Source organism: Serinus canaria, chromosome 1A (assembly GCF_022539315.1).
Source record: "Serinus canaria isolate serCan28SL12 chromosome 1A, serCan2020, whole genome shotgun sequence".
NCBI lineage: Eukaryota > Metazoa > Chordata > Aves > Passeriformes > Fringillidae > Serinus > Serinus canaria.
In genome coordinates this window covers 16,977,508-18,130,940 of record NC_066314.1, presented here as the reverse complement: position 1 = coordinate 18,130,940, position 1,153,433 = coordinate 16,977,508, and the positions used below count along the sequence as shown (strand labels likewise).

The following is a 1,153,433-nucleotide window of genomic DNA, read 5'->3' as shown; positions in this document are numbered from 1 at the left end:
GGAAGGAATGAGCCAAGAATCCCAAATGCTATTTCCCCATGCAACACATTCTGCTGTAAGGATGATGCTGAGCTTGACTTCAGAATTCAAAAATCTTGCAATTTTCTTCCCACACTTGATTTTATTGCTTTTGGGCCTATTTTCAAGACAAATCAATGATGGAGCCAGTTTCTATAGCTGCAAAAAGCTGCAAAAAAGAATTTCAGAGTCAACCATTGTACAAGTAGCTCTCACAGGAAAATGATTGGTGGCAAATAAAAATGGGGAAGAAAGGTAAATCCACATAAATATTGTTGCATTAAAGAAAGGAGTAGGTTTGAAGCAACATTTTATGACTGATCAATTGAAAGTTTAATTTAGAGCAATATCTTTATTTGTCTAATAAAGATAAGGCTTGATGCTTTTAAAAACAGTGTCATGAGCATGTAAGACTCCTTAAATCAACATAAACAGAGAAAGTAAGTGCAGGATTGAGAATCAAACCTAAGAACCAAGAATTACATCCCAGAAAACCAAAGTATGAATGAAAATGCAAAAGGTTACCCAACAAATCAAGGCAAACAGTATCTGAACGTGGAGGTTCTGAAAAGTCATCAATGCTATTCACATCTTGGAGGGAATGTGTAAGGCTCCAGCCAAGTGGTGGCAGAGGTGGTGATTTCATCTTCATCTTTCAGCCCCAGCATGAGCTCTCAGTCTTCCCACACCACTCCCCTTTTCCGATGGCGTATCCCCAGCCTGATCATGCAACCACAGCTTCTTGGGGCCTGTGCTGTGAATGAGATCCTTGAAATATTCCCTCTAAAAAACAGTTTATTTTTACCTCCGTACATTTATTGATCAGACTGACCAAGTTGGTCCAGTGGAACTTAGGAACATGATTTTCTGATGGATTTTGCAGAGCTGATGATCAGACTCAATCATTTTAGAGGTCTTTTACAATGTACATGATTCTATGATTCCACGACTTTTTGTAATAACATTCTCCTTCAATATCTCACTGCCTCAGGCCTTAATTTTGGAAAGGATCTCATTGAATATGCTGGAGTCCTACTGATGCAGGGCATATGGCTAAGTACTTCCCTGATCAGACATGTGCATATGTGGCTTCTCAGATTGATGTCTTAGACTATAACTTATTTGTAAAATACATTATTAATTCTCTGGCATGTTTTGTGAGAACAAGAATAAACAGATAAATAAATAAAGTCAATCAGTTTCTCTATTTTTGGGTAAAGAGAATTTTTTTTGGCTAATCTTCCTTTACTAATTCTGAATACAGTTTAAGTATATCTTTTAACTCTATTTTGGGGTTTTTAAAACAAACAGATTAGAAGAAAGTTAAAATTATCTTTCAGATTTTTAAAGGTTATTAATAATTTTTTTGCTATAAAAAGGTAAAATATTGCCTCTGGCAAAATGTTTGTAGGAAGCACTTGGCTGTTTTGGTACAACTGAAGAGTGATAAAGTCTAAATAAATTCAATTGACTTGACATATTCCTCTTTTTTACATTATTCAAATAATGAAGACCCTATTTACATTCTGTCAGAGACCTCAACAGAAGGCTGTCAATTGTGACAAATTTCACAATGCAATATTTGATGTGTGTTTACGTCTTTTTGTGCTTGTAGCTGTCATGGAGTGACAAATTCACAACAAAAGCTTTATTCAATAAATTTAGGATCTTAATTGTGTCAAGTATCCATGTTGAGAATTCAGTTTTGAGAGAACAATCAATTACTCAGCTTTTCCAGTCATCACTTTTTTGAACTATTTAATGATACAGTCATTCATAGACATTGGAAATGTGGCTGTGTTGTGTAGACATGGTTACTCACATCACTCAAGTGGGATCATTTTGCTCTGATGTTTGTCTGGGCATGGAAAAGTGTCTGGTGTTGTCTCTCCCATGTGCACAGGTGAAATATGTTCCAGTGTTCTGTGGGCATGAAGTTTTGAAAATTCTTCATAAGCATGTATTTCAACTTAAAAAGTCTATTGAAACTTGTATTTCAATAGGAAATGAATTTGAAAAAACCAAACCCTATAAATAATCCACCAAAAAGTCTCTTTTCATTATCACTTATTGGTTAAACTGTTTAACATTATTTGTCTTTCAGCTATGCTGCCTGGACTCATCCAGATTCAGATACCTGAACAAGATATGTCCACAACTGGAACATCTGGTCTGACCAGTCAGTGCAGACAGCTTTGCCCCTTGGAAGTGACTTGGGTCACCCAAGATCTGAGCTGCAGTCTTAGGTTGCCTCTCCCTCTGAACTGAACACGTTGAGAGCCCACAGCATCCAAGCCTCACAATGAGAAGGTTCAAACAGATGTGTGGAGTGTCCTGGATTAAAGCAACACCTGAGCAGCTGTGAGCACTCAGTTGTCTACTGTTTTATTCCTTAGCTAACTAGTGCAGTTTTGTGATAGCTATCAAAAATGAAGCAACAAAAAATGTTGGCCTTTGGAGCTCTTTTATAAGGAGGATCTAGCCTCTGAGCTGATCTGGTTGTTTAGAATAAGTGCTCTTTAAAAGGAATCTGGATCAAAATCTTAGAGAGGTAACCAGGCCAAAGGTGACTTTGGCTTATACTGCTTTTTCATGTGATCAGGCAATCTGTCATGTATTCATAATACAACAAAAATGTGTACACACATTCTGAAGTTCAAAAAAAGGGAAAATATATAAATTATGGAATTGTTTTGGGGAGAAAAAATAAAAATTAAGCAAACATAGCAAATTTTTGAATGGCTAACAGAAACACAGTGTCTCAAGTTCTTCCTCTGCTTTTAATATTCACTGGAAAAGCCATACCACAGAACACAAGAAGCATAAGAACTCTGAACAGCAGATTGAGAGAACATTACACATATCTATATGATTTTGCTTAATTAGGTATCCTCTGTCACTCACAGTCAGAGAGAGGACACTGGTTTAGACTGCCTTTCCCTCTGATCTGATATTTGTTTCATTAAAAAAAATTACTTTTAAAACAATCAACAATCAAATCGAATTTAAGTTGAAAAAATATTATAAGACTGCACCAAGGTCAACCCTCTTTTCACTGAAAAGATTTTCTTCATTTATCTAATACAACTTTAGCTATATTATGCTGATCAATGTAGTTGTTCATTGGCTAAATTATCTCCTTCATTGAAGTGTAAAGTTCATAAGGAAAGATGATTAATTCATGTATGTATTGTTTATGCTGTCTTTACTAAAGAAAGTATTCCAATTATCATTTAAATAATGGTATTTGACTTTAAAATGGACCAAATATGCAAATATTATTCTACTGCTGTTCTGAGCTGAGCCATTTCACTTCAAAATCAAAAAAGGGTGGGCCAGTTCTGCTTCAATTTATGGCTGTGTGATGACAGAGCTGATTTCCTTGTGCAAGGAAAATTACTTTGTGTTTACCCCAGCGCAACAGATAATCAGTTGTGAGCCATTGGAATGAATATCTCTGGGAAACTTTGACATGTTGTCTTCGAAAATATGATATTCACTTACTGTTAGGAATGAATGATTTAAATCACAAACTTGGGGCATTATTTTCCTTGGGCTGTTACACTTTCAGGACGCAAACTTAACTTTGAGAGAATTGCCAGCTATCTCAATTTTCATTAATGAGAGGAACTTCAGTCTAGAAATCTATGCAAAACATTACAGATAAGCCAGTAAACATAGAAAATATGTTTTCATGCTGCAGCCATTAAAAGAAAACTCTTCTCCTGACGAGAAAACTTAAACCACCCCAAATCAAAGTGACCCCCATTCCACAGGAAAAGTCCTGAGGTCAGCAATTCAATACTTTGTTTTTCTTGATCTGTATGGCCGCATATTAATAATGTCTGGGGGTGGGGGCATGTTAACTATGAAGGAATTTGGGATGTTTTCATTATTGCTGGGCAAATAACTCTTGAAAAGTAAGCATCTCTTTTATGCATAGATCAAGTGAACTTGGCAGCAGCAGTGTCATTGATGCTAACAGTGTGTGACAGGAAACAAACCCATGTGACTGCTGTGTTTTGTAAGTCAAGCTCTTGTGTAAGATTCCGGTACATTCTTTTCCAGCTATTCTCTCAGAAATTTGAACTTTTAATTAAAAGGCAACATTGAAGCATGTCCAGCACTGACAGTCTTAATGCTGTTTCTTCTCCACATTAACATGCAAACCAGCTTCAGTCAGCTTGCAAGGAGATACTGTATAATTAGCTTCATCGTCCGTGATGAACAAATAGGTGTTTTGGGGAGGGAGAGGATGTACCAGTGTTTTCTAATCAAATGATCAGGATTTTCAACCCCTAGTAGACATGTCATTTTCTCATAGAAATTCTAATGACTATTTTACTTTATAAGTTGGAACAAAACACAGGTATCAAATTCAGGTTGTTTGTAAGGATATATGAGCTATTAGAAAAGAAAATAATTTCATTTTTAAAAAAATATCTGAAATGTAGCACATTTTTTGAAGTAAATATCTACTAAAATTGTAGCTAATATCAAAATACAAATACACAGCCAGATACTGATCTCTGGAAAGATGAGCCATAGTATGTTTCATATAATATGCACCATCATTTAAAACCCTAGAATCCAGGTCAGTAATAAGCACAGAGCTTTGTAATGTATGTGTACTAAAAATCTTCACTAATATCTAATACGGGTTTTTAGTAGTACAAACATAGGTACTGATATTACATGACACAGTAAGTTTACTACATCAACTGCTGACTTCAGTGTTGGGTTTGAATTCTGAAATTAATTTTGAGTGATAAATTAAAAACACATTAGCTGACATGAAGCAGAGAGTGAAAAATTAAAATATATATTTTATTATGAAGCTTAATATTACTTTTTCCTGTGGTTTGGGGGTATATTTTATATGCTACTCAAATAACGAAACACTTACTTGACAAAAAAAAACAAAGCAAAAGAATCCCTATCATTTCAATTTCTGAATTAAGCATTCTGTAATGGCTACAGAAGGTGATAGGATTAGATCTTGATTTCCAGATTCACAATATTCACATTTTTCTTTTCCTTGGAGCTAGTAATAAAGTAGCATGAAACCAGAATCTCTTCCTTCTCAGATTATTGAGTAATTTACAGAATTGAATTTTTATAGTGCATCCCATAAAAAGCAACATGGCAAAACAAATCCAATATTTTTATAGTTCAATCCTCAAGAAATAAACATTTAAATATCATGTTTTCACCTTCAAAGACAACTACCAATCCTGTGGAAATCAGTCTAGACACACATAAATTATTATATCAAGAAAGCAGTAACTCAAAGATATCAGCATAGCCATTGAGATTTTTGGAGTATCCACAGCTCATTCAGAAAATGACCTGACAGTGTTTGCAGATAGCTTAACAGAAACAACCTAAAAGAGAGTATTTGACAAGAAGATCATGAGCAGGTACAAAATGATCTATCTGTTTATATTCCTCCATAACTAAATCATCAGCCAAATACTTTTTTTTGGATGTTCCCTCATGGACACAAAATTCGTACTCATTAGATATTTCTTCACCACCCAGATTTGCTTAAATGATGGTTTCCTGTCAGAAGGAAACTTGTTTGCTAGTTTAGTTTAACCTCATTCAGAGCAAGATGATGGATCTATTCCTTACTCTTCTTTCTATCTATTTGGCTGACTTGTAATGAAGCCTTACTAAAAATATAAAATAGAAGTTTGCTTCAGATGGACATGCATTTCTTCATTATTTTAAAGAAAAAAGAGGTGGAAAGGAAATTTTGGAGCATCTTTTCTATTATCATGCAAGAATTTCAGTATATTCTGAGAATATTCATAAAATATGCAATCTGCATTATAATGCAGTTAATTTATCTGTGTACAGCTATGTGACAATATATTTAACTGGAAGAATTTTTAATAACTCTAAGTGGCATGGATTCTGTTGGCTTGATTTTACAGAAAATGAATGCCTGATATGTCTGTGAATCTGACTTACAATAGACCAACATCAGTGAGGAAACAATATCCTGATAGGCCGTGAACTTAAAGCTACATAAAAGGTAGTCCTGATTTTCTTCCTTTCATAACATTTTTCAGTCTTTTTCTTACCCCTGAGAAATAGAGGCTTTCCCTTGTTGATCTAGCCATTCACTGAAAAATTAAATATGTTTAGAAAAAAATTCCATTTTTTTTTCCAAAACAAGGGAGAGTATGATAGAGTGCTGAGGTTAAAGTTTCAACATGTACCAAAATATTCCAAGTTCTTTTTCATTTCCTATCAGAACTCATGTCATGGTTACTGCCTTCTCCAAAACTCCAAATAACCTTTGCTGCTATTAGGAGCACAGCTGGTTATATACATTTGATCTTCAGGTAAAATAAATCACTAAAATTTGCATTACATGGATATATACAATTGAGAACCCTTTGGCTGCCTCCTGACTGCATCTAATTGTGAAAGACTCTCATGAAGAAGTTTCTAAGAATAATTCTGTTATCACTGAAAAGCTGAGCAGCTTTGTAAGTGCTGTTAAATGCTCTTTCAGATGCCTAATACATACTCTACCCCTCTGGGATCTTGACCTGCGGGGTGGAACAGGTGGTGTTCATTACTGATGGGATATCTTCAGACAGTTTAGAGATCTGCTGAGTTCATTCTAAACCTGTTCTCTCTCTATGCCTAATGAGAAATAGTATATTTTCTGATAATCACACATTTAAGTTGTGAGTAACACAATATTAACCTGATAAATGTTTAACTGAAATGTATGGTTACAGCATCTGTTGAGAACCATTGCAAAATCAATTAAAATATTAAAAAACATCATTCTTTTATCATATCAGTTTTAGAGGATCTACTTTATAGAAGGTATCTACAGTAGCCTGTTATCAATGCGTATAAGCAGTGACTGTCCAATTGCCCAAAGGTTGTTTTACATTAGACTTCATAAAGATTCAGGTATTTCAGAAAGAAGAATGCTCTAGAGGACACATTTTTTCTCTCACAAAATCCATATCAGTTTGTTTCAACATAATTATGAATTATTCTCATAAGTAACCACTAAATCGATGGTTTTGCCGGCGGAGTTATTCAATTCGATTCAATGAATGCAGGAAAACATGAGTTCTCCTATTCAAGTCCAAAGGCTTTGCTTACACTGAAACTCCTGAGATGCTTGTGCATGGCACAGGATCAGGCACATGGTGCCTGCTTCATTCTCCAGTTGTAAAGTGAGTGAAAGGATTGAAATTTGATAGATGCATTCCTGCTGTGTTTCTGAAGATATTCAGCTATTTCAGTTTTACTTTCGGGGTTACCACTTCCATTCACCTGCTTAACTCATATGCTATAACACCTGTTAAAACTGGAGATCAGAGTCCATAAAATTTTGTCTTCACAGCACCAGTAAGATGTGAGACAGAGCTGTTTTCCCCACGCTGTGGAGGAGGAGCAGAGGTGTGTGCACATGTCTATGCTGTAGCTCCCAGAGCACCAAGCAGGCACAAGTGAGGACCTCTGTCAGAAGCCATCTCACAGGAGCTTTATTCTCCACCCTGCCAGAGCCACACTTAGTGCTGGGAGGCCACAGGGTCAGCTCTGTCAAGGAGTTAATTCAGATTCAAATTAACCACTTTTATAGCAAGTTAGTTTTACCCTGATGACTTTCTTGCTCCAGTTCACTATACAGTTGCACAAACTCTTATGTAATTGAAAGGGAAGAGAGTGCTTGTGGGCAGGAGGGGAAGGAGCTGTGATCTGTGAGCTGCCAGAGTACAATGTACACCAGAGGAGCTTTATGTCAGCTGTTGGTGAAAGTCCAGCAGAGGCTCATCCTTTAAAGTTACTCTGTGTCTGATTTCCCCTGAAATTAGTGCTCTGAACCTATCTGACTTTTCAAAGGTCATGCAAAATGTTTCTAATAGTGTACAAAATTAACATAATTATGTTGGCTAGAATAGGTGAAAGAAGCCATTTCAATCCTGAGGGCCAAGGAAGCTTTACACACACCTTTGGCAATCCAAATCTTTACTCAATAGTAACACCAAAAAAAAAAAAAAAGAACTGAAGAACTGTGGCATAGAATTAAGGAATAACCCATTTGAGAATTTTTCTGTTAATACAATATAATTCCAGGTGCTAAGCAGAAGACAAAGGCACACAGGACTTTTCTTGCTATTGCTGATGCAGCCATTGATTACACTCCCAAGACAGGCCCACATCTTGAATCTTTGCAAGCCCAACCAAGCCTATCAGGAGCAAAGATACCTCAGGGCTTTGTTTATCAACATAAATATGCAAAAACCTTCCAAACCTTAGCCATAACAGGTTTCATTTAACAAGAAAACAGATTTTTTTTTCCCCCTTTGATGTTTATTCTGAGAGTGGTACTGGCAAAGGAGCTCCTTCTCTTGTATGAGCTGTTTCTGCACTGGAGGGAGGAGGGATATCATTAGCTCTAGCAGTGCACCTATCCCTTTTGAGTACAGAAAAACCTTAAGGAGACAAGATACTGGCAGGAGGGCCAAAGTAAAAGATTCTGTTGGGCAGGTATCTGTGGAAAAACAAAAAAATCCCAACTGCTCTCTGGCATATTTTGCAAACAGCAAAAATTTAAAACTGGCCCAAGTTGCCTGAAGCCATCCCTTCCTGATGCCTATTCACAGTGGGATTCTACTGAAGTCAGTTTAGCTTCTTTAGCTGAATCCTTTTTCTGTGTAACTGGAGCTGTCCTGCTTTCTTTGTAGTACAGCACGTACTGCTGACGTTGAGGGTCCTGCATAGCAAAAGCAGGATGGGAGAACAATTTACAACAAAATACAGCCCAGCTATCTTGACAAGTGCTGCATGTCAAGCCAGTCCTTCAGTCCAGTTGCTTCATGGTAAAGTTTTCCTTTTTTTTAGGAAAAGAAAGAGAAGGAAAATAAAGAACCTCTTGAACTGAAGACTTGTGTGTCACATGCGGATGAGAAACCAGTTTCATCCACTCAGAGACAGCATGTCAGTCCTAGGTCTGAAGGAGTCCATTATGACACAACAAGACCAGAGATAGTCACAAAATACTGATAGAAACTGCACTGATTCTCATAAGTTAATTATGTCAGGTCCAGTCAAGTTAATTAGCAAACAATGTTCTTGTTCTGTGATCCTCTGTGTTTTATATCATTCCCTTTTCCACTTGCTGCTGGGAAAATATTAGCAAGCTTAACATTGAGGATGAATTCTGTTTCTCACAGAGCTTTTTTTAGCTTAAGATACATGTGACAAATCTTTTTTAAGGACTTGTCAGTCACGTTCCTTATCCATCCAGCATCCTTAACATCAAATATATCATATACACCCAGCCAGGGCTATGCTTAGCCTGGTATGAAGACACAAATGAAGAGTAAGTAAGGAAAATTTTTTCATATCGTGTTACTCTACATGGAAAATATCCATGATAGAAGGTCTGGTTTGAGTATTAAAAAATACATAGGCACATCTTGTCTCCACAAGAATCAACAGTAGTTTCAGGAAGGACAAGTTAGACTCAAAGACTCTGATAATAAGAGACATCTCTGTTGATGATATTTTTGTATGAATGAAACTATTGTTTGTAAGGAAAGCTTCCCTGAAGTATATGCCCTGCCACATGCCCAAAATCTTTCACCTGTACTGAATTTGTATCACTTAAAAGCTGTGAACACTTTTAATGGCTATTGCTTCTGGACAAAAGTACTAGGTCATGAGGAATAAATTTTGTTTGCTTCCACTCTAAATAATTCAAGGACATTTTATGTTCCTCTGTAGGCAATTATACTTGTCACATCATTTATTTTATTGGGGAAAGCTACAATTTTCCAGATTCTTTGTGTTTTATTATATCTCATTCAAAGGAGGTAGAAATCAATTCTTTTTTTTCCTATGTGTGGAAAATAAATTCCAAACAACTTAAATGTTATTACTTTATTCATACCTCTGAAATTATTAAATGGGGCACAAACATTGACATGATAAAAAAAAAAAGAGAAATCCCAGAAGAGCAGACCTTTTAATTTACTTTTTATTCCCTGTACTCTCTAATTAGAGGTATATACCACATTATCAACTGTGCTTTTAAAATAAAAAGCATTTATTGGGGCCAGCTCTAGAGTTTGTTAGGGTTTTTAGGTATGGCTTCTAAAAAAGGCTGTAAGAGCAGTTTACCTTGAATATTAATATTTCCATGGAAGCCGGCTGTATTTTTCACATATTTTGTGAAAATTGGCATTTTCACCAAAAGCCAGCCACTTTGTCCTCTGCCATCCTTGGCACTGCTGCCTGCACCTAGTGCTGGACAGTCTACAACAGATATGTCCATACAGAAAGAAGAAGTGACTTAGGCAGAAGTGGGGTTTAGTGGGACTGTGACTGCAGTGCTATGTAGGAAACTCTGCAGTGAGGACAGAACTGAGGAGCTGCATGGTGCCAGAGTCTGGCAGCAACCAGTGACCTGAGATCCAGCCCTGTCACCCATATCAGGGCACAGAGACCGCTCCAGCCCTCTCATCCATGTCAGGGCACAGGGGCAGCTCCAACCCTATCATCCATATCAGGGCACAGGGGCAGCTCCAACTCTATCATCCATATCAGGGCACAGGGGCAGCTCCAACTCTATCATCCATATCAGGGCACAGGGGCAGCTCCAGCCCTCTCACCCATATCAGGGGCACAGGGGCAGCTCCAACCCTCCCACCCGTATCAGGGGCACAGGGGCAGCTCCAGCCCTCCCACCCATATCAGAGGCACAGGGGCAGCTCCAGCCCTCTCACCCATATCAGGGGCACAGGGGCAAAGATTAATGGGGATTAATGGGGTATTTCGGGGTACTTTTAGCTTGATTCCATATTCATTTTGACATTAACCTCTGACTCCTTTGCATGAACATTGCTTCAGCTGAAGTCAGGCAGGGTTTGTGGTACATGCTGACTCTGTTGCTTTTGATGACTGAGTGCACCTTCAGCACATATTTGTAGAGATCCTTGTGGAGAGGGCTGGATAAGCCACAAGGGCCAGTCCTCAAGACAGGAGGAAATATCTTTTAACCTGTTTTAAAAGACCCAGACTCTCCATCGTCCTGCCCAATGATCAATTCCTGTGTCTCTTGACTCTTTTCATTAAAGCTCCTTCCCTGGGATTTCCATACTTTGAAATGCAAGCCACCATTTCTTGTCCTGTAATGGATACCACAGGGAGCACACAGGTCCACTTTGCAGCCAATGAAATGGAAAACCCTTTTTACATTCCATTTTCTGTGTTCTGTGCAATAAACAGTGCAAAATATTCTGTCATTTATTGTGGCATTTGGTACCTTGTCCTCAATTGCTTTCCATTGTTTCAGAGCTGTTACAGTGAAACCTGTGTGCGATAATCCAGCTGAGACTTTACAAACGTTCAATGGTGTAGAAAGATTATTTTCTATGACTTGATGATGATCTAACCTAAAACGAGTTTCACCTTTTTGCAAAAGTAGGTCAACACTGCCTTAAGATCTCACTGAATCACCTGTATCTCCAGACTCTTCCTCTATGAACTGATACCTCTTCCCTTGTTCATTCAGATATTTCTTTTTCATCCCAATGTGTGGCAGTTTACTTCTTTCCATAGAAAGTAATCTTTTAATTTTGGCTAGGGTCTCCAGGATTTACAGCTACTCAGCAGATCAGGTTTCTAGAGTTTCCAAAATATGGGAAAATGTTCTTGATATAACAAGGCAAAGGTGATCTGTACACAAGTCCAGTGCTTCTACACTTTGTTATTCCTGCTGTGATCACCAAATCCCTTGGACACATCTAGCACTCCCCAAAAATGCCAAACAGCAAATCTGTCACAGATGGGACTCCCAGTTTTATATCTATCTGGCCAGATCTGCAAGAATAAGGAACTATGTTTCTTTTCCACCTGAGCATTGAAAACCAGCTTCAGACTATAATGGAATTGATACATGTACATATAAACCATTGGCATTTAAACATGACTTAGCACTTTTTCTTTGCAAATAAGCATGCCCCTCACTATGGCTGGTATATTTATAGAGTACTGAAAATACTGTGTGTAATTAAAAAAACCAAATTCCATCTAATTCATTGCATTAAAAAGTGGAAATACAGATGTTTGATTCAGGAAAAGAATAAAAATCAACTAATGCCAATCAGTTTCAACTCACTGATCTCAGATTGTGTTTTTTACTACCCATGGAGTTACAAGTAAATTAAATTTTTAGATGGGATTTGAGTGGGTTTGTGAAGTGCCTGGAATTAGGTTGCCCTCCATTCACCGGGAAAGTGAAGGAACAAACAGAAGTCAGGTCATTGAAATGAAGTCATTTCATCAAAATGAAAAGAATCAATGAAATATTTAATAGAGAGACTATAACAACAATTCCTGTGATTTTCAGGTACCTATATATGAATGTGTACCCATGAAAGTGTGTTGCTAGACATCTGTGGATTGCATAAATATCCTAGCTCTGATTTGTGATGTTTCCTTTCTATACTCAAAAATGCTTGGCTCTGCACAAGAAGTGTGCTATACATGATACAGACACAAATGGTGAGAATGTTCTCACTCAGTACCAGCTATTTATAATTTCACTGTGCAAGCTTATCTAACTTGTGTAGTAAACCATGGAAACATATATGGAGAGCTTTGGCTGGAATGAATCTTTTCTCATCAGCCTTGGAGGAGATGTGATCAATTAACTTAAAAGAGATGATTAACTGTTAGAAGGTAGGTCAAAGCTAAGTGAAGTAAAACCTGTGATGTTTATAACAGACAGGGAAGAAGACTTAAGAAGGTGGGTAAAATTAAAGGTACAGTTTTGAATTCCTACATAAGAATTTAAATATACTCTACATACAAATGCAAGAAAGTAGATGAGATGGTGACCCAGCAGCACAAATACATGTAGATTATACACATTGCTGCTCAGCAGAACAGCTTCTCCATGCCTTTTTCTTGATAGATTTCTCAGCCCTGCATTTCTCTGTCATCACAAGCATTTTTCTGTCAGCACATGAGCTTTTCTCTACATGTCAGTGACAAACATGTTAGCCCCATTTACACTGCAGTGTAAAATAAACCACACTTCAGTGCACAGGTGAGAAATAGATTTATTGCCATGCTGCTTTATTGTGTGGCAATTCATTTTTTGGATTTGTTGTTGTGATATGCCTACTAGAGAATGCAAAGAACACAACCTGAGGAAGGTAATGTTTTCTGGAGATATTTCAGCTGTAGTAAATCAGTGTATTGCCTTTGATTTAACAGAACTGTACCAGTTAATGCAAGAGAGGGTTTGATTAACAGGACTCCTGGGTAGGAAGAAAAGCACATGGTCACTCTGTGGTTACTATCTGTGGTTCAATATCAGCTAAATATCTGCATAACTAAAAACAATTTCAAGAAAAATCCTCCCTTCTTTTCTTTTATAAATTTATACATATGGATTAGATCCACAAGCTCTCATTTCTTTTGGAGCTGAAATGAGTAGAAAGAAAGAAATGAAAAAAAAAAAAAAAAAAAGAAAGAAAAAGAAAAAAAAAAGAGATCGAGATAAAAATGAAAAAGCAGAAAGCCTTAGCTGGCCCTGTTGGAGACTGTTCAAGCAGCTCTTGTACAAACCCCAGGTAAGAGAGATTGTTTTGGCAAGGTGCTTTTTTAAAGAAGTTGTTACTATTTTTAACCATTCAGTGTATCTCTTTTAAGAAAAACACAACACTACACAACAACAAAAGCAAAAAAAGCAAGCAAGCAAGCAAACAAACAAAAAACCCCTAACCTACAGTAAGGGAAGGATTAAAAAGTGTATTTAAGATAAAATATAAAACCAGCAGAAAAGAGACTGTCATTTGAAAGAAGAGGCCTTGGAAGAAAGCATGTGGAAATGTAAGGAAAAGCAGAGCACAAAAGCTACAGCAGTACAAAGGTGAACTAAGAAGCTTGGTGAGCAGCTGGGAGAGAGCAGAACTGGGAAATGTGCCAGTGAGTGGAAAAGATTAGTTTACTGTCTCTGATGCTAAGAAAAGGACAAAATCAAATGGAGGACTCAAACCATGTAAGAAGGCAGATCCAGGAATTTTCAGGTCTTGGATATTCAGTGGGATACTATTTAATCAAATATATTTGAATAAACTCACATGGTTAGGCTCAATGTTCCTTTGAGTCTAACCATTTCAGACTCTAATTTAATGTAAGTTATTTTTGCTCAGAAAGTGACTCATTTATGGAACCAACTCTCAAGATTCATGGGTCCAATTTTGAGCAAGAACTGTCGTGTGGAGAAGAGGTGAGGAACCACACACCTCCCTCTTCCCAGGCTGTTCTTGGCTCATTCACTTCTCTGAGCACCGAATTCATTCACAAATTGAGAATATCTCCTGCTGTTACTTTCTAGCACATTTAGTAAAGTGCTGAATCCCAAATTAGTAGTGTGGTGTTGCTAGGTTTTGATAAATGTTCCTATAAATTTACTGCAGTATTCCCTGCTTTGTTCAGAAAGGCTGCTCCTGTCAAAGGCAGAAGTAAGCTTGAATTAAATATTTTTAAGAAAATATTTTAAGATATATTTTTCTTTATACAGAGCAACAAGAAGACCCAGCTCTATTTACAGAATGATAGCATTAGCTATTATATCACTGGGTATGTAGGCTTTTAATTAACCTTATATTTTGCTGTGTGGCTGATGCATTAACATGTGTATAAGTGAGCACTTGTCCACAAGGAATTTGTCAGACTGTCATGAAAGACTAAGACAGGCAGACAAGGCTCTGGGTAAAAACACCTGGGGATCACAGCAATCACTCTGAAGGGAATTAAAGCAATAGATTAATTGACCATAAGAGCAATATTCTTTGTTCATGAATCTGGATTTCCCTTGGCTGCCAGAATTGTAGATGAAAGTTGAAAACATTCTTGACCTTCTCTGCCAAAAAAAATGCTTCTCCCTTTTTCTTTGTCTGATTTGCAGGAAAGTAGATTTTTTTTTTTTTTTGAGTGATTTACAGGGCCTAAGAATCACAAAGAAAAGGTTTCAATAAAATAGTACCCAGGTTCTCATTTATTCTGCTGTGTCCTGACCCATAAAGGTAGGTAAGAGAATGTTTCAAAAGTTGTCAGCTTGTATCCTTGTAGTCTACCACACTTCCTGACTTCAAAGCCTGTGGAGCACCAGCTAGCCCGTGAATGCAGTACAAATGCTGGAAATAAAACTGCATGGATCTTTGGGAAAACAGTGCTGTCTGGAAAGAGGTGATAGGTGCTTAAATCCTTGCTCTGCCTGTAACTCTCTGTACAGTTCTTGGCAAGACAACTTGTCTGGCTTCCATTTCTCTATCTGAAAAATATCCCTTCACAAGAAATTCAGGTGCTGTCATTAATTAACCCCTAATTAGAAAAACACTTAAACAAGTGTTCAGTTAGACCTTTTTCTAAAGAACAGTTTAAACATTTGCTTAAATGACATCCTGGATTAAAGTTTACCACTTACAAAATGCTTCATATCTAAAGACAAAAGGTGGTACAGAAGAGTTGCATAGATAAGGTTTATTTATACACTGTTCAGTAGAAGAATAAAGTGATCATTTGACAGGACGGTTAGCTTGTTTACCTTTTTACTGATAGTGCTTGCTGGCTCTATGTGCATTATTTCTGGATTAATTATTTTAGTGGACAGAGCTTGAATAAAACACAGGCACAACAGGGCTAAGCTAAGAGTGAACTATCTGACCTGTGAAATATTTTGACATGACAAAAATGTTCCATTTCCATATCACTAGGAAACCAAAACATTTCAAGGCATTTCAGCAGGGGAAGGTTGTCTATGGTAAGGGCATTTCTCTGGGGTGCAAGAGATAAACATTCAAACCTGTGTTTTCTCACTCTCCTGCTGACTGGACAGGTAGCCACAAGCACAGTTCTGGAGTGGGTCATTCCTGTCTGACAAGAAAGTCAGCCCTCCTCTTTACTCTCTCCACTTTTTGTCCAAAACTTTATTTTCCTGTGATACGATTTGATCTGGGGAAATCTGTATATGCTGACCAAATCAGGTTTCTTTAACAGATCTGTTCTCTCACACAACTGGATCTCCACAAGTTTCACTTAGTCTTCTCTGGAGGGGAAACTACTCCCACCTTGACCTAGTCTATGTTTAAACTGCTTCAGTGACTATCACATCAAACATTTCTCTCAGGAGGAGAGATAATCACAAATTAAAAGGTTAAAGCATTTCCATTTGTTTTGGGTCCCCATTTCTCTCTCATAATGGGGTGCTGGAGGAGAGGAGAAAAGAAAAAATAATATTGGAGTTTATGGTGGCAAGTATTCTGTTTCAGAGGGATCAGTATCATCAGCAAAGCCAGGTGAGATCTGCCACTGCCAAATAATAAAACCTTGGTGAGCAGGTATTACACCAAGCTGGATTGGTCTGGCACACAGAGACTCCTAAATATTTATTGAACACTTACAAGTAAATTATTTTCTTCCAGTTGCAATAAAAGGACAAATAAAATACTGGAGGTGTTTTGAAGCATCAAACACGACAACTACACACTCAGACAGAGCTCCAATTGGTGAAAAAACACAGCAGCCCATCTGCATAGCAATAGATGTTATTACGAAAGCACCACCCTTTGTCTCTGCCCTCCACACCAAAACCTACTGTATGGAGAATCATTTCCATCTCCTCACCCATGAGTGAGATACAAGTCCAATGCAGAGTCACCGCCATGAAGAACTCCTGAGCTCCAGGGGACACAAGAAGTCCCAACCATACTGGCAGCAGGACTCTTTGGAGACATCACCTATGGGTACCCCAGGTGGCACATGTGTGGATGGCAGAAAGCAGCTCCATTATTGACGCGCTGCCAGGAGATCCCTCTGCCCCTGAGATGGTCACAGCATGCTCAAATTTGGCACAGTTCAACATAAAATGACTGCATTAGCAGCAGCTCTAAGGCCTCCACCAAAATGCTTTTCCTGTGGGGAACAAGGTCGTTTAAGATCACAGTGACCTAAAAATACTGGGAATATCAGCTCTGACAGGCACTGGCAAGCTCTCCTGGTAGTTGCTGTCCCCGACCAACCACAGTGAAATGAACTAATGGATAATCATTTCCATCCTCTGGCCCACCAAATGATGAGGTACAACTCTATGGGAAGGGAAATCTTACGTATGTCACATGTTGGGTGTGGAAGTTTGGCCAAACCTTCCTTGACCAAGAGAGGAACATCCACAGCAAGAAGTAAAATCAATTCATGAAGGCCAGTTCAACTTCAGTGAGACCCTCATACACTGAAAATTCATTTTAAGTGAAATACAAATAACAAAACCATTTTGAGTACAAATTTGTAAAAAACCCCAACCATATACATAAATATGTGTACATATCTGTAAGTGTGTGCAAGTGTGCCAATTGAGAGGAGAAAATGGGACTTCATTGTTGTGATTTTTACTTTTTAGTTACTTAAATCTCTTTATAGATATATATACTGTAACAAAAACCATCTTATTGAAGAGATTATTCTTATGCATTTTTCCTTTCTGAATTATTAGTAAGTATGTGACAACTATTCAGGGAATCAAATTTTTCATTTCTTCCAGGAAAAGTAAAAACCTCAAGACTAGGTAAGGCAAATATTAAGCAAACATCATATAATGCTTGGTTCCTAGTGCATCCCAGTGGCATTTTTTTTTCTCTACTGAATTCCTTGTAGGAGAATAAAGACTAAAATGTAACTCCACAAAAGATTTGAAAATTTCCTATAGTGAAATAATCAAAATGCTTTCTGTTTACTAAAGTAATTAATTGGTTGCTAGAAACACCTTAGAATATATGACGTTAAATTATAACAATATTGAAGTAAATTACATTAATAATAAACATTCCTGTTCAATTCAATGAGGAACAGGACTTCATCAAAAGCTCTTTCATCATTTTCTTTAGGTATTTTGGGGGCTTATTCTCTCTGATTTCCACAGGAAGTGCTCCTAAACTTACTAAAATTAGTGCAACTCTCTTCTATGATCTCTTGTCATCCCAGTGCTTCTGGGATCAGGCCCAGAAAGAGTAAGGGATGGCTCTCTGGAGAAAAGATAAAGTGTATGGAACTGGGACAAAGGAGAAGTCTCAGGAAAAACACAGGGAAAAACCATTACACAACTCAGGCTTAACCTTCCCTGGAGCAGCTGGGTCAGCAGGGCCATTCTCAGCCCAACAGAGCCCTCTTCCCTTCAGTGAGAGCCAACATGAGAAACTGGAGAAAGTTTAAATCCCCAGGCTCCCTGAGCCCTCCTCACAGAGCTTCCCACAAAAAAGGCATGAGGGGGCTGTAGATTTCATATCATCAGCTGCTCACTTTCATGCACCACTGGAGAGAACTTAATCAAGTATATCAACAGAAGCAACACCTAAAGTTTTCTAGAATATTTCTGTTCCCCAAACAGATACTTAAGCAACAAGGATTTAATTTATTATTGATATTTTCTTTAGCTACTCTACCATTTACTTTTGACATAGTACAAACAAGTTAGTGGAGGGGAGATAATTTACCATTGGGTGTTATTCAGAGATTTCTTGTAATCTGTATTATACAAATGTCAGGGGAAAAAAAAGGAGAGAATATTTTCTTAGATAAGAGAATACAATGGGATATAAAAGGCACTCCTAGTCAGACATTCCAGAAAACATTTTAGTGATGTCATTAATAGTTTTTCCTTTAAGGAAAATAACATCACTAGGCTTCATCTCCATGTATTACTGCAGAGTTGCTGGTGCTTGTTCAGTAGAAACAGTTTAAAAGAGTTCAGCACCTACTTGAACTAGATCAGTATCCATGTAAACTGTATGACTGTTTTTAAAAGGCTGCCTTTTTGGTTGAATGGACAGTACACTAGTTGTTAGCTGATGATGGAAACATATATTACCAATATTTAATTATAGCTTTGGAAAGGTTTTTTCTTTTGCAAATCAGAACTGTTTTGACACAGTGTGTTCTCTTGGATGTTGTTAGCAGGTAACATAGCTAAGGGTTTCAGATAACTGCTCATAATTAGAAGACATGTGAGTACACAATTCACATGCTGTTAATTAAAGTTATTAATAACTCTCAAAGCTTTTTCATGTAACTGGCAGCTACCTGGGAACTCAGTACATGATAGTTTGCACCTGTAAATGTGATGCAGATGACACATGATTCAGAAGACCATCTGGTATAGGAAAATCTGATTTTCCCCAACACAGAATAGGGAGCACTGGGAAAACAATGTCCCAGCCTGGAAAGGAGACTTTATATCTCTCTTTATTTTCCTTTTCCTAAACACAAAGATTTTCCCTTACAAAGTGAGTACTGTGAAAATTTTTTACTAGCACACTAACAACACATGAAAACACAGATGAACAAGAAATACAAGAATTGTGAAATGATGCAGCATCACAGGCCTGTCTACAGAATTGCAAATTAGAGAAAGCAAACTTGAGAAGACCAGAAACTATTCATTAATTGATAAATTTTAATCCTGAGTAGAACAGTTATTTTCAGTAATATTCAGCGGTTTATTGCGCAAAACATAATTTGAGATAATTAGCAATGATCAATCTTTCCTTCATTATATTCCAGATTTGACTGTAGCAAGAATTCAGGGTGTGTAAGACAAACTCAACTGAAGAAACAGAAGGTGATTAAAAATCAGATAAATTCAATCTATTTTGTTTAAGGTAGATAGTGTAGTGTACTTTCATACATAACAAAGCAGCTCATGGAGAACATATATGAACAGCTGAGTACTGAAAAACTAGTAAGTGGGAAAACATTAAAGAAAAATATAACAAATGCCAGTTCCTGATAATTATGTGAAAGTCTGCTGTGTCTTATTAAGAAGTAAGTAATGAAGATAGCCCATAATCTCACTTTGTACAGTGAAGGTAGAACAAAAAAATTGTCTACTAAATCTGAATGGTCCTACAATACCCTCCTCTACAAAGAAAAAAACTCAGCCTTAGAAAAGGACAGTTAGGAGTGGTAACTAAGCCAGTAATTAAGTGAAAAAAGTAACAGAGAACAAATATGAGAGAAGATAAGACAAATACAGAGCTACTAGGTAAAAGAGCATATTTGTTTCTTCCTTCTGCTTCTCATGCAAGCAAAACACTATCCAACACTCACCCACTTCAGATTGCATTAGGGTGTTTATTAAGAGAGTCCTAAATCTCTGCCCTATATCTGAATTTCCTGTTTATGCCTTTGGTGGACATTAATATTGCACTGCTTTCATCTGGATGTACACTTTGAAAATGGCTGAGCCAGACAAATACTTCCCTTTGTGAATACATTAGAATCTATGTCTGGGAAAGCAGACAGTCACTTACATGTTTTGCTCCATAAAAGCAAAGCCTGCATTTTGTTACCTTTGGAGGAGGACTACTCAGCATCTCAGGAAACAATAAAAAGTTAATTTGCCCATTGGATTCTCATTTAATCGAATGATTAAGTGATATTTTTTTCTTATTGCCTGGATTTCAATTTTCCTTCTCTTTCTCTAGCTTTAGGCATTGTTTAGCCCTTTTATTGTTTCTCCTAATGGCTTATTTTCTTCTGGTAGATATTTCATCACTCCCTCAGTACAGCTGTGTTAGTATATCTATGGAGATATATGGAAAGCTTTACTGGATTTCTAAAAGATTCTGTCAGGATTTTTGGAGAGAGTGTCCTTTACACAGTGAGGTATCTGCTGACAGAAATGAAGGACATGTTGTAAAAAAGCACTAACATGCAACATGATTTCAACAGAAATTAAGGTCACAACAACTTTCAAAAATCTCAGATATCATAGATCACTGATAGACTGCTGGTGCTAAATGTTCTTTACCTGACCAAGTCACTGGAAAAGTGCTTCATTCCAATGAAAGCAGCAGAGATTATTAATGTGGTTCTTCAAGCCAGTTGCTGGGAGGTGGCAACCCTAACCCTGCTTCTCTCTGGTCAATATTCATATTTGGAGGAGAGGAGAGCTCTCACACTGTTGCACTTCTGCTGTCATGCTCTCCTCTGCCCCTGAAAACCTCCTGGCCATTCCATCCCTACAGTTCTGACTATTGGCTGAATCTTATTTGGCAACAGAATATCAACTGGCAGAAGAAAATCAATTAGCAACCATACACACTAACAATAAATATTTCAATGCATGCTAAATCCCACAACAAATTCAAAAGATAATATAAAATGCTATGTTTTGCTACAACATAGTATCTGAGAAGCAAGAACAAAGAAATGGAAAACAGCTACCTGTGTATACTCAACTGCTTTCTTGAAGCAAACTGGGTTACAACAATTTATAATAGGAATTTGACCCCTGTATTAAATAAAATTACTGAGACATTTGGCTTTCCTGTTTCTTCCTGATTACAGAAAATGAAGAGCAAAGTAACTGCGCAAAAGGCCTGAAAACTGCATCCACATGTATGTAATTGACCTAATGATAAAATTCTCCATGGCCCTTTGCTAAGGGGAAGGAAAGTGGTCAGCATCTTCAGGGTTACATGCCTGAGGAAATCTTTTCTGCCCAGCAGTCTATTGATTCTGAAAAAGGCTATATTCAATCATAAATCTTGAGTGATTTGACACAGGTCAGTGCAGACAAAATATTAACCACTCTAAAGTGCTTTTAAAGATTCTCAGACTGAAATAAAGAAAAATATGATGTACACTTATCTGTAATATAGATTTTTTCTTGTGTTTACATACCTCGCTTGCTTTTTGTTTCAGAAAATTGCATCTATGGTAGCCCACAAAATCCTTCCATCTGCACTCACATGAGCAGGCTGCACAAAAAAGTGATGAGGTAGGAATTTGTCTGTCAGACAAAGTAGATTTATTATTTTTTTAATTACTTCTGTGTTGTCAATTGAATTAATTGTATTTCCCTATCTCTGCCACAGTCAAACTCCCATCAGACAGTTGATTGGGACAATGGCATCTCCTGTCAGACTACAAAAGTTTTCAGAGAAATTTCTCTGTATTCTATCACATGCTGTGTTAGAGTTCAGCAAGCACATATCAATAGAAAAAACTCCAGAATATTCTTTCTGAAAAGGTGCTTTGAAGTCTAAACACTTGTCTGTACTTTCTAAATATATCACCTTTCTATACACCTTGTCCTTATGTCTCCACAGATTCTACTTCACTAGTACTATTGCAACTCTTACCACGAATCTCATAATACGTTTTTTTTTCTTTCAAATGAACAGGAAAACTAAGGTTCTATTGGCATTAAAAGGACTTCACAGGGCAAAATTATTCTCACTTTAGGAAACCTGAATTTGTTTCTAGAAACTTTCATTCATGCTTACTGAAAACAAAATTGTTCTGTAAGTGCAACTTGGTCTGCGCTGATTTGCGTGAGAGTGAACACATCCCCAGCAATGCACAGCAAAACAGCTCACGGCAGCAGGCTGACACGTTGTGTGTCTCCAGGCAAAGCAAGTCTTAGGACAGATCTGAAAGTTCACTACATAATTCAAAACATTGCTGTAAGTATATTAAATAAGCCATTAAAGAAAATTCCTCACTTATCGCTTACTTAAACTCTTAATACAGCTTAGCAATTCATAAATTCATTCTATTCATTGCTCAGTGGTTACAGCTACACCACACTTCACTGAAAACAGAATGAGCAGACGTAGCAATCAAGCTGACCCAATGGGAGCAACTTGTTTTTTATTGTTTGTGGACAATACCCTCAAGAGATTACAGACTCTTAAGAAGAGAAAGAGTTTCATGATATTTTTTATGACAAATCCCAATGGATTTGATCTTTCATTTAACCAGTGGGTCAAAGATTAGCACTGTAAGCATTTTCCTGGTTTCTAGGATTTTTGGTTTTATTGATGGCTGAGGCTATCTTCTCAGGATTGCTTCACCTGTATGGATCAATTTGTTCTGAGAAGCCACGCTGGATATGTTCCTTTTTCTGTGTTCATCTGGCAGCTGCAGAACTCCGGGTGAGGCTGGAGGGGTTCCAGCGTGCTGTGCTCCACACACCCCTCACACAAGACTGGACTGCACAAGGTCCTGAATCACAGGGTCAGCCTGAGCTTGTTCCTTTAAAGCATGAAAGGTCCACATTTCCTAAGTGTAAGGCTATTTGTTTAATAATATATTTGGTTTATCTCTGTTTTCGCACATCTCCTGATTGCTGCCTGACGAGTTTCTAAGGGAAATGAAGCCCAGGCTGGTTACAAAGACTGTGAACTATGAGGAATTATTAACAAGAGTCCCCTGAGTCTGGAGCCTATGACTGCCTGACTTTGGGCCTGCAGCATGTTCCTGTGAGACAAATAGTGCTCAGTGGGAGTTCAGCGAGTGACCTTCTACCTGGGATATGAGGAGGCCTGACAGATGCTCAGGTGCCATGTGTTCTTTGTGACACGTGGCAGCTCTGACTGCCCTTTGCTTGCCAGCAAGATGACAAGACCCAGAAAAACCAGGAGCCTCACAGGTTTTGGGCCTGATGCCAGTTGTAGAGCTGAGTTTGAAGGAATAGCTCGTTCTTTCACCAGCTCATCTCCCGACCCTAATTTTCTTTTACCCTCTACTTTTGGAAAAAGTGCAGAGAAGCAGGCATTCCTCCTCTTTCCTTCGCGTTGCCAAGACTTTTTAAGGTTCATTTCTCTGGACATGGATCCTATTTTTTCTGACACTTCCCATAATAACTCACTTTATGCCTGCTTTTGCCTTCATCAGTCTGCTGGTTTGTTTAGGAGTGCAGTGTTTCTCTGTGCTAAGATGAATTTCACCCTATTCATCATAGCTCCATTAGCAACCTGCAGCTGCAGGGACAGGCATCTGGTGCCCCTGCCTTTCCTGGGGACAAAGTGAAGAGCTCAAGCACCAAGCACAGCCCCAGAAATGTGCGCAGGAAGCTCAGAGCCCTGGACCAATGTGAGGCACATTTTCTTTCTCTCTTTCCTTAGAGGCTGAAAACTTTGCTTGTGTGAGGGATGCCAGAAAACAGAGGCAGCCTGGGAAAAGCTCCAAATTGCTGCTGCCGCTGGGCAAGTGGGAGGGGATGTGGAGAGAAAAGGGAGCCCTTTAACCTAGGCTCTGCCACTGCCAATGTCAGACCTCCTTGTCTCAGTCAACAGGACTGCTAAAGGTAGTAAAGACATTGTCCCTTTCTTTTTTAGATGCTGAGGAGGAAATTCAACTGAATAAAATCTGTCCCATCTTGTTGATTATTGTTCATTACACTATCACCTTGTTTGTTCCCTCCACTCACCTGATTCCACAATCCTTTTCCATTTTTTTAGTGAACTTTTTAAAGTTGCTTTTGGAACTCATCAAATGTTTTATTTTTGCACAAGTGCATGTGATTGAAGCCAGCATCTGCAGTGCAGGTGTTTACAGATGTTGCTGTCATGGCCTGGAGTACCCTGGTCCTGGAAAACCCTCTGAGAAATCTCTCACATGTTTTTAGAGAAGAAATAAACTTTTTCTTGTACACATAAATCAAATTCAAATATAAACCACTGAAAGCTTTGTTGGCCTTGAACTAATACATCCACATCCAGGGTTCGTACACTCCAGTACTATATAAATAAGAACAAGATTTGAATGTCCTATTTTGACTGCAATGGCCTTCAAATATGCAAGCAGTACTTGAGAAAAATGTGCCTGACATTTAAATCTGTCAAGGTTCCTGGATAATTCTTTCCTTTATTTCCTCGTCCCAAATTCTGCTCCTCATCAACTTTTAGATGCAGTTTTCTCTTTTTTTCCCCCGTTCTCTTCTGAAGATGCAGAATAGAGTTTTTGACATGCTTTGGAGCTTTGAGGTGCAATGTATCATAGTTCAAATCTACAGCTATCAAAGCAACTTTAAATGAATTCTCATATTGGAATTTAGTGCAATTAAAAGCAGAAATAAGTAAGGAGAAAATAATACAAAAATGTATTTTACTTAGGATAGGAATATAACTTCTGGGGGAGGGGGAAGTTTCTAGCTAAAAGAAAAGGGATAGCAACTCCTGGTTGATGGGCAATCTTTACAGTCTTTGCTGAGACAAACCATACATCTGTTTAATAGGAGGAAGGCACCACACAAAAGCAGTAGGTTAGTTCACAGTCATGCATGCTTGATTTATTACAGGTCACAGATCATGTTGAGTGCAGGAATATGTCCTTGAAAGGGCAAATAAATTCACTAAGTTTTCTGATTTTACTCTGACATAGTAAACTATTAGCTGGAGTAAGGGATTTTTAGTGCATTTGTACTTCCTTAGGGAGAAATCTGAATTCCATTTTAACTGCTTCAGGGTGATCAATAGAAATGAAGGCTTTCAATGTCTCTCTGGTTTTGATATACTGGCAAGTTAAAAAAAAATCTAAATCATAACAGAGTTTTATTTTTTCACATAAAATAGGAATCACTTGAGGATGATACTTAGAACTTAAAATTCTCTACAAGTCAGAAACATCTGCTCACTTACAATATAAAAAAAATTCACCAATATATTTAGAATTGTGAACAAATAAAAGTAGGCTTTAGAGTACAATTTCAAACATACAATGGAAGAATCAATGAAATTTGTTATGGTCTTCCCTGCTGTGAGAGCAAGGCAAGGACAGTATTCAAATAATGGTTAAAACCCTTTCCCAACCCCTAGTTTTTTGGGTGATGAACTCTCTTCATACACCTATGAATGTAAAACTAGGTTGGAAATTCCACTAAGTAGCAAGCACTGAAAAGTACTCACCCTGAAACTTCAAATCTGAATGATCTCTGAGAAAATATAGGCCGCCCATAAGATTCAGGAAATTACAGTGATTAAACCATTATGTTTACTAACTTTCACTTGATTTTTGTTCATCCTAGGTGTGCTGCTTTTGGCCAGGGTAACTTGGGGGCATACCATACTTGGGTACAGAAGAGGAAATACTTGTCTATATTGCACAATAAATAAAAGCAATACAAGAGAATTATGTTAATCTGTTGCATCCTGTCCATCTGAGATAGACTGAAAGCTAATGCATAGGAAAAGGTAGAGTAGACTAAATCATAAATACCTTCCACCTGGTATATCCTGCAATTTCCTCAGGGGATGTACAGGAGAAAGAACATGGTGTGACTCTTGGGGTCCTGAGCATGGCCAGGAGTTGGACCAGCTGATCTTGGTGATCCCTTCCCACTCTGATATTCCAGATATTCTTCCAATACAGTATATTCTCTGATTCTATGATTTCATTGCCTGTATTAAAAACATAAGCAACAAATTCACATATTTATCCTTGAAGGAGATATCAGGTCATGCTCAACGTCATTTGGCAGGAAGCATTCTGTGGAAGCACATTGTTTTTTTCTGATTGGAAGATGACTGTTGTTGTGAGGTCTTTTACTTCATACATGTGGTCTGGGCTTAACTGACACTTCAGTGAAGATTTTCTTCAGCAATTTCTTTGTTTCCTCTCTGTGAAATGAGGATTTCCCACTTCTGTTAGCCCAAACTATTGAGAATGGAAAACAAGATTTTTCCCTCAAGCATACAAAAAAAACCTAGAACAGTACTCAGCTGCAGTCCATGTCAGCACATGCATAACAGTGCTTTTGTTTATTATCTGCTGGCTCCTCTCAATAGATTTTTCTGAAGGCACAGGGTAATACACCATAATATGTATTTAGATTGTTTCAAATTATCTGCATATGGGGTGAAGCAGGAGGAGAAAAAACCCCAGTCATTGACTTGTTAACAATCACCTTTAATTTTGACCCACGAAACTGTAAGTGTGCCCAGAATCTCCTGTGCCCAGAGTACAGTGTGGCTGGGCTCCCAGCACTCCACCATGCTGCCTGACTGATCTCAATCACCCTTTGTGTGAAAGCTCAGAACAGCAGCAAACATATAGCACATATTTACATTATGCTTCATCCCTTTTCTTTTTTCTTCCCAGAACTCCTGTTCATTGCTGGCCAAAGCCCCAAAAGGCTCAAGAAAAGCAGACGTAATTTTTGAAGATTTTCTAGATGCTTATTCCTGTTAGGGGGTAATTCTCATTGCTGAAATTTAGCTTATGGTACCAAGCATCAAACAGTACAAGTGAAATGGATATAAAAAGAAAAAACATTGAGTACATATTATATTTGCCAATATGCATAGGCACTCAAAATAGGCTAAGAACAATTAATCTAGGGTTTTAATATTCTGTGGTGAAGATTCTGTCTCAGTTCAAAACTGTACTGGATTCAACACAGATTTCCTGTATAACAGCATAACTGAGAGAATAATCTGACCTGTTTTGTCTGATTTTTGGGACAGTGTTTATAGCCTAGAAGTCCTCAGAACACAATTATGCTCAGATTTAGATAAAAGAACACCACCTTAATCCATTCATCAATCAAGATTGTTTAACACATTCTTGCATCATTTTAAAAAATTATTATTTTTCTTGGCATTGTCAGATGTTTTCAAGATGTCTATGAAGTTAGGGAAGTCACTCTGTATGGTTGTCACCTTTCTTCAAGCTACTGGATCATCCGCTGTAGAAGAAAAAAATTACATAAAAGCTGTTTGAAGGATTTTCAAAATAGAGAGATGCATAGTGTATCTGAATCATAACTTTTAGATTATTTGTGGGATTGGAGACAGGTTGTAGTAATGTATATTTAAATCTTAAGCAAGTAAAGACAATATATATTTCTCTTCATATCAGTTTCTCCATTAATAATAAATAAAGGGTAGCTAACAAAAAGAGGAGTAAGCAAAACTGTGAGGAAAATACCCCAGATTTTCTATAGAATTCTTACTACTCCTTATATAAGACTAATAACTTGAATCAAAACAAGTTAAATCAGTCAATCATCTGGTTTAGAGTTCAATAGAAGAGAATAAAATGATTGTTTTAGTTTTGTCTTCTGTTTTCATCATCCACAATTATTCCATATGGAACATAGAACAATGAAAGGAAAGATGTGCATAACCACACCTCCTTTTTTTTTTTTTTTTCTTTCCCCTTATCTCCTGGGGATGTGGGAAGGGGAGGTTGCTTTTCCTTTTCTTAGAAGAGAAAGTGACATTACCGAAAAATAAGGAAGCAAAACCCTGCTGTACCCATAGTAGATTCCTGAGTCAAGCGTCAGGAAGTTGTGACTCTGCCTGTCCCTTAGCAGTCTTTGTTTCTCTTGATCACCTGATTTACCCACAGGAATGAGTAAGCTTTTGTTAGATACTACCAGTGATTCACATGATTAAACTTTTTTTTTTCCACTTCCACAACACAAAACATAATCCTCCAACTAATTAATCTTGTTTACCTACTTGGCAAATGAATCTGGGTGAAGGTGCAAGTGTGAAACAGCACTCTGACTGTTAATATTTAGTGTCTATTTCATAGTAACTAAGTAGTTCCCCTGAGACAAGTAGATAATAGGCTTGTTTAAAGTATTGTCCCTGAGCTTTTACTCACTATAACCCTGATTTCAACAACAGTTATCCACTTCTTTAGGAATCAGTCATTTTGGTGGCTAGGGTGTAATGTATGTTATATAAAAGGATGAATACTAGCAGAATATAAATCTTTAGGTAGGATTTAGCCCTCAAATGAAGACACTAAAATAGGTTTATACAGGCATTAAATATGTGTCTAAACTGGCCTTGTAAATAATTGAGACTCGTTCACTACTGTCTATGAAAAATCGAGACTGATGAACCAAACTTAGGTGCCATCTCCCATGTCTAGATTCCTAAATGCAGCTTTCCTTTGTGATGAGAGCTCTGTGCTTGGGGTGGGAGTCAGCTACCAGAGCAGGAATGGGTGGTGTGTTAGTTCTCTGCTGGGACAAACCTGGGAGCTGTGGCCGATGGCCCAGAGCGCTGCGCAGGCCTTCCGAGCGGCCTTGGCAGTTCGGAGGGACGCACAGAGAAGAGCCTTCTGAAGTTCAAGAAAGGCAAATGCCGGCTCCTGACCCTGGGGAGGAACAACCCCACACCCAGTGCAGGCTGGGGGCTGGCCTGCTGGAAAGCAGCCATGTGGCCAGGGAGAAGGCCCTGGGAGTCCTGGTGGACACCAAGCTGTCCCTGAGCCAGCAGTGTGTCCTGGGGGCCAAGAAGGCCCATGGAATCCCGGGGGGCATTGTGAAGGGCACTGCCAGCAGGCCGAGGGAGATGACCCTGTCCCTCCACTGGGCTTTAGTGAGGCTGCCCTGGAGTGCTGTGTCCAGCTCTGAGCTCCTCAGCACGAGAGAGACTGGGGGAGGGTGCAGGGCAGGGCAGCAAAGATCATTAAGGGACTGGAGCATCTTCTTATGAGGAAAGACTGAGGGAGGTGGGCCTGTTCAGCCTTGAAAAGAGACTGAGAGGGGACCTCATCCATATCTGTCAGCATATGCAGGGAGGTGTCAGATGGTGGACCAGGCTCTGTTTGGGGCTGCCAGGCAACGGAACAAGAGGCAGAAACTGATGCATAGGAAGTTCCACCTGAACAGGAGGATAAACTTATTTACTCTGTGGGTGACTATGCACTGGAACAGGTTGCCCAGGGAGGTTGTGGAATCTCTCTCACTGGAGATATTGCCCAAACGTAATTCTGTGTCTTGTGCCCAGGGATGATCCTGCTTGAACAGGGAGATTGGACCTGATGACCCTCAGTGGTCTCTTCCAACTTGATCCATTCTGTGATTCTGTGACTCTGTAACTCTGTGTTGCTACTCTTGCATCAGGCTGTCCTTTTTAGAAGAAGATTGTCTGCCATTCCTCTGCCACATCCAGCCCCCACTGACTAGCTAAACACTGAAGTCTCAGGCAATATGCATATGACAATATTTTGAGGCAACTGAATTAAGCCTTTCACAGACTGGAGTTAGTAACACTTGCGCAAAATTTGGAATTTATAAAGACAAAAATTAGCGTATGCATGTTGGTATAAAAGGATCCCAGTTTGAAAAGGAATTTTAGTAATTTTGCTCCATATTACAGCAATGGCTTATATAGATGAAGTTGAGACTATCTCCAGGCTATGGGGTTAGAAAATACTGCTTAGGGTGATAGTTCTGCCAGCCTGGAGTAACCAACCCATCTGTGGCCCTATCGAATTCTTCACTGAGGTTTTGGATTTGTTCAGCCTCCATCTACCTCACACACAAATGTTGTTGCTAACTTGAGACAGCTGAAACTGACACATAGATCACAGTAATCTGTTTTTTTTTTCATTTAAATTTTTCATAGCTCTGTTTACCATTTTATCACTGCTTTTCAGACTTATTATATGCTGCTATGCAAAATCCTGGGTTGCTTTATTTTCTTTATTTTGTCCTTTTCCTGGACACTTATCTGCTGTTTTTTTTAGAATATAGTGTTTAATCTCCCACAGACACATAGTCTTTATGACATTATGAGCAAAACATAACAGTATAGAATCCAGTATACAATAATTCAACGGAAAATAGCTGTAATACCCTGCAGATATGGCCAGCTAGAGCAGTGTCCATCTGCTGGCCCTCGTTTGTTTTCTGGTGGTCACCGGAGGTCAGTTCAACAATGCCTTCATTGATCCCTTTCTATCCATTAAACTTTCACTACTAAAAGAACAAAACTGTAAACATACACACAAAAGAGAGAAGGAAGAATGTACTCATTGTGGTTCAACCGGAATTCACAAATACAGAAAAGATCCTCTCTACTGGCTGTTTCCTCCTGCAACTTGACTTCCGAAATAGAACTATCTTTTTGTACAAGACACAAAAACAAAAATGCAAAAAAATCCCACCAGAAAGCATGTGACTTCCAGAATTGCCTGTAGCTTTCCTGGCACTGGGTTGAGAAATATTTCTTCATCTCATGTTGCATAATCATCCTTGACGCATTGTTTGTTCCAGCTCAGTGCTGTTTTCATCAGATAAGAACCACAAATCTAATGGAATATGAGGAGTGTCCCCCAATGGTGTATGGGGGATTTTTGTGTTTTTTTTTTTTTTTTTTTTAAGTTTCATAAATATGAAAGGTATTTAAAAATATGTGCTGGAACAGATAATTTTTGAAACCATAATTCTTGTAATTCTTGTTAGCTAAAGTTCACAGTGCACATTTCCTGTCTTTTTCCAGTAAGCACACTGATAACAGCACACTAAGATCTCATTTGAATGAATGAATAAATGAATGAATGAAAGGAAGAGCTAGTAAAGGAAAGAAATAATCTATATTGGATGTAACAGGCTCCAACAATAAATTTGATTTAGGTAATAATTTATCCTGTAATGGTTCAGTGACACACTCTTAGGGATTTACTCCAAATCCCATGAAGTTATGTAAGTTTTTTGTTGGTTTCAGTGGGTCTGGATCAAGTTTCAGAAGGATTAATTAGCTGCTTATTACTTCTTTTTTATTCACAAAGTAAATAATTTTATGCAGGTAAACCACTTCACTGGATGATCATTTCTTGAACCTTGTATCTGTCATTGCTGTCTTTTCTGTCCTCTGTGAAATTATCTATCCAACATTCAGCATTTATTCTTACTTCAAACCCAGATTGCATTAATAATTGCTCCAAATTTAATATAGAAATCTTCCTTTTACACACACTCAAGGAGCCCTTTGATATCTTTCACGTTCTTTCATTTAATATTCTAATGATTGATTTATTCACCTTCCTTGCCACTGTATCAAAAGCTCTACTTAATATTCCAGAGCATACACTTTGCTCCTTCCATGGAAAGACTTCTGGACACTATTACATATCTAGCACAGAAGCCGATCACAGTGCCACAAGAGAACATGAAAAGCCAAGTTCCACCTGACTCATAGTGTGATCACTGGTTTTCCTCTTGTTTCAGTGTGGAGGGAAGTAAATTGGCTCAATTTACAAATTATCACAGATTGTTCCCTCAAGTTCAAACATAAGGATGCATTTAGTGAAGCTTATGGGATGGGTACCTGGCCCTGATACTTGATATTTTCACTAAAAATCCTGAATGATAGAAAAAATAGTAAGTTTCAAAGAACTGAAAGCATTTTTGAAGATAGGACCAGAATTCAAAATAATTTTAGTTATTTGAATAAGAGGAATGGAGAAAAAAATGTCATCCTTGAAAGAAAAAGACCAAAATCACACCATTGGAAAATAATCTTGATAGGACAGGAAGTGGCAAATAAGTGTACCTTTAGAAAAGGTGGTAAAAACTGTGGCGAGTTACTTTTAACTGTATGTCCAGTGTGCTCCAGACTAAAAATGTCACATGTGTTTTACAACCAATTGTAATGGTTTTAAATTTCAACAAGGGATCTTAATTTAAGGTGTCAAGAAGAGGTTCCTAACAATGAAATAGTGAAACCCTGAAATCTATTGTGTGGGATGATAATGAAAACTCCAGTTTTGAAGGTCTTTCAGGATAAATTAAGTAAGGTGTCAGGAGTCCCATAGACAGAACTGATCCTTTCTTGGGCAAGGAGACTGATTTTCTGAGGTGTTTTCTAGCTCAATTACATCAGTTATGTCTAGCACTATTCTGGTGTTGTTTGAACTGCTGAATCTAAGTCTTCATCTTCTTCTTCTTGCTCCATGTATCAGTGTGAGACAGGTAAAATATTTATTCAAAACAAGATATTCAGACCTCCAGTTTCTGGAGGAAGGAACATAAATGAATAAAGAAGATTAAACAACGTGGGATACTGTTGGATGATTTGAGATGGAACTTTGCATTGTTGCTTTGGGAAATCTAATACCATATCAAGGAAAACTGATAAAACCTAGCTAAGTGCAAGTCCTCTTTTTAAAAAAGACATTGGAGAAAATAAAGGTAGACAAGTAAGCAAGAATTTTGGTCTACATTCATAGGTGCTAACATCTGGGAATTGAAGACCAAACAATACTTGAAAAATGCCATGAAGTTATGAAAATATTTTACCATTTTCAGATTCATTTACCAGAATTGTGACGACCGAAGTCTGAGTAGGTCAGTACCTCTTTTTTTGTTCCTTGAAATACTTTTTTTAAATTCAGATGGTATGGCCACCTTGAATAAAGAAACCCTTTTCCTCTTCATTATAACTATTTTGTTTATGTAACAGAATATCTGAAAGAGAAAGCTGCTGGTTCATGGGCTATTCCAGCGGCTGTACTCAGATTAGGAGAATACTTCTGCAAAAGATACTTTGGTTTTATTAGAGAGTGACTTTTCTGAACTTCCCTTTCTCTTGTATAATCACTTGGACAAGTTTTCTGCCAAAGATTCAAGTAAACTGAAGAGACTGATGATTGCATAGGGAATAATATTGCAACTGTTTTAATCACAAGAAATTCTGACTGAATCATCCTGGGTCTCTTTTATTGCTTTCCAGGGTAGAGGTACCAAAACCAATAGCTTGGAGGGGTCCTCAAGTACATACCATCAAGCAGTCCAGCTATCCATCAGGGACTACTGCACTCTTTTCAGACACTTCACCGAGGAGCTACTCTCAAGCCCTAGGTTCTCAAAACCTCTATGTTTGCTGCTCGGCAATGACTGAAGTCCTTGGGCCTCAAAGTTTTCCTTGATGGTCCTGCAGTGTCCTGGGGAGATGCTGGTGATGACTCCAGTCATGAATTTGCTCAGGTATCAGCAGTTTTATGGACCATAAGTGTAACCAAATCAGAAGTCTCTACAAATCTGAACTGTTTCCAGTGTCCAAAATGGATTGTTTAGTGTTGGCTTAGGCAACTGTGTGCAATACTGCATTATTTCTACCACTAGCAAGGAGTCACACATGTTACCCTTTGCTAAGAGGGAGAGAGGACATGTGTGTTCTCTGAGCTGTGTATTATTTAGGACAATGCACAGGGAAACAATAATAAGACTTTCGACACTATTATTCTCTAAGCAGGCATACAAAATTATGATAAATTACAGGGTGATTCTGATTTACACACACCTGAACAAAATTTTCTTAGGGCAAAAATTCATTTACAAACCCTATTAAAATCACATTACAAAGTAATTTTTACATTAAAAGGGTGAATAAAATAAATATAAATAAATACATATAGTATATACCAGGGTGAGAGAAGAACAAATGTCCTGGTTGGATTTTAAGCTGGGTTTCAACAGTTTAGTCATTTTGATTAATTTAGATGCTAGAAAATTGATTGTAGAGACTATTAACCAAACTCCTCCAATTTGCAATCACTGTGCTGGTCTTGGAGAGTACACAATGATAGTAAGGCTATGTCACTGGTGTCCCTGAACCCGTGGGGTGCAGTTGATAGTGTCAAACATGTTAATTAGAATAGCTGCATACCATGAGGTTCAGTTTCTATAGGCCTTTATGTTCACTTTTGCTGTACAAGTACAGAACTGCACAGAGCAGAGAGACACAGAGCAGAGGTTACAAAGAAAAATTAATAACCAGAGGTTAACTGTTCTTATTTCCAAACTTTCCCTGCACTGAACATGAAGACTAGGTTGCTTGCACTGTGAGCAGGTATCTGTCATGCTGTCCTTCATTTCTTTGAGAAGGAGGTCCCTATAAGTCTGAGGCAACAATTCTCCTGGTCAACAGATCCCCTTTCCCTCTGGGAAGAGTCATGTGCTGCCTTCAAGCAGAGTCAGAAAATCAAGCCAGCTCTCTGATATTAGAATATACTGAAGGGGAGGCCTGAGAAATGGGCCAATTTTATTTGCTCAGCTGACAACATGATAGTGGTTACTGTTAAAAAGAGCTATTGGATGATATAAAAAGGCTCTCTACATTCCCTGCCAAATCCTCCTATCAGGCTTCCATGAGTTCATATCAGGTCACTACGAGATTCTTTTCATCTCATAACACTGAACTCATTAATTTCCATGACTGATCTGAAACAGTAGCATGTACGGAAAAACCCCTAAATTTAGATGTATGACTAATCTGCTTTTGTTTTCCCTTTCCTGGATCCTCTTTCACATACAAAGTGGAATTTCAGCTTTGCTACAAAACATCATTTTGCTTGTTATATTTCCAGAACACTGGCCTTATATCTGGTGTTCTTTGTTCATATTGACACTAATTGATACTAGCAGGGCTGTGACACTGCAGTAAGTTTTCCCACAGTACAGGCAAAAACACTGCAGGTTAGGCTGCCCGCCAAGGCAGTTAATGCTTCTCTTTGCATTCTTTTCAGCTCCCCAGAGAAGAGTTAGTTTATGGACACCTGGCACTTAAAGGTCCAGGACATTTTTGCCACTGTTGTTGTGGCAAAAATTTCTTAAAATACTTACCTGGAAATGGTGTCACTGCACAATCATATTTCAGAAGCTCAACATATGAAGGAAAAATGATCTGAAAGTCTTCAGCTACACAATTTATGATTAAAGCTTTAAGCTATTTTAATTAAAACTATATTAGACCATTAAAAAAATAACACCCAATGCACTGCTTGACCTAGGATTGGTAAACATAATAATGAGTTGAACAGAGAATATTTTTCTGTGTGCAGATATTAACTCCATGGAATAGCAGCTGGATGTATGACAAACTTATTTTTCTGCCTTTTACTGTCCCCACCTGTGCTGCAGTTCCAAGACAAGGAGGAGTGAGAAAAAAAGGCTACCTGGACCATACAGCTGTTTACAAACTTGATATGCCCCATTTGACATAACTGAGCTTGTTGAGTAGTCACTGACCTAGTATCTGCATATACAGATTTGTGTGAGTGTCCTCAGAGTAACTCTAGTAGAAAAAGAGTCTCAAAGCACAAGCAATAAGTCATGTGATGCCTTTTTATTTTTGTTTTCCCATCCCTTAGATCAAAATGTGAGGATATATAATTTGACCTACTTCTTTTCTGCCTGACCTAAAACAGCTTTTACATGCACAAAACAGACTATTTTCTCCCAGACAATCAAATTTTGGATAAGTTCCCAAACACAAATAAAGACATTCCCTTGAGTATAATATAAATATTGACATAACAGAATTAATCAGAGGAAAAGGGGATCCGTATTCAAAGGTCAGTTTTCTAATAATCCTAAACCACACCAATGCCAGAAAGGATAAAGTGTTTATTAAATGGAACAGAGAATTGAAAAATCAGTTCCAGATTCTATACCTGTTGAGTGGGGAAAATAACCTTCCTCTTTCCTGGCTTTTAGACCCAAGGTTATCCTGTTTCAGCACCAACATGCAAGAATCAGGCCAAGCCAGAAAAGCATACAATAAAAGACATGGAAATGATCAGAAATAAAACTGAGAGCAAAAATTAAAATAGTTTAAAAAGCCATCCACCTTTTAACTCTAGAAGACTTTTTCTTTCTGCAAACATCTGTGTTTGACTTTTAAACTCCTTGGGAGCCAGGGGTTCTTCTCTGCATATGTATAGACTGTGCCAGCCAGAGCAGCTTAGTCTCTAATGCTGGGATGCAGGTAGCAGTCAACACTTTGTTAAAATTTTCAGGGAGAGGTGGAGGAGTGTCAACAGAGTGAGGGGACTTCAAACATACTCACATTAAGACCCTCAGAAAATACATCCTTAAGCAGCATCTCTTTGAAAGAGGAGGTGTTGGGACAGCCCCCTCCAACACATGCACATGCTCATATATGCACACAGGGACAGACTCTCTATTTTTCTTTTCTAAAAGTCTGCCAAGTGATTGAAGATCTGTCCGCAGATGTAAGGCAAATTCTTTCCTCAGGCAGGCAGGGAGCTAGTTGAGCAGTTCTGCTTTCTACCCAGAGCTGTTCACTGTAAGGTATGTGAGCCCAGAGGGAAGGACTGGCACCCCAGGCACCCTTTCTCCATGGCAGAAGCTTAGATCTGGCCAGCCTTGCAGTCTTCACCCTCACAAAATCCTGCACTCACACTTGACAGTTGGAGACTATCTCCCCTCTGTTCATGACTGAGATTGTCCTGAGAGAAAGAAAATGTAGGAAGACCTAGAATACTACTCTGAGCTCATAATGTCACACAAAAAACCCTCATGCATGACACTGCTAGTCATCCTCACTGGTTGTCTGTTAGCATAGCCTGGCTCAATTTTTGTGCAGATTAGACCACATTTGACCACATCCTCAGTCTCATGCTATATATAGGCATTGCTCTGATGGGTTGCACCACAACTTCTCCATTTATTCAAGCAATTCCAGTGAGAAATAACTGAATTCATAAGAAAAGATTCCATAAAGGGCTTCAGGAATACCTCTGTTGGATAGAAATTGATGCAGAGCCAAGTGGGTCTGTTACATGGATATGGTCAGTCTGTACAAGTTGGTCTTAGAGACAGATAGCAATCCCATGCTTAGCTTTGCTTTGTGGTCTAGACCTGCTCAGTCTCTCCCAGTTGTGACTAAACATTCCCACTCTGAAACTGTCCCTTGAAAAAAGGACTGTGTCCATCTACAAAGGCATACATTTTCTTAAAATAATTCTTGCCCAGTTCTTTGTCCTCATGCTCACTCTCCTGAAAGGGTGTGATAGGAGAGACAGTGATGGTTTCCTGCATCTCTAAGGAAGAGCTCAGTTTCAGGGGAGGGATCAGCTTTCTCTATCTGATAGCTGTAAGCAAATTCCACCTTTGAGTGACTGTCATTCTGGGGTGCCTACCTTGACTTCAGCATTCAGTCCAGAACTTTTGTGCCCTTAACTGTGTCTGGGTCACCTTCTTGACCTGACTCCTAAAATACTAGCTGCCTTAACATCAAAGGTCAGTGCAATCAGGTCTTTCATCGGCCCTAAACTTGCAGAGAACACTATGAAGCAGTCACTAGGAACAGCAGGAAGAAATGTTAGGACAGTAATGGAGCTTTACTCTGGCTTTAGTTTCACCTGTCTCCATGCTGCTCTGTGCATTGCTGGCATCCAGCAGCCCTTAGAAGGGAGTGTGCAGACGGCAGCCTGGCACAAGAGAATGGGGAGTTCCCCCACCTGCAAGCCAAACCCCCAGGCCATTGTGTGTACTGGTGGCAAGAGGAAAAGTGTGTTAGTGAACTGTACCTCCTCTAACTGGAATTTCCCCTTCAGCAGAGAAATCCATAGGTTCACAATGAATGCATTTTTCCAGGTCCCGTGACCCATCGGACTGATTCCTTTTTTTTGTCTCTTACAGCAAGCATTAATTGTCATCTGAAAATATATCCTTTACTTTATTTGGGGCTTTTGTTTGGTTGTGGTTTTACCTGTCTTTTCCCTATCTCCTTTACTGTCACTAGCTCTTCTGCAAAAACTCTCTTCCTCCTGATAGTTTGTTACTGAACTATTTACACCATTCCAATGTTTGGGAAATATTTAGGGTGGTTAGGTAAATATATCACAGAATTCCCAAGAGGCATGTGTCTGTTAGGTATGTATGATCCCACCTCCTCTTGGTATCTTGGTGCTGGATTATTGCAGAACCATGTGGGGCAGTTGTCCCTCTACTGCTGCCAGGTCTGCTCATCCACGAAAGACACAGTCGGGGTGTGGGAGAGGCTCTACATGCTTCTTGCTCAAGGACAGACCTGAGACTGCAAACTAATGGATTTATCCAGTGTATTCAGAGTCGTCATCTACCTCATCTATGTGAAAGTCTGAAGGAGAGACATTTTATTTTAAGAAAAGGAGGGGTACAGTCAAATTTGGAATCTGCCTTTTTTTTACCATGTGTGTTGATAAGCAGATAGACAGAAGCTCTTTCTTCATGGTCATCTTCACTTTCTGTAAACTTCTGTAATATTTTAATTTCCTGCAAAATTTATAACCTTCAGCAATAGACTCAAAAAGAAAGGATTAAATTCACCAACACCTTAGTGCTATTTGAAGTACAGTGGTCCTTCCTGGACACAGGGAGTCATTGTCTTCATCACTTCTCAGGAAATCTGGTTGGAAGGCCATACACATATGTGCACATATTATAATTAATTAAAAATGTCACACTGCAATCTCCTACGAAAGATTAAATCATCCTTCAAATTTTTTTGACATACTGGGTTTTTTGGTATGTTTAATAGTTTTTTGAGACTGAGCTTTGTTCCAAACTAGCTGCTGATAACAGGGTTTGAGGTAATCACATTTTACTGAGTTACCATAAAGAAAGCATGACCAAAAAACAGAGAAATGACCTCAAGATCTTTTACATATTTGTATTTGCTTTTAAGGTATTTTAATTTGCAGGAAGATTACTCCATTGTCAATCCAATGCAGAAAAGCAGTTATTAGTGGCTAATAACCAGGGGCACAAATTTTTTTGACTTCAAGATTTTTAAGTACTGCGCATAATGTTTTTCAGACTTTTAAATTTGCATCTAAGTAATACATTCTAAATTAGATCAACATTATTAAGAAATATTTGTTAGCATTTCTTAAACAATTTTGCCTTAAAAATAATAATTTTCTTTTAAATCTGGAATGTATAGTTTCATTGTTTTTTGTGAGACACACTTTTATTTGGAAATGTTCATTTGAAGACTGAAGCATCAAACAAGAAGAATAATAAAGAAGAAATATAAAACATTTAATTCACCTGACACCACACTTGCAGTGTTATTATCAGTTATACTTTAAGGAGAGGTTTTGCAGGGTAGGGCACTAAGCTCCAGCTGGGACTCCTTTCCCAGTCACTCTTGTTGCCAAAGGGCTGCAGCAGAGAAAGGCAAGAAATGGGGATTTTTTAAATCATGATTGTTTTGACCTAGGAATATTTTTTATCCATTGCTGAAATCAAGACAAAAAAAATTGTGTTTAACAACTTGTTTGCTATCAAGAATGGCAAGGGTATTTGATTACAGTTTCCTCCATCAATACTCAGATTCAAAGCAGCAGAAAAGAAAAAAAGGATAAATTATGAATCAGGAGGGTAAGTTTTGTTGACAACAACGGATCCACAAAATAAGTTCCCTCTTTGCAGCTGTAAACTTCAAGAAAGAGATAAGCAAATGCATCAATGTACCATTTATCTTGTGTCTGAAATGAAAATTAGGTTTAATAGGAAAAACAAACCTACCATCTTCTGCTTAGGAAGTAAAAAACAATCCATTATATCATAATGTTATTTGTTTGAGGATTATGAAGCAGTATAATTCTTTAACAAGATCATGCTGTGTGCTCTTGATGTGGAGAACATTGCTAATTCCATTTTGTCTGCTCTCTCACACAACATAACTTGTGACAAAGTATTGTGTTGTTTTGGTTTTTGGTTTTTTTTTTTTTTTTTCTGGAGAAGTCAGAAGTTGGTGGAAGTGACTTTAACCCCTTCAAGTAATAAAAGACAAAAAATACTGATGAACTTGTGCCACCTTATGATTATAGACTGGTGTCAATAATGCATATCATCAGCCACAGGAAACTTTTGTTATCTTGTTAATTAGATTTCTGTTCCATCAGGGATTGAGGTCAAAGAAAGCAAGAAATTCATCTTTACAGTCAGAATGCAACAGGAAAAAGGAGTCAGTTGACCCAAGCACAGTCATGATATGTCTCCCCTCTGGAAAATACTACAAACAGTTTCTAGCACAAACATCTTTGCCCTCCCATGGTGTCAATAAGAACCATTATCAACCATAAGCTGTGGGCTGGTTCTTGAATATGTTTAATGGTAATGCTGGAGGGGAATTGCATATAAGCTGTGCTGGCAGGAGGGCACTAAAATGTGTGCAGAAATTCTAATGGCACGCATAATGAGAGCAGCTGTGTGTCAACATGATGTTTCATGATACTTCTTTAGGTGTGCTCATGCTCCTGTCTGGACTTTTCAGACAGATTTCTTGTGCTATATTTATTTCCTTGATGCCTGAGGGGGATTTAGGTGTAAATCCCAAAATTAAAGGTAAACATTGTATGCACCTTGCATATCTAATATGCAAAACTGATAAACACAAAGCACATCATTCCTAAAATGGCATGGAGTCAGGGAAGAAGTTGGGAGCCAAAACTCCCAGAAAAATAGTTTAAAGTGGAAGAGTCCAGCAAATTGGAAAAGTCCAGCAAGCTGGAAAAGTCCAGCAAATGCAGGAGAAGTTTAATCTATGCTCATGAGGACAGACTTGTAGGAACTCCTATTAAAAGGCTGCTGTCCATTCCAGAGTCAGGTGGCAAATACCTTTCTGTGCTTCTTTTGACATCAGATTACACATTCTGCAAGTCTTAAAGATAGGTCCTACTCCAGTACAGCTGCTGACTCAGACTGCAGGGAGATAGGGTTTCTGTTTACAGAATCAACGTGGAGCTGAGGGGACGACCCAGTGACATATTGGAGTTCATCTGGGGGAGTAGGGCTTGAAGTGACATTGCATGTGCTACACTGCCAGGCTGCAGAGCTTATAAAAAGAAGTGCTGTGAAGCAGATGGTTCACTTCCACCGCAGACACCATTTTGATAGGCACAGCTGAGAAGCAGATCCTGATGATATGCACATGTATGCATATGTACACACTCTGTGTGTATGTGAGTGTTAGCTAGCAAGTGTACCTTGAATACAGGCTATGATACAGCATTTATACCTTTGTGGCTTCCTGAGGTTTTGGTTTCTTCCTTTTTTTGATTATTTTTTTTTCAATAAGATAGAACATGCCTTTAACAGTTTTATATTTCAGCAATACACACCTTGCAAAATTTCCATTCTTCCACTGCTCACTCACCTACATGCTAGCCACTTGGGAAAATCCCCTTTCTCATCACCTCAGCTCAGAGGAGCAGACCATAAGCTTTGGAACAAGTCTCAAAGAATATTCAGGGATTTTTGGGTGAAAGTGTATAGCCACAAAACCGTTGGGAATAAAGGTGGAGGTGCGGTTGGTAGGGGACAACTAGGAGGTCCTGGGAATTGTAGGCTTCCCCTGTCCCCCATCATAAATTCAAGCTAGGGAAGGCTTTATACTTTTTTCTTGATGTCCCATACTCCTTTTCCTCATCCTACTCTTCACCTCAACTTCTGGTTCACCCTTGTCAGTCACTTCTCATAGCACCTTATGGGAGCATATCCAGGAGTTTTCTGGGAAGGCAAGATGAGGAAGGAGCACTAGGGAAATACTGAAAAGTTGTTGGCTTGTGACAGACCATGAAAAAAATAGTTGACTGGCTCTCCCAGTCCAGGCTTACTTTGCCCTATTAAAGCAGCAACAAATGACACAAAACATTAACGTAAAGTTTGTTGATAAAAGCTTGAGCTGCTAGAACTACCTTAGCTGGTTTTGCAGCCAACTACCTTGCAGTTCAGGGCAGGGATAGTAGAAAAATCACTTTGTACTCAAAATTTGGGTAAAGAAGGAAATCCTCTGGGTGTTGCCTCAGCCACATATGTCTACTCCTTGGACCAAAAATGGAGAAAAGGTAATTGATTAATAGTAAATTTCAAAATTGAAATCGATCTCCTTAAAAAAAGTTGGACGCTAAAAACCAAAAATTGATAATAAAAAGCCAAAATTTAGGAACCATTTCACAAAATGAAATTTTGAAAATGCTATAGTATGGGTCATATGACCTAAACATGAATCAAAACCACTTTGCTTAACTCTTTTGTGGGGTTTTATACCTTTTAAGTTTGAAATGACAATCATTAAAAAGATGAAAAATGGCTAAAAGAGACAGAGAATATTTTTTTCTGTTTTTTCATTTGAAGACCAATTTTCATCATTATTTACATATTATAACAAATACCTGTGAGCTCTCTTTAAAATGGTTTTTCTTATGAAATCCAGATTTCTAAGCTTAGGAAGCAAAAGCCATGTCTAGCCCTTATAACTACAAGGAGATGATCAAATTCCTGCCTGGAAGCTTTATGTTGGATTCTGTGTGACATTTGTGTGACCACTTCACCGGGACCCTGTCAGTATGGCAAGTCAGTTCTTTTGGTCATCTTTAGGTTGTACCAAGTGGTCCTAACAGCTTGTATTTTCATTTCCTTGAGGTGCTCTCTCTCTGCTAACTTATTCACTTGCACTGTCCCTCCTGAAGCATAAGGCTACCTGTAAATTAAGGAGCACCCTGGGATTACCTGTAAAGTAAGGAGCATCCTGGGATTTGTGCAGAACAGGTTGTTGTGCTCACCCTGAATAACTCGAAAACTGAGTTAAAATACACACGAAGAAGGCAGCTCACCTGTGAAAGTGAGCAAAAAAGGAGAGAAAAGTGTAGTAACACAAAGTCTGATGATAAGTGATGAGCTGACATGAGAGTTTAGCTCCTTCTCATGATGAAAGCCATTCCCACGTGGCAGTGCCATGTTTCTGTAAGGAGACACCCCACCTTTGCACCTCAAGCCCATCTGGCCCATGTGCAGGGCAGCAGAGCAGCCACAACACCCACTGGGAGCTGCACAAGGATACAGGGGCACAGCAGTCACTTGAGAAGCTCAAGTTCCTTTGAAGCCGTGGTGGGAATGAACAGGGAGGGCAAACAGGTGCAGATATACATCTGCTCCAGGAAAGTATGTGGAGACTGCCAGGATAAGAGCCACATTCCACAGACACCGTGATGCATTTCGGAAATGCTCTATGAGTGCACTCACGGGGACTTGTGCATAGGGACCAGCAGAGTCACACAAGTGCAGCTGGTCAAGATAACAAAGCTTTGGGAGGCCAGCACGTAACTTTGACTCTTGATCTTTAATTACAAACTTTCTCCATTTGTACTGCATTTGTTCAGTAGCTGGATACCTTATGTTCCTTTTCCGTTCAGAAGAACTAAAACTATACCTTGGGGTACTTATCTCAAATTCCATTCATAAACCACTCTAGAGAACTCCCTCATGGCTATCATTAAACTCCCTTCCTGCACATGCAGGCAGCAGGTATAAAATTCAGAGAACCTTACTTTAGTGCCTGACTTTGCTAACAAGCTGAAATCATTGTATATCACTGTAATATTGTATATATCACTTTTGGGCTTGCTTTTTTTCTTTCTCATCTTTGTCTTTTGACGAGGCATTGATTTTGGTCTGTAGCATTTATACATACATTGGGTCAATGCTTTTAACAAGAAGGTATTTTTTTAAGCAGGAAACATCAAAGCTGGAGGGCACTTCTAGGCTGGAAACTGGAAAAAGCCTGTGACGGCACTTCATATAATATATGGCCTCATGATTTTAAGATGCATAGTATTTTATGGTGCATAAAGGTTGTTGGGAAGCCAATTTAGTCCTGTACCAGGAAAAATTTTTTGCCTTTGCATTATACTATTCAGATAAGATGCTGACTGTTGCTTCCCAACAGCAGCTCAGAACAGGTATCTAGCCTTGTGATTTATCCAGGTAATTTATACTACTTGCTTATCTTGACCTAAACCATTTAAAATCAACTTACGTATCCTCACAAGAATTGAGGATATCCCTTTGAATTCCATTGTAGTCGTACCTTGAAGAAGATAAACAGGTAGCTACACAGAGCCTCTCAAGTTCTGGTCATTTACCATAGTAGGTAACCACATGACTGTAATATAAATCAACAGCAAAAATTATGTGGGGAAACAGTTGGCTTTGGAACTTGAAAATGTATCAGATTTGGTACTGCAGTTTGCTTTTTACACTATGCCTTTTTCTAATCTTCAATATTTAAATTAAAAACTGTTACTTGTTTTACTTTAAACTCTCATCTAAGTATTTTTTTTCATAATTTCACATGGGGCATTCGTGGAAAACGTCAAGCATTGAAATACATAGATAAACAGCAATCCATTAATTTGTTTTCTTTTTCCCATCTGTCTTCCAACCAACTCGGCAAATCCTTTACATTTTTATAAGCCTCATTTTAACATAGAAGGAAACAAAGCACTACTATAAGAAATTGTGAAAAGGGAAACTGTAATGACACAGGCTTGACCTGGATTTCATAAAAGGAATTAAATGACTCCAATTATTTAAAAGCATATGTTATTCAGTTATCTAAATCCATATAAGAGCCAGAATTTGTGCACAAATTTTGACCACAAAATAGAAATAAAATTCTTATCCCTTAAATTTTAACAGCCTGATTTACAACCAGATGCATGGCACATGGGGGGATAAACAGGACAAGATGACAGTATCATAAACACCTCCGTGTTGTAGGCAAGGGCTTCAGTCCAGCCTATATTTAAATTGGTGTATACAACAGAGGCTAGGCCAGCACTTCACAGCCCCAAGGAGACTGCAATTAGCCTGTGGACAACTGCACCCATGTTAGGGCTCCTATGGAGCCAGACAAGTGGCTATGAGCAGTTTCAAGTGACTTCAGGGCTCCTGTGGCACTTTCACCTTGGCCTCTGAGTCAAGCCCTTCAGAATAAATCAGAGTGGCACCAGGCATAACCATCTGGAAAGCAGAGCTGGGAGCAACATGCCAAGAGGGAATTGACCTTTAAAAATCCTTTGGAAGAAACCTCCTGATCACCACTTAGCAGAGCACTTGGATGCAGAATCTGGACCTTTATGTCCTTAAAAAAAATTTCTTGAAACCAATTTTATGGAATAAAATTATTACTGTAAATGTGATTCTTGGCCTAATTTGCCAAGAGTGGTAGGAATTTATTGTTCCTATGGGGGTTGGTTGTCTTCATATTGCTAAGTGGTTTGTTTTCCCTAAAATTGTCAGACAAAAGCATAGTTCCTGCAAAGCAAATTGAAAATATGTCTCACTGTTCCCCAGCTTCAGTGTTTACCCAGCTCTGTGCACACAGGATTGCCTATTCCTGCTATCTCTTCCTCAAGCAGGCTTGTTGTTCCCAGCACAAACACAGAGCAATAGTTTAGATTACCTGACAGTGCTTGAGTGAGCACAGGTTAGGGCTAGAAGTACCTGCCTCACTGAATAACATTAGCATTGATATTTGCTGGTGTCTCATATCTCCTGCTCTCTTATTACAGCTTTGTCAGAGCTGGAAACCACTGAAGAAAATACAATCTAGTGTGTTGGAAGCAGTGTCATAAATGTTTTGGAAGAACTGGCCAAGACTTCATATACAGCTTTCTTCATTTTAACAAAGGACAGAGCCTAGCAGAACGATTCATGTACAAGCTTTGCCTTAAATTCCTTCTTAGCTATACATGTGCATTCAAAATATTTTTGCAATTAGAAGATGAAAAATCCACCTAAACTTAAGGAGATAAAGGAGAGGAAAGATGTTATTGATTATTTATTCAGGGGTCTGAATACGAATTCATCATGTGTCATAGTTAGACTGCTTTGCTATCACAGAGCACCAGATCTGAGAAATTTAATTTATCTTTTGGGAATGAGATGCTGGGAAATTTTGTCTCTTGCACTTTTGAAGCAGTAAAATTAAAGATAATTAAAATTAGCTGTCATGAATTGGCACATAAGAAATAAACAGATATTTTGTCTCTGAACCATGAGTTTTCCTCCTAGAGGCAGCCCCAGGTTTTGAATACCAAGCTGGATTATACAGGTTAATGGGGGAAGAAGGTCTTCCATTTCCACTGAACTCAATGGAAACTGTGCAGACATTGTTTCACAAACTGTGAGATTTTCAATCAAAATATGCTGCAGTGACCTATTTTCTCCCTGCAAATGCCTCAGAACCTCAATGTGATTCCTGTCACAGGGACTGACATGTTTTGCTATCTCTGTTTGCAGATCTTCTCTAATGTGCTAGGTTGATGCTGCTTCATCTATGGATGTCTCTGATGGTCAGTGGAAGCCAAGCCCAAATGAGAATTTTAAATATTTAGTTCAGCCACAAAGTGTCACTATGCTTTTCAGCTGCTTACATCCAGCTTAGATGAAAACAATATTTTTAAATTGTTGATTATTTTGTCCTTTACAAAAGGCCGTATGTTTTATTGAATTGAAGATCCTGACAAAACATGAAAGCACGACAATGATAAAACATGACTGGAGTGAAATAGTGAAATCCTTGTTCTTAAAAATTACTTTGGCTTCTTTAATTGCTTGAAGAGTTTGGGACTGCAGCTTGGCTTTTTACCACACAAACCATCTGCCTGGCACTGGCCTAGTGCTGACTTCAAGGGACAAATCCTGCCTGACTCACCACTGATGAATCATTGTCTCACTTGGGGATTTCCTCTGAATTGTTCCACTCCAAATCATCATGAAAAGGACATCCTACTCATTCAATAGCATAAATAAGAATCAAGAAAAAAAAATTAAGCAACATATAGTTACTTATATAGTAGACTTACTATAGTAAGTATAGTAAGAATAATATAGTAAGTATAGCAAGTCTGCTTAGTCCTTGAGTTTCAATATCCATTTTGCTAAGTACAGTGCTTTCTGCTGAGGATTTTGGGTTGTCTTTTCTTTTCTTTTCTTTTCTTTTCTTTTCTTTTCTTTTCTTTTCTTTTCTTTCTTTTCTTTTCTTTTCTTTTCTTTCTTTTCTTTCTTTTCTTTTCTTTCTTTTCTTTTCTTTTCTTTTCTTTTCTTTTCATTTTTTCTTGGAACAAAGGCCTTCACTTAATGTGACAGTTTTACATATCACTTTAAATCACTTCAGAAGTTTTCTATTTATATAAGCTACTAATTGTTCTCCCCTCAAGCAGTAGCACTGCTCTCTGAGGTGTGCAAGTAATCGATCCTGCTAAAGACATGAATATTTCCACTAAATGCCAATCTAGAAAAAGTAATTAGATCAACAGTGGTAAAAGTGGGGGTCTGTTGCCAGGCAGAGGAAAGGTAAGAATTGAGGGCATTGATATTAAGAACAATTAGAAATGAGCAATGTAGGCAGTGGGAATGTAGCAATGTAGCAGAGAGAGGCAAGATGAATGTTATGGTCAGTGCATGGTATCAGGAAAGGGAAGTGATTTGCAGATAGAAGGAATGACAGAAAAGTAAACAGTGATTTGGATGGAACAGAGAGAGTACAAAAATCTCTCAAAGATCCAGTGTATTACTCAAGTGGGAGAATGAAATGTTTTCTACTACATTGTAGACTGAAAATTATCTTGGGAGGGTCTGCAGCTTATGATGGTTATACAAAATGTCATACAACATAGTTGCTGATGTTCTGTAATGTAACACAGTATAGTTGGAAAACATGCTGCATGTATTAATGAAACAACATACCTTTACCTTCTGTAAGGGCAATTTTCCAGTTCTGGCTCAATAAAATGTAGAGGCAGCCCTAGAAGATCCTCTTTTGGCCACATCTCTCTCAGCCCACACTTCTCTGCATTTTTTTCTGTTGCAGAATAAAATATCCACTGAGAATTTGAATCATTTTTTCTTTGCATGTCACTATTAAACAATGAGGTTTTATCATATAATGCTGATGTTTTAAAAAAATTTAATTCTGGTTCTGTAACTTTTGGCACCTGGCAATATATGTAAGTCCTTATAGCTGTATTTATGCTGAACACACTGTGTCTCAGCATGGTTCTGAGGTGGTGAATAGGACTGTGTGCAGTGCAAGGTATTACCTCATAGAGATCCCAAATGTTGAGATTTGTATTTACGTAATTGCTGCATATTACATAACAGTAGAATATCTAGTAGTTGGCTTTTGGTTTTGTTATTAATTCTTTTTCTTAAGGGAAGTGTCAAATTTGTTCCTGTTTGCTTAGCTGATTTAGAATGGGAGGTCAGTTCATGCTGAACTTCCAAACAACACAAAGCTAAAGAGGTTTTAAACAACCAAAGGCCAAGGGTTAACAAACACAACTGGTTCCAGGCAAGCCTGTGGGCTGGCAGGAGTAATGTGTTACTTAATGGACAAATAATCCCAAGCAGGGATGCCCAGTGGATTAAAACTGCTTGCAAAAATGTTACATTATAAAACTAAATAGGAAAATGGTTAGTAAACTTCAATTTGCTATGACAAATGTAGTACTTGCTCATAGAATAACCAATAACATTATAGAATTTGTGCAACCAGGGGTATCAGAGAAGTTTATTGTCTTCTAATTACAGTATAAAAGTTTACATTTTGGTCTCTTACTTTGTACAATTCCAAATAGAAAAAAGCTCTTATTTTGATCTAACATAAATGTAAAAATATAAAGCTTTGCATCTTTACAATCTTAACTTTATTTTTCATAATAGTAAGGAGCAGCAATAAATGCGTAGCCAATGAACAACAATTTCCCAAGTTATTCCTATATTCCCATGGCCAAATGATAAACCTGATTTTGACTTTGTGTAAAAATCACAGAGGTATCCATTGAAACTCTTTCAAAGCTGCCTTCACTTTACCAAGGATGTGCAAGAAGACTGTAAGAAAATAACAGAAAATGAAACAATATCTGATGTCAACAATTCTGCTGATGAAAATTGCTTTATAATAGTGATTCATTATATTTAAAGTGGTTCATTATATGTCAGGTACTGGCAATATATGTGGCAAACCAGTTATTTCTAGATTGTCCTGAAGAGATTGTAGGTTGATTACCTATGAATAGCAATAATAAATTTAAAATATTCAAAGACATTATAGCTTTCTTTAGTGAGGACACCTACTGCATGTTTTGCTACTAAGTCTGGAGCCTAATGAGACTCTCTGGCTGCCCTCAGTGAAATTAGGATAGGCACCTCCTTAACCCATCTGCCAACTTCCTCTTGACTCTCTCTACACCCAGGTGCTCCAAGGAAAGAAATATCCACTGTGGAACAATATTGTGTCCAGATAGAAAGGGCACTGGCATACGTCTGTAAAGCAGCAGAAAAGCTTTTTTATATATAACTTATTTCTGGCTATCTGTAAAAAAATTCTGATGTTCAGGAAAAATTCTCTTTCTAATGACCAACCAGATTTAATAACAGTAGCAAGTAGCACTGGAGATTAATGTCACACAGGATATTCAGGGACTCCTCTGATTACTACTGTATTCAGGCTCAGTTCCAAGTCTGTTACAATTAGTATGTGTGACTTACAGCAATTAAATTCACCCTTGACTGATAAAAAGTAATATATAATGAAACCAAATAGAAACCAGGGGGTTAATTTTTAAACCTATTTCAGAATAATTCCCTTTTGTCATTTACTTCTATATGAAACTTTGTAATCTTGCAGATTTTTAGGGAGCTTTTCCATTTTCCCATATTCAGATCCTATGAGTGTAGACAGGCAACCTTCAAATCAGGCAAGATTTGGCCTTTTTAATGTGGGCTCTGTGTTTATGCTACAAAGACTGGTTTTCAGTTAGCATAGATTCCAATTTATTAGCAGGGTAATCAAATTTAAAAGTTACATGACGTTTACCCAACTTGTTTTTAAACAACAGAAATAGAGCTTCTTAAATTATGCTGAATTCATCCCAAGGTTTTGACCAGTTGCTGATCCAGTGATGAACAATTTGCACCCAGGCCACAACACCCCCAGATGTGAACTGGAACCTCTGGGAAACACATTGCTTCATCCTTGATTCAGACTAAATCTTCTGCAGCTAAAAGAGACACCTTCAGCTGTTCAGATCAGAATGGATGCAATCATTTTAACCCTACTTAGCCTGGATAAGATATTTGATCTAGTTTCCAGTCAGCAATCACAAGATCACATTCTCAGCTGGTGTCAACCACATTCAGTGGAGCTGTGTCAGTTTATACCAGGTGGGGAATTAGCCTGGGCTTTTGTTTTCTCTTAAATCAAAGTTAGACCAAAGACAAACCCAAAGCCTCATCACATGGATTTGGAGTTTGTTGATAATCTGTGCAGGTGCTGTCTGTTGTGATTTTTATATTGTCTAAATATGAGACAAAGCAAAATGTCTGTGTTTATCATCTCTACTTTTCAGCACTCTAGCTGTACAGATACAGGGTTAGCCAGCCTGTTTGTCTATAGGCAAAACAATGTGTATCTTACAAGAAAGCTCACATAGGGAAATAAAAGGGAAGTGATGAACATCATGTGAACATCTTATGAAGTAGATGTAATAGTTTTAAAGAAACTAAGGAAAAAGAAATAATGCTTATCTTCATTAGAAATATAAATATTATCCATTTTCCAAAATGTAATTAATGGAAGTTTTTCTATAAAGATAATAATTTGTTAATGGAACATAGTATAAATGTCTTTTTAAAACCTTAAAGAAAAAAAAATTCCTTGATGAGGAAGGACAGTTCATTGCAACCAACACATTTCTCAGTAAAAGCCAGAATCAAATATACAAAGTCCCTCTGGAAATCATTGCAACCATTTATGAAACCTCACTGCTCTGCAGACTCACTATCTGGTTGATACCAGCAAGAGATTACTGTCAATCCATCTCATCATCATTAAGGTAGGCCAGCTGAGCATCACAAAAAACAGCAACCAGGAGCATAGAGTCATATTTTGGAGAAAACTAATTTAGTAACTGAAAGTAGAAATCAAAAATGATTGAAAATTTGTGTCAGCACACTTTGGAGGATAATCATATTTTAAGAACATCTCAATCTATTTTCACTTTTCAGAATAAATGCTATTTTCTATTCATTCTGTTGAACACTTTTGCACAGACACATGCAGGCTTGTGTTTGATGCACACATGCAAATGTATTGGGATCTGTAAGAAACTTTGGAAACTGTTGAGTAGAGACCATAGCATGATATGCTCTGCCATCAAAGCCTGAACTGGCATCTGCCAGTATCACTGGGGAGCTGTGAAAACAAAAGTAATTCAGAACAAGAACGAGAACACGTGACCCTAAAGTCCTGCACTCGGGTTAATAGAATTCCAGTAGGAAGAAGCTCATGTGTCACTTTTAGTCACTTTAGTCTTTTTAACAGTGGAAAGAGCCAGCCCCTGAATAAATCACAACTCAGTAGTTTCAAATGAACTGCAGACAGAAGACAAAACTTTGCCTTGTGAAATTCCTCATAATATCTGACTGTTGTTTCACTAGTACACTATTAGGTCTCTGTTGAAACGTTTAAGAGACTCATACATGGGTCTTTTTGCTTTTCCTAAGGGATTCAAGGTGTCTCATGATTCAAGGTCCCTTGTCTTATCAGATGAACACCAGCATTACTCTCTCCTTGCAGGAGCAGTCCTCTAGGGCATCACAGGTTCTGCATTAAGTAGTGCTTTGAAATCCTCATGCTAAATTTCTCCCTTTCCCACAATTCCTCTTTGGATAAGTTGGACAAGTTACCATAACAAAATAAACCAAGTTTCTTTCTCCTAAATTCTTGTTATGGCCCAAACACTGTAGAGCAAGGTTGGATGTTGTTATCTCTGCTGCCAGATCTCAAGAAAACCTGTGATCTTTGCTGCAGCAGAAAACTTCACTGAGCATAACAGTCAGGGACTTAAATAATCATACAATATTTTGGGTTGGAAGGTACCTTTAAAGATCATCCAGCTGTCCCTGGGCAAGAATGACTGCCCTGCAGGCTGCTCCACCTACCCCGGGGACACAGAAAGTGTGGCTGCAGTGCTCACAGGGATTCAGTTCAAAAGCCAGTGGGACACCTACAATCCAATCACTATGTCTCACAGGTGCCTGTCACTAGCCAGAGCTCATGTATGGTATGAAATGAAAGGATGATTTTGTAGTGGGAATTTGAGGAAGTGGGGATCCTGCAGATCTCTCTACTTGCCAGATTTATGGTTTAAGGATGTCACACAACTCCCAAATCCACAGCTTTTCTTGCACATTAGCTGTGTGTGTGTTTCATCCATCACTGGATTTCTGCAGTTATACCAAATTAAGAAGGGCTGACATGCCTTTGGCATTTAACATGAGCCAATTTTTTCTCCCCAGAAAGGCAACTGAACCTCTCACACACTTCAGCTGACACTAGGCAGTATCACCACAGCGTTTGCAGTATTTCCTAGGAATTCCCTGTAGGTCAGAAATAGCACAGCAATGCCAGTTGCTTATCAAAGGAAAAGTGGCAAGGCTGGAAAGCTGACCTCTATAAGAGAGAACAGCAGATTGTGGTCTGCAAGCAGAGTGTCATGTGTCACCAGCACTCAGCACATAGGTGTGCAGCCCCTGAAGCACAAGCCCCAAGAGAAGGAGCTAAAAAGAGAGTCTGAGAACAGCCATGGCAGCTGTTTGCACCCCCCTGCACTGCTGGCTGTCACAGATGGAACCAAGTGGTCACATGCACTGGACTGTGGAAAGAATGTGTGCTGCCTGGGACAGAGAAGTGTCACTTTGTGTGACTTCCCCACAGACAGTGTTTGACAGTAGTTTGCAGAGCCGTCTCCCCAGCTGACCCCTGAGCACAGGGGTTCTCTAGGAGCTGGACCCAGCCTTCTCACAGTGTATCTTTTGGATGTCTAAGGCAGTTATTTGAAGTTAAACAGCAGTTCTTCAGGCTGTATTGGACTTTGGTATGGGCACCCCCAAGCTACCACTAAGTGGTTCATTAAATCAGTGGAGGAAAAATTTCAGTCTTGAAATGCATCACAATAATAGAAAAAACTTACACCCAAATGCATCAATCTGGGCAGACTGCCATGGTCATAAGATCAAGGAAAATAATATGAAAAAGGAGCTCAAGAGGTCATCCAGCTCATCTCTCTATCCAAAGGCAGGACAAGCTCTATCTGAATAGTTATTCCATTCTTTCTAGTATGTCACTGGTGATGGACATCCCATGCCTTTTCTGAGTAGCCTCCTACACCAGTGAACTTCTCCTAATACACTAAACATTGATTCAACTAAGACTATTATTTCTTGACCTAGATGTGTCAGACTTAGTAATATTTATATTTGAATTTATCCCTTAATTTTCTACAACAGCTTTTTTATATATTTGAAGATGACTCCCTCCCACAATTTTTTTCCTTAGAGTAAGCATAATCAAGTGCTTCAACTTTCCTTTCCATGCCAGAGTCCTTTAGTCAGTGACCTGATCATTGTTGTCCCTTTCCTCTAGACACTTTTCATTGTTCTCATATGCTTTCTGCTTTCAGATAGAGCTTGGTGTAGATGTGCCTTGAGAATTCTCTTAGGAAACATTTCATGAATATAGTTTTCTCTATAAGCAGAGCATAAGCAGAGAAGTGGAAGACAAGTGGTGATCACTTGTCACAATTTTCCATGGGGTGTATATAACATTTATAGTTACCTGCCACTGCGGCATCTATAGTTTTGTCAACTAAAACAATTTAAGTGACCTGTGTAGGACTGAAAGCTGTCACAAGGGACATGGCTGAGATTAGCCACCTGAGCACTTAGATTCCCAGGAATGGGTCACTGTAAACAGCCCACACCATCACATTCTTTATCTTCCTAGACCACTAGATTTAAAACTCAACTGGCCATGACCATCCACTCTCTGTTAAGTTTCTGTCAAGTCTTCACTACATCTACTCAGGGGTGTTGAACACTTACACATCCATGCAGACTTTTGGTGAAGAGATATTTGATTTTTTAAAAAAACAATTTTCTGCAGACGTGTTCATGGAAATACTGAGGCTACATTGTGAGACCACCTTTCCTAATGGGAATTATCCTTTCCCCACACATTTGTGGAAAAGGAACAGTTAAGTAACAATGATTCTTTGTTCTGAAAACACCTCACAAAGTGTTGAATTAAAAGCAGCATTATGTGCTTTATAAGCCTGACTTGGCCAAGCAACATAATTCAAACATGGGCAATTCACAGTAAATCCCCAATGCAAAAGAATGACAAAAAGATTTTACAAAATAGAAAAATAATAGAAGGTGTTTCTTTTTACTTATTCTACCAATGTACATATCCAGGACATATCACTTCCATCCTGCTCTGAGAAGGCACATGGCTTGGACTGAGACTGAGCCCCAGAGCCTTGGGCTGGAGTAAGCCTCAGGAAAACATTCACTTCTGTGCATGAGAGGATCACACTGGCTTTACTGAATGGCAGACAAACCTTCCTGAGCGTGGATGAGGATGCAATGTTTAGCTACAAATGAATTTACTTGATTAGAGTTATTAAATAGATCACTGGATCATACCTGTGTTATGTGTCAAGGTCAAATGCTTAGATTTCCCTTGAGTCACAGATATAATTTGTGTAAGAGCAATACCACAATGTAGACTTATGAAACACTTTATGTTATTTTAACAATGTAGCCCTAATCACATGTATAACTTTAGAGTCTAAGAATAATACTTCTTGTCCTTAGACAAAATTCTTCTGATTCCTTCCTTATCTCAGCTTGTCTCCTCTCTGCTAAAAGCATACCCAAACACTTTGTGCCACATTTTTATTTATGTTATAATTAAAGCCTCTTAATTTCTTATGGGTAGTGATCTTGTTCAGTTCAATATGTACTCGGATGATTGCTCTCATAATTGATTGTTGTACATTGTTACACAATTATCTAAATACTCATTATTATAATCTCACTTCTGATACTTGCTTCATTTCTAGTTGCTAGTAAATCTTTATCATACAACTGGTTCCTGACAAATCATTTGCATCAACATAAGATTAACAATGTTCTGTTTCCCAGAAAAATAAATAAACAATAGTTAGAGGTTAAAGTCTTTGTACTATTTTTTTTTAAAGGAGGAGCTTCTTGTCCTGATTTAGTTTTGGGGGTTTTTAGAACAATTAAGTCTCACTGAAATAATCTGATTGCAGTGAAAGATATAATTAATGTATATTTAATTTTTTTTTTTTTTTACTTTTCTTTTATTCCTCATAATAATGTCACAATCAACACTACTATCAGAGAAGTGGGCTCGTGAAAAAGAAAAAAATAAATTCATACTGCAGAAATAGCAAGTAGATGTAGGCGACACCTGGGCAATTATAAGGAGGGCTGGAGAGACAAAAGCCTCCAGCAAATGCTGTCCAGAGGGGAAGACACGAGCCCAGGGAAGCTGTATGTCTGCTCCTCAGTGCACATTGACTTTGCATCTAAAACAAACTGTGAGCAGTGATCTTCTGCCTAGAGACTCCCTCCAAGTCACCTGCCAGCTGTGTGTACCATAAACACAGTTCTGTGGGCACTCTAAATATTGAAACTCTTCAATCCTCGTTTTTTTCCCAATAATTCCTACTTTGTAGCTTTTTTCTTGCTGAAGGCTCAGCAACCAAATATTTCATTGAACTGATGTTTTCAGGGACTTTATGTAGCCTCCAAGCCCAGCAATAGCTAATTGAGAGTCCATCACTGTGAGTGAACAGTGAAGGTTTTTTTTTTCTCCGTGCATAACTTTCCATTTATTGACATTGATTCCATCTGTCATTTCATTGCTCAGTATCATGAGGCTGGTCTATCACTCCTCACATCCAGCTTATGCTTTTACTATCCTGATTAATTCTGTATCATTAAACATAAAATTACCTTTCAACTCACCACCTTTGCACAATGTTTTTTTGTCCAAATCCCTAGAGTGCTGACGGTTCCTTGCTATGAAAAATTATTGTTCTCCCTACCCTTTGATTACTATCTTTTCACCTAGAAATTTGGAAGTGTGTTTACCCCTCTACCCTATGACAACTCCATTTAATTAATGTTGTTTATATCTTTTTAAAAATTTAAGTACTAAGTTTGAATCAGCATTATCCAAATAATCCTTGTCTTCTTCAGAGGATTGCCATAGTTTTGCAAAGTATGGCTTTTTTCTACAAAAGTTGTTCTGATTCTAGTTCAATATATTACATTTACCCTTTTGTCTACTAATTCTTTGTAATTATAATTTCTACCAATTTTTATGATAATCACATCTGACCCACTGATCTGCTAGAGCAAGGAAGAGCCCTTTTTGATGGCTGAATGCCCATTTGCCTCTTTCTATTATTTTGGTGTCAAATTGCAAGGTAACAGTCCCATGAACCCTTTCCAGTTCAGATTTTTGCCTATAGAGAAAATCTGCAGGATAGGCTGTTCCTTAATTTTTCCTATAATAACCATTAAGCAAGAAGAGGAAAAAGAGAAAAAAATGGTGTATAGCGTATAGGCTTGTGTTTGTCTTTCTTTACCACAGTCTTATTCACTAATGAACCCTTTCTTTAATAGACTCTGCTTCTAAATTGTTTTAAATGCCTCTTCTTCCTCTCTTTTTTCTCTCTTTTTTTTTTCTTTTTTTTTTTTTCTTTTTTTGGGAAAGCTTAATTCCATTTCTGAGGGAAGGCTTTTTCTGTTCTTCATATAATCTCCTGTCCTCTGTTGTTCAATCACTAGTTTAGGGAAGAAAAATTGAAGAACATTGTGCTTTTAGGAGTGTTTTTGATAAGTAGTGAAAATTTTCCAAGCTTCTAAGGTGGTGTAAAACCATTAGTATTTTAGCCTTTTAGCTAGGGTATTCTTTTTAACTACTTTTCTCAGTTTAACACAATACTATTCTTTAGTGGTGCATATTGCACAAGTAGGATGAGAATTTTTTGGTATGTTTGTTGATTACTGTTATTGTATTTTTTCATGCTTACAAGGATATGAAATTTGAATAATCTGTGTTCACTGTTGCTTGGTGGCGTTTGGGTAACTCTTATGTTTTATCACATATTGTGCATTAAATTCTGAGATATAAATCTAGATATAATCCTTATTGTGGTATTTTTGACTTAAAGCTGCAATGTGCAGATAGTTACAATGTTGTTTATTGTGAGTAAATTTTATCAAATGTTCAAATAGGTTTTCTTTTAATAATCTAGACTTCTTAATTGTGCTCTGCTTTGTATATCAGTATTCTTTATTGTCTTGCTTTTTCTCTTCTCTAGTCTTCTGCCTTAAATAGGAAGAATAGCACATATTTGTGCTGGGTTGAAATTAGGAAGACAAATATTCTATAATTAATGAATTATAACTGGGAGACACAATGATAATAAGATTCATAGAAGCACTCAAGATAAAAAGCAAAAAGACAACACACTCCAAAAACATCCAGTTTCTGCATACAGTGCTGCTGCAAATATTGTGCCACAATCAGCATTAATGTTTATAGTTTGTATTTTTAACATTTGTTACATGTACACACACAAATTACAAATGATAGGCTTTATAAATAAATTTTGCAAATACTTCTCATTGTAGGGTAAAATATATAGTAAGATAGGGAAGAAACGGAAAAATGTCAGAGATATATTTCAGAATTTGTTTTTTCCCATATTGTAAAAGTGAGATATACTTGTATTTATACTTCTATACAGGAATTTTTAATTGGTTGAATTTTGGTTGCATTTGTAGTCGTATTGACAAAATTTTGTCTTCAGAAGCAATTTGCAGATGGTAGAAGCTGAAGGCCACATCAGGAGGGGAGTCTCAGGTGAAGCAATTTGCTTGGGAGATAGTGCAAACAGAAGACAGAAAGATTAATGAAGAGAAAACTGGATATGGAGCCACTGGTGCAGCAACAGGGATAGGGATGATGGAGCAGAAGGAAAGAATGGTCACCCAGGAAAGGGGTGAACTCTGTGGAGACCTCCAGGCAAGGCACTGATTAGATGCACCAGTGAAGCATAAGCCACTGAAAGAAATAAAAGTGGTTGAGTGAAATGGATGAGCCAGACAATGATCTTTTCAGTGAGGTGAACTGGGGTAAAGCAGAGAGATCTCAGCATGGCCTTGCCAGTGAGCAAACCCAAAGACCCCCAGTGGCAGGCAGAGGTTCGTGGGAAAAGGCAGGGAAATGCATTTATAGTGCAGCAACTGTGCAGCTCAGTGTCTGCAGAGCCACCCAAAACTCAGATGACCAACATAAGTATAAAGCAAGCAGTGTTAGACTACAGGTGATTTGAGGAGCTGTAAAACATCACTGTGTCATGTAAAATCCATTATTCTGCGTCCTGATGTGTCATGAGCAATGATGTAGCCCTATGTTTTGACATATTTGATTTAGGAGACTGACTAAAAACCCTATACTCTTGTTATAAAAGACTGTAACTAAACAAACAAAACCACATGTAAAATACTTGTATATATCAAAAAGAATATACAAAGGCAGTTTTCAGGCAGCTCATAATTTCAAAATCCTATTTCACAGCACTGCAGATCGTTTCATAATGTATGGATTAAGTTTCTATATCTACATATTCTTTAACAATATACCATAAAGGTACTGCTAAATCATATTTTTTCTCAGTCATTATTATTAAAAGCATTTATTTTATAGGCAGTAGGAAACAAACCAGCATATAAGAAAGGCATGCTTTTGAATCATTCTTAGTATTATTTAGTAGTCTGAAAATAGTACACTTATTTTTGCAATAAAAATCAGGTACTGTGTAAAGGTTTTTAGGTTCTTTAATAATTCACATAAATTTATTTTAGATTTAGTTCTAAGAAGTTTCAAATAAATTCTTGGTTTATGTTTTCTCTATCTTACCTTCTGAAGAAGATAACAGAGGCGTTCATCTCACCTCATTTTACACAGCTACAATGTGAACAAGTTCACCTAATCTACTTGTATAACTTCCTTTTATTTCCAGTAAGACATATGGGCATTTCCAGAATGCATCTCATCCCAATAAAGAGATGCAAAATGAGTCAGATGAGTCACAGCACAAATGTCTATTCCTGTGAACAGTTGCCAAAGGAAGCCTTGGTCAGCAATTCAGGTGCATAATTCTGATGTGTAAAGAACTAAAGAGAGATGAAACATATTCAGGAGGTCTAGTGACACCAGCAGCCAGGAAAAAAGGGGGACATAATGAATAATAAGAGACTTTAGAAAGTAGGATGGATGGGTTTTCTCATGACAAGAGTTTACAGGAAGGAACAAATCCAGGAAAGAAAGTTCCTATTTAAGTTCCTGAGATGAGGAGTGCAAGCCACAGATGGCAAAAGCAGAAAATGGCCAATGAAGTTTCATGTCAAGAAGCAATGAAAGAAAGAAAATGAGGAGCCTAGCAAAATGCTCAAAGGAAAATGTGAAATTAAAAAAATGGGATAAAATGGACAGGTATCCCTTTGCTGAAAACAGGGAGACTGGGCATACCCTCTGTTTTACTCCTTTAAAGGGAAATGATTTATTCCTTCTGTAAGGTCTGTTGGAAAGAAGAATGCAAAGAGGCTGGAGCCCCTCTGCCCCATCAGCTCTGCTCAGTGAAATATCTGCACTCCCAGGCATGGGGCAGAGTAGCAGCTCTGATATGATGCAACTTCCCTTTCAGTAACACTGCTACCTCTAACCTGAAACCCAATGTCACATTAATAGCAGCCTCAGATCTCTGATTTGCCCTACAACTCCTTATAGTCTAAGGGAGTATTTTTCCCTTTGGCTTTCTCTGTGGTCAGCTACATTATTTCTATAATAACAGTCTTCATCAAGATCCTGATTTTGATCCAAATTTTCTGTCACAGTTGTGCACTTCTTTCCTTATGTGGGCTTATTTCACATCCTTAGTATTAATTAAATGCAGAGGAGTGGTTTTTTTCACATTAATTTCTTTTCTCAGATTTGTTCCTTTCTTTTTTCTCCAGTAATTGCAGTAGGATTAACTGCAATTGTTAGAGTTCTGAATACAAATAAGAGGGTTTTTCCCTTTCTTTTCTCTGACTACATTTCTATTACTGCAATCATAAGTATTGTTAACAGCATTAAAGCCCACAGCAGATGTGAACCAGGCTATAGTGAGAGAATATTTTGATTCCACAAAAAGGTGCAGCGCTGAAACATAATGTTCTTGCTTCCCAGCTATTAAAGGGCAAACTAGCATGCACTTTTGAAAGTTAATATCTAATTTTCTAGATGTCTGCTGCCAATCTGTTTTCATTCTAGTTCAATATAGAAGGCAACGAGAAGGGATTTTGCAAAGATTACTACTGGGCTCATTATTATTGCACAAGTAATTCTGGAAAACAAAATACCAAAACTCAGCTGATGCTGACATAGTTACACAACAAACTCGGCTGCCGAGAACCCAGAGCTTGGAATGAGCCCCTAGAAGGGACCTCAGTCTCACACCCTTACAGTGTAAATAAGCCCAACTTATCTTTTATGCTATGGCTTTAGTTGTATTGCAAAATGGGATTTATGTAGGAACTGAAGGGTTATGCAGTCTTTAACCTCTCTTTTTACCCTGTATTTGAAAAAAAAACTAGGCCAGGAGTGACCACTGAATGCTGTTGCCATCTCATAGCTGCAGAACCCCTTCAAATAATGCTGCCTGAAAGCAGGCAGAAATCCTCCCAGGCATAAACTAGGTGTCTGTCAGGCATGAGGCTATGGGCAATGTAATGGTCCTGCTGCCCACAGACCCCAGACACTCACAGTTGTCTTGTGAGGCATCTCTCAACTCTCCCCACTTGCTCCCTCTGCTAGCCTGCAGGCAGGGAACTAAGCAAAGTGGCTGCAACATGGCTTCTGTAACACTGCAGAAATTGCCAATATATTTGTACTTTTGGAGTGATTTGATTCTACCACAGCAGACAAATGAAGCTGCTGGCTCCAGGATGGAACAAAGGAGATTCCTTCTTACAGGGAAGACTTCCTGCAAAAAATGAAGGTTTTCTTTGCCCCTGCTTTTGCTAGAGGTGATTTTCTAAATATGACCTGTAACCATGTTTGAATTTCAAGCTGAAAAAGTCTTTGAAGTTTTTTTACATATGCAGTATTTTGTTTCAATTATATTCCAGCTCTTATCCAGCCTCAAATGTTTGATTACAATAATACCCACCTGAAATGTACATTGGCATTTCAAGGCTGGGGCTAGGGGAATCATGAGTAACCAGCAGTCAAACAATAAAGAAAATTAAAAGAAAAAAAAAATCAAACAAAAAGTGTTAGAAACCCATACAAAATCCATAAAGTTGCATTAAAGAATTGCATGAAAACTGAGCCAAGTTAAACCAGAAAAACATTCTGTAAAATGTTCTCTACCACAAGTGGGTACAAGCCTTGCATGTTCAGTAACCCTGAATTGCTGTTTCCTTTTCTAATTAAAGAAAAGAGCTTTCTAGGGATGTCCTCAGAACATTGCAAGATGCTCTGAGGAGATGCCAAATCATAGTGGAAATATGTTTGTTCTCAGTGTGAGTACAAGCACTTGAAAACCCAGTTGTTTAGAGGAACAGTGATATCAGATGCTGGCACAAATGCTTTCTATATTCCTTCAAACATCTAGGCAGCCCTAGATGTTTTAGTCTAGGTCAATTCTTTCAAACACTCAAGCTAACAAATTTAATAACGTCTAGGGCTTCTATGAAGAAATACTTACAGGATCACAAACATCTTTTCAGGAGATACCTTCCCCACTTTCAAGTGGAGCTGAGCCAGCAGAATGTGTGCACACTCATCAGTGCACAGAAAAGCAAAGCAGTGCTGATGGATCTCTTCCTTGTTTTGACAGCGTGCTTTAAGCAGAGGCTTAGTTATCTTACTTGTGACATAGGTCATAAGATAATCTTTTCCCTCATGTAGGATAAGAGATCTCACTTAAGCAGAAGAAGTTGTGAAGGACAAAAAAATATTTGGTAGGTGGCAACAGCAGAGTTGGAAACTGAAATATTTAATTTTCAGCTCAGTAAAACTTCTTTAACTGAAGTAAAGACCATCTTTCTAATTCTATATTTACCTATCTCCAGCACCTTCCCCTCCTCTTATTCAAAGGCCTTTCCTTTCAGAGAAAAAGTTTGTACATGAACTAAAAATTATAAGATAAAAATATTTCTGGGGAGAATGTGTGTTGTGCTTGTCACACAAACAAACACTACACAGTGTCTCCCAAACATGAGATGTGACATTCAGGTGCTCAGGTTCACTAAAAATGCCACTCATGAAAGGCAGAGCTGAAACAGCCTCTCACTGCTACCTGTGCAAAAGAGAAAAAAAATCATGCAAATTATGAACTTTATTCCTGTCTATAATAAATATAAGTGAGAGCAGAATAAAACAAAAGGTGAGCCCCTCCCCAGAAGGAGATGCCTCAGAAGGCCCATGAGCTATTTATCTCCCTCACATGAGCTCACATTTTAATGCCACAAGGCGTACATTAAATTAAGGATTCCTGTCTATGCAATTATAGCATTTTAAAGAGTTTGTTCAGCAGTTGTTGAAAATAAGTATCAGCTATTCTGGGCAATTAAATTTCATAGCTCAAAATGACAGAAGGAGCTTTCTCCATTAGCACAAGCAGTAGGGAAGAAGATATTATCTGAACTTGGAAATTATTCTCACTAAAGGAAAACTGGAAGGGCCATTGTCTCTTGCCAAATAATATTATTATTTTTAAAAGAAATAATAATTGATTTTATATACTAGAAGGATGAAGAGTTCCCAAAACTGTTAGCTGCTCCACATGGCAGTGTTCATATTAGAAAATATATTTAGGTTTTCAGGAATAAGAACTTTCATCACCTGTTTGTACCATTCCCAGTACAACCAAGCTCTAGTACCTGTTGATGGGCCCTGTATTCTACTGTAAGACTGATTATTTTACCAGTATAATGACAGAAAATCTAGTAGGGCTATCATGTTTCCTGAGTTTTCATCATCATAGCAGAACAGGAACTTCAATGAAACCAGCTACATCCTCCCTAAACCACAGGTTTTCCAAACATTATATATTGTTTAAAATTATTTGGTTGATCAACAAAACAAAGTCACCATATGTTTTTTTCATATTCAATAGCTCTCCAGATGGGATGATTAAAAAGGTACTGTAATTACATGATGTACAAAAATCACCATTATTTACATGAATTGCATGAAACCATGACTAATACAGCAGAAGGTGTCAGAGATGCTTTCTGGCAGCAGCTACTAATTTGTGATCCAGAAAGACACGTGCAATATCTATCCAGCCTTGTGTAACAGTTCCACGTGTCACATCACCTTTTGGAAAGTACCTAAGACACGCACAAAAAGATATGGCATGCACAGTTTGAGTCACAGGCAAGGTGAGATCTTGGACAAAAACCTACTCTAAAAATAAAAATGAGGTATAGGATCTCAGTACCTGCTCAACCCCAGAGGGAGAAAAAGAAGAAAAAAGAGGTACAGAAGGCCTCTGCTAACTGGTTGTCCATAAGTCATAATTGGCAAAGCAGTAGAGACTGCACAAGTAAAGTCACATGTGCCTCAAACCCAAGGTGATAGTGGAGTCCTGAGCTTCATGAACTGCTCTGGGGAAAAGGCTTTACAGACATATGGGTGCTTAACACATTTATCTTTATAACTCTAAAATTTTTCTAAAACTTTGTTCTCCAGAGACCAAAACCATATCCTGCAGTTTATGAGGGGCAGGGCTGCCTAGTGTTGCTCTCCTTGTGCCCTCACATGGCTCCTGCAGGACACTAGGATATGCCAGTCTGAGCTTGGATCACTCATCACCCTCCTGACCTTAAATCCCAGAGCAGTTCCAACTCCTACATCAGGTACCTGTGGCACACCATTGGAACAGAGCTCTTTGTTCCCCCTCTCAGCACCCCTTCATGTTTGCTGCTCTCAGCTCACACCTGCAGCGCTCTCTGTCACCGCCCTCCCCTGACAGAGAGTGCAGGAAGCAACATTCTCTATTGTACTCTTTACATCTTAATCTTACCATTTATAATTCTTTACATTTGTTGTACTCTGGGCATAAAGATCAAGCCCAGAATACTTATTTTTTCACAAGAGAGTGCCTTTTGTGTTTTCCCTATAATTTCTGGCTAATGGCTATTCTGCAAAATTTACCATTTTAGTCTCCCTGTGCTATCTTAGGATTTGCATGCATAAGTCTTATCTCTTTTAATGGTGCTTGGAAGGATGGGTATCAATCCCCACATAGAAAGATGAAATAATGTGACTCATAAGGCTTATTTATTTCACACTGGAAAACATGTTATAGCTATTGCAATAATCTCTACAGCTCTCTCTCGATTGGGAATATGAAAGAAACAGGGACTCCATATATTGCTGTGTAACTTCATTTAATGATTACTGTAAAATCTGAAAAACCTTTGCTATCAAAAAAAAAATTATTTCAAGCACTTCTTGAATATACATTATAATATATCCATTATAATATATATTTTGACTGCTAATTAGTAATTCATTTTTTTCTACAGATATATAACATTATTTTCTTGATATCACTTTCATACAGTCTGGATACTGTGCATGCCATTTTGAGTTAATAAAATTAGACTCCTGCAATTATTCTTCACAGAATCCAGTGATAGTATTAATAATTCCTTCAAATTGTTCTTCCAGACAATGTAATTTCTTCCAGTAAAATGTACAACATGTTCCCATTGAACATTTCATTAACTACTTCTCTTAGTGCTCTTTGGATTATCTTTACTACAGCATCTGTGTATTTGTGAAATATTTAGAGCACTGCTTTAAATTCTTCATATTGGGTGTTGATATATGGATTTTTCACCTTTTACTGGGTTTCAAAGTCTTATGTATGCTTTAAATCATACATGTGTAGTGTTCATTTGAATTTCTACTATGATGTGCCCATTTCTTTTCTAGGTGAGCAGATGAAAAATGTGGGTCAAGGGTAACTCTTAGCCAAGTGGCAGTGAACAGTGAAAGCCGAACCTATCTGATCTGGTAGATGTCTGTAATCACATGAGCTGAAATTGCTGTGGATCAGATGTCATTCTATTTGAATATTTGGAGAATCAGCAAAGTTAACTTGCTGCTAGCTGATAAAGATTTGTTAACTACAGTGGTTAATTTTTAACTGAGGGAGGGGGTCTAAAGTTATAGCAAGTTATTAAAAACATGTTTTTTAAAAAGTAAAATGCTTTTTCTGGTTTTCAGTATCTGATGACAGAAAATCAATACCTTAGGGTATGTTCATATATTCACAGATTCAACAAATACACATTCTTGAACTTTAGTCTGCAGGCTATCTAACTTCACTAGGAAGCAATGGTTAATAGGGCTTAGAAAAACAGTGCAGACTGGAAACATTTTCTTTTCTGAAAAACAAAGGGGTGTTACCCCTTGCCCTTAATGAAGATAGTTGTTCAAATATTTAAGTTTCTGAATGGACTCTGAGAGCTTAACCAGTAGATGCCTCAATTCCACTGTGCCCCCATCCATGTTGTACCATCCTAAACAAAGACTTTTGCAGGCATTCAGAAGCAGAGGAAATTTTCAAGTAAGACTCTAGCAGAGCTGTGAGCTCCAAAGTGGGAAAGGAACAGAGGATATTTGAGAAGCAAAGCAAAGGAGACAAAGAAGCAATCACAAAAAGCACAGAGGATCTCTGAGAGGGAGGAGCACCTGGACTCACTGCTAATGGCCACAAAGGCAGCTCTCTGAGCTCCACCTTCAATCTTGCCTGGTGCTGGAGGCCACTCTGCAGTGTCCACCAGGCACTGCAGCCCTGTTAGGGTGTCCCACTTGCCACTCTTCCTCAGCTCTGTGACAGCACGCTGGGACCTCTGCCCAAGCAGGCCTGCCTGCATTTTTGTAATTGTAGCTTATATCAGGGAAATGGGTCCTCAAAGTCTGGGATCCTGCAAGCTGTGGGGGATGCCAAGAGACATACATGTTCTCATCCCAACATGTAGGCACAGGGTGTCAGGCACCACTAGACATTTGGCTCAGTTTCCAAGTCCCAGCAATACTGGAAGGTTTTCCATGATAGGCAGGACTTAGGGAATTTACAAAATTTTCACAGGACAGGGGTGCTGGTCCCACCAAGCACCAAATTTCTGAGCAAGTTCAAGTGTTGTGTGGTACACTACAGAAGGGAAACTGTGGAAAGCAAGCAGGAAGGATCTCAGATCAAGGTAGAGAAGAGCCAGCAGCTGTCCTGTGGATTGTCATCTGGGATGTAAGCAGAGTGAAGGCATTGCTGTAGTAAGGCAGGATTTTTAAGATTGGGTTTATTCTGTATGATCTGATTTGATAGGTGGTGGAAGCCTGCTAGTCTTTTTGGCTTCAATATTTAGATCAGGAATAATGTATAGCGTGAAAAGCTGTGGATTGAAAACACAGAATTTGTAACAACCATTTTCCAGAACACTCCTTTGATGCAAATGCTTATTTTGATACACCTACACAAAAAAGAGTCATCTCCATAGAAACCTCATGAACCTTATGTCTTAAATAACTACTTTAAAGGACTTATCTTGAGAGTTATTGAGGACACTCAGCTCTTGCTGTCTCCTAAAATAGCAATAACTCTGGAAACTGCAGTGCTATTTTCCACTATGTATTAACAAAAGTGTAGATATTCAACTCAGAATAATGTAAAGAGTTCAAGATTTTAATAAATTGAAAAAAAAATCTCTTTACATGTTCAAATCTTCTTTAACTTACTTTGTATATTTTTTCATCTGAGTGCATTCAAATAATGCATATGCAAACTTTAGTGATTTTTCCACTGAATTAATTGTTAGATATTGGTCTCAGATAGTCAATATTTTCTCTGTAGTCAGGGGAGAGAATAGGGTACCTGCAGAAAAATATTGTGCCTAGTTCAGATTCCCTCTTCTCAGAGATTTGGTCAGCATCCTCATCCAGGATTACCGACATGAGAAGTGTTGGGAAATTGTAGGATGAAGTTTCCTTTTTTAGAGATTGCAAAGAACTGTCATGACTAAACTTTTATTTCTCCAAAAGCCACTTTGTGCTTTGGCCAGTAGCTCTATGACATCTATATTACTCATACTATGATACTAAATGCTATTAGCTCAAAACATCTTGATTAAATGCTGTGCCTTTGACAGTAAGCTAGAATAAACCCCATCCTTCTGATTGCCATTTGTAACTCTGCTAACAGGTATCCTCAGTTAATACTGATATCAGGTGATTATCCTCGAGCTCCTCAACTACTCTGAGAGTTTAATCTTTCAAAGTGGAGATTTTCCTTAGTCTGGAAGCAGAGTGAATCATGCTAAAGTCAAATCTTACACTGCAAAGTTCCTGAACAGAAGGAAGGCTGAACAGAGAGAGTAGCATTAGCAACAAGAGGTGCAGAGGAAAACTAACCTGGAAAAAAAACCTGAGCTGCATTTACTGCAACAGCTGCAACTCCCTGGTTCCTGAAGGCCTAGAGAGATTCTAGAGCACGGTGCCTTAAATGACCTGTACAGTCACCTCTCAGAGGAGCATTGAGTGATCAGATCAGACCATAATGCTTTGGATCATAATGCTTTGACACTGGGTTCAGTATCTCTGTGAGGTGATGCTCTGTGCCATGTAGATTTACTGGCAAAGGTCAGCTCTTGTTTTAGTGTTAGGTCTGTGCTCTATATCCACAGCAATGTGTAAACATGCCTGAAGATTTGCAAAAGGTTCATGGCCCAAATGGTAGTATCAGAGGATCACTAAATACATTTTTTTTGGGAAAGACCTCTGGAGGCCATCTATTCCCATTCCTGCTCCAAGCAAAGTTATTTTCAAAGCTTTAAACAGGTTTCTCAGAGTTATGTCCAGTTATGTTCTTTTTCAAAGATATCCCAAGGATGAGACAGCCTCTTCAGACAAGATGCTCCAGTGCATGATGACTCTTATTGTGAAATTTCCATTTCAAAGTAAATAAAAGTATAAAAATGAAGAAGAATAAGCTTTTTTGCTGGCCACCTACTCAAAGCAACGCAAACCTTTTGTTTCAAACCAGTTTTATTTTCCGTTCCTGAAAACCTACACAGCATAGACCTGAAGCAGTGAAAAGGAATGTAATATTCTTTATCAAGGTAAAATGAACAAGGTTTGTAAATAGGTACAGAATTGAAGTCTGCCTCAGATTTACTTATCAGCAAGGATTTCTCTTAAACTCCATCCTAGAGTCATTACTCAGGAATACTTCCCCCAGTGACAGTGTCACAAGTCAACAAGTATCAACCTCCCTGGAAGAAAATTGGAGCAGTTGTGCCATGAAATCATGAGTTCAGAAAAGAAAGGAATAAAATAGATGTCTGCTTGGGATTAGAGTGCACAGGAGAAGCAAGTATTGGTGATAAGTATGCAGGAGCTTATCATTGTAATATCCAAGCAATTTTGGAACATATGATCATTTAATGCAGCCTTTATTTTAAATGATGTAATAAAATGTATGCTCAATTAGGAAGAGACTTTTAAAAATAGCTTGTGATTTGATTGCGTTGAACTTTTTCAAGGATCCCATTGACAGGCTCATTTCAAGAAAGTACTGAGCACTGGGAATTTAGAATTGCCCATCCCTTTCTGTTTGTTGAGAGCTATGCATCCAAAAACACTATTCCCATTATTTACAAAGAGGATTTAGTTTGTATGCATAAGAATACCCAACAGTTTGGCAAAAAATACTCTTACTGGGCAGTAATGAGGAGCTTCAGGCATCTTCTCCCACAAACAGCCACTCTTTTAACCCAGAGGATAGCAGCCTTCCACAATCCCCCACAGATCCAGTCAATAGGTAATGTAATGTCTAACAAGAGACTAAGATGGAAAAGAAAAAGTCTGGCTCTGCTTCAGAAGTTCGATGATGCATTTTCTGCAGTCTACTGCTGCAGAAGTGCATGTACACATTAAATTTTACCTTCCAATTCCACTAAGGTTATGTTAAAATGAATGTAAGTTTTAATTATCTATGCCAAAAAGGGAGTGCTTTCCTTGATTTCCTTTCCCTAGCCACATCAGTGTTTTATATAACATTCTACCTGCTGGCTATCACTTCTTTTGCTAGAAGATAAACTGTAAAGTGCAGGCACCATGTCTTTCTCATATTTTTGTTTTCAGCCTAACACAGCAGGAGCCAGGGGCCTCTGGTTGCTGCACAAAATGCTCCTGATAAACATTTGTTTGGATACTAGGAAATGTGACAGCAGTAAACAGATTTTTAAATATTTTGCCCTGCAGTTAGAATATATGTTTGTTCATCTCAGCAGAGCATGTTAGCTGAGGTTCAGTGACTCACTGAACTCTGGTTGTGGGGTTTTTGGGAGCTTAGAGTGCAGACAGAGGTTGCTCGTGTCTGCCTGCAGTGCATGCATGGATGTACCCGGAGTCCCTTGTGGAGCTCAGTCTAAATTCTAGAGCTGCACAGATAATGGATCTTTGTCAGCATGGTTGCTGAGTCAAAAACTCTGTCTGTGTGTATGTTGTGGAGGGGGGAAGGCAGCAATGTGCAAGCCATGTTGTTTTGTTCTGCTTTAGTGCAAAATGCTTCGTTTGAAGGGAACCCTCGAGGTGAAATGGCTTTCTTTCTGAGAGTTCTGAGGAGCTCTCCTACTTTTGCAGGACTGCAAGCTCTGACCAAATAGTACCAGCAAAAATGTCCATAAGTGTATATTGCAAACAAGACTACTATCATTGCAAGAAGAATCTGGATGGCTGAGTCACACCAGGCTAGAGAAGGTCTGAAGTGAAGCTGTTAGCACAGGGGAAGCTCTTCTGCTCCACCAGATGCTTCTCACCAGCAGTGCATATTGCTGCAGTGTCAGTGCAACACTTTGGGATATCCTTCCTGCTCTCAGTGTGGAAGAGACCTCAAGACCTTCAAAGTTTTCCACCATGTGATCCAATGAGTGAGCCAAATTTCAAAGCAGAAAAGCCACTGCACAGCCCATTTTTCCTCCTCATACACTGCTTTTGCTCTGCCCTATGTATCTCTAAATGCATCTACCTCTAAGTAAGCATAACTACAGAATGCCAAATTTCTCAAAGCCATTCAAAGAGAATTTGTTTTGCTTTATGTTATCAAGACAGATTTAATGTTTAAACTACCAGTCAGGGCCCATTCCTTATTCATCAGCTGGTTTCCTGATATGCCTGTCACAAGAGATGGGCACAAAAGCCAGTGCTTGTTCCCAGCCTCATGGAAAGGAGGTCTGGGAAATTAAGCCTAATGTGCATACTGCATTCCTAGTACACCATTCAGACACATCTGCCATGCCTTAGAGACTGCCCATTACCTGTGCTGGGAGCTTCATTTCAGTGTATTCATGATACAAATTTGTTTTGAACTCATACAATAAATCTCAGTCTTGAAGACTGTTGTAGGAGCCAAAAACTGTAGGCAGCTTGTTGAAATCAGTTTGTGGCTCAGGACAGCTACTTGACACTCTCCTTGGCATCACTGACCTCTTTCCCTTTTTTATTGCTGACATCTACATATAAAAGTTGTAAAAAACTGTTTCTGACATTTCCAAACTACTGTTCTTAACAGATTGCATCACACTTCCTACAGACAGAGTCAATTGCTTGGCCAGCCTGAGGCGGCCTCTGCCCAAGGCACCGAGGGTGCTGGAGAGCCAATGAACTCAGCACCCAGCATGATTTGGCCTCGCCACAACAAGGTGACCTGGTGAACGAGCAACCTGGCTGCCAGCAGAGCCCTTTGGGAACAGGTGGCAGCAGGATCATGTAATTTCCTTTCCACAAGCAGCCTGGCAGGTGCCCTCTGTGCTAGACCAAGAACTTTGGTCTCTGGCCAGCAAAGGTCTGTGAGTCCCTACTAGAAAGATCAAATGCAGCCACCACAGCAAAATTAAAAAAAAACAAAAGCCAAACAAGCACCTCTGCCCTTCTCTCCCCCACAAATATACTAAATGCATGCCTCCAAGTGAATGGGCAGTTGTGTGTTAAAGGTCAAATTCCAGATGTTGCAACTTAGTTTTGCTGCAATCCTGCGACAGCAGCAGCAAACGCTCAGTAGGGAGAGAGGAAACAACTAAGAAACTGCCATATGAAATAGCTTGTTCCTTCAAAACTGAATGGAACAAGAAGTGTTATTACACAAAACATACCAGAAATGGCAACAAACTGGGGAGATTTCTTTACAACCCAACATATAACTTGAATATTTTTGAATAGCATAGTTAGACCTCTTATGATAGCATTTAAATAAAACAGGAATTCTACCTCTGTGTGATCAAATAGACTCAATTCCATGGCATAGTTTTTTGATTTAAGAAGATTCCCCAAAAGTTTATGCACTCAGCTTTCATGGGCTTATCTTCAATAGTTTTTCCCAAAATTACTAAGAAAAGTTTTCTTCTCAGACCAATTTTTTTCAGCTAATATTTTTCAGCAATTTCACATCCAAGAAAATAGAGAAAAATGCAAAAATGTCTGCTCATCTTTAAAAATTGTTTAAACCTCCTTACTGAAAGGACATACCTCTGAGCAGATTCCTAAGTATAGTGTGATCATATTTGCAACATACTTTTTCCTACCCACCAAACTGACAAACCAAATCTAAACTGTATTGTGTAATTATAAAATCTCCGTTCAACAGAGCCTTGAAAGCCAAGAGCAGAATTCCCTGAAGATTTGGATTACAAAGACCACTCTCTGTTCCCTCAAATGCCCCATGTTTCTATTTGTCAGCAAATGAGTAGGGCAAAGACCTTATGAAATTATGGTGATTGCTTAATGAAATACAGAGCACCATTCACACTTGCCAAGGGATTGCATGAGCGAGCTACATTCTGGCATGTAGCTGTATCCTAATGTCTACTTTCTGAATAAGACACTTTTAATAATTCTGTTATTATTAAGATGGTTTAGGTAAAGTGTTTGTGCTGAGCCTAAGTAAGATCTGTCAGAAGTGAGAGGGCTATGTTTGCATTGCACTGTGCTGCAACATTAGAAGATACTCCAGGTAGTGCCACACAAGCTGGGTCTCAAATTGGAAGCCATGTAGCTGTAGCAGCACAAAAGCTCTGCTGGCTGTAAAATTTTGCTGATGGAGTTTTTCTGAGTTTCACTTGTGTCGTCTCTACATGGTGCTAATCAGACATAGCTAGACACTATCAAAAACAGCATCAAAACTGAAGTATGACATTTGTTTTAACAGACAAAGATAAACATCAGTGCAGGGTACATCTATACATTGGCCTATCAAATGTAGGAAAACCTTCTTATATATTCAGGAAAGATCATTATTTCTTAGGTCAAACCACATAAAATTTGAAATTGGTCTTTGGGAGAAATAGGACTGAACCTTTTAAGGAGATATAGAATAATAGTCTAGAACTTAATATTTTTCAGAATGCTGAGTGCCTCCTAACATCAGTGAGAGTCCAGATTGCAGATATAAATCTGAAAATAATGTAGAAATTCAAAGACTTCCCAAAAGATGCCCAAGAAAGCTGAATAACTTTCTTTAATGAGTTAGATAATACGCTGCTGCTAGAACAAGTGTGGTCCAAGCCACATGACTACTGTCCTCCCAGTAGATGAATGGTGGAATGAATGAATGAATGAGTGAGTGAGTGAGTGAATGAGTAAATCATTACAAAGTCTATTACAAGCAGAGTTAGTGTTATAACCAAGCCTGGAAACAACCTTAGTTTTCTTATGCACCTGATTGCATTTAAAGTGGAAAAGCAGCAGTACAAAGAGTCTTTTTACAGGAGGGTTTTCTTGAGAAAACTTTCTTCAAGAATGTTTACCTTTATATATAAGATTACTTAGCAAAGACAGATCACTTTATGTTTTTATCAGCAGTGAAATAAGTCTGTAAATAAACGGAAGGAAAAAAAATAAAATCTTCACCCTTAAAATAAATTTGAAATTATTTCATCAAAATTAAATTTTCGACAGCTGAGATATTTGAGTATGTAATTAAAGGTCTTTGTTAAAGTGAAGCAGGTAATTCAGACTTCATTTCTTGCTTTGCCATACCAGAATTGTGTAACTCAACTTTTCTGGATGGGTTTCTCCAGCTTTGTTCTATCTGTGGCCTTGCCATGGGTCATACATTGCTCAAGTCCCTAATAGCAATTATGGTCTTTGAGACATTCCCTCACTCTTGAAATTAACTGAAAATGGTCAATGCATTCATTGGTGTTGCAATCCCATAAATGGAATTTCTGGAGCTAAATACTCACCCCCCAGAACATGCATTGAGACTGAAACAGACTAAAGATATGTACAGACTCAAACACTCCTGAACTTGACAAAGGCATGAGGGAAAGAGCCCTAATCCTCAATCTCTGCTTTTGACACTCAGAAGGTAGAGGTCTTTGTGTTCCAGCATGGAGAACGTCTGCATGTCCCAAGACAAACTCCCACTGACTTCAGGAACAGTCCATACTACAGTGCTTATTCAGGTATCTGCTTTGAATTTTAGAATAAGAAACCAAAACACTCAAGAAGAAAGTGTTTTTAATGTTTCTTTGTTTTCCCCAATAGCTCTAAAATTTCCAGAAGGCAGAGTGAGTGCTGTGTTGAGGGAACTCAGTGGTGTGAAGAATTTCCAAATTTAGGATCAATCTCTGAACTATGGCTGAAACATCTCATTTAGGTGGAAGCACTTGTGCAGAGAAATATGTACATTTATGCTTATGCACCATTCTTCAGAATCACATAGATGGTGAGAGCTGAATCATTACAAAGGCCATATTATTTTTATGTTACCAAATATCTCAAACAAAGACTTAGAAATTTGTAATAAATTTGCAAGTTACAATGCCTGAATTAAATAAAAGCTATAGCATTCCTATAAATATCATATTTTGAAGTAATCTCAGAGAAAAGATTACTCCTGGAAAGCAGTTAGCTGCTTTTGAATAGCAGAAATTGTGACAAGTAGCAACAATTCTCTATCCTAGTTGTGGAAATGTTCAGTTCCCTATGCAACTATGGCCACTTGAATGAAATGCTGCAGTGATTAGTAACTGAATGCTTCTGGAACATAATCAAGATAATTTTGAAAAGAGACTTCTTAAAATCCTCAATTTTAAAGTATATTTTTTTCCTATGAGTGTTATCATTGCAGTTCTCATCTGCTTTACATTCATGACATTAAAAAAAATACAAAAATTAAATAATCACTCTTTTTATTTTTCTTCTTTTTCTTTTCTTTTCTTTTTCTTTTTCTTTTTCTTTTTCTTTTTCTTTTTCTTTTTCTTTTTCTTTTTCTTTTTCTTTTTCTTTTTCTTTTTCTTTTTCTTTTTCTTTTTCTTTTTCTTTTTCTTTTTCTTTTTTCTTTTTCTTTGTGAAAACAAGGAAATCTTACAGTTCTAGAAAAGGTCAAGGGCCTCTTTAGTCTTCAACACCTAACACATCAAGTGACACTCCCCTGATTAAATCAAGTCACAGGATGTGTGCCCTATGGGTATTGGTCAAACTGTTCTGGAGCTAAGTGGATTAGACTGGCATCCTGCATTTTACTTGAAAGTGTGCTATGCCAGAAAGGTCAACAATATTTCAAGGAAGTTGTTAATTGAAATCAACCAAATGAGACAACTCTCTTCCTGGAGGAAAACTTTGTCCAGCCCAGCTTTGCCTTCAGGATAATACACATCGAACTGGCATTTAGGCATTTTAATCAGAATTTAGCTGTTGATCAGTTTGCACAACAAAAGCAATGGTTCATGCAGTTCAACAATTCTCCCCACATCTTCAGAAAATTGCAGCATTTTTCTTCATTACTCTATAAGAAAAAGAGTATATTTCATCCTGAATCAGGATGACCTGCGGTTGCAAGATTTTACTCATTGAAAGTTTGTAAAATTTCAGATATGACAACTTCTATCATGAGTATCCAGCACATCCTCTGGGATGTTCATGTCTTGGAAAATGGAGAAATAGCTTAGTTTGACTGCAGTTGTGGTTATTCCAGGTTCTTGGGAAGGAGAAAAAGCCTTCTAATAGAGGTGACTACTATGGTGGGTATAATGGAGAAAAATAGATACAACTTCATGTACAAATTTTTTTGATCTACAAGGAAAAAAAAAGGGTTTTGTCAATGTCCAGACCTTAGCTGTGATTCTCTGTTCTCTAAGACTTCACTTTGTAAATGTTACTGCTTCAGAGGGAAACTCTAATTTAAAATAGATTCAATGAAAGTTTAGAATTGCTCTCATTTCTTCATCAAGAATGCTACACTTAGCTAGATAACAACAGAAATAGGTGAGAGTGAATTTCTATTAAAACAAAATATTCCTTTTCCAACTTTTATTTTAAGCAGAAGAATCTAAGCCCTTAGTATTTCCATGGAATCAGAATGCACCTTACAGAGTTCAACTCTCTCTCATTGCATGAGTTGAAAGTGAATGCTGGGAGAGAAAAGTTGCAGCACAATATCAGAGACTGGTGCCAGACTTCCAAAAAGGACTTATCCCCTAAACAAGAGTACTTGGCTCTTAGCCACAAGATCATCCTAGTACATGAGTTACCTAAACGGAGTAGCAGCATGTAAGGGCCATTATAAGCAATAACTTACTTAAGTAAGTTGTTAATATTACTTAAGGAAGTTATTCTCCATCTGAATAGGAGGAAGAACTTCCTTCCTGTTCGAGTGACTGCACATTGGAACAGATTGTCCAGAGAGGTTGTGGAGTCTCCCTCACTGGAGGTATTCAAGAACAGTCTGGACACAATCCTGTGCCATGTGTTTTGGGATGACCCTGCTTGAGTCGGGAGGTTGGACAATGACTCATTAAGGTGGTCCCTTCCAACCCTACCCATCCTGTGTCTGATTCTGTGATTCTGTGGAGTGTACTGTCAGATATGTCTGTCAGCCTTACACAAAGGCAAGCTGCCATTCACTGTAACTACTTGCCAAATGATTTTAGGTTTCTATAAATTTAGTCCCATAGAAGTAGAAAGAGCCAATGTTTATTGCTTATACCATCATTTAGTGGTGTCATGGCTCTGTTCTCTCCCACGCCTCAGCAGGAGCAGGCAGCCCATCTCACAGGTAATCTGTCTGCCTGCCCCCTGACATGCAGTGTTACTGCACTTAACACTTTTGCAGGGCTCAAAGATCTGTCTTTACCTTCATAATACCATGACCTTTGCCTATGACTATTTATTTTCTACAAGTATTTGACAGAAAGGGGAAGGCGTCAGTACACCTGTGCTTTAGTTCCACTTCCCTAAATACTCCAGCTTAAATTGTGCTTGTTTATATGTTCCATACCTCCAGCTGGCTTCCTTCAGAAGGACAACTTAATGACAAAGATGATGCAACTTCAATACTAACAATCCTCCTATATCCAAAGTCTGACTAATGTGTGGGAGCTATTAAATAATTATACTAAATGTTAGACTTGAGTGCCCTTCCTACCATATGTGTGGGTGAGGATTCTTCACCATTGACATTTGTGGGGACAAGAGATTTTGCCTCTGAAAAAAAATAAATTAAAAAAAAAGCCACTGTTGCTAGAGAAATGTTTTCAATGGTTTTCAAATTTTATTTTCAGGAAGCACCCAGAATAGTTTGGACAAGATGAGTCAGAAAGACAGAAGCAGTTTAAGACATCTCTATTGCCAATTCAGCTGGGAGCATCCAAACACCAAAGCTGTTCCCAGATTATTGTATTACTGTTTCTGCAGTTTCTATGTGTCTGGTGACATGATCAGTGACTTCTCTCTGGTAAACCCTTCAGCTCTCTTCCCTAGAAAGCTGTGTTAAGGCTGCAGTGATCTGTGCAACACATGAAATGAGAGAGCACTAGATTAGCAGTGGTGCACAAACACCAGGCAGAGCAACTAATGCACATGGAACCAGGCTTAAAGTCAGCTGTGTTCTAATGCATGTGCACAGTCTAACAGCAGAGCTCTTAAGGCCCTCTCTTCCCAAAAGTGTGACGGCACTGTGACTCTATTTTAAGCTACATCATTTATTAAGCTAGTTATGGATGTTAGTATAATGCATTTGTAAACATCTGCACACACATAATGTATTTAAGTAGTACAAGGTAATTCTGTGCAAATTGACTGGTCATTGTGAAACTGGGCCCTGCCCTGAGAGGTGCCCAGGACAGACCCATGCCAGGACAATGCCCCTGCCACAGCTGAGAGAAGGGAACAGTTACCCTGCCTTCAGTGGCAAAGGGTAACCAGATTTCAGGACTATCTCAGGGTGCTTACCACTCAGCAGGACACCCTGCAAGCATGTGGGCATGAAACAGACCCAGCTGCACTGGCGCTCTCACTTGTGTCTATCTCCACGTGATGCCCTCTGAGCCTCCACACACAAACTCTCCTGGTCTGAACTGCTTTCAGGCATTCTGCCACTTGCTTCTGCAGGCCTGACCCCAGTGATCCTTGCTCCAAATCACATGTTGGTCACTGCAATCATCTGAGTAAAAAAAAAAAAATGCCAGAGTACAAACTGGAATGAATTCAAGCCTCATGTGACTATGTGCTGTTCATTGTATGCTTCATTGACTTTAGCACAGACACACTGTACTAGCCACAGATATTTTGTAAATACCATCAGCAGCATAATTTAAGTCTGTTCTGATGAGGGTGGAAGAATTTTTCTTACGTGGATGGTACTTTTAATGGTCTGGGTTTTGAAAACTAAAAACTTAACACTTCCTTTCCTTAGAACACAGTGAGACCCTTTAAAAACAACACATGCAAGAAATGAAGGCTACACACTGACAAAAAATCAGAACTGTATGTTTTATTACTGTAAACATCATTTTAACATGCGAATACTTATAAATTAATACATAGAAGTAAATAATAGATTAATAGAGAGAAGTAAATGCTCCCACTTTCTTATAGAAAGGATACTTTAAATCATTGAGGAGAAATAGACCAATTCTTGGTTTGTGTTCCTCATGATGGCTTTTTCCTCATAATTTTTTTTCTAATATGCATCCAAACAAATATGGGCCTTTCATTCCCTTACCTACATTGGAAAACACATAGAGTTAGGAAGCAAAAAGAGTTTTATTGCATGACAAACAAACAAAGAACAGTAAAATATGGTCACTCCTGGCAATGTAAACAATATCACCAAAGTACTGGTACATTGATCCAAAGTCCTTTCTGGTTTGCTCTGCTGCTAATGGAGTTATTCCGGGTTTACACCAGTGTACCAAGGAGCAGAATTTGTTCCATTCAAAGATCAGTTTTATCTTTGGATCAGTTGCAGTCCTTTCTGAATATCAGCACTGTTTTCCACAGGCTGGCATTTGAATGTTTAACAATTTCTGTGTCTCATGAGAAAGAAGTGAGTAAATATGTTAACTCCCTGCTTAGTCAGGGCGGCTCATCAGTCACTCTGATTAGGCACATTGACTCCACCAGCATTAAGAATACAAGAAGGAGGATGGGGCTCATCCAGCCATCACTAGCCATCAGAAAATCAAGCATCTGCTCTGATAAGTAACTGCAATACAGCCAGAAGTGAGGGACAGGGATCTTGAGCAGGAGAGGTAGTTATATCTCTCCTAAAATCTTAGGAAGGAGTGAGTTTCCCTTTGGATTTATATAACTTTTTTTTTCAATAAATTGTCTTTTCTGACAATAATCTGAGTTGTGACAAGGTCTCCTTTCTAAATGGCTATGGTTAGGAGACCCAAGTCCCACCAGCAAATGCCACTGCCCGAGTGCTCAAGGATATCAAATCCTTAAAGACTAGGCTTCAAATTCTGTGCCACTGGGAGCAAATGGACTGCATCACTAAAATTAACTAAAAATGGGGAAATGGGAATGGAAAATTACCAGGACACAAACAATACCTTTGGGAATAAATTATTTGCTTGTAAATATAGCACTTCTTTACTCCCATATACAAAGTGAACTGATTGCCAAATCTGTGTCTGGGAAGAGATTCTTCCCCCCCAACCCAAACATGTTGCATGAGATCTAAATATTTTTGCTGTCTTTCTTGGGCACACTGAGTCAGGCATCACTTGTTCCCTGAAGAGGGCATGTCCCCATGACAAATATTGGGTGATTCTAGCAAGAGTGCAGACTTCTGGGCATTTTTTCTACACCATCTCTTAATGTTTATGATTAGAGCTTAGCTTGAAGGTGATGAAACAAATAGAAAATTGAGAATAAAAAAGGCTACTTTTTACAAAACATTTTACAAGCTATTCTTAAACCAGCATTTTGCTTCCACAAAGAGCAGAAGTAAAGGCATGAGGAAGTTTCTTTGGTTCATAAATTTAATTGAGCCATAGTTATGCCAATTTTTCTGACTAATTGGGAATGATGAGATGTTGGCAAGCCCTTTAAACACTGCACTCCCACACATGTAACCCTTCACACACCAAAGGCAGGCACCCAATAATAGATACAGATATTTACACACTACAGTTTTTATTTAGGCACATGAAAAAAGAAAACTGCAGGGTTTTTTTTAAGCTGCCACACAAGAATTACCCACAACAAGAGTGTAATGAGGAAAAAAAAAAAAAGATAGAGGGAGAGAGAAATATAGCCAGAAATTACTTTCTTAATTTGCCATTTCAGAAATAAATCAAAAAGGAAGAAACATTTTTCATAATTTCTCTTCTGGTTAGCTTGCATCTGGCTCACAGGTTACTGTTAACCATTCTATTGATAGAACTATCAATTGACAGCCTTTTCTTCTCTGACATTCTATCACCATAGATATTGAAAATCTCTTAAAGCAAAAAATTAACATCATGTTTCCATCACACATTTTCTAGTTTTGAGTTAAGACTAATCCACGTGTCTTCATAACTGGCAGAAAAATCCAAAATAGCTTGTTATTTATCAGTAGCGAAAACCAACTGTTTTGTTTTCAGACTAGGAAAGACAGAAACAAAGTAGTACCATAACCATCAGACTCTGTTTGCTGGAGGGTCTCCTTTGGCAAAATTTTAGTTGTCTCTCCATGTCAAGTCTGAAGTTGCTATGGTTTGTAGCTGGGACAACAGAATTGCTCTTAAACATTTTCTTGTAAGATTTTTATTACCATTTCTATCCCAAGAAGTCAAGAGCTGGGTTGGAACCCTATGGTCAGGCCCAGTTCTCAGTTAATGCAAGGCACCTTACATTCATGAAAATGAATGAAGATAACTCTCTGAACAGAAATAAACATTTGACCCCTAAAGAGCACAGCTGAAGAGCCAAACTAAATCACTTGTAAATGAGCTAAAACAGATGTTCAGTACAGTTTTGTAAAGAGCTGTCAAGAGCGGTCCAGAGCCTCCCTTAAAGTGGCATATGGCCTGACTGGGATGGATAGGATAGGATAGGATAGGATAGGATAGGATAGGATAGGATAGGATAGGATAGGATAGGATAGGATAGGATAGGATAGGATAGGATCGGATAGGATAGGATAGGATAGGATAGGATAGGATAGGATAGGATAGGATAGGATAGGATAGGATAGGATAGGATAGGATAGGATAGGATAGGATAGGATAGGATAGGATAGGATAGGACAAGAAGTGCTGAATTACAGCATCTCCTTTGAAGAGGTGTTTTATCCTCACTGACTGACTCTTAAGTGGGAGGACATTTAGCACACACCTTCACATAATGTGCCTGATAGATACTTCCCAGTGTCTCCTTTAAAATTCTAGTGTTCAATATCAATAGGAAGGTATCTAAAACCTTTTTGTGTTCTTTGACACTTTTAAATATTTTATTTTTTTTCCTTTATATTACTTATCTTAATAGATATTATGTGATTAACTTTTGTGGTTTGCAAGACTTTAGCAAGGATTTCTGGATAAATTATGGAGTGCAGGTACAATAGTTTGAAATTCACTCTTCCATAGAATAAGATTAGAAGAGGGATATGGGATTTAAAATGCACTGTTAATTCATGGCTGAATTCCCCATTAATCAAATATTAACTCAAATTATTTCACTATGTAAAAACTAGAATTCTTCTCAAAATAATGATATAAAACTGATGTACCCATCCACTAATGAAGGTAAACAAGTAAAATTAAATGAAAATCAAAACACTTGGAAACCTCACAATGTGTGACTACTAATAAATGGGACACTAATATTTTACTACTACAGGTTTTTTGCACTGCCTCATCATTTTCCTTTGCAACTCTCACCCTTCATTTGCTGTGTAAAGGCTGTGAATTGTCTAGCATGGGAGCTGGGTCTTTGTTCTGTTCTTTGCAGGGAGATCATATCAATAAATTGTGGGGTAGAATTTCACACTGTTCCCACTGCTTTCAGTGGGCATTTTACACTGAACTCTTCGTGGGAAGAGTATGAGTCATATAGCACAATTCTGAAAACTCCCAACCCTCCATACACGAGGAGTAATAAGTCCAGTTTAGACTGTTCCTTTTCCCTGTCCTGTTCACTTTAATTGCTTTCAGCAGAGGAAGAAAGAAACTTTCACAACCAAGTTTGCAGTTGACATTAGGTTTCTCATTTTTAGGTAACAGTGCTTTTGCAAACTATTCCTGTTACTCAAGTTCGTTAAGCTGATTCTACACTATTATTCCTTCTTGTGCTCTTCTGAGAAGGCTGTGGGGTCTGGTGATTTCAGCAAGTCTTAGAAGCAAAAGGTCAAAGCTCCAGTACAGGAGAGGAGCTGATTCAATGAAAAACCATGACTAAACCATCTTATCCTCTTGTGTCACAGCCAGCTCCACTGAGTCTGGGGAAAAATGTTATGAAGCATGACTTTGGATTAAACTACATGATTCAAACACAGTGGTTGAGATTTCCAAAGCTAATGAGGGAAATCCCCTCAACGAGTTTGGAAACCTCGAACACTTTTAAAAGATCTATTTACATTTTATATGTAGAAAGCACAGAGTACTCTGCAGATCGTTCATTGCATGCAGTGTTCATTACAAGTGCAGGAATTTGGTGTTCACTCTAAAATACTTGTTTCATATACTGCCTTGTCCTTTCATAGTGCCCTTGCAAAAATGTCACTGTCAATGTGTTTTAATCATTATTAGAAACCAGCATGTGAAAGCACAGTTAAACAGAACTTGAATCTTTAAAGGTGACCTTCAAGTGTTTCTGCATTTGTTGTGTTGGAGTGAGTGAATCAGGGACATCTTCTTTCAGCTCATTTCAACTTTCCCCAGTTGTTCTGCAGTTATTTATCAGGAGGACAAGTGGGAATGCTGATTCTGCTCCAGAGGCTGCGCTTTGTACACCTGCTTGTTCATGAAATATTCAGCTTGCTTTTCAGGCAGACAAAATATTGGCTGGAGCTGGAAATCCCTGCAAAACCACACTCTTCCCTTCATATTCAAATTCAAATTCATAGGCAGGCAAAGCCTGTGAAGGATGGATACGGTTTGAGGGTGTAACTTTGCTTACAATGGAGGGAGTATGAATCAGCAAAGGACAAGCACCCACTGATTGGGTGATTTACACAAACCCATAAATCGTCCAAATGAGGAAAGCTACAAGTGGAAGTCAGGAATAGCACATGTGCCATGACACATGGAGCGACACTTAAAGAGCATCTCACAGAAAGATTCCAAGTATCAGCACAGCTATCCAGAATAGCAACCTGAGTCAATTAGGGCCACTGAACCCATGCTTACAAACACTGCAAATTACTCACCATCACACCATGGTGATTATGGAGTTTCAGAAGTAGGTTATTAGCAAGGTTTTCTGACTTAATCCTTCATTTACAAAGTAATGTGTTTGCCTATTGTGAGCTCAGCCTCACAGTCTTGGGGCAGCAATTAATGCTGCTTCTTCCTGAAACACTCACTGGAGGTCAAAGCTCCGGGGGAGCCTTCCAAAAATTCCGTCTGCCTGGACACTGCTGCCACCCACAGTTTAAGAGACAATGAACTACATTTTTTTTCAGCAGCTTTCAGAGCTCTTCCAAGTCTTGATCATTTTTCTGAGCACAGTAATTCCTTCTCCCAGCAGGATTCCTTGGCAGTCAGGTTTTCACACAGGCAGTGGGCGCACAAGAGTAACCTTCCTAACCCTGATGCTGACTGTGGAGTGCAAGTCCATCTTAGCACCTCAATGCAAATTGTATTTACAGAGCAAACTGATACACAGCCTATGAAAGCTCCTTGCTTAAGCTGCCATCAAATCAACGAGGGAAATTATAGATCAAAAAAATAAGAAGTGTAGTCATATTTAACATAGATTAATGTCTACAGTAGATGAGAATTTATCTGTACTCCCAGTACAATTTCAAAGCAAAGCATAGAGGTTTTCCTGCTTGAATTCCAGTAAAATTGTTTGAATTTTTGCCACTAGAGCCTTTCAAGACTTCCTCTGTTTTCCTTAAAAGCTTTATAACAAACAGCGTATGAGCTATTCTCTGGGACATTTCAGTCCCCACAAGGAAACAGTGAACTGTTAAAAACTATTTGTGTCCATGAAAAATGAGCACCTTGCACAAGCTGCTACCCATGGGTCTCCATTTGGTGCAACTGCAGGGACCCACAGCTGAGGGCCAGGGTACACGAGGTGGGGGGGAGGAATATTTCCTCCTGGAAGCCTGAGTATGAAGAAGTCACAGGAGGCACATTACACAAGCTCTCAAGGGAAGCTGTAAACCCATGCAGGCCAGTGCCTAAATGCTGTAATTTTGCACAGAAAGTTGAATTCTATTTATTTTTCTCATTTCCTATTTTATTGGAGCAAAGTTAAACCTGAAAATGATCTATTGCAGAACAGATCTGCAAGTACAAATAGACAATCTTACTGTTGTTTGTTATGTGTCACAGCATTTGGGCTTCTGTTTTACTTCTCTGAAGTGCTGGAGAAAATGATCTGAAGATGACATGCATCTGTGAAACATCTCAGGAACTGTCACCTTTGCAATATTTTTCCTGAGTTGCCTCAACGTTATTATTGGTGCTATTATTATTATTGCTTTTAAAAGGTTTTTGATATTAATCCTGTGGGAGATATTTTGGATTCAAGAAAAACAGAAATGCACAAACCAATATAAAATTTCTTAAAAACGAAGGATTGTAGATGTTGAGCATTGTAGTCCATTGCATTATAGTTCTGGTAATTTACATTACAAGTAAGGCTTTTCAGATTCCTTGCCTTCTATATATTTAATCTTTAATCCTATAAAATCTTTGTATAATGTATAATTTTACCTGTCCCTCAGCTTTCTAGGCTGAAAACATACATCATTATGTGCTTTGTCAATTTCAACTAGATTTAGAATTGAAACATATTCTTGCTCTAAAGAGTATAAATCTACTATCTGCATGCTAAAAGTCTGACCTTCTGAGGGTTTTTTTAACTGGATTGTTTAACAATCCAGTAAACAACTAAAAATTTGAGGTACTGAGTCTACTGTTGCAGGACACTCAGCATAATTTAAAATTATTTTGCATTAAACTTTCACTGTTCTGCCGGAGACAGGCAAAAACTTACTACTCTTTGTAATTTACCCTATATCATACTTTGCACAGAAGAAATGGAGATTGGGCTGGAAATAAAACATTTCTCCACCTTCCTCCTGGAAATGATCGGTAAGACTATTTTCCTTATAGAGTGGAAAAGTTTGCAAAACAGCTATGTGGAAAAGAGATTGTGACCTACTCCACTGCACGTTTTTAAACTGAATGTAAGCCAGTGATTTCAGTAATAAATCATTCAAGGAGGGAAAAAACCCACAGGGCCTAAACCAAACTGCTGTGTTTAAAGAAAACTTATTCAACATTATGGGTTAGTCAAACAAATAATGTGTGTAAGCAGCACAAGGAGTTCCACACATGCTTTACTTCAGAGTCTGCAGACCCCACACTGGCAGCTCACTGCATGAGCAATGCTGCACAGCAGTGGTTCCAGCTCAGAGAACCTCAGAGGATAGAGCTGGATCCAGCTGATGCAAAGGCACTCTTCACATAAAGGAGATGGAAATAGAGCTGAAGAGCAGTGTGGAATTCACTCAATATTAGTAGGGAAGAAATCCCAAGAACACAAATTCTGTATTTTTTGCTCATATTCTTAACCTGGGCCACTCATTTTTTTTTTTTTTCACAGAAGATGAAAACCCATAATTTAATTATATAATTTAGATTTTTGTTAGTTTAATGAGACATTTGAGATTTTTCATCACATTTTCTTGTAAAACTGCACATGCCTGCTCATTAAGACTCTTACTCAAATGCTATAACATCATGTCTCTACTAAATAAAAATGCTTATTTATCTGATTGGCCATCAGAGTTGTGTATCAGCATCAAGATCCTCATTTGTGGGAAATCAATTTGCACAAGAAATTTCTTGTTTCCTATCAAAGAAAATAAATCTTTTGTGCTTCTAGGAGTTGTTTGTTAGCTGGTAGGATCAATTCTGCCAGTATTCTTTGTGTTCCTGTGTGGTGTGTTGACCTTGACTGGATACCAGGTGTCCACCACTGTGGGCACTCCCTTCCTCAGCTGACAGAGGAGAGAAAATATAATGAAAGGCTCATGGGTCGAAATGAGGACAGGGAGAGATCCTGCACCAGTTACTGTCATGGGCAAAACAAACTCAGCCTGTGGAAATTACCTTAATTTATTAACAATCAAACCAGAGCAACGTAATGAGAATGAAAAAAAAAAAATCTTAAAACATCTTCCTCTCTGCTTCCTTCTTCCTGAGCTCAAATTCATTCCCAGTTTCTCCCCTACTTCCTCTCCAGTGGGAGAGCTCAGCTTTGGCCAGCAGCAGGTCTGTCTTGTTTCTGGCTGACATTGGCCCCATTGGACAAATGGGAAGCTCCTGGAATCCTGTAACAGAAGCTGCTCCTGTAACCCCCCAGCTACCAAAACATGGCAAACCCAAGATGTACTGGCTCAACATTTCGTAGTGAAATGCCACTTTAACATATCTATTTAAAACAAGATAGCTAAAATTTTCAAATTAAAAAATGAAAGAACGTTTTGGTGAACAGAGAGTAAAGAGCTTCTCTTTAAACCAAGATTAGGCCTTGTGAGTGTAGCCTGGTGTTTTGTGGAATTTGTTAGGTAATGTAAATAATCCCAATCCTTGTTATGAAATTGCTGTGTTGTTAAACACTTCAGTACACGGCTAGCCATCAGAAGATTTTCCAATGCCTCTCCCCGCCCTTTTGGAAAGTGTTACAGCACAAACAAAAATGTCATTAGCAGTGGATGAACAGTGCTTGAACTAAAGAGAAAGCCCAATGGAAAACCTGTTTTTCTCTAGGGAGGTACACACACACACAATAGGAAAATCCCTAAACCAAAGAACAGAGAAGCTGCCTTTTGTGTCAGAGGGGTTCTTTTTGCTGAGAGCACAGTACAAAGAGAGAAAGACCATAGAAGAGAAAAGGATTCAGGAAAAAGCTTCATGTGAGGAGGGCACCTTGACCCACTCTTACAGAACAACAAAGAACAAGTGTTTGGACCCAAAATCATCCTGCCATAGCTACACCAAGGAAACAGCAGTGGAAACAACCTTCGGAGGTTTCTGTACTCTTTGATAGAATCTCTCCAGCTGAGTAAACAGTTTAAGAGAGGTTCCAAGCACAGGGAACCTGTGCATTTTGCCATACTACCAGTATGGTTCCTGGGCTGGGTCCCTTTACCAAACAGTAGGCTTTCCTGGCATGGGGGTGGCCTTTCTAGCAGGTGGTTTGGATGGAGATTTTTATTTTAAAAATGCTCTATGTTGCTGTATATTCTGTTTGCTCTGGCTGCAGAGTCTGAGAACACCAGAATGTATCATTTTATTGGTATAATTGTAGTCTTTCCCTTTGAGGGTCCTGAGTGCCTCCCCAAGCTCCCCTCTGCTCTGTAATGAAGAAGCAGGCTTGCTTAACATGCCATGCCAGATGTTCATTAGCAAGTTCTTCTTATAAGCAGGCTGGTCTTCACCTCATTTTTTCAATAGCAACTCGGTATTGATAAAAAATACAAGTTAAATCAGAAATATGTGCTCCCACTGATTATCTCTCTTGCTCCATGTGAGGATGGCCATGTAAAACTTTCAGTGGAAGAGATAATGTGAAGATCTATTTGTACCCTGGGAGAGATGGATGGTCCTGTAAAGAAAAGGCAACATATGATCAATGAATTGCCTCTCTATATCTTAACAACAGTTTGGATACTGTGTTTTAATAACCCAGTTTGGCCTCTTTCATTCCATATAATCATTTGTCTAGATTCTCAAGATTCATAGTACTCTTGAACACTTTTACATAATTTCTAATTAAGAAATAAATGGCTTCCAGGAGAGCTATCAAAATGGTCATGTCTATTTAAATATGCAAGAAACTTGACTCAGGCATTCCAACACACCAGGGTCCCTGTGATCAGCTTCAGGAATAATGTGTTCTTGATACTTGACTGGAAATGTCGTTTTATCCACCATTATCCAACATCACAGTAAACTCTGCTTGTGGTCCAATGCTGAGCTTCCAAAGCTGGTGGACAATTCTTCCACCTCCCACTATCCCACTATAATTTAGGATTCTGCTGTTCTCCTGCTTTCCCCCTAACACAACCACCCCTTCAACCACTGTCCAAAGTCACAGAGTCTGATGGGAATTTTCCTGGTGGCTCACTGACAGCGGTCTTTTTTATCTGAACTTGGAAAAGTTGCCTTTCATACGGGAAAATTTTGCAGCTTCTGTTGTTTGCTTAGATCCACAAACACATAGACATTTCTTCAGATGAGACAAATCAGTTAATAAAGTTCAGGTGGTAAATGAACAGCTTCACAAATTTCTTCAAGTCTTAGATGTTTGCTGCAGCACCCTTCCTCTTCCTTGCCAAGCAATTCCTCCTCCATAAGTTTCATTATTTCAGCAGGCCAGAGCATAACTAAAAATTGGTTCACCACCAGGATGGATACTCTTTTACTGGGCAGCTCTTTGAAATCCAAGCTAGAGGTATGTCCACTGACACTGGTACCACCAGAGACTGGGGACACTTGGGCCCACAGATGTGACAAACAGAATGTGTCGGAATGACACACTGGGAAGGAGATTGTCCAATTTTCACAATTTCCCCCATGTTTTATGTTCTAAATTCCTCGTTTGTGCCATACAGAAGAACTGGAAACTCTACTGTGCCTGTGGTGTGACCTGCTTTCCTCGTGATGCATTACTTCACATCCCATAGTGCATTGCCTCAAAAGGTGACAAAAGACCTACCTGGTCTTTTACTAGCAAAAGTGCAAATTGTGAGGACGCGCAGTGCTGGTACAGACTCTCTGACCTGTGGTGCTCCCGCAGCTGCTCAATTTTGTTATCACAGGTGATGAATTGGCAGAAGCATGCACGCCAAATTCTGTAACACAGAGGAAGCTTAAATTAAATTCAGTTCTCATAATACAAATTAGCTGGAGAGCAATGACAGAGATAATATTTTCAATATTAGTCTGAATCACACCCCAAAACTGACAACAGTTAATTTTAAGGGGACAAACATTTTGTACCTCTGGGAATATGCATAGTGGAGATAGTACAATGCCCTTTATTTAAGACTGGTTTCTCACAGCTCACAGCCTGTTATCCTGTAATTTAGATGACTAAATCACAAATGCATGCTCAAAACTCCAATTTAGAATTGGCTTGGCTGTCTCTGTACACACTGTATCTGTCATGTTTAGCTACTGCTAATGTTTTGCTATCAATATAAATGAATCATCCTCTGAATCACTTCAGAATTTCTCTCAGAGATCTTTTAAGAGCCATTATAATACTGTTATTCTGAATGTCAGCTCTCAATGAACCAGAAGGTCTGATGTCAGTGGTAAGACTCACCAATAGCTGGAACAGGCTCCAAATATCACATGGTAAATCTGATTTCCAACAGTCCTCTTTCTATTGCTTTCTCCTTCCTCTGTAACTTCATCTCTTTGCTTCTCCTCCCCAATATGTCTGATTCATAATACTTTGGGATGGCAAATTTCTCTAGTTAGTGAGAAACACTCTAGATGCCCACTTTAGCACAGATATTGGAACAAGTCTGAAGAGCAAATGTAGCTCCCCATCCCAGCTGGACCAGGCACTTTCAGGTTCTTTGAAAACATATCCCAGAAAAATTAAAACACTGAAGTTCACTAGTTTAATAGAAACTGGTCAAGAAGCATTTTCATTTGAACTTGCACTCATGTTTTAAGATCATCTCTGATTCCTAAGATCATCTCTGAATCCTCTCTGATTCCTAATTTCATTCATCAGCATTGATTTCTTACTAGATTCTTCTGAAAGACTGGACCTTTGTCTAATGCTGTTCATAAGAGAGACATTTAGCATGAAAGAACAAGATTAAATACTTGACAGAATTAATTTCTATCAAAGCATGTATTCTTCCTACAGTCATATATGTCAAACAAATTTATTTCAATTATACTTTTAAATCTGAACAGAAAATAATGTGAAGCAATTAATTAGTTATATTAGTATTAGAATTAGTACTTAATATAGCAACAGTTTGTGGCTTTTTCAGTTTCTGAGGTAGAACAGTATTGTTTTTAGAACACCATAATTTCCTTTAGGATTAAAAAAATGCTTTTTTTCAATTAGTTCCACTTAAAAAAAGATAAAATGATGGAACAACCATCCCAGTGAAGCACCTTTTTCTTAATGCAAAACATAGAAGAAATCTTGCCTAAGGCAACAATCTATGACATAAATGCATAATTGCTCAGAAATACAGGGCTGCAGCCAAAGAAGGTTAGTGTTTCTAGGATGGTTATGCCCATATGGATTATGTCCAAAGGCCTACCAGGAGCAGGGAGTGCCGTGAGTGGCAACCTGCAGCTATCAGGGGTGCTGCTCCTTGTACAGCCCCCAGGGCAGCTGGAGGGAGGGAGTCAGTCTGGCACACAGTTTGACCCACATCAGTTCCTCCTGCTGTGATGGATTCTGTGTCTTTGTCACTGTCTAAGAGGTATCTTTTCAAATGACCAGCTACTCAGACCTCAGCCAGGAACAAAGAGAAAGAGCTCACCAGCTGGCAATGCTCCCATCCCTCCGTTCTAAATTTCAGTTTCTGCAAGCTTTACACAGCACATGGTAGGAGGTTTCACTGTGCCTTCCATCACTTTGAAGTAACAGTGTTAATAATAATGCTTAACCTTTGTAGAGTTGTTTCTGTCTCCGCAATGCTTAACTAACATTAGCTAATCACATTACAACGGCTGGGCTTATCATTCCTACTCTTTACAGTGCCATGAATAATCTGATAATTATTTCTTTAGCAGATATAAACATCTTGTCCACTCCTCTGTCATTTTCTATTTTGCTTAAGCTATAAATATCTGATATTAACTAAAGAAATGATGAAGCTCTTCAGGATCACCCTGCACTAAAGCAGAAAATTATGTTAATATGATAGATCTAAAAATAAATATAGGCATTTTATTGCATTTTTAAATACCTATATCCCTAATTATGAGCATCTGCTAAGAATTATATTGTTCAAGAATGAAAACATGTGAACTACTTTGTCTGGAATCTGTTCATATCAATTATTTAAAAGCACTCTGTATTTATTACTTCAAACATTAAGTACTGACATACTATGCCAACAGCACCACACTGTAGCAATGTATATGTAAGAGTAGGCAGAGACTGTGGTTTAAGCAGCTTACAGTTAGTATTCAAACTCTGGTTTATTGTTGAGAAGCACCAGACTCTGTCTTTCTCACACTTTTCTCAATAAATTTATAACCTCATGCCTCAGATAATCAGCAGAAGGTTCAGGAAATAGGAATTGCAAACTTATCACATTTCATCCAAGGTTAACTATTTATGTAGAATGATCTCTCAGTAGCAAAGAAATTAATTTCTAAATTCAGGAGTGAAATTAATTTCTTTGATAGTTAACTATTTTTATGTGTTCTCCTTTTCCAGTGGAATAGCACTACTGCATTATCTCATGAGATCTACCATGTTTTAGGCCATGATAGATTACCAGTCATATGGAAAAGCTCAGCTGAATGTAATGCAAACAGTTTGCTCTGATGGTGCATCTTCTTTGGGGTCCTGACCCTTGATTGCTATTTGAAGACCTAATTGCTTTGAGCCTGCATCCATGGGCCTCTGAACTTTATAGTCCTTGTACTATCAGTGTCCAGCTTTATCCAAGATACAACAAGAACTAGACTTCAACTTTATTGGCATCTGACACAGAATCAGTCATCTCTGACCCAGTCTCTAAGAGATGAGCAGATCCAATCATTATTCCTTTATTAATACTGTTCTGCGTGCATGGTGCTTTATTTGGAACAGATGAGTCACTATTCCAAGAGATCTCACCCTACAAATAAGATGTGCCACGTGGAATGATGACAGTAAAATGACTGAGGAAGGAATACATTTTAACACATGAATTTATTGAAATATTTTGTGAAAAATTCCCTTTATATTTGCATCTTTTTTGTCCAACAAATACTATTCAAAACCAAAAGATAAGGTGCTATGGTCAAAATGGGACTATGCTCATTCCTCTTGCAAGCTCTTCTGTAAGTGCTGAAAGGACAAAACTTGTTCACAAGAAGGTCCTGTAGCACTTTGTCAACAAAATTTTTCTTACCCACCAAAAGAGATACTAAAATGAATAATGACTCCTCTTGCTAGGCACTGAACTTCAGCCCTGGTGGGAGAAGAATAACAGTCATAATGCTACAGGTCTGAAACAAATACTTTTACCCAATTACAGATACTCCAAAAACATAAGTGAACATTTCTCTTGCTTTATTCTGTGAAAGAGCATCCTCCCTCTGCACCAGGGCACAGGGATCTGACAGAAAACCTCTTCCAGCCCTACAGGTGCTCTTTGCAGATGTTCCCCTCAGTCACCCCGGTACCTCAGCACCATCTACTGATTCAAACCCTACCAGCAGAAGTCAGGACAAGATCATTTTTACTTTGAAAGGCAAATCTAGCAATTATTTACTGGGGTAAATGGCAGTTTTGACCGTCCAGCCTGTACATCAATAATATCTTGCACACCTGTAATAATGGACAACAGGAAGTACTTATTTTCCTAGATATTCCTTGTCATGGTAAAGACACAGTTTGATCCTTCCAGCCAAATTAGCACAAAGCAGAGTATTTCAGTCCTTGTCACCTGAGTTGTCACACTGCACACCACAGGAATATTTTGTTGAAATCAAGTTTTTGTTGACAACAAGTAAGAAGGTAGCTAAGCCCAGTGACCGTGAGGGTCAGGAGGAAGGCGCTTCCTGGGAACACCTGGAGGCTGCGAGCACCGGCACCACACAGGACTGCACAGGTAGGTAGAGGAGAGAGGGCTTTTAGTTAGGAGCAAAGAAAGAAAGGGTGACATCAAAAGGAGTCACCAGCACTCTTGGACAGTTTCTGCCTTGTTGTGCTATGATAGACCTGCAAGTCCTGTCTCTGTCGAGCCATACAGGGCTGCTAACAGAGATGGCTCCTAACAGAGATGATGGCTCCCAACAGAGGTGATGCCTCCTAACAGAGAAGGCTCCTAGCAGAGATGGCTCCTAGCAGAGATGGCTCCTAGCAGAGAAGGCTCCTAGCAGAGATGGCTCCTAACAGAGATGGCTCCTAACAGAGAAGGCTCCTAGCAGAGATGGCTCCTAGCAGAGAAGGCTCCTAACAGAGATGGCTCCTAGCAGAGAAGGCTCCTAGCAGAGAAGGCTCCTAGCAGAGAAGGCTCCTAGCAGAGATGGCTCCTAGCAGAGAAGGCTCCTAGCAGAGAAGGCTCCTAGCAGAGATGGCTCCTAGCAGAGAAGGCTCCTAGCAGAGAAGGCTCCTAACAGAGATGGCTCCTAGCAGAGATGGCTCCTAGCAGAGATGGCTCCTAGCAGAGATGGCTCCTAGCAGAGATGGCAGGCTCTGCGGGATGGAAGCGAGCGGCTCCGGCGGCGCTGCGCTGCCGGCTCCATTTCCCCAGGCGTGCGGGGAAGGAATTCAGCCTGGCTCAAGGCACGGCTGAGCTGTAACTAAGAGGAGCGTGTTGGTGTGTCGGGGAGGGTTCCTGGCCCCGAGGCAGCCCCACATGAAGCGCGGTGTTCCCTTGGGACCCCCCTGCCTGGTTCCACCGCGCGGTGCTCGCAGGGAGCCGCGTGTGACGGCGGCGAACAAAGGGATGGCTGCGGCAGGGTCGGGAAAGCCGGCTGCTGCCGGCCTGGAGCAGTGCCGCTAGTGGCCCTGGGCTTATTCTGTGTTCTTACATTGCCACCCTCTGACAGCCCGGTGGATTAAACCCCTGCCCTTCAACCGACTGCTGAGGCTTGAGCCTGAACACAACACTCAAAAGCACTGCTGCTGCCACGCTTTGACTTGAATCTTTGGCTTGAATCTTAGGTTCTTTACTATGTCTTCCTGGATATTAGTCATCTATTGCTGTATGAAAAGGCTTGTTTAAAAGCTTATTTGGGGATGTGTAGCACAAAGATAGTTCAGCCAAAAACCTTTATTAGACTCTGTGAGTGTCCCAGAGGAATCAGAGATGAGGAATGGTGTTATCCTGTGTCTGATAAATGAAACTCTAAGGAATTGGCTATAGAGATGTCGTGCTTTGACTCCAGCCAGCAATGAAGTATCAAGCAGCCATTTGCTCACTATCCTTGTGCAGAATGTAGGAGAGAATCAGAAGAGTAAAATATGAGAGAACTTGTGGGTTGAGATAAAGATAGTTTGGTAGACAAAGAAAAACAAGGACTTCATTCACCACTTCCCATAGGCTGGCAGGTGTTCAGCCATACCCAGGAAAGCAGGGCTCTATCACATGTAACAGTTACTTGGGAAGACAAACACCATCACTCTGAGCTCCCTCCTCCCTTCTTCCCCCAGTTTTATGAGCTGAACGTGATGCCATATGGTCTGGAATATCCCTTGAGTCAATTAGGGTCAGCTGTCCTGGCTGTGTCCCCTCTCAAATTCTTGCACATCCCCAGACTATTCACTGGTGGGGCAATCCAAGAAGCAGAAAAGGCCTTGCCTCTGTGTAAGCTCTGTTCAGCAACAACAAAAATATCCCTGTCTTGTCACCCCTGTTTTCTGCACAAATCCATAAAATACAGCCCCATACAAGCTACTATGAAGAAAATTAACTCTATCCCAGCCAAAGCCAGCACAACAGAATGAGCATTTATTGAGGAGCATTTATTGAGAAGTGGGAACAACAAAATCTTAAAGCCAAACTGCCCAAGTGCATTGTACACAGACACTTTGAGCACTAATCCACCTACAAGAACAGCAGCCACTGCTGCTCTTGAAAGTGTTTACCCTGTATTGGGGCATACATTTTGTCATCCCGACCTACCTTCCCACCAAGAGCTTGTCTGTGAAAACATAACATTTGTATCTGTGTGAATGTCAAATTATATAACACCTAAAGGGCACAAAATGCAGGGCACAAAGTAAACACTTACATCTGCTCATATGAAATGTGAAAGGTAATTTTCCATAATGATTACTTTCAGCCAGAATTGCTTACATCTGAGAGAGCGCTGCATGAAGGATAACTGAAAAGCAAAAAGCTATGCATATGTTTTTGAAATAGGGAGGATTATGTATGATGTGTATGGCACCTTACTTGATACCTTCTTAAATCATTGTATTAGCAAAAGAGAGGCATGGATAAACTGAAAAGAGCACAGCAGAGGTTTACCAAGGCAGTTAGAGGCACAGAACATGGTGTACAACGAGAAGCTGAAGGAACTGGTTAGACAATGCCCCAAGCAATCTGGTCTAGTTTTGGTGTTAGCCCTTCTGCCTTTCAAAGTTAGACCAGACAACTTCCAGAGGTCCTTGCCAACTAACATTTTTCTGTGGCTAGGGTGTACTTTCCTGGGCATGTGGACCATGTTGTTCCACCTTGTGCATCTTGGGTTTACTTCATGGCTTAAGTCCCTCCCTGTCTCAGACAAGAGTGGTGCTGTGAGGCAGGTCCCTGTTTTCACCAGGAAAAAAGAGGAGCATAAAACCCACCAAAAAAAGATTTACTGCAGATATGGAGTGTTGGTCATAAGACAGAGGGCTCTTTGCTACTTTTTCTGTTGGATTGTTTCACCAATATGCAAAGTTTTACATATACATTCTTCTGTCTAGAAAAAGAGAAATTTTGCAGCTTTTTTAGTGGCCGCAGAAAAAGACAAGAGAAAAACCTCTTTTTAAAGAGGCACTTGTAATAATCTATTCATTATCACGATATGAATGTAAGGCCCCCAATAGTTAGCAATAAAATATATTACATATTACAACTTTCACTTGGATGTCACCTTAACTTTATGTGAATTTTGGCATAGTACTCATAGTGGATACAACTCAGAAATAAATATTCTCCCGAATAACTCTTGAGGTTTAGAGAGTGTAGGATGTTTTTTTTAATTTGTTTGTTTTGTTTGGATTTTTTTCTTTAATATTTCCTCTTCTGTGGCTTTGCTTTACCTTTGGAAAGAACACCTGAAGCATCAAAAAGCATTCCTGACAGAGGTTATATGAAATTTGAAAATAAATGGAAACCCTTTAAAAAAGTATAGAATGTGATTGTGAGACTCAAACTCTAGGAAGTGGCACTGTCCAGTAATAAAGGACAAATAAATGAAACTACTAAAAATAGCTTGATTTTCTTTGTTTATAAGAACAGGTGTTTCTGTTTATTCAAGGGAATAATGACTAGATTTTTTACACAACGTTTAATGCCACAGTATTTAACTACAGCTGAGAAAATCCTCAATCACAGTTCCATTATTTACTCATCTAACTTTATATTTCTTTCTAAAAATTTTTGTATACTGCAAAGCTTTTTAAGCATATTGACAGAAAAAACTGAGACACCGAAATTTGAATAAATTCTATAGCTAATAAGAAAAATTTTGTCTGAAATGGGAAATAAATTTTTAGATCTTGAAACACCTATTAAAGGAATAAAATAACCTTTCTAATTAAGAGATATCAATTATTGAGAAAAATTCAAATAAATAAAAGAATAATTCAGGATAATAATATGCAACATTTTAATGAATAATTTTAAAGAAAAATCAAAATTAATTTATTTGAAAATAATGCAGAATTAGAAAATACTAGTAAGAAAGTTCTTAGTGACTACCTTAATCATTAGAATATGAAATATTATTCACACATCGTGTCCAAAATGCTTAGCTTCAGTATCAGCCTTCTTTGTAGCTAAAACTCAGCATCTGATTTTCTGTCATCTGTAGCTGAAAAATTAAATCCTTCTCCTTTTGTCAGTTTGAAATAAAGGTAGATGTATGAGGAAGAGCGTATTACCCAGCAGAACAGACTGCAAAGGATATCTCTGTTATGGTAAACATGGCTGAAGGAAAACCTAGTGAGGCTGGAGAGCATTATGCTGAAAAGACAGTCATGAATTAATATCCTTCTCTCTCTTGCAGTGTCTACTGCTGACAAGACACAAGAAGAGAGGAGACAAGAAGTGACTTAACTTCTTCCCCACAAAGAGAAGTCAACAGTGAAGAAGCAAGGCTTGAGAAAACATGGGGAGGTGAGAGGAAATTTTTTCACTTTTTGTTTCTGACTATCCAAACCTATTTTAATTTGGATCAAATAAAATTAGTCTTTCCCAGGTTGATTTCATTTTGTCTGTGATGATAACTGCCAACTGGTCTTCCTGTCCTTGCCTTGACCCACATGCTTTTCATCCTATTCTCTCCTCTTGTCCTGTTACAGATGGAAATAAGAGAGTGGATGAGTGGGTGTCTGACCACCATCCAAGGTCAACCCCTTGCAATTACAGAGGACAGCTATGTTGTACAAGAATAGTAAGCAATAAAAGAAACTGATCTAATCAGGACTAGGGTGCTAGTGACACATTCATTCAAATAACTGCTTCTGATATTAGTCTTCAGTATTAAAGAAATTACTTCTAGGTAGAATAAATGCATCATTTAAGTATAATAAAATACAGCATTCTGGAGACACAAAGAGAAAAGAAAAAGGTTTAGAGATCAGTAGCAAAATTACACTCATAACCAGAATAGAAAAAGTTGTATGTCCAATGTGATTATTGGAATTATTGTTTTCTGACATCCTATGATTTTTACTGCATAGTTTTAATGATGTATTGACTAGAGAAACAAGAAATATATTTGCCTTGTTTCATCATGGACTTTTTTTCCTTTTTTTTTTTCTTTGTGAAACTAACTTGTTTAATTTTGTTGTCTTTCCTAAGAAAAACTCTGGTCCAGAAAGCATTCATCATAGCAAAAATCAGTCCAAATTTCTCTTGCTTTGGAAAGCTATGAGCACGGGAAAGCAGAAGGTAATAGTGGAAACTGTTTTGCAACTTTAACTACAGTGGCCTAAATGAATGCCTGCTCTTATGTGCAAAGATGTCCCAGGTGAATACTTCTGCTTTAGAAAGTATCATTGTGCTCAAATCCCAGGCAGCTGAACAAAATGTCCTTGGTGTTTCCACTGCAGACAGCACATAGTCTCTGTGTTGTTCTGAAATGGGAGTGAGTAGGTGTACACCAGGGTGCTCACATGGTTTCCTGTTTGGGGAGGTATTTGTCTGATGTTCATTTTAACACTCTGCTTTGGTAATATTTCTTCTAAACTCTCCAAAGTACATAATTAAGGAAGAGGGTTAACTGGTTAATTTAATTAAGTTTAAAACTCTTTCTAAAGTGTGTGCCAGCTACCAAGAAAACATTTGGAAAAGCTTCAGTTTATCCTTACTTTCCGGAGTGGGCATTCTTCCAGCCACTGAATCAAGAGGCAGAAAAACCTTCTTAGAAAACCTTATCGAGTCAGCACACATTCTTCTGTTTCCACATCAATGTCTCCCAGATGCCTTGAAGCACCAGTCTCAACAGCTTCCAACACAGCCCCCAAAACTGGCAATCTTTTGATGGTGTTAGGAGGAGGAGCACTGCTACAGAATCTCTGCTATTCTAGCCAGGGCTGCAGGATCCCACCACGTCATGCCCTACACGAGCACTAGAAGAAGGTCTTGCTCTACAAGAGCTACAATCTAGGAATGATAAGAGCAAAACTATTTCCCTCAAAGGGCTTAACTGAAACAAAGTTTAAAAAACTGGAAGGACAGAGATGTATACTTTTTTCTGTGTTATATATCCTTAGGAAAGCACATGCAACTCTTTCCCCTCTAACGGGTGGAAGGGGTTCACAGCCTCCCGCTGTGACATGGGGACGTGTCCTGTAGGTGTGCTGACCTCCTTCCACTAAGCACACTCCTGGCAAGTTCACAGATGACACTAAATTTGGCATTGATCTGCTGGGGGGGGGGGGGCTAGAGGCTCTGCAGAGGGATTTGAATAGGGTGGATTGGTGAGCCAAGGCCAATGGTCTGAGGTTCAACAAGGCCAAGTGCAAGGTTCTGCACTTCAGTCACAACATCCTCATGAAGAGCTACAGACTGGGGGAAGAGTGGCTGGAAATCTTCCCACTGGAAAAGAACCTGGGGGTGCTGGTTGACAGTAGCTGAACATGATTAGGCATTTGCCCATGTGGCCAGTGAGGCCAATGGCATCCTGGCTTTTTTCAAAAATAATGTGGCCAGCAGAACCTGGGAAATTATTGGCTCCCTGTACTCAGCACCAGTGAGGCTGCACTTTGAGTGCTATGTTCAGTTCCAGGCCCCTCAATTCAGGAAGGAAAATGAGGTACTGGAGCAAGTCCAGAGAAGGACAACAGAGCTGGTGAAGGGTCTGGAGAACAAGCCTGATGAGGAGTGGCTGAGGAAGTTGGGATTGATTGGTCTGGAGAAAAGGAGGCTCAGGTGAAACTTTATCACTCCCTACAAGTATCTGAAAGGAGGTCATAGCCAGGTGGTGGTTGGTCTCTTCTCCCAAGAAACAAGTGAGGGGTGAGGGGGATTAGCCTCAAGCTGCATCAGGGTAGTTAATTGTTGGATATGAGGAAGAATTTCTTCACTGAAAGTGTTGTCAAGCACTGGAACAGGCTGCCCAGGGAGGTGGGGGAGTCACCATCCCTGGACCTGTCCAAGTAACAACTGGATGTGGCACTTAGTGCTCTGGTCAAGTTGTCTGGGTGGTGACTGGCCAAAGCTTGGACTCAATGACCTTGGAGGACTTTTCCAGCCTAGATGATTTTGTGTGATCATGTGATTCCATTATGTTTTTTCTCACAATTACCAATTGCTGTACTCTGTCCCAGCTGAGCCCCTGTCCAGTCTGGGGCATGCTTTGAATGGCACATCTGCCTGGGAGCCTGCAGCAGCACAGGCAGTGGACTTCAGGAGCAGGAATGGCAGCACTGACCTCATGTAACCTGAGCAGACCTTCACTTCTTGTGTTCTCTGCTGGAATGAGTCAGCATGGCATTGGCATGAGCAATCCTCAGAGTCAACCAATGGCACACATGGAAGGAGAGGGAGGATTCAGAAGTAAACAAATATTTAGGCAATGGAGCCTTTTAAAGTTCAAAATGCTTTGCTTATACTGAGTCTCAATGGGAAAGGAGAACTCAGTTGAGACTTGAAGGAGATTAGACAGATAAAAGTTGAAAAAGGAACAGGAAAAAGATGTCAAATCCTAGCAAATAGGACAAAGCAACAAACTGTCAGACAGAAACAGAAGACCAGCAATTATCAGCATAAAAAATAACAAATAGGTAGTCAAAAACCAGAAACAAGAAGAAAGAAAAACATTCACACAGGCAGACTGAGTTCAACTTCCACTATTTTTATCTAATTCTAGGGTCCCTATTAATCAGATTACAGCTAAACCAGTGTTCTAAGAAACACAGTGAGGAGCATCAGGACTCAGCTCACTCCAGGTGGTTCTATCACAAGGTTTGTTCCAGAGTGGGAAATGTACAAACTCATTTTGCATGAAAACATGGCAATTCCACTCTGTGTGAAAATATCAGCAATCTATCTGGATCCACAAGTCTCTTTCCTCTAGCATGATTTTCCATGAGAGAGAGTGAACCAGCTCCACGTTTTAATGCAGTATACCCGCTAGGTTCTTCCTATTGATGCACATAATTTGAAGATCAAATATACCATGTGAGAGAAAAGATATTTATTTCACTTACAATATCAAAATGTAAGTCCTCTGGCCTGTTCAAGTTTCATAAAGGGATTGTGTGACCTATATCTAACATCTGTTTCGGACTTCAAATGGACATTTTTATCCTTGGAAACCTCTAGTTTAAAGACTTGTGTTTTGACACCAGCTGGAGCAATAGCAAGCTCGAATACAACACACAGTTCAGTTTGGAAATTAAATGACTGACACTGGTCACAGTGTGGATGGAGAACTATGAATATGCACCTATTCATGTTAGGATTGACAAAAACTTAAAGGCAATGGTGACAACAATTTTCCTACTATTGGTTTATCTTGCAAAAGTTCTAGAAAAAGGAGGATTTTTTCCCAAAATACTGTCTGAAAACCAACTTTTTTTTTTTGCTATATCCATGTGCTCCATAATGCAATCTTTATTAGTGAAGGGAAATATATTTTACCACTCCCATTGTGGGGAAAGCAGGCAAAATTAAGGTAAGAAGCAGCTGCCTCCCCCTAAAGGCTGTAGACTAATTATTTTGCTGAAAAAGTTCCTTGCAGAACAAGAACAGTGCTGTTCAGATGAGACATGAGAGCCAACATGGCAGACTGCACTGGCATGAGAAAGGAGAGGGTGCACATGGTGCTTACACAGTCCATAAAGTGGTTGCATTGCAATTCCTTTGGTTATTGGGGTGATGCTAACTAGAAACATCAAAAGGCACTTTTAACTGGCAAAACAGTTTTCAGTTCAGTCCAAAACATGGCTAACAGCTTGCACTATTTCTACCTTCTGGGTAACCTCCTTTAACCTCCTTTTTCTTTTCACTTTTTTTTTTTTTTAATATATATATATTTTTTGTCATCCCAAAACTTGTCTGGAAAGTCAGGAAGAACCACACCATTTAGCATGAGAGAGGTTCGTGTCTGTAGCGTCACAGTCTCCTGAATAAAAATAAAAAAAAGGGATTGAGTCATTCTCAATGGAAAAAATGGTGCAAACTTTGTGCCATAGTGGTGTGTTCAATTTTTAAGGGTTTCTACAAGCATCCCAACAGGGCTTTTGTGAACATTGTTAGAAACTTGAGTAACTGTCTAACACCAATAATTCAGCAATTGGCATTTCCCTAGGTTTAATAATGATTTAAACCAACAGAGTTTCTTGGGGACAAAAAGAGAACATGATAACAGAGTGTCTCCAGGGAAGAACAAGATGACCATGTGCAAGATTGCCATTTTCTACCCCAATTTCCCCACAGCCACAGCCAAGATAGCTAACTGCTATCTTCCCCTAACTCAGTGCCTAGGTTGACAGGATTCCCTGTGGATCATTTTATAGGGCTCCATGGGATGAGCTGAAGTGAAATTCACACAAATTCATCACAGCTGCTCTGCTCTGGCCTGCCGGTGTTCTCATTCAGACCCTCAACTGCTGGACACGTCTCCCATGCATCTCCACCCAAAGTTTCAGGCATGTTTCAGAATAGAATTAAAAGTCCTTAGTAAGCCCTCTGCCTACAGCAGAAACACTTCCTAGTGAAATGTCATTTTTTTTCCTCATTAGCCTTTTCCAGCACACCCAGGGCCTCCCATACCCTGGGCATCTTTGCCTGTATGCTTTTAAAAATGAACACCAACCTTATATTCACTCAACAGTAACATTTCATAGCTTATTTTCAAACAGAAAATGTATAAACTGTTGCATAACTGACATGCAGCAGAGGCCTGGCCCATCCATTAATTCCCTCTTTTTCAAAAGCAGATGTAGGCAGAGCATTCATCAGCTTGGCAGGAAGCTTTGTACCTCTCCAGGCATTCTGGGCTGCTTTCTCCTACTTCAGTGTTGGGTATTAAAAGTAAGCTCATCCTCTTTATGGCTTCAGACCACTGGGTTTACAGACATTTATGGCAGCTTTAGTGCCTCCAACATAAATTATAGGAAGTAACATAACAAAGTGATTCCATGCATTCCCATGTGCTCTGTAAGTGACAGGGGGGAAGGCTGTCCAGAGGCAGAAAAAGTACATGGATGACAGTCTTGCTCCCACACAGGAACAAACCAGACTTTGCCACCTGCAAAGTAGCTGCTAACATGATAAAAAATCCAACAGTTCCAGAAACTGTTACTGAAACTGATTTGTACTTAACCTCCCCTTAGATGGTGAGGGCAAAAACCAAGGAATGGAGTAGTAAACAGTGCTGCCTCCCACCCCACCCCCAGCCTGCAGCAGAGTGAACAGAGGGATTACAAGGCAGAAACAGAAAGTCCAGGTCTCCCTGGGCCACTGACTTAACCTTGTCTGTGTGATTGTGGTTTCCAATACAGAATCAAAATAGTTTCTAGTAGCAACTAGTTGTAAATATTTGAGAACCTGATGGTAATGAAGTCACTCTCCAAGGAACAAGCAATAGAGTCATCAAGTACTACAATTTCAGTCCTGTAAATACAACACCAGTGAATATTGGTGAGCTGCTTCAATCTAAACACCTCACTCTGGGCTAATACCATTCTTTAGAAAACAAACACATGCAGATGGGATTTGTTGTCAGAATAGGATCAGGATTGTAAATGAGTGAGGTCATTCCCAATAATGCTGCTGTTGTAGGAGCAGGTCCTTGGTAGTTGCTGGGAACAGCATGCTGTTTATTATCTGATAAACACATAACCTTAGTCTTCCTCTGTTTCAAGAAAAGAGGGCACGCAGCATTTAGAGAAAGAGTTATGTAGATTACTTTTCAAACCTGCAGGGGAAATGTCTCTCCTTTTACAATAAATTTGCATAATAAGTACAATTCTTTGCCAAAGAGTGATAAATACAAATCTGTTGTGACACAGGACTTCTGCTTCATTCACCTCGTTATAATCTCAGGAAATTGAGCCTTGTTGCACATGGAAGCAGTGGAGCACAGCAAGGCAAAATTGCCTCCCAAGGAAACACATCTGCCAGGATCAGTGGCAAAAGCAGACTCCCACTTGTCCAGAGTCTTGAGGCACACTCCCTCTATTTATCACGTTACAGTGTGGAAATTCTTTGATAATTAACAGTTAAGGATAGTAGGAAGAAGTAAGAATACCTGCTCTTTTTCTTAACTAATGATGCACACCTAAATATTTTCATTTTTTAAGACAAATATGAAAGTAGAAAAACATTCTGTAGAAAAGATCAGAACTAGGTTTTCAACTAGATCAAGAAGACTCATGTTCTGTGAGAACACACAAGTTTCAGATTTGCCTCTTCATCCAGTTCAGTTCACCAGTTTTCCTTATTTCCTAAATGTGTTTCACAATAAGAAGATATTTTTTCAAATAGAAGGGTTAACCTGAAATCAAAAGAAATTTGTGTCCTTGATAAAAATGTGCTGTATGAATATGGGGAACAAAGTTCCCTGTCCCTAAACATAGGGTAGATCACAATTCTGTGCTGAGACCTGTATCCTTTATCATCAGCTACCTAGAGAGATACTTTATAGCATAACTATCTGTAGCTACCTGCTTTGAAAATTAGCCAATTATTCCTGGATTCACCTGACCTGATTTAATGGATGAGTCAATGAAAACAAAACATTTGCTCCCTTATATCACCCTTATACAGGTGATAAAAGGGAGCAGATGTTTTCATTGTGTGCCTCTCTCCCCACCTGCTGTTGAGGGAGCCAGGGTGACTCTGCTCCTAACTTTATGTCCCATACTGCACCCAGATGTCACTGAGATGTAACTGTGCCCAAAAGTCCAAATTACACGGACTGGATTCTGATTCCAGGAGATTGTCACACAGAGAAACAAGATTGCATTGAGATTTTAAGGAAGAGTATAAAAATGTATTTAGATTTACTGGGGAGAGGAGGTTTAGCTGAGTATTCCCATTAACAGGATCCTTCCAGATACTCAATTTCTTTCTCACAATTTACCTGGGGACTCAGCTATGATAAAAAGATGTATTGGCTAGTAGTATCATGCACATCAAAGGGTGAAAGCTGGGACTGCCTGTTTGTGTGCCTGTCCAGACTTTCTGCTGCAAAGGACTGCATAAAAGCTGGTTTTTCCAGGAGGGACAGTGAGGAACTCTGCCCAGGCCTCTTGGAAATTCATACAACATACTTCAGATGGGTGCAGCACATTCTCCCATCCCATTCCATATCTGGCTGGATCTGCTACAGACTGTCTGCCTCTTTCCTCACATCCAGATATATCCAAGAGTGGCCTCAGTGGATGCAGCTATCAGCTCTAAAGAATGATGGAAAATGAAGGTTTCTGAACAATCTTGTTGCTTCCAAAATTGTACAAGGGCACGCTGTAGAGCTGGCTGAACTTAATATTATGAATGCCAGTGGAGCTTAAAGATTTTTCTGCTACCTTCAAGGGGAGTAACTGCTCAACTCAGACTAAGAGAGGGAGACAAAGCCAGAGAGACAGAGATAAGACCTCGTTTAAGGAATGACTGACCAAGAGATTGAAGGGAAGCTGGGAAGCTCTGTCAAAAGATTCTTCTGTGAAATAGAACCTTACCTGCTTGTAACTAATAATGCCAGCAGATTTACAGATCATACATAAATTCTCTCCAGGATAGGTGCAGGGCCAGTTCCAGGCTAAGTATCTTAAGAAATTAGTATTCTGACACTTTGACAGCCATGAGTTCTGGCTGGGGGAGGAAAAGACAAGGCAGGACAGACAGACATCTGTCAGGACATCAACAAATGTGGGCTTGCTGCCTCTGAAGAGAACAGATGGCCTCATTTCCCATCCCTGGCCCATAGCTAACAAAACCCACACCTTCTAAGACCAGTGTGAGTCAATGGGGATTTTGAGGTTTGGCTGCCAGCACAGCATGTAGCAGCACTCAGGTTGTTTTGCTGTCCTCTGGAAGTGCATCACTTTCTGAAATTCCACCCTCTGACCAAGCCTGGTCTCAGCCTTGGTGCTGTGTACTCTGTCTCTGTACATATCTTTTTAATAACATTCAACTTAAGCTGTTTGATTTGTTAAAATGAAATCAGATCTGTCTTGTTACAGGCCATAGAAGTGAGAAGGGACCTAGATGAAAATCCAGTCTAGATCTTCAGAAAGAAGTCATTCTGCACTGCTATAGAAGGTCTGGTGAACATGGGGCATGCAAAAACAAAGTGATCTTAGAAAGGTTTGGGTTGGAAGGGACCCTACAGAACATCCAGTTCTAATCCTTCTGCCATGGATAGGGGCACCTTACACTAGACCAGGTAAAAATCTCAAAGAATTATATTATAATATATTTTGACAAACAATTTGAAGTGCTTGGGTGTCAAGGTGATCAATTTGAACATTAGAAAATATTCATTCTCTGGTGTCAAGATTATTCAACCACTGGCTGAAAAAATCTGCAACTACTAAAACTAATTTAGTTCAAAATTAATGCAGGGATTTTGGAGTCACCACAATAAAAAACAATCAGTTAATAACACTTGCAAAATGAGGATTTGTCTTGCAGAAAGACTGAAAAAGATAACTGCTTCTACATGGGGAATTAAACACAACTACATTAAATCATAAATTCACCAATAAAAGGCAATTTGGGCAGAGTTATTGAGGAGGAATGGGGAGAGAGGGATGCCCAAATCTGCTGAGAGCAGGAGCTCCTTTCCATTTTGTTCTGCTGCACACTATCCCAAGCAGCAGAGTTCATCTGCTACACAGAGGATGAATCCTGCATGGATTCCTGTATTCCAGTGGCCACAGGTGCACCCAGCCAGCAGAGTTCAGAGGTGGCTTCCTCCATCTATCCCAGCCACAGCTAGAATATATAGACCTCTGGACTTTTTTTTTAATCTGATATAATAAAAGAGGATACAACAAATGAAGATAAAACTGGATTTTAGATTTACTTTAAATATGACATGCATAAGGCCAATGAAACCATAATTCTTTAAATATGAATTCTGCAGTGATCTCTAAAGGTTAATGCCTGAAGATATGCCCTGGATATTATGTGTGACTCCTTAGTCATCCACTTCTGGAATCCAACCTTTTACTCATAGAGTGTAGGGAAAATTCAGACCAAGAGGGTAGGTGTGTGGGGTAAGAAGAATTAAATGCTGGAAGTTTGCTGGTAAATGTCAAGAGTGTTAGCAATGTAGTACTAATGTATCTTACACCTTTGTCTGAATTTTTCTCATGTCACTTTCTGTTGTGTTTTGCAGTGACAAATTTCTTTTATTTGTAAGATTTCAATGCCCTCATGTGTGCACCTTTTCCTATGTATGTGTACATTTTATTGTGAATTTGAGGTCAGTTTGTAGGAAAACAGGAGTGGTCACAGAGTTCTGAGCTCCATGATAGGTTCAAACCCCACAGAAAATTACTACCTTGCAAGATGAGGCAATTTATGCAACAGCAGCACCATTGTCTCATCTCTTATTATTTTAACTTACTAAAAAAGGGTCAAATGCTTGCTCTCTGGCTGATCCTCTGGGTAAAGATTCTGCACTGTGGACAAAAAAAATTATATATACATACATGCATATATATGTGTGTGTGTGTGTACATATATATACATATACACAAATTTTTATTATTATTTTCAAATGTACTGCACATTCAGAAGAAACTTAGGCCCTAGTGGTTTTATAGCAGGTCTGTTACTGGATTATTCCCTGATTCAGTGCATTTGAAATAATATAAACATCACAGCATTGTCAGAAGACCTGACAAGAGCATCAATTTTAAATTATGGAAACATTTGGAGGCCAAGCTATTTACAATGGACACAGTGAAGCATTCAAAAATATTCAATTATGTGACAGGATGGGGAGAAAGGAATATGATCACCAATTTATTTTCCAGATATTTTGCCAGACTGATCTTCTTGCAATACAGTCAAGGGTTAATATGGCTATATCTCAAATCTTGTTTCAAAATTGGGAAATTTCATGGGGTTTTTGCCTAAGGACACACTTAGAAGTGTCCTCCTAACTGTTTAGCTAACAGCTTGGAGTTAAGAGCTAGTTTTGTCAAAAATGTAAGTTTGCAAGACCAAAACATTGAAAAAGAAAATACTGATGGCCTTTGATGACTGTGGGTAACACACCAACCTTTCCACATACAGAGTTTCTTAGCATTTACTTCAATGGCCCATTTTTTTTCTGTCAAAAATATACCATGAGCTTTACTGTTACATTTAAGTTTCTCTCAATTTCTCTGCAAAAGAAATGCAATTCTATGAGAAAGTTATAATTCTGATGAAAAGATTTCCCTCCCTTACCTTTCTTTTAACTTTTTTACATTTGACAGCCAAGTTGTGAAAGATCAATGGTAGAGCTCTGGGCTCAATTATGCCATCAGATAAGGAATGTATCTCTAAGATTCTCTAGCTAATTTATACACAAGAGATGCTCAAATTGGTTCTCTTGTGTAACTTAACATGCACTGAAAGTTCTGCCATTGGGAAGAACGTCAATCAAATCAAGAAGATCCACGCAGAAAGCAAGAACAGATGGTAGGTGATGAGTGCTGATTTTGGAAAACAGAGAAAATAATATAAAAGAGAGGGTTTTTTCCTACTGAGCCCAAGTTATTTTTTTTCTGTTTGTCACTGTTTGATAGGTAAGCAATTTTTCCTGTTAGAGATGTCCTTTAAAACTGTCCTTTAAAACAGTTTCTTAGTCAACCACTCAGCAGAACCTAGATTACAGATTAAAATGACCATGACAATTGTACATGTGGGTAAGTATGTGATACTGAAATCTGCAAGAACTGAGGTAGCTTTCCCACGTCATTCTCAGGGCATTGCTGCCAGTAATCCTCAAAATTGGGAGTGTCAAGTATTATTCAAGCAAAATACAAAATAAATGATTTGAAGTGAGAAGTGCATTCTGTAAACAGTTTCTACTTGTCTAAAATTTCATGTAAGTTTCAATTTTAGGGTTATAGATTTGTGGATTTTCTTTAGACACTGCATTAATTATGAAAAATCTCAAAATTTGTTATAGATCATGATGTGTGTGTGGATATTACATGTAAATACTCTGCTATGAATGAGAGATCAGAAAGAAATACTCTTTATTGTCCAACAAATCTTTTTTTTTCAGTCTCTTCCTCTTTCCTCTCCAAACAACAGAGAGAGTCTTAGGGTCAATAATAAAGCTGGAAGCTACATCATCTGTTCTCCATTCTTAATCACTATGCAATTTTTTTCTCGATTATTTGTACCTGTTATTTGCTATGGCCCAAATTTCCTTTAAGCCAATATCTGCCATACTGGCTTTCACTCTAAATCTCTCCTTGAAAGTGGCACACCTTGTGAGGAAGGTGTTGCAGAAGTGTAAAGGCAGCCCAAGAACCCCAGAGTGAAGCTTCAGGTGTCAGCTCCTGTGGGGTAACAGATCAATAATACTCTGTGCTGCCAGACAGATGGCTGAAATCTCAGGAAAGAGTCACATGAATGTTCCAATAAATACTTACTCATAAGATGGAGGAAATGAAGAAGCTGTTATGAATAGCCATAATGTCATGGATGTTTCAAACTTCACACTGCCAGTGGAAAAAAAAATCTCTACTATTTCTGAAAACAAGATGTAATAAAAGCACCATCTCAGTGGAATGACAAGTTTGTGTTTTTGAAAAATAATAGGCTGCGAACAAACATTTAAGGAGCTTTGGAACACTGTGTTTGTACTTCCACCAAATATTTAGCAAAATGTCTGAGAAGCACTACAAACTGGCTTAAGCAAATTCTGGCAAATTTTGACAGAATCAGAAATCAATAATGTTCTTCCAATATTTGGAAAGAATAAGGGGGATTTATTAGCTGTGGATTGATTCAATGTGGAATTGTTAAGTGGTTAGTTGGAGATTGAGCAAAGAATTTAAGGCTAGAAATGTAAGCAAGAACAGTTAGTGCATTTATTTCTGTGTCTGCCTGACCCAAATGTCTTGTTATATTTTCTGGAAATATTTTAAATCTAGCAAGAAAATGTAACCAAGTTCCTATTGCAACCCTGCATTTTTCTGAGTTAATTGACTTAGTACCTGGACATTTGACTTAGAAAAATATTTGCTGTACATGACACTGGCAAGGTCTGTTTTTGAGAGACTAAAAGTATTGATTAACTGAGAAATCTTAGAGCAGTCAGTGTGAAATCATTGATGAGTAGGACATTTTCTAACAAAATCCTCCAGATATTAATTCTTGGCCCTATGTTCTATAACCAGTGATGTAAACAGGGATTAATTGCCTTTTTTGGGCTATCTCAAAGACAGAATATTTGAAAGGGTAGTATCTAATTGGGATGACAAATCACTTAAAAGAATAATCTCAATCATGTGCCTAAAAAGTCACAAACAAGAAAAGTGTGTTTTAATTTGACCTGTAAGAAGTTCATTATGGGAAGTGGTGGTCCCACCATGTCTTGAAGTGTTCACTTTAGGAATTTTTGTGGATTTCATTTGGTTTCTTCGGAAAATCCTTAAGGACAATGAATTGAAACATTTATGCAGCATGGTCATGACAATTTGGCTTGGAAATACCTAATGATGGGAAACTGTGAGTCCAGCTTTTTGGAGAGAAAGCAAAACCTGCACTGCCTTTCAGGTTCTCATAATTCCTGAAACTCTGCAGTGTGAAAATGCCTGTAACACATCTATCCCGAAACATCCTGGGGAAATTGTGTTTCCTCAGATAGTTAGAGGTACTCTGGTTTTGCCACTTGCTGGATTAGCAGCAGCTGGATGAGCAGACCACAGAGTAAAAGCTGAGGGAGAAAGAGCCGTAAAGGATGTGATTCAAATAGAGTAAGTTCACTTTCAGGTGAAGGTTTTGCAGCCTCATGGAACTCTGCAGAACAAACTAATCACCATATTTTAGGTTAGGAGCTGATTTCCATAGTTTAGGTTTGCAAGGCTGCAACAGAAAGGGTCCATGGGAGCAGCAGAAATGCTGTGGGTGATGCGAAAGGCCAGCAGACACCCCTGACACGGTGTGGGATGCAGCCTCCACAAGCACTGGGAGATTGTCCCTCAGTGCCAGGGCTGCACACCTCGGGGCTGAGGGACAGCACTGCCCTTCTCATGGAATCAGCCCCAGCTGGGAGCACAAACAGCAGCCACAGTTCTGCCCGCCCTCCAGTTCTGTACAGCCATTCCACAGCCTGCCATTGCTCTTCTGGGTCTCAGGCTTTCTCCTGGTCTTTCCTGCTTTCCCCCCAAAGATGATGGGATTGTGTAAAGCACATCCAGACAAAAATGAGATAAATATAGCATTGGATCCAACCTGTTCTCAGAAACCCAGGTACTTGGATGAAACAAGAGAAAAAAAGTAAAAGCGACTGGAAAAATATTTTCCTCCTGAAGTCTCTTTCAGCTAATTTGTTTGCATGCAGTAATAGCAGATAAAAATTCCAGCTGAAGTGTAGCTTTGAAGCTGGCAGCATCTCTCAAGTTTATTTTTTTTTTCCCTAGCAGTATCAGAGACTTTGATTTGGAACGTACCCAACAAAGGTATAATCTTTCAGATTCAGATTAAAGAAAAACAAAAACACGATTCTTGTCATGTGAAGCCGTAATATTGTCCAGGCTTTTGCTTTTGTATCATCCAGAGTTGGTCACCCGGGATACAAATCATAAAGCTCTAAATCCTGCAGCCAATCACGGTGCCTTTTAAGGGGGTGTTGGTTTCACGTGCTGGAGTGTGTGCACCAGTTTATAGCAGCTAAGAAAAGCTCCTTTCTGCTTGCCATAAACTGAGCTGACTCAAGTCGCTACAGTAAGGTGGTTGTTTAAAGAGGGTTTCTCCAAATGTGGCATCTTGCTCAACATCTGGTTCCAGTTAACTTCTCTTCTGAGGTTTATGTGTAAATGGTTGTGTTGAATCCGGATTAAACTTCAAAACAGAGCTGACTATAAAGCTAGAAGTTCACCTTATTTGTACAAAGAAAATGACTACAGAACAAATGTCATTGGCCAGTTCACACTGGAGAATTAGGGGCTATCACGTGGCAATTTTTGTCCTAAATCTGATGCTTGTAATTTTTGCTAGAAATGCTCATTTAAGCATCCCTTGTAACCATGCCTAAGGCTGCATTGAGGTCATCTTTCCTGAGATCTGTTATGCACCACGTTACACAAAGTTTTCATGTATTGTGACTGCATGTAACTTCTTTTCTGATAGAATCAGAAACCAGCACTTTTACAGAATAAATCTAAAGCATAGTGATTTATTTCAAATTTTTATGTATTAATCATAGTATATTTTTGCTGGAAAATCACATTATGCATCATAGTTTAACAACTGACTTAGTCTTGTAAAAAGCTAAACATAATGCATATATTCATGCCTTTTTCATCTGGTTTAAGGCAGTTAAGCAAATAGAATATAGCTTTTTAGTGTACAGTCTCATCCCACTTATGTACTGGCTGTTGAGCAGTTTTTAGTGATCTCAGCATTATGACACCTCATCTCATCCAGGCAGCTCATCACTCTTGTTCAAGTGGACTGATCTCAACCTAATGAAGCATCAGATATTCAGCTACAATTAAACCAGCCCCTCCAGAAGATATTACAATATATTTTTCCTAAAAAAGTTCAAAAACACGTTCTCACAAATTTCATATCCACAGAATTGACTTACAGAACCCACAATCTAGGTTTCATTTTATTTACAAACTTGCAATGTTCCTTTAATTTCCAAATCTGCCTATTTTGGGGCATTTGATCATGCCTGTTTCACAACACCATCAGCAATGAAACAACATACTTAATGCAGCAGCAGCAGAACAGCACAAATAAGTTTGCAGTCTGCAGCACCTTATTCCTATGTGTATGTCCAGCAGCTGCAGTGAAGAATTACTTCCTGCTTGTGTGGTTCCTCCTTCCTTCTGAACACAGGGATTTCTGTATATCTCTGAGTTTTGTCTCAGCTGGCCACTGATTTTTTCCAGTAGCTGTTCTTTTGCCCAGTTTTTCTGTATTACACTTCCAACCTGAAAATTTACATCTTGCCTCACCAATTGCTTATTAATTCTTAATTTCACCCATCAGTGAAAAAATATCTGAAGAGTACAAGAAGAATGATACAGGTACTTGTCAGTGGTGCCTGGTGACAGGAACAGAGGCAGTGGGCACAAACTGAAACAGAGAAGGTGCCATTTGGGCACAGGAACACTGGTGTGCTGTGCATGTGACCAAGCACTGGCACGGAGTGCCCAGGGAGGCTGAAGTCTCTCACCTTACAGAGAGTCAAAAATCAGCTGGGCAGAGTTCTGGGAAACTGGCTGTAGGTGATCAGGCTTCTTCCCCAGAGGGAATCAAGGAGGATTTCCATCACTGAAAATTAAAACAACTATCAATCAGTGGATTCCTTACGGGATGTGGAAGCAGAGGTTGTTAAAACTATGAATAAAAGTGAAATTGTAGGTGAGCATAAGGGGATTGTGGGATAAGTGGGATCCCACAATGAAAGAAGTGAAAGGATTTCACTCCTTTCACTGTGGCCCTTGCCATCCAAAACACTTTTCTGAGGAAGATCCCACCATGGCCAGCAGTGCACCAACAAACCTCAGGTGTGTGGAAAAAGCCTGAGCAGACTGGTACAGTGGCCGTGTCTCAGAAATATCTAATTAAAATGAGGTCAAGCTTTATATTGTGGGACAGTCAGTTCCTGAAGAGGCTTTTCCTGTTCTAAGCTCATAATTTACTTCTCAAAGAAGTGTAAGTGTCTTTATAGTGTTATTGAAATAAATATGGCTTTTTTCCTGTCTGCAAGTTTCAGTTTTTCTAAGACAACCTGTCTTACCCCAGCCCTCATCAGAAAGGCTGGATTTTCTCTGTTGTTTCCTTTGAACTTCCTAATATAAGAAAAATTGTTTGATTCTTAGCAAGTAGTATTTTAAAAACACAAACACAACATAATTTTATACTTATAATTCAATCTCACTAGGATTTCAAGTTGCTTAAGTGTCCCGTAAATATTTTGATTTATATCATGCCTAGAATACTAATAATATTGATAATGTGGTAGTGTCCGACTATAACAAATAATTTAACAATTAATTTTATAAGCAAAATTGTGTAAGTGTGGCAATGCATACTAAAAAAAAAAAATCAATATTATCTCTTTTTTTAGAGCAATCATCCACCAGTATATGGTAGCTGTCTAGTGCAAGAAAAACTGAACTTGTGATTCAACTGAAAAACTAGTTTATCTGCAAAATTTTCAGTCTAAAAAATGTGTGTACTACATTACCATGTTCTAGACCTCTGAGGTATGTCACTCATTATATATTACAGAGGCACATCTTATTCCATACCTAGAAACTCCTTGCTCTTTGAAAAAGAACCCTAAAAATTCTTAAATGCTCGAAAACTTTTACATGGTAGATGAACATTGCCAGACTGTTTAGTGCTAATGACTTCACTGGAAGTATCAGCATGAATAAGGCTTCACAAGGTAGATTTCAATAATCCTTGGTATCAGACAGGTCCTTCAGTTGAAGCAAGAAAGAAAAATTTCTTGCAAGCAGAAATTTACTTGTTAATTAATTATATTATTAAGAACAGGGTGCTTTGTTGGCACACTCTCCTATTGATATATATTTTTAAAAAGGTCTTGCAAGAACTGTCTTCATAAAATATGTGGCTGATCTGCTGGGTAGAAATACATAGCTACAATAGACTGTACCATAAGAAATGTCTGTGTCTGGGTTTGTTTGGTTTTATTTTACTTCCAGATCATTACTATGAGAAAGCAGCAGCTTGAGCCTAATACAATTGCTCTGGTGGTTTTTATAGAGCTCTTACCATTATTGAAATTGGGCTCGCTATTTCCCCCAAGCATATGCCTGAATAGTTGAAAGATCTGTGCATCAGAGTGGAATTTAAAAAGGGGTAGAACAGTATTTAAAATGGTGCATAGAATAGGGGATGGTTTTTTGCTTTCTCCTATAATATTGTAAGGCAGTCAAGAGACAAGGGCATTTTTTTGTCCTCACTGGAGGTGAAACCTGGTGTAGATGCAACTTGGGCTACAGTGAACGTTCCTGACAGAACATTGGAGTTTTTTGGAATCTGTGTTTACTCACTTCTAGAATAACATTGTAGAATTAAATCTGATTCTCCAACTTTTATGGAAGAATGACACCAGCTTATGAGCTCCAGAATGTCTGCAAGTGCAGGAAGTGTCAGATCATCTTGTTCTTCAGACTATAAACAAAAATCACTACGTCTGAGAGTAACTTAAAAATAGAAAAGGGCTCTGCATAATTGTAGGTTTTTACAACTGACAAAATATTGTTCATTTTAATTAGCGTCTCTCCTACACTGTCGCCTGAAAATATTCTATCTGAGACCTTAGTCATCTGCCTAAAAAGAAGTAAAATATTAAACCTACAATTCCACATTATGGAGGTAACCCTCTACAAAAACATATTGAACCTGTGCATAACATTGCAAAATATTTTGCTGGCAAGGAGTACCTACTTGTCCACAGTATTTTCATGTGGAATAACCTGAAATTTGAGGTAAAAAAATGCTCTCAGATAAATATCCTATGATGGAACAGAATATAAAATCTGGTCTGTAAACTGATAGAGGTCTTAACTCTACTGTATCACCAGGTTAAAACACAAGTCTTAATTAAGGTACACTACTCACTACTGTATTATTCAGAATGCAGCATAAGATGGGCAGGACACAGTTTATGGTTCTTTCAAGAGTTCATGAGAAGGTGTAATAACCAGACAGTACACCATAAATTAAATATTTGGCTTATAGATTGTGGTGGCTTTTTTAGTTCATTGTCCAAAGGAAAAGAAAATCAGAAAAAGTAAATAGTGTGGGGAAAAAAAAGTCTTTCCATTTTCTATTGCTTCTGAACTGCACATTGCAGCTACAATTACACACTGAGTATTCTGTTTAATCTAGTCTATGTGTGTCAATCAGAAAGGCTTTCACTATTTCCTTTGAGAAAATTCTCCATATTCTTGTAGATTTTGCTGTCACAGAGGTTATCCAGAGAGTTAACTCTTGTCCTTTCTTAACTCCAGGCAGTTACCCTGTTTCTGCTCTCCTCAGTCTCCTTAAGTGATTCCTGCCCTTTACTGAGAAAGCCTTTAGAAATTTGCAGAGAGCTCTGTAACATCTGCTCCTTCCTCCTGCCAGTGAGGATTTTCTGCTATCAGTGATGCTTCTGAAAGCAGCTTTTTCAAACACAAATTTGCAATAGGTTGGAGATTAAATTGCATGCTGTTGTATCAGCACACCTGTGACCCTCAGCCAGTCTTGCATCCTGTTGTGCCAGATGCTGTATGGGCGTGATGGTGGGCATGAAACCAGAGCCAGGGGCTTTTCACACTCAGAGGAACTTCTCAGCTCACACTTTACCAACGTGAATTGCCACACCCGGATCTTTATTCCCTGGATCATTACCCCCTTCATGAAGTGAAGGAGACCACAGCAGACAAATTGTACCTTCAGTTTGGATCAGTGCTGAGGGAAACTTCACCACTTCTGAGGGAAGCAGGAAAGGAAGGACAAGTGAGGGAACCCAGGGCTCTTGAGCACTCTGGGTAAACTCTGAAGCTGTCACCTCATGTGGTTTGGTTGGGTTTATTGTTTGGGTTGGGGTTGGGGTTTTTTGTTAACAGGAATTGGAATCTTTGCTGATAAAGCTTGAATCTCAGTGAAATGTGATGGACAAACTACCCTCCCATGCTGAATTCACCCACCTACCCACAGAGTGGCTCCCAGCCCAGAGCATGCAAGCTGCTGTTAGCTGTTGGAAAGGTGTGACTAATGCCATAGGCAATGAGTGGGAGGGTGGAAGGCTATGATCCCAGGTTCCAAAGCCCGTGTTGCAGGTTTGTGCCAGCCTCAGTGGCAGAGAAATGAAAGGAACTGCTCCCTCGAGTCCTTCTGGGGCAATGGGGAGCACATGTTGCACTTCCAGAATGAACCTGTGGGAGCTGGTGAACGAACCCAAGAGCACCACAGGGTCACACCAGCCCTGGGGAGGCTGTGCCTACACTTCTCTTTCTGTTGGGTCTTCTCCTTTCTGTTGCCTCATTCAATCCAGTCCTGCTTTCCCATGGAAGGAACAGGTGGCTGTTTGCTTCTTTCCTTGTCTTGGTCTTGCCTCGAGCACACAGGGGTTTGCTACCCCTGATGCAAATGCCCAGTTTTATTTGTTATTCCCTTTCCTGCAGTTGTTCAGCCCCTGTGTAACACAGCATCTCCCACTGCTCTAACCAGCAGTGCTGAGAGATTTCAAGCCAACAAAAAGCCTTTGAGAGGCCTGAGATCACAGTCAAATGAGAAAGGGTGAGCTCTGCTCTCCAAGCCTTAGCAGGACCCCTTGAAACTCTGACACCTAGAGACCATCTAGTTACAGATGCACAGGAAACGGGCCTGACCACAGTCCTTATGTGACTAGTCAACTTTTTTTTTTCATTATAAATTATTATTCCTCACGGGATCCATTATGATTTAATTAGCAATGGGTTTTGGGATTTTTTCCCCTGTTAATACTGTGTCTCACTATGTCAATTAAAAAGAAAATTTGACTTCAATCACTCAATACAGAGCTGTTAAAAGTTGCTATGCAAATTTTTGTGGGAGAAAAAGTCTTGAGGGAGGAGGTAATACCATGACAGTAAATCATAAATTTATGTTGAAAAACAGCACAGAAATCAAAGAAATAGCCTGTGTTCTTTTTCTGGCACATTTTTGTGTATAATTTTTAAGACATAGTCTTGAAATCTGGTAGCAGCATTAGTATCTTTTGGTGGTTTAGGTTGGGTTTTTGCTTCCAGCTTTCTTTTTCTTGTTCTAATTATCCAAAACAGAACCAGGAAAATCTTTTCATAATTTCCTCTTAAATAGACTAACAGGGTTTACCTCGGTGCAAATTGCCTACTTGCACCATTTTAATCTGACACACTGTTCAAAATATTTTGTAAAGCCAGCTGAGGGAATGGAATAGGTACATTTCTTTGCAGCAGTGAGTCAGTGGAAAGAGACACAGTGACTCCAGGGAAACAACTGACATGTTTCATTGCCTTTTGAGCAGGTATTACCCATCTTGTGGAGATCACAAACTTGATAGACTGCATTAACCAGTGTGTGGCTCCTTTCTCTTAGCTTTACAGTCCCTTCTTATTTCCCATGATTGAACAGAACACCTCTGAACTTATAACACCTGAAGATGACAGTAATATGTCTTCTGCAAATGATATACTTTGGATATCTGTACACTTCCTGCTTTAAAAGGAAATGTTCACAACGATAACAAATCATAGGAAGTTTCTGGTTTAAGTGAAATACTCCATCTTCAGGAATCCAAGGAAAGTGCTGAGGAGAATCCATGGCTTCCCCAGAGCACTGCAATGATGAATAAAAACATACTGTAAAGTTTGATTTATAGTCTAAACTCCCTACCTTCACTCCATGGAAGGTTACATTTCTATTCCCAGTCTAAGAGATGTGAATAATTTTATTATCTGTGCATATGCAAAATCCCACTGGGAGTCAATGCAAACATAAATTTCCCCATGTGTTTTCCAGAACGTGATGCTCTGCTCATATCCATGTGTAGCCAAAAAAGATTTTGGTAAAGAGACAATAATTTTAAATCAAAACTAGAAATTAATCCATGTGTTTCATATTTCCAATCTACCAAGTGGCAACAGTCCTTATTCACAAGGAGAGAAGCATTCCAGTGTAATTATACTCTGTGTCATGGACCAGATCTTGTTCTCCACTGTAATTTTCACTGAAAACTGTTAAAGATGCTGGGAAAAAAATATAAATGAGCTATCATAAAATACTTAATTTATTAAACAGCTAAAAAGCTAGATATATTCATAATTTGTAATTTAAGCTAGATATATTCATGTCAACATATTTTTAGTGTGAGAAGTATGCTTTGCCTAATATTTCTTTTCAGACAAAAGGAATCCTAGTTTGACCCTCAGTTCAACATTCCCGTGCTTTCATTGCTTACAGCATCCTTTGAAATTCAGCAAGAAGAAAGCCCTGCAGATGAATACCTGTAGTGTCTCTCATGAAATTCCATTTGTCTCTGTCCCAGGTACATGTGTGGTGTCATTCCCATCTGCCAGCAAAGCCATGGCAGCATGCCAAAACAGCAATTGAGCAGGAATGCTTGGACACACAGCAAAATAACCAGAAACACCTGCTACATCAGGAGCTCTGTGCAGGAAACCTCCCTCTTGGCAAAGAGCAGGGAGGGAAATATAAACCACCTTCCCTTCCTTGCACGGCCTCAGGGTCTCATTCTCAGCTCTGAAGGAACCATGAGAACAAAGAGTTTTCCCACCTTCTCCGTATAAGCAGGGACCCAAAGCAGGATTTTTCAAATATTTCACAAAGCCAGTACAAGGCCCAAATATATCTTCCCTTGCTAAGATATTCCTCCTTGCTAAGATATTCCTCTACTATTCAGAGTTCAGGCTAACTGGGGATGTTCAGAGCTTGATACTACTGATAACATTTGATAATAACATTGCCACATATACTAACAACAGAATTATTGCCAACCCATGCGAGAGACTGGGAGATGTATCTAACAACATTAAAATAAAACTATAACACTCGTTAAAAAGTCAAAAATCTGTCAGCTAAAAGAGGACAAAATTATCATCTGTTATTTTACTTCAGTCCTGTACCTCTAGCTGAGACAACCCTTCATGATATGGCATGGTGAATTCAGTATTCTTCAGGAGTCTCTGTCCTTCTACTGCACAGGTGGGACATTGAAAAGGATGTCTGAGAATGGGATGACTGTAGCTGGTTAACAAATGTTTCCCCGGCACATTTCTTCCAGAAGGCTGGAAGGATTCTCCAGGAGGAAGTGGTCACTTTTGTGCTCCTGTAGATCCTCCCTACAGAAGAGCTCAGTGTCTGGAGATCTACATGCAGGCAGGTGGGAAGGTGCTCTGGCAAGGGCTTCACAAGGACCTCTTGCTGGATAAAGCTCAGTAACAGCTGTTATTGTTGAGCACTTTAGGATAAAATAACACATTCCCATTGTAAATGGCTGCAGAAGGAAGAAAATCTTAAAGAGGGTTGGGGGTATGTTGAGTTTTGCAGTTCATTTCAACAATTTTCTTCCTGCAGATACATTTGGAGTTGATTAAGGTATACAGAGATATCTGGCACCCTGACTGCAGTGAATTTCCCTTCAAGCAAAGTAACAGTTCTTTTACTTCTTTTCATTTGCTGAGTTCCACCAGATATGAGAGAACAAAGTGTACCTGGAGCCTGAAAAGGGCCCCTATGTCCTAAAACAGTGTAAAAGCCCTCTTCATTAGCACACATCATTAAACATTTCATACAGAAAGGCACCATCTGCTCTTGAAAACTCTGGGACCTCAGCACAGAAGGTGCTGATTGCCCTCAGCAAAGATGGAGAGCATTTATGACTGAACCTTCTAGACTTGGAACTGGGGTTGTTTTGCCAAAACTAGGGTTTTTCTTTGTTGTGTTGATCACTTCTCCCCTGATCTTGCTGGATATCAAGAGCAGTGTCCAGTTCCTTCCCACTTGTTGCTGGGTTCCTGAGGATGGGAAGTCATGGACTAGCTGGACAGTAGTCAAAATTCATCAGTTGTGTGTATCCCTTTTCCCCCTGTAATCTCACAGCATCAGGCAGCTGTACCCTTACACCAGCATACAGAGGCTTACCCCAAAGCAAACACTGGGCTTAATTCTGGCACTGGTTTCCCAGTCACACTCCTGACTGCTGCCACAAGAGCAGGAAGGGCAGGGCCAATGTCACCAGTGGGGTCTCCAGTGCCCCAGCTCTGTCCTACATCACTGTGGCCACACCAGCAGGCAGAATGTGCTGCAACCTTCAGGATCACCCAGCTCACAAACTGAGCTCAGAACACCCTGGGAGTCCCTCAGGACTGGCTGTCAGGCCAAGGAGCTGTAGCTGAGGGATGTGGCTACTGCCACCCCTTTGTGCTGAATGAGTAAAGGTCTGGGTTTTCGGGAAACTGATCACACGAAACAAATTTCATTACACAGAAGAAAGCACATGCATGAAGATTTTGTGTTTCCTTAATGGCCAAGAAACCAATTATAATTAGGGATAAACCACAGTTCATAAAGATGTGAGTCGATTTATTTGGAATATTTGAATAATATTTAAATATCTGTAAGCTTGTATCAGATCCACAGTATATACTCATAGTGCACTCTACAGAATTCTGGGAGTTTGCCCTGTATTTTTGTAAAAAATAGTGTCATATTTTTAGGAAATTCCCCCAAAAAGAAAACTCCTAATAAAGTACACACTATCATGTTTAATGGTGTACATTACTGGAATAATACTGATTTTGAAAATAACATCACTGTTTGAAACTTGTAAATCTTTTATTTAAACAAAACGATATAGTCTTAGTGAAAAAAATTCTAAACTTATTAACACTTTTTTTCCATCTTTTGTACAATCATGATAGAATTATTCATTTCCACAACAAACTAAATATTTTATCAAAGACATAATTTGAAAACTAAGAGATGTCATGTCTAATGCCATGAAAATTACCATCTCTGAAAATTACCATCTCATCACAATTGATAAAATTACCAACTAGGGGTTGCATATCTGGCAATGTCATCTAACCCACAGTCTTTTCCTATTTTCCAGATGTGATAATTTTGAATTTTTTCATGGTTATCAGCCTAATTGTCTCTGTGTTTTGCTCTCTTCTTTAATGCAAGACCAAAAAAGAGATAAAACTTCTCAGCAGCTCTTTTGTTCTACCCTTCATTTGCCCAATTACTTGTTACAAACGCTGGAACTTATCTGAAATGCAGAAAATGTTTTTTCCTACATCATTAGTGTGAAACTGGTTTATATCCCTCAGAAATGTTTCATTTTTATTACTTTTTAAAAAGCATTATTGTAGACGGAATTATTTTCATTTGTAATTCTGGAAGTACTTTCTGACCACCAAATTACTGACATCCCTTTCTTCTGAGTTCTTTTGCCTGCCTAACATCTGATTGCAATGATTTCTGCACTGCTAGGCATTTCCAGTGTTTTATTCATAACAGTTCTTTATAAAATTGTGGAGCCATGTTTCACAATGTAATATTCATTTTTCTTATGTGTCTTTACTTAATAAAGTATATTAACACATTTTTTTAAAAAAAAGGTTCATAAACTTTCCTGTAAAAATAAGTTTCTTCAAGACATTTGGTATGTTGCTATAGTGCACAGTCATTCCTCATCATTCCTAGTAAAGAGAGAATTAGCATTCCTTCAATCACTTATCTTTATAAGAATTAAAATTCTTTCCAGGATATTTAGTTCTTAGGGCATGTTATCACAGCACGTTTATGTTATAAACATGAGCTTTCTTGTTAGGAATGACATTAATTTTCCAGTTAGTTATCAAAGCAAATTACTTCTAAATTTATAGCAGTCTGACACAGATTTACAGAATTAGAGCATAAATCTTCCTTGCTATCTTCAAAAACATAGGATGATACGTGCCTTTACCCAGTCACAGTATGTAACCAGATGTGCTTGTTGTTTTAAGAAAAAAAATTATTCCCTCCTTATCTAAATCATATGTGTCAGTGATTTGATGAACATGTTCCTTCCATTGCTTCATCAGCTTCCCAAGAAAGTTCTTTTCTAGCAGGGAAGACAAGGCACTGACAATATTGAACTGTCACTCCCCAAATTTGTACTGCATACACGAAGTGACCTTGAATTAGTGTCTAAAGCAGCACTGCTGCTTCCTCAGAAGTACAGAACTAAGGAAGTTAGGCTGCCATGAGCATAAAGGGGATTCTACAGGGCAAGTCTAGTGCAGGAATAACACTTTTTATTATTTTAGTGTCAAGATGTCTCTCTCTTGATTTCCCATTTCTCTCACCAGGTTGATTTGGTATTTGCTGATGATTCATTATTATTTTTCTCTTGCTCAAAGCAAGGAAAGCTCTGTCACTCCAGGACAAAACAGAATTCAAGCAAAACACTTCTCCAGCACTTCTGAGTCTCAGCTGCTCTTTTTGCTGCAGTGCATCTCTGGCACTATGCTCACAGTCATGCCTCTGCTCTATTACTAATTTTAGCCTTTGGATACTTCAGCTGTGAGCCATAGCCTCTTTTTAACCACAAATTACCTTCTGGGTTCCTAGGGGCCTGTTCATGTTCATATTTTTCTCTTCTGACTCTCCTTTCTCCCAAAGACCCTCTACTATCCTTTCATGCAATGGCCTTTCTTACTTGATAATAGTTTTCTTCTTTTCCCACCTCCATTTCAGCCTATTTTCTCTCCTCAGTAATGTAAGTACTGACTTTTTTCCTTAAGAACATTTTTTCTAAAAATACCCTCTAGTGGATAGAATTGACTAGAGCTTTGACTTCAAATTTTCCCTATTAAAATTGAATTGGTAAACTGAGTTAGAAATTAGAGAGACAGAGACAGAAAAGAGAGAGGATAGAGAAAGCAAAATATGAGACATGTTTTTTAACATTTTCAGGGGGAAATTTCTATGCTTACCTTAGAAATGTCTTTTGGAGATTTATGCATGATACAAAGTCAAAGAGTGAAGAGTTATTTCACATACTGTAATGGCCATCTCCAATATTGATATTAAATGCCAATATTGATGATCAACTGGCCATCTCATAGAGAAGCCTAACCCATAAACCCTATTTTACATTTCTATTTTCTTTTTTCTATTTTCTATTGCTTTTTTTTTTCATAAAAATGTCTGGTGCATCTCTGATTAGTGCTATAATAATTCCTGTTATTGTGATTATATGAAAGCAAGGTTTATAAATAAATTATTCTAAAGCCTTAACTCCAGCAATTGTAGATATAATGTTTTGAAAAATGGAAACAAGTCAAATATTTGACAAGAAGTTAATCAACTGGAATCTCTGTGGGAAGATTTGCTGTTCTATTATATGGAAGTGCAGCCACACAAGCACCCATACATACATGTGTGAGTAGGTGTCTATATACCATCTGAATATCTGGAATATTTAAATTCCAAACAAAACACAGAAGCCTCTTGATCTGTTATCTCAGTAAGCTCAGAGTGAGCTCATTCACTTTAATGAGTGAGGCATGAGATGCAATGCAGAAAGTAATTACTCAGAAGAGGAAATCAAGTATCATTTCCCTTCCTGATGTAACCAAAGATAAACTGGCAAATGTCACAAAACTTTACTAATGTATGAGGATAATTTGCTGCTCTTGAAGCATCATTATACTAGTGAGTCAAGGGGCATTCTAACATTAAAATACATAATTTAACATAAAAGCTAAACTTTGCAGAGACTTAGCTTCCAACCAATTGTGGCAGTGTTAGCTCTGTGTTTGGACTCGATGGTCTCAAGGGTGTTTTACAGTCAAAATGATTTAGCAATTTTACTAGTGGTAAATAACAAAAATGACATATCTGACATATTTAGAGAAGACTTGAATTGTGAGCTAGGTGGCAATTTTTGATTAAGGTTATTTTCATTAAAACAGAAAATATCTGTTCCATGAAATTGAGATTTTCTAGTGGCTGTCTTCATTTTTCTCTTCTGTTACTGATGAGAGCTACAGCTACCCATGCCATAGCCCCCTGCATTTCATTTTGGGGAAAGCTGTAAAGCTAACAGAACTCCCTGAATGGGCATCAGCAGAGAGGAGCAGGAGGGCAAAATGTTTCACATTGAGCTGCTGGAACCCTAGCTGAAGACTAATATTTTCACTTATGGAAAGGAAGAGGAAAGTGAGAAGTACTCTCTGCAAAAACTTTTTTATTTTTAATTTTTAAAAAAATCTGTTTCTGTGGAAATAAATTAAAAAAATAATTATATATGATGTTGGAAGCTGGAGGAGGGAGGGAGGGAGGGAGGGAGGGAGGGAGGTCTGTTCATCATACTTTTTACCCCAGTTCTGGAAGCCAATACATTCCAAATATTTTTATGAAGCCTAATGGATTTCTATTTTCCAAATATCGAACTATTTGGTCAGATTTCTGACCATGTGCCAAACACACCTTATGTATTTACATGGGGTTTCACTAGAGAAAGATTTGCATGGTTCACAAAAACCAGGCCCTCCCAGAAATCATGTCCCACCCAGTCAGGGTGCTGCTCTCCATCCTCCCTGCTCAGCCCCTCTGCTCATTCCCACCTCCAGAAGGACCTGATTCTTCTCTTCTCACTCTCCCCATGCCATGTGGACCAGCCCCGACATTCCTTCATTCTGCTGATCTTTCAAAACCACTTACTTGTGTTTCCCAGCTATCACTGTTCTTTACTGGTAGGAAAAGGGTCACTCACTTTTTCCCTTTTGGTTTTTCAGGGAATATCAGTGGTTAGATGGAAGCCAGAAATGAGTGTGTGGTTTATACGACTTTTATAGCAGACTTTTCTTTATATATCAGTACCATTTCAGTGTTTCATATAGTGTTGAATTTTTATTCTACTGAAAATTGTGATGAATTTTTTATATTTGTTTTAATTTTATCAAGATGTATATGAACTTAATTTTTTGTCTGATTTTTTCATTTGATAAATATACTTTATTTTTTGAACCATATTTTTTAAAAGAATTAACAATGAGGAGAACACTGAGGGGAACTCATACAACAGTTTGGGCAAAATAAATAAGGGGGCTTGCTATGATTTTCCACAAACAGCATTTTGTGCAGTACCCACTGGAACATGAGCTGAAGAGATGTCTTCCCTCAAAGATGCCTTCCCTCAAAGATGCCTTCCCTCAAAGATGCCTTCCCTGCTGTGCTTTCCTCTCAGTGAAGGAAAAAAAGATCACCAGCTGCCAGAATCAAGCTACTACACAGTAGCAATTAAATGTTTCAGCGCAAAGATGTTATTTAGTTAGCTTATCACCTGGCATGTAGAAGAAAAGAAGATTGTCAGGAGTAGTTAGCGTGGATTCACCAAGGAGGAAGCATGCTTGACCAGTCTGAGAGCCTTCCATGATGACTTGGCAGGATGGGTCACTGAGGGGAGAGCAGTGGATGTTGTCTGCCCTGACTTCAGCAAGGCTTTTGACACAGTCTCATACAACATCTTTGCAGGCAAGCTTAGGAAGTGTGGGTCAGAGGAACAGACAGTGAAGTAGATCAAGAACTGCCTGAGACAGAGCTCAGAGGACTGAGATCAGTGGAGTGGAATCCAGTTGGAGACCTGCAGTCTGTGGCATTCCCCAGGGATCAATACTGGGTCTACTTTTACCCAACTTGTTTGTCAATGACCTGGATGAAGGGATAGAATGTAGATAGACAGTACCCTCAGCAGGCTTGAGGATGATGTGAGGCTGGGGAGAGGGAGGCTGGGATCCACCTGAATGCTTTGCTGCCATCCAGTGGGACCTTGGCTGGCTGGAGAATTGGACAGGGACAAAATGAGTTCAACAAGGGCAAGGGCAGGGTCCTGCCCCTGGGGAGGGATAACCCCCAAGCACCATCTGGGGGCTGACCTGCTGGAGAGCAGCTCCTCTGAGAAGGACCTGGCAGCCTTGGTGGGTGACAAACTCTTTGTGAGCCAGCAGTGTGCCCTTGCCACAGGAGGGCCAGTGATATCCTGGGGGGCATTGGGAAGAGGGTGGCCAGCAGGTCAAGAAAGGAGATCCCACCCCTGTACTCAGCCCTGGTGACACCACACCTGGAGGGCTGTGTCCCATTCTGGGCTCCTGAGTACAAGACAAGGAGCCTCTGGAGAGGTCCAGCAAAGGCCACAAAGATAATGAAGGAATCTGGAGTATCTCTCTTATGGGGAGGGATTGCAGGAGCTGGGCTTGCTCAGTCTACAGAACACTGAGAGGGAATCCCTTTAATGCATGTAACATCTCAAAGGCAGGCCCCAAGACAATGGTGCCAGACTCTTTTCAGTGCTGCCCAGTCACAGGACAAGGAGCAAATGGCCATAAAATAAAACACAGAAGTTTTGCCTCAGCACAAGGAAGAACTTCTTTACACTGAGGGTAGCAGAGCACTGGAAAAGGCTGACCAGGGATGTCATGAAGTCTCCCTCTCTGGAGACATTCCAAACCCACCTGGATGTGTTCCTGTGTAACCTGCTCCAGGTGACCCTGCCTTGGCAGGGGGTTGGACTGGGTGACCTGCAGAGGTCCTCTCCAATCCTAACAATTTTGTGATTCTTTATAGTTATTACTGTGATGACAGAGAGAGAACTATTAGAATTTCAGAGTGAAATGGTATTTCTGCAATTGGTGGACAAGATATCAGTCAAAGAGCTTGACACTAAATGATTTTCCTCAAAGTTGAAACAAACACAAGGTCAGTTATGTTGATTGAATAGATGGGTGACAACATATTAGTTTACCACAACTCAACTCTGTTTGGCTGTGAACCCTGGTCTTCCACTTATAGACCCTGTGTTTCCACCTGTACCACTCATTGTAGTACTATGCTATTAATGCTATTGATGCTATTAATATATGCTATTAATAGATGCTATTAATATTTTTGCTATGTAAACCTGCCACCCAAGTAGTATTCACTGTATTGGGACAAACTATTCCAGTGTACTGGTGGAGAACACCAGTAAATGACACATTTTATAAGCTTCAGTTTCATTATAAAGTGGGGGATTATTAGTTTATTCTATATGTATAAAATCACTAATTCAGAAAAACTAGTTTTGTGAATTAGTAATGCACATAAAGTACATTAGAAAACCAGGAATGTGCATTACTGTGTGTTTACCACCATGGGCCCCAACACATACAGATAGCTGCATCAATGTGCAAAAATAAACATTATGTCTTGAATTTTTTATGGAAATACAAACTTTTTATTCCATGTGTTTTATGTCATAATACCATCCTCAAAGAATCTGTTTCTTACAGATTTTAGTCATTCAGTTGAAGCTTAGAAAGCCTCATCAAAGGCTGTAAACTAATGAGTACACTCTTAAATAAGGCAAAATCAAACAAACATTGGCTTTTGCAGGGGGTGTGAATATATTCAGAAAATAATTATGCTTGACACTGTCAGAGTATGACCTCCTGGAGCCCCCAAAGCAATCATGTACATGACATAACAAGGGAATTCTGACATAATCTCATGAATATAACAGTTTAATAAATTATAACTTGTACAGTGAGCCACAGTACATGGGATTTAGCTGCCCTTGGTTATATACTTAGAGCAACTCAGGTTAAAAAAATACAGTTCAGCTATGAAAAGACTCTTTATGTCTTACTCCTGTGAATTAAAAAAAAAAAGTCCAATTTTCTCAGAACTAAAGGAAGAGCACACTACCAGGTAGGTTCACCTATCCTGAGCAAAGTACTTCCTAATCCATCTCATCTGATATTAGTCTTACCATATTAACTGCCACAGTCACATTCCAAGAAAAAGACAACTTCAAGCATGGATCTGTATTTAAAACATCTTGTCCATTAGCCCAGCAAGTAAAAGAGAGATAACAAAACAACTTTTGTAAAGTCTTTATGTGCTGTGTTTGCAATGTTAAGGCAGTCTATAATTAGAGCACACAGGGAGCTATGACTAATGCACATGAAGCTCCTGTGAATTAGCTGAAGTGTTGTCATTATCTTTGCTCATAGATGTGAATACATGGCATTTTGATGCTGTTCCTCAGAGTGCAAATATTGGCACACCCTGATCAAATACAACCACAGAAAGAAAACACAAAAGGAAGAAAAAAAACCTCCAAGCGCAGATGACGTGTCTTCTCTTAAAGTATTTACAATTAATATGTTCACACCCAGCATGACCATAATTACAACATACACAAAATCTCCATGCCTCCTCTGCAGCAACACATTTATGTGTATGACCACTAACAAAAAGACATCTGTTTTTTACTTTCTCTTACATTGACATTGACTTTACTGCCCTCTCCCTCGACTTTCTTTCATGTTTTTCCCATCTACAAGATCGTTTTGGTATCTTGGAGCAATGGCCGAACATGGTAGGAAACATTGGATAGTTCTTATTATTGTTCACTAAGACCTGAAAGAATGTCTTTAACCTTGCTTTCCTCTTCAAACCAAACAGGACCTGCAGTACTAAACACTCAGTCCCTGGACTGTCAGTTTCTTCTTGGTATACAAAAAGCTGGAGGAAATATTGTGTATTTGCAAAGAACATGGATGTTTTTACTGATTCAGTGGGAGGACAGGACATCTGGCTTGCAAATATAGTCCAAAATATGTGCACACATGACAAAAGAAATATACATTGTCTAACAAAATCAAGATGGCTCCTGTGGATTGCTAAGTATGTCTGTATCTGAACACGCTCTATTATTTTTTACACAGATATATAAAATCTATCACTTCTCATACGCTTTAGAGTTTGGTGAAATCCAGCTCAGTGCCAGGAGCCAGTTATAGGATCAACGCACCTTTGAAGTAGTGCCTAGGTTTGTGTTGACCTTTGATAAGAGGATAAATTTCACCCTGTGTCATTAGTGCTGCCCACAAACATAAAAGGGGTATGTTTGCCTTGCCTTAACATCTTTGATATTTACCCACTGCTTTGCTTGAGATATCAGGTATAAAGATGACCCTATCTTTCCTGGCCATGCTGAAAAGGAGAGATATTTGTATTTAAAATAAGGTTCAAACCTAGGGCGGAAAGATAGTGCCAGCTCTTGCTGAACTTTTCCCTAGCATAGTGCAAGAAGCCAGCAGAGGTGAGCTGATGCAACTCTGCTGTAATAAAAGACATCAAAACCAGACATGATTTGTCAACCCAGAGGGCAAAACTTAGCCCAAGAGAGAAGGTTATGATACCACTGAGATCAGACATTACCCAGTGACCGTGACACCCCACCCAGAGGAGAGGAAAAGCTCCAAGCCAGCAGTTTTCCAACCATTTGAGGGCATGAGGCACAGTGGGTGAAGGCTAGCCCCATCCCTGGGTGCAAACCTCCCTGTCCTGCCCAGGTCAGCCCACTGAAGCAGGTGGTTGAATCTGGCTGTGACCACTTGGGTCTAGCACTGCTTCCCCTGACACTCACATCGATCCCTGGCAAGGGGAGGAGGGGGGCTGAGCTTGGGGAGTGGGCTACAAAAACAAACACACTTTAGATACAAGCTCTTCTGCTATCCGAAGGACACCTGGAAGTGCTACCAGGCAGCTCCAAAGCAGGTAGGTCCCATCCCTTAACCTCAGCCCTGCCACTTCTCCTGCCTACAGCTGCTCCTAAGCCAAAGGATTTCGGAAGGCTGCCTGGCTGGCTGATGTGGTGCCAGCAGAGGAGGAGTGACCGAGGCCAGCTCTGCTTGTCAATAAAACAGGCCTTGACCCATCCTTCCAGCCTGGTGTGCCTGGGGCTCTTGCATGTGACTGACAGACACATAGACAGAGAGAGTGAAAAATTAAGCTGATTTGGGGAAATTGGTTCAAATCATGTTTGTGATCCTTAAGAAGGTGGGTAGAGGCTAAGGTTTAAATTCCCAGTGTCCCACACACAAACACAGACCGTGACCTTCTTAAATGTTGAGTCGTTTTTGACAGAAAATGAAATACAGGAATATGAAGGTACAACTATACATATTTCATAATGTCATTCCTTAAAAATAGTTGCTGGTAAAACAAAATTTCTGCTACAAACAAAGTGCCATATTTGTAGTCAGTTCTCTGTTAATTTATCAGTCCTCAATTTCAAAAAATAGGGGCTATGTAGGGCCTATGTCCCCAGGAGTTCCTCTGGCAAAGGGGTCCCTCAGAATCTGGAAGACTGCCCAATTAAAATTTAAAGAAATTTACAGCAAGGATGACTGACTACAGACAGAAGTCTCTAACAGCACCAGGAAAATAGAAAGGAAGGCTGTAAGAGGGTGATTGTGTGTGCCAGAGCACTTTGTTTTCTCATATGAGTGAAGTGAGGACAATTTTTTTGTTAAAAAAATTAGGAACCAAGGTCCTATTTGCTTTTTTTTCTCTCTTCTTTTCTTCTCTCTCTCTCTTTTACTGTGTGCAGACTCTCTACTAACAAGAAAAACTTACATTGTTTATTGTGGACTCTTTTTAGACTTACATGTGATAACAAAAAAGGGGCCCTTAAAATTCTGCTTTGAGCAGAATGGGGAGAAAATACAACATTGCTTTTAGCTCTGGGCTTGGACAGGGAAGCTGCAGATGTCTTCTTCCCCTGGGAACTAAAAGGAGCTGCCAGGGAGCTGTTGCACTGGAAATTCCACCCAGAGCAGAATTATCAGAGAATTGTTTAGGTCAGAAAGGACCTCTAATAACACTGAGTCCCAGCCATTAACCCAGCACCAAGTCCACCACTAAACACTGTCCCTAAGTGCCACATAGTCATGTCTTTTTAATATCCCCAGGGATGTGATTCCAACACTTCCTGTTCCAGCACTTGATCACTATTTCAGTGGAGAAATTCTTGCTAATATCTGATCTAAACCTCCACTGGTGCAACTTGAGGTCATTTTCTCTCATCCCATCATGTATTACATGTGAGCAAAATTCAGGCTCCCCCTTGCTGAAGCCTCCTTTCAGGTAGTTGTAGAGGTAAGAGTGGGTGCTGCAATAAAGTCACCCCTGAGCCTCCTTCCCTCCAGGCTGAACACCCCCAGCTCCCTCAGCTGCTCCTCAGAGGATTTGTGCTCCAGACCCTTCACCAGCTCCGTTGCCCTTCTCTGGACACACTCCAGCACCCCAATGTCTTTCTTGTGAGGAGACAGAGCTGAACACAGGGTTTGAGGTGTGGCCTTTCCAGTGCTGAGTACAAAGGGGCAATCATTGCCCTGGTCCTGCTGGCCACACCATTTTTCACCAAAGAAACCATGCACCTCTCCAAGCCGTCATCAGTTCGTTTCTCCAGGAAAATGCTTTGGGACACAGCTTCAGGGGCTTCAATAAAGTGCAGGTAAATCCAAGGGTCAATCTGTCAGAGAACTACCTCCTTCCATACCTAAAGAGGGCTTACTAGGAAATTGGAGAGGGACTTGTGGGGTCTAAGAGGGTCATGTAGTGATAGGACAAGGAGAAATGACCTTAAAATGAAGGAAGGTAGGTTTAGATTTGATATTAGGAAGAAATTCTTTACTACAAGAGTGGTGAGACGCTGGACTGGTTTGTCCTGAGAGGTTGTGGACTCCCCATCCCTGGAGGTGTTCAGGGCCAGGCTGGATAGGGCTCTGAGCACCTGGTCTAGTGGAAAGTGTTATTGCTCATGGAAGGGGAGCTGGAACTAGATGCTTTTTAACCAAGCCACTCAGTGATTTTATAATATCAGAGATCAGGATCAGAAGATCAGATCAAGAGTTAAAAACATTTTCAAGAGCTAAGGACTTTTCTTAGCTCTCTTTCTAGTTTCTGGGAGTGGTCCATAGAAAGAGGTTGTACCATTGTGCCTGGAACAAGGATTGTTTGCTCATGCAATCCCATCCCATGGCTAACATAAGTATTCCAATCCAGTATTGAGCTGGTGCAGGAGAGTGGCCAAATGATTCAGAAACATTTAAGATTGATTATAATCAAGCCCATTTACTCTTTTTTATTGCAAATATCTCCTGCCTGACTCACCTTCAAGTGTGGCTGAACCTTACTGTTTTACCCTTGCAGCTTCCAGTCTGACCTCCTGCCTCAGCAGAGTGGCTGTGAGTCAGTGCACTGCCCAGACATGCACTGGGAGCTTCTGGTTAGCAGGCTGAGAGAAAACAAGGCAGTCCAGGCCATGGTGTACAGCCAGGAACCCTTACCACCCTAAACTGCCTGGCCTCACCCATGAAGGGAATGGTCTTTGGCCTGTGCTATCCTATGAAAGGCTTCTGGGTATTATCCTAGGCAGTGTAAGTATGCCAAAACTCTGACATGGGGCTTATTTCAATGGTTACAGAAAAAGTTCATTTTCACCTAGATGGAGCCCATAAACCCTCACAAAAGCATGTGAAAAATCGCTCAGTTAAAAATTTATTTGATTTAGGACAGCTCTCATGATTTCTCAAACAGTAAGGGAGAAACTATGTAGAGCAGTTAATAAGCTGACCAAGTAGATAAATGAATAAATAGATATGTTTACACACTTCTCAAGTAATAATAATGTAACAAAGCACAATACTCATTAGAAATATCTGAGCTATCTACAGGTCAAAGAAAAACAGGTCTTCTCTTCAGGTTTAGTAATAACATGATTAGAACTTATCAACATCTTAAATACTAATCATAGAAATGTGACACTAACATTACTTCTGGAAAAGGATGCTACATTTTATGTAAAGAATTCTGTAGCATAATCCCTTTCCTGTTGCATTTTCAATTATTTGCTCCCTAATGCTACCCTCCACCAAGTTCAGGAGCCTGACTGGATTCTGTATGTGATTAAAGCAATGATAACTTGAATTGCTCTGTGTATCTTCATTAGCATCAGATCAAAATAATTTCAGATCAGTGTCAATTCCCAAGCAATATCGTCATGATGATCTCACTACCTTGGAGGAGAATCTGAAGTGGTTGCAGCCGTGTCCTGCCCTCAGTGGAATGGTGTCATTTGCTTCCTGTGGCTCACCTGCCCACCTTTCACCCTGTATCACCCAGGCTTCCTCATCTCTTTTAGGACAAAAAGCCCCCTGAGTCATGTATGACAGAAATAGGCCATGGGTTATTCTTATGTTGGAAAATGGGTTATCCTTACAAAAGTGAATCCAAATATTTCTGACATACTTTGGATACATACTAGCTAAGGCACCAAACATACTGTTTTTGTGATATTGGCAAAATACATAATTAGGATTGTGCATGTCCATGTTTAATTGACTGATACTAATTTCCTTTATGAAAACAACATTAAGAAAATTATTTTGAGGAGGAATTGGATGAAGTGTGTCATAATATTTAATGATCTTACTTGTTCCAGTGCCTGAATTAATGACATGTCACCTTCCTGAAAGATGGATTTATGGGTGATTTAGATTCAGCTCAGTCCCTCTGTTTATCATCCTTTACCACAATGGGAAACATACCATTCAAACAATTCCAAAATAAGAAAAATAAATAAAATTGATGACGACAGTTTCCCAATATAATTGTCTTGAATGTTTAATATTTTGACATCTGCATTATTAAACCAAATTGCACATGAAACCCCCACCTCTTTGTGATGTGCAGGCACCTCTTTGGGCAGATTAACTGTTCTGTGGGCATTGGCTGATTCAGCACCATGAAAGCAGCTGTGCTGCTTCTTCAGCTGTCTTGGGTCTGCTATTAGTGTCATGGCTTTCACATCATAACCTGTCCAAACTAATAATCTGTCCAGAACTTTACTTGGCTTCATGAAGGATGAGCAGAATTCATGTCCCTTCCCAGAATAAGGAGTCCATAAGAAAACAAGGTGCAGTGAACCAATGACCTCCAGGCTTAGTTACTACAGGTGAGCTTTGGTTTGTTAATTTATTAACAGGAGTTGAACTTTTGATCCTTGTGGGTTCCTTCAGGATTCTATGACTCCGTGGTTATGCTTTGTATTAGACTTCAAGGATTTGGTGTTAGAGTGAGAGATGCTGCTGGAAGCAAAGAAGGTGACAGGGTTGGTACCATGTTGTTCAGGGTGCATTAACTCAGGTGGAGAGCAAATCTAGTGCAGAGCCTGACCTGGAAACTGATGCTGCACTTAGCTCTGGAACTGGAAGCACTGGGAAACATGGGCACGTGGAATGCCTCAGACATGGTTCTGTATAGTTGTAGTTTTACAGTGAGCAGGAAGACAAAACTTTTCAGTTTAGGAAGAACACCTGGAAACCTTTTGATCCAAACATCTTCTCAAAGCAGGACCTATTTTGAAGACAGTTCAGGTTGCTGAAAGGCAGACATTGCACTGCACCAGTTAACACTGGTGGTGTCCAGAATTTTCAAATTTCTAGATGTCCAAGATTCTTTATATTGAATAAACCAGGAAAACCACAGAATAAGTTCACTCTGTCCTTCAGTCTAATTACTGACAGACTGTTTCATGCTAAAATATAATCAACCCAGCTCTAACTTTCCTTATTCCTATGGAAGTTGGGAACAGATTCAATAAGTCAATAGTACTTCCATAATGTGAAATAGGTGAAAGTAAAAAGAAAATCAAAGCCAGATATTTTTTACAGCAGCGATTTTATGGGAAGAAGACTTCTGCTCCATGACTTTTTCCTCAGTCTCCTTCCCTAAGGCAGAATCCAGTTTCCACTCCATAGCTCTCCCAGCCAAGACTGGTGGAAAGGAGAACACAGCAGTGTGTATTGATCCATCCTGAATGAAGAAACTTTGCGATATCTTCATTCCTCTTGCTTCATTTTACTTCATCTGTCACCTTGTCAGACCTGGGGAACACTTCGTGAGCACCCTGGCTTTCAATGTATTCAAGGAGAAGGTGTGCTGGTTCTTTTAGGATGAAGCTTTCTGTATTACAGAGGTCTCAAAACTCATAAGTGTGTTCTGTCAGATAGAATAAACTAACTTTGTATAAACGCCTACACAAAGGCATAACTGAATTCTAGGTTTGTGCAAAGTAGATCCAAGGGAAAGATTAAATCTCTAGTTAAAAAAAAAAAAAAACAAGTTAGCTTGATACAGTTTATTAGATAAGAAATAAAACATTTAGTAAATGATAGTTATGTGTAAGTATATGAAAGTATAGCACACTTAGATAACTTTTAGTAAAAGAGCTGGGAGCTGGAAGTGGTCTTACCACAGCAGCATGGGGTACCAGATAATGGAGCTTACTCCTTGCAGCAGCACAGCAAACCTGGCTGTTCCTGTCCTCCTTACAAAACAGAATGCAGACAAAACATCCATTTGCATTCTTGAGTTTTTAAATCAAGACAGACTGATGAGGTGTATAAATTCATTGCAAAGGGAAAGGCATCATGACAATGCAATCCAGCCCTCATAAAATGAAAGCTATACATAACAGTAGTCCAAAACCTCCTCATAGTTAATTGAGGGGAGAGCTTCAAAAAAAAAAAAAAAAAAAGGAAAATACCAAGAACTTCAATGGTGCAAATAATATAACTCCAGTTCGAAGAACTACTAGTAACTCTATTGCAGGCAAAACTGAGATGAGGAAATCTGTTACATCTGAGTCTGAATGCATTTATTATTATATTTTCAAAGAAGTTTTGAGATCCTTCAGAGTCTGGTTTTGGTTCTCTTTTTGTTGCCTCACAAGTTAGAGCAGCCAGGAAAAACTCCGGCTTTCTTCTGGACAAGGGGTTTTCCAGATATTTGTAGAGGTTAAGAATCAGTTTTGCATGGATTTGGCCTAGAGAAAAGTGTTCAAGAGAACAGAATTTAAATAAGCTAGAATTCCCAAAGCAAAGATAATCAAAAGCTAAGAAAGTGTTGTGGTTTAAATACAGAGTTTGAAAACTCCAGTGAGAGATGTCAGGCACATCACAAAGTCTCTCTGTCTCCATTCTCCAGCTGTAAAATAGAGATAACATTTCTCCTATAATTCTCCAGGAGGTTATAGCATAAATTCATTAACATTTTCAAGGCATTCAGATGTTGTGTGAATATCTGAGAGCATAAGAGGAAACTGTTGTTAGTGAATGAAGGCCTTATAACTTGTTATATAGATAAGTCTTGATCCCTTTTATATTTCCCATGGAAATTTGAACTTAATTCTGGAAAAGAATGCAAGGATAGAAAATGGGTTCTTTGAGGACTAAAGCCAGTGATCATTAATATCTCTAAGGGCAAAAAGGACTAATAACCTCTTAATATTTCCAATCTCAGCTCCTATCCCTGTTCACATTCATATTACTTCTGCCTTTTCTGTTGCTCTTCTATTCCCATTATTTATTATGACTGGTAAAAGAACCCTTCTATGTAATATAATATCAGGTTATTTTAATGAGACTGTCTGAAATTTAATCTTGTTATTAATAAGGAAAGATAAGCAATGAAATATTGGCCTCATTGAGACCAATAGGTTTTTTTCTGTTGATCTCAGTAGAACCAGAACTTCATGCAAGAATCAATACTGACACCTTAGACCCCTTGGCAGCTTTGACATATTTTTGAGTGAAAGTGCATTGACTTTGTTGCAGATCCTAACAGGAAAACATGATTTCAATATAATCTTTTGAGGGTTTATTTTCTACCCAAGAGAAATAATCAGTACCCAGGATAAGGGTTCATTCAGCAGGAGAGTGGTCTGGTACACACTTGTGTTCTGATTCCCTCAGTACTTGAGTCATAGATGAAGGCAAATTTGAGGTGACCTTTTGGTCTCTTTCCTTCTATGGTTGTATGACTGTTCATAGCCAAATAGTAAAATATATTAAGAGCAAGGGGTATTGTCTGACAGGAAGAAAGCATCTCAATGTAGCTATGAAAGGTATGACTAGTCTTAATTAATAATTATTTTAAAAGCTCAGAGAATTTTGTATTTTGTCTGAAGTGCTGGCTTATAAAAACATGGACAGTCTGTAAGATATAAGCAGAATCCACCATAAAGAATAAGTATTTGTATCAGATATTTACAAGATCAACAACCAAAGGAAAAGAGGTATAACATCAAGACAGTGAAACTGGCAAAAAGTGAATAAAAGGTATTAACAGCTTTCCTTTCATATTCTTCTTTCTTTTTTGCTTCTGTATCCAATAATATACTTCAAGCAATTACTTATAAACAAGTAAATCATTGTTTACTGTGATGGCATTCTTTCAAAAACAAGGAGCTAAATGTATGGTCCACATCACAAAGGGCAAGCAGATTATTGTTCTGCTTTTGATAGAGGTTCATTTCCCAGCAACTATTTGTTAGGAAAATTATGTAAATACAGACATCCTTTAAACCCATCAGAATTAAAACGTCTCCAATCTTTGGGCACCTGTTGGATGAATTTGGGGATAAGTAGAACTCTTACAGTTGTGACTGACACAAATCAAAAATGAAAAGTATTCCTTTTGTCAATATGTATTATTTACAAAATAAGAATGATATCAGGAGTTTTCATAATTGCAAAAATCCCAATTACATTCACAGGAAAGAGATATTGTTATAGTACATTTAATGCTCAATTTGATGTTTTCAGCACTGTAGATACCTGTAGGACCCAAGGTATTTGCTGTCATGCCTTAGAAATGTTCCAGTTGAAAGACACACTTGTTACCTTAACTGAACTCTTCTCTGTGTCTTGCAGGTTTTCTTCCTGATTTCAGTGTAAAACTCTTTCCCCAGTACAAGTACATAACAACCTGGGTCCTTTCTATTACATCTAACTTTGTAAGCATATGAAAGAGTATGATCAGCTTTGCACAAATAAATCTGTCACTTTTATCTTTATTTGTTGACCACCAGAGATATAGTGAAAATATTGTATTTTTTCTTTTAATGGTAGGATACTCCTTTGGTTTCTTATTACTCAGATTAATTCAGGAGAAGAGAATTTCCCACCTTTTTTCTTTTTAACAAAAGTACATCTTTAAGTTCCTAGTGGTTTTAGGGACCTGATTTGCCAGCATTGATGATTATGAAATGAACTAAATCCTGCCAATGGAAACACAAGAGGAAAACTTAAGGGGTACCAAAGAAGATTTTTCATTTACTAATTAGAAAGGGATTGGTGTAGGATTTGTCCCTGCTGGTGAAAGCCTGAGATCACAACTCTATTTAGACAGATTTCCAGTGACTCAGTTTTGTAAGGCTTACTCACGAGTACCAGATGACCCCAGAAAAACCTAAAATCAGTTATGACATTCAAATCAGAACACAAAGTTCCCATGGATCTGTGCCCAGAAGCTGCTCCTGAGGATGCCCAGGAGTGTTTTGGTCTGGGGACCAAACAGTTGCCCAAGTTCTGTAATAACACAATAATGCCTTGTTACACTGTAAAGTACAGTCACTGTGTTTTTGTGTACCAAAAATCTTGTTGCTACCTCACTCACCATTTTGTAGTTTTGCCATAAATAATTTAGTGTTTATTAATCACTCTGCTCTGCTAACTGCTGCCACTATCCCACTCTTCTGTCCTTGGTTTAATTTATTTAATTTGCCCTCCTAAAAAAAGAAATTATGATGACTAGGATGAAAATAGAGCAATTCACAAAGAACCAAAAAGAACACATGCACTAAAAGATGTATGTAAAGTGTTCAATATTTTGTGAATTGATGAACAATTCACAAAAGATGCATGTCAAATGTTCAATATTTTGTGAATTGATGAGCAATTCTAGAATGGTGGCCTACTCTAAGAAAAACTGGAAGGACCACCTGGGCACCACAAGACTCAGTCCCAGCTTGCAAAGTGAGGTACCAATCAAAACCTCACAGCAGCATGTAGATCATATCCTGAGCTGAGTTCTAAAAGTCAAATGAGCATTTTAATTAGCATCTCAGCTGCTGAGAAGCTTTCTCCCAGCTGATTGATCAACCTGAGGATCTTGCTCTTGCCTCCCTGTGCTCCCCACAGCACTCCCTGCCCCATCCCTTTGGCTTCTGTACCTTTCATGACTCACTATCATGAAAGGGTGATGCCTCTCAGGAGAGGGCCTGTAGTGCCAGCAAACTTGAGAGACCAAAACTGCTCCATGTCCTTCTTGCTAAAGCATGGCTATCTGTCCTCTGAGAGAGACTGGAGAGGAAAATACCTTCTCTGTGTTTCATGAGAACTCCTCCAGCATCATTTTACAGGTGAGAGTCGCTGGAAAAATATATTGGCAGGAGTTAAAGCAGGAATCAGCTTCTGTCTGTCCCTTTCTCCCTCCTGCCCTTACACATGGTTGACTTTTCCTTGGTGGACACACAAACCAACAAGAAGTTCAGGTATGCTCCAGCCAAGGCTATGATCTAGGTGAGACAGAGAATAGATCTGGAGGGTCTAAGAAAGGTTGGTACAGCCATAACTCCTATAAGCCATCTGTAGAAACTCTTCACATCTACACCATGTGCTGGGCAGGAGGGGAGAGCAGAGAGAAGTATAGAAAGGCATTGACAGCAGACTTATTGTTTTATTTTTACTGGAGAACAATTTGGCCAATCCGAAACAGTAGGAACACCAGAAGGAAGGGATTAGCAAGTCTCTAAAGTCTGTCAACACAAAATAAAATTATACCTGGCAAGGAAGAGTGAATTTCCACATCCATACTTAAATTCAGTGTCATTTCAGCTTGCTATGGTGAACATTGTCTGGGAAACAATCAGACACCTTAACATCCTTTACAGCAGATAGCTTAAAGCAAGTGAAGGATTCCTTTACTTCACCTGGCATTTGCAAAGAGCTTTGAAGAGTCAAGTGAGATGCTTGTCAGAGAGGCAGCACTTGGGGTGACAGTGAGGTGGGGGTAGTCCCTTGTGATTTTTAAAAACCATTTAAACAGCTAAGAGCAGCAGGTGTTCAGTGCTAGTGAACAGAGATCTTAGATTGCACTGCAAGAAAATAAAATACATATCTGTGAGGCAAGGTCAAAGCAGACTGACAGCGCACAGATGCCCAGGGCTGGTCCCAGCTCTTCCATCAGCTAAGCCAGGATTCAGTCCCAGAGAATTCAGCAATTGTATCTTGTGACACTGGGGCACTACACTTGACCTATTTAACATTACAAAATAGATGTAAATTGTATCTTTAGGAAATCCTCCTATTTGCTATTGACAAAGATCAAAACATGACTTCTGGGTCACATGTAAAAACCTCTAAACAGAACCTTAGACCAGTTAACACCAACATGAGCCAGCTGCTATTGCACTGTTTGAAACAAGTTAACAAAAGCCACTTCTTGTTACTTTTTCATAAGGGTTTAAATAAGCAACCATTTGAAACACAATATTTTACACTGAAAAAGCAAGAGAGCCATGTTTCATTAAGAGCATTACTTTCTGACTTCTACTGTAGTCAGAAACAGCACCAACTAGATCAAAGATATGGCTCTTTATTGATTAGTCCTCAGTGTGTGTTTAATCAGTGGCTGGCCTCTTCCAGGTAGGCTGACAGTAAATTAACAGAGACGCTCATCTGTTCTTGGAAATGCCACTTTGTTGGACATCAGAAGGTTCTCTAACTAAGGCCAGTGCTTTTAGTGAAGTCATGTGACCATAGTCTAAATTATCAGCACACAGAGGATTAAAGATGTGTTGGTTAACGACCAATGAACAAGCAAATAAAAACTATTTGCATTATATTATGATACTCTTAACCTTGATGGTCACCTCAGTCTTTTCTTTTTTTTTGCAGTTATTTTCCATAGCTGATGAAACCAAAGCATACCTTCAATTGAATTTATTAGGCTCTGTATTGCTGTTTCTATTTTGATTCAGCTATTTTTGATGCATGGGAAGACCAAGAAGGGATTGTAAATGCTCAATCAAAAAAAAAAGAAAAGAAAAAATGAAATAAAAGCCAGTCTGAGTCTCTTTTAAAAAGCTTTACTCTTAACAAGGTGTTCTCCAATTCCACAAGCTTTGAAGACAGGTCCAGCCTCTATTTTCAAAGGCAATGTAGCCGATCCACAGAAAATGTTCACCCAACTTTCATCAACCTGTGTTACTATTCTGATACCAGAAAGAAACTTTGACTGCACTGGCCATCAGCAATCAGACTACAGATAAACACTTTCCACAAGGAGCAGAAAAGCCCTCTCTCCACGTGACAGTGAACTCAGGACTCATGTTCCAGCAATCAGGCTTTCATTGCTGCATGGCACCAGCACAAGGGCAGCTGGGCAGTACAACCAAGGCTGGAGTGACACAGCACCCTGAGCTGGGCACCCTGCAGCTCTGGGGGTGCCTGGCTCTCCCTTCACTCTTGGCTAAGCTTGTGCTCATCATCCTGCCTGAGATAAGTCTGGGCTTGATGACGTTCATGCTTACATTTACACCAAGCTGCAACAGGTGCTCTTATAGTGGTAAGGGAGATTATGGGTGGCACAGTCTCTTGTTCTCTCATAGATGTAGAAAATAGAATTGTCCATGAGCTGAAGGACAGGCCACAAGCCCATTTTACCTGCTCTTAGCCATCCTGATCGATCTCAGCTGATGCAGCCTCACAAACCAACTGGAATTATATCATGTGTTTGCCATCAGCTCTGTTCTGTTTGTGTTTCAACTGCATATATTTGCAACTGAGGTATTTTTTCCCCAAAATTTACAGAGTAGTTTTCTTTTGCAAACTTTCTTCCCACTTTTTAAATGGGAAGTGCCTCAGACTAGAAGGAAGCTTTGTAAAGGTTCCATCCAGTAAGGTCTTAGACTTTCACATTGCAGTGAATAAGGCAGGGTCTTTGTGACTTTGTCCTTGAGGGTCAGAAAAAGGAGGGAGGGGAGGTTTCACATAAATGAGACAAAAATGCAATCTTTATCTGAAAATTTATTTGGTACTTTTGAGACAAGAGTACTTTTTAATATCCCTAGGGGGTTCAATCTTCAGGACATATTGCTGCTGCTGCTACAGCAGTCTGCTCACCAGCTTGTCCCTGGAGGATATGGCAACTGCTTAAACAAGAAACACCACCCAAACTGTCCAACACCTCCTGGATTTGCACACAGCTTAATCAAGACAGTGTGGGCTAATTTTTCTGCTGTGCTAGGGAAATCTACACAAGCTGCCAGCACAGGAACTGATATCACTCCTGCCATTGCCACAGTTCCGCTGAGGATGGGTACTTGAACATTTCACAGCCTAACAAAGCTCTGCCAAGGAGGGGGGTATTACTCCCTGTTTTGCAGCTCAAGACCTAGGACAGAGATCATGTGGAATGACCTGCATGGCAGAAAATCTGAATCTGAGCAGGGATTCAGCCTTTCATACCAGGATTGCCTTATGCTTTGGAGGGGGCTTTTTCATGCATGGTTGGATAGTAATATGGAATAACATACTTCAGACATAAAAAAACAGGTAAAGGTAATTAAAACATATCCCATAATGAGATCATTATATTTTGATTGACAAAATCCTTTCTTAGGGAAAGAGTGCTACCTGGCTGTTACTCAGAGAAGAAAATCAAAGGGACAGTCATACTGACCCTGCCACACTGAGCGGTTTTCAGGAAATATTAAACGTAATGTAATCATTTCTAGGGCACTGTTTTGGCTCAGGGCATAGGAAGATGAGAAAATCTGAAATTGAAAAGCCAACCCTCCAAATGACATAAAACAGCCAGTTGAATTTGCATCAGTCAAGGTGACAGCACAATTAACAATATAGGCAGCACTTCATTTGAAAATCAAAGGAGCTGTGGATGTATGATTAGCAAAAATACCTGTAAATCTTGTTTGAATAGAGGAGGGAGCTATGTTTTGTCTTATAAATCAGGATTTTAGTTGCTGTGGTAATTTTCCTTGTATAACTTGTCTACATAAATGAAACTCAAGCCCTGTTGTCTCAAGCCACAGAGGATTATAGAATAATGAAAAACAAAACTAAACTGAAGGAACCCAGTCAGCTGAAGACTTACAACTAAAATTTTAAGTTAAACAAAAAGTTACACCAACAGATTAACTCTTTTTGATGTTTTCATTCCACTAAGGAAAACAAACTTTGGAAACTTTACAACTGAAAAGAACAACACTGATGGTAAAACAATCTTGTGCAGCTGTGTCTGTCTCCTGCACCTGCCTCTGGCACCTTGGGTAGATGTCTTTCAGAAAAAACATAGAGGTGCTGACTAACAGCTGGGGATGGTCATGAACAAAGGCTGAGGTGGAGTATAATCAGATAATTGGGCAGATTTGAGGCCAGATAATAGAGCAATCTAACAGTAATCAATGAACACATAGTAATTTTATTTCTTATAAAACTTCAAGGCAGTTGAAATTCATTTATGCTCAGTATTCTGGGAAGAGCAAAACAGACTTTCATAGTTTACTAAATAGAGCTACACCATGGCCAATGTTTTACTGGCTTTATCACTGCATGAAAAGTGTTGTACAAACAGATTGAGCCAGTGCAGAATAAAGCAACAAGTCTGGACTGAGCATAGCTGCCACCCTGCAGTAAACAGCCCTGGTCTAATCATCAAATATTATGAAGCCCTGGGAACAGCTTTTGGAAGACACAACATTGCACTTTTTCCAAGTGGCTGAAGCTGTTGGCTGTGGCAGGGCACTAGTTCAGGGTCCTCAGGGAAATCCATTTGCTTCCCAATGCTCACATCTTTCTAGCTAAAGAGGGGCCAAAAAAAGCAGCAGCAAGTGGACAAATGTCAGGATTGTGTAATCTACCATGGTATTTTTTTCCCTCTTCAGGAAGAAACTAGAGAAATTAACATAATGTATGGAAACCATGAGATGATGACTTATTTCTCTAGATAGAGGGCATGGATTTAACTGTCTCTTACTGCAGTAGGATTTCACAGGCCATGTCTAACCATATAGCTATGCTAACACGTAACTGAATCTTTAAAAGAAAAGGAAAATCCCTCTACTGCACCCCTTTGTAAAATGCAAAATTTCCTGTCCTGACAGTGCTTACCCAGAATGCCTGGGCTACACTGATCTGATTTTGCTATTAATCATTGAGTTATCTCTCCACCTAATTATCTACCTCTCTGACTAACTGCATCTGAGAGGCCAGTAACTGCAAGGTAGAGAAGTTTGTGTCTCTTTATCTCATATTTGCACCTGACAAGTAGTTTAAACATGGGCTCCTCCCATGGCTGACCTAACATGGCATAATATGCCTTTCCACAGGGATTGCATCGAGGAGCTGGCTCCCTTCAGGCTGGGTTATCAATGTTGTACATGCTTTTTCCTCCTTTGAATTCAAAATTCTCTAGGTGTCCCTTGATGCTGGGATCACCTGGTGGCTCTGTCCAATGCTTCATGCAGAGTTCCCAAGAGGAGCTGTACACACAGGCAATGCATAAACCCATATTTGAGCAGTTTTCAGCTATTTACAGGTGGACTTCAGACTGTTGATTTTTGGTCTGCAACTTAGAGGCAGCTTCAGCTGCCACACAGAGAATAGAGAAGTGGAGGCAGAAAAGCCCAGGCAATCCTTCTCTCCTCCCCCAGCATTTAAATTGGATACATGGTATGGAAGAGACCCCTGGAGCTGAGTATAACCCAAATTCTGACTGAATGGAAGAAATTAGTATGCTGCAACAACTCTCTGAGAGCTGGAGGTACTGGCAGTGGAGCCAAAAAGGGCAAGAAGAACATCTAGCAGAATTGCCTCCATCCTTGGAGGCAATAAAACCTATACTGTACCCCCAGGTCCAACAGAGACTGGTCTGGTTGCTTGTGGAGGGCGAGGTGGATGGCATTTCAGAGCTTGCTGTGTGGAGACTTTTTTCATCTATTTTTGAGGCAGTTGAGGGAAGTATGAGCTAAAGGCAAAAGACTGTGGGGGAAAATATTTGTAGAAAATATTTTGCAGGAGCTTAGAGGTTTTTTTAAAAAATTATGTGGCAAGCAAGCAGAGACTTATATAAGTACCAAGGCTGCATTATCAAAATGTTAGTAGGTAAAACATATTAATAAAAATGCTGTGAAATGAAGAATCATCTGAATTTCTTTTAACACAGAAGAGATGGTAATAATGATCCCTGCCTCAACCCACTGCCAATATGCTTCAGGACTCAAAGCTGCACATGACTCTGAGCTCCACAGCTCATCCCATTTGTCCTTGGTTCCAGAGTGCCAGAGTGCAGGTGGGTTCATGGTCAACAGTACTGGAGGCAGCTGACACATCCAAGAGAATCAGAAATGACACCTGATCTTCATCCATAATTGACAAAGGATTATCAGCCAACACAAATATGTGCTGTGACTTCTCTTATCAAGTGGTTTGTAAACAACCATGTATTACAGACAGGATTTCAAGAGAGATCAGTGTTGCCCTATCCAGAAAGAAAAACAGAACAAAAGTGTGCTGACATGAACTGATGCAAAGTCAGCGCTCGTGGAATACAGAGAGTAGGATTATCTGGCCATCTACTGAAGGATCTGGGATCTGACTGAAGGATTTGGGATCAGTTTCCTACAGAGAAGAAATATTTAAGGAAATAACAAAGATCAAATTGAAGCATATCATTGTGTGGAAGAGTGTCTGGTTTAAAACTGGGATCTATTTGGAACACTCTCTGTGTGAAACAGGTTTGGAGGCACTGTGTTTCAATGGCAAAGTGGCTGCCATGTTGAGAATTTTCATATGGCACAATTGTTCCACAGATCAGTCAGAATTGAGGTCATTCTGACTTTAAAGGTATTCTCTGGATTATCCTGTCCAAAATAGGACTATTTTAATTTATACAAACAGAGAAAAGGGAAGGGCTGTTCTTTGGACAAGGAGGCAGCTCTGTGTGTGTGTGCCTCTTCTCTGAGCCCAGAAAATAATACTCCCCCAGACTGTAACCCTAACTTCTCCCTCACACCATACTGGTCCTCAGTCCCTTCTGTCCCAAGCCTTAAATTTCCCAGTCCTTCCTGCCTAAAAGCTCTTTCAAATACCTTCTGTGTTGAGGCTCCCCTTCCACACTGTCCCTTTTCAAGGCCTCTACTGTTTAAAATCACCTTTCTCCCTTACAAAAGCCACTCATGTTCCTCCCCATCTCTCCTTGCTTGGATTTTCTTCATCTCTGACAAGTATTTTCCTATAACTTTCATTAACCCTCTTCCTCCAGAGGCAGTCCTTTCAATCCTCAAACCTCTAAAACAGAGAAATAAGGCCTTCCCAATCCTTTTTGAAACCCAACCTTTCTTTCTCACCTTTCTGTCACCTTTCATCTCCAAACCCTTTATCGAACATTTCCTCAGACCTTTAGTTCCCCTTTCGGTCCCAATTCCCATTTCCTCTCCTGCAGCCCCCGTGCTCCATCCACACCCTCAGTTCTCCTGGGCTCGAGGGGAGGGAGTGGTGCCATTCATTTATAATCCATGTATTACCTCCTGTTGACTGCCAAGGGACAGTGCAGCCTTCTCTTCCACCCTTGCCTCCAGCAGAGCCCTCCCCTTCCTTGTGTTGTCCTCAGAGAAACTCTTTGGAGAGGCTGGGCACACTCTTGGAGCCAGCTGCATTGGTTCCATCAGACATGAAGGAAACTTCCAGCAGCTTCTCACAGAAGCCAGCCCTGTAGCCACCCAGCTACCAAAAACTTGCCATGAAAAGCCAAGACAAAAGTAATTATTCAAGTGTGCACATCAAGTTTCATTTCCCTCCTCTGCCAGTGGGAATTAAAACTCATTTTTCCTCCTGCTTTGTGCTCTCCTTTTCATTTTGTCAGTCTTCTTTTTCCTGTGACTATTCCAACTTCAGCTCAAGAAGATGCAACAAAATATACAAAGCAACCTGTATCTGAAGAGGCCTGATGCTCAATCAAGAAATGAAAGACTTGACAACAAAATTTCTCAGTCTAGCCAAGAAAGGCCAAGAGACAAAAATTCACAACTTTTCCAAGTATTATAAAAAGCTATTGTATCATGTTATGAAGGAATTTTAAAACCCTCTTTCCTCTAAAAAATATTCATAACTGTGTTTTTCAAGCAGCATGATGTTTTGTGTGTTTGTTGTGAATGTTCTGAGAATATATTCCAACTTAAAGAGAGACTTAGGGGAAAATTCTTATTTCTGAAACCTAATCAAGTGTTGAACCAGCTGCTGAACTTCTCATACTGGGGAAATTTGAGATGGGCTGCAGAGAACTGAATTCTCATAATAGTAATGTTAAACATCAAACAGGGAGGCCCCTGGTGAGTTTAGGTATCTACACTGGGTTAGCTGCAGCTGAGCAGGGGATTTCAGCATAATAATTACACTCAGCTACACCCAAGTTTATCCAGAACTTTCTCAGCCTTGAGTCCTTTTGCAGATATGACCTTGTTTTGACTTTTTTCCTTTTAGTGCTCCAAAATCTCTTCCAGATAATTCTCAGAAACACAGGAGTTTGAAGTGGTTTTCTGCTTTTTTCCTCCATACTTGGACACAGGACAATGGTTAAATGAGCTCAGGAAGCTTTATGGAAGGGATCATGAGATGTTGTCATAGCAAATTACCAGCTCCTGATCAACATTGGTGTTGGCTCCTCACAAAAGCAAGAAACTCACGAGACAAGAAAAGCCTCTCCGAGTGAAGAGAGAATGGAGACTCCCTGCCAGAACACTTTTCCACAGTGCAGAGAGGATCACCAGTGGCTGGCCTGGCTCTGTCTGTTGTCCTCTGTTAGGGTAGCACATGAGGACAGTGCAACTTCCTCTCCAAGTGCCCAGGGTGCTGGGATTCCCTCATGTCCCCAGGCTGGGAGCTGTAACCTCTCTCTACAGAACTATTTCAGGAGGGATGTGGTTTGACAGCTGGACTGACAACTGTCCTTTAGGAAGTGACTCAAATGAAGCATGACAAAGTTGTCATGCAAAGGGTGACAAGTGTCAGGTAACCACTGTCATTGATTTCTGTAGTTATGGTTTTTACAGTTTACACAATATTTTGACTGTGAAATATCATCTAATTGCATTCTTCCTAATAAAAAAAAAATGTTATTTTTTCTCATTTTTATTCCATGTGCTAGAATGTCTTTCCCATAGTCTTTTCTTACACCTCCAAGACTTGCTGTAGTAATTTAATAATTGATTAACTAGCACTGAAAACAGTAAAACAATTTATTCCAACACTCACATCCACATTAGGGGGCTTTCCTCTGGGGCAGATTTGGCTCTCCCATTTAAAGTTTTAAACTCAGTTTTTCAGTTGCAAAATAGAACTTTTAAAGCAGCCCCCATACTGTCTAGCAAATTTCTGAAATGAACCTTCAAGTCTTTTAAAAATCTGTTTTGCCTAAATGGAACTTTTTAATGAGGGATTTTTTTTTTTTTGAGACTAAAAACAAGTGTGAGTAAAGAAACATTACACTGGGCTCTATCACTGGAGTCCCTATTTCTCTAATCTGCTTAAAGCCTAAGAAAACTATTAAATTGAACCTCTGAAATAGAAACAAAATAATCTCAGCAACAATTATCACTCACTTCTGTATTACTTTCAAAAATAAGTTAGGAAATATCTATCAGAACCATGATGTGCTGCAAAGAAGTTTTCCATTTGTTACCTCCCCAAAAAGGATTCTGTTGCTTTTCTAGTAAAAGTTAAATTAAATGTTCTGTAAATCCCTGCAAATGGTTTGCTTTCATTTCATGACAGATATCTATAGCACTAGTCATGAGAGTGGGCCTTCTGTGCAGGGACCACTTCAGACAGCACTGACATTGCTCATCTTTTGCTTCTGATTCAGGAAATGATGATATGAGCTCCTTATTGCTCATCTGATTCCCATGCCTGTGATAGTCTGAATAAAGTGCTTGGTGCAAAGATGTGCCAGGGCTCATCAGTAGTTTCTACACAAATTGCAGTCCTATCCAGAAATACCTGTCCTCACCTCAGCCCTTCCCTCAGCAGAGCTCTGGGGTCAGAGGAACTGGGTCATCCACAGAAACCATTCAGCAGGTGAGTAAATTTGGTCAATTCAAACTAGCCTGTGTTTTGCCACACAGAAGATTCAAAGACAACCAACAGAGCTGGAGAATTGAAGCTGGTTTATCAAGTATCCCCCTGTTTGTTACATGGCAGCCAAAGGTGTGCCCTGATGTATTGGTCATTTGCACTGACCAATGCTCTGTGAAACTTATGTGGTGCCAAAGCTCTGCTGGTAATTGAAATTCTCCTCATATGGATCCTGGAGTCTCCTATTTTGAGTTGGTGGCAGCCAGGCACCGGGCCAGCAGCGTGATGAAATGGGAGGCAGGAACAAGAAGGTTTGTAGACAGAGTATCATCATGAACTGAGCGTGTGGTTACATGCAAAGCACCACCACACATGCAAAATGCTGATTCCATCCAAACCCATAAAGGCTGACTTTAAGCTGATTTAGCTCTGTCTTTTCTGCTCCTTGTTGAGTCATCACAAGGCTTTCTTGTCCAGGATTAGACCTAATCCTTCTGTGACATCACCCTTTACACCCACTAACCTATAAAGTGAGGGCTGGGCCCTGGCCACAGTAGCTCCCACAGATTTGTAAGTTACAGCACACATGAGACAGCTTTATCCTTTCTGTGTTATAAAGTATCAGTTTTCTTTTTTTCCTTTTCTAATTTCTGCACAATATCTTGATGTAATTTGTTCTACTTCGGCGTCTTTTACAAAGTGATTGATAGCAAACCCCAACATTTACAAAAATCACAGCTATTTGTATTTTCTACAAAATATTTGCATTTCAGCAATAACCTCGAAGATAAAAAGAAATTGTTTTTTTCACATCTTATAATGGGGTTCATCTACCTTAATTCTAACATCTAGAACTCTATCACTTCATGTAGAGGCCCTTTATTCTTCTTCTTCCTCTCTTCATGCTTCCATTGCTCATTTTCTCATTTTACACTGTTCTTTTTCTGTGACTGCTTCCATTTCCCCATAAATTCTCTTACTTTAAGCATCTCTCATTCCTCTGTTCTGGCTCTACCATATCTTTCTTTTCCTTCCTTCCTTCCTTCCTTCCTTCCTTCCTTCCTTCCTTCCTTCCTTCCTTCCTTCCTTCCTTCCTTCCTTCGGTCTTCTTCCTCCTCCATTTCCCTCTTCTCCTCTGTTGTGCCAGCTCCCTCATTATCCCTCTTTGTCACATTCCTACTTTTTCATGTCTTTCCTTCCTCCTTCTCTGCAAGATACTCCTTCCTCTTTTCTTCTTCCTCCATTACCACCTGCTCTTCTGTGTATCAGTTTTCCACTTCTCACTCTCACGGCTCTCATTCCCTCATTTCAACCTGCCTCCTTTAAGTCCCTGTGTCTCTTACAATTTCTGCCTGCTCTTGCCAAACCATTTGAATTTGCTTGGGTTTTTTTGATGGCTTATTTTGTTCTTCTTTCATTCCCATTACCTAAGTGATTCTCCAGTGTTACAGATTTTACCAATTCTGTGTGAGCCTAAAGAAAAAAAAATACCTGTTCCCCTAATTTCAGCTACCCAAAACTCCTGAAAGGACATCTTGAATGGTGCCACAGTTCTTTGGCTTCACTAGGCCAATGCTTCACCAGGCTAAAATAGAATTTGGGGTTTAGGTGGAAGGATAGTCCTTCCTTGTTTCTGGTCTTCAGATCAGGAAGGCCTTGTTGTGTAATCTCCCACCTGTGCACTCAGGTTTTCTTTGGAAGGAGTGCTTATTGTGCTCCAGACTGTGCTTCAGCCTGGGCAACAGACTAGGACTGCATCCATTCAGCAGAGCACACGGACACAGCAGGATTTCCAGTTTTCCCAGGCTGGGGGATAGGAGGGGGCAGCTGTAGACCTCAGGTAAGTTGTGCTTTGATTTTCTCTGAGATGTACAGTAAATTCTGCTTTTTCCCCACCATACTGTCCATGTACTAGGCAGTATACAGGACACAGGAGACATCACAGTCCTTGCTTGAAAGTACTCAGGTGTTTTAAAAGTCAGTTCTCTGAAGAACAGGAAAGGGAGAAGCAAAAGGTACTATAGGTTATGTGGGTCTGAAATTGAGCAGTTTTCCTTTTTGAATGGGCCATACAAGTTCAGAAGCAGTTCTTTATATCCTGGAAAGACTGGAAGGCTGCAAAACCCAAAAGTCTAGAGCAATATTGGCTTTGCATTTTACTGCTGTAAAAAACAAGGCAGTAATAGAGTGTCTTCAGCTCCTAGGGCCACTTTCCACTCCCTTCCTACATCTGGAAGCTCTAACTGCTCTATCCATTTAACAGTCAGTCTTCTATCAGTAGGGAAAATACTCTTGGTTTTATTTGCTGCAACCTTATGTGAAAAAGAACAGTCTCACTTCCAACAGCCATTAGGAACTGATGCCTGTCCTTGGTTTCAGTGTGCTCAACCAGCAAAGAGAACTGAGCTTCTGAGCTTCTCTGTCAAGGCCCATTCTTGCTAACTGCTAGGTTACTGCAATCTGCAGGAAGAATCTGATCCTTAAAAACAACCAAAAGCAATTTGTCATCCCAGCAGAGTTTTAAGATAATTTTCTTAAGCCAGTTATGCATATCACCCAAAAGCAAGACATGTATAGACATAGATCCTCAAATATATTTAGATTCCTAAATTCCATTTATTTTGGTAAAAATTTCACGTGAACTGGAAAGGACTCAGTCTGCCCAATTTTTAACAATCCCAGATCCATTAAAGAGTAAACAGATGTAGATAAGTAATTCCATTGTAGCAATGAGAAAAGGAAGGGCTTAAAGGATAAGGCTAAGGTCTGAGACATGAAAATTTCTAGTCACTGGAACAGGATCAATTCAACTTATCCAGGGAAAAGCCAATGAAAGAAGAATTGTACAAAGAAAGAATCAAAGAGGAGTCTCAGGCAAGAAAAGAGAGTAATGTATGTGGCATGGCAAAACTTACTATTTTCATACTACATGAAAAGCCAAGGTAACATTCGAAGGAGACAAACAGGAGAAAAGGCCAAACTACAGATCCTGCACTAGCAGTCAGTAAGAATCTCTTCTCAAGACAATCTTTACCTTCCTCCAGTCAGTTCTTGGCACAGAGATTCCAAACACAGTCTACATGCTCAGGGTTGATGACCCTCCAGACTGGAGAGAGCAGCCTGAGGAGTGATCTGTAGATTGACTAAATGACACTGGAGAATTCTTCACTGAAAAGCCTCAACACCTCTTCAGCTCAGTATGACCACTTTGAACTAAAAAACTCTGAAAATTGATCAACTGACAGCTCTGAACATGCAGACAGGTCTAAAAGAGGCAGAGCAGTTCCCAACAGCAACCAGCACACCCAGAAAAAGGCAGCCAGGAAAGCTTGGAACCCGAGTGCTGGTGATCCTAGATCCAAGTGTCTCGGGTGGATGCATGTGCTGCACCCATCAATCACAGCTTAGATACTCCTCTGGGCAGGTGGAGTCACTTCTTTGGCCAAAGAATGAGCACATCCCTTCCATTTTATTATTGAAATACTACTGGATTTGGTCTGAATTTCTCATGTAAATACACATAGCTGTGCTCAGCAAATTCCTTTTTGCAAACGAGCCCTCGTTAACGCCTGGGCCTCCCAAGAATGGTGATAATGCAGCTGATTTAGTAATAGCAATACTGAAGCAAATTCTTTTGGAATTACATTACTTTAGAGTCTACTGCTGCTCCTCAGCATGTCTCTCCTAAAGAGTTATTTGGACTTTCACACAATTAACTCAGCATCCCCCAAAGTGAGTAAGCCTCCAGATGGTCTCTTCTTTTGAGGTGGCTAAGATATTTTTACTGGGAGGGGGATGCAATTTCTTTCAGACTACATCTGTGAGACATTTAGGAATTTATATTGGTACTCACAAACTAACGATGCCTGTCCTGAAAAATCATCCTGCTCTTTTATGACAGTCTGTTTTAATTGGCTGCCTACCTAGTGTAGCTGTCTTCTTGGCCCACACTTCTGCCTGATCTGGGCTGAGATGTCAAAAATGGAAGAAGAAAATGAATTATTTAAACCTTCATGTAAAAAAGCACCCAATTCTCTTTGTCATTGCACTGATTTTACATTAGTTTATAAAGCTTGCCATTTATACCAGTACATTTTATGGAATCACTTTTAATTGACAGCACTGTGAGATGTCAAACGGGCATTAGGAGGTTGCTCAGACTTAAAGATGGCCCTTTATTCTGATATTTGAATTTAACACTAAACCTTTTTGAACGCTGATGTATTTGAATTCATGGCATGGAATTCTGCATCATGGAATTCAGATCTGAATCAGAACCTTCAGTATCTACTGAAACTGCAAACTCAGTAACTATTGAAAAGCATTGCTCATGCTTTTCTGCAGGGCCTTCTGAACCAAGCTGTCAACAATTTTTTTTTTTTTTTTTGAGTTGAAAACAGCCTCCAGTTTGGTTCCATCCTTTATTTTATTTTGGGTTTTTTATTTTTTTAAATTTTTGGGGAGGGGGCGTTAATTGAAATTTACTAAATTCCTAAAAAGTCCTAAAATGCTCTACAACAGCCTTTGGCATATTTGAAAATATCACATAACATAATTTCCCACAAAACAGTTAAATTTACACTGATATTTATGAATGTCAGATAATTCTTGAAAATGTGTGTGTAAAACTCAATTCAATCTGGCCTTCTGCCAAAAACTTGAAGTCACTTTTTGTTACACTAACTCAAATGACAAAATTATTGTTTGAGTAATTTAAAATAGGTTTCAGTTTGTATATTTCAAAATGTGAACTGTTTCAGTTGAGATTGACAACAGGGAGCTAAGAAGTGGAAATGCTTTTAAAAAGTTTCCAGGTATATAATATTATTTTAGTTAAATAATATTCTTTTTCAGAGAATAAAACTTTGAATAAAACAAAGATTCAAACTGGTATCTTAGTTTACCAGTCCCTCCAACCTCTATTTCAGAGCAACATCACTTTAGTATCACCTTGGTACTAATGGGAATAATTACAAATGGTATCTTAAATACTCTGATTCATTATTTAGAATATTTACAAACTCCAGTATAGCCCCATATTTTGCATTGAAACCTGCACTAAATTTACACTAAACAATCTTTCTACATTCTTATTTCTGAGTTCTTTCTTTTTTTTTTTTTTTCTCCTTTATTCCTCTCTTTGCTCTTACCTGCACTCAGGCTCCTTACCCTTGTTCACAGAGGCTTTAAGAGCTGTTTCCTGACTGTTCTGGTTATTATGGCTGCTTTCTGGTATATCAAGCACATGTAGACATGTATTAGGACAGAGTATTTGGTTTGAAAGCAGAAGTTTCATCATCAATGTGAAGAGTAACACACTGACTTCCTTCACTTTTCTAATTGTAATGATACCATGATTGCCAATTTGAGAATCACAGGGACTATTTTGAAAATATAACCCTCAGCTGAAAATATACCTGGCTTTTTTTTGGCTAATTGCAACACAGAAACACAGGAATAGATTGAGTACTCAATCTCGTTTTTTAGTTGCATAGCATTTTCTCCCACACTGCAATTTTCCTAGGTAATAATATCACCCTCACTTTGAAAGGGAGAGAAATATTTATAAATGTGTCAGAGCCCTAAAAGACAATTCTTTATTGAAAGCTAAAATTTGCTCAAGGAAGAACTTCAGTCATCAAATTTTCTGTGCCTTCTGCTACAGCATGCTATTATTAAACTTTACCAGTGAGTATGAAAAACGTGACACAGTAACCAGTTACATAAACCATACAGATGCTTCTGATGAAAGAGCTAATCACAAGCCCTGCTAAAGGATGCTGAAGCGAGGGTAGTAGGATCCCTATCACTGATATAAAACTCTTCTTGCCATGTGGCTTGTGACTGTAACCTTTGCTGTAGTTTTCTGAGTGGATAACTGGTAAATGGTGGTCCATACATGATGGCAGCAGGATCCTGTCTTCAGAGTCTGTGAGACAGGGAAGATCTGCTACACTCTAAACCTCAGGGGACACTCTGAATACCTACCAAGTTGCTAAGGTGGATGTAGGTGGAATTTGATATCCACTCCCAAAGGAGAGAGGGATGCCAGAAACCTCTATCCCAAGATTAAGTTTCCTCACACCAAACAAATCGTGGAAATGCAGCACTGGGTTGATTGAAAAGTGTTTCTTAAGACTGCAGGCAGCAAGTTACTGAAAGGCTTTTCACTGGAGAAGAAGTTGAAACCATCACTGTTAAACTAAACCTTCAACTCCCTCATCTTATGCTACAATTAATGGAATCATAAAAAAAATGTTATGGTGCTTCCTCTTCTATCCATGTGTAGAAAGAAAAGTGTTCATCTCCAGACCAATTTAGTTTTTATTCCTAGAAAAGCAGAATAAAGGTCTAGATTAAGACATGCTCGCATCCTCAGCATGCTCTGTTGGTTAGTGACGAGTAGCAGTGCACCTGATGTATTTGTGGTTTTGGAATTCTCTCCACAGCAGTTAAACACCTAACTGTGAGTTGAAATATCTGTTCAGGAGGCCAAGCTCTTGTCTGTGAGCTGCTTTAGTTCCTTTTGCTTATCTGGCCTAATGAATTTCTTGGAGTTCTTTAGGGAGATAGAGAGGTAGGATGCTCACAGGGATCATTGGGAACTCAGCATTCCTGCAAGCCAGACCAGTTACCAGAGCAAACCTGTCTCCTCACTAATGCAGAGTTGCTATTCACTTGTTTCAAATAAACATACTCTTCTGCCCTTCCACACACTTTGCATTATTCCACCCAATTTTACAGTACTTCTCCAGGAGGCACATATTCTGCTCTTCCAGCTTGGAACTGAAAGGTAGAGCTGTGTGACTTCAGACATGAGTGATAAAAGAATGAGCTGTTAGTTCCAGACTTTCTTGTAGTGTGTCAGGAGCTCTGCAGTGACAGTGTATCTGTCTTTGGTTTGACAGTGCTTTCTGTAATCTAGCCTGAATCCCACAGCACTGAACCCCAGCATTCTGTCACAAGCAAGTCCTTTGTACTTGTCTTGTCATGGAAATTTGCACCATTCCATACCAGTTCTCCCCTTCAGATGATCCTTAGATGTGATATCAAGCATCATCACTGTGTACTGGAGAGAGAACATGGCCCATTAGAACAAAACATCAATACCCATCCCCTCATGGACTGGAGTGACAGACTCTAAATTCTGGGGTTCTGTACTTGTACAGACAAGAATGGGTGGAATTACCTTCATGTCCATCTTTCCCTTTCACCCAAACAGTAAGGGATGCTGCTGTTTGTAAGGAAGGTGCTGGATTGAAAATGAAACAGCTGTGTGTTCTTGCAGTAGAGTTTTGAAGAACTCCTCACTCAGGTGCAGGCTACACAAAACTCTGAGGAATGCACAGGAACAGGGCTCTGTGGTCAGCATGAGAGGGCAACTGTGACAGAGGGTGGGTGACCCACTCTGCCTGGGATAAACCCTACCTGGCGCAGGTCCCTGGAGGTGGGATCAGAGGCTGCACCAGCTGACATGCTCAATGCACCCAGAGGGCACACCAGAGCTTACTTTCCTTAGGCATTGTGTTAAAGGATTTGTGCCTAGCTGGCCACTGGAAGCATTGCAACGGGACAGGCCAGAGAAGATTTCTTGGTCAACAAGGCAGGAGCCCCAGGATTACTGTGTGTGGTATTTTCCACAAGGGTCACAGGATGAAGGAAGAGACGAGAAAGTTGACTCCATGTTTCAGAAGGCTTGATTTATTATTATATGATAGATATTATATTAAAACTATACTAAAAGAATAGAGGAAAGGATCTCACTACAAGGCTAAGCTAAGAATAGAATGGGAATGAATAACAAAGTCTTGTCTCTGACCGAGACCAGCCGGACAGGTGAACTGTGATTGGCTCTTAATTGGAAACAGCCTAATGAGGCCAATCACAGATTCCCCGTTGCATTCCACAGCAGCAGATAAGAATTGTTTACAGTTTGTTCCTGAGGCCTCTCAGTTTCTCAGGAGGGGAAAAATCCTAAGGAAAGGATTTTTCATAAAACATGTTGGTGACAACTGTGTGAAGAGAACCTACACTGCGCACACATCCCATCTAGGGAGTGGGAAAGGAGGCTGCTTCTGCAAAATTTTCCTGTGCTGACTTGGCCAGCAAGGCTGCACTAAATGGCAGTGTGGTCACTTGGCAGAGAGTGTACTATTTCTTCTACCCTTTTCAGGTCTCATAAAAATAAAAGTGAGCTTGTTGATTCATGTTTTCGTTGCTCAACCATCCCTAAAAGTTGGGAAAACCTATCCATATGGAAGATACCAAGAAACAACTTTAAAAAAAACCCAACCTTAAAATAACTTGCACCATTATCACAAGCAAATACTTAATAAAAGCAAAGATGCTTTACTTGCTTTTTGTGTAAGTACCAAGCAAAATGCACGCCCATTACCTTGTCTTCCAAAAGTAATAAAAGAAATTCAAAATAAATACATGTCCATTGTTTTAGATTAAAAACACTGTATCATTTATTGTATCTTTGAAAAGATCTGGTTTCCTGGAGATTCCTGGTAATTCCAAGGCTATAAAATTACATGTAAAGACAGAATTTATAAAAAACAAGAGAAGACATGAGGTATCTTTTTTACAAAGAAACCATCAATTCCAGCTAGATTTCTTACTTTAAAAACCTGAAAAATAAACCAAACCACAGTCATTTAAGGTCATTAGGCTGAAAAATTACATTTTCTTGGAAGTACTTCCAGGTGTAGTAACACAAGATACGAGGCTCTTTCCTTGGCTGTTTCCAGCAAGAACTCAAAGGGGCTATGTAGTAGCAAAGGAGAGGAAATTTCCTGCAGCTTGCTCCAGGGTTCAAGGGGTTGCTCTGTTTTGATTCTATGCCCATTGTGATCTGGATACATCTCAGGGCTGCTTAACCCAAGCTGAATGGCCAGTGCACCTCATCACAGCTCCTTACAGAAACTGCCCCTGAACTCACAGGCAAATCTTCTTCTGTCCACAAAGGGATGCAGCCAAAAGGCAAAGTGTAGCCACAAAAAATCCCCTGTAGCTGCTCAGGGCAGCCTCTGTCACCCTGTGCATTGCCAGCAGAGCACAGAGGGCTCCAAATGTGGCTGAAGTTGCTGCCTGCAGATTTTATAGGAATGCTTGTGGAAACAAAAAACCCAAAACTAACTTCATAGAAATAAAATTCTCTCATTCTCTCTCTCTCTCTGTCATTTACTTAAAAAATCTTCTGGAATGTGGTAGCATCCAGTATTATCCAAGTATTAGTCATGCATCACTATCAAGCTGAGAGCTTGAGTAAACATGAAAAAAATCACAGATAAGGTCATTCTGACTTGTGAAAGCCAAAAGTGAGCTGGGATGTAACAAGGGCTAAGTGTGGCATGTCCTGTGATAAGGAGGAGCTTAATCAGGGAAGGGCCCTTGTTTTCAATTTGCTAATTTCCTTTTTCTACAGCAGTGTCAATACCAAGGACACAGAGGGCCTTTTTAACTGGAAAATATCTTCTGTCTTCACTGACTGTGAAGTGTCTGCCTGCACTTGCAGGGTGTGGGCGGCATTTTCACCGTTTGCAGTAGCCAACACTGTCCCAGTGTTTCAATGTTTTCTGTCCCTCTATAGCCTGCATTGCAAGGTAAGGCAACCTCATCATGTAAACCCATATTGCCACCAGGGAACATAGAATAAAGTACTAAAAAGGAGATTAACTTGGAAGAGAGCTGCCTGAATCTCTAAGCATGGGGATAACCAGTGTATAAATCAGCTTCATTCTGAGTGGCCAAATTCTGGTCTGGTTTACCCCTATGTGGATCCAGATAAACTCTGTGAAAGGGAAAGGAGGTCCTGGGGAGCTGCATCACAATAAGGCAGAAACAGAATATACCCCTTTGCTTAAATACATCATGCTTTCAGGACTACAAAGAACTTGGGAAGACCCTTTTTTTAGGCTTATGAACTAATGAAAAAGGCAACCCAGAAAGAAAAAGGTTTCCAAGGACTCTTGCACAGTGACCAGAAACACAAATAGGGTGCTACCAGATTATTAATCTCAGAGTTACACTCCTGGGAGAACAAATCCAAATAAAATAAAATAATTTTTAAAAAAATCAAACTCTAAAAGAGTAAAAGGGAAAATCACAATAATAAAATTTTCATTCTGTACAATGAAAACTTTGTATTTTTTTCTTTTTTTTTTTTCCATTTGGAAACAATTTTGTTTTACAACAGGTAAAAAGCACATTAAACTCATTTGTGTGAGAGACACATTCTGCATGGCAAGAAGCACGATGAACTGAGAGCTACCTACTGGAAGTGACACTTTGCTTCACCAAATTCATAAAATATCACTTTTTTTTTCTATGTACAGCACAGTACCAGCTTTCACTGCTTGTTTCATCATACTTCTAGTGGGACAGAAGACCAAAGAACAGAATGCCAGGGCTGGTATAATGTTTTTAGGATAGAAGGAGGGGGGGAACAAAGGTCATTGCTGCTGGAAAAGAACAACCTACTTCACAGAAGCAAGATAGAACAGGGAGAACTGGAAACCAGCAGCTTTGTCTCTGGCTCCAATGCTGCACACACTGATGCTGCCTGTGAATTGTCAGTGACTGGAAGTGCCCACTGATAACAGGATGTGAGGAGAGAATGTCACCATTTTTTTTCCAGGAGCATAAAATGAGAAAGCTAAATCCAGACTAGTGGAGAGATTCTCTTCAGCAAGAGGAGGAAAGCAACTGCAATGTTTCAGAGGGATCATATGTTTCTGTGAATTCAAGCTGTGAGAGCACAGCAGAATGACCTGCTCAGTCACAAAATAGCCCCAAAATCCCTGGCTGTTAGACAGAGCTGACAGATCTCAGCTTTCCTGCAGAAACCAGCCAGATGCTGCAGTCTCTCATATGGCTAGCTGTGTCAGGCAGAACAGGGTATGCAATCCATGAGCCAGGAAAAATTTTGCAGTGTCTTCCTCTGCCCCACTTGTCTTGGTTTCCAAGGACTGAAATAGCTTCTTGTGAACAGAAACAAGTCCAATCCTGAGACATAGGACACAACCACAAGAATTTGATGTTCACAGCTTAGTTTCAATGCCAGTTCTCTTTCTGCTCCCAAAATTTAGACATAATCAGCTCTGGAGAAGTCACGTCAGCTGGAGAAGTCACTCAGCTTAGCTCTCTGCCCCTCCACAGCAGAGTAGTTCCATCCTTGATGTTCCAGAGGGAGAACAGTTCCAGGATCACTCTGTCCCTGGAAACGAGGGCAGGTACCTGGTAGAGTCCTGGGTGGGCCAGTCAAACATACACCAGAGGCTGGGCTGTCACAGGAGAGACCCCAACCCTCCTGCATCTGTGATCCTTTTACCAGGGTACTCATGGCCCTCCAGAAGACCAAAAGAGCAGGAGGCTGCAGGACTCAGCAGTAATGGCACTGACCTGTGGTCACCCTCTGTTACCTGCCATGGGCAGCTTCTCCTCTGGCTAATGACTGCAGTGCAGACCAGACTGGCCCACAAAATAACTATGCTCAGAGGAGATTTGGCTGCCAATGTGATTGACTTTCCATACAATAGTCCCAGTCAAAATATTTAAGATGAATACAAAAAACAGGCAACAAAAAATTCCTGTTCCAGAGGATACAGTGAGGGAGTAACCTTCTAAAGAAGATGGAGCAAATTTCCTAAAGAGACCTTCCAAAACATCCTGTTCAAAAAGCAACAATGTTGTCACAACAAAAGCCTCTGCCCAATCCCATGGGAGAATGGCCAAGGGACCCTGTAAAATCTGCTTCTGGAGAAAGAACGTGCTCAGATCTGATGCAGCGGACAGACTTTTATGGATTGCTAAGCTTTGAAAATTCAACTAACTTTAAATTCAACTAAGAGAAAGACACATAACATATATTTCTTGAGCCCTCTCACCAATTTTCTTGCTTTATTCCTTCAGGGCTCAGTAGGGTTGCTAACCAATTTCCTTTGCATTGCCAGCAGTTTCAGGATTTCAGCATCACTAGTAAATGCCAAGACTGTCATGGTATCTGTGATATTTGAAACAGAGCTTTGGTTATGAGCTTTTGTTTATAGAGTGCTTTCACTCCAAACTCCCAAAATACTGACCACCACAGAAATTCCTGCTCTGGTACTAACAGGAATCCCTTCACTGGTCCCTGGCTTATTAAAACCTCTGGCAAGGCAGCAGCAGCTCTTAATACAGCAGCTTGTGCTGCAGTCTGAGGCAAGAAAGGAATAATAATTTAACTAAATTACATGCAAAAGTCAGCTAGACAAAATACAGTTATCCACATGGAATTTGGACTGAGCACTTGTGTTAACACCCTAGCTCCTGGCCAAAATGCCAAAGCACTTCTGGAAGTTAAGACTGGCCAAGAACTTGGTTTTACAGCTCATGCAAAAGCCCATCATGTTTGCATTAATTAATGGATTATACAGTAATAACCATTTTAGTGACAAGTTGCACCTCTTCATGTGATGATTTTTTATTTTGGCGGTGGTGGTGGTGGTAATGGTGCCTGACTTAAAATAATCTGTTATTCACTGCTGTTGGTTTTTCCAATCCTGAGTGGGTTTAGTCCATTTAAAGTCTTGCAGGCACTCTTTCTTTTCTGTGTCTCTTGCTGATAAGCATTTCTACAGGAGTTGTTTATTCTGAAAAAAAAATCAAGACATATAGGTCAGGTAATTTTTCAGAGAGGAACCTTTAGATTTAAGGGAAATGCAGATTTTGCACTCATCTGCAAAAGTTCACTGCAGTTCAAGGAGATTCTGTGTGACCTGCTCTTAGCAGATTTTAGCAAGTCACTAATCTTTCTTTCTTTCTTTTTCTTTCTTTCTTTCTGTCTCTTTCTTTCTTTCTTGTCTGTCTTTCTTTCTTTCTTCTTGCTTTCTTTCTTTCTTTCTTCTCTCTTCTCTCTTTCTCTCTTTCTTTCTCTCTTCTTCCTGCCTCCTTCCTTCACTTCCTTCCATTCCTTCCTTCCTTCCTTCCTTCCTTCCTTCCTTCCTTCTTTTTGTTATTAGGCAAGTACAGGTGAAAAAATTATGTGAGCAGCAGAATTTATTAGAATCTATTGAGCACCAGGAGAGACTAATTGTAAAGCTTCAATACAAGACTGACACCATCTGGCTACTACAAGAGTTTGCAGGACTTACAACTTTTGAGGGAAATACTCTTTTTGTATCTGGAAAACTACAGTATTTTGAGATCCAGTTCCAAGTGGCAATCCCTAGTGAACAGTCAGCAGCACCTGTGTGCACCCCATGGAAGCTGGAAAAGCAGAGGGCTTCTGAGCAGCAGGCACCCTCCTGCTGCTCCTCCATCACTGCTCTCAGGGCAGGTGCAGGTATTTTATCACCACAGCTCTGCAATGTTGCCAACTAAAGCTGTCCTCTAGAGTAAGCAGTTTCTAGTAAAGAAATTGATTTAGGTTTTTTTTTGTATCTGCAGGGTGAACCTCTAGCTTTTGCAGTATCTTCCCAGGAGCACACAAGAAAATGAGGTGAGAAGCCAGAGTGTTCTTTGAGAAACTGCAACGTTTCTCCCAGTAAATCAGCGGAGGCTTAAGGCAATGCACTTGAACAATGTACCAAAGTCAATGAAATTGTTCGTGCTCTTCAACTGAAATGACTGGATAAGCATTACTGAACAACAGCTTGAAAAACAAATCTAACTAAATGCAACCCATTATTTACCCTATTCCAGTACTGAGCTTGGATTCACAACCTATGAACTTGATTCCTTCCATCAGGAAAGAAAAATAAGATAATGATCAAAATTACACTGCAGTAATTTTGCAGTAATTACTGAAGTAATTTCTCACTTCTCTAACTGCTTTTCCCCAGATACTTGCAGCTGACTTATTTGCATTTATTTTGAGCAGAATTGCTTTTTCTTTGCACTTTCCCAGAAAGGAGTAACACTGACTGCTTTCTTGAGCTCAGTGAGTCAGAATGAGTCAGACCACAAGGCGAGAGAAGGGTCCCTGGCACAGAACTCTCTGCAGAGGGTTTGAGGAAGAAGGGAGTTTCAAACCATACATGGAGCTCCATTCGTGGAGCTTTTGCCTGGATGCCACAACGGTAGCACATTTCCCCAGTCAGATCAGAGCAAGGGGAAATTAAGTCCTTGCCCACTGATAAGGTGAACAATTGTGCTTTTGAGGAAGCAGTAGAGTTATGCAATAAACAACCAAGAATATGATCCAAAGAAATCATCATTGCAATTACACAGAGAAACACTTCAAAGATATTACAAGCAGATGGAGAAATAGGATTTTCAAAAGTACGATGTTTCCTTAATAAGAACTCCATCTGGGATTTAAAGTTTCCAGCTTTTTCTGGTTTCCATAGAAAACTATTTGCGTATCTTGACATAATATAGATTATTGCCGTGGGTCCGCCAAATTTGCTAAAGGAGTGTTCAAACTCTACCCAGAAGAGGAATTTTCATTCCTCACATTGCATGTTGGGTTCAAATTTGTGTGTTCAAATCAAAAAGAGATTAATTTTTTTTTCCTTCCTTGCAATCCTGGAAACTGCATACAAGGGTAAATAAGCAGGAAAGGATTGTGAAATCTCAAATATACTTCCCTTCCCAATAGATGGTCTAGCTTCCCAAATACGTCTTGGAAAACAGCCATCACCAGAACTACAAGCCAAAGCTATGTGAATATCTGTTTGTATCGTTTGGTTGCCAAAAAATGATTAAATAATGAAATAAAAACTACTTTGACCTAAAATGAACTTTTCCTAATTCCTTGGAAGAAACAGACAAATCAGTGAAAATTATTTGAGGACAACAAACAAAAAACTTCTTTTTTTAAACTTTATCTTTCTTTATATACTGAACCGACTACAAATGTTTGCATTTGTAAGTATAGGATTTTTTTTTTCTGAAAATGAGGTAATTGCTTCTTAATCAGGTTACCAGATTAAATACAAATGCTTCTCCCAGTGTTTGCTGTTCTGTGTCCTGTCCTTAAGAGACTTCAGTGCTTCTGACCGTGCCCTATTATTAACATTTCAGCAGCTCTGAGATGGAGTTAAATGCTGCTGTGGGGAGCTGTTATTCTGCACTTTATTGGAGAGACTGGCCTGGACTCTGCTAGGGAAGCACCTCTTTTCTGTCTGGCAGCTCCTTGCTGCATTTATGCGCTGTTTTCTACCTTGTACCAAAACGGGTAGTGACAATTTATTAAAAATTCACACAAGCATTTCCATGAGTTCACACTCTGTTCTTATCACAGATGGACCCAAATCACAAAATCTGGATCCTGAATTAAATATTCTTTTGCTTTGCTATGCCAGATGAAAGGTCTTGCCTCCATTAAGGTAAAAAAAGAAAAAGGAAAAAGAAAAAGGAAAAAGAAAAAGGAAAAAAAAAAAGAAAAAGAAGAAAAAGAAAAAGAAAAAGAAAAAGAAAAAGAAAAAGAAAAAGAAAAAGAAAAAGAAAAAGAAAAAGAAAAAGAAAAAGAAAAAGAAAAAGAAAAAGAAAAAGAAAAAGAAAAAGAAAAAGAAAAAGAAAAAGAAAAAGTGTTGTCATTTCGAATTAGTTAAATAAAGGTTAAATCCTAGCAATGGCAAAGAAACTCAGGTTTATTTGGTTTCTTTACAGTCAACAGCTCAATATTGCTGTGCATCGATTGCTCTGAGTTATGGGTACCATTATCTATCTTCAGTGAGGAAAATACCCAGGTACCTGAGCAAGGCCTAGTTCCAGCCCCAAAACCACCAGAAACACTAAAGCACTGGATGTGAAGATATTTATCATTTGGTTGTGCTGCCAGCACGCTGCACATTGTCAGAGTGCAGTGGTGAGGAGGGATCCCAGGATAGGAGACATCACTCAGATCTCCAGTTCCACGGGACAGAGAAGGAATTCTGCAGCTGACATTAGGATTTTGCTGCTTTGCATGGAGTGATAGGAAAGCATCATGTTTTGCTTATGCTGGTTTGTGACCAGGACCACTAGTAATAGCATTTTTCACACTGTTATTTTTGGCTGGTCTGTGTGTTATAACACAAGGAAGAGAAAATGAGGACCAGTCAAAATGTAGCATAAATTAGATGATTATGATGAAAACACTTAAATTCTGACACGCACTAAACAGTTCTTCTGCACCCAGCAATGCTTGAAAGAAGATGAACATGTTTTGCAGTGATGCCAGATCCCATAATATCACCCAGGATCAGTAATGAGAAGGGCTGCTCTCTCTGAAGATTACTGCAATCACATCTTTCCACGGCAGGTTTAATGTTCAGCAGTCTGTTAGGAAGAAATGTGTTTTAAAACAGAGTTGGGAATAGAAAAGATGATTATGACACAATTATGCAGGAAGAGAATGGCACAGAAGACTTCACAGAGAGCAGTCTGGGAGAAGTCAAAACAAACAAACAAACAAAAAAATGAAGCCTTTTTTTCTGTGTTACACACAGCTTCTTAACAGATACCTCAGTGAGACTGCTACAGCTACTTCTCTGTATTGGTGTATCCTCAGTCTTTTATAAGATCCTTCTGTCCCATTCTGATCCTTCCAAAGGGTAAAATACATAATGCTGGGTACTGCTAAAATTCAGTGGTTCAAAAATATTGGCAGCCAAGGCCAAAACCTTTGGATTGCAGTGTCAGCTTTATGACAGTACTTTGTAGCACCAAAGTTATCTCTTTCCACTTCATAAGCATTTTTTTATTTGTTATGCTTTTTTGTCTGCCTTTTGAAGTCCAGAAAATCTTACAGCACAGCATGCTGTATCACCAGACAATTTTTCCTTTGGAATTTTCTTTAGATATTTCCTGGGAGATTGTCATCATGAAATTTGTACTGTTCTATGATTTATGCTTTTTCCCTGTGCCAAATAGATACATACTAATATATTACAATATATGCCCTTAGTATCACCAAGCAGAAACACATTATGTGTTAAATGTCTCCTAAGTCTGCCACATGAGATCATTTAAATTATGTTTAAGTGACTTCAACCCTCCAAATTCATTTAAAACCCAAAGAGCCAGCATAAGTCCAGAAGCAATGAAGGAAGCCAAGACCTACAGGAGATCGATATAAAATTTTAAATTTAGAGTCTCTGAATCCAAACTGCTGACAAAGAACTCGAGCTCAAAAAAAGAAAAAAAAAGTAAGCCAGTTAATGGCTTTTCTAAGTAAACATCCAACATATTTTTTATCATGCAATGAAGCTTTTTGATATATGTAATCTTTGCTCTTTTCCAGCTACTATCTGTCCATGGGAATGTAATCTTTTATATACAAACAGATTAATGTTCTCAAAAGAATAAAAAAAAAGAGCAAAGGAATGCACTATAGCAATCACTTTTTAGAAACACAGTTAACCAAACATTGAACATTTGACAGAGGATCCTGTAAGGATAGACTTTGTGTCAGAAGACCTTTTCCTTGTTTTTATTTTCCATCAGTGACTAACTATAGAAACAGCACTGCATCTATGCTACCATAATTAATGTGGTGACAGCTTTTCCACTATAAATTTCTGTTTTCAGGGGTTTGTAACTCATCTGTGGAAGACTGTTCCAGGCAAAAAAAAAAAAAAAAGAATCTTTTTGAAGTGTAAAGATCAAAGATCACATTAAACTACATGTTTAAAAGAAAACTGTACCTTTTTTCTTCAGCACAGCAAGCCAAAAGTTCAAAACAGCAGCGAAAGGATAAATGGATCTGGTCTGCTTTATTTTCACTTCACATTGGAAGAAGGGATAGACTTTATATGTCTAATAGTAAACACCAGTACTGGAAGAACATTACACTGATATTGAGGCAGCATGGAGGCTGGCATTCACTATCACTATTTAAATTATTTCAATCCATTGCAAGACAAGAATGTGTCCTAAGAGTTTCAGAAACAACTATTTTAATTTAAATTTGGGGTAACCCTTGATTTCATAAGACAAATGATTTTGCCCCCAGCAGATTGTACACAGCAAAAATTCAGTTTCATGAAGGGAATGTTTGGGTAATAGGGATAAATAAAGTGAAGGTTTATACAAGTGTTGAAAAGAATGAAAATACTAAATCAAGCAGAAAATTAAAAAAAAAATAAAATTACCTGAAGTATATTACCTGGATCTTGTCACAAAAAGCAAAACAACCCTTCTATGCATTTCTAAAGCACTCCTATGTGTTGCTATTTCTGTAGAAGTCTGTAATTTTGCAAGGTAAAACTGAAATACAAGGATAGCTTGAAAACAAAATCAGACAGGCATGAATACCAGAGAGACAAACTATCAAAGAGAGATCTCTGGCACTAAAAAAGCACCATCAACCCATCACACTATGCTGTTTAGTCACTAATATTTTTATAAGCTTTTTAAATATGTGCAGTAGTTTTGATGTTACATTATATATATAAAGTAATAGGTTATGAATCATTAAGCCTGATGATAGTTTTTCACTTAGCATTCGTGTTTTATTGGTGTGATGGATTTTTTTTGCAGTCTGTCTCTAATTATAGGAAGATTTTTTTTTTCCTGTAGTTTATCTGACTTCATTCACCACTTCTCAACATATGCCCTGTTTAGGATGTGATATAACTAAAATTTTGTGTGAAACCATGCCAGTTCTTCCATTTTAGGGCCAACTAAGGAATGTATCCCCTTTAAGTAAGTGTTTAAATCTCCTTTGGTTAAATTTCATAATTAAAATAAGCCCAAGAAGACCACCTCTGTGGAGGTAAAAGTGATGCTGCTGGTAGGATAGAGCTTGGGCAGGTTATAGGAGACAGCCCCAGTGATGGAATTCCTTCAGGGTGAGCTCCATCACTGGGCTCTGCTGAAGAAGCTCAGGAATCTTGCACACCAATCTTCTGTGAGTCCAAACTGATTCTGTGTCTCTTCTTCTAGAATGTGTCACTTTAGACATTATTTATTTAGATATTAGCTATTAATATGTTGACTTTAGACATTATAAATTTGGCTCTTGTTGGTATTCATTCCTAAGCTATGATCAGAAAAGCACAAATAAAACCATTTTAGTATTTTTAAAAAATTATGTTAGCTCTAGCAAATCCTTGGGTGGAAAATCCATATTTAGTTTTGGCTGTTTCTTCCTCTCTCTCTCTCTCTCTAGCTGATAAATTTATGAAATATATGAAAATTCTGCATCCCACCTGTATTTTATAAGCACAAAAGAAATCCACCCTCCAGATGCACACAAGCCAAACCCTACCACATCACTTCCCTGCCAAAGACATTTGCACTTCTTGGGAATCAGAAGCAGAGACTAGAACAAATCTAAACCATTCACTTGAACAATAATGATACTAATAATAAATATATACAGAGTTTGTAACTTCTCTTGTTCCATTGAAAAGGTCAGATTACCCAATCTGTATTCTGACACATTACAGGTCATTACATTTTATCAATTTACCCATCTCAAATGTTTAAATATCTAAATTTAGGACTCTGAAAGAAATGCTCAAAGGCCCTGAGTTCACCTCAGCTATTTATCACATAAAGTCTTTCACTCTCTCCTTATCTGAAAGTTTCCTGCTCCTAAGCCAAGCAAAAGGGTAATTGTTGCAGCCTGTACCCTGTTGCTCCACCTTTAGACAAGAAAGAGAAGGTGGGAATACACAGCTGAATGTACTGTCACCTCCAAAACTAGAAACTAGGTCCAAATCCGAGCTCATCTTTCCAGCACTTGGGTCAAAATGCTCTGAAGTTCATCAGTGATCCTGTTTATAACAGGATCAAAGTCTTACCAGTGTCCAAGGCCCTTTATATGATACAATACTGAAATTATTTCTATTGCTAATCTTGCTGTTACTCTCTGCATTTCCTGTGTTCACAATAGTGATTTCAGACACAGTTCAAATGTAAATAGCAGACTCTTTTATCCCTGGAGTCAGGCTATTCTCCCAGAATACTGCAGAAGTCGGTAGGAGAATTTGCACCAAGAATAATTTTTGGTCTTTCCATTGTTTTTGACACCTCAGACATAGGCAATTTTTTTCATGTGGGGTGTGTGAACCATCTTCAAGAGAAAATGGTCATAAAAGGCACTGAAGAAAGTCCTCCACTGGGATGAGCCTTCCCATGACTGGAGCAGAGCTGTCTCTGCTGCCTGTCTTCCTGCAGCTGCCTGATTTTTGACAGGTGATATTTTGGGAGTCAGGATCTGAAAGGTGTCAAATGGGAGGTAACATACCTCGGCAGATCAGGATTTTCTAATTTCATGTGGAAATTTTCTTCAACAGGTACCCATTAAAGAATCCTGCTTTAGCTTACACTGGGATCAGGCATCCTGAAATCAGTGACCTGCCAATCCCTGCAGCACAACAGTTTGTGTAAGGCTGTGGGGTACAACACACATGTCAGCCTGGGTAATCACTGTCTAATACTGAGTTTCCCTGCATGAACCAGGGACCCAGACACTTTGCAGTTTGCTCATGGCAAGATGGCCAATGTCATCTTCTCTTTGCCTCCTCTTAGGTTCTTGAAGAAAGCTCTCTATGAAAAGCCACCAGGAAGACTTATTCCTGTGAGAAGGCTGGGTGATGTAAACTCCTGATGTCATGGCAACAGGCTAGTGAAGTTTTATGCTATTTTTTGCTTTATTTCAGGACACATGTTAATGCAAATGAGGATTTGCTCCCACTGATTAACACAGTCCGATTTTTGTTGAGTCACCTCACAATAAAACTACTGATTTCTACTGGCTTAGTAGAAAAAGAAAAGATGAAGCAAAGTTCCCATGAAAGTCTTCTAGATTAGCCCTGTGATTGAGGGTGGTGCACAGAGATTACAGTAATTCAACCAAAATATTTTGAATCTACTTAGTTAAAACCCATGTCATTTCCACATCCTTAGAGAAATTTATTTGACAGGATGTATATTCATTTTAGGCACTGGGACAGATTGATAAGTTTTTACAAAAGGGAGTGGGTCCCAGATTATCCAAATGAATTTACAAATTGAAAAACTCCATTTTCACACTGGGGCTGAAACTTACAAATGTCTTTTTCTCTTATATTAACTGAAATGATTACATGAAAGTTACTGAAATTAAAGTCATGTATCCCTGATTACTCTAGAGAAAACAAACAGCTTCTATGTTCACAGTGCCAAAGAGCAGAAGTATGGTGAGGCCATTTCTAAAAGATTTTTCATAAATTACCACACAACTTTCTCACAAATCCAGAAATTATTTCTCTTATCAACCCAGGATTATTTTGGCATTATGTCAGAGATTAACTCAAGCACATCAAAGGTAAAAAGGAGGGAAATGTCTGGAAAAGTAAATCTGGTTGACTCCTGCTAAGTTTCTGGAATGTCAACTATTGTTATAGTTGTACTTTGTAATGTGTGTCTCATAGGTGCCACTGCACTACATTCTAAATGGAAGATGTGATCCCTGACCCAACAAGTTTACATCTGTTTTTCAGTTTTGGAGCACAGAAAACACATAAGAAGAGACCAAAATACAGAGCCTAAAAATCTACAGCAACCAGTCACACCTTAGTTTGATCATAAAAAGGAACATCAAAGATTAGGTTTGGATCTTTCCTAGCTAAGAAAGGAAACTGTTGGAGTTTTTAACTCATCTGTCAGACCAGGCGAATTAACAAGCTCAGATAAAGCACTTGCTCTCCTGTATCCTGTTACAGAAGGATACATGAGCATTGCAAGAGCTTGCAATCTAAAAAACCACTTTTTTCTTTGGCCTTGAACCTGTAGTGTACATTATTACCAACTTAATGGATATTGTAATGGTAAGAAATGGATATTGTGATGGTAAGAAAGACATGCAAACTTGGAAGGTCCATCCTTTCTAATTACTGATCTGCTTGTGTCCTTCCCTTTACACTAGGGCTGCATGGACTCCCATGTCAGTGACTGGTTTTGATGGTAGGAGATATTGCAGGTTGTGTTGAATTGCTTATTACTGTCAGTACAGGAAAAAATGGGAGCAATGAGTTTCATAACATGAAACTGGGATAGTTTCAACCCATCACTGTGATGGTGGGTTTGTTTAAGCCAAAAGGTTATACTCAGCTAGGACACCCTTGGGCAGTAACAGCTTCAAGTATGTGCTTGATATTTAGATCCCCATCTTCCATCTTTTTGCCTAGGTGTGAATTGAACTCTCTTAATTACTTCAGTGGTGTTAAGGATTTACCAGCTCTGAGGAGAGACCAGAAGAAATGCCTTACATACAGATGTAGCGTCTCACCAATCAGGCTGTAGGATTAATCACAGAGGCATGGGAATGTGCACATCTGGGTGTGTGAACATAGGCATTTGCAAGTGTTTAGGGAAGTCACATCTGCACACCATCAGGAGTCAGTGCCTCACTTTGAAACAACTTCAAGAAACCCACAGAGCCTGTCTCAGAGGGTGGAGGACAAGCTGGGACCCCAGGGAATGTGATATGTGAGTGCTTGTTCATCATTCTCCTCATACACGGTCTGCATTTATTTATTTATTCTGCTGGAATTGCTCATGGAGGTCTTAAATCATCCTAAATGAAACATTTGAATAAAAATGCCCGAGAGCTGTCAGCATGCAGTTCCACTCTGTATTCTTTCCTAAGCTTTGCATCCAGCCTTCACAGTACAGATGCTTTCAGTCTGGTGTGTTATAACTTGCTTTTATTTTCAAATAGTGCATTCTTTCAACATTTCAGAGCTACACAACCTCCATCAGGACATAATGACAGCTGAACACAGGTTTTAAATAGCTGTCTGATATTAAGAAATACAGCTTTCTAGGTGTCCAAGATTAACACTGTGATTCATTCAAAGTTGAAAGAAGGAAGGTAGTGACTCTTCTCTGATGCACCGTGGTTATGAAGAGGATCTATTTTAAAAAATCTCTGACTAACCAAATTGTAAAGCTAGGGAGAATAGCTAGTGTGCTAAAGAATGACCACTACACAGAAAGGTGAGTGTTGACATACAGACAAAGAGCCATGGAGGTGTCCTTCACCACTGCTCTCCATAAGCTAAGGCTGCATTGTCTATAAAACCTTCAGAGAGCCAAACAATGCCCAGCAAATCTCTCTTTCTGGCCATTCTTTGGCCCACAACCCAGCAGCAAGTGGAGCAGTGCAGACTTGCAGCAGCAAGGTCTGAGGCCAGCAGAGCACCAGGGTATGCTGGCAGTCTCTCAGGACACTCAGCACACAGCTGATGTGGAGCTGATCCTCCCTCCCAGCCAAGAGAGCCCCAGCCCTGCTGGCTGTGCAGCCCTGGGACCTGGCCCCAGGCAGAGCTAGCTCAGGCTCAGAGCAGTGCTCACAGCAACTCACTGCTTCTGTGGCCAAGTCAGCATCTGCATCTAGTGGAGCTGGAGACAAAGCCATCATTCAGATCTAGCTTAGGGCTCTCCTGACTGTCCACCAGTGCAAAATTTTGTCTTGCCTCAACAGTGGCAGGTTAAATCTCAAGAGTCAGGAATTAAATGCTGACTTTGTTATATCTGACTTACTGCTTCAGTGACTCACTGCTCACTACTGAATCTACTGCAGTCTTCCTCACTGGAGATATTCAAGAACCATCTGGACACAATTCTGTGCCATGTGCTCTGGGATGACCCTGCTTGAGTGGGGAGGTTGCTCCAGAGGACCCACTGTGGTCCTTTCCAACCTTATCCATACTGTGATTCTGTATGATCTCGATTTAGTTCCACAATCTTTTTTACAGAAGCAATTTTTAAAGAGGGAGCATAAAAATAGCTACTGAAATCAAATTTCCTAGAAAGCCTTTAAAACTGAGGTAACATTACTGAAGCAAATGTAGTGCTTTTTTGTATAAAACTATTTGCAAATTTTGAAATGTAGCTATTTTTTATAATTGACTACTTAAGAAATGTAGTACAAAGAAACAGGCACCTGAGACAATAAATATCAATCAAATCTATTTTATAATTCCGCAATTCAAAATAGTTGGTCTGACATATTTTAACTGAGGTATTGTAACTATTTTCAAGTGTGGTGGTAAGGAAAAATACTGATATGTAACTTTCCTAAACCAACTACCCTGTTTATTTTTTATGTAAATGACATCTGAGGTCAAGAACTAATGCTTCATTATACTTCAGCTTCACTGTTTTTTAAATTTAGAATGGTTTGAATAACTGGCAGGATAACCCATTATCATGTGGCTCATTCAGGCTTTGGTGGTCACTGAAAGGAAGCTTTTGGTGCCCATCAACCAGGAGAAAATTGGCTTAAATTTTGTTTAACCAATCACTGGCAGTTTAGAGATAGGAGTTTCTAGACATCATACACATCCCTGCCCTTAATCCCTAGATTTAATAGTCCTACTCTCATTGGTACTAGATCTCTCACCCAAATTAAATATCTTTCTAATGTCCTCTGAAAATGTCTAGAATGCCAAGAAAACTTGTCATGTTGGTATGATCATAGATAACAAATGACAGCTGACTGTAACTCAAGATACTGTCAAAATCATTTATTAAAATCTCCTAAATTAGCAAGCAATATTATCCATATAAAAAAACCACCGGCATATCCTGCACCATTCTCTGAACTAAGGGAAGACCATTTATTTATCATATTTGCCAGGATGTTTTTGGATTGCTTTTCTACCAGAGAAAGACACTAGCCATTTGATTCACTGACTCCATTTTCTTAACAGATCCCATGGAATACATGAGTAGCACCATGAATACGGTTTGGCAGGGACATAATTAATTTTAAACATCACTTGCCTTGATTGCTGAAACCTCTTGAGTCATTCCAAGATGAGATTCTGTTTTGAAGAACTTCTATTTATGCTGAAATGAGGACAGGCCCAAGGAAAATCTTCCTATCTGGAGAGGAGAATTCCTTCCAGTTTCAGGCAGCCCCATGGCATATCCAGCTCTACAGGCTGAAAACCCCTTGTGTAGTGCCCAGCTGCCCCTGCTGCCTCCAGCACTGCATTGACACAGGGACAAAACTACTTGCATGATTTCAGGGTGGTTGTGGGGTGCAGAGACAAAGAGAAGCTGGGGCAACAGCCTTGGAAGTGAGATCCTGAAGGTCAAGAAACCACTGGAAGACTCCAGAGCTGGGATAGCAGCATCATGGACAGATCCTTCCCTTTTCACGTGACCCAAGGCAGAGGGGAGAGAGCAGAAGCACTACCATTATATGACCCAACCTGAGAGATATGCAGCTCCCAAATAAAATGCTATGAATACTAAAAAAGAAAGATAAAAAAAAAAGATTAGGTGTCTCCTCTGACACCTGTAAGGTCCATGTTCTCATTTCTTAACCTAAAGAAACAGTTCCCCACTGTGCTGTTCCTCATGTTGGAGCAGCCCATTCCCTCTGCAAACACCTGGGCTGACATAGCTCCATACTGGCTCTAGTTCCTATCTGTCCAGTGCCTCCTCCACCAGCATGAGCAGCTCTTTCTTCCAGCATTCCCAGCACCTGCCTTCATGTGCTAACCCATTGTTCTCACCCCATTCTTATGTCCTAACACTTGCCCATTCTTCCCATGTGGGAAGGACCTATTAGCAGTAATTTAACACCAATCTCCAATCTCACCGATCTCTGGCTGAGAGAAACAATTTAGGAGCCATGGTGACTATTGATTAACATCACACCTCTCTACACTTTGCCATGACTGCCTCATACAATATAAGACCCCTGCCACGTTGTGTTGAATTTACCTCATTATAGGTCATTGGATCAAGCACACAGACCAGTGTGGAAGCAGGAAGCAGAAACAAGGATTTCTCCTTGCTGAGGATGTACCTATAAATAGCAGGCTGTAGACTTAGACACTTTTCTGCTTTCTGTTCTCTCATCAGTTTCACATTCTGCCTATAGAATAAATGACCATCACCACAGTCTTGTCTGTAGGCTGCCAAGGCGTGCAATATCCTGGGAAGGACAACCTGAATCTCACCAGGATGAGAGGAATGTTAAACCAGATCTCCCCCTTTCTGATTAACATCTATAGTCTTGCAGTACTATCTGTTTTCTTTAGCTGTGATTTGGGAAATGCTGGGTGTTGTCTGTGTTGAACTCAATACTGTGTGATAGACAGGTCTAATTTGCTGCAAAATTTGCTTTGATTTTAGACAGGTGCCAGCAAGCTCCCACTAGTTATCACAGCCAGCCTCAAGGCACAAGCCACAGAGCCTGCAAGTGCAGGAAAGGTGGTTGTGCAGAGCATGGCACTGCCACCTGGAGAAACCAGGGACACTGAGCAACCTGGCTGAGCTCTGCAGTCCCTGTGATTTGTGTGGGCCACCTGGCATTGCTCAGAATTAGCTGAGACTGAAGCCTGTGTGAGCAGGGCTAGGCAGGTACACACCAGTCTGTGGGGCTGCTGATGGTGTCAGACAGACACAGCCCCTCCTGGATGCTTCCTTCTCCTGCAGCAGGAAGGGAAAGGGGCACAGCCCACAGGGCTGAGCAGCTTGTGTGCTGGGACAAGCTCAGAAACAAGCCCAGATGTTCAGGTGCAGTGCCATGGTCTCTGTTCAGCAGTGCTTTGAATGTCTGTCTGGTTCTCTGTTCACATTCTCTCCTTAGAGGCATTCCCTCCTTAGCAGGGATGGTCTGAGAAAAACACTGAATATTGTGAAGCTTGCAGACATTTGGATAATGGGGCTGTGCAGCATCCTCAGATGCCTTGTTAGAAATTATATAGCACACTGGTGATTTCTTAGGAAATACGGGGGTTTTATTATTTTGTCCACATAGGTACATAAGTATACAGGGGTTAACACTCCTGAGTCTTGCAACAGGCTAAATCTTTCTTTTCTATTTTCTGTCCCAAGGTGAAGCTTTTTTTAAAGACACTTCAGTAAATTGCTTCATCCATCCCAAAGTTCTGTCAGAGTAAAAATTACATTTTGTTTCTCTCTTTTACAGAATTAGAAGAGTAGTTTTACCATGACAATAACTCAGGAACATTTAGAGAGGAAGAGACAGACTGCCACCTACTAAACACACCACGCAAAATAAAAATACCTACCCTATACTTCATGGCTAGAAATATGGTTTTTTAGTTAAAGGTTTATCTCCACATAAGCAATAACATCAGTTACCATAGACTAAATGGCCTAAATTAAAATGGCAATATCAGGCTATGAAGTGTTCTCAAATAAGGTAAAAACCAGTGTGAAATACTCTTTTGTCTGTGTATATGGTTGAATGAACCAATAATGAGATTTCTTAGAGTCTGGCTACACCCAGGGGACTGGTCTGTTCTGGGTGATTGCTTTTGTATACAAATGGGGCCCATCCTAAGAAACAAGCTGCTGCCCAAAAACACACAATTACCTGACAGTATCCTGATAAAACCCAAGGCAATAAAAGGATGAGGGGTAAAGGCATAAGACTCTTCTCATGACAAAGGATTGGAGTTACCAACGGTCAAATGATGGAGTAGAAGCAAAAGTGTCAAAATGGACACCATGAAGCATATTTCAGGTGTGGTTCCACACACTGTCCAGAACAGACACTGTGGCAATCAATGGTGACATGGCAGTGAGAAGTAGCACCACGTTTATTAACAAATTAAATTTCTTAAACCATATTTAGCTCGAGCTGGGAATTGCCATAACCATCACAAAGCAGAGAGGTGACCTCCAGCAGCCATGTTCATGTGCATATTTGGGGAACAGGCACCCCGAGGTGCCCCTCTCCTTGGTACTTCCTGATGGGATCCAAGCCCATGTCTGTGTCTGAGACCTGTGCCTGGGCAGTTCTGTGCCATATTGAATTTTTACAGCACAGCAGATTTTACACATTTAAAAATCTTTTAGGGGTAGTTGATCACTTGGCAGTACTATGAAAAAGGATATTATGACTGCTTGGTGAGTGTTAGCATGTGCCACAGAAATCTGACTATCTTAATTAAGGTCAGATGGAATAAACACATAGTAACCCAACAAGCAGTGCAGAAAAAACTAACTAAAAGCTCTTCTGGACCAAAGGTTATCAAGATGCCACCATTCTGGAAGAAGCACCATTTAAGAGTTTGAGAGGGGGCTAAAAGACAGAAAATAAAAAATAGGGTTTAAGTTTCACTTATAGGATGGAGAAAATACTGGAGTATCCCCAGGTAGAGATGCTGGAACTAGTTTTATTTAACATTGTCATGAACTACCTGGAAAAGCAAGTATGCAGAGAAACCCCCAATTATCCAGACCTTATGTGTAGTGAAATGCCAAAGCAATGGAGGGGAGGCACAGAAGGGCTTTGCTGACCTGAGCAAAAGTGTGAAGCTCCCCTTGAAAGAAATAATCCCCTTCAGAACAGATTGTATCTGCACTAGTTGTCTTTACTGACACAGCTGTGCAGGAGAGGACTTCTTATGTGGGCAAGGATTACTCCTTCATTGGAGAGGCCAGTATCCATGATATTGTAGCAATAGATGTTCTTTTTTCCAGGGAAAAATCTCAACCTTCATTTTGCTATCAATCACAAATTGCCATATTTCAGAAAGAAATTTAAGTCTCAAGGAGAGCTTGCAGGTCTTTCTTCCTTGCTGGATGAAATGTTGCACAAAAACAGGTTCCAGAGAGGACTCCAGTAACATCTCCAGCTTCCAGACTGAATTCAGTAACTGATGACATCTTATTAGGTGTGAGAATACTATGTTGTTCCATTCATCATTATAAATAAAGCAATGTATTTTACTTTCCAAATTTGAAGAGTTGTGAGGCTCTTTTTTTCCTTAGCCATTCAAGGAAACAAAAATCTAACTCCTTCATATTTTCAAAGAATAATGAGATCAGCTGTCCTCCATCTTAGTTCAAGCTTACTGCAAGTTACTCCTGTCCAAAGTCTTCATCACTGCTAACCCAGTATGATACCGGTAGGCATTAGTGCAGAGCTGAAGCTTTGAAGTCTGTTTTATTTGAAATGGATGTCACTGAATTTTTAGGAGTAGGATTTATCTTTGGATTAAGACAATGAGGTCATGGTGTTGAAATTGTGTAAAGTATTGAAGGAATACTTGAAGGTTCTTGTGCTCCTTTAGAGAGCTTAGGTACTTCAAGCCATTTGGCAGTAGCACGAGGCTCGCTCATGACGCCGAATTTGCAAAATATTTGACGTTTCTTGGAGGAGCAGGTGGTATGTCTCACAAGCATTTAAAATTGCACAGGATCTACATTTAGATAACCGAATCCAGATGCACATGAGTCTACTCCAGAATGGAATAAACTTGAATTTTGGCAGCTTAGATTTAAGCAGCTAAATTTTTGAGCAACTGGCGTCAGATGAACTTTGTTTCTATCATATTTGTTCATGTAAGGAATATAGGTTTCCTCCACATTTTCCTATCACCTCACACTCATTACACTGTGACTTTAACTTTCAGTGATCTCCTGTTCCCAGGTGGCCAAGCAGAGTATGAGATCACAGCCCTCAGATTCACAGCATTAAACATACACACCCTGTATGTATCTCCAGCACGGATAGAAGTTGCATGACGCTATCTCCAGATAGCTTTAGTCAGATCAGCCATTACACTGAAATAAATTCACAGGAATGTTATCCTGGCTCTGGGCTGGGCACATGCTTTCCCCAGCTGCTCCCCCAGCTTCCTCCCACTCAGCAACCGCTCCGCGAGTGGGCACGATCAGGCTGACCGGTGGCAGCTGGCATTGTACTCACAGAGCAGAAGGGAGGCTGCTGGTAGGGTTTAAAATACATGTTTTACAGCATGCCAGTGCCAGGCAGGAGCCAGTTTTATGACATTTGGCTGGTATGAAATGTCTATCCTCGATGCTTTAGGGAACGAGAAAATAAACAGCGCCAAATATGCAAATTGAAATTGTTCTATTCCATACACGCATTTTGCTAGTATGATAGCCTGCCTGGAAATTATGTCCTCAGCTGACCCTATAGCTAGGTAATTCCTCACTCCCCAGGCTGGACCTTTGTGATTATCAGTTTTAAGATTTGTGTTTTGCACTCTGCCTTGAAAATTGTTAAGTTGGGTGTTGCTTATACCTGCCTGCCACTCACTGCAAGCAATTTGGAGAAACATGGTAAGCAAGAGAAGCCCTGTCTTTCCACAGTGGTGTGACTTGGCTACAATATTGACATTCATATTTAAATAATGAACTTTATTTTGAGTTTGATCTTTCTTGAACTCTTGCACTATAAAATATGTATAGGGGAGTATTTATGTGCAATGATTTTTTAAAATACTTTTTAACTACTTTTAGCAGGTTGCAAACCTGATAAAAAAGCTGCTGTAAACAAGTTCTTGGACTCTTGCATTTTTCAGTACTACATGACTTCTGCAATACAATTAAATGAAATCTTTCATATTTTTATCTGAACTAAAGGTAATATTTACTGGAGCATACTTCTATGGAATTTTTCAGCAAAAACCACTTTTGCAAAGACTCAAATCCACTTCACACAGAGATGCTTCAGCAGCTTGATACTTAACTATTGGATGTAAGAGGGATGTTGTATGACATCTGAGGTCATGAAGCAAGTTACAGGCAGCATTCAAAAGCATGTATGAACATAACCAAACTAACTGTATGAACACAAGCACTCTCCATTAACTTGTAAAGCCTGACTGTGAAAGAGTTCATTGTATCTGTGTGTGTATGTGTGTGTGTGTGCAGATACAATCACTGGCAACTGGCCCTTCATGGCAGACCAAATTCAAACAGAAAGTGAAAATGAGGTCATGAAAAACAACCTGCTCTGCAGCCACCTCAGTTCTCCCTTATATTAGTTTTATTTTTTTTTTTTTCGATGAAGATCAATTATGCCAAACAAGCAAGAAACCAACCATGGCAATTATTCACAGTCCAACACAAATATGTAACCAAGCAGCAGGGAAATCACCCCAATAAAAAGGCACAAAGATAAATAAGTGAAAAAAGGGAAATGGTCCATGTTGCTTGGCGTGGATATGAGCAGGATGGGGTAGAATGTGCATAGCACAGGCTATAAAGCACCTGCTCAAAGCCAGGGGTTGGAGCTTTTATACCATATCCTGGTTACTCAGAAGTTGTTTTGTAGTGTGGTTGGTGTAAGCTTAAAGCCACCATGACACCTGATGATGACTCTGAAGCATTGTCAGGAAAGAGAAAATGATGATATCTGGGACTCCCTGGAAGTGCAAGAAGTAGCATATTTCCGACTTATTCCGACATATTTCTGGACTCAAGAGGCCAGGATGTGGTCATCAAGACTGTGGAGCTTTCATTCCCCTTCTACCTGGGGTGATTCACCTCAATCCCCATCAGTACTTAAAGTGTCAAGTCACCCTAGGTGACAACAGAAAGCCACAAAAGCCCTGTTTCTCACTGTGGCTGAACCACTGTGTTTGCTTCCTCCCTTCTGGAATTTCCTTATATAAATTGGAACTCAGGGGATTCCCTCTCTTATTGCTTTTATAAGAGCTGTTCCTGGGCTGTCCTCACTTTCCCCTTCCTGGACACACTGCTGCCTATTATGACACTGCACTTTTGACCTGCAATCCTTTTCTTCTCTTTCTTTTCTTTCTTTTGCTTTCTTTGCTTTCTTTTCTGTTCTTTCTTTTCTTGGTCTTTTCTTGTTCGTTTCGTTTGTCTGTAGTCGATTATATGAGCGTCTCTCTTCTCTTCTCTTCTCTTCTCGTCTATTCTCTCTCTTCTCTTCTCTTCTCTTCTCTTCTCTTCTCTTCTCTTCTCTTCTCTTCTCTTCTTCTCTTCTCTTCTCTTCTCTTCTCTTCTCTTCTCTTCTCTTCTCTTTTTATTTTCTTTTCTTTCCTTTTCTTCTTTTATTAAGAAAAGGGATTTCCTGCTGATTTTCATATATCATCTGGTTCCTGAGAAGCACCTAAACAATCTTGCAGATTTCTCCAGTACCTTTGTTTCTCTGACTGTAACTCAGATTAGAATTGCACTAACCAGAGAGAGTGGGAGTCCCTGTTTATTGGTCCCTTATCCCAGCTGAGAGCTCCTACTTGTCAGCCAGCTCCTGACTGGGAGCCTCCAACCAGTACCACTGTATACTGGGAGCTCCCATAGTTTTGCCAGACCCTTTGAAAGCTTCACAGTCAGACACCTCACCCATCCCATAGGTCAAACTCAGCCAGAGCTCAGATGAAGAAGCCTTCCAGTTGATTTTTACAAACAAACAAATCTCCAGTATGTTCTGAGGGCAGGGAGGGTGCTCATGGAGCCTGGCCCTTGGCTTTGCTGCTCAGCTGAGGTTTGGAGAGTGCTGAGGCAGTTAAATACTTTAAAGCCATCAGCATGATTCTTCATCTCACAAATGCTTTAAAAACATAAGACAAAGATTACAAGTTTTAAAGCAGGATGGAAGGTTTACTCAGATTAACTTAAATCAGTGAAACATTCCTAACTGACTCACAGGTTTTTAAGCTGGACTATTCCCAAAAGTTTTCAAGGCATTTTTAGAGCTTTGGGGAGCTATGGGGAACAATGAACCAAAAAAGTACTCTAAAGCAAGCTGTGAGGAGTTGGGAAGGGGACAAGAATTCCAGCATTTTTGGACCATGTGCCAGGGACTTGGCACTATACTCACCATAATAAAATATCCCACAAAAAAAAAAGGGGAAGATGGTAGCATTTACCCTGAAAAGAAATGGAAAAGGTATTATTGTTTTTACTACTCTATCTCTGTGCTCAGAGCCCTTCTCTTGGGCCCAAGGGAAGCAAAGGATTTCATCCACGAGGGTTTACTCTTTGAAGCTGTCACACCTCTCTAATGAAGGTAAGGGACAGGAAAACAACAGTGGACACAAACCAGGTGTCTCAGCTCTATCTAGAATCCAAGCTTACTTTATCCACTGTTTCTGAATATCATAACTGCATGAGGGAATGCTACATCCCAAATATATCCAGATAATGAATACATATTTTAAGCTTCCTCCTTTCCATAAAAACTGAAGTAGCAGTTTCTTTACCATTTAAAGAAGTATCATTGGATGGGCTCTTTGTGAAGCCAGGTGTGCATATACTTGTCTTGGCAATATGGAAATGATGGGGGTGTGCACGGGTTAAACTTTGCCTGACCAGATTTCATGTTCTTAGCAGGTTTCCCTGTGAACTCCCCTGGAGCACCTGTAGGTGTCTAGACCCAAATGTCAAGGGGACAGGAGGGGTTTTGGGACCCCGTTGCTCTCCTGCTGCGCAGTCAGGAGTTGGTGCGAGGGCAGCAGCTCCTCACAGAACCTCCATCCCTGTCCAGCTGGGTGAGAGGGAAAGCTCCAAGCACAACCTGCTCCTGCCTCTGGGGACAGACACAGGCCAGACCTGGCAACGAAACATTAAACAAACACATATTAGCAACAAAAAGTCCGTGCTCCTGAGCCCCTAAATCCCGCTGCCCGGGCACGGAGCCCGCTTCCCTCTAGCGGCTGCACCACTCCCTGGAGACCTCCCCAGGAGCTCAAAAACATCAAAGGTCGGGTCCCCCCTGCAGGAGTGTGTGGCACAGCTATACTGACTCGTGTGTGCGCTGTGCAGAAAGGGGTAAAGATAAGCACATGCAAGAAATCTTCAGTCAGGAATGTAAATGGTTCTGGCCTGAAGAATGATTATTTTAGGATCCATTACTCACAGGGTTTAATACATTTATACACATGCATATACTTACATCTACATACAGACTTTGTAGTGCTCTTCCATCTGTGTTGGTTTTTAAATCAGCACCCTACTAGATAGCTTTTCCTTTTTATTTAGGCTCTTGCTGTTCATAGACAGACATGAGCCAAAAAGAGATCAGAACAGATAAACATTGCATTCCCAGATTTCTTTCACTTTGCAAAGGGAAGTCCAAAAGCTCCCCAATAACAGGATGTAGGTTTCTCCCATGGAAAACACCCAGGGAACTCCCCAAGCCTTTCGGTAAGCCCAGCAGTTTTCCAGCCAAAAGCTAAAAATGACCTGATGAGCAAGTGGCACCTTCAGGAAGGGAAATGGCAGCAGGGGTGCCTTGACGTGGCCCTCACAGTGTATTTTAAGCACGGATTTGTGCATGATGTGAAAGCCATGCCAGGGAAACTCATCAGCCTAAATTTCTACCACCCCTGGATGCCACAGGTCCCAGATACACAGATGCTGAAACACTCAAGGATGACACGTTGTACCTTCCTGGCACTGCTCAGTTTGTGCTTTTCAGGTAAAAGCACATTAAGGAAATAACATGCAAACACTGGCTTTGCCTCTAGTTGAAGAGAAGGAATAGAAGGAAATTTAATGGGGAAAGCAAAGTAAAAAATTAGATTTGTGCCTAATGTAGTGACTTGGTGTCAAAACAAGCAATTTAGAAAGTGGACTGCACCCATCAATTCAAAATGCAGCACTGCTTTGTTTCTGTTTGCTTACAACACAAACAGGTTTTGTGCCTTGCTGTGTTGGAAGGCTGCTGCATTTCACATTTTTTGTAAGTTACATACTTTTAATAGCACCTAATGAGACATCTTGTGCAGAATGCTCTGTTCATAAACGTGATCCATTCCTTGCATGTGTAGTATCACATACCAAAAATAGCTCACAGCTCCTACCCATATTCTGAATATATTACACAATAGAAGCAGCACACAGAAATAGAAATCGTGGGCAAAGTAAAAAGGATTCTTGTAATTCAGGCTCCTGTAAGTGCATTGGCATTGTCTTTCCTTACACGGTGTCATCCTATTTTTAGTAAGAGTCATTTCTTATTTAGTGCTTGCAGTTTGAATGAGATGGAGATAGGTGAGAAAAAATGTTTTCCAAAATGGCTGTAAGCTTCCAAAGGAAAAAAATATCTCTTGCAATTGAAATTAGCCTTCATACTTTTACTAAGACTAATGGGGGGGGGGCTTAATATAAAACCTAATCCCTTAAATTCATAGAAGAGAGTGAGAGATTTTAATGAGCTCTGAAAGAAACAGGACCAGTTTGTACCACAAAAAGTGGTAAGTGAGGATGCATGGTGAAGTTCAGGAGAGTAGTCATATGGTGAGGAATGTTTTGAATGTTTTCAGTAGTCACCACTTCTCACCCTTTTTTGATAGGGCTCCCAGTCCATCTGGGCTGTCCTCAGTCTTGTCTTTTCCACATCCCAGTCTGAAGTTTGTTCCTAATTTCCCCTGGGATGGTCCTGTTCTCCCTCCTAGGAGGCTGGGCAGTAAGGGGTTAACTTACCCCTACCTTGGCCCCTTGAGGAAGCCTGGCTCCACTCTCACTCACCTCCCAGCCCTCTCACTCCCCCTCTCCACCCACAGGTCTGGATCCCTGGAGCACAGATTTTTAACTTCTCCAAACTCCTCAGCCAGTTGCAACACCCTGGCCCAGGGCACCTCAGTCCCTTCCCCTTGCCTGGCCCATCTCAGAGTTCCACCTGCTGCTTTGGTTCTGCTGCCTCTGTTCTCCCTCTGTCCAACCTTATCTTGCACTTTCATGGTCTTGTACCTTCTTACTGTTTGTTTGCTTCCTTCAGAATTCATCAGCCTCTCTACTATACATTATTTCCTTTCTTACTTTACAGTCCCAGATTCCTTATGCAACAAATTCCAGGTAAAGCAGTAAACTAATCCAACCATCGTAGCAAACTTTTTTCAAGTTTTTAAGTCCTGAGGAAAGCCAGGGGAAGAATGTCAAAGAAAAAGCTCCTAGAGATCCAGTGGAGACCTTGTTTAGCCTCTTTAGTTTCATTAGGAGAGAGTTTATATGTCTCAGGGGAGCCTGCCAAAGAACCCCTATGAAGAGGAATCACTTCTCTCAGCTGTCCTGGAGCAGAGTTGTGGAAGAATGAGTCATTTTTCAGATCAAAAGGTCTGGGAATTGTTCATGTTTACAAGAGACATGGATTCCAGATCTAAGCTGAAAACACACTGATTAGACAGGAGATCAAAGTAGGAACATCAAATACATCTGACCCAGATGTAACATGGCTACAAGGGCCTTTATGTTTTGTCATGTTATGCCAAGCCATATTTCCATTTAAAAACAAACAGTACCTTATCTGAGTAGAATGGGACATCACAGACAAATGCAAGTTTCACCATTTTGCTTAATAGATGTAGTTTCATTTCTTTATCCAGGTGCTTGAATGCATAACATCTGTTGCTTTCATCCCTAATTCCCAAATGATCTACTGCCAAACCACTAAGGATGGAAGTTTTACTGGTGCCATGTGCTCCTAATTCAAGTATATGTCATTTCACTGTTGTTACTGAACTGCTTTGTCCCCCCAGGGAAACCTGACCAGAACTGCACAGAGACACCAAACAAACACAGCCTGCAAAGCTGTGCTGGCCGTGCCACTGGGGAGTCCCCTGAAGGTTACAGGGGGACTGAAGGGAAGCCATCTCTGGGCAATCAAATCACAAACTCCTTCCCCCATCCAGTACAACAGGCTCCAGTGCCACAGCTATGGAGCAAGAGGGATAGCTGTGGTTTTAAAGCAGATATGAAAAGCAGATTTGGTAACATTAAAGCTTATGTAACTATGCATGCTTCAGAGTGACTACATGAATGTCAATCAAAGGATGTCAAAAGGAAAGATCAAGACGTGCAAATGTGTAACATTTTTGATGACTTCTAAATTGCTAATCATAATTTTTGAATGATCAATTAGCAGCTACTGTACAGCAAACAATTACATACATAATGTAAGTAGCATAAAGTCTTCTCAGAAGTAATGATCTGCCCAATTGCAATGAAAAGGGGTTTTATGTTTTTCTTTTACTTACTCCATTCCATTAGGTTAATTAAAATAACAAAGTATAAACAGTTTAAGTTATGAGGTCTCAATATTTGGAGACATATTGGTTTCAAATATTAGGGCAAGAATCAGCTGCAGCTTGAGGGGCACCCTATCAGAGACACCAAATGTATATAAGGCAAAAACTGTGATGTGCAACATCAGAACCTGGCATTTATGAAAACTAGTGTTTGAATCATCTTGCTAAGGACAGCAGGAATAATGACAACTACCTATTAAACACCTGAAAATGTTCTTTATAGTGTTTTAAAGGATGTGAGGAGAATAAAGTTTCAAAACACCACAGTATCAGTCAACAAGGGAGGAGAACACAAAGGATGAATGCATCATGTGCTGACCAGAGGCACTAATTACCCAGTCAGTACAGATGAGATCAACAAGCACTAATGGGGCACTCACAAGGTAAAGCTCCATTTAACAAGAGTATTAAGTTTTACCTGAGCAGGAGACCACAAGAAGGTAAAGTTCTTGTCATGGTCATTACATCCTCAGTTGAAGAGAGAATAAAAATTTTTTGAGCTCTAGAGTGATAACCCATGACCATTTTCATGATTAGATTCCAAACCAAACACAACCCAATAAATATAAAGCCTGGAAGGAATCCTAAAACCTAACAAAATTCTACAGTGCAGATACTCTGACGCCAGGTTGCAGTGGGTGAGGCTTATCATCTAGCAGGCTGAAGTTATACAAAAGATAATGAAAAGAGAGGGATATGCCATTTCCTGCTAAAAATGTTTTGTCTGAGAGTCTCATTTGCTGAGAGTCATCTGCAGGACTTGCTGCACTCACTGCTCCGTGTTTCACACAACGCAGATCTCCCTTTTCTTAGGGAGGAAGTGGCAACAGGTGGCTTCAGTTATTTTTGTGGGTTACATTTGATGAATTGATATATTCTGCAAAAATCTAAGTGCTGTATGTATGTTATAACACGACATACAAGGTATACCATACAATACATACAAGCAATACAACAATGATGTATTCTAAAAATATAAGCTTTTCTTTCTGTTCTTTTTTTTTTTTTTAATGAATACTCAGCAAGTGCTGGATGACAAGAACATGGTATTTTTCCAGTGTAGCTTAATTACTCTGAATTCTGAGAGAACTAGGAATCTCCTTTTCTCCTGTAATTTCAGCAATTTCTTGTCTCCCTGAGCAGACACACCTACCATAGCTTTGCCTAGTTGTAAGTGCAGGAGAGGAGCATATCCTAAGAAGAAAGCAATTTCCTGCTCTGATTCAGTATAAGCAATGTGTCTATAACCCTTCACAGGTGGTTTCTATAGGTTAAACTATTCCTAAAGCTACCCTGAAAACAGCTCTGTAATACAGAGCTCTATTTCTGACTGAAGATGCCTGTGTGGGTAGGGGCCATTTATGGGGTGTGGCTGACTCATCAAGGGTCTTGTGAGGAAACATTGGACTTGCCATGAGTAAGGAGTGGGCAGAGTTTCTGTGGAGAACAGTGATGTGCTTCTCCCACCACCTTTAGCCCAGCCAGGTCAAAGTGGCTCCTACCAGAGTTTATAACAGCACACAGGCTACTTCCAACTTAGCAGGGCAAGACCTGCTAAGTAAGGGTTATGTTTCTAATTAAGGAACAAACTTCTCCTGCTGCTATGCTGTATTCATCCAATTTTGGTGGTTTCTTTGCAAAGGGAATCACTGTCTGCCCTGATGGGTGAATCAACACCCACTTGTCCTGAGCTAAGTGCAACACAGACAACAGAACTGCCTAGAGCTTCTGAACCCCAAGGTTTTGGTTTTGCATGAGGTCACAAACACTCAGGTGAAGATTTCTCAAACCTGGCTGCTGTGCACAGATAAAGCTGGCTTGAGGTCCCCATGCTGCTGCTCTGAAGGGAGCCCAGCGTGCAGACGGGTCAATGCCAAACACAAGTGCTGATCCAGAGTCAGCACATCTACCCTGAGGAGTCCCTGGGCACCTCTTGGCCCTTTCAAACAGCCCTGGCAGTATGACTGTGGGCTATGGCAGTGGGCAGCTTATCACACCGTGCACCCAAGATATTGTAAAGTAGATAGGACAACAACACTTCAAGCCTTTTTGGAGAGACTTGATAGAGGAACAGGTAATTCCTAAGTAGCCCTAAGAGCCATCACTACTGCACACCACAAATTTTGTATACACAAAGGTGAATAAAGAAAATTCATACTTTTTTTCTAGAAGACTTGACAGATATTAAACAGGTGTCATCAAAAATACCAAATAATTTAATTGCAACACATAGGTCTGATCCCAAAAGATACTTCAGGCATTTAACATCTTGTCATAAACTATCCTATTGTAATTACATTTTTTGTTGGTTTTGGAGAACTACAAATCTTGTCCAGAAAGCAGACTCTCAGAGACAATTATTACCACTGATAATTGAAAAGAAAATTATTTCATTAATAATAATGGAAAATTATTAATACAGTTTACTGAATTGGGAGACATACTCAACCAGTATAAGAATAGAATCTTATATTGAAAATATACTCCTTGCATGAGAAACTTCACCCTTGAGAAATGGCACGTTATTTAATAATAACGTAGCACAACACTAAAACTACTATGCAGCTGATGTGATTTGGGATTAATTATCATTGTTATGAACCATAAAACTTCAGCAAGCATAAATTTTTATCAATGCGATAAAATAGATGTTATAAAATATGTCTGTCTGTTGCCTGAGGGGCATTCAGTGCCAGAAAAACACTTTCCAATTAAAAAAGGACACATTTTTCTGATTTTTTCCTTGGTGAAACTGCAATGCAGATCTGCCTTGAAAAATGTATGCTGATCCAGGCCTCATTTGTATCCTTAGTCTGTGATAACCTGCATTCAAAATGGTGCAGTACTTCAGAGCCAGACTTGATTTCCATCATGGCATACCCATTACAATGACATTTCTGCTAATTCAAGCCAAATTAAGCCTCCCTGTAGGACAAAAGACTATTAATTCCTAAACCAGGAGGGACTGACTTTGTTTGCTGAGTGATTTTGTTTTCTCAGCTTCACTGGGGATATAATAGTCTGACTTTGCATTAAGTCTCCTGACACATCCAGAACAAGAATCATCATCAAGATAGCAGCATTTTCTTCACAAGGGGTTCTAGCTTTTGTATTCAGAATTATTATCTGTGGTTTACTTGGGCAGCTGTTTCATAAATATTTCTACTTGCAGTTTTACTCAGCAGACAAGCAGGCTTTGGTAAAGGTATATAAGCACGTTGCCAGCCCCACACAGTAGTGCTTACCTCTTGAAGAGAAAACTGCAGTCATAATAAACAACTTGTGATACCTATGTGGAGCACCTACTGTGGACTGGCACGGTACCAAGAGATTTTCAGCCACTCCAGCCCAGTGCAGTGCTCTGGAAGGAGCTTTTTAAGAGGCATTTGGCACCAGCAGGCCCAGAGATGCAGCTACCAGTGTCACCCAAATTACTGCTCCGCTCACACTCAGTCCTCATTTGCAAGAACTTCCCATGTGAGGGACTAGCTTATAAAGATATTTTGCTTTTTCTTACATGTGAGCAAGCAAACCCATCTGCTATTCAATTTATCCCTCTGTTTAACCTCTACTCTTGTGTATCTTTGGAGTTGAGATTTCTCTTTGTGAAAGAGCCAGAGTAAATAAAGTTTTATCTGTTATGCTATTGTCTAATTCTCTAATTCAGGTATTCAGACAGAAGGCATTTATCTTTCTTCTCTTTTGAGCTTTTGTTCCTTTCTGAAAGCTCATTCACTCCAACACAAGGAGGTGGTACCCACCCGGTGACTAAGGTATTCTCCTTGCAAGAGACCTCTTTAAAGCATTGGCAGGAAGGTGTCTCTTTTCACCCATTCATTTTCAGTGCTCTAAGGTCTCACCTATGCTCCAGTTAAAAGCTGTGGGTAAGTCTCCCACTGACTGACAGCAATGGTAACAACTGACTTACAGAGATACCCCCAAGTGACGAGGCTTGCTGACTAGTTCCATCCCTTCAGGAGTGTTGAATTGCTGTGGATCACCCCAGTTTTTACTGGCAAGGGGAAGCATCCCATTCCTCTCTTTAGACACCAACAGAAGTGAGGTAAAAGAACACCAAGTGTAGGAAAAAAGTAAGCAGCAAGCATTGGCCTTTGGACAGCTGAGGAAAGAGAATGGCAGCAGATAAAACCAAGAAAGGAGAGGGGAGAAATGCAGCAGGTAGGGAAGGGAGGGGCACAGAAAGCCAAGGAGTTAGCCAGAAAGAAAGGGTCCTCAGCATCACTTAATCAGTATGACCTGCCATCTCCAAAATCTGTTCAGTGTTGGAAGGCATTCTTGAACTTCTCCCAGACAGTATGCACAACTTTACCAATTAGCTAAATGTTTGTCACTAACTTTGAAGCTGGATAAGGCCATCTAAATGTAATAACTTAAGCTGTGTTTACAGCTGGAAAAGAATAATAATTTAGTTTGTCTGGTTTCATTGATTTCCACTACAATATCAATTCTGAAAATCAGTTTCTACTTTAAACACTAGTCACTGTATCTAAGAGTTTTTACATGGGAAAACATGTTGTGACAACTGCTAGTAGTAGAAACAAGTATTCTAGAAAATTGTTCATGACTTGTCACCACGAGATACATCACTAGCTATGGAAGAATGAGAGGTTAAGGAAGTTTTATGAAGTTTAGCATTTCTTAACAGGTCCTCATAAGAAAAGTTTGCTTTGTGAAGAAGAACGAATATTTTGTCCTGCTGTTATTGCCATCCCCTAAAAAGTTTTGGTTTTTCTTAGAATTGGTACTTTTTAGGTAAAATAAAGGGAAAAAATTAAAAATTTCATTTGGATAAAAGAAGAGATTGAGACAATATGCATTCATCACGTTGCATTTTATAATTTTCTGTCAATTTATTCTGTTCTTGCTGTGGGCATAGAGCAGCACTAATTCCCTGAATAAGAGTCTGTCTAAATTCCAGTTATGACCATACAACCAAACCTCACATAATCAAAACCAACTCTTTCTCCCTGCCTGTTATTTTCCTTGAATTCAGGCCAAAATTACAGCTGCCTGTCCTCACAAAGTTTACATTAATTTTCAGATTGTTTGAACTGATGTGTGTGTTATGCTCCACAGTCCAAAACCTGGAGTTGTTTCATCATTTTGGACACTTCACACTGGAGTTTTTGAGTGGTTCTCCCACTTCTGTGGTGATACAATTTCACAGAAGCACTAGAAAGAACAAAATCACTATGATCCCTGTGTTCACTAGAGATGTTTGTTTTGCACCAGATACCACTGAGTTCATCCAAAGCCCGGGCTGCCACAGGCCTGTCAGGTTCTCCAGATGCCTTGAATAACAATGCAGATGCCTTGAATAACAATGACTATGTGTGGTCACTTTGCCCACTAAATTTCCTAACTAGGGTCAATGCTTTTAATTCCTGACTCTGACCATCAAATTCAATGAGAGGCACCAGAGATATTCCACCCTCTGCATTAGGAGATGTGCTCTCCTACCTCACACTGGGATAACACTGCCCAGGCCAGTTTAAGTACAGGCCCACCCAAAGGATAAAGCTCAATGAAGAAAACTATCCAACAATCACACAAATAATTTACAGGAAGGCTACACTGAGAACTCAGGAATCTCATCCCTGTCTGCACTCCACCATGGATTTGTGTGTGGATATGTTACCTGAACACCCTACACTATAAAAATGGTACTTCAAAGGTGGACCTGGAGAAACTCAAAGCAATCTTTGTTGAAATCTTGCAGGATGCAACTGACTGACGCCTTGGTGTGCTGCCATTACACCTTGGTCATCTGTCCTTGCTGGCAGGTGTAAGGCAAACAGCTTTGGAGACATGTTCCACAGCTCTTCCTGTGGAAGAACTAAAGTAAAATGTCAGTGTGCTACTGGAATGACCTTGGTGGCAAGGGCCTGCTCATTCCATTTCATTGGTGCCACCTTTTCCATATATTCTGGACTATCCTTATTTTCAGAAGGTTGTGTATTTTGTTCTACATGTCATCACATTTATTTTTTTCCTATAGTCCTATTGAGTTAAAAAAAAAAAAAAAAAAAAGTATTGTTGAAGCTTGCCTAGTTTGGATGCTTTGGTAAAAATCTTCTACTTGCTGCTTATTTGTAGAGGACAGCAGGATTAAAAGAAGTGATATTAGCAATGACAAAACCCAGCAATGACTGTTTCCCACAACTTATTTTAACAAATTCCCATCATCTCTTCCTTCAACCTGCTGCAAAGAATTGTAAGGGTTTTATAGCTTTTTGTAAGGGGTTTAAGGCTTTCCTGTATTTCCTTAAATACAGGCTTTCCTGTATTTCTTTAAATACAGCTGTCATGCTTAATTTGCAGAATTATGACTTTTCTCCTCCTTTTTTGTATTTGTAAATACAAGGACTCAAGAAGTATTGCCTGCCCATTCTTTTACTGGTAAACTCAGAAGCCCACAATCCTGTGATAAAATCCCTGACTATTCCAAAGAACACTGAAACCTTTTGTCACAGCATGAGTATTTCCTGGAACCATTTTTAAGTTCAGAAATAAACAAATTTCCCATGAAAGTTTATTCAACTGCTATTCAAAGAACATTAACTCATGTAGCTGCTTCTTTCCAGTACCATGCTTCTAACTCATATAAACACCATGTTCTTACTTCATATTGAGGGAAATCCAAATATTATTACAATACAGAATGCAAGCCAACATGGAGCATGTACCTCCACTGGTGGTGCTTTCCCTGGTAAATATCAGACTATTTTCAGAGTAATAGCAGATAACTCTTCAGAAGTACTACATATTCTTGTTTATAGAATTCTATGAAAGCTGGCAGGTTTTTAAATTGCTATTAATGGACACATAAGTTTACAGGATTTGAAACACATGCTCTGATGTAGATAAATTCAACAACCATGGATGTTTCCCGTGGAAGTGTGAGATGTAGAACAGGGGTCAGCATCTTTTCAAGTGCACAGTGCCAGACTACTTTTTTCTCCAACTAGAGGCTAAGTGCACTTGAAGAAGCTCAGTGGCAGCTAGAAAATACTGCATCTGAAGGGATGACCTCTCCCCCAATTCTGTCACTTTATGTTGTTGACCCTTGCCTTAGATGGAAACATTTCAGCCATATGCAGGCCTCTCTCTCAGCAGTGAGCCCTTCAGGCTGATGCTGAACCCTTTCCTATTAAATTTAAATCCATCAGTTACAGACTGAGATGATTCATAACCTTAAAATTAAACAAGTAACAGAAGACTAACCTCACCTTTCTTCAGGTAGCAAGAATGGTCACTGTCTGGTCTATACATATTCCAGCACCTAATTTCCTCTTTTCTAATCTCTTACTTTTTCCAACCACAAAATCATAAAAAATGAAATGAAAGAAGTACACTAGACTGTGACCTTCACAAAACCATACATTTTTACTGACCCTTTACATTTCCACAAGGTTTTGGGAAGAAATGGGTAGAATTTAATTGGCTGTAGTGTAAGATGAAGGGTCTTGTACAGAACACTGCTATATTGCCCCTATTGAGTTCCCAGCTTTCATCCACTCATCTGGCTCATGTGGTGCCAGGTTGCAGACTGGTCATAAAAGTGGTTCCACGAGTTTCAGTGCTCTGACAATCCTGGGAGCTCCAGATGCACCAGCAAGAATTCTGAAAAGGTCCCAGGTGTTTCTTGCCACCTCATTGCTAAACTTGTGATCTGCAGAAAACATACAGCTGTAGACAGCAGGAGTAACTGGTGATATAGTTGACTGGCAGAGGAGAAGACTGAAGAACAGTGAGGGAGCAACAGTTGTGCTTTAATAATCTCTGTTTCTACACATGAGTAAGGACATAAATATATTTGATTTTTAGAGAAAGATTATGAGCCTTTAAAAATATAAAAGTAATACTTATAAGTAAGGTTTTCATCACTCTGTCAAGTTAAATGTGCATTTGTGCCTTGTACCTTGACTATCATATCATGAGAGATATGTAAGTTATATATCAAAGACTATTTTTCTTCTTGACATATTATTTTTCAAAGAAAAGATAAAACTCTCTTCCTCTGTTATTTTCTAAATAGACTAGAAATCCATGATCTAATTTTGTGGCTTAACTTGTAGTAAAATTGTGTACAAATACGTAATCCACAAGCCTACAAACTTTTAAGCTTCCTACGTGATTCTAGTAAATTCATTCCATTAAAGGCATCAGAACTGTTGATTTGAATGAAAATGGAGTGTAACTATAAGAATTCGTAGAAAAACAGAATTTAGCTGGGATAGAGGAATGGACTGACAGTGCCTTATGAAACCCAAAAATGACAGTCCCAAATTGCTGCCCTTTGGAAGGAAGATCCTCTTGGAGTGACACCATCTGGGGAGTGAGAGCTGGAGAGCAGCTCCGTGTTAAAAAGCCCTGGGGGTCCAGTGGGCAGTGAGATGAATGTGAGCCAGCAGTGCCCTGGCAGCAGAGATGGCCAGCAGCCTTCTGGGATGCATTAGAAGGAGCAGAGCCACTAGATCAAGGAGGCAAGAAACAGCAGGTGTAAGTTGGAACACAGCAGGTTCAACCTGAACACACAGATGAACATTTTGCCTGTGAGAGCAGCTGCCAAAAGAGGACGTGCAGTCTACATCCTTATGAGTTTTCAAAAGTGGGTGAGGCAACTACTCAGGTCTCTCAGCAACCCTGCCTCAGCACTTGTTTGGATGAGAAACAACTGGAGTACCTTCAAGCCTGAATTTCCCCATTTTTAAGATTGTATTATACTGACAAGATCTTGGTTTGCTGTGCTTTTGGAAAAACAGCAACGCAGGTTTATTCAACAAAGTATGTGGCCTATTCAACACTTTTACTTTGGTACAATGAGGCCCATATAATTAAGGGCTGGCATTTTCAGCCCCTCCCCTCAGTACAATAACTCCGAGGCAGTAACCTCCTGAGGCATCCCATGTAACTAACCTAATCTTGGAAGCTTAACAGTACCCTCTGCTGGCTTAATACTGAAGTTGTGAAAATCTGCAGCACAATATACTGAAATAGCAAGGCAGAGAGAAACTCCTTTTTCTGAGTAGCACAGCTGTGCGTCTCTGCGTGGGACAAACAGCTGTGCTGTAGCATTTATCACCTACAAAAGGAATGCCTGAAGCAACATTGCACCACAGGCCACAGAGCTCTTTCCCGAACAACTGGAATTCCACAGCTGTCCCATTAGAATGACTGTCTTGTCAAATAGCCTGTAAAGTGCCATCTGTGTGAAGAGCTTTAGCCTAAACCAAAACTTATTCTAGGGACACTCTGTTTGTTTTGAACATGAACAGTGCGCAATTAATTGTAACAGAATTATGTCCTAAAAGACACAACAGCTTGTGTCAATGATTCATCTTTTCTCCCTTGCAAGCTCATGGGAAGAGTTTATCCAGTTTCTACAGGCCACACTGCAATAAAATTTCTTGTGGCAAAAGTTGACATCAGGTAGGAAGAATTTATTTTAATCACTGCATATCTTATTATGCATAATGAAAAAAAAAAGTTATGCAGTACTTCAATTGGCAGTTGTTTATCTACGGCACACAGGTCTATATATACCTACCCATGAAAGTGTTTCTTTATGAACATAAGCATTTTGATGTATAGATGAATAAATGATAAAAGGGAGTAGAGAAAATTCTTTATTTCCTAATCAAAATACTAAGAAGCTGCTGCTTCGGTTGAGGTTCTTGGCCCCGTTTTATTAAAGAGCTCCAAGAGATTGCAACTGAAGGTGGATACCTCACCATCCCTTTCTGGTGGTAGTTTCTGATCTTCTTTGCTTTAGTGCTCGAAAATATGACACTGCTTATTCCAGAAAAAAACAAACAAAATGAATCTGAAAACCATCTAAAAGGCTGCATATTTTTTATGCTTAAGGTCAAAGTTGAGTCTCAGTTCCCTGAACAGGTTCCTCTTCCACCTTTTGCAAAGGACTGTCCTTTGTGTCTGTGCATTACCTCAAACAAACGAGCATAATCACAGCTGCATGTGGGAGAGTTCTTGTTTATGTGCTAGTCATTAAAAAGAATTACTATCAAATGATTATATACTTTGATAGATAAAATAATGTGGAATGATGGAAAATACATTACCTCAGCAATTTTTAAATTAGATACTGCATTTCCAAGTGGCACAGAGAGAATTCCACATTGGCGAGGGAAGAAAAAGATGACCCAGAAGGTCTTGCTTGTTAGAATACTGACTAATTTATTCACATATCCCTTTTTTTGGGCAGCCATTTTTATCTATGAATAAAAAAAACTAACAAAAAAAACCAAACCAAAACAAAAAAAAAAAAACCAACCCAAAAGAACAAAAAATCCAGCAAAACAAAACAAAAAAAAAACTCCGAATAAGTAGGACACTTTATTTCTTAGTTTTAAAATATGTATTCCTTCTTCCACTATCTCATTAAAAAAACAAACAAAAAAATCAAACTTTTTTTTAAACTAAGAAGTACTAAAGAAAATCAATGTTTGTTTGGTTTTTAGTTACAGAGAATTTCTTACAGGTATACAGAATGGGCAAGAATAACAGGATCTGGACCAAATTCCTAGAAGCCACTGAAAAAATCAGTGTGAACCAGGGCTGATTTTATTTAAGGAGCTTTTTCTTTTTTCCTCAAGGAAGATAAATTTGCCTAGTCCAAGTATATTTACCAAAACTCCCCCAGAGATACAGAAAGATTTATGAAGTCACTGAATACACAATCTACCAAAGTGATACACTATGAGGGTATCACAATTTGCAAAACATGAAGCACCACCACCAAAGTATCCATAATTTCTCAATATGCTTAAAAACACTGACATAGCAGCCCCAATAAGTATTTAAAGATCCAACTGTTTTCTTTTTTTCTTCCCTCTTGGATTTACTGTGCACTGTGAATACAGTTCTAGTGGCACAACTTTCCAGCTACTGCTCATGCAGTTTCTGCACTGGTGGATGCAGTGCTAGATGTGAATCCTACACATCAAATGCTGTGATGCAAACTGGGGGACAGGTGAAGATAGGGCATATCTCCAACATGAAAAAGATGACCCTTAGTCCCAAAGAGCTTAAGACTATGACTGAATAAGAAGGGCTGGATTCAACAAAAAAGCACCATTAAGTAGAGAGATGGTATTTTTACCTCAGCAGTAGATCAAGAAATGTAAGCAAGAACTATTTTGCCTTCAAAGCAGGAGCAGGACCATTTATACCCTCATATCATTTAAAACGCTTTATATCAGAATGGTAGACCTGGGCAGTTCAGGCATCAGCATGAGAGGAAAGCTAAGGCAGACAGCCCTAGACAAAAGGGTCCAAGGCTGATTTTCAGCAATCACTTTCTGCAATCCTGATCTGTGGGAAATCAAGCAAAGGTGGCAGGAAGCTGAGAAGAATGAACAATGAGCTCCTGACTAAAGCCATAAAAAGGAACACACAAGGTGGAAACAGTGGCAAGTGACCCAGAAGGGATACAGAGCCATTGTCTTAGCATGAAGGAATGGAATCAAGAAAGCCAAAGCCTGCTTGGAGAACCAGCAAGATCTGAAGAGTATTAAGGGTTGCTATAGGTATGTCTGCAGCAAATGAAACCAAGAAATTAGACAAGGTGTGAAGTGCTTCAAGGGATGAGAAAAATTCCATTTTGATGCAAGGAAGGGAAAAAAAAAAACCACAGGTAGTTGCTTTGAATAACCTCAGAAGATTTCTTTCAGAACAGATAAAATACAATCTTAGGCAACAATCCGTAGCAGTCTGACAGACAGAGGGCAGGGAGGGGTATCAGGAGGTCAGCCAGGACCATTATGGACAACTGTCCTTTATATTATTGCTACATATGATCCAAGACTTGGATTTTTTAAAGCTTTTATTTTGTTGCTGGAGGTTTTGTTGTTTTTCTCTTGACACATTTTTTTCAGTTAGTCACTTGTTAAGGCAAAGTTGAATTATTTGTGTGCCTAACTTTGTGCAGTATTAAGAACGGTCTGAAAGTAACCTGAAGGGCAGGGTGTGCCCTGTTCATCAGGGAGAATTGTCTCCATATACCCACAATGTGCCATATACACCAAGAACTTAATGCTAAAATTATGGTTTGGTGATTTTCACATTCTTGGTGGTTTTGCAAGTTGCAAATATTGTTTGACTCTTCAACTGACAACTGCCTGAGTAGTACCTCTCCCATACACATTAGGAAGATGTATGATCAGCTCTCATCACCCATAAAAAGTCCTGAGTTCATACAGTATATCCCATGTATTTTACAGTTGCCCGTGTCCTGATCTTGTAAATGACTTACAGACTTTGGCACCTTTCCTGAAAAAGAAGATTACGATTTGAACCCTTTCAGGTGATTGCTGACTTCCTGAATTACCTAAGCCATCAAGGTGTTCTGCAAAAGAGAATTCATTTGCCCTATTTAGGAATGGATAGTATAACATTTTGAAGAGAAACTCAGTGTCTATTACAGACATGTTGGGAATTCACATCAAAGAAAATATTCAGTATTATGTACCAATGTTTAGCTGAAAACATTTCAGCACACACCTTGACTTCCAAGTTTAGGCACTGCAGGATTGTTGTATGGATGCTGCATACTTGAGACTGCTTTCCTGGTGTTATTTAGAGCCTTAATTGAAACATGAAGTCTCTAAGTTTGCTTGCTCCTGGAACGTGTTTCTGGACCTTCTGTGGAGTCCAGCTATCACATACAAGAGAATCTTGTCCTTTCAGGTGCCTAGATACACTATTGAGTACTATTTCCCACAGCAAAAAACCACTTAGCTTTAGGTCAAGAAAATCCAAAGTAGTAGCAAAACAATTTAGGAAAAGGGATACTGCTTCCAGTTTGATACCACAGTATGAAGTTTACAAAATAAATCATGACAGAAGTACCTCACCAACACTTCATTGAGGCACAAATCTTGTTTGCTGGATTATCTCAGATCACTTCTGAAGTATTTACCAACATACTTTTATAGTTGGACATGAGACCTCTATTTCCAGACAGCCCTAATACAAAGTCTTGTACCACATAACCAGATGTCCTTACAATGCAATGAAAAATTTAATGGGAACAGCTCACTTTCTTTTAGCACCAAAATATTAACATACACAGTAGAAAGCAATGATTGTCTGGACTGACTTGGTTAACAAAATGCACTTTACCTTCATTTCCAGGTTCTGCTAATCAGTTCAAATACTACTCCTCTACCCCCTCCATTCTGATTATGAAGGGCAAAACCCAAGACAACTCAGAATCCAATCCCCACTGTATTCAAGGCAGGGAGGGGAAAAAAAGATTAAGTTCAGTCAAAACAATTTTTTGTTTCAGCTTCTAAAATGGAGCAGTAATTACAGTCTGAAGAAGTAAAATGAGAATACAGAACATAAAAAGGGAACTAACTCTTTCAAAACTCAGCATCAAGAGGGCAGAAGACAGCAGCATAGTGCTAAATATTTATCACATACATACCTGGGCCTATATTTCTTCAGTGAAAGCTCTAAATATTAGAATTCACCTTTCTGGACCCCACAATAATTTAATGCAGAGCACTATGTGCTATATTTGGTGGCTGGAGAATGGAAGAATTGAGGAAAATAGAATATTAGTGACTCCTAATACCCAGGTACTACATCTGTGTATTTTGGAGGGAATAACACTCTGATTGATGATTCTACTCTGGTAATGGAAAGCTGAAAGCATTTTTCTCCAGAACTGAAAAACAGTCTGGTTATATCAGACTACTCATTACTTTTACAGGTCAGGCAAGGAAGAATTTCTCCTCTTAATCACCACAGAAAAACAAAATCTTGAAATTTTTGGTTTTTATCAGTTCATCTCAGAGCTGGACTTAAGTAAGACAATTTAGTTAAGGCTTTCTGTCCAAAGCTTTGGCAGGTGGGAAGCAAATGCTTCCACAGTGTAGTTAAGAACCTCATCAGGTATCCCCCCCAGAGTCCCAAGTAAGCTGATAGGTGCTTAAGAGTATCAAGTTCTTTTTCATAGGGAAGCATGATTTCAGGCTTGGAACATTAATAGAAGAGTTTGTATTGGACAGACAATTCCCTCGAGTGTGAGCTGATGGTAGTTTCTAAACCAACATTCCTGTTAAAATTAACAACCATTCGTACCACAACCTGCAACACCTGGGAATTAAATGTGAGTGAGTGAGTAACATGGAGAAGCTACACTCCTGCAGGATCCTTAGGGGCTAATACTACTCTAACTGGCTACACCTGTTCTAAAAAACCCTAAAGATCCTTGAGGTGTATTCCATGTGCTTCCCAAACTGCCTGCTTTTTCCTCCAATTGATTTAGTACTCATTAAATACAATGCCTACCCTTCAACTTGAAAGATTTTGTGAAAATAGTCCCAACTTTGACAATTACAGCTGAGAAATCACTGAAGATTTCATACTCTGACTGGCAAGTTAAGAAACCTCTAGATATAACAGTTAAAGAAAAGTTAGAGATACCTTAATAGCACTAGGTATTGAAACTACCATGCACAAGATCAGCTTACACAGCTTTTAATCTAAGAATCCAACAGAATCAGATTTTGTACAATATTCACCTAGGTATCTATCACACATACAAATCCTCCATGCACTGTTCACAAACTGAACTGAGACTTAGCTTGAACAAAAGTCTTCAGAAGCATATAAAAGATGTCTGATCTTTACTGCTCAATAGATTAGGTCAATCCTATTCATAGCCTTTTTATGTCCCCTTAGCTCAGTTTGTAACTTCTTCATAGTCAAGCCTAAACAAGCCTAAACTGCCTCTTCTTAGCTGTATTCTACAACTCCTTGTACCCACCATCACAATGTATTCTAAACTTTACTCACTTCTACCAGAGACTGTGTGGATGGTCCTTATTTTATTTACAGCTGTGACAGTCCTACAGGATATATCCATTTTAGCTCTTATGCTTGCCTTTGAGCTTAGAGACAACACATAGGAAGTTTTATCTATGCCATGCTTATAAGCTTTCCCTCTGAAATGGCACAAGAGACAAGACGAAAAATTGATTGTAGTATGCTTGCTCTGCAGTAGGCAGGAAGCTATTACACACAGCAGTAGGTTGTAGTCAAAGTCCTGTATTCATCAATCCTAGACAGCATTCACATAACTATGAGCCATTGCAGGCATGTGTTAGCCAAACCTACTTTTCATCATCTTCTAGTTTACATAGCTGATGCAAGTATCTGTCAGAAAGACCTGTTTACCTGCCTTTGAAAAGTTAAGTTGACATAATTCCTCCTTTAGAGGAAAGAGTGTTTGAGAGAGAGGATGCTGTTGGGTTGGGGTTTTTAGTTCATGTATATTCCAATACAACTGAGTGTTTGAATTCAGTGCTGAACTGAAATACAGTTTACAAGGTACCAGGTTTTGGTTTTTTTGGGGTTGTTTGGGTTGCTTTTGTGGTTTTAGGGTTTTTTCCCTGACTTAAAAGAAAAATAGGCATGACAACACATCAAGGTATTAATATCTTAAAAATTTTAAGGCACATTCCAACAAAATACACTTTTATTGAATGCAATATTAGGCATTCTATTTTGTTCAAGGGAACAGTGCTTCCCTCCCCCCCAGAGAGATTCCCTTTGACAATTTCCAAAAGCTGTATTTCAATTACAGAAATATTTCTCATGATTAGAAACAACAAACTTCAGTCTAAATTTTCCTTGAATTATGAAGTGCAACTAAATTCTTCCAGAAGATAACAGTTTTCAGTAGGCACTAGAATGAGAAGCCTGCAAGTTGTTTACAGTTGCTGGGTAGAGTGTTATGTTCATTCAAATTTTATTCTAACCCATCTAGAGTTTTGTTTTTGAAGAATTTATATAAAAAGTGGGATTTAAGAATAAAGAAATGCAGCTTAAAGAGCAGGTTGTCACCATTTAAAAAAAAAGTCTTAATGGCAACCTGCATATTTCATACCACTTCCACAGTATGTCAGCTAGCAGAGGCTTAGTCCAATAATTTAAAACTTTAGATAGGAATGTCTTTTGGTTCTGAACGCAGATCATAAGTCAACATGTTCAGCATGTGAAGGCTCAGTTGTTTCACTCTCTACTTCCTCTCCTGTGAAGTTAAATAGCACAGTTAGAATACAAATTTACTATCAATTATACATATAAAATTAATTATATATATATATAAAACTCTGATTTTGGAAATTAGGATTCTTTTAAGAGAAACCCAAATTAACATATTTATCAAGACCAGAGAAGAAATTAAGCCATATATAACACCTACTTGCACCATTCTCCTAACCTAAGTTTGCATTTATTTTTTTTTTACCATATGAAAACAAATTTTTTCAATTAAATTGGTATTATACTATAAGAGGAAGGAAAAAAAAAAACCAGCACAGGCACTTCTATTCTAGGTTTTTATTTTCAGCTATTCACAGTGAATTTCCTCTTTTCCACACAACCTGTCAGTAGCAGTTTTGGTATTTGAAAAAGTAGGGCAAGTCCTATTCAGAATTGTTTTTATAGTACAAACTGCTCAGTTCAGATGTTAAAACAACTTTTAAAAAAGGAGAGCAATTTTATTATATTGGGAAAAGCATTATCTAAACAAAAAAAACCTAAGTCAATTTGTCTACCTTTTATTTTACTTTTAGTCTCAAAATGTCAGACCACATTAACAAAAGGTAGTAACTGATACCCTACATAACTGTATTAGAGAAGATTCTAAAGGACTAATAATGTTGAGCACTGAGAGTAAAAGGAATGAACTGAATGGCCTTGAGCAGCAATACAACATCCATCATTACAACTTCTTAGTACAAGATGAAAAATCAGCCTTGGAGATGGAAATGGGGGGATAAAAATACCACCTGAACAAGCTAAGAAGTAGAAAGAAAAAGTATGAAATCAGGTGTCTCTCATCTATTCTCCTACCACTATTATTGCAAAATAATCCCATCTTCCTCTTTGGAATTGTAAAAGAGGCCTAGATGGAGTAATGGAACATTTAATGAATGTAGTTCTTTCCATATGGGTCAACACATCCTAGAAAAAATGACAGTTGAATTTTTTGACCGAAGTTATAATTTAAGTGAAGTGGAACAGTTCTCGATGACTGATAGATCGATGTCTTCCCCCTTTTAATCTTAACACCAGCTCTGGCCCTTACATGATCACAAAATAAACAAATACAGCATTTTTATCCAGCAAAAAAAAATTTGTAATTCTTTTTTCAATTCGTAATTTTCAGAGATTTCAATGAATTGAAGATTGCATGCAATCAGATAAACTCTTAAGTCACTATAATTAATGATAAAGGAAAGAAGTGCAGAGGACCTGCTCATTTTTATGACAACAGAAATTTGCTAGCTCATTTTATGTAATAAAGCCAAACGCTTTAATGACTTAAAAACACAACCTTGACTTAAGCAAAAATGCAGCAACACAAGAACAGAATGTTTAAAAATATAAACTATCTTTAGGCAAAAAACCACACATCAGAATGTGGCCTAAACTATAAACTACTGATACAGACCACAGCTGTGTGAAGATGAGAAATAATATAGAGGGATTTACAAGTAACTAGACCCTTAGACTTACACAAAACTCCAAGTTGTTGATAGAGCATTTTTTTTAACTTGTCCCTGAAAAGCTACTTACCTGGTTTTACAGTTTGAACACATGTTCCATCCTTATCTTCAAACCCTTCTGAACATACACACTTGTAACTACCTGACGTATTAACACAGTCTTGATTCTCTTTTGTGCAGACCTTTTCAGGAAGGTTACATTCATCTATATCTAGAGACAGCACAGGGAAAGAAAGAGTCCACTGCTGTTGTTTTGTTATAAATCTTATTTGTGCTCAGTCATATAAAGAAAACTCTATTCAAATATGAAAAACACCGAGGAGCAGAAAGCAGCTGCAACAAATCTAACATCTGTTAAAATAATCTAATTCTTCATGATTTGGACTGTTTCAAAGTTATTCAGATAACACCCAGTACTGCTGTTTTTTAATGTTTTGCAAGATTCTGTACAGAGAAATGTATTAAGTAGTTATGTTTATCACAATTAGGCAATTCACTTAACCTACTGAGTATTTCCCCCACAGTCATTTTCTATTTATGCCATCAAAGTATAGCTAAAGGGAACAGAGCTTGTAAGTACTACATCATCACAGTTAATAGCTTCTTCAGATTATGCATATGTCTTGTTCTGTTCCACAGAGGAAGTCTAATTTCATGTTATAATTCACTAAGAATGAATATCATTTGAACTTGGACATTGATGGATTATCACAATGCCTGCCTTTCTGCTACAAAATGAATAGAAACACAGATCTGATGAAGTGGTAAGTAACTGACAAAAGACTCATGTAGCTGTTTCCTAAAGCTACTATAAAATACCTTGTTCCTTCATACCAGTCATTGACTTTAAGTCTTGTCAAGCATATCATCTCAGTAATATAAAGTAATTTATTGAGAATGTCTTTGCAGCTAATATCAGAACAAGTGGGTTCACTTTGACAGGCATGAAAGCAGAAGCACACAAATGTGAATGCACCTCTGAGCTCCTCAGCATGGCTAACCAAGAGTGAGCTAGCCAGCATTCTGCTAAATCCACCAACCTGTACACTTCTCATCTTCCTTCGCGTATCCAGATGCGCAGGTCTTACATTTTTCAGAACCTTCTCCTGTGCAACCTACACAGCTGGCATCACATGCTAAAAATAAAAATTTTATGCATAAAAAAATTGTGTATCTGGGGTTTAAAATACCACCTTTAAAGTCAGACAGCTTACCCACACAAGGAATCACAGAACAGCTTGGGCTGGAAGTTGACCTTAAAGATCATCTAGTTCCACCCCCCACCACAGGTTGGATGACTTTCAGCAGACCAGGTAGCTCAGAGTTCCATGCAACCAGTCTTTGAACACATCCAGGGACAGGGCATTCATAACTTCTCTGGTCCAGTGCCTCAACATCCTCATAGTAAAGATTTTCTTCCTAATATATAATCTAATCTAATCTAATCTATTTCAGCTTGAATCCATTTCCCCTTGTCTTGTCCACTACATGCCCTTGCAGAAAGTCCTTCTCCACCTTTGTTGTAGGTCTCTTTAGGTACTGAAAGGCTTTGGAGCCTTCTCTTGTTCAGAATGAAACAATGCCAGCTCTCCCAGCCTGTCCTCATATGGGAGGTGACTCTCTTCATCAAGATTTTCACAGCTGTCCTCTGGACCCACTCAGACAAGTCCATGCTTGCCTTATCACGGAGGCCCCAGAGCTGGAGTGTCTCACAAAAGCCAAGTAGAAATAACCAGAAATCTCTTGTTTTGCTCATACAATAGGTCTAAAGCCTCATCCTCCCCTGTGCCCAATGAGGATCAGACCACACTGTACCAAATACCTATCAGGCATTTTCTAAGCATTGTCTGTAGCATTAGTTTAGGATTCTAGACAGTACAATACAATAGAAGATTGAAAAGAAACCTTTGCATGAGAAAGATCCATCTGTGTTCAAACAATACTGGTGATCTTTGCAAGGAGAGGCAGCACATTCATCTACATCTGAAAGATACAAAGGGACAAGTTACCTAAAATAGTAGTTATGATTAAATAGATTAATACTTGATTGACTGCATTAAGAATAGTTGTTGCAATGAGTTTGGGGTCAGGTATGCAACATGGTAGACACAGAACTAGCATGGTGAGCACTGTTTTGTTCAGCTTAAACCTGTATTAGAAAACCAAAACTGATCGTCATATACTTTGTAATGACAATAAGAGATTATCAGAAATTCAAGAGGTCAAGTTAAATACCTGCAATCCCTGCCATTTTCAAGTCATGCATTTATGCAGATATCATAACAAGCAAGCAGACACACTATTGCTCTGGAACACTATTTTCTCCTGTACTCCTACATTACCAAATTACAGAGCTTTTTATAGGACTAAAAAACTATACTACTGCACATACACGCACCTCTTAGTATTCAACAGAAGCAAATTGGAACAAAACAAGTTATGATTAGGACCAGTCAAGCTGAAAACCAACTCTACTGCAGAGTTAAAACATACAATCCTTATGATTTTGATAAAAGGGTGCAAGAGTATTTAATTAAAAAATTCAAACAAAGAAAGGCTATTTCAGTCCCTCCCTTCCTGTTATTGCTGTCAATCTCCTCCTGTTGCTGCACCCATCATTCCTACTGATTACTCAATTGATTTATAGTTCATTAGTGACAATAATCATCTGGAAAAAACTCAGCTATACATAAGACAGTACCAAAGCATCTTAAAAATGCCCTGGGAGTGCTCAGTAGTTGCCTAAGCAGGTATTGCAAGAGCTGTAATTTAAAACCAGCTCTCACTGGAACTTTGAAAAGGAAGCAGTGTTCACATAATTTCTTAGACACTGTTTCCGGGCATTATGTTAGAGGTCTTTAAAGGGTCAAATTCAACCACTTAAACAGATTGTGTTACTCTCCCCTAGTGCATTTCTGCCTGGGGAGTATTTTTAGTGTTCACATTTTTCCTGAAGTATTTCACACTTATCTCCTCATAACCCAACGTAAGTGCTAAGACAGAAACAGGTAAGAAGTTAATGGAAGCACTCATCTTGGTGTCTCCTGGTATTTCTGTCCAACAACAGGAGAAGTCAGCATGCATGGCTTTTAGTGAAGTGTTTGAACTCTATTAGGGTTGAGCATTTATGACAAAGTTATGGGAAAGTAAATGTGCAATTAGTACAAAATATGTAGTTGAGTTTATATGAATCTTCTACTAATTGACAAAATAGCCTAAGTCAAAAGCAGGATATTGTTAAGCATACAAATAAACGCCAAGAAAACTCATGTCTGAAAAGAAACACCCCATTTGCTTCTCTATGAATCCCATTACACTAAAAAGACATACAGAACAGTATGATAAAGGTAACTATCATCACCAGGCAATCAGTGGTGAGAAAATACTGCTTTCCTGCAACATTAAATAAGTGAGGAAGAGAGAGAGACTAATAAAACTGTAGAAATCTAAACTGACAGATCATTTCCATGAAATACAATAAAACTTGTAAGTGATGCCATCTAATCTTACTAGCCAGTGTTACTACAAAACCTGTTTGAAGTCTGCCAAGCATTACTCACCCACACAAGCTCCATCTTCATTTTTAATCCAGCCTTCTTTACAATCTTGGCAGTCCTTGTTACTTGAACCAGTGCAAGTCTTACAGGCAGCATGGCAGGCTAAGAGGAGAAAACTGCAACCTGAGTTTTTTTGAGAGATCCCAAGACAGGTTTGGGCACACAAACTCTCAGAGAAAACTATTTAGGATTCAGTGGAAGCTATCATTTTTTAGGAGCTTGAAACTCCCATTTACAAGACAGAACCTCTATATAAGATCAAGATTTAATTTAGAAACATGCAGGTATCTGACCAAAACAACTGCAAAATCCCAAAATACCACCGGAAAGCAAACCTAGCAATTACAGTTTTTTGCACCAATGAAAACACTGCCATGAAGTTCTAGTGACCAGAAGTGGCAGTTCCAATTTCTAAAATATTTGGAAAGAGGAGATCAAGAAGGCAAACTTAGCTCAGCCCCTCAAGGCTGGGACATGAGTTTAAACATCAAACTCTGAACTTCTCTACCTAATGAATCCTCACACAACTTATATTTGCAACTAGCTAGGAGAGCAATGTGTGAAGTGATATAAGTCTGAAGAATTCAGAAGGAACTATACCAGAAATCCAGCTGTATATGCACATTGTATACATAGATTTAACATGCATATATAACACATCCTATGTAACATCTGTATGTTATATATTGTCATATAAAACAAATCATAGAGAAGAATTACTACACAACCAGATTAAAAAACAAACAAAAAACCACCAAACCACAACAATATAGACTATTTAAAAAAACCAATCTTATTAGACCCCAGGGTCAGGATGTAGCTGTTGCAGAATCTCATCAAAGGTCTAAGAAGAATTGAAAATCTGACCAATGCAAAATTTTATTCCTATGGCCTGACTTTGTTTCAAAATTAAACATAGGCATATCTAACTGGAATCTAAGTAGTTTGCAGTCCAGATCAACTGTTTCCATTTATTCCATTTAAGCTTATCTGAGACATGAGGAAAACCTAGCTCTTAAAGCAGTCCAGTATGCAGTAATTTCAGCTCAAGATTTCAGCAGTACTTTGGAAGCAGAGAAGCAAAGATTTTTATGAATTCTTCTTTTTAAAGCTGAAAAAAACAATTTAAAAATCAAGGGCAGTGTGGAAAGATGATGTAGCAAAATCTCAGAATTCCACTTAAGTGACTGACGTCTTTTACGCTTAAAGCTGGCCAAATTGTGTTTTGTTTCTACATTTGTTAGTTTTAAATGTTTCTAGTTTTGCAAAAACTGAAGAAGTAACACAAAGATACAAGCACGCACTAAGATTTTGTTACCTGTACAAACAGAATGTGTCTCATTTCTCAAGGAACTGAAGTAACCACTAGAACAGTCCAAACAAAATTGTCCTGTGTACTCCTTCTTACAGCTACATGAGCCATCTCCACCTCGGGTACCATCACCATCACAGTGGCCATTTCCATGGCAAGGTCTTTCTGATCCACCATGACAAGCTAAAGAAGGATCAAAAGTATTTTTAAATAAGATGTTTAAGGAAATAACTTTCTACTCTCAGACACAAGTACCCAAAGTTCCTCCCTCTTCACAGAAAAAAAAAAAATTAAAATTGTCACACTAAAGCAGGATATAATTTCCAAGAGTCTTTTTTACCCTTGAGAGTAACTAAAAGTCTTGCAATAAGGCAATGCTTAATAATATATTCAAGTATAAAGGAAACTCGAAGCAACCTCCAGGAAAGTTCAGTTATCAATTTTGGGTAAAGACCATGGCTCAAAATTTTATTTATTTTCCTAGCTTCCTGGATAAAATTGGTATCTTTATTTTTTCTGTATCTTTGAGAAGGCTCATATTACATTTGTAAAAATCTACCAGATATCACTTATATCAATAAAGGGAATGGGGACTTAATTTTTACCAGTATATTAAGTGGCCAAAATCAATCTCTTAATAAGGCACAAAGTTTTAGAAATTTATAAATTTTACCCGCTTCAAAGGCCAAGATATCTCTCATCACTTTTGCAAAGACCTTACTTTCATCTCCCACCTACTTTTAACCAATTTTTCTCATTGCCTTTTTAACTGATCCTCAGTTGTAACTTTCTTCATTTAAACCCCAGCAGCATTTGGGTTGTTTTACTCTTGAAACTGGCCAAGGATTCTTGTCTACACAGACTCTGCAAGGCCACCTAAACAACAGACTTCATGTTACAGAGAGCCTTTAAGGATGGGTTAGGTGTGGATTTTAGCATCAGACTGATTGTTTCTGCATATCTTGGTACCATTGAGAGCTTAGTACATTACTACATGCTCCAAAAACTTTTATTCAGGCAGGATATTCCCAAGGCAGCCACTCAACTATGAGGCAGCAAGCAGGTACATACTACACAGCAGCCTGTGTCTCATGCAAAACATCGTACATCATGGATTTGTCTGCCACAGTAAAGACTGAAACAAACAGGTAAAAAAACTGTATCTGCTACTGAATTTTTCAGAAGAAAAATTACCAAGGCAATCGGGTCCATAAGTTCCAGCAGGGCAGCAAACTTCTATTGTTTCAATGCAAAACCACTTAAACAAATCTGGATACTTCTTCTTTCTGTATACAAAAGACATTAGTTTACAAAGAAAAAGAACAAAGATTCTTTAAAAGCCAGCTCACACAACTGACCCAGCACAACACAGGAGAGAAACCTATTGCACATGACAGATTAGAAACCCAATTCTTCTGAAGATTTCAGGAATCAATTTCTAGAAGAAGTCCTCCAATTTGAAAATGTACCTTCTAAAATACAATACTGTTAACAAGCTCTACTAAAATTTTATAGATTATATTTAGGGAAAAAGTGAAATATGAGCAACAAATAAAATAAATTCTTCTTCATACATAAGCACACACTTTTTTTTAAACACCTTACTTTGGGGGAAGGTTTAGATACAGTTTAGACAGTCTTAATTATGTCTTTCTCTTATAGATACTTGCTGTATCTTTAACTCAAGTATACAGAAGACAGCCTGGAAGAGATGTTAACATTTGTTCAAATTATTGGCTACTTGATGATTGGGTTAAAATTCTCTTTTTTTCTGTAGCATTGATTGATTATTATTTTAGAAGTCATGTTTAAAATTAAGAAGTTAGTTATGTGCTGCTTGAGACCAGCATACAGCCCCAATTAATCGAGTCCAGCTCCCTGCTCCTCACAAGACTTCCTACACTAAACTATGTGAGCAAGGGTGTCCTCCAGATGATTCCTGAACTCTGACAGGCTTGGTGCTGTGGGGAACCTGTTCCAGTGATCGACCACCCTTTATGGAACAACTTGCAAAAAATGCCTAAGGTATTCATGGGCAAACAAACTGTCTTTGAAAACTACAGACTGAATGACATTTGGATACTGGAGGTTAAAGAAAGGAAGGCAAACAATCAATTGCATGCACTCGAAAGGTCTATTAAATACAGACACTTTCCAAAACGTAATGTATTTCATGAATTGTTTTGATTATTTTAGGAAGTTTATTACATCAAATTTTCTAGTTAAGACCAGTTCTGCAAATATTAGCCAAATTAAAGACTCTGGGTTGCATAGTTTACCTTTCTTGGAAGGCATGTCCTATGAGGAGCACCTAAGGACTCTGTGCTTGTCTAGAAGGAGGTGGAGGGGGTGGCCTCATTGCCCTCTGCAGCTTCCTGAGGAGGGAAAGGGGAGAAGGAGGTGCCGATCTCTGTTGTACTTGATGACAGGACAACGGGGAAGGGTTCACAGCTGCACCAGCAGAGGTTTAGACTGGACATCAGGAAACATTTCTTTACCAAGAGGGCGATCAAACACTAGGACAGGTTTCCCAGAGAGGTGGTGGAGGCCCCAAGCCTATCAGTGTTTTAGAAGTGTTTGGACAATGACCTTAACATGCTTTAACTTTTCATTAGCCCTGAAGCAGTCAGGCAGTGGGACTAAGTGATCATTTTAGGTTCCTTCCAACTGAAATATTCTGTTTTCTGCTCTGCTATTGTACTCTATTCCCTTCACTACGTGTTAACATATATACAATCCTGTATAGTTAGGTAAAAGGATAAAACAGTCATTTAGAAGAAAGTAAAGTATCAAAAAGCCTTATGCAGTTATGAAACATTATAATAGCAGTTCACCCTATTGAATTCTAGCTAATTAGGAGTGTTGACAGTTTAAATTAGTGAAAAATACTTAGAAGAAATGTGATTTGGAACTAAAAAACCCAAACATTAAGAAACCTAAATGTTAAACTGCCATTCATGCACTAATTATATTTAAGACTAGTATACAAAAAGTTTAGCTATAACATAAATCCCAGTCTAGTTTAAATTGCAGGAAGAAAAGTCAGCTGCTACTCTGCCATCTGTAAGAGATTGAACTTCTACCCTGATCAGCACCAACTATTCTTTTGATTGCCAGGAGAACAAAATGCAGTTTCAGGGAAAAAAAAGCAAACAAAAAAACCCACAAGAACCAAAGAGCCCTTTGCAGTTTTGTGACAAAGGAAGTCATAAGGGACTAAACTACAAAATTTTCCAATGTTAGTTTGCCTTTATGCCCTACTCTCTACTACTAAGTGGTCAGTGTACAAGAAACAAGTGTAGATGCTTTGGTGCAACAGTGCTGGAATTGAAAATCAAAAAGAACATAGTATAGCAGCACATGATACTAAAAGTTAGCCTGAAACCAGCTTTACCCAATGGCAACTCTTGAAAGACAATGAATAAATTACCCATACTGCTATTGTTCAGGCATAAGATTTAACATTATTAGGTCATCCTCTTAGATAATTTATTCACACAAAGATCTCCAACAAGAAAATGTTACTTACAATTTGAACCACCATTTCTCTATAAGTTCTTCATGTTCTTCTACCATGTTGTTACACTCGAAGTTACTGCTGTCACACAGATTCTCTATGATCTCTACAAGACGAATTTCACTACAAGCAGAGAAGAAAAACTATAAATTTAATTTAAACTTTCAATACAACTCAAGACCTGACAGAGCAGCCAGACTTCAGTAAGAATATTTCATCAGTTTATGGGGTGGCCTGAATTAGTTTCAAAACATCAGAGTAAAGAACTAATAAACATTACTTCAGTCAAGAAAGAAACCCAAACCCAGAATAATGACCACAAGAATGTTGTGACTCGCTTGCATTTACTGCATTTCTAGATTGTAGGTTTGATAGATTTTTAGCTTCCCAGAAAACTGGAGTGCAGTACTTTAATGTTAAACAATAAATTTAAGGTATTTTTATTTGACACAAGCCCATGAATCTCACAGCAACATCTCAGTGCTACAGCTACGATAAAAAACCGAATCTGAAATGCAGGACAAAGGTATCAGGTAACTTTTCTCCATGGTTAACCAGGTATGTGTACAGTAATCTGCCTTCTCTTTGGCACTGAAACAGGACAACTCTAGGGAGAAGATACTGCTTCAATTCTAAATCAAGTATTTCAGTACTCTGTACCTTTTATGACTGGCAATAAAACATTGACCATTATTAGATTCATTATTTTAAGACTTTAATAGGTAAATAGAAAAAAAACCGACTATAACTAATAACAGAATTAACTTTTGTTGTTTTCAGAAACAAGACGAATAGAGGCAATAATAAAATTTGAGTCTTTACTATAATCCTTAGATTACAATGTTATCTAACATTATAATCATTAAGAATTTAAGGTCTGGACAGGAGAAACCTTAGCTGCCAAGTTCAATATTGAAGTTCCAAACAAAAACTGGTATAGTGAAGTTACACACAGTGAACACAAAACTCAGCTGAATGAGAAGTACTGAGACAGCTCACCTGGACTCATACTTTGACAGCGTCTTCTCTTCCCAGGCAGTGTTTCCACCACCAAAGTTTTTTTTAGCTGTATCTGCTAAGCCCTACAAATAAAAGGTACCAGGAATTACATAGGGTTTGCCGCTAACAAAAATTAAGGGCAATAACACATGCTTATATAGAAATTATGAAAAGCACCATGCATAAACTACAGCAGAGCTCTCAAGCTGCAGATCAAATTCCTGAGTGAAAGCAACAACTAATGACAACATGAAAAGTGAGAAAGTGTATATTACAGCATAACATGATTAAATTTTCCTAATGCATAAACAAAGCCATGTTACAGTCTTGATTTACAAAAAAAACCCCATGCATGTGAAACTTCACACTCTTCTCCATCAAGTTCTCAGGAAATCTATTATTTATTATAATTTGAACTAAACCTCTGCTTCATTCAGTTTTGGTAACAGCCTGGTCTACATCAAAGTGGTAAGTTAAGCACACAACCGTACAACAGGGAGATCAGCACAGCTGTCCCCCGTCACAGCCGATGCCACCAGAGGACAGCTGGCAGAAAACCCCGCAGCTGAAGTGGCCAGGCGAGCCTGCAGCCGACACGCGTATGGAGAGCACAAAGCACCGGTCACCAGGCGCAGCAGCCCCTCGCTACCGGGGCCGAATTTACTGTGCCACACGTAACGCTGCTGCAAGTGGCAAGAGACAGTCAACGTTTGGGGAAGCTTTCCACCAGCACCTTCCATGGAGCTGGACACACTGCAACGAAGCCAGCCCTTTTACACAAAAACACCTCTGGCGGCAGACACGGAGGAGCTCTGCATCCACCCGCCTCAGCGCTGCGACCGCTGCCGGAGCGGGACCCGCCGCTGCCCCATCACAGGGCCGGGCGTCGCCTCGAACGCGGCTCCGGCGGAGGCGCTCCCGTAGCGCGGCGTCTGGGCACGGAGCCGGCCGGACCCGCGGGCGCTGCCCGGCCATGGAGCCGGCGCTGCCCCTCGGCGCCGCAGGCGCGGAACCACCTACGCCGCTGCTCCACCCCGCCGGGAGCCCCCGCGAATCCCTGACCCACCGCGGGGCCGTCCGCCCGTCCGCCCGCACCCCGCGGCCCACCTGGTTGAACCTGTCCACGATGCCCCGGCAGGTGGAGCACGCCAAGCGCCGCCGCTCACCGGCGCCGCTCACAGGCAGCGACAGCAACAAGGCGGCACAGAGCAGCACGGCCAAGACCACGCGAGCCGGTCGTGGCGCGGGGCCCGGTCGCGGAGAGGGGCCGGGCCCCATGGCGAGGGCGCGGGACCCCTGGACGCGGAGCGGGGCCGCCCCAGCCGAGCCCCCTCAGCAGCGGCGGCCGTGCTGGCCCCGCCCCGGACCTGCCGGCCCGCGAGCTCCATTCAGATTTCCGCGTCAGCCCCACGCGCGCACCGGCCGCGGGCGCTCGTTGGTCGAGGCGGCAGAGCGAAGGGACGTGGTCCAATCAGCGCCCGCCACGCTCCAGACCAATGGGAGCCCCCCGCGTGCCCGGAGAGCTGGGCGGGGGGCGGGGCAGAGCTGTCGGAGCTAGCGCCGCCGCCATCATGAGAAAGGGCAAGCAGGGGCTCCCTGGGGGCTTCAGAGCCGCCCGCCATTTGTATTTGGCAGCCGCCTCGGAGACCTTCTGCTGCCGGGGGCGTGCCCTGCCCTCACCCAAGATGGCCGGCGGGGGAGGCGGTCACGTGCTCGCGGGGCTGGCGCTGCCGCTCCCGCGCTGCCGGCGCCCTCTGCGGGGCGGCCACGTGGGCGCGCGTGCGGTGAGTGCGGCACCGGCGGCGGGCGCTGCCCGGGCCGGCGGGGCGGGCGGCAGGCAGGGAGGGAGGGATGGGTGGATGGCGCAGCGGGAGCGCCGCCAGCTGCCCGTGCCTTTGCTGCAGCCGGGCTAGAGGGCGTTCCCGGGAGCCCCGCCGGGCGCTGCTAGGTGGCCGCCCCAGCTCTCCGCCTCCCGGGCGTGGGAGCTGTGGCGTGGCGGGAGGGAGCGCGGCCGGGCAGGACAGGGCAGCCGCCTCCTGAGGGTGTGCGCGGGCCGCGGTGCCGCGAGGGCTTGGCGGCCTCGGGGCGGCGCCGGCGGCTGCAGGAGCTGGGAGTAGTGCTTGGTCTCGGCCCGAAGCCCTCATGGAGCCCCCTCACAGGGGCGACCTGACACGGGCAGCGCTTCGAACCCGCCCCGGCGCGCACCTGCGGGGCTGAGCTGGGCGGGGGTTCGGGTGCCCCTGCTGAGACCGGGGCTCCCGGGAACGATGGGGGCGCGGGGAGGGTGGTCGGGGTGGGTTAGGGTAGGTTTCAGTCGAGAGCCTTCTGCATGTTTCTTCCCTGGCCCCAAGAGAGCCATTTCTTTCTCTGTTGCTGTGTCGTATCTTTGTGTCTGATAGCGTTCCACGCTGTATTTCCTGCCTCATCCTTCTCTTCTTTTTTTTCCCTCTTAGGGTTTTTTTTTTTTTTTTTTTTTAAAGCCAGTCTCGAAACTCATGAGGAAGTGCATATAAGAATAGAATAGTTAGCTGCAGTTTTTTGCCTAACACAGGAAAAAAAAGCAATCCCAGCAACTAAAAGGTTTAAATGTGACCTCATTGAGGTATTAACTCTAGATCAAAGTCGGAAGAGCTGTTGAAACATAGGAAAAAAGCCATGGAAATTCAAGATAATACAAAATGAGTTTTGCCAAAGCTAGATCACTCCTAGGAGAGAAGCTGGGGTGTGCTTAGATTCCTCTGTGTGAGGAAGTAAAATGACTCTCTAGACAGATTTACTATGCAGTTTGGCTGCCAGACTCTTATCACAGCTCTGAAAAACGTAAGTGAGCTAAATATGGTAGGTTTTTCACGGTAAGAGTAAAAAATCTATGTGAAGTAATGATACTTCCATTGAAAAAGTATAAAACGGCAGCAAACCATTTTTGATGGAAGTACCTCAGCTTATTTTTTTTATTTTTTCAATGAAAATCCAATTTTTTTTCCACCCAATTTAATTCCAGGAAGAGACGAATCCTTTGTGTTAAAGACCCCTCTGCTGTGATTCAGTCTTGATGTAGATTCCTGGGAGGGGGAGTCAGTGTGGCTCTCTTGTAGAGGCCTGAGGCAGATTCTTCTGAAGTTGCCAGAATGTAATCAATGGACAGACATATGTGTATTGCTTGTGATTATCCCTCTAAACTTCATTATTAAATTATTTTTATTAAGTGAAAAGCTGTTTATGTGTTTTGGCATTTAAAAATTAAAAAACTGTAATTGCAAGTATTTGCTTTTATATAGCAAATATATTTTAATCATCAAATTCGGTGTCTACCTGTCTTGATAAATTCTGCTTGAATTTTGATGCTTTTCAGCATCAATTTTCAACAGAGCAAGTTATCTTGAGTCTTGACAAGACCACTGAATTTATTAGGCTTTATCTCAGAAACCTGGGTGTTGTCTTCATGCTTTGGTTTTTTATCTTCAAGCATGATTCCCTTCAGGGAATTTCAGTATTTATAATGCATATAATTATCTCTAAGATGTACAGTTATGCTGTCGTGCTTACGTTTTTCAGGCATAACAAAGGATTGGAGTCAATAAGCTTAAAAAGAAAAAAAAGCTTGTGATAAACTGTGTGTGGGCCATGTAGCTTCACTTCCATTCTGATTTAGGAAGTTGGGGACTGATTACTCATGTGGTTATCAGCTAAAGATACCAGGAGCAGGCTGTGTTGTAGATCAGTCAGAGGATAATGAGTGTGGTATTTATAGGTGATGGTAACAGCTCATTGTAATGCAGATGATGTAGTTAAAAATGAATAAAAATAGAGCTTCTTGGCACTTGGGTTCTTTTATAAGGATTTATTGTGTCCTAAAATACCTGCAGTGTTAAGAAGCTGAGAGTTTGGAGTCAGGAGTACCTACCTTGCAAGGTGACTGTGCTGTTTCACCTGATGCATGAGCTGCTCAAGTGCTGCGTTGATGTGTGCAGCAGTGGATTGATCCTTCAGTGTCTGTTTTTCTCTTCAGTTAAGTTTGGCCAGAATAGTGGGATTCTTCTGCATTTATTGGAAGAATTCAGCAAGCATAAATTGCCCTGTGCAGGAACTTAATTCCTGCCAGACACTTTTTGAGGTGTCAGACCCATGCCTCTTTTCCTACTCCTGTGGGATAAGGATTCTGTTGTAGCATAAACCACGGTTATCCATTCTTGTAAAGATGTAATACTAGGCACAGGTTAAAAAGGCTATTCCCACTTCCTGAGGTGAAGGGTTTGTATAGGCTCCTGACAAGGCTCTGTCTTTGAGCTCAGGCTTAGAGCTTCAATGACACTCTGCAGCAGAAGTAATCATCAGAAAAAGAGATGCAGTTAGTGAGGTTTTTAAAATAATATGCAGATTCATGCAATTTATAGGAAGTACACAAATTTCAGGATTTATTGGTGCTCATTGTGAATACAAGGAATATGAGCTCACTCATTTTTACTAAAAAGCAGCACAAACAACAGTTCAGGAAAAGGTAGCTCTAGGAGGCTGTTGCTAAGTGACCCCAGGAAATCTGCCAACTGTATCTTACATCGGTTTGATGGACATATTTAGACCAAAACATGGGAGAAAACATCTCTAACCAAAACCCCAGTTGTACCTTAAAAGTGCTGGTTTAGAAATTTTTCTCTGTGAGAACAGAGCAAGAATAACCAAAATCTCTTGTCTTTTACTAAATTGTAAACTTAAAAAAAATTGGGAAGCTTAAATTGAAAGAACACGAAATAGATTTGCTCTGGCATCACCTGAACGCATGATTTTATTGTAATGATAAAATACAACTTCCATAAGAATGGCTCAGCAGTGTTGTGACGTGAAGCACTAGGGAGAGAGGGCCTTCATTTCTGGATAGAAGAGTGAGGTATGGGTTACAGAATGTCTCTTGCCATAGTGACACGTGTGGGTGCCAGAGGGGGTTTGTCCTTCTCTGGCCAAGTCCAGCCTGAGCTGCTGGCAAACTCAGGAGATCAAAGTATTCTGTTCTCAGGAATTTCTCATCCTCGTGGATCCTCTCCCACTGTTTTTGGAGTCCTGAACAAATAAGAGGGTATGTTCTAAAGACCATCTGTAAATCCAGTGTGCAGTTAAAGTGAGGGTAGATTACAAGGCTGTCTGTTCCATTAGTCACAGATATTACTGAGGTGACACTCAGCAGTCGGGCAGTATGGAATACAAAGGCATATACTTTCTTAGGTAGGGTTCATGTTGTCTTGAGGTTTTTTTTAGGTGAAAATTAAAACAATTGTATTTACAGATGGTGGCATAAATTCTGAAATGCTTTGAATATATTTTTCGCTATCTTAATTAATTGAATTTAGTAAAAAATTTCCTGGATTTTTTTACTTACTAGTCTTTGTTTGAACTTATTGACTGCTGTAGTACATTTTCCTTGCATCATCAGTCTTTTTTTCTGGTTGTACACTTCATGCCATGTTATTTATGTAATTTTTTAAATTTTCTTTTTAATAATAATAGAAGATATCTGAATTTCAAACCCAAGATGGCTCAGAAGAGGAGCTCAAGTGGGCGGTCATTCCCATTGCTGCTGCTGCTGATTGCAGTGGCCTTTGTTCATTTAACTGTCTGTCCTTTTACAAAAGTGGAGGAAAGCTTTAACCTGCAAGCTATCCATGATGTGGTGTACCACCAGCTGGACTTGGATAAGGTAAATTGAAAATAATATCTTGTCATTTTTGGACAGTGTTAAAGATGGCAATTCCCTGCAGTATCTGTAGGATAAATGTGGTGTGAATATGATTTATTTTCCCTTGTTTCTAATTTGCCTATTTTAAGTAGAGTCTCCTTTTTGCAGTATGACCATCATGAATTTCCTGGAGTTGTCCCAAGAACGTTCCTTGGACCAATTTTTATCGCTGCTCTTTCCAGCCCGGCTATCTACATACTTTCTGTGCTAAGAATGTCCAAGTTTTATTCCCAGCTGATAGGTATGAGAACTTCAAATCCTTAGAGATGTCACCCATTGGAGCACCAGTAAAAACATTGTTGCTAGTTTGGACCAATAGTATTCTTTTCCTCAATGAGGGAAAACCCATACCATGGTACTTGGGGCCAGCATGGCCATTCAGGTCCCTCTTTGAGAGTAACTAACAGCCCACAAAAAGTCTGTGCTAACAAATGTCAGGCAGTGTAGAAAAAACAAGTGTCTCAAGTCTCTTCAGAGAGTTCCCTCCCATGTACACTTCAGAAAGGATTGTTAACTTTGACATGGAAGCACTGACATTTGTGCAGAACTGCCAGACAAGTTAAAAGTGGATTAGTACAGATAAACTAAATGGAATTTTGTTTGGCTTTTTGTTTCTTTGAAGGTAGTTATAGTGTGGTATCTTAAATGTTAATCATCAGAATATCTTCCCATTACGTTATATAACATGGCTATTCATCAGTGATCCATCTGATAATACTCTTTGATTCCTGTTTTTATTCTCCTGATAGTCCGAGGAAGTTTGGGGCTCAGTGTGATTTACACCTTATGGAAGCTGCAGAAAGAAGTTAGAAAACAGTTTGGAGCAACTACAGCATCAATCTTCTGTCTCATCACTGTTACTCAGTTTCATTTGATGTTTTACTGTACAAGAACCCTCCCTAATGTGTTTGCACTTCCATTCGGTAGGTATTTCATAGGAAAAAAATTAAAATTTAAAACTTCTTTTCAAATGTATCAGTAGTTAAAGCACAGGAAAAGTGTGGTCAGACCAAATTCGCATATCTACTTGATTAAATTGTGTGATAACAAGATTAGAAAGCTTGAGATTTCATTCTCTTTTTACCATCTATGCTTACAGTGACTGTTTAATCAAGTTTTATTGAATCTGAGTACATGTAGGTTTTGTCAGATGGCTTTGATTAGCTAGAGGTTTGAGTACACATGTCTAATGCATAAAGCATAGAGCTATGAAAAGGGATGAGGTATACCTGCAGTTCAAAAAAATCCTGTGAACTTGGTCTGCACAGAAAAGGACTTTCAGATGGGATTTTAGAAGAAGTTCCTACTGCACCATCTTCATCTTCCCCTTCTGAAGCTGTCTACAAATGAAGCAGTTTCTATACTTAGAGTAAAAAAATCAATGTCAAGCCCTTCTCTACAAATACAGTTTTCCCCCAGAGCTGATGAAGAGGAAAATTAATCACATGCGACAGATATTTACTGAGTCACTAAATGCTTCCGTGCAAGTTGTTCAGCTGATGACATTGTGAGGTTGATGTAAGAACCTGTATAGATGAGAAATGATAAATAAAAGGAGATGAATTGTCAAAATGTCTCAGACAATTTCTGCATATTAAAAAATACAAGTAGTTTCACGATTTTGTACCTTAGTATTTCTCGTTTCCCTTAGGATCCTGAGCACTTTTACTATGTCGAGATTTAAACTAGAGACAACTTCATCTGTGGAGATATGGTGTGTCCCACCTAATCATGTAAATGAATTTATAGATCTTTCTCCCTCAGCAGTAGTCTGTAGTCTCGTTTTTGTTTGAAATGAGTATAGAATCATGAGTATAGAATATACTTCGCCAAGAGAATAAACTAACTGCCCAGCTGATATTGAACAATAATAATTATGAATCATAGTTTAAGAAGCTTTTAGTACTCCCTTAAGGTTTGTGTTTCTCCCCCTCCCCCAATAGCTATTAAATATACTGCCTAGAAAGAGTTTCCATGTATTCCTTCTGTGGTTATACTTTTTCTAATTATTTAAGCATCAGCAGTATCAAGCTGTGCATTATTCCAAATTACATTTCTCTAAAAAAGGAAGAATTCCTGGACTAGAAATGGTAGCTAGACCAAGAGAGGATTGGTGGGAAGTTAGAGGAACAAGAAGATAGCATCGAGTCTTACCCTTTAGAAAATTAATAGTTCCGTATGTTGGATGATGTGTTTTGGGGTTTTTTATGTTTGTTGTTTTGGTTTTTTTTTTCCAGTGCTCCTGGCATTGACATTTTGGATACAGCAAAAGCAAAGGCCATTCATTTGGTTCTCAGCTTTGGCAATTATAGTCTTCAGATCAGAGCTCTGCATATTCTTAGGCCTCATGCTCCTGGTGACGTTATTAACTAAAAGAATCTCCATTTTCAAGGTGCTTTCCCATGCTGTTCCTGCTGGAATGTTTTGGTTGGGTAAGTTTGCTTGGAAGAAAGCAAATGACATTAGGTTCAAGAGAAGTCTGGAGTTTTGACTGATTTATCTGTTAAGTGGCCTTAAGGGTTGTTTTTGGGGGGTGGAAGTGGAGAGAGGGTAAGTGGGGTGTTGTGAGTTATTATTGTTTTAGTTTGATTCTATTTGCTAATAATATGACAAGAGTTTTTATTTCTTTGAAAATTTTTGTGTGAGGAAATAAATGTGTGCAGAGCAGAGAAAGCTACTGTGGCCTCTGTCTTTAGATGCTTACAGTGTAATGTCGCGATCTTAAAGAGGCTGAGATGTGCCAGTTGACTTCAGTACAATTAATACCTGGCTGTAGGTACTTGTGCATATTATCAGTTGTAGTATCTATTGCCATGGTGATAAGCTGAGTCCCAGGATAAAATACAACTGTGTGACAGACAGAGATACCAAGCAGGAGGGTTTTGGGGAGAGTTGCAGTTAAACTCTATTCCATTATTAAATTAAATTTAACATCTTAAATGATCTCCATGCTGGAGAGGTTGAAAAATTCCCTTGTCTCTACCCATCTGTGGAAGACCTCCTGAATATGCACATAAATACTCTAAGCTGCTTCACCAGCCTGTGGTCTACCTAATTAAAAATGCTGTTGTCAAATATGTGATGATGACCTCTGGCAGCATGCTGTCCCTTGCACAGAGTCCACAATAGAAACACTAGACAATTATGCCAGGAGGCACCTCATGATGTAAGAGTTTGGAGGTCTAATGGGAATTAACCACTGGCACTCCCCTTTCTTATTTGAGCAAAATCTTTAAATACTAGAGCAGCTCGCACAGATCTGAGTGGAGGAGGAGATAGGGCTGACAGTTTTGCTGCTTTCTTTTTGCCTTTCATCCCTTATTCTCATTCTTCCTCCACCTAATGAAAAGTAGCAAACTTTGTGATTGTTTTTTTCAATTATTGTAGCTTTACAATAAAAATGTATTTAGTACTATTAGAAGGTAACATGAGCTTCTTATTGTTTATTACATTTAATGTTCTTAATACTCTTCTAAAACAAATCTCAATTAAACCCTTTTTTTTAAACCTGGGGTTGGAGTGGGATGAATCCCAATTGGATTCATGTCTACCATGCTTCTTTAAAGGCTTCTGTTTAGAAGTGCCTCCCTTCCCTGCACGACAGATATATTCAGCCTTCTCTGTGGTTTTGGGTGAGGCTTACAATGCATGTTTCAGTTTATGTTCTCAATATGCTGTATATGTGCTATTCAGATATGTTAGTTTGCTTTTCCCTGGGTTTTAGTTCATGCAGATTTATATCTCTTTAATTCTTTTAGGGCTAACAGTTGCTGTGGATTCTCTATTTTGGAGGCAGCTTGTGTGGCCTGAGGGGAAAGTGCTCTGGTATAACACAGTTTTAAACAAAAGTTCCAACTGGGGAGTATCCTTTGAAACATCCAGAGAAAAAGAACACTACCAGCCAATGCAAAGACTTGATGTGACTTACTCCTGAGACTCAGGGTGTTAGATTCTACTTTTCATTATTTAAAACTTACGAGACAATGTCTGTCCCTTAGGTGTTACTGCAAGTTGTGAGTCTCCTCTGCTAACTTTTTTCTTGCCTCTTTGTGTTCTACCAATATAAAGCCAGGTTTCTTCTACTTGGTGTTTCATGTTGCTCATCATTAGTGCCATTTGATGTGTCTCTGTTGGGTAATGTGAATGTAATTAAGCAACTGCTTTTAGGTCTCCAAAGATGAGACAGGAAATGAAAGGCTGGAAGAATGTGCACACAAAAAGTATACTGCATATTTGCAAAATTTGTGGATAGTAATGTAAAGAATAGTTACTTTACTTGTTAGCAGTGAAAGCATCCTTAACTCTTTTCACCTTGAAGACCTCTCCCTTCTTGTGGTATTTCTATTCAGCCCTGCCTCGTGCTTTGGGATGCAGCATAATATTTGTACCTTTAGGGGTAACAGAAAAGAGAACTCGGATTTTACTTTTGCCAGCACTGGGCTTTATTTTCTTGTATTCATTTCTCCCACACAAAGAGCTGCGTTTCATCATCTATACTTTCCCTGTTTTCAACATAGTGGCTGCTAAAATGTGCTCACGAATGTAAGTTAAAAATCCTGTTTGTTGGGTTTTTTTTTCCCTCTGAAAATGCAAAAGGAAAACTGTTAGTACTATTTTTATGCACTTTTTAAATGTTGAACTCTGGAACATATTGAAATATTCATATGCTGTAGAAAGGAGTTTGAGGTCTTTGTACCCATTGACTGCAGAGAGAAGTGGAAACACAGAAAAGTCAAATGCTTTGACAGGACTGTTTGGGAAGTCTGGAGGAGAATTGAGAATACAGCCCTAATTTTATTGTTATGTTGTTACAATGCAGTTTATTTACCAGAAAAGAAGACATATTCCAGTACTCCTGACCTGTTAACACAGTTTACCTCAGGAGGTAGTTTTATACACAGGCTTGTGAAACATGGAGTTAGATCTGTTTGGGAGTATTGAGTAAAGAAATTTAAATTCAGAGTTTAACTTCTCTAAAAGAGAATATTTTCATAGCTGAAGTTTTTAAATACAGAAATACTTAGCTTTATTGAAAAGTTTGTCTTACTTTTATTAATGAGAATATTCTAATTTAAATGTCACTAGAAGTTAATCTTTTGGAAATTGGTAATAAATACATGCCATACAGAGTTAATAAAATTTCTATTAATCTTTATTACCTACAAGTGGAGTTTCTGCAAGAGTTGTGTCACAGTAGTCAGTGACCAGTATGAAAGAAAATAACAGTTTATTCTTGTTTTTCTCTTCCTCAACAGTCTGAATAACTACCGGAGATCCTGGCTGTACAAACTTGGATCGTTCTTTATTATAATGCATCTTGTACTCAATGCTGTTTATTCAGGAACATCTTTATATGTTTCACATTTCAATTATCCTGGAGGAGTGGCAATTCAGAAGTTGCATGAGTTGGTACCTTCAACAGCAGGTATGTAAAGCTGGCTTGAAGTGTGTTCATCTAATCTTAATTTCAGTATATCTATCTTTTGATGTATTGAATACTACTTCTTCAAACTAGGTACACACATCTTCTTTGTTACTATTTTGTTAACTTGTTATTAATCAGAGTGGAAGAATTTTGAAACTGTATTCTATTTTCTTTGTTTATGTAGATGTCTCTGTTCATATTGATGTGGCTGCAGCGCAAACGGGAGTTTCTCGGTTTCTGGAAATCAATTCCGATTGGAGGTACGTTCTGAGTGAGGTATTTTCATCTGAGGACAGTAGCCTGCTTTTTCTTTTTTTGCATATGCACAGGGACAAACATTGCAAACACAATTTCCGGTACAGCATATTTATTAAACCAGCTTAAGAACAATGTGAATCTTCTGAGAATTTTTGATGTTTGCCATGCTGCCATTTCAAAAGCACTGCAGTGTTTTTTCATTGTTTTGGTTGATTCTGATTTGCCTGTATAGCATAGAATATTTCAAAGGTCAAGAGGAAATGGCCTCAAGTTGTGCCAGGGGAAGTTTAGGTGTGATACTAGGAAAAATTCCTTCACGGCAACGGTTGTCAAGCATTGGAACATGCTGCCCAGGGAAGTGGTGGAGTCACCACGCCTGGAAGTGTTTAAAGTGTGGATATGGCTCTTGGGGCCATGGTTTAATGGTGAATGTGGTGGTGGTGCTCAGGTGACAATTTGGCTTGATGGTCTTAGACATATTTTCTAACCTTAATAATTCTGGGATTCTAAAGACATCGGAAACAGCACAGAAATTGTTAGCTTACCAAACTTTATACCAGTATGTTTAATGCAGGTAGGTCTGATATCCCAGCAGACCTTGTGAAACAGAGCTTTCTTGGCAGAACAGTGTATATAATTATTTGTCTGAGTGATGTGTGGCAATGTGAGGCTCCTGTACGTTTTAATATCGACAGTCTGGTTTATGTGGAACATCCCTCATATAGATGGCATTGAAGCTGCTGCTGTGAATACATTCATTAGCTCTGAGGGAAGGCTGTTGAGTGCTTTGTGACTATGACCCACAGTGATACACAGACACTTTTTTTAAAAAGAGTTGGAATATTGGAATGAATAGTAGGACTCATTGTGAGGTTGCATCATTTGCTTTTCAGGATGAAAACCAAAAAGTAGGCCCCTTTCTGATTTTTAAGCTTACCTCTTCATCTGAAGCAAAAGTTTTTAATTTAAATCAAAATGATCTTAATCAAAATTATTCATTAGAAGGTGACACAGAGCTTCCCTTCATACTGCACAAAACAAAAGCAAAACAAACAGATTTTGATTTAAGAACTATTCTGAGCATAGAGTTCTTTTTCCCCAGTCACAGTATTCAGGATCAGATGAACATAATTTAATTACTGGTAGGTTTAGAGATAAAAGTACTTTGGAAATAAAGCAGAAGAAAGGGCAAGAATGCTTCCAGGGCAATCACAAAAATCATCGATCTTGCTATGCCTTTTTATTTCCAAGCACTCTCATGATGATGGTACAGACTGTTTAAAGCCTTCACAATTACCTATCTACTGTTTATTTCAAATTGGTTTTTTGTATGCTGAATCTAGAGAAAGTCTTAAACCATTAATTGGGAGGAGATCTTAAACTGCGAGAGTACAAGGGATAGAATGTGCATGATAGCTAAAATGTTTCAATATTTGGGGTTTTAAAATATACTTAAATACACACACTACTCTGAATACAACTCTCCTCTCTCAGTGCTGCATTCCAATGAGCTTTTTGAGTTGGTGAGTATTGGATTGCTTTGGGTTTGTAAGGCCTAGTGGGATTGGAAGGTGAATGAATAATATCCCTGTCACTGATAAATGTTTCATGGTGTTAGAGCTACAGAGCAGTTTCTCTCTCACTTTTAACTGTACTCAGCAAAACAAAGGCTGAAGGAAGGGCTGATTCAGCATAAAGTTTCACGTTCAAAAAATCAGGCAAAATCCACAACTGAGCATCATACACAGGACTGCCACTTGTTCTGACAGCACAGTAGTGCAAAGTTGATTGGCACCAACTGTCCATTTTCTTGTTGTCCAAGAAAGTGACTTCCTTTCAGATGGGTGAAAACTAACTTAACCTCTTCATAGACAGTGTATGTCAGGTGGAAACAGATTAGGGATGGGGTGGCTGTGAAGGCTAATGATTCATAAATAAAAGTGTCTTAAAGTTATCAGCTTTCAGTAGTGTGCTCAGATTAGATCTATTTGCCTCAAGAAAAATGCAAGCAATCTATTATTTTTCTTCAAAGGGTGATTGAGAGGAGCTTGATGCAGGTTCTTACAAGGAATGGGTGTTACAATCTCATCTTCAATTAGTGCAGTCTCTTTGAACCCTGAATAAATATGCTGTGTAAGCTTAAAGTATTTAAAAATAATAAAATTCAGAAATGCATGCAGCCAGATGAAAGGCCTTTTACTTGCTGATGAAGAAAATGTGAAATTAGTAGTTGGTAAGGTTGTTACAAAATAATGCTGTTCCTTCTGCCAGTTTGGATGTATCTACCAACCTAAGGGGTATTGTGATATTTTTGGAAATGGCAGGTGAAATTAGCATACAATTGTTTTGAAAGTAGAAAACACCTGTCCAGTGTGCAATCTAATTCTGCATTACATGGTGTATTTAGTGACACTGATAGAATTCATATCAGCCTGGGGTCCTTTCTGAGTTGCCAAAATTTTGGTTAACAATTCACACAAAACCTCTGGTTTTCTGTAAAGTACTTCCTTCAAATATCTTAAATGTTAATGACTTCCCTGTCAGGCAGAATTATAAAAATATCAGAGATTTTTTTCAGGGAATTCAAGCAGATGAGAGGCCAGGCCTGCAAAGATGCAGGCTGGATTTAAGCCTAGGTGCATTTAAGGGTATGTAGGGCTGGGACTGCACCACTTCCCTGCCTGTATCCACATCTGCAAGGAAAGTCATGGCTTGAGTAAGACACCTGTGAAATGCGTGGAAGGATTCAGTTGCCTAAGAATGGGAGCTCCAAGTGCTGGTAGAAAACAGAACAGGGCAGCAGAAAAGGTGAAGAAAGGGGCACCACTCTTCACTCAGGTTACAGAGCCTAATAGTGGTTTATGGAGTATTTTGAAGTGAACTTACCTCTTTCTTCTCCTTTGAAGTTGCTGGATTGAGGACTTGATCAGGCTGCCATGTCCAGTATGAAAATCCTAACCTTTAAGCTGTAAATTGTACCTGACTCTCCTCAGTGAATGAACAAATAACTATTGCAAAGTAGAACCATGTCCTCATGAGACAGTGAGGGAGATCTGTCTCAATTCCTTGAAGATTAAAGGCTCATACAGCTCTTAAGAGATAATGAACTTCAGTTTTGGGCCTAGATCAGATGAAAACTGGCTGAAACTAGATCTTTCACATCCCTGCCAACTGGCTAAGTCACTTATTTTCTCATCCTGTAAATTCCTTCAATAGCTAGATTGAACATAAATCCTTTTAAGAAATAACTGTAAGTGTACATAATAAATAGTCCTAGAACTCAGTAGTTACTTTTTCTTTTTAAAATTCTATATATAATATATATGTATTCTTGTACCTAAACAGTTTATAAAAGCTGACCTGAAGTGACCTGCCCAAACATGTAGTAGATCAGGGAACTGAACTTAGAAATAACAAGTGCCAAATTAGTACTGTAACTGCCAGGCTCCTTCTTTCCTCCAGCGTTCAAGGAGGTCTTCTCCTTCTCTTCTCTGAGGCTCCTATTCTAATGTATGACTACCAGAAGAAAAGGCTTTCTGCTTAAGTACCACATAAGGTATTTTTAGAATTACTAAAAAACCCCACAAACAAACAAAAAAAAATATAGCAGCAAAAAACCCAAACGAAAACAAACCACCCCCATGTTTCTCCAAATGCATTTCTTGTAGAGCAAAACTTAAAAATTGGTCCAGTTTCCTACAATCTCAGGCTTTGGAGTCCTTTCTCCACTAAATTGAAATAGGGAACTAGTAAGAAATTTTCTCGGAGTCGTGATTTATATCACAATAGCAGCAGAAAGACTTGCATGGAATGACTAAGTCCCTACATTCTTCAAAAATACTGTTTCCTCCTCTAGTACTATTTAATCAGGAGATGTAACTGAGAATGTTAGTTCCTTTTTGTGTTTCATCTTGGATGCTTCATGCCTTTGCAATAATAGCTATCTTTATTAGGTAAAGCAAGGAATAAAAATAAATCTTCTTTATTCTTTACAGGTATGACAAAAGAGAAGATGTTAAACCAGGAGACCAGTTGATGTTTTCTTACACACATATACTGATGGAAACAAATCCTCTTCAAATATCACATTACAAGACAACCCACAGGCCACTGGCAAATATACCTGGCATCAGTAAAATCGGGTTGAACCTTACTGCACTACCTCCTTTTACTTTAAACTTGAAACCAAAATTAGTACTGTTGGAAAAACTTCCTCTATCATCTTGACTGTGAATTTTAAGTAAGTCTTTTGATGTGCTTTTGCTGATGATTGAACTATATAAGACAGCAGCAAATTGTCATTCCAGCACTGCAACTCAGCTTCTGTGGAGAGGCACAGAAAATCTCTGTACCAATCGGTATTTAGCTCTGTCCTGTTTCTTACGTAAATAATACAGTGCATTCCTAGTCAGTATATGCCCAGTATACTGAGTTGTATTGTTAGATATGTTTGAGAGAGGTTGCCTACAAATTTAGTGGTTTAAAGTAAAACCTGTCTACTTGGTTTGGTAGTCTGTTTCATCATGTAGCCCAGGTATGTCCTAATTGTCCTGTATAAGATACAAATCCAACAGGTTTGTGCTAGGGCAGTAATTTGATATGTAATCTATGTGTGCAAAAATGTATTGCTTTATGTATCTGCAGGATTGTAACCCCCTCAGCTGTCAGATTGCCAGTGTGAAACCTAACGATGTTATAAACATAGGAAAGCCATATTCATCATTGCTCTGTCATAATATCTAATTGTGCCCTGTAGGCTACCAAACTAATGAAACATTCACTTACAAAGCACTTGGACTTCTTGACAAGCACTGTTTCATAACAGATTTGAGTACTAAGGATGGAATGTCTCCATTCCAAGTTCTTGAAAAAGCAGTAACTTGGATTTCCTGGGAAAAAGAATCTTTAAAATAATTTTTCCCCTCTTCTGCTGTAATGGTTTCTTTATTTGCAGTGGAAAAATTACCGATGAAAATGCCCACTTTAAGATACATGCTGTTTTCCTTTTTTTTAATTAAGTAATCCCTTTGAAAAGGAGTACTCTAATGTGCCATGTGCTGCATTCTATAAACTAGGGTAAGATTGCATGCTCTGTAGTTTCTTTATTAGATGTTTTTGTTAAGGATGTCCTCATAGATTGCTGAATGGAACAAGGAAAACAGGTTAGAATTCTGGTTAAGGCCAGTTGTAATATGACAGAAGCTCCATTAGTGTAAAATATCACAATGATTGAAATTATCATGGGCAGAAAACTATTCCTTGCTGACTGAAAACTTGAGTAAAATATAATTATGGAATAAAGTGGTGGGGTTTTTTTGTTTTGTTTTGTTTGTTTTCATTTTATTCTTAAACTTGCTTGATTCAGGAACTACCTTTGCCTGTGTATGTTTCAGTTTTTAGGACCATGTTTTCTTTTTATCGTCTAGATTATGTATCAGTGGAACTGATCTGGTGGGGTGGAGCCTGCTCCCTCAAGGGTGGCTGTTGTTGCCCAGGCTTTCTTGGCCTGAGCAGATCTGGCAAAAGCAACTTGCAGAACTTGTTGGTCCAGTCTCTGGCCGCTCTTGAAATTTAAATCATTCAAGCATTATCTAGTTGACTTGTCTTTGGAAGAAAACCTAGCTTCCTCCAGAGCCAGTTTGAACATCAAACAATTCACAAGAGACAGAAGGAAATACATGTGCAAATTTGCTGCAAATTTGGAACCACACAAAGGAAAACGTTTGTTTAAGGATGTAGGTAGGCCTTCATGTTAAGGCTAATCATTGACTTCATGTAACTCCCCCACACTAGCATCCACAACTCAAGAACCCAAACTAAAATTTATCCTGCCCAGGTGTAGACAAATGTCTGTGTGGTTGCTCCAGCTTCCCAAATCCCTGGTTGTCAGAATCCTTCTGCAGGAACTTGCTTCTATCACCTAGAGAAAACCTAGAGCTACTGTGCTCTTATACTGCTATTGCAGAATAAGCATCTTAAGCTACAGTCTGAAGTGACACTGAGTCTGTCCACATGAGGCATTTGAAGAGTTTCATCTTGCTGAATTTCATACTCACATCATAGAGTCTTTCCACAGACTTACTGTGGTGTGTGGGTGCTACCTGTGGGATTTAAACAAGTGATGGTGTTCAGCTGTGGAGCTCTGGTCTACTACTGTTCACAGCCTCATCACCCACAGAAATAGAAGCAGTCAGCTCAAACTGGCCTTTTCACTTGAAGAAGGTGAATAATCAGAGTCTTACAGCCTGAGATGTAGGACATTCTTGTTATAAAACTAAATAAAGTAATTGCATGAAAAAAATGTTGTGGAACTTGCTAATAGAGGACATTTCTGGAAGCTGAAAGTAAAAGCTGCTTCAAAATAAAGGTAAAGAGATGACTCTTGCATCAAGAACCAAAAAAACTAAAGATCAAGAAACAAGTTGCAGTTCACAAAGTCTCTAATATCAAGAGCTGGAAAAAATCAGACTATATTGATCTTATACCTGCCCTGAGTACTTGCTATGGGTCTTCCCTCTTGAGCTAAATTGGGGTGAGGAGACATGGAGAATGGTTGTATTGGATCTGACATCAAATACATTTGTCTGCTACTACTGAGGAAGAGAGAGAGCACATCTCAGGTTCTAACCTTGTTTATCCATCAGAACACAACCTCAATGCAGTCTATTTGTGCAATGCATTCTGAAGCACTGAGCATACTCCTTTTTCTTGCTCCCTGGCCATTTCACACATCCCCTTACTGAGTCTGGTTACACATTCAGAGCAAAGCTTGAGATTGTGCTGCTGCTCCTGCAGTTTCAATTGTTCCAGGACTATTCTTCCTGGATATTTCTAATTCTTCTAATGTTAAGGAACTTGAAAATGGATATGAGTTCTTAGCATTGGTTTGCTGTATCAATTTCAGTGCAAGAGAGAGTGTTTCCCTTGCATCTGACAGCATTTTTTTCATAACTTACATAGAAATTCCAGAAATCATAGCCTAGTGTTGCTTCCCTTTATTACGTGTGCTCAGACTTACGTACTCTCATTATAGCACCACCTTCAAAGAGCATTCCTTCATAGTATTCAAAGGCTCCTTCTGTACAAGTGATTTCACTTTCTGTTTGCAAGAAAAAAAGAAAACTTTTCATCAAGCTGAGCTTATCACTGATGTAAACAAGAGTGTTTAGCCACAACTATCTCAGTGAGCTGGTTACATAATTAGTCTCAACTATGCCAAAACTAATGTTAAGAGGCTGTTATACAGTGAGACATGAAATGCATCACTACCTGCTTAACATGTGACACCAAACATTAAAAGGGTATTTGCAAGAATTCCTTAAGCTAAATAACAAACACCTCTACAAAGGTTTTCTTAATTTCCTATTTATATATGTAAGATTTCAAAGTGTAACTGCTCCATTTTGTATGCAGCTACTTATTTTAGATCAGCTCTTTAGATAACCATGAGCAACTTTTTGGTGCTCATTTCAGACCTTTATGATAGAAAGGGCAGCCAGTGTTTCTTACTCTTACAGGCAGTCTTTCACCAATTCTGCTTTATTTCAGTTTCAGCTGCCTTTGGTTCTGTACCAAGGCTTCATCTGTCAGTCTGTGCCAAGTATAAGGTAAAAATGCTGCCTGAAATGGGGTCCACCTTTTCCTTTAAAACTGCCAACTTAGGAAGCTGGCAGAAGGCATTGATTCATAGGTTAAATAAGAGTCAGGGACAGCTTAAGCAAAGATCCAGTCTTTAGAACCCAAGTTGGTACCTGAGTTGGGGACATTGCTGTGATTACTATTTCTGGTTGGCATACTCATTTTATGAAATCACTTTTGGGTCAGCTTTGAAACCAAGGTAAAGAATCACTCTTTCTTCTTGCTAAGAATAAAGCAAAAGATTAATATGTTTGTGAAAGAGTAAAATGCTTAGTTTATAAAATCTAAATAATCTAAAACTAGAAAGTGTTATTTGTTAATTGTGTATTATATATGTTTACATGTGTGTGTGTATTTAGTTTTCCTGTGTTTGGAGGTAATGAAAGTTTAATATGGTCAGCTCTGAATAAAGGCAGGAAAAAAAGGCTACTTTGAAACTGTAAACACCTACTCTGAGCTGTCATCAATTCAGTCAATTACATCCTTATGCTGGTCTTGACACTGCTCTGGTTGTCATTTCAGCTCTTTATAAATTCAGAAGCTACTTTTGGGAAGCAAGGGGAAACTATGAGTATTGGTAGTAAATGCTCACTGACTAAATTCTGCAAACATGTTTCCTTCACTTGGATTTGGTGAGCAGGAAAGAGACCACATATAAAAAGAATCAAATGTGGGGGAAGCATTGTCTCAGGTTTCTGAAGCATAATATACATCTCAACAAATACTTTCCATTATATACCCTTCACAAGACCTGAGTTCTTTGAAAAGGCTGTTGCAGATCTCAACTTCTTCCCCTTCCTACCTTTATTGCTACGAACTATTTTTGTGCATAGTTGACACACCTGCCTACTTTTAAAAGAAGCAAAAGCTTTAAGATTTTTATGATGACCAAGTATCAACTACAGTTTACTTTCTATGCTAACACTGAAAAAAAGTCTGTGTACTAAATTTATTTCTGAAGTTGCTAATGTACTGAAAGTATCTGTTTAAGTATCACTGTTGCAGGGTCACCATATAATGCATTAGGGAACTTTCTGCTGCCACAGGGATTGGTGCAGCTCAAACTCAGGTTGATGAGAACTGCCACTTTTTACAGTTTTATTAGTCTGAGGGAAAGCACTGTAAAAATTGGGGAGGGTTGGGGGTCTTATCTGTTACAAATTTAAGAAGGGTTGTAAACCCAGAAAATTATAGCAATCACTGAGAATTTACATTACAAATAATGAGGCAAACCCAATACAAAACACAGTCACTCAATAACTTACCTCAAGCTTCAATGAAAGCTTTCAGCCCTTTTGGAATCATTATTTTCTGACAGGCAGCAGTGCCTGATCTGAAGGAGATGCTCCTTTAACTCCTATAGAAGAATCAATGCTTACAACTGAAAACAGCAACTTTATGTTCTCAGTTTCCCTTATTTTTATTTAAGAATTAAGTGCTTCAATCTTAAGGTCTTTTGGGCCTGCATACGGATCTTAAAAAATTCTAACATAAGCATTTAATTTGTTCTTAACCAAGATGACACTGAAACAGTGTGGACTTAAGAACTAAGCCCTTTAAAAATCCAAATGAAACCAAAATGAAAAAGGGAAATCACAGGTATAAATAGACTAACTTGATGAATTTTACTGTTAAAAATAGTGACTAGTTCTTGTGTTCTCAGGATGTTTTGACAAAAAGTATGACTATACAATTAATTATCTGTATGACTAAGAAGCAGATTTTTGGACTACAAAATGCCATCACTACAACTTTCCACACAGGGAGTTTTGATAGGAGCTACAGCAGTCTCCCTTCAGAGGAGCCAAGATTCTTGAGTTCAGAGAACTGATTTTCAGGTGAGCTTGTTCACTGCCAGCATTCCTCCTTGTTTGATGTGACTCCACAATGCTTTAAGTCATAGCCTGTATTTACATTCAAGCCTTGAGTGAAAATTGTATCACTTGTTTATAAAGAAAATGTTTTTTTCATCCTCTCTCCTCTCCACTGGTTTGGACAGATTAAAAATCTCCTTTACAAGGGTCAAGGTTATATTCACAGTTAAAATGTATGAGAAAAAACTGAGATAATAATTAACCAGTAACCATTTAAACATGTTTCCCAATAAGCTCCTTCAAACTCATCTACTTCCAGCTACATATAAACTAGACCAAATTGTTTTATTACTGCAGGAAAAATGTGTGCTGTTCTCATTTAACTTTAGAAGAACAAAGAGATGCTGATTGTTGATAGAAGTAAACATTATCTTTTAAAATACTGCAGGGAAAAAGCAGTATTAGTCTTTCCCAACTGCACTGTGTAGTAATTTACTTAAACTGTATAGGTATAAACATAACATGATGAAATAACACTTGAAATATCTGAAACTGTAAAATGCTTTAGAGAAACAACACATGGGAACCAGAGCCACTTGGGAAGTAATTAAAACAATCCTCCTGAAGTTAAAACAGCTTTTGGAAAATGAAAAGAAGCAGAATCCAGGCTCAAGTCCAAAGAGCTGAATGGAATACCTGTATTTTTAAATAGCTTGTTCTGTGGTATATTTATGATTACAATTGTTTGAATTAACTTTTAGTCAATAGTTGTCTTAAATCCATCTGAAAATAAAAGGCAGTGTTGACTACCACTGGAAAATTGCAAATAAAATGTTTAATTTCAGAAACTGAGTTCACCATTTATAAATACACTAAAACATAGTAAATGCAAAATTAGATTAGGCATAGGTAGAGTATTTTAACAAAGCTACAACTTTTCTAAAAGGTCATAGGCAAATGATGACTTGTTTCCCAAAAATGTATTCAATGAAAACTGAAATGAAAAGATAAGTCTTTCTAGAGAAAATCTAAGGAGAACGTTCCTTTGAAATTAAAATGCTGGCTATTTTTTTCCATCTTATTTGAAGCTTTAAAGGCTTTATATCCCATTTGCCTGATGGACACCAACAGTTAGGAATCAACCCTACTACATAAAGTTCTAAGCAGTGCACCATATCCATAAGGCTATTACTGAAAACCAGATCAGTTATTTCTGTACTAGGAGCTTTAAGAAAGGCTGTTCTACACAACTGAAATTACATTAGGAGTAAGGGCTCAGTTTTTACAATAGGGACCTTATAGTTTTGATGCACTGAAAATTAGAAAAGGCTTCAGAATGACATTAGAGTCTTCTTGGTAAGTTTCTTGCCTTTTTTGTACACAGCATTAAATAACAAGCATTAATTCACAAACTTTGAGAGAACTTCCAAAGACCTTTTATAAATACCCAGAATATTTCTGTAATTCACTTAAAATGTAAAGCCTGAATAGGAGAACCCAGAACGGGAAGTTTTACTACCGATTGCTGTATAAGTGACGTTCCATCTCATGTTAAATTTAAGATTTATTTTCAGATATTAAGTCAACAGTCTCCTGTAAACACATCTTCCTCAATAACTCTTCTTAATCCTTTAAGTACTTTAGGCTTGCAGTTAAAAACACCGTATGATAAAAAGACAGCTTGAACCCCATCTTTCATGTACAGCTTTCTTTTGACAACTACAAAACCTGTTTTCTTGCAATTAAAGCAATGTTCAACTAAAATACAGTACCTGGTTTATGGTTTTTACATAATAATTGAATAAAAAACTACAGAATAGAACTGTTTACATCTTTTTTTTTTTTTTTTTGCCATTCTATTAAAACAAATGAATGAGCTTTTTAAAGTTCATTTACAATTATGGATTAAAACCTACATAATTTTGTATAATTTGACGAGACAGGCTATCTCTAGTGTGAACTTTTAAAAAACATATATACAATATCTGGCCTGAAGTACTATGAATAAGGCACATGTAGACATATTGAAAGCTGCAAAAAATGAATCTAAAATTTGGAATTATAGTCACTGATTAGATGTCATACATGGCCCCTACTGGAGCAATTTAAAAATCCAAGTTATAGATAATTAATATCCAGTGAGCAACAATAGATTTAGTCTAGCAGTTTGTTCATTAGTTTCAATACTGGAAGTATATTAAAGGAAGATTCACTTTCAAAAAGATAAGCTTTTCAAAGTGTTCAATCATTAACCTTGACTGACTAAAGTTGTTGCTTTCATTGGATGTACTGAACAATCTCTCTGAAGGAACAATGCTTGGTGGACAACCCAAGAACCTGACAGCCAATTTTGACAGTACTGGCCAAGATGACTTCTTAAAGTTCCAGTAAGTTAGAGGATCACAGTTATGCTCAAGCACTTCTTCCTCCAAGTAAGAAAGCACCATTTCCTCTGGTAACTTTGCTCTCTCTTTCAGGTCTTTTGTTTTCTTCATGTCACCCATGAGTGACCAGAGATTATCTTCCCCATAAGAATTTGTAGATGGTGAACCTATATCACATCCATTGGAAACAGGTTTATCATCATCTGAGGTAGAACTCATTATTTCCAGCTCCCTGATTAAGTCTTGTTTATATTGTTCAGCCTCCTCTTCTGTAAATAACGATGTTTTATACCGGGGATCCAGAAGTGTAGCAAAAATGTACCTTGGATCATGAAGTGTGGAGGACAATCTACTCACCATAGCTTCTTTCAAAGATTTCAGCATAGTATCTATGCCCATAGTTTCCTCAAAAAGCATTTCTATTTTCCTGTTAAGTATATGAATCATTGGAATCACTTGGCTTAGAGTAGACATGTGTGTACTCATCTCCCTACTTGCAGCTTCGAAAGGTTTGAGAGCGTGACACACTGACTGCATGACTTCCCACTGATCACAACTTATTAGCTCCCGAAAGCTGCACTCTATTGACATTTCATCAATTGCTCTTTTCTGTTCAATAAGGCGTTCAAGCATATGAAACGATGTATTCCACTTGGATGGAACATCTTGTATTAGCTGATGCTGAGGCAACTCATACTCTTTTTGCAGCTCAGCTAACTTCTCTTTTGCTTTTGCTGACCGATGGACGCGTTCACAGATCTTCCTTGCAATACTAAGCAAATTCTGAACCATTCTCTGGCTTTTAATAGCCTCATTTACAATTACATTAACAGTGTGACTAAAACATTGTACACTTGAATGATCACCTTCATTTAAAGTTTTCTCTATACTCTGATTATCAGTAACAGTAATCCCAATCTGAAGTCCAATGGAAGTAATCCACGTTTCCCACCAGTATTCTAGCTGCTTTTGAATACTGATTCCATTGTAGTCACAGTCGATCTGTGATACATTTAATAGTGCTGAGCAATGGTAGTCCTCACACTGTGGTCGAAATGAAGACTCAAATGTTACCCAGTGAGCGGTCAGCGTTAGATATTCTCGTGTTTGGTTGCTCATCCATATTCCAGACGTGAAATGGATCACTCCACTTTCAGCTTCTTTAAGATGTGAAATAATTATTTGTTTTACGTTATCATACATGTCTGGAATTGCTGTCCTAGAAAAGTAAGATGGAGAAGGTAAAGAATACTGAGGTTGCAAATATTCAAGCAGCCTGTTAAAGCCAATGTTGTCTACAAAAGAATATGGCTGAAGGTCAAGTGCAATCATTTCGGCTACAAGACTTGTGATTTTTTTGGCAACTGGATGAGAGTCACAAAACTTGTCATTGGTTTCGTCAAAATTTGAAGATCCTAGTAATTCTGTGCGGAGTGGCATGTGATTATCCGTAGATGAGGATAATACTGTCTCCGGGACATCAGTTTTCAACACATTGTTATGAAACCGCTGTAAATGTCTTAGAAGGCAACTTGTGCCTAGGTTTGTTGGCTTTTTCCCCCTACTTATTATACGTCCACAGTGTGTACATATTACTTTTGTTGAATCTGCAGAACAAATTGAAAAGTGATTCCACAGTTTTGAGGTCTTCTTACTATTAACAGGAAATATAATTTGATTATCATGTGTAACCATTGTAGGCAAGTCAGTCAACTTTGAGGATGAGCATTCTGCAGAAGCCAAAGTGGCATAAGGTGAATTTGCCAAACTCACATCGAGAAAGCTCTTTTGGTTTCCAATTACATCAGGATGGCGTCTATAAAGGTGTCTCATTAAGCAGCTTGTGCCCACATCTCCTTTCTTACCACGACTTATCATACAACTGCAGTATCTACATACTGCTTTTAGACTGTCTGCAGGTGAGAGTGAAAAGTGGTGCCAGACTTCTGACTTAAGCCTTTTCATAATCCTTTTATTTTGCTGAAACACAGCAGTAGGTTCAAATATTAGTGGACCTAATCCCTCACACTGTTTTTCAGGAGATGAAACAAAGGAGACTTCACCTATATCATCAGAAGATGACAGCATTGAGTCTTCCACTAGAGTATCTCCAGAAGTGAGATTAGTATGGATCTCCTCGGAGATTCTGTCTGGAGAAGAGGAAACGGAAGTTGGTTCTTTTATTAGTTTTCCAGGAGAGGATGACATAGAATTCAGATCACTGTCTGATGGTAGTAAAGAAGGCAAGAGAGTAGGAGGGGCGGTATAGAGAGGTGGTATGCTGGTACCACCCCCATTCTCTTGCAGGACAATGGAACGATGGGCTCTCCACATGTGTCTTATTAAACAACTTGTTCCTAGGTCTTTTCCATTTTTTCCTCTACTGAATTCATTCATGCAGTGGATGCAAACAGCTTTAGAATTATCTAGAGGTGATAAATAGAAGTGTTTCCAGACAGCAGATCTCCTTCTAGAACCGGATGCACTCTTTGGAATTACAACTGTTTTTTCTGCTACATTCTCAACAGTGTCATCATATTGGTTGTTGGCTTGCTGTGGAGATGAACCAACCATGACTTCTTCTTTGCTGCACTTTTCAGAGACTGAGAGGTCTGATATTTCTTCAGAAGAAACAATAGAAACAGATTCCTCAATTATTCGATCTGGAGATGGTATTTTAGAAGCCATTTTCTTGACCAGTTTTATGGGGGATAACATAGAACTCAGATCTCCAACATCTGCAGACTGAGGTGGCAGCAATAATGTAGATGAAGAAAAGGAAGATATACCTGGCATAGTTCCATTTTCTTGAATTAGTACAGTGGGATGTGCTCTCCTCACGTGTCTCATGAGACAACTTGTACTCAGGTCCTTTTCATTTTTACCCCTGCTAAATTCTTTCATACAGTACATACATATTGCTTTAGTGCTATCTCTAGGAGATATAAAAAAATGGTTCCAAGCAGGTGACTTTTTTCTGGAGCTTATGTTTCTGCTAGAAAGGAGGCTTTGTGTCACAGCTTCCATTGCTACATCATACAGCGTATTACTATACTGAGAAAAAAGAGATCCATAATCATCTTCATTTTCTGTAGACAAATATTTGCCAGAGTTGTTTGTAATAAAGCTCTTTTCTTTGTCTTCCTGTTCATCACTGCTGTCCGCATGTTTGAAATCATCTTGTTCCGTCTTTATATCCGTTCTTTCTAGAGTACAGTTAATGCTGTCGTCTTCTTGCTCTACTTTCAAGTTATTGATTTTGCCCAATACAAAAGTATCATCCATTCCGGGGCAATCTGCTTTACTCATGTCCATGGATGATAAATTCTTGCGAAGACTTCATTTATTAATAAATATAGATAATTTAAAAGATTATTTAAAATTTGATTAAAATTATGTATCTTGTATATTGAATGAAAAACAAAATATGTGTATGTGTTAAAATAATCTCTGATTTATGAATTCTGTGTCCGTGTTGTGCATAAGCAAATATAATTAGTCATGAAAATGCATTAAAAATTATAGACTTAATTAATGGAATCCCATTTTTTTCCCCAGGATCAGGACATTTCAGATCATAGATGAATGTTCTCAAAGACAGCTACTGCTAAATGCTTCATGTTGTAGATATAATCCTAAAAAATGGATCTTCTATTTTCGTGTTGAAGAAAGCCATTCTGTTCATCTTGATTGGGCAATTGAGATTCTTTTACACCATCTACAAAAAAAAAATCAGAAGACAAAGTTGACTAATGCACATTAAAAAACTCCAGTAAAAGTGAAATGAAAGCAGGCACTAGGTATTCTGTATGTTTTGGGTTTTTTTCTCTTTTGAGATAAAAACAATTCAATGTACTATTGAAAAAAAAAGGAAAAAGCCCAGCATTTACTCAATACATTTACTGTAGGCAAATATGTGATTACATATGCAGCTTTGGTTCAACTTTGACAAAAAGAGTCCAAGCATCACTTTCATATTTGCCTGCACATACCTATCATCCTACATCATCATTCAACCACTGCAAGCACACATATACCAAAGGACACACACACGCACACACACACACACACATATCTAAACCCATTTACTGTATAGGTGTCTACATCTACCAATATATATATGAACAAAAGCAAGCATTTAATTACATTAGCACAGAAATATGTACTTAAATTCAAATGTTGTATCACAGTCCCATACATGTGAGCCCACCATTACTGACAGCAGTCTTTAAAATGAAAAGAAGTAACTTCTGTAAGGGTGTTCAGCATTGTCACACTAATCACTCTCCTTCTGACCATAGTCACACATTTGTGTTCATGCCATAAAACTGCCAGACAAGAGCATGCTAAAGAAACAAGCTACTTTTAGAGTTTTCTGATTAAAAACTGAAAAGTTTAATTTAGGACAACTGAGCTGTATAAATGCCATACAGACAGAGAAGATCTTCCAAACATGTAGCAGCATCACTCAGAAGCAAAGACACACAGAACTGCACAAGCTGGTGCCTAGTACAGCACTGCCAGCTCAAGACCCTCACATGTCCAAAGGTTACACTAGAAAGCCCATTTACAACAAGACAGCTAATTTCAGTTGTGAGTAAAGATTATTCACTACCAATTCCAGTACAAACAGTAGGTTTTTGAAGTTGCATATAAAGTTGCATACAAAAGGGCAACAGCAGCCTCAAAAACAACTGGAACCGAGTAGTCCCTCACAAATATGAAGAAGCTGTCTGCATTTATCAGTCACTTTTTTTTCCACTGAACTCTATTAGAATTTTAAATTTTGCCAAGCTCTTTCTTATTTATTCTTCTGTGTCATTAATGCAGTTATTGATGCCTTCATTCAGGATAACAAACATTTCTGGCCATCACATTGGTTACACTATGCATTACAATTTTTGCAAACTAAATTTTATGGAACTCTTTCCACAGCTGAACCCAAAACACAAATTAAAATTATTTTAAACATTTTCCACAACTTTTATGTGTTGCTAAAACACAGACAGAATTGGGGTGATTCTTGGGGTGTCTTGTGCAGGGCTAGGAGTTGGACTTGATAATCCTCATGGGTCCCTTCCAAATCAGCATATTCTATGATTTTAGCAATGATAAAATTAGCCACAGCCACAAAACACATTAAAAAGGCTATTTTTCACACTGACATTTTCCCCCTCTATCAAGATCAATGTCATATTAGCTTTGTAACCCATTTTAACTAATTTTTCTCTCAGGTTTGTTTGCAAGAGAAATTAGAAATATTCAGTTTCTGTGGATTTCTCATGTATGGAAAGCCTATAATTGTGGTAACTTCCTTTTTTTTCCAGTGCAAGGGAAGGGGCAGGGAAAAGGAGAGGTGATGGTCTTACTGCAGCTATTTTAAGAAAAGGGAGATGAAGCAGTCAGAAGTCACTAACAGGTAGGGAGCAATTCTGCTTTTCTTTCAGTGCAAGTTTTAGTATTTGTGCCTGTCTTTCTTATTCTCGGGGGCAAAAAAAATAATGTTTTCAGGTACCAAAAGATATGAGGGTTGAGCATGAAGAATAATGAAAGGAAAGACTTGAAGAAAAACCTTAGATTTCTCCAAGAAATTTACATTACACAGGACTTTCCTTTAGCTTGTGAAATCACATCAGAGAACAATTCTGGCAGCCAGACTAAATTTACATGACTCAGTATAAAATTGAATGAAACAGAAATTAGTGATCACACACATACTGATGATATGGGATGTATGTGGATCTGGGACAAGAGAGAGAGTGTAACACAGTCGACTTTTTAAAATAGCAATCAATTCAAGAGGATTTTTGTTTCATCTTTACTTTGATCTAATCTGTGAATTTGGAGCTTGTACTGCAAACAGGAAAAGCAAGAAAATATAATAAGGTGTTGAGACTTAAGATCACAGAATAGAAAGGCTCACAAGCAAGTGGTTTGATGCAGAGCTTACAGAACATAAATTATGCATGGAGTGCCAAGTTACAATAAGGACATTACAGATTCCTCGCTAGAGTCACACAAAATAAATGTATGTATCCACTGGCATTGGGTTCTAATGAAGCTGTGTGCAATTTCTTTGACTCAAAACAGGTAATCACATCTTTTTCCTGTGATTCCTGTAATTTCTTAACTATGAAAAGCCAATTCTAGGTTTTAAACAGAAAAATCTGTAAAACCGATTTGAGTGTCCCTGTCCTGATAAGCAGTTACTGCTTAACACGGTGAAGCTTAAAGTAGCTGCGATGGGAAGATCTGAAAACCTGATAAATAACACCCGTTGCAAACTTTATAACCACGCTTAACTAGATTAACATTCATTAACAACACATTGCCGGTGGTTAAGTTCTTAATCATTATCAGCCATTATCACTACATATTCAAACACTTAGCCCTAATCACCTTATCCTAAATTAGCTTTGAGTACACAATACCACTGAGCTGATGCCATGTAGTTAAATACTGATGGCTGTGGTCCTTGACAGTCTTAGTTACCGAAGCTGAGGTAAAGAGGTGAGGGAGCTGTTTGGACTCCTAAGTATAGGAACCACGGTGGTAGACTTCTTTCTTCCGTATGTCTCCTTGCTGTCACTGTGTCTTTTTAATAGTCATACTCTCCTCCACCAAAAAAAGTGGGAAGCAATCTCATCTGCTCCTGACCCTATTATCTTCATTTCTTTAGGACTAAAAATTGTTCTTGGTCCACCTGAAATCTTCCCTAATTATTTTGTATCCTTGGTTTCTGATTGCAGTTTTTACTGCTTGAATTGTTGATTCACATGTTTTTTGTCCTCCTTTTGTGCAATTAAACCTAGGTCTCCCTTTGCAGCTACATGTTCTTTCTGTATCTATGCTTAGCTGTGAAAAAGCCTGTATGCTGTTAACAGAGTTATTTTGCTATTAGCAGTTAGAAAGCACTTACAGATAGTGGTCAGATACACTATTTCAGTGTACTTATGACAATGTAAGATAAGAAAAAATTATTTAAATCGTGTCCATTCTATGGCTGTTACAGGTCTCTGGCTACAAAGCATGTATTTTTCTTGACCTTGTTGCTGCCTTCTAGAAATGAGCAGAAATAGCTGAGATTAGAGGAGACAATCACTTCCCGGGAAATCCCCAGAGTTGAATGCCCCTTAGAAGATATTGAATGAATTTTTTTCCACTTTCTTTCAAACATCTAAGAATTATTTTTGTTGCTTTGAGGACTGGCCAAATGACAGAGCTCAGAGGGTTGCAATCAGCAGGGCAGTCTGGCTAGAGGAAACCTGACTAGAACAAACATGAAACACAGGAGGGACCATCTGAATACAAGGAAAATCTTTTCTTTTGACAGTGACAGAGCATTGGAAGTGGCTACCCAGAGAGGTTCTGGAGTCTCCTTTGGAGATATTCAAAACCAGACTGGACAAAGATCTTGTTCAACCTGCTCCACCTGAACCTGCTTTAGCAGGGAAGTTGGGGTAAATGATCTCCAGAGGTCCCTTCCAACCCCCATCATTCTGTGATTCTGTTATGACCTTACATCATGTAAAATTAAGTCAAGCTCCTTCCCTTCAAATACCCTTGCATGTTCAACTGAAAGTTTCTTTAGAATACAGTCCCCAGAATACTAAGGGTCAGAAACATAAGGATGTTTTTCATTTCCTCCCATGCCAAGTGTATGAAAGAGTCAGTCTGTTTTATTAAGAAACAAAAAAGGATGTTTTAAAATTTTACAGTCACCTAGAATGAAGTATGAATTTGATTATGACCATGTTTACATATGTTTATTAATCCTTGGACCTAAGCTACTCAAAATTAAGGACTACTGCTAAACAAGCAGGATATTCAAGAAGGAAAATGTTTTCACGGTACAAAAAGCTATAGGCAGTTAGCTCAAAGTGATTTATGCTTTTCAAATCTCTACAATGAAATACAGAGATACCCTGCAACGAAACAATCTTCAAAGAAAATAAACTGAACTAAAGAACAACTATCTACTCAAATGCACTACTCTGGACTAAGCTCCTAAGCAGTAGTTTGCCGTGGTAAGAAGCCTACAGAACATTTTATAGGATTTTCCATTTAAAATGGGATTGCTGAAAGCGTACAGTAGTTGACAAGAAATGTCTGGAGAACATCACTGATCCACAGTGCCACAGCAAACTGCCATGACCAGAAGAAATCACTGCTGAAGGAAGGAGGCAAAAAGTGAAACACTGGTGTCTTTTTGAATTGCAGAGACATACATTAACACAGAGAGAAGTATGAAAAGTATGCAAGAACACCAAACCATAAGCGGATTATTTTTTGTAAAGTAGAGAATGGCCTGTAAGCTTTAAACCATTTTAGATTGAATAATCAGGCAATAATCATGAACTTGATTATATCACAGAATCTTGGTGGAAATAGTGGTCTAGAAAAAATTGTTTAAAACAAAAAAATTGTTACATTATTATTGAAGAGCATGTAAGGTAAATACAAAGACACCTGAAAAATGCAAGAACAGTTTTTTCAAGAAAGATGTGAAATGTGAAGACAGTGAAAGTAAAAGCATTTAATAATTTGAAAAAAAAATCAAAAATAGTGACTGATTTTGAGCATAAGATGTACATAAAAGCTCATTAACAGTAATTTGCACAAATGGAGTCAGTTTTATAATAGTGGTAAATATTGTTTATTTTTGGAAACATACAAGCATCATTAGAAATACCTCAGAGAAAGCAATACAAGCAATAAGAAATACACACTTTAAGAAATTATTTGCTTCAACTGCAATGGCAGATACTTTGCTAATAAAGGAATATTTGCTAAAGTGAAACAATCAAACAAAACAGAAACACACAACCAAAAAAACCCCCTCAAAAATCCAAAATCATAAACAAATCAGCAGAATGTATTCGTATAAATGTATAGTCCAGATGAACCTTACTGCTTTTTAAGGTTTTAAGTCCCTTGAAGAAGGAAAACTAAAACCAGTGCATTTTATCTATAGAAATTTCCTATGATAAAATATCAGTACTAGCTCACCTGTATGAAACGACAGAGATTTGCAAGACACTGATCACTAAAAATGCAGAATTAGAAATGCAAAACTGGCATGTCAGTCACACTGAAACAAGGTGGGTCCTAGTCTCAAGTCTCACAGAAGCTCACAGGAATTGGCACAGATGTACAAGCAAGAACTAGAGGTATGCAACAGTTTAATCTTGAATAAAGCACAGAAAGTCACTCTGCCTAATAGAAGACACAAGTCATTCTGGACTTCATGGGAAACATGATTTGTAGAGAACTGCTGGAAGAGAAAAGCATTACTTTTAAGTCACCTGAAAGGCAGGTCTTATGAAAATCAGTAACTGTTGTGGTTTTACAAAGGTTTTCTCTCTAACTTGTAAAACAGCCTCTCACATCCACAACCCCAAATGCTCCATCTGGACTCAAAGGAATGAAGTGTGGAAACAGCACTACCATAATTGAACACTGCTCCTTGTTGTAGTCTTCTGTGAGCTCCCCAGTGCACTCATGCTACTTGTCAGGACACGACACAGAGACCTCTGATTTGCTGAGGTATAAAGATCATTCATGTCCCTTCATGTTACTGGAAAACTCAGGGCTTGGTGTAAGCTGGGGCCTAAATCAGTCATTGCAGGCAGAGAAAAAAAACAAGGTGTATAACAGAATAACAAGGTGTATAACAGTCATCATTACACTCTGACTACTCAACTCTAATTACAAATAGAGGAATTTAGCTGAAGCAGAGACTAAAAAGATAAAAATGGACACTAAATTTAAATATTCCCTTCTTTCTTGCCTCTTCCCCACAAAACATCAAATAATTTTATGGTGGACACAAATGATTTTAAGCAGTAAAACATCTGCTAGGGCCAAGTTATACTTTTCTGGTTTAGTGGACTCTTCTCTATGTTTTCTATTTTCCCCACCACCTCTAAATTAATAATACTTCAAGAAGGTAACAGCTGAGAACTGAAAATTGTAGTCATTTGACTATTGTTAAATGGACAGTGTTGAATTAAAATGAAACCAGCACACAGAAAACACCTAACACTGGGTGAACTCTAACTCCTCAAATTTAGCTCCTTACTCTTGAAAGACGTTTTTATTTGTACAGCTGTTTTCTTCTCTCATTGCTGTAAACATGGAAAGTCAATGGGATGCTGTTTAATTATAACTTTCAAATAGTCACTGAAACCTCAGAAAAGATTCAAAACTGAAAGCTCCAGCTTTGAACCAATATCTCCATATGGAGATATTGGTACAAACCCTAAATCATCTGCAACAGCGTGCATGCCAGCTCTGCCTGCATAAAACTACACTGGATCATACTCCAATGTGTAAAAGGTTGAAAATAGTTCATGACAATGGTAAAACTGAAGACAGTATGATTTCCAAATTAGCATCATTAAAAAGATACTTTGGAACAGAGACAAAGTGGAAATAGTTATATTTTTAAAGTAATATTTATTTTAAAAAAAAGATCCAGTTCTATTTCAGTTCTTACACTTGCATATCCTCAATAATAAAACTTCTTAAAAGAATTGAGATAATGCTTTTAAAATATGGTACATTACTATTATACAATATTATACATTTCAGATTAATTGAAGTGTGATAGTAATAAGGACCTTCAAGTTAGCATGTATATTATTTACATTGGGCTGACATTTAGTTCTGGTATCCCTGTTCAGTGGCATAGCAGGATGCTCTGCCTGGAATGCTGTGAACCAAATTGAACAATGCTGTTTGCAAACCTTCAAGTGGTAAATGAAGAAGGGAGCACCATGCTGCTTTTGGTGTTGAATAAAGCTGAAACCAGCCTGACTTATCAGTCCCAAAGCTAAACACCCTGATAGTGAGATGAAGGTGTGGTAGATCTGTTCCTGGATAAAGGAACAAACAGGTGATACTACTGATAACTTGTCCAAAGCTGCTGAGCTGACACAGCTGGAGATATCTGACCTGACATCTGACCATCATCAGTCACTTTACATTATAAAAGCCAGTCCCAATTTTTAATGCAGGATTTTCTGACATAAGCCTTCTTGGAGTGTATGTATGGAGATTCCTCCCTTAAATGGGTAACATCCCTCAAGGTTACTCCTCTTATTCCTTGAGTCTGAGCTAAAGAGATTTGCCCAAGGTCATTATTATGGGTGAGTAACATCAATCTACTTAATTGTTTTGCCAGCTTTGATACAACTGCTTCAATACAACTGCTTCATAGTGCACTATATTATAATAGTTGTTACATTTCCTGCACTGTGTAGTAAATAATTCTGTAAATTATTTATACCTAGTCATTATCATAATACATCACATATATTTATATAAATATATATGGTTTGCCATCCTTAATCCTGCAGGACAAAGTTGTACAAAGGTTCAATTACACCTCTGTGATCCTTTAGACAAATTCGTTGAAAAGTCTAGGGCAAGACTGGATCCAGCCATACTCCAGCTCCTTCTCAGAGGAGGAGTTTGAAAAGCATAGAGGTCCTTTCTGCACCCTGTGACTCCATAGGAGGGCTTCTTTAACAAACTTTGAAGCTCCCATTCAGCTCAATGGGTTTTGTAAACAAGCTCAGTACTCAAACGTTTTGTCAGACTCGATGCAGGCTCACTGCACAGCATTTGTAAGAATAAAGCAGGTGTCTGACACAGGCTACTGAGTCAAAGCTCAACCTTATTTCTGCAGAAATCAATCTTCACCACTTACCTGACAATGTATTAAGCATATATCTATTTGAAGCATCATCCTCCACCAACTAGACTTAAGTAACGCTCTTAAACATGTTAAAGCCCATAGCACAGAAATCCCCATTCCACATGGTTTTGAGCAGCATTTATCTTAAAAGTAAAATAAAAATGTAAAGCTACAACAACAAAACAATAACCCTGATCAAAACAACATTACTCCCAACTTTTAGTAAGAAAACAAAGCATGTTGCATTACCACCACACATAACATTATGTATCACTGGAATTAGTAGCACTATTCACACCTACAACCACCTGATAAGCCTTTAATTGTTGCTATTTTTTTTTCCTTAGTGCACTAAAAATACCATGCGATCTCAAATGGAGCTATATCCCTTCACATGTCCTTTACTAACTTCCCATTGCAGCAAACTGTAATGAAAGACCAAAAAACCCCTCAGGTTCTGCACATGCTAATAATTTGTCCCAGCTTCCACTAAGAAATTACTCATAAAAACCAGATCTATCACACTCAGTAAATCATGTCAACATTTGTCTAGGATCCAAACTGTCTCAAGTGTTGAAGTGTTACTTCTCATTATCAGGCATGCAATACTTGCAGGATATGTTTCTGAGCTATTGTTCACACCTAGCAAATGTCAGATCTTTCATTTGTTAAAATGCCAATGTTTTAAGCAATAGTTTCGTTAAAACTTAAAGCAGTATTTCCCCAAGCCTTACACATCAATGTTGCTACAGCAAATTATACCTATATTTTGATATTTTTATCCTTTATAATTCTGACAAATATCATATTCTGATATGATGGGGAAAATCCTAATGTTACAAGAAATCAGCTGGCTTTCTTAAGAAAAAAAAAGACTTTTTTTTTACACAGCTGAAGCATGTATTGTTTGGTTTAGAGCATTTTTAGAGCAGGACATCAAAACTGCTTTTAGTATCACATGCTGTACAATTTGGGGCTGACAGGAGACGAATGAAGGTTGCAGTAACAGTACACAAGGGTAAAATGGAGAAGATAAAAATAAGAACAGAGTAGAAAAGATGCATTGGTATTCACACAGAACAGGAAAAGCACACAACCAAACCAGCAGTAACAATAGGTAAGTCAGAAAAGAATGAAAGGCAAAAGACTAAGGCAAAACTCCATATTGCTAGAGAACAGCAGCCTGCTTTCAGAAAAGCATCAGAAAATTCAAAGCAAAGCTCCACTAACAACTCTTCTCCAAGCAATCAATTCTCTGAAGAGCCCATTAGACTCTTCTCTTTCTACTCCCATGCAACTCACAGCTGACCAACTAAAAGGGATAGGATTAGGACAAGTGATTTTTCTACTGACTACTCTACCTTCCTAGGTTGCAACACAAAAACCCCATACACTTTTGTGGGTTTTATTTTTGTTAAATGTCTATGTTTAAATCCAGTAAGAGGGAAACTTCAAGCACTTTAAGGATTATTTAAAACAGTAAGAAATGAGGCACTTGTGAAGAAGAAAGCTGAATAGGCAGGATGATGAAAAACAAACAAAAAAAAAATCAGTTAGGAGAGACACACCATGTTTTGTGTAGTCAGTCTTCTTGGAACTCTTGCTGAAAACATCCATATAAGTAGAAAGTAGAAAAAGACCTCACAGAATGTAAACTAAGTCCTTTGAAGAGTATCTTGCATTAACCTGTTACAACTATAATTTTTCTGATATAAAATTGAACTATTTGGAACTGTTAAACTGCTAAGACTACCACAGAGCAGAATTTATTTTCATGCTAACCAAATGAAGTCTGAAGATGTCTGTTTTAAATACCTTTCATAGCTACCAATCAACTAAATTCTGTGCTCATATTGATGTCAGTTAGTTATATGTCCTCATATAGTTTCAACAGTGCTATTGAGAGGTTTTTCATGATCTATTTACATAATATTTGTATATGTGTAACATGACATAATACTGTGCTTCTATTAAAAGATTTGTATCCTGGAATGCTTGTGAACTCAAAGTAAGGTTAGAAAGAAAATGCAATTCATAGTACCCAAACCCATAAAAACATATTTTCAGGAGTATGAACAGTAGTTAAATACTTCATAAGGAATTTTTTAAACCTAACCTTAATCTTTCCTTTGTCACAAAACTTAATTTCAAGTCAGAAGACACCCAGTATGGAAAAGAAAACTTCTTTGGAGAATCATTTGCAACTGAGGGTACCTTCTTTCTTCCTCATGTAATAAACTGAAGAAGCACGTCTAGATTTTTTTTTTAAGTAAGGAAAAGATCATCTCTTTACTAAATCTACTAAATAAAATAGAAAACAACATTCACAACTATCCAAAGTAATTAAGAGTTCAGAAATACTCAGTTTTCACCACCCTGCAAGAACTGTGAAAAAAAACAAGACTACAAGAACTACAAAAAGACTACAAGAACTGTAAAAAAAAACAAGAGGTAACTTATGCCCACAACAGGGGTGAACGTCTTATGCCTCTTTCAAGTATTTTTTGTCATTCTGTATTTTCTAAGTAAACAGTACATTCATCAGTAGCATCTGACAGCTTCACCTGAAATCACAGTTTAAAAAAAACAACAATCAGATCTCTCCCTCACAAAACAAACCTTCCTATTCATGAACAGGGGAGAGGGAGGGAGAAATAAGAGTGCATACCTCTGTATTCACTTGTCAACCAGCCTGTTCCTAGCCTCCATGACAACAGGTATTCTCCTCTTAACCTCTTTTAGGGATATATTCTCTTTGTCTTCAAGGTAAGGTGAGATTTTGCAAAGACAACTGACTCAGACAACCAAGCTAAGGGAAGCCAACACTATTTCCACCAGCACCACACTGAGCAGAAAGTACACTCTCCCACCCCAAGGAGACAAATAGCTCCTTCTAAGAGCTTCTTCTCCCAAAAGAAATGAGTTACAGAAGAACCATCCTACTGCCATAGACAGATCTTTATTTGACCAAATAAGGCTTTGCTCAAGAAGCAAAAAATACAAGAAATTTTAAATTAAGAATAAAGTTTTTTGTAGTACTTATTCTAACCAGTGCCGTTCATGAGCTTTAATTAATGTAATGCAACTTGTTTTTTAAGTAAATTTTACATAATACAACTACATGGGTGTCCTATTTAGAGCAGGATCACAACACTATTAGTACAAGAAAAGGTAAAGAAATGGATAACCCTTTCCATTCATTTTATTTCTATTATTATTAATAATTATTTTAATAAACTTAATCTTTTCTGAGGAATAGAAAAAGGAAATAAAAAACATTTCGAGAAAAGGATGAGGACTCTTCCTGTTCTTTATGAGCATCATTGTATTTCCTGCCATAAATGGATTATGGTCTCCCCACAGTTCAGTAAGCCACTGAAGACAACTCAAAATCACTAAAAAAGGAAATGAACAGAACCTCAATTTCTCCCATTTCCCAGTACCAAAGCAAGGTTGCTGCTGACAGCACAATCTGCATACTGTTTGACTCCCTGAAAACTGACCCACTCTTCCCACTGTTTCAGCAGCTATTAATGCAAGTCACAGTAAATGACAACCTCCCATGAAATGAGTTTTACATTCTTGTCTTTTTTTTTTCCTCCCATCTGTACATATGCTCCCATATCATGCTTATCATACTTCCCCCTTTGATGAAGAATAAATAAGGGGAACCATAGAGTAAAAAAAAACCACAAAAATTATATGATTGCCATGAACTATGCCATATTTTAGCACTGGGATTTGCAGTCTCAAGTCTTATATTAAGAAAAGTTGTCATGAGCTTGGAGCCAGTAGTTGGGTGTGAGACAAACAGGCAGCAGTGTTCACACTGCTGTGTTCTCTCCCACCTTCTCAGGGCACATCTAGCACTACCAGATCCCTTTAATCAGGAACTAGGTTTTCTTCAATGATCTAAACTGCACATAAAAATTACTGTATAGCACATGCACTGAATGATGAATTCTTACAGTGGATGCTAGAGGACTTATCTAACACTGCTGACCAACCAAAATTTAAACAGTAAAGGTAACATCTGGACAGCAGAATCTTTCTTCTCATGAGACTGCAATTCTAGAAACTCTATCTGTTTTTAGGGTAACCACTGTCAAGAGAGTGCTGCTTTAATCACAGATTAAGAAAGGATCTATCAGAACACTGAGCTTGCAGTCAACAATTATTTCATATGGGATTATAAATAAAAAAAAAAGTTATTGAAGGTACAAAAACCAGATACTCATTTTCATTAGACAGGTAGTATTAAACAGGATTGTTTTAATTGAAGGCATTTAACCTTGAGAGTCACAATGGAAAGGCACTTTAAGTATAATATACTACAGTGCTTGACATAATAGAATGAAACCGTGCAAAGCATTTAGTGACCTTGAGATGAGTATATTAGAATACAGCATTAAGTACATGGAGAGTGAACTTTTGGATATTCTGGAAAAAAAACATTGTTTCTTTTGTCAGATTTCTTTACAGGGGTCTAAAATGGACCTGGGAGGGTGGTACAAACAACAACTACTCTCTTCTGCTCTTCAGCTCTCCTCTGTGTTTGGAAAGCACTAGCAGCTCATTTTTGCTTGGACTGATGAAGAACAATGCACAGGAGGATTTAGGATGTAATAAAATCTCCCACATTTTCTGTATGTGCCACCTAAGAAAAGTTTCCTTCCAGGAATGAATCTGAATCCTTTTAGTTTTCTCTTCCTACAGAGACCACAGTCTTACAGGGAAAGGCTGTGAAAGTTAGGGTTGTTCTGAAGAGAAAGCTCCAGCGAGACTTTTGACCAGCTTTTCAGGAAGAGGAGTTTGTAAGAAGGATGGGAACAAATGTTTTAGTAGGGTCTGTAATGATAGGAAAAGGGGTATGGTTTTAAATGAAAAGAGGGTAGAGTCAAACTAGATATAAGGAACAGATTTTTTACAATGAGGATGGTTAAATGCTAGAACAGGTTTTCCAGAGATGTAGTAAATGCCCCATCTCTGGCAACACTCAAGGCCAGGTTGGATGGGGCTCTGAGTGATATGGTCTAGTTGAAGATGTCCCTTCTCATGGCAACAGGTTTGACTAGGTGGTCATTAGAGGTCACCTATTCTGATTTTATGACCCCAACAAGACTTCCAAGCTCAACATTTTCTCCATCTTAAACATTCTGTCCATCTCTTGCCAGCATTCATGTTAACCAATAATATAGATGACTTAAAAACTGAACTATTTTACTCAGGGCACAGAGAGGATAGGATAAGAAATGAATACAAAGCTCTGAAACACTATACAAGAACAACATTTATTGTTACTCCACATATAAATGCTTATCTTCATATGGACAAATTTTTCTCTATGGCATTTTACTCAGGAATCTCAGGCTTCCAAAACATCTGTATTCAAAAGCTCAGACAGAATATATAATGTTTTAATACTTTCAGACAAAATCCCTAGAAGAAAATATTAAAACTAACTTGCTCAGGGAAGACATAAAATCTGATTTAGACACCTGTAATTTGAGTACAGTATGAATGCAGCATCTAAGTTATCTCCCCTTTTTAAACGGTATAATTCAGGGTAAGGATGTATATATGCCAGCTGATACCACAGAGTAAGAGGTGCCCCATAAATCACAAAACAGTTACTATTTCTGTACCACTCTAAAGATATCCAGGCTTCCAAACTTAATTTTTAAGGCTCAGGCACTCGTACAAACCTCCTGCTAAATTAATAAACTCCATACAAGTCACTGCACAGGCATACAATTATTCATTACCTTTTTCCATTGTCTACCTTGAAATTAATAAAAATAATGATACAAGACCCAAAACAAACAAGCTTCTCACTAGTTTATTGAGAAAAACAAACTTACACATCTGTTCCACTGCAGGCAGGCGGCTTCATTTGAGGTTAAATACTTGCTACTCAAACTTAATGAGATGATTGTATCTAAGGAAAAGAAGAAAGTAATTACTTTTATTATTTTTTAAACACATTAACTGTCACAGTGGCGACACATGGGATGTTTCAAATTTCTCTTTAAGTGATAGCTCCAGGAGCTGCACTTACATGATTCTCACCTTTTTTCAAATCTCTAGCCCTCCCAGCTATCAAGAAAAATCAGACTTCTTTGCTTCTTTGCTCCAAAGCAAAATAAAAATTAAAAACATAATAAAAACCCCTCAGATGATTGCTAAGACAAAATTTAAAAGTAAATTTTTTGTATTTATTTTAGCACTGCTCCATTTTTTAATGCTTATGCTGAATGAAACAGTCTACATTACATGCAAGATTTCAAAGGAGCTTGCTGACACCTTTCCATGCACTACAGGATTCACCTTGTTGCACCTTCTCTTCCTAAGCTAAACATATTGGTTATACACTGCCCCAACCACATGTATTAATCAACATGCAATAGCACAGAATCAACACAAGATTATCATTCCCCATGGGAAAGAAGCAATTGCAAGTGGAGCATAGTAGATCATGTATTTTGACTTAGCAACTAAACAGACCAAAGCAGTCTATTGCAGGACACCTTTTTTGAGTTTTGCAACTTCAGTCTCACTGATCTCATCAATATACAGACATGAGTGCCATAGTGCAGAGGCCCCAGTACACTGAATAAAACCCAACCCAACAAACCAAGAAAACATTTTGCCACCTTAGAAAATCCATAAACTACAAGGCATTCTCTCTCATATTGCAGTGATTCTCTGATCTCTTCTCAATCAGACTGAGATGTTTAACATGATATATGTATATACACCTATTCAGGGTTTTTTTTCTTCAGGACGGAGATCACCTCTCAGAGAGCAAACAGTCCTGATGACTGGCTTAGTGTGCATTATGAAATGAACTATGTATCACTTCTCTTACTGACATTTTTTACTTAAAAACACTCCTGTAGTGCCTCTTAAGCAATCAAAACACCTCCAGAGCTGTGCTGGTGGCTAATTTGAGCTATCCCTATTAACGCAACATTTAAATAATGTATGCAGAGAGGAAGGTGCCAGCCAAGGGGAGACAGACCCACCAGAGGCAAGGTGCTCAGTGGAGCACTTAGGGAACTCTCTTCAGATGTGGATTAAGCTCCTCAGGCAAAGCAGGGAAGTGAACCTGGCTCTCCCACATTCCTTGCAAGTGCCAGAGCCATCAGACTACAGGCAAAACAAATTACAAATATGCATCTTTATGCTCCCTGATGTCTTGAAAAAATACCAGAACCTCTCAACCCTTCCATTTCCATTTTCATTTTCCCCCTCTCTGATTTGTTAAAGATGACTATAGTTTCAAGTCCAGCCAAACACTTTGTTCACTTCAAATTAATGTTTGGGTTTTCTTGATTACTTATTTTAGTGAGAAGAATAACAAATAAAAAGTAATTTTTTCTGGATCACAGATTATTTTATTTAGAGGCAGACACTGATTCAGTATATAGAATTACAGCAACAGGTAAGCAGAATAATTATTGAAAAGCCACTTCACCTATTTGGAGTAAAACAGGCACAAATTCTTTGATCATTGTCACATGAGAGAAATATAATATTAGGTATCTTTTAATAATATATATTTTGCAAATAATTGCAAAAAAGTATTGCTAAAATGTTCAACTGTTAAAAATCCTATTTTCAGCCTTGATTTTCAAGCTAACAAGTACACTCCAGAACTGGCTTTTATATTAAATATACAAAAATTTTGCACAGTCACTGCAAAAATTACTTTAACACATCAGGAAAAAAAAACATATCTGTAGGACATCAGTGAATGCAAACTAGAAGACAGTGCAAAGAAAAAAAAAAAAGGAAAAAATCCAACAACCTTTCACACAGCTGTAACAAAAAGCCAGTAACCTTCTAAACTTTCAGAGAGGGATTGTCCAACCCTGCATGTCTTTAAACAACAAAGGGGGAAGGGAAAGAGCTGAGAGATGGAAAAGGACGCAACTGCGCAGTAATTGCTAAAGAGAGCACACAAGTTGTGAGTTTAAATAAAGATTATAGTAATATAATAACATTTCTTTTGCCAACATCCACTGAAAACCAGTCTTAGATTGTAGAAAATACTCATACCTCACCTTCCAGCATGTTGTTCAATATTAAAAAAAAAACTCACTATGTATCCTGAATCATCATACTTGAATGAAAAGAAGGGCCTTAAAAACCAAGCTATTTCCTTGTTGTTGCTTTAACAGCCCACCATATTGAGTTCTATCTCATCACAAAACAAACAAAACCAAAACCAAACCACAACCCCAAACCTAAACCAATACTACCATGGGTAAACTATATATCACACTAATTTGGGATAGAAGTTCCTTTGCTTCAGTAAACAAACAAATAAAGAAAGAAACAAAAAAAACCCCAAAACCAAACCAAACAAACACAAAAAGGACAAAAAATAATGATAAAAGCTTTAGTTTTTCTTACTTCTTGACCTGAGAGCTTTAAACTCTAGATTTCATTTAAAAGCTATCGTTAGGCCACATATAAATTTTTCACTAACTGGCTGAAATGAAACAATTCCATAGTTGTAAATTGACCAGTACTGAGGCTGACAATAACAAATACAAAAAAAGTAGTTAAAGATGTGCAGAAAACAAGGCACATCTGCCATATAAGAACTCTTTCTTTGTGAAGTCTGTGTTGAAAGTATACACTACAACAGGTAACATTCTGTAATTTGCATTAACTTATGTTGACATTACTAAAATACAAAAATCATTCTTGCTTCAGAAAAAATGTCAGTCATGATGAGTTAAACACTCTGCTCTATATGGTGCAAAATTCCCCACTAAACTATCTATAATATTCTTTTCTATATAAAACTAAGCCAATACGCATGTATCATCATGTTATTTACATATGGCTGATTATTTTAAGTGTTCATTAAAGGGGCAATCCCATAGCAAAACATTCTCACTTTGAAGATGAAACTCTTATAAAATTAAAAGCAAGATGCAAAAAACCAGGATTTACAAACCCCCCCTGTAAATACTCTTCACTGTGAATGGCAATAAAATGCAGCAAGCTGTTGGGAAACACAACATGTGCATTCTTTAACTCAAACTTCCTCAGAGGAAAAAAAAATTCTCTCAGAAGTTAATGTATTTAGGATTCTAAAAACTAAAAGAGAACAAATTCAAGAAAAAAGTGAGAAGAAAACAGAAAGACCCAGCAGGCTCAAAGGCTACTTCCTTCTGTAATACCTAGATTTTGAAAGTATTTGATAGGATATTCTACTTTAGTGGATGGACAATTTTAAATAAACATATAAAATTCTGTTGCCCTCCTGTATTTTCCAAGGCCCTGTTATAAGTCTTAGTGATGTGTTAATACTTATTGAAGAAGACCCCCTCTGCACTAACCACCTGTGACACTGGCTGTCCTGCAAACACAGATTCTTGCTCTGGACATTCACTCTCTCCGTATAAAATAAGCCACAGTAAAGGGAAGCAGTAGATAGAGAGGCTGCCACAGACAAATTAACAGAAAAATAGCAAACATTACTCTAAGCTCATCACCTGTCTAGCCTTCTGCTGTTCTATACTTTGCCTCTCACATTATCAATGAGGATGCTGCACCTGTTACAATTTTGCCTTATACAGATGTCACGAATGAGTGGTTTGGCCGCTTAAAGAAACACCGTCAAAGGTACTGGCAAAAGCAGGGTTTAATATGGATATGTGAAAATGCAACTTTACAGAGTTCAGTGGCAAGGTTCACTCTACTACTTACTACACAGACTAAAGCATGCAAAGGAAGATCAAATAAGAAGCAATTTGAAATGATTTGTGCAAAAGCAGTAAGACTGCAAAGGATATGGGTAGAAAGATAAGGGTGCAGAAGGATTTAGCAGCACTTAATACTTGAGTAGTTTAACAATTACAAAGTGTTTTGATAGTTTTCACAACAACTATAACAATAAAATAACTATGGAGTTGAAATATTAACATTTGACAGCAATCACAATCAATTCACATACACACAAGTAAATGATGTATACACCTATTTCTACATATGTAAAGGCTAATATGAAAAATTCCCCTCGAATTCACTACAATATGTCAAATACCTTTGCATTTCCCAACAGGCAAGAGTTGCATCTTGAGGAACATGGAGATGGGGGGAAAGGGGCTGACACTCCTTGAGTACCACAAACTTAACGGTCTGCAAGCTCTGGGAGGCGCTGGCACAGGCTGCCACAGTCCAGGCCAGCCCAAACAGTATCACTTAGGATTGCTGTTTAGAGGGTCCCAAGATGACTGACTTTGGCCATCAGTAACCTTCCTTCCTGACCATAAATCAAGTTAGTAACTAGTAAGCTTTTCTCCCCAAAGTGCAGTAACAATGGCACCGTTCCACTCGGGCTACAACCAGGTAAATGGTTTACCAAGGCTACAAGAGGTAATTGCTTATCCTTTGTTTCCCACCTTTACCACACCAGAGCTTCTGCTACGATCAGGAAGTGCCTTGCAGCCCAACTGGTACAGTCAAGGGACACTTCACCACCCAGCTGGTTTGGTCACGACTCACCAGGAGCTTCCAAGAAGGCAGAGCAGTCACAAGGATGGGGGGTGTTACACCACAAGAAGTAAATGAGTTATTGTTACGTAACAGTACAAATGTTTAGAAAACTTTTATCTGAGATGCTTAGTTTAGATACTCCATTTTACCTAATCAATTCTTACATTTGACTGCTCTGGAGAACTCCTATGGAATAAATTCCTCAACATCTGTTAAAGCTGCAAGGTACTAGCTACATAAAGCACCAAAACAAACACACATCCAACTGTACAAAAACTGTCAGCACCTTGCCTGTTGATCTTACACCTAGTAGACAGCACCCAAATTTCTTAAAGTACACAAAAGAATTTCTTTGTTTTGAACAATTTTTTTTCCTCTACAAAACCAGTCTCCATAGTGAATGCCCCGGCCCAGTATTTGCACAAACACAGGCTTCCTAGTAGCAGCATAGTATTTTGGGGATAGTTGATAAAGTCTTCCAGACTTCACTCCCCCCAGTATGTAAGCTACTAATGTCCTCCCAAGGGTGCATGCCTGCTCTTAAAGTGAAACACTGCATTAGTGGAGATAACCTTTAGAAGAAAAGTGCTGTACTCATGCTCTTGAAAATCAACACAGATACACATGTAGAGTGGGCCATAAAGACAACAACATGTAAGGAAAGTCTAGAAAGTACATTCATATTATGGGAGCTTGAAATGCTTTCTCTGCTTAGTATTATAGGTGTAGCATGGCAGCTCATGCTAAATTACTGAAATTTCTCAAAGGACCCCCCCCCCCCTTAGAAACAGGACTTCTTTTAACACAAAAGCACTATGGAGAAAGGTCTCTATACTGCAAAGCCTAACTCTACTAAACTTAGTAATGATAAATATAATCACCATTAACGCAAAAGATTCTTTAACCTTTCAGTATGATAATACATGTTTTAATACTTTTAGTAGGCTGTTTATGCAGTAGACAACTTTAAGGTGTATCGGACACCCTGAGAACTCCACTAAGCATTCTAACACAAGCTCTCTAACATCAGCAGCTGTCTAGTGTAGATCTAGACTCTACAAAAGACACTTTAAAGCAAAAAATTACCACGCCTCAAGCAGAAAACGAGAGCAGTACTACATGAAAGCTAAATTCTGTACTATTCGAGACACCATTTTTGACTGACTCTGCCCAGCAGGGATGGCTGGAACTTCACCGCACACAAGCACAGACGCGGTGCTCACACGGTGGCCGAAGCCGCTGGCGGGCGCCTGTCCACCTCGTGTCCTGTTTCTTGGGGGGAGGGGGGGGAAACGCTTTTTAGGAATTCCCGGGCTTTCCGGTCCCGCCACCCGTCTCGGGAGCCCGTACCTGAGGCCGCCCCAGTCCCAGGCTCGCTCCCTGAGGAGGGCGATGGGCTCTCCACGCCGGGGCTGCCTGGGCCACCTTGGGTCGGGATGGCAGCGGCCACATGGTCACCGCTCCCTCCGCGGGCCCGGCTCCTGCGGCCCCGCCAGGTGGGCGCGGGCGCTCAGCGCCGGCGGATCCCGCCGGCCCGGCCCGGCCCGGCCCGCGCCGCGCACAACGCCGGGGGGGGCTCGAGGCGCACCCGGCGCCGCGGCGGGTACCCCTCCTCGGGCGGGGGGCGGTGGGGTCCGCCGGGCGGCCCGGGACAACACCGAACCCCTAGACACCAGCGAACTCCGTTCACCGGGCAGTCCGGGCCCCCTGCAGGGCCCCGCAGACAATAGAGCCGGCACCGCGGGCCTGGTTCCCGGCTTCCTGCACTACCCTGCCGCCACACGCCCCCTCCCCGGCCTAGCGGCGCTGTCCCGCGGGCGTTCTCGGGAGGGACAAGGCGCTGCCGGGCCCGGGACCTGCGTTCCGGGCCGCGCAAGGCACCGAGGCCGCTGAGGCCAAACGCGGAGGTGGCGGGCACGGGAGGGGGAGGGAGGGTGCGGGACCTAAGAGCCGCACCGCCCTGTCCGGCGCCCTCCCGGTGCCGGAACAGTGCCACTCACCTCCCCGGGCGGCCGCCGCGGGGGAAACCGGAGGTCGCCGCTGCCGCCGCCCGGCCGGGCCCGAAGGAGTTAAGAGGAAGGGCCGGCCGGGCCCGTCCCATTCATTACCCGGCGCTTTGTCTCCGCCGCCGCCGCGGCGCTGAGCAGCTGCCCCGGCTCGGCCGCCGCGGGCGCGGGGCGCAGGCGCGGGGGGCGGCGCTACGCACGGCGCGCGACATGTCAGCGCGCCGGGCCGCAAAATGGCGGCATCGGGGCGGTGTGTTCACGGGATGCCGGGTCCCTTCGCATCAGTGTCCCGGCGGTGTCCCAGGCGCCCGACACCGGCCTTCTCCGCAAGGGTGCGGCCGCTGGTCGCTGTACTCCGCTTCGTTGCAGGGGCGGCTCTGAGGGCGGCGGGCTGGGGCTGGGGCTGGGGCTGGGGTCGGAGTCGGAGTCGGAGTCGGGGTGGTTCCTGCCTGGCGATGCCTCCAGGGCCTCTGCTGCGCCTTCCCCGGGAGGCCGCGGGCGGGCGCTTCGCATTCCCCAAGGGCCGGCCGCGGGGAGGCTTTCCTGGGCGTCGCTCCGCTGGAGCAGGCACGGACACGCTGTTCCGAGCGCAGCCCTCGCCTTGTCAGGAATTTAGCCTTCATTGTTCGTATTAAACCCATCTTGATGGGTATACGTGGTCGAAAGCTCAGCGGGTTTGGTTCTGAGCGCTGTTTTGATGTACCGAGTTTGCCTCGGGAGGGGCCCTTGGCTCGAGTCTCACCTGAGCCGGCATCCTAGGGAAGGATGTTCAGCGCTGAAGAGAATGCCCTGCGCCGGTTCAAGGAAACCGTGCCAGCTAAATGCTTAAGGTCGTGTTATGGTTAAAGCTCCTTCAGTTTCGGTGTTCGGTTGTACGTCGGTGTTTTTCTTCTCCGATTGCAAAACATTAGTTGAGGTTATCAATGGGCCGAGTGATCCAGGCTTTTCAGGTGAGGTGAAGGTGAAGAAGGGTGGTTTGTTGGTCCTTTTGATGTATGTCATTTCTCCGGAGAGCTGAGTGAGATATTATCTTCTGTGATTGTGACATAGGTTTTCAAATTCCCAGTGGCAGTTGTAGATTTCACTTTCTTTGCCTTAAGTGTTGGTAACTCGCTGTTTACCTTTGGGAATGAAAACAGGAGAAAAACCTTAAGAGTACTGTAAACAGTACTGGTTTGGAAACAATGTTCAATTTTAGATTAAGACAGTGTTTAGAAAGACAGTGCTTAACCAAGTCCTTTTTGATCTGAGTTATTTTCATCTGTTAATTTTCTTTTTTCTTTCTTTGTAATTTGAACAGAGTTAGTTAAGAGTGTTTTGGTTGGAATATATGGCAGTATATGAAGAGATCAGTTGACAGCTTTTTGATTTGAAATAGTGGAGCTCTTCAACATTCTGCCATATTAGGTGTATGTTTGTACTTAAGTACTGGTGTGATTTTCCAAATGGATTCTGCCAGTCAACATACAGTAAATGGTCTGTTGTGGTTAATACTTCTTTGGAAATCTCATGTCAGGTTGTTTCTTTTTTTTATTCATACACTACTCAAACTCCCAACAAAACAGTTGTTATGCTGTGTGCAGGCAGTCCTTTTTTCCTTATTACTTTTTAATTTACATTTTCTTTTTTTTTTTTTTTGTAGAGTTCAGCTAGATCAGTGTTTATATATACATACAGACAATAGTTTATATATATAGTATATGTATTAGTTGCTGTAGGTGACTGAGGCCAGAGTGATTTGAGGTGAAGTTACTTGGACTTGCTCAGTTTCCACTGTTACAAAGTGCAGCTATATCAATAGACCTGCTTAAACATGAAGTTGATCTTGGCTTTATCTGCCAGCTAGACACAATAATAGAGGTGTGAGAGCTTAGTTAAGAAGTCTCTATCACCAGGCTGTTGACAGGAAATTACGGCAGTGATGATAGCAACAACTGTTATTATTAGTATTTAAATACGTCACCTCATAAAGCATCTTTTAGAGAACTATAAAATTGCAACAGTTGGAATGACATAGTTATGCTTATCACAATATGGAAAGATTAAATATCAGAGTATGTGGCTTTGTTAACTATCTTTTTTAACAGCTGTGATTTTGGAGAGTTTCACAATTCATGGTTGAAAATTTTACAGTAACTTAAAAAAGACTGGAAATTAATTTTGCACTTTTACACTGCATGTTGCTCTTTCTGTAATCACCTCTCTGTATCTCTTCATTTTTTCAAACATCCTATTCTAAAAATTTCCTTAAGGGTTAGGGAAGTTGAGATTAATGAAAGTTAACTATTTCTTTAAATTATCTTTTAGGTGGCTTGAGAACCCATCAGTGATTCTGTATATAATCTACAAGTATATATCACAGATTGAGTGAAATAACTGGAATTTTTCTGTTCTTGTTGTATTACAAAAATACACTGGTAAGTCAAGAAATTGAATCTTAAAAATCTGAGCAAAGCTGGATCCAGAACATCTTCTCACAAACAACCAAGTAATGTGATGAATAACAGAGGTGGTGATCTGGTAGCAGGCAAAAGAAAGAGTAAGTAACTGCAATTCCTGGAGAAGGCTCCAGACTGCCAGCTTGTGGTGAATGTAGCAGCGCTGGTGTGGTGGTAGTCTGACGATACAGATTTTCCATAAAGGTTGCAGTCTGAGGTGTAAGTATGTGAAGGAACATAGTAACTTAGGAAGACAGATAATTAGGAAAATCTCCAAGGTATCCTCACAGGAAGAACTCAAAACTTCCATTATTTAACTTCAGAAGAGTAATTTTTTTTTAATGTGATTTTTCCTCCATTTATGCATTTACAGTCTTCTTATCTGTTTCAGATATTGTGAATAAACATCTTTATTTGCATGGTTAACTGAACATGACATGAATTAAAAGTGATATGATAATAAATGAATATAAAGAAGTAATTTCTCTCTCCAGTCCCTGGAGCAAACTGCAAGTATCTGGCTCTCCATTATGTTTTGTAGAATAGCAGAAAGCTAGGAGACCATGCTTCCAAGGAAATTGTTTGGGTTCTCTGGAAAAAATCTATTACAGGTTCAGAGAAGAAGGAAACATCACTTATGTAGCTGTAAGTAACCATCTCTCTGTCATTCTCAGTACTGGGGTGTACCTTGAACTTGGAAGGCTCTCAGGGAGGGTATAGCAAGAGCCTAAGACCAGTTGGAAACTAAATTAAATTCTTATATTCTATCTTACTGTGACAGAACCTAAAGTATGCCTTCAATACACCTATTTCAATATTATGTTATTAGCCAAATGTAGATTTTTAGTGCTGCAGACAGAGTTTTGTGTGTTGTGGTCCCCAGGTCTCTCCAGTCACTGGGCTGTTCATCTTAATCTAATTTTATTGCTTCCTTCCTTCCATTTCTTTCTGGGTAGTAAACATAATGTTGATACTGCAGTGATAAATTGATGTAGTTCTGTCTTTCTACATTTGTATTCATTTGGAAACACTAAATGTTGATAATAACAGTGTAGTTAGTAGTGTTGATGCCATTCCCTTGCTTTAGCAAAACTGAGCACTTAATATTTATCTCCAAACCTGCTCTGGTACGCTTATTTTCACTCAAGCCTTTGGTTTCACCTCTAGTAACTTCTGCATCAGTGATGCGTTTTCCATATGAAGTCATGAAGACTAAAACTACATTAAGAGATAATCGTTCTTAAATAAAGCAGAAAGAATTGCAGATTTTTCATATGCACTGAGGTAATACATTTAATAAAATATTCTCCTTTCCTCCTTATGTAGACTACAGGCTTTTCCAGGAACCTATCCAGGCAATGCCAGCTTAATGGTCAAAACCTTAAAATAGAGGTCAGAAGTACTAAATTTGGATGTCCAATTTAGTTTCTGTTACAGGATTATGATTTCTAAGAACTTGTAACATAGGAAAGTACTTACATTTAGCACACATTCCCATTTATTTCAGTTGGTACTTGGCTCTGCTCATTAGATAAGTGCTCAGAGAATAAGGAATGCGCAATCACAGAGTAAGTTAGGAGCAAGCATTCACTGCCAAAACCAGGGTGCCCTTGTGCATTTATATTAATTCCCTCATATGTTACAAGCACAACTGTTTAATCTGTATCATCCTCACTCTGTGGCACATCAAAGGTGTATGTCACTGACTTTTGACTTGGAGTTGAGCACACAATAGCATGCTGACGGGATTTACTCATACTTGCCCTTTATGTGGAGTGAGCATGGTGCTGGAGTATGTCTTTCAGGAGTGGTCAGTTTGAAGTTCCTATTCTAGCATTTCTATTGGGCCAATAGAGATTTTGTCTACCTGATGAAGCCATCAGTGTCAGAACTTATTTACATATACATGAGTTTGGAAGGTCTATTAGGCAGCATCAGGCCTTTGCTGAGGCAGTAGCAAATCTGGGACAAAGTTGTGTAGGGCTCATTACTATTTGTTAAATGTTACGCACAAGTTGGGTTTCTCTGTACAGAGGAAGCTACAGGCCACGTTGGTTGCTCTTGGTGGTTCAGGCTTTTTTGTGGATGTCATGTGTTGAGTCCTTACTTCAGACTTGTTTTTCACTTTATTTTTCCTTCCCAGATTTTGATGTCACCTTCTTGTAGTCCTTCCCCATATAAACAAGGAGGCAAATTTTATTTCTGAATGAGCTGATCTATTTTTGGATTCCTTCTGTGACAAATGACTAGGGATTCTAACAATTGAACTTCCTCCATTGCAAGCCATCTTAATCATCTGCAGACCAGGTTTGTCCTCTAGAATGAATGAGGAAGAGATAGTAAAGTAATTAAGACTGGATTTGGGTCTCATTACTAATTGAATTTTAACTTAATTATATTAAGGCTGAAGTATTAACCCATTGTAAACATTGGAGATTGTTTCTTAGATACATGTTTGTGAGTGAGCTAACTAGGAAAAGAACTTCCCTCAGAACTTATACCTCATCTCATGTTACATTTGTAGGTTTTTAAACTGACAACAGAGGAATTTAGAATAGGGAAGTCACTCTAAGGGTTTCAACAAATAAAATAAACTTTATGCATATTAAAAATTGAGGGCAATGTGGAACTTGTTTTTGCTTGGATGAGTGCTGTGTAGAGAATCCTTTCCAGTGAAGAGGAAAGAGAAGTAGGAAAGAGAGACAGTAACAATGTATTTGCATAATATTGTTTACATGGATTATGCTATTTTAATAAGTTACTTCATTTATCACAAACTCAGGTATCTTCTGAAATCCAAACCAGATCAGAACAACCACAGAAACTAAAAGAAATTGTATTTCTCAAAAATCATTGTGTATCAGATACAGGTATGGAGCACACTTTGTTTTCCATTTGCTGCATTTGATGAAATTGTTCGGTTCAAATAGGTCCTTTTTTTTTTTTGCGTTTCCTTTCTGTAAATTCTGTCTTATATCTGCTACTCAGGTTTCCTCAGTGTGTCTTGTGAAAATAATCCAATGTAGATTAGCCATGCTGTTTTGTAATTCTTTGCTCTGCAAGTATGATATTTTTAGAACTTTTTGCATAGCAATTACTGTTTTGTTTTATGATTCCTACCCATTACCTTTACCCCTAGCTTGGCTCAGTTAGTTAGGCTGTGTGAATTGACAGACACTCCAATTCCAAATATGCAACTGCTTTTGTAAGCTAAACTAATGATGGCTAATAACTGGGGATGCTGAAGAGGCACTCCTAAATCCTGGATTTACTTTGCTGCTGCTCTCTTGTGCTGGTCGTCATTTTCATCTGTTCATGCAGGAAGGCACTCCTGGGAACTAAACAGAAGATTGGTGACTTGTTTATGAAGGGGTTGTTCTACTGGTAGTTATCCTGTGGCAGGAATAGCTTCCCACAAAGACCTTTCCAGGGGGAGTTACTATGCAGAACATAATGAAGGTGCCAAACTGTAAACACTAGGAATTGAATAATTGATATTGAATAGTCAATGACGGAAGAGAAGGGGAATATTATTCTCTTGATTATGGCTCTGTCTACTCTTTTGGAAACAGCAATATCATTATACATAGGAGTGCCAATAACTCTGTTCCAAGGGTTTGTTCTTGATAAAATAGTCTCAAAAATAGTAGATGGTAGTTTTGCTCTTTGGCAGACCTACAGGTCAGTACATGGGCAAGCTCTGTGCTTGTGTTGCAGCATGTTGTAATTTGGGTGCGTTTTTTTGTTTTCTATTATTGAAGCATAGCTTACATATGTTTTCATGTATATCCTAATAATGAAGTTTGGTTTTGCGTCTTTGCAGTGTCCAGAGGAATGACCTCAATCCTCACCTTCCACTATGCAACTGTTATGAGCACATATTGTAGAGAGCATCTTAAAACTGCAAAATCCTGAAGGTACATGATGTGAAAGGATTCAAGATAGTGGATAAGTAAAGCAGGCAGTAGGTTTCCCTGTCAATTGCATATCTCAGCAAAGTGCTTGGTGTATCTCTCCATCAGCAAGTGACAAGATATATTCCTCTTCTTGCAGTAGGTAACTCCAAGCAGTAATTCCAACAAATGCTTAAATGGAAATGGGGTAAGGGCCTTTGCATAGCAGCTTTACTACTTGAAGACCACTCTGTCAAATGATCTTCAAGCTTATCTGTAGATAACATTCCATAAGACTGCTTGGCAGATGCAGCTTACAGAGATATTTCTTAGCAAGCACCCTGATCAAGCATGACTTCTGGTGGAGCTCTGAGGATAAAAGGTCTCTGGACCTTCATCAGTACCATAAAAGGCACTGACACAGCTCCCAGTCTGTTTTTAAACTTGTATTTTGGTGAAGACTGTCCGTTTGGATCGACATGAACTGTTCTGAAGGGTCAGACTAAAGGGTCTTAGCAATTCATAAAAAAAGAACTGCTTTGGTTGTGAGAATGAGAAGGGTGGTATGTGCAGGTAGTAAGAGTTACTGAGGTTGTAAGAAACAAAAAATCCTTGATTCCATAGCAGCTGGTGAACATTATATACACCAATATTACTTAATTTTATTCCCCCTTTTGTCATAATACAACTAAAACTTCCAGATCAGAAGAGTGAGAAGGAAAATCCAGACAGTTCTTCCTAACTAGAGAACAAGGAATATATTCAGTAAACAGGTAGGAGTAAAATGGACTAACACTTTTTTTTAACATATTTGAAGCCAAAAATTTGATCTTCGTTCTGGAATGGTCATCCAGGACTTTGAACCATATATCCCACTCAGTCTAGTACAATATACCAGTCTTTCTTACAAGATATCAATAACTAGGAGATGGATCAGTGATAATGTATATTTTTCTGTAAAAATAAAAATTTGCAAAGATCACCCAGAAGATACAGAGTGATCCTGCACTACCACCCCAGAGACTGAAAATAAACAGCTGAAATTATGTGAGCACACTGCTGTAATCTGTCTATTGATAAGGTTACAGTCTTTTCCAAGGTGAATGCTGTTCTGGCTTCTGTGAGGTCTGCAACCTTTCTTTTGTGAACTTGTGAAGTAATGCAGTGAGTATTCTACCACTGCCACATACCATGACTGATGAAGTAAGTGAAATCTAAAAGCATTCCCATGTAGGATGAGAGGACCTTGGTAATGTGTCTCATAGATGAGTGTGAAGGTGTAAATTGTAAAATGGAGAAGCTGAGCTAGAAAATTTACTGGTGATACATGACCTTAAGACATCATACAGAAGTATCACATACAAGGTTAGGCAGGTCATCATGACAGGAAGAAGACCCACGCATATATGTTATGGTAGTCCAAAACCTTTCTCAAAATCCAGATTGTTGCAGGTTCTAAGGAGTGAGGAGTGAGTTCCAGTTCTTTCTGGTCCCTTCAGCAGCTAGCTGTCCAGCCCAGGAGAGGGATACAAAGTTGCATCCAAAGTAGGTCAGTACTTCGGCCAGTATTTACTGCTACAGTGAGTATTGAGTTGACTTTTTTTAATCTGTGAAACAAAGCTGATACACTTTAGAAACCCGGAAATGAGTCTCATTGATTCTATGAGAAAATTGAGGAGGATGCTGAGGCAGATAAATTGTGATTGTGTTTCTTTGTGTGATCTTTCTTGCAGTGATTCTGTTGCGAATTTGACAGCTAGTGGAGGTGAAAGCTGGTAGGCAGAAGATCCTCCTTCTGTGAAGTTTTCCATGCAGTGAGTCAGCATTGGCAACTTGTTTAACAGTTTGACGCTGACAGGTGTGAGGATTCTGAAGGTCTGAAACTGAAGCCCCTTGCACATGTTGAACTGGTGTGAAAAAAAGGTGCTTAGGGGTCTGTTGCCATCAAACTAGGCATCAGAGGACTTCTTATTTTTGGCTTGAAATTGAACCATATTCTTTTGAGTAACCATGTCTTTCTTGTGAGGTGGAAAAGACAAAGGTAACAGATCTTTGACTTTATAGGCACATGTGCTGAGGACTGGTCAAATACCCCAGACAATACTACATGCTGTTCTACATGGGCTAATGTACCAATACTTAAAATTGAGACGTTGAGCATCCTGCTGTGGTAGCCTGTCATAAGGTCAATGGGAAATTATTTAGAAGTCTAAGACTCCTAATACAGAGGTTTTGTTGAGTCTTGATCTTTGTGCTGTTACTCTGAAATACCATAAGAAGGAATGGCATGAGGTCTGTGTCCTAGCCTGGATGCTCCAGAGCGAAAACTCCACACACCACCTTCTTAGTGAGAGTAACTGGAAAGAATCTAGAGGCATGAATTTAAATTACAGAAAAGTGGTCAAATAGTGCATATACCAGTAAGGAGTACCGCATTATCCAAGGGATGTCCAGGAACTATGGAATGCTGTAGCCCACCTGGCAGAAAAAAGAAACTGGGAAAAAGCCAGACTTGATGTGTGTTGAACACATTAGAATGCGGACACCATCAAGGTTTCTGTGGAAAACTTGTCTCCACTTAAAAAGTATTTGTACAGCTGCACCGCAGATACACATGAATTATCCCTTAAAAGATAAACCAACGTATTTCCTTACCATCGTCTTACTAGGTTTTTGACATTATTAATTTTTATACTCTGCACATTAGTGTACATGATATGGTATGGTATGATACTCGCTCTTTAATACTTTTCTATCACAGGTTGTATTCCAGCGCAACAACACTAATTTATATCAGCATGTTGCAAGACTTCTGAGACTGGTGGCAGGATCACTACAACAATTTAACTGGAGAGTAGTTCCTCACAGGCAAGTACACAAATGACCAGATGGCCTAATACAACAAAATTTGTACAACCTATGGAGAAGTCGAAGTTACTTTGTGGGTCTGAGCCTGAGGATCTATTCCTACCCTGAGTGGACTGCACAAGTGTTAGCTGCTTTATTAGCTTGTGTTTTGTTTAGAGATCAGCGTGCTAAGTGGACTCTGATGAGGAAAAAAGAATTTGGAAAGTACTTTTCATATTCTACAAGATTTCCACAGCCTAGTTGCTAATCTCTCTGGACCTTAATTAACTTTCTACAAGTAATAACAGGTGTGTCTATTTCTGATTCCCTAGTCATATATTTATTGTAGGACCAACTGGTTTTTGAGGCAAGGAGACCTCTTACTGCTAGAGAAAACATAACAATGAGTTGGTAAGTTGTTTTGCAGGAATTTAGCTGAGTGGATGTGAAATACTGATGGGTAAAAAGAATCACACCTACTCTCAATCACTTGCTTTTTACTATATGCAGGACTTGCTCTGGATGATCTGCATAGGCAAGTGTTTGTGTTAGGCTGGGCCAGCTAAAACGTTGTTTTCTAAGTATGTGGGTGCAGCTGCCTATGAAGAAATGTATTGCAGTAAAATCCTCCAGTTCTCGAATATGGCTGTAATGGCTGTCTAAAAATAATACCTAACAAAGGGTGTCCTTTGCAGGGGAAGCCAGAAATAACCTTTTTCTCTATCTAAATGTAAGGCTATTATCAGTTAACCTACAAGCAGCAGCTTGACCCAGAGACCACGAAAGAGCTGACTTTAAAGCACATTTTCTACGTAAGGAGTCTTGAGCTTGGACTTCCCTCCCAAACAGATAATAAATACCAGTCGCTTCAACTTTTTAGCCTTGGTTTTGTAACGAGCCGCGTCCCGCCTCCATCCGTTCCCTGGCCCCGCGCTGGGCCGTTCGAACGTTGTACCAGGGACACGCGGCAGCTTCGGGCTCGGGCCCGGCCGGGCCGGGCGGGAGCGCGGTGGTCGCGGGCCCAGCGCGTTCCCGCCCCGAGCGCGGCCGGTGCCGGCCCCGGGAGCGGGGAGCGGCGGCGCGCAGGCCCCGCCCCGCGGCGGCGGGAGCGGCGGGGCTGGGCGGTGCCTGGCGCCCTCACGTCCCTTCCCTCGCTCGCTCGCTCCCTCCCTCCTCGCCCGCCTCTCCGCCTCCCCCCCGTCGGCGCAGCGCTGTGGTGAAGCCGCATTGTTTGTGCCGCGGGGGGAGGGGAGCCGCTCAGCCCCGGGAGCCGAGCGCCGAGCCCGCAGCCGGACGGCGACGCGCGCCGCGCCTCACGAATGCGCCGCGCCCGGCGGCAGCAGCAGCCCCGCACCCAGCGCCGGGTGACCGCCGCGGGCAGCGCGGCCCTCGTAGCGCCCGCTCGGCCGCCCGCGGCTGCCGGACGCGGGGCCAGGCGGCAGCACCGGCGGGGCCTCCGCCATTAACCCGGCCGAGCGTCGGCCTCAGCGGCGGAGCGGGAGGTCTGTCAGCCGCTCCTCGGCGGCTCCCACAGCGTGAGTACGGCCGGGTAGGCGGCGGGGACGGGCGGGCGGGGGCTGCGGGGCCGGGAGCCGGCGGGTCCAGCCGCAGCGGGACGGGAGAGCGGCATAAGGGAAAGAGCAGGGCGGACCGGACACGGTAGCATGCGGGGGAGGGCAGCGGCGGGCGGGCGGAGAGGCGAGGCGAGCGCGGCGGTCTGGGGGAGGGAGGGAGGGCGCCGCTGGAGCTGTTTTGTCAGCCGCCATATTTGTGGGCCGAGTATTTTCGCGGCGGGGAGGGAGTGACTGTTGGGAAGGGCTGGAGATGATGGGCCCGGGCAGGAACCATCCTGCCGGGGGCCGGGAGGGGGGAGCGCCGCGCCGGGCAGGAACCATCGGCGGGAGGGGAGGGAGCGCGTTGGAGGCTCCCTGGGCGTGGGCAGGAAGTGTTGGCGCGGCACCGGCGGGGGCGGGCCCGGGGGCGTGGGCAGCCGCGCGCGGGAGGCAGGATTCCGGGATGGCCGCGGCAGCCGGCGGCATGCGGGGTCTGGCGTCGGTGGGCTTTTTCCGCCGGGCCGGGAGAGAACGGCTCTGGTGGTCCCGCGTGTCTTGGCCGTGCCCGCGCACGTTCGCTGGGCTCCGTGAGCCCCCGCTCTGGGCCGTGCCCCGGGGAATTGCTCCTGCTGCGCGGCTGAAGCGGCGGGTGGTGTGCGTGTAAGCACTGTTTGCTTACCGTCCCTCATTGTCTAGGACTAAGGAGTATTCTTGTGTCTTTCTCTTTCTAATGGTCTGCTTGAAAGTGCCATTAAGAGTGGAATTCCCTAATCCATTGAGCAGGGATCCAGGGACTAAAGACAGTTTATTTGAAGAGGAGGAAGGTAACTAGGGCAGAGATTGTCATTTAGAAGTACATGGTACTGTACCTTTCGTGTTAGTTTTAGCTATCCTACACCTTGATAAATAGCTTTTTTTTTTTTAAATTTTATTTTTGCCTCGTACCACGTATTCCACAACAGCTATCTCAGTGTACTTCTGTTATGGGAAGGAAAAACGTCTGCTGGTGATTTCCTTCCCAAGTAGCTGATGCAATTCTAGGAGATGAGAGCTGTGGATAACTTTCCTGGTTTATATCCCGCGGTCTTTGAGGACAGTGCTAACAGAAGAGCATTAAAATAATTTTGTGTGCGGTTAGTGCAGTATCTTTGTGGTCATTGAATGGAAACTTGTCTTAATTTATGCTTCAAATTTACATCTTGGTCCTCATTCCTATTGATCTACAGGATACTGGGAAGGGGGGCAGGGGGTAGGAGGGAGAAATGCCAGCTGAAAATTGAGTAGGAAAAGCAAACCAATTGTGGCTCATGAATTTGCTATGCAGAACTCTGGTCTTCATCCGGAGTATTTATAGAACATTTGCAAACAGATGAATTTTGGAGACACCAAACACTGCTTTGGCCTCTGGGGCATTTAAGTTATTCACGCTAAATTTGCATGAAATTCGGCCTGAGTACTACCAGTTTCGATTCTGTGCGCATTACATTGTATTTGTAGGGTATTCATTCTGTGTTTGAGACTGTAACTTCCTTCCTAAGTCAGCTGTATTTACTGTTGAGTATTGCAGTATACTTGGGTGCTAGCTCAATAATTTTTTTTATCAGTCTAGTTCCTACAGTTCATTTTACTTTTGCAACAGCCATCCTGAATTTTTAAGCAAGATTAAAGATCTTGGGCTTTTGAGTATTTTCCTCCTATTTTTAATTCTTGCCTGAAGCCATACTCGAGAATCTTGGGAGCAGAGGGGGGTGGAGAGCTTAGAAACGTAGCATTAATGTGTTTTTCAGTGATACTGGGCTAAGGTAGTGTGGACAAGTTACACATGTTTTTGATTTCTGAAGGTCACCTCTCCTCCCTCCCTCTGTATTTTTTCTGAAACAGTCTCTATCCTCAGGAGCCACTACGAACAGATACACAACCAGCTAAAATGTAGGAAGGGGCATTAAAAGTACCAAAGCAGGCTTTTGCTTCTAGACAGAATTGAAATGCATTTATACGAGGTAAACCTGCTGTAAACCTTGTTTCTTGATTGACAAGTAATGTCATTCTGATCTGTAATAAGTTGCTGTACATGGACACAACAGTGCGTTTTAGCTGAAGAAGCCATCATTACTTGTTCACAATAACAGAAATCAGGGCCACTGTAATACATTTGGGTCTCTGAGTTACAAAATCTGTATTGAAACTGGAAACTAATTTTTAGTTTTGGTTAAATTACTGGTATGTTTTAGTGGTTGGACCGTCTTTGGTAGTATTAGTTGTTTAAACTGTTTTCTGCAGTTAAGAAACTTGTATGATCGAATCCTCTATTGTTTTACAGAATTTGATTATTAAATGCTTCTTCCAAAGTTGTTTGAAGAAATGGAACCTTTTATATTCTACTGTTGTTTATAAAGAGCAGAACAGGGATCTGTCATGATTGTCTGGCTATATGGTATAGAAACTAGTAATGAGGGTTAAGAATGAGTTGTATAAAAGTCAGATTTATGAGAAGTACAATTCTTGCATGAATAATAAAACTAGCTTAGGTTATGAAAACAGAGTCTGTTTGTGAGAGCAGACAGATCAAAGCCTTTTGGGAACTAGTCTTAGGGTTAGTTGCCTAAGTGATCTAGTAGTCTTCCTGTGAAAGAAGTTCCTTCAGTACTATGAGGTCTTTAGAAATTGGCATCATAGACTTAAACAAAAGGAAGCAGCATGGAGTAATTAACGTAGTTAGTTGTTCAGTTCTTGCTGCTTTCTTCCTAAAATAGGTATACTGGTCTTTCACAGCAGTTGTGTTTTGATTTCTCTATTTCTCCACTATTTTGGCAATACATGCTAACACTATTTGTGTTATAGTGACCAGCCCTGACTCAAAATGCAGAGTTGAAATGGTGAGGCCCTAATAATACTTTAGGCAGTGATTAAAGATCAAGGGGTTGTATGTAGCTGAGGTTGAATGATGTTATTTATTAGTGATTTATTGGGAAGAAGAAGGAGTGGAATAGAATTTTAGGCTTGACAATGTCAGTCAGGTTTATAATATTTTCAGCTCTTATAGGAGAAAAACCCCACCAGTGTGAAGATGTCAAAAGGCATGAGTATGTATGGAAGCTTTTAACTTAAAAGTTTTGTGACCATCCTAGTCATGGGGCTTTGGAGTGGGGGAGAAAGCTATCTTTTTGTATGGCATGTGATCTTTTTGCAGTAGGTTACAGACTTTAAAATTGTTTTAAAGAGCTTGGGACTGGGTTTGTAAACAGGAAGATTTTTATCTATCAGCAGTTGGTTTGAGAACAGCTCCTGAAGAATCTGTTGAAGGAAAAAACTGTGTGTACTTAAAAGCAGGGAACGTGTTTTGGCCCTAACTCAAATCTGCTTTACAGGTGAAATATTTACTAGTTGCAGTCCATACTGCACCATATGAGGCACTAAGAGTTCTGTCATGTTCTTGTCATGTTGTGAAGAATAATGGATTGAGGAAAGTAAAAAAAATACAGGGCTGTCAAACTGCCCACATGCCAAATGTGGAAGATGTGTGCTTTCCTAGCTTTTAAATATAGCTATAGTAGTTAAGTTGATAATATGAGTGTTTCAAATTGCACTGGAAAAAAATTCAGAGAAAACTAATTTTTCTTTCACAATTGCGTTAGTACTTTTGAAGAGAGGTCTAGAGGACATAATCTGTTGCTGTTGCAGAAATTTCCAAAGTGCTGGCACCCCATAGGTGTTAAGTATTGTATTAAAGGTTTTCTTACAAAGTAACATGCTTTTTTTTTTTTAAAATCTGTGACGCATCTTAAATGTTTTTGTTCTCTGGCAGTGGTCTTGCCAACAGTGCTTCTGGAGGGTTTCTAGCAAGGATTTTGTATAGCTGTGTGTACTCAGGGAAGCTGTTATTTAGAAGATCTATTGATCTTCAGGTTAAACTTGTACAAAACTGAGCAGTCCTGTTGAGTAAGAGTGACAGGCTTTTGGTTTTGTTTACTTTTAGTTAAATATATGCATAGAGGGCTGTAGAACCAAAGGTTTTTTCCTTTACCACAATAAAACTATTATTTTAATACGATTATTTGAAGTTCATAGTATTAACTGTTACTCTAATTTTAGGTAAACATTACCAAATGAGGAGAAAAGGAAGATGCCATCGAGTATCGGCAGCAAGGCATTCTTCTTCCCCATGCAGTATTAAGCACTCCCCGACACGAGAAACCTTGACATATGCTCAAGCTCAAAGGATGGTTGAAATAGAAATTGAAGGTCGCCTGCATAGGATCAGTATCTTTGATCCTTTAGAAATTATATTAGAAGATGATCTTACTGCCCAGGAAATGAGTGAATGCAACAGCAATAAAGAAAATAGTGAAAGGCCACCAGTTTGTCTAAGAAGCAAACGCCATAAAAATAACAAAGTGAAAAAGAAAAATGAAGCTCTTCCGAGCTCACATGGTATACCTGCTACAACAGCTCCTCTTCCAGAACCAAAAGTACGGATTGTTGAATACAGTCCCCCTTCAGCTCCTCGGAGACCTCCAATTTATTACAAATTTATTGAGAAGTCAGCAGAAGAACTTGATAACGAAGTTGAGTATGACATGGATGAAGAAGATTATGCATGGTTAGAATTGATCAATGATAAGCGGAAAAGTGATGGAGTGTCTGTTGTTTCCCAAAATATGTTTGAATTCCTTATGGATAGGTTTGAAAAAGAGTCTTATTGTGAGAACCAAAAACAGGGTGATCATCAGTCTTTAATTGATGAAGATGCAGTGTGTTGTATATGCATGGATGGTGAATGTCAGAACAGCAATGTGATCCTGTTTTGTGATATGTGTAATTTAGCAGTACATCAGGAATGCTATGGGGTGCCATATATACCTGAGGGCCAGTGGCTCTGCAGACACTGTTTGCAGTCCCGCTCTCGGCCTGTAGACTGTGTGCTGTGCCCAAACAAGGGAGGTGCCTTTAAAAAGACAGATGATGATCGTTGGGGACACGTGGTGTGTGCTCTGTGGATTCCAGAAGTTGGATTTGCCAATACGGTTTTTATTGAGCCAATTGATGGTGTCAGGAACATTCCCCCAGCCAGATGGAAGTTAACATGCTACCTCTGTAAACAGAAAGGTGTTGGTGCCTGCATCCAGTGCCACAAAGCAAACTGCTATACTGCATTCCATGTGACGTGTGCTCAAAAGGCTGGTCTGTATATGAAAATGGAACCTGTGAAAGAACTAACTGGCAGTGGAACAACATTCTCTGTGAAAAAGACTGCCTATTGCGATGTACATACTCCACCAGGTTGCACACGGAGACCACTCAATATTTATGGAGAACCTGAAATCAAAAACGGTGTTTGCAGAAAGGAGGGATCAGTCAGAACTGCTAGGTCTACATCAAAAATCAGGAAAAAGACAAAAAAAGCCAAGAAAACAGTGGTTGAACCCTGTACAGTTATGCCAACAGTATCTGCTCCTTATATTCCCCCCCAGAGGTAAGCAAACCATCAAAATATGAGAAACTTTTACTTTATTTAATCTGCTTAATTTTCAACCTGTGCTATTAGATGCCACCTTGAAGTTTTTGTATGTTTTTTTACGTGCTTTCCTTAAAGACCTTTTTTCAGAGAACTACTGTTAATAAAGTACGTGCACTTCTGTGGAGTTGCATTAAAAATGCAGTAACTTCCTCAGAGACTTTACTAAGTGGTCAAGTGATCTGTCTTGTCCTCAGAACGTTTGGTTTGAGTTTTTTTGTCAGACTAAGTTATGTTGTGTTTTCACTTGTCATCCATTGTACTTTGAAAAATTAACTGCTGAATTCTGAATAGTAGATGCAGCTGATCTTCATATTAAGGAAAAAAGCCAAGCTCAAAGTTGGCTTTATTTGTAATTTTGGATCCTGAGCTTATTTTTCTAATTTTAAGAGATCCAAAATGAAAATTACAATTCTGTATATAAGTTCTGAATCTCGTTCATCTCACATAAATTAAGAATAAACTTGGAGTGTAATATCTATGTAAGTTTTACAAAAACCTTCAAGGAAGTGTTTTCCTTGTGTAGGAGAATAACTTCTCCAGAGGTGTTTCTGAAATTTATGTTTGTATGTTTACAACACTAGTATATTTGTTTACCTCTTGAATTAAATTCTTACTAATTTAAGAGCAGTAGTTTGGAAAGTTTCTCAAATAGGCACCAGTTTCATGTGCAGGCTCATTTCCTGTCCTGTGACTGGACTGAATGCACAGAAGTGAGGGCTTTTAATATAATGCGATGGCTTTTAAATAGCTGACTCATAAGTCTCAGGTAGGGAGCAATTAAAGGTGGTGGTTAAATAAATCTAAATAAATATGTGTTTAGAGACTGCAGTTCTTTCCTGTAATAGCTTTTGTTAATGTAAGAAGCTACTTATTGACTGACTTTGACAAACAGCCTTCAGCTCCTGTGCAATGTTTACAAACATCAGATTGATTGCTGTGTTCTGTGTTAGGATTGGCTTGGTAAAATGGTTTTTTTGTTTAGTGATGCACTGCAGAAAAACTTTAGTTGACAGTAGGCAACTAATACTGCTATTTAAACAGGAACAACTGTCCATGGAAGGGAGAAGTTGGTGTAAAATAATTTGGCTTTCTCTTAATTAGGATAATCCTAATTGATAGTGTAGTGATTTTTTGTTTTGCTTTTTTTGGAACACTGTAAGAAAGAACATGAACTAAGAGTTGAGGGTTAGAAAGTATGTTCTTTGTTGTGCCTCTGGCAGCTCATTCCATTGGCAACTTTTAAAAAAACCAGACCCTAAGAAGGTGCTATCATCAGATGGCTTTTTTAAAAATAGCCATTAGATGACAGGAGCAAAAATACAAGACATTTGATTCTTTTTTTTCATGTTAATGATTGACTTTCTTTCCAAGACTGCAGAGAAATTCAGCATTCTTCTATTTATGCATCTCTTCATATTTCTAGAAAGAGGTACAATTCCTATACCGTATGTCATAAGTGTACAAAATGTACAGTTTAAAGGTACTCTAAAGTTGAGCTTTATTACAAATTGCTTGTCTTTGGCTGAGAGAGACCCTTGCTTAAGCACTCTTTGTAACGTGAACGTGTTCTGTCCTTGAAAACTGATCCCTGAATTAAAAGTGAAACAAATGAGTATATTAAAAGGAAAAGTGATTACACTGCAGACCCAAATCTCTAGTATTAGAACCAAAGTTGTCCTGTTTTCTTTGGCTGTTCTTCAATTTTTGTCTGTTTAGGAAACACTCTTGTGTTTCTGTAGAAATTAAGTACATGCCCATAAAGTATTAAAAAATTATTTGGTTCATTTCACAGTAGTCTTCATTTATATTACTCTTTTTCTCTAATCTGTTTTTTAAATACTCTTTTTTTTCCCTTGGAGCTGAAGCATGATTTTTCAGAGGCCTTGAGGAAGAGCAAATAAGCTATTGAAGTTATTAGAGATTGAATATATACACTCCATGTTTAAACACTAGTGCTTTTTTATCTGAAGAGTTTGATTTTAGTATGTTTTCAGCATCTCTGGAAATTGAGGCACACATGGAGATGCTTGGTTTGGATTGCTTTCTTAATACCTAGGCTGTATGCCTCCTCAGCATATTGCTGGATCCTCAGAGTTGGTAGTTGGAAGAGTGTACAAATATGAAGATCATAGTGGAGGAAAGTACGTGCTGGATGCAGCCCCTGAGTACATCTGGTGAAGCTTGAGGAAACCCATCTTGGAATTTATGTTCAGTTTAAGGAGAAGGATTTGTATCCTTTTCTGGATAGTGAGAGTATATGAATGACTAGGCATTTTAGTAACACAATTTTTAATAATTCTGTTTTCCAAAGCAATTATCCTAATGTTCAGGATGTTTTAAAAAGACTGGGTGTGGAACAGCATACTTGATAATTTCAACACAACTTTTGCCGCTTACGAATTTCTGGATCAGCTTTCCTTAGGTTGAGTTTCTGTGCTACTGCCTTGAATGACTTCAATCAGAATTTCTTACACAGATCTCATATTCTGAGCTTTTTGCTTAATTATCTAGTGTCATTCTCTAGGTCATTTATAATCTAATTATATGATCTCTCAGAATTTCATCAGTGAACTACTGATTTAGGGGTGCAGATCAGAAGTTGCTAACTATTGATCCATTGACAATAGGAGATAAATGCTTACCTCCCCTGCCTCTTTTTTTTTTCTTTTTTTTTTTGTAATTTATTTTTAATGCTGGGCCTCTATCTGTCCTGTTGCCTAGGTAGTTTGGAAAGCCTATACCTGAGTATCTACTTGCAAAGGTGCAGTAGTGCACCTTTGCAAGTAGATACTCAGGTATGCCACCTTTAAGGTGGTTTCAGTTTTCAGTGCTGTCAGTATTGACTTGTAACTTGCTTAACACTGGTAATAATGTATGGGACTAACAGGGACTTCTTACGCCTGGAGGATGCATGTCAGACCTGGCTACAGAGATGGGTGGTTTCTTTACTTGAAAGTTCCATTCAGTTCTTATTGAAATACCAAACTCTTGAACGTGGTGGCTTACACTGTACTGTTCATACTCATGAGCTTTATTTATTTGCTTGGTTTTGGTGGGCTTTGTTGTTTGTTTTTTGGGTTTTTTGATTGTTTAAAGGTAGAAATGGGGATCGTCTAAAAGTTGTGTTCCTGGGAAGTTCCAAAGCAGCTGTGCTATGTAGGGAGGAGAGTGGGAAAGGACATCTAAAACTTTTCCACTGTATGGGAGGGACAGACAGTACCTGCTCCTCTTGGCAAATGGAAGAAAGTAGCCTCTCACTGCCACCAGCTAGTTTGGCTGAAGAAAATGGCAAATTTGTTCTTAAAGTATAGTATATGTCATTAGGGATTTGTAATGGTTGAATTTTTCTTAGCAGAGAGATCCCCCCCCCAAAAAAAAAAAAACCAAAAACCACAAACCGAAAGCTAGGTCCAGAATTTTCATGTAAAGAAATCCTAACTTTTACGGTTGTCTTGGCAATCTAAATCTAGCTGCTTCTCTCTGTCAGTTATCTTGCCCTGACTCTGTGCTCAATTTCTTGTGGGTTTTTTTGGTTTTGTTTTTTTTTTTTTTTTTAATCCGCTGCTGCTCATTCTTGTCCTTTATAACTGTTACCTTATTCAGCAAGCAGGACTGGTATTTGAAGCAGAAGTGTTACAATGTTAGCTGGGAAAACTACATGGTTTCTCTTAAGTGGCCGATTTTCTAGTACAAATAGCATTGGTTTTGTGTAGCCTCTTGATTTTATATGTCAAAAGAGGCATTTAAAAAATGTTTGCTTGTTAGCCAGTGTCAATATTCACATTATGTAAAACTGCTGTGAAACTACGATATTGTAGCTATATACTTGGAGGGAAATAGAATGTTATATGAAATATTTAATCTACAGTATTTTAAAAGTGTACACTGAGATACAGTATAATTTGCTTTATTAAAATGCCATTCGTGCAAGTACTGCTCTATTAAATATAAGCTGGCATTAAAAGCATATAAATATTTGCTTTCATCTTTAGTTTCTCTTTCTGCAAACATTGCATGTTTGTTATGTCTGAAATTAAGAAAACATTTGAAATGCAATACTTGTATAGAAAGCAAAGAATAAGTAAAAAAGCCCCACTTTTATTAGAAGTAGAAACACTGTATGTTTTTCCATGAGGTGTGTTGCATCATTAATGTTAGAAGAAAATTATAAAACTGTTATGAAAGTAAGGTAAGTAATAGATGACAACTGAGAGTAAAAATTGCTGAGACGCTTACAAAAACATTTTCAGCTCTTCTGATGGATCAGCATTTATGTGCCCCATCTTAACTGATTTCTCTGTGTTGAGCTTTGGTTTTATTAGGAGGAATACTGTGCCTGGTAGTAAGCTGGATTTCTGTTACTGTGTCTCAAGGCAAAACCAGTATTTTCTTTTGGTTTATAATTTACCCTGTTGAACTATCCTGAGCTTTCTTGCCAAGTAATTAAATGTAGTCCTGTTATCTTAACACAGTAATATTAATTGTCTCTGAAAGGAAGTATGGACCAGAAACAAAAAACAAAAACAAAGAAACAGAAAGTGTTGAAGTGCAGTGTAAGGGAAAAGGAACATTAACAGAGCCTTCAAAACACTGTTAGTCTGCATTCACAGATAATGCTTCTTATTCATAGATGTAGCTTGTGGATTTCTTATGGGGATTTTTTAAAACGTTTTTTAGGTTACTCTGTTTTTTTTTTTTAATATGTTCAGAAAGTTTTCAAGATGGGGGGAAAGAACAAGAAATGGGGCTTAAAATTTAGCATAAAAAAAGCTATTGAAAAATACTGCTGGGGCCAGCATTGCAAAGAACTTGGAAGCTGAATAAATCCAGACCAGTGTCTGTTAGCTCTTTATCCTTGAATATACATGTATGTGTAATTTACAGAATTGTGTGAAAATGCTTATTTTAATTCCAGGGGAGGTAGGTATGCCTTATGACTGTACCTAATACTTGGATCATAGAATCACCTGAGGGGAATTCCAGAAATCTTCAACTGCTGATGTTTCTTGTCTTGTCACATTGTTTGAAATGTTTCTTGTTCATGTGGAAACTACTTCTGATGTCATGCTGATCTTTTTGCTTAAATAAAAAAGTAATTTTCCCTAAATTAAAAAAGCTACTGTGGTGTTCACTAGTTTTGCCTCAGCTGTATTTAAAAAAAGTAAAGGTAACTTTAGAGCATCATTTTGAAGCTAGTTCATCTTGACACTGGCTTATTAAATAAGGATTAATTAATGTGTTCAAAGAAGTGTAACTTATTTAGTAAATTGTAAAAGTAGATTTTGAGTAAAAATAGTACAGTTTTTTCTTTGGTTTATTTTATGTGTACAAGGCCAAGAAGCTTAAAGCAAATTAATATGTTACATCTTTAACAGTGTTTTCTTACCTCTTCAGTTGACTGTTCTACTTTTCCTGTCCAAGAAAAATTTTACACGCCACTTCCTCAAATAGAAAAATAGGGGGTTCACAGTCATGTAAGCAAGACAAAGTACTTCCTACATGTGCATTCAAAATCAAATACTATTTAAATACTGGTAGATGTTGAATAAAGAATAGGAACCTGGAGAGACTTTCAGGCTTCAGAACATCTATCAGTAGATTAAATATAGACTGTTAGACTTTCAGCCTAGGAGAGGAAAATTCAGTAGCTAGACTTCTAAACCATAACAGTCCAAAAGGAGGAAAACCTGCACAGTACTTCTAATTAAGAAAGTGTATTTGTTGCCAGTAGATTCTGCAGACTTGTGTTGTAGAAGTTTAAATGAAATATTTTTCAGTCTTTCCAGGATTTGATATGCATTCTGTTAGGCATCTGTCTTACTTCTGCTTGGTATTAAAGGAATGTTATCCTTTTTCTACAGGAAATAAAGATATGCAGGTGGATTCTGATTTTCACATTGTTATTCTTTGCCTGTGTTGTCTTTCAAGTTGGTCAGAACAGTTTGAGAGGTTTTTTATTTTTAAGTTAGTAAGTCATATAGTAAGTTTTATCTTTTATTGAGGAATAGGATAACAAAGTTGTGGTTTTTCACTGTTAAAAAAAAATGTATTGAATGACAAGTTTTACAAACACTTTCATAAGCAGTTGCTACCACAGGTTTCCATGAGAAGAGTAGAGAGAGTTTCATCTGTCCAGGTGGGCATTCTGGTCTTCAAAAACTGAAGGTTTTGGATTTTGAGCTAGGAGGAGTAGTTGGTAAGGCTCCAGAATTAATTTCAATTCCCCCAAAAAATTCTTCCTAGCTTTTTATTCTAGTTTTTTGCTAATTGTCTGCAAGTAAGTGTCACTGGAATTACTATAATTATCTGTAGAGAAGTCTTGTGTCTTTCCTGCTTCCTACAAGTCTCAGTACATTTTGTGGAACTTTGCTGAACAAGGCTTGAAAATTCAAGTGTTCTGGAAACTCAGTTTACTTTATTGCAACTTGTTCAATAAATTTTTTTAACATTTTTTTCTGACAGATTTTTAAACATCTGCAGTCTTTGTGGGGCAAAAGAAGGGTATTTTATTTGCTCTGTAAACTGGAACATATTTTGATTGTTAATGGTTATTAGCATAGGTCAAGAGAAACTGCTATGTTAGTGATACTGAATGAAATGTTACAGGGTATAATACAGTTTTCCTGTGTTGTGTGTGCCTTTAGTAGTGCTATGCTGGATAAAGGACAATGCAAAATAACAAACTGATAAAACTGTAGACTCAGGACAGGTATGGTAATTAAAATACTAGGATTCATTCACGTTCAAAAATTGCTTAGTTTTAATGGATAGTGGTCTTCCTTTGGGTGTTTGATTAATACAGATTTCCATATTGAGTTCCTTGTGCTTGAGTTACTATAGTAATGTTGTCAAAATCACATACTTGCTCAAGAAAATCTTCTCTCCAGTTTATATTTCAAAAGCTTAAGAATCTTGAGGTATTGTAATACTGAAATAATACCTGTAGAATTAAAAAGCATATATGGTCTGTGCAGTGGTTAGTAAAGATTGATAGAAAAGTGGCTGATTATCTCTCATTGCCAAAAATACTGGTTTCACTTTTCCCTGTAACCAGTTGCCATAGTTGCCACAGTGATATGTAACTGAAACTGGGAGAGCAAGTCATGAGTGAAAGAAGGCAGCTGTGAGATCTGCTAATATGTTAAAAGCACATTTCTTACATTGACAAAATTTATTTTATGCATTTCTGTAAAAGGTGAGGGAGCAAGGACTGAGTAACACACTCAGCTCTCTGAATGCATTGACCAGTGCATTAAGTGTGTCATCCTTTACAGGGTAGATTATCCATCCACTCTCTCCATGTGGGGAGACTGTTGGTGCTATTTCAAAGGTTTGGTTCAAAGGGGACTTTTGCCTATTTAAAGACAAGCAGGGAACCGTGTGATATCCCCATTTGTATTGCACATCAGTGTTTTACAGGGCTGGGGAAAGGAAGTAGTTGGCTGTGGCACAATTAAAACAGCTCTGAAAAATGTTTTTGTCATCTGTGTAGTTTTGGCATGTAGCTCTAAAAAAACAAAAACAAGAATCAGTATGACTGCTAGTGCTAAAACATCAAAAGGCTGCAGTGGTCATCAGCTTGAAACCTAATGCTTCTTTTATGAGACCAGCTAGAGAGTAGCAGTCACTGAGTATCATTGGAACAGTCACCTTTTTAAGAATTTTAAGAATTTTTAAATTCCTCTATCAATGTACTTTGTTTTAAATAACTGGTAAGTTGAGGGAAAAGTATGGGTTTTTTTTCTCCCAGTAGCTGGTATGCTTGACTTGCCTTTAGGAAATAATACAGAAAGCTGTTCTTTTTTGATGTGCTTCTACTGCAAAAAGTGCTAGTGTGAACAGATACCTTAGCAAAAAAATGCCTTTGCTGAGGTATTTTCTGTTGTTCTGGGAGGTGCCCCAACTTCTCGAAGCCTTACCTCTGCACTGGGGATTTATCAGTGTACTGCAGCAATTAATCCTGTCATGTACAAGTCAGATCCTGGATTGTGAAGTCTTTCACAAAATGGTGAACAGCCCTCCCTTACCTAGCCCAAATACATGTTTTTTTTTTTTTTTTTAATCTTCAGCGGGGGGGGGTTTATTACATCTTTGTTGGGAAAAAAAGGGAAGTAAAATGTATGGAAAATTCATTTAGCTGCTGGGAGCTTCAAAATCAGTACCCAGTCTGTGCATTTTACAGAGCTCTACAGCAACGTTGTCTCATTTCCCCAAAATAGTTGTATTGCCCATCAAAATTTGAGGTGCTTGGGACAGTAAAAGTGCCTGGAAGTATCAGACTAAGCAAAAGGATGGTTGAAGAGGTGTCATATAGGTAGTGGGTAGTTAGAGTCTAACAGCAGATGTTACATTCTGCTAGCACTAAGTTCACAGTGTAGAGGCTGTATAGATACCTGCTACATGAAGAGCTTCAGAGCTCTGTATTTTGACAAGTATATAGCTGATACCCATGTGTGTTGTTTAAATGAAATACTTGGTTTAGTTTAGAGGGGACGGCACAGATGAGTAATTTCCAACTACTTTTTAAGTAGTCTCTGCACTCCAAATTACCTTTTGTCTATTTATATTTATAAAGTTGGAGAGTGTCTTCTGTGAACATCTTTCTTTAGCTTCTTTTAACACTGCTATTATATATGAATAGAATGGTTTGTTATGTGAATTGGCAAATGTACTTAAAGCTGTAGTTAAAGATGTTTGCTTCGTCTTGCCACATCTGATGGGCACAAAGCCAAGGCACCTTTCTTCATATTATGATTCTCTGATCTTTCCAAATAGCTGTGTATTTGGCTGTGCTTTTTTTGACTTGGTTCAGTAGGTTTTACCATTTCCAAGAGATTTGTGAAAGCAATTATTTGACTTGATTGCATTCTATAATTAATTGTAATTATGCTATTTGAAGTATAGTAATGTCACATCTGTTTTCTAACTTCTGTTTTGCTGCAATTTCAAGATATTGTAGCCACAAACAGCTGAAGATTTGTTTCAGATAAGCTTTGTTTTTAATATGTTTTCAGAAGCCACTGTCATGTTTGAGACTTGGTCATCTATTTAACATGTCATTATTTGAAAAATAGGAATCAATATTTTTTTGTGTGAGGTTCATAATGCACTTTCCTTGAGTATTTGTAAAAGAGTATATTCATAGAGAATTTACATTTGTTAAAAAGCAACTTTGGAGAAAATACTGATTAATTTTGATTGAAATATTTTGTTAATTGTTTACATCGTCCTCACATCTTCTCTGTTTGGTTATTTTCTTGTATGTCTGAGGTAAAATAATAATTGTTCCCATGTTTTATGTTTTTTGTTTGGTTTATTTGTCAGAAATTTAATATTAATAGAGTAATACAAGGCTTTCATTGCATGTTTTTATGGGAGGAGCTTGAAGATGTATTGTCTGTAAAATAAACTACTAATCTTTCTGTAGTTGGCAACAAATGATCTGATGATTGCCATAGTGATTTGGATCTTTTTATCTGATTTCTTTTTCAATTTGAAAATCATTCTATGCAAAGTGCACATAAAGCTTTATTCTCAGCCCTCGTCTGGGATTGCTCTTCTGATAATGATTACAAAAAAATTTATTCCCTTTAGCTTTATCAAGTGTGTTAATGTATTTGGTAGAACCTGCAGTGTCAAGCAGATGTATTTGTTGTAATTTACTGCTCAGAAGTAATTGTACTGGAAGGGATCTTACTGAAAGAAGTTAGTAACATAGTGATTATTTCTGGTTTTACAGTATACATTCATATGTATGCGATATTTAATTTCCATAGATAAATATGTTTTATGCTTTGCTGTGAAAAATACAATATCAGTTTTTCCATGTTTTAGATTAAATAAGATTATGAATCAGGTGGCCATTCAGCGAAAGAAGCATTTTGTTGAACGAGTGCACAGTTACTGGTTGCTCAAAAGACTGTCTAGGAATGGTGTTCCACTCTTGAGAAGGCTGCAATCCAGTTTACAGTCACAAAGAAACACACAACAGGTATGTGACATACTTTTTATTTATAAGAAGATACTGGAAATTTTCTATTTTATTAAATTAAAAATAAACTAGGAAGCCTAGCACAAAGTAAAAGCTTTTTTATACTCATGACTAAATAAATTATTTACTCTATTCTGAAGTGATATTACCTATTTTGGCAGTTGGGAATTATCTTGTACTTTTTAATATGTAAGATATAAAAAAAATTGTGCAGCTTTTTCTTCTGTTTTTCTGAATTGTTTCACAAATACTGTCATCACAAATATCATAATGCCATTATTCATTTGTAAGTGTTGTAGTTTTTTGTAACCCATTAATCAATGTGCTGTCAGATAAAAAATAAAAGTTATTTTAAATTCATTAAAAGATGCAAAGCAGATGTCTTATTTGACACTTGAAAAAAAATATGGATTTTACAGGGTAAAGGGTTAGACAGCTAGTTTACAGTTTTCAAATTCAGATCTGTATTGCCCATCTTGTTCAGTAATAACAAAATGCTAGTTGTTGATGAAGTTCAAAGAACTGTTTCAGCTTCTGGTTTTGCTTTTGATACAGTTAAGTGGGATTATAGAAAAGCATAAGTTTAGTTGTACACTCCTATTAACAAGTTGCTGAAAAACATCAAAGCAGCAACTCCAGGTGGTCCATTTTCGTTTCAAGTTACTGGATAGCTTAAAAAATAATTAAAACTTCTGAATTGCGTGGATCCATGCATGTAGACTTTGAAATGCTACGAAGCATCATGATGTGGAAACTTTTACTGCATCCCAGTTACCTTTTTTAATGGAATGGAATGTGTAGGTGGGTGTGTTCTTTCCATTCTCTGGGCACTTGACTTCCTGTAAAATAGCTTCTAAAATGTCAGAATTAATTTTATAATAATTTACTTTTATTAAATTGAATTTTTCCCCCTCTGAAGTGGAACTGTTATTTTTGTTAGAATTGTATTTCTGTTTGCTGATTAAGTCATTGATTGATGTCATAAAAAATACCGTGGTCAACACTGCTTCCTAAGTATTTGATCTGTCATGTTTCTGTGTGTTTATTTTTTTAGCTTTTCTTCTGGAAAAATTAATTAATAATTTCCAGAATAATTGAGATTGGAAAGGACCTCTGGAGGTGATCTGGAGGTCATTGTTGGATACAACACCACTGCTCAAGCAGAGCCACTTAGCTGTCCAGCACCATATCCAGTTGGCTTTTGAGTTATTTCCAAGGGTAGAAACTGCACAACCTCTCTGGGCAGCTGTGTCAGTGCTTGGTCACCCTTACAGTTTAGAAAAAAACCATGAGTCTTCTGATGTCTGTTCTTACTTTGTGCCCATTGCCACTTGTGTTGTCACTGGGCACCACTGAATGGAGCCTGGCTCTATCTTCTTAGGAAGAGGAGAGCCTCCTCCCTTCAGGTATTTCTGTGTATTGGTGGGATTTCTGCCCCTGAGCCTTTTCTCCTCTGGACTAAACAGTTCGAGCTGTCTCAGCCTTTCCTCATAGCTGAGATTCTCAAATTTCAGTTACATGGACTCCTTTTAGGTGAAGTCAGCATTGAATATAAATCAACCACTTGTTTATCTTGTTTTCATTGTTTCTATATTACTCCATTTTGAAATTTGATTAATCTTCTACTTCTGCATGAGAGGTTCTGAAGAGTGATACCTGGCAGTGTACCTAATTAGTGTTACCTAATAACAGTTGAAATTAATTTATCCTGACAATAAACTTCTTTTTAAATGAGCTTGAGTCCTTATAAAATACTAAAGGCAAGCACAGAAGTGTGGTGCTATGGTGGCAGTATAGAACTAGACCATTGTTGATGTCTGAAAAATTACACAAGCCACTTTTCTTGTGGGATGGCATGAAACTGGTTCAGCATTACTGTATATTTAAATAATGACCATCACAATACAGCTGTTATTGTAATTGATGTTTGATTAAAATAAAATAGGCCTTTGATATGAGCATTTTAAAATTAAATTGCCTGTTTACCCTTTGGTACGAACAGCAGTTCTTTACTTTCTTTTCCAAATTGAGAATGATTCTTAAATAAGGAAACAATATATTCTAAATAAATTGGAAGCTATTTATATTGGTCTGTTTAAAAGTTTATTCTTTTGAAAAGTAAAATCTAGTTTCAAGGTGAGCTGAGTATTAAATGAGTCTGTTGATGAAAAATTTGTAGTTAGTGCTTTTCAGTGAGTAGCAAGTGTCCTGTGTATGACATTGTGTCTTTTCCAGAGCACTTTCAATGCTATTTATTAAAGCAGTCATAACTGCAAGGCAATATCTGTGTTTTGTTACTCCAAAGTATAAACCAATTTGTAATCAAGACAATAAACAGCAATGGCATAGCTGTTGTGAGAACACTTCAAAATTTTTTAGATAGGCATGATTATTTTGTTCATTTCAGTCCAGATGGGAAAATTTTTGTTTATTTTATGTGAGGGGTCAGAATATCAAGAAACCTACATAGATTTTTCAGTTAAACAAATATAAGCAGTGATGTAATAAGATTCAGGGCTTTTTTTAAAATGTTATTTAAACAGAAAAGAAGTGTTATAATGACTAACCAAAACCCTGAAAATGGTTTCAGGATGTGTGGTGGAAAGTGGTTTTGATCCCTCCCTGTTAGGTTACTAGAACAAATTTGACAAAGGGAGAAGTTTTCATGATCTAGGCTTACTTCCTAATAAATGTGTTTCAGAGTTCAGTTATGGTATGGTTTTGAAGATCTAAGAGTTTTAAACCAGGCTAAAGGACCTGGACTGCCTCACCATTTGCAGGAGCAAGGAACTCTGTTAGAGAATGGTTTATGCTCTCACTTCTCTCTCCACTTGGAGAAATTAAGGAAAAGTACTGGAATGCTCTAATACTACTTAGATCCTCATTATTTTAGTATTTTTCCCTGAACTTTAAGAATGCTTGAATGAAAATAAGGCATGAAATGTAAGTGTAGGAGCTTGCTGCTTCTGTAGTGATGTTAGTTTAAAGCCACTGTTAGAAGAAATAATAGAGAAGGTGCTGATGACTTAAGATCACACCTGCACTGAAGATTTCATTAAGAACACAAGTTGTAATCACTAAATGGTTTTGTCTCATTGCCATACAAGTCCAGCAGAGCATGCTAATAAAACTCATTGTATTGCTCAAGGTCCAGTTTCATCACTGTCATTCTATTTTCGTTTGTATCATATTAAGTTACAGTCTCTCTAAGGAGTGAGGCTGTTCTCACACATTCACACCCAGCATAAGGAGGGATATGGTGCTACACTGACAGTATTCCTGCTGCTGTGGAGACACTCATAGCATACTGATGGTGAGACGAGTTCTCAGCTGCTGCATGTTCTTTGTGTAGACTTAAAAATGGTTTCCTCTTCCCTCAGTATTAACAAATAGGTAATATTCTAGGTAATACTTATTACTTATTCTATGTAATACCTAATACTAGGTAATATTTCCTGGTAATACTATGTTCAGCAAGAACTAAGTCCATTGGAAAATCATAGACTCACAGAATGGTTTGAAGTGGAAGGGTACTTAAAGTACCCTACTTCCCACCCTGCTGCCATGGGCACGGACAGCTTCCACCAGACCAAGTTACTCAATTCCCCACCCAACCTGACCTTGAACACTGTCATGGATGGGGCATTAACAGATTCTATGGGCAACCTGTTCCAGTGTCTCACCTCCCTCACAGTCAAGAATTTCTACCTAATATCTAATCTAAATTTCCCTTCTTTCAGTTTTAACTCATTGCTTCTTTGTCCTATCAGTACAGTTCCTGATGAAGAGTCCCTCTCCAAGTGAGAATTTCTTTATAAATTTTTCTTGTGTCATCAGCCAAACGAAACTTGGTGGTTTTCAAGACAGTTGTAAAAAGAAGGAAGAACAACTTTCCTATCAGAAAGTTAATAGAAACTTTCTATGTCAGAAAGCTAAAAAATTTGAAAGGAACTCTTTGTATGTTAAGTTTTTGCTGGTTGGCTGTTGGAAACCAGTACATCATGCTCTCTTCAACTTCTGTGGACCTTTTAATTTAATTAAGGTGTATGTTGTGTGTCAGATAATAAATAGGTTAGGGCAAAGGAGAGTTAGCTATTAAGCTGTAAACTGTCTGCCAGCATTACTTTGCATAGAAGTGTCAAAAAATTGGAGGCTTGCTAATTATCTCCAAACGAGAGTGCTGTTCAGAAAGGTAGTGCATGTGTGCAGAAAAAAAGGGGATGCAGGGTGGTTTTGATATTTTGGGTCACATCTGCTGATTGGCAAGTATGTGCCTATTACAGGGAATGAAATTGGTAAAACAACTGATTCAGGTAAAATATTTTTATTTTATTTGAGTGCAACTGTACCTTGAGGTTCAGCCAAGTATTTAAGTGTCTAATAAACTACCCTAAGGCCTGCTATTATTTTTTCTTGCTGTATTTAAGTTTCCTGACCCACCCTAGAACTACTACACTTTGTTGACTTAGTTTTCATCAGGCTCGGTTCCCCAGTTTTGTAAATTATGCAGTTAAATAGGGCAAAAGAGCAGGCTCTGAATGTTTTCAAGCAAAGGGAGGGCTAGCCTGCTACTTCTGGCAGTTTAATTTTGGTTCTGACAAACAGAAGAACTGAAAAAATTGTACAACCCAGAGTTGGGTTGCATTTCCACACATGAGGTTTATACTCAGAGATGAAGGGGGTTAGGAGAGTAGCGTTTAGTGCCAGTGTAGACTTCCTGTATCAGTGAGTCTCCTCAGAGTTTTAAGGAATTGAAAATTATTAAAAATATTAATACTGTTATCTGTAAAAATTTACGTTGAACTATTCTGACCCCAGCAGTTACATCATCTTGTGTCTATGTAAAGATTTAACTTGTTTAAAAGAAATTACAACTGTCAGTTGTAATAATCATTGGCAAAGGGAACTAGAAGTTTCTAGCTCCAGTTTGTAGGTTTTGGTTTGTTGGTGGTGGTGGTTTGGTTGTTTTTTTTTTTTCCCCTTAATGAAAAGAGGAACAAGCTGTTATTTCCAGATTGGTATATTCTAGTGCTGAAATAGTTGACATTTTAAGTATTTTCAACTTCAGTGAAGTCAGAGATTTGAATACAACTAAGCTTTACCTTTACAAAGTTCGTGAAGCAATAAAATACAATGCAGATGATAGAATTATAGCACTGGCAAAACTGGCAAATCTATTAGATGATGTTTTTAAGCTTCCAGTTTTTGTAACTCTATTTTTAGAGCCAACTATCTGAAAAATTGCACAGGCTTCCTTAAGAGGACCTATGGTACTTCTAAATTATTATTCTTTTGAGGAATTTATGGTTTTTGGTGTAATAATTTGTAATGTTGTTTGTTGTTCATCTCGTTAGCCACTTTCCTTTATTCCTCTGTCTTCTGTATATAAAAGCTGATGGAATTTACTGGTTTTGTTTTAGGTTTTAGAACGCCCTCCAAGATGACTTAACAGGTGTATATTGGATTATGCTACTTATGGGCAAGCATGCAAAGTTTTGGATATCTCTCAGATATGCTTTTATAAAATACTCCTTCTTCAAATGTAATAATTTTCCAAAGCAGATCTTTCTTTTGTGTAATTGCTACTAATATCAGGTATTCAGTTTCTTTATGGCCTCATTTCTGATGAATTATCAACAACATTTGAATCCTGGAAGTAGTATTCTAGTATCTTCCCTTTTCCTTATGAAAAATAGTAAAGGCAGACAAACACTCTGGGTTTTTTAAGTACAAATCAATCTATATACAAATCAATCTATATACTAGAAGTGTTTAAACATTACTTACTCTGAAAAAATGTGTAAATTACATTCTTTCATCCATTTTCCAAAAGGGTGTATTGCTGCATTATTCACCTGCAATACCATTTGAAGTTACTATATTATCAAAGAAACAGCTTTTCATTTCCTGTGCTCACAAGCCATAATTATTTTGTTTTGTTACAAGTGTGTCCTAGTTCTGCTGGGTGTGAGGGAGGTGGACTCTGTTGATCACATGAGTAATTTGTTTCTGCCAGGCTTGAGCTTCTGAAGAAACTGTTGTTGTTCACCTAGTTTGGATTTTGATGCAAAAAACCTGTGTCATATTTTGCAGCTTGTTTTATTTCTCTGTTACTGTTTGTTGTGTTGCTTTTTCTGATGTCAATAGCCATTACCATAAGATTGCTTTCTAATTTTGATTTTATTTTCAGCTAGACCCTTGAGTAACTCTGGAAGATACCCTGACCAGAGGTTTTCTGTTGCAGCATGAAGCTCATGAGCAAGTGCCATAGCTTGCTCAGAGTAGATTGTCCTTTCATGTGCATACGTTTTGTAGTTGTATAAAACTATCTTATAAAAAGAGATAAGCATTTTTCTTTTCATGAAAATGTTTTGATTGTTTTCTTAGAGAGAAGATGATGAAGAAATGCAAGCCTTAAAAGAAAAATTGAAGTACTGGCAAAGGCTGCGCCATGATCTTGAAAGAGCACGTTTATTGATAGAACTTATACGTAAGCGTGAAAAATTAAAAAGAGAACAGGTAAATGTAGCCCCTTTTAGTTTGGTGAAGCTTTTCTGAAGGAAAGATAATTTAAGTATTCTCACAGTTCTTTCAGTAGAAGGACAGCTGTATCTTAATCCTTATATAGGGTCAAGTAATGTATGTGCATGCTGTGCACTCAAACTATTTAAAATATATAAAATTTTCATAGAATGGCTTGGGTTAAAAGAAACATTAAGGATTGTATAGTCCAACCCCTTGGCAATGAAGAGGAATATCTTCAACTAGATCAGGTTGTTCAAAGCCCTGTCCAATCTAACCTTTAATTTTTCTAGGAATAAGGTATCTGCCACCTCTCTGAGCAGCCTGTTGTTCAATGCTTCACCCTCATTGTAAAAAATTTCTTCCTTATATATAGTCTGAATCTACCCTCTTTTAGTTTAAGTGTTACCCCTTGTCCTGTCACTACACGCCCTACTAATCAGTTTGTCCCCATCTTACCTATAAACCTCCTTTAAGTACTGAGAGGCTGCAATAAAGTCTCATTTGGGCCCTCTCTTCTCCAGGATGAGCAACCCCATTTCTCTCAGCCCTTCATCAGAAGAGAGCTCCAGTCTGATCATGTTTGTGGCCCTCCTCTGGATTCACTCCAACAGCTTTATGTCCTTTGATGGGGGCTACAGAGCTGGATGCAGCAGTCCAGCTGGGGCCAAACTGGGGCAGAGTAGAGGGACGGAATCACCTCCCTTGACCTGCTGGCCACACTTCTCTCGATCCAGCCCTGGATGCAGTTGACTTTCTGGGCTACAAGCGTACTCTGCAGGCTCATACTGAGGTTTTCATCCACCAGTGCTCTCGAGTTCTAGACAGGGCTGGAGCTATTCATCCCTCAGCTGGTACTGATACCTGGGGTTGCCACAACCCAGATGCAGGAGGACCTGGAATTCGACCTTTTTGAGCCCCATGAGATTCCCATGGTACCCACCTCTTAAGTTTGTCCATGTCTGGATGGGATCCTGTCCTTCGGGTGTGTCAACTGCACAGTTCATCTTGGTGTCGTCTGCAGATTTGTTGAGGGTGCACTTGATCCATTGGTCTCATGTCATTGATGAAAGTACTAACTACTACTGGTCCCAGTACAGACCTCCAAGGGACACCACTCATTACTGATCTCCATCCAGAGTCCAAGCCATTGATCACTGCTCTCTGGATGCAGCCATCCAGCCAATTCCTCACCTGTGTAGCAGTCCACCCATTAAATCCATCTCTCTTCAGTTTAGAGAGAAGGATGTTGTTGAGGACCATGTTAGGGGCCTTAGAGAAGTCCAGATAGATGACATCTTCCCTTGTCTGCTTAAAAGAGTTACTCCATTGTAGAGGACCACTAGGTTGGTTAGACCACTAGGTTAATTAGGCAGGACTTACCCTTTGTTAGGCTCTGCTGGCTGTCCTGAATCATCTCCTTGTGCCCCATAAGGAAGCTTTGCCTTGTGAAGTTATCCGTAATGGACTCCAGGAGTCTCCTACAACTTGTCATGGTACTCATCCAGATGTCAGAGTTGAAGTCCTCAACAGGACAGGAACCTGTGAAAGCAGTGCCTGTCTGTAGCTGGAGCAAGAAGGCTTTGTCAATAGGCTCCCCTAGATCTGAAATAAATACCAACCACAGGGTTCCTTCTCTCAACTTGGTGCCTAAGCTTTCAACCTGCTCATGGCTTTTCTTGAGACAACTTTTCGCAGTTTAGTCATTTCTCAATGTAGAAAGCAACTCTGCTGCCCCTTGGTACTCTCTTGGCCCTTCTGACCATCCATAGTCACACTTCAGTCATGGGATTCATCCCACCAAATTTCAGTAATGGAAATTAGGGTGTAACTCCTGTGCTGTGACCTCCAGCTCCTTCTGTTTGTTGCCCATGCTGTGTGCATTGGTATAGAGAAATTATTTAGGAAGACATTCTCTTAGACTTGGAAAAATGATTGGTTTCTGAAGAGCTGTAGAAGATTTGATCTATTCAGGTTTTCTCAATACATGTCCTTATACTTAGTAGCACTTTTATCCTGTCACGAAAAAAGCAAAAATAAAGGCTGCATCTGAAGTCCTGCAGTATTCTTCAGTTAACATTGCCAAGAGAAAAGATTTGAGGAAGTGATAATGCAAAAAGATAAAAGCTTACATGAAAACTGAACACAAAATGTTTGCACTTAGGAGTTTTTAATGGTCCTTATTTGTAAAAACCATTTAATTTTTACTTTTGCAAGCTGTGAACATTCATTGCAAGCTAATATAATTTGTCCTTCTGGAGTGCTTTCTGGAATTCTGTGCATTATTCACTTGTATTCACGTGTCACTTGCTTTACACATGTATTTATATGCATATACTTTACGTATGTGTGTTTGGTTATACTTTATTTACATGTATATATTATATATATGTACACACACTTTAATCTTTCATTAAGAATTTACTTTAGCCACAGCAAGACTGTTTCAGCTCTTAAAACAGCTTGAAAATTAAGCTACAGAGGAATTGAAATAGTGTCCAAAATAAAAAAAGTCTCAAGGATATTGAAGTATTTGAAGATGTTGATTCTGTTTTTTGAAATAATTTTCTTGGAATTTATGTAGAACATTGTCTTTCCAATTACTCTTTGTTTTGGTCTTATGTAGCCTGTAAATCAGATTCTCTTTAAACTTCAAACATATCAGTACAACTGAAATTTAATTTGAAACATTACCTTTAAATTCTTACTATTTTCACATTGTTGGTGAATTGTGAAGCTGTTATTATATAGCATCTTTAAAAAAAATACATTTAAAAGTGGAACAAAATTTTACATATAAAATACAAATTTGTGTTCTGGGAAGCTGGAGTTGAAGGAATGATAAAGGTTTTCAGCTAATGATTTCATAAAAAAAAAAATCAATGTCAGATAAATGCCAGCTGATGATATTGAAAATAGTACTGAACTCATTTACTTAAATGTATTTGTATTTTATATCTTATCTAAAATACTACACTGTTGCTGCTAAACAACTTTAATACGGTCTGTTAATGGAAAATGCTCAGTTGGATAACTGTTACTTCTTTAGGTCAAGCTTGAGCAGGTTACTATGGAACTTCAGCTTATTCCATTCACTGTACTTCTGCGATCGGTTCTGGATCAGCTGCAGGAAAAGGATTCTGCTCGTATATTTGCTCAGCCGGTGAACCTTAAAGAGGTATGTTTGCAGCTGTGTTTCCTGGTGTTTACATGTGGCTCAGTTGCACTTAAATACAGGAAACAAGTCATTACATGCAGAGTTAGAAGCAAGTTTAATCTTCATGCTGATAATTATCATTATGAGTTATGGTCTACTGCTATGAAAGCCTTTTTATGCTTATATACCAAAATAATTTCTGGGAAGTACTAGTATGGAAGTACCCCATTCTTGTATAGAATGTTGGGTATATACTTACACTTTTCAGTAAGACGATTTTGGTAAAGCAGATTCAAAGGATATCAAAAATTGCAATGCAGATACTGTGTTCTTACTTGAAGGTGAAACTAAACAGACTTAGCGTGTATATGTGTGCATTTGTGCATATACTGCATACATACCTGTTTATTATATGAAGAATCATTAAGGTTGAAAAAGACTGCCAAGATCATAGAGTCCAGTCTTTGACCTAATACCAGTATGCCGACTAAACCATAGTGCAAAGTGCCACACTTCCATGGATGGCCACTGCACCACTTCCCTGAGGAGCCTGTTCAATTCTTAACCACCCTTTCAGTGTAGAAATCTTTCCTAATATCCAACCTGAACTGCTCCTGGCACAACTTGAGGCCATTTTCCCTTGTATTATCACTGGTTGCCTGAAAGTAGGAGTACATAAAACCACAGAATTCCCAAGAAAAAGTTGTTTCAGCATCTCTTAGTGGAGCTCAAACTTGTTACCTGAGATGCAGAATATTGTAATATGCAAGCTTCTGTTGACACGCAAGTGTTTGCGATATCTAGATGTGCAATTCTAAGTTACATCTTTAATTTCTTGTATTGAGGTGTTACAAGATACGTTTAAAAAGCAGATCAGTTACTAATGCTACTTTGTCTGTAATAAGACAATTTTACCCATTTGTGCTTTAAATATTTATTCAAAGGTTCCAGACTATTTGGATCATATTAAACATCCTATGGATTTCTCTACCATGCGGAAACGGTTAGAAGCTCAAGGCTATAAAAACCTCACTGAGTTTGAAGAAGACTTCAATCTGATCATAGATAACTGTATGAAGTACAATGCAAAAGATACAATATTTTATAGAGCTGCAGTGCGGTTACGAGATCAAGGAGGTGTAGTTCTCAGGCAAGCCAGGCGAGATGCTGAAGGAATCGGTTATAACAATGAAACTGGAATGCACTTACCAGAACGGCCTAAACTTGAGTCACCCCAGCCTTTCTCTTGGGAAGATGGTAAGATGTTTTTCTTGTAAGATTATTTTGGAAAGTCGCATTTTTTATTGCATGCAGCATGCATGTTCCGTACAGATATTTAGGATTGTTGCTGTCCAGTTTGCTAACTAGATTCTCCACCCCCCATTAAAAACATTGCTTGAAAGAGTCTGGTATTTGTATTCTACCAAATCTGTCATAAGACATCAGTGCTATCTGGATTCTGATTTTGGCAGTGTCAGAGCCTAATTTAACAACTTACATGGAAAAGGTTTTTGAGTGCTTTCTTTCACATGATCGTATATGCTTGTAAGGCATGGAAAATGAATTCCAGTGTTCATAAACTTAAGCATATTCCTGAGTAACCTATTCAAAAAATTGAGCACATTTGTAATACTAGGAATTAATTTTTTTTTTGACATACACATGACTTTTCTAAGGTTTGGCAGTGGAGAATAATTAACACATTTCTTTTATAACCATAATTTTGTCCTTTTCTTTAACAAGAAGGAATTCATTTGTTGAAGTGGGAAGGATTAATTATGTCTTCCTTCTGACCTCTTATTTCTTTACTTTACTACTTAGTTTTTTAGATCAAAATGCTGATTAAGAAAAATAGTAACTATATAGTAGGAATTAATTTCAGTACTTCTGGCTATAATCTGAATAGGCTTTTGACAGTATTCTTTTATTTTGGCATGTGAATTCAGTTTTTTTCCTTTTGTTGGTGTTACTGTTCTGAGAATATACTGGGAAATGCTAACACGTTTTCAATTGTACGTGTTTTGACTTCAGTGGATAGGTTACTGAATCCTGCAAACAGAGCACATATGTCCTTGGAAGAACAGCTGAGAGAGCTGCTAGAAAAACTTGATCTCACCTGTGCAATGAAATCCAGCGGGTCAAGGAGCAAAAGAGCAAAGCTGTTAAAGAAAGAAATCAGCATTATTCGCAACAAACTCAGTCAGCAACACAACCAAGCTCCTCAAATAGAGTCAGGTATTGGAAGTTTCGAGGAAGAAAGTGCAGCATTAGATCAGGATGGAGAAGAAGAAGGTAAGATTGTAAACCATGTTTAAATGTGTACTGTTCTGAGCCACTTCAGTCAGGTGCTGTGATGTGAGTAATAGTGTGAATTAATGAATTTGATCAACTAATACTAAATTTAAAATACTGATTTTAAAATTAAAATAATAGTTTGAAAATATGAAAATAGCTGCCTATTCAGAGCAAATATTTTTAAGAGTAGAATGATCTTCTTAGGAAAACCTCCCTCCATTACTTTTCATGGTAGCAAGGCTTTAAAAACTTAGGTGTTAAAAAATGAAAGTGCAAACAATCTCAGATGAAAAGCAGTTGGAAATGCCTGAGTGGAAAACATCTTTTTACATTTGAAAACACACTTATGTGTCAAAATGTGTATTAGGGATCATGTGAGCCTAGGCCAGTGGTAATGAAAACTCTGGCTGTTGTACTGTGTTTGTACCCTTTTTTATTCACTACTCCAGATTCTAGGGAGGAGGGTGGGTAGGCTTTGGGGTTATTTGTTTATTTATTTATCTATTTTAAATTAAGCTAACTACTGATAAGACTTAACAGATTTCATGTTGTAGAATCAAGTCAGCCACATCTGCCTAGCTCTTCCCCTTTTGCTTCTCTTCCTCCTCAAAACATTTGTCTCAGAACTGTGTCTACTCTTGGCTAATTGCCATTGATTTCAATTAGAGCAGTGTGCTGGAAGGACTAACTTAATATTTTAATTAAATATAATATTTGAATTTTTAGATTTTAAATTTAGTTTCTTTCCATCATTTTTAAATGATGGAAAGAAAATGTGTCAGTCAAATAAGACTATTGACTTTGTTTCATGGTTAGCTTTAAGGAACTAAACTTTTTCTTTAGGAGAGTGAAGTGTTTCATTTTTGAATAAGTGCCTTGAAAAGGAGGAGGAAAGAGCTCAGGGGAAAGTGGAAGCATGGTAATAAATAAAATAATCTCTATTTGTTGAGGCTTGATGCTTTCAAAATTTTTGAAAGGTGAAGTCAATTAAATGATTGTTCTTAACTGCCATTCAAACAGCAACTTAAACAGTGTTTACCTCCAAGCAGAACTTGCTGGAGATTTGAGCATTGGTAGAAAAAGTGTACATGAACCAGCACAATATCTTGTTCTGAGTCTTTTAAGTGTTCTCAAAATGTTTAATGGTTTGAGTTTTTTAAATCTGGGTATTTTTTTAATCTTCAAGTGATGATGGTATTAAATACATTTCTTTAGGAATGTGGGGTTTGGCATCTAAGGAATCCAAAACCTTTTTATTTGTAGCTTAACATTTTGATGCCACAGCCTTTCACTTCAGCAGTTTTTTGTGAAAAAAGTGTTCCAAAGTGAACAGTAGTGGTTTTCTTATATTTACAGTAGGCTTTTTAAATAAAACATGATGAAAGGCACAATCCAGGTTTGATTGGTATGGTTGTTATGGTTCTGTTCTAATGGAGAGTAATAATAATTAGTTCAAATTTCAGTTCTTAAATGGAAGGTACATAGAGGAGTAAAGAAAAGAAATTGCCTAAAAAAAGATAAGAAAAATCCTGTGCCCAGGATCTCGACAGGAGCTGACTTCAATAGAACTCTGAATTACCCCTTTGCAATTCTGTTTCCAGTCTTTGATCATGTGAAAAATACAGTACCAGAATAGCCCCATGAAATTTAGGTTTTATTTCTAAATAATTCTCAAGTGCTTTTATGTTCTTTTATCTTTCACTGAGTATTTTCTAATTAGTTGTAAGAAAATCAGAAATACTGTTCACAAAGGAAGTCACAGTGGAGATTTTAAAGTACAGGATTTTTTAATGGCTGGTAGTTTAAATGTGCTTATCTGACTGTACATTTCATTCTACAGTCTTTCTGAAATATTAGTTACCAATTCTAATACCTGTGTGCCTGCAAATGATGTAAGCACACTCACACTGTATTTTAAAAACAGGTAGTTTTTAATATGAACTATGCTATTGTTCATTAAACGTCAAACAACAGGGTAAAGATTTTTTTTTTTGCACTTAGAAATCATTGATTTCCAAGTAAATATTGCTGGGCCAAAACCAAACAAAATAAACTGCAAATAGAGAACTTAAAAGCTTTGAGGTTTTACACCTTTTTTCAGTTGGCATAGAAAATTTAACTAAGTTTAAATATTTTATGTGATAGCATAAATAGTACATTAGTGTTATACAGTTACTCTAGAATAAGTGTTTCCTTTCTTGCATTTTGAAAGATTCTTTTGGAAGCTAGAAAGATTTTAACATCTTTTTGAGTTGATAATTATTGGTTACGACATCCTTCTATTTGTATTAGGCAATGCTGCAATAGTAGAATGTTTATTTTCTTTCCTATTACTTGTGATGAAAAATTGAAACTACTTTTGTACACTCACTATCATATCTCTATTGTCTTTTCCCAGCATGGATTTAGTGGAATTGAGTGGGACATGATCATATTAAAAAAAATTAAAGTGTGGGGGAGAAGGGGAGAAAAATGATAGAGGGTGGTTTTTCTGATTTCTCATATCAAATCTGCATTATTGAGTGTGTTATTTTTCAACTAGTGGCTAATCAATCTGTAAGATATTGGGGGTGTTGGGTTTTTCTTCTCCATTTTTATTATTTTTTTGTAGATAAAACTTCTGGTCACAACTGTAAAAAAGTTTTACAAATCATGCCCTTGTGTAGATTTTGTAACACATTTTTTCACTCAAGTAGAACAGGTTACAAGTACTTTTTTTTTTTTTTTTTACTGTTTAGCTGATAAAATTTTTCATAGGCAGGTGTGAGGTGAATATTGATAAGGTGAAATAGTATGTTACAAAAAATTTTACTTGAATGGCAGTATAATTGCATTTAACAGATAATCATCCACCACCCCAACTTCCTAATGAAAAAATAGATTTTGTAGTTTTTAGTTAATGAAACTAACATAACTGCATGAGAAGAAGCAAGTACTTATCCAGGTATAAACTGTTAACACCAACTCTAGACGTCTTCTTTTCTACCCCTGTTACATTCCCAGTATAAAAGTAGGAACTACTAACTAGGACAGATTGTTGCTAGACAAGTTTTGGTTTTAAAATGTTATGCTTTGTTTCCAGACAACAATTTATTTGGTGGGCTGCACATTTATAGTGAGTTTTATAATAGACTTTATAACTACAGGTTTTCAAAAATCACACTCTATTTATAATTTTTTCAGGAGATAAATCTCCCCCTAAACTTGAACCATCAGATGCATTACCTCTTCCTTCAAACTTGGAGACTAATTCAGAACCACCAACCCTCAAACCAGTAGAACTCAATCCAGAGCAGAGTAAGCTTTACAAAAGAGTAAAATTTGATAATGAATTATATAGCACTTCCATTCAGAAAGAAATAAATGGACACACTCCAGAACACTTACTTGACAGTAATCTCAATGAGTCGACTGTTTCTGCTGTAGCTGAGTCATCAACTGATGTAAACAGACGTACATCCATTCTCTTCTGCAAATCGAAAAGTATAAGCCCCCAAAAGTCTGCAAAGAACACTGAAACCCAGCCAACTTCTCCACAGCTAGGGACCAAAACCTTTTTGTCTGTAGTCCTTCCAAGGTTGGAGACACTTCTGCACCCAAGGAAAAGATCAAGGAGTGCATGTGGAGATTCTGAGGTTGATGATGAGTCCCCTGTAAAGCGCTTGGATACAGGTAAATGTTTACAAAACTTATTTGAATGGATGCATCTGGAAAGTTAACATACCTGTAGTTTTTACGTACATGTGATTGTTAATCTTCAGATTTTAGCACTTCAAACAGGTTGTCCTCACAGCTGAGGAGTTACAGTTTAGAAAATTATTATTCATATTTGTGTTGGCCCTTGGCAATTAGACTTACTAAACCAAGTTTTGGTTCTTTAGTTTCATGATGCAGTTTTTAAGTACACGTGTGGGTGTATGTGAAACCTGTAGGAAAGATGAATTGGCTGCTTTTTTGCAAATTCCCTGTTAAATTACATGGAACTTGACATGCGATACCAAAACTAGAAGGCTTGTAAGCAGGAGCATGAAAAATACTTGTGCCATGTATGATTTCCTTTTGCTGAGTGTTACTCCAAGCATATTTTTATATTATGAAACTGTTGACTGTGTATGAAGCACTTTGGATATCCATGTATTTTATGGAAGTGTTAAAACCCCAACATATAATGACACTTTATGTGGGGTTTTTTTTTTGTCTGTGCACTTTCAGTAGAATTGAAGGTGAGATAATGCTCTTAATGAGACTTCTCTAAAGGATATTTGAAAGAAAATGTTATCTTCATACATTAGTGCAGTACAAACAACTCAAAACATTAATTATATGTCTCAAGACATTAATTATATCTTTTCTTAACACACCATAGTTCTATTTATTTGAGAAGTTCATATAAAACCTTTGAGGAAAAAAAGCAGTATCAGGAAATTACTTATGGATATTTCCTTAATGTCATCCATGGCCATTGCTATGACTTTTATATTACCTTTGAAATAAATACTCTGTTTCATTGTCATGTTGGGAGCCCTTATGCAGCTATAAAAACAGAAAGTGGAGATTTGTCTCTTTGAATAAAAGAGATAGGAGTTTAAATTAAACATTAGGTGTGAAGATATGCTCCAAAAGATGGGGAGGGATGGATGAGTTAATTTGGGGGAACAGGAAAATGTTGTTGATTTTTAGGTTGTTTCTTTTTTGTTTGGTGGGAATTTTTTTGTTTTGAATAACAGAATATTTTGGGGTGTGGAGCCTTGAGCTTTTTTTGATTGGTTGGTTGGCTGGGGTTTTTTTTGAATGATCAGGTGAGGACACTAATAATTCTAATGCTGGAATCATAGTATGAGAAAATATTATGTAAGATGCAGAGGGGAATTGTTTTTCATTTATATTTTTGGGTTTTGCTTGGTTTGCCTCTTTGGAAAGCCCCAACTTCCATTAATTTTCCTAACAGCTTGGAAAGAGCATGCAGATTTGATCTGATACTTTAGTTCTGAAGTAAGTACCAAGTGAAGGCAGTGTGATAATAGAAATTAGTTAATCTTTATTAATAATATAAAAACAAGTATCCCAATTTGCCAGTGTATAATCTAGATAATTTCATTATGTACCTGTACATAGATTGCATTTTATCATACACAGTGAATTGTTTCATGCTGGGAATTAGTACCAATTCCTTGAAATTTTTGTGTTAAACATTGTGAATTTTTTCTTTAAGGGAAGAAAAGGTTTTTATTTTGTAAGAAAACTAACTTAATTCTTAAAGGGAAAAAAAAGGCAGCAACAAAACTCAACTCCACCAGATTTCTGAATACATTTAAATTCAGCTATTTTTTTCTCTCTGTGGAGTTAGGTATATGTAGAGCAAATATGCTTTTGATTCTCTTCAAAACTAACAATGTAGTTATAGGAATAAAATCCAGAAGTTAAAAAGTTTTTCTATTGTTAATTTAAAACAAAATTATGTAGTTTTTTTCTGAAGTGAGTAAAGATTTAACGAGAATTAAATTTATGTAGAACTAATACTTAGGGGGCATTTATAGTTAGAATTTGTACTTGTTCAAGAAGAGTGAATTGAAACAGCTTGGCCAATTAATATTCACCTGAAAATGTTCTAGTTATTCTTTATTAGTGTCTTGTGTTTTAAGCATATATGGATCATAAAGATGTGGCAGTTTATCAGATCTTATTCCTTTGATTAGTTTGCCTGTTGGCAGGCAAACATTTTGATTTCACATAGGAAATTTTATTCCTCATGTTATTTTCAAATTTGTGTCTCCACACTAATTAAAGTAATTTGCAGTTGGCAGCTATCTTGAGCTACAGTTCAGTAGGAAACCAGCACAAATGTCAGATACTTACCAAGATTTAAAAACAGTTGGGATTTTTTTGTGTATGCAGCTGGTATTGATTCATGTAGATGTCTGTGTTATGATAAAAATGCATTAGGTGATGTATACAGCAATACATTCTTTCACTTTGGTTATTTTTTTACAAAACTTAATCTCGTGCTGTAGCTAAGAATGTTTTTATTCAGTAGAACCCAGCAGAGCTTTTTCTTCCAAAGCCATCCAATCATAGGAGAAGGCATGCAACTGGCTTCTTGTGTGCATTGATATGAGTTATCAGCTTTTTGGGAAATCCCTGTAATTGAAAATGAATTATTGTTGCCCAGTTTTCTTTAAGTGGTGTGAATATTAACTACCCTTAATTTTACTGAATACGGAAAAAATCATGAAAAAGAACCTCACTTAATGTGCCAAGGATTGAAAATTTTAAGTAGTCGGGAGCTGCACTGTCACCTATTTTTTCTTTCTTTCCTATTCATAACCAGTATGAGGGGTTTTGACATTATTTAAGGATGTCTTGTTTCTGTCCCTTACTCTGCAGACTCTATAGTGTTGCCTCCTTTCTTGTCACTCCCGTATTCTTACATGACAAAGTTCAAAGGAAGACTAAAGTTTATTTAGTTGAGTGAAACCACACCTACCTGGTTGTTTCATTATTCTTGTAGACTGTTTTTAGTGTGCTCTCTTGACTTACATTTGGGGTTGATGTTTTTCCAGTTATTTTCAAGAAAGACACATATGGAATCCACTGACACACTCCTTTGTAAGTGTGGTGTCCCACATGCTGTTGGTTTTCATACATGAGATTACTGAAATGCCAGCTCTTTATTGGAAGTAGGGGACTATTGAGTTAGCCTTCAAAGGGAACTAAAAGCAGTTCATTTCCATACTGTCATCTTTCATATGTGAATCTTTAAAATATATGAAGCAGGAGTGTAGTATAATCTTAAATTTAAATTTTCTAGTGTTCTGCATAATCACAGAGTACATCTGTCTTTGTTGTTGCTGTGTAGAAACTGACAGCTGCATAGTGGAGACGTGTTTAAAAATTTCCTGTACATATTTGATGTATTTTGGGTTTGCTTCTCATGGTATCTAGCAGCAATTTCCAAAAGAAGGTTGTTGGTTTACGTAGGAAATTTTGGTGACATCAGAGATTGATGCATTATTATTCTTGAAGGTTGGGCATGTCCAGTCTTAACTGTGACAAGTTTAATGACCTTTTCAAAATACCCATTGTATGCTTACCTTGCTTTTTGGTTACAAAGATGAATCCTTTTTGTCAGGGAAATATTTTGTGCAGTTATTTATCAGAGAAAAATTAAATTGATTAATGGATAGAAGGTAGATTTTACAGACCATTAAAAGTCTGCCTGTATCAGTTGTGAATTAGTAAGATTGCAGATGGAACAAATTATTGTTTCAAGAAACCTTTTTTAACATTGTAACATGATAGATTTTGATCAGATTAAATTCTCCTGTGTACTTGGTGTTATTAGTCATCTCTAAGGTTTGTAAATTTAGGTTTTATAATTCACAGTTGCGGTTACAGTACTCTCTATTTTAATTAGAAACTAAGTATTTAAAATACACTAGCCTAAAACAACCACTGTAACTTACTATAGAATCAGGATTTCAGATAGTGATTATTATAGTGCAGCATGTTGTTTCTTTAACTTATTGTCCAAATGCAGTAGTAGAGAATTTCAGTGAAGTATATAATTTAGTTCATATTTTCGCTTCCAGCTACACAGATTTTCTCAAGGTACTGAAACACATGTAAACAAGTATTTAGAATATGGATCACTGAAGTAGAATATTCACACAGTAAAAAGCACAGAGTGGGGGACTTTATAATTTCTTAATACATACTTCACATACAGTTATCAGTATACAAAAAAGATTCCTTATTATATCTCTTAGTAAATGTTGGGCTGACTTTGTTGCTGCTTGACTACTAAAAATGATGGCAAGTAACCTGTATGTGAATTCCGTTTGCATTTGATAGAATTTAATACTGTACTGAGGACCACTGTTACTTAATTTGATATGATAAGGGTAAACATTGTGTCTGGAGTGAAATGGAATGCAGTGCATTTTTTAAATTCTTGAGTACATGATTTCTAATGAATATTTGCCTCTCTGAAGCACAGGCCCATTTGGCTAAAAGTCAGGCTTCATATGCACAGCATTCATTACCATTCACTAAATGGAGGAAGTGAAAGTAAAGCATGCATATCTAAGAAACTTATGTTTTTGTAGTAAGTAAAAAAACTGAAATAAAGGTTCCTCAGGAAAAAAAAAAAACAAATTGGTATAATTTCTCTTGTGGTTAGCATAGACAGGAATGGCAGTATATGTGTGTGTGTATATATATATCTGTATACATATAATTGATATTCATTAATCAAGTGCAACAATATTACTAAATCTATTGACAGATCCACAGTCCTGATTTGTTGTATTGAAATGCATAGTGATTGTTTCATGTGAAGTCTGATGTGAAATTTAATTATTTGAGCCCTTAGTGGTGTTCAAGAACTTTAGCTGCCTGACTCCAGGAGGTTTGGAAACATAAAACATTTCAAGGTGTATTTTCAAGCAAACAAAGTATTAGAGATTGTGAGGAGATTATGAAGGCCTAAAAGGAGTTATTCCCTGGATTGTTAAATTTGTCAGTGTAGAGACATGGGGAGTACAGGAGTCTGACTGTTCAGTTGTCAGGATGTGTTTGGTTAATTGGTCTTCTAGTGGGTTGATAGGCCACTGGGAAATGTAGGACCATTTGCTAAGAAAATAAAGCAAATTAAGAGAAGAAATTAGGAGGGGAATAAAAAAAGAACCCCATTGCATTTCCTAATTTCTTTTTGGCCTACTCAAACTTAAGCCAGGAGTTCTGCCAGGCCTATGAAAATTTCTGCCAATTTAATTTCTGGGAACATTTTGAGAGATAAGGGGGAGGCTTTTTGTAATACACATAGAATAAAATAAGTGCATAAGGCAGAAACATGGAGTAGGAAGCTATTTTATGCCAATCAACTCTCACATTGTGTTTTAAGAACATAAACGTTCCTTCTGGTTTTATTTCATATAAATAATCAAAGTATAAACTTTCTGATGATGAAAAATCCTTTTCCTATTTCTTGATTTATATTATTAAAATAGGGGGAATTTTGAGCAACATAGTTGAGAGTGATGGGGGTTGATGAACACCCGGATAATAGCAGTGTGGTGCTTTTTTCAAGGCTTATGAGGTGTGTGCATACGTAAGGTACATTATACACTAGTATTCTGGAAATTTTTCTTGGGTCTTAAAAATGTTAATATCTTTGAAAGAGATGTGTTTTCGGTTATTTTTAAGATATTAATTATTAGCACCCGACGTACAATTGCCGTGTTTTCTACGATAATTATAACTAAATCTTCTGTAATAATAAACAAATATTTCTGAAAGCCCTTCTGTTTTTCTTGATGCTGTAGGAATTGTGGAGCCTTTTACTCTATTCTAGTTCTGCTTTTTTTTTTATTTTTCTCTTTTTTTTTAATACTTAGCTCATTTCTTGGCCCAGGTTTGGCTTTGTAAAAAATTAAATGTCATAGTCCCCAATGTGCTTCATTTGTGACATTTAAGACTGTTTTTTTCTCTGTGGTGCAGATGATAAACAGAACTGGGGGATTTATTGAAAATATTTGAAAAGTTAGTGAATTCAGAGATCCACACTATACTTTTTGCAAGTGTGTTCTTAATTTATTTAAGAAGATATTTACCATGGTGCTGTGGTTGAGTATAGATGACCTACCTTCAGACTCACAGTCTTAGATATGGTGAAGTCCCCTCTTCCCAGACATACAGTGTATGATTTAGTGAGCTCACCTGCTGAAACATCATAGAATAGTTTGGGTTGGAAGGGGCCTTTAAAGGTTATCCAGTCCAACCCCCACATACTCACCCACAGGTCTGATTTAAGAGGTGGACAATAGAAAAGGTTAATCCAGAGACTCCCAACAGCAGCATCAGGCACTGAACCTGGCAGGCAAAAGTACCAGTCACTTGTGGCCCATTCTGCTGTGAGTGGAGAGAGTGCCACAGTTCACACTGTGTGATTGACTGCAGATTAATGTCTCTCAGAGAAGTTTTTGTGTGGATTTGTGGTTTGTGGTGTTTTTTTTTCCTTTTCCCCTTTTTCCATTCAATGAGAACAGATTAGATTATGCATTTGCATGCACAGAGGAATGTCCTTCATAAAGAGTAGTTATGGTAGCATGCAGTTGTCCATTGTGTCATACACACAGTCCAGTGTTTAGGGATGGTTTGAATTGAATAGCTCTCTGCAATGTTTCTCACTGTAGTACCCAGATGTAATTTCTTTGGCATGCACAGGGGAAGTATACACATTAAGAAGATATCCCATACAAAGAAACATGTAATACTCAAGAACGGTTAAATTGAAGCAAAGTTCCTTTTTTTGTTGCTACCAAAACAGTGGTCATAGGTCCTGCTGTCACTTTGACAGGCCATGCTATCCTAGCGTGGTAATGCTCTACTTTGATTTAATTTTCTTTTCTCCTTCCTTTTATTCTATTTTCTTCCTTGACTTTTCCTTTTTCCCTTCCCTGCAAAGTTGTAATAATGCTCAAAAATTACTTCCTTAACAGCATGGCATTGAAAAAAAAAGGAGACAAAAGCTGATGCTGAGAACTAACCTTCAGCTGATAAGCAAGGCTAAGTCCTGAGTTCTCTAAAAAAATTCTGTGTTGAAGATAAAAGTACTTCAGGTCTGAGGGGAAAAAAGCAACCATGGATTCATCTGATTAGACACAAAGATATGAACATGCAAGTCAGCCATATTTTAATTCTTTTGTTCAATTTTGCCTAAAAATAGCAAAGCTGGGCTGGTATTTAATAGCTCTTGATGCTATTTTAATAGCATCTTCACTTGAGGATGCTTCAAGCACTGTCAGGTTGCATGAGCAGTGCAACATCTCATTTGGTCTTTCCAGATGCTGTCGATGAAGCCAGGAGGAAAATCTTAGGATAGCAAGCACTGTTGATATTTGCTAGGCTGGGATAGTTTGTATTTTGATGTTTCAGTCTCAAAGGACTCAGGTCATGCACTTCCTCAAGTACTCTGCAAGCTATCATATAAGGAGGCTGTGAAGCACTGGATCTTTTATACTGAATCACATGAAGTTTTAATCTCTCTCTCAAGGTAAAAAAGGCCTGGAAAGTTAGGACTGGGAATGCAGCTGGGTAATTTACTGAAGTAATTAAAAGATTTCTATTTTGCTGTGGTGTCCTATATGTCATCTCAGAAGTGGTAGATCTCTGCCTTGGTCTTTCTTTCAAGTAGCAACTTCAGTTTCATTTTCTGTTCCCTATCCTAGAAAGAGGAACAGATTATGCACCAGTTTTCCTAAATAGCTGTAGAAGGCAAATAAATGCTAAATTATTTATTTTTAATAGAATCAGATTGCTGGACCTGCTTACAAAGGAGAGCTCTGGAGTTTTCTGTCCATCTGTTTCCTTGTCATTGGACAGCATACCTAAAAGTTGTATTCTCACAATTGCAGGGCAACCCTTACTTTCAATGAAGAAAAATCTGTGTTGATAAAAGCTCTGTGTAAAATCCTGTAGCTAGTAATTGCCAAAAGTTAGTTCCATTCAGGAACATCTCAGTTTAGGAAATGGAGCAGCCTTTCTTTGTAGGTGTCAGGTCCTGCTGGGCTGCTCTGAAAGACTCCTAGGATTTCATGCAGTGTATTGATAAATAATTGTCATGCTTTTTCCTTATGTAAGTTGTGAATTAAAGTAGTATATATTGATTTAAGTCTTTAAGAAATCTCTAAAGATTTTTTTCATTTATATCAGGATTTTGTAGGTGAGAAAGTAAAAATCTTCAAATGGAAAATTTAATAAAATTTGTTTCTTTCTTAAGGTTCTTAACTGGGCATAAATCAGTAAAAAATGTTTGGAAAAAAGATTCTAATCTTAAATCCTCTTAAGTAATTTTTGCCAAGGTAATTAGAAGTAAATGGTTCTAAATATTACTGACTTTCTATAGTAATTTCTGGAATCCTGAATGACATACCATTGGTCTGTATGTGATTCACATGCACTTAAAGCTTGTATTTTGCAATTAGCTGTTTTGCATGTCATAAACTATATAAACCAAAGCTGATTCAGGAATTCAGTTTGTAAAGTTAGTTTTGAATTTTTTGGATTTTGAGTGTGCACTTTTTAATGGCATTTTCTACCCTACTGGTTCATCAGTCTGTACCACTGGAACAGCTGATACTGTCTTAAAAGAAGTTGTAAATTTTTTTTTTTGAGAAACGTTTCTTCTTGTATGCTCTTTTTTCATTTTAGATTTTTCTGGAGTGTTTTCAAACTCCTCCACTGAGGTTGCCTCCCACTTGCATGTTTTAAAATGTCTTGAACAATCATCTTACAGTACAGAGATCCTGTTGTAGTAGAGCAATGTATGGTCCTTTTCTTATGGAAGTTGTAGTTATTAAATGCTGATTAGTTTTCCTTTCTGTTGTGTAAATCAGATTTTGCTGTTTGATTAGTCTTACCTGATTTGCCAAAGACACTTCTTATTCTCAGATTTGAAGAAAATTAGAAGTTACAAGATGAATTCTTTGGCATTCTTTTGGAACCCATTGGCATTCTTTTGGAACCCATCAAACAGGCCATTCATTGAGCCACGAAACTGTATTTTTTCTGTGTCACTTAAGTCTTTAAAGGTTAAGATTTTCTGGTTAGGATCTTGAAAGGTACCACTATTTACTGTGTAGGTGCCACATCATGGGCTCATACTGAGCTGTCTTTGCTGTCTTTTAGCCATGACCAAGTTTTAAAAGCTTTATTTCCAAGGGGACTCTTCACACCAGCCTTTGTAGTCTTTGAGTAACTGGCTTACATTTTGTCTGCATACTGGAGACTGTTTTAAGTACTTGAAGCTTTGTTGTGCTCTGATATTCATCTGTGTACTCTGAAAAGAAGAATTGTGTTTAATATTCCTACTGCACTTTAGAATTTACTGTTTGAAGTAACATTTAAAGGGTTTCTCTCAGGGTCTTATGCTCTTGCTTTTGAAAAAAAAAAACAACTTAGTGGATGCCTTCCTGTTTCTGCAGTCTGCCTATTTCCAAGGTTTGCATTTTTAAGAATACAGTAACTTTTGATGATTTATTACCTTCAAATATTCCCTTATCCTGTGTGTGCTTATCTGTATATATAAATCCCCCTGAATCAGTGGCATCCCTTTTCTTACTCTTACTGGAGGTATTTTTAGCTACATTTCTAAACTGTGTTCTTGATGCATTTCATGCACATGGAGGTTGTATTCTGTGTTTTCAATGACTTTCAGTATTTTCTTTTTCAAGAAAGAGGCCTGAATCAAAGTGAAACTTCCTTAGATAGTCCCTTTAGAAACCTTAGGTTTTAGTGATAGAATACGTGGGACCCTTGTGTCATTCTCACTGTCTCTGGACACTGCTGTAAGGATGGCTATTTAATTGAAAGCTCTGTTTCCTTTCAGAGAGACTTAATGGCTTTTTCACTGTCTTCCAGGTTCTCATATTAACTAATATCATGCTGGGTATTTATCTCTTTGGATCCTAATTATTTTCTATTATCCTCAACATGGAATGGAATTCAATTAAATGATCATTTTGCAACGCAGAAAGACAATTACATTTGAAGTAATTAATTTGGATCATGTTGGAGACACCAGCCATCCTTAAAACAAATAACAAATAGAAATGAACACTCTTGGAGGAAGTCTTTGACACATATGAAACTATGCTCTTCATTCAATATATTGCCCCATTTCCGTAAGTTACAAAGTTGTACGTGTTGTAGTATATGTGACACACACGGGTCGCAGAGTTTTACCAGTCCCAACATTCTTATTCCCAGAACATGTTCTGTGAGGGCAGATTAGCTAAGAATGCTACATCTCCAACCTCTTCCCTTCCCCGAAAAAACCAGTCTCATCTTCCTTGGAGAAGTGAAATCTACCAGAAATATTTTTGCTTTTTTTAAAATAAAATACACATTTTTCCTCTATTGTATATATATTTTAATGAAGAGTAACATCAGTGTTCTGGGTAAGTGCACAAGTCACGGCTGAAAATGAGACTAAACTGTGTTGTAGAAGTGCTGGTGCACTGTGTGCACTAATTGCTTGAATGCTCCCAGGTTTTTTAGTGGTTGTATCTCAGCCCTTCAAGTCTAGTTTTAGGAAAGCACTTCATCTTACATTTGGATGTGCTTGGTTTTGCATCAAGCTACACATAGTACAGTATTAATTGTTTAGAATAATTTTGTGCAAGTTCTGCTTCTTTCTTTTTGTTTCAGCAGAACTGTAAGGTGTGATTACAGTCTGAAATGTACAATTCTGTGTTCTGGGGCAGCATTTTGTACATTCATGGACATGCTGTGCTGCTCTTTGGACTATACTGAGCTTTGTTCCTCTACCATATTTTCCAAACTTCTGCTCTCTTTTGGAAATTACCTTTTCCTGATTCCATGTATTTAGTATGGGCAAAAAGATTCTAACTTGCTTGATGTAGATAGTCAGTGAAAGTTTTAAATGCAGCCTAAGAACAAACTGGCACTGTTGAGAAAAAGTTAAAACTTTGCATAATGAATACAGTTTTCAGTGCAGTGAGAGACCTGTGGAAAAGTATCAGGCTGATCATCTTTGCTTTACTTTTTTTCTTAGTTAGCATTTCTTTATTTTCAAAATGGTTGTGTTATGCTGTGATTTGCAAGGCACTATATTTTCCCTGTAAATTGAAGTTAAACTGAAGATTAGAAATGGCAGTAATGCTGAATTTACAATTGATAGCCGACTTCATTGTTTGAGAATTCCCTTTTTAATTGAAAAAAGTTAAGTTCTGCCTCTTGAGAGTGGACTGCTTTTTTCAAGAAACTTAAGAACAGAGGGGGAAAGTAAAGAAAATGAACCACTAATTAAAGGCTTTTAGTTTGATCTTTAGGACTTTTGGGGGGAAGATGAGGGCTGTCATTCAGTGGTATTGATGAGGCAATATAAGAAGTGTAAGAAGTTTAGAACCTGACATAAAATTCCACTCCATGCTGTACAGAAAGCTCATTTGATCTAACAAAATCATGAGCTTTTGGAAAGCTGTAAGCAGGATGAGCTAGGTCTCATGGATTTTCTTTATTTGGCCTTCTTAGTTATATCTACTGATTCTATAAAATGTAAGTTCCTAAAAGCAAATGTAGATCTTTAATTTCACTTACTCTAGTAGCTACAGGACATTGGGTGTTTCATGATTCATGAGAAAATAGTTTTCTAATGATATAACAGAAACCAGTTTGTGTAGTATATCTGATCCTTTTTTGCACATCAGTGCTACTACCATAAAGTTCTTAGGTTTTATTGCCTCGTTTTTTTCTGGCAAGTTACAAGGTCACTTGTGAACCACTTCATCTATGACTAGATATGAGTGTGTTTTGTTTAAAATAAGCCTTGAGGTTTTCCTTTCTTAAAATAAGGCCTATTCCTTATACCTTCTGAAATGTGAACTGTATAACCTGGAGTCTCATGGACTGTGTAAGCTCCTATCATTTGGGGCTTGATGCTCAGGAAAATTACTCCTGCTGATAGATTGCATGTTCTTTGTTTTTCATACTTCCACAAGCAAGAGAGAAATATGACTGGGAAGCTCTAAATTCTTTTGCACCTTACTATTTCTTTTTTGTCAGAAATGCTTTGAGGTTTTTTCCCCACTTACCATAGTTTAACCCCAGATGAAAACCAAGTACCACCCAGCCACTCTCTCATTTCCCACTCCTTGGTCCTCACAGTGGGATGAGAATCAGAAAAAGGTAAAACCTCTGGGTTGAGATAAGAACAGTTTAACAATTGAAAAAAAAGTAAAATATAATAGTAATAATAATACAAAAAAGGAATAAACCCCAAGAGAAACAAGTTCTGTGCAATACTGTTGTATAGCACCCACTAACCAATGCCCAGCCCTGTGATCAGCCCCTCCCAGCCTACTCCCATCATTTTATCTCTGGGGCATGGCACTCCATGGTATGCAATATCTTTTTGGCCAGTTTGGGTCAGCTGTCCTGGCTATGGTCTCTCCCAGCTTCTTGTGCACCTGCTCACTGGCAAAGCATGAGACACTGAAAAGCCCTTAACTGTCAGCACTGCTCATCAACTCAAACATCAGTGTGTTATCAACATTCAAATCAAAATACATCACTGTACCAGCTGCTCAGAACAAAATTTGCTCCATCCCAGCAGAAACCAGGACACCACTGTTAGTAAGTATTCTACAGATTGATAAAACATTTTTTACTGTAATCTGTAGTGAATTAAGTGAGTCATTAAACTCACAGCTTATATTTAAACTAGGATAGGGCTGGACTGCCACCTCAGATAGCTGTCTCCATTGCTATAGTTGCATGTTTCTGCCGTATTCCTTGTTTCTTAACGTCAGCAGTCAGGCAATCACATTGTTGCTTTGTCCAGTGTGTTGCTGAAAACTGGCTCTTTACCATTTCTTGGTACTGACTTGTTGACAAAGAGAAGCCAGTGTTGCCAGGGACTTAGAGTGCCAAAATGTCCATTTTAGTGACAGTGCAGTCATAAACTGATTGAAATAATAAAAATACGAAGCCCCTTTTGTCCTGGGTGTGCATGTACAAAACCAATGTGTGTGGAGATAAGCATTCGCGTCACATTTGGCTTATATATGGTTAAATGTTTTGCACATTTTCTTAATACAGGTACTTCTTTCCACTTTCACAGTCCATTGGGAATGTGAACTGTGCCCTTGTTCTGGCAGCAGTCATTATTTGATCTGTCTTCCTGTTTAAAATTCAGTCTGTGATCTGACTTGTTTCTGATGATAGCTGCTTCACATTAGCTAGATGCCTGAGTGATAACTTGAGTAATGTGTCTCCAGCTTGTGGCAGGATGAAAACAAAACAGTTTATACACTTCACTTGAAAGATAAATCTGACAGGATATTGAAGAATAACAAGTAATTTTTGCAGAGACGTAAGAGATGTCCTTTGCTGTATGTTTTTTTAGCTTTTAATTTCAAACACCATGTGAAATATACTGTGATAACTTAAATTCCCCTCTACACTTCTTCATAAAGCATGCTCTGTTTCAGCACAGTCCAAGACCAAACTCCTCCTTAATCTGTAGATATTTTTATCAACTTGCTGAGAGTGAAAACAAGATTAATTAATACCACTGATGAATAGTTTGGTGCTTGTCACTCAGGACAATGCTACCTTTATCATTTTTCTTCTGTAGGAAATCAAAGGCAAATACAGGAGTTACAAAACAAACACTCTCAAATGAATATTTGCAGTGTAAACTAAATTACAATGACAGAGAATGCTTATATGTAAATCCTTAAGAACCTTGAGCAAATATACTTCTTTTTCTCTTAAAAATCTGAAATTGTGTTGATAATCCAAATGGAAGGTCTCCTGGGGTGGAGTGGAAAAACTCTGTAAGTCACTATATGGAAATGCTTGAAAAAATTACTGTATTGTAAAAAGTAACTTGCTAAGCTCAAGTTCCTTAGTTATCAGCTTCCTTTGTCTTTGTAGCAAACAGACTGGAAGAATTAATAAAGGAATTAAAACAATTAATAATTGTTTTACAGTAAAAGGCTCTGCGAAGGGTTACATAGCCTAGTTTGACTGTGTCTAAATGTACAATGGTCATGATGGCCTTCAAGTCTTTGGCAGTGGTAAGGATGGCTGGGATGGGTAGGTCTTTCTTGTGTTGGCAGTGGCATGCCCAGAATTGAATTAGTTTTAAAATGCTGTTCTCTTTGTAGCCTACAGTTTGCAGTGGCTGACTGCAGACTGGTACCATTGCCTTTAGTTGAGTGCATTTCTGATAGTATTCTAGAGTCTCTGTGGGATGCTTTCCTTCTTAGTCCTAATGTCTACACATCCACATACACTCCCACACACCCTGGAAAGTCTTCAGAATGCTATCTTAAAAGTTTTCGTTTGCCTCTTTAAGTGTAGAAATGGCTTAATAAGGTCAATACTGTTTGTACAGCAAACCCAGAGCAGGATTGGCAACAGCCCATCAAATAAGTGAATTGTAATATCCTTTTTAATGTCTTCATTACAATTATGAAATTAAAATGTAATATCCTTTGATGTATATAAACTTTTGTTAGGGGAAGGCTAATTAAAAACAGTACCATGCATATTATTGATTATTGGTGACAGAAGACAGTCATTGTGGTGTCAGTCTGAGTTTGCTAAAATGGAAAGACTACCAGGAAGAATCAGATAGTGTCATGGAGAAATCCATATCAGTCTTTACTTCCAGTGTTTGAAAAGGATTTTAATGATCATAGCATTCCATTGAAATAAGTCTTTTGTTGACTTGGTAATCTGCCTGATTTGCAACATTTTCATTTTTTGGGGTTTTTTTTCTACTTAGCTTTTGCAGCGTGATTGTTTTAATAGTTGGAAACCTTACTGCAAAGACTGATGTGATACTCCTGTTAGTATTTCCCATGTTACAATCTCTGCTTGCTTTTTTTTTTTTTTTTGGTACCTTACCTAAAAGTTCATCCTGTTTTTAAAATCTGGTCAACAGGAACTTCCTATTAATAATACTGCCTTGAAATTACATATTTTGTTAATATTGACATTCTTTTTCATCACACGAAAGTACTTGAAGAACAAAGCAAAAAATGATATATTGTGGATATACAAAAGGTTGTTAATGAAAATGGTGTGGTTTCCAGTTTGATGCAGTTTATTTTTTGTGTTATGCTGCAGGTCTATCAAATGGTTTTGGAGATGAAAGTAAAGAGAGAGCATTAGATGATACTCCAGGAAGAAAAGTTGAACCTCGTCGTCGCTGTGCATCAGAATCTAGTATTTCATCTAGTAACAGTCTCTTGTGTAACTCAAGGTAAAACTGAAATATGAAATACAGATTTGAGACTGGATATATCAGTTTTCTATAATGCTTGTGACCCACGTTGGAGGATTGCATAAAGTTTGGAAAAAAGAGTGTATTTCAGTTTTCTCAGTTATGTCAGATCCAAGATACCTTTCAGGATTGCTGGGATTCTTCTGTTGAATTCAGGTTATTGCATATCCAGGCAGTTACATTTTTAAACTGACTGTGCTTCTCTTGCTCTGTAAAGATACAGATATGTTTTTGCATATAGTATCTTGGCTTAATTGCCTTCCTAATCTGGAACACTAAAAATGCGTGTGTTTATTTTTGTGAGGGCAAGAGGGAAGCAACTTACAAAGCAGAGTCTTGTACAGAAGAGGTAGTTTGATAGCTTTGGAACTGTTGTCAGTCTGTGGGTTGCTGGGTAGGTACTACAGTGTTGATAGTAACTCTGTACCAGCTATTGACTTTCTCATCATGGAGTCTGTTGTTAAAGGCAGGACTGTCAGAATGAACACTTCTGCCACCATTGATGTCTCCATCACCAATGGTGTATCTTCTGAAAGAACACTGATTTCTGGGTAAAGGTAGCTGTCTCCAGTCCTGGGCTGTGAGGATGGGACATACAGGACAGTATAGGGTAAATCTGTTGGACATAAAAAGAGGACTTTATTCATGTGTTCAGGTTAAGGGAATGGTGTTAATGCAGTCATGTCAAACAGGCTTTCAGAAATAAAGATTATTTACTATTGCATCTATTTAAAATGTGATATTCTAGATCAAATTGTCAGTATAATTGTTGTTCACATTCTATGATTTCTTGAAACTCAAGTGTGTAGAAAGCTAATTTCCTGTTTTGAGTAGAGACATTTCACAATTGAAAGACTGGAATTTTTAGTGAAAAATTAGAGAGAATAGTTGTGTTTTCTGTGTAGTAGAACTGTTGGAGCAATGAACCTGTCTTTTGCTGATAACCAGGCAATTCTGTGTTTGAAAATAATCAGAGGTTTGGCTTTTATGTTGTTTGTATTTGTTACTCAAAATATTTTTAGAGTTTGCTCCACTGATTTTACTCTGTACTGATGAAATTTAAATTCTCGTTCAAAATTTTGATTTATAGTGAACAATGTTAATTATCAAGTAATGGTTTTAATATTAACACTTTTGTAGTTTTAGTCTCCCGAAGTGTGGTAAAGGTAAACCTGCCCTGATACGGAGACACACACTGGAAGATCGAAGTGAACTGATATCTTGCATTGAAAATGGAAACTATGCCAAAGCAGCAAGAATTGCAGCTGGTAACTATAAATAATTGAATTCTTAATAGTATTGTATAATTTTGTCCATTTATTTGACATATTCTAACATTCTTATTTTAACTGCTTAAATACATTAAGCCTTCTGAGAGTGTTGTTGATATCCTTCCAGAAACTACTGAATTCTGCTTTTGACTCTTTAAAGACTTTTTAAAGAATCTGACTCTGATTTTGATTAATTTTCTCTCCTTAATTGAGGAAATAAAGAGGTTTTGAAATAAAAAGAGAAGATGTGTTTTCTTTTGCAGATCTTGTGAAAGAAAATTAGTAATCCTCTGTGCTAGATTAGTCACCCCTTACTACCATGTGGAATAAACTGACTAGGAAGAATTCTGAGGCTCTTACTTGTATGTACACCTGAGAAGTCTGAGTCTGGCTGCATGCATCCTGTTAGCTTGTGTATGATTTTCTATTCAGTATTAAAATACCATTTTCTTTGCATCTGAGAGTAGTGTAGATTTCTGTCTTATTAGGTGTCCTGAAGAAGAGGACTCATACTGTTTTTATGTACCAGATACAGTTCTACATACTTTTTTTTTGAAACAGTCTGTAAATGAAGGATGAATTAATTGAAACAGTCATGGCTCTTTCTAACTGACACGTGAATACAAAATGTTACTAACAGAGCAGAGAAACAGAACTTACTGTGCAGAATGACTGAACTAATTTTTTTTAATGTGATCACTTTAAATACTTTTTTATCGCTATTTCTACTTTTAAAAGATCTTAATCCACTTTTTTACCCTGGTATGTTTTGTAATGTCAAGATAGAACATGCATCTGCATGCCACCTTCCATTATAAATAAGCATGCCCATTTGAAATGCACTTTCTCTCAGCAGTAAGTATTGCCTGACTGCTGAAAGAAAGTGCAGCTGCAGCCCTTCAACTGTGTTTTGGTACCAGGTTTCCCCATACAAGAAGTGCTGCCTGACCTTTACAGCCTATGAACTTGGATAACTATTCCCCCTTTGATCACCACCCCCAGTTCCATCTTGCGGTTGTAACTCACTGTCTTCTGATCAGTCTCTGGACTGTATCTAGGGGACCAGTTGTGGTTTTAGTTGACTGAAAGGCTTACACTTGTCACAGGCTTCAATCAATTGCTGAGCAGCAGAGAAGAAAATTGAGGATTCTGTAGAAGTGCCCAGTAACTTAAACTCAGTTGTTTGTTACCTTGCTTTTTGAGAAGAAATAAAACACTAGTGCTGCTGCCTGGAAACCTGTTGACATTTTTGAACTTGTCTGCAGGAAAGGGCAGAGAGAGCAAGAAAACTTGTTAAAAATAAATGGAAATCAAAATGCAGGTTAGAATTTAGGCATAACAATAGACAGGTGTACCAGTATTGCTGAGTTATGAGGTGCTAATCTCAGTCTGGGTATCCAGGTATCCAACACTTGGAAATATATACCATGCAAATTGCATCTTGAAAATTGTCACCTGTGTGACAGGATTGTCATCACAGTAGAAGAAACTTATTTGAAGTACCATAATTTTATGTTTTCTTTGGAGCTTTTTCAAAGGGAAAGATTTTTTGGAATTTGGCAAACACTTCCTAAGAACTAAGATGTTTTAGATATGCTATTTCTAGAAGTGTCTAAACTCTTATTCTTTATCTGTAGGCTTGGAAAAAAGTATTAGTATCATGTAAAGAGCTCTTATGAATATTACCTTGTTTTTGTTGGTATGTGTGTGAAAGTTGGTATTAGTATTCGGATTCTAGGGATCATGAGCTATTGATTAGGAAATCAGGAACTGCAGATTTGCCTGAGGTTTCATTCTGGAACATTTTAATTTTATATTTCTTTGTTCTTAGAAGTTGGGCATAGCAGTATGTGGATTTCAACTGATGCTGCAACATCTGTTCTTGAGCCTCTAAAAGTAGTATGGGCCAAATGCAGTGGATATCCCTCTTACCCAGCTCTGGTAAGTGCCCAGCTTCCAAGAAGTACAGTGCTGACTGTTTCTGGTCTGAAAAGATCATGTGCAAACTTAAGGTAATTGGTAAATTCCCATTCAGGTTGAAGAAAGGTGGCTTATTCTGCCCTGTGTACTATGCACAGAGTTTGTAAAGTTACTGCAATAGCAGATTTTAAGTCAATAATTTCTGCTCCCCTGCCAGGCCTTTGAGATGTGCAATACTGCTGTGTTGTGCAGCTTAGCCTCCTGCAGCCACTCGTAGCTCCCTGGGGGTGGGAGGGGGGAGTTGGAAGAGTGCAAGTGAGAAAAATCTTGGGTTGAGATAAAGACAGCTTAATAGGGAAAGCAAAAGCCATGCAGAAAGCAAAACAAATTCATTCACCATTTCCCATGGGCAGAAGGTGTTCAGTCATCCCCAGGAGCACAGAGATCCTTTACGTGTGGCTTGGGAATACAAACACCATCACACTGAATGTACCTTCCTTCCTCCTTGTTCCCCCAGCTCTATATACTGAGCATGATGCCATATGGGATGGACTATGCCTAAGGTCAGTTAGGGTCAGCTGCCCCAGCTGTGTCCGCTCCCGACTCCTTGTGCACCCCCAGCCTCCTCACTGGTGGGGCAGTGTGAGAAAGGGAAAGACTCTGTGTAAGCATAGCTCAGCATTAACAAAAACATCTTTATGTTGTCAATGCAGTTTTCAACCCAAATCAAAAACTTAGCCCCATACTACCTACTGTGAAGAAAATTGTCTCTATCCCTGCTAAAACCAGCATACTTGTCTCAGTAGTCATTGTTTCTACATTATGTGTTATTTCTGCTGCAAAATTAGTATAAAAATACTCTTGATGCTGCAGTTCATTAAAGAAACAAAAAACTCAATAGCTGGAATAAACTGACTGATTGCAGCCAATTGTGAATGATGTACTGGAAACTTAAAGCTGTTGTTAATAGAGGAGATATATATATGTGTGTGTGTGTGTGTGTGTGTTAATAAAGGAAAAGCCAGACACAGCTCTGCTTACATCAAAGCTTGCAGAGAAAATATTGAGGAATTGTTTGGGTTTAGGCTTTTATGGTTCTATGAACAGTTCATACACTGGCTGGATTTATATACGAGTCTGCACAATCATGACTTTTAATATGTGTGTTCTAAAGACAGCTTGAAATGTAATCATACAGAGACAGGTTAAAACCTCTGGAGGTGGCATTCAGAGCACTTGAGTTTAAGTACCCTCAGTGGGTGACTCAAAGACACTTGGGTCAGCTTCTGAAAATTTGATGATTGTCTCTTGAAAGATGTTAGCACTAGATTTAAGCTGATGAAGACAAAAGGGTTCCTTTTCTGCCTTCTCCTTTATGTCAGCATTGGTGTTTCTGAGGGATAAGTTAATTGAGGAGTTAAACCTCTGTCAAGAGAAGAAAATTCTGATTTCTACGAGCTCTCCACAGTATTAGCTTTCTATTTATTTCCCTAAGTCAGTTTATTGTGGATTAAGATTGGTTCCAGTGTGGATGGTGGAAAAAACAGGAGTTCATGGAGTAGAAGATGGGTGGAACAGGCATGGAGTAAAAACCTCTCTTTGGGTGGAAGCTAAGCACTTCATAATGCTCTGAGCTGCCTGCAAAGGAGTTTTTCCATCAGGATGGTTAGTTTAACATGAGCAGCATTTTCCCTCTCTCCCTCAAGTTTTGTTTAGAAAGACTTTTTGACTGTAACTGCATGTTTTGCTGAAGACTGAGTCATTAAATTGGATATGCAGGATATTTGAAAGTTACAACTTTTTTTCATTTTAAATTTTTGCCCCAGAGTTTGAGTATGGAGGATGTATTTTACCAAAATATTTATACCTTAACATAGGATGGTTCTCTAAGGTACGTGAATTTCAAACCCTAAAATTTGAGGCCAGTTACAGCTTCTAGAAATCGTGGTTTGACTTTTTCATTCTAAAACCTGCTTGTCAGTACAAGTTGTACTAAGTGGAATTCAAATAGGACTTTTAAGAAAAACTGATATGGGTGAAAATTACTTTTTTCAGCATTTTCAGTCAAATCTGCCACTAGGTCTTCACTATGCCTAGTCAGCTTATGTCAGAAAGTTGTATGTAACAAAAAGTCTGTTTATATCCAGTGGCTGTTTAGTTTATTATTTATTTCTTGTTAACTTAATTTGTAAGACCTTATTAAAATGAATTGCATCATTTTAAAAATGAGGAAATGTCCTCTCTTCTCTCTTACAGATTATTGACCCTAAGATGCCTCGTGTTGCTGGCCATCACAATGGTGTTACTATACCAGTGCCACCTCTGGATGTACTGAAAATTGGAGAACAAATGCAGACCAAATCAGATGAGAAACTATTCTTAGTACTATTTTTTGACAACAAAAGAAGTTGGTATGTTATTGAAATGTATTGTTTGATGCAGTGATTTAAAATTTTAAGAACCTGTACCTTTGATCTAGAAGAAAATTGAAACATTGTATTTCCATGGATATAATTCCAATGGAAGCATGAATTTTAAGGTTAAAATTTCATATTTGAGTCTTATTTCTGTACCAAGGTATATATCATCACTGAAAGATACCTTTTTACTGTCAGTTTGGAAGAAAAATATTTTAAGTCATCAATGGTCTTTTTTATTTACAAGCAACTTTCATTTATTGACCTGATGAAATTGCTTCATAAGTTTTTTAATAGTCTAACATTTATCTCTATTATCCTTCATCATTGCTTTCTGAATTACAACACTTCTTCTCCCAGTCTGCTTAAGTGCATTTTCTTTGAATTTTTGACCTCTCTTTAACTCAATGCTTTTTTAACACTTTCACTTAACCTTTTTTTTTTTTTTTTCATTAAACCTTCCCTATTTCCAATTATTTTAGCATCAGCAATATTCTGTGTAGAGCCTGAAGGGGGATAGTTCACACAACAAAACATTCTCTTCCCCTCCCCCATGGTCTTTAGTTTTAGGGCTGGTGGGGTTTTTCTGGGGAGGTAGGAGGAGACATAAAAGGTTTTTTGGTTTTCTTTTGGTTTTTAGGGTTGTTTTTAGTTTTGGTGGGTTTTTTCTAGACATGGAAGCTTCTCATCTATCTTTCATCAAACTATGTATTTCTTTTCTATGTTCTCTGTAGACCCTCTCCTCTCCTAGTTTCCATACAGGTCAAGCTAACTTTAAATCTCTCCATGTCTCATTCTTCTCTTGAATTTGCTTACTTGTAGCTATCAATTTCCTTTTTAGATGATTATATGTGGCATTGAGTGATGCTGCCATTCTCCTGTACTTTGTGCCAGTACACTATCACTTAAATAAATTTCTGCTTAAAATTTATAACTGATGTTTGCTCTTCTGCCCCTTAGATTTTTTTGCATAATTTTTCTGTTCTTCAGTTATTTTCTTCATTAATTGGTACTTTATCTTAAGTATCTTTGTTCAGTTGCTCAGGATTCCATAAGATCCTTCATTCTTCTCCCTTTGTTTGCAGAGAACATCTGCATTTAAACATACTCAGTCTTGTTTCTCTTTTTATTTTTCCTCTTACTGGTGTTGCCAATGTAATGCATGTTTTCCCTGGTCAGTTTCTTAATAATTTTTCTGATTGCTTCTTGTTCTGGGAAGTCCTCTGCAGCTTAAACTTTTCTGATTTGTCTCTATTTGCAAGTGGTCCTAAATTGTGTAAATATTGTGCAAAGTTGTCTCTAATGGGTACTCTGCATAGATGAACAGGAAAAGACTCAATACTTCTTCCAGCCCCTTTCTTCCCCTCCACCCTGACCCCACCAACTTGTTTTGGTAATGATTCTTTTATTGTGATTATTTTGGCAGTCATAATTCCATCTCTGTTGTGTCTCTAAGTCTTGAACCCCTGTTTGTGATTTTCATTCATTTGCAGGGTATCTGTCACCTCCATTCTGTGATACCAGTGTCTATCCCCTATGGATTTTCATATTTGTTTCTTCTTCCCTGCTTATATCTGGAAGACTTGCAAAGCTTTCTTTTAAAAATACCTTCTTAAAACTTCCTTTGATCTGTATTAAAACTGATAATGGTTCGACTGATGCTTTTCATGCTGTTATCAAACTGTCTATGTCCTTGCACTGACTCTTTGTATTTTATTTCAGTGTGTGTGCTCAATACAATAGGGCTCTAGTTTAGAGTCTTTTAGGAAAATTAAAATATTTCGATAGCCAATTTTATTTATTTAAAAGAAAATTTTTGAAGATTTGACTCTCTGATTTCCTGCTAGTTTGGCTTCAAATGGTTTCCCTCCCAAACTAATGTTTTTATACAAAAGGAGGGCTTCTGCCTTTTGCAGGATTGGCATTGCAGACTGCAGTAGCATATCTTAAATATATTCATTAAGTGACTTAATTTTTCTTTTCCTCAATATCTCTAACTTTGCAAAACAGGTTTACAATCTACCTTTATGAAAATGATGTAAATTTAATTTATGCTTTTAAAGTAAATATTTAGAATGCTTTAACTAGAAGAATGGGATGTAGAGCTTTTTCCATTATCACTTCTCCATGCCCAGAATTTGAAGATATTTATGGAGCTTGAAACAGAAAAGTACCCTGAATATGGAGCCAGTGGGATTTCATGCTGCAGGGTAAAAGCATACTAAAGCAGAACTTCCTTGCCAGCTTAGCTTTCCCCATAAAGAACAAATCGAGATGCCTGAAATGTAAGGCAAAAATCCATCATACGAAACCTCCCTGTAATAATGGAAGGGAAAGAATGAGGAGAAACAATAGTGTGCCAGGTGAATCTTGAGCCTTGTCCATTGTTAGTTGCTGCTGCCTATTCTTTTAGTATTTTAGGCTAAGTTTTTTCTGTTGATACTTAATCACTAAGTACATATCACTCAATACATTCTCTGTTTTGTGAAGAGATTTTCTTAATATTTCATGTTCTTTAAATATTTAATGCAAGCAAGCACTATCTTAAGAGGTGTTTTATTGTTTTGTTAAAAGTGGTAAAGCTGATTTGCAATATGAGAAACATGGCACAGTAGCCCTGACATTTCTGGACAGACTTCTTGATTTTATTCTAGATTTAACAGATTTGTTTTTTACCCTTTTCTTACAGGCAGTGGCTTCCCAAATCTAAAATGGTTCCCCTTGGGATAGATGAGACCATAGATAAGTTAAAAATGATGGAAGGACGGAACTCGAGCATACGAAAAGCAGTAAGAATTGCTTTTGATCGTGCTATGAATCACCTGAGTCGAGTCCATGGAGAACCAGTCAGTGACTTCAGTGATATTGACTAACAGAGATTCTCTAGCAAGGCATGAAAAATACCACAGAGACTTGAACTCTACTAATGAACCTCTTTGTCTAAAAGAATGTATTGAAGATACAACCCCTTAATTGTTGATTCAGTGGCTGAGTTCTGCAAACTTGAAATAGTTGAGCAATTCTTCTAAATCACCATTGCCATATTGATTAATTATTTTATTGTGTTGTAGATTGGAGGATTTTCCACTAAACCTGTTAAAATGTCTTGTTCATAGTGTTCATAATTGTACATAAATGTATATTCAACACTTAACTTATTCTGATTTTAGAAGTAGCTCCTTAATTCCTTTTATAATTTTGTTGGGGAGGGAATTGGTTTTTGTTTTTTTCCATGCTTTTTACTTTTTTCTTTCTTTCTTTCTGAGGTTGTTACCTAAGCACCATCTTCCAGCTTGAGGTGTTTAGTGGATCTTAAAGCCTAATATAAAAATGGCATCAAATATATGTTTGCCTAAATCATATACAGTATGGTGCTGCTTGTATCATTTCTTCCTTGGTCTGTAGCTTCTGAAAAAGACTTCTGAATGTTTGTGTAAATTGTTGCTCTTTGCACAAAGTACCACATATTTAAGATTGATGTAAATTTACAATTACAAATATGTATTTTAAGAAAGGAAGTTGCATTATTTTGGAGGGTACTTTGTGAGAAAGACATCAATAAAAATTATACTATGTACATCACTTGCAAATCACCAAAAACACTCCATTGTTGCCCAAAATGACTTGAGGTTGTTACTGTTTTAAACAAACCTGGCTTAAAGCCTGCAAGCACATTATTTCTTTCAAAACCATATCCCATTTATCTCTCATTGGTTTAATTTTGTTGATATGTGTGCCTCCCTGTGTTTTATTTATTGTAGAAAATGTATTAATTTGCTTTATAATGAAAAAATAAAATTGACAAATATATTGATATGCATTTTTATACAGGCACATGAGAAGACAACTTGCTTTGGGAGAAAAATGTATTGGAAATTGTAAAAAATAACTTGATGGTTTGTGTGTAATTCGGTTTTTTGGTAACTTGTAATCTTTTGTTTCCAATGAGGGGATTTATGTAACTTTTAATTTAGAACACTTTGGTAGCAATAGAAACTTTGGATACATTTTTGTATGGTACATGTGATGTATATAGAATTAGTACTTTATTTTTATTTTTAAGAAGTAAAGCATTATGTTTGGGCAGGGGGAAGAAGGAGGGTGGGTTTCCAGAACTGCATTTTTATATTAAAAAGAAAAAAAAATAAAGTCAAGATATTGATTGTTGTAGCTACTTTATTCCTACCTTCACTGAGATACTGAATTTGTAACAATGAAATGGCAAGGTATGTTTGCAATGTGATTTATAATGGCTCCATTATTTATAAATGCACTGTGTTTGAACTCTTTTGCAGTGATATCGTAAATACTGTACCAAGTTATATAATATGAAACACCAAATAATGCATATGAATGCACGAAGTATTTATGCCCAGCTTTTTTATAAAGGATTAGCAAATACAGCAAAACCAATACTTTTTAAATCTTTTTTTTTAAAACTTCATTGAATAGCATACTTCATTGTTAAACCTGCTTGAATCTTTATTTTAAAGGGACAATTACTTTTTAAATAGTTTTTAATGTTTTTATTCTCTATTGTTTGTAATACCCCCGTAGAAGCTTGAAATAAAATTTCTTTCTCAACTGTAAATTTTGTCCTGAATTTAGCCCCTGAGATTTTGCTGCAGTGCCCATTTTCTTACTCCATGACTGAGCTGTTCCAGAGGCACTGGGCCAAGAAGCTGCATGTTCTCCTGTGGCACCCAGCATTGTCCTTACTGAGCCCTTTGCATAGGAGGTATTCCACTTAGCTGAGACCAATTGCCTGCGATGGACCCTGGTAATTAGGAATGAGTTGGATAAACTTCACAAAAGATCAAGCTAATAGTTTTCTCAGACTTGACAGCAGATACAGCTTTAGGGAGAGCAGGTACCCTGGAAGAACCATCATTGAGGTATGCTGCTCTGATGGCTACAACAGCCACATCAGTTAGAAAAATTAAACTCTGGTTGTTTGCTTTTAATATAATGACTTCAAGGATCTGACATGTAATCATGCTCTTCTTTAAAGGGAATGGAGCCTAATTTGGGCAGTGCTGAGACAGTAGAACCACTTGTCATCATTAGGACTCTGTTAAAGGTATTAAAAAAAATACACTGAATCAGATTCTATTTCAGACTGGTTCCACAAAATGTACTCAGATTTTGTATGTGTAAAACTAGCTAACGATTCACAACCTCGTTTTGGTGCACAGAGAAATGGGCCTTTTTTCTGTCTTGGACTTTGGAAATCTGAAATGCAGTTACAACAGAGGTTGGAAGGTGACAGTACTTGTATGATAAGGATGTTGATACCTGTGAAATACAAAGTGCCAAAAAAAAGAAAGCATTGAGTTGCAAAATGATTCTTCGGAAGGCTTCCTCTGTTCTCAGTTGCCTCGCACGCTAGCAACATTGCAGGGGGGAAAGAGCTCCTTTTTGCAAAACTATAAATATTTTTGAACGTTTTTTTAAATCACATTGTCAGGAAAAGCTGTAGTTTGAATTTTGCTCAGATTTCTGAGTCATTTTATGACTTTTCTGTTCAGAGATCATTGCGTCAGTTCTTGGAGAAGGAAAATGTGCTGCCTTCATCTTAAAGGGGACTGTATGCACTTATGAGAATTATCAACTGGGAAACTTTACTGATTAAAAGATGCTTGTTAAGTATCCTGAAAAAGCATGCTGCGTCTTCTTCTGGTGACACTGACATGAAAGGCTCATTAATTTTTGTTCTGGTTATGCAGTGGAAACTTCAGAAATTCTTCCCAGACCCTGCCGAGAGGAGGTTGCAGCAGTGTCAGTTGCTGTTCCCATACTCTCTGTGATGAAGTCCAGTATCATGCAGTGGCTCTTGAGATTGGGTTAAAGTTTTAAATAATTAATCAGAAATAAATAAACAAAATAGAGTGGAAATTAGTATTGTAATGAAGAGAAAAACTGGAACACCACATTCTGGCTTGCCAGCTTCTTTGGAAGTGTTACAGTTATAAGTACAGGGTGTAAGTTTGCACATTGACTGCTCAGTTCTGGTGTGATCATTTCCTGTTAATCGAAGTGTGAAACCTACATCATCAGTTGAAACAATGTGAAAATGTCTTTTATTGTATCAAAATATGAGCAATTATTGTATAAATATTTTGGGGGAAAGTGTGACTGAAGGATATGGTTTTTTTTTAAAAAGTTTGTTACTGATCTCAGTGATTTTTTGGGGAATGTCGTGATTTTCTGTCTTTTACACTAGAGGGAGCAATGCACACAGACCATCTACATCTGCAAAATAAGTATTCCATTTTTCCTTTTCAAAATGCTGCTATTAAAACTTACTGCTTGAAAACAGTAAGTCTTTTTTGCTTCTAGTGTTTCTAGTCCATCAAAAGTAGCTTTTTCTGTTCTTGCTGCAAGTGGGCTGATTCAGGAATGCTTAATTTTACTAGAGCTAGTACAAGGACAAATAGCTCTGGATTTTCTGGCTCTCATGTCTAATTGCAAGTGACAGATGAGTAACTTCTTACACTTTCATTTAGTTGTTGATTTTCTTTTCAGTTTCATTCTATAGTGTTAGAAAATGACTCTGAGATGGTTGCTGCTGGTAGCACAGTGCAAGTCAAACACATCAATTAACAGAAATACTCAAGTTTGGAAGTGAAGGTTCCAGATGAGAGTTGCTCTGTCCTGCAGCCTGGCAAGGGGAGGTTGTCTTGAGGATGTGTGCCAGGGAATCAAATAAATTCATCTCAGTCTTTTGATCATATGGGTAAAGGTTTTTGCCTATGTGAGAACAAACTTACTCACCCCCACCATATCTGTAACAGAAAATTAAGAAGTAAAATGTAAATGGAGGAGACATTTACTGTCCACATCCAGCTTAGCTCCATTGTGTTACCTTGTTGGGATTTTTGTTTAACGTTCAGTTGCTATGACTTGCCTGTTGTATCAGTACTTCCTTGAAAGATTTATTTCCTCTAAAACTTTAATGTAGAAAAAGAGTAAATTCAATGTAATGGAAGTTTGGAAAATAATATTTTGGAATAGCATGAAGTTAAAAAACTTTATTTAAACATTTGGGAGTTGGTATTTGATGAGAAGGGGCTGTAAATTTATTTTTACCTGCCTACTTACTCAACTTTTATTGGCTGTGCACAGAAACTGCTATCAAATCTCTGATGGTCAGGAAAGAAAATACAAGATGTCAACAGCTGTACTTTAACACTCTTAATGAGCATTTTCAATTGTTTCTATGTGTTAACCAACAGTGCAGTGATTGCAGTCACCCCATTCTATTTTCTGCTTATACTGCATGGAGAGAGGTGACAGAATAAGAATTTTATTTTCCTTTTAATAATTTAAAATATTATTTAAATTTTTTAATTCATTCCCATGATATCACATATCTTCTCATCACGCTGCTGCTCTGCTGCCTTTGTGCTGCTCTGCTTCTTTTTATGTTCACAGTTCCTCCAAGCCCAGCTCTTTTTTTGGTCATTTTGATCTGTTTTGAAGTCTTCACTGCAGCAAGCCAGCACTGTCAGCACACCAGGGAGGTCTCCACCTACTGGGCTAAAGTGGCTAAAGTCTGGCTGTACCATGAAACTTGTAGGATTTTGGGACTTTGAAGATTGTCTAATTTTTTCAGTGTGAAGAGTTCACAGAGATATTGTAGCACTGTAAATTACTTCAGTTGTAAGAAAACCAATCCTGTCTTTTTTTTTAGGAGTTATTTAAAAATATTTTACAAATAAGGTGTGTATAAAGTGTTGCTGCTTAAGATTTTCTGTTTAGCACTTCTATAAGGAAAATGTTCTGAGGAAAATAAGATAATAAAATTATCTTAATTTAAAATAACCATAAAACATAATAATTAATGTAATAGCTATAATATAGATATAATATTTAAAATATGAATCTTAAAATGAAGAAGATAATATGTTGTAGAACAAAGGGATCTGCTTTATTTACCACAAGGTTTTATTTTCTAATAATTCTGATTTTTAATGCTGCTTTAATAATAGTCTCTTGTTCCTCAGCTGCTCCTCTTTCACTGAGAATGACTGACAGCAAACCAATACTTGTCAGGAAGCACGAAACAGAAAACGCAAGATATCACACAGAGGAGAGCAGACATTTGGACAATCCCCATCCAGGTGCTCAGTGCACCAGTGCTTCCCTTGCACAAATCACACAGTGCAGGAACTCCTGGGCAAGCAAACAAGCATCCTGCATGGATTTGACATGTGGCCATTGAAGCAGTGGGGTAGAAACAACTGGGCATTAAAAACCAAACAAAAAGCGTAATAATTTTGGGACAGGGTAACCCTGCAACAGCAGGTCATTGTCCTTCATGGCCCAGAAGGTCTCTTCAATGCTGTGTTGTTAACTCTCAATTGTTAAGCTGCCTCATGACAGGTGAATATGACTTTTTATCTCATTTTCTTAAGTCTAATTTTACTATCAATTATTTTCCTTTCTCTCCCCCCCCAATTACATATATTAAAATAAATTCAGAATAAATAATCAGAATTAATGGTTCCCAGGATGAGAGAAGCAAACATGATGTGGTTTTTGCTCTCCTTTTCATTACTTACTCTCATATTCTGTTTATTATTTACTTCATGGTATTTTGTACTGTTGTGGTGGTGTTTATACAAGCCATATCATGAAGAGATATAAAAAGTTCTTGTTATATAATGATATTTTGAGTAAATAAGATGTGTCATCCAATATTGTAATTTCTTTCTAGTTTTCAGAAGACCCTCTAAAATGGGCTGAAAAATACTTCTCATCAAAATAAAGAGCAAGAGAAAACTGCTAGCAGTTAAGAGAAGTTACTGAATTTGATTTGTCATAGACTACACATGTCAGTCAGAAAATACAAGGAAAAGGTAAAGAAAACTGAAGAGGTAAAGAACTGAAAAAAATAAAATGGTTTTTATTTTAAAAGCCCTAATTTCTAGGCAAGGAAAAAGAGGCTGCATAAAAAATGAGAGCAGGATTCTCAGTTTAGAGTTAGAATAATTAAAAAAATAAGGTCAAAGACAGTAAGAGCAGCAGATAGTCACATGACACCTCCTCCAGAGCCTTGTATGTCAGAGACTGTTGATGCTGCTTATTACTGCAATTGTTCAAAGTGTCTATCAAGTCTCCCATGCTTCATATAAGCTATCTGCATAAATATAAACCTTTAACACTTCCACAATAAAAAGTTTTAGTTTTGAAAACTCTGGTCTTATTTTATATTTAACATTCAGTAGTTTCATTAATCTTGGTTAGTGTGACACTGTCTTCTGTGTCCAAGGTTACTAGAGTTGGCAGTGATGTATTCAGTCAGGTTAGGTGCAGCTAATGAACTACACAAGTCTGTTTTATTACCTGTCTCTCTAAAAATTACTTTAGGGGACAGCCTGAAGTTTGTATTAGCTTTTGTATTCAACGGTCTTTAATGTCAGCTCACTGTGTACAATTACCAGTTAAAGAACAAACAGCCCTGAAAGTGAAAACACAGTTGCAAGGCTGAAGCTGAGCCTGTTTATAGCTGTTGCATTTGCAGCAAGAGTACGCAGGAAACCTTTGCAGTAGATATTGGTCCTCTCAAGCACACATAATCAAATTACCATTTTCTTTTCTGATATTCATGGGATCTGCTGTAAAAGAAGACCACAGGCTGTTTGGTTATAAGTTTAGATAACCTTTTACTGATTAATTTGATTATAAACAAGAGGGAAAACAGTTCCAGAGCAGGACAAAGCAATACATGGCTTCGTGCTGCTACTGCTACCATTAAATTAGTTTTGGTAAAACTCCTGTTGGTGGAAATTGAGTGAATTGTCCAAGGACAGTAGAAATTCAGATTGTTCAGGGCCACAGAGAAGGCCTGGGACAGAGCTAGGAACCAAACTGAATACATTTCTGCCTTAGTGACGAAATTATGTCTTTTTTAATCAGTTGATAGACTTGGAATTTAATCACAGGCTCAGCTTGTCAGTGAATTTTGTCAGGAAAGGAGTGTTGGACTGACCCCAGCTAGCAGCAAAGCAAAGCAGAGCTACTCCATCATTCCCTGTGGGATGTGGGAGTGCAGAGGAAGAGAAAAAACGAGCGAACTTGTGGGTCAAGATTAAACAGCTCAACAAGTGAGCATGGAATATGCCTTTGGGCAGTTCAGGTCAGCAGTTGTGGCTGCATTTCCTCCCAGTCTCCTTCCCTCCCCCAGCAGAGAGGCAGAGTGAAAACCAGAAGGACTTGGTGCTGTACAAGCACTGCCCAACAGGAGCCAAAACACTTGTATGTGTCCAACACAGTTCAGTCACAAATCCAGAGCACAAGACAATATCAGCTGCTGTGACATCCCAGCCAGACCCCGTACAAAAGTTTAAGATTTTTTCCAATTTGCTTTTGTTTTGCACCAGCATCAATGGTCTTGTTACAGTAAATTTTGATTTTTATTTTAAGGCAGAAGTTCTCTAACCTCTTGTTAGAATAGTCAGCAGTGCTGTAGGCAGAGCAGCCCTATGGGGTATGGGAGACAGATTCCCATTTCATCCTGTGGACACTGAACATGGGCAGTTACCCCAACCAGCCATCCATTCTGTAAATAGGAAGCCTTTAACAAAGCCTTGTTGAAATGAATATGCTTTAGTGAAAACCAAATTTTTTACAAAAAGCAGGTTAATAATGATATCAAAAAGTTTTGCTTCAGTACAGTTGTTTATCTTGGTCTCTTATCTACCCATAAATCTTGATACTATCTTATTTCTGTATTGTAGATATGAAACACAATATCAAACTTTCTCTTTAAAAAAACAGATACTAAATGATCTAAATCCATTTACTGCTATTTGACTGCTGGTACCAGTTGTTCCATGTCAATCTATATGGGTATGCTATGATAGTATTGAAATAAACAGTTCCACTGTGCATTCTGGGAATGCTTTTGGGGACTACCAAAGCAAATAGTGTGTGTAGTTAAAGAGTTTAAATTCATCTGTAATGTGTTTGAAGTTATGGGGTTTTACCAGTCTCTGCTTCATTTAGAAACTCCATTCCCATTTTTTTATGTCCTGATAAAAATATGAATGTTTTAACATTTAATTTAAGTTAATTTCATAGTGCTAGATCTCTGGGCAAAAAAGATGACAGGTTGTTAAGTATTATTCCCTAAATACATGTTGAAGTAGTAAAAAGAGAAAAAAAATCCTTATTTTGGAAAAGTGGAGGCACTAAGTTTTAATCAAAGGATAGAAAGAAATTAGCACAGTGGTCTTTGAGGGATTTGAGTACTTAATTCTGATGGATGAGCTGCTCATTTAGTACAAATATACTGCAAAGAGAAAGGAGAACTATGTTAGGCATAATTTTTCTTGTGAAAAGCTTTTCTTATTAAGACCAGCTTATTGTGAAAGCACAGTAAAATGATAAACTGCGCTTATATATTTCGCAAACATAATTAATTTTCACTAAATGAGTACAACTTTAGTTAAATAGTTTTCCCTCAGAAGCAAAATATAGATACCTTAATTGGCTGAATTTTGCCCAAGCTTAAAGTTTGGGCTAAAATTCAGGTATCATAAATAAAAAATTACAGCCATGGACCAAAACTTTTGCAACAAAAACTAAACCTGACTCTTATTCAATTAAGGTTGTTTGCTTGCATGTTTACTTGCTTGTGTTTTGTTGCTCCCCCTCCTTCTGCTCATCCCTTATAATTTCTGATAATCTTTCCCAAGGGTGGAACTGTAAAAGTAACTGCTTGGAGACTGAGATGAAGAGGTCGTGGCCCTGGTTTACATTTTCTGTCTTGCTTCATCTTTCAGATTTCTTAGGGGCCCTTTTAACAGTCATGGTCAGGTTTCCCTTGAGTTGATTTTCTTTATCCTCCTCTGCTGTGAGAGAGGAAACAAAATTGTTAACTCTGAAGGAAGTGAACAGACTGAACATCTTCAGCATGGGGCTTTTACCATTGCACCACATGAGATTAAGAGGGTGCACAAGAACCAGTTTATGTGGATCCTGCTCTGTGCACCCAAACTGGCCTGCTGAAGTAGGCAGGCTGAATTCTGGGCAACTAACATTTACAATTGCATGACAATACCTATCTGATATGAAATTTTAAATTAGCTGCTAGGTTGGATTTCTTATATTACCTATTTTAAAACAATACATATTACAGACAAATACAAGTCTGCAAAGGTGCTGATTTCCAGACAATATTCTGCAACTAGCAGTTCAAACAGAAGAAATATAGACAAATAATGTCTAGTCAAACCAGGTTATTCCTCAGTAAGTATGCCTGCATTCTGCAAAGTAGAACTGACTCATGTCCAATTTGTTTTGGTAAACTAATGCTTTTTAGATAGAACCCTCTTTTTGTATTATGGATCACTTGTAAAAAATATTATAATATATAAAATCAGTTCTTTCACTCAATTTATTACTATTTGCCATGGTTTGATTCATGCAGTTCACAAATGAGAGGGAGTTTGCTCTGAGTGCCCTTCAACTGTAACTGAAGTCACAGAGTTGACTGCTAGTGATGCCTCCAGGATAATGTAGACAATAGCAATATCAGTAAACCTTTGGCAGAGAAAGATTATAATGTTCTAAGACTAAATAATGAAAATTAACTATTTAGAAGGTCATGGGAATCTCTAGGGTGGGACATAATTAAATCCTGACTTGTTCTCAGAGGAAGAGTTGCCGGCAAAGGATAAATCTAGGGCATTAAGCTTTAAACAACTTTTCTGTTTTAAAAAGTTTGTTTTATCAAAAAAAGATCACTTGCTGAATCCCATGCTTGCATGAAATAGAGAATTTTTGACACTGGCTTTGAAAATTAATGTTCTGGAGCCTATTTAATCCATTGTATTGGATTGGAGTGGCAAGGTCTTAGTAGCAGAGGGGCTACTGAGGTGTCTCCTGTGAGAAGATTCCAGAAGGTTCCCCCATGTCTCATGAAGCCAATGCCCTCTGGTTCCAAGACACTTCTGGTGCTGCCCAAGGCTGAGCCCTCCAGTGATGGTGGTGGTGGTGCCTCTGGGAGAACAGGTTTAAGGAGGGGGTGAAACAGCACCACAACAGCTGGAAAGAGGAGTGTGAATGCAGGAAAGAGCCCCGCAGTACAAAAGGAGTTGGAGGAGGTGCTCCAACCAATGGAGCTGGATTCTCCTGCAGCCATTGGTGCCCATGGTGAGGCAGCTGTGCCCCTGCAGCCCCTGGAGGAGACTGATGCCAGGGAAGGTGCATACTCAGAAGAGGCTGTGATCCTGCAGGAAGCCCACTCTGGAGCAGGCTCACAGGGAGAGGAGCCCAGGCTGGAGCAGGTTTGGTGGCAGGACTGGTGACCCATGGGAGATCTACACTGGAGCACAGCAGGAAGGACTTTGGGGTGGGACCCTGTGCCAGAGCAGGGGAAGAGTGTGAGGAGTGCCCTCTCTGAGGAGAAAGGAGTGACAGGGATTATGTGTGAATAATTGATGTGACAGCCCCCATTCCCCTGTGCTGGTGGGGAGGAATTCGAGAAATAGGGAGCAAAATTGAGCTTTGGAAGAAGTGAAGGGTGGGAAGGTTTTTTAAATTTCTTCTGATCCTACTTGGATTCAATTGACAATAAACTAAACTAATTTCCCCAATCTGAGTCAGTTTTGCCTGGGACCTTCTGATCAAACAGCTGAGTAACCTCTCCCTGTAAGTGCTGAGTGATATCTCCCTGTCTTAATCTCAACCCAGGAGCCTTTTTTACATTTTCTCTCCCCCATCTAGTCGTGGAGGGGAGTAAAAGAGCAGCTTGGGTGCCCAGTCAGATCAGGCCCCCACACCTACCAAGGAAGCAACCCTGATGGTCCTGGCAGTAACTATGCAGGATGGATCCGTGAGATAACTCTGTGCCTTGCTTGAGTTTGCCAAGGAATTTGAACACAGCCATGCAAACACTTCCACTGCTACCCTCATGTCTACAGGGCAAGCAGATACTCGTGGCTTTCTTTTCTGGTGGAGCTGCTCAGCTCTGGCAAATTTCAAACTGTTTCACAAAGACTCACTCTGTAAGCCAGGTTACAAACACGAGATCGAAAATGTCAGGATTCATTTCTTCATAAATATTTAATTGATTATTTAAAGTGGAATAACTTTAGCAGTGATAAAGACCTTTCTCATTACAGGCAAAATAATTAGCCATGAGGATTCAAGCTTATCTCTGTGACTTTGCTTTGGAACAAGAAAACTGTGCTGGCCCAAACAGATCCTGTAGTCACCTGACAAAGACCATTAATTTCTGGTTTTCAGTCCATATTTTATGCAATATAATATGTACTGGAGGCTTAAAACATGCTGAAAATGGACAGGTCTCCTTGCAGACTTTCTGAGGCTTTCTGGAGTGAAGGGCATCTCAGCTAAGCAATAACTCTATAGATTTTAAAGAACTTTTGGTGAAAAGCTTGGGTTTAAATCAGATATACAATGTAGATACTTCTATTACTTTCATAGATACTTCTATTACTTTCATTTCTCTTACTTTGTTATAGAGTTTTGAAGTAAAGGCATTGAATTTGAATTTGAATTTTTAAAACTATATGAATAGTCTTCTGAAACAAATAAACTTATTTATCTGAAGAATGTTGTTTTCCTAACTGTCATTTCCTTGCAACAGAAGTCCTACCCAGGTATTCATTGAATGAGCAGATGAGCAGACAAGTCTGCCATGGAAGGATTAGAGTCTAATGCTTTAAGCTGCTACACTTCAAACGTAGAGCTGAAATGTACTGCTGGATCACTCCTGCTGCAGAATTAGCATAATTTGGGAATGTCATTTGGTGACCTTTTTATTTATGTTTTCAAATTTGTTTTGTTTAGGCCACTGGCAGAGTGCTATTATTTCCCACTGTCCACAAGCTGGCCAGCTAGAACTAAGTTCTTACTTTTCCTGCTTCTGAGGGCTGCTGTTTCTGCATGCTAATTCATCACTACCTGTCCAATATATCAAAATGCATTTGCTGGTTTTCTCTAAAATTTACTGAGAATATTGAGTGACTTTCCATTAAATCAATATTTACTGGACTGATGAGCTGTAAATCCATCTGTCTGAAGCATATGTGACCAACACAGCACAATTTGGAAGGATCTGATGCTAAAGCAGATATTTCAAGGTAGTTGCTCTTCTGCTGTTAATGAAGACTTTAAAGTGAGAACAGATCTCAAAGGCTGAGTGGTGGCTGTTTTATCAGTTTCAAAATAGTACAGCTATGCTTTCATATTTAAATAGTCAGTTGGAATCACAAGGCTGCAGGACTAGGTAGAGTAGAAAGGACTCCTGCTTCACACGGAATAGAACAAGCAACAATTTCAGGTATCTTGAGAGTAAATGCCAAATGAATCTATTCATCTCAATTTTTGTAATTATTTGCAGCTCTCTTGTTGAGTCTGAAGCAAAGACTTTAAAAGTTTACTGAGGTCTAGGAATAAGAAACAGTAATAATTAAAGAAAATGTTGTTCTGATGAGTGCCACCTGTGTAATTCAGTTTATTTGTGTCTGCCCATGCAAGGTAAACCCATATGATGTGATTGGGTTCCAAAGGGAATTTTCATTCCTGCTGAGTGCTCTTCATGTTGCACAGACCTCTGAAGTGGATCAAAGCTAACAAATGGTTCAGACAACCTCTAGCCATGTCCCAAGACCCTTAAAGGGCCAAAGCAGCATTTCTGTTCCCCCTCCTCCTGATATGTATTGACATAAATGAGGGGGATTTATTGTAAGATATAAGGCTATAGAAAAAAGCCAGCAAGGAATAGTTTAGTTGTTTTAAGCTCTGCTACCAGTTTTGCAAACACCTGACAATTACTGCAGCTTTTTGACACTGCTGGTCTGGATGATGGCCAGGACCTTCCCTTGCAGTGTGATAACACAAGTCTGACTGCAGGGTTATGGCTCACATAAATAAGATTTGCAGAAAAAGAGACCATATATGCTTAGCATGTGCATTTTTAACAACAACTGGGTGAGAAACCTCCAAGATAATTTTCTCCTCGTGAAGTTACTCTTCTAGTCAGTTCTTTCCCATCCCTTTCTTGCTCTTAATTCTCCTAACAGTAGCAACAGGAAAAGGAAAAGCAGATCAGCCCTGCTGTCCTCATCCTTTGGGAGGTTTCATGCAGTGTGAAGCTGTCTCTGTGCTCAGACAATAGGAAAGATTTCATTTTCAGCAGAAAGAGTATCTGATAGTCCAGCCTTCTGGTGGTGGTTAACTCTGAGAAGCCAGAAGTGAACCTGCAACATATAAAAAGTAAATTAAAACAAAACAAACAAACAAACAAACAAAAAACAAACCAAAAAAAACCCCAAAAAACCAAAAAAACCCACAGCAACAACCAAAAAAACCCTCCAAAACAACAAAAAACAAACAAAAAACTTATTTCTGCAACAACTTTTGTGGACAAGAAGGAAAAAACAGGCTTCAATTGCTGCCAAGATGCATTAAGAAAAAAGCTCCCTAATACTGATACTTTCAAAGCTCAGGTTGAGGTGGCTGACAGATTTTGTGGAGTTGTTATAATTTTATATGTCAAGAGAGTAATTAATTAAACTATTTCAGGTCATTGGGGTTTTTTTTCTCCCTCTTTTAGTATAATAATATTTAAATTGTCTTTTTCTTCAAATGTCATTGTGGTTAAAACTTTTACATCTGATGTGAATAATTTTTACTTTTCCCCTCTTGCAGGCAGTTAAAGAGAGACCAATATGTTAAGTAAAATGTTTCCAAGTGGAAAACTACAAAGGCACACATTAAAAAAGGACCAAGGTTTTAGAACTTTTCAAATAAAAAGACAAACTATTTTATGGGATGTAATTACCATCAATACTTCAGTAATCAGTGACAAGTAACACAGATAAGTAATATTCTTATTTTTGGTGGAGTTTTTGTTTGTGGTAAAAAAAGGAAAACATCAAAGCTAAATGACTCCATGGAAACTGCAGTTACTCATGCTCAAGGCATTCAATTCACATGATCTGTTAAACACAAATTTGTTTTAATTTGAACACTATTTTTATGTTCCTGGTGCTATCCATATTTATAACATTGATACAAGTATTTATAACAAGTCTCATCACATTTCTCAATATTTTAATTGTAAAATACTTAATGGTACTGACATTTAAAATAACATATTCAGTATTACAAATAAAACTGAAATTAATAGAGTAGAGGCAAGTCTAAGAACATCTTTATACTTACAATGACATTGTGTAGCACTTTATTATAATTTTAATAGGAAATTATTTCATTATTATAGGTTTGCTATCAGCTCATAAATGTACCCTGAACAGGGAAGCTGTGTGTGGTTGAAATATAAATCTTTTACCCTAGCTTGATGCTGTAATTCTTATTAGCAGTCTGATAAAAAATTTGCCTAGAAACATTTTGGAGGCTTACCGAAAGGAGGGCCAAAACTACAAATCTAGTTTAGCTGTCACCAAAACCTTACCAAACCTCTCTCTTCATAGAAGGTTTCTTACATCTTAACATCTGTGTCTTAAACCCAGGAGATTCCTCTGTTTTCTACCAGAAATTAGCAGAGTATAGTAATTTGTGGGCTTTTTCCCATGTCAGTCTTAATTTAACTTCACATCCAAATCCTATTTTAATCCTTCCAATGACCATGCCCTTTTTAATTCCATGCAACTTTTACCCAGAGAACATTCCAGCTATGATTTGAGTAAAAACTCCAGAATATTGACAACTTTGAAGGGAATTGTGTGCTTTCCCCCTTGAAGGCCTGCTCTTGATGCTGCAGATACTGCCTTGGGTGGGTGATAACACAGGGACAGTTTTGTTTCCACAAAACGTGTTGCCTGTTAAAATAAATCTAAATGAACAAAGAGGTCACACTGAGCTGGTCCCAAATGTCCCTACAGACATATGTACAGACAGGTGGTTAACACAGCCTCCTGTCCAAACCAGATCTGGAGGGATTTCTCCTTATTCCTGACAGATGGTCAGCTCTTCTCAGAGAACCTGAATATGTTCATTTAAAATATTTATGTGATTCTAAGATGGAACTACGGGTTCTTTGGGTGCAAAGCCACGATCCACCTTTCAAAGATAGTTTACTTGAGACTTTGAAATTAATTTCCTTTTCATGCAAAGAACAACTACAAAAGTACTGAGGACAAAACTTGAGTTATTTAGGGATAAACCAGCAGAGATTAATTATATTGCATTATGCTCTATTTCCATAAGAGCTCTGGGGTGCTGGGGTACATTTGCTCTCCTTCAAAGCCACTGCTGTGCGAGAACAGTGTGTGATTTGGGTATCTGTCCATCCTGAAGAGGATGCAGAGGACACTTCTCTTGTGCAGCAGCACTGAGCCAGGCACAGGGAATCCCTCTGTGTCACCCGTGTTTCTCTGGCTGTGACCACACAGTGCTGTGTCATTCAGCCTCTCATGGTCACTGCAGCAGCTTCTCATCCTTGCCCTGCTCCCTTCATCAGGAACAGGCTCTGTGGGAGCAGCCCAAGGCTGCCTGTGCTGGCCAGCTCTGTGGAATGCAGCTGACATCATTGCTATGGCAGAGCCACCTTCCCTGGTGTTCTGGTCAAGTTGCTTGTACCCTTGGGCCCAAAATGGCCATGGAAAATAACACCCACAGCTTTAACTTTGTTTCTTCATGAGCTGCCAAGCAACTGAGAGGAGCCCAGAATATTGTTGCACCAGAAAAACCCAGCAAGTGATTCAAAAAAATGTCTGTAAAAAGTATGAAGTATATATGTAGTGATGCAGTGTTAATATCTTTTAATCACTGGGTTAACTGACAATTCCCATAATGTGACAGGCCTGTGGGTGATAATGGCAAGGCTCCTGCTTTGGCACTGCTTAAAATTATTGCTCTAATTCCAGCAAGATGATCTGCTTGCACAGGTAGAGAGAGTAGGTACAAAAATGTCTAGGCTTAATATTCAGAGAGATTAAAAATGTGTTCTTTCACAGGCAAGTGTGGATAATCTGAGCCTTTGGGTCTTAAGTCCTGTATTCTGCTATAGAAATATCTTTCAAAGCCTATTCTAAACTAAACCCACTAAAACTTAAAGCTGGTTTGCAAAGAAATTTTGCTCTGTCAGCTTCTGCACAGTGGTGTTTTTAGCATCCTTATAAATACAGAGGCTCTGTTAAACTGAGTGAAGCAGATCAAGTGTCTTTACAGAAAAACACATTTCTGAGAAAGAGCTGGGACATTTTTTAATCAATGAAGGTTTTAAAGTGAACTTCAGCACATGGCTGCAGAAAACATATGGACCAAAAGATGATTCATATGTGTACACAGAAACTCCCAAGAAATCCCTGTTGTTTTGATAGATGAAAATTACTCCCAGGAAACTCCAGACTTGGTTCTGTGCTAAGATGATGGTGATGATGATGATGATGATGATAAAAAAAAAAAAAAAAAATAATAATACTTTGCATGAATAAAGTGTGTTAGCCATGGTCAGTCCAAAAGTCAGATAAAAGTCTAAAACATTTTTAATGATGTTTGATGTTTCCCAAAGGAATAAACCCCACATACCTGTTTTCTAGTATTAGTTTCAAATTTGACATTTGCAGATTACTACTCAAATGTGCAAACAATGATTCTGCCCTCATGTTCCTATTCATTTCATTGAGGAATTATTAGCTGTGGTCCACAGCAGGATTCCTTACATATTTCTCTTTGCAGCACCAGGCAGAAGTGGAATTTTCATTAAGTGTGGAATTTTCTGTGTCCCTGTGTCTCTCTGGGTGGTAACATAAAGTATAAGCTACAAGTATCTTATCTCAGGAGCTCGCTGGTTTTATTCCTTTATGTTCTTTTCAGTGGAAATATTGGTCTCCATGCCATTGGTATTGCATTAGGCAGCTCTTTAAAAAAAACCCATTTAATGTTCCATGTTGAAAGAAACGTTGGGATACAACAGTAATTAGAACTGGAGGAGAATTAATGATTATGTCTTTAGTGTCAGAAGACGCTTTCAGAATTTTGGATTTAATCAGCTGATATGTACAGGGACACTGACAGTACATGGCCTCTTTAGATACCCATATGAAGTCATTTTCTATTGGTACAATTTATTTTCCTTTTTATGATGTTTGATGTCACATCTGATGTTTTCTCAAAACTGTGATTTAACAGAAAGGTGATAATGTAAACATATCAAAATACATCACATGAGGATATGTTATTTGTTATTGTTGTGACACAACATCTGCTCCTACTCATGTGCTTTGTATGAGCATTTCATAATAATTAAAAGTTGCAAAATTGGAAGAGAAGATAAAGCAATAAAGGGTACAAAGCTTACTGCAACAACACACACCGAGACATGGATTCTTTTGGTTGGTCTTATCTCTGCTTTTGTCACTCTCATCTGTGTTCACAGACCTAATACCAGCAGAATGGAGTCTGTGTCCATCACTCTGCTCAGGTGTGAGTGTGCTAATGTGGGAGTGCCTTTTTCCAGCCAAAGCCACACCTTAGGGAGAAGGGAGCCAGCCTGTTTGCTTGCCTTTCTTCTTTTGAAGGACTGAAATATTCCCCCATACATAGCTCTAGAGTGTGCCATGTGTGCTATATTACAGACCTGAGCTTCTCAGACGTGCCCTGATGTCCCTTGAGGCGTTATGTTGTATGTTCTCAAATGCAACAATCTTTTGTACATGGCCCACTCAAGATATTCATGATTCTTTTTCAAAAGTGGAGCAACATTTGTCTTCATTTAATTTAGACAGGAAGAATTTTAAAGCTTCTTAAAATAATGTATGAATAATTTCTACTTGGAAAGTCAAAATAAATGTTCACTGTTAAAATTCATCTGATACTGTGGACACAAATGGTTGAATACATTTGCATTTTTTCAACTTCTGTGATAGAAGTCGTGTGTTTGCTTGAATCTCCTCTGTGTATTACCACACCAACTAAAGAGCAGAGTAAATAGAGCTGAGACAAAGTTAACTGAGAATGAGTGATCATTATATAAAATATTATGGAAAATTGCACTAGAAATCTCTTACAGTTAACTGGCTGATATTATGTATTTAATGCACAGTTTAAAGTGACAGCAGTACAGTATAAAATATTAAAAGAAAGCTTCCATTTATGAAAATGCTGTTGTAAATTAAATGCAAATCAGGCTGATAGTAATTGATTGTTACTGGATCACTACTATGTGATTAGATTTCAGACTTGTTATTGTTTCTCATTTGTAGCTCTGAAATAAAATGCAAAATGTTTAAAGAAAAGTAGTATATCTTCAATAATGTCCCAGTTTGACACCCTCTATATCATGTATCCCCAATATATTATTGTTTTTGACCAAGGGTCCCTTTCAACACAGGCTGATTGGCTTCTCAAAGGAACGTGGCATTTTGAGGTCTCATTGCAAGCTATGCATTACCAGTACAAAGAAGGAGCTGCACATTCTGCAGGGTCCTGGAAAACATAAAACATAAAACAATGCTCTTAGCTTTTATCTATGGATGAAATAGTCTCACTGGCAGCAGATGACAGAGCAGGGAGCAGGGCTCAGCAGTCCCCACAATGAACCTGCATTCTCCAGATGTGCCCTGTTGGAGGGAATGTCTGAGTGCCTGAGATTTCCAAGCCCAGCAATCCCAGTCCAGCAGGGCAGTGTGCTTACAAAACAGTTTCAAAAGTATGGCAATGGTAAACCTAAGTAAATCAAACACACATATATACATCATCTATGTTTATTGGATATATGCTGTCTGGTCCAGATAATGGTGCTTAAAATCTTTCCTTATTACACACATCTTTCCTTGAGAACAGACTGCTTGTTTATGTGTTTTGTTATTTTTTTTAATCAGCATTCCAAAATATATTTAAGTAGGATGCAGATATGTCAAAATATTTTAGATCCAAATACTGAGTAAATAAAATAATTTATGCCCACTAACATTTTTAAAGAAATCAGTTACCTGTGTAACTTGATAGGTGAGCAGTTTTCCTTTATTAAAGCTGCTTTTCTAGCTAAAGTCATTTGGGAGAGAATATTACCTTACCAAGTCACCTTCTGAAAGGTTTAATTAAAATTTTATGTCTAAATTTATAAACCATTAATCATAGTCTTAGAATAGAATATTATGGGTTGGAAGGGACCACTAAAGGTCATCTAGTCCAAATCTCCTGCAATGATCAGGGTCATCTTCAACTAGATTGCTCAAAGCTCCATCTAACCTGATCTTGAATGTTTTCAAGGATAGTGGATCTACAATCCCTCTGAGCAACTTGTTCTTCCATTCACATTGTAAAAAATTTGTTCAGCTGCAGCTGAACAAAATGTAGCCTACAGCTTGTCTAAATGTAGCCTCTTTTAATTTGAAACATTATTCCTTTTTCTGTCACAACAGGCCCTAATAAAAATTTGTCCCCATCTTTTTTATAGTCCTCCTTTAGGTGATAGAGAGCTGCAATGAGGTCTCCAGGCTGAACAACCCCAACCCTTCCAGCCTTTCTTCAGAGGAGGTGCTTCAGCCCTCTGACCATCTCCATGGCCCTCTGGACTCTCTCCAAAAGGTTCATGTCCCTTGTCTGCTGGGGGCACTGTATTCCAAGTGGAGTCTCATCTGAGCCGGGCAGAGGGGCAGAATCCCCTCCCTCTCCCTGCTGCCCACACTGGTTTGGATGCAGCCAAGGACAGGTTTGGCTTTCTGTGCTGCACTTTGCCAGGTCAGCCTCACCTCCTCATCCACCTCTCCCCCAGGTCCTTCTCAGCAGGGCTGTTCTCAGTCCCTTCAGACACCAGGAGTTATAGATTGATAATTCTTGCATGCAAAAATGTTCCCTGTAATTGTAAAGTGTTGATGCTGTAAAATATTTATTACCAGGTGCTATTAATTTTTTGTAAACTGAAATTCCTGATTGTTTCAGGAGAGCTGAACACCTTAATTTGATCTTAAAAATTCATTGAAAAGTAATAATTTTTTTTTTAGAGTGCAATAAATTTGTCATCACTGATCACAAGATAGTAAATATAGATTGTGAAAATTTTCTTTTGCAGCTGCAGTCCACAAGATGGCAATCTTGGACTGAAATTGTCTCCACAAGTTCTGCCGATGGTTTAGCTGCTGTTTCTAACTCTGGGAGCATGTTTGAAGCCTGTTATCCTGGGCTCATGTCTGGGGCTGCCCTGCGAGCAGCCCTAAGGCACGTTCTGAGGGACCCCAGTACCCTCAGAACTGGCAGCTCCAGTAGTGCAGAAACATCTTCCTTCTTTGGTCTAACCAGTTTTCACTCATATTCACTTTCACTCAGGCATTTAGTTTTGAAACAATCTTTTTAGAAGCATAGAGGCTATTTATAAGTAGGAACACCTCTTAATGGCTTCTGTATTTTTAATTCAAACAATAGCCTTGAACATACCCACATTTTGCACATTATCTGCACAGTGTACATGTTACCCGGCCCCACAGCATTAAAACCTCTAATCATATTTGGGAAAATATTGGCCTAAACTGTGATCCTCAGCATTAAAAAGCCACCCCAGTTTAGGTGGCTATGAGAACTAAACTTCTCAGCTATGAGAACTCATGTGGCTCCACTGAACTCAGTGTTAGCACTGTAGTGTACACACACCCCAGAAGGAATTGCTCCTCTCTCTCCTGGGGCACTCCAAGATTTGAAGGCATCATGCTAATCCAAAATTGTCTGCTTGGCAGGGTGTAGTTGGCAGTGTAGTCCTAGGGCATAAATCAGAACTCCTGAGAATGGTTTCAGAAATGGGCAGCACCAGGCCCTGAGGGGGTGTTTGCAGGATGACGGGCAGAGCATGAGTGTCACAGTGTGTATCAGCCCTGGAACTCTGGTTGTCTAGTTTTTTCCTCTAGCTTAAAATATTATTTCAAAACCTGGACAATGACAAACCCTCATTTGCTTATGATAGTGGAAAAAAAATTGTAATTTCTCTGTATTCATTCAATGAACAAGATGCACCTACTCATTACTATTTAGGGCATCTCATCTTTCCAAGGCTTGAATTTGGGACATGGAAATGTCAAAATTCAAGAGTTAACTAAGAAAGGGAAATTATCTGAATGGAAGCCAAGAAAAACAACATTAACAGTTTTGTCTTTTCTTGCATTAGATTTTATTTATATTTTCTGAGTTGATGAAGGCTTCTGAGCATCAAAAAGCAGTTCTATTATCTTTCTTTAGAGCATAAAGTGGACAAGGACCATTGTGACTTCCCTATCACCAGGCTTAGTTAAAAGAATAAAGATTAGTGGAAAGGAAATGAAGAAACCCAGCTTGTTCTTCCATGTCCTTTAGAAAAGGAGACAAAAGCTGAGGCAGTCTCAGAGAACAGTATAGGCTGGAGCCATGGTCTGAGGCACTGCCAGAAAAAAGAGGTGCTGGCAGACTGGCAGGAGTGGGTGCTGCCACATGGTGACAGGACTGTGCCATCAGCTCTGATGGAAATGCTTTCCTGGTTTCTCCTTTTTTTCATGTTTTGATCTACATGAGTCTTACTCAGAGGGATGGGACAGAAATGCCTCAAGTTGTCCCACTTTTTGATACCAAATTTCAAACTTAAACTTCAAATTTCTTAAGATATCTTTTTTTCTTTTTTTTTTTTCCCCCAAATTTCTTCTGATTTTCCAAACTTGATGGAGGAATTTCAAACAAAACTGAATCTTCAATACTTCTTCCCACAAATCAAAACCTTTATATTTATCACTGTCATGTATTTAAGGCTATTTGGATAGTTTCCACTCAGTAGTACTTTGGTTATTACTATTCCAATTGAAATAAATTTTGCAGATATTAAGGTTTTATGAGACATTAGACAAAGTATTTAAATAAATATATCTTACCTTTTATTCATTGCCTGCAATATTTTTTGGTTAGGAAGGTATGAGAAAAATCGTATTTTGCACATTCCAGCTAATATTTCTGGGAAAAAAAAAAAAAAAAAAAAAAAGAAGCTTACCAGAATGCAATATTACTGAATTATAGTGTCTTTGTCTTCCACTGACAAAGCTGACTGTGAGATAAATTTAGAATAGGCTACAATAATTTTTCCTTAGTATCTCAATCTTATTAAAGAAAGGTCTGATTCAGAAATGCAGGTTAGACCTGATCCCCAGAACTGTGTAAAAGTTCATAAAAGAGGTATTTTAAATACTGAGAAAATCTACCCATGTAATTTCTCTTTTTATCTCAAATGCCAGCAAAAAAACACTTCTACATAACAGTGTAGAAAGGTGACAGAAAAATTAGAGGTCTTGTCTTAGTCTTGTGATTTAATGGGGAGGTTTTCTATTGCTTTTAATAAGAGAGAGATAAGGTCTTGAGAATGTAAACAGTGAAGAGTTGTGTTAATTGCTCTTATTCTTAAAAAGCCCCAGCAGGAGCTCTTTTTTAATCCAAACTGCCTGAAGAAACATTATAGTGTGTATACATGAGCAGAGTTTCTTCTCTTCTTTTACCATTTCTTATAACATTGCATAAACTACTGGCTTATATTTCTACACTTAAAGCTGTATTATTTCCAGGATAATTAAAATGAGACTGTTTCTCTGCAGTAAACACTGCATAATCAATATTATCTTTTTATTTATTGCATACACTAAGAAGTACAAGAAAAAATTATGCTTAAAATAAAAGCATTTTAAAAGAGAAATCACTTCAGAGGGCATGTGTGGATTTGGAGGTTATCACAGGGAAACTATTATAAAAAGTGTTATAATTAAAAAACTGTTTCCTTAAATTAATTACTGTGTAAAAAAACCATTGTATTGGAAACAGATTTGTATAACAACACCATGGAAAGCATTTGTTCTTCTAAACCCAAACTATATTACCACTTTGTTTTGCTTTGAGGGAAGCACAGAGTTGGGTGCAGTTGGGCGTCCCCATTGCACTGCTGCTCCAAAGTGTCTCGGCAGTTCTTCCAAAGGGGTCTTGGTTCCTGCTATGAAACTGTGGGAGTGTTCTCTAGATGAGGAGGAAGGGGTAAAAAAAGAAAACTTACTAAAAGATTCTTTTTTTTCTTTTGAAGCTGGGGCAAGAGCTAAGCACACAAGTATTGTAAATCAACGGCGACTTGGACAAAGAGGAGAGAGAATGATGCCTCTGACTCCATCATCAGAAGGCTAATGAATTACCTTATTATACTATACTGTGTACATTGCATCTAAACTGAATCTGCCGAGCACTCACTCTTGCTCACAACTGCACAGAACTGCACTCCTCTCTGATTCTCTCGTGGCTGTCCCCTGACAGTCCCACACTCACACTTCTTGGCCCTGATAGACCAAGGGAACAAACCATCCTCACTTTGGGTAAACAATCTCCATATTGCATTTAGCAAGGCAACAGGCACAGCAAGCGAGATAAGAATTGGGTTTTCCTTCTTCTCTGCTTGTCTCACAGGGGGCATGTGAACACCACACACAAGGACCCTGTGTGTGTGCCCTTTTGCTGGGAAGCTGCTTGCCTATCACAGTGGCAGCCACGGCAGCACAGGCACCTCGAGGGGCTGCGGAGCTTCTGGGCTTCCAGCTTTTCTGTAATTCACCTCATCCTGCAGAGGTGAACCCCACCTAAGGGAAAAGGTACCTTAGTCCCACATGGGTGTGGGACTGTGGCTTTCTACAGAATGGGATAACTGGAGAGTGCAAATGTGACCTGCTCACCATTTGCAAACAGAGCAGCAGCTCGCTTTCAGGACCGTGGCTGAGGCAGGGTCTGCTGACAGGATCTCATCAGGCAGGGGATGGAAGCTGGTGCTCCTTTTGCTCCCAGGCAGTGTGGGAGCTGATCTCAGGGCCAGGAGCTCCTGGCACGCTGCAGAGCCCCCACAGGAGGTGCTGGCTCATGCCAATGCATGAGCCTGTCCCAGGGGCAGGTGCTCCTGTCTTGAGAAGTGACCACACTTGGGCAGTCATGCAGCCCCTCTGCCCTCCTCTGTGTCAGAATCCTATCGACCTCCTGTCATTGGCACTGCTCTTCCTTCCAACAGGAGCTCAGGCTCATTAGTGGGGCAGCTTGTTCTGCTTCTGCCCTGGCCATGGCTGCTTTGTGAGGAAGTCACAAACTATTGATGAGACAGGTCTCATGAAGATTTATTCCTTGTCAAAAATAGAGGGCATTAATACACTTTCTAATTAAATTTCTTCTCTCCTCTCTGAAAGGCTTTTTGCCAGCTTTGAGTATCATATTTAGTTAAGTAATCTGTGAGGATTTGTTATATTATTTACACTGGCATAAATTACTTTCACACAAATTTGGCTAATCATCTGTTGCTGAGATTTTCCACTGAATTACAAGGCATGGAGAACTGCACGCTGGCTTAGAGTGAGGGTCTCTGGCTTTCCAAAACAGAGCCTGTCACTACCATCACCCTGAAAGGACAAGAGTTGATTAGTTTTCTCTGAGGCAATAGCTCATTACATGATGATGAAGCCTAAAAGGTAGATGAATATAACTTGAGCTTTCATCTGGAGCTTTTGGGAACCTTGGTGGTCCCTCCTGCCTCTGAACCCAACACTTGGCTCGTTTTCAAAGCACCTCACCCTGATCAATCCAAAACACTGTTTCAGTTTCTTCAATTGTGAAATGGCAGTAACAGCTGCATTGCCAGCCTCAAAAACTGAAATATGATGAACAGCTTTCTAGAGAATTACCAGTTTGTTTTCAATGTTCAGGGGTTTTGCGGGGGCTCTTGTAGGTTTGGTTTTGTTTTCTTTTCAAATTGCCGTGTAAATTTTTGATGTCACTAAATATTATAGACATATTTTGTGCTTCTTGTTGTAGTTAGAACCTTCCTTGGAAATAAGAAATCAAGACTGGACATTTTCATATATTCACAATATTTACTAGTAAGGTGCTGAAAAAAAAATCCTGCAATTATAGGAAGAAGACAGTTTGCAAAATTATCTGAGGACTAGCTTGCAAGAATCAAATTAATCCTGATTCACAGTCAAAATTGCAAGTGCCAATCAGGATAGTTTTAGTTTGACTTCCAAAGAATCTAAATGGTACATTTACATATAATATGGGTATACTTTAGTGGTTTTAATATTTTAGGTATCCTAGAATCAAGTGAAAAGTAGATTTCTCCCAAGCATTCAGAGACTGCTGTGGCAGAAGACATTCACCTGGTTTTAATAACAAGAGTCTTTTGCCTTCAGCAGAGTTTTCAGATTGACTCTGGTTTGGGATCTGGCCCAAAATGAAGAGGACTCATCCCGAATTAATCTGCTCTTTAAGATATTCTGTTTCTGAGATCTTCACTTCCCCAGTGAAGGTCAGGGCAGTAGGAGGTAAAACACTGTCATGATTAATATTCCCCACATCTGTCTGGAGCAGAATGCCTAGTGCAGAAAGCCAGCTGACCAGAGGGCATTGTTAAAGAAGGTGATGCATTCCTATAGCTAAAAGCACAAAGACTCTAGTGAGAAAACTTTTCTTTTGTAAGGAGTAAGGTTCAGGTCTCAGTCTGGCAAATTCTTATCATCTCACCTTTTTCAGAGATAGAGGGCAGCTGGTTTGAAGTAGGGGTTTTTTCAGTCACAATGAGATGTTGCTTTGTTTCAACACTGAAAATAAAAAAAATCTAAAGCACAATATGAATTTGCTCATTAAAATCATTTAAATTTGTGGGTTGTTTTTTTTTTATTTTTTAATTTTTTTTGTCCCTAGAAAATCTTTAGAATGGTAAGATTTTAGCATTTGGAGGTAATGCTGATAGAATTTCACAGTAATGTTAGGAAAATGATCTGCTAAAATTGTCTTCTATATTTATATGACTTATTAAAAAAGCTGCATGGGACTAAGTATAAGTTTGCACATTTTATCTGTGATTCAGTACCACAGGAAATATTCTGCAGCAGCCCTGGAAATGCCAGGACTCCACAGTGCAAATAAAGTATCACTGTTTTTTTCTGGTGAGGCTGCCTCAATGTCCATGTACACGCCAAGTACTCCCCTACCTGTGAACACCTCATGATGTGTTGAGAAACAAGTCACCAAGTCCCCTGTTGGATGCTTCCTTTGAACTTATTCCTTTTAGTGAAGTTATGATAAGAAATAAAAGAATAGTTCTCAGTTTTTCATTTAGAGAAGAAAATGTTAAATATTTTAAGTAGACTATAAAATGCTCTAAACAGGTACAAAATTCAAAAGTGAACTTTTTCAGTATTAACTTTTCTAATTTACTTTTTCCTCTCCTCCTATTTCATAGGCTAACCAGTTTATTATCTAGATCAAAATGTCAGAGTTCCTAAAGAGTAAAGAGTTTCTAGTTCACATGAATGGCAGTTATTCTGCATTTAAAAATCTGTTATAAAGGGAAATCTGACCTGTGATGTCTGGAGAATAGCTGAATTGTAGCTCACTTGCTGCTTCTTTTCTTCCTTGTCTAAGTGGGGGTAAGTTTAATTCTGCTGCAGAGAATGAAGCACTTTTGTAGGAAAGAATATGTACCAAAAGGTAATGTTTTCCCAGCTAAAGTCACTGCTGTTTAGGTCAGTGCATAAAACACATTAATAATGTTTTGATTTGTCCTTCTCCTGGAATCTCAGAACAGAAGTTCCTGAGAACAGGAACAGAGCTAGTCTCTGGTGTAAGACAGTGCTTTGCACATGGAGGCTGGTGACAGCAGGCTGCTATGGGTTTCCTAAAGAATAATGGCTGTGTTACCATCAGAGCAAGGGAGGGTAGGACCAGTACCTACAGTGCTCCATCACTGACAAATCTTGTGCATTAAATGTCATCAGTGACAGCCCTCACTCCTCCATACCCTCCTGCACTACCAGAAGGAAAAGACAAGGAAAGAGCTTTAGCCTCAATTCATTTAAGTCATGAAGAAGGACAGGAGCTTGATTGCCTCCCTGGAATCTTTGGGTACAAAGTAGAATGCAATGTAAATTACAGGACTCAAGATACCAATAAACATCAGTTGTGACTATACTGAGCAAATGGTCTTTCATGAAATACATGGAAAACCAGAATGTGTATTTTAAAATGTTCCTCTGAGATCCTGTTTCTTCACATTCCGATGGTTTGAGAGGCTGCTGCTGGAGACCTCCCCATTTTATGTTCAGAAAAAAAGAAAAGAAAAAGTAAAGAAAATAAAAGAAAATAAAACTGTAAAGAAAATAAAAAATAAGCATCACTGACATTCAGTAAATAGTTATTTAAAGGTTGACCAAAGCTGTAAGAATATAACTTTTATTTCTTTAATGGTTGGGCTTATATTAATGACTTTAGTCATGTTAAGAGTCGTTTAGAAATGTAAAGCACCAGCAATAATTTCAGGAAGTACTTCTAGTTGTAATTGTATATCCTCTCTATAATGATGCTGTTAACCTGAGATTTCAGCCCCTAAGCTTACCAGAGCTATTTATATGTTTACTTACCTCAAGGTACAAGATGTGAAATTCCTTGAAAAAGCACCATCATTAGCACCCAATTAAAGAGAAAACTTGTGCTAAAAAAACCCAGGAGTTGCTTTTAATGCCATGAAAAAGAAAAAATATTTAATGACTGTATTTCTGGAAACCTTTTGATGTTCATGATAATTAGTTCAGCCCGGCTACTAAATTAAGGGCAGTTAAAGTATTAAACAAACATTTGAAGGTTGCTATATTCAAAGACCTTTTGCAATCCTTTGGCAGTGAATGGCATCTTAACTAATATACAGATTTAGTCAAAGAATGTCAGCAGTGGAAAACCAACTCAGGGATTCTGTTTGGGTTTTTAGAGGCTTTGTGTAAATCTTAGATGAGGAAATCAAGTGAAAATATTTGAAAAGGTAGCTGAATAGTTGCATAAAATTAGTTCCTGCATCTGCAGAAAGTTACATTCTACATTCAAAATCACCAGTATTATCAATGCATTCCACTGAATAATCCATAGAATAACATAGTGAATATAACAAAACAATAGTTTGTGACTTATTTCAACCACAATACATTTCTGAACCATTCCAGTACTGTGCAAAGACCTCTCTCAGCCAAGTGACTTCAAGTGTCTGGTGCTAGTTTCAGAAGACTAACAAATACACATTTTTGAATAGCCTAGATAAGCTTTTGATCTTCTCTCAGAGCAGTTCAAAGGGACAAAATACCTCATTTTCCAGGTACCTAAGAGTTTGCTGTGGCAGAGGTGATGTGATGGAGTACAAAGAAACTGTGCTGAGGAGGTATGGTTCTTTCCAGTCCCTGGATTGTTGTGGTGTGTGTCCAGTTCCCAATTGAGTTATCTTCCCTGTTTTGTATTGTTTTGTGATGATTCCCCTGGTTACAACCCTATACCCAGTTCGATGGTTCAGTCCTGGTTCCCCCTTTCCCTCGAATGGTATCCTCCCTGTCTGGGCGGGCTGCCAAGCCCTTGTCTCCACCCCCGTTCCCCTGGCAACTGCCCCTTTCCCCTCCTCCAGAGCCCCGTTCATCCTTCCAGAAACTTCTCCCTTCCACAGGGGGTGATTGGGCAGGTGCCCTGAGTCCCTCCTTCGTTCGTGTACCACTTGTTGCCACCCCTGTCAGTCATGTTGAATTCCCCTCCTCAGTTTCCCCCTATTGGTTCTTGTGCACCCCTTTATATACTGCTTCTCCCCCTTTTGTCTCGTCTTTTCCCGCCTGGTCGCAGCGGTGTCTTTTCCCGCCTGCACACAGTGGCGTCTTTTCCCGCTTGGACGCGGTGGAGAAATGATACATTAAAACCACTGGGCTACACCGGGCGTGTCAAGACCCTCTTTTCTCTCGGCTTCTCCGCCTTGCCGCTTCTTTTCGATTCTGTTGCTGCTGTCCTGCCGAGGAAGGCGCAGCCCGGACGTCCCTGAGGGATCTGGGTAGTGCCCCCTTAGCTGCTAGCTGCTGCTGTGCTCCGAGCTAGCCCCGGCCGCCTTCCCCCCGCTCGGACGGGAGGGAAGTGCTTTCGACACAGCAGCCGCGGCAGTTGATGTTCTTATAATCCAGAGGATGGTCTGGTAAAAAATGGTGCAAATTAGGGCTAAAATTGCTTTACACTGTATTAACTTTTTCATGTCCCTGTGGCAGCATTGCTCAAGGAAGCTTGCAGAGATCTAAAGCTGTCCTGGTTCTGCCTTCTTCAGTGAAGGCCAGAGGCCACTTTGGCCATCTGTTGTACACCTAACTCACCTTTCACCTGATATACCTATACACAATAGATGTAAGTATAAATAATGAGGGATTATTTTTAGTATATAAAATTATGACAAAAATTGAGGATTTTCTTCTGGTTTATTAAGACAACATTGCTCTCCTTTATCTGTGTAAATTACCAACACAGTCACAACTATTTAGTATTTTGCTTCTCCTCTCCTCTCCCTCTTCTCTCATTAAAATGTATTTCTAATCTTGTTTTTTCCTTGTAACTTTTTTTGTCTTTGACTTATTATGTTAATTCTTAATGGGAACATCTGAAGCGAAACATTTACTGAGCTCAGAGCTGCTGAAGGATGCCTTGATATGCATGAACTTGCTAAAGATACATCTCAACCTCTACAGACCAGATCCTTCAGGATCTACACAGTACAGATCCTAAAAACATATATATCTGTCCCTACAGTGTAAATGGCATCACTACTGCAAGCCATTTCCTTCCTATAGTAAGGAAAGCTGCAGGAGTTTTGATTGTACATTTACCAGAATATGCCCGGGTGCATTTTTGGTCCGAGACACTGCACTGAGCTAAAACACGCTGCTGACCTTGTAGTGAACTAAAGAGATCAAAGGAATCAAATGTAAAAATGCAACATTTCAGGTAATAAGTATATCTCTCTGTTCATGGACAAAATTACAAAAACATCCAAAGATGCTTAAACAAAGTCAAGAAAGCTCTGCCCAGCCGCGTTCGTGCACAGCCGTGAGCCGAGGCGGCTGCTCATCCATGGAGAGCCCGGCACACCGCGGGCGGCAAACCCGGCTGGGGCTGCCACACGCCCAAGTCAGGAGCTGGGGCAGCCCATTTAGGCTGTCTTGAGGCATCCTCGTGCTCAGATCTGTGGGCCACAAATGGCCAAATGGCCATCCTGGCCCCTGCTCCGTGTGGGATCCTGCCCGTCCCAGCCCGCACACCACCGGGCACGGCCGCGTGGTGAAATTGTGTGTAAGGGAGGGCACAGAAAGGCCACAAAGGCCAAGGAAAAGGGAAGAAGGTGTAAGAAACAGCTCTGCAGACAGCAAGGTCAGACAAGAAGCTATGGAATGATGGTACTGCAGATGCTCGATCACATACTCCCCTGGAGAGATCCCGCTGGAGGTGGTTTATCCTGCAGGACTGCAGCCCATAGAATAACCCACTCCAGAGAAAGGATTATCAGAGAGGAGCTGTTCTGTACTGAACAGTCCCCATTCCCCATCCCCTCGTGCTGCTCTGGGGCTGGAGCATTGTTTTAATCATTGTTTCTCACTTGCAAATCTATTTCAATTGTCAATAAATTAAATTAATTTTCTCTGAGGCAGGTCTATTTTCCCCATGACAGTCACTGGTAAGTGACCTCCCTGTATTCATCTCGCCCCATGAGCATCCTCATGCTATTCCTCCTCATCCTGTCAAGGAGGGGCAGTGAGAGAGCAGTGAGAGTGCAGCTGGGTGGGCAGGAGCAGCAGATGGACAAGGTCAGCCCACCATAAAAACGCAGCAGAGGCTGCCAAGTGCTGCAGGTGCAGGATTCACACACACACACTCCTCGCAGGGCTGCCTGCTGCCTGCCACACACAGGAATGGTTCTGTGATCCTGCTTCCGTGTGAACAAGGAGACAGCTGTTATGCAAGTCAGTGCTGAATTAGGGATCTTCTCCTGTGCTGTGGGGCAGTGCTGTGTTGACAAACATACTATGCTTGGATGGGCATTACATGATAGTCAGCACTGTGGTGGAGCAAAAGCCTAGGAAGCAGTCCTCTGCTTGATGTGCTAGATTAGCTTCCTGACATAGAAGAATGTTGCAAATTATACTGCCTTTTTTGGATGGGGTTGATGAGTCCTGAGGCTGAGGCACAGAAGTTTACATAATATCCAGAAATGGATCAATCTTCTGGATCAAATTTTTACAAATAAATCTTAAGGACAGATTCAGACTGACTGAACAGAAAGTGGACACGAAAATATGAGACTCAGATTTCTACTCTATGATGAAGTAATACCTAACATACACAGCAGCACACTACTGCACATCAGAGTAATCAATTCTGCACACTCAGTTTTGAAGAGAAGGGGTCCCTACACGTTTCTGCAGTGTTTGCTACAGTCCTGCATACACAACTCAGAGGTGATTTCATCTACACTGTCAAAACAGTGGGTTTTGCTGTCAAAAATTGTTGCTTACATTAACATGATTTGCTGCTTGTCTGTGGATAACCCTTCATAGGCAGCTAAAGCTTTTTAGGTTTTTACCAGGGATACTTATCTGAATATTTTTCAGACACAATTTTTTAAGACCTTTTCCAGTCCTTGGCATCTCAGTGTTATTTTTCCAGATGGAATTCAGTGAAGGTTCTGGTATGTTCCTCATCACACTGACATCCTGATTTAGGGACATATTCCTCAGGGTCCCTAGAAATTAAAGTATAAATAAATAAATAAATAAACATGGGATGCATTGGATTGTTTTCTTGGTGTTCATCCTATGTTTCATGAACTTTTTATGCTCAGGAATTCCCCTCATGAATTCCAGTCATGAAGGCATTAAGAACTATTTTAGGCTTAGTCAAAATCTCTCTCTTATGTCAAGGAGACTTGTATTCATAAGAACTAATAGCTAAAAGCATTTATACTTTTGATAACTCCTTTAAAACATAACAATATTGGTAACCCTTTTTTTTTTAATATATTTTTAGTAAAGAAAAATATGTTAGAAAGCAGAGAGAGCAGAATATGAGGCCTTTCCTATTTCACCCATCTTGAATGGTGGATCTAGGCATGGCAGTGACTGTCACAGGACAGCTCCTTGGTTTGCTGTGCCAGGCAGGATGCAGTTTCAGATGAGAATGTAAGAGGAAAGTTTATGAAACGGCATCAATGAAACTGAGCCAAATTTTAAATATCTGCTTCTCAGTTCTGAAGCAGCACCTGAATATAAACGTTAAGATTCATCTTCCTTTCCCCTGTCTGACATGAGTAAATTGCCAAGCATCTTTTATATAAAATAAATGAGATTTTCAATGTACATGAATAATTCTCAGCAAGCCTGCAAAAATCCAGATGCCCTAATTGCTCTAAGCAAGTTTTGAAGACCAAAGTAGGTTACCTGTCTCCTCATTAAACAGTTATTTTCCCGATCCTTTGGAAAGAACTATCACTTTATGTGAATTCACTCTAGCATAGTCAGAGAGGGTAAGAGCAGGGTCTTGAAATTGCATTACCTGAATGGACTAAGCAGAGGGATGGTGTGAAAGGCACACACATGAATGCCTTCCCCTGATCCCAAAGAAATCTGTCATGTGGATGTTTCGTGTTGTAGGTCTGCCCTCAATACAGGAGTTGATATTTCTGGCTGTTCAGAAACAGTCTCTGCAATGACCTTTTGTTTTTTTCATGTTTCTTGCATTGAATTTGTTCACTCTGGAGGCTTAAGAGCCTTCAGATCTTATATCTGCATTGTACAGATGCTCTGTATGTCTTTTTTCAACACTTTTACATCTGCAGACCTTCTCTTATAAGGATAGTCTGACTTGTCATTTTGTCATTAATGGTTCCTCTTCTCATACTCAGAGAAATATATTTTTGAACTGTAAGCCTATTGCACAAATATAAAGACTCTACATGGGACAAAAATAGTAACTGAGTAAGAAAAACCCAAGTTAAAGCTTTTAAATCCTCAAACTAAAAATGTTGTTCTTAGCAAAACAGAACTGGCTACCTACCTACCTCTTTATTAGAGAAACAAAAGCTTTGGATGCTTCTATAGTTAAGTGTAGTTTATTATTTCACCTTCTTTCTACCTGTGGAAATTCCTGGGGATCCACCATACAAATATTCTCATGGGCAAGGTTTAGTAATTTTGAGGAGTGTCTAAGCAGACAAAAGGAATGAATCCTGACACTTATTTGCTTTTTGAGGCACTCTAAGCTCTAGCAGAGCAAATTAATATGATTTTCCTAGGGGACTGAGATCCCAGGTACCCTTAAATGGGATTTGATATCTTGCTGGTTAATCAGATTTCTCTACTGTCTTAATGGACTGTTTACAGTGAACAAAAAAGGTCCCTGAACAGAGGGATGAAAAGTTATCAGTCCCCATGATCATATGGCTTGTATTCCTTACTGTATTGTACATTTTGAAAGCAATATACATCTGTTAAATGGGTATGTTAGTTTTGCTACATAATTTTTTTGTTTTGTTTTCATTTAATGACTGGACCACAGAGAGATAGTTGGGGAGATAAGGAATGCAACAGGGAGGAGGAGCTCTCAAAGGGAGAGAGTGTGTTGCAGTAAAGGTGACTGGTCTATGAAGGTTTGGACAGATTTTCTGGAGCAGGCAGCAGGGCTCAGGCAGCGTTAATGAGATTGTTTATTAGTACCGGATGAACAATTCTGCAACTCACTTGACAAACACCAAGCAAAAAGCACCACAGGGGAGCGTCCCACTGCCTTCAGCAACTCCATGATCTGTAGCACAAAATAATCACTGAAGAAAAACAATCTATTTTCCATCTATTGAGTTTTCTCTAACATATGAAAGTGCTTCTATCAGAATTTAAAATCTAGGCTAACCCTGCATGAGATCAGGAGCTTTGTTTAAAACTCAGAAGTCTGTTGTTAAAACAGCAGCACAAACCTGAAATGTTGTGACTGACTTAATAAGCTGTATATGCTGTACTGCAGCTATTTAATTTCTGGGGTTTTAAAGTTCTTTGGTTCTGATTCTTTAATTCAAAAGTGTTATCTTAGCTACTGCATAGCACCAGATTTTCCTTCTACTGAAAACTGCTCTATTTTCCACAACTGTCTGCTTTTCCTGCATGCCACAGTGCTTGAATCTGTTTGAAATGGATGCTTGTCAGGTAACTTCATGAGAGCCTTTTGTTTTTTTTCCTTTTGAATTCATTCCCTCAGGGTCTGCCCGAACTAAGCTTTGTTTGTAGCAAATATGCTTTTTGCTACATATGTACACACACATTTCTATTCACATGAAAATTGTGTATGCATATGTTCACATATACATCATCTTTCTTTTTCCATCCATTTATCCATCCACACATCCATCCATCCATCCATCCATCCATCCATCCATCCATCCATCCATCCATCCATCCATCCATCCATCCATCCACTCATCCAGTTTAAGAGCAATTTCTTGTTTATAGTATAGGATAAACAAAATTGCAGGGTTTTCATCTTTAACTTTTTTCTTTGGTGATCCAAGATCATCAGAAAAGTAAATGTGAAAGGCTGATTCTGCTTCTTTATTAAGTCTAGGAAAAGTGACTAAACTGAAAGGAATTGGTCACACTATGTCATTTATATTTTGAATTAGTGACAAGAGTGGTTGATTCAATTGGTTGCTAAAGTGATTCTATAATTTCCCAGGTCATTTGTACTCAAAACTGAACCTTAGTGTTATAATGGAAGGTATGCCACAGTTTTATAATGGAAGATATACCATTTTGAGGGGATGTGTCATTACCATATTCCTTTTCTTGTATCATGCTTTCTCTCTTGTGATAACCAGATGCCTTCTTGTTTATCTTGACTCCATCAGAATGAGCTGTCATAGTGATGTCAATATGTCAAATACTGAGTGTAGTCTTCCCTTTCCTGTGGATTACCTGCTCCATTCCTTCTTCAAGACAGTGAACAACGCTTTTTTTAACTGAGAAGAAAAGTTGCCCCACTCCTATATTCTTGTCCTTCCACAACCTTGAAACAGACATTCTTGAATTCTCATTTGATTGCAGTTTTATGGGTTTGGATTTAAAACGTTTAGTACACCACAATTTTCATTGCTCTCTAAGGTTTATCTTCCCTGACTCTCATAGGTATTGCAGAAATGAAGCACCTTTGTGTTCAGCAGGAGAAGTGTTGTTGATTGCTAACAAGTAAACTTTATCTAGAAGGAATGTCATCCCTACAGTCAGATCTTTCAGTGAGTAGGAATGGATTGGCAATACCACCTGTGCTGGCACATGGAAGCCATCTATTTATTTAGAAAGCTTTTTCTTATGTGGTTCAACACAAAGCAATACCACCTAGTAAATGCAGAAGGCTGAAACACCTGCTTTAATAACCATTTGGTTATTTATTAGGAATGATATAATCATCTGCCTTGGTAGAGCTGAGGAAGAAGGAGTCCCTATCACCACAAACAAACTTAAGATTTTACTTAGCCTAAAAAAATTTTCAGTCTCCACCTGCAAGGGATGTCTTATTTTAACTCATATGGATATTTTGACTACAGAGAAGTAGAACTTAAAAAGGCAATAAATAGCAGTTATTATTTTATGCAAATTCGAGGTTTAACGCTTTCAATTTAATGCTTTTTGCAAGGTCTTCTGTGCATTGAAAACCCAGCAGATATTTGTTGACTTTTTAAAGCCATAGGCCTCATTAGGAGGGAGGTGAGATTCTGGATGGAACAGGTCACCCAGGAATGTTGCAGCCTCCCCAGTCCTGACAGTGTTCAAGGCCAGGGTAAGGCCTTGGGCAACTGGTCTAGGGAGAATTGTCCCTGCCCATGAAAGGGGTGGTTGAGACTGGATAATCTTTACAGTCTCTTCCAACCTTTAACATTCTATGACTTTGATTCTATGATTTATTAAAGAGCTCTTAGATGTGGCCATCTCAGCCAGAGGGCCAGATGGGCTGTCAAGGCCCATAGCTGTCAGCCAGGTGACTGCACTGTGTCAGTTCAGCAGCACTCTGCAGGCACAGCTCACTGAGGACATGATGGGTAAGGACTGAATGGTGGGACTATGTCCTGGCAATGATTCATAGAGATTACAAAGCAACCACTGGGGCTGTGTGTTGTTAATGAGCAGCAATCTAGCCAAGACTTGTTTTGAAATTTGAAACTTGCCTGGTTTATCAGTCTCTTTAATATTTCTAATCACAGTGATCTCTAATTTTCTGACTGGTATGTATATCTATATATATACACACATCCCCTCCTGTATTTTCAGTTGTAAGGCCAGTGTCAGGCAGTCATTGAGAGTGTGACAGAGAATTTTACCTTTAATCACATATTCTCAGGTTTCACCTACCTAGCTCTCTGCACTTTGGCTGTTTAGTCTTTGCAAGGCATTTGTGGCCATCAAGGGAGAAAGGCACCATCAGACCTCACTCATTCCAACTCTCCTGGACATCTAACTAGGATTTGGAGTCACCTCTCTGGGGTATCTACAACACTCATCTGATTATAGAGAAAGGTTTAATTTCTTGGGCTTGGAATTGCTACCAGTCATTACTGAGCTGTTTCCTATTCCCGGAGGCTGTTGTCATCTTATTGCAAAGCTCTCATACCTTCTCAGTGATTTCTCATGGGCAGCTCCTCACAGCACAGCCAACAAAGTCCAGCTCCTCCCCAGCCACCTAACCCACTCTTTTGTAGCACTATTCTTCTTATTGGACACAGCCCTGGCCTATTAATGGCAGGCCTGTCCCTAATCTTTGGGGATTAGTACAGCTCCAGCTCCTCAGGTGTGACACTACCTTCTGCATTATCTTTATCTTCTTACATTCTATTCCCCACAGGCAGTTGCCTCTTCTACGTACTTAAATTTTCTTTTAATTCAGGCCCCAGTTGTCTAAACATAACACAATCAACACAGATTTTTCAGTGTTATGGACCAGCCACTTGTATCAACTTCAGTAGACATTTTGCTGGGAGTTTTGAATGTAAGCTTACATTTCAGTGGTGAGGAGAAAGCTCAGTCCATTATCTAGTGTGCCTGCAGCTAGGCAGCTGTACTTATTTTATGGAACCAAGTTCAGAGATTCATAGATCATAAAAGCCAGAAGGAACCATTGTGATCATTTGCTGTGACCTCCTGCATAACACAGTCCATTGGAGATTTTGGAATTAATTCCCATATGAACTAAAGTGTTCCCTTTAGAAAAATAGCCAATCTTGAAAGTGTTTCCAGAGATAAGTCTGCCATAATCAGTAGCAAATTATTTTAATGTTTTATTAGTCTATAGTGCTTTACAGTTGATCTGAGTTTGGCTTAGTCATCTAGATATTTGATCTCATTACAGAATTACCTGCTGCACTGATGAATCTGATGTTGTGAAGTGCCTGTTTGTCATGGGGGTATGGCGACCCAAGGCATGAAACAACACAACCTTGCCTTTATTAAGGAAGACTGAATGAATTAGCTACTGAAGGACATGTATTGTGAGAGGTATTTTCTGATCAATAGAACTTGTATAAACATTTTCTACACTATGAACACTCTTCTAATAATGCAGGCCTTGAAGCTGGACAAGACAATATCCCTGCAGGTGCTGTACCACTGCCAAGTACAGAAATACAGATATCTTATCTATTCCAAATAAATATCCTGTTTAGTGAAACAGGATTTATGTGACTAGTTTTGATCTTGCTGTTGCATTTGAAGGTTGAATTAGCTATTAGCTGAACAGGTCTCTTAATTCCCATGTCTTCAGATAAAAAAGAAGAGAAAAATTCTTCTGTTTTTTAAGCATTGGCTACATAAGGATCTACTAAAAGCATTAAAAAGCACTCAAAGCCATACTGAATGCCTGCACTGCTGCTCATTTTAGCATGGGATCTACCCTTAGTGTTAGTGACCTGTCCTTATTGTTTGCCTTTTATACAGTATTATGTCTTCTAGAAGTAAAGTACCTTATTTTATGTCTCCTCTAAGTCTTTACTTCTCTGCAATTGCAAATACATCATGTATTAAAACACTAGCTGCTCTCCACTCTTGAGCAAATAATGATATTTTACCTTCTCTCTTTGGGGGATCGAATCTTTAGTGATCTCAGTTACCTGTCTCCCAGAGCTCCTAACAGAATTGGGGCAATTATTTCCAAGACTATTTCTGAGCATGCAAACCACATTTTTTCCCTCTGAAGAAGTTTCTCTTTCCTTCTCTCTGATACCTACAGAAACAACCAAGGGAACCAAACAACTACCAGGTGAGGTGGATTGCTGAAGGTGGGAGCTGCTCATACCCATTTGTAAAATTATCAGCCAGTTTTAATCCTCTGATAGATATCATATTCTTTTTCCATTGCTCTGTTTTTGTAAGCAAAATGTGTTAAGTCAAACGCCTTAGAGTAGTCTAAGAACACACTAATCAGCTGCAGTTACTTCTGTAACTTTATGAAGACTTAAAATATGATCACAAAGATATTAATGAACATTCAAACATCATAATAAGGTTCAGCCAAAAATCAGACTGAACAGAAAAGCATGACAACAATTCTTTTCGTTCATCAGTGTTATCTATGGTGGAACAGAGAAATAAAATTTAGAAACTAAAGAAAAGGGAAAAAACCAGAAATATGATTACTTTTAGTTCAAGAAGGATATTTAAAAAGATTCAATACAGAGCACACTAAAACAATAAAAACAATAAAGACAATTTAAAAGGGTGTACACTCTCAAATTAGTTACCTCCACTTTTTTTAACCACTCCCTTTTCACCAGTAAGGAGAGATAAATATGAGAATATATAAGTTAAAAAATAACAATTTAGTTTAAAAATGGAACAACAGGTGAAAAATAAAAGTGATAAACACCAGCTACAAAGCTCCTGAATCTCACAGACTTCAAACAAAGAGAAAAAAAAGGTGGATAACCCCCCACCCCCCAAGATGGTGCCCTCCATAGGTGACTGTGTATGGGCAGAGAGAGTGAAGAGAGAAAAGCAACATCAAATCTTCACAATTACCAAAACTCTTTCTTCTCCCCAAATCACAACCGATGGGGAACAAGGACAAAACAAAAAGAAAACCTGAAGCCCCAAACCAGCCAAATGTCCCTTTTATCTCTCTGCTGGCCAGAACTGGGTTGGCAGCTGGAACCTGTGGAGGGACTTCACCTTCTCCTTGGCAAAAGCAGCATGCAGCTGCCTGGGGTGACTGGGACTCCCTGCCCTCCCACTTCAGCCCAGCACTGTTGGTAGGCTGGGGTGGCTGCATGGAGCAGGGATGTTCCATTTTCCTTGGCGTGGGGCTGTGGCTGCTCATCTGCCTCAGCTCTCCTGGCAAGAATGGGAGGGTGAGGCAAGAGAGCTCCTGCCTGAGCGACACCGACCTTAAAAGAGAGCATCCCTTTGCTGACATCGTGGCTCTGTTTCTGGCTGCCAGGTCTTAAGAGAGGGGAACAATTTGGGGTACTTATGGAATACAATAACATTTTGGGTTATCTGTGTCTGGAGCTACTCCCTTCTCATCCTCCTTCTTCAGCGAGTGCAGTACTTTGTTAGCCTATCATAAAGGTTGCAGAATAATTCAAAATCTCTCAGTGCAACACGGAACCGGCCTGACCGTGCTGCCAGATAACACTTAGCACACACCTCGCTCTGTCACACCCTGCTGCTCGCTTGCACAAAGGCTGATTTTCAGGGTGGAGCAGAGCACACAAACAAAGAGCACAAACAACACAAACTGATCAGATTTTGTGATGGTGCTGTGCTTTTGCAGACAAAGACAGATCCTATGTTACCTGCATTTTGAAGAAGGTGTTATTAATCTTTTCACAGCTGGCACCCAGTTACTAGTGTAGCATCTGGGCACTGGGAGGACTAATGACCCTAAGAGGGCATTCTTGTTTAACTGCTCCACTCCGAGCTGGAGCTGTTTGGTGCTATAATACTCATGATGGCAGACACTGCAGACATCCCCCTCTCTGTTATTTAGTCTTTAAAGAGGTTGCATTTAGGCAATATAAAGCCTTAAACATTCCCCAGTTCAGTGCAGAGACAATTCCTTTAGAGAAATAGTTGAGAGCAATAGAGCTGGCAGAGCTTTCTTCAGTGTTTTTGATTATTTAATTAACTTTGAGACTATTTATCTTACTTCATTTAATTATCATTACATTTTCTAGATCTTTGCAAAACCCAGTTCTCTTGCCAGGGTGATTTTTTTTCCATTTTGAGGGTTCTGCATTTTCACTCACTGCTGATTTCAGTGCCATTCGTGTGTGTGATGACTGAAGTGGCACTGGGCCACTAAACACATGAGCACAATGATTCACATCTTTCATGTTTTTTGAAAGAACTCTAACTTAAAAAATAGAAACATCAATTCATTATCCACATAGGAAAAAAGCCGTAAAAGTTCAAGGTGGCTGTGACGAAGAATTTTAACTTGACATTGGGAATTTCTTTTCACCTGCAGAATAGGGTTAGAGTATTGTGACATATATCCAGGCAAAGTATGCGTTCCTGAAGTAACAGTGTGCTTTCCTGAAGCAAATTTTAAAAGTGCTGAGAAGGTAACAAAAACTTATTTCTGATTTTGCAGACACAAGCAATTCTTCATGAAAATTGAGCAATCAATGAATAGAAATTTCATTATGTAGCATCTTTGCACTCCTTAAAGTATGTATGGTTTAAGTTAGGAATATTCAACAGTCCATAAAATACCATATTTAAAGACTCTTCTAATATTCCTGAATTATGAATAGTTCCAGAAAAGGTGGTGCACAGTGTAGAAGGGGAATCCAAATTTGTCAATTCATTCTCAACTGAATTATATATGAAAATTATTATATGTAATTTGAATATTGCATCTTATACTTTGTTCTTTCATTCCTATGATCTAAAAGAATTTAAGAAATTATATTTCATGAAGTAAAGAAACCTGGCTGAGGATGAAATTTACAGCAGGTGTTGTAAACTCAATTTAAACCTCATAAAATAAATCTCTAAATGGCAGTTGCCACGCATGGCCATGTTTGAATGACATGGTAACATATTCAAAAGGACACAATGAATGAATGGCTACCAACAGATAAAAATGCTAAAATACAACAGAATAACTGCCAGTGAAGAGCCTGTGTCTTCCAAATTAGGCACCTTGGTGGTCCAGAGAGTGAACTTCAGCATCTAGAATAGGTCAGAGTCATTTTGTGGAAGTCTTTCTTTGTTGTTAAAAGTGAATTTGCCAAACCAAGAAGTCTTTCTCAGAAATAGTTTCAACTGAAGGTGATTAGAAAGGTTTCAGAGGAGACTACAAATGTTCCAAAGAGAATAAAAGCCCAAACTCCCATTCCCATATGGTGACATAAATCCACCTTTGCCCTCTATGGGCCTTTCTTCAGACAGGAGAGACCCCAGAGCAAGGAGAGAGAAGGGGAACAGTACCTGTTGAGATAAGGGGACCGAGAGGATTTTGCTCTTGCAAAAGCTGGAGAATGGCTCCTGGCCACTCTGAATGCAGAAGCCTCAACTCTTGGTCATTCATGAAAGGTCCTGCAATCTTGCACAGTTATGATCTGCCCAAATTTTTCTTTTGCTTTCCCCTCAACCCATCTAAACTCTGGGGAGCTGCCCCAAGGAATTGCAAACAGTGGCATCCCCTTTAACTCAGTTAAAACCTGCAATTTAAAAATTGTGCGTAGCAGTTTCTTGTGCTAATAACTGTAATAATTCTCAGCATTTTCATATAGCTATTCATCTTCAAAGAGTATCACTAATATTAGCTAATTAATTTTCTGGTTTTCTTCTAAGACAGAGCATTGCAGGCTGTGATCATCCAGACCACCCAGGTATTTACAATTTTCTTTGCATTGAAGATTATTCCAAAGATAATTTTTGTTATTTTATCAAATGCTAATTTGATCTGGTAAAAGTTAACACTAAAGTGATTAAATGATAGAATTTTTGTTTAAAAAATTCAAGAGTGGCATGCTGGTAAATCCTTATTGAAAAAGGATTCTTTAATTTAAAACTTGACTGTTAAGTACTGAAAAATAGCATTAAAGGATTGGTTTTGACACAGCCCAGGCACAGGAGGAGTATAAGAGAATTTAACTTTTATACTATCAGAAAATTATTAAATTAAATATTCAAAGTTCAGAGCAGTCTTTTGAAAATGTTTTCCACAATGATTTTCAGCAGAGCAGCAAGAAGAAATTGGTTCTTTTCACTTAAAAGAGGAAGTATAAAAAGATGCCTTTTGCAACAAATAATTTGGTCAAGATGCATAACACAAGAGCCACTGTTCCACTGACCACCATTTACTGGATTCTTGATTGCTTTTATTACTCTAGTGATTATTGCTTCTTACTTAAGGGACAGCAAGTGGTTAAACTAACAGAGTTAACTATTTTTTTCACCCCTCCTCTAAGGTACTAAGAATTAAATAATAAAAGGCATTTGAAATGAGCAACAGAGCAGATTCCTTAAATGTCTTCTGTCTCCTCTCTCCAGGGACAAGCACAACAAGGTGAATCTCATCATTATTTGTCTTTTCAAGGGCAAAGCTGTGATAGACAGGGCTTAATGTGTATCTTGGTGGAATTGGATTTGATCCTCAGGGCTGGGCCAGAAGGCTGCTTTGTTAGATTTGTTAGATTTACTCTCTCTCCTGTGTTCTCTCTCTACCACAAACAAAATTACCTCTTGGAGTCCTGCATCAGCCTCAGCATCCTGAGACTATCTCCTCTTCTTGATTTCAGTCACATCCAAATCTGTTTAAATTGTCAACATGATGATTTGTGGAGAGACAGGGATTAAGCAGAAGGGAGATTAACACAGTTGTCTGTCTTCTTTGAAATAATATACCTGCTGCCAGTAAGGGCACTCTTCAATTTACATAACTTAGCTCACAAGGAGGGCTTTACTGTTGTTATTGGGTTGCTTTTTTTGCTATCAGCACTACAAACTCACCTTCTACCTGCCCATTTAAAACCTTGACAGTCCATCTCTTCAATTCCTCTAAGACTGAGACATGCTCTCTTCTTTTCCTAGACTGAATGAGATTTTTTGGCATTTGAGTAATATGCATTCAAATAGATTATTTAAGAAATATGTATTAAATTTTGCTGGATTAGAGATGAACTTCAAATACTCTAAAAAAAATACCTACATTCCAGTAGAGAAAAAACCCTGAACAATTGTTTTGAAATGGAATAAAGATCTCTGCTTTTATTTAATTTGCTGAAAGAAGTTGGCAGATTACTTATTATTGTAGTTGTCTAGGAAAAAATGCCATGCAATATCTTCTTTAATACTTCCTTAGATAATTCTTAACAGCAGTAACTAGAATTGCTTATTCAGAATTTTGGGCTAGGCCTTATTGTGGTGGGGAACAAAGGACCACAGAAAAGAAAAAAGAAAATTCTATCTATTCTCTAACCAGGAATAAGAGTATCTATTTTTCTCACACTTTATACCTTTTATCTTTATTCAGTTATAAGGGATAAGGCACTGAGCCTTTTATTCTGAATATACAGGACTTTGTAAAAGAAACCTTGTTTTGAATTAGGAACCAAATTGTGAGGTAGCACCATGGAAGTTAGGGTGAAGCACAAATTTTAAGCCAGAAAATGGATAAATGTACTGTCACAGCCATGGAAGCTGGAAGAGCTGCATATGCAGGAGAAAAAGGAATAATTACATGGGAAAAAAAACCAGCAGTCTCCTAGGTGTGAAACTTCTTTTTTTTGGTACTTTATATTTTTATATGAAATCTCACATAAAAGCTGGTTCATGATTGCCAGGTAGTGTCATGTTCTGTTAGGATGAGGAAACTTCTGTAGTTTTCTGCAGCCTTGCTTCTCTGTGAGTCAAAGCATTTGTGAAAACATCTGTTGCACCAGAACTCGGAAAGTTTTTTGTGTTACAGAGCTTCAGCTTGTTGCTCAGCACACTGCAGAGGAATGAAGGCAGAGGAACAGACAGAACTGTTCTTTTCATCCCTCTCTGGGTCTCACTGAAATGCTAAGCAGTTCTTAACATGCTATAGGGTTGGGGTTTTTTTCAAAATGAAAAAAATGAAGTAATATGAACAACTACAAGTGATGACATAAATAAAACGTATGAATGAGTCCATTTCTTAACCTATTTCCTTGGTCAAATGTTTCTGAGGTCTGAAGAATTTACCTATTTTTCTTTTTGGTTTTTTTTCAGACCTTTTACTTCATTATTATCTTTTAGTGTCTTCAACTGTATCTATTAACCATGCCTCAAGAAACAGATTATTTTCTTGACCTTCCCAGCTAAACCAAGCAGCTGTAAGTCATTCAGATTTTTAGTCAAAAACTGTCAGATAGGCATCCAAACTTTGAGGTGCTTGTAAGTCTTGAATTGCATATTTTAGATTTATCCATTTTTGGTAGAAATTCCAGCAGAAGCTGCTTTTCTATCTTTGCATTAGCTCCATCTTTTAAATAGCTTCTGTGACATGAAATTTTGGTTACTTGACACTTGTAAATGTCAGGATTTCTTTGAGGGAATAAAGACACAGGCTCAGTCCTCAGGTGTGCAAAAGTCAAGACTCTGAGCTGAAAGAGATTATCCCAGTGATGACAGGGTGAGGAGGAGTAGGCAACATTATCAGTGACACACACCATTATGCAAGAGCCTCAGTGGACTCCATATTCTCCAAAACCACACAAAGTTTCTGCAAGTCTTTGCATTGGTTTCACCGCCTTCTGGTTAGTACCAGAACCATTTACAGCTATTATTATTTTTGTTTTACCTATAAACTAGTGCTGGCTGCTGGTAGTTGAAAAAGGCTCAGATGTGAAAAGAAAGGTTATGTCTTACACAGGCTTAGAACAGGTATGGTAGAGACAGATAACTTTACAAGAAAGGACACACAATGATTAACAGAGGGAGAATACTTGATGAATAGATCCTTGCAGTAAAAGAGATTTGGGCAGCTGTATGTTTTCCAGTACATTCTATCTATAGTAATTGTAGTTGCTTCTGTAGGTCAGATCTTATTTTTAATTAATTGAATTGCTGGATTGCTGAATTGGATGTTTTTAAGAAGGACAGTCTTAATTCTAGCCTTAAAATCTTTAAAGGCTTACTCCTAACTAAATAAATTGGTCAGGAAGAATAGGGCATCTCTATAAATTATCTTGGCATTCCACTTATGGGAGAAAAATTATCTGGAAATTACCTTTTATTGCCACAGATACAAGAAGAATCAGAAGTGCCAAAGGGATGCTGAGAAAGGCTGCTGTACTGTCCCTGTCTAGTTTAACCCTATAGTTGGTTTAGTTTCACTCTTAGACTTTTCTGAAAAAAAATTGAAAAAAACCTCTTGACAGAAAAATTAATTTTTTCCTTTTAGTGTGTGAAATTATGCCAGCTGTTGCCACCAAATCTATGATGTGAGAGGAATTAAGAAAGTTTACCTTCTGGAATGTTTGTTTTATTTTGTGCAGGTTTAGAAATCTACAGAATTTTGTTTATGCTTGCAACACCTAATCCAAAACGGAGACTGAAGAACATTTCCTCTAAACTCACTCAGCAAATTTAATTGCTTACAATATTCTCTGTGGGAATAAAAAAAAATTGCATGAATGCCCAGCATGAAGAGGCACTGGGATTAAATACTAAACAATTCACCTTACTGTGACTTCATATGAATGGGTTAAACGTGATAAACACTTTATGTATTCACATCAATTTAAGCTGCTGGGTGTATCAGTGGAATGAATACATTTGCTGTTGTTTTTTTGGCTCATCAGTAAATCTAGTACAAAATCTGATGCTATACCAGTTGGATTTATATTGCTGCAGCAGATAGAGATTATTACTGATGCCAAGAAGACTGATTTTCTGCTGATTTGATTAGGACAGTAACTGTGCAAAGCTACATATTAATATATTAGAACACTGCAGTCCCCTAGAAGCCTGCAGAAGGGAATTTTGTATTGGATTTGGAAAAAAAACAGATCTGTTGTTTCTGCATCTTACTGCATCTATTAGAAAATTCATACAAATGCTTTAATCAGCCTGCTCATGTGTGCTAGGAAATGGGCTCTCCATATTAACCAGGGAAATGTCAACTCAAGGCTATGGGGGCTGGTGCTAATAAGGTTAATGAATAGCTGGCCTGAAAAGCAACAGATGGGCCTAACAGAGCGGGAGCCTTAATGGCATTTGTAATGCCTAGGGTCAACTGCAGTTTATCTTCATTTTTTTCTCATTTAAAATATTCCAACGGAATAATAAAATAAGTTTAAATTTTCCCCACAGGGAGATGAAATTTATGCAGCACTGTTTATTGAATATCAATGTGTTTGGTTATAAACAGAGGACTGCTGCACCACTGCTAGACTGTAGTTGTTGTATATTTGCATCTGCAGAGGAATTTTTCATTTAGCTTATTTGAAACAGTACTCTCTTTTTATCAATTGCTGCTGCAGAACTGTTATGTTTTTTGTTTGTTTTTTTTTAAATTTGATTTTGTTTTGCTGGGTTTTTTTTTTTCTTTTTGAAGACAGCTAACATAGAAGGTCAATTTATGGCTGTATACTGCAGCTAGACACATGACTATTATGCTAAATTTTCATAAAGGAATTTTAAGGGTAGAGTTTGAAGGCCCATATTGTGGTCTCCCCTCAGATGACAGAATTCATGCCCATTATAATAGGATGTCATATGATAGCATAGGGTAGAGATGACAAAAATGTATGGTAGAAATCATAAATGTTTCTAGATAAGGCAGAAAATGTTTCAGATCAAAATATATTTGTTGGATCTAAAATAACTTCTGTGACCTTGTTGTCCTTCATCTCAGATACACTAGTCTTTAATCAGAAGAAATATTCTGCACAAGAGGCAATTGATATAGTCCTCTCTGCTCTAAATACAGGCTCAGGGTGATGCTAAACTGTCATTATAGCACATCTATTGCCTGAATTTAGTCCACAAGATTTAAGCTCTCATATCAGCTAAGGCAGTGAAATATAATGTTGAGGGAGGTTTTAAGACTTGTATTAACAAACAGTTTTTTGAATAGGCATTGCTCTTGGGGAAAAAGAAAACACTGAATTCTTATTTAGCTTATGCCTCCCACAAATAGCTTCAATTAAACATACGGATCCACAGGAGTTTTATTTATTAAACTCACTTTCATGCTTTGCAAATGCATGGAAATAGTTACGAACATATTTAAGTTTGGGGCAAGACTTTTTAAAGCACTTAATCTTGAGCTAATGCTGCAAAATTTTCCATATCAAATGCTTTGATCCCTCCTCTTCTGCTCCCTTAGTGATCTCTTCAAGTCAGTGTTAAAACTTCCTTTGACTTTAATGGGGGCAGAGTTAGGCCAATACTGTGGGCTTTTGAAAATCTCACTTTATGTGGATTAAAAAAAATATTATCAGATAATTCATGATGAAAACCATAGATTTAACTGTAAGTTTGGGAAGTTCAATGATTTCAAAGTATCTGATGACATTTGTCTCACCCAAGCCTAGATGCTGGAAAATTAGGTGTCCAAGTCAAGGCCAGCCAGCATGCTATTCAAGACAAATCTTCCTATTGAAGTTGTCCAGAAAAGAACAGAAGACAGAATTAATTATTTAAGATGTGATAACTGAATTAATTTTCCTACTCATTGCAAAAGAAAAAAAAAAAAAAGGATTTCTGTTATGATAATCTTGACATTTTGAGATGCAGGAATCTGCTTTATAATATTGTAAATTTAAACAGACAAAAATGATCAAAAATTTCAGACGTTGGTTGAATTAACAAATAACTTAGTGCATTTTGCTTAAAGAATATTGTATTCCACATACATTATAGAATGTTTCAAAGCCAGTGTCCTGGATGAGAGATTAATAGATATCTAAATAATTTACTAATTGTCCTACTATTTCTATACATTTGGCAAAAGTAAGAAAAATATTACTGAATAAATTATGTAATGAATTTCATAGAATTTGTCAAGTAATATTTAATCTGATTTTCTCACAGATACCTGTGGTCAGGAGTAAAACTCATCACATAAATTCAAGAGCAGAAACATCTAATTTTATCATAGAATGACTTAAATCTGCATATTGGTTTGTGATGGACTTGTACTGCTTGCTGGTCTGGGAATAGGATCATCCTTGCACTGTACATTATAGTTGCAATGAATGGCAAGTTCTGTAGCTACAGCATAGAGGAGTGGAATCCACTCGCTTTCCCCTTGAGCACCAGAGAACTTATGTGCTTGTTGAACAGGTGATTTTTATATTCTTTCGTGGTTACTACTACCCACTGACAGCCAGTCTGTTCCAAGTCTGGTTTAATGGAAAGCAGTTCCACTTGCATTCTGAAAAATGCCATTGCTTTGTTCCCTGGTGTATCTTAGGAAGTCCCAGTTTTATTTAATTGTACAGATGACATCAAATTTCCCCTACCTGCACCTTCTGTCTTGAGAGCATCGCCTGTCCTCTGACTCACATGAACATTTCCTTTATTTGAATCATTTTAAGTTTGCACAAAGCAGTTAAATTAGTTGAAGGAAGTAGAAACTGAAACTTTCATGTTAAATTGAAAGTCGGGTACAACGTAGAGGTCTTGTACTTCTGAAGTTCTAATTGCATTCAGCATGAGTTTGGGGGATTTTATAGTAGGACAGCTTTTTTTATTTATCCTGCTTGCTGACTTTTCAAGAGAAGAAAAGACACATTTTTTGCTAATGGTTATTTTTCAAATACTAACTTTAAAAAATTGTGCTCATTGATCTGTGATTTCATCATTACTTTAGATGGCACAGACTATATTTGTAAGCCTGTTAGGTGGTAAGTTTCAGAGAGGATTTTAAACTTCTAAGTCCAGAAAATCAGTTGACAACCACATGAGAACAAAGGATAACCAATTTGCTGAAAAAGAATGCAACCAATTGCTATCTCATAAATTGCTGTAGCATTTTTAAAAGATGAGCTTTCCTTTTTTTCCTTCCCACCCTCCACCCTGATAGCTTTATGATTACCTAGAACTCTGCATTAATTTAATGTATAAATGAAGAGTCTTCTGTACAGTTTTTGTAGTTCAAATCTGGAAATTGTTTAGCATTAGAAAATAACACATGTTGCCATATGGAAAAATATAATGCTAATGAAATCTGATAGATGGCACTGTTGGATTGTTGATAAACTATGAGCCTGACTCCTATATTACTAGTATTCAGAAGGATGTTATTGCTTTTTAAAGAACTGTTGCTTTAGAAAGTTTGATAGAAACACATTTATTTCAGCCTGTATTTGCTCAGTAGTGGGACTCATTGTACTGGTCTGGTTGTTATTCTGTAATTTTCTCCTTTTTCTTTCTCCTAGAGCATCTCTGTATCCCATTAAGACTTGCTATGCTTATACCAAGGGTGTGGGTGTTTCTTACCCCACTGCTCCTGGTTAGAGCAGAGATTTTGGGAACTAAAACTTTGATTCTTTCTTCTTTTGTTATAAGTCAGAGCATTAAACATTTCATTACACATTCATTTCATATTCCATTTATCCTTTTCTTTGAGGTCTTAAGAATGACAACCACCTCCTGTGGGATTGCTGGGTACTTACAAATGAATTGACTATGATCATCTGAAGCAAATTAAAGGCTAACTTGTCCAGCTTTTGCACTAACTTAAGATCAGACAAATGCAAAAGCACTGTTGGAACTAGTTCCAGGTAAATCCATTGGATTTCATTTGAACTAAAACCTAAAGCAGCTTTTGCAGAAATATTAGAATGAGAATTTTCTTGATGTATTATTAATATGGAACTTGGACTATAACCAAAAAAAAATTATGCCAAACAAAGAGCAGCAATGAGATGAGTCATCTATCCTTAAATATATAAAAATGTTGTTGAGTAATAGCTACATTAAAGAGTTATTTTATGCACAAGAGGGATTCTGTTATTGAAAAATCTTCATACCAGTTGTGAATTCTATGATTGTTATGGCAATCATAACAAAAACTAAAGCTCGACAGAGACTTGTTGAACATCTGTTTTGCAATATTCATTCTGTTTGTGCTGTGTCATTAATTCTCACTCTTCTTAGCACTGCAGTGAATAAAATTCCACAACAAACTTCTAATATAAACATTATTATATAGTATTATTAAATAGTTGCTCAAATTTTTCTGTTTTAAAATTGACTAAAATTGTGCAATTTCTGTGATTGCAAATAATAGTGAATATACCCAAAATCAGTAAAAGCACTCATCCACCTTAGAAGATCTAAGCAGCACACTGAAGGATGTAATGGCTTTAGGAAGGTAGAGTTGCTATAATTACATAACTTGAAATTTATAATGCACAACTAAAATTTTCCCTGATGATAATGAAAAAACAATGTGACAAAAACATTAGTGATTATCTTCTTTCAGGCTGGAGATACATGGGAAATATGGGGAAAGCTCTTCCCTATTGTAAGAAAAATTGAAAGAAAAATGTAAAGCAGAAACTATCCCTGCAAATTTTCTCCTGGAATGCCTTTCTCCCTTTCATTTCTTCAAAAAGCCAAAGGTTTGTTCTGCTGGAAAACAATTACAGGGACTGTAAGAACTCTGAACTTGAAAGCTGTTGGGAAGCCCAGGTATGTCTGTGATGGTCCTTTGCCTGCACATTTTCTCTGTGTACTGAGCACCTTTTGTTCTCTGTCAGCAGAACATCAGCCAAACTCTTCTTGCTTGGTAGCAGCTGCTGGATCCAAGGTCTTGGGTCTTAAATGGTTTTAGAAGTCCATGAAGGTGTAAATGGGAAGAAAGCACTATTATTTTCCTGTGAGATAGGAAATGTAATGCTGCAAGTCTTGTTTTCAGTCAAGGCTGCCCCCTGGCCTGTGCATTTGGCCTTTGGTCCCCAACAGGTTTTTGGCTATACACAGTACCTGTGTGGGAGCTGGAGAATTCAGATATACAACAGCTTCTGCCAAGGCTTGTCCATTTCCTGTCTGTACATCTCTTTACACAGAGTTCTTAGGGGAATGAAGTAATACTCAGTTATTTTAATAGATTTTAGAGGTTAAAAAAAGATGTTAGTCAGGTACAGGAATAAATCAAGAGGACTGTACAGACATCTGAGTGAAGTACAATTTATTTGCTTTGAGTCAAGTCACCTAGAGAGAAGTAAATTTTATTTCAGCTAGAAGTATTTGTGCAGAAATAGGATATGATTATTATTTACCTCTAACAAGCATTTATAATTTCATGGCTGCACCAAGTTACGAGGCTATTCCAAGAATACAAAGGACTGCACCTAATACAGTGATTCCATTCCAAGAAAATCCTCTAATGGTAGCACATGATAGAGCAAAAATCAGTTTATAATGAAGTTTTGAACTTTTGATGACGTGAAAAATAGTTTTGCTGATGAATTTTGCTTCTTTTATTTCAGGGGACATTTTTTATTCAAAAATTAAATGTTTAGTAAATAAAAATGGATAATTGGGGCAACATCCACTGAATGTGGTATAACTCCTTTATATAACTTTTTAGTAGATCAGATTTGTTCTAAAGAAATGAATCTAAAAAGTACATCTACTGATTACTTAAGAAGTAATAGAAAAAAATATGCAATTGTATAGTTTATGAGTTTGGTGTTTTGAATATTTATGCTTTTAAAGAAATAGTCTGAGAAATGCCAGTTTGTGTCTGTTCTTTAGCTGTGTGATTAAATTCCAGAAATGGACTCTAACAGACAAAGATTTTAATCTCCACAAGCAAATGTAATAGACACCTCTTACCTGAATGTATTCTAGATGACCAATTGCACCATTTGAAAAGCACTGATGTCTCAACTGCTTCCATAACCAGATGCTTAATGTTCAGGAAAAAAAATGTAGTAGTAGATTTTTAAAAAAAATCGACTCATTTAGGTAGAATAAAACAGGTTCTAGGAGTAATTGGGGACCACTTCAATGCCTGTAAGAATTCATCAAGGCAATCTTTTTGCCTAATGATCCAGCCATGGTTGCAAATTACAGCACCATTGTAGTTTCAGCTAGCTTTATTTTTAGAAAAAGAGAAAAAAAAAAAAAAGATGCCTTAGTAAGAAAATTATTTTGTATTTAAAATGATGGTTTAGTAATTTAAAAGATTTGAATTATATTTACTTTCCATTGATATCTCTAGTTGTCATCTCAAAAACATTTCATCCTTCCCTTGAAAGCAGATAAAGCTTGAGATGTCTTTGTCCAGTACTTTAAAAAAGGGAAAAACTTTCCAGTACCTTATGTCAGGGATTCAGATGATTTACAAGAGATTGCCTGTAAGAAGTTCTGTTTAGAAATTTATTCAAATAGTCATGCAAAAATTTTGTTTACTAAATGAAGGAAAGTGGGAAACTTAATATCAACATAACTGTGTCCCAGTGAATATGAATGGATAGGGTAGAGATGACAGATATGGGGTAGAAATCATGAATATTTCTAGATGAATTTATGGAAAGAAGATATTTTTGTCAAAAATGAAGAGAGAGGCTCAAAAGATGGTAAAGTTTGATGGTGCCAGGAAAATCTTCGCTCTGTTGAGGACACACAAAGCTGTAAAGCACTTCAGTGAGAAACACAGTGGGACTGTTAGAACTACAAATCAGAATTAGCTGGAAAGAAATGTATTTTCATGATTTGAGCCTTCTACAAAACATAATTAGTCCTTTTACTTACTGAAGGAAAATACTGAATGTGAGACAGCTTCTTACAAAACTCATGATTTTGGGAGGATGAATATCTAAAAACTTGGATATTCTAATATACACTTGATTTGGAGATTTTCTTCCCCTTGAAAAATATGAAATGCAAGAAACAATTTCTTGCTATTTTTTAAAATTGTAAGTCACTTGAATGACTCTAAAAAGTATATCTACTGATTACTTAAGAAGTAATAGAAATAATTTGCCAGTGGCAAACTGTATTCTGAAAAATTATCAGCAAATGTTATAGACTAAAACATTACCACTTCAGTTCATTTTTTCCTCTTAGGAATGCACTCAAAAATGTATGAAAATACTTTAAAAATTACTTTGGTTAATCCATGTTCTTTTACTAACGCATCATTATTAGAAAAATGTGTATGAAAAACATTTGCAGAAGACATGTCTGCAAAGACTGAAGCTTAAAATAAAAGCCTCTATTATTCAGACTGAATTGAATCAGACATAGCATCACATTTGCCATGGAGTTCCAGACTTTTTTCTTTCTGCTTTGATGTTTTAGTATCCACTTCCCCACTGAAGATCCAGGGGATGTAACCACTTACAGAAACAAGAAATACATTTGGATTTTATTATTCAACATAAACTGCTGTGGGGTTGAATGATTAGCATTAAGAATATTCAGATGGATATTCAGTCTAACCTTGCCATATGCTGCAGTTTATTTTAGCAAAATTATTTAGCTATGGATTAGAAGATTTCTGCTTGTGATATGATTGGTTTAAACAATAGAAAAAGCTGCTGAAAAGTTCTATGTCAATATTTTTTAGAAGGAATAAATAACCTTTGTGTAAGTATTTCTCATTTTCTCCATTGTTTAATTTATAGTTTTATACATTTATACTTAGTGATTCTATTTAAAAATACAGTTATGAATACTTAATGACTTTGCCCTTTATCCAGGCCTAATAAAACTACTTGGTTATTGAAAATAGTTTTTAATAGAAATCTTAGAAAAAGCATACCATATGAAAACAGAAATAATCTTTAAAAATAGGTGTTTTTTTCCATTAAAAAGGAAAATATATAAAATATATAAAAATATGTTACAAGATTTTTGCAATGAAAAGATGTCATCTCATTGTAATTAAGGTCACAATGTGTCTTTCAATAAGTAGCTATGCCTTGATTTTGAGTATAAGGAGAAAATCTATTGTACAATGCCTCATCTCAGGATTCAGAATTGAGAAGGATATATTTGCTGAGCAGCAATACTTCAAACTCCATTACTTTTTCCTTTTTAAGCCTTTTATGACTTTTCCATAAGAAAAAGAAAACCACAGCTGTGGAAAAATAAGGTATGGTCCAAAAAACAGAAACTTGTACATGACTGAATATTTAACACACATTGTCTTTATTTCTAGTTCAGCCACACTGTGGTTAGGTTTTTTTCTGGTTTGTTTGTTTGTTTGTTTGTTTATTTTTCATTTTATAACTCTCTTGAAGCTAAGGGAATATTTTGTAGAAGAAAATGGCTGTGCAAAAGTCCAGGCTCCCATCATCCATTTGTGAGTCAGTTCTGATCCTTGCTGTGCAATAAAACATTTAGTCACCCTTCTCCCAAAGCTTTACCAAGACAGGCTTGATTTTGGTGCAAACAGAGACATTATTGAGTGGCAAATAATCACTGTGACTCCTGTGAAACTGGGAAGTCAGTCATTTCTCACAGGAAAGCTGATTGCTGCCTTCTCTTTTCTGCATCCAGAAAAAGTGCCGATTATTCCCACTTGAACACACACACACACACACACACACACACACACACACACACACATGCACTTATGCTACATCTAATTTTAGAATTAGAAGACTAATTCTAAATTAGAATTTAATTTAGTAGTAAAATTAGAATTAAATTTAGTCTTAAAAGACTAAATTTAATTAGCATTAAATTAAAGTTTAAAAGAATTAACTACAGATTAATGAAACAATTTGGCTTGGAATCAAGATAAATGTGAGAGTTTTGAGATGGAATGAATAGACCTGTCTGGTGAAAATGAAGGAGGTAATGTTAGTGTGGGGGACACTTTGGGCTGAAAGAGGCTGAAGAAAAGTGGCCCTAGCCTGGGAATGGTGAAAGACCTATAGGACAAAGCAGGTCAGGGATAAAATTTCAGGATCTGAAAAAATATTATCTTTGGGAGCAAGAAACTGAATCCTAGACTGGCTTGAGTTGTAAGTGACCTACAGCCCCACCCTGGATTAGGGTTGGTGTTAGGGCAGGTTGTTTACAATTTCCTTGGTCTTGAAACATTGACTCTGGGCACTTCTCATCTGGACATGTAGGGGAAAGATGAAAAGCCTCTTCTCCCCTGCAAGGGACTGAAATTCCTCCCTTACTCCTTAGCACCCCAGCATGTATGAGCACTTAGCACTGCTGTTCTTCTAGCCTTGCATGGTTTCTTTTGCTAGAATAAAAAATATACCTTTAGTTAGAATCTCATGGAAGTTTTGCAACATTAAAAATACCAAAATAAACCTCAAACCAAAATGATGCACTAAACTTTACCAGTAAATGCCTCACCTTTCTAAGAAAAAACATATTAAATATCCTAAAGGGAATTGTATTGAAATAAAAGGTCTGACTTCCATGGTTTTGAAAACTGCAAGAATAGAGGTGATGGCAAGAAATTGTAATATAGCTGTCAGGAGACTAAATGACACTGAAGACCCCCAGATTCTATGAAATAACAACAGACACTGAAAGAGTCATGGCAAAGCTGACAGATACACAATGCAGGGAATTTACTGATTATCTGGGGAAGATAACAAAACACCTGCTGCTTACTAAAGTCCACTAGCTATCAGCATTAAAGAAAAAAAAAAATCAAAATATTCTCCTCATCTGCCTCTATTTTATGATTCATTTCCCCATGATTTTCACAGAGATATATCTAAAAGTAATTGTATACATTCCTTTTTGCATACAGAATGACACAAATGAAGATTACTTAAACTTGCTATTCTGAGAAAATAAGGCCCTTAAAAATCTGTTTTGAGTAAGCTCCTCTATGTAGAACCATTTTAAGTCTCTGATCTGCCCCTTTTGGAGATGACATGGTAAATTTATCATAACTTAAATGAAGGATGTGCTTATGGATTTTTCTTTTGAACAGCAAAATTAGAAGGAACAAAAAAAGGGCTTGAAGAACATTCATAGGGTAGATTTTTGTAGTCACATTCATTTCAAGTCACACTTTTGTCTAGGAATCTCAGTGCTGCTGGAATTCTTTCAGAACATTGGTCTGTTACTTACATGTGAAGGAAGATATGAGCATCTGGACAGTGTTCAATGAGTCTGGAAATATTTTACTTTAATATGTTTAAAGCAGAAAAGCACAGGAAAAGACCTCAATAATTTGCTTGCATGAGTAGAAACTGCAAATGCTTTTTAACCTTGAATACTACTGGTTTTTAAAAGGTGTCATTTTTAGGAAACTGTCTAGCCCAACCTCATAGAGTTGATTTTCTATTCTGATTTCTTGTTCCTTTTTTTTTTTGTTTTAAAACTGATTGTAAGAACATATGAATTAAGTGGTCTCTGATATCTCTTTCTATTCTAATTGAGTGTCCTGGAAGCCAGTCAGATATAGGTGTTTTAGAGACAGTGGGCTGCATTCTACTGTTTGGGGAAAAAAGTATCTTGTGTAATGTGTGTATCTGTGACAGCTATGTCAATCATTTGTGACTCTTCTTCTGGAAGACATTGTGAGTTATTGTGAGCTAGCTGCTGCATCCAGAATGGACCCTCAAATATTAACCAGACAGGGTATGAGGTTGGATAAAACACTTAAGAATTTTTTTTCTATAAAATCCCTTTTTAAAGTGTGTTTGTCAAAGCAAAGTCATTCATCCAAAAGATAAAACTTTTTTATTAATATTAGTCATTTAAACATGGTTGTAAATATTAATTCATTTATGCACGGAATTTTAGCTGTGCTCTTGAGTTGTAGCTTATAGCTATGAAATCTGAACTCACACTGATTTTAAGAACAGGGAAAAAATACCACTTAACTAGTGAATAGTAGAATCACAGTTCTATTAAGAGCGTAATTGTATTAATAGCATTGTTCTATTAATAGCATTCTTGGCTTTTATGGTGTGAGCAATATGATGAAACCAAGAGCCCCTAACTGGTCATTTTCCATGGGGGCAACACTGGTGTCACTGCCCAGGTGCCTGCAGTGGGAGCTGTGGGACAGCCCCTGTGAGGAGAGGATGGGGCTGCCCTGAGAGGATTTGAGGCAGCCCCAAAACAGAGCTGGCACTGGCCACAGCTGGGCCCATCAGCAGTGCTGGTGCTGCCTCTGTGATCACATGTTTAACAAAGGGTAAACCCACTGTGTGTCAGCTCTGCAAGAGGAGTGAGAAAATATCACACAGCCATCGGTATATCAAGGTCAGAGAAGGAAGAGGAGGAGGAGGGTTTTGAGGCTCTGGAGCAGAGATTTCCCTGCAGCCCATGGAGAGATGTCTGTGAAGCAGGTTTATCCTGAAGAACTGCAGCTCCTGGCTGGACCCACACTGGAGTAGGGGAAAAGTGTGAGACAAAAATAGCAGCAAATAAGAGCTTTAAGGACTGCCCCATTCCCTGTCCCTCTGCAGCACCAGGATGGGAAGATGTTGAAGAATAAGAAATGGAGAGGTGAAACTGGGTGGGAGAAAGGTATTGTTTTAATTTTTATTTTTGTTTGCAACAAATTAATTTTCCCCTAGTCTTTATCTCAGTCCTTGAGCTTTTTCATCATGTTTTCTGTGCTCTTGGTGAAGAAGGGTGAAGGTGTGTGTGGTTGGGCAGCTGGCAGGTGCTAGTCATTGTTAACCAACTGCAGTAATGTTTTCAAGTTTTTCTTCTAATGTTTCTGTAATTGTTGTGGTTTAACCCTAGTTAATTGTGCCTAGTTCTTAAATTCAGTCAATAGCATGGAGCAGTCTTCCCACATTTGGAACTCACAGGTTCAAATTACATCTGTAGGCAGAGTGGCAGGGCAGGTCTCTTTCTCTTGGCAGTGTTCAAAGTGCCTTAACACATACCTGTCATTATAGCTAGGCCTCACTGACTGCTTCCTTGACTGTCATGGAAATTTTAGATGCATCAAGAATAGAAAATTAGCATTAATTTACAATGAAAATGCTCTTTTTTCATTTCCCCAAATGTGTTGGTGGGATTTAATATAGTTCTAGCTGCAGCTGCAAGCAGAATCCCTTAAAATGATTGACTCTGCAGCTGGGTTTCACATGCCCTGTGTAGGAGAGTCCTTACAGAGCTGCAATTAATTTCTTTAAAGGTGATCGTGTTTTTTTGGCACATAGTTATGGAAAATGCAAAGTGCCTTTTTGGTGTCACTGTGGTTATAACTAAATAGCTGCTGTTGAATGCTTTTATATTCTGGCCCAAAGAACTGGGTGTAGTGCTCTTGTACTTGATTCTGTGTTACTCCTGCCTTGGCAGTGCCCCGTCTATCAAGAGAGATGTATGCTGCACATTACAAAATGCAGTTTCTAAAACTGACTTCAGTGAAAAGATTGTCTTAGATAATGTGGCCCTCACTTTTCTTCCACTCAGGCTCCCCAGAACAGCTGTTACCTCATTTGTAATGTGTTATCCCTATTATTCACATTACAGTAGTGCCCAAGAGCCAACAGAGAAGATTTTTCTTTGTTCCAGATGTGATATATAGAAGAACAGACACTCACTTGAGGAGCTCACAGTAGGGATTGCAGAGGCCTTAGATATCCTATGAGAGGAGTGACAAACTGTCCCAATCTGAGACAGACTACGAGTCAGCCCAGTGATCTGTCCTGTCCTTCACAATGAGCCTCCTGTAACTCCACCTGACAGTGCTGTGAATATTCTGTTCAATTCCACAGGCAAGGGCAGGACAAGGCACAGCACACACACAGTGGTGGTGTTAGCAGATGTTCTGTTCTGTGCTCTTTGTTGCTTTTTTACTCTATTTTAAAATAGAAACAAATACATACACATAGGTAGACACTTTAAACTGAGAATATGTTTAAAGGAATTTCTCCCTGTTTTCTGTAATCAACAGGAGTTCTGACATTCATTGCCTAATATCTGATGAATATTAAGTCCACAATGATGTATTTCTGACATTCTGGATTTTCAACTAATACACTGTAACACTGAAATATTTTTCTTTGCCTTTCTAGAGTAACAACAAGAACAGTGATTAATAGTCTGGAAAAGCACCACTGTTCAAATTTGGACAAATACATAAACAGGATTTAAAAGATGAGAATTATTGATGTCAATAAAGAAATTCTTAATCAGTGTTACCTGACTATTTATAAATTTTGGGTAATCATTTTCAAAAGTACTTTACAGATAAACGACCTAAATTTAAAGTTGAATTATTTTGTGTCATATTGGAAATACAGAAGAGATTATTCACAATTTTTCACAACTTAAATGATTATTTAATGGAGAATGCACAAGATTAAAAGCTTTTTTCCACATTCTCCTGGGCATATTGATAAATCATGCAGGTAGTTTTATATCTTGTAATTTTCTACAGTGCATGTAAAATCAGCTTCAGTTTACATTTTTTTGGTGGTTAAAAACTACATTTTTCTTCATGATTAAGTGTTTCTTTCTCCCTCCTTCCACATAAGGTTACTGGAAGTAATGGTTATATCTAAGAATGACAGTCATCCATTCTAAGGTGAGGAGTTACCCCAGATAATGGTTATTTTACATACAACTCAATTTTCTTATTCATAACAGCAAGCAGAATAACAAGAATAACAGCTGCCATAAAAACTAAAACCTGCTAGCTGTTACATTAATAAAGGAGAAGATAGAGAACAGTTCTAAACTAAAAATGATTCAAGTGCATGGAAAATTTGAAGTATAATTTTTTATCAATTGTTTTTGCAAATGAAGGGTAGGGGGGTAGTTACAAGATTTCTCTGGAGTTGCTATCTGAAATACTAATGGTTTTATAGTTTGGTTTGGTTTAGTTCAAGTTTTGTTTTTGTTTTTTTTTTTCGAAATAGGAATCTGTAGTTTTACTCAGTTTTTTTTTAGAAAAATATTTGATTTCTTATTCTTCAGGTAAGAGTTAAAGATTTTGTGGCCATCTCATAAATCTGTTGATAGCAATACAAACCTTAAAGCAGCAACACTTATCAATACTCAAATGTGTTTAAATTAAACTATTCCAAAGATGTACTGCTCCTGATGTCTGTGTTGAACATGAGAGTAAGGGGACTACTCTCATTCTCTTCTTTCTTTTTAGCTCCAGGTTGATTCAACTCTTACTGTATAAGATGGGCAAATATTTTTTGATAAACTAGAAGTAAATGTCAGAATGTGTGTTTGTGTCATGTAATCCTTCCGTACCAAGTCCTAGTTTTCTAACAGATTAAGGGACAATTCATATATCACTGCTTCCTTATCTGGTGATTCTGGTATTGGTTAGAGAACGTTATTTTATCTTTTCCATCACTTTACTTGATGTTAAACAGTGTTATGTTTTGTAAGCCATGGATTGTGTTTGAATCATTTTGCACAGAACATTTTGTATTTCCATGAGATTTAAAACAAAGCTCTGAGACATCAAATTTTATATAAAGTCTGTCTGATGAAACAAAGTTTCTCTCTATTAATTAAATGCCAGCGATTTGGCTTTGAGTAAGAATATCTGGATTTTGCAGGCAATAGTAGTAACCTGCCAGGTCAAGTGATGTTACAGTAACAAAAAAATGTTTATTTTTTTATGGAGGTATTTAAACATACTTAGGTAAAAAGACATTAAGCAACTCGGTATCATTATAAAATACATATAAATACTTTTAAAATAATTTTGCATAGGTTTTATTTTTTCTTTATTTAATTTTTTTGCAGTAGGAGGATGAACCTAGGCAATATATAGAATGCAGTGTGCAAGAGTCAAATTTTCAGCCAAACACCTAAGTCTTCTTTCCACCATGTACATTAGGCTAATAATTCTAGCAGAGCCTAATGAAAAGGAATGTCTGAGGTAAGTATTATTACCCCATGGGGTGAGAAGCTACAAATCACTGCTTTATACAAGAGCAGTATGTCCCTACACAATGTCACTGCAAGGTTTCCAACCAGGAGAAATTAAGATACATTAGTTCTTGTATAAACAAGGTGTTGTTTAATCAGACAGTTCCAGGTTCTGCTGGATATTTGTGTTGCACTGCATGTGGGTTTTTTTATGTATTGCACAAATCCCAAGCTAGTCTGCTGCACAGGGCACAGCAGAATACCTGCATCATCTTGTGTCTGTGTGTAGCTACAACTACCCCTGCATTCCCAGTAGTGTTCCAGCATGGATATTTGTTGATGCATTCTGTTTGGAGCACACTAATTTGAGACAAACTTGAAAATGAAGGGTTTAATCTTCTCATCTAGCTGTTGTTGATTTCTTTCTCCCCAGAATGGCTACAGTATAAAGCTGTATTCCACAAGTGAAGGGACTTTGTTTTTCAGGATGGAAGTTCTGAATTCGACAAGCAGGAAAGTTATTAGGAGCAGGATTGTTTCACATGGGAAAGCCTGAAGCTGTTGTTTGACTTTTGTTGTTATACTTTTTCTAAAGAAAAACCCGAGGACTTTCAGAGAAAAAAAGAGGTGAGAGAGTGTTGGATGTTGGATTGGATGAAAGACAAAGGATGTGTATGCAACCTACTGAGGGTACAATGTAAATAAACACTGTTGCTTCAAGGCATGGGCACTGATGAATATAAATATAAGAATCTGTGGAAAATAAAACAGTACTCTTAGAGGATATGGTACTGAAGATTGGTAGCCTTAGAAATGAATTAGTTAAGAGGTTAGCAAATTGTGGCTTTAATCTTGTCTAAGAATATTAAAAATATCCATCCAATCAATCTAGTCTTCAATTTTTGCTATTAACAGTTTAATATCTGATAGTCCTTGGTTTGGGAACTATGTTTTGGGGGCTGGTATTGGAAGCTAGCCCTGCATAGTCTGTGCATTACCTTTTATTAATTGCACTCTTTCCAGAAATGGGGAAAAAAGTAGTAGCAAAAAGAAGAGCTATTTAGGAAGACCACCAACCTCACCACTTCCTATGATGTATTCTCCATGTAGGCATTTTGGCACCCACAGCTGTCATGTCACAGATGGAAGAGGATACATTACTTACTGCTGCTTCCCTGTATTTGTTTCTGGATTTACTGCTCAGAATTTTTTGTACTTTCCAAACCTGCAGATGCTGTCTGCTTTCAAAAACTCCTCTGGTTTTGAAACCTCTAATTCCAGAAATTTAATACATTTTGAAAAGTAATATGACTTTCATTCTTACACTCTGTTCAAAGGAATATTCTTTTACTTGTTTGAAATTGAACTCCTACTGTTTTTATCAAGTACTCCCTGTTCTTGCACTGAGGAATTTAGTCAATTTCATTTTGTATTTGTCTTAGCCACTGACCCCCTGAGTTTTGTAAACTTTGATCATATCTTTTTTCCATCCACTTTTCAAACTGGAGAGCCAGAATCTTTAGTCTCTCTTTGTAATATAGCTGCTTTATTGTTTTTAGCAAATCAGATCATCTCCAACATTGCTATATCCTCCTTGACATGCAGAGACCAGAGCAACGCACCATTTGGGATATGGACAGACACCTGTTGGTTTTATATGACATAAAAATTGTACATTTGTCTTGGTCCCAATATTCTTCCAAATATCATTTTGTCTTTCTTGGCTGCCATTGCATACAGATCTCATGATTTCAGTGAACTGTTGATGATCTCAATGATCTCTTCTGAATTGCGACAGCTACTTTTGTGGTCAGCATTGCACAGACATGGCTTTGTTTATTTTTCCCTAGATACAGTATTATCTTATATTACTCTACAGTGAAGATTAACTAACACATCTTTCACAATATCTTCATAGGCAAACTTGGGAACTGTGGACAGTGAGATGGATGAGAACTGACTGAATGGCAGTCCCCAGAGGGCCATGATCAAGGACATGATCATGAACAAGGAATAGCTAGGGGCCTGTCACTAATGGTGACCCCCACGATTCAGTAGTGGACCCAGTATTGTGTAAGTTATTCATCAATGACTTGGATGAAGGGGCAGATGTCCTCACCAAGGCTGCTGACGACAGCTGGGAGGTGTGGTCAATGCTCCAGAGTGCTGTGCAGCCCTTCAGGACAGCCTTGAGAGGCTGGAGACATGGACAGAGAACTGAAATTCAGCAAAGGCAAATGCAGGGTTGCCTGGGGAAGAATAAACTCATGTACCAGCACGGGCTTGGGGCTGACCTGCTGGAAAGCAGCACTGTGGAGAAGGAGCTGGAAGTCCTGGGGGACAACAGGCTCTCCATGAGCCAGCCAGTTAAATCCTGCCTCAGGGAGCATCCAGTCCTATTCTGTGCTTACATGGAGCTTTGCACAACATGGAGTCTTATTCTTGGCTGGACTGCAGGCACTGTTTTAATGGTAGGAAGTATTTAGGAAGATGACTTGAATCATGAAAGTATGGCCCAAATTGTCAGCCTATATGATCTCTCTGTTCACTTACAGCACACCTTTAATGTCTTTGTGTTTCAGTCTAGTGGCTTGACTGTACCACATGTAAACATGCCATCTCTTGTTTTAAAACTAGCTTGCCTGGGGGCAGACAGCAGTTTAGCCATGATAATTGGGGCTTTCTGTGCTCAGCAGCACCTCATGTGTGCCTTTCATATCTCTTGCAGCTTTGGTACCTGAGCCTGTCTCAACCAAAATTTGCTACAAAATTTTTAGACAAAGGTGCAGAGTAGACTACTGGAAAAAGAAAATCTGGGTTTCCAATAATACATTTTTGTCTGTTCTTTAACTCTGTGGATGCTATTTTCATTCTTTTTGCATCTCAGTAAGGCTTTTAACATATGCTTGATTCATAATTGAGAGCACTAAAGGCAATGGCTGCAATGCGTATAATAGCTAACCTGGTATTACGTGCTGGGGCATTAATGTGCAAGAATACCTAGCACTAACAGCTATAGAAGGCAAGCAGTCTTTGTTTTAGATGGAAATTGCAATAAAATAATATAAGGGAAATGTTCCTTAAATAAAAGTTTTATTAGTTTTACCAGCACTCCACGCTTAAATACTGTAAGTGATAAATTTGGAAAAGACTTAATGTTTTTCTATTAAGCTGTTATGACTCCCTTCATCTCTTCACAATGTAATAGTCTGCAGACAGAATACTAAAGTCAACTGTGGATCATTGCTAATTCTGTTAACAGGATGATTAAAATGACAAGAACATCTGCAAACAACTGTTGCTAGTATTGTTGCTGTGCCTGAAAGCTCTACTGTTACTAAAGATCTGACAGTGCTTCCATTACTAAATCTCATTGTAATCCTCATTGGGTTTAAACCTGGAATTCATTTTCCAAGTCCAAAAGACAGTTTTTTGACAATATCTGGAATTAGCCATAGTTTAGTTACAGAAAAGTGAAAGATCCACAAACACTTGATATTTTTTAAGATACATTGTATGTTCTAAAAGGATTTTAATGTTTCAAAAATTATTCAAGTCGGAAGGTTTTTATAAATATCATGCATTCTTGGTTCTCCTGAATACAGAAAAATGTGACCATTTGAAATTACAAAGTATATGAAACATGTGGATGTAGATTCTGCAGATATTTGCACCTGTACTTAATTTCTTAAACATGAATACACCCTCCCTGTTGACTTAGTGAAGCTGTTCAAGCACAAAAATTTAAATGAACATACAGATTATTTTTGGTGGTCAACAAATTGCCCTGTTGCTCCTGGAGAACTTTATTTTAATCTCTCTGGAAGCCAATCTGTCTGCTAAGAATCATGCTTAATAGAGTCTGATTGCACACACTGATTAACCTCAGTAGACCCTGATTTCACTATCTAGATAGCACAGATAATATCTCTGGTTTTTTTAAATAGCCTACAGAGAGCCAGTGCAGAAGCCTATAAACAAAGTGGTGTCCTTTTTTGAATTACAGATTTGTATTTAATGGAATTTCCAGCATAAAGGCATATGAATATTCTTTTGATACATGTCAGAACTGTCAATTTCCCAAGGACATTTATATATATATATGGAAATATATAAGGCTTCCTTTCTTCCTTAGGAGAAAACAGGTCAAGAGCATTCTTATCAGTTTTACTAACCTAGTTATGAAATGCTGGTCATCTAAATTAAAAGACCATATTTCCAGAGATTCCTAGCACATGAGCCAAAATACAACTAGAAAAAAGACAATACTTTTTCCATTTAATTATTGACAGTATGCAATAAAACATAGTTTTTTCGTAATTATTTTCAGCTAAATTGTCACATTCAGATTCAAAGTATATCCTAATAAGTGAGCCAAATATAAATGTATGAATTGTCCTATAAAGCACTTTGTGTTAATAATAGGAGATAGAAATCTCTTACCAATTTGAATTCATGTGCAATTCTGCTGCAGATTTATTTTAAGAGTGAGGATTTAAATGGATGACAATGACAATTTGTATCCAGTTCAAATGATAGCTGAGTACAGCTGATATATACAGAATATATAGAAAAACTATTGTTCTAGTCTGGTCAACACATTGACTTAATCCGTAAGAGAGTGAAAAAAATTGTCACTATATGGTTTTGAGTCACAAATTGAATTTTATTTGCCATAGTTTCACTATTCAGCCAAATGACCCTCACCCTTTTCTTAAATATAAGCAGCCATGAGTATTATTTTATAGGAGGACTGTAACTAATCCCTCTGCTTGCAGTTATCATCTAATCCTGATTCTCCTCAACCCTACATACACCTCCTAGGAAGATGCTGAGCTTGCATATTTGTACTTTTAAAGTATTAGCACAGCCTCCAAGACTGTGAGGAATCTTGTCAAAATTGAAAAATCAAATCTTGTAATAGGCAGATTATTCAAATAAATTTTATTACAGGTAAAATTAGAAAACCTGCAGTGTTTTTTGTGGCTTTAGATTTTTTTGCCATTCTGTATTGCTCCAGTGACATGAATTTAAAATCACATCTAACAGCAGTTGAATTGGGTCAGATTTTCTTGTATGTTATATTTCAAGCTGTTTACCACTTTTCCTTCATGGGGTTAAGATGTATTATAATTGTGTGAGATCATGAATACTTTTCCATGTAATTTCTGGATCAAGTTTTGATAAAGTGTCCTTTTGTAATTTCATCTTGACTATTTTTTTTTTCAGCTAAAAGGGCTTTAATAAAGGTAAACTTAGTGAGGAAAACATCTAGAAGAAGAAACTGTAACCAATTTTTGATTCTTTTTAGTTACCACCATTTTCTTCACTGTTTCCAAATGGAGTTTGCATTCCAGGGCTTTCCTATGCATTGGTCCTTGTGCTTTGACCTTGGCTTCAAAGTCTCCCACCCGCCTTTGTGTAACTTGAAACAAGGATTACAAGCACATTACTAAAATTTTCATTGGCAAGCAGAAACACATTGATGATTTTGAAATCTAAGCACAGAAATTGTTAGGAATAATCCTCTCTACAATGAAAAAGGTCCCAGAGCTGTTTTTTCTAATCTGCTTTCTTATTACCAGGACACACTGTAAGTAATGTTGTGCAAACAGAATGAAGGTATTCAAAGAAATTCTGATTTAAATTATCTTACTTCATGCAACTGGGTCACTAAGCTGCTTGGCCTTCATTTTGTTACCAGTCAGTAATAACGAGATGACTGCACAGCAGCTTTCTCATTTAATGTGGAAATTGGGGTTTTTGGTCATTGCTCGTATCACTAAATTTGCTCTTAAGTGTAGGAGCTTGGTGTGGATCTTGGCACAATCCAGCTTTTTGTATTGGTGGTTGTTCCTCAGTGGAGCAGGAGTAAATGACTGCTATGCTTTCTGGTGCAGAGGAGAGGGTGGACGGGCTAGAAAACGGTAAAATCAGTTACTGAAATTTGAAGAATCCAGGATAAACCTGTGTTGTGACAATCCTACAGAGTTTGGGTAGCATACTAAATATGGAAATACTAGAAACTGAGTTTGACAGCAAATAATTTCTATATGGTTTTGTTATTATTTTGTAGTTTGCTTGTCTGGTTTTATTGATTTTTTTAAAAAAATGAATTATTATTGTGGAAATCCTCTTAGATAATGGTGTACACTAGTTCAGTTTGTGATCAGGATACATTTACTGCTGTCAAAAACTGCTTTTGGGATTTTGGAGGGAAAAGTGCTTTACAAAGGCAGGCATTATTTAAATAGAAAAAGTCTATTTTCTTTGTAACTACTTCCTTTCACTGTGTAACTTTTTACTTCTTCTTTTTTTTTTTTTTTTTTTTAATCAGACTTCAAGTCTGATACCAAGCTATCGATACAAGGGTGTTGTCAGAATTGGTACTGTATTGTCAGAAATGGTTATATAAATGTACTGAAGGTTTATGCAGTTTTATACATATAATCCTCCTTGAATTAAATATAGACATGTTAAGTGTTTTATATTTACATACATACTACAGTACGACAAAGTAAAACACACAAAATATTTTTATTTCTAAACAAACGAAAAATTATTTTTTGAAAAACAGGTAGAAAACTTAATATATTTAATATATTGTTTTATGGTATAACTGGATAATCATCCTGACTCCCAATCTGAGCTAAGCAATTTTTCACTGCCTTTGAGTATGGCGCTTGAAACAAGTAATAAGTGAAGGATGAAACCCAAAAAGAAATCTAAGCTGAAACTCATGCTGATCTCTACAGAGAGTTAGGAGCCTTTATGCTTTGATGTTGCTTTAATCCACTTTTCTCCAGTTGTCAGATATAAAACATCACGGGGCACATCATGAGCTCATGTAATTTGTTATAGTGCTGTTGGAAGTTAATGGAGCTGAAAGGCCAGCTGAAGGTCTGGCCCTATAACGCTTCAGCTAATGTACACAATCTGCAGAGCTGAGCTATTACAAGTCACTTCCTCAGGAATGCCTTTCTCAAACACTTTCCCACTTGCATTTACAATACATACATTGCATCAGATTTGAGGAAAAAGGGTGATGTCTTCTGCTAATTAGCTACCATAGAACCAAATGAAACCTGAATTGCAAAGTGTAAAAGGTCAACTTCTATGCCTATTCTGGCATTCACAGTGCTCCAATTTATCTCATTTAGCAAACAGTAAGAAGCCAGCTTTAACTTGAAATGAAGTTTCATAGTCCTAGCAATGGGAGTTGGGCAATAGCTTGTAACCAATCACTACCTCCTACCATACCACTGCTTTTTCATGAGTTGGAGATTGTGTCACTGCCTCCAGGAAACTGAAGACAGCAGCAATTCAAAATCCATTTTAAACTGGACTGACAAAGAATCATGTAATAGTCAGCTTTCTGAAGAAAGCTGGCTGTTATCTGGTAATGTAACTAGGAGCGCTGTCTTTTAGCAGACATAATTTTCTTGTATTTCATTTAACGAAATACTGAGGCCAACAGTGTGAGGATCCACTAAAGCATCTGCCTGATCCTGCACTTCTGTCACAACAAATGCAGACAGGGTCACAGGCTGGGGGAAAGCAGCCCAGCAAAGGACCTGGGGGTGCAGATTAACAAGGGCTGAACATTGGCTAGCATGTGCCCAGGTGGCCGAAAAGACCAATGTCATCCTGGCCTGTGTCAGCAATTAGTGTGGCCAGCAGGACCAGGACAGGGATTGTCCTCCTGTACTCGGCACTGGTGAGACCACACCTCAAGTGCTGCGTTCATTTTGGGCCCCTCACTACAAGAAAACATTGAGGTGTTGGAGTGTGTCCAGAGAAGGGCAGCAGAGCTGGTGAAGGGTCTGGAGCACAAGTCTGGTGAGGAGTGGCTGAGGGAGTTGGGGGTGTTTAGCCCAGAGGAAAGGAGGCTCAGGACAGACCTTGTATCACTCTCAACAAGAACCTGAAAGGAGGCTGAAGTCATGTGGGGATTGGCCTCTTCTCTCAGGCAACCAGCAATAGAACAAGAGGATATGGCCTCAAGAGGGAGGCTCAGGTTAGACATTAGGAACAATTTCTGTATTGAAAGGGTTGTCAAGCATTGGAATGGGCTGCCCAGGGAGGTGGTAGAGTCACTATCCCTGGAGGTATTCAAGATGGTATTCAAATGACAGGACCTTAATGCCATTGTCTAGTTGATAAAATCATAGATGGTGATCACTCAAAGGCTGGACTTGATGATCCTGGAGGTCTCTTCCAAACTAAGTGTTTCTGTGATTCTGTGATATTTTATACTCAGGAACCTTAGATTGCCAAAATGGCTGAATTAATATAATCTGTGGGTATACTCTTTACACCCCTTCCCTCCTACTTTGCAGGACATTTGGGTGAGTCACAAATATTGTGGTTCATGGTTTCATCATCAGGACCACATCCTTGAAGTCCAGCTTCATCAATGTACAAGTGTGTTTTCACTTTGACCAGAATATAGCTCCTGAACTTCATATGTGCTCTTTAATGAAAAGAAATGCTTCCATTGAGATTGTAACTTGATTTGGAAATTAATTTCTGATGAGATTATAACTAGCAAATAGAAATTGAGGGTTTTATTAAATAATGCTTCTGAAGACCATTGAAACTTTAATTACATAAATTTAGCATCATGGTTGAACAGAGTCATACTAGCAAAGGGTTGAGTAAGCTTGTTTGGTCTGTGTCCCATGTTCATTATCTTTAAATACATGTGATGTTTATGAAGGTGAAACAGGAAAAAAGAGCCAAGCTCAAGTGTTGTGTATGTTTTGTTTCTCAGCAGCTCTCAATATTTTACAGAGAGAATAACATCTTGATAATTAAATTGCTTCCACATCTGTGCAATGGTGTCAGCAGGATATTGCCATATTGCATATGTTTAACAAATTGCACATAATTTGTCTTTATATTTTCATTATGGAAATTGCATTCATATTATTCATCAAGAACTACCACCATGTAAGAATGAGACAAGAAAATGGAATAATAAAACTGGTTTTGAATACTTGCAGAGTACATGCATTTTAACAAAGACAATAAAAATCCTGCTTTGGCAAGTTACAGGAGAAATAAACAAAGCTGACATTCTGACTAAACTTATTAATGAAAAAATTATTTACTTTTGTACTGTTGGAAGTGTTTATAGCATTAAAAGATAGAAAAGAAAAAGCAGTCCAAGGGGAATGCAAAACTTCAAGGTTTGATGAGGAGTGAGACTTGATGGAACAGCAGTGAATATGCCACAGAGCTTAGGGGCATAATTTGAGTTACTTGAAATTGCAGGTTAAATTTAATTGTGATTGTTATCAATTGTTTAGTGAAAACTGGTTTTTGATAAGTAAACCTCTATGGGTTTTTTTGGTTGGGGAAGAGAAGTAAACAAACCATCCCAAGAATAACTTCAAATAGTGATTGGTTAAAAAAAATATGGAAAATAGGCTCTCCTCCTCTGTGTGATGTAATAAAACTGGTTTTCTTTCAAGTAGCTTTAGTCGATACCCTATGTCTGTAACAAAGAAAGAGATTTTAAATTTTTCTGTTGCTCAAAGCTAACAAAGTACACAGAGCTGATACCTAGAGGTAAGGACAACAACACCTGAGAATACAGTTCCTTATAGATTAAGGCAGGTTGCTCTGTTTCAATATTTACATGACTGCATCCTCTTAATTCTTATTCTATCAATTTGCATCCAATTTAGAGTGGTGCCTCAGGTGCTCATTGATTTTTGTTCTCTGTTACCAGTCTCCTTTCATTCTGGCACTAAATACAAACAGAACATAAAAAATGCAGTGTTCCCTGCAGCTTTTCCTAGTAAATAATTTTATTACTTGGCATTAATCTAGACTTTTAATTAGTGAAGAAGTATACTGGTGAAGGCGTCTCTCTCTTCATACAGCAAAAGATGGGCAGATACCACAAAGAACTGAAGCTAAATTTGGTGGATAGAGTGAAACAGCTCTGATTTCTGTGGACATGTATATACATACCTATGTTAACAGGCTCCAGGCAGCAACACAGCTTGACAGCAGATGAGGACAGGTTCTGGTCTCAGAAAGGGAACCTACTTAATGGTCAGCACTCAGAAAGTGCAGAAAGCACTGAGAAAGGGAGAACTTGGCTTGGCATGAGATGGTATCTTCAGGAGTTATAGTCTCTGCACTTGGTCTCTAGTGCCCCTCTTGGAGACACCCTTGCTCTCTCCTCCTTTAGGAAAACTAAAGAGGATAATATTCTCTAATATATTCTTCCATTATCCACAGAAAATTACAGGTTTTCCTCATTGAATGATTTTTTTAATCTTTGGAAAGCCCCAGTAAATTAACCTTCCTTTAATTTTACACTTAGGAAAATTGTTCATGAACCATAAAAAAGATAATCTGGACTTGGTCAATGGTGATGCCTTTTCCTATTTTATGGTCCCAGGCCTAAATTCTGGGAATGGTACTTAGGGGGTTATGTTTCTTTCCTGTTGTTCCTTTTTATTTATAGAATTTTTTCTCATATCTTTGCCTGAGGGCCCATTAACTTCAGAATTATAAAATTCAGAGGGAGTTAACATTTTCCATTCCAAGGGAGGCTCCTGCCTTCCCTAGCAGACACCTGTCTTTCAAACCAAGACTGTCCTCCTTGATTTTGTGCTTCTTTGCTGATGTAAAGTTGCCATAGTGCTGTTATCTCCCATGAGCATTGTTTTTGCAACTTTCTGGGGGGAAAGGTGCATATCCACATCATCCTACTCCAATGGAGAGTTACTATGTCAGTGAGGCAGGTGGTCAGAGCCTGTACAGAATGACTGCCTATTTATTCAGCCCTGGTGAGACCACACAGGATGTTCTGTGTCCAGTTCTGGGCTCCCCACACAAGAATGATATTGAAGCAGTTCCAGTGAGGAGGGTTACCAAGTGACTTAGGTAAGCATATGATGTGAGAGGACTGATACTTTTCAGTCTGAAAAAGACAAGGCTAAAGGAAGAGTGCTTTTCTTTAATTCTTGAAAGAGAAGTTATAGAGAAAATGAAGACAACCTTGGTTCGGAGGTGTATGGTAGAAGATCAGGACACAGTGGGCACAAGCTGTAGCAAGACAACATGTAACTCAAGGGAGGAAAAAATACATTCTCCAAGAGAATGGTTAAGCTGTGAAAAAGGTTGTCCAAGGCTGTGGAGTCTACATCTTTAGATATATTCAGAGAGTAACTTGACAAGGCCCTTAGAAACTGAATAGAATTTTTAAGTTGTTCCTGCTTTGTGCAGGGAATGGATAAGATGACCTCCAGATGTCCCCTCCAGCAGAAATTATTTTGTTGTAGTGGGACATTTCCCATTTCCCAAGCTGTGTAAGGACAGAACACGGATCTTGCTACCTACCTCAGAGTACATTCTTCCTCCCCCTCCTGGGTAGATTGGTATCCCACATAAACTTCCCAGTGGTACTTCACCAACAGCTGAACAACAGAGATAAGTGAAAGATTATAAAGACCTGATTTTTAACAGGTAGTCATCATTATTAATGAGCACAGCCCAAGTAGAGGTTGGGGAAAGCCTTTTAAATTCAAACTAAAATATAGAAATATTTTCACTGGCTTTGTTCTTTTCTTTTTTTGGGGAGGAAAAAAAAAGTGAAAACCAGTGCTATAGCTATAGCTGTTTTCCCCTGCATATTTAATCCACCATTACCTGCATATGAATTGTGCACAAATGAAGAAATGAGGGACATGAAACACGATTGTTAACACTTCAAAGAAGATTCTTCATCACTATGGGAGGCATCAGACATATATCACTCCTCCAAATCCTTGAGAGTGAAGATCTGCCGCTTAGAATTCAACCAGTGGCTTTCAGCTTTTGACACAGACTGCCTTTATGAAGTAGAATTGAAGGGGTTTGAATGCTTGTAATGGATCCCTCTGAGAAACAGTATAATTGGTATGGCATTGGTCTGCTCTATTCCCTCTGCCTTTAGGGTAACTACTACATTCTCAGATTTCCCTTAAGATGAAAGGACTTTGGCTGACAGATGCCCTATACATTGAATGCATTGCTATAATCCAAACCTGTATGAGGACGAAAAAATTTCAGTTCCCCTTGAGTTTTAAGAACTGTGAATCACATATCTGAAGAGAAATAATACCTTTCTAGCTATAAGTCAAACCTATTTCCCCTTTTCTTTTATTCACTACTGTTAAATCAACACCTTATAGAGGAAGAAATTGCTAAGAGCTACATTGCTCAGATGGATGTTCATGTGCATCACCTTTTGTTTCAATGGTGTTTGGATATTTAGCTCAAATTTTCTCCCTTCACCCAAAATACTGTTGTCTGAATTTTGTGGCATTACGCTGTGAGAGCAGCTGAGCTGCACATGGAATATTTAGCATCCTGTTACGTTGGTAAAAAGTATTTTCTTCTTTTCCATACTTGTCTGTCTTTTCATTAGGCTCCATTATGTTTATCTAGTTATTCTTCAAAACATATTCTTCTTACTAGTTCTTATTTGCCCTTTTTTTTCTTTGTAGTTTCATTTCTATATCCCAGTCAGCTTTTTGTCCTTGACATTTGAATGTTGCATTCTGACCTTATCTATTTATGTATTTCTTCTTATTTATTCCTTTGTTTCTGTTTTTCTTATTTTATCTTAATCCATCTTTGCACCTGCCCTTTCTCTCTTTGCTGATACTCTAATTATACTTATTAATTCTAACCTCTCTTTCCATGCAGAAAATGTCTATTTGGTATTTCTCTTTGGAGTGATAAGTCTGTTTTATACCCTACATCCATTTCTGTTTTGCCACAGATCCTTTCTAGGGAGGATGAGAACATGTCAGATTCTTGCTTTTAGTTACATGTGCTCCATATCCATATATTAATTTTCCATTTTCCTATTCCTTCACTATTGGTCTCTGTTCATCTTCTCCCCTGCAATGAGTGAAATTCCACTGTATAAGTCAGCTATCAATAAGAATTATATATTGAGGATGGTATCATTTTCAGTCTGATTTGTTTCTATTATGCATAAGTCAAAAAGGTCAGGTAGAAATACAGAGACATTCACAGATGAGCAGAATGTTGTGCTCTGCTCTATACACCAGTACAGACTTTAGACTGGAATAGTAGCCTGGATAGATTTTGAATGATTCAAGGAACTGAATAATTAAATTAGCCTGGCATTATCATGAAGAAGCTTGAGAAATGCAAAGGATAACCAACCAAAGCAAGAGTGTAGAGTGTTTGCCTTTTTGAAGATAATGTTTTCTTCCCTGAAATTTTATTTTATATAGTCAGGATCTCTGCTGGGTTATCTACATGAAATAAAGTTTTGTTTGCATCTAGCTCAGACTAGGTCACTTTTTGAAACAGATGAGAAGAGTTTGGGTTATCTCAAAAGTTCTTCACTTTTTGAAACAGATGAGAAGAGTTTGCGTTATCTCAAAAGTTCTTCACTTTTTGAAACAGATGAGAAGAGTTTGGGTTATCTCAAAAGTTCTACAATGTGCTTAGTATTAGAGTAGAAATAACAGCGATCTCTTAATATATATAAAGACCTAATGTTGGGAGAAAAAATTCTAAATCCAATAAAGAAAATTTCACTTCACTGCCAATGATTGGATAATTACAGTGGAGTTCAGAACAGAAGTCAGAGGCAAAGAAAAATTGTAACAGATGTAGAGGGAAAAAAAGGAGATGGCAAAGAGCACACTTCTGTGTCTTGACAGGATTTTTCTTTGTCGATTTGTTTTTCTTGAGGTAGAAGTACTCTTTTTTGTGGTTTGAGTTTCTTTATTTTATCAGCATCTTGCTGAAGTACAGAAAATGCCAATTTTTTCTTCTTTGTTTTTGCCTGAAGTACAGTGTACTTCAAGGAATGGCTTTTAAAGAGGATGGTGCCAAGTGCATCATGCAAGTATTTGCTAGGACAAGTAATAAAGATATTGTAAGGATGAAAGTTACATCGCTAGAGAAAAAGTTTCTTCTATCCAAGAAAATGTATATACTGCAGTTTTTCTTCAAAAAGCTTTCTTCTTGTAGTTTCATTGTTAATTATAAGGCAAGCATTGTTTTGATGTTCTAAGAAACTACTCTGAGAGAATGAGAACACAATTACACTCTTCTGTTTCTGTAGACAAAAGTATGCTTGACATTAGAGCCTAAGTGCCAGAAAACCTATACTTTATTTTGTCTTTAAAATTTCAAGGATTTCTTATAGCAGTTTGCATGGTGCTATGTTTTGGATTTGTGACAGAAACGAATCAGAGTCACCAGTGTTTTAGCTATTGCTGAGCAGTGCTTAATGGGCGAGGGCCTTTTCTGTTCCTCGTGCTAGTGAGAAGGCTGGGGGTGCACAGGAGGGGACACAACCAGGACAGCTGACTCCAAATGCCCCAAGGGATGTTACAGGCCATATGGTGTCATGCTCAGCATATAATCTAGGGGAAGATCATAGAAGCTGGGACATTTGGAGTGATGGTGGTATTTTTCTTCCTAAGTAACTGTTACGTGTGGAGCCCTGCTTTCCTGGGCATGGCTGAACACCTGGCTGCACATGGGAAGTGGTGAATGAGTTCCTTGTTTTTGCTTTGCTTGGGAATTGGTGAATGAATTCCTTGTTTTGCTTTGCTTGGGACCACAGCTTCTGCTTTCCCCAATAAACTGTCTTTATGTCAACTCACATGTTTTCACACTTTTACCCTTTTGAGCCTCTTCCTCAAACCACTGAGGGGAACTCAGCGAGCATCTGCATGCGGCTTAGCTGCCCTGTTAAAGCACAGTAAATACTGCAATCACAATACACTTCAACTTGAAGATGTGGTTCCTTTACTGAGTGCCTGAGAAACAAAAATATGTGATCCTTTCATAATTTAATCACAGTAACCTGTATTAATTTTGGCAAATAGGTCGGTAATTTGAACTACATGACAACAAATAGTCAAGAAACAAAAGCAGAAAAACAACACAGTAGAAAAGAAGAAAGGAAAAAAAAGGTTGAAATACTTCAGAAGAGATTTCAGTCTCCTCTCTCTGGTGCCTTTGTTTTCCTCTCCTTCCATTATCTTTGGTCACTTGTCTAGATCATGGCTCTTAGAGATGTTCAGACAACTGACAGGTCCATTAATTCCTTGAGTCCATTGATTCTCATTCTTTCTTTAAGGGCACTGTCAGGAAGTTATAAAAATTGGTAAAGCTCCTTGGCTCTTGAGGTGCTGGCTAAATACATTCTTTTAGAAGATGTCTAGTTAGATATTTTAAATCTGCAGCTATGATACCATGTAAGAAAAGTTTGAGCCTTATGCTGTTTTTTGTTTTTAATTTCTTCCCCCCGAGTGGTAAACAAAAATAAATGTTAGAAGAACTGAGAGAAGTACAGACCACTGAATACTCCCTCTTTGTGGAGTCTTACAGACCTGTGTCAGATTATTAGCATTTTTCTTTATTAGGCTCAGCAGTAAATATAATTTATATTATTATTATTATTATTATTATTATTATATTATTATTATATTATTATATTATTATTAATATGTTAGCATCCTTGAAACCTCTATCCCATTGATTAGATTTGAGCAATAATTTTGAAAGTTATTAAGAAAGCAGTAGCTACAGGACATGAATATGCAAGCATGTGGTATGATCATGTGAAAAATTTGGGAAACCAGTCTAAAGCAGATGATATTTCTGATCTATCCAGCTACTTATTACAGGAACACTTCATATTTGTTTCAGTACCCTATTTGAAGCAAGTCAAGAGTGTGCTGTCCTTCCAGTATCACCCAGCTCAGTTGCACAGTGTGACAGCTCACTCAAGGTCAGGAAAACAGTGTGTGCTCTGTAAAATACAGGGAAAGGGTAGGGGAGAAAGGGAAGGAATAGGGAGACAGATTTCCTGGTTTAGATTTGCATTAAAGCTTCTGACACTGGGATGATTTGAACAAGTAATGTCCTCGCTTTGGTGACAGGGAGAAGCAGCATGTGCTTGGAGATAAGAACTTGGTTAAATGTGACTGAACATCCCCAGGCTCAGTCCCATGGCAGCTTATCTGAGGGTAACTTTTAATGTATACTTCATGATCACTGTTTTAGTAAACTGGAAAATATTTCTGTCTTTAATTTTGTCAAACCTTCCGTGCACCCTGCAAGCTCTTGTCACTGATCCAGTCCTGATTCTTAAGAATGGAATCCTTCAATCATGTCCCAAAGTATTTCGTTGAACTTTTGATTCATAGCATTGTATAATTTTGGAATTGCATACAAATTATATAGCTTAGGACTGCAATAATAAATTATTGCTGACTGGTTTTCCTTTTAAAACTAATGTTATAAGTGGCTTAGTTACAGTAAAATTTGTATTCAAGTGCTCAAAAACATTAATCCTAAAATAAAGAGCTAATTTAATAATAGATTAAATGAACACATGATCTGCTTCAGCACAGTAGGTGATCAATGTTTAATACACCCTTGCTAGGTTTATGTAAAGTCTAGTCACACCCTTCATTAAGATATGTTGACAGAGAAGTTCATTTAGTTGGACAAATACCAGGATTCAAAATCCAGCTCTTAATTATGTTGTATTATATATGGTGAGTGAATAAGAGTGTGGACATTAGCAGTGAATAAGACTGTGGACAAATTGATTAACTGCAATTAAAATGCTTGTGCATCTGTAAGACTATCCTACTTGTCTGAAAATGAATACTGCTTTGATGTGGAGCAAAGCATTTACCCATAAGCTAACTGTATACAATGCACACTGTAATTAGCAAGATGCATGCTTTGTTTTAATTGCTTCAAACACTGGATCAAACTCAAAAAATATTACCTGAATGATTGTAACATGTTCATTTTCTTCATCATAAATTTTGGGTTGAAAAATAATATCTCATCGAAGAAACAGAAGATTGAAAAGAAAACAAGGGCCACTTTCTTACTGTACATACTTACCTGCGGTAATATCACTGATAATATCATGACAGCAACAGTTTTATTCATAGGATCTCATGAAAATGCCATTTTATACAAAATGAAGTATTATTAGACATATCAAATGTGTAAATGGATTTCCATTAAAATACCTCATAATCACACAGATTTAGTTTCTATTGGAAATAAACATGTATCTGTATGACAGAAAACTGTAGTGTTTGGGGAGAGCTCATGTGTTGCATGTGAGTATGCAACACCTGAGCTGTGGGGGGGGGGGGGGGGGGGGGGGTACACACACCTCAGAAAAGAATTCCTGACTAGTGCAGAAAATGAGGCACTAACTGCAGCTTCACTTTTCAAATAAATAACAGCTATCATTGCATCTAACCCTTTTGATAATGGCCACTCAATTCCTTGGACAAATTGAATATTACCAATTAGATTCAAAAGACTACAGTGTAATTAAATGAAACTTACATAAGAGCATCTCTACTCCCATTTAAACTGCATGAGAATTAAAGAATAAGGAGGCAGACAGAAGCTTCTCACAAGACTTGTAGATACAGTTTTTCCAGACCTCTGCATTTAAAATAAGGTGAATGAATAAAATCCCCTGACTAATACAAATTCACCCTGTCTGCCTGGGAGAGAAAGAGGCACCAGAGGGTTGTCATATCTATTGTGCATTAAGTGAAATATTTCATCACTTATTTCTGGGTAATCAAAAGAGCTTTAGCCCAAGTGTAAGTTTGCTTCATTTGTACCCTATCACTTTTATTCAATGCACTTCCTCTTTATCTTCCCTTTGTAATAGGAACAATAAAAGAAAATGTAATTTATGCAGGAATGCAACACTTACAAAAGTTTTTAGATCAATAAATTTAGTTTTCATGACACAATGTAGAAGGGATTTGCTATATTGCATGCATGAAAAATGCATTGTTTAGTAATCGTTCTGATATTATGTTGTTCTAAATGCAAAGCTTGATGCAACTGTGCTATTAAAATATATTCCAAAGAATATCCCAGGGGTCTCTCTTGTCATTTCGGTTCAAGCTGATGCATAAATTTCCAGTTGTAAAGAAATACTCTAAGTTAATCTTCTCAGGAAGTAGCTGAATGGTCCTCATGAGTCCTTGCAAGGCTTATAAAGACAGTTTCAGGAAGAACTTTTTCTAGCAAGATGTGTATTATATGAATTCAAACACATAATTCTACCTGTAATTAAGTGAAACTGTACTCACAAGTCCAAAGTCCCTGAGTATTTCATTGTAGGCTTCACAGATCAGAATGGAATCCTGAAAACACAAGAAATAGAACTGAATGGATTAACTCTGTTTGAATTTTTATTGTAATTCAAGGTGTATTCAACATAATTAAATATCTCAAAAGAAATCCCCTTTTATATACAAAACTGGGCTTTATCTAGCAAGACAAACATCGTCTGAAATGAAGCATGATCTCATTCATAAATTTGGAATGTAAGTTCTGTCTTAGTGTAATTTTACACGGTTGAAACTGCCAAGAATTAATTATTTATCATTCCCTACTGCATTTTGTCTATGGAATGACACAAATAGGAAAACTCTGGTCATTTTAGCAGTGCTTCATTACCTGTGAAAAGTATCAGGCAGCCAAGTATTTTCACACTTGGCAACAGTGATCAAGGAAACTAACACCAATTTATATCACCAAATATCACAGTGATACTGCGGACCAATAGGCTTGGGGTTTTCTCTGAAGACAAAAACTGATCCTCTTCTGTGGAATCCTTCCAAGAATAGAAAAGAAACAAATATGTAGCTGTCCCTACAAACAGGACATTTGGTTTGAATCTGCACAGTCTTTGTACATATTGGTTGAATATATTAGTTTCTCAAATCCAGAACTATTCTATGAAAGCCTAATTCAAGGAATAGATGAGCCATTATGAAAGATTATTAGCACTCCTTTTTTATTCCCCTTTAAAAAAAGTCCTTTTTAATTTTTTTTTTTTTTTATATTATCATAGCACTGTTTTCCCTTCCTGAAAGGTTACAACATTTCATGCATCTCACTCCTTCCTCCTCCACCCTGTAATCCTTTGTAAGCATATATATCTCCCTTTTCTCACAGATATTCCCTCTAGCATGGATTATTTCCTTTCCCTTTAATCCTCACAGGCTGAGATGCTGCACATAACAGTCTTACACAAGTTTGCATAGAAAGCCCCTGTTTAGTTGATGTGGGTCACATGGCTGCCAGGCTAGCTGGAGAGAATTCAGGCTGGATAAAAACTGTGTATTGTGTAGCAGGGAAAAATAACTAATTTCACATTGTCATAGCAAATGAGGATTAAAGCCATTTCATTTATAAATGATGTAATTATGTGAGACTCAGAACTATACATTCAGGGTCAATCAAAAAAACCCAGATACACACAAATTTATGAACAGCTACCTCTTGCTAATAGACCAAAGTTATTACTGCCTCCAGCTCACACTCACACAGCACCACACTTAGTTACCCCCTTGCCATGGTTTGACCTTGGCACAATGCCAGTGCCCCCATGGAAATACATTCTCCCTGGTGTCTACTGTGAGATGTGATCAGAAATAGAGCAAAGCAGGCTCTATCTTAGGAATAAAAGGAAAAAAAAACTTTATTAACCTACAATATAGAAAAGAAACACACAGAACTCAGGATGAAAACCTTCCAAACATCCCTCCTCCCCCCACCAAATTTCTAACACATCATAGTAAGACAAAACCACGGATTCTCAATTCAGTTACCACCCCTCTGATCACTAACTCTCAGTCCATCTCCACCTTTCAGATAATCAATTCTCAGTTCATCAAGAAGAAAGGAATCCCTCTTGTATCATAGGCTTCCCCAAGAAACACAGTTGAAACCTCTCGTGTTTCCATGACACTGCCCTGTGAACATTTGCCATCGTGATATCTTCCTTCCATGCCCAGCGCTCTCACCACTGTGCATGGACCAGAGCTGCTTCTAGGGTTTTCTTTTTAAGGGTGCTTTGCTCAGTTCCGAAAAGAGCACAGTCTCTCACTTTTGGGGCACCTGTCCCCCCCAGATTTCACCCCCTGGGGCTGAGGGGTCTCGAGAACAGAGATCTTCTCCTTCACTGAAGATTGAAGGCACCACCACCCTCCTCACTCGTCGTCTTTGTTCATGCACTCCTTCACATCACAACACTGCACTTTCTTGGCTCCGAGCCATTGCCTCCTGCTAAATGCAGTCTCTGTGTCACAGGAAAAATGGTTCTGTCCATGGCTATACAAGAAAAGTCCAGCCAAAGGCCACTCCCAAGAGAGCTTCCCCCTGGGAGTTCTCTGCTTTTAACCCTCCTGTGTGCTCAGAGGCATATCCATGTCCTCAGTGGACACACCAGGTGCCAATATTCAAATCTGAGCACCTATTGGTTTGATCACAGCATCCCAAAAAACTCACTTCCTCTCAAACCAGGACACCCCTGGTAGATGCTTAATCCATTGATTGTCCTCTTTCTCTTGGAGACATGGTCTGTCTCAATAACAACCAGAGATTATTTTGAAAAATATTAAACAGGAAGAAAGAAACACTTTAAGAAAGGGAAAAATGGATATTGAGAGGGAAAGAGAATTTTAGAAGTCATAGTCACTGCCTATGTCATAACTGCCTATGCCTTATTTTATTCAAAGACATGCTGAACTCATTAAAAATAGACAGTAGAAATTGAATCTTATCACAAAAAACAATTGGTTGTAATTTATAAACCCAATTGGTTGTAATTTATGAATGCTATTTCTTAACATATACAAACTCTTTTAAAATCACACTTTACAACATAATTTTAATTGTAACAAGACACTCCTGTGTGTGAAATATGAAGTATTATTTCATACCATATTGCACCAATGGCACTTGTCTTTAACTGCATGCCAGGCAAGAAATTATATTCCATTATTCACATCTCCAGTGTCATCTTACTTATCCCACAGTGTCTTTTGGTTCACATATTTTCCTGCATTCTCAGCATTTCACAGGCCACTCTGAATACAAAGAAACAATGCAAGTGCTCAAAGCTCCCATTGGAAGAGTATTTTAGACCTCATCCTGCAAATGTTTTGCTGAGGTTTTTTTCCCCATAGTTAAACTAAGAACAGTTGAAAGTTTGAAAGCTTATGAACCATTTTACAGTTTGTCCACTAACTGCTTTCATTGCACAAGACCATTTTTACTGGTTTTTGATTTTTTTCTTTTTGTGTGGGTTTTGTTTGTCTGTTTGTTTTTGAATCCCAGTATTCTGACCTGTTGGGATAGTATAGAGTGCTTGTGAGGCTTTTCTATTGGAATGTGCAGATGATGTGCAGATCATAGAACTAACCTCACTCTGAAAGCCTGGTCTGAGGAATTCCACCAGACCCTGAGCGCTGACATGCATCAGAAAGATTTGTCATATTCTGAAGTTTAAATATAAGGCGTTGCATTTAAATTTGGAGAACTCATCTGAGTTTTCCAGATTATTTGTGGAGAGCAAATACAATTTATTTAACTGCTAAAACCTTGCAGATCTACAGGAACAGAAGCAATAGCCGCACAGATATAAGTAGTGACAAAATGTGTGGCATGCAAACCGATTAAGAATTGGTAAATCTAAAGAGTGTTTTAAGTTGTCAGTATTCATTTAACACAATTTCAAAGAGATCTGGAGCTAAGCAGTTCATTATGTAATTTTTTGAAACTAAGTAGAACTTACTACATCTTTGCCCAGTTCTTTCCAGATATATGTAGTTCTTTTTTAATTACTTAGACTTTTTCTCTGCTTGAAAGTTATGTTAGAAAATATCTATTGAATTTGTGGTTTTGATCTGTTTCTATGCAGTTACAGATACACAGTACTGCCATATTTAGAGCACAGTTGTATTTAGCTGAAAACAATATAAAAATAAGCTGTAAAGTTACTTCAGTAAGAACTTTTTAACATGAAAATAATATCCTGGGAGATCTGTTGAATGGAGTCAGAAGCAAGGTGACACTTGGCTAAGAAATGAAATTGAAAGGCTTGTTAAGGCAAACCTATGTGTTGGAGCTTGGTTTGAAAAATTACAAAAACAATAGTCCAACAAAAATATATATGTTTGACTAACCCAAGGATCAAGTAGCTGACCAGCTGGGACATGGATAGATGATATTGTTTATCTTATGAACGTAGGAAGAAATATTCCAAGTAAATCACAGAAGTTGGTTTGTCCTTCACTTTAGCAATCCACAGAAGAAAACATAAAATGCAGCGGCAAGAGACTAATAGTATGTTCTGGTTCTTTACATCAAGAATATTTTATTTTCATGGGATAGACCAAACCTTCTTTATGTAAAGCTCTTTTTTAACCATCAACAAATTTTAGCTCATAAAAAAAAAAGTTACTTGGATAGATGTGAAATGCTATCTTTTAATAAATATTATTTAAACCTTCATTTTTTTATTTTGTTTCTCTTCATATTTTTTTCTGTCCTTAAAAATAAATAAATTATAATAATATTAAGATTATTTCATCCAATATTTTAAAAAATAATTAAAGAAAAGGGTTAATGAAGATCCAAATTAATTTCTGTACTTTAAAACCAATGAATTGTAGCACCAAAGGCAAAATCCCTTGATCTCTATCTTCCTTGTAGGTGCTTTAGGTGCTGGAAGGCTGTTCTCAGCTCTCCCCAGAACCTTCTCTTCTCCAGGCTGAACAGCCATAACTTTCTCAGCAGAGGAGACATGCTCCAGCCTTCTGATCTTAGTGGCTCTTCTCTGGACTCACTCTAACAGGTCCACATCCTTTACTTGTTTGGTGTTCTGATCTGGAACAATTGAGAAACAAGATCTTTATTTTTCATGCTAGGCACTTGGAAACTTTGTTTACTGAAGTTTAATATCTGTCATAGTCTGGGAATAAATCTTCAGTAATAAGTAGACAAGAATTTTTAATGAACGATTATGTTATTTTTCTACAAAAACTGTAAGGTTGTTAAAACTGAAGTTGTTCATAGAATCTGTTTCCCAGTTTTGATAGGCTGCTTTCTCGGCTGACAATCCTAGTGAGAGACATCTGTTCCATATTACTCAGAAATACAGTGGCATAACAATGTAATTAATAATGGGTAGCTTACACATAATATGTGGGAAATTATATGACTAATTTTCCTTATTCAATAGTCCATTGAATTTATTACCTCTGATTTGGAAAATTCATGTTCAGGATTATGTCAGGGACTGGAGACCAGCCTTGTATGTTTCCACTTTGCTGTTATAATCACCAACAGAGTGTGATGGCTGTAGCCTCTGCATTTCTTATGTGCCTTACTTTGCATTTAGTGTGATAAGAGTTTGGGTTTTTAGAGAAACTGAAAATATTTTCTGAAAAATCCCCTTTTTTCTAGATACGAATTCTGAAGTACATGAGAAGAAAAGGTAGCAAAACAGGTAATTAATTCTACCATGTCCTCTGACAGTAATAAATTTCCAAGAAGGAGGAAGATAGCTCTGAAGACGTTGCTATGCAACTGCTTTCAAATGTATATAAATCTGTTAGTTGCTGTTGTTTATTTTAATTTTTGCAGCCAGTATTCTCCAAAGGTAAAAGTAAAAAATCTAGACCTGGAATTGAGAAGTGTAGCCCACTGCTACCATTTGACATTATCCATATCAATTTGACATTTGATATTATATAGGTGCTCTTTGAAGCTGAGCAAACTCCATGTTGAAATAGTTTCTCTGGTCAGAAACTGCAGCCACACCACGGCATTGACTTCAATGACCTTTGAGTATAAAGCACAGTGAATTTGAATTAATTTCACCACAGTTTCCCTTTCCCAAAGTGTCTTTAGGCAGGCTCACTCAGTGTCCCCAAGAAACTCATTCAAATGCCCTTTATCACTGAAAAGAAACACTTTATATTTTGGTTTTTTTTTTTACTTAAGGGACCCTCTCTGTCTCAGCCTGACCTGTCTATCGAGTACAATAATACCCTTGAACTGTCTCTCACCCTGTTGCAGTCCATCTCTTTTCTTCATTTCCACAGCACAGTTGTATTGCCTGTGAATTCCCATTACTGTTCTTGGCTGAGATCTGCAGTTTCTCAGACGCTGCAGGGAGAGGCATTGAAGAGTGTAATACCAGATTTAATGTCACTTAACTACTGGGAAAATTAAAGTATTGCTTTATTACTGCTTCTACTGCCAGCCCAGGGCGCACCAGGAGGCCTCCCTTACCTCATGGGTGGAAGGAGTTTTGGCTGCTGGGACTCAGGACCAGCTGAGAGCTGGTGCTGCTGAGGGTAGCACCTTCCCTGCAGTGACATTCTCCTGGACACCATGAGGTGGCCATGGCCAGGGCTGTCCCCCAGCCCAGTGGGGACACTTCCAGCTGAGACTCTTGCCTGCCCTATCACTGTGGGCCATCACTGTGGGCCAGGCCTGGTCTCTGTCTGTCCCTGTCCCACCCCAGCTTTCTCCTTCTGCCCTGATGGCCCTGCCAGGTGTAGTGGGCCTGGCTGCTTGGCCCTGCCCTGAGGCCCCTGGGGTGGTGGCTCCCAACCCCTGGCCTGGCCCTGGTCATCCCAAATAGCAGGCATTGCCTGAGGGTCGCAGAACAGCTGCTGGTGGTGGGGGCCAGGGAAGGTCACCACTTCCAAACTTCTTGTTCTGGCAGGACATCCTGGAGCAGGCTGCCCAGGCTCTGTACAGCTGGGGCTTGAGGGTTTTAATACATCCAAAGGTGTTGTAGGGGCACAGAAGATAAGAAAAAAAGATAGTGTAAAAGTAATCTTACCCCTAAGGAGTTGCAGCTGGGCCAATTATCAAATATTATTAACAGGCCTGACTTTAACAGGCCAGAGCTGTAAGCAATGAGAAGAAGAGCGTTTTATAAAAGAGTGGGTTGGGTGGTTGAGAGGGGAACTGACTCCAGTTCCCCAGGCTGCTTTGTGGGGGTGGGTCAGTGCTTGGAGGAGCAGCCCATAAGAAAAGAAGGCATGAAACTTTAGTGATAAGGGCACAACAGTATGGAACCCCTGCAATAAGATGACAATAGATTCAGGTGACACAAACTCTCCTTGGCTACCCTTGCTGTGGGGTTTACACCTGGAAGTATTCAAGCACCTTATATTCCCAGCATATATCCAGGTGCTGAATATGAATTTAGACTTCTAACTGAATCAAATCTGAGGATTTCATTGTAATAAATGTATCTTCTTTACTGCTGTCTCTTCAGAATTTCTTACATTTCAGACTTGCTGTGACTTCTTCCTGCCTGCTATACCTCATGGTCCAGAACATTTTGCTTGCCTAGAAGCCACGAGTCTCCTTCCCCAAAGGTATCATTTTGACTCCCAATTTAACCTTTTAATTTTAACTGCTTCACCTCCATGGGGTGATGACACCAACACAGTTTTTTGAATAAAATCACTGTTGTGGTTTTTTATATTTAAGAATTTCTTTTTATGGGGAAGAAACAGAAATCATTAAAACACATCTATTGGATCAATCTTTTCAGAACATACAGTGAGAAAACAAACCATACAAACCCTAGCGTGGATGGGTTAAGTTGTTGCAGAGCCACTAAGATGCCTCTGTATATTTAGAGCACATAAATAAATAATAAAATCTCTAAAATCTGTATTCTATAGATTTTTAGGTGTTCTTTACTTTTCAGACTTAAATGTTTAAATTTCCCTTTAAAATTTTTGTGTCTCCTTCTGGATCTCTTTCCTTTCTACAATATAATGCAGTAATAATAATCTGTAATCATATATATATATATATATATATACACACACATATATTTTTTTTCCTTCTTATTTTAATTATACTGTGAACTTTTCAGGACAAGATTCTTGAGCCTGCATGAGATAGTAATAGCAAGCATGGAAGTCTGTTAGAAACACTTGCATGGTTAAGGGCAGTAACTGTGAAAGCTGATCAAGTGGGAAGGACTTTCCTGGTGTGTCTTAGCTCTTATGCTGTTGATTTCTTGGTGGTGACTGTGAGTACCTTAAACTAGTAAATTAAATAACACTGCTGGTTCCCATCATTTAGTATTTTCCTCTTTATTTCTCCATAAAGAAGAATTATAACTGTGGGACAGTATCTTGGTATTTCTTTTGGTTTATATGTTCACAGAGAATTTTTTATGGATGCAAGACTAAGTGGATTTTTTATTAGAAGAAGTAAAATCACAAAAATTCACCTGATACTTGTGTTAGAGAATTTTTATGCCATCAATAGCTTTTGAGCCTGCTCTTAACTCCACTTGAGGGACCCTGACACAATGGACTTTAGTTTTTTTTCTTCTGTTCCTCATTAGAAAGATTACTGATTACAGATTTCATGACAGGGCATTAGTGATCTTTTAGACTACATTTAGATATAAGTTATTTAGATTTTTGATTACTGAGGCACTTTGTAAACCAGACATTTTTCCACAGGAAAACTGAATAGAGTGGTGAGGCACAATTTTTACTCTAGTTTTGATAACTAGAAAATACATTGCACAGATAAAAGCGTTCTGAGTGATCCTAGTAGTAATCTCTCTGGAGAAGTGTATTCACAGATGTTGATTGTTGCTTTGGAAGAAGTTCAATTTGCTAGAAAACCCATTGAATAGACTAATTGTGGAGTACACTGTTAAACCAAAAGACTGCCTCATGGCTAGGAAAATCTGCTAAGTTGTTTTATCGGTTAAGTAGTTAAAGATGTTCAATGAAGTTAGACAATAAACAATTAGTGAAGCTGTGAAGTGTATGGTCCTTGTACTAAAATTCACATTGTCACTTTTGGCATCTTTGTTAGCTGAACAAAACGAGAACAATCCCACAAAAATATCCAAGTCTCCTTTCCACATCAAAACCCCCCCATCCCCCCCAAAAAAAATCCAAACCTCTTAGTGAGAATAGCAGAACATATATATCTTAATACTAGTTCTTTTGCCCAGTAAAGTTTTGGTTGTTGTAGGCAGTCTTCCATCCACATAAAAACTTAACTGAAAATAAAGGTAAGAAAAAAGTGTTTTCATAATATTGATCTCATATGTCACTATAACAAGTGAAAAACAAAATGAACCTTTTTTCAGGTATTTCAAAAAGAAACTCTTAGAAGAGAAGAAGCTATAGAGCCTGAACAAGTCACACGTGGCCCAAAGCACCAAACATAGCTCTCTGATCTTCAGGGCTCTGTGAAAATTTAAGTTACAGAGCAACTGCTTCTTGTCTCTTTCTTACCTTCTCAATCCTCACTCAAAAGCAGCCCAAACCCTTAAGGCTGAGATTATTCTTATCATGTGTGCTGCAGCCATAGGAAAGAACAGGCTTTATCGCTAAAGAGAACTTGAAGATACCACTTATGTTTTTGACATTTTTCAGTAAAGTCAATGAGAATTTTCCTCTATCTATTTTGAATATTTTCACAGGTTTTCAAGATGTGAACAGGTAGGTGAACAAGGTTTTTGCATTATTAAGTCCTGTCTGTTCTTCCCATGGAAGTAATTTGTACAATAAAGAATATCTTCATGTGTTACAAAACTTTCACCTGTTTCTTATCAGCCAAACATGAAAATACTTGTTTGCCACTTTAGCAACTTCAGGTTATACCAAATAGAAAGTTTGCTTCAAATTACCAGATCATGGCTCATCCTGGCAACAATCCAAGGTGTAGTCTTTGAGTCTTTTCATTCTTTATTGAAAAGATGCTATAAGAACTTTATTTTATCACCAATATCAAGATATTCAGAGTATAACAGATTATAGGTGAATATTAAATTTTCAAATTATGCTTAATATTCCTATCTTTTTTTTGCTGTGCAGCTGTGTCAGGTGGTTATTCTATTTTTGCTATTAGGTTATATTTAAGAAAAGAATTGGCTTATATGATAGCAAGTTACTGTTTTCTGAACCACTAGGTTTCTTGCTACCCTGTGTTTCACTGACTCTTATACTCTGGTCCAAAAAGACATTTGTCTATCTGACTAGAGTATTGGACTTTGTTCCTCAACCAGGGTCTGCAAGAAGCTCCGTATCTTAAACAAGTTATCCCTGAGATATTGCTTAATTCTGTATCAAGTCACATAGCACTAAAGCTGTGAATGCCCTCTGCTCCCTCAAAGGTTACTAGGGCTTGTAAGACAGGGATTTAAATGTTACACCTTTGGAATATTACACTATGCAGAACATAACAGCATCAGTTTTTCCTGTGAGTGAAACTGCTGATGAAGTCTCAGAGAAGAGGCAAATTTCTTCCTCCAGCTTCCATAAGCTCCTGCCTTTGATGTCTTTTCTGAACTGCTTACATTGACTTCAATTGCAAATCCTGCTCATTATGTGCTTTGAGCTATTCACTTCAACAGAGCCTTTTGATTAACCAGGATCTAAGAGTGTGACTCTCCCTGGTGTTCCCTAATTCATGGTAAGCATTAAGAACAAGTTACTGCTGTAAATGACAGTGGATCAGACAAAGCTTTTATATACATCAGTTACCTACTACTGCAGGCCTTGTTTGAAATTCCTAGTGCTTCACAACATTCTACCATGCAGCCTTGTGTCACACTCTAAAGGGAGTATCAGGATGACTACACAGATGTTCCTGCAACCCCTACAAAACCCAGGCCTTTACTACAGAGACCATCATCCTCCTTAATGGATTCTATGCATAATAAATACAGACTTAATGATGAATATCTAAAATCATTCAGGATGATAAGGCTATTTTTCATCCTCTGCATGTTGTAAAGGGAGAAAATTGAGAGACATATGCCTTTAAACTACAGAGGGAAAACTGCTAATTTCCTGTGTGTGCAGAATATTTTCATGGTTTGTTTGCTTTTATAAATATTTGTTAGCACCTGAATATCTTTGAAGGATTGGACATTGACAGTCATTCCAAATAGATAAGCTTATTTACAATAGAGATGGTGAATGTTTTTCTGTTTTTTCTATAATATTGTTGTACATACCTTGGAAGAGCTTGGTCATCTAAATATTATCATGTATGAGAAAAGCTGGAAAATCTTAAAATTCTATTCTGTTGCAGATGTTGAATTTTTTTTTTTTGATAGTAAGTAATTGATGAAATAGTTATATTAGTAACTGGATTAGAAATTGAAATATTTATATTGTAAAAGAACAATATTACTTCAATTTATTTAATTTGAGGAATGTTGTGTAAAAACATGTAAAAAATACCAGATAATATGTTGTGACAAAAAGTGTCATATTTTATTTCATTATATTACTTTGACTTGACATAATGCACAGTTGATGTGGTTTAACCATTACAGTATATTAAATTAGCATTAAAAATATCACATTTTGACTTTGTTGAACTAAGTGTTTCATAAGGTCAAAACAAAATATGTTAACACTAGCAGAATATGCTACTTCTGTTATTTCTTGTACCTTTAAAAATTACTCAGGTAAAAACCTTCAATTCCATCAAATCATTATTTTCTAAAATGATGCAGCAAAACCTTCTCTAGCAACAGTAAAATACATGTGAGGACTGTTAGGTTAATGAGCCTCATCTCCTTTGTCTTTATCCAGGCAATACACTTTTACAGCAGCTGAGGAACTGTTCTAATGTTCCTGTTCATCCTCTTGTCAGTCAGTGCCTTCCCTTTTATCATGATGCTGGGAAAGCTAGGTTGAACATCTCAGCTTCACATTGTGGTTTTGGTCATTCTGATCTGTCACAGTGATTTTCTTAGTCACAAGGCAGCTGCTGAGAAGACTGTCTGACACTCTCATAGGTCTTTCTTTGATGCTTGACATTTTCAGTTCCCCAGAGGAATGCAGTTGTCATGAGAGGTCATGATCAGGGGGACTGGGAGCATCTATTAGGTTGCCAGGGCCAGTCACATGCTGGCCTTTAAAGAGAAGGACTGAGAAATGGAGCCTCAATTATATGCAGCTGGGGGCCAGCACTGAGAGCTGGGATGCAAGAGATGCACTTCTGATGGTCAGGTCTTCCAAGAACTTACAGATTGTTGCATTCTGCAAAACATGAATATCTGGAAAGAGAAGGTGAAGAAAAAATAAAGACCTGAAACATCTGATTGTATTCTAGTGATCTAAGTGTATACTGTCAGGGTGCCCTTGAGAGATGAAGCCCTGGGAGGGGAGCAGGGACCACAGGGGTGGCTCACACAGGATGGTTAGACAGGGGCTTCACCATGCAGGGCCTGTCCCACCCAGCCAGGAGCAGGAAACACATGGGACACTGGGGCAACCCTAGCCTCAGGAATGAGGCATGGCCTGAGGTAGGAGTGGCACATGGGCCCATGGACTGGACTGTGGAGACTGGCCCTGCTGCAGCATTTCTAGGGAGGGAGAGATTCCAGGGGGCTGGAATGAGGTCCTGGCACATAGGCAGGATTGGGGGAGCCACAAGCAGAGGTGAATGAGGACAGTCAGGACTCTTGGTGGCCTCCAGATACTGAGAGTTCAGTACTGTGATCTGTTACTGCAGGATTCTCTCTTATTAATTGTAAATCTTTATCAGATGCCTATTGGAGGAGAAAATGAAGCTTTAAATCAGTGATAAAACTTTTTATTTTTCCTGCAAACTAACCTGAGGGGATTTGACAAATATTGGTGAGAATGAAAAGAAGGTTTTCATTAGTACCATCTAGATGTCCTTTAGAAAGATATCAAAATACCTCTAAAAGTCCAAGTTTCCAAAGTCCAAATTTGGTCTTGAACCAAAGACCTCCATGCATTCTCCTCAGAATTTCAGTTGAAGCACAAGTTAGGACAATGCAGGAGACAGCTACAAACTGCCCATCAGGCCCTGAGAATCAGCTGTGGTTCAAAGATCACCCTCTGGAGCTCTCTGCTTCCAAAAAAGTGGGTGATAGTTTAGCAAAACAAGGGTTCCTAAGATCTGCAGTAGATGTGAACAAAGATATACAGAACTGGAATTTTGTGTTCTTTTCTTTCTAGTAGTTTTATTAGAATATGATAAACTGTATCTGAGAGTATTTCTCTCTTAATGTGATACAAAGCAAAAACATTTTCAAGAAACCAGCCTAAACTGGTTTCTAACTTCAGTTGGTGGTAACTATAGGCAAACTCATGTTCAGTGAAAGTTAGCCTTTCTGTACTTGTTTCATGCAAGGGTAATTGGGGTTCATGCAGAGTAAGACCAGGGAAGCTGGCAGGATTCCCTTCACAATGCTACTGCCCAAGAAATAGGCTTTCAGTTGTTTGATGCAGAATAGCTGTTGTCTCTGTGGAAACAAATACCTGTTATAGTCTTGTACAAGAAGGAGTTCTCGAAACTCATTTAAAGTTGTCCCTGTGCTTTAAAAAGGAAATATTGATCTATTTTAAACTTTCAAAATTAAGTTGACTTTAATCGCAGTGATTTTAGTGTCACATGGAAAAAAATTATTTTGAACAAGGTTTGAATACCTCTTTGTTGTCAATAATTTATGATTCATAACTGAAATATACTTCTGTATTTAAAGCTCAGAATAAATATGGGATCTCTAACAAGAAAAAATAATAAATTTGAGGAGTGAATGCTACACACTGTTAATATGATACAAAGAGCTTAGACCCTTGGGAACTATTTTTCAGCCCTAAAAATACCAACAAGGTGGTGTGATATAAGAGTTGTAAAAGCAAAATAAATCTAAGAGCTTGGAACTGACTTTCTAGTCTCCAAGAATATAAATTGCTGCAGCTTCTTGTGTTGACATTTATTTACCATTTTGCAGTATGAGAAAGAGCCTCAAGATTAGAACAGAGAAAATTAAATTATGTTCCTGTTCCTTTGGCTACTGGGAGGATTGTGTTTTAGAGATAGCTTTAAAGGTACATGGTCACTCTTAAAGGCCAGTACCTCAGTTAACGTAGTTTATTCACAAATAAACTGTCCTGGAATCACTCAGCCAGAACTAAAGAAATCAACCAATTTTGTTGCCTGCTAAATAATTGCTTATTCCTGAGGAACATTTAGAAATATAAATAGTATGTAGATGATGCTGTCACTTTAGGGGCTGATAAGAAATTCATATTAAATTCAAAAGTCCAACTGAGGTTGCAGCTAAGACATGCAGCAGTTCCATATCCGAAGCAGCACTGATTTAATTAGGTGAGATTTCCCACAAATAGCCCTGTAATGAAACAAAGATAATTTACTGTGTTCTGGCTAGACTGAATTTCCTGTCTGCAAAGATTCATTGTAGCTCTTTGCAATGTTAAAAGCCTTAAACATCAACATTAATACTGCTTTAGGTAGAATTTCTATATAATATTTAGGCATGTAAATATCTGAGCAAAGATAAGGGGGATGAGATGGTAATAAAATACATAAGGTTCTTAAAAGGAGGGTTGCTGCATAGCTTTGAATTTATATTAGGCATTTAGGCAATAAAAAATTTATACCCAGGTTTCAGTCCTGTAAGAAATGACAGTTTTCATAGCTTGTTTCACTGACAATGATTGATCCAAAATACACTGTTTATTTTATCCTGATACAAAATATATTTTGTTTCCTACAAGTCTTGCTGAATTTATTAATAGATTTTTTTTCTTTTCTGTCAAGTTCTTATAGTCTAAATTTCCCTGAGAGAAGACAGAGAGGAATATGTTAAAATTACCAAATAAAGCATGGAGGTGGAAAATATTAATTAAGTGTTCGAGAACTGACATATCATAAAATTAGTATGAAAAATGAGTAATACAAAAGGAAGCATTGTGCAGCATGAAGTAATTTGAATGCTTTCAACAGAGATCAGTGCCAGAAGGTTCTAACTCCTAATAATAATGTAAGGAAGATTTAGAAAAAAATGGCATCCAAAACTGGGAACCACAGACATTTATTCTGTCTGTTAAGCTATTACATGTTGAAAACTGTGGTAATTCTGGTTTTGAAGACTGGTTTGCCATTGAGAAGTGTGGAGTTTTAATTTAATAGCTGATTTTGCTGGGAAAGGCCAGCCAGCAACACTTCCCTCTTCACTTCCTCAAAGGAAAGGGCCTTTCCATTCAGGGACAGGCATGGTTACTGAGTCTCATATGACTGATGGTGAGAAAAGAGCTTTCTCAAGGCCTCTCCCAGGCATCCTCTGGGATTGTGATTACAGTCCACAGAGATTCACTGAAATCACATGTTTTTCTACAAGTCCAAATCTGTTTCTACTTAAGTTTCCAAAACCATGTTTTATGTGAGAAGCACATGGAGACATCTCTCTAGCACATCTTAGGGTGTGAGCTTTGTAACAAACTAAGAAAAAGCACAATTGCACTTTTAGTGTCGGGCTGTCAGAAAATGTCTTTATATTGTTCTTTACATTGCTGCCATATGTGATTCTTATTTAACAGGAGATATAAAGCATAATCAAAGATAAGAATAGGATGTATTGTGCAGATGTCTCATTTTGTTGATTGCTGAGGAGGGTTCTTGGGTAAGGCAGCTGCTTTAGTCACTCTGGAAGAGCAATTACCTTGAGGTGCAGTCATTCAAATGGGGCTGTAGTGCTAGATCACCTAGGCAGTTTAGGAACAACAAGAAAAATTGCTGTGTCTGGAGCAGACTAAATGAGCTTTCAGCCCAGAATCATGTCTTTGATAGGAGCCATCTCTAGAAAAAGATGATAAGAAAAGGCTTCATATAGAGTGGTGCTTCCATTGATAAATGTCCTTTCTTTGGAGAAACTGTAGTGCAAGTATTTCCTGAGGTGAAAGCTGTTGCTGCATCTTTTGAATAACAGTCCTCAGCACGCTTTTCATCCATGATTTGTGTTTCTGTCTTTGCAGGTATTTATACTTTTGACATGCACAGCACCTCATGATGATGCGTTCCACAGGTTTATGACCTGTGTGGAGAAGTTTTCTTCCTTTGTTAATTTCAAACCTTCAGCTTATTTAACAGGAGGGTATAAAGCATAACCACAGATCAATATTGCAGAGACACAGGGCCATAATGGAACCTCCTAAATATAACTGAGTAAAAATAAGTTAGAAACTTAGAATGTGATTAAGTGATTCATGTCATTATAAATAATCTATTCTCTCCTAAATTAATATCCCTAAGGAAAACAGGATCCAAAAATAAATTGAAGCATGTTAAACACAAATGTACAGCAGGTCAAATGTCTTTCTTGAGTGACCCCATTGACCTCCCACTTAAGCTAACAGAAAGATCTCTTAACAGGCAGCCCAGAACTCTAAAATACTTGTCATTACTGATACTGTCCAGCCTTATTTGTAGTTGTAGTAATAGGAAAAGCTAAGTGAGTTCTCTTCAGCTGTAGGGGTAATTGAGCTCTTTTCATTAGCTTATGCTAATAAATCATGGTAGGTTTGTAGCAGAGTACATAAGTGTTCCCTGTCATGTACTTGAGTGTGAACTCTGAGACTGTCTGAACATGTGCACTAGGACTCTGGGCTGTTAAACCTTAAGACTTTTTTTCTTGTAAGTAAAGAGGATGCAGAAGCAGCTCTTTCAGGAGATAAATCATGGTAGCTTGGACATTCCTCTGAAAACTGGAGGTTTACTGATTCAAGAAGGTTTGGTTTCTTTTTTTTTTTTAAACTTGCTTAGAGAAAGGTATATTTTCAAAAACCTATGTTAAGCTTTTAGAACATGGTGAGTGTCTTTATGTATGAATAAAAAAGGCATCTCCTTTCTACTATTGAAGAAATAAGTGAGCTCCCTCTCCAGTCGGCTGCTTAGAATCTTGTTTCCTTTAGAGATTTCTTTCACAAAATCGTTTGCTCAAGCTGTGAGCCAGAGTTAATAGTTACAGTGTATTGATATTTTGAGCACCTGGTTTTTCAAAGCTATAAAAGGAACTGCATTACAATCAAGCTGCTGCATTTTGCAGGGCTTGACAGAATGACATTTCTCACACCTTAGCCCTAGCTTTTATAATATTCTAACTTTCTAATGACAAAAGCAAGCAACAAAGCAAATCTTGCAACAGAAGCAATAAGTTACACACTCCTTGGTGTCTGCTCACTCAGAATCTTCACACACAACTCAGTGATCTTTGGCTTCATATTTTCCAGTAGCTGAGGCAGCATAGTGGAGGATCTTTCCTGTCATCATTAGTAAAGAATAGACGAATAGACAGTTAAGTTTGCATATTTATCACAACTGTTGTAATTTTGAAAGTTGTACATGTATACAGTAAAATACATGTTTACATTACCAACTTTTTTCTTTCATTTCATTTCCCCAGGCATTTCAGAAAAAATGGGGTAGAAGGGAAAGTTTTTTAATTTTGGAGAGTTTCATATAAAGGCAAGTTATTGTCACCTCTATAAAGGAGAAGGAAAGGAGGGGGAAAAGCTTTACGGGAATTTGCAAATAAAAGCTCTTCTTTCCTTTTCTCTCCCATGTTGGATCTTTGTTTAATCCCTAAACACCTTGAATGTCCCATAAGGGTTTTTATAAATTTAAGTGTAAATTACAACATTTATAAACTTAAAACTAAGGGGTTCACCTGTTTAAAGACAATTTGTACACGCTTATTTAGACCCAAGAAATATGAATTAAATTTAAGGGAGTTTTCTATTTTCATCGGTTAGACTTGATCAGTTCATTTACTAGAAAGTTAATATGGATGGCTCGAATAGTTTAATAATCTGACCAGTGAGCTGAAGGAAAGGTTCTGGATGTAAATAGAAAATTACAAATTTCATTTTTAATATCAGGATATTTCCTTATGGCTGAGAAACTCTGTTGGTGCAAAGGAAGAAGTAGAAAGCTTTATGTGCATTGCAAGCCAAACAAGTCAAAGTCCCTTATCTTTGTTCATTTTGTTTGTTCATTTGCTAATCAGCTTCTGTCCCTGTTGATCTACAAACATCTATGCATGAATACAGATATAAAAAGTGGGACAACGATGCACTGCAGAATGAGTTTATGATCAAGACACTTTTGATCTTGACTATTTCTTATTAGAGATTTTTATTTTCCAGCTTTTGTTAAGAAAGACAAAACAATGTTGTACTACATTGATCTGAGATCTATTGTCATTAAAATAATATTAATAACTAAATGAATTCTACTGTTCTAAAAATTAGATCATTCAAGAATGTAAGGATGCAAATTTATCAAATATTTAACTTAAATGTACTTAAAATTGATAATGAATTCTTCTTCCTTTTTCTTAGCACTTCATGATGATTCTTATTGCCAGCTAAACATGTAGTCCATACTAAAACCAGAAATTTGTCGACTTGTTAGTTAAAATTCTCCTGCTACTGTATCTTCCTCTAGGGAGGATATTATTCAACAAAATCTGAAGCTCCCTCATGTTAAGGAGATAATTCTACCCAATCTACCCACTTCAGTTCCCTCCCTCAATAAAAATGACAATGTCCTAATACATAACACTTGAGAATAGAAATTGAAATAATCACTTATAAATTTATGCACAGCTGACAGCTTTATTAATCTCTGTAGCTGTTGTCATTTGATAAAAAAACAACATATGATAAAAATTCTGCAAATTACCTAATTAGGCATTCTGCTGCAGAAGATCTGCTATTATAACAGCCAGTAATCAGGTAGAAGACCAAAACAATAACATTTGTCTTGGAAGAGAAAAGCTCTTTGATAATCTTCCTCATTTATGATGATCTAGCTCCAATCAAGGAAAGAATAATGATTCATAGTCAATGGCAATATTCTGGCATGTAGCTATTACTGCTAACAGATGAAGAAAAATTTTTGTGTTTGACAGGAAATCCCTCTTGCAAAAATACCCTGGAGCACATTCGTTACAGCATACACATAAATATATCCTAGAACCTGAAAACAGTCTTCATCAGAAAAGCAGGACTTGGAGGAAGGAGATCAACAAGACTTTCTTCTTTCCTCTGTCTTTTGAAGGAGAAACCTAACTAATTTCAGTAGAGATATCCAGTGGAAAGTCTTTCATGCAATTCTTTTCAAGCATTAATAATACTCAAGTCAGTAATGTATTTTGTCTAATGGGGTTGGTTTTTATGAGGTCATTGTTTGGCATCTTAATATGACCTAGTTGCCAAATGTTAGGAGAAAACAGGGCTTTGGTCCTTTGAGAAACTGTGACTAAAAAATGTTTATTTTCTTCAGCTGACAGTAAATGGAGCCTAGGCTAAGTAGTTAAAATTGCAAACACCTGATGTTATGTGTGATACCTCCAGAATGTGTTATGCCTCTGTGTTTGCTGGTGGTGTATATATAATCTCATTGTCTGAGAGTCACAGATATTATAGTCCTTCAATTAATAATTAAATACTGTGGAAATTAAATCACTACAAAGTTTTGAAACTTTCATAAATCTGCTTTTTTTATGTTGGCTCTTTAATCTTGCCTTTGTTTTTGTAAATGGCATCTACTTTTCTTATTAAACTCCCTTTATCTCAAACAGTGAGCTTTTAAATCTTATTTTTTCCTGTTCTATTGAGGAGGGGAAGTGAGAGACAGAGAGGTTGAGATTTCTTGCAGACAGCCAAAGTCAACCCATCGCTAAATCAAAAGCTGTCTGACAGGAAAGCAGTGGATATTTTCTATCTGGGCTTCAGTCAAGACTTTGAGACTATTTTCCATAAGATCTTCATAGAGAAGCTGTTTATATTTGGGATGCAGGAGCAGACAGGGAGGTAGATTGAAAACTTCCTTGGCACTGAGGGTGGAGATGAGCAGCAGTGCTGCCCAGGGATCAATGCTGAGCCCAGTCCAGCTTAATGTTTTCATTAATGATCAGGGTTGGGGTGGGGGTGAGAGGGGCTGCATACCCTTAGCAAGTATACTGATGGCACTAAACTGGGAAAAGTGGCTGATTGACCAGAGGATTGTGCTGCTGTGGAAAAGACCTCTAGATTGGAGAAATGGGCTGACAGTAAAGTCATGAAATTCAGGAAGGGAAAGTGCAAAATCCTTCACCTGGGGAGTAACAAACCCATGCACCAATATGCCTTGATAACTAGAAATTGGAAACATCTTGGTAGAGAAAGACCTGGGGCTCCTTGTGGACACATGGTTGAACATGAGCCAGGAGTGAGGCCACACCCAGAGTATTGTGTCCGATTCTGGGATCCCCAGTATAAGAGAGATGTTTGGATACTGGCATAGTCCAGTATGTCTGGACTATCTTTGTACACCAGAAAGATGATGACAGGACTAGACCATCTCTTCTGAAGAGTGGCTGAGAGAGATGGGACAGTTTTACCTAGAGAAGAGAAGGTTCAGGGACATCCTATTTGTGTTTTTCTTCAGGGAGGGTGTAAAGAAAGGAGAAACAATCTCTTTTCATGGGTGTCCAGTGATAGGATCAGAGGCAATAAACTCCAACTATTCTATTCTGAAACACAAGAGGTTCAGAGGTTCCATCTGAACATCAGGAAACACTTTTTCTCTGTAAGTATGCTTGTTTGTGAGCTTCTTTTTTGACTTCAACATGTGGTCAAATAATGTCTTTCCTTATGTATAATTAAAGAATTTATTAAAGAACTCTATAACAAGAGCTATATATGCACTTAATTGTTTGTTTGTGTATAGCAATTTTAAAAGTTAAAATGGTTAATCAATTAATATCTGAGTCTGGTTGATGTTTCATTAGTCTTTCTCATGAGAAGTCCTTGTTTCTGTCTTTGTTCTCATTGATCTCATTAGATCACTTTAAGCAGAAGACAAACTGAACTGCTTGAATATTGGTATTAATAGGATAGATATGCTTTACATTCTTGTCTTGGTTTGAAAAGACAGGTGTCTGCTTAAGGAAGGCAGGAGCCTCTCCTGAAATGGAAAATGTAAACCCCCTCCCTCTGAATTATTATAATTTTGAAATTAAAAGGCTCTCAGGGAAAGATATGGGAATAGGAATAACAGTTCTTTACTAGGAAAATTAAAAGTACAGATGCAATAGTACAAACAAAAAAACCCCCCAGTGACAGAGTCAGAATATGACCTGAGACCCTGTGAGTCAGGGTGTTGGTAGCAGGCTGATTAAATGGTGGCTGCAGTCCTCCTGGAGTGACAGATGTGGCTCTCTTGAAGCAATGATCCTGTAGAAGGGTCTAGCTTTCCTCTGAAGGTCCAGTCATGGTGTAAATGGGTCTGGACTTCCCCTTGGAGTCCAGTGGAGAAGAAAGCTGCTCCTCTGGGAATCCAGTGGGTAAAGGCTACCTGTGGTATTCCAAATCTCAAATTATATCCAGGTAGGAATACTTGGCTCCTCGCCCTGTCTAGAGCATCTCCCAATGGGATGATGTAATTTTATCAGCCATGCAGTGACACTCACTGGCCCATTAACAGAAGATATCTCCAGGAGAGAAGATTGGCTGTGGAAGAGATAAAGAAAATGGCCCCACCTGGTTTTAACAAGTGGCCCAATTAACAGAGGATAACTGCCTCACCTTTAGCAGATGGTAATTGAATACACACCCACCTAAACCTGAGACCGTTCTCTAACATATTTTCAGACATGATGTGTTTCTTCATTCTGCTTGAAATACTTTGTTCACTCTTGCAATCTGATAATGCTACAAAAGAACTGCCAAGACATGAAACTGAAAAGATACAATTAAAAGATTTTTTTTTTATCCAACACACAAAAAGGTTTTCATTTTTGTGTAATATTCAAGACAAATAGTATGTGTTGATACCCTGGTGTTCTATATTGAATTGTATTGGTGTTTATGTGTTCATTTCCTTCTTAATTATAATGCTGTGAATATTTCCATTTTTCTTTTTAATTCTGGCCAGAGATTTTGGCAGTTTCCTCTATGCCACAACACAGTAAATTGGGATCTTCCAACAGTAGATTACTCTTTGAAAGTGTGCAGACTTTTTTAAAAGATTTTCTTCTTTCTAAGCTACATTGTGTTCCTGTATTTGCTGCAACTTTCTTCTCTAAAAATGTCAATGATAAACATAATTCTTTGGTTTTCAGTGCTAATCTGGGGTTAATATTAAAGCTTGTGATAACAAACTACATTCAAGTTATTTTTTTCCAGGGCTCACAGTGTATTCTCTGTTTATTCTGTGAAAAAAGAACAGATTTTATTCCAGACAGAAAATTATATTAGTACCCCATGCAAATATTGAACAAGAGATCATTTATATTATTTCTACAATAATAAGTTGAGTATTTTAACTTTTCCAACTTAGGCTTCTAAGTACATGTACAGACATGAGTAATACCTTAGAGTTAGGAAGGAGTACAAAAAAAATAGGTTATTTATCTGCTTATAATGTATTTTGATAAGAGACATGGATACAAAAATAATATTCATAATGATAATAAAAATTCAGGAAAATGTATCTGACACAGGTACTGGGTTACTCTACCTGACTAACTCAATTCATACATGCTTAATAGGAAAGCAGAGAAGATAATAAACTGCATTACAAATACATAAGATCATGGTTTTCCTTTGGGAGAGGCATCTGAAACCACATTTTTTGGGATTTGAAAGTGTCCAAGGCTTTCAAAACATGCCTTTATCACATTCAGAGGTATTTTATACCTTTTGAATTTCTCTGGACATAATTTTGTGTTTCTATTTTTACTTACTTTTCTAGATTTCTTTGGAACTGGAAAAATCCCATTATATTCTCTCATAATAGTCAAGCTTCAATTTGCTGTTTCTTAAAGGATGAAATCTACTTTGATGATCTTCTGTGAGCTATTGACTTTTAAGTTCTGTTGACTGTTGACACTTCATTTAGGAAATGTGCCAGAGAAGCAACCCCTACCATATTTTTACAGACCTTGTATTTTCATTCAACCATGTATTTTCATTCAGCTACACAGCTGTGAAAAATCCTTAGCAATTTGAAAAATCCCTTTGTCTTCTCTATTGCTGCTAGGTTTTCAAGTCCAAAATAATGAAATGTTATGAGTAAAGTGACTGGGGAGGATTTTTGTTGGTTTTGGGTGTTCTTTTTGTGTGTGAAAACATCCACTGGCAACAATAAATACAATACAAAAAAGATAACGTCTAAGCAGAAAAAAAATCTTAATATAGTTTTTTCATATTTTTGTACAGTAAAATGAGTACCAATGACATTAGTAAAGCTTGCAAATGTGATCTGTGGTAACAATTACATTACAGTACAAAACATAAGTATAACTTAAAAAATGAGAACACCAAGATGTTACATAAGATTATCTCTTAATTTTCATTATTTTTCTTCCTTTTTTGATAATTCCACCTCTCCAAAGTCCTCTTTTTAAACACTTAATCTGCGAAAGTATGTACCCAAAGAAGTTCTTATCAAATATAACACAGAACAAATGAGAAATGTAAAATAAACTATATATTCCTTTTGAAAGAGTTTGTTATTTATTATTTATGCAGTGAAAATATATTTAGACATGAAATTTCAAAGCCTACTATTATTGTAGTACATTGGTAATGTTTCAGAGCCAAAATGGGTAATCCTTGGCTTTTTTATTTGATTCTAAATCTGTTTCCACACTTGTTTGTGCATTTTTTCCTCTGATATAACTGTGCACCTCTATTTCAAGCTTAGTTTAGTTAAAATCTGAAATGTATCGGGTGATTGATTGGCTTGCTGGACTTAAGTCTACCCTGAAAATTGGCATGTCCTGACCTTGTAATGTTCCATCTCTCTGCCCTGTCACAGCAATTTCAATGAGACCCGTATTTTAATAGCCATTTATAGTGCTCCCAAATGCCAAACCTCGTCAGCTTGGCTATGGCCTTTACAATTATGAGTGGAATTGCTTCCTTGTGCTGAGGAATGGCTTTTACCTATGCTATAACCTGATATAGATTTTGCTGTATTTCCTTTCTTTTTAGAGCCAGAGTGAGAAAACACATATCACATCAATTATAACTTTATTCTTCTTCTATCCTTACCTCCTCCCACTCTCACTTTATGGCTTGATTGTTAGGCTGTTGGTGTCTGGGCTTGTAGCAAAGTTAGGTGTTCCAGATTCTGCTTCTCCCTTTCCTGAGCACAGCACTAACATGGAGGTTCTGTTTCTTCAGTGTCTTTCAGAAAGGTTTTATAGCAGAATGAATAGCAAGCTGTGAAGGAACCCACCCATTTCCTTTGCTTTTGGAGGTATTGAGAGGAGACATTGAACATCAATTTTAATTCTGGTTCCTTCCTATCAAGAAATTCCAACAAGAATTTCAATTATAAGAAGGTTGAAAAAAATAACACTGTCACTAAGAAGTGCTTTTTCTACTAATATATTCTCTTTCCAATGTATTTTTTCAGATATATCAATTTTGCTGGCCTCTGTGAGAAAAGGCTGAGGCTGCCCCTTTGCTGGACACATCCAATTCCACCTGGCTTCAATGAACCACTGCAGGGCACAGCTGCCCTTAGCAGTGATAGTGGTGCCTCTGGGAAAATGTATTTAAGCGAAGGCAAAGAACACCACATAGGCAGAGGAAACAAAAACAGAGGGGGCACAAAAGTCAAAGGAGGAGGCAGTACTTCATGGGAGGAGAGGTTTTCCTTGTGGCCTGTGGGTGACCTGCACCAGAGCACATTTATCCTTATACTTAGTCCAGCTATCTTTTCAATGAGAAAATACCAACATGAGCCAACCTGAAGTATTTTACTACTCACATATGTTTAATGAACATGATTGAAAAGCATGAGGAAGAACAGGAATTTTGTGGGATCTAAAAGTAAAATATTGTAAAAAGTGAGTAATGAAAAGTCTGACAATTCCCAGTGCTCAGAGCAACAAAAATAATGGAGTGAAATGGTAGCTCTTGTTGTCATGCAATCATTATCAGCTCTCTGTGGATGCTGTGTGAAGCTCCAGGGAGCTGGATCCCATTCTGAAAATTCCAGACATGCTGAGGCAATGTCCATGCAACCCTTGTACTGGGTGAATTAGTTAATCAGCAGGAGATGCCTTGTACACAGAGTCAACTGAGAAGAAACTCAACTATCAGGTTTTCTGAAGAAAACTCTCTTTAAAAATCTCCCACTATTGTGTTAGAATTATTGTGTCTTTGTGTTACTGACCTTCCAGGTGTCCACATAATGTGCCCTCTGACTTGTGTTTGAACTTAATCTTGGAAATAAGGCTGATTACGTGTATTTGTATCAGTTCTGAGTTAGGAAATGTAAAACCTCTGCTGAAATAATGCATAACTTTCAGCATTTGCTATTTCCCCACTCTGCCATGGTACTTACTGCACTGTTTATTTCTCTCCAGGTCACATTAGAATGAAATGTGCTGTCGTCACAAGCCATGAAGTGCATCATAAAATGCCACATGTTGGCCCTACCAGTAATAGGTGCAGCTCCAGGACTTCAGCAAGGTGTCCTTGCTCAGTCCAGAGCTGGTGCCTTGAAATATTAAGAAAAATTGTCTCATAAAAATTATATCAAAAGAAAAATAGTAACTCATAAATAAAATTCCAAATTCAAATTCAAGTAAAAGGATTCCAGTAAGCCTTTCTGTAATACCTCTGGACCCAATTTCTTGAAAAAAATCAAGAAATATAGCTATAGGTAACCAAACAGATATTAGATTTTGGTTTCTACATTAAAACTGTTTTCAGATCAGGGATATATATGAAAGTAAATATGTGAAAGTAGAGACTTCAAACCAAAACAGACAGAAGGTGTGAGCTATTGAAAGTATAAGGCTGTTACTAAATTTCAGGCTAAGATTACAGTTGTAGATGTATGAATTGCAATAAGCTTCTGGTAGTAAAATAAAATTTTAAATAATGCAATTTAATTAAAATAGTTGATTATCTCATGGAATTTTATTAGCTAAAATCCTGGAAGTTTTTTTAAGAACTTATCATTGCTTACAAAATATTTAAGAAAAAAACGGAAACTGCAATGTTTTTACTGCAGCGATCTTGTGGTTGATGATAAAAGAAGCCCTCTTTTCAAGAGTTGTGACTTTCACAAGAGCCAAACAAAATTTATTTTAGTTAACATTAAATAAAATTAAAGTAGATAATAAACCATGTGTAGAAGTGGATCTTGATGATGGACTGTGATTGCTGACTTACAAACCAATGCTCAAAAGATTATTGTAGCTGTAATTCTCCAGGAAGAATGGCCAGCTAACTGTTTAGGCTATTAACCTCCATGTGTGAAGTGCAAATGCTTCAGCAGAAGTCCTCTGCTAACACTCCATGATTGTACATAGGTTCACAAGTTGTAACGAAGAGATTATTTTTGAGAATGTTGTCATGGCCTTCTTGGCAAGAGTCAGGGAGTAGGAAAGGAGCTGAAATGTGGTGGTCACAACTCATTTAATCACAGGACCACTTTCTGATGTAACATAATCCAATAAAATGTGGTATGACTCCACTGCTGTCAATTAAGGAGTTAGTGCGAAGGTTCCACAAGAACATGGGGAAATAGTTGTATTAATAAACTGAATTAAGTATGATAATGAGAATGTCTCCTCTGCATCTAACAGTATGATTTGTTGACCCAGATCCAAGGACAAACTTTATAGAAACATACACAAAAGGATTTCTACATAGAACCCAGCAGTATTTTATGAAGCAGGATTCTGTCAGAGATCACATTTTATACTCTTACTGTATAAAAATGGACACTCTGGACAAGTTAATGAATGAATGATTAAAGACACTTCTAAAGCAGCAAAGCGCAGTCATATTTTAACAGCACTTTTCTTGACCTCTTAGATGAAGAAAAAAGTTTTATTTAATAGAAAAAGTGAGTTTATTACCAGAAATGTTAACATTTTAGAGGGATGTCATCAATCTTTCTTTATAATCAACCATCAAATATTTGTCTTGACACTTCTATAAATTGTTCTGTTAATGCAAAAGTTTACGTTAGAAAAATACAATTAGAACACAGTTTTTAAAAGCATGAAATTCAACCCCATCATAAAAGTAATAAAACTTTTAATACTGTATTGCAGTTTTTATTTAGAATCCATTTTATAATTTGTTAAATTATGAGAGAAATATATGGGCTACACTTACAAATATCAAACTTGATTAAAGTAGGAAGTTCCTATTATGCAACCCAAACCTAGTAAGTTAAAGAAATATACATTTTTAGGTGTCCTAGTTTCTGCTGATTTATGTAATATTTGCCTGGTTTTTCTTATATTTTTGTTACTGTAGAGTGCTGTTTTAGTCGAAGTCATGTTCTCTCTTAAAAGAAAACAATTATATATCTTACAGTGTAGAAAAGTAATATTTGTACAAGAGCTTCCTCAATCTGCTGTTGAGTTGGCACTGTTAACATGTGCAATAAATTTCTGTTGACCATCTTCACCTTCTCATACCTTGCCACCTTCCTCATAAGCCTCTTCTTCATGGGTACCATGGATGTTTTCTTCCTCCACCTCCTCACCTCTTGCAAGTTGTGCTTCTCTCTCCATCTTCCATTTTTCCATTGATTCTGCTATAACTGTCTTCTCATGTTCTTGCTCCAGGGGCTCCAGAATCCCATCATCTTCATCCCTGTAGCCAAAGTACTCAGCAATGATGTCCTTCATAAGCTTAGCCCGGGTCTTCCGTGGGGGTGGCAGGGGTTCCTTTCAAAAAACTCTCTAACTTCTGGCAAGTCCTTTGCAGACTCAAAGCATTTGTAGCCTCTGTTTCCTGGAACTTTCAGTTCATGATCTAATGTTTTCAGGCTAATCCTAGCATAATCAGGACCTCATAGCTCCTTTATTCTGAATTCCCAGTGTCCTTTCTCCCCCAGAAGTTTGTTAATTTCACCATTCAGGTCCCAAATTCTGAATTCACCCAATCCAGCATTTTGGATCTGTGCCCCTTTCTTAAAAATCTCCCCAGTGATGTCTTCTCCATTTCTCAGCTTTGGGCAACACATTACACTCTGTTGCAAGGAAAGGCCTTCACTCCTTGACTTTTCCTTCCTCAAGCTGGGCTTGCTGAAATCTTGCCGAGGTCGTCATGGCCTCCTCTGCATTGCCAGCCATGGTCCCGCCCGTGCCCCACAGCCCCTCAGCCCCGCTGAACACACCAGGCACACAGCAGCTCCACGCCCCGTAACTCAACCCAACCCTGCTCCAGAAGGCTGCCAGTGAAACCCTCCTGGCACAGAGTGAGGAGGCAAAGATACTTTTAGGATTGTAACATTGCACCATACCTTTATAACTGGATGATCCTGCGCAGAGACAAAGACACCCATTTCTTTGGCAGGGCTTTTCTTCTGTTTTTCAGGTTTTTCAGCTTCTCAGGCTTTTTGTTTCACACAGCTCTTTGGCTGTATTTTGCTCACATCTCTGGCTGTCACTAGCTCTGGCTGTATTTTTGCAGCTTGTTGCTGCTGGGTTGGGCTCACCTCTGGTCTTTTCCAGCTTTTCGCTGTGGGCACAGGCTCTGCATGCACCGTCCTCTGTCTCCCTCCACTCTGCCTGCAGGAAATGGTTGTTGTCCCCACACTGAGCCACCACAGGTTATGACAGGAGGGGTGGGTCAGAGATAGAGATGTCACAGACCCCAGAATTTTCATGCAACAGCAGTGTATTTTATTCTTCCTACCTCCTTAAACAGGAGGATTTGAATCTTCTGGTGCAGACTGCTCATTGGTCTGGCTTGAACACCAGCTCCTGTGCCAGTGAGATGTCTGCAGCTTAGGATGGAAAATGATGGGGTGAAGTCCCTGTAGGCATTCAAATCCATCCCATCATAGCTCAACCCAGGGGCTGGTTTGTGGAACCAGGCTGGGTTTCTTATTTAGAATCAAATTAATTGCATAGTTACTGTAATATGCACCTTTATCAATTTGGTCCAGGCTGTACGTTTTCTGTCCCACACCACAGGATAATTGTACCAATGGAAAAGCACTTGTTTTTAATTTTCTATATAATAAGAGTAAAAACAGTGCTCATAGTCAGTCACTTTCTTCAATACATATGGTGTTGATCCTCGTTGATCCTCCCTACAGGAGGTGCTCTCACTGAAATACCTTTGCTCCCAAACCTGGCAAGACTAAAGTGTACCATCTTGGTTGGTACTTTCTGTGCTTGAGATGGGCATATACAAGAAATGGGAAAATTATTTCAATAACTTAAAGTAATTTTAAAAATCCTGCCAGTCTGGAGTCTAAACCTCATTTTCTGATGATAGTTGAAACCCTGCTATAGATATATTCAACTTTGAATATGACCTCAACCCCACAGAGATGAATATTTCTCAATGTATAAACTTCAGCAAGTTGAAGACACTTAAAATATTTTCCCAGAAACATTTTCTATGAACTGTAATAATCAAAAGGTTTCCTCTGACTTGCTGTGTAATGAATTATCCTATCTCAAAACAAAAGTAAAATTTAGCTGGATCATAGGTTATATTAAACATGAATGATTTATTTTTTCCCTTGTGGTATTAAAGCAGGACCAGTATCCTAAGATTGCTTTTATACTATACAGTATTATCCTTTAAAATAAATAGAATGCTGATATCTTAGCTACGTAATATAAATGTACGATTTTCTCTCTCTCTTTTTTTTTTTCTGGTCCATAAATGTGTTTCATTAAATGCCACTGTTCAGGCTATACACATATATATTCCTAGCTAGCAGTTATTGTCATAACATACATATAATTATATTCTTAATTTAACTATATTTTGTAATTTTAGACACACAGATTTAATACTGATTAAGTTTTATTTTAACATCATCTTTTCCCCTTTCCTTCCTTGCTTCTATTCTAGTGAGTTTGCACTTTCAGGATATATGCTTCTAAAATGGTATACAGCTTCAAACCCTGGAAAAGTCAATGCCAGTCTTTTCAGGTCATTTTAACTTCTCTCTGAATTAGAGCATGTGTCAGTGCCACAGTGAAGGCTGAACCCAAAAAACAAACAGCAAGGGTAGCATGTGCTTGATGAAATTTACTTTGGTCTCCTTGCTATTCTGTAGGAGGGCCACTTACCCATGGAATGTGAACCTTTCAGAATGGAAGGGCAATATGAGTTCTGCTTTCTTACCATGTCATGGTGGAATGCATACATTACAGTTCTGGCTGCCAGAAATTGTAGTCTCCAAAAGAAGCAACTGGTTCATATTGTGGCTGCTTTCAGGATCTATAGTTTCCTTTGCTGATTAAGAAATGGCTCTAAAAAATTGCCAGTAAATAACAGGTGATAAAGCCCCATCCAATAAGCTGCCTAGTGTCTTCCTTTGCTGCTGAATTCATTCTTGTTTAGGCACATTTAATATGTCCTTGGCTGTGCTTGCAGCCACAAATCACTTGGGAAAAGTCTTTCTGAGTGGTCAACAACTCTCCTTAATTTACCAGAACTGCTTGGACACCCTGCCAATCTTATTTAACACACATTGAAAAGTTACTGACTATTGTGACTTACTCAAGATTTCTCATTTGTATGTTATCCAACCTGTGTTCATTTATCTTGTTAAACATTACATTTCAGTAAGCAAAGTTCTCTGTTCTGGTATCTTTATTATTTCCTATGTATATCTCTATTTTATTCTTCCTTTCCTGGTATCTTATGCTGTAATTTTTGTTGTCTGTCTCATATCAAAATATAATCCTATTTTTTTTCAATTCCTTGTACCATGTGTTTATTAATTAAAAAAAGGAAGCTTTGTATTCTTTTTCCAGGTTCTGAGTTTTCTATTTCCTCAGCCTTTTACCTACTCCCTTCATTTATTTTTTCTTATTTCTTCTGCTCTATATATTTATCACATCCTCTGTGCTGCTGACATACCCACAGACCATCTCACATTTGCTCATCTAGGCATGTTCTCATGAAGCTTATCTCTTTCTGCCACTCTCAGTGTAAAGACTCTTACCTTCCTGCCAGTACCTTCGTTTTTTGCACACATTTTGAAATTCAGTCCAGTAGGTCCTTACATACAAAGATAAGCTACAAAAATGTTGCTAAATGTATAAAAAAATAAAAAAAAAAGAAGAAAAAACCCCACAAACCCAGAGAACTCACTTTTTGGCAGGTTTTGGACCATCTTAGGGTTCTAACCTGTGCATTGTTGCCATTAGCATTCTTTTCTGAACAGTAAAAAAGAACAGTGTCAGATGGAAGCATTACAGAACCTTCAACACTTAAAAAGAAAAAAAGGCTAATTAGAGTGAAATGAGAAATGTGAGCTATCTTTATTAGACAATTGGACAGTTTTATGGTACAAGTGAATTTACTAGATAATGGAAATATGGTCAATCTCATCCATTTGGAACATAACAAAGTGAGAGGCGTAATTATCGCCGGCCGGGGGTTTATGTACAAATCACAAACAGGATTATTAAGCTTCAAACTCCAAAAGATCTTGCTAGACAAACTTTTCTGCAGCTTAGGGAGTTATCCTAGACAAGTCTTAATACACAGACCATTGTTCTACTCGTCCTTGCTTTTCTACTTTTTAAATAATTTTTCTGCTGACCTATCTCATGGCTATTGCTTAGTTCTAATCACAGTTCTGCTGTCTCTGAGGCCTGCCTTTTGCAGCTTTCCCAAAACCGTCTGATTTTGTGGATTCCCACAGGAATGACCTGCAAAGGTGGAGAGGACAGATAGAACAAAAGAGTAGGGAAAAAAATCAGCTGCAGTGGGAACAGGAATAGTAGAATGCCTTGTATATGATAACAAAAAGGAGTTGGATATTAGGCCTGTTATACCAACAATTATTTGTGTAAGTTATCTTTTGAATATAGTATTGTATTAAACAATAGAATATGTAGCTGCAGTTTGATGCAGCTATCAAAAACCACTAGAGTGGTCTTTGGGGTATTTCAAATATTCCAAGGAATATTTTTCCAAGTATTTTTATTATATGTAAGGAATCATTTACAGAAGAAGGGATATGGATGTCTTACCAAACTAGTGTACACAAATCTGATCAGCCAAGTTGAAGAGAGAATAATTTAAGTATAGAAGCAACAGATTGACTGATGCAGCTGAAAGCATCTCTCTTGTTAGAACAAGCTAAAAGGGCTTGTTCTGCTAAATCTTCAGTGAAGGCTGAAATAAAACATGATCACTCTTTTCCCATAAGAATTTTAAGGCCCATATATCTGGGCAGTGTGAGGACAGAGAAATTAAAGAGTCATGCTTGTATGAAAACAAATGACACATACTGATCAACAATAAATACATGGTAGAAGTATTACTGAATTTTAATTACCACTATAAAAAGAAGTAGAAAGGCTTAGAATCAATTGATTTTAAGATGAAATTTGCAATATTTCTGCACAGGTTTTTGTGACATGATAGGGAGCAGTATTTGCTGAGCTGTGATGACCAATTCAATATCCTCAAGAGTTATGCAAGCTAATGCAATACTGATTCTTCACCCTAAACTTGTAGATTTATTTTTCTTGCTGCAGATCAGAGCCATGATAGATTAGCTCCAACTGCTCATCCAGTTTGTATTGCAGCACCAGTTTTACTGAGGCAAAAACTGAAGTGTGAACTTTAACATGGTCTATTGTTCAAAGTGCATTATACCTTAAACATTATGGTCACTGTCTAACAGGAGCAAAGTAGGATATTTATACTGGCCTGTATGAGAAGCATGTTTTGACATTTGCTCAAACCTTGCCTTCTGTAGAAAACTGTCATGGGGGAAAAGTAACACGAAAGGAGTTTAGTCTCAGAGTCTTTAGAGTTTTGATCTTTTTCTGTCTCTACAGGGACATCAAATCAAAACAACGTCATCAGAAAATGCAGCGATGGAAGCATTACATACCTCTAAAATCCATTGATTACCTATCTCTTCTTATAGTTGCAGCCATATAAACAAAAAGCAAATGAAATGTAATATTACTCTTTATTAAAATATTTGAGGATAAAAAGTTGTATATTTTAAATATTTAAATACCCTTAATTATTCTTAATAAATTCCTGCATTCTGAGAACTTTGGTAAATGATTGAAGATCCCCAAAAACTGCAAATGAAAAAGAAAGATATGTAAATTTTTTCAGTGGTTACAATATTGTTTTGACAAGTGGAAAATTCAAAATAGAAATTACTAGTTAGCTGCACAATATAGGAGAGTTCTCAAATTTGAGAGATGCTGCTGGAAAGGATGAATCTCTCTCTCAGTGAATGAAAGTATAACGAATATATGAATGCTCATAATTACTAAAAAAATAGTGAAATAACTATTTTTAACTGTAAAATTCCGATTTTACAATAGAATTTTTTCTTCAGTCAGTCTGAGTTGAAAATATTTCTGTTTGTAGTTCTGAAAAGGAATATTTCTTCATACAGACAAGTCTTGGAACACCATGAATAGGAGCGGAATCATTCTTTTTATAAAGGAAAGGAAACCTATTTGTGCCATTTCAAGGGATATTTGCTTGCACTTGCCACATCTTATCCAGGTATGGATGCTGTGAGAGGACCTTTTTGGACCATTTGCATTTCTGCCTTTCTCCAGGAGTAACGCAGTGAACATTCTACAAGTGAAATGTGTTGGTCCTTTTTGTTTGAGATTCAGTGTTGGGGAATTGTGTGAAATTTTTCTGAATGTTTCAATGGCAGACAAGCAAAACATTTTTAAGCCATGTGAGTACTTCACAGAACATTAGGACACAGATTATTTACACTATATATTTGAATAAAAACAATTTGTTGGATCTCTTTTGTGTACTGAACTGCCTGCAATTCCTGTCTGGATATAACATTTCCTTCTCCAATACCCCTTACTATTTCTGTCTCTCTTGTAATCTTGTAGGATTATATCTTCTGCTAATGTGACCTGATTTGCATCGCACCTCTAAATTGCAGTTAAGCAGCAGCACCTCAGAGGAGAATAGGAAATGGCATTTTCTCACTTCTGGAGTTGTGTATTGGAAGGTCAAGTTTGGAGTGTGCCTAAGGGAAAAAGTATTTGCTGCTCACACTTTGTTTTCTTTGTGACCATGTAAAAGGACTTCAGTCTTAAAGATATAATTACAGCAATTTACACAGAGACTGAATCTGTGCACGTGGAACTGGTACAATGAAGAATAAAGCTACAAAGAGAGCAAGAAAAACCTTTGGATTTTTGTCTGATTTCTTGATCCTATTGGGACACCTCCCAGTCTCCAAGGCTGGGTAAGAAATTCAGGTCCTGTATACCTTTTATTTTTGTCAACTATAATTGGAATTTGGAAGAATAGGCATCACTGTAGTAAGAAATCATTTCTCAGGAAGTGCATTTGTAACCCAAGCATAAACCATAGAGGTCAATTGTTGATCTCTGTCTAAAGGTAGCAAAATAGAATTCACAGCCTTGAGCTGAAATATTAATCTTTCCCTTTTTGGTTTCCTAGAACTTCCTAAATCAGTGTAATAAATTAAAATAATAAGAAAGTTTTTAAAGCAACACTACAACATTTTAGCAAGCTAAGAGATTTTTTCTAACTGCCTAAAATATTAAATGAAGAAAACTTCATGGAGACATGTGACTTCCACATCTGAAGGCTTGTTAAATCAAAAAGAGAAGCAACACTTGTGTACATTCACATCACAGCAATAAATGTACAGCAAATTAAAAGAGAACAAAGCTAATTACAAAACATGCAGATGCCATTTGAAATGCTTTGAACAATACTATGGTTCCTGGATATTTTTCAGCTTGAAGAAAATTGGTTATCTACTGTATAATAGCAAATGTTGAAATGACATATTCATTTCTGTACACCTCACCATGATAAAGCATTCAGAACACAGACTTACAGCTAAGAAAAAACCAAATCCTCTCAGTGGAGAGAAGATATGGCCTTTTAAACTACGATTAGTATTATTTTTAAGAGGCAAACCACATTTTAAATTTTCTACCTTTGATATATGATCCATCTCTTTTAAAGAACTCCTATTTGTTATTTACTGAATTTAGTCTGCTGATGAGAAATATAATTATGCAAAGAAGTTGCTTAATTAGCTACAACTTTCTGGTTTTGTAATGTTCTCTACAATGGCAAAACATATATTAGCAGAAAAAATAAATTACCTGTAAAGTGCCCAATGCTTGAAACATCAGCACTGACAAAACTGGCAATCAAAATTAGAACTATCCTACACTTCTCAAAAGCTGGATGGCCTGCTTTTTTTGTATAGGTGAGAGAGTTGTGACAGCTGCCTAGTGCTAAAGTAATTTAAATACATTAAAAAAACCCTCACTGGATAAGTTAAAAAATCATATTGGATATGCTCTCTGGATCACTGAATGATAGTGTTCTGCCTGCATCAGCAGAGAGTACCAGTTGCAAGAAATGGTATAGACAATTACAGAAAAAATGTGCTTAGAAAGACATTCTCTTTGTATCATATTTAATTAGTCATTGGTTTATGCCCTGAGGTATAAAGGCTTGAATTCCAATTATTTTATCCTACTTAATATTCACGGTTGTGATTATTCTCTGTCTTCATATCAAATGGAATCTTTCTAGTATTTTACTGAGTTAATATGCATCTTCAGCCATCTGCCTTGTGTTGACTATTAACTTCTGATAATGAGTGCCATTGCTGAATCATGCACATGGCAACAAAGCACTTTCATTTATTGCCCTTAGAAATGGCTGTAGTTTGAATGAATATCCCCTTTTCTTAAATTAAGAAATTATATAGGCAAAACCAATCTTATTTTTCTACCTTTATGATGTTCCTTCTAAATATTTTGTAATCATGTCTGAATGCAGTGGATTTTAACTTTTCTCCTATTTTAGTCTTTCCATCAGATAACCAGTTTCACTATTTGTGTCTTACCTTTTTCATGTCTGTCATATTTTTTCCAAAATCCTAACCTTAGAACTGAATTTTTCATAAGTGGATACTCTCTGATTTTTTCTGTGGTACAATAAAATTTTAAAGATTAGATGTCCTCCCATCTCTGTGTTTCCCAACTTTTTGTCTTTATCACTGGAAGGGGCTGATGAATTCTACAGTCTGAAAGAGCCAAGGCTGCTGTACCTCTATTCTGCCAGATCCAGCCAGGATTGATGCTGAGCATGTTTTCCCAATGATTGACATGCAGTTACCAATGGTACACCTACACATGTGCAGTTGACTGGCCACACAGGCCAACCCAGACAGAAAACACTAAGCACTCACATGAGCATTCCACAACAGTAAAAGCCCCATCCTGGTGCCCTCTCTGGCTAATTAGAATAAAGGTTTGTTAGCAGGAAATGTAAGTATATATATATGTACAATGTATATGTGCAACATGCCCAACACCTCATTGGTGTTTCCTTGCTCTTCTCAATTGTCTCAGATGCAAATGCTCATGTACAAATGAGTCCCAGAAGATTCTCCAAGTCCCAGTGCCTCAGCAGTTTTCCTGAACAAACCCTGGTGTTGCTAGTGCTGAACTGCTGTCTCCCTGTGAGTGACCCACTCACCCTCCTGGCTCCTGGGTCACTGCTCTGGATATTTGCAAGTGATCACACTGTGATGCACACACCCTGATGTGCCCAGCTGCTGGCACCCCAAACACACAGGCCCTGTGATGGGTGGTTTCACTCCAGCCCTGGCACTCAGACCTAAACAGCAGCAAGAGCCCCTTCACTCAGGACAGCATTGAGAAATGGAGTTTAATGAAAAGACACACCAGACTACTGATATAGTGCAGGGTGTGCTGATGAGGGCTAGCCTGTGTTAACCCTTTGTCTTTCTGTATTCCTGTGCTTGATCATACCAAAACCACCTAGATACCTCTCTTCCTTCACCATTGTTTCATCCCTGAAATTTCCCACAATAAATCCTGTACAATCTCAAAATGCTTTTCCCTGCCATCCCATACTGTGTGAAAGCACTTTCCCCTGGCTCATGGGGCCCTGATGGCCCTGATGGCTCATGGAAATGGATTTGGAGATGGTGCAGGGTGTTTGGGCTCCCCCACCCTTCCCTTTGAATGTGGGGAGATGAGCTTTAACTTGCATAGCCAACTAATCACTGCTTCACACGGAGCTCTGCTTTCATGGAGCTGTCAGAAATGACACTGAAGTGTCTTTTGTAAGTTCTTTCCATTATTTACAACATGTCAGTAAGCATAAATAAACTAATTAAATTCTGAAAATCTGCCAGTCAGAAATGGAGTTACTAATAAATATAGATAGATTTAGACACAGATTCAAAACTGCTCTAATAATCAAGACATCTGATTAAGTCATCCACAAGATAAATTTGTTTCTGTGCTGTATATTTTAGCTCACTTTAATTTTTATTAATGTGCATTGGAAATCTATGTTTTAGTTCTGCTGTAACACATAGGCATTCTACCTCCAGATATTTGAAAAGAAGATACAGTTTCAGAAGGCCTCCTCTAAACTAACAGAGCAACAAAGTAACAGGACCAAACAAGTTTTCCACATTTTATTTTGCATTCATACCACAGTAATTGCCTTATGTAATTTTATATTTCTTCCAGAAAAATTTTCTATTTGTCATTTATTATTTTTGCTTGGTTTAAAAAATATTTTGAACATGTATAGCAGTCATTGACCTTATTTCACTTCAGTGGTCCAGATTAGCTTCTTTAACTGACAATCTCTAATCCTTTTGGTAATAAAAATTATGCTGGGAAGTTTGGAACATCTGTAAGTACATGAAAAGGAATGAAAACAGGAAAAGAATTTGTTTGGAAAAAAAAAATCCCTTATTTGTATCCTAAGCATGCACTGAAGGACAGATGCTTGTTGCACTTAATCTACTGTAAGTATCAGATATCACCCTGAGTAGCCTAGCTTTTTTGGGGTTGATGGTTAGTGCTGTCAGAGCTGACTATTTTATCAAATGATGGGATTGTCAGAGTCTAAACTTAATTTTCCATGGTCTTGGAACAGAATGGCTGTAAGATTGTAAAAAGAAATAGAAAACCCTATTCACAGGCTGTGAAAGTTTCATTTCTTTTGTGAAATTAGAGATTATTTTCTAGGAAAAAAGAAAAGTCAGTGTTAGCCTGGAAAGTGGCTTTTCCTACAGCATTTCTTTGAAGTACTTCCTATAATACTTCAGTTAATACAGTAAGTTCCTATTTTACTCTTGGTCATGGCTTGTGGTCAAAATGATTAGCCTGAGAGGATTCCACTTACAGACAAAGTTAATGGTTAAAAAAATTGGGTTACCACTAGGTAATATTATTTTTTGAACAATTTTTCCAGTCTAAAGGCTTGCTCTTAAAATACAGCACAGTATCCACAGCAGGCATTTCATTTCTTATTTCTGTTTATTTATTTGTAGTGAATAGTTAGCTCTTTTCTTGACACATGTAATAAAATTTTAGTGTCAAAAATATTTGTCTTGGTCATTTTTTACAGACCATAGGGTATTCTTCTGGAACGTTCTTCAGTAGAAAATTCCTTACAGCATAAGGAAGAGTTTTCTGGACTGACAACAATAGATTGTCCAATTTACACTTTTAAATGTATTTTTTGAAAATGCTTTCCCCCTAGATTTTATTTATTGCTATTAGAGAGATCTAGTACTTGCTTGATTTCAGAACACAGGCATTCAACAACATTTTTATCTAGAGAAGCTGTCTTATGTTCTCCTAAATCTCCTCCCTATTCCATGACAAATTTATTCCCCTTAAAAAATTGTTAATGTTGTATGTATCAAAATGAAGCAAAAATATGACTTTTGTCTTGTTCTCTTGTCTGTCATGAGTTTTAAACAGGTGGTATTTTGCCTTTGTCATCACTTGCTCCAAAATATCTCTCAAAATGATTGTGTAACAGATGGTTTCATTGAAGAATGTGACTTACTTTTCTAGTCATTGGTGCATAAGTTCTGATGGAGGGAGAAGGGTTCTATACAAGAGTTTAAATTCTTCAGACTGAAACCTTCAAATGAAAAATGAGTGGAGCCAATAATGTGAACAAATTGATTAGCATGTTCAGTGACAGCTTTTTGGATCCATATATTAATTGTCTTTGCCAAACATATTCTAAAAAGTAATATAGCAAAACAGACAACACGCTGGAACATCCCAGATGATCCTTAGACTTCCTAACATTATCTGTTTTGCTGTTAAAAGAGGTTTGTTTGCTCAGGCTTAGAAGATATTATTTGTACAGTTACTGTCAAAGCAAATAAGCTGGAAGAGATACACTGTCTGAAGAGTACTGGAGTGTGCATCTCATCTTTTTCTTCTTCTTTGAAACAGTTTTACATACCAAGTGTGCTTATTTCCTGTGATCTGATTTGTCAGATGGTATTTATTCATTGGGAAAGATGAAAGAAATGAAATAAAAACTAGAAAGATATGCTAACCAATTAATGGGGATAATAAAGATGATGATGAGCAAAAACCAAAGATTTTTCTATGATGTTACACTTTCACATTAGTCTAAGTTATTTTTTAATGAGGTCAGTGTCTTTAGAACTGAATTCCATGCAAGTGTTCTGTTGCTCTCACTGGGAGAAGAGTGAGCCCTGAGATGCTCAGAACAATGCCTTAGTGGTAAGGAGCTAGTGATATTTTTATAATTTCATTTGGAATTGGGCAGAGTCTAAAGAACAAGGAGAAAAGTGTTTTATAATACAAAACACAGTGACAAGTTGAGAAGAGGTGTTTTCATCAGTTCAATAAGAAACATCCTAAGATGGCACGAAGAGTCTGAGGTCTGCTCATGTTTCTGTCAGGAACAGCTTTGTGTACCTATTTGGAAAGAGTAAGACAGTTGTTTAATAGGAATCTTACAGGAACCAGCAGAAGTGGAGTGTCAGAGACAGTGTTAGAAGAACTAAAGCTTGGCCTGAGACTGGTCACAAGCAGGAGAGTAAAACAGCCTAAGAAAGAGAAAAGAAAGAGAAATGAGGGTATAGCTATTAGGGGTTGAACGAGTATTAATTACAAGGAAAGCAAATGAAAATATGGTAGAAAAAAGACAAAGACATCATGGCTTGGAAAAAAAAATGCAATACAAATGCAGAAACAGTGTTGTACTGAAGTATATGACAGGGAGACATCCTGAGATATTTTAGAGGGGCATAACTTAAGGATGCATTCTGCTTTGTGTCAGACTGTGCTGCATACAGGGGTTAGAGAACACCTTAGGGGCAATGCAGCTGCTTCTCTTCTGCCTCACCTGCCAAGCCATGATTGACATATGGAGTCCAGACCAGAGAGGCAGCTGCAGCCCTCCCATGCCAGTGTGTGAGACAGGAGTGCCAGGACAGAAAAATGGGAAGCATGGATTAATGGGTGAATTTAATGCTCTGGACCCGGTATGTGTGAATGATCATAAAAGAAATTGTGCAGGATGTTAAAGGTACTCATGTGTAGAATTTAAGATAGTTGTCCAGTAGGACATTCTCAATGGAAATATATCAGATCCTTTCATAAGTCAGAGTAGCAGACAATGTCTCCACTGCTTGACTTCTGGCACTGAACCTGATGGAAAAGGCTGTGGTTGTTCCATTGCTGTGTTCTCTAGATGGGTGGCTAAAGCTGGACTGCCTGCTGGAGCACAGTGGTGCCAGGAGACACTCTCTTGGGAGAGTGCCAGTTGACACAAGTGATATAGAGGCTGTGCTAATGTTTAAGATAATTGTAGGGCTGTGCCTAGGCTCTGGAACTGTTGTGTTTACTTGGGAAGGTCTCTGATCCCAAGTTCATTCCAAGTTAGGGCACGAACATTGCATCATGGTGCTACCACACATCAAGGCTCAGAAGCCTGCCTAGCAATTCTGGCAGCAATATTAATGTGCTGCTTGTGATTTTTATATCTTTCTTTTCAAGTACACTTGACTTTATTTCACCCTGAATTGTAACTGCAAGAATTTTCAGGGAAGATAGACATTGTCAGGGAAGAAAATGATGTTGAGCCTCAAGGGAGGGCAATGAAACAGACACAGTGTGGGAAGGATCTGACCAGGCTAGAGGGAGCAGTCAGTCCAAGAGAAAGTGCTCTGAAAGCCCAGGCTGTCACTTTATTAATACCTCAGAGAAACCAAACCAATGCTTCATCTTTTAGCAGTTTTGCTCTGACAACTCTTTTCTTGGTCTCAGAAAGGCTGGTGATACAGGAAATCCCCAGTACCACACTAAATCTGCTCCTACTTTGCAGGTGAAAACTTGAAAACCACTGAGCATATTGAAATATAAATGCTCTTTAAAATATGTGTTGTTAGCTCCTTTAAAAGCTGGGAATTTTACCCAGTAGCAGGTGTTGAGGCATCTGAGAGCACCTTTGCCCCTATGGTTTGGGCCCCAGAGCCAGGTGAGCACAGCTGGGGAGGAGGGGAGAGACTCCAGGTGCTGTTTAGCAGCCATGGGCAGGGCCAGCCCCTGGCCCAGTGGAAATATTCCTGGGGGTGGGGATTTTTTTCTTTATGCAAATATTGCTAGAGGTTTAACTTCTTTAATCAAAAACAAAGAAGAAAGTGAAGGGAGATCTTTATGGAAGTGTAACCTGCACATGTACATATAATCACTTCTGGTGCCTGAAAACTGAAAAGGTTTTTAGAATCTGTGATACTTTAATCACAATTCCAAAAATGTGACTTCTTAGTGTTTCTCTATTTAGTTAATGTGGTCTTTTCTCTTTCTTATTGAATAAATGTAAGTGATCCTTGGATTTCACATTAATAACTTGCCTACTCATAATTAAAATGTTTTCTGTCACCCTCCATAAAGAAAGTATGTAAATTCACTCAGGGAGTGGGGATGTGCTGGTTGTGTTGGAACATTTACCATTTCTTTTACTTTTTTTTTGTGCACTTACTTCTATATTGATTATATGAGAAATGTTCTTTTAAAATGCTACTATAACAACATTTTGCTGGGTTTTTTTAAAAAACTTTCTTTTCTTGGTTTTGTTCCCTTAATCAGGTTTAATAAGCCTATTTAACTTCTGTGTCTAGTGAGTCTGTGGTGTCTCTGAGGCTGAAACATGATACATCAGAACATGGTTTGGGAAATGATAGTTTCTAATACTCCTTCATGTCTGCTGGCATCTACAGTCAGAGGATTCTGGGATTAACCACTGCTTTAACTTAAAATATTAGTAACTGTAATAACAAAATTCTCTTTTGTTAAGCAATAGCATTCATTCATAAGTGTTAATTGCTTTATTTTTTCATCTTTCCCTCTTTTGTCGAGATGGCTTTTTCAGTGGTATGAACGATGCACTATAAAGTTTCTAAGCTTCAAACAGACTTTCAAAAAAGAATTTTAAATAGAAGTAAATCAGGAACTCCAGTCAATCACCAGCAGCATTTTTTTTTTTTTTTTGAGACTTGGAGAAGAAATTATAAAATTTTGTTTAACTCTTTCCTGTAGTTGCATTGTTTTCAGACTAACTGTCTGTAAAACAGAGGATTTAATTCCTTGTAGGAGAGGATGGTTAAGGAAAAATAACTGGAAAAGAACATAAAAGAACATAAAAGGGCACCCTGCTCCAGCATCCAGATCATTAATGAAAAATTAAATATTAAACAGGACAGGGCTGTGTATTGACCCAAAGTATATTGATAGTTATTGGACTCCAACTAGATTGTGTGCTGCCAATCACCCACTCTGGCCCTGGGGGTGTGATGTGTGGCCCATTCAGACAATTTTCAAACCACCTTGCTGTCTGCTCGTTCAGCCCATTCTTCATCAGCTTCTCTGAGGCTCTTTTGGGACACTGTCAAAGGCCCCAGTGAGGACAAGGCAGACAGTGTCCATTGTTCTCATCTTCTGAGCCAAGCCTTTTGCCACAGGTGTTTATCAAGATGTCTCAGCTTTACTTCCCATTGGTGAATCCATGCTAACTACTGCTAATGGTTTTTTCTTCCTCCATGTACCTGAAATGTGCTTTATTTCTGATCTTCCCCACCAGTTATATCTCAGCATTTAGGAAGAGCTCTTCTCACTGGCCTTGTCTCAGGGAGATGACACAGGCTGCCAGTCACCCTCCTGGCCACCCCAGCTGCCCAAACCTGCCCTGCTCCCTGGATGGGGGTGGAACAGACATGGCAGGTGAGGCTCCTGCCCTGATGGATCCCCTGTCTGTGCAGATGCCTTTCCCCAGGGAGCTGCTGACCTTGCTGAGCCAGGACAAAATTCTTCTTGGTGATTCTACAAGGATTTCTGGAAGGGGTTTTGCTGCTATGGCTTTAGACAAAAACTTTATTACTAGTTTTTATTCTTTTCACTATTTGCTTCTCAAACTCTTGCTTGGCCTTCCTAGTACTACTTTTTACATCTACACTGTCAAAATTTATCAGGCTTTTTATTTTCTTTATGTCTGTACAACATTTTAAAAACACTTTCTGGTTTCTAGTACTGTATTTTGCTTTTTTGAATAGCCATCCTGGCTTTATATTTTCCTTTTCCAAATCTTTTTTAGCAGATGATATGCATTGTTTCTGTATTTGCTGTACGGTATCCTTCAGAAATTTTCATGCTGCTGGGAAGGTTTATGTATCTTATGTATGTCTTCTGGTTGCAGCCAAGGCTTTCTCTGTGCTCTGAGGTAAAGCACAGTGGTAGTACACTGTTTGGTCCTTGTTGGTCCTGTTGTGATGTAGAAACTATAAATATATTCACATCAGGTTTGGAGAATGGTACTGCTTTAAGCTTTGCACTGCAAGACTTTCCCTACATTTTGCACATAATTCACTGACAAGATTATTGAATATTTCAGTTGTTTTTGCAATTCTTTGAGGAAATATCACACTAGTTTAAATCCCCTTAAGTAGAAAAAGAGCTGAATTTAACAACTCCAGAGTATGGATGAATTTTCTAACAATCAAGCTGTTGTATACAAATGTGTAACCATTCCCTCTCTTTAAAATGAAAGGAAAGGTCTTTATTGCATTCTTTAAAAGAAAAAAAAAAAAAAAAGAAGTGGGCATTTCTTCCAGAGAGGATTGTGGGTGGAGTGTACCTGGGAAAATGATACTTTTGTGAAGCCCTGACCCAATATCTGAATTTTGAAAGGTGACACTGTTTCCTATGCACTTGTGTGTTCATTGCTTCCTCTCAGCTTGCTCTAAATGGCTTTGTGCTTATTGCAGTATCCAGTAGATATTTCAGATAGCCATTCCCACTCCTCTCAGGACACTGAACATGGATTTTAGGATGGACAATAAGCTCTGGGTTCTGGATAAATTGATGAAATACAGACACCTAAAAATGTGGCATTTTTTCCCACAAATTTTAAATGTTAAGTGTTAGACTGTTTAGTTTTAAATTACACTTTAGCCAAAGAGTAATTGAAGGATATTATTATCCCCAGGCAAACTTTACTCAACTCCATTTAGAACATTTTTAACAAGTTTTCATACTCAGATGTTTTAATTTATGTAATGTGACTTCTATAGAATTTGAATCAGAATGACGACAGTAAGTATTTACCTTTCTCAATGCTGTCAAATATTTGGCATTGTTAATGGCAGCAGTTAAATAAAAATGAGTTTCTAAGATCTCAGAAATTCATACTAGGCCTTATTAACTGCTTGTCATCTCCTGTCAAAGGTTCAGTCATAATATTTCAGGGAAATCTAGATCATCAATAACACAAGGAAGGCTTGGGCTGGACATTAGGAAATATTTCTTTACTGAGAGGGTGATAAAGCACTGGAACAAGTTTCCTAGATAGGTGGTTGATCCTCTAAGCCTGTCATTGTTCAAGAGTCATTTGGACAATGCTCTTAATATGCTTTAAATTTTCAGCCCTAAGTGGTCAAGTAGTTGGACTAGGCCCTTTTAAAGTGAAATGTTCCATTCTATTCTGTTCTCTTCTACAAACATAAAAGCAACAAAGTCTCTTTTTCCTACACCCTGTATTCCCAACTGTGAAATACAGAATTAAAATATGAGGGAAGTTCCTGACATTCAAGAGGCTGACAGAAAGAGGATGTGATTTAAAAGCTTCTGAAATATGCTGTCTTTATAGGTCCCTGAATTTATTTACTGTAGTTTACTGTACACCAACTTTTGGATAAGGCTATTACTGAGGATAGAATCTGCAATAAAGTTTTAATGGCTTTTGGATTTTAGGAGGTGCAGCAAAGTAATATCTTCTTACTCTCATTTTGTGTTTTTCTTCAGTGGCTTATTTCAGTCCAATCAACAATATAAAAATTCACACGTCCCAATATATTTGTGCCTTTGTTTATTGATATCTTCCTCTTTTCCAATCCTCTTGTTTTTATATTTTCATCTCCGAGAAAGTTTTTTTGGAAGCAGTTATTGGATACAGTGCTCTGAACTGTGAAATAAAATTTTATCTTCATTTTGTTTATGCTGCAGTATTTGTTTACTTTGAATTCAAGAGCCCTTTTTTGCAATATTCTAAAATCTATAAATGCAACGTTTCATTTAATTCAAAACGTATTAATGTCTTCTGTTTCAAAAATCAGTACAAAAATTTGTGATTAACTGAATGCATTTCTTTGCAACTGAAGTAATCCACACTCTGTCTAAATAACATCTCCACTATTAAATACTGCACTCTCAAATACTTTTCAAAGAGTGAAGGATAGGCTCCTCTGCTCTCTTTATTTTTAATAATATGAAGCATTCTCAGCCTGTAAATAAGTAGTGCTTGAAATGGAAAGAAAGAGAACAGAACATTTACTAAGTATTATCCCTTTAGGAACAGTGAAAATGAAATGCAGAGAATTTGAAGGACCTGCTCCAGCCCAGCATCACAATTATGGCTGGAAAGCATAGTGCTCAGCCTCCTCAGTCTGAGGTACACTGACTCCTTCTGTCAGGAGAGGTAAATCCCCGCTCTTGCCTTCTGGTTATGAAGCACTTCATAAGGCATCAGAACCCTCTGGAATGACTACCCAGGGAAGAAGTAGCTCTGCTAATAATTTCAGTTTCCTTTCAGCAAGGCTAGCCTTTGAATAAGGAATCGTAGAATGTTCTGGGTTGGAAGGGGCCTTAAAGATTACCTATTTCCAGCCTCCACATCTGTATTTGTGTTAAGGAGACCTCCCGGTCGGGCTGCCCGGCCGTCCCACCCACCGCGCTCGCTCCGCAGCTCCAGCCCCGCACTCGCACGGTCACACCAGCTGCTCTCAGCCGGCCGAACCCCGGGCTCCTCTGGGACCGTCTGCGGTAACCACATCCTTAAGTAATTCAGTCACGGGGCAGTAACAAAATCAGGTTGAGCTGGGTCCAAGGAGGGACTCCTGAACAAAGGAAAGCCTGGGCTTTTATACCCTGGCAGTGCAAGATGTGGAAATCCGGAGTGCTCGGCTCCCGACGCATCCCTGTGTCCCCCTCTGGGCCGCGCTCCGTGCCCGGGGCTCTGCCGTGCCCAGGACCGCTCCCCGCCGGAGCCCGACCTGCGGCCGGCACTGCGGCTCCTTGGAATCCCTGTGCCTTTGGTCTGCTCGTATTATCCTGCCCAAAACCATACTCCATTTCAGTAGCTGTCTTTTACACTACTGAGCTGTTTTAATCCTCATCCTAACGTGCTGTTAAAGTCCATTCTCCTTGCAGGAGGGAGAAGAGCTTTCAGTGAGATTCCCAACACAGCACATGGTCTCCTGTGCAGAGGGGTCTGGGGGATCTGGGACCCCACATCAACAACCCAGTTAGCAGAGCAGCTCCACTGAGGCTGTAGCATTTCTAATGGATTCGATTACCTTTATGCTATTCGTTTATTAATAACAAGAAAATCCTGCTTTCTGAATTCTCTCACACGAGCTGTCCTTCTGGTAGCCTGTCATTGCTACTTAAAAATGCAAAATCTTTTTTTAGTGGACAGAATTGCTTGCTAGCACTTACATAGAATCCTTTTTCCAGAAGTGAACAGTGACTATAATATTTCAAAATTGTTTCTGTGTTCAAAAGCAATGGATAAGAAGGGAAGAAAATTGACAAGAGAACTTCCCAACAGCTGTCCCATAGCTAGACTTTACCTGTTCAGGAGAAAGAAATGATTCTGAGTGCCTCTATTTATAGTCTTCTTTTGAATTCACTAAAGGACAGTCATACTACATACAGGTGAAAATCAAAATAAAAAATTCAAAAATAACTGTAGTATAGACTGAGCACACTTTTAAATATCAGTTCAAAAATGCAAAGTATTCTGGCCCAGTAATACGCATTTATGATTAAGCAAAAGTGGTGCAAAATTAGAAAATTGACAGTAATGAATTTGCATGTTTTTCAGTCCAGTGTCTCAAATATAACTGTATTACCACTCTGGCATTTTCTTCACTGTAACCATGTAAGGGTGTTACCAAATTTTGTGACCAGTGTGTAATAAGAATATGCATTCTTTCTGTGCATAGATTGAAATTTAGCTGGAAAATAATGGGAATTTAATAATCCAGTGATGGAAATCTTGCACAGCACAGGAAGGAAAAGTGACTGAAAAAGAAGAGAGGATATTTTGCCTGCAGAAAGGAATGACATGAGTAGCTGAGCTACTACCATCAAGACAGCACTGAGCACAGTGAAAAGATACAAGAAAGGTATAATCAGAGAAAAGAACCATAATTTTCCAGAACAAGATGAGGATATTGAGACAGGACTATTTAAGAAGACAAAGGAGCACTCCATCTCAGTGCCTGGTGTACACGACCATGCACAGATATTATCTCCTTGGGAGATGGCTCCTCCTGCCAGATTGCTCCTGATGGGTGGGGAAGGGAAGGAGGCATCCTGTGACAGAGCAAACTTGCAGCCCCCCACCACCACATCACAGCTGTGGGCAATGCCTACACCCATTGCTTGTTTCCTCACCCATTCCCACAGTCCCTTCCCTCAGGAGCATAAAGGTCTTCCCATGAAGGATCAGCACTAAGTCTCATTTTCCCTTTCTTGGGCAGATCATCTAATCCTCACCTATGCTGCTAAACTATACCCAGCCCTGACAAGCTCCTGGCCTTGGAAATGCTGTGCCTGATCCATCTTCTTACTGGCTGCCTACTTACTGTCTCTTTCCCTCTGGCATCTTCCATGCTGCCTGAAAAGATAGACACCCTTTACTTACTGCAGAGCAAAAATATGTGTGGATGGTGATTTCAAGGAAGTCAGTGTGATTATGTAGAAGTGTCTTGTAGATTCTCCTTCAGAGCCATCTTAGAGTGCCACTAGGTTTAGTAGGTGTCATCTTGTAATAAGATGGTTTGTCAGGTTGGTTCTGATGCTTTTCTCTTAACAGGATTGTGAGAATCCATACAACAAAAGGTTTTGGGAAAGCTGCAAAAGGCAGGCCTCAGAGACAACAGAACTGTGATTAGAGCTAAGCAATAGCCATGAGATAGGTCAGCAGAAAAATCATGTAAAAAGTAGAAAAGTAAAGACAAATAGAACAATGGTCTGTGTATTAACACTTGTTTAGAATGACTCCCTAAGCTGCAGAAAAGTATATCTAGCGAGATATTAGGAACTTCTAAGCTTAATAATGGAGCTCTGTGCATTGTGTTTTAAAGCTTACAAGCAGGTATTGTATTTGAAATAAGCAAGCATTGTTTTAACTGAAAGTGCATGTGCTTATAGTAGTCAGATGGAAGTACTGTCAATATGCCTTTGCTTTGTGTGATTAGTTAAAAAACTTATAAAGTGAGTTGTAACATTAAGTTCTTGGTCTGCTGCCTGGGCTGTGAGCTGATGGCATCTTCCCATTGTCATAACCAAGTAATGAGACTGATGCTGGAAAATAAAACAGCTCAAAGCATGTTCCACAGCAGTCCCATCCCAGCTGTGATTTGTACATAGCCCCCAGTCAATGATGCAGGATGAACTTGGGGATTGTCTTGTGGTTTTAGTAGACAATAAAGGAATAGAAATGCACTCACAATGACAGATCTTTTAGAATAGGCTGGAGCATAAACTGAAGAAAATTTCCAGCAGTCTCCCTGACTATCAGAACAGTGATGACATTACAAGGGAGTTAATGTTTGTGGACAATATTACCAAATCAGAGCTCTTTGCCATTATATAGTGGCTCCTAATGTAAATAAGGAGCTGTTGATAATAGCTAGCTGCTCCTAATGCTATTGCAAAAGGTGGGTTAAAGATGAAAAAAGTACAACAAGAGATGTGTTCTGGGAATGATTTTAGAGGGGGAAAAATCATTATTTTTTAATACTGAGTTAATTTTTAGCTACAAAATTGCAGTAAATTTTCAGCCAGGAAGTTAGTTGTAGGACTCTGAAAATGCACATTGGAAAATGATGATGTATGGAGTGGTCCTGCACAAGATCTTTTTTGGCTGTGAAAGGGTAGGAATGCAGACTGGAGGGGGTAGAAGCTTGAATAAAGTCAATCAAATCACAAGTGAGATTCTCCAGCAATTCCTCATTCTAAAAACATACATTTCTCATCCTACTTAAAAAGTAGATCATACCTGTGACTGTAAGTTAATGTTTTCTGTTTTACTGTTTGAGTAAAGAAAAAATACCAAAGTGGCTTGTGGTATGACTCTTGGAATGAGATGAATTTTGAATTATCTTCCCTGTTTGTCAGTCTGTATCCAATGATTTCCAAGTTCTAATTGTGAGCTCTGTTTTAAGACAATTTTACATCTTTCTTCTCTCAAGGTTTGTTACTGCCATTCCTTTTTTATCTGAGTTGGAATGATTGTTATATAAGATTCCAGTTTCTAAAGCTCTTTATGTATCAGCACAGCTAGTACTTCTGTCTATTTTTTTCATGATTGACAGAAAGAAAAAAGATTCTTGACTAACTGTATTCCACTTTTCTCCCTATAGTAGCACCAAAATATTTTTCTGTCAAATTACATGCCAAAGAATATCTAATTAAGTCTAGATGCTAGAGATAAAATTCAGCACTAATGTGACTGTTTAATGCTGTCATTTTTCACTCCTTACTGTGGTATAAGGATTAGATCGTTCCCTATAAATGTAGCTAAATCTCAAAAGATCTGTTGGAACAACTTGGCTAGAGACAATTCATTCCAGTATTTATTTAATGTTCACTGTGCTAAAGTGAATTTTACAAACATAATCTTCAGAAGGCCCAGATGAGTCAGACTGGTAAAAGGTGTATGGAATTGATCTGTCATAAAAATGAAACATCCAGTAGTGTATGCACAGTGCACTGCAAATAGCTGGCTCCCAAAATACCCCTTTTGGTCTTCAGTTCACAGACTGTTCTTTATGCCCCCATTCCTGTCTTTTCATATCTCACTACTTTGGCTTATTATGTGAATGACAGTGATGGAAATTGGAAAGCAGAATGGTAAGTGCAATGTGAAAAGCTTGAGTGATAATAATTTTGAAAAGAAACAATATCAATATGCTGGATTCTTCCATACTTCTCATGCAGAATTAAAAAGTATCCTAACGCATTTGAAGATGAGAGGCAGAAACTTGTTTCTGGTAGACCCAGCTCTCTGTTCTTTGCTGTCTCTTTCAGTCCCCCACCTATCAGAATCATTCCACCACTGCTGCACATGGCCCTTACTCACCAGTTACCTGCAATATCCTTGAACCATTAGATGGGCCAGTAAACCACATTTTCTTTCACTGAAATTTTCTGCTGAATCTAACCCATGCCCATCTAAAGCCTGGAGACTTTCATCTGCATACCCAGCACTGAAAGATGCTTTATTCCTTCTGTGAAACCTTTCCTGCTGCACTGCAGTCCTTCTGTGACCTGCCTGTGTCAGCCAGCCATCTATCTGGCTTTCCTAGAGGAGGCTGAAAATCTCTTCTTTCCCTCAGGTTACACTCTCTGCTTAACTCATTGTCACTGTATTTATTGCAAGGTCAGAAATAGCAGAAACAACCTGGAAAAGACTGCAACTTGCAGGAAACTTTATATTCAGCTTCTCTGGGATTAATGGAGTTCCATGGAAAACATCTCCCTCACACAGTCTACACGTCTGGCAAAAATGCATGGAAGCAGTGAAATATTCTGAGATTTGTCTGGTAAAATCACAGGAAATCCATTGCAGATCCTTCAGGTTATTGTCCATCAGCCACATAGCCTTGTGTTTGCAGTGCATCTGCCATGGTAGGGTTTCAGTGATGCTGAACCTCCTTTGCTCCTGGCACTGGGCTCAGTCCTTACATTTAATTGCTGGGGAACATATCAAATTATCTAAGTTTTTCATCTGCTGAACTAAATAGGTTCAGCTTCTGGCAAAGACTGCATTTATTTTTATGCATTTCCTTGCCTTTTCTTCTCCCCACAATGTCCTTGAGGGGTATGCAAATGCAGAGTCTGGGGCACGATGCAAAGCAAATATTCTCTCATTACATTAAAAAATATAGATGAGCATTTGCAATATGGGCAAATGTAATTCAAATTAAAATGTAGTCTTTAGATTTCTGCTCTTTTCTTATCAAGAAAGCCAAAGAATTAATTTTATTCTGCAAGGTAGCTATTTTTTAAAAATTGGCCCAAATGAATTTTTTCATATAATATGAATTTTACTGAATTTAATCCTCTAAGCTTTCCCATTTGGTTAAAAGGAAAAAGTCTCATGGTCAGAATTATTTTAGGATAGCTGTTATTCTTACAGAACTGCATGTTTAATGTCTTTCACTAGTAAGAGACTACTTTTTTTCCTTGGTAATCACATTTTCATAGCTCATGCTCTGTTGCACAATGTATATTCCAGTGTTAGCTTAATGTATTTACCACAATTTCTTGTCTTGACTTAAAATCTTGTTTCCAAATACAAGGTTTGCTTATCTCACTGCTAGTTCTGCTTGACTATGAACTTTGATTCCTCATTCCCCTGATGAACAGTTATTCACATGAGCAGCTTCACTGGAACCCGTGTAAGGGTGCACAAATTTCAGGGAGTCATATTCTAAAAAAAAAAGGAAAATTTATTTCTCTTCCAAACATGATTCCATATGGAATATAATTGAGAGGAAAATGCTGAAGATAGGTGAATAGCATTCTTCACTCATTGCACCCAAACTGCTGGGCTGTCTCATCATTAAGTTTAAGCTTTAGCATTATATTGTGGCCCAAGGGCATTATTGAAATCACATTGCCACAGGAAGACAACTTCTTTTTAAGTATCTCTGAGATGTGTGAGATAGTTTGAATTTGGTTTGAAATGAAACCAAAACCTATTACCAGTAAATATTATTGTTACCTATTTTATTCCACTGGAAAAATTGCTCTCTGAAGGTTGCAGATGGGAATCCATTCAGAGAGGTTATTCTAATTTCTTTTCACTTTAATTGATTCATCAGTTTAAGTTCATGTGTTTTCTCACTGATAGAGGATCTGCTGTGATAGTTCTGGTTTTACTTTCTATTCAAGTGTGTCTTGTTATCTAGCAGAAATTCTACTAAAAGTTTGACTTTTGAGATTAGTTCAAGTGTGGTATTCATTGCACACATTGCACACAATCTTCTAAATTATCTGAATTCTGATACTGATCTGCAGAAGGAGAAGCTTATGTCTTTTGATGGAAATTTATTTATTTAATTTAAATTGGTTATGACCCTCGTCGTATCATACTGTTGACCAATTTCTCCCCTACTTTAAGGGACAGTACATTATCTTGATAATTTTTGCATTATTAAGCTTCATAATAAACTTTGTCATTGCTAAGCACCTCTTCTTGCTAGTATAAAAATATTTATATAAAACCTCATATAGAATAACTGCTTTTGTTCACAGACCAAGATTTAGTGCCGTTTTCAAAAGATGCTAACACAATTTTTAAAAATACTTACCCTTCATGAACCCTTCACTTTGCACACAGGAACAATGTGTTTGCTTCAAGTCAAAAAACACAAGGGGGCAGTTTAGTATAACAAACCAACATTAGCATAGTAATAGATACCAAAAAGTTCAGTGTTAGAAAAGTAGCTTTTGTGAATCTTCGAATTAGGTTTGCATAGATTCAGAGATTACCATTAGCACTCAGAGACTTCTGGTCCAGACTTAAAGACAAGAACTCTCATAACACAAAATGTGTTTTAATATGGAACAGGCCATTAGTCAGTGAAGGCAAAAGAGGGAAGAAAGAGTTCATACCAGCTGAACTTGTTGGAAGGAATTATCTCAAACAAGTTTTACCTTAATCAAGAATTTACATGCATCAGTTTACAGAATGGGTTAGACTATCTTTCAGTTAACAGTTTTAATGTGATAAGGATTAGCACAGCCAGCTGCAGCATAGCACTGGGATAGAGTTAAACTGGGTTTGTTTATAATTTACTGTGTTTCCTGCAGAAAGTCTAAACCAAGCTTTTGGAACAGATTAAACTGATATATTGAAGATGGAGTGTTATGAATAAGGGCTTTGCAAAACATGACTGATGCGCCAGTTGAAACTTTCATTTTGCTATGAATACAATGAAAAAAAATCTTCTCTTTTTCTGTGGAAACCTCAACATTCTTTTTGTTGCAAGTTCTAACTACTTAGCCAGGAGCAGTCCAGAGTGATTCACAATTCAGTGAAAGCTTGCATAAAGCTTGCAGTGTGCCCTTGCTTTGAGATAATTTCAAGTGTAAAGGAAAGGTAAAACCTACAGGAAGGATGACTCTTGGTAAATTGAGATATGAATTTTAACATAGCAAAGGATGTGCCAGGCTTGCCTTATGTGCAAATCACTCTCCAGTGTGTTGGAACACGTGAAGGAAGCAAGAATCCCCATGAGGAGTTTGGACTGACCTGATCAATAGCCATTGTCACATCTCCTGTCGCAGCACTTTAGGACCAGGTGGCTGTAGCACCAAAAGAGGACCTACACAACTTTTGTGCTTCCAGGCCACGTGGCTTCAGCTCTGTGGTCTTTTTGTGAATGCTTCCACTGAACCAATCTGTACAACCAGCTACTCCTTAGACATTGTGGTAGAGGCACAGCTGGAAATGTGAATCTTTGTCTGCTTAATGGGTGGTTCTTGCATGGTGGGAGGAAAATCCTGAACTAACTTCAGGCACAACTCTGGACAATCAGGTTAGGAGATTGGCTAAAGTGAAACAGTTGACTATTACATTATTTTCTATGATCTGAGAGATGGTTGCTGTGGTTGGATTGCACTTTTGTAGCAGGAAGCTTCTCCTCCTTTGTGAAGAGAGTGGCTCAAAGGCATTGGGTTCTGTGTGAAGCAATGGAGCTGGTGGTACACAAAGATAGCTGTCTGGCTGAACCCATCACAGTGTGACTGCATTGTTTGCACCATTTTCTGCAGCTCCCTGTAATCTTTCAAAATTACTTAGAAAACGCTTTTATAACCTCACCATGGGAATTTTATCGACTAGATTTTTTCTCATGTTGATTATAGACTGCACAGAGCACTGAATACGTATGCACAATGGACCACTCTCATTCTTAGGTATTTATTATATCAAATGGGACACTAGATTGAACATCAAACCATGATTCTTTTTTCGCAGGTTGCTGCCTGATGATTTCATCAAGGATTCATTTAGCAGCAATCTGTGCTGTAGTGTCACTATTGTACAGTAAAATCTTTTAAAATAAACATTCAGATTAGCATTACATTTAGATAGGATTAGAATATTCATCAGTAATCTATGAGCATATGACTTCTATGCACTGGGAATTTCTGTCAAATTTAATGCTCATAGGGGTCTCAATCTCATCTATTTATTTCCTGATTAGTCTAATCAGATTTTCCAGTTGGAAAGTTGAACCATCTCTGCATGGTATCTTGCAAAGCAGGTGAAGTATCTGTCAAATAAATTAATAAAACAAAACTAAAAAGAACTAGATACAAAATGATAGCCAGGAACAACAGGGAATTTTTGTCAGTTACAGGGTACTTTCACTGCACTTGGATAATTTTATTTTATACATAAGAATGGGAGGAATATTAAAAATGTTCAGTGTGGCAGTTTTTGTCTTTTTTTCAAAGCATAAAGTTCTCTTCACATTTGCTACCGCCTACTCGTGGCTAATTCCCTGTCTGACACTTAAGCAATTGTTATAAGCCATTTCCATCTGTGATTTACTTTGTGTTTTCTATTGCAGGTGACATTTAATGGATCTTGTCTGCTGCTATGAAATTAAAAAAAAATGGTCTGAAAATTATAAGAACAAACACCTGTGAAAACAGGGATAGGAAAAAAAAAGCTTTTATGTTTTCAGAATTCATGTGCTTTGGAAACCTCTCAAACCACAATGTAACCATTGTTAGGATGCTTAAAATATCTTTATTTAAAAAAAAAGGAAGTGAGGATAGACCAACACTGCTTGAGAATTTCTATGGTAAAATCCTGCAGCTACAAAAGTGATGCAGTATAGAGATGAAAGAAAGATTTGATATTACAGACTTCCACAGACTTTTAAAGTTTACTCTGTGTTTCCCTCCAGACCTCTTCCAGCTGAAATCTACTGACATCAGAAGAGTTATATCATAAGAAAGCTGTTTCACCTGAGGTGAACAGCAGAACCTTAAACTAATAAAACTTGATCACCACTAGAAGGACAAAGATATAGCAAGCAAGGCTAGGGTAGGTAGTGCTAATTCAGAAGACATGTGTAGACTAGAACTTTGCATTTGAAAGTGGTATGGATCAGGAGGTCATACACCCACCTCAAGGAGAGGGAAAAGTAGGGAACAACCATACTGTGTTTGGAAAAATCACATGTTTTTTCTAAATTTAATGCTTACCAGAACACAGGCAAGTGTTATCTTCATTTCTGAATGTACTGTCTTTGAAAGAGGATGAAATATCTATGCAACTGTTTCACTTTCTAATGTACACAGTTTGCTAATGTTAAGAATTATTTTTACCTGTCCCTCAGCTAGTTAATTAGATGCATTTTCTAATGCAAAAAGGCATTTTTTATTTCACTGTGACAACTTCAAATGTTCATGAAGGTATAGCTTGTTCATAGCCAGGTGTGCCAATAATCACTGTGGTTTAAATCAGTGATTGCTGAATTAGAGGTACAATAGAAAAACACACTATTGGACAGATAATGTATGGTGAGAAAACAGTTTCAGATGGTGATGGAATAGGAATTGTCTGCTCTACATGCAGATGCTGTGAATGTACGTAGGAATTGTCAGTCTATACTGATCCATGATATTTACTGGTTTTAGGTATTTCCGTGCTTAAGCACCATGCTTAAGCTTGACTAAAATCTTACAAAGAATATTTTTTGTGAAAATTCCTTAGCTCTGTACACCTTGAAATGGCTAATGTAGTTGAACACTCTGTAGCTTTCAGTGAGTTAACACTCAAGACAAATGCATCATTTGCAGCCTTGCAAAACTCACGCTGTCCTTAAGCCCCTTATTTCCTCATTCATCCTTTACCTGTGATTAGAAGTGATTTTAGCTCATTGTGTAAATTATTCCAGAAAATTTTAGCAAATGGGAAATTTTTGTTTAGTTCTGTTTTTCTGAGGGAGACTGATTAAGTCTTTTGTCAAGACATATGTTGAATCAAAGTCTATAGAAAAGGCTACTGAAGAATTAAAAGGACTACTCACAAAATTTACTAGATATAAAGGGTCTTTTTGCCCTAGAACATAATCTAGGTCCTAGATTACTAGATGCTTCTGGGCAGTTCCCACAGACATTGATAAGAATTTAGGGTGTTCAGCATGGCACAGTCGGTCCACAACATATGTTCAGATTCTGCCCTAATCTTCAGTTTCTGGTGACATGCATAGTTTTAATATTTGCTCATCATTTCATCCCTTCCATCTCAGATTTTCAGATTCTTCTAACTAAAGCCTCAGTCCTATTGTGAGAATCCCTCACTTTGATGAATAACTCAATTTCTCTCATTACTGAACATTCAGTAATAAATAAAACTGCCCAAATAGCAGTTCATTTCTGGAATGCAGAATGTTCTCCTGGTATTATCCAAATGGCCTCCAAACAAGATAAATTTGCTGTGCAACCTTCCATGTCTTGTATATACCATTATGTCTTTCAGAGGGTTGTGTTCTCAGTGTTTCTCTTCAATATGTTGTGTCAACATTCATATGTGAGAGGAGGGGAAATGAGAAACTCTTTCCAATAAGACTGAAAACTGCTGCCCTATTTCTTATTTTATGATTTGGTAGGAAAAAATAATTTTGCAAGGAAGGCATTCAAAAGCATTGTTTATCCCAGTTTCTGTTCCATTTCATAACCATGTCAGAAAGGGACAAATATTTATTCTGTACATATAAATCTTTGTCTCTTCCCCCACCTTTATTCAGTACATTTGTGCTATTTATTTTGTAAGTGGCTTTAAAGAAGTGAATTACTTTCTTTGGAGCTTTGGCCTCTTAAACCATGACAATATTTCTTTAATTTTGGAAGTGTTTATGTAGGAGGTGGAGTAAGACTGCTTTCCTGAGCATATTTCCATCATTATTTAAAAATTATAGTAGGGACTATCACACCTTTGAGATACCCAAAACAAGTAGCTACTCAGACGTTGGAATGACAAAGGGATGGTGCTCTGGCTGAGATGCTCTCCAGCCTGCAACTAAAGAGCCATAAAACACTCTAGAAAAGAGCTGGTTTAGATACCTCATTTATAAGAGTTCTAGCAGATTGAAGAGGGCTTACAGGACTTGTTGAGAAACAGAAGCAAAATTGGGCTACAGCATCAGTTATTTGCAACTTGTCATTAACAAAGATCCTTCATTTATTCAGTATTATAGAAATCAAAGCATACACTGCCCTTTGTTAACTTTTGTCTCATGTAAGAAAAAACATGAGGCTGCTGGGCTGCAGGCACGTCTACTTGCAATATACTGTAAGAAAATTGTTGTAAAGAGGTAAATTCCAGATAAGTAGTAACAAATGGCTGAGATTCCTTAGTCACAGTTAGACTGGCATGTCTGTGTACATCACACTCTGTCATTATTTGCATTTTGCAGAAACATAATGTAAGTTTGAAGATTCAGTGTTTACACAGACACTCCTCTTGTGAAGGAGACATACTTTATGCAAATCACTAGAAAATCATGTCCTGTCTTTATTAATGACTTAAAGCTACAACACTGTGGATTAGCCACACATCTCTTCCATTGCTAATTTATGGACATAATGAAGTATATTTGGAACAGATATATAAACTGTAAAAACACCATGCTTTAACAGGCCATAATTAGTGTCCTGTTTCCAGCAACTCTCCATGCACAGAGTTGTTAAAAGTGTAACCAGCTTCATATGTTGATTACTCTGAAGAAACATGCTGTAGGATTTTTTCATGAAGTGTGTTAAGCCAAGACTGGCTGAAGCACTGGACTCAATATTTACATTTTTCAGGCCTATGGAATCAGTTGAAAGGGTTGCCTTAGTGAATTTGGGAAGACCTTTTTAATCTCTTTCCACAAGTATCTCTTTCCAGCAAGAAAGCTGCAATTCTTCAAAGCTACTTAGCTCAGTAGCTCTTACTGGTGTGAGCTGGGAATTGAAAAACCCTGAGAACAGGAGAATTTATCTTCTAAACAGCATTGCCTCCTGCCTCCCTAGCAGACCATTAACCAAAGAAACCTGGACACACTTTTCTAAGTTCAGACAAAGCAAAATTCAGCTGTGATGTGGAGCAGGATGGTGTCTTCAAGCCATAAGGACACCACTGTGTTGTGTCTGGGGAAATACGACTCTGCCAATATTGTACTTAGGGAAGATTGCTTGTACCTTAAGTAAAGCTGGCAGAAATCCATTTCAGGTACAAATTTCCAGTTTGGAAGGTCCTGTTTGAGTTTTCTGAGCTATTCAAAATGCCTGTAAACAATTCATCTTACAGGAAAATTCTTCAGGGATCTACAGCTATAATAATTAGATTATATTCAGCATGGTGCTTAGCAATGCTTGATAATGCTTGATTGAATGCATTTTTCTGAATTTCCGAGTTGTGAGAGATTAATTGTTCTCTAGGTTATTATCACATTAATTTAGTTGGGCCTTTTGAAGTCACAAGGAAGAAGGTATAAGAAAAGATCAAAAGACCTCTGAAAGCATCAATTAATGTGTTTAGCACATCAAATTATGGTGCACATGTTTGTTATTCTCTATTTAGTTTTAGAAATGCATCTGAAATGAGTAGGAGTTTTCAGAGTTAGGAATTTAATTTGAGATTTGAAACTAGGAGCCTTTCCCCACAGCTGAGAGAGAGAAGGAAAAGAGAGCATGTGAATCAATCCACCTGTGCTCTGTATGTCTGATAAATGTGAATCTCCTTCCACTGACCCAATGCCACTTCATTGTAAGACCCCTAAATCAAGCACCTTGAAGTCAGTGAGGGTACATCTTCTTTCTTGGCAAGTGCCAAACACCTTCCCTGTTACTGAAACAGATTTAATCTGGTCTTTGCCAAAGCAAATTCTTGATAATGTTTCATTAAGAGACTAAATTAGGAGACATGAATCCCTTTTAGAAGTGTAGTTTTTCTTATTATTATTAAATAATACCCTTGGGGTAGTTTTCTTCCTGTTTATAAAATTAGTCCTTTGTTCATATACAGTAGTGAAGACACCTTAATAACTGAATTTTCTTTCACGTATGGCTCAGAATGCAGTTCTTAAAAACTGTTCAAGCACAGAATCACAGAAAGGGTCAGGTTGGAAGGGACCACAGTGGGTTTTCTGGTCTAACCTCCCTGCTCAAGCAGGGTCATATCAGAGCACATTGCACAGGACAACATTCAGACAGCTCTTGAATATTTCCAGTGAGGGAGACTCCACAAACTCTCTGGGCAATCTGTTCCATTGCTTGGTCACTGCACAGGAAAGAAGTTTTTTCTCATGTTCAGGTGGAACTTTCTGTGCATCAGTTTGTGCTCATTGCCCCTTGTCCTATTGCTGGGCACCACAGAGCAGAGCTGCAGCCTCTTGACAGGCTCCCTTCAGAAGTTTATAGACACTGACATGGTCCCTCATTACTCCCCTTCAAAACTCCTCATTAAAAAAAGCCCTCCCAAAATACAAATTTGATAAAGCTCATCCTCTTTCCTAGCTGGACTCAACTCTTAATAGACTTATCAATCTATTAATTGATCCTTAGTGAAGAAAATAATACATATAAGCTCTAAAGAACAAAAACCTCAACACTAGAGTTCACTAGACATAATGTATTTAAAACTTAAGCTAATATTTTGGCAGTTGATTAGGATGTGTTAGGCTACCAGTGCCTCAAACCAACCTCAGAAAAATATTTAAAGGAAAACCTACTGTAAGCAGAGAGCAGAGGACTTGCAGCTCTGCTATCATCATGGCTCACATATTATTGTCTCTCTTGGTTGTGTGATGTCAACGCTTCATGTCCAGGAGTACTTAATAAGTTATATATGATTTGTGTTTTGGGAGTATTGTCTTGTCCCACAGAGCAGGATCCTGCACTAACAAATTCCTACACATCACAGCAGTCATCTCTTGAACCAAAAACTTTTCTGTACCTGGGCACTTGAACTCACAAGTAGGATAATGACCTGGTCCCACCTCCTCATGACCTACACCTAAATCACTGTGTCTTTCTGCATTGTTATTGAACATCACTGAGGTGGCTAATTTAAAAGCCACAAACTTATCATTGGTTTCCCTATATCTTTTTGTTAGAGACTATTAATGAAAGACTTCTCTGCTTTTTCAGGTCATAGTTTATTTATGAGAACAACTGATTTAGCAATACATAGAAGCATCAAACTTTAAATAGATTACACAGTTCATGCTTCATAAATCATTGGTCACACATTCTTAACTTTCACAGAAAGCTCAACTCTGTATTTTCCTCTCACAACAGTGGATGACCCTTTCATAATTACATTAAAACTCAATTAGTTTTTGTAGATTAACTATAGACAGATTTTAAATGTGAAATTGTATTTACAAAGTATTTTCCTAAACATTCTTGAAATGAAGCATATCAGCAGCATTTCACACTAGGAAACACTACTGTTTTTACAGCAGTATTGCTTTCATAACAGTGCTCTGTGTTCTGCAAAGTGTTTGTATACTTCACATTTTATCTGTTGTGGATGATGTAGTGAAAGTGATATGTTATATATTTATTCACACTTCATTTTGGAGCTGACAATTGTAGCATATACTTCGCTTCTCATACTTTACCAATTACCTTAACCCTGACCTGCATGAATGTAATTTTCTGCATTAATGAGAAGTAGCTGTCTCTGGGAAGAGCCTGAGCTGAGTAAACACTGTCAGCTGTGTCAAATGGTGGTGATAAACAGATTTCACTCTTTATTTATGGCTGCCAGTGCTGATGGAGGAATTCAAGCTTATTCAAATATCTGTTTATTTGTAAGCCAAGGACTACTGTGAAGTCCTGAAGACTAAGGAAGCATGCATTCCAAAAATAGTTTGGGGTTATGTTGTTACAGAATTGCATGAATTTTGTGTTCTGGGAAGTCTACAGCTGTTATGCTGCCATTTCTGGTTTGAATGGGAAAGAGCAAGTTTGGAAGTACTCATTTGAGCTTGACAAGCATCTGAAGCTGTACTTCATTCAGAAATTAAAATTAGTCATTCAGTCAACACTCAAAACATCTGCACCAATTTTTGTTCCCAAAATATAATTGAAAATTTCAAGTGTTTCTAACTCCTCACAGAAGAGAAATTCTGATACCTTTTCCCATTTATAGGTATTTAAATGTTGATAAGAATAACCTGTGAAAGAAAAGGAGACATTGCCAGTGATGATCCCCTGGGAGTTCTCCATTCTTCTTTAGGCTTTCAAGAGCCTATAAACTCCAGTGCAAGCTACCACCAAACATAGACATAACCTGTGTGAGAACCAGAGAGATCAGATTAAAATAGTAAAAAGAAGGTACTTTACAGAATGGCTAGTGAATTTATGGAATGTGATGTGAAGGCAGATGTCAGTAGATGCTTTAAAAATTGACAGATTCACAATATTATCAAATGCATAATGCAAAGACTCTAACATCAGGGATGTAATATCTAACATCCCTTTTTTTCAGCTGGTGGTGTTTGCACCCAACGCTACTTGCAGAAAAATCACTAAGATACTGTTTTCTGACATGGATGCAGAAAGTTTTTTTTTCTAATACTTATTTATTCATATTACTTCATGCTGGGAAATGTTCAAATGTTCAACTCCAGAAGAAGTCTATATGAAAATTTCCTTATGGTCCTTTGATATTAAAGTTGCTAGCCAGCATAGGATCTGTCATAAGTCTGCTCAGGTACTTTGAAATTCTCCTGTTGATCAGGAATTATACAGAAAGTTTAAATTTCTAATGAGCAAAGCAGGCAATGTCAAATTTGGGCAGCATGTGAAATATTGGGACAGCACTTTCATGCATGTTCCTATGCAAAGTTTCCAGGAAAACATTGACTGAAAAGAAGGTATTCAGGGAAATCAGCACAAAATGGTTGGATAGTTTGGCTCAAATTTGGCTGTATCTACCCTGACTAAACATCTTGAATATTTCTGTCAATTCTTTTAAAAATACCTGGAGAAAATATTTAAAGGAAACAGCAATTTCAGATTATAAATTGTGTGCTTTTCCATTTGGTTTCCAATTCCCCCTACTTGATTAAACTTCAGCTTTAGAACTGCCCTATTGATCTTCTAATTAGGATGCAGATACACAGCTCCAGTGGAAAAGTTGGAAGTTTCTCCCAGACAGGCTGCTTTAGTGATCGTATCACCTCTGCTTGAGAAGTGGGAGCTGTGACTTTGAACTCCTGTAGTCCAAAATGGGAATAGACCTGAGGCATTTTTTATTTCTTTGACATTCTGTGGTGGGCCATAGAAAGATGATCAACAGCTCCATCTCAACATTTATTGACCCTGGTGTGATCTTAAAAAGTATCTAAAATATGAAATATTGAGATTTCAGAAGATGGCAGAAATGCTTATGCACACAGAAGAAGTTCAGATTTGTTTTGGTGCTGAGCGTTCTCACTGACAATCTCTGTGTGTTCTTACCTGTGTGATGGGAACTCTGATCCACCTCTGGGAATCCTTTCACTTCCTGTTGTCTGCGTGTGACAGGAGGCTTATGCAGCCTCTCTGGGGTTGTATTAGTGGTGGAAGCTGAATGATGCTTGAAAAGAGGATTAACTTTAAAAATCAGATTTAAAAATATTTTTTTTCTGATATCCTCATTATTTAGTTAATATTTAGGGTACCTGACTTTAGCTATAAAGCTCTCACTGTAGCCAGTGGTGATACTGTAGCTGAAATTCTTATGACTCCCAATGATTGAAACTCTTGGGGGTTGTCTCTTTAGCTTGTATGTCTAATGAAGGTATACTAACATTTAAACCTCTTGAGAATATTTTAAACAACTGTATAGTTATTGTTAGCTTGGGCTCTAATTATTTTCCTCTGTTAAGCTTCTGAAATATCTTGACTTGGTTACTTAACAAATCTAAAGCAGCAGGCAGATGGCTTTTCATCTATTGTTAAATTTCAGGGGCTTACTAGTGCTAATTATTTTGAAATGGATTCCTAGGATATTATGCATTATTTCAATGAATAATGCAGGACTGGCAATTTATTGGCAGAACATTCGCAGGAGTGCCATAAATCTAGAAATAACATAAAAGCAGAGTGGATACATATTTTAAAAGCACAGCTCGGGGAATCACATTTGGGCAATGCTACAAACCTTCTTATGAGGGTGCATATTTTTAAATATAATCAAATCAAGAGATTGTCAGTGAGAGACTGGAGTTTATTCTACATATTATTATGATAGCTAAGAGACAGTTATTGAAATTGAATATTAGACATTAGATCCTGTGCAAAATCATGAGGTGGAAAGAGAGAATCTTTACTGTCAAGAACTTGCAACCCAAATACAATCCCACGTGCATCCCCTGTATGCAGTCACACACAGGTGAGAAGTAGCAAGAAGAAGTACAAGAAGTAATCTCATTCCCAGCTGAGGTCATAGCCTGTATTTCCCAGGCAGCAGCAGCCCATGTTTTTTGTAAGCATATCTTCAAAGGAAAGAGTGAGAAAAATGGTAACAGCTAATGAGATAGCTCTGTAGTTGTTCAAAGTGAGCCCTTGCCAAGCTTGGAGAGAAGTTATAGAACTAAACAGAGAGATCCCCTACTAAATACAAATAGAGGGAGTAAAAATAGAAAAACATTTTTATTATTTTGTTTAGAATGAAGTATGAATTTTACAGTCTGGAGAGTTAGCAGTTCAAAGGGGAATAGGGTGAAAATGAGTAAGGAAAAAATTGGTTTACTTAAAATGTTGCTGCACTTGTACAATATTTCATACAGCTTTAAATGACATTGAAAAAGCAGATATATCTGCCAGCAGAGAGGGAATGCATGCTACAAACTGTCTAGTTCTCTGAGATACTGTAAAAGACCCTAATTTGCACAGGACAAACGCTGAGTATTTGAAATTCCATGAGGCACCATTCAATGGGAAATACTTCTATTTTCCCTCAAAGTCTCCTAGTCACTACTTGACTTGTGGGCATGTCAAAATCAGTAAAAAGAATTCCAATTTAAGATGACAAATAATTTAATGACCTATTTATATGCCTCCTATTAGCATTCACAAAGTGATTTTTTTTTAATAGGCATTCACTGTTAGGACCAAGTCTCCTATGAACTTCATCTAACAATTGAATTGTTCTGTATGAAACTAAATTTTATTAACGTTGTTTTTCTTCTGCAAGTTCTTGGAATATTTTTTCCTTTGATTTCTGGAACATATCTATAAATCTAAACTTTTTTCTTCCATTTAGGTTGAAACAAAATTGTTAGTTCATAGACCAAATGAAAAACAGTTTAGAGAAAATTAGATTTTCATAAATTGCTCCAGCTTGCACCTCTTCCCCAAGTTTTTCTCCAATAAAATAACAAAACCCCAAAACCCCCAGTATTACTATGGAAATGTCCTAAGAGGCATTTGTTACCATTTTCTACCATCAAATGAATTGGTTTAGTGTATTTCTTTGTTTTTAAATTTGTATTTCTACTAATTCTGAGAAACTGTAGCCAGGAGTGATGCTGCTCTAAATTTGCCCTAATTTTGCAAAGACACAAACATAAATATACAAATCCAGATAGAACAAGGATAAAAATCCACCTTTCTGAAACAAGCATTTTTCCCTCCCAGGTTCCAGAGAAATTGCTACTTGTATACAAGTATTTGCAGAAATGAGTACTGTCTCAAAGCAGAGTAGATAATTTGGGCAGGACTGATACATGAGGTGTGTTTCAATGTATGATAAGAAATAGATCACTGTCATTAACGAATTTTTGTTAACAAACACTGCATGGTAGTTTGTAATAATATGGTATTAGGAAATGTTTATATTTTTGTCACTTAGATCTATAATGAGTCATACTCAGTGGAATGGCATAATTGTCCTCATTATAGAGTTATTGAAGAAAATGTATTTCTGTTTTGGTTGCTGGGATTAAGGCTCTGATGTTGCTTTCATTGAAATTGATGTTAAAACTCCTAGTGATTCTGAGATGGAAGGATAGACCCTCAGTGGAGTTGCTTAAGTAACTTATGGAAGCAGATGATTCTATGTTTAAATGTTCTTTATGTATTTTTCTCTTTCATTATTATTTGTACTTCTCTGAATTCTTTATTTGATAATTTCAAACAGAAAGAGGGGGGGAAATGCCACAAATCATACAAGATTTCTCCTCAGCATCTCCTTGCTACTTTTTACTGCAAATCCAAAATACTTTTTATAAGTTCATGCAGAAAACCCCAACTCCCCTTCCCAGCTGAGAGAGGAGAAAAAATAAGCTGGAAAACAGCTCACAGGTTGAGATATAGCAGTTTACTAAAGCAAAGTGAAACTTTGCACTTAGATAAGCAAAGAGAAAAAGGAGGTTTATTCTCTACCTCCCATCAGTGAGTGGTGTCCATCCACCTCCCTGGCAGCAGGGTTCCAGCACATGGAGCAGTCACTTCAGAGAGCAAACACTGCAGATAACAAACACCCCTCCATTCCTCCTCCCTCCCTCAGCTTTTATAGCTGAGCTGTCCCACGGTGTGGAATGGCCCTTTGGTTAATTTGGCTCAGCTGGCCTGGCTGTGCCCCCTCCCAGGACCTTTCCCACCCCCAGCCCCCGATGGGATGTTGGGAGCCAGCGCTGGAGCTGAGCCAGCCCTGCCCAGCAGCAGCCAAAGCCCTGGAGGGCTGTCAGAGGGTTATCAGCTCCTCTGCAGCTACCAGGGACAGCACAGCCCTCTGAGGGCTGCTGGGGAAAGTGAACCCCAGCTCAGCCAATGCAGGTGTCAGCTCATCTTCATGTTAAGAGAAGCTGTAAACTTACTGTCTTCATAGGAATAAATCCTTAAGTGCTTTCAAAAGAATGTGTACAAGCTGACCTTTCAAATCTTTTAGTATGGGATGTGCAATATACTTAGGTAATAAAAATTCCTAAAAATCTCTTAGAAGTGCAGAAAAGAATTAATGTCTTCTGAAGATTAAATTAACAATACAGTGCAAAAATAATGGAGTTGTTCCTCCGGTGCAAACAAGAGTCTCCCTCTGAATGTAATCAGACTGTTTTCATGAAATATTGTAGCTCTTTTTCCCAACAGGAAGCTTGAATACCTGTGCAAACATATATGCAATGCATGTGCACAGATTCACTCCAGCTCCCATAGACAATACCAACATAATGCAGGCAGCAATTTCATTTGGTCCCAAATTTCTTTGCCTGTTTACTTCACATCAAAACGCTCAGTGCTGTGGTCCTATGTGAAGCAAGAGGGTGTGTTTCATGCCTTGTTTTTTATCTACCTCAGGTAATTCAAGTTTCTCTGTCATGTCTGCTCAGCAATGCAGAAAAAAGCACCAATCTTTATGTGTGTATTCTCAAACAAATAAATTTCAGGAACATGATGCATTTTTATTTTATTTTATTTTAATTTTTAATATTAATAAATCTGATTTTCATTTATTCAATGAAAAATATTTCCATAATAAACATATCGAATAACTGTGCTTATATAGACTTTAAATAAAACTACTGTGTGCTGCTCTGATACTAGTAATTCTGTCAGATCTCCACAAGTTCCAAATTTTAGATGTGAACTAAGTTCTTCTGAAATATTTATCATCATGAAAGAGAATTTTAAAGAAAATGTTAGAGGAAGATGTGTTTAGAAACTGGAATATCAAAGAAAAAAGTTCTTATTCTTCCTTGGTCAGAAATAGGCTGTCTTTTCTTGCTTTGTTGCACTTATATTTGTAATAGAAAGGATAGAAACGGGGAACTCTACTTACCTGCAAAGGAATTTGGCATCAGGGGCCTCTGGGTCAATATATGAACCTCATTACTTTGACAGGAGAGAGAGATTTCCCTGCTATTCAGTCAAGTTGCAGTAGCTTGGTTTTCTCAAGGCAGTGAGTGAATATGTAGATTGTTATCGTGGCTCTGCTGATTGCTGACTTGTTTAATGGAAGTAACTGGATTGAAAAGAGGAGCTGTGTGCAGTTCATTGCTTTCTCCATTCCTTTTTTGCCCCCTATTTTTTAATTTCATGTTTCTTTCTTGTTTCTACATAGTCTTTTGATTAAACCTTTTTGATCAATATTCAAAGACATAATTTGTAAAGTGGATTTATTTTCTGCTGCCGGCATGCTTCTGGTGAGCTTTCATGAAACAACACCAATAGTTCTTTGTGATTCTTTTGGATTCATAAGAAGACTAAAATCAGAATAATATCCAATTTTCAGGAAATAAATGAAATAAATCTGTTTCAATATTTCAACATATACATGTATATTATTTTATTTTTCAGGGTTTTTTTTTGTTGTTTTTCCTAAGGTTAAAAAAAAAGGGTTTTTACCATTGCATGCTAGTTTAGAATTTTGCCTTTGAACAATATATAAAATGTAGAAAACCTCTAGTAAATGTTTTAATAGTGTTCTTGTGATCATTGGAAAGGCTACTTATTGACTGACACTCATGGCTTACAGCCTCTTATGAAGGCTTAATATGTACTCAGGGGAGCAGTGAAAATGTAGTTCAAAATATCCACTGCACATCTGCTAATAATTTTTTTCACTGTCTCTAAACTATATGTGAATTTAAATATAATAAATGGTTCCCTTTTTTATACTTAACCTTGTAAAGAATTAGGAAGAACTGTGATTAGGTATTTATATTTGGCTGTTAAGATGCTGAACAGCTTAAGGAAGACCATTGCCCTCAATGGGTAGTTACAGGACAAATAAGCTTGAAGTGGTCAAAAACCTCTCTCCAATCGAGAGCCTTCACCAAATCATAAGATTTTCTTCTGATGGGCCCTAATTTTTCACTTTTTTGCTCAAGTACTTTTCTACTTCCAGTAGTACCTTTGCAGTTCTGGAAAGATGAGTTAGCTTAGAGGCCCCTGCTCTAACTACTGCCACCAGAAATTTCAGTGGCATGAAGCTGTGTTTTCTGGGTCTTGTGCAAGAATAAAAGCCTTACCAAATTGTGTTTGAACAAGAACAAGAACACCCCTTATAATAGAAATAAATGCTGCTTATCTCAGGCACTTATTTTATGATGGCCTGAACAATGCTGTGGAGGTATTCCTCTCTCTCTGCTGAAGACAGGAGAATCCTCCATGACTGGATCAGAAAATACAAAAGGATTAGTTGGGAAAATAAAGTAAAATTGTAATCACTCAAGTGCTTGCCTCTCTTTAAAAATTATCCAATTTTCAGAAAGTTCTAGTGCTCTGGATCCCTGCTGAAGCACAATAAGGAAATGCAGCTTTCCTGCACATTCATAAATTAAGGAGTACAGGTAATAATATGGAATGTGAGACCTGAAGGATCCTTAGGAGTTATTTGTGGTAAAAGACAAAGACTGGCTTCCTACTTATACTTATGGACATGGTAATAAATTTCAAATATCTATCCAAAGAAGATTATGCAATTGTTGCTGCTGCAGCTGCAGAAGTGTTTAACAGCTGATCTTATATGGAATCTTTAGGCAAGTGAAAATTTATCAGGAAAAAAGTCATTCAAGTGAGATACTGAGATATGAAATGATGATTTAAAAATTAGTTATCAGTTCAAGAAACAACACAGGTTTCATTTAGCTACAAATTTTAATTCCAGCCCATCAATCTGTTTGCCTTGAAGTTCAATACACGTGGTACTGTGCTCTTTATGGGCTACAGTTTCTATCAAAACAGGGATTGTACTCTATATCCCTATGCATAATTTCAAAAAGGATTTTCTTGGATAGGTTTGTTTTGATGACTGCAGTTTAGGAAGTACTATGAGTAGGCAGTTGAAAATCATCTTAAAGTAAAATAAAATCACTTCTTGAACATCGAATTGTCTCTTAAAGCAGGAATATCTTCTGCTCTGCATGGTGCTGTTTGATCAAAAAAGGAGAAAGTAATAATATTCCAAAGAACTGAAAACCATAGAGAAATGTGAACAGTCAGTAGTGTCATCCAAACTATTCTGTTCATTCAAATAGATTTTTTAGTCCATTTTATAGAGGTTATTGCTATGCAGGTGAAAGGATAGATGTCTTTGAAGAAAGGGCCATGTTACATGGTTTTCTGGGGTCCCAGGATGAGGGAAGAGACGAGAAAGTTGACTCCATGTATCAGAAGGCTTGATTTATTATAATATGATATATAAGATATGAAAACTATACTAAAAGAATAAAGAGAAGGATTTCACTACTAAAGCTAAGCTAAGAATAGAATAGGAATCTGTAAACGAAAAGTCTTCTCAGCCCGAGACACTGGACAGGTGTCCTGTGATAGGCCCCTAACTGGAAACAGTCCGACGGGGCCAATCCCAGACCTTCCCGTCGCATTCCACAGCAGCAGATAAGAATTGTTTACAGTTTGTTCCTGAGGCCTCTCAGCTCTCAGGAGAGGAAAATTCCTAAGTAGAGGATTTTTCATAAACTATGTCGGTGACAGGGCCATGCTTAAAAATAGCATTTAAAATTGTGTTCTTTTGCCAGTCACTAGGTACAGCTAAAAACATTTTCTGTCTATAATGAATTCTGGTAAAAACTCTTTCAGTCAGCAGGTTGCCCACTGGCACCTTCCAAAAGGTAACCAGATGTTGTTCTGCAGTCACCAAGAAATATTCCTTCACTTCTTTAAAACAATTTCCACAGACACTTTGCAGAAGAACAGTCTTTCTCCTGATGGCCACACCCATTCATAAGCCAAGGGACTCTTTGAAATGGCATTTTGTCTAGTTGTTATGTATGTTTTCTGTCTGATCTTAAAAGTCCTGGTTGTATTCTTGGTGCTATGGCTTTGTGAAGTCTCAAAGCTGGACTGCAGCTGTGTGTAAGTGACAGGTTGTCACTGCAAGGTTGGTATTGCATTGTCTGACATTCTTTCCTACCAGTCAGTAGAAACAGAAGTCCCTGACTGGAGACAGATGTTAGTTGGTACTGGAGCTTGTGCTTCCCTCCAGGTAAGAAATATTACAGACAGAGAGCAATGTGTTGACCAGAGACCTGTGGGCTGTGCTCCTGCAACTGCTGCATGACTTGAGGCTGGACATTATACTTCCATTGGGTTTCTTTAACATACATGTGTATGGATATGATCCATAGATCGAATATCTTCTAGGGGAAAAGTCCTACATAAAATAAATCTACTGCTATCAAAAACTAAAATTCTGAAATCTGGCCATGTACATTTTCATGACATTTTTTAAAGAAATGCTGAACATACTAGCACATTTTCTAGTTTTCTGATTACTTTCTGCCTTTCAGAATTTTCCCTTCAGTTTAATTTAAGTCTTTTCATGTTTCAACATGCTGTTCAGTATTGTACTGTTCAGTACCCCAGAGAGCTGCTGTTTTCATCCCTAAAGGTGGTATTATTTCAGTGGCCTGACCTAATTCACACATGAGCTGTAAGACTTAAGAGTACCTTAATGCCCTTCTCAAGAATGAAAGATAATGCAAGGGATCTGTCCAGGATGTTATTATGGGTATGTGACCTCCTATTTTCTCCTATATTAAATACAAGTTCTTTAAATTAATTTTTTCCCCTACAAAGTATTTTAACTGATATTTCACAAATTCAGCCCAAATGTTAATAAAAACCTCTCACCTCTCCACTGAAAGCTAGCCTTATTACACAGATATTAAGTAGATATCATGTTTCCATATAATTTATTTACAGATATTTCCTCTGTTGTATGTACACATTTAATCTTATTTGCCATGAGTGTATCCATTAATCTTATTTTGCAGTTGCGATTACAAAGCTTCCTTACATTTCTTGTGAGAGAATGTTAAGTCCTCTGCAAAGCAGGCATTCAGCTCTGCTTTTCATCTCTCAGGAGCAGTTTTCTGTGTGGTATGAATCAGTGTTCCATCATTCATACCGTGACAACCACGTTTACTGTACTCTGACAGAGATGGCTGTCCTCAAATATGAATTTAAAATTTCAGTAACACAGTCACATAAAAGCAATGATACTCTAATACCAAGGCTCCTATTCTGGAAAGTTCTGCTGAAGGACAAGCCTGTGCATAAGATTCTGGCTATGGTACCTGTGCTGATAGCTGAGGTCATTAGCTAATGTCCTTTCTGCATTATATATGTGCTGTCTTTACTGTATAGATTGCAATAAAACATGGAATGGCTCAACACATTCCAAATGAGGTAGAGGACAGCATCTTGGTCCCAGAGAAATTAATCACAGAATTTCTAGGGAGTTTCAAAGCAGAATCAAAAACACAAGAGTGTTTCTATACAGGCGTTGCAGCTGTGAACAACTTCCATCATTTTGGTTACCCACAGCCTGCTGTCCATTTTCCTCTCTATGTTTTCACATGAATGCTTCCATATACAATGACTGGCTCTGTGAAGAAAGAATTACAATTATTTCTAAAATGTATTGCAGTGCAATGCCTGACTGATGCTGAGCAAACAGCAAACTTGATGCTTGGTACTGTACAAACACAGAATGGGGCCCATTATAACCCACTGCTAACAGTTGACACGGCCAAGTTTATTTGGTAGAGGAGACTCCATTCTGCAGCTCACAGTCTCTCAGGCACTGTTCAATTAATCAGTAAGGTTATATCTCTGCTTTGTTATGAATGAGAGAATGCTTTGAATTTTATTTTTCTTCTAAAAACCAGAAAGAAATCAGCAGGATTTACCCTGGGATAATATTACATGCAACTAAGTGCCGTATTTTACCCAGGTAGACAAAATCTGTTAGCCTAAAAGCCTGGGGGCCCAAGTCAAGGATCCTGATTATTATCTCTGAAGAAGAAGAAAGTTTCTCAGTTTTGAAAATCTGTTCTGTTGACTGTTGATTAACTCACAGAGTGAGAATTCTTGACATTACTTTCTGTGGGAACAAGAGAACACAACAATGATTTTCTTATTCCCTTCCCCAGGCCAGAAAACACATATTTTTCTTCCTGCCTCAAATACATAAAATGTGCAGTTACACCAAAAGTCTTATTCAAAATAAATATTTATGATTATTTTCCAGGCAACTTCAAACCCCTATATACCTTATATACTAACCAATTGAGAACAAAATGTCATCTGTTTAGTTTAGGGTCATAATTCTCTTATGGGTTATTTGTACCTATACAACCAATTTGTTAAGTTTTGTTCTGGAAAATGAATTAAACTGACCAAGAACTCATTTGAATTGGAGGATCTAAGTCACTCATAGTCCTAAGAGAAATTTGGATAATGCATATGCTGAAGATTCAGAAAAATCAGCAATATTACCTCATTGAAAACATTTGCGTTATTAGATTTTAATTACATTCTGAATTTTAAATATAAGTTAAACTGTTGACCAAAAATTTGAAAGGAAGGGTTGAAAACACAGGAAAGAAACTTTTTGAGTGGCTTCTCCCAGGGTATTTAGATAAAATATTCAAGTTCTACTTATTAGACTTTGGTATACTGTTTTGTTATTAAAATTTTAAGAAGTCAGAATATAAATTTACTGACTATGTAGAAAACACAGCTTTTGATCCTAGGTTTGTGGTATGCATCAGTTTTGTACTGCACGTTTCACAACCAGTGAAAAGCAAAACTGAAAAATATTATTCTGCTTTTGCATATTAAAGACAAGATAAAAGGTGCATACATGGAGATGGTCAAAATTTTAATAAGTTAATAAACTTATTTTTCAAAATGATATGTAATTTCCTATTATTTCTGAGCTTTGATTTAGGCGAACACATAGAATAAGTGGAGAAAACTTCATTTTTTATCATGAAGAAGACGAGGTTGGTGCAACCTTTCATATTAATATCACAAATACAAATAGTGAGTTCATTAATGGCACAAACTGTGTTTCATAAAAAATGAATGGAGATGAATCCCATTAATATAGAGTATTATTTTCTGATAATTTAAATTCTAGGAATCTACCCACTCTTGGAGAGCCCAAAGGAGGGACTTTAATTTTGCAAAAGTTATTTACTTCACCAATTATACACCTTTATTTTAAGATAAGAAACTCAGTCTTTTCCTTGCTACAGGGGTACAAATCAAGAAAAAGGTTGGATATATTTTGTGAAGGTCAGGGTAATCCACAGGTACTCTATTCTTTCCTAGTGAAGACATTAATAGGATTATCTGTAATAAACTAAGCTTAATATCAGCAGAGACACCCATATGTAATAAATCTAGGGGAATTGATTCAAGCAAAGCAAATCATATCTATCAGAAGAAAATTTTCAAAGAAGTATTAAAGGTTGCTCCAACAGCTGAAAACGATGGGAAAATTTCTTTTTCTTTTTTCTTTTTCTTTTTTCTTTTTCTTTTTTCTTTTTTCTTTTTTCTTTTTTTTTTCTTTTTTCTTTTTTCTTTTTATTTTTTCTCCCTTCCCTTCCCTGGAGAAAAATTAAAGAAAACAGAAGTCTTCAAGGCACTATATTTTAAGTTTTCGGCAAATTTGTTTGGACCTCATTTTTATGAGTTTAAACTCATAAAAATGTAAAAATTTTTTGCAGAGGGAATTGATAAACTGAGACAAACAATCAAATAATTTCCTATTAGCTCTGATATTTCTACTTTTCCTAAAGCTACATAACCAGACTGAAGTTCACATCTTTATCACATTCAAGATCTGTCAGGAAATAAAAATCACAGTTTTTGCTTCACTGGGTTTTTTTCCTCTCTGCAGTTATGGAATATTTTGCATTAGGATTTAGAGGGGGAAAAAAAAGCTAAAAAGAGATTAAAATTTGTGAAATATAGAAATAGGTCTCTAAATATTCTGTACCTTTCCCTTCTTTTGAGTTTTTCAACATGTAAGATTCTTTCTTACCATGTCCATCATAGAAGTTATAGAGGGGATTTTGTTCTTCCTTGGTTGGGTTTTTTGGGGTTTTATTTGTTTTGGTTTTTTTTTTTTACATTTTAAAACAATAGTCTCTAAAAGAGAGAAATTTTTTGGAAAAGGAGAATATGTTGCTTTAGGACAGAAACAGCCAAGTAGTTTGTGGGATTTTTTCCATTATCCATTTGCCCACTTTCCCCCTTAAGCTTTGTCCTGTAGGAGTCAATAGCTGCCATTGCACAATGCTTTATCCCTATTATCAGAATATTTTAATTATTAATTATCAGAATGTGTCCAATGGGTGGAAAAATACAGCTTACACAGAAACTCCTTTAAATAGAAAGTTCTGATCTTTATGGTTTTCAGATGGGAAGAAATTTATTTGAAGTAGTATCAGGTTCCAAATTTAAATCAATATTTTAGGCTGTCTCTAAATGAGTTATTAGGAAAAGAATACATAATGAAGCATTACATCTTCTCTCTCCACCTTAAAAACACAGAAATCTCTGCAATTAATTTCTGGTTTCCTCAGCTCTTCCAAACTTTCCAACAGATTAGGAGGCGCAATCAATCTAATCTTTCATGCAAAACCCTTCTACTCTGTCAAGTTAACCTGTAGGTTTTTATCCCACCTTTTCTTTTTCTTTTAAGTTTGCAAAATTAAGACCAGTTCTTTGGCTTTGTGCAGTCTTGTCTCTGTGAGCTCTTGCCATCTTTCAGGATTGGAGACACCCACTGAAATGTAGAGAATAATAATAAATGTAGACACTTTCACTTTTGTCAGGAGACAGCACTCACAGAACCACAGAGTCACAGAACCGCTGGATGGCTGAGGCTGGCAGGGAGTTCTGACTTTTGAATATCCCCAAGGACAGAGGCCTCACAACCTCCCTGGAAGAGCTGTGCCAGTCACAGTGCTCAGATGGAGCCTCCTGTGTCTCGGGCAGTGCCCGTGGCCTCTGGTCCTGCCTCTGAGCACCACTGACAAGAGTCTGTCTCTGCCCACTGCAGATCAGTTTCAGAGTTCTTTGCCCTCCCATCCCTCAACACAAAGGGGGGATGTATTCCTCTCAGCAGTCAAAATGCTTGTTTGATATGCTTTATCTATGGCATTTCTAGGGAGCTGGTCTCCTTTCAAATGCTAAAGATACAGATACTAGAAAAAAATTTACTATAATTTACATTTCCAAAAATACAGTATTATATTCTTAACTTTTGCAATGAAAAAGTGTAAATATGCAAGAATTTTATTCTGATCCATGTATGGCTTCAGAGCAGTGTAATCTCAACTCCAGTTATAAAATCCATTTTCCAAATACCATATGGATTTTGCATATGCAGGAATTAGCATTCAATATTTTTTTCAAATTAGCAGTAATTTTCTAGCTAATTTTTCCCTGATAACTACTGAAAATTATCTAACCTTAAAATAATATTTATTTTATAGTTTTAATTTCTTATCTCCCCTCTGGATGAAATTCTGAACTTAGTTGCATTAAAAAAGCTTCAAAGCAATCAGTGAATATTTACAGCTATACAGAGGTAAAGGAATAATGCAGATATTAAATTTTTCCTCAATTTTTATAGCTATTAATACAATATTTGTATTCTCTCATATTGTTATTCTGGCACTGGTTGAAATAAAGAGAAATCAGAATAAACAATGTATTAGATGCCTACTGCCACAGAAAACACCTTATGAGAACTTTCAGCAGCGGGTTTTATTTTTTGTGGTTTGAAACCATTAATTAAAATGCAGATAGCTAAATGTAAGGAATTTTTCAAAATAAAAATTGCTGTTTCATTTATGTAGAGAAAATTTCTGAAACACTGTAAATTAAAAGTTTTACTGGAGGCAAATACAGATAAGTTATGTACATATATTACCTGCTGGTTTTTCCGGAAATTAAAATAATCCCAAAAAGAACAAAATTAAGTTTTTCTATTACACAAAATATAATATTAGAAATAAAACTATGCTAACACTGTCAATGACTGTGATCCCCATAACAATTTCTGGGTGATTCCTTGGGTGCATCAAGATAAAAAGCGAACAGATCCTTCCCACCCATTAGTTTGCACTTCCTATCCCATGTCCCTCCCCCATTAAATTCTACCCATTAAGGTTTGCAGTGGAAGGTTTCAATGCCTGTAGGTGGTCAATGTAATTTTAGTGCAAGTTCAAGGAACTCTTTGTCCTTGCCTTCTCTTATATTCTTCTAATCTTGAACTAAAGGTGAAAGAAATGACTAAAATGTATTATTTAAACATAGGGACTAGAGTTTTATACTGCTATGATCTGCAGTCATTTCTAAATTATTTCCACAGTTGTTTCCACTTAAATGTTGGTGTTAAGTTCTGCTTTCAGAGGTATGAATGCACCTTCTATTGGAATTAATATTTGCAGTGGTAAAATTGTTCACAGCAGTGAAACTATTTCTTGGTTTGTGGAAAGAGAAGAAAATTAGCCATTAGATTAAATCCTGGGAATTTTTACCCTGAATTCCACCTTTCATGATACTCTTTATATAGATGGAATAATTTCTAAACTGCTGGGTACTGTTTGTTATCCTTCTTCAACACAAGGTTTACACTGACTTGACATGCACAGCCAAAAGCAAGGGATGTACGCAAAGCAAACCAGAATCTGAAAACAGTGCATTCCACTGAGGATTTCACAATGACACATTTCCAAAAAAAAGAATATTTTACAATGTGAGAAAGCTATTTAGCTAAAGTAGTTGTTTGTGCAGCCTTGCCTACCCTTTCTTACTTATAGATCATGTTTTACTAAAGCAATTATATTAGTCTTATTTTGAACTTCTTGTTTAATGATTAGTCATGAAATATAAAGAATATCATTAATACATAAATTTCAGGGCATTGTTGGTTTTTCTATGATTACAATTGCCTATCCTTTTACACAGTAACAAATTTCTTTTACTTTGTTCTCAGAACAAGCTTCAATTTCATGATGTGAGGACTAAATCTCTTCTGCGCTACTGTAAGATTTGAAAATCTTCTGCATGTAAGAAATTAATTTTAATCTATGTAATTTTCAACCTTTCTTTGTGTTTTGAAATAGCATGAGAGGTTATTGCAGCCAGTTTTTACTACCCTCTCACTCCCTAGAAAAATAATTTTCTAATTTGTTGCCCAAAAACTCTTAATTTATATGCCAGGTTTAGGCAATTAATACTAAATTTGCCTAACCCTTCCCACCTGCCTCCCTCCCACCCTCGTTGAAATGAAACAAAAATCAACCCTAAAATTCTTGTTCATTTCACCTCTCCAAAACCTCTCTGCAAAGTGACAAGTGCAGTGGAGAAGAGAAAAGCTCTTGCACCATCAAGTCCAAAGTCTCTTCTTAACAATCTTTTCATGAGTACCTCTTGTAAGTTCACATAAGAACACACTTAACTGTAGGCCCCATTTCAATGCTCAGTAAGTGAATTTAAGGTGAATCTTCTGAAGACTAATTAAAATAATGATTATTACGTTAAATTGAATATTTTCATGAAGTTTACATAAATACTACTTGTTTTGTATAAGAGATAAAATTCATTAGACAGATGAAAGAATCACTATTTATATAGATTAGGCTGAGGACTACAGAAGTAAATAAATAAGGCAAAAAATGCCAAAAGCTTGTGCAATAAATGATCAAAAGCAAAGCATTAGGAAATAGAAAGGCTTTATCTAAACTATCATATTTCTGACTGAATTTTACGTCTACTATCGTGTAATCACCTGATATTAAGCAGGTAAAATTTAGTCCTTCCTTTACATTAGCAGGTTAAGTTTCTTCTGTTGGAAGGGATAGGAATCTCAAAAAGATTTCTTGTCTAAAACGTGTCTAGCACAGGTGGGAAGGATTGCACAAGACCAGTTTAACCCACTTGACAAATTTTAGTCACAGGTAGTAAGGTGAGATAAATTCCTCTGAGAGATCATTGTTAAGGGTTACACAGATAAAGAGTTAGAATACAGCAGTTCCAGAGTGGTAGGCATCAGTATTTTGATTTGTCTTTCCTTGATTCTCCCTCTTTCTTATTTTCACGTATCAGCTAATTTTATTATTACTTTTACTAAGTGCATTTTAATTATATAGCTCCTTATTTAAACCAAGATATATAGCCTTATCCAACACCATCTAATTTAATAAGAATCTTCCTACCAACCATTGGGAATTTATTGAAAAGCAGCTTCTGACATTCTGATATAGAAAACTGACACAAGACGACAAAATAACAGACTATTTCTTCTCTTGCAGCCCTCAAGTTTAATGATAATAAAGTTATCCTCTTTATGTTAGAATCTTCGGATTTTTTTGACAATATATTAAGTGGGTTTGTTCATGGAGATTTTTTATTAATATTCAATGGGACAATTAAAACTAGCATCTTATAAAAATTAATCAGTCAACAAAAATAAATTTTAGTCTTTCTAGAGCCACACCTGGAGTCACCAACAAGCACATGCTTGATATATACATCATAAGTGTCCTTAAAGAGTAATGACTGTGCATTAATCTAATCCATAAAATGAAGTTATTATGTAACATAAAATTAAGTTAATATGGATAAACCCTCCAATAGAGGATATTTAGAGAAAAACTGCAGAGGACAAAAAAAAAAATTAAATGTTAAGTGTAATATTATGCTGGGAAAACTTTACTAATGGGACAAATAGGGCTAGACACTGCAAGCATGCCTATGAACACTGTTGTTCACTCATGTAAATAATCTGGTTATTTATCACAATGTAATAACCAGAGCAAAACCAAGTAATTCTGAACCAGATGTGTTGTGTTAAATAAATAATAAAATAAAAAATATTTTTACTTGATTTTGAAATCAAATTTTCACTGCAGCAGTGTGCTCAGCTACATGCAAATAGTGGCAGGTTGCCTTAATTTTTTGGGGCAGCCTTCTGCTTTATTCTGCCATAAAACCCCTCTAATTCAACATCTGTGTACATATACAATGTATTGGCATAGAAAGTAAATATGTAAGAGTTAAACAATTCCCATTTTGGACATATGGGTTTTTTTGTGCAGTACTGACAATGGCATGGGTAGAAAATTAATTCTGTTTTATAGTAACATACTCATGAGACTCTTGAGGGCTAGTTATCTTGGTCAGTCTGTTTTCAGTTCAGGAATAAAGTGTTCCCAAATTGAATTCTGTGGGATGTGGAATTTCTGTCAAGGATTTATGTTAAAGAGAGCAAGTTAAATGAAATAAAAACAAGCATGTAATTCCGCCAAAAGAGAAGGGCACCACAAAAACATATGTAGTACAAGGCAGTGATTGTGAGGAGGCAGCTGAGGGTTTAACCAATTTTGTTATCCCTGAAATGAATAATACATCAGAGCCTTTCATCCCTGAGGTAGTCAGTGTGTCAAGATGGGATATAATACTTAGCAATATAGATGATTGACTTTCCCTGAAACACAGGCTGATATTTTCAAGGTCAGAAATAAGGACCTTCCAAAAATAAAAATTCTGACACAGGAATACTTTAAAAAAAATTATTTATGTAGGATATATGGTTGAATGATGTTGTAACCAAGAAACAATCCAGCTCTCTGTTATTACTGTGTTCCTGAATAATATTCTAGTCATAAACAAATGTGAGAAATACTCAAGAAATACATAAGAGAGGATATAATGCATCAGGTCTAGTTCCTCTGCTCATGGGTAGTTTATTCACTTGAGTGGGATATTTTGTCAGAGATGTATATAACTAAATGTTTTACACTTAAAATATATTTGAGCCATTTTTTGCAGGATCTCTGTTATGGAGGAAGTATGATGAGAAACATTACTCTCAGCACATGTAAAAATCTGTACAGACCTGAACAATCACTGTTCCCTTTGAAGTAAGCGGGAATATGACTGCAGCACAAAATGTGGACTTGTAAGTGCAGCAAAGCTCAGGCTCAGAAAAGAATTGGAGAGGCTTGTGCCCAGTATACTGATCTTCAAAATCTGCACACAAGGGGATGTACAGCTGAGCTGAGATGGGACAACTCCTTGTCATTGTTTACTTGCTAGTTTATAGCATCCCACACTGAGCAAGAAAAGAAGGAACTGTTCACTTCCTTGAATGCTAAAGACAGTTGGCAGTGCCAGGTGACAAAGCATAGCTGTGGACAATGGATAGGATGGGGGTGGCTCCTAAACCTATATCCAGGAGATGCTGAATATTTAAAACACAATTTAGGTAATATGCCCTGTAAAATCTTTCAGGTCCTACTCAATATATTCGTTGATATAAACCCATTTTTCATGTGACTGTGTTTTCACATACTTCCCATGGAAAACTAGATGTCCAAGTCAGATCTGCTGGGTTCAGTAGGCAAACAAGTGCCTGGAACTTAGACCTGGACTGTGCTTTTGAGCTCACGAGTGCTCTCCCTTCTGATCAGGGCCACTGTGCAGGGACAGAATATTCTGGTTCCAGTTTACACTTTATTTGACAATATGCTCTGGTGGCTAGTTTGGTGCTGGCATGTGCACCATTCCCATCCCCACTTATTGACAAGAAAATAACCTGGAAAATCGTTTATGCGGCCCTTGGAAAACTTTGATGATAAAATATACCATTGTTGCTCATGAAAATCATCCCTGACCACTACAGTATTGTGCATCATAGGGATTTCCAAAGCTCTAGGTCCTGGAATTGTGCCCATTTGGAATACCTGCAGTGACAATCATGTCAAAACAGGTGAGTATTGTACTAGTAAGTTGCAATCTCTCTCTTCTGGTGGCAGAAATTTTGTCTTGCAAAAGTACATTTCCTTTCATATGAGGATGAAGAATTAATTTCTAGCTTTCTTTGCTGAAGTGTTATTTTGTTATTTAATGCAACATCATGCTGAAAGGTCAAAAGATTTTTGGTTTTTTGCCTTGTAATTGTAATCCACACCTCAATTGTAGTGTGTGTACTTTAATAAATCAATATAGCTGTAATATTGGCTTTTTTTACTCCACTTTTCTTTACTCCTTTTTCGTTGTCAGAGAAAATAAATTATAATTCTACCTGGAAACTCATAGCATAATGCACTTAACTGCCATATCAAGTTCTAAAAGTAAGGCGTGTGATTTCAGACACCCTTAAGAGACACTTCATTTGGAGGGTTTCAGTTGTGTAATGGAGATTGTTTTGCTTTTACTCACATAGAGACATGATCACATCTAGAATGTGGTCAGAAAAAAAGAGAATTCCATTTCAGATAGGCATCATTCAGCCAAGGGTTTAGCTTCTTGTTCTGTTAGTGTAAAAGTAGTTCTGCTCTGGGATTTAGGAGAAATTAAATACTAGTTATGACTTTATCACATTTTCAAGATTCTCCAAGATTGGAAATAATGTTTTCCACTGGTTTAACAGTCTCTAGGTTCTGAAAGTTCTTTTGTTCAGGCTAAATCTTAAAAAACATTTGTGGAAAATAAAAGATCAGTAGAGATCCTTTAGGGAAAGGCAAGACTTCATTAGCCACAGAATCACAGAGAACATCTTCATAGGAATGAAGCTATGGCATGAAAGAGGTGGGATACAGAAAATGAATTTTTATACATGTGGTATGATGACAAAAGTCCCAAATTCACTTTTAATATCAACCAATACGAATCCCCTAGCTCACTTATGACAGACATTTATTGTCTCCTAGTTGATTAGCATCAGAGACTCTGTAAATAGGCAGTCTTCAAGTTTTGTAAACTGAGGTGAAATGAAGGAGGTGTTTAGACATGGAACAGGTTCCTTTATTTAAGAAAAGCTATCACAGAAAGCAGATTTATGACTGCTTCACTTAAAGCTGGGTGATCACAGAAAAAAGACAGAGGAATCTGACTTTTTTTCTTCATCCCTGTTACATCATCTGTAAAACAAATTCCAATTGGCTTTCCTGATGGAATAACTTTGTTATCCATCTGTTATCTTCAGAAACACTGCATTCTTTAGTATATACTTGGATTATTTTGGTCTAAAACATATTATGGCTTCCAAAATCCTGAAAAGTGCTTACTGCTAAAAAATATATCTGTTCTGTTGAGACATTTTAGAATGCAGTTGTGTAATCTCACCTAATTTTGTTTGATTACTCACCATTTTCAAATCAGTTTTAGATAGCAAGAAAAAACTGTTATTTTACATAATTTCAATAAGAGAATAAATAGTTCCCAAGTGGATGATACAAGTTTAATGACTTAAAATGTTCATTTTTTGTTTGTAGTGTGTGTGATAGTGTCAGATCCCAAACAATGGCAATGAACAACAGTCAAGCTTAGACCTACAAGTAGGATCAGTAGAAAAATGTGTTATCTTCTGTCTGAGTATAGAACTACTTTGCATGAAGTTTTATGTAGAAAGCATTTTTATGAGAGATGAAAGAGCACTGAGAAGAGGGGGAAAAAATAAATCAATGTCTTCTACAGTATTTCTCTATTCAGTGTGTGACAAATAAGATGCAGAGAGAAATAACAGAATTGACTTCATCAAATTTAGAGCCATGGACCACACATACCAGTTTTGTTAAATGTTTATAAATTCATGCTGGTAATGACTTACACTGGTGTCATGGCAATTTAGGAGGCTGCTGAAACATGGTCTGGGCAGCCATAATAGTAACTCCTGTGTAAGGAATTTTCTGGGCCAGCATTTGATAGATAATCATAGCTGGTGGCCACCACTGCTCTCTGAAGTGATCAAGCCTCAGGGAAGTGAGAAACACCTATCCCTGGCAAAGGTAATCTTTTGAAATACCTCAATGAACATTTTCTAAAGGGCCTCTGAGGCTCATTCTGAAGCAAAGCTGGGTATGTAAGGCATTGCAGCCTCTAGCTGCTCATTCTGCCCCTTACTGAAGGCTACAGCCCTCATCAAAAAGGAGAGAATCTACACTCATATTTCAGCAGTTCTGTTCTCAGTCTGGTTGACGAGGGTTCACTTTACAGCTCAGGTATGGATTGACAACTTGAGGGGCTGAGGTGTTGACAAGTGGGACAAGCAATACCTTAAACCATTGCAGCTGGAACCAGAAGTGACTTGGCTTCATGAAGTTTAAAGCTATTTTGAAATTCATTGTACGCTGTGCCCCTGAAATTTTCTTATGAAACTAGAATAATGTGAAACTAGGCATTCACACAATGTCAGGTTTCCAAATTGAAAGGATTTCAACTTTTTAAATTTATCATCTTAACACTGTATTACTATAAAATGGTGCTTATAAGAGAAATTGCAGAAAAGAACAAGAAGAATGAGCAGTGTTCTTGAAAACACGACCTCTGAGGAAAAGACAGGATTTGAAGAAAAAAAATGACTGGAAGGGATATAAAATAGCACACTTTGATATGCAGAATGTAGTAACAAAGAGGAAAGGAATAATCTGTTCTCTGTGTCAACCTTGGATAGAACAAGAAGTAATGGTCTTAAATTAGAGCAAAGGAAATTTAGATTATGTATTAGGAAAAGATTTTCAACCATAAATCACAGAAAAGGACCATCTAGAGCGACTGTGGAATTATCATCACTGGAAGTTTTTGAGAACAGACTGGGCAGACAACTTTCAAGGCTGACTAAAGTGGAGGGAATCCTGGGAACAAATTATAAACTCCTAAAGTTCTTCTTGAGATTTTTTTTTAATGCCTGAATGTCAAATCCATCACATGAAATTAAGCACAAATTAGCTAAAAAAATTAAGCACAAGTTAGCTGAAAGAAAGGTAAAACCAGTAGCTCAACAATGTGAAGAATGAAAGACATGCTGACTAACAGATTATACTGGGACTGATTTTTTGCTGCTATTCCATGAAATAAATGATGTACTAATAGCTGTAGCTTATCCATGTGGGGAACAAATTGAATCATGTAAAAATTAGCAAAGTGCCTTCCCTTCTCTTTTTTTACCTCTAAAGTAATTTTAAACTCTTTTCTGCATTTCTTGTATTGCAATGGTTAACAAAAGGAAGTGTCATCTCCAGTTCTCTTTGGGGTCAAGGCCTTAAGTGTTCAAGGGATTTTTAAATTATATGTAAATAATATCTAAACTACCCAGCATGTTTCTTTATGTGGATGAGCAACCTAGCATCTATCACCTAGGATCTGATCTTTCAGTGCTGATGCTACTTAAATGAAACAACATTGGAAATTTCAGTTTTCAGTCGGCAACCAAAAGTAAGAATGCTATATAAATTCTGTTTTACATTTTTCAGATGCAGGTAGTTGTTGCAGAGAGGTAAAACATCACAAAACAAGGACCTTGTTACCCTTGTTGAATTGTGGCTCAGGCCTGTTACTGAGGCTGAGTAGAAAAGGACTATGGAAAAGTGACTCAGCTGAATTAGAGGTGGAAAAACAAGTTATATAACCATTATATGTCCACACTGTGGTTTATGGGGATTGGGTGAACTACATTTGTTGTGCTTAAATGGAATGTAACTGATAATGGCCTAATCGTGTAAAAAGGCCTGGTTTTTGCAATAAGGGAGCTCTTTTTTGCACCTGCCTGGGGAGTCGGCATCGCTCTGCTTTGTAACAAGTAGTCATTAGCCTTATGAAAATTTACTCTAAAAGAGCTTTTCCTCTGTGAGACTTTGTCAGTTAATCACAATATTTTATTGCACATCGTATCTGCTAGGTGCAGTGAAGTCTAAGGCATGCCTGTGATCATCAATAAAAGCTGCCCTTTGCAAGGTATTCCAAGGCTGTCACTGTGGCAACATTTAATACTGCACCTTTCTCCATGAGGTTATAACTGAAATACCTTTACTGTAATTTAGCTCAAGCATTGTAAAATGCTAATGACTTATTAGAATAACAAACTCAACAAAAGGTCGTACCAGGTAAACTCATAAAAGCAAACATATTGAAATAGTCATATTGAGTCATAGAAGCATTGAGGTGAGTCCAGCCCCCTTGGTCAAGACAGTCAGCTAGACCACATAGTTTGGTAGCATGTAGTGCCCATTTGGGTATTGAATATCACTCAGGATTAAAGTTGTACAGCCACACTGAGCAACTATTCCCATATTGTGTGCTCAGATACCCTTGTCCTTTCACAGATTTATACTGATAAGAGTTTGTATTTGTCTTTATTTCCCCCACCAGGAACTCATATTCATAGGATTCCCCCTGTGCTTTCCTTTTCCAGGCCAAACATCCTCCCCTCATGTGCCAGGTCCTCCAGTCCTTTCACAGTTTTCATTGTTCCCTGCTGAAGCAGTGTATCCATACTGCTGTTGTTCCATGGGGAGCCCAGGACTAGAAATTTGTCTCTCCAGTGCTGGGAAGAGAATGATCACATCCTTTAATCTTTTGGCAGTGCTTGGTAAAAAAACGACCAGGAATCAATCCAAGGATGGATCCCTGCTAATTCCTCTTGGACCTGTTTGTTCTTTACAAGAACTGCCAGGTTCTGTTCTCCAAAAAAGCTTCTTGTCAGCCCCCAGCATGTCCTAGTGCACGGGTTTACTATTCATCAAGTGAATTACCTGTCTCTTTGTAGGTCTTCATGAAGTTCTGGTTAGATCTCTCTAAATGGCAGCACATCAGTTTGTGGGCAGGACTGAACCTTGGTAGTCCCTCCACAAAGTCCCAGATCCAGGTCCCTGGCAAGCAGGAAACCTCCCCAAGCAGCAGATTGGGATGGCAGCTGGAAGCCTTGGTACCTTGCAGGAGGGAGTCTCCCTCTGCTATCACTCGTTGCTTCCTTGAGATGTTTCTGCATGGCTCAAGCTCAGTCAGGCTGGTTGCTCCAACAAAAGGGAAAGCTATCAATTCTCAAGCACTAGGAATTAATATTTCACATAGAGTAACCCTTGCTGTATTATGTCTTTCCAGTATATTTTCAGCATATTTTCAGTTACAATAGGCTTTTTTGTCTCACCTTGCTATTTAAACTCAGTAAAATTTAAAAGGGAGCACTGGAAAAAGACATAGTTGACTAACACTATTGCACACCGTTTGTTAGTTTTACAAAAGGAAGAGAAATATTTTTAATGGTTTGAGGTACTTTGTACTAACAGAAATATAGAATTTTGAATAAGATAAATTTACTTCTTATTTCACTATTATGATGATATTCTGGGAGCCCTGCAGGGTTCTGCTTTGAAAAAAAAAAAAAGTGAAGAGGAGTATATAAGGGCCAAGCAAGGGAAAAGATTATTCAGCCATGTCAAAGATATGGATAGTCTGCCAATCTGGAAGTATAGCAAAGCTCAAGCATCACTAAATATTAATAGAGGGAAATAAAACTAAAAATAGATTGTCAAACACTCAGATAAATAAAACAAAAATCATCCAGTGTTGTCTCATTGAAGTTCTCCATGAGTTTAGTTCCAGCTCTGTTAAAAGGTAAATAGGATTTGTATGTCTTCAAAACTCTCCCTTGGCTTGTCAGAGCTAAGCCACACAGAGTTTCCAAGGGCCACTATGATAATCAAAATCACCATGCAGATGCTACAGATCTACCAAACAGATCTAATAAAATATGTCTATACTGGGTGGGTGTGTACGTTTGGATACTACCTAATCTCTAGTTCTGCCTAAAACCAGTCCCAACTCTTTTGCTCCATGCTGTGTTCTCAAAGGATACTGTTTCTGTCACAGCAATTTGACAATTGCTTGGAAAGCAGGCAGTAAAAGTTAAAGTCTCCTTAAGTTAAGCAGAGCTGGGTTCGGATTTTTGTTTGTTTTGTATGTTTTGCTGTTTTGTCTTTTTTTTTTTTTTTTAATTATTACTTGTTTGTTTAAAAGCAGCCAAAATAGTGGCTTGTATTTTTTGTTATCACAGTCCAGATATCTCATTAGAGAGGTTTGTTTCAGAGATGAGCTGAAAACACATGTGACAGCAATTGCTAGACCCTGCAGCAGCAGCAGGGCTGCTGCCAGCAGCAGGAATTGCTGCAGACTCTGATTTGGGTAACAAAGCCAAACAGGAGAAGAGCTTGGGAATTCAGATGACTGATATGTGTGACTGACTCGGCCTAAGGACATAGCGCCAGAGGAATTTTTGCTGATGATTTTGAACTGGAAGACAAGTCTCTCCAATCAAAGTTGTCCCTTTCCTCTCACAGTCCAATTTCTGGATAATTTAAGCAACTTCTCACTCAGATCCCCTGTAAGCTAATGAAAAGTTTTTCCTCTGCCATCTGCATAGAGGAAAATGGAAATATGATGGAAAATCACCCTGGCTGTTAAGTGTGTACAGAGTCTGCATTGCAATACTTTTTTGAGTGATGTACAGACATTTCTGGCTTTCAGGGCCGTTGCATTTACTATCATTTGTATTCTCTTGAATAGTTCCCATGTAAATATTTGATTCTTGCCTTCCTCTCCATCTCCACCATGCATCTTGACATCATTATTAGATGAACATGCAGGCACCATAATTTTTGGTTTTTTGTGGCAGTGAAAGTGCAAATGGTAACCAGAACACAGCTGCTTATTCTGGAGACATCTGTGGGCAAGTAAGGGCAAGGTAAAGCTATCCAAGGGCTGACAGGAGATGTACTCTGTACTTCTGGCCTTGACAAAATTTTTTACATAGCACATTCAGCCTTTGAACTTGCTGCAGTCTGAACAATAAAAAGAAAAACAAAAGAAAAAATATATTGATTAAATTGATCAACAGGACTTTGGTGTGAAATACAGTGAAGAGTCTGCATAACTAATTGAATTACTATGATATTTTCTCGTTGTTCCTAATAGTATCTTAGCATTATCTTTCTATTTTCAGATGCCTGTAATTCAGACTCAGTAATGTTCTCTAAACATAAGGAAAAATATTGTATGAATTATTTTTGTCTGAAAAGCAACTATTATACATAAGTAATCATCTAGAAAAGATCACAAGGAATGTATGGATTAAGTGTGTCTCTATGGCAGCACAATGACATGATAGACTGTAATGGTTCTGTGGTAAATAATACAGATTAAAACTAGATTTTAAAAACTAGATTTTAAAAACAACCTGTCTCAGTTCACTAAGTATTTAAAATTATCTCTCATTTAGTTTCATCAACAGTATTTTTCTTTTGAATTCAGCACTCAAAGGCAAGGGAATCCAGAATTATTTCCCAGTAAAATAACATTAGAAGCTTTCATTAAAATGACATCAATCTACTTATACTGTTCTCATGTAATGTGTACTGTTCTAATGTAATGTAATTTTAATTACAAAGATTCACTAAGAAGTCTAGCCCAATAGTTGCTTTTCTATTTTTCTTTCTAATACATAGCAGTTTTAAAGCACTAGATGTTCCATTTCATTCACAAGAATGAAACTATTCACACTGCTTTTGCAGTTGAGACCAATGGTAAAGAAGGATGATTGACTGAATTTTGAGTGTTCTAGCTTCGTATGACCAAGCACCTGCTTTGTTATTTACTTTGTTTCTCAAATACTATTTAAAAATGTTTTCCTTGCCAATAAGAAAAATTAGTATTTCAAGAAACAGGTTTTTTTACCTCTGTTTAGCACCATACTGTGATTCCAATGAGACCAGCTCTACCCATTGGATTGACCTTAGCACTTATGGACACCAAGACAAAAAAAAGAAAGTCACAGCAGACATGAAAAATATTGAAAATGTTTCTTAAATAATTGCAGCCATTGACCTATTTCACTCTCAGATGTGAGGGGCTACTTCTTCACCTATGTATTTACAGCTGATGGGGCTCATCCTGCCTACATTTCTGCTCAGCTGTGCATGCTGGTATGTCCCACAACACTGCAATGTGACATCTGAAGAAAGAGAGGTTTTATTCTGTCAGGTCTCCCTTCCAAATGAAGGATGAGGCAGAATAAGTGAAATAAGCCTGACTGAAGTGTAAATGCAGCTGCACCTGACGATATGTGCCTGGCCATCCCGAAAGTCCCAGAAGAGAGAGAGCACCCTCGAGCTACTGAAGCACTAAGGGCAGAAGGGACTGGGGCCTTGTCTGGTTGCTTGGGCTAAGTCAAAGATGCCAAGCACTGCCAGCTTCAGGAGCCCCAGTCCCTGAGGATCCTTACTAGTGGCCAGCTCTGGCATAAAGCAGCCCACTGTAAGTGACAGATGTCTGGCAGGGGTAGACATGAAGAACTTGGGCACAGGAATGGCTTCAGTCTTCCAGCACACAATGATTTCTAGCGTGCAGTATGGTGCCATGTAGATAGATACACGTGTGTGTATGTCTGTGTATGCCCAATAATAATATAATAATGCATGCATTTTTATTTATTTATCTATACAAATATAAAGAATACATGAACGTAAAGGCATGCTCATGCATCTAAGATCTATGCATGCACAGAACAAGCCAGGCACTGAACATTTTGAAATGGGCTCCAAGTGGAAGAGATCAGGACAAATTTTTGTGTGCTAAGATATAATGTGTATGCTGCCCTATGTTTATACAGAGAATTTGTCTTTTTAAAGGTAGAATGTAAAAATCTTGGTGTAAATATATCAGGGATGAAATTTTCTTTTCCATTTTTTATAGCTTTTCCTACTTTATGATTTTTCTGTTTCCTCTGAGTTTGAAATACAGAAAATTCACAACAAATAATTCTATTACCTGGTTATGCAATGATTCTTCTTCCTACACTCTTTAAATTAATTTAATTTAAAGAAAAAATTTCCCAGTCCCTTCCCTTTTTATAAGTCTTCTATAAAATGAATCATAATAATAGGCATATGAAAAGCATCTTTGTAATTTTTTATTACCATGGAACTGCATGGAAAAATACATTAGATATTACAGGTAACAGAGATTGACCTTTAATTTGAAAATTTATGAAGAAAACCGAATCAGAGAAATGTAAATGGAAGATAAGATATTAATCAACGTGTAAAAGTCAGGCAACATTTTTCCTTAGAACTCTGATTCATCAAAGTTTAAAAGCATATACATACATACAGAAAAAGAACCATTGATTTTAAATGTTTTTTCTTATTTTCTCTCACTTTGCCAAGACAATTGCAGTGATAGTTTAGTGAGACTCAATAAAAGTTATTAGATTAGAAATTAGATCAAAATAGAATAGATTGTTATTAGATTAGAAAATGATCAAAATAGAATTGTGAAAGTATATCTATTAGGGAATTAGTTGAGATATTCACCATGGTTAGCTCCATCATAATGATTGATGCTGGGGATTTTTGCACCTTGCTCTAGGGACCAGTCACTGACCAGAGGCAGGATCCTGGATGTCCTACTATCTGACTGACATGCACCAAAATGACAATTTACTGGCTCTGAACACCAATGAAAAGGAAAGATCATGATTGTGATGGGCAGAAAAAGGTATGGCTAGGTTAGAGGTATTTACAATACAAGCCAGTGTGCAGAAATGATATGCACAGCTAGGTAGAGCATTCTAATTTGATCCTGCTACCAGCTAAAGACAGTGGCTCATTCAAGTGCACCTGAGAAATACATTTAGAAAAAATTGAGAGCAGAGGAATACTTGAAGTCGGTTACATACTGAACAGGTTTAGAAGGTTCCCATAAAATATGAACTCCTGCAGCCAACAGCTCAGCCTCACATGACATGTAATCAGCACACTGTTCTCTCTTGCAGAAACTAATCTACTCACCTTTCTGGATCATGCTTGACAACACATCTTCTTCTGTAGCCTGCTGTTAGTCCTGTTCTTTTCTCACTGTGGCTTTTCACACTTTGGCAAAATTGACCTGCTAAAATAGCTTTTTCCAGCAGGAAAAATCTTTTGGTTCCTACTGTCAAATATTTAATCGAAAAATTTTTACTCCATTTTTCTCTTGGCCAAATATGTTACTGATTTTACAAGATTTCACCTTCTGAGTCAATCTTGAAAAAATGCTTAGCATATACTTATGTGCTAGAATGAGTACACTTTCTGCATAAGGGGGGTGTCCAGATTGACAAAGAGATTAAACCAGGTAACTACACACTCTTTTGAGTACTGTTGTATAGGAGTGTTATTGCATTAATCAGTTCACAAATTTTAATTAAAAGCTTCTGGACCCAATTAAAATTAGATAATTTTAAAAAAAAAACATTTTGGACAGATTTTTCAGCAATAGCTTTTTAGTCAGAGAATGTCAATTCCCAATGGGTGACCTTAATCACCTGACAGTGATGTACTGTATCATGCTTAGCTGTTTACTTATCTATTTCTGAAACTGATGGATCAGATACAGGAGCTTGTTTATCATGTTCAACTCCTTGTCTATTTGATTCAGTAAAAGTTTTATCAGATTTAACATGCTATGTATTTATCAGGTGATATGTGCACTTAATGTGCAATGCAGTAGATAACAATAGTGCTGTAAGGGCAGGAAATCTGTCAGTGTTTCCATTACAAACCCCATTTCCTGGGGTTTATCACTGAGCCACAGCTCACTGTCAGCTTAGATGCACTTTTTAAAATAAAATCATGTTTATATTGATACAACTATTTTGTAATGCAAGAGCTGGTCTGAGGTATGCCTACTGTTTTAGAGGCTTTGCACTTAATACTAAAAAATTACTTCCAAAGGTGAGCAAAAGTGTTTTGTTCTTTTATGACAGAATTCATGTTATTATTAATAGAAGTTATGTCTATTTCTCATTTGATAGATCTCAATTTGTTTGCTAATGGCCAAGAGACCTCTCTTAGCTTAAAAACAAATTAACGAAATGCTTTTGAGATATTTCATGCTGAGGAAATCGAATAAGATGAGGCTTGAATAGTAACCAAAAAATTTATGCTGTATTTAAATTAGGTGAATAAATTTTGTTCCACCAAAATCTCCATGAAGGTAATGATAGTCTCCTTCTGCTTGGAAAATGGCTGTTGAAAAATTCTTATGGTTAAGGAGAGGTGCTTGTGTTTTCTTGTGTTTGCCCTGCATTCCCACATGACTGTTTGTGGGTACTTTCTTCATTTTCTTCAAGTTACTGTTCTCAAATATTTGAAGAATATTCCTGCTCTAGAAGAAACACAAATTTCTGCAGACGCTGTTCTCTAGAGCCACCTCTGGCTAACAGGAGTCCAAAGACAGCAGTGCCTCGGGTGTGAGTCCTTGTGAGACTGATCAATTCCCCCAGGCCCATGCAGAAGCAGGTGCATCCTTGACTCACACCAGCGTGGGGCTCAGCAAGCTGTATTGATGAGAGCAAATTTTTGTCTGTAAGTCAGCTGTGGTTTTTATACACACATATATATATTTATATAAGGAGATTCAAAGTGGTATCTATGCCTTGAAGGGTTTGAAAGAACATATTATATGTGTGTGTGTTTGTGTGTATGTGAGTGAAATATGTTAGAATATTCCCAAATCTCTCTAGATGAAATGCTGAAATGCCAGCCTAAACTGTCAGGATTTAACCCCAGCTGGAATTAGCTCCACAGAACTGCCCACTCACTCACATACCCAGTGGGATGGGGTAGAGGATCAGTGAAAACAAGAAAAGTTGTGAATTGAGATGAAGACAGGTAATAGGTAAAGCTATCAGCATTACATTAAATTAAAGAAGGAGACATCATGCTGTTTTTGTTCTGGGTAATGCTGAAGCCAGTTTGACTCATCTGCCCCAAAGGGAAACATCCTGACATTGGTACAATATCTGCATAAAGGAACAACAAGTGACACTACTGATAACTTACCCAAAGTTGCTGAGCTAACACAGCTGGCCTGGGGACATATGACTTACAGTCAACCAATTTACCCTGAACTATAAAAGCCCAGTCCCAAATTTTAAAGGCAGGGTCTTCTGACACCAGCCTTCTTGAAGTCTATGCATGGAGATTCCTCCCCTGAGTGGGGTCATCCCTCGTGGTAGCTCCTCTTACACCTGGAAGCTGAGAGAAAAATTAGCATTGTCATGGGTGAGTGGCATCAATCTCTAGTTAAGAACTGTTTTGCTAGCCTAATACAATTGCTTTAATATAATTGCTTTGATATTGCTTCAATAGTGTACTATATTATAATAGCTGTTACAGCTCCTGTATTGTGTAGTAAATAATTCTGATTAAAATCTTTTTGTCTAATCATTATGACAATAAATCATACATATTTATATAAAAATGCTGTTTTTAATTGAACCTTTACACAACTTTGTCCTGCACAATTACACCTGTATAATCCTTTAGATATAAACAGTTGACAAAGTCTCTGGAAAGGAGTTTAGAAAGCAAGTGGGTCCTTTCCGTACCCTGTGACTTAATGGTTGGAAATTATATAACTTTCCTAACTAATTTTAATTAGTTTCTTTAATTAAATGCAAGCAGTGCTCACTTTTAGCCAGCATTTTATTAAGTTTCTTCATGAACTCATTTTTTTACTTTGACCATTAAATGATAAAAACCTTAAGTTTGTTAAAACTAACCCTGACAAGCTTCAATAAAAAGAGACAAAGGCATTTGAAGATTGTAAATATGGGATCTTAATTTTGTGACCATTCAAGGCTGTTGGAGTAACCTGAAGATACTGAGGAGATTAAGGCCTGGCAAGCTGAAGACTCTTATCTGAGAAAAAGATAACAAAAGGACTAAAGAATGTGGATCAAATTAGCATCAAGAGTGAGAGATCAATAACCAATAGAGAATAGAATACTAGTTAATGAAGAGGATTATGTAATTTAGACTTATGTTACTTGAACATTAATTTATTTGCTCACTAAAGGTTTATAAATAAGTGAAAAAGTTCTGCATCAGTGTTGGGGAGCCTTGTTTACCCTGACAATTCAGGTTTTTGGTAACAGGAGGGCTTTACCCTCTCTCATACAGTCTGTCTGAAGCTCCCATTCTGCCTGTAATGCTGCTGAGCTTTGTATGCTGCCAATTGTCTTGTATCATTTGGGGTCAGGTATCCTGGCTGTGTCCCCTACCACTCCTTGTGCACCCCCAGCCTTCTCCCTGGTAGGGTGTGGAGCAGAAAATGCTTGACTCTGTGTAAACACTGGTCAGCAATAACAGAAGCATCTCTGTGTTATCAACACTGTTTCCAGCACAAATCTAAAACATAACTCCATACCAACAATTGTGAAGAAAATTATCTCCACTGCAGTCAAACCCAGCACATTTGCAGGGCAATAGCATTCACAGAATGGAAAGAAGAGTAGGGTTGCAACCTAACTGCTGAACTTTAGAGGGGTTATTTTTTTTCTTTTTTAAATAAATTTATAAATTGATAAATACTTTAGTTCAGGTACTGAGTTTAAGCTTATAAAAGGTAGCTGTCCTAATAGACCAGGCATTTCCAAAATTCAGGAGTGTTTATGCTCTGGACTCATTGCATCAGCCAGACCTTTTGTATTTTACTTTATCTCAATTTTCCAGAAGTAAAAGTCAAGTTGGTGTCAGCTTTCCAGCTATGATAGGCATCAATGAGGTTTTGAAGCATGGCTAAGGTAACCTGTAACCTTTGCAGAGCAGGCTTACATCACCATACTCACAAACCTGGGCACATCTAGGTTGTCATAGGTACAGCTGGGGTTTCTACCACATGGATAGCCTCAGAGCCATGATAACCTTGAGTTTTATGCTTACAAGAATATTGTGAGGAAGTAATTTTCAAGGGTTTGTTTGACTTTTCTCATAGTGAAAAGGAGATCTGTAAATTAAAACAGGTGGCAACAACACCGAAGCAAGAATAAATCCTCATCACACTCTCTCTTTTATAGATTAAGTTTAAAACTGTGCCTCTTTTAACCTTCTTATCGATCCATATAATGCCAACATTTGTAAAATGAGTTGTACTTTAAGGACCCTTTTTCTCCATCAGATATAAAAGGATGTTTTTCTTTAAACTTCAGTGAGACTGGGATTTAAGCCTAAGAGACTTTTCCATGTTCAGAAAAAAAGTGGTATTTAGTGCAAGTGTTGTTCTAACACCTTTATCACAAAACCATCCTTGCAAAGTCTTTCTGTTTGGTTCTCCTTCACCCTGTGTCATGTGACAGCTCATGTCTTTGAGGATCTTCCTATTGTAATATGCCAGCCTTACTGGCAAGGTATGAATTACTATACAAAGTTCATTGCAGTGAAAAATCAGGCCACTTAAGTGAAAACTACTGCTGCCTTTTAATCTGTTTTCTCTGAGTGGTGGGCTTCACCACAACTTCAACGGTCTGCTGAAAGCTCTTTTTTGCAGTTAATGTTCATGACATTTCATAATGTTCCAAATATTTATTGTGAGCAAAATGTCTCTTCAGCATTCTCAGCAAGTATTTGCTACCAGGATCCATATAGTATTTTTAATATTTTATGTTAATATTTGAGTTAGTATTATAATGTCAGCAGGAGCTCTGAGGCTGGTATGATGGAAATCAAAAACTGCCATCGACACTGCATTCCTGCTCTTTCTTCAGTAGTTCATAACAAATGTAAATGTTAATCTCACTCTGCTGATATTGAAAATGGACCCAAAACAAGCTGCAATACAGAAGTAATTTGGAAAAAGAAAAAGGTTCGGAGTCTTGAGTACTTAAATTAGAAACAGAAGTGCATACTCATGAATAATGTAATTTCAAAAGAAGGTAGAGTACCTTATGTCTGCACAGTCATTAGATGTCAGGAAAGAAATTAATAAACATAAAAATTATGTTTCTGATGTTAGCTTGATCAGTCATTAGTTGGAAAACGGTGAAAGTATTTTTCATTAAATGGAAAATGTGATTGGAATGGAAATCAGAGTCCTTGCTCTGGGAAAAAAAAAAAAAGGAATGCTAAATCAGTGCAAAAACTTTGCTTCCTTATGATAGGAAATGCATTCTTTAAAAGAGGTATATGATGGAGAGGTTTTTTGCTGTCTCTGCAAGAATGCATTTAGCAGATGGGAAACAGCATACTTTGATGGATTCAGTCTTCCTTGCTGAAAATTTTAAACTTACATTTTTCTAAAGCTACCTGCTTTAGAAAGGTATAAATAAGCCATTCAACATGCCATAATTGTGCCTGACTCTGAGAGGAAGTACAGTAGAATAAAACCAAACAGAATGCAAAGACCACAGAATAGTTTAAAAGCAACATCATGCCTCTTGTCTGAGTTGCAGTACTCTAGTACTTGGCATAGTTGGCCCAGCTGCAAGTTAGGTTACTTGCTGAGAAAAACTAAATCTCAGAGCAGGAGTTAGCTGCTGTAGGTATTGTATATACCTACATGATGTTTGGATGAGAAATGATCCTGAGCAATCTCTGGAGTCCAGAGTTGGAAGGCTGCCTTTGTGTTAGGCATGGTCAAGGTCTTTGTCTGAACTGGCACTGCAGCTTCTTTCTCCATGAGATTGCCTTGAGCTCTGAAGTTAGTATTTGTTATAGCTAAGATTGTGTCCATGTTGGAAAACATTATAACTAGACAGGATTTAAAAGGACACACACATCTTCCATGCTGACATAGTCCATTTTAAAAAATAATTCCTTATTCCATACCATAGAGTGTGAATGAGCTGGTTCCTCAGTCATGAACCACAGCCCCCTCACTCAGCAGGCCTGCCTTTTCCTGAGTCTTCCTTTTGCTACTGATGGACTTGAAGCTCTTGTTGTCCTAGATATCCCTTGCCACGTTCAATTCCAAGTGGATCTCAATCTTCCTTATTGCATTCCTGAACAATCTGACAACATTCCCTGAACAGGATACAAGGAATATAATAATAATAATAATAATAATAAATAATAATAATAATAATAATAATAATAATAATAATAATAATAATATAATAATAATAATAATAAAAAGTAGACTGGAGAATTTTTTATATATGGAACTTTTTCCTTTGGTTTACACACTTTCAAGTTCAGCTGAGACAGCATATTGATATCAACCTTGTATGGGATAAAGAGGAGAGCAAGACACCAATTTCTCCTTTACAATTTCTTTCCAGGGTTAAGCTAACATTAACTTATTCCTCTTTGAACACATAATGCAATATTGAACCCTACAATCATAATTCTGTGAAAAGAATTAGACATTTTATCTATACATTTCAGAGACACTACTTTCCAATGATAATGGTAATTATGTAGATCCTGGTGTAAGGCCCCAGATTTTTCATTTGACTTTGTATCTACCAGATGTTCCCTTTATTCTCATAGCAAGAACTGGAGTATAGCAGATTTTAGGGAAAAAAATAAATAAAGGATTCTGACAGACTTTTTCCTTCTCTGAGTCACACATCCTTCATAGTAGGCAGGTTAGTCTCAGTGAGCCATGTACAAAAAAAAAAAAAGAAAATTAAATTCACTAAAGCTGTCTTACGAGTAGGCTTTGATTTCAGAGTGAAAGTTAACCTGCATTATTCTTTAGCAATTACTCCTTGCTACTGTCCTGTTTACAAGAGGTCATGATGATCCAAATGTACCTGACAAGTCCAGGAGTGGATTAGAGACCAGATGGTGTTTCAGCCAGCTGGAAACCCCCATCCAATTAACCCTTGCTACCCAGACTACAGTGATGTCCCAGACTGAATTACTCACGTGTCTCTAGTCCTGCCATGATTTCTGGTAGTAGATCAAGAAGAGGAAGACAGATATATTCTCTTACCATGAAGGAAGGAAAAGTATAATAGAGTTTGTTCAGTTTAAAAAACCTGAGGACTTTAAACAAGAATGAACAGAACAATACATATTAAGTATCTAGTAGTTATACTCCAGTGAAACAATCCCTCTAGCAGAGGCCACATGCAGAGTGTGTCTATATCCTGCTGATTTTCTAGCCCCATTGTTCTCTTGTTGTATATCTGGAGGAAATTTGTCTGTCATTTAAATGATACAGTGGGCACAGGAATGCTAATGTGTTCTGGCCATAGCTCAGTACATTCTTGTAGGTTCATAGAGTACAAAATTATTTGGAGTGCTCTTGAGGAAAGCCTGGGTCCACCCTTGATAAATATCTATAGCTTTATATAGGCATTTAGAGGCCTTTGCTGTGTGGCTGGTGTTGTTTGGACAGGGCTGAGTGCTCATCATTTTTGCATTTTTTAGTAAATGCACATTTTTTATTAAATGCCCTTTTGGAAGTGCCCCAGAAATGCTTTTAAAGTACATTTTTTTCCTTTCTCTCAACATCTGGACATGAAGTTATTCAATAGACTAAGATTTATCTGCAGCGAATTCTTATATCAACAAAAAACTATTCACTTTATCTCTTGGCTCCCTAGCTATCTTTACAAAGGGGGGGGAGAGGACTTCTGCCTAAAGCCAATGGTTAAATCTTTATATTTAAATTCTGAGATGGATGTGAGATAAATTTCCACTTGTAATGTTTGTAGGAACACACTGTCAGCTACTGTGCCCTCTGAGGATCTGCAAGCACAGCCTAGAAAGGTGATTCCCAAACTATTTTGTCCACTTGTATCAACATGGAAACTTACATCTTATTGTCTGTTTCTTGGGCAAGGAGATTTTATCCATACTGGCAGAGGTTATTTGATCCCAGATCCTATAACATTTTGAGCTTAGCAAAGACCAGAAAATTTGCTCCTCAAAGAAGAAAGATGAATCGTACTGATCTTGTGGTTTTGCTGACCTGTGGCTGAGCCCAGAGCCTCCCTGGAGCTGCTGTGGTGCACTGGTGCTGAAGGACCCATTCACTAGGAGCTGCACTCAGAGGCAAGAGAACACAGACCAGTTGTCTACAAGTTTATGAGTTGAGTAGATCTCAGCATCCCCTGTTCAATTCTCAGTTTCCTGTGACTATTGGCTCCTTGCTGTCATGAGGTATTCCTCTCAAAGGCTTGAATTCCCTTGAATTCAGTCTGTAGAGAATGATTTCTTTCCTTTAAAAGAAATCTGACACTTCTGCTGGCTTCAAAGTCCATTACTACGCTCTTTCCTCCTGTGCTTGAAACCACTCACACACATTTCCTTTTTTGAGTCCTGCACATGTGGATAAGTCACATTTCTCGAGTTCTTTAGGGGTGGTTGAATCCCTCTCCTTCATTTTGGTGTCATATCACATGGCAACTAGAAATTGATTGATGCAGAGCGTTGACTCTAAGAATTGCTAAGCACTGGTATTATATTGGTGTGCTTTGGGGAAAGAGGAGATTAATTTGTGTGCTGCAGTTTCACCTCAACAAATTCTTTTTGTACCATTATCTCTGCTTGTCAAGATGCCGGCCTGCATTGTAGACACAACAATATAGATTTCATTTACTCTGTTTGACATGGTTCATAGTATGAATAATGCTAAACTTCATAAAAGTGGAGATGTAAGAGCTATTTGTTTGTAAGGATCAGCATGTAGAAAAGAATCATGAATTATTTGTTAGGAACAACATTTTCTTGAGAGATATTCATTCAAAGTTCATAAACTTTTTTTGCAGGCTAAAAATAAAAAGGAAAGCCTTGGCTGATATTTTGCAGTTAAGAGTCACAGTTGTTTAGCTCCAGTTAAATGAGAATGTCATAAAGAACTTGAACTCATATAGTGTCTGGAATGGGACCTAATCAGTTAGTGATAATGGAGAGTGTATCTGGGAAACTAGATGTTTATCAGCTCTTTTATAGACAGTAAGGAATTAAGCCTAATACCACCTCTGAGGTAGATAAGTATTAACAGCCCCTCTTTCTGGGTGGAAATTGAAAGGCTTGGAGAGGTGAAATGATTTGCCTGAGGCCACACTTGAAACAGCAGTAGAATCCAGACTTATTAACTCAAAGAGCCTTTAAACTGTTACTTATTGCAAAAGCAGTATAAATGAATTACTTCAGTTCTTGCACTTATGAAAAAGCAGCTGAATTTTATTTTTACCATGTAACTAACACAGAAAGATAAGTTATCTGTTCTTTTAATGAAAAGTAATAATAGAAACAGTAATATTATTAATAATAATAGAAAAGTAGTGTCTATGTGCAGTTATAATGAAAATTTTAGATAAAATCTATCCCTTTTGACTCAGAATTTGCATAAAATTTGCACCAGAAATGACTCTACAGTCAAGTACAGAGATTAGCATTAATCTGATTTAATCTGACATAAAATATTTTGACAATTTTTTAAATCAGCACAAATAATGTAACATTTTAGTATAGGAGTATAGCTGTAGTTTAATAGAAAATGTTGAAAAGTTCTGATTATTTAATTTTTGGGGTGGTGTAAAGGAACACAGAAATCACCAGAATGCCCTGGTCATTGTTTTGTTTTTCCTACTGGGTAAGTGATAATTGCTCTGAGGAGACATGAACTATAGAATCCCCCTTTCCCCCCTCCCACTTGACAGCTCTGCCCAGTGAGCTGCAATTTGCATTAACTCTGGAAGCACACTCCAATGCTGTTGTCTGGTATTATTGCCAATGTAAATACATTCTAGGGAATAGTCTTGGCATTTTTGGCAAGTCTCCCTCTTGGGTACTAGGGATGCTTTTTGTAAAAAAAACTCTAAGGATTTTAAGCATTCTTTTTTCTGGCAAAATTTCTGCTACAATTTCGTGGTATCCAACATGATGTTCAAGCTCAGGTTTGTCATAGTCACAAACAAATGTGACCATGCAGCTGGGTCCTTTTTTCTTCTTCTTCTTCTTCTTTTTTTTTTTTTTTTTTTTAATTTTAATTAACTTATACAGGTGAATTATGAGTATAAGTTTTTATTCATCCATATCTCAGGGCATCAGAGAGCCTAGGAGGAGCCTTCTGGGAGTCACTAGATGACCTTCCTTTGTCTGTGGGAACTCTAGCAGCATCAGTTTTGCTGTTCACACATGGTAGAGTTCACACACACACACTAAATGCTTCACAGGCCAAAGGCACTGGATCTCTTATGCATACAATGCAGGTGCAGGTATATTTCTCCAAGGGATTCTGGATGGATATAAGGCAGTGTGCAGCCACTGCTCCATATCTGTAATTTGCAGCTGGCATTTCATTATTTAGTATATAATTCAAGGCTTTGAATTTCCTCTGGTTGTCACCTTGTAAGTGATTGTTCTTCTATGACAGTTGTCATAGAATAGTTTGTAAAAATCATCTGGCTGGGGAACAATAACTTTTCTGTTGCTATAGGCTCCCTTAGTAATCAGTCAGGGGAGATGGGACAGTTAATCAGATAGGAAACTGAATGAATCAACTTTGGATTTTGCAGACTTGCTTTTCAGGTGGCTCATTATTATAAGAAGACTTGGAATAATTCCTTGAAGGGCAGATTGGCTGAACAGCATTGACATAAAGTTGGAAAAAAAATGGGGTCCACAGAGAAGAATTGAGTTGGAATCTATATCTTAATTGCTAACAGATGAGTTTTAATTTTGCAGGAGACCCTCTTTTTAAGGTTTAAAGTTTGCAGAATTTAAGCAAAATTTGAACTAATAAAAAGGCTGAAAAGTGATAATTTTGTTTCCTGTATGTTGCCATACTTCTCAAAAAGGATAGAGAGAAAGTTTTCTTCTTTTGCCACCTATACACATTTTTTTAGTCAAATTACTAAGTGCATCCTTTGCAGCAATAATTATCTTGACAAATGTACTGCTCATTTTTGTGGAAGGACTTGAAGGTGCAAATTAAAAATAGGTAGTGATTATCTCTCCTTGTTGTATGGTTTAGAAAATACCTTCCACTGATGCTTTGTCCCACACATAATTATGAGCTAAATAAGTTTATTTAAACTTCAGGTTTTGATTGTACCAGTGTCAAAGTCAGTTGAAATGTGGAGCCAGACAAGATGGTCATTGTACTGCTACCTGTCTGGAATGATAAATGATGCTCCTAGGGCATGCCAAATTTTAATGCATATAAGGAATTACCAAATAATACAAAAGCACATCAAATCTGCCAAGATAATGTTTATTACTTGTATTGGGTGTGTATGAGCAATTTCTAAATAAAACAAAAAAGCAAACCTCCTAAGCATGGCAGACTTAATTGTTCTTTTAAGTCAAATCTACAAGGCCATATATTTCTATGGCTTTAGGAAGACTTTAAAACCTGTGAGTTCTCTTATGTATCATGTTTTAGAGGTATCATTCTAAAAAAATCGTTCCTGAACTTTTGTAAAGCAAATAAATGCTAAAAAGGGGTACCAGAAAGAGCTATACAAACACTGACATTGGCTTTGTATGTCTGAGTTAGTATGTGGTGGTCTGCTGGTTCTAATTTATTAGGGACCCAAATAGACTCTATAACATTTGGCCTGTGTTGCAAAAATAATTCTCCCAGGTGTCATCAGAGCTGACACTTCTGACAGTGGGAAAATTGTTTTTTCTTCAAAAGGTTCACCACAGGGTATTCAGTTACTTTAGATTTCTTTTGTTAAGTATAAGGAAATTCTGAATGTTTGGGAAATATTCAGTTGTATATGTGATTAAATATTGAACATTTTAGTTTGAGTCATCATGCTTAGATATTCTTAAAGGCACATTGCTTAAATGAACATCCCCTTACTTACTGTATAAACAGCAGAAAATTATTCTGTGAGTGAAAATCTCCCCAACTAATTTTTATTTTGATAGTCAGTTATAGGCAAACTCTCTAAGCCATTTTACATGAAGATCAATAAAATCACATCACAATTTCATCGAGCCTGTGTTAGTTGCAGGGAAAATAATTTACAAGTTGATTATGAAGATTACATTTTGAACTGGTGAAGTCCTGCAAATAATTTTTCTGACTACTACCCAATTAATCTAAATTGAAGTCTTATCTGTTGTGTGTATATACCAGTAATTACCCAAAGGTTTTGTACTTGAAAATCTTTCACATCACACTGAAAACCAGGACATTTTGATGCCTAAAATTATGACTCATAATTTACAATATGAATTACCATGATATAAAGGGAGGTAGATTACCACCTTCACTGCTGATACCTTCTGTTTTAAACTTGTGAAAGTTTGACCAAAAATAGCATAGTGTGCAAAAAAAATCCCCATGTTATATTTGCATATTTTTAAAATTTTCCTATGAAAATCCACAAAATATTAACATAGCAACCTTTCCATCATAGCCTGAATATTCTGAACACTGTTCCACAGACCTCTTCAAAAGTTTATGGCTCAACTAGTTTTTAAAGAAGAAGCATCTGTCACAGAAGTTGCACAGTAACTTCTTGTATTGTGTGAGTTTCCAGCTCCTGCAGATTTTTGAATACTATATAATGTGTCCAATGGTCATAGAAGAAGAAAGAAGAAAGAAAGAAAGAAAGAAAGAAAGAAAGAAGAAAGAAGAAGAAGAAAGAAGAAAGAAAGAAAGAAAGAAGAAAGAAGAAAGAAAGAAAGAAGAAAGAAAAAGAAAGAAAGAAAGAAGAAAGAAAGAAAGAAAGAAAGAAAGAAAAAGAAGAAAGAAGAAAGAAGAAGAAGTTTCACCTTAGCTCTTTTCTCATAAATGCTTATTATACATGCATATTTGTGGCTGCATGGACATAAATGTTAAGTGTCCTTCTCCCACAGTCAGTAGCTATGTGTTTGTGCAATATTGACTGGCTTCATGGCTCTGCTTCTACCTCTGTCAAAAGAAGGGAGTTTGGCAGATGTGGCAGATGGCAAAGAGTGTCTAGGGCATGATGGTGGACCTTCAATTTTTGTAGGAAGATGATGATATCCTGCTCTATGCAGATATTTAAGTGCAACCATTAGTCTTTGGGGAAAATGGGGGAAAAATCCACCTGGCCCCTTGCTCCATGCTCCAGCCCAAGATCTTCCCCTCTTCTTGCTGATCTCTTTTATCTTGCAGGCCTGGTGGATGAAAATGCAGGTGTGCTCTACCTCAATCACAGAAAACTTGAAATTGCTTCATGTCTTTCACAATGCCATGTTTCTCTAGGGGTTGGATGAAAAATTTAGACAAATTCTTCAAACAGGGATCCTCTGTCTAGCATCTGTGAAATTCAGACATTCACACATTTACACTAGAGCAGTGGTGACCCTCATCTCTTCAAACAGATTCTGTTTGGACTTCCCTGTATGATTCTGAGGAAGAATTGGTAGCTCTCCCATGTGTTCTGGCTCTGGAGTTCCTTTGTCTCTGTAAGCAAACTCATCTGAAACTTCTTTTACAGATTTGGCAGTGAAAGGTCATACTTGCAACTCAGTAAGCAAATGTCTTTTTGGTTTTTGTCTTTTCTGCTGTCATTTTTCACTGCTTGCTAGGATCTTGATGACAGTCTGAGTATCTCTTGGTCCAGCTGCAGCCATTCTGTTGGTGCTTCCATTTGAATGAATCTCAAGAATACTGTGCTTGAGTGATATAGATAACTGTCCTTAGGCCATGTTACTGCTTTTGGAAGCAGTGACAATTTATGCAGATATTGCTTCCTGAACCTGAATTTCTCATTCTTGTTTCTGCTTTTTCATCAGTCATGTTACAGCTTTCTGTGTGGTTGTATGGTGGATAAGACTGTGTGCTGAACCAGAGTTGATTATTATACAAAAATTAATTTTTATTATTTTTGCAATCAGTTGTGTCATGTTTTTGAAGGATTGCAAAGGAAGAAAAAAGAATCAGAGAAGTGAGGGGCTAGGCTGTTTATGAAGGATCTACCACCAATATTTATGAAAATACTCTACTGATGGTCACTCACTTCTTAAGTATCATTGAATATAAAAAAATACATTTACCAGTGTAACTGCTGCAGAAAACCAAACAAATCACACAACTTTTATTTTAAAAAGTGTCTATCTCACCATAATCTCCCTATGCTGGACTGTAAGGATGCTGAGAAGGAAAAGGATAAGAATGTTACCAGTGTGAAGAACTGGATTAGAAAGCTTATTTATTAGTGGGTTCTTGCAAGACCTGAAGAATTTCTGAAGAATCTTACTGCTGCTCATTCTCCCGAACCTCTACATTTCAGAAACCCAAACACTGAACATCCAAAGGGAAAGGATTGTCCTTCCTCTGTGTGCTTTATATAATGTAGGTTAGTATTTGATGCAGTTGAACAGTAACATGAAAAGCATCTGATACCTTCAGCAGTAAAGTATTTATAATACCAGGGTTCTATATTTCTAAGATTTTTTTCATTTCACCCCATTACAAGGTGGGAAAAAAAAAGTTGTCCCAATCCCTGCTGTTTCGCCTTGAATTACTCACTAAGCTTTTACAATCATTTATGAAATATTTTCTACTTTGCTTGTACATGTCCAAGTACATGTGTATCAGCCTCTGTCAAAATATTCAGTTCTAATTTATTAAACTTTACCCTTTGCCTTCCACACCAATAAATAGAATGGGGAAACATACAACTTCCTCCCTTATGTAGCTTATGTAACCCTCACTTTCTTGCCATCAGGCCAGAAACTTCATATCAAGACAGGCTAACAAATATCTATTTTGGGAAATACAAGAAAGCCAGCTCTCACCCTGAACAGGCAACACAGAATCCACATCTGGTATGTCAACAGTCAAACAATCTTCTAAACTAGTAATCCTATTCTTATTCTAGGACTGCAGCCTAGGTCTAGAAAAGGTCTAATTGGTGTCCATGCCCACTATTATTCCTCTGATAAAAGATTGGAAGGATTCTTTCGCTATTTTACTTTAGTCTATGAGGGGATATATATACTAGCAAATCTACAAGCAGCCTCTAAAGCCTTATAAACAACGTCCCCAGAAAAATGAGATGCTTCAGTCTTAGCAAAAAAATCTTATGAACATGCATCACAGTGCAGAATGACTTTAAAATGTTCCTAAGAGGGATAATATTTGGGTTTGGATTTGTACCTCATAATTAAGACACATTTCTCATTTTATGATGTATTCAAATCACACCATACATGCTTGGGTTTTGCAACCCTATTGTCTCAGTTTACTTTATGTATTATCTTCTTGATACAATGACAATAGAGAAGATATTAATGATTTTAATTAATGTTAATATTGTATAACAGGTTTTACTAAAAATCTATTGCATGAATGGTTGAAGTAGAAAGCTAGTAGCACCAAATAGTGATTAACAGAATAAGTATCTGTTAGCTAAAGTTACATATATAGTATGTTTATTTGCGTGTGGAAAAAAAAAGAAACAACTTATTAATAGTATGAACTTCAGACAAGTAGACAGAAAAATTCTGCATGTGATTTCATCTCCACATAATTCTACAACAGCACAGGATCACTAGTCAGTCAGTGTGTGCTTTGTGAGTATCCCCTCTCAAAAAGCAGAAATTGCTCCCATTTATCTGAGAGGAGTATGCTTCTTTATCTTTTCAGTTCACAATAGCAGGCAAGAGGACCAATAACCTGTTAGGTCTCACTATTAAACATGAAGGGAGAGGAAGCCTCTCTTAAACCTCAACCAATTCATTTGTTCCACTCTCCAGTTTCTGTCTCCTTAACACGAGTCTTTTACAGAAATTATACTGAAGGATGAACAAGAGCACAACTAGAGAATTGAACGTTTTCACATAGAATTTTCTACAATTTCACAAAAAAGCAATATGGAGACAAAATGAAAAAATAAAATTGCAGTGCTGAAGTTAGGTAGCACTTCAGTTTTCTATGTTTCCCATAACTGATGCTTTCAAGTTTAATGAGTGAAGAAGTAGAAAGTTTTTGGGATCTGCTGAGGTTGTATGGAATTTCAAAACTGAAGGTGCTCTCCTTTGTTTTGGGTCTTTGCTTGACAGGACAGAACAAATGTCTATATTTGCAAGCAGGGCTGTGCAGCACCAGCAGATCCACAGAGCAAACTGCTCAGCACTGAGCAACTCATGAACACATTACAATTATATGTGTGTGTCTGCTTCTGATCTCACTTCAGGCCAATGGCCTTAACTCCTGTTCGTGTTCCAGATGTGCTGCTGAAGTTCTTCACACTCCAAGGCTGTCCACAAAAAAAATCAAAATGTGCTAGGTGGGCTAAAGGGGAGATTAGCTGGAAAAACACTCCAAACAGAGCAGTAATTCTTAAAAGTCATTCAGCCAAGTGCCAAAGCCATCCCTACAGCCAAATCTCCTAATATCTACTTTTACTAATAACTCATTTTGCTAGGACCTTATAAAATGTAGAGCTTGCAAATCCCTTCCCACAACACTGCAGTCATGATCAGTTGTGATATTTCTTAACAGAACAAAATATATTGACACCAGAGCTCTCTACTTTGGCTCTACATGTCTGGACTGAAAGTGATTTTTTTTATTAGTACCAGGTTATGAGAATCAGGCTGCAGGACTGACAGTTCCATGCTCAGTTTGTGGCAGGGATTTACCAGGTATACTTTTCCCATTCTCATTTCTTAGGGTCACTTGCTTGCTCTTGAAACATTATTTCTGGAGCTCATAAATGACTAGGCCTTGGCACCTAGCTCACCATTGTATACTAACTATCTGCTTAATCGGTATCTATATGTTTGTCCTATGGGCTCTCTCAAGGGTGTGGGAAAACACAGCAACAAACTGCAGTTTCTGAAATAAAAGGTGTTTTCTAGTTCATGTCTTTGGGCATGGCTTGGAGCCAGGGTGCCTGTAGTATATTAACATCAACCAAGTATCTGCACTTTCAGTACTCTGAAATAGAGCATTAGCAGATCCAGACACAGGATGGTTTGATGCATTCTTTAGTCTTGCAAAAATGGGCTATAGGAGGAACTCTGGTACTGGACTCAATCCTACTCTCATTAAATTTAGCATCATTTTTCACATCTACCTGGTTTCAAAGAGAAAAGTAATATCTTATATGTGATAGCAGTCTGTCCATTAAATTATATTTAGCAAAAGCAAGATCTGATTTTGCAGCTGGGCCTTGGCCTAACTGGAGTTTTTTAGGTGTTAAATAGCTGCATGTCCTCTGCTCCTTAATTTCTTTGCCAACCAGGCCAAGTGTCTGAAATACTAGTCTGAGGAGGTGTCTTTAACCAGAACATCAGCTTAAAAAAAAACCACCTCTCCCCCCCCGCTTCAGAAAAAAACCAACAAATCCCCCCGCCCAAAAAAGCCATCCTCATTGTCTGTGACCAACATATTTACACATTTTCAAAGTTGTTAATCTTACACAAAAGGAAATGTTTTATTAAATTCTTAGTGGTTAGCCTAGTATTATTACTACAGAAAAATCAATCTTCCCTGTAAATGAAAGATGTGGGAGGAGAAAGACTGCACACTCTGTTTGTAAGAGTGAAATCTAAGGAGTGAACACAATGACCTAATAAAGTTTTAAAACTTTTTTCCACTTTCCATAAGCCACCATGATGGTTATTTCAGTCTATATCAGAATTGTAGTCCAGCCAAGAGGAATAAAAGGGAAAAGAAAAAAAAAACCTTTCTTTTGAACAGTACTTTCCATGAGCAATAATATCAGTGCCTGCGGTTTTTTCCAGTAATTGTCCTTCTTGTTTCCTTGTGTCTGGAACAACAATTTCAGCTTGAAATTTTAAAGTGATTTGACAGAGACACACAAAGCCTTTTTTTCCCTCCAATCATTACTTAGACACAGGTACAGTTGGTGCATTTACTGCTTGTGCTTCTTGTCATTTTTCTTAGATAAGGAGGATGGACTATTTGTAGTTTAATAACTTGAAAGCCTGAAAATGAATACCTGAACATATAATATCATTGTTCCCACAAAAACACTGAAAAGGACCTTTTAGGACAAAAAAATCAATTGAAAGTGCATAATCCAGAATGTTAATGGCTCCATTTGATGTCAGCTGAAAGCACTTCAGTGGATTTCTCCTAATAGTCCTGTTTCAGTTGTCTTGCTTTTCCATCTCAGCTTGGCTCAGCACAGCTGCAAGACTTTGCTTAGACACAGCCCTGCTCAGTGCAGTGACCGGTGCCCACAAGGGAGTGTGGCTGCCAAAACATGTTGAGACTTTCCACATCAAAAACATCAGAAACTTATTTAATTATGAAACACTTAGATTTTTATAAATTATGAATTTAAAGTTAGATTTCTACGTTTATATGCATGGAGTTGTGGTCATGGGTGTCCATCAGCAGATGAAACCCCTGGACGCATAGCACTTCTGAAAAGAAGATCACTTAGCAGCAGCAAAAGCAGCCCAGAATGTGTGGGATTTAAGCATCTGATTGCTTAAATCAGATTTGATTAGCTTATCTACATTCAAAAATCCTGCTAATAGCTGACAGGTAAGTAAAGAGGTGCAAGTGATACCATTATCTGGACTTTTTTACTAGAAGACTACTATATTGTTCTACAAAGCTCATAACTTCTGACAAAGAGAACTTTCAAGTTAGTTTGCTTTACAGGATTTTAAACTTATACCTCATTATCAGGAAATAATAGCCCCTCACAATCACAAACATAAGGAAATCAAATACAAACAAAAGCCAATATGTTTCCTTCACCTAATTAGTTATTAATGACTGATTTGATTTTTGTAAAACTGATTTGAGCATGGAGATGGTTTTGGTATAACCCAAATTAAATTGTGATTGTTTCAATTTCATTTCACTCTAATTTTGTCAAAATGTTTGGAAAACCCCCTTTAATTATTCACTGCTACCTTTGTTCCCTGATTCTGTTTTACTTTAAGAAGATTAATTCCAAAAAGTAAAGCCCAAATAAAGTCTGCCTTCATATTCTACCATGGTGAAAATTATAAAATGTTAGTTCCCTCCTACATAACTGTCTTCTGCTTTTAGTTAACAATGACAAGAACAAAAGATTATGGTATGACACATTCTTAGTTCTGAACCCTCAATTTCTATTTTAAAAAGTCAATAGGAACAGATAGCACTTGGAATCTGGGTTGTCTGCAAGCTTTCTAATTAGTTCCAGGATTAATTTGAGATTCCAGTGATAAATGGTAAATCCTTGTATAGGTTTCTTACTAGAATCTGGCATGACATTTCAAGTTCACTGAGTCATCCTGTGAATTTAAAACTAGCCTGGAAAGGCAGGCACAATGGTTTTTGGTTCTGTGGCCATCTGTCCTTGAGTGACTCTCTATGTCATCCGTAACTTGAAGTTAAAAACTCCTGGAATATGATAACTTTATTTTCAGAGCACATTCATTATGATCCATGTAGTTAGGGATATTAATTTAATTATCTTACAATGTTTCATATAGGAAACTTGCATACATACACACATGTATTGCAAAGAAAAACAACAGGTTTGTTTTTCTTCACAATGAATAAGTTTTCACCCTTGAAATAAAAGTTATTTCCTCTGCCAGCAAACAATCTATATAAAAACGTTTGATATTTATTTCAGCAAAGGGGATCACACAAAAAAATTCAGGGGGGCTGAGGCAGATAAAACCAAAAAAAACCAAGTAAATTGCTGGAAAAGGCTGAAAAGAACCATCACATCTGCAATTTCTTAGAGTTTTCTAGCTGCAATATTAGGAAGGTTATGTCCACATTCACAGTACACATTCTTGCTTGTGTTGGACTACTTATTCAGAACGTATTGTTCATAGTTGTGAAGTTTTGGTTGTCATAGTTTTCTGTGCTACACATCAAAGTAAAGATAAAATGTAAACAAAAGATGGGGTATATGATGATGCATTCTTAAAACTTCACACACCATTAGAAATTTAAATATTTTTTCTAGTCCCATAAAATATTACAAAATAAATTAGGAAATAATTTGTTCTTTCTTATGATTTGTCTTCAGTGCCTTCAGCCAGTGACTTTTCTAGGCTTTCCACATCAACAGCATGAGTGACATTTTCTTCCCTAAGCCACCTCACTACCAAAGGGCAGTTTGACAGGAAAGTAATTGCTGAATTATTCCAGTTTTGCCCTTTACGAAAGGAGCTATGTAGTGGAACGAACCTTGTTACAGAAGTACTACCAGGAATACACTCTCAAATCCTTCACTTGGTAATTTGATCTGTGATAACCAGCGGGGGAGAGGGAATTTCCATACTTCTTTTCATTCTTTCAGCCACATGCAAAAGAAATAATCCTGTTTTTGTTGAGTATATCCATGTTTTTATATTTACATTTACCTTCCCTTACATTTTGACAGTTTCCAGCTTACCAAAGTCTTTGCTTCAACTTCACAATAAATGTTATTTCCCAAAACTTCTAAAATCAATTCCTAAATTAATTTAAAAAAATGCATTTTAATTGTGAAGTTCTTTGTATCCCTCCCCCCTTCATTAAAAGAACTGGTACAAGGTTCTAGAAAGTGAAGAAAATGTTTCTGATTAACAAACCGTATTTTCTGTTTGGGTGTGTGCAGAGGACCAATACTTTAAAGGAATTTACATTGCTTATGTGCTGAAATATGTTGCAATGATCTAGCCTTAATAATTTTTTAAACTGTAAATAACATAAGTAGGTATTATATCAGGAAGTTCTTGTACCTGTTCTGAAAATATGCACTATCAATCTTGAAATATCAAAACTTAACTTTTTAATAAGAATGTATACAGTTAAGATCTTAGTCATCCGTGCCCTTACTCTAGGTTGTAATTTTCTATGCAAACATGTTATTTTAAAAATGTTATGAGCCACTGAGTTCCCTTAAAGAATTGTTAAAGATCAGTAAGGCTCCTGTGGAGCATATATTTTATTATTTTTGAAGACAATTTCTCTCGGTATAGTAGTGTTTTCCTTTCAGGACGTGCACACATGAAGTATATAAAAGTTGAAACCAGCCATTTTTTCTACTGCCATTTCCTCCCTTTTATGGGAAACAACATAAAATGAAATTAAACGTATCATTGAGCAATAACATTAAAATGCCATCTACCACTAGGAGCATATGGATCGTAACTTGTTTCATCATAACCTTCTGCACTTTAACTTTGTCATTGGCTTCATAACTTTGAGAGTTTTGTTTAAGTTTTCACTGCTAATCTACCATAAATTTAAAATATCCAATCTGGAATTTCTAATCACCCTCAGCTGCCCTTATCAGCCTGATTTTCTGAAGCTTCTTATCCATCAAACAGAGCTTTAATTTTTGGAAAATAAATTCTTTTCAGTTGTCTTTTTTTTTTTTTTTTTTAATTGAGTTTATTCATTAAGACCCATCCTTTCTTTTACAAAAATTTTCTAATTTTGTGAGAGCTTTGCTGAAAAAATTTACAGGAGCCCAATTATGAAGGAACAAGATAGCAGTTTCAGTTGACTGCATCCCATCCCTATGACTGAGAGCTCCTGCAAAGTGTTTCTGTGTTTCTAAGAGACTGAAAGAGAAGAAAAAACACAGAAGTTCCTTGAACAAAATAAGACATGTCTCAACCAGAATTTGTCTTTCCTAAGACTCCATTTAAATATAAGCTTCAAGATCAGCCTGGAGAGTCCTGTAGAAAAGTAAGCACCATCTGAGGGTGAATTATCATTTTCTAAAATAGGGAAAAGATGAAAACAGGTGAATAATATATGAAGATATTTTTCTCTGTTGAGAAAGGAAAAGTCTCATTAAAAAGGTGTACTTTGGATGACCTCTTTCAGGTCATAATGTAACACTATGTAACCAATAATTTTATCAACTTTAGCTCAGGTGGTCAACAAGGAAACTCATATACTTTTGAGGAACTGATGAAGATGTGGAGTTTTTTACAAGCAGGTAAAATAATATGAATTTCCTTCCTGATCAAAATTTTTCTAAAACTTATTTTATTAAAAAGACAGAATTTAGGATCATTTATAAACCCAAGTGTTAAATTGTAAAATAGATCTGAACTTTGTAGCGTGTTACTGAAGTTCCACAATAATTTATAATCAATCAAAACTGTTTTTATGCACTCATAGAAGTTCCCCAAACACATTTGGTTTTGCATGAAATAAATTTCTGCAAACATTTTTCTTCATATTAAAAATATAAAATAGAAAGCAACATTTATACAGAAAACCAAACTATAGCATGAAGTCCATATTCTAACTTTTTATATATTGCTTTCTTTTCTTTTTTCTTCCTATCTTAAATGACATCTGCTGGTAAGATCCAAATGTCAGAGAAACTCTGCATCAGTACCACTTTATTTTCTGAACAGCTACCTCATGTCTAGTTTTAGTTTTTTACTTTCATTTTAATAAACTAAACATGAACTCCTGTTACATATACCTGCTGTAGAACACTGACAAATTCTTCTACTTGTTGATGCATAATGAATGGCTGGAATTTGATGCATATATTGAGATAATATGTTAAAAACACTTGTAAACTCCTCTGGAGCTCATGGTTATGTGAGTCATAAAAATCATATATTCATATACTTCCAGCCCTTCTGTCATTCAAATAGATTTATTTATGTGTTCAAGGGCAGTATATTATAGACTTTTTGTTGAACTTGAGGAGACCGAAAGACTAAGAAATCAATAAAGACTGATTAAGAGGAGTGACAGCAATCTAGGCAAAGATAATCCTCTAAAATCCTTTTAGGCTTTTGAGATATATGGAACCAGCCCTGCAAGCAAAATTGTGATCTTCACCATTTTGTTCTCTCTCCTTTTGTAAAGTGGCACTGCATTAGTTCATCATTTAGGACTTTTAGGAATTTTTCAAATCCCTGATTTGAGTTTTGAATTTATCAATAATAATGACAGGTTTAAGAATTTTTAGGCACTATATATTATATATACACACATATATTTCTGCTAAGCTATGCCTTTAAATTGAACAATTTTTTAGCTTCCATTTTAAAAATGAATGGGGATGAGTTTCTGAGAACAATGAAGGAGGGCAGAGGAATCCAAAACTGAAAATAATTTTTAGAGTTTATAATGAGTATCAGCTGTACTTTGTTTGATTACGTTTTACCTTTCTAAGTTTTTTTAAACCCCAGTATTATGGCTTAAAATAGGAAAAGGAAGTGAGAACATATCACTTTTCATCAGAAGTCTTGAAATCTAAAGAATTAATTACAAAATGTGAAATACTATGTTCTTCTATTCAGCTTTCTACCCTGGTGGCAGTGCCTACTCTCAGCTGCTGAAGACAGAGCTTTCCAGAGTTACATGTTTTAATAGTCACAGCAAGGAAGACAAAAGACACAACCAATTTATTTTTGGCTCCATGCTTTCGTCATGCAACTTAACTGAAGCTATATATGTAAAATCTAAAGTCTGCTTTTCCTGTAGCTTAAAAGAGGCTTTTTGAACAATGCAGAGCATGTTTCTTAATTATGCTCCCAGGGAGTGAAAAAATTCAAAAGAGGACTGAGGTTTTGAAGAAGGAATATTTTTATTTCTGACCTCTATCATGAAAAGAGGCTTTTTTAAAAAAAGAAAGAAAAAGAAAAAAAATTACATTATTTACCAGAGCTGCAGGGCATCAGTAACTTATACACTGACAGATTATTTAACATTTGATCATCTATTTCTTTTGCTTTGGCAGAACTTTTCATCTGCCTGTGCTGTATTAATGGCAGTGAGTTTGAAATCCTGCATTGATAATGGCTGCTGGAGCAAAGGGAAATCTCCTTGTTTTGTCTTTAGGTGTACTTTCAGTATTTTTGATGTAAAGCAAGGCATTTTATGGGGGTAATTGTATCTCCCTATAAATATGTACACTTTTTTTCTGCCTGGGAACTGGAAGTACTTTTTGACTGTAAGCATTTACTGTCAGTAGTGCAAACAAGGTAGCTAGTGTGTTACAGTGAGAGCTACTTTGCCTCTTCTATTATTATTATTTAATATTTTGATTTTGTAATACAATAATAATAGCTTTTACCTGCTTGAGGAGAGGATCATTTAGCTGGATTCATTAAAGATAAACAGCCAAATATTCTTCCCCTGGGCCTTGGACATGAACTTCTGCAGTGTTCTAAGAAAAATCTGTTATGTGCTGTCTTATTTTTGGAGCTGCAGTGGACAAAGCTCATGGTGAAGCAGTTGGACATTTCCTAGGAGACTCCCAAAGTGAGCAAACTGTGAGTCAGCCTCATCAAGGATGTAGTCAATGGGTGCCCCTTTAAACAGCAGGGAAATTTAAGCTATTCTGAAAGCAGGCACATATGAAGCTATTCAAACTTTGGACATATATTTTGACTGTGGTATGTGTTCATTCCACATTCAGATATTAATGTCTTTGAGGAACTTAGGAAAATTTAAAGATTTGCCTTCCATCAGTTGATATTCTGGGTACTCCCAGGAAAAATATGGGTGATTCTACTGAATGGCAATTATCAGGCACATTTGAACTCTCCCTCAGAGACACAGACATTTAAATATGTTTTATGGCCAAGCATTTTTTTCCATCAATTGCAGGTGTATTTCTAGAGATAGTCGACTAGTATATTTTTATTTAATATTTTATCTGCTAAAAAATATTGTCAAAAAAAGATGCTTCGGTTTTGCATTTCAGATGGGAATTGTATTTTCAGAATGATGCTTTCATGAAATGGTTGAGGCTGGAATGGATGTCTGGAGGTCATCTGGTCCAACCTCCCTGCTCAAGCAGGATAATCTAGAGCAGGTTAACTCAGTCAATGTCCAGACATTTTCTTTTTGAATATTTGGTATACAAGAGAAGGAAATTACTTGAATCTCTGCTGCTATTGTTTTTTAAAATTTATTTTAATGCTATTACTATGATATCATTATAACAATATAATTATTATAATAATATCTTTCAGCATTATTATAATATATTTTTCTCTACAAGGAAATAATTTGCATGAAGAGATTTCACCTCTGAAAGATCAAATATCTCACGACAATTGAGTTTGTACTCTGAGTTCATGATTATCAAATAAAACAAAGAACTGAAAATTATAGTTTCTCTGCATAGAAAGCAAAGACCTAATTATATATAAGCCATTAATATTAGGGACAAAGCTGCTGCATTTCATGTCTCTGGAACACATTTACTCTTTCTTGAATTTATAATATTCTCTCCATAAAGAAGGCCTTTCTTTTTTGATGAAACTGACTTTGCTTTGTAAAATATTTGTGTATGAGGACAGGAGTAGAGCTGGAGCTCTACCCTGGTGTTTGTGCATTCATTGAACAGTGGATTAACCAGAATTGCACATGTGTCAGTTTAGTAGTCTCAGGAACAGTTTCACGGTGATAGTTTCATGAGCTTCCTATCTAATATAAGTAAATATTGCTTGACCTTTCCTACTAATGGTGCAGGAATATACAATGGATAGCACTATAAAACAGCCAGCACTTAAAAACCACACAGGGAATGCTGTTCATGTTTAAAATGATGAGAGATGGGCTTTTCCCCTCTTCCTCTGAGGATCATAAATTGGGAGTGGCTTAGAATAAGTCATGCAAACTTCATTAACATAAAGTGAATGGAAATCAACTGACCTTAATGGAAAATTTTACAAATAAATGAGTCTTTGTAGTTCGTTGTGAGCTTCAAAAAAATTATGTCAGCTAAAATTCATGTTTGTCTGGAGAAAAAAGGTACCTCTCCAAACCCAAAATCTGGAGTTAATGTTTGATTCAAAATGTTCCTTTTGACTTGGAAGGAAAACAGTGTTGCTGAATCTTTGAAAAGGAAAGGAAATTAAATGTAGTCTCACCAATTTGTTAATGAATGGGAGTCACAAGTGCTTTTGCATATCTCAGGATTTATCAGTCTTATTGGAAATCTTGTTGCACTTATTTTTATGCATTAAGATTTTCATGATCATTGGCTCAATCTTAAACAATGTGAAATGGCTCTAATAGGACCCAAAAGGCATCAAACAGGGGGACAGAAGGTCATTGCTACACTTCCTCTTTCAGTTATTGGTTTATTTCTGATACCAAGCAGACTAACAGATCACAACAAAGGATGTAAACCCTTGCATGGCATGCTGATATAATTTCAATTTTCCTGGATGTTTTGCTTGGACCTCTTAGTCTTTATGCCTCCAGAGGTCATTATACTTGAAGGGATAAATGAAAACCTATGCAAAGAAAGGAATTTAATTAAGTTATCCCATATTCTTAGTGGATAACCATAATGCTGTGGACAAAATTGTAATATTACCTTGTTCACAGGAACAATTTTTTACAATTTTTAACTAGAATATTTTAAAAAATGAATCTTTAAGAAAATATATTTAGAAAAAGACAAATTTTACTTTACCTAGATGTATTATTTCCCAAATAAATTTATTTGGCTTAACTTTATTCTACTTCAACCAAGATTAAAATCAGGACCTATGACACAACATTTTAGCATTTTTAATATAAATTTAATTATTATTCTTTTTTATTAGTCCAGTCAATAATTTTTCAATATTCTCTACTGGACTTCTTAGATGCAAAACTGTTATACTTTTGTGGTTGTTGGTTGTTTTCTTGTAAAACAGGTTACATGCTGGATCAATGTTTTAAGTTCTCTTTGTTTACTCACTCCATTTACACCATTTAGATAGACTTCCTTTCTTTTTTTATTTCTCATACTTAATGAGACTAAGTAAATTACTTGGTAACCTTTATTTCCTTTTTCCTGTCACAGGAATATGATATATGAATACATGAATATTTCCCTTCTGCATCTTTTACTATTTCTGTTTCTGGGAGTTTGACATTTTTAAATCTTCATATTCTGTAACCCAGTTGTCTCTCAGCTGTGATCAGTATTTATGATTTTGCTTTGTGATTCCAGTAACGCAGATGTTGTCATCAGCACAACCTTGGAAATGTCAAAACACCTTTTGAAAACAACCTTCATAATATTTTTGCTGTTTTCTTTTTAATAATTCTGAATTTAATTTTAGAAGTTATATTGTCAAGGTAACTTAGAAAAACCACATAAAATTATGGAGATAAAGTAAATAAAATAAAAGTTTCTTTGTGATAACTCTGGAAATACAGGCTTTTTCTAAGGCATTGCATTGTTGGAATGTAAATATACAAGCAAAACACAGAAATTCCTCCACATTTTTTTCCACATAATCTTTTATATTCTTAAGTGCATATCTCAGCAGTGGTTTTACCCTATTTACAGAAGGCAACCACATAAAAATGAGGAGACTTTCTAGGTGTTTAATCTCAGCCTTTAAATTCTTCTTTGCCCAGAGTATTTGACCTAATAAGGAGATAATAAAAGCTCTGCCTTTACCTTCCTATAATGAGTGATTCTACTGGAAGCAAATGACTTCTAAATTGACATTGTGTGCAAATGCCTTCGAAATTGACATTGTGTGCACAGTTCAGCTTTCTGTGGATAATGACTTCTATAAGAACAAGACTGATGTGTTTAACCCTTAGTTACTCCATGGAAACCACATCAGAGTACTGTAACAGAAGTGCTTTAGCACAAAGTCTTGAGTCTGATTCAGATTTTTAGTACATCCTATAGACCCCAGTCTCCTGGGTTAATAATAACCATAGCAAATTATGGAAAATTCCAATTATATTGTGGTACAATTTTGATGTATATCATAATTTTGATTCTGATATTTTTTTTCAACAGCATGGATATCCATAGTATCTAAAGTAAATAAAGGTTGTTTTTTTGGAAAAAGAAATTCTGCTTCACCAACAAGTAGTTCTGAGCATTTTAACACTATCATTTTTATTATTTATTTTAATGCTATCTATATGGAATATCCTTTTTAGGATTGTATGTGCTTGCTGAACACATCCATATAATATATACCCATCTATCAAAGTCAGAGCATGAACACTGAAATAAGGATGGACAGAGTAAATTTTTGAGAACTTTCTGACCAGCTGGAGTCCCACTAATATTGAAGTACTCTGTTTCTCTCAAATGCACTGTAATTCCCTCACTGTTTTAGGGAGAAAGGTATTACTGTCATTCTGTTTATTTATCCAGATGAAAATTTCTCCTCACTTTCATTTTTGTTCCAACATATCATACAAATTGTGAACTTTAAATGTGCTGACATGTTAACTTCTTCACCATTAAAACTGGTAATAAAAATTTCTCATGATTTAAATTACAACACAGCTGACACTTTGTGCTAGTGTACTGGGAAGTGTCAGAGAAGGAAAGCAGTTTAATCACAAAGAAACCTAAAATATTTTTTCATACTCTTCAGCTGATATTTAATAAACTTTTGGTGGCTCCTAACAGGCAAAAATCCCATCCAGCTTTTATCTACACTGGTACTTAGCCAGTAACAAAAAATATGAAAGTGTTGGGGTGTTTGTTTCTGTGAAATGTAGTACCATTTTAAGACTTAAAATTTATGTTAATGCTTCACTGTTTCTTTGATCTTCCCAAAAGAAAGAATCCTCTGTACATGCCAAAAGAGAGTCATTATTTATTTTTTTAAATCAAAGCAAAAATAGACTTGAAAAGATATCAGTTCAGAAAAATATTTTCTTACCATTAAATAAAGGAATGTTTTTTTGTGAAGAAGAGTGTCTGGCTGAAGAAAACTTTGTGGCTATCCCTGTTTCTGCATTGCTCTGGACTCCCAAATAGTTGTGTTTCAAAGGAAGAGCCTGCTTATCCAGGGTGAATTTCCGCCTGGAGAGATCACTCTCAAACACTGTCTACAGAGGGAGTTCAGGGAAATTAAAGTCTCCAAGATAAGTAAGCCATTCTAAATATTCCCTGAGGCACTCTTGAAAATGTTATCTCATGACTTTAATGCAATTTATCTATTCTTCTCATAGACACCATAGTAATCTTTTGAAATTATGTTATGATATGTAGTCCTTTAGTGAGGATTTTTTTTTGTTTTTTCTGGCCAAAGCACCTTTTACACCTAAATTTATTTACTGTTTCTTTGGCCTCTTTTACTCTTTTTCCTTATTCCAGAGAAATCATAAAAAAAATCTAGAGACTTCTAATACACTGAATATTTTTAACCATATTCTTCTTTTCAGTCTCATAATCTCTGCAGGTTTTTTGAAAAAGTTATTTGATGCTGTTTCATATATTCCTGTCAATTTGGCATTAGATGACTAGTCCTATCAAAGTTTGTGCTTTATTTAAGGCCAGTCTGCATTGTACTGGATAAAACACACTGGATTTATATATCTCATGATATATGGTGATATATAAATGTTTGGTAACCAAATGCAGAGTTAGAAATGTTCATCTACATACAGCTATATACATGTAACTATGCATGTAAATTTAGAGAACAATTTTTTTGTCAGGTAGTGTGGGTTTGCAAACAGCATGAAGATGCTGCTTGCACTAAAGGTCACTCATGGCACATGCAAAGTACAGAAAATGCAGTAAAGCTGCAAAATATTTAGACTGCTAGAAAAGGCAAATGACAGTGTGGGCCTGAGAACTCATTTTCACTTTTCCTAAGGACATGGACTACTTTTCAAAGCCATAAACAGTTCTGGAAAACCAAAATGACACTCGCGTTTAAATTCCTAATATGGCTGAATTTAGACAAAAAATTGACAATAAAACCAGACATTTTTTGAAAATATCTTCTCAGGCATCTCAAATTGGTTGTCATACCAAACAGTTACTTGTACTAACAAGAAAGAACCCTGTGTATAATATTTTGATTTCAGATGGAACCCCTGGTTTTCAAATAGCTTATTTTCAATAAAACAAACTAAAAAATCTAAAATAAACACATAACAAAACACAAATCTTTGAAAAAACGTTTATATTAATTTCAAATTATAGAACAAAGAGAATCTAGAAGTGCATGAAACTTACCAATATTAATTACACTAATACACAAAGGGAACACATCTCCTTTTTCAATCTTTTAGCCTTTCTACAATACAAGAGCTATAATGAAATTAATCTAGACTGTAGATAAAGAATAGCTTCATATGTGGTAGATCAGATCATTAGCTGGAGAAAATGTTAATCTTTTAATTGCTTTCTGTGGTTATGTATCTGACAAAAGCAGATGCACTTGTAGCAGATCCAAATATTTCCTCCTAATAACAAAATCCCAACATCATTAATTTTAAGTAGCTTTATCTCTTGTGATAACTTATTTCCAAAGTATTAAATGAGAGAAACATTTCCAGAGATCCAAGGGGTCAGTCTGTCTATCAGAAGGTCCAGGGCTGAATGAGTAGCAGTGATCTCTTTCAGCGATGGATCTGACAGAAGCACAAATGTAGGTGATCAGCTGACACCTTCTGGGTGTGAGATAAGACAGAACTGTGGTCTTGTCTTTGGGGTAGTTTTTTTTTTTTTTTTTTTTTTGGTTTTGGTTTTGGTTTTGGCTTTGTTTTGTTTGTTTTCCAGACTATGAGGTTAAACTCTGGTTGAAAATTTGTATTTTTTTAGGGCAAGGTGGCTTCAAAGTGCTTCAAGAATGTTAGCAGTTTCTGCCAGTCTCAGAAAGGTATTCCTGCATTTGCTGAGAGAACAGCCAACAAAGTGGATTTAATAGTCCTGAGGACTCATTTACATGTTGTCTACTGTTCAATGTAACTGATATAAGAAATGTATTTGTACAATAGCATTACATTTTCAAAACTGTATTTCCATTTTTATAAATTCCTGAAGCAAAGAAAATCTAGAAACCCTGAGCCAGTTACCTGAGCATGTCTTTCTCTTCTTCTTTTAAGATCAGAGGAAAGTTTTGTCAGGTTAAATATGATGAACTGAACTCTGTTAAACAGTCAATAAAAATGAGCACCATCCTGCATTTCCCAGCAGTGTAAGTGACCAAAGGTTGCACTTAACACAAAAAATGTGATTGGTTTTTATTCAGATGCTTCATTAACATTAGCAGTGTGTTGCACATATTGAAAAGGCAACCTCACTTTCTTCCAAGAGGTTTATTTATAGTGGATATTATATTTTTAGTACATGAGCAGGTAGTACAAACAAGTTGTTTGTGTATTATAGTATACTATGGGTATTTTATAAATGTCAAAATATATTGCTTTTTTAAAGCATATGCTATGTTAAATTACTTTGAAATATGAGCTATTTTTTAGTTGTTTAAAATTTGGATATAGTGTTTCCATTATGTGCCACGCATAGATGGTGAACTCTAGACTTATTTAGGAAAATTATTACTCTTTTTATTCATAATTAAGTAGTGCTTGATGAAAAAAAATTTTTAAAATTGCGTTTGGTTTGTGTGTCAAGGTTGTGCTACGAGGGAGTTACAAGGGGGGCTTCTCTGAGATGCTGCCAGAAGCTTCCCTTTGTCCAATGCCACCTGGCTCCAAGAGGGACTTGGTGCTGTCAGGTGCAGCCCATCAGGGATGGTAGTAGTTAAGCCGCTGGGCTAACTTAACTAAGAAGGAAAGAAAAATTATTGTGCAGAAGCAATTGCAGTCAGACAAGATAGGAGAGAGAATATGAGAGACCCAGCTCTGCAGATACCCAAGTCAGTGAAGAAGACCAGGGGGGAGGTGGTCCAGGCTCTGGAGCAGATTCCCCTGCAGCCCATGGTGAAGACCCTGATGAATCAGGCTGTGCCCCTTTATCCCATGAATGCCCACAGAGGAGCAGTGTCTTGCCTTAGGAATGGTATTCCCAATTCATTGTTCCAGCTGAAAGCTCAGACCACAATGCAGTTCACTATTCATCATAAGGACTGCTGAGTTTGGAATCACACCCTTTGTAATTAAGTCTTTTTCATTAAATGAGTGTGTAACTTCGGAATCAAAAAAGCCACTTTCATGTTCCTGTCAGCTCCAAGTTTTGTGCATGAAAATCCATTACCAATGGATATGGTGGTTCCACTGACATGGGAAAACCACTGGAGCCTGACTGGGGTAGACTCCAAATACAGGACTTTCTTCTGCTAAAATCAGTTGACAGGAATACTTTAAAACTACCCCCTTCCCAGGCTTACTTGCAATCTCTTTCCCAATATGATGACAGCATGATTTTGACAGCCTGTTAGACTTTATAGTGCTGGGAAACTAACAGTGTTGAACAAATGACATTGGCTTACTGTGAGATGGAAACAGAGCAGAAGTCAATGAAGATTATACAGTTTGATTGTTTAGTAAATGAAGATCCATGAGAACTGAAAATCATATAATCTTTATTGGCAGGTTAGTGTTACTTAAAAATGTGACATAAGAGTGTAAAAAAGCATGGAAAAACATCTGTGTTATCAAGAACAAGACGAGAGCATAAACAATTCCACTGATTTAATTAGTGGCTTTGTAAAATATAGATGGCTAATATTCACCTGCACTTTAGGTTTTACTTCCTTTCTTTGCATCATATGAGAGCTGACAGGTCAGTTTTAGACACAAGATGTTCTTGAAGATTTAAGAAATGCTGTCATAGTTGATTTTCCCCATATTCTAAAGTACCTACCATTGCAATATACTAAAGGAAAGATCACATTAAAAGAAAAAATGCAATAGACATTTTTGCAGCCTGAGAATTTCCTGGGAGAGTAAAGAAACTAAAGGAGAAATGCTAACTGCTTAATGTTTTGGGAAATTAAGGGAAAAGTGCATGTCATGAGCATTTGCCATATGAAAAGCAGTTTCACATTAACTTACTATGTTTCATTAGGAAAATGAAAGGAATAAAGGAATATATGTATTTAATGGGATATGATAAAGAAATGCTCTCAAGTCACTCTTCTAACAGCAACACGAGCAAACATCAGAAAAATTAATATTTAGAATAAGTTCTCCCTTCTGAGAATAAGTTCTCCCCTTCAAACTATATACATTTAGCCTCAGAAGAGACAGACTGGCATTCTCATACAGAGTGAGGCTCAGCAAAATTTCTTTGAGTTAACAAAGTTGATGATGTTAATGTACTTAGAAGAAGGAAGCTTACTTGGCCACACTGCTCAAGAGAGAAAGAGGTCTGTCACATATCAACATGTGCATGTCGATATCTGACAGACATCTCTGAGAGTCTCTTTTGTAGCCATGATTTAGTGTTTTGTCTTTGCTCCTATTCAGTTTTCCTCTGAAAGCAAATTTCAGTTTTACCATTTAAAGTGAATTGATTTGCTTTTATGAGTTACTGGGGTCTGAGTTTTTAAAGTTCAATTAATAACATTTATTAAGTACTCATAAAATACAAAAATGAAATAATATCATAGTTCATTTCAAGGCGGGAAGTATGTTTTTAAAAAACACACCCAACCTGAAAATGCCTGCTTTTTGAGGACATAAATGCCTATATATATAATAACTGTTATTATTGATAGTCATATATACAGTAATGGATGCATCTTAAGGTATACAGTATAATTGCTGAATACCTTCAAGCATACTGAATTATGTTATTAGCGACCTCACAAGGTACTATCTTTCTACCTTTTTTGGTCTCATGCTGTGCTTCTACTGTATTTTACATACCATATAGACTAAACACGACATTAGTTGAAATTTCAACTCTCATAGTCCACTTTATTTAAACACATAGGTTAAGAAATGTTGATTTTCTATCAGTCCTTCTGAGATTGCACAGGTCTTGATTCAATATTTATATATTTACCTACCTGAAATATGTTTAAGAATATTTGCTTAACTAAAACTACTCATATTTTTTGATTTTAAAAAACCCCCAACCAAAAAAAAAAAGCAGCCAGAAGATTTTTAGTAAGCAATAGATATGGATTTTTTTATGCTTAGGTCATTTGTTCAGATAAATTTTGGCTGATAATGACTGAATGTCGCCACAGTGTCAGGGTAGCCCAGTGAATTTGTGTCATTTCAACTGTCAAGGATATGTGAATGTTCCAAAACTTTTTCTCCATGACCATATAAACAGAATGTTTGTAAACACCTGCTTAGCTTATCACTTTTATGTGTCCTTAGCCTTTTAGGATTTTTTTTCACTTTGTGAGAACATGAGATACAGCTTCAAAGGAGGTCAACCATAAAGTTTTAATTACCAAAACTGTTAATTTTTACTGTTGTCACTATTTGCCTCTGCATCTGTAGGAGCACAAGCAGTGCAAAGGTGCTACTGGCTGTCTCTCTCTGAGGGGCATTGATGAGTCCTAGTAGAACAACTTGTTCAGTACCATCCAGTTTCCATATCTGCCTGTTATATATCATTATATGAATAAAAAGTGTTTTGACTCCTGAACTCCTGGTATGATTTCTGAAAAGAATAGCAAGTTTCATAGAAAGGAAGATTTAAATGTTGGGAGGGCTGTATCTTAGGAAAACAGCAGAGATTGTCCTACAGAAATACAGACCGGCCAAGAGAAATGAAGTATAAATATACTTGGTCTTAGGTCTGACTGTACCCTGTCAGGGTCTGGAGTGATCCTATGTAGTCCACACTGATTATTCCAGAGTAGTCATCTGCAGCAGCGTTTTGTCATATGACTGTGCAAAAAATTTAATTACTGCTTTGTGCAATGATGCAATAATGTTAAAACTTGTTCTCATTCTAGTTCCTCCTTTTTCTTCCCAAATCTCAAACTCCACTAGAAGAGCTAAGCTCGAGCGACTCTCATGGTAGAATTGACATAAAGCCTTTAAACTGTAATCCCAGAAACATTTATGGCTCAAAATTGATTGAAAGCCACCACTGTCAAAATAGGTCTGACTGGAAGCATCCAATAAGAATTTTTCCTCCAACTTTCTAGTTGTACTGCTGAATATTGAATTTTCTTTGTGATAAATTTTGGTTATAAAGAATCAACCTTCTTCAACATGAAAAAGACAAGTAAAGAAATTTTATCTGTACATTTCTAAAAAATGTGGGATGCACTCATTCTGCTTTTTACTGTAATGCCACTGCTGAGAAACAAAGATTTGATTAACAAATGCTTTATTTTGAACTTGAATGGGTGCTTCTGTACATACCATCAGAGGGGGTACCTTTTGTAGTTCTTACATCTTTATTAACAGCAAACCAAGGTATCCATGTGATCATAGTAGACAGAGATGTGGTTTGCCACATGGCTTGAGATGAGTTCTAAAATGCTGATTCAGATATCTATCCTTCAGATAAATTTTTCTAAAACATAATATAATGAGGAGTTTTACATGGAAATTTCAAGCATAATTTTTATCAGACAGTAAACTGGAACCTGGTACAAAGAAGAGAGGTCAGATACACTGCATGTGTTTTGCTGTGAAATCTATATGCCTTTCAAAGACAATATTACACACAAACCAGTGCAAACGAGTGTTATCATCTAGCAAAAAATATAGCAAAGACACCTGGGAGAAAAGGGTGTGATTTCTTTGCCAGTAGTAAAGAAAAGAAGAAAGTTTAAGAAGACAGCATTGGGGTGAGTCTCGTAAGAGCTTGGCATTTCACATCAAGTCCACAATGACCAGTCATAGAGCCACAGCTGAAAACTGCTCTGGACCCTGTCAGATCTTTCAACATGATCATAATTTTGATTTGTAAGCCAAATTTTATTATTTCTCTTTTTCTCTACTCCTTGAAAAAAGAAGAAGAAAATGAGAAACAGTGGTTATTTTAATTGAAAACCCCCACAATTTTAAAAAGTAATATCCATCTTTCTTGTTATGGGATGAGTTTATAACTTTGTGACTATGATGAAAATTATAAAATAGAATATAGCAAAACATGAAACTAATCCCTACATTCAGAAGAGTAGAAGTTTGAGGCATTCTTCAGAAAAGCCAACTTCAGTTTCTCTCTGTGAGTGCTGCCTTCTCAGGCAGCCATGGAATGGCATGCCATAGCACAGGAGAGTTTCTGCTCCTCAGGAATACCCTCCAGAACAGGTAGTCTCCCATTGCTCCTGGAAACCACATCCTCAGGACATTGACATCCCTTACCTAGGCAGTTGTGTCATTAATTCAAACTGTTACTTTGGAGGTGGTCTAACAGGTAATATTTGTCCTTGCAGATTTAACAGCTGGGTAAAGAATTACATATATACAGGCTAATGATGTGTTGAGACTGCTGCTTACTGACAGCACACATTATGTCCTTCGGTAAGGTGCAGTTCACAGGTCTTTGCATCTATAGCCACATCTCAATTATCAGTGATCTGTGATCTGATCAATGGCCTGTTACCCCCATATTTTAGCAATCAACACTGTGATTTTTAATTAAACTTAGCCATTTGTGTGAAATGATTACTCTGTTCATTATCTTGACAATTTCATTACTGTATCAGGTAAAATGAAACATTTATAGCGAGAGGAAAATATATGAGCTACGGTAAGGTTCAAGGAGGTTCATCACCGCAGTTGGCTGAGGCTGTTATCATTAACATCAGTGGAACAGGTCACATCTCCTGGTGAGCCACATGCCAGTTATCTCCTTTTAAATGAATTATACATGTATTCATTAAAATTCCCTAAGTACTATGGGAACATGAACATTACAAGCATTTGTAGCCTGCCTGCACTTTCTATATCGTGATATGCATGTGCAATGGAGCTTAGAAAGATTTGACTATGAAAGGGTTTGCATGCATGATAATGCATCTAGGAGCTCTGTTGAGTGTTTCACATTCCATATGCAAAAGTTGTTTGTGTGACTTTGACTTCATACCAGCTGAGAATTCAAGAATTCAACTTTGCTCTTTATTTTTTAAAAGGGTACTTCTATGTATTTCTTGTAAGTCCCAGCAGGTAAATATGTGCATGCCCTGAGGAGCAGCCAAAACTTTTGCTCCTGTTTAGATCTGGGAGCAGGTGGGAGGAAAGAAAAGAGGGGAGTACAGCGGAGGAGCAGGAGACATACCAAGATGACTGTCTTGATGAAAAGTTATCTGTGTGCAATTGCATGTAACCCATCAAATGAAGTTATCATCAGAGTCCTTTGGACAGGAAAGGTTATTATTGCTCTGATGCTGAAAGATCAACAACAGCTGAGCTTTTAAAGATGGTTACAGAGACATTGAACAGAGGGGAACATTAGCACATGGCCTCTCTGTCACCTTTGAATACCTCAAGGCTGTTTCTGTTATGCACAGTGGTCTGATGTCCAACTTTTACACATCTAGACTGTTGACAGAGGCCATGCTTTGTCATTCAGCTGTCATTTTTCTTAAGGGTGAAAGGAAGAAAGGGGCTGAACTGGGGAGAGAAGGGAAGCATAGAGACAGAGTGGACTAGGTTTGCCACCACTAAGAAAATTCTATTCTTTCCACTGAAAATTTCAGCTTTAATTTTCCAGAGGACATAGCTTAAGGACATTCCTTAGCATTGGATGTTACTCTGAGATTACAATAAGGCAGCAGAGCAGAGATTTATTTTTTTCCCCCACTAGAAGCATCTTCAAAATGATTCAGTGAGCAAATTTCTTGGGAATGATGCTTAGTGCTTTTAGGGCATTAGGAAGAGGGACACCTGTATTCCTGCTCACGTTTTCCAGCTAATTTACATTTCAAAGTGGTCCATCATTTCTGCACTGAGTTAATTTCATCTCCAAGTGTTGTGCTACCAGGATTGGTTATAACGTTATTTTGGGAGTCCAAGCACCTCAACATTCTGACTTTCTGGGTAAGTGTTCTTGTTACCTGCTGGTTGCAGAGGAGACAGAGCAATTTATTATGTAATAAAATGTTGTACAATCACTGCTAATTAGACAAGATCACACTTAGTTCTGAGCTTGCTCCAGCTCTGTGTTTCTGCATTCAGACTGTGAATCAAAATGTGGAATACTGGTATCTGCATGTTCATGTGGAGTTATTTGTCTGCAAAGAAAAATTAGCTCTAGAGGATTCTTCAGACTGCATACAGAGTTCTCCCCACTCCTCACACATTTTGTTGATATTCCAATAGACTTCCTGAATTATGGGATTCTAGTATTTTTCTAACTAAAGTGACAAATTTCAAATAAAGCAGAAATTTGGATGTGTGAGATGTAGCCTATTCCAAGAAGCCATATACTTTAACAACTATTCTGTGCAGTTTTGGCAAAAAAAGCTGCAGAGTGGCAACTGCATGAACTACAGTACACCTAATTATTTCTGCTACTTTTCATTTTTGTAGCAGTGGTACTAGGAATGCCCATTCTAGTGAAGAAAATCAGAAAATTTTGTAAAATATTAATAACTCCATGGATAGGTTTCTACAAAGAGCACATGTCACCAAGATTGTCAGGAAGAAAATAAACAATTCATGAGGGGGATTTTTTTTTTTTTGCCAGTGGGAAATCTGATGGTGAAACTCTTCAATTTCTGTGTAATAGGGACTGTGTAACAGGATTTGTAATGATCAGAAGGAAAATATTATAATGGCTTAACAACATTACAGACATTTAAATGAGAAAGAAACCAACAAAACACTCAATCCCAAAAAAAGAGATTAAAAAACTGAATTGAAAACAGATGTGAGCTTACTATTAGAAACTTCTAAATTTACACTACATTTTAGGAACTGGACAGGCAAACAAATGTCATAAATCTGGTTAGTAGGACATTGCATATCAGTTATTTAGCATTCTTATTTTCCTATTACTAAACCACTGAGAGCACAGTAAATGCACAAACATATATTGAAACCAAATAAGTCTTCAATTTAGCTTCTTGAGTGCTAAATAGTTTTCAGAGAAGAAAACCTGTAATGATAAATAATACAAGCTTTGTTGGGGAAAAGGTGATTGGAAGAAAAAAATTACAACTAAAAGAAGAAAGCAAACACATTGAGCTTAAACCTTACACTCCTTTTGTCACTACTTTTGTCACTAGTCCTTACCTTCTAAGGACATGCACCACCTACTGGAAAAAGCTGCTATCAATAAGTTGTACCTGTAGGAAGAAGAAATAAATAAATTTCTCGAGCCTTTCTGAACACTGAAATCTTCTTCCCAAAAGGAATTATTGAAGAGGTAAATACAGATGGGGAAAATCAGCATCAGAATTTACCCAATCACAATGCAGCTCAGGGCTTTCATGTAGTTCCATTCATGGCTCTTCTTTGTGGCTGTATTTTTGGACTTTTAATTAGAAACTGGCTAAGGTGAGCTGTCCTTTTCCTCATGATGGTCCTACTGCATAACCAGAGACTGGAAGTAGTCAGTACTGTTTGAGATTCTGGATTATATCCTTAATTCTTCCAACAAGACAGAAGCCAATAGGTTTTGCATTCGTTAATGAGGCAGATAGTGAATGAGCATGAAGTCTACACAGTACTTACTCACCGACCTTTATCTTTGTAAATCTTTTGTCATCATGAAGAAAACACTGTGCTTCTGTAGAATTATGTTGCATTTTTGAGAACATTTACCTTATTTAAGTTAAAATAGGCAATTAATATATTTTTGTTGTCTTAGTGTGATAAGATATTAACAACAACAACAAAAAAAAAGATCATCAGGATTTATCTTGATGTGTTAAGTGGCTTGAAAAGGTTTTATGTAGTTGAAAGGAAAAAAATTAAAATCTACTTCTTGTAATAATTTCTGAATAATCTTATGAATTACTACATTATATTACCTTTATCTTCATATTTAAGTATAGAAGAAAAAGAAAGCAAGATAAATAATGTCTGAAATTTAGGTCTTTCTTGATGGAAAAATAATGTGGATTAAATTTTCCTGTAAGTGAAAACATGGCTGAAGATTCATTTTGATGCCAATTTTCCATATCCACAATAGTTTAGAAATTGCAGAATTTAAGTAATATATCATCCACTCTAAGTTGTATTGTATCTTTTCCATTATTGAATATTTAGAATTTTCTTATTTGTCCACTGTGGTGAGTAATAGATGTGTTAGGGGTGCTAAACATTTTTTATGACTGAATTTTCTAAAACTTTCCTCTGTAAGGGAATGTTAGGGGAATATACTCTTTATTTTTGCAGTTTTGGGGGCATTGATTTATAAAAGATTGTAAAAGAGAAAAAAGTTGGGCTTTTATTTTTTTTCCCAAACAATTTAACCAGACATATACAGCACCATTATTTTTCAAGGATTGCTTTGAATTAGACAACTCTAAGTTATGTCTTAACCTTTGCTGTAATCACCATGAACATGTAAATACACAATCATTGTCTGTGTTCAAAAGTCATAACTTATTCCAGTAATAATGATTGTCATTTGCCTTCTTCATGTTTGTCTTTTAAATATTGGTGACAAAAACTGAAAATAATACTCTTTTTACATACATAGCAATGATCTGCTTATTAGTGTGGAAATTGGCTTGTTTCTATTACTAATCATAATTTTGTCTTCTGATTTAGGCTATGTCATCCCTAAACACTTTAGGTATTCCTCAGGTAGAGGAGATAACAGTAGAGCAAAGCTTGAGAAAGTATGAATGATCAATGTATTTGCTAAGACTATTAATGAAATAACAATTCTTTCACTAGCCACCAGATGAGACTAGTCTATGTGAAGAAGGAAGGAATCACAAATGGAAAGTTGGATGGATTTTTTGCAAGCTGCTAGATAACAGCTTAAACGTACCTGGAAAAGACAAGTGCCCCTCTCATGAAGGCCCAGTTTTCCAGGTATAATAATTGTGCTTTGACAAGCACAATTATTACAAAAAGTTGTATAATATTTGAAATCTATGTATGTGGTTTATTATGTCTTGGTAGATACAATGAAACCAAACATGTTTGCAGGATGCCCACACTGATGGTGGAAGTCCACTAAGCCCACCTGCAAGTGAGCTGCCATGTAGGTGTGGCAGCCAAGGCAAGCCATGGCTTTAAGTGAAACAGCTCCAAACTCTGGGACACCAAGTGGTCTAGTGAAATATTTCTTTAGAAATAAAAGTCTTTCTTTCTTATCATTAAATATGCCATCAGTCTTTCATCTAAGAAGAAATTGATGTGTTAATAACACTATTCTCTTAAATATTTGAGCAATGCTTAAGATATTAATGCTATACTGGTACTGTCCATTTATTACTAGAGAGAGAGAAAGATGGCTAATGACCAGAAAGACAAGACTCTACAGTGTGGAGAAAGAATTGCTTAAAGGTAAAACTGTAGTGAACTGAGATTGAAGAGGGAAGAGAAGGAGAAGAACATGCCCCAGGGGAAAGGAAGAACGTGTAGAGCGAAGCCGTGATGTAAATCTGAAACAGTAAAAGTGAAAGTGGTAATCATTTTAAAACAATGAAGTAAAACATTGTTTTAGGAAATTCTACTGTGCAATTATCTCTTAACTTTCACAATACTCAGTTTGTTTCAAACATCCCAGATGGTGCAGCAGTATTCTGTAAAAAAGCTGTCTGATGGGATGGGTAGTGTGTGTGTATGTGTGATGTTCAATATCAATAAAGCCCCTTTGCCTCCCAGACAGTGAAGCATCACTGTGTTTATTGGGACTCTGGAAACATACCTAGAGTCAGCAAATTCCTGCTCAGGTCAAAATGAAGTAGAATTCTGTTAAAATTATGTCACATTTTAAGTGCATACTTGGTAAAATCTTATTTAGGATGTGATAAATTAACTTCTTTTTTGATTTATTTTAGAACATTTTACCTAAATCATGTTTAGTGCACAAATGAGGGAGATTGTATTTAAAGAGTTTGGTAAGCAGTGCCCTCCTTGACAAGGTGACATATGCCATAATGTCTAGTAAGTGATCTTTTTCCAGAGCACATATGTTGGGTACATATGGATAACAGTAACCAGCAAGATGCCATTAGAAATACTTTTGAGACTTTTATCCTAAATATCCACAAATATTGAAAACTTTGAATCTAAACCTATCTGCAGCATTTTGTAATCATCATCATCATCATCATCATCATCATCATCATCATCATAATACTAATACTAATACTAACAACAGCAGCATCAAAAACTAATAGTAATAGTAATAGTTATAACAATAATCCCTTTTAAGGGGGTTTCCAAACCCCAGTTTAATTTTTTTGTCTCAATGTTGTATGGCATTATGAAATGGCACTTTTTCATCATGTTTACTCCTGCCATCCCTAATGCATTACCAGGTGTGAGATTAATGAGTGGAGCACATGAGACCTGCCACAGTTAATCACATTTGTAACCTTTCAGATACACAGCAGAATATTTCTTGCTGTGAAACATCCTTTACCTTTTAATCTCTGCTGAGCATAGTGCTAACTCAACACTGTAAGTTTTTCTTATGTATTTCAAGTTAAGTCATCAAATTATTATTCCTCTTTCACATTTTTCTATCAAAGAGCTGCTTGTATTTCAAGGAAATGTTGAAGTAGTCAGAGAGTGAGAAGCATTTTCTGAAATGAAACATGTAAATAAGTGTGAAAGAAGTGATACTTTTGCCATCATACATCATAATAGTCACAGATAACTTATATAAATTTAAGAATAATTTTAAGTTCAGAGGTTTATACTTGATTTTCAACTTTGTGTGAAGTGTCAAAAGATCTGTACATAAAATGAGGCTATTCATATATGTCACTGAATGTAGGCAGAAATATATAAGACTTGAACATTCTAAATATTTTTTTTTACAATTCTAGAGCCATTTGAAAGGTCTCCATGTGAGTATATGTTTCTATTTGTTCATATGTATTTTTAATTTCAAATTTAGGAATGTTGGTCTAAATGTTATTAATAATTCTTAGGGGAATTCAGCCTATATAGGTTTAAACAATACTCAGAATCATAAAATCACAGAATGGTATGGGCTAGAAGGGATTTTAAAAGTCATTTAGTTCGAGATACCTTGCAATGGGCAGGGACACCTTCCACTACACCAGGTTGTTCGAGGCCATCCAGCCTGGTTGTGAACACTTCTAGGGAGAATCCACAACTTTGGGCAATCTGTTGCAGTGCCTCAGCACCCTCACAGTAAAGAACTTCATTTTTGGTCTAAATCTACGCTCTTTCAATTAAAAGCCATTCCCTCTTGAGCTATCAATACATGCCTATATAAAATGTCCCTCTCCAGCCTTCTTGTAGCTCTCCTGTAGGTACCAGAAGGCTGACATAGTGTCCCTAGAGCATTCTCTTTTCCAGGAAAACAGTCCTATCTCTCTCAGTCCACCTTCCTAGGAGGGGTGCTCTAGTCCTCTGATCATCTTCACGAGCCTCCTCTGGAATTGTTCAGCAGGTCTAAGTCCTTTTTATGTTGGGAGCTGCAAAGCTGGATGCATCCCTCTAGGTGGGGTCTCCTGAGAGCAGAGTAGAGGAGGACGAGTCACGTTCCTTGACCTGCTGGTTACGCTACTTTTGATGCTGCTGGGATATGTTTGGCTTTCTGGTCTGCAACTGCACATTGCTGGGTCATGGCAAGCTTCTGGCAAACCAACATCTCCAAGTTCTTTTCCTCAGGGCTGCTTTCCCTCCATTCTCTGCAATGTGCACTGCAGCCCAGGACAAGTGCAAGTGCCCTGGGTCAGGGCATTTGTAGGCACAAACACAATCCTTGTCAAATTTCATAGGCCTACCTCTCAAGCCTGTCCAGGTCCCTCTGGATGGCATCACTTCCACCCAGCATGTCAGCTGCATCACACAGCTTGGTGTTTGCAAACTTGCAGAAGGTGCATTCAATCTTACCTCTATCTCACCAGGTGCCATGGACTTGTCTACCTCCAGGTTCTTTGGATGTTCTTGAGCCTGATCTTTTTCTCCAGTGGGTGGTAGGTGAGAAAGCGGTAATAAGTGAGTTTCTTCCTTATTTGATGTTACAGGAAGAATTCACTCAAAGAATGCAAATCAAGCCATTACTTCTTTAGCCCAAGTTATCTGGCCCTGACATTACTAAGAAAAGGCCTTTTTCTTCATCTTGCAATACAGGATCCAACACTTTGCCTTCCCTTGTTTTGGTTGAAGCTGATTTTACCTTGATTTGGCTATGATAATTGGATATTGTCTAAAAGTCATGTCACTGACACCTAAACTATTTTTTGTTCTTGTTTATCTTTGTGCAGTTATATAGTGCAAAATCTCACGCTGGTTAATAGACAATCATTCTAAGGAGAAAGAAAATATGGAGTAGAAGCAGAGAGGCCTTGAACTACAGGCAGCAGCCCTAGGTGGTGAACATTAACCTTGATATTCAACTCATAGAACTGATGAGTTATAACAGCAGAGGGTGTGAAAGGCTGTGGAGGGTTCTGACTGCACAATGACCTGCTTAGAAGGATGAACACTGCCTAGAACTCGTAGCTTTTGTCTCAGGGGCAACACGACATGAAGATCCAACCTAAACAGACTCCCACAGGGTGAGAAGGCCCATAACAAAAATTAAGCAACAGGATAGGAGATTTTCCTTAATAAAACAGGCATGCAGCTGTGACCAGAATGGCAACTGCCTAGAATCTAGTATAAACCCCCTCATTATGCACAGGAGATGTACTTACAAGAGCAAAAACATTTTTGGCTACCAAAATTAATTCCATACTAAATATGGAGTTAATTGTAATATTCTGTACTAAATATGTATTTTATATCTACATACCGATAAAAAATATTTAAAATAAGAAAATCCATGGGAAAAAAATCACAAAAAGTATTCTAAATATAATTGCAAATGCTATGTATCATCAGCTACAGATACATTTTAATATTTAAAACTTTTCTTTTGGAAATCTAGATTTTGACATGATTTTTCTAGAAACTTTCAGGCAGCAGTAATGCTACAGTACTCTATACACTCTTAAGGCTAAACCTATAATTTTATTCAGACTTGTAAATCTAATTTCACAGAAATTTCCTATATACAAAGACAACAAGGAAAAAAACCCTCAAACCCATTTAAAGATAGTGCTCATTTTTGCAAAATACATGAAATGTTTAAGAACAGAATGATAATATTTTTTTTAAAAAAATTACTATTACCTGTATTTTGTTTTCATTCAAATCAAATAAATTACTTTTCAAAAAGGTGAATAATAAGAAAAAGTGGCTTTAATTAAATGAATTGCACCAGCTACATTTTATGAACTTAATTCTATCATATATACACTGCAATAGAATTTTAAATCACCTTTGTTCCTTTGAATGCTACCACTAACATAATTACCTTAAAAAACCTACATACTTATCTTTACAGATGTATGTTTTTAACATTTGTTTTATACTATTGATCCAATGTTACAGTCATACAGAAATTTACATTAATCTTATTAAAACCTCTCTCTCATCTTGAATTTTTTTTTACTGTTGTATTTTTGTTTAAAGTTTACTGTTCCCATACCTTTGATGAGTTAATATCTGGTCTCTCTATCCTTATATATTACATTTTATAAAAAAACCCACAGACTGAACATTTCATAATATCTAAAGCCATTAAGTGCTCAATGAATTTTTCATTATTACTATTCCCTATTTGCTTCAATTTCTAAGTCTGAGCAGGACCTGAAACTTGTCTCATCTCATCAAAGCTGAAAGGCTTCAGAGCTGTATTATATATAAGTCCTATCAAAATTCACAAACTATGCATTCCTTCATCTGCTTCCCCTGAGGGTCCCCATGCATCTGATCATACCTACCAGATGGTCTTTATAAAACAAAGCAAACACAACTGCTTCAATAAAAACACAGATAGAAAAAAACAAACAAACAAACAAATGCTTCATTGTTCCCTTGGCTTAGTAGCCCACAAGTCAGAATTCTTACACGGTATGGTCAGTGCCTTTCACAGCCACTCTTCTATCTTCTGTGCCTTAACACCAAGATATAGACTAATCTCCAGTGTCAGAAGGGATTCATATACTGCTGTCAAGAAAAGAGGCAAAATGAAAATAGCTTTTAAGTTACTGTGAAGCCCTCACCTGAAATACAGGAGAATTAATTATTTTCTTGCTTGAAGAATTATCACTATTAAGCACTGTGGAGCATATATTAAGTCTGTGGAGCATATACCTCGCTAGAAGTCATGCTTCATCATAGTGACTCCAGGATTTCCACAAGAGAGTTGCTTACTGATTTTTTCTTGTGTATTTAATGTATTTTGATTCCTTTGATTTGTTGCAATTGCATCAGATGAATGATGGCGTTACTTGTTAATGGTATTCCTTCTTCTGAAACAACCTAGAAGGACCTGCCTGGTCACATAAATGTCCTAAATATCTTTATGTTATTAATTTATTATTGAAATACATAGGAATTTAGGAGTTGAAATATAATTAAGTTAGAAGTTGAAATATAATTGAGAATCTAAATGCACTTGAATTTGGAAACATTCACAAAGATATATACTGAAATAGGTAGTCTGTAGCAATAAATTAGTAAGAGAGGTCACCCCATTTACACTACCATTAAACACTGTGCTGGTTTGGCTGGGGTAGAGTTAATTTTCTCTGCAGTCACTAATGACTAGTGACTGTGTTTTGGACTTAAGCTGAAAATGATGTTGGTAATACAGAGTATTGCTGAGCAGGACTCAGACAGAATGAAGGCCTTTTCTGCTTTTCACACTCCTACCCCGGTGAGGAGTCTGGAGGTGCAAGGGAAGCTTGGAAGGGAGGAGACACAGCTGAGACAGGTGATCCAAGCTGACCAAAGGGATATTCCAGACTGTATGACATCATGCTCATTTAAAAAAGTGGGAGGAAGGAGGACAAAAGGGAAACAGTGTGGTGGTGCTGGTGTTCCTGAGTAACTGTGATGGGGCCCTGCTTTTCTGGTGATGACTGCACACCTGTCTGTTCATCGGAAGCTGCAAATGAACTTTCTTTTGTTTTGTTTAACTGTGTGGTTTTTGTTTTCCCTGAGAAACTCTCTATCTCAACACACAAATTTTCTAGCTCTTATCCCTGATTCAACTGGTAGGACAGTGAATGTTTGCATGGTACTTGGTTGCTGGCTGGGATAACTACAACCCACTTTGAAGAGTGGTATTTATAGACCTTAGAATGATTTAATGTGGAAAAGACCTGTAAGATCATTGAGTCCATCTGTCAGCCAAGTCCACCACTCAACTACATCTCTAAGTGCCATATTTATATGTCTTTGAAATACCTCCAAGGATGGCGACTCAACCATTTACCTGAGCAGCCTGTACCAATGCTGCTTCTGTGAAGAAATTTTTCCTACCATCAATGATAAATTATGAAAAGGGGCTTGGGAAGCACCTCCAGCAGCTTCCTGCATATCCTTGGGTGGATTACACCCTATCATAGAACTGTGTGCATCTAAGTGGTGTAGCAGGTTGCTGACCATTCTTCCTATGGGGGCTTCATTCTCGTCCCCATCCTTGTCTTTAGCTCAGGGGCTGGGTACTTACAGAACAACCGGTCTTGCTATTAATGTCTGAGGCAAAGAAGGTATTAAGCATCTCTGTTTCCCTCAGCTCTTGTCACTAAAAATAAGATTCAGTGACTGGAATATGGAACTATACTAACTAATCAGAAGAAAATCAGGAGAAAAAGAAGAAGCTGAAGGTATACTCAGTCAGTTAGGTACAAAATCAGATTTTTTTTGCCAAGTTATGAATGGAAATTAGCTGCATCACCATGTCTGGTTCAATAACAACAATCTTACATCCCCTCTCTCAGTTTATAGCTAAGAATGCAACATTTCAATGTGTGACTAGGCCATTAAATTTGCAGTTTCAAGTACAGTGCTATATATTGCTTTGCACTATCTCTTGCCTACTGAGTCCTTCCAAACCAGGTCAGTAGCTTCAGCCACAATTACTTCCCATCAAAGTTCTGTCTCACATTTCTCTAAGATCCACTGTCTCATTCATCTCTGCCTTTTGTCCTTACCAGGAGAGTGGGTTCTGCTGCTGCCTCTGGTGCTGTGTAACATGAACCACTGCAGGAGCAGTGCTGGGGGATGAAATAATATTGTTAGCCCTGGAACAGTGAAGCAAGTCGAGAAAGTGCATTGCAGATTTAGGGTTCCCATTGACAGTATCCTATAGAGAAGGAAATATAATTGTCATCTAATTAGATTGTATGCAAGATAAAGAGGTATCAACATAATAACAAGCCTCGTCACAGAATATGGATTATCCTGGTGACTAGTAAAAATCTGCTTATTTGCTACAAGCTAGGGTTTGTTACCTAAACATGGCTCTGTTTAGGTAACTATTTGTTACCTAAACAGAGCCATGTTTAGGTAACAAACCCTACTACATTTTTCTGAATGCATTTTCTTCCTATAGCAGGTAAAAATAAAGGGACACTAGCACCAGTCAGGCTCAAAAAAGTTTGTCTGTGATAGTCTAATATACAGAATTTGATTTGGTAGTGTTTCATTTAGTTGTGTAAACATGGTTACGGATCGCTTACAGACCTAAACACTTTTTGCAAAGAATACATCCCCTGAAAGCCTTGCTGGAAGCTCAGTAGGGGTAAATTAGCACTTCCCATCTCTTGGTAGCCACAAGCCTTTGCAGCTCTTCACACGTCAGCTGGCAGAAATGCAGACTCCTGTGGGGTTAATAGGCAGCACAGCAGGGTTTTGGGGAAACTCGGGTGACATATTGGAGTATAGATTTATAAAGAGGATAAGACATATTTATGGTAAGTCAGATGATCCATGGAAAGTATGATTCTAGTCTGAGATACTTGGGGAGAGAAGATTCTACACTTTACTACAGGATAATAGTGGGCATATGGGCAATTACTGCAAGCCCCAAGGTCACAGAGAAAATCCTTAGCAAAGATTGTAAATCCAGGTTGAAGTCCTGATGCATACCATCACCTCTCTTTGCTTCTCTTTCTTTTTATTTAAATGTGAATATTTCAGAAAAGTTATGCAGTTCTGCATTAATCAAGCAGCAGGTTTCAGCAAGTAGGATTTACGAAGGGTGAGGATTCAGAGATTATCAGTATTTCCCACACCTTATCTGCAAAGCAAGTCTTAATAGTAGGAAAACACAGCTTGAAGCCAGCTACAGCTGATTTCTGTGGGAATTACTCAGCCCCCTGCTTCTCCATTTCAATGGCAGACAGCATGGGCTAACTGCACAAGATATGAATGCTCTGTCACCTTCTAAATGGGTGACTTGTAAGAATGAAGCCAAAGAATTTCTTTGAACTTCTGCAAGAGTGTATTTCTCTCTCTTTTTTCATTTTTCCCCCTTTCTTTTAATTTGCCAATATTTTCCCCTTATTTTTTTTTTCTAATTAAATTGGCTGCAGTTCAAGAGAGAAGCATCCCAGTCCATATGTCACTGTGTTCATTGCCGGCGAGTGTGGTAAAAAAACAGCAACCTCTTCTATGTTTTTTCAGTAGGCTCTAATAAAACTGTGTTTATTAGTTATGTGATTAAACCAAAATATCAGTTTTGCTTTGTTTTTAAAGAAAGCTAAAACCTAGTGTCTTGAATACACAATTAGCCTCCTTAAACAAGAAAAATAATTTTTGAAATAAAATTTTCAAGGCTTTTTCCTCTGTCTTTTACAAATGAGGCAACAGGCCTGAATTTCAGAGAGTCAATGAACTGTGAATAGATTAATGTCTGGTTCACTTTCATTCCCAACTGCATAGCTGATTAGATATATGTACTTTTCCAATAGATACAAATTATCTGGGAGGAAATGTATCACCAACATTATTATGTTTTTATCATGACTGGGAGGATTGTCTGACATCTTAAAACTGTAGAGAAGAGTGCTTTAGATTTCCACAGCCTGAGTTCTCTGAGGTAGATCCCAGCAGTGAACCAGGAGTGTTTCTTTATTGCACCCTCACTCCAAGGTAGTAGAAAATTCCCATGGATTTGTGGGAAGCAAAACATGGAAATTCATATCTCTTCTACTGGTACAAGTTTAATTCTGGATTTTAAATGTATTCACATTAAAATATTATTTATGCAGCTATTTCCCCCCATAAAGGGGTGCCTCCTACAATCCTAGCACTTCATTGTTTCACAGAAGTTGCCTTCCCAGAACATGTCTTCACATTTTTAAAATCTGACCTCACTTCTTAAGTTCACATCCATACATCAGTGGTTTTTTTATATTGTTAAGACCCAGGCAAATCTGGCTGCATATATTTCTGCATATGGATGTGTAAAGGATTGCATCCCAGACCTGCTTTGATTTTTTCACTATTCTCATTACTTTAGAGCATAGGAAAGCTCATAAATACCTAAACTTACTGTCCTGGTCTTTAGCCTGTCTCTGACAATGGCCAAGATTTGGGGAAATAAGGACCCTCAAAATGTTTCCAGTTAGAATCAGGGATTTTTTAAAAGTAATTTTTTAAAAGTAATTTTAATTTTTTTTCCACAAGGGATGACCTTGTGCAAAGCAGCTCTGTAGAGAAGGACCTGGGAGTCCTGGTGGACAGCAAGCTGTCCATGAGCCAGCAGTGTAGCCAAGAGATCCAATGGCATCCTGGGCTGTATTAGGAAAACCATTGCCAGCAGGTTGAAGAAAATGATGCCCCTCTACACTGTCCTGGTGGGGCCCTCCTGGAGTTCTGTGTCCAGTTCTGGGCTCCTCAGGACACAGAGATATGGAGCTCCTGGAGCAGGTTGGTGACCAAAGGGCTGGAACATCTCTGTTATGAAGAAAGGCTGGAGCATGTGGGCCTGTTCTGCCTTGAGAAGAGAAGGCAGAGAGAGGGGACCTGATCAATGTATACGAGTATCTGAAGGGAGAATATCAAGAAGACACTCTTGATATCCAGGCTCTGCTTGGTGCTGCCAGACAATGTGACAAGAGGCAACAGGCAGAAACTGATGCCCAGGAAGTTCCACCTGAACAGGAGGAAGAATTCACATTGTAGGTGACTATGCCCTGGAACAGGCTGCCCAGACAGGGGGTGGAGTCTCCCTCCCTGGAGATATTCAAGAACTGTCTGGACACAATCCTGTGCTATGGGTTTTAGGAGGACCCTGAGTGAACAATGAAGTTGACCAGATGAGTCACTGTAGTCTCTTCCTATTCTGTAATTCTGTCATTTGGACATTTTTACCTTTAATAATCCTTGATGAACATGTTTTTCATGTTTTCTATCAATTTATCAGCTTTATTGTTAAAACTCATAAACATTTGGATTCTGTATTATGGTATCATTTTTAAAGGTTTAATTTTGGAAAGCTGCTTCTCTTTGATGCCTATTTATTGAGAAGATAAATAGAAAAAGGAAATTTGAGTTTCACATAGCAGTCAAGATGTTAATTCATCATGAGTTTAAGCAGGATTATGTTGGTATGTTGCATTTTGCTTTCTACTTCCTTTTTTCTAATGATTCTTATGATCTTGTTTACCTTTTATTTGATACCTATTTAAAACCTACTGATGTTCCATAGTGCCATCCAAAGAGTCTCAAGTAATTTCTTCTTGAATGGCAGCAGCTGATTTAGAGATTTTAAAATTATAGATGCATCTTATAGTTAATGAGAATGTACATGTCTTATTATGTGAATGTCTTATCTTCTGGCCATAAATAAAGGTATTGCTAGTATTTTGGTTACAGATTGCTTCATTTTAGATTGCATATTTTATAATATTAATCAAGTTGGAACTGATATTCAACTATATAATATTTTTATATAGTCTTGGCAGAAATCTTTCTTACTCACTTTTTCCAGGGAATCTTGGATGAAAATCTCTCCCTAAGAAATCTGTGATTCCTATTTTGCTTTGAAAGCTATAAATAGCTCATTACATTTCCAGATTCAACTTGTCATTTGTTGAGAAAATGGAAGCAAGTGGTATAAATCAACAAACAATTGCTGTGTAGAACCTCTGAAGTACTTCAAGTGGTAACTGTTCATATGTTTTACTCTTTTATGTGTATTCTCAACCTGCAAATATTTGTCTTTGTCTTTATGTCTTGAAATTGAATCTGTTTTGGAAATCACACATTTCATTATGTATTTAACAACTCCCTATATTAACATTGTCAGTATTTTTACCCTACTTCACATAGATAAATTCCACATTTTCTACTTGTTTGAATACTCAGTGTAGAGATATATTAATATTTGTTGAGGAAACATCTGAATGAGAGAATGGGTCTCTATACAACAACTGTACTCTCTTTGAAATGGAGAAAAGAAACTAAAGTGGAAATACATTCTTTTTCCACATCTTCTTTTGCTAACTACTTAGCCGAGATTATGTGGCAAGGTTTTGTTCATGTTACTCTTTTTATTACTCTAATTCTTCTTTAAAAAGTTAGAATTTTGCCTATTGAAACTGCCAGAAGCTGCCCTGTCCCTCAGGAACAGGGATGTGTATTAATAACATTATTGTGTAGCAGCCCAGATATTTTATTTTGATTAAGTATCACACTGCCTATTAAATGCAGTTGTCCTGTTGAAATTAATGATTTTCTCATTAACCTCTTATTATTCAGGCTATTATATATCTTGTTTTCACATGGAACCATACAGAAGAATGGTCCCTTATAAACTCTACTTCAGATGAAATAAACAACTGTGAATTTCAGCAACCTTATATTCTCATAGAAATTTTCATCAGGTTTAACTGTGTTGGTTTCAAGATCCTAAATCTCAAATTGAAATTTTTTTTTGACATAACTGTTATGAGGATGCGAAATTTATAGTAAATATAAACAAAAGCCTAAAGATTCATTCTCTTATTAGGCCACAAAACGGTTACTTGTGATTAAAGATTTTGATATTTTTTTCATTATCATTATTGCCTGTGTGTGTGTCTGTGCTTGTTAGGATCTCAATAACTTTTAGTTGCAATACAACAAAGACTCTTGACAACAGTTAACAGAGCACAAACAGCAAGATTAACAGATCTAGACTCACACAAGAAATTCAATTCCTGAAAACCACAGCCTTGTAGTGTAAGACAACTTAAAATAACAAATGAATAGGCAGTATTTGGGAAAAGTCTGCAAATAAGATGGCGAAGGACGTGAGATTGTCCTGAGGAACAACAGCGTGCAGCTTCACAACTTTTCTGTTTTACCACCTTAAATCACTCCCAAGGGACTACTTTCTACATTCAGTTGCTCCAGAACTCTGTGGGGTAACAATATGTTTTCTTTCAGCATGTCCCTATTGTTTGGAGCAGGGGTGCTCTGAAGGGAAGGCACACAACAGGCTCTGAGCAGAACCCAGGAAGGAGAGTGATATATATTTATATCACTGATATGTCAGCAAGAGGCCTCTTATATGCTGACTATGACCTTCAAGAAGAGAACTATTCCAGTATTGCATATTTGTTTAACCTTCACAAGCATTCAAAAGAGCACTCATTTTTATCTGATCAGGAACACAAGATATTTTGTTTCAAAGGGATGCTACCTCCTTTACCTGAAATACATCTTTCCATTCTCGAATATAAAAGTCAAGGGAACACTAAATATTAAGGACAAAAGATACAAATCAGAACAGTTTCAGATAAAAGATAAGCTGTTACAAAGATGGATGTAAAATAATTTCTATCTTTAGGGGAATTTGTAAACAAAGAAGTTTGTCTTTGAAGATTTAACAGCATAGAGTAGCTAAATTTTAGGCCTTGCTAGAGTGGTCTCTACTAAACTTGAAGGTAAGACCCTTAGAAATCAATCCCATACATATGCATACATGTGCAGAGGCACACACACAGACATGCCTTTTTTGCTGTAGTATGCATGCTTTCTGCCAAGAAAGTAAAACAAAAAAGGTCTTTTTATGGACATTTCAGGACTGAGTTTGTCGTGGTCTTGATGTTGTTCAGTCAAAGTCAAAGGAATACTTCTGTCTGTGTTTGCCTACATGTTACCTTTGTGAATTAAATTTTTAGCACTGTGTGAGCAAACCACTTTTCAGTTAGTGCTCCCTTTTTGGCAAACCATGCCCAGTCACAAGGACATGCCATGTTAGATAATGAAATATGTGCAATTTACATTCTGTTATGCCAGTACAACTTTGCATTGTTCACCATGACAGGGGAAAAAAAAAATAAGGCTGATAAAATCCAAGAGACATTTACTTTGGGCTGTGTGAGGAACTTGACACTGTTAACAGCAAAAGGATTAGAGATTAATGTTAATCAAGTAATTCTTCTTTAGTACTTTAGGTATGACTGATACCCAGTTCCCAGCATACTCCTTGGAAACATGATGTAAATAGTATTCATAGGCTACCACAAATTAAAATATTTCCAAAAACTACTAGTCCTAAAGTCATGTTTCATATAATTGAGCAAGTAGAATTACTATATTCCTAACCTGTCTCTGATAAAAATAAGCATCAACAGCTTGTTTTTAATTATCCATATTACTATACTGTTTTTAAAATCTGTTCATATCCATAGATATGGTACAGCAAAAAGACCCAACCTGTCTCAAAAACTCCTGGGAAGATGTACAGTGCATTCCCTTCAACTCAGCATATCCCATGATTTTATGATTCTATATTAGCTGGGCAGCAAGGTGCCTTCATATTCTGATCAAAGCTATGAGTTTTGACCAAAGTAATTCTCCTCTGGGATAAATATTGACATTAACATTGTTTAATATTTTCTTCTATGCTCTGGACCTTGGGAGAGAATCCACCCTTAACAAGTTTGTGTGTGACACCAAATTGCTGCTTTACAGAGGGAAGTTAACATGAAGGAGGAATTTTCCCATTAGGAATTGCTTAGGGATTTCAGAAAAGTCCTGCACTTGGAGGAGAATGGCCCCATGAAATTGTCCAGGCTGAGCAACATCTCTGCAGAGACAGAACCTGGTGTTGTGTGAGCAATAAATTGAACATGGATCAGCAGTGTGTTTCACTGAGAATCCTAACCAGCTACAGCATCAAAAGTATTGCTGGCACGTTGAAGGAAACTATTAGTCCCCTGTATGACTCTGCATCAAGAGTGGTTCACTTTTGAAACAGAAATATCAGCAAATAGAGACGACTGTCAAAGTGCCACCAAGATGTCTGGGAAGTGTAACAGAAGGCATACAACGTCTACTTGAGGAATATGGTTTGTTCAGCTCAAGAAGAAATGTATCAGAGAGTCCAATAATCTATTGGTGGGAGGTTAAACATTTGATGTTGGCAGACTATTCTTGAAAGTACACAACAACAAGCTGAGTGGTGCTGTTGACACATCCTAAAGGATGGGATGCTGTCCAGAGGGACTGAGACAGGCTAGAGTGGATACTTGGGAATCCCACATGGCTTAACAAGACCAAGTACAAAGTCCTGCACCTGTGTTGAGCAATCCCTCACACCAGTACAGGCTGGAGGATGAACAGATTTGAAGTCCAAGGAAAACTAGGGGTGCTGATGGATGAGAGACTGGACATGACCAGCACTTGAAGCCCAGAAAGCCAAACATGTTCTGGGCTGCATCCAAAGCTCTGTGGGCAGCAAGATGAGGGAGGGAATTCTGCCCTCTGCCTCACTCTGGTGACACCCCACCTGCAGGGCTGCATCCAGATCTGGGGTCCCAGCATAGGAAGGACATGGAGCTGTTGGAGTAAATCCAGAGGAAGCAACCAAACTGAACAAAGGGATAGAACACCTCTGCTTTAAGAAAAGGCTGAGAAAAATGTGTTTGTTCAGTCTGGAAAACAGAAGCCTTCAGAGTGGCCTAATTGCAGCCTTCTGGTGTTGGAAGAGAACTTGAAGGAAAGATGAGGCAAGACTATTTACAAGAGCGAGGAAAAAGGGGAATCAGTTCAAAGTGAAAGAGTAGGTTTAGATAAAATATTAGGAAGAATTCTTTACTGTGAGGGTGGTGGAGCACTGGAACAGGTTGTTCAGTGTAGTTGAGGATGCCCCATCCCTTGAGATGTTCAAGATCATGTTAGATGTGGATCAGAACAACCCAGTTGAAGGTGTCCCTTCAGGTACAATCCCCCTGAAGTGGGATAGAACTAGATGATCTTCAAATCAAACCAAACCATTCTATGATTCAAGAAAAAAAAAAAAAAAACGGTCAAAACCTGTTACAGAGAAATTTTAACAGTCTGTTAAGAAAGAATATTTTCATGAGACTGTTTCAACACAAGAACACGGACACTGTGAAATCCTAATAGAGATTTTCCTAATTTGTCTGAATTTTTGAAACCAGCTCTCCTTTGAGCAGGTTGTTGTACTTATGACCCCAGAAGTTCCTTCCAACCAATATTTTGATAATGCTGCAATTTTCTCCCTAGATCTGGGAAACATTTTGTTATAAAATCTGAAATTTTTAATTTTCAGCAGAAGTCACCAGGTTTGCTAGAAGATTCCTGAATAATTTTTCATGGCTGGTGATACACAGGAGATCATCCTTTAAGTGATTTTCTGCTCTAGCTTAACTTTTAAAACACTGTCAAGGGCAGTAAATATATGAAATCTACCAGTGTCCATCATTATGGAATGTGGAAAAGAAAAAAAAATGGTGTAGAAATAATCAGTTGATTGCTCATTTTCTTACAATGGAAATTAAAACTAAAAGCCAAGAGGAGACGTTACTCTGATTCAATACACCACATAAAAATTATAAGCAAAAGGTATGTGAGTTAAGATGCTAGAGGAATCATATGCCCAAACAGCATATCTAAAATTAGATCAAATTATTCCAAAACTATTCTTCATTTTCAGATGGAAGATCATATGAAAAGACAGTCATGAATGAAATAAAATAATTATTTGCATGTAAGAAGTGCATTCTCTTCAAAGGAACAGTTGCCAGTTAATTACAGGTTGTGAACTCTTTTAATCCATCATGGAATGATTCAGGAGGGTATTAAGGGAAGATTTCATGGTTAGGGGCAGACACTGAGATTCTCAGATGATGTAAATCAGTCCTTCTCTTTTTGCTTCTCTCCAGATACACCTCTGTATTCCATCGGAAAATCTAGTAAACAAATACCAAATATACAACTTCAGAGTTAGAATATAATGTATTTGCATTTAAATTTTGAATATAATAGTAAATTGAATTTAATTCTGCCATTGAAACCAGATCTGCAAGTCTGAAGCAATAAGCAGAGGAACTGGATTTTGTTTCCTCTTGGTTTTATGCCATTCTCCAAGTCTTTGCAAATACAGTGACAACAAAAAAATGGTAGCCTGAAGCTATTCCACAGCAAACTGTGATCTTGTCAGATCTTATCAGCTCAGACAAGTTGGTCCTGGTCTGTAGCTGGGGCTACTGCAGCAGGGAAAAATTGACTTAAGGCATGCTCCTATCTTTGGAGTTTCAGCCTGGTACTGCTACAGCAAAAGGTTTCAATCTTTACTGCAGGTTTTCCAGCTGATTTTTTTCCTGATTCAAGTTGTGACTTCCTTTTCTGAGTTTGAGAGCACTGACTTCCAGCTTTCTCTGTGGGTGAGAAGGCAGAAAGATGGAATTCAAACTCTGCATTTCTAATACATCTATGCAATATGTTATTTTTGTATGGTTTTATGGCTGCACTCTTGCCACAGAAATAATTTAGCAAAATGCCCTTTTCTCTCTAATTTAGAAAGAATTTTTGGGTGACAATGATGGACATGAAAATAAAAAGAAGATTAGGTGACAGAAAATTCTATGTAGAGAAGAAGCATGGACAGAGTAAAAAATCAAAATGTATGAACAAATATATCAAGATCCTGTTAATCTGAGTTCTTGCTCAAAATCCATGAAAAAGGGAATCCACTCTTCTTTTTCTACTCCTGTCTTCATTACACACATGGTTTGATGTGTGATGAAGGACCTAATATAAGAGGGTATGCTGGGATTTGAAATGGAAAGAATGCCACCTGGTTGATAATGTAGGAGGGAAGAAAAGAAAAAAACATTCACAAATCACAGAAAGAAAAACAAGAAAATCAAGTGGTAAAAGAAAAAAACAAATATGAATTAAAAGAAAGAAGAAAATATTAGAAAAAGAATGAAACAAGGCAACCCAGTCCTGAATTAGATATAACCACAATGTTGACACATAGCCCACATGTAATCACCTACAAGCTAACATCTAACTTTAAATATCTTAAACTCAAAGCAAACCCCAGCTGAAGTGTTGAAAAACATCAATAATATGCATATGTTTTCTGTAGCTGGTGTCTTTAAAGCTTTTCTGCTTCCAAAGATTTCCCTTCTGTTGGTATTCCTCATGACTCCTTAAAAACAAAAAAGCCACCTAGGAATTAGACCAAAGGTACATGTAGCACACCTCTTTCATTTGGTAACACCCAGAAGCTGATAATTCAACACCAGCATAAAAACTCTTGATTTGAAAATATTTTTTAAATTCCAAAATAATATGTCACCACTGTACAGAATAGAGGACTACTTGAATTTTGTTCCTGTTCTCATTCTCTCTTGAGGAGAGCTGGGGCACTTTATTTTCTGGAGCATCTTAACTCTTCAGTGTGTAGCTCAGAAAGAAAAGGTCTGTTTCCTTAGCATCTCACTTTAATAATTTCCATCATTCTGAGGCAATGTGCTTCCTGTGAAAAGGTGTGGATATAAAAGCAACTTTTGTGATAGGACTAGTTCTTTTCAATACTGAAGTCTGCAATTTTTTGTGGCCTTTACTGTATGGAAAATGTTCAGAATACATCTCTGTGAGGATAAAACCTGATATGCTAATTTCAGAACACAAATTAGTCAAAAGAACATGCTCAGTTTACACTTCATTTACTAATAGAGCCCTGAATAAAATTCTTATTCAGATTCATTATAGCAAAGAATAAGAGTAAAGGAAAAGAGAGAGAGAGAGAGAGAGAGAGAGATAATGAGAGAACTGCAGAATCACAGATTGTGCTGAGTTGGAAGGAACCCACCTGGATCATCAAGTGCAGCTTCTGGCCCTGCACAGCATCATCCCCAAGAGTCACACCATGTGCTGAGAGCATTGCCCAAACCCTTGAACTCTGCCAGGCTGGTGCTGTGACCACTTTTCTGGGGAGCCTGTTCAGTGCCCAAACACCCTCTGAGTGCAGAACATTCTCCTGATATCCAACCTTAACTTCCCTGACACAACTTCAGGCCATTCCCTTGGGTTCTATCACGAGTCACAGACCGGAGATCAGTGCCTGCCCCTCCTCTTTCTCTCATGAGGAAGATTTAACAGCAGTGAGGTTTCCCCTCAGACTCCTGAGCTCCAGGCTGAACAGACCAAATGCCCTCAGGTTCCCCTCAAGGCTTTTCTCCATTCTCATGGCCCCCCTCTGGACACTCTTTAATAGCTTATTGTCTTTTTTTTTTATATTACAGTGCCCAAAACTGCCCACTGCACTCAAGGTGAGGCTGCCCCAGTGCAGAGCAGAGTGGGACAATCCCCTTCCTTGCCCAGCTGCTGATGCTGGGCCTGGACCCAACACAACTGATGCTCCTGGCTGCCAGGGCACTGCTGACTCATGTTCAGCTTGCATCCACCAGGACCCCCAGGTCCTTTTCTGCAGCACTGCTCTACAGCCTCTTGTTCCCCAGTCTGTCCATGCATCCATGGTTTCCCCATCCCAGGTGCAGATTCCATCACTTTCCCTTGTTGAAGGTGATTGCCCAGTCCTCTAATTTGTCAAGGTCTCTCTGCAGGGTCTCCCTGCCTTTAATGGAGTCAACAGCTCCTCCCAGTATTGTATCAGCTGTGAACTTGCTTAGTATCCCTTCCAGTGCTGCATCCAAGTAATTTTTGGAGATGCTGAAGAGCACAGGGGCAAGGATGGAGCCCTACAGAGCCCCATTAATGACAAGTCACCGTCAAATGTCACCCCATTCAATGTAACCCTTTGTGCCCCACCCATGAGCCAGTTGCTCACCCATCCCATGATGTCTTTATTCAGCTGTGGATGGACATTTTTCCAGAAGGATCCTGTTAGAGACAGTATTGAAATCTTTACTGAATCCAAAAAGATTAGATCAAGGAGCACTTTGTATAAAATTCTTCACAATATGGGGGAATCAATGTTACAAAAAATAAATCACTTAGAAAAATAGCATGTGCTTTCTGTAAGAAAATTTTGGTAAAAACAAATAAATTTTCAGAGAAATATAAGCTATTCATGGGAGCCTGCAAATCCTGAAAAAAAAAAGGTGTTTTAAAAAATCAAGATCCTTTGCTCAGAAGGTTGAAGAAGAGGTCCTGTCCAGTCCCACTATGTTATAAGCCAGAAACTACAGTAATCTTTGAGAGTGGTTCCCCAGAGAAAAGAGAACCATAGTCTGCTCTTTCTGAGGCACCACCCTTTCTTTTTTTGATACAGCACTGTTCCTTTTTAGATGTATTTGTTGATAGAACTCATTGATTTCTCCTGAGATTTCTATCAAACAGCACCTAGTTAAGTTTATAAGGTGAAGCATGGGAGATACTGCTGTTAATTTTTCATGACCTGGAAAACCTTTCCCAGATTTAGAAAGTAATCCTAAACCATCAGGGCTCAGTCTGCATTGTTATGCGTGTAAGCCTTTAGAAATGTTGAAGGAGTATCCTTGCAATTCATGTAAGTGTCAGTCATTAATGCCAGCAAATTTAATTGAAGGGTGCTGCTCAGTTCTCTGAGAATTTTTCATTGTTCTAAATATGTGGCACATATATATAAAATCTTAATATATATCTAGTCATAATACCTGCCAAGAAGAGGTATTTCACTTTGTGAAAGAAAAACATATCTTTATTCCTTTAAGAGTTTGTCTCTGTGATTGTCTTTAGTACAGCTATGATGAGGAATGATAAAAAAGAGTATCTCTTTTATTGTATGAAAATTTAAGTTCCTTAGGTTTACTGCAACCATCCTCAAGCGTTACAATATCGATTATTTAAATATCTGTTGCTGCTCTGAGTATTTTCCTGCTGACTGGCAGATTCCATTGCTTTATCTGCTGAGGAATTCAGATTTGTTAAAGTTATGAAAAACAGCCCTGTGTACAAATCATCAATCTCCCTCCATTGTTAGCACTGAGATGTTATGGGGACAGCTGGCATTTCCTTGACGCGTTGTACGATGTCCCCAAAATCTCTCATCTTTCTGGACTTGACAGAAAGAAAATTAATCGTGCAGACAGCGATTTATCATTTGGAGGATTATCCAGGCAGCCCAGTAACACTGAAAGGACTAAATGTGCTGCTCGCCATCGTAATCTGCGCAGGGATTCCGCAGTGGCATGAGGACCAGGGTGGTTTTTGGATGCTCGCACGGGGAGGCTCATCGGGCCCCGGGAGCAGCGGGCGCTGGAGCCGCAGCCGGGCGGGCGCTGCCTTCAGAGGGCAGCAGCGCTCTTCGGCCGGGCTCGGCAGCCCGAGGAGGGGGAGACTTTGTGCTTAACTTCTGTGGCACGGTGCGAAACCACACAGAAGCAGAAACTTTTACATCGTAATTTTGTGTTTAATCTAAAGGTATCCTCGTATTTTTTTTAGCAGGAAATAGCTACTGTTAAGGTATGACAACCCCTTTAAAAGCTGAAATATCTGAAGAGATAGAAAGAATAATACTACAGAAGTGAATTATAAATCACATCTTCAAAAGAGACCTTGCATTTCACTGTATTCATTTGCTGTTTCTTTTTTAGATAGGTACATAAGGCTTAATATTAGCCTTAACATATTGAACACTTGATTTTAAATTAGGATTGTGGAATTAAAATCAAATTAATGTAAGAAAACTTGTATCTGTTCAAAGACAATCATTAAAGAAAATCAGCTCTTCAGCTTGGAAAAAAAATTAAAATTATTAGAACCAGAGTGAGGCAACTAACTTCATTCTCCATGTGTTTGTCAGGTGTGCAAACAGAGCCTGGATGCCTATCCAGTAGTAAATATAAAATGAGTGTGAGTCTCTTACACTGAGGAAAATTTGTGAAATTTTATGAAGCTTTTCCTAGTGCCTGCTGTTTTCTGTGTTTCATTCTTTAGGGAGAGCAAGTTTGTGGTCCCAGTTCCTATTCCTCCACCACTCCCAATGGGTTAATGAACATAAGTGCTGTATGGTTGCATTTATGTTTATTTCATTAAACCCTCTGTGAACAAACACAAATCTGACGGTAGGTCCCAAAGGAATGGAGAATTATTTCTTTCTTTAAGTTGTTGAGGAAGGCACAGTAAGTCCCAGTATATAATTCTAAGATAGGGGCTTAGATGTAATTTACCTGTGTAAAACTGGAAGTTTGATGGGTGTCTGTCTGTCCCCTACCATTAAAAAACAGTCCCACATGTTAGTTTTTTCAGATTGGACTATCTAAGAACAGGAAGAAAAACAGATGTAAATCCTGGTGCTTGATTTAATCTCAAGTGCTTTGGGGGTGATGGAAGCACCTATTATCCCTTTTAAGTTATTCACTTGTTAATTTAATCCATGACATTGATCTCATTTGTGTCAAGTCTGCATAATGAAATCAGACTATTAGTTTAATTTTTCAATCAGTAATTTGCATACTAGGGATTCAATCTGCCTTTCTTACATAGTGAAACTAGGAGAGGCCTCAGCCACTCAGCAGTGATGAAGACTCTATACAGATCAAAACCACGCCACATTTATATCAAAAAATACCAACCAGAACATATTTATGTGCTTGTCATTCGGCTGACATAGGCAAAAGAAAGTGTTAGGTGCTTAAACTGTAAATTATAGCTCTGATTTTCTATAGAACCATGCACAGCCTGGGTCCTGCAATCTGTAAATTTCTCATTGTTGTCCTCTCTTCCTTCATCCTAGCAGTGCAATCTTTAAAAGAATGCTATAGAAAACTGTGTTGCCCATTTCTTCCTTTGTATTCATCTCAAATGAATATCTGTTTGTGCAGCCAGTATGTGCACATTTTCCTGCAAATATAATGTAATTTTGATTTGAACAAACAGCTGTCTCAGCCCCTCTTTGACATTGAGTGCTGAACACTCACATTTCATCCTGCTTAGAAATTATGAAGAGAGGGATGTGGAGAAAAGGCAACAGCTAACATGGCTTATGCAAAATCTATGGTTGCATTGGCAGAATTGCTGCCCAGAACGGGATGGTGACACAAAGGATCACCCTTCTGTTCTCATGTTTGTCATCCATTGTGACTTAAACCAAACTAAAGGGATGCTCAAAATATTATCTTCTGGAGATGTTTCATTTTGTACAAGTACTACCAAACATTAGTGAAACTTCAGGCTACTGTTGATATTCAGGCACTCAGCTGAGAGAGATATCTTAGCTGGAAGTCTGGTCCTGGGTGCAGCTCATTTTTAGGCATCTGTTCAAAGTGAATGACCAGGATTTTCAGAAAAATTTGGAGAAGACAGAATTACAAATCTCAAGGTAGATGGCACATGGTTCTGAGAATTTACCTCTTTATTTCGTGCAAAAATCCCCAAATAAAACATACTGTGTCCAAAAAAGGGAAATTAAGCTAGTGAAGGGGTTGGAGCACAAGTCTGATGAGGAGAAGCTGAAGGAGCTGGGATTGTTCAGTCTGAAGAAAAGGAGGTCCAGGAGAGACCTTATCACAGTCTGCAACTCCCTGAAAGGAGGTTGTAGACAGGTGGGTGTTGTTCTCTTCTCCCAGGTTTCCTTTTCTTTCAGTTTCATAACGTGATTTTATTTCTTTATCAACTTGTTTGTATTTTATTTTTGATTAAGCCAAATGAGACTACCCTCATCAGTTATTTTTTACAAATGTACTGCTCTTCCTGAACCCAAAATGTACCCTGTACTTTTGGAACAGGAGATAGTCATTGACTTCACACACATAAATCTGTAGGAGGATTTGGGAATGCAAATTAGATATTATTTAGGTATTATAAATATCTAAACCGCCTATTTTTGTCTAAATTTTACAGTTTTTAATATTTTACTATCAAAATAGTGTATTAGGTATTTTGTGATGAGTGATTTTTAAATGGATTCTTTACTTCTTCCTATAAATGTTTAATAGCCTTAAATGAGTCTGGTTATCTCCTGAGCTAGTCCTTGACTGAGTTTCTGAAATTCATAATGTTAAAATACATACTGTAAAACCAATGCTTTATTTGTATGGATGAAATGATCACAAGCCACAGCTAAACTTCCCAACCTGGCAGCATATATGCCAGGTTGTTAAAAATGTCTGCATGATAATGTGAACCAAAGAATGCCACATTAAGCTTCTAGAAAAGCCTTCAATATTGGGAAATAAATATGTGGTAGGCATGGAAATTACATTTATAGTTAATGAGACTACTATAGAATAATTCAGTTTGGGAATTGAACATTATATTTCAAGGATTGATTTAAATGAGTTAAAGCAAGAATACTCAGAATAAATGCTAAAATGTGAATAAAACTGTGTGTACTTTCAGACATTCTACTATTTTGGCATTGCAGTGCTGCATCTAAATTACAAATGAGCTCAAGGGCAGGGTACAAGAGCAAAGACTGCATGTAATTTATGTGGGTTAAGGAATACACCTTATATACAGAACTAAGGATTTATTGTTGATTAATTAAAGTGAAGGAGATATTATTAACTCAGTCACAATTAATTACTAAAACAACTTATAATGACAGAATTGAATCTGATAAAGACAAACCCTTTAGTATCAACCCTCTTCCCTGGTGTTAGGCTCACCCCTGAAGCCTGCCCAGCATGCTAAGCTCAAAGGCACTGGTCTTCCCCAGGAAAAAGATATGCATGTATGGTGAGTTGTCAACATCCTGGCTCATTTGGCAATTAATGCCTTTTATTGATGAAGGATTTCTTCCTTCTTGCTCTTCAGTGGACTTAAAACTCTGTTTATACATTTGCTGACCATCTACTTACTTCTTCTTTATTTGCAGATCCCCATTTTCACTTACTTGAGATTTATTATATATGCAATTATACTGCATATTCATTCTTTGCTGCTTTGTTTTGCTCAAAACCATTTTGTCATTCCCAGTTAATAAGGCTTCATGCCTTATTAACTGGGAATGTTAACTTAGTGAATAGCAACTGAATATTTGTGGCACGCTTCTGTGGCCTTGGGCTGACCAGTATCATGTTTATGAGGCATAAATCACAATCTTTACTCACACTGTCAGCATGTCTAGCTCTTGAATTTCTTCAATAGCCTTCAAGCTGTGGTTTCCTGACAACAATTAATATTTTTTACCACAAACTAATCTGAGAGACATTCTTTCTGGAGTGACACTGAATAGGTCAGTCTGCAAAAAAATGTTTTACTGATCCGTTTCAGATATATATCTATCCATAGATATTACAGGTACAGAAGTGATAGTGTAGTTACTGCATGTTATTAATATACAAAGGCTACATTGACATATCTGATATCAAATTTCTTTGCTCCAACATAGTGCTTACATGCTAACTGAAACTGCTATTCTGAAATTTATTATACTATTCTAATATCTGCTCCTCAGCTGTGATCTAATATCAGCAGCTCCAAGTGTATCCTCAGGTACATCACTGTTGTCCTTCCAGTTACCCATACATTTCCCCATAAATTCCTGTATAAACAACTAATCTTCCTATATGCATGTGCATTAGTGTGTCCTTCCAAAGAGCTTGTACTTGAAATATGAACAAAAATTAAAGGCAATAATTTTTGTAAAAAGGTTCACAAAGCTCTACTGGCTTTCAAGATTTGTGGGGTAGAATCATAACCAGTGAATCAGGAGGCATGGATAGATGTGTCACTGGACTTTTCCAGAGGCCTCTCCATTAGATCCTGGCAGGCAGCATGTTGTTTTGTTGTCTGTTGCCACTTCCCTGCCTTTGTCAAGTGTCACGTGCTGTTGAAAATAAAAATCACTGTTACACACACAGAGTGAGAAACACATCCTCTCTAGAATAAAGTTCAGTATTAGTGAAATGATTGTTTTCATTCTGTTTAACTCTGCTGCACCACAGGCTTTCACACTTTCAGCAAGCTAATGCAAACAGGTTGAATTAGCAGTTGCTGATAAAGTTTTCAACCTTACATGTATTTTGTGAAATCAGATCTATTCTGTCTCTGTGCTTTAGGGAGCACTAAATGTGTGTCATGTAATCACAGATGAGCTGCTACCAAACCACTGGGGAAACTGCATCTCCTGGCCTAGAAGCTCCAGGCTACAAACAGACAAATATCTAACACAAAGGGCCACATTGAGAATTGCTCTCACTGGACAAGGCACTTTATTTTCAAAATCCTAATATCTCCATGAGAAATAGAAGTGATGAAATTATGAAGTGATCACAACAAAATGAAATAATATTTGTGGCTTGTGGAGTGAACAAGATTTACCAACAATCTTGTATCTTTCTCATTTCAGCTTTGAAGAAAATACCAGTTGGTGGCATTTTTTGAAATGGAAGTTCTATATATGTAGTTCCAAATTCCTCAAATTTTTTTTTTTTCTTTTAAGAATGCTCTATTAAATTTAGTTGGTTTTCTTTTCTTTAAAGCTAAAGTGCTGTCCTTTATGCCCTCCATGGGAGCTTGACACAATAAGAAGGACAGCAGGATGAAATATTTCAATGGCACAAAAAAGGGGAAGAGTTCAAATGAAACAATCTGCTGGTAGGGACAGAGAGTTAGAGATCTGAAAAGTTCACAGACAGATTCTAGTCCTGGTGCTGTGGTACCTGTTGTGTAGCTTTGATCAAATAACTTCCATTCTTTGCCATTTTACCCATCTATGTTAGAACAAATGTCCCCAGTTTTCCCTCACAGGATGACAATGCATGACTAGTTTGATACTCAAATAATACTATTATTTAGTATGTGTTACAAAAGTTTTCAATCACATGCATATGTTCAAACATCATAGTATTTTGCACACTCAATTTCAAGAAGGTTAGTTTTTGATAGCTATAACTTTTTAAAATGTCAAATAACCACCCTGAAGACTTTTTTGGTGACAGTTGTAGCAAGACTGAAATGTTCTGCACAATCTGTTCTCTATTTGAAAGTATAAGTGTTGGAAAACAATTATCTGAAGATGGTAATTTTTTTTTCAAGAATCAGTTTGAAAAAGGAAATTTTAGAAACAGTTCAATGGAATCTTGGAAGAAGGGATTTGAACAAAGTAAAATAAATTTTACATTTGAAATTAAGTCTGTCAAGTGTTTTACATAACAATATTTTATAATTGATTTATGATTACTGAAAAAAGGAGCATATGAAGACATCTTTAAAGGACCTTTTAATCCAGTTGTTCTAATAGAGTCTGCTAAAACAATTAATAATTCATATAGTACTTTCTTATGTTGTAATTTTTCTTTCCTAGTTAATGGATACTGCTTTCAATTTTGTATTCAATTACTGTGATTAATTAAGCTTTTTTGTCCCTTATTTCTATTATCAGATTAAATGTTATAGGTGTTTCACTTTGAGGTAATTAAACATCCTTTTAATAAGGGAAACTAATTTTTGTTTGCTTGTTTATCTTCATAAATATCCTTCTTATCCTACTTCTTTTCTCATGGAGAAAGCCAAGAGGGAGATATGGGAATGCAAATGCTTCAGAATTTACCTTCTCTTTTTTTTTTTCTCTGCATTTGAACCAGAAAAGAAAGGAATTAGAGGATGATATCTTTCTACTCTATGTCTAACAATGCTTCACAAAGAAGGAAACATTATTTCCTATCAAACAAGTTTCTGTAATATTTTTTGTTATTAACTCATTGTGTATTTTTTTAAGCAAAAAATACAGGGTACTTACAGGTCTTGTCTTCTCTGTTCTTTCACTGCTCTGGAATTGAGAGTCTATATAATTTCACTGAAATTGGCTGAGAGATGTGCAGACCTTTTTTTCATGAGAAGCCAAGGTGCAATTCTTTTGCATGTTGCATTCTCAGAATACATAGTGCACCATGAATAGTTTTAGAATTTCCTTATAGGCAATGTTTGAGAAAGGCATTATTTCTGGATCTTTCTGAGATTCCTAATGCTGTCTCTGTCAGCAGCAACCATCTGCTTCACAGCAATGGTTCCTAGGGAGGTGAAAATGCAAAGCTTTAATATACACTACTCATGGCCACCTCTTGACTACACTGTAAATTACTTTCATGGTGTAAGACTGTTCCCTGGACATGCTTATGGCAGCATCAAAGTTTCTTCTTTAAATTGCTTATTATTATTTTCCATGAAGTTACAGAAACATATGTCCGTATATGAAGATTCATCTTAAATTTTAATACTTCCATTTATAAATATATCCAAATAACATTACATTTATCTTCTTTATAGCAGATACTGTCACAATGAGAATGGTTATTGACTCAAAGATGGGCCCTGCCACAAGTGAAAAAAAAAATTGAGTCAGACTGTAAAAATGTGCGAATCAATTCCAAATCCTAAAGTAAATCTTCACATGGCTAATATTGGAAGATCTTACATATGCTATGACAACATACAATGCTTCAGGAATATAGTATATATAGTTTCTCTTTATATATAATCATCTGTGGGATTAATGACTGAACACATTTATGCATAAAACATCATGGTTTATACATATAAAGTCATATTATTTAAGCATATAAAAAGATAACCATTATAACAGTTGAACTGAGAATAACCGATATCAAACTGCAATGAATTATTCAAATATAAAATTCAGAAGTGGAATTGAGTATCACAGCCACGGTTCCATTGGAGTTTACATTTTGATACAAAGTTACTTTTCCCTCTGGGGTGGGTAGACCCCAGCCCATTTGCTTACTCACTTCCCTAGAGGGTTGACAGAGAGAATCAGAGAGAAAAACAAAAGGAAAAGACTCATGGATCAAGAAAAAGACAGCTTAATACTTGGGGAAAAAAAATCTTAAACCACTCCTTACTCCCACAGGCAGACAGACCTGTGCCCAGACAATCTGTGAGCAATGCCTACACTGGAACATCCCTCCCTTTCTAACATCCTCTCCCCTTTTATTGCCAAGCACAGCTATTATGGCACAGAAATGCCTCATATTAGTTGCCCTGCCTATGTCCCTGTCTGAACTTTTATCCTCCCCTAAACAGATGACTCCAAGGAATTGAGTCAGCTGGGGGTAAATTTGGAATATTCTGTTTGAATACATTGATTGTTGAAGGTATCTCAGTGATTAATTTTTTTACTGCTAAAATTAAAGGTGGGAATGAATTTCATCCTGACAACTGTTTTGCATCAGTTTCTCAATATTACAAAAATACTCAGAATATGAACTTCCACAGTTACTTCTGCAGTATAGTCAGTGATCCTATTATGGTAATTTTCAATTACCCAATATGAGCTAGAACACAGTTGCAAAGCCATGCACTGTATTTCAAAATGTGACTGGATGGATTAATACATTCAAGTTCTAATTATCCGATGTTTTTTAAAAATTAAATTTTTTAAGACTCAAATTAATAGAAATCACCACAGGTGAACTAAAATTGTGGGATTCAAAACTGTGGTATTATACAGTATTATACAGCATGTAGGAAATCAGACAGAATTGTGAATCACACTTTAGAAATGCTTTTTTTTCTGATGCTGAAATCTTACATTTCAATTTAACAATCTCTTGAAAGCTGACAGCTGCATCAATGGGCACTTTGAAACAGATGCGAATCATTATAAAGGCCTAAGAATCCTTTCTTTTTCTTTTTCTTTTTTTGTGTTCTGATAAATTAATAAATTAATCAGAATATATAAATTAGGGAACAAATAAGGCACTCTTTCTAATGCTATAAACAGACTGTGACCTAAAACATTTGTTCAGCACTCTATTTTGTTAACAACATCAGATTCAGATCACTGGTTCATATTACCTGGAGACAGGAAGAAAATTGGTTGAACTAATTAGGAAATTTGCAAGACAGGTAATTCATGTTTAAGACTCCAGGAAACATACACCGTGTTTCATAATAAGAGCTGAATTGCCTAGCTGATATACAGACAATGTGTAAATATAACTTTTATTTTTACAACAGAGCTGCAAAAGAAATTCAGATGGAAATAAGGAATCTCATGTATCAAATCAGAGACTATTCACAGAATAATTTCATTTTTCAGGGCTTAACATGTATCCAATTTATATAACTCTGGTTTTGCATAAAACCAATAAAGCTTATAGGAAAAATTACTTAGGAACACAAGGAATCAAGTAGTTGTAAAAATTTTTCTATTGTGACTAAATTTTTCTGTACATTTCATTTATTATAGTGTAATTATAGTAGGGAAGGACTTGAACATTTTGATGATGGTGGGCATTTTTGATCACTATAAAAAAAAATAAAACCATTTCAATTTGAAGGGAACTTGAAATGCCTTTAATATGATTCCAGTGTAATATGAGATATGACATCTAACAGTTTTATCATTTAAAAATTATGAAAGTCAACCATAAATCTAACCAACTTTCAGTAAAGGTATTATCTTCACTCGTACCAAAGGCAGGTTTTCCACTGACATAAGCAAAAGTTAGACAAAGGTCCAGCAGGCAGTTGTGCTAAACTTAATTCAAGAGTACATTGTGGAGCACATAATTTAAAAAATATGGTAAAATATCAAGTACATTTGTGTATTCAGGAAAAAACCCATATCACTACATCAATACTTTTTTTTCCACTATGGAAATAGTTTAGATATAGAAAAATCATTGCTTTCACTTATTCATCTCCTATGCCTCTGAATTGCTTTCCTATTACCTGTTGCCTTTCTCCTCTGAGGCAGTTTTTATCTGCTTTTCTAAACTCCACAAATGTAGAATATGGACATATTTGATAATAGAAGAAGAAAGAAGAAGAAGCAATTTGGTAATAGAAGAAAAAACAAGAAGTAGATCATTCATAGATATTTAATGATAATACTTCTTTCCTCAGCCTTGAATTTCTGGATATATTATTAATTTATTATTATACTAGAATAAAAATGGCCAGATCTGCAGCAGGCTTATAGAATAACTTATTATTGATTTGAGGTTTGACTGATAAATTGCTTAAGAATCCCTTTATGCCACCACTGAAATTATTGTTTGTTACCTTTTCACTTTGAAAAATGTATATGCTAGTTCTACTAATATCTCCAGTAGAAGGGTAGTTTGTAAGCTTTCTGTCCTTAAAAATTCTGCAGAGAATTTCCATCATTTTATTTTTCCTTTGCATGATTTATGAATTAATTTTTAATGGTATTAAATGGGTGGACAGACATTCCTGACATAGTTAATAAAGGCACTTGTGTAATAATCTTTTTATCTCTTTATTTCACGTCAATAAAAACCTACACAAATCCTAGATTTGTTCACAGAGGTAAACAAATTTAGGAAGTTCTGTTTGTCTGTAACTCACAGAAGAGTGTAGCTCAAAAGACCAAAACTTTGTGGTTTTATCCATGTCTGGCCTTGTTTTGTTTACCTCCTGTCCTAGGCTGACTATATGATGCTTTTATCCCAAATTGGCTGTTCTGTTTATGCAAAATAATAAGTTTTTCACCTTTAAGACTTGTTCCAGAGGGTGAAGGGGGCACAGAAGAAGTGTGGACTTTGTTTTCAGACACTGCACTCACTCCTCCACATTCCTTCTCCTGGACTGCGTTGTCTGAGGATGGACAGACAGTGGGATAGAGCTCTCCTTTATTTTTAGTTAGTTAGTTTTAGCTAGCTGAGGCAAAGAAGTTCCCTGGACTGTTTTGGGGTTGTTTTTCCCTTTTCTTTGGACCTGTTTAAACCTGCTCTGGACTGAGCACCAGAGGAGCACTGGCAGCTCACGCCAGGCCTGGGCTGTGGCAATTCCAGCGCTGGAGGGACTGATCAGAGACGGAGTGAGCTGAGCTGCAACGCGGGGAGGGGACTTTCTGGGTTTGTCATCTCTTCTGGAGCAGCAAGGGGTTTTATTGTTTAATATTGTTTAGGTTTTAGTGTTTAATAAACAGGTCTTTCCCACTTTTCTCCAAGGAGGTCTTTTCTCCTGAACTGGTTTGGGGAGGGGCCAATTGAATCTGCTTTCCTAGAGGAGCCCCTCTGGGAATTCTCTCCCAAATTTGCCCTGACCTCCTTCCTAAAAAAATTTTAAAAACAGGCAGTAGATTTTCTGCAGCTGCTGCAAACCTGTTTCAATGTTCAACTCCTTTTGTCATCAGAAGACTTCCCTTAATATCTGTTCCATCACCCTTGTTTCATTCTAAGGTTGGTGGTTGGGCATGAAAAATGCAGTAATTATTTCTTTTGGCCACAGGATGTATTTGAAGATATCCATGTTTGCATTAAGAGAATATAATGAAAAATTCATCACCAGAGCAAAAGAATTCTTCCTAGGTCAAGTTACATGTGTGATTTCTGCATCTTCATTATTCTTCCTCACTGCTGTTTATCTTAAAGAGAATTAAATTGTTATGACATAAATATTCACAGAAAATTAATGCTGACCATTATTTTCTACATGTTTTCTTAAGGTTCTAACCTTAGAATTAGTTTCGTTAACATGACAAATTGAAACAGACCTGAAAGGACAATAATTTTCCATTTATTCTTTTACGTCAAAATTAGGCATTTGTCCTTACCCAGTGTTTTGAAATTTCCTAAGTCCTCCATGGAAGCACTTGGGAAGTTCTCAGCGTATACTAGTGTAAATTTATTTATAACATCTCAAAAGCTTGCTGTATCCTTTTAAACATCCCTTCCTTATTTTCTTCTGCTTGCCAAATCATATTTCTCTTACCCATTAGTTTCCAATCATCACAAAATCTCACACAGCAAAATCAATTTACCAATGTAAAATTTACACCATTACAGAAGTCACACTTGATTTTGGTGTGCTGACAAAATTCTGTCTCATCAGGGAAAGAAAGAGTAAGCTTTCCTGGTGAGTTTAGGGAGACTGAGACTTGGAATTATCTCCTCATCCATCATTTTTTAGGACAAAAATTTTTCTTAATATTCTTTACTAACCAGCTCGGGCACTCATTCATTTTGACTGAATTTCCAACATCCTTTTGGTTCATCTTGAGTTGTTAATCTGAATAGGTTAATCTCTTTTTGCCCGATCTGTTAAACTTTTTTTGCATTAGATATGTTGCCTTGCAGTGTATGACACAGTGCAATCTTAAGTAGTGTAAGATGTTGTGTATGAAAGGATAAACATATTACAGTAAAATGACATATAAATTGCACATATTCTTTCTTGGTGTTTTTTTTTACTGGGTTTTTGGTTTTTTTTTGGTGTGTGAAGGACAAAGTCTGTTTGAAAGACAAAGTTTAAAGAAAGCAAAAAGATTTACTTAATGTAACTCAGATCTACATTTTCATAAGTTTAGAATTCCATATACTATACAGAAGTGAATAAATGTTTGAAACTTAGGCATTCAGTCTTATGAAGCCATGTGAATGTCTTTGTATGCTGTCAGAAAACCTGGGTGAACCCTTAGTGAAAGAACGGCTTATTAACCAAGGAAACAGACAAAAATGGCTTTAACCTGAATCCTTGGAAGTATTGAGGTGCTTTTCTGACTTCACTGGTATGAAGATAACTGGGGTCTAAATCTTTTGAAGGAACTGAGCCTTAGTGTACATTCACTCTTAGGTTCATGTCCTCTAGGTTACATGTTACAGGCATACTTCAATTTAGGTCTCAATTACATTCTCTCCATGATCAATGAAAAGAGACACCTTCAAAGCACATTTCTTCCTACCTATGTGTTATGTGCCTATTTAATGAGAGGATAAATCAGTTTTTCAAAGTGCTTGTCTCTCTTGACTACAAAGAATAACCCACGTGATTAGGTTAGAAGAGATGTAAAATCTTCACTTTATGAACATTTTCTGAGGCCAGTCTCAGCCTGTAGCTTAAGTCACTAGCCTACAGAACCAAAATAGTTAAGGCAGAAAGGTGCTGGAGAAAAATGGCCAGTAGCTAAGACCTACAAGGCAACAAGGCATTCATTCCCCTGCCAGTAAGACCAGGGAGGGCAAAAGTGAGAAAAAAATCAGGGATCAAGTTAAAGGCAATGTAACAAGTGAAACAAAGCTCTGTGTACAAGCAAAGCAAAATGAGTCCTTTATTCTCTACCTCCTGTTAGAAGAAAGATGTTTAGCCACTTTCAGTAAAGCATGTGTAATGTTTACTTGGGAAGACAAACTCCATAAACAAGAATTGCTTATGCCTCCTTTGCCCACCTTTCCCTGAGGTTTTACTGTTGAGCACAACGTCATAGGATACAGTATGCCCCTTTGGTCAGCTGGGGTCAGCTGTCCCAGCTAAGTCCTCTCCCAGCCTGTTGCCCCTCTCCCAACTGAAGGCATCTAGTGAGAGACAGGTATCACACCAAACACACTGGTGTATTAGCAATGTTATTTTAGTCACAAGTAATAAACACGGTACCATACAGGCAATTATGAAGAAAATTATCTTTCAGCCAGCCAGCTCCTGTAGAGCCTCCAGCACCCATGCCATATAATTTTCATTGTGCTCAAACTTTCACTATCCAATACATCCTTGTTAAGTAGCAAGCAGCTTCGTGTCCTTTCATTAATACACAGGGAATCACGTCAACCACTTCTACCAGGCTGTTACTGGGGCCATCCAGGCTGGAAAATCCTGCCTGGATCCAGAAGTCCATCGGTTTATAAAACTTAGGAATAGAAATTGCAGAAAAAGAAAACCCAGTTTCTCACTTCCACTGTTTCTAAATGATATTTTGTTTTTCTCTAGAAATTAAAAATTCAGTGAATGGATACTTTAAAACTAAAAAGCCATTTTCTGTTTTTCCCTTTAAATATAAAAAATGTTGATGCATTTGTGCAGCAAACTATATTCAGTGCATAAAATAGAAAAATGTTGAGTAAACAGAATTAATAGATTACTAATTTATCTCAAATTATGAGACACTGAAGTTATCTCAAATGAAAGTTATAAATCTCAAGTAAGTTATGTAAAACTTTGCTTTTAAAATCTTTTTTTTAGCAATACATAGAACATTAATTTGGACTTTGAATCATCTTTTCTAAGTTTCAGCAACTGGCTTAGGTATCTAAGGTCTTAATTCCACTATGGAGGTGTCCTTTTCTCTGCTTGAACTCTATGCTAGCCAGGTGAACCTGAGTCAAAGTGGCTGATAAGCTATCCCAGTTGAAACAATGAAAGCTCATTCTCAGGATTCTAAGTTATTCAAAAAGTGAGATTTTTTACTTTCATTTAAATTATTTCCATTCTTTTTCACTCAAGAGAGTGCGAAAGGACAGGTTCTTTATTTTATTTTTCTCCTTAGCCATTGGTTGGCTGGTTTCAGTCCATCTCAAGGTCACAGTATAGGTTGCCACTATTTGACAGTGAATTATCCTAAATGAAATCAATTGTTGACCTCAATATAACCCCTGCTGTGTATATCCTCATCACAATTCAGCAGAGTGAAGAGACACTACACGGACCCAGAATTTGAACTCAAGAGATGTTTCCTCCAAGCCTCAGTTAAGACACAGTGCACAGTAACACAAATGAGTTTATGATTATTTTATGACTATTATTTTCCCATTATCAACATGAAAAATTATTTCTATCATTTAATAGAAAAAGAAATTTTTAGAATAATATCTCTTCATGAGTTTACGTATTTAGTTTTTAGTTAATCATATTCTTCTTAAGGGCCTTCAGGTGAAATAATAAATATAGTGAATATACAGCTTTCTGAGGCATAATGGTTACTTGTCCTTATTCAGATGGCATTATTTGGAATCAAGATTTTTTTATATATTTATGTGTTGTGTTTAATTTCTTCACTGTGGTTAATAACTGCTACTACAATGAAAAAAAGTGAAGTAATTTCAGCAACAACAGTTTGTAAGAATTTTTGTCCTTGCTTTGTTGTGCCAGTTCAAACCTTGTGTCCAAAAATCAGTCTCAGATAACAGAAGTTCTGCAGAGATTTAAAAATAATTAGGAATATTTACCAGTTTATACCAGTAAATATAATAGCACATTATATATACTGGTATAAACTTGGGATTCATTTTACTACTCTATGCTAGTCAATACTCTATTGTCCTTGTTTCATCTGGGATACAGTTAATTTTACTCCTAGCAGCAGGTACAGTGCTGTATTTTGGATTTAGCATGAGAATAATGTTGATAACACTTTTATGATTTAGTTGTTACTAAGTAGTGCTGACGATCAGTCAGTGATCAGCTTCACAAGAAGTTGGGAGGCAGCAGGGCCAGGACAGCTGATTTAAAATGTCCCAGAGGAATATTCCACTATGCCACAAAACACCATGCCCAGCATCTATACTTGTCTGGGGGGAAATCAGTCATTGCTGGGGGATGGACTGCCCATTGTCATTGGGTGGTGAACAGCTGCATTGTGCACAGCTTCCTTCTCTTGGGTGTTAATTCTCATCCTCTTTTTATTATCTCCCTTATTACTCCTCCTCTTCTTCTTCTTCTTCTTCTTCTTCTTCTTCTTCTTCTTCTTCTTCTTCTTCTTCTTCTTCTATTTTATTTCAATTATTAAACTGTTCTTATCTCAACATACAGGTTTTACCTTTCTCATTCTCATTGCCATCTCACCATGGCGGGGGGTGGTGTAAGCAAGCAGCTGTGTTGTACTTACTTGCCAGCTGCAGTTAAACCACAGCATGTATATATGTCTAAATTCAAAAAGTTAATCACCAGACTAATTTAACATTAGAAAATTGCTGACACTACTCTGTAAAAATATATAATTTATGTGTCTGAACCTGTTATAAAAGTATAGCCTACATTTTCTAAGTAAAGACCAATAGTATCACATTGAAACTTCCTCCAGTACTGGCAAAGAAAACTATTACACTACACTCTTTCCTTGATGATAACTTGCTGACAATGACTTTTCCCCCTCATTCTTACATAATAATTTGACAAACACTCAGGCATACAGCCTACATATAAATATATGACTGTGTATAAATACACATAGATCCCTGTACATTTCATATACAAAATAGCTAAGCTGAGCAACTAGAAAAATTTTAAGCATTATGTTGACATTTTTTGATACATTGAAAAAAGTGGAAGTTCTTTTGTTAATTTCATTGCTTATTTTATTTTCAACATCTTTTCTTCAGGTTTATCCCTTCTCCCTTTCCCCATTTTCTAGAACGTAAAAATGTATATTAGTCATTCTTAAATATATGTTAATGAATTTTATAGGCATGCTGGATGGAACTTGTATAAACATGCCAGGAAATCTGAATCTAGAGCCAGGGCAAACTCATGCCAAAACATTAGTCGATCCATTGGAACTGATTATACACATACAAAAGGGAGAATGTGAGAAGTGAAATATAAGGTCACTGTGACAGCCAGAAGGTAATGCCAAAATATTCCTACTAGCTTGGCTCATTCACATGTATGGGCACAGAGCTGATTCAGAGCCAAACACTCTGCATGAGCCAAACTTAACTTCCTTGGCTTGCCCACCTTCAAAGCACAGCTGTCGTGGCAAAAACAACCCATCAGACACGAATTCATTTTGCTAGTTTTCATCTGCCATGACTTTGTAAGATGCAGCCACCAAGGGCAGAGTGCTTTGCTGCTGCTGCTGCTGCTGTTCTGAGTAGTCTGCACTGCTGAAAAAACCTGTTAGACTCCCATTACCTATTGCAATGAGGTGTCTGCTTCCGAATAATAAACATGATCTTAATGAGGTCTAGGCACCTCTGACCATGATTTTGAGAATGTGAGTAGTGATTTTGATTGTGCAGCATGCTGGGGCCCATCTGGAAGCACCTGAGTGGTCGGATTTGAAAAAAACCACAGTGGTCTTGGTGAAGGATCAATTAAATCCAGTCTTGAATGGGACCTTCCAAAGCCCAGGTTGTCAAAGTCATTAGTAGATTTTTAACTATCTTAGTCTAATTAGTTTGAGTAAGGGACAGTGGAAACACATTGACAAAAGGTATTCCAAAGTCATAATAATTATTTTCTATTTAATGGTGGATGGTGGAAAATGTAATGTTTGCCTTTGCTTGACATCCATAAACTGCTCCCTCCCAATTTCACCCTCACAACCCAACCAGCCACAAAATGCTGTCTTAAGCTTCTTCTCATCTCTGATGTGATCCTAAATTACATAAGTTCAACTGAGATCAGCTCACACATGTGAATTCGATGGTGTAAAACCCAGAAAATTCAGTGATCTGCTTTGGAGTTTTGTTCCTTACATGAATTTTGTGTTTGTATTGTTAACATAGAAATGAAAGGAAAAGCACAGAGATTAGAATAAGCTTACTGTTAAATATAGATATAGACATTGCTATTAATTTTCACTTACACCCTCTACATTAAATATTAATAACTTTATGAAAATTTATATTATGACTGTATTAAGAGAACAGATGTATTTTCAAGCCAGATAAAGTACAAAAAGCTAATGGCCAAGCAACACACTCCTAAATTGGTCTGGGTTTTCTCATCTTTGTCCTTCTACACTCATTTCATGGAGGTCTTTGTAGGGGTTCTGAGAAAATTTTCTGAATAGGAAAAAGGTACAAAACTTCTCTTAATATATATTGTATAGTTTTCTCTCAAGTGCATTTTTTTCCTTCTCTTCAAGGAAAAAATGAAAGATTAATTTATTATAGAATGTGATTTGATTTTACTGCCTTTAATTAATCATTGGGTTCTGATTAATTGATTAATAAATTTCTTATTTATGCAAGACTCCTGAAATATTAACACATACTCTACAAACAATCAATTTTCAGATTCCTGAAGTAAAATCTTCAGTAGTGATTGAAGTTAACACTTGATTGCCTCAGGATTTTTTTATTGAGACCAAAACATAAACTCTGGTACATGAAAACTATCAAAGAAGACTATGTGAAAAAATTTTTGTTAGATAAAATGATATTTAGATATTTTATCATCAATTTTTGGGGGCCAATTTGTCCTAAAACTGCTGCCTTATTTTAACATCATGCCAAAAGATCATGAGGCTCAAATTCAGAAATATTTTTTAAAATTACAATTTCACATATTCCAAACGTAGTTTTATTGGTATTTGTGGAAATAATTCAACAGAAAAATCATAAAATCATATAATGGTTTGAGTTTGAAGGAACCTTTAAAGTTTGTTTGCTCTCACTCCATGCTTGTGCACAGGGACATTTTTCAATAGATCATGCCACACATGTCCCATCCACCTTCACCTCAAACACTTCCAGGGATTGAGTATTCACAGGGCAACCTGTTTGAGTGTCTCACCACCTCACAGTGAAGCAATTTATTGGGGCTTAACTGTGTATTAAACTATGACTTTTGTCATCATTCCAAGGCAGCTCGTCCCTGCTAGATGGATTGGTGTTGTCATAGTACCTGAAAATTCACAAAAGAGAGCATTCACTGAACTTGCAATAGAACACATTCTCATGCTGAAGTATAGTGAGCCTTTACTGTTCATGTTACTAACAGACTTTTCAAAAAATTTTCCAGTATGAAATTTTCCTACTTGAGACACAAGTGGAAAAATAAAGATTCAACATAAGATAAAGTTTTAATAAGGAAAGCCTCCAATCACCTGAAGCCACACCCATATTTTTTCCCTTTATGCAGTCACAGAAGGAATCAGGAGAGTTTTTAAAGCTTTTGTTTTAGAAAAAAACCAATATCTTCAAAGTGATTCCTAAACTGAAAATGTACCTTAGTGAAAAGTTACTGTCACTGGGGAGAGGCTTGGCCAGTGGATTCCACCATTTGATTAAAGCAAAACAATGGGGTGAAATAGAGGATGATGCCTAAGCACAGCATGTGTGGTTATTAAGGCCACATCAAAGAAGAGAAAGAGGAGTTTTCAACATGATTGTATCCAGGATTAGACATTTTGGACACTGAGTTTGCTAAACTAGAACACACTCCTTTAACAGGTTTCCTTCTTTCCTCCACTTGGAGGCAATGCTGTCCCTGCTGTCCCAGGATTCACACCATGACAGATCCGTCGCTTTGACATACAGTATACTAGGAAAAGGAGGCAGTCAGACTTCAAGTATGAATCTTTCACTATAGATAATTATGAAGAAATTATGCTTCAGAAACTAATTTAGTTTCTTAAATAGGAACTGTACTTCTTTGTCAGTTTAGTTCCAGACAAAAATCCTGAACAATTCCAAAGCTCTTTCCCAGTAAGTGAAAGGTTGAAAAAGGTTTTTATGTGAAATATTTTAATCATCAGTGATCAGCATTAGCCCCATAGCAATTAGTGTTTAAATTAGCAGAGAAGTAATTTGAAGAGACTGAGGATAGCTAACTATGCTTTTGATTTTTCTCCTTTAAGCATTTTTTCTGGAATAAGAGTGTATTCCAAAACTTGGCGAAATAAAAACTGAATAGCTGTTGTACTGTATATATTGAATAAATGCATCTTTTATAAGGTGAAATTTTATCCTCTGGCTTGATATCAAATGCTGTTTTCTGTTCTCAATAACAAGTGAAGACGGAAAATACACACTAGTAAACAATTCAAGTCTGGTGAGATTTTAGTAGGTGACTAAAGATCTGGCATTATATTTTACTTTCTACTGTGACTGTACAGCCTCTATGAATGTTTTCACTAGGCTTTCATGAAGCGGAGAAATGGAACTTATAGCACTGGATTATTATTAATTTTTTTATAGCCATCTGCTGTAATTGCTAAGAAAAAGTTAAAACTGCATTCCAGCTAATATCCTTGTACTGTCCCACTAGTCCAATGAAATCAAGAATGAATCTTCATCAAAAGGATCAACAATTTACATGAAAACATTTGATCCTAGTGTATTCAAAATTCTGGGGAAAATGTGTTTACTTTTGGTTGTACCAAGAAAGTCAGCAGATCAAACTCCTAGGCAGTTTATGACTCCATCACATTAACAATGAGTGCAGATTTATCTCTGAAAAATAACTTTTCTAGCTAATTATTTAAAGTTAACAATTGAAGTAAGGGTGATTTTTTGCAAAGAATGAATCACTTAAAAATCACAATAAACTACTCCCATGACATGAATTGTGACGTAAGCTTAAGAAAAATGGAGAAAATACTGACACTTTGTCATGAGAAAACAGGCTAGGTTATGTACAGGTTCTTGAAGTGACAAAGGTACACCCACGAAGTGTTAGAAATAATTATGTTTAGTTAATGAAGACTGGTAGAAGAATTCCTGATCAACAAGGATGTTCTTGGTCCTGATCTAAGACTGACATATATATGCCTGGGGCAATCCCTCTTGAGCCCTGGCTCATACATTTTTAGAATTTTCTGTTCACATAGACCCTGTTCACTACTTTCTTACCTTCAGAATTCTCTGAAATCTCTTTGTTAAGTTGAAACCCTCCCTAGATGACAGGTCAGGAAAACAGACAGGGACCTTCATCCTCTGCAGCAAGAAGGCTCCCTCTACCATAACTGCTTTTTATTCACTTCTGGGTTTCAGACTCCACCAGCTCAGCTGCTTCATTTGACAGCCTTCACTCAGAACCTCAGTCTTGTTGCAGAGCTGCTCCCTCTTCCTGAACCACTCCTGGGTCAAGGGCATCAAAACTGCAGGGACAATTCTATCAACTACCAGAGGCAGGTATGTGGTACATCACTGCCATTCATGAGGATGCAAAAACCAATCTGAGTAGACCTGCTAATCCTCCACATTTTTAATTTTCTTCTTTTCCCAAATTGAAGTACAAAATGATCACGGCCTGTTAGCTATGCTAAAGGTGCCTGATTTTCCCTGATCAAGGGTTAGAATAAACAAAAGCTACAAGCCCTTTGTGATCAAGGACAGCTGGCATCTTCTCAAATACCTCTAGAGCCTGCTACAAAGGTTGGCAGATGTTATGGCTGCTGTGGCAATCCTTACCTGGGAGCAGTGATACCTTCAGATTCCTCAGAGGAGTCCCAGGAGCCTCTCAAGAATCTTTGATAAAATCAGGAGGGTAAAGAAAATCTCAAACCAGAGCCCAGAAAATCCTGTCAAACAGTTGTATCTCCTTTGTGGTATAAACCTTAATTCTCTTCTGTGGAATAAATAAAAAATGCAATAAAATGTAGATTACACTGAAAAGAAATCAAGAGAAGTTGATTTACCTTCTCAGTTCTGCTTTCTCTTCTCAGAGCAATGCTGCAATTCTAGGCAGATTTGCAATATAATTGTTTTTCTAATTAATATGTTATTCTGATTATGTTTTGTTTTTAACATATAGTCAAAATACTGGTTTTATATGAAATTATGGTTTTGGCTTTTTTTTTTAGTGGTATGAAAAAGGGGGTTTGGAAATATTTTGTGCTGTGACTGTATATAAGAATTTACATAGGCAAGCAGTCTTTATTTTTTCCAATTTTTTTGGTCAGAATGAAGCATTCCAATGCATTTGCTGGAAACCAGATGTTTTGCTTTACTGACAATGAATTAATTAGTATCTTCCATTTGTACATTAAGCTATTTATTTTGGATTCATTGTTGTCATAGCATGAAAACAAGAAAAGACAAAGAGAATAGCCTGAGAAATGGGGGAGTGGTTGCAGTGTTCATTATTTTGAGGGAATGCATCTGATGATTGTCCTAGTGGAATGAAAAAATAACGTTCTTCCAAAAAATTCTCTAAAGGGTTTCCTGCAGTGAGTTTGGAGTCAGAAAGACTCCCTTTGCTACATACAGAATTCTTCTCCTTGGGCAGAGAATGAGAGCATGGATTATATATGACAAGTATACAGATGCATTGCTTCATCTTCTTGAGGGGGCTCAGGTACAGCAATGAGAAAAACGAACACAGGAGCTTACACAGCATAGCCTTTCCTCAATCTGATATCAGAATAGGTAATGAGTACCACAGAAACGAGGGAAGTCTATATGCAGGGAATCTAGTTTCCAAGAAGAAAAATTAAATTGTGATGAAGAAAAATTGGAAAGCAGATTGATTTGCAATATATTACACATCTACCAAAAATGAAGCTGCAGAAAATGAGAGTAGACACATTAGAAATATAAAAAAGAATTTGTATAGAATTTACAGCAGCGCAAACAAACTGAGATAGGCATGACCATTCTTTCTCTTCCAATATATTTTCCATGTAATCAAAACCCAGTGTGTGATTAAAAGCAAGTTTACACTTATTTTTTATTTGCTGTAGATGTAGTCCCACAATGAATATATATGACTCACAACAAACATTTATGTATAAAATATGAATATAGAAAGATAAACTTATTTTAACAAGCCTCCATTATGTATATAATATGACAGCAAAATAAATTTATTCAAGTTGAACATATTAGAAGTCTTAAATGAAACAATTCTATAGTGTTTTCTGACAGAAAAGAATGGAGTACTGTGTTTAATTTACAGAAAGAATCCACAAACTTTGTTAACAGTTAAAGGTGGTATTTTAATTTTTACATCAAGTGTAATTGAGACCTGTTGACAATGTTAGCATATTTCAACAACAATTATTGTAAAATTGAATTATTTATCTAATGAATTAAAATTACAAATGGCTCAGGGCTGAGCCTAAAGGGTAATGTAGAAACTATATAAAAAAAAAAAAGTGAGGAAAAGGTATAAAACAAAACTCAGTTTCCTGTTTGTGTTTAGAAATTTTTATGAATTATATCTTTAGGTATATTTCTGTGTTCCTATTTATCCTTGATGGGAAGAGGAAGATATTATAAACTCAGTTCACAGGGTCCTGAATCCTGCAGATCGAAATGCCTAAAATCATCCTGGTACAAGTATGGCTAAAAACTCATTTCCCTATTTTTGGACCTCACGTGTGGCAGCAAACTGAATCTTTGGGTTCAAAGTGCAAAACTTTTTCTTACATCTACAAACTTAAGGTACTCTTCATAAAAAGGTACATGCTTTAATTTAGAAAAAGCATGTAAAAACTTACATCTTCTTTGTGGGAAAAGAAGATGTAAGTTTTCATATAAAACTTCATGACTACAGAGAGAAACCTGCATTTGCTTCTTTCTTGGACCAGAAGATGAGTAACTCTCCTGCAGAATGATCAGACAATATCTGGAAATAATGCAGTCAGGGTTTGTGCAATTTATGCATCCTTCCTGAAAAAGATGTTACTCTGCAAATAATTAATGAGGAGAACTTAATAAAGTAGAACTAGTGACTTATACTTTACAGTCTAATAGCCAAGATGCATTGCTAAAGAAAAAGAGAGATTATGGTTATGGACGACATTTCTGTAGAATGCATCTGATTTTATTTTTCAGCCTTAAAAATAATCAGAGCAAAGAGCAGGCAACATTCTAAACATTAGGCATTGGATCCCATGTTTTTTTTCTCTCTGTAACAGCTGGCATTCTGTTTTACTATATATAAATTTGAATGGAATTCATAATCCATCATCATGAATTTGAAATATTCTTTTATCTGTTGCTTCATAACCATGTTCTTCAGTGAATTGATGCCTATTATTTTAAATCCATGCTACCAGTTCTCCTCTTCACTTGAGATTTGCCTTCCAAGGCCATTCTTGAGCATCAGCTCATTTTCTCTATCAATAATTTAGATAGAGAATAATTTCTCTATCAATTTTTTTTTACACAATTTCTTTCACAGTTCATCAGTTTTTCATTTCCCTTTATTCCAGAAGTCCAGCCATGGTGTGTTTATCTTAGGACTGTAGATGCAGAGGTCTATCATTCTCCCCCTACAGTGTCAATTTAACATCTAACATTTAACATCTAAGACTTAAAAAAAAAAAAAAAACAGCCTGAAATGGTTTAATTATTTTGGTTTGCTGTGAAGAAAATTAATTCAGCAACAAACAGGAACAAGGATAGAAATCCAACGTGGTCTAATTGCAGTATATCAATGAATTTCCACAAGTAATAGTTTTTAGCTTTCCATGCCTTTTTCCTAATTATGAAGCAAATATAAATATAATATAATAAACATAATAAAAATAACCCCAGATCACAGATCTGTTAGGGTTGGAAAGACCTTCTGCAGATCACCCAGTCCAACCCCCTGCCAAGGCAGGTTACACAGGAACACAACCAGGTGGGTTTGGAATGTCTCCAGAGAGGGAGACTTCATGACATCCCTGGTCAGCCTTTTCCAGTGCTCTGCCACTCTCAGTGCAAAGAAGTTCTTCCTTGTGCTGAGGAAGAACTCAACACAAGGAAGTTCTTCTGTTTCAGTTTATGGACATGTTACTCATCCAGTCACTGGGTAGCAACAAAAAGAGTCTGGCACCATCCTCTTGGCACCTGCCTTTGTGATATTTACATGCATTCATAACCCCTCTCAGTCTTCTCCAGCCTAAATCCTTGTTATCAAACAAGATAACCATGATGGCTTAAAATGGCTGAAAACCACCAATGTTTTAATTTACTATGGGAGAGAACCAAGAGGTTGCGCTCAGTCAGCTTATGGTTCAATGAGAGAGTGATTTCATTATCCATAGCAACTCAAAGTTTTTCTGGTTTGTGATACTGTGCCTACTGCTCAAAATACATTGGCTTCAAAAAGAACATTAGCTCTACAAAAACCAGCCTTCAAATATGTAAAGCATTTTATTAGAACCAGGTCTTCTATCTTCGGAAATGATGGATGCTCAGAACTTAGGTTTCTGAGGAAAGATGAGGTATGATTACACCACTGTTTGGCTTTCAGGAAAATAGTATCAGACATCCTGAGAGTTACCAAAGAATCATTACACTTGAGAGCAAATATATGAACATTAGATTTAATAATCAGCTCAGGGCATAATGTTTTCAGTCCGAGTTGCTTTGAAAGCAGTTCTTGATGAAACCTGACTCAATAAGATGTGCTCTGTCTTGTTGTGTATTTCCATGACAATATATAAAGAAATCACAACCAGTTTTCCCCTGAGGTTTTGTGATCTGAAAGCCTAAGTGGCAATGCCTTTGGTCTGCAAATCACCACCTAGTTGAAGGACTGCAAGGTCATGGATATTATCCTGTTTTAAAAAGACATACACATGAAAAAGCTTTTTCGAAAGCTGGTGTGTAGACTAATAGTGTTCAAACACTGAAGAAACATCAAAGCACAGAGTGGGTTTGGGAGGTTATTCTATATTCAGATTAATATTGCAGACATCAGAGATTTCAAATGACAATCTGCTGTTTTCCTGTTGCACTGAAATTAACAAAATTGCACAGCTTTCAGGTGGTAAATATCAAGTGATGACACCTTTAATACATCAAAGCAGTGTATGGAAAAATGAGAAGTTTGCTGGAAGAGGGTAACAAAGAACATTTCCCTAAACAATTATATTCTAACCTGTATTGCTTCAAAAATTTAATAACTATGTAAATAGCAAGGGGATAAATTTGTGTGTTTGCTTTTAATATGCTTTTAAGAATGATATCCAACTTCTTTAATAATTTTAAAAATCATAATATGCTAGAATTGAAATACTTTTCCATTACCATGTGATGAAAAGTAAAAAAAGAAAAAAATATTCTGATACTAGAACAAATGGACAAAAAGAAAAAGACATCTGAAGTTTTATTCTTGAAAATAAGTTATATAATTGTGAGATTTTTAACAGGGAAAAAAATTTCTGAATTCAAATACATTCAATAGTACTCCTTTTTATCTCTCAAATTCTATATGCAAATTTATTCCTTCAGCAATTAACCTTTACTATAAACTGTTTCTAAATCACATAGTTTTGATATATATTCTTGATTTCAATATTATAAAGTTGAAAATTGTAAGCTATTGTCTAGAAGTTTTCATAGCATCCTTTCAAACGTTTGAAAGTCTCCATAAAAATCCCAATTAAAATTTCTTTAACAGAAGCTGCTTATTCTTATATTCCCCCATTGGAAAACCTGTTTTACAGGTCACTAACACTGGTCAGAGTGCAATGCCTGGTCCTGAGGCTGCCTGGTCAGTCACAGTTGCTAAACGTGCCTGCTCTGGGACAGTGCAGCCATTTCTGAGCTGCTCCCAGGAATTGGCTTCTGGCTTAGAAATGAACATTTTACCTTGGCTCTAAGAAGCAAATTCAGTCTGTCCTGGATCCTTGAGTCTTAATTCATCTTTTAAAACCTAGCTTCACACAATTGTTTGCCATCCTGTGAGTTCGTATAAACTAATTATGATTATATACAGTGTCACATGAGTATAAGAATATTTATCCACTGAAAGAATTTATGATTGACATTATATTATTGTTTTAAGGTAAAATTTTAATTAGACCTTCATAATTTTTGGGCTATGAGCCTGATAAACACAAATACTACTACGGTTAATACAAATACTGCTACATGTTCATCTATAACTTAACTGCGCATCTCCATTGTAGAACTTTCCTCACGTTTAATTATTTTTAATGCTGTCCAAAACCCACTAGAACAACTGAGAAGAATCTCCAGTCTTTAGAGTGTTTTCTACATAATATACTGGTTTTTGATTTAAAAAAAAAATGCTTGCACAAATATACTTTAGGTGCTGGTGTACTTTAGTTTAATGACCCTTTAACTCCAGATGGAAGTGGAGATATTTTACTACTTTGATTATTGTATTTATTTTATCGTGGCATGTTCTTGTATTGCCAAATGGTTACATTTCACATTTATTTACAGAAATATAAATGAATATACTGGCTTCAAGACAGTGGAGAATGATAAATCTTCATATTGAACATTCCAAGAATAAAGTCTTCATTCATATGTTAGAAGCATGGCTAGAGTCCCAGGTGTGGAGAGAATGGAGTGGCTAGGTACTTATGTTCAGCGTTTTGTACTCACTATAATTCACAAAGTGAAACTGAGGTTAATAAAACTCCTGTTTTCATAACTATGAACACAATTAAATGCCTAAATCCACACATTTCACAACAATATAAAAAGGGACAATCAAAACAAAACACATTTACTGCTGAAGAGACAGAAGAGAAAATCCTATCCCACAAAAGAGGATGTGCTATTCCTTCTTTTGTTCACTGAAATGCTGTTTTGGCAGTAGCAAGCAGATCACAGCACAGGAGCCTCTGTGCTTGCAGAACCATGATGCAAGTACAAACTAGAATGTGTGTATTAGCATATTTTTGACACCTCAGGGGCTCTACAATTTTTTATGACTGAATAGATATTAAATGGAGTTTTCTGCTCAGCTTGAAAAGCAGCATCCCACACCTCTGGTTATCAATTATCTCATGCTTCTCATGCATCCATCACTTCAGTAGCTCAGTACCAGTCAGAGCAAACTTCTTTCTGACATGATGATCATGGTTGTTTTATTGAATTCTATTGTGCTCTGTAGTTTTCTTAGTCATCAACATAGAAAAATAACGTTGTTTGATGGTTTCACAGACACATTTAGAATAATTTTTCATTGGCCTGACAGTGTTTGAGTAAGGAAATACCCAGAATTTGAAGCAAGCTGGCAATGGCATCTATACAAACATTGAAAGGAAAATGCTCTTGATATTTTGAAGGCATCTAGACTCTCATATTTTGTTTTCTTGAAAGCAAAATCAGTTATCCTGGGGAAAAATGTATACAGTTGGTATTTACATTTTGTCTCTTAAAGATATCTGTTCCTGAAATAAGGTGGGGGCTATGGGTGAGGGGTGGGAGGGAGGTGGAGAAGAAGATCACACTAATGTTATATTGAAACATTAGCATTGTTTGAATAAATTCTACTAATATGCAGAATCTTGCCTCTGAATTCTAAAGTGGGTTTTGTCTCCTACAAGTAAAGGAACTAACAAAACCTTTCAGATCACTAACATAATGAGCAGTCCCTTTATAAAAGTACATTAGAACAAATTCTATCTGTCTGCCACAGTTCATATCTCCAGAGTAACCTAATGTACCAGTCACTACAATATTCTGTACAATTCCTGCAGGGTCATTTTACTGACATTCAATGAGAATGGCTAAAGGCATGAAAAATATAATGTGCAATCCAGAGGCACCTGAGTGATGATGATCACAATGGTATGCTTGGTTACAAAGGGCCATACCTGATGACAACTAAATGCACTGGACTGTAACTTCAGTTTGTAATCCCTTCTTACAGTCTTTTGACAGCCTCAACTATAAGCTGCACATTTTTTCTTGTGTTGGTGTTCATTTCTTGCAGGAGTTTTTTAGCTGGCATTACTCCTTCTCATTACCAAAATCATAGGAAGGCTGTTTTCAATCCCTTGCTCTTAATCTTTATTCTATTTCTATAACCAATACACCTAAACAAGATGGATTATAAACATACTGTAAAGTTTTTATTCATGTCACCTTTACACAGAGATAGCAGCTGCTCTGTGGTGCAAAGAATACATCAGATTATCAAATGATGAAAGTTCCCCAACTACTACTGATATCAACATCAATATCTATTTCCTGATTTATATTACTGATCAAATAATCTTCTTTTAGTGACATTAGATTTTCTTGTCCGGAGAAATACATATAAAATGGATTTTGCTTCATCAGAGAAATATGATTTCAGTTGTTTCCCTGTCTCCTCCTACTATTATGGATTTTATACTGGTTCTCCCTAGCACAAATAGGAAATGTGGTAGCCAGAATTAAAGCTAGTATATGTCATGTTCTTTTTAATAAAGGAAAGTTTAACACAGTTGGAACTTTTGAGTATGTCTCAATGATACAGAAGCTGTCATGTTTAAAAACTTTGAAGGCAGTTAATTACAGTTTACATGTGTAGAATTGAAATACCAGAGTAATAAAAATGAAAGAGGCCTCAGAAAAAGTGTGGAGACATGGAGATTGGGTTAAAATATCAGTGTTGCATATGCATGGTCTACAAGATTTGGGAATTTCAGAATATTTCCAGGATAAACCAGTGGAGAACACTAAAATGTGTTTTCCTCTGAATTCAAAGAATCTGGGAACAACCACCCATGGTGCTGTCAGAGTGAAGGGTGTGCTTGATGGGGAGGGGGAATTGCAGCAATTTCTAAGCATCTGGAACAGCTGGTAGGCTGTTTCTGGGATTTGCCTACATAAGCAGCAATTCCATGCCCAAGGGTCTGTTGGTGGCCACCACCAATTTTTTGTTAGGATAACTAGAAGACCAACATGTGGGCTAAGACTCTTCTTGCACGTTTTATTCTTTACTTTCCACCTTCATGTGCAGCATGTGCTTCTCTTCAAGAGCTTTTACCTGTGCTAAGACAGAGAATAATGGTCTGGGGATGCTTGAGGTCACATCACTGCATACCAGGAAGCAGACCAGGAGAAGGACAGCTCTGGGATTTTTTATTCCACTTGACACTAGCTATCCTTTTTCATCTGATTATTCATTCTTCTGGGAGACACAAGACCAGCTCCATAGGTGAGGTACATGAAAAATGATACTGGCTCAGAAGTTTTTTTGTCACACTGATAACTTGTGCTAATTCAGTGTGTAGGTAAATGACTGCCACAGAGAAATCAAAGATCTTACAGCCTTACATTATTGGGGGAATTTGAATTATGAGAATTTTGAATCAAATCAATGGCTCTATCTCTCAGTGGGCTGTCCCTGGGCTTCCCTTCAATAATTTATTAGTTCCAGAGTTTTTGGCTGAAGAACCACTTCTTTGTCTTACATGTTTGACTGTATTGAATAAATCACTGCTGCCACAGCATCTGGGTCTTGGCAAAAACTGTCAGATATACAGTAAAGATACAACTTTGCTCTGGATAACTCCTTAGAGCTGTCCTGCCCCTCCCTGAATGCGCAGATTTCGCTAGATAAAATAAGAGAAATAATTTGGTCTACAGAGTTGGAATTGCACCAATTCCTGCATGATATCAAAGTTTGTCTGTAAAAAGAAAGAAGCAAAAGAAAAATATTTAAAATGGAGTTAATTTAATAGTTCATACATTTCAATCTGAAAATTTCAAAATTTGTTTCTTCCCTTTAATTTAAAAAAATAAACTCTCTTGGTATATGTTTTAATGTCTCTGGTGTTATGCTACTTTGTGCATTTGTTCTCCCTCACTTCAATCTGTCCATGATCAAGAGTCATTTCTGTCAACAAGCAGGTTTTTACCTGAGACAAAAAGCTGTATTTTAGTTTGATAACCTAGTGTTTTCTCTTTCCATGGTTAAGGTAATATCTTAAATTGCCTAAGAAGAGGTCAGGAGAATTCTGGCTCCACCCATCTATGGTTCTATCCCAACAGATCACAAGGACTAGAGCTCTGTCTGTAAAGGACTTTTATTATGATATTACTCCACAATTTTAGAAAGCTGCATGCCAAAGTTTACTGGATTAAACTGTTTATTAAAATCCTCCTATTTTCCCCACATTAGCTGCATTGCAAAAGTTTTTGAAATTTTGTTGAACTTCATTCAACATGAATGATGGTGATTCATGTATTAGTGTGTTCAGCTTTAGTCATAGCCTTTAAGCATCATAGTAATGGATTTTCCCTTGTATGAATATTCACAGGAATGGATGATATCAGAGAAGTGATGTATCCAAAAGTTTCAGATAAACAAGTTGATTTTAGAAGGCCAGTCTCCCCACAATCTTTCCAGTAAGGAAACGTTAAACAAAAGTGGGTTTCACCTCTCTTTTACAGGATTTTCAAGCAGCGTTTGCCCATTCATGTTCAAATTACATATCTTCAAAGAAGTATTTTTTAAGAATAGTTGTGGTGTTTAATGGATAGTGAAAATATTACATTATTGAAAAATTCAATATACACCTTAAAATCCTTATATATCTATCTATATATCTATAGCTATAGCTACATCTATTTTACAGTAGCAGATCTTTGAAATTTAGTACAATATTTTGCAGTTAGTCAAAAGCAGTCCTAGGGCCCTCTAAATTTTGAAAGCCTGAACTTTGATCTAATGGGTGAGAAGGAATGAGAAATTTTGAATGAACAGATGGAAAAGTGCAAAAAATCTAATTTCATATTAAGCTAGAGAAATAACATAGACATTGAGAAGAAAGAAAGCCAAAGCAATAAAACTCCTGCAAGAAACCCAATAAGAACTTTTCAAATAAATGTACATAAGTGATAACATTTTCAAAAAAGATAACGTGGTTTCTATTTCCACAACAGTAGATAGGTTCAGAAAACACAGGTATTGTTTATTCTCTTTTTGTGGCTATAAAATAACCCTGTCAGCTAAGTTTACATGTTTGACTATCAAAATGGACATTTATAAGCTGGAAAATATTTAAACAGTATCTTTACATGCTTTACTGCCATAATAAGAATGATTTTTTTAAACTATATTTGAATAATATGGTTCTGCTTTAGCTACTCCTTTATCTTTAAACTAAACAGGAACAATAAAGGTGCAAACTCCACTTAGCTCTATTCCCTTCCCATAGGCTTATTAGCAACTTCTATTTTTTACAATTTTAATAGGCTTCCCTGGTTCAGTCCTCTTGGGGAAAAAAAAAAAGTCATCAGAAGAAAGAAGCAAAAGCATAATTTCTTCTTTTGACAGCACAAGTTATGAGTACTGGAGCTACTTAAGCTCAGCAGAGACTCTCGAGAGAAAATAGAAGTTTCAATCTCCCAGCTCTTTGCACATTTCACTAAAGGCTCACAGATGGTAGCTCAGGGACTATGATGCAGAAGGATGGGGATTACTTTGATGGAAAGGTGTAACCTTGTGAATGATTTATGTGAGTGCTGAAATATCCTCCACATTGTATTCTGTTGGTAAGGATGTCAAAATATGATTTCCACCTTCCTAGAATGGTGAGAGTTCAAAGAGTTAATGTGGAGGCCATCAGTGGTCTATTTGTCTTAGGATTTTATGAGCTGGATAGGGGTAGAAGAAACATCTCTCTCTACAGCCTAGTTTAATCTCACACCATCTATATTCTTCTAGTACAGAGTTGTGGTGAGATAGTGTAGGGATGAGACATCTTTTCCATTATTTGGATGATCTGAAGAAATGCACTAGAGAGGATCACAGTGTCAGATAAATTGATTTGTCTATGAGAGACTTTTTGAATGATATAATTTGGGGAAAGCAGAAAGGGGAATAATAGAGCAATGGAGGAGAAAGGAGTGCTTCATCCTCCTGTTTCAGGGAAGATGTAGTGTTTTTCAAATTTTCTATAACTACAAAGGTTTAAAAGTACAACAAGTAAAGCAAGTTAGAACAGCAATCTTAGAGGAGTTATCACACTGGTGAAACTTGTAGAAATCTTTGGGTTGAATAGTTTGATCCATTTTGTAAAAATATATTGTCTTCAGTCAAAAGAAATGCTAAGTCTTCAGGGGCACTGCTGATTTTATCGGGATTGCAGAAAATTGTCTTGGACACAGGTAACTTGAAGTTAATTTTATTTTTTTCACTTGGCATATCTCCTTCCTTTTTTTCAATGTTCAATGACCTTAAGCAGTCAACTAGGCTTTTAAAACTTCCACTGCTTCTTAATCACATACATGAAGTTTCTGGCAGCCAGCAACCCAGTTTGGAGTTCCCTTCCATTCACCATTATGTACTTTCCTTTCAGCTCTTTAGAAACCTATGACAATTTTATGCTGAGTGAAATGCTATGATAGAAGAGCTATTTCTAACATTTTAAATTAAAATAGTGTGGTTCAATTTATTGAATTTAATGAATGCCTTATTTTGAAGTGAAAATAAATTGTCACCAACATATAAAAGGGCAGCAAACAATTAACGGACAATAAATATGAACATTGAAAATTTGGTCTCTTCTTAAGAAACTACTGATGTCTTCATATTCTACTGTTTAGGATTCTTTTCCCTTCCAGTCATGGTGTCTTTTGAGTTTCAGTGAAATATATTTCAATGTTTTATTATGATTATAAGGACACATATGAGACTTTCAAACTAGCATTATGAAGTACTTTCCTAACACTTATTTTCAGCATTTGTGTGTGGTTTTCTTCATTTTATACATATTTTAAATAAATTTAGAAAATAATTCTAAATAGTTTTCTAAAAATTGCATACTCTATTTTTTTGGGGACAGTTTGTATATTTCTAAAGCTTTCTTAGAAAAGTCTAAATATTTAGAAAAATAAGTATCTCTGGCTTGGAAAAAGTTCTGATTGATATTTTAACTAAAGTTATATGATACATGCAAGACTTTGATTGCTAATATTACAGGAAAAATCAAAACTTTTTATAGATCCTGTGCAAATGGAATGGATACTGACCATGGATCCAGTGTGTGGACTATAAATTTTGATGATTTTGATGATTTTTCAGTGAAGTCATTAAGTAATTTCTGATAGCTGGATTATGTTATTTCAAGGTTTCTGATTAATATGATATATCTTTCAATTTTGGGCATAAGAGAATGATATTTTGTCTCCTCTACTGAAGCTCCTGGCCCTAAACTTGCTCCCTCCAATACCTACATTTAATGTTGTGTCTCCATTTGCTCCACTAGGATTACTTACTGTAAGAAGTCTAAGCAATGCTAGAGACATTTTCAGAATCAAGGGCTGAGAGAATTGGAGCTTTTACTCATTAGAGACTAAGATTTATCTTTTTTATCTTAACAGAAAAATCATGAAGCTGCTGAGAGCAATCATTGGTTCTGACCTCGGGGAAACAGGCATATTTGTTTATACCCTGCAGTGTTAATGTAGAACACATCAAAAACTACTCTTTTAGGTTTGGTAATCCCAGTAAGAGCAGTAGATCTGGAATGGATAAATCTTAACAGAGGAGAAACATCACTCAAAAGAAACACAAGATGCATGAGGAAAAGGGTGATTATAATCCAAGTTAAAATGTTTGTTTATGCTCAAGCTGAATAAAGTATCTGTGGTAAATTAGAGACTCATACTCTCTTAAAATTCTGATTAGTAACAACAACAGGATAGAATTTTATCTTGGAGGAATCTCCTCTTAATTACTGAGAGTAATGATCCTTCATGTTTTAAAATAAGTGTGTGTGGGTTTTTTTTCTGACAGCTGTTGAATTCATTACCGGTATTCCAAGGACTTCTAAAGCTTATTGCACAACTAGCTCATCTTAAAAAGTCCTAAACAGTGGGAAGACTTGGTAAAAATATGAATGATTACCATGAACAAGATTGAATAATCCAAAAGTCAGGCTTATTGGGCAGTTAAATTCTCATATTTTATTATATAACCACTTTTATTGTGATTGAGATCATTGAGTGATTATTTTACTTTGTTTTCTGTTTTAGAGTGTCTAGACAATATCTGAAATGTTCTGTGAGCATTTAATATCTGAATGTTTAATATATCTGAATATGTATGAAAGCTCAATATCTAGATAATATCTGAAACATGCTGTGAGGTATCTTATTAATCCAGAGTTTTATCTACATCTTTCTAAAGCACATATTGCAGTCTAGATTACAGAAAGTTAAAGAAAGGATGGTGATAAGACATAAATATTTCCCAATACATGTAAAATTGGGACACATGTGGGAGTAAACATATTGTCTGAGTACAGTGTCATGCTGCTCAAATTCACAAGACTTCCACATGTATTTTTGTTTAGCTTTAAAGATTGCCTCTTGAAATACTTTATTTTATTTAAAATAAAGAAAGATATAAATAATTTTTCTCTGGTTGTTTTTCATAATGAAGACTTCCATCTCTGGAAGAATTAATTGTGTATTTTCAAAAGAAGGATCCTTTGAAAGAAACTGAAAATTTATCAGGCAGATGTGGAGGTGTTTGAGGTTTTTTTTAACATATGAGCCTATGCCATTGAAGTTATGAGCAGAGGTTTTTAAATGGGCTTAATGTCCTCGTTTAATGTTGGACAATAGACTGTGTTTGCTAGGTTTGTTGTCATCTCTGTTGCTGTGAAGACAACAAGTTGAAGAAGTTTCTAGAGGTTGCCAGCTCCATGAGAGTTCTACTGGGTTGCTGTACAGAGAATGTGATGAAAAATGAGTTATTAATACAAAATCCCTGTCCATCAGGATAGGATGGATTACTTATCGCTGCAACTTGTCTGACACAATCAAAGCCCTCCTGGCTTGATGTAGATTTTTGATGATTTTGAGCAGGTATACAATTTTCAAGATAGCCTTAAGGAAACTCAGATGACAGTGAATTTGTTGTGCATCTATTATAATAAAGCAAAAAGTGCCTTTAGAGACAAAAGGAATATTTTGTGGGAATAAATTTCTGCTATAATTTTTCATTAGACATAGGTTCTCCCTGTAACCAGAGACTGATATAGTGATGAATTAACTAATGCAAGATGTTCAGCCACGAATTTAAGAATTTTTTAAATTTGCTTCACTAGCTATGATTTCTAAAATGTTTGTTTCAAAGAAAATTTCAGCTCATTTAACCAGTGCTGATATGTTTACTGAGTCCTTTTTCACATTCCCTTGTGCACTGCAGAACTCAAGTCTTATAAACAAGAGCATAGAAATCAAGTTCAGGATTTGTTTTTTCTTTAATCAGCGCCACTCACAATCAATGACATCAGACAAAAGGATGTGTTAAGGTAACTGTAAACCTATTTTGTGTTCTGCCACTTATGGTTTACATCAGGGTCTGGCAGACTTTAGGCATAGTGAAGAGAGAGTCACCAGATTGCATTACAAATGATATCACTCCTCAGATATTGTAAAGCTTTGTCCCAGATATTGTCCCCTCTCCAGGCCCACGTGGAGTTCATTAGCAAAACCATTGGCCCTAGACACTTCAGAAAGCATTTTTTTTTTGGCAGGTAGTGAAGAGAAGGGCAAAATTCTGACAAAGGTCCTTGATTTTTACTTTTTCTTCAGTGGCATCTTCTCTTTACCTTCATATAGAAAACCAAGATGTTTGGGATTTTTTTTCCTTCAGATTCCACAGTAATGTTTTAATTTTACAATGTGTTTCCAAACCCTCATTGCATTTTCTCTAACAGTAAAAGGGAAGGAACAAGGCTAGCTTTAGACTTTATGAGAGTAAAAAAAGAAAGACTCATTCAAAGGATGACGCTTAGTGATGATTAGGCTCCTGCTCTCAATAACTCTCTGAAAGGATTAGGGCAAGTAGATTATAGACACCTTTGTAACATACACTCTTATCAGGGAGTTATAAAGAATAAGTCTAGCAAAAAAATTCCCCATGTGGGAGATTACACTGGATTTTAACTACCAAGCTTTTTATCATAAAGTTAAGTAGTTAAGTAAGACTTGGCAATATATATTTCTAAAAACCCCATGTAGATGAGGGAATAGCTGATATGAGCTCTTTTTGAGCTAGAAAATATCTATTTTATCTTACCTAAACCCCAACAACATTCTATTTCTTCCTAAACTTCTTTTGTTGGCTGATGTTATCTTTGATGTGAGAACAAATCATGCCATTTTTTCCCCTACACAATATAAATTTATGTGGAAATAAGACAGTGAAACAATAGTTATTATGTGTAGGTATCTTCCAAAGTCCAATGTAAGTGCTAAACAATTCACTCCACTAAAAATATCTTTTAAAAAAAACATGTCAAGAAATCTCAGGTCAGTTTTGGAGTACAGCAGATAGCTGTAAGGGAGAAAGGCACTGAGCACTCAGATAATTAAAGAATTGTGGAATTGTTAATCAAGAACAACTACAATTAAGATTTAATATCATAGAGGCAGAACTGGAAAGATGTGCTAGTTTTGCCTGGGTTAGAATGAATTTTCCTCCCAACGGCTGTGGTTTGGGAGTTGTATTTTGAATTTCTGCTGAACACAGAGTTGATAACATAGAGACATTTTTGTTATTGCTGAGCAGGGCTTGCACAGACCCAAGGCCTTTTCTGCTTTTTGCACTGCCACTGGTGCAAGAATAACTGGTGAAGAAGTTGGGTGTGTGTGGGAGGCTGGGAAGAGACACAGAGGGACAGGTAACTCAAACTGACCAGAGGGATATTCCGGACCATATGACATCATACTTGGTATATAAAGTGGGAGGAAAGAGAAAGGGACATTTGGAGTGATGGTGTTTGTCTACCCAAGTCACCGTCATGTGTGCTGGAGCCCTGCTCTCCTGGAGATGGCTGAACACCTGTCTGCCCATGGAAAGGGTGAATGAATTCCTTGTTTTGCTTTGCTTCTATGTGGCTTTTGCTTTTTTTACTTAACTGTTTATATCCCTACTCTGAAATTTTCCTGGCTTTTGCCCTTCCAGTTCTCTCCCTCATCCCACTTGTGGGCGAATGAGTGAGCAGCTGTGTGGGGCTTGGTTGCTAGATGTGATAAGACCACAACAAAAGAACATAAACACTTTAGAGTTTTGGAGGAGGAAAAGATTGCTAAAGTTTATTCCTTCCCAAAAACTAATTGAAGTCTAAAATGTGACAGACACAATGGACTTGCCAAATTGCTGTTTTCTTGAAAAAGCAAGAAGCCTGCTTTATCTCATGCTCTGCTGTATGTAAATTTTTAAGATCCAGTATGAAAAGTAAGTGATACAGCATATTCTTGTGTGTATTCACAATTCTTGTGTATGTGAGTGTTGGTTTTTTGCTGTTTAATATACAATAGTCACAAAAAACCTGCTACCTAAAAAGCATGGTTATTGCTGGCTTTGAAAACATGAGGACAAAAGGAGACAGGACCTTTGCATTTAGAACTATTAATGATATTTATTTGTTAATAATGATATCATTTGTTTTGAAAGTTTTGAGTATTGACAATTTTGTGGGAGCTGGCAGTTCCTAGAACCAATAAACCCCCAAATATAAATTTCCTCACAATGTATACCATGGAATCTAAGAAAATTCTTCCTAATTCATTACTGCCTGGATTTAGCTGCGAGGCCAGTTAGTGGACAGACAATACTGCACTCACTTAGCAATTTTATGTCTCATCTTCCTGGTGGAGTTAGCCAATTAATTTGATTTAAGTGATATAGTAAGATTGTAGTATAAAAATCCTGTTGATTATTCAGGGAATTGTATATATGATGATAAAATTGGAATCCATAATATATCTATTACTAAATGAAAGATCAAAATATTTTCTCAACTGTGTAGCATTTTAAATGACATTTTTATTCTTGCAAGATTTAGTCTGAATGAAATTTGTGATGGTAGTTCAATGCATTTTTACCCAAGACCACAAGCTAGGAAACCATTGTAATTCTTCCTTGGCCAGTATTATTCGATGCCTAATTTAAGAGGATTTTTTTCTGTATAGTTTTTCCCTGGCAGCTTATAGCTTCCATTTAACTCTTTGCAGTCAATCCTTATTAATGGGCAGACTTTGACTGAGACATTTGAAAGCTAGCTATTATATTCTCTGAAGAAACATTTTATAGATCTTCAGGGAAAATATATCAGTCTATATATATATATATGTATATATATATATATATATATATATATATATATACACCTATATCTCAGTCTTATTGAGATTTTATTGACTATACTCCTTATTACTTTGAGTTTTTTACTACGTTTTTTTAAAATAATGAAATGCTTAAGTAGATTTTGGAGCAAGAGAAACTATTTATAATGAATTTATTTGCTCTGAATTTAAAAGTTTTCTGAGAACGGAGTAAAAATTTTAAAACCTGCTCTCACAACCTTTTTTCCCTTTAAAGATAAATCTTGCAAAACTTGGTTATGATTTTAAGAGAAAAAATTAAGACAAGAGTTGCTGCCAGGCAAGCCTATTAGAAGCATAGCACTAATTAGAGAGAGAGATGACTGTAGAGTGCTCAAATACTTTTGTGTGATTGTGTGCATAGAAGAGGTTCAAAATGCTAAGATTGATGCCCTGGTGAGCAAACAGATGTTCAGTGAGTTGACAAAATGAGTCAGATGATATTTAGGTGTTCCTCCCCCAGTAAGGCAATAACATAGATGATAATTGTAGAATGTTTAAAAATCCACAGTAGACTGCCATCTACCAGTCATAATTTTTGAGGTGTCAATTGACATAATTTTTCCACTGTGTTCATAGAAATAATTGTGAGTAGAGTAATGCAATTGGCAAATCCTCTGTCAAGCAAGGGCCACTCATGTACCTTCCTATTCAGGTTAAAGGCACACCATGGTAGATCAAACAATCTCTTGTTGCCTGGTACAGTATTATTTTGAAATAGAGTGGGAAACCACTATGGAATGCACAACACTTTTTTATTGAGCAGGGTTCAAGGAAAGTGGAATAACTTTTGCTGTTCAACATTTATTATTCTGTTACTTTGCAAACAAAAGAAACCACCTATACATTGTCTGACAAAGGAGCAGAATGGATGCCTTTTTTCAGCATAGCTTCCACATCTATCATCATGTCATATTTCCAGTTGTGTTCTGTCATAAATTACTATCACAGTAAACCTTGTCAAATTTTAACAAATAGAGCTATGTCTCATAATAAGAACATATTGGTTAAAAAAAAATCCAATAATTCTTAGGAAAAAAATCCAGTGATGCTCCAGAATACATGAAATCTTTGTTAACAAATGTGAACTGAACCAAATGTGGTTTAACCCCAGCCAGGAACTAAGCTTCTTCAGCCTCTCTCAACCAGCAGGATCAGGGAAAGAACTGGAAGAGTAAAAGTGAGAAAACTTGAAGTTTTGGATAAAAACAGTTTAATAGGTAAAGCAAAGGCTGTGCAAACGAGCAAAGGAAAATAAGGAATTAAGTCACTACCTCCCATGGGCAGACAAGTGTTCAGCCATGTTGGAACACTGCCATTCCCAGGAAGGCAGGGCTCCATCATGCATGATGGTGTCTTGAAAGTGTGGTGGTTTTCAACATGAATTTGGGGTTTTTTATAATTTATATTTATATGCCTATGACACGGTGAGCAATAGGGGACTATGAATAAACTGTGCAGCATATGGTCTAATTGTATTCTAAAAACTTTCATTTCTGTATATTAGAAGAAATAGTGAAAATTAGCAAAACAATGTTGCAAAGGCAAACAGAGGCACTTTCACAATTTCTGAAAATTGAGAAGCTCCAAATAAACTGCTACTAGCTTTGATTAGTCTTTTGTACACTCAAATAATTCAATTCCTCTCATCTTTCATTGACTGTGTTTTATCTGTATTTAGCTGGGTCAGTGTGGCATGATCCAGAGCAATGGGTGGTTGCTGTCATTTATAAAAAGGTATCCATCAATTTTTGAAAAGAGAGGAGAGGTGCACAGTAAAGAACAAGGATTTTTTCAACACTTATAAACAAGAAGTACTTGATATGAATTAGTTCATAACAAGTCACAGTGGTTTTCTATGATGTAGTTTGAAAATGAATATTTTTACAAGATTGACACTATTCATTACATGAACAAAACTGTGTTTAAATTCTGCCTATAATATCCAGAGACAGGTCTGTTCTGACAAAATGTTTGCTCTCATTTTCCAGTTTCAGTAAATTTATTGCAAAGTCAAATGTTTCTGATATCTTCATGTGAGGGGAAATGAGTGTCAAGGATACACTGAGCAACAGTAACTCAGGGGGTTTTGTTTGTTTGTTGTAATATTTGAGTCATATTGTTCCATCTTAGGTGAAAGATGTGGGCTGGAAATGCACAATACATTGCAAAGAAATAGCAAATATGCTTGAAATTATACTTAGGACAGGTAACTTTTCCTTTCATTTTGTTATTTAGTCCTTATTTTATGGTCCTAGAAAGACCAGTCATGACCATCCTTGCCTGTCCTCCCCTCCCTCTTCTTCCTCCCTTTCTTACCACACCATCTAGTTTCATTTAAACTTTTCTGGTGTTTTATGTTTGGAACAGTTTCCCTTTGTCAGTCTAATACACCTTCCCCAGTTTCTCAAGTTCCTTATTAAATTACTTTTTAAAATAGTAAGATCAACAGGGAGATAGCTCAAATTCATTAGTGTTAGAACATAAACTGATAAGACTCAGAAGTGCTCTCATCTATTGAATGCAGCTGTCTCATAATACCATGAAGAGTTTTGTGAGTTTGGCCAAAGAAAGTCCTCATCGATGTAATATGAAATGCAATTCTCTTCAAAACAACTCAGTAAATTGTTATTCAGTGGAAAGGTGTGATGGGTTTGATTCTTCACATGAGAAATTCAGTGGAGCAGACTGCAGATGGCATTTCTCTGCCACCATTCAATGATGAATTCAATGAAATTTTTGATTCAAAGGGCATTGCCACAGAGTCAGGGGCCAAGTTTATTTGTCTAAGGGATCAGGAAGATTGTCTTCATGTATATTGAAAAAGAAACATTCTACTGAAGTGATGCATATAATAGAGCTTTTCTGAAGACAGCACTGGGCAGAAGTTATTAAAATTTAAATCAAAACAATTATCTCTTCATAAAGTAGATAAACAGATATTTAATATACTATTGTAGAAGATGCAATTATGTATTTAACTTGTTTACTGAAGTCTTTAGAGCAATCCAATATTAGATCAAATGATGCAGTTAATCATTTAGATTAATAACACTTAAATTCATGATAAGGTACTTCTGTGGTCTGGGCCTGTAGTTTTTAGATATATTTTTATTTATTATACTCTGCCATTTAGTATCTTCTAATGAAATATGAGTTTTTTTCATTTTATGTAAGTAGTGTTTCTTCATGATGCCACCCAAGATAAATATTTTGTGGAACAGATACTTCATGTTGTTTTTCTGTTACTTAAATGAAACTTAGAGACATGACTCTACAAGAAATTCTTTTGTATTTTTCAACTGAAATACAATAAATACATGGCTCAGACATTTGCTTTTAAGAGCATGGATCATTCACTGGGCTTTTGGTGATCAATTTATATATTTGGAATATGAACACAGAATTGTGAATTTGGGACAATACAATTCATGTGATGTTCTATTTCCATTGCAAGAATACAAAATAGGAAGCAAAATGCTTATCCTGTAGTTTAAAGGTTCAGATGAGCCTCTACTTGTGTATTCAGCTGCTCAAATTAATACAATCAATATCATCAGTTTAGAAAAATCACTCTGTTTCACTTTCTGGATTTTCTTTACAGGAAATACAGATTTTCAATCCAGGTTTTTCTCAAAGACTCACAAACTATTTTTTTTCTTTATTTACAATGAAACTTCATGTCCATACTTACCACTTTCTTCTGTACTTGAATCCATTGCACAGCATCATGTTAACAGGGCTTTTTCTTTCTCACTGATTATTTAAGATTTATTTTTCTGCCTTATTTTTTTCCCTTTTAGCTTTAAAAAAACCCCCAGAAATCCTATTTCATCAAATTGAAAGATCTTCAAGTAGTAAACTGAGCCCAATATCTTATGAAACAGAATTCTTTGATCAAATATACATTTTAATGCTGTTTAAAAAAAAATATTTAAATGCAACAAAATAAAGTTGAAATTCAATGACAGCTTCATAAAGTATATGTATTCCAAACCTGAAATGACAGCTTACAGTATATGTAAAAATTAATGGATTATTATCCAGGAAAGACAAAATGGAAGATGGAAACTATTAATAACAACCTCTGTTATGCTCCAAAAATGGCTACAAATATATGAAGAAAAAATCTCTCTAAAAGAAAAGGGGGCCAACAGTAGTTTCTTTGAAAAAAATTTGGTGGGATTTGAAGGTCATTTCTGAAAAGTACTTTGGAGCTGTCAGAGTAATACTGGAGCCTATGTTAAGGGACAATTGTCAGGAATCTCAATTGTTATTCTGGTTCCAAGGTCCCAGTTTGCTACACATGGACATAATTTTCCTAGGGTTAGAGAGGGAATTTTGTTCTGTGTGAGGAAGGTGCAAATGGATCTAGGACATCAACAGCCTTTGGGTCACTGACACAGTTTATACAATTAAAAGTTTTGAAAGGAAATACAGCAGGTTCAAAAGCAGTAGCTATCTTTGAAGTTTGAAAGCAATGTCTTCCCATAGAAGTATGAAAAATACATCAATTAATTAATGTTGTACGGTATAAAAGCTTAACACAAATATAAAAAGAATTATGCTATATTTAACACATTATGGCACAACAATTTACTTTTTACAGATTCTGTACAGTTATTTAAGGAGATGAAATATGATGAAATATTTTAATATTTCCTACAGTTTTTAAGAAACTTCTATAAAAACATGTTGCAAAGGTGTGCTGAGATATGAGTCTCTCAAGAACCTCAGTGTTTACATGACTTCTCTGGATTACTGAATAGTCACAAAATAACATCTTTGATAGAACAGATTGAGAAAGGACCACTCTACAACACTGTGCACACTGGTGGCTATAGATTCCCATAAATATGCATGTGATCTGTGATCAAAGCCTTCCATTTAGGCAAAGGCAAAATTTTGTGTATCAACTCTGACAATTTTATCTGCCTTGTGAAATTGTTGGCTCAGACTAGGGCAAGAAACAAGGAAGAATCAGGACTCAATTCTGCCTGGAGGGTGTGGAACTTTCTGGGCCACAGTGTAAACTAAAGTACTTTAGCAAATTAAGGAATGGCTTTTATACTCGATTCATCATTTCCAAATTTGTACTTTAGGGAGATTTCTGTTCTCGGTGTGGAACTGCAGTGTAGAGGCCCTCTCTAGGTGCCTTGAACATGGTGCTCACTTCCAGGTGGCTTTCCTGATGGTCTTTTTGCTGTTCTACCTGAGAGTCAAACACTGGGATGCTTATGGGTGAAATGAGAGTATCCCTGGAAGCTCTAGTACATTTCTTTAGTCTTGGTTGGGTTTTTTTTTTGAGTGAGAGAAAAACTATGAGATCTATGCAATTTTAGAACTGAATAATTACTGATAGTACTTTTACCTCTCTATCCTTTTGCTAAAATCATGATATTTTGGGTCTCTGTGAAGCACAGTGTTATTAGTTTCTGTTGGATAATTTAACTCTTTTTCTTTTTTAATTAAATAAAGCCAATACATAATAACATTTAGGGAAACATTGCCCTTATTTCAATTATTACTTCAAAGAAGAAGCTAGGGACTTTACATTTTTCACCTAAGATGAATTCTGAAAGTAGCTATTGAAAGAAAATTACCACAATGCATGCTATGTAATATTTAAAAGACACAGTGTTTCGCCACAATGCATGCTATGAAATATTTAAAAGACACAGGCAGTTGTGTTACTATAGACTTGTAATTAGTGCAGAGGAGACATATGATTAAGATGCATTTTTATTTATATAAAAATTTCAGTTTAAGAGTTTCAGATGATGAACTGAGAGTAGGTTTAGATTGGATATTATGTGGATATTCCTGACTGTTCTTGTGGTGAGACAGTGAAAGAGATTTCCCAGAGATCTTGATACCCCATCCATGGAGCAGTTCAAAGACAGGTTAGATGCAATTCTCAGGAACCTTGTCTAGTTAAAAGTGTCCCTGCCTATGGCAGAGAAACTGGTACTAGACTAATTTTAAGGTCCCTTCCAACACAAACCATTCTTTGATTCTAAGATTCTATGTTCCTGCTTTATGTCTGAATTCAAGTTCTTCATTATCTTAAACTCTGTTTCATCAGCTGGTAAAGAATAAAAATTTTATGATAATTGCCCACTCAGCTTGATTATCTTGTCAAAGGTTCTGTGGACAGTTGTCAAATATAACCAAAACATTACACATCAGTTTCGGCTATAATGCCAGTCATTATACAGCTTCAGTCTGGCTTTCAGGCATTGAGCAAATGAACAGTAAGTCAGATTTTTATTCATTATTTCCACCTAATCCTTGTTGGGGGAAAAAACACCACTACTGAGCTTTCCGTGGTAATCTTGGTTATTTAGCTAATGTGCATAATCTCCACAGTTTCTTTGCAGCTGTCAAAATGGACAAGCCCTGATTTTCCATTGTTCACGCTGACAGTCTGAAAGATGAATACTGCTCATCCTGATTCATAAAATACTCTTCCCTCTTTGTTCTAATAGCACTTGGCATGAAAAGCACAGAAGAATGGAATGCCTTTCACAACTAGTAAACTCAGGGGGAAAACAAGTGACTAAAATTTATTGGATAGGTTCAATCAGATGAAAAAGTTTAGGAATTGTAGAAGATTATGATTTTTTAAAATGTAAATGAAAAGTCAAGTTTTATTGGGAACAAGCAAGCAGGATTCTGGATTTTTATTTCAGAACTATTGCTCTTTGGTGAGTTACAGTAATTTAGAGTGTGCTGTGTTCCTACTGTAATTGTGTGAATTGTATTATGTTATATGGATATTTTAAGCTATAATAAGTTTTTGGGTTTTCCATAAGATAGAAAAAAAATCAGATCATTTTCAAATGTCATTTTCAAGTTTCCTGAAAATAAGATAGAAAAGGTGCTTCCTGCTTCAGCTATTCATGGGAGAAAAGCAAAATTGCTGTTCAATACTGAAATTCCTTAAAACCCAATGATATTTTCCTACACATCTCTGCATGTCCCACAAACTGTCATTTTCTTGTAAACGTAATAATTTCTTGTTCACATGTTAGGTGGAAATTGATGTGCATTTATGGTATGTAAAGTGAAAAGGTAAGTTGTTTGATTATTTCAGTATTTTGTAGAAATATATAAATGTACTGCCACTCACTTGAAAAAATGATTCACTATTTTGCCTCAGACAAAACAGATTTCTGTGACCTTTTATCTGCTAGAAAGTATAATTCATTATAGATGTCATCTTGTCCTAATTTCTCATAAACACCCTTTATATGATGGGCTAAACTTTCACAGAGAAATCTCTTATTTTCATGGGTGAAATACACTGTAGCTACATTTGCCACAGGTTATTGATTCATGTCATGTGGCAAGGACAATATGGAACACCATCATGTAGTTAGGGCAATAGATCTGATTCTTTGGGACTTACTGGCCTGGCCAGTCTATACCAATACTGCAACTAATAATAAAACTGAGTTGCTTTGGTATCTTATTCATGAATTTTGAAGAGGTTCTCTCAGAGTCTTTACAGCTTGTAAAAATCCCATGAATTTACTTGGAAGAAGTGCTAAGAGGCAGAAAAGTGTGCCCAGTTCTTGCAGGGGAATTAATGTCATTTTAAACACACACATTTGAAAGAGGAAGTATTAATATTTTACCTTTTTTTTTTTTTAAGTTTTAGACAGTTGTACTTCATTTTTGTAAGTGGTAATGATTAGTTCAGAATCTGTGGGTTTTTTTCCCTTATGTTACTATATTTATAGAAACCCTTTGCAAATGCAGAGAAATCAGGAGAATGACCTCAAGATCAGCTGTCAGACTGCAATTTTGCTTTGAGGACTTAGTTTATGCAAACATCAGAGCTTCTTCCATGTTTACTGAAGCTTGGTATCATCCACATCAAAAAGACTCTCTTTAAAAGTAAAGTGTATAGTTCACTAATTGCCTGCTCTATTAATTTGTGTATGGTTTGACAGTGAACCCAAGATGCTTCTTGTTTATATAACCATTGTCAACAAAGCTGAGTTTATGCCCATGGCATTACCTATGCAACTTCACAGCTTTCATATTTTGCCTTTAGTGAGATTTCTGAAGCACCTTTTCCCCTGTACTAAACAAACAATCCTTTTGGAATAAGAAATAAGATCACTTGCTCTTAACAGCTTGTCCTGAAAAATGACAGAAATATTAATGTCTTATGATGCATCAAGATAAGCGCTACTCAAAAAGATGAAATTCATATTTTATAATCTGAATGAGAGAGGTATAATGAATTAACCTGATTTAAAAATGTCAAAATCACTTTTACTATTAAAATAAGTAGTTAAGAGGCTGAATACAAGCTATGAATGATGAGGTGCTGGATTTATGAAACTGAATATAAGGACGCCAATGCATTTTTTTACTCTAGTATTGTGGACCAGTGTGTGGGCAGAACAAATTCATAGTTTCCTTGTAAGTCAAGATGAGAAAGTAAACTGTAGATTTTTTCCTGTACAGATAAGATCGGGAGTAATGACTTTTACAGCTGACTGCATCTCCAAATTCTGACATTTGAATTTCATATTGACAATAAGTTACAGAACAGTAAAACCATTATACACTGTGATACATACCTAGTGGCTTATGAGATTTTAATTCAATAAAACAATTCCATGAAAGCAAGTAAACACAGAATATATTAACCTATTAATATATCTTGTATTTTCAAGATATAGATGGTAGACTCAATGTTTGTCTGACAATTTAAATGTTAAAATAGTTGCTTTATTTATTTCTCTTTTATGAAATGGAAATCTATGTAACACTAGACTGAAGATTCAGCTCATAACAGCTAATATGGAAAAGTTTTATATAATGCAAGACTGACTCTGATTTACTGACAGATTTCTTATTTGCAGTTACAGGTACCACTAAACATGTACTGCATGCAGCCAGCTTGGCAAACTTTCAGGATCACAATGTAGGAAACAAAATTTCAATCACATTCTGAAAGAAAAAAAATGGAAAAAAAAAATGGCTGCTGGAAGTCATGAAAGAAAAGACTGAGAAAGGTCCAAAAGGGGTTTAAAACCCACACTGGCTTTTGTACAGTTTTTGTGAAACTGCTTTCCCTCAGATGTTAGAGTAACACTTGTAATATTGGTAGAAAATGTTGAGAGCTGTTCAGAGGTGAAGCACAGCACATCAATTTGATTGAAGTTCAATGTTTGGAGACAATGAAGAATTATCGACCCCAACATACAAAAACCCAGCTCTTTTTAAAATAGGTACACTGAGTGCTGAGAATTGCAGCTTATTCAGCCTGTGGTATTGGTATATGTCAAAATTACACAGTCCCAGGGAGGAATGGAAGCAGTTTTGACTGTTCCCAACTAAGAACATAAAAAAAAAAACCAAAAAAAACCAAACCAAACCAAACTGAACTAAACCACACTTAATCAAATGACAACAAAACTCCCCAAAACCCACACAACCCCCAAAACACCTAAACCATAAAACGTTTACCAAAGCAATTGCACTACTCTGTACTACAGAGTCCTTTCAAAACCATTTCTGCTTGACTCTCACTCATTTCTTTCCATTGCTGATATTTCTTTAGAGTTACTTAAGTCCTTACTACCTATGGAGATGATGAATATGATTGGGAAAAAATGACAGTAGAATGTGAGGTTTGGGTCTATTTTTTCTGGTTTAATCAAGCACAGGCCTGAAGTAGTTATTAGCACAGACAAAATAAATTGGAAGATAGCACATTTTCCTGCAAATTAAAGCTTAAAAAGTGCATATTTTAAAGTGCTACTACTGTGGAAAACTTGAGTTCATGTCAGAGAAAATGCAAGATATTCCCTTTCATCTTCAGTAACAAATTCTGCTGTCAGTTCAAACCAAAGGAAATTAATGGTTATAGAAAAAAGGGAAAAAGTTGTTGGTTTAAATTTGTCTGTTTATGCTTAATGATGTGGGATGGTTAATGAAGACCAAGAATAATACCAAAATTAAAATTTTGTATAAAACACCTGTGAGCAATGCTTATCTGGTTGCTGAGACCAGGCTAAAGTATTTTGATTCATTTTTTTTTATTTTGCAATTTAACAGGTGAATTTCTGAAAACTGAAGTAAGGAAAAGGCATGCTTCAATTTGTCTTTGAGGATATTTTTACTGACTTACTTCTCTTTGGCTATTTGGAGGGAAATCCAAGTATGAAAAAGAAAATAATTTTTATTGACCACTTTTCTGGGCTAATTGTCTATATTAATTAATCATCCTAATAAACAGATTCTATTCTTGGCAGTGATGGATCTTAATCAAAGCCCTAATTTTTTCAATGGTGTGATATACTGTGGTTTTAATGTAATTCTTAACTTCTGCCCTTAACAAGAAACACACAAAAAAAGTAATATTGAACACCAATAAAAAACACAAATCCCTTTCACTCTTGGTAGAACACAGACACACATGCCTAATCTTGCTTGTATTTATAACTCTATTAAATATAAATTTAGACATATTGAATAAATGGGAAAATTTACCTCATTATGATCTCTGCATATTTAGAAGGGGACAAAACCAAGAAGAGAGCTGCTTTATGTGCAGCAAGAAGAAATATTTCAAAGCTTTTGGGCTACTGTAACTAGAAAGGAAGATGTCTTTACAGGCCACAACCACTTCAGTATTCCTGTCTATAAAACTGGAAATGAGGAAGCTGAAAGCCTTTTTAAAGCCCAGAAGTTATACAGATTGACTGAGTGGAAATCCTAGGAGTTTGTAACATGCTAGAAAACTTCACTGTGCCTCTGAAGGTGTTTGATAGGGTCCTGTTTGATAGATATTTAAGAATGAGACATTACCACACTTCTCCTCCTCCAAGTTTACTCAGATGTGACACATAGTGAGGATAATACTCCCTGTTTCTGGGGGTATTTTCAACTTGTTGTGGTTTTACTAGAAGACATGTTTTATTTTCCAGATATTCTCTTCAGCAAGCTGTTCCAAAATATTCACATGCAGAAGACAGCAAAATGTTTTTAAAGTAAACAACATGTATTATAGTGCATATATTCTTCTTCTAACTTGGTTTTTTTATTCATAGGGTGCTACAACTGGGTATAAATGCATAAAATATGCACAGTTATGCAGCATAAGTTGATATTAGAAAGTTTTTTGGCAACTGCTATGTTGTCTCAGATTTTAAAAGTCACTCTCAGGTTCTTTTTCTACTGTGACACAAGGATACTGTGAAGTTAATTGGCAATAGAAAGAAATCCTATAAAATCCAAATATCATTTTATCATTGAAACAAAAATGACTTCAGCGTGACCCTGTAAAGGAGTGTATTGATTTTCAACTTCTATTATTACTGTGCTTTACCTACCTATGATTCCAGGTCAGCTCAATTTTCAGAAAGGTCTGAAGTCAAATACAGATTTACTCTTCCCACAACAGAAAAAAAGAAGTCTTAGGTGTGTACAAAAAAGACACTTGTTACAAGAAAAAAAATATTATGATACCATTTCTGTTTTTCCTTTTCTTCTTTTGGCATAATTTTATTGATTAATGTAGGAGATAACTGCAGGTATAGGAACAAAAGCAGGAAAAAGTACAAGATCCATTGATTTATACAGCATTGTAACTTTGTAGAGCATCCTTTAACCCCCCCCTGGTGCTTGAGGATATCAGCAGAAGTGTGAGAAATGGTATTTAATAAAGGAGAAGTGGAAAATAGAGATTTTACCAGTTTCCAAAAACTTATGATTGTATGGCCATCTCAGTGTTTATTTTATAATTCTGATTATACTGAAAATGTTACTGTTCTACATTAGAACGTAGACACCTCAATTAAGGTAGGGTTCCCACTAGGCTAAATGCCGATATACAAATTTGAAGATATTCTAGAGGATAGGACAAAGAACATACCTTTATTTACAAAGTAGAAGTTACTGGGAAGTACTAATAATTCCCTGAAAAGAAAACCTGAAAAAAAATTCAACAACAGTCAACAGAGAACTTGAACAACACAAAAGGTTCTGCAGGCTTTATTAATAAATAAGAAACCTACTTCATGTAAAGAATTCTTTGATTGATGTAAACCTATCCAGGTGACTCTATCATGTTGGAAAGTGCTAAACATTTTTTTCACTGTCTCTTAAATTCAAAGTATACCAATAATTTTTCCCGCATCCAGAAATGTAGGATTATGCTGAGGCTGAGGCTAAATACAATTAATTTTAATGCTAAAATAAAGAGTTTACAGAATTTGAAGATATGAAAATTATTGTCTGTGAAAGTTCTTATTTTGTTGTAGCAACCATATGGGTAATCCAAGCAAAGGATTACTGTCAGAAGTGAACATGTGTGAGCAATTATCAGTGATGCCAACAAGGGATTTATGATGTAGCTGTACATTAGTATTTCATATGCCTCATTGCAAATGAGTAAAGGTGGTAAGAAGATTCCCCTACAGAATATCACAAAATCTGTCTTCTCATATCCATAGATGGGGACTGCACTCATGCTGTGTTCTCCTTCTCTTGTCAGAACACCATCTAAACTAAAAGGAAGTTAAGTCACAAGTCAGTAAGCATATCAGATCCTTTGGGATTAGCACATAGGTAAAAGAGATTTCTGTGGTAGCTCTAAGGGAATACATTTCACTGTCCTGGATAGTCCCCTAGAGAAAAGCATGCACATGCTTCTTTACGGTTCTGGTATTCACATCAGTCCCCTAAAATACTTGTGGAAAAGTCTGTGTGATTTTCAGCTGACTATAATGAGCCCAGCTTTACATCTGTAGCTGGTGTTCCACATAGGCAAGTTCAGTTCAGGGTTGTGCAGGGGTCTGATTCAGGGCTGAGTCTTCCTGAGGTGTCAGCTGCTGCATCGCTTGTGCCACTGCATGGGAAGGTGAAACACCCCTCCAGCACTGACCTTTCATCAGTTTGTGAGATATAACAGCCAGAGCTGGCAGCACGGCTATCCTTATTAGAAAATGTCAATAGATACCTTGCTGTTAGATTCAGAGTCTATTTGTACAACCTTTAATCAATATTAGACATGACATAGGTCAATGCAGTATCTTTGGCACCCAGATTCAAAAGCCTTACTTCAAAAACTTTACAACACAAATCATATGTCTAAATGTTTATCATTCCAAACATGAGGCAACCATGCTTTGAAAATGTCAGAAGGATCTATATCGTTTGCTTTTTTTCTATCTCTGTGAAAGTTCTAGTTGCAATGATTTCTCATGGATGATTTTTTGATTATCAAACACAGCTATTATCCTTTAAAAAATGATCTTTGATGTTGGTCTGTTACTTATGTCCTTATAAACCTCATAAAATAAAAATCCATTTGTTCCTGAAAGAGGCTGTTGTTTCTGATGAGTCTATTATTTCATTTGTTTGGAGAGCCAGATACATACTTCAGATTTTATAGACATTATAGAAAAAATATAATGACACTGTCTATAGAAGAAAAGTCCTTCCACTTCAAATATACACCTTCAGGTGCTAAAATTCAGGTACTTACATTGCAGGTCATATTTAGATTTTTTCAAATGTTTAGGAAATGAAATTGTCGGTTAATATCAAAGACATTAGAAGGTTTGAGTACAGTAAAGAATGTTGTGTTAACATGTCTCTACCAAAAGTTAATTACTTGTTTTTTTTTTTTCACAAAGGTTTAAGCACTGAGATTTGCTAGAAATTGTTTTATATGTCATGCTTGCTGTGTCTGTTTCTTTACTGCTCATGCTGCACATGTAAGGAGAGTAGTGCTGCTTTGAGGAAGGAGAACTGGCAAAAAAGACAAAGGAAAGCTGTGGAGAGAAATGATGTGATAAATCTCTTCTGACTAGGCATCTGCAATGTGGTTATCTGCTTTTGAGCTTTTAGTCAGTGGAGAAAAAGGGGTACACTCAGGATGTAGCTCATCTGACTTATTTATAGATAGCTGTTTTAGGATAAAATAGATTGCTCCTCAAATGAGCCTGTGTCTCCCTACGAGTGGTGAAAGAGAGCTAGACAGTTAACTTTAAAAGCATAAATCTATATTATAGATGCTTATGTTTTGTCAGATGAATCCTACTGATTGCCTGTAGTGAATGGAAAGAATGAGAAATTTATTTTATTCTAATAAAACTGTGCTCGGTGTTAGAACAAAATGCTTATGGTAATCCAGATTGAATCTTTTTGCAGTGTTAAATGTAATGGAAGAAAAGCAGTGTAACACTAAATTGGAAGAAATGCTGGTATAATATTAAGCATGCAATTGGTCCTACACAAAACAACAGTGCAATCAATGGCATGTGTCTGAGAGGATTTTTTTGTGTGCCACCCACACAGGAGTTTTCACAGCTGCCGAAATGAGATGGCCTCAAAAGGGAGGGAGGGGGAGGATCTGTAAGGGATGACAGTCCAGTGTGAATCATGCAGTGCAGTGGTGTGGGAGCATGTCATGCTTCAGAGTGCAATGCAGCATGGTCCAGACACTCCTGGGATAACCATGCTTGGTGCCAGCCAGGTGAAAGGCAGCACGTGCCTCATCAAGCATTGGCTTGTTCCCACAGCTCTCACTATAAATTGAGTCAGCACTTACCACTGCACTCCAGGCACGTGCCTGTCCCAGTGTGGTTAAGGCAGATAGCTCTAAACTCTATGAATATAGTCAGAAAGTAGCAAAAAGTGGCTGTGATGCTCCATCCCTCTGCAGTGCTACAAGGTGGACTGCAATTTTGAGGAAGGCCAAAGTGCTAAACATCAACGACATAGCCAGACACAAATGTTAAAAATCCCTGATTTATGTAAAACTCTATAAAAGTGGTTTCATGATACTTTATTTCTAGCATAAATGCATGGCAGTATTAAGAAACCAAATTTTGCAGACTGGAAGATCTAGGCAGTCAAATTATAGAAATCTCCTCAAGCTGAGATATGTGTAAGAAAATTAGATGTGATTCGAAGCTCATTCTTACACATTTTCTACATTTTGAGTGAATCTTGTTAACTCAAAATAGTTCCAAATTCTTTGCACAAAAGTAAGAACAGAATAGAATTTCCTACATACATAACTATATTGAGATTTACTATATGCATGTATATTATAGACATCAATATACCTACTATAATTGCTTATATATATATGTATATAGGTGTCTGAATCTCTGAAGATATTCAAAACTCAGTTGGATGCAGTCCTACACAACTTGTTCTAGCTAACCCTGTCCTGAGCAGGAGAGTTGCTGCTGATGACCTCGAGAAGTACCTTCCAACATAAACAATTCTTTAATCATATTAATGGGTTTAAGTAGATTTTAAACCAAAGAGAATAGAAGAAAATATGACAATGCTTTATTGGCTTACTTTTTGTCTCCCCTCAAAAATATTAATCAGAATCAATTATAGTAAAAGCAAAATCATGAAAAATATCTGCAAAGAAACTTCAATCAAAACCCCAGATTTCATCATAAACCACAGACTTCCAAAGTGAGACTTTGGATCAAGCTTACATTTACATTTAATTTTAATTATAAACTCAATTCAAAACTTTGTTTTACATGACAGCCAAGGTGCATTCTCTTCTGAATCTCTGTGATCTTTCTCCACCTTGGCAGCAGCCAGTTGTCATGTTCTAATTAATTTTGTTAGATTCAGGAAAAGAATTTGCAAAGATTACTGGAAAAAAGAAAGCCTAAAATACAGCCATGGATTGTCTAAAATCATTCAGAAAATCTCACAGGTTCTTAGAATGACAGCTGTGATTAATGCTCAGTTCCACTTGCAAAATTCACCAATAATGGTAGCTAATGACCTTATTGGGACCTATTCTTCGGATGAAACATTCTTCTCATCACTTCCCTGCTAGAGTTGTGTGTCAGTCTGCTGTGAGACTGTGTGTGATCACATGGAAACTACAGCTCTTTCTTACTTTTGAATTCTAATAGGAAAGGGAATCAGGTGAGTCAGTTATGGTTCATTATGGATGCCACAGAGGATGGAAACCACAGAATTTCACAGTTTAAAAGTATTCAGACTCAGACTCAGCTTGATACTGTGGGTAAACAGAGATAAGAAGGCAGTGGAATTGTCTCCTTCCAGACTTGTACAGTATGTCCATGCTAGAGCTGCTATCGGATCTGTGGCTGACGAAAATTGACACAGTACGAGAAATTCAGCAGTTTCACTAACAGATATCAGATAGGGATGCATTCCAAAGGAGAACAGCATGCTGGAAGGTAACACTACCAACAGTCCTTGACTCTGCAAAAGTTAGCGAAGGTGAATTCCAGACTGAGACGTAATATTGCAATTCTTTACTGACTGTTGGCTATTGATTTTAAAAAATAAATCAAAACACAGTCTATTACAGAATGCATTTTCTTTAAATAATTTTCATATGTTCGTATGTTGTCACCCCATTCCTGGCACATTACCTTACTATTTATAAGCACTTTATTATCATAGTTCCAATTTGTTTCAGTTCTCATTATAATGGTTTTTTTCAAGTCACAGCTGAAGTTGAGAGAAGTATTAAAATCTGTATGTGGGTTTCACATATGCAAACTTTTTGGAAAAATTCCCACAGCAACAGTCACTATATACACTCTAAAAAACCCAAACTCAAACCACGACATTACCTACAGAAAACTGGGTATATTTGTCTATTGCTGTTCATGTCTTTCTTTTGCAGTCCTCTTTCTTTCTCTTTTCACACTGTTTGGGGATTTTTGTTTGGTTTGTTTTGGATTTTTTAAAACGTAATTGCAATGTGCACTGCTCTAAAATATCTAATAAAAGTTAGGTAGTTTTTAATGTTTGTTTGCTTTTCTTCTGTTAGATATAGTTAAGAGATAAATGGAATTATTAAATATATAAAATCTCTACTTTGCTGATCAGATTTGCTAGTATTTTAAAATGACTTCTATATTCATGTAATAATAGGTTTGAAGCAAGGTTGTTTGCAAAGTTCTGTATTATTTTTGTAGTGAATATGTCCTTAAATTAATGTGCTATATTATTTATGATTTGCTTTGTTGTCACAAACTAACTCTCAATATCACAGTTAAGATACATTTAATGTTCTTATAATAAGTTACTGTCCATTTGGACAACTGTCCATTAATAAATGAAGTGGACAAGAAGACTTGTATCTCTTAGGAATTTCAATTCTAACTACTAACAAAGAAAAAGAGAAATATTGTACTAAACAAATTCCACAGTTTGATGATGAGTAGGCAAATTCTGTAGGTGACATAAAAATGTACCTCCGCTGAAATTTACACTCCTGGAGAAAGTCCTTCTATAAACTGTAAAACGTATTATTTGTTTCATTTCCAAAACAATAATTATTTTTAAGGACCATGTTTTACTATTTAAAATACATTCTCCCCCAAACTAGAACTCATAGGTATCATAGCTTCAAATGTTTTTTAACCAGCCCATACAGCCCCTGTCTTAGCTCCTGGCTGAGTTAGGCAAAAAAGAAATCTCATACACACAAATACTAGAAGACATAATCTTTCTAAATCTCACTAGAGAGCCAAAATAAGTAGGCAGAGAAAAGTCTGCAGTTGAACAAGCATCAACTGCTAGGAAAAAAATGTATTCTTGGTAAGGGCCCAGGCCCTTATCTTGTGCTTCTAATGTGGATCCCTAATGCAAGCACTTGTAAATCCATTTTAGGTACTTTTCCTCGGAAAGAGATCAGGTCTTCTTAAAATTAACCCCTATAGACAAAGTCAAAACTGTGAAATCAATAGGTCTCCCTGAAAACCTTTCTAGTCTAGTGTTCCAGAAGAAAGCTGGAGTTGGAAAAGATGGCTGACTTCATCTTCACACTGGAAAGCCTTAAAAAACCTCAAATATGCTCACAATGCTGTTATAAAAGCTCTCCTGAAAAGAGATGCAGGTGAGTTACCCTTACTGATGATGGACAGCAGAGCTGTCAGGGATGCAAGGCTCTGGGATCTGATTGTGATCTCCCTTATATCTGTAGAACACAGTATCTACACAGGAAATTGTACCTGACATTGAGATATATAAGACAATAAGGTAATACTGCTAAGATTTTTTTCTTTTTTCCATGCAACATTTTTTGTTGTTGTTGTTTGTTTTGTTATTTAATTTAATATACTTTCACAACTGTCATGGTTTAGGGCAAAAAAAAAAATTTTTTTTTTTCTCTCTGCAACTCAATCGTTTTTCTTTACCACTAGTTCATGAAAGGAGCACTTTCAAGAGAGCACATTTTTAAAATGCATGTACTTGTGTGTGCCAGCACAGGCAGGACTCAGCAATAATCACAAAACCACAGCTGAAATGCATAAAGGGATTTCATTTTCATTACCTTGCCAATGAGATGATCCTGCAAGCAGCACCCAGGCAGAGGCACACCAGTGGGGACACAGGGACTGAGAGTGACTGCTCCTTCTGTCTGTCCATCAGGGACCCACACCACTATAGTTACCCCTGTGTTCTGATCTTTTGCAGATCAGGGCAGGAATCTCAAGCACAAGAGGGTATCTAAGCCAGTGAGAGGCCTGTGTCAACTCCCCTCGTGTAAAACAAAGTTTTTATCCTCAAATGGTTTGCAGGTTTGTCCATTATGTGTATATGACGACCACAAAGAGTGCTCATATAGAAACATATTCCAGTTGTGGCCTTTGCCAAATGTTCCATGTATATCTTCTTTGCTTTCTGTGCACATTTTTAGGATGAAAAACCAGCAGTCAATGCAGCAAAAATTCACAGTTTACAAAAACATATTTGAAAGTGTTTTTCAAGGTTAATATCATGATAGTGAAAAAGATATTATCTTTCCTATCTCCTGTTTGTCCATTCCTGTCCACTCTAAAGATATTTCTATCAGCAATAGGCAAAGATAAAGAATAAGATTTTCTGAAGAGATGCTCTGAATTAAATACTCTGACCTATGACACAATATGGGTATTACTTGGGCTTGTGTGAGACATCGTTGGTACAGACCTTATCTACCATACTCAAGTAAAAAAACAGCAAAAGGTGGATTTTATTTTGGAAGCACATTTCAAGTTTCAGAAAAGAATTTATCTAATTTTTTATCAAGGGAAGCATTAAAACCATTGCTAAGTTGTAACTTCCTGTTATTATTCTGTTCTAACTCTCATTGGAGTAGACTGCTTACTACCAAGGGGTCCTCTGAGAGAAATCAGAGGGATTAAGGGAATAAGGGAAATTTTATGTCCTTGAAACTAGAGAGAATTCTGACAACTACTCTGGTAGTACCTCAGTATGGGCCCAGTTATCAGTGGAGCTATCTCAGTTCTGTATGGAGTTAGTGAAGTGCTGCCCAATTCCTACAAACTCTGCAAATCTGTGAGACTTTGCTCATGAGTGGGTTTGCCAACACTCATCCAGGAGCTGCATTGGAGGACTTGAAGGAAAACCAAACCAAAGAAGGAACACAGAGAAGCAAATTTACAGAATGAGAAGCAAAAGGTGTTCTACAGGTGGGGATTCCATGAAAGTTATCTATATAGCATTTCTGAAGTAGATGTCAATCAGCAACAAGAGAATTGGAAAGTACCTAAGTTCCACTCACCTGGCCATTCTAACTAGGATTTTCTGCATAATCCCTTGTTCCAGGAAGAGGTGACAACTCTCTTTGTGCTTCAGACCGTGCAGAAGCTATGCAGTCTGCCCTGACTATCTCCTATGTTGCATCAGGTCATCCTACTTTTGTTCAGTCAAGGCAAATAGAAATCTTTTGGTCAGCTTGGTTTATACTTGGTACAGTATGTTATTTAAAGTTTTATTTTTCTACTTGTAAGAAAAGCTATGTTATAAAGAAAATAAGTGGTTTGTAGCAAACTGATTCTTTTATAAGATATTTTGAAGCTGCTTGGATGTTTGCAGTGTTAGAAATTGTTTGCAGAATGATAAATTAATGGGCAAAATGTAAGTGAAAAAGGTCACAGATCTATTACGTGCAGATAGAAAGATCAACATAATTTTTGCTCAGTCTTAGAAAGACAAATGGTGCTGTTGACTAAAAAAAAGTGTGAATGTCAACCCAAGTATTTAATCTGTGCAAAGAAAGATAAAACTAAACCACACAGTTTTGATGGAAAAATATAGGGAAAATTTATTCAAAATGTTTTTATTAAATAACTGGTAAGAGCATGATCCAGTTTTTGCATTACTATTTTGAGTTCTCTTGGAAAAGAATTTGGACCAAGATCCTTATGAATCAACTGGGCATCAGCAGATCATCATATAAATGACGACACCAGGAGCATGTGTAGGAGATAATTATGTAAACATAATTGGATTCATACATCTACTGTAAGGAAATTCTAACTTTATTCCAGTTGAAAAACTTCTTAAACTTACTTAAGTGCAACAAAATCTAATGCATAAAAAACTTGGAAGGCAAACTCTTTTAGTGTGTTCTTTCCTTCAGTAAGTGCATTACTCTACACAGAAATTACTGTTACCTATATGTTCTCATTGATTTTCTAATGTCAGGAAGCAACATGAAAATCTGAAAACTTCCCTTTCTATGTTTTTTGTTTGTTTGGTGGGTTTGTTGTTGATTTTGTTTGGGTTTTTTTTTTTTTCTGGTTTTTTTTGGTTTTGTTTTTTTTTTGCCAGAAGAAATAAAACAATTTTAATTGGAGGATAAAACAACTTTAATTGGAGGATATCCAAGAACTTTGGTATATATCCATTATCTGCATTTTCCTGCTTGCCAGCTCTAGGAATCAAAAAATGAAGTTTACCTGTGTTTCTTTCTCTTTTCTTTACAGGAAAATATAAAAGGCCTGTAATCCTGTGACCCTGTATAAAGATAACTGAGAACTGGAATATTCAATTTGTCTGGTGTACAATAGTTACTGTGGACCTTGGCTATATCATCAGGGTCCCAGCTTGAGCGAATTGAATATATTCTCTGTAATTTTGGCCTGAAGTATATCAGTCTCATTCCTCCAGCTGCTCTGCTCGTTGTACCTGAACTCTGAACCCTGCAAATTATTGGTTGGCATTAAAAACATCAAAGTCCTTATCCTCGTGTCCAGTTCTTGGCTATGTCCACAGATTTTATGCCAGATTCCTGCTCAGTGCCTGTTTTTCTCTGTGGTACAGGTCTTCCAGATGCAGTACTGAGCTCCAGATAATCCACAGCCAGAGAATAAATACTTCTTGAAACCAAACTCCTGGCATTTGAAATAAAGAATAGATGTCCATTACTGAAAACCAGGTTTTGGAATATTTTAAGCCCTACATTTGAAGCACTAATATTTGAAAATATTATCTGTTATTTGACAGGATTAGTTAAGCCTTTATTCTTTCCTTTCAGCGTTTTTTTTTTTTTTTTCCCAGATGGGTTTGCAGGTGTGGTGGTGGCTGCTTGCTGAAATAAAGATCTGTGGTGGTGGCAAGGCCTGAAATGCAGCCTGGGTATTCAACAGTGTGTTCTCCAATCTTTAGGATTCCTTGTAGTACACTCAGAAACTCCATTTGAATTTAGCCATTGGCAAAAACATTTGCAGATGTGGAAATTGCATTTTAATTAGTTTGTATGACTACTCAAGGTAAGTTTGTAGCAGGAGTTACCATAATTACTAGCAGCAAAATTGATCTAATAATGGCCATATGGGCATTTTTCTGTAATTATCATTATTATCTAATCAGCTTCTGAATGGTCAAAGAGGACTTCTGGGGCCAGATTATTCTCTTGTTGAGAGATAAATGAATGGACGTGCACCGATGTATTCTTCCCCGGACCATTTTGATCAACAGCAGACACTTGGCCTCATTAGTGCTTTGAGAAATTCACAGCTGAAAAAAAACCAAACAAACCTGAACCCAAGTGTTGCCTAAATTTTTCATTGCTGATAGTCCTTTTTACTACTCAGTATAGCAGCAACAGCTGGCCCTTTCAGAGAAAAGTCAGTTTCTCTGAACTGCATTACACAGAGCTCAGGGCAATGTGGGACAAAAATCACTTCAGAATTTGGGTTCTCAGGTGAGCTGACAGTCCTTGAGGTGGGCCAGGAAGGAAAAGGATGCTGCAGAGGGAGCTCAGTGCATGGCATGTCACCCCACCACATACAATTCCTGGAGATGATTCAGGTCCATGAAACTACCTGACAGCTGCCGATACAGTTAGGATGATACTTTAATGTTCTGCTTCACTCTTTCCACCTGTCAGCTTTTTCTGCACATGATATGCTGTAATAAGAAATGTACCATCTCCCTAGAAACCAAATTGATACAGAGCTTCTCTTGCCTTTGATGTAAAGATGTCAATATTGCTTCAGGAAGTGTTATTTTCTAAAATTAGTTTCAAATATATGTTACATTTTTATTTAGGAAAATGTCCTTTTGACATAAGAGATGTAAAAAAGAAACATTCTTTTTCTATTACCCTGTTATTTGCTTATGCTTAAAATCCATCCTTTCTGAATTAACTTTTTATTCATTATTTCTTAATGAAATAAATTCTGTCTGAGCAAAACATCTTTATTAAAATCCTTGTATGTTCCTCAGATTTTCTTTGTTTCATTGAGATCTGTTACTTAGCTATCCTCAAAATACTTGCAGGTTTTGGATTAATATTAAAATCCCACTATGTAGTCAGTAATCCACTCTGGCTGCTGTTCCATAAATATGCAAAGAATTGTACTCTCCCACACTTGTCCTAAACTACACTAGATTATAGGACAAGAGACTGATTTCTTTTTTCACACCTGCAGCATTGAACACCTGCTCATCATTGAACTTCTGTATTTTTTGTAGGTTTAGTTTCTTGCTGAGTGTATGCCTGGAGCATAAAGCAGAAGTATATTTTTTTTTTTTGCCCTGACAGCATACCCATGCACTTACCTGAGAAATCAAGTGAAAATACATCTGGGATTATTTTTAACTGGTCTTGATACAATTGCAAGTGTTTCCAGCAGACAGAGCCAGAATAGTAGCTAAAAAGATGCTATCACCTTAAAAAAAAGTAAAAAGTAAAAAAATTGTTCAAAAAGAATTTGCTTTTAGTTTGGCTTCTCTTTTTTCCTTTCTAATTCCTTTTATATGCAAGAATTCTAATTTTTCTCTTCCTTACTGATGATGGCTATTGTTTTACCTCATTCATTTTTTCATAACCAAACAAAATAACCTCATTCAATTTATTTGCTTGATTTTTTTAAAGTTTTTTCACAGGCTATAAAAATTGCTCTTTTGAAAACTGAAATGTTGTCAGTGAGATTGATAGAATACAGTCTTTAGTTTTTGCAAAATTGTAATTCAAATTTAAATGCAGATTGTAAATTCATCCTCTTAATGTTAAAGGGTTATTTGAGATGGATTGATATATTTTTCCATTCTCATTTATTAATTTCATATGAAGAATCAAAGCTATGAGCCTTATGTTACTAGCTGCCATGATAAACTGGGAGAGCTGGATCCTCTAAAGTCAGGGTCATCTAGCTGTCAGTATTTTGAATTAAAAGACATAAAAGTTTTCTGCTGTGCAAGGGCTTAGTAACCTTAACAGAATTTTACAAGCTAAAAAATCTCCTCAGTGTGACAAATGTGTAAAAAGAAAAATTAAGGTAACACACTCAAGTTCTAAAACTGCAAAATTTTACATACATGCATGCCTCTACAAGGCATCAATACTGTGAATAGTTTTATCCATATCTTTGAGAATAAGTAAGGAGCTACTACATGTAGTGTTTTGCAGACCTGGTGCTACCACTCTACTTTCTAAATGCTCATTTACAGTGGTAAAATTTAGTTTAATTTAAAATAATTTATATATTATATTACTTTGACTTTTGTCTGGCCTAAGCACAGTACCTTTTGTATTTAATCAAATAACTTATAATTGTAAAATTAATATAAATGTCCTTAAGTGTCATTATGCGTCACTATCTCCTGGGGTAATAGACCATAGTATTTTCAGAGTTACAATTCTTCCAAAAATGAGACAAAAAACTTAATCTCTTCATATAAGCAGTTGGATCTTGAATTAAGAAAAGACAGAAGAACACCTAACTCCAGACATGACAGAAAAAGCTTTCTTTTAAACATTTCCTCTGTATGTGCTTACAACAATATATATTTTAAGGTGATACTTTGGCAAATGATAACAAGAAGTAAGTCATGTTAAATGCAGGCAATTAACAGATTATCTTCTTTCAAGAGGACACTTTACTAGAGCAAATGGAAATTACAAATGATAGTAAGAAGTCATCCAGCTACATAATTATTAAATCAGTTCCTGTCTTCCAACGAAGTGTAATTACCACATACATATATGAGTGTATGGGGAAGGAGCTATTACAAAGCATAAGCCAGAGAGAAACTGCAAATTATACATTATGTCCTGGTGCATCACTATTCTCTTTAAAAAAACATTTAAAAAAACAGTGCTACAGAACTGCCTGAAGGCCTCAATTATATATCCATTAGTAGTTTTCTCAAAGAAAATAAAAAACTTGAAAAAAAAATTAAAACTGTCTAAGGCTTTTTTATGGGTGGAACTGGCATTTAGACAGATTAAAAGTTATAGGTAGACCTCCAAGTGCTTGGCAAAAGAGTGACACATACAGCACTACAAAAGACATTGAAATTCTCTTATTGAGTGCTTTTTGAGATCCTAGCATCAAAATGTTGACAATCATCAGCTTCTTAAATAGTATATTCACTAAATCCAATTACATGATTGACTGTTATCAAAGATCATAGAGGCATACAAGCTACCTAAAAAATCAACTCTGTTCTAGCCAAACCCAGCACACCCTTGTGCAGGAGGAGCTCAGCATCCCCTATTCCTTACATAAACATTCCACAAAAATAGTTATGGAGACAGGACTTTCAGAAACCTTTCCAAAGAAAATGAAATATGAAATGTATAGGTGGTGTGTATCCAAACCTAGTCAGGAGTAGTGGTACCACTCAAAAAAATCAGATGTGCCTGGCTTTTAATAATTCTTATGCTAAAAGAAAGGTTTTCAAAATACCACGGTCCTTTCAAAAATCTTTTCTTTGCTGCTGAATCCAAACCTCTCACTTTAATGCTTGAATTTATTCAAGGATTAATTCTGGAATGGGAATGACAATGTCATCTTCTAGTCTGTCTCACATTTAAGCTCCACAAAACTCTGTGTGCATTCATCCTTGTAAATCACCTGTTTGCAGTCATGCCTTCCCTGGAGTACACAGGAAATCCAGCAGGTCCAAAACTTCAGGAGCTGCTGGTGTAGGCAATCTCAGCACTTCTAAACTTTATTGGGTGAACAGTACCTGTTATTGAGAATGTTCTACCTGGAAAGCATTTTTTCACCTCAGGAAGAAATCCACATGCAGGGTGGCTGCCTCAGGTAACTGAAGGGAACACTTCACCTTAAACATAGAGCAGGTTTTATTTTTGCAGCACAAGATTCTTCAACATGTCTTCCAGCTGTTGCAATGACCTGATGCATTTTTTTTCATCAGTAAAAAAAAAATGCAGCATCTACTTATGCTGTGAATAAAATGGTGATCCCACTGTTTTCTAAAAGGTGCTATTCAGCTTTTCATATATAGAAATTTCTGCTGCATAAAACAGAATAAAGAGGCTGCTAGGAGTTCTGTATCTTGGAAAGCTGTGTGGCGAAATTATTGGGCAAGAAAGTTTATGTGCATCTTCTCATCTTTATGCATAGATCAATACAGCATATTTAAACATTTAAAACCATATAAAAAAGCCTACAATGCTAAAGTGTAATGCAAAATCATTAACTGAAAGCATAGAGATGTAAAAATAGATGTGTAGAAGGCTCTCTTGATTTATTTGAAGCTCTGCTTCACAGAGGGTTTCACTGGGACAGGACCAGTTAAATTAGTAAGTTTGAAAACTTTTAAAACATGGCTTTCTACCAGTAGGTTTTTCAGAGACAGGATATCCAGATGGCACTTGGAAAACACAATGATGAATCAAGCTTTTAGAATGCAATATTCATCACATTATCAGATACAGCAATTTTTGCCAGCACCTGGTAATCAACAAATTATTCTTGCAGTAGAGCCATTAGATGGACTAAACAGAAACTGTGGGATACCTGTTAGCACGTTCTTCAGCTGCAGAGAATGTCTGGTTTTCTTTTCTTTCAAAGTTCATAAGTCACAACACGCAAACCCACATGAATAATTTTGAAAGAAAGTACTTCACAAGAATTATTTAACAGAATAATCCACTGAAGACAAATTTCAGGGGGAAAATTGTTTTTTGCAGGAGTACATTTCAGGTGAATATTTCTGAACATGAATAGGAAGCAAGTAAGCATTTAGTTCTTGCTTGTATTTATGCTTCTTAAAAAATGTCTCTTTGACTTTAAAATTTACTTATTAATCTTTCAATTGTGATTCATATGAGCACAATAATTTAGGACAGTATTTCTATCAAATGCAAAAGAGTAAATAAGATTTTTTACTGATATGAAAAAGGTTTTTTACCCTTGTCAACAGTTGTGTCATATGTAATAATTTAAATTCATATTTTAATCTACTGTCTTTATAATTTTGTTAAAAAATTAACTGAATATGATTTAGATCTCTTTTTATCAAATTTTATTTTAACCCCTTTGGTTTAAAATAGCATATTTCAGGTCAGACAGATCAGTTTATTATAGTCACACAATGTATAGAATACTTGTGGACAAGCCTAGTTGATATTGTGGATTTTCTCAGTGTCTCATAATTGGATGTGAATTTCAGCTCTCAGAACTTTATCAAGATACCAGTTTTCCATTACAGAAAAAATAATTGCTGCTGTCAAGTACTAAAATGCTCCTCAGTTTGTAGATAAAGTACAGATAGCAGTTTTATTTCCATCATATGAAACTACACAGACCCCCTTTCCAGACCATCTGAACAGAGTGCCCTCCCATCAGGACAGACACAGCCTGAAGCATCCAGTGTGTACATGTTGGAATGCAAATGGCTCCATGCAAGTCCTCCATAGTGTCTCCAAATCTACTACATCCCCTGGACAGAGCAAATGTGACAGAAATATGATAAGAGGCAAAGAAGGAAGACTCAGCAGTGTAGAAAGAAATAAAACCAAACCAAACCAACCAACCAACCAAACAAAAATAACCCAAAGCCCTAAAAATCCCGCCAGCTTACCCAAGAAGATAAACTTGTGGTTGTACTTTCCTTTCAGTGTCCTGGAAGAGCAAACAGAGTATGTGCATTCTTTTAACAGCTTCCTTCTACTTAAAATTGATTTACTTGAAGGAGACAATCAGCTTATTATTTTTTCTTCTCAAACCAGACTTAACTAACACTTCTGAATTCTTTCTTCCCTTTTATGTCCAGGTATCCTTCCATTTTCTTAGGTTCCTCATTGAACAGGAGACCCTAAATTTTGTCAATTCTTATCCAGCTACACCTTTTTTTACAAGTGTGGCATAGGAATACACAGAAATCTTGACTCTGAGAGAGGTTAAAATTAACCCATGTATAAAACAAGCACTATCATTTGATATAGTACTATGGCTGTTGATTTCTGGTTTTCTTTCTAGTTGGAGATTATAGCAAAGGAATACCCTATAATCATGAGTTATTCCATAACTCAAGATTAATCTGAAGTTTTCTTCATTTGATTTTTAAATTAATATACTTCAGAGGACCTTTGTTCTCCACAAAAGAAATATCAATTCCTCTAATATGTCAGCAGCCATTAGGTTTTTATTTTTCTTCCTTTCAACTAACTATTCTGTAACTGAAATCAGCTGAATAATTCCCATAATTCAATGGAATTCTACCTGTAATGTTACTGAGTTTAAGGCAGGCACTATTTATAGACAATTAATATATTTTATCTTTGAACAAAATGAATCAATCTATAAATTCCACTTCTCTCAACTGATTATTAAAGGAATTTAGATGTAAAACTAAGGAAAAATATCTAAACTTCTAAAGTTTACCACTGCGTAGATTGCATCCAACCATGAATCTTTGGGATAGAGATTGAGCTAAAAAAGAAAGAACAGAGTTAAAAATATACAAAGAAAGGGTATAATCAGATACTGCCAAATACTATAATCATAAGGTACCCTCATATACTTTACTTCAGTTATTTAATTCAACTTTTAAAATTCAGCTCAAGGTAGCAGATTAGAAACATAATGTATCTGTTTGCTTTCTAACCCACTGCTATTATGATTAAAACATTAGGCATGCAGAATTTTTCTTCTTGACAGAGGACTTATACATGATTATTTTAAACAGTCTGGAAGCAGTATTTCCCTTTACAGAAGAGTAAGGAAAATTATGGAGGGTATGACAAACATACAAAGAGATGTAGAATTCCAGGTACGTGCTTCTAGCTCTCTTCTGCTAATTGAGCTAACAAAAAATAACTATCTTGAATCAGATAGTGACAAATATTTGCCCCCAACTTCAAATGAGCTAGGTAACACATCCATAGGAATGACATAATATTTCAATTCATGTAGATGCTAAGGAAGTCTATGCAGATTATTAATTTTAAAATTGTTAATTCATACTTTTCAAGGTGAGGAACTGCCCACTTCCCTCATATTATACTGCTTCTCAGCTGGAAGAATTTCATCTTCCTCTGGAGCATCTGGCGCTAAATACTGCTAGACAGAATATTGGACTGGTAGGGCATTGGTTTGTTCTGCTGTAGCCACCAATATGTTGAGATACCATTGGCTAAAATATGAAAGCAATCAATTCAAGAAAACAGCTTAAGAAAATAATTGCTGCATTTCTAACTGAAATAGACTCACTGGAGAAAGATATTTAAATAAGTGTTTATACACTCTGTTGCCTGTTAGTCCCTAATCTGACTGAGAAGTGAGAATGGCCCAATGTATAATTTAAATAAAGGGAGGAGGTATGGTAACAAACAATATTGCAGCATGTTTAATTTATGTCTTTGCATCATGAAAACACAATATTGCACCTGGTGTTTATTTCAACCAAGACTGAAAATCTTCCTCCTACTTTCTTTGCTGTTTCAGTTATACAGCTCACTGATTCTTAAATTTTAGACGATCAATCACGGAGTTATTGATTTAAAACAGGTAGAAAAATCAAAGCTGAATGAACATATCTGACTTGTTCATAATGCATGGTCAGTATTGGGGAAGAAAAATTGTGAAATAACCCGGTGGTGGAGAAACACTTGGACTGTGACTTGAATAAAAGAGATTACGTTGGCAACAAATCAATGATAGAGCGACGCATTCCATTTCATACCTTTTGCAATAGACAGATGCAGAAAGGTAGTGTGGATGATACAACCCCATCAACATTCCATTTGCTAAGCTGGGCACAGGAATAAAATCCATGCAGGCTCTGAAAGAAAATTACATGTTTAGATATGGAACTGCAATAGTTATCTATCTTCAAAACCAAGATTTGTTTGGAATTGTACACTGCAGCTGACTACATTTGATGAAGATGTATTTTCACAGCAGAAAGATGGTGCAATAGTAAAATACTTGCCAGAATTAATTACCTACAGGAAATAAGAAACGGCTTGTTTCACTAGCAGGCTACATTTCTTCATTAAACAGAAAAAAAAAAAAGCCAGACTGTTTTTACTTTGCAATATTCCTTCTCTTTCATTACTGTCACTCAAGCTCTTTAAAATTTTGTACCAAGATAAGCTTTGAGCAGGATTTTATGCAATGAGCATGAGATGAGTCAGAAATGAAACAATAAACCATGAACATAACAGCTTAAAACACATGACCAATTCCTGCCCTAAAACCACCTTCACCCACTCTGGATCCACAGGTGTGGGGTAATAAGAATAGTCTGAGTGACAGAAGGAGGAAAAACAAAAAGTTTTGTTCTCATTTAAGTTTTTTGTTGTCCCTGTGAAAGAACTGCAATAAATAAAAATGTAAGAATATGACTGAGAGCATATCTGCCATAAGCAACATAAATTTACTATTTAAAGCATAATATTCTGAGTAGAGAGATAAGAAATTCAGCAAATCGATTTTTTTTCTCTTTGATAGAGGAAGCTTTCTTACATGGAAAGAGAAATTAGCAATAATATATTGCTAAATAACACATGTCAAATAGTTTGAGAAATGTTCAACAGCTAGATATTTAAAAGGAAGGGCTGACTTCTATGTTTTCTTTACTTTATTGTGGTAAATGAGCAAAAGTGTCTAGAGCTTTCATAAAAAAAAAGTATTTTCTGTCCCATAGAAAGAAGGAAAACAGCCTCCTGAAATCCTGTGTACTCCAAGGATTTCCTTAAAACAGAGTGGTAAGCATATGGGAAGTCTTTACTGCAAAAATAAATCTAGGTGTACTTGCAGAATCTCTGCTAAAACCTGCTTTACAGACAAATTGAGGAGTTACAAAAAATATATAAAAACACAATTCAAGAACAGTCTGTTTCATGTTTTTTGGGTTTACTTGATTTGTTTGGTTTAGTTTGGTTTTGTTGGTGTTTAATTTTGTTTGGGATTTTTGTGCATATGTGCGTGTGTGTTTTTTTTTCCTTTTTTTCCTCGAGCAAGAGGAAAGGAAGGAAAATTTCTCAATTAGTAGAAATAATAGCTTGGAGTGAAGAGCATGGCACACAACCAAATTTCATTCTGACCCAAAGGCAGTAACATCTGAAGAATACCTTTTCTATCAGAGATATTTCCTCTCAGAGACCTATAACCTTGAATGGTAAAGGAAAACTCTGCCATGAAGCTTCATCTGAGCTAAAATGGTGGGAATAAAGGTTTTAATATTCATTGTCTGTTTTTCAAGGAACAGACGTCAGTATTTGTCCCTGATTCTAGGAAATACTTCAGTGATGTCTTTGAGAAAATACAAACCAAGAGGTTTAATACTTTGCTATATTTTGCTACTCCTGATTTACATTGTCTATAACAATAACAAAATAAGAACTCCTATGAAATTACAGGCATTTTTACATAATGTGGGGAAAAATGTTCATTTCTAAGCCGTTAATATATCAAATACAATAGCATAAAATTTTTGTAGTTCAGTAGTTTTAGCTGTATCACTCTAAACTGAAATTTTTCTAAGGGAAAGAAAGAGAGTGTTCCTGTAAAATCAAGGCTTTTCAGTTCAGATAGAGAAATCCCAAAATAAAATCTTTCCTTGAGACTTTTCTTCTTTCTAATGATGTGGGCACCTCAAATAGTGGGAGAACAGCTTCTGATACCACACATTGCTGGATGAGCTTCCAAGTGGCTACATGCCAGGTACAGGAAGAAGCTTACAAAATAATAAAAAATAAATAATAAAGTAGCCTAGGCAGCTCACATGCTTGAAGCTTGGCCAAACTATAAGGAACTGCAAACACAGACTTGTAATGGGAAAATATCAAAACCTAACTATGGGCATCAGCGCTTGTGGCGTCAAGAAGAATAAGAACATTAATGACAGCTGCTACAACTAGAAATCATTCCCTATTGAATAACATTATATAACACTCTTATTATTTCTCCTTCACATGGAACTCAGTGTAACAATCTGGCTGACATTTTCTGTGTTATTAAATTTGACAGTTTGCAGGGACTGTCAATGAGTAAACCCTATACTTGCTCACAGCTCCATACTGGGATCTGAAACAGGATTGGCAACCTTAGCCTGAGAAGTCAGGGCTCCACAATGATGAAGTGCTGATTGTTCTTTGGTAGCAGTTGGGAAACTCCACCATTCTTCAGGAAGTCCTCATGCTGTTATGTCTTTTTTTTCTCCACCTAGTGGAGGAAAAGCAGAAAAACCTCTAGACCTGCTTTGCTGTGAACTCTGTAAACCCCACGTGATACAGCAGCAGAGGGAAAAATTCCCACTTGGCCCTTTAAGATCTTTGAAGAGTTTTAACACTGACAATATAAAAAGGAATGTTGTCATGCTTTTTAACAAGAAATATGATAACTCTGGACTTTTAATAAGCTAAGTAAATAAAAAATAATTTTCATCTTGTTCTACCACCAGGTAGCTCTTTTCCTGTCATTGCAGCAATTTCCACCCTACTTAAATATTGCATTTTTTTTTTAATTTTATATTTATCTTTTTATTCCTGGTACATGCTATTTTTCTTATGTACATCCTATTAACTGTTAGACATACACAGAACATATTTAAAATTAAAATGCTTTGTTTTTTCACTATTTAGTTTTTTCACTATTAATATAGCAATTGACTTATTTATTACAAGTAAAAAAAAGATTATAAATACTTAAATATCTTAAAGTGATATTTTAATGTAGTTACTTTGGAAAATATACACAGGGTTAATCCTGGAATCAAAATGCTGGATCAAAACAACACTTTTTTCATTTATCTGTTACTCTTTTTGTGTATTCTCTAATTTGTATTTGATTGCATTTACTTTTACTGCTGTGAAACATTATCTGACTTTCAGGGGAACACAGAAAAAGGATAAAAAAATACTGTTCAGAAGGGCTTTAGCCATTAACTAATGGTTTCCCCCTGCTCTTCTGCTGATAGAAGTAGCAATGCCAGCAGTAGGGAAAAGAGTGCTAAGAATTGAACTGAAGACCTTGTAAGTTATAATTCTCACACTTGTAAGTGAAAAATGGATTGACTATATTAGAATTCAGTGCAGTACCTAAATAACACAAAACTATTATGCATTTCAAGGATGTCTCTGTAGGGGGGATGAAGATGCATTCAAGCATTTGTCACATGGACAGGAAGAGTAAACATTTGGAAGAATTAAAACAGCCAAATCTTTTCAAAAGCTCATAGTTTTAAGTAAGGTTCACTAACGACTCTTTGAGTGAGAGAGAAGTGAAAGAGAGGGAAATACAGTGGGGAGTCAGGGACACACTGAACGAGACCAGAAGAGTATGCAAAAGTGAGATCTGTTTGAGGACAAGAAAAGAAAAATCCACTGCCAGAGACATAGAAATAGCCAAGGTTTCAGAGAGGGCCATGTGCCATAACACTCTGCATCACATTTGCTGAACTCTGCATCTCTTGATTACCACAGCTGAATCTGATCAACAAAAGATAAGGGAATGAGGAACAGGTCTGCAGAAGTCCACAAAGAGTGGGGCATCAACAGGAAAAGTTAAGAAAAAAGTACTTTTTAAAATCTTAACCCATTCTGGATTAGCCACCTTGAATCTTACCCTGAAGAGAAGCAGCTTAGGTAAAATCTATCTTGTTTTCTGGAAGAAAGGAGTCCTTTCTTCCACAAGACAAGATAGATTTTACCAAAAAATAGCTGATTGGGTGGCTGCTATGTAAGATCACAGCACTGAGAACATTCTTCAAAGATTGCTGCTCCACACAGTGCTGAACAATCCAGCCACTCTCTGCTCTGTGCTGAAAAGACCCCATCAAAAGAATATAATCAGTCCCATGTCTATGCTGAATGTCAAGTGGTTGGAAATTCACAAGATGTGGGAGTCTGGAAATGTGTGACTTCTGACAATAAAAGTCCTTTGCTGATTTGCATCACAGAAAGAGATACACACCTGGGTGCTGAGAGGAAGCTGTGGGTAGGCAGGGTTGGGACCTCCTGCTAGGAAGTAAGAATGGCAGCAGCCTCAGTTCTGGGGGAATGGTGACTAGAGGCTGAAGTTGAGGCATGTAAGGCAGTGAAAGTGTGTGTGGAAGAACAGTTCTTCCACAGCTCACAGAACTCCCCTTGTGAAAGCAACATGACTGGGTATGGATAACAAATGCAGCCCAGAGAACTAACAGGGATTAGAAGCTCTGCATAGTGGTAGACATATCATCTTATGGGGTTTACAGAGACATGTGGGTGCTGCCATGGACAGACAGAGGGACAGGTTCTGGCCAGCAAGGTCCCACTCTTAGCTCCTGGCTCCCTGTCCCTTCAGGAGCAACACCTGTCTTGGTAGTGCTCTGACACTGACATTAACATGATGGAAAGGAAAAGATGGAAAAAAGGGAAAGATGAGAAAGGGCAGAATGATGAAGCAAGGGGTGTTGGTATAGGGAGAGTATAGAGAAAAACATGTAAGGGTGAAGAGAGGAAAATTTCAGAAAAAGACAAAAGGAGATAGTTTTGATTAGTTCATTTAGCACGTTATGAATGCAAGATGCTGATCCCTTAACAAACTGCTGATCTGATGATACAGCAGCAAGGCTGAGAGCTGAAGATGTGGCAGGTAACAAACACCTCATTTTAAACATGTCACTGAATGGAAGAGTCAATTTATGTACCCTTAAATATTATTTCTCATATAAATAAAAATAACTTTTGATTTTATGTCTGAATGTATTACTCTTGATTTGTGCTCAGACTTCCTTTTCAGTGTCAGCTGTGACCATATACTTCTTCACCTCTCACATGGAAGCAAGTTGTATTGTAAAGAAGGTTATGATTTTATTTGGTCCTGTCTAAATATAAAGAGGTTTTAAAAGCAGATCCATGGCTTCTATTTGTAAGATAAATAAACTAGACAGGTATCCAGGATGTCAAATTAATATACACAGACTCACTGCGATATTTGATTATTAATCTTTGCCACAATAAATCAAATTTCCCTACAGATAGCCAGGTGTGTTGTTGCAAATGTAAATTCTGGCTTGACTTAATAATCACAGATGCATTATTTCTTTATCCAGAATTTCAAGTTGTGTATATTTATTCTGAAAAGGCATGAACTGTACACAGCATTTAGCTTAGACTATTTGAAAGGTATCAACTGTTTAAGTGACATTTTCACCTTCAGCAAATACATCTTTGCCTGCCAGAAATAGTGATGCTATCGTGCTGCAGGCAATCTGTGATACAGCCATGTCACAAATAGGTGTCAACTCTTATTACATTCTCAACTATAAATTCCACTTATCAGTTCCCACATAGTTGCAGATGTTTTAAGAATTCCATTTTACCATGATTGCACCAAGGCTCAACCTCCAATGCTTTATGATATATTTGTAGGACCTACTGTAGATTACCAGATTTGGGAGCACTATCTGTACTTTGTAGCCACCTGGAAATTTTTATTTCCAAAAAATATTGAATTTAATAGTAATATATTGTCCAATTACCTGGAAAAATGAGAGTAATAATTCTTTATGTTTCTTTAGGTTTTGGTTTACTTCATTATAAAGAAAAAACTTGTTATTTGAATTTCAGATCTTAATTTTCCTTTTCTGAAATATTTATTTCAGGAGAATTTATCAGTCAACTCATACTCATTCTATGATGATTAAAGTTTCTGGCTCATTCCAAAACCCATACAATTTATTTGAAATATTTCTTAGACACAATTATTTTGAAAAATAAAGAGAGCTCGTATATCCATTCTATGGAATGAAAAGAAGCAGTAGAAAGTGACAAATTCCATTCTTCCCACAGGACATCACTTACTTGACCCTTTCCTGAACAATCTCTACAGTAGTTGCTATTTATTACTAAATAATCTAATAGTGGTGTCACATGAAACAACCTAGAATTTTAGTTTTTTGAGGTAACTAAATGCAACTTTTCCACAGAGCAGAAAAATTATAAAAAAGAAAACAAAACAAACACCAGCCCCCCATCCCCATCACCACCACCCCCCCCAACAACAAAACAAACACAAAAGAGAAAACAAGTGTCTTTGGTCAGTGCATCTTCTTCTGAACCACAGTGTAGCCACTCAAACAAGAACTAGTTCAATGGACCAGCAGACAAAAATTTTGGGTTGTTTGGAGTTCTTTTAAAATATTTTGTGTAGAGAAAATCTCTCATCTGACAGGTGATAGGTCCAGCTAAATCTGTAGGCAGTTCATATTTTGACTGAATGAAAAGAAAAATACTATTTGGAGCAAGGAGCTGGTCCCTTGCTTGGCCTGAAGGGACTGCTCCTCTCCTCACCTGTTTCTGCCTTGTCTTTTTATTGCCCCTGACCCAGCACAGGCAGAGAGTCACACAAAGCAGCACAAATTGACATTAATCCCTTTCACTATCTATGAGAACCAGAGGGAAAATAGTCACTTAAATAGTGTCACTCTTCCTTCATAGGTAGTAAAGCAGCTTGAGTGTAGTAAAAAGTGTGTCATCTCTTTCAAGACAGTCAGTGTCACCTCCAGGATGATTCTAGGTCATGGCTGTTTGAGGAGAGTTAGAAAACTTGAGGGATATTGCTGAACCAATACCTCTGCATCTTCTACCATCAAATGAGAATACTCGAGAAATTACATTTTTGCAATATATTCAGGTACTGTCTGTAGAACTCAGTGCTTCACAAAAGAAAAATGTGCTCCAAACTTACAAACCTGCAGCAAGATATATAACATATTTGTAAACTTCACCATCATTATCCTTAATACTTTATTACTCAACTTTTTATTTTTTCATGTCACAATGATTATATGGCCTTGAAAAAAATTGCCTCATTTTAGTTAACTTTAAAAATACTCATCATTGCATGTTTGAACTAAACACTGATGATCACTCGCATCTAAGTTTTAAAGAGCTCTATAATTACTAATATCAAATATGATGAATGTGATTAGCACTAACAGGTATCATTTGCTCTATAGTAGGTAGTAAAATTATTGCGTGCTAAATCAGATCTTTAGTTATCAGAGAAAGTAAATTTATACTAGAACTCAGCACTGAAGTTTTGGATAAAAACTGAGTTTGAAACTAATAGCAGTGAAATCTTAGACTGTCTCTAATTATTTTCACAAGGCTTCTTGCTCAAAAAACAAGAAGGGTACAATTATTAGCAGACAATGCTAATTCTTCGGTTTTTTTTCCCTAAGTGAGGTGACAAATTCCTGAGAGATCAGGACACACCAGCAGTGGAACAGAAAAATAGTCCCCTATTACTTTAAAGCAACACTTTCGATTATATTTTTAATTCATTGTTCCAAAACCCAAAAACCTTCATAAGGCACAGGCTTATAGTTCCAATACGTAGTTTTCTAATTTAGAATTGACTTATCATAATTTAATTTTCGTACACATATATATTTAATTATCAATCTTGAAAAAATAGATGTAAATTATTGATAGAAAAAATACAAAAAGGAAGACAAAGATGATTAAAAAAAAACAGTAAAACCCAATAAAATATTCAAGCTGTGATTCTCATTTTTCTTTTATTATTCAGCAATTCACTAGAAGTCTCTTGGTGCTTTAAGGAAATGAGTTTAATGTACATGTAACTCCCAGAGAGAGCAGTCCTTTTTTCAGGCAGATTTCTTAATGAAGTAGCAGATTTTCTAATGAAGTAATGGAAGATTTCAGGGTGTGACTCGCTTCATGAGCTGCACGTGTTGATGTGAGGGGAAGGAAATGTTTCCCCCTTCATAGGGCCTGTGCAGAGATAAGAGCCTTACATTGCACAAGAGCAGAGAGAATACATCTACTGCCCAGCAGGAGAATGAGCTTTTACCATAATAGATCCTGGAGGCTTGTAAAAGACAATGGAGGCTTGTGATTTCTGACAATAGAGTTCCCCTCTGCATGTGTTCATCTGTAGACAAGCTTCAGACATGGCAACAGACAAGGAGACATTCAGTCTGTTGGGGAACCTGTCTGCCTGGGCCAGTTGTCCCTAATCCCTGTCTGAGGCAGTGAAGAAGGCAAAGGACAATGGTACTCAGATGTCCCCTTCTGCAGGGGAAGAAGGCTCCCTAATTCTGTTGTAACTTGCCAAAGATTAATACAGAAATATCACATGGGCATACAGGGAAAATAAAGCTTGCTAGAAGGGTGTAAAAAACAAAAAGAAGGACAAGAACAGGTATGTCAGCTGTAAAAATGAAGTCCAATAACAATAATTGTCCCAATAAATACAGTGAAATCCAGTAATAAATTGTAATGCTTTCAAGAGAGGTGGTGAACTAATGGCAAAGGATATAGAAAATACAGAGAAATTAATATGCTGTTTACCAGAGTTTTCAATTGCAAGGTGTGCAGAGACTGCCAGTCAGAGACATGAGCTGCTCCATGAGGAAAGACCAGCTGATAACCAAGGATAGGGGCATGACAGCACCTTCACTGATGGGGTTCATACTGAAGCAGGGCTGGATCTTAATTGACAAGTTCTGGCCTCACTTTGGTAATCAACAGACATGGCAAGATAAGAGTCAGCTTCAAGTTCTACCCAAAGCTGCAGACCAGTTTGCAGGTCAGAGCCAGCAGGGCTGAACACACAGGGCTGAGGCTGAATGGTCAAGGCTGATGTCCCAGCTGAGACTGGTCGGGACAGTAAACCCTAATCTTTCACTCCAGGCTTATCACAGGTGTTCCAGAGCTCTATGCTTGGGAACAGCATTTGGGTGAGAGAAGTAAGGCCCCCAGCTAAGGATGACCAAACAAAGCTCTTCTCATAATGGACATGCACAGGTTCATCAGCCTGGGCAGGGTGTGGCTACCAATGCAGTGTTGGATGGACCTTTGATGCCTCTTCTCTGACCTTTGGGAACAGGCTCATGTAGAGATTGTCAGATACATTTAAGGTGTCCAGCAAAGAAAAAAGAGACAATGGTGCAAGATGCAGCAGGAGAAATTACAAAGTGCATGTCATAAAAGCAAAATATTCATTATTGGAATGGCAAGACCAGAGAGCTTGTGAAAACTCTAAACGTGGGGAGGACCTCAAGTGACCTGGTCTAACTTTGAAACTAGCTCTGTTTTGAGCAGAAGGCTAGACAAAAAGACCCCCAGAAATCCTTTCCACACTCTTTGTTCTATGATTACAGTACAGAAGGATTTCAATTATTTTCTGGCAAATGTTTATTTCATGACTTTCTTATCCCAGCACAATAACTGAGAAATAAAAAAAAAAAATTAATTTGAAAGTTGGATAGCTGATTTCTTCATATATTTATTCAAAAGTGCAATCTATAATTTTAATTCAGTTGAGCACACCTAAATCTTGTCAGGAATGAACAATAGTTCAGTACAGAGTTAGAAAATACTATTTCTCATTATCTAAATACCTGAACTGGAACAAATATTTCAAATTCAAATAAAAATGGTGATAATACAGTTAAATAAAGTGGTTTTCAAATCTGTAGGGTCTCCACAGTTAGTTTTACTATTTTGGTCCTGAAGTTCTGTTTCAAAAGATACTCTAAAATAAAATAAAAAATTGAATTTAGCATCTGTAAAGTAAAGCATGCTAAAATTGAATTTAGCATCTGAAAGTAAAATATGAATAGACTGATCTCCATGTAGAAAGATTTAAAATACCTTTTAGGGTTTTTTTGTCTTTTTTTTTTGTTTGTTTGCTTTCATTCATAAAACTGGAATGAAACAGAAAACAAATCATTCAGATACATGCATTCTTCTTCATAATCATGTCATGATTTAAACTCTGACTGAAACTTTTCATAAACTTTTCTTCTAGTTCTGTGTGCCTAAATATGGATTGGGATTTTTAGTAGGAGACACAATCTGAAATCATTAGTTTTTTCCTGTAACTCTGTGTTTCCAGAATCTTTATCCCTAAGTTTTCTTCCCAAACAAAATTCTGTATTGACTTCTTGAAAATTTAAGGAATATGGGATTTTGAAATGTCTATAAATATGTTATTAATTAACTCTTTTTAGGCAGGTGCTGATATCAGAACATTGTCAGGACTGGAAGGTAAATATGAAAAGAAACATTTTAAAAAATATTTCTTGCTGAAGAAGAAAACAGTTATATACAATTATTAAGTTCATCCAAATAATGGTGGGTTTTTTACTTGTTTTTGATCCATGGCTGATAGTGGGTTGTTTAATACACAACTTTCAGAGATGTAGAGATTGTAAGAATAATATATCTGTCTTCCTTACGTGCTCTTTTCAAGACCAATTCTGAATTGACAAAGATTGATAGATTTCTTTGCTAGCTTTCTTTTTTTTTTTAAATCAGTCATATGGAACTTGCGGAAAAGACAACTGCAAAGGAAAATTGTTTAAAGAATAAATACTATACAAATAGATGAATTACTGATTCATTACTGATTCATTCAATTACTGTTTGTATTTAACAATTACATATCTATAATTCAGCCATGATCACAGGTCATTTTTGCTTTCTGTCACATTTATATTTTGATTTGAGAATATCAAAATATTTAATATATATAAAATACATATGTTTCACAAGTCAAAAATAACTTTACTATTCAGAAAGTAGGAAAACCTCACAAGAAAAATGTATAACCTCATAGAGATAGAAATATATTTATTATGAACCTATTGTATTCATAATGGCTGAAATGAAGCTATTTCAATCTCAAAGATAGATATACAAAATTAAAATAAATATGAAATATTAGGGAGATCCTTACACTGAGTTGACTATCTAATAATAATTAACTCTCCATCAAGAAAATTTCCTAGAAAATATATTATTATCTTATTCAGTATTCTTTAATTTAGACTTTTGTTAATCTCTTTGGGAGATAAAGAAAATGATAGTGAAGTTTTAAATAAACATAAGGAAGCTTACTAGTAGATTACATATGGACACACAAATAACAACTTTTTTTTTTTTAAAGGTCTGAATCAGCAATCTGTCTTATAATGCATTGCTGAGGCCAATATGAAAACACATTCAACAAGGGAATTTAAAGACCAATAAATATTTCAACTGTCCCCACTCTGTCATGACTGCACCAGCTTCTGCTGCAAAACTTTGTTCTGAACTGCAATGAAAATGCAGTTTTACCAGATTGATTTATGTAGAAAACACCCACAGACATAGTTGTACATTACAGTACATCAAACACTATGTCAAAAAAGAGGAATAAAATTCCCTGTAGAATAATTCTCAACAGTGCTATTCATGTAGAAATGTACTGCTTGTTAATGTGCAATATTTTGTACTGATGCTTAAGCTAATATAAAGGGACAGAAATATATTTTCCTTGGATACAAATCTGAAATGTCAGAAGTATGAGCCTTTAGCTGATCTAGCATAGTGTGAGAATCAATCACAATAATGTCTCTACAATCTCCCTTCTACTGTAAACATAGGTCCCAGCCAAATACCCTTCCCTCTTGCCTATTCAGCAATGTTACTGAAAATGCTATTCCTCCCATAGCCAGAATAAAGATAATTAAACTTTTTTTTCATGAAATTTTGCAGCTGTGTTATAGCCTGTCTTTTTAGTTATTCATCAGCCACATTATGTTTCATTTACAGTTCCATAGTTGCCATCATCTAGCTACAGATATCAGAGCCCTGTGGTCAATTCATGCAAAATAAATTTTTTGTCAAATCACTCCTCAGTAGCTGGGAAGTGTTGCAGAAAGGAAGAAACTCTGAGAATTAATCTTTGCTTGAACATTAATGTTGTACTACATTGTTTTTGGGGTTTGTGTGTTTTTGATTTAATGTGAGCCAAAAAGATAAGCACTGCTGAGCTTGCTAAATTATCTTGGTTTTGAAACTGTAGTTCTGTTTTCTAATTTGAAGTTATGTTTTCTAATCACTTTTCCTTCTGTAAATATCCTGGGTAAACTAGGTTTCAATCTCTTTTCTTTGTTAGCTTCATACTATTGATCCAAGTTTCTAAGCATGATTTTTTGTTGCACAACTCTATCAGAACATTTTGAAAACTTCTGAGACAGAGAAATTTTTCCTAATTCCTCATTTTTTTTTTTATTTTACCTCAAATTTGCCTTAAAAGTTTTATTCTTTGAGAATTCTACTTCCTTTAGTCTTTTAAACAAGGTAGCAAAGACACATCAGATCAGACTAAAATCAGCTCTAGCTCTCAAAACTGACTTGTTTTCTCTAATGGCATTAGCATGGATTTTTTTCTTTAAAATGGCTGTTTTAATGAAAGCACTTTTTTTTAAGGCTTCTTCCCCTAATGCCATTAGTGAATATAGCTTTGCCTGAATGAGTCTACTTTTCTGTTTATTGTTTGCTCTTTTTTAAGCAGCTAGGTTGAAAGCTACACATTCAGCTTTTATGCAAAGCAATAGATTCAATGACATGAACATGTCAAGTACAAGCATGAGCTACTTTTGTTACCAATCTTAGTGAATATATAGTGAAAATTAAGTCTTTTGCCACTCGGGAAATAATGGAATATTTCAGAAATTATATGCAACTTTTAGGAATGATTGCATGAAATAAGAACAAATATCCATCTAGAAAAGCACCCTGTGCTTACTGTGTCAAGTGGAAACATGGTTATAAAATTAATATAAAAACAGTTTGTGTAAAGAACAATCTTTTCCCCAGCATATTCTCTCTCAGCTTCCAATGCAGTATTGGCATCTCCTTAGTTAAAATTTCTATTTATAACTTGGCATTTAAAAGGTCTATAAGGACTTTAAAGCCATAGATATCTCTAATTGCTTTTTGATTTAATTTGTACTTTTGACTTTCGTCCTGTGGCAATTTAATTCTGCAGTTTAATTTAGATAATAATGGCAGGATGGGCTCCAGCAAAATATTCCCTAAATCCCATTCTGAGATCTCCCTCAGCATGTTTTACTCACCTATAAAGAGTTGGTAGATGTCCTGTGATAACACAATGATTTTCCTTTTTCCAGTAGATTTGGTATATCAAAAGTCTGACCTTTTAATTTAACCCATTTTTATAAAATATTTTGTGTCTGAATATAATCAGGACTGGATGAAAATATTTCTAAATAGAGCTGGTCAGAATTTAAATTATCAGAGAATTTAATAGTAGGGAATTTTAACTTCAGAATGGAATCATTGATTTTGATCCAGAAAGGGAAAGAAGGAAAATGTAACAAAATATTGAGAACATAAGCACGGGTGTCTAATGTCTTTCTTCCAATAAATGTAGAGATTGAAGGAAAGTCTCAGCCCAGGTAAGTATAATAATTGTAAAGAAATTTCTGTTTAATGTATTTACTAACTTTTTTAAAATAGATTTTCAAAGGTCTTAAGTCAGTCCCTGACTGTACTTTAGATATTCAGATATAATCTTTCCTTTCAGTGGTCTCAAGAATTTGAAGATTAAGCTCTATACTGGCAATTTGCTAATAATAACTTGAGATTGAAGGTGTAACTTACTAAAACTTCTTAACAATCAAATTTTAATCCTTAAGGATTTTGTTGCTGCTGTTAAGAATTTACTTATGTGTTAGAATGTGCTAGAGAATTAGTGTTGAAGATGGAATTTTTATGTACAAAACAGAAAATAAAGTAGAAAATTAAATAGTTACATGGAATTCATGCTCTTCCAAATATTTTTTTCAAAAAGCAGAAGATAATGAGACAGTGTATGGAACTTAATAATGAAACAGTTTTTAAAATTGTTTGGCTCCAATATCATAGATTTAATCACAAAATTAACTGTTGAAGCATTCTGGTGATCTTTTCTTGTGTTTCCTACATTTTTTATGTTTTTGCTTTTACTTTAAAATAACTTCCAAAGTCAAATCATTTTCTCACTAGTTTTTAGCTCTAAGTACTGGGTTCTTTTTCTGACATTTTTCATTTTTAAGGAAAGAAGACAAGTTTTAAAAGAATATTCACTGGATAGAGAAGATTTATTTTTCTGTAACAAAAAGAAAATTCAGCATAAAATCCCTTCTCCACAGTAACTGCTTATAGAAAAGAAAAGCTTAAGAGACTTTATTTACAGCTGGGTTCATGGGTAGTATACATTAGTATACATTACTAATGTATATTAGAAACAGGAAGATTTGTTTGCTCCTGTTTTCTAAAATCTAGAGTCCAGTAGCAATGACTTCTTTCACACCTAGACCAGGGCTCTGAAGAGCACCAACCTCAGAGTTGTCCTGGACTCACCTCAGCCAAACTGGGCTGTTTCCAGCTCTACCCTCAGGACCAAACACCTGCTGTGTCCTAAACCTGAGCCTGAGCCTGAGCCTGAGCCTGAGCCTGAGCCTGAGCTCTGCTGGTGCCTCCCCAGGATGGGTCTGGCAGAGCCAGGGGCTTGTTGCCCAAATAAGAAGAGCCCCTGTGGCTGAGCCAGGAGAGGCTGCAGAGCCATGCTCACACAGCTGGGAGCAGCCAGAAGGAAGGAGCCATGGTGAGGAAATACAAAAATAAACCCAAGCACCACCAAACACTGAGGGTGATGGAACCCTAACAACAACACTGCATTTCTCCCAGGAGGGGATTCAGGATGTTGATGACTTACCATGACAGCACAGCAGCACTTACCTGGGGAAGCAGAGGGATATTGGGAAGGTGAGCACAGTATCACTAAAATAAGATTTATTTTATAAAAGAGTGTGTTTTTTTAAGGATTCTGAGGGTAATAATATGTAGCTTTTCCTGTATTAATTTGTCTGATAATTGTTACACTGTCATTGTAGCTGGACTGTTGCTTTTCATTTGGGTTTAAATTTTTTTTATTAGGCTGACAGTACAATCTTGGCCATGTACCTGTGCTTTTTCCTTTCCCCTGTAACACTGCTTTGAATGTAAACCAACTCCTTAAAAAAATGGAGAACAACTAGGGAAACCAGACCAAGGGCTCAGAAGTAGCCTAGAATTCAATAAATAGACAGACTCTCTGACAGCAAACTCTTAATATAATTAAAGCTAATTCTGTTATGGTTTACCATATTTCTAGTACTGTAGACCTCAAAATGAATCTCAAAGAAGGTGATATTTACTTCTAAATGAGGAAAATGTCTCTAAATGTAGAATACATTTTCCTTCTTGTCATTTCTTGGAGGACTTAAAATACTTTAAATAACTTACACATGGAAGGTGTTGTGAGGGTTTTGGTATTTTTGGAATGGATTTTATTGTGCTTTTAGCTGCCAGAGACTTTGAGATGAGCTCTCAGCAAGGAAGGAATTTTCATTTCTAAAAAAAATACAAGCATGAAATCTGATCAAATTTGATTTTTGTTTCACCCTCTGTGTTTAGAAAGATACAGAAAGAAGGGCAGTAAACACTGGAAAATGTTTATCTTTAAATAATAATTTGAAGAGGCATATCCTAATGGTAATGAAAACTGTGAAAGATCTTTATCTGCTATGGCATGGAATGATGTCAATAAGAAATGAATGAACAATTGTTGATGTTTTAAAAATAAGGAATTTTATAAACCTCATTACTGTCTTATCAGAAAATGCATCTGAGAAAACTTCGGCTTGCCTCTCAAAGTTTCTATTTGTTGAAAATGCTTTTCATTGTAATAGAAAACAAACCTGAATTACCTGCATAAACTCCTGACTGCTCTGTCAATTTCTGAATAGAAACCTGGAAATATTTCCAGTAAGAATTTATTGGGCAGTGTCACACAGATAAAAAATATAGGTAGCTTATTGTGGCAATTAGTACAGGTACTGATCAGGAAGAACAATATGAGATGAAAATATTAATGAGCACATAAATTCAATGAGCTGATTATTTTGCAGATCATACCAAGCACAAAACTATGTAGAATGTTGACCTTTCTAATTGTTATTTTAAATTTATTATTAATATATCCTGTACAGAATAGATTAATAGAATTCTTAGATTTCAATTTTTGTTTCCTTTGAAGAATTTTTCTGCTGAAACATTCTCCAGTCTTGCCAAAATGCAAAACATTCTGACAGTATTTGCCTGCAACATGCTACTTTGTTTGGGTTCTGGGAAGAGAATTTTCTAAATAATTCTTGAAATTTATTCAAAATAATTTTATTCTCAAAAATTATTTGATGATTCAAATGAAAAAAAAAAATAAGAGAACATGAATACAGTCCAACAGACTGTGATGGAAAATTTTAATTTAAAATTAAAAAAAAAAAATTAATTAATTTTATATGCTAAAAAACTTCTGCTTGCTCACCATATTGAACATTGAATATTTGACTTCTCCTCAGAAAAGTGACTGCATGAGACAATACTAGGACTCCATTTCTTTTTTGTTCTCTGATAAGTTTATTCTGCACCTTTTAAGTTCTTACCTGAAAGTGTGAAGCTTTGAGAAAACATTGTTCTGAATACAGGGAAGTCTCATGAAAAAAATGTGTTTTTCTAGGGAATAAAGTCAGGAATGTAATAATTATCCTAGAACTCAGTCATGTGATGTGTTCCTGAGGTGGTATCTCTCTGTTTTTTGCATTAACTGGTTGAACTACTTGCATAAATCCTAGTAACTTTGTAGATGTGGCCTACATAGTATGAAACAGGAGATTTAATTTTACCCAAGAGAATTTATACAGTAACTGATGTCAAAAATGACATTTAAGAATAGTTTGATTTTGAATTGGAAGAAGATGGGGATATTATAATAAAGAGAGATGGTAACTGATGGAATCAGTATAATAACATCGAGAAATACTAGTTACTTTACCTTTTTAAAATGCTGATGCAATCTTCAGATTCTCTCTTCCAATTCTTAGTCTCATCTTCTATTTTTTAATCCTATATGCTTTTGAGGAAGATAAACAACAAGACAAATCAACTCTTTGTTTTTGTAAACACAGTTTCAGGTTCAAGAGATAATGCTCCAGAAAAAATGCATATGAGGATTTATTTTTCTACCAAGGATGGATCCTAAAAATTTCTTCCTCATATATAATCTTTTTTCAAATACATAATTGGCATGCTTTGCTTTCTCTGTCATAAAATTTTTGAGACTGGCAATGTGCAGTCTCAATCAAAGTAAATCTTCTGCTTGTGACTTTTCTTCTACAAGAAGAAGAATAAAATATAGAAGATAACTGCTAACTATCAGTTACTATTTCTTATTTCCAGGGACTCAAAAAAATCCAAGTCAAAATTCAGTCTGTCTGTGTGTGTATATATATACATATATATATATATATATATATATATATATTAAATGCCTTAAAAAGATATTACTAGAGTCTAGTGACAATATAGACCAAGATGAACAGAAATGTTTAGCTTTTTATTTTCTATCTTCTAAATGTAAAGCAGTTTTGGGTTTTGTTTGGTTTTTTTGTTTTTTTTATTTAATAACATATGACAATCTGCCAACTTCATAAGAAGAACAAAAGAGTCACTGAAGTAGACATTAGGAATCATTAGCATAGTTCAGTGTCACAAATCAGAAATTGCTTTAAACATGCAAATCATTTTCAGGAACAATCCAAGGAGACCCTTAAAACTAGGGCAAAATTAATGATGTTACTTAGAAAGGCAGTAGTAATTATGTCCAGTGCTCAGCATGATTACAGTTCCTCAGTGCCTTCACAGCTTTATACAAATTATATAGCAACACTTGGCAGTGGAGAACATATAGCAGCACATCTTAGAGGTCTGTTTAAAAGTAATTAGCAACACTGATTAATGTTCAGGCTCTGAAAATACTATAAAGAATAAAAACTAGCTAATATTGGTTTTACCCAAGCTTCAGAATATTCTTTTAGGCTTAGCTCTGAAGAAAAAGAAGTTTATGCACTTTTGATATTCATCCTACCTCCTAAAATCTGAGGGAGTGTATTTGGTAATAGACTTCCCATAGAGTAGCATTAGGAAGCAGACTACCTTAGTGGTGAAAACTGAGACTCAGAAATGAAATTTATTTCTCGAATTTGCTTAGAAAGGCATTCATCGGCTAACATCCCTTGAGTACCACAGGTACAAAAAAGCTTTAGTTTTCAGTCCTCATGATCCTGCACTGTCAGTGTGTTATTGTCACTGTTACACCTTCGGTCCCAAAACATGCACGTGCATGATTACTCCCAGGGGTCTTCCCTGAAAGACTTCCCTTCTGTGATGTACATAATTATCTAAAAGACTGTCTAAATATCTCAGGTCTTTGTGGCAACATGCCTCAATCTATATACTGCACTGAGAGGACATTTGCAAGAATTTAGTTGGGTCTCATGGTGAAGATTCAAAACTCCAGGATTCCTTTCTTGCAGGTCAAATCATTGTGTTAGAACAGAGGCATGTGTGATTTCTTAGATTTCCAATCCAGCTTTATTATTTTCACACTTCTACTTGCACAAGAAATAGTTAATATGTTTAATCAGATTCAATTGTGGATTTATGGTTAGAGAATTCTCCAAGAAAGGAGAAAAACATGTTTAGTTTCTTTCAGGTTGAAAAGAAAATAAGATATTTTAGGCCTCATGCAACTATGTAAGAATTGAACATTTAACCTTCTCCTATGTACCTGAATAAAAACAATTTTTGTCCATTCACTGCATGTCTGAAATGTCATTATTCAATATGCCTGATCAATCAAGCAATAAAGACATTTTAGGCAGAGTTTTAACTGTTTAACTAACTGAGACCCTGTTTTGGGGAGTTTTTGCCCACAGTTCCTTTTCACTCCTGAACACTCCCATAAACAATATGATTTCATTCTTATTGTGCCATATGATGATCTATACAGGACAATTTGCCTGGATTAAAAATTTTTAGGATAGCAGTGTTTTATTTGATTCAATTCTAAGCCAGAGCAATACAGTAGTAGCAGTACTGCATGCCTATTCCTACAGATTTAGGAATGGATGATCAATGATGCTGAAAAATAATTAACAAAACATCCCCTCTGTCCCGGTTTATATGATATTTAGATAGTTCTCATCTTCCTTATACTTCTTTTATTACAAAATGGAGGAAAGGAAACCACCTTTGTATGTTATCTTTATTTAAATTGAAGTTCATGTGAGCAACTAAAGTTAAATATTGCTTTTTGCCAATATAAAAATATAGTGTCTCTTATTAATATATATGTTGACCAGATTGTGAAACAAATGGACTCATTCACAGTCAACACGGATGAATTCCTAAAGGAAATCAATGATTTTCAATTTGAAAGAGTAAACAAACACGTTCCTGTACTTTGGGCTGTGAACCTGAAGGGATACTATAAACTAATTTACTGTAGAGTTTATTAAATTAACAAATTAAAACTATTCATTTCCTTCACTGCACCATGTTTTTTGAAATAAGTTCCAAGAGCTACCATGACAGCTTTGAAGTTCAGTGTTTTTGTGGTCATCTTTCGCTTTGTTTCGCTATGTTACTACTTTTGAGGTAAAATTATCTCTTCAGACAATATTTTAGCCTTAGAAAAATATATTCTAAGGCAAAGCACCATGGTGATCATTGGTCCTAAGTGAGATTTGGATCCACATTCACATAATCTAAGCATAACATGAACTACTTCATTCTGCATTTCCATTCATGTTTAATAGAATTATAGAATCACAGAATGGTTTGGGTTGGAAGGAAATTTAAAGATCTAGTTCCATCTCTCCTGCAATGGCAAGGATGCCTTTCACTAGACCAGGTTGTTCAGAGCTCCATCCAACCTGGCCTTGAACTCTTCCAGGGATGGAGCATCCACAGTCTCTCTGGGCAATGTGTTCTAGTGTCTCACCACCCTTACAGTACACAAATTTCTTGACAGTATCTAATCTAAACCTACTCTGTTTCAGTTTGAAGGCATTCTCTTTGTCCTATCACGACAGATCCTGATGAAGGGTTCCTATCTAGCTTCCTTGTAAGCCTTCTTCAGGTACTAGAATGCTTCTAAAAGATCTCCACAAATCTCCTCTCCAAGCTGAACAGTCCCAACTTTCTCAGCCAGTCTTCTAACCATTGATGCTCAGTATCAGAAACCAAAAAAGACTTCAATGTATGCAAAATTTAGCAGCTTCAGAAGATACCTGGGGGTCAGTGCTTAGAGACTGCAGGATGGCAGAACCAGTGCAATGTGTCATTTCTGAGTGTAATAAAAAACATTTTTGGTTTTGAAATTTACAATGCAAACAAGTCCTCTGTGGGCTGCTGTTCTACACTCAGAACAACAGGAGTTTGGAAGCAGGCACGTGAGGTTTGGCAGTAGGCACAAACAGGAGTTGGAGTAGGCCAATTCCTAATAAAAATGTAGGGGTCTTGAAGAAAGTTGGTCTGAGCTCAGGACAGGCTCAAGTGACAGAGCATTGAAAGAACTGAGAGTTGTTAAACAGTTCTGGCAGAAAACCAAAATCACCCCAGCTTTCCATTTTACACCTTATCTGTCTTTGGCATGACTAGAAGTCCTGTACCTTCTGGGAACTTTTCTAATGCTCCCTAATCAGATTTGGATTGCACTTAAAAGTAAATGTGATGCTTTATAGAGAAAACTTAAGTTCAGCTGTGCTCATTTTCCCTTTAAAACCATATGCAAAACAGTGTTTTCCTATTTCAAGATTCTGATGCAATGTATCATTTATTAATTAAAGTGTGAAGAAGTCTTTATGAATAAAATTTTTGAAACCAGGAACCAGTATTTAATTTGTCATCATATATTCATGAAGTAACAGACTTTGCTCTGAAAAATGAATTTGCCTAATCAGTAAAGAGCATTTTACAAGACAGGTATCTAATAAGTGGCTTAACAGATGCTGCTCATGTAGACTTTCCAGTAATATATGGGATTGTTACCTTATGTTGTTAAAACTACACAATTGCTTTGCTAAAAACAAATTAGAGCAAACATTACAGTTTCCTTTTCCATTTGTTGACTGCATGAAAGACAAATGTTTGATAGCAAAATCACCTTATGTGTGTGTGCATACAATTTTATCATCTGATTTAGGATACATCTCAGAAACACACAGGTCAGTATGCATTCAAATAATGATTTATTTTTACTGTGACTTCAGATCCTAGAAAATTTTTAAAATGTCTCTATTAAGGTTTGCACTCACTGAAAAGTAATGCCTTTAAAATTAAGCAGTCAGAAATATTTCAGTGAAGAAAAACACAACAAAATATGACTTTTCCATAAAAATGGAAAACTACTATAAACATTAGTGGACAGGAATGGGATTTTACATTTTTAAGTGGAAAGACTTTAGGCATTGGAATGACCACAGCTCTCACTCATTTCTATGAAAAATGGCATACATATAAAAATACTACAAAGATAAAGCCTTGTAAAATTCAATATTACATTCCTTTCTGAACATATTTGTTAAGGACATAAATTTTGATTTACATTTTTCTCATGGTTTCTTTTAAAGTTCTTAGATTTTTGATTATCGTAAATATGAACACTACGTTAGCTTTCTATACTAGCCCCAGATAACAGCGTAAACCATCCTATATATAATCCTATTTTGTTCATTTAATGACTGATTGAAGTCCTAGAAAGAAACAACATGGAGAAATTTTGCTTTTGAAGCCAAACTGCAAATATCAAACCATTATGTTTTTCTTTATAATTTTTCCAAGGAGTCTAGTAAGATTCCAGTCCTTCAGAAATTAATGCCATTTTAGCCTCATCCTTTGATGCATACTAATATATGCAAAGTTTTGGAATAATAAGATGTAAAAAATGCTTAATAAGTGAAGATTGCATGACATATTGCTGCATTTTATTCAACACAATAAATAGATATATAACAGAAAACTAATTTTTTTTGAGAATGCGTAGTTCATATATTTAGTGGAGTATTTAATTAAAAAATAAGAAAGAAGAATTGTTTATGAGGGACATGCATTTGGATGTATATTTATTTTGTTTTTAAAAGAAACAGGTGAAGATGGATATTTTTTATTTATGCATTTAAATATGCAGAGAACTTTAGATCAAGTATACAAATATAAAATAATTATTTTAGCTTCAAGATATGTACTCTTTTTACTTGTTTAAATGAGATCCTATACAACTGGCACCTGCAAGCTCTGTGTGAACTTTTGTCAGGACTTACAACTTATACAAATTGTGAAATAATTTGTATGAAATGTTGTTTTTTCGTTTCAAAAATAAAAAAAACCTTTTTTGAATACATTATGTTGGGGAAAAAATATTTGGAAGAAAGAATTAAAAATGACCCCAAATAGGCAGGGAATATATTAGGAGTTTCCACAAAAAATCCAGATGTATGAAGTTGTCAGAGCTGAATGATCTCAGCTGCTGTTCCAGATGCATTAAGATCTGATAATAACTTCAGGAGCAGACTGATTCAGTTACAGATAAACTCTTGGCAAAGAAGAAGGAGGTTGGGTTTATAAAATTATGAAGATGGTGAATAAAAAAAGAAGTAACATAATAAATAATTGTCAGAACACTAACTCCTCCAGGACAATTTTAAACTATTAAGAGATAAAAAAAATAGATAAAGTATCTTGTAATATAAAAGATCTTGAAATTCTATGATTTTTTTTGCCACGGGAGGTTGTGAAGGCAGATAGAATTCTATGGTTCACAAAAAGATTACATAAATTCAAGGATGACAAGTCTGTAAACACACTCTCAAGGGATTAGGTAGGAATGTTCTCACATGTGCAGTTGAGGATGCAGGAAATACCCTGGAGGACAGGAATTCATAAACTGTCTAGCTTTGTTTGTCTTTCCTAGGTATTATATATTTGTCATTGTATGTGGCAAGCAGCACCACACAGTAGAGCATCTTTATGCTCTTTATATCCCATGAGCAAAAATATAAGGAAAGGAAAAGAAAAACCAAAATGGCCCAGTGTGGTATGAGAGCTTCTATGCTCCAGACTGGTTGTTCAGTCAGTGAACAGCTGGTCATGTTTGTAATCTCAATTAAAAAAAAAAAAAATTCACAATCTTCTGGCCGCCAGCCCTGCTCACAACAGTTGTGACAGGCAGTGAGAAATCAGTATATCAGTATTTACCAGAACAGAATGTGAGAGATATCAGTGTATTATAGTTAAGAAAATGCTTATTTTTAATGAAACTTTCAGGATTTATAGAGATTAAATATGTAAAAGGTTGGGTTTATTCCAAGACACTTTTTACATGAATATAGTATATTCCCTTTGTTTACATTTTCAGTATTTATCACAAAAAAGGTTATTTCTCATTTGTAAATGTATTTAACTATTGCTTTATTGCTATTTGAAGAAATTTGATCTCCATTGTTTTAAAACTATTAAACTTCTCATCTTGCCACTAAATCTCAAATGAATCTCAAATCACCATGATATATTACCATCAAATTACACAGAAAATAAATAACATGCAAGTTCAAATAATGGAGGCTCCAAAACATTACAAATATGCTTGCCCTCCTATAAATAAAACATTACAGTTTAAGAAGAGTAACAGCACAAATGAGAGGTCATTGTGGCCAAGTTTTGGCAACCTGGTGACCAAAAATTACTGGTGAATTTAGGTGCTGTACTGTACCAAATACTGAAACAAACAAGACAGTCAGTCTTCACAGGGGCCAGGGGGCTGTAATTTCTCTGTAGTTCATCACATCTGCAAAAGTTTGTCACCCTGAATATTTGGCCCACAGCTGATCACCAGTTTCCTTTCTATAGAAACCTTCTTTTGCTGAGTTGGAAATGAAGAACACAGTTCTGCCCAGAGTGCTGGAATCAAGCCTACAACACTGACTAAGATCACCCTCATAAGAGAGAAATAAACCTGGATATTGAAGAACCTAAAATATGCTCTGACTGGGTCTTTTTCCCTTTTCAAAATAACTTCCAGTAGACCCCATCTCCAAAGAAGTAATCAGTGTGTTTTAAATTTCAAATGCATTTGGATTCTGCTTAGCCATATAAAAAGCCAGGGTTTTATTGGATGCATTTACATTAGGAGAGTTTCCTAAGGTCTTTGAAATTACAGTCTCTCTGTCTGCATACACATCATTTAGACAGCAAATTTTCTTCAGGAAAATTGCTTTAGAATGTTTTTTTAATATTTTTTCCTTATTTTTTTCTTGTTTTGAACATGAGCAGATTTTAACCTATCAGTATGTCTTTTTTCTCCATCAAAATGGCTAATAAAATCCTTCATCATGCCAGAGTTTTACCATGCAGATTATTTGTATTATCCTCATCTACCAATATTTTAAAATATTTTTACTGTCAATTGACTGGTAAAAAAAGTATCTCTCTGTGCTATGCTTCTGTTCATTCTGTTCTTCACCTTAACATTTTATGTTCCTTTGGCTTGTAGGGAAAAAGCCTTTGGAGGAAAATAATAAAAAAGGTAAAGCTATTAGAAACAACGTTTTAATTTCTGGCAGAGCAAAACATAACTTAATTAACATTATTATTTTATCTTTTATGGGGTTTTTTTAACTACTTAAGTAATTCCTTTGTAAATATATGTATATTGTTTTGTAAGTATATATGTATTATTCCTCTTAACTCTGTAAGTATTTAAAATAACCCAGAACTACTGTTGATTCAGAATTTACACATATAAACAAGAAAATTTAAATAATTTAAACTGATTATCGTATTTTAATATCACCAGACCCTTGACATCAATTATTTATGCCATAACAAACTCAAAGACAACTGGAGCTGGCCTTACAAAACAGACAGGGCTCATATTCCAAGTCCCTGTTGTTTAGCAATGCCTTGTTCCTTTTTCATGCTGAAGCAGTTTAGTTCCATGACATATGTTAAAAACAAAACCAATCACCTATGGGCTTTCTATTTGCAGCTCTGGAACCATTCTGTGAAGCTGCTGAGGCAGCATGTTTCAGCTACTCTCTAGCAGTATTTCCCTTTTGTTCCCACCCTGTTGTGCTCTTGTTGTCATTCTCATGGCCTGACTGCTGCAAACACCTGATTTTGCTGGTTTTGTGGGGTTTCATGGGAGACTATTATCAGGGATGGGAGAATTATCTTACCCACCTCTGTTTAACTCTTGCTTTGTAGTTTTTAATTTAAATTAGAGGAAACAAAGATGGGGCATAACAAAATAATGTTCATGTAAATACTTGGCAAATATTTCTCAACCCTTTATGTGCAAAGATGCACATAAAAACCAATGTGTAACATTTGCTCTTGTTTGCACAGCTCTGCTGGCACCAAGAAGATCAGAAACAAGAGCAACCAAGGGCAGGGAACAGAGTGAGGACAGTCCTGATGAAAAGTCCATAGTACTAGCAGAAAGCATGATGACAAGCCCTCCTAACTGGTTGCACTGGAGAAAGCACTGTCACTCTTCTTTACAGATGATCAGAAATCAGTTTTTTCTTTCCTTGTTCTTCTGTTCCTCTCTCCTTTTTTCCTTTTTTTTTTTTTTTTTCCTAAAAGCAACTTGGACTGTTGAGCTCTGTATGCTATAAGCTAGAAGCTAGAGAACCCAACAGTAAATCTTTCTGTGCTTAAACCTGTCTCAGCATTCTTCATGAATCCCTATCATTCAGAAACTGCCTCATAAGTGACTGGCTGATCAATTTTAGAAGTGATGTCAGCAAGGACTATTTATCTTCTTGACACTAAGCTGAGACACTGGAATAGCCTGTCTGGAAGAAGCAGCCATATTTATTAGATATCCTCATCACAACACAAAGGAAGAGGCTGAGCTAAGAGACATGGCTGCATGCCCACTAGCAAAAAAAAAAAAAAAAAAAAAAAAAAAAAAAAAAAAAAAAAAAATCCAACCAGATATTCAGAAATATATGGAAAACATTAAATTAATTGTTTTAAATCTGGTGTGATCCTTGTTCACTGAGAATATTTTATAATGTACTATTGCATGATGTTTTAACACCCCTGAAAATGCTTTAAACTGCCCAGCTGTTGCCAACTGCAAAAGAACATAATAATGAAGTAAAATGATAGAAATAGAAATAGAAATTCAGACAAACCCAGAAGGAGCAGGGACAAATTCAGTCGCTGGATGTGAGCAAGTAGAGGGTAAAAAGGAAGATTCCCATTTATAAAGATCAGAAAAGATAAAAAACCCATGGAAATTATCACAACTCTATTTTATACAGATTCAGAGTCTGAATTTATTTTTAAAAAAGAATCATGGAGAGAAGTAAGAATAAAGGCAAAGGAAAGAGGAGGAGGAGGAGCTGTTCCACATGAAGAAAGAGAGAGGATGTTTTATAAAAACCTTCAGAGTCAGGCAGAAGTGAAGGGGAAGGAATGAGAGCTTTTGGAGAGACATGAAAGACAGAAACAGCTAAAGATTAACACAGAAGTTCTTTCCTGGAACTGGGTTTTAAATTTTTCTTTTGCAACTGTATTTCTGAACTCCCAATCAAGACCCTGCCCTTTAATTCAACTCACAGTAAACTGTGTGGGGCGGTTTGTTTTTTAAAATTTGCTCAGAAATATAAGGATCCCAGAGGCTGAAAAATTATAAACATTCAACCACAGAAGGTTCAGGAAAGTAACAAAATATTTTCTACCAATTCTGAGGTAGAAGTGCAGGAAAACTGAGCCCTTCTCTTTTACAAAAAATGAATGGAGGAAAAATTTCCTAAGTAACAGAGAGATGCCATCTGCAACAGCCCTGTATAAAACAGGGGCCTAAATGTCTGAATGGCAAGAAATTTGGATTTCTTGACTTAGAAAACCTCTGTTTCTTATTTCATACTTCTTACTTTACACATTACTGCTAATAATATTGAATGTCAATGTTCAGGAGGGTTATGCAACCAACATGTGTAAGCAACATTCATATCCAGTTTTCTGAAGACAAACTAGAAGAGCAGACATGGAAATGTAGTATTCATGTAAACTAGGTCCCATTTAAGAGCGGGAAAGTAGAGAATTTCATTCCAGTGTCTGACTGATGAAGCTGTCTACCTCATTTAAAAATGACCAGCTCAACACGAAGCTACTCATAAAGTGATGAAACAACATGAAGGCAAGGGCATGGAAGTCTGTATTACCTGTGCAGATGTAGATAACAGAGTTACCTATTAAATCAAGATGTGCAACTTGGTTTCTGTTGAACAGCACATGAGAATTCAGTTTCCTGGAGTAAATTTCCAGGAAATGACCACGATTTTATCAGTTAATTCTCCTCAACTAGACTGGATTCCCCCAGCAAGGAGAATGAGAAGATCCTTCTGCTTTGGAACAAAAACAACCTTGGAGCTTCTACTATACATTCAGCAAGATCACCTATAACATAGTGATCTTTCATGAGTGATGGTCTTTGCATTTATAATGCAGCTGATAACATTATAGCAATTTACATAATTTGGGGTTTTAATCTGTTTTCCATAACTTCCTCAAAGTCAGTTAGGAAATGATAAACTTTTACTTTTGTTTCACCTAGACTCATCTATGTGTTGTCTCTCCCAGTTTAATTTGGTAATTTTTGAAAGAAAAAATTTTTAAAAAATTAAAATTAAAATCTTGTCCAGTGCTGAACACCATCGGCTCATATTAAATAGCTAATACTGGTTATTGTCAAAGGCTGAAAAATTAAAACATTGCAGCCATGATGTATTTATAAAGGTTGCCATTAAAATTTTTTACCTCACCATGAAACTGAAATGCCACATTAGTGGAAGAAGTCTGGATGTGTACTGGCCTATATCTGTCTGCTCACACAGTCAGCTGCAAGAATATTTTCAAACACTAGCATTGTGTCAGTAGAGAGTAGAATGCTTTCATGACTCTGGCAAAGATCACTGCAGGGACCGCTTTGGTATACCAAGCTGGAGAGAGGCTGCTGTGATGAAGTATCATAGCTGGAATTAAAGAGGACCATCACAGAAAAAAGTTAATATGAATATGACATGAAACTGTTTAAGGAGAGAGAAAAGAACAGAAGGAGTGCACACAGAGCTATCATATCGAGGACTTAATTATCGAACTATTCAGAAACTTTCTTTCCAAAGTGCTGTGCCCTACAGCAAAAGGAATTATAAAAGGAAGTGAGATAAGGGATAGAAATGAGATTTTCATTGTCTGAAACTTCAAATATTTCTATTAAACAAAGTCAAAGAAGACCTTAGAGCCCAAGACAGAGGAAAAGTTGCTAAACATTACAGGAGAACTTGCAGGATAAAATTATCAAAATATTTTGGCCCTTACAGCATAAAGGCTGCAATAAGGAAACATGACATTAGGGCAGTGTATGAGAGAAATTAGTAAAGATTCAACATTATAAAAAGTATCAATATGCAAATCTAAATCAGCAGTAAGGCCCCATGATCTGGAGTATGTGATCCACAGCTTTACTCAGATGAAATGCCACAGGTTATCTCTGTCCTCCAAATGGACCATAAGAGTCCTGAATAAAATCATATTTTCATTATTCATTTGAAACTTTTATTTTCTCTGATTCTTTAATGTCTTCCAATCCTATAAAACACCTACAGGACAAAATGAATTCAGGTTTTTTTAAGTAATTCAACAGTAAGCCCGCTCCCTCCTCATTCTGCGAGACATAAATGGCATTTCAGCATAACATTCCTCTTTTCCCAGTTAGCTGATTCTGCCCAGTGGCAGACCCCACATCCTTGCAGGAGTCTGGCTGCTGGAACTCAGGCACCAGGTGAGAGGGTCCCAGATGCCATGGGGCAGCCATGTCCAGGGTTGACCCCTGGCCCAGGGGAGATACTTTCAGCTGAGGCTCTTGCCTTGGCCCCACCTGATCTACAGCTCCTTCTGCCCTGTAGATGAGCACCTACCCACAGGTGCTGTCAGACCCAGATGCAGGACAACATCCTGAGTCTTGGCCATTCTCAGAGAGGTCTCAGATCTGTCTCATCACCATGGACTGGCCAAATGATCCAAACTGTCAGTTGATCCTGGTGGCCATCCTCAGCCTTTCCTGTTTCTTCTAAAACCTCTGGTGCTTTATTAAAACCTGTTTAATTATTTAACTTTGATGGTTCTCGAAATGTTCCTGAAATCTGACTTCTACAGCACCTTTCCTGCACCTGAACATGGCCTGTGGGGAATGCTCACTTCTGTGACAATCTTACACACAAATACCTAGAGTTGGTCAAGAGAAATTGTCTTTATTTCTTTTCTTTCTTTCTCCTTTTCTTTCTTTCTTTCTCCTTTTCTTTCTTTCTTTCTTTCTCCTTTCCTTTCCTTTCCTTTCCTTTCCTTTCCTTTCCTTTCCTTTCCTTTCCTTTCCTTTCCTTTCCTTTCCTTTCCTTTCCTTTCCTTTCCTTTTCCTTTCCTTTCCTTTCCTTTCCTTTCCTTTCCTTTCCTTTCCTTTCCTTCCCTTCCCTTCCCTTCCCTTTCCCTTCCTTCCTTCCCTTTCCCTTCCTTCCTTTCCTTCCCTTCCTTCCCTTCCCTTCCCTTCCCTTCCCTTCCCTTCCCTTTCCCTTCCCTTTCCTTCCTTTCCCTTCCCTTCCCTTCCCTTCCCTTCCCTTCCTTCCCTTCCTTCCCTTCCCTTCCCTTCCCTTCCCTTTCCCTTCCCTTCCCTTCCCTTCCCTTTCCCTTCCTTCCCTTCCCTTTCCCTTCCCTTCCCTTCCCTTCCCTCCCTTTCCCTTCCCTTCCCTTCCCTTCCTTCCCTTCCTTCCCTTTCCCTTCCCTTCCCTTCCCTTCCCTTCCCTTTTTTCTCTATCCACTCATGTTGGTCTCAACATAAATGTTAAAATATCTTTTAAGTATTTGCCTTTTATTTTAATCCAAGTAATTTTTCTCACTTGTCATGATAAACTACCAAGTATCTCTTTTTGCTCTCTAGGCTCTGCTGCCTACCAATAAAATGGTAAGAGGACACTGACAGTGAGGCACCTCTTTACAGAATCAGGATCTCTTCTTAAAAGCTGCTAAAAAAACCAAGATATACAGGTTTACAACTAAACTTAATGCTAGTCATGCTCACAATACATAGTATAATAAGGCTTAGAAAAATACTGCTGCAGCATCCTATCTATGAATCAGCAGAAAAACTTGTATACCTAACTTCTATGCATGGCTGCACACATTTTAAGTGCATGTGAGGAAGGTAAACAGATTTCCAGAAGAGCAATAAAGCTTTCACAAACAGTGATATTCAGAATTGTGGGCAGAACAGATAAATTATAATTTTGATCATAATTTGAAAATCTCCCACAGGTAAGAAAGCATATGTTGGCACAGAGCCCAGTTTCTTCCATCTTTTTATTTTTCTCCCCCTCTGTTTTCCATGAGAAAAGGGGAGTGGAAATGAATGAAAACATTCTTCTAGCTATGACTGAAGTGCTTTGTAACAGTTTCTTTTCATTATTTAATTTCTTGATGAAGTAAATAGAGATTCAATACAAAAATAGGTGATGTTCAAACACAAAGATAAGAACAAATGGCTGTGAAACACTTATGTCAGCTATGACCTCTAAAATTAATGTGAGGTTATGAAGTAAAACATGTAAGCCATCTCTTCCTTTTGGATCTTGTGTATGAATCACAAAGGAAAAAGGAGCCATAATGAATTATCATATAGGACATTAAGACCACTCAGATGTAAAATGCCTCCCTTCTCCCTTTTTTTTTTTTGCAGCAAAGCTACCTGTGGAATAAAAACCTTCTGCAAACAGTGAAACAACACCAGGTGGGGATTGGCATTTTCTCACAGATAACAAGTAATAAGACAGGAGGAAATAACTCCAACCTGCTTCGGGGCAGGTTTAAGTTGGACATTAGAAAGAATTTCTTAATGGAGTGGGTGATTAAGGGTAGAATGAGCTGCCAAGGGAGGGGGTGGAGTCACCACCCTGAAGGGCTTTAACATGATCATGATGTAACAAAAAATGTAAGGCAATCTTTCTGTTGTGTGTAACCCAGATCCAGTTAACATGTCCAATATTTTTTCACAGCAATATATTTTCCTGTCTGGAATGCAGTGCTAACCATCCCTAGATGTGGTACTTAGTGCTATGATCTCGTAGACATGGTGGTGTTTGGTCGTAGGTTGGACTTTAGGATGTCAGGGGTAATAGACTGGGTTTGGTCAAAGACTGGGTTGTATGATGTCAGAGGTCTTTTCCAGTGTAATTGATTCTGTAGCCTTCTCTGCCTTGACAGTATCTAGAACCTAATTCTACATATCAGCTGACTTCAATGAATATTATTAACTGATAGTTTAATTCAATCATATTTTGACAAGACTGCCTTTTCAAAATACTTAACAAGGTTATTATCAAAAGATATTTCTCCACAGGATAATTGCAATAATTTTTTCTTTTTAAATAAAAAAATAATTTCTTTTTGATTGTTTACTTAGTTTTATTTTCTTCCCTGATTAATTTTTGATTTTTTCTAATTGATTTTGGTTTTTTATTTCAGCAGTAACTGCTACTGAAATTTTCTAAGTACCTAAAAAGGAAGAAAACAATTATTAAACGTACACTAATTCTTCAAGTTGCTGTTTAATGTTATAAATCCATTTAACTTTATACTATATGGTAAACTGTCTAGGCTTGCTAATGATTACATGCAGCAAGTGCCATGAAAGCCTCAGTCTCTATTTATGAATCCATCTGGCAGTCAGAACATTCAGATAAGCAAGAAAAAAACAATAAGCAAATATCTCTCAAAAATTACTTCCTTTCTTCCTTCTCATATCATCCCTTTTTTTTTCCTTCCTCGAGAAATGACACTGTCTCCATACACATACTGCAGACAAAAGCATTTGACATCTTCACACCTTAAAGTCTAATTAGCTTTGGGTTATTACAATCCCTGCATAATAGATAAAATATTCTAAAAATGCAAACTAAAACACATTTTGCTGTATAATTACAATGGCTGTAATGAATGAAGACAAATGATAAGAAAAAGAGAAGCAGGATCTCATTCACAACAAGCTAGTTCTTAGGGAATATTAGTGATTCAAGAAGAAACAAAATAATGCACTTGAATTCTTATCCACTGAGCACAATTATGCATTCTATTTTCTTTGCCAGAGGACTGCCTAGAACTGTCTGTGCAAGATTCCTCTCAAGACTAGCACAACAAAGCTCAAAGATAGCATTTTAGCAAAGTCCAAACTGTCAACTTCAGTGTAAGCTGAGAAAAAAAAAAACAAAACAAGCACAAGGAAAAATTTATCATCATTCTTAATAATGGGAAAGTAAATAAGAATGCATCCTTTACAAGTATAGAGAGAACCCTGCTGTGTAAATTGTTTAGAGGAAAAAAAGAAGCTTGAATAATCCCACCTTTGGCACATTTTTATTCAGACTGTGTAGAAAAAACACCACCACTACATAAAGAAAGGTTTTGCAGTAGATCAGTGGCTTATGGTCAATTGTTAATTGTTTCAGGAGAAAAAAACCCTTCTTTGTTGAAATAAGAGTACACTGCATTTAGTCTCTATAAGCGATTAAGGACTGAAAATGTACATCAGAGAGTGTGGGAGAACAAATCCAACTCCTTTAAATGGTGCTAGGCTTCAGTGCAGATTTAATTCAGTACAAATAAAAATTCTGAATTTCTGTTTTCCACATTGCTTCTTAGGTTTTCACATTTTGCCCCTGAAAAGACCGTATCGAGATACATCCTTAGAGGAAGAGGTTGGAAAAGTCTCTATTCTTTGGCTTAATTCCATGTTTCAGAACTCTCCTTCAGCTAGAAATCCTGTACTCAAAGGTGACTGCTGAATGTACTGTTACCATGCTGGCACATAAATATTTGGCGGCAACACACAGTGAAGGAAATTAGCAGCAATCCATTTTTATATCAGATGGCAGAATGTGCCAATCATGTGGTCCTAAAAAGTATATAATTCCCCCATTAGTACTGCACCAGGCATTTCAAAAAAGAGCTGAGAGACTCTGAGGTTTAATCTTTGAAAATCTTAAAGTTAAGATCAGTTTTTACACTGTTCACTTGCAGTAAAGGAATGTATATAAATTGTACACATTAGGCCACTTTAGAGAAAGAAAAAATAGGTTGAAGACTCTAGCAAAATCTTTAAAAATACGAGAAATCTTGTTGACTCTAAAATAAAGGGAATTATTAATTAGAAAAGGGGGAAATTGGTTAAAAACAATTGAACTTCACCACAAAAAAATGGCTTATATGTTGTTTATGTAATGAGATGGCACAAACTCTACTTTTTTGCAAAGGAGTAGGAATGAAGATCTAAGCATATAACAAATTAATATGCAGTCTTTTGTTTTTGTTTCTTTCTGAAACATTTAGATCTGGACTAATAATAATTATACTGTTAAGATTTCAATTATACTAACATTAATTTCTTGGTTTTACATATCTATCTATAGAGCTTTTTATATATAATCTTTGCTTTACATGCCTATATAGATACTTCTGTCTCTCCATATGCTATGCTTTCTTTTTGCCCATGAACAAGATTTTGACTATAAAAAATACACACGTTCATTTGCAATTAGATATTGCTGAAGTATAATTAAAAATTTGTGCCAGCTGGATACAGCAGTTGCTTTGATTTTTAATAGTGTCTGGTAGCAAAGAAGTTTCTTATTTGCTCTAGCTTTGTAATCTGTGGAGCGCACAGTTGGTTTATAGCCAAGTAACTATGTTGTGGCTATTGAGGAATACTTTTAATTATTTTTCTTGCTATAATATTGAAGAATTGTAAACATGGGCTTGGGATTCATTGAATACATACATTGCAAAGACTTAACAAAATTATTCTTTTCCAAGAGATTTCACAAAACAAATCAGGAGATGGATTCAGGGTTGCAGGAAATCAAAAGAGTACCAGGCTAACAATGGCAGTAGTGGTCAGTAAGACAGAGAATATCATGCTGGGGATGCTTAGCAGGATATCCAACTGATACAATAGGAGAGTGATATTTGGTGTAGTATGCTGGATAGCTGCCTTAGAAACACAATCTGTTTTTCAGTGTTAGGGGAAGAAATTCATTGATTCCAAATACGAACTGTTTGAGAGCCTAGATGCTTCTCTGTGCAAGATTACCTGCCAAATCTCTGTGTTAGTAAGGTCACAGACAAAAAGAGGTAAAATTCAGACCAAATTGCAGCAAAGAAAGATTCAATTTGAAAATGAAACCTAGCTTATTGAGTGCACTATTAGATAGCTTAGTGCTTTCTTCACCCTAAGAGAAAGGATGGAGAAATTATTTCTAAACATATTGGGCTTTGGGTACATCTGAATGTTTGCATTTTTTTCTTTACCTTTTTTCCAATACATAGACTTATCACAGAGTGACAAAATCTTTTTTGTTGCAGCATAAGTGGAGATGATGTCAAATGTCAAAATGTCAAAGAACATTTGAGTGTTTTTTTACAATATGTTACCAAGTCCTTGTTTTGTTTGCAATGGTTAAGAGGCATCTGATACTTCTTGCAATTAAATGGCTGAAAACCATAAATGTCTTGACTTTTGCTCCTTTCATAAAGAGGAATGTGGACATAAGGAATTAGAGAGCAAATATTCTCCCAACAATTTCCATGCCAAGCCAGAGGATCCCAAAGTGTATATAAGCACTTCAAACTTCTTAGAACCTATAATTTGATAATTTAGAATAGGTTAGGTGTTATGGATTTTTTTTATTCTAAAGTGGAAGTCAGAAGATGTCAGAGAAGGTACTTCTTGATATATTCTCTGTAAAAGTTAAAGGACTGATTCACAATTCAGACAATGTTGCAATAGATTTGTATGAAATCTAGAAAATCTCTATCTAGAAATTAGTCTATTTCTCTAGCAAAAAGAGTATTTAATTAAACAAGAGTATCTAACTAAACAATCAGTACTGATTGTTTCTGGTGTCAGATATCCTATCTATTCCCTCTGCAGGCTAACACCTGAATAAAAATATCCAGTTAGAAGTTAAGGGCTCTAGTTTATATTAAGGTTTGTTCTAAATACTGTAGGAGGTAATTTCTTTCCTTTTAAGGATATTAAACATCTCTCACAGTAGTTACATAACATCAAAGATACAAACATTTTAACAACCCAGTGCAAATTCTGAAAAGGAAACTCTTATAGGAGGTGGATATACACTGCAAAATTCATTTCTGGAAAAACGAAAGTGAGGAGAACACTGTCCCATTGGAAAAAGGTAAAATATAATTGATGCAATTTTCTGCTTTCAGACGAGTGCATACAACTCTGGAACTCATCCATTCATTCAGATGCAAAATGCTGAATTACATGAAATATATATAGGAGATATAAATATGCTATTTTAAGAGGCTAGAAAAGAAGAATGAAAGATAGGAAAGTGTAAGACATAGGGACACTATTATATGCTTCCTGATGTTTATAGAGCATAACACCAGGAGCATGTAAGTGTTAAACAGACAAAATTCTCCCTAAAAATGGTTTCCAGGTCTTCCTTTATAAGATTTTTTCCCTTAATTTTGAACTTCTGGAAAGAATAGGTGTACTTAGCATCAAAAAATGGTTGAAGAGTAAAGATTTGTTACAGTCTAAGCTCTATCTTTTGGTTGAGTTTGTTTTGTCTTCTTTCTGTTGATTATCCAGGAAAAAAATCTACTCTATGTACTTAAAATTGCTGTCATCAAAACTAGCTCTCAGCTCCTCCCACAGTACTTTACAATGGAAAGAAAATTCAGTGAATGGTGGAAATTAAACATTTTTTTTTTGCACAAGCTTTAGAGCTCATCTACCCAATAGTCTGTATCATATTTCCAAACATTTCCAAACATCTACTGAGACATGAAGAACAAAACCAAAAAGAACAGAAAGGCCAAGAGAGCTGAAATAATAAAAACACTACAAAGAGAATTATAAAAATCTATAGAATTTTATTTATTTGTTTTTTTGTGTTCTAAAAGTACTTTCAAGACACTTGAAAATGAGATAAAAAAGGATTTGTAAAAGGAAATTTACAGAATTAATATAACTTAATACTTGGAAATTTCCTCTCTGGAGATAAGAATTAAACTTGAAATATATAATCAGAATACAAAGCAGAAAATGCAAAAGAAAGCAGAGCTTCTGAAAGCCAATAAGAGAATAGATATACCAATAACTTTGTGGGTAGAATGAGATAAATATGACTGAGAAAAAAGGAAAAGATAAAAGAGACAACAGTGGGCCTGCAGGTAGATCACAAACTAATACATTTTTCTTTTATTGAAAGAATTAGTTACTATTCCATCAAAATTTTTGAAGTATATGAACTTAAATCATGCTGACAAGAACTTCATGAACCCATGAAAGGTAGGCCAGGATTCCACAGACAGCACACTGTGACAAACTATTTCTTTAATCCTGGATTTTTTTGACAGATCTGCATCTACCGATACTCTACTCTCATCCAGTAAAATCTAGCTGCATTTCACCTTAAAACCTTTACTTGTAAAGAAACCAGAAACAAAAAATATATTAGGGCTATTCCTGAATTTTCCATCATTGAGAGAAACAACAACAAAAGCTAGAAAGGAGCGTAAATTACTGAGTATACAGACATTTACCAAGCTTCTGTGTCAAAAGCAAGCAGCAGGTCACTATTAAAACTCAATGTATTCAACTGGTCCTAAGTAACATTAAAAGGCCTCTTATAGTACCAAGTGGGCAAGTCAAGAGGAAATGGGAAGAAAAAACTAACAATAAAAGGTGCTTTTGTTGTTTAATTATTTTTTTTTCATTGAATTCATCACTATTCAATGCAACTTAGAAAAGCACTGCCAGCTGGATGCTAATTACATTCAGCTGAACCTAGTTATTCAAAACTCCTTAATAAGCAAGGACACAATTGCTGTTAAAGACAGACAAGTGGATTGGGCTGAAAAGTGGATAAAATATTTTAAATCTAGATAGGTGTTAACCTACAGGTGTGATACTTTGTTGCTATTTTTTCTCCTTCTGTTTGTGCTGTTAAAGCCACGTTATGATAATTAATTTCACAAACAAAAGAATAGTCATGGGATTTCCTTTATAGACTCAGATTTAGCAAGTGATTTAACTTGTGATGTGAAATAGGGATGTTAAAAGCAGCTCCTACAGAAGTTGTGGGCCTCTCTCTAGCCCAGGTGCTGGAGCCCAGCCTGGGGACCAAGGGTCTTTTTCCAGGTTAAGGGATGTGTCTGTCACTTTCCTGTGGACAGGTTCATCCAGAAAGGAAGCTGAATATCCCAGAGATGTAGACACATGGACACAGTATGGGTAAAGTGGGAAGTTTCCACAGTGGCATCATCTGCTCCAACCTCTCTGCTCAGTGGGGGAATGAGGGAGTAAAATTGAGCCTAGAAAATAGAGGGTATGTAGAAGAAAAGATTATTTTAACTGTTTTTGTTTGTTTGTTTCTCACTAGTGAAATCTATTTTAGCTGGCAATAAACTAGTTTTCCCAAGCTCAGTTTGCCTTACCTGTGAAGGTATTTGATAATTAAACTCTTTGTCCTTTCCTTTTCCCATGAGCTTTTTCCATCATATTTTCTGCCTGTATCTTATTGAGGAAAAGGAGTGAGGGAATGGGTGGGTGTGCAAATGGCAGCCAGACAAGGGAACACACCACAGACATTAGGATGCTCTGGGCCTGGAACAGAGTATAACGCCCTGCACAGCTGGCACGACCTCTTAGCTCAGATTTGTGCAGGAAGCTCAATTAGTGAACTCACTTCAATCCTTTCCACTTGGGTTAATCCATAATTCTATGGAAATCCAGATGGGTTTTGTTACAAACAAGCATCTAGTCAGGAAACTTCTAAGAATAAAAGCAGAGCTTACCAAGAGTTCAATGAATGTTCTGAAATTATTCAGTCACCTATAAAATTTGACTGGTGATAAAATTTTGTAAGATAAATGTTTACAACTTTGACTTTAGTTAAAATCTGAGCTACAGGTTGTTGACGTAATACTCTAAAAAGGTGTTGAAAATAGATTTGTAGTATGACCTTGGAGTGACTCATCATGTCAGCCCATAAATTTTATGAATAGGATAGGTATATTCTGGAAAGAATACAAAGATAATTACACACCCATGTGTGATCCACACCACAGAAAATGTGCACACCCTCTAACAAAATTTAGACCCTTAATGTCGCTTGAAATCTGCCAGGATGTTTGTAGATAAAGACTGACAGAGTTTCTAAAGTCCTTTTGTGAAAGATGGTCACTGAAAAAAGGGGAAAACAACTAAAAAACATCACAACAACCCCAAGATTTTTCTTGTCCAGTATATGAGAAAAATGCTTCTTGATTACAGATCTGAGGATCTAGGAAGGTTTTTGAGTTAACCCTCTACACAAGCACAGCCTCACACAATTTTTGCACAGTCAGATATGACTGTTTTCAGTGACCCTTCCCAAGTAGTGTGTGATAGCTCTGATGTATCATGCTTTCAAATCAACTGTGCAGTGTGCTCTGTACAGCTTCATCTCATAAATATTGATGTTCCTACGTTCCTTGATGCCAAGCTGTATAAGGCTGCATTTTTAGAATCATGGAAGAAAAGCATTGCTCTTCAAGAATTTAGTTTCAAGATAGAGGTATGTTTGAAGTAATATAATGAGATCCAAGAAAGGTAATCTGATGCCTGATAGTATCCAGGCCCCATAATGCTTTTTGCATGTCTGGAAACCAGAGCTCACTTGAAATTGGAATGCTGATTTCACAGTTCAGCAAAAAAGGATATGCAAATTCTGGTAATAACTGTTGCAGTAGAGAATTGACACATTCTCCTAGCCTGTTAAAAACTTTTGGAATAGAGGGGAGGCAAAATCAATGCAGGCTGCACAAAGAACATAAAGTTTATCTTAAATTGTTCTGGAAACCAAAAAGTAAAGTATTAGCAGCAGTAGTCATCTTTGAGATATTTATTATTAAAGTGCATAAAAGACAAAAAGGTAATTGTAGTATGAATTAAGTTAAATGATTTTAAAGGTTTAAATTATTTTATGAAGACTCTTAATTAGAAGTAGAGTTAAGCCTGCACTGAGACTTGTCTGAATTGCCAGCAATGCAAGGAGCTGGCTTCAGCAGCAGCCAGATATGTTTGGACCACCTAGCCTTTTTTCAGAGCTGAGGAAAGTAAGGAGCAACTTGACTTGAGGAAGCAGAGCCAGGCCTAGGAAAAGCAGCTTTAATTACATTTCAAATATTTTACTCCATTACCATAAGCTCTGAATATATTCAGTACTGCTAACACTCAACCAGAGGCTGATTACTTGAGGAAGGATGGAGGAGCTGTTTGCTGCTACCTTGAAGAGCTGTCTTTGTCATAGCAGACAAGAGCAGTATGTGGTCCATCACATTCTCTCCTTGGATTGATTATGAATGTCCATACTATTTTCTTTCTATGAAAAATTAAGAAATTAGGGTGCATAAACATAAGGTGATAAAGAGTGGAATATTTCGGTCAGACATATTTATCAGGAGTATCTAAACAGAACTGATTGAAGTAATATTTAGAAAACAAAATGGGAAGGAAAATAAATATAGTCTCCTTCATAAGAGTTTTGATTCTCATAACATTTCAGTCTTATAAAATAAACCAGATTTTTTTCTTACCCTCCCTCTCTTCCTCACATTAAAAAAAGTTAAGATTTCCTTTTTTCATTCACAAGTATCCTTGAGAATATGCAAAACAAAATGCGCGGTATTTTCTATCTGAGACTCATTCTGTTATCCATCAGCTGTTTTCAGTGTTGTTCAGGGTGGCAGGTAAGAACTGTCCATATATCTGGAGTCTGTAAATAGAGGCATGAAATATGAAACTGCCTATAAATATGTAAATTTTCTCAAAAGTGTAAAAAACATTTGGCACCGACAATTTGTCAGTATAATGTTTCTGTTATTGCCCCTGCAGTTTAAAAGTACTGGTATTCATCAAGGATGTTAAATAGTAATAATATTTTGTTAAATCTATAAAATTGCTTGTTGCTGAAGTTAGGCATTTGAAATTTTACACACAAAAAACAAATGGTAAAGTATTTAAAGCTTTCCAGAGTCTCCAAAACAACAACAAAAAAAAGACTTAAAAAATAAGTGGGAAATTTAATATTAAAAAGTAAAATCCAGAAGATTTTTGAACACTGGTAAGTAGAGAGCATAAAGATGATTCTCTGTGTATCTCACCATGACATTGTCCTTCAGTCACTGAAGGGAATCCTTCCAGCTCCCATGGTTTTGTCCTTGTATTTTTGGATTTACTGTGGAGAGATCAGCTGTATGACTGACAAAAAACCACAGTGTTTTCTGAGATATCTAATTGCTGACTATTTTTCATATTAATAATTTTACCATTAATCTGTGCAAAAAGGTTGATGATTTATACTTTGGACTCCAGGTAACAAAACAGAATCTCTTTTAGTTTACTGATGTTTTGTGATAGTTCACTGAGAGGTTCACATTAGAAAGTGAAATTCAATAAATAATCAAGTGTATGGCACTTATACCTCCCCACTACTACATTAGGCTACTCTGTGCAATAGGCAAAGATGTTTTTATGAATATTTCCAATCTATATGTTTCAGAAAATAAAGGATTTGGCTTTTTTTTTTTTCTACCTTCAGATCCAGAGAAAGTTTCCATGCAGGAAGGAAGGAAGATACATGCTGGTGAGCTGTTTCCTATTTGTCTTCCATTCTATTTTTAGAGAAGACCTTAGTACTGGCCTTCTCAAAGGAAACAATCAGAAAGATAGGAAGACCAACAACATGGGAATGAGAAGGTAAAATCTCTGTTATCCAGATCTGAATTTTATACTCTCCTTTGCTATTCTCCTTTAAAAATGCTTCAGTCACTTTACTCTCACAGCCAGAAACATGGTGACTAAGTCAGCATCATAGATGAGTGATTGCATAGAAGGCAAGATTTTAATAATGGACTGACAAATTAACTAGTTCTTAACTATTAGCATTCGAATACTGATCCTTCATCACCACTAGATTTGTTGAAAAAAAAAAACATTACAAAATGTAATTTCATTAGGCTTGAAAATCCATTATTTTAAATAGATCTTTTATCTGTTAAGCAGTAAAAATAGTTTCAGGCTGGTTGTTACCATGTTCTACAAAACACTGCATGGGGTGACTCTATAGAAAGCAGGTTCCCTGTGGGGTTTGCTGGATCAACTTTTTGGAGCAGACAACCTCTGCCTTCTCAATTCAACTTTTCCAAGCTGCTCCAAATCTGATTCCTCCTTAAAGCTTCCCTTTTCATCATGTCTTTCCTTTGAACATTGCTGACTTCGTGAGTGTGCAAATGGCAGTCATTGCATGTATAGCACAGTGGGTTTCAGCGAAATACGAGCAACGGTGTCTGTATTCTCTGTAGTCTCATTGTGTCTCCTTTGCCAGTGAAAGAAAAGAATCTGGAGTAAAACCAGAGGCTATTTTCATTCTGAACTACTTTGGTAAGACAATATTTTTTCAAAAAGTATTTAGTATTCTGCAGTCATACTACCACCTCTGAAAAACACAACAGCACTTCAAGTAACCTCCAGGCTAAATAAAGTTTAGTCAAGGTCACGGCCTTTAATGAGATCCCTGGATATCCTACAAAAGTTATTGAATCTATTGAAATGTATGCCTTACCTAAAATCATAAATAGTTTACTATAAAGTAGAATCTATTTTCTTAAACTGCAAGGAAGGAAATTAATTAAGACCACCTTAATATTTCTCTGGTGCAGCAGTCAATTTTTTAGATTATACCATCTTTTCTATGATATTAAAGATCAAAAAATAAAGACATGCATCTGGGTATACAGATAACCTTTCTTTATGAAAAGGCAATGCCTGAGGTGAGAAAATAAATCTCTACAGTAAACCATTAATTTCAACCTTTTTATTACTATTAATAAGTGTTATTAATATTAACATTTCATAAATATTTGAAAATAAGGAAAGATGCTATAAAGCAAAATGCTTTTTAGTGGGACATTAAAATCTTTATAATGCATCATGAAATGCAGCAGATTTTCATGGATTATACTTCATAAAATTTTTTTGAGTTCTTAAAATGTGGAAGTATTAATTAAAATGAATGTCTGAAATGAAATGTCTGAAAACTGAAAATCTTGGCAGCTAAGTGTTTTCTGGAAAAGCTATTTATGTTGCCAACACTGCTGTAGTCTCAGGGAAACTCCTAGATTTCATTTCTAGCTGTAAGATAGTAAGAAAATAAAAAATTTACAATTCTAAGAATTGGTTTTCTGAAAATATTTCCTGTCCTAACAAACATCACAAGTTCTGAATATCAGTCAGTACAAAACAGATGATCAAATGAAAATTAGATTAATGAATATGTAGAAGTCACTTATTAATAATGGTGAAAATAAATAATAAGTGGTCACATCTAAACTCTGGAGAAATTTCATTGAACTAAAAGTTACATTAGAGCTTCAGTGCTTGATGTCCCAGGCAGACTTTATTTTTTCTACTAGAAAACAATTTTTTTTCTCTTTTGACTTAGGTTTCATTTTGTGGGATCCTTTGTGTCTGAATTTTCTTGCAGTGGCCAAGGGCTTGGAGTCAGAGCTGTCTGGCATGCCTAGATTGCTGCTCTGGACCATGAATGTCCTTGTTGGGCTTTGGTGGGGAGAAAATGCGAACATATTTTGGTTTTGTCTTGGTGGTCACATGGAGCTTGGTTGGAAAGGTGACCATCTTTTTATGTGTGAATCACCCTCTCTTTTGTATACTTTAGTCACTAATATTGTTTCTGTTACTGTTTGTTTCTTGTCTCATTGCTGTTGTCAAGCAAATTTTTCTTAACTAGAAACTTGGCTTTTTTCTTGCTCTCGCCAGAGGGGGTAGGAGGAGGAAGAAAGAGGCTGAGTAGGATTTAATTTCCAGCTGAGTTTAAACCACAAGACTGATATTTGATTTTTTTTCTACTATTAGGCATAATCCAAATGTGGCTTGTAAAACATACACTATAAAATGTTATATTCCACTTTATAGTCAAATGCCCCGAATATTTTAGTTGATAACTTTAAAACATGAAGTGCTGCCAAATTTTCTGCTGCCAGCATATAAAGGAAAATTTTTCATCATTGTCACTTCTTCCTCCAGGGATACTGAACATGTCCAAAAAATCAAGTTTCTAAACATTATAATTTTCACTGAGATGTGTCATAAAAATCAGCAGTGGAGATGTATCAGAGTGGTAACTTCCTTTAGTTTAACAAGTTACAAACTTGTATTGAAAATAAAACCCATATTCCTAAGTTTTATAAATCACAGAATTAGAAATGGTCACCATCCTGTTACTTTATTGTATAGTCTTTCCAGATAGTTTGCCAACTAAGTATAAGATTTTTCAGTAGCTTTTCTGACTGAGGAGGCAATGCTAATTTCGTCTTCTGTGATAAAGGTAACTAAAATTGAGAAAAAGGCAAATAAATACTCTTAAACGATCTGGGAAAATGGGAATTCTGTTTATATCTACTGTTGCAGTCAATAGATATTGGAGATGTGAGGTTTATAAGCCCCAGAAGAATTATACTCTTTTATTGCTGTCTTTTAATTTCTGTGAAGTTTTGCTGTATCACAGAAGAAGAATAGTGGAAAATGTGCAATGGGGAGGTGTGTACTAGGATGATGTGGGTGGGGGATTTTTATCTTGTATCCAAATTTTAAAAATTATGTTTATTCCAACATTTATTTAAACTTGTTTTAAAAATAATTTGCAACAACAAAAAGCAAATAAAAACCCCCACAAAAACCCCCTCAGGATTTCTCATTTGATTAGAAAAACCAAGAATCAAAGTTCTTCCCTTTTCTGACTCCATTGAAAAGAACTGTCCAGCCTTTTACTTTTAAATTTATTTGTTCTATAGCTAGCTTTAGGATGGAGAAAACTCAGATGTGGAACCTGTCAAATAACATACAGAGAAAAGGGAAAACTGTGAAAATCTTTATTTTTGTTTATTTATGTACTATAATGTTTCCTAATTTGTCTAAAGGACTTCCAAAAAGAAAAAACAGGAGCCATGGGTACTGTATATATTTTCTACTGCAATTTTTTCTGTGACCTACCTGTCTGAAAGCCTATTGTCTGTTTCACTTATCAGTTTCCAAACCAGAGGAAGTTCAGATTTCCCTGACATTTAGAGAGTTAATTCACTTCATATGTGTTTATTTGTTAAAAGACTAATTTTTTAAGCTCTCAGAGACAAAATTGTTTCCTTAGATAAAGGTTTTTCTACATTTACTTTTTAAAAAATGTTTGAAACTCTAAATGATATTACTCATACTTTCTATATTTTTTCTTATCTATTTATTTTTGGCAGTATTTATAATGCAGTATGCTTTTCCAAGTTTCACAACTTGGTCCTACATTAAGTTAAAACCTTAATATAAACCACTCCTTTATGTAAATATAAGGCTTTCTTTCTTACTTTCTAGCTTTTTTGCTTTACAGGAAAGTTGATGAAAAAACCACATAAATTTTCATGACACGACTGAGGAAGAGACCAGGTGTCTCAGTAGACTTGCAAGGTGAATGGATCTTCAACACCTTCTGTACTTCTTCCCAGCCCAGCTCCTGCAAGATCTCTCTGTTAGCTGCCCTCATTTTCCTCTTTTCTTGTGTATAGGTAACTTGCACTGATCAGTTTCTTAGTTGTACTATCAAGGTTAATAGAAAAATACACACAAACATCACAAAAAAGCTCCATTATCATCTCCCCTGTTCTCATATTTAGAAGGGAAGGGGACAGGAATGAAAATACCACAATAATTGCCTTGATGTATTCATTTAATTCTTTGGCCATAATTTGGATCTTGAAGTCACTGTAGTGTGCCCTCAAAGTAAAAATGTAAACAGGAAAATGAAACATATGCTTGAAGGATATCTTCCTGATGGACCTTTTTTTCTCATTTGTGAGAGCATTTGAAGGATAAGCAAGGTCAGAATGTTGTTTTTTGTACTAGAATTTCCAAAGGGATGGCCTACGTAGGAAAGTGCTCATAGGATTTATCTCCCTGTCTATTCAAAGAAGAGGTTTCAGAAATGATCTTTCAAAGTTGTAGATGACTGAAATTGTTGGTGAAGTTTATTCCTTGTTATTATTAATAAAGTGTTATTTACAACTCCATGAATAGATGAGTACAAGAGAAAAAAAGCCTTAAGGAGAGATTCTATGCATATGTAAATGAGTGTATTTCTGTTGTCTTCAATGAGATTGGACTAATTTACACCAGTTGAGGAGTTGTTACATTAACATTTACTGTCAAATATTACACTTACAAGTTTAATACGAGTAATACTGCTTGTACACTAGCATAATTCCTATGTTCCTTAAGAGTGAAGAATTTTTGTTCTAGTTTCCAAATATTTTCAATTTCAGAGCATATCTTACTACAGATGTATTTTTGGAATGATATTGAGACTGAGTGGCTGAATTTAATTACATGATTATGTGCTAGGTCACTGTCTTTTTCCTTTAGGGTACTGGTATTTTCTTAACTGGTTTACACTAGCAATTGTGAAGCTGCATAAATTTTAAAACCTGACTGTTTTGTAAGTTAAATTCTTCCTATCTGAGAGAAAGACAAAATGCTGTTAAAACATAAACATTAATTTGGCTGATATTTTTGTGTCTAAAGGGGCACAATAATCTCTTTTCAATTGTTTTACAGATCACCATGGAAGTACTGTCTGTACTTTGGACAGCAGAGTATGGCACAAGAGATTTTTGATGTAGAAGAAAAGCTAATGGATGTATTTTAAAAATGGACAGACATAGAAAGATAAGATATTAACACTGAATAATAATGCAGGCTTATGTGTACACTTGAAAACAGAAAGAAAGGCTAGGAACTTTATGGAAATTCACAGATTTAAAGTTTCTTGCCACATTTATATCCTAAGTGAGCCTGGGGTCACAAGGGTGGCCTTAGCATTGGAGGATACTGTGAAATGCTGAACTGATTTCGTACTCTGAGGTTACCATATAGAGTTCTAAAGTTTACAACACTTTTTGTAAATTATTGTTTCTGTCTGTGGCTTTCAATCATTAAGATGATTTGGGGAACAACTGAATTGTAATCTAGTTTTGAAAATTTTAGTAGTAGAATTAAAATTCAGAATATATGCCTTGTGTTTAACTGACTATACCAATTGAGAAATAATGGCTTATAAATACTTTGCCAATGTAAATAAAAAAATACTTAATCAAAAGCAATTGTGTTGTGTGGGTAAAAACATTGCGTAATCTTTACTCAAGTTGTATTATATATTAATATATAAAAAACAGAGAAAATTAATTTTGTGACACACTACATTCCTAGGCAACTTCTATTTGAAAACCCTTATGCATGCTGTGCAGTTCCTCCAATGCCTCTGTACTCTCAGAAGAATGAACAGGATAAATCAATAGATCAAAAAGGGGGCACACTTCTCTCCAGAGAGCGATTAATGATCATTTACATAGTCTGTACAATTTAACTGTGAAATAAAAGCCATGTGTCCCAACTGATGGTTGAATTCTGCTCTACCATTTCCCAGAGGAAATTATAACAAAACAAAATTTAGCAGAAAAAGAGATTCATGTGCATACTTGCATTTCAGGGAAATCTCTAGTTTTCCACATTTTATTAACAAAAAATAAGTTTCCATTTGTATCTGGTTTTGATTTTTCCCTTCTTTGTTCTGGGTCAGTATTTTAAGACTTTACAGATTTTTTGGATAGTGCTCTTCTGTGTAATCACCACAGTCCTCATACCACTAGAGTTATTGCCACAGTAATCATTGTTTCTTGAATAGTTTTAATTTATGGTTAAATGTCTCAATACCCAAGTTAGTTGCTATTTGACATCTCCCTACTTTACTCTTATGCCTTTTCCTACCATCCATCCCCTCCTTTATTACTGAACTTGGTCTGTAAAAACCTTGACTCCCTGAACCACTGAGTATCTACAGAATGGAGCCTGCAAGGGAGGGCACAGCCAGGACTGAGATCACTCATGGCTCTTGGCTTGTTGACTGGACTACAGATGCTCAGGGTTCATTTTTCCTGATCAAGATCCAATTAAAACCTTTTTATCTATCATAAATCTTTGTCTCCATACAGCTTTCAATACTGTATTTCAATATGTGACATGCATTAGCATTCAAGCTTTAGCCATTCTTTCATTTTTGTCAATTTATCCAAGCATTCTTTTATTAGTTTTTTTTTTTTTTTAACTCCAGGAGTTTGTCTAGTTTGCTTGCTTGTTTTTGCTATAGCCAAACATTCATAAGTTCTTTGAAAAAATTGTTTTGAGGTATAACTCAGTTATTGTTAAGTAACATTGGTAATTGTATTGTAGATTTTGGCAGATTTAAGAACAATGAAAATTTTATAGAAAATACTGACTGGAGAGAATTTCAAAAAAGTATCATAAATGAAAATTCTTTGGCTATGAAAACATGATAAATGTTTTGTAAATATTTAAATCCAAAGTGAATCCTTAGAGATACAAAAATTTTGACATTTATTTCCTGGAAATAAATTTTCAAAGTTAGGGTATTCATGCCTTTTCTACAAAATATATTTTTTAAAGTGAGGAATGAATGTCATTAGTTTTCTGGAGTAGGAACTAGATTCCCTTGGTTAAACCAAAGACAGTGTTTATAGGATTGGCAGATATTTCAGAAGACCACTAGGAACTCAGAACCCTTCTGGGAAGGCAGCCAGAATGAATCAGCTTCCTCTATGGCATCTAGATATGCTTAACCATAGAAAATTAAAATCATTTTATATGTGATACTCTATGGTAATTCCTGCCATAGAGACTGGAGATTCATAAATTGTAACACATAGAATGAGTGCACATCATCAGGTATTCTCTTTAGTAAACATGAAAAAAAAGGTGGAGGTATTCTTCCATGCTAGTCAATAAAGTGCAATATTCTTCACAATCTAACAGTTCTTGTAACCACAGGAAAGGCTTCAATTATTCTTTTGTGTTTTGTGATTTCCCTTCTCTATACTTTCACGTTATTTACCTCAAAAAAAGAAAGGGATAATTCAATATAAGTCAAAGCCATCACTATAAGTGTATTGAATTGTAGAAGTCGTCTCTTAAGAGCAAAGAGTGTTCCTAGAAAAGTAAAAATTACAATTTATAGTTGAAAAATAAAAAGAACTGCATGAATGGAATAAATGAGAAAAAAATATCCGCACTGAGCCTGAAAATATGTCCATTTTTTAGTATTACTACAAGTACCAAGGTATCTGTCTCAGGTGGAGTGGGAGCTTCAAACAGTGTGTTAGAGAAGCCCTGATGTTGAGCCACACAAGGTGCAGAGAGGACCCCTTTACTTTCTAAACTCCTTCTGAGAGAGGACCCTGAGTGTGACTCTAGACTTTGTCAACGGTTTAAGTAATATCTGAAAAAATTAAAGATGGCAAATCAGATATATTTTCATAAAATTAATTATTATGACACATGATTAGATAAAATTTCTTAATCCGAATTATTTACTACAAAGTATAAAAGCTAAAACAAATTGTATAGGATAGTGCACTTCATCAGAGCAATTATTAACAAAAAAGGAGCAATTGTTAAGTAGAGATTGATATAACTCACTGTATGTTTTCTCGTGTGCAGATCTTCTCTTAACCCCAATGAGTATATCAGGGAAGGGGGAGAAGACATCCTCTACCCAAGAGGGGAGTCTTCATCCACTTCAAAGAAAAAGGTGTCAGAAGAACCTAACTGTACGAAAGGGGATTTTATAGTGTGAAATATGACTGCTTGTTATATCTATCCAGGTAAATTTAGCAGGTTATCTGCCAAATCTTTGCTTCCATATCAGAATGTTAGTTCAGGGTTTTGCATAATTCAACACCAAAACCAGCATATGGTGCCCCCCTGAATCCACCAGTAATAACTTTGCAAATAGGACATTATCTGAATTGCTTAACCACATTCCAGGACAAAGCAACCAAGGCAGAGCACCCTGACGCAAGATCTTAAATGTTTCAGAAGAAAATATAATGATATAGAGGCATCATTTTGTACAAAAAGAGCTTTGACACTCAAGAGCTCAAGTATACAGACTACATTATTTAGGCTTCTAGATTATGGAGCAGAATTGTAAATCTGTATTAGCAGTATTGCTTCTAAAAGCACAGTATTACTATCAGACATCCCAAAGAATAACCCAAATAGTCTTCTGAGAAAGACATGAGTGCAGGAGCCATTCTTTTCTTCCTTAGCATCTTGAGTGTGAAGCAGTAGCATGCCCAGAATAATCCTTCATTTCTTATAAACATAGCTCAGGGAACTTTGAAAGCCTGAGCACTCTCCAATGGTTGGTTCTACACGTCTGATAAAAAGCAGTGCACTCTAGGCAATGGCCTTTTTTCCAAGACTCTCATCACAGGTAAATGTACTCTAAAGAGTAATTTTCCATGGTAAAAAGAAGGTGAAACAATGACTCTACAAATGTTTCCTGTCTCTAATATCTTTAGCTCTACAATAAATGTAGAGAGCACTGCATGAAAGAATTGTTAGGCTGTAACAAATCACTGAGAAGAAAAATGTGAGAGTATAACTCCATAAACTTGTGGTTCTTCTGACATGCTGAGAAACCTTGATATATATATCTGCATACATATTCTCCCTATCACTTACTACTTGATTTCCATACAAGGGCAATAAGACTGATCTTTTCTGAGGACAATTCACCTGATTGACATCTAAAATTCTGGAGATATTTCTTTGTTAGAAATTTAATTCTGAGCTTGGCTTATAAAGTAAAGATGCAAACAAAAATTTTAAAATGTACTTAGGAAGGACTGTTAATGTAGAAAGAGGGTAGAAGGTTATTTTTCATGATTAGCTATTATTCAGTAGAACAAGTCTTGCTTCTTCCCTCCTGAAGGTAGCATGCACAGTGTATCTCCACATTTTCTTAATAGGCCCAAATTATAATTTTTCACATTATGATTAAATTTTGGCATGAAGTAATTTTTCTCAGCGTCCTTTATTAAATTTGATGGCTAAGTTTTTTGCCTTCCTCAAGCCTCAAGTATATTTAAACTGACATATGCTTTCTTGTAGTGTTTTGCCTGTAGCAGAAACTTATAGTATTCCCTTGGCCTTGGCAATTTAATTGTCAGGAACCCATTTTCTTATTCTGAGTTGTAGTTTTATTTCCCCTTAATACAAACCTTTATCTGGACTAATGTATGCAACCTTTTCAGTATGCTGTTAAAATGCCATATTAGTGTAATTCACAATAGCTGTAGACATTAAGGAAATTTAATTCTCAAGGAAATTGCTAATGTTGTGTGTGGTACATGACGTAGTAAATAATGAGTTTACTTTTACACTCTTATTTCTGTATTTTTAAGCAAATCTGCTTGTATTTTTTAGAAATATTTATTCAATTTAATTAAACGTACCTGTTGTATTCTAAGCCCTAAAATGTCACTAAGTTGTGTATGCAGAAAGCATCAATGCTCTGTCAAAATGCTAGATACAAAGATGTTTTTCTTTAAAGTTCTTAAAGAGTAATAGTATTGAAATATGAATAATTATATTGTCTGATTTTTTTTCACATTATATTCTTCTATTCAACTAGAACTTAATTTTTTATTTTCACTTCTTAGTGGGTGAAATGGAAAATTTTGTGCAAGGGAATTGATAGATAAAAGTACAGTGTTGAAAGCATAACAGAGAGACAAAAATCAACTACAATATATTTTCAGTAAGTAGCCTTTTTCCTAACATTAGGGGCTAGAATAGCATAGTAGATCTTTAATCCCTAAATTTGACAAAGAAGTCACTAAATACAAAAGGGCAGCAAAGAATTGCCTTCTGTCTTTTTCCCATAATAAGCTACTCTTCACCAAAGTAGCACCCTACCCCAGAGCTATAAAAAAACTTAGTCTAAGGTTGTTTTATTGAACTCCCAGATTCTCCTCAAAAGTCCATCTGTTTTGTTTGGTTCTTCCTTTTTCTTTAACTATGGTCTGTTATAAATATAAAGTATTTAAATTAATAAATATAGAAAATATACAATGAATTTTTATGTACAATATATATACATAGTACTAGGAGTTAAACATGAGGTCTGCTCCACATTTATCTGTATGCTTTACCACTGCACTATGAAGTAAGTATTTTTTATTATTATTTTTATATTCAAAGAATTAGTTTGTTCTGTCAGTTTGCTTTTATATTTGACCATAGATATTTTTTATCTATACTTTCCTGATCTTTGTATTTACATTTGTTTTTATTCCAGTGCCTTTCTGGCCTACAGTGACTCTTACCATCTATCTCATATAGACATTCACCTTCCTGTACCACCTCTCCTTCAGTCACACAACTTTATAGCATATTTATATTCTCTTTCATTCTGTCAAATTTGCAGAAAGAGTTCACAGAAATATTTTACACTGAGCCTTCTGTGTTGAATGAATTGCATGTGTCAAGATTGAAAAGCACTTTGTCATAATTAGCAGCCTGTATCTCTGCCAGCAGTGGCAATCTGAGTAGCAGGAAAATAAAGAGATTAATGAAAAACCAAATAAACCATCTCTTAGGAAAGAAGAATGAGTTGGAAACTACAGAAAAAAGACACAGTTCACCATTATACAGCAACTGAATTGAATTAATTTTCTAAGTAGAAATCAGAAGACATTGTTTGAAGGAAATATTCTTGAAATACCATTGAATAATTATGATTAGAGTCTAAGGATTACTTCACATGAATTTTGTGACACTTGATGATTAAGACCTTTGAAAATTCCATTTATCATTCTTTACCATTGAGATGAAAAAGAAGTCTGCAGTGTCCATGCGACATTGTCACATACCTAGAATACCCCAATGTTGTAAAGCCACAGAAGGCTATTTCTTCCTTAATTTGCACATGTTGGGTGGAATATATAGAAAAATAAAGGTATTCTCCATGAGGAAACATAGTTTTAGGCTTTTCTCTGGAAATATGCACATATGAAGTACAGGTAAAACATAATTTTCATGTGTGAGACCAGTGATTTGGGTCATTTATACAAAGGGTGGAGAAACTTACAGATGCAATTGGAAATACAATGGCACAAGTGCTGTTTCTTACTCTTTGACTTCCTCATCCCATACTGAGATTACTGTAGGAGCTTCTGACCTGCTGTGTATATCGCTGATTCTTCAATAGTCACTACTTTCTATCTTTAATTCTTAAAGTAAAAATAAATAAACTTTTACAGAGATCCACTTAATTTAACACTATAAATTATAGGTAAATTTTAATCAAAAGAGGTCTTAATTAAAAATAATAAAAATGGATATGATATTTACACCATCATTAATAACTTACCTCAAATACTTCATATAAACTTAAACATGTTGATATTTTGAGTTCTAAATAAAAATGAGAATTCAATTTGTGGCAATGCTACACAATGCTAAAATGTTTTATTTCTAGCTAAAGGTACTCTCTTGTATCCTAAATCTAAAATGTTGCTATGAATTAGTTCCTGTTGCAATGTAAAATAAAACAGTCTAGCTTCAGGTGTGCCATTAATTATGCATCTTCCAACTTTAAAAAAACATGTTTCAAAATGAAAAACTGTTGGCGCCAACTTTTTCAATTTCTACGTTGTATTAGGTGCCAGAAATTACTTAGAATGTTATGGCCTCTGGATAAAGCAGAATGTATAAAAACTGCTTCATTTTACATCTCAATAGTCTAAGCTGACTGTATTAATCAAGTGGAGGCAGTCACTGTGGTAATCAAATAAACACCTTTTAGCCAGCCTTGCAGATTTTTGTTACTAATGGGCTTAAGGTTTTCTGAAATGATGTTAATCCTCATTAAGAGTGGCACAGGTCATACTGTACAACATTGCAAGTTGCTAAGTCAGGGGGGAAAGGCAAACAATGTCTTGTATTAAACACCTCTAGGTTTTACTACAGGCAGGAGACACCCATTGGTATTTTTTATCTCATCATTCCTAGAATCAGCAGACTGGTAGACTTTTCTAGTTTACTTCTACTCCATGCCAGAAAACAACACCTGTAGAAAAGTAAGAAAATATGCAGTTTTTCCACACTACAAAATAAATGAATGACATAAAATTGAGATTTCAAGGGGTATTCAGTGGCCTACCATGTATGTTTATACGCTGTTTTCATTGTTGATATGATGGATAAACAATATCCCTCTCACTTTCTTTGCCAAGTACAACATTTAATTACCCAAATTTTTGGGGGGGCTGCCTTAAATTTGTGTTTGGTGGGATTTTCCCAAAGCCATTCTTCTATGTATATATACATCTTCCATTTCTTTGCCATCCAATCAACCGCTAAATTGGAAAGTGTCATTTTTTCCCCATATTTCTTTCAGTTTGCATTGTGTTTTAAAACTTTTTTGTTTCCAGTCTGTCTTCCTTTGAATTTGTAATTCTCTTTCTGTACACCTTTTATTATTGGCTATTTTCCTCTCCCATACATTTTTCTTTATTCTTAACTTCTTTTTTTTATTATTCCTTTTGTTCCTATATATTCTGCTGCATTCTTTTTTTATACAGATACCTTTTTTCTCCCTTGTCAGCATATTTTTTTGTTATTCTAACAGCAGTAAGTGATTGCCATACTTTGTTGTATTTCACACAAAATAAAATGACTTTATAGATGCACTGCTTTCACAAAAAGAATGGTGGGTATAGTAGCAACATTTTGCAATTGTTCAAAAATTACTGGTCAAAGAAAATCATTAGAATTTATTCAGACAATTACCATGTGTTTTAGTGAATTTTGTATCCCTTCACTGTCATTGCTGCCAGGAAAACTAATTAAAACCAATAAACTCTAAAGGTTAATATATACTCATAGTTCAGCTAGAGAATTTAGTATCTGTCCATGAAACTTGGATAACACCTTAAAATATTTAAAGGTGGAAAATGAGACAGGATTTACTGTCCTCATCAATTTGCTTCATAACCAGGTGACTTAGGTTAAGATATTGCCATGTTAATAATGGTATTTCTTTATTAAGTCATCTGTTTTGAAAGGTTTTCTGAAGGACTATTAATGTCTTTTCCTTATTATTTCAATATGAAACCAATTTTCAAAAATTTTTTGACTTTAGCATCTTTTTCTGTAACCTATCAACTGCTTTGTTTTTGTTGACTAGAACCAAAGAGGAACCAACCACAGAAGTATTCATTCCTTAATTTAATTTTGGAGATCAGTGATGTATAAACCCTAACACTTGTGAAGGTGTATGCCTTATGTGAAATCCTAGCTCCTCCAGGATTGACTTGACCTCAGAGAAGCCAGAATTATGTACTTTGAAGAGCATCATTCATTTGATACTGCTGACCACACTTCCTAATACATGCTTTTCATGTACCTTCATGGCATTATTATTATTATATCTTCTAAGATAAAACCCTAAAACACCATCTATTCAATTAAAATAACCTGATTTGGATTGAAAAATAAATCAGATTCAAACCTTTGCAGACATTTCTAAACTGATTTATAGTTGTCATGGAAAAATTTGGCTTACATTACCATTAAGTACCAGAGAGTTTATATAATTTTTTTTTGCCTGATCATTTAAGTGCAGCTTTTGTAAGCTCTTAATTGTAGCCACAGAGGGGAAAGATAAAAAAAAATATTTTTAACCATTTGACCAGTTCAATTGAGGAAATTGATGCATTAAAGTAAACAAAGTACATTGTTGTAAGGTTAAGGTCCTGGTCATCATAACATGCAGTTCTGTGTGAATACATTCAAGTTATAACAAATACATACTTTTTCGTTTCCTAAAGTTGTTGTTTAAGAAAATATACAAATATTTTATTTATCCAGGATAACTTTATTTAATTCCTGTGTTAATAGATGAACAGTGCATAGATATTTATCAGAGCTGAGGCTCAATTCAACAGTAATCCATGAATTCATCTCCCTATGGAAAGAAATTACCTTTTGCAGCACCTAGAGTAATTTTCTTGCCATGGTACATCAATTCTGACCTTTTCCCTATACCCACTCCCTAAGTATATGACTGGATGTATTGCTCCTTCAGGACACCCCATAATTTTCTCTGTTAGCTACAAATTCAGTGGATTCCAGCACATATTCAAAACTTGAAGGTTTAGGTTTCTGCTTTCAAACTTTTACAGCATTTTGTAACTTGCTTCATAAAATGAATTGAAATTCAATAGTCAAGCAAAAACATAGTTCTGCTTTACATCTGAAATATGAAAGCAGCAGTCTAAATCAGTATAAAGTATATTATAATTTTGTAGAAATGAGAGTCTGGTTCTAACATATCTGTTTACATCTAAAGAGAATAAGATACTCTATGATTTCTGTGCAGCTCAATGTTTCATCTGTTTCACCTATCCAGCTTCACCACTACAGCTGTGGTTGCATTATTCCAACTTACATACTCTGGTGCATGAATCCTTCCAGCCTATAGACTTTCTTATTCTTACATCACACCTACATCTGAAGTCACAACTTCCATTCCTCTAGAAGTTGTTTCAACAATGAAGTTACACCAGACCAGGAGAAGGGATAGAAAAAAGGAGCACTTTTAATCTCTCTTCAGCAAGAGATTCAAAATTCATGGAGAGACAGATGATGTAACTTCATGGCAAGCGAATTTTTTTCTGTAAAGGAAGGTCATAACAGGCATTTTTTTTTCTAAATTATTTCTACCTTTTTTTCCCAGTTTCTACTTACCTTAAAATTCCCTACTATTTTCAGGAACAGAACCCAGCAGCCTCTTACCTGGCTTGAACATTGACTGCTCTCTCTTCCTCCACACTGGCACCCATCCATTCTTTTGGCTCAGCTGCACAAGAGCTAAGCCCTGTCAGACTGAGCCTTTCTGAACAGAGAGAAAGGAGGGAAAGCTGATTAACTAGCACTTTATGTAATTTACTTAAAAATTGAATCTGAAGTACAGAAGCTTTTGAAAACAGCTGTATTAGCTAAGCCCCCCAGTGGAGACAGACTTTGAACTGATAGAATCTCTTCTTTCCTTTGATCATTTAATGCTACCAAACACCACCAGCAAAATTCTTCAGCTTTAATTGTATCAGCATGGATCGGATATTTTTTCCACATTTGTAACTCTCCATCTTTAATCACAAGTTTTGTCAGTGAACTCTTCAAGAAATTCAGGTTTTAGGCAGAAATTACATTTCTATATGATCATCAACAAGTGGAAGAGACATGACAAAGTGAGAATCTGGAGGAAGAAAGCTTGTTTCCTCAAATAAGCAGGACAGATTACATTCTTATTCTACTGCAAACTGATCTATGAAAAAGAGATTTTCACTATCAGAGCTTTCAAATTTACATACTAAATATAAAAGCAAGTCTAAGCCTGAAGCAGCTACTTTCAAAACAGTTCCTAAAGATCTGTCAACTGCTTGTGTATTTTTGCCTGGTTTATCCACTTGTAATGCAAGAACCTAAACACTGGTTTTCTTTCTTGAAAGTGCTGCCTCTAGGAAGATTTTCTACAACTTACAAATAACCTCTTCAGAATGAACTATTAAACATGTGTACAGTTTATTTGCATTGCAATATATTAAGAAAAAGTGCTTCAAATGTTAATTCTTTTACCAGAAAAACAGCGGTTTTGGATGAGAAAATGTCATGGTTGATACTAGCTGTTTTAATTTGAAATATAATTAGGGCTCTTCTCCATGTACTTATCAACACCAGTGCCTTAAGACACAACTGATTTCATTTGTCAGGTGTGTCAGAAGATGTTTTCCTCCATTATCTCACATAGTTAATCTCTGGCTTCAAGTCTGGCAGTTTTTCACATCACTATGTGCAAATCTTCATTTTTGTTATTATTTAAGGTTTCCCCTTCCCTCTTCCTTAATTCCGTGCACAGCAGAATGAGAAAACACTTAACTGAGAAAGGAGAAATAATTCACTGTCTGACAATATATTGAAAAATATTTGGACATATTTTTTCTTAGAGAAAACTACTTCAGTGCAAAGTAACAGAAGTCACTTCTATTAAAAGAGTACCACATAATACATCTATGCCCTGTGTTCAAGGATTAAGCTAGTACCATGAATTTCCTGTAATAATGATTAGGCCTTATCTGAAAACACCCTCTCCATTTCAGAAATAGTCACAGACTCTGCTAATAAGTACATTTCAAAATAATATATATTTTTTTATTTTAGCCATTGCATTTCTTAACGTGGTGTCACAGAGCATGTTACTTTAGGAGACAGCAGGGGCAGGCTGCACTGAAAGGGGAGACAGGAGTGACAAGGGTGGCAGGGCAGTGATCCCACCCACGAGGGTCACTATCCACAGTAGCTATGCAGGAAGAGCAGAGGTTTCACTGTCAGAGAGCAGAGAACAGCCCTGTGACTGCCAGCAGTGTCCATGCATGTCCGAGGCCAGGCTAAGAAGAAGTCAGTGAATCCAGCTCAGGGACAGCAGGGGCAGTGCTGGGGAGAGGGACAGATGGGACAGAACTCACACAAGGACATAGAGTTAGGGCCTCAGCTTGAATACAGTTCCCAAGCAAAGGGGACAGAGACTCTACAGCTACTTCTCACAGCTCACCTGTGCATTGGTGCTCTGATCCCATGCCATACAGCTAAAGAAAATTGAAGATGACCTTGCATATAGACAGCTGAGCTCCCAAGGATGGCAGGAAGATGTTACAAGGCATCTTGGTCATTCAGGGCCCTAACAGTGTTTAACTGTGTAATCTCTTCAGTGATGTAGATCATTGCTTTGGAAAAATATCTAAGTAGCTTTGCTGTCAGGAAGAGTGGTAGCACAAGCTCAAAATCAGTGAGCTGAAGGTCTGGAAGACAGCAGAAACCACCAGAACTGATAGCTGTTTGGCTACAATGAGAAAAGAGATGGATACTGCTGTATTAAGCTCTGATCCGTGGGAAAATTATAAATGGAATGAAATGAATACATAACCCAAATATAAAGGATTAGATGTTCCATATATGTTCTATATATCACAATCTTTCTAGGATAGGTGGTTTCAACGCTGATTTGTCTCTATCTCCATCCTAACTGAGCCTCCCAAAGAATGAACATGTTCCTGTTGACAGTATCCCAGTAAAATAATCATAGAATAATAGAAGCACAGAATGGTTTGGTTTAAAAGGGGCCTTTAAGATCACCTCCAGCCCCACTCCTCCCACACTTCTGCCGTGGCCACGGACACTTTCCACTAAAATAGGTACAAAAATGTTATTCAATACGTTCTGAATAAAACCAATAACATGGGAAGATCAGTGGTGAAAATGAAATAAGGGGCAGAGAGAGACACAGGCTTGCTCCCCAAGTTTCAGGCACTGTGAGCATGGCAGAACTTCCTGGAATTAGCTGCACTGACAATTAACCCACTACAATTTTGTCAAAAAATAAAATAAGATTATTACAAATAAAATAAATATAAGGAAGTAAATATTTTGTTTCATCAGTAAATATTTTGTTTCATCCTCCCTGAATTCCTGTCTATTTAGAGCAACTTGAAAATTATTCATCTGATCAGACATACAAAGTTAGTTACCAAGATACCTAAATCGTAACCAGCTGTTATTAAGGGGTACTATCTGCCCCAAGCTATTGATGATGTCCAAAACTGTGCATTCCTGTGTACTAACTTTGAAGAATTTTTCATGGATGCAGTAAATATGGTGAATATCTCAATTTATTTCTTTTCCACTCAGAAATAGTGTGCAAAAAATTTTGTATAACCATAAAAGCTGCAATTAGTTTCTGCAGCACTCTACTTTTAAAACAGCTTACAAAACTTAGCAACCAGATTGTGTGAGGTACTTGGCAAGCTGGGTACTTGGGTTTTATGAAAATCCAGATTCTTTTTAATTGCTGAAGCAAAAGATAATTTCTTTTGAAAGTCTGGTCTTCAGTTTATGTGCATATTGAATGAGTCATTTTAACCTTGATGCACAAACTTCAGTGGCAATGGTTGTTTGAAATTCTATAGAATTATTCTCACTATTTTTATGATTTTAGGGCCAAGGAGGACAGTATATGACCTACCAATTTTTTGCTTCATACATTAGACTAAGAAAAGGATCCAATTTTTTTAGATTGGACCAATACATTCCATTAGGGATATAGCATGTATTTAGTAATGTTTTAGAGTGCTGCAGCAGTACCAACAATCCCAATGTAAAAGTAAGGCAGAGAGTCCTGGGACACAAATCACAGTGACTTCACAGCTTGAGATACTGACATAGAACAGGCAGAGTTCAAAAAACTTCTTTATGTCTAAGACCCAAATGAGTTAATCTTTAACAGTTTCTTGACTGAGTATGAAAATGGAAAGAATCTTTTCTTTTTGGTCTAGAGTTTATTAATATTATGAAGAGAGAGAGAGGACACATTTCACTGATGGGACTGTTTCATTTTTTAATGGAATTTGGCTGTGCAAATGACCAAAGCATTGTCAATTTAAACTTTTTAATGCAATGAGGGCCCAATCATGATCCATAATTTAAATGGTATTTTGCTATGGTGTGCTGGGACACCCAGGGAGGATCTTAATTAAAAATCCATATAAGTACATATTATACCCCTGGAAAACTGTAGTAATTTATCTGAAAATATGAAACCATGATCAGAGCTCCAGGTTGGAGGAGCTGTTAGAGGGTTACAAAGGTTATTATAACGCAAATGCCACTTTTTGTAACATTTTTAGATTTACAATGAAACTGCTAGTTAACTCATCTGCAAAAGGAGAGCAGACACCCATTAATGAGTTAGGGATCACACTGCCATCCTGCAGGGGCACATGTCAGTGATTTACCAATTACAGCAGAAACAGAAGTTCAGACCAGGTGGGTAATTTCTATATTAGAAAAGCGGATGGAGTGAGGCATAGATGGATTTTGGGCTTGGGAAATCTCAGAATTCTTGTAAAGGGAAATGAGGCTGAAAATTTTACACTGAATTTTAATGTGAGCTGCTGTCACTCGCAACTTGCAAAGCATTTTCGCTAAGTGGTACAACACAAGGCTTCAAGAGTCAGTTAATACTGAAATAGTTCTACAGGAGAATAGTAGGAGTATTTTTTTTCCAAATAAAGCCAGTAAGTTTTAAAATAAATCCTCACTACATTCACTACATTCCTTTTTTTACTCTTCTGGCCTGCATAGATAATAGATATATAAAGTTGCATAAAACATATGGTAACCATATGTGACAGTTCTGAGACATCACTACATTTAAGAAAATTAGTCATCCCAGCAGAAAACACCAGTAGATCCTAATGTACTTTGACAGAACTCACTATGATGCCCTACTCCAGTCTCACTTCCATAGTGACTGTTCACATACAGTTCACATTGGTCCAGAATGCAAATTTGTGAATTTTCATTGGCGCAAAATAATTCATGTTACATATTTCCCATGGGAACTTCTTAACTTCTCTAATTAGCTTAACCTCTTCTTATATTTTTGCTGTTGTTGAAGGTGTAAAAGCCTTGTATAAGCTAGTTCAAAACTACCATTCTAACAGTTATTGTTGCATGTGAATGTATAAAAAGGCCAAAAAACTATCATTACTTCTATTCTACTTGGACTTAGATTTTGAATGTATAGACCTTATCCCTACATTATATAGAAACGTGAAAACACTTGTGTAACTGCAAAGAAAATCCTGAAAAATGCGATAACAGAATAATGAATATTTCATTATTTCTGAAAACAGAAATATTTCAATATTTCTAAAAACAGAAATAATGCAGCAAAATGAAAGTTGAGTATAAATTCCTGAAACCATAACAGTCAAGTAAAAGAAATCTAGAAGGGTAAATTCATAAAGGAAAAGCCTGAGGAGTTAATGAAATGAAAAATTCAGTTGGAAATTCCAAAGCCAACCCAGTTACTCATTGCAGTCTCATTTGCAGCTGTGTAACGAATAAAAATCTAATGCAACATTACAAAAAAATGTTAAAAAGGAAGTTTATTTAAAAAAAAACATGTAGTTTTCCTAGGTTTCTGCTTCCTAGAGTGAAATTTAGTTAATGTGCACAATACATAGGAGCGGGTGAAAAGTAGCAAGGTTTCTTCTGAGGAAAAAAAATCCTTGCTCTTGGTAGCTGATTTATTCCCTCTGAAACTACGGTAGAGATCTCAAATTTTTATCTTTAAAAAATCAGTTGCCTTTAATATTGTAGAATAAAAATATCTATGAGGTGTTTAAGATGTTAAAGAATTACTGCTGCATAATATCTTACCACTGCTAGTGTGTGTTTCTTAATTAAATGTCTAATGTGAAGAGAACACATTTTGATATAATGATCTACGTAGATATAGAAGATCCAGGTTTTCACCTCTCATACACTTTAAATAAAAAAGGAAATTTAAAGCATGTTTTCCATATCTCAGCTACAGAGTTAGACTTTCTCACTCAATGAAAAATTGCCAACCTCAAGAGACAAAGGTCCAAGAGAAAGGTGGTACTATGGTTGAGACACAGTGCATAAGTAATATAAATCTCTTTCAAACCAACTCACAGTAAGAAATGGACTAAATATTAAAACCAATTTCCATGCTTGCTACTTATCTTAGATCTATCTTTTCAAAAGGTTGGCCTGGTAATGTGTTCAGCTGTGTCAGTGCTCTGTCAACAAGAAAGAGATGTTCAAAGTTTCCTGCTTTCCAAGAGAAACAGAAATCAAAACTAGCAGAGTCAAACCCAAGGATGTTGAACTATTTCAAAATTAATCTCTCAAAAATACAGTACTGCTTGCAGATGAGAGAAGAATAAATAAGTTTATTCATGCATAAGCTAAGAGAACAGCTGCTATTACCAGCAAATTAGGATGTTAAAACCCCAAACAATGCAAACATTGATTTAAAGCAAGACTAAAGCAGTGGAACGTGACTCCCAAAGCAGAGGTATGGCCATTAGGGATTCTGTTTGCTTTACTTTTCTGCTGTTAGGGAAATGATATATCAGGCATGAGCAGAGAGCTCCTATGCCAGTTAGATATGAAAAGGGCAAGTTCTGCAGGGATGTCTGCCAGAAAGCAGTAAATTAAGCTGAGTATTGTTGAACTGCAGAGATGATAAGAACAAGTGTTGCTTATTGGTTTATTTATCTGATTATAGCTGGCAAGGGAGAAATCAATACAGTTAGTCAGGGATAAATTGCAAACTTGTTACCAAGTATAGCTTGAACAGCTTGTGCAGAGATAATTAGCACAACCTCTCTTAGCTAAATTACTGTATAAAAGTGAAAGGAAATAGAACCAATTTTCTCAGCATTTATATCGTGGTAGCACATGAAGAAAAACCTTGTGAATTTCAATAGGTGTTACAGTTCTTATTAATTTAAAAGAATTCATATACCTTAAGTTATGTATGTACATGTGCATATACAAACATTGGAATGCATTGCAAATAAAAGCAACAGAAAACATAATTAGAAGGAAATATTTTCTCCATCATTATTCATATATATTCAGCCAAAGTTTCAAGGTTATTTTAAATAATTTTTTTTTTTATTAATTGAAATAAGTAGAGTGAAATTTTCTTCTAGCTAGAAACAGAAACTGTTCAATATACAAGATAAAGGGGCTTTAGTTCATTCACAGACATGAAGAGGAAAACTGTGGACTAATAGCTTACAAGAAGAGATGTTACTGGATGAGAATAAGGGTCACAGCAGACATTTCATGTGCATTTTCATGAGGTAAACTGAACCTTCATGATCAAAGAAATCATCATACTAAAAAAAGGCTCAGAATAGAAGATAATTTATACTGGGTCTCATGCACAAGAGAAGATAAGATGTCCATCTCAGCAAACCCCTAGGGTTGTAATCCCATTATGCTTCTCTTCTCTAAATAAAATGTGATGATCCTAAAAGAATTCCTTGAATAACTGTTGTATAAATACAATATAATGTGAAGAAAACCACAGCTAAAAAAATTTGGAGAATGATGGAGGTTTATGTCTTTGTTGTCTTGAACAAGTGTTTCTTATTGGTTTATTTTTTTGATTGCTTCAATTTTTAGAAAGAAGTATAAAAAACCTTCAGAATTTCTTTCCCATCTGCACATACCCAGGACATATTATCACAAAAGTATCAAGGGTAAGATTCATGAAAATAAAGTCACAAAGGTATCACAGACATATATAAAAGCAAAAAAAAATTGCTTTCCAGAAGAAATAAAGAAAAAGTTTTAGCCTGTAAAACAGAGGAGCTTCTGTTTGGCTGTAGGGTTTTTGTTCGGGACTTTTCATTTTTAAGTAAATATTGCTAGACTCTGTTTGTCTTCATCTAGATAACTTTGACCCAACTTTATTCACCTGCAATTTACTTTTGCTCATTTTTAATCAACATTTTGTCTGAGAACAAATTGTTTCAAAAAAATGATTAATGACACTTCTAAGAATTCTAAAGCTATTATCTACCTGAGAATGTGACAACTGGTTATAAAAAAAAATCCTAAGGGAAATGCTTCCTTTGAACCCACAAAGCTGTTTCAAATGGTAGCATAAATATTTCTGACATCACATTTAAAGGGACTGGAACTTACTGTGACCTGTCTTTATATGTTTTTTTCCCAAATATTTAAAAACCAAATATTGTATTTGTGGGGTGCCCCATGGCAGGAAGGAATGATGAATCTGACTCCATGTTTTTAGAAGGCTAATTTATTATTTGATAATACTATATTATACTATACTAAAGAATACAGAAAGAATACTTACAGAAGGCTAAAAAGATAATAATGAAACTAGTGATTCTCTCTCCAGAGTCTGACACAGCTTGTACTGAGTGGCCAAAAAGTCAAAATAATTCACATGAAACCAATGAAAAAACGACCTGTTGGTAAACAATCTTCAAACACATTCCAAAGAAACAAAACACAGGAAAAGAAAATCAGATCATTATTTTTTTTCTCTTTTCTCTGAGGCTTCTCAGCTTCCCAGGAGAAAAATCCTGGGCAAAGGGGTTTTACCAGGAAAGGTCACTGTGACAACCATACAATTAAGAAAATCTATGTCACAGAATATTTAAAGAAATATTCTGTGAAAATAAGTTTTATACAGTTTTCATCACAGACCTTGAAAATATTCTAGAGCTATTAACAGTTCTTGAAATAAAATTGTAGTTCTGACTTGTTAATAATTTTAAATTTGTGTTAGTAATGATGTGCAAAAATAATTCAGGCATATTCAAAGGGGAATGTGTTTTAGGATGGATACACAGCTTTGTGTATTGAGAAGTAATTCAAAAAAATCATGCAGTCATATTTTAGGATTACAAAAATATGTCAAAATATTATACATTATTGAAGAAATTAAAGGGATGGGGCAGGAGAACTCATTCCATGATGAAATAGATTTTGATGACAATTTTTGATGACATCATTTCAGTAAACTAATCTGCTACCAGTGGAAGCTTACAGTCAGTTTCAAAAAGAATTTTAATGAGTTTTAGCAGCAAACAGTTCCTAAGGATTATATCTTTGAATTTGAGGAAATAATTATTGAAGAAAAATAATGGGTTTTTATAATATTAAATTATGTTGAAGGTTAAAAAACATATATATTGCCAGGTAAAATTTTATTATAAAAATTTTATGTGGATTTAAGAGTTTTTTTCTATTAATATAATTATAATTAAAAAAAAAAGAAAATGTTTCAAGTGTTTTTGAAATAAATCTGTCTCTATGTATGCCATTCAATGGTCTTATCTTGCTAGGATTTTTCTCATTTCTTTTTCTTTAGAGCTATATTAAGTTTTTAAATTCTAAAGTTTTGTGCACAAAATGCTGTAAAGGAACTTTCAATACTTTTATTACATTTTTAGATGATTCTTTTGATATGAGTGCAACCAACACCATACCTGTGTTTAAAATAATGGAATCAGATTGACATCCCAGTTCTCAAGACTTATATTCTACATGTTCAACAGAATTGCTCAATTGAATAACTTCTCTTTTGCAGACTCACTGCTTTTTGATGGAAAATAAACTAAGGTAGATTTCTAATCTTACTTGTGTCACGTTGCTGTCTCTCTCCTGTTTCATTTGTCTGAGAATACATAAATTTCATAATTTTGTGTAATTTTTATAATGAAGCTACTTCATAAATGACCTGTAATGCAGTGATTACAATACAATCTGTGTTACTCTTCTATGCTTTCTATTTGAAATGATGTTTAGGCTTCCTGTGACAATAGGAAAGTGGAGTGATGCATGGAAAAGGATGTTTAACTTTGTTTATAACTTTATAATCTCATTATGATCCCTCCTATTGTCTTCTTACAGAACCTATGAAGGAAGAAAAAGAGAAAGAAATTATTTTGAAAATATTGGCATGAGTATGGAATTTATATGAAGAAGCTGTTTCTCTGAGAATAGCTTATAAAGAGATAGGTGTCTGGGAAGCAACCAAATACTTTTTTCTGAACAGTACTAGAGAGATACAGAGGCTCCTACAAATAAAACATAATTCTAAAATCAGTAAAATCAGTTACTAGAATTTTATTCTAGTCAATGGGAACAGGACAGTAAATAGCTGCATGCAAAATTAGAAAAATTAGATGGTAATTTAACCATAGTGGGTTGTCTCCTTTTATCTTTTCTGGGAAGATGTAAGGGACAGATATTACACCTATTTACAGGTATGTGAGGCACAGGTTTGTAAAAACCTATGAAGTGGAGAGAAAAATTCAGTCTACAGTGCAAATCAATCACAGACAATGATCACAGGATAACTTCAGTAAAAAATACTGTTTACCTCATAAATAACAGCTTCTGCAGGTCACATTGGTACACAAAATGAAAGAAACTTCCTGCAGAAATACGTCTGTTCAGGTGTTTTTTCCCTTTCAGATATTACATTATGTTTATGGAGTGGGGGGGAGGTCGTTAGTATTTTCATTTTTTATGATTGCCTGGTAAGTACTATCCTGTGGCAACTGCAAGGTGAGATATAAAAGATATTACCCTTGCCTTTGGAAATTTACAGGGTAAATGACAAAAAGCAAGGGATCAATAAGAAACCCAGAAAGTGGCAATAATTGGTGGTCTGGTTCTAATGGGCTTATGTCATCTTTCCTTAGAATAATTTAGCAATTTTATGCCTCCAGGAAAAGAAAATCAGAAAGATCAACAGCGAAGAACATGCAGAGTTTCTTTGTTTATATTGTTATTTGTACAATGTAAGAAGTATAATGAATTAGCTGGATGTTGCTGTGAGGTTTTGTCCTACAGATCTAAAACCTTTAAAACCCTCAGAACTGTGCTGCAGTATGGGGAAGATACAGTGATGACATGGAGAAGGAATTAGCTGTCAGTAGGAAAGCCTGTATTAGTATTGTGATACAAGAGAGGGACGAATAGTGATTTGAACGGTGACGAGAATCTTTGAGACATTGCATAAAAATGAGAGAGTTTGAAAACAAACAATTCAGATATCTAACTGCAAATGGATATTTTTTTCAAGGTTTTTAAGGAAATATGATTTTTTTTTCATTTTTTATCACCTACTTTCTACTAACTTTAAATAATGTCATAGAAAAGTCTTGCTATTGAAATTTTTCAGCCTCAATGATTTGTGTTACTCACTTAAATAAAATCTGCTTTGCACACATTGAATATTTTGTAAAGTGAAGGAGTAACACCACTACTAAGGGTCAGACACTGCACAGACTTCTATTATGTCAAGGATTCTCATAGATAATTGCAGATTTCTACACAGACTTTTTTTAAAAATTTTTTCTCTCAGTTGTGTCCTGAATTTATTCATTTCATTCAACAAGTAGCTCTTATTGGAAATAAAAACATTTAAAAACCTGAGTTATTTAGCCCCAGAAAACTAAATAGCAAATTAAAGTAATTTAAAATGTTTTAAACCAAAAATTCATTTTAAATATATCAACTTGAAATACTTGAACTTGGGCACAGTTTTTCTCTGGCAAATAATTCCTTGTCACCTAGACATTATCAGCAAAATGCCTGAAGCAAAAAAACACCCAACCAAACAAAATGAACAGGAAAAAACAGCATAGTGTTGAGGTTTAGGGGTTTTTTTTATTTGTTTGTGTGTTTTGGTTAGTTGTTAGGTTTTTTTTTTTAATTGGCTTCAAAAGCAGGAAATGGATGGATGGAGAAATTCGAAATAGTGAATTTTTTCTTTCCTTATCCAAAGTGTCTGAAGAAACTGTATGAGCAAAATGTTTATGACTCAAGGTTCAGCTAAGTGTACTTCTATCCCTACTAATCTGTAGTTCTGATAGAGAATCTCTACTAAATTCAGAAAAGATGCCAGAATGAAATGAATTTTATAAAACTTTTTTGAAAATAAGCAGCCAGATAGAGGTGAGTATTGCTTTACTGCAAGCTTGAGTCCATTTAAGAGGCAAGATAAATTTTCTCTAGAGTAAACATTACAAAGTGAACATTTACTGGATTGCCCTGTGCTGTGTAGTGTAGCCTTTTACGATTTTATAGCATCAGGTGCCAGAACATTTATGGTGCCTACAGCCACTGACAAATGTAGAAACACCAGGTCATGAGCGGGGTGTGGTGGGGTGTACCATGGGTTTGCCAGGTGAGTCTGTCCAGTTATCCATGCCACATTCAGAAAGATTAATTAGAACAGCTCTAGAGGAATTTTCTGTGCTGAGATAAAACAGCCGAACCAAACACATCCAAAAATTCAACATTTAGCCCAACAAGCTGCATGCCTAGGATAGATACTTGTAGTGTTGTTAAAATGGACACATATCCCCTTTCCCTGAAGGACTCTTCATGGAATTTTCAAAATGTAGCTGTATAGTTTTTGCTCTTCTACTGCCTGGAATGTTTTCAACATGGCTTGTTCCTGAACAAGACATTTTACTTCCCCCCCTTAATCTGACTTAATACCCAGCACTGTTGAAATGTGATTTATATAGAAAACCAGTGTATTTTTTTAAAACTTGCTGAGAAGCAAGTTTTAACATAGAAATTTGGGCAAAGTTGGATTTTACTTTTGTTTCATTATTCCATTTTATGAAAGCTAAACTGGGCACTATTAAATATCAAGACTTCAAGGAAAAAGTGTCCCTGGGATAACTCAAAAGTGTTGAGAGAGAAGGACTTATTTGATTCACTAGTACTTAGTAAACAAACTGCCTTTCAAATTTTGAAAGTATTATTAATAATTTAGAAATAACTTTTTGCCAAAGTTTTAAAATGAACAGCTGAGCATAAATACACTTATTTTACCAATATGAAGAATATTTTAGAGACTAAAAGAGTTCAAGCAGAACAGAAGTTTGCAATGCAAATCCCCAAAGTGACTGGACATTATCTGTTGTTGATAGTTGTTTACCAACATTACATTCTCATCAAAAAACCATGAAGAGGCATTAAGACTGTCCATTTAAGTCATCTAGGTATTATTTCCAAGATTTCTGCATCCTCAGAGTAGTAACTGTTTACTTTTTGTTCCCACTTAAGAATAACAAAAAAGCCACACCTGGTTAAAGTTTAAAATGTTATTAGAAACAGCTTGTCTTCACTGCTTTGAACTTTACTAAATAATATCGAATTGAGAAACACAAATGCTGGAGTGTTTGGTTGAGTATCTTATAAAAAACATATCAAAGTCACACTTCAAAAATCTTCTCCATTCACATGATGTCATTATCTCTTCTAAAACAAGAACATTTTTTTTCTAAAGATACCCCTAGTAATACGATTTTCTAAATTAAATTTTATTAAAAATTTGGATAAATTAAGAATTTTAATGGAAAAAATCCTGATTTAAGACAAAAAACCTAGGAATAATCTGATTATGAGAAGCAAAGAAACACCTTTTACATTACGATAGCAGTGTTAGAACTCTTTTAATGTTGTGTGATAATTAAAAAAGCAGAATATTGATACTTCCTTAGGAATTCTTATATTTTATTGTTCCATATAAAAATGTTGCTATTATTTAGTGAAAACATTTTCTTATTTAAGCAATCTAGATTTCTAAGTTTATTTTTAATTTAAGATCAAGTTCTTATGAAACAAACATCCAACAGCTACTCCCACTGGAAAATTTACTTTTTTATTTCAGCTGGTAAAACAATTATTGTCATAATTGCAACATCTCTGATATCTGGGCTTTGGTCTCTGATCCTTACAGTGTCATATAAAAGCTACTCTAAGAGAAAGATAATGATTGAACAGAAAACTAATTAAAACGTAAAATGTCTATCAAAAAAATATTTAATGCTGATAAAAAAGTCCTTTCATTATTGAAATTTTATAGTTATTTTAAACTAAAAGTTTGAATTTGTAACTAAGTTTAACAAAAGGAAATGCATTGAGATATAGAATGAGTATGTGTGCAACCACACATCCTTGATGCACTGAGGTCTCTGACAAGGTCTTTTCTCATTTTGGGTATGTTTGCTTTCCACACACAGTTTGCATTTCTGACATTCTCTTCAATCATTTTTGATATAATTTGAAATACTGTATATGACAGATGCCTTCATCTTCTTCTCTCTAAGATCTAGAATATTTAGTGTATAGAGTGAATTTTTGACTTTTCTGTCTAAAATTATAGAGATTATCTCAGACAAAAATTGTTCAGTTCACATGGTTTAAACCAAAACATGATTGAAGCAGTTTATTAACACAACACAACCAGCAAGCAGTGAACAATACCAATATCATCAATACAAAAAATAGGACCCAATTCTGAGTATCTCCAGATCCTTTTCTGAAACATCCTTTTCTAAATAACCCCCAACACCTGTAGGTGACAGAGACACCCCACTCTCCTCTCCTGGTTGTGTAGCCCTGGGGTGGCTCCACTGCCCTGTTTGCTTCTGTAGTCTCTTCTCCACTAAATGTTTTCATGTTCCTTTCATGCTGCTCCTTTATCTCAAATTCTCATGTCAACCTCTTGGTAACCATTTAATACAGGTGATGTTTCTAGTCCCCTGCCTCTTTATCACTTTCATTTCTGAGGCAAGCACCATCTCCAAACAGGCAGTTTGGTTTGCTTCATTCACACATACTCTTGGACTCACGGCACAGTATTTTTATACAGAACATTTCACAAGACATGTGGTACCCTCACAGGTAATGTGCTGACCAATATTCCTAATTTTGAGGAGCTGTTTGTTAACTCCTCACCAAATGGCCATGAGCAGGAAGATATGTTCCCAGTACACTCTGGTAATTGTGCTGCTGGTTTTCATAGTGTTCACAGAACCCTCTACTTATTCTCCCTCTCTCTTGTTGAGTATTTGCCTTTTTGAGTACTGTGGTGGATTGACTGTTGCTTGGAGTTCACCAAATTCACTTTATTACTCACTTCCTCAGCTGAGTAGAGGAGACAAAATAGATTGAAAGGCTCATGGATCGAGATAAGGACATGGAAAAATCACTCACCAATTACAGCCATGGGCAAAACAGACTCAGCTTGGGGAAATTAATTTAATTTGTTGTCAGTCACATCAAAAACTACGAGAATTAAAACCAAATCCTAAACCAACTTCGGCTCACCCCTCCCTGCTTTCTGAGCTCGACTCTGCTCCTGAGCAGTGCATAGGAACGGGTCATGGGGGCTGTGGTCAGTTCATCACATGTTGTCTCTACCACTCTTTTTTTCCACAGAGAGAGGACTCCTCATACTCTCCCCTGCTGTGGCATGATGTCCTCCATAGGCTGCAGATCGATCTCTGCTCCAGTGTGAACCTTCATGGGCCGCAGGGGCACAGGTGCCTCACCATGAGCTGCAGGGAAATCTCTGCTCCAGCCCCTGAAACACCTCCTGTCCCTCCTTTCTTCACTGACCTGATGTCTAGAAGGCTGTTTTTCTTACATATTCACACTCTTCTCTGCCTGCTGTTGTGGCCCAGATTTTGCCTTTACTGAAATTTGTTATCCCAGAGGTGTTGCCATCATCACTGGTGGGCTTGGCCTTGGCCAACCATGAGTCTGTCTTAGAGCAGGCTGATGTTTACTTCCTTGTCTGACGCAAGAGAAGCTCCTGTCAACTTCTCAAAGAAGCTGCCCTTACAGTGCCACCTCCATTCCCCTGAAAAACCCTGGCCACACAATCCCAAAACATGTGCTGTCTTTCAAAATACTTTCTAACAAAGTAAATTCATAGGTAGAAAATAAGGATTTTCTGTCTCATAAGAGAACCACTTCCCTAAGCAGAAATCAAAATTCAATGCTATTGGGCTTTCACTCTAAATAAAAACACTTGTTATGGAGTCGATCAACAGTATTAATAAAGATCCTCAAGATATCTTTTCTTCAGATTTCTTATGATGTTTATTATGATGACTGATCTCTAATTCACCATCTGATGATAGAATGGAATAGAATTTGTCTTATCATTAGTTAAAATGGGACATAAAACTCAGAGAAATGGCAGTATGGTCAATTTAGATTTCAATATTTCTTCAGAGTGCAAACTTGTCCTTTTAATTTTACAGCCAAACATTTGTCCATTTTATTACACTTTCAAGAATCAGAACATATAGCAATACTGGAATAGTTAAAAATATTTGTAGTACAGAAAGAGAAAGTCATGAGAGAGTCATTTTAAAAAAATCTAGTTTCTTCCAGCATGAGAGTGCCTGTGATTCCACACTGAATGGCTTTAAGGGTTTCAACAGTGATGGCTTCAGGATATGTAGCATAAAACCAGACTAAAGCTGGGGTAGGAAGAGTTGTGTTCTGCATCTTGTGATGTCTCTAAGTGGTGAAGTGCAGAATAATAATGGGCTCCTTTAGTACAAGCCAGAGAAAGTAGGTAAGATCTCCTCAACTGTTAATGTGCCAACACAACACACTTAGGGACACTTTATATTGGGAATTCTCCTATTTCTGCATTGGGAAATGAACTGATGTTCTATTTGTAGAAAACCTCTTTCTAGACCTTTTACATTTTGATCTACATTTGAAGAGCAGCACAACCTTCTCTCAGTGCCTACTTTATCATGCTGTTTGTCACACTGTGCAGCTCACACACCAGTTTGATGGCCTATTCATATCCCTGCTTTAGCCCTGGAGGGACTCTGATTGCCATTCAGGGACAGAGGTGAAGCTCAAGTCACTTTACAAGGGCATGTGTCTCCCATCTGTCATATTTTCTGGGTATATTTATGGAGCTTTGTGTCTTCTCTGCCCTATGTCCCTTCCTTGCTTCTCCCTTACTATATATGGTGTTTCTATACTCTTTAGCTGTATTTTCTTCCTATGGACTGAATGATGACACTGGCATTCAATTAATATTTGAAGAATAAACATACACTTATCCTGTAATGTATCATTGTTAGCATCACATAGAATTATCTCCAGAAATATATAGAACTTATTTTTGTGTAAGTTAAGTGAGAGCAGAATTTCCCTAAGAAAATGTTTCTTTAATGTGTAAAACGACTTCAAGTTAAACTAAAATAAATGCTAATGTCCAGCACTTAAACAAAGGGAAAAACTGTCTTCTAAAATAAGAAAAATATTCTTTATGACTGTCACTGTGACTAGCCAAATGAACCATATTATGGAAAAAGATGTTCAGAAGGGTTAAAGCTGTGGAGCTAAATGTTTTACAAACTATCCTCATCCATCCTAACAGTAAGCTGTGAAACCATGTTTCTTTCCCAGACCTCAGTTGCACTGATTAAATGAGTTGCACAGTATTTAATTACAGAGTATAATCAACATGTTGCAAAGATGAGTGAATAATTCATAATGTGTCATTTATCTGACAATTTTTGCCTCTCTCTGTTTGCTGGTTGTCATTGAGCAGATTATTATGTTCTCAAATGCCTCCCTTATTTGAATTTCTTTGCTGAATAATTCCCACAAATGATTCTTATTCTGTGTGTCATCCATAGGCAGTTTGTTAGGAGTCTTCAACACCAGAAGATGCAGTTATTTTTATTTACTTGGCTCCTGGATTGTGCGCTATTCCCCTATTTCCTTAATGGATGGCACCTAGATCAAAATGAAGCTTCAATATCAAAATTCTATGAGCATTTCCTTGTAGTATATACCTACAATTCTTGGATAAGAGCTGGCATGCGTCACTAGATTTAAAACTCTAGTCTAAGAACAGGTGACTTTATCCATTCCTTTTCAGATAACCTAAAGTCACACAAGTTCTGCCAGGAAGATTTGAGGGTGCTGAGCCTATAAGCAGTCAGAATAGTGTGCAAAGAAACTACAGCTTTGGGGATCTCATCCTCTTGTTTCCCTTCTGAAATTAATCTGGTTCAACATTGCTCCTCAGAAAAGATAATTATTTCACCTTTTGCAAAATAGCCCTGTGGACAGATACCTCTGAACTGGAAGGTTGCATTCTAGGGGAATCTGCTAAGAGAGATGGATTAATATATACTTTTTAAAAGCAGTCAAAGTATTAGGCTATGCAGAAAAAGAGAATAATTTATTTCTTGTCTCCTATTTCTTTTATTCCTGGCTGTGTAGTGGCCCAGTTTTTTCTCCTTACTTCCTCACAGACTGCTTTAAGCAGTCTACTAACTTTTCAGGTGTTCTCTCAGGATTTACCATATGGATTGCAAAGCAGATCTTAAAAGGATGAGAATATTGCTATGCCACTGAATATTTCTTAGTGATTGTACCTACCCAGGCAGAAAGCACCCAGCTCAGTGGGATTGTGTCCAGTGAAGCTGGCCTTCTTCTAGGTTGAGCATTCTGGGGTGCCAGACTTAATGTGTGCAAGATTATTTGGTTCCTTAACTATGCAAGTTATCTATAAGCACTTGAAATATTTAAAGTTTTTTTTTTTGGGGGACTTCTATACTTGCAACAGCTTACATAAAATATTTATTACAGGACGAAAATTCCTATGCCATATTTTCCATTAATATTTTCTCTATACATCTCAACACATAAGTCCAGTTCTGCACACTACTTGTGTTGATAGTCCTCATCCCTTGGATTAAATCTGAGATGCAAATAACATTCCCCACAATAATTATAAAAAAAAAAGTTTTTAAGTCTTTAAGATTAATTATAGCCAAATTGGGCATTGTTGTGATGCATAGAAAATGCTTTTAATATTTTTGCGTGGCATTGCGAGCTTTGTCTGCATTCCCCCTCTATTCTCAATATCCGTGGTCTGGGATCTGAAGCTGGTCCAAATTTGTGACGGATTCAAGGCTGAAATTTTTATAGATCTGAAGGATAAACGGAAACCATTTAAATTCTGCATAGAGCAGATTCAGGAAAGAACATTGTTTCAACCTGTTGCTTTCACTTCACCACAGAGATTCACAACTTTCTTTTGTAAATGAATCATTCTTTAAAGAATCAGCCCTAGGAGTTGCTGTAGAAATATGCCCTTTCTCACAGAGCCTGTGCCCTCTGAATTTTCCATTACTGTACCTACAATTCATCCACAACTTGATGGATGTGAAGTCAAAATCTTCATCAATCAAATCAATCAATCAGTGAATAAATCTTGTACCTTTCCTTGCATGAACACACTTAATCTTGTTTTGTGTAAGCATTATCAGTGAGCCCCTGGCCCCAAGTGAGGCATATCAGCCATTACTATAAACCAGATTATGTCACTGCTTTATAAATTAATTGCTTTTTCAAGCATGTAATTCTTAGCAGAATTTGATTTGAGCTTTTTTCTATAAGAAGTGAACAGTTTTTCCTCTCCCAAAATCAATCTTTCAACACTATTCTAGTTCATAAGACTTTATGCACAGGCCTATTTGTGAACTTGACAAATTTCATATTGCCATATTTGAATTTCCTTTGCATTGAAACAGTCATATGATTATGTTTTTGCTGATTTGCCCCTCAAAGAGATGTGTCACTGCTTCTCAGACCAAAATTATTGCTAGCCAGTATAAGTCCTAGAAGAGCTCCTCTGTCATGGTATTGATTGCAGAGTACATTTTTAATACAGCTACACAGATACAGAATGTTAGGAATAAATACAAATTACTCTGTAACATAATTCCATTTAAATAAATTTGGAATGACATTCTATTTTTGGAAATCCCTTCTCCATCCCCTAAAATTAGCAAAATTGTACGGCTACACAATTACCCCATGGTGAGTACCAAGACATTTCCTGAAATCTTCAAAGTGTAAATGTGGGGATCTGGAGTGCCTATTGCCATTGCTAGTAACACATCACATGCTTTATGCTGAGGACTGAAGCTTGTAAGGCTTGTCAGGCTCTGAACTTTTCTTGACATGCCTCTAACTTTATTTTCCTTGGTTTGAGAGTGACAGCCATTTCTCTAACTATTCAGGTGCCAAATGTTAACTTGTTTTCCTAGTATTTACCTTGGTGTGGTATGACCAGAGCTTTGCATGGATACTAATAAGAAGCAACTATTCCATGTAGAATGAGATATTAAAAACCTAAATCCCAGTGTGCTGAGGCACACAGCAGCCTCAGGGTGGGAGGCACCATGTGTGGGGTAGAGTGACAGAGATGAGACATAGGGTAATAGGAGGTGGGGCACAGAGTGGATCTTGGAAACTCTGCAGCAATAAACAGTAAAGAACTGGAGCAGGACAAACATTATTCTAGACAGAACAAAAAAAAATGATATGTGGCATACATAAAAAGTATTTAATAAATTAATTCTGAATGCAATATGGAGTCTGATACCAAATAAGAAGACCAAAATGTCAAGGAGTTTTAGCAAACATGAAAACGATTTGAAGTGGATCTCTAGAGGAGAAATTTAAAAACATCAAGATGAATATGATATTCTTTTTGGTGAAAGAGTCCAGGTGATGACAACACTAAAAACACACCATAACTCACCCCTGCCCCTGCCACCATAACCACCAGATTGATATCATCTATTTTAGGATTCTAAAGGATTCTCTCTAGGCTAAGGCTGTAAAAAAAGAGATTGAAATCATTAACTTCTTTAACAAAACAAGAGCTGCTCCTTATAAAATACCAAAAAATACAAATCTGGAAAAGTAAAACTGAAAGCTTAAAGAGATATCAGTTTATTCTTTGCAATAGTTTCTTAGAAACAATTAACCTGTATTAAATTCTGAGGGTAAAACTTGAAATACTTTTCCAAAGTCATAGACATAAAGGTAAACTTGTTCATGATCACTTAAGGGACTTTTTTGACCACTGATAAATATACAGATTATATAAGGGGTCTACTTCCAGGATATGAAATGTGTAAAAATTATTTAAAGTGTTGGATAGTATCATCGTTTTTGGCTTTATGCTACACACATATATACACACATATTCTGCAGGTATCACACAGTTCTTTTTTCTAGTTCCAGAATATGGAACTTACAGTGGCCAGTAAAAGATAACTGGATAACTGAGGATTAGATCCATTTTATTTGTAAGACTTATTATTGACAGCAGACATGAAAACAACACTCTACTTAGTGGGTTTCCATTCTTTACTAAGAAATTTCAGTATCACTGTAGGGAAAAGAGTAATTCAGCACAAGAGCAGCTCATGCTAAAGTAACCAGTGTAACTTGAATATTACTGTGTAGAGTCTCTCAATAAATTATCACAGACAATTAAGCACAGGTGTTTTGAAAGAATCTTGCTAGTTGTCCAAGATACCATAATTTATGAACAGAATGCTTTCCTCTCCCTGGGAGAATTTTCATTAAAAGAAAATATTCCAATATACCTTCCAACTAATGATAAGTAACTGATATAATAAGAATTGACAGGTCACAACTTGCTCCTTCACTCTTATTCAATGCTGTAGATTCATAAAGTTTTAAATGTGTTTAAATATGCAAAAACTCAACAGGAAATTCCTGGTTTTAAGCAGGAATCATCTATCATCACCTAAACATTCAAAATATGAAAGAAAATATCTTCGAAAGTGTATCCTTGAACCATACTAAAAACTGATATTTTGAAAAATTTTAGCCAGAGCATATGTTTAATATGTAGTCATTTTATTTCTCAGATAAGAATGTATGATACTTCATAATTCAAAAGCACTTTCATAAATGTTTTAACACAAAAACATGACCTTAAAATGCATGCTATCACTGTATTCACCAAAAAAAAAAAAGAAATAATGAGATATATTGCTCTTTTTATTTCTTTTTTAAAGAAAGAAGGAATGCAAGTAAAAAAAAAATCTCCATAAGTACTTCAAAAATATTGCTACAAACCATGATATATTCTATCAGTAGTAATCTGAATATTTCAGAAAATTAACTAGGAAATATTTAATACTGTTAGTTTTCACTGATAATTTTAACTGAGGTGACATGAAGGAGTGATGGCTAAATATCAGACTTTCATCAGTCTTGAAGAGCACCATATTTTATTATGACATGAATTTTTAAAGTTTGATTCTCTCAATCATTATTATTTTAACTATTTTTAATTTTGAACAGAACACTAAGAAAAGAAAGACCTCTAAATAAAATTTTTAAAGAAAAAATGCTTTTTTAAAATCTTAATTATATTTACATATAAACATTATAAAGAGTTTCACAAGACATTTACTAGCACAGGGATAAGAATAAATTAACATAAAATAAGTTTAGAATTATGGAATGATAGAAGGGTTTGGCTTGGAAGGAACCTAAAAAACCTTCTTGTTCCAACTATGGGAAGGGGCACCTTCCACTAGATCAGGTTGCTCAAAGCCCATTCAGCCTGGCCTGGAACACTACCAGGGAACAGACATCCACAGCTTCTGTGAGGAAACTGTTCCAGTGTCTCACCACCCTCACAATAAAAAATTTCTTCCTAACATCTAATGTCGACCTACCCCCATTCAGTTTAAAGATACTCCTGTTTGTCCTATCAGCACATGACCTCATAAAAAGGATCCACTTTACTATTCTCAGTTTTGAGTTTCTTTAGATGATGATGATGATGAGGATCTAGGTGTTTTAATCCTGCTAGGATAAAATTTCTCCTGACATGCTGTATTGGGTTTGCAATTACAAGCTTTAGTAGTGGAGGGGTTACTGGGGTGGCTTCTGTGAGAAGCTTCTGGAAGCTTCCTCCACATATGGCGGAGCTCATCCATGGGATATCCAAAGATGATGAGCCTCTGGTCAAGGCTGGGCCAGTTAAAAATGATGGTAAGTCCTCTGTGATAACATATTTTAGAAAAAGGAATAAAAAAAACCCCAACAAAACAACAACTCACAAAAGTTTGTGCATATATAAAAAAAGGGGGAAAAAAAATTATCCCTACTTCCCATCAGCCAGAAACATTCATGCATTTCCTGGGCAGCAGGAGTTCAGCACATGGAGCAGTTACTTCAGAAGCAGAAAACACTACAGATATCAAACACCTCTCCATTCTGCCTCATCCCTCAGCTTTTATAGCTGAGCTGTCCCACGGTGTGGAATGGCCCTTTGGTTAATTTGGCTCAGCTGGCCTGGCTGTGCCCCCTCCCAGGACCTTTCCCACCCCCAGCCCCCGATGGGATGTTGGGAGCCAGCGCTGGAGCTGAGCCAGCCCTGCCCAGCAGCAGCCAAAGCCCTGGAGGGCTGTCAGAGGGTTATCAGCTCCTCTGCAGCTACCAGGGACAGCACAGCCCTCTGAGGGCTGCTGGGGAAAGTGAACCCCAGCTCAGCCAGCCACAATACACCTGCTGAAAATGTTTCAGAAGATCTTTAAAGGATTGGATTTTGAGGGTTTTCAGGCACGAGCCTTATTTTCTAGGCTGCCTTCTTGAAGGATGACCAGAAGCTGGAAAAATACTTGGGTTTGGAAGGAGATAGAAACTTTGGTTTCTGGGAGATAGGTCTCCTAATGTTTCCAAACCTGGAACTCAAGGTATCATTCTAGGATCCTTTTCAGTATAACCTTTCACTGTCCAGAATTAGATTTTTTTTTTTTTTTTTTTTTTGCCATGATATCAGTTTCACCTTTTTTTTTTTGCATTTAGTTTAATATATGACTGACTACTTAGGGCTACAGAACTTGCTGCTTGCAGATTTCTAATCATTAAATGACTGTGTTGACAATAGAGAGTAGTAAGAAGTCATCTTCATTTATATTTAGACAGAAAGTCTTTGAGGCAGCAGGAAAAATCCAGGCTTTTGATGAGAAAGCAGCTAAAGTTAAAAGTGGCTGGCTGAAAATAAGATAAATCAACTCTCTGCTAAGTAACCTGTTAAATTGTAAGGTTTTTTTGTTCTTAATGATTCTTCACACACAACAATTTTATCATAGCAGCTGCTGAATACCTGTCACTTAGAAAATTGCTTATAATGTAGTAAAAATGTGTCTTTTTGATACCCTCTCTTTTCACCAAGCTCCTTTTCTTTCATCATAATCACATTGCCATCTGCAGAATACACAATTTTGTGTGCTACATTGCATTTTCACTGCCCCAAACTGCTCAGAGTATTCAAATGTTCTGAACAACCCTGTGCAGAAAGGTAAGTTTTTCTTTTACATGATAAGTTATATTTTCACAAGACATACAAACCAAATATAAAATTTCTAGGTTTTGATCAACAACTCTGTACAATCTTTCTGGCCAACCTTTCATACAGATCTATCTCTATACAATCAATAATTTTTCATTTACTTAGACAATAAATGAATATGACAGTTAGAGACAGTTAAAGAATCTGATATAGAATAGTTTAAAAATGCAGACATTCTCTATTTCTGTGTATGTCTGCTGCTATGTGATGCAATAAATTATAACGTATTCACTAAAAAACTTTGAGTTTCAGTATCAAAATGACAGAGGGTTTTTATTACAACAGGTTTTCAGCACATCCAAGCCTAACCTGAAGCAAACCCCATTTAAACCCCTCTGAATTAGACATATATGTTCTTTTCACATAATAAAAATTTGTGAAAAAAAAAAAAATTTAAAAAAAGCAGTCCAAATAGAAACTAATTTTTTTCCCAACCCTTTAAAATTATGGGATAAATCAGGAAAATTAGGCCTGCATTTTGCTAATGGTTTCCACAAGTACCCTTAAAGCAATATCAGTGCCTAATGGTCAGATATATTACAGTTTACCACACTCATTAAAGTTGCTGGAAATACAGTTAAAGTCATGTTTGGGTTAATTTTTACAACTGCTCACAGAAATAAAACAGTTATAAGTTTTGAAACAGTGAATAAAAGGAAAAAACAAATATTTCTTTCCAGCCGAAGGTATTTGGTCAATCTTTAAAGACAGATCTTGTGCTGGATGATGACCTTCTTTCAAAATAAATACATGTTCACTCCTGCAATTTACAGGGCACTACTTAAAGTTCACTCTTGGAGAGTCTTTGTTGCAATGTAGGTAAAATTTTAATAGGTCTTCTTGAAGAAACATTTTTCAAAAAGGCAAACGTATTCTCATGACTTTCTTCTTAAGGTACATGTTCCTACATGGGGTTTTGCTGTTTGGATTCTGTTCTAATATTAGAACAGTAAATATAAAGGTGTTTTAAAGAGGTTTTCATTTTCTTGTATTGGAAGCTGTTTTTAATGCTTCTTTTAAAAGGATCAGTCAGTACAATATAAGATAAAATGGTTTAATAAAGATTTTATTTTATAGTGCTACTGGTAAGTGGAATACCTATTCATTGAAAGAAACCAGATAATATTTCTCAATTGAAAAAGACAAGTGATATAAAAGAATATCGGTGTGACTTCCTACAGGCAGCTCTTTATGGATCGGTAACTTCTTCATGACCATGTTTTTAATGGGCCAAGACAGAGGAATCTATTTAACTGTTTTACAGTCTAATTAGATGTGGCATTTGTCAAACATGCCTGATTTGTCTTTAACAACTGCTAAACTTCATATCAGGATACAGGCTGACCAGCTATCAAGAAGAAAAGTCCAAGCATACTGTATGCTGGCTATAGACAGAAACCACAGAGACTTTTAATGTCTGAAAACAGAGCACTATTTATAAAAGCATTTATTTTTAATTCTTTTGATAACAAAATTTAGACTACTGGCTGAGTTTTATAGTAATATCATTAGTCTACTCTCTGAAAGGAAGAATGCTTCATCTTGCATGACTTGCTGAGGGCACACAAACAAGATGTGGGGAAAGAAAAGTGGAAAGCTAAGCTCAGCTGTTCTGTAAGAATCAAACTATCAGTGCCATCCCAAAATAATAAATTTACTTCTTGGAATGTCTTTTTATTTTCCATTTTTGATGTAACAAAAATGTGCAAGAAAAGACTTAAGGATGGAAAGGCTGGGTGTGTCCTTGGCTGCAGTGCACACAAGAGGGTGAAGCACAGGATTCTGTATGGAGAAAAGCAAGGTGAAAAGTAGGATTTCAAAGCTGGACTTCTGGAGAACTGTTTTTCCTTCTTCAACAACCTACTTGGAGGAATCTCATGGCTTAGAGCTTTTGTGTATTAATATTAATTAATGTTAATAATAATATTAATATTCAAACATCACTTCCTCTAGGTGCCCATTTCTCTGAAGAAAACCCAGCTCTCTGATTACCCCTTTCTGCAAATAGACCTTAAGAATGACTTTAACTGACCATTTCCAGAGGGGCAATATCTCTTTTTAAATTCTCTTCCAGAGAATCTAGGCATTGGCTATTGCTTGTATTACCACACAAAGGTGCCAATTAATGTCATTTGCAATGTGAATTCTCAGTCATTAGAGCTGAGACTAAGCCCAGGAACTCATTTCACTCAGGGCATTGGAAAGATGTCAGAGGGTAACAATTTCTGTCACAACTGATCTGATACAGTTGTGAAGAAGTGACCTACAGGTGTGGTGCTCTATCTCATTACCAGCTATGTGGGCCATCCAGCCTATTTAACTTTAATTATTTACTTTTGTATTTTACCTTTTTGTATTTGCTCAGGAAGAAATGCCTTAGGCATTGAGTAATGCTCAAAGGCAATTGAGCTATTTTATTTTAAAATGTAATATTAGGTCTGTATGTTAGGAGAAAGAGAGCCACGCTACTCATTCTTCTACCTTATATATATAAAAATATGTGGTATTGAATTTTTTTTTTTTGTGTTTCATTCTGTCACCTTTTTATTTTCTTGTTCTCAAGATAATAAGGATCTTTTCAAGCATCAGAATAAAAATCTTTCAACATCTAAGAGGATGAGACCATTTGACTAAGGGCATTTTGGTTTAGGATTTTGACTTTATTTGAAGAGAGACCTTGACATCTTTATATTCTAGGAGAACCACAAGAATGTGAGTAGTGTCTGTGAAAATCTCTGGGATAAGGGGGCTCATTCTAGTCACAGTGTTTTCAAATAATGAGCTCATTCTTCAGCTATTACCATTGTAGCAAGTCATTTAATTGTATTTCAGTGCTTCAGGATCTCAGGACACATCCTACCCATTTTAAACATTTACAAAACTGCTTTGTTGTTAAAAGTCTGCTGAGTATTGATTAAAAATCTCAAAGACAGAGGGACAGAGAAAGAGGGGGGGAAAGAAAGTGGGAGAGGGAAAGGGGAAGAGAAGTCTTCAAGAACCAAATCTAATACAAACCCAGTGAAATGCATAAGCTTTTGTACAACATAGCAGTGAAATATACATTGGAATGGCTATGTTAGAATTGGAGTGTGTTAAATTTTACATAGCAAATATTCTGGAGATGCAAATGGAAGTTCATTTCATGGAGGTCAGCTCAGCAAAGATCGTTTTAGGTTGAGTTGGGGTGTTCATCAATAACTACTCCCCCAGTCACCTAAGTTCTACCTACATGTTACTATACATATATATGTATAGGAACAGGTACACCCTTCTTTCATTTTTCTTATGGTCCTCACTCTTGTTACTAGAAGACTGAGGAATATAAAAAGACAGTATAAATTAAAATTTTGTATTAAGAATGTCAAGGGTCCTTGGGTCATTTTAATTTGTACTGACTACAGGACTTGGAGAAATTAGTGCATTCAAAAGTCTTTTAATTTCTCCAAACCAAGAATTATTCATTTATTCAAGACCCAAGGAGTCAGGAGAAGGATTTAGTTGTGCCACCAGGATGTTGTAATTTTCTCTGGTTAAACACAAACATCAAGAATTTAGGAACACCTAATCATTTTTTTTGTAAAATACTTTTGATACCAATTATATTAATGGAAGATTTTAAATGTAATCAGGTATGAAAACAGATATTTCTTCTTTCAGGTCTTTCAAGGATGATTAGGAAGTTATAAATGTAAATTAAAAATGAGAAGTTACTAATAAATGAAACCTTAATAGTTGAGTAGGATCTATTTTAGGGCATAATTTAAATATATAGAATTGTGGTACAGTTTCCTGTTATTGACAGCATAGGTGGAATAATCTTTAGATTGCTTACATGATAAAAAATCCCAAACTAATGCAGATGTGCCTCTTCAGAACAGCATATGCAAATGTGAGCAATCTATTATGTTATATTGATACTAATCTATGTCTTTGTTAACAAGAAAGGAAAATATTCTTCTTTTTCTTGTACTGATATCAGTACCCTATTTCTGAAGACTCAGTTGAAATTGCATGACTCATTTGTCTCACCCTTAATGCAGAAGTATTTTCATCTGCTTTAGGTCATTGTCTTTGACAACAGAGCAAAGCAAATGATGTGGATGGAGTGTGCTCAAAGCTTATTCTAAGTTTTTATTTTCTACATGTGAAAAGTACATAATTCTGTATCAATATTGCTATGAATTTGCCTAATACAAACAGAAATACATTGCATTTGCAACAGAAATATAGAACACAAAAAACCTCATCAAGGGTATTACTGTGCCTTAAAAGTTATTCAATAATAAATCATCAGCTAATGTGCTGAGTGTACTAATAGAAAATAATTTGACTTTATTTACCAATAAGCATTTCTTTTTTTAAATATATATTGATGTTTCATATTTTACATATCAGCACACCAAGAAATAAAGACAGATATTACAACTGATAAGTGGCCCTCTATTGAGCAAAATCAATTTTTCAAGTATCTAAGTCTTATCTTGTATTAAGATAGTATAATTAAAATTTACCATCTCAGAAAGAAAAGAAGTTGTTATAAACATAAGCATAGTGGAATTTTATGTGTGCTCTTTTTCAGGGCAGTTTTGACAGAAACATGGAGGATGTAAACACATCTATTTTGATTCTGCATAAAATGTGCATGTCAGTATTTTCATTTGAGATTTCTACTGAATTTTATGAGACCTTTGAATGTCAAAGTATGTCTGTGAACTAAAAAAACAAACACAAAAGGAATACACTTTTGACAAGTCATCCAAATTTGGCTTTCCTACAATTTGACCATCTGTTTGTGCTGGACCTGGATTCCTCTGATACTGGCAATGGCCAGTATTGTCTCAGGTGGTGAATGCAAGAGAAGAAATGATAACATAAGGTAGTAGGATGCTCAATCCAGCCAAGCAAAGCCAAAACGTAGTACATAAAAGTAATTACAGTTTCTCTTTTATGCACTGAAATTTGAGAATGACATTTTAAATACTTTAGTAACTTCAATTTTTTAAGGACTTAGTAAAAATTAGTTAAATGTCTTCAGGCTAAAAAGAGATAAAAAATAATATTGAGTTAGGTGAGTAAGAAAAATGTCTATGTCATAAATTTAGGTGCTGAACTTGGATGTAGCAAAAAGGAAAAAAAATTCCCTTGATAATCACAGACCTACTTCAGAAAGGATGTTTAGAACATATTAATTAATTTGTAGGTGCCTGCCTTATGTGTTTTAAAATACTCTGCATAGTCTTTAACATAGAAAACTAGAAAATTGAGGTTAAATAGTCTAATCTTCTGATAAGAAGACCCAGTTTTAAATCTATACTTTTCTGGCTATCTACACTTTTTAGGAAGTGACTATGGAAACAGGTTTTTCAAGCAACTCAAATGCAGAGCTAGTAGTGAACTTGCAGAGAAGCTGTTTTACCTCCCGTGTCCTGTAAAACTGATGAGTTCTGCATAGCAATGCAGGTCCAGAACAGCTCTTTGTGGTGAAGCTCTGTGTTTTGTTCTACTCAAGGCAGAACGTTTTTGTACAAAATTTTAACCCTGATATGCCATCAGTCAAAGCAAACCATATGCAGAGATGGATGTGGAGATTTATTTTTTTAAATTCTATGAACTAAGCAATGTTCAGAGAAGTTTCAGACCTTTTCAAGATGGAAAAAAAAAAAAAAAAAAAAAAGAGAAAAAGAAAAAGAACACATGTACAAAGAAAAACAAAACATCTAAACATTCCCTTCCCTACCCCTACATTAAAGCCAGGGAAAAAAGAAAAAAAGACCCAAACAAGGTACAATCTCTTCTCCATAGACAAACTCTGAACAAAGCTACCCTCCTTAATGCACTAGTGTTGCAACTAACCCGTAATTATGGTTTCCACTCAGTAGATTTTGTACAGTGCTCCATTTGGGTTTTCTGGTATATCCTAGAGATATAATAGATTCTAATACCTACAGCTTTTTAAGGGTAGGGTTTAGGATTCAGTACAATGAACTGAAATGACATTTAATTACTGATGTGCAGCCATTCAGTTCAGCTAATTATGATCCCTGGAGTTTAGTCATCATATGTAATTAACTTTTACTTTCATAAAAGCTTAATGTGCTGAAAAAGCACCAATAGCTGTGAATGTTACACTTCAGGATTTCTGACAGAATTCAAACTTAATTCTAAAAGACAATTTTTCTTTCTGAGTGTTAATATAGCCATCTGCTCTAAAGCAATGTAAATTTGTTTTAATAGGAGCATATCATCATTTCTTTTTTAAATTTTTATTTTATGGTCACACTAACTCCAGTATAAACAAGTGGGAGAATAACTCAGCTCTGGACAAGCAAGCATAATCTATTCAAATAAAACTAGCAAAAAGACTGATAAGTAATATTTGAAAGGCCAGTTGAGTTTTCTTTCAGTTTTTGTTTTTCCCTTTAAGAAAAAAAAAAAAGAAAAACAATACTTGAAACCGCTGCAGTTATCAGAACTTAATTGGATTTGTATTTCTGGAACATCTTAGTAGCAATTACGAAATATAAAGATCCATATATATAGCTAGTTACCAAAAAAACTTATTTTGTGGAAAGCAGGTTAGCTACTTCATGTGTATTTAGTCAGGCTTTGCTGACCCTTGTTGCAGAAAAGGGTAAATAGATCAAAGCTCTGAAGTAAAATCAGAGAAGAATTGTATACAGAATTGTATTCTCATCAATCTGTTGTGCTTAACAAGACAATTACAACACAATTAAATCTCTATGATACAACAGTGAAGTGAAGGGACATGCCAATTAGCTTTCAGCAAACCCTGGTACAAAAGCACTGTCACAGTTTGGTGAAACTGTTTAATCAGACTAGAATAATCCCTTTGCCAACAGATCCAGGTTACCTATTACCAGCATGCTGTCATTTACACAACAAACAGGTTGATACAGTATAACCCTTGAGAACCCAAAACATATTTGTGAGGGTTATTGCTCATCAATAAAGTTACTTTAACAATGTTGGTTGCAGTGGCAGAGATCAAGCTCAGACAGTGGAGGCAGCAGGCATTGGGTCTCTAGGCTGACACTGAAACCAGCTCAGCTCAGCTTCAGCAAAAGCAAGCCCAGGCCTGCCCTGGCACTACATTCTCAGGTCAGGAGTATGTATCATTGTGTACAAAAAAATGGCAAAATCATTTTTACTGAGCTACAATGTAGTAGCTGTATTGCCTTGCTCTGTGAGGAATCATAGGGTGACAGAATGCAATGGTTCTAACCAAAGGAAAAAAACATATAAAGAAGGTTGTTATAAAAATAATATCATTTTATGAATCTTTTTATAAGCCACAGAACGTTTACAAATTCAAGAGAACATCAAATAGGTCAAAGACCAGGAGTCATTGTCAATGGCAGCATTATGATGGAAATGATAAAAGTTGAAAAGTTTCTGGAGAACTCTGATACTCTTTCAGTGACCTAGTAACAGCACGGAAATTAAGATGATTCAAAACACCCCAGGATAAAAGGGTTAGACAGAAGTTGGGTCTCACATACCCGAAAAAATTTTCCTTGTGTATTTATACTGTTACAGATTTATCTTAGAAATGGATCTTACATTCTATTAAAAAACTGTAAAATTATGATTGCATCTACAAACAGGAATTTCAACATGAGTAAGATTCTGCTATGAATGTCCATGTGAAAACTTCAGAAGAACTCCTGAACCTCACAGTTGTGTGGTAGACTTAATGTTCTTAGCATTAGGCTTAAAGTCTGGGTTCTATTTAGCATCTGTTGAATCCTAACATCTATCAGTGACACTCTAAAATACTATTTTATCTGTTATAATTGGATAAATGGTGTCATCATTTGTGATATTGACCACATACTGGAATCAGTATGACTTAACCTTGTCAGCTTGGTGAGCTTAGTGGACCAATGACATGAAACCTGATAAAACTCTGATCATGATCAAATGCTGTATTTCATGCAGCAGCTGAAAAGACAGAACTTAATCCATTCTACTCCAGTGGGAGCATTATATTATTATTATTGTTATTATTATTATTAGCATTAGCATTAACATTAGCATTAACATTAACATTAACATAAGCATAATAACATTATTACCTATCATTATTATTAGCTATCATTATCATTATCGTTATTTTATAGGAGAGCAAACAAACCAGTGCAAGAGTTGGTATTGCTTTCTCATCACATTCTCTTAGTAAAATATACTGGCTTGTTTAATTTCTGATTTACTAAATGAATTGTTATCTAATAGGCTCAATAGCTCTCCCTTATGGCAGTATTAGAAGTGGAAATAATATTGAGTAATTCTAGAATAATCACTGGGAAGCAGTACTTTAATATTGTTCTCTATTACATCAGCCACTATAGTAATAAAACTAATACTGAACTGTATTTATTTTCTCTCTGGTTTAATATCTATCTGTTAAGGCAGTTCCCATATTATATTTATTATCCTTAATGTCTTAGACATTCCACCAATAATATACATCCTTAGGCTCTTTATAGTTTTTCCCTGAGTGCTATTGATTTATGCAAGGTTTTTTTTATGAATGCAAAATTTTGTTTTCTGTATTTTCCCTTATATTTACCACATAAAAACCACATACTATTTTTTAAATTTCAGGATTAAATCTTAGTTAATTAGCAAGACTATGCTTCAAAAAGAGAAAAAAAATGTAAGGAAAAGTCTATTTGGGACAGTTTTCTAAACTTCTACCATTTTCAATGTGCGTATCTTATCTGCCTACCTGCCTGGGCCAGAATTGATCATATTCAGGACATCAGATATGCTTACTATCTTTCTGCACCACATTGCTGCTGCTGTGCATTGTTTGTATGTGTGCAGTCTAGTTTAAGGGCTTGTCTTCTGTGTCCCCAGAGGTGTCTAAGCCTTAAATGACAGAATTTGAGGTCACACTTTATTGAACAAATCTCCATTAATTACTTCCAGCAGACCACTTGAATCAGCAGCCTTCCACAGTCTAATGAGATAAACTGTATTGAAAGGTCCTGCACAAATACAAAGGAGGAAAGTTCGGGATGATTTGTCATCTCTACTAATTAGAAGTGATTGTTTTTCCTAGGTCTCAAATAAAGCCAATATCTTAATACAAAGATATTCTACTTTAACTAAGGTTTGGGATTACAAAGAATAGTCTCTATCAGTTTTCACCATAGCATTTTAAATTTACTTTGATGCAAGAACCGCACAGTACTGTTTTGTCTAAACTTCCTAACACTTAGGAGTGATTTGAAGTGAATAAGTGAATACTAACAGTAGTACATAAATGATAGAACTTCAAGAATGACAGTATTATGCAAATTATATTGAAAATCCCCCTATATTTTTAATTAGTTGAGTGCCATGTTGAAACTACCATGTTCATGCAGTAAAATCTGAGAAAAAGAGAGAGGGATACATTTGTTAAGGCATTTAACAAATGTCTTCTGAAACCACCACTGTGCATGTTGAGCCTCTACTTCCAAGGAATGGCTGGGCTTTGCTTGCTGATGGGAAGTAGGAAATATGCATTTATGGTTTTCTCTGCTTCCACACACAGTCTTTGCTTTTCTTTATTTAATTGCCTTTATCTCAATCCACGAGTTTTTAAATCTTATTTTCTCCCCCATCCCTCTGAGGAAAGGGAGTGAGGGAGCATCTTGATAGGCACCTAGCAGTCAGCCATGGTAAATGCACAACAGAATTAATAAGCACAACCCTCCCTGTTGACTAGCTATTAAACTGATTATATGGATTTTTCTGTATGGCAATACCATCTGTCCAGTAAGGTTTAAGCTAAAATGCATGTGCAAAAGTAATCTTTAGAGATCCAAAGGACATTTCACTAGGAGCAAATTTCTTTATTTTGGCAAAACTCCATCCTGGGCAATTATGTCTGACTATTAAGTTCTACCTATAATTTTAACTGGATATAAAATTCTATTTTAATTCCCATCTGCACAGTTACTGCGTATTATGGGGCAAACACTTTATTTTATCCAGTGGCAACTGGGATGATAAAGGAACCTACCATAACACAAAAATATATCTTAGTTAATGAATATTAACATCTTGAAAAGGTTCAAGTGAGTAAACCACTTAGATCAAAATATTTTCCAAGGCCCTGAAGAATGTTAATCAAAATCTGGTTTTATGTGAATAACACTTAATTATTTTTGATCTTTTAATCTCTGCTATGCTAAGATGTCGTTCAGAAGTCAGTGAATATTAGTGGTGGGACCCTGACAATAAGTTAGTGCTGCAGAGGGGGCTCTCAGAGTCAGACTGGCTCCAGCTCTGTATAGAAAGCTTGGGAGGGCAGCCTAGCTAAGTGAAGATCCAGCATACACAACATCCTCTGGTCTTGAGCACTCCCTATAAACACCCTGAAAGGCATTTGTGTATACACTAAGTGGGTGAAACAAACAGCAAACTGGTGCTAGGTGTCTCAGAGCAGCATAGGTGTTAGGATAATATACTTACTTTATATACATTACAATGAGATTTATATATTCTTTGCTTGCAAACACAGATTGGTGAAAAGTTCTTAGTCCTCCCCTGCCTGGATTCTGACTCTGGCCATAGGCAAAGAGATACTAGTAACACTCTTCCTAGCTAAGAGAAGAACCTGCCAACCCATTGCTTTGCCTTCCCCTAGATGTCACATTGCAGAAGCTGGATGGGTCTACTCTGCAAAATAAAGCTTATTGCCTCTGTGAGGTATTTCTAAAACAGAAAAAAAGTCTGTGATACTTTGAGCTACAGTCCACTACTAGAGCAATAGAAACACCTAATTTCTTACTGCAGAGTAAAAAACATCTGGAAAAATTACATTGTCACCTACACATCAACACATATGAATTCCAACTACACTAAAAAAAACATATGATTATGTGTTTGCTTTAGAGATCATTAATTTTTCCAACATTTGGTGTATTTGGATTTTATTTATCTTTAGCTCAATGACAGCAAAACCAAGAAGACACGATGATGGGGGCTGGAGATGGGAATATGTTTCCGAGGGTTTTGTGAAGTTTTACACCTCGAAGAAGTTCTAGACTGGACTGGACAGGGCAAAGTTTGACTTTTGATCTAAACTCTGATTCTTTTATCATCCTTATCCTTTTCTGGACTTGAAGGGGAACTGAAGGGATGAGCACAGCACCAGAAAATATAAAAGACATATATTTATCCAAAAGGTATATAATAGGAAGTATTTTCTGCAACAGGAGAAAAACTGCCAGCAAAATCTTGTCCTGATAAGATGAGAGGAGACTTCAGACTGTTGAGGGAGCCAACCACTAATATTTTCTAGTAATGTGCTTTTGTAGGCGTTGCTATCAATGAGTGTTCATCACCTTTTAAGAACCATTTCTAAAGAGTGCAGGAGTAGGTGATTAAATTCTATGATGCTTATATGTCACTTCCAAGTTAAGTCATCCTATGATTCTGTAATTAAGGAGACTGTTCTGTAGTAGGTAACATGGACTGTTAAACTATTAAAACAGTAATTAATAATAAATTCTTGGTTCCACACAGAAGATGTATTGTCTTTTCCCCATAACAAAATCTGGATTAAAGGACCATAGACACCTATAGGAACTATAGCTTATCTTTGCCATTTCTTTCACCTAGACACACCTCTCTTAAATCATGGTATTCCAGAATGAATTTTCATTTATTACTGTTTCAATTTACTAAAATCAGTCACCTCAACACTGAGTAATCCTCCACTGTTTTTTTTTCAGATTTTCCTAAGACTTTTCTTATTTTCTTGTGTTCAATATTTATTCTCCCATGTATCAGTTCCAATACCTTATTTTCTGTTTCAGCAATTGATTTTATTTTCCAGTTCTTCCTGTATTGAACAGTCTGTACACTAGATTACAAGTACAGCATTATTTTATACAGTTATAGGTATTTTTAATCATATTGGACTTGCTAGCTCTTACTCAAAGTTACTTTCCCTTATTGCATTCATTTATCTTTTTTGCACAGATAAATCTGTATTTGCCTGGTTTCCATCACACCAATGTACCACGCATTGAAAATATCCCAATATCTTGTTCTGTCTTATTAATAACTATTTTCTTTCATTGTGTTATTTTAGCTCTCTAAAGGCTATTTCCCCAGTTATTTAAATTGAGTTAGTTCCTCCTATTTAGGCCACAGAATGGCATCATGTAAAAATGGTTTTGCTAGTATCATTCTCTGAAGCAGATATCTCAAAATCTTGCTCTGACTTTAAATGTCATTGAAGCTCCTATTTTTTCTGGTCTTTCAATGATTTTGTATTATTAGCTTTTACTCAAATTTATTTTTTAATATTTTCTATTGAGAATTATTTTCATTGCAAGCTCTTCACACCAGGATGTTTTGTGAGACTAATAAGAACCTGTCTCTAAAGACAGAAAAATATTCACTGGATCAAAATAAAGTTTAAGCTAAAAAAAGATATGGAAGTCTATTGAACAAAAAATATAATTCTTATGGCATGGAGGTATCTAGTGCCATCGATATCAGTCACAGAGTGGTAAACACAGAAAAGCAGATTATAAAGTATGTCACAATTTATATGGCTTCAAAAACTAGATGTAGGAAAAATTAATTTGAAATATTTAAAGAATTGCTTGTAGAAGAGATGTAATCATTTATTTTTGAAGAAATTATTAAAAATGGCTGAAATTATAGAACATTGTATTTGTTGATAAAGTGGAAGAAGACTAACTCATTTTTTCTCCTATCCTCAGAAATATATGGAAAAAAATGTGCCCATCCACAGGAAATAAATTCAGCATCAGTCAGTATGGATTCATCAGAAACAAATATGTCAATACAATTTAATTTTCTTCTGTGGTAGACTGGCAAGATTGAGAGTTGAGACTTGGGAAATATTATGTGCTGTAATTATGGAAAACTTTTGACAAAGATATACTTGATATCTGCAAGAAAACTGAGAGAAAATGGTAGGATGCACATTCATAAATGGGTGCAAGACTAATTAGAAAAACCTACCATACTGTTATGAACAGGTCCTCTGCCACCTGAGGATGAGTAAGGTGGCATTTTCTGCTTGTTTGTAGTGGACAACAGTTGCTAATTATTTTCATTAGTGGTCTTGGAAATTAAATAAGTAGTCCTTTTATTTTGCCTCTCAATTGTATGAGACTGAAAACTACAAAGGTTAGGGAAAGGATTCAAAACCATTTTGATAATTTGGAAAGAGTTTAAAAGAATATTCCAATCAATAGATACACTTAAGTATTGTAATTAGGTTTTAAATGTTAACGGGATTTTGACAGATAATCCCTGAATTTCCCAGAAGCATACTAGGTTATGATGAATTGTCAGCTAGTCTTCTGGAGTGGAAACAGACTAATATACTTGATTGTCACTAGAGGGTATTACTCATGACACCACTATCAGCCAGATGGTTAAAGGAAGAGGAAAGTATCCATTCTAATCTTGCAAACTTATAAAGACACCTACAATGTTCAAATGAAGTTGCCATGAAAAAAGGTCTCAGGCACATAACTCATATGAGAGAGAGAATGAAAGGCAGAGAAATATTCTAATCAAACTAGGAGATCATATCTGGAAGACCTGAATGTTTCAACATTGAAATATTTCTATCTAATTTCTAAAAATTTCTTATTGTTGATTATCTTTTAACCTATGGAGACTATAGAGGAGCAATCATATTAAAGTGATTTTCTAACCTTCAAATAGAAGTGTCAAAAGATCATTTGAACTCAACTTTGAAGAGCTTTTAAAGAGAAAGTGGCTGATGCTTTAGAAAGAGAAACAAAAAAAAAAAAAAAAGGTTTGATGCTAACTGCAACCATAAAACGAAACAAGATGAGTTGAGAAGAAAGAAGTTAGCTTGAGTAATACTGTGATAAAGGACAAATAATTAAAGAAATGATTATTGCTATTTCTTCCAATACCATTCTTACTTCAAAGTCTTTATGTATTCTTCATTGAGGAAAAGTGAACAAAACCAAGATATAATTTCTTCCAGGTTTAGTGTATTGTGTGCTAGGAGGACAAGTTCTGGGGAAAATAGTTATTTTCTAAATGTAGATTAGTTTGTTTACAACTAGTTCTAGAAAAGAGTTCTTATTGTAATTAAAATTAAAATCTTTTCCTTCAAATCAATTCTTCTTTAAAGAATCAATAATTGGAAAGCAAAAGATGGGTTTCATCCTATCTTACTTTGGCCACATAAATAGTCACTTGTTTTGTGGTTCATTTACTGAATCAGTTTCCAGTGCTCTTGATGACTGTGTACAATACCTGCAGAGCTGGATGTGGAGCACAATGAAAGCCAAAACCAGTCCATATCCTTTGGGAAAGGCAGCGAGAATATTACGGGTACCTGTAAGAATACCACGTGTCACTGCCTGGGTAATTAATAACCTGAGGTTGTGGTTTAATCTGATATGAAGACATTTAGATCCATGTGTCTAGACATCAGTACCCAGAGACATGTCTGAGGTCTAAACTTTGATTTATAGTGAGTGGAAATCTAGTGGGGGGAGTTTAGAGAGCAATTTAGCTGGGCACCTGGCAGATGCTGAATCTTTGTCTAGACCCATGGAATGGATTGACCAGTGGTGGGGACTTGAACATGTGTAGAAAGCTAAATCTGGAAGATTTAAATCCTGAACCCAGCCTCGTCTAATCTGTAATTGAATTTATTTTATGGAGGTAGGCATGTACTGAGAAACAGTTGCTCTCACAGAAGAGGAAGGCATTCTGACAACCAGATATTTGCAGGGGAAAAAAGCTCAGATGACCAACTTTAAATATATATTGACATCTAAAAATTTAACTAGTGTCATGGCATCACTCTACAAGACTCTAGTACAAAAGCAGACAAGAATAACTAGCTCAGAAAAGAGTAAGGGAAGTGAGAGAGATTAATTTGATCTACATTGTCATGTTGCCAATGGCTGAATTGGAGCAGAAGTACATTTTGGCTGAAATAGCTCAACTTAGCAAGAATGTTTGGATAAGGTGTACCTATTTAATAACAGTGATTCATACATTAAAAATGCAAGGATGTGATTCCTAGGAATGATCTGCCCTCAGAAAAAGAATTCTTGCTATAAGCAACACTTCAGCTGTGCTTTCATCCACTTGTAGTCTTAAACCCCCCTGTAATAGCTGCACATCTTCTATGTGTAGAACAAGGATAGATCCTATGAGGGACAGCTTCATATTTTTAAAGAAAAATGTTCTTTCTTTGCTTACACTCCTGACAGTGAAAGTAGATGAATTTGCCCTAATCCTGAAGTGATTTCTTCATGGAAGAAAGTCACAATGATAAGAACATTATCTTACTGTTATGCTATTTCAATATCTTGACTACTAGTTAAAGACAGTTCAGGTCCAGTCAGCTTGGAAGGAGGATATAATTATCAAGATTTGCTTAGAAAGGAAAACCAAGTATAACCCTCAGTATGGCGAAAGAACATGATTAGGCACTGCATATTGCTTTTTAATTTGAAGCTTTTTGTACCAAGAATGAATCTGCATAAATCTCATACTTTGGAGATTATTGCCAATTTGTCTAGCCATTCTTTTGCTTCAGAGATGAGCAGCAGCCAAGGCAAATGAGTGGACTGAATAAAAATATTTTTTCAAGAAGCTGTATTGACTTTTCCTAGCCCAGTACTATTCTTCAGGCTCACACCAATGACAGAATTTAACATGGAGCTTAGCTGGGCAATATTTGTTTCCAGAGGGTCTCTGGACATGTGCAAAATCACATTAAACTGGAAGCTTAGAGCTCTTATTCTAATTCTAATTTCTAGCAAAGCTTATTTCATTTGGAATGTCAAAAACAATTTTTGGTTGTTTATTTAACATTGATTATTTTCTGTACTTGTTTTATGCAATCTAAAAGTTTCATCTAAGGTTCACACTTCATCACTCACAGTTTATGCAAGTGCAGACTAATTTTAGTAAACATTTAAATGTTTAGTAAACATTTAAAACTATTTATCTGATATTAGTGAATTTTCTGAATAGTTGAATGATGAGGATTTCTAGAATTGTGGTCATCCAAATGACAGCTGCTGTCTGTATGTCATGGAAATAAATAAAAGTTATCACATTTTTGCTAGACACTTGAAAGTATTCTGCAACCCTCTGTGTTTTCTGCCTTGCTATCTACAGCCAAGTGGATAATAACAAAACCATTCTCTCTTAAATGCAACTTCTAGAATTAAGAACTCTTAATGAAATAGTTTTTAAAAAAAACTATGGAAATAAGTGATTTACACAGAGCTTTATAAAAATTTTGGTTTTTTTAATTTAAAAATAAATTGATGGAATAAATTTGTGTTATTGAAGAGAATACCAAACATTCATTTCCTAGGTTCAATTTCATTCTAAACTAGCAAGCACTTAACACTGTCAGCCCCTTGTGCTTTTAACTGAATAAAGGTCAGATAATCAGACATCTGAAAGGACAGCTCATTTATCATCCTTTGATAAATGTGTCAGTAGCTAATCTTTAGCAGTGGATGATAACGCTACACAATGAAAAGTTAATGGATTCAAAGCACTGAATTTACCACAACATGGATGTAATGATGCTATAGAGCAGAAGTTCAGTTTTATTCCCTATTTTATACAAAATTATATTTTTGACTGAAAGCTTTAATTAACACAATCTAAACATTATTCTGATAAATTGTGTTCCACAGAGGACAAGAATGAGCTTGATAAGAAATTGTAATTATAGAATTGATTGAAGTATTATTTCAACAATCTAATGTAGTATTTCTAACCCATCAAGCTAATTGCTGAATCCTCAACAGTTTAAAAATTACTGCTAAATATCTCTTGCTACAAGTTTATATATACCATTTTATTATCAGATGTTCTCATCTGTATCTCATCTATGATTAATCTGAAATCAAAATTAGCATAGTCATCCCAGACCAAAAACTGAGAGTGAGAATATGTGTCTGCTTTAGGCTGTATCTTGTCAGCCTTAGGTTGTCATCCTCGTACAGACATTTGAAATATTTTAAGGCATCTCAAATGACCAGAAACAAAAATTCAGGCCATTGTTCATTTATTTTCTCAAAACTTGATGAATTTTTTTTAATCTAGTTTTGTAAGTATTGTAAAACATAGAAAAGAATAGTGCTGAAGAAGATGGGTGGTAAAGAAAAATGATACACAGGACTTATTCAATTCTTATATTCCTTGGATTGATACTAGAAGAAAAATGTCTAACATATAATTTTATATTACTTGATTAACTCAGCAGGTCTCGACCACCCTTTCCCTTTATCTTTATTTCTTTGCAGAAGTTCATGGCAGAATCAAAGACTATTTTTTCTAGAATTCAGATTATGGCATTTTTGGCTAAAACACTTGAAGGTTATCGGTCTGCTGCTCAGGCTGGAGGGTCTTTAAGGAAGTATATGCTATTCTCTTATATTCTGTTGAGATTGAAAAGATTTGGGAAGGTCCCATACAGGACAAGCATGAGGATAGACACAATATCCTATGTTTTGGTGGTTAAAAATACACTGAAAGAAGTCTGGAGAAGTTTATACCGTGGACCCTTTTCCTCAGAAGGAAACAATCTAGACCTAAGTGGTTTCTGTTCTTGTTTACAGTATGAATCAAGACATTTTAGATTTATTACTTTACTTTAAAAAGGCCAAAGAAAAATTGATATCTTATTTATTAGTATATGAATTAGCTTTATTTCCTTAATTCCAAAGAATCAAGTAACTATATCTGTCTTAAAAGGCAGTTTAGTCAGCACAAAGGAGAGAAGAATGTGGCTAGAGTTCATATCTAATGTTTTAAATATCCTAATAACCACTTTTACCCAGTTGTCAGGTATATTTTTCACTGTAATTGTTCATAAATATATTGTGGAAATCAGAAATATAATTTCCTGGCAGTATAATTTTCAAGTATCACTGTCATAGGAGAAGCATAAAGAAAGTTTATTCCATGTTGTGTATCATCCATCTTGCAAACTCTCCATTATGATATTTGAGTCAAACAGTGGAACAGGAACTTTCTTTTAAAAAATAATTCAAGAAATAAGAAAAAAAAAAAAAAAAGAAGAAGAAAATATTCTGATTGATCAGATTTTTTTTTTTTATTCCAGGTAGCTTAGCTGACACTTTTAGTGTATATAGAAAAGAAGGCTCGAGACCATTTATGGTAAATTCAGAAATATTAGTGATTAAAAAATATTTTCTTACAGTGCCTTAATTATTTAAATGTCATTATTTCAAACAATGTGCCATGATAGCTATTCCTCAAAATAATGAACTTATATAATTTTAGAATAAAAATTTATATGAAAATTTTACCCACTGTCTGGGGCTACTATTAAGACCAAGTGGACAACCTTGTAATAGATAAATAATACAAAAAAAGCTAGAAAATAATTCATAAGCACATGAATACTCTCCTTCACAAGTTTTTTGAGAGCAAAACAAAATGGTTCCATTATGGACTTCTTTCATGAGTATTTTATAGTTGGACTTAATTTTTTCTCCCTATCTCAAATATTTTAGTAATTAGACAATTTTCTTATAAATTGTTCTTGGATAATAAGGTAATAACATATCATATATTGGTAATAGATTTGTGTTATAATGAGTGAATATGAATTCTGATTGTTGCAAGATAATCATATATGAATTGTGCAACTTTTATTTTCATTAATTTGTGATAGAAATAGGATTCCTACTATATTGCTTAAAGATATGACTTAAATTTATCCAAAGGCCACCAAAGTTGTGACTTATGTAAAATTAACCAAAGCATTTAAAAATGTTGATGTTAAAAGTATTAAATAATCAAAATACATGGAAACAAATAGAAAACACAAAAATTACATGAATGGAAACTCATGTGCTTGCTTCAATGGTTTTACTTCTTATATGATATTATATGACAGTCTAGAAACATAGTAGTGAGAGATTGTGTCAGGAAAACTCCTGCAAAATGAAGAAAGTTTTTTTAATATTCAGGGTAGAAAGAACTTTAGTGGCACTGGCTTTAGCATAGTCAAGGCAGTTCAGTAACAACTGCAGACAGAGCATTAAAATTTTGATATTGAATTCTTGGCTAAAAGTCATTAGATAGGGTGTGTTTTAAAGAGAAATGTTTCCAAAGTGAAATATTAATTTTCTATTTAATATTTATCTGTTCACTTTAAACAGCTATAGAAATTGTAGGAAAAATATTTCTAGGTTCATCCAAATTTCTGGGTATTTCAAAGTTTTATTTTGATTCCACTACACTACAAATTTACAAAGGTGACAGTTTCTCTCGAAAAAATACAGATATATTTAAAAAACTGCTGCATGACCCTGACTATGTGCCTCACATGAAATCCAAGGAAAGGGTCAACTTCTTTTTTTATAAGTATCATCTTAAGACCTTTAAGTATAAGAGTATCATTGACTCACAAACAATTGCTCTAATATTGCTTTAAGATACAATTCTGCAACATATCCGGGAGGGCTTTACAAGTGGTTGGTCATATCTGAAATGTCCTTCAAAAGTTTTAAGACATGCATCCACTACATATATTCTATCAAGTCAAAGTGCATTAAAATCTCAGTCTTTCACTAGATCTATCTATCTATCAATAGAGCAATCAGTGATCTCAAATTGCAGGATGAAAAAGAAAAAAGAAACAGAGAAGCAGAGTAATTTAAAATTGTACATTGTTTTATATGGGAGGTGCCAGGTGCAAACTTCTACTTTGTTTTTGTGGGTTTTATATCACCATAGGGCCTCACTCTGACTCAGAGCCTCAGGATTTTCATAATCATGATGGTCCACATTCACTGAAGAAAACAGATGTTCTCAAAATTCTTTGAAGCAAATGGGTCTGGGATTAGATAATAATAGGAACAGTGGGATAATGTGAAAATGAACAAAGCTGCTCAAAGATGTTTGTGAGAGACTTGGAAAACCTACTGTATTTTATGGTTACATATTTTTTGCAATGAACAAAATATAAAAAGTACATTTTTGTTGTCTTGTTTCAGATGGATTCTCCCACACATAATTGCTGTTGCTATTGCTATTGTTGTAATTAATACTACTACTCCTGCTATTGTTCTGCAGATAATGTAATGTAAGATGAAAGACCCAAGAGATTTGGAGATAAGCAAAATAAACTCTCAGACCATATTGTCTTTGAAAATAGATGTATATCACTTGTGAAGCTATGAAGTGAATAAATTGCAAAGCCATAATGAAAGGAACTAGCCTCCTAGCTCAAATTCAAATTACTCTCTTCACATCTCCCTTGAAAATTGCTAAGAGGAAAAAATAAATAAATTATCTGTGAAGCAAATTCACCTTCAACCTCAGATGTTGAAATACATGTGTGTCTGACAATGCTTACTGTAGACAGCAATTGGAAAGCAGAGCTTTTTTTATATTTTTTTTTAACTTTACAGCTTTGTCACAGATTTCCTACCACAATGTCAGAGTTATATGTTTCTGTTCTCCAGTTTTTCTGCCTTTGGTTGTCCTGATTTTGGATAATTTTCCTCTCTGTTTTCATTTTTTACCTGAACCCCTGCTCTTCTTCAATTCTCTTGGATGATTTTCTGTCCCTTTAAGTTCTGAGCAATGGAAATGGCAGCTTAAAGGTTTCCAAGACCTTTCTTATCTCTTTCCAAATCTTATCTACTTGGCTTTGAATCTCAGAACCATGGAATGGCTGACATTGGGAGGGAAATTTGCAGTTCTTGCTGTTCACTCCCCCTGTCGAAGCAGTCAGAAACCGACCAGCTCCCCTGGGTACTTACAGGTGCACCACTTCAGGACACAGGGATTTATGGATGGATGGTTTTCTTAAGTACTACCTGATCTCATCCTCTTCTACAATAATAAGTCTTCTTTACTCCAGAATTTCCCTTCATCTCCAGGTCTTTGGATTTGAGGAGGAGAAAAAAAAGTTTTGATATAGTGGATTTAAGTGCATTCTCAGAAAAGTATCCAATAACACCCAGCTGAGTTGATAATGCCCAGTTTTATCTGATTCTCTTAAGGAAAAAGATTTTATCCAGAAGTACCTTGATAGGCTTGAGGAGCAGACTGTGCAAAATGCCATGAAGTTAAAGAAAGCCAAGTGCAAGGCACTGTGTCTGGGTTGGAGCAGTACCAATATCAATATGGAATGGGAAAAGAATGGATAGAGAGCAGTCCTATGAAGAGGGACTTTGGTATATTGCTGAATGAAAAGCTGGACATAAGCAGCCAATGTGGGCTGCAGCCCTAAAGGTCAATGATATCCTGGGCTGCAACAAAAGCAGCAGGGACAGCAGGTTTGTGCCCCTCTGCTCTTGTGACACCCCAACTAGGGTACTGCATACAGCCCTGCAGCCCTCTAAAGAAAGATGTGAACCTGTTGGAGGGAGTCCAGAGGAAGCAAAAAAGAATGGTCAGAGGAGTGGAGCACCTTTCCCATGATGATAGGCTGAAAGAGTTTAGGTTGTTCAGCCTAGAGAAAAAACAGCTCTGGGCAGACCTTACAACACCTTCCAGTATCTAAATGGTGTTGACAAGAAGGCTGAAAATGGACTTTTGAAAAAAGCAAGTAGTGAATGGACAAGGGGGTATGAATGGCCTGAAAGTGAAAGGGGGCAGGTTTAGATTAGAGAGTAGCAAGAAATTGTTTACTATGAGGGTGGTGAGACCCTGGCATAGGTTGCCCAGAGAAGCTGTGGATGTCCCATGTCTGGAAGTGCTCAAAGCCAGTAGGGGCTTCGAGCAGGTGGGTCTAGTGGAAGATGCCCTTGTCAATGGCAGGAAGTTGGAACTAGACAGTCTTTAAGGTTTCTTCCAACCCAACCATTCTTTGACTTTGTCATTATTCTCTGACATATAGGAACTCTCGAGACTTCTATATCTCTTGAAAATATTTATTTATGAAAGGATGTTGCAAGAGAAAGTAAGTCCAAAAATTTTGATTCCTCCCAGCTGCAGGAAGCACAGAATTCCCTGAGATCTCTCTCCTTTTGGGAGCATCGCAGGAGTAAGCTGTTGTATAGTGAGAAGGCAACACTTTCTACTACCATGTTTTATTCTTGAGAAAAGAGTTATGACAGGTATGCTGCCATTGAGTGTGGGTTTCATGTAGTTTAAGCATGTATTGGCTTGAGTTTGCACAGAAATGCAAAAACAGACAGATGTGTTGGAATTTCCACACAACAACTAGATGAATGCAGGCAGTAATCTTTGGCAGGACTTAAAACCTAAAACCATACACAATGTGATCCAAAAGAAGCTTTACTGATTAAGAAGTTTTACTAGTGAAGGTCAGTCACAATCAGACTTTCAACTGACTAAATAATAGATTTTCATCCCTTGCACTCCTGGGCTTTGATGTACACATGTAATTTATGTTGCCTTTTAAAATTCATTAATGCTTTTGTGAATTTAAATCTAAGGACCTAATTTTTACTGCTTTACTTTTCTGGGCTGCAAAGGAAAATGTTTTTAGCTTGGATTTCTTCATGGCTTCTGTTACTGTATCTCCATTAACAAGGGTGAAAGAAGAAAGTTTATAGAGCAATGATATACATCACTTAGAAAGTGATGACCAAACATTTCCACTATAATTTTAAGTCACATTTTATACAGCTGTTAAAGAGATGATAATTTCACTTGAGAAACTTTTTTTTTTTTCTTCTGGCTTTGTCAGCTAGTTTTATCATTGTCATAATTTATATGTATTTTAAGCAGGATGTCATTTGTAGCAAAGTTACTTACCTCAAACATTTTATCCATCACTTTTTGCTGTGCCCAAATATCTTTCATTTCAGAAAGCTTTTGATATGCATGTGATTGTTCATACAAAACCCTTCTTGTCCTCCAAATATGTGTCTCACACCTTTGCCAAAAATCCAGGATAATTGCCATTGTCAGTCTCAAGCAAATAATTTTTGGTTTTGGTCAAGTATTGGACTATTTAACTATTTAACTATTTAACAGAACTGGTAAATATTTTGTGGAGTATATAATTCCTTTACAATGTATTTGTGCTTCAAATGTTTAGCAAATAGAAGCTATTTATTTACACTGAGATGAATTTCATAATGTGAGATTCTAATTGAGAACCAAATGTAAAATGGATTAAATCAGAAACTACAGATATCCCTAATTTCCCATGACTAGTTCTACACAGTTATACTCAGCTGTTCTTAGGTTAAATGCACAGACATGCTGGTAATTAATTAATTTAACCCACTAATTCATTAGTGATGGCCAGTAACTTTTGAACTGTCATTTTCAGCATGAGACACACTTGAAAAACTGGATGACTGAGGTAACTCTAACATATTAACTAGTTCTAGTCAACCCAGAACATGCTAATTACTCATTGGAAAATGTTAATTGTTACATGTAGTAGAATATATAGCAAAGCCACCCAAGAATTGATCTGCTGGCCTGTAGAAATGTCACTATTTACACAATACATGGAGGTTTCACAAACATAAGTCTTGGTCACTCAGAGGCAGTTTGATCAGCAAGATAACTGCTCTGACTCCTGTTTGTTTTTTTTTAACAAAATAGGCACAGATGTATTTATGACACAGTTGTAGTAGGAAAAAAACCTTATTCCCCCCCTGCCCCCCCCATAATTTATTCTACCATATTCCTATTAATTCCTACATACTATTTGGACTTTTTTTTCATGTACCAACTTTATAAACATTTATAGACATACAAATAAATGGCTTTTGCCCTAAAAGTAACAGTCTGATCAATAATAAAGATAATGCCAAAGGGTATTTAACATTCACAGTAGAGTGAGAAGTGGCAAAATTAAAAACTATTTTACTTAGTTCTCTTAGTTGTACCCAAAAAGAATTTCAAAGCATACCTTAAGGCTGTCATGAACAAAATCTATCATGTAAGCAGCCACCTGTGAACAGTTTCTACAAAATTTGGTGGAGGGCATTTATCATTCCTCAATTAAAATGTCAAATCTAATTAGACTTCCCCTCAACACACTGTATCTTACACAGAGGTACAATGAGAGAAGGGCTTTCCCTTGAATTACTAAAAAGCAAAGTGGTTATCTGTGAAAGCTCCAAGAGAAGCAAGGGAGCTTTTCTGTAGCATTTCCAAATGCAAGGGAGTTAATTCATCACCTGTTTACAGCCCATAAAATATCTATGGAATTGATATTTTACCTGGATGAAGGACACATTCATTCTCATAAGACTCCAGACCAAATTGTTCTGTGATTAGGAGAGATGTGTCCAAGATTCACAGGTTGTTTTGATAGTGACTGGCATCATATATTGGCTGTTTGGCAGAGTGGAGACTTCACTATTCATTTTTTGGTACTTGCTTTTAATCCAGTATGACACATCTTAACAAAGCTAAACACCAAATGATTAACAGTATGTTCTTTCAAAAAAGGTTTTCAAGCATCTTTCTTTTTCAAATAAGGGTTGTTCAGTCCAGCCTGCAAATCTAACAGAAAACACAGTGGAAAGCAAAATCTTAAATATTATTAATAGTGACCTAAACAATTTTAAAAACAAATATATTTAAATAAAAAATTTGAATATTTCATAAAATCTACCACTGTTAGCTATAGAAATAAACTAAAAGATATCAAATCAGTAGATATTCTCTTCTAACTGATTTCCTGAAAAACTGCAAGTGTCACATGCAGACGTGCATAATGTAGTATAATGATTTGAAGACATGGTCACAATACTAATAACACTCTGTAGACTGGTCAAATTGTATCTATATGAAAATGGATTTATTCCCTTTTCTTAACTTAATTGCAAATTCAAACTTTAACAATAATACGTTTATTTTAATGGACAAGCCAGAGTAGCCATAGAGGTATAACCCCTCTTTTTTATCTCCCTCTTCCCAATTTCCATTATTTCTAAATACGGCAACTAAGTAAAGGAGTTTGGGATTTTTGGAGTTTTTGTTATTTCCTATTGCCATTTTTAGAGATACCGTTTTACCTCTGGGGTTTTTCTCCAAGACTGACTCTCATTTTTATATTTATAAAGTATTTCTAATTGTCAGAACTCAGTATTGCCTGTCTAGGTTATTTTAAATATTTTAAACAATGAGGTTTTAATTTTTAATACCAAATTTACTTCCTGGTGAATATTTTATGTTACATGAGACTTTGACTTTGCAGAACAATACAGCAATATAATGAAATCACAAGACAAACAAAATCTAGCAATTACAATATACAGTTGGATAGTAATGCAGACGTGATTCCTATTACAGGTCTCTGTAAGCTCACCATTGTCATCTTGGGTGTTCTCAGCTTCCTGAAAGAATATGTGAATTAAAGGCAACTCAAGCCCTTTGCTCTCTTCAGACTTATTTTTATTGGTTTTTTAATTTTTTTTTTGAGAGCCATGTACTCACACCCCCGTGCAAGACTGACTGACTGGCTGGGGAAGATCATACTCTGTATTAGCTATTGTAGGGAAGGCCATTTATACAACTTCACAACCAACAGATACAGTCTATTACTTGAAGCAAAGGCCCCTCTCTGGTCCCCTTTGCAACAGCTGTGCTCCTGTGGGTCCCTAGGGGAGCAGAGATCCTCCCTGAGGGCCGTGGAGGGCCCCAGGTCCCAGCAGGTGGAGATACACCAGAGGAAGGTGCAAGCTGTAGGACACGATGCAGAAGGAGATGCTGACAGGAGCTGCAGCCCTTGGCAGAGCTCTGCTGTAGCACTGCTTTTCCAGTGGTCTGCACTCCATGGAGAGGGCCCACACTGGAGCAGTCATGGAAGAACTGCTGCCCATGGGAAGGAGAAGTTCACTAAAGACTGTAACCTTCATGAGGAACCCCATGCTGGAGCAGGGGAAGAAATGTAAGGGGGGTGGAGTGGCAGGTGTAAAGAATTGCAAGCTGAGGGCAATCCCCATTCCCCATCCTTCCCATCCCACTCAAAGGAAGAGATAGAAGAATCAGGAAAAAGGATTTGTGTGAAATATCAACAATATGAAATTGAACCTGGGAAGAAAGAGGGAGAGAAGGCATTCTTAGTTTTGTCCTGTTTTCTCACCACCTTATGCTATTTTTTTGCTGGAAAAAATTTAATTGCTTGTTCTCCAACTTGAGTCTTTGCTGATTATGGTAAATGCAGAGTGATCTCCTCATTTTTATCTCAACCTACCAGCATTTCCTTCACATTTTCTCTTCCAGTTATTTTGGGGAGGGAGACTGATAGAATGGCTGGGTATCAATCTGGTAGCCAACAAATCTTAGCCTACTGCACGAATTTTCTCTGAACCTTCTTTTATTGGCTGGTCACACAAATAAAATGGAGGTCGACAACCATTCCATGATATTCCATGTAATTATTGTCTGTAAATAGAAAATTGTTTGGCAGTAACTTCTCCTCTTCTGGTGATAGTACAGTTTTTCTAGAAAATGAACATAAAGAGATGCAGTAGGTAACAAAGCATAAACCTAAATTTCTCCACCTCATAAATATTTTTTTCTGTCATGGATGAGACAGAACAAATTGTCAAAAAGGGAAGAACTGAGAAGGACACCTTCTATGTGGCAGCACATAAAAATCTTTCTTTGCTTTCATCATTTTTGGCAGGTGTTTTGACAGCCCCCAATCACTAAAAATATTAACAGTATGTCAGAAAGTTAATGGAAACTCTCCACTCATTAAGTGTACATCAGTTGGAAGCTACTGCATACTAATTCAAAAAGCAAGAAAATACATTGGGGAAAATGTTGGAAATGAGCAAAGTATCTAAATTCTGAACACAATTATTCTCCACTATTCCTTCTCCTGCACCAAAATTGAGATGCTTTAAAATTAAATTTACACTTCTGGTAAAGTAAGTTCTTTATTTGCAAGTACATCTATTCTGCTGTTAACTGCTTTCAGCTCCTGGTTCTATTTACATTTGCAACTCAGATGCATGGCTGGATCTTGATAAATTTCCAATGTACTTCCTTCACATTAAACCAGCTGTGGGCTGCTTAGCAATAAATCTTAAAAATTATTAATTTTCAGGAGGTTACTTCTCTGTGTCATGATTATATTTTATAGGTGTTATCTACTATGGGATTCTCAGGTAATTGCTTGGAAACTACATTAAAGTTTACATTCTTTATAGCTTTCAAGAGATGAAATACTGATTTCCATTAGTGAGTACGCATACAACAGGCATGTGAAAATATCAGCCAATAATTCAGATAATAACCATAGCAATCATCATGCACCAAAAGGCATATGAATTATTTTAAAATACAAGCACTTTTAAGACATATTTGCATTTAAAAAAAGTCATAAAACAGATAGCAACTTTAGTTCTGTCAAATGTAGGCTATTTCATTTACATTTATTTGATATTTTGCCAGAGTATGAGATTGTTCCAATATGGGTCACATCTAAATGAATCAGTGATAATTTCTAAAGTATAAATGTGTATTAATTGAGGGGGTTCTGCATATGAAATCTCTTTGTGTATCTGTTGTCATATTTCCTTGTTTTTTGTACTTATGTAAATACCTTCATTTAGATATTAAATAGATCCTGATGACTCCCCTCCAGTCCTCTAAGTTCTAGAGATTCTTTGATAATTTAGACTCTGATAAAAAAATAATGGTCAAATATTTATGCTACCATCAGTGTGTACATCTTAGGTTTGGTGATAAAATTCTTTCACCTAAGGTCATTGTATTTTGTTTTGTTCTCGAAGATTTTTCCTGAAAAATAAATTAAAAAAAAATTTATGCCCAAACTTCCTTCATGAGAGATTAAAGAATCAGCAACTGTCCACAGCATTAGCCAGCATCAGTTAAATCATACCTGCAAAAGAATTTTGGAAACTGGCTGAGGAGTACCAAGAAGCTACCTTAAAATATCATCCCACAAAAGTTCTATTGTTCTTTTTCTAATAATTCTTCTTCCCTTTATGTAGGTATATATCACATAAGCTTATCTGTATTCCATCAGTTTTCATGCAAGCAACTTTCATTTACATTCTTTGCTTTTATTTTTATTTCTTTCAATAGGTCTTTTTGTTCTGTGAAGAGGAACTGGGGTGTAGCATTGCAGTTCTCTACAAAAAAACTTCTAAAAAACCCCAACCAAATGAACAACCACTCCCCAGGAAAAAAGACTGTTAAGAAGAGAAGTGATTGATTACCTCTCCTGAGAGAAATACAGAGGTGTTTCACAGAGAATCAACTTACCCAGACTAGATTTTTACCAACAAAATGCATTTGTCCTTATCCTTATAAAAATGTCTTGGGATCTCCTAATGAACATTAGTTACCAGGACACTGATACCAATTTCTAAAGTAATTTCTGTCTCAAACATGTTGTCATCTTGATAAAACATGATACTGCTGCTTGCTGGGAATGCAATTCGTTGTGTTTGCAATGTGCAAACAAATCCTTCTGATGTGAAACAAAGAATTGAAGAGTCTCTGCAGAGAAACTCATACTGAATAAAAATCCTGTCCTCACTAGCTTTGTAGCTAAACTATATTATATGGAAATGTTGCCAGATCTTTTAGAAGTTCAGATCAAATTAATACCAGTATGCTACAGCATTAAATTTTACAAGAGGCAAGAATGATGTGCACTTTATTTAAATGTGATTTTATTGAACTACATTGCTATTTTAACAGTTAAAGTAATTAACTATGTTACTAATTACAGCAAGTAGGGGTGATAACATTATTTACTATAAGGTTTCCTTATATTTGCAAGGGTAAATTTGTTTTTTCTACCTTTCTGATAACTTAGGCAAAATAGCTAAATTATAATCATCTGAACATTCAACTTCTGAACATATATGCCTGGTTAAAAAAAAAAAAAAAAAGTAAAAAAAAAATTAAGCACACAGTGCTGGAGATTTCTATGAAACAGGCTGAAGGAGTATGTCTGAGTTTTTTCCCTGTTAAAGATGTTTAGAAACTTCTTTTAAGACCTTTTGCCCTATACTTTTAATTGTAAAAAATTGTCAGGAAACATGGATTTTTCACCAAGTTTGTAAAAACCCACACAAATAAACCAAATTAAACATCTTTCAAGAAGTTTGCAATGCATACATATTCAATTTTACAGCTCCATTCCCTAAGTACTCCATTTCAACTGAGCATGTTTGGCCAGGTCTCAGCAGATATTCATGCATCATGAAATCTCTCTCGGAATTAGAGGCAACAACAAAAAGTTTGTTCCTCTTGAACAATGAGTCAACAAGGCTGTATTGGTGTCCAGGCTGCAAGAGAAGCTGGAGAGAGGAGCTGAGGATGCAAACTATCCTATTCAAATTCAATCATGCCAAAAGCCATTTTTGCAGCTGGATGACTAAACAGGGATTCGAAGGAGCATAGGAGGCTCAGTTTCAAGGAAAACACATAACATGGTATAAATTGAGACTTATTTAAAAAAACCACAGGATTTTGGTATCTAATTTCAAGAGAGCTGTTCAGGAATTTATGATTAAAAGTTAAAAGTATAGGCAAATATACATGGATATAATCTAGTAAGAAATTGTAGTAGTGTCACAGAACTGAGGTGGTCTCTGCAAAATAAAAGGATTAATGTGCTGTAAAAGGAGAAGCAAGATTAAATGTAGAGCCCAGAAATGAAGCTTATATTAGAAAGCATTTGAGCACTAACAGAAAGACACAAGTGAAGGTCAGAGGGCAACAAGCAAGGCAGTCTGAATGAAAACCTTGATGAGAGAAAGTTGAATTTATTGGGCAAGCTGTTAGCAGGACAGTCTTCAGCAGCATGCAGAGGTTTTATCCAGAAAGGAAATAGATCAATGATATGAGGAAGTATCTATGATACTTAACAGCTTTTGTTGACTGGAACTGTGTGTAAATTCCAGCACAAGCATAGAAACAACAAATAAAATTACTGTTTAAAAAACATTCAACTTTGAGACAAAACAGCAGATAATAGCTGGCAGTAATAGCACTAAGACATAAATGACAGTATAAAATATAATCATAGCAATTTTATAAATAATTAATTTAATTATATCAATATTTATATAAGTGATAAAAGTTCAACATCATATTATCATTAAAATATTAGCAGAATGGTGTTATGGACATGACATGTACCCACAGTGCTGAATCCCTGGGTTCTCTCAAAAAGCTTAAGTTACATTCTCCTATCTTGTAATTTAGAGTTCACATCCATGATACAGGTGAACCAGCAGCATCTGCTGAAGTGTGAAGGTGACTTGGATGATGTCATCAACACATCAGCAGCAGTTGACTACCAGACACTGATACCTTCAGTGCTGATCCTCTCGACATCAAAAGTTTCCTATCTGTCATTTAAGCTGCCTTTTATCCCAACAAATGATTGGTCCTGTTATTCTGTTCTTTATTTCTCCATTTTTGCAGTCTGATTTTTACTTTCCTGAGTTTCTTTTCCAGTCTGAAAAAAACTGCTGAGTCCTCAGTCATCATATCTTCTTCCTGAGAATGATCTTCTGAGGAGTCAGGTCTTCAAAACAAATCAGAAATTAACATTTCAATTGATCTATATCTGTGCAATGACAAATACATTGGCATTAGCAAATGCCACACCAAGGCTTATCTTGATGTCAGTCACCGTTTTTCCCCTGCCATGGTGGCCATGTGCTATTATGTGCTCGGATCAGCATTTTCCTGATCATTCAGATCAGCAGTTCCCTTCTGCAATAACAGTTCATTCATGTCTATTTTTCTATCAACTCCCTTCAGCAATTCCCTTCCCTTACATAAATTTGAAGCCTTTTTGACATTTCCTAAATTTCTTCTTACGCGTGCAGGAACTGGGAACAGTGGGAACAAGAGGAAATATTAATGTGAATTCTAAAAGACAGAAGCATATACTGACTGCTTTAGGAGAATCACAAAATGAGTGAGGTTGGAAGAGTCAGCTGGAGGCCTTTTAGTCCAATCTCCCTAATCAAACAGGGTCCCCCTAGAGCACAGATCTTTTAATGACAAAATCTCCCAGCCAATCTTCACAATTCACCATCACTGTGTGAAACTAATCTTGTGACAACAACTGAATTACACTTTAAAAAAAGGACGAAAACTTCCTGCAACTGTAAAAAATCCTGTTACCTGTATGACACAAGTCTGTAAGCTGACAATGTTTAGGATTGATAAAGGGTTTGTAACAAGGTTACTAAAACTGTATTTTGAAAAATCTGCAAATAAAATATTATGAAAATATTACTTATAAATACGTTTTGTTAAACTCATGAATTTTGGCTAACTCTTCTTAGAGACAGCTGGTGCCTCTTTAAAAATAAAAATGAAATTAATTCATGAGGTTTTAGACCAAGCCACTTTCCTGTAATTCTTTGTTAGTTTTGCAGGTTTTTAGCATCTCATTTTGGATTGTGCTTTCTTGTTTGTTTGCATTTTCTCAGTGTAGCGGTTTAGGACCACGAATAAAAGGTGGCCACTCCTCGTGTGTGCTCACTCTTCTCTTCCCTCTGAGCTGGAAATGGGACACAAAGTCATAACACTTTGTATTCTCTATTACTGTAAAGTTTAATTTAAGTGGTAGCTCACACACTTATGATTTATCATACTGTATTTACATGCTCCATTATTCTCACGTACCTGCTTATCAGTGATGTGTTCTGTTTTATACAGAGTCCAGAATTTCTATTGCTCGTCAGAAATCATAATTTTAATCCTTCTGACTTAAATTCATATTGACTCTGAGAGAACTGCAAAAAGCTATGAAGCAATTAGTAATGTCCCCCATGTTGGGGAAATGAGTATAGAACAAAAGGCATTTAGGGGTTCAATTATCAATATAATCTGATTCAAGGAGAAGTTAAATTCTCTGCCTCAGGGAGAAAGAAGGCCCAAAACATATGTGAAAACTGAATTCCAAATTCAAATGGGATGAAGAGTAGCTTATAACCTAGGGTCTAGAATATCCCACCAAGGAAAACCAGACAGAATAACTGGAACACTTAGAAACATGCTTACGAAAAATGACTGCATGCATCAAGAGTGTATTCTGGTCTTTGATTTTAGAGTCCAGTGGTGGAACTAAATCAAAATGCTTGTACCATGTCCCTACAGAAAATGAACAGATGGCCTTGATCTCTTGTGTATGAATATTTTTTGCTCATACACTTCAGCAGCAAAATTTATCCCCCCAAAAAAGAACTGGAGGTGGGGATAGGGGAATGAGGCCAAGGGATGGGAGAAAAAGAAAAGACTGCAAAACATGAATGGCAGTGAAAGTCTATAAAATCTTTAGGAATCTGCTTCTTCACTGATGGATTGTTTGCCTATAAATCATCAAAGTTTATGTCAAGATCAGTTTACAAACCATAGATCATATTTATTGTGAATAATTACTGGAAAATAAACAGACAGTTGAAATAATATTCTATAATCAGGCACACCTGAGAAGAAAACCACCTTATTGTTGCACATCATTGCAAAATACAACTAAATTACAACAGGACAAAGCTGTGCAATAAATATTAGTTTTTACCAGTACCAAAGTCAGGCATCATTTCTCCCTATATTTATGCTTTCTACCTCATCCTTTTTAAAATTTCTTTCCTCTCTTTTCAAGTCTTTTATCTTTTCATTATCATATAGAAGGAAATGAATTTTCTCCAACTTTCCTCACTGCTTTTTCCATTCTTCTTCTACTACTTCACCTTTCTCTCAATGTTGCTAAGACTTTTGTAATAAGGCTTCTTGATTTTCTTTAAGACTTTCATAGCTATCTTAATATTCTGTACCTTAAAGATAGCTTGGTGATATTCCTCAGAGATTTTTGCTCACTTTTGCAAATATAGTGAGAACTAGAATTTTAAATATATTGAAAGACTTGTGATGAAGTTACGGTCTGCTCCATCCCCAAAAGAGCCATCCCATCAGAGCAGAAAGGTCTGGAAAAGTATGGGCCAGGGCATCTTAGTCCAAATTAACATCCTAAACATAGACATTATAGTATCACCCTTTCCTGCTCTGCATGATGAACTTCTGGGTGAATGCCTACAGTCAATAATTAGAATGAAGAAATCTCTTCAGGTCATATTTTAAAAGAAAATTCTGAGCTGGAAGTGTCTTGAGGAGAAGAAAAGTCCATTAATAGTACGGTTTGCCTTGTATATTTCTCCAAACAAATAATTCTTAATCTTTCAGTTAATGCAGGTGATGTGTTATTAAGAAGATGTCTTCAGTAATAGTCCACTAGCAACCTTATCTCTTTTTATAATTTTGTCAACATTACACTGCTGACTTAATCTTAATGTACTATGTGGATTTGTCTGGTATATAATAGGCATATTATAAATCTATAATCTACATTTATGCCAAAAAAAGGATCATCTAATATGACCCACTGTGTACTCCAGGCCCAATTATGTGCATTTAACTAAGGCATATCTTTCTCAAAGACATTCAGACTGTGCTACAGCTTTTCAAGAGATAAGGATTTCAGTACTTTTTTTAATTTCAAGGAAAAACACATTCTTCATCAACATGTAAAAATTCTTTATAATTGGAATATTACTTTTAAACTACAAGACAAAATGTATTGAATATTATAGCTGTATCTCACATCTCTTCCAAAAAACCAAAACTCAAAAAGTCTCTTAGCATACTAACTTAAAAAGGGTGACTATTAAAGCAGGTAATGAGCATATCAGTTTGTGTATTCCTCAAAGGAGCATATGAGCAGACAGAAAAATAATAATTCAGGCATGTCATCTCTGTTATGAATTGTTTTTCACTGTTCTCTTATGTTCTCCATTTTCAGATATCTGTCTCTGATATCAGTCCAGAACTAATATCCATGATAAAAACCTCCATTCTTATAATTCATTTATAGAAATGAAACAGCATACATTTAAATTACTCAATATGCCCTAATTGTTTCTGAAGCTGTAAGAATCTCTCCAGACCAGAAGCCAATAAGCAACTCTATCATGATTTGCTGTTTCATTTTACTGGACACACTCTAAAAGATCTAAAGACAGGATAAGAAGCAGCTGTACCAACTGCATTGCTTCCATTTTGGGTTTCTTCCTTCTGAGACATTACAGTAAAAATGCCTTATATCTCACAGATTGAATGGATGTGTCAGCTGTATTACAAAAATAAAAATAAGCTGTTGTTCTGGTCAGGTGGGCAAAACTAATTGTTCATATTTATCACACCTTCCTTAGGGAAAAGCTTTGAAAAGAAGCAAAAAAATTCAAAGTCCAGGCTATTATTTATATTTTCCTAAAATTTGTAATGGCCTAAGCTGGAAAAAAAAGTGATGTCTTTTATTACTGTACTACTTTTCTACAGTCTTAATATTCTTTTCTATGTTCCAAATTCCACAGTGCTAAATCACTGCATTCTGATAAAGAGAAGCTAGAAACAATAATCTGTCATTAGCTGCACATGGTTATTTCTTAGCTGCACATAGTTACTTTTCTCCTTTTAATTTTAGCAAAAGAATGTTAAAAAGACTCACAAGTACTGCAGCAGTTGCAGAAAGAAGAAATTGCTCCCTTTCAGCTTTCAGTTGTTTCCTGTTTACTTAAACTCTCAAATTACCCAAACTAGAAATGTCCAGAACTACCAAACTAATGGAATCATATAGAGAAAATGCAAAGAAGTACTTCAGGCAACCAAATTTTGTGTCTCAATCAGCTGGGCAGTGCTGACACATGAAGAAAAGTACTTAGGCACTGATTATTGCATTGCCTCATCAGTAATGCTCCTTTTCATCTTACCTAACCCCAGTTCAGACATCTACATGAGCTGCACACTGTCCTTAATGGGCACTGGAGTAGAACAAGAATTTACAGGATGAAATTCGTCTGATCCTAATGAATGAAGAGAGAAAAAATAGAAGAGAGAAATTTTGCTATAGAAGTGTCAACCCATTTATAGGAATGTGGTGGTTTAAAATCAGCTAGGGATTAAACTCCAAACAAAGAGTTCCACATCCACCCACCCCCTCTGGTGGGAGAGGACAGGGTCCACAGTGCTGGCTGCCAGCAACTGCCTCAAAGAAGGAAAAGATCAAAAGGTGGCCACTCCTGGTGTGTGCTCTCTCTTCTCTTCCCTCTTCTCATCCTCTCCCCAGGCATGATTCGTGTGGTATAGAATGAAAATATCGACATGCCCATGTGGTTCTAGGCTCCACCCTCCTTTTGGCACCTGCAAGAAAAACTAGAATCACCAGTGAGAAAGATGGAACTGGATCATATTAGGTCATACATTGTTTATGTGATGAAAATTCAAAAAAGAACATCTTAGTAACAATAAATTGGACATGTTTTTCCTTATAAAATGCAGGGGGACATGAAAGGTTCATCTCTCCCTCAACAAAATCTGAACATTTGAACCTTCCTAAATTAGCCTTTAGGAACCCTTGCAGTGCCATAAAAATGAAGCTGTCTCTTTTCTTGAAGGTTTAGAGAAATTGTTTTTTCTTTCTGGGCAGTTTCACTTTGCTTATAAGTTGTTATTTTCCATTTTATTAAATGTCTTTTGCATATTTTGGGCTTTTCTTTTTGAAAAATTGATGATTTTGGAAAGGTCCACTAGACCTTTTAGTACGGAAAAAGTGTGTCTACAACAAATCCTTTGTGTATATAGATTTATATCAATATATGTGTATTAATTTGTGTAAAATTGGTTTTAACAGTCAGTGGGGGAGGGAAACAGATGAGACTTTCAAAAACCATTTGAGCCTATTTCTCAACAAAACACAGTAAAAACAATAGAGATGGTGTTTCTTTCCAGGTAATGAGTCATATTTGAAGGTTTCTATTCCATAAATATATTTCTATTTATACCATATCAAATGCCTAAAAATTATTCATTCTCTTGTCCTTTCTGACTGCAAAAATGCACAGATATTTCTCTAGGATATTATGAACTTTCAGATTATATTAAAAAAAGTATTGTAGCATTTCATGAAAGAAGCTATCCATCTGTACTGCAACTAATGAACCAGAATTGGCATTTTTCTCACTTCTACATTTTCTACTAATCAGGAATTTGCCCCTGGGAAATACAAATGCCTGTGCTTAGTAGACACAAGGCGTAAAACACTAATACAAAATATTTAATAGAAATATGCATAATGAAAATAATTCCTGAAAAATTGTTGAACCTCCCTGGCAAATAACTAGTATTGTGCAACTCAACGTCCTAATTTGATTTTACTTTTTCTTCTTTTTAATGTCATTGGATATAAACCAGTTTTTATTGTTAATCTCTTTTGGAAATCATATGAAATTGAGGTCTGATTAAAGATTTTGTTCTTAGAGAAAGAAACATTATTATGTTCAAAAGAATTTCCATATTAAACGTTTTTTCCAAAAAATATTGCACCATCTCTGCTTTTAGCAGTATAAAAACTAAGGTATAGATGTATCCCAAATGAAACAGAGTTATTGATGGGATCAGGAGTAAAATGTAACACCCTGTCCCTGTGGAGATATGTCCTCTATCTAAAAACTTTTCTTTTCCCACCTCAGCTGTCCACAGGCAAGAGTGACTACAGGCTGTGCTGTGTGCTTCATTGCTGATGGTCACAGAAGTGCTGGATGTAGAAAGAACCACAGGAAGGCAGCAGATGGTATTGTCTAGGGATAGAGTTGTAATTTATGCTCTTGCATTTACTACCATACATACATTTAAATAATAAGAAATATAATGAAAGAGCAGTAGTTTCAGTCATGGCTTTTGGCATAGTTCTGAGCCTGTGTTCAGTGTTTTTGAATTAATTATCCTGTCAATCAGAGACTAAAAGAAAAATCTAAAGATCCAGCTATAATTTTCAACAGAATACTCTCAGAAAAACAAAATTTAAAAATACATTATATACTATTAAAAAATTCATGCTAGTAAATGAGACTTTAGGACTCAGCATTGGATTGCCCACAATTTTTTTATTTATTCATTTTCTTTAAAAAGTTTTCTTATCCTAAATTCTTTATGCCTCAGGCAATCATCTGAAATCTTAATGCTCCAAGCCTTCAGACTTACCAACAGTAACTGTGATGATGTTTTATAAATGTCTGCAGAGTAGTTTAAGGTTTTCTGCTGACTCACTGTTACAACAGGGAAATGTTAATGCATCCTGTCACCTCAGCCACTCAAACTCATCTGTCATCTCTGGTCTCTTGGCTCTGCCATACCTTGAGGTGCCTGTTGCCATTCTGTCTGAAGGACTGACTGCAGCAAAGGAGGGCTTTTGTGAACACTTATGATTATGTGGGTTTTTAAACCTAAACAAAGCTTTAGGGAGAATTAATGTATTTCCCTTAGTTACATGACTATTAAATTATCAGAATCATCAAGTCCAAAGAATAAAATAGATGCTTAAAAGGATTGCAGCCTACAAAGCTGCAAAGCTCTATGTTGTTTGGTTTTTTTTAATAATTTTTAGGTCTCAGGTTATGGGCAGAAAATTGTAGATACATGCACTAAAAAAAGAACAGTTTCTACCACCATCAACAAACCACAGCACTGTATCTAGCACTTTGACCCAAAATGGTCTAATATATCAGAAGAATAAACCCACAGAACAAAAGTTATATTCAAACACTGATGAACTTGAGGTCAACAGAAAATTAATAGAGTAACATCAGAATTATAATTATTCCACACTGAAGAATTTTAAATGCACTCATCAGAAGTAATAAGTATTTACACATCAGATACAATAATAATCATTAGATCTACTTTCTGTCTGTTTTCACCCCTCTAATTTTTCTTGACTCCTGAACATTTTCTTATCTTGATATTTTAATTCTACTGTTCTTGAATTTTATTGGATTTTTCATCTGCTTTGATCTATACAGTTATACCTCAGCTTCTTGTGACTCATAAGAGATATGCAATTATGTGGCTAATTCTATTTCAACTGCTATGCTTTTTTCCTAGCAAAAAAGAAGATGTGTTTAATTTGTTTAATGTAAAGTAAAATATGTTCAAAATATTCCTGAATTTAGGGCTTCAGAAAACTCCTTTCTTTCTCCTAATTTTTTTCCAGCAAAGTGCTTGATTTACATTTATGAGTAAATTTTGCTTTCCACACACGTATAAAACTCTGAAATTAACAAGATATGAATGATTTCTCAGAGAAAAGCCAATTGCTTTTCTTAGTTGCTCTGAGTTAATTTTATTTTTTTAGTTTCAATTCTCCCAAGTTCCTACACAGTCCTTTCTTAGAAATTGCCTAAGTTTGTAATGTTTAAGCTACAGGACTCAATTCTTTGTCTTGCAGACTTCCATCCATTTTTGATATATCTAATTCATTCTGTGATATTGTCTGTTTAGAATTGATTGTCTAGAACATTTAGTAGATTGCAATATTTTTCCATTAGATATTGTATTGCTTTGTAGATTCAGATTTTGGTTTCCTGTTTTTTTAATTTCCTTATAAAATCCTCATTTTCTCTTTTAGAATTTCTTGACATAAAAAAAAAACATTAAACAATTTCAAACTTCTCCAGGGAAAACTTTGGTCTGCTTGAGCTTAGCTTTGTCATCTGTCAATCACTCAATCAGCCTTTATTTTATGTACAGTAGCACAATGGAGAGTGAATCTCAGAGTGCCATGCATAATAGCTGTTAGTTAACAAGAGAAAGCTAATCTCAGCTGATGAGTTTTCACCTTTGTTCTACATCTACTAAAGAGCTTCTAACAACCTCAGGGACTAAGTGTTATTGCCTCAGGGTATATGCTTGAAGTCTTGGTCTCTGGGTTTTTTGCAGCTGTGTCCATGATAGCTCTGGAATAAAATGAACTTGGGTATAAACTAAAATAATAATAACATCAATGACTGAATATTTATGCTATGCAGCATGACAGAGACTAATTACATTTTTGTGAGTTAACAACTCACTATGGCCACTGGCTAAGCAAACTGTTATAAATAGATCAAGGCTGTGCTACTGAATCAGTATCCACACAGTACAATTAATCATAGCTACAGTCTCTGCAACTTGCACATGATGAGGATTGCACCTGAGGGAGGTCACAAAGTTCCTATTCAAAACTAAAATGTCCTGCTACCTGGATAATTGTTACATGCCAAAACTTGCCCCCACCCAACTCCATGAAATGTCAAGATACACCTGAGGGAGCCCCTTGTGAACTTTTCATCTGCACTTTTACATTAAAAGGAACATTTGTGTCAAAGTGAATGGTGGTACTAAGCATGCCCTATACCCACAACACTGTTAGCAATAGCAATAATTCCAGCAGTCTCATACCTATTTTTTTTTCTCTTTTTGATGCTTAATGGAGAATTTTGAGCTCCCTACATAAAGAATTTGACATTTTTTTCTAGGTAATGTGTAGACAGAAGAACAGAAGACGGTCTGTGCAAAACAGTAAGTGTACCTTGAAAGCTTGAGCATGTGAGCCTTTCAAAAAAAGGTGTGTGGATGTTACCCTTTGTTAGAATAAAAGAAGTAGCAATAAATGAAAAAAAATCGCAATAATATTAGCAGACTGTCTTGATTCTGCTACTAATTGAGCTTCTTTTTCAGTGTAAACAAGCATGTAATGTCTATTGCTAGATACAACTGAGTTAATTCTGGTATAGGCTCATTTTCCAAACTACATGTGTTGACATCGGTATTAATAACATCATTATTAACAATTAGGATCAACAGCAGCCTGTTCACAACTCAGTTGAAAATGTCACAGAATTTTTCTGAATTTTTACTTTCTATTTAATCTAATAGATTTTTGTAGGAATATCCAGATTTTAAGGTTTTGTACATAAGTAGGCCAAATTTATCTCCGGTACATTTTCTCCAGGAATGAACCATAGGATCACACAATGGTTGGGGTTTTAAAGGACCTCTGGAGATTATTTAGTCCAAGCCCCTCTGCTACAGAATGTTCACCTTGAGCAGATTGCACAAGATCATTTTCCAAGCAGGTTTTGAATATCTCCAGAGGAGAAGTCTCCACAACATCTCTGGGTAGCCTCTTCCAGTGCTTTGTCACCCTCAAAGGAAATAAGCTTTTCCTTATATCCAGATGGAAGTTCCTGGTTTTAAATTTGTACCTGTTGCCCTTTGTCCTGTCATGAGGCACCACTGAAAAGAATCTGGTTCCATCCTCTTGATGGCCACCCCAAAGACATTGGCATGCATTTTTGAGTTCCCCTCTCAGTCATCTCTTCTCAAAGCAAAACAGTTCCATCTCCCGCAGCCTTTCCTCATGATAGAGGTGATCCAGCTCCCTAACCATCCTGATAGCCCTTTGCTGTACCCTCTCCAGTGGTTTCTTGTCTTTCTTGCACTGGGGGGCCGAGAACTGAACTCAGCACTCCAGATGTGGCCTCCCCAGGGCAGACTACAGGGCCAGAATCACCTGCCTTGATCTGATGGCCACACTCTTCCTAATGCATCAACAGTTGCTTTCCAGCAGGTCAGGCCCTTGTGCCCACCTGTGCATGGGGTTATTCCTCCATGGGTGCAGGACCCTACATTTGCCCTCACTGAACTTCCTTAGGTCCTTCTCCACCCAGCTCTCCATCCTGTCCAGGTCTGGCTGAATGGCAGCACAAACTTCAGGTGTATCACCCACTCCTCCAAATTTTCTACCTTCAGCAAACTTGTCAAGCATACAAGGGTCTTGTACTGCCCCTGGGGAAAACCACTGGATATGGGCCTCTAAATAGACTGCACTGCTGACTGCAGCCCTCTGAGCTCTGCTGTTTGTCCAGATCATAATCCACCTCACTGTCCACTCATCTCACCCATACCTGATCTTACATGGGAGCATCTTATGAAAGTATCAAAAGTTTTGCTGAAGACAGCATCCAGTGCTCTCCCCTCATCCACCCAGCCAGTAACGTCAGCACAGAAGGGCTTAGAAGGGTCAAGTATGATTTCTAATTTAGGAATCCATGCTGAATACCCTGAAAATATGCTTTTTGTCCACATGTGAAGAATGAACATCCATAATGAGCTCTTCCATCACCTTTCCAGGGTGAGGCTGGGTAACCTGTAATTCTCTGGGTCCCTCTGGTTACCCCTTTTTAAGACTGGAGAGACACTGTCATTCCTCCAGTCCTGAGGCATCTCTCCTGCTCTCCATGACTTCTCAAAGATGACAGAGAGTGGCTTAACAATAACATCAGTCAACTCCTTCAGCTAGTATTTCCTCTGTAGGTTTAGGGTAAAATTAGAGGGAGCAAGGCAAAGGTGTATTATCTTTTTTTTTTCTTTTTTCTGATTGGTCGATTATTTTGTGGAAAACCTCCAATTTAAAAGTATTTTTCATGAAGAGAAAACCTTGAAAATGTTTCCTCAAAAATTTCAAGTGACAGAATAAAGTTAAAAAAAAATTGGAGTGTTCAGAGGAAACCAGAGTGGAGCAGCACAAAGGAGGTTTCTATCTCAAAAGAGAACTGCAGTATATAGATAAAGCTGTAGAGGTAATTTGACCTTCAAACCCTGAATAGGATAGTTTTTGAGATAGAAGGTACATCCCTGAAGTAGGGGTACCTGTGTTCATGACTGAAAGATAAGAAAAAACTAGTAATTCCAGTCAGGGCAACAATATGGTGTAAAAGACCTATCTAGAAATTTTCTGTGAGATTTAATAACCTTTACTGGGAATTAAAGTTGTTTAAAAGTAGTAGGTTTTCATAGCACATATTCAGACCTCAGAAAGAATCAGTATGTCAGTCCAAATTAATCTCAATCTTTTTTTAAAAGCTTGCTAACACATGTCAATTAATAAGCAGAGAGCTTATGATAATTGGCAGTTAACACTCTATTATGAATAAGGTTGTTTGCTGTTAATGGAACGTAATGGATTGTAATTCTGTACTTTAATATTACATGCCAAAGCATGCCTCTCTCACCTCCCTTTCTGTCCTCACAACAAATTACACAATATTTGACAATGATAAGTAGACAAAGGATTATACTTAATACATTTAATATGGAGTATTAAATACACAGAATGTAGACACTAGCTAAGTGATATTAATACAGGCATTCCTGTCACTCCTGGTATGAAAATGTCAAATTTTCTTTTGTTTTGTTTTCTCCCTGCTGTTGTTAAAACTCAAAAAATTCAGTGGGTGGTCAGCCACAAATTGTGTTCCCCAGGACTCAATTTTAAGGCCAGTTCTGTTTGATATCTTTGTCAATGATCTGGATGAGGGGATTGAGTGCACCCTCAGTTTGCAGAGGACATCAGTTTGGGTGGGAGTATTGATCTGCTGGAGGATAGGAAGGCTCTGCACAGGGATCTGGGATCGATGGGCTGAGGACAACTTTGTGAGGTTCAATGAGGCTAAGTGCTGCACTTCTGTCACAACAACTGTCTACAGCACTACAGGCTGGGTGACACTGGCTGGAAAGCTGCCTGGTGGAAAATGAACCTGGGGGTGTTGCTCAACAGCTGGATGAACATGATCCAGCAGTCCGCCCAGGTGGCCAAGAGGGCCAATGGCATCTTGGCTTTTTTCCCCAATAGTGTGGCAGCAGGACCAGGGAACTGACTGTCCTCCTCCTGCACTTGACACTGGTGAGGTCACACCTCAAGTTCTTTGTCCAGTTCTGGGCCCCTCACTTTCAAGAAAGACATTGAGGTGCTGGAGAAATTGAAGTGCAGAGAAGGGCAACAGAGCTGGGAGGTTTCTAGGGAGTAAGTCATGTGAGAAGTGTCAGAGGGAGTTGGTTGTAAACTTGGAGAAGAGTTGGCTCAGGGGACACTCACCAGAACTACCTGAAAGGTCAGTCCCTTCTCCCACAAGTGAGAAACAGGACAAGAGAAAATGGTCACAAGTTGCAGCAGGGGAGGTTTAGGTTGGATTTAAAAAAAAAAAAAAAAAATTAAAAAAAAATTGGGGGGAGTGGTCCAGAATTGGAAGAGGCTGTCCAGGGAACTGGTGGAATCATTATCCCTGGAAACATACAGATGTGGACCTAGGGACAAGTGCTGTATGTGACAGTGTTAGGTTAATGGTTGGACTTGATGGTCTTAAAGGTCTTCTACAGTCTAGACACTTCTATTATTCTATTCAGGTGTAAGTAAAAGGTAAATACAAATCTTGAAAGCACTGGGATTGAGACTAAGTGATCTTTGCTAATAATTGCTAATAATTTCTTTTGTGACAGTTCAGAAGAAAAAACTTGCTCATAGGAATCTCTTCATGATCCGTAAGCAAGGTAAGTGCGTTGTAAATTAACACAAGAGCCTGCTGAGGAATTGTTTCTGTCCTTTTCTGCTAGGAATTAACTTTAATCAATTCTCTATCAGGGGATAAAAATATACCAAAAAAAAAAGAAATTATGTTTACACTCTTTGTAGCATAGACATACACCGTATTTGTTTAATTGCGCAGAGCAATAGCAACATTTCTTCCAAGCCAGTGCTAATTATAGTTTGAATCAATCTCTTTGCCATTGCTAGTGGTAAACTTTAAAATATGTTTTCTTGTTTGACTTCACAGCAGTGAATGAATTGGTTTCTTAGGTTTTTGTTTCATTTCTGTTTACTGAGGTGTCTATCTATCTATCTATCTATCTATCTATCTATCTATCTATCTATCTATCTATCTATCTATCTGTCTATCTATCTTTTTAAAACCTTACTCTCATTCACTACTAATCTAGCTACAGAAGTGTATGAAAATATCTAGTAGCTAAAAAGAAACCAATCTACCTTTCTGCAGATAAGTTGTATGAATTAAAAAACAAGAAAAAAACACCGAGATACTGGAATGAGAGTACATATTGCCTTGTTTACAAAATCAGCACAATGAAAACTTCCTCTTCCCCAAATAATTGCTTCCATTTATTTCACTTGAAATAATAACAGTTATTGATAAGTAAGCATTATTAGAACCAAGAAGAAAGAAAAAGATATGAAGTGTATGCACTGAACCTTTAAGTCACAAGAAATAAATGTCTATACGATGCAACAGGACTGATAAGGTTCTATTCAGTTTCTTGATCAAACAGAATTCCCATTTCTAAAGATGTCAGTTTAGTTATTCAACAGCACAGAGCAGATGTATTGGATATATTATTGTTTGAATCACTTCTGATTCTTCTGAAGCTTCTTTTGAAGCTCTTTTTTTTTTGATACACAACCTACCTCCAACAACAGACAATAGAAGTATTACCTTAATAAAGTCTCAGATTATTAATAATATTTGAAGGGTCTATCAAAGGAATAAATAATTTTCTTCTTACCAAACTTTTTAATAGCTGCATCACCATAGTTCTTGGTATGGTGATGTAATTTCTTTGTAAGGTTTATTAGTAGCAGAGCACTTGTATTTAACTAATCTTATCTACTCCTAGACTTCTAGAAGCCAAAAAATGATCACCAAATAACTGAATCTTGTCTATATTCTGGAAACTATATTCATGCTGTGGAAATTGTAGAAAACATCCTTCTGTAATGGAAAATTGAGAAAACCTTTTAAAGAATTAGAAAGAGATTGCTGTAATAGCTGGCTTCATTTGTTGAGATCCTGGTGCCAACCAGCTGATAAAACTGTCAGGAAATGAAGAACTCTTACCTTTTATCCTTTATGTTGAAAATTAAACCTATATAACACTGACATATAAATTCCCAGATATATATGTTGATATTTGCATGGTACATACTTACATTCACACAGACTGGGTAAATAAAACTAAAGAACACTGGAAACATTCTATAATCCTCTCTACACTTTGAATTTTAGTTTGGTTGAGTAATTGGGTTTTATTATAACAAAAACAAACAAAGAAGGAAATCCAACAAAACCCAGTAAAAACAAGAAAAAAACCAACCAACCAACCAACCAAAACCTACAAACAAATAATTGTTTCCATTTAGTCATTTTGGGGTTGTATAAATTCAGAACAGCTGGAAAAACTTCATGGATTCAGGCCAAGGTGTACATGCTCCTTAGTACTTGAGTATCTGCCTGAGCTGACCTACAAAATGAACTGCTTAAAAAGAGCAATATTTATTTAAAGTAAAAGAATCTGATTCTTGGACATACTGCTTACTGTGTTATATGGTATTGAAATGTTTATAATTCTGGGTAAAATCAAGACTTGACAATGAAATGTAAAGGGGAGAGGGTCAGTCACTGTTTCTTCAGAAAAGGAAAAGCAAAAGTGCTTAGCATTTTTTGCACTGATCCAGAGTGTACCTTTAAAGTGAGGGATGCCATTGATTGACATTGTTTGTATCACAGAGCAGTTTTTTGGAATGTACAAGCTGGTTCCTTTCAGATGAATTCAAATCAGCAGATAAAGTTGGTAAAAGCACCTTGTGTTCTCTAGTCAGTAATTGTAGGGTTTGTTTGGTTGTTTTAGTTTTCATTTGACTTTTTTTTGTTTGGTTTGGTATGGTTTGGTCTTTTTGTTTCTTGATTGTTGGTTTTGGGGTTTTTCTGTAATTTTTAATGTACATATAAAATATAATTTTTTAAAATATAATTTTTAATCACAGAACCAGACTAGGGATGATTTGCAGTAAAAAATTAAAATAAAAAAATAAACTGTGAGGATAAAAGGTCCTTAAAATGAATTGTTTTCCTGTACAGGTTCACTCACTGTACTACAAATTTATAGATGTGTAAGGAAAGGCATTTGGAAGTCAGTGATTCCATGGTGATCCCACTTCATGTTCCTAAGTATATGGAAATGATCTAGGTGTACATCCTAGTTAACATGCTTGTTCACCACACTTCATATCCCTGAAGTATGATGCAATAGTGGAGTTCCTTTTGTATTATGAAGTGTGTTTGGAATTCTGTTTATTAAAATCAGTGTGCCTAATGAAATGACCATGGTTTGATTCCTCTCCATGGTTACTCTTGCATTCCTTCTTGCTTTTATGCCACAATAGGATAAAAGCCTTCAGCAACACACAGCCAGCATTGGTGTCATTTGTGTGATTGTTATGGCTTCAGGAGAGGGATGTCATATCCTTATATTTTCACTTTCTAACCATCCTACTCTCCCTTTATTTTTCAGAGCCTGTAGAAAATTTCAAATTTAAAAAATTCTCCAATAACCTATTACATTGAATGCAGCAGAAAATAATGTGTGGTGTCTTCCTGTGCAGCACAGGTGAATTAAAACCTAATTGAAAATAGTGTGTGTGTGTGCATCCATGCATGTGTACATATTTAAGTAATGAATTAGAATAAGGGTGAAAATGAAGATCTCATATATTATTTGCTATTTTTAATGTTGAATATCTTCTTATTTAATTATTAATGCAGTTGATTTTTTCTTCTTGCTTATTAAAAAAAAAGAAAAGAAGAAAACCATTTCAGAGCTTATCAGAAAACCATATGTAAAACCCAAGCTTGATATTTTTTAATAAATATTGATTATTTTGAAGTTAGCGGAAGAATTCCTGTTTAATTTTCAGAATTTCTCATAAGAATAAATATCTTTAATACAGGATAAAAAATCCCATTTGGAAAACACCTAGGGTTAAAAATAATTCTTTTACTCCATGAATGTTGTAAGTTTCCACTCATGCTTAATCTTTTGTTTATCCTTTGCTTGACAGAAGAATATAAAACACTGTGATGAAAAATACACCAATCTGTAAATGAATCAATCAATTTCCTTCTAATCAACCTTTTTTTTTTACAGTTAAATTAGGATCAAGTAATGAAAAAATCTCCTCTTTCCAAAAATATTTTGAAAATAAAGAAATTTTTGGTCCGTTTTTATTGACTATAGATCTCTACATAACAGTGATATATTTCAAAATAGTAATTAGGATCTGCACCTTTCTAGATCTTCTGTGAAAGTGAGAACAGCAAGAGGAGATATGCCTAGGGAGCATTACAATAATTAAATCTTCTTAGTGTAATGGCATGATAGATTGAAAAGCATCAGACACTAAAAAAATGCCTTCCCTAGACACTTTAAAAATTTGATACAAAGCTTGAGGGAACAGAAACACCATCTTGCCCAATCAAGGAAAATTATGAGAAGGGTTAGGAAATTAACCCATTTTTGCTAAAATCTAATTGGAATCTAAGAGAACTATCTCATTGAAGTGCATCATAGAAACCTGACATGCTGACAAGTATTCAACTAAAAACAATTTGCATTTGCTTGTCTTGGATTAGAAAAGAAAAAGAAAAAAAAATAAAATTTCTCAGACCAAATTTTGTACATGGAAGCACAGATGGAAGTGTTTCAGAATCTGGAGAACATAAAATAACCAAGAAACAAAGTCTAATTTCTTTTTGCCATGTGTATTCATAAAAGTCTACACTTGAGGAGAACTGAGGAAACCCAGGAACAATTTTAAAGGAATTTGGGCAGCATAGCAATGGGTATCCTCCTTAGTGCTGTTTTGCTACTGCATCTCTTACAGTCTCATACATTCAGGATAGATTTTCTCCAGAAGTCCCAAATAGACAGATCAAAATAGCAGCTTCTTTTTTAAAGGAAAAATACTCCAGTGTTGTGTGGGATTTTGTTTTATTGTTGTTGGGGTTTTTTTTTGCTTTGGGTTTTGGGGTTTTTTTTAAGTAATGAAGCGTTTCTTCATGGCACTGTAGGAATAAGGGAATTTTCTGGCATTTATCAGACAAGCTTGGATCATAAACTTAACTGTAAGACAAAATGTTCTTCCTCCTAAGGTGTCAAAATCAGTGAAAAGCTCAGACAGTGTTGAATCTGGGAGAAAAAAAACTGGTGCATGAGTTAAGATACTACATTATATTTTTTTGCCTTCTAGCTGCAGCTCCTGTGTCAGTGCTGGTCAATACTTAAACACAACCTGTCCACCTGTATCCTGTAAAGGACAGGAAGCCACTAAAGGTCTCAGGCATGAGACTTGCTCAGGGATTAGTGCCAGAAAACCTACCCTTCCTAGCTGATAAAATGTTTTGGTGGTTGCAAATCTACTCTTGATATATCGAAATTTCACCATAGATGCCAAAGTATTAGCTACATTGGAACAAAGAAAACAGAATTATTTCATGGTTAAGCAAATGTTTAAAGATATTATATTGCCTCCCTTAACTTTCCTCTTCCATTTCTTTCTTTCTGTTGCAGTCATTTGCCAACATTCCTGCCATTAATTATATCATAAACAATGGGTACTCAGGAGAGATTCAGCTTGCCTGAGATGGATGATTCTTTTTCAGCTCACTCAAGACTTAATCTTTCAGCAATTCCTGTTGGGCATCTCTTCATGTGAATAGTAGCTAGGCTGACAATATTCTTATAGCGTACAAAAGATTTCCCAAACCTGGAAAAAAAAAGAAAACAAGGAACAAACCCAACTAAAAAAATAAACCAAAACCCCAAACCAAACTTTTGAGTTTTGTCACAAATATAATATAAAATTTAAAGAATTATTTTTGGTGTAAAAACTGCTTATCTCTCTTTTCTTTCTCCATAAATGAAATTAAGCTTGAAAATTTATGAGGTGTTTGCTATCCAATGCTTCTTGTACTAGTCTTTAAATACATTGAAACACGTAAGTACAGAAATCTTACTATTATACCTGTGAGAAGGGGAGAATTTTTGTTATATCTGTGACAAGGGAAGAATTTTTGACAGTATTTCTGAACTTTGTAAAATTTAAATGTATTTAGAAACAAAATTTCTAAAATAACTGAAATGTAAATTGGTTTATTCTGCCTAAAAGCAATTAAAGACTTTAAGAGTAATTTGAATGTGTGGTTTCATTCACACTTTTCAGTGTAAGCAAATTCAAGGATAAAACATGTCTGCTTCTACTGAATTTTGTGCAATTCCTTCTGTTTCAGGCTTTCTTGGTTCCATTACACCTCTATGAAGAAGTCTTTTATAAAATTTATGTTTTGAATGTTCTATCAAAATTTCATAATTATATTTTTTCATTACCATAATTAAGTTTCTTTCACAAGTTGTGACTCATCTCAGATTTTAAAACCTAAAAACTCTAAACTGTGCAAAGATGTTTTGCATGATTTTACCATGGGTCTAAACAGCACAGGTGGCAGCAATTTGCTGTAGAATACAGCATATTTGAATAATAAATCAAGCACATTAAAGAATCGAAAGCAAAACTCAATTAAAAGAACTAATTGACAAAATTTAAAATTGAAAAAGTAAATGAACTAGTAAAAAGCTTGGTTAAGGACAAAATTACTAATGATGCACCCTTAAATCACTCAAAAGAGAAAACCAAAGTATCCTACAAAAAGAGAAACTTTACATTTCATTTTTTATTGAAAATATACATATTAAAATACATGATGCCACCAATTATTGGGTTAAATGTTCTTGCCTTAATTTAATTTAATGTGCTTTTTCATCATTTTCTAACTACATTTATTACAAATCTCCATTGTTTACATAAGATATTCATGAGCTTGTTTGTAGAATGACAAGAGCCTTCCGAATTATTATGGTTTTAATATGTTTTCAGATCAGTGAAATAAAAAATGCTGATTAGTTTTTGGGATGAACTATGTTTATACTAAGTTTATACTCCCTGAAGCATCACTCAATTTGCAAGGGGTATCCAATTTTGTGTATTCCAACAGGAGGTGGTTCCTTTCCTTTCAAGGAAGGTGAACGTTGCCGTGTTCCGCGTCCATCAATATCCATCTTCCGCTCTCCAAAGTCTGACTGCCACCACCCCTTATCGGACATCTTGACAGTATAATTGGAAACTGGTATCTGTGGGGAGGTTAATGTGTCAGAGAAAGCAGCTTTTCACCTGAGTCTTTTTTCACAACCTTTCTGTTAAAAGGTCACGCTTGTACAATAAGAAGGAACAAGCATGTTCATCTGTTTCAACAACACTGACAGTTGTTTCTTTTTTTTGAAAGCTGCAATTATTCCCTACACTAATATAAGTCTCAGTGATTTGTTTTCTTTTTAGGTCAGTTGTAACACTGTATTTTTAATTTAAAACTTGTCTTCTTATGACCAAATGGAATGCAAGGATTAGCACCAGTTATCATTCTTTGATCAACAAAAATGTACAGAGGAAACTATCTTGAAGGTCAGTGTTCTACAGATTGTACTGTGTAATTTATTTTTTATATCCAAGTTCTTTGAAGTAATACAAGTATTTTCTTATTTTACAGAAACAGAAGGCCAAATCCAGGAACATTTCGTTGATATTTCTTAATTCTAATTTCGGCAATAATGATTTGCAGAAGCAATTCCTGTTTGCTTTATTTTTTTTTGTTGTTGTTGTTTTTGGAATGAATGTAAAACCTGAATAATCTTTTACCTGCCTTTTTCTCCAGTATTTTATTTCTCAAGATGTGTTATTTTTTCAGTGTATTACTAAATAAATTTTCATTATTATAGGAATTTTATTAGTCTTTGCCGAACCTCTCTTCTGCTTAAATTTCTTTTCTAATGTTAGATGCTCATATGTGTATGTATATGTTTACATGTGTATGTATTCACAAAAACACCTTTGTTTTGGTTTTTCATTTCAATAAACGGTTACCTCACACTATTTGGATTTAAATTAGCTTGCATAATATGTCTGCTTTCAGTGTCATAACTAAAGAAACATTTTTAATAGAAACTGAAATATTATCAGCAGCCAGCAACAAACCAACAGTCTTCTCCAGATCAGTGAAAGATGTTGAAATACTTATTTACTCCATGTAGCAAAAACCAAAAACGAAATACTCGGAACATCCAAATTATATCTTGATTTCCCTTTGATGTTGAAAATCTCTTCAGACTTTTTAGCATGAGTGATATCTGTGGCACAAACTTCTGCAAAAACTTCATGTTGCACACTTGCCTTTTCTAGTTCATTTATAATTATTACAGTGTTATTGAAGAAAATCAACAGAAAATTATTTATTACGTTTCATAATATTTTTTCATACTCCACTTTGTAAATATCAAAAACTTACTACTCTATAGGAATACTTGAAACAGGAAGTGAAAACTGATAATGTATTCAAATTAGTATTAAAATTTGGATGAAGAAAATTTAAGCACAGATTGATATTTCCTTAGGCAGCTTGCTGTTGAGAGAGGGCCTAAACCTTAGCCTAGGGGTCCTGTCTTTCCTAAATTCCTATTTTCTTTCTTTTCCTTTCCCTTTCTCCTTCCCTTTACCTTTTTTCTCAATGAAACTGAACTTTGATTGACTGTGAGAGAAAATTCTGGATTTCCATGGATTCCTTATTAGCTAGCTAACCAGGTATTATTAATATAAGTACTTTGTCATCCTTTTCTTTCCTACTCTTTTGTATATTTTATACTATTGTTGTGGTTTAACCCCACCAACCAAGCCCCTCATTGCCATTCCCTCACTCCTCCACTAGTAGGATTATGGAGTGAAGTGGAAGTGTAAAAGCTAAAAAAACTCATGGGTGGAGATAAAGATATTTAAGGAAAAGCTGTGAACACAAAGCAAAATAAGGAGTTAATTCCCTGCTTTCCCTGGGCAGGCAGAAGTTCAGCCATCTCCAGGAGAGCAGGACCCCATCACGTATAATGGTGACTTGGGAAGACAAGCACCATCACTCTAAATGTCCACCCCCTTCCTCCTCCTTTGCCCAGATTTACATGCTGCGCGTGTAAATACATGGTTTGGAATATCCCTTTGGTCATTTAGGGCCACCTGCTCTGGCTGTGTCACTGCCCAACCACCCCTGCACGTCCCACTCTCTCACCAGTGTGGCCAAATGCAGAGCAGCAAAGGCCTTGGCTCTGGGTTAGCCCTGCTCAGCAACAACAAAAACATTTCTGTTATCAACTCTGTGCTCAGCTCATATTCAAAACACAGCCCCATACTAGCCACTAAATAAATTAAATAAAATTAACACTACCCGAGTCAAAACAAGCACAGCTGTCTACCAGACTTCTTCTAGCTATTATTCACCCAGGACACAAAAATCCTAAATTCTGTAGGTGCTTTATTTTTTCTCCCAAATTATACAGCAACTTTCTCTTTGCAGTGCCCCTCATTATGGCTCTTCATAAGAGCAGTACTCTTTACTGATACTGCTGCTTTGCAAGGAAAGGCACTTTCCCTACTTATCCAAGTCTGTATATGGTATATTTCATGGTTTTGCCAAAAAGAGAAGTGAAACATTGTCAGCTTTGGGGAAAAAATCCATGAAGGCATCAGCAAGTACATAAGATAGATACATGAGATATCTGAAGAAGGTGGATATTATTTTTTTTCCAGTGCTTCCTACACCATTTAAAAAATGGAGAATTGCAAGACTGTCATCTATCACATCACATGAAACAGCTATCAGAGGGTATATGGAGAAAGAAGGATCGTGTCAATAATGGGAAAACAGCAGACAACAGTTGAGATTTATAACCATGAACTAGCAATGAGCTGCATAGATACTGGCTTTTCTGCCTCTCTGGCAAGTCATATATCTGTAATGTGTTTTCCATCTAATTGTAGGGATTCAGTTGCTCATGGCTGGTTACAGGATTAACTCTTGTATTTGGAATGGAAAGAGCTTAGCAGCAGAAAAGAGAAAGGAAGGTGAGACAAGGGTCTAATTTGGCACTGGTGGGCAATAACAGCTTCTGTGTGGAATATGAGGAATGGCACTCATTATCAAACCTCAAGACAGAAAACATATAGAAAGGTAAAAAGAAAAACCCTAGGGAATTACTGAATTGCTATCTAATTACTGAATAAGGAAATAAATCTCCTATAATACTTCTGATTTTAGGTGATGAAAATGCTTGTTTTAATGGAAAAAAAATTAAGGACTACTTATATGTTAAAAAAAAAAAAGAAAAGATAATGTAAACAAGATGAATAACCAACATCTTGTACTGTTAAATTATGTCCCTGGTAAATCACTGAAGAAAATATTGAAAGAAAACAAATATGTGATCAGTGACACAGTGATAAATTTATTTGGTGACATTACAGACATTTCAGCATATGAAGAAAGCAGTCATGTCTTCTCTCTGCAAAGGGGAAATGAGCTAGGGACACTTCTGTCTGCACTGTCACACGGAGTATTGACATTTCAATACCAACTGTCCGCTGTTCTTGAAACATGAGTCTGTGAAATACAGTATGTTAAAAGAAACAGGTAAGTATATCTGAATTCATATCATGTTGGCCTCCAAATTAATTGAGCCAGACAATATAAACCCATTCTCCAACCAGAACAGCTGTCTTACTCCTATCTCAGCTGTGGCAGATGAAGAAGAGATGAAGCTGTAAATAAAGGAGAAACAAAAGCAACAGTGAGCCTTCATTAAATGAGTAATGGCAGAGAGACTGTGGATAAAGTGTTGGAGGCCAAAGACAGTAAAGAAGTTTTTAATATATATTAGTTTTTGGTTGCCTAGAAGACATGGTTTTCTGGTAATTTTTTTTTTTTTTTGCTGTTCCAGAGTGCAAAAGAAATCTAATGTGGCAGAGTAACCAAAGGGTAAACTGTTCTCTGTGAAGAGAGATATGTGCTCCAGCACAAGAAAAAAATTCCATCTTTAAAACAGGAAAAGCTGATTGAAAAAGGAGAACTCACAAGAAGCCTGGATTCCTAATAGCTTTTTGGATTATTGATGAACTCTGGTATTGGAATGCAAGGAGTCTTGATTGATCAAAACATTTAAAAAATTGCTGCAGGTTACAGTTTGAGCTTAGAGTAAACTTGAGCTGATAAATTTGTTTTTTCACTCCTAGTCACTACAATTTTATGTCTTCATATCAGTGGCAACAGTTCTGAAGTTGTTCTTTGTAAAAATCCTAAATCCTGATTAACAGAAGTAAACTGAACACTCAGAAGTACTTCAAAAACTCTTGAATTGACTTTGGAGGTCTCATTGACAAATAAGAGGGATTTATTAGAATTAAGTTATTACATTAGTCATTCCTTACAATTTGTTTAGTTCACATCTGGTACAAAATAGACTGGGCCCTTGGAGAAACAAATCCAGTCATCAGTGTGATAGGGTTAGAAAATTCTGTTGTGTCAGAGTGAGTTTGTCTTGTGAATGTTGTGGTCCTGTGTTGTGTGTCCTGTGTTACACAGAAATTCAGAATTTATAACCAGAAATTCTGGTTTTGGTGGTTGAAAAAAGTTTATGATTAGGATTAATGTAAAAAACACTTTTCTAATACATCCAATAAGCCTAAAAGCATTCAGTGGAAAACTTGCAACCAGTCTCCTGATGATACCCTGAATTATGTCATGTCATTCTCATGATGGAGCTTTCACTCCTCAAATATCTCTGTCATTGCAAAATTAACTACACGTAGCTGGTGCAGTCTGGGCTTCCCAGCTACTTAGAGCAATAAAGGTCTTTTTCCCAATTTTTTTTTTCTGATATTTAGGTGAGAATGTTTTTATGATAGTGCTGAAATAACTAGGAATTCTGAGCCATGAAAGAGAACAAAATGCATACATCTGTAAAGCTGCAGTCTAATTGTGCTGAAGGATCTTTAACCCCAGTCTTCTCAATGTGCTTTTAAATAGGATATTCATCACAGTGTACTAAAAAAAGAAATTAGCAGTTCTTTTTAATTGGTTTTCTCCTGAAAGACAGTAACATTCTTATTTATTTTGTGCATCTCTGCTGCTTCTTTTTCATTGTAGGGGTTACAGGCAAGGAGATCTCCTGTACTCAGATTAAGTGCTGTAAATTTGTTCCAGCTTCCTGAAAAATTTTCCTTCTGTTTCTTTCTCTTTTCTCTTACCAGAAGTCAACATCTATCCCTTTGAATTTCCCAATTGCACTGCTGCCTCATCACACTAAACAATATTTTCAGTGCCTCTGAAAATTTGATAGTAGGAGTTTTTTGGCAATTATAGTGTTATCAAGGTGTAGAGACCTTAAACAAACCTTTCAATGGTTGGTGTTTTACAAAGTTCCTGCCACTTAGATTTTGCTTTGTGGTCGGGAAGTCTTCAGCTGATGAGAATCAAAGGGTTAATAAGGCATTACTTAAGGGCACTTCATCTGTTGTTAATATCACAGATATAAAGAAAACTTAAGAAATTCACTGAAATTAGGGACTGATTGATTCATGTATTGAATAGGTCAGTAACTGTTATTCAAATTATAGTATGTGATTTTATTATTTTCTAAAATTATTTTCCATTTACAATTAGATCAAATCAATGTAGCTCCTTACAATAAAGTGCAATCAGAGTGGTCATGCCACACTCACTCAAATTGGCTCAAAAGAAATGACAATGTTATCACTATATCATCTGGACATTTCTGTCTAAAAATAGTTAAATCTGTCTAGTGTTCTATTTTACAATCTTGGACATTTTATATATAATGATTCATTGATAAGAAATATTTTTAGAGTTAAAAAAACTCTTGAGGGTTTTGTGCTATTCTGGTTGAGAAAGCATTCCAGAATAATTTTACCTCTATTTTGTACATAATACAGTAATATTTACTGTATTAATGACACAACTGGCAGCGTGTCAGAACACAAAAAAATATTTGGAAAAAATTGTTTTCTCCATGACCAGCTTTCATTCTCTCTAGTAAAGTGACTTACCCTTGAATCATAGCGGGTTTTATTCAGAAGGTACTTTATAAGTGCACTGGAGTGTCAGTAATTGCAGTGGGGTAATGGAACACTGCCAAATAACCTTAGCTCCTCTCATGTCTTGATCTCACTAGAACTCAGCCTAGTCCTAGGCACCAGTTTCTGATCACCCACATATTTTGGTAATTTTCCTTGGTTTTTCTTCCTGTGACAAAAAAACTTTTACAGTTCTGGAATTAATTCCATCAGAAAGATTTCCCCATTGTCAAAATAAGTAAATCCGTACTAATTTTAACATTTCTACCTGGTACAATTCTTCAGCATAGCTCAAGCAACAGTTGTACACCTGAAAAGCTCCCAAGGAACTTCAGCCCAGGTTCTCAGGTAGGAAAAGGAGAGCACTGTAAGTCTAAAACTATTCTTTGGGATTTGCTGCGGAGCTGAAGGATCATTCTCTTGGAAAAGATAACTTATCCAAGCAAATGTAAACATACAGCACTGATGACAATGCAATACACAGTTGATCCCCAAGAGTATATTCTACCACATTTCTCTGTACTTATTTACCAGGTTTCCTCTATATCAGGTTTCCCTCCTTAATTTAGAGTTTTTAAGTGGCTAATTATCTTGAGAACTTCTATGATCCCAAAATTTTTTTTAGCACTGTTATACATGCTATGTGCTCAGTTCATGCTTTTATATCTCTGATATTTGTATAAAATAGTATTATATACAGGAATAAAAATGAATTTATAGCTATAATATTATATTTTACATTTTGTAACTATGCAATATCAGAACCCTATGATGTATATCTTGACTACTGTTATCAAAGCAGTATGGATTTTCCACTCAAGAGTTTGTTATGTAGCTGTTTATAAAATGCAAAGTTCAACTTACTTAAGCCACAGAGCCAAAACAATTGCTTTTCATATTCTTCCGACCCATATAACATTCCTTAATTCTGTATACAGTCTAGCAGCAAATAGAAAATCACTCTAGGATTTCCACAGGCCAATGTGTGTTTGGCTTGATTTCTATTTGAAATTTTTATTTAATGTACCAAACTTTGATTTTGTCTTTTATTATACCTTCCCATTTGCATAACATCAAATTTCTAGTTCTGAAAGCTGAAAAGAAATTCCCACTACTGCTTACCAATCAAAAAGCACATACTCAATTTCATAACCTTTTGGCTTTGTTTTTAAAAATTCACCAACAAACCTTACTGTTTTCTTTAAATTCTGTTAGTTCAAATTGTCATTTCTGTGGAATCCAACTCAAATAACATGCCCTAGAAAGATCTGGAGTAATTTCCTCCACTGACACCCCCCTAAGAAGTTGTAATTTTAATCATTAGCTCCAGATTTGCCACATGCTCTTTCTTAATGATTCATTCTTTACAAAGATCAGAAACTTCACACATCTTTTAAAGTTACTAGATTTTAATTAACTAATTAACAATCAAGAATTTCATATACAGTTTCAAAGTTCCTCCACACAAGTAAACAGGCTGGACTTATAACTCTGCAGTGATATAAAACCAATGCCTTTATATTTTCTTCTCTATTATGAAATCTGTGCAAAGAAATGAAAGGTAAGGAGATCCTGGAGCAGGTCCAGGGCAGGGCAACAAAGGTGATAAAGGCACTGGAGCACCCCACAAGGAAAGGCTCATGGAGCTGGGACTGTTCAGCCTCCAGAAGAGACACCTGAGAGGAGACCTCATCAGTGTCTAAAAATGTCTGAAAGGAGGATGCCAAGATGGATCCTGGCTCTGCTCAGTGTGCCCAGCAGTAGGACAAGCGGAAATGGGCAGAAACTGATGCACAGTAAATTCCTCCTGAATATGAGGAAGAACTTCTTTCCTCTGCAGTGACCAAACACTGAACAGATTGCCCAGAGAGGTTGTGGAGTCTCCCCCACTAGAGATAGTCAAGACCCATCTGGACATAACCCTGTTCAATGTGTTCTGGGATGACCCTGCTGGAGCTCAAAGTAAATCTGATTTTTTCTCATATGGACCTCATCTATCTTCTGTGGAAACTGTGGATATCAAAAATTATTTATGAAAAATTATTTCCTGGATTGTTTATGTCTTGTGGGAAGAAAGATAAAAAAAATCCATTTTAATTTTTGCTCAAGAAATTAATGAATTCTTTTCTGTGGAACAAAAGGTAGTCTCAGCATATCTGATATTTTTAAGACTTACTCCTTCTGCAATTCATTACCTCCAGCTGAAGCTGTTCTTAGATGATGGCACTTTAGTTAGAATTGTAAAACTATCTATTGTTTACAATGGAACACATTACATTTTTCTTTCACAGAAATTTTATTTTCAATTCTCCAGCAAAAATATACCTAAGGAAAATTAGGTCTGTATATCCAAGTGTAGACTTTGTCAGGTTTTCAGAATAAATGCTTGAATTCACTTTTGTAACTCACAGTAGTGAGATCCAGGATAAAAAGGTTCCAAACATTCTAGTTATTCTGTTGAAATATTCTGGAAATATTTCAGATCACTGTGCTGTGTTGAAAATCCTTTTTTGTAATACAGCTATTATTTCAGCTTCCACACAAACTACTTGTTCCATGTACCCATGGTGGAGCAGAAGAAGGACTCCTCTCCCTGGGCAACAGCAGAAAAAATGTGTGATGAACTAACCACAGCCCACATTCCCCGTCTTGCTGTGCTGCTTTTTCTTTTATTTGTTTCTACTAGTTTTAATTACAATCCCTATAATTTTCATTTAAACCTCATGATCCAGAGCTTAAAAATGAACAAATAAAAGTTAAATTCAGGAATAACTACGTAAAATAAAATGTAAACTTCTGCTGTTTTAACTCTAGTCTGTCATGCAGTCAATGAATATACTGATGGTGCAATTCCTGATGTGGTGAGAACTAAAACCAGAAAAAAGCATAGCTCGTTTACCCTATGAATAGCTAATCAGATTCTAATGTGATCAGTCAGAGCTTCAAATATGCACATGTCCTCCTTTATTTCTGTGGTACACAATGTCAGGTTTTAATTTCACGTTGTTACTTGCACAGGAAATGAACAGGTGTTTAAGAGGAAATTACTTTCCCCTTCAGGCCCCGCCAGTATTGTGTATTTCAGTTCATTGTTTAAAACAGCTTTCACACAACAACAACCTTAGAGCTACCTTGTTATGTAAGTGAAGCAAGACTGCATTGACCCTAACTCTTGCTTCAAACAGTAACATCTGTTATAAATACAATATGCGAAGAACTTTGTACATCGGATCTGCTGCTGCAGAAGGATGGATGATACAGGCTTGTCACAAAGCTGCAAGTCAGCCAGCTGATGACATCCCCAGTAAACTTCTTAATCCTTACTCTGTATGACTCAAATTTGGAGGTTAATGTGGCAGAGAGCATATTTCATGTTGTGCCTCAGTATCCCTTTTCACACAATTTACCCTAAGTAAATTATATCAGCAGCTGAACATTTATACCTGTGTTATTCTGTTTTCACGTGTACTTTCCCATAGGCTGAGGAGCACATCACTGCTACCATTTTGACTTCACCTCCTCATGACCTCCTAATTGAGGTTATCAGTCCTCTAACCTCCACTCCTCAGTTTTGTTGATATGAACTGAGTTATAGACCTTTCAATTAGTAAGTCTCTGACAAGAGAGAGGTTTTAAGAGACCAGTTTACCTTCACTGGTTGAGCCTGGAGTAATAACCAACTGTAGGAAAATATGTGCAGAGACTGTTAATTGGCAGAAGGAGAAAAAATTTAAAGATATTTCACTTAGTATGTTGACATTTTTATCTGGAAAATATAGCCATAAAGTCAGGTAGAGAGATTTCCTTCGTAAGGGAGGTCATAGGTCATTCAGTAATTTCTACATCGAGACAATAAGACAATAATGACCATGAGATTCACCACAGTTCCTGTTACTGTCAGAAGCAGAGCATTATTTTTGAAAAATTATGTGCAGAGATCTCAAAACCCGTGTGTTTAAGTAATGTCTGCATTTTAATTAAAACTAATATTCTGGGCTATATATGTCACATAATCTCTTGCAGATGATACTGTTCCTCGTCTTTATGAAGTAATTATTCCTATTTATGAAAATATTTATCTGCAGTCTAATTTCATACTTTCTTCATATTCTTAGATGTAAGAGAGCAGGGTTTTCCAGGAACGATGAGACAAATTTCTCAGTCCTCCAAAAGAAGCTAAGTACCTTGCTCTTTAGTAGTTAAGAAATTTTGCATGAAATCATGACTTTCTGGGTAGCAGCAGTTGCCATGCTAATCTATGGACACTGGCCAATAAGACTTTGAGATTCATGCATCTGATCTCCAGAAAAGAGAAATGCCAGCCTTGCAAACACCTAAAGATGGCTCATTCTCTTATAGCTAAACTACAGACAACTGCTATTCTCACTGTAGAAATCAGGAAAATAATCCTGATTTACTGCAGTATTGAGAAAGCAGTGTCAGTGGAAATTCTTTTTGAGGATAGATTAATTATAAAAATATATTTCTATTTTTATGGAGAATTTATTTCTTTTAGCACCCACAGAAACAGTTTTGCTATAATTGTTAAGAAGCACTACATGATCATAGGCAAGAAAGATAGAAATGCATGAGAAGGCAAGAGAGATCAATTACATAATAATTACACAGAAACTGTAAAATGTCACAGTCTGCACAGGTTTCTTCCATTTCCTGTGGAATCAGTTTTCATGATCCCCCCTGGCTGTATTGACTAAATCTCCATTGATCACAATGTTAACTGAGACAAGTAACTTGATGGAAATCACATTCCAGACACCTCACCACAGGCGAGGTGGAACCAGACCACACATTCTCACTCACTCTGAGTGGCACTTGTATAACTGGTTCTTGCCATCTACTTCAGGAATTAAATATCTGTTTGCCATGAGCTGCTTTGCTTCTCTGCTCTTCTTCAACACCTAGTCTTCTCCCACCTCTACCTGTGCTTATAGATGACCAACGTAACCTGGTGGAAAATTTCTGTGAAAGTCAGCAGTCTCCTGCACAAAGAGGGGGTGACTGCCTGCAAGGCTGTGAAACAGCTGGGCAGCTCCCAGTCCATGCTGATGTGTAGGACCCTTCCTCCCTGAGTGCAGGGCTTCGCCTTTGTTTCTGTCAAAATTGCTTGGTTTCCAGTGACTCATTCCTTCAGTGTTTTGGAATCCCTCTGAATGGAAATCTTCCCTTCCACTGAGAACCACTCTCCATTATGGTGCTGTCCTGTTGTGATGATCTTAAGTGGAATGTCAAGTGTAACTAGACACCAGTTAGATTTCAGAGTGTTTTCCATAGCCTGTTAAGCCTAATGGATAAAGAATTTTTTATCCACCTTGTAATCCACTCAGCCTGTTCTTGTCTCACCATGGTGCTATTGGAGATCCTCTACAAAAATGTTGCTTGAGTGAAGATAAACATCCACAAAGTCAGTCAGGTTCTGCCTGGTTTGGGAGTAGCTTATAGGAGAACTTGCTCCATAATCTTTCTAGACACTGCTACAAGCCCAAACAACAGTAGTTCTCTGGAATTTTCTTGACTTTTAAAATGGGAATAGCATAAACTAATAAAAAAAATTCATTTAGGGCTCTATTCTGTTGTAAGACATTTCTGAACATAATTGCCCATCAGATGTGAGTAGCAATTTCCAATATAATTTTCTGGTTTGGTTTGTTTTCTGAAGTGGTTATGTTTCTCTAAAATCTAAAATATGCTATGGAAAAAAAGAAAATTTAAAATAATTTATCCAGGTGCACAAAAAAAACAAGTAAGGTATTTTGTTCTGAACAAAGTCAACATTACAGAATGTGTGCTGCATTTAATCACAAAACTAAAGCTTCTGAAACTCCCTGGTTTTTTGTTGTAACTTCTGCATAATTTAGGATTCTTCTGAACAGAAAAATTTAAGAAGTGAATGTACAATGCAAACTAGAACTCAGAGAAACATGGAATTCCCTCTCAAATATGAAATAAACAATGGATTCCAATTTAATTTGATAAAAAAAATTTACAGATAATTTTTGGGTTTTCCCCCATGGTGTAAGGAAAATGACAATTTGGAACACAATTTTTTAATTTACATTATTAAAGTGGAGATTTTTCAACTAACAGAAATAAAAAAAATTCTTTTTATTCATTGTTTTAATGGTTATAGCATGTTTTCCTCGTTCAGTGTACTTTACTCTGGAAACTGGAATTTACATGTAAGGTCCCTTTCTTTTTATGTAAGCAAAAATAAATCAAGTAGAGCTTGGACAAAAGAGAATATGTACTTTACTTCGAGATACAGAAATATAATGCCTACCACCATTATAAGGATGATGATCTTATAAAAAAATATGTGTAGTGGTTCATGAAGCACTTTTAGTAAGACTTTTTTCAGGACACCTGAAAAGACAAAATATACTGACGCTGATAGAAAGATCTGAAATCTAAAAAATACCTTTTTTTTCCAATGGCATTTTTCCAGTCCAAAAACATAGAGTTTTAAGGTGTATCTCCATGAAAAAGAACCTTTCACAGAAGAAGTCTTTGGAGCAAGGTAACTCAGTCTTATATTTTACCAGGCTATATGGAAAATGAAATCAAACTAAGCCAAACATGCTCTGATCTTGCAGAGATAATTGCTTTTTTGCTTACTGCAGTTTTGGATTAGCAGTCATTCTGTGATTGAAATTCCTTGAATATTGAATAGCTGTACATGCCTGACTCATAGGTGCAAGAGGAATTGGCTTCCTAGGTAAGGGAAAGGATTTTATCCTCCTTAGCAGTTTAGCTTGATTTTAATACAGAAGTGAAAGTAGAAAGTAATTAAGCAAAACTTCATCTTCCGTTGCCCACAGAAAAGATGCATTAAGTTTCATTTGTTCATGCTGGTGATTTTCAGAACCTATTAGATTCATACCTCTCAACTCTCAGAAATTAGAGCAGCTTGTGTAGGTACAGAAGAGAATAGTCTGAATCAGTAAAATAACAGCTTAAACACTTTAGTACAGTTTGAACAAAGAAAACAACTTTTCTGAAGTTCAAAGACAAAAGGTGTTGGGAATACATAGAAGGGAAAAGGTATTGGAACATGTTATGAACCCAGTGTGTCTCATCTGTTCAGAGAGTGATGTGAGGTCTCGTGTTCAGTGACAAGTGACTCAACGCACAGTGGTAGGTGTGTAACTGCACAGCACACGCTTTGAGTCCGTTTGTGCTGGGGGTATTTACCACTTTTCTGAAAATAAGTCTAACTGCATCTCAAGCAATGCATCTCATTGTAACCTTATAAATAGGGTGCCAAACTCCAAAGCACAGCAAAAAGCCTCGTGTGACTCTTGGTGCTGAAAGAATGAGTTGTACTGTGCATGAAGAAAGTATACAGTATAAGTATACTTAACTGAAGTGAATACTGCAAAGTTTGTGTTCCACAGGGAAAATAGAAACTTTCTTGAACCTGGTTAAAAATACTCTCACCTATCTCACAAGACCTCATGGATCATTAATACTTCTTGAGACTTATAAATATAGTCTAGAAAAATTTTTATTTTCTCTTCAACCAAATGACATAAAATAGAAGAATAAGTAAGGGCATTACCATGTTTTAAAAGTTAGCTCAATATTTTTCATGAAAATGATTAATTGTCCATTGTGTTCACATTCAGGGACTGCTCAGTAACAAATTAAAGCTGATTTTGTGTATAGGGTCAGCCATACACAAGAAGACTGAAATAAAGAAATTTCATGATCAGCCTTCTAAGTAGTTGACAAGAATATTACACCTGCTGTGTAGTATTAGGACTTAGTCAGTTACAACAAATCTTTCAATTAGCTTTGTTCTTCACACCTTTGCAATATTTTATGTTCTTATAATTAAAAAAAGAGAAAAAGGCAATTTAAAAAAACTATATATGCAATAATTTTTTTTGGTGGTATTCATTGACTGACATAAAGTTGGATAGAATATTTTATGGCTGATTATCAAACTGGAATGTTTTTTTTCCTGTGGCCACCACTTTATGTTCCATCACTCACAACTTTCATTTCAAACAAAGAAAGAAACAAAACCACTAAACCTTCCCAGACCTCTGGTGAGAAAAAATTCTATGTAAAAGCCAGGAGAATGCAACTACTGTTGCTGTGAGTATCCAGAGAATCTGCCACAGATCTGAAATCCATGAACAGTCATACACCTGCAAAGATGTATTAAAAATAATTCAGTGAAGTATAAACAAAATATGAGAGGCTTTCAGGGCAGAAGTGAGGACTTTAAGCACAGAAAAGAGGCCATGATACTTTTTTTTTTAATTTATTGTCCCATTATTTGGTTTCCAGTGGAGATTTTATTGCTGTAATTGTTTCTTCTCAGGCAGGTTAGACAAGATTGTTTGTGATATGGATGCAAAGGTCATGAAGCACGGAGGAAATTGTTGTAGAGCATAGTGGTTAATTTTTCCTTATTAATAAGGTGGTGGTGAACATGAGCAAAGAGCCTTTTTATTTAGCAGCTTGAGACAATGAAGAAAATTGGTACAGATAGAAATTCTGAGAAAAAATTCAAAAGAGGTAATATGAGATGCCTATTTCTTTGGTACAGATCTATATGCAGTTTTGTCATGATTAGTAATAGAAAAATATTTATAGCTGATTAAAGATGTGTTATTCCATCAGTTTTGGAATGTCTGGTACAGGAAAATTGTTGCAAGGCCAGGAGAGGGTCTCCAGGATAAGAAGATGCTTGAAGCATTATGTATTGAGAGAAAATGAGAACTGGATTTGTTCAGGTTTAAGAGAGGACTAAAGGAGAGCTTTGAATTGCTATCTTCAGCAATCTGATGATAAAAAAGATGACACAAAGGAAACCTTGGCTGGTGGTTTAAGTTTGTCCGCAGAGGTTGTGAAAACTCCATCCTCCATTCAGAACTACACCACACAAAGCCTCCAATAACCTGGTCAAACTAGAGTCAGATCAGCCAAGTTTCTTATAATTTTAATTGGTGTAAAATTAGTTTTTCCATGCCTGAAGCTATAAATATATCATTTTCTTGTGAAGGATATAGGTGCTTTTAGAGGAAAGATACTTCAGATAGAAGGAATACCTTCTAGATGTTGTGGAATATTTTAGGTAAAAAATGAGTTCTGAATAACCAGTCTTCAGTAAATGCTGATAGTTCTGATTCCATGAAAAGAAAGAAACTACATACCAAGGGCAAACAATAAGAGCAGTAACTGAAAATCATAAGAAATCAAAATTAAAACTATGGTGCTGTGTTCTAACCAACTGAAAACAGGCAAAGGGCATCTGGGAAAAAAGCCCAAAAAACTAAAAAGGATAAGCATAACTCCAAGTCATGTAAAGTAAGTCCACTGTAAATCCTGACAGTGATCAAAAAAAGATATTTAACAGTGCTGAAAATTCAACATATAGTTTGTGACACATAGGAAATACCTGCAGTATGAAGCACCATGACAGACAATGTTCCTTAACAGGTAAGTGTCTATATGAACAACCCATCTTGAATTCCCCTTTAACAGTATTTCAATATCTTGTGCTAACTCCAGAGAGCATAGTTTTCGCAGGTTTTTAACAAAAATTTGAGTATCTACTCATTATTTAATCCATACTTAAATCTCTACATATATCTATACTTGTTAAGGGTTCGTTCTTACATTTTCTTTTTTTTTAATGCCATACCAGGATTCTGTGGGGATGACAATGACTCTGCCAAATTTTACCTCCTGTGTTAATACAAATTATTTTAATATAAGAAGTTTTGTATGTCTGCTTCTGAGAAACACTTGCTTTGATTCAAAAGTATTCATGCAAACAAAATTAAACTTGATTTTTTATTATTCAGGTTGTAGTTATGATCATCAACCATTCCACACATTTTAGTTATCATCATGATAACTCAGCCAGCCCACACATTTTGTGTCCTAGATGAAGTCCCTGGGCATGGAACAGAATTTCATTCTGCTTTCTCAAGGTTGTACTGGTTGCATATATATAGTTTATGCAAAAAAAAACCAACCCAAACTATGGGAAACAGTTTGCATTATTTGGCTATGAATGGCAAAGTCATTTTCACAAAGTGTATTTTTATTTATATCACTTACAGAAAGCAGCAATACTCCCCCAAAGGTGACTTATAATGAGAGAGGAAAAAGCCTTTGGGTGAGGCATTTATAACTTTTTTTTTCTCTTTACTTAAACATTATCCTTCATTTTCATAAAGAAAACCTGAGTAAACTGACACTTAAGCAGAACTCAAAGTGATGCAGTACTGAAATAAAATTCTATGCAGAATGAAAAGGTTGCCTCTAGGGAGATAGGTACATTAAAAGCCTTATTGGAAGTTATATTTATGAAGCAGTTATAAAAGTATTACTCTATTTATACTAAAAAGTCAGCTAAGGCAGTATGCATGACTGTACCTCAAACAGTAAATTGTAGCTCACTTTTCTTTTAGCTTACTTTTTAAATCTGCTATTTCAATGTTGGCACAAAGGATGTTTAGGTTCAATTTCATCAAAATAAATTTTAAGTGTAGTTTAAAATACTTGTGATTGTTTACTCCTCCTTGGTTCTACGTGCCAATTCGTATACTGAAAAAAGAGATAAAAACCTGGTAATGTTGGCAAAATGATCACCTTACAAATGTAAAAGTGACAGTGACCAATAGAGAGAAATAATAAGATCACTACTTTAAAAAATAAAACTAATGTCATGCAATTAGCAAACTATATGTTTGGATTCCCCTGCCCACACAGACCTTCCATGTGTGCACCTTCATAAAAACAAAAGCTCATTAAATGTGAACAATCCCATGTATCTTTATGAAGATGTTGAGCTGTTAATTGAATCTGAAGCACAGAAGATGCTTAGTGTTCCTTTCAAAGTGGGGATTTCATATATATTCACTATTCCAAAGTCACTCAAAAAGATCCATCCAGAGAGTTTCTGGGTCCCCAGCTGAAAGTATTCAAGTCATAAGCTAAAAACTCGGCAATCTCAAAGAGGAAATCTTTCAATGATTCCAAAGCAAGCATAATTTCTGATCCAAACACCTGAATTTATAATTAAACAGTAAATTTTGTCTTTGGCCTAGCAACCCAGGGAGCAGAAACCATTATGGTAAACTCTTTCATATTGGGGTAGCTATTGAGCAATGAGAAAATTAGTATATGGGAAAAGAAAAATGAAAATAAACAAAAAAATGCAAACAGCATATCAATATATAGACTACTACTACCACATCTTCAGAGGCATCAGAAATCTTGCAGAATTTTGTCTTTGTTCACTCCTTCATGCCAAACTCCATTACATGTATAAAGTCTAAATTATATAAGAAAAGTTTAACAAATGTAAACCACAAAACTTCTTGCGCTTTGTTTTACAAAAGTGATGCAGGTTCCAAGAAACTTTCAGAAAATTTAAATAAAAAATATCATACAGTTCGAATTGTTAGTAGTCTTCTTCCACACTAGTAAGAGTACTTGTATGCATGCACATACCTACAGTACATACTAGACCAAATAATGTGTGTCAAACTGCTCAGCAAATACAACAGAAATTAGAACCAAACATGTTCCCTTGCCTTAAACAATAACAATACGCACAAACTGACTTGGGGATGACTCTATTAAATCCTAAATTCTCTGAAAAGACATTTTTCTGCCTATTTCAATACCCAATGCTACAGGTCAAGGAAATAATGTTCTTTATATTGCAATTTCAGTTTGGCAGAGGTTTGTGATAGTGACTCAAATTTCAATGCTGAAATTTGCTGTTTGGTGAAGCAGTGATGTCACTTACCAATTATTCATTATGTACATTGTGCATAGAGAAAAGTCATGGCAATCCTGCTCATCCCTCAGCTACCACAAAGCCCACTTATGCATAATGTAAAATTGTCCAGATTGAAAAGATGCAGTTTTCTCAAAAGGCAGTATTGATGAATTAGCCAAAAAAATCCATGATTTTGCAGCTGCCCACTCAGTTGTAAAGGATTTGTAGCTTGGTGCAGAACTAACCTCCTTGCAATTGTAGCAGCTCTTTGAGCTTAGGCCAAATATTTTGCTGCATCATTTTGTAATTATGTTTGTTCATATAAAATGCTTCTTTTGGGTTGAAAAAGTAATCTCACATATATGAAAAGCCAATTCATAATAAATTACAGTGAAGACTAAAAATGATTACAATTAAAATATCTCTGGGATAACTTTTAAATAGAATTGAGAATTTAAGTTATTCAATCTTACTATGCAGTGCTCCACTGAGGAGCTGGTTTGAGAAAAAGTTGTGGTACTGAATCTTCTTCAACTCAAAGAAAAAATAGAAGACAAACAAAATTATCCTAACAAAAAAGAAATCTGAAACATAAAATCCAGATTTCTTTAAAAATCTTGATAAGTATCAAATTCTCAGAGAGTAATTTAAAGTTTCTGATGCTAACAGAAGGTAATGGATGGCTTGTATGGATTTCTATCTTGTTCTCCACTCAGCAATTTACTTTTCACCTGTTAACTCACACTCAGCATAGCTAACCAGAGTTACAATAAACTTTGCTTTTTCTTACACCTACAGCTGGCATTGAGCAGATGCACTAGGTTAATTTGTGGAAGGAAATCCTCAGGGACTATTAAATCTGGAAGCTACACCTATAGAGATAAAGGAAGCCTGTTCAGGAAATGAGATGTGGTCCTCCAAATGAGTAATGCAGAGTAACACACATTCACACAGCTCAGGATTAGAAATCACTCAAGTGAACTGATAAACCCATTTGGAATGGGCTTTTCCAAGTATGAAGCCAGTATTCAGTAGGATCCAAGCTAACTAATATTTTTTATACAATTTTTTCCCTATCTTCTCCCAGGCTTGGGAATTCAAATATCAGAAATGATATAGCACTGTTGGGAATACAGGCTGAGGATGTGGCATGAAAAAAGAAATAGGGTTGTGTAAGAACACAACATGCCCTGGGACAGTCCCATGACATACTGGAGGAAGGAGAAAATTGTGCAGTTTTGTCTATAAGGACTCTAAGGTATAGTTTGTTGAGTAAACTGTCTCCAGAATATCAACTTATTTGTCTGAAAGAAAACCAGTCAATCAAAAAACCTGGGAGTGAGAAGTTTTAAGGTCTAGAGCCTTGGGAGGATGGTACTACATGATTTTCCAGCAGAAACATCAACTAACATTTCTTATTCTGGAAATCTCAAAGCTGTTAATTTTCAGAGTTTGGGAGAGCATGCTCTATTGCTTTATCTTTACTTACAGTATTCCCCTTGTCAGAGACAGGACACTATGTTACAACACCACTTCTTTGTTCAAATTTCACTGTCTTAAAAACTTTTAGCAGCATTGCAGCTCTCAGTACCTAAGACAAAGACTGAATGGAGCATGCAAGTCTCCATAAAATTTTGGTGATAACCAGGACAATTTTAATGAAGCTGCCTCCCAACCCCCTTCGCTTAAAGAGGAAAACCTGAATTATAATATTCAACAAGAGAATGTATCTGATGGTCAAGACTAAAAATAATTTTATCAAACATTTTTGGCACATACGATATACAATACATTCTCACATGCTACTTTTTATAAATTAATACAGAAATTACTTCAAACTATTTAAGGGAATCAAGCCATTAGAGAGAATTGAGAGAAAAAGAGAGCAGTGAACAAGAAGAGACCAGCAGGGTGAGTTGCATAGCTGTTCTTTACCCCAAAACCCTCCACTGTTTAGATATCACCTACATCAAACTGCACACACTTGAAAGTAATGATGTAATTAATCTTTCTTTCCTTCATGGATATGCAAGATTTTAGCTAGAAGTCTTACATTTCTTCATACACTGATTAATAGCTGTTTGCAAGGGGCAATTCATGACCACTATGATTTTTTTTTAGCTTTTTAATTGTCAACGTATAACTAAATGTCTTGGAGTTCTTTGTATACACCATAGGTAGTGAATTTTGAGATCAGTTATACTTGCATAAGTATTTTTTTGACAGAGAACAAAAGTGTATTTTTGCTCCCGGTCACCCTTTGAACTTTTGTAAATTAAATTTCATTTCTGTTTCAGATATGGTTTTCTTACTCTTAGAGTCTCATTTTTCTAGGGGCTAGACACTATCTTATTTTAGTGACTTCTTACATAGCAGACTGTTGTTTTTTACATATAGTTTATCTAAGAAGGAAGAAGATTAACTTTAAAAAATCCTTCCTATCAACACAGTTCCTTTCATGAATTCTAACAGATATGATAAATAAACGTTATTAACAATCTCAATCTGAATTTAAGGTTTCTTTTTAGAATTAACAGGATGTTTGAACCAGGACAGAAAGAAAATCTATTTTTTCTGTTTCTGAAGTTTATTTTTGATTTCTGTTGTCTTATCTGCACCCTCATGAAAGATTTTTTCTTTTTAGTATGAAATTGCATAAGTCAATCTTATTTTAAATGTAGACATATACCTGAATAAAACATGAGTTTTAAAAATTAGCTAAAAACTATGGTCTGGATTTTGTTTTATTGGAGGGTAGAGATCCACAGCTTGTGTCCTGTTTTGTCATACTGCCCAGAGAAAGGCAGGTCCCATCTAGTGAACACCTCTCTTGCTAAGCTGCAGTTGAGGAAATGAAGAAAAGCCTGTATTCAGTCCCAGTTCAAAGTCCAGAAATGTGAAGGATGCTTTTAGCCTAATAATCAGGGAAAAAAGCTACAAAAACATTGACTTTGCCCATTAATGTTACAGTGGAAAAACATTATATAAGCAACAAACTCTTGCAAATGCTTACAGACATGATGCACCCCAGAAAACTGGAAACCCCAGATTGCCTGGGTCTCCACAAAAAAAAGAAGGAATTATGTGAGTACAGAGTTGTGTAGATAAAGCCAGAAGCTCACACAGCAAAATTTGTTTTATTGGGAAGCACAGTGAATTCACACCAAAGGAATGTATTCATACCTACGTTTACCCATACAATTCTTAATGTTGTGATGACTAATTATCTTTTATAAATTATATTCATAGCCAATTATAACATAAATGGAAGCCCTCATCAGAAGACATTCTGGATCAGAGTCTTAATCCTTCCATTAAGTGACAACTACTCTCAGGATTAGGTAATTTTTAATAAGTAAAAAATCAATTAAACTCTTAATAAATAGAGCATATTTATACATAAAATCAATTTCATTTATGCATGTATATATAGAAACACATATTATATACACACATGTATAAATGAAATGTGAGTGCATATGTATGTATATATATGCATATAAAGAAAATAAATTTTTTCATGTAGGCGTCCAACTTTGGTTATATGCTTAGAATATACAGATTTGGGTATTATATTATAAAATGCAATTCAAAGCAGAGTTCCACATGTGAATAAGCCAACAGATGGCAAGAATCCTCTAAGGCAGTCTGTATGCCAGAGTATAAATACTGCTGCAGTAAAACTAATCACAAGAGGAAACTAAAGCCTGTAGATGATGTGTCATTAAGCAAAATACACTTAGAATTCTGGACTCGGCTGAATCAGTGAATCTCACCCTGTCACAAGTTACAGTCAAATTTTCTGAAGTGGAGAAAAAAATATCCTTAATTTTAATGACTAAGACTGTGGTGTGGAGACACATATTTGTGGTTACTAGGTAGAAGAGTTATTGAAGCCCTGACCATCTCTGAAAAATATTCAGTGAAAGCATTGGATTAGAAGCTGTGCAGATAAAAGCATGGGTAGTGACTGCAGGACTTATTCCAAAGCAAGAGTGGAGCTGCCTACCAGCACCAATAAAAGATTTACTTGGTTTTCACCAGCTTATGCTTCTTGACTTTCAGCCTGAAACTGGATTCTTGATCAGACTTTCCAGTTGATGTGTAAGTGACAAATGCATTACATAGTCTTCCAGAAGGATAATTTTGGTCTATTTTCTGCTTACTACACTCTGATAACAGACAACCAGAAATCTAATAATACAGTTAAATACTTGGCCTAAATTAACTGAAGCAGAGGTTGAAATCTTAAGTTTCTCATTTAAGAGGCTTTACACCTTTTACAGAACTACACTCAAGTCCCTACAGGAACAGTAACTAAGACAGGTGCCATGATCGGTGTCCCCAAGCCCGGCCCTCTGTTGCACCTTGCCGTCAAAGACGAAGAGCTAGATAGGTTCCCTTGGAGATGCTCAATACTTGGCCTGCATGGTGCAGTGAAATTCTCTACAAATTCAAGTGAAAATTGGTAAGCATTGTGTAAATAAAAAATTTCTGATTGCATAAATATAGCATATTAAACAATGAAGACCAAGTCAGGCCACTCATAGAGCGTGACTCCCTGTTCTATACTACTGATCCAGCAGACCTGTCTGTGTGAAGGGCTGATAAATCTCATTGAATGAGCATAGGTTCTTCAGATATAATTTTAAGCAAAATTTCCCCACATCTTCTCAAGGTGGGATATGTGGTTCTTGTATTTTACTCTACTAACAGGGGGTTTTAATCCTTAGGTGTATTTTGACAGTAACTACAGGTATGAATAATATACATGAATAATGAATAAAGTTCATGTTGAATAATGGGTTACAGTTGTCTTTGACTTTGATTTAAAAAAAAAGAAAAAATGAAAAAATGAAAAAAAAGAAAAAAAGAAAAAAAGAAAAAAGAAAAAAAGAAAAAAGAAAAAAAGAAAAAAGATAAAAGGAAAATAAGAAAATAAGAAAAAAATAAATTTATTAGCATTATTTATTACCTAACTGAAATCAGTTAGGTAATAAATGTCAGTTAGGTAAAACTGACTATTTGTCTCAGTTTGGCTTCAAGTAAATCAATAGGCTTTTCCAGTTAAGCCAAACTGTGTAAACACTTTGCCGTGAAGACATGTACTGCTAAAGAAGTGGCTTCTTCATAAGATGTGTGTAGAAGTCTAGAAGAATTTTTGTGCTATCTTACACTGAATAATCTGTTTTTTTTAACTTTAATGGCACTTTAAGGTTTTGTTCAGTTTTGCTTTTCTTTCAACATACACTCAACACACTGTCACTACTGCTGCTGGCACTTTTTGTGGAAGACATGCTTATGCATAATACAAACATTTCAAAAGAATCAAGATAAATAAATAAAATTTTCTTGGAAATATACCTATAAACCTCTAGGCAAGCCTTAATAAAAATATACTCCCAATGGATGGGACATGCTAAAATATTCACTCTCTCTGCCTGAACAATTTTAGGCAATCCCTCTGAAAATTTGATTGATGGCTGGTTTGATAGCAAATACAATCTGCCACAATTTTGTGTGTTATGCACAGCTGTGTATATAAGCTTCCATAAAATAACCCATATGCTAATTTTGTTCATTGAAGAAGGCTGTAGTAATACAGGAGAGAAAGGAGGAAAGCAGTTAAGATTTTCTCTTTTCTTGACACCATCCCCTTGCTTTTCTTGTAAATCTGAAGTAAAATGCTTCAGTGCCTAAAATCTTGTGCCCTGTAAGGAGCCACTGCTCTGTGGCTCTTCAGTCCCTCTAGTACTCCAGTGACATGAGTGCAGGTTTCCCAGCAATGAGGCTCTTTCACTTCCATCTCTCAGTGCTTCTCCTTTTTCCAATTTTCAGTGCTAAAGATGTACCAAAATGCTGTTACTACGGTTACCCAAAGATAATTTTTGAAAAACACAGTTTTTACTTCCCCACCTTTGTATCAAAGTTTGTCACTCCCTTCTGTCAGAAGAGTACAGTGCAGAAGAAAATTACATGCACTTGCTTAGAACTTCATTGTGTTGTCCTGCTTGTGCAGACTACCACAAAACAACCTCCTGTAGCATTCTATCAGGCCAGGGGAAAACACATTCTTTTTTTCCCAGTTTAAAATATCTATACACAGCTCTCTGATTAGCTATTATCTGCTTCTCTCCAGCCAGCCACATGACAACTCCTATAACCTATTCAAAGGAAAACCAGACCTTTTCCAAAAAAGAAAATTATTAGAAGCATTTTAATTTATCTATAGAAATATATTACTAAGTATTTTCTTTTTTATATATATTTGATGCATTCAAAAATAAATTCAGGAATAAGAGAAGACATAAGAAAGGAAAAAAAAAGGAATCTTTAAGGGGAAAATTAAATACTTCTAGGAAAAAACAATGCTGCTCTGACAGAAACAAAATGCAGAGACCTAAACTCAAAGATCTTTGGAGAGAGATTTGAAGAGCTGTCTTGTAGCAAAATCAATTGAAACATAGGAGAGAGGCACCTTTGAAAGGGAATAAAGCATTCAACTCCAGAACAAAGTAGGCAGAAGAAATTGATTTCATGAAGGATGCTTTCCTGGCTCACATTCACCACTACTAAAAGTTAAAAATGAAACCAAATCAAAAGACACACAAATTCAAACCAAAACAAACTAACCAGAAAAATACCAGTAACTATCTTATTACTGCATAAGGCAGTAATGTTTTCCAACAGACTTCTTTTTACAATGTCTTTCACAGTGTCTTCTGGGAATAGAAAAGTACACTTTCAATGTGATTATTCCTAAAATCTATTTACTGCCATCAAAGCATAATGTCTAACATCTTTTTGTTCCAGTCCAGTAAAACAAAGGGAATGCAGAGGAGGGCAATGAAGATAATCAGAGGCTGCAGCCTATGAGGAGAGGCTTAGGGAGTTGTGATTGTTCAGCCTGGAGAAGAGAAGACTCAGGGGAGAGCTTAGAGAAGCCTTTCAGCACATAAAAGAAGGGTATGTACAAGAAAGATGGAGAGGAATTTTTACAAGGATATGTAGAGACAGTAAGGTGGAATGGTTTCAAACTGAGAGTGCATTTAGATAAAATATTAGACAGAAATTCTGTGCTGTGAGAGTGGTGAGGCCCTGGAAAAAGGTTTCCCAGAGAAGCTGTGGTTTCCCCATTCCTGGAAGTGTACAAGGCCAGGTTGGATAGGACTTTGAACAAATCAATCTAGTGGAAGTTGTCCCCATCCATATCAGGAATTTGGAACTAGATGATCTTCAAGGTCCCTTCCAACCCAAACCATCCTGTGATTCTATGATTCTGAACATCAGTCATACATTTACTCAAGTCAATGTACATGTTCCCACTGCCTTTAGTACTATAATGCAAAAAATTAGGTTCACCTTAAAAGGGGAGACAAAAAACCTTACAGGCAATTGCAGTGAATTAAAACAAGGCAGCAGAATAAATATAATAGCTTAGGCAAGTATTAAACACCCACTAAAACATAATAGTTAGATAGCTAAGTACAGAATAGGCAATATTATTTCAAAAATTATTAGCTGCTGTTTAATTCAGTCATAATTAACTTCTGATAATACCAGATACAATTTACACTATTGTAAGCATTTTTTAATGAAATCTCACAAACTTATACACAGCCTCACACACACACATAAGTATTTAAAAAGAAAATGAAGCTTGAAGCAGCCTCTTCAGGCACCCTGAAAAAGATAAGTCTTTTTAAGTGTACAGCAGAAGGTGTAGTATATTTCATAATATCAATACCCTCAGAAATTCAGGTCTATTTGAAAAAAAAAAAAAAAAAACCCAAAAAACTCAGGGAGAACTAAAAACACTAAAAACTACAAAGTAGACTTAGAGTCCTAAAGAAAATTATCTGATGTTAGAGGAAGCATTTCCAAGTAACTAGAAAGAGTGAAGTGACGGATTTACATTCTGATTTATGAATGCTCGTCTGGGTTATTTATCCTCAGTATTTCCCAAGGATTTAGTGAGGATCAAGCAGAGTAAGAATGTTTCTAATATACAAAAAAATATCAAAAAATATGCATAGATAAAATCTCAAACTTCAAATGAAATAGTAGAAATTATTGCAATTATAAAAATCTACTATTATGAATATTTATGAAAAATTACCTAATTCTATTTGCCCTCCCAGTGTACAGAATATAGTTTTATCTTCACTGGCCTTTTTCCAAATCTGTTTATCTGAGATCTCTGGAAATCCATTTGGTACCTTATAAAAATGTAAGATTATCATCTGTTCTAGTTTTGCTTATAGTCAGATATATTACAACATTAGTTTCCCAGTTTAAAGAAAGTAAAAATATTTAAGTATACTTACAACTTATTGAAAATAGTGTTTAATTATAAATTTGATGTTGCAAATAAATAAAGATCTCTATAGAAAATTAAAATGGCTTAGTGCCAATGTCAAAGTGCTTCTATCCATATTTTATGCAGAGTTTACTTATTTGTGAAAGTTGTAATTTTTCCCTTGAACATAAATAGGTTGAGAGGTATTTACTCAAGCGTGTTCTCCCAAAGAAAGAAATTCTGGATATTGCATATTTTTCAGGGCTTGGCACATATTTCAATTTTAAAACTGATTCTTTATGTAAATGGCAAGGGTCAGGGAGACCAGAGCTGCAATGTCCAAGTCTCAAGAGTACTCATTAAACTGAGACTATTTATAATCTTGTCCTTGATGCTCACATACAAGTACCATTCTCTTAGAACCCCTGGAAGCACATTCCTCTTTATAGCACATCCAGCTGCACAAGCTATGTATTTTGCTTGCAGGATTACCCGTAGAATAAGTTGTAGTCAAAAAGGAAGCAACCTGAGATTTAGAACTAAAGCCTGAGTTTCTATCACAAGCAAACAGCTTTGTGACAGTCATATTACAAGGGTTGTTTTGACTTTGCTATTGTATGCAACAATTTTACAGGTTTAATATCTTTCCTAGGCAGAGTGCCACAGAGATAAAACTTACAGTTGAGATGGATTCTTTGGTTTGAGATTTTTTTTTTTTTTTTTTTGAAGCTTTGCCAATCCAAATGGTGCTGGATTGTTCATTTCATGCAGTTTAAACCAAGTCAGGATGAAAATTTTTTTTTATTTCTTAATGACATATTTATAATGGCCAAAAAGTGACCTATAGAGTCCAAATATATGTCAGCAGATAAGCTGCAATACTAGACAGTTGCAGAGTATTAAATATTTCCATTGTTTCAAATAGCCCATTTACCTCCTTTCCCATACTGTTAATCACCCAGCTTTGCCCTCCTTGCTCTTGCTGGACACACAGGCTACAGTCTCCCCATCCCCTCCAAGCCATCCAGGTGTCCCTTTGCATCCCATGTGACAGATGTGGGACACTGCAGCTCCAGGGGTACCTGTGCCCAATGCCTTGTCCTTGGGGCTGCACACCAGGGTGACCCAGGGAGAGCAGCATTGCACAGCCTGCACTGAGGGGGAGCACTCACCTGCCTTGCCCATCCCCTGCCCCTCTCCAGGTCTCTCCTCTATAATGGATCTTTCTGTTTCCCCTATCTCGATTTTCAAGGTGACCATTTTGTTGTTTCAGAGTTTCTTGGCAAAGTACCAATGACTGCTTAATGCACCTGACGTCTGTCTTTGTCTTTTACATGACCCATCTGGGGCCCTTCCAGAGAGCCTGGTGTGTTTGATTATTTCAGTGTCTACATCCATATTCTTCTCTGGAAGAATGTACTTTGAGAGGACTTTTGCCAAGGGTAAGGCATGGAAGCAGCCACCAATATGCATCCATAAATACATGTGTGTGAGCATGCCTACACACCTGCATTTTTGCAGAAGATATCTTGTATTTGTTAATTTATGCACACAGATACGTGTATGATACTCTTTCCTCACTATCTTTCCATCCTTGCTCAATATATTTTTTTTTGTTTTAACCTTCAAACTAGCAAGTAATTCTCTTTAGTTCTTATTCCAGTAATTTTAACTAAACTGTTGGCATTTTATCTTGTCAGGCTTAGAGCAAAACTGTTCTGATTTAATTACAGCTATAAAATTATCAAAGTTCTGTCATCTAAAATAGAGAATGATGTTAAGGTGCTAAGCTAGTTAAGCAGAGAACATGCAAATTTGTGAAGACACTGGTGCAATGCTGTATGAGGATCAATACAAATAATTTCATTAGACATCAATGCAGGGGAAGTCCTTATACATTTTGCTGGGGACTCATGATGTGATAAAGATGTCTACAAAAATAATTTTTAGTTTATATTTTAGCCTACGACATGTAGTTGTTTCAGCAAGGTGGTATAAACTCATTATGATAAAATCTCTATGTATCACCACACTGTTATAGTTCTAAACCATAAAATGTCCCTTTTTTCCTCCATTGTCCTTTACTTCTCTCTGTATTCTTCCATTTTGTGGTTTTAATTTCTTCATTTAATTAATGTCTTCATTTCTTCATGGTAGCATCACCTTATCTCCTTTACCATCCCATTCTCACCCTCTGTCTGTTGTAATATATTAATTAAAAACAAACATAGAAATCAAATATTCTCTCCCTACTGAGAGTAATGATTTACATGCACTTTGACAGCCATAAACTCTCATGACTCCTTCCACCTTCTATTTTCTGTAGGATTTTGCACAGTGTTTTCAGTGAGATAAAAAACAGGTCAAAGGACTGGTAGAACACTTATATGTAAGTATTTATTAGATTTTTTGACAAATAGTGATGAGGACATAAATTCATTATTCGCTTTTCCCCACCAACAGAGCACCTGCAAAGACAAGGCATTGAGTCTGCATTACATGCCCTGGGAAATGAATAGCTTCAGGTCCTACATTTCTAATTTGAAACTGTGGAAAGAAATACTGGGTGACATTTCATATTAAATTAGTCTGGTGCAGCACAGATTTTCCAGACCCAACACAGATTTTTTGGCTACCTGTACTTCGCTTCTGACTTCAAAACACATGGAAAATTCAATACCTCCAAACTATCAGGTAGTCTGTCAATTCTGAGCCACATATGAAAGTAATCTTGCATGAAGGCAATGTTCTGAGATTAAGTGTGATGCATTCTAAAACAAAAGTTTTTCCTGCTTTGAAATCCAAGTATTTATTAAAAAGCAGGTATAAATAACAAAAGAAATTAGAAGCAATTAAAGCCGGTTTGTAAAGGATGGTTTTAAAATTAAAAATAGAATTAAAAAAAATTAATTAAATTAAAAACTGAAAATAGTCAACATTTGTTAATATTCTTTAAATTTCTAATCAGAAAAAAAGCTAAATGAACATAAATACTCAAGCACTGATTGTCATTATCTGAAATATTTTTTTCACCATTTTTGTTTTTTCAAGTCTGGGTTGCTTGCAGCACCTGAGTAAGTTTTCTAATAAAATATAGCTCAAGATTGCAAGGATTTATTCTCATTTTAAACTTAAGAAATAAAATGCATGGTGCAAAAGAATACTTCTGTAAAAGAACTTCTTTATTTAAATTACTTCTTGTCTTAATAAAGAGCTAAGTAATTTGAGGTCTCTATCAGGGGATGTTGAAAACACCATACAAAAGCAACTTTGGATTTATATCTTCAGACAAATTGCTTCAACTGGAGAAAAGGTAAAAAAATCCTGAAAAAAGGTGTGTAGGGAGGGAACATGCTGTAATGTTATATCTAAAAAATGCAAACTTCTTTCATGTTTATTTGAATCTTGAAACCTCAACATATTGACCATGTTTTAGAAGTTTTCCCAAAAAAGAAAATAACAAAACAAAAATGTAATCTCTTCTGTCTTTGTAGGGCTGGGAGGAAAGAGGTTTTGCCCTTCCCATCTTCTCCTGATTTCAAGTGTGGCACATTGCACACGGACACTTAAGATGAGATCATTTCTATTTGCACACAGGATATTGAGATACAATTTTCACATTCCTTTCCTGAAGTAGTCCTGGAAGAGACTTGAATTTCTTGAACAGAAATAACCTGAATTTCCTCTTTCCCTCACTTGCTAGAACCCTTTCTTTTTGAATATTTACAGAATGCCTGAACTACCAGAGGATTGTTCTCTTTCCTTTTTTGTCAGTCTGCTTGCCTGCTTCTGTTTTTGAAATGTGATGTTTTGGTGTGAGGGTTTTATTGTAAATATTAAAACAGGCACTGTAGTGGGTAGAATAGTAGATGATAGGAAATCCTGCCAACAAAGTGATTAAGGGGAAGAAATGGAGAGAAGACAGATGGAGAAATAGAATGCTGATAGAGGAAGAAAGAGACATTTTATGCTCCAGAACTACAACAATATATATTAGAGATGACATCAGTAATGAGGTTCCCCAGTTGAACTGTCTCCCACCCTATGTATTTATAGCCATGGTTTCCATTTTAATGGGTTAATATTTTTTCAAATAAAAAACCTCTAGTGCCCTGAAAAATGCCCCAGCTGCATGTTTTCCAACACCTGTTCTTAGAAGAGTTTTTTCTCTTCCTGGAATTCTTAGACAAATATGTCAGAAAACAGTTTGGCATTTCCAAACACCATGACACACAATCGAGGGTAAACAGGTATAAGGCTTGTTCTTTATTTTAAAACAGAATAGTCAGAAAAATATTCTACTATACAAATGTATAAATTAAATAGTTACAGATTTAAATCTGCATATAGATACACAGACCTAGGATCTGGGCATATCACTGTATTTTTTCTGAATGCCTTTAAATTTTCACAGAAATCTCTGCATTATAACAATTAAAGAAATAATTATTCATATCCTTTTAATACCTATCATTATTACTCAAGGTATATTACTGCTAAATATATTATCTTGCACAAAATAAGAGTTCTCAGAGTTTCTTAAAAATGTAAACAAAAATAAATCCTCCCACAAGTGGATGGCACATTATCCAAAACCTTCTCTTCCAAAATTTTCCACTTAAATATTTGGCTTAAATATTTGGCTTAAATATTTTTTAAAAATGAGTTTTTCCACTCCATACAATGGCTTGAAGGGTGTGGATAAAAGAAAGTGAAGCAAAAATATGGTCTTCAAGGACATCCAGATTTCCAGTGGAAGTAAAATGCAATTTTATTTTTTTTAAGCAGCAGTGATATTTTTAATTGATAAAATATAAAGCAGTTTGATGTAAATCCTAAGCACGTTACACAGCATCATATTGACTTTTTCTTTTCTGATCTGATTCAGAACAATATTCTACAAAGATAAAAATGAGTATTTGCAACACACAGAGAAATTGTTTAGATCAAGTAACAGCATATAAGATATAACCATACAAAACGTCTAAACAGATCTGTTCTGGTCTAAAGAGCAAAAGGCCTCACATGAAGGAGGTATTTCAAATGAAATGCTTGCTAAAAAATTATATTTGGTTTTGTGCTTCTATATTATGGTAACATTCCATTAAGGCTAGCATTTTGTCTGCAGAATAATCTATGTCATCACTGGCTCTTGGATTTTGCCTTAAAACAAAGACCAAATCTGTACCAAAAAAAGACAAATGGCACTAAAACCCTTTAACTACACGAAGAACATCAGATTTATAGTGACACACCTGCAGATGGTGCTATTCCACCACATTTCCTGCACAAAATTGGTTTAACATTCATTAGTTGGTCTATACTTTGATCTTTTGTTTTTTATTTATACAGTACATGCAGCTATTACATAAAATGGTTAGCTGTGTGTGAAGGCTTAACTAGATGGAAAATTATACCTAAAGATTTAACTTTTTCCCATGCCAAAGATATTTTCTTTTTTCCCACCCTCCTCTCATTACAATGTTAGCAGTTATTCAGCAATGCGATAATTCTTTTTGTAATATATAGCATTTTAGCATTGTTTGTCAGACAAAAAGTTGTAGCTGCTCAGAGAGGCTATGTTTAAAATTGGTTTTCCATCTCAAACATGCTACAGTGTACAAAAAGTTGTTAGTGAATGTTGTCCTACAGAATAATATCACCTAAGGGGTGCAGATTATGAATTATTCACACAAAGACTGTGGGGGCCATAGAAATAAAATACGGCTGCACAGAGAGGACAATTTCAAAACTGTGTTTACTGCTAGAGCAGAAGACTAAGGACATGTGTCATCAAGTAAATTATTTCATACTTCTATAAAATTTAATGTGATTTTCATTGGAATTAGTTGCATTGTTTTTACTATTCCATAGTTTTCGATTTTTTAATCATGAATTAAAGTATCCCTACTACTGCTACTATGACTGCTACTGCAGGTATGACTAATGATAGTAGCAGTAGTAGTACCCCCATTAATTAGTAAAAATCATGGCTTTGTACTTTATTCCTCTTTATGGATATTTTATACGTAAAATAAAACATTTTAAACTGTATTTAAGATGGGAAATATTTAATTTCAGAAACATTTCTATAACATATAACACACTGTGTAGGAGAAGCCCTGTGCAGTAAAGCAGATATTTTTCTCTAAGAATCTCTCTCTATATTTGGTAACGGTATGGAAAAAAAATTATTTTACTTAGTTGCTCAAAACTGCAATGTTTTTGAAAGTATATAAATCAAGTAAAATTAAACACAGTTAAAATTTTTAAAGAAAAATAACATTATAAGTAGGTATTAAGTTTTTGTTAAAGTTGAAGAAATGTGAATAATTTAAATGGGAATTCTTTATACCCTGGCACTCATGGAAGTATTTTCATTGATTTCACTGGGGTCATAATTACATATACTAATCTTCCACCATTAAAGCTGTTCATGGATACCAGTAGGCGGTCCAAATATTTCATAAGTATAAACATACTTAAAGAGTTTTCTATTGGATTTGCTGGGATATATGCTTTCAGGATTTTTGTTTTACCTTCTAAAAAAACCTCCAAAACAGCAAAAAAACGAACCAAAACAAAACCCAGAAATTTGTTACTATTTATTTCACTATTTTTTACTGGGAGAAGAAAGTAATCACTTTTTTCACTTACTCTGCAGAGTAAGAAGAGTGTTTAATAATTAATATACTTTGAGGAGATCCTTTAAATGCCCTATGCATCTTCAGTATCTCTGATGCTTCAGTTCATTTGCTGTTTTAATGCAGAACTTGCTCTTTGGGAAGACCAACACAATGATGTGGCATTAGGCAAATTAATGAATTAATTTAACTACTATTTATTTACATAGTTATTTCTGCTAATAGAAATTTTTTTTGAGTACTAAAGATAGATTTTTAAGAAAGGAACATGAAGTAACTCATTTTTCTTGTCATAGAATAATCCACTAATGTAATTTTTTCATTTTGTTTCAGAGCTGTAGTCATCTGCAGACATAATATGACAGCCTTCATATTCATTATTTTCTACTTATACATATTTTTCAAATGCAGTAGCTGGTTTAAAGTGTGCATAATACTCTGGCTGTATTATACAGAGATTAATCTTCTACCCAAGATGGAAAATATGCTGGAAAATACTTCCAGGTTTTGATTAATTTTCCCTGCTCTTCATTATAAAATTCTGTTTTCTTTCTTCCTTGGAAGGTTCATGATTGCTTTAACTTACTCCTATCCTTTGAATCTCTTTATGTGCTTTTTCTTCACAGTTCTAAATTAGTTCAGTAAAGAGCAAAAACCTCTAATCAGTCAGACTGGAAACTCCCATTTACTCTTAAAAATGAGGTTCAGTAAGCTGTTATCTATAATGTCCTAAAACCAAAATCTAGAAAGTAAATTTAAATGTATTCTTATGGCACGGGAATGTATTCTGTGGTTCAGGGAAGAGTATCAGAAGAGAAAATTAGATGACACTTGGAGAAAGCTCTGCCATATATCACTCAACATGTTTCAGTTCAGTTTGGTGAAATGCCAGTGCAGGTTTCTGTTTATGTTGTGCAAATAACAGCCTAGTCTATGCCAAACAAATGACAAATTGTGTGTTTGGCAATATATGCAACAAGTTCTGATAATTTAAAATTGTATTTTTCTTAAATACATTTCCTTTCTAAAATAAATTTCCTTTTGTGTACTAATTTACTAATTTGATCTAATTTTTCTGTGTCTGATTTCTGTAAGTAATAAAATAAATATTTTATGGTAGAGTTTAAACAAATTGCTGCTGCATTTAGAAAAGTTAAAAACATTTCTATAAAATATTTTTTCCTTTATATAAGTTAAATGTTTTATCTAGAATTTAGAAATCTGTATTACTGATCTCTGCCATACCATGGAACTCACCACTGGAGATGGTGGTCCAGCTGTGTCTCACCAGCACCAAGCAGGGTATCACTTCCCTTGGCTTCCTACTGTATTTTAGTTCAAATCCAGGGCAGGAGGATATCAGTGCATGAACTTGTTATTGTAGAGTAATTCATTAAATGGTATCATATTTAAAACTAATTTTCAGTCTTTCAGTTAAGTATAGCATGTTGTGAACACTAGAGTCATGCCTTTCCACAGTTCTGACTTCAGCAGAAGCCATTGTACCTGGAAGATAATGCAGACTTCAGAATTTCAATTTTTAAAGAAATGGCCTTTCAAAGACAGAAATCACGTTCACTTGATATCCAGATATCACAAGTTTAGTTGGAGTGTGCATGCAGATATTATTTTCAGTTTAACTCAAAGAGAGAGAAATATATGTGGTTTTGATACCACTTATTTACCAGTTCAGACATTACTTTATTTGATTTGAATAACACCCTGATTCTCCATCTAGTGTTTATAGACAGAAAAAAAAAAAAACCACATTTCTTTTTCCTTTTCTTTTATGGCATCAAGAAATAAAAACATTATTTGCAAATATTTCTTACAGTCTGGTGTTCCTGTTAGGCCAGCTACTCATGTTGAGTAATTATATAACATTGTAACTGAATAGGTCTCTTGGTCATGTCTAATTGCCTTTATAAATAACAACTTCTCATTACTGCCAGGTCACAGTAACAAAGGTTTATGCAACCTCACAACTGGCAGGAACAACGTGTTTACTACTGGGAAAGCAATGGTATATGGATCCCTGATTTAAACAAATACAAAAGATTAAGCCATGCATTTCCCAGGTTCAAAATGGCAGCTGATGTTCCACAACTAGCATTTTCACAGGTTTTCATTATACATTTAAAAAGGAATAAAAAAGTGCATTTCAATAAAGTGAATGCAACAGAAAGACTTGGATAAATGATGACCCTAAGTGTAAGTGCTGAGATTAACTGTTTGGGATCTGTTTGGGCTTGGGGTTTTTTGGAGGGAGAAGGGGTTTTTTGTTTGTATATTGGGGATTTGGGGGCTTAATTGTCCCCACTTTTATATAAGAAAAAAGTTTAAATCTTCTTTATATGACAGTAGATTTCCACCTTCCTCACCTTTTATGATCAGTCCCCTTTCTCAACCTGTCCCTTGCCCACAAATATAGTTCATGGGATAACAGGCAGCAAGGAAAGGAGGAACAACACATTTTGAAGAATAAAATGAAGGAGATTATTTAAAGAATCTTTTATATGAGTTATGAGGTATAACAACCTTTGTTTATTTCACATCACAATGGTCTGATGTTTGCTTGCATCATTGTGTTGATGCCTTTTTTTTTCACAAGTGCAGAATAAGAGATTTTCGAGTAAGAGCAGAATTAGGTTCAATATTAATCAAGTGTGCATGTTTACTGTATGTTTATAGTTATTGTTGCTTTGAATTAAGAAATTGATGAAGATAATTCCATTTTTAAATTGTTCTTTTGTTTTTCTCTGGCTCTTTTTTTGACAAGCACTTTGCAAATAATTGATACATCCTTTGAGAGGTATCTTTAATAACTGATCAAAAAAAGTGAGATTAAAGAAAAGAATAAATTTCTATCATCTAACCTCAATAATGCTCAGTTGGTGATAATGTCATTTCACATTTGAACTCATATGATAAACTGCAAAAAATAATGAATTTAAAATACGTTGAGTCAGTGAAGATAATTACGGCAATTTTATGCATCTCAATTTCTCTTTCAAAAGAACATATAATTGCTCTGGTATTTTGTTTCCAACCCTCTTGTCTCTGAGCCAATATAAATTGAAATCAAACTGTTTTACAAGCTCGCCTTTTCCCTGCTGCTTACCAAATCCTTATCTGAGAGATTCAAAGGGCTCAGCCTTCTCCTTGGGTCCTTCTCATGGTCCAGTGTCATCATGAGGGAATATGCCTGATTTATGGGAACAAGGGAGTTTTAGCTGGGGAGGGAACAACACCCCATGAGGAATAAATTCCATTTGGTTCCTAAGACTGTCTTGAGATGCAGGCAACCTACCACATATAAAGGGTCAGCCTTGACATATCTTTCAATATGTTGCAAATGTTCCTCCTTCTCCTTTCTAATTGCTGCAATGCTAAAGCAGAAATTTGTGTTTGCAAAATAGGCTTCAAGAATTTTCTCCATTTCATTCAAAGCATAGTGCATTACAATAGGATTTGTTGCATTTCCATCTGAGGAGCTGACCAGGGATCATGGCATTCATCCAGTTACAATAACAATCTCATTTGAACACCACAGTTATTCCAATGACTAGTTAGAGAGCTTAATTGTAAGATCTTGACAGCTGGAAATTAGCTCAATTCTGGAGATTTTTTTCAACTTTGTTTAAAGGTGTTAAACTTTTTTTTTTTATTAAATTTTTACTCTGAAGTTTTTTGTGATCAAGTACTATCTGCTCAGATCTGAATTTCCTCATTTCCTTCACCAGGAAGGAAATTTAAATAATATTATTTTGAATAATAGTAAGATCTTTTAAAATAAATTGGCACCCACTGCAGCAGCTTTTAATATCTCTTAAGTGGACTTATTTGTACAAATAATTCTATGGCCTATAGAATCTATCTGATTTAGCTAATAGGTGCTAGGTTGGTCCTGTCTAGATGCCACGTGTCCACTAAAAATATTTTATAACTCCTCTTCTTTAGATTGCCAGGGAGAGAAAATATAATTAAAGGCTCATGGCTTGAGATTAGGACAGAATTACTATCATGGACAGACTGATGTGGCATGGGGAAATTAGTTTGATTTAAAACCAATGCATTCTGAGTAAGATAATGAGAAATAAAAGCAAATCTTAGCAACACCTTTACCCCTTACTTCTTTCTTGATAGTTTGGTCTTTCCCACAGGCTGCAGGTTTTCACAAACAGATCCAGTGTGTGTCTTTAATGGGGTGCTGTCCTTCAGGCACAGACTGTTCCAGCACTAGACACCCACAGGGTCAAAAGTCCTACCAACCAACCTCTCTAGCATGGACTCCTCTTTCCATGGATCCACAGAACCTGCTTCAGCATAGAGTCACAGCCTCCTTTGGATGCATCCAACTGCTCTGGTCTTGGGGCTGCAGGTGGATCTCTGCTTCCCCATGGGCTGCAGGGGCACAGCTGCCTCACCATGGGCTGCACCTTGAGCTGCAGGGGAATCTCAGCTCCAGTGCCTGGACCACCTCCTCTGCCTCCTGCACTGATGTGGGTGCCTGCAGGGCTGTTTCTCTGACACACTCTTGCTTGTCTCCCTGGATGAACCTGCTATTTCCTCCTTGTCCTAGCTGTGCTATCCCAGAGCTGCCACTATTGCTGGTTGTCTCAGCCTTGGCCAGCAGCAGATCCATCTTGGAGGTGACTGACATTGGTTCCATAGACATGTGGGAAGCTTCCAGTAGATTCTTACAGGAACAACCCCTATGGTTGACCCACTACCAGAACCTTGCCATGAAAATCCAATAGAACAATCTAAATATCATATTTACACCTCCAGAATCTGAACAGTTTTGAGCATAATAAAACAGTTGGGGAATACCAGTATCTGTTCTATGGTCACACTCAACATTGCTCTGGGTGAGGAATTCTGCTTGGATTTGTGTAATACCTCACATAGTGGTGTATTCATCTTTAAAGCACTGAAATTAATCTGTAGTAGAAATAATTAGGCATTATTTCATTTTGTATTCTATTTATTAATAAAAAAAGGTATTGCAAACAGAAGTAGCATAGGTTTATCAATAATGTCAAAGCTGCATTATTATAAAACATATAATGAACACCTATTTTATTGTCAGACTATAAAAATATTGACTGAATTAATGTTTATTATCAGTGTTTTATTCAGGTATTAATTATTTATAAGCTATGAAAAGTTCCATTTTATGTACAAAATGTGATTGTCAATAAATTCACATAGCAACTGGAAAAAATTTAAATGTCTCTCATACAGTATATAGTCATAAAATGGAAAATGTGGGCCTTTTTAACATGTATCTTCAGAAACAGAGTAATTTTTCACTGGTGACATGTCTGCTATACTTTATTTTGTTTTTTTTTTCTTCTCAAAATCATAATAATTCTCAGGAGAAAGATCTTTTCTTAATAAGTACTGCTTGACATTTGCCATTACATAGATGATAGATATTTGAAAATGATCATCAGTCAGTGCTATGGCATCAAATTTAAACTTATTAGCCATGCAAATAACTTGGCCTGCAGATTTCATCAGCACCTTTTCAAATATTCAGACAAACAACATAAAAAAAACCCAAACAGAACAAGATCAAAGCAGTTCTGCCCCTTGCTAGCATGAAAGAGCTACCAGTTAGAAGTTTACATATCTATTAATATAGTAATAAACACAAAGAAAAAAATCTTTAATTTTTTTGACAATATTATTTTTTTCCTAGAGAATTTAAACTGAAAGTGAAATTTAAGCTGCTAAAAATAAAAAAGGGATGTTAGCCATTAAAGACGCAACTTGATCAAAATCCCATGATGCTTAAAGGTTAAGGTGAATTAATATTTATCAAAGTGTTTTGATATTTACTATTTTAGCTAACACTTAGAAAAGATACCTCAAATAGAGTATTCAATGCAAAGATTGGAGATTTTTGCATGACATATTTTTTCTTGAATTTCAAAAAATCTGAAAGGGAGCAGACAAGACTTTCCTAAAATATTTGTCACTTTTGAGCCCAAGTGGATTCAAAAATTAGGTAATATCAGTTTCATGTGAACTGGCAGCTTTTAAGGATTTATTTAATTCTGGCTTCATTATCTACATTTCTTAGATCAAAATTTTGATCTGAACCTCTTTACAGGTTCAGATGTCACCCATTCATCTTTACATGTCAAAAATCCAGTTCCTCCATCTCACCAGTCACTTATTTATGATAGTCCTGTTGCTTACATATATGGTTGTCCCAAATACAATTAATTTATAAATTAGGATGATGTACTTAGCTGAGTAAACACTTGAATAGTGTAGAATTCTACAAAAGCACATTTTAGCATCCTCTTAAGTGATTTAATTTCCTGTAAAATCCAATTTTACCAGAACTCCCTTTGAGTCAGAGTCTTCCATTAATGTAATGATGATAACAGAACTTTTTTTCTTCAACAGAATCTAAAATGTCATTGTAAGGAATTTCTCACTTATGGTCAGTCTGGCATGCACCCAAACTATCATGTTCTGAAACAAGCCATGCACCAAAAAACCTGTATTTAGAAAATGAGTGTTCTAAGAAATGGGACAAGTCCAATTACCCCAGCTTGACATCTTGATGACTTTTAAATTAAAGAACTTACATGAGCATATTTCCTAAAATGTATTTCCTAAAAGAAAAGGATCCTCCCAGTCATTACAACTGTTTTTAGTCAAGTTTGGGCATGTTTCACAAAAAACACAGAACTTGCAACTTTATGCAACTACTTCTAACAAACCTGTTAGGTATGTTGTCAATATCACTCAGCTGTCCAGCTAAGTATTAAGCTCCCAGAATAGAGATTGTTTCTGTGTTGCCTTAAATGAATGTGCTGAATACAGTGGTTCTTTGTTTTAAACACAGAAGACTGTTTCTGCAAGCTACAGTGAGCACTAACAGTCAAATGTCTGAGAGTCACAAACTTCCAGCTAAAGTAATAATAGTGGTTCCCCTGACTGCACAAGAAAGTAAATAATATTAAAAATACAAATGTGATGTCATAAAAGAACTGTATGTTCATTATGAGCTATAGAGAATCAGAAAATACAAAGGAATACAGTCTTGCAGAAAAATTATGAAAGAAACATGGCATTCTTAATTTAGGTTTCAAAACTAACTTCCCGGCAGCCGAAGATTCAATGGTGAGTGATATCAATGTCTTCCTTCAAGCGAAAAAATGGGCCCAGAGACATCAATTTTTATCTTCTTCAGGACCCTTCTGCATCTTCACACAGTGGTTGAGGTCAGAGGACACCTCCAGAGCTCATGTAGTACAAGCTCTCTGGTCAAAGTGGTGTCTACTACAGTAAGTTCCTCAGGGCAATGCCCAATCAGATGTTGAATATTTCAAAGGTGAGAGACTCCACAATCTTCCTGGACAAGGATCTCTGCAGTATTTTCACTCCTTTTTCTTCTTATGTCTAAATCCCATATTTCAGCTTGTGGGTCTTTCTTCTGCAGTAGCTCAATAAACATGATTTTTGCATTGCTAGGGTGAGATTATCCAATTAAAATATAATTGCAGTAAATACAATGAGCACCAAATAGCAGAAGTAGTACAGCAGGTGACCAAACTCTGGTTATCTTATCAATGAAAATGAAGCATACCTGAAATGACTAATTTTAATGTTAAATGGAAATGTAAGACTTTCAACTATGGATGAAGTGTTCTTCATACCTGTGTCATTATTTTGTGTGATTTTGTGGGTACATGAGAAGACAATGCTCTGTACTGATCTGTGTGGCTTATCTGTATGTCCTGAGTGTTAAGTATGTGCATGTCAGAATGCACACATGTATTGCCAGCCAGGGCACAGCCCCACACTGACCTGCTGCAGCCACACCTGCCAGCCAGGGGAAAGGACAATCCATCAGTGCCATGAAACCCACCAGTTTAAGCTGTCTCTGACAACTGAAGAAAGGCTCTGCCCTGTGCTGACAGGCTTACCTTGACTGGAGCTAGACTGAGCTGAGCTGGTTTCAGCTCCTCCCTTAGGACCTGTTGCCTCCCCTGCCTGATCATGAGCTTTGCCTGTGACTCTGTGGGAAGGTTCAGATTTTTTTTTTTTTTCTGTAGCTGCTGCCAAAAAGAGCCTCTGGGGTGGCTGAGCCTCTGAAGGCTGTGGGACGACCCTTGAACTCAGCTGTGAGCAGCCAGAGGGAATCAATCAGTAGTAACAAATTTTAAAAATGCACCCAAGCATCTTAAAACTAAGGGGAAGCAGCTTTGATTCTGAATATCAAACTGCTTACACTGAGGTCCTCAGGATGTTGATCTCTCATGGTGACTGTCACTTCTAGTTCTTCAGGAAGACAGAGACCATAAATCTGAGGACCTGGAGGGACAATACAAGGGTAGAAGCTACACTGATTACAATGCACAAGTACCAGGAATTTTATGTATAATAATTCTGTTTGTATTTTGGTAAGAATTTTCTATGTTAACTTTAACTGTTAGGTTGTTACAATATTAGATTTACAATAATTTTTTTGGCTGCAGATATGTATATAGTCTGTTTCCTTTTTTTTTGAGCTAGTACATTAAATATTCATGTACCAAAAAGACTTCCATTTAGCACAGTACTTGGTCCACTTATATGTATATCAAACATTTGACCAATCTGACCCTATAAGTTGTGTCTTTCCTTTGGGAAATTATACTGCATTTTTAAGATGTATTTTACGAGTGAAAAATCACCCAGCCAAGGAATAAACAAGAGAAAGGAAAAAAGCTAACAGTGATAATCAATGGACATGTTCTAGATGTGATTTTTCAATACATTGCTATTTCTGACCAGAATATACTAAAATTTACTCTGTGTAATGTCTAAGAAGATCAAGTGTAGCTTGCTAAGGGGGGAAAGTATAGCTGCCATTGGAGACCATCAAAAAACAGACCCACCACTTCACTCTTACAATTTTACCTAATTTCTGGTGCTAAGATTAGGAAGTACTACAACCACCAACCAATGGCAAATGAGACTGCATACTTTATGGGGAAGAAAGAAGCCAAAGACTAGTGTAATTCTTTTTTTTCCACAGATTGAGGTAGAATGAATAAATTAAATATCTGTTTGTAAGGTAGAAAATATCCATCCAGAGAGTTTCATCTTCACTGTCAGAAGTTTCCGTTTGTATCATCACTGTTTTTTTTTTTTTTTTTTTCACCTTGTCTTTCCATTTTCTACTTCTCTGATGACAATTTTATGCCTCATATGTTCTTTCTTGTCCTTTTACATTCCCATTTTTTCAGCTGGTCTCCTTGTGTCTGTTTGGTTTGACTTCTCTGCTTTGCTGTCTAGGAAATCATTGACCAAAATTTCTACAGTTACCTCAAAAAGACTCTTTGTGCTTATACAGAAATCAGGTTTTAAGAATTTCATACTTCACGATTCATATTTCACATTTCTTTTGACTCACAACTCTGGTGTGTTTACACAGGCTTGTTTTAGTTATGCCAGCTGTGGAAATATTGAAGAAATGCTTGTTTAGCACAATGCAGGCATCCAGACAATCTGAACTGTGGGGAGGGAAGGCAGGATGCCATCCCTACCTTTCCCTCTTGTGCATCACTTCAGAAGATTTCTTACACTGCAGGTGCTCAAGAGCTAAATGAAAGACCAGATTTCAGCTGTTGAACTCATGGGAGCACCAAAAATCCCAAAGAGAAATTCTAGGGTCCCAACACTGTCTGTGCTGGCCAAGTTGTTGAGAACTCAACATGCTTTTCCTTATGTGCAGCCAGGGCAGTTACTGATTCCTTGCTATGTTTGAAGAGCTCTTTTGGTGGCATTACACCCCACAAAGGGAGTAATGTCAACCCTGAAGGGTTGATGATTGCCAATTCACATACTCACCACTAACACCTTGCTATCCCATGTTATTCTATGACTGACTACTTTGTAAGGAAATAATATATTTGTATGGAGAGTCCACCTTTTCTTGTGTGAGTGGAACTGTTGTTTATTCAATTGAATAAGTAACATTTGTATGCAGCCTTAATCATGAACATTTTGGAGATTGGCATCCGGCACTAAGTACAATCCTGTCAAATAACTGGCAGTGGATTAACTGTGACACCTAGAAACATGCCAGATTCTGACAGAATAAGAACTTGCTGTGTACCCAATGTCAATCATTCACTGAGTGCCACTCAAAATGCTTATCCTGTTAGTGATGACATCAATCTGCATTGGCATTCAAAATGCTGCTGCCCTTTGAATACAGAATTGAAAGCAACAGGCAAAGCCCCAAAGTGCATGCATTTTAGCAGGCACCTATTCTTCCTCAAAAACTGGGGCTACCTCACATGCAGACATGCTGCTTTATTAGTGGGCAAGTGAATTAACCCAGGTGTTTGTAAGAAAAAAACAAAACAAACAAACAAAATCCACAAAAAACAACAACAAAAAACCCCAAACCAAAACCAACCAAACAAAAAAACTACAAGGTATCTATTTTACACAATTGTTCTACTGGCAGGCTCACTTGCAAGCACTCAAAAGTAATTTCCATAATGAATGAAAACTTCCAGAGCCACTAAGGTCAAATTCTAGTAACATCCCAAGTTGTAGAAGTCTACCCACATTAAAAGCACCTAAGTTCAACCTGAAGGGTTTCAGAATTCTATTCACCAGATGTTTAGGCTTACACTTATTTGATCTTCTCTTATCTTCATAAGTCCTGCATTTCTGCCTGCACAGTGAGCTAACAAAAGATGAACATTCCATTTTGTCTTTTCAGTCTGTCATGTTCTATAATCCACCAGAGTGAGCATGACCTTGTGAAGTAGGAGATGAAGCTGTAAAGGTAATTGAACACATCTCTGATTTCCTTGGCAAGTGTTCTAACTATTCAAAAAAGGAGTAGTTATGCAGCAGAAGGGATGGATTAAAAAGTGAACTGTGTTTTTTAAGTCACTTACTTTGGAAAAGGAGTCCGGATCATCGTTGGCTAGGGATCACTAATAAAAATGTCTAAGGCAAGTTCATAAGCTTAAAATTAAAAAAGGGCTAATTATTAGGATAGCTGTTTTCCCCTTCATCTTGCAAAGTTACTCACAACTGAAATAATAAAAAGTACTCCTAAGCCTTAAGCATAGCTGGAAATATGCTTTTCCACCATGATGGTCCTTTTAGCCATGGATAATCTCTTGCTCAGCATATAGAAGCCACAAGTAGGTCTTTGGAGACATGTTTCTCTCAACAGAACACTTGGTGTTTGATCCCCTGAGAAATGTATCTCAGACACTGCAATGCTTTTTTTTGTCTTTGAGATGCAAGAATTGGGCATTTATTTCAGAGAGATTATTTGTAGGATTAGATTATCAAATACCTTTATGAAACAAGCTGTCAGGAATTTTAAACTTGTTCTGCTGTTTTGCTCCAGTCACTAAGTAGGTGTCAAGTAGTGTATTTAGACAAAACACGCACCAGAACTTCTGTTTAGTTAGAAAGCTCAAATAGGAATGGGATTCTTGTTCCTCTATCATGCCAGGAGGTCCTAATTCTTAGGCATTTTTAGGCTCATTTAAGACATCACAAAAAACCCCTTAGTAATGACTTAATCTGGACTAGCAAAGTCATATGAGCATTCACTGTCACAGGCCACATGTTCTCAAAAGGAGAGTAGATCTTAGACCATTAAATAGTGTCCCTTCTCATTATCAGACACAACTGCACAAAATTCCTTTCATAAATTTAGTAACCTCCATTCTAATACATTATTTACTCTACTTGGCCTTTTAGAAGACTATTTCAGAAAGAAACTATATCTGAGGAGGCTCTAACAAGCCTGAGGCCATCTTTTCACAAATGCAGGACTGAGGTGTCATGTCTGTATTCCATCGTGCTGTGGTCTGAGGTATTGGAACAAAGTCAAAGCTGATGTAAGTTTAAATATTATTCAACTTGATAGTTCCATAAACTGAGCCTATTTTTTTTGTTGTTTTTTTCTTGACCTTGATAATATACATAGACAATCAGGTCACAAATCTTGCATTAAACATACAAATCTCATGAGGAGCTTTAGCTTCTGAAGTGAATCTGATAATTCCACTGAAGAAAAAAAAAAACAAACTCCAAAAAATGTTAGTTATTGAGCTGCCAGAGTACTTTTAAGGAGCTGAGCATAGTGTGTGCAGTACAGCATCAATGTCTCAAAAAGGCCTTTTTCTGCTGCTGTCATGTGGAGGTCACTGTTTGCACTCTAGTAAATAGCAGCGATAAAACCTGAAGTATTACAGACTTGCTTAAAATTCAGCTAACGTGGAACAAGTGCAACTGTCAGCAATAGGAGGCCTTGAATAGCTGTAAAGGTTAAATATCAATTTGTTTTAAAAAAGAAGTCAAACTTGCCTCTCTACCATAAACTGCAAATCTGATGGCATTCAACCCATTAACACTGCTGTCAGACATTTGAATTTAAAGTGTTTGACACTGCCCAAAGCATGGCACACTTTTATTAAATAGAGATTACTTTGTATAGGGTTTTTGAATACCCTCTTTTAATCTGAAAGGCATAACCAAAATTTTAAAGGGTGTTAAATTTACTTAATCTTTTGTCTAGTCTTTATATTGTTTCCAATGAAAGATTAAGTGGTGAGAAAAAATTGGACTTGAAAATAGCAAATGCATTTTAAAAAACACTTGTGGAAGTACAAAATGCTTGAATTTTGAAACTTACAGTTCAAAATTGGATTCCACTAAATTGCAATAATTAATATCACATCATCAGTGACAATAACAGCAGATACAGCACGGCTTTATCTACCACTACAAAACTGGAAAGTGTTAAGAACTGAAATCAAGCAGAATTTTGCTTTTCAATATTCAAATCAGTGAATGCAACATATTAGCTCTTTTTTTTTTTTAATGGGCACATGATACAGTTTCATACATTGATTTTATGAGATGTTTCTGATATCTGTGAAGTAGAAAAAAATATTTCCTCAGCTGTTCAATGTTTGGGGGTTTTTGTTGTTGTTTCTTACATTTTTTGTATTGTGAAGGCATTTTACCATATCTTGGTTGTATGTGCATTCATTGATTTTTCTGCCTTTGAAATCTGGAAAGAATGTGAATGCTTTCTTTGGTGGATACTTTCAAATTGTAAGGTATTTCAAATAATCTTTTCTTCTGGTAGAAAGAGAGTAATTAAGATTTTTTTCCTGTTGCTGTAAAAATTCAGGTAGGATTATTTATCTCTGATATGATTCCTGATTTACTTGGATTATCTTGATCCTTTTTATTATAAATTAACCTATCCTCTTTACTTAAGAGTATTAACCTATAGCACATGCTGCTAGCAGCAGAAGTCGTTGTTGCAGAGCTTCTTTGAACTCCTCAGATATATCAGCATGTAAATCTATATCCTAATCTATATCTTAGATTAAAAATATAATGTATATAATACAAGTCAATCCTTTAGTTGTAAGCATGTAGATTACAGCTTTCTTAGGAGCAATTATTAATGAACAGATGAGGAACTAATACTTGAGTTCTTCCTGTCTGGACTTTTTTGGAGAATTTATGCACTAAAAGCCTCTGCTGTGGGGGCTGTTTCCCATCTGTGCATCCACCAACGCATGTGCTCCCACATCCCTACATGAGATCGTCCACCCAAATCCCTTCAATTCCTGTCCTTTTGGACCATGTCCTGATTTATCCTCGTGTGCTCTGGCACCAGCTCTTCGCTCTGCTCTCCTCTAGGTGGCAACAGAGGAGGGAGAAATGCAAAATCCTACTACCCAGGCTTGGAAGAAGCAAAAGAATGAGGATCAAGAGAAAGGAAGAAAGGGAAGCATAAAGAAAAATAGAAGGGGGATGGGAAGAGACACAAAGAGTTCTTCTTTCCTTGTTCTCCTCTCTTTGAGAAATAGCAATATTCTCCGTGTGCTATTAACCTGCTCTTTATATTAACTTTACTTATCTGATCTTCCTTACAAGAAGGGATGGTGGAACAGGTTTTGCAATCAGATCAGTGTTTTTTTTCAGCAGTGGGATGAACTTCCTTATTTCACTTATAATGACTTCAGACCTGACTGACTTTGCCATGCCGAAGAAGTACCAGTGAGCTGTGATGCCAGGAAATGCTGTGGAAAGACAGTGTAATATTTATATTAGTTTAATGGACTCATACTTTCTGACACACCTTAAATATAGCCTTGATATGAAGACTATTTAAAAAAAAAATGCCGTTGCATATGAACTCTGGAACCTTGCAAGAAAGTACCATCACTTAGTGTTCAATTTTACTGAACTATTTTGGGGGAGGAGGGTTTACTCTTTTCTTACTGATCCAAAGCCCCAATGACTCAACACATATTAAACCTATTTCTGTAGATTTTGCTGTGTCTTATGAACAGACAATTTTACACATAAGCAGTAGCAATTATCAATAATTACAGTTCACATTTACAGTACCATTGTTAAGGTTCTATGAGTACTCCCAAATGTTAAAATGTTAGTTTCTTTTGAAAAGTGGTTGGATTTCTGATAAGAATTAAAGCCAAAATAGTTCTACAAAGGTCTAGAATTAGTTCTAATTCCTAATTTTTAAGGAGGTAAAACTTCTGAAAATATTATGAATTCATGTAAATAACTGAAAATATACTTACAGCATTTTTTTAAAATTAACATCCCTTGGTGTTTTTCCGGTAGGATTGTGGAGTATTGTACACTATTAGATCAAAACCATATACAGAAATAAGGTAAGAGGAATGAGTCTGGAGCTTACATAACATTCCTACAGCACCCAGACACAAACAAGACAAGGAAACATCACAAGAGCTAGTCCTGTAAACAGCTGTATTGCTAAGAATGATAAAAAAAACGAGTCTAAGGAATGTCTTTATGTTTAAAGTTCATTTGCAAAGAGAGGCAGAGAAGACTGCATTCAGCCATTGCAGGATGACATGAGGTTTAGAAAGAACATTGCAACAGTACATTAAGGATAAAGTTAAATCAGGATTTTCTATGGATATAAGAAAGCCTTCATACAGGTGTAATGACACTTCAAGGTTATCCAGAAGGTGATCTAAATTAGACTGTGAGTTAACACAGAAATCTTGCTGTAAATCAGCTCAGAAAATGGGCTTCCTAGGAGGGTATGTCTACCTATATAGGTAGATTAGTACCTAGATTGGTAGGGTCAGAAAATGGTCCCCCAACAAAGAATGTTTGCCTAGGGGTCATGGTTAATTAAATCACTCTCAGACAGACAGTTCCTGCACATCCTCATTCCTATAAGTGTGCTGGTGGTGTCAACTAAATATACATGTAAATTTTTCTGATTCTGTGATTATATTGTAAGTTGGATTTGAATACATAAAATTTATATTGAGAATTATGATTTTGGACTGAACAGTAAACTGAACATAAACAATAGTGATATAAAAAGTACTTTTTAGATGTCTTCTTTATCAAGATTCCCTTCCTTTTTGGACCACATTCTTCACTTTTACAGAATTTACCTGTTAGGATTCTCTGTTCCTTTTCAGACAGGTTTAGTGTGCACTTCTTTAAAAAGCCTCAGTTTACTGCTCTGAGATTCCGGTGTTTAGAGACATTTCCAAATGATATCTACATTGCATAGCCTTCCCAGTAAGGTCCAGCACAGTTGCAAGAGATGTGAGCCTAGAACCAGACTGTGAAGGTACATCATCTCACCTCCCAATTTCATTAAGAGTGTCTGTAAAAGATTTGTTTATCCTTCAGGGTAGGATCTGACTGTAGCAGATCAGCTGGACAATATGAAATATTGGAATAGAAAGTCGGTTACTGTCTGTCTTTCAAACACTAAATGCTATTTTCAAGCTTTATTCACTTAACTCTACAGCTTTATATGCCCAAGCACCACAGAAATTTTATACTGTGCCTTTATGAGTGTATGTGGTAATTGTTGCCTTTATGATCCCAAAAGGCAAATCAATAAAAAGAACATATCCCACTGGCTGAAGCAGAACCTTGTTAAATTAGTAAAGAAATGAGCTCAAGTTTCTCCAGAAGGACATCACTGTGATTACACAGAAGTGTCAAAGCAAAAATCATGTCTTTCAGAGATAATGTCTTCAGCCTAGTAAAGAAACAGAGTTATACACGGCCCTTACAAACATATGTACCTTGGGAGCATGTGCTTTACAAAATTCTGAGCTTAAGCAGTATGTCCTTGGGCAGTCATTCTGCACATTATGAAATCTCTACAGAGTGTGTTTGTAAACTTATCTATGACAAGCATCCTAACAGACTTGCATGTGCACATTTGTACCTTTAACTGTAAGCTAAACAGGATGTAGTGTTGTTGTGGATTGTTCACACTGCTTAATTCTTATCTTGATCTCTAAGTTTGACCTTGACCAACTAATTGGGTCCTAAAAATCCCACAGGAAATGTTTGAACTTAATGCAGACTAGAGATCAACTCTACTAGATAAATTGAGTGTGCTATTTAGACATTTCTCAGTGAGGTAAGAGAACTTGTCTGCAGGACCATGGGTCACACTGTGCCAGATGTTTTTATCTAGCATGTGAACGGAGAATCATATTAAATCTGTGCACCATTATAACTGACAGTTTTATCTATTTATTTATTTATGAGATATGCACTGATCTTGTACTTTTAATTTAGACAAGCAGTCCTTTGCAAGTATTATAGCATTGATTACATAAGCAGATTCAGTTTCTCCTTCAGTTGAGCTTTAAAGTCATTCTTTAAAGCAGAGTAATTATGTGGCCTCTTTTGAGAGCTAGCAAATACCTATTAATTCAGCAGTATGTGTATATTGATCTTCTGATCTTAACCTATTCTGTTTATTGTCCTTTAACAGAATTCTTCCACGAACATTAGTGCTCATGAGAAAGTAGAAAAGAGCTTTATGTTACCTAAGGAATTTACATGCCTATATTTAAAGATTAGGAGTCCACATAAAGATATGACATCATTCCCACAAAAATTTTCTACAATGTGTCTGTGGATTTTATAATAAAATACAGGATAACATAGACGTGCTCACCTAAGCATTTTTTTCTCTATAGGCAAAAATAACTACAGATACATTGTATTCTCCATATAAATGATTAATGCAACATAAAGTTAGAAAACATTATTGCAATATTTAGATTTATAAACATATTTAGGTGAAAGTTACAATGCTTGAGAGTAGAAGCTGTTATTGTGTATTTTCTGCAGCATATAATAAAACAATCCCCATAATTTAGAAAAGTAGAGATGAATTATTCTATGCTTTGGGAAGTATTTTATGACAGGTGATTGGCAGGTCTAGTTCTGCCCGAAGCCTGTGAGCAAGCTGAAGTATTCATTGCAACAAATCTGTGGACCGTATCACTTGAAGGACAGGCAGAAGGATATTTTTCTCACCACATTTTACTTTTTCAAGGCATACCCTTGGAGGCAGAATGCAGCATTTTTCTTGAAGTGCTAAACAGTTGTGCATGCAACTTTGACAAAAAAAAACTTCGACAAAAAAACCCCAAAAAACCAGAAAACAAACAAGTCATAGATAACTAGAATCTTGCTCATTATGTTCTCTTAGAGTTATTTCTGTTTCAGTCTGGTACCACCATAATTTCTAACACTGGAAATAGATTTGGAGCATGGCTTTGTTTTCCAAACAAGTTGGTGAATACATATCAGTTCTTACCAATAATATCAATTGTTTTGTCTTTAACTGTTTATGTCTTCCTTAGAAACATATTCAGGCTATGGAGAGTTAAACTTCACCAAGGTCCAAGAAGCTAGGAGGCAAAAGGGTTGGGCTGCAAAGGCAAAAAATGTTTGAGAGGATATGGGTTTAGGCAGAAAACAATACTAAGGATTGAAAGGAAACTACTTTCAGTTTTTCCCCCTATACTTTTTGCTTAGTATTTAATACAACCAGCACTAGCTTTATTGACAGGTAGCTCCAGAAAGTGCCTTCAAAATTATGTTAATTCATCTCATAAGGTGTATGTCCAAAATATAGGTCCAATGAATACCTCTACAAAAATATTTTATATGATAATTATAATAAATAGGTAAATCAGATAGCATGTCAAACCTGGGATTCCTGTACTGTTGGCTGTTTCAGGGAGATGAGTTAAATCCTAACCATTTTTTTGCTGGGGATTTTTGCACAATATTGCGTATCAGTGTTACGTCTGTATGCACTTGTGCAGCTAGAGTAGATTTTTAATGCTCTGCAATGTTTAAAGTTCACTGCAGTTTCTACTGAAAATTAAAATTGTAAACAGTTTTAGTTTTTCTCTTTTTCCCATCACTTGGTATCTTCTTATTCTGTTAATATTCTTCTTTATATAATGCTATAGGGGTTTCTCATTAGGAAAATCTCTTTTACTTTTCACAGCGCTAACTAAAATACTTGATTATTATATCAAGACAGAAAATAAGTCATAAGATTTTAATGTATTACTATGAAAGGAATAGTGCTCCTACTCTTTGCAATTCTATTTCAATTTTAGAATTATTAGAGAAGATAGCAAAGCATTGTCTTTGTTTCTATTGTCTTCATGATTCACTTTGACTCCTATTCATCTTCCTTTCAAGCTTTTCCTGTATTTAAACCTCAGAGACAAAGAAATCATTTTGCTTCTTTGTTGATGCCTGAATTTAAGAAATAAATAAAGTAGCATTGGTATAAATACATTTATTTGTTGAAGGAAATGTGGTACAGACTTTCTAGAACAGGAACAAAACCAGCAAAGAACTGGTGTAGATTTTAATTTCTGCAAAAAGATAATAAAATAAAATCATTTTAATAGTACATATTTAAAATTATATACATATGTTCTAGAATATATAATGTAATATATCCTATAAAATAAATAATATAATATATACTCTGTATATTTGTATATTTTCAGAAGTGTTATCACAGAATCATGGAATCGCAGAATGACTGAGTTGGGAAGGTATCTCAGGACACCTGGTCAAGTACTACTCAAGTAAGGCCACCAACAGGAAGATGTCCAGGACAGAGTCCAGTCAGTTTTTGAACATTGCTGGAAACACTCTTACTACTGTAGCTCAGGCACCATATGTCTTTGTCACAAGGGTATTTTGCTGTCTCATGTTCAGCTAGGTGTACAGGAGAACCCTCTGGTCATTCTTTACAAAGATGTTTTACCAGTTTGTGCTGGTTCATGACATTCTCCTTTCCAGATGCAAGCCTTGCACGCTTCTTTGTTAAACTTTCCTGTTGAGAAACCTGTTGTTCCATTTCTCCAGCTTACTCTGGTCTCCTGGATGGCAGCACAACCCTGATGGCAAAATAGCATGCAAGCCTCATTTTTGTATCCCCAACACACTCATTAAGGGGACTCTGCTCCATCATTCAGGTAATGATGTCAGAGTCCCATGTCAAGCCAACCCAACACCAACATTATGGCTATAGATCAATTGTTCAGTTAGAGAGAAATGTATAAAACATTGCACAAAATGTTGGACACCATGGAACCTGCTAAGAGCTGAGTAGCTCCAATGTCAACAACATGGACTCTTGTACTCATGGAACATTTCTTCTCCATTTAGAGATATTATATGTATCTAAGTATTTTCTAAGAAAATCTAGCATTGCTAAAATATAGGGTGCAAGGGCACACTGTCAGCTCATTGTCAACTTGTCCTCCACCAATACTCCCAGGTTCTTCTCAGCAGAACTGCCTTTAAGAAGCTCAGCCCCCAGCCTGTACTGGTACTTGGGATTATTCCTCCCCAAGTTCAGGACCTGGCACTCACCTTTATATTTTATATAATAAGTTTGGCTTTCTTTTCAAAAGAGTTTTTATAAAAGTTTAATATCAAATAATTTTTATATATATATAAAAAATATATCTATATCTCCCATATATCTTATTCCATATATCTATTAGTTTTATATAATTATATATATACAAATTATAATATACAAAAGTAAATAAGTATAATAAAAATAATTGTATTAAATAATATATTAAATATTAAATAATTATAATAGTTTTATGTAATAGTTTTTTATATTAGCTTTTTTTATGAAGTGAAGCAAAGTATTTTATCTTACTATTTATAATTTTGCAGGGTGAAAAAAAAAGCATATTTGCATATTTTTAGTTACCCTCAGCAAAAGCAGTTCTTAAAAATGTTTACTTCGGTTTGCAAAAATATCCTCTATTTACTGTAATTTTATTAGCTCTGTATCTGGCAGTTAAAAACATATTCATTAGTAAAAATAGCTGCTTTTCGATTACCTTTATTCATGCTGAGTGATGCCTTTCTTCAAATGGTGCTATTGACTACATCTGGTCTATTTATAAAGTACTATTCAACACAAGGGTGAAGAGAGGAGTCAGATGCCTGATGCTCTGTCCAGGACAGTGAGTCTAAAGATGTGACATGAAATCCTTACTCTATTGCAAGTCTTTGACTTTAGTGAAGCTAGAATTTCATCCATTATATATACTTATTTCTCTGACTTCTTAGGAGTCAGACATTTCATTTATTTCTCCAACCTCTTTGCAGTCTTTCATCAAAGTCAAATACTAACTTCATTTACAACGCAGTAAAACCCTGCTGAATTTCAGGGAATATTTTCCCAGATAGAAGTCAAGCAAAGAGGTTAGTAGATATTTAGTTAAAGCACTATTTTGAGCTAATTGCTATGTAAGTATTTAGTATTCCTAAATTTAAACATGTGCTAAAACGTACACTGAAATGGAGGTCCTTTGCTGAATTAAGTCTATGAAGAGTAGAAATAAATAATAATCAGAATATTTGGAGGGTATGAGTTGGCACAGGCAGGCAGCCAGAAAAACCAAAACAACATGACTGAAATGCAGAAAGTAAATTTATTTAAATTTCCCACTAACTGGAGGATCCCAAAGTGGCACCCAGGTGGAGAAAGATGAGGGGGAATGCCAGCACAACCAGGAGCATTTCATCCTGGGAGCTGGCAAGGCTGCTGATTGCACACATTTATTGGAGGCCTGCACACATGTGGTTTACCACCATGCTCTGATCTCCCCTGTGATTTTCATGATCCCCAAGACGGGGAGCTCAAGCATCACCATGAGAGTGCCTCCACAATCACCTCTTATCTCTACACAGAGATTCTACTTTTCAAAAGAGAGGATAAAGAGCAGTAGGCATAATAAAGGGGGGTTCCCACATTTATTCTTCAGGCCTTGGTATTCCCAGTTGTAAGGTCAGTTGAGTGAATCTACCATCCTCCTTGTCGTTCTTCAGCTTTTAACTCTTTCCTTCCAATCGAGGCAGTAAAATTTTGTTTGGTGGCACTATCAGATCAAGTTTCATAGTCTGTGAGTTGGAAGTATCAAAACATCCACTGAGCACATTAGAATAGGAAAAGCTGTGCCAGAAATGGGACTTGGATCATATGCCAGTGTATATTCTAGGAAGCTGAAGTCAGACTTTGTCTTGGAGCAGGCCTTGTTCTTTTCCCCTTCTTTGTTTTAAACTTCTGTCCTAGGGCTCCATTTGTACTCCAATTCCTACAGCAACTCCCAGGTCTCCTACCCTCTCCTGGGAGACAAAGCAGAAGTCTCATGGCATGCACCAGCTACAGGAAAGAGGAAGACATAGAGCCAGTCAAAAGCAATGGATTCTTGACTGTTCCTGATGCTGTAGTCAGAGATGTGAGGAAAACCAAGGAATTTTGTGTTACATCACCACCTCCTCTGCTACTGGTGAAGGAGGAAGACTGCTATGTCTTATTTACACCTCTGAACCAAGACCAAGGAAATCCTGCATTAAACCCACGGCTCTATCTGACATTACTTGCCTTGTCTTTATGGAAGAGTCTAGAGAAGTGCAATGGTCCTATGCTATATTCATCTTTGTCCTTGACTATATTTCTTTTATTTCTCTTCAATTTCAGCCTCTCATTTTCTGGCTAAGATTTCTAAGATTGTGTTTAATTAATCAGTAAGAAAAAATATTGCCAAAAGTATTTGCCAAAATTGTTGCCAAAAAATATAAAAATTACCATAAAAGGAAAACCTATCAACCGTTCAAGGAATGCAGAGGGGAGTTTTCTAAGAGAAGATTTCTTAATAAAACCAGAAAGCTTTATACATATTTTATTTAGAAAGTATCTCAAGAAATAAACATAACAATTAAATACCAGTATTTTTTGTAGCTTTTTATATAAATTTTTTACCTAAGCTGCTGCTGAAATAATCTTGTGAAACTCCTTTGAATGTCAGCAATTCCCTCAATCTTTTCAATTTAATGAATAAAGTTAACATTTATAATTACTTATGTATGAATATAATTAGAGGAGTTAAATTAATAATATATGAGAGTAATTTTTTATGAATGTATTCCAGAAGTGATAATTAGGGGAAGCACCAAAAACGCTGTAATAATTTTTGCGCTGCAATTATTTAGCCATTCTAAAGCCCACACACTCTTTAAAACTGGTCTGTCTTGTGAAAAAAATCAGTGTGTAATAGCGAGACCATTACAGTTAGGGCTAGGGCAAGTATTAAATTTAAATTTAGGAACTAAAAAGTCCATAGATGCTGAAATAGTTGCTAGTTAAACAGAGAATCTTGAAATAATGTAACTTGGGACTTACTTCTAGATGACCAGGTCATCTGGTTCAACTGACTGTTCAGAAGTCACTCTGGCCTTTGCTCTGCTGAATTTCAAATACCTCTAAGAGTAGAGCTTCTACAGCTTTTCTGGGAAATCCTTTCCACAGTCTGATTATACCCACTGCAGATATTTTTTTCTCTAATATCAGATCAAAATATCCCCTCTTTAAAACTGTCATGTGCTTAAGACTGCTGCAGGTACTCTAGCACTGGAAATCTCTCATGCTTAAGCATTTACACAAAACAGATCATTTGATCCTCCAAAAAGTAAGGTTTTGTGTGGTCTTGTTCACAAGGGTCCCAGGATGAGGGAAGAGACGAGAAAGTTGACTCCATGTATCAGAAGCTTGATTTATTATTCTAAGATAGATAATATATTAAAACTATACTAAAAGAATAGAGGAAAGGATCTCACTACAAGGCTAAGCTAAGAATAGAAAAGGAATGAAATCACAAAGTCTTCCCTCAGACCGAGACCGGCCGGACAGGTGAACTGTGATAGGCTCTTAATTGGAAACAGCCTGATGAGGCCAATCACAGATTCCCCGTTACATTCCACAGCAGCAGATAAGAATTGTTTACAGTTTGTTCCTGAGGCCTCTCAGTTTCTCAGGAGGGGAAAAATCCTAAGGAAAGGATTTTTCATAAAACATGTCGGTGACAGTTTTGGAGCATAACATCCCAGAAGTACTAACTTCTAACTTGAATTGGTCATGTAAGATGGCAATAATTTCAATGTCGCTTTCTATGTCTTGATATAGAAGCTGGCTGGGAAAAGTAACATTATTTTGAAAGAATTGAAAATCCAGACAATGCCACAAGAAGGTGTTTAAAGTTTTTGCATTCCATGCCTGGAAGTGCTTTTATTGCCACAAAAATTTGTTTGCTTTCTGGTTGTTTGCACACAGGTAAGATGTGGTTCCTCTAGTTTATGAATACACAATTTCATATGGGTCTTTCCGTCTTTTTAGCTTTTCTCTTCCTTTTCCTTTTCTAAAAGCATAAAATACTATTTTTCCTTCTTTTTTGCTTTTCCTTTTCCTTTTCCATGAGTATGTAGTGCGCAAAGAGGACAGAGTCAAGATCTTGTCAGTGGTATCCAGTGATGGGATCAGAAGCAACGGGTACAAACAGAAATGGAGGAGGTTCTGCTTGAACATCAGGAAACAGTTTTTCACTGTGAGCATGACCAAGCACTGGCTCAGGCTGTGCCTGGAGCCTTTGATGTTTCCATTCAAAAGTTGTTTGAACATGGTTATAGGCAACCTCTTCTAGGTGAGCATTCTTGAGCACGGGGTTTTGATTATCATCCTTGGTCCCTGCCAAGCTGAATCATTTTGTAATTCTGTGAAGCCAGCTCTATTTAATTTAATGAGCACACATTTGCTGCATTTCTGGGCATTTAGTTCAAAATTTCTCAAGTATGAATTGTCTTTTTCACACCTGTGTTATTTCCAAATGGAAAACCGATGCTAATGTCCCAACCCAGTTTGTTTTAGAGGTTTAATGCAAAAAATTTGTTTTAAATGTAACATAAAATCAATAAGAAACAAAAAGGCAGAGGGAAAATAAGGAAATAATGATTTTAGCAGAAGATAAAATAGGATGCAATAGTTTCTAAGCTAAAATTTATACAAGGGCATTTAATGAAATCAAATGCATTACACAGAGTGTAAGACAGAACTTATTAATTATTAAAGAAAATATCTAATTCACTTGATGAATCTTTGTAAATTAACTGTTTGCAGCTAATGTGACTCAAAGCTGCCACTATTAATTTTTACAACTTTGTTAATATTGGGTATCTGGCATTGTATTTTTCATTATGGGACTATATCAAGGAAGGTTTAGGTCAATATTAGGAGAAAGTTCTCCGACCAGAGGGTTTTTTGGCACTTAAACCATGGGAAGTAGTCAAAACACCAAGCCTGCTGGAGTTCAAGAAGCACTTTAACAATGCTTTCAGGCACATGTGTGATTCTTGAGGCTGTCCTGCGTTGGGCCAAGCATTAGACTTAATGGTCTGTTGGGGCCCTTTTCAACTCAGGATGTTGTATGATTCTATGATTATGTAAAAATTTGGGTCTCTGAGTGAGGTGTACTAACAAAATACCCCCCAGATAACTAGCATAAATCTTCCAATATCATCTTAATATTATGCCCAGAATTGACTTTCCAACCTTTGCAATGTTTTACTCTTAAACAGGAGTCATCAAAATAATCACTGTGTTTACTGATAGGCTGTTAACTACATTTTCAGTTGCTATCATCCTGAAAAAGCATATTAATAGAAGTTAGAAGTCAGATAGGTGTGCCTACATCTCAATTATTCTGAATAGGCTAATTAAATATGCTATCAAAGGAGGTATCACCAAATGCAAACAATTACATGAAAATCAATATAGGAACTGGCTATCTTATATATATTCATTTTGATATTTTAAAGATCATAATTGTTATGAGTTAGACATTGTCAATCAAGTACAACAGCACTGTTGCTATAGATTTATCTTTTATGAGGCACAGTAGTCCCAAGACCTAATCCTCCTCACAGAAAGACTACACCACCCCACTGAGCTCAGCATATTTGTACTATTTTCAGTGAATAGACTGAAACTTTGGCCTGTGCTTTCTAAACATGAGCCAAAATATTATCTGACTCAAGTATAATAGAAATTGTGATTTATTTTTCCTGTAGGCATGACTGCAGTGGTTTTTATTTCCTTTAACATTCAGCCTAATACATTAGCCATCAGGGCACCTTGCATATGGAAAACCCATTTTTGCTTTTCAAATGATTGTTTAAGTAGAGATGTGCCTCAAAATATAGAAGAAGATCAAATATAAGGATAATTTTATTTTAAAATCTGTTTATAAATGTTATTGAAATTTGAAAGACATGAGTCCAAGTTTCATCAGATTAAGAACTACTAATTCTTGATATTATTTTTCATTGGTGAGACTTGAACTGAAAATGGGTGGCTGTAAAATGTTCTGCAATAATTTTCTCTTCATATGGTTATCTGTATGTGTTTTTGTGTGTGTATCTTTATCTTTTCTCTGATAGAAAATACAAGATTCCATTATACTGTTGAAACCAGAAAGGATCCAAGCTTTATATGAGCCAAAAACAAGAAGAGATTGCTTCTTTAAAGCTCTGAATTAAGTATACCACTTTCCTGAGAAAACCTAAATAATAATCTAAATCTTCTAATTTTTTTGGTTTTATCACACAACTACTAAGCAAAATTAAAAGAATATTTAACATGATATTAGATGTACTATAACAAAAAATCTGTTCTACAACCACACTGTGGCAATGTACTTTCTTTGAGCAGGTGCAGATGGCAATATGAAAGAAAAAATAATTTGAAACAACTTCCATTTCATTGTTATATTATTTCATTAATATTCACAAAGTTTTTTGAGAGCCAAAGATGATTGGTTCTGAAGAAGTGTAAACCAATAACATCACAATCAATGGTAAACTTACCAAAATGACAGGTTTATGAACATGTGAGAGAATTTTTCTATACTAGATTACCCTGTGTTAAATCTAATAAAGTGTAGATTATGAAATTATTCTTATAGCTTCATAGGCTTCCTTCTCAGAAAATTATGATCTTTAAAAATTACTTTTAAATAAGACAGAAGAAACACCAAGGACTTGTTTTGTTTATTATTTTCTTGCTATTTTGGTCAATGCTGCATGGAGAGCCAGCTCTAAAATACCTCAGTGCATTTTACTTCTTTCCAGTACAGCCTCTCCAGATTGTTTCTCAACATTATAAAATGATGAAATTACTGTTTATGGAGAAAATATCAGAAAGCAAAAGATAGACAGGAAATTACATCAGCGACGAAGGAAACTTGTACTTTAATAAATGGCCTTTAGGAGTTCAGACACTAAAAATAAAACTTTTCCAGTAGTGGTGGACTTATATTTTTCACTTCTACCTTCAATTCTCCATTTTCTCATGCAAATGATGGTGGATTGAGGTTAATCTTATACTGTTTTTCTAGTCACCTTCTCCTTTTCCTCACTAGCTAAATACCTCCAAATAAAAACCCAAGCTCCAATGCCATTATATAGATATAGGAGACCAGGATGTCTATTGTGCAATTTGATTAAACTTTTATACATAAAATAAGAGAAGCTTTCTGAATTTTAAAGTGTAAATAGGGCACAGCCCATAAATTTTATCTTTGGTTTTTATTGAAGCATTAACCTGACATTGTCAAATATTTTTGTGAAAGTCACTTTTAAAAATAAACTTGTTAGCTTTATAGCAGTTTTTTTCCTGATCTAATAGTATTTTAACTTTGCACATGCAAATATTCTAAGTTTCTAGCATTTCACCATTGTCACTAGTTTATCTGATTTATCATTTATTAGTAATCTAATAAATTTTTAAATTATGCAACCTTTAATTTTTTTTTTTTTTGTGCATGTTTGTATGTTTGCATGTGCAGGCATCACCAGAAAGGTTCACAGAATCACAGAATGACTGAGGCTAGAAGGAACATTTCAAAGCATTCTGTTCCAAGCCTCCTGCTCTAGCAGTGTCACCCAAGGATAATAGCAAGGTTCCCAAGACAATATCCAGGCAGCTTTTGACTAGCTGTTAAAGAACTAGTAGAAGTTTTTAGGTTTTTCTGTTTGGATCCTTAAACAAAATTTTATGAAGAAGAAAAAACTTACTCAAAATCCTACAAAGTTTAATATCTTTCTATGTCAAAGCAGTGAAAATCCTCTTAATTTTAGATTCCTGTCACTTAATAAATGAACAGTACTGAGACAGTTCAATGATTTTCAAATAATTTCTTTTGTTCCTTTGCTAAAAAAGTTGTTCTCATGCACTCTTTTCATATTTGCAGGACACATATCAGGAAGAAAAAAAAGCATATCTATTATTTTTAGTAGGTACTGCACCATGAGGAATGTTTTTGGTGTGAGATCTTTTCTGGCTTTGTTTTTGTACCATTGTGCTTTCTCTGATTTGTGCATAATACATAAAGACAAAATTCCAGTTCAACATGAGAAATGAAATATATTGTTATATAGGAATATTTATCTCTGTCTCTTAAGTGTCTTTTTAGAGGGTCTTATGGGGGTCCAGTTATTAAAAAATTTATGAATTTCATTTCAGTTATTGAACTACTGCTAAATCAAAGACATTCTGTCTATTCTCTGAGAAAACTGACACTATCTGCATCATGTTCCTTGTATTGCACTTTGATGAATATACTAAAGTAAATTCCAAAATGGGAGTTTGCAACTAACAAAACAGGAAATTAATGACAATGAAGTCAAACAAATTTGTTGTTTTCCATACATGATGCTCAAGCTGACTTTGTCTTATTTCTTATTTCTCTTGTAGTTTGGTAGAGCTATTTACTTTTTTTAAAATATATGTCATCCTAGTGATAGTAACAGCAATAACAACAACTCTTAGAAGAGGATACATACTTGAGACACAATATAATTAATATATATAACTTTATTAACTGAAAAATAATAATATAGAGGAGGAAGACTCCTGTGACAGCTAACAAACTCTGGAGTTTTTATGGATAAGGAAGAAACAAATATTCACTCCTTAAGGACAAATAAAATGAATATTTTTCTGCTATCTAACGATTTATTTGAAATATGGGGAAGCTCTTTATTGGTAGCAGGGCTAATAAGACACAACTGAGGATCCTTAATAGCTAAAGGAAAGATTGAGTTAGATGACTCATCCTCTATTGATGGATGAAAAAAGATTCCTAAGCAGGTCCACAAAACAATTTAAATCTCAGCCACCACATTTAGAAGAGCACCCTCTGGGTTCTTTAATAACTTATTTCTTTTCATTTGAAGCTATATTTGATAAATTTCTCGGATTTACATGTTTGACATTCCTTAACAGTGTCATCAGCCTTGTTAGAAATACTCCCTCCTCTACTTGTCCACAGTTTTAGGTCATAACACATACTCTAATACATCCTCCAGAGGAAGAAATAATGATATCAGCCTGGAGTATTGTTTGGTGCAGGATTCTTCTGAGCCCTGTATGGAATCTTTGTACATGTGTTTTATTTCCTGGTTTTATTTCAAGATTCAAGTGGATGGACTAATATACCAAGTGATATTGAATTGATATTTTGAACCCTACAGGTTATATTACAATGTTCTGTTACAATAACTTAGAAGAGTGTTTGAAGAATTTGCAAGTGGTATTTGGAGGTACAAACCCTATGAAAACGTGGAAGAGATTGCAGAATAAAGGGAGGTAATTCTGATGGAATATTTTCCAACTTTTGATAAACACCGATATCTGAAACAAAATTTTCCTCACAAAAGTTATATGTTTTATTGGAATGAGAAGATATTTCTTCATTTAATTAAAACAAATCAAATCAAACTTAACCAAGAGAAAGAAAGAACTAAAACAAACTAACCAAAAGCCCTAGGAGATAGTAATATGTTTAATTGTCAAAATAAATTTGGACTCGGAAACAAAAGCGAACCAGGGAGATAAATTTTCTGACATTGCAAGCCAAATCACACAAGTTAGGTGTCTGTCTCCACAAACTGTGTAGAAAATATTAGGCAATGAAAATCTTCCATCATTTGGCATTCAGACTGACAGTTCTTCCTTTGAGGACAATGGGAACAGCCCTGTATATGCATACACTTATGCACACATACACATGTATATGTACAACTGTGTACATGCTTTCTTTTTTAAAACCAACCTTTTTTTTTTCCCACAGAAAGTAGAAAACTGGTACTTTTTTTCTCTTTACTTTCACTGATTTTGCTTCACCTTAGTAAAAGTGGATGGCTCCATCAAACCTAGAAATACACTGGATCTTGAGATAGATGCTTAGCTCACCACTACTTGATATCTATAAACATGGATTTTGGGATTATGCTTTTTTATATGATCAGGGATGTTTGCAAGATAAACAGCAAAGTGCAAAGGGATTTTAGTATCTTCAATATTAGGCAAAGCCAGCACATATGGGGTTTGAACAGTAGTCAGAGCAGCAGCTGCAATCAGGTAGCTGAATTCCACCTTAAGTGAAATTTGATGAATTGAACAGTACACTGGGAAGACAGTAGGAGTTGTGATATCTGATAAAAAACTAACAAAGAGACAATTTTTGTTCTCTGGAAATACACTAATCTCACAAAACCTTACACAGGAATATTTGTTTGCCTGTATATTTAAAGAGAATCCAAACATTTGATTTAGGAAACCTGATCTCATGTTGCTAATTTACCCTCCCAGAAACTAAAAAAGAAGTCTTTATACCAGTGGCATCAGGCTGAAAACAACCTTACCCTATTTTCAAGTCCATGCACATAGTCTGAAAGTCTGACTTCTGACTAAGCTTCTCAAAGACTTCATCTCCCTCTTTTTTAGAATATGGGCTAAAAAGTCTGTTCTGGTGCTCTTGGATTAAATGTAGAGTATTCCTGTTGCTTAGAGACATTTTGCTACTTCCAGGCCCTTCTCACTGTCCTCCCTAAAGCTTTCTGAAAGAAGACTAGTATTTTTTTTTTCCCTGAAGAGAATTACTGAACTTTTCTGTCAACATGTATTTTACAATTTGTGTTAATTTTTGCTAGCATAGAAGAGAAAGACTGAGTATTTTTTAACTCCTTGGGAAACTGGGCTTTATACACTTACCAAGATAATGCTTTTTTTCCTCCATATGTTGGTCTGCAAATACCTAAAAATATAACCACTAGCTGGAGTTTCTGATGACCAAATGTGAGAGTAAAAAATAGCAACGCAGTAGAGAAGATTGTCACAGAATTGCTAATGTTATACCATGTGATCCTCTCACTGCCTATAGATATAGCTGTTACATTTTCTGAAAATGAAAATATCCAGATTCCAAGAAAAGTTAAGAATATCTTTCTCTTATTGCTTCTCTTTGGAGTAATCCTTTTAAGTGGCAAATCTTCACTGAGTTTTGACACCTTTATCAGGCGATGTTCTATTAACTGGAAATAGCTTCTGACTTCTAATATGCACATAATTACTTTCTCTGGCAATATTCCATTTAAAAGGGTCCATTTCAGACTCAATAAAATATTTTTAAATCAATTTAATTGCAATTTAACTTAATCATAAGAATGGAAATAATTCCCTGACATTACAGCAATATTTATGAAGAAACTAATTGTGTGTATCCCACTACTGGTCACAACTGAAATAAATAAACTGTAATGTATTTCAACTTGCCTTTATATATACCAATTTTTAAAAAAGTATAAAAATAACTCTGAGGTCAGAAAACCCTTGAATTTTAGCACCAGTCTTTTAGCATTAATTTCTTGGTAGCTTTGATTAAAGCTTCTCCTATTCTGACCCTGAAGTGTCCTAATTTCTTCAACCTATTTAATACAGAAAAAGACTAATTATATTACGGGTTGTTTTGAGAATTCATTGGTTTATTAGCTCAGTTCCTCAGCTCACTGAATGCAATGCTGGAGTGCATTTCTGGAGTGCATCTTCTACACCAGTTGTGTTGGTAGGCAGTGGTGCAAAAAAGAGGTGTGGTAATAAACTAGAGAATTTGCCTGAAAACCACACCCTGATAAGAACTACTGCTGAAACTAATGTAGACACATCCTTTGAATTACAGTAAATCTTCATAGAAGCTGTCTGGATTTGAGAGTACTGAATAAATGTGATGCCAAGCTGCAGCAACACATAGATGAGAAAGGTATGTAACTATTTCACTGATGCCTCTTTTTAAATATAAAACCTAATTTATTTAAATTCACATTTCAGTAAAAAAAATGCCTTTACACTTTTACTCACAACAATATATTGGCTGTCTTTTTTTCACGCAGAGGACATAATGTGAAGTGCCCAGTGTAATAGCAAGGTAGATTTAGAAACAAGAAAATGCTAGAAAGGAAGCAAATATTAAGTAGAAGGAATGGCCTGGGACTTTTTGTCTCTGAGAGAATGGCCTGAGACCTCATAGCATCTTTGATAACAGAATTTGTGAAATTGTGCTAAAAGATTATTTGAATACAGCTTTTGCTGTAAAACTCAACCAAAACTTGGGCAAGATTACAGCCCATGAAATTTTCAAATGACTCATGTTGAGATTTGGAGTATTAATTTTTCAGAATCCATCTGTACTTGGGATGCTCCAGACCCAAGTGCGTTTATTACAGCCAGCATGCACACACCCTGCTCTTACAGAGAATCCAAGCACAAGTGCAGAAACTAGACTGGTCCGTCTGCAGATTCTTTTTACAGCAGCTAGGGGAGCTTAAGGGTCAGAAACAAGGACTGAGAATAGCAAAAATATCTCTTCTAAATTGGTGATTGACATAGAGGCCGTAGGGAGGACAAGAGAAAAATTGCCTGTTCTCTTTTGCCAGATAAAGAGCAAATGCAGAGAGACTGACAGGACATGTGATGTGGGTTTCCAGAAAAAGAAGCAGCAAATAGTATGAAGATCCAATGCAAAGTAAATAGTGTGGGCCTAATACAGCAATTCTCTTTCTTATTCTGCATAGACATTATAGAAGCGTAAAAAATTTTGCCTTTCAAATCTCCCCCACCATGACAAGTGCTACTGGGAGCTAAAAAAGTTGAAAAACAAAATGTCAAGCATGTAAGCAAAAAATGTGCTTAAAAATTAGTATATGAAGGTATGGATTACATTTGTATTTGTACACAGAGAATCAGTTCAATTTCTTTTATAATCTCAAATTATGTTCTTCTGGGGTTCAGCCTTATAATATTTCATTTTTAATAAAGAAATCTCCATATATTTCTATTTAATTTTTTCTTTTTTTATATCTTACTTCCCACTCCCTTGTTCCATTGTAAGTACTTTTTTCTTTGAATTTTTCCCTATCATGTATGTTTTCCTTGTCTCTTTTCCTCTAAATCCCTTCCCTTTATTCTGTTGAGCCTTTGTATTCTCTTCTCTCAACTCTTTTGCTGAACTGTTGAATCTGTGAGGAGACAAAACAGGTAAGAGGAAAGAAGCCATCCAGCCAAGCTAAAAACCAGGCAGCTAGGACTGGATCAGAGGCCACTTCTCAGCACAAAGGCTTCCATGTCTGTGCTTTTAGGGGCATTCACAGGCAGCTGAACAGCTCTCAGCAATCTCTGGCAGGTCTTTGTCTCCTTCCCACCACATTCAACATAAGAAGTTTTCAAAAAGAATGTACTTCTATTGGGTTTTTGGGGTCAAGGTTTTGTGGTGGAGGGCTACAGTGGCAGTTTATGTAAGAAGCTGCTAGAAGCTTGCTCTAAGTCCAGTGGAGATAGTGCCAACAGGCTCCATGAGGAAAGCACCACTGGCCAAGGCCAAGCCCATCAGTGAGGATGTAGTAGTATCTGTGGCATGGCATAGTTAAGAAACAGAAAAAGTCATTGTGCAGAAGCAAATTGCAGCTTCACAAAACAGGAGTAACTCTGCAGATACCCATGTCAGTGGAAAGAGAGGGGGAGGAGATGCTCCAGGCACTGGAGCAGAGATTCCCCTGTAGCCCTTGGTGCAGACTATGGTGAGGCACAGCCATCTGTGCCCTGCAGCCCATGCAGGTCCTCGCTGGAACAGAGCAGCCATGGAGGATCCAACACTGCAACAGGAGAATGCATCCAAAGGAGGCTGGAACACCATAGAGATCATGGCTTGGCTCCTGGCAGGAGCTATGGACCCATGGAGGGAAGAACCCACACTGGAAGAGGTTTGCTGCTAGGACTTGTGACCCCGTGGGGGACCCACCCTGCAGCAGGCTTTTCCTGAAGGACTGCACAACATGGGAAGGACCCCCGTGGGAGAAGTCTGTGAAGAACTGCAGTTCTTAAGAAGGACTCACACTGGACAAGTTCATGGACAGTCTCTCACGGGATAGACCCCCATTCTAGGGAGCAGGGTAACAGTATGAGTAGTCTTCCCCTTGAGAAATAGAAGTGGCAGAGACAATGCCATGACCTTACAGCAATCCTCATTTCCTGTTCCCCCAGCCCTGCTGGCCATAGTTGTGTAGAGAATTTGGTAATAGAGTTAAGCATGAAAAGAAGGGAGGGGTGGGGACAGGTGTTTTTAGATTTGCTTTTATTTCCTAATATTCTACATTGATTTGATTGGTAATAAATGCAATTAATTTTCCCCAAGTTCAGTCTGTTTTGCCCATGACAGTAATTGGTGAGTGATGTTTTTCTGTCTATTTCTTGGCCCTTTCATTATATTTTCTCTCCTCTGTTCATTTGAAAATGGGGAGGGATAGAGCAGTTTTGGTGGGCACCTGGCACCCAGACAGGTTAAATCCATCACATCAATTTAACATTTCAATTATGTAATGATTTAGATGCCAGTTACTGTCAGAGACATCTTATCACTTTTTTCATGTGAAAGAAATCCATATTCTACTCTTGTCTCTTGGAAATAATTTCTGTCCTCTGGTTAGAAATAATTCCTGATGAACTCAAGCATTGAGGGTCAATCCTTGCCCATAGGAAGATGTCAGCTTATCCAATACTCAGGTTGTACTTGCAATCTCATACCACTTCATTCTAGAGCTTTTATCCCGCTTTCCCAGCTCTTTTGCAGGTGTCAAACTCATTCTCTTTGATTAGCTCTTGCTGTCTTTGACATATAGGACTGCATGACAGGATTTATGCCATACTTCAATAAGCTGTAGGATTAGATAAAAAAAGAGTGCAATTTTTCAGGTAACTATGCAATAAACACTTTATACTGCAAATGGAACCTATTGACATGATCAGAAAACTGCCTTTATTTTCAATATCCCCTTTCCTTACACTTTAGTCACTAAAGGAAAGGCAGCAATGTGCACTTGCAGCCCAGAAAGCCAGGGCTGTGTCAAAAGAAACAAGGCCAGTAAGGTGAGAGAGGTGATTCTCCTCATCTACTTTCATGAGACCCCACCTGGAGTGCTGCATCCAGGTCTGAAGTCCCCAACATAAGAAGGATATGGACCTGTTTGGGTAAAGACAGAGAGAGAAGAGCCAGGAAGATGATCAAAGGGCTGAAGGATCTCTGCCATGAAGACAGGCTGAGAGTTGAAGCTGTTCATCTTGCAGAAGAGAAGGCTCCAGGAATATGTCATTGTGGTCTTCCAGCACCTGGAGGGAACTTACAAGAAAGATGGAGAGATTATTTCCAAGGGTGTGGAGTTACAGGACAAAGGGAAATGTCTTCAAGCTGAAAGAGAGTAGGTTTAGATTAGACAGCAGCAAGAAATTCTTCACTGCAAGGTTGGTGAGGCAGTGGAACAGGTTCCCCAGAGAAGCTGTGGATTCCCCATCCCTGGAAGTGTTCAAGGCGAGGCTGGATGGGGCTTTGAGAAACCTGATTCTATTGAAAGATATCCCTGCCTATGGCAAGAGAGGTGGAACTAGATGATCTTCCAGGTACTTTCTAATCCAAGGCATTCTATGATTTGCAAGTTTATGAAAGGTAATGTGCCAGGTCTGAGTCCCAAGAAGGAAAAAAAACCAAAAACCAGGGTAGTAAGTCAGGTTGACAGATGGGTCCCCTAAGAACCCACATGGTACAGAGGGGACCCACATCTGCATTCACCACGTTCTCATGGTGCACATGTGTGTTGCAGGTTCTGCTGGCTGATTTCTCAGAGTCCTGGTTTTCTCAGACCTGGTTTTCTCCTTCTGACCTGCCACAAGGGCACTTAAAATATTCTGAACTTGCAGACCTGTAAATGCAGAAAATGAGGAGAAGAAGAATATTAATAGATACTTACCTTCTGTCTTCTCAACTGCATCTAATAATTTGTTATGCTTTACCATATCTATCTTACTTACTAAAATAAATCTTGGCTAAAGAGTAAGAGCATTCAAAATTCCGTACCATTATTTTTACCATTATTTTTTTCTCCTACACTGACAGTTATTTTGTTTTCTTTCTAGGTCCTCTTAAGTTATGGTAAAGTTTTTTAGTTATATCAGGATAGTAACTAAAACTTTCTGATTGATTTCTGTAAAAAACTGAATATTTTGCAGGTAATTTGTCCATTTTTTAAAATATGTTAAAGAATGTGTCCTTACCGAACAAAAGCTTTGTTAGCATTGAAATTCCTAAAGAAGGCTGGAATCATGGTGTGTCAGGAAAAATGCATGAAGTTTCTACAAACTCCAGGACACTCTCCTGCTCTCCTCTTCTTTCTCACCTTTTACCAGCTGTTGTCTGTGGTTATTTGTTTGTTTGCTTAAGAAGTAGTTAATAATCTGAAATCTGAAAGTCTACCCTACCACCTGAACTTACAGCTTTATTTTTCTCTATGGTTCTTTCTCTTTGAAAGAAGTAGTTTATTGGGGACATTATTTGGCAAATCATTTCAATTTCAGAGTTTTCAGATTATAGGTTAAAATAAAACTATGAATAGCATAGTGTGTCATATGTCACATCTCTTGGAGGATCTCTATTACCATCAGAGGCTTGATGCATTAAGCAATGGATGACTGAGTTATTTTTGATTGCTTTTTCCTGATGTAGCTGAAGACAGCTTTCTCTTTTTTTTTCTCCCTCCAATATAAAATAGATTCGTTATACTTCAATAAAGACAAACAAAAACAAAAGTGAAAAACTCAAGGTCAGGAACAACAAAAATAAACAATAAAAACTCCAGCATTCAGAAGTTCTTTTGATCTGTCAAGTGTTTCTCAGTATCCCCAAGGTTTTAGGTGACTGTTTCATTCACTACATCATGATCTAGGGGATTCCTGACTATCCCCATTGACTTTTATCCCCTTCAAATAATTTTATTTTATAAGTACCCCACTGGTCCCATACTTATGTCTGTGCATCTTTGGAACATTTCCGCTGTAAAATTATCTGGAATCCATGATCTATTATTAAATAAGCACTGCTTTACTGAAACCAAAGCAATCCTATAGGCACAAAAAATTATTAGTATAGCAGTGTGCTTGTAAAAGGTGACAGATGGGAAAGAGAGCTACAAGGACAGCGCTGGACCCTACTAACCCACCACAGATTGAATCCATCAATCAGAAAAAACCCATGGTAACAGTGTAAAGAGGGAAGAGGAGAAGACATCTCTCCCAGCCTTTTTTATTAGGCCCTTTTTCTGTTGTGTCTCCTGCTTTTATTTCCATGCAAAGGGAGGATGGGGACACATTGTCTCTGCCCTTCTCATTGTAACATTTTGCCCATTTGTGGTTTAAGCTCTTTCTGAATTGATTGGTAAATCTAGCATCAAGCAAATAATCTTTTCCTACAATTAAAATCTCAGAAAATGTCCCAGTCTTAATCATTCAATGCTTCTGTGCAGGGTAACACCTACTCCATGGGGAAGTCCTTAAAGTTTCAGTGGGATTTGGAAGCTCTGGTAGCACTGTTGCAAACTTGAAATCTTGGAGCAAGATTCTATTTAAACTAATGAATTAAAATAAAAATGCAGGAGTAATAATTGACAGAAATAATAAAGAATCTAAATTATATAACAATCAGAAAACATAATAAATAATACAATGTCATAAGAATAAATTATTATTCAGTCCTCTTTGTTCTCTTGTTTTTTCTGAGAAGGTGCATGGGAAAAGTGAAGAAGTCACTTTGTTTAAAGCTGAAATTCATTAAACAATTGATTATTCAACTAGAACAACCTTTTTTTTTTTTTAAATCTTCAAAGAATAAATACAAAATTTACAGCATAGTTTTAAAAAATTGGACTAAAGGATACAACTTATTTCTAAGAACTAAATGACCCCCTCTGTTTCTGATAATTTTGATAAACTTCTAAAATTCTTAAAGGAATGTTTAATATGTCATCCCTACAATGAAAAATCTTCAACCTAGGTTTTCGCTATTTATTTTTCCTTACATTTCTTAAAATTTATCTTTTAAAAAGTAAGCATTCAGGTATCTTTGGTGCATGTGACTTATACAAAATTCATCACATTGCATATTTTTTGCTGATTCTTTTAAAATGTGAAAATTATTTAAAATTATATTGTTAAAATGCCGTGGAGGTTCCTTGTCCTCTTTTCAGAGTAAAAAAATAGTATTTGGGATTAAGGAAGCAATTCAAAATGTCAATCATAGTTTCTATACTGAAGGATATATACAGATTTATAGAAAACATTAAAAAATGGGAAAGAAGCCACATGATTATTCTATCACTATTCCCCATACTTCCATTATATCTATCATACAGAAATATGGACTGCAGAATAATTATTTACTAAATACAACAACAATTTAATGATACAGTTGTGTGTTTAATCATCCAGTACTCTTGCTTTCAGCTTCAAATCATGCCATACTCCAAGTAGAGTTTAATGTTCCTAATTTATGGAGTCTGACACCACTACATAGCCTTTGGGTCAGTTTGAGTCGTATGCATACACATAGAAATTAATATTTAAAAAAGTTGTCTATACTGGAATTTAAAATACATAGAAAAGAGCTGATCAAGTGTTCAGGAAAGAAGATAAAACTGTGAGAGCAAATGACATACTTGGACTCTGAGCACTTGGAGTTGAGAATTAGAAGACTGCCTCTGTTCCTCAATTTCAGTGTGTTTCAAAGACATGGAATGTGTTGACCAAACTTTGAGTACATATACTCTTTCAAATCTGCTTCTAGGGCTCCTTCTCAAATTATGATTAATATTATTTGTATGAGACCTTGACAACAAGAGTCACTTTTATATAATACAAGACTTTATGCTCAGAAGGCAATTAAAATCTTTGGAGAGTTGCAACATTATTCTCAGCAAAGAAATGCACCCATATCACAATCCCATGCAGATGAATTTATTAGACATCATAGAGTACTTGCTTAGTGAGTCACATGTATCCTAACTCTGCTCTTTTACACAGGGGCTGTCCTAACTCCTCTGGTTTCCTGGAGTCTCCACTGTCCATCCCAGTTCAAACAATAATGTTAAGAAACATTATTCCTTTCCTCTGTTTTTAGAATGGAGTCATAGGATTGCTTAGGTGGAGAAGACTGATAAGACTGAGTCCAGCCATTTACTGACACCACGTTCTCCACTTGGTCTCTAAGTGCCACATCCACATGTTTTTTAATGGGTTAGCAATTTCCATTTATCTGGTGACCTGATGGTGTCTGACCACTTCCCTGCAGCCTCTTACAATGCCTGAACACCTTTTCAGTGCGGAAATGTTTCTTCATATCCAATCTAAACCTCTCCTGGTGCAAGTTGTGGGGATTTACCTTGTTCTGTCAGTTTTCATTTGTGAGAAGCGGCTGATCCCCACCTTGCTGCAGCCTCCTTTCAGGTATTGCAGAGAGCAATAATGTCTGAGGCTCCTCTTCTCCAGGCAAAATAACCTCAGCTTTCTCCTCAGACTCCTCATAAGACTTGTGCCCTAGTCATTTTAGCTTAGTCCCAGTGGAAATGAAGCTTATGCACAAATATATATTTGTGTTGTCACTAGTAGCTTTTGAATCTTTCAAGCAGATTAATAATGAACATGAATGAAGAACAGAAATACTAAAAATGCCAAATTTTTACAGTTTTAGTGAGAGTTGACAGTATGCCTAGGGGACACACTTCACTGTTATTCCTCTTGAGAGAAAACCAAAAAGCTCTAAAAGCCTTGTTTTGTTCTGTTTATATCAATTAATCATTGTAAATAAATCCAGACCAGCATCAGCAGTTAGGACAGGTCAGACCTGTGTGAACCCTCATATGTGAACCACAGAGCATGGAAGAGGGACTGAAAACACAATATGAGAGTGAACAGGAGCAGCTGTTGTCCAGGGACAGCACTAGTTAGGAGTAGAGTCATGCTGCAGGGAGAAATAATGTAATTTTATATAAACTGAATAAGGATTCATTAATGTGACTTTTTACTGCATAGCTGATATAATTTCTTATTAAGAGAAAGGAGGTGGGAGTAACTGTTGGTCAGGGGAGATTCTCTGACAGTGTTCTAGAAGGGCAAATTTATTTTCCTAATTAATTTTCAAGATGCTCAAACTATATCAAGCTTTGTCTCTTATTCACTATTAAACACATCTTTATGTTTCTTAATAGGTAAAGTATAATTGCCTCCAGTAAAGTCAATTTCTGTTTCAAATGGTGTAGGTTCTTTTGTTATTTCTAGTAATTCTTAGTAATTCTTCACATACTTTTTTTTTTGTTTTTTTTTAATGAAGGATTTCATATAAACTGTTCTCTGTCCAGAAAGCATGAAAGGAACTAATGATCTTAGGGCATTAGGTCTCCTGCTTTCTGTTGAATGAAATAACTCTCAGATTACCGACCTCAATCAAAAATATTCAATATATTTATATTGTGGGTAGACTAATGTAGGTATGAGTCAAAAATCAATGTCTTACACTTTAATCAAGGTCCTGCAATTATGAAATGAGATTAAAATGAAAAAAAATGCTCACTTTTGTGTGAAATTTTACTTTGACAGATGGTCTGCACACCTTTGGAATGCTTTACAACTTTCCAGTTTCACAACATTTTGGGTCATACCTGACTGTTGTGTCTTATGCAGTGCAAACTGTTTACTCTGCTGATGATATTGAAATGTTGTGGGGATCTAGAGGGATTTTCAATTACTATTTTATGCCCTATCCAACAGGAAAATCACAGAAAGCTTTTTAGTTCGACGTGGGCATGTATGTAGGCAGTCGAGTCTCTGGCAAACAGCTCACTGCAGCTCTAGTTTAATCAGCTCATTCTTTGGCATTTACTTGCTGCTTTCTTGCCTGAAGGGCAAACACTATCTTAATGAAGCACACAAGGACAAATGACTTTTCCAGGCTGTGATTAATTTTCGCAAACTGACTTTAATCACTGGTTAATTAATAGAAGATTTGTTGATTTACACAAAAAGCAGTCATTATAAGCAGCATTATATCGATTTGTTTTTCATTAATTTAATGCAGTAACAAGCTTTTATTTAGAAATTAAATGTGCTGAAGTTTCATAGTAGAAAAAATGATAATGTACTAGAAAAGAGTACGGCACCTATGTAGCTCTTTGGGTTTGCCTGCTTGACTTAATCTTTTTAGAAGAAACTGATACCAATACTCTTCTAGCTCTACTGTCACCCCCTTACCCACACTTGAAAAATGGGATTAAGTTTTTTTGCACTATTCACACAATATTTTAATAATAAATGGTTAGTAGCAGTATATAACTTATACAATAGATATGGCAAAGATCACACAGAGTTCAACATACAAACGAAACTATTTAGGGAAATAGATAAGGCTTTTGTATTATTATGCCAGGAGCCAGAAATTAATTCAAGATCAAATTTTATAAACTGCATTTAACAACTTAAGTTAAACTATTGATTTTTTGATGATACTGTGACTAAAATCATAATGTAAATTCTAAAAAATACATAGCAATTGGTTTAGATCTGCTTGATGAGGACACCATCATGATGTAACAGCAGACCCAGTGAGAAAAGCCTAAAGTCAAACAAATGTAGAGTAAAAGGAAAATACTAACTTTTAACTGTTATGGAGTGATTAGTCTAGGAGATTGACTGATCTATCATCCACTTTCTGTAATGGAAAAATAATTGGCAGTCTGGAAGATTAGAAAATTTTGGGAATTCAATATGACCACAATGAAGGGAATATACTGGTAACATGGTCTATAAAAAACATATGAGAATAAAGGAATTTCTGGTCTTTTCTAGACATGGAATCTATTAATGTTGAAGGCCGTGGAAGTTGCCTGACACTTTTGTCAGTCTTTAGTACCCAATAAAGTCAAATAAGCATTGCATATGATACCTATACATATACATTTTACCATAGTTTATAATATATTAGATTAGCTTAATCTACTTTCTAATCACCATTTTATGCTTATCCACTCTTTTTTGCACAGTAAAAAATTCAACTGACATAGATAGAAGTCATACAGTACATATAGCAATGTAAGTGGAATTTATTCTCAAATTAATATTTTTCTTTTTCCCTTTGCAAACAAGTATTCTTCTTTTACTTAGAAAGAGTGGAGGAATTGTAAAATTACATGATTTTTACCTACACATTTGCTCATGGTTTGGGGTTTTTTGTTTGTTTTTTTTTTTTAACAAGCTGAAGAAAAATGTATCATTCACTAATATTTGGTGTATATGAAGTCCCATTTATTTTATGACACATTAGGGTGTCACATTTTATAAAATGAGGTATTAAAGAAAAACAATTATGTAGATTCAATGTTTGCATACTGAAGTCTGGGACAGTTTTGACTTTAGCTTTTGACTCTTCAATCTGTGTGGATAACGCTCATTTAGTGACATTATACCTGGGATTCTTCTCCACAATATCACTTTTCTACCAGTAGCAGCAGCAGGAGGCTGAAAATGCAGTTTAACACATACTCTGCAATGGCAAATTTGAATAGCTTTTGTTAGAGGGAACATTACACTTCCACTGGGCACTATGCACAATACTATTGCATAATGAAGCATCAATTAAAATGCTATTAAAATAAGATGTTATCCTGTTGTCTTTTAAATGATGTTATCTTGGCACTTCATCTGCCTAATGCCATCAGTTAGCACAGCAGACCCAGTGCCATTAAGGTTAATGCACAACATGTTTCTAATGTACACTAGTGTGTCGTAACATATGTCAAACATGAAACCTGATCAGAGTGATGATGATGGACTCACAAAGGAATATACAAAGAATGAGAAAAATATGTGAACTGACTCCTATCTGAAGGATTGTGTTGGCATTCCATCAAGTGTTGATGATTTCAAACTTCATCTAAGAACAAGGTAAATAAAACTGAGACTGGAGCTTCAAGAACACTGAGTAGAGATATGACAACAGACAAATACTTTCAGGGCCTGAATTTTTTCTAGTGTCCTCAATCACATCCCTAAATGCCAATGGATAACATTTTGTTACAGTCTTCCCACAATAATTCACTGAAAAAGCATTTTCATTACAATGTTTAGTAAAAGCGGCACCAGGTGAATTTCAGAATGTGTGATACAATGTCTAACTAATGTCATCTAATGATGATTACTGGGCAGGCTACATTTTCTGAATGTTTTCAAAATTATTTTGTGCCTATGGAGTTAACAGCTTGGTAAAAGTTTTGTTGGAGGAATTATTTAAAAGCACTGCAGACAAAATTCACATTTCTCTGTTTTCAAGACCACCTACAACTGAGATAAAAACTGAACTAAAAAGGCACATTTGAGTTTAAAGTTGCTGTCACTTCTTCTATTTGTGTACATGACACATTGAAAAATAACTTGCTGTCTTACAGCAAGTCAAAAATAAATTTTTACACATTTCTCCAACAGCTATAATCAATCAAAACATAGATTTGTAGTCAAAAGATTAAGCCCTTGATACATTTGAATTTTTTCTATTGTAATAAATCTTTCAGTAAAAAATGGATACCTCAGCATAGTCTTTGGTGAAAAACAATATGGAAAACATCATGTAAATTGCTAGCCAAAGTAAAGCTCAAATACCTTATCTGGTAACAATATTCAACAACATTGTTAAGATCTAAAGGTAACTATATTAAAGATCTAAATGTAAATATTTACATATTTTTAAAATTCCATATGAAATTTATTTATGAAAAGATATTCCATGCTGATAGGGAGCTCATTGAGAAAAACAATTTTCCTAGATATGTTTACTTGTGTCAGATTTATTTGGATTATAACATTATTTAAACAAATCTGGCAAGATTTTTCTCCTTTTATCTCTTTTTTTTGGGGATGGGGTTTTCTTTGGTTCTTTTTTGGTTGGTTGATTGGTGAGTTTATGGGTTGTTTTTTGTTTTCTTGTTTGTTTTGGGTTTTTTTTTTTGGTTTTCAGTTTTTTTTCTTGTTTTTTTTTAAATCAGTGAGTGAAAAATTTTATCTGCTAAGGAATTATGAGTAAGAATAATGGAGGTGATAAAATTGATAAAATTAGATCTGACGATGAATTTTCATTTAAATGAACTTGAAAAGAGTACTTAGAAAAACGCATGCAAAAAAGGGTCAAGAGTATACTGTTCGTTCCTATTCCCAAAGGAGTAGAGGCAAAATTCCCACTGCTTTACCTGGGAATAAAAGAAAAAAATAAATATGATGCCTGAATTCTAACTAATTCAATCTTTTTAATTAGATGACTGGCAGTGTTTGACAGGTTTGTGAGACAATCAATCACTTCCAATGTTATGCAAAGGAACCTTTGTTTTTAATCCACTGTTTTAATGTACTCAAAAGGACATAGATTCCTGTATCAAAACATCATTATATTGCTCATTGAGAATCTTTAGAACTAGTATAAATTAAAGAAGGAAATCAGAAGTATGTGCAGCTTTTGGATCACATTGTTTTTAAAATAAGAGATAAGAAATTGGTAAAAGGAACAAAGCAAGATATTTTTGAGACCCTCATTTTCAGTTCTGAAACACTGAAGAAAGGACCTTGATAGGCAAAATAAAAAGACAAAGCCCTGAATCTACCTGAAGTCACTGACGCTGAATTCACTAGTAAAACTTTCATGGGGTTTATCTTTCCCAAATATCTCACTTAACAGGATAAGTGTCTTCCTTACTAAGACTAGAAATTGGGAATATGATCGAACTGTACAGTAAATTATTAAATGGGGTGATTTATCTCACACTGAAATAGACATGATTGTTCTGTTGAAGATTTTCTATGTTGTGATCTAGTAAGACAAGATTGACAGCCAAGGTAAATTTGATATCTTACTTCCACAAAAAAATTATACAAATCCTACCTGTTGTATTCTCAATAAGGTGAAATTTCAATATGGTATTCTCAATAAGGTGAGATTTAGAATCTGAAATCTACATCCTTGTTAAAATGAATGTTTAACAGACATTTAGAGATTTTAAATACTTTTACAAAACAGAAATATAACTTCAACAGAAATACATTTGTAAATGTCATAATTGAAATATCCATAGGACATGCACAAAAGAAATTCATGTTTTGTGTCATTAAAACCATTTCACAACTATTTTCAGAACCAAAAATCTGAGATTGTTGAGCACTATTACTCAAGGACTTCAGAGCTATTAATCTTGATGAAGATACCCTGTTCAGACTTCTTTGTAGTTCAACCAGTGATTCCATGCTTTCTAAAGGAAAATGTTATGATGCAATATCAATAAGTGAGAGAATACTAATCTAGGTTTTAACCCGCATGAAGAGATCCCTGAATTAGGTAACAATCTTTCAGACATGAGAGAGGAAGTATGGATTTTAGGATATAGAGTACTATGAAGTAATATTTTAAATTAAAGTTTATGAAGAAAACCCCTAAGAAACGACTGTAAATTGCAGAAGAGAGAATTCTCCACCTGGCACCTCACAGTAACAGTGATCAGGAACTATCTTCAATCCTCTGGCAAGTGAAGGAGAAAGAAGAGCTCCCAAATGCTTTGATAATTATCATTATCTTTTTTAATACATAATCATCTGGAGTTTGTGCCAGCAAACATTCATCACCCATCTGTGGCCATGCACAGAAGTTATGACAGTCTAAAAGCTGGTGCAATTCACTACTGGCTGTGTGACAGCTGGTTGGAAGACAGACTGCAGAAAAATCTGTGATCAGAGCACGAAACCCAGGAGTTCAACCTACAAACCTTCCCTAAGCTGTTCTGTAACTTGCCATGGCAGATCAATGAATTTACTTGTAATGAAGTGACTTTCCATCAGGGTTAGCATTTTGTTAAATAGAGTGACCTTTAGGAATTCAAGGCTGTGGACTCTCAGATCATAATAAATTACAAATCTAAGTAAAATTTTATTTGATTATATAAAGGAAAACATGTTTACAGTTGTCATATTGATTCTATAGGCTTAAAATATATTTTTATTAAACTATAACAGACATGAAAAAAATTATTTTTACCAAAAAAGAAATTAAAACTGGGATGAATTCTGAATCCTTGTTTTGAACAAATGCATCAGCAATTTCAGAGAAACATTTAAACATAGCATTTCCCTCATTAGCTTGATCTAGGGGATGACATCCCTGCCTATGGTAGCTAGGTTGGAACTAGGTGGTTTGACATCCGTTCCAACCCAAACCATCCTATGATACAAAGACAATAGTCAGATCTCCTGATAAATCCACTCCACACACAAAAAAAGACAATTTCCAGAAAGGACATATTTGTAGATTTTGTGAATTCAGTGTAAAAATTATTATTACATTCGGCATTCATTATCATTAACTTTAACCTAATTTCTTCTTGGACTTCTTTCATTCCCTGGAGACACATATGTCTCTGCAAGGCAATGCAAAATAGCAAGTGAGCTTTATGTGGTCTGGACCACATTGTGGCTGGAACAACAATCTTCCTTTTGTCTGCAGAGAGAGTCAAGTGAGCTCACCAACATCTGGAAGTGCTCCTTCTCTGCTGTCCCTCCTCTGTGTATGTGTATCTGAGTAGTCACCAGTAGATGCATGGCAGCAGGAATGAACACAAAAATGCCACCACCTGCAGCCCACCTTGGGGCACAGCTCAGTCCAAACTGTGTTTTTGGTGACAATTCAGATGCAGAGGTTAACACTGCTTACAGATGCAAAAGCTGTAGCTCATTTGCAGGGTCAAAGTTCAAACTAGAGGTAATTGCATGGAGTAACAAAACCAAGTGAAACACTCAGAACTGAAAGGATCAAAGTGAAACAGGAGGGCAACAGGAGCCCCCCTCTTTTGAAGCATGTTTCCAAAGGGCTTTTCTTCATGACTATTTACTCAGAGGGCCATGCCAACAGACAGATGTAGAGCCTCAGCTGTGGTGTGATCACACCAATATTCATACAACACTTCTACGATCACAGTTTGATATTTTGAAACTCTAGTTTGAGTGGTTAAACTGGAGTTTTTACACTCAGATTCTGAGTGTAGGATATATTTCTTTCCACCACCTTAATACCCATGAAATACTTGCCAACAATATAAGAATTAAAATACACTACTTTTCCCTCTAGCAGAAACAGTAGTTTGAGACAACAGTGCACTGATTTAATATTCAAAGCAAATGATCAATTTCAGGCTTGTAGGATGTAAGTCAGCAAAAGATTTTTCAGCTTGTCTGTGCCATGTTTATAAGCAATGACCACTTCCATGAGGTTTACAGCTTTGGAGAACCAAAGATCACACAGGCCTGAAAACTGTAAACTGACACCACCAATATCAAAAGAACAAAGAAAGCAACTCATTTGCTAAAAATTGCTGTCCGAAAAATCCCTTCAGAATAAACCATAAATATTCATAACTGATCTGAAAAAAATATGTCTTGGCAATTTTTATGGAGCAACAATTTCTCCCTTAGTTTCTTCAATGTTTTAATCTGTCACTTTTAGGGAGTTTTAGGTAAATCAGTTGGGTAATGGATTTATCTAAAAAGTATAAACCACCAAAAACTATTTTTGTTTTGTTTTATGAGAATTTAGACTTTATCATCTCCATCTCTGTTCTTTAAAAAAAAAAAAACCTATTTATTTAATTGATGATCATTTTTCTCTCTTTAATTCTTCCTTTATCTATAGCATGCAATTATTTACAATAAGTTCCATTGGTCATATGTTGTTCTACTATCTACCTTTTGTCAGGGCATGAAGTCTCATCCTTTACTTAAATCTGAAGTAACTTATATCAAAATAAACCAAATACTATAAGATTCATCAATCTAAAAGACAGAAATAAATGAGAGATTCAACTCAGAGACATTAAGTGAAAACTGAAATGGAAAAGTAAACTTTCCTTGTTTTTTTTTACAGTTAAATCTTCCAATTTCAAAAGAACTTGAATATCATAAATTTAAAACATAATATTAAATCTTAATACACTTATTTTTTGCTTAGCCCTAAACATTTGTTGCACGTCATTTTGAGAAGAGGATACAGTTTGGCCCTGGAAAACAATTTCTTATCTCTAAAATGTAGCTAAAATTTTTTAATAAAAAATTTTACTTATGCTTCCATTATTCTCTTTAATACTGAAGGTCATAGTAAAAACAGCTTCCTTTTTAAGATGTATGACTGGGAAGGCTTATGGAAATTTTAGATAAGTACATCCTGCAATATCATTAAATTGTGCTCTCTTTTGGAGGTGTTTTAAGTATAATTACCCAAATACAAACAAAGTCATATGTTGCTGGCAAAAGCAAACTTTCTGCAAAATGTTTCATTGTCGGCAACTTTCTAGAAACCTTCCATCCACAAAAAATAATGATTTTCTCTTTTTCTCCCTCAATTTTAAAGTTAAATACACTGGTAAAAAAAATTTAGATTATGAAATATCATGTATATATATAATTTTAAACTATCCAGAGGTAAATGAAATAAAACCTTTCAATAGATTTTTTAGTTCCTCTATTATATTAAAACAAAATCCAAAAAAACAAAACTGCAGCGTAAAGTTCTTTATGAAGGAAAAAGAGTACAACTATAAGCACATGAAAATATGCTTCTATATAAACATAAAAATTTTGGGATATATCCACCTAATACAGTAATACATTTGCTATAAAATTTAAATAGATTACTGCAGTATTGTGATACTTAGAATAATGTGAGGTTTTTACATTTTGCTGAGGTTTTTGTATAATCAGAACAAAGTTGAATTGCAACATTCAAAATGTAACCCATGACTAATAACTACTTCCAACTATTTGGACTATTATGGCAATATTGTAATAATTGCAATAATTATGATTGTCATTAATTAATTAACTTTAATAAATTAAGGATAATTTAGAATAGTTTCATTCCATGAGTTAGTTTTGTGTATACACGAAACTGCAGACAGAAAGAAAGTTCTGTAGAGTTTGAAAAATATCACCTTGAATCCTAATTACATCAGTGGTATAATTCAAAAATTTTGAATCATGATGGAAACAGTATGTTTCATTAAATAACTTTTAAGACCCTTTGGTTTTCCTATGAAGCTTTGTGACAGCATGATATATAATATGGATCATTAGAAAATATAAGAATGTCAAAGCAGAAATATCTCTCAGCTTTGAAATTCTCAATCATTTAAAAATAGAATTAAAAAATGTTTTAATATGACACTTCTCCTAGACTCATTTTCTCATCCCTATATGAGACAACAAAAATACATCCAAAACTGAAATATGTCATTTTAAAAGTAAAAATCTTAATTATTGAAGAAATAAGTATTCAATTGTAAGTCCTCTTCAAGAGTTCTTCTCAACTAAAATATGTGAAGCATCTCTTACATAATAAATCTAAGTGTGTGGTGTATAATGGAAAATTCAATTACACAACAGTTATCTTTTCAACAATACCCTTCACGGCTTTCAACATTTTTTTTGTTAATGGGACCTTGTTATTGATAAATATTACCAAAAATATAGATAACATTAATTTAATCACATGCATTCACTATTCTGCAATGTTTCAAAAAATTCTCTGCATTATGCTGACATTTTATTTATTGCATGGTTAGTTAAATTCCATGTAGAAACAGTCTGTTTTAATATGGGAGACATGTTGATCTTTTAAAACTCCAAATTTTATTTAGACAATACAACGTCCTCTTCATCTTGCCAAAATTTCTGGACATGTCCTATGTCTGCAATGGCTTTTAGGTGCAAAGGTCAGAAACAGAGGCCATATGCAGAGAAGCATGCTTGCCAACTTTCAGGTTTCTTTTGGAATTCATTGTCCATCCTTTCACTGTACATTTACATTATGAATCAAGATCAGTCCCAGCCTCTGTCGTTCACTCTGCCTTAAGCCCAGTAGAAAAACAAATACTCAGAAAATAACACTGGCAATGTTTTTTAAATTTTCATAATACCTTTATGAAAGAAGACTAAAACAAATTTATCTGCGCTGCAGGGTCTTTCATCTTTAATTTGCCAGTCTTAATCAAATCAAATTCAGCAATGCATTCACAGTCAGTATTGTCTGATGAGTGTTTTTCAGCCTATGAGAAATGAAAAAAAGTGTTCTATTTTAGTTGCTTCTAGACAGAATTCCATGTTGCAGGAAAATATGGTAAAATTTCACTGACAGCCTGCAATGGAGAGATAAGTATTTAGGAAAAGGGATATGCTGGCCCTCAATAATGCTTCCAGACAGAGACTAAAATATATTAGAAGACTTCATATCAGTCTTACTCTTTTGGCACTGTTGCTGTGTATAGATGCAACACCTGCTCAGAGGACTTTCACAAATACTAATAATTTCCCCTTTAAGATTATATAAATTTAAGGGGAATGTTGATTTTATTGGAGAAATTATTAGAAAGCATCTGTACCAGTAGCTGCGTCCTGTTAGCAAGGATAATAATGACAATAACTTCCCTAAAATATATTTAATTTATTAAGATTTTGTCTTGCATCTGCCTGTGGTTCTTCCATAGCAACTTAAGCAACAGCCATGTGAGTTCTAGAGCATGCTCTCTGCCAGCCCTCAAAAGAAATTGCCAGCTTTTCCCACTATCCATGCACTAGATAGTGGGAAAAGCTGTGTGGTCTGTGTGGCCACACACTGAAGCAGATGGTGTGGCTGTTCTGGGTCAGATCATTATCTCACAGGGCTGGAGCAGCTGAGCAGCCCTACCTGAACTACAGGTGGAGTTTGACACTGCCACATTTTAGGATGGCATATCTCTTGTAATTGTAAGCCAAATTGCAGCAGAAAATGTGCTGGTGTCTGTATTTGTTTTGATATTTTAATCACTTGATTCTGCAGTCAAACCAGGCTTGAGAATGAGATAACCATGTATAATCTTATCATTAAGCAAATGCTTAATGATACCAAATATTCATGTAAATTTGTGTGTAAATATTTGACTTGAAATCTAATATTGATTTCACATTTTTATTAATGTGAGACACTAGGAATTACTGCTCTGAACTGTTACATTTACTGACTATTGTGTTTTTAAAGAAAATAATTACATTTTAAAAATAGAAAAACTAGGAATAAAAGAAGCATTTGTTCCTTACTCGTCTTTTTTTTTCCAATCAGCTTGTTATAAATTCATGCTTTTTAATTTATTACTAATGGATACTCAGAAAACTTATTGCAGTCTATTTCTTGTTGACCAAAATCCACCAAATAAAAAATAATCTCTAAGACTTCCTTCATTTAAGAGATGATAAAATATTAAAAAATTTCAGTAAATAATGTGAACATGGATCTTACATAAACAATGAAATAGTAAAAAGACACATTTCATATTTTTATATGAATGTCCAGAGATACATGGATATATGCATGAAAGGGTGGATTTGAATAAGTCTAAGTAGTTAATGTGGTCAGGTAAAGAAAAAGGAAATTTTAAATTGTAGGTTAAATCAGAAAGTTAAATATTTGTTCTCTCATTTTTGTCTTCTCTTTTGTTTTATAATAGACCATTTCAGTTATCCTTAATGAAAATATTAATATGCCTGGTATGTACAAGCAGCCTTGAAAATTCACCACTCTGGAGTTCAGTACCTTGAAGTGATATGAATATAAACACTTGAACTCCCTGCTGCATTCCATCTAGTTCATTCATTAACTTTCACTGTTGTTTGAATCTCTTAAATTTTATTTTCTCTCTCAGAGATGGTTTCCTACTTTGAAGGAAACTTGACTGGGGGTGAAGCTCTTCAGAAAGAATTCACTCAGATCCTATTGTTGGGGAACCAATTTCTTTTGTTTACACTACATTTATTTGGAATTGTCACACCAGCATTGGCACAGCTGCAGATTACATAGTGATGTCAGGAAAGATGACAAAAACAATAGGCTTAAAAAATAAAAGCTGAAAACATCAAAATTCTCTCTTAGCCTAGCTGTATTACAAATACCCTATGACTTTGCAAATAAAAAACCTGACAAACTATTATCTACTGCTATTAAGTAGGTCTTTTTTCTTAGAAAAGTTCAGAATGCCCATCTCCAATTAATTATAATAAATTTATGTCATTAAAAAGCACAACATTATTATTGTTTTTTAGGAGCTATTGCATTAAATATTTTTCTGCCTTTGAAATAGAGATGGTGCTTAAATTCCCTGCTGGATTTTCAATGTGTTTGATCCTAATAACATGTTTAGTAATCAATGATCTAGGTTCTTCCACACTGTAAAAAAAAACCAAAAAAAACTGGAAATGGTAGCCCCTGGTCTAGGGAGCCCATGGCAACTAGACAGACCAGGTGGTCAAGTGAGACAAAATGCTGTGGTGGTACTCAGGGTGGTGACAAAATGGACTGATCAGGCAAGAGCATCAGCTTGCCATCTGACCAGACCTTTCCCATACTTACTGAAATGGCCATGAATACTTAATTTAAAAAAAATTAAATTGCAGGGATTGCTTGAGTTTAGTGACATTTAATCTTTCAGTCATTTTAAACTGTGGTAGTAATCCAGAACCAATCTAAAAGTCATATCACCCATTCTTATTAATGTCATAATTACTTCTACCAATTATTATCTGTTATGGTGCAAATGAATTGTAGCATGGAGTACTCTGCTTATATGTGGCAACATCATGCTCTAAGTTTTAGGCCAGGTGCAAAAACCACATATTTGTGCTCACATACTTTTAAAAAATAGGAAAAGCTGTGGTCCTATCTATTTTATTTAATTTGTTTTAATGGTTTGTTGTAAATAATACCAGCAGCTATAAAACTTATATTAAATTCCATTGTTTCTCAATGTAAAAATGCTGTTTATTAACTTGCATTAGAACATTTGCTCTTGTTTTGTCATCAAGAAATTTAATTTGTTGCCTGCAATGATACTCTTTTTGCTTCTTGCTTGTTTTGTCTTTCTTTTCAATGAATATTTGTTAGCTAAGTCAGGTTTGCAATCATGGGGAAGGTATCTGAGAGGAAACATAGAGATGTTTCATTATTATTGTGTTTCCAGATTTTCATGACTGTTCCCCTTTCCTAATTTCTCTCTTCTTGGTGTTTTTTAGCTTAGACAATTCTATGCACAGCAGTGAAGTAAATCACAAATTATCAGCTTGAGACTGGTGTCATTGCACAGACCAGCCAAACTTTTACATAATTTTTAATGCCTTTACATTCTTTCCCTTCTCTTTTCTAAATACTCCTTTATGCAGAAGTTTACACTGAAGACTAAAACATTAAAAACCAAAATAATATAAAAGAAAGTTATTAGAAGCTATTGCTAGAAATCAGAACTATCTTGGCTTCCCCTTACTCTGGAAAATATTTTTTAAAATATTTCTCCATTTTTCAATAGTTCTCGGAATAAGAACAATATTTTCCTGTTTCTGTTTTTCTAAGAATTCTTGAAAAATATCTTTAAATCATTCTAACTGTACATTTTGAAAACATATAAAATAGGTAGGAAAAAGAACACTTTACTGAGATCAAATCTGAGAGGTGAATCTATTCTTCATGTAAAAGAATATAGCTGGCAAATTGGAAGCTTGTCTCATAGTTTCACATTATATAAACAAAATTCAATTTTGACCACAAACTTGCATAGGAAACATATTTTAAAATATTAAAGATATTTTAAAATAAACTACTGAGAGTAAACGTTTCAGCTTTTTTTAACTGGAAAAGAGATAGGCACCCAAAAGCTTAAATGACTTTTGAGAAGTCAGATATTGAGGAAGATAAAAGCATGATGCTTCCCTTTAGGGAACAGGAAATGGAAAAAGTTCCCTGTAACTCTAAAATTCTAAATACTTTGCATGACCAAGACCTATAATAAAGGAAAGGGGTACTGTGTGTGTTCCCAGGAGGTGACACTGCATTAAATGAATGCAAGAAATTGTTATATAAATGGTCATGAAACAAGTAAGCAAAAGAATTTTAAATCATTACTTTACTATCTTACTCTGAAGGTAAAATCCAAGAGTAGGGGTTCTGCTATCACCTCTAAATCTAAACATTTAGAATGAAATGTGTGGTGGGCTCTTTTCAACAATGATCACTGTGGAGACTTCTGAGAAATTATCTCAACCATGCTTGTCTGAATAGAGACCATCACCTCTCCTGCAGAGCACTCCCTGCTCTCTTCTGCATCTCACCTTACACTTTCTGATACAAGCATTTTTCAGGGACTCCTAATAACCTTATACAAGTCTGCTGCTTCTCTTGCCTTCTCTTGGAGGGATTTGTAGAGAAGGAGGTCCCCAGGAACCATTCTTTCTCACTAGTAATTTCCTTTTCTGGCTCTACAGGCCTCCAAAGAAGGGTGCCACTCTGAGGCAGGTCTCCCAGACCCACTGAGAGCTCGTTCCTTTGGCCCTGGCACCATAAGGGTAAAGTGGAACACTTTTTTGTTTATATTTCAGTCCATTGATTCTCCCTAAAGCAAAACAGGAAAGGATGCTGGCAAGCTCTCTGACATCAAGTCAGTGAATAACTTCTGTCTCAAAGAAGAGTCAAACTGTCAGCTAAAAAGCCATCATAGGGAATTCATCAGGGAAATAGTGCACCCAATTTCTTGTTGGGCTGGAAGGCTTCCTTACAAAGGTGCTGGTCCTTGATTACCTTTCAACAGAGTCTGTGGAGTGCTACTGTAGAAATAGGTTCAAATGAATAAGAAAACAAACAGTCAAACAAGCACTGACTCAAGAAAAAACAGACTTCAAGTGACTAGACAGAACCAATCATGAACAGTTTGCAGTTCTCCAAGGAAAGAGCATGTGAGGCAACACATTCCAAGAATATACAAATAATAAATGAGACAAACCAAAACATAAAGACATTTTTGAACAATTAAGCAATACAGAATGAGCTGGATTTGGCTGGGATAGAGAATTTTCCTCCTTGTTGCTAGCATGGGACAAAGTTTGGCATCTGTGCTGGAAACATTGTTGATTACACAGGGATGTTTCTGCTATCCTTGAGCAGGGCTTGCACAGGGTCAGTGATTTTTCTGCCTCTCACCTCACCCCAGCATCAAGGAGGGTGGGTGTGCACATGTAGCTGAGATGGGGCACAGCCAGGAGAGCTGACCCCAGCTGATCAGAGGGGTATCCCACGCAATGTGATACTGTGACCAGCAATAAAAGCTGAAGGGAAATAGCAGAAAGGCAAGGGAGCAAGCAAGAAAGGGAGGACACTTTTGGAGTTATGGCATTTTATCTTCCAAAGTGACTCTCATGCATGATGGAGCCCTGTTTTCTCAGGAGGCTGAGCACATGCCTGCCTGTGAGAAGTGGCAAATTAATTCCTTGGTTTGCTTTGCTGGTTTGCACAGGTTTTTTGGTTTGGGTTTTTTTACCTATCAAACTGTCTTCATCTCAACTCAAAAGTTTTCTCACTTAAACTCTTCTGGTTCTTTCCCCCATCCCACCAGGGACTGAGCAAAAAGCTGCATGGGGCTTATTGCTGACTGAGGTTAAACCACAACACAGAAGTAAAGAAGGAAAGCCTAACTTCAATGGGAACACAGATTCATTTAAAAAATAAAAATCTACAGAAATTCCAGAAGTCAAAATGAGGAGACTCAAGATATCTATTTAGAATATTTTTTATGTGTAATGACAAGTCAAAAATAATTCTGATTTGATGATGTTATTTTAAATAAAAATTCTCAACTGCCCATGATAAACTACATTTTCAACAAACTGTTTTTGTCTGTGAATCTGCCTTATGTGTCTGGGAAACTGATAAAATCTAGTTTATTTTCACTATACTACATATTCAGCTGAAATTCCATTTTTTCCCCCATGTTTATACTCTCTTTACAATATTTTATATTCTATGTGGACACAATCAAACTAGAATTTTCAAAAACTTTTAACTTTAGGAGCACCGAATGCCTAACACTTGTCTCAGAATATTATTACAAGTAGATTCAAAGTTATTTATTCCGTTTCTAACCAAAATGAAACAGTTACATGAACATTCATTTATATACATATTTACCAATGTATGGTATTTCCATTTCCTATGCAATGCAGGCATAGTTCTTGCATATACCTATCTAGGGAGTCATCTGTTGAATAAAACCTGAATAACATAAAACATAATAGAAACTATCAAAATGCAGTTCAATGAGCTCTTGATAAATGTGATGTTCCATTAATTATTGTTTCTTCTTCAAGAAGGTTGTGCTAATTAAAAGACAGTATCATACATGCAGTCTCACAGATCTCATAAAAGTAATGCAACATGTATTATTTTCGAAAGTTTTTAGTTTTCAATAATACAATCACTGAGAATGTTGTGCATCTTATTCCTAGTCTTCATTTATTGATGACATGAACTCTTAAAGTTATGTTTCCCATCAAATTATTCTTCTTCAATATGATCCTCTGTATGCAGATCTAAATTCGGTAATTAGAAAATTGGTTATACTAGTGAAATAAAATATGCTTGATTGATGCATCTAACAGTCTGTCTTTGTATTGTGCTGTATTACAAATACTTTCCATTCCCATCATTAATTAAAATAAAAACAATAAAAGTCAGCATAGAAGAAACAAATCATAGTCACATCTTTAATATATATCTACAGCGACAGTGAAAATAAACAATAGAGTTTTGATAGATATGACTTAACTTCAGAAAACTGTAAGTTATTTTTCTCATGTTTTCAAACTGAGTTTCACAGAAAAAAACATTTTAGAAAAGATGAAGAAAACTATTTTAATGACATTTTCATATCAGACAGTCTCATTTGCCTGAATCACTAATGATTAATAACTGATCCTCCAGGACACTGAATATATTTGGTGATAATCAGCCTCTCAACTCTCAGAGAAATGCAAACTGTGAGAATAGCCACTTACAGAGCTCATTTTGTGTTTCACAGAATCAGGTCCTAAATGAGCTTTTCAATTTATTGGTTCCACACCAGAGCATTTTTCCATTCAACGTTTATCAAGAACAGTTATTCATATTGAAAATGGTTGCACCATAGGATGTCATGCAGCTTTAGTAAATAGCAAATAGATTATTCAATTACTCTGTACCAGCAGAGACAACAAAGAATAGCAAATATTAAATAAGTTCTCTGTTGTATATGCTTAGTTTTTAGGACTTCAGCAGCATTCTAAATCCGTTAACCTTTCTTGTGGCTCCTTCTTTCTTCCAGAAAGGTTGTGTTTCTGACAAATTTGACATTAGCATGATAAATTAGTTGTATTTGTAGATGTTGATTACAAGACCTGTTTAACTTGCTGTCCACCATTCCTGTAATGCTAATAGATGCCTGGTAGCATAAATAAAGACAATTCCCCTGAGCAAGTAGCAAATGTTGTTAATGATAAATTGTATCACCTATGATGCTTTTGGTCCCTGCACTACACAACTCATGAGCTATGCATGACAAATATTCAAATACTATATGATGTTTTAAAGAACATAAAATTATATTTTCTTTAAGAAAGAAATTTTCAAATTGATTCCAAATAACTGAATATAAATCTGCTTTTTTTCATTGCTATAAAAAATTCTGGATCAGAGCAAAATCCAAAAAGCAGTTAGTCATGTAATTTCAATGAAATTACTTGGTGTCTTATATTTTATTAGCTATGGCTTTCAGAACTACAGAGGTTCACAGTCCTTTGGTGGCTTTTACAAAGCATTTTGCTAATTTGTTTAGGCAGCAGAGGCTGTAGGACTCTCCACTGGTTCTGGAAAAAAATATAATATAAACTTTGTGGGCTGCCAACCAGTCAGGTTTATATCCAAGAGACAATTAAATGAAAATTTCAAGATAAATATGCAGTAAAAATATGTTCAACAGAGATAGATTTTCCCTCCAGAAAGTCTCTTTTTGAGAAGTCAGAAAAGCATCACAGATCAACTTTAAATGAAAGGACTCAGAGCATGTGTTATAACAGAAATGGATTGTGATATTAAATCTGCCATAAAGCCACATGCTCTTTAGGGCTACCTATGAAATAGTACTTACCATAGGGACAGAGTGAGTTATTCAGAGACAGAGTGTCAGTGGAGTTCACTGAAAATTTACTGAAAATTCACTGAAAAGTCATTAACATGGGACAGGTCAACAGCTCATGGTAAATATGGAAGAAGATACAACTTCATATAATCATAGAATACAAAGATGGAAGGGGACCTCAGTAATCTTCTGCTCCAACCTTTTGTTTAAAGTGGTCCAGCATCCCATCCAGCTGAATCTTAAATGTGTCCAGTGTCGGGGAACCACCCCTTCTCTTGGGGAGATGGATCCAGTCACGGATTGCTGTCATTTTGAATTTTTTTTTCTCTTGTGTCCAATTGGAATCTACCAGGAGTAACTTGTACACATTGCCACATTTTTGACTTATGATTCCTTGTAAACAGAGTCCTCCTCTTTGTACCCATCCTTTAAATACTTTAACAGGGTGATAAGGTCTCCCCTCAGCCTTCTTTGCTAAAGGCTGAACAAACCCAGTTCATATGGCAGGCTTCATAAGAATTTAATTATCTTTGTGGCTCTTCTTTGGACCCTTTCAACCTGTATACTTCTATTTTGTATAGCAGGGACCAAAATTGTACACAGCATTCCATGTAGTACCTGACAAGTGCTGAGTAGATTGGGATATTTTATCTCTAGTAGGGATGTCTTTTTTGATGCAACCCAGAATCCTGCTGGCTTTCTTTGCTGTAGAGGGTGACTGGTCACTCGTAGGGAATCTATTGTCTACCAGGACCCCCAGAACCCTTTCCACAGAGCTGCTCTTTAGATGGGTGGATTCCAGGCTGTGCTGCACTCCTGGATTTTGTTTTCCCAGGTGCAGAACTTTACACTTGTCCTTACTGAACTTCATAAGGTTAGCCCAGTGTTCCAGCCTGTCTAGGTCTTCACGGTGACTCTCCCAAAGTGCCCATTTCCCCACTTGGGTGTGTTCTGCAAAGTTCCTCAGAGTACACCTAATTCTGTCATCCAAGCCACTTATGAAGACATCAGAAAGTGTTGAAAACAGTATTGATCCTTGGAGGACCACCTTTCCCATTTGCCAAGGAGCTACTTAGTTGGTATTGGACTGTCCATGCAACTTCAGGAAAGAAAGATATCTCTAGAATTCTCATCAGTCAGTCAGAAACAAAGTAATCACAGAAGATATTTATGCAATTTGTTGAGTAATAATTGCATTTCTTAGCCTGAGACACCTATAAAATCACATCCAAAACTGAGTGGTGGAAAAGTAAGGAGTAAGAAAGGAGGACAGGATGGGTTTGGGAATAATGAATGGAGATGAAGGTCTGAGAAATAAAGTGAAGATAGAATACCAGTTTCCAAATCAGCTATCCCTTTTCAAACTGTTTACCAGTGCAGGCAGCCTTTGAAGTCAGTCCAGTCTCCTGTGTCTTTTCTCTGCTGGTGGACAGATGATAGATTTGCCACTGTGCCCTCTCACCAACTGCATCCAGCTGGTTCTTTTTCCAAATGACCTCCTAGCTGTGCCTATTTGCTGTGTATTTCTAGTCCCTTGATGTTCCATTTATTCAGTCCTGTCATCTTCTCCTAATGTAAAGCTTGTGCTCTCCTGACAGGGGACGTCAGCATCAAAAATCCCTTTCTCTAAAGCATGACCAGTTGAATTTGTACTACAAATGTCCTTGCAGATACAGTAAATCCATTCTATTTGTTACTTTCATTCTTTATAATCATGTGGGATTTGAATATCATGATTAAGAGCAAGTCTTTATTAAGCCTATTTATAGCCAACATAGTCAATAGCTCTTTGAAATAAAGTGTTTTGCTGGCTCTCACCACTAAATCTGTGTAGGTAGCAAAGACAAATGTAACCCCCACTGAAATCCTTACTATTCAGGTCACAATACATTGTTATAGATCAGCTCAGACTGGATTTTCACATGCTCTTTTATGCAAGCTTCAGAGCAGGATTTTGGGATGAAGATTTCCAGACCATATTTTTTCAAAATCCTTTTTAACATACAAAGACATAGAGTTTCAATCTGTCATTTTTGTTGAAAATCATTGTGCTACAAGGTAAAGAAAAAAGTCAGATGAACAGCAAAATGTCTTAAATGCTGAGAAAGGATAAACTATGGATAAATCTATATAGCTTGAAAAAAGTGTCTGAATGAAATCTTAATATGAACCATTACTTCTAGTGACGTTAGACAACTACAGTTAAACTGAAACATTGACTAAAAGCTTTGATAAAACAATCATTACAAGATATGGTTGATACTAAACATAAGGCAAACAGGTAAGGTGGTTGGTGCAGAATATCAAACCAAATGGATTCAATGACCTTGGAGGTCTTTTGTAACTGTAACAATTCTATGATTCTAAGACTTTTAGATTTGTTTTCATTCAGGTTTTTCAGTAGAAATATTCTATCAAATAGGCTTTACATAACTGTCACAGTTGATAGTTCCATTTGGTTTTGTCGTGAAAAGGATAGCATATATATGAATATAAAAGTGACCAGAATAATTAGCCACATTTTGACCTGAGGTGCATACAAAAAGATGTGATTCCATTGGTCTGAGCTTTCCCCTTCTGTCTGCAACTGCTGCTACAGAGCTGTGACAGATGCTACACAAATCTAAGCAATATTAAATGTTTTCAGTGGTGAAGTGAGGAGAAGCAGGAAGAAACTCACTGAGAGAAACAGCAGATGATTAGCATGTTGCCTGTACAGTTCTGCATACTGACTCTTGGCTTTAAGACCTCCTGAGGAGGCTGCAGCTTTTTGTTGAGAGAGCAAAGAACCAAAGTCAAACCACAAGCATGTCTTCTGTACATAACAAAGCCTTCAATTTACAGGAAACAGTGTTTTTTAAGTTCCTGGCATAGTCAAAATACAGTTTTGTATCACATCCTTCAAAACAATGGGAGAAGCAAACAGTTGTCTCAGGATAAATGAAACTATATGTACACATACCATTGCCCATGGCTTCTGAATAAAATCCTACTCCACTTTTATCAGAAAAGTGACTGAGTGGAAAAGGACATCAGGTTTTACAAGAAAATGTGTCAGAGGAGCTCCATTTTTACCCAATGACTACTTTGACTGGTCCTTCAAATCACTTTTTGAACCTGGTAGCTGCATAAGTTTTCACCAACTTTATGGCATATCTATACTGTCCATGCCTCAACAGATTGTCAAGAAGATGCTGTAGAAACTTCCTGTTGCTAAAATCAAGTGATTTCTACATCCATCCCCTCATTCACTGAGCCAGTTACTTCACTGTGGAAGCCAGATTGTTTAAACATGATTTATCTAAGAAAAGCCACTTCAAGATACATAAAAGCAGGTCTCTGGTTTCCTAAAATGACTATTAAATCACATATATATATCTAGTTTTATATGCAACCAAGATAAACCTTAAAATAAAAATAGTTGATAAATCCAAATATATTTAAGAGAGATGGTGGATGCCTTGAAAATAGTTTTATGTACTACAATTAAAGACTAGTTTGTCTCTGAACCAAAATTCTCCTGGTTTTTTGAATGGTTTCTGACTCAGCTGGTATTAACTCTTGAGTTTCCATATTTAAAAATTGATAAGTGTTTGGTTTGAGTCTGTTGGCTGAAGAAAGATGTATTTCCTTCCTGTCTTATTTAGTATATAAAGTCTAATTTCCCTATAGTTTCTCAGGAACCATGTTAATCTCTTTGATATTGCTTTTACTGGTATATAATAGCTGGAAAAAAATATCACTGCCACAAGTTTCCATTGAGATCTTATTCATCTTTTAAAGTATTTAATTCTTTGCTTCTCTGTTGTGAAGATGACAGTTCACTAACTTACTGTTGAAGATGAGGGCTATCACTGAAAAATAATCTGTATGATACTGAGAAGTGAAATCTAGAGAAGTCTTTTAGAATATTTGCTTTTATATATGAGCGTGATTCTGAGTTTTAATACAGAAATCCAATTTTGCTTCTATGAACTTTCATAGTCATGCATGTTTCAGAAACATGAATAAAGGATAGTAATTTAATAAAATGTCTTTATATACTGCAAGCAGTAAAATCTTATGACAGCTCATTTTTATTCTGTTTGAAGAGAACACTATAACACTGCTCACAGAAATTTCAGCAGTTGTCATCCAGCCCCTCTTGTCCCTTGCCCCTGCAATGTTTGCACTGCCTTCAGTTCATAGGCAATAGAGTGTGTACAGAGATTAAATATCAGTAAGAATTTTGTACTATGTTCCTCCTTTCAGCATTGTACACAGTGTCAGGATTTGAGTCTCAGCTCTTTTATGGATTTTCATAGTTTCAGGGAAGGATGAGATTAAAATAGCTAATGAACAAATATTAATGAGAATTAATTAGCAATTATAAATTAATATCCAGCTTTTTAGCAGCCATTCCAGCTTTTCAAGTGGCATGCCATGTAGCATAAGCATCACCATTACTGCCTCAAAACCCCAAAACCAGTATCCCAAACAGAGTAAGAAAGAATGGACTAGTAGAGTAGAATAACAAAGCATAGTGTAGATGGCATAGCAGGGCATTGCTTAGCATGGAATGAAACAGAATAGAGGTTTTCTCCTAGTAAATTTCAGCTGCTGTTTTGCTTTGTCTCATTTCCCAGGCTAACCAGGGAAAGATCCAGTCCTGAGTTCATTAATCCCAACTTCCTTATTACCAATGCCTGACAGCATCTGGAAAAGAAGACCTAAGTGCAAAAAGGATGAATATTAAAATAGATAAAATAATTCCTTGCAGTTATTAAAAGCAGCTACCTAGGCATAAATTTTTTGCTGAGCATCCTGGAGCAAAAAAAAAAAAAAAAAAAAAAAATGTTTTATTTTCTTCCTAAAGATTTTTTTGTCTGCAATAAATTAGAAAATCTGTTTAGAAATGTTATTTTAAAATCTAGAGTTACAGTCCCAAGTAGCTGCCCTGCTTTGATGTCAGCAGCAATTCTGTTTCTTTCTGTCAAAGGTAAAATAAATGAAATGCTTTTGTAATTAAATAAATGGAAACTGTTCCAATTATACTAATCCCTAATGATATCTTTGTTGCTGTGGGAAAAATCTGATTTCAAGCTGAGTAAATAAGACTATTTGGATTAGTTTAAAATGTATAGGTAAGATCAGTATCCTCATTGTTATGAGAACTGCAATTACATTTCTGCAAAATGAAGAGCTTTGAGTGTTTGGCTTTAAGACTTGCAGACTTCATTTCTAGTAGGATATTTTCCCACTTGGTTCTGAAAACACTATTCTGAAAAAAGCTTTCAGTTCATATTCCATTTCCTCAGAGACTGTGCCTGTGAAATTTTCCATATGCACCATAAAAGTCAAGCACTTGTTTTTCCTGATGGAAATCTTGCCAAATGTTGGGGTATTTTTTTTTCTAGAAGACTATTTTTTGACTGTTAGTTGGTGTAAGAAGATTATCACAGAATCACAGTATGGATAAGGTTGGAAGGAACCACAGTAGATTATCTGGGCCAACATCCCTGCCCAAGCAGGGTCATCCCAAAGCACATTGCCCATGGTTGTGTCCAGGCAGTTCTCTAATAGCTCCAGCAAGGGAGACTCCACAGCCTCTCTGGGCAACCTCTTCCAAGGCACAGTCCTCAGCACAGGAAAGGAGTTCTTTCTCATATTCAGGTGGCAGTTCCTGTGCATCAGTTTCTGCCTGTTGCCTTTTATCCTATTGCTTGGATTATGAAACATTTATTTTCTTGATGGATTAAGCAACAGAACAGGGTTTGAATGGGAGGTCGATTTGACCAATTTTTGTCGTAAACCCACCACTTTTTGCTTTTTCTATCTAAAAACACTGGGCATTGATTATCTACTAAGGACTGAACTGTGACCTAGGGGAGTACAATGTCCAAAGGTATTCAGTTAATTCACATGTTTGAGGCACAAACTAATTTCTCTATGGAAAAGAATAAGATCCCTCGAGGTAAAATGAGATGTATAAAAGTGCTGTCTCAACAATCTCACAAAACAAATGCACACAGGGGCACCCCATTGCTGCTGCATGGGTTAAGCACCACAGAAGGAGGTTTGTGAGCACTGTGAGCTCACAGACCCTGGTGGGAACCCTGTACAGAGCTGGTACATATGTGCCTTTACTGAATGGTAGTTACCCATATTGAAAAATGTGAAAAGAAAAATCTCAGCAGCAAGCAATAGTCTTTAGTTTTCAATTAGTCAGCACAGGATTATACCAAAAATTGTATCAGCATAACAAAAGTTTGCAGAAAAATTTCTAAGGCTTGTTCACAAAAATATCTGTGCTTCTCATATTTAGAGATCATCATACATAGTATTTTATTTTCTCAAAAGTATTATAATGATATTTTTTATACACAGAAAAGCACAAAAAAGTAGATACCTGAAAGTTTAAAGACACGTATGAATCTGAAATAGTAAGCATTTCAAGAAGAAATTTCTTCATTGAAGATAGGTAAAATCCTTCTAAATCTCACTACATTCATATCTGCATCATTAACTGTCTCCATATCTTTAATGTGTATTAGGGGTAAAATATTTAGGTACACTTAAAAAAGTCAATGAGGTGCTCTTTGCATTTTAGAATCTAATTAGAGATAAAATATAGTCCTAAATTAAGTAAAGAAAATTGCATGAGAACTATGCTAAATTTCCCAAGTGAAGGATATCTATGTAAATGATTTTGATGTTTTTTATTTTCCCCAAATGTGACTTTTAAAATGCCCACGTTTAAGAATAAAAGAAGATACACAGAGAACACTATATTAACTCATAATTCATTATGCAGTGCCAGCATCTTGCTGCATCTACACTTTATAACATCAGAGTATCACACTAAGAGCTCTAGGACAGGTGGATAAGCCAATAAAAGTTTATGCAAAGAAGAAATTGCAGGTGAAATAAATGTTGGCTTGTGGTTTAGCAGATTCTGGTAGAGTCTAAAATCCAATCTTTACATCCATGGATGTAAAGAACAGCTGATACTGTTCATTGCCTATAGTGAACTTTCAACTTAAGATAATAAAGGCAGGAACAGAATTTTCTAAAGTACACAAACAGGAAGTTTAAAATAAAAAGCTCTCTGTTGTTCTATCTCTTTTATTTTGGTGAGACTTGGTAGCAGTACTTCCTGCCCTGAAGAAATCACGTTCTTTTCCATTGACTTCTTTCCATGAGAACATGATAAATTTAGGGATCTGCTGTAGGGAGAAGCCTGCTTGTGGTTTTGTACTCTGGGCTCAGAGTTCTAGAAAAGAGAGTTACATAGGCCATACCTAAGAACTTGTGGGGTTGTAAGCACCCTTGATATGTCAAACTGTAAGAGATTACATTGTCTGTGTGTCTACCATTGCAAAATTTACACTGCTGCTGTCATACAGCACCACTTTTAATTTGCAATTACACTTTTAAAAGTAATAAAAAAACCCCTGCTTTTGTGATATCATGGTGATGTAAAAGCAAAATTTTGGATTTGAAGCTCTTCTTCTTGACATATGTAAATCTCATATCTCCACTCTTTGTAGTTGTCCTATAATTTCTCACAATTACAATTTTCTTAAAAGACTAATTTAAATTTATCTCACAAGATGCACCCAATACTATCTTCTTGCATTGTAAAAAAAAAAATATGGTTTAAATAGATTTTTACTACAGTCATCATAAATTGCTATAATGTACAACTTTTTAAATCATCTTCTTACAAAATGTTTTGTAATGCCTCCAAAATAAGATTAAAATTTCTATATGAGAAATGACTTTTGCATTGATTTCATAACCCTATATGGCATTATTCTAAAAGTAAAAAAAGTGCATTATTCTCCTCTAAAATTCTTCTTTGGTACATTTGAAATAATTACTTTGTTTTCAAGATGCCAGATGTTTTTGACAAGAAATTAGTATACACCTATGTTGCATAATTAACAGTATTTCTTCTGAATTCGAGTAATTTGCTGATGATCAATAACTTAAAAGTAAACTTTATTCAAAATCTCTCAGCACTGCCTTTCATTGCACCAGACAGATCTTTCCTGTTACTGGAAAACTTTTCAAGCCAGACTTATAATGGAGCTTTAAATCTTCTTGGAAGTCATAATTTTTCATCCATTTTTTCTAAGGACCTGGTCATCACAGCAGTTTATCACTCAAATGAATACCAAATGAGTGAAAATATTCCTGTGGCTATGGGTTTTTTTGTCCCAATAAAATGAATGCTGGCAGGAGTTTAAAGCAATTAGCATAAAATGTTTGTGTTTTCAAGGAAGCCATCTTTAGGTTACAGGTGGTATTTTCAGCTCACTTTGAATTCTGGAATCTGCAATTCTGAGATTTCTAACTAGAACAGACAATAGCCTGAGAAGATTGTATGCTCAACACCCCAACAAAAGCACAGTTTTAATAGCTGTTGAAGGGCAAATGTAAAAATATTAGGAAAAGACTTTTTAATACTTTTTCAAATTGTCCTTATCTCTTTGGGTAAAAATTTATTGTGGAAGTTTCAAAGAGAAAATTTATATCTATAGTGACCCTGAAGGGGGTATGAGAACTTTGTCATCTTTTCTGAGTGCTTTTTCAGTTTATAGATAATTTTCTCAAAAGTTGATATGAAATGAGACCAAAAAGTCAGGATGATTGCTCCAAAAGAAAGAAATAAAAGGAATGAATAGAAGAAGGAATAAGAAAAGAAGAGGAAAATAGTCAAATCAATGTATCTTATTTTAAAGTATGAACATTTTAGGGTATAATTAAGTTTTAATGTTCTCCCTCGCATTAAGGATCCTTTTCAATTTTCCTCTACTGGGTCCCTGCAGGAATCAAATGGGATCTGATGTGACAATTTCTAATTTTATAGTTTTTCATGATGTTGAAATACTGTTGGTGAGAGATCATAAGGGAGAAAAGGATCTGCAAAAATTACTAGTAATATTACTGATAAGGTCAGATATTAAATGAAAAGTTCAGAAAACCCTGTGGTATTACGCAAATTAATTGAGAAATGACTGAAAAGCATCGTTCTTGTGCTGCTACCTGCTAATGAGAGGGGGAAGAGGCAATAAGTAAGCTGAGGGATTTGAACAAGAAAACACATCTTCACAGGAAACCTATCAAAAGCAAATTCTCATGGCACAAATTTCAAGTTCTTTATGACCAACAGCCTGATTTCAATTGATTTGGAGAAAACTAGTGATATACAGTAGGCTCAGGAAAGCCATGTCATCAATACATTCACATTAGTCTAGTGAACATCTAGTTATAACATGTCAGACAGTCTTATTAGTGATGGTTCTTCAGTAAGAAAAGGTTACATCAACTCACAAGTAGGCTAAACAGTATTCTCTACACTGGCTAGCAATACATAAACAAAATTAGGAACTTGTTAATGCCACTACAGTATTGTGTGTTCACATTAAAAATCAATATTTTCTTTTGCATCATACTGGAGGTGACCTATCCTTGGCAGTTAAATGTTTCATTGTGGTGGATATCCTCATAAATGAACAATGTCAGAAAATAATTTTTTTAACTTTTAGTTTTCTAAAAATGCTGGTGTAGTCTTTATTAATCTATAGAATGGAATTATTTCTCATAAAGGCTGATCCCTTTTAGCTGTTTCCTTTATTGCAGGGGAATGACATGTAGGTGAAAGCAAAACAAAGGGAACCAGCTTTCTTCTATGCTCAAAATAAAATGACCCACCAAAAAACACCTCACTCAAACCAACAATCCCAAACTGTCAATATCCTAGGAAAGGCTGGGTTGTAAAGATTATTGCATAAACTAATACTTTTATGTACATATCATATATGTCCTCAAGAGCCCAAAATATACTTTGTGAGGTTCTACTCTCATACAGTTTAATGAATGACAGAAAAATACAAACATTGTTGCAAAGCTGAGCGATAGTCTTAGATAACTCACATTTCTAGACAGATTTTAGTAACTTCCATAACATCTTAAAAACTCTTTTTCTCTGATCTAGAGAAGCTGATGTCATCCAGCAAAGCTGAGAGATATGACATCTTAAAATTTATGAAGAAAACATCAAAGTTGAGAGAAGACTAATGACAGAGTTGGTGGAGGTTGTTTTACAATTGCTTTCCTCCTGTTTCAATTGACAGTATGTGTGCCTTAAAGAACTATTGATTAAAATTAGGTGAAGCAAGGTAATTTCTCTTTTGTTTATTATTTTATATATAAATACATACTTGAGAAAGAAAATATTATGAAGGTTTTTTTCCCCTTACTTTTTTCAAACAGTTTAGTACCATAAGGTTTCTCTTCTTTTCCCTAACGTAGTGGTATGATTGAGAACCTTGCTTTTTAAAAAATATTAATAATAAATTCTTATTTAACTTGAACTATTAATTTTTAGGAGTTTTTTTTCTTTCCTTTATCTTGCTACTTGTTTTCATGAAAGTCTTCAGAAATAAGTTGTCTGGAGATTCAATTCAGTTGCATTTGCTTTAGAATAACAGGTTTGAGTCTCCCTTAGTTCTCAAGAAAAAAAGATAACTTAGAGAATTATAAAAGCAATGAAAATCAAATTGATGTTTTTCTTTAAACCTCTCTGTTTTATGGTTGTTTAAATAAGCCTTAATGTCAGGATAAAGGATTTAATTTGCACCATGAAGATGGTGTTTTCTTGGCAGGCCTATCTATTCCAAAAGGTTTCAGAAAGCATAAGCATATGCAAGATGATAAACTGATATATATTTTTTTTTCTTATATTGACTGTAACTAACTTTTTATAAATATTTGATTAGCATCCACATGTCTGCATTTTACAGGCTTATGAACCAGAGGTAATTTATTTGCATTTAATATCTCCTTTCTTGAATTATGTCTTGTTAATTCAAAATTTTTTTATCAAAGCTTCAGTTATGAGCAAGTTGGTGAAGTGGTATTCATAGAAACACTGCTAGAAATCACAAAACTAATAACTTTTGAAGAGAGTACATATATCTGGGTTGTAGGTTGCTTAGGAAAGTACCTACAGTCATTAAAATAATATGCAAAATTAGAAATATAGATTTCTGAATTTTGCTCCAGTTACTAATAGGTCTGAATTGAGTAATTAGGTAATTTTTAGCTTAAAAAAATCAATATAGTCTTTTATTTTCCTGATACAGACATATGACACCATCTTCCTTTACAATTTTATGTGTCACTGCTTTATGAATATTTACTTTCCAAACGCCTGATTCTTCATTTCTGATTCAGAGAATTTCAGAGAAATGGTCTTTTCTCCATTTTAATCCATTGATTACACTGTCCATATAAAAAGAATATTACATAAATGTCAGAAATGTATTGGCTATGGAAATGCTTAGAAAGGAAAAGCTTTGTTAAATATGTTTATTTGTGAAGCCCTGTTATGACTTTACTGATACTAAATAAAAATTCAAATGGCACGATAAAGAAAACAAGGTGACAGCATTTTCAGCCCTGAGCAACAGAAACCAGTGAAACAAATTGTCCATCCACTGTTGGGCAGCCATTTGTGAAATAGGTAATTGATTATTTAAAAGAAAAACTGCATTGTAATGTCAGTACATGAGAGAAGGAAAAATCAAGGACCTTTGACAAAAGGACAAAAAATCACAGAATCAGCTAGGTTGGAAAAGACCTTTGAGATCATAGAGTCCAACCTATGACCTAACACCAGCTTGTCAACTAGACCAGGGCACTGAGTGCCACATCCAGTCTTTTCTTAAATACCTCCAGGGACTGTAACTTCACTACCTCCCTTGGCAGCACATTCCAATGCTGAATAACCCTTTCCCTGAGGAAGTGCCTCCTAACCTCCAACCTAAACATCCCCTGGCACAGCTTGTGTACTTTAGTCCTATTGTGAATTGCCTGGAGGTAGAGAGTGACCTTCACTTGGTTACAGCCTCCTTTCGATGCTGTTGAGAGTGATAAGGTCTCCCCTGAGCCTTTTTTCCTCCGGACTGAACAACCCTGTTCTACTATGCAGTAAGCACACTACTAGGTCAGGCAGAGCTCCTCTGACTCCTGCTGAGCATCTCAGGATTGGAAGGGTGCAACTCCACCTGTTTGTCTTTCCTGTTCCCTAATGCTCCTTAGCCTTTCCACTCTTTCCTGAAGCTCTGCCACCAGGCAAAACAGCCCTGTCCCCTGCTCTCACAGACCAGGTGTCCCATGCTCTGACAGCACCAGGTGTCCCCCGGGCAGTGCTCAGGTGCTGACAGCAGCTCAGGCACTCCCTGCAGCCAGGGGCCCGAACATCTGCGTGCTTGGGGGGCTCTGGCTGGTTTAGCACACTCGTGCTGCCCCCAGCAGTACCAGCCATGGCTTTTGACAGCTTGTAAATCATTCCTGGCTCTAGTCAAATTGGGGGAAAAGAAAAACCGACAAAACCAAACAAAAAATCCTCCAGCCAAAACACCACACCCACCTAACACGCAGCCCCCCAGCAGGAGCTGCGCCCTGCCTGCGCTCCTGCCTGCGCACTCTGCGCACCTCGCCCCTGCTCACCCGCCTCCTGCTTGGGCTCCCCAGGGACCTTTCAATTGCCTGCAAATGGCCCCGCCACCACCCCTTCCTCACCTGAACAGCTGCAAGAGCCAGCAGAACAAGGATCTTTGACAGGTAAAAGAAAGAGAAAAGAAAAAATGGGGAAAAACATCCCAGGAAAAGAGAAAGGAGACCTAAGGTTTGGACCCTGAGGTGAGAAGGCTTAAAGTTCTTATGGTCCCCCTGTTCTGTATGTTACAGAATCACATAGCCACACATTACAGAAATGGAAAAGACACTTTTAGAAATATTTGCTGTAGGTAAATGTAATGATCAATGTTTAATTAATCATAACAACATTGTTCCTCATGCCAGTCAATGAGAAGAAAAAGCACCTTTGTTGGTAAATGTATCTATTATCCTTATTAAAGCCTGACAACAACAGAAAAGATTAAACAGATGAAATGTTAAATAACTATGTTTATTCAATAAGTTATAACTCACCTCAGAACAGCTCCCCCATGAATCATTTCACTTCTTTGCAATACTCCTATTTCTCCATATCACTCCTGTATTTGTAGCACTTGTCTGGAAAGTATCTGTCACCTCATGGTTGGAACACCTTCAAAGCACTTACTTAAGTATTCCAAGGGACTAATATCCAGTTCATTACCAGAACTACCAACAAATAATTCTCAAAATTAAATGCTTTATAGAATACTTTCTTTGGGATATTAAAAACACATTAAAATATACTGAAAATTTTAATATTTTAAAGATGGACAAGGTTTTCTATTAATACAAATAACTGCAAATCAGAGGAAAGGTGTGAAATGTGATCAAGTGAAAAAACATGTTACCGAAGAAAATAATTTAGAACAAATCATAAAGACAAAAGGCCACAAATAGTCAGCAGGGATTGCTGTGTTGTGCTAGCATCTCTTGGGAATATGTTACTGAAACTGCTGCTTTCAGCAATGCACCCTGTAGGACAGAGCAAGAGAGAAATGAGCTTGGCCTTTGCTGGGAGCATTCAGGTACAGGCCCTTCTTGACATGTGGTGGTTAGGGCAGTCCTATTGTTCTCAATCAAAACAGTGATTGTTAGAAAGAGACATTTGCAGATTAAATTTCCCTTTCTTTTTAGAGCACTTCAGTATCCTCAACGGGTTAGTTAAAATTTTCCTAATTTTTCCATTTTATTTCATTACACACCCCTGCATAAATGGCTCCAGTGCAGCTGCATCTCTGTCTACTCAAGTGTCTGTAAATTTTCCACCATTCTCAAAACAAAAACAATCTCAGGAAACCTACAAGTCTTGTTTTTCCATTAAACACAGAGCAAATTTTTTTAAAAAGTTCTGAGTTCTTGTAAATAGGTATACCCAAAAAATATCAACCTGACAAAGCCTACATATTTTCTAAATATTTTTCCCTTCAACTTCATCAAGACTTGAAGAAAAAGAAGAAAATGGTTTTACTGTGAAATAGAGAATGCAGAATTTGAAGGACTGTTCCTTCATTTGAAAAAAAGTCATTATTTGAAGAATTACCAATGTAACTGATAATAGCTTCAGCTCCATTTATAATTGAAGTAGCTGCTTGAACAGCCCTCAGTATTATGCAAATGTGCTGCACTAGAAAAATTATGAAAAAGGCAAACTATAGGGTTTTATCTAATTTAAAAAAAATTAAGATTTTTCTGTCCATGTTCACAATTTTTCTTCCGTGGTTTTATTTCTATATATGAAGGTAAATGAAATCTCTTAATAACAGTAATGTCTACACTTTATTGTAATATAAGTACAGTTAGTTTTATGACAATAATTATTCTGAATGTGTATTTCATTAGTTTACCAAGTAATTAAGCAGAACTTTATATATTAATGAGATTCATTCAAATTTGTCTTCAAAAAAAGTATTGAAAACCAGAAAATTTTCTAAAAAACAATTTAAATAATATAGTAAAATAATACATGCTCAATGCCTATTTTTTTCTTTGAGTGCTTTTTTCCCTTTTTATCTTGCTTTTGCAATTAGTCTTAATATCATTATGTATAATGATAAAAAATTAATTGTGTGTTGACTCAAGAAAGTGTTTGTTTTTTACAAAAAAATTCCACCATGACAATGAGGTTTTTAAATTTTTTTTATCTTAATTTTTTCTTCATATTTTACTTCATATTTGAGCTAGTTAAAACTAAGTAGCATTTAGGATAAATTCAGTTTTAATAAATTGAAGTATTAAGGTAACTGAGTAATTTAAAATTTAAGTACATATATGTAAATATGGAGACAAAATATTTAATATTACTGTGTTTCTAATATAGTAGAGTTTAGCATATATTGTTTTTATTTTGGATGCAAGCAGTTTTATTACCTGAATAGTGTACAAAATGTAAATACAAGCCATTTCCTTTTGGCTGAATATTTTAAAATTTTAGGGTTAGAAGTTGCATGGTAAAGGCACCAAGTGAAGAGGTGCTATCTGTTCTGGTCTTTTTTTCTATTTTTTCAGTGACCTCCATAGAGTAATATTGCATGTGTTTTTATTTATCTATTATGAAAATATATATTTGTGATTTTGGGGTGAATTCTTGTGTGAAACGCTAAAAGATGACCGCTGAAAAGGCCCAGCACTTTACAAAAACTGCAAACTTAGTTTTCCATTAACATTTTCTATTTTGGCATCCTAAAAAGAGTGGAAGTTGATTTCAGCAGAACATCCTGTGGGGAAATTAGTTCATTTTGCTAAAGTATCTTAATAATTACAGTGACATCAAGGTTAATTGCTTAATCTGTATTGCCATAGTGCAGTCCTGTAGAAATCCCAACACAATCTGTTCTATAATTAGTGCCAGAATACCCATATATAGAACAAACAGCAGCCTAAAAAAAATAAATAAAAAACTCTGATATGATTAATAAATAAGATTTACCAGAGTGTGTGTGGGTTTGTGTGCATTCATATCTATATATACATACATACAAAGGGAAGGGGTAGATTTCACAAAACAGAGGTTTTGCAAACACAGTATATTAAGCCCTTGAGGAGATATAAATAGCTGAGGTAGAAAATAACTTCAAGCAAGATGTTTTATCTCCTAACTCTTTTCCAGCTCCAGAATGTAATTGCTAGCCAACACCATCACATTTGCATCAGGTCCCTTGCTTTGCTGGTTCTGTGTCAGAAACTAAGTGGTCAGAGTTTAAAAAGTAATTGTGAATATCCTTCTACTTCACCTTTTGGGTTAATTTCAATAACACTGCCTATTGCTGAGCTTACAGATTTGTATTGCTTTTGCACGCTTCATTAGCCCATGATCCCATGTGGATTTCTTGACTGCTCAAATTCTGAAGATGTGCCATACTGAGGGACAATGTGGTGCCCCTGATAACTCAGGATGACATGATTGTTCCCTTCCTGCTCTCTTCTCATTTTTGGAAACTGTGAGACCATTTGCGCATTACTCCTTCATATAAGTCATTAGTTCTTGCTGAATGCTTATTGCATCTGAAGCACAAGCTGTGAGTTACTCTGTGTTAGCTAATATAATTTTCAAATAACCAGTATCTGCAGACAGAAATCAGCAACTGGATCTTTAATAGTTTTCTGTGTCATTGATATATTTTCAAAATGGTTATTTGGAGACGTTTTCAGGTGTTGACTCTGAGCAACACACAAAAAGAATTCTGCTTTTAATGAACTTTAAAGAAAAAGAATTCTACACACTATATCTCTCCCATTTTTCCAGAAGTTGGAATAAGTGAATCACAGCCAATACTAATCTCAAATATGCAGCTCTGAAAATATGTCAATGGAACAAAACATGTTTGGTCGTCCTTTATTGTGTTTTGTAAATCGGCACTCAAATGTAAAGTCTGCACCCTTGAAAATATACCCTTCTTACACATCTTAAGGTACACATTCCATTTTCAGTGTCAAGGCCATCACTCAAAAGCTGGAATCACTGTGATAAAGCCTGATAATAGTTCACTGCTTTCATACTTAGACTTTTACTTTAAGGGAGTTGATGAGGCAAATTACCTTTAATTTTAAAAAGGGGAGAAATATGTCCTTACTTCTCAAGGGCATACTCTCCAAGGAGGGATCATTAAATAAGGAAATGTTTCCAATGACACATACTTTAAATTAAGCTACAGGTAACTTTCAAAATATCATTTTCATTTGTCTTACCAGCACCTATGTATTTATGTAACTTATTGGAGTAATTGTGAAGACATATATCTTTACATAAGACAGATGTCACAGATGGATACAGCTATGAAAATATTTAACGTTTGTACCTCTGAACTTGCCAACTTCTAAAATAGTCATTTTTTTAAACTAAGACAATTATGTAGTAAAAAATAAAATTAAAAACCCTTTAATTTTCCTACATTTTGCTTAGTCATAGACTCTTTTTCAATGCCTCATCATCTCCAGGGAAACATGAATTAACTCTCCAGCATCTTCAGCTTTTTTCATTTCAATATTTTTTCAAACAAACACCACTTTAATTTTGAACATTCATACTACACAGTGGGAGTTTAGGCAATTTACAAGGCATTTACCATAGCAGTTGAGAGACTGTTTAGAAATTTCACAAGAATCTCTTCCGCCTCCCCATAAATTCTGTTCTTTCCACTCCCTTTAAAAAGGCAGTAAACCTGATAAGTTTATTTTGGCAGTCAAGCTGTAATTAGTAACCTGCAATACTGTCAAAGAAGAAAGCTGAAGCTTAGCACAGCAGTGAGTCTATACTTTTAGGTAATTGCAGCTTTCTTTTTCTTTCCCACACAAGTCAAAACAGTAAAAAACTTACAAAAGACTGAGAGTCTAAATAATGCTCTGAGCTTTTAAGAAAGTTTATTTTAAAGTGCTTGCAGCTGAATAATATTATTTGGTTCTCTGTTTTCCTCTCTTTGTCACCATAATTACTGCTTAGAAAAGTTTTATAGCTCATGAGATACCATGATGATTGATATCAGGTAGACACAACTGCTTCCTAGCTTTGTTGATTACTTACTACAATTATTGAACTTTATTTTTAAAGTGCATGGGTCCATTTTGTTAGTGCTCTTTCACAAATTTCGTTGGTTTTCTTTCAGAAATATATACAGCAGAGGTTGAGGTAAGACCTCATTAAATAACAATTAATTGATTTTAAAACTGCTAACAAGCTGATTTTACTTCCGATTTCTATCTTTTGATTAGAAGTGCCTATCAGAAACAGGTAATTGTGCCATGTTGAGTGATTTCAGATTTTGGTAAGAAAAAAAAAAATTAATAATTTGTTTTCAAATCACCAAATATTAGATAATAAAATTTTTGTAAAAACTAGAAATACACACTTATATTTAACTAATACTAAGCAAGTTTTTTGGTGGAACTTGAGTGCATTACATTAAAGAATGTGTTTACAATGTTCCTGCTGCCATTTTCACTGTGAAAGATACCTGCTGTTCAGCCTTAAAAGGTCACATAGACTTGGCTTCCTTGACTTAATCAATATAAACTACATGTCTCTGCATCAGAATAAACAGCCACTGCTGCCTCTTCTCCTGCTTCCAGATGAAGTACTGTGCTATTCTTGATCTCCTCCTGCCTCTGAGTCAGTCTTTTCCCACATTCATAGTCAGTGCATAGGGTGACTGTAAAGACAAAGAGAACACTGGAACAATGTTAATGCAGCTGTATATGACTGATTGGACAACTTCAGCAAAAATTGATCTTCCCATCACCCCTTCGAGTCCACTAATGTCATGTTGTTTTTTCAGAGAGACTTAAGCCTACTTGATAGACTCGTTCTCAGGTATTTCATTCTCACCCCAGAGCGAGTAAAGGGTAGGGTGATAAGCAAGGTCACTGGCTATTGAACTGAAATTAATTAAATGATGAATGGCCCATCAAGATAATTATTATCATACAAGTATTTCAGCACATTTCTGAAGGCCTCCTACTCAGTGCAGGGTCATATTCAGCTGGGTTTTTGTTACTTCCAAGGGTGGAGATGATACAACCTCTCTCAGAAGCCTCCTTCAGTATTTGTCCACTATAACAGCATTTTTGTTATGGTTGACTGGAATTCTCTTTAATTTATGCCCATTTACTCTTGTAACATCACTGAGTGTGACTAAGAAGAATCTGGCTCTATCTCCTTTACTCCTATCTATCAGAAATTTGTTGACATTTTTTATGCATCTCTTTCAGTCAAGCTTGCTGGAATATTGTGGGGTGTTTGAAAAGGGTTCAGGGGTTTCTTGTTTCATTGCTTAGTTGGGTTTTCTGTATGTTTTCTATGTGTATATGTGGTTCATTGTTTTTATTTCTCATGCAGATTGCTCATGTTTTAGAAGAAAAGTTAATTGAGGTCAGAAAATAAATTCTGAGACTGCATTATAATTATTCTATTAGATGGCAATGGAAGAGAAATTTAATGGCAAATTTCAGATTACATTTATTTTGGTCCGTTGTGTTACAGCTTTAAAAGATTAAAAATATTCAGTCTGTATTCCTATTGAATTTGGGGGTGTATTTAAAAGAGACTAGGATTTTTAGTCTGCTGGTAATTTTAGAAATTACTTTGACAGAATGGGGAACACATTTCTTTAAAATCGTGATGAAAAGTGAAAACTGTAATTTAGATCTTTTCAGATCAATCTGTAGATCTGTTGAGTAATACATTATGTCTTTTGGTGTAATTGATGGGAATATGCACAAGAGCATCTGCATAAATGGAGGAACTTTGCAAATATGTTTCTAAGAAGTTTCTATAGACTTCAAGTATTAAGAAAATTGAGACTGACACATACATTTTGTTCTATCACCATTTCAACTCCTCTAAGTCAGTAACAAACTTTTTCTCAGAAAAATAGCACCTGTTTTTTTGTGCAAGGCTATTGTTCCTGGGTCCTTTCATCTTGAGCTATTTTGTTAATCAGAAATGTAATACAGTTTTGCAAAAGTAGTAGTGGTACAAAAGTATATTTCACAGTTCCAGAGTATGTACTGGTAAGTATCTGAGGTCAGAGTTATTGTCAAAGGAAAAGGATTGTGTGTAGCATGAGATTAGCATCTTTTGGGGACCTACTGAAGCATGACTATTTACATCCTGATTTGGTGTTGCTTCATTCTGGGGAAGAAAAAGAGGATTATGGTTACTGATAGATATAAACAAACCAGCTCAAATAAATTACTATTTTTCTTTCTTTGTTTGTTCCTACTTTTTATTTACTTTATTTCTTCTGAGTTAATTGAGGAGTGCTGTGAATATTTGCTGCCTTGTCAGGTTTGAAATCAGGACTATTATATAAAATATAGATTTTGAATGGTTTTTTTTCCCTCTCAAAAATTATTGGTTTATAATAACTGAATAGCACAAATTGCCATCATTATTAAAAGAAAAAGTAACAGAGAGATATTTCATGGTCTGAGTTACACAGAAGGTCAGAATAAACTATCTAATTATTTCTGTCACTACAAATTGAAATCCATTATTGCACCTGAGAAGACAAAATACAAAACTGAAGACACACAAAGGAGACTAATGAGAGGGTTTAGAATTTTGACTAAAAGTATCTCTTTTAGGAGAAGCAGCATCCTACAGTCTGTAATCTTACCAATGTTATCTGCTGTTGAGGAATTCACCTGGTCCAGGTAGCTGGGCTCAGAACTGCTCATGGAGGTGCAGATTGGGCTTGGGTGGGAGCCCGAGACAAGAGGCTGTGAACTGTCCAGCTTTGGGGTGATGAAGGCAACCAGGATGGGTGTGCCTCCAGGTGCATGGACCCATCTTTTGGGTAACACAGGGGATGAAAAGGGGCGACACTAGCAGTCTGGATGGACACAGAGAGGGACAGGAGTGGGGGCCCAGGAGCAAGATCGAGACTTGCTTGGACTGTCAGGGTGTAAAAGCCTCAGTGGGGTTCCTTTGTTGGGGGTCCCTTCTCAGCAGCACCAGCTGGAGCTGTTTCTGTGTCACTGCAGGGTGAATAAATGACTTTAGGGAATGAGACACCTGAGACTGTGATGGGAGCCTGGGGGTCAAAGTGGTGAGGAAACCTGATCTGCCTGGCTGGGAGTGGGGAGTGCCGGGAGTCAAGGGGGCTCCCCTCGGGCACTGGAGCTGCTGCTGCTGCCAAGGGACTCCAGTCCCAGCAGTGAAAGTCTGGCCTTGGGAGTGTGACTGCCAGAGAGGCTTAAGAATGGTCACACTGGGAAGTTTCTTTAAGAGTTTCCTGATAGAGTTTCCTGTTTTCCAGGTTCCAGCAAAGAGAAATAAGTGTCACCTAAGTTGATTAATCACACCGGAATCACATTAATCAGGAGATGATTCAAAAAAAAGAAATAACAATTAGCTTTCCTTTAGGTTTGCTTTTGGTTGGCTGAGGTTAAAGAAAACCCCACCACCTGGTTTGGGCCTTTCTGTATCTTTGTTAAAACGAGGTTTTGATTTCAATTTTTTTTTTTTTAATTTTAATTTTAAAAGTTTATTAGAAACTTAGGTATAGGGGAAATTAGAGGTTTACTTTAAAGGAGTTGCAATCTGTACTTGGAACTCTGGTCCTTAGACTTCTGCATCAAACAGTCTCAAGTCACTGCAGAAATAATGGAGGGAGAGAAGGAGGGTGTATACAGCTAAGAAATTCAGGGCTAACAAAGAAGCCAATCTAAATTTTAAAGAGATGACTGTGTTGTTTATAAAATTATAAAGGTTTGTTTAAAGAGAAAGTTAAAATGCAATTATAGAAAATAAATGACCAAATCATGAGTTCAGAATACGTTATTAAGTTTCTCATAGAGCATAATTATAGTTGTGTCATTTTCTCAGTTTTATTCAAGGTTGTAGCAGCATTTATATTACAAACCCTGTATTTCAAGGGTTTACAACTTGGCAGCAAGAAATTTACTTAGTAGTGGAAATTAAGATACTAAGTGTCAACCACAGAACACATTATTCTACAGTGTTACTTATTATGCAAGGGAGTGTAAGACTGAAAAGGACAAAGGCTCTGGCTGGGCCAGAGGTCTGTTATTTTGGCACTACTGCTACAGCGCTGTGGATCCCTTACCATCTTCCTAAAACTGGCATAAATATTCATTAGTAGGGATGCTAAAATGTTACTGTTTGCTATGATGCCAAGTTCCCGCTTTGGACTTTTAGGTACTGGAAAATAACAAATTATATGTTCAATATTTGCACCACGTTTGACAAGAAAATATTACCATTTTTTTCCTCTTGGTTTTGTCTCCTTATTTTTTTGCTATTGGTTTTTGAGTTGTTTTTTTTTTTTTTTTAATAGACATATTTTTAATACTACAAGGGATTCTCAGTTCACACTGTCCTATTTTTTCACTTTTCCTCAGAAACTGACATTTTAGTTTCAGTCCAGAAGTTTTCTTTGTAATCTGATGTTTTCTGCTTGATTTTATTATTTTATACACACAGAAATACAACTAATGTCTTTATATTAATTATAAATATAAAAATTAATTTTTTAAAAGAAGAGTCGGTCTTCAGTTAACAGTTCTAATTTAGCCTCTGTACAAAGCAACCCTGTAAAAATTACTCTGAAACAGAATCAGAATGATGATTTACTTTCATATATTCTGAAAGTTTAACTAAAGTCCACAACTCAAAGAATTGCTGAGATAGTTACTCCTGGCTTCTAATAGTTTAACTCTACAAAGAAATTAGTTTGATGAGAGCTGGTAGTAATGTATATCTATAATCAATTGTACTGCTTGAGTAGGGGTCATTTAGGTTTTCAAGTACACAATTAATGTCTTTAGGGAAGTGCAAGTATGTTCAATATAATAAGAAGACTTAAATATTTACATAATGGAAAGACTTTAATTATTTATAAAACTGATGTTTCTTTTTGACATTCTGTTTGGGACATTTTTTATTTTCCTTATCATGTCTGTTTTTTGGAGTTTTTTTGGAAACTGTCATTGCTGAGATATTAATTTCTGGGACTAATTTTTACTTAATTACATTATAAATATTTGGCTGGCTTTTAATTACTATGAGAAATAAGTTCTGATTAATTTATTTTAACCTGATAAATTCTGACTTTATTATTCAGTCTAGGAATTTGCCTTTATTTTTAATTCTCTGAACTAATTTTGTTACATATTTTTATCTCTTCATATATATATTGCAGTTGTAAAAAACTCTTCAGAGAGACCTACCTTCATACAAGACTGCAGTATCTGAGTTTTATTGTTGCATATTAAAAAATTTGCTGTGCAGCACAAGTAGACATGCAAATAAGCTTTTCTGTTGACTGTGCATATTATACTGGTAGCATGAAGATGTAATATAAACTCACTGAAAGTCAAAAGGAAAGAGTTATTTAATCTCTGACAAAAATATCTACAAAAATCTATGACATTTTACCAGGATTTCTTTCTTAAGAGCCCCCATCTGTCCCTATTTTATTTTTAGACCACATTTCAGCTGTTGGTTTTGTATTCAAATGTGGTGTTTCTCCTGCTCCCTATTTGTTGTCCTAGAAATAGTTATAAAAAATTATACAAACTAAAGTGACAGTAAATAGAGATTCATAAATTATCAAGACTGGAAAGCCTATTTTGGAAGTTTCTTCTTATACAAATGGTGAAATTCAGAACTTAGCTTTTCTGAGAGTATGTGTGTGCAACCTACAAGATGGTGCACTTCCCTTTTGCTGCAGACATTTTCTCAAGAAATAAACTCCATATTATGGGGCAGCTTTCTGCATATGCCTACACTGAACCAGTTAGATTGCAACAGGGAAGGCATCACGGCCTGTGAAATAGGTTTCTCAACCAAGAGTCAGCTTTGCAAAGGAAGTAGCTAAGACAATTTTAACATTAATTTCTTCTTGATGGGATGGAGCTGTATGACTTTGCAGCCTTCTTAGACCTGGTCATCATTTTATCCTGGCAGCTCTTATAAGCTGTAGATATCATATTAAGGATTTGGTTTTCTTTGGCTGAAAATATGAAAGAGAAACACTCAAATGATCTAGATAAATAAAAAAAGGAATGATCTGTTTAAATTTGTTGATCTTGGTGGCTAGTGTGATTACTGCAGTTTTTCACCTGTAGTATTTTTGATGTTTTAGAACATAACTTACCCTTCTCACTTGTTTATACAACAGGACTGATTAGATAATTCCGCTACACAGCAAAGAAATGATGAGTGCATAATTTCATTTTTAATGCTTGGGTCAGGGTATTTGTAAACTGTGGAGTGACCAGTCATAAGAAAGAAAAGACCTGAGGCATCCAAGCATATGCTGAGTCTACATTGCCTTGTAGCTGAGTGTTTAGAGTTACATGTTTCCTTGATCAGATGCTAAAAGAATATATCCTATTTACTGCATAAAATACTTCTTTCTATGTATTGTATGTAAATTTTCCTGCTAAATATGATAAAATTTGCTGACATGTGTAGAATTGAGTCAACCCAACACTATTTGTTGCCTAGGAGGAAGTTATTGCATAGCAGCTTAGAAGTACCATAGCTAAGGTAATTTGAAATCACCTCATAGAAAACTATTTAATTATCTTTTCTCTTATTAAAGAACACATATTTGATCTTCTATCTCAGTTTTTCTGAGCCAGTAATAATTTTTGCCAGTCTCTCACAACCACTTGTGACCAGCTGCCAGCTGGATATAACTCCATTCACCTCTACCACCTTTCTCTGGGCTCTACCACTCAGCCAGTTTCTAACCCAGCAGAGAGAACATATTCTCCAGGAGAAAGCTGTAACTGAAACATGGAAGCAATGTTCCTAAAACAGGATAAAGCAGGAACAGTTCAGACAACATACGGATCACTTAATGAATACCCTGCTAAAAAAGAAAAGTAAAAAATTACCATCCCCAAATCTCACAATACAGGAGAAGAAAGTAAAAAATTAAAAAAAAAAAAAAAAATAGGGTGAAGGGAAAAAAAACCACAAAACTGCAGGAAACCAAAGTGTTCTCGGTAAACACCAGCACAAAATACTGGTGTAATCAACATTAGAAAAATTGAAGGTATAGTTATCACACCCTTTGATCAGCAGCCATATGGAGCAGTTGAGAAAGTGTTGTTGTATGGATATAAACAATCCCAAGCACAGTGTGTTTGCACTAATACACAATGTGCATTCTAAAAATTTTTATTGTCTTAGGAGTTCATCCTCATTCTGTCAAGTCAGTCCTGAAAACTGGCCCAGCAATCTCTATACTGACATAAATCTATTTAGGCAAAATTCTTTGGAGGTTTGCAATGTACTAAACCTGGATTCAATGCTACTGAGGAACAAACTTCCTGTGGTAAACCCTTTGCAAGTATATATGACTTATACTACCTACTGAACACTTGCTGGATTGCATAATTGTGCACAGTGCTCTTCACACCATAAACAAAACTGATTTTCTTCTATGCTTGTGCAGATGGCAAATAATTTTAAAACACGATTGTATCAGCAAAACCTGAATTCTGCTAATAAAAATAACAACATTAAAGGAAAAGTCCTGTTGAAGAAAGATGTTGGCTAACATAATTGACAGTCAATCTAATAGCTACTATGTGTTATAGAAATTTTAAACATTTTAAGGGAGAGACATTTTATTCAAAGGCTTAAAATTTAGTTCTTACACAGTAAGGAAGACATTGAGAGATCCTGATGAGGTTAAAGGATTGCATCAGGTTTTAAAAACTGCAGCATTTGCAGCCATCCATTTCCATGAACTGAGAAATCACTTGCAATACTTGATTTGGCAAGGAAAATCATTCTTTTTTTCCTTATTTTATGGGTTCTTGACACCAAAGAGTGCTACTAAATATGACATGAATCTCAAAACATATGCAGGTCTTTTCCACTTTAAATGTGAATATACACGCTGGTCACAAGGTACTGAATTATTGACTCTCTCTTTTTTTTTTAATCCTGCATTTTTTATTGCAGATAGAGAAGACTCCAGACTATGCCTTTAGTCTATCTCCTTTCCAGTCCAAACACATATTCAAAATATGTGCTCTCTGTGGAAGTGAAGTTCTCTAAAAAATACTCCAAATAGCAATGTCTGAGACCTATTAGAATTTCTTTAAGAGCTGCTCTTGGCAAGTCCATGTCAAGTCAGCATTGGCATTTTTCCCTGCTGTGTTACTTTAATAATCTGCAACTCCAATGTAACTGATCCGCATTTGTACTGCTAAGGCAGCCTGAACTAGCAGAAGTGTCTCAGCAGGTTCAGTGTGCATCAAATGTGTCCTTCTCTGGAAACTGAAAATTATAATTTCTTTTTATATAAGACCAGTTTACAATTGAAATAAACTATAGTCTTCATTTTTAAGCAATGTTACTGCTTTGCAAAAGAAATAACTGATTGTAACTTTCTGCAAATTGCTATAGCTATAGAAGAGATTTCACAAGAAATGTCGTCTCTAGGGCAATACATTTTTCTCAGGGATTGCACAGTATGATGTCAGTTAAAATATTTTTATGGATGACTTATACGTATGCAGATAATGTGGTTGATTAAATGAGTCTGTATATGAAATCATGTAGATCATGCAAGTCAAACCAGGTCTTCTTCAGTCTTGAAGTCCTTGTGAATGTGTTTTGCAGCCTGCAGTTGGAGCAAACACAACTTTGCTCTAGTCAGTTGGAAATTTATTTTTGTCTTCATCAATGAGCTTCCTTTCTGAACAGTGCCCTTTAAGCAAAACATCACTGAATACAACATTTTTTGTAAAAAAATTATGTAAAGGATCTTCATCTGTCTTTCAAGTACACTGATGTCCAATTATATTGGATATTTCTTCAAGGAGAAATAAAACATTCGCAACATTAATTCATCTGACACAAAGTGAAAATTTTAAGAAATTTTAATAGGAAGACAATTTAGAGCTTCACTAATATTAAGATTTGGTATTTCATCCTTCTACTGAAGGACATAAAACTGTGTTTATTATTGTTTTCCAGGCCTGAAACAAGCCTGAAACTCACTGAATAAAGTAACTTCATGATCACTTTCATTCCTTATTTCCATTTGCACCACTATTTGTTAATCTGGTGAGCCTCATGCTCAGAACCTCCAAACTGAGGGGACATTCTCATGACACAGAACATACAAGTCAGGACTGAAGACTATGTCCTAAACCATTTCACACCCAATTTTTTTAAATTTCACTTTTTTCTTCTTGGTTCTGGATTTCAAACTCCCATGCTCCAGGTGGGCTTCAACAGAAGAGATGTGTCTTAAGTCTTGTGGAGTTAATCTGGCTTAACATACAGCTTTACTTCATCTTCCTTACATTTGTGTTCTTACAGCCTCTTTCCACTATGAACTTTCACCCAAGCTTGAAAGCATATTTACATTGCACAACATATACTTCTCAGATTTGTCTGTATTTACTAGGCACTTCACAAAACTGCTGCATAATTGTGGTCTACAGCTAAAATCTGTAATTGCAAAACTTATTACAAGCCATAGGAAAAGGTGTTTTTCACTGACAAAACTGTAGATGAAAACTTGACTAACATATTAACAGTGCCCTGCCCCTCCTGTGAACATTTTTACACCCTTTGTTATGACACAAAGTTTATCAGACTTCTCTTGTTTTCAGAAATTATTGGAGCTTTTTTGAAAGCAAAAATACTTGGCCCATTCCTAACAATTAAGATTTTGTGCTGCTCATCTCAGGACTAAGCAAAGTTTTCAAAAGTTAAATTTTTTGTCAAGTGTTGTTTCTCTTTTTCTTCCAGACAAATAAATGCTGTATTTCTGGGATGGAGGTTTTCTGTTTGCAAAAGGTGTTTCTCAACTGTCTCCACTGTGTGCCATTTCCTTTGGTTATAAAGCAGTGTTACTATTTGATATTGGTGAGAAATTTGTTCTCTTTTTAAAACGAATCCTGGGATTCTTTCTTTCCTAATGAACCTTTAGTTAAAAAAAATATTATTTTCCATTACTCTTCATTGATATGTTTTACATTTCTGTGTGAGTAACAGATAATGGATAAACACCTTCTGGTTTTTATTTTGGCTATTCTCGACTGACAGCCCAGTAAATAAGTGTCTCCAGGACAGAGAGTCATAGAATATCTCAAGCTGAAAGGGACCCATAAGAATCATTGAGCCCAAATCCCTGCTCCTCTAATGACTGCTAAAAATAAATCCTATGACTAAGACCATCATTCTGATGCTCCTTGGACTCTCAAAGGCTTGGTGTCATGACCCTTCTCTGGAGAGCCTGTTCCACCCAATCAGCAAACAACCTTTTCCTAATGTCCAACCTGAACTTCTCCTGATGCAGCTTCATCCCATTTCCTTGTGTCCTACCACAGGGAGAGAGATCAGCATCTCCCTCTGTACTGCCAACCTTCAGGAAGTCATAGACTGAAATGGGGTCAGCCTTATGCAAGTTGAATAAGCCAAGTGACCTCAGCTGCTCCTTGCAAGTCTTGCACTCAAGGCCTTTCACCATTCTGGTCACTTTCCTCTGGACATACTGTGCACATGTCCACTGTGTAAAGCCATGCTTACTAAAGCATATCTTAGAAACAGTAATGCTCATCATTCCTTGCAAATGTTGAAATCGTGTTGATGAGGTGAATGATTTTAGAGGTTATTAACAGAACTTCCCCACTCTTCTTCATGCTGTGAAAATCTGAGTTACTGTTAGGATCATTGTAAAAGTCTCTCTGCCTGTGCTAAAAGGCAGCTCTGACATGTCACTGAGGGCTATGTACAGAGACAATTTCACCACTTCTCTTTACCTGTGAAAAGCCTCAAGATGCCTTTTGGGCTTTTGCCGGTTGTTAGTGTACATGTCATTTATCCAAGAAAACATACACTTTTCCTTTTACCCTATACTAAGTTACTATGGTTATGAATACCCAAAATTTGTAGTGAAATGCTGATTTATATAAATCCCTTTTAGTAAACACTGCAAAAAAGTAATATGTTCAGAATTTATTGTTCTTACCACTGCTTATCAAAAATCCTAGATACAAATGTATAAGTGAATACGGATATGAAGACATTGAACAGGTTCACTCTGAAAATGATATGAGCCTTCACATGAAGTTGTGAATCAAAACATTTCAGAGTTGAGTGTGTATTTGAAATCAGATGGCTTCAAAATATGGAGAAGCAGAATACGTCAAGTATTTAAGTATTTTTACAAAAAAAAAGAATGTAAATCCCTAAGTCCTTAGCAGCCCATGCTCAGGCATAAATTATATTTGTAATTAAATTACAACTTCATGCACAACTCACAACCATTCAACTTTTGACTATAAATGAAGAATTGGGTCGCATGTGGAAGATGCTAAAGATGTTTATTTATCATCTTCTTTCTCTGTTATTGAACCCAATGTCACAGTGATATTTACTCACTACCTCATTCCTTTATGACTTTCACCAGAGGCTCAGTATATTGCATGATTTCGTAGCTGGATTCCAGGTGAATGTACAATGGCCATGACATCTAAATGAACAGATCCTCTGAGTGGGAAGAATGCTATTTTAATATTATCTCAGGAAGGAAAGGTTATCTGTTTCAACAGAAGGTCAGTCTTCTAACTATAAATGAGAAAAAAGTTGAAAAAATGTGATTATTTCTTCTCTTTTAAACATGATTTAAACTATTTGAAACAGAACAAATAACAAGCAAGAAGATGTTTTGTGCCTAAAAAGACAATGCAGTAATAAAATGATATTTTGTTGTGTCTCATGATATTTATTTCTTCTTTCTTCATTTTAATATCAATAATTTAGTCTTCACACAGTACAGATGCTTGGGTTAATAAGGCATTGCTTGCAGGCTAATATTTCATGTATGAATTATAAAATGTTCATGCTGTAGTGGAGCTAAACTTGATATAAAAATCATATGAATTTTAAATGACAAAGTTACTGGAAAAGGAGATTATATAGGCCAAATAAAAAAATGCCCTCCAAAATAAATTGTCATGCTTTCTTTTTGCCAGAAGCTTCTGATTATAAATATTATTATTAGAACTTGAAATTAAAAATGTTACTGTATATTAATACTGACAATTTAAGGTACAAAATTCCAATTATATTTTTATTGCTCTGTTAATTATTTTAACATTATTTTGATCATTAGTATAAAAGTAAGTGCCAGATAGTTTTAAAGAATATACTATTTTAAATAAACTGCTATATTTTATTATGTCAAAATTTTTATGAGATATTACTGATTACACTACAGTTGTTCCACTGAAGTAGGCACCATGTAAACATCATATGAAACAGGAATTATTTTCTCCAATGGTGTCAGAGATCAAAAACCCACCCCAAAATCTAGGAATTAGGGTGCTTCAGTGTTGGATTATCTCATATCCCTATAATCAGTGAAAAAAATCAACATTTTTTCAAAAAATCTTGCTCTTCAAGATTGTCTCAAGTTACTTATTTCAAATTTAAGACATCCAGTTTATTAACTTATGAAATTCAACCTACCCTCAATAGATTTTTAGGTTTTTTTTGATAAATTATTATCTGGTGGTAGTCATGACCTAATAGTGTTCTCTTAAATATTTATGGTTTTTTCTATATTTACTTTTTTGATATTTTAAATAAGTAGATTTTATCTTTACATCAACTGTATATCTTTATATCAAATTCAGTATTCCTGATTCAAATTTCAACATTAAGTATTCAATGAATTACAGGAGTAGATGTTTAATGAATTAGAAAATTATGATGTAGCCTTAGAATTTCACCTCCACTACATCCAAGTCACTCTTCCCAAACTTCCATCTTCCCTCTCGGAAACAGGAGGGTAATTATATTTACTTACAATAAACAGAGCAGTGAGGCTTTATGCTATTTTGTGAAGAGCTTTAATATCCTCAGGTGGAAGGAATTAGGGAAACAAACAGAAACTCTCTTGCAATCTATGAATACAATTGAGGAAAAAAGGAAGAAGTTGGCTCTGCTACGAAGCACTGAAGCACTAGCACGGCCAGTTTTGAGGTATAGCCTGGTCTTGGCTATTTGTGTCCGTATTTGCTGGGCAATGGTCAGGACTTCTGGTTTTTGGTGCTGTTGGTGGTGTATCTTCTTTCCATGAGTTAGGTGTGTGTGTCTGAGTCTGTGTTTGTGAGAAGGTTTCTGTTGCCCTTCATCCTGTCCAGTCACTCCCTGTGAGAAGGCCATGCACGGTACCAGTGACAAGGTTACAGGAAATGGGTGAAAGGCAGAGTAGCTGTTACTCACAGCTTTCACTCTTCTGGTTCTGTGCCGGTGGCTATGCACAGTAAGTAAGGCTTGCCCTCCTAAAAGTGCTGCCATAATCGTGGGCCACAATTCCTTGATGTTTTAACAAACCTTTGGACTCTACTAGGGCTCTGCTGTCTGAAAAGAATGAGTCAACAGAACAACCCAGAACATGCTGGTTTATATTTAATTACAGAATGAGGAGCACTAAAAACTGTTTTAAGATCATTTTAAAAGGTTAAGACAAGACTCAAAAGACAGATATCCATCTGAATAAACTCTACATCATTTAGAAACTTCTGTTTAAGCAAGTATAATATAGAAATTTCATTGTTTTATTATTCTAATTCTTCATTAAACTCCCCATTTTATTGTATAGAGATTGTCATATGCTAACAGCTGTTGTTTGAACCTCGGTGAAAACATCCCAGCAATATTCTTACCCATATACTCCTGCATAATAGTTAGTAAGGATAAAATTATGCTCAAAATTTTCATGATTATGGCTTTTCAGTCCCCCAAACACACTTTAGGGAAGCACAGTTTATTACCAAGCAAGACTTTTTTTGTCTTGCCAGTGGAGAAGATTAACCCCTATGGACAAATGCACATCTTCAAAGGAGATACTAAAGAGTGTAATGCAATTTAGTTACCTTCTTTCTCTTTGTGTGCTTTTCATAAACATATACTACATAATATCCTACTGAACAATATGTTTATAAACATATTTGCAAAAAAAAATTCAATTGTTTTGAATGTGACTACTATTTTTTCAAGTAATTTTTTTCAATAAATTTTGTTGAGAGATAATAAATGAAACTTATTTTATACAGATACAGAAAAATAATTGAATTACAAGATCAGCTCATAAGCTCACAAACGAAGAGCCAGAGCTTGCAGCAAAGCATTATTGATGATGATCCTGGTCTTGAACAAGTTTGAAAGCAAGGCATTGTTTACTTTCTTTTGTGGTCTAGCTAAAAATTAAACATTCTATGGTACACTAAAGTTTCTACAAGTTTGTTTTGCAACTCTCTTAAATATCATATTTAGTACTAACATAATTTTCAATATGTTGTAAGATGGTAATATTTCAGTACACAAATGCCATTTTGCTAAAAGCAGATAATTTCATTTTGGTTGGTATGACTTTTTAACTTAGTGCCTAGTTTTAGTCTAGTGCCAAAATGTTTCTAGGTAGCAATGCAATGGAAATCACACTATGGAAAGAAAGTAATTACCAAATTTTATTTTTAATCTTTTCTTTGATTCTTTCAAAAAAAACGTTAAAAATATTATAGTTTAGTGTATATGATGGCAGTATTTCAAAACAGCACTATATAAAGGAAGAAACTGTTAGAATTTGCTTGCAAAAGTGAAAAAGACAGACCTTTTGTGAAATTAAAGGATCATAAGATATTAAGAGAAAATAAAGAAGGACCATGCACTTGAAAGCAAAGATATGTAAAAAAATTTTATGCCATGTTAGAAGACAGAAATAAATTAGAAGTCTACTAAAAGCAGCAGAAAGCTATGGTATGAGATGGATGGTTTAGACAAAAATACTGGGTCAGGAGATAATGAGGGAGAAGTATGCAGAAAAGACAACAAAATACAAGTTCCCTAGGAACAGGTTGTGCTGAGAAATTTATGTTAGCATTACATTCTTCTTCCCTTCACCCCAAATCTCAGTTTCTGCAGCACCATCTTTATATCCATTTAACTTTCTTAAAAAAAATTTACTTGAGAGAAAGAAATTTATGCAAATATGTTTAAAAGCAGACTTCAATTCCATTCAAAAATTTCAAAGGCATATGAAAATGCAAGGAATATTTGTTTGAAAATTATAATTCTCTTTTTATAGTAATTATTTTTTCAAATAGTTGTTTTTGAATAGTTGGTTGGAAATAGATTTGTCTGTAATGAATATCTGATGATTTACTTATCAAAATTAACTAAAAAAGTTTCATTAACTTCATTTCTACAAAGCCATATGATCATTTGTGTAAACTGAAGTTGAGAAAAAAAGTTCTGCACATTAATAGAAGTGACAAAAAAAAAAAATTGTGAAGGGCATGTGGAAAGAGGCAGGTTTTTCTGATGTGTTACAGTTTTTTCTTCACCGTGAATACATTTATATTGCTTCAGACTAAATTTTGGAAATAATATTATAAAGTTCCTATACAGCTCTAATTACCACAATTCCTTTTTTTTTTTTTTTTTGGAGACTATATCAAAGCACAGGACTGAAAGATACATTTTGCATTGCTACAGTTGGAATATTTTTGTAATACATCAGTCTTCCTGTGCACTGGGTTGCCAATAAGGTAAGTGAACACATTATCTTAGTTGTGGGTAGAATACAGGAAGCAGAGGTGTAGTAAGAATGAATACATTAATCAATCAAAAGGGAGAAAAAGATGCAAATGATCTTGAATATTTTTGTATAGTTTGTAAAAGGAAGTCTAGCAACATTTTGTTCCCTTACTCCCAGATTTAATTCTCAAAGATGTCCCAACTTAAGTTTTGTTCTCCCAGTCCTCTGTGAAAGCTTAGTTCTGGCTGGATTTTATTATACAGACTTAGAAAGAAAAATTACATCTGAGAATCACAGAAGCCAATGAGGTGGCTTCACCCTGCAGGGTTCTAGAAGTTCTTAATTTAAACTATGAATCACTTTTGCCACAACTGAAAGGCAGAAACTCTTAAAGTAGCATCCTTTGGGGGTAATTCTGCCTTTAGTTCTGCACTACATAATTCAGACATTTGGAACAAGTTAAGCGTGTGAATCTCTGATGGTGGCCACTGAACTTAATACAATTGCTGGTTATTCTATCAGGCTAAAGGAAACATGCTTTTCTACCCTAAAGTCTTCATTTTAACAGTAGATCCCCTTTAAAAGTAGTGAAAAATGCCAAAAATTACCAGTCTGGATTTGACTAGGTTTGTTCTTCCTCTTCTTTTCCACTGCTGTTTGCAAAGATAAATATGGAGACAGTGTTGTGAGTACAATATACAAGTAAAGAATATACTTTGTAAAGAATAGTTTATGTTTTTTTAGATTTAGATGACTAGATCTGATTAATAAAATGAATTTTATGCTTTTCTCTCATGCTTCTAAAATAAAAAATGTCAGGGGTGGTATCTATGCATTCTTATGTATGGCTGATAACACCAGGTAGGTGATTGGTAATAATGAGTTCAATAGGGCCATTGCAGAGGGTGACTGAGAGCAAGACCTCAAATTGTACCATCCTTCTGTAGAAGACTAATGCCTCTGAGAATGTTCAAAGGCAGCAATGTCAGTGCTTGCCAAATAATGTAATTCAGGCTCTCTCAGAGTAGATATGCATTAGGATTGAGTCTTAGAGTAGTGTCACACCTAAGGTCTGGTTTTGAACAGAATCAGGACTGCAGACAGCATGAAGATTTAATATCCAAAGCTTTGTATTTCTAGCCTTTCTTTAAAAGTAAAATTAATTATCATTAAATTAATTTTTAATTTCCAATTTTAATTTTTATAAATACCTAACTAAATAGAGTTTAATTTAAAAATTAAATTATCTGAATCTACATGTCAGTGTGTGCTAATCAAAACTTCAAAATCCTTCTATATCCCTGAAGGACATAATCTCAATATATCTTCCCTTAAGGTTGTGATTAAAAGCTAGTGGCAAGAAAGAAAGTTTAGGGCAGATCGTACATGAGAATAAATCAATGGGAAAGAGATCTGCTTCATTTAACTGCCTTTTTCTTTAAGCCTAGAGAACACTTTCTCCACTTGTTTTTGATATACAATTAATTATGTGAACTTTTTAATTCTACCCTCCCTCCAAAAAAAAAAAAATAAAAGCAATAATAATAGAAAATTAAAAAATAAAAAAGAAACGTAATGAGTAAACAAATCTGATAGTACTTAAACATTTTTTTTTGCCTTAGGAAACTTAAGTTAAAGACAATAGAGTTTTCCTCCTGAATTCTCATCCCCATTAAAAATATCTTACTAGATATATAGTTTGTCTGTTAAGGTAATATGTTTAAACTGCACATTTAACAAATTAGTTTTACTTTTCTTGAATGCAAAAAGAAGTTTTTTTCCTGTTTTTCCACAAACATTGCTGCAACTGTATAAGTATTTCTGTTTTCTGTATATCTAGTCACAGTCATTAACAAAAAAACACAAAATGGTATGCCAAAATATTTAGTAGGCATTGACTAATAAAAATGCTATTATTTATTTAAAAATAATAAATAGCCCCATCAAGAAAAACTGTTGACTAACAGCTTCATTAAACTAATGAAATATTTGTATGAGGTTTATGAAAAGCTCTCTAATGTAAGTTTTTATGTCTTAAAGATTCTACATTTTTTGAAAGAAATTACTTGAAAGAGCTCTTTTGAATTTTAATTATTTCTAATGATGAAAAACATGTATCAAGGTAATGTTTCCCATAATAAACAGTTTCCTCTTTCATACATGCAAGAAAATTACTTCCCATGATTAATTCATTTATTCAATTAATTTAAATAGAAATTATTTTGGAAATATAAGCACCAGTTTTCAAAAATGAGATGTATTTTCATTTTATGTCAGGTATTTGGTAAGGTGTCTTGAAGAGACAGATAAAATTAGACAAACTCTTAGCAAAGATATCTATCAAGGAGCTAGTCATGCATGAATACTAAAACATAAGACTTGAAAAGCATTCAACTGTTCAGAAGAGAAAAAAAATTCAATCCAAAAATAGTCTATTTTTTTCTTACCTGAACATAATTATATGAATAACTAAAATATTTGTTATAATGAATCTTTCTCCCTTATGGAATTAACTGGCTTATAAATTGACACCAGACCTGCATAATGGTTGAAGTTAGGAGGGCCTCTGATTATCCAGTCCAGGTCTCCTGGACAATCCTGTCTTTGCTCTAGACCTACCCACACACCTCAGGGTCCTGAGACTTCTGGAAGAAAACATTAGCAGTAAGGCCAAGGTGAAGGAACAAGCTGGTATTTTCCACAACTCCAGTTCCTCTGGCACCATCTCCTCTGCCCCATACAGCCAGGGGCCCCTATTTTCCAAAGTTCCTTTTCCTGCTGATCTCCCAGTAGAAGCCTTTCCCACTGCCCTTCACAACCTTTGTCAGATTCAATATCCTTTAGCCTCTTAAATCTCATACCCACATGCTCAGACAGTGTCACTGTATTCCTCCTGCTTTTACATCTTTTGTTCTAACTTAGGTTTGAGTTGAGGATGACTTTTTCATCCATGCAGGCCTCCTGCCACCTTTGCTTGGTAGCTGAGTGATCACAATGGACCATCCTTGATCCTGAAGGTGAATCTGTGCACACAGACACAAGAGCAAACCCTCCATAAAACCCATACAATAAACCAGCATTCTTGACCCCCCCTTCACTCTGGCACCCTCTGCTACTGAACTCTTACAAGCAGGTCTCTGAAGAGGCTGAAGTCTTCTCTCAGGAAGGAAGTATTTGAGGTATTTTAAAGAAAGTCCAGTCAATCTCTGTAGCACCAGGGACAACAATCACTGCTCCAGCTTCTTTATTCTCAACACAAAAAGTCCACCAGTCTGCCCATCTCCTGCAGACAAGAAATATTCCTCCTTGTCACAGACATTCCCTGCAGCTCTAGAGTCCCTGAGCTGTGTCCTCCCCCAGAAATTTGGCCTTGGCCAAAGCCCCTGATGTTAGAGCACAGCTGTTGCAGGGGCTGCTCTGCAATGCCTGATCCTGTCCTGAGCAGAGGTCCTGACCTCTCTCGACACAGAAGGCTTCATCTATTAGGTGCTTCTGTGAGCCATGGTCAGAAGCCAGCTCTTATTTGGCTCCCTCCCTTGTTCCTGCTGCAAGGATGCCTGACCATTCCTCACCAGCAGTCCACTGCTGTCAAGGGCAGCTCACAGAGCTTGTTAGAAGCTGCTGGAGGCTTCTACTCATGGCACCCCAAGGTAATACTTCTCTGTCAGCAGCAGGCATTTCAATACTTCTCAGAGACCTCCCACAAATTTTACAGTGATCTTGGACAAAGTTCCCAGAGGACCTAGAAGACTGCAAAGCAGAGCCCAGGAACTGCTCCACAAACTTTTCTGTCTGTTGGCTTAAAAGCCCTACTTGCCTTAAACATAGGATGAGGATAGATAATGACCATTGAGATTAGATATGATTCCTGGAATGGACTGCAGATAAGTGTCATTTTAGAATAGCTGGTGATTTACCAGCTTTATTAGATGTTTTTGGTTTTTTTATCTCCTAGACTGAAACATAATTAGAAAATAACAAATATTGTTATTCACATTGTTGTTGCTACGTGTAAGTACATAACAGAAGAAAATAGTATGACATGATGATGATTAATCTGGGAAATTCTAATGAAATTGTTATTCAAATAAAGGTCAGATTTCTTATCCATTTCCTTCACGTAAATGAGAAACATCAGGTGAAAAAATTAGCTATTTATCTAGTATACAGCTTGGACCATAATCACTAAGTGGTGTTTGGAGCCAACACTCAATACTGTTAGCCTCTAATGAGATGACACTTTAAAGCTCAAATCACATTGTACATTTTGGGAAAAACATGGACACACACACACACACTCATGCTAGAAAAGCACCTAGGGGAATTACTTTTCTAAAAACTTCTGAGAGACATAGGTACACCACTTATCATTGTACATGCCAATAAAGAATCACCCTCAGTTCAGCTGGATAGAAAAAAACACCTTATTTTGAAAATTTGGGCATTATATGTGCAAAGAAAGTAACAGAAATCAGGCAGAATGTAATTACATAAATTAAATAAGTATACTAACTGTAAATCTAACATTACAGGTGTCCTGCAAAACTGCATGACTTAGCAAGGAAAAATTAACCATCCTTTGAAATATATTATACTTATATAGGAAAAGATGATATAGAAACTATGCATTCAAGATAAAATGTTGTTATGGAAAAGAAACCCCTAGGATCTGGAGCAATATATTTAGAATAAAAAATCTGATGATTGTTAAAATAATCACAAAATATGCTTGAAAGCACTGCCACATCCTCTCTGGACATTATTTCAATGACTTCAAATGAAGCTAGGCCAGCAGAGAATTTGCTTCTTAACAGTTTTTTAAACAGAGGTGATAATTAATTCCTGCAGTGCTGCTACCAGACAGATCAATTTTTCAGCTTGTATATGCCTTAAGAAAACACATCCCTAAAGAGTAAAAGAAAGCTACTAAACAAAGCTACATAATATGTAACATGTAACTTTTCATTTCTGGATGTAATTCAATGGAAAGTCGAAGTACAATTAGGCTTTAATAGTATTATATCAATGTATTTTTATCTCTGTTTAGGATACTTTTTCTGTGCATTTATCAATAGATTATATCTAGTAATTTAAATGTCATTTGGGAATTTTTTTGGCTGGTTTTACAGCTATGGCATGAAATTTTGATTTCTCCTTTTCCAGTATCTATGCAGAATTTTTATGGCAAAACTTTAAATAGTCCTATGGCTTAGATACAAAAATAGCTAAACCCCCATAAAGTACATTGCTTAGCACAAGCCTACCATCTCTGCAAAGGCAAATTATTCTATATGGAAAGTATTGGTGTAAATATGCTCTCAAAAAAATAAAAAATAGTGGCTCCTGATGTAGTTATCCAAAGTCAATAGACTTTTCCTGATCAACTCTGCTGCTACCTAGATTAGACTTCTGATAGGCCTGTGGTTTCCCTACCTGCTTCCTGCCAGAATCTTTTCTGACTCACAGAGGCAGGGACATCCTTCTAAACCTTCAGGAGTCCTATCTGACAGCTTTTGTTTGAAATCTAGAGAAGTTATCAGAATATTGATTTCTCTGAAATAGAGCTGACATGTTGGGCTTAATTCAATTATATAAATATAGTCACTAGTGGCACGTGAGGTCCCCTTGGTTGTCTTATCTGCCCTCTAGTTGTCCTTCTACCAGGCTGCAGATCTCCTGAAGGTTGGGAAATATTATGAACAACTACTGTACTGTGAGATATCTCTGATGATCTACTGCATCTCAAATAATGTATCTCTTTGTAAACAACTAAATCACACATTTTGACATCATAGCTCATGTACCTGCACATGTAAGTAAATCTTTGGCTCTAGGCCTGCCTGCCTTGGTTTACGAGCTCTTGCTACCTTATCCTAAAAGCATGCTAGTAGGCAATAAGAATCTCATAAATACATGTGCTTTCCATGTCCTTTTGCTAAATTAAAATCAGATCAAAGAAAATCTCTGCAACCCTAAGAATTAACATTAGTATAAAATTATGCAACGACTAATTTCTGATCTCTGAAAAAGTTTTGCACTTCATGTAAATAATTATTATTTAAAAAACTAAAATATTCAGAATCACCCATGTGCCATGATAACTCATTTGTTCTTTTTTTGGGACCTTAGCTCATGAACTTCTGCTCAAGTCACATCTTCTCCTACTCCTCTGCCTTCTGCATTTGATATCCAAAGAATCTATACTGCAGTCTTTGCCCCAGGATGGAGACACTTTTAATTTTCATTTTTAGATTGTGGGAGAATCTCTGCTTTGGTGCCTGGAGCATGTCCTCGCCCTCCTTCTTCACTGATGTCTGCAGCACTGTTGAGAAAATATTTTCACTCCTGTCCCCAGCTGCTGCTGTCCAGCAGTATTTCCCCTTTCTTAAATACAATATCCCAGATGCATTACCACCTTTACTCATGGGCTCAGTCTGGGCTCATGGGCAAGCAGCATTCCCTCTTGGAGCCAGCTGGCATTGAATCTATTGGGGATGATTCTACTCAGCTGCCCAGTAAACATGTAAGGATGTAACAATAAATGTTTTACTCCAGGGAAATTTCTATCCTTTCTTAAAATCAATGAAATCCTTCTTTCCTGGGTCCTTACTGAGGTACTGTATTCACAAAATATTGTTTTTTTCCTGTAAAGAATTTTGTTTGGGAAAGATCTCAATACGTGGCTACTTCCAAACTTCCTTGGGGCTTCAGAAAAGATAAAGTCTCTACTTTTTTGAAATTACAGGGGGTTGGAGTAGCAGATTTGATGATTGCAGAAAGTAAAGCGATAACACTACTGAGAAATTCTGTAAAAATTATAGCAAAATAACTTATTAAAAGAATGCATGGCATTTACACATTATTGATAGCTTTAATAAGAACGTCCAATGCTTTAGGATTCTGTGAAATAAATTTTCTCTATTGGAGGGCAAGTAAGCAATGCTAAAGCTCTTAATTAAATTCATACAGAGTTTCTGTTTGTTTGCTTTTGAGTGTCCCATGTTCTGCCCCCAGTTTATTTATTTTGCCACTTATGTTAAAAGAGACACTGGGACTTATAACTACTGAATATTCCCTGGCTGCAGGAAAATAGGTACACCCCTGAGGTTTGTTCATTGCTGGCAGAACACCACATTGAATTATTGTGTTCAATAAAGATATTTTTTCAGTCTCATTTTCAGTTCTTTGTGTTATTACTGCTTTTTTGCTGTCATCAAATAGTTTAATATTTTCATTACTTAAGGTGTGAAAAGCCACTGGTTTATATTAACAACATCAAAGCCCATATTTCACTGTTATGTTCAATTATTTTTTAAGAATATCCGCTTTTCACTACCTAGCAATTTGCTTGCATATTGTTTATTTACTCCCTCAAAACAAACAAACAAACAACACCCCGATTTATTTTGGCAAGTGAAAATCTAGTTTAAAGAAAAGCAGTACTTTTGTGCCTGGAGCATGTTTATATTCCAGCTGTGAAATAATGTGCAGTCTGCTTCCATGACCACAATTTCACTAGTATTCATTCTGTCATGCCTTACGAAGGTACAAAGTAAGATAATTACTTTAAAATGTTATATTAATCATACAGATTAAAAAAAAACCATTTTTTTTCCTTAGGAATTTTAAATCTGAGTATTTTCCTTTAGAGGAAAGTTAGTGATGTATTTTTTTCATTTGCCCACACATTTTTCAGTATAAAATTTTGCTACTGATTGTGTAGGAAAGTTTTCCTGATCTAGGAAAAGAATGTCATGCAGCTCAGGTAGCTAGAGAGTCACTCAAACTGTTCAATTGTCACCATGACTTGTTAATATGTCTCTGTTCAGAGCATTTCATAAGCATTGCTGCCCATAAGTACAGCTTCTGAAGTAAATCTGAGCTGTGTAATAAGCAATCAAAACAAGGGCTCATGACTGGTCTACTTGAACATCTCAGTGAAGATACAAATTGCTGTCAAGTGTGGCTACAGGAAAAATGGCTTTCTCTCTCTCCCTTTCTCTCTGTAATTGTTTCCTGATTACCCAAGTATGTTAGGATATTCTGACTTTTAAAACAAGGTCTAGCAGTGTTAAATTGTGAATTACAGGTAACTGTATAATTTATTCCTTCCTGTGTATTTCTGACCTTAATAAAACCACTGTAATGCTCTTCCAATGAAATAATGAGATACAGAAACATAAGTAGATGACTGATAAACAGATAGATAAATAAATGATAGATAAATAGAATAGAATAATAAAATATCCTGAGTTTGAGAGGGCACACAAGTATCATTGAGTCTACCTCCTGAAGATTTTAGATTTTAGGTATATTAGATTTCTTCCTTAGGCAGAGCTCTGCAAAATAAAAGGAAGTTTCTTACTTGGAAAGTGTTTTCATAATTACATTTTTGCTTCTTTGATAGTCACTACAAGCTGAAAAAAAAAATTAGCTTACTGTAGATAAAGAGGCAGTAGGAGCTAGATGGAAAAAATCCTGGTATCTTCAAGGGAATTTCCGGTAGAGGTGCTCAAGTCCAAACATTCTGAATGAAATTTCTTTAGTTATTCAGTCTCTGTTCTTCATGAGATCAGTTATCTTGAAAACCCAATACCAGAAACTCTGAAAGACCATGCAAAATACTTAAGATGGTTATACCCTCAAAAAAATAAAGCTGAGATCCCTGATATTAGATGAGTCTATAAATTAGTGTACCTTGCTTCTACATGCCTGGAGTACTAGAAGAGAAAAAGTGAATGTCTCTGCAATGCTTTATATTCTCATAAACATGAGGTGACTGTTTCAAGTAAGGATCTGGATTGATGGACTCTTTCTGGATGCCTTGCCATGCTCAGGAAAGAGTGCAAGGCTCTTGCAAGCATAAAAGGTTCCAACCTGAAGCCCTGTGACTAAGGGTCTAACTGAATTCTTGATTCAATTCTAGAAGAATGCCTGAAGGTTAGGCTAAGTATACTTCACTTAGTATAAAAATAATCCTATAGTGTAATTATTTAGGTGAATACGAATAAAGATATACTTGATGTCAATTAAATTAGCAGAATATTTAGGAAGCCCCTTTTGTTTACATTTAATAAACAAAATAAATTCTATTTAATTGACTGTGCAGCAGAGACTTTGAAGGAATTTTATGTGAGACAGGTGGAGTAGATATTTAGAGTAAAATACCCGTGCCATTTCTGGTTTTTCTCTCCTGAAATGATTCGCATCAAACTATTCCACAACTCTTTTGAAGAAATACTATCTGCTAAAGGTCTTATATTTTAACATGTATTGGCAAGTCTCCTCTCACTCAAAAATGTCATTTCTCCTTATGATCTCTAGCAAAGACTAACACAGCTGAAAGGGGGAGTTCACAACTAATTCAGAGAACATTGCTCTGATGTGATTTTAGCAGTGTTTACGCTACATTTAAGGTACAGAAAATCAAAGCAGTATAGCTGTCATGTTTGAGTGCATCCATAAATAGTATTCTATTCTGGTAAAACTAATTGGTGCAAAGGGTGGCATGTTACAAAAGCTAGTACAACATATTCATAATCACCTAGGATTATGGAATTGAAGCATAAGAAATCATATTCCACATTCAAAAAGAAAGAAAAGAAAGAAATGTAAATTTCTTTTCACAGTTTCTTTCAAGATCTGAACACTGAATAAGATGTAGCCTAGATGATATTAGCTAGTTTTTGACACTTTTTTTTTTTTTTCATTTGTTGTTGTCCCTACAGGTTGGTTTTTAGATCCTGGCCTGAAATTCCTCTTTCTGGGTGAAATTCTCAAGTCAAAGCTGGCTACATAGAATTTATATGCCATGGAGGTATAGAGTCGTGTGGGTAAGCTCCCAACATCCAGATGTTTTCTGTTGCAGATTAACTACTAAAAAATGTAAAAAAAAAAAAAATTGTTGTCCAAAATTCTGTCTTTCTTCAGAGCACTTTAGTGTCATGTTTACCTTGTAGTAGATTTTTACAGTCTAAAAAGGAGAGAATTGTTTAAAATCATAAGGATTAGATAGACATTTACAAACGCAAAGCTCATGTGTTTTACTGGTAACACTTTTCTACTAAATGGCATGTGGCCATGATTGCTCCTTTGTCTCAGTGAAAAAAAAAAATCAAACAAAACAACTTTCCATTAAAAAAAAAAGCACCAGGTTTCAAAGTATGAATTCTAATCTTATACTCATTCTCACACTCATGACTAACATAGAAGAAACACAAACTCTGGAGATTATTTGAGCAATTGTTTTTCTTAACTTAAAAAAAATACTTATGATTTAGTCTTCCTTCCTGGCTTCTAAGAGCTACATTAGTGCTTGCTTACTTTTTGTTTTACTCTGTGGTTCTCACCAAGTAGAGCTCTTAGCCATGATTTCTAAGTTATAAAAGTTGTACAAACCCATGCTTTCCTTTCCAGGTTATCTGTAATTACATGTAAGTTAATTACTAAAGGAGCAACTGGTTTCAATTTTTTTTCTGTGAGATATTATCTGTGACTTTTGGAAGGTATTAATCTTCTGCATAAATATTGGAGATAAACATAACCAATGAATATTTTGTAAAATAAAATGAATATGTTCAGCTAGCTTTTTCTTTCCTTCTTTAGTAACTTCTTATGGACTATTAGCTCAAGTGGTGTATGCACAATATCCAAGGAAATGCCAGATCATTATCATCATTGGTATCAGCCCATTATGTCTAAATGTATCATTTTTAATGGCTTCAAAATACAATTACATGCCTGTTGCTAAATATGAAGCTTATTAATGATATTATTAGTGATAAATTAGTGAATTATACCTCTCTTCTATATATGAATAAAGGTCTAATTTAGGTCATCAATAAAATATTAATGCATTTATATTATTGAGAGGTACATGTCAATTTTTAACTTGCAGTGCAAAGCAGTTCGCTTTTGTAACAAGGAAGAGGAAATGCATGACAGCCATAGGTAAATATAGGTAAATTAAAAGCATTCTTTTGGTTGAACACAAACAGAATTTTGAAAAATTTACCTTTTCTTTTAGCATCTCACTTTCTTTGCTCTACTTGCACAATCCTTCAATGGTTTCAGTTGTCTTCTCTATTTAGGTGGAAAAATAGTATGGCTGTTGGTTATATACAGTGTACTGTAGCAGTGTACATTGCTTTATTTACACAATGAAAATTCTTTTTTAGATAAAACATTTTGGGAGAATTTAGTTTAATTGTCTATGATATTTCATGCATGATAGAATTGAGAGAAAAGAGATTTGGTCATGGAACATATATAGCATGAATTTCATGTGAATCTGTTATGATTCATTAGCTAAATTTTTTTTAAATAAGAAAAAAAAGTGAGTTTGAGACATTGTTGCAAAAAATATTGTTATGAGAATAAATGATCACAAAAAGATGAACATGACTTCAGAACAGGTGCCTCCTTCAGTCCATTAATTTAGTTAATTCAAATCCAAAATGTACTCACCCTTGAAATGTATCCATTTGATGAGAATGAGAATGAGAACAGGCATTATTTTTTGAGTGTATCCAGAGCCCTCTGTCAATATAGTGCATCTTCAAAGTAATTCTTATTGTTTCAATACATACATTACAAAAAGGTACTCCCCAGAGTGGCTTCCCTACTTCCCCTTACATGTACATTCAGATGTCTTGATGACATGTCAGAGCAATCACACGAGCACATGTGAAAGATACATGATATCAATGAAGTTCACCCATTCTGAAAAATGTTAAAAAAACCCATACCAAACTAAACCAAACCACAACAAAAACCCAAACAAACAAACAAAAAAACAACGAAACAGAAAAACCAAAACCAGCCAACCAAACAAAAAAAAGACCAACCAAAAACCAAGCAGCCAACCAAAACACCCATAAAAACAGTAACAACAACAAAGAAAAACAAAACAAAACAGAAAACAAAAACCAAATCCCCAAAACAACCAACCAATCAAACAGGGAAAAAAAAAAGCCAAAACAGAAAAATTATTTTCAGTTGTTGAACCTCTTCAGGAAAAATCAATCTTTTTACTTCCAGAAGGCTTACCTCTATTAGTAAAACTTACTCTAAGGAGAAATTCCAATTTTCTCTCTCCACTCCCAAAGATTGCACTGCTCCTGAGCTAAATATGGGGAAGGAATTCTAAAGTAAGAAACCCTTTAAATGAATCTTTGCTGCAAATATTTGCTAGATTCTATTACTTGAATTGCAAAAAGAAGAATCTCTTACCAGGTAAGACCTCTTTCTGTTTTAGCACAGTGCCAAGAAACCAACCAGTCAAACAACCAACCATATCTGCAAGTTGTCAGTCAAAGAAGGAATTTTCTGTCCCCTCTGTAGTCTGAGTGAACTGAAGATGTCTAACTTTTTTCCCACCCAGGTGATTAGTCATAAGGGTTTGTCTAACCTTCCTGGTAACTGACACCAGCAAGCCTGCTGAGAAACCTCTTATTGAGATTGAGATTTCTTATTGAGATCACCAGAGTCACTATGACATTTGCAATTTCGAGGGCTTTGGCAGCTTAAAATTTACCAGGAGAAAAATGCTTAGATCAGTGACAATTTTTGCATGCACCTGCTGTTCAAATAAAATCCTTCTGATCATCAAATTTGTGAGTAATTCAGTTAATAAGTAAAATGGTTTTAAATGAAATAGTTTTAAAATCGGCTTATCCCTGACTGTGGTAAACCTTAAAATGAAGTTAGTGAAACTTATACATCTATTAATACAATTCTGAATAATACCCAATTCACCAGACACTTACTTACAGGTTGCTGTTTATTCAGAATTAATCACTGGAGTAACACAAGGTCATGCACTGAGTGAGGCACTTAAAATGAACAACTGGGATGCTACTCCCAGGTACTCAGCAACTCTTTGGACATTGCAAGTCCCTTCAGTAGGTTAATGTTGCCATCTATTATGTGCTATATTCCAGACTGCTTTCTCTTTCATGGCATACTTCATTACAAAATTAATTTTCTGTCTATGATTTTACATTAACCTTAACTCCATCTGTGAAACTTCCAGCATTCAAAAGAATTACCTTTCTGTGCTCTACTGAAGATTAGTTAGCAGTTGTACTTGGTTGGTATTTTGACCAGAGTACCCCGATGAGATTTATCAAACAACAAATATTATTAGGCAAAATGGAATTTTATCAGTAATAGTTTAGTGACTGTTTTGATTAATTATTCATTTGATTCTCATAATTTCAGCATTGTCTTTAATGAATACTGTGGAAAAAACCAAAAAATAATTATATTGTCCGCTTTGTAAAATTCTGATCAAGGAAATCTTATCAGTTGGGCTTTAAGGATAATGAAGCCTCAGGAAGAAGTATATAGAGAGTTATTTCTGATTTAGGACCTAGGCCAGAAGCCAGGCATAGTCATTTTTTTTCTGTGGCTCTGTGTTGTAACAGGATCCAGCTCCATGAAGAGAGATTTTATGTGTCAGATCAGTGCCATTGATCAGTAACAGCTATAAGAATATAACATTTTATATTTGTTCAATGAACCTCCTTTCTCGCCTCCCCTCATTATTTTATAAATAATTTACTATCATCTACCATAAAAAAGCCCGAGTTTTTAAACTTTCTTTGAAAAATAGACCAGAGTTGATATGACCCAGCATCTTGATTTTCAGATGTCATGGACTAATAATGTACCAGAGTATGAGAGCAGTACATACTAAACAACACCATGTCTGTGAGGTTTATTTGTTACTGGAAACTTATTATTTACTAGTCTACTCATGGGAAATTTACTTCAACAGCTATTTCTTTCAGAAAATTTGGGATGTGCATAACTCATGTAAAGAAAATGGACAAAAAATGAAATACAAAAATTTAAAGGTCCATATTCTGGCATCCAAAAGTGAGAATTTATTAAAAATATTATAACCACAGGGATAGAAAAAGAAATATAAAAACACAATCGTTTTAAATTTACATTTACACTGCTTACATCTCCTCCTTTATTTTTCTATTTTCCCCAACAGTCAGCATTCCTTTGCTTTTTAGTGGAGAAGCTCTCAGCCTTTTATTTTTTCATGCTCTCTTTTGGTTTAGATTTGTATCTTCTTTATTAGTAGAGCCATTAAGTGATTTAAAAGTATTTGATTTTTAGGTATCTTTTTATGGACAAATAAGAAAGAAAAAAAACCAAAACTCTTAAGAGAGAAGAAAAAATTTAACACTCTGTGCAAGTTTATGTGTATATAAGTTTGGAGGATTTATCTTGCTTAATTTTGTGTAAAATAACCTGATAAAAAAATCCTCAGATACATAGTCACAGACATTTAGGCAGTATCTCAGGTGGACTGTTGTCTCCATGACCCATGAGGAGTCACTAGGGAAAAATCTGTTTGGGTTTTTATTCCTCTTTCTTCTAAAGGGAAGCAATTAATCTACATTTTATTTAAATAATCTGCTTTTTGTTGTCTTATTTTCAAATATAACAGACCACTCACCAATAATGCATAAAGACATCTGATTAAATATTTGGATTTACCAGGTCCCATAATATCTGATAAATGAAGAATGTGATATCATGTTTTAAAACATACAAATAGAGATGGAGTTGAGCTGGAAAGATAGAAACTGATGCTGCTGAAATGTCACTTTGACCTAGCTGAGCAATTAAAGCACAACAAGTTTCAAGCTGTGGTAGCATGCTGCTCCTGCTACATTGCTCACTTTTATGGTTAGAGGACATCAAAACTGTAATTGAGAAAACACCTCATCCTAATTTTATTGAGGAAGTCACCAGATTGGATAAATGGAGTGTGGATATCAGATGAATGCACACATACAGAGACTAGAATATTATTGTGGTTAATATACTGTTTACATATCTTTAATTAAAATGCTATCTTTGCAAGACAAATGCTGTACATAATCCTGGGATTATGTGCTACTGATTCTTTGATTCATTTCTTAATGAATTTCCTGTATTTATTAAAGACAAATGTTGATCTATTACTTTGTGACCTAGCATTAACTTACTTCAGTCAGATTTTTTCCTTCTCTGGAATACTAACACATAAAAAACTCCTTCTTTTCTGTCTGAAAGGGGATAAGAGACAGATACAACATATTTTGAAAGACAATAAACCTTGTGACATTTTCTTATTAGACATTTCCACATGGAGAGAACTACAAACCAGTGAAGATGTATGGTTCAATGGGAAGAGATGGCTTAATAGGAAGAGATGTACAATTACTGAAAAAACAGTATTCAAAGTGTAACCAATAGTTCATATATTTACTGATACATTGACTATGTACTTATTCCTTTCACAGAATGATTGGTTGCATTAAAAAAAATAAATGGACCTGCATTTCTATTTTTATGGGTAATAAGTGGTCTCCATTCCATAGCTAATGAGACCAGAATTAGTACATGGTCTGAAATATTTGGGTTGTAATGGCAATGCTACCTGCATTTGGGCTAGCTTAATGCAACATTGAAATTTTAATCTCTCCAATAAAATTCACATTCTGGGTTAAAGGTGAAAATTACTTGAATTGCAACCAACTTTAAAGTTACATCAAAGACCTCAGTATATATTTTCTCAAAGATAAATACAAATAACATGGTACATAAATGTATTGACCCTTGAGCTTTCAACTCTTCAGAAATAGTACAATCTTGATCAATTATGTTATTATAGCAAAGAACTGAACTTTTCCACAAAAAGTGAAGTTAGAACAAATGTGAGTAAAAAGTAGTATCTCTCCAAGCTAAGGAGCAAAGGTTTTGATTTCAGTAAACTTATCAGTTGTATAATAAATATTTCCAACAAAAATTAAATGTTTGTACTTTTTATCATTAACATAAAATATTTTTGAAAATAATACAATCAGGTTTTTTTCTACTACAACTAATACATAGGTAAATTATTTTATTTTCCACCTTTAATAACAAACCACATCTCATTAAAATATCAGTTCCTACTGAATTAGTACAGTAGTTTATTCTCTCTTTACATTAAGTTTAGCAGATGTTATTGAATTGATTCTATTTTTTATATAAGATGATGACAATACAATTAGGATTTTTTTTCAAAACTGTAATTGTAAAATTGACCTTATTAAAATTCCACTTCCTCCATAATTAAAAAAAAAACTAATTACTTGTAGTAATTGGACCAGAAATGACATTTTCAGTTCATTAATATTCAACAAATTGTTTTTGAAGGTGTTCTTGCATGGTTAGTAGTCTGTCTTCAACATTTCTGTTCATTTCTTATTTAAAAGTCATCTGGAATAATAGTTTGCATCTTAATAAGACAAGTTTCTATGAATTGATTTTATTTATAAGGTTTTTAATTGCTAATTAATGTGTGAAAATGTCTGTCTCCTGTAATATTTGTAACACATGAAGTGGAAGGTGAATGTGGTAGAACAACAATTTGCACTTTGCTGCATCGCTCTAAATAAGCATGAAAGATACCATATTTGCCATCCACAAATTCTTACTATTCTTTCTAGAAATGTCAAATCCAGGTTTAATATGTCACGGTACTGTGCACCTGAATAAAGAAGTCAATTTATCTAACGTTAGAAAGTAGAGGCAAATCAAAACAATGAAGCATGAGCAATTTTATTAACCAGAAAAACACAACCGAGATCATCTCAAGGTGTACACTGTTTACATTATTTTGTGTAATGACATTTGAATTGATAGCATATATGCACTCTCATTCTCTTTATGCACTTTTTAATATATGTGTCTGTACTTATAACCTTGAAGTGCAATTCCTTTGATGTCCCCGAAGCAGTCAGAGCTCAGCTAGGGCTCAGTCACAGCTATGAAGAGATTTCCCTTCTGATAAGCTTGATCCATGAGCTGCAGTGATCTTTTTTAAGGGTAAGTGTCAAATTGCCAATAAAAACTGTCAGATGAAGTGAAATGTGAAGTAATTTTGAGTGACATGTCTGCATCAAAAGTTGAGCGGAAATGATTTTGCACTTTCCTTTTGTCAGGCAGAGTCCTCATGAGATTTTGGAGTTTATATTTCCATAAGTAGACATAAATTTTGAATAACCCTGCTTCTGTTTGTTAAACTTCAATATCTTCAGATATTTAACCTTAATGTAAGACTGAGAAACTGCAGGTGTTTCAGGAATTTTGGGAGCTTCCAAAGTTAGGTTGCATCTGAGAAAGGATGTTGAGGATGACAATATTTCACTGAAGGTAATTTTTAAAAATGCATCCTGCAGAATCAACTCCAAACCTCATTTTTTCATGTCCTTTTTTTTTTTCCTGGGGAGCTTTCTTTACTCTTACAATCCTTCACTCAGGGTTTTCCACTTCCAGATTAAAAAGAAATTCAATAAATTTACTAGATAAAAGAAAAAACCAAGTTATTTAATTCGTGGGAACCAATGTTGCATAGAACTACTCCTTTAATTAAAACATCACCACCAGCTAAATTTCTGAGCAATTTCTGCTTTAGCCTGTAGCTCATAGTAGCTGTGGCAAAAGAAAATTGACAGCACTCAGGACTAATCACCAGATATTCTGTTATTGAAAGGGACATCTTGGTTCTTACCTTTCAAAACAGAACATTTGTCAGAACTCCAATTGCAGTGATGTCCAGAGTACGCACACACCTTGCTAGCTGCATCTCAATCAGTCTTCAAACCCCCCGTGCTTTCCAGGAGGAACATCATAGTTCTGGTACTAGCAAATCCAGTCCCAAAGAAACATTTTGATACATTTGAACATTTTGAAACATTGCAGATAATTAAGTTCCCAGTTTAGAAGGCGTATTCAGCAGGATCATCTGAAAAGCGTCAGTTTAAAACCAAAAAAGTAGTGCCAAAGCAAACTTTTCCAGGATTCTGCAGTTTCATTGCAGTTTCTGAAAAGAGGGAGGCAAGAAATTCACATCTGCTAATCAAGGGCAGTAGTGTCCACCCGGATATCAGAGAATGAGGTGCAAACATCAAAGGATGTTCATTGAGATGAACATCCTTCGAAACATCTGAGAGAAGTGTCTGTTCATGCAGGCAGTGTCCCCTTGTTTAGGTAAGGGTTCATGTTCCACTACTGCAACTGAAGGTTTCAGTTCATGGCACTCACAGTTTGAATGAGAAAAGAACACCTAAATAGGGGCTAGACATGAGCATGGTATGTTTCCTTACATATCATTTCCTGACTGTAATTGATGCTCATGGTAGTTCAAAAGAGCTGTTAAGTAATTAGATGTAATAACTGTATTTCAATGGTTTCTTTTGTTTGTAATAGGCTGAAAATTGGTGGTTTTTTTCATATTTCTGGTGTATGTTGAAGTCTTTCTTTTTTAGAAACATACCAATATTGTCAGCTCAGTCTGCTTTTTTGAGTGAAATATCATGGGATTATTTATTAGAATATTCAAATTGATTTGCAGGCAGGCATATTAACTTTGAGGGAAAGTAAAATAGGAAAAGAAAACACAAAAGGAAAGGATAGCTTCCGTAGGTCCACAGTCCCATAATGGGTCTAAAATGCTAATTCTGCCATGCAAAAAGAGAATTATTTTTGCCACAGTTTTGAAATAATAATGATTTTTCTCACACAGTGATTTCCACAGCAATCAATTACATTACTCATTCTGTTGTTTATGTGTAAGGTGTATAGTTAAAATTGGAAGTGCCTGCCATTTGAATAACATGATGATGTAGCTGGTATATACTGCCTGCACCACTTTTGATGCTTAGGAAAAAAATAAATTAATCTGCTGTGGTCTTCATACTCAATAAGGCAGAAGTTGTTAGATTTTGTAGGCTTCATACTCTAATGTATGATGTTCCAAACCACATTTAAAACAGGAACTTCAGATGGGAGATTTGGAAAATAAGTCTTATAATAATAATATTATTATAAAATCATTTGGAAAAACAAAAAAAATAGACATTATGTCTTGGAAGCACTGTTTTGTGCAATGACTATTAACATTTTGAAACTGTGGATATTATGCTCCACCTTCTTTAATCTAAAAGTGGACTGGTGGACAAAAGTTTTGAAGGTTTTGAAGGCAAATTAGGAAGTCATAGCTCATAATTTTTATAAAATAGTATTGATTGTATTGAAATCAGCTGTTGCTAAATTTTCTGTTTGTATTAATATTTGTAAATATAATCTTTACTATCCAAAGGGCTGTCATGACTTTCAGCCCCTGTGGCTTTAAAATGCCTGAGATGTTACTATGTTTACAAAGGTTTAAAATAATTTTTTATTTAAATAGCTATACCAATGAAGGTAGTGGTGTGTCTGAAGAAGCCAGAATGGAAGTTACCATGTGCTAAGCAAGAAACCAATCGCCCTTCATGACTGAAGATGTGCAGCTCACTGTTGCAGAGCTCAGAACTGTTGCATTTTTACCATTGTGCTCACCAGCGCTTCCTTCTGTGTGACTGTCATGACCCATTGCTAGAGGCCACAATGTTTGTTATTAATTCTTGGAAAGCTAAACATAGACACTAGATCATTTACCAGGGAACTTGAGATTTTATTTTACACTTGCCATAACCCTGGCAACCAGCCCACTGTTTAGACCCAAAAGGTGTTGGCTAACAAGCCCTTAATTTCATATAGTTCGTTTTTACAAGTGGAAGTTAGCAAGACCTCATTTTTGTACAGTAAATTTCGATAAGCTCTCAGTGACGCCTCGTGAAGGCTGACCTAGAACAGAGCTAAAGAATAAAGTAGGTATTTATTAGAAGGCCTCAATGGATCCACCTTGGGCAGCACAAGAGCCCAGCCAGGGCTACAGCCCAGGTGAACCCAAAATGGTCACAAAATGGATGACTGGTCAAGGGGTCTCACAGTTTTATAAGTTTTGGTCCATTAGCATATTGGAACTAATTGTCCCCTTAAAGCTTCAGCTCATGAAGTCCCATTGCTCTTGTCTTTCTCTTTTCAGCCCTCCCCTTGTTTATGCTCTTGGGCCCAAAATCTGGATTGACTTTCCTTGGGTCCCCAGCTAGAGAAGGAATTGTTTTGTCTACCTACTCTGTGAAAAGAGCTTACTATCCCCTAATATGAAGCCCAGGCCCACACACTGAAGCAGCACAGAATCTGAAAAATATAAAAGCTAAAACGTGAGGCATCATCAGCTCCTCACAATAAACTTCTCAAAGGTGCTGGCTGCCAAGACACAAAATGCTTTCACAAGCTCTCCACTCCGACAACAAAGTTCAGCATGGAGTACAGGGTAGAATATGAAAGCTATGTTTCGCCCAAGCAAAGAAAGGAGGGAGACAAAGAAAGACAATAAAGGGAGAGAGGACAAAAAATACCATTCCATCCTTAGATCCCATGTCTGTCCTGCTGTGTGGATGATCCAGAGCTGGGGTAAACAATGAGAGTGAAAGAAAAGAAAAAAATAATGAGGGAGCCCGATTTGCTTCCTTTTCTAGTTATTCTGGTGTACAGCTCCTGCATAAACTAAATTTTCTTGCACACACACAGGAAGGGAGTCGGAGGGCAGCTGAGCCCAAGTGTCAAGATGGAGTGGGAAGTTGGTTCAGAACAGCACTGTTCCACCTCCACAAACCCTCTCTTTTGATCATACATTTCTCTTCATAACAGTCAGAATATTTGAGACAAAATGTGCTTACAACTGGTCTTCCGCAGTAAAATTATTTTTTGAATCACTTTCAAATAACTTAGTAAATGGGCTTAGTCCATTAGCTCAGTTTTATTCCTGTTTACCTTTCTAAACTCATTTTTTAATTTTTCAAATGCAGTCACAAGCAGATTTTATCCTACTCAGTAAATTCATTTTACACTGCAGAGTAGCTGCAGCTCTCCATTCAAATCTGTTTTTATTTTGCCATGTGTTATTTACTCTTTTCAATCACCATATTAATTTTGCAACCCCTGGGCCCAGCTCCATGTAGATTTTTTTCAGTAACGCCAGGTAACCCCTTTGCTTCTTCCTGTGGATATTTCCATTAGCTAGATTGCTGACTGGAAATTTTCACCTGGCAGCACCCCCCTAACTTGTGCAGTGGTGGTCTCTCTCCACACAGCTTTGGAAACAGAGAATGCACCCCTCTGTGCTTATATTTACCACTCCACCAGGGTGGGAGTATCTTCTATGAATCCACCCTTTTGTTGACAGCTGATCTTCAGAACCATCAGGTAGTCCAGCAAGATTGTCTGAAATAAAACCTCAAATCACTGTAGCAAGTATTTTCCATTACTTGTAGCAAGCTGACCTGCTTCTCAAAGTCAGGGAAGTTAAGTACAGCATATATTTGATTTTAGAAGTTACAGCATGTATAGTGGCTTTCTTCATTACAGTGTAATTGCAGTTATGGTATAAATTAATATTTTTCAGGTCTTGAATTATTCAAGTTTTTTCCCCCATTTCTATTATATGCCACTGTACCTGCCTGTGGTACAGTACCATGACAAGCACAAACACACCCATTTGAACAGCTCTCTTCAGTTAGGAGGTCAATAGAAATAGCACACCGTGACCCATAATTGAATGCAAGAGATTTACTGAAGCTGATTAAACTTTCAGAGTCACACACAGGCAGCTACACTCATACATCTCAACCAGGCTGTAAGTGCACATCTTCCCTCATACTGACTTGCAGATTTAAGAGTCATGTCCTAGGTCAAAGAATATACTCATGATAGAGGAACCTGAAAGTGCCTGGATGAATAATAACAATTGCAATTAATAAAATACTTGCACAAGGGACGGTTGATGGCATTGCCAATCTTTCAAAATATGTTGTGGTTGAAAACAGTTGCTTAGGTCTGCAAATGTTCTCTTCTTCATAATTTAAAATAATACTTTAACTGAATTTAAAATCCAAGTCAAACACAAGTCATGAAGCCAGATCCCAGACTCTTGCAAGCTGTTATAAACTGAGTGACTTTATCACTTAGTAGGGAGCCCTATTACTGCATTAGATGTTCAACTTTTATATAAATACACAAATGAATGAGAAAATATACTTTGAGTTTCTTTTACAATGGCTGTCTTTTCCTTTTTATTTTCTTTTTTTTTTTTTTTTTTAACGAGAAAAGCATAAACCACAGAATTTAAGTAAATCTAAAACAGACAACAGTTAAAATGTTTGTGGAGGAAAAAATTCCATTTTTTTATTTTGAAAAGTAATCTTTTAAAAAGTCAGAACTATATCACTCTCCTGATTTAGGTAGACTGGAAAATAATTACCGTTTAGCACCATTTAGGCAGTTAGGAGAGAATGGGATTTTTATAAACTATGACAAATTTTAATGGACAATGTATTTCAGATATTGAGATCTTATTTTTCTCCAAATTAAAATTTGTTCTTCCCTCCCCTTTGTGTTTAGCTTGTTTATTTGTTTTAATCAATTAGATTTAGATTTAGATATCTAAAATTATGATGTCTACATATGAAGTAGGGATTTTTTGTAGTTCTTTTCTCTTGTTAGTGGAAGAAAATTACCATTATTCGTCACGCTGATTATCTGACCAGTTTTTAATATCTGCTTCAAGGTAAAATGAGACATTCTTAAAACTTCATTCTCTGAATCTTCTGATTGTGATGGGACCCTAAGACAAGAAAGTAAGATGCAGCTATCCAAATGTAAATGAGCACAATTCATTCAAAGGATTACCCACAGCTTATCAGATAAGTCATCTGTATACCCTTTTCTTGTCAGATATATGTAGGAGGCTGCCTCAGAAAGCTGTTGCCCTCCAAATCTCTTCCCCTCTTTTTCTGTTCCTATACTTGAACAGTCATAAACTTTTCTTTAGTTGATTCTTTACCATTATTTCCATTCTGCAGTATCCAAAAGGGAAGCCTTGAAGATATACACAGCTTGTCAGTTTAGTTTCATTATGCTGCACTTCCATTAAGCTATGTTTTAATCAAAAGAAGGTAAAAGGCTAATAAATAATCTAAATCTAAATATTTTTGCATTTTTACAATGCACTATAAATGCTATGTTAATATAAATATTAAGAATAGTTACTCTGTCTCACACTTTAAGCAAACATTCTGGAAGAATAACCTTTCTTTCTGCAGCAAATTGTATCTTATTTCAAAAATCTCATAAGAAAAGAATAATGCAAAGAGGATACAAAGTGTTAGGAGACATTTGTATAATCATTTATAAAAAGTTTTCTATGTTTTGTGACTTCATATGGACTTGCAATTCATCTTTAAATTTATATGAAACTAAATGGGCACAGTAAAAAAAATTCTTCTATAAACACATGAAACAGAATAACTTTCTGTATTGACCACATGACCAAATTTTCCTTCAGGTCTGAATAATTTGAGAGATTAGTAGTTTATTAAATAATCTTTATTTCTAATCCATAAAACTATATTTCTGAGTTGTAGTGTATCTTCTAATTTCCTGGATATTTTATCACAAAGTAAGTTCATATAGATAAGCAATAGTAGCAATTGAAATGAGATTACTCATCAGAAGTGATAGAAATTGATAGGTGAGATGTTTTTAAACTGACTTTCAGGTGTCAAAAAGAAAAAAAAAATTACACTGCATCTAAGGAGTTCCTGAAGTCTCTTTACATATATGCACATATACTTACATAGATTTTTTTTTGTATGCTAGGTGAATATCTATGTCTATATATGCTGTGCTATATCATGTAGTATAAAATTTATATTTTATTACATTTATTTAATTAAATATGTATTATGCTGACATCAATATTTAGCGATCACATATGTTGGCTCTATTCATATTGAAAAGTCATTATACTTTCACAGAACTTTATGGTAAATCTCCTGTTAGCAATGCACTGTGAATGCAATATGAGAGATTCTTTTCTTTATGAATCCTAAAAAAAAGTGCTTGCTTTTTGCCTAGCTGTGCTGAGATAACCACTACATACATTAAGAAAAAATTATGAAACCTTCTGAACCTTCTTTCACTGATATCTAGGTGTGCCAACACATTGTACTGAGTTACACTCAGAGTACAATATAGAATAAATAGAATAGAAATCATAAATAAAGTAGAACTCAGAGTTGCAGAAGGTTTTGTTACCATTCTCTGCTTTACTGAAGGCATCAGAATGAGTTGCCAGTAAATAAAGGCATTCCACAATCTTCCAACACCTTCATGCCTTCATGGACAACCCGTGAACTCTGTAAGGTTAGCATATCAGTTGTCATTGCTGGGTTTTTCATACTGCTCAGAGCAATAGCTACAGATTTAGGAACACTGAAATACCAGTAGCATAACTATTAATGGCTACTTACAGGCTCAGAACTTTTGTTTCACTCAACATTTATATGGAACTTATTTTTTGAAAGATTCTGAACCTCTGGTTACAGCTTCGAAGGGGTGCTGTGTCATACCAGTCATGTCAGAACCAGAATAATAGGTCCATTGTTATTATCCAGAATAAAATATCCACTTTTTTCTTTTCCTAGTAAGTAGCATATAACTTTTTCAAAGATAGCTTTTTTTTCACTCTGACCTGTACTCTTTATGCTTTTGCTCTTCCAGTTCTCTCTCCCCATGCCACTGGCAGGGAGTGATCACGAGGCTGAGTGGTGCTGATTTTTTAGCTGATGCTAAACTGTGACATTCCAATGACCCTTTCAGTAATAGCTTATTTTTTACCCTGACCTCTATCTACAATTGGCAATTAAAGGCAGACCCAGTGGTTGAAATACATGTAGTTAGGTTTGAATCAAATAGATATAATACAAAAATGTTTGAGTCAAGTGTATTGTGGTTTTTACAAAAATTAGGACCAGAACTTTTGAGGATCTTGTTTCCTACCCTTTGGTAACTTAATCCTATTATTCATGCAAAAATACAAGACAAAACAATATCGGGAAAAAGGAATTCAAGTGTTTGATGCTTAAAAGATTGGTCTAAATCCTGGTTTATAGGGAGTTTTTAATAATTTCTATCTGCCTTTATTTTAATGTCTTGATCTCCTTGTATGGAGAGTTCAAGGTTGTGTCTTAGGGCAACTTAGTTCTGAAACACTTCCTAGAGGAATCAATCTTACCAGAAACAGGCTGCAGAGTGATTACGTAGCACAGAGCATTGTCTTTAGAGAAACTGGAGACTAAAAGTACCCTTGTGAATATTTTTCAACTGTTCACTTCTTTCTGACATTTGAAAATAGACAATTACTTTTAATTGCTAAGATGAGTCAAAACATTTGTAAAAATATGTAAAACATGGTGTGTTTTTCCCAATGTTAGTTTTTAATACTTTTACTTGTAATGAATGGATTCATCCATGTTAAGTAGCCCCAATAAATGAAGGAGTTACATTGGAGCAGTAGGATCTGTCATTGGCCAAAATTCAGTTTCTAAAGCTTGAGGAGCTTCATGGTTTTTCACAGAAAACTTGGGCAAGGAAACACATTATAATTAAAATAATTTTTATTTTCATAAGAAAATATATCAATCCTTTGCTCTTTGTCCTCTGCAGTCAAATCACTTACAGAAAATGAGTTTTCTAGTTTTACTCATGACTTTTTGACTTATTCTCCATCTGATGATAGATTTCTCCATTTGAAGAAACATAACAATGCTCTCTATAGATTAATGTGATATCACAAATTCAAGATTATGATTTTCAAGTGAGAGAAAAATAGAAACAGTAGATTTTCTGCAAAGGAACAAAGATCCTGTATTCTTGTAAAATTTTTAGAAACAAAGTAAAACTGCAACAAAAGAGAAGTTTCAAAAATATATAGTCAAAATTTGTGAAAATATTTCACAAAACATTAATATGTCTTCTTTGAGAAGGTAACAGGTTTCTTAAGTATGGTGAAATATACTTTGATTCTTAATGTTGTTATAGAATGGATCACAAAGAATGATATTGTGCAAGAATTCTGAAAGACTAAAACAAATATTTTCCCAAAGATGAGAGATGCTCTCTTTTGAATGCCCTTTGGAATAGAGGAATCTCTTTTTACTGGACTAAATTAGTCTAGTAGAGGATTATTATATGCGCTCACTATGCACTAAGAGCCAAGGATAGTCCCTGTTTTGCTGGGCCTTGTATAAACTTGGGTCTCCTTGGGAATTCTTCTGTCTGTCATGAATAAGTGGTTTGGGTGCTGTGGTCTTTTACTAGAAATGTCAAAGTTCATATTTACTGGGTTATATAAAAACAGAGACAATTCCCTTGTTTGCATGTGGTACAATGTTCAAAGTGTTTAATTTTATGTTACATACATGTTTCAAGCCAATCTTTCCACAGAGTACAGTTCTAATCCTGTAGCCATCTCTTTTTCATGGTGCAGTTGTGTTCTTTTCTTGGGTAATAGGCAAATGGAGTGTCTTGCTGTCTTGGAAACAGGCCCAGTCTTTGGTTAGCACGAAACCTTCTAGAATCACATAACATGATGCATATATATTTAGTCTCTAAGTTTCAGAGTTGCACACACCTCTTTTAGTTTACTAAAGGTTAAAAATATTCCTCAAGAGTGATTAACAGTATTTGCCATATAAAGAAAGTATAGATAATGGTAAAGAGAATGTTGATTGTCCTTGCAGCAAGACTTTTGTTCACATGGAAGGCATGTATTCCACAGCCTTTCACCATCAGTATGATTACATCCCACACTCTCCAATGTCAGGCAGTTATTACTCATTTTCTATAAGTGTGAAATTGTAATGGGAAAATATTTTTGAAAAAATAAGTAACTTACAAACACAAGAGATTCAAATTTCTTACTGTAATAGGTCATCCATTTCATGGGTTAGTGTTTAAACCCCTTGTGCATTCACATGGCAGGTAGCTGTTTCACTGTTTTGAGAGACATTAATTCTGCCCTTGTGTTAGCAAAACTGAATGATGATCATAACATGACAGTATGTAACTTAGACTTCAGATCCATTTGTATCAACCAGCAGTTTCTAGCTTAGATGATATGTCCCTCTTTACCTTTGCCCTCTGCCTTATGCTACTTCTAGTCTTATCAAGCCCTTCCCTAAGTGGCTCTAACATATAAAATAGCCAGCAACACTGAGATCTAGTTGTATGCAAACACGTATTTTACCAAATTTGTGTGACAAATCAGCTCATAACAGGATTTTATGAGTTCCAGAGACAACTCAAAGCAGATGAAGAAAAATGTGTAAGGGGAAAGAGAAAGAAAATTAGAGAGGAATTATTTTATCTTGCCTTGTCTGCAGACTTATGTAGCCGTTTGCCTAGGTTTTAAAGTTCAAAGTAGAAGAAACTGAATGCAATTTTTATTTTATTTTTCCTTTTCTTCCTCTTTTTTTTTTTTTTACCTAAAACTTCTGTGGGATTTATAAAGTCCTGTATGCATGAATGGTGGTTCAGATTCTAAAAGCCCTTTGGTTCAGTGTTTATTCTTGACCCTTTTTATTTTATATTGACAAAAAAGAATGAGGGTGTTGTTTGCCTTATCAGAGATAACAGAGAGTGCAGTCCTTAAGGATGATCCGTATGGAAGTGTGAAGATATATTAAGAAAACAAACCAATTGCTCTGTCTTGTTTGTTATTTGTCATTTACCCGTGTCCTGAAGCCTTCAGTCAATTTCTCAAGAAGCAAAAATGCCATGTCACAAAAAAATGTCATGACAAGTCTCAGTGCCTTGCAAGATTTAATCTTTACTGAGACACCCAAAAGCCAGATTTTTCTGGCTACACTGATTGAACAAAGATGCTTGTCAAATACATTTATACAAATCAAAGCCTATTTGTGAACAGAAATAAATAATGCAGTAACTGCAATAAATAATTCAGCCAATCCCAACTGAGTGAAATACAGCCCCTTCTTTAGAAGCAGTCCCAGCACACCAGCGCTCAGGCACAGTGATCAAATCAATATGAGCAGCTTTCCCTGGTGTTGCTCCTCAGCTATCTGATGTGCTGCAGGAAGCAGGTTTGAAATCTTTAAGAGAGTTAACAACTTTCATTAGCTCTAAAATACACTTTATCTAAAATGTTGCTATTATTAATATTAATTGGGTAGCTGTGGAAGCCAAGTTCTACTCTCTATTTCAATGATGCAATACCCTTACTTTAAAAGGGCTTTACAGATAGGAGTGAGGGCAGAATTTGGTCTCTTTTGACTAAAACTGTTTCCCATTCACGTATGTGAGCTTGCCACACCCCACTAAGAATAAAAATTATAATTAGGTAAATTTTGTTTGAGTGACCTTTTCTTTATGACAAACAGGATGGCTGTGACTAATTCACATCTCTTTCAGAAAGATGCTTCTTAATATATGTATATATGTATATGTGCACTTTCCTTACTATATCTTTGCATCACATTGATTGTCCTCAAAAACTACATGTAATCTACTGTTACCCCCATAATGCTCTTGTGGGTGAAAGGAGCATACCACGTGTGCTATGTTTTTTTCTGTAAGTGTAATCAATATTAAAATAGTCTGGTCATCCAAATTATCCAGATAATACAAGAAAACTTCCTTCACACTCTTTAAATTATTATAAAAGTGCAGCCTTTCCAGTACCTACTCGTGTATCCTGGTATTGTCTTCATCTACCCACATCCCTTTGGGTCTTGGTCAACAATTGCTCTCAAGAGTGGAATCGAGAAGGTTTTTGACATCCTGAGGTCTGTTCTGTAGGTGTATATTCATGGTGGGATTTTTTTCCTCATTAGTCTACTGGTCCACTTTGTTGTATCATTGAATGTTTCGCCACCTCTGTCTGCTCCCAGCTGAGGTATGAGTGTGAAATATTAGATTTAGAAGATGACAAGATTTACGCTGTTTTCAAAGCAGTCTTTGGTGAGGCAGCTTCTAAAGCTCAATGCTTTGGTTATCCATTCCATGTTTTATCATGATGAATGCTTGTGAGATTAAAAATAGGACTTAAACGGGTAAAAAAGGAAAAAAAAAGAAAAAGAAAAATTGAGGAATACCTCGAGCCCACTACATTCTAAAATTATCAAAATACAAACAGTAAAGATTAAGTTAAAAATCTGCATAATTCTGAAAGAAAAATATCATATATAATAAGTTCTGCAAGAGCAATATGAATCTAGGTCACTGCACACATTGCAATTTCTTTTTAAGCCCCTGTTTGTGGAGCTGTAGGCTTCGTGGTTCTTTGAACCCTTACCTCAACCCTAATAATGGCTTGGTGCTGACCACCACAATGGGTCAGTCAAAATATGTGTGGAAGGAGCAATGCTGGTGCAGCGCCATGCTCCTCTTGGCATGCCTTTTGCAATTCCACTGTGCCTAGAGCTGTAGGCTTTGTGGTTTTTCTAACCCAAATAATGGCTTGGGGCTGAAGATCAGGTCCCCAGGACAAGGAGTGGCCTAGATTTAAAAAGTGTGAAGGAGCAATATTGGTGAAGGGCTGTGGTCCCCTTGGAATGCTTTATCCAGTCCCAGTGTCCCTAGAGCTTTATCTGAATTCTAACTCTCACCTGAAAACAAATGAATGCTTAAATCTGAGGTGAAAGCCAAACATTCCAAGGGGAGCATGACATGACGTCAGCATTGCTCCTTCCACAACTTTCTGGACCACCCATGGTGCTGATAACCTCAGGCTCAGATTCTACTGTTCATTTGTTTCAGCGTTGTGGTGAGAGATCTCTTGGAATCCTTTTGTATTTACAGAGGTGGAATACTGTCAGCAGCTATGTATAGGTGTAGTACCTAAATAGCATATTTTTGAGGTTTTTAAAATCTTTTTCTCATGAGGTCTGCCTTGAAACTGTTAATGAGTTGCTGTGGGAGTCTAAATCAGGACAGCAAGGGAACACTTGTGTCAGGTCTACAGGGAACACAAAGAATAACATGAAACAAGAGTTAAGTCATTCAAAGACCCATGTTTCACCCTGTTTCTACTTATTCTGCCTTTGCCAACACCACCTCCTTCCCACATGATTATTACCCCAGGGTAATAGCAAATTTAGGGCCCAATTAGCAAATTTAGGATGATTACAAAAAGGTATTGAATTGCTGCAAGAATGCATCAATGTCTGTGTAGGCATTCACAATATCCTTTGTATTTCTTTTCACATAACAGGTAAGCATTTACATGTGTTTGAATGTAACAGATGTTACATTAAAAACTGACCATTGTTTTCAGGTTTATAGGATGTTTGTTATGACAGTTTTAGTATTATATTTATTATTAATTTATTATTATAAAATTATCTGGACTAAGAGGTAGATAAATCAAATATAAAAAGCCTTATAGCATATATAAACATAGGGCATATATGTTTTATATGGGAGACAAATATATTTGATTTGGAAAAAAATCTGTTCTAGGCTTATCCTCTTACTGGCAGTTGATTTTTATTATTTAATTTTTTTGATTATTTTCTCAGCTTTTGAGCTAGTTTAAATGCAGATATAAATTCACCCAAAGAGGATATCATAATGCTGACATTAAAAAAGCTGATTGATAGAGTTTATACAAATACAAACAGATTTTTTACACCAATGGTGATTACTAACTCTAGCTAACATAATAGTCACAAGGGTGAGGTGGAGAACTAAGCACAAACACCTCGAATGACCCATTCAGTTAAAAAAAATCCAACCTGAAGAAACAAAATATGTAAAATTATGTACATGACCTCAATGATATTTTTTGTCTTATTCTTTCATTTAACTGCACATGTTGGATCAGTTTCATTTAATTGATGCATAGTCCTAAATGAAGACAGGGGTTTGAAAAGTTCCCGTTTTCTTGTTTGTCTCTCTGTTTCTCACCAGCCAAATCTATTCAAACTGGCAAAAAATAAGTTTTTTTTCCTGAATTCAATCCATTTTGCCAACACTTCTTGTAAGTAAACAATCTCCCTGTCTTTATCTCAACCTATGAGACTTCTCATTACTGCTTTTTTCCTATTTTCTCTCCCTTCCTGCTGAATGGAGGGGAGTGAGTGAGTGACTGGGTGGGAGTCTGGTTGTTAGCCACTGCTGGCCCAACAAGATCATTTCAATTGTAAACTAAGGCTGTAAAACCTGATGCACATATAAAATATATTCACTGTGCCTAGAAGTTTGAAATCCAAAAGAGGAAAATCAGTTTTAAAAAAGATGCTAGAACTTCAGGGAGAATATTCTCAATTTCCTGATCCTAAGCAACATAGTCTAAATCTGTATAAATTTAAAATATAAGCTTAAGATATTAAGGTTCTTTAGAGCATCAGCATTCATAACTGCTTTTATTTCAGTAAATAATTTTGGGTCCTTTGTTCACTGCTTCTTTTTTATTCCTACAAGACATGAAATATTTGTTTTGTTTTAATCTGTTACTATACAAATTATATACACCATTTTAGGAGTATGAATTTCACCCTTATTGGAAAGTAAGAGGTTTTGATCTAAAGAGACCTACTTGGGTTATCAATAAACAAAAAGACATATTTTAGATAGTGAAGACCTGGGTGAAAATCATATAAATATATTTTAAAAAAGTATTTTCTCTGTTTAATAAACTAATTTATTCATTCTCTGTGAGCGTGGTTTTCAAAGATATTCTGTGGAGACTTCTACTGTGTTTGTCTGGGTGAAAACTGGTATGTGTGCCAATTCCTTTTCGTTTTCATTTCAGAGTTAATTAGGAAGTATTAAGTATGGAGGAGGGCAGGGGGTAAAGAATTTTATGAGACGTATGCCAAACAGTTCTACAGCTACTCTAATTAGATTTTACTTCCAAAGCCATATAGAAAAGAGCCATCAGAGGGAGGTTATTAGAAGAACCATGCTAAACAATTTACAGTAATTTGGAAGCCAAAGAAATAAAATGCATATTTCAGTGGGATTTATTTCAAAAAAATAACAGGACTATGTTTTGACTCATTTTATTTCTAAAGAAAAGTTGCCCAAATACTTGTTAAGAGTGAGTAGAGGTTGCTTATTTTATTTTTAGGAGACAAAATCTAGGAGACTAAGAAATGCTTGATGTCTAATAATAGGTGTGTTTTCCTAATTCCAAGCTGTGTTGGACAAACGTCTTGGAAATTAACACCTGGGTGGCACTGCACAGAGTAAGCAGAAAAGGAAAACTTAGCCCAAACTCTCTACAGTGCCTTAAAGAGTGCAGAGACCCAGCTAGACCTGACCACTAGCAGGACTTGGTCCAAAATATCTAATCTGTTTTTCAGCAGTACTGTACGAGTCACCTGCCAATTTAGCCTTCACTTATTGCAACATTATGAATAGTAGGGGCTTGATGAAGATTGACAGAAGCATTAATTTTTTCCAAATGCAACCAAATGAAAGCAGTTTTTATTATATGTTTATCAAAAAACGAGATAATTTTGAGATACCACCTGTCCTGGCAGCAGGGAGAGAGGGAAGAGAACAGCTGCTTTGAGCTATTGCCAGCTGTCTCTCCATTTAAATGCTCAGACCCAGAGCCCAATGACTGTGTAGAGCCCTAATGGACTTAGCAGAGTAGCCTGGTTAGCACAGATTGCTCCCATGGTAACTCTTGACTCACCTTAAGACTTTCTCTTACCAATCACTTTATGGGCCATAACAGTTGTAAGAATTGAAGCCTTGTTAAACTCTGAGCATCCTATGAAGCTGGTATGGCAGACACAATTCCACCTGGAGCTATAACTGAGACAGTAAGACAAAAGACAAAAGACTTGACTCAATTTGGCAAAGCCATGGCCAGAGAAAAGCAAGATAAGGCAAGACAAGGGAAGAGCATATGTGTGAAAACTGTATAAAAGATAGGAGAGGGTAAGGTTGAATTATAATTCCTCCAGAGGTAAATTTAGATAGCTACACCAATTTTAGCTTTTTTTATTTTAAGTTGTGCTTGTGTCATGGTTTCATTCTACAAGCAAATTCATAGGGCAAGACATTCTCTTATCCAACCCAGTCACGTCATAGTTGTGACTTTGAGGACATTAAGGTCTGTAAATAATAGCTAAGAAAAAATAATGAAAAAACAATGCAAATTATCTTAAATTTTATAGTATTAGTCCTGATACCCCTTTTCATTTTCTCTTGTGATGACTAAAGCATAAAGAGCAAGAAGTCAAGACTTATGAAATAGTCAAAAGCCCTTTATCTGGTATGGGACCCTGGCAGGTACTTGTGAAAATCAGTCAACTAAAAGAGAGTTATAACCCCTTAGCTATCAAAAACCCCCTTTTCTGCCATATTTTTTGAAGATTTTTGAGCTTTATGTTCTCAATTAGTCCCAAAGATTTTTATATCTTGTATGAAAATATACTAACTAAGCCTTCTGCCTAATCCTTTACTCATCAGCTTCAGTTATTTAGAAAACCTAGGTAGTAAACCGGTGGAGTTCTTCTTTAAAATACCATATGTGACTTTAAAAACCCAAATCTTAGTGTTTTTCACTTTTTTCTTTGACAGGAGAAGAGTTATAGTCTTTTAAACAGTCCTCACACAGCAACATTTTAAAATATTTTGTAATTTTCCTTGCTCTCCTTTCTTTCTATTTGTAATCTATTCCAGAAGTTTTGAGATGGAAGGATGAGAACTGCATGCAGTCTCACAGGCAGTGAAAGAATACAGGGTTTCCACATAATGGAATAATGGCATAATGAAATTTTCTTTTACTTGGTTTACTCTTTATTTCTTTCTTAATGATTTGTGATTTCCAGTTTAACCATTTGAGCAATACTGTTCTCTTAGCTAATTCAATTCAATTTCAGAAATAAATCTGCCATGATTCCAAGATCTTCAGACCCACCACAGTTTTTAGATAACCAGAATTTCCGTTCCTATGTGAACAACAGATATTGTATTTTATTTGGTACTTTACTGTCCTTTCCCTTTTCTCTGGAACCTTCACTAAACTCAATTTTTTTTCAAATAAAAATACAAACAACTTCTATTTACACAGGACTTGTGCTTTTATATTCCTCTTAAATTCTTTATTGGTTTTCACTCTCAAGTAGGTCAGACTAAAGGCAACCTTTTGTGTGTCTCCAACAGTGCTGCTTCTGAGATTTTTTTGTAGTCAATGTCCTACACCTGTAGTGGATTTCCTGCTCTCAGCTGTACTCCATTTTCTCTCACTAATGAACATGTTGTCTGTGTGCTCAGCACAGAGCAATCTCTCAGGGCATACTCTGAGCCTTTGCCCTTCTTGAGTTCAAAAAGTCTGAAGATTAATATCAGTTGTGCTCTCGCTGATCAACAGCAATGTGGTCCATTCTTAAATGGAATTTCAGGTGGCAGCTTTACAGTTTATATGCGTGCTTCCAACTTGGCTTTCCCCTGACCTGATGTATCACCTAAGCATTATGTGGTAAAGTGAATAGAACTTTCTGCTTCAAGTTATCTCCTGGATTTCAGTAGAGTCTGCATAGTGTAAACCAAGACTGTTCTTTCTGAAATTCTGAAAGAAACAAAATACCAGAACAACAAACATGAAACTATTACTTCTGGCTTGCTGGCTTGAGAGTTGTGAAGATCACTATGATTGTGCTAAAACTGTTCTCTCTCAAGCTGCCATCCCTTAGAAGTACCTGTGTGTTGCAGTACAGGTAAAATTTTAGATTCAAAGCAGACTTTGAAAAGTTTATTCTTTGAGGACAAGTCAAGTTCTCATTTGTCTTAGGGAACCAGGAAAACACCGCTGTGCTCACCCATAGTAGATATAACATTGCATGGGAATGAAGAACAGTTTCACTTATGTTTTCTTAGGTTTGACCATTGCTGTACCCAAATGTCGAGGAGTGGAACACTATTTTCTGTCAGCAGCATCTGTCTCCTCAGCAAATTCCTCAGACAATTATATTGGCAGCTTTGGAGTAGTCTCTAGTCCCTAGCTCTGGCGTGTAGCTACCCTTGTCCTTGCAACACTGTTTTATAGTGATTCAGTTTGTTTCTGAATAATGTCTGCAATTTTTATGCAATTACACTGCTACACAAATCACTTATGGGATCTCTAAACTAATCTTTTTTTGGATACATGTAGTTCTTATTTACTATTGACATTCTCCCTACCATTATTTATTATAATAAATAAGAATTACAACACAAATTATTACTTTGCTAGCCTGGAAATATTCCAGCCTTTACATTGATTTAATCCTTTTTCAGAATTTCTGGTTTCTACTTAGAGTTATACAGACATTTTTCAGACAGTTGTTCTCAATTTTAAGCCATGAGAGTTTTATCTATTACCAGTTAATATACACAATTAAAACCCCTTGTAACTTGCTTAATGTTGTATTTTACCAGATGACTCTGTGCAACTGGTTACATAATAGTTTTCTTTGTATCCAGCAGCAACTTATTCTTGGAGATTAACCATTGAAAAGATATTGGTAAAACATGTTTAGTTTTATTATTTTTACTTTTAGAGCAAACAATCACTTTTTAATAAGTGATCCAATATATTGGAGAATAAAAATATTTTAATTGTCATAATCAATTGGTCACCAGTGGCCTGCAGACTGTATTTTACAACATTAAAATGTAGATGTCGCAAACTCAGCTTCTCAGAACAAAATTTAAAAGCTGTCTTTTGCAATGGATCAGTGGGTGTAGATCAATTAATTTTTCAGTAAATCAATGGCTGCATTGATTTGTGCCTGTAAAGCGTAACCCTAAAGTATTTAAAAATTAACCACTTAATGTCAGGATCCAATGTCAATACATTATTAAGGGTCAAATGCTGACTTTGATCTCACTTGAACTGTTGTTTTCTCTTTATCCTATTGCAGCTTCTATCTTTCACCAGTCCCACTCCATCCTAGAAGAGTGATCTGCCCAACTGTGTTGCCGTGGCATCAGAGTCCCTAGGAAGGTGCACTCCAGAGCTGTGAGCTGGACCTTTTCCTCACCCACATGCTTGTCATCCTCTCCCACTGTGAAGCCAAGACTGAGCAAGACAGCACTTATCACCTCATGGGCTTTAGGTGTTAAAGCACTGAAAACAAATATTTTAGATAATGGCAGTTGCCATATCTCCTGGGCTATTCAGATATTACAGCAAAATCCAGGATGACTCAGCTGGAGTGTTAAACAGGTGGATAAGAATTTCACACGTTTGCTGTTTGTTATTTTGTTAGGTTTCTTTTCAGATAGTTCAGATTGCTCTGTAAACGCTGCAAAAACAAATGTCTAATTTTCAAAACACTCAGCAGAAGTTAGTATCTGCTTTGTTGGTTAGAGATAAAATTTTTGTTCTTCCTCCCTGCCCCTCCCCAAAAGCCATGTCTGCAAACTATCAATGTGTTTGACCCAGCTTATCAAACTCCTTCTAGATACAGAATTTCTCTACCACAAATGAGAACAGTTTTCAGTAGTGAGAGATCAGGTCATTACTTTTTTTGAGGTTATGCTTAGGTTGTGAAGACCAAAAGGCTAACATTTTGTAATGCTGTTTGAAAAAATTACTTGCAGATGGCAGCTCTTGCCATTCTATCAGTATCTAATACTACAAAAGGTCTCAACATTGAAATTTTTAAAATAGGTTTTCTGTTATTAATCAAGCTGATCAAATAAAAATGCAGTTAAAAAAAAAATTGGGCTACACATCAAAAAGTGAAACCTGAAAAAAAATAGTTCGTAGATATATGTCTGTGTAAGTACAGCAAAATAATCTTCATATAGTATGAGGGAAGGAAGAGGCAGGGGAAGAGAAAGAAAAAAATTGAGAAATTTTCTTTGAAACTTTCCATAATTACATGAAGATATATGGGTACCAAAAAGCAACCAATAGCCCACCAATTTTTCTTTTAAGTGACTAAGAACGTATCCTTTCCAATTCCTCTTTGCTTGTTAATGTGAAGAAAAACGGTTCTGCTACATGCTTTAACTGTGAAAAATGTCTTTTTTGTTGTTGTTGGTAAAGCACTTTTTATTTGAGAAAAAAACACAATATGTTTTTCTGTTTCTAGTTCATCATTTGTATTTCTGACTTCAGATTTGATTTGCTAAGGAAGATTTGTGTATGTTGGATATGATTTTGCTATAGTTTGCTCATACATTTGATAAAAGAAAAGAAGAATTACATAGATGCTTACCAGAATATAAATGAAGCAGAAGAAAGAGTATATAGAATTTAAATGTGGGGATAAGAAACCAGCCTTTGTGTGCTCGTACTCCCGGTAATCGCATTAGTGCAGCTTGAATGTTGAAAGTGCTTTATGTAAAACTGTAGAAAGGAGCACCTTTGTCATGCACTCACTAAGAATAAACAAAGTGAAGGACTGTAGAGAATTGCCATGGCATGCATTAGGTCAGTCTCTTCTCCCAAACAGGGATTTAATATCTCTTTTCCACCCAGAAGCAATAAATACAATTCAGTGTTCAATCAGACATCCTTTCACTTCCATAAGTGTTTTTCTTTGATTTTGTAGACTGTCACAGTTAGAACCTCTAGACTAGGAAATGGATATTGGGCAGCACTTCTTTCTTTTTTTATTATTTATGCTATCTATGTACTTTCCCAAAGTAAATGTCCAAAGCATTCAAATACAATGCTTTTGAAAGTTGAAAGTCTAAAGAAAAATACCCAACCGCAAACCCCAAGACAAAACCAAAAACACCAAAACAACAAAACAGAAAACTAACCAACTAAAATAATTCTTAAGTTTTATTATTCTCGTGTCTATTCCCACTGCTGAGGCACTAAGGTCACAGGCCACAAAAGTATTTGAACACCTCTGACAATATTTTCCTCTACAAAAATAGAACCAGAAATGAAAACACATGTTGTTAGTCTGAAACTTTCACTCAAATATTGTTCCATACCATCCAAAATCCAAATATAAGATTTTTTTTCTTTTTACTGCAGTAGGTAAACCTTATAAATGATGATTGTTTCTCCTGGAAGTGAGAAAGTGAAATCTTTACACTGAATATATGTCAGTTTGTCCCTTTTCCATCTCAGTTTCTTCTCACTTCCCGGCAGTTCCAACCCTTGTAACACATGGCCTGGGACAGGTCTGCAGGCCACCCATACCACACAAATATGAGCTCCCTGTGCATAGTAATTCTTCATCATTACAGAGAATGTAGTATAGTGCAGGCTTAACAGGCTTCTGTAACATTAAAGCTACTTTGAACTGTAGATATATGTTTAAATCCATGTTTTTTCCCTAATTTACTGCTCAGAATCACAGAAGAATGTAAGCTGGAAAGAATTTCTGAGGATAAAGTAAATTCTTCATACTAGGTACTGCCCTAAATTTGAGCAGAGACTCATCACAGTTTATAAACTCTTTGTTTTAGGGTAGGAACTACTTGGAAAAGGACGGTGGAAATAAAGAATTTATATGGCCTAGGCAGATGAGAGGGGCTGGTACTGCCATGCACTTCCTTAGCCATCTCCTTAGAGTACATCTGTTAACTGGCAATTTTGGCAGTATCAGTGCCTGTCTTAAAAAAAGAAAAAAAAAATCTCTCCTGATTCAGTGGTTCAGGTCTACTTCAAATATCACTAAAGGAGGGGGGTAGAGTACAAAGGACAGGAGGCAACTTTACTGTCAGAGCCACAGATGTCAATTGCCCATCTCACGTGTGAGAGTGTGTTGCAAGTTCTCACCCAGAGTAAACCTCATACCGTCTGGGATTTAAACTGACCTACTTCCCTTTGCATTGGAACACACTGCTGGAGAAATATGACACACTTTATTGGATCCATATGGGAAGAAATTAAAAGTCAAACCCAGTGTCTGTGCTTTGTTCTTTAGGTACAAGAGTGCCAAACTAAAGCCCAGAGCTCAAGTGGTCTCTTATAATCAAATATAAGTGACTTGGAATATTGGATTCTTTGCTCTTCTGAAATGGTTGTTACAAATTTATTCGGGCTGCGTGAGGAGGAATGTTGCCAGAGGTCAAGGAGGTGATCCTTCTGCTCTACTCAGTTGTGGTAAGGCCAAATTTGGGGAACACTGTGTCCTGTTCTAGGCTTCACATTATAAAAGAGACAGAAGGAAATACTGGAGAGAGCCCAAAGAAGATTATGAAAGGCCACTAAGATTATGAAAGGGCTAGAACATCTCTCATATGAAAAAGGCTGAGAAAGCTGGAATTGTTTAACCTGGAGAAGAGAAGATTCAGGGTGTATTACATCAATGTATCAATTATATCTCAAGGGAGAATGTAAAAAAGATGGAGACATGCTCTTTTCAATGGTGCCTAGTAATAGGACCAGAGGCAATGGTCACAAACCAAAACACAGAAGGAACAGTCTGAGCATAAGGAAACACTTTTTTTGTTGGGAAAGCTACTGAGAACTGGCACAGGTCACCCCAGGATGGCTGTGGAACCTCCCTCCTCAGAGATATTCAGAAGTTCTCAGGCCATAGGCAGGAGTAACTAGCTGTAGGTGACCATGCTTGAGAAACAGGGCTGGACATGACCTCCAGATGTCCTTGCCAACCTCAATCATCCTGTGATTCGGTGATAAAAAAATAAAATCTGGGTCTTTGCTGTATCTGACAAAACCCAGATAATCTTCAAAACTCAGTGTGAACTTACCAAATTGACTACAGGCTCATTCACTCTTTGTACTCCTTCCCATCAAACCCCCATGTCTGCATGTAATATGCATATTGATAGTTTAGGCTTAATTGCTATATCATTGAAATTTGGTCAGCTCAAAATTTCACTTCAGGACTCTTCCTCTTTAACATCACAAAAAGTGAAAAACCCTTTTTTGAGTTTGACAAACCAGTGTCACCATACACAGGAGCACCTCTGCTGTAAAGAGGCTTATGGAGTTGTGCATTTTTAATGTAGAGAAGGGAAGGTTCTGGAGAGACTTTTTAGCAGCTGTCCAGTACCTAAAGGGGACTAAGAGAAAGGGAAAGAGGGATTTTTTGTTAGGGCATGTGGTGGTAGGACTTCAGAATTAAGTTGGATTTAGATAAGGCATTCAGAATAAATTCTTTATTGTTAGGGTAGTGAGACATGGGACAGGCTGTCCAGATAGGCTGTGGGTGGTCTGTCCTTGGCCATGGGAAGGATGGGGCTTCAAGTAACCCAATGTAGTGGATGGTGCCTCTGCTCCAGGGGGTTGGAACTAGAGGGTCTCAAGGTCCCTTCCAACCAAAATCATTCTATGACTCTAGAAGACATTGAGAAGAAAAAAATTATACAAAGAAGGAAACGTAGAAAATGAACTTGATAAGACTAAGTTTTATAAGATTAAAAGAGTACTTATAGGAAGGTGAGGTTCATTGTAGCAATCCTCTTCCCAACCAAATAAAAACTGACGTAACAGTGAAGTCTCAAAAGACAGTACCAACTTCAGTTTGGATTTTTAGGCATGACAGAAATCAGTTTAACTTAACTGATTACTTCAGAAAATCAGAAGAAATTATATGAGATGAGAGGCATCTACTGCTAAAAGAGATCAAAATCAACTCTTGTCACCTCATTGGTACACACTCTGTTGTTAATGACATGTCAGCTGTACACAAAGAATCACCTACTCCAAGAAATAAAAAATATTTTTGAGACGTCCAAATAAATATGTGGTCTGCCCCTTAGATGTTAGAAATTTATTTTTAAAAGTATTTTTGATGAAAATGTGTTCAAGATTTTCAAAATGTAAGGAAAAGAGAAAGTAATTATCATCTTCATGTTATATCTATTACTCTTTTTTAGAGTAACAATTATTCTGAATTCCTTTTTAGAGTAACAATTATTCTGAATTCCAAAGACCTCCTTTGCAAGATGTTTAATAGTTTTAGTTGTGAACAGCTATTCCCCTATTTCTCAAAATATTTCCAAAACCAGTCACTGGGCTGATCTATCATTCAAAATTTTTCATTGGCTTATTGGCTATTTTGCTCAGTTTTGCCCCTTAATATATTTTGTTTTCTACATTTTCACCTTTACAATAAAGAGGGTATAGTCAACCAACTATTGTCAGAGTTTTGAACACCTTTTAAAAAAATTTTAAATAAAAATGCATTTAACACCTAATCTTTTTTTTCAGCCTTCACTTTTCTATTATGGATAAAGAAAATGAACAATTCCTCTCTAATTTTTATATGTAAATTAAGACAGGGTTTTGGAGCTTCATTTTTCTCTCCCTCAAACATAAGGATTAAGATCCTAAACTATTTTGCATGATTTAAACTTTCCTAACTCTTTTTAGTTTTATTGAAAGAATGAGATACATCAATTTTTTGTAATTGGAGTTGTTAACTTTTTAATGTTTTATCTTAAATAGAATATTTTTTGGCTGGAACTTGGAGAAAATTAAGCATAAATTTCTTTGTATTTCAAGTGCAATGGAATCATTATGTTCTCAGTATAAAAATACAGACTGCAGTGCAATAAATGTGGCAACTAGGAAACTGACATAAAACTTATGAATAAAATGTTCCAAATTCCCTACCTTTTTCCACCCCAGTCTATATTAATGGAGGGGCAGCCCAAATTTTTAAAGTGATACTTATAAAAAGAACAGTTGTGGTGAGGAAGACCTCTAATTGTTTATACCACTTTGAACAACAGTTCAATCAGCTGCTTCAACCAGACTCATTAAGAAAATTATGTGAAAGTAGGGGGAAAACCCCATTAATGGAAAGATAGAAGTTGACTGATTTTAAGTTGATGATGTTTATGTTGTCATTAGTACCAAAATAGCCCAGGTAATGCACAAGAGATGCACTGCATTAAAAAAAATGAAAATATAAAAATATTTTTAAACTGCCTACTAAACATATATATATATATATATATATATATATATATATATACTCAGTCTTGTTAATGCAAAACTAATGCTAATTTTAAAACACAATCAATTATTATGCTGATTTCTTTTACTGTGCTGAAACAAATTATTAACATACAGAATGCATCATTAAAATGGTAGAAAACATTAATCAGAGAAAACTAACTCCCTACGGTATTTAAGAATGGCTTGATTTTTTTTTTTAACTGCATCTTTAGTGGTGAGATTATTCTCTATATGAATTTCTAGAACAATTAAAAAATAATTATCAGGGGTGCCATGCATATTACATGTGACTCAAAGTAACTGCAGAATGATACTTTTATCATTTTCATTTTTTGCTATGTATTGCACCTGTGATCATTGCAGGGAAATGTGATGGGGCTTTTTCCCAGTGATGTTTTGTAAACTGTAAAAGTAAGACATTACATTGGTTATATGTAACATCTTTGAAATACCTTTGTTTTGAAGCTATTTCAGCTTGATTTAATTTCTAAATCCAGGATGAAAGTGTAGTTTCTTGATCTAGCTATATCTGTTCCTTGAATTGGTGCCAGAGATGTTACATCCAGGTGTATTTCTTCAGTCTATCTAGTTTTATTACGCTATGATGCTTTGCCCAAGAGATACTGTAAAAAAACTGATGGTAGACAACAGTGTCTGGGTCAAAACAGAGCAAAAGCACACAAAATATTCTGCAGTTCTTTGAACACTCAGTCCTAGAAATAAACATAAAAACTACATAAGCGCCAGACCGAATATATACAGACTGAAAAAAAAAAGTCTTTCTGCTCTTATTCCTTTCCTAATTAGTTTCACTCCCAAGGCAACCAATTAATTATATCCTTTGAAAATGAACTTTCCCCCCCCTAAATTCATTCAAACCCTTACTTTCCTCAGTCTTTAGGCTCTGGATTTTCCATTTCAAATTTTAAATCACTTGTAACACTACAAATAAGAAAATTCCATATATTTTCAATGCTATTAATGCTTTATTCCTTACATTTTTAAAACAAACAGAAAAATAGTCTTTTGAGTTTTCCTTCAAAAATTGCTCATTCTGTGTAGCAAAATAAATGTAGATATCTACGTCATAAAAAAGGACATTACAGGAAAGTTTGAAGTCAAAGGCAAAAAATAAAAAAGGCTCTTTTCCGATGAAATTTGTGTGTTTTTTGGCTTAGTATATAATAGTGAAAAAAATATAGCAGGCTTTGATATAAGTTCACTTCTAGTCCCTTAATAACATCTCACTATTTCATATCTCAGATATACAAACAGAAAAATAGGGAACTGAATTTAAGTCCTGCAATGAGCCTGCATGCAATGTCCAAATTAATTATTTATTATTTCTGCTTCTGAAGCATCACAACACGGAAGCCTGAAGTGAGGTGTAATAACAGACAGATAGCAATTTCAACAGTCATATACTCACTGCTTGGTGTGTTGTTCTCATAAGAACAAGAAGACAAACAAAACTGTCTGCAAAGCAAAGATTGCAGCATCAAAATTGCTACAGCATTGCCAAAACTGTTTGAAATACAATTTGTGGCTTGACAAAAGGCTGAAACGTTTCTATGAATAAGAAAAAAAATGCAAAGTATGAAGACTTCAACACTGTAGAATCACAGAATCATAGAATTGTTTGTGTTGGAAGAAACCCTAAATATCATCTGGTTCATAACTAATGATGCCTTGCTCTGTGCTGTATAATCTTAATATATAGGAAGAATCTTTCTATTTACAAGTCAAAAGAGTATGTTTCATTAAAAAAACTCCAAACCAACCAAAAAACCCCAAAACAACAACCAAAAACCCCAACAACCCCACCACAAAACCAACAAAAATATAACCCAAACAAAAAACCCCACAGCCAAAAACCAAACCAAACAAAACTCAAAACAAACAAAAACACAAAACAAAGAAAAAAACAAAAAACAAACAAGCAAACCCCAAACCAACCAAATAAAAAGCCCCCATCAATCCTGAACAACCAGGTGATGAAATAGCTAGTGTTCAGACTAATGGACCAGTTTAGGGTGACTGTACTATTGAAATGAGGAGATAAATAATCTAGATCTTTGCAGTTCAGATGTGGAAAATACCATGAGTCCTTGTTTTGTTTATAAGAAAATAAACTCTAATTGAGAACTCAGTGTAAGTACTACCTTACAAAAAATTTGGTACCACATTAACACTGGACCTTCACCTACTACCTTGTAAATAGTAATTATGCAGTTATTAAACTCCTGCACAACAAACAATATGGCAACTCACCTTGATAGCAGCTTTATCAGAAAAATCACTTTATTATGTTTATTCTTCATGGGCTAGTTATTATGGTTAGGATTCATTATCTAGACATATTGACTGTGTGAAAATTACCCCAAATTCATAAATTCTGCACAGATAAAGATGTTCAAGTCAGAATCAGAAAAGTTTTTAAATGTTGAAATACATTTTTCCCCATTTCTATCTGAAATTGGATTGAAATTTACTGAACATGAAAAATACTGAGGTTTCAGTCCCTTTCACACAGACAAAACCACATACGTATTTTGTTTTAAATCTCCTCTTAAAAAAAGAAAAAGTTAAATATTTTGAATTCTTTTCACTCTAATTCTGTAATAACTGTTGAAACATTTAGATAACTAACTTATTGTAACACTGTGGAAAATTACTGACAGTTTTACTTGAAAATCTCAAAGACAAAAAAGTTTAGTCATAGCATATCCCTATAAATCTGATTTCCCACTGATTGTAACTCAAATTTCAGTGATGCATTATGAGAAATCTTTTTATGTTTAAACAGAATGGACCAAAACCTGCGTTATAGGAAAACATATATCCTTTTTTGTTTTCTGTAATCTGCTATCAGTATGTGATATGCAATGTAAGTAATATATCACTTTAGTAGCATTCTCTTTCAATTTTTTATTCTAGCAGAGGTGCTTTAGCTTAGTAGAGGTTCATTTTAGCATGTCAGTGAGGATTTTGGTGTAGCAAAGTACTCAAGCTTGTCTTTATAGACACATAAATGATTAGTCCCATTCAGGAGGGAATTAGTAGGAGTCAGTAACATCCAGTGTGAAGAAAACCAGACAATTTATATTAGAGTGTCTTTACCAGAGTCTTATTGCATTAAAATGCAGCTGAAGGTATGAAATATATGAACTCTCATGAAAATCATTAGAAACCAAGAATTTAATTAACACTTGATATAAGTAAAACTCTAAAGGCGAATGCTATTACTCAACAAGTTTAATTTGATGCATCATGACCTGCTTATAAGACAGAAAAAACCTCTTCCAACCAATGTGTGCAATCTGTGTATAGGTGCTGAGCAGAATTCCTTCCCTTTTCCAGGTTTCAGATTTCCAGGTAATTTAATTTTCTACTGATCTGAACAGCTTGCCATACTTCTGATACCATACTTTTCTTACTTCCATACCTTTTTGAGGAGAAGAAAAAGACCTGAAAAACATAAAATAAAGGTGCCTGGTGGATGTCTGCAATGTCAAAATGTTGTCTTCCATTTTACTATCTATCAGTTTCCCAAAGATTCCTACTTGATTCAAAAAGTATAAAAGATAGAACGTGAAATTGCAGGGAGATCCGATCTGAATGCAAGAAAGATCCCAAAATGCAATTTCCCACATCAAAACACAATTGGAAAATAAAATGAAAATATAAAATAAGATGTTACTGATATTAAAAAAAAAAAAGAATTTAATTATGTCCATATTTAATTGTCTTTTGTTAGTTTTAAATAACAAAAAACAAAGATAGTATGAGTCAAGGAGTGCAGTGGAGACATTTGTGACTGTGAGAAATAAAATCCCTTCTTAATTTTAGTCCTAATTGTAGGCAGAAAAATGTAATCCATTTTTTTCACTGAAGCATGATGATATAGATCACAAGGACATTAATTAAGTTTAAGTCAGTTCTATGTTCAAACAAGGAAAGGGTTATTCAAGGAAAGAAGATATATGTATTTGCTCTCTAGTATCTAACTGAGATGTGGGAAAAATCTAGAACTCCACCTACACTCCAGCTCTAATTTACATAGAGAGGTGTGAACCTTAGAAGATGTTCTATTGATTTCATATTTGAAACTACACTCTGAATTAGAAAAGCAAGAATTCTTCATGAAGTAACCATCTCAAATTCTGTACTCTCCATGTAAGATTCTTTTACATTTTTTGATTGTTCTTCAGATAAGAAAATTAATTTTCCTGACCAGAGATTTATTATCCTCAGTAGCCAGGATGCCTTAAAATTGCACGATAAAAGAATGCTCTGCAAAAACTCTTACTGAAAGGAAGGACAGCAAGGGGGGAGGAGGAAAGAGAGTGAATGAAACAGATTATATTGCTGTAACCAGCATTTGTGGAGTCAAGGTTCTTGGGTTTTTCCTGTCCCTGTCCCCCTTACAATCATACATATATGAAAAATGACACAGAAACTTTCAGACCCAGGTTTTAAATAACCTGGTTGAGTTCAGAAACTGCTGCCTTTCAGTATTTACATACAGCTCTTTAACTTGCTTTGTTAAGGAAAGTGACTGCAATTGTTCTGAAAAGACAGTCCATGCTTGAAATATCTTGCAGATTGCCAACAGGATCTAGCTGTCAGTTTTCAGATGAACTGATTGCATACATAGTGAAGTGTTACATTCTGCCAAATAATCCCAAACTTATACAGTTGATTTTTTAACATAAAAAATAATACTTTTTCCCTTGGGATAATGTCATCAAATAGTATCTGTGCTGCCTGCAATTTTAGTCATAAATCCTTGTATTTATCAGAGTAGTTTTTCAAAATAGCTAATTTTCATCTCAGATTCAGACACACACTTATTTCTTTGCTTCTTTCTTGCTGAGAAGTCTGATATAACAGTCTCACTGAAAGGGTTTGGCATTTGCCCAAAACAAAATAGGCTCATCTCCTTTCATGGAATTAGTTTGCTTAATAGGTCTAGAACTTAGAATCATTAAATGCAATAAAAAAACATTCCCATCATGTAACAGAAACTATTAAAAGGCCTGTGGGAGGCAACATGGCAATGTTCACAATGAAATTAATATTGAAACTAATAAAACTCTGAGGGAAAAATCATCATGCAGGTAGAAAAAAATCGAGACATGGATATATGAGAATGGAAGGAGAATGGCAACAATATTAAGGCTGAGCATAATTTGAGTCTTTTTTCCCAATTTCTATTGAAGGTACCAGATGAAATTAGTAAGTATGTATACAGAAGATATATATGGGTTAGCTGTCATTTAGAGTATTTTTCATGTATGACAAATTTCATACATAATTTTGTGGCAATTGAGGTATTTAGAGACCCCTCAGGAGAAACTGGTACATCATGAAAATAAACAGTAAAAAATAATTTTCTCCCCAAGAGCATTTTTTTTCTGTTGTAAAAAAAAAAAACTTGCAACATAACAAAGGAAATTTACATTCAAAACAATCACTTATTTAACCCATATTTCATCTGTTAATCTATGAGAATGATATGAGAGACATTGGGGAAAGCCTTGCTGAAGTCAGGATAAACAACTCTGCACCTTCCTCCTCTGATGAGCTAGCTAGTTCATAGAACCAGTATTGGGTCTGCATGGCCTGGTTTTTGGTAGGAGGGGGGACTAGATGGGTGATTTCTGTGAGAAGGTGCTGGAAGCTTCCTCCGTGTGTGGCAGAGACAATCCCTGGTGGGTCCAAAGATGGACGTGCTGCTGGCCAAGGCTGGGCCAGTTAGAGATGATGGTAGTGCCTCTGTGATAACAGATTTAAGTAGAAAGAAAGAAAGAAAAAACATAGTTTGTGTTACTTGGGAGTTGTGTGTTGGAGAAAGACACACAGCACAACGCACAGATCATCATCAGCAAACAGCCAAGAGTTTATAATGGCTGCCCCTTTGACAGGGGCTTTGATAGCTGTTTGGAGGGGACTTTTCTCTGCCCAGCTCTCTGGCCAGTGGTATACCTTCATCTAAGCTGGAATGGGGTTGGCTGCCTCTTTTCTAGAATGAGCAAGGTCAGATGAATTGGGTTTGTTATGGCCAGATTTATCGTGCTCAGCTACAGACTAGCTGTACTGCCACAATTTTGCAGTTGTAATTGTGGCCAGAGAAGAGTGGAATGGGAACTTGTAACAGCAACAACTCTGCAGACACCAAGGTCAGTGGAGAAGGAGGGGGAGGAGGTGCTGCAGGCACTGGAGCCGAGATTCCTCTGCAGCCCTTGGTGCAGACCATGGGGAAGCAGCTGTGCCCCTGCAGCCCATGGGGATCCATGGGCATGCAGGGATCCACCCTCAGCCCATGGAGAGCACCATGCTGGAACAGAAGGCCCATGGAGTGTGAACCCTGCTCTGGAGCAGCCTGTCCTTGAAGGACTGCTGCCCATGGAAAAGTGGCCCACACTGCAGCAGTTTGAGGGGTACTGCAGCCTGTGGGATGGACTCCTGTTGCAGCAGTTGGCAGGGAACTCTTGTTCTCCTGTTGGAGAAGTTCACAGAGAACTGTCTTCTGTGGGAAGGACCCCATGGTGCAGAGGGGGAACGATTGCTTTCCCTGAGCTGTGGAGACCACGGGCAATGAACTGACCATAACCCCCATTCCCTGTCTCGTTGTGCCTCTGGGGTAGGAGGTAGAGCTGGGATGCTCTAATTTGGAGTAAGTTATCCTTGAAAGTCAGACAGCTTTCCAGGGTCATCTCCCATGGGATTTTTGGAAGCAGAGTCTTGAGTGGGGCAAATTATGCTCCCTTAAATCCAAGGCTGTGATCCTTCAATTTTCTGGTTTTATCCCTAAAATCCACTATTTTACAGTCACTACAGCCAAGACTGTTCCCAGATTTCACATCTAAGTCCAGTTCCTCCTTGTTTGTAAGTATCAGGTCCAGAAGAGCATTTTGTATTTTTTGCTCCTTGGTCACCCATGTCAGGAAGTTATCAGCAGCACTCCTGGAGCATAAAATTAATTCAATCTTCTTTCTGAATGGATTTTGTCTTGTAGTCGATTTTGAGCAGCAATGAAATTTCATTTTGCTTCAACATTCATAACTGTGGATGCTCAGAGACAGGATTCAGTTCAAGATAAGGAAAGCTAAGTGAGCTTGTTGCCTGTCCTTCAGGTATCCAACTTGGAAATAAGTGTATTGTTTTTTATGCATAATTTAATGTATGAAGTATGTTTGCTTGGGCTATTACAATACATTTAGAATCTAGGAAGATTTCCATATGTAAGTATCTACATCCTAATTTCAAACTCATGTCAGACAAGATATGAACTCACACTATGTCTTCTTCCTCAATTGACATAACACAGGATGCTAGTTTATATTTTAGATCTTCTGTTGAATACAGCTGGGAAAAACAAAACAAAGCAAAACAAAACAAAAACCTAAAACAAGCCCACACCAAAACAAAAAAAGTCAACTTAAAAAGTAATGAAAGGAACAGATACATTTAAATGTATTAGAGGACAAAATGGAAAAACTTTTGCATTTGAAAACTAACTTAATGATTTTATGAAATTATTTTATTATTTTATTTCCTAAGTAAAATATGAATGATAAAATCAGATAGGAAAGAATGAAGATAATTCAGATTAAGCAATAGAACAAATTTAAAAAGTGAAAAAAGAAAAAAGACCAAAAAAAACCTAAATAAGTTTTGCTTTGTAAATCATGCACAGAAAAGCATGACAGCAGTTTCCTAGATGTAGCAGAAAACTGGAAAAAGTAATGATCATAAGAGTCATGAAAAATGATGGACAAGAAATCTTCGATGTGACCTACATGCAGACTTCCAGTACCCAAAGACAGCCTGCAAGAAAGCTGAAAAGGGACTTTTTGCAAGTGTAAATAAGGAGTCTGGATCCCTGTGAAAATATTGTAAGATCAGAACATAGCACAAGTTTGGCAAAGTGCAGAACAAGCAGTGAACAGCACTGCTGCTGCTGAAAATCAAGAACTCAGAAAAAAATAATAAATTATTCATTGCAAGCATCACACAGCATAGCAAAAGTTACTATTTTTTTTCCTCATTACTGCACATGATTTGAACTTTTTGAAAGCAGACTCCAAATTAGACAGCTGTTCATAACATGTGGAGAGGGAACAAGTGGTTCCAGTAGGGATCTCTTGAAAGCTCTCGATGCTTCTTTCTCAAGTAATGAACACTTCATTGCAGAGGAAAAAGCATTACCTCATGGTATGAACAGCAAATAGACAGGTGCATACTATCAATTTCACTGTCCTGGTAAATGGAAAAATCCTGAAAAGACATGAAGGAAAGTCCTTATTTTATCAAAGGCTATGTGTTCATGGCTGAGTCTATGCAGATTTGTTTCATCTATATGCAGACAATGCTTCAGATTCTTAAACGGCAACTAAAAAGTTGTAATTCAGGTGGCTTACAGTGTAAATTCAGTTTTCCTTGCATGAAAGACTGAGGATAACAGAGAAATTGAGAGTAAATATGTTGCCTATTATTTCCTTCTCCATCATAATCCTTTTTTGTCTGTCTCATTATGCTACATTATCTTTATTTTGGATCTTTTATGTGCATTTATTATGATAAATCTTCTGTCATTTTGTTCTACTATTAGTCAATTTAACCGTCAATCTGTGCAGTCATTTTTCAGATTAAAGCTGTGTTTTAACCTACATTTCAGATTTATTGGAGCTGAAACATTTAAGCATTAATTATGCCTAAATAATATATATATATATAGATATTGTATGCACATAAAATCTGCTGTCTGTTTCAGAACCAAGGTGGAAGACAGTTATTGAGAGATAATTGTTGCTATTTATGGGAAATGTGTTCTCATCAAAAATAAAGGTTAAATGAAGAAGTTAGTTCTTTCCTGGGAATGAAATTCACATTTGTTTTTAAAGTGACAACTTTCAATAAAAATAAAATCTAAATTCAAATTTGCTCTATAGTAGACCTCCTTCCTTATTAAACTCTTTTTTGGACTTAATAAAACAAACTTCTTAAAGTTTACTTCTGCCCATCCTTGGCTTCCTTCCTAAAGCAAATGTTTCTGGAACCTTAGAAGAAAATCCCTTTAGCCATTTCATAATTATAAGATTATGAAATATATATTCCCATATAAAGGCTAAATTCTGAATAACAATTTCTTGGTGGAGTAGATCACTGAAAACTTTTTTAACTTCCAGTTAGGATATGCAAATATTCTAAGGGTGAAAATAAAATAATCTAAAGGCCCCACAAATATGTGAAAAAGGTAAAGAAGGGATTTTTCCCAGTAAATATTTCCTAAATTATTTTTTCCTTCAGCTCATACCTTGAGGTAAAAATATGATGGTCAGATACTTTTATAAGGAAAAGGATTAAAATAGAAATTGTAATAAGTCCAGATGATTTTGTGACAGTACCACTACTGAGAAAAGTTTCTGTTTCACAGTGGCTGAGCAAATTCACATCTACCTGAAGGAATGGTAGCCATTCAGAATGACAGGCTATATACTAAACACAAAACAAACAAACAAACCATCCCCCAAAAATACTAGATAAAATTAAGCATCACTAAAGTTGCTAACTTTAAATTGGGTTATTCTTGAAAGAAATAACAGTTGAAGTTTTTGATATAGATATTCTGAAGGAAACACTTTTATAGTTATTAGCTTGGAAAATGCTAAAAGAGGCATTTCTGGTCTAATGCATTTTCTGTTTTAAATATAATTGTCAGCTGATGTTATATTTGAGACAATTTTTTGGATGATAATTCCAAATTGTGTGTTCTGGACCAAACTGAGATCAAATGTGTAAAGACAGTAGCCTAGGAGATAATCCTCATTCAGTTCCAAATGTCAATTTCTATATTGACAATTCTTGATACTTGGAATATAGAAGCTCTTTAAAGAACTACAATATGGGAAGAAATAACCATTAATGAAAAGGTCCTGTGAGAAAACACATTCTTTTGCTGAAGCTCTTGTTTTGAATGTGCTAGGAGAAGTACAAATAGAAGAACTACATTAAAAGTCTTGAAGAAAGATTATGATTAAACTTTCCCATTTTCCATTCTTTGGGTATTAGACGAGTACCTGTTTTTCATTATGAGGCACTGATATAAATTGATTTTCTCTAGCTATTTAATTCTTGATGAAACATTCTATTCGGATTTTTCTAGACTGTTTTAATTCACTTTTTAGAAAAATAAAAAAAACCAAAATGTCTATTAAAAAATATCCATGACTAATGGCTTACAAATTGGTGACAGCAGGTTGTTTAAGGTAATTGTGCAGAAGTAACTGAGGCAAGAGAGAATAAAACTCTTCAAACTACAGCAAAGCCAGTGTGAGATCTACCTAGAGAGCAAATCTTCTAAACCCAGCAATTCATTCTCTTCTGTTTTCCTCAGTGCATGTGTTGCCTTCAAAACAATTCTACCCAAGAGAGATACAATTGCTGTTTTAATTACAACTCACAAAAGAGAAAGCAACAGATGTATAAACATATTTTAAGTATTTATTAAATATCTGCTGAATTGTTATAGTCCTGTTGGCTCATTAGTAAAATCTCCATGGATTAACTACTGATTCCCAACACCTTCATCTACAAAGACATAGGGAAGATTTGCATTCTCACCTTATGTACACTCATTATAATTTCTTTTATAGGTTGCTAATTATAAGACCTTATATTTCTTCTCTCTTTTCTTCTTGGTAAGGTCGCACAGAATTGCTGACTATAAAAGATCTATAAAAGGATCTATAAGAGAATCCACTGAATAAATATACCAAGCTATTGAGTTCTGTTTCAAACTGATCAAGGTTAAGAAGCATTGACTAAAAAATTAAAGCAAAAGCAAAGTAAAAAGGGGTGAAGGAGGAGGAAAAATGGTCTCATTTCTTGGAAAATTAAGACTGTGAGGATTTTTCTTATAATGCCAAGGATAATTGTGATCCCACACCACAGAGGTTTAGAATTTCCTGGAAGAATATTCTTCTTTGATATTATATCTCTGAGTATAATTCAAAACTGACAAACAGTTAGACATGACAACTTCTTCAAATGCATAATCAGGAATAACTACCACACATTTTCCATAATAGAAAGTAAACTTTTCAGAAGGCACATTGAAAATTTCACTTTCTGGACCCATGAGGGATTGTGTTAAAAGAGCACAACCCACTGGAGGGGAAGACAGAGCTTTTTCCCACTTATTGTCCCCATGATCCCACAGAATGACCAAAGGTAAAAAAAGAATTTAATCTATATTATCATAATCTATCACAGCGCTTCATATCAAGAGAAATTAGTAACTTCCTCCCATAGCTTTCACCTAAATGTGATAACTATCCAATATTCCTTTTTTTTTCATCTACTGTTCAACCATTCCATAGGTTAGTAGTACTTGAACCATAATGCCCAGGAATGGGTCTGTCTTGGATTTATCTCCACCTTAGATGGTATTGGCTGTATTGAACTCAGGGAAAACTTCTGGTCTCCTTTCATGGAAGTCACTCCTGTAGCTGAACTGCTGCCAAAAATCTTGGATTGCAAACACTGTATGGCGACTTGTATTGGATCACATTTCTTTGGTGTCAATATAAATTCTACAAGAATGAAATTTCCCAATCATACCTAAAGATCACATTTGTACCTTGATGTCTGTAATACCCCTACATGTTGGTTAGCTTGCATGTCAAAACCAGAATTTTAGGGTATTTCTGTAGTGATGGTCAGGTAGATGATCAGTAAGACAACATACCTTCTGAGGCAGTAGCTTTTCCAACTACTAAAGTCACCAAGCCATTGCTGGTTTTTTTCTTAAATAATATACTCAGTATACCAAAAGTAACATTCATAGTATCAGTATACCAGAAGTAGCTTTCATAGAATTCAGAATCTTTCCCTTTAAGGGGACATGCTGCTTCATTTCAGTCATCTCCCTGGTAAAACATTTCATTGTGCTCCATTAGTGAGCAGCAGAACCTGTAGCAGCCATGTGTGTGCTCTGATAGACAGGACAGGACACACTGGCCCCCAGCTGCTGTGACTGGTGAAATGCTCAGGTAGACTAGGTATGAGGGACTAAGCAATTAAAAATAGCCAACCTCCTTTGGCTTGGTAAATTAAATTAAGATGGGAAGACATTCAGGATTGCAAGCACATTTTCATCACTACTCATTTTTGCTGTCCACCACATGGGATGATACATCATTCTTTCATCAATATTCAGCAAAATTGGCAGAAAGCTCACAGTCATTTTATCGCCAGAATTACTGATTCATTCTCTGCAAAGCAGCAATCCCAGATCTCTTGTTTACTACAGGAGTTGCTTTGGGGAATAATTTAAATAATGGCCTGACTTTTGGTTAGGGGACTAATATAACTAGATAGGCAGAAAAAAATCATTATCAAAAGTGCAAAACAATTGTGACTAATGAATGGTAAATGTAAGCAAAAAACTCCATTGCTTAGTATGTGGCAGTGCAAGCATAAAAATTCTTTCCAGACCCGCATGTTTTAGATTTCCAGAGGATAGAAACTGCACAAAAACAAGAAAGAGCTATGGAATATTGCCTTCTAACACAGAGGATTCAAGAATGCATAGTAATTTGAATGATTTGCTATGCATTTTGACAAAAGAATGCTTGAGGATGAATAATCTGCTGACTTTTTGCACATCTTCAAATATATCCCCAAAAAGTTGGGGGAAAAAAATTAAAAAACTTCAAAATAAGTATCCTAAATAACTGTATATTTTTTTTTTTTTTCCAAACAGACATTCTATAAGAAGTTTACAATGAAATCTCACAAAGAACTCAGATGAATATTTGGATATAAAACAATCTTTCAAACTAGCCAAAACCACCACAGAGAGGCAAAATGTCTTTTTTTTTTCCCATCAGTGTTCACTGTGGAAAAATCAAGACGGTTCTTTCAGTGGAACTCTTTTTTATTGGAGACTCAGCAGTTGTGCCTGAAATTGGCTGTAAAAGGGGTTATGAAGCAGACTGACAAAATAAGCAGTAACAAATTGGAAGGACTACATGGCATTCACTCAAGTGTTCTAAGATAACTCAAGGATGAAATAGCTAAATTACTAATGGTAGTGTGTAACTTCTCTCTTCAAAACTGCTGTTGCATCTTAGGACTGGGAAATGATAAATGTGATGCCAGAGGAGATCTAAAAAATCCTCTCTGTGGCAGGTTGTGGCATAGTTGACAGCTAAGGGGCCAACAAGCCTCTCTATCACTTCTCCTCCTCAAAGAACAGGGGGATAAAATAACCAACTCAACACTTGTTTTTAACCTCTGGTTAAAAATGTGTAAACAATTCCATATAAGTAATGATTTAACAAGGCAGAACCAAACAGGAACCTTTATGGAATGTGGAAATAAAATAGTAAAGATGAGGAGATTTCCAGAAAGCTGTAAAAGCAGGCCTTAGAAACAGAAAGAACAGAAAACTTGGAGCTAGCTGCAGCTGCAAAGTATGGAAGTAGAAAAAGTTACAATAGTACAGCAAGCAAGGACATAAAACAATAGCTTGAGTTTTAGACTTGGCTAAGATAGACCTTAAGACTGCAGAAAAAATATGCTTAGCAAAAAGGTTTTAGGCCTAATAATGAAGCATTATGGATTGGTAATAGAAATCATTCAAGCAAGAATTACAGTAACACACAAACAGGTTTTCCTAGATTTTTAATGTGTGTTTTAGAACTTCTTGGAAGAATGGCTGAAGAATTGCCTCAACTTCTTACAACAAAAGCCTAGTAGGTAAAGGTAAGCATGATGAGACACTTTCTAACAGTAGGTATATTAGGATATATCTAGGCTAGTCACCTTGATTTTATTCCACTATTTTACCTCTAAATCTGCCTCAGTATGTTAATTTTCTTTTGAAAAGGAAAAAAAAAATTATAGTCATCTTGCTCTTTCAGCTCTTTTCTCATTAAAGCTAGTCTAAGTGTCTTCTGTCTCTTCCATTAGAGTCAGACCTAATCATACCCAAAAGACCAACATATCCACTGCTGTTCAGCTGCTGTAGTGCTCTTCACTCAGCGGGAAGTAAGATCACTTTATCAGCAGGAGGCTTTCTGCTAAATCCATTGAAAAGTTGATATCCTTGAGGAATGTTTTATATAATTGTACAGAAGAATCAACAGAGACAAGTGTCAGAAAAGCCAGCAAAATTATACAGGGGTACAAATAGAAGAACATGGACCCTACTGGAAGGGTTGTCAGTCTCAAGGAAGAGTTGAATGTTTTGGTCAAAGAACTGTTACTTGTATTTCACAAATCCTCTTGATTTACTTTTTAAATTGTTTTCCTGTTAATTTGGTTAGAGAAAAATTAAATGCAGCTAGGTGACCTACTTGGCCAACTTTTGATTTATATTCTATAAAGGATATGAACTTCAATATAAAGAATAGAGTTTGCTCTGTTTTCCAGTCCTATACTTTTCCCCCCAGTGATTCTTATGATGAAAGCAAGCCCTGTCAACTCTTATGAGCCTTATACATAATGCTTAACTTAGTCTAGGCATTCTTTTTAAAAAGTTGTTCCTCAATTCTCTGTTAACAGCAGACCCAACCTCAACAGAGTTCTCTAAATAAGCAGAATAGTTTAGATTTTAGCAGATGTATCTGGCTCTGGTAGGTGGAGCTTACTGTCAGTGCTAAAGAGATTAAGGCAAATCCATCACTGTCTGTCTGTGACCAATGTCCAGAATTGTTCAGTTTAGGGTTTCTTAAAGATGAAGGTTTAAAAAATCCTGAAATTATCGAGTAGTACACTGTTGGTTTTGGTCAGGTTTGATTTTTTTTAAGTAGCAGACAACATGCCAATTTTAAACTATATCCATTCTTATTAATGTAAGGAAAACAATCTCATTACAGTTTTTAATAAAAACCACATTATAAATAAATCTCTTCTAAATATTCACTAGAAAACAAAGTGCATCTCTTTAATGAATCTATATTATTGCAAGTTTTCAGATAGCTTTATTTTTTAAACAATAATTTTTTTCCTAAGAAAAGACACACACCTTTGATCAGTGTTAATGAGTAAAGAAGGGATTAAACCAGGTTTTTCTCAATCACTATTAGACAAAAATGTTTTCTTATGTTGTGAGTATACAAACATAACAATGTGAAAAGTGTTCTGAGAAGATTAAACATATTGGGCAAACCACAAATTTTTTTGAGGCTTAACTAATACTTTGACCCAAATTCTAAAGCATCCATACAGATTCCTTAAAAAAATTTAAAATACTATTAGTAACTCCCCTTTTTAATAACATTTGAATGTTAGCTTATTTTAACTGACTTCAATTTTTTGCCATTTTTAAGTAGGTGAATTTAAAACCCTGGATTCATACCAAATTATAATGTCTCTCATATTTCCAAAGTGCTCTACAGGATATAAAAGGTCTGGCTTCTGTTAAGTATTACCCATATACTTTAAGGAGAGTAGAAAGTAGAGCAAAAATAGTCTTCATCAAAAATAACTTGCATATAGATTATAGATTGTAGATTGTGTAGATTGTAGATTATAGACTATGTGCTGATTTTAACCAGGTTTTTCCTGTCATTATGTGACCGAAAATCTCTGTGAAAATTTTAGAGTGAATTATGAAAATATGATTCCATTAACAGGCACTACCAAAAAGAACTTCTCAAAACCACTGGCTCTGGAACACCTCTGAATCTCCATCTGTATGGATCAGGCCAGGGACCTGGCAGAAAATTTGTAGACATCTGACTAGGAAGGCTTTTTCTTGTGAGTGAGCTGACCTGTGCCAACAAGTGTCATAGCCCCTGGAAAGAAAGGGAAAATCACACCAAACCTTAAAGTGAATTTCTTGGGAGCAGTGAACTTTCAGATCTCAACTCCATCATGGAACATCATCTTTAGGATTTTTATTTAAAAGAATTTCTTTCATCATCTTAAACAATTTTTTAAAACAATAGAAATAAGAATTTTTATCCTAAGATTTCAACAGTTATGTTCTCTAAATAAACACTGAAAATTTTGCAAGCATATTTTATATCTTAGTGTCTTTTTAAGTATATTATTGCTCAAATATTCACCAAATGAACTAGCTCTAATAAAGAGTAATAATAATTTATCAGAAGTTTAATTAATATCAATGTTAAATTGTTTTATTTGATCAACAATGAGGTAAAAAAAAAGGAAATTTATTTTCATCATACTTCTAGTAATCATTAAGATAGATTTTGTCTGGTTACACTTTGCTATTAATTGTCAGATTTTTATTTAATTTCACTTTCAGCTGGCTGGGGCATTGGTTTGATCTGATTAAATTGATTTAATCTGAAAGGATTTGGTGGATTAGATTGAGATGACTTGACAGAGTTACATGCAGAGTGACTGTAGCCCATGGACAAAGTTTATGGATGTCAGCTAAAGAAATAACAGATTCCAAGATCTCCATAAAAACCTCTAAGAATTACCTTATTTTTAGTTTTATTTTATTTTTCTCTTCCTATAATTTATTGTTGTGTTTGGTGGATTTTTGGGGGGTTTTTTGCTCATTTTTCTCTTCATCAACTTCAAAATTAAATATAGTCATAATTTCATAAATATGAGTCTCAGCCCTAAGGAGAAACAAAACTTATGGACAAAACCAAACAAATGGACATAGCTAGAGCTCTGGTAACACTGCAGAAAGATAATAATTGTGGCTTTAAATTTAGGACTTATCCTGGAACCATACAATATACAGAGCTCAAGTAATCTCCATTATTTAATTAAACAAGAGTATAGGTGGACTTTACTATCTGAAATGTAACTGAAAACAAAGAAATTATAAAAGTAATTGTCAATATGAAAGAAAGCAGCATGGTTGTGGAGGACCAGACTTCAACATCTGATTTTTAATTATATGGCTTCTTTGCTTTTTGTTTTTTGGCTTCCATACAAAAGTTTCTCATTTTACCATGTGTTGCTAATGGCTTACTGAGTGGTTACTCCATAAAGAAACAAACTAAGTTAAAATAAAAATGTCCAGAGGAAAATATCCTCTATTTTATTCTAGGTGTAGCCATTTATAGCATTACTTTAATGTTCCTCAGTACACAATCTAAAAATCTATACTGTGGGGGTGCAGTTTTGTACACTCAGAATTTAAAAAAAATTGAAGTACAAAAGATTTTTTTTTAACATGTTTCTGTTATTTTGTATATTCACTTTTCACTTATACAAGTATGAAGTTATTGAATGCTGCAGTTGCTGTCTTTGGGGATGAGCAATCTCTACCACCCGTCACATCCTCTGATCATGGACAGGTATGAGGGCTGCACGGCACAAAAGGTACTTAAGCTTTAGGCTGCTGACTAATTTCCCTTTAAAATAAGATGATTTAAAGAAGACAAAGGATCTCACAGTCCTTTTTAAATTTAACAGTCAAGTGCCAGGGAAACCTTAGCTACATAGCAAATTATACTTTGTAGCAATGTAAAGGAGTTGTCACTTCAGAGGATATAGACACTGAAAATAGATTTTTTGTATAATTTTTCTTTTTCCAAAGAAACTTTGTTCAATTTTCTTTAAAGTACCACTCAAGGTTTTATTCAGAGAAGTTAATTATTACCTGCTTCACTGCATGGCTTTTAATTGTGAGAGGCTATTTAAAGCTCTTTACATATAGAAACCTGAAAGAAACAGCTCTTCCTTCCTGCATGTTTGAAAGAGACTTCTAGTTTGTATCTGTTTGATTACAAACTCATTTATACTTCATACTTTACAAAACACTATAATCTAATTATAATCTAAATACAGAATATTGGAGAACCTAGATCCAAATATAACATGCCATTGAGCATTATATGTGTATCCTTGACAATTTATTTGTTGCCATAAATTCTTTGTGAAGTTCCAGAATATGTGACAAGAGCAATTGCCTCTTTCAAGGTGACTTACAAGGGACTGCTGGGACACAATACTTTGCAACTTACCATGACACTAATATAAATCTGCAGCCAGAAGATGGTGGCCACTCACTACTCTTGTGAATCTAAGCTGTTTTACCTGAGAGAGAGATGAGTCCTAGGTGCATGATATTAGATATGCTAAACACCTATCGACAGCATGTGAAGTTATTTTTAATAGTATATATCAAATTAAACCACATAGGTAAGTCAGGTAGGTTTTGAACCTTGAAATTGAAAAAATTAAGAGTTCTCAAACAAACAGAATATAACTTATTGGAAATTTCTATTTTCCTGTGTTACTGTTGAAAGATTTCTTAGTAATACTGTCACAGGTAAAACAACATCATACTATTTGCAGTTTTGGATTATTCAGCTGGTCTGCCATTTGTTCATGGTATCCACAGCTTGATTCATTTCTGCAGTTTAAGGACCTTGAAGCATGATTCCTCTCTTCCTCCCTTCTTTTAAAAGATTAAATTTGCTCTCAAAAAGCAGCTGGTGAATTATCAATAATTTTCATGTTCTTGAAAGTGATTGAATCAACATAATCACATGCTACAAATGAACAGGTGTTGGAAACATGGCTTCAGACACCTCAGAAAAAGATTAAACCAGGATGAATAAGCTCAGCTACAAAAGGTAACCTTTTTGGCACTCCATCAGTTTTAAAATACTAGGACATTCTGAAAATGATTTTATTCAAAGCATGAAGAATTGATTACTATAAATCAAGTTCCTTGTAAATCTCCCTTCAGCAGACAGTATTCACAGAATACTGGTAGATTTATTGACAGTCCTGAGAAACACTGATGACAGAAAAATCGGGAAGGGGAGGGGAGGGAGGGCAGTTTTATGAAGGCATTATTTGAAACACTTGCTGTACCTCTATGCCTTTGTTTTTAGGAATCTAGCCTTATTAAGAGTTTTAAAATAATTTTAAAAGGGTGTGCAAAGCTGTCTATTTCCTCTAATTTTTTTAACACTACAGTTACAAAATAACAACCTTGGTTTCTCCTCTTCCTTAAGAGCAGCTTTCAGTGCTCCTCTGCAAATAAGAATTCACTTACTGGAGCAGCAGCTGTCTGAGTATGTGACTGGCAGAACATGTTATAATTCCAATACAGACAATGACTCTTTAACTGGGGTTTTGTCAACAATATTAAGATTTTTACATAACACATTTACCAACCAGACTTAAAGACTTAGAGAAAACAGTGAAGACAAAATATATTTATCTTAGTCTATGAACAAAGCTGTATCTAAACTTCCTCACTTGAGGCAATGTGACGAATAAGATAAATAAACAGAGGCTCTGTACTGGCTGTCTAAGATGTACTTCAAACCATTGCTGGGATTGTGGTGATTATTATCTCTAATGCACCAGTAAAAGGACTTTTTCAGCTATCCTGATAAGTTCTCATTTCCTAGTCAAGTCAGATCAAAACTACATTTTTTTTTTATTCTGGCTCATATAAGGGCACTTATCTATGCTGTCCAGTATGCGAAATCAACTGATATGTAAGAGATATTATCATAAACTATTTTTGATTGTACACAGTGGAGGTACACATATATAAATGATAACTATATTTAATTCTACTCTTTCTATTATTTGTAATACAAAGTCTTATACAGTAAGCTGATTTCTGTAATTTCTGTCACCCAAAAATCAAGACCTTGATTTATTTTATTTCCTTCTCTGTGAACATTCCCATTTAAATTCCATAGCTATATATCCTGTCTCAAATTCAGGTTCAAGTGGAGATAAGTTTGTATATATTCACCACAAAACTATCCTCATTTCCCATAAAGTGTGTCTGTGAAAAACTTAGTTTTTTTCTGAAAACTGAATTTAACAGTGCAGAAATAACATGACCTGACTTAAGTCACAGACAGAGTAAGAAACTCATGTTTCTACATGACCAGGACACTGTTAAGATCCTGTGCCAGACACAAAACTGCACAATGCCATTGAGTTGATGAAGTAACTTGACAATTCAGGTTAGGATATGTCCATGATAGGTTCTTTTGCTCATAAATATTTCTTTGGATCTCTACCCTGTCTCTCCACCTGATTGTGGTATTGTTTCTGTGGTCAAGATACATGTACATGTTTTCATGTAAAAAGTGTCAGACTTCTTCATCTCAAAAAAGTTTTCTGTTTGCATAAATACTTTCTCAGTCTAGGCCTGAGTAACCCAGAACAGTATGAGAGACAGTACAGCTGAATTACAGATATTGTCCCAATACTCAGTGTGATGAGATTGAGATAGACTCCAAGAAAGTTGTAGGAGTTACATTAGAAGGTTATTTTATTCTTTAGAGTCTGTTAGCTTCGGGGTTTAGTCAAAAAGCAGTTTGGTTCAGAGGAATTCTAGACTGGGCTTTGTTTCATGTTTAGGCATAATGGCTTCTAATTTTGAGGGTTTTTTGTAAGCAGAAAAAATATGAGACTTCCTAAGAATGTTGAAGATACAATCCTATCTATCTTCTTCAAGGAAAACCATGATAATTATATATATTAAATTTTAAAAATATATTAAAAACTGCAATTTCTTTAAGCAAGAAAAAAGAAAGTGAGTTTTTTCAAAATGAATTCCTCATCATGACATCTGTAAATCTCATACTACCAACAGGATTTTCCAGTCTTCCCAGAGCCATGTGCTGCTACCTGTATACTCAACTATTTGCCTGACAGCTGTTTTCCTAATGGTGGGGTTGTTGGGAGCAGTTATAAAGAAAGTGGTTTCTCTGGAAACAGAAATTGTAATGTACTATGTAAAAGATTTAGATTATTTTCATTACTTCCAAACAGCAGTTTTTATATCTTTTCAGAATAATAGAAAGTCTGCTACTTTTTTCTGATCAGTAGGATCATTCTTAAAAATGTCCAAATACAGTTATTCCTTCTCATCCCCCACAAGGTATTTATTACTTCTATTGTTACCTGAAGCATAATTTACTTTATATCAACTCATTTTGCAAGTATAAAAAGATGTGTTAGCTTATCTTCAAGGAGCACATTTTCTTAATTTTCAGTGTCTACTTAGACTTGAACAAGTCTGCACTTTAACTGCACTTAAAGGAACTTCTTGAGGTTATAATTTGCATCCTCCATCAGTATTGTTTTGCTCACTCTTTAATTCTGGCTAATTATAACCACATTTGTTAAGAATTTGTAGCTATTTGATGAGGGAAAATCAGAAATACCTGTTGCTTCACCCTGAACTCACTACCCCAGAATCAGTAATTATCATGCACATATAACAGAGTCTTTCTCTCTTTTCTCTGTATAGTCACCTAATAGCCCTCCTGAGACAGAAACATTACATTTCTGGAAGATTCTTGAAACAATTGATAGCTTAGAATTTGCATTTATAAAATAGAAATCAGACTTATGAATCTTGAAAACGTGGGTATTGAATTTGCTTATTGATGTACAACAGGATAAACATAGAAAAAGGTTCCAACCTCACAAGGAACTCATCACACCCATTTAAGAATGAAGTCAGGATCTAAAATAGACATCTGACCATATTAACCTCCAGACAGATCTTCTAAATCTCTTTTGTCAATTTTCTAACCAGGGTTTCAAGCCATTCACTGGCACCTACCAATGGGGAGGCACTGCTTTGCCAAAGTCTTTCAGTGTGTATGTAAAAAATGTAATTTAAATTATCATAGAAAGGCACAAATAGTTTTTTGCCTCTATATATCCTATCATTGGCTATGTAAAGAAGTACAAGAACAAATAAATTTATTATTAAAATTATACATTCTGCCTTGTGTATGCTGACACTATATTTTCATAATTTTGTCTCCAATGTTTGGGTTAAAGTATTTGTTTTCCTCTTTAACTGTGCATTTCATTTTTAGATACATTCTTTTTTGTTGTAGTTGATGTCTCTTTTGTCTCTTTTTCAATTTAAAAGTTTATTTTTGCATCAGTTACTTTCATTGATTCTGAGGAGCCAAAGGCTGTGACTTGCTTGTTGTTTTTCAAAGATAAAAAATGCATTCCCAGTTTAGCAGCACAAACAGGCTTGTAAACCACTGTTATCCTACAGAATGTTTTCCAGCACATCTTAAATTACTTTACATTTACAGGAAATCATAATATTCCCTTTACCTGATTATCCTAAAGCACTTCTCATTCATTATTTTACACAAAGTATAATCTGATTAGTAGCATTTTCTATAACATGAGCAACAACAAAAGATTTGCTACTCCAGGCACCCACTGAAACCCACACTATATGTTCATGAATCCACTTTTCTAGTTTTGCTCGTTGGTTTGTTTTTAGTGGTTGGGGTTTTTTTTTGGTTTTTCTTCTGGTTTGTTTTTTTTTTTCCCCTGATAACCAAGACCTGTATAATGTCCCAGATATTACAGTTCTGACTTCATCACTGTCCAGATTACTGACGGGGCAATGCAAATTGGCAGTGATGCATACTTCTATTTCTCTCCAATGCTGGCAAACCCTAGATAAAATCCATTTCTTTTATTAAATTGGATTGGTTATAGTCCTTTCAAAATTTTTATTACTCTTTTGAGTCATCAATTTTTTCTACCAGTCTTTCTAGTGTACTTAAGAAATACAGTGCACTTAGTTTCCCATAGTGTCTGTGTGTGTTTTCTGAAGAGAGAGTCCAGTGATGTTTTCCAAGCTCTGGTATCCCCCTTAATGCCAGTGCATCAATTTAATTTTTTTACTTTTTGAAATTTATTTATTGCAAAAAAATGTATTAATACCTTTTCAAAGGTCACTTTCTTTATAATACTCAAACATCAAAGTGGCAAGAGATTGTCTCCATCTCAATACAGAAGGAAAAATTGTGGTTAGTTGTACTGTATAATTTTTAAAATCTTGTTCTCAGAAGAATTAGAACTTCTGGATTTTGCAATAGCCTGCACAATGTATGGATAGTCAGATCACTCCTGAAGGAGTTGGATTAATGCTCCTTTACCAGAATTGCTATTTCTGGCAAGCAGTAGCTCCAGGTCATTTAAAATACTTTTTCAGAAGAAATATGTGAAAAATTAAGATTACACTGCAAAAGTACTTAGAGTATCAGCTTTCATGCCTAATACATTAAAAATTCTGGTGCTGAACTCAATCACCAAATATTCACAAATTCACTGTTTTCAAAACAGTTAGGGCTTTTGAAATTTTAGAATTTTCTACATGCAGGACTACTACCAATTTCTTCTCTTTTGGTAAAAAAGATGAGATAAATGGTAAAAGGTTTTTGTTGTTTGGTTTTGTTTTCTGTTTTTTTACAAATACAGAAATCATTATCTGATCAGCAGAAAAACCATCAAATAATAGAAATTATTTTTTCTTACAATTACATAATTTCTTTTACTTCAAGAAAGAATAGCTTTAGATTTAATAGGTAGTGTATTTCTGTTGTTTCTTCTCCTGTTTTCAGAGCCTTTTGGAAGTGTGTCTATTACTTTGCATATCATCATTGCTAGATACAAATAAGTTCATAGGGACTGTTTATAGTATACCTGTCAGGAATTTCCTGGCATTATTTGAAGGATTCCTAAATCAAATACCAAAATTCAATCAGTAATTCATGTGTGTGCTGTGGGTCTCAGACAGTCAGACTGTTATCTCATAATCTGTCTCAAAACAAGTCAGGATAATGGTTGTGAAATAAAACCTGAGTGTACCATTGTGTCTGTTTTAAATTGATTTTGAAACTTAATTAGTTTTGACAGACATAGTGTTGTTAACTTGTATCAATGAAACTCATTTAAGATACTTTGTTGCTTTTTTGGGACTTAGACTTTGAATTGATTCTTGCTTTGTCACAGCAAAGACAAAGGATATGCAAGCAGAAGGTTATATTCTAGACTCAGACAAGAAAAACACCTTTTCTTCTGGTGCAATCTACTATAAAGTTTTTTTGCAATCTACTATGATAATTCAAATTTCACTTTGCAGGGAAATTTGGAGCCATCTCTTTGACAGAAGCAAGCTTTTATTTTTTTTTTCTTGTGTGTTAAATGAACAAAATTGAAAGCTAGACCTATATTGGACAGACTAGTGATCATGGAGCCCAGAAACATACCAATGTTTAGTGAAGACCACTAATAGGAAGAACTGCCAACTCTGTTACAGAAAGAGACAACCTTATGATAAGACTTCATACACTGTTGTCATGAAACTGTCACCAAAATTGAGTCAGGGAATCGGCAGCGTGAATCGAAACAGAGGAGGATGTCTAAGGAGGAATATCTCAATTCTCAGAGCAAAAGCAGGGCAAAATAATGCAATTAAAGGATTGATCTGAAAAAAGGAAGGAATAGGGTTTAATACCTAAATTATTCTTTCTGGATACTATAAGAAAAAAAATCTCTGTTTTAAGAGCTTTGAATGCTTTAAATTCTTGTACATGCATACCTTATCCCTTTGCTTTCCATTTATTAAATCTTCAGAGGTTTATCACATTTTTCACCTGTAGCAGTTCTTGAAAATGTGTCATTTCCCAAGGAGACATCCTAATGTGATGAAGAGAAAAAACAAAAAATCTCAAGTACAGATTTCAAGCTCCTTTGTGTTTTGGACCATGGAGACTATTATTTGCCATCATAAGTTCTGTATTGATCAATGATTATAGGATGACAAATGACTCTCAAAGCACAGTAATTCAGCTTTTCTTTGTTTAAACACTCTGGTGTACATTCCTATAGTGTTTTTCTCAAGGCAGCCCTGAGGCAGCCTTCAGGGTATGTTTCCAACACTGCAAGGCAGCACATGTGGCTTCAGAAGGAGTCAACAACTCACTGAACCTTGTCCAACTGTCACTAGCTTGTTGTTGTACTTTTAGCATGATACACGGGACACTATTTTAATGAAGATACGTGAGATGGACTAAGACCTAGCTAGCAGGATATCTTTAGAAAAGATATCATTACAATTTTGTCTTCATTACAATTTTTTTTTCAAAATGCTGGTAATGATCTAGCTGGAAATATCACCCAGCTTAAACTACAGTAGGCAGCATTTCAACCAAAAATATACTGTTAAATGCTGATACATTACATAAGATTTGGGCAGGCCTTTTGGTAAATTTCCATATATGAGGACTATATGAGGGTAAAAAAAATTTATTTGTAAGAGAAAGCAAACTGACACACAGTTATTTTCTTGGCTGAGAAATTATTTTCCAGTCAATCCCCAGTTCCTTTTAGCAGATCAGCTACTTTTCTGCTAGAGGCTTCATGATAAGCACTTTGTTTGGATTGTTTGCTGGGTCACTGGCAGCCCTTGTCACAAAGTATTAATTCCTCTGTATGTCTGCATGAATGAAATATGCTAAATTGTAGAATAGCACAGGAACAGTACTGAGAAATTAACAAATTCACTAGTTTTCTTTTAAATACATATTTCTGCAAGAATGACTGAAAATTTTGGAACCAGGAAACATCTATTGAATTTTTTGGCCAAGTTTCAGCTAATTAGTCATAACTAATAACAGCCACAGCAATTTAGTTTTTAGTTTAGAGAAGAAATATATTACCTATTTTCTCTCTCTCTTTATTTTTACTTCTTTTTTTTTTTTTCTTAAGTCACCTTTAATGTTGGTTTCATTTAAAAACTAAAATAGGGAAAAACTGAGGTAAAATATTTACAATTTACTAACAATCAAACAGGTATATCTTGGTTTTGTTCCTAATATTGAAACAGCTTTTATGGATTAGAGAATACTTAAACTGATTAGAAAGCTTCAACTGACAGTGATCATGTCTAGATGAATGAAGCATTAAAGAATGATTCAAAGAAAATTGTGTCTCTAAAGGCTGTTAGCTCTCTGTTACAGACTAAATTAAATGACACAAGAAGTTCTCATATACTTCCACATTGTTCGGGGTTATACTTTTTAAAAATTATTTATCCAAGCAAGGCAGATTTTCCACATTTTTAAAAGTTAAGGGAACTAAGTATACTGCCTATCCTGTTTGAAATGCAGAGAAGAAACTTCCAAGTGGAAAGGCCAATGGCTGCAGTAGAGTACATAGTTAAATTCAGTATAATGATAATAGCACTTTTTAAGATTCCTTTGAGGAAGAGGATGAGTAATAAAACCATTTAAAACAATGTTTTCGTTTTGCTGGATTAGTAAGTAATTCTAAAAAATCTTTTGCTAATGTTAATGGTACCTTCTCAGGCCTTCTAGCACAATACAAAGCTGCACAAATTTACCAAAGAAACAACTTCAGTTGGCATGAAGAGAAACATGAAACTAAATCTGACTTTGCATAAACTTTGTCATCTTGCAAGACAGCACTTCATTTCCTTTAGCAATACCTTTCACAATACTAATCTTTCATGCATGTTTAGGGGTGCTCACTGCAATTACAGGGGCCATCAGAGGCTTCATATATTTATGAATTGTATATTCACTCTTGCTCCCTAATGATTTAACATAAGGTACTAAAACTGATCTTGTGACAGATCCTTTGAATCTTGGTTCAATGCTACAAGAATAGGTAAAAAAAAGTAAATAATATTGTGAATTCACCTACAGACAAACCCAATCTGTGACTACATCATGAACACTACCACACAGCAAACAAGCTATTTTTTAGGAAAAAAAAAACCCTGTACACTTTAGAGTAACAAGAACATCACTGTACAGATGCCATGCTTTGCTGATTTGTGATTCACAGGTATACCTATACATCTTTCAAGCAAATGGTTATGGGGCTGAGACCAACAATGCAGGAAGCTCAGCTGTTGTATGTACACCACTGAAGTGACATCCTTTGCAATGCAAGTGATCAGTACTTTTCTAATTAGGCTATATGTAGGATGCCTCAGTTCTTCAAGACACACCTATATTAGTGTAAAATAGGAATGTGTAGATTAAGAATTAGGTATGGCATCAAAAGATGTGTATGTTACTGATAATGACTGATAGTGGGGTATATGAACTAAATGAATGAAGTAAAGAACTGATTAAAATACATGCATGATGCCTCTAATGAAACTGATCAACACATGCGGATACAGGTGATGCCTGTGCTGCATTATGCTTCACTTATGTCACTGTGCTGGGCTAGGCTCTGTGCATCCCCTGGCTGCAGGAGAGCCTCAGCAGTGCTGTGTGCATCCCCTGGCTGCAGGAGAGCCTCAGCAGTGCTGTGTGCATCCCCTGGCTGCAGGAGAGCCTCAGCAGTGCTGTGTGCATCCCCTGGCTGCAGGAGAGCCTCAGCAGTGCTGTGTGCATCCCCTGGCTGCAGGAGAGCCTCAGCAGTGCTGTGTGCATCCCCTGGCTGCAGGAGAACCTTAGACTACCCAGGGTAACACAGGAGCCTGTGGGCAGCTCCCACTCAGCACAGCCAACTACACTAACAACCTGACCTTCCCTTTCTGTAAAAGTGCTGCCACAAACCCTCACATGACCATCTTTTCAGCTTCACAGTAGAAACTATGTTTTTGTATAAGAAAATCTTGAAAGAACTCAAAAGACCAAGATGGGGTAACTTTTCCAGGGGGGATATCTGCACAGTTCTCAACACCTTAATTAGAGGCCCATTCAACATCCCCAAACTAAGGTTTTCCAGCATCTGAAGAAAATAATACTGTATCATCCTCTCTTTCTTTAAAACTTCAACTACAGCTGATAACTGTGGCTATAATACATGATAATTGTTAATTATAGTGTTAACAAAGTTAAGAAATGGCATTATAAACCCTACTTTATGGAACACAAGTGCCTTTCTTACAGGAATCACAATGAACCAGGACCTTGTGGTGCAGAATAAGTCCTCATAGATGAAAACAAGCAGTATGAAATGAAAGATAAATTTTAGACATATACAGAGAGAACAATGTCTTGGATTTTGGAGAGCTGAATAAAAAACTTAAGTGGTTTTCATTTGTTTTTTTTTTTTTTTTTCATCTGTGGTAAAAATATTTAGATGAATTCCTGTTTGATGGAAGAAATAAACTGAGTAGTGACTCTTAACTGTCTTGCACACACACTGCAACTCACCAAAAAGGGAAACAAAAACATCTAGATCCCATTAAAAAAATAATCCAATTTACTCAAACACATAAAAATATAAGTGTTTAAGTCATGGACAAAGGGATTTTATGTTGCATTAAAAATGACTAGGTGAAAACAAATGATGTATGATGTGGGGATGTACTGCTGGAGTGTGGACACACAAAGAGAAGAAGGCGAGAGCTCTGTGAAGTGCTGTGAATATTGTTTTCTGAATTTTTATTTCAAATTCAAAATAATTATGTAAATAGCATTGCATTTCATACCTTTTCATTTCATTGGCATTCAGAGGATCATAGATGTACTTCAAAAGAGTATAATGTATGTATCAACAGACATTAGTTCTCACTCAAAATATGATTAAGCTAATTAAAACCAAGTATTTCCATTAACCAAGAACTTAGCAGGATTCACAGAATAGTTTGGATTTATAATGGGTTTGAAGACTATCCTCATGTCTTTATAATAGGAAATTAGAGCAATGGAAGAGGAAAAGGGAGAGAGACACAGAGAGAAAAGACAACTATTTCCTTCCATGATACAAAATTTTTGAGATCATTAGTGACAATACTCAAGATGATTGGCCAGGAAACTTCCCTTGGCAATAAATTAGGGGAAGATAATGCTAATTTCAACACAGATTAAGTGAAAAATATAGTATCATTTTCTATGATAAAACTACATGTCATGTCATATATGTCAGTAGCATATATGTCTGCTACTGACATATATGTATGTAGCAGAATACTTCAGAATACTGAGGTATTCTGCTACATACATATATGTCAGTAGCAGAATACTTCAGTATGTGTTTTGTGGGCAAATGCAGATATCCAGCATATAATCCCAAAATGAATCACAGGCTAGATGAGAATTAGATTCCAACAAGCCATAAGTAAATCACTTTTTGGAAAGACATTGAGGCAAAAGGTGATTCTGTCAGATAAAGAGCGATGCTGATGAAGAACTTAGAGCACCTTGAACCAACATTTAATCAGGATCATTTTTTTTTCTCCTTTGTGTGCCATAACTTCAAGAAATTCACTCAGCCTCTTCTGGCTTGGAGAAGAAATCTTCAGTGTAAGCACAGATTTCTTCTAGTTAACATCAGTTTGGTGTGACTTTCTTCTACTATTCTTAGCATACATATATTGCTGTAATACATCAAAGACCTTAACTGAAGAAATAACTTGAAATAAGGCTAAGAAGTTTTCAGCTGTCTAAACATAGACATCTAGTGCTCTTTTAGGTTCTGTTGAATAATTTGCCAGTGCTGCAGCTGCAGCTTCAGATGGCACAGGTCTGCCACGAAGACAGTTTTGCATCTGCCAGCAGACATTGCATGATAGCCTAGACCATTTGGAAATGGCACATTTATGTACAGACATATGTCTGATTTGTATATCTAGGAAATCCCTGAGTGGACAAAACAATTGCAAAAATCAGATTTTTTTTCAATTATTTTTTAAAATGATTTATAGAGCATGAGTATTTTGTTACTAATCAGTAATTTTGTGGAGCACTGCGGAAACACTAATATACGCATGAAACAACAACAAAAAAATGAGGTGGAGTAACTTTTTCCATTCTTGGTTTTGTTATGATGCAGAACCTGCAGAATCTTTAAACGATCTGCTTTCCCACTTACTATTAAAAAATGAAAAATGATTCAATGTTCAGCAAAGATTATTGAGACACTAACCACAAAGTCAAATCAACTGTGGGAAGAATTCATACATATATAATGGGGTCAAAATCCTCAAGTGCTGTGGCCTAACAAATTTATTTCACTTCTTGATGTCAGAAAACAGTCCCTGCAGAACCCTTGTGTGTGTCAGAGAGAAAGCAAAGTAGAGACACTGCTTAAGTGACAGGAAAAGAAAGCAAGTGAAAAGACAAGTGAAGGAGGAAAGTAAAGGTGAGGTCACATAATATTACTCAGTTTTTTTTTTCTCAGAGGACACCAGCTAGTTCTTGCATAGCAAGGGAAAGATACTGGATCAGGGGAACAAGGATGACTTGAAGGAAAGAAAATATTGAAATAAAAGCTAGGGTTAAAATGACAGGAATTCTGTGGAGGAAATTAAGTGTGTCATGCACATTCTGGTATATATTTCTGAGGGGTAGAGACAGAAGGGTTAGCATGTGGGTAAATTCTGAAGGAAGAGAGTGGGACAAAGGACCAAGGATGCAGAAGAATAAAAGCCAGAAGTCAGTCACTTGTTACAGATGGTAGAACTTTCTAATTTATTTGCAGACAGTTTGCTTTATGGAACTGCTGCAGCCTGATGTGAGGGGGAGGTCACTTCTTTCCCAGAAAGGAATGTGAGTGGTCAGCTCTGGGAAAGTTCAGAAGCAACCAATAAGAGAAGCAGCAAGAAGGGACAATGCTGCATAGCTGAAGAGACTGAAGCATTTTGGATATGCTGATTTATTGTTTTTTTAAAATACAGGCAAAGAGATAAGGTTCTAGACAAACTGAAGTCCCATCATACCATATAATGTGAGGAAAAAGAAAAGACTTCAAGAACAATGCTGAAAAGTCTGAGCAGACACATGACTAATGCACACAGATTAGAAGTCCACTGAAAGTGCTGTCAGACCAGCATTTGATTTTGAAGGAAGATGAAGGAAAAAGCAGTGACAGCTTGGCTCTGCAGAGGTTCTGCACTGATTAAGTACTTAGTGAAGGGTTAAGTACTTAAAGCTCCCTAAGAACTTCAGTCTGGGTTAAGTGCACTCAGCATGTGGCTCAGTGAGCGTTAAAGAGCAAAAAAACCTTGTTATTGAGGCTATGGCAGATTGCACCCTGCAAACTTGGTAATATAGTGCACAAAGAATGAAGCTTTTTAAGGAGCTGCAAAATTGGTAGGTTTGTTTATTTATTAAATTTGTTCTTTGTATCTTTCTGCATGTATAGTCTTGAATTTGATGGTCAAATAAAGTATAATTATTTATCTATGGAGATAGGAAGACTAAACTTGAAAATCTGTGGCCAGGAAATATTTTGTTTCATAAAGTCCTCTGAATATCCAAAGATACAGCAAAAGAAAGCATTTTTACATCATCATGTTTAAATCCTTGACATGTTATAATAGACATGTCAAAGCTCTGGATATTTATTATAATAGTATTTATTTTAGTTTTCTAGTCAATGAAGACTTTTAATTGCCATGTGTCCATTGAATATGCATATTTAATTGCAGCCACATTCCCACACTGAAATACATAAAATGCCTTTGATAAAAAATGACCATATTTTTAGATAGTATGAAAGCTCAATGCCATATTAATTTAATATTCATCAATGCTCTTCAAATATAATAACCTTGCCATAATACCCTTTATGTTTTGATTACCACTCATTGGCAAAAGAACTTAGTAATTAGCCTTGAGGTTAATTTCAATTTGACTGACTTATGAGAATTTGAAAAAAAAAATCAGATTACCATGGTTAGGAAAAAAAAAAAGTTGCTACTGCAATACAATTATAGATACTTTTATAATTTGGTTGCTATGTAAACTGTATTGGGTTTACATTTCAAAAGGTTTTTTGGGGTGGGCTGCAGCAGTGACCTCTATGAGTAGAGGTCATGGGCTACCTCCATGACAGTTCCAAAATGGACCTGCTGCTGCACAAATCTGAGCCCATCAGCCAAGCTGGTGTGCCTCTATAAAACCATGTTTAGGAAAGGGTAAAAAGCACAACACAATCCAAACACAGTCCTGAAAAATGGCCTGAGAATAATGTACGATAAACATTTTTATGTTGTCTGCACTGCAGACAGCAAGGTCAATGAAGGAGCGCAGGGAGGTGGCCCAGGTGCTGGAGAGATTTCCCTACAGCCAATGGAGGAAACACTGCTGAGAAGCTTGCCAGCCCCACCCATGGAGGATAAAGGTGGAGAAGATATCCTCTCTGCAGCTTGTGGAGAATTACAGGCTGAGCCAAGGAAAAAGGTAGGGTTGGAGACTAGGTGTTTCTAGTTCTTTGTTTTTTCACCATATTACTCTATTTTTAGTGGGAAATATACTAAATTAAGTTTCCTAAGTCAGCCTCTTTGGCTGTGATTGAAATTGGTAAAAACCTCCTTGTCTTTATCTCAATCTTAAAGCTTTTAAATATTTTTTTCCACTTTTTCTGTTGAGAGAGTGTCTTGGTTGATGTCTGGGAGTCACTCAATGATAGCCCATTGCACTAGCTTTTTATACTTTATTAAAAAAAAAAAAAAAAAAAAGCCAAATAGACGACCATGAAAAATGTGAATCACATAGCCACTTTTAATTTTTAAAAAAATATTATTATTTTCTATTATATTCAATGTGCAAGAGCACAGACATTTACTAGAAACACCAGGGTGTAGTTGGTGCAATGTTTAAAAAAATTAAATGAAACTATTAATTCTACACACATAGGCAGAGTGTAAGTTCATAGGTAGAGTCATATCAGTGTTAATAATTATTTGACTAGATTTTTAAGCCATGAAATAAAATTCCTGTAAAAGAATTTATCTTAAATTCTTCCTCTTGCATGAGCCCAGGAATCTTGACAAAAAGGAGATATGTGTAGTTATATAGAGTGTGGTAATTAATCTGAACTAACATCAGATAAGACAGTTTGGGGTCTGGGTTAGCAAAAACTGGTTGACAGATATCTTTCCCCAGTCATTCTTAATCAGGTTTCCAGGGAAGCCTTGAAGAAAACAGGTGTTGACTCCAAAACACATTGAAGTAGATGAGGATTAAAACCTGAAGCTTCTGGCTTTTCATGAAATATTGTAAGCAACAGATCCACAATTATATGGAATATAGGTAATGTTATACTCTGCAAGCTAAAGCAAGCTAGGTTTGATCAGAACATGACAAGAACTTGGAGCCTTTGGCAGAGGGAAATTTTTTCACTGAATTCCAAAAACAGAATCACAAATTCCTTGAATGATAGAGGAGCAAATTTAGGGGGCTCCTCGCACTACAAGTGCATATGATAAAAATTGCATTACTTACCTCTTGTGTGCTATTTAATAGGATGTCAAGACAATGGAAAAGAGAATTAATTTCCAATATCAGATTATTTTTTTCACCATTTATCAACAACTGATTATATTTTCTTCGGTCTTCTAGAATCTCATATTAGAAGTCAGATACAAGTCATTTTTTCACTTCACTGCGAGAAAATTTCTGTCAGAAAGACTCTATTCTAGTAAAGTTTTCTGTGATATCAAAAATATATATTTGCCTTGCTTCCACCATACAACTCTTTTTATATGTAATTCTTCTGATGATTTGGTGTGAGTACCTTATAGTTATTAACATTTGAGTATTTTAAATATCTTAATTTTTTTTTATTTCTCAGACCATTCTTTTAGTCCCTTCAGATTATTTATTCTGCTCTTTAAACTGTCTTCAATCTGTCCATATCTTTTCAGAAGTTTAAGTATGTCTGTTTACAGAAAATTCAGAGTTAACATCTTATTCATTACACTACATTGTCATGTCTCACCTTCAAGCCCCATTGGAATATTGTCTTTCATTTTCCATCACCTCAGTCTCAGGCTTGACTTAGCAATGCTACCTCCCTTGTTTCCCCCATCTTCTAAACATAAAATTTACAGATGTTTATAGTTTTATCTTATTCCACTCACATGGTTAATTTTATACTCGAACTATTGTTTTCATAAATTTAATGTTTATTCTTTCCTCCAGATCAGTAAGTAAGCTATGATATTACTCTGATAAAATAACTGATTTTCTAGACAAAAGAAAAGCAGTAGATCCACTTCACCAAGGATTCAGTGAAGAGGCTCGTATGGTTCATTCCATTTGCAATGGAGTTTAATAAAAAGGTCAACAACTAAAGAAAAGAAACAGCAAAACAAAAAGCAACAACTGTTTCTTAAGGGAGTTCGCTGATATTTGTTCTTGTAACCAATTTTATTTAATATTTCATTAATAGTTTTGAAAGAAATATATAGAAAAGATATGGTGATATTTTCACATAACCATACATGTAAAACATAGTACAGAGAAAAGTTTGAATATCATAAAGGGACAACTGGATGATAGGGCAAAATTAATAGAAAAGCTATGAAATTCAGTAGGTGAACATTCGAAGTGATGCAGTTAGGGACTTCAAGAGCTATTTTTAGTTTGTTATAAATGGGATTCATTGACTTTAAAATAGTAAATGAAGGAAAGGCAATGCATGTAGTGTTTTCCTAGATTACATAAATCTTTGGCTACCGAAGCTCACAGTATTCTTCTGGAAAAGTGCAACTGTGGGATGAGTGGTTTCCTGTCGTTTTGGGTGGAGAACTAGCTGAAATGCAGGGATCAAAGTGTTGTAGCAACTGGGGCTACATCTGGCTCATGAATGATCACTAAAGGTGCTCCTCAGGATTCAATTGTAGGGCCAGGATTTTTAAATGTATTTTTTGGATGTATTGGATTGAAGAGTTGAATTCATCATTATCAATTTTCCTGATGATACCAAAATGAGAGGTGCTGCTGATTGTCTTAAAGGCCAGGAGGCCTTGAGGAGGGCACTAGCTAGAATGGAACATTGGGTTATATAAAATTTAATAAGTCAAAATGCTGGATTCTTCACCTGGGACAGAGTAATACTGTACATAAGTACAAATTGGGAGAGGAGTGAGTGGAGAGCAGTCCTGCAGAAATGGATCTGGGGGTAATGGCTGGCAGCAGCTCAGTGTAAGTCAACAGTGTGCCCTGGCAGTCCCATTCTGCAGTTATGACTACTCATAACCACAAAGAGTCATAATCAGCCACTGAAATGAGGTGCTTATCCTGCTACATTTAGCACTGCTTTGGGCTCACCTTTAATCATGCATGTTTTTCTGAACCCCACAATTTAGGAAAGGTTTGAAGGTGCTTTAATGAGTCCAGAAAAGGGCAACAAAGCTGGCAAAAAGGCTGGAAAAAGCTTAGTCTCCTAAAAGGGGCACCAAGGACTTAGGAAGAAGGATGAGGGGTGAACTTTTTGCTCTCTTCAGGTTTCTGAGAATCGGATATGGAAAAGCAGCTTCTGATCGTTTTTTGGAACCCAGTGATAGGACAGCTGGGAATGTTCAAAGCTGATTCAGGAAAGGTTCAGGCTGGATATTAGGAAGCATTCTTTTTCTGAGAGGGACTGAACATTTCTTTACACTGGAACAGGCTTCCTAGAGAGGTGTTTGATGCCCCAAGCCTGTCAGTGTTTAAGAGTTATTAAGGACATATTTTAAATTTTGGTGAGTCCTGAAGTGGTTGGCAGTTGGACTAGATGATTATTGCAGGTCGTTTCCAACAGAAATATTCTATTCTATTCTATTCTATTCTATTCTATTCTATTCTATTCTATTCTATTCTATTCTGAAAGAGAGATCCTTGAGCCACCACAGTGATGCTGCTGGTAAAGAAGTAGTAAGGCTGTGGGTAGTAGAAATCACCAAGCATGTTTGCAAATGCTCTTTTGAAGTGTTTTAAAGCATCCATATAACCCACTTTAAACTAACAAATATTGCTACTTCTCATATATGAATCATCAGGGAACTCTCTGTAGTTGATAGAAAATAATACACATTCCCTGAGTATACTTCATCTCCCTTAATGACTGCCAATTTAATTTAATATTGAAATAATTGGGGATTTTATTTACTGATAAATACTCAATTAAAAAAAAATGAGATATAAACAGGTTCAATAAAATAGGTGTTTTTAAAAATTCTTTTAAATGGAAGAACTTTAAAGGAACATATTTTATCTCTGTGTAGGTAGATATTTTGACATTTCTAAAGAATCTGAAGATATTCTGCTTTTGGTAGTTCTTCAGAATAATAGTGCTACTGTATAATATTGGAACTAAAGATTGTTTATTAGCTTGCATGTGAAAATTAATAACACAGAAAACTTCTGGGATGTCCTAAAACACATAACCATGTTGTGGATATATACATGTGCCTGATGGATGCTTTTAAAGATGGAACCAGTCTCTTTCCAGTGGTGTCCAGAGACAATAAGTACACCCAAAAACATGGGATGGTCCACCTTAACACCAGGAACCCCTTTTTCACTGTAAGCATGACTTAAGACTGGAATAGGTTTCCTAGGAAGTTGAGGAGTCTCCATCCCAGGAGTTATTCACATATCATCTGGACATGGTCCTGGGCAAGTGGCTCTAGGTGGCTCTCCTGGGGGAGTTGGATGGGATTCTTTCCGACATCAAAAATTCTGTGATTCAGTGTTTCTTAAAGCTGCCAAGGCACATATTGGATAAGTAGACAGTGAGGTGGGTGGGAAATTAGCTGACAGCTTGCACTCAGAATCCAGAACAGGCTGGGATCTGTTGTGGCTGGAAACAGCCTTGCTGAAAGGAATGTGGGGTTCATGGAAACAACAACAACAACATAATCGGTAGGATGTCACTATCTGCAGTATGTCACTGTATGCAGTAATAAATGCAAGTCACATCCTCAGCTGCATCTTCAGGGGCATTACTAACAGAAGTAGAACCATGATCATCCCACTTTTCAGTGTTTTTGAGGTCTAAGTTCAAATATTTTGTCTAGTTCTGGTCCCCACAATTCCAAAAAGATGTACACCTGCTGGAGCAGGTCCAGGGTAGGGCCATAATTATGATCAAAGGGGTGAACACCCTGCCGTATGAGGAACAACTAAATGAGTTAGCTCTTTTCTCCCAGAGAAGACCTTGGTGGACCTCCTCACAGTACTCAAATACTTAAAGGGTGCCTACAAAGGGAAGTTCTCTCTTCACAAGGAGACACATGGAGGAAGGTCAATCAATGCATTCAAGTTGCAGCAGGAGAGGTTTTGTCTTGGTATAAGAAATAAATTTTACACAGTGAGATCAATAATTCACTAGAACAACCTCCCCATGTGGTGGGGATGTGGTGGAGTCTCCATCACTGGAGGTTTTAAAAATGCAATGGTGCAAGATGATCTCATCTTGGTTTCCTCTACTATGAAATGTTGGAGCAGATGATCTTTTGATTTCCCTTCCTACCTGGGCTATGTTAGGATGCTATGATACCTAATCTTTTATTCATGAATAATGATTGAAGCTTATTCACACTATACATCAGTTTCCTTGTGCTGAGAATGAATATAAATTCATTGAAATAAATGAAAATACTCGATTGTGCAAGTTTTAAGCATTCTGTACTGTAAATCAGACATTTAGGATTTTTACTGTTTGATATATATTCACCCCCTAAAATTGATATGCCTAGATTAATCCAGCCTTTAAGAACTCAGTGAGACAAAGGCAATATCTCCAGTGAGTTGTTCTTATTGAGGTATCTATTCTTGTTTCTTAATTTGGATTGCTTCAGGGTAAGCCTACATGTTGAACTAATCGAGATATAACATTTAGAAAGAGAAAGAGCTGTTACAAATGCCCCCTGGCTTGGATCACTTTGAAGAATTATGACTGACTTTGCTGATGGCAACGGACAATACTGCAAAATAGGCTTTGTAATGGAAAGCTTTAGCTTTTGAAGGATGCAAGAATAAAATACCTTATCACATCAGCTTAAAGAATTATTTACACTGATTGCATGTTTTCCTTTTGTAATTACAATATCTTAATTTTTCTTTATGAAGTTTCCTGCTTGATGTCTTTGCCTTTCTATATACTGCTGTCCTAGTTTTTTCATTTACTGTGTCCCAGTCTGACTCTAGCAGCTATTTAGAGTCAGAAAAAATTCAATTTCTCAATTTAATTATATCCACCTCACAAGTTGTCTCCTGTCATCCAAATGTATAAACCAGGAAGTCTACTCACAGAACAGAAATATTTTTTTACTTTCTGTCTGATTCAGTCTGAAGAGTAACTCCATTAAAATGACAAATTTATGCACACTCAGTTTGGAGAGTGTATCAGCTTTCCTGTTGCTGGTATAGCTTACCAGCTGCTTTATGCAGCTAGCTTTATACATAGTTGCAAAATTAGGTATTTAATTCATCAAATTATTTATTTTTGTATGACTCTTGTTCATTTTCATGAGATATTTAATATTATTTAATCATCTTTGGCATCTTCTTATTAAAGAATCAGAGATGATTCTTAATGATTTTTTTAAAGAAAATGTTATTTTTTCAATGTGGAAGACCACATGTGGAAGACAAATATTCTCATTCATAAATATAACATCTTGAAGGATGTTAATAAACTTCCTATTTTCCAAATTCTTTATTCCTTTAAATTTAACAGGGTGCAGATTGAAATCTTATTTAATATATTGAGGAAGAATAGTCTCAGTTTTAGTTCAGTTTTTATGAAGAACAGTGAGATCTATAAGTGATTCGCTTTCTTTAGTCTCTTTTAGCAATTTAAAGCCAGACATGTCTCAGCTATGTTATTCTACATGGATATTCATACAGTTTGTTGAAAGATGCTATCCTCCAAAGTGACAGAATTTCTTGCAAGATTTTCCTGCTGCCACTATTAGCATTTTCTAATCTAATTTTGATTGCGAAATATAATAGATTTGCTTTGCATAAAATGGGACCAAAACTGTTTTTAATTCTAAAGACAGTTACAGAACTATTCTAGTTTATAGAACTAAAAAAAATATACTTTGATATTGAACTAAAAAAATATAGAACTAAAAAAATATACTTTGTATGGCCAAATATGGCTGATATAAAATAGTCTGATTCCAGTAATATAGTAACTGCAAACATGACACTAACAGTTGCAAAATATTGTAAAAGACAGCTATCAAGGGTGAATTTACAAGGCACAGTTCCCAACAATTATTGTGCTATTCAAATCAAATCAGTGAGATTGCAGCAGAGTGATAGATTTATTGTCACCTATAAGTGGATCAAGGGGTCACAAGTGGATTTATCTTTTCAGAGAAGAGTGATGGAATAATATGCCAGCATTGAAGTCATTACCCTTTATATAGGGTAAAAGCTATACTTTTTCAATAGATCACATTTTTTTGCCTTACACTTTGTCTCAAAATATCTCTTTCCAAGTTTTAAAAAAGGAAAGAGAATCAACTGTAATAGCACATGGAAAAATGTGTCATCTTAACACCTTAAAATATAAGTCACTGTTTGAGATCAGTTTTAAATCCTAGGCATTACTTTCCTATTTGGATGGTGAAATTACTTTGATTTTTTGTCCCATTTTAAGATTGTCAGTCCAAGTGCTGTATGCTGCTTTCCTTGTAACTTTTAAAGTGTTCTTCTCCATATCTTAACACAAAATTCTTGCAGGTAGCATAAAGCTATAAACCAACTGAAAATGGATTTTGACTTTGAATGTTGAGATCTTAACAAAACCCCTTCCTGGAAAACTTCTGATTTCCTTCAGCCAGATTTTCTGTGAAATTTTTTAATGACTTGCTCATGATTTTTTAAAATTACTATTATTTTTGAATTCTCATTATCTTTAACCAATTTCTAATAATTTTCCTTCCATTATATTTATAAAAATTTACCAAAAGTGAGTATGATAAATTTAATTTATAGAACAAGTTATGAAAACATTTCAGGAAAAGATTAGGTTCCTTTGTTTTTCTCTCCTGGAATACAATAAAAGATGGTGTTTTCAGGCTCGTGAGTAGCATTTCAACATTCATAGAATCATAGGATGGTTTATGTTGGAAGGGACCTTAAAGGTCATTTAGTGCCAACTCCCTTGCCATGGGCAGGGACGCTTTCCATGTGACCAGGATGCTGAGTCCCAATTCAACCTGGCCTTGAGCACCTCCAGGGATGAACCCTGGGCTGCCTGGTTCAGTGCCATATCATCCGTATAGTAAAAAAATTTTTCCTAATGTCTAATCTAAACCTACCCTCTTTCAGTTTGAAATTATTCCTCCTTGTCCTGTCACCATATACCCTTTAAGAAAGTCCCTCTTGTAGGCTCCCTTCTGGTACTGGGAGACGTCAAACAGGTCACCTTGAACCTGCCTTTTCTCTAGGCTGACCAATCCCAGTTCTCTTAGCCTTTCCTCATAGGAGAGGTTCTCCATCCTTTTAATCATCTTGCTGATCGTCTTTTGGACTCACTCCAAAAAGCTGATGTTTTTCCTGTACTGGGGATCCAAAAACTGAATGCAGGAGTAAAGGTGGAGTCTCACCAGAGCAGAAAAGAGGGGCAGAATCACCTTTTAAAGCCTTAAAACCTGGGTAATTGCTAACCACTTACCACAGAAGGCAAAATGGGCTCAACTTGGGAAGAGTAATTTAACTTTTTGTCACTTAAAAGTAGAATAAGATGATGAGAAACAAACAAAAAACTAAAAGTACCTCTCCTCACCCTTCCACTTCTTTCTAGGTTTAACTTCTTTCATGGTGTTTTTACTTCTTCCTACTCAAAGTAGCACAGGAGGATGAGGAATGAAGGTTGCAGTTAGTTAATAACACTTCACCTGTGTCATTCATTCCTCATGACAATTTTCACATGCTCTGGCACAGCATGAGATACAGCCCTTCTATAAACATCTCCAACATCAGTCCTTCCCATGGGCTGTAGTTCTTGAAGAACTACTCCAGAATGTGTCCTATTTATGGGGTACAGTGCTTCAAGAATGGGCTGGTCCAGCATGGGCCCCTCACAGGCCAAAGTTTCTGCCAGGAACCTGCTCCAGTATGGATGCTCCATGGGTTGCAGCTTCCTTCAAGAAGGTCCTTTGTCAGCGACATGTTTTATGAAAAATCCTTTCCTTAGGATTTTTCTTTCTGAGAAGCAGAGAGGCCTCAGGAACAAAATGTAAACAATGGCTATCTGCTGCTGTGGAATGCAACAGGTGGATCTGTGATTGGTCTCATCTGGTTGTTTCCAATTAATGGCCAATCACAGTCCAGCTGTCCAAACTGTGTAAGTCAGAGACAAACCTTCATTATTCATTAAATTTCTATTCTTAGCTAGCCTTCTGATGAAATCCTTTTTTCTATTCTTTTAGTATAGTTTTAATATAATATATATAATAAAATAATAAATCAAGCCTTCTGAAACATGGAGTCAACTTTCTCATCTCTTCCCTCATCCTGGGACCCCTGCGAACACCGTCACAGCCCTTGAGAGACAGCAGCATGGATATCTCTCCTATATTCTTCCATGAACTGCAGGGGAACAATATGCTTCACCGTTCTACATTGGCTGGAGACAAACCTCAGATCCAGCAAATGGAGCACCTCCCTCCCTCCCTCCTTCCTTACTGGTCACAGCTGCTGCATAGCATTTTTTACTCCTCCTTAAATATATTTTCACAGAGGCTGCACCAGTTTGGCCGATGGGCTCAGCTGTGCCCTGCAGTGGGTCCTTTTGGGCTGCCAGGAACTGTGTCCAGCACAGGGCAGCCATGATTTCCTATCACAGAGGCCCCCTCTGCTGCATCTCTGTTACCAAAACTTTGCCAAGTAAATCAAATGCACCTGGACATGTCTACAGAGAAATTTACACCATTCCAGAATGACCCTCAGGGAAATTTCTAAAATTTGTCTCAGGGCCAATTTGAACATAGAGGAATAATTTAGCCAGAGAAGTTTAACTCAGTGGATCAGATAATATCATCTTGTTTCTGAATGAATCTCAGGAGTGTTTGATCCTCATGAAAGTGATAGCTCCACAGATAATCTGAACAGCACACTCAAAAGTGACCTTGAAGTGATTGGGTTTTGGCTAAACTTGATTAGGGAACTCCTTCTAGATTTTTCATGCTCTTTCAAAATAATCAAATTTTTCACTTTGACTTGACTTACTTATTCTTCCTAAATATACAACACAAAATTCAAGGACTTTTCATCCCCAGTGGTATACAGTAACAATTAAAAAATGCTTTCAGAAGTCTTCATAAAGCAAACTCACCAACTTCATACTTCCACAGAGTTATGGCTTAAAGAAAGTTTTCTAATTTGTTTCGTCTTTGGAAACTACAAAGTGACTGATGGCATTGCAGCACTTTGGTAAGCAGCATATTAGTCACAATGAAAGATCACTATCACAAATAGTACATTGCTAAATCAGGGAATTACAGCCCTGGTGGAGCTGTGCAGAAACTTTCATACATACCTGATATAAAAAAATGCCAACTTTCTCCAACTTTTTTTTTCTTTTTTTTTTTACCTTTTTTCTTTTAAATTTCAAGTTTTTGAACAATTGATGGATGAGTCTCCATAAATGTTTGCCTAGACTTTGTTCAAAAGTTCAAACCAGTCTAGGAATCAGGAAAGACATTTGATGAAACCCTATGAACTTGCAAATAAAAAGAATATTTTCTCAAATTTTCATAAAAGGTACCAGGCACCATCAAATATTACAACTACTGTAAGGTTTTCAAGATACATATACAGGTTTTATTATACTTTGTTTAGAGAAAAATATGTGTCTGGAAAAATAGATGAATCAAGACATTAACTTATATAATAGCAAGTTTTAGATTTTTAAGGGAATGTTGTCTTTTGGAGGAGCTTCTGTTAACTGTCTACAAATGCTGAGAGAAGCATTTATTTAGTTATAATGAAAATGGCCTTTAAAAAGGACTTGAAGGTTAGGTTCCAAATGTTATTTGCTGCCAAATGCACTGTTAAACTTACTAGAGGATATTTATAAACAGCACTGCATGTCTGGTTTTACTGTATGTTTGTATGCTGTAAACTTTGAGAATAAAATCTTTGGTATAATTATGGAAAGCATTACCTGAGTAAATGACATATAGAGGTCTTGGTGTATGCTAGCAATACATAAAATTATTTAGGTAAAACTAACTTATTATGTTTTTGTCTTCTCAAAGTATGTGGGAAAGAGAACATTAATCTAAAGCTCCAAGTTTTTTCTCTTTCTTCTCCCTTTTCAATTAAAGCAAAAAGTAGAAAAAAAATACTTAGAGAATTTTTTTAAGTTCTCACAGTTATATTATCCATGAATATTTGACAAATTCTACTGTTACAATTTTGTTTTGCTTTTATGAAAACATCTAATGATATATATATATTTCTTTCTCTACAATATCTTCTTTTCTTTTCTTTTTATTAGAAACAATTTTTCTTGTGTTTCAGAATGTTTGGCATTGCACTACATTGGTTTTTTTTGCTATAATGCTTACATTTTTACATATGAGACACAGTAATAATATGCTTTATAAATCACTTTATACACACCCACATTCCCACACAAACTTCACGTGACCTGGGAAGGAGCAATGTTTTTGTTTAAACGCTTCCTGCTAGCTGTTGTGTGTCACACAGGTGCTAAACAAGGCCATATTTCTTTATTAGTCTCCTTTTACTGATGGCAAATACACAGTTGAAAATAATGTATGTTTTCTTGTACACTGACATGTTGACTGGGAACTAGCCTGTCGCACTAATAACATGAAACAGCTTGAATATTGCTCATTTAACAGAATTTCTCAAAGCACTTCAAAAATAAATCATCAAACAGCATTTTGGGCTCCATTTAGGGAAAAGAAAACCCACTTCTTTCAATATGCATAGTGATACTCACAGGTTATTTTCAAAATTAACTCTGTTTTCTTTTCTAAGATTTCCAGTTCATTTTAAAAGCCAGCCACACAGTGATAGAAATAGAGGAAAATTGCAGCCATTAAGTGCAGACAGGAAATGTGTGCACCAGCTTTAGCTCAATGTGAAAATTAAATCCAAACTGCTACAAACTAGGTCTGGGTTTTAATGTTAATTGTTCACATGCCCTCAATACAAATTATTCACGCTAATGTACTACATTAGCCAAGCCTGTCACTTTCACAATTATTATTTTGGTTGCTACTGTTGTTGTTTTGTAAATGTCATCTCATTTTGTGTCCATTGTGGGAATTTAGGTAAGCTGCTTTAGTTGTAAGAAAGTTCTGAGCATAACATTTAAGGCTGCTGCTGCAGTTTCATGGATCATTAACAATTTGCTAATATTGTTTTAGCTTGCAAATTAGTGCAGCTTAGTGACTAAGGAAAGGTTCCATAGCTGTCATCAATCAGGCAAAAATTCTTCATGCATGAGATGAAAAACGATTTTTAGCCTTTGAGGCTCAGACAGCCAATTACTGTAACAAAAAAAAACAAAAACCCACAAAAAAACCAAAAAAAAGGTGGGGGTTAGACAGAGGAGGGAAGGAGAGAAAGCAAGCTATAAAAGTGCTGTTAGCAATTCCATTAATTTTTTTTTCTTGTTGCATTTGAAAAGAACTAACACATGCTCTGTAATCATTCCTTAGCTTCCTGCTATATTAATGAAGTGAAAAATTTTAAAATAAGAAACAGAACTTTTCATAGGAAATGACAAGAGATTAGTGACTAATGAAAGAACACCAGAAAATCTCAGAGTTCCAGAATCATTAAGTTTGGAAAAGGCCTCCAAGATCATCAAGTGCAACCTTTGACTGACTACCACCTTGCCAACTTGAATATGGCACTAAGTGCCATGCCCAGGCATTTCTTGAACACCTGCAGGGAGGGTGATGCCACCACCTCTTTGGGCAGTCTGCTCCAATGCTCAACCACATTAGCAATGAAAAAAATTCTTCCTGATATCCAGTATAAACCTCACCTGACACAGTTTGAGGCTACGTCCTCTTTTCCTGTCAACAGTTGCGTGGGAGAAGAGACCAACCTCAACCTTGCTACAACCTCCTTTCAGGGAATTGCAGAGGGTGGTAAGGTCTCTCCTGAGCCTTCTTTTCCCCAAACACCTCCAATTCCTTCAGCTGCTCTTCCTCAGACTCATGTTCCAGACCCTTCACCAGCTTCCGGACATGCTCCAGCACCTCAACATCTTTTTTATAGTGAGGAGTGCAAAACCAAACACAGGATTTGAGATACGGTCTCACCAGTGCCAAGAACTGGGAGACAATTACTTTCTTGGTCCTGCTGGTAACACTATTGCTGGTAGAGTGCAGGACAGCATTGGCTGTCTTGGCCACCTGGGCACGGACTGACTTGTGCTCTGCCACTGTTGACCAGCACCTCCATGGACTTTTCTGCTGGGCTGCTTTCCAGCCACTCTTCCCCAAGCCTGCAGTGACAGAAGTTGTGACAGAAGAGTAGATTGTCTTTTATTTTGTCTTTAGCCAAGCTCTCTCACTCAAATTTCTTTTCTCTCATCCATCACCTTCATGCACACTCTCTTTTTCTATTGCCTTTTCTGCACACTTCTTTGCAGCCTTTTTCTGTTTCACACTTTCTGAACACCTATCAAATCTTCCCCTTTCCCATCATTCTCCTCTGTCACTTCTGCTGCCTGTTTTGATCTCATTGTAGCTCTACAGTCTTCTCTTTCAATATTTAACTTCTTTATGGGAGCTAATAAACTCTATTTGTCACTATATAAACTGTATTAAAGAATTAGAGAAAGTACCATTAAAACTGTCAACAGTATCATTGTCATAACACCTTTTGCCTTCAAACTATGTACTTCTCTTTATATCAGGGTTATACAGGTTGTTTTTCACTCGTCAATCAGAAATGGATTCAGAAAAGGGCATGTGCCATACCCCTCTCACCTGTTTTTAACTTAAAATCCTGGTGTCTCTGGTAGAGAGGTAAGGCATTAATCTGAGATCTCATCACTTTATTGCCATCATATTTCGTAAAGTTCATTCAAGGCCATTGGAAAGAAATGCGGAAATTTTCAAATATAGCAAAAGGCTTTTCAGGATTGCAATGTATGTTTTTATGTTTAGGGGGAGGAAGAACTGAAGTCTCAGATAAATCTATCCGTAAGACTCCATAAACTATGTATAACTCAGTATTAGCATTAGAGATCATGCACAAGTATGGAAACATAGCATTGTGAGGCAACTCTATTTTACCACTATGCCTCAAGGTAGAATCTTAAGATAAATAATATTTTCTAAAGAAACACAGAGACCACTGGAAGAAAAAAAATAAAGGAAAGTATAAAAATTTTTTTAAATATTTCTTTTTGGGACAATGTTTGCAAAAAAATCCCACTCTTTTTCCTGATTTCTAAAATATTTTAGTTCTGTCTGTTTTCCAAATGTCTCAGATCAGTTATCTTTCTGAGGCACAGAAATCATAATATGTTTGTGTTACAAACCAAAACTCAAGCAAACTCTTTTTTTTGGAAAATTACAAAACTTTTACAATCAATACTGTAGGAAACCAGTAGCAAAGAGATGGAGAAATTAGTTTTGTAAGTGAGAAAAAAAAATTCTTATAATAGAAATTATTTGCTGAGCTTTACTTTAAAATAATTATTTAATAAGGAATTTGTATTTATCAGAGAAATTTGATTAACGATTATTATGACGAGGCTTTTAATAAGTGTATTTAAAATAATACATATCTTAAAATGGCAAAAAGAAAGTTCCCAGCTCTGATTTCAAATTCATCCAAACTTAATGTGAAATGAGTGATCTGAGTTAGTAGTGACACCAAAGTGCATAGTTATCCATGTTAGTTCTATCTCAAATAATGCTGGAGCTAGAATTTTACACTTGTTTTAGGTTTTATGCAAAAGACTACTCCCAGTCGACTTGGTGGTGCACAATCAGAGCTATCACATCACATCCAGGTGTAAAACTCAATAAATCTTCATCTTTGCACCAAAGCTGTGCAGCATCAATAAATTTTGTGAGCTTGTTAAATGAAATAAGGTGATGAAGTCAAGTATTATTTTAAGTTTCTCTGAGTGAAGAATTTTAAACTTAGGAACCATTTAAAAAAATTGAATGCAACCTCTTACTGAGCCAGTAAGGAGCAATATATAAAGTAATATTTCAATGAAGATTTTAACTGGATTTTGACCTTGTCATTTTGAAAGTAACTATATGCAAAATAGCAGGTGGTTGCATTTTAACACTTCATCTTGATTGCTGTTAAAATTACAGTATAAACAAGAACTGTAATTTGTCAAAAACTTTAGTTAATCATGTTTTTCATTTCAGGAGATCTCAAAGCATACATAGATAACATATATTCTCAGCATGTTAAGAGTTAAACATACTTCTGGTAGTAAAAGCCATGTATATATATATATAATTAGAAAATTTATACTAATATCCAACAAACCAGTTATTAAAGTAAGATTTATTTTATACCCTACTGTATCTGAACAACATAATGTAATCCATCAATCAAAAAAGTAATAATTTTTTGCTGTTTCTTTTCATTTATAAGTATATTTTTATCAACTTGACAAAATGAGTTATGGGTCCTATTTTTCAGCCTTCACTTTCCTTTAAAAATTAATTTGGAAACATCAGATACTTAAAATTAAAAATAAAAAATAATAATGACTTAAATAAAAGAGAGAGAGAAAGAAAGCATTTTTCTTTAAATATTTTCAAGAGTGCCTTTTACCTATTGTATTTACTGATTCAATAAATCTAATGTTCTGTTTTAACTAACAAGAATGTGTAAACTTGTCCTGGTAAAATAATTTAACTTGAAGTCAACCCATATTCATGCATTTAGTACAAGGAGAAATAAAACAGAAAAATGGGAATATGAAGTTATTCAAATATATAAAAAAATTCCTACTTTATATTTCAGAAAATTTTTAATCAAATATTTCATTCAGTAAATGAATGTATTGATGAAAATATCTAAAACTTTGATCAGTAAAGGTGTTTGAATTGTAGAATATGTCTTTCTCTGTTATCAAACTTAGAGTATTTAATTATTCATTCTTTTTTATGTGCTTGTTTAGTTATAAATATTCTATTCATGTCTAAATTGTTACACAACTCAAATTTCCAGCATAGCAGCCAGGATGATCACTGATGAATCAAAAACTAAAAAAAAAACCTCCCTAACTTACAACAATTTAGGTTTTCCCCATAGTAGACAGGATAGAAGCTGGATAGAAAACAATAATATTTTGATAAATTATCTCCTTACAGGTAAGCAATTAAGGATGACTCTAGTGGAGCTTGCTAAATAAACTGTCTACTATTTATATGGAACAGACATTTTCTAAATAATCTCTAAGTATTAGACTGGTGTATTTAGCTCTTCTAAAGAAGTAAATGAGAAAATTATTTAAAGAAAAATTTATTTGTTTTCTTGAAAATACTCAAATCATCCAAAGTTTCTAGGATCCCTGCAATTTTGTAACAACAATATTCATTAGGTTGTAATTTGAAAATATTAAAAATATTTAAAATAATTTATTGAGCACAGCACAAACAGCTAAAGAATACCATAAGGAGCACAGACAATATCTGCACTGGAGCTTAGGAAATATCTCACTATTTTTCTAAAAAAACTGTGGAATAATTTGTAGTTAATTCTTCATTACTGTTTTCTATGCATAATGTAAATTAAAATAGATTGCCTATTAACCATAAATTTAACTATTTTAGCATAGGCTATCCTTGGCCTAGATTCTGTCAAGGGCCATGTAAATCTCATTAAAGACCGTAAACCAGGAAAAATCAGGACCAAAGCAAAATAAACTCTAAAAATGCAACTGTTTGGGGTTTTTTTCCTAAAGATGGTCATACACATATTAACAACGATCACAGTCAGTGAAATGCTATTCTAAAAATTCAATATAAATGTCATTATTTAATAAATAGTCTTATAATACATATCTTATAATACCCAACAACACATTGTAAATGAACAGAGCTCAAACTAAGCTAAAACACTGCTGTGGGCAGGATAATAAGGCATTAATACCCTTCAGCATTTAGAATTTTTAAAGCTTTTTAATAGCATGCTGTAAAATAGAAACAAGGGAAAAAACCCAAATATAAAACACATAACAGAGAATATTATTTTCTTTAATCATTGCTTACTATTTATTATAAACATTTTTATAAAAGTAACTGATCAATGATCTGGTCTCCATCTCATCAATATTTTAATTGGACTAAAGCTCTGTTCGAAATGCGTTTTCAAAAATCAATACATTACATCTACAAGCAAACTAAGAGATGAAGAACAGGTTCATTCACTGCTTCTTATGTAGAAAGAAGGAGGTTTCAAATTAATATAATTAAAAATCTCTTGATATGGTCATTCTGAAGCTGCAAAGAAATTAAACATTCTAGATACTTGCTCTGGGTTTCCATCTTCAAAGGAATTTTGAGGGATGTAGATGAGTTTTGTGGAAAGGTAATAAGCTTCAAGAGCTAAAAGATACCGTATGGTAAAAAATACATGAGTATTCTTTTCTTCATAAGAGTACTGAACATGAATCACAGCTTGAAAAGAGCCTTAAGAAGACTATTAGTGACTTGGGAAAGAGGTCTGTTACAAATATGAAACATCTATACATGAATATGTACAGACATATATACATACACCTACATAAATGTGTATGTGTTTGTGTGTGTGCATTTGGGAGTACATGAGATATGCATATGTTGTCACATTTGAGCCTAATGTGAGGGGAGAGTAAAGGCTGAAAAATCAGAAAATTTAAAACTAAAATGATTCAATTAATTAATTAACCCTTTGTACTAATATATTGTACTATATTTTGTGTTTAACTAACACAAAAAATATATTGCATGCATGGCTTTGCATTACAGAGCTCATGCATGGATAGCACTGATATGTGCAGTCATGGAAGGTACTTGGTCACAACTAAATTCTTACCATTATGGTAAGTACGTGTTTTTAACAAAAGGAATACTTCCAGATTTTGATGATAAATGTATATTAACTATATCTAGGAGTATACAATTCTAATTAAGAGGTGTCAGAGGCTTCTGCACTGCCAACAAATGGCGAGACAAATGAACATGTACTTTACACAATGTTGTTCTTTTTTTCTCATAAAACAAAGACTTTCCTGTCTCACTACAAGACAAATCAGAAACAGTATGTATGAAAACTTGCACATTTATTTTGGTCAATTTTATTTTTAATCCTAATAAATTTACCATTCAAATAATACAAAACTCTGGCCATTTCTTGCATAACATTATGAAAACTGTTCACAGGATATATTTTCAGAGTATGGAATCTTTGACAAAATAATACCACAAAAGAATTAAAATAACAGCCCAAAAGTCACAGAAATCAGAGGAAGTATAGATGAAAGAAGCAACAAAACTCCAGGAAAACAAACTATAGCTGCAAATATTACTGCCTGGTTTAATACAATGGTGGAAATGTGATGTCTCTGAAGGCCAAGACACTGTAGGTTTGTGTGTGATCTAAATTCCATAGAACTACAACAAGTTCAACAAAAGAGGACTCCTATCAGGCAGGTCTAGATGAATATTCCTGCTTTTTAGGTTCAACACTAAAGGTTAGATTTGCTTCACCTTCCTGATCTCTGCAAAATGTGAAATTTGCTCCATTTTCAGCTTACATTTCTGTAGCAATTCTGAAGTCAAAGAAAACCAAGTTTAACTAATGACTTAACTTTTGGATGAGCATTTAGGTCAGCAAAAATCTATGCCATGCTAAAGTTATATGTAACTCTTAATTATTTCAGCTCATTTGCTTGCTACTTTAAATGATGATGTTGGTTGTTTTGTTCTAAACACTTAACCTGACACACACATTTTAAGTCATTGTATTCTTCACTGAAAAAACCCCTAAACCAAAACCAAAACTTCTCCTCCCCCTCCCCCCCCAGATAAAATTAAAACCCTAAAAAGAGGTAAGACACAATGCAAAAGAAGGCATTATAAATGGGAATAGGCTATGGGATTTTGAGTAATTTCATGTGAAGAAAGACAAAGGTTCACTTTTCCAACATGGTAGATAAGTTTGGCAAATATAACCTTCTCACTTAGTCTCTTCTTTAGAGCTGCGCTTCTATATGTGAATAAAGAAATACAAACTGGATTAACCAAGTTTTTCATACCCTGCATGAGGGAAATTTATTTAATTCTAAATTCAGTCTAATAGTGGCCAAATACAGGTCTAGTTTTATATACATATAAATTGCCAACAAGATGAAATACTGAAAAAAGAGATTACTGATGATTTAGGCACAAAGCTGGAATATGAAAGAGAACATGGGGAGGGAGGCATCCTGGGGTCATCAGATAGGTTTGCAGCCAAGACTCTCCTGTGTAGTTCTTTTCTTCTGCTCCTCAATTTTAACTGGAAGTTTTTTATGTCTGAAATAATATATTTGTTGAAAAAAAAGTCCAGTCTATACTAAAAGATTTACTAAGGGTATTTTTTATCTGATGGAGAAAATTGTGGGGTTTTAGCAATTTTGGATGACATGTAAATAGGAATAGGAATAAACACATACTATAGAATTAAAATACTTATTTAAATCTAACCATGGCTTCCAAGTTCCTCCTATATTTTTGGTGTCTCGAGCAGGATGAAATATGTACTTCCAAAAGGAAGTACATGTTATGTATATATGAAGCACTATTTATTTTACTTCCAAATGAACAAAATGAAAAGGTGGACTATGCTAAGACATAATTTAACAAAGAAGTCACAGGAGAATCTGGGAAAATTTGCCAGCTATTCTAACATATAGGAACTTTCATTGTGCAGTACAAGTCATCTTTGTGTCAGTCCAAAGGTCCAAAAGAAAAAGAAAATATAATTTCATACCCAGTTTTAAAATAAATTCAATGTTCTACAAAACCATTAATCAGCAGTTGAGCTTTTCAGGTAACAGCAAACCTCTACTGAGATGCATGAGAAGGGAGCCAGGACCTGGATTTGCAGCATGCAGGCAGGGCAGCAGCTCTAGCATGGTGACACCATTACAGAGCAAACATGCAAGAAGAGAAGATTGGTGGCAGTGACCAGTGTCATCCAACTGACCTGTGATTGCCAGCCATGTCCTCAGAGACATTTCAGGTCTGACACATGGCCAGGAAGCCAAGTCAGGGAGGCCAGGTCAGGGACAGCGGGGTGCAATTCCAGGTATGGGCAGAGCTGCCACAAAACTCATGAACATAGGTCAAGGGCCTAAATTTAATAAGCTTTCAAGAAAAGAGGAACAAGATGATAGGCAAGGCTCCCTCTTCAAATCCTCATAGCTTATTATTTTCACATCAGTTTGATTACATGTTTTACAGATGAGAAAAATTAGAGTTGACTTTGAACACAGACAAACTCCTAGGAGTTATGGGAGGAGGCTGCAGAGCCTGTTAGCTCCGTCAATATTCTGGTACCGGCAACAGCCAAGTTTTTTTTCCAGTGAACCCCAGTTCACTGGGGTTTAAGCACTGTGAGAGTTTAAATCCTTGGCCTCTGGAGAGAACAGAACATCTCACAGAATATTGCCTAAAGATTTTCCTGGTTTTGGGCCAGGTTAATGGTGTTCAGCCTTTTCTGGTTTTGGCAGGTACTGAGATTGGAGGGTATAAAAAGTTATTAAAATAACAAATAGCCTTATGTACAAAAGAAAAAAAAGTCAAGAAAGGTGGGGATTTTGTACGGTTTTGAAGGATTCCACTTTAATTTGCATTGCAGATATGAAGAGCTGAGAAATAGGAGTGTATGTAAGAGTCCTAGTTATCTAACTGATTATTTCACTTTTGGCCAGAAGAAGACATTCTTTTATCTTTCTCACTAAGATTTTCAGGGTACTGCAATGCATTCAAACAGTTTCAATTAAGTTTGATTAAGGCTTCTTGTTTAATTGTTCTACCAAATTGTGATTTTAATTCTTCACTTAATTTTTACATTGAAGAATATTTTACGTTACAGATGGGGAGATGTTAAAGTGTGGTATAGTAAATCTCATTATTTTCATATTCCCTTACCACTTTAACTAAGGATCTTCCTTTAGCTGAAGTCTAGGAAGGAATGATTTTTAAGTGTTGGGAACTGAGAAGTGGATAACAAATTTCTACACCACATAAAGAAATATTTCCTCAAAAACCTACTGGTTCATGTAGACTAAGACTAACACAAGATATGAGACTCCATTTTGTCTTAGAGGGGTTTTTTCTTTGTGTTAGGCTGATTTGGACCCTGTGAAGTTTTTTTTTCCCCCCTTATCACAGTACAGAATTCTTCCATGTACCCTGGACTGTTAAATCTATGGATCATACAGCACAGCTTTCTATCCTAATGTTATTGAGTTTCAACTCTGCCATCATACATTTCAAATATTCATATTGCAAAGTTCATTTCCAAAGTGGATTTGATCTATTTGGACACAAAGTGATACTCTAGTGTTTCTTTCCCTCCACAGTAATCTGCAGAGAGGTTTATTGAATCCTTTTAAAAACAGAAGGCATTAAATATAGCCAAAATATTTCAAAGTAGTACATTTTTCAAATCTAATGTCTCACTCTGTTTCTGAGCATTGGTTCAATTGCTGTGAAACTGTGACTTCTGGTTGTGGTTAATGATATGGAAAAAGTACCTGGGATGAAGTCTAAAGTCAGATCACTACCAGGTGCTACAAATTACAGAAAGATGAGTTACTAGCTTTGAACCATTTATTGCTGAATAATACCCAGCCTGCTGGAAATCTATTCCTAATAGCCTCATTTTTACTTGTGATACTTAACAGCATAAGGAAAAAAGCCATTTAACTCAGTTGAATTAACACTAATCAAAATAATGAAAAGAAACATATTTTTCCTCATGTTAGAAAACCCCAGTATAGTAAACATAGGTCAACATATAATTAAGGTGCTTTGGAGAGCTACATTATTTGTTCCACTTTTTTTTCCAGGACTAGCTCCATTCCGGGGGTATGAAAGCTGTTTTGATATAAATTGAGGTCCACATTACATTTCCAGAGAGTAAATTTAGAATCATATTGTTCTATTCATGAAGAAAAGACCAAAAAAATCTCTGATAATATACTCCTGTAATCACATCTGTAAAAGAAGATTAGGAACATTTTGCTTTTGCAAATTAAATGCAAATGTGCTAGCTTCAGAAGGAACAATGTACTAGAGAATCAGACCTATTGTCCACAGAAGGGATTTTCAGTTAATGCTCAGATTCACAGAATTTCATCAAGGAAGGAAGAATTGGTTTACAAACTGCTAGGAATATTTTCCTCCATTTAAAACAACCTAAACCACATATTTTGTGATAAAACTTCTTACATTTAGAATTAATTTTCATAATTTGGCAGGTTGCTGAACATTTAGGACATCATTAGAAGTAGTCATAGTAATTTGACTTTTCCAGCTGACTGTCTGCCTGCTAAGGTAAATCCCCCCCATTAATATAATAAATTTACAGTAACTCTCTTTAATTTTAAAATAGTCTTATGCTTAGTTTTTTGTTGAGTGATATAGCTAGAAACTTAAAGACTACATAAGAATTTCTGAAAGTAAATTTGTGAGTTTCTTGTGTTCTGGGTTCCTGGGAATACAAGATGCTTTTCCAGAGCTCCTCTGACACCTTTTCCAGTACAAAACACAGATGACTCAATTTCAGCAAAACTGCCTCTGATAAATTTCCTTATCCTAACCTATTACTTATTCCTAGGTTCCCTAGTTTTTTACTAATCTGCTTATTTTACAGTGAAAGACTCATCATGCTTGCAAGCTGGGGATTAATGATGTGGATGGGATCAAGACTGAGATTTGTCTTCATCATCACCAGAAAGGGACCCTTAGGAGCCTACTGCATTGTCTCCTGCCCCTGACCCAGGACCTCTGTTCCTCCCCTCGAGAGCTCTCAGTCCCTGTCCCAGTGATGCCCTAACAGGACAATCCTGGACCAATCCTGGGCCAATCCTTGGCCCATCTCCATCCCCATGGAGACGCCAAATTTCCCCAGCTGGCACCTGGATTGCCCTGTGCCCTGCCTGGGGGCAGGCAGAGCAGGGACCTCCAGCCAGGGTCCATCCCACTGGCTTTGGCTTTTGGGAGCAGGATTTGCCACGGAGCCCTGTCCTGACATCCTATGGGGCAGTCCCTTCACCACAGGAACCTGGCTCATGAGGGACACCATCCCTCACAGTGGCCTGATACATGACATCAGACTTTAGTTTTTACCCAATAATCTTCTGACAAGGGAGGACTAATCTTTAAGTTATTTATCCATATTCTATTTAGTAACTAATGGTACATTATAGAGTTTTTGTTGTGGTCTAAATAAGTGCTTGCAGTGCACACCTTTTTTAGGTACAGCATTTTTGCACTGCTTTCAACATGAAGCTAAACTAATCTGTTTGGATTTCAACTATCTTCTGGTTTATTTGACTGGTCTGTTCCTAATGTGTCAGGCAGAATTCCTCATACCAGGTCTTTCAAGAGGTGTAAGGCTGACACTAAGGAATATCAAAAGAGTTGTTTGGTTCTATTTTATTTTAACACTTCTTAGACACGTAGTGTTGTTCATGGATTAGTCTTGTTGCATCCTGAGTTAGATTGGAATTATAATTATAGACTATCCTGAGTTAGACAGGACCCACAAGGATCACCAAATCCACCTCCTAGATCTACAAATGACATCTTCTAAATAAGTCAGGTTGTTGACAACCAGTATTTTTGGATTCAATAGAGCTGGTTTTCTTGACTTCCTTTTTTTCAGAACAAGTAATTAATTTTAAATGCATACTTTAGGGTTACTGGCTCAGTCACACATCTGCACTCATATACATGAAGACAGTATCAATCCTAACATCCATGTCACAGTATAGATGGTATCCTATTATTAGTTATTACCCTGGACTTTTCTGATCAAAACTATGTCAGGAGGAAGACTGACCTTTTGGTTTAAATTTCTTATGATCACATGTTGAAGGAACAATCCTGCAGCATGACTCAGATGAGAATGCTCTTCAAAGACACAGAAGAAATCAATTTTATCTTTAAGATTTAAATTTTCTTAGAGAAAATTTGCCATTATGAAATATTTTTTTCCCCTATTCACTCTCTTATTGCTTGCCTAAGTGCTTCAAACCTGATTCTCTCCTAGTTCTAGATAACACATAACCAGGACCCCTGAACCTGAGCATGAACCTCATTTGGGCCAGAGCAGAGAAAGTATGCAGCCTGAATTTGAGATTTTGGGTTGAGCTGGAAATCCCGGCTGGAGTAAAAATCATATGAACCTTTCCTTTAAAGATAATGACCTTCAAAATGAGATTGCATTCTTACCTAGGCACTCCTCTGATGGGAAGTCTGCTTTAATTTACTGCAATGAGATAATTCCTAATCAGTTTAAGAGAAAAAAACCAAAACAACAAAACAAATCTTGCAGAAAATGTTACAATATCAGCATGAGTCCTTCCCTAAATGCAAATGTTCACTTTAATCCCATCATAATAAAAACTGATGCAGCTTTCTTATTTATAAAACTATATGGAAATGTAACTGGGAGAGATAGTAAAACTCCCAAACTGTAACTATTAAAGCTGATTAGTCATTTCATACTAGCACCTAATAATTTCAAAGGAAAATGTTTTGAAATTGATTAGACTGTTTTGAAATTGTTAGTCAGCATGCCTAAAGCCCTGTGGTGTTGTTATGACAGCCACTTTACAGCTAAGGAAAGATTTATTTGCTATATGCTTGAAAAGGTCACAGAGAAAATACTTACACAAGGACAATGCACACAGTTTTATATAAACACAACAAGGTAGTAAGTTCAAATATTTGCCCAAATAGAAAGAACTCTTGTCTGTCATCTTTAAAGTGACCTTCTGATTAAAAGAGCATACCAAAGTGTTTCAGATTAATTTGAAGAGGTAGTAATTCAGTTTTTCACATAGACCACTGAGACTGGGCATGTTTCACTCAGATTGGTTTGTTAAATATTTTATAGATCAGTTTTCTGCTTCTGTTGAATTGGACTGTAATCATCATATAATATTTTCTTTACTGTCAAAGAGCATGTCAAAAAGCTTTTCATATTTGATTCTTTATTTCTAGAGTAGATAATTTATTCATCAGCATCACTTTGTTACTGTACCTGTCTTCAAGAGCAATTTTGGTTGATATAATCTGACAGAACTATTGTGATGAATCAACAATCCTGGCAACTTGAATAGAATAATCCCTAATGTTGGCTAGCAGAATGTACCACTTGTTTGTCTTTCATAGACCAAAACTAAACAAAAAGCCCCAACCTCATACCTCCCAAATTTTCACAGGTTTGATTGCTGAAGGTAATATGCAAAAGTGGCTTTTTCCAAAAGGCATTTCAACATATTGTGACTGTAGTGGTTCTGGCTGGAATGTAGTTTACTTTCTTCATAACTGGATTTGTGAGTAAACCAGTGTTGATAACACATCAATGTCTTGGCTGTGGCTGAATGATGGAAAGTCTTGATGACAAGTCTTTTTCTCACTCTACTGAACCTAATCCTTCAGCAATTAGGCTACATGAGGGAAAGGTTAAGGGAAGGAAAAGAGTTGATACAACTAACCTGAACTGACCAAAGGCAGGTTCCATAGTGGGTGATGTCCTGCACAATCATAATAACCATTTCCAGGACAGTTGCTCAGTTTGGCTGGGCATTGATCTGCCATCAGAGGAGGTAAGTAATTGTTGTTGTTTGTATGTTTGGCTTTTACTCCCCTCAATCCTTCTTTTATTGAACCTTTCTTATCTTCGGTCATGAGTGTTCTTCCTTTTGCTCTTGCTATTTTCTTCCCTGTTCCTGATGAAGATGATGGTGGAAGTAAGGCAGCAGCCATGCCGAGAATGTCAGTCTGCAGGATCTCTCTGAAGAAAATAATGCAGTCTCTGGAAGTTTTGCATACACTAAGCATAATTTTTCTGTGCCTCTCCTTGTATGATTGTAACATTTGTGCAAAACTAAGGAAGAGGGAAGATATAGAACCATCAGTCATTTACTGCTTATATATTTTTTTAATTGTACTTACACAGTAGTTTGCAAATAAAGAGATATACCTATATAAAGTTTCACACAATCATTTTCAATATCTATAGCTCACCACTCGCTTTGAATAAGTTGCTTGTTCTTAAGGGGTTTTCATCAACATGAAAGCCTACTTTGCACTTAAGGACAGTTATCTATGAAAACCACATATTTTTGTTCAGAAGCTGTGAGTGCAAAAGTATCAAACATATTCTTTAATATTATTTGAACATATTTCTCCACTAAAATAATTCAAAGTTACTTCTCTGGTTACACTTCTGATATTTTTTTTTCTTCAGTCTTATAGGTTATATGCATTATTGTATGAAACTATTGCTTTTTTGTGTAAACCATTTTTTTTTAAGACTTTGATATTTGAATATGTTCATACAACCTTTTACAGATTGACTTACTTTTCCTGGTGTAGAATTGAGGCCACTCTGCCCATGATCCAGTTGAGTTAGAGAAGAGCCATCTCCAAAATGGAAGACAGCCTAAATTGTTGTATTGAGGTATTTAACTCATGCAACCCTCCTACTCCCATCCATCTCTGTAATAATAATGCAAAAGAATGAGTGAAAACTCAGACATAGTTGCCTGAGTTTGACTCACAGTGGCTGTTTCAGCTCACTGTTATTAAATGAAAGCAAACCAGTAGGGCAACAATGCTCTGGCAGAGACTGATGTCTGATTACTAATCAGAAACTACAGTGTCAGCATTTGCAAAATGCCTGTATGGACATGTCACAGTAGATCATAACCTTTGAGTGTCTACTGTAAGCTTGTAACTGTATTTGTTTTATATGTCAAGAGACACAGATAAAATTTTGCTTTCAGCAACACACTTATTTTTTTCATTTTTACTTTGTCATGGAATTCATAATTTCTCCCATATTTCTAGAATTCACTCCTCATACATATGCTTTAAGGTGTGCATCACCTTTTCCTGTTACTAATAAAAAACAAGAAAAAGGAAAAAAAGAACTTCCATAAAGGCTACAGTTCAACAGAGCCCTACATTAAGTTTTGTAATTGAAACAGCACAGGTCAGGACTACATCTGAATGAGATAACTCTCCAGCTGAGGTCTGGTCCTCTCTTTTATTCAGAAGAGGGTTAAAGAGCAAGTGGGAGGTCTCCTTTTCCTGAACACAACACTCAGGAAAGGGGCCATAGGGGAGATCCATTTCCTAGTATTCTGTAGGGGACTCACTATAAATCTTATTGCATCTTACCCAAGCACCCAACTCCTTGTTGAATAACTACTTTTTCTGTTAGGAAAGTCTGAACATTTATCTGTTGTGGGAAAAGCAAACACAATCTTTCCCTTCAGAGAAAGAAAGACTTTGATCTCTGTGACCCAGATTATATTGAAAATATCTGATACCCCACACACATCCCCTCCACCAAATACTCTGATTTAAGGGAAAGATGATCATTGAAATATGGGAGGTTTTTTGCAGGTTGTTGGGAGTCTCTGCTACATGCAGGTGGTGCTCACAGTATGGCAAAGCAGTTGTTAATTTGTGTACCATTTTAAAGAAAGATATTTCTCTCAAAATACTTGTAAGGGATCCCTATAACAATTATTCAGTTTTCCTTGCTTTTTCATATGAAATTCCTCCATCTTTTGTGAATGTCTTATTTCATTTTTGAGAAGCCAACAAATACATTCCATTTTTACCCTCTGTCGAGAACAAACATATATATATATATATATATATATATATATATATATATATATATATGTCTGTTTCATTAAGCTTGAAAACAAAAGTGACTCATCCATTTCTGTCTTTTGAACAGGATCTTGACAGTTGGAAGTATATTACCTGTTTATCTGCTACCTTCCTGTATAAGGAAGGCACACCAATACTTGTAGCATTTAAGAAGTCAGGCATTGCTAGGACATGCTGTGAAAGTTTTGTTTTCATAGCAATAGATAAAACATGATCAGCCAGATGCCTCAAGCATAAGAATAGTTTTGGTGTGTTCAATAAAATAAATAATGAAATTATGCAAACAACGTTTTGATCATTAGCAAGTGCAAATGTGACCAGATGTGTTTGGAACAGATTGTGAGTGTCAAAAAATGGCAACAGCAAGTAAGAAAAAAGGAAGTATAATTTGAATGATATACTCACTAACCAGGTTTTTCCTATCTAATGTTATAATTCATGAAAATTCAGAGTGTCAGGGGTACTCAGAGTACGTGACAGACTCTGGGGGCAGGCAAGTGGGAGCCAGGATCTTCTTTGCTACTTCTAGAGAACCCAAGAAGCAGAAGAGAGATCAGGAAAAGCCATGACCTGTCCAGGACTACAAACATTACAGTGACTCCTCCTACTTCTCTTCCACAAAACAGGGAATCTTATAATTTGTATAACTGTCTAAATCTGTGACTAAAATGTTTTGGTATCCAAATGTCTTGAGCCTTTTAACCGTCATTAGGTCTCAGTCTGTGACTGTGTGGCTAGATATTGCTCTCACAAAGAAATATGTTTTCCAATAAAACATCTGTTTTTCAGTTAGATGTGAAAGTTGGCATAATTAAACCACTTGCTTAATAATTTAATGAGATCACTTCACAGCTGTTAAAAAAAAAAGCCTGGCAAACTGTCCCAATAAATACTTGAGTAATGAAAATCTAAAAGTCTTTAGTTTGAAATAAGTGTTTGCATTCACACTCACAAATCAAATCAAATTGTATTACAATGATTCCAGATTGCAGGGAATAAACAATTCTTTAATTTGAATTAATGAAGCATCTTTTTAATTCAGTTGAATATGTATTTAAATATTCATTTGTTAGTATATTTGCCCTAGGGACACAGTAAAACATTTTCAATATTTCTTTGTCTACTTTTGTGCATATGTACACAAGACCTATCATCAGTGACCCAGCAGGGTGGCTGTGGATGGCATCCAGTCATCTGAAATATGTCTGAAGTCCAGATATTGAGAAGATTTAAACCAGCTCTTGAAGGTCTTGAAGCTCTTGAAGGATTAACATTCCATCATCCAATGGGTGCATTTTCATTGATAGCTACTGAATCTGTTTCAGATAAGTACACATTTCACCCAAAACATATCATTACCATGGCTGAAAGTGATAGTTAACAAAACTGCCTTGTCACCAAGGGCATCTTCCAAATAGATGACCCCTATTGGATGATGATGATAATGATGATGATGATGATGAGGATTAAAAATAATAACAATAATAACAACAAGACAAATAAAAACAAATCCAGGACTCTATTGTACATTGGGATTTTAAAGGATTTCATTTTTAAAGGATGTATGTGAATCATATTTTCTCTCTTCCACCTCTGTACATAGAAAGAACCAACATATAAAATATTTTTTTCCTCTTCAACCTTTTACTTTTTCAGTGCTTTCAAGGCCCTTGAAGTTAGTTATTTGGTTTTAGATTACCAACTAAGTGTAACTAATTACAAAATTTTTTGTTCTCTCTTTCATGTGGTAGATCAAAATAAATCTCTCTTAAACTATTTTTAAGATGAAAAGTAGGGAAGAAGATCTTGTTTTATATATGCACACTAGTAAAAGGTTAAATACACTGTGGTATCAGATAAGGTTAAATGCTTTTTTTCGTGTTGATTTCTCATGATTTAATTACATAGTGATGAAAAAATCCTTAAAGGTTTGAAATCTTTATATAAGTCCAAATAAAAAATGAAAATTTTTCCATCAACAAAAGTCACATGAAACCTTTAATATGGTATCATAGAAGTCCAGGTAAAAAAGAATGGGTTCATAAATATTTAAGAATAGCAAATGGCACGAAATGTGTTCTGAAGGAGGACGTGTACCATTTATATTCTGAAATAAACAAATACAGTTATGATTTAATTTTCTTCATTTTGAGTTGAGGAGATATTTAGTCAAGTAAAAATGATCTTAAGAGTCAAAGATGTGCAATGGAAAAAATATTTTAATGTTTGGACTAATAAATTGTTTGTAATACTTCTTGTGCCTAAGATTATTTTTAACAAGATATATATATGAGTTTGGAATGTATTTCAATTATAAAGCTCAAGTGAATGTAGACCCTAAAGGTGATATGAAAGGAGAAGGAGAAAGCAAGGCAAAATTATCTAAGTAATGTGACACATATTTGTCAGTAAAGGAGGAAGAAAAAGAAACACCTGAAGACATGAGTTAAGAGCCTTCCTTTTAAAACAAGTATTATTCAAAATATGATTTGGGTATGGAATAGATTCTATGATGGCACATTCATCACACAACTTAACTGATTATTCACACACAATTAGATTTAGTTAGGATAGGGACTCTTACAGGCACTTTAATCATTTGCTTCATGAATTGAAAAGGGGTGTGCATTTGATTTACTGTCATCTGGGTGGGTGATAAAGATCACCTAGTTGATAAATGTGGCAAATGAATTTGCTGATCGAAGCTATCCTTCCATTTGTTTTGCACAATAATTAAAGATTAATTAAATCAGACATGCCTCTAATGAAAGACTCTTACCTGCAGTTCTCTTCATCCAACTGGAAAATACAAACCAGACCAAGATGAAAATTCTTCAAAGAATGAGGTGTTGGATAAACAGAAAGGAGAATATTTGTATTGTTTTGCAGCTATTGATGCAAGCAACATTTAACATTTACGCTCTGCCTATTTAGAACAATAATTACTTTTGGACCTGACATCAGTAACATTAAAGAAAGGAACATGCAACAGTATAGAATTGTAAAACTGCTTTTTTTTAAAAAAAGTGCAAACTAATTGTAAGTTTGAGAGAGGTAAGCATGGCCTTCAAACTTAAAAACTTCTAAACCTACAAACAGTGCAGAACAAGAGCTGTTTCAAGCACTTCATAGCAGTGTAGAAGGCATGTCTATTTGTCATGATCAATGCCCTAAATTATTCTTCAAAAAGAAGACTTACGCTCCTGTAATAACTAGGTTTGCTCAAATATAAGACTCTTTATGTAGGAGCTTCCCATTAAAGTGAGAACTTTGTGTGTGCCTGTGTGTGTATGTTGGATACTGATGGTTGTAGCATCTCTGATATGTTTATGTGGAGTTTTGGTATTGCTCTGCCAGAAGGCATCTCCTGTGCCCCAGTGCAGCTTCACAATGACAGCACGTGGTGTCAGAGTTCAATCTTCTAACTGTTGTGTTGTCAAGCACAAAATTATCAAAAGCAAGAGTAAAGAAAGCAAAAATTTGAAGGTTACACAAGTTTTTCAGGAGGATTTGGTGGAAATGGATTGACACACCTTGAATACTACTAGTTTAAAAACATATATTTCAGGAACTACTCCGGAAGATGAAGGGAAAAAGTCAACCTGAAATTCAGTAATATTCAATGTAAAATAGACACATAAGATAACAAACGAAAAGTGGAACAGTTATCTACAGTGTATTTTAGATACTTATTTTAGTTGGGATGCATTCCTTCTCTCAGTGATGGCCAGTGTGAGCAAAAATATAGTCAGTTTGAAACCTAACTTTTAGATGGTTAAAATTATGTCATATTGTCATGACTCCAGACTTACTGAAAACAGAAAGTGATGAAAAATTAATAATTTAAAATTAGAGATCTTTTGTAAACTTTTTCCTCTGAGATTTGTTTAGAAGCTTTGAAAACATCCTTGAATTTTTAATCAAAGTGGGAGTGTGAGAAAAGCAGTATTTATAAGCAACTGCTTATAAATACTGTCAGTTTTACTGATACCTCAAAAGATTAGAGTTGTTTACCTGCATCCAACAACTGTCATATTTGTGTGTCATGGCAAAATGATAAATCAGACATGAGAAATCTCTCACAGAGCTTTATATTTTTGCAATATGAAATGTTTATGTTTTTCAAACATGAAGGACATTGGGCTGTACTTCAGCACTTTTTTTTTTTCTTTTTTATGATTTGGCAGAGCAGTCCTAGTTGTATTTAAAAACCTCATGCTTCTCCTTATGCTTTGTACACATTACTTCCCATGGCAGTAAAACTTACTGCCCAGGTCTTACCCTCTCATGTTTTAGTCTGATGTGGACTTCCTAAAATTTACACTAGATGGCTATGAGAGAACAAGAGGTTTCAGTCATTGGGCCTTGAACACTTCCACATAGAGCAGGTAGTGACAGCACTAGGGGAAATGGCTTCAAATTGGAAGAGGGCAGGCTTGGTCTACATACCAGGAAGAAATTCTGTGCTGTGAGGGTGTTGAGGCATTAGAACAGGTTGCCCAGAGAAGTTGTGCCTGCCCCATCCCTGGAAGTGTTCAAAGCCAGGCTGGTTGGATCTTTGAGAAACCAATTCTAGCGGAAAGTGTCCCTGCTCATGGCAGGAATTAAATGGTCATTCAGGTCCCTTCAACCCAACCCATTCTCTTATTCTGTGTGCTGAGTTTTACTCAGCTCTACAGTGCAGATAATTGTTTGAAAAAATTATGAAAATAGATGGAAAAATCTCATAAAATGTTGTGGCACGTGTGTTTTTAGAATTGGTTATTCCTTTTGTAAGTTAATAATGGTTTGGTCTTCGGTTCCCCTCCATGTGCTTCCCTCACAATGGTTTCTCCCTAAGTTGTTTATCCCTTGTTTATCCCTGCCGGTGGGTTGTTCCTCAGAACCTGCCTTTATGTCCTTATAAATTTATTTCTTCCCTTTAGTGCTGCCTATCCCCCTGTCTGTCACGGTAACCACCCCCTTTATCTTGAGAATTCTCAGTGTCAACCATCCCTTACTGAATGTATGATTTGCCCCTGCGATTTCTCCCCTCCCCTGTGTGATCATCAGTGGCTTAGCTATAACCCACGCTCCTCCCTGGGTCCTCATTATTGGTAAGCTTTGTGTCTCCTCCCATCACACCCACTCCCTTTATCAGCGTCCCCCCAAAATCTCCTCCCTGACACCCGTCCCTGGCCCCAACTGTGAAATTAAAGCTCTTGGTACCTACACGGGTGTTCACTTCTCCTTCCTTTATCTCAGGCCTTTGTAGCCACGCTCCCGCCTGCGCCACCCACGTCACAGACAGTAACCACTACCCAGGGGTTCCGGGGAGGACCCGGGAGTGGCACATCATGTGGCCATCTTCAGCTGGATCCCGGGAGCATCTAGCCAGCACCCGTCCAGCTCCCGCAGCTGCGGAAAGAGGCTACAAAAAGTTAATTCCACCTTTCTTTGTCAACTGAAATAAAACCTCCATTATCTTTTTCAAATGAACACAAAAGGCAGATTCAGAGTTAAGAGAAAGTTGAGGAGGATGTTCTCCAAAAATTGAAAGGGCATTGTGATAATTTTACAAAATGTGGAATATTTTTAAAGCAATGTTAATGATGCTTTTCATCAACCGCCGTTTTTTTATCAAATCTTTATGCCCCTGAAAGCAGACAGACATGGTGCAAACTTGCTGTGGAGACGTAGTTCTTGTGAAGATGTGACCCTGTAAAAGGATGTGATCCTTTTAAAAGGACAGAGAGAAGCACTTTCATCTTGACACTGTAGGCTACCTTGAGAACAGGTTACAAGGAAAGCACTATCAATGGTATGAATCAATAAAAAGAAAAATCTATAGGGAACAAGAGACATTGACCTTGTGTTATAAACCTCTATTTCTTGTTTCCTGAGTACATATTAATTGATTCTCCAGTACCTATTTATAAACATCTATTTTCACCATCTGCAGCAAAAACATCAGCCTTGTTTTCAAAGGTTTGAAAACCCCTGAATGATAGTTCATAGCATGATAGTTCATGCAATATATGCTGGCTCATGGCAGAGAGATCCAACTCACTTTTAAAAATATCAGCATTTCACTATCATACCTTGCATTTATTTTGAATTAGAAGTCTCATTGTGTGAAATAAGGCCCACAGGTGACTAGAAGAAAAAGTAACTAGATCTCTTTTACCATAAAACTGCATAATTTATTGTCTATTCTGTTATCCTACACTATATTTTTTTTATCCTTTGCATTGCTATTTACATTCAATGATCTTAATAAAACCGGAAATACAATCTAATTTTATCTACAGAATTTTAAACCATAAATAAGAAATATTAAACAAGACTCTTCCTAGAGTACATAATGAATCATTCAATAGTTTGTAATGTCATGAGATCTGGTAATTTGCACCAGTGTAATACCAGGATGCTTTATCATCTACTGAGGTATTGTCTCACAGTTTTTTGAGTTTTTTAATCCATTATGAAGAAGCAAGATTCTACAGGGTATTAATATGAGGTCAAATCACAGATCTTAAATCCTGTATTGTTCAAAAATGATTAGTAATCTGAGATGAAAATTTGGATTGATTTTGTCCTAAACTACTTATTTTATAATATACTGGTTTTCTGTAATGCTTGGTTTCACTAGGTTCATGTTTAAGAATGGGCATCTTTTAGCACATTTTGAAATTTAGAATTTAAAATGAGAATATACACTTTAACTCCAAAACCTGGTGCCATAGAGAAAATTACTTTAGATGTCTTCTCTAGGTTCAGCTCTCATTACATATAAATATTCAGAATTACTTTTATAGTAATATGTATTATTCTGCCTTTATGACAAGATTCACATTCTGTAATCATTCAGCAACTCTCAAGTAGTATGAAACATGAATGATAAGTGTGTAGTGTGTTTTCTCCAGGAAATGCTTTATGGCCTGTGCAATACAGATGTTCTTGTCTAATCTTCGAGCATAATTTTGCCAGTTACTGCTTAATGAGGTTCTCATAAAATTTTCTATAGTGTTTAAGTTAGATCATTCCTGGGAGCTCGGAGATTTTTCAAACAATAGCTTACAAGGCAAATTTTTATCATGACATGATTCTGTTCCTCTGCTCTGCTCTCATGAGACCCCACCTGTTTGGCTGTGAGGTCCTCACCACAGAAAAAACATGGACATATAGGAGTGGGTCCAGAAAAAACCACAAAGATGATCAGAGGAATAAAGCTATTCTCTTCTGAAGACAGGCTGAGAGCTGGGGTTGTTCAGTCTGGAGAAAAGAAATCTCTGGGGAGACCTCATTGCAGTCTTCAACTACTTAAAGGGAAGTGGTGGGCATGGGGTCAGAAGAAAATCCTTCTGTATCATAAGAATATGTAAAAAGAGTCACAGAAAAGAATTTCTAAAGGACTCAGAATGAAGTACAGACTTGCAACAGTAGAAATTTTTTTCCGCGTAAATAAGTCTTCAGCAAACTTGTTCAACAGAAAAGGAGAAAACAGCTCAGCAAACACAGACCTGAGTAGCATTAGAAGGAAAGAATTCACTATAAAAGTGCACCATATTTTCAGCTAATATGAGCTAACATCGTATCAATGATTTTGATGGGCCAGTATTTATTAATTCCAAGAAAGCAATCCAGAAAGAGAATTTCTATATGAGTGATATGTTTGGTTTTTTTTAATTAGAGGAAGAGGCAGATTGTGATTTATTGCCAGTCTGACAAGAAGAATATTCAGGCTTGAAAGAAACAATATTATTTCTCCTCTTAGTTTTTTGAAAGAAACAAAAAACCCAATTGCTCCTATTGTAGAACACTATAAAATTATATTTTGTTGGGTAAACAGCATAACAAGTGCTAAGAGTGAATTTTATATGAAAAAGCCTCTCCTCTGGATTAAATAATCATTTTATATTAGTTACACATCAGCAGCAGTTGCAAATTTTAAGGGTATTGCCTTTTTGGTTTCCACAGTTGCTTGCTCCCCAGGAAAGATTACAATCCCTTTACTATGTCACCTTACTATAACCTACATTTCCTGAAATGATCCACTGAAATAAATAAAAAAGATATAGTGTGTTTTTCTCTTAAAATGGCTTGTCACACTCTGCTTTAGAGCAAGACCACACAGCTGAATCAGCCTACCTGAGGGTGTCATAAAATCTTGCAAGGGATGGGCAACAAAATATCTTAAATTAGATCCTCCTCCAGCATAACAGTAACAGAGAATGGAAGCCACAAACAGAAAGAAATTGGGCTGTGTCACAAATTCCAAGTCTTTTACAGCTGTAAGAAAGCAATCAAGTTGCTCTGCACATATCTCCTCCCCAGCTGAGTCAGCCCACATATCCTGGAGGTAGAAAGCAATGTAAGGAAGTGGAATCTGCACTGCTTTTGATATGAATTTTTTCATAGGATTGCTGATCTTGACTATATCCTGGGGTCTCAGTTTTTAGAGTGATCATACAACACCTGTTCAGGCTTTATTCCCAGATCACAGAAATTTATTTCTAATACACTGTAGCAGTAAAAATTTGCCATTTAGAAGAAGTCAGTTTTTCAAAATCATGCCAAATCCACTGGAAAGGTCATATGTAATTGCATATACTGCATAGGTTTGTCAGCTTCCCTGTCAGGTACTAATGGGAGCATTTTGAAAGACTGAGCCACTGCTACCCCATATTTACTGGAAGGACAAATTGTGTAATCTATACATTTATTCAGTAATACAGCTGACAGATGCATCTCTAGGTATATAAGCTGCTTCAGGCTATATTTAAGCATCTTCATCAGCCACTTTCTACAATACTGTTATCACAGTCAAAATACATAACCTGTAGCATATAAAAAATTTTGGACATTGTACTCATTCTTTCAAGGTAAAAAAGGAGGACAATCCATAACAGCTTCAAAGAGCTTGCCAAAATATCACCTAAAGCAGGGGGATTCAAATCTAATTATACGTTTGACAGGTTTTAGAAACAAATGGAAATTGTCCCAAGCATGTTGACAAGTACAAGATAAGAATGGAGAGCTGTCCTCAAATCATTAGCCTCATAATGTAGCCAGATTAATGAATTTCTTTCAGAAGATTAGATATCAGCAGGGCAAATGTTCATACCATATTTCTAAGTTATTTAGACAACCTTGAAAATGAATTTTTGAAACTAAAATAAGACACAGTTCAATTAAATGCATGTCATGACTTTTTCAAATGATCATGTGTTTAAAGCAAATCTTGCAGACATACAGTTCTGTACTAGTCCCCTAAGCTTACACTTGAGAATTGCTGATACCACTGTCAGAGATGACTTTAATATTAATCTGGTACATAAACAGTGAAGCTGCAGTTGAGGCTTCTCGTAGGAGAAAACTCTTATCATCCAATTATTTATCTAGCTTACCATACCATTTAAAGATTCTTAGGAGGCCTCACAGCTCATCTGTTTTAAAGTAAAATCTGAATCTCTTCAAAAAATGCAGCCCCACTATTCATCAGTCATTCCATCATCAGTCATCACAGAACCACAGAATGGTTCAGGTTGGAAGGGACCTCTGGAAGTTCTGGTTCAAATTATCTGGCAAGTTATTCTTGTCCTGCCACGGGGCACCACTGAGAAGAGTCAGGTTCCATCTTCTTTCAAGTATTTATATACATTGATAAGATTCCTCCTGAGCCCTCTGGTAAAACTGTCCCACCTCTGTCAGTCTTTCTCCATAGGAGAGATGCTGCAATCCCTTCATCACCTTTGTGGCTCTCCACTGGTATGTTCATGTCTTTCGTACCCCTAGGGAGCATGGAACTGGGAAAAAACTCCAGATATGGGCTGTCCACAGCTCAGTAGCTGTCAGGGTTCACCTCCCTTAACCTGCTGGAAGCAATTTGCTTACTGCAGCCCAGGATTTCCTCTCTCACAAGGTATTTCACCAGTTTATGTTTAACTTGGGGACCACCAGGACCCCCAGGCTCTTCTCTGCCAAGCTGCTTTCCATCTGGGTTGCCCCCAGCATGTACTGGTACATTGTGTTTTTTCTCTCCAGGTTCAGGACTTCTCTTTGTTGAACTTCATGAGGCTCTTTTCAGACCCCTTTTCAAGGCTTTTGAGGTCCCTTTGGGTGGCAGCATGACTGTCTGGCATATCAACTACTTCTCCCAGTTTTGTGTCATCAGCAAACTTGCTTAAGCTATGTTCTGTCCTGTGATCCAGATCATTTATGAAAATGTTAACCAGGCCTAGACTCAATTTTGGAGTATACTGCTAGACACTGGCTCCAACTAAACTTTGTGGCCCTGATCAGCACCCTCTGGGGCTGATCAGGCAGCCAGTTTTCAATCCGCCTCTCTATGTGCTCATCCAGCCCAAACATCAACAGCTTCTTTCTGAGAATCTCATAGATGTCAGTGTTCAAACTTCACCAAAGTACAGGTAGCCAATATTTGTAGATTTCCCTTTGTCTGCCAAGCCAGTCAGTTAGTGAAAAAAATTATCATATTGGTCAAGCATGAATTCCTCCTTTGGGAACTCATGATAACTGCTCCTGATGATTTTCTTGTTTTCCATGTGCCTTTGCTGATGGAAAGGCACGTGGAAATATTTAGTACAGGTAGCTTGGTGTGCAAGCTGCAGTGTGAGCTGCAGGCTGAACTCTGCATGGCAGGAAATGCTGGAAGCCTGAGGCAAGGGTGAACTGGTGCCCACTCTTTGTGCAACAAAGAGCCCAGGGACCTGTGGCACCAGACAGGTGGCTGGCCACTGAAAGACACAGCAGCAGATGATGATGCAGCAGCCCAGTAAAATTTCATTAACACTTGGAAAAAAATATTCCAGAAGCAGCTTCTATATCACTTTCCCAGTAATTAAGGTGAGGCTGGTTGACACCATAGCTCCCTATGTTTTCTTTCTTTCTCTTTCCGAAGATGTGAGTGGCATTTGCTTTCCTCCAGTCTCCAGACACTTGTGTCAGCCACCATGATTTACCAAGGATTATTGAAAGTGGCCTTAGAATGACATCTACTAGCCTCTTCAGCACTTGTGGATGAATTCCATCAGGTCTCATAGGTTTATGTATGTCAAATTTTCTGAAACATTCCCTGACCTGATTGTCTTGTGTCAAGGGTACATCTTCCATGCTCCTTCATTTTTTTCTGATCTCTAGGACCTGGGATTGTTGAAAACTAATCTTTCCAGAAAGACTGGTAAATAAAAAGCCTTCAGTGCTTCAGAATTCAGGACTTTCTGGTCCTTCGTCATTCTGGTCCAATAAAATTTAAACAAACAAAAAATAATCATACATCGAGAAAATCTGACTAATCTTTTCAATGATATTTTTAGTACTTTGCTAGCTACCATTAACAGGGAACAAGTTTTCCTTCCTGATTTTCCAGGTTCCTAAAAACTCACTTTGTAAATGTTATTGAAAAATCATAAGGAAAACAAACAAAAAAAAGGTATTTTTTCAGGTTTTTTTTCCTAGAAAACAATTTCTCTTATGGAATAATAATGATTATGGGTTTTGTCATCTTACATGATTAAAGAATCTAAATGTCTTTATTAAATTTTGAATGATCACTGCTTTCTCATATTTACTGGAAGATCTCTTCAAGCCTTTGCTTCCATTTCTGCATTGTCATGTAATATTTTCTCTCTTGAAAACAATGTCTTTGCAGCTTTGTCCTGAAGTGTTCTTAACTTCTCTGACAAAATTATTGCGATATTTCTTTCAAGAAGAAGAGTATGTTCAATGAGTCATTTAAGAGCCTGTAGTTCTATATTTGCACTAACACAGGGAGAGCATTGAAAAACTTATCTTCCTTTCACATGCCACACCTGTAAGGCAGAATCAAGTTCTCTGACAAGCTAAGAGGAAAATTCAAGGAAAAGATTTTTGAGAGATGCTCAAGTAAATAGCATCCTATTTTCATTATTTTTGTTTCCATATACATTGAAAGGTTTCCGCAAAACCTATTGAGGTCAATGAGTTTCTGTTACTATTTTGGTTTCTAAAGCTAATTCCATTAAGAGGAGAAATTATTTATTATAAGTGTAGTGTACTTTCTTTTATCTTCTTTATCGAAAAAACAAAATTGCAGGCATTTTTCTTTTGAATGTAGCATTAAAAATAGGCAGTTTCTTTCTTCAGAAAGACTTGCCTGCGTCACTCTGTAAACTCCAACTTTCATAGAAATTTCTCTGTTTCCTTTTAAGATTAGACCCATGGCTGCTGAATACTTCAGTTTTATGTCAGCATCTATTTTGTCTTTAATGAAAGATACAGAACTCAATATCATTCTAACAGCATCTCAACTCAAAGAGCCATATCATACTCATATTGTTTTGTCATTTTCTCCAAAGAACAAATTGTCAAATTATCAATTCATTCCAATGAATATCAAATAAATTATCAGTTCATTCCTCCCCTACATCCCTTGCTTTCTATCTCCTGGAGATAAATAGCTTTTTCAGTCCAAATATTCTTATCCATAAACTGAGAAATGCTTATTTTTGCATCACTTGAGGTTTCTTCCTGTTAAACATTGGTCAGAGCCAGGATTGATGCTCTTTCTCAGTTACATAGTGTGTCATCTGCTCAGAATATCCAAGAAGAAATTTCTTCGGTTTCAGATAATCAAGCATTGCAGCCATTCTTCTGTGTCTTTTTATAGGTATATTACAAATTTCCTAATATCATCAATGTTTATGAAATTATCAATTCAATTAACACACAGTGTTAATTAATAAAATAGCACTTTGATGAATTTTCATCCTGGACTGAAATTGTGAAACTCACAGAATATATTCCATTGGCCAGCGTGAGAGGGAGCTATGACAAGTCAACTGCAGAAAAATACAAAAAAATATTATTTTAAGAGAGTTCTTGCTTTAGTCTCTTATAACTGGATTCTGGATGAAGTGCACATACACATTTGACATTTTCAAATATAATGTAATAACTTTGACAACCTTCTAGTTCACAGTTGAGTCCTTCTAGATCTCAGCAAGGAAATGGATGCCATATTTCAATTTATAATTAGTGTATAATTTTGGAATGAGTATCTTCTGTACTCAAAATAAAGGCCCTGGATCCCCATATATTTGCATTATAGTCAGTCTGGTGTAACCACTCTGGCTGATTTAATATATTTGGAGATCAGTCTGTAGAGCAGCTGAGAAAACTTCTAAAGCTTAAAAAAGTGAGTCAGCATTCAGACCATGCATCTCTGATTGTTTGTATTGTAGGCTGAGAAGAGTAATTAGGATTGAGCTGTATGCAAGTAATGTGTGCTGATTATGGTTAGCTGACCAGTGAAATGTGAAGGACGAACTCGAACTTGGCAACTATGATTAAAACTGATTGATTTGATTCCTGCAAAGAATAAAAAGAGACTAGTTTTCTGTCTTCGAGCAGATTTGTACTGAAATTCATGTATAAGCATAAGAGTTTGGGTGCATTAATAAATAGAAAGCATAGGGACCATAGCCATGGTTCAGTTATTCCTTGAATGACTATAAACATCCTTCACACATACACGTATAGTCACATTGTATTCTTGTTGCCTTTTTTCCTAACCTGTTAACAACTATTCTGAAGTGTTTTTTATTAAAATAATCACTTTGAGGAAATTTTAAATACTCACACTTTTGTTTCCTGTCAGACAACGTATGGTATGAGGGAACAGACTGGGTTAAAACCTTTTCTAGAATAAATAATAATTTTCACAGCTTATAAATAGTTTTGAGGACTTGGAAATAAACCACAGAAGGATATTTTTCCCACAGGAAAGCTGCAGTCAGTGAAAAAGAGAAAATCCCAGTTTTGAGTTTTTAAACAGATAAAATATGGGAGTATGGTTTCACTAAGGAGTATTAGTAGTTTCTTTCTTTCATGAAGGTACTGAAATAAGTAAAGGCTAAAGAAATGGGTGGGGAAAAAATATGCAGTTGTTCCTTCAAAGGAATTTGTAGACAAATATGGAAAATTATGGAAAAATTGGCTTGAGGGTTGCCCTTTAAGGGAGGAAAACAATGTATTCTTGTTGTCTACTTTTAAAAACAGTCCATTTGATTTACATTTTAAGAAATAAATCTTATTTTCTACATACTACTCTCCCAAATTTGTTTTTTAATAATCAAATCTCTCATAGTTCAGAGAAAGAATTAGGGAATACTCTGAGATATAAATGCTTATTAGTGCCAGAATAAGACCTACCCCACATATAAAGTGCAACTTGAAAATGAAAGCAAAATAGAAAAGAAGCAGCTGGTAATTTTAATCTGGTGTGAGTTGATGACTCTGTCCAATGATGACTCAACAAGGGTTGTGTAAACTAAAAAACAGAGAGAATGAATCTTGAAAGCTATGTTCAGATTGTTAGCAATATGATGAAGTTCATAAATCATGCAAATAGTCAACTAGAGAGCAAAAGAAATAAAGTCTGAGAATTACTGTATCTTTTCTGGTAAAGAGCTATTTTTGATGAAAAATGTAAGTCACATTCTCTCACTTTTTTCTCAAGAGAATATGAGAAGGAACTAACTTAGAAGAGAAAAAATTCCAGGATGCCGAAGGACTGATTATTTATAGTCTGCCTTGGAATCAGACTATTAATTTTTGCCAATGTCCATTGTAAAGATATCCAAGCACAGATTACAGGAAATACAAATAGTACTCTTGGTAAAGTGTTTACAAAGAGTACAAATAGTACTCTTTGTAAACACTTACAAAATAGTTTTAAGTTCTATGACTTATTAATCTCAAATGAATTGAGATTAATAAGTCATAGAACTTAAAACTATTTTGTAAGTGTTTAATTTATAAAGCTTATAACACACTCAAAGTAGGTACCTTTATCCCTCTGTTCTTTAAGAATATTTCAATTTCTACATCCAAGCTACTGGCGACCTTCATTAAAGAATGTCTGAGTACATCTACACCACTGTTTATCTCATTGTTTTCTATAGCATCTCCTACCAAACAGAAAGTAAGTTGGAAATAAGCTTGTGATTTGCTATTACAAAATAATCCTCATACTCTGAATATTGTCTGTTATACCTAGGCAACATGCAGAATTCCTATTTTTTTTCCCCCCACAATTTCTTATTCCTCTCACTTTACAGTAGACAAATGAAAACCACATTAAGTTCTAGTAAAAGATGTAATCTTAAAATTCATGGCACTCAGTGTGATGAATCATATTTCAAAATTCTCAGAAGTCTATTTTTGCTTTAAAAAATTGGTTCTATATATCCTTTTGCTTTATATAAAATTATGCACTAATATGTATTCAATTAAATAAGCAAGACAATAAGTGCTTGCTCTAGTTACAAAATGGCTCACCTTTGAAATCACTTACTGAAGAGCACATGAAATGGAAATTATATTATAATAAGGCATGTTTATTATCAATCCATCAGTTAATTTTCCTGCTGTGCTGAATTCTAGATATGATTTCATTGATGAACCTGATTAAAATACTGATCATGCATCAATAATAAAAGGAAAAATTCATTATAAGTTAATAATCTAACATCAAATATTAAATTTCATTATAATACTGATCAGAACATCCTTTATGTTACTTAAAGAAGTTTGCTCTCCCTCAGAATAAAAAGTTACAAGAGATAACACAGCTGGATATTCTCTTGCAGGACAGTTCTTCTTTTGACTTGGGAACAAATTAAAGTCTCTGAGTTATAATGGTAAGTTTTCCATAAATATTTTCTTTCTGTGAGCCCTCCATATTTTCATTCAAAATGACCTGTATGAAAATTGCAGATTGCACTGCCAAATAATTACTTACATTGGTGACATTCTGAATTATAGACCTTCGTGGATAAAAAGCAACCAGGACAAAGTGAAAAATAGAAATAGATTATGTAGTGGGTCCAGTTCCATTATGAATTATATTCCATTATGTCAGTTGTAGAAATAGAATTAGAAGAGACTCATTTTGCTTTAATCCTAGTTTTCATTTTGAAACCACTAAAATATCTTTACAAATCATAAGGTCTTGTAGCTATCTAAAAGTCAGATTACATCAAGGGATTCATGTGGTTTCATAGCCTCTTTCTATCAGCAGTGGATGCTTAGGTTAAAATAAAGTGGACAGCTCTGAAGGGAGCTGACTTCATAAATGGCCACTGGTTTTAAGCTGCCAGTGACTTAGAGACTCCAAAGCCAGTCTTTGTTTATTCTATTTTTAATACTTTTGTATTTTCAGAAAGGATTGTTACCTCATTGTTTGAATCCATTTCTAGACATTTATAACTATACTGCACTTGTATCATATTTGAGACCCTTACCAATAGCCTGGATTTAGTCTGAAAGCTGACCGGTTTTTTGCCATTTCTTCTTTGCTATCTTAAACCAATTGGTAATCCAAAACAACATTTTTCCACATCCACTTACAGATTAGTTCCCCGTGATAAGTCTTTTACAAAAGTTTTCTAACTCCAAATGCATTTTATCTGTATGTATATCTCATTCAAAGAATTCTGGTACATTTCTGAGGTATGCTATCTCTCCAAAATGCCATGTTGCCTCTACCCCTGTGCAAAGCACTTATCCATGTCTGCTGTTTGCCTTGTGTACTATTGCTTCTGCCAGTTACTTAGAAAGCAGCCCATTAATTATGATTTTCTCCTCTACTCATAAAGGCTCCCAGGTAGGGAGTGTAGGTCATGCACTTTGCTGGAGCTGGGCTGGGCTGGTTGCAGCTCCTGCCTCTGGGTTAAGTTCCTGCTGCCTCCCCTGGCTGAGCTGTGTCAGTGCCCCATAGGAAGGGTTCCACCACCCAGCTAACAAGAGCCCCTGGGGAGGCTGTGGGAACCCGGTCACTCTTAGCTGGGAACATCCAGACAGCAGCTGCCTGGGGTAAAGAAATGCATAAAATAAATCCAAACAAGCTCAGGACAGGAGAGAAAGTCTTCTCCCCCAGTCCACTAAATTTCATGCTCATCCTTCCAAAGACCTCAGGATGGTGGTATCATGTCTTATACACTTCTCATTTCATCCTTTTAGGAGCTGAGCCTGTTAATTTAAGGATGTCCTGGGATATTCAAGAAATGTGCACAATCCCCTGGAAAAGAGCTAGATGCCAGGAAGGACCAAAGGATTGCATAGCAGCTTTAAATCTGTCATTAATAAGCCTTTTATCTGCATTAATTGCATAGTTTGTAGAACTGTAGTGTTAAAACATTAACAGTACTGCCAATGGATTCCTAGATTCATATAGGTGGTGTTTTTCCTTTTGGTTATGACAAGATTTTGAAGATGGCAAGCGCAGAGATCAGAGCTGTCACCTTTTTAAAAGCTCACATTGCATATCAAACAGTTAATCTCTCTGACACCTAGCCTTTTAAAGATATAGCTCTCCTTCACAGTAAGCAGCTAAGCAATTTCGTATTTGAGTTTGCCTGAAATGTGATAAATAGTGTTAGAACATATTAGATTATCAGGTTATATATTAGGTTATCAGGTAACAAATTAGGTTATCAGATTCTGATTTTTGGGATTCACAGCCAACTGTGGGTTTTCAAAGAATTTTAGTTGCTTGATTGGGGGGTTAATAAATTTATATTAATTTTTAAAAAAATTATTAATAAGTAGAGGCATTTCCATGTGCTCTTTTTTTCTTAAGATCACACCAGTGAAGTATTTCTAAAGGACAAACACCTATAAACAGATAGAGGTGAAAGGTCCAAAACTCCCTTCTTTTCAGTTCAGCTTTCTCTGATCCCTCCCTCCACTGCCCTCCATTATCTCCATTACAGTGATTGCTGCACTCAAACTGCAGCTTTGAGGACAGACAGTTTGCAATATCCTGCTGATACGAATGGTAGTATTCCCATTCCATTCATTTCACTGCAGATCAAACTGTTAGATACAAGTGCAAACTGTAATTTCCCAATATTTTAAGTGTCTCTTTCCTATAGTGTATAGTTCTAAGTCATAGGAAATTTTGAGCAGCGCTTCGATCTCTGGAGAGAAGCTCTTTTAAAGACCAGCTCACATCACTTGTGAGTCACCAAAAGTGTTGCAATATTTTTTTATATATGTCTGCCTAACAAGACTGCATAAACATCAGGTTTGCCAATTAGTATCTTTTATTGCTATTTCACCCATAAAGAAGAATAGAAAGTTAAAATCAAATAGGTCTATCAGTCAGGCTGTGTTATCGCTGGATCAGGACTTTGCTAATGCTAATGACATATTTCTAAGCATCCATTGCTTCTTTAATAAGTAATACAGAAACTAAATGGCAGCTGAGTAGCCTGTTGAGAACAATTAACTCAAAGCAGATGGCACTACAAATACAATTCTTAAAGGGTCCTTTCTTGTTTGGAATTTTCACCTTCCTTGTTGATTTTACCCCCTGGTTGAATTAAAGCCTTTATTGATAGATTTAAGATGTTCCTGACATTTGATTAGCAAACTTCATACCGAGACTGTATTAAAATTTAATATCTTTCAGAAATAAAAAGCAGTTTCTACTGGATGTTTTCTTCCCAAGTCTAGTGTTTCATATCTTATAAAGCTTCATAGTTTGGCAACTAAAAATCCTGAGAAAGCAGTACAAATACAAAGATCTGAAATAACAACAGCTTTGAAGCATTAGTGCTAAGGGTCAAGAGAATTATCTCCAAAAAGTTGGTCATTTCACAAAGATTTTAAGAAATGTGAGAAGGAACTCCATTGAGCTGGATATGGAATACACTAATATATATATTTTTAAGTACTTGAATTTTATAAGTGTTGATCTTTTAAGAATCACGATGCATAAATGGAGGCTGATTGACTTTCTTGGCATAGGGCATAGGCTTCAATGGCATAGGTTTTAGAGACTTCAATCCAAATTTGAGTTGTATGTATGAAAATACATCAGTGAAAGATATCTCTTCCAGTATAACTGAAGCTTGACAGACCAACCAGTGTCAAAGATATGTCCATCAAGTAGGTGCTACACTTAAAGTGACTCAGCTGTCCTCAAGCAGTTTGTGGTTCTATTTCTGACATCCATTCTGGTGTTACAGTAAGCAATGAGTTTTGCTGTTCCTTTAGAGAGTGCTCAAACAGATTTCATCAGAGGTAGATATACAGGGGTTTAAAGTATCATTTGCATAAAGAGTATTTTAGACATGCAGAATGGTTGACAGAAAGATTTGTGAAGTTATTAAGTACAGTCTTGGGAATGCCTTTTTTTTTTTTTCCCAGCAATAAATGTTCTTTCTGGCTTATAAAACATATTTCTTCAAAGTAAAAAGTAATACATGTATATACAGGGGCCAATAGAAGTTTGAAATATGCTTTATTGCATTAATGTTAAAAAAAGAAATAAGGAAAATTAGGAAAGCTGGTGACATGGCTTTGAAAAAAATCCAGCAAATAGAAGACAGTGCTGTATCAAAGTGTAAAAAATTGAAACTATAGTGTTGCCTCCTTTAAAGAATTGTTTTGTGGCAATTTTTTTCCGATGATTTCACTGTGATTTTCTGGTGGTTTTCTGTGCCCTTCAGAACCTAAATACCTACAATTTCAGTTTTCTGCACTCTATTTCTTTTGGGTAAGCATTAGCCATGCTGATCAACACCTCATCATAATTAAGCTTATTTTGAAGCAATTGCACAAAATTCACTAGAAAACTTCTGATAAATACTAGCTTGTGGAAATATAAACATGGTAATTTTAAAGGCACAGAGTATTTTAAGGTAAAAGCAGAAAATTTTAGTCATAAATCAAATAATATTTTGAACTATATACACTTGTAAAGCTGTGCTTTTCTAAGATCATTAATGACTGCGTTACTCTTCAGACAGTATATCTGTTTCAGTCTTAGCACACTGGAGGTTATGTCTCAGTGGTAGTAGATTTTTTGTGACATTTTAAAGTCTTACAATCCACATTATCAACAAAATTTATGGTGCAGATTTCATATTTGTCATTATTATCGAAGACATAGCAATTCTGTAAGCCTAATAATGCAAGTTTAAAAATACATAACTAATTTCAAGACAGCCATAATTGCCTGGGAAAGTGAAAAATCACCCCAAAAAAACACTTAGTGAGGTATAGTTGTACCTTGAGCACAGGTAATTTAGGAATGAAGATGTGTGTTAATAGTACAATTAGATAATGATGACCAATCCATCCAAGGAGAACAATTTCACCACAGTTGTTGGCTTGGCAGCAGGACATCTTCTCCTCTCTCCCCTGGCTGACAGGTGCTATCCAGTTTATCAGTTGCAAAGAACCACTGAGTTCTTCTCCCTGCAAAGATTTCATAAGAGCCTGGGCTTGATGTCTCCACTCCACACTGTTGACTTTTTTTATTATTGTCTTTAAAATGTGCTTTGCCACTTCTTCTGTTTTAATATACCTTGATTAAATGGCAAAGACAACACGGTCTTTACGTCTACTACCAACTTTTGTTTAGATCACATCAAAGCATTCCAATCCCACCACAATGATATGGGGTCTTCATCATGTCTAATATTCTTTTAAATTTTCCACTGCATTCTGGTCAGATCTCTTCTAATCTCAGTTAAGCAAACGTCATGTTTGAATTAACTCAAAACAGTTCCTAAAACATGTCCGGGTATTTACTAAAGTTCTGTATCTCACTGAATCATCATGTCTGAAAATATTTCTGGATTAAAGTGACCACTTTAAAAAATGCAGGAATCTTCTCTCTCAAATTGAATGATAAATCTTTCTCTACTAGCTACTATACCCTTGGTTACGGAAGAATTTTCTGTTATAGTATTCAAAGTCAGTTTGTGAATTTCCTTCAAATATCAATTAAATGACTCTTATAGAACAAGGGTTACCTATAATAACAAATTATTGCTACTTTGAAAATGTTGTATGCTTGTCTTCAATGATTTAATGTATTTTTCTCACTCTATTTAGCTTGTCATAAAAATATTAAGGGAAAAGTATCAGCTGTTTTCAGTGAAATCCATAATAACAGCAAAATATTTGAGGGAAAGAAGAGAGAAGATGAAATACAGATACAAGGCTATATTTAATCCCAAAGAATAAGAGCATAAACCATTTTGAAACAGATGATCCTTAAGAATAGAAAGGTTGTCTTTGCTACTCATATTCACTATATAGACTCTTTTAATAATGTATTAATAACACTGGTTTTGTTAACACCTTTGTTCTGAAGCCTGTGACCTTTTGTTAGAAACTTCTTGGCACAGCAGTTCTAGGTAGCTGATACTTTGGATTCAGGTTCTAAACCATAATTCTTTCAAGAATTGATGTTGTGTAGTAATTATTTAAATTTTAGGCAAAGACAGAAGTCACCATACAGTTTTTAGAAGCAGATGGAAATTTATAATAAATTAGTCTATGGGTTGTAAAGAGACAGCTTGCTGGAATATATCCACTGCTGAATCACCATCAAACACTCTCAAAGTGCAGAAACAAGATTGTCAAGGAATTATCAGCTTAAAGTAGCATTAAATCTGTATGTTGTCTGCATAAAAATAATATTTAAGGACATTTTAGGTATTAATGTCAATCAGTGTAACCACAGACAGGAAGAAAGAATCGTAGGAGTAAAATTTTAAGGTGGATGTTCGGAGCAAATAATACAAATCCTGTTAGCCATCATCAGGAGGATTTGTCTGCTTATCTTCTGTACTTTTTATATTGAACTAATTTGTTTTGTAATACAAAAAGGCTGGTGGAGCTGTTGGTACCAACAGCTGCAGATCTACTGCACAGGCAGAGATGATATTTAAAAGGAAAATAATTATAGTCTGGGTCTAGTGCCTCAATGGAATCAAATTAATCTATATAAATAGAGTGTATCCTATACTCCTGAAATGTCTGTAGCTACTTTACACTACTCATATGTAGTGAGATTAGCATATATATGTACAGTTCTTTTATTAAAGCATGCACAGCAGCTACTCATCCTGAAATTTCCTAGATCTGCCACAAAAGAAAAGTAACTGCTCAACCTGTTAGAATTACAGGTAGTGACTGGTAATGTGTTGCAATACACAGCACATTCTTGAGAGCTTTTCGGTTCTGTTGATTATTTAATTGCTGTAGATAAACATTTTTTTTGATAAGAACATAATTTCTCCTGAGGGGGAGAATATCTGCTCCAGTGAGGTCTTTCAAGGGCTTCAGGGGTCAACCTGCATCGACATGGTATACCCTATAGACTCTAGGGGAATCTCTGCTCCAACAACTGAATCACCTTCTTTCCCTCCTTCTCCTCTGACCTTGGTGTCTGCAAGGCTGTTTCTCTCACGTTACCAGTCCACTCTCACATTTGTGATTCTGCTGGGTTTTTTTTCCTTTTCTTAAATTATCACAAAGGCACTATCAGCATCACTAATGGGCCCAGCTTTTGCGTCTTGGGGCTGACTGGAACTGGCTGTGTCTGACATGGGGGCAGTTTCTGGTGTTTTTTTATAGTAGCCACCTCTGCACATTCCCCCTTCACACACGCACACAAACACACACACACACACATACACACACACATACTGACCTCATAAGTAGGGATATAGGATATAAGTGGTGAATTGGGAAATGATAGTTCCATGTTGAAAGACAGGCATGATAGGCAGAGATAGAGCTACTCTAAGCAGTCGCAGTGCCAAAAGGAGAGAGCTGCTGCTGATCTTCCCATGACAGCAAATAACAGTATTTTCTGCTTTCTCTCTTATCAGCCTACTACATGGGATATTGTTCCTTCACTAGAGTCAAATGGTTTTATGGATTAAGCTGAGAAGTGGACAGAACTTCAATAACAAATCATTCCCAAACAGTAATTTCTCTTTTTCATTATCAGTAGCGTACACTTGACTGACAGCATCCATCTCAGCACAAATGTGTTCCCAGAGCTTCTGTGCTCTTTTGGTACAATTCATGCACACAACCTCTAAAGAATATGGCAATATGGGGACAGGAATCTTATTTGGTTCCTGATTTTATTGAGCAGTTTTTCTGCCATAACCACAAGATTTCCACCAGGATCATTCCCAGTCTTGTCTGTCAAACATCTTCAGGTGTAAACAGCACACCTCTTGCTTGCTTCAGCTTTAGGTATTAACTCAGTTCATTACTATGTAGTAAGAATAATAAATAAATTTTGGTTGTTTTTAGTTTAGTGAGTGCTTGCTGATAGAAATTTCTACTAATATTTAGCTTATGTTAGAATTATTTAGCATTGTTAGTTAAATTCACTAAAACACCTGTACTGTTCTCAAGTTATTTTCAATGCCATGCACAATTATACACGTTTTTTTTCAGTGGGGTTCTTCCCACCACTTTATATACTGAGCAGAATTTTTGGAAAATGCCTCTGGTTATTTTGGTCACCTGTCCTGGTTGTGTCTACTCCCAACCTCCCATGCACCCACAACCCCCTTGCCAACATGGCTGTACAAGCAGAAAAGGACTTGGTTTTGTGTAAGCCCTGCTCAGCAATATCAAAACCATCTCTATGTTATCAACTCTGTGTTCAGCATGAATCCAAACCACGTTGCCATACCAATCAGAAAAAATTAAGAAAATTAACTCTACTCCATCCAAAACCAGCATATTCCCTTATTCCATACCACTTACATCATGCTCATGTCCCACAACATTCAGTGTATCACTACCCACCACCTCTCTTCCTCTTCTTTAATATAATACTCAGATATTTTTCTCCTCTTGAATTAATTTAGTCCACGACTGTGGGCTTTATCTCTTATGGGACAAGAGAGGTGGTGTGTGATGTGGAGTTACTGGACACCAAAACCAGCTCAGGTCAGATCACTGCCATGCTGAAACTGCTTCTTGTAAGGCTTCTGTGTTGGTTTGGGTGGTTCCTGCTGTAGTAATTCCTGTAAATATAAACCCTACTTGTGGCTTACAAAAATTTAAAGACAAATCCATCACAATCTCCACCGATGGTCCTTTTGGCCCTGGTTTTAGGGTTTAGCATTGCAATGATCTCCTCCCCTTGTCCCCAGCCTGGCTGCAACAAGGTGCTCCTGTTACAGAATAGTCCCCCATTAGTATAGTCCACATCATAGTCCTCCATGGGCTGCAGGGGCCCAGCTGCACCAACAAGGTCTTCACCATGGGCTACAAGTGAGTCTTAGTTTCTCCTGCTCTGGCGTGGGGTCCCACCCACAGGAGATAGTCCTCCTTAAACTTGTACAACATGGGTCCTTCTCATGGGCTGCAGCTCTTCACTAGCCTCTCCAGTGTGGGTTCTCTGCAAGGTCACTAGTCCTGCCAGCAAGCCTACTCTGTCACAGGAATCTCACAGGGCCACATCCTTCTTCAGCCACCTACCTGCTCTGGTATGAGATTCTTCCATACATGACAATGCCTTCAGCTCCAGTTCTGAAGTTCCAGTTTGTCCAGTACAGAAACAACAGCAGTACCCTGGCCACCTGCCAGCCCAGACACATCGCCAGTGGCTGCTATCAAAACATTCTCAGGCACAAATCAGTAAGGAGATGAACAGTACAGCACTACAGCAAGCAGTGAAAGCAAAAACCAGCCACTAACAAGTGGCTGTAATACAGACCCAGGAAAGTAAGCCCCATAGCAAGCAAAGAAGCCTGCTGATTACTATAAGCAGCACTAACAGATGTTCAAATCCAGTACATCCAAATTCAATCAGGTACATCCCAGTCAGATCTGTCTTTGTCTCAAGCACTTTGAGCCACAAATTGGGTACCAAAAAGAACTGCCATGGTTTAACCCCAGTCAGCAACCAAGCCCCACACATCCACTCACTCACTCTCCCATCAGTGGGATTAGAGAGAGAAACAGAAAGATAAAATATGGAAAATTCATGGATATAGATTAGGATAGTTTAATAGGAAAAGCAAAAGTCATGCATGCCAGCAAAGCAAAACCAAAGAATTATTTCACTATTTCCCATTGGAAGGCAGGTGTTCAGCCATCTCCAGGAGAGCAAGGTCCCATCATGGTAGAGATGATTGGGAAGACAAAATCCATCATTCCACTCCATTACCTGGGTGTGGCAGTGTGAAAAGCAGAGAAGGCCTTCACTCTGGATAAGCCCTGCTCAACAGTAAGAAAAACATCACTGTATTAACAACCCTCTGTTCAGCACAAAACCAAAGCACAGCCCCATACCAGCCACTGTGAAGAAAATTCCCTCAACCAAACCCAGCACAAGGTGCAAACAAATCATAGGAGAAAATTAAGTCTCTGCTCAGAAACCTGTCCATGAGAATCCACTTATGTATTTAAAGCTTTATTTCTTCTTCTTGAAAGAATTCAACCCTGGGAAAAAATCAGTAATAATCTTTGTTTCTTGTTCTTCTATTTTTCTTGATTCATAAATTTTGTTTACAGGTTTCACAACCTAAATGGTTACCCAGCCTGCTAGTGATAAAGATCACAGCTGTAGGTTCATGGGGATCCAGGAAACACAAGCACCCAGAAATTTCATTGTCTGAATTTCCCTACTTGATTAGACATTATCAGACGTATAAAAAAAAAATCACCACTGGCAAGTATATATTTATAATTAATAAAGCAAATATAGACATATACACATATTCAGCTATTTTATGATCACCAATAAATAGTGTGGCAGTAATCAATAACAGCAACAATCAACAGTATTGCAGCAATGATAGCAGGAACAGATAACTGCAGCAACAACAATTTTAGAAAATTACAGGTTACTGCAAGCTTATCAGTAGTAAAGTGACTTATCAACAATGTAAGAGCAAATTCGATAGTTTAATTATACAAATGTATACAATAGCAAAGTGCATTAAAGAGATTTCAGAAGGGGAAATAAGCTGTCACTCAGCTGTCCCAGAAGTAGGAGAACTAACTGAACCAACCCCAGGGGAACTCCCAGAAGGGAAGCAATGCACTTGAGTTTGGAGCCAGCTGGGTGTCCCCAATGAGGGCTCAAGATCTCATGAAATGTTCACACAGACTTTTGAAGAAAGAAAAATGTATATGCAGCTCAGGGAGTTCTCAGAAAGAGAAGATCCACTTTTGATGAAAAATAAATCATAATTTTTTTTTTTTGTAGAGGCATAAGAGGTCATAGGACAGTACCACTTCGAGCAGCAAATAGATGATTGCAATTTATATTTTTTCAGTTGGAACCTAATAGATGATGGCATTCTCTGTTCTATGGGATAAAATTTTTATTTTTCCAGACTGTTTTCCTGTTCTTGCTGTTAGAACAGCCAATTGCAGTTACTGATTCTTACTTTCTCATGATGTTTTCCCCTTTTCCCTATCTATTTTTCACCTTTTCAGACTATAAGTCACTGTTAAAATTCTCTGGGGTTTGGCTTATTGCTGGTATCTCAGGATGTGTCTAGAATGTTTCTAGATACCAAACTGTATCAGCTGTGCTCATAAAGGATACTTCTGGTTCCTAGGTCTAGTTCCCAGTCTAGCAGTTCTAGTCTGGCAGGGATTTTCACTGTCAGCATTTCAGGAAATGTTTTTATTTCAGCATTTTTCCCTTATAACCAGAACCATAACTTCTTTATGGCTCCTCACATCAATATAAAATATAATATAATATAAAATAAAAATAAGGATAAAAAAGGGGAAAAAAAAGACAGAAAAGAAGCATGCAGTGATTTATGTACCCTTTCTTGTAGTGAATCAAGAACTTTATTTAAAGAGTTTTGTTCTTACACTTATCTGTTACTCATGAAAGAAAGTGGTGATAATGCAACCTTCATTCTTCCCTTGTCATTAAGGTATGACATGTCCTTTTCCCAGGTGGTCAGAGCTTGATTTCCATTTCAGGTAATACTTCAGCCTAGGCAAAAATTTTTCCAGAATGGCCAGCAGAGTCTTCTCATTAGCAATCAGTTTAAATTCTAATTTTTGATAACTACCTTATGCTAAATTTTGCTTTACACTGCTCTAAAAGGCATCATAAAGAAATGACAGATATCCTCAAAGCCAGTCCAATATTAACTATGACCAATATGTATAAGCTAATGATAGAATTTAAGCCACCTTAAAATAATGATTTATTTCAATTATTTACAGGGTGTTTTTTTCAATTCAAGTCTTAGAAGAGAAAAACAAAAATATATGACTGCAATCAGGACAAAGCCTGAAAATATAATATAATGCTTTTCAGTAATTACACTACATAAAAGATGGGTATTTATTATCAGTTTTTCACAGATGTCTTTGATGTTCACACAGAGTCTGTAATATTTTTTAAGAAAATGAGAAATCTGGAATCCATTCAAATTATTTCTAAGAATAAATGTTGGCAAGCAGCCCTCAGAAATTTGTGGAGTGCTTCAGAAACACTGCATTTTTTATTTGTGGATCTCAAAAGACAAAATGAAAGAATTCTTCCAATATTTACAATGTAATATACAAGAATCCTTCTATTTTCATTAGACATGACATGTTAGACCAGAAGAATGTAACAGGAAATCTCCAAACCACCACTGAATGAATGTTAGAAGAAAGTTTTAAGGAAAAAAAAAATCATATACTTTCCTCACTTTTTATTTGTTGATGATTTTTGCTGTCCTCTGACAGACAAATGATAATCCCTTTTTTTTAGATAATATTAGCATTTTAATTCAAAAGAAAGCTAATTTAAAATCAGTACTAGTTTATTTTCCAATCAATGACATACATTTTGACTTTAAATGTCAAGCTTATCTTAAGCAGAGTAGGACTAAAAGCACATCATAATGCAAATTTAGCATTTCAAATTAAATTTAATATTTTAAAAGTTTCCAAAAAAAATTGAAGCTATTCTATAAGGATCAGGTCTCCCACACATAAACAGAATTCCTTGAAGAAATATGAGAAAGGAGTGATTGGATAAAAAGAAGGTTTTCAAAGCTTCAGATTATGGTGCATAACAATTTAAAGAGGACTTCACCATGCTTTAAGCAGTTTTTCTTTGCGATTGAAAAAATGGAGATGCGTAAACCAGGACACAGGGAGTAGTTATTAATCTACTGGTAACAATAGTCCCTCACCTGAAACACTTTGCCTGCTTTGAGTGTAGCACTTTGGGAAAGAATTTTGCTGGAGAATATCAAAAAACAAGCAGTGCAAATGACTAAGGGTGAGCCTAGAAAATACTGATCAGGAGTCACTGGAAGATCTGGATTTCTTGAATTAAAGGGTGACTGATACAATTGTCTTCAAATACATAAATAATAGGTTTAATAGGAAGGAATTAGAATTTCTTCATGGAAGAAAGAAGAAATAGAGATGATACATAAAAATAAAATAGTTCACATAAAACAGATATTTTGTATCTATAAGAAACAATATAGGATCATTTTCTTGAGCTCTTTACTTTCTGAGGTTTCTGTACACTGAACACAGTACTCCATAGGTCTGTGCTTGTCATCCTAAGAGACAAAAATTACAGAATGATTAGGTCAGCTTTCCAACCTTTATTGAACTGTTTGGGGATTATCAGAAGCAATATGGCACAATAAAATGAAATATCACATTCCCCTTTTCTTAGTCTTCATATTATGAAAAAAATTACATGAAGGATTGTTTAAACATTCAGAATAAAACATCCCAGCTTCATAATATTATTCAAGATAATAAATTTGCTTTCAGAATTCAGCATAAAAGAAACTATTATTTTCCAGAGACTGCAGTAAAATATTGTGTTTACTGCACAGACCTAAAGGACCAAACCCTTCTGGATTCAGACTCTAGAGAAGTCTTGGGCAAATTATGCTAGAGTATAGGAATGTGTCTTGGCTCATGCCTCTTTGTTGACGGAGTGACAAAACTGGTTTTTGTCCCCTTAAAAAGGAAAGAAGCCAGAAGTTTCTCCCCTCTATTAGGCAAAAAAGGAATCTCATAGAGAGACTTCACCTCAAACTTAATGATAGCTAATTGGACAGAAGCCAAAAAGTCCCACCTGAGCAATTTACTAGAAAAAGAAGAGAACAAAGAATCTAATCACTTTTGTGAGGTGTTTTACCAGGAGCAAGAACCTCTTGCATCTGGATCAGTTTTTCTCTGTAAAAAGTTTGGCTACCTTGGATGAAAAATAGGCCTCCAAGGGCTTATGAGACCTGGCTTGTAGGGGCTACTTTTACTCTGGAGTTAGTATTTTTAAACTACAATTCAATGTTTAATTCCTGTAGAAATAGACAAAGCATGTTCTTACACATTTCTAGATCTTATTCAGTTGAGATCAAGCAGTGCAAAGCATTGTGATGTACTTAACACACCTCTTAACAGACCTTTCTGAAGAGATGATTAGTAAGAAATAATTTTGTGCCAAGTTCCTTAACTCTGCTCAACTGGAAAAATAAATACATGCCTCTGACAAACATACACTTCCACCCATTTAGACTTTTACCAGTCATAACAAAATTACTACAAATTCAGAACAGGATTTTGAAACCAAAAAGATTTTGTGTATTTTTACTTAAGCATTGAGTAGAATTTAAACACATGCTTAAGTAACATGCTAGCTTAAGGAAAAAGAGGAACCCTGAGGAATTTTAGTGATGCTACTTAGTTGATGCTATTCCTATCTCTATCATTTTCACAATCATTTCAGTATAAGCTTTATTTTCACTACAAGTTATTTCATTATTTTCACTGTAACCAAAACAAGATCTTTCCACAAGAAAATATTCAATAGAATCAAAAGGAAATTATTGGAGAGAAAATAATAGGTAGCTGCAAATTAAACTCAATTTATAAAACTAAATGTGCAAGACTAGCTCAGAGGAAGTGCACATATATGCAAGTTTTGAAAAGTGCACATATATGCAAGTTTTGAAAAATTTAGCATTTAGAATGAATATTTTAAGTACATATTTAAGCCTTTAGGAACATAGAAACACCAGAACAAGTTTATCTGCCATAAAAAGGTCTATGACTTTCAATGAATAATAGCTCTTAACTTCATATTCAACATTTAGGACTTGTTAAGTAAAAAGCAAAAAAACAAACAACAGCTCTCTCGCCAAGTATTCTGTGAACTAAATTTAAATTCTCTGTTTTAAATTAACTAGACAAATTGTATTAAGTGAGTGATCTCACATTGTAAAAGGTTACCTCATGATAGACATATTTAATTAATTTTAGATATGAAAATTGCATAGGAAAAGGTCATAGAAATACTTAAACATAGCATAATCAGGTAATTAAGTCTGATTATTCAGATCATCATTGAATGATTAAAATTCATTATATTAATACCTGATTAAAATAAAATTTTTTTGATCTCTACATAATTGCCTTCTGTGGTAAAACAACAAGCCATGTGGATGAGGGAAGAACTGGGGATATGATCTGACTTGATTTCAGTGAGGCATTTGTTCTGATCACACAGTTTCTCTCACAGTTTCTCTTCCACAGATCCTTTGCTAATGAGCTGCTAAGATATGGACTGGACAGAGGAATAGCAAAATTGTTGAGAATTGAATACACACCAACTTTGTGGATGTTATCAAGTTGGGAAGAGAAGTACATGAATCTGGACAGAAGACTCACACTCGGTGTGATCTCTGCAGGCTGGAAAACAGACCAGCAAGAACTCCATAAAAATTAACAAAAATAAATGTGAAATCCTGCCCTTGGGACGGAATAATTATAATCTCTAATTATAATGTGTCTACAGGCTAGGGTCTGATAGCTGAGAAGCAAATCTGATTTAAAAGTCCTGGGATTCTCAGGGCTCAATATGTCTTAGAAGTGTCTTGGCAGCAAGGAAGGGCAATAGCTTCTAGGTGCCAATCTGAAAAATGTACCAGCAGACTATGGGATGTGGATTTTCCACAGTACTTAACATGTGGTATGCCACACATGGAGTCTAAGTTTAAGAGAGACATTGATATAGACATACATGACTGTCAAAATGATGAGATATCTTAGGAAGATATGAAGAAGAAGTTGAAGGAACTGGGTCTTTTCTTGAGAACAGAAGTCTGGTCTAGTGTAGATGGAGGGGAACCATATTCCAATCACACTCATAAAATTAAAGGTAATTACAGAGAAGATGGATGAATACCTTCACAAGGATTCACAGTGACAGGACAAAAAACCACAGGCACATGTTGCATTAAGGGAAGTTCTGTGTGAAGTTAATAAATACTTCATTGTGACAACCAATAATTATTGTCATATGTTGCTTGGATAAATGATGGAACCTATCTCTCCAGAAGTGCTCAAGATCCAGCTTGAGAAGATGTTGAACTAGGCCCCTGGAAAAAAAAACTTAAGTTAGTTAGTTAGTCTGCTTTCAACAGAATTCTGACCAATTGAGCCCTGGAAGTCTATTACAGACTAGATAATTTTATGGTTCTGTGACTCTACAATGAATTATATCCTTAAACATCTGTTTTCAGGTGTTGCTCGTACTTATTTTATTCCCCTCTTACACAAGCATAGCTACTTTGTCAAATCTGTTGGAGAATGTTTATAGACATATTAAAGAGATTTACCTTAGATTAAAATGCACCCAAACCAATAAATACCTGACTTATAATGAGCTAATATGGTTATTATTTCTCTGATCCATATGGCCATACTAATCTAGAAGTTAACACAAATTCTTCTGGTCCTTAGCACTGGCAAATTAACAATACCTTTGTAGTAGTTTATGGCGTTCTTTTCCTTCCTATCATGCTATTCAATTGTACAGCAATGCATTAGGAAACCTTTTGTTTGATGTGTTGACAATGGCCATTGGTTTTCAAGAGGGGAAAATCTCAATTTATCAATAGTCTTCATAAATAAATCAAATATTTTGCAACCTGCTGCTATATTGGAAAGTATTAGCACCTGCATTTTCTGTTGTGCCATGGTCTCACATATGATAAAACTCCATCTAGGGATCTACATTGTTATATCAGCTCACAAATAAAAAAATGAGTCATAAATTTGTCATAAGACAGATTTCCTAAAAAGGTAACTGTCTGAATTAGTTTAACTCTACCTAACATTTCAGGAAAATGTGATGGCCCAAAAACCATCAGTTTAACTTGGTTTTAATTTTAGTGAGCCCCTCAGCTGAAAATATTTTTTTCATATCAGAAATTGAGTTATTGATTATAAAACAGAAAAAAAGTGTGAAAAGTATAAAATGATAAAAAAACCATAGTATTGATAACTTATCTAGTAATTTCCCTACCTTTAGGAAATTATCTTGGAACGAAGCTTCTCAATTCACACTCTTTTTTCAACATTGACACTCTCTTGTTTTTATTTACTGATATTGTTTCCTAGTTTTTTCTCTGCAGGAATTGAGTTTCAATGACATGTATCTTATCACAAATAATGATTCGCTTTGTTGATTTCACCTCCCCTCTCCTGTATTTTCTTTATCTCTTGTGTTGATCTTTTTCTTAAATCTTTTTAATGTAAATGAAACATTCACTACTTGGCCTTAGGCTAATTCATTGTAAATTAAGAATTCTGTTTCATCAGGGGATGAGGGAGGAATGATACACTGTTTTCAAGACTCGTACAATATTTAATAAATTTTGTGTCATAAGTATTTACTTTCTATAAATCTTGCTCAATTCCGAGTCTCTATAGCTCATTTATTTTTCCAGTGGCATTTTATCCTCTCTATTATTTACATGTTAGTTCTGAAAAATGCCAGTTTCAGAACACTCTTTCCTAAGCTGTCACTCTCATTTCTGCTCCTTTTTTTAGTTCTTTTTCTTATATCACAAGTTATACCACCAACCTCTCTCCAAAAATAAATATCATCAGAATGAAACAAACAAAACAGTTCATAAAAATTAAATATTCTATGAAGTTTTTATGAAGCAGAATTTCTGCCTTCACAGTATTTCCTCACTGGTAAAACTGAGTTTTAGGAAGGATGTTACTTTAGAGCACTGAAAACACAACTCTAATTAATAGAGGCAAACATGAGTAAGATAATCCTGACTATTCAAAGGTTCTTTTAATAAATCCTTTGCTTTTCACAGCCTGCAGCCCTAGACTGTGACTATCACAGTGTTTTGCTGGAACCACCTGTACCTTATTTAGTCATTTAGTTTTATTTTAATCCAATTGTGTAATATTCCCTTTAAGTAAACAGCACAATACTATTTCATCATCCTCACAAAACATTTTGGAAAGGTCTTCCTCCCTCTATCTTTTCAGGGAAGCAGAACATTATATTTAGCCACAAAAAATAAGATGAAGAAAGCTTCCAAAAAACCCAAAACTTCACTAGGTTTTTTTTCCTACATCCTACAGTAACTTGAAGTAAGTCTCCATATAATAGTAAAACTTGAGTCACTTGGCTAAACACAAGCAGTAGAGAAAATGATGTGCCTCAGGACACCCAAAAGCATCTGGTCAGTACTGACAAAAATCAGCTTTGCACTTTCCTGGATTGCAGGAAAGTACAGAACAGATAGGCTCTCCTTGGACAAGCCCATATGGCAGCAGAAAAATGTTTAGTCAAGTCAGTCCCCACCTTGTCACCACTCGTTGAAATAGAAAAATAAATGTAGAATTGATCCTCTGCCTTTTATGGAAATCTAATATTTTTATATTAAAAAAAAGAACTATGCATGTAGTCAGAATAATTTTCAAGTGTGAGTAAAACCAAAAATTAAAAAAAAAAATTTTTTTTCTTTTTTTTTTTGTATTTTTTGTAAGGCCAGCTCAAGAAAGACTATATAACTGTGATTTTACTTATCTCCAGGTTTTCATTCACCTACTTCCCTCCTAGCCCAAAACTTAATAGACTGAAATAAATTAAAAACATTCATATGAAGAGACGTTACTAGAGTATGACTTAACAGTTCAAATACATATTTCAAGAAAACTTAATTTGTATAATTCTTATCCATTTTCCAGAATTTTTCAAAAGGTCCTATTTTTGGGGGTTCTATAGCACAGTTTTTAGTTCACTGAAACAAAAGTGTGCTGTGAATTCTTTTGAGATAGCAAATACTCTAGGAAAAATGTTCCATTTATGCTTGCTTTTAGAAGTACACTTTTTTCCTTGTAGATCAAATCAGAATCATATTAAGTGTTTATTTTTCCAATATGGATTCATTCTTCTTTGTTCCTTGCAGTGAAAGTTCTCTGCCTGCACCTCTTTCTCCTGTAGCTTTAGACTTTTAGGCTCTATCTTGATGTGTGTAGAAGGCATTATACTTTATACAGCATAATCAATTTTGTTGTCATTATCTGGAATGTTTCAATCAACATTCTTATGTGTTTCCTCTTTATCTAGTCAACAGTTTCTCCAGATATTTTTACATTTCAATTGTATCAATATTAATGTTTCTAGAGTATCAGTATGGGGCTCAGCATATTTGTTTCAAGCCATATGGAGTAATTTCAGAATGACTCTGATCTCAGAAAGCACTGGAAGAAATTTTTTGCTTTAACCTCAGCAAAACTACTTATCAGAGATTTTTCTATATTGTAAATGTCTTTTTGATCAGGGGTTTTGGCTGCATTTCATAGAATTGCCTTTTCCATCTTTTCCTGCACTTCTTACTATATTGCTACATAATATGTTAAGTCTTTCAGTCTTCAAAGGTTAAAAAAAAAAAAATCTAACAAAAAAAATCCCAAACAAATCAACAAGGGAAAATTGAAGGGGTGCAATAGAAGATGACCTAACATATTTTAGTTGCTATGAATAAAATCTACCTATGATTGCAAAAATATAATGAAAATTCAAGAGACAATCTTTCTCTGAAAACAGAAAAGGAAGTCGTTTTGAGCTTGGCAGTTTAATGACTCTGGTTTATAACTGTTCTTTCACCTCTCCACTCTATTTCCTTTAGCTTTGTGGGAGTTTTTTCTTCTTTTTTTTTTTTTTAATTTTTTTTTCCCTTCCTCAAATAAAGAGAATAAAATTGAAACCAAAAAGTGTTTCTTGAAATTCAAAATTTTTTCATGATAAAATATATTACTATGCAGAATATTTCTCTCACTTTTTGGATAATCTTTGCATGCTGAAGGAATATGTTCCTTGTGAACATTAAGAGTCTAAAACATCTGCTGGACATAAAATATTATTTTAAATCATTTTATTTACATTATTTCACTAACCTAGGTTTCACATTTCATGCCTTGGTGGTTTGAAAGTTGTTTATTGGTCTATTTTTCTTATCACAGAGGAACATGTTGAGACTTCTTGTCACTTATCTGTCTTCAAGGACTTGTGTACCGGACTTACGTAATTTTTTTACAGCAGATCCATTGCCTTTGTTTTCACACCACCAGAGAGCACTGTTGGATCATTAAGATTTGGCTTTTTTTCATTCTAGATGCTAGCTTAAGTAATGAGAAATAGGCATTCAAATAAAGCTTTGCTAAATATTCTTCTTTACCTCATGACAAATGTAACGAGCACATAAGGCATAATAAATCAATTCATTTTGTATTTATAGTTCTGCATTCTTTCAACATCTTTCCTTTTAATTAATGAAAGAACAGGTATTACCAAAGTTACAACTAGTGATACAGTTTGCATTTTTAATTTTTGTAAATTTTCTTTTACTCACTAGTCCAGCTGTGACTTGTATCCCAGGAAAACTGCAAAGATCATATTTGCTTCTTCATTCAGGGGAACAAAATCATCCCTTACTGCCACAGTAAATAATGTAGCATAGAGCTGAAGACCATGCTGCAAAAATACCTTGCCCCTCTGCCAATCCCAGGTGATTAATGCAACAGCCACAGCAAAGATCAAGGAAAATGTGTTTAATGGAAAAAAAGGTTGTAAGCTCAACTTTAAAGGAAAAGGAAGAGAGTAGTAGCCTGCTCTACTAGTTTCAATTTTTTTCAAAACTGGGAACTACAAATCTTCAATAGGTTAGGAAGTCACTGTGTGTAGGTATTTGCACTTGTGCCTGTGCCAGCATACACGGGTATATAGCCTTGCATAAAAGACACAGAGGTAGAACAGATAAATATATTTTCAAATCTCTTAATTTTGCAAGGAAGCAAAGAGCAAAGGACCTTTCTCCATGGGGTTATGAAATTAAGCTTTTCACTAAATTGACAGAGCATAGTTTTGAGACCTTCTTCATAATTCAAAAAGGAACTATTAAGTGGACCAGAAAACTATTCAACCTCTTGGTGTTGCACAGTTTTAGCATTTCAGTTTTGAAGATATTTTCAGGTAATGTTTAGGATTTTTCTAATACAGGTGAATAAAGTCTATGTAAGGTCTTAACTTTTTCTTAGATTGAAGATGTTACATTTTAAATTAAATGTCTAAATGCATTTTTATTTTAAAATTTGGTGATTTAACAATGCTGGAGGAATTGAAATGAACTTTAATTAATTATGAGATTTCTAATGCAGTCTCATAAGAAAAAGTTTGTAAAAGTGCTGCTAGAAAATTAAATGTATTCTAGGAAAAAGTCTTCTGGAAAAATACATGTCATAGTTTTCTTACACTAATAAATTTTCTTACCATATTGAGTCTTTGATATTGAAATGCTTAAGTATCCATTCTACTAATAATTTCTATATTTCAGTTGTAGCACACACCACGAAAAAAGTCCTGTTTTTCTTTCCTGAGCATTCCTTATAGCAAACTCTAGAGTGAGAAAGACTGCAAAACCATCTTTCACTGTTTCTGCAGTATAGGGTTTAACAGCCTTTTCTTTTTAAAGCATCTGCTAAGTAAGCATTTTTCTTTCTCATCATCATAAAAAAATCTTCTCTGTAATGAGCTTTCTCCTGTTATCCACAACTAAGGTGATATAGACTATATTGAATTTTTTGAGATTTTCCATTGGCACGCTTGTTTAGACAATACTAATGCTTCTCCTTCTGCTTGAGCTTTTAGCAGATAAAATGTGCATTGGAATTTTTGCTTGGGTAAGGACTTCAAAATATCTATGTATTCAAATGAGAAACAGGACAATGATAATCTTCTTAACCTGTTTTCTTGATTATTGCATTTTCTGTTGCTGGAGGTTTTTCATATGTATATAATACATTATTTATGTTTTAAAATGTTTTTAAAGACCGTAAAACTCAAAGTAGTGAAAATATGTTGTCTATAAATAACAGAGTAGAATCACAGAAATGTTAGGGTTGCAAAAGACTGCTGCCACCTCCCTGAACACTGTTATCCAGTACACTCTTGGTATCCAACCTGAACCTCCCATAGCACATCCTGACACCATTTCCTCTTGTCCTGTTCCTTGTCACCTGGTAGAAGAAACTGACCCCCACCTTGTTACAGCCTCCTGTCAGGCAGTTGCAGAAACCAATAAGGTCATCCTGAGCCTCTTTTTCTCCAAGCTAAACATCCCCAGCTCCCTCAGCTTCTCCTCATCAAACTTGTGCTCCAGACCCTTCATCAGCTCTGTTGCCCTTCTCTGGATGCACTTCAGCACCTCAGTGTCTTTTTTAAAGTGAGGGGCCTGATTTTAGTAACAAGGTTTTAGGTATTGCCTTTTCTTGCTGTAAAAGTGATTAACCATTTAAATAATATACACAAGGAAGATGAGGATTCTTTACTGTTTGACATCTTATAGATGCTGAACACCTGTTGAGAACATATATTTTAATTTAAATTTAAAATTTTCTTATGTCTAAGAATCTGGATTTTTAGGATCTCAGTTTTTTTTACCTTAAAATCTTTGTGATGCCTAAAAGCTAACAGTTGAAATAGCAGCAAAATCAGCATTAAAAAAGTTTTATCTGTAGTTCAAGAGACTCCACTGTCTACCTCTTTCCAGATACATTGTGAAAGCGTAAACCAATATTTGAGGTCAATATAAATTTTGGTCAGAGTTTGAAGTACACCATTTCAATCATGATTCAATTTACTGGTTTTGAATTAAGAAAATAAAAAACTCCAAAACTGCTTCATGACATTTCTTTTAAAACCACATCCATCTCTCCTCAGTAGAACTTGAAATCAGTAGTTCTATTTAACTTAAATTGAACCTCAGCTGCATGCACAACCACTGCCACCTTAACTCTGATAAGCAGTAGATGACAGCAGTGTATACAGGGAAGCCCAGTTCAGTGAAGGTGTTTCTAAAGACAGCTCAGATCCTCTGACAAGATTTGTTCAATTTATTGAAGTAATGGGTTATGTTTTAAGAGAGTTTAAATGTAAGAACAAAGGACCTTCTGCCACAGGCTAGTCTATCATCTCCTTTTTACCTTGTGTGATCACAACAGGTCTCATGTTCTTAAGCCAGGTTTTAATATCCTTCCTATCCTATCCTTATTCCAATAAGGTCCCAACTCTACATTTTTACATGACCCTATGGGGCTGGTAAGTTTCTGCTATAATAACTTATTTCTCCTCCCTGAAAATCCTTTCTCAGTAATGGCATTAAAATTAAAATTTTCTCCACATCACTTGTGAAAATCAAGTATTAAAAAGAATCTTAATAAGTGCAATCATACTTTAATCCAAAACCATTCTTAGTAAAGCTCTTTAATCAAAATTCTTTCACAATGGTGGCAAAAAAATAGGACTAGATTTATCAACTTATTTAAATGACTTCACAGCAAAAATAGGTCAGTGGGATGCAAAAATCCCACTGTTCTTATCCAACTAACTTTGTCTTTTGCTTTGAAACTTTGTATTCATTCGACACTTACAAAGTCTTTAAATTAGCTTTTACTCAAAAAGCCACTTATAGATTCTTAGGTAAAGACCTTCACACTGATTGCAAAATCTGCTGGCTTGAAGAAATTATAATGGTAAAGTCATCACATTTTGAAAGGATAAAGTGATGTGCAATTTGCATTTGATGTAAAAGTTAAACAGACAGCCTTTCTAAGCAAGCAACTGCACTGACACTGTTCAGACATCTGAGTCTTGCAGAAGAATTTTGTGTGTGATTCTGAGTCCACAATCCTCTCTAAAACACTAAAATGCACTGTCCACTTGTCTCTTCTGCTTTTCCTGCCCTCTGTTTCTCTGCTATGCTCTAGGCAAGAGCAAAACTTGTCACCTTGACCCTTGTAGAAATGTTAATGATTTCGTATTGAAGGACAATATTTCATAAAATATAGAGGTGCACTGTGAATATAACTTCTAGAGCATGCAAAAGTTTAAAAGACAGTTTAAAAATGCTCTATGTTCCTGTAGAAAGAAAAAAAAAATTATAATATGTATGCTCTTTAAATTTTACACAATGAATCATCTAATTATAGGAATGCGGAACATTTCTAAAATAAAAATTTCTTAACTAAAAAAATAACTTTCTACAAACACTGCAGAAATGAACCCTAGTAGAACAATTAAATGGTTTCATTCCTTTAATTTCTCTTTTAGGTTGAAAATCTTTTGTCTTCTCCAAATTTAAAGGCATTGTATTCCCTTTCCTAGTGCAACACTTGCTTCTACAAGTTGTTATAAATCTTTTGTAAGATGCTAAGCAGCAGAGGAAAGCCTAAAGGAAGCTCAGTAACTTAAAATGGTATCTTCATGAAAGAAAAAATTCATCTTACAGATTAAAGTATATAAAAATGCATAGCTTAACAGTTTATAAATTCAGTTCTGTAACTGTCAAACTTCCTTTTGACACAGATAGGGCTCACGAGAGAAACAGTATTTTACACAGCAATAACTGAGCATGTATCTCCAAAAACTCTTAATGAACTATAAAAGAAATGCATCTGTGATTTATCTTAAACTTTTAATGAATTAGGAACTAATTTCCTACTTTGCCTGGACTGTTCCAGCAATTTATCTGCATTGTTGTTACCTAGTCACAGGATTAGTTCAAGCAGTCTATGGAAACAAAATATTTTATAAAAAGCTTCCACAGTACTATAGCTGCTTCCTAAGAAACACAAACTAAAAGTCCCATTTTCATGAGTGTGCTGGTCTTGGCTGAGGTAGAGTTAATTTTCCTCACAGTGGCTGGTGTAGGGCTGTGTTTTGGATTTGTGCTGAACACAGGGCTGATAAAAAAGAGATGTTTTATTACTGCTGAGCAGGGCTTGCATAGCACCAAACCATTAACTGCTTTTCATACTGCCCTGCTGGTAAGGATGCTGGGGCTGTGTGGGATGTTGGGAGAAGACACAGCCAGAACAGGTGACCCAAGGGATATTTCATACCTTATAACATCATGCTCAGTAGATTAGGTTGGGCGAAGAAGAAAAAAGGGGGGTACATTTTTAGTGTTGGTATTTGCCTTTCCTAGTTTCCATTGAGTGAGATGGGGCCCTGCTTTGCTGTGGGTGGCTGAACACATACCCCTGGGAAATACCTCAGAACTAACTTTTTCAGGATTACCACTGAGTAAAAGTATATTTTTTAAATATTTCAGATTGCTTGACTGACAACAGTGCAAGACTAAAATTGCTATACGAAGGCCCCTCTTTTCCCAGATACTAAACTTTTATGATCATGGTAATACTACTTTTAAAATAACTTATCTCTTGTGTTGCTCCCATTAATTCTTAAAATATTTGAGGAATGAAGATGGGCTGGCTATCTAAACAGTGTTCAGAATACAGCTCTCAGAGGCAGTTATCTGCTCAGGAAAGACAATTCTGAATGAGCATAAAATCAGTCATCCATGAATATTTTAGACTTGACCATCTTATCCAACAGTTCAGAAAACCTATAAGCACTCAAAGAGGATTTCTGTCTGTGACCTAAGTACCAGACACTCACTCTGATGATATTTAAGTGACAAAGCTTTCATCCCTGTGATTTTCAAATTTGTCTTTATAACAGTGTTGTTATTATTTTAGAAAACATGTATTTTCTGGACTCTGGATAAGCAACAATTTCTTCAATACTGTAGAGAAAATGGAAAAGTCTAAAGCCAGAAAATAATGTTCTTTAGCAAGACATGGATTCAGGTCAAGTAGACCAAGCTGGAAAAAGCACTCATATAGCTCATGCCAGTTTTTAGCCTGTAATGAAAAGCTCTGACCCTAGCATGTCCTCCTCATGTAGCTGCAGAAGAAGAAAACCTGGGAACTAACGAGATGGAGCCAAATGTGTGACTCAGGTCTCTACATGAAGAAAATTGTGACAGCCTTTGGATCTTCCCAGAGACATTTTGCTTCATTCTTGTGTTAATGCCAAAATTCATTTTAGAACATATCCCATTACAAGCATTTTGGGTGTCAACTGCTGTGAACATCAGTGTTAGGAACCTAGATCTCACTCTTCACTGCAACTTACTCACCAGGACTCACAATCCTTCTTCCTAAGACAAGACTTTTGGCAGCACAACATTTTGCTGTTTGGGTTGCAGTTAGGTCTTGATCATGTGAGGAGATATCATTGATGTTCCCAACAGAGATATTGATAGGAGAGAAGAGTTAGCTCCCAGAATATACATACAGTGAAACCTCTTTATTGGTGAACTTCAGGATTTTGGGTGGCTTGTTTTTTTGAACAACGATGGTGGGTTTGGTTTTAGTTTTGCTCTTGTTTATTGTAAATATATATGTATATTATATATAGTTACTGTACTTTTGTTGCAGCCTTATATATCACCTACAATAAAAAAAAATATTTATTCAAAAATCCAGAATATATTGTCTTTATGCTCTTAGTTTACATTCTACTATAGCCTGAAGCTTATGCCTCTTTTATGTCATGTTATTCTGTTAAAGAGGCACTAAAATACAGTGGAATATTAATAAAATATTGAGGTGCACTTCCTAAAGATTTTGAGGAAAAGTGAACTTGAACTTTTCAGTAAAGTGAACACGGAAAAAATTAAAATTTTTTCTTTATTTAATGAGGCACAAATCAAATAAAGTATCTGCAATCTAAGATAACTCAAACATTCTACAAGACTATTAAAAGAAAATTAATTTAGAAATCAAAATATATTACAGAGATTTCATTTGTTTCTATGCTGTCACTAACAATCTCTTTTTTTATGTCTGTACATCTGAACATCAGTACCTGGATCCACACAAAGTCATAACATCATTAAGCTGAAGTTCACAAAAGGCCAAGTTACTGCTGTTATTCAGTGATTACTGAATATTAATGTCCTTTCAGCTTCAAATATCGTAATTCTATGCTACACAATCATTTATCCATGTATTTCTTGGGGAGGAGTTAATTCGCAAAAGATAGTTTTGAACTTTGTTCTTGAACTGCCTCATTTATATTTTTTCCCATTTCATTTAAAAAACCCCAAATGAACAAGGATACATGCATATTTTTTTAGGCAATTCAAATCATTCCTTGTGTTTTCAGAGGTGCTATGAGCTGTTCAAAAATACATTGTCTCTCATCAGGTGTTGGCACTGATACATACTCCAGCTATGTAATTCATGCTACCAAAGCTGTTTGCACACCTGCATGACTGGATGTCCATTAATCACCTCATCAAACACATTCCTTTTCATTTGATAGGCACACATCCCTTTGCTTGATGGATGACACAAATTGTCTCAATTCACATCATCCAATAGATAAGCTCTTGTTTTTTTAAGTGTGTATCAACTGAATGATAGAAACCCTTTCCTCATAAAGTGTTAGCAGGTTAAGTGTATGTTCAATAACTATTTTTCTCCAGAAAATATGTGGCCTGTTTCCTAAGAATGTAATAAAGAATAAGCTCTAGACAGAGTTATTAGCAGTTTTGCAGAAAAATGAGATTGAGAATTTAAGAATTAATGGAGGGAAAAAACTGAATTCTCTTTGCTATTAATTTCATATATGGCAGGAGAAGACTTAATTTGTGATAATTTTAGGAGATTGCAGTGTTTAGGTTGGGATTTTTTTTTTTCATAAATAATAAAGTACATAACACATTACTATACATGCTGTGCAAGGAAACCCCAAAGTCATCCAAAAAGAGAATTTTTAAACCTATCTTATAAAGGTCTAAGAAAGTAATATGACATTACCAATATAGCACGGTGCTGAAAAGAAAACTTTATGCTCTTTACAGACTGCAAAACCTGCCATAACTATGAGCCATTCCTTTTTCTCTTGAACTTCAAATCATTAAAAAACACAAAGAAGAAATGAACAATTTATTCTTGCATTGTTAGATAGATGATGCTTTGATTTATGTATGCAAAGCACAGAGAAGAAGTAATGTACATACAATAGTAAAACAAGATCCAGTGGTTGAAATTGTAAACTAGAAGTAGGTATAAATTTCCCAGCAACTATCTCTTTTTGGGGTACTCTATGTTCACAAGAATGACTTCATGGTTTTAGCCAGAACTGGAAGAAAAAAAAAAAAAAAAAAAAGAGTCTTTGATATTCTGTTCTGGGTCACCTTGTTTTGCGTATTTCTTTCTTGATCTCCACTGGCTTTGCTAACATCTGAGTCTTGCTTTAAGCTTGCTGATTGCATTGAGTTTGTATTTGCTACGCAATAAGCTGGCACTAAGAAGGATTTTGGTCTTTAATCTGGTTCAAGGGATGTTAAGCAGCTCTGATTGCAGCCATAGGCAATACATGTACTAAATGAGATTGAAGGACAAATTAAAATAAATAATGTTTGAGTAAATCACTTTGTCCCAGTTAAAGGCATTTAGCAATTTTATTTTCCCTTGCAAAGCAGGTTTTAAAGAAATTAACAAGTGTTTTCTTTTTTTCTGATGTAAGTGTAATGAATCTTTTTCCACAATGGAAAACTAACATCAGTGAAGTTGTTTTTCTCCTGAATGTATTACAATAGCTTCAAACCTTTTGGGTAGAAAGCTGAGGAGAAGTCACACATCTGTAAAATATAATGCTGTATTTATTGCCAAAGGCAAAACACAGGAAACTGGTTAAATCTTCCTTACCAATCATTGTTGGGAAAAATTGTTGGGAAAAGCTAGAAAAGATAAAGCATATGGCTTAAACAATATATTACAAGAAGGAAATTAGTAAAGCAACTAATATTTTTCAGCATTTATCTATGTTAGGTAAAAAGACATGATAATCAGATAGACTAAACCTTGTTGGGTCACAATTTCAAGGAGAAAAAAAAATATAAACCTTACAGCCCTTTGGAACCTATGTTCATCAATTACTGCTCTGCCTGTGAATATGTTTGAATAGTTCAACGTCTATAAAATATGAAATGTCAAAGCAGCATGTGAGCTTGTTCAGAACAGAAAAGTGGTTACAGAATATGAGATTCAGAATTACTTCTACATTACATAATTCACTTTTTAATTATGGAATTTATAATTTAATACTGCATTACTACTAAAACTTTTTCTTTATCATCGTTAGAGATAACTGAAGGCAAGATAGGTCAGATAGGCAGAGTAGTTTTCATAACCAGGAAAACATAAAGTTCTGAACTTTTATATCAGCATAATACAATTTTTATATACCAATACCAGAGGTTAAAATACTTTCTTGGCCACTAAAGTCAGCATGGATAACAGGGAGAATTTACATATGGGACAGTATTTATTTTATCACCTTTCACTGTAATTCATAAGTCCCGATAGGTCCAAAACATGTTTCAATCAATCAGTTAGTAAAACTGCTTATTTTTCATTTTTTGCTAAAATTAACATTGATTTGGTAAAATTTTTAAGTCAGAACACAGAAAAATGTTGCAATAGGTATATCACATTTTGCAGTTGTGACATGTTGAAAGCATTAAATATAGACAAGTTACAACACTCAGTAGTCTAGGGACCCTAAAAATTTAATAAGCTGTAGCTGCGGGCAAGAATCTAGCAGCTGCAGGGACAGTAGAAAAGGGAAGTTCTAATCTATTGGCAGCATGTATTTTGTTGGCAAAAGTAATGTATCTTCATAACTATTCTTTCTGACTCATTATTGAAAGCTCTCACAAATTTTCATCAAATGCATATATCTATTTCTTTTTTTTTTAATATCTTTTGCCATAGTTGCAGTAGACAAAAACTCATACTCCAAAAAATCTTATTTCAGTGATTAGGAAATATTAAGGAGATGAATACTTATTCTTTACTTTTCTGAACACAGTCCTCTGTTCCCAATAAACCTTTTATGACCATTGGATTGATTTTCTTGAGCAGTATATCTTTTTCACAAATCTTCAGTAGGCAGAAGCTATGTTCCAAACAAGATGCTATTTAAAGAAAATCTTCCATTCAGTCTTATGGTAGTCATGCTTAACAGTCAATGCATAAACAAAAGTCACAAGACATTCTTTTAGCTATTTATTCAGATCTACACTTCTACTTTATTCTGCAGATCTGCTGAATTAGATCACATATACTGTGGTCCTAGAATACTTACAGCACATGGATTTTCTTTCCTACCACAGCAGTGATATTTGGGGTTGCAGATCAAAAAGTGGTGTTCATATTTCTGACTAATCTGAAATCTACTTTAGCTGAGTCTTAAAGAGCCTGAGCCTTTGTAACCAACCAGAGTTCTGAAAAAACCTGTGATATATCACGAGTTAGATTATGATGTTGTTATTTCAGAATCTAGGTTATGCACTGTGAATGAAGAATTCAGCTTATAGGGTTGTTAGAAAAACCCCATTGCAGAAGTCCCTCATTCCAAAAATACTTCACTCACATTAGGCTGATGCTGCAAGAGATGAACAGACTTTCCTGCTGCAGTTAAAGTCTCCCTAGAAGCACAGCTTTCCTTGTTGAATATATTTAAAACTCTATATTGGCTAGAGATCACCTGTGCTTAAATATACAAAGGAAAAAAAAACCAAAAGAAAAAACAGAACAGCTCATTTTGTATGTTTTAGGTTTTGTTGGTGGTTTTGTTTGTTTGCTTTTTAATTCTTTTTTTTTTTTTTAGAGCAACAATATCAATACATTCTATTAATTGTTTTGCAAAACATAGAGGCAAATTTCAAACACACTAGTGTACAACTGTTCATATTTTTTCTCAGTCCTGGATCAAGTGACATGCACTTTAAATTTGATGGGAAGTAAAGGTAAGTTTAAGTTGTCTATATGGAAATTTCTCAGTTCACAGATGAAATGCAATAACTTTAATAGCATACACTGGAATGTAACAGAGAGAATAAAAACTTCTAAAAAGCTGTAGGGTAGAAAACATTATTTTTCAAATTTGTAGTGTGATGACCTCAGGCAACACCCATGCAGCCTTTTTCTCACTCTCTTCTCCACAGAACAGAGAGAAAACAGAAAGATGACAAGACTAATGGATGGATATAATGACAGTTTAATAGAAAAAACAAAGGCTGTGTGTGAAAGCTAAAGGGAAAAAAAGTGGAATTACTTCAAAAAAGGAATTCATTCACTGCATCCCATCAGTAGGCAGATGTCCATCTGCATCCTGGACAGCAGGGCCACATATTACAGCTGCTTGGGAAGACAAATGCTATAATCAGTAACATGTTCCTTTCCTGTCTCGTTTTCTGAGCATTCATTCTTAAGCACAGCATCATATGGAATGGAGTATCCCATCAGTCAATTTGGAACTGCTGCCCTGGTTTTGATGCTCCCAGCCTCCTTCCTGTCCTCAGCCTACTCACTGGGGCACTGGGCAGAGGAAATGAAGATGAAGGAATGGAGAGAGAAAAACTTGACACTGTGCAGTTACTGTTCAGTAATAGTTAAAAATCAATGATGTGTTACTCACAGTGTTTTATACAGGAATTCATAGCACAGAACATTATGGGCTGCTATGACCCTATCCCAGACAGACCTAGCATGAAATTCTATCTTCCAAAAATGATCAATGTAGGCTGTGATTTGAAGTGAAATTTTGATTGGGAATTTTATTAGTTCCCATTATTGTTATTGCTACAATTGCAAGAACAATTTGAGTTAGAACTATTAAAAAAAAATTAATTCTATATTTGAGGAAAGAAGTCCTTCCTGAAGTAAAACCTTAAAAAAGCTTACAGCTGAGCAAACAAGTATGAGATAATCAAAATGTTCATAATTTCTTGGCATAAACTCATGCACTAACAAATGAATATATTGCATCTGGGATTTACACAAAGTATCAGCATTGTCTCTCATGCATTACTTTACGGAGTTAGGCTAACAGCTCATTAAAATTCATAACTGTATTTACAAATGAAGAACACACTTTTGATCTTCCAGCCCTTGCAAGCATTATCTACAAAAACAGTGGAAACACCAGACCTACAAGGAAATCCAAAATATGCAAAGGTTTTATCAGAAAATACAGACACAATGTTTCCTACATCTGTCATACCAGTAAAGTAAAATAAGGGCTATTTTCAAAATGAATTAAAATTCTCACTTTATGATTAATCTTATGCTATGAGGACAATAAAGAAAAAAGATGGTAAAATGGTTTTTAGATCAGGCATGAAGAAAACATTGTCAAAGTGAGGTGGACTTGGTTTACATATAAGATGAAATACTTCTAAGATATCAGTCTAACCCCAGATTCATACTCACTGACAAAAAAAATCTTTTCAGAATGCAAGTACATAGGGTTAATATTTATATTTAGTGGGGTTTTTTAATGAAAATCATCACCAACAGTAAAGAACTCCTTAACTATGAATACTAGAATCAATCTATACATAATTCCTGTAGGGAAAATTCACCATAACAGAAAAAAAACCTACTTGCTTCATTATAAAAATCTAAGTACTAAAACCACTTTGAATTCCATAAACACAGAATAGATCTGCTGTAAGAGGTGAAATTATTATCCCTTTCACAGAAAGGAAGTGCTACATCACTCCTGAGCTTTTGATGGGCTACAGTAGAAGGGCAGTACATGCTCACTAGATAGAATATCTACAATCATCAGAACACAGGGGTTTGCCCTTTCCTTCCAGGGTCCATTTCCAAATACTCCTGCTTTACCAGCACTGTTCAAAAAGCCACCAAGTTTGGAGTAAAATGGATCTCAGGTACAGTAAGTCCTAGAGATACAGCTTCTCTACTGTACAGTTTCTCTACTGTACCTATTTGTTGATTGTTTATACTTTAGAACACAGGGAGAAAAAAATGCAATGGTCTAGCAGATATAAATTCTACAGTGCTAGAAAAATGACAAAAAGTGACATTTCTGGGAGTAGAAAACTATCTTCTTTCAGATTCAATGGATTACAAATTTCAAAAAAATGGGCAAATTAGAGAAAATTAGTTGTAAATTACATCAAATTTGACTAATGTAAAAAATGTTACTTTTTACATTGAATTCACATTAAAAAAAATTCAACCAAATTTGAAAACATCTAGGAAACATTGTAGAAGTAATTTGAGCAGTTCCTAACTCAGTCAAAGAAATAATCCAGGAAAACAGCTAGGATAAAAAAAAATCATCTAAGTAGATAGGTTCATAATCAGAAAACTAGCTTTCAATTTGTATGCAACATATAAACAGTGATTTCATGACCAGAAAATAGAAGTTTACTCATTTTATCATTGTGAAGAAAATAGTCCAATACTAAACAATGTACTAGCATAATAATAATAATCCTCTTTTTTTGTATTTATCAAGTTTTGAACTGAGTGCCTACTAAGAAAAATACACTAATTAAAACTCTGCAACAGCATCCAGTTTATCTATGATCATAGAGGAAAGGCTTACTGTCATGATATGATTTGACAGTATATGGTATTGACCAAAACCAATATTGATATTACTGACTATGCTGAGCTATAAATTAAAGTCTTTTCTTATTCTGGCTCACAGTTATTGAGTGAAGACCCTCTTAAAATATCAAGGCAATTACATATCTACAGTTTCCTATTTTCAAAGATTTTTCTTAAGCCTCCTCTCTCCTGTTCTTTGTTATTGCTTCACTTCCATACCATCAGGAAATGGTGTTTTCAAGGAAGAATCAGAGGACAGAGTGTAAAAGTCACTTTGATCCAACTACCACCTAGGATTAGATTTGCTGTTTTAGAAAGGTTGTTAGAGGTAGTTTTACCTTCACTCTCCTCACAATTTAATGGGACATTTTTGTGGCCATCAGCACTGCTCCATTTCACCCTTTGTTGTATGGTACTGATCTTGCACTGGAAAATCAATATTGTAGGGACCATCCTGCATTTCACTCTCACAGTGGAATGCTAGCAAAACCTATGAATGACAGTTTCAAGGAATTATGTATCTCTCTATCTGACAAATAGGAAGAGTAATATTCAGTCCTCTAAGAATTGGCAAAACTTCAGGAATGAATGAAATGTGTCTTTTAAAAATTTATAAATAATTGCCCATATGTAGTCTATATTAATTTCAATTTTTGTATTCAAACAACAGCTGCTGTAAACTTCTTTCTAAAAAAAACCTCCTGTATCTGTGGTTATCCATTGTGATGGTAATGTAACAAGGCATGGGTGAAAAATTTGACAGTAAATCTTAAAATCATTATGCAAGACAAGTCCATATGAAACCAGCTTTTCTCTGCTCAGTATAACAAACAGTTTTTAAACAAATGAGTGAAATTTATGTGACTGTATCAGCTACCCAAATGCTGTATGACTCATTGGGAACTTGTCACAGTAAAAATTCTTCCTGCTTTTCTAGGAAATGGCAGGAAGCAGATCACTTTGTATTGTGAGGATTCATAATGATTCTAGTTTCTTTATTGCAAAATATTTCCATGCTCTGCTTGTAATTTGTAGGAAAGATTCTGGAAAATTAACTTTATTGAGTATCAGTACAAGTATTTGAAAGCAATTTTACAGTGGAGTTATTTTCATGTATGACTTGAAAAAGGTGATTATTTAGTTTCTCACAAGTAATTTTTTTCTTTTGCCCAATATGGTGATACAGCAAGGTATTTGTGAATGTCTTATTAACAGAATATTTGCAGATTTTAGGAAAATTAAACTCATACCACATGATTTTAATAATTACTTGGACAGCAGCAGTACATGATGAAAAAAAAAGTCACAAATTAACAGACATATTTCAAAAATTTTTTTATGAGTAATATTTAGTGTGGTTATCTCAATTTTTTTCTTATTAAAATTACATATATACATATTTATTAAATAAATTATTATATCTAAAAAATTTACCCCTATCTCCTGAAGAAATTGTGTATTCATAAGAGCATTACTGAGAACAGTCCTCCAGGAATCTTGATTCATGGTGCCACTTTATGAGTGGCTAGTAGAACTGAGACCATTTTATTTTTTCCTAAATGTCTTTTGAAGTTTATGGTCATTGAAAAATCCATGCAAATAAATTGGTGAAGTTAATGATATATTTAGGTCTCATAAAGAGTATCAAAGCATTATGGTGACTTAAATTCCTCTAGAAACAACAAGAGATGAGATGGAAGACTTTGCTAACATGTCTCAGTTTTTTCTCATTCGGATAAATGTGTTCATATAAACAGAGAAGAATATGATAACACCAATCTATAGTTGCTCTAATGCTTTTTGGTAACGGGTGTTAGGCACAAGGCTGGCTCCAACAGAACTGTTTCAGGACTTTCTTCTGACAGCCACTGGAGCCCATTTCCTCAGGACACAGGGTTTGCCCAGGCTGAGGGACGCAGTTGCCACTTTCCTCTTTGCAGGCAGAACTTGGAGAGAATTTCAGTGAATGTCCCAGAGACAAACACAGACACACATGCAGGACAATGGCACAGCCAGCCACACAGGCTGACACAGAAAAGGCTCTGCCTTCAACAGTACCTTCATACAGGACGCACAAAAATAAAAGCACAGACACCCCAACCCCCTGTTCTTGGGCTGACAGAAGCTGGATTTCACTGATGTAGGCATAGACATAAAACTCTCTGGATGCACAAGCACAGGCATATTTGTGGCTCCCCTGAGTACTTACACAGCCCCTCTGTCTGGCACCCCTGCCTTCATCCCAGCCCCCTTACTTATGGTTCTATACATGTACTGATCCTCCTTGCTGCTGGCTGCACACACAGCACGTGCACACTCATCCCACAGGCACCCCACAACCATGGATTGAATCCTCTGCCCACCTGGGACCTGTAGCCCAACCTGAGGCTCTCTTGCTTGCTGGCTGGTTCAGCTTGAGTTTTCTAGCAAATGCCTATGGATAGATCAAGCATTCCAGGTAAGATAAAGACTCTTGGAGCTCCAGCAGCCAACACCCAGCACGTGGGCTGTGTCCTGAGGACCTGCTACAGCTGCCAGCATTGAGATCCTCAATCACACCAGTGACCCCATTATCTGTTTTTTTGGGATAGATACCATTCCTACCCCATTGCTGGAGGTTAACAAACTCCACTTCCTCCAGTAGCTGGCTTTAAGACTTCAGTCTCTCTCATAGCTGATCACAGTCACCCACACCCTCCATCTGACTCCAGCCACTGGCATCAGCTTTTGCTCACACACATGGGCCTCACAAGGAGCTGGCCAGCTGTGTCCTTGCAGCACATAGACACTCAAGATAGAGAATGATGCCATGCAGAGGTTTAAGAAGAAGCTACAAGAAGGTAGGAAAGACTGTGGTGATCAGACACAGGACTCAGTCAGGCAGCTGTACTGACCAATTCCATCTTGCACACAACATGACTCTTTTAGCCTTTCCCATGTGTTTCCTCCTTAGCTCCCTGATTTGCTTCTTTCATCACACAGTCCCACTGATACCCTCAAAAGGTCTTTCAGGTTTGCAAAGCCCTCCTTTTCTTGCTCCTTGATGGTAGCCCAATCATTAATGCTGCAACTGACCAAGTCAGTTTCTTGTCTTTGCCTCCACATTGGCTGTTAGTTTTTATCTCTGTAGATTTTGTCTATGGCTTCCTTCTTTGTATTAGTATTCCATTTGACAATGTCCTTAATTATACAATGGAAATAAACATTTCTGTATTCCATTTACTCTTACCAGCTGGTATTTCTGACCATGTTTAATATTTTCTGGTCAGGTTTGTGTTTCTCTATGATCTTTCTTGTTGAATATCCAAGTTGTCGTTACTGGCAACTGTGCACTGTACTTGAATATGAGCTTTTTGCTTTTTTTTCTTGGCTCTGTATTTTTTCTGTGAAGGTCTCCAGAGAATGTGGCACTAGGTTCCCAAGTGGAAAAATTCACACCCTAAGAAATGGAGACAGGAGTTTCATGAATTAGTGAGTCATATTTTTTTATTAAAATCTGTTACAGTGATATTGTGTGTTTTCAGGAGGTGGTGATAAAGCAAATAAAATTCCAACATTTTCCCCTTATTATTTGATTAATCTTTCTGGGTGAGTATTATCTCACTATTTTCTCATATTAAAACAAATTAATTAATTGAAATATTCTCAGTAAAGTATATAATAATAACCCTTTAATAAGGGTTTCAAAAACTCATAGAGAAGTAGGCATGGGGAAAAGGACCCTTTGGTTTTTGCAACTCAGAAATTTTTCAGGTAATAAAAATATGAGTCCAATATCTGTTTTTTCAAGAAAATAAAAATAAAGGTAGTCTGAAATATTAAGACTTTATACTCCTAGAAATTTGAGAAAAAAACTAAGAAAAAGAAGTAACCTCTTGTCAATATGTTTAAACTCACAGGAATAATTCCTTTCTTCTGCTATTGTACTGCATTAGTTGAAAAAATAGTTCTTTTTAAAGTTAGCAGTCTAGATTAAGGAGGTCTTTATTCCAAATCTTAGATGAACACAAAGAATAGTCATGTGTGCAGACTTCTACAGAAAAGCTTCATTGAGAACCCATAAAGTACCTGCATCCAAATGGAAAAAAAATACCCTCTGTTTCCATCTCTCGGTGGAGAGATGCAAGTAAAGTTTCATTTGCATAAAATTTTTATTCATAATTCCTTCAGTGACACATGGGAGTGATCATCACTATACACAAACTCATAATTAGTTGAGAATTGGAATTGCATGGAGAGAGGTGACAAGGGATTTCTTTCATGTAGCTAAAAGAACATCTGTGAGGCAAGGACTCGCAGATGTTGAAGCATCCTGCAAGTTATTAGTTGTCAGGCCCTGAAGACGATGTGCTATGGAGAGGTGAAATATAGGTGTTAGATGAATCTACAGAGGGCAGAAGAAGAGCTAAGTGAAATCCAGTAGTAATTATCCTGAAATTCTTCTAGCAGGATAGCAAAGTCACACTTCAGTGTTTCAAGACTTCTTATTCATTAATAGCAAAGGAAGCATGGAACTTAGTTGATCAGGAAAGGTGTTGTTTGGCTGTTTTGGTTTTCATGTTTTTTAGGCTCATAGATATTCCATCCTAATAAAAAGCTTGTCATAGTGACTTTTTTTGAGAATAATTCATTTTGATTGAGAAAATTAGTAATTCAGAATTTCAGAAAATTTTTAAAGTTTCTTTTGCTACAAATTTTGGTATAGTATTAACTTGTGTTTGACTAACTGTCAGCATTTTATGAATCACAGACTGCATCTGTATTACAAAGTTATTCCACTGCTCTATTCCAGTGCTCTAGTCTCCTTATCATACCTGCAGGGATGTGTATTCCCATATCTACCCAACAGACAATATAGGTAATTTTGTTTCTCCAGCTTGAAAGCATCTTCCAATATAAAGCTACTTTTCTCCACTCAGGGCCATCGTTCACAACAGCACATTGCATACCTTCATGCTACTTTTGACAATATACCTGTCAGAGTTTCAGCACAGTGTAAGAAAACAATCTGGAGAGCTGCAGAAGCTTTCTCATTAGTCATTTTTTTTGTCCTAGGTATCAGCACACAAAAGCTGGTAGGGTTCAACTACCTGTAGGGACCTTGTGTTGTTTTAAAATCTTGCTGTCGGGAGGATTCCCAACAGTATTACAAGGAGGTCACTTGCCATATCTGCCATATGCTCAACACTTTGCAGATGGTTACCGTCACTCTTAAATTCTTGTTATGAGCACAGGGGAACACAGACTGTGTGCAGAGCCAAGTCTTTATTGTTATTGCCCTTAATGTTTTACAGCATAAATAAAATACAGCAAGCAGTTATTGTTAGTCCAGTTAAATTAATTTTAACACTGATAGTCAAAATTATGTAACAAGTACAGAGAATTATCCATGATAATGCATTAAAAATGTTCTTTTCCAATAATATTTAGATCTTTCCTGCTGTTTCCTGGATATTGTTCTCACTCTCACAACGTTCCTCTAGTCTTTGGTTTTATGGTGCTAGCTGGTCTTCCTCAAAAAGACTTCACGAAGACTGTGGGTGAGTAATGACAAATCCTCCTTACTTCTTCCACTAGGAAGATTACTATGTTCATAGTGGAGTACTTCCTACACATATTTGAATCTGGTTTTAAGTTAGTTGTGAATATTTCCTAGAAGAATCTGGTCCATTGCTCTCTCTTCATTGCTAAAAGTTCCAAAGTCACTTGTGGTTCCAGTACCATCCTAAAGTATAATCTCATATGCAATCTTTTGTTGCAGGGGTTCGAGAATGACTCACCAGAGAGTGATGGTTCATTTGGATGGCCTCCAAGTTCAACACCTCTGCAATAACAGGTGCTAAAGAGTGACTACTAACTAAAAAATATGGGAGAAATTCCCTATGTGGAATTTGCCTGCTTTGTCATGAAGTTGTACAAGACACAAGTGTGGTGTAAGATAGAGAGGCCAAGCGCAAAAGGATTTAAAGCTCATTTTTTATTTAAGTATGTGTTCATGTGCACTACATGTATAGATATGCCAATGTACAAAATCTGTAAATCAGCCCTCATCCGTGATAGAGAAAACTGAGTTCAGTCCCTGGGACATGCAAAAAGGACATCACAGACCTGGTCTGTGGACTAATCTGGACTGAACTCCTGAGTGCCTGGGCAGGTTGCTACTTTGATATTCTCCATTCTCCAGTCATTGAAAGTGGAACTTTATGTAATTTATTTTTGGAATGTCTTTGAACAGCTAAAAAGAATCAAAACATTAAAATTACATAATGATTAGTCTAATATGAATTAATATTGCTGGACAGAAAGGACCATCTACATTTGAAAAAAAATTAGAGTTCAGGACTTGTTAATTTTCATAATCTTCCCAGTCAAAAGCAAAGCAAGCTAATGGCAAGAAATAGGAATTCTCCTTAACACTTTAGCATTAGGCTTTGCTTTATAGTCATTCATTTACTAGAATTTGTTTCGGAATTCAAAACATCTCCAAAGAAAAATTAGTTTAAAAATCTCAGAAAATCATTGATCAGTTTAGCAGTGTCTGAATCTGAAAGAAGAATATATGTCAAGAACAGTAAAGTAGAAACAGAAGAACCTTAATAGACTATAAAAGATTAGACAAAACCAAAGTCTAGAATGGACATATAATACATATTGAACACATAGCAGAAGCACATATTTCTGTTGATATGAGTGAAAACTGAAGTGTTTTGTTTATTTTTGAAATTTATTTATTTTCAGAACTGAGGTAGCCTATCAGTAGACATCTAGATAATAAATCTTCCTGATAGGAAGTCACCACCTTTTGACATCCCTTTAGATAGGGTTACAACACTTTGGCAACAACAGGATAAGTCAGATCCAAGCATCTGTAGATGCTCCAGATGGTTTTCAGCTAATGGTGGTTTGAGGAACTGACTTCCAAGCATAGCCCCTGCAGTTCTTTCACTCTGCAGTCATAAAAGTGTCCTGACAGCAGCAGGCAGCTCCCACCATGCTGTGCATTAAGAGAGCAACCACAGAAGTTGCCCTAAATATTCATAGTGTCATGAGCAGCGCTCGGGGTATGAAGTAATTCATATTACTTCATATTACTCCATCATTATGAAGAAATAATGACTCTGAAAGACAATTGAAGAAAATGAATCTGAAGAACTTGTTATGCCCATAAATGTAAACAGAAAGTAATATACTAATAGTTTAAGATAACCTAGGGACCCTGGAGTATAATATATGCCTTCTTGTCTTCAGGAAACTCTGGAACAGTGCTCATTACTACCAAGAGTAAATGCATGACACCCAAAGAGGCCATCTGTTGAGCTGGATAATCTGCAGAAAAAAAACATTTTTGGCATAAAAGCTCCCCTTCCAAGTTCTTCTCACAATAACAATGTTATTTCCAACTCAAAAAAGTCCACCTAACTTTCAGGGGTATAACTTTGCAAATTAGGGAAACTTTCCACACAATTTAAAGGAATTTTATTAGGATTGCTGATGACTCCAGAAAATAGTAGTGCTGAACACATATCTGGTTGATCTTTCTAAATAATTCTCTTTTTTATAATAAAGCAGGAAATCTTTTTAAGCTTATATAACTATTTTTAATTTTTATAAATTGAAACCAAAACTTAGATGTTATTATCCTAATTACAGGAGTTAAAATTAACTAAACATCTGCCCATATTGCAGTATGGCTTTTATTAAGGAAAGATTGCACTAAGAAGAATGTCTATGCTGCAGATATCAGTGTGTTGCCCAAACATCTGAGGCAAGCTCATGTACAGAAAACATTCTAGTCAGTCTAAGCACATAGACAAAGTGTCCTTTGTGACTTAGTTTACCCAGCCAACCAGTCAATGATGCAGTGCTTAGCATCCTTCTAGTACTCATATTAAAACATAAAAATCTTGTTCAGCATTCGTAAACTACACTGCAATCTGCAGAAGACATATAACCTGAGAAGAAATGGTCACTATAGATGCTAAAAGGAGTTTATTTTTTTTCACAATTTTTAAAATTGCCTTAGCTGCTTTTTAGACCAAGTTTTTCCCATTCAGTAACTAAAGTGATGAGAGAAGTGTGGGCTTTTTTACAGACATGAGTAGGAAGGATACACCAGCAGGTGTGTACCATAAACCATCAGTTGGCAGGGAAGAATCTTTTTGCTGTTCTCACACACCTCTTCCTACTTCTTTTTTGTTGTTTGACTCATACCCATTGTCACAAGAACACATGGTACAAAACTAAGGTTTTGCTCATATGATATGTCCCATGTAAGGGATTTTTTATATAGATTTTTTTTTTGTCACTTGCAGAGATCAGTAGAAAAGCTGCTTTTTAACAGCCATTGTAAGCAAACTGTTGTAAATCACAAAAGACAACTCACCTTTTTATTGTTTTTGGCAAAAGGATGCTTCTTAATAATCTCTTCTTTAAATCCATTTGGATAATGATAATCTGTATGACAATAAAAATTAAAATAAATTCCTTTTCTTCAGTCCATTATTATTTTTTTTTAATATGACTAAAGAAAGTCAAGAACTTAGCTCTACATGACAACTAGTTATATAAAGATTTTCAGAAACAAGATAATATAGCACCTTTAATACATTTTAAAACTGGTTCTTTCCTCCCCTTGATTTTACAGTCTTTTACTCATAACAGGATTACAGTTATAATCCCTGAAACATTTTATTCCTTCTTAATTTTGTGTTTACATGCCTTGATAGCCCAACTTCAAAAGTTACATGGATTGACTTAATATGAATAAAAAACCCCATAGTCACAGAAAATTTACTGTCTTCTCCTTATCATTCCACTTTTGTTATCAAAAAACATTTTTACATCAACAATTGTATGTTAAGCCACCATGTCTGGGGAATTAAAAATTAATCACTACAAAGTTCTGCAACTGTTCATTTAAAATGGAATTTAATGGACCTCTATGATCAAGCTTTCTTTTTCTGCCATGGTATGTGAACTTAAAATAAATATGTAATAACTTATTCTTATATTGAACTTTAAAGTTGTGCCAAAGTGACTGATACAAAGCCAAAAACTGTCAATTTTTTTTTGTACTATAAATATATTAACAGACTTTAAAAAAATGTTTGGTGTCAGAAGAAAATTTTTATGATTCATTGAGTTTTCATCAAAAAATGAAAGTTAATAAATGTCTTAAATTTTTTTCTGATTAGTGATTGTCCTCTAAAAAAATTCCTAACAACCATGAATGTGATTTTTTTTTTCCCAAAAATACTATATTATGCAACATACAGGAAACAAAAAGAAGAAAAAATAAAGCTTTTTAATATATTGAATTTTAAAAAAACCTCATGGTTTTGGTGGTTATACATTTTCCATGTAAATGAGAATAAAATTCATATTCCAGAAAGTGTTATTTTTGCCATTCCCAGTAAAAAGCTGTGGGAAGGTTCTGATGGACAGAGGGATCCCTGCCCTGGGGGCTGAAGCTGGGGAGGCTCCAGGGCCACACTCACACTCAGTTTGGAGCAGTCAGAAGGCACCAGCCCATAGGGAGGTAACACCTACAAATTAAACCAAGCAGAGCCCAGTAATGAGGAGTAGGGGATCCCCACCATGAACCCCATATTTGTGCCTCAGGAAAGGACCTTTATTTTATCTCTTCTGTGAGTCTTGCTAATCTTAAAGATTTTCTGCAGATATAATACAAATTACTACAATGCTTATGGTATATTTCCATTTTAAAATGTGTTTCTCTGAAAATTATATTATGGTGACACCTTGTTTATATCCTTGATACTAGTAAGGCAACATTTGCTCAGTTTCAGTTGACAGAAAATTCTTCCAGCCTTGCAAAATCATCCTGGAATTCAATAGTTAATTTATATCTGTTTATGTCTAATGTTAAAATTAAGAATGAGATCACAATTTGTCATTGAAATGAAAACTTATTTAGTGATTCTGTTGCTGAAGCACAAGCCTTACTAGAATTTAACTTAGTCCTTCAGATTTCTATCAGGTCTTGAAAGATAATGTAGACTTTTTTTTCTCCTAAGAAATAAGCAGCTGTGACTGCAAAATGCATATATGATGCATATCCTTCCAGTGACAAATCAAGCCATACAAGTACTTGTTTCGTTAAACATTTCACATAGTAACAAGGTCTCTTTGTCTCTACTCATCATTCCCAAATATTACAATTAATTTTCTTAAATGGTACTCAAAAAAAAAATGAAAATAATTCTCAATCAGGGTTAAAGCAATTAATTAAATAAAGTGACTGTACCTTGAACAATATAACACTAGTATTTGGAAAACTGATCAATTGAGATGATTTTGCATTTACCTGGCTACTTCAATTAGGTGAATGGCACTGTATCATAACTTAATAAAAATTTTTCAAAAACAATTAAGGAATCTAATGCATTAATTTTATTTGCATAATGTTATCAGTGGAATAACCTAACAGATACTGCGAAAATCTGAAGAAAACAGGTTCATTGCAATTATGTAAATTATCCCATTGTGTAAATGGCCTTCACTTGTTTGACAATTTGAGAAAGGAAGAGAATAAATTAAAATGAAAATCAATTTCTAGCTCCTTGATCACAGTTTGATGGTCATTTATACTTAAATTTGCTGTAAGCAATTTTTTTTGAGTACGAAGTACATGAATAATTTCTATTTTCTGGAAGTGAAGATTTTGCACTGTTTTCTTTTATACAAATTAAGTTATAATTATGTCTTGAAAGAGGGATTTAAATTATAACAGTTTGCCAAGATTCAGAGGTCTGAATCTCAGTTCTACCTTTTGCATACATTAGGAGAACTATTCTTTGGCTCTAACTCTTGAATTCTCTTTACAAATGAATTCACTTGTGACCATACATAACTGAGAAAAAGAACCCTACCAGCCATGTTTGAAATTGTGAAACCCCAAGGCTTTCAATGCCTGAATTTTAGTCCCCAGCTAAATATGCAAAATGCTGACTACCTTTTCTTTCAATGGCAGCTGTAGACTCAATTCAGGAAGATGCATGCTCAGAGCAATTCAGTGAACCATGGAAAAATTTATTCCTGGTTTTAATAGGCACTGGATTCAGTTTCTCATGGAGCATTTCACAGATTTATTTTGAACATGCATAGTTAAATGATGAACAGAACAAAGAATTCAGTAATATTCCTTTCTTATTTAAATTCTGTGCTTTTCATTATGGTTAACTTTCTGTTGTCTAGCTTTTTTCAAGAGACTGCAAATATTATTTTTAAGTTTTCTAATTATATGATGATTGATTAAATGATATTTGATTAATGCCATATACAATTAATTTCTGTTGTTCTTGCCACTGATTGTATTGGAAAAATACCAATCATTGTAATGTATCACCACAGAAAAGGGGTGATTCACTTTTTGTTGATAATACAAAACTATGGAGATATTTTTTTTACTCTGTTCTCCAAAGGTGTGCCCCAAATTTATGAAATATTTTATTTTACAACTCAGCCTATTTTACGTGGTGTCTGATGACATCATTGTGCCTAATAGACCCATTGGGGGCCCAAATTAGGCAACATTAGACCAAATATCATTGGGGTGAGTCCAGAGGAGGGTCACAAAGATGATCAGAGGGCTGGAGCGCCTCACCTATGAAGGCAGGTTAGAGTTGGCATTGTTCTGCTGGAGAAGAGAAGGCTCTGAGGGGCATTTAGAGCACCTTTCAGTAACTGAAGGGAACCTACAAGAGTAATGGAGAGGGACATTTAACAAGGGCATGTAGTGATAGTACAAGGGGTAATTGCTACAAACTGAGAGACAGGTTAGTAACAGGTTTTAACTTTTTGTCAGCCCTGAATTGCCCAGGAAATTGGACTAGATGGTCATTGAAAGTTCCTTTACATATATGGAATTGTGGGCATGTATAGTAGTTTTTCTCTTCAAATAGATCTAAGATATCAGCAGAAGGGAAATTTGTACATGATGCAGTTTGGGGAAGTACTAGTGTGCCTGAAGGAACATCCTCAGCAGGGTTGTGGCTTGACAGAGCTTTCAAGTTCAGCTCAGGTTTATATCAGAACAGGACCATTGCTGGGTAACATGAGGTAGGCAGCTTAATTATATATAAACATTCTTAAGATTTTTTACATTAACCATATAATAATACTTGTGCTTTGTTGTTCACATGTACTTCTTTCCTGCTTAAAAACTGCATTTTTAGGATCAAATGGTTACTAAGATAAGAGGTCAATTTCTAATTTCCTCATTGTATAGACTTACTACTCTTGAACACAAAGCTTTTATGGAAATGGCATTACAAAATAGTGGTTGATATTCCATCAAGTGCGGTATTAAAATAAAATTAAATTTCGGCTTTTCCCTACTAACTTTAACAAAATTTGTTTAGACCCATTTATATATTAAGCATTCAGCTTCAACACCAAACAATATTTCTAAACATTTACAAAAGTAAAAACATAAGTTAATACCTTCTGAAGAATTTATGCCAAAATGTTAAAATTTTTAAAGGCATGTCTCAAAAAGGAGTACAGAATGTTACCAAAGAAACCCTAAATTTAATAATGATTAAAAAATAAGAAACTGAAATTGCTATTGTAAAATCCCTTTAAAAACATCCTGGAGTAACTGATATTATGAGTTTACCCAACTTCTTGGCAAAGTTAAGGGAGCGTATTTAAATTGCATCAGAAAAGAAGAACTATTCTTGTGCTTATGTTTAGCAATAGAGCTACAAAACAATCTGTAAAATTCAAGATATTTAACTATTAATTTTTTACCTATCCAGTTTCCAAGTGTTTAGCACTTTTAAGTAGGTCAGCTCCTTCTTTATTCCAGAGATGTAAGCAAAGGCTAAGAGGCATGCTTATGAAAGCATTTGCTATGCTCCTAATCTTTCTTGTTAAAGCTGGATTGCCAGCTTGTTAATTTTCCATTTCCATTTGTACCTCAAAACACACAAACAATAAATCTGATATCAGTACTTGACAACAGCAGTTAAGGTATGGCCATTATATTTGCACAGTGTCTTAAACAAAAAGATTCAGGTACTGCTCTAAGGCACTAAATCTGCTAATACTCACACACCAGCAGTAATTGGATATATTACTATAAACAGTATATTAAACCCCTTGCATAGTACTTTTAGACTTTGATTGATTGTCTCTGTTTTACTCATGCACTTGTACATATCTTTTGAGAACTATAATAGACCTACATAGAATTAAATAATCATCGCTCATAATGGACTCTTAAAACTTTACAATATTTTTAGAAGACAGATTGAATTTTTAGTAAGTATGTATTATTCTTAAACAACACTTTTTTGAAATCAGAGTTTAGATTATTAGATTATCTGATTAGCAATCAGAAAGAAATCAGTCACAAAAGAACAATGTTATACTAATTTTTATTTCTGATTTCTTACTGCATATTCATTTATTGAAAATTTTCATGCAAAAGTAATTTAGAATAATGGTGTTAAACAGTGAAGGTTTGATAATGGAAACATAAAAGATATTATGAATATGTTTAAATATGGATATTGGTTTTTTTGGTGCTTTTGCTTGCGTTTGGTTTTGTTTTGTTTCTTTGGTTTGGTTTAAGATTGTTGAGGGGGGCTTGTTTGTTTGTTTGGATTATTTTCTAAACACTGTTGTATTTTTCTGATGTCCTAAGAGGGTGTACTGAATCTGAGTGGAATGGAGCCACTTTTTTTCATAGCAAGCCATATGATGCTATGTTTTAATTTAGATTTGTGACCAAAGCAGTGTTGATAACACACCAGTGCTTTAGCTATTGGTGGATCAGTGCTTGTTTCCCTGTTTCTTACTCTGCCTCCATTAGTAAGCAGGATGAGGATGCACCAAAAGTTGGGAAGAGAGACAGCCATGAAAGTTTACCCCAAGTTACCAAAGAGTTATGTCGCAGTATGTGTCATCGTGCTCAGGAGTTAGATGGGGTTTGGGTAGGAATTCATTGCTCAGAAAATCTCTGGGAATTTAAAAACTTTTCAAACTATCTCATCCCAGAAGTTTCCTTGCTTTTGCACTTCCTGAAGCAGGACTTGCAGTGGTCATGCACTCAAGTGGAGTGGCTAATTACTCAAAACTGTAGATGGGCTTCTAAATAAGAGTAAAAATTTGGATATGTTCAGTAAGGCTCATAACTATTTAGGAGCAAAATAAAAAACCATCAGTGAAACTAAATTAATTTCCATTTTCATATGTTCACAATTAATATTCAAACTTGAAGAAAATTAGGAAACTCTCAAAACGAGAATAAAGCTGCTGTTTTTAAGTTGAAAGACAGCTTCACAGATTTAACTGAGAAATATGAACTTAAAAAAATCAAATTGTGTTTGAAACTAAAAAATGTGGAATAGTGACAATAATATTAAAATTTTTAGGTAAAACATATGAGTTCATGAAACATAAAAACCTCCATACTAATGCATCAAGTGTCCCATGAGATGATTTTTATAGCTTTTCCCCCTTCTGAAGATAAAATCAAATTAAGCCAAATTTCAATGATTTTATTGTAAAGATTTCATTCACTTCTCTGACTCCCAAAAGCAAGGTTAAAAAGAAAGAAAGAAGAAAAAAATTGCAGAAGGCATATGCTATCTACTTTGTTTCCCTTTCAATCCACTAGAGTTATTAATCTTAGCACAAAAGCCTTTGAAACAGAAATTTATTATTTTTATTTAAGTAGTCTGTTCTCAATTAAAAAAAGTATTCTTGGGAATTATATTAATTATTAACCTTCGGTCAGGTTCATTTTTTATATTTTATCTGTCTGTGTAAGAGGAAATCTTATCTGGTTCCACTGTAGCTGAAACCAAACTGACAATGTGTGTTACAAATTAAAGCTTGATATTGTTGGCTGCTGAAAACTGATGAGGAAAGTGTGGGATCAATGCTTTAAAGTGCTCCTAATTTCAAGGGAACCAGGAAACTGAATGCAGCTATACCCTCTTCTAGCTTTGAGACTACATTAGGCCTTTCAGATAGGAGGTAAATCCCTGCAAGAATTTGGAGCAACCTCTTGCTCATGCCTCAGGCTGGTTTCTATCCTCTTAATTTATCCAAATGTAGCTTACTTTCTATGCCACTTTATTTCTTTGATATTTCCTACACTGTTATTTAGAAACTCTTTCTTGAAGTGCTGTGCAATTCATTACTTTTATATAACTATCTATTCCCATTTCTCTTTATATTTTTCCAGACATTCCCCCTGTGATTCTTCAAAAAATCCTGCTGCTACCACATCCCTGTTGAAACACCAATGATAGCCCAAAAATGTTTGTGTGGTGGAAAGACAAAAAAAAAAAAAAAAAAAGCAGCCCAATTTAATGCTCAATATCCCCACAAGATTAAAATAATATATTTGGAATACTTCGATAAATTTATCTTCAAAACCTGACATATTGGCATCATGGTGGGAATAAAGTCTACAAGGAAAATGGTTTGACCTGAGTTATCTGAAACCAAATCAACTGCAATCCTGTCTTGATATGGCCTGCAATGTAAGGTGGCAAGGGAGAGGAGAGGAGAGGAGAGGAGAGGAGAGGAGAGGAGAGAGAGGAGAGGAGAGGAGAGGAGAGGAGAGCAGGAGAGAACGGAGGAGTGCCGAGGAGAGGAGAGGGATGAGCAGGCAGTCTCGAGGAGAGGAGAGGAGACGCGGACGCAGGAGAGGAGAGGCGTAGAGGGAGCAGGAGAGGAGAGGCACGGCAGGAGCAGGAGATGCGAGGAGCGAGAGGCAGATGGAGATGACGAGACGAGGAGCGGGATAGGAGAGGAGATGAGCAGGAGAGGACGAGGAGAGGAGAGCGATCGGAGAGGAGAGGCGGGAGAGGAGAGGAGCGATGAGGAGAGGAGAGGAGAGAGAGGAGAGGCAGAGGAGAGGAGAGGAGAGGAGAGGAGAGGACGAGGAGAGGAGAGGAGAGGAGAGGAGAGGAGAGGAGAGGAGACATATATCTATTCTAACCAAGCAGGACAAGGCAGTGGGCTCAAACAGTGATAAGGAGAATCCTGCTAGAAAAGAGTGCCAGCATGTTCCCTGGCTTAAATTTGGCCATCACTAAGTTCTGCTTTTTCAAGTAGTTCTCAAGGATTGGTAGTTAGAAGAAGAGACAAGAGTCTTTTTCCTTCAGGCCCTTTGGGTTAATCAGCTTGTCATCAGAGAAACACAACTGAACCATAGCTGTACATTCCTTATAAATTTGCCCTCACTTGCTGGAGTGTCTAGATAGAGAAAAGAATAGAGGCATATTGCACTCACTGCCTGCAATATGCAAATACGTATTTTTGTGCCATGTTTTGATTCAAGGTTTTTCTCCATATTGTAAAGAAAAAGCATAAAAAATTATTTTCTTGTTCCAAATGGAAAAGAGAACTATAGACACCTATTAGTCTTGCTCCACTACTTTTAATTCAGAAGTTTTAATGTACAAACAGTTCACACCATCAGTGGGACACATTAAACCAAAACCACAGCAATTGTCTTGGACTCTGCATTACATTGTTCTAAATCATCCCCAAGCCAAAGAAATTGATTGGCTTTTGTAATAAATTATAAGAAATGAAACTGGTTGGTTCTTGAGAAACCTTTCACCAACTCCTCTTTTTCCTGCTTATCCCACTATCCTCCATCCCAAAATGATTTGAGAAAAAATTAATATCACCTTCACCTTTAATATGATTACTGAACACTTTCACATCTTTTCTGGTGTGATTATCCTCCACATACCCTTCCTCAGTTATAAATGCTAGTATGACAATTCTATGTTTGTAATGACATTTAACCATAATTCTTCTGTGTGTGGTTTTTTTCTCCTCAGAGACCACCAGAGGATTAATAGGTGATTCATAGTGTGCTACAAAGACTATTCATTTCTTGCTTTCAAGATACAACTATATTGCTAATTAAATGAAATTAATTTTTTCTTGCAGTCCACTTAAAATATTCAAAGGGATATCTATTTAAACAATATTTTCTTTTTCTGGCAGCAAAGCATAACTTGATCAGATTGTAAGGCTGAGAAGGTTTTTTGATTTTTTTTCTCTCTTTGTGGAAATTTGGAATAACTGAGCAGTTAAAATTCATGACCTACACTTTTGTGTCATTATTATTGCATTAGCATGAAATTATGGTTCTAGTTAGTCATAATTATACTCATAATTATTCAATTTATCACTATAGGTCCTCCTGGAAATTTTATTGGAAGAGTTATTAACATTAATAAATTGTTTTTCTTCATATCCATATTATTAATTCACCTCATGTGTGATATGAACTATCAGTCATAAAATTATTGCAAACTCTCTTGTCCGTGTAGTTGATTTAATGATTGAGAGTCTGATAACCTTTAGCTGGTTTTCTGGCACAGCTGTTTGTCTTCATGAAGGTAAACAGAGGGAGATATGTGGACATTGAAATATTCAGACCCCAAAAAACCCAAGAATTTTGACAGAAGTACATCTGGTTTTCTATAAATTGTGACCAAAAAAAAAAAAAAAAGAAATAAAAGAAAGAAAATCCTGATATTCATATGTCAATATTTCTAAGAAATTGTCCATCAGTTTAACCTGACATATTTTCCACCCAAAGACACAGAAATGTTTGTCAGAGCCAAGAACAGCTGACAGCATCTGAGATCCAGGTACTCTGTACAGAATTTTGCAATATACTTTGCAAGAACATTTTTCTGATGCTTTTAACTTGAATACATGGATGGGTCTTTACAGAATCACAGAGATGATTCCTGTTGAACTGTATCCAGAACTGGTGTGCTACATCTATGTCAGTGTAATTGTTAAGAAAATATGACACTGGTTTGCAGAACCTAAATGAACACTGCACTATTGCATCTACTTACACATTTTTTCAGTCATATTCTATTAAACATTGATGTACAAATACTTACACCACGTGTTTATGTTATATATATATATATATATATATATATATATATATATATATATATATATACATACTTGCCCTGGCTACTTTCTTCCCCATTTAAGGCTTTCCTGTCAATCTTACTTATAGCTGTGAGAGTCATCATTGTCTGCTGACCCTAATATGTGACACTGATAAAGCAAGAGACCCAATTCCATTTTCACTCATTGAAGCTAATGTCCAGTTAGTAGATCATATACTATTTTTTTAATGTTGATTCATCCCAACATGTAAAATTATTTTAGGAGAAATTCTTTTTGAGAAGAAAAAGAACCCTAGCTTTAGAAAAATGTGGGGTTTTAAATCTATATGACATAGAGCAGAGGAACAGTAACTTTTTGCCTTGCCCTGTGATTCTTTTTAGAACCAGTGCCCACATTACAGAAAAATCATTTTATTAGCTGTCAATTTCTAGTTCTTTCCAATATAAGAGGGCAAAATATTGTAATTGACGTATAATCGGTCATTTAATAATGAAACTGCTTGTTTATGTCTTATATTGACATTGAAGATGAGGCTTTTGTGTTTCAAGAACTTTTGGCCGTTCCTTCTCTTCATTTTTTTTTTTTTTTGCTGTAAATAATAAATTATAATTTCTGTTGTGTCCATACTTAAACTAGGAATATAACTGGTCTGTAATTCTATTCTGCAATACAAAGGTATATATGAAAAAGGAAACACATTCAAAACCAAAAGGCTTTTAAGATGTTAAAAGGTGGTCTCCAATAATAAAAATAACAATATTGTGTCCCCCCCTTTTTTAATGGATTTTCCTGACTTCTGAAGAATTCATTAATTAATAAATTAGATAAATATATCTATATTAAATATAGAATACTTTTAATAATAGTTTTTATGTAATAATTCCTCATTGTAGAGACTGTCAGGGAACAATGAAGACATTGCCTCCCATGAATTCCCACATTGAATGCTATCTGGCTTATGTAGCAAGTAAATTATTCAGAAGCCTATAATTAAACTTAAATTACTGCAAATCAAGGGATATACTCATATCCAGTAATCATATTGACAACATAAAAGAAGCAATGGTGATTACTTCCTGCCTCGGTGTTAATATCATCAATGCTATACAAGATAGTGAAAAAAATAATTCAAGCAGATTATATAATATATATCTACATTAAACAAAGATAATAGGATGACATAATAATATATATGTTATAATGAGATGAGATGAGATAATAATATAATGGAAAATTTTAAAAAATCCTGTTCTTTCAAGTCCTCCTCGAATTAGTTTCCACTCTGAGAATAAAGGTTTTGTGGATCTGCTGTGATTCCTATTAATCAGCTGTGAGGCAGAAACATCTTAACCAGAGCATATATAAACAGATTTTCTAATACCCTGCTTGCATTGCAAGATGGAAAATTTGTGCATATGTGTATCATTCTGACTTTCTTTGTCAAATAATTGCACTATTCTCCAAATAAAAATAATCATATAAATCATCCTAGTGAAGGAGTACTTTAGAGCATTTCCTATTTGAGAGCTGCTGCTGGAAGATTCTCTGCCAAAGAATCTTTAGATGTATTTAGTGGTTTTATTCACTTCAATTTATAATACCAAACATTTGTTAAGCACTTATCAGAATTGGCTGAGTCTTGCAACTTTGGGACAGATAAAGAAGAACGAATTAAAGATGCTTCTGTAATTGATATTGCTGACAAGGAAGTGTCACTGGAGTTACAGATGGATTCAGAGCTGACACTGAGAAAAAAATACTCAAAGAGTTCATGACTAAGTGCTTATTAAGGAGCAAAGAACAGATCAGGGAATAGCAGAGGAAGCTGTTGGTGGTCAGTTTCAATCTAAGGAAGACAGAAGAAATAAGAAGAATTTGAACCCTAAGAAAGGGTCTGGTCAATAGAGATTCAAGTCAATAGATGTCCAAGTACAATCAAGGAGAAAGCTGGCCCGTATTGAAGAACATGGGTGGGAAATGTAAATTGGAGGTTAGTTTAGAGGACAAGAATTCTGACAGAGATGATTCTTAGGACAGAAAACTCAAAAAAAATGAAGATTTAGGAACTCAATGTATGAAAACACCTAATATAAAGTCACAGGTGAAACTAAAATCAGAAGGAGGCAAATGCAGAATTCACACCCATATTGCAGAAAATAGAGACAGTCCCAACACAACAGATAAAGTTACATCCAATGAAAGTAATTTGATGGTCAAAGAACAGTTGATAGCAGGGCATGTATAGAGTCCTTCTGGGTGATAAGAAAACCACATTACATATAATTTTCCCAAGGGATGGTGCTAAAAATGTTCCAGTTATTTTGGGTTATCTGTCTGATCATTATAATTGTAATCACATGCAGCTACAGCCCACAATGGGCTTTTATTCCAATGTACAATTCAGGAATTCATGAGATTTTTTTTTCTCCCCCATTAAAAAAGTTAAGAATCAGAATATTTTTGTAATATTTATTAAACATAACAGTGACTGAGGAAAATAATTATAGGAAATAATCATGAAGAGCTTTACACTGGAAAAGGAGTTGTATTTAGGTCATGTGAGCACAAAGACAGGCACATATGAAAATGGAAATAGCTCTCCCAGCTGCATTTTAGCCTTCCCATTTGAAATAACAACATACAGATAAGTGACAACCTCAATATCCATATCCCAGAATTTCTTAGTAAAAATATGCATTTCTTGCTGTACCCAGGGATTCCCAAATGGTTTTTCTATCACACCATATGTTACCAAATGTGTTACAAGTACACATTCAGTATCAAATAGCATTATAAGCCCCAAAACCCTTTTCAGATAACCTGGCAAGCTGTCTTTAACATTTGCCCAGTAGATGTTTGGCAATGACACTCAGCTGGTGACATATGCCTTCCATTATAGATATATATTTTAAATATATGTAATGGAATGTTAAAGAAAAAAAACACACTGAAAAAGGAGCACCACTGGAAGATCTCTCTTTAGATTCATAGAGCTACTTATGAATAGAAATTGCTTCAGTGTGAAGGGTTTTTCTTCTGAGCAGTTAAAAATAGAATATTAAATTAGGGTACCCTTATAATAAAAACAACCCTTCATAATCTCCAGTTTTAATTGAGAATAACTATTGGCTAATATAGATGGTAAAAAATATAATGTGGTACATTAATATGATTTAAATATTAAAGGCATCTCCTTTAGGGGATTAAATAACAGTCAGTTATAAGGATGTTCTGTCTCTGACTTTGATAAAGAATCAAAAGAGTCACTGGCACTAGAAAAAGGAATATATTAGAATAAAGAAACTGTCTTGTCCTTAAAGCAACTCTCTCACTGTCAAAGAAAAATTTCTGCCTAGAATGTTCCACCTGACTGACTTTCTTCCAAAAAACGAGCATCCACCTCCAAGGGATCCAACACCATTACAAAAAGGTGAGCTGAAATTTCAGGTCTGTGTCAGTGAGATTTTTAATGAGCAAATTCACAGAAATAGAAGATATTTACACTTTATGATGAAAAGAGTACAGCAAATAAAGAAAGCTCCTTCTTTTGCCCTCCTCTGCAGTCATTATTTTGTATGTCTGATGTTTTAGACTGTGATTGTAAATCCTTGAGCACAGGGCTCTCAGGAAGCCTCTGCTACAGAGAAGGGGGCATTAGATCCAAATGGTCTCCTTCACTCCTGCCCTGCTTGTCACTTCTCTCCAGTGACTTTTCCTGCTCTTAAATGGTTAAGCACTGACTTTGTGTTTATATCTAGCTTTCTTTCTTCTCCCTGATAAAACTGATCTCTAGGTGGAAGAACTATCCTCTGCCTCTAAAGATATCTGGTAAACACCAATCTTGCCTTCTTGAGCCTGGGGGTGCCATCTCCAGAGAGTGAGAAAAGTGCCTGAGGCTCTGCTCTTTCTGCTTTACAGCAGCATTTTTGCTTTCAACTTTATAGACTGTAGCTGGCAGCTTTTGTATTTCCTTCTTACTACCACTGAATTTAGTATTTTTTAAAGTATTTTTACCTGAATTTTCTGAAGTGCAGGATATTCCATTTACCAAGTTTTTTCTTAGACATTCTTTTGTTCTGAATACACCTTTTGCTGTTTCTCTAATATGCTTGTAGCAGGTTCTTTGCATCCTTGTTCCCAGTACAGCATCCCTTCAAGAAAAAAAGGGTGTCATGCTAAGCAGGAAAGGATTTCTTCACTAAGAGTACAGGACACAAAGAGCTGTCTTAAGTTCTCTCTGTTTCCTTTAGCTGAGCAAACCCTTGAGTTTTTCAAAAATGTCTGTCTGAATAAAATCATGTTCGAGTACATTACTGCATGCACCATTTGGCAGGACTGTAAAGTGTGCTCCTGGAAGTACATATGCTTTCCAAGGTAAAGCAAGGTGCTTGCTTGGCATTTTACACATTAGAAAACAAATAAAAGACACTTTAGTTGGTAAGCCTAGGAGAAGGTTTTTAACGTGGGTATACATTTAGTAGGAAGTGTATTATCTGAAGTTACCAATATCATCTGCATTCCTCAGCAACAATTAGTTTTTTCCTCAGTTTTGATGGCCAAATTATGACTAGCCCAGATAGATGGGATGGGCTAAAATCTCATTTGCAGTTGCCCAAAAAAACCCACAAAACACATAAACAAAGGGGCCAGCTTTTAAAATGAAAGAATATCTTTTTCTGTGAATTAAATTTCATTTACCATCCTATTTCCTGGCTTTTACAAACTCCCACCCAGTCTGATCTGCAAAATGGATATTTGAAATATTATTTTTGCTGTTAACTGTGGCTTAGGAAAGTGAAGTCTATTGCTTTTCATATGGTTGCTACAGACAGTCCTTTCCTGATAACTTTTCTTAAAATGAGGCTGTGGAAATGAGATGTCTTATGAGATGGATGATATCCTTTTCCTGCTTACACTAGCAGCTGATGCTTTGTAGTCTGACTTTCTTTGTAATTCCCTGAGATCTGTGTACTATCCAACCATAGCGCACTGTGTCAACAGGCTTTCAATGTTTGTCCTGAAACTTTTTGACTCTTCTAGAGCAGAATACAAATATAAAATCATGCAGTCACTGGCATGATACAGAGGAGTCAGAAATATTTAGGCAGTCCTTATAATTGCAGCAAATAAATATATTGGTGGCATACATATTTTTCAGGAAAGATAAATAAAACTCTGTTGCTATCAAGGATGTGTTACATTTGCGTTCCTTCCCCCATCTTCTTTTGTTTGTTTCAGGAAGAACTTATTTAAAATCCTGCTAAAATTTTGCAACAATATACAAAATACTAATAAATAAGCTGGCAACTGCAAGAGTCAACACAATATAAAGGAAGAACCTGGTTTCCACACACTTGTATGTAATACAGCAGTTAACAGTAGTATCTTGTAGTTAACAAAGTCACAACATGGAATTAGACATATGTGACTGGTTTCATTAAAACCTGAATCTTTGTGATTATATGTGATTTCTTAAGCTGAAAAGTGGACCCTATTGCCTACAGAAGGTTCATCTGTTCTATATCTTCATTATATTGCCTGCTAATAAATTTTCTTTCTTATTGTTTATCAGGCATATTTAGTACAGGGCCAAAATCATACTTTTTTGACTTTTTAATTTAGTCCAATTTACAGAACTTCTTTGGACCAAAGGACAAAGTTAGACTTACTATTTTTCTTCTCTTAACCTTTTCCATACTTACATGTGGTTTGGAACACCTGCCTCATAAAAAATAATACACACATGGAGATGATAATCATAAAGATCTGTCTTTCAGAAATTAGGAAAAAAACAATTTTTAATCAATTACTAATATTCAGCTATCTGGCCATGTTTTTGCTTTAATGACTGAGATGTTTTTTCTTATTTTTTTCCTGTGATATCAAAAACATTTTTTTAGGAGCTGCAATATCTCATCATTATAAAATCAGTGCTGTATTTACACCATTACCATTTTTGACAGATCCACAATGTTCCCTCAAGCTCAGATTTTCTGTCAATTCTAAACCCAAAAATGTTTTACGTGAACAGCTGGAAGACATTCTCGGGAGACAGATGCTTCTTTAGGTGATTTACTAGATTGCTACTGCAGCAGTTGTTGGACAGTAATTGGCACAACTTGCAGGATGTTTGTACGAAAAGGAAGCATGTCACAAAATAAAATATACACAGAGCTGACTAGACCCAGTCCAATAAACCCCCAGGGTCACAGCTACTGGAGTCTTGCAAGCAATATGAAACAGATATTCGGGAGCAAACTTGTATAATTAAAGACAAATGCTATGATTAGGTTTTGTCTATTTTCTTGTTTACTTTTGTTGTCTGTAAGCATATACTTTGAGATGTCTACTGTGAAGATAGAAGGTGGGTTCTATATCTCATAGTGGGTTATACTGGTTTAGTTTCTTGCTCCTTGTCCGTGAACTTGAGGCTTCACCATTTAAAAATTTTCTGGACCCTACAGAAATATATTTAAAATATTAAAAAAGCCTTTAATTTGTATTTCAGCTAAGTCTTGAAAAATGGGTAACAGTAATTTACAACATTATAATGTAGAAAAGCCTTTTAATGTACAAGATGATATAGTTCTACCATGAAAAGCATGTTTAATTAATGCATAAGTCTTGCTTGGATCATTTTAGCTTTATGATCAGTGTTTCTAAATAATGTAAAATAGGCAGATTTTAGTAGATCAATTAAGAAAATCACAAGCATCTCTTTTTTTTGTTGTTGTTTTTTGGTGCAAATGTAGGTTTGATGCTTGTTCTTGCTTTGGAATTGCACCAACAAACTAAAAATGGCCATAGTATGAAGAAACAATAATAGTTTACACATATTTTTAGGAAAATTTGGTTTTTATATTTAGGAAATTATATAGCTTGAAGAAGAGTTTTTATGGGATCTATTTGCTTGACTTCATATTTTTCCTGAAGGCAGAATCACATAAAAATTCAAGGAAGCAGAAATACAAACATTAAAACTGAACTTCTGGATTGTACATGTCTATTTTAAGACATGTAAGTACAGAATTAAATACCAGACTATTTTATTCCACAGAGCTAATCTCCACTTCCATTATAATCTTTGTCACAAGATGAATAATTTTATACTATTTTCTTTTCTCATTACACTCTTTGACATGAATATAGTCATATATCCTTTTCTGAATGAGCAGATATTTTCAGAACTCTCAATAATTCTGCCTCAGATGTTCATACACACTAACTCAAGAACACTTTTAAAGAATTACAGTTATATCTGGACCACCATGCAGCTAAGAAGACTATTCTGTGTGTCCACGGAATACATCAGAGGTTTGCTTTTCTTTACAGGTGATTAGCACTGCTTCAGTTCTGATGCTCAGGTGAATATTTCCATCTGATGACCACATGATCTTTCAGACATTTTCATTGTGCCTTAGAACCTGGACACTTCCTGCTTCTGGCAACAGATTTATCCTCGAGATTCAATGTAATAACTTGAAAATCTCAAGTAAACACAATGGATTTATAAATTTTTTGTGTTCCAGCACCACAGCACTATGTGCTCAGTTTATTACCATTATGGCTTTGTTACTGCTTCATGTTCTCCAGCCATGCAACATCACAGAAATAGTATTGTCATTTCTTTTGGTAACAAGAAGCTGCTTAAAAGTCAAGCTGTATTCAAATTGAATTCAGTTATGGGAGAAAATGGTGCTCAGCCCACTGCTTCTCTTCTCTTCTTCTCTTCTCTTCTCTCTACTTCTCTTTCGTCTATTCGTCTTCTACGAGTATGCTCTGTCATCTCTCTCTTTCTTCTGCTTCTCTTATCTGCTCTATCTCTTCTCTTCTTCTCTTCTTTCTCTTCTCGTCTCTTCTCTTCTCTTCTCTTCTCTTCTCTTCTCTTCTATTCTCTCTCTTCTCTTCTCTTCTTTCTCTTCTCTTTCTCTTTCTCTTCTCTTCTCTTCTCTTCTCTTCTCTTCTCTTCTCTTCTCTTCTCATTTTAATTGCTGTAATCATATTTATTTAAAAGTCATGTACTGAGTCCTGATACTCTGAACAAAGCACAAATCAAAGAGAAAGCAACTTTTATCAATACTTGAAGAGGGACATGACATTTTTCAATAATGTTTATATTAAAAACACTCCCTCTGAACTACATTTTCTGTCTAGGTGTTTTTATGTATCTTTCATCCCTCTGCATTACCTTATTTGTAAAATCAGTGTGCACCAAGTGTGATCACAGAGCCATGGAAAGACCTATGTTAGAATTGAGCCTTTGTCCAAGCACCTGCTTAGAAACCTGGGATATTTTCAAGATTAGACTAAGCTTCTGAGGGCCTTCCCCAGACAAGCTCTGAAAACCCCTGCAGACAGTGATTCCCCATTCTCTAGACAATCTCCTATGATGTTTACCTAACACATCTAGTGAAACATCCTTCCTTATCATGTAATTGTAGTTTTCTTTGCTGTAGCACAATCGCAATCACTTCTTGATATTTTCTTGTGAACATCTGACAAGGGCTGGCTTAACCTTCACCCTAATTCCCTTTTAGACAGTCAGAAGTTTATTGATTTTCCAGTGTAAACATACCCAGTACTCTTCCTTTCATCTTTAATCTGATGTGCTCCATCTCCCTAACCATCTTGTTGGTTTTCACTGGTTTCTTCCCAGTTCTCAATCCCTTGCTTCTGCTGGGAGAGCTGAAACAGGACAGCATACTACAGGGGTGGTTGAGTTGAGGGGAGTAAGAGATTCTCTGGACCCACTGTTGTTTTTATTCAGGCAGTTTTCATCACTGCATCTTTGTACAGACTTACACTCCATTTTCTGTCTATCAGGATCCCCAGGTTCTTTTTTGTGTATCTGCACCCCAGTCAGTCATTTCACTTTCCTCTCTTTATTTGTTCCACTTCCAAGGCATCTTGATCTGTGGCAAATGCCTGTCATTTAGAAGTAGCTCCTGGATATGGGACAGTCTAATTCTACACACAAATATATTTTTTTTCTACTTGTTTTCTCCTAAAAACAGTTCACTGCAGGCCAATAGAATAAACATTACAAGCCATAGCCTGGTCCCAAAACAGCTGTCTTTACTCCCAAGGCAGTTGTGAGCTCCTCAGGAAGCTTTACCTCCTTTCTTTCACTCAGATAGTAGTGGAAATTAGCACTTTCCAAAATGCTTAGGTCTGACTGGCACCAGTTTCACCTCTGATTCAAACTCCTGCTACTTGGACCAGCCCTCAAAAGCAAATTATAAATTTTTTGTCCATAAAAATATTTCTTTCTCTCACTTATAAGAGTCTTACTTGTTTCAGTATGTTTGATAGATGTCAGTATTTGGCAAAGGACTCCAAAGTGCTAGCATAGTAAAAAAAATCATAAATAGACTTCAAGGATTCACTTAAGGTAAGAAGGAACAAGTAACTTAAGAAATTACAGATAACACAACCTTTACTGCTGGCATCTTTTCATTGTGTCAGCCCAGATTAATGTCTCCTTCAAAATCCTTCTTACTACAACAAGTGTTGAAGGTGTTTTTCCATGCCCAGTTGTTTTTTCAGCTCTTGAGATGAAATTTTTACTGTGCTTCTGAAGAGCTCTTGTCCTTTTTTTTCTCTATGAACAGCTAAGGAAAAGACTATATTGAAGAAAACAGCAGTTCCTGTCACAACTTTTTTTTCCCCCTACTTATGATGAGTGTTTAGGGACATGTCACATCTTTCAAGAACAGAGAAAAATATGCTATTGATGTCCCAATGAGGAGCTTACTCTGATAGGAGGTTTTTTCCTTTTTTTTCAGTGAGAGCATCACATTTCCTTAATAAGCCTTTAACTGCATTTTGCCTGGTCTAAATACAAATTTGTTCTAGCATTGGGTAAGGTATTTGATAACTTCAAATGGACAATAGTTTTACAGACAAAACAACTCTGGCATCTTTTTTAATGTAAGTAGTTTATCACTGTATTTATTATGCTTTGATTTACCATATTACTTTTACAGTGTTTACCATATTGACTCCAAGATTTACCACTGTGACTAAATGAGCATTTACTGTAACTAAAGAAGATTTCACAGTTTCATTGATGTATTCAGATTCAGTCATCTCTGTGAGAACTATTCCTTATACAGCTGCATGCACCTGTTAAGTTCCTAATTTCTTGGACTCTCAAACCTAACAAATCCAAAAAAGTAAAAAATATGAATTTGCACCTCATATAAACATCCTATGACTTAAGTCTAAAAGATAATATAAATCTGAAGCTGGTAGTTTTCATCACTTTTGAGCTTTTTTACACTTTTACACAATGCTTGCTCCTGCTGGCACTTAAACTAAAAGAAGGTAAATTTCACCCTGAAATTTATACAGAGGCCATAATATAATATTTTTTAAAATATATCTTTTGGTCTGATTCACCCTCTCTACTAAATTCATAGTAATTAAAAGAAAAAAAAATGCATTTGGTGGATCTTCAGATTCAAATGTATGCTTACAAGCCCAGATTCAAATGTGCTTTCAAAGCCTCAGCCTTGCATGTAGTCATAGTGCTTTCCTACTCTTTTACATGCATGCATTTTCAGTATCCTTTTATTCTTTATCTGGATGTTGAGCACTGAGATGATGCACTCTGTCTGCTTTCAGAGATGTGGTGCAATGCAGTCCAACTCTTAAGGAAATTTCTAGTCTATCAGATACAAATTGAATGAACAATACCATGGTCAATCTGATAATCTGTGGGGGTTTTTTACATCAAGGGGTTGTAATATTAGTTCTTAGCTGTAGAAATAGGAAACTCATCAGAAGTTCTTAAAACAGTTATTACTTTGAAAGTGTAGACTTCTGAATTTTTTAAGGATTTGAGGAACAATTTTGTAGGGAAAAATTTTAATGAGAAGCTCAAAATATCTGAACATGGTTCAGAGAGCAGTTCCTTCACACACTTACATTACCTTTCTCATTCTTATTATTTATGGAAGCAGTATTTGTTTCCTTAACCTATTCATGGCTGGTAGGTATTACATACAGTTCTCAGCTGCTTGATGGAAACAATTCTTTCGACCTCTTTCCTCTCTATACCATCAATGAACACAATTTATTATAACGAGGCAGAAAATAACATCTCTGAAATGATGTGCTATGGCATTCATAGGAATGCCAGTGCTTAAGCTCTATGAATATTGCAAAAGGAGCTTGCATGTATAGAAATGACATACAGAATGAAATTTAGTATAAGTTTAATTAACTACATCAGGATGACATTGTAAAACATTGATGTGATGTTTTGAGGAAAAGAAATTCTAGAAATTTGTCCAAAAATTAAGTCCTCTATTCATCTGTGCTCTTTTAAGGTAAACATCATGTGCAAATCCTTTTGTTTATTTAAGAAAGTAAAATAACTCATAAAATAAAAATCTGACCATAGAATAATAAATCTATTGAATGACAGGTATTTTTATTTTTTAAATCACTATTATCATTCAAAAGAACAAAAAAAAATATTTAGGCAAATCAGACTATTAAAACTGCAAATAAAACACTTCCTTATATATGTTATTTTTAGAGTATGATATTTTCATCACATTGCAGCTTATAAGCAAGGTCTGTAATGTAAAGACACAAATAAAACGTTACTCTCCACATATCAAACAGAAAGTTAAATCCAAATACTTTTTCCTCCATTATCATAGTAAAATAATTAATTGCTTGAAAGTTATTGTGGTCATCCTTTTATAAATGATTAGTTATCTGGTAGATATGGAGCTTTTTTGTCATGAAACGTGTGACATTCATATAGTTAATAATGTTCCACTTTTCTCAACGACGTGATATTTTTTCATAAAAATCAAAGTCGCATTGATAGAGTGAAGGAAAACCCAAAATCTCATAAAGGAACCCTCTCTTTCACTGATATGACAATGTGTTTTTCCTGTTTTGTACTGTAACATTTCTGAGAAGGCTCTCAGCTTGTAGCCTAGCATTTTTCCATGCAGGCATGTATCTAAGTCCAGCAGCAATTCAGTGCCTTCTGTGATGCAGCAGAGAAACAATAATTTGCTGCAACATGATGGAACACAGTGCATCAGCAGGGATGGTCCCAGTGATCTTCAGTGTGCATGCACAGCTCAGTTTGAGGCATGTCACAGATTTCTGTTTCACTGCAGCTTTGCTGAGACACACATAATTGAGTGCAGTTAAGTAAACTGTCTGCAGCTCTCTTTGTTCAGCAATGACTGCTTCTTGCCATATTCACAATGCTAATAAATAAAGGATGATCCAATGAAATCCAGAATGGCTGCTGCTTTTGTAAACTTAATTTAATTTATCTAGAATCACTGAATGCAAACTAAGCCAGTGAGAGAGTCAGTTCTGCCCAGAGTTCCTGATAGCTTTATCATTTACATTTCAAAATTTAACAATAACTGGAAGAAGTTGCTCATGAAAGAATACTTACAGAACTTTTTATTATTGAACAAATTTATGCTTCAACACAATGAAAAATATTTCTTTTTGATAGTGTTTGCTTGGAAATATGAGATCAGTCCTTCAAAGGGGCTAAATGAACAAAGCTGTATGAACTTCAGTGTTTCACAAATGAAACCAAACATAATCTAATCTACTCAGATGTGAGACAGATGTTGCCCACATGTTCATGAAGAAACAAAACTTGTCCTACAAAATTCAGAGCAGAATATCACATTTCCTTTCACAATGAGATGGAAGGTGCAGAATTAATTAAATTATATCTGGTAAGTAAATGAACACCTGTTACTGGGAGAGATCAACGGGCAATGGTTCTGAAGGAGGTCAAAAAAGCTTTCATGAAAACATATCATCATTCCAGCTTAGGAGTCTGAACTAAAGCTCAGGTGATAATACTTTCAGGATCCCATAGCAGACACAAACTCTTCCTTTGCTTTGACAGGAAAAGTTATTGTCCAAGGCATGCATAAGCATAAGATGTTCAGCCTCCTAAGATGCCAATATTTTTTCCTGCAATGATACATAGCCTTAAAAATAAATAAAAAATAATCAGCTTCTTTAGCCATCTTAATGAATTGCAGCTCTACATAAAGAGTATCATGAATATTTACATTTGGGTTATTTTCATAGCTTATATAGACAGAGTAAAAGAGTGATTTCTCTGTTTCTTTGAGCATCTGGAGAGCTTAATCATTATTGTACTTAACTTCAGGGTCATCTATTTTGACCTCTTCCTACCATACAGCTCTAGATATTTCTATTATGTTAATAATATAATATACAGTTGTAATTCTCCCATTGTGACACCCAGTTTCGATACAAATTAGTGGCTGACTCCTTAAAAGCATACCTACATTTACTGCACATTCAAAATTTATGTTCCCAGTGTTGCTAGAAAACTATACATTAAATTATCAGCTATCCTTAAAATATACCTCAAATAGGGAGTTGGAATCAAAGAGTCTTTTAGGATTTCAAAATAAAAAGAAAAAATTAATTTCTGGTGAAGAATGACCATTACTGGAAAATAAAATTACTGGTGTGTGTCACAGGATGTTTCATAAAACTGAAGGCTTTTTCACTGTGTAATATTAAACTTAGGTCCTCAAAGTGAAAAGCTGAATGCAATGGCACATGGCTCAATCCTTACATACATTCTGCTCTTTACTTCCTTGCAGAGACCTTCAATAAGGGCTAACTAAATAAGGGCTAACTAAAGCCAAATGCAATTGATAGTTAGTGTCTTGTAAGGCTATTTTGTAGCAGTCATCAAACACACAGTTTATGGTAATACCTTTTAATCAGTAGTTAAAGAAACAGTGACAGTAGAGAGATTAAGGCTGTCTGGGACTTGAAATTACAAAAATTAAATATTAAGTTTTAAACAGAAAGCTGTTTGCACCTTAACATATGTTTATATTCTTCTGGATGTAAGCATAATGTAAATGAAGAGACAAATAATCCTGCAAATATATGAGCAATTTTAAAAACAAGTAGAATCCTGTAACAATAAAAATTCAATATTCTGTCCTGTGGAAGGAGGGACAGAGGGAGGGGGGGAATGGGGGGAAGACAAGGGTTTTATTTTAGTACACTGATTTGTTTTAGCCATCCATGTGCAATCCAAATTTTCCATGTACATGATTTCACTGCGTAGTAATATTCATACATTGCATTGTAGATTATTTTAAGTAAAGGCTCCATCCTTTTAAAAGCAAAACACATCTCTTTACTCTTCCATGGTTCTGCAAAGTTCATTTAACAGTTAAGAGCTTCCTTAAATATGTTAGAAGTTTGTAGCACCATGGCTACACTGATACAATCAAATACTGACAGAGCATTAGGAACTTCTCTAATATTCACAGAGTCCTGAAGAAAGACTTGTTCTTTATTTGCTGTGAGATAACAAGAACTGGGTGGTTGTATTCATTTTGTTCAACTGACTATGTCCTTTCTGAAGAGTTAAGCTGCTCAACAGTAGTTATTTAAAGTAGCACTCACAGCAAAAGAGTAGTGCTCAAACGTAGAATACTATCTAATATGTATTAGATTCTCATGCTTAAGAGAATTTCTTTAAGTTTCTGATCTCAGCTGCAGGTCTATCAGACCATAAAAATTCATCTGTTACTATCCTTATGCATTGTGTCTCTCATAAAGCCTTTTGAGGCACTGAGTTGCAGAGAGCATTCAAATGTTAGAAAAGGAGGCCTTGAAGTTATACAGAATAACAGATATTCCAGGTTGACTACTAGTGTCTATTTAATTTAATAAAAGTTACATAAGAGATTATCCACCTCTGTGGTGTCCTATTTACTTTAAGGGCAACCTGGGTCACTGATGATAGTTCAAATCTCTGTTAATGCCAAAGTCATCCTTGTTCTATGCAGCACACATTATTTTAATAATCTTGGATAGAGCAAAAGCTAATGTCCCAAAGCAATAAGCAGATTTGGCTAATCAAAAAGTTAACAGAATAGGATGAGGGAAGGATAGAATCACAGGACCATAGAATCAAGTAGGTTAGAAAAGAGAGCTGAGATTATCAAGTCCAACCTATGACTGAAAACCACCTTGTCAACTAGACCATGACACTGAGTGTCATGTCCAGTTTTTCCTCAAACACTTCCAGGGACAATGATTCCTCAGCCCCCCTGGTCAGTCCATATTTATTCAACTTTTAAGAAGAAATTGCTCCTAATGTCTAGCTGAACTTCTCCTGCTGCAAATATAATGTAGGTTTCAGCCTTTGCATGAAATTTTCTCTCTTCAATAATTTCAGTAAAGTCCTTAGCACCCTTGTGATGTTAATTTTTGTATGTGCTTTTGCATTAAAGTTCAATGCAAGAAATAATTACATTTATATATGCAGTGCCTGTTAAAGCTGATAAAAAAGGTATTTACGTGAAAGTCAATAGTTCTGATTTAGTGTAACAATCTAGATGATATTCATATTTCTACCTTCCTATTCTCTGGAGTACTTCCTGTATTTTTTCACTGTTAGGAATAAATCTTTCTTTTTTGCATTACAAGATGTCTATGTTGCTAACTCTTTCTGTTCTAGCAGAAATATAGCATTCTTATTTGCATGTTAAAGCATATAGACTTTAATCAATATAAAAGTGCACAAGCTTACATTGTTGTAATGTTAATTTTTGTCTGTTAATACCAGCAGGATAATTTTAATCTAAAATATTTAGTTAATGTATTGAGGTAACCTTCAGGGTAATAAAAACGATAATTTAGACATAAAAATAAATCTGAAAAATGCCCAAAGAATGTAGGGAAGAAATTCTTAGAATTTTAAACTGAGATTGAAGAAAAGGAAAAAACAAACTCTTCTGTAATATTTGCACTATCACTCAAGTTTTTTTATATCAATATGAAAAGTTCAAGGAAATAATGATCATAATTTTTTCTTTTGTTTCTAATTACATTCATTGGAACAAATGCAGTGTTTAAACATTGAGTTATAAAAATATCTTCTGGACATCTGGATCAGATTTTAAACATGCCACTGGTAAAAAAATAAGTAAAACAAGAAACTGAAACTAAAAATATCACCTGCATTTTAAATCTGATTTTAATTTGACTTATGTTGCATGTTTTAGGCAGAGTCAGTTTAAATGCCTACTATTAGGAGATCATCTGAATTTTAATAAATCACATACATCACATTTTCTCCAGAATTTGCTATTCATTTAAGTCAAAGCTTGTTACTAAGTTGAAATAATACTTGGTAGAAATAATACTTGAAGTTAAGTGACATTTTGAATTATGGAAGTGCAAAATTTTTTAATGTATTCCTATTGCCTGAAAACCAGAAAGTTTAACTTGTTTGTTAGACTCAAACTCATAATCTACATCAATGTACATTTCACTAATGAACATAATATTAAATGTCTTTGTTTTCATTATGAAATCATAATATTTTATTAATATTAAAACTCCCTCACATCTCTAGGAAAAAACAAACAAACAAAACCAAATCTATAAAAACAGTCTAAATATTTCATTGTATTGTCACTTTCTGGTTTCTAAGTACATAATTTAAAAAATCATGTAAGGTTGCACTCTCCTAGGACAAAATTAATTGAAAAAAATTAAAGATATCTGTATGATTACAAAGGCTTTTAAAATTGTTCTTATAAGGTGGTCCTTATTTAAAATATATAGTGGTATTATAGGTTAAGTAAGTAAAATTAGTCATTTCCATGTTGTCTTACACACCATGAAATTATGAGGAAGTAAAACTTGAAAACTTAGGGACTAGTCTCAGACTAAATTGGAAACATGTTAAGTTCTTCTGTAGAAAAAAGGTAAAAAAAGTGCTATATTTTAAACAGGCCTACGTATTTATGAAGTGGCATCTCAAACATAATATGTTGTTTTTATACAATATTAGAGGATATAATATCTTGCTCTCTGAACCTTCATCTGTATCAGAATTGAAACAATGTTCTTCTTCATGAAATTCAATATTATTTTCATTCAGAGGTATGGAGTGAAATTCCTTCCTAAGAAAGGCTTGGAAATCACTTTTCCCTTTGCCTGCTTTACCTTTTCTTCCAGTGTTCCCTTCCAATCTGGCAATTTAAATTGGTTCTTACGTCACAAGACATAAGAAAAAACATTCTTATTCATTGGTTCAAAGGTTACATTTTGGCTCTTCAGCAAGCAAACCTGTTTTTTTTCTGAAGCTTTCCAGTCTTAGACCCTGCTGACACCAGCAAGTCCCCTCATTCCAACCCCATTCCATAAAACTGCACCCACTGCACACCACCTCTCTCTCCCAGTGGACCACCACCCTGGTCCAAAGCAATCTTTTCACAGAGCATAGTGAGATGCACTGTAAACTGTGAGGGAACAATTCCACAAATTACACAAATAAGAATTTCTTAAAACCAGGATAGTTTTAACATATAGGGAGTTACTGTTGAATAAAAGAAAAAAAAAAATTCCTTTTCAAACTGGTCTGGTTTGTACGTAATAGATTATGTCTGCAACTAGCACCCAGCCTTCATATTTACATACTGGATACAAAGAACAATTTAAAAAAAAACCAAACAGAAGCTGCTAAAAACAAAAAGTAATTTGACATATCTTGACAACTGCTACCCAGAAACACACTACAAGGTGCAAACATCAGCATTCAAAATTATGCACTTTAGGGGCAGTCATCTTCCTTTTTCAAGACACTCAAGCAGAATATCATTGTTCCATCTGGCTAATCTGCCAAAAGAAGGCACTTCAGTAAGGATGATTGCTGGAAAAATATGCTATTTCTGTGCCACCTTGGTCACATTTGTCCAATTTATTTTTCTTCCCTTCTCAGGCTGGCGATGGATGATTCTAAAACCATGGCAAAGTTGAGGTTTCAGATGCCTTTCAATTCCCTCTTGAAGCTGACGTGACTGTTCGGTAACCTAGTGTGGAGTCTGGCTGCTTGTCATGTTCCAATTAGTGAAGCAGATGTGAAAGATTTATTATCATCACCTTAGCCTTCAATTTAGCTTGAAATGGAACATTCATAACTATTCAGAAGTTTACTAGTTCTGTTTTTTTCCCTACATGCATATTAATTTCCAAGTTATTTCATTTTAACTTTAAAAATATTATTCTGCTCCTACTTTTACTGCTCCTGGACAATTTTTTGTTCTTAGTAAGTTAATGGCAGTTTTGTCATAGTCATTAGTGGGAATAGAAGTAGTTTCTATAATGTGCTAATTATTTTAAGCCAACTTTTAATATGTAACAGACAGTCCTCTATTGCTATATTATTACTTAATTAATTTGCCATAAGATATACTGATAAAAATGTATTCAATCCTCTTCATTACGTGTCAGTTTCAAATAATTTTCAGTCTCATTATCAGAGTTCTTTCCCATAATAAATGCAAAACCTTATGCATACCTAAGAACTTGTTAACTTTTCAAATGGTTTTTAATGCATTGGTCTGATGACTTCAGAGGCTGCTGGAGTACAGGCTAAGTCTTTAGCTAAGGTTCTAGTACATGGAGTGCTACGACCTCCAGACTCTTCAGAGCTTTACTAAGACTCACATCTGTGAAAACTTTCTCAGCTGTTTCCTCAGCTGTTGCAGTGCAAGAGGGAAGTTTCCACTGCAGCAGAGACCACCACCACCACACAGCAGCACAAGCAGCACAGGTGGCAACCAGAAGCACGTGGCTCACAGGCAATAACCACAGGGAGTGGAAAGTCTCCCAGTGGGTAAAAAGCAGCACAGCAGTCACAGCAGCACAACATCTCTATTCAAAGTCTAATTTCCAGGGAGTGCTCTGAAATATGCAATTCCCCTGGAAAATGGATAGTTAGACATTCTATAGCAGGCAACTGGAGGTACTAACAAGATTTAGGGAAGAAACATGCTTAATCATCAATGCAAAGTTAGCTGCCATCATGATAAAAGGATTTTAATAAGAGAAACTGAGGAGGAAATCTGCATCAGTTTTTTTCCCAGGATAACCAAACAGTCAACAGAAAGAAATTACCAGAAATCCCTGCACAGAAAAGAAAAAAAAATTCCTTCACTTGATACAGAGGAGCTATCTGTCTCTCTCTATTGTCTGTGGAGAAAAGGTATGGAACTAATTTAGATAGGATGCCTTGCATTTTAGGCAACTTCAGTGAAAGGAATCATAATGAATGCTGAAGAAATGTGCTTCATGCTAAAGAGAAAAGAGAAGAAAAAGTGTACAGAGCTTTCTGTGATTCCTCACAATAATACCTCCTGACATTAAAAAAGAAAAAAAAAAAGAGAAGAAATAAGAAGAAAAAGTAAAAGATGAAAAAGTTGTGAGAAATGAGACTTTTTAATGTAACCATGACAACATTCATTCAAATTTAGGACCTTTAATAGATGTAATACTCCTAATAGTAGTCCTAAGAAGGTAACACATGAACATGCCTAACACATGAACAAACACACTATAGCTATATCAGTGGTTAAAATGAAAGGTCTGTATGATCTGAGCATTTATTTTCCCAACAGTATGCATAAGAAATGCCTAGGCTAGAAAACAGCATCCAAAACAGCATATTTTTTTTCTGAGTACTGTCCATTAATTTGCAACATCCTAATTTGGTGTTTTCCAACAATTTAGGAAACTTCAACAGCTTTATTTACTAGAATTGTCCCACCTTTCCTAAAACCCAAATATGCTTTCATTTTCTCATTCTGAGACAAGGTCTTCCATGGCTTATATTTTTGAGTATCTCATTGAATCCTAGCAAAATTGAAAGTTTAGTTCAACCCCCTGCTCAGGGCAGGGATAAATTCAAGATACAGTCTACTTTTGTGTTACCTGTTAGTTTCCTCTGATAGACCTTCCCATAGTTCTTCCATTGGCAGAAGCAGGAAGAAAGTGGTCCATATTTACTATCTCTAGATGTATCATAAAAGCCGTCTGTCATGTCTTCTAGATATTTCTTCTGTTTTTCACACTGAAGAATTTGAAATCTGCTTATAATACCAAACAGCCTATTTTTCCTTCTTTCTAATATCTTCCTGGGAACTCTGAAATTTATATGAAACATTTATTCTCATATTTTTTCCTATTCCTTTTTGAGACTGGTATTATACTGTTTTATTTTGATAAAAATACATAACGTTTGATAAATTTAATTCTATCTGAGTGATCTGAAGTTTTATAGCCCTATTCCTTGTTAGAAAAATTGTCTCTGAGTCACTGAAAAAGATTGACTTCTAATATAATAGCAACTACTAATAGTACTTTAAGCCTCATGAAATCATAGCATCAGCCCAAAAATCAGTGTGTTTGCAAAATCAGAGAGTTTCTATTTTAGACCTACTTTCACATGTACCCTTTAAAGTTGTAACACACTGCTTTCATCACTAGACTATATGTGAATAGTGGAGAGTGATTTCAAAACTACCAAGGCAGCTTTGTTAGCCAGTTTGACGTGATTCTGTGATTCTGTTGCTCTGGTCCTTAACCCTAATGCAATGCTTGTTTTTCAATGCTATGACAAATAAATTAAAATCATGGTATAAAGATACAAAGTTTGAAGTCATAAAATCATGGTATAAACATACAAAATTTGAAGTCATAAACAAATATTTCTTTCTCCTTTTTTTCCCCAAACAGGTTTTCAAAAATGTATTATGGTATCATTTTCTTTAAAAGAGTAAATATTCTTTAATTCATCAATCTGAAACTAATGTATCATATGGAAGAAGATTAAGAAGATTTTTTAAAGGGCATTTATGAAATTGAGATATTAAACTGCTAGATTATGGTTACAGTAAATGCCACTGAATGCAACAGAAACAATGATTTGCCTTAATTTTCAATTTGTTATATTTAAAATCAAAGTACGATGGTAACAAGTCATGTTTCTTTTCCTTTGAAAAAATGGTTAAATTGCATTATTCCAGTTCAGGACAGTGTTATCAATTTATTAAGTTACCCTTGTATATATCACCAGGATCTCTACCCAATGTGACAGGTACATTTCCCTATTCGACTCGAGAGTTTTTTCTACAGCCCGTCAAACTGCTCTAGCAATTGCTGATCAGCAAGTAAATATTCAGTGAGTAAATGTTCTAAGGTAGTGCCTAATTGAGACTGAGAACAACATCAGCTGAAACTGACTCTAAGGAAGGGATGTTCCTAGTGGCTTGATCAGCCATGCTTGTTAATTCCAATCCTGACTAGATCATTTATTTCTGGAAGTGTTACTAACAGCAGATAGTAATTATCCCACAGTGAAGGAGAGTGCAAGGGGTCACTTTCTCATTAAAAAAGGAAAATTAAACACTTCACGTCCAAATCAGTTTTTTTACCTTTTATTTAGCATTATTTTGGTGAAATTACTTCCAACTATAAATAAATAAATAATGTAGAAAAAGAATTCTTTCAACCTGCATAGACAAATAATACTATCATATGATGCATTCCCAATACCAGATGAACACATATTTAAACTCTTTTAGGCAACACCATGACGAAACATGCTGTAATATTAGGTCAGTTTGGGAAAGAAAAATCTCCTTTCATCATATTTGCATCTAGACTGTGGAGTATGTTCTACATCACGAAAATATTAGAGTACATTTTGATGAAGTGAAATTGCCCAATAAAAGTATTGATCAATTTTTCTAATATGGGTCAAAATTGTAAAAAAGAGTTAGTAAAATGCTTCAATGCAGTTTCAGGTTATTTAGATTTTTAAAAGTATTATCATAATCCATAACTCAAATAGATATACTAATAAACAACAAGATCCATATAAAAACTTCTGAAACTTGGAGGACTAGTTTAATGTTCAGATTACATTATAACTTAATTATGAGCCAGGCAGTAGACACAGAGTGCAACTTCTTTTGTTGATGTGAGAATCATGGTCTTTTTTTTTGTTTGTTTGTGAATTAGGGTAGGATCTAAGTGTCTTTTCTTTCAGAGACAAAGCTTGTAATGCAAAGCTATTGTAATCACCTTTAAACCCCATTATATTTCCTGCAAGAAAAACCAAATTATTCAGAAATTGCCCTCTATGAACTGTCTTATCAAACAGAGTTCCTATCAGCCAGAATTATCAGACAAAACCACAGGATCGTGGAAGGGTTTAGGTTGGAAGTTATCTCTAAAGATCATCAAGTTCACCCACTTACCAAACCCACACCATCACCACCATGCTCTTCTTCAACACCTGAAATGCTGAAATAGACCAACCAAGCCATGGACTTCTTTTGTTAAATCTGCTTGCTCAAAGCCCCACTCTGCCTGACCTTGAACACTTCTGATATGGTGCATCTACAACTTCCCAGGGCAACCTGTTCCAGTGCCTCATCACCCTATTTGTCAAGAATTTCTTCCTTATCTGAAGGAAATCTAAACCTAAATTTTCCACTTTAAAACTGTTGTCCTTTGTCCTGTCACTATCATCCCAGGTAAAACATCTTTCTCCACTTTTCTTAGAAGCCTTATATTAGAATATGGGCTTTCCTGAGCCTTCTCTTCTTCAGGCTAAACAAACACCATTGCCTTAGATTTTCTTCATAGATTATGACAAACTTTCCAGACATGAGACAAACTAAATCAAATTAAAGCCGTCCTAATTTCTAAAAGAAAACTAGAAAAAGAGGTACTTTTTCTGAAGTCTCCTTATGCACAGTGAAAGTCCTGTGCACACTCAAAAGGATCCACTCATATAAAAGCAACCACCAGCTATTAATAATGATTTTTGAAATACTGCATATATGAAAAATTTTATACTATGAATTATCCTGAATCTGTGAAATGGAAAGAAATATAATTTTTAAAATTAGAATTTTGGTAAGTACTTAAAGAAACTTATTTGAGAAACTTAAAGAAATAAAAATCATCAGAATAAAAAATCAGTTTAAAAATGAAATAATAACTTTTTGTCAGCTATGATTTTGCAAGAATTACTAATGGGAAAATTATGATTCTAGTTTTTTAGTGTTTAATAAATGTAACATGTCTGGTTAAAATGAGCTCAATCTGCATCTCAATCTGCTTCTCCAACTGCATCTCTTGACTAGCACTTCGCTCCAGGTTGTGAGTCATATACTTGCATTTCAGGCAAGCTTGGCTGGTAGTATTGTGCATGCTTTCCCCACCCTTCAAACCCCTGTTGCATATTCATAACATACTGGATCAAGTGTTCACGTCCTTCTGACTGCCAGAGAGACTCTGGAATGGTCTGACAGGGAAGGTTCCAACTGTTTGGTATTTTAGTTATATTGGCAAGTTTATTCAAAGTTGCAAAATTTGAACTCAGTTAGATCCACCCATTGAGTGTGATATTGAAAGTGATCTCCAGCAGTACTGTAATTGAAAACTTGTGTCTGGAAGAAAAATTTATACTCAGTGTTTATTAGAAATTGAGAAATAAGAAGTGTATTTATATTTATAAATAAAACAAGTGTGCCCACTTGTTATATTTATAAAAGCATATTGACACATGGGCAGAAATACTCTATATTTTGTAAGTTAGAATTTAGCATTGTCTACTAATTAAAATGCAGACACACTCTCACCCAATTGCAAGATCATGAATAACTGTGACACTTACCCAATAGCACCTTGCCAGTTCACCATTTAATTTCAGCTGTGAATAACATTTTTTGAATTGATTGTTTTCCTTCTAGCTGCAAATAAATGCATAATGGGTGTTTTTTATAGATATTTACTGCTTTAAATTTCCGTATTCAGTGTTTTGTCATTGGAAGTTCAGTGACAAATGACCTAACATAATAAACAAAGAGAAACTACAAATATGATGACATATTTTTACTGCCTTTATACACTGATATAAAGATATTTTAATTTATGGAATTATTTTAAAGATCAGTAATATATTTGGATTTGTCTCCAGATTTCATGGATCTTTTTTTTTTTCTTTTTCTTTTTCCTGGGTCCTCTGTTTTATTATTTGTGATCTGAGTAAGTAGTCACACTTGCTCCAGAAAAATTTACTGGAGAAAATGCCATGACGGAATCATGTTTACTCTGTAGTTCAAAATACCAAGTGGTTAAATAAGAGAGTGAAATAAATCATGTCTATGGCATCAAAATTTTTTTAATGTATCTAGACTTAAGTTCTTTCCTCATTTTAGTAAAATACTAGAGAATCTTCTCAGTAAAGAATTGTTATTATATTTTCACATCACTATAAATTATTTCTTAACTATACTTAAGTAAGAGTAGAAAAATGTCAAGGTTATAATTCATAAGCTAAGACACTCCTTCTCTCTTTTGCCAACATAGTGTAGCTATATTTAAACACTTAAGACACAGATAAGTGCATATATGTTGGGACTATGAGGAATAATGCAGATCTGCTAAAAAGCTGCTGTTGACTCCATATTGCATATAATATATCTCACAGCTCAATCTTTCTTTAGCTCTTACCCATTGAGGACATATTTTTTTCAGTTCTACAAATGATGATGTTGTTCTGAAAGAAGCAATGCAATTCAACGTAGAAGGAGGCACCTAAAATAATGTCAAAACCTTATGTGGCTACTCACACAGAGGCATTTAGTATGAGTCAAAAACCCACTAAGAACTGATAGGGAACTGGCAATAATGAATTTGCAGGAAAGAAACCATTGGAAATTTACTTCTGCTTTTCTGGGCAAAAAGATTCGTAAAATGTCACATTTAGGCAAATAAAACTCTAGGTTGCTATCTAAGATGATCCAATGGATCTTTCTCTGATATTCACTGACTGTAGTGATGCCCTTTTTGAACATCTCCATGCCAAGAATGAAGACACCTTGTGCTCAGGCATCTTATGCACAGACACAGATGCTGAGTGCAGGCCTCCTACACACGAACTGGAGGAAGTCTGACTCTCTGGCCCATTAACCTCAGGTAGTGTTGATGATCCAACAAGGATTATTAGCAAAAAAACAATCTTTCTGTGTGCCACTTCATATGTTTGCTGCAGCTGAAGCAGGATTGTACAATAGTTACAGATAATTAGGATAATTTCAGTGTTTTGACTCTGCCTTAGCATTTTCCTTTATTTTTTTCTCTTAAGGGATTTGGATGTCCAGGGAACTCATTTGTCAGATACAAAAGAAAAAAAAGAAAAATTCTGGGATGGGGGATCACAGATATGTGAGAAATCTTTAGAAATCTTAGGATTTTGTGAATCCTAAGTGCAGTGAGAAGTAACAAAAGTAGTGAAAAAAAATTACAGTGCATTGAAAACATTGTAATTTTTTGTTAATTGAACCCAAAAGAAAATCAAGCTACTAAAACCTTTTGCATGCTGCTTATGTAGTTCCTACCATAAGAAGGAAAATGAAAAAAAAAAAGTTGCTTAGTTTTTCTCTATTACCCAATGAATTCCAAAATTTAATACAGTCAGAGGTGTTTGAGGGTTATGAGAGTGGGTAGAGAGTTACAAGGGTGCATTGACCATGGCTGGAAACCAGATACCCACAAGAGCTACTCACTTTCCTCTGCAAGTGGACTGAGCAGAGAAAATATAGTGAAAGGTCTGTGAGTTGATGTAAAGACAGAGAGAGATCACTCATCAAATATGATCACAGAAAAAAAGACTGAACCTGAGGATGTAATAGCAAGTAATGAACTTGCTATTAACAAAGAGCAGAATAATGAGAAGTATAAAACATCTTTAAAAAAAACATCTTTTCCCCACTCCTTCCTCTTTCCCAGGCTCTACCTCCTCCCCTCCAGCAGTGCAGGAAGACAGGTCCCCATTGGGACCTGGGTGATTATGGTCATTTCATCCCATAGGGTGCCACAGGGTGCATCCCACAGGAGACTGTTCTCACAAACATCTCATGTGTGAGTCCATCCCAGAGCCACTAGTATGATTCCTGATTGGCATGGCCCTGGCCAGAGGTGATACTGGCTCTGCAGAACATGGAGAAACACTCCTGCAGCTTCTCAGAGAAGCCATCCCCATAATGCTACAGCTGCCAAAACCTGGCCACACAAACCCAATACAGTCAAGCACTTTTTGTTGTTACTCTGGAACTTAACTCAGATCTTGGTTTTTGATCCTATCTAAACATAGAATATTCCCTTGAAGAGAATTGCATTTAAGCAAAAGTAGTCAGAACAAAGAAAAGTAACATAAAATGCTCAAAAATGGTTAGTCATGACTTTTCCTAATTTCCACTGGAATCAGAGGAACTCTGAAGTCATATTATACCCAGAGAATTTCCATCATAAGAGTTACAGATAAACAGATGAAAAAATATATCTTTCTAGAACAAGGCCTCTGTATGCTAAAAATAAATCAATTTAAAGCAATACTCAAAAGATATGAATATTACTGTTGCCAACAACACACCATCTAATTTCCCTATTCCCCAGTTGTTCAGGAGTAGTAAAACACATATTAGTATGGAGATTTTTTGCAGTGGGGCACACAATTTTGCTAATCAAGCAAGTCTGTCAGAGCAACAGAGATGGGAGAACGAGTAATTGGATCTTACTTGAAAAACTTCAGCTTAAGTTGTGGTCTAGAACTGACAGGTTCTGTCAATATTTACAGAGAGATTTATTACTATGTCATTTATGCTTAGAATGACACATATTTCTACCATCATAAGATAAAGTAAATGATGTTATTCTCTTATTTTTTAAATTTGGTGTGTATAAAGTGCAAGAATATTTTTCCATTTGCATGAAACTTACAATTAACTACAGGTTTTGGTCTCTAGTTTTATTGGAAATAAACAAATCATTATAAAATCAATAAAATGTCATTATTATTTGCATACATAAATACCAGGTAGTAAAGCTAACTAAGAAAGGCATATTATGCTATTTAGATTTTGCATTTTGCTTTATTTTACAGTACAAGACCATAATTTAAAAAGAAAATAATAACATAGGATGATAGATGATTGCAAATACACATTTTAGTATGGGGAGTCTGCTAAATATCATTGTTTAATTTCATTCACAAACAAATTATCATAAAAAACTCACAACAAAAAACATAAATAATAATAAACATGAAAAACTTTGAAGTAAGGGGAGGTAATTACTTTAACATTTTTAGTGTGACTCATGTTGTTTCCACAATATCAGTCTCAATAACTTACTAATATTTTCATATGCTGGGCAGCTGCATATTCCTCTAAATGAACAATGGCTAACTGGAGCCTTCTTTCTAGAAAGACTCTGTGTTTTAATCTTACCTCCATCATTTATCATATTTTAAATAAAATGTTGAATCTTGTCCTGTCTACAGACAGCGGTAGATATGTGATTAATTTCCATTTCCTTTTGATTTTTTTGCCTTGAAATAATATACAGAAATGACACCTAATTCCAAATATAAAATGAGATCCACTATATATGCTTAGAAATTAAATCATAAAATTTTGGAAAATCCTTGAAATTTGCATTCCTGAAATCTGAAAAATTGATCAGACAATTGGTGAATAATTGCATTCTTACATCTTCTATTTCTATTTCTTTTTTACTCAAACTTCTTTCTCACTGAGAAAAAAAGACTCATATGAAAATTTGAAACACAATTTTATTAAGGGACATCAATCAAATAAACTGTGATGTTTCATGAACGAAGCTCATTGCTTCTAAAGAAATGTCAGCAACATCTGCTGTGTATCTGCACTCTCAATTTAAAATTTGAAGGGACATTTTACCTACCCAATTATATTTATAAAAATACCAAAAGCCTTTTTTGAACTCCTAAGCTATATTAACTGTGAGAATATATGGCTAAGCTATCTGAAAAACCCTTTTCACTTACCATTGTTATTAGCTGAAAAAGGCCGAACACAAGGGTTTTTAGAGAAGAAATATCTGACAAGTGCATGCATAAAAATAATCTTTTATTTTAAGGTGTAACTGCATGGCTCCCAGAGGAGTTTTTAGACACTATGTTCTCCAAAGTACCTAGCTGGAGTTCTGAATTTAGTGCTTAGATACAGGAGACAATTTGAGAAAAAGCTTTAATTCCTGGGTGCTACTCATTGGCCTGTTTAGCATAACTGACTTGTGGGAATTGCACATCTGAAGCTTTGAGTGGCTGAATGCATACAGGATGTTTTGCTGTAGTATCTATAAGGCAGTTAGGCAAGATAAGTGTACTTAGATTTCCAAATAATTACAGAAAAAAAAAAAAAAAGCTCATTACATGGTATCTGCTAAATATTTTTTGTAATAAATTCTATTAACAGCACTGTCATTTTTTCTTTATTTCTCCCTAGATCTGCTTCAAGAAAGAAATAAACAATTTTCATATATTTTTGATTTTAACTTTCTTCTATTTGCATATCTTATATTATTGCTCTCAAGTCTAAGGAGATATATTGCTTAGTACATAAAAATGACTAGAGTCTGATCTCTGTTACATCTGAATAATAAATAACACAAGACTGCCTTACAATGCAAGCAGCAGTACAAGCACAAGATGTAAAAATGATCGAGAACTTGAGTTTATGGGAACACACAACTAAGGGGAATAGAAGTAAAGAAAAATTAATCAAATGTGTTTGTGAGGAAGCACAGAATAAATCTATGTGGGTTACTCGTCTCCATCAGGCATGTATAATTGCATTGTTTCCAAACTTGTTTGCTGGCTCAGTTCACAAATGTGTGCAGGGTTTGGAAGATTGCTACTCTGCATCTCCAAAAACTCTCACAGTGTGGTCATTTAGAATGTGACTTAAACATATTCTCTAAACCCAGCTCTGATTCTCTGCTTGTTATACACGGTGTAAAACTGACAGGAGTTCAGTGTCAGCTAATGGGGAGGGGAAGGGAAGGAAGGGAAGGGAAGGGAAGGGAAGGGAAGGGAAGGGAAGGGAAGGGAAGGGAAGGGAAGGGAAGGGAAGGGAAGGGAAGGGAAGGAAGGGAAGGAAGGGAAGGGAAGGGAAGGGAAGGGAAGGAAGGGAAGGGAAGGGAAGGAAGGGAAGGGAAGGGACGGGAAGGGAAGGGAAGGGACGGGCAGGGAAGGGAAGGGAAGGGAAGGGAAGTGCAGGGAAGGGAAGGGACGGGAAGGGCAGGGCAGGGACAGGGAAGGGAAGGGAACGGGAAGGGAAGGGAAGCGGAAGGGCAGGAAGGGAAGGGAAGGGAAGGGAAGGGAAGGGAAGGGAAGGGTCCTTAAAAAATTTGCCATTAGACTTAAAATTTTGTGATCCCAAGGACCCTTATTTCTCTATCTCTGTATTATGGGAACTAGGTTATAACTGATTTTTTTTTCCATTCAGAGTATGAGATCTATTCCCTGTTCATGAAGCTTTTTGAAATTCCTTTCTAAAAGAATTCAGAGGAATAGGTTGCCTTACAGGAAGACATAGTAGTTGTCTCGACAAGCCTTGGGAGGGTAATAGTTGTATAACACTGCCAGTTTACCACTGGCTGATGTTTCAGATAGAAAATGCTGAGTATGCTGAGGCAGAACCCATTTTAAATTCATGTCTTATCTCTATCAGCTGTTTTTGCTGATCATGGCCAGTCAGCTAAACATCTATAAACCCTCCTCAGTCACAGAGCTGGAAAGGGTAGATCTGAAGAATGAAAAATATGCTGGCAATGTGACAGATCTTCCTGCTTGCCAGCCCATCAAAAATGGTGCTGAGTGGATCTGAAGAAGGCAGATGATGAATCAGTGAGTCAAGCTAACGGAAGGACATAAAGAAATTGACAGTTCTGTCAACTAGTTCTTGGTGGGAAGCAATTACGTTATGATGAATAAGAGAAATAAATCATGCAGAAACTGTAGACAATTAATTAGAAGAAACCTCCCTCCAAAGAAAATAATTTCTTTGGAGGGACTTTCAAAGAGGAAATCCGGATTGCAGTGTTTTCACTGCAACATTAAAATGAAGAGACAGAACAAAAAGGCACAAATATCTAATGAAAACTCATAATTTCTTTCATCCAATTTTCTTCCTGTCTGCCCCATCCTCTCCCTCTCTTACCCTCCCTTCATCCCCATCTTAATTTGAATTTTGTTACAGAATAACTAACGTGACCACTCAGAACAGTAGTGGAGAGAAGTACTTACATAGAGCAGGAGTTGAGGAATATCAAGGCCTCATGAACTGGAAAGACAAAGTGAAACAGAATGGTGAAAATGTGATGGGAAATGGGTACTGGCCCAAAGGGCCAAGGGTACTACGAAGTAGTACCTAGGAGTGCAGAACATTGCTCTTGTGGCTTTTGAAAGAGCTGTATGAGTAGGACATGAGAATTTCAGCATTCCCCTAAAGCACCAGACAGCTCTTTCTCTTTCTCTCTGAAATCTGTCTCTTTCTCCCAGAAATAACTTGAATAGTTACAGTGGATTACACTGGTCAGATCTACAGACAGACTGATTTTTCTTGTCGTTTTTTTAATTTTATTTTTTCAATAACTAAACAGGATCATGACTCCTATTTCTCATCCTCCTAAACACAATAAAGATGGTTAGGTGAAAATGAAACTGCAGTTTTGTATTTTCTGTATTAGAATCAAAGTGGGCCAAAGCTCGTGTCAACCACTGATCATTTTCTACTATGCAAGCCCACTTCCTTTTTAATTTCATTTCCTTCAGAAATGAAAGAGAAATAAAATTTACTATATCATAAAATATTAGGAGTATCATAAAATATGGGGGAACCATCTTTCTGACTGGCAAGAAAGAAGTGCTACAACAGGGATGTTAAATTTCAAATGTCCCATTCCTTCTTAAGATTAGCACATAGTGCTTTTAATTTTAACTGATTCAAAATCTTGTATGGGTTATGTCAGCATACCTAAAATGTGATGGCTTCTTAATAAAGAATGCAAAACGAATTTCTCATTTGGAAGAAGTATTTTATCAGTCACTTTCAGATTATATTACGTTTACTTTATGTTTGGCTTTGACTGCTCAGAGAGCATTTTAGTAACTAATGAGTTCTTTAAAAACCTTGGGTTCTTAATGTTTCCTATTGAAAAGAATAATTTTATCTGATATTAGGCATGTTTAAAATATGTTTAGCTGAAAATAATATCATATTTTGGTTTTATTTTTTAATTTTTAAATTCCTTTTATCTATCTCCACCTAAGACTTAAAAAACACTGATAAACTCCTGCTATCATAGGGAAAAAAAATAATCTGTTATTGTATTATACTAAGACAAACATATGTAAAACAAAGTAGATGCAGAAACCTTGTCTTTAGAAAACATTGAAGCTACATATAAATGAATTTAAAAAAATAGATTCAACTCCAAACCTATTCAAAACTGATTTAGACAAGAGAAGTCTGACAAACTGCTGTACAGTGGTTTGCAAAATTGTTGCAAAACGTTAGGAATTTTACTGGCAGTGGCAAGACTGGGTGACTGTGAAATGCTTTCAGGTTTGTTCAATTTTAGTATTTTTAGTTTGGGTTTGTTTTGTTTTAGGAGCTTGGCTTTCTAATTTTTTATTTCCTGTAATTGAAGGCCCTTGCAATCTTTGGAAAAAAGATAACAAAAAAACCCACACAAAAACCTACCTAAACCTTTACATCTGAAAGAGTAAATAATCTCTATATGATCTTTTTAACCAAATAATGATTAAAAGATCTCATAAGAGTAGTACAAGTCAGCTTTGTTCTTTATTTGTTTCTCATATTTTAATTTCTAACCCTGGGCAGGTCTCTTCCTTATATAGTGTCTGTATTTCTTGCCTGTAGTTTTAAGATGACTTACCTGACTTACTAAACACTCCTCCCTTACTAACCACAAATATGATCTAGAAATCAGAATCTGAAAATTCTCCATTTAAAATGAAATCCTCATATGCTTTTCCTGTCAGTAACTTCTATGTGTCTGTGAGTGCCGGTGTGAGCTCTGTGATAGAATCTTCTGCTTTCTCTAGTTCCTGTCTTCCAAGGGGAACTCTCCTGGGTAATAAGAATTAGGTACCACTGACATCTGCACCAGTTGATAAAGACTGCAGTTATGCACAAATATGTGCTTCCTAATCCAGATCTGTCATTACTGTCTCCTCTTGGCAGTAAACTGGGCTCTCTGGTAAAAGATCCTGTCACCATCCTAACTATGGTGGCAATGGTTTCTCTTATTTTACTGCCACCAAGGCTTCATCTAGGCAAATGAAATAACAGTGTACCAAATGAACAAGCATTTACCCACTTAACCTCAAGCACACATTGGCTATATACAATTTAGTCCAAAGCTAATAAACTTAGTTTTTGTAAATGCAATCACTATTACACCATATGAAATTTGTGCAGGACACTGAAACTGAAAAAACTCTGTGTATCTAACAATGAAAATCATTTGCATAATTTCTTTTAAGTATATTTTTTTCTTGCCTAATATATGTAAAGATCCTTATGCTGATGAGATCAATGTCTACTAGAAGAGAGCTTCCAACAAGTAGAAACATGGGACAAAGGTGAAGGGCAGTGTGAGGGAAGTCTACATCTATAAAGTGAGTATGGAGGACCTGAACTTGAAGACATTATTGTCTCCCAGACATTTCACGATTTCATTATCTTTCTTCTGTCATAGAATATCTGAAGAATTTATTTTTAAATTAGATTGAAGTGTTAACTCAATAACTTCTAGGAGCTATCATGAATAGAGCTTGAGTGAGGCATGATGTATTAATGTACATTAAAGCCAGAAAAAAATAGATTTCAGGGATATTAGGTATCCATAATTCTCATCAAGATATTAGTAGGTTGTACTGAATACTGTACTTTTTGTTCAGGCAAGATAGCAGAAGCAGAAGCAATTGTCAGAAACTGATAATGATTCAAATTACGCTTTCATAAAATGAAAAGAGTCCAGCAAAAACTAGGGGAATCAAAGAGTGACTAAAGTCATGCTCTTACTGCAGCAAAGATTGAATCAGATTTATAAGCTTGCCACACTCCTACTTATACGTTTAAAAAATATTTTTGATTTCTCATAGGTTATTAATATTCTTCCCCTTCTAAAATAAAGGTAGCTGACATATATCTCAATAGCTACATGCCTTGGGAATATACATCTGCTTTTCCCACTGGATGCCACTGTTTGATCAAATTCAGGGAAACCAAATCCTGGAATAATCGTGAAAGAAAGATGTTAATTTGAATTCAAACATAGGGTCTTTAGGAAACATTTTAAGTGTGTTTTATTAAAATGCCTGGAGCGCAATTACAGTAGTTTTAGTAAGGATTATACAAAATTGAAGATTGCATGAGGAAACAAAAAAGAATTTACAGGGCATGATAGAACAATAGACAAATTTAATGACATATAGAACAGAACTTATTTGTTGAATAACAGACAATTATTTCAATACTTGACTCATTTTGAATAAGAGTTTGTAATTTGACACTGACCAATAAGGGACTTGCAACTAACATTACAATAGTTCACAGGTGAAAGATCAAGTATGTTTATCTTTGTTATAATAGAATTAGCTTAGCATGAGCCCTTTTGGTTCTTTCTGGAAGCTAATATTCTAATTTTACTGTCACTGGAGCCAATGGTACTTCACCATTCACTTTCAGAGGATGTCATCAGACTAACATGAGTATTAAGAACATACTTACTTCATCTAACTCCTTGAAGAAGCATTGTTCAAGTGACAATAAGGGTATTCAAACAATGGTAAATGCTCTAATACAAAATAAGAAGTGGCCTCTAAAATGTAGATAAACAAAATGCAATAGCACCAGAAAAGAAAATATTGTAAGATCATACCAGTATAAGGAGGATATATGAGGAAGACAGGAAGAAAAATCAGACTGCAAGTAAAATTAAGCAGTTCCCAGAGATTAATTCAAAAGACAAGGAATTATAAGAAATTTATTATGAAATAGGCAAGGAGAAGATGGTGATAATATTATAAATTTTCCATTGTATCTAGATTACCATGCACGAGTCATTTTTATAGATTTTGAAATTTTGCTTTTGCTTTTTTAATATAATTTGAAGCATTACACATATTATGACAGCAAGACTTTGATTTAAGTATCTTATATGAATCCTTGACTTTTGTAAATACATTCCAAAACTGTACAGCTAAGTAATTACACTTATCCTATAGCAGAGACATAGTATGGGGATTTTTTTTGTGATAAAATGAAGTAATCTTTCCCATTACTCTTCAGCCTCTTGGATACTGCATTTTCTGATCTTTTTACATTATAATATTTGCAGAATTCTGAATATCCATCATCCATAACTCAAATCATTCCTAAGGCTTGCTTTATGCTGGAAGACAAGAATAACATAAGCCTACCTATTTAAGAGATGTGCACATTACAAGTCCAGGCTTTATGAAGCATTGCTGTTAACTGAGCCAAGACTTGTTTTTCCAGATTACTTTAGATGAAGACTGCACTGTAAACCTTGAAATAATTGCAAATTCTGGCTAGCACAGTTTCATGGTACTTTTTGACAGTGTCTTCTAGCATTCTGAAACAGAAAACTCTTGATATGTTTCTTGTAAGGTGATACAGTATGGCTGTCTCGAGCCTTCGATCAGCAGAGGAAATTCTGGCAGAGAACAGTCAGTTTCATGGGGATGTGGAATAGTAGAAGTTAAAAATCAGTGACAAGAGGAAAATGACATGGGATAAAAAAAAAGTGGAAGACAGACTCAAAACCAATAAAAAGGGAAATATTTGGTAGAAACTGAAAAAAAAAATAGAGAGGAGCAAAGAAAGAAAAAAATTATAAGTAAAATTAAAAGTATTTTATATATCAGGGTTTTTTATTTGTTTGTTTGTTAAAAAACTAATCTTCCCTGGATTTATTCTGTGGGTGGATTTTTAGAGGGGATAAATCATCTCAGGGAAAACTAGTGAGTATGCTCTGTGTTTTTATCAATTTATACATTTCTGTTTGTCAATCTGTGTATCTATGAGCATGTGTATGTGCCTAATTATTCTTTTTTATGGAACACTGTTCCACTTTCCCTAAGAAGCTGTCTCTACTCTGATTTATTTTTTATACGTAATTAAAATGAGCTATAACTAAATAAAGAAAAAAAAGGATAGGATACTTTGGGCATTGTATCATAAAAAGGGAAAAAACAAAAAGGAGTCATACATCTGTGCACATCTTCTACATCTGATTGTGAGGTTAAAGTGAAAGTCTTCCAGGCACTCATCTAAAGTACATGAAAAGGATTAGCCCCGGTCATTTAAGGATGCTGTAAATGGCTCAGTTAAAAACTTAAAATATGGATACTACCTAGAAGAGACAAGTGCCTGGAGAAATCCTGTCTGCCCTAACTATGAACCAGTCAGTTAAAACCCAGCCTTGAGTGCTAAGTGCCACCTTGAGTCAAAGTGGCAAAGTTAAAAGGCCCTGCAGGAAGCAGGCACAAATTTCAGGTGAGAGCTGATTTGTGTCAGAGGAGCTCAAAGCAGCAAAGCAAGCTCCTGTGCTCCTGGAACTAGGAGTGTACACATGTCTAGACCCCGTGTCCCAGGCTTCCAGCAGTGTGTGCCAGCAGGGAGCTGCTCAAGCATGGCAGGAGGCATGTGACAAAGAGGACAGCCCTGGTGAGCAAGCCTTAGCACAGCCTGAGAATTCTGCCCGGGGCAATTGGTGATGCCTAGGGCTGCCAAAGCAGCAATGAGGAGGCACCAGTGAGGGCACAGGAACAGGGGAGGAAAGTAAGACAAAGTGGGTTCAAATCAGAAAATATTACTGTAGATTAAATAGAGTAACAGGAGAGAATGGGGTTGAAATGATAGCATTTCATTAGACAGACAAGCTTCCCTTTGTTCTTCCAATCTCAAATAATGTTAAAAAACCCCAAAACCTGATTCTGAAAATATGCTTGTGAGCAATACCAGTTACATGAGTATATGAATACACATTCCAAGGCTGGCAGCACAGCAAATGACCAAATGAGTGCTAATTATCAATGTAATGGTTGAAAAGCACTTTTGCACATCTGAAACGTTTAAAGAAACTCCTTTTGTATTAGCTTTTTTTATAGTTCATAAAAAATCATGCCTAAAACCAGCTGTGAAGTAGTGCAATGACAAAGTAATCTGACTTGACTGACTTTGTTTATGTTCAAAATAATAATAGCTTCTGTATTGTCATTTTTGATGAAATCTCCCATTTTTGTAATTGTTCTTCTTTCTTCCTTTCATCAAAGATACCTAAAGCAAAGTCCTCACTGACACACCTTGCTATTTAAACATACTCTTGGCCCGCAGTTTCACATCTTAACCCACAGTCTATTTTTTCTGCTTTTGTTTCTGTGGAATGATGTGGGTTATTTTAATCTCTTACTTTAAAGACTCACTAAGAATCCTCGCTTCTAACCATGGCAATTGCAAACAAAGAACGTTCCCTACATGATAAATGAAGTAGAGTTTTCAGATTTATCTGTTCTTTAATGTTTAATGTAATTGTTAGATTGAGTGTGGTTGATGACTGTGGTGTATATGAGGATGGTAGAAAACACAATAGCTCTCATCTTAAGCAAAGATATTCTTTTGTGATTTTTGTGACCTAAATAGAAATAAATTGAATTTCCATGTGCTTTCTATGACATTCCATATGGTTTTATTGATGAATTCTGGTTCATAATTTGTGATTTGTGATGATGAGAAAATACAAGTATATATCATTTATAATCTGTGTAAATAATGTATTTTCTTGAAAAGTTTGCCTTTTTACTTAAATACTCTTAAAACCAAATTTATCATCAGGATGGATTTGTGAGTTTAGTATGGATTTATTCCATCTTAGCTGCAGTTTATGTATTCTAAAATATCAAAATTTTTCATAATAATATTGATGTCATTGGAGTCACTTTGATTTTTGGAAGGTAAGAATATTATCTTTCCCATCTTAATTCATACCAATTATTGGAAGACATAAACTATCATTTCATGGGGCTATTATAAACAAGTAATATTTTACCTGGTATTTTTTAACACATGAAGAACAAAGCTTAGGTCACAGTGAAGTTCAGGTCATTATATCAAGGCTTTAAAAAGCTTCCTTTCTTTGAAGTCCCTGCAAAAATATACTTCTATTATGGTTAAAATTAAAATCTATTGGAGGTCTTCAATATGGGGAAGTAGATATTTAAAGAAAGGGTTAGGGAGAACATATCTTAAAAACTTTAAAATAAATTCTTCTCTGTGACCTTCAAATACTAAACATAATAGGAGATCTGTCATTACATTGCAATGATTAAACAGCAGCTCTCTTTTTGACCAAACACTCTATAAAACAGCAATATTTTTGAAAAATTTCTTTTCCTATCTTAAACTGCCTTGTCTACCCTAGGGTACTGTTGTTTAATCACTCAGTACTCTGGGATATTATACAAGCAGATAAATTAGCTATAATCCTTGCCCCAGAAGAGTTTCATTACACATAAATACAATCATATGAGAGAAGGTAAAACAAAAGAAAGAATTAGGAGGGAATAAGGGGAGAAAAGGAAGGACATCAGTTATGAAATCCTCAGTTTTAATGACGCTTTGGATAGCTTACTATTCAGATAGATTTTTATGTTTCATGGAGGAATAATACAATTTAAAAAACAATGGGAGCAGTGGAACAGAGGAAAAGCTATGAATGTGAGGAGGAAAAAAGAGTATGTTTCAATAAGTAGGGACAATGGAGGAAAGGATGTGTAATAAAATGTGTCTTTTAGGTTTTGCAAAAAAACCAGTTGCAGCCATTGATAAAGAGAGGTGCATAATACACAAAGCTGATCCCACATCCAGAGCAGAAGACCTTCCATTCTGTTGGGAGAGGTAGCTTGAAGAAACAGAGCAAAGAAAGCAAAAGAGCAATAAGAAGAAATGAAATTACCTTGCCCTGCCTGTTTTTCTGAATCCCTTCATGCTGATAAAAGCTAGCCTGCCTGAGAGTGCTGTTCTCTTCCTTGTAACAGATACCTCCCAACCCCAAGGTAATTTTAGATTAATTTACATTTGCTTTTTTTTTTTTTTTTGCTATTTTTGTCTCTGTGTTCACAGCCATGTGATGATTTTCCTCACATATCAAAGCTGTCAATTCCCCCAGCAGGTATTTATACATGAGTAATATACCTCTTGAGCCCTTTTTTCCCAGGCTAAACAGATTCCAGTTGTTTCAGCCCATCCTCATATTACAGGCATTGCAGTCTTTTGATAGTGATCAGCAAAGATTATTATCTGCTTGATTCTTCATTGGACTGTCTCTGGTCCATGTCTTGAACTGGCAAGACAAGGACTGAGAACTGTACTCCAAGAGTGTTTCAAAAGTCCTGAACAGAGGGGAAGGGTCAGCTTCCTCAGCCTGCAAAAAATGCTTGTCTTTATGCAGACTAGGAGGCTGTAGGCCAAAAAGTCAGCCATTCAACTTTGTGCCCACCAGGATCACCAGGTCTTTTTCTGCAAAGCCCTCACCAGATACTGCCACCTTGAGATATATTTGCCATTTTGTTTTTTTGAAGTTTGTGAGATTCCTCTCTGCCTGTTGAGATCCCTTTCAATGGCAGCACAATGATCTGACCTAACCAAAATTCCTACTTCTGTATCTTCTGGAAACTCATTTTGGGTGCAGGATATCCCATTATTCACATCATTAATTAAGTGAACAAGTATTGGTCCAGCTATGACCCTTAGGGCACAACATTACTGACTGCCCTCCAGCTGAACTTTGCTCCACTAATGGATCCACTTTTGATCTGGGCAGTTCAGGCAGCTTACAGTAAATCCCACTGTCCCTTTAAGGAGTGTGGAATTCAACAGTTTGTCAATGAAATATTATGACATTGTGGAAAACCTTGCTGCAGTCAGGTTATACAGCATCTACCACTCTGCCCTCATCCACCTTGCTAACTGTTTCATCATAGAAGGTGATTATCAGGTTGATTAGACATGCTTTCCCCTTCATAAATCCATACTGACAACACCCAGGAGCCACCACCTCATTCATATTTTAGTAAAGGTTTCCAGGATTATTTGCTTCACCACCTTCCTGGGGAATGAGGTGAGACTCTTTAGTTCAGTAGAGGATTCCAGAGATCCTCCTACATTCCCTTTTTGAAGATGACAATAATCATTACTCTTCTCCAAGCCTCCAGAGCCTCCTCCCACTTGCCATGACCTTTAACAACTGAGAGTGGCTCTACAGTGCCAGGTCCCTCAGCAGGCACGGTTGTGTCACATTGGGTGCCACAGATTACGCCTGTCCAGCTCTGGGTTTTTGTCAATGCTGCTTAGCATTTGACAGGGAGCTATGATTTTTGACAAAGTCACAACCCCAGATATTTTCATACTGCACAGTGTGACTGTGACCAGCCACAACTTCCACTTTATCAAGAATGACAGAAAAGGATCGCATAAACAGCAGCTGCCACTTTTGTCAGTATCATACTCCACACGTTTTCATATGACTTTTTAGCTGGCAAGTTTCCATTTGTTGAAACTGTCATGTTCACTTGCTCCCTGATCAGCCTCTGATGTTTCACATTTTGCCTTCAGATCAGGAAGTGCTCATGTCCGAAAATATAAAGAATTTTCCATATACACATATATGTAAGTAAGTACACAAATATTTATAAAATTCAATACTTACATATATATAAACTTTAGATATGTTTATATATACCTTTGCTTTTGTATATACTTATATATAGATATAAAAGGTAATGATATGGATTAATAAAGGTGCATGTACAAAACATTCTGAAGTAAAAGTTAATGACAAAAATAATTAAAGCTTATACATAAAGACAAAGTAATTAAACAAAGTCAAAAATGTTGGGCACTCCCATGTTACAAGGCTAATGAGCTATTCCAAATGATTCCTGCTGGATCATGCTCCTTACTGAAATCAGTTTCTTAATGAATTGCTCCCAACAACAATCCTTGAAGCTGGGTGGGTTGACATTTCAGAAGGTCTGCTTAATCTTGCATTTGGTTTCCTTGTGTACACCACTGCTGTGTTTCTACCCCAGAAAGCAGCTAAATACTGCACAGCTGCTCACTTATTCACTCCCTGACCAGTACGAAGGGGAATCAGAAAAAAACCCCAGCCTCTTGGTTTAAGATAGAACAGTTTAATAATTGAAACAAAACAAAATAATACTATTAATAGTAATAATAATAATAATAAAAAGACTAGAGAGAGAGGAATAAACCCCAAGAAAAAATAAGAGATCTATAATAAAATTGTTCACCATCCACTGACCTATGCCAGGCCATCCCTGAACTGCGACTGGCTGCTCTTGCTGGCCAACTCTCAGTTTATACACTGGGCATGACATGCTATGGTAAGGAGCATCCCTTTGGCCAGGTTTCTTTTTGGTCCCCTTTTCTAGCAATGCTCTCTCTTGGCTTATTTTGCACTTGCTCACTGGCAGATCATGTGATGCTGAAAAATCCTTGACTTAGGGTAAGCACTACTCAGCCACAAGCAAAACTCCAGTGTGTTATCACCATTATTCTCATGCTACATCCAAAACACAGCACTATTCCAGGTATTAAGAAGAAAATTAAATCTATCCCAGCTGAAAAGAGGGCAATCATATACCTGTATGCACATGGTATCAGCCCAGCTTCTGAGATGCTGAAAGGAGGAATTCCCTAAGCTGGAAAGGCCCCAGGGTCACAAACAGATGTGGGAAGGTTGGTGTGTGTCTAGGGACTATGAGCTGCAGGCACTGGGAGCTCCCTGTGCTCCAGGGCACACTCTGAACCTGATAAGGCAACAGGCTCTTTTGGAGGAATCTGTGATCCCTTCTGAGGGTATAGGATGAAAAGTAGATGGTCTCTAATGAAACCCTAATAATAGCAGACTAAAAACTCTCTGGGAAAAATGATTAGTGAGTTTTATCTGAATCAAACATTTATCTAAATCTTTAAAAAATGTAGATCTTTAAAACGTTTTTTAAACTGAAAAAAACACTCACTACTACCAAAAAAACCAAACCATCAAGCAAAACAAAACCTGGAAATAACAATGAATTTTCCATACAGAGAGAAGTTTCAACTAAATCTCTGATAGTTACAGAGCATCAGCTGCCCAAACCACAATTTTCAAGGCAGCTGCAAGCATTCTTTTAGTTTGACAATCATCATAATTTAAAAAGTATTTATAAGCAAATTCATGCATGTTTTTTGAAAAATACAGAACAATTTGTGGTTCCCAAGGGTTTTTTTCACTGTATTTCAACAAACACTGACATTTAGAAAGCTCTTTTTTTGTAAAGTTTATTCTATTAGAAACCACATACTGTGGTTTCAGACATGTTTTTTGCATTAGATGGATTTATCACTGCAGTTATTTAGTTTTTCTATAAATCAGACCCACAAAATATAACAAGATCTAAGGTGTCCATTTTACATTTGTATGGTAGCTATGGTGTGCAAGAAGCCCATGCTGTGTCAATGAGAGATAATATCCCTACACACTGTGCAGAAAGATGAATCCCCTGAAGTCTGAGCTGTTAGGTTTTACGTGGAACAGCAACCATGATGTTGTGGAATATTAACAAGATAAAACTGCAATTGGACATTTGATTCCCCAAAAGCAGGAAACCTAAACAGAAGCAGTGGAAAATGAGCTGGAAGAGAAGCAGGGAATGTGTGCTTTGTTCTCATATGGCAGACAAGAGATCTCACAGCCCAGAGTAATACATGGCTTGCAAAACACTCTTATTTGTTCTTTCATTTTTCTGGTGCTAAAACTTCTAGCCATTTGTTGAGTTAAAATCACTGATGTTTAAAAAAGGTATAAAAACTGTCAAATCATTGGCGAACAAACTTATATCACAAAGGAAATTTAAATATATAAGTGCAACAGTTTCTGGACTGCAAATTAAAAGTATAAAAATAGCTATTGTCAGAAAAAATTAATTTTTACCCTTAACACTTTCTACATTTACTTGTTTATTTCATCTTCCTTATTTATCTAAAAGATATCATCTAACCAGAGAGGAACAAAGATATTTATGTGAATTTATTTCTCTTGCTTTATACTGAAAGGAAAAAAAAAATATATATGCTGAAGAAGAAAAAATATTTTATGATTAGAAGTTCAAAACTGGCCTTGTTCCAAAAATATTTTAAAGACAAAAAATTTATCAAAATAGGTAAATATTTAAGAATTTTAATATTTAAGAACTCCTCATATCTGCAACATGATAAACAACTATCAAATTGGAAAAATAAAGATATTGCCCTGTGTCCTTTCCCTCCATGCCCTCTTTCCAAAACCCAGTATAAGTACCTCTATATAGAAACAGAAAAAATAGCATCAGTGAATTCTCATTTTTTGATATAATTTAAAACAATTCCTTTTTCAGGTAAAGCAGATATGGTTGGGTTTTTACCTTTTTTTTTTTTTTTTTGAGAGGGAGTTGTTTGTTTTTTCTTTGTTTTGTGGGGTTTTTTTTGTGTTTGTTTTTTTTAATTAAAAGAAAACCCCAAAACAAACCAAAAAAAAAAAACCCACAAAAAAACCCCAAGCAATAAAAAAAAAGAAAGCTATTAGCTCAGTGATCAACATGTTAACACTTTTGAATAGAGAACCAGTTGCCCACAGTCTGCCTATTAGTTTCAGTGTCCTTAGAAAATACCTTCCATAAAAGCATACTGCTGGCGGAATATAACCATGCTAAAAAAAAATATTTCCAGAGCAACTTTTCTTGCTTGATAGGTGGTGATATGCAGAAAAAAAATTAATCTTCATGTTGTATCATGTGTTGTGTTTGCTGTAATTTATTCACTGACATGTTTCAGTAAATGCAACAGCAACTGTAGGTGGGATGAGATGCAGCCACCACGGTACTACGGCCCTGTTGCTGCTGCAGCTGCTGCAGACACAGGGGGCCCAGAGACAATGCAGGAAAATGAACCTTCAGTAGTCTTCAGTCCAAGGAAGGAATGCAATTGTTCATACTGCTAATATTCGAGTTCTGCTCTCTGTCAGGTCTGGGGTAAGCTACAGAGTTGTGGTCACAAATGCCTATGTGCCAGTGCAGTTTAGGTATTGTGTAAGCTGCTGGAAGGATGAAGTGCCTTTCGTCAATATATGCAGCTGTGCTGTGACAGAAGCATATTCCCATTAATAAATTGTCATTTTTCATGTTTATTTTCTCCTAAATATTGATAATTCAAGCACAATGAAGCAAGCCTAACTGCAGGTGTGCCTAGGAATAAATTACATACACACTCCCCCAAAGAGATATTGAATCATTTGAAAAACACCAGCAAGAGTCAATTTATTTCATAATGTTTAAGGGGTAGGCTTTCTTTATCACTTTAAATTTATGAACAAATTTTAAAAATAATGTCATAATATATCAGAAGTTTCCTCAGTTCTTTTTCTTTATTCTAGATTCCAGGATTTGAAGGGTTATGTGTCTCAAGAGTTTGCTTTTCCTTCTGTTGTCTAGGCCCTGAGTCTGCATGCTACCTGTATGCTGTTCGACCTGCAACATCATGCTTTTCTGAGTGCTAACACTTTCTAGTCCTTCATCTGATTTCCCCAAGATTATGTTGCTCTTTATGAAAGACAAAAAAGGCCAAACCCAATCTATTTACAAATGCTTCCTAGGAAAAGCAAAACCAGCTTTAACGTGGAGATCTGAAGTATTTTGAATAGTGTAAACTCTTACTCATGATAGCCTTTCTGAGTCACTGACCTGTGTTGGACACTGCATGTTGAGATATGATTTTATTGTACATGCTACACAGAAAAGCATGGCCTTTAAACTCTGTTCTTTCTACATTATTAACTGGCAACTGGGCTTCTGGACTGCTGCTACAAAGCAGGTTTTAGGACAAGAAAGGATAAGAATGGCAGCATTGTCTGCTAGCATTGTCTGCTGCTGTCCTTGGAAAGAGGCTACCACTCAGAGAGAATAAAGCCCTACTGATGAAAAGCTTTTTCTCTTTCTCTACAGTCAACACCCTAGTAATCAGTTGTAATGATATCAGCTCAGAAGTACAATTCAAACAATACATTCCCATAGAATACAAAAGCTCATTACTTATTCCAAGTAGAAAGAGAATACAAATGTCATATTCTGAAATAAACTTTCAATTATATTCAAAACAGAAATTATCTACTCATCCTCTCCCCACTCTTGTTGGTTTCACTCCAGCAATAATTTATAATCTGGCTGAAAAAATGTTAATCAAACATACATCTATTTTTTCATCAGGAAAAAATAGGGAGTGATCTCGTTACCTAACTTTACAGACTTCATGACTGATATGCTCAAGATATGTAAACTTAGTTACCTGTGTTTCTGAATATCTATAGGATGCCTTTTAAAGCTCTGACCCAAGGGCAGAAATTTGTTTTCAAATTACTGTAGTGAGCAATAATTACCAAACTAGCCAAAAGCCCAGAAGAAAGCAACAGAAAAAATAATTTATGAGTATTTTCTAGTAAAATGCATTATGTGTCCAAGATGTTTTGCAAGGAGATAGTATCTTTTGTCAAACTGATGAAAAAGGAGAAAATATTCCTTTTCCTTCCTGAAAAAGGAGAAAATATTCCTAAAAAAACTTTAGCTGATGACAGTAGATCTCTTTGAAAAATGTTATTTTCAAAGATTAGCAAATCAATATATACAGCAAAAACAACATACCCATAATATTGCAGGTTTTCTGTTTAACAGGAAAAGTGAAGCAAGAGAAGGCTTTTATTTTAATTCTGGTACATGGGTAATGCACTAACAAAGTTTTTCTCTTAGCAGCAGTTTCTAAGTAAAAGTCATGACACAAATGCGATTTTGATAACCTAAACTCAAACTTTAGTTTTCTAATTTTGTACAATAAATTCTTCATTCAGTGGGTGGTTTCTTAGTCAAAGCTAAAGAACAGTTAGCCTGCTTTTAACAGCTAATTGTTTGGCTGGAGTAAATATTTGACTTGAATTGACATGTATTGATTCAGTCTGGATTTATGGAGAAATAAGCTAGATCTCATTACAAAAAACAAAAATGTATTCTAAAAGGTTTATTTACACACTTAGGAATGGGGAGGGTATGGACAAAGTAATTAACCTCAATTAACTTTGGGCATCAGACTAACCATTTTATAGATTCCCTAGTCTGCACCAGACTTAGGATGCATCTGTTTTTCTTCAAAGAAAGGAAGTCCTAATTGAAAAGTGTCATAAAGTGTCATAACCTTAGGTGCTTAAATGTAAATGATACTTTTTTTTTTTCAGATAATAAACAAATTAACTGTGCGAATCCTTTGATGCTGTCATTGAGTCTTCCACCTGGATGTTTACTGGATCTCTATAAGTAGAGATACTTAATAAGTACAGACCTCTGAACCTGTCACTTTATTTTCTATATGTATTAAAATTATAGTTCAAGCTCTGAAATAAAGGCTATTTACTATAAAAGCCATTCACTCCAAATAATGTGTGTTAAGCCATGAGGAATTTTTTTGACAATGTAAAAACAGCTCTGACTTTGAGAAAGAACCCTGTAAGATATTAAAAAAAAAGGCATTAGTAATGGAAGAGACTTGTTATGTCATTTAGATACACTTTTCCCAGTTAAATATTGTTCCCAGTGGTTTGAATCGTGGGTAGTTTTAAATATCTTATGCAGACATTGCAGCAATGAATAATCCAAATATTTGAATATTATTAATATTTTGGGAAAATTGTCTCTGCTAATCATATACTATCATTATCCTGGACAGAATTTACAGAACTGAAGCTGGAAAAAAAGAAGTTTTCTTTCTTTTCAGGTGTTTTTTGCCACCGAGGAGCAGATAGATGCTGTATTCCCTCTGCACATCATTAAATTACACACACATAGTCTTTGGAATGACCAGGGGAATACACTTCATCTACATTCTATAGTCATGGAAAATTTTAATTACTTTGCTCCTCTTAATATATTTTTATTACTTTCATAAGGTTCAAAGAGCATCCTCTGTTGGCTAATACAACACCTGATTCTGTTGTGCTTCTCACTTACTATTGTCTTGTGAATAGGGTAACTAAAAGAGTTATGAAAGGGTGTGGGTTCAATTCCTGTAGAGGATTTCCTTTCATTAAAATTTCTTTTATTAACATCTACCTTGTTCTTCCTGGGATGTGACTAAATTAATTTTTAAGTTTAAATTATTTTTCTCATATTTCTAATTGGTTATAATCCAGGAGCCTGGGAGCATGAAAACAGTAAGGCAGACATTAGAATTACAAAAGAGATGTCTAGGCAAACTTTTCTAGTTTTATACAAGATATAGTCCTATTATTTTGAGAGAGAGCCCTTTAAATTCTGACTTAAACTTCTAAAAGAAGATTATAATTTGATCTGCAGTTTGAGCTGAGAAAGATTTGGGTTCTGTCTTATGATTAAGGATGGTATTAATGAAGGCAAATAGAGCAGCTTTAAAGGAATATCTTTCTTGTCTGAGACAGAGAATGCCTTGTACTGGATAACAGAGATCAGCACTTTTCTAGAAGTTCAAGATAAAATGTAGGTAAGAATTACCTTAAGCCATTGTGAATTACTTCTGGATGATCAAGGTCAGTCATGATTATCTGGTGGGTTTCATTATGATTATTCTTTTCTACATAGGCCTAGCTATTATTAATGTCATGTTCCTTCTTTCAGGCCAAGACTCAAAGTCTTGAGAAGGCCTCTCAGGTGGCAGCATTTACTTACTCTTACATGAGTAAATCTGTTTTATCATCATTTCAGGAACAAAGTATCATTCAAATTGCCTCATCTCAAAAATAACATTGTAGAATCAAAAAGATTCAGAGAAAAGGTGAAAAAACTTAATGGAATTACTTTCATTTACTTAAAATACAGTCAAACTGCAAAACTCTTTACCATAGGATGCCTTAGATGTCTGAAAAAAATATATAAATTCAAAGAGAAATGGAATACATTATTAGATGGCAAGGTCAAAAATACTTACCAAGCCTGTGGGAACTTACAGGATCTAGGGATGGAGTTGTATGTGAGCTGAGGCTTTTGGTATTTGATATAATTTTTATATGGTCCAACTCCATGATCTTGACTCAAACATGAAAATTGCCAAGTTGTGAAAAAGGAGTGTGAAAAAGTACATAGCATAGAGCTATGTAAGATGAGAGAGATAAGATTGCTGATACAGGGATAGTTCAAGGGTAGGAGAGGGAAAGCACTGATAGGAAAATATATGAAATCCTAAGGAAGAAACCCCCAAGCGGTGAGTGAGAACACAGCATCTCAGCACAAATGCACATCAGTCCATTCCAAGGTGCAATGGAGGCCGGCCTGCCTGACCTCCCTGAGCTGAGAAGTGTGGAAAGACCTTCCAGCTACTTGGCTGGAGATGGTGAACACATTGTTGGTTAGCTGAGTAACTCCTTTGACCTAAGTATCTGTTATGTGTGTTATTCTTTGATATCTACATTATACTTCCAACTTGTGTTTAAAGAAACTTTGTGGAATCTCTGTATGAAGTGAAGGCGCCCAGGAAAGATGATTAAGAGGGGGAGGGCTACATTATCTTTTGAAAGATGCATTCTGTAGGGAAATACATCTTATTTGATCCTTTGGATATTGACTTTCCTCACGCACTCATTAATTCATAACAATTGCTGTCAATACAAAAAAAAGGAAAACAAATAAACAAAAGACTTCCATTAATTTTAAATTTCACTTATGTAGACTGTTATAGGACCTGTTTCATGTCCACTTCAGTTGTAATAGAAAATTTTCCCTCATTTATAAATAACATAATAAGTCTTTATCCTGATAAATGCCATGAGTTCAGAATCTGACATGTTCCAATGCATATTAATGTTAATTTTCACCTCATTGCCTACAATAGGATGCAATTATTTTGCAATTGCAAATACAGTTTGAAAAAGCAATATCTATTGAATTATTTGAACCCAAATGCTAAAGTAATTTTATAGCCTGTCTTTATTTTAATGAAAGGAATTGTTCTTATCAGTAAAATATTTCAAGATACTTTTTTTATTTTAGCAGTTACTTTTGATTAGCACATGCAGTATCACAGAATCCTTCTAGAAACACAGCAAATAGCTTGTTTCTGAGAAGTCTCATTTCATGTTTAGATAAATATTCATTAGATAATGGGGTTTTTTTTCTATTTAGATATTACAACTCGGAGATATTCTGAGAAAAAGCAGTTTGCACTGTCATATGTGTGTATTGTATTTTAAATATATGGGCAATCTTGATAATACTTAGAGCAATATTTTGGCATGAGATATTGATAAGTGTATATTTTAGCATTTTCCCTTCAAACTAGCACAATTATTCAGAACACCTTCATTAATATGCGTTGACTAATTATGAGATTTGGACAGTAATTTTTACTCTATTATCTGTTGTCTCTTTTTTAAAAAATAGGAGTACATACAATAATTACATGAGCAAGTATTGGCTGCTCAACTGTGTCATGGTTCATCCTTAGAGCTGGTTCAAAGAGAGTTCTGAAAGATTTGATGAACTTGTGTATGTGTGTTCTAACCTTGATGAACCATGCACCATGCTATAGGGTTAGACATATCAATACAATTATTGATTCTGATTATCACTGACGGTTTTATAATGGTTGTTCAGAAATTCTCTTTGGCCTTTGGCACAGCAATACAAATCAACCCCTACTTCACTGCTCTCAAAGTTCCATTACTTCAGGACAGAATGCTCCACTGTAAGCAGCAGGAAATCATTGAGTTTTAAGAATCTGTTAGTCCAAAGATTCCCTACTGATCACAAAAGCACTTGAGGTTCACAAGTCAGTTTGGTAAGAAGTCAGTACTGATTTCTACTAAATCCTCAATAATTGTTTAGATTTCCAGGTTCACATATCTGAGATGAATTCTGCTTTACTTAGCTCAGTTTTCTTTCCACTCACGTAATTTTATTTTTTATATGGAATATAGAGTTTCAATTAACCACAGTTTTAGCTTTAGACTTTATCTCTCCCACAGTCTAAATAATCAAAGATTTAGCAACTCTCCTTGGAGAGTTTCAGCTGGGATAGAGTTAATTTTCTACTTAGTAGCTGCTACAGTGCTGTGTTTTGGATTTAGTATGAGAATATAACACACTGATGAGTTTGTTGCTCCTGAGCAGTGCTCAAGGGCTTAAGTTAAGGGCCTTTCAGTTTTCCATGCTCTGCTGGTGAGCAGGTACACAAGCAATGTGAGAGAGCATTATCAGGACATTACCTGAACTGGCCAAATAGATATTCTGTAACATGAATGCCCAGTATATAAACTGGGGGGAAGTTTGTTAGAAGGGGCAAATCATCGCTTGGGGGTAGGTTGGGCATTTGTTTCAGCAGATGGAGAAATAGTACAACACTATTTTTCCCTGGGGTTTTATTCCTCTTCTCTGATCTTTGTTTTAATACTATTACTACTACTATGTCCACCACCAATAATAATAATATTTTTATTCTTATATTTATTATTATCTTCATTTCAGTTATTAAATTGTTCTTACCACAACCCATCCCACCAGGGGGCCAGTGAGCAAGCATCTGCATGCTACTTAGTTTTTTCTGGGGTTAAACCATTATACAAATTCAGAAGTGTAATTGTGTATTTCACTGTCTTCTGTACTCTGTATCTGTTAAACTAGAAAGACTTTTTCATTTTATTCTGAGGAAGGGAAAACAGTGGATCTGAAGCCCGCAGAGCCCAGTCAAGAGTTAATAAACTGCATCATAATATACTTATTTGGAATGCAATTTACTGCTTTTCACAAGCAAGTTCATTGTGGAAATGCACTGACTTACAAGAGGAAAATGAAGCTACTCAAAGAAGCCACTTCTGTTGACTATACTTTAATATTTTTACTTGACCTTTTCTGTGACTCTAACTTACATGTTTCATATGAAAGTGTACTCCTCCAATTGAAAATTTTCTGAGGTTTGATTCCTAATTTATCTTTAAGTTACCCACTCCTTTTAATTTATTTTGGCTTTGTCAGATCTTTGGTTCTTAAGCCTCCTTATAAGTGTGTTTAAATATCTGAATATTTTAGCATGAGGTAATTTAATTTCTGAGTTGGTTAGAAGAGCTCTTGAATCTTCCCTGTTTTATTTTTTTTTCCATTTGATATTCTTGATCCTCTAGAACATTCTCTAAAGAGTGTTCTGTGTGAACTGGATTTTCAAGGTGCTATTTTTCTTTTTTATTATTACCTAATGAATCCCAGAATGATTCTGCATCCAGGGCTCTCACCTGGCATATGGGTAATCCACTTGTAATTCAACTTTACCTCCTTATACAGTATCCAGTATAAATCTCATGGGTTCCAGCTATGTAGAATCATTTCTCAGATTATTAATATCTCTTGTCCTGATACAGATGAATTTTCTCTAAACAAGTGTTTAATGATTTAGAAAAAGTAACCAAGTAATTTACCAGCAAGCTTGGAAGAATCATATTAAAACCCTCAACAACATTGTAATGAGTGGGCTGCTGACAATATCAACATTAACATAAAACCATCCTTTCCAAATAATTTATTCCTCATATCTTCTAATATTATGTCTTGTTCATGAGTGAAGGGATTATTATTAATATTAATATAATTGTAATATTGACATTACTACTAATAAGATAGATATTATTTACAGTATTCTGAATTTCCCTAAGGAATTCTGAGATGAAACAGGTTGCATAACAGATGCTGTCTATTTTGGAGATCTAGAAATAAAAAGATAAAGAAGGTCTAGAAAGCAGGAAAATAAGATTGTATAATTGCTGATAATGTACTTCTGATGAAGGTCTGAGTTTCATGGGTGAGTTAAAAACAAAGTTAAAAGTTGGCAAGCTGAGAAATTAAGATATGGATCAAACTCACACATATTCATGTATCACATACTCAGATTTTGAGGTGACACAGAATAGTAAAGTGATAGAGTATTGAGATTTATGTTAGATTATTATGGTATGTGACATTAAGGATTAAGTAAAAAATAATTCTACCTGTTGATACAGCTGTAAACACAAAATAACATCTGAGATATTGATAGTTGAGGTGTTTTCACTACATAAATCTTGTACATAAATAGACAGAACATTTTATTTTAAATCTAATTTACAACACAGAAGCTGAGAAAATTGCACTTTAAGAATATAGTACTCTGTAACATATAATTCCCTGTGGTTTTCAGTGGAAAGTGCATATCATGTCAGAAAAGTAATAAAAAGTTTAACTTCTTTTACCTACTAGCACATGATTATTTCTATAATGTTTTAGTGACCACAATACTGATTGACATTATCCAGAAAAAAATTCTAATGATAAAATCATAACCTGAAAAGAATAAAACAATCAGATCAAAATTTTAGAAAATAAATTTTGAAATAAGATATTGTCTTCTTTAACAAATCCTATTTTAAATAAAATTTACATGGTAAATATTTTAATACAGTGTCTTTATCTCACAATTTTTACTTTCACTGATTAGAATTTCTATCTGTTGTCATTTACACCAAATAGTGAAATGGTATAGAGTTACTTGAGCATTGGGAATTGTTGGAGAGTCAAGTCAGTTATCTCATGGGAAGAGTAACATATCACAAGGAAAATATGAAAATGAGCACTCACATGCCATGCTACTAAATAGCCAACCCCACTTTGCTGCAGCTGCATAATTGTGGTTTGGACACAGTCCACTCATCTGCCCCTGTAAATGACTGAGAGATGCAGCTGCTGTCCAACATGTTTTCTACTGGGACCATTTGTGTATCAGGCCACACAGAAGAAAAATAAAGCAAATAACTGTTATAGGAAATGGGACAGGTTTAATTATGCTAAAATCTTTATTTGTTTTGTTAGTTTTTCTTTATATATATTATATATATATATGTACTTTTACATTGTAACTTTTGCTGTTAACATATTTTTAATAACCCTTTCCGCCCCGCACAGGACGACAGAATTCGAACCAAGCAGTAGCCATACAAATTATCTCCCTGTAATTTCACCACCTATAGTGGTGAACACTATCACTGTAATCCTTCTGCCCTGCCTGTCCTTGCTTCCAATGTCCATACAGTTTCCTTTTCCACCTAAGTTCAAGAAGAAGATCCTTGACCAGCCAAGCTGGGCTTCTGCCCCTTTTCATTGACCTCTGACTCTTTGGGATTGTCTTCTTACACACTCCTAACAGATGTCTCTTAAAAAGTAACCAGCATTTATAGACATCAATAACTTCAAAGGTAGATTGCCAGGGACCTTACTAACTAGTTCCTATAGCAGCCCAAAGTCTTCTCTGCCCATACCAGGCCAAAGTTTTGCCAAAAGGTTTTCTCCTCTCACCCATGATTTCAAACTCAATTACTTCATGATCATGGTGACCAAGGTATCCGCCCATCTTAACCCACAAGTCCCTCTCTGTTTGCAAACATTAAACCTAGAACAAACCTTTTGCAGCTGGATCTCTTGTTAACTACACTGAAAACTTATTTCAACATATTTCAGGAATTTCCTGGATCTGCTTATAACGAATGTATGATATTCCCAGTTGACATCTGGGACATGAAAGTCACCCATAAGGGCAAGAACCAGCTAGACTTTATTGTCTTTTCCCTTTATCCTTACACAAAGTCTCTCAGCTGTCATCACCAGTTGCAAGCCCCACACAATCAAATCCCTCCTCTGAATTCTGTACCTCCTCCCTGGTTTGTCTGCCTTCTCTGTCCCTCCTGAGGAGCCTGTGACTCTCCATCACAGCACAGCAGCTGCAGAACTCATCCCATCTGGTTTTGTTTATGTCAATGGTGTCATAGGTCTGAGAGTGGATCAAAGCTTCTAGTTCTTCCTCTGCATTAATTCATAATATCTCATATAGAAGAATCTTGTATAATATGTATAATATATATACTATTGTATATTAAAATTGGAATAATATGGTCTATTAGGAAACTAATATATATATTTTATATACAAATTCTTTTATCAATTTATAAATTTTTATATTAACACAGAATAAATATAAACCAAGAAAATCTTTTATTAATTAATAAAATGTATTTAAATATATTTAATATATTGATACATTACTAGAATTCCTCCCCATGGCATGAGCATTGGAACTAGATAATTTTAATCTTCATTTCAACACAGATCATTCTATGATACTATGTTCAATAATAATTACTTAATTATTGACATAATGTATTTTACATTATTTTATGCAATAGATAACAAATACTATATGATATTTTATTATGTTATAATTTTTTTCTGAAGTCACTATGCTTTAAGCTTTGTGCTTTTAGACTATGGAAAGTATTTCTGAAACTTGAATTTAAACACATGTGTAAGGATTTTTCCATGGATCACAGCCAGTGCTACTCCTCAGATTAAAGTAAACTGTACTTCTCAAATCAGACCTGCCTTTGGTTTTCCAGGGAACAAGCCACTGAGTGGTGGTTAAAAAGTCAATGCAAAAACCCGAAGCTTTTGTTGCTAACTTGTGAGACTGGAAATGGCATCCATCAAAATTAATTCCTGTGAATTTTGTTCTTTTTAATAAAAAATCACATCTTTCAAATTTTAAATGCATGTATAAAATATCACCTTATGAATTTCACCTAAATATAGCATATTATTTATATATCTTCCAAAGTTTATCTCATTTATAAACTGAAATTTTTCAAGAAAGATTTTTTAGTGTGAACACTCTCATTCCTGAAATAAGTTGTGCCCATTTTTTAGATATTACAATACAAGTCAGAGTTTTCTTGTTAAAGTGGTTTATAGTCTTTCCAATGATGGACTTATTTCGTTAGAAACCCACCAGCCAAATTATCTTTTTGTCCATTGAAAATGACTGTAGTAAGTGATTCTCTCTGACAGTAGAGATAAAGAAAAATTCAGAGTAGATTTGATCATTAATTGACACCCTCAGTAATTTCCTACTGATGACACTAAACAGGTGTTTTTGCTATGTAACTCAAAGGGTGCCTGATAAATACTTTTTTTCTCTCTTAATCAGGAGCAGATTTGCCTGTGTAGAAGTCCATGTACTCACTGATGGATTCAAAAAAGCCCAAAGAGCAGCTGTACTGATGTAGTGTAGCTTTGAAGTGGCATTCTCAGGAGTACTGGGAATGATAGGCTGTTTTAGTGGACTTTATCCATTTCACAGAGTTTCTCTTTCAATCCTGTCTCATACTAGAGCCAACAATGTGGTGGAGATACTGTCTCTCTATGCCAAGTCACTTCAGTGAAAGGAGTGAATCCTTAACTGAACAGGCAAGTAAAAATTGAAACAGCTCTTAGGCATAATCCCTGTCTTCTCTAGTGCTTAAATAACAAAAAGTCAGTAGTAAAAGAACAGTGCCAGTATTATACAAATACGAAAAAGAAGAGGAAATAAAATATGAGCAGAAAAGCTGACATATTTGTTAGGAAAGGGGGAGAAGAGTATAAAGGGAGAAATTATAAGGTATCTGTGTTAGATGATTCCATAAATAATAATGCATTTTATAAGGACAGAGGTATTTTTTACAATGATTCAATGAGTACCACAAAATAAGATCCATAATGTCTTCTTGAATTAATAATAAAGGTTTTTCCTGCAGCATTTGCAATACAGTTGTATATATAATCTGTACATAGTGAATGCTTTAGATACTAAGTTCTTTGCTTTAATCATTTGATCTGGAAAAACTGATTTTACAATTGAGCACTTCAGAAATAAATTACTTTCATCAAGCTTACATGAATCAAGGACATTTAATGCACCTTTTGGAAATGTTACTCATTCTAGTCAGACGCTAAAAATAGTTTATTCATCTTACATGAAACCATTTAGGGCTAACATGCATAGAGAAGAGCTGGAAACAAATCCTCCCTTCTTCCTAAATCACCCTTTTTCCATGTTAAAGAGTACGAGGTTGACACTTGCATTTGGCAAGTCTGGCACTCTCCTCTGCACACTCAACCAATTTTGGAATGAAAGATGGACTTTCCTATTCCTACCTCTCAGCCAGTTTACCCTCACTTTTGTGAAGAAGGTGCTTGATTCTCCAAAAACAGCAAAGAGAAATCAGTTAAAACTCAAAGAAGCTAAGTATCTTTTCTAACAACTATTATTTATGAACATTAAAAAAGAGAGAAATTTGTGCTACCTCATTACTTAATTATTTTATTATCTTAACTTTTTCATGAAGACATGGAACTGTAATAACGGTGAACATGGAAATAAATATGACTTGAATCCAAAAATTTGGTTGGCTAAAAACAGCATCAAAAAATAAAAACTTTGTATAAAAATGTCTTTTTGAAATTGTTATGAAACTGCATATTATGAGGCAAGGAACAGGTCACACAGTGCCTGAAACAAAAAAATGACTGAAACAGCTGGGAATCAGCTATTGTAGACTTCTTTCATGTCACAATTGGCAGGAAAATATGCAACTTTTTAATATTATGTTTAAAAAAAGATAAATATATGTTGCTACATTTATCAGGAAGAGCATCTTCCTCCTTGGCCTCAATAGAAAACTCAAAGCATCTTGAAAAGAGTAAGCAGAATATTAGATAAGCTTCTGTCAAGTCTCTCGACAAAGGTATCAGTCATTCACCACTTGTTATAATGTCAATTTAGGAAATTAAACTACTTGGAGAAAGTTAAGACTCTTGAGCCAAGTGATTCACAAATGTCTGAACTCTCACAAGATAATAGCAAAATTTACTGACATGCTATTATATTATCTATGTGTTACACTTATAAAAGAACCACATTTAGTCACTCATCTGAAATAGTAATAATAAAAAATTGTTATTCCATTCTTGCCATCATAAGCTGTCTTTGCCTTTCTAAGAACCACAAATGCTTTTCACGACAGAGTTCTCCACTTTCATTTTTTTTCTCCTATCTACTTGAATCCTCTACTCTTGCATTTCTAATTTTCTGTATCACAAAGCTCATCACAAAGGCACTGCATACAATTACAGGACTGGTGACATTTTCCCATCAATATTCAAGTAGGTAGTATCATTTATTATCAGCATGTCCTAATTCTGGTACTTAATTAAAAAATCAGGAAGAAGGGACCTTTTTGGTTTCTGTTCACGCTGCTCTCAGATGTGTTGGGAGGGTTGTGGCAGTCATATGTTAGAGGCATGGGTGATCCTAGACCTGCACATGGTCCAGAGGCAGCATAGCACACCCCTCCTCTGGAGCAGAAAGCCCAGGATGTCACAGCACAACAAATACAGGCACATAACTCTGCTTTTCCTCACTACATCAAGCACCATTTATATTCTGTGGTGTTGTCAGAGAAAAAATTGGTGAGCAGCATATCTCCAGGCAAAGGAAAGGGGAGTTTTAAGGCAGAATCTCATGAAGCACTCCTCTCAGGTGTAGTTTATCATCACAATGCAGCTTGCTCTTGCCCAGCCTTTAGAAGCGTGCTTGAAGATCCATGACCTGTAACAAAACAGTGTTACTTCACTGGGATTCACAGAGTAAGAGGTTTGCTGTTGCAGCAAAGGGCAAACACAGGTGAAGTGAAAGATGCATTCATTATCCTAGACACTGAGCAGTACTGGAAGCAATGAAATATAATTCCTTCTAGGAACAACTTGCCCTAAACAAACCAGACATACGTAAGTTAAACATGGAAACAGCAGCAAAATTTTCCTACAGCTAATTTTAAAAAGTCCCACCAAACTAACATGAACAAAATAGATGGCACTTGTTTGGTTTTTTCTTTGGAAAGAGGGGCACATTTACTTCTTTTCAATCAGAATTTCTGAGGTCCTTTCAGCCATAATCCACCATAAAAGACTGAATGTCTTTATAATATGGTGAGGGAAAATTGAACATCAAACTAGAAGACCTAAATCCTATGTAATCTGAAGTCAGGGGAAAAATATGATCAAGGATAATGTTCCACCTTTTACCAAATCTTTAGGAAAAAAACATCCCTTTAAGTATGAATGAATACTCAAGACAAAACTGAAACTAATTAACATCAATTTTAAGGGGAATTTTGGCTGAATACTGCTCATTTTTTGATATGATTTTTCAGAAGACTGATGTAAATCTCCAAGAATTGAAAAGGAGCCCTTTGGAAGGCTCTATCTTGCTTTACACACAGCATGAAAACAGACCATAAAACTACTTATATTTTAAATGAAATTTAAAAGACAAAATAAGACAGCATCCTCCAAAGACAACATTAACAAATAGGAAATTATTGTGTTTGTATAGTTCATTCAAAAGTATAATATCAACTTGGTACTTGCTTAAGTACATATTAATTGGAGTGAAGGGTACATGTCACAGAGAAAATAGCTATAATTGTCCAAATTGTGTAATACTAGCTTAATGGATTTCTGTATAATGAAAAGTTTCAATCTGTTAAGAAGCCAGTTTAGATTAACAAAAATGCTAAAAAAAAAAAAAAAAAAAAAAGGTGATGCAAGGTGTTACACAGAATTTAATTTAAAGTCAAGGTAAACAGATTTATTCAGTATTGCATTAGTTTAAATGACATCACAGCCACAAAGGATCTTTATTAATTTTCTGTACAGCTTACATTATAGACTTGCAGAACATTTTCATGATAATGATAAATTAAATCAACCCCTAAGTAAAAATAACATTACCTTCCTTTATGCTACATCTAGGCCCAAGATTAAAGCAGCATCAGTGTCAGAGATCTAAAAAGATAAATATATCTTTCCCTTCCCTTCCCTTCCCTTCCCTGCCAGGCCCTTCCACGGTCCCGGCACGTCCCTTCCCTGCCCGTCCCGTCAAGGACCTTCCCTTCCCGTCCCTTCCCTTCCCTTCCCTTCCCTTCCCTTCCCTCCCCTTCCCTCCCCTCCCTCCCCTTCCCTCCCCTCCTCTCCCCTCCTCTCCCTTTCATTCCAATTTCAGATGAACAAAAGTTAAATAACCTTCTCTTACCCAAACAAATGCCAGCTCATCCCCAAAGACAATCAAGTTGATTTTTATCAGGAATACTTTCATTATCTTTCAGCCATTCAAAACATGAAGTTAATGTACACAATAATTTAACACAAGTTAGTATAAATAAACAATAAAAATCTATAATAAATAATTTACAGATTAAAGAAACACATTAGAGATCTGGGAGTGGGAAAGAAACATCAAGTTAAACCTGAACCAAAGTAGTCTTAGTCTTTTACATAAAGTGCTATATTGGCAAAAAAACTGGAATAATACATTTTACAGTGTCAAGGTTAGAATCAAGACAATGAAAGATTCACAGAACTAGAGAGGGGAAGGCAGCTTAGACTATTGCCAGTGGAGGTAAACAGCACATGGGAAGGGTTTGTCAGAGGAATAAATGCAAATGACAGTATTAAAAGTGGAGAAGAGATTGAGATAATGGGGATGTGTGACCCATGGAGTAAGCGGAAGACCATGCACTAGACTGTGCAGATTAGCACTGCTCAGGAAAAAAGAAATTTAGAAGAAATGTACCTTGAGGTGCCTGTATTCTAGATGTCTACAGTGATGCAACCAGAAAAGGCTGAATCTGAGCAAGATATCTGAGGTAGCCTGAAGGATAAAATTAATCAACCAAGGTGGTTTTGAAATTAAAGATGCTTAATGGGTTGAAACCCTAATACTGTAGGCATTAAATGCACTTTGAGAGTCATGAACTAGAAATAACTTAGAATTTATTCCTAAACAGTGAATAAATTTGGGAGTACTAATGTTATTTTTAAGCAGTTTACTTTGGAGATCCTCTTTGAAATTTTAAAAGTTAAGATCATTGGTTTCATTTTTCTGAGGAAAAAATAGTGACTTACACTATTTTACCAGTGTAACTTGAAATTCTAATAGCATTTCTGCCAAGAACCATGGAGTTTGGGAGACATGAAAGTTAAATTTCAGTTGGTTTTGTTGTTAAAGTGGCTGGTTATCAAGGCTGAGTCTATGTGCACACATCTGCTGGATTAAAGTTGTTCATTCCCCATGTGGTCCACAAATTCATTAGTTACTCATCTGCACAGACAAGATAGGGATGATGAGTGATGGACTGCCCCATGAGGATGCTGAAATGCTGGCTGCCTTGCAACAAAGCATTGGATTAGCTGGCACAAGAGCTCTCCAGGTAGGAATTCTGGACAGACTGGAAGATTTCCTCAGGCAGGACCTGCATTGACTACACTGAATTATATATTCCAGTGTGTTGATTTAAATTCTGTGGAAAAACCTGGACTTTCTTAGGACTTCTAGAAATGTCATTGCTGCAGGTTATTCCTGAACAAATCCTACACAGATAAATCCTTTATGAAATAGAGAATGGTCGAGTAAGACAAGCTTTTGCCAGTTACCATAGTTAGCTTGTTAGTGTGTGGTTCAAGTCAATAGCAGTGGGACAGATTGTGTCTGATCTGGGGTGCTCATGCAGGAGCACAAACCAGCTGGTTAGGAGAACTGAGTGGAACTCAGCTGGGGAATCTCACCCAATCCAGCTGAACACACCACTGTCAGAACCCTTGCAAAGGAAACTTTCACCATCTAGACAGTGACTGAGAATTTAGCTCGGAGTATTCAATTACTTGTATAAGCATTCCCCTACTGCAAGACTGCAAAAATTCAGGATTTTTGAACAAGTTATCTGTGGTTGTGCAGCAAATTCTAATTATAGGGAGGTAAAAAATCCCAGATACCTATATCCTCCTCTGAGTATAATGAACAGTATGGTTGAAAAAGACAGATTGCTTTACCCCCAAGCCCAAAGCAAATTGGAATTATCAGCTTTCAGATACTGTCACCTAATTGTTTTTTGCTCTTTCTCCTAAAAGGGACAGATTGATATTCAAGCTCTTGCATTTTTTTTTTATTATCTGAAATAATAGTCAGTTGACACCTTTGCATGATTACTGCTGTTACTAAAGTGTAAAACGCAGAGAGAAAAACAGCAGCTAAAAAGTATTTGTGAATGAATTTGCTATTGGCACCAGTGGGCATTTTAGATTCTAAGACTAAGTTAATTCACTTAAAGATTTTCATCTAGATGCCTCAGTCAGATGGAATATTCACAGTGTATGAAGCAATTTTTTGTAGTTTAAGGTTTATAATAAAGTTCCTTAAATCATTCCAGTGCACGTACCCTGGGATGATAACTATTTTCTTTATAAAGAGCTAGGACTTTGAAGAGAAGATGATGCTAATAATTCTGGAAAAATTCCTTTTAAATCTTTGGAGCTGTAGGAGATCCTCAGGCAAATAGCCTCACTGCTACAGTATCATAGTAAATTGTTTAACAAGAAAAGATAAGATCTACGTAAGGCACCTGGATGTAACAAACTGTCCTCAGGGGTAAAAAAGGGTTAGAAAAATGTTTTGTTTTTCTCTGCTGTCATAAAACAATAGGCAGATCAACGCATTTGTTGAAAAATCTTCCTGTCAGTAGCATATGCGTGTCCCACATCAAGAGGAAGGGGCTGGAATAGTACTTTGCACATGCTCTTTGAGCTGTGCTCTTGAGATATGACTTTCTCCTTAGTTTGAGTCTGATATTTCATAGGCATTGAAATGACAATCATTGCTTCAAATTCTAGACATCATTAATTTAAGGAGTAGACCTATAAAACTTCTCAATGTTAAAACACTCAATGTTAAAGCATATTCCACTGCTTTACCAGTGGAATATGAGCAGCACCTGTTTTCATCCAATTTCTGGTGTTACATTTTGTTTTGCTGTTTTGTTTTTCTTTTTCCCTGTGGATGAATAAAATGCAGTTTAATTGGATTTTAAAATATTTTAACCATATGTAATTATTCAGCTGCGCAGGCTTATGGATATCCCATCGACGACTTCTGCCATTAAAAAGCCATAAAATATGTTGATGTCTTCATTAGGCAAAACCACTTTGAAAAAATAAATGTAAATATTGTATTTTTTAAAATGTTATTGTCATATTATAGCTCAAATGAGTAAGTCAAGTAGAAAACTGTTGTGAATCATGTTTATTTTGTTATGGTATAGTTAAATGGTTTGTTCCATTGTTCCCCCCTTCCAAGGTTCCTCATAAATTAGTTTGCCCCAGAGTTGTACCCTCCCTTAAAGCTGTCCCTCAAGCTATTCCCCTCCCTTTGTTCTAGTCCTTTCCCTGCCTATCAAGGCAACCCTGCCCTCCTTCCCTGCCTGTCCAGGTGACCCTGCCCCTTTTTCCTGAATGCTCCTTGCCACTCCTCCCCTGGGCCAGTCCCTGATTACAACACCCATTTGGAAATCCCCAAATCTATGATGTCCCATGGCCCCTGAGACTTTTCCTTCTCCTCCCCCTACCCTGATTGTTCCCATATTATTGATGCAATCCCCTCACTCCTTCCCTGGTGCTCCCTTATTGGTCGTTTGCTTGTACCCATCCTTTGAATTGTTAATGTATAAAACTGTGGAGGAGGACGGGAAACAACCTAACCTAGAGCGGGAGAGTGACAGACCATTGGCACAAAGGAAAAATTGTAACTGACAGCCAATTCTCTAGATAGAGGGGTGGCTACAGGAGCAGGATTTTTGAGGATAGACAGAGAAAGATCTGGAATTATTAACTGCCATGGTGAGTCAGGGGGCAAGCAACACCAGACAGAGACTAAACATACTCCTCAAACCCCCACTGCTATATATAAGCAGGGAGAGACCAAATATCTTCAAACGCCCACTGCCACGTTGATTCATCCTTGCTTTTCATCTTGAAGATACGTAGGATGAGAAGTTTCTAATTTTTCAGTTCTTCCTCACACTATTCAAGAAACTACCAGAAGGACTTCACACCATGACCAAGGAAAAGAAACTTTTTTTGCGAGTCCTCCTCTCCTAAATTTCCTCTTTCAATCACTCCTCTTCTCAATCTACTAAATTATGTGGCTGGAGTGGGACAGTTGAACAACTTTGGTACACCTCATTTTATAATGAAAGGAATCTCAGCTAAAATCAGGATTCGACATTTTACCTTAAAAGAAAGCTATGTAAAAAACCCTAGCATATCAATGGAGGCAGAGCTTAATTTATTTCCATCTGATTTGCTGAAGGTCTTGAAGTTCAAACATTTTCAGGCAAAAGTGAAAAATGTTTTCATTTTCCAAATGAAGTTAAAATCTGAAAATAATTTGGTTTATATAAAATTAAATCTATTTGTCTCAGAACAATTTTTTTTGTAATGATTTCCTTTCTTGTTTATAATTCTGAAAAAAATTTTGAATTAAGCAATGATTCAAAATGAAAAACAGAACTGCTGAGAAAATATTGAAATTAGCCTTTAAGTTGTTTTATTCTCTAATTTTGCTTTTTCAAATGATGTAGAAATGACATGATTTCAGTAGCTTTTAATAATCTCATCTATAAATTTAGTAAGAGAGTTGAAAATTCTTAATGGAAAATACTGCAGTTTCACTAATTAATAGGCAGAATGTTTCTAATGCTATATTAAAAGTGGTTTCTTAGTATTAAGCAAGAAATTTAACAAACACATATCTAAAAATAAAGAAAAGCATTTAGGCAGTAAACTCACTTTACTGCTAGATCAGTGTGGTTTGTACTACCTCAACCATGTACAAAAACTGATTGTTTACTGTACTTATGAAGCACTAGTTGATGAAGTAATCATACTATCTAAGTATTTGGATTAAATAACTGTTAATGAAATTGTAACATTTTACACACATACTTAGCCATACAGGTTTTTTTCAAAAAACATTATTCTTAGTTTTAGCACTATTATTAATTTAGTGACATATCCTTCAGCATAGATAAAACCTATTCCATTCTATTTCTATTTTTATATCACCTTCATAACTGTAATAATGAGCAGCTTTCAGTGGAGCATAAAGTATCATTAATAATATTTTTCCCATGAGTTTTACTTGCTCTCTCTTTCCCTTCTTCTGGATAATGATTATTGTGATGTAAGATTTTTTTTTAGACTAAACTAAAATGCAATACATTCTTGACTAATATGGACCGAATGATGGTTTAGTTTTTTAACTCCAGTAGATCTCTGGAGCTTTGGCCTGCAGCAGGTATAAGTGTATCAACTCTCTTTATGAGTAGTAGTCTTACCACTGCAAAATTCATTGATCTTTTCTAGCAGAGCAGCCACAACAATAGCTTTATTAAAGCTCTATTTCAGCTGGACTATTTGCAGTCTCAGTAAGGACTGCGAACCCATAGGTTCATCCAAAGACTTCAGTATGAGCCCAGACTAAATAAGCTTTAAACCTAGGAAGAAAATATATCACATACACCTATGGGAAGGCTGTTGGTCCATTAATGAAATTGTTTCTCCTTTCTTGTTCAGATCTGAATTCACACACATTAAAAAATAAAGTAATCAAAAGTTTGCGATCAGGCTTACACCCTGTTATCAAAAGTGTACAAAAGAGACAGAAAAGTCTGAAAGTTTCAATGTTTTGCAGTTTCCCTAAAACAGCAATACTAACGCTTAAATGTTAGCAAGACCTGTGCTGAGCTGAAACATGAAGCAGTGAGAGCTGAATTTCAGAAAGCCTTCAGTGGCATGGCAGCTTTCTTAGTGCCAGAAACATCAGCAGTGCAGGCAGCAGCTCAGATGCAAGTTCACTAAATCCTGATGTTGGTAGGAGAAAGCAGCCCTGGGTCATGTCATTTCCTCTGGAGATACCCCTGATAGCTTCTGCCAAGGGTCAGGTTGGAGGTAAGGTGGAAGAGTCAGATGTTTTTTCCCTACAAACAGAAAATAGAAACACAATCAAACCCTTAAATGAGAATATAAATATCACTTAAGTTAGCTCATTTGTTGTGATTAAAGGAAATGCCTATGCCTGTCTTTAACAGAAATAGTTAAAGGGTTTACTCAAGTAGCAGGAATAGCTTAAATTATTCTAGAAACTCATGCATTAAAAGGACTTCAACTCACCAGTTTATTACAGAGATATATAAAGTAAATCGGGCAGAATGCAATAAATAACTGTATTGGATTCTTGACACAAGAGCAAATAGAGACAGGTTTTTGTCTGAATTAACAAGTGGACTTTGGTTTTGTAAACACATCTTTGCTCTTTGTAATGAATGTGTCTAAAAATCTTATTATGCCTGAAAATCCTATCACTCAGTCTAAGCAATTCTGAAATTTGGAAAGAAAGCCCCCTTCAAAATTACCAACGTCAGGCTTTTCACCTTTTGATATTACTTACATGCACAATACATTGAAGATGCAACTATTGCAGATTAATGTTTTTTTGCAAGATAAAAACATTAAATTGAAAATTTTAATTGAGCTGAACAGTCTATGTGGATTTTGTTATACTACCTGAAAAGGAGAAAGCAAGGAAGAAGGACTAAGTGAGTGACGACTATGAAAATAACTGCTGTAAGATAAAATTATTTTGAGAGATATAATTTTTGGTTTTGAGAGCAATGGCATCACATTTTCTAACTCTTCCCTCAGTTATGATCATGATTGTTGGCAGATGTTTGCAAAGCTGTAACTTGATGTCATATTGATGTTTGTACCTTATCCCTGGAAGTGTTTAAAGCCAGGTTGGAGGGGGCTCTGAGCAACTTGGTCTAGTGAAAGGTGTCCCTGTCCAGTGCAGGGGTGTTGGAACTAGATCATTAAGGTCCCTTCCAACCCAGGCCATTATATGATGGCTATTAGTTCTCACTCTTAAAATTCCAAAGCTGCTGTTAGATTTGGCTCCTCTTCCTGTGCTACTATTTCTTCAGTTCCTCAAGTCTGATCTGCAGACAAGTGTCCAATTAAGATGTGCCTTTTTTTCCATGTGGTGAGTTTACTCATCTGCTATCACACTTCACACATTGTTTTTATGTGAAATTCCACTTAACCTGTGGCATGACTGTCATCCTCGACCTCTGACCTGTTCAAGCTCTCTTGATGTTCTTGAGTTCACTGTAAAGCTGGTGTTTTTCTTTCTTTTACTTCTTTCTTTTTTTTCCTCTTAAACATGGAGCATAGTATTTATTGAGATTTTTCTATATGTACCCATGCTTATCTTATTTCATTAACACTTGCATCAAAACCATAGTGTCTTTCTGCCTTCGGTAGCATTTCTTTTTTTGCTCTGTTTGCCATATATCTCTTACACTAAGAAGCCATTCACACTTCATATGGTTCAGACTGGGCACTGTCCCTTAGTTTGCTTTAGCAAAATTAAATTTAGAACTCCAGTTAGTGATTTATTCCAAATTCTTATCTGAGCTTCTGAGCATTCTTTGTCAGCCTAAAGAAAAAGCTAGTAATATGTCAAAAACTGTGTCCAATGAAATGATAGCAGGAAAATTAGGAGAGGGGAGATAATTTATATAGGTTTTTAAAAGTTTCAATATATGTGTAGAACTAGTTATTTTGAGAGTTATTATTTTTGAGTTCTTATGACCATGACCATACATATGAAAATTACAGATAACTTTACCATATGTGAAAATTTGTATGTCTTTCAAGACATAATGTTTTCCCTGCATCTTTGATTCAATAATAGATAGGTTTTTCTGTTGTATTCAAAGAAATGTGTAGTCATACAAATCACTGTGATGTTTATCCCTTACAAAGAGGTTTGAGAAGACTGGGGTTTCTCTCTTTTATTTTGTTTACGAGGTTATGTGAGTGTTTTGTTTTATTTTCCTTGAAATATGTGATGTTTTACAAACATGTTCCTTGTGGGAAGTGGAAGGAAGGAATCGAGAATAAAATGGAAAAAAAAAAATTGGAGCTAATCAGTAGTGGTGTTGGACAGTTACTGCAGCTACTGTAGGATGTTATCCTTTACTGCTAAATACAAAATTACTGAGCTTTTCCTAACAAAATGTCACGTCAAACAAGACCTCGATTACAGCTAAAATTTTTTAATCTTCAGAATAGAGAAGTACTTTTTGTAATAGGATGTGAACACTGGTATTCACTTGTCAATGACAATAACACTGCTACAGTTTTTCAATTATTCTCATACTAGCTGCATTTTCTGATGTTTGGTTTAAACTTCCAGGAATTGTTATTAATAACATATTTCTATGATATCATGTCCTAAACAGTGCTCATACTCAAGGTGTATATATTGTTTAAGATGGGGATACAAAGCCATTTGTAACCTTCTTTCTTTCTTTGTTTAATATTTCACAGCAACTCCTTATTTAAGCTAAACATGACCAGTACTAGAGATGAAAATCCAAGTACTGCTGGTCTTACTAGAAATTCTGTATTTACTCTGAACCATCCATAGTGTCCTCTAATGAAAGTTTCAATACTGGAAGGCAAGAATTTCAGAGCCTTTCAAAGTCAACAGAAAACCAAGACATGATTGCACAAAGATCAGCAGTCTTGGAGTCTTTGGAGCAAAAACATTGCCCTAACATATTGGTTAAATTTGAAGTTTTATACTTTTGTGTTTTCTACTTACGTGTTCTGCTAGGTAACAATTACAGACAGTGGGACAAATTCTATCATCTGTTGTTGATGACATCTCTCAAATGTTTACGAAATCAGATTAAAATTACTCTGAGAGAAAGTAAAAACAAGAAGAAAAATATGTGTTGATGATTATGATCACCACAACAAAATTATGGAATTAGTTCTCCTCTTATTTTCCATCACCTTTCCCCATCAAGATGAGTACCCTGGACACATGCAGATACATCTTCAGAGCTATCAATAATAGCAAGTGGTTATATGGACAGAAAAAAGGTATTGGAGAAGATTGATGAGTTTTACTGCTCACTAGAAAGGAAGAAATTTCATGAGGATCTGTTATTATATGTAGTTGATTTTTTAGATTGAATTTTGCAAAAACCAAAATAAATGACACCAAATAAGAGACACACACCTTCCTTTTCATCTTGTTTTCTTTCCTCAGTTCTTTTTTTTTTCTTCTCTGAAGAATTTGGTAAATGATATTTCTAAGCATTTTTAATGGTCTATATTATCAATTATGTTATCTGGGGAGAAGAACATTTCAACAATACAAAGTTTGAAAACATCCTGAAATAAGCAGAACTTGTGTAAGAATCACTGAAAAACGGTAGACTATACTGCCACCCAAAGGCTCTGTTTAATACATTGCTTTTGTAGTTTACTAAAGTAAGTTTCAAGGTGAAACAAAGATTTAGTTAGTTATTTCTTGGTTGTTAGTTAACATGACTGATCCGCCAGCATCAGTTATTTCATGAAAGATTTTGTGAGTTTACTTTCAACTACGAAGTGGGTTTGTGACCCTTTTGAAATAAATATTTTTTTAATTATTAAAATCCACTTTAATATTTATTCTTCAAATTTTTCAGCTGGTGTTTTTTATTAAGGTGAAAACTGCTTTGGATTTAAGAATAGTCTTTTCAAATTATATAGCTTTCTTTTTTCACCAAGAAGAGAGTATAAATTGGGAATTGGTGGTGTCCATTTGGAAATAGGAATATGTCTCTAAGCTTTCTCTCATTTGTACATAGTGATTGATCTGAATCCCTTTTGATAACTTACAAACAATTCACCTCCTTATTTTTAATGGGTGTTTTCATGTCCACAACATATGCATGTCTCATTTACCTAAGTGTGACATATGGCTTTCCAGAATGCTCATTTTGCCTGCAAACTTACGTGTTGAAGACAGATTTGCAAACCCTACTCCACTCTTTTTTCTGTTGTGTCATTGAGTGATTGTGTGCTGCATAACTTGACAACCTCTTCTATCAGCTCATCAGCATAACCTGCAACATGCATAATAATTACAGCTTCATTTCAGGAAATACATGAGAAGGGGACAGAAATGTGTCAAAATGTCTAACTTCTTCTTCTACCACATCTGTTCTACTTAGTACTTGGATAGAGTGGGAATGCCTTATAAAATCATTATGCATTTTTAAAACTGGACTAATATTTTAGCTGTCACAATGCTCATTCAATGTTATTCTATAAAATGTCTTTCCAAAGATTTCTTTATAAAATATATTTTAATAATTAATTATGAAAATCATTGTGATCACACTACCATACAAGAAGTTCTGTCTTCCACCAAGGCTTGAATCATACCAATACAATATAAAAAGTTCTGTGTCAATGTTCTGTGTCCAATTTAGCATTGTTTTGAGGGCCACAGTTAAATTATTTGCAGGTTTTTGAAATGTGCTAAAATAATTTGATATGTTATAAATGCATCCCTAAAGACATATATATATATATATATTAATATATAAGTGGTTAAAAACCATAATAATTTTATTTGCTTTCTGAAATTTAAAAAAATTCATTTAATAAAATGTATCTAACAAGTTTAGTAACATTTTTTGTGATTATGGCTTTAAGCTAAATTCTCCCCTTTAATGGCTTTGTATATGTAGAGATTTTATTATTGCTATTTTATTGATCATCATTAAAGCATATTTTCAATAAATTCCAGGAAACCATTTTTTGTCATTAGACTTCATTTTTTCACTTTAAATATAATGTAGATAGACATGCAAATGCATCATATGCATTGTATAATTTGTATTATATAACATTAGTGTAATGTATTATATGACATTACTGTTAAAATTGATGGAAAAATTACTTATAATTCAGTTTTCTGATAAGCATCAGGAAATTCTGAAATATACATTACATATGGTAGTTCTTTTTTTTTTCTACTTAAACCTTCAAATTCAATTTCCTTTTTTTTAAACAAAAGATCAAAGATGTCTTGCAGAAGCAGGAACAAGGAAGTTGTAATTCATGCCCATAAACTCGTATATGCAAATGCTCCTCAGAAATTTTCAGAGCCTACAGCTCTGGCAGAGAGCTTCTTAACATACTTGAAATTAGAGCCCTCTAAAACGACAGGGGAAACTATCTTTCTCACAATAAAGCTGCAGAAAGAAAAGCTGACATTGCAATAGACTTGTCAGAGCTATTTTATAACAGGTGATCTGTTTTCCATCTGATGAGAAAGCAAACATCAAGGACACTGTCCTACTTGGCATTTTTGTCAAAGGTTTCAGAGGAAAAATCACTTTTAAAGAATAGCAAGCTTCTTTTTGAGATTTTGATTTAGACTGAACAACAAAAATGTTAGATGTTGCAGTGAGTCAGATGATGAAAAACTGTCTTCCATAGATTTAGTTTTGTGTGAGTCCCCTGGTAGAAACATAAGTATTGTTGTACTTTTCTTTTTTCACTGAGACAAAAGGAAAAAAGAAAAAAAAAAAAGGAAAAAAATGTGGTAAAGTAAAACACCTAATAGAATAATTAAAATGTATTGATATGTTATAACAAAGAAGTGATGAACAAACAGCGTTGTGAATCTTGTACAGATATCTGAATCACATAATTGTTGACCAAATTCTTACTTACTTAAATTCATGTAAGAAATCATATTAGAATCAATCAAACTCCTGTCTTTTTTTTTCTTCTTTCTTTTTTTTTTTAATGGGAAGGGGCACTATTTCACTATTTCATGCCAGGAGCATGCATCAGATCAGAGTGACATATTTTGTTTTACAAATGTTGCTGAGTTGAAAGTGTGCAAATAAGATCTCTGAATTGTAAAATGGACAATATGGTATCTGAAAAACTGACTGAAATCCAAAAAAAATTATGGGGCAATATTTCCTTGAAAAAGAGCTGACTTTCTATCTATTGTTTGAATACATGTAGGTATATAGTATAGTTCTTCTGATCATTGTCTGAGAAACTCAAATACATCTACGTATGTGTGCATATATATGTAAATGTATGTGTATGGTTGGATATATGCAGTCATAATTTTAAATCTGGAGACAAGCTTTATTTCCCAGTGGTCAAAAAGGTTCTTTGAATATATTTTTCTTGGTTTCTTTTTTTCCCCACAATCAAAAATTTAGAGAATAAAAAGGTTTTGGTGCAATTGAGGATTGAGAGAAGGATATCCTGGGGTAATTTGTTACAATGATGGCATAAAGTTACTTGTAATTACTGTACATTGTGATCCTTTTTTTTTTAATTTTTTTTAGCCATTATTGGCAGGGACTGTGTAATAAAGCCAGTGGATACCTCTGGTCCTTTTGGTTCATTTTTTGATCTTGAAGGTAAATATATTACTTAAATTCTCCCAGATTTTCCTTAAGTCTTCATTCTTAGACATATACCTCCATCAAAAATTCATTATGCCCAGAAAACCAGACTAAATTTTCTTTCTTTCATTCAATATTCTTATCTTTTAAGGAATTATTCAATAAGCCCCAGCTTCTTTCTAGTTGATGGGTTAATCATCAAACAGAAAAATATTTCACCATATGACTTGAATCAGTAAAATATGTTGATTTCATCTCATCACATTTGATACTTTGTTACATTTAAACAACATTTAATTCCTCCTTGAGATATAGAATGAAAGTACATGCAATTTTCATTCTCTTAAGAGAGCAAGGATTTTGGAGTCAGTAATAATGGTGCTGTAAATCCAGCTAATGACAATAATTGTTTTATTTTGATTCACTGGTAAAATTTTAATCAGCTCAAGAATAAACTCTTAGCTCTTATACAGAGTGTGCTGTAACAGGATTTTTTATGTGAAAGGTATACCTGTCTTCTTTCTTAGGAATATCAAGTCCAAAAATCAGGCATGCCATTCAGAAGCAAATTTTAAAGCTGAGATCAATATTTTTAATTCACATTTTTATTGCAGAAGAACATCAAGTTATTCATTACCAACTTTCAGACTTTGAAATATGTGTTGATCAGGCATAACTCAAACCCTTCACGACTCATTCTAATGACTAACTATCATGCTTGTAGGGGGTTTAGATCAAACACCTCATATCTTTTGTATTATTCTGTAGTAGAATTAATCAGAGAATTAACATTCTGGTAAATTCTCATGCTACAGGACAGGAAAAAATTTAAACACTTTCTTACTTTGTCGATGTGATGTTTTGTGAGGAGTTTTAGTGGCACTTGCCTGTTTTGCTCTTGACTGAGAGCAGTATTCTTTGCTTCTTCAAAGCACTAAAAACTATTGCCAAATTGGTCGACCTTAAAATCATAAAGAAGTCAGGTTTTGTACCTCCACAGTCCCCTGGGATTAAAAGGAGTCCTCTTGATTTCAACAGATTCATAGTTCTTTGCCTACTCCCTCAACATGCATGTTTGAAAATGTTCCCTCAAATTTTGGCAAGGACTCATTCAAAAGTGATCAAATTCATTGCAATTGGACTACCACAAATTTATGGATTAGGAGATGCACTCTTCTTTTGATTAGGAGATGCACTCTTTTTTGTTTCTCACAACTACTTATCAAATATGTGAAAACACTTCAATGAAATGCTTTCTCTGGGATGAAGTTAAATAAGTTTGATGAAGATCAAATTTTGATCCTCTATTTCAATAACGAATATGAGTACTTTTTTTTTTGTAGTAGTTTTATTGGTTTGATACCAAATAAGTATGTCCAATAACTCTCACTGCTCTCATTCTTTGTACAGTGATATGATTGAGTGGTGTTGTTGCTCAATGACATGCTTAAGGTGCTTTTATTAGGCTTTTTTAAAAAAAATGTTCCTTAAATACATGAGATTTTGCAAGTATGTTATCCTTTGTCTAGTCTAAGACTCTGTTTCTTCTACTGTGCTTTTTTTCTTCTAATAATAGTCAATAGTGCAGAAAAGAACAGTCATCTCCTAGTGCTCAGTACTTAACATGATTTTAACCAAGGAAAGTCTGCACATCAGAGGGTTACAGTATGAGTGTAATATTATACAGAATAATCAGAGGTTTATTTGACAGAAGAGCCCTAAATATGTCATTAGGCATGTAAAAGATTTTCAAAAGCACCTATGCAGATTATATATCTAACTCCCATTGACTTCAAGATAGCCAGATGTCTTTGGGAGCTGCAAAACTGAAAATATGATAAGACAGATGATTTTTGAATTACTAGAGTAGAGTGGCACCTCTAATATTATATCTAAAAGCTGATGCATTTGTGTGATAGGGAATGAAAGTTGTTTGGGCAGAAATGAAAGATCTGTGGAAAGATGAAATAATTTAAATGATAACTAATGAGATCTGTGCATGTAAGATTTGAATCAAATTCCTAATGCTATTATAAATAATCCATGAATACCATGGCAATTGTACAAAGTCACTATACAGTGCTCCAAGACTTTCACTTTTATCCAGTGTAATTTACTTAATGAAATTTTATAAACAATGACAGTAGAGAAAATTAAATCAAAAACAGAAATGAAAGCTTATCACAAGTAAGACATGATGACTTTTTCATCTTCTTGTAGTGACACTAGATTAAAACTAAGGGCAAAATGCTAATACAGAAAAAAAGACTTGGTAATTTTCTGTAAACCGTATTTTGTGGTCTCCCAATTTGCCTTGCTGTAGAAATCACACAAGTAGCTTCTGATTAAAGCAGTCTAGTAGATGGAATTTTTTGATGGTTTTTTCAGTGTATTTCACAAAATTTTCTTCTTAGTTACAAAATAGTGTCTAGATGAGACCATGATCAAATATTTTCCTTTGCTTAAAAACGATCTTCAGTGCCAGTTGGGGTAAAAAAGTATAAAATAATCTTGTCTTCAAGATATGAGTTTACCCATTTCAACAGTACGTCAGATCCTGGAAAATTTCCCACTGTGGGTTTTTATTTGACTTTAAACCTACTCACTGCCATTGGTATAATCAATGGGTCTTAAAATCACAGTACCATTTGGAAAAAAAAAAAAAATGAAGTGAAAACCCAAGATTTAAAAATTCAAGATAAAAGATCATTGGAATGACTACCTCACATCCTACAGTGACTGTCACCTTCTTCTTAGCAGCAAAAGATAGATATACCATAGGTTTGTTTTTGAGGAAGTTTTTCTCTCATTGTCAAGGACCACCACTTATGTGATATTCATAAGTGATAAGAGATTTATCACTTATTTATCTCCTATCACAATAAGAGATTTCTCTGTGTTTTATCACCAAAGAAGATAAATCTAATTGAATACTAATCATTGAATAGTAATACAATGATTTTCCTATTACATCAGTATTTTTAAAACAGGCAAACAAAACTGTATGTATAGGGTCACAGTTTTCATGGTAAAATGTTCAGCCAATGTAATACATGAAACAACTCAATTTCCTGTGTACAAATGACTAAGTCTACAAATTATATCTTCTTTCTAACAGATATATCTGGTTTTCTTACAAAATTAATTAAATGAACACTTAGAACACAGAAAAAAATGAGAAATAGTATAAATCCAGAATTTTTCTGACGGAAATTGGCTTGAAATCAAGAGTCTTTTCACTGTAGCAGAACTCCTTTGAAAGAAAGCTACAAAGATGTGGCCTTGAAATAAAACATGGAAAACAGAAATTCATCCCCACTTACCCCACAAACATGCTCAGGTCTGTGTTGCTAATGAGCCACATCCCTGATGAATTTGCCCTGACTTCCTAATTACTGATGCTATGTGAATACCTGGAGATTCACAGGAGACTGGTGGTACTCATGCTCCTCTAAATTCTTTAATGACATATTGTTTGATAGAGAGTCTATATGTTCTCTGTTTAAGGAAAGTGCCCTACCTTCAGACTGAAGAATAATATAATCCTTTTTTATTTTTCCTTTAAGGAGGTCATTTTGCATATAAATCAATAAGGTTTTCATTAGAGTATCTTACTAGGTAACAGGATCCTTGTTTTATTTTGCCGCTATTTTCTTCAAATAATATCTAGCTGTGGGGTCTGGACATGCTCAGAAACTCTTTAGACAAAGATCCTTAAAGTAAAGGGAAGTTTCATACAGCTGTCATGAAAATAAACTGTCATTGCTCCAGCTTTTCTTTCACAAGACTTCCCCACCCACAGGTCCACACATTTCTAGAAGCAATAGGAATGTTGTCCTTTGTCTGGGATTTTGTTAGATCTTATTGGGCTAAAAAAATCTGGAAATCTTGCACAAATGGCCATCTGCACAGTTCAGTGGGTGATGATTAGGAATGATGTATCTCACGCTTTTCAAGCAGAATCTGTAAATTCAGTATGTTTGTGTACAGTGGAACAAACAGAGTTCTTGTCACGCTCTGTAGTGATACAGATAATTTCCTTTGTGGGAAAAAGACATAGTAGACCAACATAGAGTGTAAAGGTGCAGAACTCTGGTGTTAGCTCAGCTGGTTAAAAAAGGGTGCCAATAGGACCCAGCTTGTGAGTTTGATCCCTATATGAGCTGTTCATTTAAGAGCTGGACTAGATGATCCTTGTGGGTCCCTCCCTACTCAGAATATTCTGTGACTCTGTACAGATGAGTTTCATCTTTGATCTACTAAAAGGGTTCTTTATATGACTTATAATCTTTTTTGCCTGTTTTTCTGTACTAAGGGTTCTCTGCCTCCATTCTCAGTAGTAAGAGAATTCATGTGAGGGAAAAGGTTTCCCAAAATTTTTATATTCTTCACTCTCTCAAACAGCCAAAAAGTACTTACATATTCTTTAAGATTGCCAGCTTGGAGCATTTTATAGATTTCTTGTTTCTCTTTCTTCTTCTTTCTCAGAGCATAACCAGATATGACCTTTTAACAATTTGTTTATTTTATTTTAAGTTGTTTTGAAATCTGTTCTATCCTTAAAGCTATGTGTTGGTAGATATATGATAACATTTCTTTGCATATTTTTTTCCTTTTATATTCTGGCTAATTACTTATCTGGAGTAGGGAGTTACATGGCCAAACAAATGTACTTTCATACTTAATTGTGCTCCTGCTGAGAGAAATACAGTTGAATAGCTCTTTAACACTTTAGAGATCAGACACTGTTTCCAAGCACAAATTTTGACAACAAAGACAGGAATAAGAAAAAAAATCTATAAGTTTTCCTTTACAGTTAATGAGCCATATAGAAGTTTTTGGTTTGGTTTGTTCTTTTTTCTTCGTTTCGTCTTAGGAAAATCAATAGTGCTGCATGATGAAAAGCTTCTCACTGATAAATTTTTCTTTTTGCTCCTGCCTTCCACTTGTCTGTATGAATATGATCACATTTTTCATTATCCAATACGAATTAGCTCTCTGATGCAACAATTAATAGTCAATTTAAATATAAATATCAGGCTATCTTCAGTTCTGGCCAGAATCATTGATTTAATTTCCTAATGACAGAAGAATTAAGTGATAGGCCCTAAGTAGGAATGCAAGCAATCATGTGAAACCATGTGCCAAATTGATATTTTAGCAACTCTGATAACTTATTAGGACGATGGCCATGAGATTTCACAGAGCTGAATGATAAATCTTCAGTCTGCTTCTTTCCTACTTCTTATTTAAAATAATTTTTCTGTTGCAAAATTAATTGGAAGTTGTGTTGACAGTCAGTCATCCTTAATAGTGCTTAAATTAAGAAGCTCACAGTGTTACTAAATGTGAAAAAGTAAAGCAAATAACTTTACACGATAAACAAGCAGATAAAGGAGGCTGGAATCCCTTTCACATAGGGCCAGCCAAGGTCTGACACATCATTAAAGTTCATTTCATGGCAGGATACAGCTCTTAAGCACTGCAAAGTTCTATAAATGGAGAATTTCACAAAAGAGGGGTAAATTGGAAAACTGTGTATAGAATTGCAAGCCTAAAAGCATAGATGTCAATAGTAGCAGAACAAAAATATCTCAAGGCTGAAATAAACCTCTGGCTGCCATGAGGATTTTGGGGAAGTCAGAAACACAGAGTAGTGATGAATCTTCACAGTCATACAGTTTTCAGGTGACTGAAAAGGGTCAATAAGATTTTAATAAAAACCCCAATGTGACTAAAGCCTATATGCTAGATTTTATGCTTTCAACTGAATAGAGAAATTCTTTACATTAATTAATGGCTACACAATTTAATTATCTCCAATTATCTCAGTAACATATTTAACCGTGATTTTAGAATATATATATATATATATATATATATGATATCTTACCTACTTCTGAAAAAAAAAGGTCATTGGTCCGTTGTAATCATAACATAAGGATTTTCCCCCCCATCCTTGTAGTACTCAAAATCTTGAGAAAACTGTAGAAGTTTCAGCTAGGGATATCCTTGCATATACTTTATCAAACTGCCCTACTCTACATTCTGTTCCAGAAAGCTACAATAGAGTGGGGGTTTTTTTTCCTATTCTTTGTACTCAAGCAACGAATGCAGGCTTTTAAGATTGTGTTGAATATCAAACAAGCTTGGAATGTCTCCTGAGAGCTATGGTGCAGCTGTATTCCAACCTTAGGATCTTGAAATAGATTATGTATACAGAGGAGAAAGTTCTGTGTAAAATACAGACAGTGTAATCCCTGACAATACGAAGAATCAGGACTAATGGTCTGAAAATGGTTTGTCAGTGCAGGAAAACAATATATGTTGCAAAAGTATGCTACTGTTGATCTTCTCCTGCATTCTATGGTTGCTAGTGATTTTCTGTGTTTCCTGATGAAAACAGGTTTTGCACAAACAAATGTCTTTGAAAGGTAATGAAAAATATGTGTTTTGAAAATTATACTCTCAGGTACAGAACCTAAGTGGATACTCCAGAAATGAGGATATGTAACTTCCCTGAGACATTTCTGTTCCAGAACTCATTTAAGGGTTTACAGCAAGCTTTGTGTAAGAGGACCACACATTGGTTTTGCTACAAAAAGAAGCCAGGGATTGGATTATAAGGATGAGCAACACACTAAGGTATGGTGGCTCAATGCATATTCCAAAAGCTTCACCCCCACCCCCACTCCAAATCATACAAAGCTAAACAAATGAAATAAAGCAATCTTAGTTTCTCTAACACTGTATCTCTGGGCACTTATGACATTTTAATTGGTGAGTAAAACAACTAACCTCCAAATCAATGGTTAGAGTACTTTAAATAATAAAAGTAATAAAATGTACAGGTTCTAAAGATTATTCCTTCATATACATTTTCAGAGATTAAAAAAATAGAAATGAAGCTGCAAATTCTATGTGAGTTATAAAAACACTTGTATTAGTAAAAGAGATATCCAATGTATCCAAAATAATTGAAATTATTTGAGGCATTAATTATTTCCTCAGATATTGTGATGATTGTACAAGAATTTTTATGAGAAGTAGAAAACTAAAATTTTCAAAGAAATTCTCTCTATAATTTATTATGAGTGGAGTAATTCTAAATAAACAGAATAGTTCAGTATGTGAATAAAGAACATGAGTCTTTACTAAAAGGTCAAATTCTGTCTACAGATACATGAAATTTGAAGGAATGCTTGTGGGCAGAGTTTAAGCCCTGATGTTAATGCCACAATTTTAGCAAATGTATTACTGAAATGATGGCTCTTTAAAGACATTTCAGAATCATGTGTTAGCTGTGCTGCATGGGGAATAGATCTTTTTGAGAGAAGTCAGGCGAACAGAAAGTAATTTGCTGAAGGAGTTCCTGAGATTTTCTGACTGCTTATTGTGACTTTACTGAAATGGTTAGCAGCTATACCTATATGTATATATTATGTATCTATAATATTTATTAACATATAGCTTGCCATTATATTTATGAAAATAATTTGAGTGTGGAATAATAGGGATTGTTTCTGGTGTTCTGATATTATGACTATTCAGTATTTCTTTAAATCTATCATTTTTAGTTTTATATCATATTGCCAGGCTTCAGTAGTGTGGACTGAATATATCTACACTTGGTATAAAAGTGACTCTTATTATTATAGCAAAATTGTAAAGGATTTTTTTTTTTGTTTGGGTGAGCAAGGCTAGCAACAGATACTGCAGATAGTTTTACCTGCTTGATTGTTTGTTTTTCCACTGCTCTTCATAAAATGTCTCTTATGAGAAGTGTATCATCTGTGTGGCAGGAAAAATTCTGCAGTCCACATGTTGTCCTACTAGAAATCCTTTCCAACTCAGATTTATTTAAATAACTGGAAATTGTTATTTGGAAAAGCAAAAACACTCACAAACAAAGCAACCCAAGCTCGCCCAAAACCAAGAACCAAACTAAAAGAACACACAGGGAGGGGGTGGTTTTCCCTGTGTGTTGAGAACAGTGAGTGTTTAAAGTGTTCCAGCACTGATTTCTGAGATGAGTGTTCAGTTTCCTCATCCTCCTGGCAGGAATTAAGATCCACATCATGAGGAAAATTCTTTAGGCAGAAAGATTTGAATAGTTTTTGTGTAGGGAGCTAGGGAGGAAGAAGAAAACATCAGAATTTGAAACTCTTCCACTGTGCAGTGAAAATTAAATAATTCTCTAGTCTACATGGTAGGGCACTCAATGAATGGAAGTTCGTAGGTGCCAATCCCCAGTTCAAAGCCTGGCTATGCAGTTCTTTTTCATATAAATATGACAGTGACTGAAGCCCAGACACATTTGCTAGTTTTTTCTAGTGCAGCAGCAACTTCTGGTCAATCCTCAATGATACTAACAAAAGATAAAAAAGAATGTGGATTCCATCCAGCATAAAAGTAATAATTCTTATGGCAAACAGAAAACCATGAATGTAAAGGCAATACACTTATGTAAAAAAAAGCTACAAGGAGATTGTAACTGACATTATAAGGTTCTGAGGATGAAAAAGGAGAGAAAAATAAACAAGACAAAACAGAATAAAAACACAGAACACAGGTTTTATGTTCTGATTGTCCAAGGAGGCAACTAGAGATGAACAGGCAGGTAAGCAGCATTTCAGGATTTTTACCTTGGGTACTGAAATGCATTATTTTGAGGGATTTAAATATTTATTTTCCTCATATGGCTCATTTTAACTTCCTAACTAATAGTTCCTTAAAATCAATTAGAAATGTTAGCCTCATTGATTTTTCTGGGAAAAAATTTCCAGATTCCTGCCTGTGCTGTGATGACTGTCAGCTTCTGGTTTCTCCTTCCTCATGGAGAAGACCCACCTTTATTTCTCCAGCATTGTGGGCCTTAGTGAGGGTCCTGAAAGGAATTAAAAATGAAAGTGTAATTATAATGTCATAAGGTTATTTTTCACACACCTGTCTCTCTTGTGAAACCATGTACTAATTGTTTATCAGCATCTGTTCATGGCAAATACAGTTGGACAAATTAAGTGCTCCACTTCTGGTCTCCAGGATCTTAGATCTGATTTACATAGTGATGTTACTTAGAGACTGGGAGTACTTTAGAATGCTCATTGCCTTGCAATGGTTAGCATTAGCAGAGATTCATTGTTTGCAGAGAATGTCTTTATTGACAGACTGTAATGGCATTAAGACTTTATTTTAAAAAAATTCATGCAGTCAGTGTGATTTATCAATGTAGTATATCAATCAAAGCCATGCACAAATTAAGGTTCAGCTGAAATAACACTACATTTAGAACACAACTTCTTCTTTATAGTATAAAAAAATCAAAAGAAAGTTCTTTGGAGAGATCAATGCATTGATTTAAAGACAGCCTTTAAGTTGTGATGGTGTTTTACCTGCTATGTGTTCTTTTCAAGTTGAAAAAAAAACAAGTATTTTTTCTTGTATTGATTTTTTTTTTTATCATTATTTTAAGTCCCAAACAGAGATCAAGGTAGATACTTCTAGTAATAGATAGTAGAATTTTAACATGGTATAATAGTGTGGCAGGAATTGTATATTATGTGATGGTTATGACCAGATATCAGACAAGATGTTTTGCTGTTGGAATAATCCTATTGCATTATGATACTATAGACTTACCTGGTACTCATGTATTATTTCTTACCATGGAAGAACTTACCTTCTTCTATTTCTTACCATTTCTTTGAAAAAATGTCATAGCCTGTACTTCAGCCTGCCTTTTGCTATCATAAGCACTCATATATCTCATACTTTATCAAGTAGGAAAACAGAATTGGAAAATACAGTCTGTTGAGACTTTTTATGAGTTAAATTTTAATTGGACTCTGTTACTCCTTTGGTTTACCATGCAGAGAGATGAATACACAAATATCAGTGTTAGTAGCAATAGAGGCCTCCCATACAACTGGCTTCATTCAGCCTGCTAGAAAAGATATGTTAGGCCTCCTGGAATAATCCTTTCTTGTGCATAATGAGAAGATTAAAAAAAAAAACCTGTAAAACAGGCATGTCGTTTTACAGAATATTTGGAATAAAAATAAAAAAGAAATGTAGATATCCAACAGCAACTGACTCAAGGGTTGGTCTTCTGGAGAGTTATTGTGTAACAGTTTCCTATAAAGGTATACCCATCCTGAAAGGCTAATTTCTGAAGGATTCAATGATTATTCTCTATGTTCATAAAATAGCATAACAATCTGGGCAAATTATTTATCCTGTGGTAATCAATAAAGATTAATTTATTTTGCTTTGTTCATCACATGCTTTCATATAAAAGATTTGGAGCACAGGATTAATTCTAGGAACGCTACTTACACTTTCATCTATCTGCTGTTATATATTTACAGAAATGATCTGTAACTACTGCTAGGATTTTTTTACCTGCTTCTTTTACAACTGTTGAGAAGCTTTCATAACATTTTCCTGCTCTGCAATTTAATAACTTTGCAATATTGTTGTCTTATTTGAAGATCTGGAACAAGTGCATTAATTACAACCTAAGCACTGAGGAAATATCAATTTCAACGTCCTTTCAACATACTCTAATATACTGAATTAATCTTAAATACCAGACACAGGGCAGAGCCTATGTTTTCAAATTCTGTTGCATATTATTTTGCCTAAAACATGATGTCACATTTAACAACTTCCAGGTATCCAGTTAGCAATGACCCCACTGATACACATCCAGCAGGAAAGAGTTCCCCCTCCTTAGCCTCAGTCATTATGCAGAGCACACCAAGCCTGGCAGGAGTGTTGATCTGGTGAAGGGTAGGAAGGCTCTGCAGGGGAATCTGGACAGGCCAGAACAATGAGCCAACAACAATTGTGTGAGGTTTAAAAAAGCCAGGTGCCAGGTGCTGCACTTTGGTCACAACAACCCCATGAAATTGGGGCTTGCGGTAAATTAGCGGAAAATCTGCCTAGGGATAAAGGACCTGGGAATTAGGTTTGACAGCCAGTTGAACATAAGCCAGAGTGTGCCCAGGTGGCCAAGAAGGTCAATGGCACCCTGGCTTAGATCAGCAATAGTGTGGCCAGCAGAAGCAGGGCAGTGGTCATCCCTCTGTACTTGGCAGTGGTGTGGCCACATCTCAAATCCTGTGTCCAGTTTTGGACTCTTCATGACAGGAAAGACATTGAGGCACTGGAGCACATCCAGAGAAGGGCAATGGAGTTGGGGAAGGGCCTGAACACCAGTCCTGTTAAGGAGTGGCTGAGGAGGCTGGGACTGTTCAGCCTGGAGAAAAAGAGGCTTGGGAGGGGCCTAATAACTCTGTACAGCTACCTGAAAGGAGACTGCAGCCAGGAAGGGGTTGGTCAGCTCTCCCAAGTAACAAGTACAGGACAGGAGGGAATGGCCTTAAGTCATACCAGGTAAGATTTAGATACAATATTAGGAAAAAATGTCTTCACTGAAAGGGTTTTGAAGTATTGAATCAGTCTGACCAGGGAAGTGGTTGAGTCACTGTCCCCAAAGGGATTTAAAATACACATGTATTTTAAATTTAGGTGTAGCATTAATGGCATGGTTTAGTGGTGGAGGAGGCAGTGCTGGCTTGTTGGTTTGACTTCATGACCTTAGGGATTTTTTCCAATGAAAAACATTTATATGTTTCATTATATAACCATGAGAAGTAACTTAAGAGAAAAATTTCTATTTGGCTTATGCCAGAGACCTGATTTCAAAAATTAATAAACACACAAAAAATCCAAACTATTAAATTTCATGAAAAAAAAAATTGACGTGCTTTCATTTGTTTTTTCTTTAAAGTACTTTTTATAAAAACTTTTGATTTGTGCTGTGACAGTAAAATAATATTATTTCCTTTTAAATAGCTCAGTCATTTCACAAGAAAAATAAAATGTCATGAACTGCTAGTCATTCTAGTACACAGAATCAATATTTTTCAAGCAGCTTCACAGTTCTATCTAATAATAATCTATTTCATTGTATTCTACCACCTGAAAGTCCTATCTCCATATTGTCTGTGAAAACATAGCCTCCAGCTAACACTGCAGTCAACACACTGTTGAATTTATGAATTTTCCTCTGATACACACAAAATGCTAACACTGTTTATGTGACTAATATTAGCTAAAAACTATATAAAGATTCAAGTTTCACTCTGATTTTTTAATAAAGGAACAAATACTAGGAAGGAATAAAGAAAGGAGATTAATTAGGAAACCCTGAGTTGGAAATGGATATTTCTGAGAAATTTCAAATCACTTATTGACAATTTATAAAACAGCAGAATGTATGGAAAGTCCTTGTCAGATTTTTTTCACTTGTCAGTGTAATTGGGGTGCAAATGTGGGGAGTAATAATATATCAGACTTCTAAATCAACCAAGCAGTGAGACAGCAATGTAAACCTTATATTTTAGTTTGAATATATGATGACACTGCTTAATCATCTGGAGGTATTCTTGAAATATCTGTAGGAAACTATGATCTAATTTACCAAAAATTTGAAAAATATTTTGTGATTTTATTTTTTTTATTTCAAGGGAAACAAACAAACAAAATTACACTATATTTTTTAGTCCGCTGTACAGAAAAAACAGTGAAATATATTTTTTTCTACACTGATGAAGTTCTTTAGATAAATTAGAACTACAACCCCTAGCTGAAATTATGCATGTATGGCACTTCCTTTAGTGCTGCTTCTGGGTTTTAAGCAACATCTATCTGAGTCAACCTATATAAATAAGGGACTGAGTTTTCAGTCTTATACCTTACATGGTACTTTATTACATGGAACTTTCCTCCTGTGAAAATTTACTCTCCATGAGACATAAAAAAAATTATTCTGATTCACATAATTTTTCTGTGTCTTGGCTCAAGAAACTTGCTTGTTTTCAGGAGCACAGCATAGCTTTTAAAAAAGGGAGTTTTTTAATCCCTTTCTGTTCTTCTCATCTCCCTCCTTGTGTTCAGCTTGATGGTTACAGCAATCTGTGTTCAACACAAGTAGGCATGGGTTCAAATCCTGGCAGACTGAAGTGAGAATAAAATCAAGTCTTCCACCTCCTGGAAAAGTGCACTAACCACTATTATGAAAATAAACTGGTGGTAGCAGCAGCATTCAAAAAGAAAGCAGCAGCTGCCACAGCGTTGTGTGAGGTGCCCAACCTTGTTACGTGTTAGGGATTCTCTGTAGGACACCATCAGGTCAAGCCCCTGAGGGGACTTGCACACAAACCTGCTGGTTGCTGAGTTGGAATCAGGCAGAGACTCCTATGATGATCCATATCTCAGCAACCTCAAGTTTTAAAGACCTGTGGCCATATTCAGGACAAAATCTTTCAGGAACTTAAGTGCTTAAAATTAAAGTAAAAAAAAAAAAATTAAAAAATAGGTGAGAATATGTGATAATCCTGGTCTTAGATGGATCTTTGAGTTTTCAAGATCACAGGTTTTGACATAAAATACTTTATTCTATCTAGTTATCAGCATCTATATGCATAAGAAGAGCGGGGAAGGGGTATGGGGGTTTAGTCTCTGCCATGACTTTATACTGGAAAAAAATTTCAAATTCTTAAAAAAATTATTTAATGCAGTTAGCTAAACTCTCAGATTTCATGACCCAGCTTGAAACTTAACAGAATAAACCATTTCTGTGTATTTTATTACTTTGATTAAAGTGGCTGAGTAAATATTCACCTAAGCAAGCATATTAGCGCAATTAATTAAACTAATTATAGACAGAACAATTTTAATTGAGGTCACAGTAAAGATGGAGCCAATAAAATAACTATTTTCAAAAATCTAAATCTTCAAATAAAATAGATAATCACTAAATTATGGGTTTAACATGGAATGCACTTATTTTATACTAAGCTTGATGTACGAAATAGAATTCAGAATCTTTAAAATTGGTGAACAAGAAATTCCAGTCACTGCAGTTATAATTTCTTACCAGAGAATTAACAAAGAAATTAACAAGATGTATGTGTTCCGTATTTAACTGTCTATTCTGAGCAGAGCTAATTGAGAAATGTTTTAAATTTTTAATCAAAAGAATAGTCTACTCATTCTAGACTTGTTAGTTAGCCATTAAAATATTATTTTCTTCTTAAAATTATTTTAAGTAATATATTATTTTCAGTCCTGTGTTTATTGATTTATTTATTGGCAGATGCATTTATTTTACAAACTGCAAATGGTGTTTTCCATCTACATACCTGCATTTGTGCATGGCTATGCAGAAAGAAGAAAACCTGATTTATGTAAAGTTTACATTTCTTCTGCTTTATTTCTATAAAGAATAGAAGACATTTATCCAAATAAAGTAAAAGTTTGGAGCTACATTTTTGTACTTGATCAGAGTTGTGAACCTATTTCAAATAAATTCAAGAAATCCTGTTAAAATGGGGAAATGAAATTGTTCAGAAGTATTTAAATTTAGATATCACAAATGGTACTGTGTTTTTTTCTTACTATTGTATTAGAAATTCTTTTAAATAATGTTGTTTATTAAGATGCTATTGAGTATTTGCAAAACCAGTTAACTAAAATATTTGTTAATTTGAATTAATTACTATGAATATTTGGTGGTTTAGTATCTTAAAACTGATTAAACTATCAAAGCAGTCTAGTATATTGGTGTACTAAACATTTTACCACAATGAAAAAAGGCTTGAGTTTACATTTGCTACATTTCCGTGAAAGGCTTCTTCAAATGTTTAAAGAAACAAACTCTTTTTGTTGGGCAAGTAAAAATATTTTTTTTTAGTGAAAAAGGAGAAGCATGAACAGAGAATCTGAATGTGCCCATGACATATTTCTGATGTCAAGAAAAGAAGATATTGTGGTTTACTGGAGCCACGGAAAGTTGTTGCAAGGAGCAAAATAGGACCAAAGAGAAGAGGGTGATTATATCTGCAGAAGGGGAAACCTGACAAACACCAGTGAACCTTGTGCTGTGTTCTCCTCTGTGCAACCTCGCCACTCAGAAAATTATGAATCTGCCAATTGGAATAAGTTTTAAGCATCTATTAATCTCAGTTTGGGAGGGCAGTGTAATTCTTTTAATTGAAAAATTTTCACTGACATAGACAATATTAATTTATTTAATTCTATATTAGTGATACAATGTAAGATGATGGATTCATTGCCATATGCAATAAATATCAAGAGTAGGATCTGCATCTGCAAAACCTCAGATAAAAGTCTGACCTCAGACTGAAAGTGTCATGCCTTTTATAAGTTACAAGAACGTTGAAAATTTGGTGAGTGGTTAATTGACGATTTATGATAATGATTTATATTTTTGTTTGGTTTTTGGGGGGGTGAAAAGAAAGGAAAAGGAGGAGGGGAAGGGTTGATCTTGTAATTTGTTCTGGGGCAATTGTGTTATGGTGATGATGATTGATTGTTGTTTTTAATATTATGAAATAAAGAGGAAGTTAATTTAAGATGGATTGATGAAAAGTGGTTTGGATGATGTAGGAATATATGGTTTAATTGTTTAACAAAAAAACCAAAAAAGTCAAGATATAAAAAAATAAACACGTAAAATGAGATTTGAATGACAGTTCCTGTAAGGCTTTATATTTATGTGTCCCAAAGGAACTTAGATTTTTATTATTTTTGCTTGCCTACACAAAACATTACTTCTCCTTAATTTTTGAATGAGAAACACAAAACTTAGTAATTTTTTAGTCATGATCAACATGAAAAATGTTAACTTTGTTGACATTATTTGGACCCTCCCCTGTAACAGTGTGCCCTAAGCCTGATTCTTGCCCTGAAGTAAAGGTGACACTTTTACCTCTGCCTAGTAACAGAAAAAGAGAGGTTCATAATCTCTTAGATACAATTCTTTGGGGATGAAGGCACTGACAGAGCTGGATTGCAAATGTTGGCAACCAGAGCGACGTGTCCAACCCAGAACACTGAATTCTTGTAGTGTGCTTTTACCAACAAACCCTTGGTGAGGATGGCATGACCTTTTTTTCACTGCCTCTCACTGCAAATGTGTCATTGTGAAATGAATACAAAACCTGAAAAAGCAGAGAATGAATAAAAGATTTAGTAATCAAGCAGAGGATGCTGAGGACACTTCCTCATTCTTTTTCCATCAACATAACATACACGTAAATACTCCCCTTACTCTCCTCTACCTGTTCCTAATTAAAAGCAAATTACTCTGATACAATGATGTTTTAAATGTCACAGTTCTGTAGAATTTTAGCAGCTTAGAAACTCTGCAGAACAAATTCTGATTTGCATTTCATCACTACCTTAATGGAGGAACAGCAGTAAGCTTTCGAATTAAAGCTTGCTAGATTAGGGAGTTTGTGCACAAGAATTCAGATCTCTGGTGAATGGCTTGCTGCAGCATTACAAATCATTCTGTCAACCAAATTGTGGTGTTAAAATACACATTTAAAACAATGCTCCCCAAATAGGTAATATGGAGGTAGTTGAAAAACCCAAAGTGCATAAAATAGTTGGAAAAAGTGAGCAGTGACAGAATAAGAGACCAAAGGAAAATGTAAAAAAAAACCCCAACATAAACAGACCACAAAACCAAAGCAAATGTAAATAAAATGTAAATAAACATTACTGTAGAAAAAAATAGGATTTACTTTGTCACCAATTAGAAATAAACCACATACTTTGAGGCTTAACATTTCACCAGTTGTGCCCACAGTGCTATCTACTGAGATGTGATGGGGAATCATGGGGAAAAATAGAGAAAACTTTATGCCTCATAAGTCTCCCACTGAAATACACTGAGAAACATGTAATCTGCAAATGCCCAGAAAATATCCAGCTAGGAGTTCTTCATTTCATTAAATAGAATCATTGATTTCCATGGGAAGGTACAATTAAAAGGGAAAATAGAGGACAATGACAAATGCTAATTCTCTAACAGTTTTTAAATCAATGAGTTAAATACAAAACCCCAGACCTTCAGCATTGTAGAACTCAACCAAATGATTGTGCAAATTTTAATAAAAACACTTACTTCTTCAAGTGTTCATCAGCATGAGTTCCATAAGTTAGTATGTGTGCATTCCAGTGACACTTGTCATGAATCCTAAGACAGAATAAATTTGAATTAGTCTTCTCTGTTCCCCTCCCCTCAACATCAATCTGTGTATTAAGAAGCAGGGGAGATAATTAATAAAATCAGCTTCAGAGATTTTTAGGTTCATATTTTTAATATTAAAATATGTATACTGAATATCCAGTTCAACTCTATATAATTAAAACTACAAACTTTTAGGTTAGATAAAGATGCTAATTAAGGGTTCTGTTGATTAATCTGTGTCCGTTAAACACCTAAGCCAACATGGATTCTTTCTTCATATGCATGAAAGGAAAATAGAAAACCACAGTAGAAAATACAGATCAATGTGTTGTTATGGATTTAATCGAATAAAAAAAGATTCCATCAAAAACAAAGCCATTTCTTCACTGAATGAAAAATCGGTTTTCTATACATACCAATGCATTAATACTGAAATTCCCTTCTGTCCTGCATGAATGTTTGACACTTCATTTAAAATTAAAAAAAATGGAACTAAATTAATCCTAGTGACCTTTTATCACCAGAGTTCTTAATCAATTGTCTTGATTGATTAATAGGTCTTTATATGTCCCTGAATTAAAGTGCTCAAATCCTGTTCTTTTCTTCACTCTCTTTAAATATCAAATGATGCTAGGAAAAAAAGACTATCACCAAATGTTTTCCCATGATCTAAGACAAGCATTATCCCTTAAAGTAAGCTTAGTGAAATACAAACAACATAAATTCTGATTTTTTATATTGCAATCACTTCATCAAAATTTTCAGATGATTTTTGCTAAAAGTAAAGCTCTCATACTGTTCTTCCTATCCTCAGGTATTTCATATTTCACATATGGCATATTTCATATTTCACATATTGCATATTTTGATCCACAGGAACTAAAACCAAAGATGTGTTCTTTTGGTTTCGTTGTTTTTGTTGTTTTATGAGTATTGGCAGAGTTGGCATACTACGATTTAGGTATTAAGAAAATCATGTGATTAAAAGATACAGCAAGAATTACAAACTCTACATAAGGAAATATTTTCACTTGGATCACTTTGGAAGCCCAGTCCCTCACTATAATTTTAAACTGATTCTCTCTTATGCATGTAGGAAATAATAGCCTAAGGATTTTGGAACCTCTTCCACCTGCTTCCCTTACACTGAAAAATGAGGTGTAAAACATCAAAGAAACAAGTCTTGTTTGCTTTGTCTTATCAACTAGAACTTCATTTTTTTTTTTACAATCACAGGAAGAACCTTGCATGAAATTCCGTTTTTTGACAGAATCTGCAGGCAAACCTGTGAATCTTGTAATGACCCAAAATTTTATCACCTCTAATTGATCACTTCCAGGTGAAGCTCTACACAGAAATATATTATTGAGAAGTACATTATAGTCTTCTTCAGTGCAGTAACTCTATCTACCTAACCATCTGTTGAACACTGTGCAAGAAGGAAAAGTATTTACATATCTCTAGTAAGCCCACATGTCCTTCAGCTATGACAGTGAACCATATTTTAGTCATGGCAATATAATTTTAATCCACAGCTCTCTTTCTCCTCCCCTTCTTTTTCCTTCTTACACAGACCATAACCATGATCATATTTGTTTACTAATAATTTCTTTATTCATGTAGACGCATATTCCCATGTAATGCAGAGGCAAAAAGCATAATAAATGTAGCATGAGGAAGAATTCAAATATGAAAAGAATCTAAGTGGAAAGTGAAGAGATAAAGAAGCGCTTCTATGAATAGTTAATTAATTAATTGATGCATTTCCAGATAGGAGAGGAAGCATAATGAATATTTATAGCACTGGGTTCTGAATTAAATCTATTTTTCTGTCCCAGAGGAACAAAAGTATTTGAGCCAAATTTGCAAATGTTTGCAGAAGGGTTTGGTTTTGGGTTATTTTTTGGGTGTTTTTGGTTTGAGTGTTTTTTTTCCTCATACTTTTCTGTGCAGTGTACATTTGGTTTATCTCTTCAGTTCATTTTTCTTGAAATTTTGATGAAATGAAAGATGAAAATAAACCCTAAACAACCTTGAACTGAAAAACAGAAAGATAAGGCCATAAATAAATAAAGTTGTTTTTTTTTTTTAGTACAACAAATCACATCTCTGGACTATCTTACAAAGTGTTGGATCTGAGGACACCAGCCTTAAAAATTATGTGTGTGTTTAAATGGTGATTAGGAGTATAGGGACACCTGAGTGTAGTCCATGACAGCAGGTAAATGAGGAATTTAAATCATAATTGGTATTTTGATATGATGGTGATTTGAGTTAGGAAACTATGGCATCCTAACAGTACCAGGGAAAAATATCCCCATGCAGAGTATGATTATGTTTTAAGGTTTGTTTGGATTTGTTTTAATATAGCAATCAGTAACTAATTGGTAATAAAATTGAATAGAAAGGGAATATTTGGAATAATTATATATTTTTTAAATTTTTTTTAAAAATAGCATCATTTTGAATGAAAACTTTTTTAAAATTGTACTCTTAAAATATCTCTATTATTGACTTTATATGTTTAAAATTTGCATGCCTTCTGAAAACAAAAAAGTGTTAAATGAGTATATATTCAGTATATATTTGCCAAAAGTATTTAATAGACTTTCCATTGTGATTCTTGAACATTAGATCAGTATCCTTCAAATATAAGCATGAAGGTGCCATTTCTTAAGATTAAGAAATATTTTCTTAATATCATGGAGAATAATTAGGTAAATATCTACATCAATTTGCAGATGTTTCTGGCTGATATTTAGGCTATCTCAAACTGAGGAGTTCTGCTGTAAACTTTGACATACTTTAAGGGAAAAAACATCACCTGCTTATTAAAACACAATAAAATGCAAGTAATCTTGTATTTTAGTTTATTCCTCAACATAAAATCTTGATGTAGTTTTGCTTAGTTTGTTGCAATCATTGCTGTCTCCAAGTTCAAAATTGGCATCTTCCTACATGCCAGGTGAATTTGATTTCCAGATATGCTGATTCTTTTTACTTGAAAAACTGTGTGGAAGACCTCCACACTTTTTTTTGCTTCAGAGAGCTTTTATATAGACATTTCTGTAGTTATCCTTCATTCTTCCCTCAAAATGTTAATGGAGGAACCTAATAGATAGTAATGTTTATCTGTTGTATGGTTGGATCATCAAAGTCCAAAAAATAAAGACTAGCATCAGATTCAAAATCTGAAGATAAGTCTCTAGAAGTGCTTAGTTTTACAAATATGTTGTCATGTGTTTTACAAATGATTGAATAAACCACAGGACTGAATTAGACCCTTGTCATTTCATATGCATTTAATTTATTCCTGTTTTACATGTATCTGGAATTTAGAGCTATCTTTCTGAATTTTTACTCTGTTTTCAGTAATTTCACAAGTTTCATAGGCACCAAAAATTGTTTCCTTATTCATCTGACACCTGGACTGGCAGGTAGGTCAACTCTTATCCAAGCCTAAGTAGAACTTTAAAACCAGCCCAGCTGAAGTGGGAATGGGGACATGCTGACAACAGTCAAGTTTTCTCCAATAAACAACTGCCTCCAAGACTGACAGTAGGGCTCATTTCTTTATTCTTCTTAGTCAGTGACCCTGGGAAAAATACACAGGGAAGCAGAAAGAGAACTGGTCTGAGTGTTCTCTCCTGGCCTTAATTTGCACCATTTTTGGAATTGCCTAGTCTGAACACACTACAATTTCTGCTGTCTCTATAAAAATTCCTAAGTCTTGACCAAGAAGGAATCTTCTTCCCTTCTAAGGAGATGCATTAATACTGGGATATTGCCAGCAGTGAATTTAACATTTCCTTTTACAATGTCAACACTGATAAGGCACCTGGTTTATTGTTTGACTACAACAAGTATATTCTTCATCATCTGGCTACAACAGTCTCTTATTTCTTCATCATGAGAAAGAGGAGCCTGACCTGAGCATTAAAGTTCAGGACAAATGTTCACAAAACATTCTCTAAGATTTCTGAGAAAAAATAGGTATCCAGCTGCTTCTGCAACAGAGTCAAAAACTTGGCCTTCCTTATAAGCAATCTTGAATAACCTGTGAGAATCAATGCTCTTTGATAAAGTTTTCAGTTTTGTAGCACCAACACTTGATTTACTGGATGCTTTGTGTTCCTTAGGAGAGATGGTGTCTTCTGTAGCACTGAAATCCCATTGTGAGTTTAGCTCTTTGCACTTCTATAACCATTCACTTTAAAAGGACTTAATGGGATTACAAAAACTGTCAACCACTTTCTATTAACATTCTATTAAGAGATAAGGATGTCCATAATGAGACTATGCTGAAGATGGGATGTGTTAATAATGACTTTCAGTGCACTTTATGTTTGAAACAATCTCAAAAATACATTTAATTCTTAGTGCTACCTTGAATCTAAAATGCAGGCACCATTCTGTGACCAGAATTAAGTTATTTTTCTATAGTAGAAGATCAGAAAATTGAACTTCATGCTTTAAGCTGTTTCTACTAAGAAAAGCAACATTTTGCATCCTTCCTTGGATAACAGTATCAAAGAAAGTGATCCTTAGAAATACTTCTGTGATTGGCACTAGCAAGGCTTTGATACATACTATTTATACAAAAAAAAAAAAAACAAAAACAAAACAACAAACAAACAAAAACAAAACCAAGAAACAACTCAAAACAAGCCTTATTATGCTTCACTTAGGTCCTTTGATGTCCTTGAAAGAGATTGTACATAATTCCTCATGTAGAGAATGTGCCCTGTGCCTTATAATGAACAGGAACAGTTTCCTTTACACACTGGAGGGTTTCATGTACAGTCACTAAGATTTGTGTTGGGTGTTGAGAGACTGCAACATAAGGATAACTTTGCAGTTAGAAAACAAAGCAAACTGCTGCTTAGGCTATTGGACTTGGTGTCTTCTGTCTCTGCACGTGCCTCTTTATGGCAAGTATGGTAAAAGATGACTAAAGATTGGACAGGTACAATGGTGGAGTATAGCATTTAATCTGTGTTTTTTAATGCACACTTGTTTGTTTGTTTGCCATAAGATAATTAACCAATTTGAATTTGTAAGTAGAAAAATATCTCTCAAAATTTGCCTTGACAATCTATCACAAATAGGATACTTGCCTTCACAGACTGACTAGTTTTGCTTGTTTGTTTTCATATCTCTTATCTTCATATGTGTAACCAAAGAAGAAGAAGTGTTACAGAAAATTTCTATCTTGGCACTACCAGATGTCAACATCTATTCCCATATCCTCTTAGAGTGCTGTCTGTTTTTGTACATACTTACTAATGATTCACTAAGCTGTTTTCCATAGAAAGTTGTAGGGGTGACCCACATGACTTTAAATACTTGTGGTATGTTATTACTATTTGGAAAGCTGGTGAACTGATAGCTGTGCAGAAAACAGCTGTCTTAGAAGGAATAAAATTAGTGTTTTGAATTCCAGTGAATTCCTACTTGGCTTTTCTTTTCAAAACTCTCCAAACAGGGCACATCAATACTTTAAAACAGAGAGACAATATAAGAGACATGAGGAATTCCTTAGGATTTTTGTCAGAAAATAAATAAATAAACAAATAACGAAAAAATATGCTGCATGAAAGTATGATGGAAATACAGAGGGATTATGAAAAGCTGAAAAATACAGATACTGAAAAACATATCAAAAAAAGAATTTTCTCAGTAAGTGTTAGAGAATTTGATCATAATTGGAAGCAAGCCTTTGTTATGTTCCACTGTATTTGGGAAAAGCTGTACCAAGCATTTTGCTCAGGCTATGTTTTGGTTTTGCTTTAATAACCCAAACAGTGCTGTCTTTACAAGATATATCCTCAAGAGATTTTCCGCTGTAGAGGCTTGAGATTACTATGATGGATTGTGATTTACTGTACACTGAGAGGAGCCTCACTAGTGTTGCTATATTCTCACAGAGGTTAAATGGTATTCAGCATGGAATACTGTCAAAAATGTTTTCTTTTGTGACAAGAAAAAAACACGAAAAATAAAGGAGCACCCACACAGCCATGATCCCTGTGTCCAGTCTACTTTCTACTAGGCATCAAATGATGGAGACAGCAGTTTGGGAGGGAATTCTCTGGTGCTGGATAACAATGTGGGACTTCCATTTTTTTTAATATATTTCTTGATTCTGTTAAAGAAAAATGGCTCTTGGAAGTATAGAAAATAAAAAAAAAATACACTATTAATTCTATGATTTTAGTTTACTATATTTGGACTCCCCCTGATTGCCAGTGTAGTACTTGTTATTTAGTTCTTGTTATTTAGTTCTTGTTATTTAATTCTTAACTTTATTTCAGAAGATTCCTACAGCATGAATAGACGGACATGAATTCTTCTGTATCTATTCAATGTTTCAATAGAATGTTTTAGAATGTTACTTTAAGTGATTTGATTTATAAAGAACAATTTATATGTGGGTTTGTGTTATTAATTACATTCTTTATATTTTATTAAATATAATTATTTATTTTATTACTCGATATGAGTATTTATTGTTGCAAGAGTAAATAAATCAATTTCAGTCCAAAACAAAAGCAGAGAAGGAAAAACACAAGTGTAATTCAAATTAGATTTTAGATAAAACACTGTCTGTATCTAGAGAAAAAACTATTGCTAGCACAGTTGTCACAATAACTTGAACCTGAATGGCTTCTGCATGACTCATGTCATCAAGTGATTCACTTGTGTATTACTTTAAAAAATTCTGTCTGACACTTTTGACATATCATATCCTTTGAGTTTTTCCCTCTTATTCAAAAATCAAGGCAAAAAGTTCACTTCATAAAATATTAATAGGTGCTAGTATTGTCTCTTGACCTTACTTGATCAAAGCGATTAGTGTCAAAGTTTAATTGCATTTCATGTGTCTCAGTGACATCTCTAAATCTTTCATGGAGTCAGTGAATAATTAGCATCACATGAAAATCTCAGAAAGCCATAATATGAAGTAGGAAAATTCTGTAAACTGATACTTGAGACTTAAATTAAAATTTATTTTATTTAATCTTAATATTTTTCTTCAGTTCTTACTAAAGATCAAAGATCAAAGTCTGAATAATTCTGTGAGATATGGAATATTTGGGGTATTTATCACTAGACTTGGAAAAAGAGTATACCTTAATTTGAATAGATACTGGGACAATCTTAAGATCTCAAAGATTGTTTTCTTTGGAATGTTTTCCAAGACTGTTTTAGGCCTTGTGAATTGCAGTCAGAAATGAGTTCCTGGTCCTTGTACTGAGCAGGCATACTGACATTCAACACAGCTCTTTCTCCTTAATTTGTATCTTTAAGTAGTTCTTTTCCTTCTGTAATAATTTTTCTAGCAGTATTAGTAGCATTGTGCTCTCCCTTCTAATACTCTGTTGGACCTGTGGTCAACTGTGCCAGTCATCCTCAGCCAGCAGTGACAAGTGGTTGCCACTAGAGTCCCAAAGCCTTTGTTGGGAAGAGTATAACACAGTGACTGACATCCTGTCTCCTCAAAAAGTTTGAGTTTTTTTATATCTCTCTCTTACTCTAGGCTCCTTCCTTCTGCCTGCATGGCCCATTTCACAGCCTCCCCAGCCTCAAATTTTCTCCCAGGGCAGTGAACTCCTGGGTTTGCTGGACTCTTCCCATGCAGACATTGGCACAGCTCAGGCTCAGGCAGGGGAGGCAACAGTCACTTGCTCCAAAGCAGAAAATGAAACCAGGCCAGCCCTGACACTGGAACTCTCAGGGTAGAACCTGTGACCTTTTTCTAGGAATGGCAAAAAATCCCATTCCCTACACTACAGCACTGCAAGTGGAACTGCTTTCATGGAACCAAAGCTCTTATATGCTCCAAAATATTGCTAGTGGTTCTAGACTGCTCAGTCAGGAAGAATAATATTGCTTCCTAACAAGAAGAATCTTTTGTCACAGTCTGCTCATGCTGAAGAATTAAAATAAATTAGTCTGGCTAGCATCTTGTCTTTTGGCCATCTCTTCAGCCTGAACTGTGCCTCTATTGGATTACTGACAATAATTTCTGACCTGAAGAAACCAGTCAGGCAAGGATTCCACTATCAGCTTTTCAGATGGAAGTGCAAATACTTCAACATGTACCTCAGCAGAGAGCTCATCATGCCAGTTTTTCTGGCTTGCAAACAGCTGTGTGAGCCAAGGAATCATCTCTGCAGTAATCAAGATGTGGTCAGCAATGTCTGCTCCTCTTTCTCTAGAATACACTTGTGATTCATGTGAATATCCACATTATAATTCTCAACATCACAAAGAATTTCAACAGCAAGCACTTGTCTTGGGCATAGCTTAATTCAGTTGATGTCAAAGTTCTTGAATCATAAATGATAAGCTCTTCATTCTTATCTGGTTTTGTCTAGCAGAAATTTATTCTGATGCCATAGACTGTAGCAACCCAGATAATAATCAACAATGTCTGTTTGTCATAGCAGATGAGTAGAATTGGATGTCAGTCACTTGATCACATTTTCAAAATGCACTTTCTGCCAGAAAGTCCATTGCCATTGATCTGTCTTGTAAAAGAAGCAGAGAGGAGTTATCATTGATTTTTGTGGCACAGATGTACCAGAAGTTCAACGAGTATCTAGTGATTTTGCTTGTGTTTTAACTGAAAGTAAATTGTATAACCTATATGTATCTATTTGACATCTCCTATAACTGTAGTGCTCAGAAAAGTGATTATCCCTTGGTCTATCCTCTACTTTCACTGTTGGTGGACCTCCATGGGATGCAGGCAGCCAGTTGTGTCGCTGTGATCTTCTCCCATAGGCTGCTCTCATGCCTGGAGGGCCTCCTCCCACTCTCACTCATCTGGACTTTTTCATATTTTCTTTACTCCCCTCCTTCACAGCACCATGCCACCAGCATCACTGATGGGCTCAGCTGTGTACTGGTGGGTCCATTTTGGAGCTGGCCAGACCTGTCTCTGTCTGACATGGGGGCAACCTTGTGTCTTCTCACAGAAGCCATCTATGTACCACCCTCACTACCAAAACCTGGCCACATAAACCCAATACATATCCAGCTGTGCTTTTGTGAAAATTTTGTTCTTGTTCATCATCTGTGAAGGTTTCACACGTTACCTTCTGCACTGGATTAAGCTCAATAGTATCACCTGCTTATTCTGAAACTTTGGCAGATGATTGCTATTCTTGTAAATAGAAACTGAAATTTTGGTTGTGCAACAGAATTCACTGTGCTGCAGTTCATCAAGTGAAAGAACACTTGATGTATGTGGGACAGCCTGATTTTCTCTGGCTGCTACCAATGGAATAGCAAAAGAGAGGGAGAAGACATGATCTCAATTCTTTCTTCATCAAGAAGAAACAAGCTCCTCTGAGCAACTCATACTGCACAAAATGAGTGCAGTAACGGTGTGTCCTTGAGAAAATACAGCATGCATGCTTACAGGACATGAAGCAGAGACTGGTGTTCTGTCATAAGGGAAGCACCAAAAGACAGTTACAGGCATGCACTGCAAAATTGATGGTGTTCCTCCTCTCCTACATATCTTCTCAATATATAATTCATTTAAATATAGCTACTGTAATACTATATTTAAATGTAGCCTATATAAAATATGTCTTCCAACACCAAGTTTATCTGGCAGTAGAACTTTCCATTGCTAAAACCACAATCCGGATAGAATGTAAAATCTTTACAATTTTTTAGCTCTGTGTTTGTTTGGGGTGTTTCCAACAGTCATATGAGAACTGTTTTCCTTATTAAACTTTTTTTTTTCAAATAGCCTGTTCAAAAACTAGAAGCAATTTTTTAAGAGACTAAAGAAATTCAGTATATCATTACCTTTTAACTGGAAGATTTTGACTGATTTTTCTAGACTTATGGCTTAATGATTTTTCAAGAATTTGAAACAGAGAACCAAGGAGATCTTTTTTACTCACACAGCCATGAGTACTGGTTTAATGTATTAGAAATACCAACCATGTGGTGTGTTTAAAATCTATTTTAGTATTTCAGATTCCTTTTTATCAGAGGTTTTTCTTTTTTTAAGCAACAAATTTGTGTATTTTTTCCTCTGAAAGTTGATATTTCAGACTGTTTTCAATATTTTGAAGAAAGAGTTTGAGAGCATCGATATGCAGAAACATACGTGACTAAAACCCAATTACTCCTAAATGAAACTAAAATTTGAATTGTGAAATATAAATTAATGTCAGAGAAGCCTTGAGTATTCACAGCACCATTCTAAGTGACTATTTCTTTTGTGGTTCATGCCATGTATAGTGGAGCAATGCTAAAAGCATTTCTGTACATTCTGTGAGCAATTATAAACATTGGTCAATGCACCAAAAAGTGCTAAAGTGAATTACTTGCATATAACTCTCTATGGGTTAAAGCAAAATTAAAGCAAAGAGAAACCATTCAGTGCCTGCAAAATTGATGTCACCATGAAATCTAAAAAGTGTTATATGGCTACATTTTAAAAATGCATAGTTTTTGTAGAATATTTGTTCAACATTTGGTCTCTGCTTCTCCAGAGATTTCTAGATTACTCAATTTTTATCTAGTATTTCTGTCAGCTTAGAACAGAATGCTTGTAATCCATCTAGAATCACAAGAATAAAATATAGGTGGTCTTGGGAATATATTTTTCCAATTATGCTTTATTTACATAAAAGTAATTCTGAGAAATAGTCTCTGTTTGACAGTTACTCAAATACCCCAAAGGCTGCCCTTCCCAATCTTCCCTCATACTAAGGCCCATACCTGCAATGAATAAAAATGCTTGCAGCTATAAAAATCGTACATAAATTGAATCTATTATCTTCAAAACCAGCCCACATTCAATTTCTTTTCTAAGCTTTTGTTAGCTTTAAGTACACTTGAGACATATTTGTACAAATTTGTGCTCAGGCAACTTAAGGACAATTAGGTAGATATAGGAAAGGGAAGTTAACACTAGAATGGCACTTGTCAGCTGGCTAGAAGTATTATGAGATGTCAGTTTTACTAAAAATACACAGTGCTTGATCTTAGACTTCATTGTGTGAAGACATATTTGGCCAGACCTCAGTGTTTCATCCTGAACCTGAATATACATAGCTTTAAGACTCCGTGTTATACTGCATGTTGGTATAGAAATATTTCATTTCAGTTCTATCTCTAACTGCATTAACTATTTCATCTTGGAATGCAGAGATTGAACTTCTGCTTTCACTTGCAATAGAGGGAACATTTTCCAGCTGTGGAAAGAGCCATTTTCCCTGAATATACATAAATACCATAAGAACAGCAAACCAAGTTGGCCTAAGTACAAAAAAAAGAGAAATTCAAGTAAAGAAAATAAAGAGAAAGAAAAAGAAAATGAGAGAGAGGGAGAGAAAGAAGGAAGGAAGGAAGGAAGGAAGGAAGGAAGGAAGGAAGGAAGGAAGGAAGGAAGGAAGGAAGGAAGGAAGGAAGGAAGGAAGGAAGGAAGGAAGGAAGGAAGGAAGGAAGGAAGGAAGGCGAAGGAAGGAAGGAAGGAAGGAAGGAAGGAAGGAAGGAAGGAAGGAAGGAAGGAAGGAAGGATATATAGTGTTCTTACTTACTACTAGTAAGAGAAACAAGTAATAAAGGCTGCATGAAAAGGTTATTAGAAACAGCATAAAGTCTTCTAGAACTAGAATCATTAATAAATTAAGAATATTTGGGAAAACCTATATTCTATGGTATGTGTTTTTTAAGTCTGATGTATAAAAAAAAAGAAAGCAGAAATTGAACTTGTTAGCTCTTTTAGTTGACAACAGGCAAGTTGGAGTGAATTTTTTTCCTATTTGAATAACAGATCAATGAATTGAAAACATATTTTAAGCTCTTCAAAACATTTTATTTTATAAAAGTATAGAACCTTTATTTTTTTTTTCTTTTGAATATATTATTTATATATATATAGGTAGTTGGTAATTACAAAATATGCAATTATTCTATGAAATGTGTTGATTTGGTCATATATATATAGTGACAAAAATAGAGCAACTTTTACCTATCATCTTCAGCAAATTTTTGAATTTACATCCCTCCCCACATTAAAAAGCATTCATGAAATAGGGAGGGAAAGAGAACTGCAGAGGAACTGCTGGTGAGTGACACACAATGGTGTTAGTCAGAAATTAGCTGTGCTTGGTGCAGGCACCTATGTCAAAGCAGCCTCGAAGGAAAGAGCTGTGTTCTGATTGAAGGAAACAGCATGATTCCCATTTTGGTGGAGACAGAAGCTTCCTCTTTGCACTGACATGTATTCCTGAGCTCAAAGCCATGTCTCCCACTGCCTTAATTTCTGTGTAATGTAATGTTGTCAGGTCTTTCTATTCCAGACAGGTTTTTTCTACTGCACTCACTCAGAAGCAGGCAGAAATAGAAGTCTGTTTAGCAACAACAGTTAGCTGAGCTATTCTGCTCCCTAAATTCCTGCTCATCTCTCTTGACACTCTGGCAGATGCATTTTTAATTGCTATTTAGTGACAATGGCATTCAGTCAGAGTTTTATAATTGTCAGAAGGCTTTTTTAAATTTTACAATACCTCGTCTTACCAACTGGTTATAGCTTTGTCAATCAGTGAAATTAGAGTGCAAGTTAATTTACATTTCAGCAAATGTGGTAAGACTTTTGCAAAAATATCTCTGTAACTCAACCTTAATTTTGTCCAAACTGTTCCACACTGGAATATCATCATTCAGCAGATGCTGTAAAACCAGTTGAAGCACTGTTGAAATGCAAAAAAGGAAATGCATTCTTTGTGCCATATGGGAGATGAAGAATGTATGTGCTCAAAGCAGGACTGCACAAATCTTGTCAGTACAGAAGCCAGTACAAGGCAAAAGGAGGTGATGTGAGTGGGAGAGAGCATGGAACTGACAATAAATAGGTGCCTACAGAGCATGCACATGCTAGGAATTATTTCTGTCACTGAATCCTAAATTACTTTGAGTTGGATTGGGTGTCTGGGTTTCTGTCTCACTGTCTATATCCTGCCAATGCCTACATGGTAAGAAAATGTAAAATAAAATTGAAGGAAAAGGCAAGTATCCATACTTAAGCCACAAAGATAATAATGTAAAAAGAGACATGGAAATAAGGAGAGATTTTTAATGAGATAAAGTGAGTTATTAAAATAAATAAAAAATATTTTAAAAGAACAATTACTTACATGGTTAAGATGTCAAATATAAATTTTAAATCAATGCTTAACAAGAAATATAAATAAAGCATTTTGTAAGTCATGGAAAGCTCTAAGAAAAGCTTTTGAAAGAAAAGTAGTGGAAATGATTAAAGGGATGAATAGACTTACTTATTAGCAAAGATTAAAAGCATAAATACAAATAGTTTAGTGAAGTAATTAGGTGAGGGAAGAAAGGAGGACATAATAATCTACAAACATCTGAAGGCAGTAAACACAAAGGAAGGAGAGGAATAATTTACCCTGATACAAGAGAGTGTAATTAGAAGTAAAGGAATTAAAGTTAAAAGGGGAAAAAATACAGGGAGCAGAAGAGAAAAACACTTGCTCACTAGATGAAAAAAGATTGAAGTGCTGAGAGTCTATATCTGAGAGTAAGCAGATGAAAGGATTGGAAAGTATAACAAAACATAACAATAACAAAAAGATAAAAAACGAGTTCTTGAGGGCTGCATGCAACTGTCTGATTACAAAATTTACATTCCAGGACATTGCTTACATTTAAAAAAAAAAACTTTTAAAAAAATAAGTGGAATGATGCTTTTAAAGATAATTTTCACTCCTGTGTAAGTCTTCATTAGTGCCTGTTGTCCCACTGAGCCTATGTGGTTTGGTTTGGAAATCCCTCTGGGAGAGTGAAGAAACATACCTGTACAATCAGAGTGAGCATCTTCAAGACATGTCAAGCTCAGAGAGCAAGAATCAGATTTATTTCCAAAATCACTGACAAAGCAGTGATCAGGAGGATGTGTAAGAGACTCAGTGCTTGATCTTTGTCTTGCTCACTTGTAGAAGTAAGGGCTTTATGGGGAGGCTGTGTCAGCATTTCAGATTTGGATTCCGCTGTTCCCTGACCAGGTGTGCTCCATAGTCTTTCTGGGTCTCTTTCCTATTTTCTGTCCATTTTCTATCAATTTCAGACTATCACTATTCCTGTTCCTTTCTTTCACAGCTCTCCTGTCATTTCACAAATAATTTCTTGCAAGTTTCCCTTTGCTTTCCATGCAAGCACACTAGTTTCTCTCTGCCTCCTTTCCACTATTACTACTCCCAGAAGTCCTAATTCCTGCCTTAATTTTATGCTTGTCTTCCTTAGGGATAAATGACACAGAATATCTCAGTCCCACACTCTCTCCCTTAGCCTTCTTCTTCATCTTCCAAATTTCCTCATTCAAAAAACAGCTCTTATGATGGGAGAGAAGACAGTGCATAGTGGTTTTGTAATATGTAGAAATAATTTACAACTCATTTTATTTCTACCATAATATGAAAAGTAAAAAGTATATTCAAATGGAAAGCCACATGTTTAGTTTTATTCAGCAATTTTCAGGGTTTTTTCTGATTTTAATAAGAGTAAGGTATTTCCTGAGACATTTTCTAGGACTTCATTTCTTTCTAGAGGCAAGAGGAAGGCAGGGATATAAAGTGAATAACCTCATATTACCATGAGGTTTAACTGAAGCACAAATAGAGTAGCTGTTATTAGAGGTTGGCCATGTATTGGCATGAGGCTGAGCTCTAATCTTTCTTTCAGTCTTTAGCTTCTGTTCCCAGGACTTTTGATCCAATTCTAAAGGCAGTAAAATACATTTCTACTGTCTGTTGTGCTTTCCCAGTGTTCTCCATCAATCCTGATACTCCTTTTCCTAGGTAATGGAGGTTGTTATACTGTCTATCATTATTCAGACTTATAATTATATTTTAAAAGTATCCTAGATTTTAGTGGTTTTAAAAACCTAATCTATATGTTTAATGCTTATCTTCTTATTGATTTAAGATTTAAGATTTTTAAGATTTAAGGTATCAGCTAAAACCAGATATACAAAAGAAAAATAATTAAGTCTCCTTTTCCTCTTTCTATATTCAGAGGGAGGTTTTTTCCTACTTTTTTTTTCAGGTGTACTATAGCAATTATGACAGCTAATATCAGAACTGTATATGATATATTTTAAAGGAATTACGTGCGTTGTTAAGATTGATTTATTAGTTTAACATGAGATCAATTTTGAAACAAACTTCAAATTAAAGACTATCTTCCAACTTCCCTGGCTAGTTTGACTGTTAAAGAGGGTACTCTGCCTTGTTATGATGCATGAAAGAACTAGAGTGGCTTATGAAAGTACCCTAGAAGATTCTGTCAGTTTCTTTAGTTTGAGCAATTGGAAAATATCTGCAAGAATGCCCCACAGAATTATTACACACAAATTGTCTCAAATCTGTTTCAAGTAACATAGCTGTACATTTCCTTTCTTGAAGCTCTGCTTTGTGTACTGCAGAAAGATCATTGCCTTCAGCTTCATTGAAAGCCCCAGGGGAAAAAAAGACCCTGTAAGAGCAGTGCCTGAAGTCACTTGCTTTTGAAAATGGTACCCAAAGTATACAATTCAGAGGATCACATTATTCTTTCACTTTGTCTCATTTAAAAAATCAAAACTGATCTCATGAATCTCCTGATTCAAATTCTGCTACTCAGTTATTATCTAAAGATCCTAAATGTGCAGGATCAGAAATATTTACCCATATCCTAAAAATAAAGTGTGCTCGTATTCTTTTGAAGGAGCCAGTGGTTTTGTGGATTTACACTAAAATATGTATGTGTGTAAGACCATATGCAAGTGATTTTTCCGTGTGATAAATATAATTTTTAAAAATGTGTTTTCAATTTTTAATCAGCATTCTTCATTGATGAAAAGCTATGAACTGGAAACAGCATTAGAAATCCCCTGACCCTAAAATTATCAGATTCTGGTAAAAAATTAAAAAGTTATTATTTTCCTTTCCATTTCCCAGTCTGTCGTTTTCTGATGGCTCAAGTAATCCTTTGTTCATCTTGTTCTTGATGAGATGGCTAATAGTTAACTCACTTATTTTAGAATGAAAATTATTTTGCAAGTTGTGGGCTACTTGTCCAATTCAAATTTCTTGAATTGTTCAGTACAGATCCATTTGGGAACCTTGAGTTTGTTTTAATGACAGCTTAAGACCAAGCTATCAGGTGTGATTAGAAGTCTCACGTTTGTTAAGTGTCTCTTTACTTACTAAGAGGTGCCCATTCTCCTCTGACTCAACATATTAACAGGTCACAGGTCAAGTGCTGAAGGAAAAGGTACTGTGAAAAGCCACACACCTGTTTGTTTTTATTTGGCCCTTTAGACATAGTGAAAAATGAATAGAGTTATCAATATTAGCCAGTCCACCTGGAGATAAATAACAATTGTAATAGGACAGTAAAGCATCAGACTGAATCTGAAAAAAAAAAACCCAAATAAAAAAGTGGTATGGAAGAAGCAGAAAATTTTTCTTTATAATGAAATAGCATTTTTGTTTTGTTTTGTTTTTTTGTTTCTGTGAATGCACTTAAACATTCATCAGACTTGCACACGTTCCTTTTTATCTCATGCCAAGAGGAGCAGCAGCTAAATGTTAGCCATATAACTGAACCTATGCACTGACTTATCTGACAGTTTCACACCATTCTATCTCCGTAAGCCAGGTCACAAAAGAGAATGCTAATAAAAATACCTCTTCACTGAACCACTAGGTTCATCTCCCAACTAGTACAGATTAGACTTTTCTTTCTGTCAGTATGACTCTGATTTGTTCAGGGTCACTCCCACTTGAGCCCTATGGATCAGAGCATGTTCTGGGGACAAAAACCGTGTCTTAAAAATCTCTCCATCCATCCTCTCAAAGATTTTTCTCAGAAAAGAGCTCTCTTCACCATCTCAAAGCTTTGGACTAAGTCTCCTCTGATGCAGACAACAGATTAATTAAAACCAAAAAGCATTTCACCACCTTGATAGCTCTCAACCGTTGCATTGGCCTCTTTAAAAGGCTTCTTAGAAGTTCTTTATGCCTGATAAACATAAGTGTAGCTACAAAATCCAAAGGACAGAATGTCAGTTTAAAGCTGCTTTTAGTTAAATGCCTCTCACATCTCCTGCCAAGCCCTTCTTTGTGGGACCAGCAGATAGCAGGAGTACATGTTGTCATTCTCTTCCTTTTAATATTTTCGATATGGTCATAGGAACATGTCAGAGTCGATTTATGAGTGGCTGCCACTACTGACCTTTTTTATCCAGAGTATTTTCTAATAAGCAAAGAATTAACACCCAAAGAGTAGCAGTTTGTAATTTCCTGGCTTAACTGTGATATGAGTATTACCCTTTTGAACTCTGTCATTACCCTCTTACTCATCTGAAAATTATACATAAAATTAAAATCAGTCTCTGAGAATATAATTTGTTCCATTCAAGCCATAGGAAAAAAAAAAATCCAGTAAGAGAACTTGAGTTCCAACAAGAAATTTCAGTAACATCTTTCACTCAGGGAAGGGTAGATTCATCTAAATAATAGGTTTGGCTGTCCAGAATCAGAGACAATCAGTTATGATAACATGTTACGTTACAAAATCCTGCTTTCCATGTCCTTAAAAAATTATTCTTACATTAATTAAAAGATAAAAAATGTTATTTTTTGTGTGCTATATGTGTTCTATTATCCATCATGTCTCATCCCATTGGTAGTAAAATCCTAATTTTTTTGTCAAACTCATGTAAAAATGTTCTGTGTTTTGCTTTGCTTTGTATTGTTTAATTTTCTCCTGTTTTTAACATTTACATTTCACATTTTTATTAACCAGTCTGATTTGTTAATTGGGGCTTGTTTTACTAAAAAAGGTTTCATATTTGGCTTAAATATTGTTCAAGTATTTATATTATTCAAATTTTAGGTCGTCTTATCCTTAAAAATGTTGCATAGTCTTTAAAAGACTTTTCCACTTTTCCTCTCATTAAAAGATTCACCACATTTTGTTATTCCCCTGCTATTCAGAGAGTTGTACAAAATGCAGTTGAAAAGGCACCTGAAGCTTTCAGGCTGTCTCCAGACTTTGGCCAGGAGTCAGGAACAAATACAGTAATATTGTGCTAGGAATTTGTACTTTGTAACTGTAAATTTACTTTGGAACTGTACTTTGTGTACAGACTGTGGTATGTAGTGATGCTGCTTAGCAGCTCTGTTTTCACATGTATTTCACCAGTCTGGAACCTCCAAAATCACAGTAAATTTTCATGAACTGACTGAGACTTCTCTTAAAACTCTCCATAAATCATAAATCTGTTTCTTAATGCTCTAGGGAATAATTCTCATTCCTTGGTATTCTTACATTCAAGAATCCTCAAAAATAAATAGAGAAATAAATCAACTGCAAGTGGAAAAATAAAATTATATACTATTTTGTGGTTGATTGACCTTGTCTACTTTCCAGATGCCCAGCCTCTCTATTACTACCTCTCCCCAACAGGACCACGGAGAAAATGTGACAAAAAACCTCGTGTGCCAAGATAATAGGGAGATCACTCAGCTATTACCATCTTGGGCAAAAAGGAATCAAATTGGTAAAAGTGGTAGAATTTAATTCCAATTAAAAAGAATAGGATAATAGGAAATGAGGAAAAATCTGAAACATCTTCTCCCCACTCATCTCTTCCTCACCAAGTTAAACTTCATTCCTAACTTTTTCACTTCTTCCCTGAGCAGTGCAGGAGGATTGTGAGGAAATAGTTGTAATATCAAACAGCCTATATTGAGTTCCAGAAACCAATACTCTAATTTATCCCTCTGGCTAGTCATCAGAATCCAAACTGCCCATCAAGAGGGACAGAATCATTAAAGAAAAGGTGTAAGCCCCTGGTCACTTTTCTGGGAGAAATCTGAACTTCATCTGCATAAGGAAAGCCCAAGAGGTCAGTGTTTCAAACAGGTGATAAAAACACATCTGTTAGAAGCAGCTGTTGCAAAATGAAAGAGTTTTTGGCAGGACCTTTTAGTTTCAAAATAACATGCAGCAATCAAAAATGAAAGTTCCAGACAAGTTTTAAAAATAGCCAGAAGCAATGAAGGGAAAAGTGCCACTTACATAAACATGATTAACTGGACATTTTGGGTTTTCTGGAAGAAGCTGAAGTTGTTGCTTTATAATTCTGAGATACATTATCCAGAATCATCTTGAAATCCAGATATATTATCCAGAATAATTTTGAAATTTTGACTTCAGGAGTCCATGATATATACATACCAGTGACATCAATTGCTACAGTGTAAATACTTAAGACTTAGATACATATTTAAGGTGCAGGAACAACATACACATTTTTTTTCATCATTTTTATATCATGAATATGCTTTCAGTAGCCTCTTTAAAAAATATTTTCACGTGAATACAAAATTTTAAAACTATACTATAAATAACATTATTGTTAATATTAACAGCAGCATAAAATTAAAGGAAATGTCACTTGTAAATCTTTGGATTACAGTTTTAAAGTATGTGCGATAAGACAGAAAATAATTTAAACTGTTTTTGCTAATGTTCTAATTCTTCTAATTTTCTTAATGTGGGTGTAATTAGAAGAATTCAATTATAGGGAAAAGAAACAAAAAAAAGGAAGAAAAAAAAGCTTTTCCTAGGAATGCCACCTTAACCATTATCAGACAAAGCCTGAGAAGGAATACAAAGATCTCTTGCATGAATAACTCTTTTCCAAAAAAGGTTTGCAGTAGATGACACATCTACCTGTGGTAATAAATCAGTAGCTGTTTCTGTGCTAACTCATGCTGTCTATTTGAGTGGTATCCATGCCATAAGAAGATGTACACAATCTTTCAAGAAATAATGAGTTTGACCAAAATGAGACATGACCAGATGTTGGTGTTCCATATTTTTATTTTTTCAGTCAGTCTCTGGAAGCCTGAACTATGTTAGGCCCAAAGGCTTGTACGTATTTTGTAATAGCTTTCATTTGAACTTTGCAGATCTCTCCTTTCTTTAGATAGATAGATAGATAGATAGATAGATAGATAGATAGATAGATAGATAGATAGATAAACAGAACAAACCTCATCTATCTATCTATCTATCTATCTATCTATCTATCTATCTATCTATCTATCTATCTATCTATCTACCTATCTCAGGGTATATTACTCTCTGAGAACAGAGTGGTTATTGCCCTATATTTATTCACTCATGCAAGAATATTTCTGAAATGCTCATAGATGTAAATGTTTCTACAAAATCTCAGCAGCTTCCTGGATATTTTAAGACACTCAACACCACTCACTACTTCTTCAGCAACTTGGAGAGTTGATTCCTTCCTAATTTTACTATGTTATTTCAGTATCTCAACACTAGCTTTCTTTCCTCTGACCCTCTGACATTGATTCTTCCTTTGAACCATGTACTGTATTAGCAGAAGCTGTTATAATACTGGTTTGGGCATACTGCAAAGTACAGTCTCTCACAGGGTCAGGTAATTCCTTTAGTTTCATTACAGTCTTTGGTTAACATCATTGGCAGATTTGTTTTTGCGGTTACCAGATTTATGAAGTAATGGAAAAATCTCTGGAGATAATTATTATAACTGTGATAAATAATTTACTATAGGGCAGAAATTATTTTAATTACTTTTACACTCTATCACATGGAAAAGCTGAATGTTTCCTCTTCCAGATATCTTATGTGGTTTTTTGTACAACAGCTCCACAATTATCTTTATCCATGTTCTCCAATCCTCAGTTAAGATTTCCTCTTAAAAGCACTCAGTTCATATTACTGATTTTGTTCCAGCTAGTAAAGGATTAGTGGAAAGGATAGGAAAATATGATTAAATTTCTTTGCAACACCCTAAATCTTTTGCAAAATACTAAAATAGCTTTGTTGCTAAGGGCTTCTGTATCTAGCCTCACTTTTGCAGCCCAGTGTGTGAGTTAGGTAGGTTTGATTTTTATTGTTTTCATTTTTCTCCCCTTCTGTCATTTCTCAACACTAATTTGTTTGGATTCACATTGCTGTAATTGCATCAAAAGGAGTGGTTTTCCTTCAGAGGGTGAATTTGGCCACAAATGCCTAATTAGCAAGATGAAGTGCTTGCCCACAAAATGCCCTGTTAAAAAAAGATCTACAGCCTGTATTTATGTCAAGTTAAAACAACCAACAGGACAGGCACCACAATCCAACAACCTGGAAATCATATAGCATTTATATAATCACTTCATTTGATTTTTTTCTTCTTCAATTTTGTATTGTTTTGGAGGATTTAGCTGCAAGTCATCAAGAATTTGTCTGTAATTTAACAAGGCAAATGCCAAGTTTCATGATTCCTTATCTTAAGAGTAATTTTCGTAAGGAACAAAAGTTACTGATTTTTGGTTAAAGATGAATAAATAAATGGCTTTATAACAAAGAACTAAAGTTATGTGTGGTCATTCTTTTAAATAAATCTGAGGAGTGATACTTAGATACTTAGAAATTTTGTGTGAGTGTGACCGTGTTTGTGCATATCTGCCTATGATGAGAAAGGGCAAATCATGGGTAACAAAGTCTTTTTCAGACAACTAAAAAAATACTTCATACCTGTAGGGGACTTTAACTCTTTAACTACCTCAATATCTGCTATAAGCACACAATCCAGGTGTGGTTTGGAGAGTTAAAAATAATCTCCAGACACAGTAAATTCATGACAAAAGCAAGGCACTTTATTGGACCTTATCAGATCACAGGGTTTTGCATCAGATGATGTACAAAGTCCTTCCAGATTTACTTGGAAAGCCTCACAAATGAAAATATGAAAAACCTAGTATTTTGTGTTATCTAATTAAAATAAGCATGTACTTCTGTATATGTGTGCATGCATTTCATTTGTTCAAGCCTATGTAAAAAGAGTTATATTATTTCCCCACCCTGATTTTTTTTACCACAATATTTAGTCATTTTCATAATAGATTTTTATTATGTCTGCTTGAACTTTGTCAGATCTACATTCTAGTTTTTCAGCTATTCATATTTTTCACCCCTAAAGCATCATAGAATCATAAGATACCTGTGGTTCACAGGAACTTCTGGGCATTGCCTAATCCAGTTTATCTGCTCATAGCAAATTCAGTCAGAGAAGGTTGTCCAGAGCTGTGTCCATCTGGGTCCTGAATATCTCTGCAGATGGAGACTGCCCAGCTTTCAACAACCCATTCCCATGTGTGATGAACTTAACATTAGAAACATTTGTTTCTTATGATTAAAATAATTTTGCTGCATTTCTATTTGTGCTTATTGCATTTTCTCCTCTCACTGGATACCACTGGGAAGACACTCTTTGTACCATCCTATCAGATATTTATATAGTAAAGAATGCTCAAATAATATATTGCAGAGATTTGTGTTAATTTCATTTTTAAATTTCATAATAAAACTTTAATGAAGGAAACTATGTTGGTTTTGTAGATTTTTTTCTTTCTTTGTGATTTAATTAAATGATCCTGACAGAAAACCAACTCATAAATTGAAATTAAATCCATTCAAATTCTCTCAGCTAATTTTACAAATTAAAATTTGTTTTGGTGGTTAATGGGAAGGGAGTATTATGCATATACTCCTTGTGTGTTTGTGCAGAACTTCCTGCAGAATTAGATGAATAGTATTTCATTTCAAAGAATATATTCTGGATAGTTGAACAGATATTAAATGGATTATTTTTTGATAATGTGCTGAAAAGTTTTAATTAGGTATTTTGAGGCAAATGTAGTTCAGGGTCAATGTTACCATGTTTTATTATTATTTTTAAAAATCCTTTCCAACAAATAGGTAAAACTTTGGTAGAGTTTTATAATCAATTTTTGTTATGCTACTTTTATTTCCAAAATCCCAGCTCTTTGTGCAAAGCCAACTTTTCTGAGAATTAATAGCATAATGTGTAGATTAAAAAAACAAGGTCTTGTTAGCAATTTCTCTGCTACCAAGAGAGAGAATGAGCTGTGCATAGCTAGCATACCGAATTTTTTTGAAACCTTTTCTGTGGGATGTTATGTAACAATGTAGAACATCAAGCTAATAAACAGTATAGACCCACTTATTTTGTTTATCAGATCTGCCTGAAAAGCTGTCTCACCATTCCTACGATAAAAGTGGTGGCAAAACCTCACTTTGTCTCTAAACTGTGAAGTTTTGTGGCACAGCTTATATTCAGTTTGGCTCTTCTTAAGCACTGACATTGGTCATTTACGGCATTTAGGCATTCCAAGGTTTTGCTGGACTTTATTGATCATCCCTTCCCAGATAAGAGAGCTTTTAGGCAGGAGCCTGATTCTCCTGTCCCCTTAGGAAGCCAGACTAAAAGATCCGAAAGAAACCAGCCCAAGAAACTAAAGCAGTATCTTTAAAGTGATATGCTCACAGAGATATGTCATCAACACAGTTGAGTGGTTTCTGTTAGTAAAGCACAGAAAATCCCTGTTGATTTGCATGGAATTTTGGTCTTCTGATGTAACTGGAAATCAACCTTGCTCAGTCCATTTTATGTAAATAACTTCATATCCTAAATAGGGAAATAAAGGCTGATGTCTTTGTAAGGAGTGTGGGCACTGTTTGAAACTTAAACGTTGGTCTTGCTTCCTTTAAAACTTAATAGACTGAATACATACATCCTAATGAGACTTTTGTCCTTAGCTTTAAAACAATTTTATTTAATTGCAACAAATATTCCACATATCCTTATAAGAACAAGCAAATTATCATCACATTAATCATCTTTCTTTCATGAGCAGATATGTTTTACTAGCAGATACTTCAAACAGAAGAAAACAATCTGTCACCAGATAATTGCTACAAGGATGGGAATAAGTCATCCTGTTTGCCTATTTCTTATGTTCCTGGCTTGTGGCCTAATTTAATCTATTCTGAATGCACAGTAAATGCGACATTGTCATTTTAAAATCATAAACCTCTCAAAAAAGCCAGGCAGAGATCTGCTATAATGTGTCAGGAGATGGATATCATATTTACTATTGATCTCTGAATGTAGAACCAATTCATTCTGTACTAGAAAACATTTTTCATATATTTTTAGAAGATATTTAATGGCTCTTAATCAGTGACAAGAATGTTTTTTGTGTTACTGCTCAAAGTAGATTAACGACATTGTACAACATTTCAATAGAAAAAACAAAGCTTTTAGAGGCTGAATCTTGTGTGGTATTGCTTGAATGAGCTGTTCATTCATCTGACTTCCTGTTCAGATTCCCTTAAATTAA

The 1,153,433-nt window shown here is 36.4% G+C and overlaps 4 protein-coding genes and 1 pseudogene across 19 annotated transcripts; 2 read left to right on the top strand and 3 right to left on the bottom strand.

Annotated features, from left to right (window-relative positions):
- Positions 1-200,712: 200,712 nt before the first annotated feature.
- On the bottom strand, positions 200,713-213,481 carry CRELD2 (cysteine rich with EGF like domains 2). Its single transcript, XM_030238100.2, has 10 exons — positions 213,296-213,481; positions 212,189-212,271; positions 211,202-211,312; positions 208,867-208,958; positions 207,679-207,855; positions 206,364-206,462; positions 204,709-204,786; positions 203,844-203,939; positions 202,874-203,014; positions 200,713-201,320 (listed from the first exon to the last, which is right to left on the bottom strand). Exons 1-10 carry the CDS (start codon positions 213,464-213,466, stop codon positions 201,262-201,264), a joined length of 1,107 nt encoding a protein of 368 aa, XP_030093960.1. The 5' UTR covers positions 213,467-213,481; the 3' UTR covers positions 200,713-201,261.
- A 390-nt stretch (positions 213,482-213,871) lies between these two features.
- Positions 213,872-228,920, top strand: ALG12 (ALG12 alpha-1,6-mannosyltransferase). 2 transcript variants are annotated; one of them, XM_009086807.4, is made up of 10 exons: positions 213,872-213,972; positions 217,688-217,877; positions 218,025-218,157; positions 218,666-218,839; positions 220,154-220,348; positions 221,675-221,778; positions 222,235-222,458; positions 223,172-223,341; positions 223,526-223,601; positions 227,595-228,920. In XM_009086807.4, the coding sequence occupies exons 2-10, from the start codon at positions 217,713-217,715 to the stop codon at positions 227,824-227,826; spliced, it is 1,473 nt and encodes a 490-aa protein (XP_009085055.1). In that variant the 5' UTR covers positions 213,872-213,972; positions 217,688-217,712; the 3' UTR covers positions 227,827-228,920. The 2 variants fall into 2 exon arrangements, with proteins under 2 accessions (XP_009085055.1, XP_018765765.1); XM_018910220.3 differs by lacking the exon at positions 213,872-213,972 and adding an exon at positions 214,486-217,259.
- A 4,944-nt stretch (positions 228,921-233,864) lies between these two features.
- Positions 233,865-1,148,133, bottom strand: ZBED4 (zinc finger BED-type containing 4). 4 transcript variants are annotated; one of them, XM_030238615.2, is made up of 3 exons: positions 259,652-259,802; positions 252,998-253,074; positions 233,865-239,153 (listed from the first exon to the last, which is right to left on the bottom strand). In XM_030238615.2, the coding sequence occupies exon 3, from the start codon at positions 238,748-238,750 to the stop codon at positions 235,232-235,234; it is 3,519 nt and encodes a 1,172-aa protein (XP_030094475.1). In that variant the 5' UTR covers positions 238,751-239,153; positions 252,998-253,074; positions 259,652-259,802; the 3' UTR covers positions 233,865-235,231. The 4 variants fall into 4 exon arrangements, with proteins under 4 accessions (XP_030094475.1, XP_050843990.1, XP_050843992.1 ...); XM_050988033.1 differs by lacking the exon at positions 259,652-259,802 and adding an exon at positions 259,002-259,020; XM_050988035.1 differs by lacking the exons at positions 252,998-253,074; positions 259,652-259,802 and adding an exon at positions 1,148,124-1,148,133.
- BRD1 (bromodomain containing 1) lies at positions 259,865-326,475 on the top strand. Of its 12 annotated transcripts, none has more exons than XM_050988025.1 (16): positions 260,053-263,379; positions 264,239-264,402; positions 264,878-264,965; positions 265,919-268,856; positions 274,481-275,861; positions 285,741-285,897; positions 292,285-292,416; positions 295,469-295,597; positions 296,521-296,833; positions 297,608-297,868; positions 301,055-301,543; positions 316,532-316,667; positions 317,829-317,956; positions 319,791-319,900; positions 322,136-322,290; positions 324,986-326,475. In XM_050988025.1, the coding sequence occupies exons 5-16, from the start codon at positions 274,495-274,497 to the stop codon at positions 325,167-325,169; spliced, it is 3,561 nt and encodes a 1,186-aa protein (XP_050843982.1). In that variant the 5' UTR covers positions 260,053-263,379; positions 264,239-264,402; positions 264,878-264,965; positions 265,919-268,856; positions 274,481-274,494; the 3' UTR covers positions 325,170-326,475. The 12 variants fall into 12 exon arrangements, with proteins under 12 accessions (XP_050843984.1, XP_050843982.1, XP_050843987.1 ...); XM_050988030.1 differs by having other exon boundaries at positions 264,239-267,537; positions 267,722-267,802; positions 268,750-268,856; XM_050988027.1 differs by adding an exon at positions 259,865-259,989 and having other exon boundaries at positions 261,965-263,379; positions 264,239-268,856.
- LOC103813707 (pre-mRNA-splicing factor ISY1 homolog) lies at positions 430,881-431,673 on the bottom strand (annotated as a pseudogene).
- Positions 1,148,134-1,153,433: the final 5,300 nt, after the last annotated feature.

Excerpts from the sequence above, each read along its gene's own strand:
- CRELD2 (XM_030238100.2), bottom strand. The coding sequence starts at position 213,466 with ATGGGGCCCGGCCCCTCTCCGCGACCGGGCCCCGCGCCACGACCGGCT. Across the intron at positions 208,959-211,201 it reads GAGAAATGGTGGTTCAAATT|AAAGAAGAAGTATCCAGATT; the intron begins GTAAGTAACATT and ends TTTTGTATACAG. Across the intron at positions 204,787-206,363 it reads TGAAGATGGAGCTTGTGTGG|ATGTAGATGAATGTGCTGCC; the intron begins GTGAGTAATGCT and ends TGTATCTTTCAG.
- ALG12 (XM_009086807.4), top strand. The coding sequence starts at position 217,713 with ATGGCTCAGAAGAGGAGCTCAAGTGGGCGGTCATTCCCATTGCTGCTG. Across the intron at positions 218,158-218,665 it reads GTTTTATTCCCAGCTGATAG|TCCGAGGAAGTTTGGGGCTC; the intron begins GTATGAGAACTT and ends TTCTCCTGATAG. Across the intron at positions 222,459-223,171 it reads GCTAAAATGTGCTCACGAAT|TCTGAATAACTACCGGAGAT; the intron begins GTAAGTTAAAAA and ends CTTCCTCAACAG.
- ZBED4 (XM_050988035.1), bottom strand. The coding sequence starts at position 238,750 with ATGGACATGAGTAAAGCAGATTGCCCCGGAATGGATGATACTTTTGTA.
- BRD1 (XM_050988027.1), top strand. The coding sequence starts at position 274,495 with ATGAGGAGAAAAGGAAGATGCCATCGAGTATCGGCAGCAAGGCATTCT. Across the intron at positions 296,834-297,607 it reads GCCTTTCTCTTGGGAAGATG|TGGATAGGTTACTGAATCCT; the intron begins GTAAGATGTTTT and ends TTTTGACTTCAG. Across the intron at positions 297,869-301,054 it reads TCAGGATGGAGAAGAAGAAG|GAGATAAATCTCCCCCTAAA; the intron begins GTAAGATTGTAA and ends TAATTTTTTCAG.